A 1,153,433-nucleotide genomic window follows, 5' to 3' on the forward strand; every position below is an offset into this window, starting at 1 on the left:
TAATTCAGTCCTTATTAACGACTGATGCAGTGGTGATGCAAAATGCCAAATCACTGTTTATTTTTGCAACGGCTTCATATCCATTGCAGAAAACAAAATCAGGAACTATATCTTATTTTTTAAATTTATTTCTGCTCTATTTTTCTTTTGTGATATGATACTGCACATTTCCATCAGGAATCTTTACAGTTCCTCATTGAAAAAGAACATTCCATCCAATATATTGTAGGTTAGACCTGTCAAAAAGAAAGAGCAAGAGGCCAGCTAGCTGGCTGTCTGGTTGGCTATTTTAGGCAGAGTCTCTTGGGGATGTAGTACCTGTATGAGGCTAACACAGGCCAGGTGTTTAGCTTTGCAGTTTGCTAAAATCCATTCTATCTATTCACCCTAAGTGTGATCAAACTCTGGGGAAATTATCTGGGCTAAAAACGACTCACAAGAGATGGATATGCAAACCAAAGTATCAATTTATTTGCACAGGTTGACATATTTGCACAGGTTGACAGTATCATTGATCAGGATAATGCATTAAGGAAACAGACATGAAAAGGTTACTCGTGAGCTCATTCTTAGAATAACAGAAGTTGAGAACTTTAAAAAATATTTAATTGGACTTAAGCTATCTGTTAAAATATTTTAAGCAGCTTTATTAAGACATAATTAATGGGGTGCCTGAGTGGCTCAGTCTGTTAAGTATACCTGACTGTTGATTTCAGATCAGGTCATGATTTTGTAGCCACGAGATTGAGCCTCAGCACGAAGCCTGCTTAATATTCTCTTTCTCCCTCTGCCCCTCTCCTCTGCTCTCTCTCCAATTCTCAAAAAAAAAAAAAAAAAGATAAAATTCACATAGCATACAATTCACTATTTTAAATTGTACAATGTTTTTAGTATATTCACAGTGTCATGCAGCCATCACCCCTATCTAATCTTAGAACATTTTCATCATCCCAAAAAGAAACCCCATACCCATTAGCAGTCACTCCACATTCTCTCCTTTTCCCTGCTTTACAGCCCTAATTAGGCAATCACTAATCTACTTTCCATTTCTATAGATTTTTGTATTCTGGACATTTTCTATCAATGGGATCCTACAAAATGTGATCTTTTGTGACTTCTTTCACTTTACATGTTTTCAGAGTTTTTCCGTGCTGTATCATGTATCAATACTTTTTTATTTCCAAATAAAATTCTATTTTATGGCTGTTTGTACTACAGTTGATGGATATTTGGGTTTTTCTACTTTTTAGCTGCTATGAATAATGCTGTTATGAACATTTGTGTACATATTCTTTTGTGGGCATATGTTTTCATTTCTCTTGGGATATACTTAAGGTACAATTGCTGGGTCATGTGGTAACTCCATGTTTAACCTTTTGGGGACCTACCAAACTGTTTCCCAAAGGAGCTGTACCATATCTAATTCCCTTTTGCAGTTATGAGTATTCCAATTTCTCCACATCTTTGCCAGCATTTATTTTCTGTTGCATGATAGTAGACATTCTAATGGGTATGAGGTAGTATCTCATTGTGGTTTTGATTTGCATTCTCCTTCTGACTAATGATATTGAACATTTTTTCATGTGCTTATTGACCATTTGTATATCTTCTTGGGAGAAATGTCTATTCAGATCCTTTGTTTTTTAACTAGAACATATATAATTTTTTATTGACAAGTAATATTACACTGTACAATATGCCATATTTTATGTATCCATTCATCAGTTGATGAGCATTGTTAAATAACTTTTTGTGTTTTGTGTTTTTATGGAGGATGTTGGTGATCTCAGCAGATGGAGAAGGCTGGGAATTTGGACTAGGGAAACTACCTTGGTTTATGGGCCTGACTCAGAAAAAAAGTAATAGTGTCTGAAAGAATGGGCAAATTTTATTACATAGAGCTCACATCTTTAAAGTGGAGGGAAGGTAGAACAGACTTAGAAGTGAATGAGGCAAGGCAGTCTCTAGATGGTGGTTCTATTTGAATTTTTTTTTATTTGAGAGAGAAAGAGAGAGATAGAATGCATGAGTGGGGGAGAGTGGTAGAGAGAGAGAGAGAGAGAGAGAGAGAGAAAATCTTAATCAGGCTCCATGCTCAGTGCGAGTCCATTGCATGACTGTGGGATCATGACCTGGGCCAAAATCAAAGTCAGATGCTCAACTGACTGAGGATGGTGGTTATATTTAAAACTACATGCTAGTTGCATTCTCTTTCCAGGAGATCTATCTAATTTAGAGCTGGACTCCACCCAATTACCAGAAAAAATTGCACCTAAGTACCATCATCCCACTGTCATTGGATAAAAAGGGCTGGCAAGAGCTAAGAAGGGTCAGTGTCTCAAACAAGCATGCTGGAGTGCCAGCAAATGCAGCTTTACTAAAAAACCAGGCAGAAGTAGGACCATATGAATGAAGAGAACATGATAGAGAACAGAGAGGAAGGTTGATCATCATTGCAGATATGATGCTCATGGTCCACCTTAGTCATTCCATGTCAAATGTGGAAATTCAGTGAGATTATTTCCACATGTCACCAGCTACAGGATGTGAGTCTATTGCCTGTCTTGGTCAGAGCTGGCTTCAGGACTAGAGAGCTGGAGGGTATGTAGTGAAAAGCCTGAGTTCTGGTAGCAACATGGAGCAAGAAAAGGCAAAGACTTCAAACCTCTCCAGTCAAAATATATATTCGACACTAGCTTATCTGTCTATCAATAATCTTTTTTTTTTTCATTAGAAGAAAGTACTAACTCCTCCTTTGGTTCCCTTCTTCCAGCATTAGAACAGATTTCTGAGCCTTTGGTCTAATACCAAATGAAATGGTTAATTGATGTTTAGGCATCATTGTGTTTAGCGGTCATATGAAAAAAAGTACCTTCAAACACCAGAATCATCCCCGGTGATAATGACCCTGTTATGAGAGCTGCCATGAGGGAACAGCTCCCAGGTCAAATGCAAAATGGTGAAATGTCATGCCAAATGCATACTATATGCATTGTTATTTCTGTATTTCTCTCACTACCTCTCCCCAATACTATGTATTTATGTTGATGTAAATTAAATGTACATATGAACTGTTGGCACTCTACTGCTTTCATTTCATTAGTTATATTCGAATTCCTTTTCCTGATGTTACACCCTAGATAAGTTAAGAGAACCAACTCTGGAGACCCATTGCTAGTTTGGTCAATGAAATTTTTAATAGAGACTTAGGATAGACCATAATCTCATTGGCAAATATTTTTTCAATACTTAGCCAATATTGTTTTTTGTATCTACCATGTGCTAGGAACTGTGCCAGGTGCCAAGAAAAAATTCCTGTTCAGAAAGAAATTACAGTCTAAGAGTGGTAAGTGGAGAGGCACACAAGTAAATAGGCAATGAAATATCAAGTGATGAACAGGAAGGTGTTTTATGAACACAAAGTAGAAGTACTTAACTCAATCCTGGGGACTCAAATAACCTTTCCAGGAGAAGTGGCTTTACCGGAGACATGAAAATTAAGTAAGTATTAGCCAAATGAAGGAGGTGGATATGGGGCAGTAAATCATGCCAGAGGGAACAACTTGTAAGAAAGCACTCCCTACATTTAAGGGACTATATCAAGCAGTCAGTGGAATGTATCAAGCAGTCAATCAAATTCTCTTTCCTGGGAAGTTTGAATGCAATTTGTGCAGAGGAAAAAAAAGGGTTCAGATAATAGTTGTGTAGGCAGAGAAGCAGAAAAGAAGCATTTAGAAAGTTCTTCAGAGTCTTCAGAAGGAGAAGCAACAGCGGATGGCTGCTTCTAAAGGGACAATGTGACCAAGTCACCAGAGAGCTTCACACTGGACCAGAAGCATCACTGTTGATCACAGGGTCTGCTGCTGTATCCTGAGCAATATATACCGTTTTCCATGCAGCTATTACAAGAGCCTATAAGAACTCTTCAGTTGTGGGAGGCAATCCCAACTTGAAAATAATTCACCAATGTAAAATTCAGTGGTGGAGCTTGAATTCAAGCATGGCTGAATGTAATGGTTTAAATTATATCACCAGAAAAAGAACTCCTCACTTTCTCTCCATCTCCCAGCTCTGCTTTCCTTTCCTTTCCTTTGTCTTCATGTCTCCCTCATACAAACTGTCCACAAATGGCCTCCATTAACAGTTCCAGTTTTACATTATACCTAGTCAAGAGACCCATCTTTCCCAAGAGTTCTAGTAATAGTTTGGGTCTTGTACCCACCCATGAACCAATTACTGTGACCAGGAACAGGTGGTTCTCCTACTGCTCTAAGTAAGACATACTATTTACCCCTTGGTCAGGGTCAGCCCCACCTAGTCACATGGACTGAGTTATGTAGCTCTTCAATGGAAAATTGAGATGTAGTCATTAGCAAGGGGTGAATGGAAGTCAAGAAGACGGAAACAGCAGGTGTCTTGCATAGATGGTTCCCTGCATCCTTATTTCCTGGTCCACTTTAAACAAGTTTTCAGTAGCTGAGGTGAACTGAGCATGATTTTTGTTCCTTATAGCCCAAAAGCACCTAGCAAAAATAACCACTGGAACACAGTCCTGTATGAAATAGACTTTCACATGTATGACATGCAGGTTTTAAATAGAAGGTGGCTATCTGCAAGTGTACATGGCTAAAATGGCCAGATGAAGAACCAAATCCTTCCATATTGCATATCCATGACAACAGTGTAGACACAAACCCAGTTTTCAGAGCCTGAAGCCATTTAGGACTCTTCCTTCGTCTTAAAGTTAGCTAGAAATCTTTTGTGATGAAATGATTGCTCCATCTTCTCTCACTTTAATTAGAGTAGTTGATTTTCAAAATGCCTAGCACAACAGCTGGAGCAGAGTCAGTTCTTTAAAAAACTGTTGGCCTTAAATTCCACAAATGTTAACAATCAACAGGTGGTGTGCTACGTTTGATAATAAAAAATGGTATAATACAAAGACTTGGTTCTCATGAAACTCTGAGTGTATTCAGGAGAAAAAACATGAATTGTAGTACAGTGTTTTATTAACTACAACAAGGATGGATACTTCATACAGATGTATCGCAGAGGAGGAAGTAATTAAATAGAAGAAGGGGTGGTTTTGGCAAGTGTTCCTGAAGGAAGCGAAAGCTAACTCAAATTTTGATAGGTGAATAGGAATTTGATAAGCGGCTATGAGGAAAGGGCACTTCCAGGGGAGGGTGGGTGGAGGGCACAATCAAAGCAAAGTCATGGTGTCGCAGAACAATCTACTAGTGATACAAAACTATTACAGAAATAGAAAATGTGAGTTTAGGGAGCAGCAAGAGATGATGTCAGTAGGACAAGCAGTGATCCGAGTGTCTCTTATGCAATCAATTGAACAAGCCTAGCTTAAGAATATTCCACATAGAGATAATCTAAACATTTGGCAATAGGACATTGATTAAATATACAGTGGAATACTAAGTAGGCAAAAGATGATGCTGCAGAAGGCTACTTAGCATCAGAAGAGGGGGAACGGGAAGTTGGGTAGGGAGGGATGGAAGGAGGAGAGGGGGGAGGGAGGGAGGAAAATAAGCAGGAACCTAACTTATACGGCTTGCTATGGTTTTCCAGAAATCCAGATGCAGGCAGGGAACCTCCAAACAGACCTGAATGTGAGTCACAGTCACTTTCAGTGTCGGTGAAAGATATTGCTAAGGGATGACCCTAGGGCCGGCCTTCCTTCTCCCTTACTAACAGAACCTCAATTTTGATTGGGGCACCAGGATGTCTAGCCTAGAAAAATCAAGGCAGGTCCATTCCTCCTTGCTAGGGGCTCACTTTCAGAGTCTTCCTGGGTGATTTGGTGACTAAATTCTGGCCAACTATTTGGGACTAGGAGAGTGGGTTCTGGAAAATGTTTTTCTTCCATGAAAAAAAATGGAGGTTCCCTTTTCCACAGGAATTCTTTTCTTCCTGTTGTAGAAGAGGAAAAAAAATCTTTTCCTTCTATCCTCCTAACTTCTCCAGCTGAAGCCCTATAGACAGACAAAGACAAATTAAGACAGGAAAAAGAAACCGAATTTATTTACCTGTGCATTGTGCATAGATCCAGTAGAAACTCAGTGATGTATGACTCAAATGGGTGGGTTTATCTTAATAAAGAGCAATCATTTTGTAGAGAAATGACCAGACAAAGGAAAAGGGGGTATAGGCTTTTAGGGGCAGCAAACTGTGGCAAGGTAAATGTATGAGGGGAACCTAATGAAAGCCAAGGGTTATTTTAGTAAGATTGGTTCGCAGACCCATCTTGGGGCTGGCTCTCCATCTTTCTCATGGCCACAAGACTTCCCAGGAAAGGGGCTTAGAGCAGCCCTCATTTCTCAGAAGTTTTCTTTTAGTCAGATAAGGAAAGCTCCAAGAAGGCTTTCTTATGCATCTGTTGACTCCTATTTGCCTCCAGCTCAAAACAATCCTTAATGACAAAATGGCATATTTTGCAGTGGCATATTCAGATCCCCTACATTGTTTTGAATGTGGTTTGTAATGATAGAATTTTTTTTTTTAGTTTAGTTATTTTTAGAGAGAGAGTACATGCATGCGCACGAGCAGGGGAGGGGCAGAGGGAGAGGAAGACAGAGGATCCCAAGCAGGTTCCACACTGTCAGCACAGAGCCTGATGTGGGTCTCAGTCTGACAAACCTGTGAGATCATGACCTGAGCCAAGATGAAGAGTCGGATGCTTAAGAGACTGAGCCACCCTGGTGCCCTGTAATAAAATAATTTTTGTAGTGATGGCAGCCTTCTTGTAACCATGCAGTGGTAAGTCTATTTAGAACCCAGTACTGGGCAGAATGCAGGGATATAAAAGAAATAAGGGTGCCTGGGTGGCTCAGTCGGTTAAGTGTCTGATTTCAGCTCAGGTCATGATCTCATGGTTCATGGGTTTGAGCCCCACATTGGTCTCTTTGCTGACAGCTCAGAGCCTGGAGCCTACTTCATATTCTGTGTCTCCCTCTCTCTCTTTCCCTCCCCCACACGTGCTCTGTCTCTCTATCAAAAATAAACATTAAAAAAAGATTTTCTAATAAATAAATAAAAGAAATAGAAGTTATAGTCCCTGAGACCAAAAGCCTATAATCCAGAGTGTCAAGACATGTGCACATGAATTAACAGAACACTTACAAAACAACTTACAGTATTAGTCAGTGCTAACTAACATGGAATTGACGGCAGCCCTCCAGAATTCACTGTTGGTAACTCTGTCCTGCCAATGTTTCTTGCCAATCCAGCTAGATGGATGAAGCTTTTAGGAAAGATGTGACATTTAGAGAGGATTCTACTCTCAAATTCTTATCTTTTTAAAATACATTGCTGCCCCTGTTTAAACATGACTAACAGCTTTCACTCAGAAAGGGAATAGTCGGGGCGCCTGGGTGGCGCAGTCGGTTAAGCGTCCGACTTCAGCCAGGTCACGATCTCGCGGTCCGTGAGTTCGAGCCCCGCGTCAGGCTCTGGGCTGATGGCTTGGAGCCTGGAGCCTGTTTCCGATTCTGTGTCTCCCTCTCTCTCTGCCCCTACCCCGTTCATGCTCTGTCTCTCTCTGTCCCAAAAATAAATAAACGTTGAAAAAAAAATTTAAAAAAAAAAAAAAAAAAAAAAAAAAAAAAAAAAAAGAAAGGGAATAGTCTATCAAAAAAAAAGCATCGGGCCAGACATTGGGCTTCAGTCTTGGTAAAGGCACTTTTAGCTGTTGGACATCATGAAGGTCACTTAAACATCTGGGATTTTCGTTCCTGATTTCTAAATTGGAGATAATGATCCATCCAACAATATTTCCTGAGCACTTAATAAGTGTTGGACACTATTTTAGGCGATAAGGATATAGCAGTGAACTAGAGATGAAGTCCCTGCCCTCATAAACAGTAGTTATCAATAAACAAATATATACTCTATCAAGATGCAGTAGTGGGCCCAATGGAAAAACATAGAGCAGGGGTAAGGAAGATAAAAGAATGGCAGCATGTAAGTGGGAAGGGGAGCTGCAATTTTACATAGAATGGTCAAGAACACCACTTTGATAAGAGACTTGCATTTCCTTCCTTGTGTGTTGCATGCGCATGCACAGGCCTGCTTTTCTGGGGGCTTATGGGAGGAAGTCAAGTGACTGAAAATATGTAAAAAGTGCTTGGTAAATTATTCTATGTGAACATAAGGTGTTATTATCAGTGTTATTATTGCAGGGGAAGTCTAAACTCCTTAGTTTGACATTTAAGATCCTAAGCAACACAACCTTTCCAACCCACCTTTCCAGTTTTGTATCTACTCTCCAGTATAAGCATAACTTCCAGATTTATCTAATTCACTTGGCAATTAATCATATACCACCTCATGTTGCTTCTCCTATTATTTCTTCTGTTTAAATCCTTTATTATTTCACTTTTCAGAAATTCTGTGTCCCAATAAAATGATAAACTTCTCTATATCAGAGTTTTTCTATAAACGTCTTGAGCATAAAAGGTGTTCAATAATTTCTATTGATTTTGTTTGACATACTGGTTAATGTTTCTCATCACTTCAAAAACCATCACTTGGTTTGGAATTGAAGTTACACTCGATTTTGTCTGAGTTTTGAATTGCATTATTTATCCTAGAAGCAGATATTTGAGAAGCAGAATTTTGAAAAATTCTGCATTGTTAAAGAGGGTCTTTAACAGTGGTTAGGACTTCCCCTAAGTATTACCTCAGTGTCATTCAGACCAATAAGGTATGGTAGAAACTGTTAAGTACCAATCAAGGTTTCAGTAGGCATAATAATAATAATCCTCCAAAAATATCTACATCCTAATCTCTGGGACCTATGAATATGTTACCTTACATGACAAAAGGCCCTTCATGGATGTGATTAAGTTAAGGATCTTGAAATGGAGAGATTCTTCTGGATTATCTAGGTGTACCCAAGGTAATCACAATGGCTACAAGCCAGGGAATATAGGCTGTCTCCAGAAGCTGGGACCAATAAGGAAGGAAAAAATTATCCCCTCAGAGACTCCAGAAGGAATGCATAGCCCTGCTGGTCCTTTGATTTTAGCCCTGTAAGACCTATCTTCAGACTTTCAATTTCCAGAACTGTAAGCTAATACATTTGTGTTATATCAAGCTACTGAATTTGTGGTAATTTGTTACAGCATCAGTAGGAACTACCCACGTGGTATAGTAAAAACAACCTTGAATTAGAGATCTGTCACAGTCTAGCCACTACTGCCTGCATATTAATTGTTAACCTCAGGAAACTCAGTCCACCTCAGTTTTCTTTCCTGTAACATGAAATTATTCTTGCCTTACAGTGTTGTTATAAAGACAGATAAAATTATTTAGGTGCACGCTTTGTAAAGTGTTTTGTGTTACATACGTCAGGTGTAAAACTTTAAGCCTTTCTTAATGAGGGTGAGAACTGGAATGAAGATATCTGTCCTTGGTGCATCAACGCCTTCAATATTATACCATAGCCACCCCTGTTGTTTTAGAAGGGAACAGCCACCCAGCACATTGTCACAACCATCTCTCCACAACCAAATTGAACATGATGAACTGATTACAGTATTCTCTGACCAGGAGCCAAGATACAACCATAGAGTCCTTCTTAACCCACCTTCAGAGAGTTGCTATGGGGCGCCTGGGTGGCTCAGTCAGTTAGGCATCTGACTTCAGCTCAGGTCATGATTTCACGGTCCTTGGGTTCGAGCCCCGCGTCGGGCTCTGTGCTGACAGCTCAGAGCCTGGTGCCTGTTTCGGATTCTGTGTCTCCCTCTCTCTCTGCCCCTCCCCTGCTTGTGCTCTGTCGTGCTCTGTCTCAAAAATAAAAAAAAATTTAAAAAAAGTTGTTATCAACCAACTAGAGCTAGGGTGAAATAATTTAATTCAAATCCCTGGTCTAGTAGGTTAGAAAGTTTGGTTCCTTGGCCAACAGTATGGACATCACTGTGAGCTTCTTAGCAATGCCCACATAAGACCTACATAATCAGAATCTTCATTACAACAAGATCCTTGGGTGAGTCCTGTGTACTAGTTCAGAGGACATATTTTGGAGTGGGTTGAATCCCGGTTGTGCAGGTTACTAAGGTGTGGCCTCAACCAAAGTGTCTAAATCACGGAAGCCTGTTTTCTTGCCTATACAGTGGAGAACAATACCCACCCCCCTGAGTTGCTGTGGAAATCAGAGAAGGCACATATAAGGCCTTTTACATAGTGCCTGCCAACAATATTCAGTTAATAACAGTTATTTTCCTTGTATCATTTGCAGCATCTCTAGCTGTTAACCATACTACACATCCATATAGTACTACTGGAGCCCCTTGGCAGGGACGATTTTCAAAGCCATCCACGCCCATCAGTGGGGGTGGGGGAGAGGGAAGAAGGACAAGAAAACCGTCCGCAATGCCATCTCCAAATACGCAGGATACTGTCCGTTTTGCAACACATGTGAAACGTCGGGGAGTTCCTTGTTCTCAGATTTTCGCTGCACGTGGCTTTATTAGAAACCGTCTGCTAGAGTCTAGACACATACATGGAGTCTGATGACCTGTGGGAAGGAGCAAGGGCCAGAATTCCTGCCCAGTCGCTCTGGGCCCTAGTCCTCTACCTTAGTCTCCTTAACTTTCCACCTGCCGCTGGTCACCTTGCAGCAGAACGCTGACCCTCCAGCCCCTGCCCCGCTACCCACCCCCCACCCCCCTGCCGCGCGGCAAGTAGCCGCTGCAAACCCTTCCCGGGGGACCTGGAAGGCTGGGCTGGGGTGCGGCGGGGGCGGAGCTCGGCGCCCTGCTGCCGCCGCCACCGCCGCCGCTGCCTGCGAAGCTGCAGCCCCTTCCCCGGATGCTCCGGCCCGGCGGCGCTGCCCTCCGTGGACAGGTGGGCGCATCCCGGGCCTGACGGAGGAGCAGTCGGGCACGTGAACTCCCACCTCCAATTTGGCTCCGTGCCGGGCGACGGCGGCTGCAGCCCCGCGGTGGGGGCGGCCCCCGCGGTCTCCGCCCGGCTCCTGCGCGCCGCCTCTGCTCTTTGCATAGTAATTTCAGTTCCTGCGAGCACCCAGCTAGCTCCCGGAACGGGGCGAAAAAGGACCGCCGCTCCGGAGCCCGCCGGAGCTATCCGTGTGGCGCCGAGAGCCGCCGCTTGGGATATGCGACGGGAAACCCCCGCCACAGCGCAGGCAGCGGCCCCGCGGCGCCGGGGAGAGCCCAGCGAGAGCAGGTAGGCGACCGGCGGCCGCGGGAGGAGACGCCCCCCTGCGCCACCTCTGCCCGGCGTCCAGCCCGGGAGACCGGAGCTTTGTGGTGTGCTCGGTACCGCCGGGGGTATGGATTCGGTCCCACATTTTGCCCGCTGATCGTTTGCCTGTTGCTCTTGTCCCCATCCCGTCCTGCGCTCCAGGAGGGGCCGTCTTTCTCGCAGGTGATGAATTTCTCTGCAAGGTCATTGCTCCCTTAGGCTCTGGCTTTGAAGGTAAATGGGAGACGAAGCCTGCTGTTCTTGTTCTTGGGCTGGGAGGCGTGGGGATTATAATCCATCAGGTCTGCACACTGTGAATATCCAAATAGGGGTGTGTGTGTGTGTGGTGTGTGTGTGTGTGTGTGTGTGTGTGTGTTTGGCAATACTATACTTGTAATTTTCTCATTTTCCCATGTCTATTTTCTTTAGAGTCAAAACACTGTGGTTTTCATATATTTCATATGTGTGTGTATATACATGTATGTGTGCGTTTACCCACATACACACTTGCATATATAGTTTATCTTGAGAGAGGTGGAGAGAGGAGGGGAGGCAGAGGCTGATAAAGGGAAATCATTGTAGAGACCTGTTCAGTATGTAGAGGTGAACTTTGGAACCACATTAAGTCAGGGTAGAGACTAGAGGGTATCAAGGTTCTGCAGAGATGGATCTTAGGAAAAAATCTGAAGAACACTGCCAGCCGATATACACACAACAGATTTTCACGCTATCCAGGCAGATCTAAAAGATAGATGCAAAATTTCAGACACAACAGTGGACTATAAAAGAGGAGGTGCAGGGGAAGAGGGGTTCTTGGACACTGGGAAGTGAATTTTGGGTGGTGGGAAGGCAGCAGACAGCCGTCGGGTTTGAAGGGCCTCCTGGAGAAGCAGTGGGAGAAATCTCTGCTTGGAGTGTAGGCAGTTCAAGGTTAAGATGATGTGAATGTCCAGAAAGCAGCAGAGGCGGTGGGGAAAAGGCAAGGGTTGGAGGAGGGGAGAAAGCAGCTCAGAGTCACCGAGAAGCAAGCACCTTTTATTAAGGGGATCTTCCTGTTAAAGCAAACCTGGATATGCTCCATCGCAATATTTTTCACAACACATTTGTGAAAGAACCATCAGTCCGTGTCTTCATTTTATTTTTGCGGGGAATCTGGGTCATGATGGGACTGAAAGAAACTGAAGTGTTTACAACCCCAGCAAGATTTGGGGAGAGAGTTGATTAAGGCTTAGTCTCATGAAATATTTACACATCTCTTGCGTGGGCTTTTGTTTGCTCTTGTTGGTGCTGCTGCATATTTTACTTCGATAATGCTTTGAGTGTACTTCTCTTGAATGTGCTTATTTTCCAGTTATAAACTATTCTTTCTTTTCCATTGTGTTCACCATTGGCCTGCCCTGAGCCTGGGAATAAAGACACATGAGTCACAGCATAAAGAAGAAAATCTGGTCTGTTGCTATCTGCGAATGACAGGAGTTTGTATTAGAGAATGTTCTTTAAATAGAATCACCAAGAGCACTTTTTAAGTTTTTATGTGTTGGGGGAGGGGAGGAAATGGGTTGTTGATTCACAAACAGGAAAAAAGAGTAGTAATCGCCATTGCAAGTCTAGATGTTATATCACTGGGATTTATTTTGGAAACAGAGCAGAGGAACTCACGCTGAGCCACGTACAGTGTGTTGTGGTGTGGTGAGGCTTCACCTAATCATTAACTAGACTTTTATGAAAATGATGAGGGGAAAAAAAAAAAAAAGCATGGCTTTATATGGGAAGTGGAGGCCTGAAACATGACCTGAATCGGATCAGTCTCAACTGGAGGTCGGGGTGAGGTCCAACAAGCCATTTTGAAATTTGGGTATTTTTTAATTGCCTCAATACACTTGCCTTAATTATTTGTCCCTGCAACATTTTCTTGACTGTGCCTCAAATATACTTATGAGATATAGGTCTCCTTCACTGTATGAATTCCCAGTCAAAAAACCTACAACTTATGGGGAAGCATTAAAATGTCCGTCATGGAATCCAAAATCATAAAAGATTGGGAGTCAGGACACACAGTTCCAGCCCCAGCTCACGCATGAGTTCTTTCAGTGCTAGCAATTTCTGCCCTCTGTGCACTCATTCATTGATTCATTCATGCAATCAACCTTGTTTATCTAGAACTCACCATGGTCCTCGTCTGTGGAATAGAAGACTGAGCGAGACACAGCCTCTGCTGGCAGAACTGGGCAGGGAGTGAGTACCACCTGGTTCAGTGCTCTGACAGGGCCTGTAGACCATGCTGCAGAAGTCAGGTCGTGGAGGTAGAGAGGACGAGGACTGTGTGCAGAGACCTGAAGAACAAGAGGAACTAGTTTGGTAAAGAGGAGAGAGAGGAGCAGTCCTGGTACAGGGGCCAAAACGTGGCTCAGGAATAACAGGTAGCTCTGGGTGGGTGAAAAACTGAGAGAAGATGGAGACGGAAAGATATGTGTGAAAGGAAGCAGACCCACCCTCACACTGAAGTCCGGCAGGGCCACTAACTCATCTGGTCATGACTGTAAACTGTTTGACCTGGGTAAGTTAGGTACATGCATATCCAGGGAGGCTCTATGTTGTTCACATCACCCAATGTTATACCCTTCAAATATCTAGAAACACTATTCACTAATTTTTTTTAACGTTTATTTATTATTGAGAGACAGAGCGTGAGCGGGGGAGGAGCAGAGAGAAAGAGGGGGACATAGAATCTGAAGCAGGTTCCAGGACCAAGGTGTCAGCACAGAGCCCGACGCAGGGCTCGAACTCACAAACCACGAGATCATGACCTGAGCTGAAGTGAGACGCTTAACCGACTGAGCCACCCAGGTGCCCCCCTATTCGCTAATTTGTAATAACCTGATTAAAAAGGAGATGTACCCTTGAAAAAATCATAATCCTCTATGTCTCAATTTCTTCATCCATGAAATGTCTGCCCCCTACTTTGCCTATTGTGAGAATAAAAGGGAATGAGAGAACGGAGATTGGAGTTTTATAGGAGGCAGGGGATCTTATTTTTATGACAACAGTGCTCAGGGCAAAAAGATGGAAAGTACTGTATATGCCAGGGATTAATTGTCCCCAATGACCCAAAAGGCAAAAGTATGATGGTTTGAAAAAGTGGATGAAAAAAAAAAAAAAAGTAACTCAGAAACATGTACTAAAGAGAGCCAAAAGGTCTCACACAATTCTTAAATTATGTCTTAAGTGAGGGAAATGTATATAGCAACCCCATGGCAATCAATAAGTGCCCTTCTAGAACTGGTCACAACCCATTGTGAAGTCAGTTTACTGGGTCTGATGGCATTTTTATTTTCAAAAAATGAAGTAGAGTAAAACAGAATAGAAGGGTAAGTAAGTATAGTTCATGGAACTTTTTGATTAAATATATGTTTATATGTATATATACACATCCGACTATGATGTAGATTGTATATCTATTATGCATCATGTTCCAAAAAGTCCAAAAGCCAGTGCTTTAAGTGACACAAAGAAGAGATGCTTCCCGTTTGTCAGACCCCAAGAGTCAACAGGAAATCTGATACACAAGCATTTACACAATATTCTGAAAGGCAGAACTGCCTTGAGAAAGGCAAGACATTATGACTTACCATTAATTCATGACACTAAAGTCAGATGAGAAGGAGGTCCTTGGGGACTGCATTAATCTAGAAAGGCTTCAAGGAGAAGGTGGAATGTGAGCTAGTTTATGAAAGATGAATGGATCTGGGTGGGCAGTGTGGAAGGAGTGGTGATATAGAAGGAAGAAGTAAAGAATGAGGCAGGGTAGTGTGAGCTTTATTTAAGAAACATTTAGAAAAGAAAATGAGTATCGAGGTGGGGGGAGAGAATCACCGCAGGATTTCTGTTTAGACTAAAATATTAGCCAAGAGTTGTTATTTTGTATATAAGATTTCTTTTCCTAATACTACTCCATTAAGAAAATCTAGTCATGGGGCGCCTGGGTGGCGCAGTCGGTTAAGCGTCCGACTTCAGCCAGGTCACGATCTCGCGGTCTGGGAGTTCGAGCCCCGCGTCAGGCTCTGGGCTGATGGCTCAGAGCCTGGAGCCTGTTTCCGATTCTGTGTCTCCCTCTCTCTCTGCCCCTCCCCCGTTCATGCTCTCTCTCTGTCCCAAAAATAAATAAACGTTGAAAAAAAATTAAAAAAAAAAAAAGAAAGAAAATCTAGTCAGCATGGCCATAACATCATAAATCTGTCATTTCCTCCCTTTAAAAAACTCTCATTTGCAATAATTCACTGGCTAGGCCTTGTTTCAGTTGAATTCAATGAACTATTGAAATTACGCGATATACCACATTGTAGCATGAGCATTTCGTTTCCCAGAACACAAGTACCATCATTGGCACAGAGGGGCAAGGGTGATCAAGTGACTATCACAAATCCAGCAAACCTTTCTATTCTCTCCTACAAGTCTCCTTTCCTGTGTGCCTCGTAGGTAAAAACCCCCGTGTTAGAAACCAACAGCTTCTTGAAGATGAATCAGACCACTTGGTACTCATAACCCCAAAAGAAAGGGCAGAACCTGCCAGATTTTATTTTTTCAGTTGCTCTATGACTTGTCCGGCATTTTAGTAAAATGTTTGAGTATGTTTGCATGCATTTTGAGAAATTAACATCAGTGTGTTTTGCTGCAACCCGAGCTATTAGGAGATAAAATCAGAGGAGAATGTCTTCACTTGTGTTTTTTAAAATGTTTGGTGGGCTTCTTTCAGCTCTTGCTACCTTTCCTATGGAATAGAACAACATTATGATATTAATACCCTTTTGAAAACAGGTATACCTTCAACCAGAAGAACAGTGCCAGTTAAAACAGAGACTCGGGTACCCAAATTAGTTGATTTGGAGTTCAGTCAAATATGGAGATTCACTTTTCTATAAAGATGTCCTGGACTCCTTTTTCATCTTCCTTCATCAGAATCTTTAGATTAGTGATAAGCTAGCTTAGTTGCATAAGAGTCAAGTCCGGAATAACAAAAACACTTAGAGGCTGCATTTGAATTGAAAAGACTTTATTGAATTTCATGGGGGAAAATGTATATGAGCTTACAATTTAGATTACTTACTGTCTTGAATGCCAGTGAGAAAAATTTTCACAGCTTTTTATTTGGGCTTATTGGAGTTGCCAGCACAATAACAGCTTTCTGATTTTTCATGTCTATAATTAGATCGTCGGCTTTATTTTAAAGCTGTCAGCATAATTGGGGGCCTGAATTATTATTACCAGGTAATAATAACGGACCCTTAGCTGGAAGGCTAAATGCTGTGACCTATTGAATCTGAATCCGAATCTAAATGTAGGGCTTGGAAATCTATATTTTTTGATGGTCCTAAAATGATTCCAATAGCCAGACTTGAACACCACTGTTCAGTCTTGCCTTTACTTACAGGGGAGAAAAAAAGATAACAGGTGAGCCCCAGATGAGTGAATAATGTGTCCTCATGATTGTTAGAGCTGGGGCTAAAACCTAGACCTCTTCTTTCTAATTCTCTACTGATTCTCTGCTGAGGGGGGAAGGAATGGGGTCTGAAGAGAGGATATGAATGGCTCCAGAGTGGTGGGGGTAAGGGAATCTAATTATTCCTGCAGCCCTTCCTCCAAAATTGAGAGTCAATGCTGTGAGCCTTTCTAAGTGACAACGCAGTGATCTCTCTCCCAGAGGTCTGATGTGGCAGAAAAATTGTGGGCATCAGCTGTGCAATCTGAGGCAGGGAGCCTTCTTGGACTTACTTACACACCAGATTCCACTTAAACATGTTAATTCTTGGGTCTTAAACCCGGTGGATACCCAAGCCAACCCTACTGCTTTAGTCAGTAGTCACAGCTTGTGACACTTGCAGAACCAAGCAAACCTTGAAAATACTCAAGGCTAGAGAGTAACAGTTCACAGTCACAGGCACCTCCAGGGACCTCAGCACTCTTGCTAATTCAGTAACAGACAGCTGGACAGAGAGCTCCAGTGCTCCTTAAAAGACCACATTTCCATCTACTAATTTTCTAGAGAAAAGGAGTTGCAGAGGATCCTTTTTTAAGCCTGAATTGCAAATGGTCCAGCAAAGTGGAAGATCTAGTTCAGGGGGAGTAATCAAGATGTTTTATGGGGATAGACTCTTGATTGTTTTTTCAGCATATTGATTTCTAAATAGTCTAAAATTAAAACAATCATATTGTGTCTATGGGAGACTCTTCTCTTTCTTTATAATGTACAACTTTGGGTAAATTAAATGCTTGAGGGAGCTAAACATTTGTGTTCACTATATTTTCTGAGTAATCAGAGCATCTTTTTTTGTTTCAATTCTTGTTGACAATTTTTTTTCTAAAATGTTATAGTCTGTGCCTTATAGTCTGCCTTAATGAGTACACTATAGCAGATATCATCGGGATTCAGAATTTTGCATCAGCTCCAGATTTTTATTCCAAATTATGTCTGTGTAGGACAGGGCTGCTGAATATAATATAGACATTTTTAATCATCTTTCTTCTTTTTTAGTCTGATATGAATTTGCTTTCTCCCGATACACTTCTCAAAAATTGTTGTTCAAGGGGCACCTGGGTGGCTCAGTCAATTAAGCGTCCAACTTCGGCTCAGGTCATGATCTCACAGTTCATGAGTTCAAGCCCCACAATCAGGTTCTCTGCTGTCAGCACAGAACCTGCTTCAGATCCTCTGTTCCCCTCTCTCTCTGCCCCTACCCCGCTCTCTCTCTCAAAAATAAACATTAATTTTTTTTAATTGTTCAAAATGCAAGATATAATTGATTCATCATGGAGTCCACTTTGTTGGACTTTGGTCATTGCCTTTGCCATTACATCATTTTGGAATGCTCAATCCTTCATCCTAAATTAGCTTCTCAATCCCCTCAAAACATGGTTTAGAGATCAATTATTTCAGTAAACCCTCCGTGATTCTTATGCCCTGTCTCTAACTACTTTCTTATACAGAGCATGAATTTTTAATTTACACTTGGTAATATTTTTTTTCTAAGCACGGCTTTCTTTGAATACTATAAATTATTTCTCCTTGAAAAATGCAGGTAAAAATGAAGCAACTAGAATTTTAATGCTAATGAGGATTTTAATCAGTGCGAAGGTTAATAAATGGATATGCATTTTCCCTTGCATCCTTGAATGAGTAGAAATTGCTTCTGACAAATGAGTGTGGAGGTTTGGTCTTGTTTTCATGTTGAACATGTTCCGAAAGCAGTCACCGAACAGAAATCTGTCAATGTCAGGGTTAGGGGCTGAGCTCTCATTAAGTGAAAATGCCTATGCAATCTCCTTTCACATGGGGATGATTTTGTGTCTACACGTATAGATACTCAGAGCAGAAGAATCCTTTGCTGTGAGCATCTGAGAGACCCGATACATTTCACTTAATGTGGCCAGACCTCAGGTTTGAAGATGTATATACCAGGTCAGAAATTAAAAACTGGCACAGTTTGTGGGCCCAGCAGGAAGATCATGTTTTATTTGACTTGCAGGTATTTATTTTTCATTAAGGCAATATTTAAAACTTAAGAGATATATTATAAAAAATGAGACACTGATACATACTCTCTGGGTAGAAGCTAAGTAACAGTATGTGCTACATCTTTATTTCATTATAGTCTCCACTACTCCCTACTGTCTCTCTGACACTGAGGCTTCATAGAAGCCACTTGTGCTCAACAACTTCAGTTAATAGGGATTGAGTTTGTGATGTTTTCTAAATATCCCTGGGCCCTCCAGTGCTGTGACTGTACTCATGAAACTGATGTGACTCTACAAAGTAGAGAGATCATTGTGGTCAATGTCATTGACTCCCGTAAACTATCACGAGAGTCTAAAAAGTTTCCATCATCAAAACATGCAGATGCTGCAAAAGGTTAATGAATACAAACTGGGTTGATGTGGTCTGTTAGTAAGAGAAGAGTGAATTTTTCAGTTTGCTTATTTTTTACCGTACCACTTTTGGCAGCAAGCAAAAAAAATCAACCGTCCGTAGAACAGTTCATTTCTTCTTTAACCAATAACTACAATTTTACATCAGATTGCTTTATGTGTGTTTAAATACACCATATCTTTATGTTACATACGACTCTTTAGCTATATGCCAAACTTGCCTAGCCTCCTGAACACCCAAAGCATATCTCAGTCTTTCAGGTAATGGTGAGGTCTATTTCATAGGCTTGGCAATTGAGAACCAACTGTCAGAAGTAGTATCAACTCTTATCCCAGTTTGTGTCTGTGTCTGTACAGCTGAGAAATGTGCATCTAACAATGGCAGGTGGCTGTGCTTTTAACTCATCCCTGAGATCACTACATAGTGTGACCACTGGATTGTTTGGAACTCGTCTGTTACTAGGGCTGACAATAAGCTGACTGTGTCACAGTTGATCATTCACATTAGAAGTAAAGACATATGCCCTTCTGAGACAATAGGATGAAAACCTCAGGCAGATCTCAAAAATAGAGAAAGCTCTTAATTAATAGCTCTCTGAAATCACTTTCTTTCTCAACTACCGCTGCCACTTTCCTTCCTCGTGCACACTTTGCTGCGTACCACCCCCACACTGTGCCTCCCACCTCGCTTCTAAAAACATCCTCACATCAAATTATTAATCCCAAAGTGTCGGTGCTTCACCATCTTCACTCTAAGAAGACGGGGCTGAGAATAGTATCAGTGGAAGCCAACAGAGGACACGGGGCTACATTGACTCTGTGCTTTCTTTGGACAGAGCGCATTTCCATGTAGAATGATGTCCGCATCTTCATAACACCTAAAATGTATTGATAACTTGTAAGAGACCATAGGTGTTAAAATTCTTTAGGGGTCAGGGGCGCCTGGGTGGCGCAGTCGGTTAAGCGTCCGACTTCAGCCAGGTCACGATCTTGCGGTCCGTGAGTTCAAGCCCCGCGTCAGGCTCTGGGCTGATGGCTCGGAGCCTGGAGCCTGTTTCCTATTCTGTGTCTCCCTCTCTCTCTGCCCCTCCCCCGTTCATGCTCTGTCTCTCTCTGTCCCAAAAATAAATAAAAATGTTGAAAAAAATTAAAAAAAAAATTAAAAAAAATAAAATTCTTTAGGGGTCAAGGTAATTTTTTTCTTAGTGATTTGAAATAACATAAACTTAGTTACACTAAAACTTTCATGCTCTTATGAAGAACTGTTCTATTTCCCTGGCGGTTATTTGGATGTCTAAAATTGTAATGATGAGTTTTTAAAGATCATCCCTCACTACTTTTGAGTAGTGAGTCTAACTCTCAGAGAGGGATGATAAAAGTTAATAATGTGAGCTTGATGGATTGGGGATATGTCAGCTACTTCTGCTTTGCAAATGAAATAAAAGCATTCCTCAAACTGGAAATAGGATTTTATTTAGGAGATGAAGTATAGAATGTGAAAGGGGACCGGCTGAAGCTCTGATTTGAGGAAGATAGATGCTTGGATCATTTAATAAATTTGTATCTAGTACTTGATATATATGTTAGGCCCTTTGCTATGTGCTAGGGATTCAAAAATGAATAAAACATAATCTGAACTCTCAAATAATTCCCAGACTCCTGGCCTACATAAACATATTAATAAATATGCTCAGCAGCATTAGAGTGGGTTCTTTTCCTGGTGAGGTTCCTTGGGAATTCCCCTACAGCCTAACAACCAGGCTTCTTTCTCTGTCCCAAACAGACCTCTCTCTTCCTTCCTCTAGGCCCTAGCAATTCACTTAATTTCCGTTCCCCTTCAGAGCTTCGCCACCTGCTCACCACACCTGGGTTCCTTTCTTCCAGCCAGGCCAGCTTGAAAACTGGAGGAAGCCTTTCCCACACTACACTTCCTTAATGTCGTCAAAAATGAAATGGTAGACATATGTATTTTCAACTTCATCTTGTTAAAAACAACGAAGAAACAGAGGGGAGCAAATGTGACCAAGATAGGGAAGGTGTAAGATTAAGAAATCTTCCAGGTTTCTGTGGGCAGGTAGTTTATATACTGTAGGAAATTTCCTCCCCATGAAAATACCAGAACCTCAATGTAACTTCATCGCCCCTCATTTTTTTCTATTCAAGAAAACATCTACAAATGCAAGTGAGATAAATGAGAGTAACAGTATTATAAAAATTACTTTATCATTGAGATCAACATAACTGACATTACAGAAAACTGCTCTAAATTAGTCTTTTAATAAATCATTTGCTGTCATTGGTACTTTACCATTGCTTATAAATGGTTTGTAATATGCTAGTGTATTTTAAGACAAGTGAAAGGCCGCCATTTGGGATTATTAGACTCGCAAGGATCACCTTCTCCCTTGGAAGATGATCTTGAATCAGAGCATTATTGGGTAATATACCCATTTCGGAGTACTGAAAACACTTGGGGTTTTCATAGTTGTTGGGTTAAATATCCCCTGCCTTCATGCTATCCTTTTTTCCTAACATGGTGCTTATCACTCTTCCCTGGCCTTCCTCTTCAGGGTTAAGACCCTAGAGTTTAAGTGGTAAATCACATCTCTGGATTGCCTGGTGAGTGATTCCATTTTTGTGTATTCACTCCTGCTGAGAAGAGAACTTTCTTGCTTTGCTGCCCAGAAGGTAGCAGCACAGGGGAAATAAGAGAAGAGGCAGTACCTAGATTTCAGAACTAAGGATGGTAAGTGAAAAAGAATGAAAAACCAACCAAACACGTGGGGAAGAGGAATTTAGTTGAGGTAAATGAGGATCAAGAGCCTAAGGGAACCACTCAGGGCACTTTTGCTATCTTGGTTCTAGGGCATAAGAGAACCCTAGTACATTTCTCTTCATCCATTTGCTTTCCACTGTAAGGAAATGGGTGATGAGTAGACTACAAATCTGTCCAGTTAATGAGCTCAGATTCTTTCAAAACTTCATTCTTTAGCCTTTTCTGCTAGTGACATCCTGCTAAACCCATTTCTCATTTAAACAAATCTATGAGATTTGTACTTTTACTTCCCCCATTTTAGAGATGAGGAAACAGATTAAAAACTTGCCAAAGGTCCCTCAGATAGTATCTGACTCAACTGTGTGTAGATTCAGAGTTGTCTAACTTCAAAGGTCACAAGCTTCACTTCACTACTATACCACACTGTAATGTATTAACATTATTATTATTACCACTGGGTCAAAAGCAGAGGAATAGGTTGGATTTTATAGCCTGATTTCTCCTATCTCAAATTTCATTTTGTGTTGCTGAAAAACCAAACTGAAAGCTTATAAATCAGAGATAAGACTTTTTTTTTTAAGCAAACAGAGTGAGTTCAAGGACAAACAAACATTTTAGGTTAAAACTTTATAAATCATTGTATAGGCGGTTAAATTGAAAAATAAAAATGTTTATCAAAATATCCAGGTGACACATATGTTCAGCAAACAACATTTCTTTGTTTCTCAAGAGAAAAACTAAATACCGATCAGATAGTCACGTGCATACACATGTGCGCACACACACACATAGAAGGAGAAAAACAAAGCATGTGTCTGTGTTTAGCCCTACCTGTGGACTTTGGACTTAGACACTATTTATAGAACTAGTGTTTCCGTGATTGATGTTTTAATCATAGATACTCATTTACTTATGAAAGTTGAGCAATTCCTCATTTTAGCTGGCAGCTAAGTGTTCTAGTTCAAATTAAAGGCTGAAAAAAAAAAGACAGTCTATGTACAGAAGGCTCATTTGAGACAAGCTCCTTCTTAAAACCATATTCCTAATAAATTAATGATAGTTGACAGGTAGATGAATATATATTATCTCTATCCATTTTAAAGACGAAAATCTAATTGTTTTTAAAGCCATGACTTCTGCCTTAATTTATTTTTTGTTCCTTAATAAGCAATTGATTTTTTTCTAGTTAAAAAAAAATAGGCAGAAGTCACCTGCAGGCATTGATCTTATTACTGGACTCTTGTCATCAATCTGGAATGTGTTTACCACAAACAACACTTCATGTTGTTTCAGAATCCAAATGCTTTGTTCCAGGGGATGGCATGGCAAAGTGCACTAGTTTTCAAAATGCAGAAGATTTTGATCAGTGACCTGTAAGATGATCTTAGATAGTATACAGGTTTGCTTTTTATTTTAATAGTTACGAATTTGTTTTATTTCAGAAATGTATTGGGGCGCCTGGGTGGCTCAGTCAGTTAAGCGTCTGACTTTGGCTCAGGTCATGATCTTGCGGCTTGTGGGTTTGAGCCCCGCATCGGGCTCTGTGCTGACAGCATGGAGCCTAGAGCCTGCTTCAGATTCTGTGTTTCCCTCTCTCTCTCTACCCCTCCTCATTCACAGTCTGTCTCTCTCTCTCTCAAAAATAAATAGACATTAAAAAAAATTGAAATATACTAAGAATAAATTTAAAGTATATTTTAAAAATATAGCCTATAATGTATTTAACATATGGTATATTTTTAAATTTATTTTAAAATAAATTTATATTTAATATTTTTTAAATATACCATATACTAAATACACCATATGCTGCTATATGTAAAATACATTACTAGCACATCAAAACTGTTACTTTGCAGAGAGAGCATTTCTTAAGACTAGGTTAATATTTTCAGCTAGTGCACCAATTAAAGTCAATTGAATAAAAAGCATTAAGTAAAAAATAGTTTAGATAAGAAGCACCATAAGGCAAAAATCATGAAAGTGACACACACATCACAATCTGTGAAAATGGTACTTGAAGTCATGTCATTGCCCAAGGGACCTCAGTTTCTTTTTAGAAATGAACAGTTTGGTCCAGAAATTCCTAAGAACAATTCTAGTTTTAATGTCCAGGTTTTTAAAACGGTCTTTCATTTTTTTCTTCTCTCTTGGGCCTCTTGTTTTTTTTTTCTGGATTTGGGGTCTCTTCAGCCTTTTCTGGAACTTGGAGATGCCCTTCTTATCTCCCCCCTCTCCATTGCCACCAGTAATTTATGCATTCAGTTGTTCACACATGTATTCATGGAACAAACATACTGTGGAGAATTTCCATAGTAGGTTTTGTTGTAGACACGCAAGAAAGCTACAGGTCTGTACTCTCTGACTTCTGTGTAAATGAGTCTACATGTCTGTGGTTCCCATTAAAATGAAAGTCATTGAAAGCCCTGGACTTCTGCCATATTTTTTTCTTTGTATTTCCTAAATGATTAAGAGATCTTCGTTAGAAAGTCCCTTCATTGATAAAACACATTGTCAAGGCTCATATTACAAATTTAAAACATGTGTTCTCCAAATCCTAAATAGGATTATACATGAGAGTGGACAAAAGGGGTTTGTACATTTCATAGTTAGAAAGGTCCAATTCTTGGGCTATTTTGAATACAAAGGGAAAAATTAGTATGGTCATAATTTTTTTTAAAGTTTATTTTTGAGAAAGAGAGAGACAGAGAGACAGAGAGAGTGTGAACAGGGGAGAGGCAGAGATAGAGGGAGACACAGAATCCGATGCAGGCTACAGGCTCTGAGCTATCAGCCCAGAGACCAACACAGGGCTTGAACTCCCAAACCGTGAGATCATGACCTGAGCTGATCATGACACTTAACTAACTAAGCCACCCAGGAGCCCCAGTACTGATTTTTGAGTACAGGCTAATGCATCTTTGGTCAGTTAGAAATTTTTACAAATTTGAGTGAAATGCAAAATTTTAGCACTTATCAGTTTTTTTTTTAAATCAGTTACTTCAAGAGAGGAGTTGAGTTTCAGCGGCATTTATTGTTTTTCTATATAGTTTACCCCCTGGCAAGTGGTTAAGGTATAACTATTATTATGCCTACTTTTCTCTGGAATTTGTCCTTGAGAAACATTGTGAAAATGTTGTAAAGCACCTGGATGTGGTGAGTATAAATTGTCACCACTATCTATGTAATGTCAATAGAGCTGTTTTATGCTTGCCAACAATTCATAAGATTTTTCTATACTGATGAAAAGGATATAGCTGTGGTTTCCTGCTGGAGTTTCTATATAATAATGAGACAAGCATCAGAGGATGCAGTTGGTTGTGGTCGCTTGCTCACACTGCTGTTCTTTTCTTTTTTGTAAAAAAACAGGAAGCTGAAATTTGCTCTTTACGTAGTTCAGCCAGTGTTTAATAAGGTCTTATCTATGTGCTAATATGTAAGGATGTAAAGATGAAAAGAGGCTTCTCCACCTTTAAAGACCACAAAATCTTACTATTAAGAAATATTAAAGAGTTTGAAACACTTGGAACAGTATTTATCTTCTCTCAATACACATACAATGTGATAAAAATGGATTACTTGAAATCGTTTCCAGATTTGTAGTTTATGTTTTACTGTGAGTAGATCCAACTTTCCAAGTGTCACATTAAAACGTATTTTGAAGAAACAACTAGTTGGCTCAGGTGGGGTTTTTTTTGTTGTTGGTGGTGGTGTTGTTTTGAGAGACCATGCATGAGAACCGGGAGGAGGGGCGGAAGGGGAAAGAGAGAGAGAGAGAGAGAGAGAGAGAGAGAGAGGAGAGAGAGTCTTAAACAGGCTCCACGCTCAGTGCAGAGCCAACGTGGGGCTCCCATCCCACGAACCTGGGATCATGATCTGAGCTGAAATCAAGAGTCATACCCTCAACCAACTAAACCACCCAGGCGCCCCATCATAATTTTTTTTAATGTTTATTTATTTTTGAGACAATGCGAGAGACAGAGTGCAACCAGTGGAGGGGCAGACAGAGGGAGACACAGAATCTGAAGCAGGCTCCAGGCTCTGAGCTGTCAGCCCAGAGCCCGACGCGGGGCTCAAACTCACGAACCGTGAGATCATGAGATCATGACCCAAGCCAAAGTCAGATGCTTAACCGCTTAACTGACTGAACCACTCAGGTGCCTCTATCATAATTTTTTTTTTTAAGTCAGGCACAAAAAGACCATTTGTAACCAAGTGCATATTCTGAATAGAAACAATTTATGGAAGCGATATCAGTTAGGAAAGCAGTAACGGTACGGTGGATGTAGAATAATGGATTTATCATAAGTGTTAGGCCTTACATAATCATGGGAGCTTATAAAAAGGTCTATGGGAAGCAGTTGTTCTGCATCTGATATTGGGCCTGCGGTGATCGTAGGCTAACAGAGCCAGCAGTGGGAAAGAAAAGCTGGATGTGAAGTGGAGCAGGGACAATCTGGAACCCGCAAGACAAACTGGAACACAGAAAGACAAAACAATCCCCGCTGGACTCCTGTCTCCTCCAACCACAGCCACCTGGGAGAACCGTGAAAGGGGCTCACCCTTCTCACTGCAGAGCTGTTGACAGACCTTGGGCAGAGGCTGAGAGAGAGGGTCTGGTGGGAGGTGCGGACCTGCGGCCTGGCTGCTGCCTGAGGTCACTGAGGTGAGCCAGGAGGTCAGCGCCCAGCCGCTCAGCCGCTGTTGCACCACAGGGCTCTTCCAAGCCGAATAATGCTAATGCCCCACTTCTGCCACCAAATATCACAGAGGTTTCCCTTGTAGCCAACTATACTGAAGGAGTATTTAGCGAAGGGAATCCCGGGAATGGATTTCCATCTGAGCTAAGCTTCGTACAAAACCACCCCGGAAACTAGCCAATAGAAAGAGAAATGTCTAAGGTTAGAAAGCCCCTTGTTTTTGAGTTCTGCAAGAATGCTTTCCATTAAAGGGCTCAGAGTCCAGTCTACGCATAGATTATACTTAAGACATTTTCTTCTATAGACTTATACAAATTTTCTTCTCTATGTACAACTGTAAGTTGTTGGTTTACTTCCATTCAAAAACTAAAGTTGCAGAAAGAGTGATATATAAAAACAGGTTCCAAGATTCATGTCGTTTACGCCTCTGAGTTCATCTCTTCAAAATATAAATCATCTTGCATTATAAAAGTTAATGAGATTAACTCTGCTCGTGGCTGGATGATGCAAGGTGAACATCTTTCTGCCACAATAGATTCCACACTCCATGTTTAGATTTCTGTAGGTGCTACGGAAAGTTAATATGATACAAAGTTACAGAACAACAGAAGCTGGTTAGAAAGAAGCTGCTTTCCCAATGTTTTGTATTTATTTTGTTTTGAGACTCTTGCACGCAAGGATGTATGCACTGGTGCCATATGAAGTGGTGAGCTTTCTAATGGTGCAACTATTCAACCAGATGTTAAAGTCAGGATTCTGGCAATGACTGGGAGGTTGGCCCGTGGCACTTCAAAGACACATTCACTTTTGAAATTGAGTCTTTATCAGTGACTCTCAACCTCTTTTTTTTTGCCCCAACTCACTTCATAAATGATTACAGTTTCCCCCTGTAATTCCAATTTTTCCTCTCACCTAAAAAGCACACTGAAGTGCAAGTAAGTGACAAAAACAAAAACCCATTTTTAAAAAAATGGGCAGAGGGTCTGAAAAGACATTTTTCCAAAGAAGAGATACAGATGACGGACAGGTGCTAGTCATGACTAATCATTAGGGAAATACAAACCACAATGAGATGACCTCACACCTGTTAGAATGGCTATTATCAAAAAAGACAAGCAATAACAAACATTGGTAAGGATGCAGAGAAAAGGAAACCCTTGTGCAGCATTGGTGAGAATGTAAACTGGTGCAGTCCCTGTGGAAAACACTATGGAGCTTCCTCAAAACTTTAAATTAAAAATAGAAGTACCATATGACCCAGCAATTCCACTTCTGAGTATTTATCTGAAGGAAATGAAAACACTTGAAAAGATATTTGCACTGCCATGGTCACTACAGCGTTATTCGCAATAGTCAAGGTAAGAAACTTAAGTGTCATTAATGGATGAATGGATAAAGCAAATGTGATTACACACACACACACACACACACACACACACAAACTTGTAGTTATGAAATAAATTGGCTCCAGGGGTATAATGTACAGCATGGTGACTATAGTGAATAACACTGTGTTGAATATTTGAAAGTTGGTGAGAGAGTAAGTATCTTAAAAGTTCTCATCACAAGAAAGAAATTGTAACAGTATGGCGATGGACGTTAACTAGACACTGTTGTGATCATTTTCACATTATATACAAAATATTGAATCATTTATGTTGTACATCTGAAATGATTATAATGATATATGTCAATTATAGCTCATTTTTTTTAAAAAAATGCAAGTAAGTGATATAATTTGTAAAATAAATAGGTCATAATCTCTTACTAAAGTACTAGTAAGAAAAATCTCGTTTTTCATGTTGGCACAAGAAATCTGTTACTCAAATATTTCACCATCCTAACCATATTTTCTAATTTGCCCTTTGATAAACTGAAATCCATAATTTAGACAAATATCCTCCAAAACAAATGAAAGTTTTGGGGGATATACAATATCTGTGAGAAGGGAGGAAAGTGCACAATTTTATTAAAATTCCTATGGCATAAAACAATTGATAAAATTGGGCAAACGATATTATGTTTTGGATATATTAGTTGTGTCATTATGTGTTGATCAAATCTGATCATATAGGAGCATTTATTTAAGTAGCATGTGTTATTTCCTGTTGTTGCAAATCCCCACACTTGGGGTGGGTTGGCAGCACATCATATATACGAAAATGGCTAAGTCTTGTTCCTTACCCACAAAGGAATCCTTAATCTAGTGGGAGGGATAATACAAAGATCCAAGTGAAGGGGGAGGAGGACATATTGAGTGTTGCCTTAGTGTGGAAGTGGAAATATTATGGTTCTAAAAGATGAAATCTTAAAATCCTATCTCACGCTATATAGATCTAGAAGGGCAAAGAAAAAAAAAGAAAAAAACAAGTCTTGAGAAAACCAAGCGTTGGTAAGGATGTGAAGCAACTAGACCTCTGACTCATTCTGTGGAAAGCATTTTGGCAGTTTCTTATAAAACTGAACATTCACTTACCATGTGACCCGGCAATTTCACTCCCATTTACCTAAGCGATACGAAAACCTATGGTAACCCAAGAACGTATTTTGTAGTGGCTTTATTCACAATCGCCAAAACCAGAACATAACCGAAATGTCCCTCAGGGAGTGAATAAATAAACAGTGGCACACTTTTGCAATGGAATACCACTCTTCCATAAAAAGGAACAAACTATTAATAACACACAACAACACAGATGAATTGCAAGTATGTGACGCTAATTAAAGAAACCAGACCGAAACAACTATGTACTTTTATATTTATAGGACATCCTGGAAAAGGCAAAACTACAGGAGTGGAGAACAGATGAGTGGTTAAGAGCGGAGGAGGGTTTGACTACAAAAGAATAGTCAAGGGGTATGTCTCTAGGGGGATGATGAGACTGTTCTATATCTTGATTGTGGCGGCGGTCATACAACCATGCATTTGTAAAATTCCTAGAACTGTACCCCAGAAGAGTAAATATAACTGTACATGATTATTTTTAATTTTCATGAAACAAATTCAGCCTAGAATCATGGTCCAGAGTTTAGCAGCCTTCTGGTTCTGGAGTCGGAAAAACAGACCATATGGGGAAGATGCTAATCCTATTTCCTGCTTATTGACACAGAAAAATGTGCAGACTGAACAGATCTGCGCTCTGATGACCAGAAATCTTGAGTTAGTTTTGGTCTCAAAACTCTCTTTAAATGGATAAAGGCAAGTATCATGGGGCCCTGGATATCAGCTGACAGTTCTGTTGACCAAAATAATGTTATGTTAACCATCTGGTGGGGGTGTGTGAGAGGAGTGTGAGCTTACTGTCCTCTCCTGACTGTGTGTGAATGGAGTGTGCTGCTCTCCCTGCCCAATCTCGTAGTCACAGACTCTGAGAGACATTGTTTATTCCAATATCATTTATTGAGGTCTTCTATGTGGAGCTCTGTACTATGTGCTATGAGGGCTAAATATTGAGCTACTTAGAGTCTCCATCAAAAAGAAAGCTTACAACCTAGGGTGAGAGATAAGACTCCATAACTGTAATTCAATCAGATTATGATAAATCCTGCAATAGGTTTTCTCCCTGTGCTATGGCTGTTGGGAAGAGAAGTCATCACTTTCTGCCACGGGTATCAGGAAAGACATTTTGCAAAGAGTGTGGCATCTGTCCCGAAATTTAAGAACTCAGTAGATCCTAATGTCCCTGAGAAATGGATCCTTTCTATCTTATTCACTAGCTTCCTCCCTTGTCTAGCACAGACCGTGATACACTGTTGTTGATACATCAATGTTTTGGAATTAATGAATGAAAGAAAGAAAAGACAGCATTTTCAAAGGCAGGGAGCCCATTCCAAGAGGCCATAGCCTGAGCAGAGGAATGCAGGCAAATGCTTCAAGCATGTTTGAGACACTGAGAGTAGTTCCATTTGGCTGGAGAATAGAGGGGGTTGTGGGAAGCAGTATTCCAAAATTGTGTGGAAATCAAACCGGAGGATGTCTACGGTGCCAGGTTAAGTAATGAGAACATTTTTCAGTAGAGGAAGGCACTGAAGGAGCATGAGGTGATCAGATCTGTGTTTTAAAATGAGGTCATTTGTCAGTGATTATGAGGCAGTGACTATTAGTGCTTATATAAGCTGTGTTGGAACCAAGTAGAGAGACCATGCCTGAGGCACCTGGACCAGCTCAAGCAGGGCCTGGAGACACAGTTGTTGCAATATTCCCCCCTTGGAAAAAACAGGAGTCAGAAACCCTGGGATCAAATCCTAACTCCGCTTCGAAACTGTGGGACAAATCACATAAGTCTCTGTGTATTTTTAAAAGCTGTAAAAGGTGAGAGGTATGTTATTTGAGTCCCAGTTATTGGAAGGAAAGTTGCAAATATTTCTAGCCAGAGATGTGACAAGAATTGGGACTGCATAAACATAGGGGGTGAGGGAGTCGGAGCTGTCCAAATGACTCCAGGATTTTAAGCCAGACCTGACCCGGAGAACACTGGTGCCATTAAAAGAAATAGAGATGTCGGAAGGAGAAGTTCATTTTGACACAATGATGTTGAATCCCGAGTTGGGCATTGTTTGGGATACCGGCCATGACATGCACATCAGATATCTGGCCTGCAGGTATGAAAGTGGAGGAGGATGGGAACATGGGGAGAGGCTGATGCCAGGACTTACAGCTACTAGATCAGCACCATTAGATATCCCAAGTGTGAAAGAGATTTCCAAGGACAGGAAAGAAGAGGACAGAGGAGGAAAATTCCTGATAAACTCAGATTTAGGGGTCAGAAAAGGAATAAGTTTGATCAAAGACTACAAAAACACTGTCCAAAAGTAGAAAGGAAAGTCTCAGAGTGTCAGGCAGAGGGGATCAGTGGTGAAAACAAAGCTGGAGTTCAAAGGGGATGAGGAATAAAATTGAGTTTCCTCATTTTAAAATTGAGAAAATGATACCTTCCTTGCTGGTGTGTTGTGGAGAGTAAATAAGAGATAATACTTAATCTAATGTCTTAGGCTTAAAAATTGGAGCTATTATTAGCATTGTTATTGGAAATTAATTCTCATTTTCAATATCTTCTAGAATTTTTTTAAAATGTAACCCAAACCTTGTGGGTTTTGTATGTGTGTGATGCTGCCTTTCTAAAAGATAAATCATAGGCTCAATTTGCTGCATAATAATATCTCCTGACCTTTAAAGGGTAAAACGTAGCTCCATCCCAGTTTTAGAAGAGCTCCACACTGTTCTGACAAGAGCACATTGTTTTTCAGTAACTCTCATTAGGGAGCCCTGCATGGAAACACAAAATTCTCCTCTCCAGGCCAATGTTGAATAATACCAGGTTACACAGAGTAAGAAGAACTTGCTCATCTGCTTCCTTCTGCCCTAATGTGGAATATATCATTTTTATGAAATTAATGCTAACTTTCAGTCTTAAGGGTGGCACTGAAAACTTAATTGACCCAGAAAATCATTAAGGAAGGGGAGAAAGAGCACTGCTCTGATATACACACTTTTACATCATCTTAGGAATAAGTAGTGCCCAAGACAACATTATACAATTATCAAACGTATTTGTATTGTGATTATTTTTTAATTTTTTATCTAAGAGACTGAGAATTTATGCTTTGATTCACATAAGAACCAGTTTGCCTTTTTTTTTAAGTTTATTTATTTATTTTGGCAGAGACAGAGAGAGCAGCAGGGAGGGACAGAGAGACAGGGAGAGAGAGAACCCCAGGCAGGCTCTGCACTGTCAGCGCAGAGCCCAGTCAGTGCAGGGCTTGAACTCAGGAATTTTGAGATCATGACCTGAGCTAAAACCAAGAGTCGGATGCTTAACTGACTGAGCCACCCAGATGCCCCAGAACCAGTTGGTTTTTTAAAGGGGAGGGGGGGAAACACCTCCCTTCCAGGATCATACCTTGTGTCTCACCTCAAATCAGCCACCTTGAAAATGTCTTCAGTTGGGACGCCTGGGTGGCTCAGTCTGTTAAGCGGCCGACTTCGGCCCAGGTGGTGATCTCACGGTCCGTGAGTTCCAGCCCCGCGTCGGGCTCTGTGCTGACAGCTCAGAGCCTGGAGCCTGTTTCAGATTCTGTGTCTCCCTCTCTCTGACCCTTCCCCATTCATGCTCTGTCTCTCTCTGTCTCAAAAATAAATAAACGTTAAAAAAAATTTAAAAAAAAAAAAAAAGAAAGAAAATGTATTCAGTTAAGGACACACAGTGAAAAAGCAGAAAAGGCTCCGGGACCACCGCAGTTACTCTGGGGAAACCCATCCAAGGCACGGAGAAGGGTTCTGTGACCATTAAAGACCCGTGTGGCTCTGAAATTCGATGGCCCTTTATTCTGCATGCTCAAATCATTAATCAAAAGTGTGGGATCTCCCAAGGAAATTGATAAAACTGTTCTCTTGTCATCAATTGATATATTTACTGGCCCAACACTGAAACCAGAGCAAACTTTCTTCCATGTTTGCAGTAATTACCAAAATTATCATGAAATATGCCTACCACATCTTTCTTACCTTCAGGCTTCATTATGATTTTCCTACAATTCAAAAACAGTTCAAAACACAAACATTTCTTTTTTCTCTTTCATTTCACATTTTAGCTGATGGAATCATTCATTTTTCACTCATTTCAAGGCATAGAACTTGGAAATAATTTCTGAAATAAAATTCAATTTCTTAACCTGGCATTGAAGTCTATTCGTAATAGGCTTGGGCCTAGAGCCATATCTCCCAGCAAGTATCTCAATCCGAACCCCATCTACACCCCTTCCCAGCTCTCCTCCTTCATACATTCTTAAGCTCCAGGTACAATGGACCATCATGGACAATAGTAAGTCTATGAGTTGCTGTCTGTGAATCTTTGCCTGGGCTCTCCTCCTCTGCCCCAAACGCTCAGCTTTTAAAACCCAACTCAAATTTTACTCCAAACTGGGAAACAGTACGTGGTCCAATTTGATCAGTTTGGATGTAGTAACCACAGTAGCCTAACTTCTAATGATATAATAAACTCCAAATGTCCATGGCTTAAGGAAATAAAGTGTATGTGTATAGTTTTAAAAAAATCTTTACCACCTCCAAAAATTATTTTACGTTCACCCTAGTGGTAATTGCACGTTTGCTCTCCTGCATTCCCACAGCACTTTTCCTCTACATGATTCGTACAAGTTGTTTTTAGGGGTATATCTTCTCTAAAATGTTCAATTTTGAAACACATAGCCAGCTTTTATAAATTTTTACATATCTTTGCATAGCCCCACAAAGCTTAGCGCAATGTCCAATACATGGCAATCCTCAGTACATGTTTACTGAATTCAGTTCAGTTTTCCATTGAATTCAGTATTGAATTCTTTAAGAATTTGAGGCTGGAGTAGTAGATTTTAGAAATAATTTGCTTTGGGACCCCTGGGTGGCTCAGTCAGGTGAGCGTCCAGCCCTTGATTTCGGCTCAGGTTATGATCTCACAATTCTGTGGGTTTGAGCATGGTATCAGACTCTATGATGATAGCACAGAGTCTGCTTGGGACTCTCTCTCCCTCCTCTCTCTCTCTCTGTCTCTCTCTCTGTCTCTCTGTCTCTCTCCCTTCCCCTTCCCCACTCACTTGCATGTGCAGTCTCTCTCTCAAAATAAACTTTAAAAAAATAATTTGCTTTGTAAGTATTCGTGTGCTACTGTCTTCCAAATCCTTGTAGAGTTAAAAATTGTTTAAGTGTCTTTATTGTATTTAAGGTATTTATGTTATGTCATATCATGAGAGAAAGCACATAGTTTTCCCGTGAGTGCTTAGTGACTTTTCTTCTTTGAGATTTTTGTTTTCTAATCATCCTGAAAGTCAAGAAGCTTCTAGAAGTAATGACAAAAAAAAAAATACATGAAAAATAAGAAATTAATGTATAAGAAGCGATGTACATAGAGGGTGGAGATAAATTGAAATTGGAATCACATTTTTTTTTAATTTTTTTTTTCAACGTTTATTTATTTTTGAGACAGAGAGAGACAGAGCATGAACGGGGGAGGGCCAGAGAGAGGGAGACACAGAATCGGAAACAGGCTCCAGGCTCTGAGCTATCAGCCCAGAGCCTGACGCGGGGCTCGAACTCACAGACCGCGAGATCGTGACCTGGCTGAAGTCGGATGCTTAACCGACTGCGCCACCCAGGCGCCCCTGGAATCACATTTTTTTAAAGTTATTTATTTTGGGCGCCTGGGTAGCTCATTGGTTAAGCGTCCAACTGCGGCTCAGGTTGTGATCTCACAGTTCATGAGTTCGAGCTCAGAGCCTGAAGCCTGCTTCGGATTCTGTCTCCCTCTCTCTTTGCCCCTCCCCCACTTACGCTCTGTCTCTGTCTCTCAAAAACAAATAAATGTTAAAAAAACATTTTAAAGTTATTTATTTTGTGGGAGAAAAAGCACCACTGGGGGAGGGGCAGAGAGAGAGGGAGAAAGAGAATCCCAAGCAGGCTCTGCATTGTCAGCACATAGCCTGACACAGGGCTCAATGCCACAAACCGTGAGATCATGACCTAAGGCAAAAGCAAAAGTTGGATGCTAACCCAATGGAGCCAGCCAGGCACTCCTGAATTGGAGTCACATTTTAAAAATACAAAGATGAAAGATGAGAAAACTATAACATTTTTAAAGTAAGCTTCTGAATATGAATGTGGATTCTCACATGAAAACAAGGCATATCCGATGTGATTAAAACAGAATATAATAAAGCAACACTGAAAGGTAAATTTGGCTGAAAGGGAAATATCACAGCTGTTCTGAAGCAGGCCCCAGACAGAGGATAAGAAATAAAAAAGTTGAGTACAAGATTTGGGGTATTATTATTAGTATTCAGTGGTTATACTGAGCATCACCCACCTGACATTATCATCTGTACAACTTTAACAATATCAGCAAAAACCATACTTTTGTTGAGGCAAGTTGGCTTCTGAAGTGAACACTTTTATATTTTGCAAATTAGTGCTTCACCTAACTTCTACTTCCTCCTAAAACATTCAGAGAATATGACAACTTCTCAAGCATTGTGTTCCCTTAAATTTTTATGTCTATGTGCATAAGGAAAACATTCCTTCTATCTAAGAAGAAATAAGTGTAGTCGAGCAACCTCTAGAAAAAGGGAAATGTCTAAAAGTTAAGGGGAAAATTATGGTCTGAAAAAGAAAAAGGGAGAGAGGGAGAATATGAGCAACTGATGAAGTCAAGCAGAAAATGATGAATTTAACTGAAAAACTAGTGTATTACTTCTTTTTCCATTGGATATAAATTAAGCGGTTGGGACAGCAGAGTTACGGATTTAGGTAAAGAGTGGACATTCTAACAAGCTTCTTGTCCATAATGGTCTCCACCCAAACACCCAGTCCTCTGTTGTTCTTCTTGGATACACTGATTTCCTTCACCTGTCTCTTCCCCATCAGCATCAATTGTGGTTTGCATACAGGTGAATCTTGAGTAGCTTGTTTTAGGAATGTCTATAGAGAAAGGAGATAGTTATATTTAAGAAAGATAGAAAGAAGTGAATTGTATGACAGAGTAGAGAATTGAGATTTTCACAATGCAGCCCGAGGTTTCCAACACATTTTTTCTTTCAGAATTAAAATTTTAAGTTATGGACCTTTGATTATTCCATAGCTATGACGTGGATGGGATGAGAAGAAGGGTATAGCAGGGGCAGGAGACTTGCAAGGTGGAGCTGGTGGTAAGTTTGTATTAGTAAGAAAAGCCAAGTTTTCTACTACCACTATCACCAATGCTACCGCTGCCTGCTAGCCAACACTGGGTGCCAAGCTTTCTTCTGAGTGCCTACAGCAACCCTATGAAGTAGATGCTGTTTTCATCTCTGTGTTGCAAGTGTTACATGCGGTAGGCACTGAGGAGTTAAGTAATTTCCCCAAGGCCACGCAGCTGGTAAGTGGCAAGCCAGGTGTGAATCCAAACCATCTGATCCTAGAAGCACACTTTAACCACCTGTCAATATATAGCCTGTCACACAGAGAAATGTTTCCAGAAGGTAAGGGACATAGGAATTCTGCACTGCTGATCATTCTCTGATGTATTGTTTTCAGTCTCCTGCCTCTGTTTGTGCTGTTTCCCTTGCCTTGGGTGGCCTCCTTTCCTCCACCCTTTCCTTCTGATGTATTACTCCACATCCTTCAGATCTCAGCTCAGGGGTCATTTTGCTCAGCACAGCTTTCCAGAACTCCCTTCAAGGTGGTCTGGGTCCCTTCCCTCACTGACTTATGTTGGGTACTGTGTAAATACCTCTATTGTTACACTGATCACAACATCCTGTTACCTTCCTGCCTCATCTAGAAGCCTTGGATATTCCCTCTGTCTCATCCTTTACATTCAGTCAATCACAGTGCACAGGTGATTTGATCTCTTCAATATTTCTAGATTCATCCCTTCCTGTCTATTCCTATGATCACTGCCCTGGTTCTCACAGTACCTCCTGCAGTAGCCTTCCCATAGGTCCTTCTTTCTCAGGCTTCCACACACCTGCCCCATCAAGCCCTCAGTGACTGCCCATGACCTGGGGAAAAGACATACTCGGCCCGGCACAGCCTCACTCAGTTGCTGCCCTTAGCCCCATCGCTTGACAGATGGCTGCTTTATGCTGTCAGCCTTGCATCTGGAGCTTTAGCGGTGCTCACTTATTGTTCCAACCCCACCCCACCCTCAACCACTCCTCCCAACAGGCTGTCTCTTGCTTCTGCACAGCTGCTCACACGTTGTTGTTCATGTGCACCTGAAATGCTCTGTCCTTCTCACTGGCAAACTCCTGCTGGATTTTCAAGGCCGCTTTGCTGTCGCTTACACTCAGAGGCCTTGGGTGGCTCCTCTGTCAGATGCACTAACACTGAGCTTTCATGACACCTGTACCTCCCTCTTTCAAGAGGCTCACTAACTTGTTTCCAATCAGTCCTTTAGGTTTCTGCCTCCCTGACTGGATAAGAACTTCCTGGGGCGGAGGGGCGGCGCACCTGGTTGACTCAGTCGGTTAAGCGTCCAACTCTTGCTTTGGGCTCAGGTCATGATCTCCTGGTGTGTGAGTTTGAGCCCAGCATGAGGCTCTGTGCTGCCAATATAGAGCCTGCTTGGGATTCTCTCTCTCTCTCTCTCTCTCTCTCTCTCTCTCTCTCTCTCTCTCTCTCTCTCTCTCTCTCTCTCTCTCTCTCTCTCTCTCTGTTTCTCTCTCAAAATTAAACCTAAAAAAAGAACTTCCTGAAGGGGAAGACTGGTATATTGACCATTATAGCCTCAGTGCCTGGAACATACCAACTACCCAATGTTTAATGAGTGAATTAAGGAGTTAGTTATATAGATAATATTATCTCCACGTTTGGGGCCTGACGCCTTACTATTTCTCCTCCCTCCTCACTCTTCATTAAACTCGGAGCTGTTCCCAAAGCCCATCTTGTGTGTCCCATGATCTGTGTGATTATTTACCTTGTTTCTGATGAATTTTCCTTCTCAGCACTGCAGCAGATCACAGCTTCCCCAGGAAGCCTTCCCTGACTACACAAGATGGAATGAGTCAGCCTCCTCTTACGTTACTGTTGAAATTTCTGGCACTGAAATTGCCTTTGTCTTCAGCAGACGCCAGCCTCTGAAGGCAGGGATTGAGTCTTGCTCATCTTTGTGGCTCTCTTGTACCTACCACAGGCCCAGCACCTGTCTGTGTTAAATAATTTGACATAGCCACAAAGTGTAACATGTTTGTTTCATGGTGCTTCAGGTCTTTTGCTTAGCTGCATAACAGTTGAGTGAATAAGAAAAATAATTGTAAAGGCCCTGTTTTAATCTCATCACATAGCCTTCAATAAGGCAAGATCTTCTGCAGTCAAAATGCTAAAGCCCTTGGCAACTTTTGTTAATTTTAATAACAGGTGGTCTTCTGAGGCCTGAGTGGATGTGGCTACTATTGTTACCACTTTTAGAAACAATGGCCTGTGTTACCATCTGAGGGGAATATAATTGTATGTATGGCAAACAATTAATGAATTCTTAAAAGGAAACAAGTTCATTTTTTTATAGCTTAATTAGGCAGATTTCCACATGTTGGTGAGATCTTTAACATAAACACTGAGACTGTTTTATAATTCCCATAATAATGAAGAGGGTACAGCCCACTAAGCCACTTCAGGCCATGAAGAGGTTATTTTTAGTGAATAAAGTGCCAACACTTCTGACAAGTGAGTTTCAGGCTAACATCCTACACACTTTGGATTGATCCTTCCCTAATGAGCTCCTACAAACCTGAGGAAGTTTACCCAATAAAGAATGAACGCCACGGGAGCAAGTGAGAGATCACAGCTGCCCAATGGTCAGGCATAATGTAAACTTCCCTGACTTCCATTTATTTTATTGTTTGTGAAGGATATTTCTATTACTTCGATACTCATATGATACATTTTTCATTATGAGCTGGTAGTCAGAACTTCTAGTAAAAAAATGCAAAGCAAACAATTCATAATTTGGAACAGCGTGCACACAATTCTCATCAGCACTAGTGAATAAAATTAACCTCAGTAATCCAAACAACTCTTCTTTTATTTTAAAGTTATTTCATTGTCAGCGCATCGCACATTGTTGGCCTAATGTGAGATCTTATTTTTCCCATTTACTTATCTCCTCTCTACCTGATGGTTTGTGATATTCCATTTGAAAGAAATAAAATCACATGTCTTTTGAGGCATGCTAACAGTCACTGAATGTTAACTGCACATGCAGGATCCTGACACTGTCAGGTAGGCACCCTCTCAACAGTCTTAGAGCTTATCACCCGACAAAGAAAACACAAAGAACAGAAACCTACTGATGACAGCATAGCACTGCATTTTAATAAGAGGTACATACAGATACAATGGGAAAACAGAAGAAGGGCATCCAAGGCTGGCGGGTGGGGAAGCACCAGGAAGGCTTGCCAGAGAGATGCTAAGCTGAATTCACGTTAGCAAGGGAAAAGAGTAGGAAGGGTATATTAGTTTCCGAGAGCCACCATTATAAAATACCATAAACTGTGTGGCTCACAAAACAGGAAGTCTGAAACCAACATGTCAGCAGGGTTGGTTTTTTCCAGTGGCTCTGGGGAAGAAACTTCACATCCTTCTCCTTGTTTCTGATGGTTTTCAGCAATCCTCAGTATTCCTTGTTTTTAGATGTGCCACTCTAATCTCTGCTTGTGTCTTCACAGGACCTTCTCCCCTGTGTGTGTATGTCTATGTCCAAATTTCCTTCTTATGACACCAGTATATTGGACTTAGGGCCCACCCTAACCCAGTATGACCTCACTTTCACATGATTATATCTACAATGACCCTATTTATAGGTTAGGTCACATTCCCAGGTTCCAGGTGGACCTAAATTTTAGGAGACAGTATGCACCCCAGTATAGAGGGCATTCAAGAAACACAAAGCACTATGGATGAAGGTGAAGAGACTTGACATGTTTGGGTAACCACAGATCCTTCTTAATGGCTGGATTGAAACACTCTGGGGATCCTACCAAGCTATGTGTCTGAAGAGGTAACAGGAGTCTCATCACAAGGAACCTGTGTGCTAAGCTCAGGAATTTGAATTTTCTCATGAAGCGTGTGGCTGTCATTGAAGGATTTTAATTCTGGAAGCTACATGATCATATTTGCATTTTAGAAAAATCTCTGTGGCAGCAGTGTGGAAAACTGAAGAAGGTACAGATTGGAAGCAGAGAGATTATATAGGAAGTCCTTGAAATAATTCTGGCAAGAAATGGTAAGTGCCTACATTATACCAGCGGTAGGGAAACTAGAGAAGAGGTGGTAGACAGAGAAGATATTAAAAAAGAATTGTCTACAAGACAAATCTCACTGGTTAGTGAGATGTGAGAAAGGAGAAGAGAGAAGCAAGAGTGGTTTTGAAGTATCTGGCTCAAGTGAGAAACGGAGGTAACACTGGCTGAGATAATGAAGAGGGAGGAATGTGTTTAGAGGTAAGAGTGGATGAGTTTTGGTCCATATCCAATTAGAGGCATCAGTAACACTTCTAAGAGGAGAGCTGCTCTTTTGGAGACTGGTACAGTTCTGGCTGGGGATGCATTTGAGATTGATGAATATATAAGTAATTGGTTCCCCAGGTTGAATGTATAAAGTGAGAAGAGCAGAACTTCTAGAAATGCCAACATTTTGAAAGGAACTGAGGAAAAAAGAGCCAAAGAGTGGTATTAAGAAGGACTTCTGTAGAGAAAAGAGGAAAACCAAGTGAGCATATCACAGATAAGAGAGCTTCTAGAAGGACAGAGTGCTCAGAATGCAAAATGCTGCATGCAGAGAAGTCAAGATAAGAAGGGAGGGCGGTTATTTGTTTTGGCAAAATCCAGTCATTGGTGACTTTAGCAAGGGCAGTGTTAGTAGAATGCAGGAATGACAGAGGAAAGTAGATGATAGTAGATTGGGGAGTAACTGTGCAGAAAGGGAGATTTAGGGACTGTAGACTGTCTTTTTAAGAAGTTAGACTATGAGGGAAGCACAGCTGTGTAAGAATTAGATAGGAATCAATAGCTATATGGGGTCAGGGAAGAGTGTTTCAACGATGATAGATATTTGAGCATGCTGTGATCCAACTCAAGTGGGAAAACATGGACTCTACAGAGAGGGCTTGGAGTGGAGTTAGTAGCAGGAAAGGGGTACAGATATCTCTTCCAACTAAAGTTGTCTACTGAGTGCATGTTCTTAAAGCAGTTGAGAGATCTCTCACACAAATGTCACTGTGAACATTTTGTTAATATGAATAAAAATATTTCCTTCATGCTCCATATAGTGGGCATTGTTTTGCTGCCCACTCTTTCCAAATTCCCTTCCTTTTATAACAACACTTCCATTTCCTCTTAGGGAATTGATTTTTTCCCTTTGCATGCAGCCTTAGAATTTCAGTTAAGGTGCCCTGCCCTCTCCTATGTAAGGACTAATTGGGCCTGTCTCCCAGGACTTTGAATCTGGAGCCTTTAAGTGAGACAGGTGTTTGAGGGGTGATTAGAATTCATTTATCCCTGATTAGGGATACCCTGGTTTCTAACCTCTTCTGAACCTGCCTTTGTAGCCTTCCCTTTCATTTTATGACTTCCCCATAATCTTAGATATGCTGTAGTGTCTAAGACTCTGGAGCCACAGAGCTTGGATTCAAATCCAGGTTTGGCAACATCCTAACTGTGTGATCTGGGACAACTTACTTAATATCTCTGTGCCTCAGTTTCTACGTCTGTAAAGTGCCTACATATAGGGTTTCCCAGGAATTAATTAGCCCAATGCTTAGAACAGTGCCTAATCAGAGTAAATGCTATAGGTGTTTGTTATTATTACTCCAACAAAGTCCTCTTCTCTATAAATTATCCTAGATCATTTGTTGCTATGTGCCACCCAGGAATCCTAATGGGTACCTCCTTTATCCCAAATGAGTACCATTTTATTATACCGAACTTGAAAATGTAGATATGATGAATCATTTCATAGGGATTGGCCATTTACAATAATTTGAAGAGAGAAGGAGAATTTGAATATATTATAGTTGTGGCAAATGGACGAAAGTTCTCATTTAAGAATTAAATAAGGAACATTAACAAGAGACATTAAAGGCATATTTGTACAGAATTTTGGAGAACTAAAATATGGGAGAGTTTTTAAAAATTATTTTGAAACGTGATTGTTCTGCAATGGCTCCTGGTAGAAATGAGGTGGCTATAATGGTTCCTGTCTTTCTAAGTTCTTAATACAGTGGAAAGTGCAATAACCTAGGAATCAGGTTTAGAGGCTCATGTCACTTATGTCATCTAGAAGTTAATTTTTTTCATGGAGGCTCAATTTTCTCACTCTGAAATTACTCACTGCTACCTGACACTGAATTACATAGCAATATTGCAGCAACAGGTAACTGATAAGGTGGGCTATAAAGCTGTAGGATTAGGTATGATCACCCAGGGGGGAAGGGGGTACTGAAAAAGGCAGGGGAATAAATCTGCTCAACTCTGGCATTCTGAGCTGAGGACAAAAAGCTACCCAAGATGGGCAAGGCAGAAAGACAGAAGAAAACAAATAGATTGTGGGTCATGGAAGCCAAGAAAGGCATGTATTTCAAAAAGGAAACCAGGCATGTGTTGAATATGGCTAAGAAGTCAACTAAGATAAAAGCAGAAAGAAAGTCTTTTGGATTCATCCACATCAAGGTTACCAATGATTGCAGCATGACACTGGGTGGAATCTAGTGATGAAGGCTGGGCCTTATGAGTCAAATAATGGGCATCAGGTGACAAGATAATATATCCTAGGGCCTCAGACACCCAAGGGCAGATGATGGAAGAAGATATTTGGAATGACTCAGATGTCCATGTCAGGTGGCCCCAGAGTCGGTGGACAGGACAGACATGACAATCTCCTTCTTGCAGACAAGTAATCTGAAGGTCAGTATTGTTGACTAACTCTACAAGGTTTCATGATAAAGGGAGCAAAGCTAAGCTGTAGATCTGATGAGAGGAGTAAGAATGGGCAGGCAGCCATATGGAGTGACATCTGGCTCAGCACAAGCAAAGCACAGTGGTTCTGAAGCAAGAAAGAGTCCAGTACCAATTCCTCCAGGGGCCCCTGAGGCCCCAATACTCCCATTAAATTTAATGGCTCTAGGAGAAATATTCTTTGTTTGAGCTGAGGGTCCATCCCAAGATGTGTGAGAAACTCATGTATTAGAATGAATTGTTGAACAGAAAAAAAAGACATTAAAAATTGTTATAATGGAAAATTTTTATATTTAGGTCCATCTAAACAAACTTATTGGACACATAGCCTTATGAGCTGTCATTTCATAAACATATTCTCCCTGCCATGGGAATATTAATTATGAGTTCCATTTAGAGCTTCAGGAGCCCATCTTCTGGATTTTCAGTAGGCAGAGCGCTGCCCAGCCAACATGCCCAATTTACAAATGAGGGTAGGAGAAATGACACTTCTCCCTTTGAACTCCCATCATGGGAATAATAGAGAAGAAGCTGGGAACACTGCACAATGTCAATATGCCTGACAATAATAATCTGTAACTTTTTCCTCATTTCTTTACACTTTGCAGTGCACTCACATTATCTTTTAATGCATTTCTATTTCTTTGCTTTTATTTTTAAAGGCTTTGGGGTGGGTGAAGGGAGGATATACTACATGTATAGCAGATTAGTGTGATTTCTGTAAAGGAACATAAGACAGATGTCTAGCCTTTTTTTTTTTTTTAATTTAAATCCAAGTTAGTTAACATATAGTGTAGTAACGGTTTCAGGAATAGAATTTAGTGATTCATCACTACATATCACACCCAGTGCTCATCCCAGCAAGTGCCCTCCTTAATGCCCAGCACCCCACCCACCTCCCCTCCAGGAACCCTCAGTTTGTTCTTTGTATTTCAGAGTCTCTTATGGTTTGCCTCCCTCTTTGTTTTTATCTTATTTTTCCTTCCCTTCCCCTATGTTCATATGTTGTGTTTCTTAAATTCCACATATGAATAAAGCCCTATAATATTTGTCTTTCTCTGACTGACATCTCGCTTAGCATAATACACTCTAATTCCATTCATGTTGTTGAAAATGGCAAGATTTCATTCTTTTTGGTTTTCAAGTAATATTCTATTGTGTGTGTGTATATATATATATATATATATATATATATATATATATATCTTCTTTATCCATTCATCAGTCTATGGACATTTGGGTTCTTTCTATAATTTGGCTATAGATGTCTATCTTTTTAAAAGAAATTAACTGCCATTTACATTAGCACCCCAAATAAGTGAAATAACTTAGTGAAATACTTAAGTGAAATCTAACAAAATATGTAGAATATCTATATGTAGAAAACTAAAAAATTGATGAGCAAAATCCAAAAACTGAATAAAAGGAGAGATAGTCCGTATTCATGGATAGGAAGACTTAACATCGTCAAGATGTCAGTTCTCAATCTGATCTATAGATACAATGTAATCCCAATCAAAATCTCAGCAAGTTATTGTGTGGATATTGACAAACTGATTCTAAAGTTTATATGGAGAGGTAAAAGACCTAGAATAACCAACACAGTATTGAGGGAGAACAAATTTGGAGGACTAACTCTACCCAAATTTAAGACTTACTACAGTAATCAAGATAGTCTGATATTGGTGACTGAATAGACAGATCAATGAAAAATTGTTATGTTGTCAGAGTCTAGAAATAGGCCCACATAATTATAGTCAGCTGATCTTTGACAAAAGAACAAAGGAAATACAGTAGAGCAAAGATAATCTTTTCAACAAATGATGCTGGAACAGCTGGACATCCATGTGCAAAGGAAGGAGAAGGAGAAAAGAAAATAAATTATACACAGACCTTTCACCCTTTACAAAAATTAACTTAAAATAGGGCATAGACCTAAATGTTAAATGCAAAGCTACAAAATTCCTAGAAGAAAACCTAGGCGACGTTGGGTATAACAATGACATTTTAGATACAACACCAAAGGCATCATCTATGAAAAAATTGATAAGCTGAACCTCATTAAAATTAAAAACTTCTGCTATTCAAAACACAATGTCAAAGGAACTAGAAGACAAGCTACAGACTGGCAAAATATATTTAGAAAGATGCATTTGATAAAATACTGTTGTTCAAAATATACAAAGAATTCTTAAAGACTCAACAATAAGAAAACAAACAACCAGATTAAAAAAAAAAAAAATTGGCCAAATAGCTGAACAGACACTTCACCAAAGATATACAGAGAGCAAAAAAGCTATGAGAAGATGCCCCCCATTGTATGTCATCAGGAAAATGCAAATTAAAACAAAAATGAGATACCACCGTATACTAATTAGAATGGCTAAAATCCAAAACAATGACAACACTATATGCTGACAAGGATATGGAGCAGTGAGACCTTATTCATTGTTGGTAACGCAAAATGGTACAGCCACTTTGAAAGACAATTTGGCATATTTTTACCATACAATCTAGCAGTTGCACTGCTTGGTATTTCCCCAAAGGAGTTGGAAATTTGTATCCACACGAAAACCTGCACATGGATGTTTATAGAAATTTTATTCATGATTACCAAAACTTGGAAGAAACCAAAACACTTTTCAACAGGTAGATGGATAAATAAACCCTGGTATATCTAGACAATAGAGTGTTATTCAGTGCTAAGAAGAAATGAAATCACATGAAAGTCAGATGAATTTTAAATGCATACTACTAAGTGAAAGAAGCCAATTTGAAGAGGACACCTACTGTGTGATTTTGACCATCTGACATTTTGGGAAAAACAAAATAATGGAAAAAGTAAAAAGATCAGTTGTTTTCTAGGAGTTGGTGGGGCAGAGGAGAGGTAAAGAGGGAGATGAAGAGATGGAGCACAGATCTTTAGGGCAGTGAAAATACCCTGTATTTTGATATTTGTATTATGATACCATAATGATGGATATATGTCTTTATACATTTGTCCAAACCCATAGAATGTACAACACCAAGAATGAACCCTTATGTAAACTATTGTCATTGAGTAATTTCGATGCATCAATTTAGGTTCATCAGCTGTAACAAATGTACCACTCTGGTGGGTAATATTAATAGTTGGGGAGGCTGTGGGGCACCTGGGTGGCTCAGTCAGGCATCCAACTTCAGCTCAGGTCATGATCTCCCTGTCTGTGAGTTCAGGCCCCACGTCAGGCTCTGTGCTAACAAATCAGAGCCTGGAGCCTGCTTGAGATTCTGTGTTTCCCTCTCTCTCTGCCCTTTCCCTGCTCACGCTCTGTCTCTCTCTGTCTTTGAAAAACAAATAAGCCTTAAAAAAATTTTTTTTAAATAGTAGGGGAGGCTGTGCATGTGTGGGGCAGGGGTATATGGGAAATCTCCGAACCTTCCCCTCATTTTGCTGAGGGTTGAATTAGTCATATTTCTCAACTAAGTTTATGAGTACTGCTCTATAAAGGACCCTATATGTTTAGTTAATTAAATAATAATTAATTTCTCCTTATCCGTCTACTCACTTCTATCCCTCTTCTGATGGGCCACCGTGGCTAGTGCAATACTAATTAATGAAGGGGATCTATAATTAAGAAAGATTGCATTAAAATATGAATTAGAATACAAATAGCAAAAGCTACAATAATAGAAATAAAATAAATACTCCAAAGGGTTCTAAAGATCAGCATATAGACAATTCATAGAATAAATAAGAGTAAAGGTTGTATAAAATACAATTATACATGATCATACCTGGCGCATAGTAGGTGACCAGTAAATATTTGTGAAACAATGGTTGGTGTTTTCAAAATTCATTGACAGTATCAAAAAATATCCTCTATTATTTTCTATGTGGCCAAGGGAAAAGATAGTTTTAAGCGTCAAAACAGGGCACACTATATCCTGTTCTACTAATTTAAGCAAGAATTTCCTGGAATCAATTCTGTTGAGGCAGGTATGGCTGCCAGAACTTTCCCTTGAAATTGTCTGCCTGGCCTAGGTTAACTGTAGACATTATTCATTATAGAACTGAGAGCTCTACATAAAACTGGCCCACTGTTAAGATCAGTTAGGCAGATCGGGGTTTTGTTTTTCTTTCTTCTTTATGAAATGTATCGGCAAATATTAACCAGTCTGATTAGGATCCCATATTGCATTAGAGTGACGATGTTACAGTTCGTCATTACTGGTGACGTGGACAAGGAGGCAAACAAAGGTCTATTTCATCAAGGAAGGAATAAATAACAACCAAGGAAGGGTTTGCACATGTTTTCTGCAGCTCTTTGCAGAGCTGGTAGGAAATGAGTGGAGAGGAAGGAGGGCTACATTTTGCTCCTCCTCCAAAAGTGGAGGCAATTATTATCATGTTAGCTGGGGCAGAAAACTGCCAGAACAAATCTGTTCCAACTGTCACGGAATCTGTTCTGAAGAAGGAAGAAGAAAGTTGTCCCTTAGTCTCTTATCTCTCTTTTGCTTCCTTTTTTCTACTGATTCCAAGATACTCAAATACAACCAAAGGTCAAAGAATGTGCTAATTCCATCTAGCATTAAGTGGCTGCTGGCTGTAAGCAGGATGTTATTATTTTATTATTGATTATACTACTTTAATAGTACAACATAGACATCACTGGTAAAAATTTTAAATTAGATATCCAGCTTCTGTTCTAATTTCAAATCAGAGAGCCAACCCTGTCTTGTATTCAAGCTCTCTTCTTAGACAAAGGCACTGTTTCACTCTTAGATGAGTTGCCCCTATAGCCCCAAGTATGAGTGCTCACCACACAGTGCACATGCATGTACGCGCACCCATGCACACACAAACACACATACGCACAGTTTGCCTGGTCTCTTACTGAAATGTGGCAGTCACCAGGACATGGTGCTTGCCAGAGAGCTACAGCTCCTATAGCCACATCTATAACTCCCATGCTGTCCATAACCTTCTGGAGATTTAAAGCTCAATGTGTAGTGATTGTTGGATTAATGTTAAAATTGAGATTATCCATTAACTTGAATTTAAGACTCGGGAACAAATTTACTAAATTTGTAGATGAAATAAACTGAGTAAAATTGCCATGTAATGGATTTACCAAATCTTTTTTAAATTGAGAAAAATAAATGACCTACCAAAAAGATGTGATTCCCTCCCTCTTTCTTGTTTTCAGCATTTCTAAAGCTCTACATGTTAGATTCTGTGCTAGGTACCAGAGGCCCAAGTTAACCACCTGGTTATCTTTTCTATGGATCTCTGAGTTAATCTCCCTGTTTTTCAGTCTGTTCCTCACTATGGGTACCAATTTGGTAGGTTTTAGTTAGCATTTTTAAATGTAATGGAATTGAACAGAAAATATCAAAAGATAAGTATTGTTTTTAGTAACATTTTATTTTAGTAGACTAAACAGTTGGATATGAATGGGTTGTGATATGAATGGATATGTCCTGAGTTGTGATGTAATTTTTTATACACCGGAATGTGTCCGAAAAGCTTGAAATCCACTGGTATAGCTGATATATTTACAGGAAAAAAAAAAGTGATACACTAAATATTCCATTGAAGCAAAATTCCCACTAACCACACTTATTTTTTTTTAATTTTTTTTTTTAACGTTTATTTATTTTTGAGACAGAGAGAGACAGAGCATGAACGGGGGAGGGTCAGAGAGAGAGAGGGAGACACAGAATCTGAAACAGGCTCCGGGCTCTGAGCTGTCAGCCCAGAGCCCGACGCGGGGCTCGAACTCATGGACCACGAGATCATGACCTGAGCCGGAGTCGGACGCTCAACCGACTGAGCCACCCAGGCGCCCCTAACCACACTTATTTTAAAATAATTACAAACATACCATCAGAAAAGTACCAAACAAAATCAGAGAAAATGGAAGTTTGAGTTGAATACCCCAAAAATAATTGCGAATGTGAAAAGAGAATTTCATTCTTATAAATCTTAAAATAGTAAGTGCTGTCATTACCATGACCACCCTAACAGCTCATATCATGAACACCATATACATAAGATGTCTGTGGTATGGTACAGTATGACCCATCTCAGTACCCAACACCAGCAATTTCCATTTTGTGACTTTACTGCCTTCTCTTCTCCACCCACTTCCTGCAAACTTCCATTAAAAACAACTTTTGCAGCCTTCCCACCAACATTCAGGCCCAGGCTCCAGGTCGTTTTTTTCTCCATCATCCTCCCTAACCAGTCACAGTCCCACTCCCTTACCCTTTTTTATGGTGAATAAATTGACCACCTCCCTTTCTTCACTTTTTTAATACTCTTTAATGTCACTGTCTGTTCTGTTTTGGTAATTTTAAAATGATAATCAGTCAACAAATCTTGCTAAATACTTTTCCCCAAGTGAGAAATAAAGATACTCAAGATGACTAAGAGAATGAATAAATGCTCAAGATTCACATGCTATTGATTAAATTTATCTGACAATTCTAAAATAATATTTCAAGCAAAAGGGACCTTTATTCCTTTAGTGCCTCAAATATTTGTTTAAAGTTTACTGCAGTGGAGCCTACTGCTACCGAAACAATATTCCTTTCTTTCCAGAAGTATTTTTGAGCACCAATTATGCTTCAAACCACATAGCAAGAGACTGGATTCTTTTGTAGAGCCTAATAATTGCCATGAGAATAACATGGGAATCTCTGTTGCACAATCTATAGTTTTTTCCAATATATGAGTAGGCTTGAAGAGATGTATTTTGCTCTGTATAGGAGAATATATCTCTCAATAATGGGTATCTTAACCTTAATCCAACCAAAATGTCATTCAGGCATAATCACTTCTTGTATCCTGCCTGCTCTAGTTAACAATTTCTGTAATAAATTTCACAGTTGAGGGATTAAGCCTTAGAAATGATTCATTATAAAAAGAGTGAATACAAACTACAGTGGCATTTTGGAGAAGGGAGGAGAAGATCCGGCAAATGAGGTTGTATTGGGGTGGGGTTGACATTTGAACACAGACATAGTTCCAGAAAGGTGCCCTGAAAAAGTTTAGTGGCCTACAGTATTGAGGGGATTTGCTCTTTAAAAACTGTTTCACACATTCAGCATGCTAGCCTGATGAAAAAATTTATTACCACTCTGTTGAATTGTTAACCAAATTTGTAGAGGAAATCCAGCAGGACCGTTGCACCAGGGAGCATGAAAGCAGGAACCACCCACAGTGGTCATTTTGAAAAACATAATTTGTGCCAGAGTACTTTAAGCAGTATTTCATACTGTTTGAAAAATCAGAAGTTTTTCCCTCAAGGAACCAACGACTAACTTAGAAATGTTTAGAGATCCCCCTGGGTGGAAAAAAATCTTGCCATCCCACCTGTCTTGAATCTTGATAGCCATGTGTAACAAGTATACCTCAAAATCGTACGTGCTGCTCTTCCTTCTCCTTCCAACTGATATTGTTAAATGTTGCTTCATAATCATTCAAGAGCTTTTATAAAATTTCACTTCTTTAAAATTTTCATAGCCAGTTTCTCAAGAGAGGTATAAATATTCAACAAGAGGTTCTCTGGGAGAAAAACATCCATATTCGCAGAGTTTGCCTATTTCTGTGGTGTAAATATTCCCACCACCATGGCCAATTTCAGGCTACCTACATGATGTTCCTGATCACAGAGTAGGGAAGAGATGAACACAACCAGCCATGTGAGCCAGCTCCCGCACACTCTGGCTGTAAGCCTACAATTTCCATCGTTCACTACTCATACACCTTAGTAATGGTTCCAGAATTTTTATATAAAAGAGAGTTGCAGGACCAACGTAATTAGAAATGGAGGCTGGATATTAAGTGCACTATTTTTATTGGATTATATGTTTATTGGGAGTGAGTTGGACACAGAGAGAGAGAGATGGCAGTGGCAGGAGTAGCTACAGCTCCTCATGCATGCCATTGCCCCACCCTCAGCACAGACACCCACTAGGAATCTAGTCCAGCTTTGTTTCCCATTCTTGTTCTTGAGTCATCTTGACAGCCTCCCCCCAAAAATCACTCTGATTTGAAATCTTGGAATCGTCCTTGATTTTTTTCCCCCAGCCTTGCTCCCTACGTTGGAGCACATTAGACGCTCCAGGACCACCTCAGCCATAGTTTTCATGTCCCTTTTTTCTTTATATTCTTTCTACTGGCAACATAGATGGATTCCTCCTTACCTGCTATGTAGCAGTAGCCTCATAACTGATCTACCTACCTGTGGATTCTTCCCTGCTAGTCAGTACAGATTAAAACCTGCTTCCTTTATAAACTTCCTAATTGTTTCACTGTCTTGTTGGAAATCAGGTAGTAGCTTCCTACTGCCTACCAGAAAGCCCAAATTTGTTAACACCATTAAGACTTTCCTTTCTCAGCCAGTCTACCATCTCAGCTTTTGGTTCCCAGTAGCCACTTTTATGTAACTACATACCAGAATCAGTTGTTTTACAAGTAGCATCCAAACTGATAAAGTCAAGCACATCCAGGTGTGTACTAGCTGATAAACATTTTCAGTGATACCCCTGCTTATGAGTACACTATGTGTAAACTTCCAGGACAACCCACCCTTCCCTGAGTGAATAGTATATTCTCCCTATATCTTCACCTTTCTCTTTGTGAGTTTCTCTGAATTCCTTCCCCCTGTACAGCTGAAATATTCCCAGTCATTCAAGGTCAAAGCTTGTAGCATTTATAGGCATTAAAAAAGCAGAAAGAAAAGATAATACTTCTTAAAGCCAGAAGTAGAAAAGAAATGACTGTGGCATTTAAATGGCTTAAACCAGATGCCAGAGACTGACTGGGGCCCAGATAGAAAAGAATGTCAAGGACCAATGAGAAGCAATGATAAGCAACTCCCAGAAAAGGCATGTTAATGCTCTTGAATCAGAGCCATCATGTGCTTCTAGGTCAGGGTGATTGTTGACCTTCTAAAGCTGGTTAAGTACTCTAAAGCAGCACCATATAGGACTACCTCAGCTGGGCGAGCTTAACCCCAGATTTCTTCCCACATACCTGGTGGAGTCTAATCATGTACTTGGGACTCACTGTGCAGAGCTGATTTAGGCAAAGAACTGGTGTAATATCTGAAAACTGAGACAGAGCATTGAGATAAAACAAAATCTAGAAGTGCAGCTTCATAGAGAAACACCCTTCCCACTTTCTGCACTATAAATATGCTTAGCATGGGGATGCAGAGATTTAACATGAATTATAAAATGGGAAACCTTGGAGCTGTGGGGTTCAATTTGGTAGGAATCTTGTTTACCCATTCTTAATCTTCCTCACATTTTTTTTGCTACATTTTACATTGTTAAAATAAGCCTACATTTACAAGGTTTTAAAAATAAAAAAGAATAGGAGGGCACCTTTTGGGAAGAACACTGGGTGTTGTATGGAAACCAACTTGACAATAAACTTCATATATTGAAAAAAAACTAAAAACCACTCAAAAGAGAACTTTAAAAAATAATAAAAATAAAAAAATAAAAAAGAATAAAGAATAAAAATTTTAAAATCACCCATAATCCCACCATATATCGACCCTGTATATTTTAGTACATTTCCTTCTAATATTTTTTCTACATATATATTTCCTACATACTCTATGTTATATGTATATTTCTTGCAGCCTATAACATCATAATTTGTTGAATCAATTGATAAAAAGTTAGAGAAAACAAGGAATTATAAAATGATACATATATTCTTAAGATTTTTCTTCCAACTGAAAACATTAGAATTTGCATCGTTCACTAGCCTTGTGATACAGGGCAGATATTTTCTTTGAGAATGGAACCCCTGGTTGAAGTTTTGCATCCTCTTTCTTACATAAATTCATCACGGACCCTCAATATTTTCCTACTTCACTTTTGTTACACTGAAGCAAAGCATCCCTAATTAAGAATAAGAATGTTAAGTGTTTATAATTATTTTCCTCTTTGACAGCTGTCTCACACACTTCTCATTCAATAACTACATTTTTTTAGGGACCCACCTTCGTCAGGGTTTATCAAAGCATTCAACTTAGTTTCAAAGAAACAAAAACACGTTTGCATTCAAGTTTCATCTTTTTTTATGTAATATAGTTAAATTATGCAGTGACAAGAACAAAGACAACTGGCGTGAACAAGTTCAGAAGGAGCCACTGACTCTTGGTTTTCATACTGCGTGAGTAACAGGAGCAAACCAGGCAGGCTTACCAGCTGCCAAGGTTCCATGAGTCATGGGTTCCATCAGTAAATCTTACACTGGGAGTGGAAAGCTCATCAGCTAGGTGGAGGTTATGTAGAGAGCGTACAACCCTATGATGAAACCCACTGGTCATAAACCCTTACCAGTTATTTTGTTTGCTTTCTTAGGCTCAGTTCCCAGAAGTAGAATTATTGGTTCAAAAGGTATAGATATTTGTAGTTTTCTTCATCAATTTGTGCACCTATAACATGACCGAGAATGCCATTCTCACCCCACCCTTGCAAATGTTGACCATTATTTTTAATCTCTGCCACAGAAATAAGCAAATATGGTGTTTTATTAATTTATCTGAAGATGGTTTTATATAATATGGTGGTTCTCAACTCTGTGGACTTGTCAGCTTCACCTAGGAAACTTCTGAAAACTTTTCATATCTTATAATTTTAGCTGCAAAGTATATAAAATGGTTACAATATAAGTAATGAAAAGCAGCGTATCAATTTATGTTCATGCTTTACAATTTATTATAAAGTATTGGCAAATAAATCATATTAGGCTTATACCAACTAAAAAAAGGTGGGAGGGGGAAGAAGAGGAGAGAAAAAGGGAAAGAAGGAAGGAAGGAAGGTTGGTTCAATGAAAGTATAGTAAATAAACATCAGCTGAAATGTTATTGGAAATCAAACAACATTTTAATGTTTAGACTCGTACCAAATCATAGTAATCTGGGATTTTAGTGTATGTTCCTAGCCACTATTACCTTGATGAATTCATCACAAAGTTTTAAAATGTTTTAAATGTTCCAAAAAAGATAGTAAGAGCAGAGAGAAGAATTTCCTAGGTTGGAAAGACATATCTGAAACAATTTTGTTTAATGCTTGGTATTTTTCTATAAATTTATTTATATATTACAAGTTCTCCTAAGTATTTTAAGCAAAAAGAGACATTGCAATCAGTTATTTACAAGCTGCCAGATAAGATGAACCCCTTCTAGGGATGGAATTAGAAGTTGCCCATCTCCATACATAGCAGATGTCTTTGGAGGAATAGAATCTGTTGTCTAAATTAGCCAATAGGAAAAAAGAACAAAAGACATATACGTGTGTGTGTGTGTGTGTGTGTGTGTGTGTGTGTCCCTTTCTGTTAGGACCACATCTTAAATGAAAATTGAGGCATGTATGGAATATTTATGGTGGAAATATAACTCAGTATCTTTAAAATATACTCCTCCCCAAAACATCCAGAATATATGGTTACCTTGGCTATATATGTATGTCCTCAAGGAAAAATCGATCTTCAAATGCAGTAAAAACTAAATGAAAATCATAGAAACTATGGCGTATGATGAAAGTAGGCTAAAATGCAAAAGGCAACATTCATTCATTCAACACATGTTTGCTGTGAGCTTTTTATAGGCCATTCGTTTCACTAGGCACTTGGGGTATATAAATGAGTAAAAGTAGATAAAAGCTGCCCTCTTAGAGTCTGCATTCCAGCAGGGGAAGATAATCAATATCTAATACTCATAATAAGTGGGTAAATGTTGCAGTATTTTAATCACTAAAAGGTGATCACCTTTTAATCACTAAAAGGTGATTAGTGCTATGGAAAAACAAGTAAGCATAATAGAACATTTGAAGTGACAGACAGTAGAAGTCAGAAGACTTGCAATTTAACAGTAGCCTCGTCTAGAGGGACCTCACTCCTGCACAAAGACCTCAAGAAGCCCTGTGTGATCACCTTACTTCTCTAACCTCCCCTCCTACTCAGCTCCAGCTGTGAAGCTGAACTCTTCACTCTTCCCCACAAGCTCCTGCCTTTGCCCGGGCTGTGCCCTCTGCCTGGAGAATCAAGAATGAGGCAAAATGTTCCAAGCGCCCTGAGGTCGGTAAAACAAAAAACAAGCTGGGGCAGGATATGAGAGACTGCACAGTGGCTTTTGGTTAATGTTATCAGGGACGGTCTTAGGGAGGAATTACCTTTCAAAAATGCTTTTCAGATGTACTCACTAGCTGTCTTTTATCTGCATACATAATGAGTTCATCTGTACCTCCCATTCTCGTGCTCTGAGAGGCAGTAGAATTTGGGAATCAGACTCACTTGGTTTTGAATTCTAGCTCTTCCACTTATTGAACGTGAACCTTGGGCATCCTGCATTTTTCTGAGTGTCAGTTTTCTCATCTGTAAAAATGAAGATAAACCTTCTTTGAGGCTTGTAAGAAAAGTGACATACAGGTGTAGCAAATGATAATGAAGACAGGACACCAGTCTTGACAGGGAAACGAATGAGATAATAAAGCACATTTTTTAAACTGTGCTAAGGAGAGTGTATCTTATTTTACAGGTAATGGAGAACCATTAAATTGTTTGGCACAGAGAAGTGTCATACCTATATGTTTGTTTTAGGAAGATAACATTAGCGGCAAGTGGAGGGTAAGTTTTTGGAATCGATGAATCAAGAACAGGTACGGTAGTGTGATAATGCACTGCTGTGAAATACGATTAATTCAGGAAAGCCTGAAGAGGCGGCTTTGATAATCGGCAATTAAAATATGTATTCTAAATTTTATATCTTTACATTTAGCTAATTCTCATCATATAGACAAAATTAATTAATTAATCATTTTCATCGATGTTTGACCCAGTTTCATAGATTTGGCTTTGGCCATCCTTGGATTTATTGTTGGAGGGATGTATATAATATGAGGACCAGCTGGTAGAGCTACCAGGAATAGGAAAGGGGAGGGGGGAAGAAATCAGCTGATAAACAGGAGTCAGAGAGTCTGGGAAAAGAAACTTAAGTAAACTTTTTTTTCAGTGGCCCAACAGACATCACTTTAGAAAGCATTTTTCAGCTGCTGACTTTGAAAAATGATTACATTGCCTAGCTTGGAGCTTGTAGATAACCAACATGGATAAGGAAATTATGGTTTCCTTTATCTAATTTCATGGCCAGGCTAACCTCTTGCTTAGCAAAGAGCAGATGGAAAGAGTGTAGAAGGATAAATCAGCATAAATCCATCATCACTGATAGAAAAGCTTCAGCACATGTGAGTGTTCAGTTTTGCCTAGTTGAGGGGCACCAGCTTTTAATTTCTTGATTACTTGTGAATAGTTAATACATTTACAGAGTTTAAAATTCAAAAAGTACAAAAAGGCTATAGAGTGAAAAGTCTTCCATCCATCCAATCCCCCAAACACCCAGTTCCCCTCCTCTGATAGTAATTTCTTATTTATTGTTGCAGAGATAGTGTTTGTATATACAAGCAAAAGCCTTTTCCCCTCTTAATACAAATGCATGTTAAACATACTGCTTTGCATCTTAAGACTTTATAAATTATTGCTGACTTTTTGTTGTTTAATTGTTGTTTTACTTAATATATTTTGGAGATTGTTTCATATCAATACATAAAGATTTTCTCCTTATTAAATATGGGTGCTTAGTACACCATTGTATGAAAGTACCATAAGTTTTATAACTGACCCTCTCCCTTCTAGTGGACGTTTAGATTGTTTCTAATCTTTTATTTCATGCTGTGAATAACCTTGCACATATATCAATGAGTACATTTATTTATTTTACTCATAAGGTTAGTGCCTAACATGGAATTGCTGAGTCAAGGTGTATGTGACCTTATATTTTTGACAAGTATTGGCAAAGTGTTCTCTATAGACGTTGTACCAATTTGCATTTTCACAGGCAGAATATGAAGAGCACTATCTCTAACAGGAGAACAGAAAACTATATCATTAATTCCTACCTAGCTGGAGTAAGTCCAAAGTCTCTTCCATCAATTCACAGGTATTCATTCTAAAGATGTTCCCTACTATCAAAGGTGAATATGCTCATCTCCTAGATCAGTGGTTCTCACCTGGCAACAGTTTGCCTCCCAGGAGCCATTGGCAATGTCTGGAGACATGTTTGTCACAAATGGAGGGTGATGATGTTGCTGACATCTTGTCGGTAGAGGCCAGAGATGCTGTGAAATATCTTACAGTGCACAAGACAGTCCACCCCCCTTTCCCTCCCCCACAAAGTTACCTGGTCTAAAAAAGTCAGTGGTGCCAAGGTAAGAAACTCTGATCTACTTCTTGTCGATCACATTAAATACGTCTTATAAACCTTAGGATTCTTCACTCTCTCTAACCTAAGGTCTATGCCAAATAAAATGATGTGCTTCCATCATGCATTTGTTTTTTATTTTTGGTTTCTGTTACATCTATTGTATTGAAATTAATGATTTTCAGGAACCTTAAGCTCCTCAAAACCATGACTATATCTTATTTATATTTGTATCCTGAATATCTGTCACAAAGAAGGCACTCAGCTTATTAAATGAGTGAATGAATTTAACAGTACTTCCTAATTATCTCAGTCTGACTTAAGAGATTATTATCTTTTCAATCAAAGACCATTCTTTTTTACTCTTACTTGCTTCACCTTTCTCTTAATTTCTAAATGTCCATTTTTTTTCTTTAGACTTAACAGGCAGTATTTTCTAGCCTACAAAAAAAAAAAAAAAACTACCAGGAAATGTCAATTGAATAAAAAATATTGGCCTTTCCCCTGATTTGAAGCACTGTATGGTTTATTACCACAGCATTAGTCACTTAATTATATAGTATCTTGCTCATTTTTAACTTCTGACTGAATTGTCCTTATCTCCTCAAATGTATTAAAATCTCCTTAGGCCAAAATTAAAATTTTAAGTACCTCATGATACCTGAAACAGTGTTTTACAGACTGTAAAGCAGGAGAGTGACCCATTGTTTATTTCTTTTTTGTTTTTTATGTGGTTTTTTTTGTTTGTTTTTTGTTTTTTGTTTTTGAGAAAGTGTGTGCCTGCGCCTGCGCTTACCAGCAGGGGGCGGGGCAGAGAGAGAGGGAAACCCAGAATCCCAAGCAGGCTCCAGGCTCTGAGCTGTCTGCACAGAGGCCCATGCAGGGCTGAACCTAGGAAGCTAGAGATCGTGACCTGAGCAGATGTCCCGGGGTCGTTTAAGCGACTGAGCCACCCAGGCGCCCCCAAAGAATGTGTATGATTCCTTCAGCAGAAAGGCAGCACTGTGCACAAGGTCCAGATGCCAGGCCCTGAGGAATCTATCTACTTCCTAATTTGCCTTCTCCGGGGTTTCCCTGCTCTCTAGGAGCAGAACAGCCCCAACTGACCGGCTCCACGTACGGCTTTTTTCCTGTTTCCTTCACCACAGGTACTGCCACCAGGCACGTTCCCATCGTTCAAAATGATTAAAGAAGCAAGTGTGCAAGGAGAGGTTCCTGGCCCGTGTCTGACGTGAGCTAAAAGCAGAAATCACTAAAAGCTTTCCGCCTGCAGCTGGGCAGCCAGGGTCTCCGTTTAGGCCCCCACTCGCCTTTGCCGGAGGGAAAGCAGGTGGATCGGAGGCCTGGTTTTAATGAGCTCGACTTGGCGTGTGAGGGGAAGTGCGGCAGCCAGGGGAAAAGGCGGCCGGCTATCAGCAAGGTCAGGGAGGAACCGAGCAAGGACAAGAATACTTGTTTGTAAGGCTGAGTGGCGCTAAATATATCCTGAGAAAATTGGGATGCGGGCAGCTTAGATCATATCTCACCCAGGATTTTAAAATGCAAATGCAGAGCTCTTATTTTATTGCTAATAGGGTGTTGTTTAACCATTAGTTAGCCCAGAGATCCTGTTGCATTCTCTTTGCAATTAAAATACGCTCGCAATTGAAATCCTTCAGAGCCGAGTTGCGAAAGAAGAGGAAAACATTCAGATCAGAATATCCATCAGGCAAACAGAGTAAATGAGAAGAGCCAGCTTGATTAGACAAGGGAGGAAGTAACAAAACAATTATTTTATTCATGTTTCCCCAGAAGAGTTCAAATTAAAAAAAAAAAAACTTATTTTAAGCATTTTTAAATAGAAACGTTGATATTTAGCTATGAGTTATCTCCACAGGTAGGAAAATGGTGCTTTTGAGGGGTTAATTTTTCAAGGTCATTAAAACCTGAGTCTTGATTTTGCTGAGAAAGAACCCAAAAAGTTCATGTGTCACCCATGACCTAAAAAGAATAGACCTCATTTTTGTGCTAATTTTTGAATGAGCTAAAAGTTTCCTCTTCAAATAATAGTCTTTAGATGGGTTGGGGAGAATATAAAAAGTAAACATTTCTGCTGGACCACTTAAGACAGAGTCATTTTGGAATATATCGCATAATGCATGCCTCCTCGGGTAAATGATGCCAAAATAATTTTTTTTAATAATAATAATTCATGATTATCTGTTATCTTCCCAAAACTATGCTAAGTATTTAGCTTATTTCCTTTAAATGCTATAACAACAATGTGAGGCAGGTAAATTTAATTTTGTGGCGATGTTGCAGGGGTTGGCTTGTTTGTTGTTTTTATCTCAATACCCGGATTCGTTGTCTAGCACTTCAAAGAACAAAGACGTGGACACAAAATAAAATGAGCAGCAGACAAAAGTTTATCAGAGTAGAAGATCAAAATGTAAGAAGTAAGAATAGTATGAAAGCTCTCTTTATAGAGAGGGGACATTAGAAAGTGAATGCCCACAATAGGCAAAGGACTTTGTTCTGTAAAATTCTGATCACCCCCCACCTTCCTTTCCCCCTTGCTCCTTCTCAGGTCCTACCCTTATTGGCTGGATCACTCTGGGAGCTGGGTTGTCCGTTCCTCATTGGCTGGATGCCATTGTATGAGGGGTGGTCTATGGCCATACTGAAGTTGTTTTTATGGTCTACTAATTTTTAGTTAGGTCTTTTGTCAAATTACTGAGGGGAACCTGAAGGGGAGTAGGTGGTGTCTGCTATGGTCTTAAGAAGAACCTTACTCCAAGGGGATTTGCTGTGGTCAGAAGCTCCCGGCTTTGTTCCCAAATACCTGTTTTGCCCCACCCCGGGACCTCAGGTCTTAACCTTTCCCTCTTTGCCTACTGAATCCTATCTTTTCCTATCATAAAATTTTTTTCTTAGATAAAAAGATACTAATGGATGGTCTGGGAATGGTTTCCAGGCAGGAACCCCCTAAAGTTATCTGCAAACACATGTGTGTGCAAGTTTGTGGTTCTAGAGAGAAGGTCCCTAGTTTTCATCAGCTTCCCAGAAAAGTCTGTGGCCCTTAAAATGTCCAAATTAGATTAATCATTATGAAGAACAGGAATTTTTGTGTAGTCTAGTTTACCTCTGTTCATCCGAATCAGTGAGAGGGGTTTAAGGCTATGTGGTTTTTTTTTTTGTTGTTTTTTTGTGGGTTTTTTTTGAGTTTTCCATTGTTTCCTATATTGTCTGATGAGGCTTCCTGCGCAGGTCATTGAGCTTGCCTCCATGAAAAGTGCCCTATTTCTCCCCTGTGTAAAACTGGTTAACAACATGGACTCTGTACTCAGAGGGTCTGGATTTAAATTGGGTCTTTAACCTTGATTGCTTGTGTGGTCTTGCCGCAGCTTCCAGATCTGCAAAGTGGAACTCATAGTAGGTTCATCCTTATGGAGTTATTCTGAGGATTAACTAAGTTCACCTGCAGAACTGTGTCTGGAATACAGAAAGTAAAAACGTAAGCACTCGCTGAGCCGTGTGATTCTATCTGTGGTGAATTTAGAAGCCGCCTGTTCACATTTTGTGTTTGACAAAAGATGGGGATCTGCTTGGGGTTTCATGCTTCTTAAAACCCTTTTTTACTTCTTAAGAGATTTTTACCTGGCCCTACTTACAGTGGAAATCAATGAGATAATAAACCATGCATTTGTTTTTCTAGAATAGCATGGAACAAATGACTTGAATGGGGAGAAGGATGCGGCTTGTTTCTCCTGTGCCTTTATTAAAGTAACCATTAGGGTTAAAAGTCTACCGGGCACTGTCAGTGGCACTGAGCAAAACAGCCTTTTTGTCTCTTCAGCCATTCTGATTTGCTTTAGATGCAGTTCGAAGGGAAGAACCAATTTTTCAGCGAGTATCTTTGAAGTGCATTTGAGGCAGCTGTTACTGCGAAGGTATGAATTTTTAAAGAAAGAACGAACTGCTTTTCCTAGCTTGTGGGTGTTTCTTGGGATTGAATCACCTCTCCTTAAAACTGTGCACTGGCACAATCTGCTGGGCTCAGAATGCAAATATCTGGGCAAAGTTTCTCGATTAAAGGGAGCAAAAAAAAATCAGGTTGAATAGGATGCCAGATGACATTTTTTTTCTTTATCCTTTTCTTAAGGATTAATAGTCTCTTACCTCTTGCCTCACTGTTCTTCAAGGGTCTTTGCATCATCCATCTGAAAGCTAAAAACTGCTGTCAGATATCTGCAGACAGAGGTATCACTGAGGTCCCTGTAACACTTACCTAGAATGTCACTAAAAGAGATGCGATGACATCCTGAAGTCCTTGTTCTAGCAATGCGGCAGTTCTGAAGTAGGCAAAGGTAATTGCTGTGCACAAGATTATCGCCATGACCTGCAATGTACTAGCATCCTGCCGGTCCAGGACTGCCAAGCCTCTCTCTGTTCTTTCTGTCTAATGCTCTTCCCACCAGAGCAGCTCTGGAGCAAATCACAAAGGGCTGAGGTTCCCTGCTGCTTGTCTTATTAAGCGTGGGTGTCTGTTATGAAAATAGGCAGCGTGGCATAGTAGTGGAACCCACTATTTTCAGGATGAATGGTGGCAGTGTCAGCCTTCGGCAAGGCAGGCTTTTCATAAAGTGACCAGTTATGAATGTCATGGTAGTCTGTGTTAATGCCATGCAGGCTGCCCTTGGGTTGCAGATCACTTGCAAAAAGAAGTCTCTCTCTCTCTCCTCTAGATAGATAGATAGATAGATAGATAGATAGATAGATAGATAGATTTCTCTTGCTTTGCATTTTCTTTCCAGAGTTACAGATAATAAGGAAGCTCACAGAAAGAGCCCAGGCATTTGCACCCATAAAAATTCAGTTCAATAGGAATTATAGGTATTCAGCTGTGAGTAGGTTACTTAACCTCTGGACCTCAGTTTCCTTCCCTGTAAAAGGTGGATAATATTTACCTTGCAGGCTTGCTGCATTGCTGCAATAAGGCCTTAAATCCTTGCTCATGATTTTAAGGGGAGAAGGACCAAAGACACCTGCTACTAAGAATCTAGTTCCTATCAAACTAAAAGACAAAATCAGAGATACCATTTGCTCCTGTGCAATTTATGGCCAATTCAGAAAGAATTCATATTGCTGCAGAGAGTATTATAAGAAAATCCATATTCACCAGTACATATGACAAAGACTCTCTCTTTGACCAACCTTAGTCAGGCTCCTCTGATCCCTCTTATTGACTAGGCCTCGGTCTTGGGCTTCCATGCCTGTTCTTGTAGAGTCCAGTTTTAGCAAGAATCCTGCTAAGGCAGTTTAGAGAGAATCCTCCCACCCTTAATATCTGATATCCTCAATAACAGATTAAATTTCCCACTCTCCCACCATCCCCTAGTTGATGTCTGATCACTTGGCCTGCATTCATCAAGAGTCCCTGTACCTTTGATTTCTCCTCTTAGTAATGTTTTATCCACTGACGCCCCCCCCTTAACTGCTCTTTAGTTAAAAATCCCCACTTATTACTGCAATTGTATTTGGAGTTGAACTTGATCGTTCTCTCTTTATGCAGTAGTCTTGACACATATCCCAATAGTCCTAAGTAAAGTCTTCCTTACCATTTTCACAAGTGTCAGAATAGTTTTTTTTCTTTAACACAGATCAAAGCCTAATATCAAGGTTTTCAAAAGAAGCTAGTACTCATAAGATGTTTAATATATGCCAACATGTTGTTTGTTCTAAATGTTAAATCTACTCTTCACAACATCCCACTGAGGCAGTACCATGATTATTATCCTCAATTTATAGATGAAATGGGTTCCTTGAGCGGTTAAGTTAACTTGCCCAAGCACACAGAGTTAGAGTTAGCTAGTGGAACTGATACTATAATCTAGGAATTCTGGCCCAGGGTCCATGTTCTTAAAGACAATGCTGAACTGCTCTCAGAGGACTAAAAATTAGGTTGGGAAGTCTACTCTGTCAGTATTCTTAGACCAAAGTTCTCAAATTTGACTGCCCACACAAGCCCAGGTAAGTAATAACAAACCAGGAAAGCAAGGTCATGGGGAATGGGCCATGTGGAAAGTCCATGCTCAACAAGGTAGCCAGCCCTCATCATCACTACCTGGTGGTTGCTGCCTAGAAATGCATACCTTCTGAGTTTTTAAAAATTAACAAAAAGAGGGAAATCTGGCTTTTTATGAAAGATCTCTTCAATTCATAAAACAAAAAAGAAAGGAAAAGGAAGGGGGAAGGAGGAAAGAGAGGAGGGGGAAGAAAGGGAGAGAAGAGAAGGGGAAACCATGCAGTTCTCTCTCTCTCTCTCACACACACGCACACACATATGCATGCACACGCACACACACACACACACACACACACACACACACCTTCAGGGATTCATTCAGTCTGTGGACTACCTGTTAGCAATTTGATTTGTAGAGGTTATTAAATCTTATCATAATGGACTCAGCTTGATTTTAAAGACATACACTCCCCACTCTCAACCACCAAGTAATTACACTTTTAAAATACCCTATCTGTCTAACCTATTGGAGACTATAGATTTCTGCTTCTAGTTGGAGAGGGGAGGGGAAAATATTCCTGGACACATGGAGATGCTGTAACAATTACTTTAGCAGATATGATTGAGAAAAGTCTTGATTTCCTATCTATCCATGAATCAAGAGTTTCAGATCACAAGTATGAGCCAAGAATCTGTTTTTTCTTGATTCTTTTTTTTTAAAGTGTATTTATTTTGAGAGAGAGGGGAAAAAAACACAAATAAGAGGGAGAGAGAATCCCAAGCAGACTCCACACTGTCAGCACAGAGTCCTACTCGGGGCTCAGTCTGAGGAACCTGGAGACCATGACCTAAGGCAAAATCAAGAATCGGGCTCAACCTGCTGAGCCTCCCAGGGGCCCCTTTCTTCTTGATTCTTGAATTGATGGATTTTGCCTCTATTAACAAAGTAAACAAAAGGAAACACCTTTTAAAGTTAAACTAGTATAATCAACTAGGTATCTGTGGAAAATGGAAGTAAACACAGCGAATTCTGAGAGCTTTATGAAATGTCTTTTTCTAAGTCTTTCAGCTTCAGTTGCTGAACTTTGAGCTGCTTGTATTTCACAGTCCTCTTTGCAAACAAGGTTTCTTGGCTCCAGCTATATAACACAGGAGATGTTCTATACTCCTGGCTTTATGAAACCTTCCCGCTTTTGTAGCAGGTGTCCAATGTACTTGTTTTTAATTGCCTAACACTGAATTACAGATAAAGTTTCATAAATAAGATACAACCTTTTTTTTTTTTACTTTTAAAAATAGCACTCTTTTAAATTGTGTGTTTTGATTAATATTCCATGTCATGGGTTAACATCTCCTATTATTTTGAAGTTTGGCAAGGCTTTAATAATAGCCATTTGGGAGGGAAGTTGGGATCAATTAACACCTTTTTATGCACAAGACTTTGCACTGTCTCCTGTGGAGTGAACAGAAAAGAATCAATAAGCTTGTCCCCTTCCCTCCTGGAACTTGAAGTACTTTTGGAGAAATAAGACATTTACACGAGTAACAAAGGTACAAAAACAGCACATGCGAAGGACCCAGATGACCACAGCTGTACGATTTTTAAAAGAGAGAAAGACTTTATGACTTGAAAGCTTTAGAGGCCTTCAGAAAGGAAATGAGATTTAAGTGGAGCCTTGAAGAATGGGTAGGCTTTTTGAGGATGAGGAGGGCAGAGAGTGGGAGGAAAGGCATAATAAAGGCAGATGAGAAAGGGGCAGAGGGGAAGACAGGCTTGGTGCCCAGTAAGTGACTGCGACAGAAAACTCCAATAAGGAAGAAATGGAATATACACCTGGACAAAGGGTTTTAGCAGAAAACAGTCAAGACCAAGGATGGGAAGGGGCGCCTGGGTGGCTCAGTCTGTTGAACATCCATCTCTTGATTTCGGCTCAGGTCATGATCCTAGGGGTCATGGGGTAGAGCCCTGTGTCGGACTCCACACTGAGCATGGAGCCTGCTTAAGATTCTCTTGCTCTCCCTTTGCCCCTCCCTCCCATGCTTGCTCACTCTCTCTCTCTCTCTCTCAAAGATATAAGTAGGGGCGCCTGGGTGGCGCAGTCGGTTAAGCGTCCGACTTCAGCCAGGTCATGATCTCGTGGTCCGTGAGTTCGAGCCCCGCATCAGGCTCTGGGCTGATGGCTCGGAGCCTGGAGCCTATTTCCGATTCTGTGTCTCCCTCTCTCTCTGCCCCTCCCCCGTTCATGCTCTGTCTCTCTCTGTCCCAAAATAAATTTTAAAAAAACGTTGAAAAAATATATATATAAGTAAATAAAATTCAGATTTAAAAAATTAAGTTTTTTCCCACCGTTCAGTACCTCCATCTCTCTTTTACTGTCTTCTACTCCTCACATTCCCTCCATTTAAGACCTAATATGTCTCAGTCTAAATATTTTTAGAATTTATATAATCATAGACAAACATGTCTGTACACATACACAGTCTGTTTTAGGTCATTGTGTGTTTAGGTCACTGTGTATTTTAGGTCACTGTTTCACAAAAAGGAAAATGTATATATTCTTTTCTCTACCTTGCTTTTCTCACTCAGCCGTACCTTGGAGAAATCCCTCCCAAGTGAAAAGTTACAGCCCAATTAACTGTTTGTTTTGATGGTTGCATTATGCTCTACAGTAGAGATATGTCTTGATCTATTCTACTACTCTCCCTTTTCATGGAAATCAGTTTGCATCCAGTTTTTCTGCCCCTACAAATAGTACTTGTATCCCTATCTATATATGCTGGTATTTTACATCTGTTGATAGAGTTAGGATCACAGAGTCGAGGACATGTGTATTTTTAGCTTTAAAAACTAAACTGCTTCCCTAAGAAAGCTGTAACAATACACAATATGCACCTACAATTAATAAAAATACTTCCTTTCGCTAGGTCTCCCCAGGCCATAATGTTACAGCTCTTTTTAAAAAAAGTTTTTGCAGGTAGAAGTATTGTAAACTAAAATCTCCTTGTTACTTTATTTGCATTTTCTTTGACTACAGATGAATTTGATCATTTTTCCAAAAGCTTGTTGACGGTCATGTTTCCTATGTTGCAGGCTGCATTTTCATGTTCTGCGTCCATTTTTCCAAAGACCTATTTTCTGTCCCTGAAAATTTTTAAGAGCTTCTGCTATATGATAGATATTTTTGCCTGTCCTCTAGGATTTTAAACATTTGTGTTTCAAATCTGTTGTATTTGTTTATGGTATCTTTTGCCATACGAAACTTTTGGGTTTTATTCAATCCCTTATGTTTTTCTTAGTTTGTGTGTTTTCTCCCTTGCCAAGAGAAGCCTACCCTCTCTGCCCCTAGATTATATTTATGGTTCCTAGATTTTCTTACACGATTTTATTTATTTAATTACTTATTTTACATTTTAACCTTTAATCTATCTAAATCCATCTAGGATTTATTTTTGGAGTTGGTATAAGATAAAGATCTAGCTTTATTTTCTTCCAGATGCATAAACAGTTTGCCAGCTCCTTATATTAAATAATCCATCATTTTGCCACTAAATTGAAATGCCTCTCTTGTCATATATTAAATCTTCATTTATATGTGGATCTATTTCTAGATATTCTATTTCACGTATCTGTTTAGGCCTATTTCAATACTTACTGATTTGATTACAGTAGCTTTATAGGATTTTCAGATATCTGGTAAATCAGACTACACAAATGACTTTTGGGTAGTTATCAAATGCTTAGGTAAATACATTAAAAACCTATTTGCAGACAGAAATGGGATGCAAGCAGAAACTAATGTACCAAATAATACTTGTATAATTAAAATATTTTTTTCAAAGTCTTTCTTCCCAAGATCTATGTTTTATAGCAACGAATACACAAGGAAAAGGTTTAGTGTGCTTATAAGATCTTGTACAAATTAGTTTGCTGTATTTTCAACCCCTAAATGCTGTACCGGGTTAATCATACTATTTCCTTGATTCACAGATTGATCCTTCAGAGGAATCGTCCCTGACTCCGTCCCTACACTGAGCTAAAACTGCTTCCCAGGTGGAACACTGTTCCGGGGAGAGCTCTGAGGATTTCCTGAAGAAGAATTCCATGGGGACTGTACCTGACCCTTTGAGATCAGCTAAAACTTCCTTGATCACAGCTTCTGGAAAAGAAGAGGATCTAGGAGAAGTGCAGCCTGCCTCCCCTCGGTCTCCACCAGCCGTCTTGTGTGAGAACACCAATGGCCTTTCCAGCACTCCTGCAGAGCCAGACCTCAGCCCCAGTGCAGCTGCTGAGGTCCTGATGCAGGCCTTTGAGCATGAGACCACCCAGCCAGACATGTCTTCTCCTGGTGTCTTCAATGAGGTGGAAAAAGTGTCTCCTCCATGCAGTTCTGACAATACCCAGCTGCCAGGAAGCAGTGAGCCCACAGCACCAGCCCCATGTTCTGCAGCAGGAAAGGATCTCATAGATGAAGCATTTACAATGCCAGCCAACCAACACACCCACCAGGCGACCTCAAGTGACCAGCTCAATGCCAGCCCCTTATCAGGACCTGAAGATACTCTGCTGAAAACACAGAGAACCTCGGATGGGGAGATTCTTGAAAAACCTGAAAAGTCACATTGCCCTGTGGGAAGCACCCAGAGCAACAGCAAAGACCAAGTGCCCTGTGATTTTTCTTCTCAGAAAACAATCCAGGGAATGCTGCAGACTGCAAATACAGCAGCCAAGGTGTTCAGTCACCCCTCGTCTCCTGTAGGCCAACCCAAAGGGGCAAGGCCAGGAGCCATATGCGACTCCCAGACAAGGTCCTCTGACTCTCCCGCAAAAGAAGGATGTTCAGGGAACAAACAGCCTTCAGCCACCACCTCAGACAGCCAGTCCGTGACTACTGTGACACCTCAACCACCCCACCTCACTAGCAAAGTCTCCACACGTCCTCCAGATCAGGTGTCAAGGTTCAAAGAAGCAAGTACAATGACCAACGAAGCTGCAAGTGAGGTCACGGAAGCTCCCGACAGGGCTCGGCAAGATGCTGGGGTGCAGGCAGTGGCAAGTGTGGAGAGCAGATCGGTCTCCACCAGCCCCAGCATCCTCGCTGCATTCTTAAAGGAAACCCCAATTCCTGAGCGTTTGGAACAAGAGCAGCTGCGTGTCATTTGCAATGGCAGCGGCAGTGGGAGCCACACGCTGGAGCTATCTGACAACATCCACTCCCCCCAAGGGTCAGGTCCGTGCCCCAGCATCATGCCAGAAGTGCACATCCAGGCAGCTGCCGCTGTTTCCACAGCTCTCCAAGGGGAATGCAAATTGGTGAGCTTACCGAGTGAGGTCCTTAAGATCTCATCCATCACCGTGGCATCCGGTAATACTCAGGATCTGTGTAAGGAAGATACAGGGTCTGCGGGAATGACCCCAGCAAGGGAAGAGCCCACCTCTAAACAGCTTTCAGGTGTGAATTCCAGGTCCCTGAAAGCCAGCCCCACTGACCAGATTTCTTTCAGCGCGGGAAGTCAAACCGAAACAAATCATGAATTGAGGAAAGTTGAAACCAAGCCATCTGAGTTTGCAGTGAAAACCACAGATGGTCACGAAACAAACCCAGACTGCCAACTCTCTGACTCTTGTAGTCCTGCCAACAAAGCCGACCAGCTCGGGAGCCTGGATCCCACTGACAAAGGAGATGCAAGAGAGAAGCAGCCGGCATCTCCTCAGATAGTAAAACAAGAATGTAGAGGCACCGATATCCTTGATGCCAGGTCCAGGGCAGAGGCCAAAACCCTGCTGCTCAATCCTAAATCTCAAGAAAGTGGAGGCACTGGGTCAGCTGCTAGTCCTACGCCCTCCCCAGTGAGGAAGAACCAGGAGGGTACCCTGGAGGAAAATAGACAGACCAAGACAGCCACCAGCCTGAGTCTCCCATCCGATTCCATGGGTGACTCCAGTCCAGGTTCTGGCAAGAGGACCCCTTCTCGCCTGGTCAAAGCCAGCCCACGGCGGGCCAGCCGAGTCAGCGAGTTCCTCAAGGAGCAAAAGTTAAATGTGACCGCGGCTGCCGCCCAGGTGGGACTCACCCCAGGAGAGAAGAAAAAGCAGCTGGGCGCCGACTCCAAACTGCAGTTGAAACAGTCCAAGCGTGTCAGGGACGTCGTGTGGGATGAGCAGGGCATGACCTGGGAAGTGTATGGTGCCTCCCTGGACCCAGAGTCCCTGGGTATCGCAATCCAGAACCATCTACAAAGACAAATCAGGGAACATGAGAAATTAATCAAAGCTCAAAACAGCCAGACCCGGAGATCCATTTCCTCAGATACTTCTTCAAATAAAAAGCTCAAAGGAAGGCAGCACAGTGTTTTACAGTCCATGCTGCAGAACTTTCGACGCCCCAACTGCTGTGTTCGTCCTGCCCCTTCTTCTGTGCTAGACTGAAAGAGAATGTGTATGGGAACCCTTGTGTATATTTATGGTATTCCTAAGTGTCTCTATTTGTCAAAGCTTACTTAGTTTTGGTTTTTGGTTTTTGGTTTTTGGTTTTTTTTGGAGAGACCAGGAAGACAAGCAAGAATTAACTATTGGAAGTTGCTATTAAGAATTTTTGGGTCCTTTGATTGGGGCTCCATAAATAAAAATATCATTTCAATTTGAAAGAACAAAAGAAAAGAAGAAAGCTCCACTGAAGGTTAATGACCCTAATTAAGAGGAAATAACATTCACTGGATTTTTTAATATGATGTTACTTATAGAACTAGCACTATCATTAAATACGTGTCACTTTGTATTACTGCCTCAACATATCACACTGTGGTGTTTCCACTAAAATCCCTGCTTAATATTAAAACTAGCAAAAATACTGTTATACTTTCTAGTCATATTGCAATAAGAATGCTATTACCACACAGAATTTAAGTAGACGATAAGAACTATAATGTAAAACTGTGAAATAAATTCGACTTGCTCTTCAGCCAGATGATATTAAGGAAAAGCATTTAAATGCATACAATACCAAATGAATTAATATTTGTCAACATCTGCAGATAACTGTTTTGGTAAACCTTGTTATATCGTCAATAAATGTAAGAAAGTTATGTTAGGAAAATTAGCTGAGCTTTTGAATATGAATACTGCCCACATAAAACTTGAATTTATATCTACAGATTTTCCTGCACTGAAGGCAAGGGGCATCTCTGATTCTGACGAGATGAAATTCCTATTTCTTTAGAGGAAGTACATGCAACTGAATTCTTGGAAAGAGTCATCAAGTTATTAAGTATACTAAAGTTTATGTAGTACAGGTGTTCTCCAAAAACATTCTGCTGAGTGTGTTAAGGTTTGAAACCTTAACACCTGAAAGGTGTTGAAACCTTTTCTGTGTCAAAAAAAGGAAGTAACAAAAGCAATGGGTCTAATTTCAACTCCTATAAACAGGATGCAGTTTGTGTTTTCCTTTTGACTTGCTTGTGCAGTAGCTTCTAATAGAAAATGTAGTGAACACCAAATAGAACACAAACTTCCTCATGTTTTTGTAGGTAGACTAATATCATCTAGTTGCTTAAATTTCTCATCTGTAGTAAAAAGGTAGCCTCTGTCAACTTACTGATTTTAACAGAAATACCATTGTGTCTCATTCTTCAAACCCAGTAAAAAAAAAAAAAAAAAAAAAAAAAAAAAAGAGGCCCTTACTAAAACCTGGTTTGAGCTTCCAGTGGGCTATAGATTTTGAAACCATAGGCACCTGTTTGAGCTCGGTGCTCACCTGCCTCCAGAAGAGGAGGTTTTCATTTGTACCCATGAGTGTCTTGCAGGGCACTGGGCTGGGATGACCAGTAGTGGCTTGAGAGTTGGAGGGGTGTGGAAAAGGGAGATGAGGCAGGGCCCTGGAAAAGTTTCCCCTCCTAGATTCATGTAGAGAGATTGCTCGTCTCCACCTTGCATTTAGAAAGTCAGATTGTTAAACGTGGAAGGGGTGCTCCCTGGTTGCCTTCTCTGAGCTCATTCCTCTCGATGAGCCAGAAAAGAGCCTCTATCCATGTATTCTCTCTCTCTGATGATGCATAAATGGTGTTTGTGCAGCAAACTCAAAACCTCTGTTTTGGCTTCTATTTTTGTTAATTCTCTTTTGCAGATTCTGAGCATATAGGGAAAAATCTTTTGTGCCTGAGCTTTAACACCACATGCTAAACGGAGCACAACCCAAATTAGTAAATAGCCCCTGGTTTCTTTGAAAGCAATAGGACTGTAGATGACAACTGCATAAATGGACTGCAGCCCCAGTACTCTTAGAGCCTAAGAATGGTAAAATCACAGTGGTTACATTTGGAGCCACCCTTTGAATTTTTTAATTAGGCACATTTTCCCATTTCTTACCAACTGGCCCCTATTAAGAATACTACCTACAGTAGAAATTGCCATCAGATTATCAATCAAATTACTGTTAAGGATCAGAGATGTAGTCTAAAACTCTCTCTTTGGCCTCGAATACCCGTTTGTAGCAGTGTTCGTGTGGCTTCTGTTGGAGATGATTTTGCCAGGGTGTCGTGTCCCTCCTACCCCTTCCTCACTGCCTGTCTCCCTCACACGTTGGCATACGTGCTGTGTACACACAGAGAACACCCTGTGTACACAGCAGCAGCTGTCAGCAGCGCCCGCTCCAGATGGGTGGGCCCCAGGTAATCCTCTGCTGTGTAGGGGCCAGAACAGGCTGTTCCTGCATTAAAATAGGGGGAAAGGAAGAATTTCGCATCTGGTAGTAATATTTATTCTTATGAGGTTAGAGTAACCACGTGAATTAGAAATACTGAAATTAGAAATGTATAATTATACATTTATAAATTATAAATGTAAGCTTATAAATTGTAAATAGCTCAAGTTAAAAATGAGGCAGAGGCCTAAGAGAGTTGTAGACCTTTGTCGCACATTAAATTAAAAGAAAATCACATTAAGTTACTTAAAACTAAATGTAGCATCGCGGTGTGCCTCTCATAGTAAAACTTAAGATCTGAGTTAGTAACTTTGGTTTTCTTTGGTACTGGAACTAGCCTTTCCTTCTTAATCTTTATTTTTTTTTTTTTACTTTTCACTTTACTTCTGCCACACTCTAGAGCTTGTCACAAAATAGTATAAAACTTTTCTCATTTAGTTGTGTATTGAATCTTAAAGAAGGAACAGCTTTTCAAAACAGTAATGAAAAGACCACCGAGTGGGTAAATAATGAACCCTCCTGAAGACAAGCCATGCTTTTGCTTTATGACACTCCAAGTACTCACACCATAAAACCTTAACCTGAAAATTTTCCCTCACTTCGATCTGTGACACAACATTGACATGCAGCACATCATTCGTGACTCCTTAGGTTGATTCAACAAAATGCAAGTGGGAAACAGCTTTCATAGCAGATTCTTTGAATTTGTTGGGCCATTTCATAGCCTGGCTGCATGACAAAGCAGGTTGAAAATTGTTTTGGGCCTTAATTTCTTTTAGATGTTCTGTTCCTTTTAAATGTTCTTTAATCAGGGGCGCCTGGGTGGCTCAGTCAGTTAAGCGTCCGACTTCGGCTCAGGTCATGATCTCGAGGTCCGTGAGTTCAAGCCCCGCGTCGGGCTCTGTGCTGACAGCTCAGAGCCGGGAGCCTGTTTCAGATTCTGTGTCTCCCTCTCTCTGACCCTCCCCCGTTCATGCTCTGTCTCTCTCTGTCTCAAAAATAAATAAAACGTTAAAAAGAAAATTTAAAAAAAATGTTTTTTAATCATTGAGATATATGGAGGGAATATAAAATATTTCTTAAGCAAGTAGTATAAGAGAGATGAATTAGAACACAGTGTCTGGAAGATAATGAAATATTTACAATGTTAAGAGGCTTTATGGCTTACCCAGCGAATACTAGAATTTTTAATTTAAATGTCGATTTTTCTATTTTAATGACCACAAGAAAAGTGGTACCGCTTGAGCTGTCATATGTTTATCTTTAGTGCTTTTCTAATTATGTCCTTCTGGATTACTGGCTTTGGTGCCACAGACCAACTGCTCTATGTTCATGTTTTGGACCAATGGCATAAGTTGAACATTTTGTTAGGTCGGAGAATCCTTTTTGTTTGCGTCCAAAATGAAATATTTATAAAATATATTAGTGTGTTTTCCTACCTTGACAAGTTCAGCTATGTCGGTATAATTTGATTTTTGATGACTTCTTAATCTTCAGAATTGTCTGATAATTGGTAATTTGGATACCAGTATTCTTCACGTTATAGCTTACATCTCAAAATTTAAACAAACTGTAGTGAATATGCATGTGTAACATATACCCTAGAGGCTGAATTTGGGGACCAAATCTCTAATAGGAGCTTGTCATTTTCAAGTAGAAAACAGAAGAAGGAAATGACTTTTGGTTGGATCCTGAGAGTACTGAGGTTTTATCGTTCCTAGCTTATTCTAATGTTATTTCTCTCATTTCTAGGAGTTCCCATCATTCTGAGAATACCTGTATATACCACATGAAGAATATAATATCCTGTGACTTTACACTTTGTTTACAGAGGATATATATGAGTATGCTGTTAATGTAAATTGTTTGGCCTTTGCTGTATCCACTGTTACTGTTTTGCTGCCAAAATGTGAGAAATTATCTTCTATTCCTCCTACATATTGTGCAAGTGTTAAAAAACTGGTCCATTTCTAGTACCAGATAATTCACCACATCTCTTGTCTACTTTTTAAGAATCAGTATAAAGAAAAACAATACATTAGGATAAGGTTTGCATATATGTATATGTGTTTTTACTGACACTTGGGCACTTGTAGCCTTGTGTGGGCCTCTTCCTGTCTGATTTACTAATCGGCTACGATGCTGCCATGGAGATGATACTGTTTACTCTCTCCTGCTTTGTCCTAAACGGTATTTGAGAAATGAAGCCTGTGAATTTCCCTTTGTGATGATAATACAGTGAACTCAGCAGTATCTTGGATAATTGAGCTGACCATCTTGTCCCCACCCCTGTTTTGTCTACACAGTGAATCAGAAGTCTTGTCCAGGTCTGCTTCAGTGTTTGCTATTTTATATTGATATTCGAGCATTTTGTTTTCTGTGAGCAACGTTCTTTGATGCTGTGTGTGGCCCTTTTGGTTGAATCTCTCCAAATGTGGGTCAGCTGCTGCCACCTGGCAGATAACAGGTGATACGCTAAATCTCCTGTCCATTCTTGTAACTATAGCCTTCTTAATGGAATTCTGCAACTGGATGAGTAATTATAAATGTCATCTTTGCAGACACACAGGCTTAAGGATGTCTACAAAATTTTAGACATTTTTGCAAAGGGGGAAAAAATAGTCTTGTAAATACTGAAACATTTCCATGAAATTTATCCTGCTCTTGGGAAAAAAAATTCTCCTTGGCTGCAGAAATAAGATAAACTTTATTTGCGATGACCAAGGACATAAATGAAGATGGATTGAGGTGGAAAAATTCTGTCTCACAAGTAATCAGTGACATCTGCCAGAGGTCATTACAGCTACTCTTAACTGTGAACACTCACCAGCTAAACTACTCACTTGCCACAACCAAATAACCTCTCAAAGTAAATCCGATACATCTGTATATATGTGTAGATAGAAACAACAAAAAAATCCTGAAAAATTACTGTTGACTATTAGTTAAGTCAAGGTGAAGATAATTATAAAGAACATTTAAATAACCATGGGCCTTGGTGAAATGACTATGGAGGCCAGAATGGTGCAACAAGATGTTATTCACAAGTTTGTTATTTTTTTAAGACCCAGAAATCTCAGATACTCATCATGAGAATAAAGACTGTTGAAAATGAAATTAAAGCCAAGCAATAATGTGCCAAAAAGAGGCAGTTATACCAGCAAGCGCATCTATACGAGCACACCATTATGTAATATGGTTTGCTCCGTGAAGACTGACTATAACCCACAGGATAAAACAAGCAAAGGCATAATTTCTGCTTTCTTGCTAGAAAAACGTGTTAGGAGCTCTATAAAGAGATACAGCGCCGGTGGACATTAGTAGAGATAAGGTAACATCTCTGTCTTAATGCTAGCCAAGACGAAAAAGGAGTCAAAAAGTCTTGCTAGCTTAAAATTCAAGATAGATCCAACCAGAAACTTTGTTGAAACAGAGGGGTTAAATATATAGTAATTACTCTTCCTGGACACTTGCACGTAGCCAAGCAATTCAGTTAATTCTGCCTAGAGGATTACCAGCCTTAGCTATGAAAAAAATGTGTTCCCAAATGTAAAATAACTAAAACATGAGTACTCATATCAAAAAGGGCCTCAAATAATGCCTTACAGAAAATGATATTCCAGATGGGCGTTTCTAAATACTAGCCCTTTTTTCAGTTCAAGCTCAAAATCAATTGGCTGCAAAAAAATAAGTCACTATTTTACATTTCATAAAATGATACAAATCATCAACCAGCATGGTGAGAATTATGATGAGAAATAACCTAGTGATTTACATGTGTTAAGGAGAAATAAGTGGGAGAGAAATGCTAACTTCTTTCTTGATCTCTTATGATGCGGGGATGTCATCCACTGATTTGCAGGGTGAAAATTATGGCTTGCTTTTTAACATTACTACTAGCATTACTCTTTGTTACTTTAAAAAATTAGATTGCCTGTTTTTTAGCAAAACTTCTAAGTGGATAAATGATTTTTCTGTTTTATATCATTGCTTTAATATCACGTGAAGACTGTACAAAGCAAACTGTGTTGAATGGGTAGAAGGAGCTTACTCACGTTTATCAAGATCTCTTAATGATTTTAGCTGAGATTCCGTAACGCTTCTTTTAGGCCACATCTTTGAGTAAATTATTTTTCATAATGTTTTCCATCACATCTTAAACTGATGTTGGTAAATCAGAAGAGTGCAGTATTACAGTCATGCTCCTCAATCCCTAGAGGAGAGGAGAGACTAATTTTTATTTTAAGGACATCTGGACATAGCTTTCCTGAGGCTGAGAAAGGTCAACAGGGCCTGACCTGAAAACTCAAGAAAGAAATATACTAATCATTCCTAAATTCCTCAATGTATTTATCTCTGCTGTACTAACATGTGAACAATATGTTGTGCATAATACTGTAGCCGGTTGTGGTATGTCAATACATTTTGTAAGTGTGTATAGTCTGTGAGTGGTTGGTTTTCTCTTTCTATGTGTAGGAAAAAAAAAACCATGCCGTGTCCCATTTCAAAACCAAGTTCTGTCATCGGGTAGGCACATGTATGAAAATGAATAAAGCCAACAGAAGTGTACATGTGTATTCAGTAACAGAATTTGTCCTTTCATTTCTGAAGGTCAGAAAGGGCTGGTGTGTGTGTGTGTGTGTGTGTGTGTGTGTTTTATCATTTCTGAGAGTAGGTAACATAATTATCACAAAGGCTGAATACATTGGCAATACACTGGCATGTTACTAAATCTGCCAGGTTAATTAACCATGCCATTAGTCACAGGTAAGGTCAGTTCTTTGACCACCGGCATGATTTACATTCCTCACACATCCTCTCCGTGGTAAGTGTGTGACTAGGATGTACATGCTATGGGTGTGATTGTGTACATACCTTGTATGAATTAACCTAAATCCTCAAAGAGTTGTACGAAAGCAGGAAAACGAAACAGTTGTTCAAAAGCCTCAAAAGGGCTAATCAATGAGTATTTTCATTTTCTACACATAAAAATGTATACATGGCATAACTGTAAATAGCTTACCCACATATATATACACACATAAATGCATTTCATTCATACTGTTAATATTTAAATAAATCAAATTAAAACAATTGAAAACTGCATCTTACCATGACTGTTCTGTTTTCTATACATTAACAATGGATCAAATGCTCCCCGTTAAATGGTGTTATACTCCCAGGTAGCAGATTTGGTGCTTAGGAAAGCCCTGCCTCACTATGAAAATCTAGTTATTGTCATAGACTGGTACCTGAGCACCTTCAAAGGTTTAATGCTGTTCTTTAAGCACCTAATTTTACATCTGGAAATGACAAACACTGGGGAAAATCAATTATGTTTTGTAGGCTCCATTTGTACATTTATTCGTGTGTTTATTTGCACAGGCTGATAAAAGCCCTACTTTTTTTTAGAGATCTATCCATAGGTTTCAAAACAGTATATGATCCCTTGAAGAGGAAAATGTACGCATTCTTTTGAGATAAGCAAAATGATGTTTAGCAAACCAAAGAGAAGTCAAAGAGTAAAAGTTTTTTTTTTTTTAAATTACAGATGATGTTGGCAGGATAATAGAATATGAGCATTTGGGAGTTCCGTCAAGTGGACTCAAGTAAATTCCTATTACTGATAACAGGTAATACTGTGTGGACTAGATAACAAGATGAGAGACATTAGCCAGCAAATGTCAACACCGGACAACACTTGTCAACTTATCACAATTCTAATCAGTGAACTGATGTTTGAGTTTCTCTCATTTTTCCTAAAAGGAAATACTCTATTAGAGATCAAAAAGTCTGATCTGGTTCCTGAAATCTAATGTAATTTGACCCTGATTCCTTGACACTAAAAATTATGTTGCCTGGGTATTAGGTTGAAGATATAAATGGACATATAAGAGTTTCCATTAATAGAGAATTCCATGTGGCAAAGTGCAAATATAACCATTTCTCAGTAGAAAGTTAATAATATTTAATATGTATTTATGTTTTGGAGAATTAATGTGCCATCTTTGTATCTTAGATAAAAATAAAAGGCTAACCAATCATAAGAACACTGTAACTATAGCTGGCTGTATTTTTAAACTACTAAAACCATACTTGTTTATAAGAGCAGAATATGTGAAATCTTGATGTTTGTCAATATTTACTGTTGCTTAAAAGATAAATTCATGTAATTATTTTGGACGATGTATATTAATTTAAATGCCACCCAGAAAAATTATAGCTGTCAATGTGAAAATCATTTGTGTGTGTTAATACTCAGCTGAGAAAGACCAAAAGTGTAGTGTAATGTTAAATCTCTGAAAAAAACAGTAGTACTCAAAGTGAAATTCCATTTATGAATGTATCAATATTAGAATCTAAATTTATATCTTTTCATGATGTCTATATATGAAAGTCATAAAATTGTTTATTCAAGAAAGTCCCCATCCTCCAGAAATTGACCTACCAATAAAATTTTATTTCCTAGAAAAAAAAGATGGAATATTAGGATTTAAATAAGGATAGATCAAGATTTTGGAATTATATACACTTCTCTCATTTTGAATTTGACTTTTGAATGAAGGAAGGAAGGAAATTCGACGGATGACTTTGTTTTACCCTCAAAAAATTTTAAGTATGATTTTTTGCATTTCATTTTCCATAATAAACATAATAGAGATTCAAATTTGCTTTGTTCTTTTCGTTGTTGTTGTTGCTTTTGCACTGCTGTCAAAAGTGTTATTTTAGCCCTAGACGTTTAGAATCAATTGATTTTCAACGTGACACACTTCTGCTAGAAATCTACAGTGGAGCTGAAAGTATTTACAATGAAAGGGTTTTTTTTTCCTTTGATTAAAATAGAATTCCCATAGAATCAACAACACCTGCAGATGAGAAGCAGTGATTTTTTTTTCCTGCTCTTGATGATATAGCATGTGTGTGTGTGTGTGTGTGTGTGTGCGCGTGTGTGTGCATACTTTTGCTCTTGGCTTGGTGAAAGTGATAAGAGCTTGACATTCATGGAAATACAGGAGGGCATGGAGGTACAGGGTGCATCAGCTCTTGTGGTGGCATAGAGCACCTGTATTCAAGCTTATATTATGTCACATCTAGGCTTAGCAGCCTCCTGCCCAGGGCCATCCAGGTGTATGCTGTGTAGTTTCAGCCTCTCTGCCTACTCCTGGGTAAATAAGTTGGGATCCTGCGGTCTAAGTTCCTAGAAGAAGATGGAAAGTCCAGCCATGTCCTCCAATCTAGCTTAATCATTATAAAACTAACACTATCATTGGATTTCTTTGTGCCTCCTTGAATCTGTCTTCATCAAGAAACTGTAGAGTGGGAGAGGTGTAAGATTTATGAACCCCAACTCTCAAAAATAAATCAGTAAAATTTCTATATACTTTAAACAGTGATTCTTTCAAAACTTCCAACTACTCTAGGGTGCCTGGGTGGCTCAGTTGGTTAAGCATCCGACTCTTGATTTCGGCTCGGGTGTGAACTCAACAGTTCATGAGTTCAAGCCCCATACCATGCTCTACCCTGACACTGCAGAACCTGCTTGGGACTCTCTCTCTCTCTCTCTCTCTGCCCCTCCCCTGCTCTCTCTCTCTCTCTCTCTCTCTCTCAAAAAATAAATAAACTAAAAATTTTTTAAATAAAAAAACCTTCCAACTACTGTGTATATAAGTACACACTATTTTGGCCTAAAATAAAGCTGCCATTAAAAGTTAAACTTCATGTGTTTCCAAAGATATAAATACTATTTGTGGAAAGTTAGATCACACAAAGGTCCTCAGGTGGCTGAGATAGTTTGTCTTATGCCTGTAGCTGTTTCTGTTCCACTAACCAGACGCTTGTCTCCTTAGATGACATTTCCAGCCACTGTTCTCACCCATCCACATCTGTAATGCTGAGCAGTAAACACAAGAGCAACCTTCATAGCTTAATCTGGCTTCACTGGACTGATTGTGGACTCAAAATATTTCTTGTTTCCTGTGAAGTCTTTCTTTGTAAACCACATAGGATCACGTTCAGTCTACCACCCGTACTTAATGAACTCATGAATACCAACATTGTTTAATTTTCCTCAACACCACCCTAGACTATCAGTCAGCTAATTTACAGAGTTCTAAACTCTTTAGACCCTTAGAACTATGTTAATGTTCTGCAGCCGGTTTTTCTAAATATAGCATGGAGGACTAAGATAGTTGAAATTCAAATTGTCAGGATAGAAGCTGAAAGTGCTTGAAAGATTTCTGGTGGGAGTACTGGCATCTCAAGGATGATTATTTCTCTACATCTTTTTTTTTTTTAATTCCCACTTGACACCTCTTAATCAAACAGCATAAGAACCTTGGCCTGCCATTAAAAAAAAAACAAAAAAAACTAAGCAGGGGCGCCTGGGTGGATCTGTCGGTTGAGCTTCTGACTTCAGTTCAGGTCATGATCTCACAGTCTGTGAGTTCAAGCCCACGTTGGGCTCTGTGCTGACAGCTCAGAGCCTGGAGCCTGCTTCAGATTTTGTGTCTCCCTCTCTCTCTGACCCTCCCCAGTTCACACTCTGTCTCTCTCTGTCTCAAAAATAAATATGCATTAAAAAAATTTTTTTAATAAAATTAAAAAAAAACTAAGCAGAATGTCATTGTCAAAGATACTACAGGTGTTTGGAAGCAAGGTAAGATTTCTTAAAGGCCTGGAAAGTATTTTCCTGTTACCTATGTTCTTTTTGCCCAAAGTCAATATAAAGGATAGCCAAACATTCCGCTGGGCACTTGCACGTATGTCTTCACTCTTGGGAGGTTTTGCATATAAATGCACACTGTTTTCAGTCAATTTTTTTCAATGGTGGATACTTGAGACATATAAATTGGATGTTCAAAGGGATATAGTAGTAAATACCCAGTCTTAGAACCAAGGAAAACTGGGTTCAAATTTCAGCTTTAAAGCCAAATTCCTTGTCCAAGTCATCTAGTCTTTTTGAGACTCAGCACATTCATCTGTGAGTTGAGGATAACAGTACATACTTTACAAAATTGTGTGAATCAAATAACATAGGCAAAACAAAATGTCATTTATCTCCCCTACTCCTTTGAGATTTGCTTTCTTCTTTGCTTGAACTTTATCACTCAATTACAAAAAGGCTGGCATTTTGCCATTTTCTTCTACTTAGCAAACTTTATATGTATGTGTGTGTGTGTGTATATATATATATATATATATTTCCCTACATCTTTTATGTGTATATATATGTATTTATGTATATATAGATGTATTTATGTGTGTGTGTATATATATATGTGTGTGTGTATATATATATATATGTGTGTATATATATATACACACAAAGCCAGATAAATAGTGGGGAGCCTGGGTGGCTCTGTCAGTTGAGTATCCAGCTCTTGATTTCAGCTCAGGTCATGATTTCACAATTCGTGGGTTCAAGCCCTGTGTAGGGCTCTGTACTGACAGCCTGGAGTCTGCTTGAGATTCTTTCTCTCTTTCTCTCTCTCTCTGCCCCTCACCTCCCCAAATTAATAAACATTTTTTAAAACTATATAAGTACTAAAAATAATTTTAAATATTACTATGAAATACCTATGTGACTTTAAACGTATTTCCCTTTTTGTTTAAAGTATGAGGATAATACGTTCAAACAGAGTTGCCAGACCTTTAAGAATTAGGAAAATATTTTTGATTCAGTTTAACTTTGTCATATCAAATATGACTTTTATTTTTTTAATTTTTTTAATGTTTGTTTATTTCTGAGACAGAGAGAGACAGAGCATGAGTGGGGAGGGGCAGAGAGAGAGGGGGACACAGAATACGAAGCAGACTCCAGGCTCCAAGCTGTCAGTGGGGCTCGAACTCACAGACCGCGAGATCATGTGCTGAGCTGAAGTCGGGTGCTCAACTGACTGAGCCACCCAGGCGCCCCAAATATGATTTTTAAAATATAAAGTTAAATGCTAATAAAAATATTACTAATTCAAAAAATGAGGAAAAAGGAAAACGATCGGTAACTTTACACTAAAATTTAAAACTTAAGTAACTAAGATTTAAAAAGAAGTCATGTGGGGCACCTGGGTGGCTCAGTTGGTTGAGCGTCTGACTTTGGCTTAAGTCATGATCTCATTGGCTGTGGGTTTGAGCTCTGCATCAGGCTCTAGGCTGACAATTCATACCCTGGAGCTGCTTCAGATTCTGTGACTCTCTCTCTCTCTCTCTCTCTCTCTCTCTGCCCCTCCCCTGCTTGTGCTCTGTGTCTCTCTCTTAAAAATAAATATTAAATTTTTTTTAATAAAAAAAAGAAGTCATGTAACTGACAAAATATTAGAATTTGGAAAAATCGGAAGAACATCTACAAATCAGTTACAAAGGATGAACAATACAACAGAGAAATTTGTCAAACTCTATCAGCAAGCATCATAAATGTATAAAATTATGCTCAACTTCACTAATCTCTTTCCACCACAGCTGAATGCTGTTGGAGGAAACCTTCCAAATTCACAGGGACTGAATTAGGAGCTTTATGCCCAAGAGCTGAAGGACAATACTAAGAGATCTGTAAGTTGGAGATCCCCGGTGATGTGTGTAAGGGAGGGAGGAAGGGAGAGAGTGTACACTTGAACACCTGCACACAAACCTGTGAGCAGCACCCGTGCACATTTAAAGGAGGAGGGGAGACTGGAGGGGGAAGGTTCTGTAAAGAATCTAAAGAGGACCACCTGGGTGGATCAGTGGGTTAAGCAACCAACTCCTGGTTTTAGTTCAGGTCATGATCTCACGGCTCCTGAGTTCAAGCCCAGCCCCTCATTGGGCTCAGCTCTGACAGCACAGAGCCTGCTTGGGATTCTCTCCTCTCTCTCTCTCTCTCTCTCTCTCTCTCTCTCTCTCTCTTTCTCTCTCTCTGTCTCTCTCTCTCTCTCTCTCAAAAATAAATAAGTAAACTTTAAAAGAAAAGAATCTACAGAAAGCCAATGAGAGCAGTTTAGACATAAACACCTGCCCAGAGCACCAGGGCATGCAACACTTAGAAGATTATAACCTTTCCAGATGTCCTGTTTCCCTCTCTCTCCCTGGCCTTCAACCAGACTATTTGGCAGAATTAGAATCCCAAAGGGGTAGAGGGGCACCTGAGTGTCTCAGTTGGTTAAGTGCCTGACCCTTGATTTCAGCTCAGGTGGTGATCTTGCGGTTCATGGGTTTGAGCCCCACCCACACTGGGCTCCATGCTGACAGTGCAGAGCCTGCTTGTGATTCTCTCTCTCTCACTCCCTCCCTCCCTCTCTGCCCTGCCCCCACTCATGCTCTCTGTCTGTCAAAATAAATAAATAAACTTGGGGGGGAAAAAAGGAATCTCTAAGGGGTGGAAAGAAACAAGAATCCAAATCACAACCCCCTTCTTCATGTGAGTCTGTGGAGCTGATAAGACAGAACTTTCAATTATAAACAAAATAAGGATTATTGCATGAGACTGGACATTTTAAATCACAATTGGGATTGCATCTACAATTTTGAGTGGCATGTTTCTGCTGAATCGAGGGGGTGTCCCCCAGACTGAAATAAACGATGTCATTGATGATGACCTTGCCACCTGACATGAAGATTCATGTGAATAGAAAATACTGGAAATTCATGTGACTGAGCCATGCTACCTGTTTGGTCCCTGAATGCATCCGCATTTGCAGCTCTTGCTAGTCTATAGACCCCAGATTACCATACATTTTAGACCTTGCAGAGGTTGTGGGAGGAGAGTCCCAGGTGACTCCACTTTGGTTTATTCAGGCCCACTGTGGTAGACAATATTCGAGGATGGTCCTCAAGATTCTCTGCCTCTGATGTACACACACCTTCCTCCAGTCATTCAATCAATCACTGCCGTGAAGTGATTTTGTAAATGTAATTCAGGTCCCAAATCAGGTGACCTTAAAATAGAGAGATTGGGGCACCTGGGTGGCTCAGTCTGCTAAGGGTCAGACTCTTTCGGCTCAGGTCATGATCTCACTGTTTGTGAGTTCGAGCCACTGACAGCACAGAGCAGAGCCTGCTTGGGATTCTCTCACTCCCTCTCTCTCTGCCCCTTCCCTTCTCACTCGTGCACCCTCTCTCTCCCTCAAAATGAATGAATAAACTTAAAAAATAATTATCTGCATGTACCAGACCAAATCCCGTGAGCCCATTAAAAGGAGAGTTTTCTCCAGCTGGTCCCAGAAGTCAGAGAGATACACTCCAGCAGGCCTGTAAGAAAACAATCTATGTTGTCAACTGCAAATGGAGAAGGCACGTGGCAAGGAGGTGTGGACACTCTCTAGGAGCTGAGAGAAGTCTCCAGCTGACAGCCTGAAGAGAAACAGCAGCTTGGCTCTACAAACACAAGGAAATAAATGCTGCCAACTACCAGTGTGCTCGGATAGAGGAGCCCCAAACTCAGGTGAGAACCATAGCCCTTAACCAACACCTTGATTTCTGTCAGGCAAGACCCAACGCCTGGATTTTGGAGAATCCAGAAATGCTGCACCCATAATTCTGACCACAGAAATTGTGAGATAGCAAATATGTACTGCTTAAATTTGCTGAGTTTCTGGTCATTAGTTACACAGCAAAAGAAAACTAATACAGCACTGAGTTGGGGGTTTGAAATTGCCAAAGATCAACTTTTCAGTCAGGAACTTATTTCTGTGCTCCCGCTCCCCAAACCAGGACCCGAAACTTTTCATCCTGAAGAATCACTTTTCCTGAAACATGAGATGGCAGTTTTAATGGGTAAGTACTTAAGTCGCTTTAATATTGAAGCAAATATCAAATATAAATGTATAGAGAGGTGCTGGAATCTTCCATGTGCTCTTGTCTATCCACCCTGTACCGTTGCATATCTTGCTCTGTGCTCTTGCAGGCTGACTTGTACAGACAGGTCCCACAGGCCCCCTGGCCATGCTGCTACCCTCTGCTTTCAGCCCTAGCAGAGGGCTGGAGATGGGTGGCAGAGAGGGGGAAGGGTAAGACATTTATTTCCCAGATACCCCCCTTAGGGTGCTTTGTGTCGTCTGTGTCATGTTCAACAAAGCCAGAGCCCCTACCAGGCAGACGTTTCCATTCGGCTGGGTTCTGGTTGCTCCTCCTTTCCTGGACTCCTCAGGCCTAGGAGTGATATGCTTGACCCCAACCTGTCACTAGATCCCGTGGTACTGCACTCCTAATTTGTGGTCACCCTATCTGCACCTTTATACACAATCTCTTTATAAAATTCTTCTCAATTACCCAGGTTGAAAGTGCCAGCTGTTTCCTACCAAAATCCAATTGAAAGAAAAATCAAAAGACACATTCACCATTTTTAAATGATAAAACACGAGATTTCAGATAAATTTCTCTCTTTTGGCTGGCTTCTTCTAGCTATGCCCCTTTGGCTGCCAGTATTATTAGTTTATTGTTCTCACCTACCGTTAGGGACAGTGCTCTATAATTTGAAAAACATTTCCTGGAGTAAATAATGTAGATGATATGCATATAAGATTTTCTTTACTACATGATACAGGTGTCATCTTCGGTAAAGGAGAAGGCTTCTCGTATGAAATAGGCACTAGGTTGTTATGTCTCCAGGCATAAGCTCTTATCTCAAGGCTCTTAGGATAAACATTTAGTGAAATTATATACCTCAGTCTCCCCATTCATAAAATGGGATCAGTAAAATTATATGCCCCTTGTTCACAATCAAACTTATATATAAATGATTATACCTTAGTATTCGAGACTGTTACTATTAACAATAATAGCTAAGGTATATTGAATGTTTACTATATACCAGTCATTATTCTAAGTTTCTTACATACATTATCTATTGCTGTTTACAATAACCCTATGATGTAAGCATTATTGTTATTAACCTTCCCATTTTACAAATGAAAGTTGAAACGCAGAAGGCTAATTACATATAGCTTGTTGAGGTGGCACCATGGCCAGAGCCCACTCAAGCCTGTCATCGTCTACTTACCTAACTAGTTCACTCCGGCTGCTTTACTGCACATGAAATGCTAATGACAGGATGTCAGATACTGCTTCAATAAAACATAATGGTTTTCTCATTATGACCCGACTCATTCTTCCATTAGCCCTTACTAAGTATTATTAACTCCAGCTACTAGAGTATTTTTTGCTACATCACAAATAAAGTAACAAATCTTCCCAAATCGAGGGTGGAGTAAAAAAAAAAAAAAAAAGGAAACAATTACTTCTAGAAGAAAATGAAGTTTTCTCAAATAGATTTCCTCTAAATAGTATGTATGATGGGAGGAAGGAAGAAAAAAACAAGTTATGCTATCAAAATATCCATTTTCTATGCAAATCTCATGTTCATGATAACTACAATTAGTTGTATGCCAAGGATGCAAAAAAATAAGACTACTTATGGAAACTATAAAATTACTTGCCCTTTTCAGGGGAAAAGAAAAAAAAAAGATCTTGATGTATTAAGACATTGTTTTATGTGTCACCTGAAATACTGTTGCACAAATTGAGTAAAAGCTATTTCTTGTTTGGAGGGAGTTTGTTTGTTTGTTTTGCTGGCCAATATTGTTTATTCTGCAAAATGCTTGGCAATGCTTCATCCTTCTCCAGTATTTTATTAATAATATACTTATTAACTTAATTTATTGTTTGTTATAAAGATACTACCTTGCAAATTAGCCATTACATCTGTCAATATCTGTAACCAGTTATTAAACCACTTCACAGAGGAAAAATATGAGATTCATATGGAGGAAATGTTTACACATAAACAGAATTATATGTCATAGGCAATGAATATTGCTTGCTTTGTTTTGAGCCTGTGATTTGCTTGAAATTGATATTCTCAAGTTCAAAACTTCTGTACTCCTATCTGGAAGTGAGAATTACCACTTTATTACAGAGTCCTATGTTTCCTTATTGATCTTTGCTCTAGTTTTTCTATTCATTATTGAAAGTGGCATATTGAAGTTTCTAAATATTATTATGGAACTGTCTATCAATTGTATAATTTTTCTTCATATATTTTGGACTGCTTTACTACACACATATAAATTTACAATTGTGGGGTGCCTGGGTGGCTCAGTTGGTTAAGCGTTCACCTTCAGCTCAGGTAGTGATCTCACAGTTCGTGGGTTCAAGTCCCACATTGGGCTCTGTGCTGACAGCTCAGAGCCTGGAGCCTGCTTCAGATTCTGTGTCTCCTTCTCTGCCCCCCGTCCCCTCCCCCCACTTGTGCTCTGCCTCACTCTCTCTTTATCTCTCAAAAATAAATGTTTTTAAAAATTTTTTAATTAAAATTTACAATTGCTATATCTTTGTGAGTTTTTTTTTTAAATATTTTTTATTTATTTTTGAGAGAGAGACTGACAGAGTGAGAGCAGGGGAAGGGCAGAGAGAGGGAGACACAGAATGTGAAGCAGGTTCCAGGCTCTGAGCTGTCGGCACAGAGCCCAATGCGGGGCTCAAACTCACAAAGATCACGACCTGAGCTGAAGTTAGGCACTCAACCAAATGAGCCACCCAGGCACCCCAAATTGCTGTATCTTCTTGATGAATTTTCCAGTTTCTCAGAATACAATGTCCTTTTTTATCACTTTATTTTCTTTTTGATGTATAGTTGACACACAACGACACACAATTTGTTTCAGGTGTACAACATAGTGAATGTTATGCTATGCTCACAAGTGTAGCTACCATCTCCTCATAACACTATTACAATACCATTGACTATATCCCCTATGCTGTACCTTTTATCCCATAACTTATATATTCCATAACTGGAACCCTGTACCCCCCACTACTCTTTACCCATTTTGCCCATCCCCCACCCTCTGGCCTCTGACAAATACCAGTTTGTTCTTTTTGTTTATGAGTCTGTTTCTACTTTGTTTGTTTTGTTTTTTTAGATTCCACATATAAGTGAAATCATACAGCATTTGCCTCCGTCTGACTTATTTCACTTAGCATAATACCCTGTAGGCTCAGTCACGTTGTCACAAGTGACAAGATTTCACTCTTTTTTATGGCTGGGTTATAGTCTATTCTATATGTACACCACATCTTCTTTATCCTTTTATCTCATTGGACCCTTAGTTGGCTTCCATATGTTGGCTACTGTAAATAATGCTGCAATGAATGTAACAGTGCAAATATCTCTTTGAACTAATGTTTTCATTTTCTTCAGATAAATACCCAGAAGTGGAATTGCTAGATCATGTGGTATTTCTATTTTTAATTTGAGGGGGAACCTCCATCGTGGTTGCACCAATTTACATTTCCACCAACAGTGTACAATGTTTCTTAACATTCTAGCAAACACCTGTAATTTTTTGTCTTTTGGGTAAAAGTCAATCTGATCAATGTGGGGTGACATCTCATTGTGGCTTTGATTTGTATTTTCAAGATGATTAGTGAAGTTTAGCACCTTTTCATATACCTGTTGGCCATCTGTATGTGTCTTTTGGGAAAATGTCTATTCAAGCCTTTTTTTATTATTTTGTTTTTTTATTGTTTTTTTTTAAATTTTTATAGGGTTGTTTGGATTTTTATATTAATTTGCATGAGTTCTTTATATATTTTGGATATTAACCCCTTACTGGACATATGATTTACAAATATATTCTCCCATTCAATAGATTGCCTTTTAATTTTGTCAATGGTTTCTATCACAAGGCAAAAGCTTTTCACTTTTAAACCCCATTCAATTCCATTTGTTTATCTTTGTTTTTGCTGCCCTTGCCTGAGGAGATTGATCCAGAAAAATATTGCTAAAGCTATATTGTCAGAGTTTACTGCCTATTTTCCCAGAAGTTTTATGGTTTCATGTCTTACATTCAAGTCCTTAACCATTTTGTTTATTTTTGTGTATGGTGTAAGTGTCCAGTTTTATTCTTCTGCATGTGGCATCCAGTTTTCCCATTACAATTTGTTGAAGGGACTGTCTTCTCCCGTCTGTATATTGTTGCCTCCTTTGTCATAGATTAATTGACCATTATATGCATGGGTTTATTTCTAGGCTCTCTATTCTATTCCACATCCAAGTGTCTGCTTTGCTACCAGTACCATACTAGTTTGATTACTATAGCTTTGTAGTATAATTTGAAATCAAGGAACATGATACCTCTAGCTTTGTTTTTTTCTCAAGATTGCTTTGGCTATTCAGGGTCTTTTGTGGTCCCATAGAAATTTTAGGATTCTTTTCTCTAGAGTTGGTATTATGATGGGATTTCATTGAACCTGTAGGTTGCTTTGGGTAGTATGGACATGTTAACAATATTAATTCTTCCAATCTATGAGCATGATATATCTTTCCACTTATTTGTGTCATTTCAGTTTCTTTCACCAATAACATAGTTTTCAGAGTACAAGTCTTTTACCTCCTTAGTTAAATTTTTTCCTAGGTATTTTATGCTTTTTGATGCAGTTGTAAATGGGATTTTTTTCTTGATTTCTCTTAATGCTCCTTATTAGCGTATAGAAATGCAACAGATTTCTGTTTGTTAATTTTGTATCCTGTAACTTTACTGAATTCATTTATTAGTTTTAACACTTTTCTGGTGGAGTCATTAGGGTTTTCTGTATATAGTATCATGTTTTTGCAAATAGTAACAGTTTTACTTCTTTCTTTTCAATTTGGATGCACTTTATTTTTCTTGCCTAATTTCTGTGGCCAGGACTTCCAATACTATGTTGCATGAAAGTGGCAAGAGTGGGATCCATGTCTTTATCCTTTGGTTAATGTGATGTACCACACTGATTGATTTGCAGGTGTTGAACTGTACCTGCATCCCTGGAATAAATCCTATTTGGTCATGGTGAATGATCCTTTTAATTTGTTTTTCAATAGAATTTGATAATGTTTTATTGAGAATTTCTGCATGTATGTTCATTAGGGATTTTGGCCTATAATTTTCTTTTTTGGTGGTACCTTCATCTGGTTTTGGTATCAAGGTAGTGCTGGTGTCCTAAAATGACCTTGGAAGCATTCCTTTCTCATCATTTTTTTTTGGGGGGGGGGGAATAATTTGAGAAGGATATGCACTAACTCTTTTTTTCTTTAATTTTTTTTCAACGTTTTTTATTTATTTTTGGGACAGAGAGAGACAGAGCATGAATGGGGGAGGGGCAGAGAGAGAGGGAGACACAGAATCGGAAACAGGCTCCAGGCTCTGAGCCATCAGCCCAGAGCCTGATGCGGGGCTCGAACTCATGGACTGCGAGATCGTGACCTGGCTGAAGTCGGACGCTTAACCGACTGTGCCACCCAGGCGCCCCTGATATGCACTAACTCTTAATGTTTGATATAATTCAACTGTGAAACTGTCTGCTCTTAGACTTTTTTGGGGATGAGTTTTTAAATTACTGATTTAATTTCACTACTTATAATCAATATTCATATCTTCTACTTCTTCATGATTCAGTCTTAGAAGATTATATATTCCTAGCAATTTTTCCATTTCTCCTAGGTTTTCTGATTTGTTGACATACAATTGTTTGTAGTAGACTCTTATCATCCTTTGTATTTTTGTGATGTCAGTTATAACTTCTCTTTCATTCTAATCTTATTTCTTTGGGCCCTCTATTTTCTTGATGTGTCTAGCTGAAGGTTTACCAATTTCTTATCTAATTCATCAATTATCTTTTCAAGGAACTAGCTTTTAATTCAGTAATCTTTTGTTTTGAGGGTTATTTGTTTTTGTTTTTGTTTTTTGTTTTTAGGGTTTTTTTTAGTTCTTATTTCATTTAGTCTCTATATCATTTCATTTTGACCCTGATCTTTATTATTTCCTTCCTTCTACTAACTTTGGGCTTTGTGCTTCTTCTTCTAGTTCCTTTAGGTGTAAAGTTGGATTATTTTTTTTAGATTTTTGTTATTTTTGAGGTAGGTCTGTATCACTATCAACTTCCTTCTTAGAGCTGCTTTTCTTGTATCCCAAAGATTTTGAAAAGCTGTGTTTTTGTTTTTGTCTCATGGTATTTTTTTTATTTCCTCTTTGATTTCTTTGACTTTTGAACTATTGGTTGTTTAGTGGCATGTTGTTTAGTCTCCACATTTGTGAGGGGTTTTTTTCCAGTTTTCTTTTGGTAATTGATTTCTGGTTTCATATCATTATGGTCAGAAAAGATGCCTTATATAATCTCCATCTTCTTAAATTTATTGGTACTTGTTTTGCGGCCTAACGTGTGATCTGTCCTGGAGAATGTTTTATGTGCATTTGAAAAGAATTTGTATTCTGCAGTTTTGGATAGCATGTCCTGTATGTATATCTTAAGTTCATCTGGTCTAATATGTCATTTAAGGCCAATATTTTCTTGTTGATTATCTGTCTGGATGACCAATCCATTGATATAAGTAGGGTTGTAAAGTCCCCTACTATTATTGTGTTACTGTCAATTTCTCATTTTATATCTGTTAACTTTTTAGTATATATTTAGGTGTTTTCATGTTGGGTGCATAAATATTTATAAATGTTAGAGCTTTTTATTGTATTGACTCCTTTATAAATATGTAATGCCCATTCTCTTTTGTTACAGACTCTGTTCTAAAGTCTGTTTTGTCAGATAAGAATATTGCTATTCCAGCTTTCTTTTCATTTCCATTTTCGTGGAATGTCTTTTCCCATCCCTTCACTTTCAGTCTGTGTGTGTTTAGATCTGAAGTGAGTCTCTTGGTCTTGTTTTGTGGTGTGCTTGAGTTGTTGCTTTTTGTTTTTGTTTTTGTTTTTTCCATTTAGTCATCCTATGTCTTTTGATTGGAGCATTTAGTTCATTTACACTTAAAGTAGTTATTTATAGGTCATTTAGTTCATTTACACTTAAAGTAGGTATTTATAGGTATGTATTTATTGCCATTTTGTTCATTGTTTCTGGTTGCTTTTATAGTTCTTCTCTGTTCATTTCTTCTCTGTCACTTCCCTTGTGGTTTGATGATTGTCTTTAATGTTATGTTTGGATTTCTTTTTCTTTATTTTATGTGTGTCTGTTGTAGGTCTGGGGCTGTGGCTATCATGAGGTTCATATATGTATCCATATATATTGAAATTAAACATATATAATATATAATAATGTATAATAAAGTAAAATAATATATAACAATATAATATGTAATAAGGTATTATATATTATAATAATATATGTAGTATTATATTTTAAATATGATAATAATATATGTAGCACTATATAAATATATTTAATATATAAATATATAATATATTTAATATATTTACTTATATATGATATAAATACATATAAAATATTTAATATATATAAATAAATAATATATGTAACACTATATTTATAGTTACTTAAGGTCAAATGAATTCCAAAAGCAGTACCTTTTTACTCCCTCACCAATGTTTTATGTTATGGACATCATATTTTACATCTTTTTTACTTTGTGTATCCCTTAAGTACTTATGTTAATTATAGCTGATTTTATTATTGTTTGACTTTTAACCTACATACTAGCTTCTTAAGTGGCCGACCCATTGCCTTTACTATGTATTTGCCTTTACCAGTGAGATTTTTTTCTTCCATATATTTTCTTATTTCTAGTTAAGGCCTTTTCTTTTTCTGCCTAAAGAAGTCCCTTTAATATTTCCTATAGAGCTGATTTAGTGGTGATAAACTCCTTTAGCTTTTGCTTGTCTGGGAAATCCTTTATCTCCCCAATTCTGAATAATTTTGTTGGGTACAGTATTCTTTGTTGTAAGTTTCTCCCTTTCATTACTTTAAATATATCATGTCCCTCTCTTCTGGCCTGCAAAGTTTCTGTTGAAAAAAATAGCTGATAGTTTTATAGAGTTTCCCTTATATATGATTATTTATTTTTCCCTTGCTGCCTTTAAGATTCTCTCTTTCACTTTGTTATTTTAATTGTGGCATGTCTCCATGTAGATCTCTTTAGATTCATCTTGTTTGGGACTCTCAGTACTTCCTGGACCTGGATGTCTGTTTCCTTCTCCAACTTAGGGAAGTTTTCTGCCTATTACTTGTTCAAATAAGTTTTTTTCTTCTTTCTCTCTCTAGTCTCTTTTGGGGACCTCTAAATGAGAATTTTCGTGCACTTAATGTTGTTCTATTATTAATTAATTTCTCTTTACTTCACTTTATTAATTAATTTTCTCATTGCTGTTCTAATTGGGTGATTTTTACTGTTCTGTCTCCAGATCATGGATTTATTCTTTTATTCCTCTAATGTGCTGTTGATTCCCTCTAGTGTATTTTTCTTTTCATTTATTGTATTCTGCAGCTCTGAGTGGTTCTTTTTAATATTTTATATCCCTTTGTTGAAGTTCTCACTATATTCCTCCCCTATTCTCCCAAGTTCAGTGAGCATCCTTATGACTATTACTCTGATAAGTAAATCACTTATCTCCATTTCATTATGGTGTTTTTTCTGGGATTTTATCTTATTCTTTCACATGGCACATATTCTTTGTCTCCTCATTGTGTTGACTTCCTGTGTTTGTTTCCATGAATTAGGCAGAACAGCTACTTCTCCCAGTCTTGAAGGAGCAGCCTTGTGTAACCTGCATGTGTCTGGCAGCTTTGGCAAGCCAACTGGAGCTGGAATGGGCACAGGTCAGGGGGCCCCCAGGTATGCTGTACTGGGGCTGCCCTGGCAAAGTGGCTGGAGTCAAAGAAGATGTGGTCTGGAGGGGTTCTAGAACCTATCACCACTGCCTTAGTAAGACAACAGGGTCCAGAGCAGGTGTGGACTGGAAGTGTCCCAAGGCAACTCCAGGGGTGACCTGGCAAGAGGACTGGAGCTGAAGGGGGCTTGGGCAGGGTAGACCAGGACATGTGTGCTATCATGGTGGAGGGAGAATATAAAAATGATACTGAACAAAACCCAGAGAGAATTCCAACAGTTCTCCATCCATTTGGCAGACACTGTAGGGTTAATAAATGGATTTCCTTCACTTATAATCTAGTTGCCCTTTAGGCTGCTGTGTTTTCAGTGTTCCTTAGGGAAAACAAGTATGTGTGTAGACCCCCAGTGATATTCCTCCCTACCACAGGTCATAGCATTAGGGTTGGGGTTCCAGTCATTACTCCATTTCTCCTCCTTTCTATGTGGGCCCTCTGTTGTTTGTTGTGCAGAAGTTGTTGAATCAGCCTTCAGTTCTTTTTTTAGGAAAATTGCTCTATATGCAGGTGTAGATTCAGTGTCTGTGGGAGGAGATGAGTTCCGTCTTTCTATACCACCATATTGGACCCACCTTCCTAAAAGTTATTTGTAGAAATGAGATTGTTTTCTACCCTCAAAAGTATTTTAATAAATAATTATTACATTTTTTGAACTTTCTAAATGTAACTATGAAATACATGAGTAAGCCTTGAGCATGTTTTAAGATAATTAATAAAATTATTGGAAGGTATACATTTTTAATTATAGCTTCCTTTATGAAAGAACCAAAGCTTGGTATAACATTTTTCCCCCTTAAGGTGAAATGCTCATGTAAAGACACTAATCCTCATACTAATGGCCAAATGTATGGACTGAGATATTTAAAGTAATTATGAATTTACACATTATATAATCATTTAATTTCAATAAGGTTTTAGATTTATCTTCCAAGGAGTTACATTGTAATAAAACAGGAACTGTCAACATGTTTGTGGATAAATAAGGAAAGGAAGCTACCGACAATGTATTAATACTTCCTCTCTGAGAAAAATAATAGAAATACTGAAGAAATAAGCACAGACACAGATGACCTGGCAGATAAATTCTCAATTTTGTACAAGTAGAAACAGTGTATATCTATTTCTGAGAACTTTACAGGACATACCAACTCTGCCTGTAATTGGGAGAAGTTTTCTACACTAGGTTAAATCTCAACCAGAATCTTAATCCAAGAACCCAAAATAGATTTAAACATAATGACACCTAAAGAACCATGCTTTCATTTGGTAGACCTAAATTAAGCATCTGCACCAAGCACATATGTGACATGTAGGTGTTAGAAACATGAATGATCCATAGACCTTACCTTTCAGAGGTTCCCAGATATGTAAACCATAAAACACAGCAGTATCAAAACACACACACACACACACACACACACACACAAGCAATTATCAGTTACTATAGGAGCTCAGAAGATGAACTGCTGACCCTTGCTTATAGAGTTCAGTCAAGAAGATAAAAAATGGGATTAGGAAAACACAGTGTATAGAATGTGAGAGTGTATATTTGCACTACTGTGTACTTAGAGTATCTTGTTTTAACATGTCACAAATTATTTGTCACTAGATATACAATATCACCATATTAGTAAATTTTAATGTACATTAATTGGTGAGCCATAATAGTTTCAAGCGATAGTACCACAAAAAATCATTGTGTGAACGCTGAGAAGAAAAATAGTATAATATATATACTGTGTAAAATATGTGGGGCCTATTGTTTTCTTTCACTCTTACCTATTATGTTTGTAATCACTGGAACATAAGCATAACAAAGAATGCCAGATGTCAGTGCAGGATTACAAAACTACAAAATTACCAGTGTTCAGTGTTATTAATACAAAAACAATGAATCACATGATGTTCTTGAGCAGAGAAGCCATGTGGGTCAGCACAAAATTAGTGTGAAACAGAAATGTTTACTTCTCATTGTGCTCAGCTTTAGGGTTCTCTAGTATAATATACGCCAAGGTGCTCAGTATTCCCCCTAGGAGTTACAATATATTGTGGACCTCCTCAGTATACCTCCTATCCACATATAGCCATCAGGAATTTGGTACGTGACGACTTAAGGCATAAGCAATTTAATGACTGTACTCATGTAATAAAAGACACCAGTGCATGTTAGCAGCCTGTTCAGATGACAGGACTCCTCATTTTCTGTGTCTTGCCTGTCAATAACCCTCAAAATGAATTTCCAAGAAGCAACAGGAATAAATAAAAAAGTATGCCGTTAATCAAAACCTCTCTAGCATGTCCTTTCAAATTCTTAGGAGACATCACAGTTGTTTTCTGACCTTGAACTAAATGGTCAATGGTTGGGCAATTCTCTCTCATGAAGCTTATCTCCTGTGTATCAAATGTTTTAGTCCCTGAGAAAGATAAGGTTATTGTGGCCTGGGTTTTTTTTCTCAGTCTCTACTTCCACTCTTGGGACATTGGAAAGTCTTCTAAGTGAAAACTCTCTCAGTTTAACTTAAAAGGGAGAAGCAAACCTCCTCCTTTCACTATTTGACTAACCTGTAGATTTCAGAGAGTTTTTGCCCTCATAATATGAATAGGATTAATATCAAATTTCTTTGAGCCCATATGATACCTACAGTATAAATTGGTACCTCAAAGTGTTGGAATTTTTAGCTATCAATACCACTCCTTTCTCAACCACCTATACCTGAGCATACAACTCCTATATTCCTCCAGGAGAGAGAGAGAAAGAAACTGCATCCTTTTTATAACTTAGCATTAGAAATCGCATAGCATCCCTTCTGAGATATTCCATTAGTCAAGGTAATCATAGCCCTGCCTGGATTCAAGGGGAGGGAGCATAAACCCCATTGAGATGAGTGTTAATCACCTTGTAAGAAAAGCCTCAGATTGAATATAATCTGTAATCTGCCACACACTACCTCCAAGGTAAGGAGACCCAGTCCCTAGAAGTATAATTGCCTTTCTCCCCTACTCAAGGGTAGGAAATTTAATCATATTCATCCTCTTACAAGAATGAACAAAATGTTTCCTCTAAAAAAAAAAATAGAAACTGTATATTTATATCCAGCTGGAGGTATATGAACTTGTTTCTGACAAATAAATCCATCAATGGGAATCTTTAAACCAAAGTTAATGTTAGGAATTGCCAGAGTTAGGACATAGATTGTGGACTCAAATTTCTAATTGGGTTATTGTGGTTTTATGATTTATAATAAGGAATATATACAGTTGAGCCTTAAACAACATGGGTTTGAACTGCTTGGATCCACTTATACATGGATTTTTTTTTCAATAAATACAGTACTGTAAATGTATTTTCTTTTATGAATTTTAATAGCATTTTCTTTTCTCCAGCCTACTTTATTGAATACAGTATATGTATTCATATACTGTAAGAATACAGTATATGATACATATAACATGCAAAATATATGTCAGTTGACTGTTTATATTATCAGTAAACCTAGCCAATAGTAGGTCATTGGTAGTTAATTTTCTGGGGAGTCAAAAGTTGTATGCAGATTTTTAACTGTGCAGGGGATGGACACCCCTAACCCCCAGTGTTATACAAGGGTCAACTGTATTTTTCCCTCATCCTATTTCTGACACAGAGCTCCTAAAACCCTCAAATATTTCCTAAGTGATGAGAGCTGTAGGGTGTCTTTTATTATGTTAATGAGGACTTCTGGACTCAACAATTTAGGGTAGGGACTGGTTACCAGGGGAACCAATTAGGGGGTTGAAATTTTCAGACCAACTCCCTGACCACTCAAGAAGGAAGGGGGTCTGGAATTTGGATCAATCAATGGCCAATGATTTAATCAATCATCCCTAAGTAATGAAGCCTTCATAAAAACCCAAAAGGACCCTTCAGAGAGCTTTCTGGTTGGTGAACACATGAAGTTCTAAGGAGAGATGTACACTTGGAAAAGGAATGAAATCTCTCCACCCTTTCCCCTTTCTTTTCCCCATATATCTCTAGCATTTGGTTGTTCCTGAATTATATCTTTTTATAATAAACTGACATCGTAAGTAAAATGTTTCTGTGAGCCTCTCTACTAAATTAATCAAACCCAAGGAGAGGGTATTTGGAACCTCTGATGTACAGTCACTTGGTCAGAAGCACAGGTGGCAACCTGGACTTGCAATTGGTGCCTGAAAGGTGGGGGAGCAGTCTTGTAGGGCTGAGCCCCTAAACCTGTGGGATCTGATGCTATCTGCAGGTGGATAGTGTCAGAATTGTGTTGAGTTACAGAACACCCAGCTGGAATCCCTGTTGCTTGGTGGTTTGGAGAACACACATTGTAACTGGATGTAGAACCCTTGAGATATATTACAACTTGGAACCAAAGAGTTATTCTACTCTGTTGCAAAATCAGTAACTAGTAACTTTATATACATCATGTAAGTATGGCAAGAATAAGATGCAATAGTTAAGACTTGATGATAAACTGATTGGCAGTTTATTGGGAGATGAGTCTCTTGAATTAATTTCCCTTTAGAGTCAGAAAAAGGAGATTGAATAATTTGGCTAAAATACACACTGAATCCTAAATTCAAATTTAAAAAAAAAGGAAGTAATTGGAACATTTTATGCTTCATAATGACCTAAAACCCAGTTAGTGCTAAGAATAGTGTAACATTTCATTTTCTTATGTTTAAATACAAAGTTAATTAACAAAGTTGTAGAGTGTAGACTTAAATAAATTATTGTAGGGAAGGAAACATAATATTCCCTCTATGTTTCTGAATTCTTAGCTGAGACTCCTTTAGGAGTCTTTAGCAGTAGATCTAGTCTACTTTAGCAGTAGATCAACAAGAAAAAAAACAGAAAGTTATTAACACATCTACCTCATGTGTACATGAGAGAAACCCAGGAAAAAATGAGTAACTCTCTGAAGTGACCTAAAATTCAGGCTTATATCATCTTAATAAGAAAAGAAAAAGGGAGAAGTAGACTTTTTAGGGGAGAGTATATAAATAACTTACAGGAAATATGAATGATCCCTTAGAAGAATAGATGGGAGATCTGATAGTTTGTGAGAAAGTTGGTTTGGGAATGGTATGGACTTCTAGCCTTGTCTCCTGTGATGAGACTCCTGGGGAGGTGATGTATGATAATTGAGTTCCTTTTAGAGGATCTGTCTTCAGGCAAATAAGGGGAGTGCAGAGACTGCCTTTCCCTGCATTTGTTATTTTTCAAGTGTCTACAGCTCAAAATAACCAATATACTAAAAGTGGCATGTTTTGAAATAGCATTTTCTGCTACCCTTCATTATCAAGAATAATAAGCAAAATAGTTATTTAAATAAATGCCTTCTGGGTGTTTTTGTAAATAGATAGGTCCCCCACCCCCACCCCATACATTTCTTAAATCTGTTAAATACCTTAAAATTTCCACCTTCAAACATCTCTGTATTTTTCTCCATTGCAAGAAACTTTTAGTTAAGCAATCATACCTTTGGTCAGGCCTTTGTCTAAAACATACTGTATTCTGAATGGATATATTCCCAATAGAGAGCTGATCAAACTCGAAGCAGACAAGCAAAAATAAAATCTATATGGATTGACTCTCAGTTCTATGGCCTGCACAAGACAGTGTAGCTACATTTCCACCCAGGTCCTCTCTGGAATTTGAGACCTCAATAAAAATCTTTTTCCTTCTCTGTAGACAAGGGAAGCTATCCTCCATCATGAGCTAGGACTCCAGAGTTCGCTCAGAGTTGGCAGTAAAAGCCAAGGAATGAAACCAGGAACTGCCTGAGAAAAACCAAGCTGTGACTGCCCTCTGCTGGAATGGCCTGGATGACCAGCCTCTGAGACTGGTAGACCCAGATGCCAGTTCCCCTCCACTCTCCCTCAACCAACTGAACCTGTAAATATTCTCTCTAGCCTAGTTACTATAGGTTCTACTCTCTCTGCTCCAACATCGTGCCGGTTCTTTGTTCTCCCAAGATCTGTACTTGGCTTCTTAAGTAAGTAAATCTTGGATTTTTGCTTTACCCAATTACTAATCTTGGTGACATTCTGCCATAAGCCGACACATCTCTCCCTCCCCTAGATCCATCCACAGCAACAAAATACTCATTTGAGATGAGTGAAATGGGCTACCTGCATATCTGACTGTTGTACAATTCACTAATTGCTCTATACATTTGCTGAGTTACTTACTTGAAACATGGCTATGGGTTATGGGTATTAAAATATTAGAAGAGGGGGTACCTGGGTGGCTCAGTCAGTTGAGTGTTGGACTCTTGGTTTTGGCTCAGGTCATGGTCTCACAATTTATGAGATAGAGGCCTAAGTCAGGATGTGCTGACAGTGCAGAGCTTGCTTGGAATTCCTCTCTCTCCCTGTCTCTCTCTCTCTCTCTCTCTCTCTCTCTCTCTCTCTCTCTCTCATTGCCCCTCCCTCATGTATGCTCTCTTTTTTTCCCAAAATAAATAAACTTCTAAAAAAAGGATTAGAAAAAACAAAGTGCAAGACTAAAAAAAAAAACAAAAAAAACACTAACTTAGAAAAAGAAACCTTAGTTCTAATATCAGCTTTATCACTTCCTCATTTATCCATCTGAATAGAAAGAGATGACCTATATCACCATTCCCAATTTAAAGTCCTTAGACCCCTAGAGATTCTAGAATGTGATTAAAAGATCTATGAAATACAGGGGCCTATGCCTGAATGACAATGTATATGCTAACTAATACATTATAATTCTAAAGACTTTAATTATAATTATATAATTTTTAGTAAAAAATATATAATTAAAATAATTTTGTCCTAGATTAATACATTTGGTTATTTTTGTTTTAATTTGTGAATTATTATTTAAATGACTCAAAAATCTTGGAACTTCATCTCCCTGGGGACTTAAATGATTTTACATTATCATTTAAGCCAAAAATTATCTGATTCATCACCCTCATCTGTATAGCTATCAGCTACCTCCTTAACCATCTCTCCCATAGTTACTTCTGAGAATACCTGGGGAGTTACCCAAATGCCCACAAGCGAGTGAGATTCTTGTCTTCCTGTCAACTGTATGGTGTCTGTGGTCTGCAAATCCATCTGTAATTGCAAAAACCACCACCCTGGTTGCAGACACCTTCTAGGGATGCCTGCCAAGCCCATGAGGTTATCTCCTTGACATTCCAGTGCTACAGATCCTTTAATTGCTGACAAGCTCATATGCCCTGTAGATTTTACTGTACCTAGGCTAAGCCAGATTCAGTACAAAAGGAGGAAGAATGGCTTCTCTGAATAAATCTCAGGTGGAGCCATGGACCTAGAGAAGAGTCCACATGCTTTCCATAGTCTCTGAGTAGTCTCTGAGTCCTCACCCCACCCCTTCTTCATTCTCTGGAGAGGAGAAAGGGGAAAAAAATCCTTCTTCTCTCTAAACTCTGTTCACCCACACAAATTAGTTAATTCACTAGCACATCAGATCTCTTGGTGAACAGATTTACTCAGTGGAGTCTGGGGGGGGGGGGGGGGGAGGGGGCGGAAAGTAATAAAAGATAATCTTGGTAAGGTGATAAAATTTGATATTTCTGAGCTAGATAATGCATAAGCCCCCTTCCAGGACCTTCTTGATGGTACAGTCCTTCTGATCAACTTGTCCTCACCAGGAAGTGGGAGTTTTCCTGATCTGGCTTTCCTGAAATACTTCTTCCCTATCACCATTCCTACCACCACCACCTCCCACCATCTAATAGTTGTTCTCAATTCTTCCCTCTCTTGTCCTAACAAGCATTACATATCTTATCTATGAAGTACAGTCTTTCTTGTCTACACTGTATTTATTTTTCCTACTCTCCAATGTCACCAAAGAACAATTTGAGGGCTTGATATTGTTGATAAGCTTCTTTAATATTATAAAATGATACTATCCACAAATCTACTGATGCTTATACTAGGTGAGAAATATCTTTTTATGTCATACAGTGATACCCTCTTATTTTGTGTCATGCTATGATAAACACATTCCTATCCCCATTTAGAGGATAAAGAAAATAGAGTTATTTGTTCATGGCCAATAAAATGGCAGTGCAAGAATTCAAAACCAAATTCAACTTCAAACCTATACTCTGAAATCTGTCAGAAAAAAAGCTAAGAACAAAGAAGGAAACAAAAAGAGACCTCAGCAATGAAAATATTTCACATAATCCATGCACTAAAGCTCCTTAACTCATCTTCAAAGGAATCCCCCAGGCTCTTAATCAGAGCCTAAATATTGAATCTAAATCTAGATTATCTGTTTTTTAAATCTGTTAGATAAGAAACAGCATGTTGAAAGCAGTGAGAGAAATGAAAGATGCAATGATCAGATTCCGAGAAAAAAAAAGAGACAAGAAAACTAGAAAAAATTAGTCTCACAAGCTCAAAGCTCAAAAGTTCCCAGGAGGATAGGACAATTTAGAAGCAACTGGCTCTACATTCTAATAATAATTAGAATTAGTGCAATAGTTGATGTTCATAAATTCTGGGGCATCTTTTTGTCACTCTTATACCTCACTTATAATAACTCAGTTAAATCTTCTAGAAACAAGAATCAGCTGCTGCATGTTCTCATTCATACTATTTTTTCACTTAAGAATAATTTTCTGTGTTAACTATTCTAGTACCACTGTTGGGAAAACAATTGGTTTTACCCAACATGAAAATCGAATTATGAGAATATTCAAGTTTCTATTCATGAAGACTATACACAATATAAATCCATTTTTTAAGACTTAAGAAGAAGCCAAACAATGTTTTGTTTAGGATTACCTAATAAAACAATTTTTTAAGTGCAATGCATTATGAAAACAATTTTTTAGATGCAAAGGAATAATGGCCCTAAAATTTGAAATAGGGCTTTCCTCCAGAAGGAGGCAGGAAGGTGGAATAAGCAAATAACCCAACTGTAAAATAGAAAAAGGGTTTGAATAGACACAGAACCAAAGAAGCTATACTTGATAAGCCAATAGGAACATGAGAAGATGCTCAACATGATTACTCATTAGGGAAGTGAATATCAAAACTATAATGAGATACCATTTCTCACCCAATAGGATGAGTATACAAAAAACCCAAACAGGGGCGCCTGGGTGGCTCAGCTGGTTGAACGTCTGACTTCAGCTCAGGTCATGATCTCACAGTCCATGAGTTTGAGCCCCACGTCGGGCTCTGTGCTGACAGCTCAGAGCCTGGAGCCTGCTTTGGATTCTGTGTCACCCTCTCTCTGCTCCTCCCCTGCTCATGCTCTGTCTCTCTCTGTCTCAAAAATAAATAAAAACATTAAAAAATTAAAAACAAAACCCCAAACAACAAGAAGTGTTGCCAGAGATGTACAGAAACTAAAATCCTCACACATTGCTACTAAGAATGTAAAACGAGGTAGCCACTTTGGAAAACAGCTTGATAGGTTCCTCAAAAAGTTAGACTTGCCATTTAACTAACCTAGCAAATCCACTCTTAGATGCCTACCCAAAAGAAATAAAAGCATGTCCACACAAAAAAAACGTGTACATAAATATTCATAACAGCATGATGTACAATAGAGAAAAAGTGGAAAGAGCTCAGATATCCATCAAGTTGGTGAATAGATAAACAAAATCCTGTAAATCATAGAATGGAAAACTATTCAGAAATAAAAAGAAACAAAGTTTTGATGTGTGCTACAACAGGCATGAAACTCAAAAAACACTCAGCAATAGAAGCCAGACACACAAGAATATCAATATGTATGATTATATATATATATATATATATATATATATATATATATAAAATGTCCTAGAAAGGCAAATATATAGAGAAAGTAAACTGGTAGTTTGCTAAGGGCTGAAGGTGGCAAAATGGAGTCACTAAATGAGCACAGAGTGTTTTTTTAGAGTGATGGAAATGTTCCAAATTTAGGTTCTGGAATATGATTGTATAATACCATAAACATATTAATATTCATTGGATTATGTACTTAAAAAGGGTGAATTCTATGATATGTAAATTATATCTCAATAAAACTCTTTTTGAAAGCATAACAGATTTCAACTCTTTCCTCTTTAACATTCTAATGGACTACCCACATTATTCCGTCTTCATGAAATTTTTAATTGAAGCAATACATGACTATGCTGTTCATGTCCTTGTAGTTTGCATAACTGACAGGTGGAAAAGAGAGGCTTAATTACCCACAAATTACTCTCATTATCATGCCTTCCAATTTAAACAACCATAGTGTGGTTATGAGTAATGTCACTAAAAATGTCCCAGTTTGCAATTTCACCAAGAACGGAAAGTAGGGATGTCTGGTGACCTTGAATCATTATCCATGATAACGTGGACACATCTAGCTTACAGCCCTGCCTCTGTATTGGATCATGTCAGGTATATCACACATTTTAAAGTCAAAGAAGGGAAGTTGACAGTACCCTTTTATTTAAAAAATAAAATTTTCTTGATTCATTATATAAATCAATGATCCATCTACAGGGCAAGATGGAAAAATAGGTAAACATGGCTGAAATACATCAAATCCATTAAGAAAAAAGGAAGTCAGCGTGGAGACATATTTGCTATTTCTCTGAGAAAGTACTCTTTTGGTTCTTCACCTAGAACTTGGCAAAGTTAAAAGGTCCTATCATGCATATATTCCCAGAAACTTAGGTGACTGTTTCTGTCATAGTTGTTTTCAATGGAAACATACTCCTTAAATTTATGTCCAGGATATTACTGTTCTATGGAGCTTCTAGTTGTTGTTTTTTTAATATGCTTGTTTTTGAAAGCCTTTTAGAAGACCTACGATGGACTTAATAGCTTTGTTTATCCTTTTTTGTAGAGTAGGTTCTTTCTACTCTGCAAAATGAAAAAGTTATTTGGGGAAACACAGCATAGACTGGCATATTTTTCTCAGATCTGTGGTATGTTGTGATGAAGCCAGAACTGTCAGACCGAGACAGAAAAGCCATTGAGAGTGCATTAGCACTGAAATGTGCACAGCCTAATTTTCTATTACTGGTGATGCAAAAGGAAAATACAACAGAGCAGCAAGGGAATAACACAAATTATTTTCCTCTTTATTTATCACTTTAGGTTCAGCCAGGCAGAGCTGATGGACAGGAAGAAAAACAGCAATGGGAAATTCTCCACTTCCTAGTATAGTCATTTAGATTTAATAAATGTTACTGATCATCTTAGAGGAAGTACCCTTAGTTTTCATTATTCCTGGGACTTCTCTTTTCCTGGAATATTTTCCTCTTCCATCTTCTCCGGATACAATTCTATTCCTTGGAGCCTGGAACAGAAAGAGGACATTAGTGGGAAAAATCTGAATAAAGTATGTAGTTTAGTAATTAGTATTGTATCAGTATTAACTGTGGGGAATAAGCTTAGGAATTCCCTGAGCTTACACCCATGGGTTAACAAGGCATAAAGAATTAGAAAGCCACAGGATGAACACACACAAGTTTGGGTAAACAAGATTAGGTAAACAGCAAAGACCCCCTGTATAGGACAAATGTACAGGAATAGAAAAGCTTCAGGATAAAAACATCAAAATGAGGTAAACAAGATTAGATATTCAGGGCAGAAACACCCCCCAACTTAGTACAATAGCAGAAAGTTGCTTTCACAAGAAGGAAGGACAAAAACAGGAAAACAGGACTTCAGACAGCAGCAGGGCAAAGTTGCCCAGAGTGGAGCTAATTAGCAAAAGAAAGGTGCCTTGTTGACCCTGAGGAAGCATGCTCTGTCTTTCTTGTCCCCAGGGCCAGTTTAGGTAAACAGATGTGGAGCCTCATGCCTGTTGTAAACAACCTTCCTTCCAGTCAGGATTTTGTTTTGTATTAACCCAAACCCCTAACACAGCATATCTTCAACACTCCTTTTCCCCACACCCATGAGTTAATGTTCATGGTTTCATTGTCTCTTTGTGCATGCCCATCACGTTTGTAAGACTTCTGATCTTAATAAAAACAGAACAGGGACACTTATTTGTGGCTCTTGTCTCTTCCTGGACATTAGCCTCTCTCCCATTTTAATCCTATGTCCCGCTCTCTTGCTGGACAAGAGAGAACTCCAGACCCAGAGTCTACGACAATTAACTTACTGGTTTTGATCATTGTTTCAAGGATTTGTAAGATGTTAACATGGCAGAAAATTGAGTAAATTGTACCGGGGAACTTTCTGTACTATCTTTGTAACTCTTCTGTAAATTCAAATATATTTCATAATAAAACCACAAAAGAAAAAAAAAACTTGAGTACAGTTACTAAACAACAACAAAATTCTACTCCTCATGTAGAAGGTGAAGCAGATATCTTCCCCCTGGTGTCTACTTTTATCCCCTCCTTGGCTCCCAACACCTGACCCACAGTGAGAGGTAAAACTTGACACTATATATTCTTGTAGCCTTTGCTTCCTTAAAGCACATATCACTTTCTAATTTTTATGACTGATGTACATTTTAATATACCCTATTAGGAAGGCAGAATGGGTTAGAACACAATAATAACAAAAATAGAAATTTAGTTCTACCAAACTTGGGCAAATGACTTAATCTCCCTGAGCCTTAGTTTCTTCATCTAAAAGAGTGAAAACAATTAGTTAACCATAGATTAGATGCCATATATGAATAAAGATCTTTGGACAAAACCTATCACATAGTAGATGCTCAAAATAGCTATATATGCTATTGTTCCCATTACCATTATTACTAGGCTAAGTTTCTTGGTATCAGGGACTTTCTTGTTCAAGTTCACAGAAACTTGAAATGCAGATGCTCAGATATGGGTTAGTGAATTGTAATGGCCTCAGAATGTGTTTTTTTCAGATTGATATATTTGTCATTCTGGTTTTAATTAATTTTATTTTCTAAATTGTTATTGTCTTCTTTACATTGTTTTCAATTCTCAAAAGTACACGTTTATGATCTATTATATCTAGCCAACTCACTGAAGTTTCTCATCAAACTACAGTAAGTAGGAGAAAAGGGATTTTTTTCTTACAAAGTTTTTGAGTAAACCTTAAACGTTTCCCTTTTCTATTTCTGTCTTTGAAGAAACTTTACCTCACTGCCACCTAACTAGCTTGTGTATTCTTGGGCTTGTCAGTGACCTCTTTGAAGGGACCCAAAATCTGCTGTGTTTGCATTGGTTTCTGAATACTTTCATTCCAAATTACAAAGCAAATTTTATGAACTCTAACCCTAGTCATGCCTATGTGCTTTGAGATTTAACAAAAAAAACAAAAAAAAAATGGAGAGTACTGGAATAAAATAGGATGAGATTTTCCCTTTAATGTGAATATTATTCTGAAAATGTTTGTTAACATTAGTTGCTTTCTCATTCATTCGTTCATAAAGAGTGATTGATTGTTTAGTACCTACCAGCCATTAAGCTAAATACTGAAAATATAAATCTGAAAAAAAAAATACAGTCCCTACCCTAAAGGAGCTCATATTCTTTAGGGAGACAAACTTGTAAACAGCTCATTATAATGCATTGTGAAATGTGCAATAATAGAGATGTTACAGAACATTATGAGATCGTAAAAGAGCATTTCAATCTGGGGAAAACAGAAGCATCCTGACTCTAAAGCATTTTTCTCAGCCTTAGCTGCCACAGAAATTACCTGGGGAACTTTTAAAAATATACATTCCTCGGAGCCATCACATAAATTCTATTGTAATTGGTCTGGGGTATTGCCTAGGCATTAGGACTTTTTCAGGTGCTACTGTTCTAAAGAATAAGGAGAAATTAACCAGGATGAAAACAAAGATGGTGGAGAAAGCCATGGAGACAAGGTATGTTGAGCAGAGAACAGCACAAGCAAAGGCACTGAGGCAAGAAAGAGTTTGGTATGTGATGTGTAAGTAAGATACATGTTGCTGTTTTGTGAGAGGGCAGTGTCGAAAGAATGATTTTAGTGTTCTGAGTGCAGTGGTGGGAAATGAAGCAAGAGGGGAGAGTAAGGAGGCCATGCTGCTATCAGGATAACAGATTTTTTTTTTTAATTTTTTTTTCAACATTTATTTATTTTTTGGGACAGAGAGAGACAGAGCATGAACGGGGGAGGGGCAGAGAGAGAGGGAGACACAGAATCGGAAACAGGCTCCAGGCCCTGAGCCATCAGCCCAGAGCCTGACGCGGGGCTCGAACTCACGGACCGCGAGACCGTGACCTGGCTGAAGTCGGACGCTTAACCGACTGTGCCACCCAGGCGCCCCCAGGATAACAGATTTGACAAAGAAATGACACGGTCAGATTTACATCATGGATAGCTTTCTCTGCTAGCTGAGTAGAGGGAGTGTTTGAAGTAGACAATAGTAGTGGCAGGGAGATAAATCAGATCTAAATGAGACATGATTAAGACCACAACCTTGAAACATTAGGAAGAGATTCCTAAAAACTTAAGAAAGTTATATTAGCCATTCTCAGATACTGTTTGGATGTCACAAGAGTGGTAGAAGGAGAAATCTGGTGAACAGGTGGATGGAGATTAATATCTACTGAGACAGAGAAGATAGTAATGGCAGTAGGTTTAGGAGGAGATGTGATATGCTCACTTTGGAACACAATGTGTTTGAGATGCCTGTGGTGTGTTCAGGTGGAGATATTATACTAGGCCACCTGGTCAAAGTTTAAGGATGAATGAGAATATTGACTTGGACACATTCAAGACTGCTTTTGCTTTGGCTTGCTCTTAAAGGAGCCAATAAGCAATGCAAAAGTAAAGATTGAAATGGCTGATACAATTCCTCAATGTCTCCTTTTTAACTCAAGGAGATGCAATGTAAATGCAGTGTCTTAGTCTATATGGACACTTTGTGCATAAGAACAGAAGAATTCTAGATCTCTGGGCTTACTGACGTTTTTACTCCCAGCCATGTCAGCACCCCATAACTCAAGGTAACATTTGAAGCTATAATTCTGCTATTCCACAAATTATATTGCACAGGCCTAATTAGGTTCTGAGCCTTGAAATTCTTGCTCTGTTAGCACTGATGAAAATGCCTTATCTCCCCAAGTCTATTTGGTCACATGTAACACTTAGGTTCTTTTTGTTGTATCTCAATAGCCAACAATAGTTGGAGGTAGGTGGATAAAGGCTAAGTTTCCCCACTACTTCAACACAGGTTTATAAAGAAAACAAGTCTCAGACCAAATTCTGATGTAAACATAGACGTTAATCTTAGTCTCTCAATTCTCATAATGTCTCTAAAACTTAGTGGGCTGAAAAACGATTTTACTATTAATCTCTCACTGTTCTGAGGTATGAATGATCTCAATTGGGTGTTTTTTTCTTCCAGTCTCTCAGGAGTCATGTCTTCTGGGTTTCTGGAGACAGATAGATTGAACATCCAAGATGGCTCTTCACAGGGCTGGTTTTAATGCTGGCTTTGGGTGGGAGCTCAGCCAGGACCAGAACATCTGTGCATATCCTCTTTATGTGGTGTGGGCTTCCCACACCATGGAGTCTAAAAGAAGAGCAACTAAGGGCTGTACTCATAACTGACAGTCATTTCTGCCATAGTCTGCCACCAGTGCTGCCACTGGGCCTATCCATATTGAAGGGGGTGAAGAAACAAACTCCTATAACCAGATGGGAGAGTGACAAGGTCACAGTAGAGGTCATTTAGTCTTCCATGAAAAACACAATCTACCACTAAGGAGCAAACCAGCACAGCACAGTCATTCAACCTGTTCTTTAAGAAAATGAAGTGTCAGCTCTGTCTTTTTTGTTGCTCCAAAAATACTTTTCATAAATAGCTTCACCTGAGGCAAGAGAAGTACCATCCCAGAGATAGGTTTTGGCTAATTATTAATTTTTTTAATATGTGGTGTCAAAGAATCTGGACTACCTGAGACACTTTAGAGATTAAACTTAGAACACCATCCCAAAGTTTACAGTTTATAGGGCTCATTAAACTCATATGCTCTGTTTATGAAAGTCTGATGATCTCTAAAATATTCGGTGTGTTTAGGCTTTCAGAGTATCTATGACATAGCATTTTAAAGTAATATGCAAATATCATCATAAGGCACTAGGAATGTGCCACATATAGGTTTGGATATTTTAATTTAAAAGACATTAGATATAAATTTTTAAACCATCTTTTACCTATTTCAAAAAATATATATGAGGATGGATGAAATCACCCAGGAAGAGTGAGTACAATGAGAAAAGCCGTGATTCTTGGCCAATTCCTGGGACTCACCACCGTGTTAGGGTCCCCAGAGGAAGACAAGCTGGCAAAGTGGTCAAAGAAAGATTATGGGTATAATCAGAAACAGTACAGGCAATTTCCAGAAAAAGTGCTAATCCACAATTTGCATTGCAGTGAAGTAGTATAATCAAATCGGGATTAAAATATTTTCACTGGCATTGGAAACTGGAAGTCACAAGTGACCTTAGCAACTGCACCATCAGTGAATTGTGGTCAGAAGACACCTGGTATTAAGGAGTGAATGCAAATGCAAGGAAGTGAAGACTGACTCTTTGAGGATGTTTTGATATGAGAAGTGGACAATGCTCAAAAGGGACATGCAGCTGAAGGGCAATTTTTAGATAGGCTGAGATTTAGGCGTGTTTCTAGGTTGAACAAAGAAGACTCATTCCTGATCAAGCTTTTCTGAGAGAGAAAAAGAAATAAGGTAAAAGTCAGGGTTAATAAATTACCTAAACCCTGAAGAAAGGAAAGCAGGATGGACATAGATGCAATTAAGAGTGGCAAAACAAACAACTAAGTTATAAATTTGTGCCTTGTTCTTACTAGATTTTTCTTCTTTCCAAAGAGGTGGCCTCATTTTTATATTTTTTTTCCTTTTTAAATATAATATATTCTGTTCCTGAAATAAAAGAATCATAATGGAATACAAATATATAGCCTCAAAATGAATTTGCAACAAAAAGTAGAGAACAATGTATTTTTCTAATACTTATAAGTAAAACTTTTACAATAATTTGAAAAATAATTCATACAAATGAATGGCATGAATTAGAGTATGGGCTAAATTGTGATAATAAAGAAGCCCTAATGTGAAGCAGCTCAAACCAGACAGCATGTTAATTCTCTCTGTTTTTTTTTTTAAGATAAAACTAACCTATAACATTACAGTAGTTTCAGATACACAACAAAATGATTCAATATTTGTATTTCTACTTGTTAAGTGATCACCACAATAAGTCTGGTTTATATCCATCACCACACAGAGTTACAAATTTTTTCTTGTGAAGGAACTTTTAAGATCTACTCTTGTAGCAACTTTCAAATACAGTCAACAGTATTATTAACTACACCATGTTGTATGTTACATCCCCGTGATTTTATAACTAAAAATTTGTACCTTTTGATTCTCTTGGCCATTCTGCCTCACGCTACTCCTGTCTCCAGCAACACCAGTCTGTTCTATCTATGAGTTCTATGTATGTATGTATGTATGTATGGGACTGGGTGGCAGTTTGATTCCACATACAAGTGAGAACATACGGCATTTTTTTTTCTCTGATTTATTTCACTTAACATAATGCCCTCAAGGTCTATCCATATTGTGCAAATAGAAAGATTCTTTCTTTTTTATGGCTTTATATTATATATATGTAGCACTTTCTCTTTACCCATTTATTCACCAGTGGATATTTTGGTTGCTTCTATATCTGGGCTACTGTCAATAATGTGTCAGTGAACATAGGAGTTCCTGTATCTTTTTGAAGTGGTGATTTTTTTTTCTTCAAATAAATATCCAGAAGTGGAATTGCTGATCATATGGTGGCTCTATTTTTAATTTTTTGTGGAACTCTATATTGTTTTCAATAGTGGCTTCACCAATTAACACTTCCCCAATGGTGCACAATGGTTCCCTATGCAACATCCCTGTCAAGACCTACTATTTCTTATAACAATAGCCATTCTAACAGGTGTGGAGTTATGTCATTGTGGTTTTGATTTACATTGTTCTGATGATTAGTATCATTGAGCACATTTTCATGTGCCTATTAGCCATCTGTATATCTTCTTTGGAAAAATGTTTATTCCTATACTCTGCCCATTTGTTACTTGGATTATTTGATTCCTTTGCTATTGAATTGTATGAGTTTTGGGGTTTTTTTTTGTTTTTTGTTTTTTGTTTTGAGAGAGAGAGAGAGAGAGTGCACAAGAGGGGAGAGGGACAAAGGAAAGAGGGAAAGAGAGAAATAATCTTAAGCAGGTTCCATAGTCAATGTGAAGCCCGATGCAGGGCTCAACCCCATGACCCTGGCATCATCATGATCTGAGCCAAAGTCAGGAGTTGTATGCTCCATTGAGAGCTACCCAGGTGCCCCCAGTTGTATGAATTCTTTACATATTTTGCATATTAACCCCTTCTCAGATATATGATTTACAAATATTTTCTTTCATTCAGTAGGTTGCCTTTTTTTTTTTCAATTTCTATATTTATTGCTTGAGCTGACAATTGAATTCTAAGCAAGGCAGGAGGGAAAAAACTCAAATGCCAAGTCATTCTTTTTTATTATTTTTAAATTCCAGTATATTTAATATACAGTATTATCTTAGTTTCATGTGTATAATATTGCAATGCAACAATTCTTTACATTACTCAGTGCTCATCAAAATTAGTGTACTTTTAATTCCCTTCACCTATTTCACCCATCCTCTACCCACCTCCTCTAGTAACAATCAGACATTTGGACAGCTTCTATGTTACGGGTATTATAAATAATTCTATAAAAAAACAGGAGTACCTGTATCTTTTTTGAATTAGCTAGTGGTTTTGTTTTCTTCAGATACATACCCAGAAGTGGAACTGATGGATCATATTGTTTTATTTTCAAATTTTTTAGGGACTTTCATACTATTTTCCAAAGTGGCTGTACCAGTATGCATTCATATCAACAGTACACAATCTCCACATCCTCGCCAATACCTGTTGTTTCTTGTGTTGTTGATATTAGCCATTCTGACAGGTGTGAGGTGATATCTCATTGTGGCTTTGATTTGAATTTCCCTGATGATGAGTGTTATTGAACATCTTTTCATGTGTTTGTTGACCATTTGGATGTCTTCTTTGGAGAAATGTCTATTCATGTCTTCTGCCCATTTTTTAATTGGATTATTTGTTTTTTGTGTATTCAGTTGTATAAGTTCTTTATATATTTTGGATACTAATCCTTTATCATATATGTCATTTATAAATATCTTCTCCCACTCAGTAGGTTGTCTATTAGAATAATTTGTTGTTTCCTTTGCTGTACAGAAGCTTTATGTTTTGATGTAGTCCCAATAGTTTATTTTTGCTTTTGTTTACCTTGCCTTGAGAGACATATCTAGAAAAATGTTGCTATGACCAATATCAGAAAAATTATTGCCTGTGCTCTCTTTTAGGATTTTATGGTTTCAGTTCTCACATTTAGGTCTTTAATCCATTTGAGTGTATTTTTGTGTATGGTGTAAGAAAGTGATTGGGGCGCCTGGGTGGCTCAGTCGGTTAAGCATCCGACTTCAGCTCAGGTCATGATCTCATGGTGCGTGAGTTCGAGCCCCGCGTCGGGCTCTGTGCTGACAGCTCAGAGCCTGGAGCCCGTTTCAGATTCCGTGTCTCCCTCTTTCTCTGCCCCTCCCCCGTTCATGCTCTGTCTCTCTCTGTCTCAAAAATAAACATTAAAAAAAAAAAAAAAAGAAAGTGATTCAGTTTCACTATTTTGTATGTTGCTGTCCAGTTTTCCCAACACCAGGGAAACAGGCTCCATTTGTTTGTTGAAGAGATTGTCTTTTTCCCTTTGCATGTTCTTTCCTCTTTGTCATGAATTAATTGATCATATAAATGTGGGTTTATTTCTGGGCTCTCTATTCTGTTGATCTAAGTGTCTTTTTTGTGCCAGTACCATACTGTTTTGATTACTACAGCTTTATAGCATATCTTGAAATCTGAAATTATGATACCTCCAGTTTTGTTCTTTTTCAAGATTGCTTTGGCTATTCAGGGTTTTTTATGGTTACATACAAATTTTAGTACTATTTGTTCTAGTTCTGTAAAAAAATGCTGTTGGTATTTCTATTTCATTGTTGCAGTTATGTTTGGGTTATCTGTCCATTGATTTAAGTGGGTATCAAAGTCCCCTAATATTATTGTATTATTATTATTTCCTTTATGTGTGTTAAATAGCTGCTTTTTGTGTTTGGGTACATAAATATTTATAATTGTTATATCTTATTTCTGGATTGTTCCCTCTGGTTATGTAGTGTTCTTGTCTCTTGTCTCTTTGTTTTAATGTCCACTTTGTCAGATGTAAGTATTGCTACTTCAGCTTTCTTTTCACTTCCATTTGCATGATAAATACTTTTTTTTTATTTTCTTTTTTATTTTTTAAAATTTACATCCAAATTAATTAGCATATAGTGAAACAATGATTTTAGGAGTAGATTCATTAATGCCCCTTACCCATTTAGCCCATCCCCCCCTCCCACAACCCCTACAGTAACCCTCAGTTTGTTCTCCATATTTAGGAGTCTCCTCTGTTTTGTCCTCCTCCCTGTTTTTATATTATTTTTGTTTCCCTTCCCTTATGTTCATCTGTTTTGTCCCTTAAAGTCCTCATATGAGTGAAGTCATATGATTTTTGTCTTTCTCTCACTGACTAATTTCACTTAGCATAATACCCTCTAGTTCCATCCACGTAGTTGCAAATGGCAGGATTTCATTCTTTTTGATTGCTGAGTAATACTCCATTGTGTATTGTGTGTATATATATATATATATATGTATATACACACACCACATCTTTATCCATTCATCCATCGATGGACATTTGGGCTCTTGCCATACTTTGGCTATTGTTGATAGTGCTGCTATAAACCTGGGGATGCATGTGTCCCTTCGAAACAGCATACCTGTATCCTGTGGATAAATTTCTAGTAGTGCAATTGCTGGGTCGTAGGGTAGTTCTATTTTTAGCTTTTTGAGGAACCTCCATACTGTTTTCCAGAGTGGCTGCACCAGCTTGCATTGCCACCAACAACACAAAAGAGATCCTCTTTCTCCACTTCCTTGCCAACATCTGTTGTTGCCTGGGTTATTAATGTTAGCCATTCTGACAGGTATAAAGTTGTATCTCATTGTGGTTTTGATTTGTATTTCCCTGATGATGAGTGATGTTGAGCATTTTTTCATGTGTCGGTTGGCCATCTGGATGTCTTCCTTGGAGAAGTGTCTATTCATGTCTTTTCCCCATTTCTTCACTGGATTCTTTGTTTTTTGGGTGTTGAGTTTGATAAGTTCTTTATTGATTTTGGATACTAACCCTTTATCTGATATGTCATTTGCAAATATCTTCTCCCATTCTGTCGGTTGCCTTTTAGTTTTGCTGATTGTTCCTTTGCTGTGCAGAAGCTTTTTATTTTGATAAGTTCCCAGTAGTTCATTTTTGGTTTTCTTTCCCTCACCTCTGGAGACTGTTGAGTATGAAGTTGCTGCAAGCAAGATCAAAGAGGTTTTTGCCTGCTTTTTCCTCGAGGATTTTAATGGTTTCCTGTCTTACATTTAGGTCTTTTATCCATTTTGAGTTTATTTTTGTGTGTGGTGTAAGAAAGTCGTCCAGGTTCATTCTTCTGCATGTTGCTGTCCAGTTTTCCCAGCACCACTTGCTGAAGAGACTGTCTTTATGTCATTGGATATTCTTTCCTGCTTTGTCAAGACTAGTTGGCCATACGTTTGTGGGTTCATTTGTGGGCTCTCTATTCTGTTCCATGGATCTGAGTGTCTGTTCTTGTGCCAGTACCATACTGTCTTGATGATTACAGCTTTATAGTATAGCTTGAAGTCTGGGATTGTGATGCCTCCTGCTTCGGTTTTCTTTTTCAAGATTGCTTTGGCTATTCGGGGTCATTTCTGATTCCATACAAATTTTAGGATTATTTGTTCTAGCTCCGTGAAGAATGCTGGTGTTACTTTGATAGGGATTGCACTGAGTATGTAGATTGCTTTGGGTAGTATCGACATTTTAACAATATTTGTTCTTCCTATCCAGGAGCATGGAATCTTTTTCCATTTCTTTGTGTCTTCTTCAATTTCTTTCATAAGCTTTCTATAGTTTTCAGTGTATAGATTTTTCACCTCTTTGGTTAGATTTATTCCTAGGTATTTTATGGTTTTTGGTGCAACTGTAAATGGGATCGATTCCTTGATTTCTCTTTCTGTCGCTTCATTGTTGGTATATAAGAATGCAACCGATTTCTGTGCATTGATTTTATATCCTGCAACTTTGCTGAATTCATGGATCAGTTCTAGCAGTTTTTTGATGGAATCTTTTTGGTTTTCCATATAGAGTATCATGTCATCTGCGAAGAGTAAAAGTTTGACCTATTCCTGGACAATTTGGATGCCTTTTATTTCTTTGTGTTGTCTGATTGCAGAGGCTAAGACTTCCAATACTATGTTGAATAACAGTGGTGAGAGTGGACATCCCTGTCTTGTTCCTGACCTTAGGGGGAAAGCTCTCAGTTGTTCCCCATTGAGGATGATATTAGCGTCGGGTAGTTCATATATGGCTTTTATGATCTCGAGTTATGCTCCTTCTATCCCTACTTTCTTGAGGTTTTTATCAAGAAACGTTGCTGTATTTTGTCAAATGCTTTCTCTGCATGTATTGAGAGGATCATATGGTTCTTATCCTTTCTTTTAATGATGTGATGAATCACGTTAAATGTTTTGCAGATATTGAACCAGCCCTGCATCCCAGGTATAAATCCCACTTGGTCGTGGTGAATAAATTTTTTAACGTATTGTTAGATCCAGTTGGCTAATATCTTGTTGAAGATTTTTGCATCCATGTTCATCAGGGAAATTGGTCTATAGTTCTCCTTTTTAGTGGGGTCTCTGTCTGGTTTTGGAATCAAGGTAATTTTGGCTTCATAGAAAAAATTTGGAAGTTTTCCTTCCATTTCTATTTTTTTGGAACAGTTTCAAGAGAATAGGTGTTAACTCTTCCTTAAATGTTTGGTAGAATTCTCCTGGAAAGCCATCTGACCCTGGACTCTTGTTTTTTGGCAGATTTTTGATTACTAATTCTATTTCCTTACTGGTTATGGGTCTGTTCAAATTTTCTAAACTTCCTGTTTTGGTTTTGGTAGTGTATATGTTTCTAGAAATTTGTCCATTTCTTCCAGATTGCCCATTTTATTGCATATAATTGCTCATAATATTCTCTTATTATTGTTTTTATTTCTGTTGTGTTGGTTGTGATCTCTCCTCTTTTATTCTTGATTTTATTTATTTGTGTCCCTTCCTTTTTCTTCTTGATCAAACTGGCTAGTGGTTTATTGATTTTGTTCATTCTTTCAAAGAATCAGCTTCTGGTTTCATTGATCTGTTCTAGTGTTTTTTGTTTTGGTTTTTGGTTTTTGGGGTTTTTTTTGTTTTGTTTTGTTTTGGTTTCGATAGCGTTAATTTCTGCTCTAATCTTTATTATTTCTGTCTTCTGCTGGTTTTGGGTTTTATTTGCTGTTCTTTTTCCAGCTCCTTATGGTGTAAGGTTAGGTCGTGTATCTAAGATCTTTTTTCCTTCTTTAGGAAGGTCTGGATTGCTATATACTTTCCTCTTATGACCGCCTTTGCTGCGTCCCAGAGGTTTTGGGTTGTGGTCCTATCATCTTGATTGACTTCCATATACTTTTTGATTTCCTCTTTAACTACTTGGTTAGCCCATTAATTCCTTAGTAGGATGTTATTGAGTCCCCAAGTATTTGTTACATTTCCAAATTTTTTCTTGTGGTTGATGTAGAGTTTCATAGTGTTTTGGTCTCAAAATATGCACGGTATGATCTCGATCTTTTTGTACTTACCTAGGGCTGATTTGTGTCCCAGTATATGGTCTATTCTGGAGAACATTCCATGTGCACTGGAGAAGAATGTATATTCTGCTTTAGGATGAGATGTTCTGAATGTATCTGCTAAGTCCATCTGGTCCAATGTGTCATTCAAAGCCATTGTTTCCTTGTTGATTTTTTGATTAGATGGTCTGTCTGTTGTTGTGAGTGGGGTGTTGAGGTCTCCTACTATTAAGGTATTACTATCGATGAGTTTCTTTATGTTTGTAATTAATTGATTTATATCTTTGGGTGCTCCACATTTGGCACATAAATGTTTACAATTGTTAGGTCTTCTTGGTCCATAGACCCCTTGATTATGATATAATGTCTTTCTGCATCCCTTGATACAGTCTTTATTTTACAGTCTAGATTGTCTGATATAAGTATGGATACTCTGGCTTTCTTTTGTTGACTATTAGCATGATAGATGGTTCTCCATCCCCTTACTTTCAATCTGAAGGTGTCTTTAGGTCTAAAGTGGGTCTCTTGTAAGCAGTATATAGATGGACTTGTTATTTTATCCATTCTGTTACCCTATGTCTTTTGATTGGAGCATTGAGTCCATTGACGTTTAGAGTGAGTACTGAAAGATATGGATTTTTGCCATTATGATGCTTGTATAGTTGGAGTTTCTGGTGATGTTCTCTGGTCCTTTCTAATCTTTTGTTGCTTTTGGTATATATATACATATATAATCATTTCTGCCCTCAGAAAGTTTCCCTTAATATTTCTTTCAGGACTGGTGTAGTGGTCACAAACTCCTTTAATTTTTGTTTCTCTGGGAAACTTTTTATCTCTCCTTCTATTTTCAATGACAGCCTTGCTGGATAAAGAATTCTTGGTTGCATATTTTTCTGATTCAGCACACTGAATATATCCTGCCACTCCCTTCTCGCCTGCCAAGTATCTGTGGATAGGTCTGCTGCAAACCTGATCTGTCTTCCCTTGTAAGTTAGGGACTTTTTTTCCCTTGCTACTTTCATGATTCTCTCCTTGCCTGATTATTTTGTGAATTTGACTATGATATACCTTGTTGATGGTAGGTTTTTGTTGAATCTAATGGGGGTCCTCTGTGCTTCCTGGATTTTGATGTCTGTGTCTTTCCCCAGGTTAGGAAAATTTTCTGCTATGATTTGCTCACATAACCCTTCTACCTGTTTTTCTCTCTCTTCCTCTTCTGGGACCCCTATGATTCTGATGTTGTTCCTTTTTAATGAGTCACTGATTTCTCTAATTCTTAAATCATGCTCTTTTGCCTTAATCTCTCTCTTTTTTTCTGCTTTGTTATTCTCTATAAGTTTGTCCTCTATATCGCTGATTCTCTGTTCTGCCTCGTCCATCCTTGCTGCCGCTGCATCCATCCGTGATTGCAGCTCAGTTATAGCATTTTTAATTTCATTCTGGTTATTTTTTACTTCTTTTATTTCTGCAGAAAGGGATTCTAATCTGTTTTCGACTCCAGCTAGTATTCTTATTATCGTGATTCTAAATTCTAGTTCAGACATCTTGCTTGTATCTGTGCTGGTTAAGTCTCTGGCTGACGTTTCTTCGTGCTCTTCCTTTTGGGGTGAATTCCTTTGTTTTGTCATTTTGAAGGGAGAAAAGGAATTAATGAGGTAGAAAAATTGAAATTAAAAAAAAATTGAAATTAAGAAACATATTAAAATTAAAAATTAAACACACACACACACACACACATAAAAAATCAAATAGAGGATGCAAGATCCTAGGTGTGTTTTGGTCTGGGTGTTGAAAGTGGTTTGACAGATTAGAGAAAAAAAAGGCGGGGGGAGAGAAAAAAAAGGAAATCATTTGAAAATTTGAAAAAATGAATACACTGAAGTAGACTAAAATAAGATGATGGGGGTAAAATAGAATTTGAAAAAATATACATAAAAGTAAAGAATATAGTAGAAAAAATTAAAGAAAAATATTTTAATAGAAATTAAAAATAAATGAATTTTTTCATTTTCTGTATTTAAGAATAAAGGGAAAAAACTAAAAAGAGAAAAAAGAAAAAAGAAAAGAAAAAAAGAAAAAAATCGTTTGAAAATTTGAAAAAGTGAATACACTGTAGTAGACTAAAATAAAATGATGGAAGTAGAATACAATTTGAAAACAATTACATAACAGCAAAAAATATAGTAATAAAAATTAAATAAAAATATTTTCAATAGAAATTGAAAGTAGAAATGACATTTTTCTCTTTCTGCATTCAAGAAAAAGAAAAGAAACGAAAAAGAGGAAAAAAGAAAAATAAAGGAAAAGAAATTGTTTGAAAATTTGAAAAGGTGAGTACACTGAAGTAGACTAAAATAAAATGATGGAAGTAAAGTAGAATTTGAAAAAATTTACAGAAAAGTAAAAAATATAGTAATAAAAATTAAAGAAAGGTATTTTTAATAAAAATTAAAAATAAAAATGAGTTATCTTTCTGTATTCAAGAAAAAGAAAAGAATTGTAAAAGAGAAAAAGGAAAAAGAAAAAAAATTGAACAGATGAACCTACCAACAGATTGAAGTAGGACTGAAATTGCTTCGTTTTCCCCTAGAAGTCAGTCTATGTAGCTCTCTATAGTCCATAAACCAAGCCAGCAGTGAGACTTGTGTTCCTGAAGAGCAATGTTGGCCCAGTTGGGGCCAGTATAACAGCTCCGATCTCCACTAGATGGCGCTGCTAGCCTACTGGGGTGGATTGTTGCAGGGTTTATAGGTGCATATGCGCATGCATGGAAGCGGTGAAAATGGCACCAACCAGCCACCCAGTCTGTTCTTCCGGATCAGCAATCATGCACCTGTTCTCCGTCTTCAGCTCTCATCCACTCCCGGTTCTTCGCTCTCCGTGACCAGGCCCCAGGCAGTATCTCTCTCCCAAGTTTTGTCTCAGATGCGGCTGTTTTCCCTATCCCCTTACTTCCAAAGGACAGTGGCTTTGACTCCATCCACCCCTCTGTGGGAGGGTCTCACTGAGCAATGGCCGAATGAGCAATGGCCAAATATCAGCTGTATCCAGGTACTCCCACTGGACCCTGTTGTTGCCGGTATGCCGAGACTGCAGCCAGGTGCCAGCCTGTCCCAAAAAAGTTCGTGAGACAGTGTAGCAGCAGTGTCTGGGGGATTATGGAAAATCACAACACACATCTGGCACCAGGCTTCACCCTTAACGACCTTGCCCCAGCACCAGAGAATGTGGCTGCCTTCTGGGGTCTACTGGGACCAGGTGGCTTCAACAATCTCTACCAAATGTCCTTCCAGCAGTGGAACCACTTTTCCCCTTGTGGCCTGAGAACCTCCCAGACCCCACTCTGTTCCTGGGGATTCGCCCTTCCCACCAGAGCACCACCAGGTATTGAGCTGTGGAGTTGCAGCCTTTGCACTCCCCTTGTTTACAGTCTTAATGGAATTTAAACCCTCTCCTTGCTCCTTTCTCCCCTTTTAGTTTAGTCCCTGCAGCTGTTTCCAATTTTCCACTTTCTCTCCAGCTGCTTTTGGGGAGGGGTGATTTCCCCGTATCCTCCCCACCTCCCCAGTCTGTCCTCTCTCCTCCCTGAAAAGCGGTTCCCTACCTTTCGTGGCTTCTTGCTCCCCAAGTTCAGCTCTCTGTGCCGCATACCTGTTGAATTCTGTGGTTCAGATTGTGCAGATTATTGTGTTAATCCTCCAATCAGTTTTCTAGGTGTGTAGGATGGTTTAGTGTTGGTCTGGCTGTATTTCATGGACGTGAGACACACACAAAAAGCTTCCATGCTGTTCCGCCATCTTGGCTCCTCCTCTGATAAATGCTTTTCTAATCCCTTCACTCTCAATCTGCATGTGTCTTTAGGTCTGATATGGTGTCTTGGAGGCAACATATAGATGAGTCTTGCTTTTTTATCCATTCTGTCACCCTAGGTCTTCTAATTGAGGCATTTAGTCCACTACATTCAAAGTAATTATTGATAGGTATTATACTTATTGGTTTGATTTGTGGTTATTACCATTCAGTTTATATATAACATTTTATGTATACATCAGTCTATATTAAGTTGATGGTCACTTAAGTTTGAACCCATTCTTTACTTTTCTCTCCTCCATGTTTTAGATATATGATGTCATACTTTACATCCTTTTGTTTTGTGATCCCTTGACTGATTTTTTTAAAGTTTATTTATTTGAGGGAGAGAAAGAGAAAGAATAAGTGGGGCAGGGACAGAGAAGGAGGGAGAGAGAATCTCAAGCAGGCTCCACGCTGTCACACAGAGCCCAACATGGGGCTTGATCCCAAAACCATGAGATCATGATCTGTGCTGAAATCAAGAGTTGGACGCTTAACTGACCGAGCCACCCAGGCACCCCTCCTTGACTGAGTTTTATAGATATACTTAGTTTTGCTGCTTTTGTGCTTCCTACTTTCCTTACTCTCACTTATGGTCTTTCTTTTCCACTCATAGTCCCCTTTAACATTTCCTGTAGGACTGGTTTAGTGGTGATGAATTTTTTTAATCTGTGTTTCTCTAAGAAACTGTATCTCTCCTTATACTCTGAATAATAACCTTGCTGGATAGAATAGTCTTGGTTGCAATTTTTTTTTTCTTTCAGCATGCTTCCTATGTCATGCCATTCCTTTCTGGCCTGCAAAGTCTGCTGAAAAATCAGTTGATAGCCAGATAGGGTTTTCCTTGTATGTGACTGTTTTCTTTCTCTTTCTGCTTTTAAAATTCTCTCTTTATGATTACTTTTTGCCATTTTAATTATTATGTGTCTTGGTGTGGACCTCTTTGGGTTGATTCTGTTGGGGACACTGTTCTTCCTGGATCTGGATTTCTATTTCCTTCCCCAGGTTCAAGAAGTTTTCAGCTATTATTTTTTCAAATAAACTTTCTGTTCCATTTTTTGTCTCTTCTCCTTCTGGGGTCTCTATAATGTGAATGTTATTATACTTGATGGTGTCGCTGAGTTCCCAAAGTCTATTTTTATTTTGTATTGGTTTTTCCTCTCTCTCTTTTCAACTTGATTACTTTTCATTATTCTATCTTCCAGATGACTGATTCATTCTTCTGCTTCCTCTAGTGTACTATTTTTTCAACCTAATGTATTTTTAATTTCATTTATTGTGTCCATGTCTGATTACTTCTTTTTTATGTTTTGTATCTCTTTATTGAGGGTCTCACTGATGTCCTCCACTCTTTTCTCAATTCCAATGAATATCTTTATAACCATTACTTTCAATTTTCTATTAGGCATATTTCTTATCTCTATTTTGTTTAGCTCTCTTGCTATGATTTTTGTCATGTCCTTTCATTCAAGACATATTCCTATGTCTCCTCATTTTAACTCTCTGTGTCTGTTTCTATGTGTTAGGAAAGTCAGCTACACCTCCTGCTCTTAAAAGTTGTGGCCTTATGAAGAAGAGTTCCTGTAGTGTCCTACAGTGCAATGTCCCCTTTGATTACAGCCTGGTGCTTTAATGGTGTCTCCTATGTGTGTTGCATACACCCTACTGTTGTGGCTAGGCTGCTTTCTCCTTCGGTCACCTGCAAAGTCTTTCTTTGCTTTATGTGGGCAAGATTTAGTCCCCGTGTTATTAGTGGGCCAGTCAGCGGCCATCTTGGGCTTGAGATGAGTCAAACTAAACATTTGTCAGAGGTGTAGAAGCATGGAACTCCAGGGCACTCTCCCTATGTTGTCCCCTGAGAGACTTTCATTGGTGGGTGGGGACTGCAGTCAGACCAGATTCTTCCCTCAGCCTATTGCTGAGACTTCATTCAGACTGAGGTGTATGATATCTTCCCTCTCTCCAGGGAAGGAGTTACTTTAGAGTCCTCCTGGCCTGTTAGGGTTGCTTGCACACTCCTAGGCTTTTGGCAGCTCTTTGGATGGGGTCTGGTTGAGGGCATATTGGAATTGGAAGAAGCAAGTCTACAGGAGAACACAGGGCTAGGAATGTGGTGTTAGCAAGGTGTGCATAGGGGTGTTAGCAAGGTGTGGGGATGGGGCCTGCAGTGCCACAGTGAGAGGGGAACTGCAGTTATGTGGGAAAACTTCTCCCCAGGCCACCGGGTTGGAGGGGGCAGATCTGTAGAAGCATGTGGGAGTGGGACAGGCTGTGAGCAAGCTAGGTGGACAGTGTTGGTGCTGTGCTAAGATTGTTCCCACAGGTGTCCTTGTATCTAGGCTGGTGGTCAGGGAGAGAAACAGTGCCTGCCAGCTCTTTTATTCTTAGGGAATTCTCCCAAAGATTCCTGCCCATCCAGCACATGCTCTGATATTAGTAAATAAATCCCCTTCCTCATATACCCCAGGTATTTTTCAAACTGCTGCTTTTATGCTGTATCTCTGCACAGCTGCCTGTTTTGCTATCTCTTTAAACCTAGGGACTCAGTTTCCTCTCACCCTCTGTATATCCCAAAGTCAAGCCCATTAATTTTTAAAGCTTCAGATGTTAAGCCCTGATGATTGTAAGAACTCATGAAATTCATCTCCTCTGGCTTTCAAAGACAAATGTTATAAGAATTTGTCTTCCCAGTGCTGGTCCACCTGCCTGGGGTGCCTGGGGTGAATGCCTATTTCTCTTTTCTCTCCATGCCTACAGCATCCCTCCCTCCTTCAGACAGTCTCAAGGGTGTGTTTACCTCCTGAGCATGTCTCTGTCCTTTCAAACTTCCTTGGTGTGGGCTCTTCTCTATATTTAGCTGTGGAGAATCTATGCTGCCAATCAATCTTTGGGCACTTTTCTGGGTTATTTACACTAATGTCTGTTATTTAATTGTATTCATGGGACAAGGTGAGCTTAGGATCCTGCTGCTCTGCCATATTCCCTGGATGTCCATTACCTTTCCTTTTTGTTGATGGTTCTTTTTGCTGTGCAGAGGATTTTTGTTTAATGTAGTCCCACTTGTTTACTGTTACTTCTGTTGCCTTTCTTTCAGAGTCAAGTTCAAAATGTCATCATCAATACCAATATCAAGGAGATTACCACCTATGTTTTCTTCTAGAAGTTTTATGGCTTTAGGCCTTACATTTCAGTGTTTAGTCTATTTTGAGTTTATTTCTGTGTATGGTGTGATAAAGTAGTCCAGTTTCATTCTTTTGCATGTGGCTGTCCAGTTTTTCCCACCACCATATTAAGCAGACTCTTTTCCCCAGTGTATATTCTTGTCTCTTTTATCATATGTCAATTGACCATATAAATGTGAATTTATTTCTGTGTTCTCTATTCTGTTCTATTTATCTATGTGTCTGTCTTTGTGCCAATACCATGCTGTTTTGATTACTAGAGCTTTGTAATATAGTTTGAAATTAAGGAGCATGATAGCGATGCTTTGTCCTTTCTCAAGGTAGCTTTCGCTGTCTGGAATATTTTGTGGTTCCATAGAAATTTTAGGGCTCTTTGCTCTTGTTCTGTGAAAAATACCACTGGTATTTTGGTAGGAGTTGCATTGAGTCCATAGGTTGCTTTGAGCAGTATGGACATTTTCACAATGTTAATTATGCCAGTCCATGAGTATGGCACACCTTTTCCTTTATTTGTGTCATCTCAGTTCTTTTCATCAGTGTCATAGTTTTCAGGGTATAGGTGTTTCACCTTCCTTGATTTAAGTTATCCCTTGGTATTTTATTATTTTTGATGCAGTCCTAAATGGGATTGTTTTCTTATTTTTTCTTTCTGATAGTTCATTATTAGTGTATAAAAACACAACAGATTTTTGTATATTGATTTTGTATCCTGCATACTTACTGAATTAATTTATTCTAACACTTTTTTGGTGGAGTTGTTAGGATTTTCTATATGTAATATCATGTCATCTGCAAATAATGAAAGTTTTATTTCTTCCTTTATGATTTAGATACCTTTTATTTCTTTTTTTCCCTAGTTGTTCAGGCTAAGACTTCCAATACTTTGTTAAACAAAAGTGGCAAGAGTAGACATCCTTGTTTTGTTCTTGATATTAAAGAAAACGCTTTCAGCTCTTCATCATTGAGTATACAGTTAGCTGTGGGTCATATATAATCTTTATTATGTTGAGGTACATTCCCCTCTATACCTGTTTTGTTGAGAATTTTTATCACAAGTGTTTGTTGAATTTTGTCAAGTGCTTCTTCTGCATCTATTGAGATGATCATGTGATTTTTGTTCTTCATTTTGTTAATGTGGTGTATTACAGAGTTTAATTTGTAATGTTGAACAATTCTTGCATCCCTGGAATAAATCCCACTTGATTATTGTGTATGGTCCTTTTAATCCATTGTTGAATTAGCTTTGCTAAAATTGTGGAGGATCTTACATGTATGTTCATCAGGGATATTGGCCTATAATATTTTTTTCTTGTAGTGTCCATGTCTGATTTTCATATCAGGATAAAATGCTGGCTTCATAAAATAAATTTGGAAGTGTTCTTCATTCTTCTATTTTTTGGAAAAGTTTGAGAAAGATTAGTATTATTTTTTCTTTAAATGTGTGATAACATTCACCAGTGAAGGCATCTGGTCCTAAACTTTTGTTTGTTAAGAGGTGTTTGATTACTGATTGAATCTTCTCACCAGTAATTAATCTGTTCACATTTTCTCTTTCTTCATCGTTCAGTCTAGGCAGAATGTATGTTTCTAAAAATTTATCCATTTCTTCTAGGTTGTCAAGCACAAATTTCTTGAAGACAGAATGCCCCCCAGGTTTTTGTGTTTGAAAACTGAAAGACATTGAAGTGATTATGCTAGATCATCCTATTGGGGAACGGAGTGAGAGCTGAGTAACTTTAAGAAGAGATACTGAAGTAGTCAGAGAATCAAAGACATAGAATTTTCTTCAATTAAAAATGAATGAATGTCTTGATATGTTTTGAGAGACACTGTGACAAGGGTCCCTAGTCTCTGAAAACATCTCAGGGGACGGCCAAAACTCAGAGGGAAATTAGATATGTTCATATACAAATGCTGGACACTAGGCACAGAAATGCCTCACCTCTGAGAGAACAAGTGGAAAATAGGCACTCATTCTTTAGGTGGGCCCACAGGTTTGGACTCTGAAATATCACCATGATTCCCATAAGAGATGGGGCCCAGAGGCCTTTTCCCTGTGTACCAGACCCCACACAAGCCCCAAGGATCCTTGTAGACTTCAGGATAAGCTGGAAATTGAATGTCTCACAACCTGCTAAGTGGGGACTCAAAGGCAGGCTTAATTTGTAATTTAGCTTAGAAAAACAAAGGGGAAAAATTTGGGGGGGAAATCATCCCTTCTATCTCATGTCTCTCTTGAGTACTATCCAAAATTTTATAGTTAAAGGAAGTTAAAGGGAGATCTGTCTAGAGATTTATTTCATTTAAAGAAATAAGGTTTCTGCTATTTGACATAAGGACTGAGTAGAGGGTATATGGAAACTGGTGAATTTGGGAAAGGTTTTTGAAGTGACCAAGTAGAGTTGGATCCAGGACTTCTAGGAGATGCTAAAGGCCTAGTTGAGAATGGAAATTATGACTCTTTGGTGGTATTACTCAGACAAATGGTGTGTTGTCCAGCAGTGCCTAGCCATTCTGCTATAAGAGGAAAAAATGGATTGCTGAATTTCTCCCAAGTTGAGGTTTTGCTGAGAAGGCACAGCAGAAGAGTACACAAAGCAAATAAAGGTGTAGAAAAGAGCATGTTTCTAATGATCAGCTGTAAGTTGCAAACTGGCTTGGGAATGAAAATGGCTAAGAGGGGCTCATAGCCTGGTGGGGATAAAAGCAGAAATTAAAAGCCTGGACTTTTTTTGATGTTTTTTGTTTGTTTTGTTTTGTTTAAGTGGAAGAGCAGTGTTTCAGTCACTGTTATCACAGTCCAGTGTGATAGAAACAACAGTCCTTTAAGAGCTTCTTCGAAAAGTGACTTAGGGGCTGGAAATGCTTCTATCTTGTATCTTTGCCATCCTGTGGATCTTTATATCCAACCAACAGAAGAAAAGAGAGAGAGTGTGTGTGCAGAACCCACCCGACCTTTAACTGTCTCAGATGGAGGTGGCATATTATGTCCATTCATATTTCCGTTGACAAGGACTCAATTTCAACCTAAATACAAGGGAAAGGTAACTTTGTCCCAAGAAAGAGAAAATTGTGTTACAAACATATATTAACTCAGCCACAGCAGTGAGAGTGAGGACATAAAGATTTCTAAAATGAAGCAAGTCCACACAGTAAAAAAGTACCCCAGAATGTTTTGAAGCTATTAAAAGAATAATGTTTGAAGAACTAAGGGCTAAATGGTTGGATAGATAGTTGTAAGAGATGCTATAGTGTGCCACCTAGATTCCCCTAGCTGCTGATAGATAGCTCTCAGCTGTAGACTGTCTTTGGAATTTCCTTGGCTGGAGAGAGTCAGCCTCCCAAGGCTGTGCTGCCCTCTTGGGGAATCTCACATCTGGTGACAGTTAACAGTTAAATAGAAGCCTGGCTCCCTGCCTCAAGTTAGGACGACCCTAAAAGCCACTCTAGTATCAGAGTTGCCTGTGGGGTTGAAAAGGTCTTCATCTAGACTGCATCAGAACCAAGCTTCTTCCCCTGCCCAGTGGTGACACCAACAGCAATCCCCATAAACCTCTCTGCTAATCTGCATCTCCGAATCTGCTTCCTGGGAAACCTAGGTTGTAACAGAAGTCAGTCCTGCCTATAAAGTTTGCAAGGCCCAGGACAAAATGAAACTTGTTCAAAACTTAAGAGCTTTCGTCAGGCTCTGGGCTGATGGCTCAGAGCCTGGAGCCTCTTTCCGATTCTGTGTCTCCCTCTCTCTCTGCCCCTCCCCCGTTCATGCTCTGTCTCTCTGTCCCAAAAATAAATAAACGTTGAAAAAAAAAATTAAAAAAAAAAAAAAAACTTAAGAGCTTTAAGGTAGCAGTAGCAGATCATTTAACCAAGTGTTGGGCTCTTCTAAGTGTGGAGCTCTATGTAACAACACAGGCTGAACATCCATGAAGCTGGTCGTACAATGGTCTAAATACTGTTTGAGTATTAGGGATCCCAAGGTCCCTAGGTAGGTCCCAAGACGTTGAATAAATAAGAGGAAGAGGTAAGGAGGTCAGATCATTGACAGAAAGAGGACTATGAAGGCTTTTTAGATGTCTAAGCTTCACAAATATAGAATTGCCAAAGACTGGAAGCAGTGGACAGCCAGAAGAGTGTCAGCCCTACTCATGACCCTTTGGAACATGAGATCTGGAAAAACAAATTGTTGCATAGAAAGCAGTTTCCTCCGTCAAGAATCAAATTCTAGTTAAGGCAATGAATAGTTGAGTGAGTTAGGTGCCTTTTTAAAAAAATGTATAGACCTTACCTCGGAAGATAACTGGCTAAAACATGGTTAATTTTGTTCAACCACATGGTGTCTGTTTTCTACAGATTCCTCTGTAATAATTGCAATGTACCTCCTCAACCCCGCAACAAAGCTTTGACACTTGGGACTGAGATTCTCTCCTCTGATAGCCCTTGGCCCATTCATCTTATAAACTACTCTTGTACTAAAGACCCATTAATTTTTCTTAATAAAAAAAAGGGGGTTTCATCTTAATTACAGGATTATATTTAAGATGGTAAATTTCTAATTGTAGGAGAGATTTTGGAGATAAGTGTTTTATTTTCTCTTGAGGATATGCTTGCTCCAGTCTCATCTGCTGCTTAGTTTTTTAGTAAATGTACAATATATTGAAATTGCAGTTTCCAAGGAATACTAATTATGGAAACAGTCTGTATAATACTAGAGTGTTGCTTCTCTGTATGTCTTTCATTTCAATTACAAAATTGGTAGCCCCTTTAATACCTTTTCTTGGCCCAGACCCCCAGAACCTTTGTGAGAGAGATTAGGTAAGCAGCAAGCATGATTTTCCCTCCTTTTGAAAATCAGAAAGGTGACCAACAGCTAAATAATTGTCCAAGAACAATAATGACAGAAACTGTGGCAGTGCTCAGAATCTCAGATTTATAATTCTCTTAGCTAACATTTGCAGTGTCTGCCTGGTAAATTTTTCCATTTTCTGCCACCAGAGGAGACAGGAAACAATTGACCTTACTTCTTCCAAAAGAAAAGATCTACTTGTTAATATGCTACCTAAAATGCATGCAAGTTTTTTTAAGAACTGACATCATCAGTGAGATTAATGCACAGCAGTATATGAATCCCTATTAACTGCACTCTTGCTAAACCTGGAGTTAGTTGCTATTTACTTTGGGACAGACTGACACTATGTACCCCTCATAGCATGCACTCAGGATGCAATAACAATTAGATAATATTTCTGCAAAAAGCATTGCAATTGACTGAATGTGACCCCTAGAATTCATATGTTGAAATCCTAAACACAATGTGATGATCCTTGGAGGTAGGGCCTTTGGGACATGAGTAGGTCATGAGGACAGAGCCCTGATAAATGAGATTAGGCCCCTTCTAAAAGAGGCCCCAGAGAGCTACTTTGTTCCTTCTGCCATGTGAGGACACAATGAGAGGACAGCTCTATATGAACCAGGAAGCAGGTCCTCACTAGATTTGAATCTGCCAGCACCTTAATCTTGGACTTAGAGCCTCCAGATCTATGAGAAACTAGAAGAAAAATTTTGCCGTTCATAAGCTACCCAGTCTATGGCACTTTTGTTATAGTAGCCTGAACAGACTAAGACATTGACCAACCTGAATATAACAATAAAGAAGCATTCAGACAAATCCTAATAGAGAGACATCATACAAAGCAACTCACCTGGACTTTCAAAAATGTCAGTGTCATGAAAGAGATAAAAAAGGGGTGGGAGACTGCTTTAGATGAAAGGAGACTGGAGAGGCATGACAAGTATAAGCAATCCATAATCCTTGATTACATCTTCAGTTAAGAGAGATACTGATAAAGGGCGTGACTGGGATGGGGGTGCCTGGGTGGCTCAGTCAGTTAAACACCCAGCTCTTGACTTTGTCTCTGGTCATGATCTCACGGTTCATGGGTTTGAGCCCGACATTGAGCTCTGCATTGATGGTGTAGTGCCTGCTTGGGATTCCCTCTCTCTCTCCCTCCCTCTCTCTCCCCCTCCCATGCTGGCTCTCTCTCTCTCTCTCTCTCTCTCAAAATAAATAAATAAAAAAAAAAAGAACATAGTTGGTACAACTAGTGAAGTTTGAATATGGGCCATATGTTACATAACAGCATCATATTAATGATAAATTATCTGAGTGTGGGTTTGAATAAGGATTATATAGAATTTCCTTCTTCTTACAAGATATGGACCAAAGTGTTTAAGGGTAAAGTATCATGATGTCTGCAACAAAGTCAAGTGGTATGGTAAAATTGTTTGTTTGTTTGTTTGTATTTATTTACAACACACACATAGAAAGAGAAAGAAAAAAGGCAAATTTGTCATACTTCTAACACAGGCAAATCCAGCTGAAGGGTATGAGTGCTCACTGTACTGTTCTTGAAACTTTTAAGTTTGAAGTTTAAAATACATGCTTGAAAAAGTGCTAATTTGATAGATCAACATGATGCTGTTGAAATTTGTATTTTGATTACTAGTGAGGATGACTATTTTTTGATATTTTTCTTGGCAATTGGTATTTATTCCTCAAGCATCTTTCCATGTCAAGACCTTAATTAATTCATTTAAAAAATATTTGTTGGGAACCTACCACAAGCCAAGAGCTGTTCTAAGCACTGGGGTCACACTGTGGTGAAAAAAAAAACCAAAAAACAGTGATCCTGTTCTTAGAGAGCTTGCATTCTAGTAGAGGCAGGCAGCACGTAAATTAAAATAATAATATTAATTTGATTTTCAACAGGTATGTGTTCAGTGCCTATCTGTGCCGGGCACTGGGGATATAGTGGTTAATAAAAGAGTATTCCTCCCTTGTTGGGTCTCACATTCTATTAGGAGAAACATAATAGATATTTTAAAAGTCCAATCCCAGTTCTGGGTACATATCTAAAAGAATTCAAAGCCAGATCCTAAAGAGATATTTACACATTCATGTACATTGGGGCATTATTCACATCAGCCAAGAAGTGGAAATAATCCAAATGCCAATTGACAGATGAATGAATAAAACATATGTGTGTGTGTGTGTGTGTGTGTGTGTGTACATAGAACAGGAGATTATGTAGCCTTAAAAAAAAAAAGAAGGAAGTCCTATCACATGTAACAATACACATGCACCTCAAAGATACTATGCCAAGCATAATAATCCAATAACAAAGGACAATGCTGTATAATTTCATTCATACAAAGTATCTAAAGTAGTCAAAATCATAAAAAAAAAAAAAAAGGCAAGTAGAAATGTGGTTGCCAAGGGCTGGGGGGGGGAGGGGAAGTTAATATTTAATGAGGATATTTTTACTTTTGCAAGATGAAAGAGTTCTAAAGAAACTTTCTGTTTATCTGTGTCTGTCGTACAACAATGTGAATATATTTAGCACTACTGAACTGTATGCTTGAAAATGGTTAAGATGGTAAAAATAAAATACAAACATAAGAATATCAGATGGGAATAAGTGTTACAGAGGAAAATAAAACAAGTAGAGAGAGCTAGGAAGCACCCACTGGCACGGTGGATGGAAGTAAGGGCTCCAGAGGATAGGGTGCTGAGGGAAGGATTTGCTAGATTTCAGGTGGTCAGGGAAGCCTCACCAATAAAGTGACTTTTGAGTGACATTGAATCCGCATGGAGAATGACAGAAGAGTGTTCTAAATAGAGGGAACAGCAAATACAAGGCCCTGAGGTATATAGGGCATGTCTGGTATATTCTAGAAAGATCAAGGAAGTCAGCATGGCTGGAACAAAGTGAGTGCCAGGGCAAGGGATCAGTGATGAGGTAGAAAAGGCTTAGGGGGAGAGAAGGGCACAGATGAGGTAAAACCTGGAAGCCATTGTTAAAAATGCATTGTTAATGCATTGGCTTTATCTAAGTGACATGGAAAAAACCATGAGCAAGGTAGAAACAGGCAGAACAGTCTGAAGGTTATTGAGATAATCCAGGAAAGAAATAGTGGTAGGGATAGTTGAGAAAGGGTTGGATTTAGGATATATTTTAAAAGAAGGACCACAGAATATCCTGACAGACTAGATGGGAAGGGACAAAGAAAGAGTCAAGAGTGATGCTGAGTTGGATGGAGTGGCCTTTACCAGTATGGGGGAGGGGGAACCAAATTTCATGTTTGAACATGTCAGTGTTGAGATGACTCTTAGGCATCCATGAGTAGGTGCTGGGGAGGCAGCTGGATATGTAAGTCATGGCTTCACTGTGTGGAGGATACTATTATCTTCCCACACACAGTCAGTCCTTTCTGGTCTCAGGTGACCTATACTGCACTCAGTATCAAACTTCGGTGTGATTTGCTTAGATCTGTCCTTAAAACTTCACTACATCTCAAATCTTGTCACCTCACTTGAAAAGTAAAAGCCCACCCATATAAATATAACTTAAATCCCAACTCTTAGTCCACAACTATAATCCAAGATTAAATACTGGTAAAATCTAAGAAGTCAGATCAGTGAGAATGTATTTGGCTGAGCTACCAGGGCTACAAGGACTGGCTCAGACCCTTGCATGTTGCAGGAAATCATTTGCACAGAACACATCAAAGGAAACTGGAAGTTTATACTAATATCAAACGTTGACGTGTGTACAGCAGAATTCAAAAATCAAGTTTCCTCCAAAATAGTTCAGATTGGCTCCTTTGTCCAGTCCTCTTCCAGAGGTAGTCTCTAGAAACCGAACGAAGAAGGAGAGGTCACAAGTGAAAGATTGAATCCCCTCTAGTGCCAGAAAATTTAGCCAAAAGAAATGCAACAGCTTTGTACAGGTTCTCTTTTCTTATAAATAAAATTTCCCGTGTATTCTAAAGAATGTATACTAACATTTACGTGCATCAGGTTATACTCTTGGTTGTTTTTGCTGCTTACTTCTATATAAATAGAAAATATATATTTGAAAAAAAAAGTCTAGTTTCATCTCCAGCTTTTATATCACTTCTTCATAAAGCATGTCCAATTCCCACATTCTCTCTCCTCTAGAGAGACCATGCCAAGAGGAAAACAGATCGAGTCATTTCAAAATCCTTTATTTCAATGTCTAGCTAATAGTAAAATAATCCCAAGTTAGCTGATAGCTGTCCTGACACATTTGTTGTTTTGGTTTTTTGTGTTTTTTTTTTAAGTTTATTTATTTATTTTGAAAGAGACAGGGAGCAAGAACAAGCAAGGGAGGGGCAGAGAGAGTGAGAGAATCCCAGGCAGGCTCTGCACTGTCAGCACAGAGCCAGACATGGGGCTCCATCTCACAGATCATGACCTGTGCCAAAATCCAGATCAGATGCTTAACTGACTGAACCACCCAGCCTCCCCATGTTATGGCACATTTGAAGAGCTTCCTTCAATGATATAAATGAGACATTTAAGAAACTATATCTTACTGTAAGAAATTGATTGGGTAAGTCAAAATAGGCTAATTTCTGCGACAGCCCCCAGTATCTCAGCAGCTTAACACAATAAAGATGCACTTCCTCATACACACCCAGTACCAGTGCAGGTGTCCCCAGGTATCTTGCTTTCCTGGGTGGCTCTACTCCAAGAGGTGACTGAACAATCCAGATTTATTTCATGTGTTTGTTCCACCGTCTCACAGTCCTTAATTTTCAGAGATACGGACAGGGAGAAATAGGGTAGAAGATGGGCAGGTCTAGTAGGTCTGCACCTACTTTGTTTTAACCAGAACTCAGACACGTGCCCACAAGTAATTAGCAAGAAGGGAGTAAATATAGTCTCCTATGTACACAAAAGGAAAAGAAAATGATTTGGTGAAAAAATAGTGTTCACTATGCAATAAACTCCTATGAGGTCTTTAATATATTTTCATTTAACATCTCACTTAAGCCCAAAGCAGATACTTGATAAGTCTGCCCTTTTTCTTCAGAATCATGAAGACATGCAAGCCACCATAAAATGCCTAACTTTCTCTTTTGAATTTCACAGAAAACAAGAAAACATTTTGTCTCCTACTGGGAACTTCCTTCCATTTGTAGCGCCTTCAACTTTAGCCTTAGAACCCAGCTCATTACAAAATGCCTGGAACCCAAAATACTAGTGCCTTAAAGGAATTCCAGTGAGAGCATTTTGTGAGAGTATATCCTGCCCGAGATCTAGAATATCAGGTTTCTCACATGACCTGATACAAGGCCAAAAGAAACAAGTGGTTAACACAGAGCCAGATGGAGACCCATGGGCACTGTGGGAACCCCTTCAGATCAATTTATTTTTCAAATCCATTTACACTGAAATGTTTCACAACCCCCAAATTTTAGAGAATAACATAATGAACTCCTGTGTATCCTAATATTGCCAGCTTTAACTTTGGTCATATAATGAATACAAAACAACATCTCTGTGGTTTTAGTTAACATTTATTTAATGACCAGTGAAGTTGAGCATCTTTTCATGTGTTTACTTGCTGTTTGGGTTCCCTGTGCTTGGATCTAACAATTCAATATCCTTTCTCCATACTTCGATCAGGCCTACATATTTTTTTATATTCATTGATCGTCATACTGAAGTGACGCTAAAAGCTTCATGGAGAGCAGGTGGCCTTTCTCTTATTATCTCTAACAATTTCATTCTGGCCCCAAACTAATACCTCAGTCAGCAGAATAAAATCCTGCATCCAACCAGGGCCACCCTTCGGAAAGACAGCCTGGCAATTCCAAGTGTGCATTTCTACCGGAGAATGCAGCATCAACATATTTTTTCCAACTGCATACAGAACCCTCCCTAGGAAGAATTCTGATGATATCATTTTCTCCATTTCATTATATTTTCCAGGAAATTGTAATGCACCAGTAGTATTTCGGTATTTATTATAAGCTGGCCGGCCTTATAATAAATTAGTCAAAACTAATCCCAGCTTGGGTTACTGTAATCCAAGTTTGTGTCAGGAAGCACAAAAAATAGTGCAAGAAACCAGACAATATGTGGACAAAGAAGTGGTGCCACAGGCTGCCAGTTACTGTTGTGCTGCCTGGTAAGTTTGTTTAAAAGGGGGCTACTGTTGGGGCACCTGGGTGGCTCAGTCAGTTGAGCGTCACTCTTGGTTTCAGCTCAGGTCATGATCTCCCTGTTTGCGGGTTCAAGCCCCACAGGGGGCTCCGTGCTGACAGCACAGATTGGGATTCTCTCTCTCTCTCTCTCTCTCTCTGTCCCTCCCCTGCTTGCTCTCTCTGTCTCTCTGTCTCAAAATAAGTAAATAAACTTTAAAAGTAAAAAAAATAAAAGGGGACTACTGTTTGCGAAAGTGTTAGTAAAACCTAAATAAAAGGATACCTTTCTCCAACGTGCTTTAAGAAAATATGCATAAACACTTACATTTTATTCTAAGCAAACATGCATCGACAACTTATATTTTATTAACACTATCAGAAGCCCCGGAAACCCAGATTTCTGCACCTAAAAATGCAGAAAAGGTAGGTAGCGCAGAATGCTTAATAAAGTAGTTGCCTTGTCAAAGCCTCCTTTTATTCTTTTTTCATATGCACAGACACCCATTTTATATTTGCTTTTCAACATGAGTAGATAATACTGTAACATATTTGCCTTCAGGCCAACTAACCTGCCTAATGAGACAGACGTCTACTTGGCAGATCATTGAAGGTCACACCAGCTTAGCCATATTGCAAGAATCCTGTTTTTACAAGGACAAGCTTCACTCTTGACAGGAAAAGATTTAAGAAGATGCATAGCAGGGTCAGAAGAAAAACTTTTTTTCTACAGATACCACTCCAATTTAGTTCCTTAAGTCAGTACAACAAAACACACCCTCTTACCCCAACCCAGTTACCTTCAATGGTGTCTTTGGAAAGAGCGGAGGAACAGGGAGGAAGTCAGTGCTCTCATTGCTCATTTGTGTGCAGCACTGTTTCTTGATAAGGAGAGATGAGAAAGCAGTTTCTCTTAGAGGAGGTTTAAGATCAAAAAGCTCTACTTAGATGTGAAGGATATCAAGGTGTAGAAGAGAGGAGAAGTTTTCCTCAATGCTTTTAGGGTCTCCGGCTGGATCTGAAAATTAAACTGTCAAGGACAGATTACCAGGACAAAAGCATACACACTTATTTAATATAAGTTTCGCATGATGCAGGAGGCTTCATGAGGAAATGAAGACACAAAGAAACAGACCTGTTTATGTTAGGTTTGATGAAATAGGAAGAATATGATAGGTTAAGGAGTATGAGCTAAGAGTAGTAAGTGGGGGAAACTTAGCAGTGCCTGTTCATTCAGATTCTTCTTGGCATCACTTCATCTTCAGAGGTGAAAAGCTCCTTTCCTCTGGGTATAGGGAGGGCACTTCTCACATGAGGGTTTTATGATCTGATTCAGGTCAGAGTGACCTTCCTGTTTCTGTCATTTTCTCAGATTCCTTCAGCTTAAAATGTTTCATATTCCAAGGTGCCATATTTTGAGGTAGTTAGTGTGTCCCAAGCTCCGTCAGATGAAACCATATAATTTGAACTAACATGCAAGCCACCAAGCTGCTGATACACCTCTGAGACTTCTCAAGATCTTCCTAAGATTGGGTTTCTTTCTTCAAAGTACTATGTCCGCAGCATCATCCTCTGTCCACTGAGCAATGACTATTTGGACTCAATCAGGTGGAGCCTTGGAAATTCTGACCTAGGGCCGCAGTCATCCTGGGCTTGTGAGGAGTCTATCATAATGGTGTAATTGTCCCCTGCTTGCCCATGACATTCGGTGCTTGACCAACTCAGACTTGTCAACAACGATCAACCAAAAGTGAACTTTCATTGGAAGAAAAAAGTCGAATTTGATTGAAATCAGAATAGAGACAAGCTGCTTATTTATGGTGGACTTGGAAATGCTAATCAATAAAATTATTTAAAAAAAAAAACCCACAAACCTATATAAGCAGCAAAGCAACATTATTGCAGGTAATATAGTTATTACCTGAAAACACAAGAAACACAAGAAAAGCTACTGAAAGATTATTGGGAATAAAAAAAGAGGGTTCAGTAACACAGATAAAATATAAATATACAAAAAATAAAAATCTTGACTTTGGACAAACAACGATGAATTAGAAAATGCAAAGAAACTATTCACAACAACTACACAAGATAAAATCTATGAATAAATTGAGTGAGAAGTTGTAACACATGACTTAAAACTATCAAAAGAGTTTAGTGGATGGAGGCACCCACAAAACTGAATAATTGGAAAATTTCAGTTTCACCAAGTTAATTTACAAAATGGATACAATCTCTATAAAAATTCCAGCAGAATTTTGGGAGTTGGAAGAGATTATTAATAAAGCTATTCTTGAATTCCCTTGAAATAATAAACTTGCAGAAAAGGCAGCTATTTCTGAAAAAGGATAATAAAGTCAGGACTTTTCATACTGGATATTACAGTGTATAAAAATAAAATATAAAATAGCACAGTATTGGTACAGGTTTAGTTGGAGAGACAGTATTAAAACTGACCCAATTATATATGAAGATTAAATCTACAATACGAGTTATAGCTTAAATCAGTGTTAAAAGATTTATTAACAATACTTATTTTTGGATAACTGCATAGCCATTTGGGGGAAAAAAAGCAGTTGGAGTTTTGCTTTTTATCAGAATGAATTCCAGAGAGATTAGAGAATTAAAGTAGAAAGCAAGAAAGAAGTGTACAAAAGCAAAAAGCAAATAATAGTTTTTAAATCCTAAGAATAATTAAAATGCTTTCTAAATGTGTAAAAAGGCTGATGTTGACTTAAAAAAAATTTAAATTGCAGAGTATTTTTAAAACTCTCAAAACACACTTTCATAAAAGATAAAGAACAATCTGTAGTAAATGTTTGCAACAAGTATTTGGCAAAAGTTTAACATAGCAAGAATTTCACATATATCTGGGGATATGAGGATGTGAGAACAATAAACAAAGGACACAAACAAGCAACTCAGGGAAGTGAAATACGAGTCACAAACAGATGTATAGCACAGTGATTGTGCGCAGAGCTCTGAAGACATACTGTCCCAAAGTGCTTTGCCAATGTTTCACCATGTGACCTTGGGCAAGTTACTTGCCTCTTTGTGCCTCCACTTTCTCACATCTTTGTTCAGGTCAGATTTGCCCATGCTGGACTTTCTTAAATTAAGGTTCAGTTCTACAGAAGAAATAAAAGATTTTTGGTTAACATAATGCTTTTCAAACGTTCATTTCAGAGCATTTACTAACTTTGAAATACTTGACACAATCACATTTCTTACTTTAATCAGGTCCAATAGAGATGAAAGTGTTCAAAGGTAATCATTTGAGCAGTAATGGAAATAGAGTTCTTAAATTTCTTTTTGAGAATTTTGACGTGTGAACTGTTGGTGATTCTATGTTAGTAGTGCCAGAGCCATTTGATTTCACTTCTGCGTTTCTCTGTTCCTTGGGTACCTGTCAGAGTGTCATTCCCTGGTTGAGGGTGAGGGATGAATGCTAACAATACACTCCTCAGGAAGGAAGTAGCTTGTCAGAAGCCAATGAGAAGATCTTCAAGTTAAGCGAGCTTTCCTGCTGCTGACTCAGACTTGGAGTTGGTAAGAACCCTTGGGGATTTATTCCATTCTCCCCAGATAATAGCGTCTGTTCCAGCATGGGCTTCAAAGTTCAAGAATATGGCCAGGAAGACCAGAAAAGATCTCTTCATTACCTTCCCTGCAACCTTCAGAAGAACTCTGACTCATTAACATCAGCACATGAATTGGACTCTTAGCTGACAGTGGAGTGAGTGATAACTTCAGATATTTGACAATTCCCATTCCATACCTTCATGTACATAAAATACCCTATTTAAACTCAACATGATACTTTTTGCATTTGTGCTATTCTATGACCCGGATGTTATGTCCATTCCACAATATGTTGAAGCACGTGAACTGCTCTGATATTGGTGGCTAATGCTGCACAGAAAATTTTCGAGCTTTCCAAACAGCTAATACTTAGAAAGATTAAAGTAATAAAAATGTTTTTCCACACAAATTAAAGATGCCATAATAGTAGATGTCATTGATTAAGTGCTTTACCATTTGCCAGGCACTGTGTTGAATGTTCTATATACATGAGCCTGGTATTTAAAGAAAAGTTATATGTCTATAGTCTTCATATCAAATTACATGCCAAACCCAATCCTGCCAAACTGATTAGGAAATTCAATTTCAGTCATTAGTGAGGTACACTTCTTCTTCCCTGTGTGTGTGTGTGGGGGGGGGGTCACCCAACAATGAGTACAATTTATGTGACTTCCAGAAAATGGGGAACAGCTTCTCTGTTCTTTGGCCCATTTTTATTGCTGCTATTATAAACTCTAATAAAATTGCTCAAACCCTTTGGTCTTTTGTAAACAGGCAGCCCTCACATGTCTGTGCCAAGCCTGCTTGTGGGGACAGTTCACAGCCAGGAGTCTGAGTGTATGGGTCCAGCCTATGAGGAGGAGTGCCCTGGAAGGGCCTACCAAGTTCATGCCGCCTCCCGCCACAGCCACCACCGTGGACCTGGGCTCAGTTTCTGCTCCTCTTGGGTCCCAAAGATCTAGAGGCCCTTCCCACCATGGGGAAAAAAATCTCTCTCCTTGCTACTTCTGCTTTCCCTTCCTAATGTATTTCCCGCAATGAGTTCAAGTTTACACACATAAAAAAGGCCAACAAAGTTTTCCTCAAATCTGTTAGGTTCCCTGCCTGGGCCTAAAAATAAACTGCTAAAGACAGATTAACCAGAGAAAAGCATATGCATACACTAAGTTTTACCTGACAGGGAACCTTGTGAGGAAGTGACATCCCAAAGAAACAGACCTGATTGTTTTATGCTAGGTTTGAGGAAGAGTGCATGGTTCTGAAGAAATATAAGAGACAAAGTGTAGTAACTGGGGAGAAACTTAGCAAGTCCTGTTTGTTCAGATTTTTCATGGCATCCCTTTGTCCTTGGAGACAAGGATCTCCTTCTTTCTGGGAATAGGGAGGGTACTTCCCACAAGAGGGTTTTATGACCTGTTTAAGGGGGACAGGGTCAAGAGAGAACAGAATGACCTTCTACCATTATTCCCAACTCCTTCAGCCTAAAATATTCAGTATGCAAAGGTGCCATATTTGGGGGCAGCATGTCCTGAGCCCCATCACCATAAAAAGAAATTGTCTTCATACCTATCCCACCCTCTCCACAGAAATAGAGGAATTTGATTGAAGCCACCTAGGAGAGGAAGAAGGATGGAGGGGGGAGGAGGAAGAAGGGAAGTAAATAAAACTGTAACAGTCCCATTCTTGCTGATTTCTATACAATAAGGAAAATGAAATAGAAAATTAGTGTCACATATATTATCTCGTTTAAATCTCATAATAACCCTGTGAGGTGGTACAATTTTTATTTTCACTTTACAAATGAGCAAACTGAGGTTTAAACAATTTAAGTATCCTGCTCAAGGACAGATAGCTAGTAAATGATGAACCCTAAATTAAAACAGATCCACTTGATTCTAGACCCCATATTATTAACTACCACAAATACAGCCTCTTTAACAGATATATTATATAATTCTTGGAATAAAACTTTGCTCCAAAAAACATGCTTGGCTCATAAAAGATGCTCAAAAAACACCAATTCGGTAATAAGTAAACAATGCCTTCTTAACACAATTTTATTTTTCCTAAAATGTCCTCAAAGATTCCCAAAAAGAGTGTACCCAAAAAATATTTTGTCAGAGAACAACCTGACAATATAAAGTTTATATAACACAACATTTCATGGAATTTGAGCACCTTTGCAATCATCAACCAAGTGTGAAAAGATTGTCTGTAAATTCATTTTAGCTGCTAAGAGGAGTACAAACAGGAATCATTTTCCAAAGGTCACTGCAAAGACCGGTCAGAATGGAAACAGAACTGAGTGCAAAGCTATATTTACCTGCACACTATACAATAAAGTGAGGATTTTGTTTATTCACAGAGAGAAAAAAAGACATGAAGTGACTCCCTGCTAGTGGTAGCTCTTTTTTTATTCCCCTTTTTGATTATTAAGGACTCATCTCTTGACAAGACTAAAACAAAACTTGATAATTTTATATATTAAAAAAAGGTAAAGGGGCCTCTGGCTGGGTCAATCAGTAGAGCATGCAACTCTTGGTCTTCGGGTTGTGAGTTCGAACCACACGTTAGAGGTAGAGTTTACATTAAAAAAATAAGTAATTTCCTTTTTAAAGTTAGAGACTAAAAAGAAAAGCAGACATTTGCTCTTTTAGTTTTCTGTTCATTTGTACTCTCTTGGGAGAAGGCCTGTAAATTATACAAGTTAATGCTGTTCATTAACTTTTCATAAATTGGGTTCCAGTCTGGGTGGGAAAATCCTTCTTCCTTGGCTCCGTGGAGACCTCTAGAGTTCCAGGTAGCACTGACAGCATTCTCCATTTCAGTGCCTGCATCTGATTGGTCAGCAAAGACTGAAATTGTTAATGTAGATAATTTGCAAGGCATTTCCTACAAAGTTCTCAAAAAGATTATCTGTACATATTCCAAGATTTGCTGTGTCAAACACATCAAATGTGTCAAACACATCCAGAAGATCAAATTGGTTCCTGCTGGTACCATGCAGCACTTATACCAAAGTGCCTGGAAACTTCTGTAGCACCTTTTTTATTTTAAACTTGCTTTCAGCATTCTCACAGATGGAGACCAAGTACAAAATGTTAGTCAGCGTTTACTAGCTTTCAAGACTTCTCATGGGCCGTCTAAATTTATGCTAAGAAAGGAATTAGTAATAATCTACTCTTTGAGAAAGGATTTTTGGAGTTTTGTGCTGTTGCTGTTTGTTGTGTTGAAAACCTAGATTAGGAGAATTCACGCTAAATCTTTTCTTTTTTTATTCTGCCTTACTTTTTCTTTTATCCACTTGTTATCTTCTAACGTACTGTGTAATTTAGTTCTTTATTATACTTACTGAATATTGTCTCCCCCTGCTAGAATGCAAGCTGCAATAGGGCAGTGATTTTTTTTCTTTCACCAATGCATCACTGGAGTCTGGGACTCTGCTTGCGGATTATAGGTGGTCAATAAAGAGTCATTGAATGATTGGATAGGTGAATGCTTTGTGATTTGAATTAGATGATATATATAATGTATGTATGATACATTAACTGCCCAACATGTATCATAAGCCTTATATGATTCCATATCATAAAACCAGCTTATAGCCTGTTGAGATCATCTCTGAAATTAGAAGACTGGGGAAAACAGTATCAGAAGTATAAAAATTAAATGTATATATTTGAAGAGAAAGTCCCCATTGTTCACATATTAAGTGGAATCTTAATATCGAATTTAAGTAACAGCAAATTTGACTTAGGTAACTAAATTAATTTTAATGTGAATAAAACTAGGCATCCATTGCTTTTGATAGTAAAAATCATCCTATGAAATAATTAATCAGTTGGTACTTTTTTTTTTTTTTTTTAATTTTTTTTCAACGTTTATTTATTTTTGGGACAGAGAGAGACAGAGCATGAACAGGGGAGGCGCAAAGAGAGAGGGAGACACAGAATCGGAAACAGGCTCCAGGCTCTGAGCCATCAGCCCAGAGCCTGACGTGGGGCTCGAACTCATGGACCGCGAGATCGTGACCTGGCTGAAGTCGGACGCTTCACCGACTGCGCCACCCAGGCGCCCCAATCAGTTGGTACTTTAAAGAAGATTTTAAGTTGTTCATTAAAATATTGTATTGAGAGGCCTGGTTGGCTCGGTCAGTTGAGTGTCCGACCTCAGCTCAGGTCATGATCTCATAGTTCGTGAGCTTGAGCTCCCCATCAGGCTCCACACTGACAGCTCAGAGCCTAGGGCCTGCTTCCAGTTCTGTGCCTCTCTCTCTCTCTCTCTCTCTGTCTCTGCCCCTCTCTTGCTTGTGCTCTGTCTCTGTCTCTTTCTCTCTCAAAAATAAATAAATAAATAAATAAATAAAATCTTGTACCTTGGAGTTTCTCTTTTAACGACATTTTTGGATTATCAAATTTTAGAGTTACTACTTAGCCTGAGATGTTTGTAACTTGACCAAATTTCTCGGAAGTCATACGTCTAAATCATATATCACATATTACTCTTTAAAGATACTACCAACCTGAATAGGTTTAATCAGCTTTGAATTAAGATTCCATATATAAGGTAGTAGATTGGTTTTGTGCAGTTTTTGTTTTGTTGTTCCTTTTGGTCATTTTTGTTATCTATCTATCATCTATCTATCTACCTGTTTATCTTATCATTTTGATCCCTTTAGTCCTTTTCTTCCACAGACACCTACCCCCCCATCCCACCTCTGTGACCATCAGTCTCTTCCCTGTATCTATGAGCTGGCTTTATGGTTTGAGTTGGTTTTTTGTTTTTGTTTTCATTTTAATTTCACACTATAAGAGAGATCACATGGTGTTTGTCCTACTCTGTCTTGTTTTTTTTTCACTTATCAACCAGCTCTTGAAGTTCTATCCATGTTGTCATAAATGGCAAGATTTCCTTCTTTTTGAAGACTGAACTTGGTTCATTATCCATTCATGTACCAACAAACACTAGGTTGTTTCCCCATCTTGGCTATTGTAAATCATGCTGCAGTGAAGTGGAGGCAGCGTGCAGATATCTTTTTGAGTTAGTGTTTTCATTTTCTTTGTATAAATACCCAGAAGCAGAATTGCTAAATCGTATGGTAGTTCCATTTTTTTTTTTTTTTTGAGGGACCTCCACATTTTCCTTAGTTCCCTTTTCTCCACATCCTTGCTATTTCTGGTCTTTTTTGATTGTTTTGATTTTTTTCCCCTTTTGTAAGGAAAATTATTTTTAAAATAACTCTTGGTAGAAGAAGTAGTATGACCAAATAGAGTCATTTTGGGAATTGTCAACTTTAATGTGCTGAAGAATCCATGACGGAGATTATTTCAAACGCAGCTTCCCAGGCACCATTCCCATGTCATAGTCCTGGGTCTAGAGCTTTTTCTTGTCTAGCAAGAAAGTGGGACACAGGATTAAAATGCAAGAGATGGCTAATGTCCGGTAGGAGACAAGAGCCCCGATTAAGGGTCCTTGCTCCATATTTATTAGGATCAGAAGGCTTACAAACATGGTGATAGATGTGCACAAAGAGACCATAAAGCTGTGAATATTAACTCATGGGCATGAGGGAAAGGGGGTTTTGAAGATATATGGTGTTAGGGGTTTGGCGTCAATATAAAACAAAATCCTGGCACAGGGCAGATGGTTGTTAACAGCAGACATCAGGTGCCAAGTCTGTTTATTTTAGGTAGCCTAGGGGATAGGACAGATAAAGCATGCTACCTCAGGGTCAACAAGGCACCTTTCTTTTGATAATTAGCTCCACTCTGGGCAACTTCACCCTGCAGAGGCCTATAGCCCTATTTACCTGTTTACCTAATTTGGTCCTTCCTTCCTGTGAAAGCAGCTTTCTACTATAGTACTAAATTGGGGGTGGGGGGGGGTGGCGTATCCATCCTGAATACCTAATCTTATTTACCTCATATACCCTTGTATTGGGACCTTTACCCCACCCTCTCTATACTGGGACTTTGGCCCGTCCTCTCTATATCTATTTAGTTAATCTTGTTTACCCAAATTTGGGTGTGAGCATCCTATGGCTTTGTAATTCTTTATGCCTTGTTAACCCATCAGTGCAGGCTCAGAGAATTCCTAAGCTTATTCCCCACACTCCCAGAGAATCTTATTCAGTGAGCCTCTGAAATCTAAATTTATAACAAGCCTTCCAGATGATTCAGAGAACATATTGAGAAATACTGGTTTAGCGAAAAACACGAATCTGAGACCAAATATAAATTTACATCAGTTTTGTCTAGTTTAGATTAAGTGAATTATAATTTTTTAGGTGATAAACCCCAAATTCTCAGTATGTATGTATGTATGTATGTATGTATATACATATGTATATGTATGTGTATATATATATAAAATGTTGATTGGCACATTTCATTTGTTTAGTGGTTACCTAATTATGTTTATATCATGATCTAGTGGAAATGGTATGGGGATCGGGCAGTGCTTGGTTCAAACCTCAGTTTTCTTGCTTAATTAAGTAATTTTGGGAAAATTATTTAATCTCTCTGAGCCTTACTATTTCTGTTTTATATGAATAATAGTGCCTAAATCCTTGCTGAAGATTAAAGGATTTAGCAGATGTAAAGTAATTAATTCAATATGTAATGCAGTAAAATCCTGAAAAATACTCAATTGGGCTATGAGAATTGTATTTTTTTGAAGTATTCTGTTGAATACTCCTACTTTGGCTTAATAAGCACTTTTTGTTTTCATTTATAACAACTATTTTGGGGTTTTTTTTCAGCCTCATGGAGGTATAACTGAGTAAAATTATAAGATATTTAAAGTGCACATTGTGGTAATTTGATATGCATACATATTGTGAAAGGATCCCCTCCAGCTAGTTAATTAGCACATCCATCACCTCACATATTTATCTCTTTTTTTGCAGGGCAGAAAGGGTGAAAACATTTAAGTTCTACTTTCTTAGCAAATTTCAATTATATAATACAGTGTCATCAACTGTAGTCATCATGTATTACATGAGCTCCTCAGACCTTATTCATCTTAGAGCTGAAAGTTGGTACCCTTTTACAAACCTGTTCCTATTTCCTTCCTGTTACTTCATGATCCAGCAGTCTCACTTCCTGGTATACATTCAGAGGAAATGCTAACTGGGTATTGACGAGATACCTGCACCTCCATGTTCATTGCAGAATTATCCACAATAGCCAAGATATGATAACAACCTAAGTGTCATCAATGGATAACAAAGTGCACACACACGCAGAAACACACACACACACACACAGAATGCAATATTATTCCACAACAAAAAGGAAGAAAATTCTACCATTTGTGATTTGTGACACAGGTGGACCTTGAGGGCATTCTGCTAAGTAAAATAGGGCAGACAAACAAAGACAACACTGTGTGGTACCAGTTACATGTGAAATCTTTAAAGAAAAAAATCAGGGGTGCCTGGGTGGCTCAGTCAGTTAAGCGTCCAACTTCAGCTCAGGTCATGATCTCACAGTTGGTCAGTTCGAGCCCCACATTGGACTCTGTGCTGACAGCTCAGAGCCTGGAGCCTGCTTCAGATTCTCTGTCTCCCTCTCTCTCTTCCCCTCCCCTGCTCATGCTCTCTCTCTCCTTCAAAAGAAATAAACATTAAAATAAATAAATAAATAAATAAATAAATAAATAAAATCAAACTCATGGAAACAAACTATTTTGTACTTTATGTGTTTCAGTTGGGGAACTGGTTTGTTATATGACTATGCCAGTCATCCACCTATTTGTTCTCAGATAAATTACCTTCTCCCCTGGCTCTGCTTCATATCGCAGAGAACTAATCCCTACAAACTGTTTCCCAGATTCCCATGCCAACTGGCTTCTGGGTATTTTCAGACTCTGAGAGGCACAGAGAGAGGATTAAAAGGTGACAGGAGGAGAAAAGGGAGGTTGCCATGCCAGTAAGATCTCTGGGTCCCAGTTGCTGAGGCTGCTGCCCTGGGCTCTGGTAAAATTTTAAAAAATAATAATAATAAAAATAAATAAATAAATATCTTTTCCCAGTGTCTTCCAGTCCTCCTACATTTGTAATTCTCAAGGTTATCTCACCTTCCCCCATGAGCTCTTTCCATTTTAATGGAATATAGTGTTTTTAGGAGGCCAATGCCTTATCCATTAGGCAACTGGGGCGGAATATAGTGTTTTTAATACAAATAGTTTTGGTTTTGAGATTCAGAAGTACTTTTGATTTTTTTATTTTTTTTTAATTTTTTTTTTAATTTTTTTTTTTTTCAACGTTTATTTATTTTTGGGACAGAGAGAGACAGAGCATGAATGGGGGAGGGGCAGAGAGAGAGGGAGACACAGAATCGGAAACAGGCTCCAGGCTCTGAGCCATCAGCCCAGAGCCCGACGCGGGGCTCGAACTCATGGACCGCGAGATCGTGACCTGGCTGAAGTCAGACGCTTAACCGACTGCGCCATCCAGGCGCCCCCAGAAGTACTTTTTAAAAATTATATAATATTTTTAATAATAACTAAGTTTTAACCTTCTAATATCCTTTCCTGTGAAGGGGCTTTCAAACCCAAATTACTCTCTTAAGGCAGAGACAGTCCATATAAAGTGGGAATTTAGGAAATATTAATTTCTTCCCTTTCTCCAAAAGAAAAGAACAGTGGCATAAAATTATATCACCTCCTAAAATCAAACTTTATTTTTCCATCACATGATATGCTGTATTTTTTGTTTTAATGTAGAGATGGGAAACTAAAGATTTTTCTAACTTTGTATTGTATAATGTTTTATGAATATGTGGGGTGTAAAGAAGACATGAAATTGAGTAGATACCATCATAATGTTAACTTAGTTAGATGATGTGGATTTTTCCAAATTTCACTATCTGTGCAAACTTATAAAAATTTTAAAGTCATTTGCTGACTGCTGGACTTAGCATATGAACTGTGTTTTGAACCACGGCCAAGGCTGCTATCTTCTGGGGCACTTTACATTGTGGTGTCCAACCATTCACAGTTTCAACCTCACAGTAGCCCAGCTTAACTGAAATTGCTACTATATAAGTTGGAGGGTAGAACATTTTGAAAAGTAACCCAACACATTCAGGAAGTACTGAATTTCCCTTGGAATTCTCTTGCAAAAAGCAATATACATTCCATACCAAGATTTCTGATAAATTTTCCATAATTTTTAACTAATAATAATAATAAAAATATCAAAGTTGATGGCCACTTAAGTTTGAACACATTCTTCGCTCCTCTTCCCACCATGTTTTAGGTATACGGTGTCATACTTTATATCCTTTATTTCATGAGTCCATTCACTGATTTATGTATTTATTACATGTACATAAATATACATACGTATATGCACACACATACAATACATACGTATACATACATACATATACTTAATTTTACTACTTTTGTGCTTCCTACCTTTGTTTCTACTACTTATGGTCTCTCCTTTCCACTCAGAGTCCCCTTTAACATTTCTTGTAGGGCTGGTTTACTGGTGATAAATGCCTTAAATCTGTGTTTGTCTGGGAAACTCTTTATCTCTCCTTCTGTTCTGAATGATAGACTTGCTAGGTAGAGTATTCTTGGTTACAGATTTTTTTTTTCTCAACATTTTGACTATAGCATGCCACTTCCTTCTGGCCTGCAATATTTCTGCTGATAAATCAGCTGATAGCCATACGGAGTTTTCCTTGTATGTAACTGTTTTTTTTTTTCTCTTGCTACTTTTAAAATTCTCACTTTATGACTAATTTTTGCCATTTTAATTACTGTGTGTCTTGGTGCGGACCTCCTTGGGTTGATTCTGCTGGAGGCACTCTGCTTCCAGGATCTGGATTCTGTTTCTTTACCCAGATTTGGGAAGTTTTCAGCTATTGTTTCTTCAAATAAACTTTCTGTCCCATTTTCTCTCTCTTCTTCTGGAATCTGTATAATGTGAATGTTAACTCGTTTTGATGGTGTCGCTGAGTTCCCAAAGTCTATTTTCATTTTGTATTTTTTTTCTCTCACCTGTTCAGCATGATTGTTTTCCATTACTCTGTCCTCGAGGTGGCCAATTTGTTTTTCTGCTTCTGCTAGTCTACTATTTATTCCATCCAGTGTATTTTTTAAATGTTTTATTTATTTTAGGGGCGCCTGGGTGGCTCAGTCGGTTAAGCGTCCGACTTCGGCTCAGGTCATGATCTCGCGGTTCGTGGGTTCGAGCCCTGCGTCGGGCTCTGTGCTGACAGCTCAGAGCCTGGAGCCTGCTTCAGATTCTGTGTCTCCCTCTCTCTCTGCCCCTCCCCTGTTCATGCTCTGTCTCTGTCTCAAAAATAAATAAACATTAAAAAATATATATTTAAAAAAAATAGAAAATGTTTTATTTATTTTGAGAGAGACAGAGACAGAGAGAGAGAGTGCAGGGGAGGTGCAGAGAAAGAGGGAAAGAGAGAATCTCAAGTAGGCTACCCCCTGTCAGCTCAGAGCCCAACACAGGGCTTGATCTCATGAACTGTGAGATCATGACCTGAGCTGAAATCAAGAGTCAGATGCTTAACTGATTGAGCCACCCAGGCTCCCCCATATAGTATTTTTTAATTTCATTATTGAGTTCTTCTCTGATTCATCCTTTTTTATGTTTTCTATATCTTTGTTGAGAATCTCACTGATGTCCTCCACTCTTTTCTCAAGTCCAGTGAGTATCTTTATGACCATTACTTTAAATTCTCTATCAGCCATATTACTTATCTCCATTTTGTTTAGGTCTCTTGTGATTTTTGTCCTTTTCTTTAATTTAGGACATATTCATCTGTCTCCTCACTTTATCCAACTCTCTGTATCTGTTTCTATGTCTCAGGAAAGGCAGGTATGTCTTCTGCTCTTGAAAGTAGTGGCCTTATGAAGAAGAGCTCCTGTAGTGCCCTGTGGTGAATTGTTCCCTGTTCACCAGACCCTGGCACTTCAGCGGTGTCTCTGATGTGTGTTGTTTGCACCCTCCTGTTGTGGCTGAGCCACTGTTGCCTTTAGTTCAGTAATCTGCAATGGCTCTCTTTGCCTTATGTGGGCCTTCTAAGGGCTCTCTTTGCCCATACAAGGCTGAGCCACTGTTGGCTTTAGTTCACTAATCTGCAATGGCTCTCTTGGCCTTATGTGGGCTCTCTTTGCCTCTTATGTGGGCAGGGTTTGGTCCCCTGTGTTGTTTGTGGGCCAGTCTGGGGCCATCTTGGACTTGAGTTGAGTCAGACCAGGCATTTGCCAGAGAGGCAGTAGCACTGAACTGCTGGTAGTAGCTTTCCCTGTTTTGTACCCTGAACTTTCACTGGTGGGTGGAGCCTGCAGTCAGACCAGCTGTCTGAGCCCAGCCCACTGCTGGGGCTGCGGTCTAACTGGTATGTGGTTATCTTTCCCTCTCCTTGGAGTAGGTGTCACTTTGGAGTGGTGCTGGCTCCTATGGGGGCTACTTGCACACTGCCAGGCTTCTGGTACTTCTTTGATGGGCTCCATCAAAGAGTATATTGAAGAGGGTGAATCTGCAGAAGCATGTGGGAGCAGACCTGCAGTGTTAGCAAGGTTCATGCTGGTCCATGTCTCTTTCCAACCACATGCTATGAAACTAGAAATCAGCCATTAAAAATCTGGAAAGAGCACAAACACATGAAGGTTAAATAACATGCTCCTAAACAATGAATGGGTCAACCAAGAAATCAAACAGGAAACTTAAAAAATACATAGAGACAAATGAAAATTAAAACACAATGGTCTAAGCTCTTTGGAACGCAGCAAAACTGTTCTTTCTCCTTAATGATTTTCCAAGTGAGTCTGGGAACTCATCGGCTGCCTCCTGGTGGGCAGAAGCTCCTTCTCTTGTTATCATTTGTAAGCCAAACTTCTTTCTAAAACTATCAAACCATCTTTGCTGGCATTAAATTCTCCAGCTTTAGATCCTTCACCTTCCTTTTGTTTTACATTGTCATATAATGATTTTGCTTTTTCTTGAATCATATTTGAGTCTGTAAGTATGCCTTTCTTATGTACCCACACTAGGCTGAAGTTTTGGTGGAAGGAGACTCCACCAAAATGATGTTCACTGTGGATCTAGTTTTCTTGGCCAGCAGAAGCTGGTATTCAAGTGACTCTGCTGGGTAACATAATTTTTTTTTTTTTTCCTTTCAGAGAAAGACAGACAGAGCATGAGCAGGGGAGGGACAGTTAGAGGGGGAGATACCGAATCTGAAGCAGGCTCTGGGCTCTGAGCTGTTAGCACAGAGATCGATGTAGGGCTCGAATTCGAAATCATGAACCCTGAGATCATGACCTGAGCTGAAGTCGGACGCTTAACCAGCAACTCTATACAAGTCACCCAGGCACACCATTGAGTAATATAAACTGAAACTTCAATCCCCTCTTCATTTATCAATTTGATACATAGACTTATACAAGTGTCTCCTAGAGAAAAAAACTTTAACTCTAACCTCCCAAACAGTTCAAGCACCTAAACAATATGTTTAGAACAACAGTGAGACACCACTATATACCTATGAGAGTGTTGACAATCCAAAACTCTGGCAGCACCAAATGCTGGTAAAGATGGGGAGCAACAAGAATTCTCCTCCATTGCTAGTAGAAATGCAAAATGGGACAGACACTTTGGAAGACATTTTGGCATATTCTTACAAAACTAAGCATTCTCTTACCACATGATCCAGCAATCACTCTTATTGTTATTTACTCAAATGAGTTGAAAACGTTTAACTCTAAAAAGCTTGCATTTGGATGTCTTTAGCAGCTTTATTCATATTTGCCACAAATTGGAAGCAACCAAGATGTCCTTTGGTAGGTGAATGGATAAATAAACTACTGTATATTCATACAATGGAATATTTTTCAGGGCTAAAGAGAAATGAAAACCCATGAAAATAAATGGAAGAAACGTAAATGCATCTTAGTAAGTGAAAAAAAGTCAATCTGAAAAGACTGCATACTGTGTGACAATAGTTGTATGGCATCCTGAAGAGGCAAAACTATGGAGACAGGAAAAGGATCAATGGTTGCCAGGGAGTAGGGTGGGGGTAGGATAGATAGGTGGAGCACAGAGGATTTTTAGGGCAGTGAACCTGCATGATACTGTATGCTACTATAGTGGTGGGTACATATGAAAACCCACAGAATGTACAACACCAAGAGTTAACCCTGATATAAACTTTGGACTTTGGGTGATAGTGATGTGTCAGTATAGATTGATCAATTGTAACAAATGTACCACTCTGATGGGGGATGTTAATAATTGAGGAGGCTATGCACGTGTGGGAATAGGGAGTATAATGGGAATGCCCTGTACTTTCTACTCAATTTTGCTATCAACCTAAAACTGCTCTAAAAAATAAAGTCTACTGGGGCGCCTGGGTGGCGCAGTCGGTTAAGCGTCCGACTTCAGCCAGGTCACGATCTCGCGGTCCGTGAGTTCGAGCCCCGCGTCAGGTTCTGGGCTGATGGCTTGGAGCCTGGAGCCTGTTTCCGATTCTGTGTCTCCCTCTCTCTCTGCCCCTCCCCCGTTCATGCTCTATCTCTCTCTGTCCCAAAAATAAATAAACGTTGAAAAAAAAATTAAAAATAAAAAATAAAGTCTACTGAAAAAAAATACGTAAATATTTGATTACCAGCGAGGTCAAATCAAAGGGAAGGAAAGATTTGAAGCTCTTCCTTTGTTTTTGAAATAGAAACATTTAGACCGAATTTACATTGCACAGGAAGAGAAGGAAATAGTAACATTCATTAAAAACCTACTTATATAGTAACACTTTGTACTACTTTTGCAGCTTTTCTAGAAGTATAAATTATTTCAAAATAAAAAGTTTAAAAAATCTATCTATCTTAGGAAATATACTCAATGGTATTACAATAACATTGTATGATGACAGATGGTAGCCACACTTGTAATGAGCATAGCATAGTATATAGACTTCTCAAATCACTGTGCTCTACACTTGGCAGTAATGTAACATTGTGTGTAAACTATACTTCAATTGAAAAAAATATATGCTAGGCAATGTGTGTGCCAAATGGTATAAATATTATTTCCATTTCACAAAAACAGAAATGCAGGCCCGAGATGGTTAAGTAACATGTCTGAGGTCTGCTAGAAAATGGCTTGGCCAGAATTCCAGGTATTTTGTCAGCTGCCAAAGCTCCTATTCTTTCCCCTAGGCCACAGTGTCCTCAGAGCAGCATTATAGACACAGCACTGGTGCAAGAGCCTAGGAAAGCAACACTGGGATTTCTATTTTCATGTTTACCTTTTTCATTCAGATAGCTAATCAATAGAAATGAAAAGGTTCTTGACGTATTCCTAGAATTTTATCCTCCATTGAGCAGATATCATTCGAATATGGCCAATGCACCTTGAATCCCAGAAAGTACAATATCATGGACCAAAAAAAAAAAATTGAGATATTCTCTAAAGATAAAACATATTTATGTTTGTTGCCAAAAACATTGAATCTGGGGCGCCTGAGCAGCTCAGTCGGTTGAACCACTGACTCTTGATTTCGGCCCAGGTCATGATCTCAAGGTCATGAAGCCCCACATTGAGCTCTGCACTGATAGTGTGGAGCCTGCTTGGGATTCTCTCTCTCTCGGCCCCTCCCCCACTAATGCTCATTCTCTCTGTGTCTCTCTCCCTCTCTCCCTCCCTCCCTCTCAAAATAAATGGATAAACTTTAAAAAATTGAATCCAAAGATTTATATGTGAAAAATAGAAAATTAATATGAAAATCTCCCACTTACTTTATCTGTAAAGCAAAAGCAGATACTTTCACTTTTGACACTTTCTATCTACTTATGCCAAATTAGGTTATACATTAATTACAGCCTTTTCATTAAAATGCACTCAGTTTGAAGAGTTTCTTTCCTGGCAACCATTAACTATGAATTCTCATCCTTTAGTATCTCAAATGGTACTTGTGACTTATTCCAGTAATGTTTTCTTTTATTACATTTAATGTATTCTCTAGATCTACAAAACTTTAATTTACCCATTAATTATTCAAATCCTATTGACTGAGCATTTACTGAGTACCAAGCACAAGGCTTTTCATATTTCTGAAAATAACCATCAAGCTACTTCCTGTATATGGTAGTTTGCATGATGTCAAGACCCTCTTAAGTTTTAGATGGTTTATAATAAAGTGGATACAAGATACAGCAAAAGAGACTTTTCCAAGACTTGTGAATGTTAAAAGGATTGGCAGTGAGTGTTTCAATAAATTTTTATTTCAGTAGCAACTTCATAATGAAAAGTCATTTGTCTTTGAAGATACATGGTTATTGGGGCGCCTGGGTGGCGCAGTCGGTTAAGCGTCCGACTTCAGCCAGGTCACGATCTCGTGGTCCCTGAGTTCGAGTCCCGCGTCAGGCTCTGGGCTGATGGCTCAGAGCCTGGAGCCTGTTTCCGATTCTGTGTCTCCCTCTCTCTCTGCCCCTCCCCCGTTCATGCTCTGTCTCTCTCTGTCCCAAAAATAAAATAAACGTTGAAAAAAAAAATTAAAAAAAAAAAAAAGATACATGGTTACTTGGGGAACACTGCAGTGATTGGAGAGAACATGCATTCTTGTGTGGAGGAAGATCTCTGGGGAGATTCTGGAGCCTGTTTCAACATTTGGAATAAAAGCCAACATTGGATAAAGTGCTCACATAGTGTGGGTGTTCAATAAGTCAGAGTCAAAATCTTACAGATGAAAGGGACCTTTGAGATCAAAGTAACTGATGATGATTGACATTATTCCCTTCTGAAAACACATGGAGAGCATACATTAGCAAAGAGAATTTTCATACATTTATTACCATCAGAGGAAAATGTGCCTTCTGGGGCACAAAGCAGGAGTTTTTAGGAAACTTCTATAATTTGCGAAATAATGCCTCATCATTTCACTATCCATTAACTGGAAACTATTTTGCACAAGCCTGACATCACCTTCTACAACTTTAGATAAGTGCATTCAGTAAGTTTATCACAAAAGACTTTTGACTTTTTAATCCATATTATGAATCTCCATCTCCTGAAATCACAGCTGTTGAAATTATTTCACTAATCAGTGATACTTGAATTTAATGTTCTTCCCCAAAAGCCTTACCGTATACCAGATACAGCTGACCTACTGTTCTATCTCAACCATAAAACAGGATCAGATAATGAGGTTTAGAGCTCTGCTGGCTTGTGTGAGTCATGTGTGTTTTCAGGTAAATGGAAAATCAAGAGCATCTCCAAAGAGACGTGAGAGGGAAAAGACAGTTTCATTTGAAAAAAGCCCTGACCCGAAGACTGTATGTGAAATGACACAAAATTTATTCGGTTTATTTTATTTATTATTTTAGTAACACAAAGGCAGCTAATTTCATCTCATAGTTTCTACTGTCATGCTGGAAAAATGCATACTTAGGAGACAAAATTTGCCAGCCAGGGGTTAGAGCCAGTTACCTCGGACTCAATTAGAGGAAGAACTTTCTACAGATACACCTTGTTCCCACCTATAATCCTGATGGTATTCAATTGCCCTCTAAAAGACAATACTTATTTGAAAGGTTTTAAGCAGGAGGTGGCCAAAGTGAATACAAGTAATTACACTTTAAGCTGCTAATTAAAAAAAAAAAAAAAAAATGTTTGCTTAAATATGGTCTGGGCATCAGCCTTTAATTAAAAGGTGATCTAAGTATTTTAATTAATAGCGTCTCCCCTGAGCTAGACACTGTTCTAAGAGTTTTCATACTGATTCATTTACACCTCACAACAACCCAACTTGGTAAATACTATCACGATCCCTAATGTACAAATGAGGAAATGGAGAATTTAAGTAATCTGCCCAAGCCCACATGGCTAAGAAATGACAGAGGAGAATTCAAACCTAAGAAATCCGGCTCCAGAGCCCAGAGCCCATGTACTTACCGGTTATATTATGCTGATTCTATCATACACTTTGCATATTATAGATGCACCATACAGTTTATAATACATCACTTGTCGTGTGCTCACTGGGTGGCAGGTGCTGTGCTGAGCTCTTTATGTGACTTATGTCATTTTATTTCTAACAAACCTATAAGTACTACATTTAACTGAGGAGGAAACAGGTCCAGAGAGGCACAGTCCTATGTTCATTGTCACATTGCCAGTAAGACCCATCCCAGGTCTGGCCCTGCCCAAAGGCCACAGTGTAACAGCTTCACTAAAGAGTTTTGCAACTCATTGTTAAGAAAGGGGTCAGTGAACCCCATAGTGAAATATGAAGGGACAGGGGAAAAAATGCCCAGACTACAGGCTGATTGTGTTTCTTAGGACATTCTTTCTATAAATCTTGATAGTGAAGTTAATTCCAAAGCAGGAAGGACCTTGATGCAACTTAAGTCCCAGCCCTCTCCTTTTATTGATGAGGATATGAGGCCCAGAGTAGCTCCAGAACTCTCTCAAAGTCATGGAAATACAAAGTCAGAACCATCCAAGCTCAAGCTTTGTTCCAAAATCCCAGGGCACTTTTTCGGCATGGTGCATCTCAATTCATACAGCAATTTGTATTTTAAGTGGATACAATTGTATCTATTTCTAAGATACTTTTGTTATCTGTGTGGAACTCAGTCTCCCTCCTTTGCTGAATGATCTATTTTGGCTGTATTATGGTAGCTTAAAGGTCACTTTATTCATGCTTGCTGAAACATTTTCAATGACTGGATAAAAATACTTATGTTTACACTGTTTCCTGCTTTTTAATGTCTCATCCTGGATTTAAAAAAAAAAAATGCATTTGCAGTCCTATTCATCTCTCAAGATATTGTTTTATTGAAGGAAAAAAAGATATGCGCCTTAGACAAAGCCTATAAATCCTCTAAGCTTTTAGTTGTGATTTTTAATTCAACAAAAGGAAGAAAAGAGATTTAACTTAAAACAATCACCCTTTTCTTCCGCTCATTGTGTGACCCAAGGTCACTTCTATGCCAGTTCTCTGCATACCTCTCAACTCCAACTCCTCCCTTTAGCCTTTGTGATTCTGAGGTTGTTGCTTCCCTGTTCCCAATCATTTCTGGGCCAACTGCCATGTTCTTCTGTACCTTGACCCAGTGTTCTTGTCTGGGTGGAGAGACTGGATGCGGGAAGCAGCCTGTTCCTTTGCTGGGCCTGGAGATTTCTCTAATCCTTGTCAGTAAACAAAGATGTGAAACAACAATGGCAGATACGTGGCGGCTGTGACAAGGAGAGACTGATTTCTCCCAGGGCAACTGCCTGATTGATCACTTACCTGATTTTCTTTCTTAAGATTTAAGAATATAGACTGGTGCTCCTTTCGTGGCATTTTGGTTTATTATAACTGGAACAATGGAGCTTATAGCTTGGGAGAATCATCGTTTGAACTTAGGTGGCATTTCACCATTTGAATCCCCAGAGTTTAGACTGACAGAGAGACAAATTATTTATGGTTCAGGGTCTAGATGGAAGGAGAGAGGTTGGGAGAAAGGGTGAGTGGATAACCAGGAAGAATTTCTTAGGCAAGGGACTCAGTTATTAAGGCCTCCAGAAGTTTTGTGGGTAGACAGTGAGAGATGGAAAAGAAAGTAAAGGAGTGGTTGATCAAGGAGGTGGGGTAGAGACAGAAGACATCTTGTGTCTACTTGAGGCTGATGAGGATCCTATATGCTTCTGTGTCTGGGTTGAACCTGGGATGTTTGCTGGTCCCCTTAGTCTCTCATCACGGGGCTCGTCTCCATGAGTCTCCAGCCTCTGAGAGCACCAGGGTGGGAGGGGATCTGGAGGGCATGAGAGGTTCTGTTCCCTTTGGTATTTTATAAATGAACTTGGATTTAGATGACTCTCTGTCTTCAGTATGTGTCTGACTGCCTTAAGTGGGATGGGTGGGGCCATCAATCAGATGGCATTTGTCAGAGGCACAAATTATCAGCACAGTGCCTCACAAGTGGGGCCTCGTGTTCCCTCCACAAAGGTGTCCCCGTTTAGGAAATGTGAACTGAAGTAACCTTGCAAGATAAAGTTCTCACATCTAATAGATATTTGATCCTTTTGTTTTCTTTTTATAACTTCAGGGATTTTTTTTTCCTCCTTCTTCACATGTTCTTGCCTATTACTAAGGAATCGAGACTTTTGAAATGTCACTGTCAGCATTTTCAGGCTATGATTTTCCTGTCTGATTAACAAAGGCCTCTTGTGCTTTCTCTGTTTTCAGAAAGGTGAGTGCACTTGATTTATTCTTGATGCTCACATGTAGCTTCCAACCTCAACCTCCCACTGCTGACTTTCTGAACTTGACCTTGGGATGGTCTGGAAATTTAATTTGTCTATTTAGATAAGCGAGGGATAAGTGCCTTTTTGTTGTGTCAGTCCTATCAAGAGAAATCATATGCAAGCTGGATCATTTCTCCTGCACCTCTCATTTTTATTTTACAAGTACCTCTCCTTCACCTTTCAGACTTGGCACATAGTATTCACCAACCGGTCTTCTTGTTCTAGTACGGACCTGAAAAACTGGCAAAGAAAAGCCAACAGCTGGAAATTTTGACTAAAACTAATGTCTGGAATACTTCAGAATAGTAACATCTTGCTTCCTTAAGTACTTACCATGCCAAAGTCAATGAGATGACAATTTTACACATATCATCTCATTTCATCCTCACGACACCGTGAGGTGGGCAGCCCATTTTCTAGATGAAAACCTAAGGCTCACAAACTGATGATCGCTCACAAGGGTCACGTAGATAATATGCGGGCAAATAAGATTCAAATATCAAACTTTGATTCCAGTGCTTTTCACTGCAGAACACAGAGTCTGCCCTAAGCCAAATGTAGTCCTTCCCTCCACAGCAATGCCCTCTTTCAAAGGAGAGAAATTAAAATATGAGTTGGTGAAATTTCACAATTTGCTGAATAAGATGATCAAATTAAAGAACTACATAAGATACATACTCATTCTCTTCTTGGTATTACATAGATATCCCAGAGTGGCTTTAGTGCCATGGGCACTAAAGGCGTTTCTGTTGAGTTAAATACTTACTCTTTCTAGACTTTCAGACGTAGCTAATAGCAAATTTGCTATAGAGATTGCAGAAGCTGAAGGAAAGTTACTTGCTCCATTTAGGCACTCTGTTTTCTTCGCCAAGTCTCTTGGCTTCTTTCTTTTTATTTTTATTTATTTTTTTTTTCAACATTTATTTATTTTTGGGACAGAGAGAGACAGAGCATGAACGGGGGAGGGGCAGAGAGAGAGGGAGACACAGAATCGGAAACAGGCTCCAGGCTCTGAGCCATCAGCCCAGAGCCCGACGCGGGGCTCGAACTCACAGACCGCGAGATCGTGACCTGGCTGAAGTCGGACGCTTAACCGACTGCGCCACCCAGGCGCCCCTTGGCTTCTTTCTTTTTAATTATTATTTATTTTATTATTATTTTTTTATATTCAAGTTAGTTAACATAAGTGTAGTCTTGGCTTCCGGAGTAGAACCCAGTGATTCATCGCTTACATATAACACCCAGTGCTCATCCCAACAAGTACCCTCCTTAATGCCCATCATCCATTTAGCCCATCCCTCCAACCACACCCCCCCCACACACACAACCAATCTCACAACCCTCAGTTTGTTCTTTAGAATATCTGGGTTGGTGTGTCTGCCGAGGGAGAGTGTGCCATTGCCAGAAGAGAAAGGACAAGTAGGATTCACCAGCTCCTACCATGGACTGGGCCCTAAGGGTTATATGCTGTTGACTGAATACGTAAGTAAGTCAATAGGGTGTTTAACATGATTTATATGTTATATAATCACATAACATGATTTTAAGTTAGTATTTTCTCAAGATTTTCAGAAGGCAAGACTGATACCAGGCAACACTTTGTATATTTTTATTTATTTGGCATAAGGAGGCCATACTCAATTAATTTTTCAGAACTGCATTACCTTGCTTTCAAATGTAATGCTTTGCTATTAAAGCTCTAGAGACCCTTGTTGAAGCTTTAATTAAACAGTTTGCTTAAAACAGGAGCAGAATACTTGATGCTGGGCACCGAATGTTACAAAGTGAATACATAATCAAATATGTTGTTAGAAACCAGGCTGTTTGGGGAATGGGGGGGGGGGGGGGGCGCTGTCGACATTTATAAACCACTTGTTGATAAAAAGAAACACTGCTTTATATGACAACATTGAAATATGTGCAATAGAGGTTTCCACTGTTGCTATCTATTTCCTGTAAATGAAGGCCTCTGCTCATTCATGTTGTGCTTGATAGTTGTGAAAAAAAAATCACTCCCATCCAAACCTCAAGCACTCAGGGACAAAATAATTGTCAGTTTCAAGAACGAAAGAGCAGTTCGAAACCATCTGTTTGAGAGTGGACTTGTTATGCCAGAGTTCTTACTGGACAAATTTCTAGATGAGACAAAGGCCCCACAAGGAGATAGAAACTCTGTATTTGTCATTCCAAAATGTGTTATTAGGCTTCTGAAGGTAACAAAAACTGATTTTGTGCTCCATTTCTTGTTATATATGTTCTGTTATAAAAAGGAAGCAATTTTGCTGTTTCTAGGGTTATTTCTTTTGAATTCCTTTCAGCTGAATTGTACCTGTATTTAATAGTAAATGTGGCAAGAAAAAAAACTCAGGTCTTAAGACTTGAGGACAGAATTCTAACCCTAATTTCCTGTGAAATGCCAAAGTCAGATAGAACTGTGACTCTCAGATGTCATGTGCATGACCGTAATATACAGTCCCTCGGCAGCTTCTAGCTTCTTTCTCTATTAACATGAGTGAGCCACTATGAATTCAGTTCAATTTTTTAAGCCTATATATTTTTAAATCAGAGGTTCTGTCTGATAAACTCAGGAAATGAGCCTGAGAAGTAGAGTTGATAAACAGTGATATTTTCCACGGGCATTTCTATTGTTCTCTTGGAATTTGCTCACTGGATGTCTACACTACAAGTCCCGTCCCATTTAATTCTACAGATTCTAGGAGATTCATGTAGATTACATCTTGCAGTAAAATTAATTTAGAAAACAAGAAAACCTTGGATTAGCACTTGGATTATATACATATATATTGTTTAAATTATAAATAATAAAAAGTGAAAAATCTTCCTCTCTTCCTTGTCCCCAGGCACCCAATTAACCACCTGTACAAATAATTTCTTGTTTATGCTTTCAGAACTTCTTTATTCGTAAACAAGAAAATACAAACATATATTCATATGTCTATCTTTTTATACAAAAGGAAACATTGGGGCACCTGGGTAGCCCAGTCGGTTAAGTGTCTCACTTCAGCTTAGGTCATGATCTTCTGGTCCATGAGTTCGAGCTCTGCATCAGGCTCTATGCTGCAGCTTGGAGTCTGGAGCCCACTTTGGATTCTGTGTCTCCCTCTCTCACTGCCCCTCCCCACTCATGCTCTGTCTTTGTCTCTCAAAAGTGAATAATGTTGAAAAATTACAAAAAAAAAAAAAAAAAAGACAACATACAATACACGGTGCTCTAACCCTATCTTAGAAAGACCTTGTCCTTTCAACATTCAAGAGGCTGGGGCATTCATTTTTGAAGCTTCATAACATTGTATTATATGAGTTACCATAATTTATTTAACCAGTGTTTTAGTGATGGACATTTAAGTTATTCCCAATCTTTTTCTTTTACAAAATTCTGCAATGAATAATCTTGTACTTCTTTTTTAATGTGTGCAAATATATGTGAAATTTATAGTGCTACATATAGAATCCATGGGTCAAAGGATTACATTTCCAGTTTAGATACAATCTCCAAGTTGCCCTCCATCAACGCACACACTGTGTTATGGAACTTTCAGATATGTAACAATATAGTAAATGGGAAATGGTGTTCATTCTGGTTAATTTGCATTTCTCTATTATGAATGAACAAAGCTGAGCATATTTTCATGTGCTTAAAAGCTGCTTACATTTATTTTTCTGTAAACACTATCTTGAAATCTTTTGTCCATTTTTTTACTGGATTGTTTTTGTCTTATCTATTTATATGAGTTCTGTATATATTAAGGAAATTAATACTCTGTAATATGAATTACAAATGTTTTTCTTTCTTTTATTCCAACATTTAGCTTTTGTTTCTGCCAATGTTGTTTTGCCATACATATTTATTTTTATGCAGTTAATTTTCTGAATCTTTTATTTTATGGGTCTAAATTATGAATCATAGTTAGAAAGACCCTCCCTCCTCCAAGGCAACAAAATAACTTTTCCATGATCAGGCATATTTAGTTATAGGTTTTTAGTGAAATTACATACCAGATGGCATAAAAGACCCATTTAGAAGTATAACAATATGAATTAGACTTTGCACAATAAAAACATTAGTGTAATATATAGTATATGCTATGTGAAGTACTATCTGCAATTTTCTTTGTTTTCAAAATTCAGTTTTATTCATAATTGAGTGCTGTGTGAGTGATAAGGCATATATAAACACAAAAGAGAAAAAGAAAATCTTACACATAATTATATTCAGTAGAGATTTGGCAGTTTAATAATTTATTGAATAACAATGATGTCCCCAAGATAAATGTCCTAAAGTTCAATTATCAAACTTCATAACAGAATTCAAAAGAGAAAAAAATAATGAAATTATTGGCCTATTATCCTTTTTTCAGATGGATTGGAATTTACTAGCTTCTTTTAACGTTTAGTTTCCAGTCATTATCCATTTTCACAGATTATTATTTCTTAAAGTTTTGTTTCCTTTGGCATGAGCTAGAAATATTCAAGACAATAGGATGCATACTTCTCTAGCAGCTACTTACTGGAGTCAGAACTTGCTAATGTTGGTTTTCTTTGGCAATCTTACATTCTCTGAAAAAAGATCACCTGGTTTAAAAAGGTCAGATGTAAACTTAATATTAAAAAAAAAAAATTTTTTTTAAGGGGGTGGGGGACGCCTAGGTGGCTCAGTCAGTTTAGCCTCCGACTTCAGCTCAGGTTCATGAGTTCGAGCCCTATGTGGGGCTATGGGCTGACAGCTCAGAGCCTGGAGCCTGCTTCAGATTCTGGGTCTCCCTCTCTCTCTGTCCCTCCCCACCACACACACTCTGTGTTTTCTCTCTCTCTCTCTCAAAATAAATAAACTTAATAATAATTTTATTTAAATAAAAGCATTAGATGTAAATTTCTTGATGTTTGATTCCTAGATGATGATTCCTTGATGTTAATGCTCATGAACCATTGAGATCTTCACAGGCCAGACTATCTTGGTCTTTCACTCCCAGGGACTCTGAATCAGTCCGTGATTTCATTCCTAGTGGTCAGTACACATGCCATGCGGGATAATGTGAATATCACTTCTGCTCACAGGGGAAAGAAAGTACTTTAATAACCATGGGTCTAGATGTGGCCTTTGGCTTTACAGGACCAAAAAATTCAAATTTGAGAACTGATAGTAGATTGATTCTATGCTATATACACTTGCTGAGTACTTATTGTTAATCTAGAAATCTGAAGCATTGATATTTACTACAAGAGTTAGTCTTGTAAAGGAGCCCAAGGCATATGTCCACTGGTCAAGAATACTGCCTCTTGAATAGCACTGGTAAACTACTAGCATATTTTTAAGCTGTAACTCATTTCTTCCTGAACATGAACAAAATGTTAACACAATTCTGTGGATGCTTGGTTATAAATTGCTCTATTAGGTTTGAGGTTTGGTTTGTCCCTTTTTATAATGTTCGTTTTATATATATAGGTCTGTGTCCTGGTGCAGTCTTAAGGTTTCCTTAAACAGGACTATTTATCTCCAAATGTTTCAATAATGTAGAGATCATCTCTTAGGATAGGGCCTCTCTATGCATAGCTAAACAAAAAAAATTAATTTTTAAAAACCAATTTCAATCTTAATTTTGAGCCCCACAAAAATCACTTTTGGTAGCCCCACAGAGAATATATAAAGACTTGTTCTCAAATCTGTTTTATCAGTATAAATTTTTTGTATCATAACGCAATCTATAATAATCATGTAATTATAAATCTTTTAATATAGTATAGGAGCTCAATTGGTTAAGCTACCAACTCTCGATCTCAGCTCAGGTCTTGATCTCAGGGTCATGAGTTCAAGCAAGCTCTGCACTGGACTCCATGGTGGGCATGGAGATAAATAAATAGATAGATAAATAGATAAATGTCTTAATCATTCCAGAACTTTACTCATTATAATACATCCTTAGCAATAGATATTAGTAAGTTAAATTAAATGCATTTTAAATTTGTGATTAATGTAGTGTGAATTAGGGGCACCAGGTGGCTCAGCTGGTTAAGCTCCAACTTCAGCTCAGGTCATGATCTCACTGCTCTTGAGTTTGAGCACACCCTTCCCACCCCTCCACCCAATCAGGCTCTGTGCTGACAGCTCAGAGCCTGGAGCCTGCTTCAGGTTCTCTCTCTCTGTCCCTCCCCCTTCACATTCTGTCTCTCTCTGTTTCTCTCTCTCTCTCTCTCTCTCTCTCTCTCAAAAATAAATATATATATAAAAAATTAGTGTGAATTAATGTTGTTATTGGGTTATTGGAACCAGTGGAGAGATAGATACAGGAATCATGCAGATAGAGGTGAATAATCTGCTTTGATGTGCAACTTAAATGGATTGAGTAATACTCTCTGCCTGGATCTACCCTTGTCTAGATCTCAGTAAAGATCCCCTAAGGAAAAAGTTTCAGCATCCTGAAGAGACTTTTAGTAGATTATTGCCCCCTCAAAGTCTAAGATATAGAGGAAGAAGGGGACAGGTGTTTTTCTGTAATGTTATTGATCATAAATATGTGCAATTAACACATGAGTAACTTTACAGGTCACAATTCACCATTATATACATTAGCCCATTGCCTTCTCAAAACAGTCTCCCTTTGAGGTAATTTTTTTCATCCCCGGTTGAAACAATGTAGAAACAAAATCACTGGGCCAAAGTCATATTACAGAGTACACAGTGATGTTAAAGAACGTCAAACACAAATCTTCAGGTTCCAAACTCGGTAGCCTTTTCAAGGTCATTTTACAAATTCATTTTCTAATAATTAGTTGACCTTCCTACGTGGAGGCTGGGAGAGTGTCAAAATAAAAATACAAAAGAAAATATGGTTTACAATATTATCTTAAAACCCAGAAATTCAATTAATCAATTCATAAATAATGTCTTTCATTAGACTAAGATGAGATTTTAAAATTTTTGGCTGTATCAACCAAACTTACTACTCTTTTTCCTTAGCTTTCTTTCTCACAAGGAACCAGAAAAGTTAACTAGAATAAAGGTCAGTAGCTATTTAAAGAAAAATAGGGAAGAACCTCTAACCTGAAATGAATTAAGTACATACTTTACTTATTTATTAGAACATAAGAAGTGCCTAGTGGAATTGGATCATCAGTATTCCATCTGGCCTTTAATTTTGCCTGTAACAGTAGTTCCAAAAGATATTTATGATAAACTACAGTGCCTCTGTTTTATGAAACTCTCCTCAGAGACTGGAGGTTTTACAACCTATTAAAACTCTTATCATCGAGTCTGTATAAATCTTTCCAAAAATCTTTTTTATAATACATCTTATTTCTACTATTTATAAGATTTGGTGGTAATAAGTTTTATCATATATATATATATATATATATATCATACATATATATAATATATATATAATTTATTTTATCTGTATTTAAGCTATCTTCTTCACCATTAAGGAACTCCAAATTTCTACATTCTAGAATTTTTCAAAAAAGTAAAGATTTTCCACTATCTCCTTTTTCATGGTTTCATATGTGTGATCATATTTTCCTTTGCCTTTGTCTTTCTTACTGAAACATCCTGGTCTTTTAAGGAGCCAAAATATTAATTTGGACCATGAAGTGGGCACCAGCAGCAACCGTCCCTGAATGTAAAATTTAGTAGGATATAGTCCTGGTTCTTCAAAAACTAATAGCTATTATTTTAACTTTTTATTTGAGCTTCTTTCCCTGGATACATTTTATAAGTATTGACTTTGGTGTGGTGATTTGCTACCTACTTCTACATCTTCCATTCTTTTATATTTCACTGTTTATAACTTTTAATATCATTTGAAATTTGGCATTTTTCCTTTATTCTCTCTTCCAAAGTATTTGTTTAAATATTAAATAAAAAGGACATAATCAAGAAAGTGAAAAGATAATCCAAAGAATGGGAGAAAATATTTCTAAAACATATGTCAAATAAGGTACTTGAATCTGGAATACATAAAGAACACTTACAACTCAATATTGAAAAGACAAATAATCAAATCAGAAAATGGGCTAAGAAAAAAAAAAAAAAAAGGAGTAGACATCTCCAGAGAAGATATAAAATGGCCAATGAGCACATCAAAAGAGGATTAACAGCATTAGCCTTTGGGGAAATGCAAATCAAAACCGCAATGAGATACCATTTCCCATTCACTAAGGTGGCTAAAATAAAGATAAACAATAGTGAGTCTTGGTAAGGATAAAAAGAAATTGGAAGTCACACTTGGTGAGATTATAAAATGGCACAGCCATTTTGGAAGAGTTTAACAGTGTTAAACATAGGATTACTGTATGACCCAGCAGTTCTACTGTTAGGTATATATGCAAGATAATTTAAATGTACGTCCATACAAAATACAAAATCTGTACACAATTATTCAGAGTAGCATTTTTTAATGATATCCAGAAAATAAAAGCTACCCAAATGTCCATCAAGAGATGAATGGATAAATACAATGGAATATCATTCAACCATAAAAAAACAATGTAGTTAAATAAATAAATAAATAAATAAATAAAACAACTTGTAGAGAGAGAAAGAAAGAAAGAAAGAAAGAAAGAAAGAAAGAAAGACACTGATCCACAATATGAGTGGACCTTGAAAACATTATGCTAAGTGAACATTATGCCAGTTTGAAACCACATAATGTATTATTTCACTATAGGCAAATCCATAGAGACAGAGAATAGTTAGTGGTTTCCAGGGGCTAGCAGGGTAAAGGAAAGAGTGATTGCTAAATAGTGTGCAGTTTTGGGGGTGATAATGTAAATGTTCTAAAATTAAGTAGTGGTGATGGTTGCACAAATCTATGAATATACTAAAAAACACTGAGTGGTGCATTTTTAAAGAGTTATTTTAAGGTATGTGAACAATATCTTAATAAAATTTTTATAATTATATATTAAATAAATTACATATTAATTAAATATATATACTGTATATACATATGACACACACACACACACACACACACACACACCACACACACACACACAAGCTATTCTCGGTACCAGTTTCTGAAATACTGTTAATGGTTCTCCGTGTGTTTCCTATTGTCAATCCAATAATGTATCTGATAAAAAAAAGTTTCCTAAGCTAACACTAATTTGGAATTTTCCATGAGGCATAGTTTCCCCTAAGTTTAGCATCAACAACAAGAACATCATGTTACAGGAATATCTGAAGCTAAACATGAGGCACATACCTGCCTGTAAAAGTTTGCACTCTGGTCCAAAGCTAATGAAACTCTTTCTGACTCAAATTCCCTAGATTTCTTACCTCTAGTTAAAAACTTGGCTTAGATAAATTTAGTAGCAATGATAATAGTAAAATAAAATAGGGGGAAAAAGTGAATTAAATGTAAAGGGAAAAAGCCAAAGCAAGTGGCAAATACAGGTGTTGAGTTCACAATTCAAGAGTAGAAAGGGACCTACGTTGCTTTTAGGGTTGTGTCTGGTCTCTTTTTCGCTACAAGAGAAAATTAGTCACAGAGAATGTAAAGTTCTTCCCAAGTTCCACAGTTAATTAGTAACAAAGGGATTTAGAACCCAAGTTTTCTGATTCCTAGTCCAATACTTTTTCTGTTCCATCTTCATTTTGGATCTTCTGCTTTTTCATATAACATGAGGATAAAAATCATTTCCCATGGCCTTCCTAAAAGAATCAAATGAAATAACATGTGAAAGCGGATAACACAATGGCTGGCACATTATTAGAGCTCTATAAATGTCTGTCAAATGAGTAAGTAAATTAATCAATGTTTGGATTTTCTTTCCTGTCCCTTAGGTGTCAACTCTAACTTCCTCCTTCCCCAGTTTCAAACAAAGAAGAAACAAGAAAATGTATTTATAGGTGGGAAGAAAAGCCAGGTACTATATATTCTTCTTTTCCAACATATTAAATGATTTATTTAAAGTCTCTTAGTTGTCAAGTGGTTAAGGAAGATTTTACCTGATTTCATTATCACTAGATTTCCCCTTCATTAAACTACCCTGCCTTTTAAGATTTTAGCATATGGGAAGTATAAATTGTGCCACTTTTTAGTCAAAGACTGGATTTATTGCAAATCAAATATTTTAGAGCTGCAATAATTCGTATTGTAAATCTGAGCTGGTAAGAAGCCAGTAGAATCTGGGATCAACCTTGGATACCCATTTCTTTGTGGAAGACATAGCTGGAAAAGCGTTGACGCTGAGACTTTGCTTCTCCAATACTTAAGCAAATGTAGTTGTGCTTTATCCACACTTTGTTTTTCCAAACTATCTGGATTTCTCCCATTTTAAAACCAAAAAGTTTATCTGACTGATGTGACCACTCAATGCCACCCAAAGAAGAGAGGCTTTGGGAGTTACCTGAACCTGGGTCTGAAATCTGACCCCCATCTCTTGTCCAATGTGCAACATCAGTAAGCTATCTAAACTGTTAAGGGATATTAACACCAACCTCACACAGTCATTGCAAGGATGAAGTGACATACTATATATAAATAATCTAGTAGAGTGCTGGGGCATTCTAGGCAGACTTCAGTTATTAATTTCCTTTCTTACCTCTCAAGTATGAGATGAATATAGCATTTTACCCATTTATATTTGTTTGTCTCTCTCTCTCAGTGTTCTTAAGCCTTCCTTTACATGTGAGCATCCAGTATTTCATCTTACTGAGAACCCCCACCCTTCAAGGGTAGGAACCATTACTCTCCCATTGAGTCACAAGGTCTCGGAAGATGAGGGCTGTGTCAAAGACAGGGTGGTACTTGTAGCACTATCAGATGATAAATATCTGAATGTTTCAATCTTATCCCTTGCAAAACTCTTTTTTGGGAGTAGTTGCTGTGAATGGTATATTAAAAAGGATTTTGAAGTCATTGGAAGGAACCCGATGGTCCAGTGTTGCCGTGAGCATGAAGGGTTAAGGCAAAGGTGGCACTCTTGGCACAAATGGGCCGTCCTTGTTATGAACCTGTGAGGGAAGAGAATTATGCTAAATTAATCTTTGAAGCCCTGACCCTGCACCAGTAGCTAATATCATTCTGCATAGGTATTAGGTCATCATTCTGCATAGGTATTAGGTCTTCATTCTGTGTTTCGTGAGTGGATGAATGAATAATGTACAAAGGAAATAATCTGTGCCTGAAAATGATGAATCAACAAGAAAAAAATACTGTACGAAAGTGAAATATAGACTTTTTAAACTATGATCTGTTAAGTGGATCAGCAAAATTCAAGGCAGTAGAGAGGAGGGACTACCTATGAAGTTTTCTTTAAAGTGTGCCAGAAACATGGGGCACCTGGGTGACTCAGTTGGTTAAGCATCTGACTTTGACTCAGGTCATGATCTCGTGGTTTGTGAGTTCAAGCCCGTGTTGGGCTCTGTGCTGACAGCTCAGAGCCTGGAGCCTGCTTCAGTTTCTGTGTCTCCGTCTCTCTCTGCCCCTTTCCCACTCAGCCTGTGTGTGTGTGTGTCTCTCTCTCTCAAAAATAAATATTTAAAAAAAAATTTTTATGGGCGCCTGGGTGGCGCAGTTGATTAAACATCCGACTTCGGCTCAGGTCATGATCTCCGGTCTGTGAGTTCAAGCCCCGTGTCAGCCTCTATGCTGACAGCTCAGAGCCTGGAGCCTGCTTCAGATTCTGTGTCTCCCTCTATCTCTGCCCCTCTCTCACTCACACACTCTGTCTTTCTCTCTCAAAAATAAATAAACATTAGAAAAAATATATATTTTTAAAATTTTTTTAAATGTGCCAGAAACATGTAGGGCTATAGGAAAATGGTGGTGTAGGAAGATCCTAGGCTCACCTCCTCCCACAGGTACAACCAGATAACACCCACATCAGTGTAAATAAACCAGAAAATGACCCAAAGACAGGCCGAACAGACTCTCCACAGCTAAATGCAGAGAAGAGGCCACTTTGAAGAGGGTAGGAAGGGCAGAGACATAGTCAAGCCAAACTGCCCCAAGAGACTGTCTGTGGGACACCATGAATGCAGAGAGGGGACAGGAGCAAACCCCACACCAGGCACCCAAGGCATGGGCGGCCCACACTAGGAAGACAGATCCACATAACATTCAGCTTTGAAACATTCAGCCTAACTTTGGAGTTCTTACAATCAATTGGGCTTAACACCTAAAACTCTAAAATGTGCCGGATAAGGTACCCCACCCCTCCTAGTAACACAGAAGCCCAGGGTTAAATGATACATTGTTTAATAATGTCCTTTATATGCAGCATTGCATCCATGATGCACATCAGGTTTACTTGTTGTGTTCAAGTTGAAGTAGTTAACTCTGGGCACACTTTCCTTGCTAACAATCCTTCCAGGATACCTCCAACTACATACCCTGAGTCATATGATACTACTTTAGAGATGGGATAATGTATGAGGATATAATAGGGTCACTGGAAATTAAAACAACTCTCCAGACATGATCTACTAATGAACTATTCAAAACAATCAATTAAGGAGAAGATATGAGTATTTGTTATGAAAACGACTCTAGACATAAATAGGAAGAAAGGAAAGGGAGTGGGAGGGGGGAAGGATAGTAGAAATGATTCTCTTTCCCTTGGATAGAAATTTGGTATTTCACAAAATGGACTTTTCTAAATATTTGGTAAGTTGAGGGTATGCCTAAGTGTAAAGGATCTTTTTTATGTTGTCTCAGTGGGTGGATTATATGACTAGATAAGAATTCACTTAGAAAATCCTTACATGAGGCTACTTCCTTCCTTTTACTTTGCTATAGTCACGACAATGGTGTGCTATTTAAATGTGTGAGGACTGGGGTGTCTGGGTGGCTCAGCCAGTTGAGCCTCCGACTTCAGCTCAGGTCATGATCTCACAGTTTGTGGGTTCTGGCCTGCATGGGGCTCTATGCTGACAGCTCAGAGCCTGCAGCCTGCTTCGAATTCTGTGTCTCCCTCTCTCTCTCTGCCCTTCCCCTGCTCATACTCTGCCTCTCTCTGTCTCTCAAAAATAAATAAATGTTAAAAAAAAAATTAAAAATAAATAAATAAATAAATAAATAAATAAATAAATAAATGTGTGAGGACTTAATTTTCTGATATGCTTGTCTCTGGCATAAGTTTGGAAATTGAGCTTCTATATGCATGTTGAACTTCTGCTTATACAAAAGTGCCATCTGTAGGTTGATAATAAATTGCATGAATAGGTGTGATTCTTGACTCTTTCAGGGCTACCCAGTTAAGGATTCTGTGGTCCAAGTAATGACAATAAGAAAAGCTTGGTCATGAGCATCCTTATATAGGATCATGGGCAGTTAGCAGCAAAGAGGGACTGGCACCCACGTATCCTAATATTTACCAAACTAGACTCAAACCCACTTAGTTCTGAGTGATTTGTTACATAGCAATAGATGACTGTATGAATAGATTAAACATAATGTAAGTATACTGATATCTTTTCAAATGCTGACTTTGACATGACTATTTTCATACTCCTTTTCCTCTTACCGGAATCTATGTCAGTATTGTGTATTGTGAACAGCAGAGGGAATTTATAACAACAGAGAAATGTTGCAGCATTTATACATGATGCTAATGTGTAGCACACCAAATTCTTGGTAGGCAGGCAACTTGTGTTTTGGACATATAGCAGCTTTATTGTTTATAGTCACAAGTCGCTAGGGAAGAAATTTCTTTGATCTATAATGAAGTTCAGTTTGTCCACACGTTCCTTATTTCACTCGAATGGGCATGAGGAGGGGATGTGGGAAATGAGAACATCAACACTTAGCCAAATAAAAGCAATGTAATCACCTCTTGGCTACCTCCTAGTTCTTGAGAATGCAGTCTGTCCATTCAAGCTCCAAACATCATTTCTGGACAGCAGCCCCTCTACATGTCCTCCCCTCCCTCATTTTTCCCAGAATGGCGTCTAGATCCAGAAAGATGTTTACATGATGACTTCAAATGGTGGTAGGGCACACATCTGATCTGCGCATTGGCCTCTCATCTTTATTAACTTTCTTTGGGCTGCACTTGTCTGACCTCATCTTGGGATGCTGTCTGCACTGCATTAGCTACTGAGGCATCTGAGGTTGGTGTGACCCAAGGAAACCATTCTCTTATAAGTCAGTTCATGGTCTTCTCACTTTCCACACTGTGCCCAGTTTGCTCTTCCTTTTGACTCAGGCTGGTGATCCACTGAAACCCTGCCATACTGTCAGGTGACCCTGCAGTCTTACAACAGCATCCCTTCTCTCCCTAAAAATAGGGACCTTCTGGACAATTATTAGTTGTCATTATTTTCCCTCTTTGTTGTCTTTCCATTCTGTAAGTAGTGGCTCTCAATTCTCAGACCTTCCTCACACATCTCACTGAGTATGAAAATTATCTTGCTTCTCTTCTACGTGCTCTGGGGCTGAAGGGCCCTTGGGGAGGTGGAGGCTAATTTGCTCAGTGAGTCGTCTCTTCTCCAGCCAGCCTGACAGAGTGCTAAAGAATTTTCAATACCTTCTTGCTTATGTGAAGACAGCAGCAGCTGCTCTGGCCAGGAGGAGTCCTAGTCATATTCCAGATGTTTCCCTTAGCAAATTAAGTATTGGAAACCTAATCATCATCAAGTTTATCTTCCACCTTATAGGTAGAATTAATAACATGAGCAATTTGCAGATTCATCCTCTATGTATTCAATATGGAGCAATGCTAGATAAATGCTTTTAAATACCATTTTATTCATGCCTATAAGTGTACATAGAATTTTGCTTTGTTATATTAAACATGCCTATCCATATTTTCAACAAATAGAATGCCATATGTGGCAGTGTATCATGTACCGGACCACACAGAATTTATCATCAAGTCTGGTGGTGCTGACTTGATTGTCTTTCTACCCAAAACCAGCTTCAGGGTTGGGGGCCTATGGGGTCCTGAAAAGCTTTTGCAATTTTGTCTGTGAGAATGGTGGAAGAAAAACTTGAGAACATGTTTTAAAGTCCTGTGCAGATCTCCATAGCAAAGCTTTCTAACTGAGCTGGGGCCCCAGAGACCCCCCCTGCTTCAAGATGTATCTCTCACGAGTAAACCCTCAGAGTCAGGAAAAGCTTCCCTGAGAAAAAAACAACAGGTTCTGACGACCAGCCCTGGGCTCACCCTGTACATCATTTTTGCCTCCCTCTTTCTCTTCCTGCCTTCATTTGCCACGCTCATTTCTTCCTAGCAGTATAAAGTAGCCATTTAGAGCACAGCTTCTAGAGAGGTCTTTGATTCAGATTCTACCTCTGCCACTTATTAGAATGTGAGTGGGGGAGGGGCAGAGAGACAGGGAGACTCAGATCAGAGGCAGACTCCAAGGCTCTGAGCTGTCAGCACAGAGCCCCACTCAGGGCTCAAACCCACGAACCGCGAGATCATGACTTGAGCCGAAGTCCTACATTTAATCAACTGAGCCACCCAGGCGCCCCTCAAAAGCTATTTTTAAAAAATGTATTACATTCTAATTATCTTAGAGCTGCCACTTAACACTCGGATATGGCCAAGAATGAGGCAAGTTGATTTGGGAAAAATAAGCTATGATGTGCTGCCACCTTGTGTACTATGCCTGTAAGCACCATTAGTTTCCATCAGCTTCTCTAGAATACTAATTAGAAAAAAGTACTGCAATGAAGGGAGACATTTTGTCCTTGCAAAATGTAGGTTTCTTAATGCTTTTTGTGTCCATGAGATTCTGGAAAACTATGGACATATTTTAATATAATATTTTAAAGTGAAAGTAAAGTGAAAGAAATGGTAAGTTACAGCTAGAAATTAGTGGAAAATGGTTAAATTTTTTCATCTCTTGGGGCGCCTGGGTGGCGCAGTCGGTTAAGCGTCCGACTTCAGCCAGGTCACAATCTCACGGTCCGTGAGTTCGAGCCCCGCGTCAGGCTCTGGGCTGATGGCTCAGAGCCTGGAGCCTGTTTCCGATTCTGTGTCTCCCTCTCTCTCTGCCCCTCCCCCGTTCATGCTCTGTCTCTCTCTGTCCCAAAAAATAAAATAAACGTTGAAAAAAAATTTTTTTTTAATTTTTTCATCTCTAAGTTCATGGACCACCTGATTCTAGCCATGGGCTCTTTGGGATCCAGAGACTCAAAACTGATCACTCCTGACCCCTAATGTAGTTTATATTTGAGCACTAAACAAAGAAGTAGTACACATCAAAATTTTCAAAAATAAATCTTCACTAAGACCCTACAGATCCATGGACATGTTCTTTGAATAAGGTATTTTTGAAGAACAAAACACTAATTTTAGCAACACAACATTACTTTTCTACACTATGTTGTAATGAACATTTACATGATAAAAGATATTGCTAATATTTTTATAATCATAAATGTCCAAGTCTAAGCCTGCAAAATACACGTATAGTTTTATTTATTTATCTGGATTCTAGTCTAAGTTTTTGTCCTTTTTTAAAATGTTTATTAATTTATTTTTGAGAGAGAGAGAGAGATGGAAAGCAAGTGGGGGAAGGACAGAGAGGGAGACAGAGAATTCCAAGCAGGATGCAGGGCTTGAAACCACAAACCATGAGATCATGACCTGAGTTGAAATCAATAATCGGGCGCTTAACAGACTGAACCATCCAGGTGCCCCTAAGATTTGTCTTTGATTAACTCAGTTACCCAGTACATTTCTCTCTTTCACTTTCCTCACTTTCTCCTCCTACTTTCCTTCCTTCTTTCTTCCCACCTGCCATTCCCCTTCTCTCTCTCCCAACCCCCTTCCCCTCTCTCTCCTTCATTTTATTCTCTCCTCAACATACATTTAATAAGACTTGAAAATGTGCTCACAACTGAGCTAAGCAGTGTGGGCAGTGATCTCAGGGACCTCACAGTCAATCGTAATTAAGCACGGCCCACAGGCAGATTTACCACACACAACTAAAGAAGCTTCAGTTTCTGTATACTTCACTTTCGTGATTCTAAAAAGGCTTGGCAATGGTTTCACACGTTTATATGATTCTGCAGAGTTTGCAAAATAAGAAATTTAAATCACAACCATTTCAGACCACTGTCTCTTTCAATTCCTACTTCCTATCATGTATTGCTTTTAGGGTATCTAGGCGTTTCCAAATCCTGCTAAGCAGAAAACGAGTAGAGGATATGTGTAGTTTGGGTTTAGTGAGATATATTTATGTGGTTCTTACTCATTTTCACTCATAGAGGAGTTTCTCAGCCTCATGGTTACACAGCCAAAAAACTTAAGAATTTTATCTAATCATTTTTACCTCCCTAGTTAATTTTTGCACACTTCTGAAAAAAATCTACATTTGATTCTTGGGTTGAACTCCCAGGAAGGTAGTAACCAAGTGTATGTGGCTGTGAAAGTTGACATTACATAGGCATATCTTCACCAAGATAAAATTCTCTAAGAAGTCATACTTGTTTGGTTTTGCCCACTTGGCTAAAACTCTAAAGCGGAATAGCCAGAATCCACTCCATTTGAGTATCTCTCTACATAAATACCTAAAGCAATCATTGTTTGTTTTAACACATGGTTCTAGAAAGCTAAAAAAGGGGCGCCTGGGTGGCGCAGTCGGTTAAGCATCCGACTTCAGCCAGGTCACGATCTCGCGGTCCGTGAGTTCGAGCCCCGCGTCGGGCTCTGTGCTGACAGCTCAGAGCCTGGAGCCTGTTTCCAATTCTGTGTCTCCCTCTCTCTCTGCCCCTCCCCCGTTCATGCTCTGTCTCTCTCTGTCCCAAAAATAAATAAATGTTGAAAAAAAAAATTTTTTTTTTTAAATAAAAAAAAAGAAAGCTAAAAAAAAAAAAAAAAGATCATTGGGTATGACAGAACCTGTATTCTCCAATGAAGCTGTGGTAGCTTTGCAATGTGGTGGCGTGGCCAGGCTGAACTACATTTCCCAGAACTCTCCTGGTATGTTTCTGGTTGGGATGAGACTCAAGAGAGACTCTGTGAGATTTGGAGGTGAAAGTGAAGTGGCAGTCATTTTTGTAGCTCACATACGTTCTCATTTATCCTCACCCCACTGGTGTGAAGCAGCGGCCAGGCCTGCAAACCCTCCTCTCCACCCTCCTTCAGCTCCTCCAGTTCCTGACCCTGGTGTGTATTTAGCCACATGACAAAGGGTCCCAACTTCTGTAGGAGATCCATACCCTCAAGGTCACAGAACTGACAGAGGTTTGACTCTCCTTGTGGGATCCAGCTCATGCTTCCGGGTCTAGCTTGTTTGGGGGCTCCCCTGCTTACCATCCATCTTCTCTCCCCAACTGCCTGCCCTGTGGACTTTAAATTCCAGCATCTGGGGGGCGCCTGGGTGACTCAGTACCTTGAGTGTCCGACTTCAGCTCAGGTCATGATCTCACAGTTTGTGGGTTTGAGCCCCACATCAGGCTCTGTGCTGACAGCTCAGAGCCTGGAGCCTGCTTCATATTCTGTGTCTCCCTCTTGCTCTCTGGCCCCATCCCTGCTCAGGCTCTGTCTCTGTCTCAAAAATAAATAAACATTAAAAAAAAAATTAAATTCCAGCATCAGATGCCAAGACATCTTTAGAGAGGCTATTTTACCAGTTCCCAGAATTGCATAGAATCAAATTCCAGTAACAAATATCTGATGGTTACAGATGTATCCTAATGGTGCCCTGATTGACCCCTGACTTATATGAAGACTTATACAGATTTATTAATATACTGCAATGTCTCTATAATTAACTTCCTATCTTTTTCACTTAAGGAAGTCATGATTGTGCTTACAGCATAGTTACAGGCTAGTCTCCGCTCTGATCCTATCTGGACCGCTCAACCCCACTCCAGGATTCCCCATGTGCTCTATTGCTCCTCTCCTACCATGTCCACACCAGAATGTCTTCAGAGACAGTAATCTTCAGTGTTCTCAACCTAGGCCTTCCATTCTTTTATTGTCCTAGTCCAGTTTTCTCTTAGGCATTAATTACCAGTTTTCTCCAGCTGTGGTGTTGGGAGGCATTTAAAAACCCAAAAGAGGGGCGCCTGAGTGGCTCAGTCAGTTAAGTGCCTGACTTTGGCTCACAGTTCATGAGTTCGAGCCCCGTGTCAGCTCTGTGCTGACAGCTCGGAGCCTGGAGCCTGCTTCAGATTCTGTGTCTCCTCTCTCTCTCTCTGCCTACTTCCTCTCTCTCTCCCTCTCTCCCTCTCTCTCCAAAATAAATAAACATTAAAAAATATTTGAAAAAAATTAAAACCCAAAAGAGTCACCCTGAGGGTGGAGCCACCCACTCTGCAGCCCTTCGTGACATTCTTGTGTTACGTGTTACACCATTAATCATGGCCTGGTGGCAGAAGCAAGGGAATGCTTGGGCTCTTCACTATTTAATCCCTTCCTACCTATCATCCTGTTGGTTATAGCAGCTCTTGTTTTTAGTCCTGCATTTCCAAAAAGTATACACAGTAGGCCAAGTTACAGACATAAAATACAGTATATGCCTTTAGAATAGTATGCAGTGGACAGATATTCCCAAGGGAATGCTACAGAACGTTGATGAGGTATACTGCCTCAGAGTTAGGGCCATGCCCAAAATTACTTATACAGGCAACAAGAAAGAGTGAGCTTTTTATTTCATATTCCTATTGTATGTCCTTACCAAACAGTTTCGTTAATGTAATAATTCAACTATCACTTCCTGTTTAAGGTCCTCCTCAATTCCTCTAGACAGGGCTAATGTCTTCTTTGTTTAGCACCTAATATCATTATGGCAAAACCTACATTTTCAAAGTTTCTAGAGATTGGATGTTCGTCCAGCCATCCACAGACTATAATCATCTCAAGGTCAGAAATAATACTTTATTCAGCTTTGCCTGAATACTACCTCACATATTGATGAGTTTTATTCAACTTTTGTTGAATAAATTTTTAACTTATTTTTATCTTTTCTAAATGTGCCATGCTTAGGAGAAATAAGTCTCTATTACTTTTGTGTGTTACCGACTATCTGGATCAATATTGCGAATCTATCTGACCCTCAATATGTTCACTACAATTTCTGACTCTGAATCAGTGCTGTCCAGTAGAACTTTCTGCAGTTGTGGCTATTATGAACTTGAAATGTGGTCAGCATAGTTCTGGATGTTTGCCAATATGCAGACACTTCCACAGAGTTAATCTATATTATGACTTTGGGTCTTTTAAAAATGTCATGGATAAAGCTCTATCAGCTTCTTCCCTCTGAAAGGCATCTTTCTGAACCTGAACTGACTCTAGAAATAGAGGAAAAATAATTTCACCAAGAATAGATATTGATAAGATAATCTTCCCCCCCCAAAAAATGGCCTTGGAGTTCAGTAGTATCATTGATTCTTGGCTGTTACTAATAACCTTTAAAATGTTTCCCATTCCCTTACTGTATGGTCTGTTCCATTTTTAAGGTATCTTAAGAAATTCATGGGGCACCTGGGTGGTTCTGTCAGTTAAGCATCCAACTTTGGCTCTGGTCACGATTTCGTGGTTCATGAGTTGGAGCCCTTGTTGGACTCTGGTGCTACCAGCTCAGAGCCTGGATCCTGCTTCAGATTCTGTATCTCCCTCTCTCTGCCTCTCCCCTGCACATGCTCTGTCTCTCTGTCTCTCTGTCTCTCTCTCTCTCTCTCTGTCTCTCTCTCAAAAATAAATAAACATTAAAAAAAATAAACAAAAAGAAATTCCTTAAAGGATTAATAAAGTGAGATAAAATATAAGCTTACCTGCATCATAAGCTCATAGGAGTTCTGTCAGGAAAGTTTATGACTACAAATGGGGAGACATTTTAAGAGTATAACGTGCATTTACTATAAAGTGACCATACTATTGTTAGATAAATAATCTTTGTTTTAATCTTTTCTTTAAAAATATATTTTTTCTGAGATTACAGAACCATTCTGTTAAAATAACTATGCATGATTTACTAAACACATTTATATTAAACTGTCTATTAAACACAAATAATTGGGTTTTGAAGTCAATGCCAGCTTTTGGGGGGGGGGAGGTTTACTAGGGAAAGGTATTTTTATTTTTGCTCTTTCCCTCAAAAAGAGACAACAGAAAAAAACAAATCCATAGAAACTATTAATTCACTCAGAATGCTTGATGTCTTTTAAGAGTTTAATACATAAAAAACAAAAACAAAACCACTTAATTGTAGAAAGAAGGTTTCAGCTGGTAAAGCTTACAAGAACGGGACTGTGAAATTGATGGTGTAACTAAGGCTTTATTATATGTAAATTACATACTTATATTTATCAAGGAATTCAGAGGACAAATGGCAAATGTAAGTTTTTAAGAGTTTAAATTTAGAGAAACTAATTTAAACCAAGGACCTCAAACAAATTACCAACTAGCCTCACAAAGACTAAATTATAAAATTCACACTTAACAAAACATTTCATCTATTACTTAATCTTAAACTTTTTAGAATAAAAAGAGATGCATTTTTCAAAAGCATCAAGCAATACTACAAATATGAAAACAAATGAAGATTCAAGGGAACTATAGGATAAAAAATGTAGAAAATGAAATGTGTTCTTTACTCATGATTTGTGTTCCTACACTACATTTGTGAGAAGCCACTTAATGTATCTCTTTATACAGACCTAGGTTTCAAGCTTAGGTTCATCACTTATTAGTATTCTTGGCTAGATTCTGTGCTTCAATTTCTTCATCAGTAAAATGTGAATAATCATCATCATAGAATTTGCATATGGAAAGCATTTAGAACATTAAATAATATCAGCCTCAATAAAGGCAAGATTGGCTAATATGAGAGCTTTTTCTGAAATGCCTAATATTCAGGTCTCTCCTCTCAGCTTCTTTCTTAAAATGCAAATCTTGAGACATGTGATGTTCAATATCTTTTATTATCTTTCAAGTATAAGCCCTAGCAAGATAAATCAGGGCAGTTGCAAGTCTGCAGAAAGGGCAAGGGTTAAGAAATTATAAATATGAGTCAAATTGAAACTCTACTCATTGCCATAGAAGTGTCTAAAAACATATACAAAAATAATTACGAAAGTAAATTTAACAGCAATAGCAAAAGTAAGCTTATATTAGTGAAACACAGCAGCAGTTACTAATATTAGTACATTACAACTTGAAGTTGCTAGTGAGATTCTCATTAGGAGGGTTGTTTTTTTAATCAGGAATAACAGGAAGAGGAAAAGAGGGGATCTGTATTCTACTCCAGAATTCTAGTAGAAGATGAATCACAGGAGGGAGAATCAGTAGTGACAGCTGGAAAAAAGAAAAGTAAGCAGACCAAATCTCTGGGGCCTGCAGGAAGAAAGGATTATACTGAAAGCTGACCCCAGATGAAGAGAATGACCCAAGTGCTTAACCAGCAGGAGGGCCCATATGTCACCTAACAGAAGGGAGATGGGAAATACGCCCAGTCAGGGATTCTATCAACCCTGTGATTAGATAATGAATGGAAATGCCCATTGGAGTTACAGCTAAGTCTAAATCTTGGCCACGGTTTGCTAGCAATGCAACATTAAGCAAGTTGTTTAAACTCTCTGAACTTCATTTTCATTACTGTAAAATGAAGATATTAATGGTAGTTTCATGTTGTTTTGTTGCATTAAAAAAGGCAACATCTGTAAAGTGATTAGCATGATTTCTTGCAGAAAGTAAATTTGATATTACTTGAAGTGAATACTATTTGAAGATGAAGAGAGATCTCTAAGTAACTGTAGATAAGTAAGTATTAATGAAACTATTAACTATAGGGAGAATCTTTAAACTATTAACTGACTGATAGCTCTAGACAAAGTCATTTATTAAAGATGTTATGCCTTTTCTCTTTTTTAAATCTTGGCAATTTACCCTAGATTCTTTTTTGTTTTGGTTTGTTGATTTTTCTCATTACCTCCTCACTCTGTACCTCCAAAGTCAGCTATGGTGGGATATGAGGACATACAAAAAATGCCCATGTGCTTCCAAACCTCAGGAACAGTTTCGACTTGGTGCCTCATTTAGAAATATCTCTTCTCCCTCACCCACCCTAAGGAAGGCTTTTGCCTTTAGAAAACAATATAGAGTCCACAAGCACTGGCTGTAAGACATTATGCCTATAACAAGGACAGGTCAACCATGGACAACCACATTCTATATAACCATTAGTAGCAAGTTTTTTTATAGCTTCAAGATAAGTGATAAATAAGCATTGTCCCCACTAAACAGTTATCTCTTTAGTAGCCCACTATGCTTGAAGCCACGAAGAGAATACAGAAAGTTCCAGGAAATCTGACCTTTTAAATGTGATCTAAATTATGTTTAAATCCTCAGTGATATGATGCAGAAAAGAAAGCTAGAAGTCGAAATTACTTAACTTCCCTTGACCTCAGTTTCTTCTTCTGAGAAATAAATTAGTTGAACTACCCGATCTGTTAATTTCTTGCTAATTCAACCACTGTGTGGGTCTACAACTGTGGTGGGCACTTAAAAAGCTAAGGAAAACTTAATTTACAGGTTCATTTGTCTCTCAGAATATAAAAACAGGTAATTTTTTTATAGCAATGTGAGTTTAAAAAAAAAAACATCGGGGCACCTGGGTGGCTCAGTCGGTTAAGCGGTCGACTTCGCTCAGGTCATGATCTCACGGTCCGTGAGTTCGAGCCCTGCGTCGGGCTCTGTGCTGACAGCTCAGAGCCTGGAGCCTGTTTCGGATTCTGTGTCTCCCTCTCTCTCTGACCTTCCCCGTTCATGCTCTGTCTCTCTCTGTCTCAAAAATAAATAAACATTTAAAAAAAATTTTTTTAAAAAATCAACAAATTTAGTCCTTGAAAAGTTTATTAATAAGAAGATACAAAATGCCCAAGCACCTTGTGGCATTGCTTGTGACTCATCACTGAATGTTTTATTTTTAAATAATTTACTTTCACCAAGACGACTAGACAGGAATTTTTGGTCAAATGAATTATGTTCTGTAGACTAATACAGTGAATTAATGAAAGGAATGAAATGAATGTTTTTCATTCACTGATCAAAAATAATTTTATTAATTCATTTACATCTAGAAATTAGGTATTCATTTCTTCAAATCCAGAGTGTATGATCCTCAAGAAAAAAAAAAGGTGGGGGACAATGATTAATTGTAGCCACCTCAGTTTTTCATTAGATGTGTAGATAAATCTCTGTCACTTGTATTCAGTTCCTTGGGCTGCTATAACAAAGAACCAAAAGCTGGGTGGCTTAAAACAACAGGTGATTGTCTTACAGTTCTGGAGGCTACAAGTCCAAAATCAAGCTAACCTAGGGCCATGTTCTCTAATGGCTTCAGAAGAGAAACCTTCCTTGCCACTTCCTAGCTTCTAGTCTTTGCCAACAATCCTTGGCATTCCTTGGCTTCTAGATGCATGATTCCAGTCACACAGCCATCTTCACACTTCTTCCTTCTATGTCTGTGTCCAAATTTCCCCTTATTATAAGGACATCACTCATACTGGGGTAGGGGCCTCCATAATGACCTCATCTTAACCCGGTTAAATCTCCAAAGACCCTATTTCCAAATAAGATAATGTTCTGACGTACTGGGGTTAGAACTTCAATGGATCTTTTTAGGGGGACAGAATTTAACCAATAACATATGTCTCCCCTTGCAAAAAAAAAAATCAGTGAGTACACAAGATACAGAGTTTTTTCACTTGTATGAAAAAGATACAGCTTACTGGAACCATCAGGAAATTTAGAGATATTGATTAAGATTCATTTTTGCCTAGCTGGCAGAGTCAGTATCTTGGGAAATAAAATATTGTAGAAATAAATATTCATGTTCATAATGGCTCAGAGTTTTTTTTTTCAACCTCACTAGTTTCCAGATGCTGTTCTAAATGTTTGACCTGTATTAATACATTTAATACCTTCAATAACCCTTCAAGATAAGAATTATTATTATTCCGGGGTACCTGAATGGCTCAGTCGGTTAAGCATCCAACTTCGGCTCAGGTCATGATCTTGCAGTTAGTGAGTTTGAGCCCCGTGCCAGCTCTGTGCTGACGGCTCAGAGCCTGGAGTCTGCTTTGGATTCTGTGTCTTCCTCTCTGTCTGCCCCTCCCCCACTCATTCTCTGTCTCTCTCTGTCTCTCAAAAATAAATAAACACATTAAAAATTTTTCTAAAAAAAAAGAGATATTATTATTCCCATGTCATAGTTGGGGAATCTGGGACACAAAGAGATGAAGTCACTTGATCAAAGCCTCACAACCAGTATTAAGTGGCAAAACTGGTATTTGAAGCCAAGGAGTCTGAGTCTCACAGCTATGCTCCTATTCATTATGAATAGTCCCCGCGTTTACACTTCAGTGATGGAGCAAGACACATCGCTATGAAATCACTTACGAGCAAATAGTCTTTGTGAAGATCAGAGATCAATTGTTAGATAGAAAAAAATGAAGGACTCTACAAGTTATTTTGTAAAAGTCTGGATTGTTACATTTGGTAATAGATTTTATTCCTTATGGGTCTTTAAGCAAATTTTATCAAGAAAGTAAGTCTGACAAGCTTTTTTTTTTTAATATCAAAGACATTAAAAGACCATTATGTTTTGAAAAAACGCTAATTAGAAATAAGGATGTTAAGCACCTGAGAAGCAAAGCAATAAGCTATTGGCATATTAATTTAAGGTTACCTTATATTTAATTGCCATAGAATCTTTGCTTAACTATAAATATAAACTATACTTTTTGATTAGAAAAACTCAACATGCATTTCCTAAAAATGTTAAATAATTTTTTTTTTTCTTTAGTGGATTTGTATTATCCTAGAGAATATAATTCATTTGGCCAAAAATTTCTGTCTAGTCCTTCTGGTGAAAGTAAATTATTTAAAAATATATACTTTTGACATATAGATACAATAAAACATAAGCATTAATATTTATTGATTTAAATATTCCTTTTAAATGGTCCTGATAAATGAATGCATCATTATAACCTTAATGCTTTAAAAATATCATCAAATCTTAAAATTGCAGTCACAACTCTGTTGAGCTTTTAGCTTGTATAGAATTTCTGATTGGGCCTTTATTTTTGAGAGAGAGAGAGAGAGAGAGAGAGAGAGAAAGAGAAAGAGAGCATGTGCATGAGCAGGGAAAGGGCAAAAGGAGAGGGAGAGAGAATCTTAAGCTCAGCATGGAGCCCAGTGTGGGGCTCAATCCCATGACCCTGGGATCATGACCCAACCCAAAATCAAGAGTCTAACACTGAACTGACTGAGCCACACAGGCACCTCTGATTGGGCCATTATTTTTAAATGAAACAAAAATATGTTGAGACATAAAAAGCCTTAGCATTGATAATGTTGGAGTCAACCTTAAGCCAATATGCTTACAGGTCATATCCATCACTTGAAGTTGAGAGTCCCAAATGCACTGAATTGCATGTATTCTCCTTGTAATCACCAGTTTATGCCTGGTTTCTTGATTCTGTTTTGTAAGGTACATTGCCGAACTGCTGTGTCTTAATTTAAGATCCTCCTAGATTAAATTTAATTGTACTAATCTTTAACTTCATTGCTTATTTTATGGTAAATAGGATATTGCTTTTCATTGTAATGCTATTATTTTTTTTCAGAAATGTTTTATAAGCAATTATAATTCATGTCCAAAAAGTAATGTTCCTAAATGGAAGGCAGTGAAATTTTGCATGCACTGGTAATGTTATAGGCAAAGACAGAAATCTTTCAGTGACCATTGTTTTTGAAGGAACTAAAATATTACTGGAAGATATTATTTTTAGGAACTGGAACTTGTCAAAGTCACCAAACTGTTCATAACATTTTTCTAACAGAATGCACATAATAAGAAATATTTTTAGAGAAGCCATATTTTAAGCCCACAAGTGATTTCCAAATCCAATTTTAAAGGAAATACTTACTACTGTACTTTGCAGATTTCTTTCAATAAGCTCCACCAATTGTTACATTGGCAACTTTTTAAAACATGTCTACATGTCAAGAAAGTATTATAAATTTTTTTAATGTTTATTTTATTTTTGAGAGAGAGGGACAGAGCATGTGTGGGGGAGGGGCAGAGAGAGAGGGAGAGACAGAATCGAAAGCAGGCTCCAGGCTCTGAGATGTCAACACAGAGCCTGATGCAGAGCTCGAACCCATGAACCGTGTGAGATCATGACCCGAGCTGAAGTATGTCACTTAACCAACTGAGCCACCAGGCGCCCCTGTCAAGAAAGTATTATAAAAAGAAACTGATCATTATAACTTTACTGCATACCTAGTTAAGGCAGTTAGTGATCTCCTGAGTAAAAGAGCTTCATTACTTGATCCCAAATAAATGCCATTTTCTTTTATTTCAGGAAAAAACTTTGTTTTATTAACATTAAAGGCATTAGGTAATCACATTAAAGGCTTATTATGAAAGTCTTTGTGTAGATATATATTTTCAATAAATGATGCCCTTGTTCATAAAACAATTTTATTCAACTATAAATATAAAAAGGTCAGCTTATAAAATATGTTCATTAGATGTAATAGCTGGTCCAGATATCATTTGAGGTTTGGGGTCTGTCATTTTTCTATGGATGATAGCAGATGTAGTCTGAAAATACGAACTAAAATAAATCGTAAAAGTAATGCTGTATCATAAGGGAGGGAGGCTATTTTTTTTTAAGTTACAAAATTGATTACAGACGATATTGTCATCATTGGCAGACGTAACATTTTCAGATAAGCAGTTTTAGAATAGATTGCCAGTGTGCAGAAAGGTTTTCATTAGCACGAGTAAATTAGCACAGATTTACTTTAAAGTTAAAATAAAACTTTTACAGTTGCATTATAAAGTTGAAATAAAACTGGACACTTTTTGAAAGATAATTCTAATAACTACTTCTCCAAGTTTCAGTGTAGAAAACAGTAATATTAGATCAGCCTGATTCTTGAATCCAGATATGTTTTGAAACAAACTCTTACCTAGATGTCCAGAAAACTTAGAGTTCACGGTTATCATAATCAATCACCTTTTTATGGTGAGTGAGTGGCAAGTACAAAATATTTTTCTCTCCAGTTCCTCTCCTTGTTACTTCTAAAATTTTGTTTATTCTAAGAGCTAGGAACTGACTTTTAGAGGCAATACAGAGATTTTTTAAGTGTTGGCCCTTGTGATCATGTTCCCTTAAGTGTCTGAATTAAATAAACAGAGACTCCCTCCCCACCTCCCCACCCCCCTCCTCCCACCACCACCACTCAGGATACCATGGTAAAAAAATAAATAAATAAATAAAATCACAGAATCTTGGCCTGCCACCGTAGGAACTGAAGGAGTTACTCAACTCCCTTAAGCCTTAGTTTACTAATCAGTAAAATTAGGGTAATAACAGTATCTATTTTACTGAATTGCTGTGAAGATTAACTGAAGTAAAGAAACTGAATTAATCAAAGCGCAAAGTGCTTACACAATACATTATCTCATTTTAAATGTGTTTTTATTTCAAATTATATGAATAAAAGTGAAAAGTACAATTCATTAGTAGATATGCAGTGGAAAGCCAAACCAACCCTCGCTCAAAGCCTTTGCACAATTTTAATTTGATTCCAAGTGTGCTGAAGTGGGGTCCGCAGCCCGGGACGAACAAAGAGTAAGAGTGCAAAGAGCAGGGGTGCTTGGGTGGCTCAGTCGGTTGAGTGTCCGACTTCGGCCCAGGTCATGACCTCGCGGTTCGTGAGTTCGAGCCGCGCATCAGGCTCCGGGCTGACGGCTCGGAGCCTGGAGCCCGCTTCGGATTCTGTGTCTCCCTCTGTCTGCCCCTCTGCTGCTTGCACTCTGTCTCTCCCATTGTCTCAAAAATAAATAAACCTTAAGGAGAAAAAAAAAAAAGTGCAAAGAGCAAAGTAGGAAGAGAGTGTTTCTGGTTCAGGTGCTGTCAGCTTAGCCATTGTCCGGCCTTAGTCAGTACCTACCAACTCCTCCTCCCTCTGTCACGACTTCCTAACCTTGCCTACGTGTTCAGCTTAGATTCCTTTATACCAAACTCTCTACCGAGGGATTTCAGAAACTACCAGAGCTACACGTAGCATCTTGTACACATTTTATTTATGCGAAGACTTAGAAGTAAAAACAAAACAAAGCAAAAAATAATTGCTTTTTATTATTTTTATATCTGTATATTATATATTTCCACAAAAATTATGTATTTTATATTTATATACATTTATATTTTATATTTCTGTAATTTTCATAATAGCATAGGACTAAATAACAAACTCCACTTGTGGTGTCAGCAGAGGAGGTCATGTTCAGAGGAGAGCATTAGGTGGGCAATGGGAGTCGTCCTCCCGCGCCAAAGGTCCCATGTGCCTCTCACAGAGTATCTCACCAAGCTGACTGGAACTCTAATGTTTAAAGATAATTTTCTTTCCATATTACATGGGTTCAAGGTAAATTTTGTCCAAATGCAATTTTCGTCATATGGGCTGGTGTTAGAATCTGACATCCGCTTCAGGTTTAAAAACAGTAATTGACCACATGTGTTTGTCTTCTTTCCCAATCCTCCAAATCTTTCTGAAATGATATGAAAGGGATTTTTAAAAGTATTAACTCACAAGGACAAAAGGATTGTAGGGGGATGTTAGAAGGTGGGGAAGGGATCCCCAAAACTGAGAAGGCACTTTGAGACTGAAAAACAGAGCCGGCTGCTCCATACAGTTTACACAGAGTTTTACTCAGGGTAACCTAATGATGGGGGATCAGATGGGCTACACCCCAGCTGCGCAGTTATTCTCCACAAAGCCTGGATGTTAATCTACAGATTTTATAGAATGAGGGGACCTGCAGAGCTCACTGTAGTCAGATCAAAGTGTTCACACACACCTAATTGACATCTAACATTTAGATCTCGTGGCACCACCTGTGTGTTAAGAAGGGGAGAGACTGTGTTATCCTTAAATTTACAGAAGGCCAAAGTCAAGCCTCCCCCATCCCAGCCTTGGTGGGTATGTTAACCTCCAAGGGGCCTAGAACACGTAGCCCCAGGGCGTCAGTGAGTTGATGAAGGTAAACAAAGCCCTAGAAAGAGGGCTAAAGATGGTCAGTATTGTGGGCTGTCCTACAAGGAGAACCACAGGAAACATATTTCAACAAATTCTCAGAAGACAGAAAGTAGATGGAGGAGTGGTAGCAAATTTACCAGAGTGACAACCTCCAGAGGTGACAACCTGGAAACTGCAGACAGGTCACCCCACATGGGAGGTGAGGGCATCTGCCTTGTGCAAGCAGAGGCACCAACAAATTCAGGATCTTGTGAGGCCAGGGTCTAAAAATGGAGGACTTGCTGGAACATTCCATACAAAATACCTGCATGGCCAGGGCCCCTCTCTTATCCCTGGTTGGTCCCACAACGTCCTATCCCTTCCTCTCCCCTCAAGCATTTATTCTCTGGAAAGGATGAATAGAGAGGCTCCAGACTTAAAGACACCATGGAGAGCAGGAGTGAGATGAGGACCTTCAAGTAGGGACATACAAGGGGAGTGTACATGCTGGACTATGGGAGCCTCAGTATCCTTGAGGTTTTTAAAATTTGTTCCTATGTTTTGTGATAATAAAAATTAACATATGAAAAGAATGTGATCTCAGTGTGAGGTGCAAAATGACTACATAGTGTAGTACTCAGATAAAAAATTATATTAAATCATCCTTGCTAATGATAAGAGCTACCCTTTATTGGGGCTCCTGGGTGGCTCAGTCAGTTAAACATCCAACTCTTGCTTCCAGCTCAGGTCACGATCTCATGGTTCATGGGTTCGAACCCCACATTGGGCTCTGTGCTGAAGGTGCCCAGCCTGGTTGGGATTCTCTCTCCCTCTCTCTCTCTCTCTCTGTCCCTTCCTGCTCATTCTCTATCCCTCTCTCTCAAAATACATAAGTAAACATTAAAAAAAAAGAGCTATCCTTTAACAAAGATTACACTGGGCTAGCACTTTACATATATTTTTGTATTTAATTCTTCTAAGTATGCATTGTAATTCCTATTTCTGTAGATAAGAAAACTAGAAAACTAATGTAACTTGCCAAATGTGATACAGTTAGTCAGTGAAGGAGACAGGTTTCAAGAAGATTGATTCCAATGCAGAATGTTCTTATACTAGACTTTGCCCCTTTCCTGATTGTGATTGTGACAGCCTGTTGTAGCAATTGGGATTTTTGACGTGTTTAATACCAAAATGCTGATTTTTCTCCCCTAAATCTGTGAACAGTTAGCCTCACATTATCACTGTACACAAATTATGTCTTAAAAATCTTGCAAAAATTTGCAATCCCTCCAGGACTAGCATCTGGCCTTTTAACTGCAGTCCAGTTAGACTCTATTAAAGAAACCACAACTCACAAAAGGAAGAGGTAAAAGGAAACAGACAGGAAATGGCTTTTAGGGTGGGCTTCTGTGTTGACAGGAATTGGACTCAGCTACTTTGAGCTGCAGAGTGGGAGCATAATATTTCAGCTTCAACACAAAATATAACACCCAGAGGATCATGGAATGAGATGAGATTGAGTTGAAGCAGGTCATGAACAGCCTTGAATATTGGTTTTCAATCTTTTAACTGTGGAGGGATTCTTGAAATAATTGTCAAGTCTCAGGGTACTCCTATATAAATATTCTTATATCTACAAGTCATAGGACATTAATGTGCTTGGTAAATTATAAATATAATAATCCAACAACAACAATTGTCAATGGTTGTGGATAACTTATTATTAGTCTAATCTTTTTGTGATTCTTTCTCCCCACAAAAGATAACAACTCTAACATACGCTGGCAAAGAAAATTTAGGTTTCCTTTTCATTTTTATTTCCTACTTGATTTTTTAACCAGATCCAGGATGTTAGCCCTAGTCCTAAAACAGGATTACATATGGAAAGATTTTACTAGGGATTACATACGCAAAGATAGGATTACATATGCAAAGACAGGATTACATATGCAAAGATTCTACTAGGGAAGCACCTTTGAGAGAAAGAGACAGGGAAGACTGGTAAACCATCAGACAGCCAAGCACGAATGACCTGTGTGAAGGAGAGAGAGAAGGACGGTTGGGTGACAGTGTCCTAGATTGCCATGAAGCCCCAGGAAGGGTCAGCCAGGGTGTCATGGAGTCTCTGAGCCCAACTCAGCCATCAGAAGAGACTAAGGACATCCAGGAATGGGTCTGCCTCAGTGTTCCTGCCACACTCAGTCCCCAGCTGAGAGCAGTTCACGGGAGTTGTGGCCTCAGCACCAGCACAGGGATGGAGTTCAGTGCCCAGCACCGTTGGTCAGTCACATCCCCTGTAGCTAGGGGTCTGCAAGGCATATTCTTGTGGTTGCCACACCTAAGAAGGCCAAAATGTGTATCATAAACTTCTACTCTACAAGTGGCTAACAAGGTAAGCTGTGATATTTTCCCTATTGAAAACTAAAATGATTTTTTACCCAAATTTTCTTGAAAAAAGAAATTAGACTTACTTGTCTTGAAATTAATGTCTTGCTTTCCTCTTCATAAATATCAAAACAACCTAAGGCAAGCTAACAAATTTCCGTTAAATAGTGGCTGAAGCCAAAAAAGAAAAAAAATAATTTACTTTTTCTGAAAATAGTCTTGGCTGATTTAATTTAAATAAGTTTCAAATTGATTTAATTAAAAGTTACAACATAAAAAATTATTGATATTGCAGTTAGTGCAGCTACTAAACCATAAGCCATTAGAATATGAATAAAAATAGATCTTAAGATGTAGTTTTATACAAAGCTTTGAAAAAATCATTTTCTTCCTGAGTAACATGATTAGGCTCAAGTATAGGCCTAGCAGTTGTGAAATTATTATAGGTTAGCTTTTTAAAATCTCTTTTATATCCCTACTCATGCATAAAAACTGTTATTTTTGAAACTAGAAATAAAGAACAAAATAACATAAAACTTGTGCTTGTTTTGCTATTCCACAATTATCCACTTCTAGATCAAACTTGGGATAAGCATGCAAGAACTTCATTTTCAATGAAAATGAGATGATTTTCATTCCTGCTCATGATTCTTAAGCAAGTCACAGCTTGCTCACATATGTAATGAGTAGAAGAAAGTGTCAGTGAAATGTTTGCTGCTTTCCTATGATTAGCAAGGTACTCTTCTTTCACAGAAATCACAACTTGTCCAGAGACAGATCAGTAAACCTCCTCTTGACTGCATGATCAGACTCCAGCGGTCAGTCTTGGCTCTTCTGCTTCAGGCTGAGCAGAAGATTCAGAGAAAGGGTCTCTCGACCTTGTATTGAAAGCAAGAGGCAATACTCTTCCATTTTATGTGGTGGTTTCTTCCAGGTGGTTTTCAATAAGCTTAACTCGTGCTACCTTCCTCACTCCCAAGCAGGGAAATACCAAGATTTCTGACTGCAATATAATTTCTCCTAAAGGGCCAGATTATTATAAATTGAAGACTCTTGTAACTTGAAGTCAAACTACTTTCTCTAGGGTCTTGTGAATACTCGGTAAACTGGTTCATGTGATGAAAAATAAGCCTTAGTAGCTAGTAGTTGCAGCCTTCCTCTTCAAAACACTCAACAGAATGTGGCCTATACTACTTTCTTGCAAATCCTCCTGTTATTCACCTTCTAGCCTAAAACATACTATTGCAACTCTGTCTGCTAAGCCAAGCCACAAGATTTCTACGTGTAACAGAAGATTTACATGATCCTTATCCAAATGACAACACAATTTTAAACATTCTAAAATGAACTGGTCTTTATTTAATAAAGTTAACAATTTTGTAGTGCCATTCAGAGCTTTTTTCATTTCATCTATATGAATTTTTGACATTAGTACCTCTTCTGAATAAAGCACTATGTTGTAATAGCTTTAGATCAAAGAAGCTGAACAAACTCGAGCACAAGAAACATGAAGAAGATTATATCAAAGCACATTACAATCAAACTTCTCCAAACCAGTGAGAAACAGATCCTAGCAACGGGAGAAAAAGCCTCATTACATACAAAAGAACAAAGGAAAGGATGACATCAGATTTCTCATCAGAAACAATGCAAGTGAGAAGAGTAGAGCAAAATCTTTAAAGTAGTGAAAGGAAAAACTGTCAACCCAGAACACTATAGCTCCCAAAGTATCTTTCAAAAATGAAGACAAAACACTTTTCAGACATGTAAAAGCCAACCAATTTCATCAGCAGCAAGCCCACATTACAAGAAATGGTACCGGAAATTTTCAGTCAGAAGGAAAATGATGCTAGGTGGGAATATGATCTACAGAAAGAAGTAAGAGTATTAGAAATGGTAACTCGATGGTTATCATAAACATATATAATTTTTTCTTTTTATTTAAGTTTCTTAGTATTAATATCTGTAATTAAACAAAACTAATGACAGTGTAGCCTGTGGTTTATAACATATGAGAAAGTAAAATGTATTATAAAAATACCTGCAAAAGTAAGGAGGGGAAAAATGGAAGTAAACTATTGAAATATTATCCTGTATATGAAGTGGTATGATAATTTGAAGATAGACTATAATAAATTAAAGTATATATATACTATACACCCTAAAGTGACAACTAAACTAAAAAGCAAGGAGTTATAGCTAATAAGCAAACAATGAGATAAAATAGAATCAGAACATATCTAACTAATCAAAACAAGTTAGGAAAAGCAAAAAGGTAAGCAAAACACAGTAGACAAGTAGTAAACAAATAGTACAATCATATATTCAAATCCAACTATATTGGAAAATTATATGCATACTCCAATTAAAAGAGATGGTAAGATTGGATTAAAAATAAGATCCAATTATAGGCTGTATATAAGAAGCCCACTTCAGGTATAAAGACAAAAACAAGTTAAAAGTATGGAAAAAATATACTATGCTAACACTAATGACAAGGATGTTGGTATGGCTATATTAATAACAAAGAAAACAAACTTAACAAGTAAACTATTACCAGGGATAAAATAAGGTGTTTTCCTATGGATAATGGGACCAATTCATCAAAATAAGATAACAATGCTAAACATTTATGTACCTAGTACAGAATTTCAATACACATGAGGCAAAAATGGGTAGAAGTGAAAAAATAAATTGACAAATCCAGAAGTATTGTTGCAGATTTCAATATGTCTATCTCAATTTTTGATAGAATAAGTGGACAGAAAATGAGTAAAGATACAGAAAATGCAAATAATACTTTAAACAACTTAACTGACATTTATAAAACATTCCACCCAACAGCAGAATATACATTATTTTCAGGTACACACAGAATATTTGCCAAGATAGACCATATTCTGGGCCAGAAAACAATTTTCAATAAGGTTAAGATGATTTGATTCATACAAAGTAAGTTCTTTGAAAAAAATAGAATCAGATTAGAAATCAGAAGGATCTCTGCAAAATTCCCAAATATTTGAAAACTAGAACACTTCTAAATAACTCATAAAGCAAAGAAAAACAAGTCAAAATGAAATAAGAAAGTATTTTAAATGGAATGAAAATTGAAAACATACCAAAATTTCTGGGATGCCACTAAAGCAGTGGCTAGGGGGAAATTTACAGCCTATATTAGAAAAAAAAGTTCCCAAATCAGTAACCTCAGCCTCCACATTAAGGAAATGGAAAATAAGAGCAAATTAAGCCCCAAGTAAGCAGGAGAAAAAAATAATAAAATGGAAATCAATGAAGTAGAAAATAGAAAAAAATCAATAAAACTAAAAGCCAGTTCTTTGAGATCAATAAAATTGACAAACCTCTAGCCAGACTAATAAGGACAAAAAAGAAAGAAAGCACAAATTATCAATATTAGAAATGGAAGGGTTACATCTTTAGAGATTTTACAGATATTAAAAGGGAAAGAAGAGATATTATTAACTTTATGCCAATAAATTCAACAAATAGATAAAATTTCTTGCAGGACACAAATTGCCAAAGCTCACTCAAAAAGAAATAGATAAGGCAAATAGTCATATATCTATTTTAAAATTAAATTTCCACAAAGAAAACTCCAGCCCAAAATGGTTTCACCAGTGAATTCTACCAAATGTTTAAGGAAGAAATAACACCAAGTCTACAGAAAATTGAAAAATAGGGACAATTTCCCAATTCATTCTATGAGATCAGCATTAAAGACATTTAAAACAAGAGAAAAATACAGACTAACATCCCTCTTTGACATAGATGCAAAAATTCCAAACAAAATGTTAGCAAATCAAACACAACTATATATAAAAAAGGGTAATATTTCATGACCAAATGGGATTTATCTCAGGAATGCAATGTTGTTTTAATATTTGCAATCCTTCAATATAAAGCACCATATAAACAGACTAGAAAAGAAAAACTATACAATAATCTCAACAGACTCAGTAAAACCATTTGACAAAACCTAACATTCATTCCTGATTTAAAAAAAAAAAAAAAAAACTAGAAAAGAAGGGAAATTTCTCAGCCTGATAAAGGGCATAGGTATAAAACCCTACATCTGGGGCACCTGGGTGGCTCAGTCAGTTAAATGTCCAACTTAGGCTCAGGTCTTGATCTCATAGTTTGTGGGTTTGAGCCTTGTGTGGGGCTCTGCTGACAGCTCAAAGCCCTGAGCCTACTTCAGATTCTCTTTCTCTCTCTGCCCCTCCCCTGCTCTCTCTCTCTCTCTCTCTCTCCCTCTCTCAAAAATAAATAAACATTGAAAAAAATTAAAACTTTACAGCTAATACTTTAATGGTAACAGACAGAATTCTTTCCATCTAAACTCACAGATAATAAGACAAGAATGTTTGCTCTTACCCTTTCTATTCAACAGTGTACTGGAGGTTTTAGCCAGTATGATCAGTTAAGGGAAAGAAATAAGTGGCATCCAGATTAGAAGCAAAGAAGTAAAACTGTCTTTATTCACAAATGACATGATTGTCTATGTGGGAAATCCAATGGAACTTACAATAAGCTACTAGCACTAATACAGGAGTTTAGCAAGGTTGTAGGATACAGATCAATATACAAAAGTCAATTGTATTTTCCATATACTAGTAATGAACAATTGGAAATTGAAATTAAAGATCAATACTATTTACAATAGCATAAAAATATGAAAAACTTAAGGATAAATCTAGTATAAGATGTGAAAGACCTAGACCTGAAAAAGAACAAAATATTGCAGACTGAAATTAAAGAGGACCTAAATTAGTGGAGACATATACCATGATCAAGGGCGAGAGGACTCAATATTGTTAAGATGTTAATCCTCCCCAAGCTGGTCTATAGATTTAATGCAATCAGAATCAAAATCTCAGAAGCATCCCCCTTTTTTTGAAGTTGGCAAACTGATTCTAAAATTCATATGAAAGTACGAAGGACCTAAAATAGCCAAATCAAACTTTGAAAAATAAGAACGAATTTGGAGAAATAACACCACCTGATTTCAAGATTTACTACAAAACTATAGTGTTGGTGTCAAGATAGACAAATAGATCGATGGAACAGAAAAAATAATTAATCTCCAAAATCTGCACACTTCTCCAATTGAATGGTGGGATCTATATCCAGTTCCCCTAAATCTGGGTGAGCATATGACTGCTTCAACCTATAGAATGAAGAGGAATAACACTGTGTGACTTCTATAGGTTGGTCAGAAAAGATCAAGAAGCATCTACCTTGTTCTCTTGGGCTGCTTGCTCTGGGATTGACAGGAGTTTGACTACCTGGGACTGCTATATTCTAAAGGCCACATGTAGGCGATACAGTTTATTATCCATCCAAGCAGGCAGTCAATAGCCAGCATCAACTGCCAGCCGGGTGAGTGAGCTATCTTCGACTCCAGCTCTGATGAGTCTGTCAGCCTCGGCTGACATCTGACTGCAAATACATGAGACACCCCATCTGAGAACTGCCCAGCTGAACCTCTTGAATTCTTGACCCACCAAAGGATCAAGCAAAATGAAATAATTATGTTAGGCCACAAAACTTTAGGGTAACTTATTATGAAGCACAGGAACAGAAACAGGGAGATTTCAGTGAAATAGCCATATGCCCATCAATTACCCTCTACATCCTAGGGATAAATCTATCCACTTAGACAATGCTTCCTCACAGCTTTTCAGGGTTTCACTGTTAAAATATAAATAGCTATCCAAAATAATAAAACAATAGAATGAGAAAAACCAGAAAAGAGGATCTCCAAAAATCAAGCAATGTACAAGAATAAAAGGAAACCTAATTTATTTTTAAAAAAATCATAGTTTCAGAGAAATGAAAAAGTAATCTGCACGTTGGAAAAAAGTAAGAACAGGATTCTATAAAAATGTAACAGGATGTTATAAAAATTATCATAAATTTAGTGGCTTAAAACAACACAAAATGTATTTTCTTATAGCTATTGTAGAGAAGTCTGAGATCAATTAGAATGGGTGAAAGTCAAGGTCAGCAGGGCTAGTTTCTTCTGGAGGCTGTGCAAGGAGAATCCATTTCCTTGTCTTTGTCACCTTCCAGAGGCCACCTGCATTATTTGGCTTGCAGGGCTAAAGTCTAAGACAGCTCACTCACTTGGCTGGCAGAGGATGTTGCCTGTTTGCTAGGTGTTCAGATGGACTGTTAACTGGACTTCCTTGCATCACTCCAACCTCCTGCTTCTATCATTATACTTCCTACTATTGATTCCAATCCTCCTGCCTCTTTCTTATAAGGACCCTTGGGATCACATCAGTCCTACCCAGATAACCCAGGACAATTTTCCCATCTCAAGAGGGCTTAACTTCATCACATCAGCAAAATCCCTTTTACCAAGTAAGGTAACATATTCCCAGGTTCTGGAGATCAGGATGTGGATATCTTTGGATGTGGAGACAATATTGGAATCCACACAAACTATTGAAAATAATTGTTGAATTTGGGGATAGAGGCTCAGGGGTAGGAAAGGGAGGGGATTACTGTTATAAATCTTACAGTACTCTGATTTTAAACTATGCCTATGTTTTACTTTGCATAAATATGTTAATTCATTTAATCAGCATGAATTATAATTTAATTTAAAACCATTAATGTATTTAATTAACATGTAATGTATCTAATGTAACATTAGATGTATATATACCAAAATGCTAACTATAATTTTCTTTGACTGTGATATATATTTTTCTTAATTTTTACCTTCATTACTATTATCCATAATTCATAATAAACACACAATCATTTTATAATGGAAAAAATTAACTATCATCAAAATATAGAATTTTTAACTTTTCAGGGCACCTGGATGGCTCCTTCAGTTAAGTGTCCAACTTCAACTCAGGTCATGACCTTACAGTTTGTGGGTTCGAGCTCCATGTCAGGCTCTGTGCTGACAGCTCAGAGCCTGGACCCTGCTTCAGATTCAGTGTCTCCCTCTCTCTCTGCCCCTCCCCCACTCGTGCTCTGTCTCTCTGAAAAATGCATAAACATTAAAAAAACTGTTTTAAAGAATTTTTAACTTTTCAAAATGAATTCTGTTCACAACATGAATGGCCATGTGTTCATATCTTCTGTATAAAAAGTACTTTAAAAGCTAAGGTAGCTTCATACCACTAGAATAGTAACCCTACTATTCTACTAGAATATATTACTAGAATATATTTTTATGTTTCCCAAGAAAATATTTTAAAAATATCATTTAGCCTTTCCAGCCAAGGATATGACTGATATTATCACTTGTTAGCAATAACTATTGATATAAGACATAAGCAATTATTTAGAAATTGGAGTTTTAAAGATTTGTAAAGAAGAAACATTTTATTTCAAATAAAAAGTAATTTATTTTCCTACAAATTAAACAAAACAAACAGAAAAATCCTCCCACATGTCTTTTTATCTCCTACGATAAGGGTATATTTAAACAATTACATGGATAAAAAAGGCTCTTGGAAGGTAAAGAAGTGATTTTACTTATTTTAGCTCATGTGTCACAAAAACTCACTTTGTTGTTGTTGTTGTTGTTGTTGTTGTTGTGTTCCCATCAGGAGCTCAGAGATTTAGGGAGTTTTTGTTTTTAGAAATCTATTTTGGATCTGGAGTTTGCCAATGCTATCCAGTAATGGCTTTTATGTATTTTATCCCAGGTCTCAAAATGAAGCTACACAGCTTAGAGCAGATCCATGAATCAGTCAGAATGGACTGAATGCCCACGTGCAGAACACAATTAAATAGCACCTCTCCTGACTCAAAATGGCTAAAATATTTTCACAAGGAAGGTGGTCTCCGCTACTCTCAGTGGCACGCATCAACTTCATTTTCACACAGGGGCTTGCGTGATATTGACAACAAACTGCTTTCCTTAGGAGGAAAAATGTTATGTGAGAAACTTTCCATCCTTGGGTTTTAGCAAAGCAAAGGCAGAATATATTGGATTGGATTTCTTTGTCAATCCTTTAACATCAATATTTAATAATTTAATATTTGATAAACTGTCTCTTTAAGGGAGATCATTAGCTCTGTTGGTCAGATAGGCCTTTTCTTATTATGTGTATTATTTGATATTTATTTCTGAGAAGGAGAACTATGATGATATTATTCATAAGTGAATTTTTATGTACTCTCATTTTTTTAGATGCAGCTTTCTAGAGTGGACTAGGAATAAATTGAATAGGAATAAAATAGGAATAAAATAGGAATAAATAGGAATAAATTGAAATATACAGATATATTAAATTAGAAAATAATAATTTCACATTAAAATTGAATTCAAGTTTGTTCAATTTTTTTTACTCCAATTAAAACTAAATATTTTTGTTAAAGACTTATTAGAATATTTTTAGGACAATATTTGTGCAAGGTTGTGGCTTCAAATAGATTATCACGTCACTTGGAGAGGATATTGCTGAAAAGTTATTGTTAAAAAAGCAAAGTAACCATCTTTAGACTTTTAACTCAACAAGTAGTGATGAAAGGGACTTTTTCCATTATGTTTATAAGTGAGGAAACTGAAATCCAGAGCGATTCCAGGACTCCCTCAAGGTCAGAGAGCTAGTTGGGGAGTCAAGCAGGTCCACAGCACAGGTCTCCCATGTTCCAGGCCAGTTGTTTGTCTTACAGCATTCTTTGTGATCATCAGTGCAGGAAGACCAGGTGCCATTGGCATTTTGAGCATCTCGATTTTTCATTTTGCAGGACTCTCCCCCTCTTTACAAGACATTTAGCATTCCTATTCCAAGCCCATTAAATGCTGGTAGCACCTGCACATTCCTTCCCGCCCCCCCCCCCACAGATTTATTGAGAGATGACAAATAATATTATGTAAGTATAAGGTATCCGCACATTCTTGAATGCCTTTTAGAAGCACAGTACTTCCCTGGTTAAGAAATACCACATATTTCACAAATGATGAAGAACAAGTGTCCCAGATGCCTCATTACAGTTTTTCTGCATTCATTCCTGAATTCCTTAAGTATGCTGTGGCTTTTCTTTGACACTAAGTGGAAAAGCTTCCTTTTGGTCTTTATATTCCCATTGCCAATATATGTTCAGAAATGCAAAATTGGGACGCCCGGGTGTCTCAGTCGGTTAAGCAACCAACTCTTGATTTCAACTCAGGTCATGATCTCACAATCATGATCTCAGGGTCATGAGATTGGGCCCCGTATTGGACTCCATGCTGGGTGTGGAGCCTGCTTAAGATTCTCTCTCTTCTTCTCTCTCTGCCCCTCCCCCCTCTTTCTCTTGAAAGAAAGAAAGAAAGAAAGAAAGAAAGAAAGAAAGAAAGAAATGAAAAATGAACACCACCGAGAAGCTATAACTAGAAATGGGACCTTTTTCCCCCTTTATTTTCATGATACTTGTGAATTTTTATACCCATTGCGGACTTGTTGTGCAACACATATAACTATGACACTATAAAACACGTATTAAAGACAAGTACTTGTGATAGTCATCTTCAATGGAAGAGTTAGAAAGTTCATGTGTATGCAAGATATCCAATCTAATCCTTCAAGTTTTAATAGTCTTCAGTGAATAAGCCAAGTCGAATAATAAAATACTCCTTTATAGTTATATAAGGGAATTATAAAATCATAATTCCAGTTTGACTATCCAACATGTGTGAAATTACTCTGTGTGTGTTTGTGTGGTGTGTGTGCACATGCGGTGTGTGTGTTTAGTGTGTATTTAACCAAACACATACCCTTTACTATGTTCCAAGCATGCTAAGCACTTTACATATTTTAATCCATGTAATCCTCATACCCATCCTCTGAGGTAGGTCCTGTTATTATCTTCATCTTATAGATGAGGAAAGAGAAACAGAGAGAAAAAATCACACAGTTAAGATAAGGCAGAGCAAGAATTCCAACCCAGGCAGTCAGAATCCAGTCAGCCCACCTCACAGTTCCACCTCTCTACAGCATAAGGATTACACGGGGACAGAACATTGTGAAAATTAATTTTAGGATTCTGGCTAAGTGGGAGAAAACTCAAAGTGGCCACTTGCCAATCAGATATTGTTTTGCTACATCTGAAGCAACAAGCCTTCTAGACATCTTTTTGTAGGAATTTCATTAAAATCTGGTTCTCCCAGGCCCTGGTTTTGTGATCTCAAATATCCCAGGATGGGGAAATAGATTAACCAAAAGAACTATATATTTGCCTTCTCATTTGTATTAATATAGGATGGTTTCACATATGTTAATTTTTATTTTAATGGTTAAGCTTGAATAATAAATAATAGAAGGGATAGAATTCTTTTGCTTTAAATTACAAACTTGTTCCACATTTTAGGAAAACCCTGTTTAGATGCTGCATATCCTCTTTCTATCAACTAACAGTTTGAGCAATTTCCACTAGGGGTAAAGGACGGTGATGGGGAAAACCTTGAACACAATTCTAGTTCCAGAGAAACTTTTCTTTCAGAAAAGTTCTTCCTCCTGGAACACAGAGTATTATCCTTGCCACACCAGAAATAATTATAATTTTATATTGATTTACATATATATGTTCCACTCTATAATTTATCAAAACAATATTGTATTGCAAGTATATGATTGGGTTTCCATTTTGGGTGATATAATAAAGCATTAATCTTATATTTCCAACTCCTAAAACAGTGCCTGAGATATAGAAGATACTCAATAATTGTTAAATAAATACGTAACAAGAGAGTGGCAAAGGGAAGGGAGAAATTGGCCATAGTGTCTTGATCAAAATCCACAAATAAGTAAAATCTGCTTGTATACTTTAATTCCAGTTTTATTTGGACACCACCCCTCTCTCACTCTCAGAAATGCTGCTTAGAAGGGACAATTCCCTGCTCTAACCCTAACAGCTTTGGGCCCTGATTCAGTTAAGCCAGGCAGTCAGACCCATCCCACTGTCTATAGCTCCAGCCTAATGGCATACATTAGTTATCAGAGCCACGAAGGAATGAGGAGACATTTGCTGGAGGTGGATTTGATGGTATGAGTAGAAAATGGGGCTTAGAGCTCAACAATACCCTTATGTGATGGGAGGAGCCAGCCTGGCTGACACCAGAGATGGATCCTAAAAACATAGCTAGGTCCTCAATCAAGCCACACCTAACGCCAGGTTTCCCTCTGAACTGTGGAGTCCAGTGCTCAATGAACTTTGACATTCCTCCTTTAAACCAGTATAGGTTGGATTATAACATTTGCATTATAATGAGTCATAATGAATACAACATCCCAATGTCAGGTTACTTTTCAAATAGAAGCATCATGTGGAGAAAATGTAATGGTCATTCTAAAGTACTTTGTAAAATAAGATGAGAGAACAATGACTAGAATTGAGAAATGTTTCTAATTATATAATTATGCTATTATTTTGTATTTGAAATAAAATATGCTTTGACTTGCCATTTTGAAAAGAACTAAAATGGACATACTGTTCTATTTGTCTGAAAATCATATTGTGCTTTTTTAATATTACCTGACTTTTAACTTCATTCAAAGGAGTTGGATAGATGTTTAATCCTTAGTACTACAAAATCAAGAAGATGAATTACATTTCTGTAGATCTATGAAATCCAATAGTGGGTGGGCTTCATGCCCTTCCCCTTGCCCTAGGCCTGGTTCTCTGAGAGGATTTAACCATGTTTATAAAAAAAGGGAAATTCAAGCTGACAACTGAATGTCCTACTTTACACTTTTTGTTTTTAAGAAGCAGTGATGTTTCAAGGTTTGCAGAATGGAGTTTGTAGGTTTTGGTTAGGTTCAAATCCAGTTCTTCTGGTTGAAAATGAAATTAGAGAGGATTAGGTTAGCATTAAGTTTTTAATTGTAATTAATGACTGACAGTCAAAAAGTTAAATCTTAATATAATGTTCATTTTCAAGCTGATCAACCTAGAATGTGCTTCACATGGCCCCCATTTCTCTCCCACCTTCGTATTTTTCTCCATTGCCACAAAGTCCAGCAGAGGAACCAGGGGATCCCTCGATGTAGTTATATGGGTTTTCCCCTCCCTCTTTTCCCCTTTTACTTTGCCTTTTCTTCTTATTCCTAATCTTCTTTCCCCCTCTCCCTCATCTTCCCACCCTCCCTTTTTATGCCATCTCCCATTTTCCTTTAGTTAAAGAGAAGAAAGTAGGATTGTTATATGGAAGTAGGATTGTTATCCACTGAAGGAGGAAGGGATTCCCTGTCTTTCCTCATCACCATCAGTTTTGTCACCACTGAAAGGTACTAGAAATAGTCTGTGCTTACCTTTCTTATTTTTTCATCACTTATTAACTTCTATTTAATATTGTAAAATTGTAAAATATCACACACATACAGGAAAAGCACAAAAAATATAAGTATAGTTTATTTACTGTTATTAACGCTTCAACTGACTATTAACTTCATTCTGCTCCCATCCCTCAAATCACTGTGCTCTGACAGAGGTCACAGTGACCCATTTGTAATTACTATATTCATAACTATATTTTATTGTCGAACTTCTATTTACTTTTCAAATCTTCTTGATCTTTTTTTTTTAAGTCTCCTATTCCTTGCTCATATTTTGATGTCTCTGTATACAAACTAAACTGCTATGTTTGCATTCTATACCTAATAATTCCAATAGGTAGAGTCTAAGTGGAGTCTGGTACTGTTCTCAGTTGTTGCTGCTGGCTCTTACCAGGGTACCTTGAGATCTCTTGTTCTCTGTGAGCTGTTGATCTTTGGAACTTTATCCATGGAAGTTTTTTTCTGAGGCCTGCACTGAAGTTGTATTCTTTCAGAGAGGATTTGTGTTATTCCTACCAAGGTCCTACAAGCTTAGCCACCTTAAATTAAACCCTCAGTTTGATGGTCTGGGGACCCCACAGATAGAGTAAATTCATATTGCAAACCTATGAAGTCAAGCTTGTGTTTATAAATTTCCTGGGGTGCCTGGGTGGCTCAGTCGGTTAAGCGTCTGACTTCAGCTCAGGTCATGATCTCGCGGTCTGTGAGTTTGAGCCCCACTCTGGGCTGACGGCTCAGAGCCTGGAGCCTGCTTCAGATTCTGTGTCTCCCTCTCTCTCTGCCCCGCCCCCGTTCATACTCTGTCTCTCTCTGTCTCAAAAATAAATAAACATTAAAAAATATAATAATAAATAAATTATCAAGAAAAATGTTTCTATTCCTCCCACTCACAGCCAAGGTCTGGACAATAAAGTTTTCTTACTGCCCCTCCTGTAAGGTTATTTCCAATTCCCTTTCACTGAAGATGTAGTCTTTTGTGGTCCAAAACATATGGGAGATTTTCTCCTTTCTGACTTTCATTAAACAATTGTTTACTGTAATCATTTGAAGAAATTATGTTCTCCCACTCTTTTGTGTTTTTTAAATGTTTATTTATTTATTTCTGACAGAGAGTGAGAGAGCATGAGAAGGAGAGGGGCAGAGAGAGAGGGAGACAGAGAATCCCAAGCAGGCTCTGCATTGTGAGCACAGAGCCCATATGGGGCTCAAACTCATGAACCATGAGATCATGACCTAAGCCAAAACCAAGAATCAGATGCTTAACTGACTGAGCCACATAGATGCCCCCATTTCCCCCCCACTCTTTTATTATAAAATCCTTGAGAACAGAATTTTTATCTTAACTATGTATATAGTGCTCAATATAATACTGATTCATTCTGTCAACTAATATTTATTGACATTTGTACCAGAACTATTCAGGGACTGGACTGTCCTGGATTGCCCAGGCATTTAATGTCCCTGCTCTCCTGAAGCTTAAATTTATGAAAGTACATTGTAGGTGTTTAAAAAGGTATTAGTGAAATAGATGAATGATCTAGTGCTAAGTAGCAAGAGGAAAGAAGACAATTGTCACCCACAAAAGAGAGTAAGATTATATTTATAGAAATAGCAAAAAGGACCAAAAGAGTTAAAATTAGCTGCTTAAGGGGGGCATTTTAGAACCAAATCTAGGTTCAGAGTATCAGATGGAGCCCAAGATGAGAATAAATTGGCTTAACTGGGGTAGAGAAGTCTAGAAATAGGAAGTTAAACAATCCTCCACCAAGACTTGCAGTGTTCTGGAATATCTTGCTTTTTATGACAGCTTTGTGTGCATATGTCATTTAAGAACATTGGCAGATAAGATGATGACAGTGACTCTGAGGAGCACATTCTCCTTCTCCAACTTCTCCCTCAAAGGATAGGGACCTGCTCATCTCTTTCTGCACCTCAATCTCCCTCTTTATTCTTTCTCCTTCAAACATTTACACTTTTGTTCCTCCACTTATGTGTGTCTTCCCATTCTCCACTTTTTCCTCTAGGTTAACTTGGAATTGATGGTGGTAGTTGTTCTAATGACATGACTCTTGATGGGCCATTAGATAGCTTCAGGATAGAAGCTGGTTGCTTTGATTAGAAGCTTGAAAGCTTTGGCCCCACCCCAACCTCTGGAGAGGCGAGAGGGCTGGAAATTGAATGAATCATCAATGGCCAATGAGTTAGTCAATCATACTTACATGCTTAAACCTTCATAAAAAATTTTAAAGAAGAGAAATTAGAAAGCTCCCAAAAATGTGTATCTATGTGCTAGGAGGTTGGCACACCAAACTCCACAGGGAAAGAGGCCCCTGTGGATCTCACCTTATGTATCCTTACATCTGGGAGTTTGTCACATCCTTTATAATAAACTATAATTGTAATGGTGTGGGTGTGAAAAACCCCAGCTTTGTAACCATCAGACAGAAGTGTGGGTAAACTTAGTGGGGACCTGGTACCAGCAACTAGCATCTAAAGTGAGGACAGTCTTGTGGAATGGAGCCCTTAAACTTGTAGAATCTAACTCTGGGTAGTTAGTGTCAGAATTACAAAACAGCCATTTGGTGTCGGGGGGGGGGGGGGTGGTGGGAACCTTCAGCCAGCTACCAAACTTTACACTGTTACTTCTAATTACACCTTTAATAAACATGTTGAAATCATATCAGTTTGTCACTACAATATGACTTGCATCGTTCATATTCATTCCCCCTATCCCACCACAACACAACTAATTTCTTCAAGAGCAAGCTTGTGCTTTACTTGTGATGAGAAGCCTTCCCTGATCCTCATCAAAATTTATTTCTCTCTCTCTCTCTCTCATACTTTTATAATGTATTTCTAATCGTAGCACTTTCACAATCTCCTTTATGTTAGGGTAGGCAAGGAATGCACAAAGAAAAACAACAAAAATTATGATATAGGGACATCCTACAAAATATCTGATCAGTACTCCTCGAAACTGTCAAGGTCATCAAAAACATGTAAATTCTAAGTAACTGTTACAGCCCAGATGAGTCTAAGGAGATATGAAAACTAAATGTAATGTGTCTTCCTGAATAGGATCCTGGAACAGAAAAAGGATGTTGAGCTAAAACTAAGGAAATGTTGGGGTGTCTGGCTGGCTCAGTCAGTAGAGCATGTGTCTCTTGATCTCAGGTTTATGAGTTCAAGCTCACATTGGGTATAGAGCTTACTTTAAAAAAACAAAAAAACAAACAAACAAAAAACTAAGGAAACTTAAATAAATGTATTTAAGAAACTATATGTATGTTATATGGATAGAACATATAAACAAGAAAACATGCTATTCTTGAACAATCTAGAAACTTCTTACCAAGTTTAATTCACATACGAATCATTAAAATATGTCATTAGAATGGATCAAATAATGTATCATTATTTGGCCATAAAACCACTACTTAGCTACACTTTTTTAGTTCTACAATTTATCTTATATATTTAAATAAAATAAAGCTACACATCTTTTAAAAACATTCTGTAATTAAAAGGAATACCCTACCTTTTCTCCCAAATTAGAAGTGTGTGTGTAAAACAGAAGTGTGTGTGAGCAATTGATGGTATTATGAAATAGGACTTCTGAAGCTGGATTATCTTAATATCTAACTTTTGCATATTCATATATAGTACATATAGTATATAGTATATATATAATTATTTTATAAATATAAATCTAAATGAAAAATTTTTATGTACACCATTATTCTATTTTAAAAAGGAAGGCAAGATTAACACACACAAAAAAAGTTTTTATCATATTTCATTAAATCTAAACAATATTAGGTATCATTTAAAAACACAAAAATGCTGTCAACTATAATTATAAAATGCTATTGATTGTAAGAATTACCCCAACTTCATAAACAGTAAAATGTGTATCTTAGGATCAATGAAAATACAGTCTTTTTTTCTCATGGTAGAAATGAATTTATTATATATGTGCCCATTTAGCTGACATGAGCCTAATCTATAGTACTGAATATTTGTACAGTGAAGGATAAAACCCTGCATTCTCTATTAGTTTTTACAGAAAAGTAATTAGGTATTTTATGTGCTATAAGTGAAATATTTTATTAATACACAGAGGAGACATAAGCTCTAGTTTGTGTCTGCATTCTCTAGTTTTTACAGAAAAGTAATTAAGTATTTTATGTGCTATCAGTGAAATATCTTATTATTAATACACAGGGGAGACACAAACTCCCTAAATGTTAAAGTCAATCAGTAAATGGCCCCAAAAGCTGATTAACAGAAAATGGAAATGCTATCTCTTATTGTCCCAAAATTACAATTATTTTAAAAATACGACTATACTTTGTGAGACAGCTTTGTGTTGTGATTATTCTGAAAGAGCTTAAAGTATATTAGTTTGTATTAGATCACACAGATTATTAAAGTTCCTATTGAATTGAACTTTGAAGCTGATTTTTTAAAACCAAAAAGGGAATTAAACAAAATATCTATGCTCTCTATCATCTCAAATTAACACACTAAGTTTACAGGCATAACCTCAGACATTTCTCATTAAGAAAAAGGTATCTTTGGGGCTCCTGGGTGGCGCAGTCGGTTAAGCATCCGACTTCAGCCATGTCACGATCTCGCGGTCCGTGAGTTCGAGCCCCGCGTCAGGCTCTGGGCTGATGGCTCAGAGCCTGGAGCCTGTTTCCGATTCTGTGTCTCCCTCTCTCTGCCCCCTCCCCCGTTCATGCTCTGTCTCTCTCTGTCCCAAAAATAAATAAACGTTGAAAAAAATTTTTTTTTAAAAAAAGAAAAAGGTATCTTTAAAACTTTATGACAAGAAAAAGTTGCTTCAGTAAATGAGAAAAACTATTTGCCTTAAGTTTACTTTGTCTTTTTTTAGGCTCAAAGGTAGTTGTGTTTTCTTTGTAAATAAACTCCAGAAGATCAACATATTCTGAAATGGAGCAAAGAATTAGATATCATTTTTAATTAGAAGAAATTAGATGTGATTTGGTTAAGATTCCCCATGAGAACAAAAGCACTTTGATAGAGGTTACCTCATAGGTTAATGAGACTACTTTACGGTCAGTTTTTCTCTATTAAAAAAAAAGTTAAGAGTTCCAAAATCTCACGGATTTTCTTTGATATCTGCACAGTAACTCTACTATATCCCTCAGTGATTTAATTAGTTATTACTGATAATAGCTGATAATCTCATTATAGGGTCACTATGAAAATAAAAATCCCCATGAAATTTTTATTCTGGTCTATGTTCAAAATTGTAGGGATATTCATAAATCACATGTAAAGCTCCATAAAGGAACTACACTAAGTATGTTCATATTTATCTTTAGGTTGGCTACAAATGTAAATGACAGTTATTTCTTACATACTTTATTATGCATTTATAATACTTCTTGTTTCTGGCTTTCCAAATTATACTAAACAAGTACATTCTTGACATGAGTGTGAGAGGTAGGTAGGCTTGGGGCTTGGGGTCATGTGAACAAGAAGAAAGAGAAGCTGCAAACAGCAATGGGCTCCAGCACCCCCCAAGTGATTTCCATCCATCCAAGTGATGTTGTCCACCCTGGTGACATGTAGAGATATGGCTAGACCCACCCTCCAGCCCCAGGCCTGATCTTTTGATCAGAAGGGGATTGAAAAGGGGCCCTCATGACGATTGCACCTGTCAGTTGCATGGAGGTTCATTCAAGGATTTTCTGAGCCTGATGGATTTACAATGATACTCAACCACCTGGGGAATAATACTGGTGGAAGCTTTCTCTGGAATTATACACAGCCAGCACATTTCTGGGTGCTAACTGTGGTTTTAAAAAAGGCTTTGGCTGGTGCCTCATGGATTCCTGTAGCATGGATGCCCAAGAGGGAACCAAGGACCACAGCTTCCCTCATGGGCTGAGATCTCTGGCCCTGTCTCAGACAGGAATGTTTGGTTGGGTCTCTGCCAGCTCCCTTTGGGGGCTCCCTCTGAAACAGGTGTATTATTACACTTCACAGGATTTGTGTTGAGGATCACAAAGCATATGTTGATTTGTGGAACACTCAGCATTGTGCCTGGCACATAGCAGACATTCAGCACGTGACCTGGGAGAACTCTTTGTCCTCCAGGAGAGACAGAATTTCAATAAGAGACTTCCTGCCTGTGTCAAGAAGGCAGGTGCAGTGCTGGGATCCAGGATGAAGTGTGAAAGAGGTTACAATCCAGCTCTTGGAGGCTTGTTGTCTAGACAGAGCCTATATCCTTGGCTACTAGGCCACATTGTCTGGAGTTGAGAGAAGCAACTTCTACTTCCTTCTTGGTCACTGTGTGACTTTGGGCGGATCAACTCCTTTCTCTGGGTCATCGGTAGGGAAATCATCTGATTTCTCACCACTTGAGATTAAAAGGAGCACTGCAACACTTACTCTGAGAGAACTAGTATAAAACAGGATGGTGCAGGGCAAACCGGGCCCAGTGACCCCTGGACTCGTCATTTTGAGGGAGACAGTGCTATTGGTGCTGTTACTAGTAATGCTAGTGCTGCTTTGTGACTGGGTCCAAATCTACCCTTGCTTCCCCACTGAATCTGCACAGGCAGTTTGCATTTCTGCTTTTAGCATACAAGCTTATCATCTCACGAGTATGCCTTCAGCTGCTTGGAAGAACACATTTCTCTTTGAGCCCTGTTATCTGAGACTGCAGCTAGAGCAAGCCCCACCTGTGTTTTTTGGTTTTTGCTAATGGGCCCCCGTGGTGATTGACAGCACACTCTGTGGTCCCCGGAGCCTGGCGACTCTGCAATGCCCTCTGACTCATGCAGACACCTCAGCCAGCATTCCCAGTGGTGAGGCAGTGCCTTAGACCTCAACAGGGGTGCCCAGGCCCCCTTTAAGTCTGCAGGGTCACTGTGAGAGAACAGCTGTGACTCATTCCCTGGGCCGAGCCTGGAAACCAGGTGTTTGTGCAACCTTGGAGTGTACCTGTATAACCCACCAACCTTTTATGTATGAAGAAACAGGTTTAGAGAGGTCCAGAAAGCTGCCAAGGTTATCTAAGGAGAAAGTAGAGAAGCTGGTGTTTGCATTCCAGTCTGCTCACCTTTAGCAACCCTGTTTGGCCAGTGTTTCTCAGTGTGCCAATGAGGTATGCAAGATGATTTTAGGTTACAGATGGTCAAATTATTTAAAAAAAAAAATTGTTTTGTATTTAAACTAGAAAAAGACCACAATTGGCACACAAGACCTGTGATTTTACAGGTATCATTGCTTAGGATGTAGATAAAGTATATATTTAAATCAGGAAAGGTCAACTTTGCAAAAATGTCCAGGTAATAAGTAGACATAGCCTTCCTGAAGAGTTCCAAACTAGGAGTACAGGTTCTAAATTTGATTTAGGTGGCTTTTAGTCATATCACTGGAGGGTTAGTGTCTCTGAGCCTGTGACTTAAGTAGCTGTGTCCTGCTTCAAGTCAGCTGTGCCATTTAGTCCACTGTGATCCTCCCTAAATCCAGAAAATTCATGATGAAGTGACTGTACAGCTCAGCCAGAAGCTAGAGTGAAAACAAAATGAATACCAGAAGAAGACTGCCATTATAATCCTATAATTCTGCTTAAATTGACTGTGGCTATTGATCTGGGCCCTACCAATTCTTCTATATTGATTGAGCACTCAAAGTTTTCCAATCAACCTCTGTATTATTCTCTGAGATTGAATTATGAAATAATAAATATCCCAACTATACTTTTTATTTTTAAAAAGTATACTCTTGGGGGGCCTGGGTGGCTCAGTCGGTTAAGCGTCTGACTTCAGCTCAGGTCATGATCTCGCAGTTCATGAGTTCAAGCCCCGCGGCGGACTTTGTGCTGACAGCTCAGAGCCTGGAGCTGCTTTGGATTCTGTCTCTCTCTCTCTCTCTCTCTCTCTCTCTCTGCGCTTCCCTGTTCATGCTCTGCCTCTCTCTCAAAAATAAATAAGAAAACATTAAAAAAATTTTAAATAAATAAATAAATAGTACACTCTTAATTGCCAAACACTTTCCATTTGGTGTGAATTTTGTTAGTCTTTCAAATCCTTTAAAAAAAATATGTACTTGTGTAAATGGTGACCAAGTTAGAATTTGTGACTATTTTCTTTAAAGTCCACAAAGTCAGAGGTGCCTGGGTGGCTCAGTCGGTTGAGTGGCTGACTCTTGATTTTGAATCAAGTCATGATCACACAGTTGGGGAGTTCGAGTCCCGCACTGGGCTCTGTGCTGGCAGTGCAGAGCCTGCTTGGGACTCTCTCTCTCCCCTCTCTCTCTGCCCCAACCCTGCTCACGTGCTCTCTGTCTCAAAATAAATAAATAAACTTAAAATTTTTTAAACAAATAAAGTGCACGAAGTCAAACGAGAGCACATTAGTTCTGTGCTTCTCAAACTAGAAAATATAATTACCATATAACTTGGAAAAGGGAAAAGATTTTTGTATTACAATTAAATATGGAATTAGAATTCACAGTTTATATTAGCATCTATGATAAAACACAGGATTAAACAAACCATTTCAATATCATAATTGAAAGGAGTTTGAAGAGTTGTTAGCAAAAGACTGTGAAAAATGCAAAGCAACATTCAAACATGTCTTTACCATTATCAGGTTTGAATCTCTTAGTCTCCAAGAAGCCAAATAGCCTCAGGACTTATTCCATGTACAGTCTTCATTTCCTCAGGCCCATCCAGTAATTAAAACTATGTAAACTGAGGAAGGTTTTTTAATAGGTGAATTCTCCCAAAGAAAGTGGATTCTTAGTGGTTTTCTGAAATAGGCTTTCCTGAACCAAAACCTCAGCTCAAAAGGCAGAGCCCTGCACTCTAATGATAGCCTCATGAAGAATTGTCAGGGTCTCTAAAATCTCAAATCAATCACAACAAAGCTCCCTATATATGGCTGGGCTTAACTGCTATATCCAGAGTTTTTTGTCATGTTTCTTTTGCTCTGAATTTTCTACTGATTCTGTTACTGTAATTTAATAAAATATTTCAAATGTCCTGCTTATTATCTTATCTACTTTTAAGGTATTTTATTATTTCAGTAAATTATGCCAATACTAGTAATATAGATTCTCTTCTATGAATAATGGTAACATCTATTTATTTTATTAGCAGGCCAGGGAGCAAAGAAATTACAATTCCATTCCCATTTATTTTATAATTCAATCTAAGATGTCTTAAATGTGCCCACAGACCTCACTGTGCCTAGCAATAGATGGTCAGGAAATGATTTCTAAATTGGATTAACCTTTCAGTTTTCACTGAAATAAATTATTATTCTATTTCAACTGAAGCTAGTTACTTGTCTTTTATCTCACTTCCCTTTAAAGGGTTTTCCTAACACAGCAACCTCACAGTTGAGTCATACACCGGGTCTGTTCAGCATAACTTTTGAAACTCAGTTTCAGGAACTCAGTAACAGTAGCTAACATTCAAAGAGGACTTAAGCTGAGTCAGGTCCTCTTCTAAGCCCATAATACTTAAAATCCATACATTAAATCCTATACTGCTCACAAAAACTCTCTAAGGCAGGTATTACTCCTAATTTACATATGGGTTAAATAACTTGCCCATGGTCACACAGCAGCCCATACTCTTCTATAATAATCTTTCTCATGTTCTACTTAATGTTAGTCCACTGTTCATGTGGTGGATGGTTCCACAAATTTTATGCATGCTTATGTTCTCAATTATCCTCAGAAAAAAATATGCTATAAGTAAACAACATAATTTGTAAGCTTTAAAGTGTTATATAAATATCAAACAGCTTATTAAAAACAAGAACTATTGATATATCTATTCTAATGAAGAATTGAAATGAAAGACAACAAAGTATAACTCTTACCTCTTCTGATTACGACGGTTTGGGAACTGAAAACTATTTTTTCTGAAATGGGGATGGCATTCTTTTTACAACTCTGAAGGAACTCTCCCTGCTGTCAGTTGGAATAAAAGTGAAGCGCAAGCCCTCTCCCTGGAGACATTTTATATTTCTTCTTCCTTCATTATACTCAGAGATGGCCAATCTGAATTGCTGACTATCCAAATACTGTTGATATAGAATCCCATATTTCAGGTTTGAGACTATTTTCCTTCAGTGCTCTCGTTGCACAGACAAATTTTTGCTAAGTTCTAAAAATTTCACCAGGTGGAAACATCATGGAAATGGAAACTTACCCCCAACATATTTCATTTGGAAACAAGTTCAGAGCAAGTCATAAAAATTTAATTTAAGTAAGATTTATTGATTGCCTATAGTGTGCACGGTCCTCTATTAGACACATTGAAATTCAGGCACAAAACAGACACAAGATATCTGGCCTCAGGTACCTTATGATCTAACTAGTATAATACAGATTAGAAAGAGTAAACAAACAAGTTACATGGATGGCAATGGTCACGTACTAGAATCAACATTAAAGAGCAGTAATTTAAGTAATCCAAAATGGCATCTAATCCTAAAATCATTTATAAAATGTATTTAGCTTTAAAATCCACAGCACTTCAAAGAAGATAATGAAGTTCCACTGCAGATAAAGTCACAAAGATACAAATACACTTAAGAGTATTATTAATGACTTTTGTTATTTTGGATCTTCTGTTTTCTTCTTATTATTGTTCGAAGCCTCCGTAATACCAGTTTATCAGATAGAAGCATGTCCTCTTGTTGTTCTAGATAATCCAGTAAATTTTCAGTCCATTCAAGTGCAGCTTTATGGCTAATATGCTTCTCTGGATTCAGTTCTGCTTTTCTAGTCTTATTGGAATGTTTTTGTTCAGCAGGCTTGGCCTGGTCCTCAGCACTTTCACTGTCTGTTAGCACCTGACAGCTTGAGTCATTGCTCCGAGAGTCAAACCACTGATCAATATTCTCAATGTCAACGTGTTCACAGTCTTCTGTATTCTGTAAAACTGTTGCTAAGTTAGCTGCTAAAATGGCTCCTTCATCAATGTTCATGCCTGAATTCTCTTCATTGCTAGGGAACAGTTTTTTCCATGCTTTGGTTATGGTACTAGATTTTACCATGTTCCAAGCTCTTGATACTTCATAAATTGCATCCAACACTGTCAAATTTTTCCAAAACATTTTTGGGTCAATTCCTTCACCCATGTATTTCTGAAGAAGTCCCGCTCGGTAGTATCTTTTTACTGTGGCTAGAACCCCCTGACTCATAGGTTGAATTAGACTTGTGACATTTGGTGGCAAATATTTCACAATTATTCTGCCATCATCTGAACTCAATAATTCTTCATTTGGATGTGCTGGGGGAAAATCCAAAAGAAGCACTGCTTTTTCTAGAAGCCCCTGGGATTTCAAATGCTTCTGTACCTGTGGCACAAAGTACTTTTCAAACCACTGTCTGAAAACAGAATGTTCTATCCATGCACTTTTTTGACTGAAGTAAGTGACAGGAAGGTTTGAAAGGTCAGCTCCTTTGAACGCACGGGGTTTTTTTGCTTTTCCCACAACACAAAGATTAAGTTTGTGTAAACCAGTGGCATTTGCACAACACATAATAATGATTCTCTCTCTGCTTGACCTATAACCAGAAGTAGTTTGTTCAGTTTCAAGAGCTAATGTCCTTGACGGTAGACATTTCCAGAACAATCCAGTTTGATCAGCACCATAAATTTGCTCCGGTTGTAGATTCTCTCTCTCGACAAATTCCTGAAAGTTACCACAAAATTCACTGGCAGCAGTTTCATCTCCTTTTAATTTTGTTCCTTTACCAGCAGCCTTTGGAATACCATGGCGCTGCTTAAATCGAGTTAGCCAGCCAGATGATGCATTAAAATCACCTTCCATTCCCAGAGCATCAAAAAAGAATTTGGCTTGTTTTGCACAAATTGTTCCGGACACTGGAATCCCATCTGTTTTCTGTTGGTTAAACCACTCTATCATAACCCTATCAAGTTCCTCGTATGTCGATGACTTCATTGATTTACGTTTGGACACCCCACTTGTAGGATCTGAACTGTTTGCATAGTTTATTATCCTTTCTTTGTTCTTTTTAATATCACGAACCGTGGATTCACCAATTCCATACACTACAGAAAGCTTTTTGAAAGATATGCCTTCCTCAAGTTTCTTAATAATGTCGAGCTTGTCCTTAATTGTCAACACCACACGCTTACGTTTCCCCAACATTTTAAATGTCCAATATTTTAAGCAATTACTAGAACAAGATATTTAACAACTTAGATTTGAATACAATGAGACTAGAAAATGGGGTTTTAAGATCCCTTCCCTTCTCTGCAGGACCTAGATGGATGGTATGCTGGCCAATTTCCAGGCCAGGCCTATGTGACTCTCTTCACTTTGTTGTTTAAAGCCTACAAAGTTCTTTCAACAAGGACTAGTTTTAACTAAACCTATCTTCTTTCTTCCTCCTTACTTAGTTTAAGGTCTTTTCATGAACTGCAATCTCAAAGGAGACTGCAACCAATCTGTACCAGTAAGGTCTCTAAAACAGTCCTATTGTGTATTTAATTCTTCTTTCATTACAGGTAGAGACTCTTTGCTAAAGGAACTAAGACTCAGGTGGGAGTACTTTGAGAAATGTGCCAGGGATAAATAGTTTAAGAGAGGACTTGTAGACATGACATATGGGAAAATATAATGGAAAAACTCATCCGCTGATGCTGTCTTTGTCAGGCAATGTACTGTATGGAATACAGCCTCTTCTAGGCAAGGACTGCTAGAGATTAATTATTCAAGTGAGTGGTTATGGAAATCATAGGCAGGCGAGATAAGGCAAGCTGGACAGAAGTGAGCAGTGCAAATAAGGTGAAAATGGACAGGCAGAAAACTTTGTACTTTAACATGACACAAACTTGTACCTAATGTATTTGGCAACTGGAAAGGCAAAAGGCGGACAAGAGGTGGTGTCACATGATTAAAGCAAGCATCAAAAACTTCATTGGTAGAAATCAGAACTCATGGTAGAAGGTATGGAGTGGAAGGCTCAGTGAAGATGTTAAAATAATCCTGGTGAAAGATGATCCTCGATGGGCCAACAGAAGTAGTTCCTGTGGGGAGCTGTATAAGCACTCGGTGCCTCCGAAACCTAAAGGAAAATACCAAAAACATTTTTTTTTTCAATATCAGGGTCTGTGGCATTACTCGTATCTATCCTGCAACTATATTGAGAAAATTAACGCCTCCTATCAGTGTGATGGCAAAATCCGACAAATAATGCTTTTAGGCATTATCTGGAGTGACAGCGGGACCTGAATTGCCTACCTCCTGAAATTAAGAGGTCAGAGACAAGCCGCGTTAGCGAGGGCCTCTCCCCGCAGGGCGAGCTCCGGAGCGCGGGACGTCTTTGCTCACGCGGAGGGAGCCCGGATTCCTCCGTGGACGCCGGCGACCAGGGTGTCACCGCCGCAGCGAGCGAGCGCTTGGCCCAGGGGACGACAGTCAGCGGGCCGGGGGCATCGCTCTCCGCCAGCCCGCGCGGGGGCCAGACCGCCCTGAAAGCAAATGGAGTCTCTAGAGGGAGGCTGACACTGGTGGCGCGGCGGCAGCGGCAAGCGGCGAGCGTCGCCGCCGGAGCCGGAAGGCGGGGGATTAGGGTGCACGCGCGCGCCCCCGCAAGAACGCTGTGTCGGCAAGGGGGTGGGGCCTGCGCGGGCGAGTGCGCGCGGCCCGGGGGCGGGGTCTTTGGCGAGAGGGCGGGGGCGGGGCCGGCCGCTGCAGCTTCTTTAGGCGCGGCGTGGGTTTGGCTAAAGCCCTGCCTGCTCTAGCCTGCAGACTATTTAGTCGGCCAGCAGGGGGCGGTCCAAGTCCACCCTGTCTTGGCCCTTCTTTCAGTGGCTCTCCTCTGGGGGCGAGGCTTCCTCCTCTCTCAGGTGGAATAAAAATCGCACCCTCTGAGGGCTCTGGAGAAAGCTACTCATCCTCAGGTGCCACGAGCGGCTTGTGAATGGGGCTGGGCGAGCGCACGTGGAGCGTGTTTACAAATAGCGGCCGCTGCACCCGTGCGTTCCAGCGCCCGTCACCTGGGACTGGAGGAGTCGGAGCGAGGATCATGAGCAAAGGTAGAAGCGAGCAGACGCGGTTGCTGGCCGAGGGCAGGAAGGCTAGCTCCCTTTGGGGACCGGGTTCAGGAGAGGAGCTGGGCTTACATTCTGCATAATCTACCTGAGCAAGCCCGGGGTTCCTGAGGTGCAGCAGGGGTTGGTCAAACTGGGTATCGAGTATTCCCTCCCTGGTTGCGATGCTCCAGGGTTGAAGTCACAGTCACCATAGAAGCGGACCCTGTGCAAGACGGACTGCACCTGGGAGACGCGTGAGCCTGTGGGAGACTCCCTCGTGAGTTTCCTGCCGCCCCTTTTCTCCTTCTGCTTCTCGGTAGTAATGAGGAAATTTGCAGTTTGACAAATAGTCCCTTGGTTTATTTTAAGTGGAGGTAGCATTAGTTTCTATTTTGGAATTCTAAATGGACCGAATGCCAGCACTTGTGTACTAATAACCTCTGCGTTGAACCATGCCAACTCCCCCTTCCCGAACTCCGTTCCTTATGGCGGGCGGGGTGGGGGGGGGGGGTTGCTCAGAGCCTTCCCAGGGGAAGGGAGTGGCTGCACCTCCATCCTGCAGCACCTGTTTACCAAGGAAACGCGTTTAGCCTTCTCTCTCTCTCTCTGTCTCTCTCTCTCTCTCTCTCTCTCTCTCTCTGTGCGTGTATAATACTTTGAAAAATGGAAAAGGCTAAAGTTTCTCCAATACCCTAACATAAATGTCTATTCGTTTTCGTTAACATAAAGTAGCATGGTAATTCGTCATTTATTTGTAAAGGCCATATTGTTGCTAAAACGTTTCATAAGGGAACTGACCTGAGCATTCATACTGCAGCAAAGAGATGATTGTAAGGCTTCTAACTATCTGACTCCCGCGCCCAAACTGCTCAATTGCCTACCTGAAAATCGCAGCTTTCCTCTACCTGGCATGGTGGAAAATCTGTGATCTCCTAGTTATGCTGTGAAGTAGTTTTAGACAAATACCTGCTTCCCCCTCCTCCCCCCACCCTTCCTCCCAACTATCAACCAAGCAGTTTCTGCAAGTTTGGTTGACTATTTGAGGTAAAGTACAACTTCATGCAAGTTTTAGATCACTTTTAAAATTTTGCCCCCCCCCCCCCCATAGTTGTAAGAAGCGTGAAAACAGTTGTATCTGATATGGTATCCATTCCTTAAGGAAAAAGAGCCGATATGTACCGACTACCAACCATTGGTGGTGGCATGTAACCAGATGTTAGCCCCCTGGCCTTCTCCCTCACCCGCCAGCCTACTGGGGTCACTGGGTCCTATTATATATTTAAATAAAGTGACCCCTGACTCTTCTCTCCCTTGCCCGATATCTCTGAGGTTTAATTTCTTTCCAGATACCCCTTGGATCATTTCTCCGTTTCTGCTGATTCTCCAGCTTGATCATGTCTTGTCTCTTAGAACTGTTCCCTTTTCATCACCTTGTGTGAGTTTAAATCTGGAACACAGCCCATATGCCTTGGTTGCCTCAAAACACCACCTCCCACAAGGCACTTGTATTTAGTAGACTTATTAATAAGACTTGACTTTACCCAAGACAGCTGTGTCTTTACACAAGCTAGTTTTCTATAACAGACTTTTTCCTTTTTGTTGAGGGGAGGGGTTACTAGTTGTGGAAGATTTGTATTCAAGTACAAGAGTGGGGGGGGAGACCTTAAAATAGAGCGTGTGTCCTCCTGGTTTTATTAGGAGCCAGGCTGACCACAGGCATTTCTTACTGTCCATTCTTTGGGTCACCACCTCATTCCGTCTTGACATGCCATCCTCTCCTCTCCCCAACATTCTTCTGTCTCAGCATCCCCCCAACCTTCCCTCTGAGCTGTTTGTGATATCTTAGATTCTTTTTCCTTTATGACACAGGGAAGTTTTCTATTCTGTGTCTTTTTTCTACCTGTCCCTTACCATTCACTGTGGTTTATTCTCTAATTAGAAGACAGTTCACTCCTGAGGGAATGCTGCTACCAGGATTTCTTTCCTTCTGTATGTGGTATCCCTTAATCCTTGTATTATGAGGTCAACGGTACCTCTATTTTTTGTACAGTGAATCAAAAGCCAAAAGGTGTGTGAATCTATTAAACATAGGTGGCAGAATAAAGAGTTGAGCCAGAACTATTTGGTTTTAAAGGCAATGTGCTCTGCCCACCATCACAAAGTGGCATTCTGGTTGTGAGGGTACCTTAAGTCTGGAGCAGTGTTCATCAGACATGGCATTTGGCTCGTTGGAATGTGGGTTTGCTGAAGGCTACTCCAAATCACCTGAAATGGCTTATGTTTCTCATCATTCAAAGTTCTAAATTCCCTTTTCTACTAAGATAATCTCAGTGCAAATACAATTTGCAGCCTCATTTTCCGTAGTATGTTTCATGCATGATAGTTTTGTAATAGAATAGTACATCTCTAGATAAATTCTTGTAAAGCAACTGCTTTCTTGCTTTCTTGCTTTTTTGATTTCATTTACTTTATCACTGATCCTCATTTACTTGGAAATTTTTGGTTAAGTTACCCAAATTAGCTACTCCAGTAAGCTTAAGATGAAGACCTGATACTATTATTCCATTGGTATTAAACTGATTTAATATCAAATAGTATTTCTTAATGATTGAAAAATATTGCCAATTGATTTGCAGCAAATGGTTTCACAAAGAACATTTGTCACCTACTTTGAATGACGTAAAATATGGAGGGGATTTTTGTAGCTAAAATATATATTTTGGAGTGTATTAGGGAAACAAGATATAAAACAGTTGTTATCTTCAAAATGAAAACCTATTCTTTGAAGTCTCTTTTAGCTGTAAAGTTATTTCACCTTGTATTTTAGACAAAAGCCCAAATCATTCAGTTTTAGTGTTAAAAAATCCCTTTTATATAGTTAAAGGTAGAAATGCTTTTCCACTTGAAAATTTCTGGACACAAATGACAGAACAGATTACTCTTTGGAAAATCCCTTATCTTTTTTAAGAAGGTTTTTAACCTGATATTGAAAGGTAGTGATTTTTTTCATATTCTTGAGTCTTCTATAGATGCCCAGTAGGAGGGTTTTAAACTTAATTTTCTTTTTTGTGTTTCCTTGTTGGCTGGCAGTAGGTTTTCAATTGACTGGAAGCATAGGCAAAGCTAAGACAATGAGTTCCTAGGAAGATAAAAAAGATTTGATAGGGTTGAAAAAATGAAAATTACTGGTGGAAATGTTTAAGGAAAAATTAGACTTGCTTCCTAAAAAAAAAAAAATGTGGATATAAATTGAAGAAACCAGTGAATTGCTAATTGGTGGCCACAGTATGGGTTGGAAACTTGAGTAAAATCTAGACCCACTTTACCTTTCCAAATTGTTCTCTAAAGGAGTCCTCAGTTTCCCTTAGATTGATGAAATCCACCTTCCTGGAAGCCACTGTGCACCAGACCACCCATGCTCCCTGTGCCCAACACATGCAGCTTCATGCTTTAAGGCTCTGCTTGCTGCTGTTTTAGCCTAAACAAGTCCAATCCTTCCTCTGTTAATCTGTACATTATTCTGTTCTAGTTTGTCCAAAAACTGCTTCTCCCAAGGTTGCTCCTCAGACTTGATGGGTCAGAATCACCTGGGGTCCAAACTGTAGCTTCTGGGGCTCACTCCAGGGATGAAACCCAGGAACCTTTCATTTTTGGCAAGCACCCCAAGAAATTATAATATGGTAAAGTTTGAAAACCTTACATAATGACCACCATTTTTTTTTTAATTTTTTTTTTTTAACATTTATTTATTTTTGAGACAGAGAGAGACAGAGCATGAACAGGGGAGGGGCAGAGAGAGAGGGAGACACAGAATCGGAAGCAGGCTCCAGGCTCTGAGCCGTCAGCCCAGTGCCTGATGCGGGGCTCGAACTCACGGACCGCGAGATCGTGACCTGGCTGAAGTCGGACGCTTAACCGACTGAGCCACCCAGGCACCCCACTGACCACCATTTTGAATATGAAGTTCTTTGCTCATATTCTTTTGGAAGGGAGTTTTTCTTCTTCCCCCTCCCCCTCTCTTCTTAAATTATAAGCCATCTTTGAAGGAAAATATGAAATACAGAAAAGCAAAACGGAAAATAAACTAGCATTCAGACACAATAACACTAAACATTTTAGGGTGTATCCATTGTCTTTTATCAATGTAATTTTCTCCTATATAGTATAGTTTATATCACATTTTTAAATGAGAACATAAAGTCCTAATAAACATAAAACTTTATATACATACTCTTAATAGCATATTATATTTTATGATACTGCTTCTTATCAGCCAAATATTACTAGGAACACAACCTGTTGCCAAAATTGGGCTTACTGCTGCAGTAAGGGAGCCATACCTTGAAAAACCATGGAATATCTCAAAAAGAGGGAGTCAGGTGAGCTTGGCACAAGGACTTGGGTAAGGTGATTTTAGGGAGGTTTAAAGAAAGTGAAGAGTCTATTCTGGATTAAGTGCTGCCAGAAAGCAGGAGCAATTGACTATTGGGTCTTTTAATTTTTATCCAGGAAGCTACAGGGACAGGCTAGAGTTTCACTGGAGAGGCAGTGGTAGTCAGTCCTGCAAGCCAGGAGAGGGGGATATTTGATCATTTTTGTGGTTACCCAGCTTTCCACCCCCCCCCCCCCCGCCCCAACACTCACTTATTACATTTCCATTTAAGCAGCATTATGCAATGTTCTTGTTTTTGTCTTATTTTACTACAATCATGGAGAGTCCTCCTCTAATGTCTGTGAAGTTATTTAGACTCCTTGGGGTAACACCATGCCTACCTTCTTCAAAGCTTTCAACACATCCTTAAAGGATCCAGGATCCAAAAAAGCTTAAATGATAATCATTGATAGATAAGCTCATTCAGCCTTGAAACTATCCCTAATTTAGCTGTGTAGATAATATCATAATGCAATTCTACCTTAGTGAGACTCTCTTATGTTTGAGGAAGATTGTTATTAATACTTGGCTTCATTGCTTCTAGATTAAAAAGTTCCCATGATAGTGCTTCTCAAGTAGCTTTGATCAATTTTAGAAGTTTTCATCACCCAGAAAGAAATCCCATACTGTTAGCAGTCACTTTCCATCCCCCCCAACCCTCTCCTGTTCCCCAGCTCCTGGCAAGCACTTATCTCTATGGATCTGCAGATTCTAGACATTCCATATAAATGGAATCATGCAATATGTGTACTTTGTGACTGGCTTCTTTCACTGAACATAAAGTTTGCAAGGTTCATCATGTTAGATAGCATGCATTAGTACATCACATTCTTTTATTGCTGAATACTGTTCTGTAATATGGATGTACCACATTTATTCATCAGTTGATGGACATTCAAGTTTCCATTGTTAGGCTCTTATGAATGTTGGTATGAACATCTATGCACAAGTTTTTGTACATACAGACATTTGAACATATGGTTTCATTTCTCTCAGGTACATAACTGAGATTCGGATTACTGGGTCATACGGTAGGTCTGTGTTTAAACTTTTGAGGGGCTATTTTTTTTTAAAAAATTTTTAGTGTTTATTGAGGGAGAGAGAGGGAGAGAGAGAGAATAAGAATGAGAATGAGCAGGGGGCGCCTGGGTGGCGCAGTCGGTTAAGCATCCGACTTCAGCCAGGTCACGATCTCGCGGTCCATGAGTTCGAGCCCTGCTTCGGGCTCTGGGCTGATGGCTCAGAGCCTGGAGCCTGTTTCCGATTCTGTGTCTCCCTCTCTCTGCCCCTCCCCCATTCATGCTCTGTCTCTCTCTGCCCCAAAAATAAATAAACGTTGAAAAAAAAAAAAAAAGAATGAGAATGAGCAGGAGAGGGGCAGAGAGAGAAGGAGACACAGAATCAGAAACAGGGCTCCAAGCTGTCAGCACAGAGCCTGATGTGGGGCTCAAACCCAGGAACTGCGAGATCATGACCTGAGCCAGTCAGATGCTTAACTGACTGAGCCACCCAGGTGCTCCTTGAGGAGCTATTTCTAAAGCAGGTTACTTTTTTACAGTGTATAAGGACTCCTAGTCCTTTTGTCTTAGTCCATTTGTACTGCTACAACAAAACACCACAGACTGGGTAGCTTATAAACAACAGGAATTTATTTCTCACATTTTTTAAGGCTGGAAAGTAAAAGATCAAGGTGCCAACAGATTGAGTGTGATGGCTGGTTAGGATTCACTTCCTGGTTCATAGCTGGTACCTTCTTGCTGTGTCTCCACATAGTGGAAAGAGAAGGAATCTCTGTGTTTCCTTTGTAAGAACACTAATTCCCTAAATGAGGGTTCCATCCTCATGACCTAAGCACCACCCCCTAATGCCATCACATTGGGCATTAAGATTTCAACATGTGAATTATGGAGGGACATAAACATTCAGGCTGTAGCATGCTCCAATTTCTCCACATCCTCAGCAACACTTGTTCTTATCTTTTTTCTCCTTATCCTAGTGTGTGTGAAATCGTATTGCATTGTGGTTTGGGTTTGCATTTCCCTGATGGCTATCTCCAGCATCACTTTGTGCTTATTTATCACTTATGTATCTTTTTGGGGGAAAATGGCGATTCAGATCCTTAGCCCAGTTTTTAACTGGGTTATAACAAAGTTACAGTGTTAAGTGATCCAATTTACTCTTCCTCCACTGGCTTTCTTAGAGGAGAGACGTAAGAAATAACCTCCTGAGGAATATCTCCGTTCTTAGGCCCACTGATGTTGAAAGTACTGCTTGTGATACACTGTCCCTTTCTTCACTTAAGGATTCCCGTGAAAAATTTGGGCTATCTTTAATGTCAGGAGAAAAGGTAACTTCCAGATGAAATTTGTCTTTCTTTTATCTGACACAAGAACTAGATAGGTTCATTTTAGCACTGACTTGCAACAAATCTCTGAGTTTAAGTTTGTGCTTCATTGCCATAGCTAATTCATGTTGAATTCCCATACTTGTCTTTTCCTTATCCGTTGATTGTGTTTTTAAAATTTTAATGTTTTAATGCAATTCTGTTTTTATGTTACAGTAACCTCAACTATTATTCTGGAAATTTACTAAACAATAAATTTAGACCAGACAGACAGTACATCTTAGTGATAAACTTTATGGGTTCTGGAAACAGCCTCTGTTTGGTACTTCTCCCACCTACCAGCCATGGAATCTCTGACTGGTTCTATAAAATCTTTCACATTTGGACAACTGGAATAAAAATCATACTGTTTTAGTTTTGTTATAAGGATGAACTAAAATTGTATATATAAATTGCTGTGCAGAGTACCCAACACTCTGCACTGAGCCCTAAGTAAATACTAGCTATGATGTTATTTCCTGCATCTTTTGACTAGAAGGAAATACCCACATTCTCTTAACCTAAGAAAGGAGGCTTTGAAAGGAGCTCTAGGTAGCTAAAAGACAACTATAGTGGGAAAGGCCAGTTTAATTCATACACATATAATGATATTGTAGAATTTTTGTGAAGGTGGATTATATGTCTATGGAAATTCAAAAAACTACCTCAGGATTATCTATTGAAAATTCTCATTTCATTAATCCAAAACAGATGCACATTTTCTTTCTTTGCTTGAATCCTAAATCATAGCATATTACGTATATTGTGGTGTGGGCAGATTTTTAGCCTGATTTTAGGCATCCGAAGGGAATGGTAAAGATACAAAATGTGGGTAAGGTGCAACTGATAGTCTTAAAATAGTCATCCATTTAGAAAATGTTTGAGATATACGCTATTATCTTCTTCTTATATAGTTTAAAAACTACAGAAATTGGAGAAAGGGGTCTAACCCTGCCCTTATTAGTTTAGTGTATCTGTCAACCTAAACCCTGACATGGCCAACTTCAAAAGGTAGTGGTAGGTGATAGTTATCTTCTTGGTGTTTCATATTTCCCCCTCTTTTATTATATATATGTGTATGTATATAATATGATTGTGTGTATATATATATACACATATATGTATATACGTATATACCTATAAATAAACCTATATACCCACACCCACCAACACCCACATATGTATTTTTTCCCAACTTATTTCTCTCTACATTTAAGCTTGTGTTCAAAAATTTCTGTTTTTCCCTTTCCCTTATCTTCTACATCGTGTTCTTTTCCTACGGGGTTGTAATAGTTAAACTCGCTAACAATTTGAAAAGTCCCTATCAATGTACTGAAATTGATGTACAATTACATGATTGCTTGTTGAGGAGAAACTTCTAGGACTATTAAATCCATATTTTGAAGCTGACTGGAATTTTAAAATTTCTCAATTCAATTTTTTTTCCAGTACTGTTGAAAAGAAACAGACTATTTAACAATGATATCTGTTACTACAATACAGTAGTTAACTTTGTGCTGACCTTCTTTGTTCCTCAGTTGTTGGTCTTTTTTTTTTTTTTTTTAAATCAATAGGTGGTTTTAGTTTATCATTGTTACAGTCATAGAGACTTTCAAGAGAAAGTTTTTAGATGAGTTTTTTTTATTATGTTTTTAGTATGGATAACACAGTTTTACATTACTTTCAGATGCACAGCATAGTGATTCAGCATCTCTATATGTATACTATGCTCACTACAAGTGTAGCTACCATCTGTCACCAAACGACAGTATTATAATAACATTGATTATATTCCCTATGCTGTGCCTTTTATACCCATGACTTAATCATTCCATAACTGGAAGCCTGTATCTTCCTCTCCCCTTCATCCACTTTGCCCATTCCTCCACCCCCAGTCCATCTGGCATTCATCAGTTTTCTGTAATTATAGGTCTGATTCTGCTTTTTGTTAGTTTATTAATTTGATTCATTTTTTAGATTCCACACATGAGTTAAATCCTAGGGCATTTGTCTTTTTCAGTCTGACGTATTTGTTGTCATAAGTGGCAAGATTTCATCCATTTTATGGCTGCATAATATTCCTGTGTGTATGTGTGTATCGTCTATGTTTTTCAGGGATACTGGCCTGTAGTTCTCTTTTTCTGTGGTTTCTTTGACTGGTTTTGGTATCAGGGTATTGCTAACCTTGTGCAATGTATATAGAAGCTTTCCTTTCTCTTCTATTTTTTCATTATACTCCCTAGCTCCATCCATATTGTTGCAAATGGAAAGATTTCATTCTTTTTTATGGTTGTATATCGTATGTGTGTATATATATATTATATATATGGCTGTATATTTGTGTATGTGTATACACACACACACCACATTTTCTTTATCCATTCATCTATCAGTGGACACTTGGGATGCTTCTGTGGTTGGGCTGTTGTAAAAACTGCTGCAATAAACCTAGGAGTCCATATATGCCTTCAAATTACTGTTTTTCTATTCTTTGGGTAAATACCCAGTAGTGTGATTACTGGATTGTAGGGTAGTACTATTTTTAATTTTTTGAGGAACTGCAATACTGTCTTCCACAGTGGCTGCACCAGTTTGCATTCCCACCAACAGTACAAGAGGGTTCCTTTTTTCTACATCCACGCCAACACTTTTTGCTTCTTGAGTTTTTTATTTTAGCCATTCTGACAGGTGTGAGGTGGTATCTCACTGTGGTTTTGATTGGCATTTCCCTGATGATGTGTGATGTCGAGCATCTCTTCATGTGTCTGTTAGCTATCTGTGTGTGTTGTCTTTGGAGAAATGACTGTTCATGTTTTCTGCCCATTTTTCCATTGGATCATTTGGTTTTTAGTGTGTTAAGCTGTATAAGTTACTCATATATTTTGGATATTAACCCTTTATCAGATGTGTCATTTGCAAATATCTTCCCCCATTCAGTAGGTTGTCTGTTAGAATTGTTGGTGGTTTCCTTTGCTGTGCAGACACTTTCTATTTTGATGTAGTCCCAATAGTTTTTTTTACTTTTGTTTCCCTTGCCCCAGGAGACATATCTAGAAAAATGTTGCTAATGGCCAGTGTCAGAGAAATTACTGCTTGTAATCTCTTCTAGGATTTTTGTGGTTTCAGATGTCACATTTAGGTCCCTAATTCATTCTGAATTTTTGTGTATAGTGTAAGAAAGTGGTCCATTTCATTTGCATTTAGCTGTCCAGTTTTCCCAACACCATTTGTTGACGAGATTGTCTTTTCGCCATTGTGTAATCTTGCCTCCTTTGTAGAAGATTAACTGACCATGAAACTGTGGGTTTATTTCTGGGCTTTCTATTCTGTTCCATTGATTTATGTGTTTGTTATTGTGCCAGTACCATACTGTATTGATTACTACAGCTTTGTAATATAACTGGATGTCTGGAATTGTGATACACAAAAACCCAAAACCTGGAGGTATCTGTTGTTTTGCAGGGTTTTTTTTTTTGTTTTGTTTAGGGTTGTTTTGTTTTGTTTTTTGAGATTGCTTTGACTATTTGAGGTCTTTTGTGATTTCATACAAATTTTAGGATTGTTCTAGGTATGTGGAAAAAATACTGTTGGTATTTTGATAGGCATTACATTGAATTTGTAGACTACTTTGAATAGTATAGACATTTTAACAATATTTATTTTTCCAACCCATGAGCATGGAACTCCTTTCCATTTCTGTTCATCATCCCAAATTTCTTTCATCAATGTTTTATAGTTTTCAGAGTGAGGTTTTTCACCTCTTTGGTTAAGTTTATTCCTATTTTATTTTTTTGTGCAATTGTAAATGGAATTATTTTCTTAATTTCACTTAATGTTGCTTCATTATTAGTGTATGGGAATACAACAGGTTTCTGTACATTGATTTTTGTATCCCGCAACTTTTCTGAATTCATTTATCAGTTCTAGTTTCCTGGTGGAATTGTTAGGGTTTTATATATATACATATATATATATGTATATATATGCATATATATACATATATATATATGTATATATATACCTTCATATGTATGTATATATATACATATATATATATATAGTATCATGTCATCTGCAAAAAGTTCTTTTTGTTGTCTGATTGCTGTGGCTAGGGCTTCCAGTACTATATTGGATAAAAGTGGTGACAGTGGACATCCTTGTCTTGTTCCTGACTTTAGGAGACAAGCTCTCAGTTTTTCCCCATTGAGTATGGTGTTAGCTGTGGGTTTTCGTATAAGGCCTTTATTATGTTGAGGTATGTTCCCTGGAAACCTAATTCGTTGAGGGTTTTTATCATAAGTGGATGCTGTACCTGGTCAGATGCTTTTTCTGCATCTATGGAAATGATCGTATGGTTTTCATCCTTTCTCTTATGGATGTGATGTATCACATTGATTTGTGAATGTTGAGTCACCCTTGCATCTCAGCAACAAATCCCACTTGATTGTGGTGAATGATTTTTTTTTTTAATGTATTGTTGGATTTGGTTTGCTAATATTTTGTGGAGGATTTTTGCATTTGTGTTCATCAGAGTTTGGCCTGTAGTTCTCTTTTTTTGTGGTGTCTTTATTTGGTTTTGGTATCAGGGTAAGGCTGGTCATAGAATGAATTTGGAAGGTTTTTTTTCCTCTTCCATTGTTTGGAATAGTGTGAGAAGAATAGGTATTAACTCTTTAAATGTTCAGTAGAATTTGTCTGTGAAGCTGTGTGGTCCTGGACTTTTGTTTGTTGGGAGTTTTTGTAGTTACTGACTCAATTTCTTCACTAGTATCAGTCTGTTCAAATTTGTATTTCTTCCTTCTTCAGTTTTGGTAAGTTGTATGTTTTAGGAATTTATCCATTTTTTCTAGGTTGTCTAATTTGTTTATAATTTTTCATAATCTCTAACAATCACTTATATTTCTGTGGTATTAGTTTTTTCTCCTCTTCCATTTGATGACTTTGTGTGCATGTGCGCTCCTGCACATGCGCTCTCTCTCTAATTAATTAATGAATTAAAGATAGGTCTGGCTAGAGTTTTATCAGTTTTGTTGATCTTTTCAAAGAACCAGATCCTGGTTTCATTGGTCTTCTCTATAGGGATTTTTAAGTTTCTAAATCATTTACTTCTACTCTAATCTTTGTTATTTCCTTTCCTTTGCTGTTTTGGGGTTTTGTTGTTCTTTTTCTAGCTCCTTTGTGTGCAAGGTTAGGTTGTTTGAGGTTTTTCTTTCTTCTTGGGGTAGGCCTGTATTGCTATAAACTTCCCTCTTTGAACAACTTTTGTTGCAACCCAAAACATTTGGATGGTTGTGTTTTCATTTTCATGTAAGTGTTTATTTTTTCTTTGATTTCTTGGTTGACCATTCATGTCAACCATGTTTATTTAGCATGTTATTTAACCTCTCTGTATTTGTGTTCTTCCCAGATTTTTCCTTGTGGTTGATTTCTAGTTTTATAGTGTTGTGGTCAGAAAAGATGCATGATATGACTTTGATCTTTTTAAATTTGTTGAGACTTGTTTTGGGCCTACTGTGTGATCTGTTCTGGAGAATGTTCCATGTGCACCTAAAAAGAATGTGTATTCTGCTGTTTTAGGATGGAATGTCCTAAATATATCTGTTAAACCCATCTGGTCTGGGGTGTCATTCAAAACCACTGTTTCCTTATTGATTTTCTGTTTTGATGATCTGTACATTGTAAATGAGGTGTTAAAGTCCCCTACTATAATTGTGTTACTATTGAATGGTTCCTTTAGGTTTTTTTTTTTTTTTTCAACGTTTATTTATTTTTGGGACAGAGAGAGACAGAGCATGAACGGGGGAGGGGCAGAGAGACAGGGAGACACAGAATCGGAAACAGGCTCCAGGCTCTGAGCCATCAGCCCAGAGCCTGATGCGGGGCTCAAACTCACGGACCGCGAGATCGTGACCTGGCTGAAGTCGGACGCTTAACCGACTGTGCCACCCAGGCGCCCCTACTTTAGGTTTTTATTAACCACTTTACATATTTGGGTGTATAAATATTTACAATCGTTATACCTTATTGTTGGGTTGTCCCCATTATGGTTATATAGTGTCTTTGTCCCTCATGCCAATCTTTGTTTTAAAGCCTATTTTGTCTGATCTAAGTATTGCTACTCTGGCTTTCCTTTACCTCATTGTGCTTAATAAATGTTTCTTTTATCCCCTCACTTTCAGTCTGCAGGGGTCTTTAGGTCTGAAATGAGTTTCTTGTAGGCGGCATAAAGCTAGGTCTTGTTTTGTTTTTGTTTGTTTGTTTTTAATCCATTTCATCATCCTATGTCTTTGAGTGGAGCATTTAGTCTGCTTACATTCAAGGTAATTATTGACAGAGATGTATTTGTTGCCATTTTGTTACTTATTTTGTGTTTTTTGTTTGTTTTTTTTTTTTTTTTTTAGTTTGTCCCTGCCCTTCTCTTGCTCTCTTTCCTAGTTTATTGTCTTTCTTTAGTGATATACTGGATTCCTTTCTCTTTGTTCTTTGCCTATCTATTACTGGCTTTTGACTTGTTGTTACCATTAAGTTTGTATATAATATCTTCTACATATAGCAGCTTATATCAACTTAAATTTGAACCCCTTTTCTCCTTTCCACCCTACATTTTATGTACATGGTGTCATATTTTACATCTTTTAATTTTGTGAGTCTTCTGACTGATTTTTACAGATATTCGTATTTTTACTATAAGTCTTTGTGTTTCCTACTTTTCATACATATGGTCTTTCCCTTCCATTAAGAATCCCCTTTAACATTTCTTGGAGGGCTGGTTTAGTGGTCATGAACTCCTTTTGTTTTTGTTTGTCTGAGAAACTCTCTCCTTCTATTCCTAATATTGGCATTGCTGGATAGAATATTCTTGGCTGCAGATTTTTCCCTTTCAACACTTTGAATATATCATGCCTCTCCCTTGTGGCTTGCAAATTTTTTGATAAATCAGCTGATTTCTTGATAAATCAGCTGATAGCCTTATGGGGTTTTCGAAGTATCTAACTGCCTTCTTTTCTCTTGCTGCTTTAAAAATTCTGTCTTTATCACTACTTTTTACCATTTTAATTGTATGTGCCTTGGTGTGGACGTCCTAGGGTTGATTTTGTTGGGGACTCTTGGTGCCTCCTGGATCTGGGTACCTGTTTCCTTCCCCAGATTAGGAAAGTTTTCAGCTATTATTTCTTCAAATAAATTTTTTGTTCCCTTCTCTCTCTTCTTCTTCTGGAATCCTGTAATGCGAATGTTTTTACACTTAATGGAGTCACTGAGTTCCCTAAATCTATTCTTATTTTGCATAATGATTTTTCTCTCACCTGCTCAACTTGATTACTTTTCATTACTCTGTCCTCTAGGTCACTCACTGATTCATTTTTCTGCTTCCACTAGCCCACTATTTATTCCGTTTTGTATATTTTTTATTTCATTTATTGTGTTTTTCACCTCTGATTGATTCTTTTTTATCTCTTTGTTAGAGGTATTACTGACATCCTCCACTCTTTTCTCAAGTACCGTGAGTGTCTTTAGGATCATTACTTTAAATCCTCTGACTGGCATATTACTTACCCACATTTCACTTAGGTCTCTTGCTGTGATTTTGTCCTGTCCTTTCATTTGGAATGTATTCTTTGTCTCCTCATTTTGTCTAAATCTCTGTTTCCCTGTGTTAGGGAAGTCAGCTCTGCTTCCTGCTCCTGAAAGCAGTGGCTGTATGAAGAAAAGTTCCTGTAGTGCCCTGTGGTACAGTGTTGCCTCTTCCCCAGAATCTGGTGTCTCAGGGGGTCTCTCCTATGTGTGTTACATGTGCCCTGCTGTTGTGTCCTGGCTGCCTTTGCCTTCAATCCAGTCATCTGCAGAGTCTGTCTTTGTCTGTTGCAGCAGTGTTTGTTCCCCAGCGTGGGTGAGCAGCTTTAACAACGTGCGTGCCAGTCTGCTTGTGAATTGACACATACCACCGACCAGGGCTGTGTGGTGGGGGCAGGTGCGATTTTAACAAGGTGTGCCTCAGGCTTGTGCGTGACCGATGCTGCTGCCACCCCACTATCCCCAATCAGACCAAAGCCTCCAAAAGCATGCTCATCAGGAGATGTGGTATTGGCAGAGGCTTGTACTAGTCTTCTGGATGAGGAGACCCACAGCAATGGGACTGAAGCACGTGTGACTGGAAATGGCTGATCTGCTGAAGAACGTGGGGGTGGACTTGATGTAAACAAGTTAGGTGGTGAATGTCAGCATTCTGGTTCCTGCAGCTGGCTCTGTGCTTATTCTAAGAGACGATGGGTGGGTAGGGGGTAGGGAATTGGTACCTGCCAGCCTCTTTGTTCTTGGAGGAGTCTTCCTAGGATCTCTGCCCTTTTGGGACATGCTCTGAGACGAGTAAATAGCTCTTTCTCCCATATGCTCCAGGTGTTTTTCTGCTGTAACTCCAAAGGGCTTTTTTGTGGTGCAGTCTCTTTAAGGGCAGGGACTAGGCTTCCTATTGCTCTCTGGGCCTTTCCAGGACCAAGTTGCTGATTTTTAAAATTCCAGGATTTAAGTCCTTCTTGCTGTAAGAACTCTTGAAATTCAGTCTTTCTCGCTTTCAAAGCCAAATGCCATGGGGATTCATCTTACCTGTGCAGGCTTCCAGGTATGATAGCCTGTTTTGTGCCCTGGTCCATTTTGCTTCCCCAGTGTCTCCACCCTTCCAGCCCTCTTTGATGTGCCCTCTTCTCCACCTTTTGCTGTGGATTTTGTTCTGTCAGTCCTCAGGTCAGTTTCTGGGTTATTTATACTGATGGAAGTGTTATCTAGTTGTATCTGTGGGATCAGGTGAGCTTGGCATCCTCTTACTCTGCCATCTTCCCAGCCTCCCTAGTGTGAGGCTCTTTGATATAAATGATTAGGAAATTGATTTGTCTCAGGTTGTGGTAGTTAAGTCCTTGACCACTAAGAGCTTGGCTATAGTTCTAATGAAGAGAAACAAACATTGTTATATATAAAATAGATATTTAGTATCAATATGTGTCTGTACAAAATAAACTGTTACAGCTGTAGCCATGTGAGATGTTGTTATTAAACAGTTAACTGACACATGAATGTACAAGAATCCTATAGCAGCACCCCTCCATCTTTCCTAAAGTCCATGGCAGCCTAGCACATTATAACTCATATGTGAATTTTAAAGCTTCCAGGAGTGTAAGTTCTATCCATTAAAAGTAATCCACTGGCGGGGCGCCTGGGTGGCGCAGTCGGTTAAGCGTCCGACTTCAGCCAGGTCACGATCTCGCGGTCCGTGAGTTCGAGCCCCGCGTCGGGCTCTGGGCTGATGGCTCAGAGCCTGGAGCCTGTTTCCGATTCTGTGTCTCCCTCTCTCTCTGCCCCTCTCCCGTTCATGCTCTGTCTCTCTCTGTCCCAAAAATAAATAAACGTTGAAATAAAAGTAATCCACTGGAGAGGAACATAGTCTGCAATAGTGCATGGCACATGGTATTATCTTACTAAATATTTGATTGTTAAGGGAATAAATAAGCAAAGTATTAAATTTATATTCTCTGTGTATACATCTTACCAGCTGTGTGATTGGGCAAGTAGTTTGATTTATGAATTTCAAGTAGGTTTTTTTTGTTGCAAAATGGGAATTTTGCCATTTATATCCTAGCTTGTTTTCATGTTGATTGAATGAGATAATATAGGTAAATGTGCTTATAATTAATATTTTAAAAAAACTCTCAAGGTACCTCTTGTTCTAGTATTTTTCTCAGTTGAAATATTGGTTTACTGTTTATATCTTGTAATTGACAGTGATATTCATAACATGAGTACCCTTAGCCTAGTCACAATTAGAAACCAGGTGCATTCCAAATGGGGATTTAACCTATCTTAATTTAATGCATTTGTGAAAACCTAGGTCTCAGCATAGGTTTGGCTGCTCAACCTCCCTTGAGCTGCGGTCTCATTTGACAAACATGAATAATATGTATGCTGTGGAATTGTAATAAGTAAATGAGAACACAAGTGAAAGCCTTGGATGATAAACAATTGTTACTGACTTGTCCCTATACCCCCTCACAAAGTGAAACATCTTGTAATTCTAGTTCTGGGAATTGTTATTCAGTTAATAGGAATATTTTCTTATTTTTCATACATATATACATAATTATATATATATATTATATATAGCAAAGTATTTTTTTACTTGCTGGATTTTTAAAAACTATATATGCTGTATTATTTATTACAGTCTTGCAATAGGTGAGGGACTATGCCAGCCACAAGTCATATACAATCCATATATACAAGTGGATTTTTATTTAAAAAAATCAAAAGTAATTGCCTCAAGAATTTCAACTTAACCTTTATTTAGAGATGAGATTTGAAAAAAACTTAAAGGAATCTTCCTGGCAAAAAGATGTTGCAAATGAAGAACTCAAATATTAAGGACTATGAACATATCTTTCCATGAGCACTGTATTCCTACATAGTCCTTCTGTCTTACAGATTTTATATTCTTAATATAATTGTAGGTTAAAATTTTATATTCAGATTTCTTACAGAAATACAAATCTTTAGATCATTATTTTTTCTTCCAGTTTTATTAAGGTAAAATAGACATATAATATTATAATTTTAGGTATACACATTTGATTCTATATATATGTATAATTTTGATAAATGATCACTATAGTAAGTTTAATTAGCATCCATCACCTCACATCACTTTACATACAAATTTTTCTTATTTGTGATGAGAACTTTTAAGATCGCCGCAGATTACAAATATACAGTGAATATATAAATATTTATACATATATACAAATATACATAGTTAATAGTGACTATTAACTGTAATCACTGGGCTGAACATTACATTCACTGGACTAATTGATCCTATAACTGGAAGTTTGTACCTTTTGACTACCTTCACCTGTTTTTCCACACTATATTTTCTCTCTCTCTCTCTCTCTCTCTCTCTCTTTTCTTTTAGAACTCTGGACTTTTTTCTCCAAAATTCCTTACAAATCATGTCTATGCTCACACATTTCAATTCTTTTTCTGATGACATCCCTGTTTCTTGTCCTGAATTTTTAAATTTTTAATATTTATTTTCAAGAGAGACAGAATGTGAGTGGGGAGGGGCAGAGAGAGAGGGAGACACAATCTGAAGCAGGCTCCAGGCTGCCAGTATGCTGTTCGAGCCTGTTCGGCAGTATGCTGTTCGAGCCTGTTCGGCAGTTCGAGCCTGATGTGGGGCTCGAACCCACGAACTATGAAATCATGACCTGAGCCTAAGTTGGACACTTAACTGACTGAGCCACCCAGGCACCCCTTGTCCTGACTTTTAAATGAGTCCCAACGCGTTGCCAGGAACAACCAAAGATTTATCACCACACATTTAATGCAGTAACTATATGAATATTTGTTGTGAGGCCTGAAAGGAAATGTTATGTTACTCTGTCCTCAAAGGATTTCAATCTAGAAAATAAATTTGCAAACAATAACAATGCTGTGTGTAAATATTTTACAAGTGTTTAAAGCAGGCATATGTGTGCACACAGAGGAGCAGTGTTAGGAATGCTAGAGACCTTGGTGCTAGGCATTGAAGTATGTGTATGAGTTCCCTAAATAAGAAAAGGGAGACGCATGTCTGGCAAATACAAGATCATAAAGATTCTGAAGTCAGACAATGTACCACTTAAGTAGTTTAAAGAACAACAGGGACACCTGGGTGGCCCCAGTCGGTTAAGCCGCCGACTTCGGCTCAGATCATGATTTCACGGTCTGTGAGTTCGAGCCCTGCGTCGAGCTCTGTGCTGACAGCTCAGAGCCTGGAACCTGTTTCAGATTCTGTGTCTCCCTCTCTCTGACCCTCCCCCGTTCATGCTCTGTCTCTCTCTGTCTCAAAAATAAATAAACATTTAAAAAAAAAAAAAAGAACAACAATGTATTTGTTTCCTATTAGTACTCTGATAAATTACCAGAAACTTAGTGACTTGCAACAGCACAACTTTATGATCTTACTGTTCTAGATATCAGAAATCTGAAATCAGTTTTACTGGCTAAAATCAAGCTTCTTCTTGGTACCCTCAATGAGTTCTTGCATTTTCCAGCTTCTGGAGGCCATCTTCATTCCTTGGCTTGTGACCTTCCTACATCTTCAAGCCAGCAGCTTGGGATCTCTTTGACTACAATTGGTGCTTCTATCATGACCACTCCTCCTCCTTATAAGGACCCATATGATTAGATTGAGCCCTGATAATCCAAGATAACCTTCCCAAGATCTGTAACATAAATACATCTGAAAATCTCATTTGCCATTCAAGGAGACATATTCACAAGTCCTAGGAGCTAGGATGTGGACATCTTTGGGGGACCATTATTCAGCCTACTACCAGCAAGAAAGCTAAAATTTAAGATACATAATGGGGGTGAGGCTAGTATGAAATTAGATTTTGAAAAACTTTGAAATCTATGCTAAGGAGTTTGGAACTTAATCTGTAGGCCAGCAGTTTTTATTCCTTAAAAAAGTTAAAAGTATGACGATAGATGCTTGATTCATGTGCATACACTCAAAATTCAAATATAATTACTTGCATGATCACAGATCCCTTGAAGCCAATATATGAAGCCTTTAGGCCTGAAGAGGAAGAAAATAAGCAGGAAAGTAACATAATCAAATCTGTTTCAGAAGGGTAGCTAGTGGTGTTCTTGCACCAAAGGAATGCTGATGAGGCACACATTTAACAATTTTTTAATTTTAAAGAATAGCTGCAATATCGGAGAGAAAATTGAGTTGAAAATTTTTCAGAGGTAGAATAAATAGGCTATGATGATTAAAGAAGCCAGGGGAGACTGAAGCAGGCTTTGAGATGTTTATGAAAAGGCTCCTAATGTATACTTCCTACTGAAATTTCCTCCCACTGTGTGACTGATTTCTGGAATCTGCCTGAAATCAAATGCAACTTTCTATTCAAACATGTTCTGTTCCCCAACTAATTAATTCCTTCTATTAGTAGGGTAGCCATATAATACATAGTCTAAACTGAGACAGTGATTTATTTATAACTATTTTTAAAGATATTCAAATAAATCTTACTTACAAAACTTATTTACAAAACCTGAAATTTAGATTTCTGTAAAACTTCCTTATAGGCTGTGGTGGCTCTAGAATATCCCTTGGTGGGATATTTTGACCTGGTCAACATATGCCTTCTCAGGTCCTGATGTCATAAACTGTCCCACAGGACCTTGCACCGGCATTAGAGGTAGAGGAATGAAGCCTGGTTGCCAAGGTGAAAATGTATGTGGAGGGCAGTGAAAAGATCTTTCCAATGAAGACAGACTTTTTAGTGAAGGACCATATCCAAATGCCATTTGCTGTGAGCTCTAGTTGGAAAAGTCCCTAGTGATATCATAGACTTTGATTTGTATTCTAGTGGGATTGCCCTCTTTGTAAAGTTAGAGATCAATTCATCTAGGTCTGAATATTTAGATTTTTCTTCTGTTCTTTTTCTTTAAAATGTGTTTCACCCTCAAGTACAGAATTGGACCCATTTAGCTTTTCATCTGTTGCCTCCCTTCTTGCCATTCTTGATAACTCCTTACAAAGGCCATTATCTCTTAAGGATGATTCTAGGTCCTCCAACTTTCTCTTAAGATAGTTAAACTTTAAGAATTTTATGTTTCAAATTGTTGGTAAGTTGTACACTTAGGCTTTTCTCCTTTCTGTATAGAGTTGATATTAAGTGAAAACTTCACCCTGAGATGAGAGAACAAATCCAAGGATCATTGACCATGCCATCACCCCCCAAGGAAATCAGAAGTGAAGAGGACTGGAATTCATGTTTTCAGCTCCCATAATCTTGTGTAGCTTTTTTTTAGGAGATGCTGAAGCCAAATGATGAGGCTGCCTAAAGTCCCTTCAGGACACCAAAGTCCATCAGAATCACAGCAAATCACACAAGACACCCACAGCTTCTGCTGGGAATCAAACCTGCTTCCACATATTTGCCACTTACAATATTCCTCATTCCTTTTAGTAGATCCAGTTTTTCCATCTGGTATCACTTCCCTTCACCCAAAGAACTCCTTTTAGCATTTCTTATAGTGTGAACCCACTAACGTCAAATTCACTCAGCTTTCCTCTCTCTGAAAATGTTTTTATTTCACCTTCATCTTATGAAGAACATTTTCTCTGGATATGTAATTTTAATTTTGTAAGAGTTTCTTTGACTCACCCCACCCCCTCAAAACCCTATGTACATATCAGTCCATTATTTTCTGGTCTCCATTATTTCTTCTGAGAACTAAGTTGTAACTCCTATTGTTCCATTAAAGGTAAGTATCTTTCAGGGTGCCTGGGTAGCTCAGTTAAGTGTCTGACTTTTGATTTCGGCTCAGGTCATGATCTCACAGTTCATGGGTTCAAGCTCCACATTGGGCTCTATGCTGACAGTGTAGAGCCTGCTTGGGATTCTCTCTCTTTCCTTCTCTCTGTCTCTCCCTTGCTTGCTTGCTCTCTCTCTCGCTCTCTCTCTCTTTCTCTATATGTGTGTGTCTCTCTGTCTCTCAAAATAAATAAACTTTAAAAAAGTAAGCATCTTTTTCTGGTTTACTTTAAAGGCTTTTTTGGTCTTTAACTCTCATTGTTAGCACTGTTAAAAATATGAGTGGTTTTCTTTATCCTTCTAGAGGTCTGTAGAGCTAAGGGTTAATGTTTGTTATCAATTTTGAAATTTTTCAGCTTTTATTTTCAAAAATGTTTTTCTAGTCCAATCTTTCATTTCCTCCTAGGATTCTAATTAGACTATATGATATTATCCTCCATATTAGTGGCATTCTTTTTTTCTTTTCCTTTCCTTTCTTTTCTTTTCCTTTCTTTTCCTCTTTCTTCCTTTCTTTCTTTCTTTAAGATTCCACATATAAAGATGGAAGTCTTGAACTCTCCCTTCTTAGGATCCTGGTAGAGCGAGTCCTGATACTCTGGCAGCACCCTTCGCTGTCACCTCCCTCAGCCTCACCTTTCCAGAACACTTTTAAGAGTGAAAAGCGATGCTATTAATAACTGCATTGAATCAACAAGCATAAATTGGAACTTTGCCAGGCAGACTGGAGTTTAAGATACACTACTTGGCACAATTTCATTGTCCTGGCAAACAAATCTTAGAGTGTTCCTTCATGCTGTTCTTGACTACGTGACACCTCTTTTGCCTCGTATATAAAGTCAGTTATCAGTCTTACAAGTTCTGTCTACAAAGTTTGTGATTTATCTTTCAGTATCTAAATTCAAGAAATTATCCTCTCAACTGGGCAATTGTTAACAGGGTCCATTTATTTATAAAAAGTTTCCTTTTTATTTTAGCACATTTTAGTCAGACCTCGGATTAATCTGGCAGCACTTTTGTCAAGCTATTTATTTAAGAACATACAGTAATTAGTTCATGGCTGAGGTCCTGCCTAGATTTCTTATTCTTTTATTTAAAGTCCCTTACTTTTCATGCTAATGTCTGTCTCTTTGCCCATCACAAAGACCCACATAAGAATGCCTTCTCCCTCTCCTGCCTTCATAATCAGTGACTCCTGTAGAAGTCCACTCAACACCTGCCTTCTTGCGGCTCTAGCTCCAGTGACCTTCATCCATCATGGGTTGTTGTTGGTTTTTTTTTTTGTTTTGTTTTGTTTTGTTTTTTGCTTTCTTCAAATTCTTTTCTTTTTAACATTTATTTTTGTGAAAGAGAGCAAGTGCGCAAGCATGGAGGAGGGGCAGAGAAAGAGAATCCCAAGCAAGCTCTGCAGGGCTCTGTCCCAGGAACCGTGAGATCATGACCTGAGCTAAAATCAAGAGCTGGATGCTTAACTGACTGAGTGACCCAGGCGCCCCCTGGCTTCAAATTCTTAAGTCCTAAGGGCACACATTTCAAATTTGATTATACAATTTAGTGTATTGTATTTGTTAATTGAAGGGTTAAGACTCAAGTGCCTTCAGGGTCTGTGAAGTAATCATAAACTGTGAAGCAGGCAGAGTAAGGAACAATGGGTATTAAAGTGTTTGTGTTGATTGCTAGTAATTCCCACCTAGGTATGTGGCCTTTCAAATCACTATGCTGGTGAGACAGAATGGCCAAACGGAATACCTTCTCAAGATTTGCAAATAGTGTCCTCAAAAAAATTCTTACGTATACTTCATAGTTCAAGTACTATACCATTATTCATACCTCCTCTTAGCCATAATTCCTCGAATACTAATAGGTACACATTGTCTATTATATAAGTGCTTATGAAATATAGAAGTTAAATTATGGTTTTAGCAAACTTAGTGGGAAAATAAACTGTTTTCAAAAGAAAATGCAGCTCTTGTCTAGTTTTCCCGGACTGAGGAATGGAACCTCTCGTTCCCATCGTAGTCTTGTCCACTTCTTACAGGACTGGGTCCTGATTCTCTCCTTCTGTGGACGCTGGCAAAGTGGATCTGTTTTGGCTTCCAGGGAAGGGATAGGGAATAGTATCCAGTCTAGCCTTAGTCAAGTGACATGCCAAGCGTTAAGTGGGGCCATAAACAGAACTGGAAAAAAGGGACATTAGGCAAGCAAGTGAGGAAATAATAGAAATGCAGGTCAAACAATAAGGCTTAAATAATGACCCACAGAATTGGGATGTCTAAACTAAGGATGTGTCAAAGAATGACAAGATCAACACTATGTACCTGACAAAAAGACAAAGCTGAACTTACTGACTGTCACAGTGGGGGAAAACTCTGATGGTCAGGCATGGTCTTTCTGAGCAGAGCAGACTGATGATAATTATACAGGTGGGTTTGCAGGAGTGTGGCATCATTGGAAGGAGAGTGGTTACTCAAATGAGACAGTTATTGATTGGTTGACACTCAAAGACATACTTATTAGACTGAGCCCCTTCTTAATTGGGCTGTTACTGATAGGTTGGCTTGCAAAATTACTTGGTTTACTGAGGGAAGGTGCTGATCAATTGAACAGGTTTAAAATTAGTTATATTGGCTATTTGTTTCCATGACTACAGAACATTCGATCTTTTCCTAGGAGTATTGTAATTTTTTTTTTCCTCAAATGGGATGAGAATGCACCTAGACTTCAGAACAGAAATATGATCAGATTATGAACTGGACCTCTTTCTGGAAAATCCTTCAGAAAATAATTAGAAGAAGGTAAGAATAGTCCCAAGGCCAGGTAATGGAGCAGTGGTAACAAATAGACTAATAAACCCAAGAAAGACCTACTTCCCATGATTTTCCAAGGAGCCAAGGCCCATAGAAGAGTCTTTCTTTGGATATATAAGGATTTTCATGCCCAGTAATGTTACTGAATAGCCAACCAGCAAGGGTCAGCAAACTTTTTCTGTAAAGGGTCAGATGGTAAATGTTTTAGGCCTTGTGGGCCATAGGTTCAGTCTCTGTTGCAGATGCTAACCTTGGCCACTGTAGTACCAAAGCAGCCAGGCATGTTATATAAACAGATGGGTGCAACCAGAGTTGATCTAGAGTAGCTAGAAGGGGCCTGTGGTGGCCAGATGTGGCTCACAGACTGTAGTTTGCTGACTGCTGACCTAGAGCAAATAATCTTTCAGGTGCACATGCTGCTAGAGATTCAAAACCCCAAATATCTGAACCTCTCTGGTCAAGAGATAGTATATAAACAATAAATAGTTGCTGACTGACTACTGATACCCTGTCTGATTGGATGCCATTGATTCTGGTCCAGGCTAGTGTACTCCTGGAGTAGTAGCTGGGATAGAGGTAGAGCTGGAGTATAGGCAGACTGAGTTTGGGAGGAAAAGCCTCTAATGTCCCATTTCCAATGGGCATCAGGTGATTGATGCTGTCAGTGCCGCCACCACCACACCCCATGATACTCGCCGGTCTCTGCTACGTGGCCAGCAGTACTGTAACTGCTGACCACTGCTGTTCTGACAACTGTTATTGCTACTCCAGCTGAAGAGATTTTGCCTTTTGAAAACTGGTAGCTCTGCCAGTTAACATCAGAGAGATCGACTTTGAAGGATTTTTAGCTTCTTTGGTGGCTAGAGGACAACTTGGCCTTTTTAGATCCCTTCATCAAACTTCCCCAGGTTACAGGGTCATTTGAATGAAGCATCCTAGGGATCTGACCATCCTTTATGAAGTCAGCTTGACTCCTTCCTCCAGGGAGCCCACAGATCTTGAAAATAGGGATCCTTTTCTGACCTGGTATTTCAGCATTTCTGGGAGTAGTCATGGAATTAGCCTACCAGAGTGAACTATTCTGAAAAATACTTGTTACAATTTCTTTATTCTTTCTGGGAAAAAAAAAAGTGATAGCTCATATTTTATATAAACAACTCTCTTGGCTGGGGCTTGTATATCTTAAGATTCTTTATAAATCAATACTTAGGAATATATATGTTAGTCAGCTCAGAGAACTTTCTGGAATTAGACTCTACTATCACGTGCATCTCTTTAGGGGTGAGGAAAATTATTTTGGACTCCAATTTTAGATCTATTCCATGGAAAGACATTGTTTGATGTGAAGAATGTTTTTAGTTCTGTTTGTTAAATGGCCTATTCAGGGTATCTTTTTGCCGTGAAATGTAGTCATTACCAAAAATAAGGATAAGTTTAGCACAGTACTAATTTCACTTTATAATAGTGTACAAGTACTTGTGAAAATAAGGACTAGATTTTTGTCATCCTTATATAGTATTATATATATGTATTAGGAACAATAATGCAAGGTATAATATTTTGATGTTCTAACTTGTTCTCACATTACTTAATGTTTTTGAAATCCATCATGAAAAATTGGGAAGGAGCAATAAAGTTTTGAAAAAATAATTAAGGCTATCTTTATCAGCTATTTAAGTCAATTATAAAGATACAGTTATTCAAATATGGATATGGAATAAAACTAGGTAAACTATGGAAGAAAGAAAAACCTAGATAGAATATATTAGTCTGAAAAAGACCCTGGTTGTGTATGTGTACGTATATGAATTTAATATATAGTAAGGATAGTATCATACATGGGAAATGAAAAACTTGCTCAAAAAATGGGAGTCATCCGGTTAGTATATTAGGTTAAAGACAAACTTGTTTTACACACAGGACTTTCAAATATAGTAACATATTTGAGAGTTCGATTTCTTTCTCCAATGGGAGTCTAATTGATACAGGCATGTTAATGCAGCCATACTCCACAAGGTCATTCAGAGGTCTAGGTTCCTTCCATCTGCTCAGTCTTTCATCCCCTGGGACTCTTTCTCCTGTATGATCCAAGTGAGGTGTATTCACATTCCAACATGTGATGAAGAGGAAGGATCCTATGAATCATGCGACACAGAAGTTGTACATACCCAATCGATTCACACTCTGTTAATGAGTCATGGCCCTATCTACTGGTATGAAAGGTTGGGAAATGTAATCTGTAGATGAACAACTATGGGCTCAGCCCCAACTAAGAGGGAAAAGAAGCTCTAATAGTATCAGAAAGAGAGATTGCATCCTGGAAAGAATTAACCATGTGGGCCACAGTAGTTAAATGAAAAATAAAAAATCAAATCAATTTAGATCCTCATTTTTTGCTATATTTCAAAAAATATTCCACATAGATAAATAATCCAACCATATGATAAGCATCCAAAATTGCTTTTTTATTACTATTTGCCAGGTAATATACTAAGAGCTTTTTATAGATTATATATCATTTAATCCTTAAAATGAGCTTATAAAAGAGACTTGTTAAGTAACGATTTGATAAATGGACAATGCCACACATGGGTTAGAAAATACAAATGACTAATGAGGAATTTTCTTATCTTTAATGATAAATCTGAATTTTAAGTGAGAAGTCCTTTTCGTTTATTAAGTTATGAAATATTTTACAAAATATTCAAACTTGGGTAGCGTGAATTGAGGATTATAAACTGCCAGAGTCAATGTGTGTCAACAACCTTAGCACATGTTAATATTCAACGTGATCCAACAATTTCACTTTCTGGAGTCTTGACTAGAAAATAATCAGAATGAGGATAAAGCATTACTTAGAGTCACATACACACATAAAATCAGTAACCATGTAAATGCCTAAAAATAGGAGAATGACTAAAAAAACCGTTATATATACAGAACATAATATTGTATGTGATTAAAATTGTTTATAGTGTTAACAGTATGGGAGCATGTCAGTGATATAATGGTAAGTGAAAAAAATTAGGATGGAAAACTCACAAATTAGATTTAAATTATGTTTTTCAAAAACAAAAAATAGAATCAAAATATGTTAAATGTTTTTGGGTGTCCTTTGTTATTTTTTCACTACCTCATCTCTGCTTCTTTGTTACTGCCTCTGTGCTGACTAATTAAAAAGCCTTATTGATTTTCATTCCTCTCTCCTCCCATTAAATGATCCATAAGAGAAGGTATCATGTCTTTCTGATCATTGTATATTGTTGCATAGTGCCTCAACCAGTATAGGTGATAAAAATTGACCTAATCTTTAGGCTTTTATTTTTCACCAAAGACTGGCAGTACTTGTATCCTCAGAAAAAGAAGACAAAATTTTAATGTATTGGAAAAAGTCTGTTTTATAATAATTTTCTTTAATAGTCTAGTTTTCTACTGGGTAAATGGAAAGCAGAAGTGATAAAATCTACATTAGGTGGAAGCAGAAAAAAGTTTTATTTTTCAGTGGAGGGGTTTATGTCCATTTGCCCACTCCCATTCCATTGTTTGGCCTTGGGATTGTGTCAGTGCACCTTGTGGAAGTGTCTTTGCAATGTTCTAAATGCATGCATTGAAATAAAATGGACTTTGTCATGTCCTCTGGCTTTGCTGTGGGCACTGTTGATTGGCTGGAAATATACATTTGAAGGGGAAGTACCGAAATGGGAACTGATTTCCGCTTTCCCTGGTCTTCCCACCCTGTGCCTTTAAGATACAATTTTATTATGTTTTGTTGTTGAGGGCAATTTAAGTCTTCTAAAATTGGGTAAAGTGAAACTTCTCACGCAGTATTAGTCAGCATTCTCTTAAATGTGCCACTAAAAAGGATTTGACCAAAAAGTGGTAATAAAAAAATAGGACAGTGTCCTTCTGGCTTATGTGAAATGGATATTTTAGCTATCAGTTCAAATATTTGGAAATTGTAAAGTCTGTCACATTTTCTAATGACACAGCATGTGAAGTAGGACATTGTTGAAAGGTCAACCAGAGGCTGATTTTCCACACTATAAATCACATATGTTGAATTGTGGAAGTCTAGAAACCTGTTGTTTTACGTTGATCACCAGTGTCTGTGAATAAGGTAATTCAAAAGTAATGAGAAGTGGTAAGAGTTGCATAAAATAAAGTATTTTCACTTAAAACAATTCTGATAGACTAAAGGTGGAGGGAAGAATGTTTTGATAGACTTTAACTAGTTTCTAAGGGGCAGTGGGAGTGAAAAGTGTCTCAGAAAAGTGAGGCATGTGCCTGCAGATTGAAACCTGAGTGTGAATATGTGAATTTTTCTTAGGAGTAGCAACTAGGAATCAGGTTTGCATATTCGCTGTTTTGCACTTAGTCCTCCTATTAATGAATACCACCAGGTGATGGGTGTTTTCTGACCGGAGAAAGCCTGTGTGTGGCATCTGGCAAGTCAGGTTTAAGAAAAAGATGTCAGCAGCTTAAGGCCCCTGTCACATGACCTCCTCTACTTGCCAATACTAGACGCTCTGGATCAGATTTCAACTCCAGGCAGTCCTGCCAGCCATGTGGGTTCAGCCGAGTGAGAAGCAAAACCACGCTTCCGAAAATGTTAGGAGCTGCTCTTCGCTCCCTCTGAGGCCTCTGGATTAGGAACTGTGTTTCAAATGAAATCATATCTACTGAATGGAATTCTCGTATTTTGCTGTCATTTTGATGTTTTCATCTGGTCTTCATCACTTCTACCAGGCACTTCCTGCGAGAATGGGGGCAGGCGCTCTCGCTATCTGTGTGAGTACAGGCCGCCCCCGTCTTCTGTGGACACGGCGGGGCTGAGGAGAGGCCTGTGCTCTCCTGGTTTCGCTGCGATGTTTGTGCGATTTTGTTTTTCCTTTCTAGGAGGTGGGGGAAGGTTTGTTACTTAAATGCCTATCTATTCAAATGGACGTTAAACAGTGTTTGGGGCAGCATTCAGCATTTTTGTCTGTTTGCCTTTCCAAAAAAGATGAAGGAAGAAGTGTGCTGGAGTTTATGCGGTTAGAACAACTTGATTTAAAGTAAAGCATTCTCGAGCATTTCAGACTTCCTTATTATAGATGAGTTAAATATGAATGCTTAATTGTAGTTACCGGAAAAGTCTAGTGGCTAGACTGAGAACGAATGAAAATAACCACGAATTTGTTCCTTCTGGGTATGTGTATGACCTTTTTCTATTCACATTTTTGTTTTCTTTTAGTAATGCTAGAATTTCTGTTGAAGCATGGTTGCTGAAAGTGACAGAGAAAGAGCTTGTTTGATAAATGTTAGCGAAACCTTAATGGACTGTAGAAATTTCTGGTTACAATACAGTAGCATCAATAAATACCACTGATGTAAAATCCATGAGAAAATGCATGTATTTCTAGGGCTGAATTAATAAACTTCAAAAGCAGTTCTGTTGATGCTACTTTTGCAATAACCACGTATTGTCAATTATACAATTTACAGAATGCTGTGATTTAAGTTTTAATTTCAATATATAGAAAATGCATATATATCAAGCATACTTGTATTTATAAACTGGTATTGTCTTCCAAGGGGGCATTTTGTTTGTCCCTAGAAGAGCTAAATGAGAAATACATATTATTCTTTATTATCAACTTTATCTGCTGACTTCTGTATCATCACAGGTCACATCTTTTTTCTTTTTTTTTTTTTTCAAGTTTCAGAAACAGCTGCGATTTGTGGTAGGTTGTGATGGCATCCTAAAACATCTAGAGATATCTGGGCAATTTTTTACACATATGCCCCAAATGGTCACCACATGGTAAATCAGCCCCATAGATTGAACTTTCATAGCAAAACTCCCTCATTTTTGTGCTTGGAACTTTTTGGTATCCTGTGTGCCTGTCTGTCTCTTTTCTTCTTAGCCCTGAGCCTTGTAGCATCCAGGTATCCATGTGATTATCTTTTTATCATTCCCAAGAGTTTTCTTCAAAATCTGATTTTTTTTTTCTATTGTAAAATACTGACCTTCTATTTCACTTCATCTTTCCAAGTTTGGAAAACAAATACTTTAGGACAGGAAATGTGTAGAGTATGAAGCAGCAGATCAACCTATTTGGCCTGAGACAGTCATCTCTGATTAGACCCTTACTTCTTGCTTGTGGCCTGCATGCATTGATCTCTACTTGATTGAAATGCACACTGACCCATGTATGAAACTGAATATTTTTCCTTAGTTTAATCCAAAGTGTATGCAAAATTTCATGTAAAGTTGACATGAAAATCATACTATATAAGAGATTATTCACTCTAGTAGAGGAGTGATTCTCAGTCATTCCTATTCTTTAACTTCAGGTTAGCCTTTTTTCTTTTTTTTTTTTTTTCTATCCCAGTTCTACTTATAGGAAATGCTTATGTTTTTAGGATTTTTAAATTTTTTTTTTTCAACGTTTTATTTATTTTGGGGACAGAGAGAGACAGAGCATGAACGGGGGAGGGGCAGAGAGAGAGGGAGACACAGAATCGGAAACAGGCTCCAGGCTCTGAGCCATCAGCCCAGAGCCCGACGCGGGGCTCGAACTCACGGGCCGCGAGATCGTGACCTGGCTGAAGTCGGACGCTTAACCGACTGCGCCACCCAGGCGCCCCAGGATTTTTAGCATAGTATTTCTGGAAAAACATAGCTGAAGGAGAAAAAAATATTTTTTTTTTCATGTTTGTGGCAGAAAGGTGAGAGCTATGTAAATGTAAGCATAGGGGCTGGCATACTTGTTTTTAGTTTGGGACCTCTTTACCTAGACATATCTTATATGTAGCAATGGCTCAGATATCCTGATACTGAAGATAGTTGTTTAGACAGAATAATAGAATACTAGATATTTGTAGTGTGTGTGTGTGCATACGTACGCATGTTGAAGTGGAACACTCCATTCATTGGAGTTCAAAGAGCCTCCATTTCTATGTCCATTGACCAACCACCTTTCTCTTCCTCATTCTTTTCATCTCTTCCCATATTACTAGCACTGTTAGTAAAGCCAAAGTGGGCTCAAAATTTCACTTACTACTCATATTTACAAAGAAGTTGCAGCTTCTTCACTATAACATCTGTTTTTCCTCAATAAACTACACCCAGGTGGAATGGGAACCATACCTGCCAGTTAATATTGCCTTAGTCTCTTCTAGCTTTAAATGTCACTTTGAGAGGACTCCAGCTCTCTCAGGTGAAATCTTGAGTCTTTCAGACCTCTTGTACCTCCTTCTGTTCTGTCCAAGGTGGCATCTGGGTATTTAGAGGAAGGTGGGCTTGCAAGTAGGAGTTGCCATATCCCAATGGCTGAAGAAAGAGGGGCCCAGAAAACATGCGTGTCGATTTTTATATTGTGGATGTTCTGGTCTCTGGTGTGTTTAGCAAACCTTCGGTGAATTTGTAGGTAAGTTCTGTTGGTATTATCCAGGCCTTGCAGTCCACTCCTCCTGAGTTAACTCCAACTTTTGTTGGTGCTGGGAACAATTCTAAGGATGTCCTGGGCCTTGTAGCCTTTGTCCCTAATTTGACCCCTCCACTCCTGTAGCCTCATCACTGTGTATCCTCAGCTACCTTTTTGTCTATCCCATAGTGCAAGCAGGAGCTGTGGTCCTAGTACAGAAAGGTTCACAAACCATATTATGATATTCTAGTCACAGATTTATTGAACAGCTTAAAACACAGCACAAAGCAAGGAGGGAAAGATCTGCTAGGCTTACCTACATAGAAAGGGTTTCAGTGGGATGAAAGGCCCACATTCTGAGTCCTGTGTTACATGATATTTGTCTGTTCTGTTTCTCGTCTTCTCTACCACATCAACCTTTCCTGGTCACAGTGGGTTTTTTGAGGACCAGTGTTGAGTGTGTGCAGGGGGCTCAGCAGATGGAACATGACTGAGCCAACACAGCTTGCTCTATCATTAGAGACAAGTGTGCCTAGGTATAGTTCTAACTTGCTAAAATAGACTCCTGAACGGCTATGGATTTTTATCTGCATATCTCAGGCAGATAACACATGGGGCCAGCAAGGGTATAATCAATGGGTGCCTCATTTAAGAGATGAATATTTGATGTCTCATAACTGTTGGGTGCTTAACTTGTTTCTTCTATCTCTACTTAATTATCTATGTCAACTGTGTCCACCACACTATCTCCTTACATATTGTTGAAACTTAGTTGTACTTCTCCTCATTGTTTTTCCCTTCTCTATTTGGCTGAACTGAATTGTCTTAAGTAATACAACAAACAAATATTTTGCAAATTCAAGTTTCAAAACTCATCGTGGTTATTTATCTTTGTTTCTAGTTTGATGTTTGGCACCAAATTCATCCCAAACAGACTACATTTACATTTCTTAAATGCCATGATGGATTTCTTCATTTTTTTCCCATCTTCTGTGTTTTCTGTCTTTGTTTTGTTTTGTTTGTTTGGAGTTTAGAATGTAGGCTCATTTTGGAAACTGGCAAATCTTGGTTATGTTATTTACTTTACTCTGACCTTAGACATTATTAAACAGTATGCTTTCTTGATAATTTAAAGAACATTTGACCATCTGTTCAGCTTCTTGACATTATATATTTGTCTCACTAGCAGACAGTAAAGTTTGGACACAGGTGTCCTTTCTTATTTGTATCTCTTATCTATTGTTCAGGGCTAGGCAGTAGTAGTTGTTCAATAAATATTAGCACAGAAACAGTAGGTGAAACTATAAAACCTAATGCCTGACTTCAGTGTATTTTATGTTTAAATGGGTCTTTTGAAGACCCTCATAAAGCTAAAGGCATGCCTGCAAAAGCATTCAATCTTTGATGGTACTTTTTGTGAAAATGGCACAATTTGCCATTTATGAGAATGAGCAGTATAATTGTAAATATTTTGTACTTTAAAAAATCATTTGAGTCTCCAGCTGAATAACACATGAATTCTCTTACTATAAAACTGCATCAAGTCAATGCAAGTAATTCTGCACATCCATTCCATCTCAGATGATATATGGGCTGGTCAGGGCATAGCTTTCCCTCAGGTAGGCATGTAATCTGCTTTAATCAGGGTAATTAATACCAAGGGTCCCAACAGGAAATCCCTGGAATCTCAGTAGTTTGGGGAAACAGATAAATTTGTGGATTACTCACAGTCTGATGCAGGTTGAATCTCTCCTCCATCTGGTGACTCTAGTGTCCAGACTGCCTCCATTCTGTGAGATATTTGCTGTTTCAGCATTTGACTGTGTATCCCTTAGTTTATATCAGGGATAAAAGGAAATAGAGAAGGTACACATGTTTTTATCTGCCTCATTCTGGAAGTGATTCATTTCTCTTAAAGTTCATTTCTTTGAACTAGTCGTATGTTCCCATGTGATGCAAAGGTGGTTTGGAAATGTAGAGAAGTACCTCATGGAATATTTATAAACACTATTTCTGGCGCATAACCTAAAATGCTCAAATCAAAGAGAAAGATGTATGCTCCATAATTGGGATAGAGCAGTTCTGTCTCTAATTCTCCTACTGAATGTAAACAAGGAATTACACACCCCAGGTGCTGCTGACAGATATCTAATCTATGGATCAAGAAGGGAAGACAGCCTAAGGATATCTTAATACATCAGCAAATGGCAGAACAGTGGTGACATTCATGAGCCACTGAATCTACCAGCTTAGAATCTTTCCTTCCCCTGAACTCCTTTGTATTAGTATAATGGGATAATAAATGGCCTTATTATTTTAGCCAGTTTGAACTAGAATTTCAATTACATGCAGCCAAAACATCTTAATTGATAAACTTCATCATGCAGTGGCTTGCTTTGCGATGGTTTTGGGAAGCTTGTCATGAACTGGAATGAGGCAGGATTTGAGGCAGGACACATGGGTTTGAATCTTGGCTCAACCACTTATTGGCTATTGGCTGTGTGACCCTGGGCAATAAACTTAACCTCTCTCTTTCCGCACCTATCAAGTAGGGATAACAACAGCCTAAACAGGATTGTTGTGAGAATCAAATAAAACAGTAATGTAAAAATACATTGACAACTTCATAAAAAAAATTAATTTTGTTATGTGGCAGTCTACTTTATGTCTTTTTTTAAAGGTGATTTCCTTAATACTGTCCTTACAGATGGATTATACTTCTGAAGGGACTGTTGATATTATTGGATTTGGACCAAATTTTAAACAGGATTAAGCCTTTAATCTTTTGTTTTTCCACAATAAACTGATGAGGTATTAGAGGAAGACAAGATTAGTAACAGGCAAACAAAAGCGTGTAAATTTTCCTATGGAAATCTGAATTGTATTGCAAGAAGAATTTTCATCTCTGCCATACAGAATTCAAAAATCAAACAAAAATATGGTCAAAATTAGTGTCTAGAATCTGAGTATGGGTAAAGTCCCTAGTATCTAGGTTACTAATTTCAGAGTCAGCTTCATTTGAAGCACAGTTAGTCGTGTATATTGGTTTAATGTCTCTGTGCAGAAGATTGTAAATAAGCATTAGTGACTGGTGAAAAGTGCAAACGAGCATGAAGAAGCATATAAAGTGGAAGAATGGGGTAACTGGGTAAAGAAGACTAGGCTAAGGTAATAAATTAGATTAATCCAATCTAAATCTTAAAGTGATTTACGCAACTGAAATTCCAAAGATAAAGAAGCTTGTGTCTAGTAGTTTCTGAAATAGAAACTGTAAGAAACCTTACTTGAGCTATTATCTGTAATTGTGGATTTCCAATGGTTTATAAAGAGGTAGCAAATCATAGCATAATTAAGTTTATATAAGTTATATAACTAAATATAAGTTTTGTAACTAGCAGGCAGATTCGAGATTTTTTTAAAATTTGTCATTCTGAACTTGGTTTATGGGAAAAGATGCTGCAACAACTTCGAATTATTACAGCTACTTCTTTAAGATTGTTAAATTTGGAGCGTCTACCACATCAGATATTAACAGAAATTAAAACATTTGAAATTATAATGGCTAGCCAGTTGAATAAAAATAATTGCTGGATTTCTTCTTTACTCTTTAAACTAGAGATGGATCAAGGATATAAATACCAAAGTAAAACCATAAAACAATAATTTTGGATCAAGGAGTGTCTTTCTAAAGAAGAACCAAGCTAGAAACCCTAAAGACAAATACTGGTGAATTTTTCTGACAAATAACTAAAATGTCTGCACAATCCCAAATAACATTTAAAAATGCCAAAACTAGGACAGATACTTATAATACACAGGCTAAAAAAAATTTACTTTTTTTAATGTAAAAAAAGTTCCTACAAGTCAGTAAGAAAAAGAAAACTGGCCTTTAAAAAATGGACCAAAGTTGGGGCGCCTGGGTGGCTCAGTTGAGCATCCAACTTCGGCTCAGGTCATATAATCTCTTGAGTTCAAGCCCTGCATCCGGCTCACTGCCTCACTGTGTCAGCGTGCTGTGTTAGCACAGGGTCTGCTTCAGAGCCTCTATCCCTGTCTCTCTTTGCCCCTCCCCCACTCACATGCTCTTTCTCAAAAATAAACATTAAAAAAAATAAAAATTAAAAATAGACCAAAGCTTATGAATGGTACGTTCACAAGTACCAGCAGCATTACATGCTCTTGATCAAGATGTAGACCAGTGGAGCATCTTTGCAGGACACTGTGGCAGTATGTGTCAAAATGTATAATTTGTATACCTATGGATCTAGCAATCTCACTTCTAGGAATTTATCCTACAGATAACTTGCACAATTATGTAAAAATGTTGGCAAGAATGTTCATTGCTGAAATACTTGTAATAGTAAGAACTGTAAATAACCTAAACATTATAGTAAATAAGATGGGTTAAATCAAGTATAGTATCTCTAGATAATATAATATTAAACAGCTGTATGTGCCAATATGGAAAGACCTCCAAATTGATCAAGTAACAAAAACTAGGTGCATAAATACACAATAGTATACAGTTATATTTTCTTTTTTAAAAATAATAGGCATATCCTTAATTAGGCATAGAAAACTTTTGCAAGGAAACATAGTAACTGGGATAGGGAGACTTTTTAGTTTAAACTCTCATGTTTGAGTTTTGATTGAGTGCATATATTTAAATTATTATGAATGAAGACTACTCAGGGCACCTGATGGCTCAGTCAGTTAAGCGTCCCAACTTCAGCTCAGGTTGTGCTCTCATGGTCAGTGGGGTTCGAGCCCTGCATCAGGCTCTGTGCTGACAGCTCAGAGCCTGGAGCCTGCTTTGGGTTCTCGTTCTCTCTCTCTGCCACTCCCCTGCCCGTGCTCTGTGTCTGTCTGTCTCTCTGAAAAATAAATAAACATTAAAAAAATAATAATAAAGAATAAAGACTACTCAAAAAATGGAATGGTAGCTGTCTAGACTAAATAATGATTAGTTTATAATCATGAAGGCACTGAATATTTGAATGTCTATAGTTTTTTTACAGATACATTTTGAAATATATAAATTACTTGAAAATGTCTAATATATAGAAGGATATAGACTTTCCCTGCACATCATAGGGCAAACTAGAGCTGGGTAGAATGTAATGAAACAGTTTGACCAAGTAGAAGGAAGTGTCTAAAGATTGCAGTATCTAAAAATTGAGCTGGTTGTCTCATGAGGTGGTCAGTGCCCCATCACAGGTAAGAAAGAAGAGGATGAGCAGTCATGGGTTGACTTGTCATAGGAAAGTCATGGAATTAGAGTTATAGGTGAGGTATCCTTGCAATGTTCTAGGATTCTCTGAATCAGTGTGTACTTCCCAGAATTGGTAGCTCTCAGACAGTTGGTAAGACTTTTGGAAATTTAGCACACATAGGTCTTTTAACCCTTATCCTTCTTTCACTTAAGGCTTCCTCTATGTGGAGGACTGGATGATTGTCCAAAGCTGAAGGCAGAATTCTATGATCTTGATAATAAAGCTAGGTCCCAGATTTTAACTGGTAAATGAAGTCTTAATAAGCTGTTAAGTGTGTGTGTGTGTGTGTGTATAAATGAAACAGAGGATATTATTACAAGACTGCTAAATTTTTACTATGAAAAAAGATATAAATTGAAATTCTACAATAGAACTCAGTTGAATGGCTCATTCTAGAAAAAATGTAGAATAGCAGTGGAAAAGCTAAAGAAAAACAGTTCAAGGAGAATTTTGAAGTAAAATTGTCTTATCAATGATAGTAATTTACTTTTGGTCTTAATTTCAAGAGATTCCTTTAATATTTAAGAAACTAGTTTTAGTTAAAATGTAAATAAATGATCTTATACACAAATCTTTATTTGTGTGCTTTACACTGTAAATAATTCAGGTAGACCTGCAAGTACTAATATGCAGCATTGGTTTTAAGCCCATTTGGATTTTCTGAAGCTATATGTTTTGGTCTTAATTTTTACAAAAATGAAATGTTTTTAACACTGTAGTTCTTATCATATTACTTCTTTAACTTTAGTTGAGTCTTTGTAACTTCTTAAAAAGCATCCTTCTGTTTCTGGCTTTACATTTCACTAAACTTGTTGAGAAACAATGGCAGGAATAGCCTTTGCAAGAGCATTTTTCAAATTCGACTCACAGCAATCTCCTGCAAGACCCTTCTCTTCTGTTTAAATCCTCCTTGGCTATGCTAAGACTGACAACAATGATGAACAAAAGGTTTAACATTAGTGACGTTAAGAACTGTCCCCTCTTTCTCCAAATAACCAAGGAATTCTTTTCTATTTTTAATATATTTATTTTTTTAAGTAAGCTCCACGCATGCAGGGCTTGAACTCACCACCCTGTGATCAAGAGTTGCATGCTTCACAGACTGAGCCAGACAAGTGTCCCCAGATAACCAAGGGATTCTAAGCACCACAATGATTCTGTGCTTTCAGATTTTTTTTGTATATTGGTATAGAGGCAGTAATTACTTAAAAGTGACCCGTTGCAGAATTTACCTATTTTGTCTAGAATTACTGAAGAGCGATAATGTGTGCTATTAAAATGAAGAATGTCGAGGAGTGTGGCCCTCTTCTCTCTCCGCAATGGCGTGTGCTCATCCATTGATATCCGTGTACTCCAAAAAGGGGGAGTCATCTGGCAAAAATGTTACTCTGCCTGCTGTATTCAAGGCTCCCATTCAGCCAGATATCGTGAACTTTGTTCACACCAGCTTGTGCAAAAACAACAGCCATATGCTGTCAGTGAATTAGCAGGTCATCAAACCAGTGCTGAGTCTTGGGGTACTGGCAGAGCCATGGCTCGAATTCCTAGAGTTCGAGGTGGTGAGACTCACCATTATGGCCAGGGTGCTTTTGGAAATATGTGTCAAGGGGGCCGCATGTTCGCACCAACCAAAACCTGGAGCCATTGGCACCGCAGAGTGAACACAACACAGAAGCAATATGCCATCTGCTCTGCCCTGGCTGCCTCAGCCTTACCAGCACTGGTCATGTCTAAAGGTCATCGTATTGAGAAGGTTCCAGAACTTCCTTTGGTGGTTGAAGATAAAGTTGAAGGCTACAAGAAGACCACGGAGCCATTTTGCTTCTTAAGAAACTTAAAGCCTGGAATGATATCAAAAAGGTCTATGCCTCTCAGCGAATGAAAGCTGGCAAGGGCAAAATGAGAAACTGTTGTTGTATCCAGCGTAGGGGACCCTGCATCATCTATAATGAGGACAATGGTATCATCAAGGCTTTCAGAAACATCCCCAGAATTACTTTGCTTAATGTAAGCAAACTGAACATTTGAAACTTACTCCTGGGGGGCATGTGGGATGTTTCTGCATCTGGACTGAAAGTTCTTTCCGCAAGTTGGATGGTTTCTATGGCACATGGCATAAGGCTGCCTTCCTCAAGAGTAACTACAACCTTCCCATGCATAAGATGCTTAATACAGACCTTAGCAGAATCTTGAAGAGCCCTGAGATCCAGAGAACCCTCTGAGCACCACGCAAGAAGATGCATCGCAGAGTCTTCAAGAAGAATCCACTGAAAAACCTGAGAATCGTGTTGAAGGTGAACCCATATGCAAAGACCATGCACTGGAACACCATTCTTCACCAGGCCAAGAATTACAAACTCCAGATGGATAAGGCCGCAGCAGCCTTAGAAGCCAAATCTGAGGAGAAGGGTGTTCCAAGCAAAATTTGTATGGAACCACAAAAGACCCCGAATAGCCAAAGTAATATTGAAGAAGACCAAAGCAGGAGGCATCACAATCCCAGACTTTAGCCTCTACTACAAAGCTGTAATCATCAAGACAGCATGGTATTGGCACAAAAGCAGACACATAGACCAATGAAATAGAATAGAGACTCCAGATTGGACCCACAAAATTATGGCCAACTAATCTTTGACAAAGCAGGAAAGAATATCCAATGGAAAAAAGACTGTCTCTGTAACAAATGGTGCAGGGAGAATTGGACAGCAACATACAGAAGAATGAAACTAGACCACTTTCTTACGCCATTCACAAAAATAAACTCAAAATGGATGAAGGACCTGAATGTGAGACAGGAAACCATAAAAACCCTAGAGGAGAAATCAGGAAAAAAACCTCTCTGACCTTAGCCGCAGCAATTTTTTACTTGACACATCTCTAAAGGCAAGGGAATTAAAAGCAAAAATGAACTATTGGGACCTCATGAAGATAAAAAGCTTCTGCACTGCAAAGGAAACAACCAACAAAACTAAAAGGCAACCAATGGAATGGGAAAAGATATTCGCAAATGGCATATTGGACACACAAAGGGCTAGTATCCAAAATCTATAAAGAGCTCACAAACTCCACACCTGAAAAACAAATAATCCAGTGAAGAAATGGGCAGAAGACATGAATAGACACTTCTCTAAAGAAGACATCCAGATGGCCAACATGCACATGAAAAGATGCTCAAGGTCACTCTTCATCAGGGAAATACAAATCAAAACCACACTGAGCTATCACCTCATGCCAGTCAGAGTGGCTGAAATGAACAAATAAGGAGACTATAGATACTGGCGAGGATGTGGAGAAATGGGAACACTCTTGCACTGTTGGTGGGGATGCAAACTGGTGCAACCGCTCTGGAAAGCAGTGTGGAGGTTCCTCAAAAAATTAAAAATAGATCTACCCTATGACCCAGCAATAGCACTGTTAGGAATTTATCCAAGGGATACAGGAGTGCTGATGCATAGGGACACTTGAACCCCAATGTTTATAGCAGCACTTTCAACAATAGCCAAATTATGGAAAGAGCCTAAATGTCCATCAACTGACAAATGGATAAAGAAATTTATCCTACTTGGCAATGAGAAAGAATGAAATATGGCCTTTTGTAGCAACGTGGATAGAACTGGAGAGTGTTATGCTAAGTGAAATAAGTCATACAGAGAAAGACAGATACCATATGTTTTCACTCTTATGTGGATCCTGAGAAACTTTACAGAAGACCATGGGGGAGGGTAAGGGGGGAAAAAAAGGGAAGGAGGCAAATCATAAGAGACCTTAAAAACTGAGAATAAACTGAGGGTTGATGGGGGGTGGGAGGGAGGGGAAAGTGGGTGATGGGCATTGAAGAGGGCACTTGTTGGGATGAGCACTGGGTGTTGTATGGAAACCAATTTGGCAATAAATTTCATATTAAAAAAATAAACTTTTACAAATAAATAAAAATAAAATTATTAAAAAAATAAAATGAAGAATGTGGAAAAGCATTTTGACGTCAGTATATCCTTTCTACTGATACACAGACTTATTTTGGCAAAAAGTTATTAAGCACTTTCTTTTCTATGTTTTTAACAGCATTTTTGAAGTGTGATTTACATACCTTAAAGTATACTTATTGAAAATATACAGGGATGCCTGGATGGCTCAGTTGGTTAAGCATCTGACTTCGGCTCAGGTCATGATCTTGCAGTTTGAGTTCAAGCCCTGCGTCAGGCTCTGGGCTGGCAGCTGGGAATCTGGAGCCTGCTTCTGATTCTGTGTCTCCCTATCTCTCTGCTCCTCACCTTTTCACGCTCTGTCTCTCTCTCAAAAATAAACATTAAAAAAATTTTTTAATAAAAAAAGACAATATACAATATAATAATTTTCAGCAAATTTACCAATTGTGTGAGTAGCACCACAACCTAGTTCTGAAACATTCTGTCACCTCAGTAAGATCCCTTGTGCCCATTTACAATTAGTTCCATTCCCACAATTTGTCCTCCCTTCCTCTGCCCCTCTGCCCCCACCCAAACCTCAGACAACTACTAATTTACTATTTTCTGAATGTTAACTAAATATTTCTGTACATTTACCTTTACTGGACATTTCATATCAATGGAATCATACAATATATGTTCTGTGACTGGCTTATTTCACTTAACATAATATTCTTTTTTTTCTAATGTTATTTTTGAGAGAGCGCAAGCTGGGGAGTGATAGAGGGGGGCAGAGGATCTGAAGCAGGCTCTGTACTGACAGCAGCGAGCCCAGTGCAGGACTGGAATTCATGAACCACAAGATCATGACCTGAGCCAAAGTTGGACACTCAACTGACTGAGCCACCCAGACACTCCACTTAGCATAATATTCTTGAGGCTCATCCATATTGTAGCATGCATCAGTATTTTATTCCTTTTTAAGTGCCAAATAATACTCTATTGCATATCACATTTTGTTCACTTATTCATTGGTTCATAGACATTTGGGTTATTTCCAACTATTATGAATAATGCTGCTATGAACATTTGTACACAAGTCTTTGTGTGACAATGTATTTTATTTCTCTCAGATAGGGACCTAGGAGTGGAATTGCTGGATCATATTCTAAATTTATGTTTAATGTTTTAAGAAATTGCCAAAATTTTTCCAAAATGATTGCACCATTTTACATTCTCATTGTCTATATGAGAATCCTAGTTTCTCCACATCCTTGCCAGCATATGGTATTGTTATGTTTTTATTTTCCTAGTCATTCTAGTGAATTTGTGATGCTGTTTCTTAATGACTAATAATGCTAGACATTTTTCATATACATATTACCCATTTGTATGTCTTCTTTGGTTAAGTATCCATGTGTTTTGCCCATTCTTTATTGGGTTGTTCTTCTTGAGTTGTAAGAGTTCTTTTTATATATTATCAGTACAAGTCCTTTATCAGATATATTACTGGGAGTGAAGGGTTTTGTCCTGTCCTTCAGATCAATTCAGCCAACACCAAAGCTGATGGTTTCATTACTGTTGTGGCAACCCCACCAGAGGGGTAGGAGGAGTAGGGTGTAGACCCAGGCAAGAGTGCCACAAACTCCCATTATTCTTTACTAAATTTCATCAGTTTTTCACAAATAAGTGTCTCTCAATTTGTTTGTTTGCCTTTGGTCAGTTTCTAGATCCCTAAAATGACTGTTCTGGCAATTTTGTTTACCTTCGTATTGTTTTGTTTGGGGGATTATTTGCAGATCCCTGTGTTTTATCACTGGAAGTCAGCAGTGGGTCTTGACTTCATTTTATATAGAGAATTTAACTTTTTATGATAACCTTCATTTTTCCTGGTATACCAGTGATACATGTCTAGTGTATAAAATTTAGGAAATAGAAGTAAGTAAAAAAATAATAAGATTCTGTAACAGAAATAAACACGTACTATGTGTGCTTATGTCCTATAGGTTCATTTTTCTATGAACCTATAGTTATAAAAACAGATTAGACTTGACATTAGTTTCAGAGAATTCTTTTTTCTCCCAAGTAACAATATACTATGAATATCTAGAGGTCCCATTTGTCTAAGATAGGAGTCTTGCTCACTGTTACTTGCCACTCCCCTGTGTTTGGAGACCAGGCTAGAGGGAGGACAGGCTGGAAGGAGGTCCCAGTTTTTCTTCAACATTGCCAAATTGCCCTCCAGATATTTTAACCAGTTTATTATCCACTGCTTCTTACCAATATTTTCTCTTTTCAAAGAAATTTGCATTAGTAGAATGGATGACAAATAGCATTACATTGTTTTTGCCTATCTTTGATTGTTAGGATCTTCACCACCGCCTGAGAAAATCTGTTCTGTCTTTAGAAGGGACTATCATTTCTTCTTTTTGTCTTAAAACCTGTCTCCAGATAATTGGTTTAAGTTATCACTTTCTAGTTTTGTCCTCTGAACTACATGGAAGCTCTTTTAAAATCTAGAAATGTTTTGACCTCAAATTTTCCCGTTTGAGGGTAATTATACCAGGTTCTTCATTCCTTCCTCATATAACATGGTTATATTTTTTTAATTATTAATTTTTAAATTTAAAATTTTTTTCTTTTTAAAAATGTATTTGCTTGTCACTTCATCAAAGTCTTCCCAGCCCTTTATTAATTGGTTAAAATTTGTCCTTGGATAGTTTTCTCAAGTAAGGTTCAAGTGTATAATATTTTCTTAGCCTTTGTATATTCAAACTATAGCTTTTGTAGTTGAAGGACAGCTGGTTATTAAATTTGGCGCATGTGGTCTTTCCTTAAATATTTTTTAGGTCTTATTCCACTGTCTTCTGATGTTAAATACGGCAGTCTTTTAGTTTGAGGCTACTCTTATTTTCTTTCCTTATTATGACATTTTTACTTGGCTGCCCAAAGGACTCTTTAGTGTAGTAATTTCCCTAGAATACATCTTCATGTGGACTGTTCTGGGTCTAAGGTGTGCCTTTTCAATTTGTGGATTCAAGGCTTCAATTGAAACAAAGTTTTTATCAATTACTACTTTTTTAATGTTTATTTAATTTTGAGAGAGAAAGAGCACTAGCAGGCAAGGGGCAGAGAGAGAGACAGAGAGGGAGGGAGACAGAATCCGAAGCAGGCTCTGCCCTATGTGGGGCTTAAACTCCTGAACTGTGAGAGCATGACCTGCACCAAAGTTGGGCACTTAACCAATTGAGCCACCCGGCACCCCTCCAAATTATTTCTTTAAATATTCTCCATTATTTGGTTTTCTTCTTTGAAGACTCTAATAACACATATATTGGAACTCATTAAACTGATTTTCTGTAGCTATCTTTTAAATCCTTGTCATTCATTTCTTAATGTTTCATTATATCTACTTTTCTCATTTATGTCCTCTATATCCCTTACTGGGCCATTAATGGTTTCTGTTCCCCTTTGTTGTGCTCTTTATAATTTAGTCTTCATTTCTGAAATATTTTTTCTTCCCTTTATGATTCTGCCAGTTTCCATATCACATTTCTCCTTGGACTGATTATCTCTTCCCTACATTTTTGCATTTCTGCTTTCTATCTTTTCATTATTGTAATAAATTCATTAACTTTTATTTTAATTGTGGTAAAATGTCCATAACATAAAATTTACCATTTTAACCATTTTTTGATGTCAATTCAGTGGCAGTAGCACATTCATAATGTTGTGTAACAATCCTTAACTCTCCTTAACAACATATCCACTTTCAGAACTTTGCATAATCTCCAACATAAACTTGTTACCCATTAAATAATCGCCCGTTCCCTCCCCCCTCAGCCCCTGGTAACCATTGTTCTACTTCCTATTTCTGTGAATCTGCCTATTCTAGGTATCTCATAAGTAAAAACATACTTTTTGTCCTTTTGTGTCTGTTTTATTTAACTTTGATAATGTCTTCAGACTTCATCAGTGTTATAGCATGTGTCAGAATTTCATTCCTTTATAAAGCTGAGTAATATTCCATTGTGTGTATACATCCCACATTTTGTTTATTCATCTGTTGATGGACATTTGTATTATTTTTACTTTTTGGCTATTATGAGTAATGCTGCTGTGAACATAGGGGTACATGTATCTGAGTTGTTGCCTTTAGGGAATAGTCCCAGAAGTGAAATTGCTGAACCACATGGAAGTTTTATATTTAACTTTTTTGAGGAACCCACTGTTTTTCATAGTCCTATACAATTTTTACATTGCCACCAGTGATGAAAAAAGGTTCCAATTTTTCTACATCCTAGTCAGCACTTGTTCTGAGTTTTTTTGGGTTTTTTTGTTTTGTTTTGTTTTGTTTGATTTTTATTTAAGAGCGAGATCCGACAATCCTAGGATCATAACCTGAGCCTAAATCAAGAATACGACACTCAACCGATTGAGCCACTCAGGCGCCCCTTGGGGTTTTTTTGTTTTTGTTTTTGTTTTTTGTTTTTTAATAATAGCCATGTTAATGGATGTGAAGCAATGTCTCACTGTGGGTTTGTTTTATTTTTGTTAAATTGCTGAATGATCCTGATATATTTTTTGAAGGATGTTTTTATTTTTTTTTTAACATTGCATCTTTTTTTTAGTTTTTATTTAAATTCCAGTTAACATACGGTGTAATATTAGTTTCAGGTGTACAATATAGTAATTCATCACTTCCATATACTACTTGGTACTCCTCACAAGTGCACTCCTTAATCCCCATCACCTAGTTAACACCCCTCCACACCTCCCCTCTGGTAACCATCAGTTTGTTCTCTATAGTTAAGAGTCTGTTTCTTGGTTTTTCTCCCTCTCTTTTTTTCCCTTTGCTCATTTATTTTGTTTCTTAAATTTGACATACAAGTGTAATCATATGGTATTTGTCTTTCTGACTTATTGACTTAGCATTATACTCTCTAGCTCTATCCACGTTGTTGAAAATGGCAAGATTTCATTTTTTGATCACTGAGCAATATTCCATTGTTTATACATACCACATCGTTATCCATTAATCTGTAGATGGACATTGGGCTCTTTCCATACTTTGGCTGTTGCCAAGAGTGCTGCTATAAACACAGAGGTGCATGTGCCCCTTTAAATCAGCATTTCTGCATCCTTTAGATAAATACCTAGTGGTGCAATTGCTGGGACATAGGGTAGATCTATTTTTTAATTTTTTGAGGAACCTCCATACTGATCTCCAGAGTGGCTGCACCAGATTGCATTCCCACCAGCAGAACATAAGGGTTGCCCTTTCTCCACATCCTTGCCAACATCTTTGTCTCCTGAGTTGTTAATTTTACTGTTTACATTCTGAATAGTCTGAGGTGTTACATCATTGTGGTTTTGATATGTATTTCCCTGATAATGAGTGATGTTGAGCATCTTTTCATGTGTTTATTAGCCATCTGAATGTCTTCTTTGGAAAAGTGTTCATGTCTTTTCCCATTTCTTCACTGGATTATGTATTTTTTGGGTGTTGAGTTTGATAAGTTCTTTGTAGATTTTGGATGCTAACCCTTTATCCAATATGTTATTTGCAAATATCTTCTCCCCGTCAGTTGCCTTTTACTTTTGCTCATTGTTTCCTTCACTTTGCAGAAGGTTTTTATCTTGATGAGGTCCCATGTCAGGTAATAAGTTGCTACAGCCAAGGTCAAAGTGGTTGTTGCCTGTTTTCTCCTCTAGGATTTTGATGGTTTCCTGTCTTACATTTAGGTCTTTCATCCATTTTGACTTTATTTTTGTGTGTGGTGTAAGAAAGTGGGCCAGGTTCGTTCTTCTGCATGTTGTTTTCCAGTTCTCTCAGCACCATTTGCTGAGAAGACTTTTTCCATTGGCTATTCTCTCCTGCTTTGTCGAAGATTAGTTGGCCATACATTTGTGGTTCCATATCTGGTTCCTCTATTCTGTTCCAATGATCTACATGTCTGTTTCTGTGCCAGTACCATATTGTCTTGATAATTACAGCTTTGTACTATAGCTTGACGTCCAGAATTGTGATGCCTCCAGCTTTGGTTTTCTTTTTCAACATTCCTTTGGCTATTCAGGGTCTTTTCTGGTTCCATACAACTTTTGGAATTATTTGTTCTGGCTCTGTGAAGAATGCTGGTGTTACTTGGAGGGATTGTATTGAATCTGTAGAGTGATTTGGGTTAATACCAACATTTTAACAATACTTGTTCTTCCAATCCATGAGCAAGGAATGTTTTTCCATTTCTTTGTGTCTTCTTCAATTTCTTTTCTAAACTCTCTATGACTTATTCCTAGGTATTTAGGGTTTTTGGTGCAATTGTAAATGGGATTGATTACTTGATTTCTCTTTCTGTTGCTTCATTATTGTATAGAAATGCCACAGATTTCTATAAGTTGATTTTGTATCCTGCAACTTTGCTGAATTCATGTATCAGTTCTAGCTGGTGAGTTTTCCACATGAAGTATCATGTTGTCTGTGAAGAATGAAAGTTTGACTTCTTCCTTGTTGATGCCTTTTATTTCTTCTTGTTTGATTGCTGAGGTTAAGGCTTCCAATACTATGTTGAACAGTGGTGAGAGTGGACATCCCTGTCGTGTTCCTGACTTTTGGGGGAAGTGCTCAGTTTTTCCCCATTGAGGATAATATCAGCTGTGGGTCTTTGATATATGGCCTTTATGATATTGAGGTTTGTCCCTTCTATCCCTACTTTCTTAAGGGTTTTTTATCAAGACAAGATGTTGTATTTTGTCAAATGCTTTTTCTGCACTTATTGAGAGGATCATGTTTTTATTTTTTCTTTTAATAATGTGATGTATCACATTGATTTATGCATATTGAACCAGCCCTGCAGCCCAGGGATAAATCCCATTTGATCGTGATGAATAATTCTTTTAATGTATGTTGGATTCGATTTGCTAATATCTTACTGAGAATTTTTTTATCCATGTTCATCAGGGAAACTGATCTGTAATTCTCCTTTTTAGTGGGGTTTTGGTTTTGGAATCAAGGTAATGCTGGCCTCATAGAATGAGTTTGGAAGTTTTCCTTCCATTTCAAAAGAACAGCTTCAAAAGAATAGGTATTAATTCTTTAAATGTTTGGTACAATTCCCCTGGGAAGCCTTCCAGCCCTGGACTCTTGTTTGTTGGGAGCAGAAGCTTTTTATTTTGATGAAGTCCTAATAGTTTATTTTTGCTTTTGTTTCCCTCGTCTCAGTAGTCCTATTTGAAAGAAGTTGCTATGGCCAGAGGTTACTGCTTGTGATCAGTGTAGTTTTGATTGACATTTCCCTAATTATATTGAATATCTTTTCATGTGCTTATTGACCGTCTGTATATTGTCTTTAAGAAATATCTATTCAGCTTTTTTCCCAATTTATGAAATGGATTGTTTGGTTTTTTGACTGCTGAGTGCTAGAAATAATGCACATAGTCTGGATATTAATTCCTTATCACATACAAGATTTGCAAGTATTTCTTCCTATTCTGTGGGTTGTCTTTTTAAGTTGTTAATTTTGATAAAATCAAATTTATATGTTATTATTGCTTGTCTTTTAGTGTCATTTCCTTATTCTATTTTGTTCTGTTTGTTAGGTTACAATTTCCATCTGCTTCTTGGCAAGGTTTTTCTGATGAGTTATTTTAGGAAAGTCATGCTTTTTTATACTTTTTTTCAAGTACTGTCTCTGTATAGTTGCTGGTAATGTTCCTTTTTTCTTACTCATATTTCAATGAGATGGATTTTTGTGATATCAGTAGCAAGAGGCCCCTGTGGGGTGTAGTGATCAGGGGCTAAGGCAGCTTTTCAAGTTGCACAGCCCTGGGACTCTTTCTATTGCTACCAAAAGGACTGTTTTCTTAAACATGGCTTCTGTTTGCCCATCTCTCCTTTGCCTCTCATAAGCCAACCTGCATTAGGAGGGCTCTGCTGTCTTTTCTTCATAAACTTGCTCTCCAAGGGAATGCATTCACTATAGTGTATTTTTCTGTACTTCTTGATATCTCCCCCTTTAATGTCCTTGTAGCTACCGTAGTACTTTCTGCACCTTCTTTCCTCTTTCTTTAAGCAATTGAGCTTCATTCATCTCCCTCTTAAAGTGTACTATATGTTTAAAACAAAAACTGTAAGAGATTTTAAAGACCTTTCACTGCTGCATCCCCACTGGACCTCTCCAGGCTCCTCACAGTACTGGTGTGATGTCTGCAGTAAACTTCCTGCCCCACCTTCCCCTTCAGCAGCACTTGCATACAAATTGAAGTTTACAGGTTTTCTGTCTTCTGTTACTTTTCTTCATCCTTTTCTTAGTCTGTGTGGTTTCAGAAGTGATAAAACTTACAAGATTTTTATTGGGTTTTTTTAAATCCTTTTTTGAACATTTCGGTAATGTAATATAGTATAATATAATCCTTAGATAATATAAGGACTTATCTTTTTAATCTTTTTTGCCTAAGTTGTAGGCTTTAGTTGAACTTATTTGTGAGACACAAGATGATACAAGATACTTTTAAGTATGTTTATTTTCATAATCAGTTAAAAAAAACTTTTCTGGATTAAGCCTTACCTTTCTATAAATGTTAAATATTTTTGAGTCTTAATTTCTCCCATGAGAGACCCCTTTGACATGAAGATTTTCTTTTTTAAGTGAGGTATAGTTGATATAGGACACTTTAGTTTCAGGTATACAATGGAATGATTCAATATTTGCGTAACTTTCCAGGTGACTGCTACACTAAGTCTAGTTTGCATCTGCCATCATACATAGTTATAAAATTTTTCTTTTGTGGTGAGAACTTCTAAGATAAACTCTCTTAGCAACTTTCAAATGTGCAGTACAGCATTATTAATTGCAGCCACCGTGCTGTACTTCACATCCCCATGACTTAATTATTTTTATAGCTGGATTTGTACCGTTTGATCTCCCTTCACATCTAGCAACCGCCAATCTGTTCTCTGTATTTATGAGCTCATGAGTTGTTGGTTTAGGTTCCATATAAAAGTGAGATCATGCGGTATTTGTCTTTCTCTGTCTGGCTTATTTTATTTACTGTAATGTCCTCAAGGTCCATAAGTATTGTCAAAGATGGAAAGATCTCGTTCATCCCTAAGGCTAAATAATATTCCATGTGTGTGTGTACCACCTTTTTTATCCGTTCATTCTTTGATGGACACTTAGATTGTTTCCATGACTTGGCTATTGCAAATAATGCTTCAATGAACATGGAGGTGCACATATCTTATTGAATTAGTGTTTTTGTCTTCTTCAGATAAATACCCAGAAGTAGAATTGCAGGTTCACATGGTAGTTCTTTTTTAAATTTTTTGAGGAACTTCTATACTGTTTTCCATAGTGGCTGCACCTATTTAAATTCCTACTAGGAGCAAACAAGGGTTACTTCTTCACCACACTTTTGCTAGCACTTGTTATCTCATTTTATAGCCATTCTAACATATCTCTTAAAATAGCCATTCTAACAGATGTGATGTGATATCTCAATGTGGTTTTGATTTGTATTTCTCTGATTAGTGAGGTTGAGCATCTTTTCATGTACCTGTTGGCCATCCATTTGTCATCTTTGGAAAAATGTCGATTCAGATCTTCTGCCCATTTTTTAATCAGATTTTTTGTTTTGCTCTTCAGTTGTGTAAATTCTTTATACATATTAACCTATTTTCAGATATGATTTGCAAATATTTTCTCTCATTAGGTTGTCTTTTTATTTTGTTAATGGTTTTCTTTGCTGTGTAGAAACTTTTTAATTTGATGTAGTCCCACTTATTTTTGCTTTTCAAATCCAAAGAAATTAAAGCTAAGAGTGATTTCAAGGAACTTACTGCCTGTGTTTTCTTCTAGGAGTTTTATGGTTTCAGGTGTTATGTTCAAGTCTTTGCTCCATTTTGAGTTAATTTTTGTGTATTATATAAAATAGTAGTATAGTTTTATTCTTTTGCATGTGGCTGTCCAGTTTTTCCAATATCACTTATTGAAGAGACTGTCCTTTTTCCATTGTACATTTTTGACTCCTTTGTTGTAAATTAATTCACCAAATATGTGTGGATTTATTTCTGGAGTCTGTATTCTGTTAGATCTATATGTTTTTACTGCCCATACCACATTATTTTGATTACTATAACTTTAGAATGCAGTTTGAAATTAAGAAGTGTGCTGCTCCCAGTTCTGTTCTTCCTCAAGATTGCTTTGGCTATTTGGGTCTTCTGTGGTTGCATACAAATTTTAGAATTATTCTTTTTCTGTGGAAAATGCTATTGGAATTTTGATAGAGATTGTGTTGAATCTGTAGATTGCTTTAGGTAGTATGGACATTTTAACAATATTCTTCCGATCCATAAGCATGGATTATCTTTCTATTCATTTGTGCTATCTTTATGCTTTCTAAAAATAGAATGTTTCATGTACTTTGTTGGAATCATTATCCATGGATTCTAGCTTAAGAATCCTTGTTTAGATCTACAGAGAATGTAGATACTGCTAGATGCTACAACATGTTGTGTAATAAGATACCCAAAAGTGCTTTGACTTTTAAAATTAATGACCTAGATTTGGAAAAATTGATTTACAGAATGTTGCTTATTTCCTTGACTTAACAATACATTGAATAAATGTTGAAATTCTTATAGCATTATTTGAGATGGGATTCCCCCCTCCCCGTATCATGAAAATAAATAAATAAATTCATAGATAGGTATTCTGAGTGGACTCCATAATGTCATCAGAATGCAAGTCTCTCTTTTTTTCTATTTTACCATCCTTAGAGTTTAGCTTCTAGTTTCTGGGTGGCTACATAGTCACAAGATGGATACCAGGCACTATATCTGTCATCTAAGCAGAGAACAAGGGATATGGGGATCAGCATGAGCTGTCCTTCCTTTTAAGGAGTTTTTTCTGGTGGTCCTAACAACTTCCATTTATATCTCATTGGTTAAACTTACATATATGACTATCCATATCTATAAGAATAATGCTGCAAGGTGGTATATTTTAACTGGGTGCGTTGTTCCCCACCCTATCAAACAAAATTAGAGTTCTATGAATGGGGAAAAGGAGAAAAATTACCTATTAGTAAGCAACTACAAACTCTGCCGTAATGTCTTCTCAAAGAATTGGTTACCCAAAGAAATTTTTTTTTAATGTTTTTATTTATTTTTGAGACAGAGACAGAGCACGAGCCAGGGGAGGGGCAGAGAGAGAGGGAGACATAGAATCTGAAGTAGGCTCCAGGCTCTGAGTTGTCAGCACAGAGCCCGATGCGGGGCTCGAACTCACAGAGTATGAGATCATGACCTGAACTAAAGTTAGACACTTAACCAACTGAGCCACCCAGGCGCCCCTACCCAAAGAAATTCTTAACATTTTTCATCATTGACTCTTTTCTGGTTGTGTGATAGGTACTTTAACATTTGTTACCTTATTAAACTCTCCTAACACTTTAGGAGGTGTTACTGCATTTAATAGATGAGGACCCAATCTTGGTTTAGGTGGAAAAATTTTAAAACATGAAGACCCAGTCTTGGTGTAGATGAAAAATTTTATATAGTCAATAGGCTGAATGTGATGATTTGGCTGCAGTACTGTCCTCCCAGTGACCCCTAAGTTGACTCTGCTGTTATGGCTGGACAGAGACCATGGGTCATCCTTCTTATTGTTGCCTTTGCCCGTCTCCAAAGCTGCACATTTGACCAGAGGCTGGCATTCCTGTTGAGAAACATAAGTCAGTGGCAAAACAAGTTTTCAAACCTAGGTACCCTAATTTCAGATGGAGTGGTTTCTCAATGATCCAACCCTATCCAAATTTATATGTTTGTCTATGTCTCTATATAAGTATAATTTCACAATGTTGTTAATTTTTTAATTGGAATTTGAAGAGATATGTTCCTTTCTCTCCTAATTGTGCTGTCAAAATGGTGTTTCTCCTTGTTAGTAGGCAGTCTCTTTGAGATGTCCCTATTTTCCCCACTTTTTATTTTAAAAAAAGTATTCATAAAAGTTGAAAGGATAGTAAATGAACATTTCATATATTGTATACTTAAATTGAAAAATTAACATTCTACTCTATTTATACCCATTCTATGTCTTTGTGTGTATATACATAGCATATATACATATATACATAGATACACATGTATGCATGCACTTCGTATTCAATTTTAAAGTATTTGAAGACCTGATACTATACCCCAACTTCAGCATGCACCTCATAAGAATAAGGAACACACTACAGGTGAAATAAATTAGATCTTACACAATGTTATGCTACTTAAAAACACTTCTAAAAATTCCATCTAGTATACAACACATGGTTAGATTTCCCCAATTGTCTCAAAGAAATGAGGGTTTTGTTTGTTTTTTTTTTAAACCAAGAACCAATTAAGATTCATATATTACATTTGAAGTTTGTGTATTTTAGTTCCTTTTAACTCTAGAATCTGTCTTTCCCCCATGGCATTGATATTTTGAAGAGTCCAGTTGTCTGTTAGAATGTTCCTCATTCTGGATTTGTGTGCATTGTTTTCTCATGGTCTCTTTCACTTATTCTTTTGGCTCTTGTATTTCCTGTAAACTGTAAGTTAGATTTAGAAGCTAGATTTTCATCAGTTTAAACATTTGTGGCAAGATTACTTTATAAATGATATATTCTGCATTGCATTGCATTAAATCAAGAGCATGTAATGTCATGTCTTAGGATAAATGATGATAAATTTGATTTTTTGAGTTAAGGTGAATATACTCAGGTATCAAGTGTAAGGGACTTTTTTTCTCTAGCAAATACTATGTCCTCTTTGATGCTGTGAAGATCCTGTTATCCAACAGCTTTTCACTTGACATTTTAGTGTCCATTGATAATCCTCAATAGGGTCATTTGTTAAATGAGTTAGGGAAGTTGGTGATTTTATGATTCTGTTACTGTTACTCTTCCTACATTTGGATGCAGCATTTTCTGCATGGAGCACCTATACTTAAAAAACAAACAAACAAACAAACAAAAAAAACCCTCTTTCCTCCTAAATCTCATTTTTTATTTCCACAGTATATTAGCACTTATAGTTGTTAGTCCTGGGGTTCCACCTGTTTCAGATTTGGCCCATAGAAGCCTGTTTAATCTAGCCCACAGGTCTTTTTGATACACCCCATTCATCCTTGACCATTTTTTGCTTTCTGGAACAAGAGATTTCAGGTTTATCTTGTGCTTTCCTTGCACTCCTTTTATTTGGTGGTGGAGTGGCTTTCTACTGCCCACATACATGGTTAGATTTATTAGTCCTAGCCCCAGAGAGTTTTAAGCCCACAGTTCTGAATTTAACCAGCGATGTAATCTGACTGTTCTTCAAAGTACCTTAAAATCCTGGTACTTAAGTTCTTGGAGGATTGCCTTAAAGAATTACAAGCCATTTACTTCAGTAGTCTCAATTTGATTTTTATATTAAGCTCTGCCAACAAAGAGCTTCATGTAGTGTTGTCCCTTTGGGTCTCATATAGCACCACTGATGTTAAAGGTTCTGGAAATAAACTACCGTGTCATAGTTAAGAGCTCAAACGCTAGAGCCAGAGGACCTGGGGGTTACATTCTCTAACACTTACTAGTTCTGTAAACTTAGACAAGTTCCTTTTTCTTTGTGCCTTAATTGACTTGTCCCAATGGGGATAGTAAACATGCTTACTGATACAGTCAAGATTTAGAGATGTTAATTTTAAAGTACGACAGAGCTGCCATAAAATCAGCACCCAATAAATGTTAGCTATTATAAAACTCAAGGCTTCTGAAACTCAGTGCATTTATGGGATTGATGAAAGTACTCTTTTTTCAGGCCTAATAGAAATATTGATGTTGTTTTTGAGTATCTCTGACTTTATTTTAGAATGACCAAGAAACTTGTAAATAATCCTATGTTCCTATTTCACAGGAAGAAGAATTTTCTCATTTCTAACAAGGGCAGTGGACTGTCCAGCATGTGCTTTTTGTTCTCCTACTTCCTGTGTGGAGGCAGAATTAAGCATCTGTCCTCAGGACTCGGATTGCCTTAGCGTGACTCTTGGCTACACCACTTCCTTGATGTGACCTAGAGCGCACTACTTAGATCTTCTGTGACTCTGAAATGGGGAACACAGAAGGCTCTTCTTTTCTGGTGTTTCTTTACTAGGGTTTAATGAATGAAGCTCTCTGAAGTATCTGAAGCCATAACTGATACAGTCCAAAAACTCACTCCATATAAATTAGCCATCATTCTCCTTCTGATTTTCTCTTTTCTAAAATCCTGGTTTTCTATATGCTCCAATTATTCTTTTTTTTTTCCAAAATACTTTTATCAGTTGGAGGGGTGTGTGTGTGTGTGGGTGTGTGGGTGTGTGCGCGCGCGCGTGCGCACACATGCACATGCGTGAACAGAAATGGATTCTGGCTACCTTAAGCACAAAGAAACTTTACTAGAAAGTCACCATACAGAGGGAACAGCTGAAGCACCAGTGTCAGAGCAGTTCAACGACCACAGCAGCTCCAACAATGCAGGTGGCAAGAGTTAATCTCATGGTTAATTAACATCTTGTGAGAGCACTGCAGCTGGAACCAATTAGCTCCAGCCTTTTTCTGTGCTTGTGACAGTCCACTCAGGCCTCAGTGTCCTGCAAGAGAAAAAGGTCTAATTGACCTGGTAGGGAGCCTGAGTCCAGTTCTTGCTAAAGAACAGGGTAAGGTGTTCCTCTTCGGTGGCAGTCCCTACAGAGTTACTCATAAGGCTGTAGTCATTCCTCAAAAGACAGGATATGTTACTACAAAAAAAGGGGGAAGTGGAGACTAGGTGACCCCAAACTAACAAATATTGCTATAGTCACAGCATGTTCATTTTGTTGGCTATCTAAATTACCTTCTAGTAAAAAGAAAAAAAGGTGGGGGGAATAAAAACTAGATCACCAACTCTTAATTATAAAAAATGCATATTGGTATAAAATTGAAGAGAAATGGGCTCTAGTTTCAGCCCTTCTCCATGGAGTGCACCACGGGTTTTTGGGTTCTGGTTTCTTTATTCCTAAGGTGATGGTATATGTACTAAATGACCCGTAAGGAGTATTCCAGCAGTAAAATCTCTAAGTTCCCTGTCTTTTTAAATGTAGGAATGTATTTACTTTTACATATGTACATAAACACACCCCATGCAGTCCGGTTTCCAGACTCAAGTGATGAATAGGAATATACACAAACCAAAGTTTGAACAGTTAAGTTTGACTCAATTAGTAATTACAGTTTTTAGCTTGTATTAAATCAAGAAAGATGTGCATTTCAAAAGCTGAAATTCCATAGATATTGACATTTATGAAGAGATAATGATATATTATTGTCTAAGAGTAAAAAATAATTTCAGTTTAAATAGAATTAATCATAAATGACTTTATTTCTACAGTTATTTTATTTTTCCATGACTAAGGGACTACTGAATATTTCTTACTTACCAGAAGGGATAATTATATTTGTTATAAGCTGTTGTATATTTTTTAACACTTTAGGTATAAACTACTGAAGTAGTATAGTAGTTTCAGCCTAAACTATTTATTGCTTCCTACTAGCTGTTTTCTTCACCAACTAGGCTAGATGAGCAAGACTTTATAGTATGTATTTTTGATCGCTGAGGAATTGATTCTGATGACTTAGGAAATGCAGCTGCTTTGTTTCATTGTGGGCTTTTTTAAAAACTATTTTTTAAACGTTAACCTGAATTATATTATCAAATAAAAACAAGAATCAGAGGTTCCTTCATTATGATTACATATAACTTTCTATGTGGTATGGCTCTATATTGAGTTAACAGGTAGCTTCGTTTGTAGTCACTTCACAGTCTGTGAGGTCAGTTGCCTGTCTCTTACTTGAAAACTCTCTCATCTATAATGCCAAGATTGCTTATCTACACTGTCTATTAACAGAAAACCCAACATACAGTCTGTAGTTCCAAGTAAAGGACAGAATGAAGAGCAGGGGTTGTTAACAGAAAGAGCACTAATCCAAGGTGTTAAACATAGACAGGATTTCTAAGGAAGTCTTGACTGTCTAATAAAAACTTAAGGAATTCTTATACATAAATAACTTAAAATAATTTTGTATATATACAAAATTATTTTAAGTTTATTTATCTTGAGGGTGTGTGTGAGCTGGGGAGGAGTGGAGGGAAAGGGAGAGAGAGAATCCCAAGCAGGCTCCATGCTGTCAGTGCAGAGCCCAACATGAGGCTCGAACTCATGAACCGTGACATCATGACCTGAGCTGAAATCAAGAGTTGGATGCTTAATCGACTGAGCCACCCAGGTGCCTCTATACAAAATTATTTTATCTTTATCATTCAAAAGTCATTCTTACATATTTTAGGAGATGAGAAATATAGACAGAATGATTAGATCATCAGACTACCAACCAAACATGAGCCGACCATGATGCCTTCTTAAACAGCAAACTTTAGACACACATTGAGTATGGAAATAATCGAGTGTATCTCCATTTTTTAAAAAAAGAAATCAGAATAATGTCCTGGAAGAAGGATGATGATGATGATGGTGGTTTGATGATTTATAATAATCCCTAGTTAATGAGTGTTCCACATACTCTTCTCATTCCTTTATGTATATGAATTCATTTAAGTGTCCTATATTCCTATGAGATAGGAACTTAGTGTCACCATTTCATAGATCAGGAGATAGGCACACATAAGTTGAGTGGCTTGTCTAAGGTTCACAGCTAATTAGAGCAGAATGGGACTTGAAATAAGAAGCCTGGTTCACAGTTCATGCTTTAAAACACTAAGCTATGTTATGCTAAGTGAAATAAGTCATACAGAGAAAGACAGATAACATATGTTTTCACTCTTAGGTGGATCCTGAGAAACTTAACAGAAGACCATGGGGGAGGGGAAGGAAAAAAAAAAAAAGGGAGAGAGCCAAACCATAAGAGACTCTTAGAAAACTGAGACTAAACTGAGGGTTGATTGGGGGGGGGGGGGGGAGAGGGGAAAGTGGGTGATGGGCATTGAAGAGGGCACCTGTTGGGGTGAGCACTGGGTGTTGTTGGAAACCAATTTGAAAATAAATTTCATATTAAAAAAATAAAACACTAAGCTGTATTGTCTCTGTAAGAAGACAAAACAAAAGTAAGATAAAATGTGTATGATTTAACCTTATATTGTCAGCTATTTTTAATGCTACATATTGAGAGTATTTTCAAAGTTTTCATTAAATACTAGTTACTTTTTTGGCTTCTTGCTCACCAGCTATACCTGGATGACTGAAATTTCTCCTATGTTCAGTTGAAGGAGATTGATAGGTTTTTAAACCCACACACAAAAAAATGACTAGCTGTTACAAATTTGGCTTAATTAATAAATTCATAATTTATTTGGTAACAGATTATAATAATTGCTCATACTACTACTCTATAGTAGCTAGCTATCTGTATTAATAGATACTAAGTCTCTATTGTAACTTTACATTTGCAGAATTTTCACTAGAAAAAATCTGGCTTTCAAATATGAACGTTTATAGCAGCACTGTCAGCAATAGCCAAATTACAGAAAGATCCCAGATATCCATCGACTGACGAATGGATACAAAAGATGTGGTATAAATATACAGTGGAATACTACTTGGCAATCGAATAGAATGAAATCTTGCCATTTGCAACAATGTGGATGGAACTGGAGTGTGTTATGCTAAGCGAAATAAGTCAGAGAAAGACAAACATCCTATGATTTCATTCATATATAGAATTTAAGAAATAGACGAACATAGGGGAAGGGAAGGAAAAATAGGATGAAAACAGAGAGAGAGGCAATCCATAAGAGACTTTTTAATAATTTTTTTAATGTTTGTTTTTGAGTGAGAGAATCCAAAGCAGGCTACAGGCTCTGAGCTGTCAGCACAGACCTGATGTGGTTCTTGAACTCACGAACCCAAGATCATGACCTGAGCCAAAGTCAGACACTTAACCAACGGAGCCACCCAGCTGCCCCCATAAGAGACTCCTAAATACAGAGAACAAACTGAGGATTGCTGAAGGAGTGTTGGGTGGGGGATGGCCTACGTGGGGGATGGACATTAAGGAGGGCACTTGTTGGTATGGGCACTGGGTTCTCCTGAAACCAATACTACCCTGTAAAATAACTAACTTGGATTTAAATAAATACTTTTTTTAAAAAGATGCATATATCTCTGTGGAAGTTGGTTTGATTCTGTAGGTTATAGATTCAAACTGAGGATACAGGGACCCTACTCAAAATCAAGATTGTAGAATTAACTTTGTGTCATTATTTGGGTCATACAGTATATAGGATTTATCATAGTATGTTACTGTAATTACATACGAACTACACCAGGACATTAATATAAATCTACTGTAAGGAGAGGAACATGGTCTTAGAGGAGGATGACACTCTCTTACCACCTCTGTGACTTGTGCCAGATTACTTAACTCTGATCTTTGTTTCCTCAATTCTAAACTGGAGGTAAGGTTTCTTCTTTGAGATACTAATGAGCCTGCACTTAGAATATTTACACTTTGGTTGGTTGCCACATTCATTCTCAAAGAGTGAAAGTTTCCCCCAATCTGAAAATGGTTTGCATTTTTCCAGATTTTCAGTGTTTAGACACATAGATACTTAACATTTATATAGTACATATGCTTTAAAAAGAAAATCCCTCGGTTATAAAAGGCAAGTTTTAATATGGTTTAATATAACATTCCCTTGTAGTACAAATTTCTATTAAAAGGAAGAAACAAATTTATATGGATTTTCCATTGTGGTGATAACTTGAATTAAACATAAGCTGCATTTTTTTTCTTATATATAGTCTTGTTGAAAATGTTTGTGACTCCCTGAAATGTTGCTGTTTCATAGATAGAATATTTTGAACTTCAATGAGAATTGGACTGATTTTATGTGTCAAAAAATACTGATTAGATATATTCACAGAATAATTAAATCAGAGGAATGTTCACTCTACCTAAACGTTTTTTTCCTAAGGCTCCAAATTAAAGTTACCTTAAAATGGCATCTAGATACGTTTTAATCTTTAGAAATCTTATTCTGGGATCTGCATGGAGTTTTGGTAATCTCATAAATGTTTTATTTTCCTGTTGGCCAGGTACTTCTGAGTCCCACCCCTTGGTTACTGTAATAATCTGTCTTAGATACTGCAGTGTATTGCTCCCTACCTTAGCTACAGTTAAGTTGTGGCTTTAGAGTTCTCGTTATTTTTCATTCCTTTTAACCTTTCTATCAGTATGTGCCATTCATAACAGAGCAACATGTGAGAGATGTTAGTAGTTCTGATTGGAGTCGAAGTAACAATAAGGAAAGACCCCTGCTATAGGTCTCCAGACACTTGTTTCAATTCAGGTGTTTCCCCTGTCACCATGCAACCTCCTGTGGTAAATATGACTGACTGCTCTTTTTTCTTACGGTCTTTTAAGCAAAGTAAAGCAGCAGTTCGGCTGAAAGAAGACATGAAAAAGATAGTGGCGGTGCCACTAAATGAGCAGAGAAGTTCCACGTATAAAAAGCTATTTGGAGTCAGTCTCCAAGACCTTCAGCAGCAGGGACTCACTGAGAACGGCATTCCAGCAATAGTGGGGAATATAGTGGAGTATTTGACGAAACATGGTAAGTTATGTTTTAATTCTGGTGTTTTTACAGTTCTCGCATACAAGAAGAATGTTTTTGTGTGAACTACTTCACAGTGTATTAGAATAGTCCCTAAAACACCTTAATTAGGATACAAATTATGTAATACGTCTTTTCCCTTAAAAAAGGACATTAAGAGCATTATTACTGCTTAATATAATTTTGGAAGTACTATTCAGTTTACCATGGACCAATTTAATCGTTGAGATTTCTAGTTTGGAATGATCCCAGTTTTGAGGTCTAAAATACACTGTTCTAATATTACTAGTGACTTCTCTTGATTTCATTAAATTCCAACTGATACTAATTTTTAGTGTAATAACACTTTTGGAGTATCTTTTTCAGCTGAGGCCAATCATGAGCTTACTGGATGCTTTGATTGCTTTCATAGCTCAGTAGGGATAGTTTAAAAAGGTATGATATATAGCCTATTATGGGGGGTCATTTACTTTTGAAGTGATATAATTAAGCATGTAAAACAATTGGAGAATACCATAGTTCATTGAATGATAAAAAGATAAATCTGTTATTGAGAGCTATCTTACGGCTTTTTAAAAAATGATCTTATTTAAACGATGTAAAAACCAGCATAAGTAGAAATTCTTTCATATCCTCGATATTCATGCTTTTCAAATGAGGGTGCAGTATTATGGGAACACCCCAAACTGCATAATAAATATCAATAAGCTTTAGAAGTTTTGAGAAGGACGTATTCTGAGGGAAAAGCTTGGAATTTTCATTATTGTCTATACTGAAGCAACATTTCTACATGAAAGACTCACTGCAGAGTAGAGCTGAAACTTAGTTGGAATTTTTAAAGTTAAAACTTGAGACTTCAGAGGTATTCTGTACTTTGTGCAGTTTGCTTCCTTATCTTCTGATGATTATGAGTCCATCCCCCAGCCCCCACCTGCCGCTAAGATCCTTCACTGGGAATACGTGAGAAGCACAGTGTATCTGTTCCTCTGTAGGAACGTGAATCAACTTGTGACAGGAATGGTATGGCACGTAGTTCAGACCTCAGAAGCTCAGGTGTTTGTGTTAACTGAAAAACAGCTATTTGCCCAGGTTACTAGTTATGTAGATACCAAAATGATATTTTGTTCTGAAGACTGAAGAGCCAGGCTTGCATGTTTACTTCATAGGAGCTATCTCTGTATTTTTAGAGGATGATAAGCTACAGACAGGTAGGATTCTTAGAGAACAGCTCTGGGTTTATAACAATACTTTAAATAGGTTAAACAAAAAAGGTGCCATAGACATCATGGCATGACGATGGGACCTCAGCCTGAGGATCTTGAAGACAGGTTATATTAATTTAGGATTTTGAAGGACTCAAACACTCAGTATTGATTAAAACTGTGTCCTACTGATTTAGATACAAAGGATCTCTAGGTAATTAATTTAATCTCTTAAATAAGGTTGAGTATTATTCATTTGGATACCAAAGTGTGACTACTTAAAATATTTTGGTTTTAGCATAGTCAGTGTTCTGATCTTTCATCCAACAATGACTAATAACCTCTTGGGATTACTCTTATGTAATAATCACTTTTGTTTTTAAGTTTTAAAAAAATATTGAATAGTTAATATACTTATGTAGTACAAAATACAGGAGGACATAGAATTTATTTATTTTTTTTTCAGTTGGTTGAGTGTCTGACTCTTTTTTTTTTTTAATATATGAAATTTATTGTCAAATTGGTTTCCATACAACACCCAGTGCTCATCCCAAAAGGTGCCCTCCTCAATACCCATCACCCACCCTCTCCTCCCTCCCACCCCCCATCAACCCTCAGTTTGTTCTCAGTTTTTAACAGTCTCTTATGCTTTGGCTCTCTCCCACTCTAACCTCTTTTTTTTTTTCTTTTTCCCCCTCCCCCATGGGTTCCTCTTAAGTTTCTCAGGATCCACATAAGAGTGAAACCATATGGTATCTGTCTTTCTCTGTATGGCTTATTTCACTTAGCATCACACTCTCCAGTTCCATCCACGTTGCTACAAAAGGCCATATTTCATTTTTTCTCATTGCCACGTAGTATTCCATTGTGTATATAAACCACAATTTCTTTATCCATTCATCAGTTGATGGACATTTAGGCTCTTTCCATAATTTGGCTATTGTTGAGAGTGCTGCTATGAACATTGGGGTACAAGTGGCCCTATGCATCAGTACTCCTGTATCCCTTGGATAAATTCCTAGCAGTGCTATTGCTGGGTCATAGGGTAGGTCTATTTTTAATTTTCTGAGGAACCTCCACACTGCTTTCCAGAGCAGCTGCACCAATTTGCATTCCCACCAACAGTGCAAGAGGGTTCCCATTTCTCCACATCCTCTCCAGCATCTATAGTCTCCTGATTTGTTCATTTTGGCCACTCTGACTGGCGTGAGGTGATACCTGAGTGTGGTTTTGATTTGTATTTCCCTGATAAGGAGCGACGCTGAACATCTTTTCATGTGCCTGTTGGCCATCCGGATGTCTTCTTTAGAGAAGTGTCTATTCATGTTTTCTGCCCATTTCTTCACTGGGTTATTTGTTTTTTGGGTGTGGAGTTTGGTGAGCTCTTTATAGATTTTTGGATACTAGCCCTTTGTCCGATATGTCATTTGCGAATATCTTTTCCCATTCCGTTGGTTGCCTTTTAGTTTTGTTGGTTGTTTCCTTTGCTGTGCAGAAGCTTTTTATCTTCATAAGGTCCCAGTAATTCACTTTTGCTTTTAATTCCCTTGCCTTTGGGGATGTAGGAGGACATACAATTTAAAATCTCTCCCTCCAAAACCTGTCCCCTGATCATTCATTATCAGTATTACTTCCCAGTAATAGTATTGCTTCAGTAGTGTCTGATATATTCCTATGAAGATATTTTATGAATATATAATCATATATGCATATCTTCTTTTTTCCCTTTGAACATAAATATAGCATATCATCCATACTGTTATGAATCTTTATAGAAAGTCATTTAGCAGTATATTGTGGAGATCTTTCCATATCACATAAAGAGCTTTATTCATGTAATTATTTTTTCCCCTTGTACAATGTTTGACTATATGTATGTATTTCTTTAAGCAGTCACATGGTGATGAATATCGAATTTTACCCAGTCTTTTGCTATCTATAAACAATGATTCAGTGACTAAACTTTAACATGTGTCATTTCAAGCACTATGAGTGTATCTGTAGACTCCTGGGTCAGAGGATATGTGCATTTATAATCAACTCTAAGAGTTGAACGAGTTAAATTCACAGCATCACTGTATGAAATTTTGACAAAATATGAATTAGATATTCTATTTCATCTTACCCATAGTTCTACCTTAACAGGGTGTATTCAGGTAATGCAAACTAAATATTTTAATGGGCTAAATCATTCATTCTTAATTAGGAATGTAAAATAGAAAATCTATTCTTAACTAGAAATGGAAAATAGAATTTCTAGTGGAATATTTTCAGAATATCCATTCCTTGATGATAGTTTAGATCCATGGAATCTGAATCTTGGCTTGGCAAGCTAAGGTAGGTAGGGCACCTACCCTATATTTTGAAAGGCCACATAGTTAATTACTGTGTAGACAACTAAAAGGTCCTTATTGTGTCTGAAACTATCATGTTAATAAACCAAAACCCTTGTATAAGTTTGAAGGGTAGTATAAAGTTTGTGAGCAAGATACTTCAATTAGTTTCATTAATTTTTTTTTACATCAATAGATATTTATTGTGTATTACTGTGTATTACACAATATAATAGGCACTCCGTCAGGAATGATTGGTTGTATCATTTAAGCCTAGGTAGATACTGGGGTCATACTTTGATGTTTAATATAAATGGAGACCTTTAATAACTTCAGGGAAAACTCTTTGTTATAAAAGAATTTTAAGGGGGCGCCTGGGTGGCGCAGTCGGTTAAGCGTCCGACTTCAGCCAGGTCACGATCTCGCGGTCCGTGAGTTCGAGCCCCGCGTCAGGCTCTGGGCTGATGGCTCAGAGCCTGGAGCCTGTTTCCGATTCTGTGTCTCCCTGTCTCTCTGCCCCTCCCCCGTTCATGCTCTGTCTCTCTCTGTCCCAAAAATAAATAAAAACTTTAATAAAAAAAAAAAAAAAGAATTTTAAGACAAAAAGGGTTTGTTAAGGTTTATAGGAAGGCTTTTAAAAAGACTCTGAACTTTTTTTCTTTACATATTTTGCCTTTAAAAAAATTTTTTTTCCATTGGAAGGAAAATATTACAAGTTATAAGGCATATCATTTTCACACTATTTTAAAATAACTAATCTTGTTGACAATGTTACTGGTGTCCTTTAGCATGAAGATACTGTGGAATGTACCATTTAAATAGTGTAGGACTCTCCGTCTACCACCAGGTGGCAGAATATGCTCATGTACTGTCCTAGTACTTTCTGGGCCAAAGTGTTCCAGTTTAAAAAAAAAAAAAAAAAATTGTTTATTTTATTTTTGAGAGAGCACGAGTGGGGGAGGGGCATAGAGAGAGGGTGACACAGGATCCAAAGCAGGTTCCAGGCTCTGAGCTGTGAGCACAGAGCTCGACGCGGGGTTCAAACTCACAAACCATGAGAACATGACCTGAACCAAAGTTGATGCTTAACCAAATGAACCACCCAGACGCCCCCCCCCTTTTTTTTTTATTTTTTTTATGTTTATTTTGCAAAGCATGCCAGTTAAGCAAATTCTGACTTATGGCACACTTAGTTTCTAACGACGTATGCATACTATTTTGAAATAAATACCTCAGTTGTATGGAAAAGTGACAATCAATGATGTAGATACATTTTAGTTTATATAATTCTTTCATTTTTAAACCAATAATTAAGTTATTGCTTCATGATGTTTATCCCATAACTCCTGAAATCAAATATAAAGGAATCCCAGAAATAGAGGAGAGTAACTCCACAAAGCCTTCTAACATCTCCTTCCTCTAAACATTTCTTTTAAAATCATTATTTCCTAAGAATTTAGAGTAGGAAAATTGAGAGATTGCATAATCTGATAAGCCTCATGGGTACTGGATATATTATAAATCCATAAGGGGCTTTTTAAGAAACTGTATGGATTTTTTCCCCAGAGTATAATGGAGCCTTGTCCAAGGGTAAATTGTCCCTAGTTGATAATCACTGGGTATAAGAATTGTTTGGGTGAGAGATGTTTTTGAGGGGAGAGGGTCATACAAACAAATGAAATAGGGTCAGAAAAAAATAACTGAGAAGCATTAAGTGATTTCCATTTATACCTTATCTCTCCACCAGGAAAGGCCAGTGGGATCAGGGACCTTGAAAACCAAAGCTAGTTCTTGGAGCTGGGTAGTTATTTTCGAATAACTGGAAATATTTATTTGAGGGAAGGGTCAAAAAGCCTTGTTGGAAAAGAAAACCTTAAGGTCAAAGCTAGAAAAACACTGTGAAATCAGGTCCAAGAGGCATTTGCTGGCCAAGAAAAAGCTGCAGAGCTGGGTAGATACAGGACTGGGATGCAAAACTCTAAATTTTCATGATTTGGGCCTTGGGATGGGATTCTCTTTTGGGGGTGCTATCTGCTTGATGGCAGTACACAATTGTGAAGTTATAGATAAAGCTGGTAGAATGGAAGAAATAAACCTTGAAAGCTTTAAAAATGAGTTAAACGGGAAGTCTCTCAATAACTGATATTCTTCAATATTCAAGAGAATGTCATATCATAATAGTTAACTGTTGCTGTGTAACAGATTACCCCAAAGCACAGTAGCTTTAAAACAGCAGTATTTATTATCTCAGTTTCCGTGGGTCAGGAATCTGGGCACGGTTTAGTTGTGCTTTCTGTCTTAGGGTCTCTTATAAAGCTGCAGTCATAATAGTACTTGACTAGGAGAGGGTTCACTTCCAAGTTCACTCACGTGGTTGTTAGCAGGATTCAGTTCCTTGTGGACTGTTGACCTGAGGGTCTCAGTTACTCACTGGCTGCTGTCCAGAAACCACCCTCAGTTCCTTGCCACATGGACCTCTTCATAAAATAGCTAACAAAATAAAAAGCAGCTGATTCATCAGAGTGAGCAAGCCAGCAAAGCCAGAGAGTGAGAGGCGTAAGATGAACATCAGTCTTTTATAACCTAATTTCAAACACAAGATTAGAACCTTAACATAATTTTGTTTGTTATATTCTGTTAGAAGCAAGTCATTAGATTCAGATCACAGGCGAGGGGAAGGGATTACACATGGGTGTGGAAACCAGGAGATGGGCATCACTAGGGTGATTTGAGAAGCTGCCTACCACACATGCTGGCTGGTATTTCCTCTCATTACATGGTGCCCTGGTCATATTGGTTGTTAAAATACTTCAAATATCCTCTCTGGTTTCCCAAACTTTTGTCAAAATTGGAGCTAAAATTCATGTCAACTTTTGATATCCAAATTATAAACACACACACACACACACGTGTATAAATATGTGCATATATGTATATGCACATATAGGTATAAATATACATACATATACATTATGCAGATATCTTGGGGCTCCTGGGTGGCTCAGCCAGTTAAGCCTCCCACTGTGGCTCAGGTCATGATCTCATGGTTCGTGAGTTTGAGACCCACGTCAGGCTCTGTGCTGACTGCTCAGAGCCTGGAGCCTGCTTCAGATTCTGTGTCTCCCCTTCTCCCTGCCCTTCCCCTGCTTGTACTTCGTCTCCTTCTGTATCTTAAAAATAAATAAACATTGAAAAAAATTGATAAAAAAATAATAAAATAAATGCAAACATCTTACCAGCCTATGAACTCTGTAAGGATAATGGTAGTGTTTGAATTTATTTTTTCAAAGATTTTTTTTTAAGTTTCTTAACACAATGCTAAGTACTCATTAAATATTTTTTAAGTTGACGGGTTCATAAAATTTTTTATCAAATTACAAATTAAAATGAAATTAGCTTTCTTCTTTTTCTTTAGAAAGAATAATACAACTAGCATGTAAGAGAAAGAAGCAAAAGCTGATATAAACAAACAGCTCACATCTGAATAATTCTAATGGGCTTCAGTGCCCTAAGTCACTGCTAAATTTCACCGTTAGACTCTCAAAAGAAGAGTGGTGCAGTTGAGTCCTTGGGTTGCTCTTTACTAGAAATATTGTTTCTTATACCTTCAGCATGCCTCCACAGGCTGGCTTACTTTCTTACATGGTGTTCTGTCTCCTTAAACCCCAGTACACTGAGCTGGAAATCATTACCTTTCCCCTGAACCTGGTACTGTCTCTCACCCCCACTTCACCTTATCCTTCACAGTGCTTTTTCCTGGATTCCTGGTTTGTAAACCTTAAAATTACCTTTCAACTCTTCCTTATTTCCTTTTTGTACTAAGTTACCAAATCATCCTTTTTCTCTACTTTTCACTTCCTTCCCACCAGAATCTGTCTTACTGCCTTAGAGTAAAATGTGGTTCCCTAAGGCAAGCTTTCTGCCCTCTCCATTCTCTACTTAGCTAGCAAGATCCTCCTTACCCCTTGATTTTATCATGTTCCCCCTACTCCTTAATGCTCTCATGATAAAGTCTTCGCTTGTTTTTCAAGTAGGCTCTATGCCCATTGTGGGGCTCAGTCTCATGACCCTGAGGTCAAGGGTCACATGCACTACCAGCTGAGCTAGCCAAGAGCCCCATGTCTTCACTCTTGAACTTGATATTTGTGGCTCTATCCCATTTCTTCCATTTTATTACCCTATTACTCTTTGACAAAAACTCTCCACATTTTCATCTGTTTGTCTTCCTTTATGCTGTCCTGTCTCTGCAATTCATATATTCATTCTTTTTCAGGGATGAATCACAGTTTTCTGTGTCCTGCTCTTTAACCCTTTGAGGGCCCTTTTTAGGAAAAAGAATACAAAGTTAAGAATACACAATTAGGGACAGAACATTGGAAAGAGCCTAAATAAATGAGGGGCCCTGAAGCTTAAACTGCATTAACTTCACAGTTCATCAGCCCCAGTCTTCCTGATGCTTTCGCCAAAGATGGTGCACAGCAGCCAAAGGCTCTTTTATGGAGGCTTCTCTGCTGCTCCAGCTGACAATAAGATCCCCCATCAATTGGGGGACGGCAAGGATCTTGTCTTATACTACTTTATAGTCTCATAGAGTGTTATCCTCTGAATTTAGTGATTACAAAGGAAATATTTCTTATTTATTACAAAGGTAATCACATACAGTTAAGTTTCTCACATACGTGTTAGTTGTTTTTTGTTGTTGTTGTTGTTGTTGTTTTTTCCACATAGTTGTTTTCAAAATGCTAAGGTGCTGTTGGAGCCCAGGGTCAGTTTCTGTTATGTACTACAGAAGGTTATAAATGCAGTTTCTTTGTAGAAGAGCATTTGTTCTAGGTTTCTATGTGTCCTAACCTTATTTTTAGAGGTCAGCTTTTATCACAATCCTATATGATCTTTTTAGTTGATACATAGTAGATTTGACAGTTTATTATTCTAGCAAAGCATCTTTGTAAAATATTAACATCTCCCAGTAGGTGATAATTATTTGGAAAATCCTGCACTGAAATTTTTTTCTGTTGTTGTTATGGTTCTTTAGAGTTTTAGTGTCTGTTTGCGAGAGACCTCTATTTCTTTTCTTGCATGTCTGCTCACCTGCCCCAGGACTCACCCAGGAAGGCCTTTTTAGGGTGAATGGCAACGTAAAGGTGGTGGAACAGCTCCGATGGAAGTTTGAGAGCGGAGTGCCGGTGGAGCTCGGAAAAGACGGGGACGTCTGCTCAGCAGCCAGTCTGTTAAAGCTCTTCCTGAGGGAGCTGCCAGAGCGCGTGATCACCTCGGCCCTACAGCCTCGATTCATTCAACTCTTCCAGGGTTAGTGCACTTAAATACGTCCAGCACTTCAGGCGGCTTTATGTTTCGGTTAAAACTAAGCCTTTAAATATTAAACACCTAAATTTCAAATATTAAGAGAAACTTTTAAATATTAGTGGTTTCTCCACAACATCCATTTTTCTATTTTACTCTAGGCCCTCATTTTCTACCCTAAAATAATACTAAACGGATTATGAAATGCCACCATTAAGTGTACTAATACTGAAAAACTGTAATGTTTGTGGGCCAGAGAAATTCTTTTCTGGCAAGTAGCTATCATAGAAGAAGTAGAAATAAGGCATTAAATTCTGTAGGAGATATTAATTAAGTTGTATTTGGTTAGTGACCTTTGAGACTGGAGGGTCAACAGTGAGCTGTGTTTCTCACCTAAGCAAGATTGAGTCCTAAAACAATTGTGTTCCTTTTACACAGCTGGAGGAAAATTGATTTTTGATTGCATGATGAAGTGATCTTAAGTGAAGAAACTTCATTTTTTTTTTGTTTTGGTATTTTTATTTATTTTTTTAATTTACATCCAAGTTGGTTAGCATATAGCACAACAATGATTTCAGGAGTAGATTCCTTAATGCCCCTTACCCATTTAGCCATCCCCCCTCCCTCAACCCCTCCAGTAACCCTCTGTTCTCTATATTTAAGTCTTTTATGTTTTGTCTCCCTCCCTGTTCTTATATTATTTTTGCTTCCCTTCCCCTATGTTCATCTGTTTTGTATCTTAAAGTCCTCATATGAGTGAAGTCAAGGTAGTAACTATAGGCATAATCATTATTTAGTTCTCCTTCCTAAATATAGTAAGAACAATGATTTAGTCTTGAAAAGCCATTTTATTCTTATTTTTGCCAAGTTAGAGTGAAAAAGAGAAAATATATTTGTAAGAGTGTTAATTGCCAGATTAAAAAGGATGTTACTTAAAGCCACATTCCTCTAAAGTAGCAGAGTAATTATTCTCATGTAGTATATGTACTAAAGAATGGGTATGCTAGAAGGCCATGTTGTACGTTGTATTCTATTTGAAAAATCATGATTATATATGAAAGTACAAAATACAGAACCATTTGTTCTGGTTATTTCAGTATTTTAAGCTTTCTATATCAGTAAGTGCAAGTGCCATATTGGAGGCTTGTTCATTAGAAACTGAACTTTCTGAGGCACCGGGTGGCTCAATCGGTTAAGCTTCCTACTTCGGCTTAGGTTGTGATCTCACAGTTCGTGAGTTCGAGCCCCTCATCAGGCTCTGTGCTGGCAGCTCAGAGCCTGGAGCTTGCTTCAGATTCTGTCTCCCTCTCTCTCTCTCTGCCCTTCCCCAGCTTGCACTCTGTCTTTCTCTCTAAAAACAAACATTAAAAAAAAAAAAAAAACAACTTTTTCATGTTTACATGTGTGAGGATTTCAAGGGGGTAAACATTACTCCCTAAATGATTCTGGTAAGGAACATATTATCCTTGTCATGGAGATATTAAATTTCTGAAAATCATTTAAATATAATTAAATGATTAAATATAAATGATATAAATATATAATATAATATAATATAATATAAATGATAAATATAAAAATAAATGATTAAATAATTAAATAAATTTATGAAAATCATTTAAAAATAATTGCTACAAAAGCTAGTTGAAGATTTAAATATGTGCTTTATACAAAATAATTAAGAATCAAATATATAGTATTAAGAATCTTTATTAGTATTATTTCTTAATATTAGATACTAATATTAATACTTGTGAATACTTGTGAATTTTAAAAGGTTTTATCACGTTTCTTAGAACAGCTTACATTTGATTAGGAGAATGCACTGTTTTATTTTTATTAATTACATTGTAGTGATATTTTGTAATAATTTTGGTCTTTGTACAATATGTTTTCATTCATGACCTCTTTCCCTGATGGCCAAAAAGTAAATTCTGTCATTTTAAACGTAAGACTGGCTATATACTCAAGCAGTTGTGTGATTATGCACAAATAACAAATTCTAAATGGGGCAGAGACCCTAACATTTGCCTTAGTGGTGGTAGTCTCTCATTTCCTGAAAACCTCTGGGGCTACATCTGATAGGTTCAATAAAGGAAGTATTAATGAAGGTACCTACTAGTGATAAGCTGCTAAGTGAGGGGAGGAAATAAAGTATGCTTTAGGTATCAGACAGTATAGCCTCTTGAAAATAAATTTTTCTTTCCTAATTCAGGTGGTGGAAAAAGAAAGAAAAGCAGTGGTGCTTCTGTTGGTTTCTGCTGTATACGGTATTCTTAGAGAAGAGGGTACACGTGACAACAGGTCGCTCGAAAGCTGGAAGAGGCAAGGCTCTTCACAGACTCAGTAAAGGCAGAAGTTACACTTGGCCAGTTATAGTCTCCTCTCCCCTTTTTCACTAGACATTATTTTGATAAAACTTCGTTAGTAAAAACTACCTTGCTTTTATATTTCAGTCCTCATGACAACAGATTAAGCAGCTTTTAGATTCTGTCACAACCCTCTGCCAGATTTCTTTTCTAAAAAGTGTTAAGGGCCTTTGAGTTCTATCCTGTGTAAAGAGCAAGCTATTTGATCATTGAATATACTTAGTTTTCCAGATCAAGATCCTCTCTTTCATGCTTTACAGAATTCTGGAGCCTCAACTAGGTATTTTTTCAAGACATTGAAGCTAAACCAACAGTTGCATTGAGGATAGTCTGAATGCTGCATGGAAGCATCCCTGCTGCTCTAGGTCATCTTTTGATCATGTAAACCAACAATGACCTCTGGGTGGAAGGACACCATTGAGATTCTTTCACTAATAACAGATTTTCAACTTTAGACTTGACTGAGGTCTGAAGTTCTGAGATTCTATTTTAGGTTAGCATACCAAGATTTCTGCATACCAGATGTTTATCAAAAACTTCCAACTAAAGTTGATGTCTGCCAGAACCTTTTGCTTGAGTCAAAGCCCTGGTTTAGACAATTCACACTGAAGAGAGGCCATAAAGGACTTGAGTGATCATCCTTTCTTGTTGCCATGTTAAACTTCCCTCCCACTGCGACTACTCACTTTTCTTGATTGAGGTTTTAGCTTAATTGCCTCAGCTTGGCAATATTCCATTTTTTTTTCTTATCCTTATCTTGGTGGGCCAGTAACATGTCTAGTTTTTATTTTAACAATTGCACATATGTTTTGGGAATAGATGTGGATTGCAAGCAATAAAAAGGTTTTAGGATACCATTCATTTCATTTAGGATTAACTAGAAACCCCTTTATCTGAAAGTTCCCTGTTAGAAATCTTCTGTAATATAAATACAAGTATCTCTATCTCACAACAAATTTTTTTTTCTTACTTGGTGAGTTGGAATTGGACCAGTCCATCAATATTTATTTAGTACCTTCTACTTGGATACAGAATGATACCAAGAAATAAAAGATTAAACATCCTGACTTCAAGGAGTGTGTGATTGGAGGAGGTAGAATGTGTGTGGTATACATTCTACAGTTCTTCAAATGAGTATTAAGAATATCCTGTCAGTGGTAACAAGAAGAGAGGGGAAATCAGTCTGGATTATGGTGGTCAGAGAACACTTTGTGGAAAAAGTAAACTGGGGTGCATAAGATGACTTTGGATGGAGAGGAAAATCATCCAGGCGAGGAAAAGGGCACGAACACAAAAACATTGTCCGTGGAAAAGAGAGATGTCTGGCAGAGCTGTCAGTAGGTAGCTACAGGAGATTGGCACATGATATTGCCTAAAAAGTAGAAGGAGACTAGATGGTAGAGCGTATCGAGTGTTAGGTTAAGGAATTAATATTAACCTACAAACAGTAAATTTTTGAAGAAAGAAGTCATAGGATGGAAGCAGTATTTTAAGTGATGCTATGTAAGATGGATGGATGGGAAGAGGCTGCGTGCAGGGAGAATATCTAGAAGACTGGCAGAAATGGAGGTCTCCATGCTAAGGACATGTGTCTGACAAATAATTGGCAGTGGAATTTTTTTTAATTGAGGTAAATACATGTAATATAAAATTGACTATTTAACCACTTTTACCTGCACACCTCTGTGGCATTAAGTGCATTCCTATCCATCTCCAGAACTTTCTCAGCATCTCAACAGAAACTGGTAATGGAATTTTAAAGAAAACATAAACAGAAGAGGGTGGCCAATAGTTAGATAATGAGATTAAGAAAGGGGTCAAAGATAACCAGAAGGTTTTGAGTTTATGTGACTTGAAGAACGGGAGGGGTAGTGTGGTGGCTGGATCCTGATGCCCATACCTCTGAGGAGGGCCACAGGGCCAGAAGGCCAGTTTGTCACACTGTTGTGAATAGAAACTAATAAACCAGGAAGAAAGTTTTAAGACTAGGTTGAAATAGCACCAGGGAGAGCTCCCTGCTAACTCAGTGCTTTGAGGAGACCCAAGGCAGCTGTTTTTTGTTTTGTTTTGTTTTTGTCTTCAGTAATTCAGTCTTTTCTGTCTGTACCGAGGGTGGGTCCTTTACTTATTAAAATGCTTCCGCTTGTCAGACCTGATCTTTTGTCCCGAAAGGAAGCATAGACATGAACTTTCTAGGAACATTTTGTGGCTGACTAATGCTCCTTCCCTATCTCCAGGTAGGATCTGGGACTTATGCCAAAGGCTCAAATGCTATTAGCTTGGTAGGTTCTGGTGATCTCTTTATTAATCGTCTATCTCAGATCCAGCTGTTGCTATTGAAGAAGGAAGAGAGATCCTGGTGTGGCATCTTGACAATTGGCCCATTAATAACAGATAATGAAAGTCACAAGGGGAAGGTACTTATTGGGCCATGAAGAGGAGCTTATTTTAAATAGATGAATAAAATGAATGTCAGTGCTTAGGAGAAAGGGATGAAGGCTAAAGATGTGAATTTTATAGTCCTCTATGTTGACTCATCCAGACAAAAGAAATTTATTTTATCACCACAGTTCTGGAGGCTGGAAGTCCGAGATCAAAGTGCCTACAGGGGTGGTGTCTGATAAGACCTCCCTCCTTGGCTTGCAGATGATACCTTCTCACTGTGTCCTTATATGGCCTTTTCTCTGTGTGTGAGCTCTCCTGGTGTCTTTTCCCTTTCTTACAGGGACACCAGCACGTTGGATTATGATCCTGCCTTTGTGGCCTCATCTGACCTTAATTACCTTAAGGCCCTATCTCCAAATACAGTCAGTTTGGGGGTTAAAGCTTCAACCTGTGTGTTTTGTATGGACAAAGTTTAGTCCATAACACTTTTTAAAAATGTATGGCAATTGATAGGTATATGAGTAAAAAGTAGCAAAATCCTGTAGTGGATGCTAATTAGGTGAGACATTACTACAGAATGGATGTTTTTGTTCTAGAAGTTTTAAAGGACTAGCATACCTAGAAGTAACAAATGAATTTAAAATAAATGATCTGCCATGGGAAAACTTTTTATGGGGGTATTTTTCCTTTATATAGATAATTTCTTGTGTGTTTTCTGTCCCTGTTTTAATATTCTTTTTAAGAATTTATGTCTTTTAGTGGTAATAACAGATGCTGAGTACCTACTCACTATTCAGTTTAATAGCTGCAGATGTTTTATTTATATAGTATCTTTTGATTCCAGCACCAGCTCTAATAAGGTATAGGCAGGATAATCTTCATTTTGAAGAAAGAAATTCGAGCACATGGCTTAGAGCAGAAGATCTGGATCCTTTCTGACTAGTTTCAAATCTCCATTTGCCTTTTGTTAGCTGCATGAATATGATCAAATGAACCTTGTGCCTTAGTGATTAGCTATCTATTGCTATATAACAATTGTTCTAAAACTTAGTGGTTTAAAACTACAGTAAACACTTATTTTCCTTCACTGTTTCTGTGGGTTGGGAGTTTAGGTGTGATTTAGCTGGACAGTGCTGGTTCAGAGTCTGCCAGGAAGTTGTGGTCCAGAACCGTCAAGGGCTGCAGTTATCGGAAAGCTTAACTGGGGCTGGAAGATGTGCTTCCAAGGTGATTCACTTACGTGGCTGGCAGTTTAGTGCTGGTTCTTGGTGAGAGGCCACAGCTCCGTTTTCTGTCAATCTCTCCCGTTGGCTGCTGGCTGGCTTCCCCTGGTATGACCAACTCGAAAGAGATGAAAGCCATCCTTTCAGTGACTGAGCCTCAGAAGACAAGCATCACCATTCGTACCATGTTCTATTCATGAAGATCAAGTCATGAATTTGGCCTGTATTCAAGGGGAGGAGGATTTGGTGCCCTCTTTTAAAGGGGAAAGTGTCAGGCTTTGTGGACATTTTAAAACCACCACTCCTAGTTTCCCTAGCCTTTCCTTAACCTTTAAAGTAGTATTTACTTCCTGAGCTTATTGGGGAAACTGAGATTATCCATGCAAAATTGAGAACAAAAATAAATATTTAATAAATGTTAAGCCACTTAATAAATGGTAAGCTGTGGCAGTCCGTAAGAATTACCTGGGAAGCTTTGAAAATTCCCAGAGATCAAGTCCTGTCATATGCCAATTAAATCATCCTCTATAGAGAATGGGATGTAGGAATCCACATTTTCATAGTAGTCTTCCTTCCCCCATGATTATGTCCCAGTTCATCCTCAGCCTGTGCCTCTGCCCTTTGTTTTCTTGATTATAAGAAGGCAAGCCATTTAGTGCAGTTCCCCCTACTTCTTTACTTTCAAGCTTAACCCTGGTCTCTTTACCTTTTCTGTATCCTACCTTTTCCATCTCTTAAAAAAAAAAAAATCACAAAAGTGTTATAGAAGAATAAGTACACCTCCTGCCTAATAATTAGGAAAGAGTAGGAAAGAGTAACAAAAGGCCACAGTTTGGAGTTCAAATAAGGATTTCAAAATTCTTACCCAAATTAATTGAAACTACTTGTATTTTTGATTATTGGTTGAGTTGGCAAATCACACAAGATGGACTTGGGAATGTTTTTGTATTGACTGCCAGTTAATTTTTATTTTTTTGTTATATGATTTTAATGGAAATTGAAGCTTGCAAATAAACATTGCCTGTTATGTATATGAAATTGGCAATTAAAAAATTCCTTCTAGGACTGCCTAGGTGGCTCAGTTGGTTAAGTATCTGACTTCTGATGTCAGCTCAGGTCATGATCTCACAGTTCATTGAGTTCAAGCCCCACTTCAGGCTCTGCACTCACAGTGCAGATCTTGCTTAGGATTCTCTCTCCCTCTCTCTCTCTCTGCTCCCTCCCCTTCTCATGATCTCTCTCTCTCTCTCTCTCACTCACGCACTCACTCAAAAATAAAAATTTCTTCTCAATTTTTGAGGTGAAGGCATTAGCTTTACTATTGCTCCCATAAAAAATTAGGGTACTGTCCTGCCAGCAATGAGCTTCCAGTTTTGTTTGGGAATAGAAGAAGTAATAGTGAGCCAGGATACACGGAATAGAAGTAGGGTTGAGAAGGGAAGGGATCCCTTCTAAAACAGATGATCAGAGGAAGGTAGTACTTCACTTGGGCTTTGGATGACTGGTAGAATTCCCATAGGTAGTGTGTAATCTAGGAAGAGAGGATTACATGAACAGAGGTGTTTGGAAAACAGGCACATGATTCCAACAGTAAGCGTAGTGAATGTGTTGGGTGGGATGTAAATCTAGTTGGATTTGGTAATCTTTCAATAAAATTAATCAAATACTGAAATGCCAATTCCTAAGTAACTTTATTACTTTCATTAAAATACATCTTCATTCTCTTGGACATATTTTTCCATTATTAAAAGAAATTGTTTTATGTAATAGATGCATATAGTTCTTTAACAAAAATGAAATTCAGAGACTAGTAAGGAAAACCAGCCAACCCCTACACACCCTTTGGAAGTCCTCAATTCTTTCCTAGAGGAAATCAGATTTCATTTATTTAGCTGTTCCTTGGTATTTGCTTCCATTTGATAATATTCTTACGATGTTATATCTTAATTTCTTGCAGACATTATCTCATCACTTCTGCGTATGAAATATGTAGAATTAGCTGTTACATTGTCTCTTCCAAAGAGCAATTTCTCCCAGTAGTGTTGTATCACAAGTTTAGTTGATGTCCTAATTAATATTTGACTTGTTATGACTACATAAGGGTATGTGTGTGTGTATGTGTGAGATGTTATGTGTCTTACATTTTCACTCACATAATTTTCTATAAACCTATCTGCAGATTTTTTTCAAACTGCAAAAATTTTCCAATAAATCCACTAACCTTTCAAAGCTTTTCAAATAATTTATCAATTCTTTATTTCTGGGGAGATTCCTCTTTGGCCCCTTTTCTTCTGTTCCCATCTAATTTGGTTGCAGGGCTGATTCTGAGAATCTCTTACCTGTCTTCCTTCTTGGACCTGCTATTTCCCGGAGTCTTTTTTTCAGTGTATTGTTCTTGGCACTCTAAGTCCACCCTATGTGGAAAATACCCTCTTTGGGTCTTTGAAATTATCCTATGTTATCTTTCTTTTTCTTTTTTTGAGGCAAAATTAGTAGATAACATTATATTAGCTTTTCCCCAAGTCCCTCCCCTCTGAAAACCACCAGTCTGTTCTCTGTATCTATGAGTTTGGTTCGTCTTATTTTTTATATTCCACATATAAGTGATATCATATATATTTGTCTTTGTGTTACATATTTCACTTAGCATAATACCTTCGAGGTACATCCACATTGTTGTAGATCACAAGATTTCCTTTTTTTCATGGATGAGTAGTATTCCTTTGTATAGTGTCTGTGTGTGTGTGTGTGTGTGTGTGTGTCTTTATCCATGCATCTGTTAACCTTTAGATTGTTTCCATGCTTTTCAACCATTATTTCTTCAAATAATTTTTTCTGCCCCCTTTCTTTTTCTTCTCCTTCTGGGTCCTCTATAAGGGAGATGTTATTCTCCTTATGTACTGTAGGACCCTTAAGCTATCTTCCTTTTTTTTTTTTTTTTTTTTTTTTTAATTCTTTTTCCTTTTTGCTGCTCTGTTTGGGTGATTTTTGGTGCCTTGTCATCTAGGTCAGTGATCCACTCTTGTATTTAGTCTAATCTGCTTTTGAACAGTTCTAGTGTATTCTTCAGCTCAGCTGTCATATTCTGCTCTGTGACTTCAGTTTGGTATTTTGCTATGTTTTCTGTCTTTGTTGAAGTTCTGTGTTCTTCCATGCTTCAAGTTTTATAAGTATCATTATGACTATTGCTCTGATTTATCAAGTAGTTTTTTTTTTTTTATCTCCATTTCATTGAGGTCTTTTTCTGAGGGTTTGCCTTGTTCTTTTAGAACATATTCCTCTGCTTCCTCATTTTGTTTGACTTTTCTTTGTTAATTTCTACATATTAGGCAAAATAGCTACCTCTCCTAGTCTTGAAGGACTGGCCATGTGTGGAAGTTGGCCCAGAGGGCCCAGATGTGTGATTCCCCCCTGGCTTCTAGAGCCAGGTGCTCAAGGGGCATCCCATGTGTGGGCTGCATGCACCTGCAGCTGTGGCACAAGGGGCAGGGAATTCACCTACTTGGCCTGATGGTTCTGTGGCAGCAGTATACCTACCAGTGCTAGTAGGTTAGAGAGTACCAACATAGCACCAACCACCACTTGTACTACCAAGGTAGAATAACACAAAAATTGCACCTGCCAATGGCTCCATCCCCAGAGAGTCTCAATAGGTTCCTGTCTCTCCAGCAGAGGCTTTAAGACTAGCAAGTGGATCTTCTTCACATAAGGTCTAGGTACTATTCATACTACTTGTGCACTGGATTTTGGGGCAAATGGATCTGCATACATACCCTTTGAGAGTGGGTTCTCCATTCTCTACAGCTCTATGGTTCTTCTGGATGTAAGCCCTCTTGGTTTTCAAGGCCAGATGCTTTGGCAGCCTATCTCTCCATTGTAGGTCCCGAGGGTTGGGGTGCCTGATTGGGACACAAATTCCTTGCTTCTCAGGAAAAAGTCACATATTTTTGAAATCCCTCTGTATTGTGGGTTCCTGTACCTGAAGTGGGTTTTTCTGTGGGGGGGGAGGGGGTGGGGGAAGAATGTCTCTGTCTCTCCTACCCATCTCAGTGTGCTTCTTTCATACTTGTGCAGTTGCTGTTACACTGTTTCTCAGGTCTTTTTCAGAGGAAATTGTTCCATATGTAGCTTTAGATTGGTTGTGTCTGTGGGAGGAGATAGTTTCAGGATCTTTTTATATCACCGTCTTGAATGCTTATTGTCTTATCACTGTCTTTTAATTCTATTTCCTATGCAATTTTCTCAACTTTATTTTCCAAGCTTGTTTTTTTAAATTTTAGTTTTTATATTGTTAATATCCAAAATATTAGTGCTATTTCTTTTTCAAAGCACTCTATTCTTTTTATAGAATCCTATTCTTAATCTTATCTTTCTGAGGATACCAGCAAGTTTGTTGTTGTTGTTGTTGTTTATAGTTTTCTTTTCCTTATATTTGTGTTGTGGGATTTCTTGCATTTCTTCATGTAAACATGGGTGATCTTGGATGATAGGATTTAAGAGAAACATTCGTATATGGGGACAGTGGGCTTGTCTACGGATATACTTTGCTTTAGGAGGATTAGATAGTGGGTATAGATGGAGGGAAATGTAGCCTATTTGATTTGGGGACCCACAAATGTCTATACGTGGACATAGTTTTCTCTTCATCCATCTTGTTCCTCAAGAGCATGGAAGTAGGAAGTGTGCTAATGTGCCCATTCTTTCTAAGCAGGGTCTTTTCACTGGTCCTCAGATTTTCAATTATGCTCCTTGCTCTAGCCCTTCACTATCTCCAGAGTGTAAGAATCCATTGACATTATGCATGGACTAAGCCTCAGCCCTCCTGCCTAACCGCATGCTTTCCTGGATGTACAGGGTGGTGGAGGCTCCTGTGAGCCTCGACAGGCCTTAGAACAGACTGGGGTTTTCAGTCCCTTGCATTCACTTCCAAATGTCTTTGAAATCTCATCTCCCTCTCTCTCCTCTGCTGTTCTTTTTTTGCCCTTTTTTTGTGCGTATACTTTTTAAACATCTTTTGCTGTCATTTTAGTGGGTTCTTGGGAAGCAGATTTAATTAGATAAATACAAGTGATCAATCCTTTTCTTAAAATGGACATTCTCCCTTTCCTTTTTCTCCCCCTGTACTTGATTTTAAATGGAACAGAATTTTATAGTAGCAGCTGTGCAAACAATATGTGCAAGTTACAAGCCTGTGAATTTTAGTTTATGAGAATTTGATAATTTAGTCAGCAACTGTTTTTTAAAGAAAAGCACCCTAATAACAGGACCATTTCAATCAGTACAATGCCTAATTGTAAAGAAACCTAATTTAATAAGCTGAGTTGTGCCTAAGATTGAGTTATGTTTTTCTTCATTACGTGAGGAATTCACCAGGGTGAGTTTGAGTTAAGCCTGTCTTTTATACATACTATGTATCATAATGCCATTTTTATTGTTGGAGGTTAGCTGAGTGGTTTTGCCTTGCAAATTTTTTTAAGTTTATTTTGAGGGAGACTGTGCAAGTGGGAGAGGAGCAGAGAGAAAGGGGGGACAGAGGATCCAAAGCAGGCTATGTGCTGACAGCAGAGAGCCTGATGGCAGAGCTCAAGTTCATGAACCGTGAGATCGTGACCTGAACTGAAGTCAGATGCTTAACATATGGAGCCACTCAGGTGCCCTGCCTTGAAAATATTACAGTACCATGCAAATGTTGGTTAGTTACAATTCTACTTATTAAGTAATCTCTTCTTGGATAGTATGAGTTCCATAGCAAGCATATGACATATTTCCTTCCCTGGGTTTAATTCCTTCTTACTGAGAAGTTCCTCTTCTTTTGAAATTATTCAACCTTCAAATTTGTTTCTATGAAAAACAGAATCATTATACTAAAACTCCATTTTTAAGCCCTTTCCATTTTCATTATGTGCTTTTTAGGTTTCCTAGAAGCAATGCCAAATATATAAACTATTCCGTGTTTGTGGGCAGACCTAAACCCAAAGAGTTAAAGGTTGCCACTTGCATATTTGCCCAAGGAACCAGTCAATCAGGTTTCTGCAAGACCTCCACTGGAATAAATTGGAGGTTTCCAAACCTGACTACACATTTTGATGATATTCCAGTTGGTTCTACTTCCCTCCTAGATCCTTGTGACAGGAAAACCTTATTTGTGTTTATAACCCCCCATGATGTCTAAGACTGTAGATCTTGACAACTAGATGATATTTTGTTTGCTAAGTATGCATACAAATCTTTATTTTCCTTTTTGACTGTACCAGATAACATTAAGTAGTGAGTGGGATTATGCAAACTTGGATAGAGAGCCCATGGCTCAACAGTTAATCTGCATTAGAACAACTGGTCTTGAATGTGTGTGTGCGTGTGTATATGTATACTCACATGTATGTAACTTTGTAAAGATCTTTACTATTGTCAGCTGTTCTTTTTATCTTGACGGCTTATATTTCTTAATTCTTTCATTGTCATTTTAGTAAGGTATTAGGAAAAAAGTAGATAAGCTTATCTTTAAAAGGTCTCCACTGACTTATACTTGATTTTATTTAGTTTTTTTTTTTTTTAATGTTTATTTTTGGGAGAGAGAGAGGAGCAGAGTGTGAGCAGGGGAGGAGCAGAGAGAGACAGAGACTCAAAATCTCAAGCAGGCTCCAGGCTCTGAGCTGTCAGCACAGAGCCCGATGAGGGGCTCCAACTCACCAACTGGGAGATCATGACCTGAGCCGAAGTCAGACACTTCACTGACTGAGCCACCCAGGAGACCTTTTTTATATTTTTTTAAATGTTTGTTTATTTTTGAGAAAGAGAGAGACACAGAACATGAGAGGAGAGGGGCAATGAGAGGGGGAGACACAGAATCTGAAGCAGGCTCCAGGCTCTGAGCTCTCAGCACAGAGCCTAACACGGGGCTCAAACTCATGAACTGTGAGATCATGACCTGAGCCAAAGTTGGACACTTAACTGAATGAGTCACCCAGGAGCCCCATCTTATACTTGATTTTAAAGCCAACATAGTTTCCTTAGAACAAATTTATTGAGATGCAATTTACACACCATAAAATTGCCCCTGTTAAAGTATACAGTGAATACATAGAACAAACTGAGGGTTGATGGGCAGTGGTTGGGGAGGGGCAGGGAAAATGGGTGATGGGCATTGAGGAGGGCACTTGTTGGGATGAGCACTGTGTGTTGTATATAAGTAATGAATTATGCAAATCTACTCCTGAAGCCAAGGCTACACTGCATACACTGTATGTTAGCTAACTTGACAATAAATTATAATAAATAATAAATAAATGAAGTATACAGTGGCTTTTAGTATATTCAGAATACAACAATCACTACTATCTAGTTTTGAAACATTTTTATCACTCCAAAAAAAAAAAAAAAAGAAAGAAAGAAACTCTAAACCCATTAGTGGGCACTCTCCTCCCTTCCTCTCCACCTCTCCCACTTCTCTCAGCCCTAGGCATGTGCTAATCTTTCTAGCTACATAAATTTGCCTAGATTTATGGGCATTTCATGTAAATGGAGTCAGTATGTGGTCTTCTGTGACAGGTTTTTTTCACTTAGTGTATATTTCAGGTTTCATCCATGTTGGAACATCAGTACTTTATTCCTTTTTATGGCTGGTTAGTATTCTGTTGTATGAATATATCACATTTATCCATTGATGGATATTTGGGTTATTTACACCTTTTGGCTGAATAATACTGTTATGAACATTTATGTACAAGTTTTTGTAGGGACATGTGTTTTCATTTCTCTTGGTATCTACCAAGGAGTGAAAGTTCTGGGTCACAGGGTGACATTGTTTAACATTTTAAGGAATGGTTTTCCAAAATACTTGTACTATTTTACATTCTCATCATCAATAAATGAAGGTTTGATTTTTCATCATCTTTGCCAACACCTATTATTATCTGTTTTTAATTTTAGTTATCCTTGTAGTCGAGGCAGTAGAAATGTAATCGCAGATGAATTATAAACTTGAAGAGGACAAACAGAGAGAAGACCGGTTGCTTAAGGGCCAACAAGATAATGTCTGTTGGAGATTTTTAGAATGAATTGTGAGTTGATGAAATCTCCAGTAAATTCTGCATTTTTCACTAATGTTTTTATGTGAAGAGCATCTTATTTGAGCTGGAAGAGAAAAAGAACAGCCAGTAAATTAATATATATATAAATGTATATTATATACATTATGTGATATATATAATATATATATTATTTGTATTAGGAAATCAACTCATGTAAAAAATGTAATGAAGTTAAAAGAATATCAATTTGAAGGGATGACAAATGATTGGCCTGCTAGTCGCCTCTAGCTCAGCCCTAACTCTGTCAAGCTGTATTTTGAATACCAGTATTTTGCTAAACCTGTGGAAATTATCAACCTTTACACTGATTCCATAAATAATTTGAGGACTTAAGGGAGAAGGAAGCAACATCCAAAATAGACTTAAAAACTGGGTTTGTTGGTGTACCTCCTATGACACCAAATAAGTCCAGTTACAGCTGAGCATTGGATCACTAGGGTTTTAGAGGGTGGGAACTGGTGGTAAAATGATTTCCACTGAAATTACACACTTACTGTACTTTGCCTCTTTAATATAGAACTAGATTTATGGAAAGAGCCAAGCTTTGTTAGCTGGGATATTGCCAGTATTGTTAAAAATTCACATATTATATTGTAGGAGGCTCCCTTTCCTAAGTGCTGTGATTGCTTTTTTTACTCTCCTGTGTACTGACATTCCCACATAAACAGGTTCTTTAGCTGTTAAATGCTTGTGTCTAACATCTAGCCTAGATGTGAACTCGCAGTTTTGACTTTAGATGGACTGTTTCGTGTGTTTCTTATCTTTGTATCTATGTCAGCTTGTCCCCATTAACAAGCACTCAGCACTCAGTAAGTGCCCACGGAATAGACTTGCTGATATACTATTTAGGCATCATTAGGAATATTTTGTCATGGGAATGAAAAATAAAGTATCATCAAATTCTTTTTTTTATCCTACAGGCCTTTGCCTTTCCATGCAGGTTCATTCTGGGAGCCAGGAGTATCAGTGTAGATATTGGCTAATTTGTAGTAAACACACCTGTGAGTCTTGTAGAATCTAATCAGAATAAGATTTGTAGTTTCATTAATATCTAAGAATAGACTGCACTTGATTAAATTTTCTTAGTCACTTTATCATCACACCCTTTGAGAAATTTGTGTGAGGCCTTGAGAACTTTGTCATTGGCAAGGATTCTAAGAGAGCTGTAAAAATAGAACCTTTACTTTTACATAGATATCTACCAATTCCGTAACCAGAAAATATAATTATGTTGTTTAGATAAGCTTCTCATAACACTAAAGAAGTGATTTCATTCCTGGGGTATGAAATGCAAGGGTAAAACCCAGTGTATTCCAGTGTAGCTGGCGTTTTATGATTCTTTTTCCTATTGTTTACAAATGCATATTTAGAAAGAAATATAACTTATGTTTTGTTCTCACGTATTCTACAAAGAATTTTGTGCCTAGAAATTCGTGTAGGCTTTTATTAAAATGCTCCTCCCATACACCTCAGGATCTAAGAAGCTATAATGTATCATAAATGAATTAAGACTACCCCCCCCCCCCAATACTCAGCAATTTTGCTTGTTCATTTGCTGATTCAGGAAACTTTTGTTAAACATTTACATGTATGAGACAGTGTGGTAGTTGCTCTGTAACAATGATAACAACTATATCTAAGTTTGTTAGTGCATACTGATCAGATCATATGCTCTGAGGTCCTACTGCCATACCTGATTTATAGCTTGGCTACTTGGTACTGTGTGAACATGGACAAGTTAATCTCTGTTTCAGTCTCGTTCTAACTGGAGATATACTAGGCTCCTATTCCTGCTGTGACAGATTTCTGCAAATTGAGTGGCTTAAAACCACACAAATTACCTCACTGTTGTGTGGGTAAGAAGTCTGTGGGCCCAGCTGGTGTCTCTGCTCCAGGTTCACAAGGCCAAACCCAGATGTCAATCAGCCCCGGTTCTTATCTGAAGGTTCCAGGGGAGAAGCTGCTTCCAGGCTCATTTGGAACCTTGGCACTTTTCCATTTCATGCAGTCGTAAGGCCAAGATCCCTGTTTTCTTGCTGGTTTCTTCTTGGCTTCCACATGCTCAGGCTTGTGACCTTTCCTCATCTTCAAAATCAGCAACAGCTTATTATTGTTCTAACAGATTAGCAAGTTTTCATGAATCCTTTGTGAGGCTTAATGAGGAAATAAAAAGCTACTTCGATAAATCTGGCGCCATGAGGCTAAATATTTTGGTTCTTTTAATGGCTGACCTTCTCGTGGCTCTGAGATATATCGTGGTAGAGATTAGCAGTTTGCTCTTTTTATTGTTGTTGTTGTTTTTTCTCCTTGAGCCTAAGGCTGTAAGTAGAGTATAACTTCATGGTCATTGAAAAGTCAAAGCACGTGACAAACACCAGGATGAATGTCCAGATTAGAGTTAAGTGCCATCCCGTGGTATAGGTTCAGCATTACTGATTATGATCATAATCTTTTTTTAATGAGAACAAATACTGGCCATGTGGTTCAATGTTTGCTACTTAATCTGGAACAAAAGTTTTTATGGTACAGTCTTTAAGTGCTGAGTAGTTTCCTCCGTATACTATATATACTGTGCTCATTGTGCAGTTGTTTTTTAGCTTGAGAAATGATTCAAATTTAGCCAACAGCAAATGCAAACTTTCAGGAAAACTTGTATAACTGGAAGTGACTCTTTAATACAGAAAGTTCTTGTCCTATGAAAAGATTAATATCAAGGAAAATGATGACTATTTCAATTATTAACCACTATTCCATCTGCAAAGTTTTCTTAAACCTTTTGCCTCGTGAATTATAACATACTCTAATTCTTATTCCAGTTTAATTCTAGAGATAACTACAAGTTTAAACAGTTAAAATATTTCAGTACAACTGCAGAGGTGCATTTCACTTCTTCTTGTGTGGAATTTCATTGCTGAGTGTCCTTACCCTTTGACCATCAAATGACACTTTTGTTATCATTTGGATCCTCTGTGATCCCCTTCCTACTCAACACTTCAATCCAGCTGGTTGTATAAATGGACTAAATTATTCCACATTTCTTCAAAATTTGGAATATATATGTCTTTTTATTTCTATACCAGTTTGTCTTACTCTCTATGTATCTTAAAAGCATCATTCTATTTAAACTATTTCTTTATCACTTTTTATATGCAAGGCATTGAGGGAATTTAAAAGATGTTTACACCTCAGCCTCCAACTCTGAATGAGCTTACATCTGCTGGTTTGCGAATTTTTTACATTAACCGACAATAAACATCAAATACTTTCTCAATGAGGCCTTGCTGACAAAGCATGTATATAATTGTAATTACCACCATCACCCCGGGGCCAGGACTCTGAATTCCCTCTATCCCTATTACTGTAGTTCCTGTTCAGTGTCACACCTACTAGAACATAAGTTCCCTGAGGGCAGAGGTTTCTGCTGTGTTTGCTGATGTATCCTAAACGCTTAGAATTGTGCCAGACACAGAATAGCCATCCAGTAAATATTTGTTGAATGATTGAATGTGTATTCCATTCATGTATTTTTCACATAGAAAACAAAGAACTTGCATATATAAAACAGACAAGATACAAACTATATCCAGAATTGGCCATGTCTTGCCATCCCACTGCTATCAACCTGCTCCAGGCCAACCAGCCTCTCTCAGGGACTGTGGAGTCTCCCAGCTCAGCTGCCCGCTTTCCATTGCCTCTACTGACCCCCACCCCCCACAGTCCAGACTCAGCACAGCAACCAGGGTGGTCCTCTTAAATGCAGCCTCCTCACAGCTCAAAACTCTCACTCAGGGTTGCGGGGGAGCATGGTTTATAATAAGACTGTAATGATCCTCCCTGGCTCTTTCTCCCTCCCCCCCCAGCCCCCACCGCACTGTCTCCTGATTTCATTTCCTGCCACCCTCCCAAACTTGGCCTTTGCCGTTGCCATTACTACTGTTTAACATACAATTCTCTGTTTCCTTCAGCTCTCTGCTCAGTCACCATATCAGAGTGGCCTTCCCTGATCATGCGGAATGAAATAACATTCCCTCCCTGTGTCACTCCACTTTATTCTCCCTTATTCTGCTTTATATTTCTTCAGAGCACTGATGTTACCACTCACATATATACAGTTAGACTGTCTGTCTCTCCCATTAGAATATAACTTTCATAAAAGCATGAAGTTTGTTTTCTGTACTGTATGCCTAGCATTAGAGAATGCCAGATGCACAAAGCATGTGCTAAGTATCACAAATAATATATGAATAAATGTGCATGAAAATGCAAACATTGCTCACTTTTTTTTATGAGACCTTGAGGAAGTCATTGTAATTACCAATATTAATGCAAGAGTATGAATGACAAGGCAATGTTTATTATATTTACGTATCAGCACATCAAAGAATAATGCAAGCAATAGTAATTACTATGAACTTTTTCTCTCAGGCATCAAAAGGCACATTTGCACCAATACTGCCAACTGCCCAGTGATGCTATGCTGGGCATACTTCTACAAGGCTCCCCTAAAGGTGTTGAACAATTATTCTCACGTATAAGAAATCTTGTCTGTAAGATTACTTCAGGCTGGCTATAGCAGTGATACTTACCACGTTTCTAGAAACAGTGCTAATTACAGAGTCCTAGTATGTTAGCACGTGCTTAGTAGGAAAAGAGGTGACAAATGTTACGCTAATAAATTAAGATCTTTACGGCAGTGTCAGTATGTCTGAACAGAGGAAGTAAATTATGAGTATTCAGGGTTCAAATTCAGTGTGTTGCCATTCAAGCCTGTGAAGGAGAGGACACTCACATACTCGCCCAGTGAGTGAATCACTGAGTCATAGGAAGCAAATGCTTTGGGGTAGGAAACACGTACAAGATACTTTCTCCTCAACTGCTTTTTCTCTTTCAGAACAGATTTAGTGATTCTTCCATTCATGCCATAAAGGAATTAGGTTGTGTGTGTTTGTCTCCCTTCCCGTTACTTGTCAGCTTTACGTCTGGGAAAATTATCTATTGTATTTCAAAACTTGGAAGTAAATGATGGAAGTGCTCCTTCTCTTTGAAAGATGTTATTGTCATAAACTCATAACTGTTTTCAATATTTGTTTTATTTAATCTGGTGTCTTCACACATCATCTAACTTAGGATCTGAAGTTTCATCTCAGAGCCAGAAGGCTAATGGCCCATTATCAAGGCTGTTAGAATGTTGTTGCTTGTCTTCCTAAATACTGGAATTAAACCACAATTTTAGGCAGACAGTACACACCCATGCAAACATCCAGATTCACTCTGGATTAGTCACTGTAAGAAAATAAAAAGGGCAAAATCGAATTCATTTTCTTGTAGTTCATATTTATTTTTATAACACAAAGGGCTGAGAAATGTGTAGTTTTCAATTAGTTTTTAATCACTCCAAACTTAATTATTTCCATTTCTTACCTAGTCAAGATCATAATACAGTGGAAAACAATGCCATCATAAGCAACATACCACATGGTTTTATGGATTATCAAAGTATTTAAATATGATTTCTTTCTTTTTTTAAAGTAAATAAAATTTTCTAATATCAAGAAAACTATTTATACATTGTATACATTATTGGATCACATCATTTGTGGTCAGTGAGAAATCATTATTCCAGTCATAAAGGGAATGTTCTCCAAAGCGATTTTAACAAAGATTGAAGTCTGTACATTTTTGGCATTGCTATTTTTTGGCAGCATCCCGTATTCTAACATTCATAAAGGTGAAATGGGCTCATTATATTAAAAGACATGTCATTAAAACCTCAGTTCTCATAAAACCAAATTAGTGACGGTGAAGTAAAAGAAGTTGCTCTGTTTAACAAGTAATTACATAGCACTTACTGTGTGTCAGCCTCTCTGTTTTAAGTACTTTGCAACTGTTAACTAGAATTTAAATAAAAACTTGAAAAATATTAAGTACTTTCCAACTTTAAACTCATCCAGTCCTCATCACAACCCAATGAGGTAGTTAATATTCCCATTTATAAATGAGTTTAGTATATTTATAAATAAGTCTAGTATCGAGTCTAAGTTCACACAGGTAGCAAGTGCCAGAAGGAGGATTCTAATCCAGGAAGTGACTCCTGACCTTCCTAATTCTAGCACTGCAGCCACTCAGCAGCACTTTCTGTGACTTTCTGCGTGTTCTCTAGGTTTTCACTCCTTCAGTGGCATCATGTTATGCATGCATTTTGTAACACTGACTAATCCTCTTCCACTGCAACACATTTGCCTCACTTTGCTGTTTCTTAACACTTGACTGGCTAAAAGTAGCTGACCTATCTAGGTTAAGGAATCCAGTGTATGTTAGTTATAACTGGATTAAGTTTTCATTGTCTTAGGCATGTGCCTAAAAGGATGGATTATGATTATTCCCCTAAAGTATTTGCTATAAAAGATTTATATTTGCCTCTGAAAGAAAATAGTATACAAAGTTTTTTAAGATAACTTTTCTGTACTTAATATTGACAAATTACATAAATCTTTGAGAATTGAGGGAAACTTTTCATATATGTGTCTGAATTTTGGCTCACTGTAAGATATTTTTGGCTTTATATAGGTTAGTAGGCTTTGTATAAAAAGCACCTATCAAATTCTAAACTCTGTGACATGGGAGAGAGAAAAAGCTATGTAGAAATTGATAGTTTCCTTCAGTTTTCTCTGGGGCGCCTGATGGCCCAGTCAGTTGAGCTTCTGTCTCTTGATTTTGGCTCAGGTCATAAATTCCAGGATCGTGGGATAGAGCCCTGTGTCAGGTTCCATGCTGAGTATGGAGCCTGTTTGAGATTCTCTCTCTCCCTCTTCCTCTGCCCCTTCGCCATGCTTGCTTTCTCACTCTCTCAAAAATTAATTAAATACGTATGTACATACATACATACATACATACAGTACATGCCTAAATAGGATTATAGATCATTAAAAAAAAAATAGCTTCCTTCAGTTTTCTCTATCTAGATTCCTGATCACTAGTTTATTTTTGTTCATGGTGACCTAGAAATGTCCCCTGTATTAAATCTTATTCAACCAAGAGATTCTTGTTTTTAACAAACTTGAAGACCTTAATCAAATGGATAAAAAGTCAGTCTTAACTTTGGGTAAGGAACACACAGAAGTGAAATATGAACCCATTTAATGCACTAAGTAAAGCTCATGATTTTCAGAGTGTCTTGAATAAGTTAGTAAATCTTTAACATCAAGGAAAGTTAAATACTCAACAATCAAAGAAAAAGCAAAACTGCCCCCCCCCCACCTTTTGATGGCCTTAATATTTAAGTCTTCAGGAATTTTTTCCTGAATAAAATGTTAGACTTTATTATGCCTCTGTGCTTTTGTTGTTGTTACTATGAAATATGCCTGAGAGCATTTTTTTTTTATTCTTTTTCTTTCCAGATGACAGAAATGATGCTCAGGACAGTAGCTTAAGAGCATTAATAAAAGAGCTGCCAGACGTCCACTACTGCCTCCTCAAGTACCTATGCCAGTTCTTGACAGAAGTGGCTAAGCACCATGTGCAGAATCGCATGAATGTTCACAATCTCGCCACTGTATTTGGGCCAAATTGCTTTCAGTAAGTTAATGGAGCTTTGCTGTTAATATTATCACATACTGCTTTTTCCCTTTGTTACTGCCTGAAATTATTTGGGATGTAGAGTCATATTTCAGACTGAAAAGTCAACCAGTTTATGTTGGGGAAGTTCTATCTTGCTAGTGGGCATTTTAGCCTTGTTTTTCATCCCAACTTTGAAGAAGGCAAATATGCCTTTCATGAAACCATAACTTGTAATATTTCAAACAACTGCCTTTAAAATTCTGGAAATACATTTTACTTTTGCTAAAAAAGGGCATTTAAAAATTCTAATCTGAAACATTGATTAGCAGAAAGGGAAGGAGTATAATATAGTGCATAATTTTTTAATGTGGTAGTTAAAATCATTGCTAATAAATGAAAAAATTCAAGCTCAATATGTCAGTGACAGAAAAATGTAACCTCAACTACATTTGTTTTCTAAGAATAAACTAGACTAGAAATAAAGTAGTCTCCTTGGTGGCTGCTATAGCACTGGCCATAAAAATTTTTGTAAAACTTCATGTTTTCTTTTCCCTGTTATTCCTTAAAGGTATTTCATTGTTGATGTGTAAAATATGATGTTGCAATCCAGGGACTTTGCTTTTAACTCTCTTATTAATTAATCTATTAATCCCCACTGATATCAAACACATTTCTTCTAGTAATAAGAACAAAGAACGCTCCCGCTTTTAAAGCCGTCAGAAATTCTCAGCAATTTTTTTAATAGTGTATTTGTTTATATACTCAGCTAAGCTCATTCAGCAGCCCAGAACTAGGAATAGTACAATCCTCAGAATGACTGTCCAAATATAAACTCTGGCTTAGATCATAGTGACTCCAGGGTTCCGGGACATTCACAGCCTACTCTGGTGAGATGTTCTACCTTAATAACTATCCCCATTGTAACCTTAGAGATTTAAGTTTTAAATAATAGCATTTCATAGGATATGTTAGGGTTTTATGAATAAATATCTCACACATAGCCTCTACTAATTTCTTACTCAAGAGCTTTGTATTAGGCTGTATTTATTTTTACTCCTATCTTCAAAATAAACCTTTGTTTAGTGACCTACATGTAAGAAATAGAGATAACTAGAAAAGTGTTCAATAATTTTGAAACCCTAAATTCTAGAAGAGGTGAAAATGATTTTGTAAGTAGAGTGATCATTTTATAACTCACAGATCCATACCTCATTGCTGACTTACTGGATTGGGCTTGATCTGGAATTTCTGGTAACTTGCTTCAGTTAGTCAATCAAAAATATCAAGTAATGAGTTTTTATAGGCTCTACTGATTAGTATAGCTTTTATCCTTTTTGATGGTAAAATACACTAACAAAATTTACCATTTTACTATTTTTAAGTGTATAGTTCAACAGCATTAAGTATACGTACTTTGTTGTGATCTACTTGGCATGTGTGTCTAAACTTACAGTTCTGGAAGTCACTACTAGGTCCTTTTCACACTGAAATAGAGTATAATTCTTACAACAGATAACTGTTTATTGAACTTCTTACCAAGTACTGTACTGTCTCCTATATCTGATTGATTCTAAAGAGGCAGAAGTGGCTTATGTTGTCTTTGAAGTTCCTCTGTCTAAGGAAAAGTAGACATTTCAACTTTTGACCACACTTAGTCCATTCATGTTACAAAGATGATCAGTGGAATGCTGAGATTCAAGGATAATTCTTACCAAGACCCACTAAAAGACAAAGGAAATGCTTTTCTTAATACCTAAGGTGAATACCTTGTCTAGTCGATAGATGAGGAAGATTTTTTTTTTTTAATTTTTTTTTTTCAACGTTTATTTATTTTTGGGACAGAGAGAGACAGAGCATGAACGGGGGAGGGGCAGAGAGAGAGGGAGACACAGAATCGGAAACAGGCTCCAGGCTCCGAGCCATCAGCCCAGAGCCCGACGCGGGGCTCAAACTCACGGACGGTGAGATCATGACCTGGCTGAAGTCGGACACCCAACCGACTGCGCCACACAGGTGCCCCGGAAGATTTTTTTTTTAATAAAGAAACATCTTCATGAAATAATGTTAACTGTTGAAAGAACATAAAATTTTAGATATAAAAAGATAACTGGCTATGAAATATATAATTATAAAATGGAAGAAAATGCACTAACAGCAGATGAATGTTTGGTGCTCTGTATTCTGGATGACTCTTAAATTATAGGTTTTCAATATGTAATCCTAGTTACAGGTTTATTAAATTTAGATGATCATGTAATATTATCATTATAAATACTCAAACAACATAGAAAGTATATAGGATACAAATAAAGTCTCTATCATAAGTCTCTACCATTAGTACCTCCCATGCCAACCTCTCCTTCCTAGAGATAAAAATCCATAGCCAGTAGGTATATATCCTTCCATCCTTATGTCTGAACACAGCCATAAAACTTTAATTTTTAAATATAGGTCTTATAATGATACATATATTATGAAGCTTGATTGCTCTTACTAGTATCACTGGAACTTTTTTACTAGTATCACTGGAACTTTTTTACTAGTATCACTGGAACTTTTAATATCACTCTACTTACATACGTTATTCTTTAACTATTGAATACTAGGAATTTCCCCTAGCCTGATTAATTTTCCCTCTACTGATAAGCACTTAAACGTCAATTCTTTTACATGAAAATAGTGTTGCAGTGAATATATTAAGTGTTTTAATTCCTTATGTACATCTGCAACTATTTCTATAGAAAAGGTAACCTAGAAGTGGAACTGCTTGGCTGAGTATACACATTTTAAAGTTAATGTGTGGTGCCCTTAATGAAGCTGTAACAATTTATGATTCTACCATTGGTGTTTAAGAATACTTGTTTCCCTGTAACCTTGCTATGCTGACCGTTAACACATAATTCAGTACTTGTTGATCTAATGGGAAAAAAGAATATCCTAATTATTTGTGAAGTTGAGTATATTTTAGATTTAGGTGGTAGGTGGCATTAGTATTTGTGTTTCACTGTAGTTTGTGTCTGTCTTGTGCTTTTAATTTTTTTAGTTGTGGCTCTTGTTGCTTTGTAGGAGTCCCTTAGGTTTTCTAAAAACTAATCCTTGTTTAGAAAAAAAAATTACAAAAATTCTTTTTGATTGTTTGCCTTTTAGCTTTATGGCAATTTATATATTAAATTAAAAAAATTTTTAATTAACTTTTCAACTCTTCCTCTTTTTGTTGACATTTATATCTTGCTTAATAAATCTGAATACTGTTTCTTGCTTAATATTACATTAATAACAAAGGTATTACATTACATATTTTTCTTTTGTTATATTTATAGCTTTTTTATGATTACCTTTTCACTTTTATCTAGAATTTCTTTTTTATATGGCATGTATCATGTATAGATCCAGTGTGATTTTTCTTCAAATAGATAGTTGTTGCCAAATTATACACTGAGTAGCATATCTCTTTCCTAATTTACAGTGCCAACTCTATCACATATTAACTTCCCACATGAGTGGGAATACATGAGTACTGTATACATGTTTGTTTCTCATTTTTGTATGGCTCCTTCTTGTCCTCTATTTTTCTATTATATTTGCTCTTTCAGAGGAATTTTGGAATCTCCCTGGTAAGTGGTATCTCATTGTTTAGATTTGCATTTCCCTGATGTTGAATATCTTTTAATGTGCTTATTCGCTATTTTTATTTATTTGGAGGAATGTCTGTTCAGATGTTCTACACATATTTTAATCAGATTGTCTTTATTATTAAGAGTCTTACATGTATTAAGAGTCTTATATGTATTTTGGATATAAACCCCTTAGTAAATACAGGATATGCAAATATTTTCTCTCCTTCTGTGAGTTACTTTTCATTTCCTTTTAAAAAATTTTTAATTCCAGTATAGTTAACATACAGTGTTATATTAGTTTCAAGTGTACAATATAGTGACTCAGTAATTCTGTATGTTACTCAGTGCTCATCAAGAAAAGTGTATTTTTAATCCTCCTCACTTATTTCACCCATTCCCCCACCTACTTCCCCGCTGGTAACCATTTGTCCTCTACAATTAAGAGTCTGTTTGTTTGTCTGTCTTTTTTTCCTTTGTTCTTTTACTTTCTCAAATTCCACATATGAGTGAAATAATATGTTATTTGTATATATATGTATGTGTATTTTTATGGCTGAATAATATTCTGTCATTCATCTATCAGTGGACGCAGGCTTCTTCCTTATTTTGGCTATTGTAAATAATGCTGCAATAAACGTAGGGGTGCATATATCCCTTTGAATTAGTATTTCATATTATTCAGGTAAATACCCAGTAGTGCAATTACTGGATCATAGGGTAGTTCTATTTTTAATTTTTTGAGGAACTTCCATACCGTACCAGTTTGCATTCCCACCAACGGTGCACAAGTGTTCCTTTTTCTTCACGTCCTCAGGAAAAACCTGAGGTTTTTCCCTGATGATGAGTGATGTTGAACATCATGTCTTCTTTGGAGAAATGTCTGTTCATGTCTTCTCCCCATTTTTTAATTGGGTTATTTGGTTTTGGGGTGTTGAGTTGTTTGTATCAGTTCTCTCTATATTTTACATACTAACCCTTTATCAGATATGTCATTTGTAAACATCTCCTATGCTGTAGGTTTCCTTTTAGTTTCATTCGTTGTCTTCTTTGCTATGCAGAAGATTTTTATTTTGATGTAGTCCCAATGGTTTATTTTTGCTTTTGTTTCCCTTGCTTCAGGAGACCTATCTAGAAAGATGTTCCGAGGATCAATGTCAGAGAAATTGTTGCCTGTGCTTTTTTCTAGAATTTTTGTTTTCAGGTCTCGTGTTTTGGTTCTTAATGCATTTTAAGTTTATTTGTGTATATCTTTAAGAAAGTGGTCTAGTTTCATTCCTTTTCATGTAGCTGTCCAGTTTTCCTAACACCATTTGTTGAAGAAACTGTCTTCTTGCCGTTGGATATTCTTTACAGCTTTGTTGAAGATTAATTGACCATATAAATGTGGGTTTACTTCTGGGCTTTCTATTTTGGTTCCACTGATCTGTGTATCTATTTTTGTGCCAGTATCATACTGTTTTGATTACTACAGCTTCGTGGTATAACTCAAACTCTCGAATTGTGACTTTGTTATTCTTTTTCAAGATTTCTTTGGCTATCTGGTGTCTTTTGTGGTTCCATACAAATTTTAGGATTGTTGGTTTTACTTCTGTGAAAAATGCTGTTGGTATTTCAATTGGGATTGCATTGAATCTGTTGATTGCTTTGGGTAGTATCAACAGTTAACAATATTTGTTCTTCCAATCCATGAGCATGGAATGTCTTTCCATTTGTGTCATCTTCACTTTCTTTTCATCAGTGTTTTACAGTTTTCAGAGCATACAGTTTTACAGGTCTTTCACTTCATTAAGTTTATTCCTAGATATTTTATTATTTTTGGTTCAATTATAAATAGGATTTTTTTCTCAGTTTCTCTTTCTGCTATTTCATTATTAGTGTATAGAAATGGAACATATTTTTGTACATTGATTCTTGTATCCTATGACCTTACTGAATTCATTTATCAGTTCTAGCAGTTTTTTGGCAGAGTCTTTAGAGTTTCCTCTATATAGTGTCATGTCATCTGCAAATAGTGAAAGTTTAACTTCTTGCTTACCAACTTGGATGCCTTTTATTTCTTTTTCTTGTTTGATTGTTCTGTCTGGGAATTCCAGTATTTGAATACAAATGATGAGAGTGGACATCCTTGTCTTATTCCTGACCTTAGGAGAAAGGCTCTCAGTTTTTCCCCATTGACTATGTTGTTAGCTGTGGGTTTTTCATATACAACCTTTATTATGTGGAGGTATGTTCCCTCCAAACATACTTTGTTGAGGTTTTTTTCCTGAGTGGTTGTTGTACTTTATCCAGTGCTTTTTCTGTATCTATTGAAATGATCCTATGGTTTTTATCCTTTCTCTTATTGCTGTGATGTGTCTCATTGGTTGATTTGTAAATACTGAACCACCTTTGCATCCTGGAAATAAATCCCACTTGATCATGGTGAATGATTTTTTTTCAATGTATTGTTTGATTTGGTTTGCTAAAGTGTGGAGGATTTTTGCATCTATATTCATGAGAGATACTGGCCTCTAGTTTTCTTTTCTTTTCTTTTCTTTTTTTTTTTTTTTTGCAGTGTCTTTATTTGGTTTTGACACCAGTCTAATGCTGGCCTCATAGAATGAATTTGGATGTTTTCCTTCCTCTTCCATTCCTCGGAATAGTTTGGGAAAAATAAGTATTAACTCTTTTTTAAATATTTGGTAGAATTTGCCTGTGAAGCCATGTGGTCCTGGACTTTTACTTGTTGGGAGTTTTTTGATTACTGATTCAATTTCATTGCCAGTAATCCATTTATTCACATTTTCTATGTTTCCTGATTCAGTTTTGGGAGGTTATTCTAGGAATTTATCCATTTCTTCTAGTTGTCCAATTTGTTGGCATATAATTCTTCATAGTATTCTCTTAAAATCCTTTGCAATTCTGTGGTATCTGTTGTTTCTACTCTTTCATTTGTGATTTTATTTTTTTGAGTCCTTTTTTTTTTTTTTGTCTTTTGATGAGTCTGGCTAACGGTTTATCAATTTTGTTTTTTTCAAAGAATCAGCTCCTGTTTCATTGATCCCTTCTATTGTTTTTTGTTTGTTTTTTTCAATGTTTATTTGTTTTCAGAGAGAGAGAGGAGACAGAGCATGAGTGGGGGAGGGACAGAAGGAGAGGGGAGACAGATTCTGAAGCAGGCTCCAGGGTCTGAGCTGTTAGCACAGAGCCTGACACAGGGCTCAAACTCATGGACCGCTAGATCATGACCAGAGCTAAAATTGGACATTGAACCAACTGGAGCCACCCAAACGCCCCTAGTTGGTTGGTCTTTAGTTTCTATTTCATGTATTTCTGCTATAATCTTTATTATTCCCTTCCCTCTCCTGATTTGGGGTTTTGTTTATTGTTTTTATTCTGGCTTCTTTAGGTGTAAGGTTAGGTTGTTTGAGATTTTTCTTGCTTCCGGAAGTAGACCTGTACTGCTATAAACTTCCTTCTTAGAACAACTGTTGCTATATCCCAGCAATTTTGGACTGTTTTCATTTTCATTTATCTCCATATGTTTTTTATTTCTTTTTTGATTTCTTGGTTTCATTGCTTAATAGTGTGTTATACCTCCATGTACTGGTGATCTTTCCAGATTTTTTCTTGTGGTGGTTTCTAATTTCATAGCATTGTGGTCAGAAAAGATTCATAGTATGTCTTCGATCTTTTTCAATTTGTTCAGACTTGTTTTGTGGCCTAATATGTGATCTATTCTGGAGAATGTTCCATCTGCACTTGAAAAGACTGTGTATTCTGGTGTTTTAGAAGGGATTTTTTTTTTTTTTTTTTTTAAGGAGGGAATGTTTTGAATATATGTTACATTCATCTGGTCCAGTGTGTCATTCAAAGCCAGTGCTTCCTGTTGATTTTCTATTTGGACATTCTGTCCATTGACATTAGTGGGGTGTTAAAGTCCCCTGTTCTTATTGTATCACTATCAATTAATCCCTTTATGTTTGTTATTAAGTGCTTTATATGTTATTAAGTGCTCCCATGTTTAGTGCATAAATATTTGCAGTAGTTATGTCTTCTACTTGGATTGTTCCCTTTATGGTTATAAAGTGTTCTTCCTCATTTCTTGTTACAGTCCTTGTTTTAAAGTCCATTTTGTCTGATGTAAGTATTGCTACTCTGGCTTTATTTTGACATCCTTTGGCATGATATATGTTTCTCCATCCCCTTACTTTCAATGTGAATTTTTTTTTTTTAGTTCTGAAATTAGTTCCTTGTAGGCATGTAGCATGTATACATGTCTTTTTTTTTTTTTTTTTTATTCATTTCATCACCCTATGTCTTTTGATTGGAGCGTTTAGTCCATTTACATTCAGGGGCGCCTGGGTGGCGCAGTCGGTTAAGCATCCGACTTCAGCCAGGTCACGATCTCGCGTTCCGGGAGTTCGAGCCCCGCGTCAGGCTCTGGGCTGATGGCTCAGAGCCTGGAGCCAGTTTCCGATTCTGTGTCTCCCTCTCTCTCTGCCCCTCCCCCATTCATGCTCTGTCTCTCTCTGTCCCAAAAACAAATAAACGTTGAAAAAAAAAATTTTTTTTACATTCAAAGTAATTACTGGTAGTATGTATTTATTGACATTTTGTTAGGTGTTTTATGGTTGATTGTGTGGTTTTTCTCTGTTCCTGTCTTTGCTCTCTTGACTCAAGATTATTTACCTTTTAATGATATACTTTGATTCCTTTCTCTTTATTCCTTGCCTGTCCATTACTGGTTTTTGATTAGCAGTTACCATTGGTTTGTCTATAACATCTTCTGCATATGGCAGAAGTTGATGGTCATTTAAGTTTGAACCTGTTCTTTGCTCCTGTCCCCCTCCCACCATGTTTTAGATATACAGTGCTACATTACCTCCTTTTATTTTGTGAGTCCCTTGACTTATTTTTATATATATAATTATTTTTACTGCTTTTGTGCTTTGTACTTTTTTTTTTTTTTTTACTGTTACTTATGTTCTTTCTTATCCACCCAAAGCCTCCCCTTTAACGTTTCTTATAGGGCTGGTTTAGTGGTGATGAATGTCTTAAAGTTATGTCTGAGAAACTCTTTGTCTTTCCTTTTATTCTGAATGATAACCTTGCTGGATAGAGTATTTTTTCCTGCAGGTTTTTTCCTTTCAGCACTTTGAATATATCATGCCATCCCTTCTGACCTGCAAAATTTCTGTTCAGAAGTCAACTGATAGCCTTATGGAGTTTCCCTGGTATGTAGCTGCTTTTTCTCTTGCCACTTTTAAAATTCTCTCTTTATCATTACTTTTTTCCATTTTTATTACTATGTTTTTTGGTATGGACCTCCTTGGGTTGTTTTTGTTGAGGGATGTCTGTGCCTCCTAGATCTGGATGTGTTTCCTTCCTCAGATTCAAGAAGTTTTTAACTATTATTTCTTCAAATAAATTTTTTGCCTCATGTTCTTTCTCTTCTTCTTCTGGAACCCCTGTAATGCAAATGTTATTACACTTTATGATCCTTAGTTCCTAAGTCTATTCTCATTTTAAATAATTTTTTTTCCTCTCACCTGTGCAGCTTACTTACTTTCCATTCCTCTGTCCTCCAGGTCATTGATACATTCTTCCGCTTCCTCTAACCTACTATTTATTCTATCTGGTATATTTTTCATTTCAGTTATTGTGTTCTTCATCTCTGATCGACTCTTTTTTATCTCTTTGTTAAGGGTCTCACTGATGTCCTCCAGTCTTTTCTCAAGTCCAGTGAGTATCTTTATGAGCATTACTTTGAATTCTCTATCAGGCATGTTACTCCATTTTATATCCAATTTGTTTGGCTGTCTTGCTGTGATTTTGTCCTGTTCTTTCATTTGGAACATATTTCTCTGTCTCCTCATTTTGTCTCACTCTCTGGGTCTGTTTCTGTTAGGAAAGTCAGCTACATCTCCTGATCTTGAAAGTAGTAGACTTAAGAAGATGAGGTCCTGTAGTACCCTGCAGTACAGTATCCCCCCCATTCATCAGAATCTGGCACTTGAGGGCAGTCCCCTGTGTGTGTTGATTGTGCCCTGCTGTTGTGGCTCAGCTCCTTTTTCTGTCAGTCCAGTCACCTGCAGTGGCTCTCTTTGCCTGTTGTGGGCAGTGTTTGGTTCCTGTGTTATTGGTGGGCCAGTCTATGGCCGCAATGGGCTTGAGTTGAATCAGACCAGTCATTTGTCAGAGATGCAGTAACACCAAACTGGAGGGCACTTTCCCTGTGTTTTCCCCTGGGAAGCATTCATTGGTGGGCAGGGCTGCAGTCAGACCAGATGTCTGCCTTCAGCCCATTGCCGGGGCAGTAGTCACTTGGTGTGGTGCTGACCCCTGTCAGGGCTGCTTGCACACTGCCTGGCTTGTGGCACCACTTTGGATGCACCCAGGCCAAAAGCATATTGGAGGGGGCAGATCCACAACTTAAGTGGGGGCAAGTCTCGCAGTGTTAGCAAATTTTGCAGCTGGTCCTCTTCAAGAGGAGACCTGCAACTGCTGAAACCAAGGCCAGCCAGGTTAGCCCAGGCAGATCAACAGAGTAAGGGTGGTGGGAGGCGGCATGGTGTTAGCAAGGTTTGTACTGGTGTTCTGGAGGAGGGACCTGTTGTGCAAGGACTGAGAGAAGCCTGGCTGGAGGGGGCAGGAGGTATGGTGTTAGCAAGACAAGTAGCTAGTATAGGCATCATGCTGATTTCTGCAGGTGGCTGTGTGTTTGTGCTGGGGATAGGGGAGGGAAATGGCACCTACTAACTCCTTTGTTCCAGGAGTCTCCCAATGAGACTGTCTCTTCAGGACTTGCTCTGTAAACAACTCTCCTTCCCATATGCCCCAGGCGGTTTTCAAACTACTGCTTCTATGCTGTGTCTCTGCAGGGTATTTTTTGTGCTATCTCCTCAAGTTTTCTCTTGCCTTCCTGGCCTTCCCAGAGTGGAGCCTGATGATTTTTAAAATTCCAGGTTTTAAGTCCCACTGGCTGTAAGAATTCATGACATTTAGCCCCATGTGTGCTCCCTGATGTGAGGATCTGTTTCTCTCCCCTCTTCATGTTTGTGGTGTCCCTCCCTCCAATGCACAGTCCCATAAGTCCATTTAGATGTGGACCCTGTCTCTGCCTTTCCTACCCTCTTTAATATGGCCTCTTCTCTACATTTAGTTGTGGAGTTTGTTCTGCCAGTCTTCAGGTCATTTTCTAGGTTATTTACACTGATGTGAGTGTTACCTAGTTGTGACTGTGGTATGAGATGAGGTGATGGTCCTCCTTCTCCGTCATCCTCCCAGCAGTCCCTCCCATTTCATTTTCCTGATTGTGTGCTTTCAAGCACAGTTTTTAAAATGTTGATTAAGTTTAGTATACCAATTTTTTTCTTTTGTTGCTTATGCTTTTGTTTGCATCTAAGAAGGTTTTGCCTAACTTACGAAGATATTTTCTCAAGAGATTCATAGTTTTAACTCTTATATTAAGAAGTTCATTTTAAGTTTATGTTTGTGCCATGTAAAGAAGGAGTCCGGTTTCATTCCTTTCATGTGGATGTGCAGTTATCCTGGTACCAGTTGTTGGAAAGACTGTTTTTCCCCTTTGAATTACCTTGGCACTCTTGTTGAAAATTAATTGACCATAATTGCTAGAGTTTATTTCTAGACTCAGTTGTATTCCATCGATCCCTATACATCTATCCTTAGGCCAGTACTACTTGATTCCTGGTCTTGATTACTTGATTACTGTAGCTTTTTAGTAAGTTTTAAAATTGGGAAATGTCAATCTTCCAGCTGTGTTGTTCTCTTCAAGGTTGTCTTAGCTATTCTTGGTCCCTTGCTTTTCCATATGAGTATGGGGTCATCTCATAAATTTCTGCAAAAAAGCCAGGGGGTATTTTGATAAGAATTTTTTTGAATCTGTGGATCAAATTAGGGAGTACTGCCATCTTAACAATATTAAATTCTCCAATCCATGAATATGGGATATCTTTCCATTTACTTGTGTTGTCTTTATTTCAACAATGTCTTATCATTTTCAGAGTACAAATTTTACACTTCCTTTGTTGAATCTTAATAAGTATTTTTTAAGTTATTCTAAATATAATTAATATTATTTTTAGTTTGTTCATTGGTAGTGCTAACATAGCTTTAATTTGCATTTATTTTATTATGAATGAAGTTAGACATCTTTATGGGATATCTGTTTAAGGGTTGTTTGCCTTTCTCATGATGTGTTTGTGCCTATCTTTTGCCCATTTTCCTATTAGGTCTTCAGGGGGTTTTTTTGCTTGTTTGTTTAATACTTATTTATTTTTAGACTTTGTTTCCTCTAATAAACACATTTAAAACTAATGCTCCCTCAGTATCATTTTGGAACATTACATTGAATATTACTGTATCACTTTTTGTTATGAGTTGAATTGTCCAAGATACAAACCCTGAGACAGAGGATTCAAATAGTAGTTGTATAGGGTAATGCTCTTTGGAGCTGCACCTGTAAACCATAGACAGATGTAGGATTAGGCAGAAGAAGTTGAATATTTCATGCAGTTATAACAAAGTCCTCCAGCAGTCTCAAATGTACTTAGGAGCTTGGATGGCCTTTCAGAGATCTCTCAAATTGAGTCAAGGGCACTGGTACATTTAACCTTTTCCATCAGTCACTGGAGATGAGATGTGCCTAGGGAGGTGGTATAATCTTGGGAGAGGGCTCAGCTATGAACCATAAGTAGACATTACTCTCAGCAGCTAGGGTAATGAATGAAACATGAAGAAGGAATCTGAATATCACTCCACAGAATCCACTATATATTTATAATGTTATAATAATTTTTCATAGTATACTATGGCACAGCATATTTTTCTATGAAAAATTTATCAAACATTGGACTGTAAACTTTGTATGTTATATATGACTTTTCTAAGGAAATTTCTAATATCCTATTTTCTAGAACTAGTAAAAATCCTCCAAAGAATATTATTCTTAGAGATTAGCAGGAATTGCTTTCCCTAAGTTTTGATAGTTATTAAAATGGATACTAGATTTTCCATGGTTTGGATAGTATGACCTAATAAAAGAAAGTTATTCTAGTCTTCTGGCATTTGGTAGGTTCGATATTCTGCATTATTTATTTTTCTGTTACATTTTCTGTACAATGGGACTTACAGGATTTATTTTGAGACTTAAGACCATAAGAGGAAATCTTTGTACGTGGTACACAATTAGTAGAGTAGTGTTGGAAAACATGTGCATTTAACTGAACACATTTAAAATTACTTTAAGGGAAAGATCAGGTTTTATAGATTCTGTACATCATACTAGTTAGTGACTGGGCTCCTTAGAAACAAGAGATCAGAGACATGACTTTTTTCTTACCTCAGCTATCTTAGTTTTCACTTTATTTTTACATTTGGTACAAGCTTCTTAGAATATTGAGATACTTTTTAATATTCAAAGAAAATTTTTCTTGTCCAATAAAACTTGTAAATATACAGACCAATTTCTTCAACTTTTGTGTTCATATCAGACACAAATCTTCTGATGTGCTCAGACTGCCTTGGCATTACCCACCTCCCAGACCAGTCTGCCACCAGTGTTTCATTTTTCACCTGCCTTGGGAATGCTGGATCCTTCTCCTTGGCCACAGTCGTATGGCTGGGTCAACCAGCTTCCCCCACCGCTCTTGGACCCTGAATTCCTGATGGGCTGCCAGAGGGGCTGGATAAGGCAACATGAAAGTCTAGAACAGTTAAATCCTTCTGAGTGAACCTTGGCAATGGAAAATAGAAGTCAGGAGGGAACTAGGTAGATCCCCTTTTTCTTCCTCCCATGGAATACTTTATCCCAGGCTTCTTCTTGCAGCCAATCTGTTTGAATTCCAGACTGCCAAACAAAGCATCTGCCAAGCCAACTGATGTGTGGTTTGGGATTTCTTTGTGAAATAGCTATTTACACTTGACTTTGTTGCACTACTTACCTTCTTTCCTTACCCTACTTACCTTCTTTCCTTACCCATGCTGCCCTGTACCCCATCCAAAAATAATGCACCAGCATCCTCATCCTTGGCTTAGTCTCAGTTTTTTTGAGAATCTGCTCTAAGGCACTGTGTACCTACAGAGAGCAGACTGTTCCAATACAGAAGGAAAGCTGGTTTTCTCAAGATAGGATGAGAGATGTTGTACTTTAAGTATATTAAAGGATAATGTTAGCCATGCAGGATCTTTTCACATGCCGACTTTGGAAACTAAATTCCTCATAAACACCTACTCCACTGTAAATGTTCTACTTCCCCAATATTATTATATGACTCCTTGGAATTTAAAGTTTCCTTTGACCAAAAAAAGTGTTCAAAGCTGAGAATAATGTTGGAAAAAACTAAATATTTGTGTTTACTGTTATTTCAACAATTTAAAAATGTATTTGTTAAAAAACATTAACAAGACACCAAATTGCCTTAATGACCTTTAGCTGAGATTTATTTTTGTTACTATTCTTTTTTTTTTTTTAATTTTTTTTTCAACGTTTTTATTTATTTTTGGGACAGAGAGAGACAGAGCATGAACGGGGGAGGGGCAGAGAGAGAGGGAGACACAGAATTGGAAACAGTCTCCAGGCTCTGAGCCATCAGCCCAGAGCCCGACGCGGGGCTCGAACTCGCCGACCGCGAGATCGTGACCTGGATGAAGTCGGACGCTTAACCAACTGCGCCACCCAGGCGCCCCCATATTTTTGTTACTATTCTTGATCCTTTGCATTAAATCTACTGTGCACACTTAGTTTCAATCATTTAATAACGTCAATTACATCAAAATTTAATCTCTAGTAAGTAAATAAGCTAACACCTACTGATAATTCAGCCATTTTGATCAAATTCTGCTTCATTTTCTTTGCTTTCTATGTCTTTTGTCTATAGATCTGTAAATTAATCCTACCCCTTGAAATAAGTGTATCAATATAATCAGTAAGGCACTCGGTAATATTATAGCTATTTCTTTTTCTTTTTTTAAGTTTATTCATTTTGAGAGAGAAAGACAGTGTGAGTGGGGGAGGGGCAGTGAGAGAGAGGGAGAATGAGAATCCCAAGCAGGCTCCATGCTGCCAGTGCAGAGCCCAACATTGGGCTTGGACTCACGAAACCATGAGATCATGACCATAACTGAAACCAAGAGTCCGATACTTAACTGAGCCATCCAGGTGCTCCCATTCTAGCTATTTCTGATGTTTAAAGAGATGGGCGACTGGGTGGCTCAGTCAGTCGAGCATCAGACTCTTGATTTTGGCTCAGGTCATGATCTCACAGTTCATGGGTTGGAGCCCCTCATCCGGCTTTGCTGTGACAGTATGGAGCCTGCTTGGGATTCTCTCTCTTGCTCTCTCTCTGCCCCTCCTTTGCTCCCTTACTCTGTCTCTCTCAAAAATAAAACATAAAAAGAGAAAGGAATTTTAGATTTTGAATAAACCCTTTCATGTGTGCACTAATCCAAGATAGTACATTTTTGCTTAGTGGCAGTATAAAAACCATTTTAAAGTTGTTTGGGGCTCCTTCAAATCTTGCAGAAAAAAGACACAATAAGTTAATGGTACCAAATCACTAACTTGTAACTCGTGGTTCATGATATTTATGTTTGTGTGTGTGTAATAAAGTATTTGAGCAACATCAGTAAATATTAGATGAGATCAGCTAAATTTGTAGACAAACAGGATGTGTAACCAGATAAGCCTACAATGTTGCCATCATGTTATCTGCTAATAGCTAGTAAGCAGCTTTGTTTGGTTTTCAACCCAAATGTTACTTTTGGAAAATTGGAAATTTGGATTGAAAAATGTAGATAGTTGAGATTTTAAAAAATTAAACCCAAGCCCTGGTCTCACATTGTCCTATATTTATAACCTCTGGTCTCACATTGTCCTATATTTATAACCTCATTAGTATAAATACATAAAATGCACATTGCTCATTTAATTTTTAGCACAATTATACTTATTACTGTTATCCTTCATAAACATGTTTTTGGCATATTAAGGAGTGGGTGATTGGAAAGTTCCTCCCGTCTCTGCTGAAACCTATACCTGTGCTTTGCGGCAGTTACCTCATTGCCTATAATTCTGTCTTATCCCACTGTCCCTTGTAAGGGTGATAATTGACTTTGCAGTTGCCTTTTTTTCCAAAATGGGTATAAGTTTATTTCTTTGTTACAAAAGTAACATATGTTCATTAAAAAAAATTTTTTTTAACCAAGAAAGCCCAGGTGTAAATATGTAAGTATGAAAATTAAAATCCTCCACAATTCGACTACCTGGACCCAGTCACTGTTCACACTTAGGTTTCTGTGCTTTCATATTCATTGCATGCTTACATATGCATTTATATTTACGTCTGATTAAAGGTGGGGGTGATAAAGTAATACTGATTTATAACCTTTATTTTAAAACTTCATGCCCTCTAATCATGGCATTTTTCCGTACTTAAAATTTTACATCATCATTAATAATGACAGCATTGCGTTCTCATCCTTTGATCAATATCCTTTATTTAAGCTGTCCCTATAAAGGGCATTTCACTTTTTTTTTCTCAGCAATAATAGGTGGTATTTATTGAGTGCTTACTAACCTCCTGGCAATGTTCTAGGTGCTTTTCATTTATTTGCATACTTATTCTCAGAGCCTTATGAGGCAGGTACTATTCTTATCTTTCCTTTTCACATGAAGAAGCTGAAATTGTAATTTGCTCAAGGTCACATGGCTAAGAAGTGTGCCGTCAGGGTTTTAAATCCAGACAGCCTGGCTCCTGAGCTCCAAGCCCTAATCACTGCTCTGTAAGTGTTTCCCCTATAAACAGCATTGCGGTGACTACTCTTGAACATACATCTTTTCACACTTCATTAATTATTTTCTTTGGATGTACTTTTGAAAGTAGACTTGCCTAGTCAAAGAATATTCATATTATCAAATTTTTTCTTCATTGAAAGGTTGTGCCAGTTCACGCTGTGAGCAGCAGTCTGTGGCTGTGGCTCCTTTCCCACACTGTCTCCAACACTGGTGTTATCATTTCTTAACACGTTTGCCAGTATAATAAATGAACGTTATTTCTTATACAAGTTTTGATTTTTGTATTTTGATTATTGTGAGGTGTAATGTATTTGTGAGCCTATTTTCCCAGTTTTACTTTTGTCAATTGCCTTTATGCTCTTTGTCAGTTCTTTTTACGCTGTTTTTGTTGTTGATTTGAGGGAGTTCCTTTTGATTATCACTATTAATCTATTGTTTTACATAGAAAATATTTCTCATAGCTTGTAATTCACATAATTGTAATTCCTATTACATGAATTCTTATAATTCACATTGTGTGAATTCCTATAATTCATGTTAGAACCTCATAATTCTTTTGCCACAGAGAAGTTTAGAGATATTTCAATTTGTGTTGTTTTGGTTTGATGTGACCCTTAAAAGGCCTTCAACCTCAAGGTTATGAGAATATTTACTAATACCCTCTCAATGTTTTTGAGGTTTTAAATTTTAATATTTAAACCTCGAATATATGTGGACATTGTTTTACAACAGATACGGTAAGGGAATCTAAAAGTCATTTAATATTCTCTTACATTTTTTCTTAGGATATATGCCATTTTTTAATATTTAGGTACTGAATTCTACTGAAATTTATTTTTGAGTAAGGTATGATTTAAGGATCTAGTTTTTCACTGAATAGTTAGCCTGTTAACCAAACAATATCTAGAGAATAATTCATACTTTGCCAAGTAATTCAAATGTCATTTTTATCATTATATCAAGTTCTTAAATGTATTTTGGTTTTCTCTGGGTTATGTTTTGCTGCCCTGATCAGTCTGCTTCTCTGGTGCTAGTATCATATACTATATTTTAATGACATGTGTGGTATTCCACTTAATTCTTCTTTTTCAGGATTGTCCTGGATAATTATGTGCATATTCCCTAAAGAACTTCAGCACATTTTTCTAGATTTAAAAATTCCCAGTGAGCTTTTAGATTTTACTAGGTATAGTTGAATATATTTAATGTTGAGTCATTCATTTAATAAAAGGATGTATCCCCTCATGTGGTCCAGTTTCTACTTATGTATTTTTTGTTTTATAACAAATATTTATTGTTTTATAAAACTGTAGAAGCTTGAAAAAAATATGTGCAGTTATAAGGAATACGGTGAAAAATCATCCACTAATCACAGTACTTAAATGTAATAACTTTAAATTTTTTATCTATTTTCTTCCAGCTTTCTTCCCATGTATATATACTTTATCTTTAAAAGGATTTTTTAAATGTTTTATTTATTTTTGAGAGAGAGAGAGAGAACACACAAGCAGGAGAGGGGCAGAGAGAGAGAGGGAGACACAGAATCCAAAGCAGGCTCCAGGCTTTGAGCTGTGAGCACAGAGCCCAGCGTAGGGCTCGAACTCACGGACCACGAGATCATGACCTGAGCTGAAGTTAGACACTTAACTGACTGAGCCACCTAGGTGCCCCAAGTTTATGTGATTTTTTAATTACTCATAGCTAGGACTTTTTATATAGAAGACGACAGACTTACATTTATTAAATTCTGTGTGTAGAAAAAATATATCCTTCAGTCATCCATTTCTCATGGTGAATCCAAAAGCGTAGTTGGTAGTCTCATGTTTTTATGGTTAAAGAACTGAATTGTATGAAATACCAGTTTTTAGGATTATTGAGCTAACATGAAACTGGGTATTGATTTTGATCCATTACAAATGAAACCTGGAAGTAAGCAATAGAATACTCAATTGCTTTTTAAGGACAGTAAAAAACAGACTGGGCAGAAAGATTTCTACATAATCATTGTTCTTTGGATTTGTCATCAGATGGATAGAAGTATTGACCATATAAAACTGCTATTTTTCTACTTCAAAATGACCAAATACAGAAACTCATATAATTCAGTCTAATAGTAAGCTCAAGTCTATTACTAAACTATTACTATCAGCTAAGAACATGAATTTGAATCATAAGAAATTGAATATGCATACTGAAAACAATACTACAAATTTTCCATCAGATGGCCATTTTTTTCAGAAATCATGATGTTTTATAACTTTATATAAGCCATACATACTGTTCCTCCTGATATTATGTGTGAAGAGTAAACTTTATTATTTTAATGATAATGATACTTCAAACCTTGGTTTTCTCAAACAAAAATAATCAAACGATGCTTCTTGATCTTGGTCTCACTTAAGAGATGACAGTAGGTCTGTAAGTGGTTGTCCAGCATACTGATTGCTTGTTTGTTATATATGAAACAAGCAACCAATAATATTAAAAATTATGCAGTGTAATTTGTATGTTTTCTTATATGAAATAAGTTCTTATATTACAAGGAGCACTGATGTTTTTTCCTAGTAATCTTAGATTAGTGCATTATAGATTAGTGCTGATACGAGAAAATATGAAATAGATGGTTTGCCAGTCTTTTACAACACCACTGTGATGCAATGTTTTTAAAATGTGTGAACTCTTCTCTGGAATATACCTCTCTAGAGAAATAACCAGGCTTAGTGGTTGAACATTGCTGATTTGGTCCAGAGTCAAAGATTTCTTATCCTTTTTAAAAATAATCTCTGGAGCTCTTCAATGTCTGTGGGAATGCAGTGATTAAGCAATAACATCTGTCTGGCAGTTAATGATCATCTGGAGAACTATATGGCCCTGCGTAAATTCAAGGTCCTTTAAGTCAGTTGGTTATTTATTAAAGAGAAATGTCCAGCCTGAAGACATCAACACTACTCTGCTAAATACTACTTTAAAAAATAAAATTGCATGTTTCTTTTCAAACAGACTTTCAAAGGACTTCTACATTCATGATCTTGTTTATTTCTTATATCAATCTTAAGAGAGCAAGCCAGATGATTTCATTTTATAAAGGCTGACGTGGGACTCCATGGGATGGCTGGTACGTGGGTGGGTATCAATGATTGGCCACAAGTTATATCACTAGTAAGCAGGAAGACTAAGAATAGGATGCCTTCTGACTCCTGATCTGCTATGTTTTCTACTAGATCACATATTTTCTCAAGATAATACTATAGATGCTGCTTATTGCACCATACTTTGTCTCATTAGTCATGGGTTATTTGTGAGATTAATAACGTTTATTGTAGCACTTGACTTGATATGGCCCATGTATGTATAGTCAGTTAAAAACAAGCTTGAAAAAGTGAAAGAATTTAAAATAAATTCTCTTTTCTTTGGGAGAAAAAAGCAAATGCAGGTTCTGATCATTCTGCTTTTCTCATTTTATTTATTTTTTTTAAGTTTATTTATTTATTTTGAGAGAGTGAGTGTAATCAGGGGAGAAGCAGAGAGTAAGGAGACAGAGAATCCCAAGCACTCTCTGTGCTGTCAGTGCAGAGCGCAACATGGGGCTCCATCTCACAAACTGAGATCATTATTACCTGAGCCAAAATCAGGAGTTGGATATTTGACCAATGGACAAATTGACCCAGGACCCCAGATTTTCTCATTTTAAATGTCTCTAAAAGAAAAAGTGAACACAAAATCATTTTAATAATGGAGTGTGGTTGCTGTCTGTAAGCCTTCAAAATTAAAACTAGTGCCATATGTCTGGTTAAAGAGTAATCTTGAAAATAGCAGTGACCTTTTAAACTCCTTGAATCATCATCCAGTGATGGCAAGTGGCAAATTTAGGCATACACACAAAAATATGTAAATACATAAAAATATAAGTGTGTGTGTGTATATATATATATATATGTGTGTGTGTACATACACATATATATAGGGGGGGAGAGGGAGAGAAAGGGAGGGGGAGGGAGGGAGGAGGAAGGAGAGGAAGAGACATTCTTCTTAGCTGTTGACAAAATCCAGTGGCAAATTCATATTCTCTACATTGTATTTGGGAGTGTATATGCACACTTATATCATAGTCTCCAGAAATTATTACCTAATACCTCACATCTGCCTGTTACATATATATACAGTTGTCTTTTATTTTCTCCTATGAGGTTTACTATAGAGCCTCAGTCTTGGAGGAACAGATTCTACTCCCTTCTATGTTATTAACTAGCTTTATGACTTTAAGCAAGTCAATTTTTCTAGCTCTCTGTTTGCTACCAGATACGTGACTTTCTTTTTCAGCAGTAAGATTTTGTTACGTGATTTTAGTTGTCTATAATTGTTATTTACTAATTTGCCAAATATTTTTTAAGGCATATACTATGTGTCAGAAGGCAGTGTATCAAATGTTGGCCGAACATCATGGTTCATGCCCTCAGGGACCTCATACGATATGGGGGGAAAGAGGAGATTCCTTAAATAATTACTGAATTACAGTTGCGATCTGTGTTGCAATGGAAAGATGGAGATTCTGATCATGTGAATACATGAGTGTGTATGCCAGAGAAGTGGCTTGTGCTTCATTCAAGCTTGGCTGACTTAGATGTCTCCTTTTTAATGCACTTGACAACCCCGGCCAGATCTCTTCAACCTCCTCTTAGGCTGGTTTTGGTAACTTCTGGTTTTCCTTTTTACTTTCACCCACTTTAGTCCCAATCCATGCTGTTACTAGAAAAATCAGATCATATTCTTCTCTTGTTTCCAAGACCTCCATTCAAGGGTATTTCTTTTCTCTACTGTGGCATTCAAAGCCTTTAATGATTTGGTTCATAATTTCTTATGTAGCCTCACCTCGTCTCTATTACTTCCCAAGAGTTCTCCATCAGGGATTTGGAGATAAGCAACTGTGATTATGTTAGAGGAGAATCTGGAGTCTGAGCTAGAGTTTGGAAGCCATTCTAATTTATTTCTTGAAAATAAAATGGACAAACCCTCCAAGAACAGGGACATCCTGGAGAATGTGCATAGTTAGGGGATTGGAAAAGACAGTTGGAGAGATCATAGGAATGATCTCTAGTGTAGCAGCACCAAAGCCAAAGAAAATAGAATTTCAAAGAAAGGGTGAACTATACAGAGAGAGATATCAAGGAGAAATAGAACTGAGGAACATATCCTGGATTTGTAGATGTAGAGGTCATTCAAACTAATAATTGCAGACACATAATGACACTTTATACGGCTTCCAAAAGAACAATCTTCTGAAGAACACTTACTGAGAAAATATTATAAGAAGCATAATGTTACATGGGGAAAAAAATGGACTCTTCCTCTGGAATCAGAATAGAAGCCTGTTTCTGGAATTAGTACTCTTTTAAGATATATTAATATAAATTGTGGCTGACTTGATTTTTAAACTTAAAGTTCTCAACTTTTTACCATTTCAGTCTTTGTTAAATATGTCATGCTGCCTCTAACTTTTCCATGAGAGAGCAAAAGGGGGAAATATGAAGGTAGGTTTGTTTTCTGGTCTAGATTACTAAAGCAGAATGTGAATGAATGATGACCTAATTTTTCATGGATTCTATGGAACCTGATTGAATAACATGTTACCTATGTGTATACATAGTTGATTGGAATATTTTTGTGTTAGATTGGGCTCAGGTAGAAGGTTAAATCACTTTGGATTTTAAAGATTTAACTGTTAGCAGTTAGAAATAACAGAGACCCCAGTCATGATTAAAGATTAATAGAATATTTAAAGACAAACTGGTCACATGGTATCTTGTTCTCCTTAATGTTACTAATAAGCAAAGTTTATTTCTCCTAGTGAGCCTAGAGAATTACTTTGTTGGATTGTGGAAACAATTTTGTGATGAATGAAGATGTAATAAAACTTACAGTTCAGGTTTTATATAATTTTATAAAGCAAGACAATATGGCCAGACTGTGTTGGTTTAAACTTTGCTCCATTGCTTTCTTTTTTTATTTTTTTATTTTTTTTTAATGTTTATTTATTTTTGAGACAGAGACAGAACATGAACAGGGGAGGGTCAGAGAGAGAGGGAGACACAGAATCTGAAACAGGCTCCAGGCTCTGAGCTGTCAGCACAGAGCCCGATGCAGGGCTCGAACTCATGGACCGTGAGATCATGACCTGAGCTGAAGTCAAACGCTTACCAACTGAGCCACCCAGGTGCCCCATGCTCCACTGCTTTCTAAGAATGCGACTTGGGGCAAGTTATTTAAACTTTTCGTTTCTTTATCTATAAAATAGGGGTAAAAATACTAGCTACCTTACATAGTGGTTGTTGACAAATTTGAACATAGCTGTGTGTAAGTGTATATATGACTATATTTACATACCATATATGAAACTTGGAATACTTCCTGGAACCTACTAATATTATTATTGTCCAATGTTTTTCTTAGAAAGCAAATTCTCTTTAGTTTGTAAATCTACCCATCATGGGGCCTCAGATCAGTGATAGTATTACAACGGCAAATTTGTCTTTAAAATAGGTTTTCCTAGTTTTTTAGAAGAGAGAGAAGCCCAGGGACGTATATAAATTTAGGCACTATTGTTTCCTAAATGTAATTACAATATTTGTTTCTAATATAAAGTGTAATTTCTATGAGCATGGATTAATCTTTCTCGTGGAAATGCTTTTAAACATGTATGGGAAATATTCCTTCCATTTATTTCAGCGTATTGCCTTTCTAGACGTCTTGTGTTTCCATCTTGTCTTCCATCAAGACTCTCTCAAGTCTTGAATTCTTGCTTTTGGCAGCTCCACACCACATCATATCAAACATGTTCAAATGCACCCACGACCCATATTAATCATAATGTACTTTTAAATTGATTTCTATTGAGCTGTTACTAAAAACCTAATACAGTATTTTAAATATTTAAGTATTTAACAATTTTAATTTTGTAGTGTTTGGGGATTTTTTTGGTTTCTTGTTTGACCTTTTGTTATATTTTGGAATCCTGGGATCTCAAACATTTTCATTGTCTCATAAAAACTCTTAAGCCCTGGGCTCTCTAGCTAATGGATGAAATGGTTCTGTTCCAAATATAATTATCTTAAAGAAACCAAGGTGACTCAGAGAAATAGTTTATCTTCAGGTGTGCCCTGGATTCACCCCTTCCTTATTCTGTGTGCTCAATCAGGTACACATCCTAGTTCTCTCTACGTAGAAACAGGTTTGCCTTATTGAAAGAAAAGTGCTTGCCTTACTGGAGAGTTCATGCTTACCCTGAGAAATGGCAAAGTTGGATTAAGTTAGATCAGTGCGCTAAAAGTCTAGGATATATGAAGCCTGGCATACAACTTTCAGCTTGGGTTTTGTTTACCTATACCATACTGGATGAAGAGAAAATGGGGCAGTCTGGGAATTTAAAGACTGGCATATTTTAAGCTTAATTAACGTTAAAGTAGAGCAACATGGGGTTACTAGTTTTACAACTTAGCTTTTCTTTTTTGAAAATGACTTCAAAGATGAGCAAAATACTAGTCAATCTCTTAGCCATTCTCCTTGTTAGTCAGTTATGCTATCAGTTCCACTCTTTCAAAAACATAAACTTGTATATAAACTAAAAGATCGTGCTGGAAAACTGGCATTTTTATTCATGGAGAAAAAATGAAATGGGATACCTAACTAGCATCATGTCCAAAGGTGGACTCTGGGTAGATTAAAGGTCTAACTGCAAAAGGAAAAATTATACAATGAATAGAAATAAAGGAGAATATGGTTGTGATAGGGGAGAGGAAAAGCTCTTAAATAAAATCCCAAAGCACAAAACATATGGAGAAAACAAAAAAAGATGAATTTTATTATATCAGAATTAAAGATTTTTGTTAGTGAAAGACGACAAATGACAGGCTCAGAGAAGATATTTGCAATGTTTAAAACTACCAAAGAATTTCTACTGAGAATATACAAAAAAAAAAAAAAAAAAACCTTCTCAATTGTACAGAAAACAAAAGATAATGGATAGATAGCTTATAGAAGAGTAGTAAGTATATGAAGAGATGTTAAAATTCGTAAGTAACCAGAGGATTTTTTTTAAAAGCCGTCATTTCTCATCCTTAGGACTAAGAAAATTAGAAAAAAAGTATAATGCCGAGCATTGGTAGTGATGTAGGAATATTAAAAACAAAACAGAGCAGGGGCGCCTGGGTGGCGCAGTCGGTTAAGCGTCTGACTTCGGCCAGATCACGATCTCGCAGTCTGAGAGTTCGAGCCCCGCGTCAGGCTCTGGGCTGATGGCTCGGAGCCTGGAGCCTGTTTCCGATTCTGTGTCTCCCTCTCTCTCTGCCCCTCCCCCGTTCATGCTCTGTCTCTCTCTGTCGCAAAAATAAATAAACGTTGAAAAAAAAAAACAACAGAGCATAAACCTACACATAAAATGGGCTGGCTGGATGGATGGATAGATAGATATACATGGGCTTTTAGTTTCTTAACGTTCTTTTTCTTAATTAAGCATATATGGCTTCAGTCATCAAAAGTTGATTAAAAATATACTATCAAAGGCCCCTCAAAGTTGGAAGCAATGGAGTAAGTTTAACAAATGAAGATGGCTATTAGGAGCATTGTATTCAAGTACTTGCATTATTGCTGCATGGCTAATTATTTTAGGGAATTCACTATATCTCTTCAACTCTCCTCAGATACAAAAGGGGAGGTTGGAATATATTATTTCAAAAGCTGTCTTACAGCTCTAAAATTCTAGTAATTATAGCAAACTTTTTTTTTAAGTTTGTGTTGGGGGGGCGGGGTGGTCTGGTGCTTTACTTTGTTAATCCTCATTCAGTCAGCAAGTATTTGAGGGCCTGCTCTGTGACAAGCACTGTTTTATGACCGAGGATGGGATGATACAATAGCACAGGCTTCGGTGACCACTTTTCATTAGGAAGTCAGAGATGGCCTTTCTGTAGAGGTGACATTTATGTTTAGATATGAAGCATAAGAAGTCAGCCAAGCAAGGAACAGGAGTATGAGAATTTCAGGTTAGAAAATACTTGAGAATATAGTCTCTGGTGCCACGCTGACTGGATTCACTTCCAACCTCTGCCTTTTACTAACTATATACTCTAGGGGTAGTTTCCTTAATCTTTCTGAGACTCCTTTTCCTCCATAAAGGGACATATGATTAGCATTTATGTTAAAGATAAGGTAAGTGGGTTAAGACATGTACAGTGCTTATATATAGTAAGCACTCAGTGAATGTTACCTTTTGTTATTTTTTCCCCCCAGGTAGAGGAAACACTTAGCACAAAGGCTGAAAGATGAGGCTAAGCTTGAGGCTTAGATAAGCCTCAGGCCTTATCTGAGGCTAAGATAAGACCTAGGCTCTGTTTCTGGAACATAGTAGGAATTGACAATGTAAAAGAAGGCCGGGGTAGATGTGTACAGCTTCCTCAGCTAGAGTGAAGAGCTTAGACTTAGCTCTCCGTAGAGGGAGAAGCAGTTGGAAGGTTTTAAGCAGGGGAGTGACATTGCCTGACTCACCTTTTTTAAAGATCACAATTGGCTGCAGTGGGAGATGTGTAGAGGGCAGCGGACTGGCTTTTGGGATGGTCCTGGTGAAGGGGGATGACACAGTGTGGCTGAATGTGATGAGGTGGAGGTGGAATCCTGAGCAGATTTGGAAGGGTTTTAAGCTCTTGAAATTATGTGGAAGAGGCACCTGAGGGAGAGTGAAATGAGATAGAGAAGAAGATCCAGGCCCCAAATCTCTATCCAGATTGGCCTGTCTCTCTTGTTCCACTGTGTGCTTGGTGGTCATTTTTACTTGTCCCCTTTACCTTCCCTCACAACTTCTGATAAACTTTCCTACTTCTTCTCTTCTGTTCAGGCAGAATTGGCATCCTCCTCTCTCTCACTGATCCTCCTGATAAACATCAGTGCCTGGTTCTGCCTACTATTTCCTTATAATGTCTTTCAGATCCTGAATCTTAAGTTTTTCCTACTATCACCCTATTCTATATTCTCATCCTCTTCTCTGAATTATTACAGTAATTTACCAATTGAAGTCTCTGCCTTAAGAATCTCCCTCTGGCGGTGGGGGGTGGGGGGGAGGGGGGGCAGTTCTCCTGGGTGGCTCAGTCATTTAAGCATCCAACTCATGATTTTGTCTCAGGTCAGGATCTCATGGTTTGTGTGATTAAGCCCATGGGTCCAGGCTCTGCGCTGACATTGTAGAGCCTGGTTGGGATTCATTCATTCATTCATTCATTCTCTCTCTCAAAAAAGAAAAAAAAAACCTCTCTCTTTGGTTCAAATTAATATGTGAAATAGTACTTTGCATTTGTGTAGCATATTCTGATTTTAAAAGTGCTTTCATATCTGCTATTTAATTTGATTCTCATTAAAACACACACACACACACACACACACACACAACTCTCTTGAAAAGGAAACCGGCAGTAAAGGACTATGGCATGCCCAGCTCCTATAATCATTGATTGAGCATGGGTCTGGCCCAGGACCTTTGATTTCATATCCTTCCATTGTAATGCAACCATTTCTATCTTTTCCAACACCAATATTAATCCACCTAAAATGCAGTCTTTGCCCTGTCACTTCTCTACCTAAAGCCTGGTATTACTTAGGAAAAACATTCAACTCTGGCAGGTGAGGCTCTCCCCAGACAGGCTTGGCTTCCACCCAACTCTTTGTCCCTCTGCTCCTACCTTGAATCCTTGGCTCAATGTCCCATTACGTTCCTACTTATGCATTCTTCATAACTTTCTTCCAATCCGATGCCTTTATTTTTCCACTCCTAACTTGTTCCAGAACCTTCCTATGAGTCTACCCACTAGGCAGATTGTTTCCCAGCATTCTCCAGGTGGTCTCTCCCAGCCCCTCCCACCCATGAGCTTTCTATCCTGTTCGCGACTACAATCTAGGGCCTGGAATTAAGGCCTGGGTAGACTCCCATCTTTGCCACTTAAAAACTGTGCCATCTGTATAAGTCATTTAAATTTTCTGATCTATAATTTCCTGTATTTAACATAGAAATTATGAAAATTACTAGAGACTGGTCTTAAGGATAAAATCTAATGAGCTAATGTAGAAATGATGTATGTTTAAGTATTATTTCTGTCATTGTTAATTTCGACATTAAGTTTTATGACCTCCTTGGAACATCTTTTATACTGATGACATTATTATTTAATTTTCTCACAAATATTTTATAACCCTTAGTTAAAATGTATGTTCCTTTGATGGAAGAGACTGCTTGTACTTTGTGATGTGACCCAGAAGTCTCTAACAGTGTTACAGGGATTGCTCTTGGTTAAATAAGTAATAGTTTGAGAATACAGAGGGAAAATACATGCCGCTTGATTCTTTGGGGGAAAAAAAAAGGCAATTATTTAGGTCTTCCATCCCGGATTTAAATACTTATTAGGCTGGATAAGGTGAGAAGGGCAGGAATATGAAGTAAGAAATGGGGGAGGGGACAGTGAAGAGAGAGAAAGGGGGTGACAGGGTAAAACCCTCCAAAACACTTTTGAAAATTAAGTTAGCAATTCCCTTGCCATTAAGAAAGAACAGTGTAGAGGCTCCTGTGTGACTAAGTTGGTTAAGCGTCCAACTTTGGCACAGGTCATGATCTCACAGTTTGGGGTTTTGATCCCCGTACCAGGCTCTGTGCTGACAGCTCAGAGCCTGGAGCCTGCTTCAGATTCTGTGTCTCCCTCGCTTTCTCTCTGCCCCTCCCCTGCTCATACTCTGTCTCTCTTTTCTCAAAAAAAAAAAGAAAAATAAATAAACGTTAAAAACTTTTTTTAAAAATACATAAAAAAAGAACAGTGTATATCTGCTCATGCATGTGAGGCAGAAAAAAGATTGAGATCAACTGCCAAGTGTTATAAACTCTAAACAGAAAGTTTAATTGTGGACTCAGTATTGTATCCCTACTTCATCAAAGCTTGATTCTAGGTCTAGGCCAACAGAAAATTAGAAGGCTTTTAAAAAAAAGCAATTCACCTTGCCACCGATCCTCATATTATTATACTTGCTATGTTGGGAAACTATGATTGTCTGGCCCACACCCCCCTTAATTGTTCAGAACATAAGTGCAAAGTTGACACTTTAGAAAGGTGTGTTCTATATGTGCATTATATCAGAAATAATGTAAATAGTTCTTATTACCTGTCTGTCTTGGCTATTGGACCCAGACAGCCTCCCACCTTGAGTCAACAAACCTTTAGTCAGTGAGCATTGACATTATGGTAGGTCCTTTGTGGAAAGGAGAAAACAGGAAAAGTAAGTAGCAGTGGAAAGTAATTGGAGAGGAAAGTAATTGGAGAGGAAAGACACTCAAGCCACTGTGGCTTCTGTCACTCAGCTAGTCCCCTCCATGTGGCAGCACTAGGCACTGTTGAGGGACATAATAGCCAGAAAAACAACATACATAAAACTCCTGCTAAGAGCTGGGTATTAACTGAGTTACAGTCTCCAAAAGAACTTCCTTTGCCTTCTTCTCCCATTACCCACCCCTGCCGACAGTGGGAGCCTCTGTTGATCAAAGTTTGGGTTTTTCCCCCTAAAATTGTGATGGTACAATGCTTGTCCCACTGACTTCCTTACCACCATTCTTTGTTATGTTGTAAGTTGGATGGAAATGTCTCTCATTACTGTGTCTAATGCTCTAGAAAAAAGGATGTAACCCTCAAGAATCTAATGTTTATTTTAGAAAAAGCAATTACCTAAATTAACCTGTACTATATTAATAATCTATGTAATTAGAATTTAATAGGTAAGAATCCAGTTTGGAAACCACATTAGTGATCAAAAGGCACACAAAAGGTCTTCAAAATGTTGCTCAAAAATTAAAAGTAGAGGGGCACCTGGTTGGCTCAGTTGGTTAAGCATCTCACTTCGGCTCAGGATGATCTCACAGTTCATGGGTTCGAGCCTCATGTCAGGCTCTGTGCTGACAGCCTGGAGCCTGCTTCAGATTCTGTGTCTCCCTCTGTCTCTCTGCCCCTTCCCTGCTCCAGCTCTAAGTCTCTCTCTCTCTCTCAAAAATAAGCAAATGTTAAAAATAATAATAATAAAAGTAGAACTAATACATGATCCAGCAATCCCAGTTCTGGATATTGATCCAAAAGAATTGAAAGCCAGAGTCTCAAAAAGATATTTCCACACTCATTTTCATAACATTATCCTCAATAGGCAAGAGGTAGCAACAATCCATGTGTCCATCTATGGATGAATGGATAAACCAAATGTAGTATACACATACGAGAGAATGTTATTCAGCCTTAAAAAAGAAAGAAATTCATGGGCGCCTGGGTGGCTCAGTTGGTTAAGCATCCTACTCTTGATTTCGGCTCAGATCATGATCTCATGGTTCCTGAGATCAAGCCCCATGTCTCTCTCTCCCTGCCCCTCCCCCACTTGGGAGCCCGTCCTTTCTCTCTCAATTAAAAAAAAAAAACTTTATAAACAAAATAGGGAATCCTGTCACAAGATACAGTATGAATGAACCTGGAGGACATTATGCTAAGTGAAATAAGCTAGTCACAAAAAGATAAATACTTTATGATTCTATTTAAATGATGTATCTATTCAAATGTATAGAAACTAAAAGTAAGGTGGTGATTGGGTATTGGGTAGTGAGGAAAAAGGAGATCTCTTTAATGGCTAAAGAATTCAAGTTTTTACGATGAAAACGTTCTGGAGAGCTGCTTCACAACAATGTGAATATACCTCACGCCACTGAAGAATGCATGGTGTTTGCGCTCCTGTATACTACTGAACGTAAGATAGTTTTGCCTGTGTTCAGCTTCCTTTTCGGTGTTTTAGGTAGCTACAAAATTTGAACATTTTTCCTTCCTTTATAATGTTCTGAAAGATTACAATTTATGTTGTGCCTCAATATCTCACCTTTATATTGTAGAAGGGATATTTTGTTTGAAAGAGAAATTTACTGTATATTTTTGATAGAGGAACATTCTTAGGTTAGAAGCTCTCTAAGCACAAGGAGCAAACTAAGTCTCCTTTGGATCACCTTGTAATTCATGAATAATCCATAGATGTCCATGTTTTTTATGTTTCTCCCTGTGTGGAAGGCGCTGTTTCTTCCACTAAAGGTGAGGGTACTCATCACACACAAGAAGAGACATGTCAGAACTGCTCAAATTGTAGCATTTATTATGTATGGCTAAGTCTAAAGTATGCTTAGTATTGCCAGTTCAATTTTATTCATTTTATTCAATTTTAAAAGAAGATTAAAGATGTAAAGTATGATTATGTGACTGTTTTCCCATTATGTCAGAAGAGGCAGTAAGAAAACATATACCAACAAGCAAATACATCTTTGTGGATGTTCCATTAAATATTTCGTTGAAAGAACAGAATGTGAGTTTCCTGATTGACCATGCCTTCTAGTTGGTGCTCTCTATAAAAGACATAACAGAGCAAATGTAGTTGAATTAACTATGTTACCCAGTCTTTAAGTCTTCTATCAAATACTACCCCCTGGAAACCTTCCCTAATAATAATACTTTTAATACCTAAACAGACAACCCCCCGCCCCCAAAAAATACACAATTAACTCTTGTGACCTATCTTATGCTAGTTTGTACCTTTGTTATGGAAATAGTCTATTATGATATTTTTATAATTTTCTTCCCCACCACTATGGAAACTTCTTTTTTTTTTTTAACATTTATTTTTGAGAGAGCAAGAGCAGGAGAGGGGTGGAGAGAGAGAGAAAGAACAGAGCCCGACGCGGGGCTCAAACCCACAAACTGTGAGATCATGACCTGAGCCCAAGTCAGACAGTTAACTGACTGAGCCACCCAGGTGCCCCTATAGAAGCTTCTTTACAGCAGGGGCTATCCTTTAAAGAAGCTTGGCGTTGTCTGAAATACTTCCCACCAGCAAAGCAAGCACTAAGTGTTTAGTAAATATTGGTTGGATCAAAATGAGTCCAGTGTTTACATATTCATTAAATTAACCGTTATGGTTGTTCTCAGGCATATGAATGGTATGCAAATCCACCTTATCACTGTACTCTGTTGCCTAACCTAGGTAGGCAGATTGCAGTTCCTTTAATTTCTTGTTGACTGTTCAGGAAGCTTTTGTTTGTATTGAATAGAAGTCAAGCGCATTGAGTTTTTTGGCACATGGGAAGTTGTTTACCGCTTCTCTTTTTCATTCGTGCTATTGTTTAATGAGACCTGCCTGAGGAGTGTACCATACACCACAGTTTACACGAAGTATTCATTTATTCATGGGCTCACCCATCAGATGACTCATTTATTGCTGGTGCCTTTTAAAGAAATGTGGATGGGAATGCAAGCTGGTGCAGCCACTCTGGAAAACAGTATGGAGGTTCCTCACAAAACTAAAAATAAAACTACCCTACGACCCAGCAATTGCACTACTAAGTATTTATCCAAGGGATACAGGTGTGCTGTTTCGAAGGGACACATGCATCTCAATGTTTATAGCAGCACTATCAACAATAGCCAAAGTATGGAAAGATCCCGAATGTCCATCGATGGATGGATGAAGAAAACGTGTGTGTGTGTGTGTGTGTGTGTGTGTGTGTGTGTGTGTATACATATACATATAGATGTATGTATGTATATATATGTAAAATGGAGTATTGGCAATCAAAAAGAATGAAATCTTGCCATTTGCAACTACGTGGATGGAATTGGAGGGTATTATGCTAAGTGAAATTAGAGAAAGACAAAAATCATATGATTTCACTCATGAGGACTTTAAGAGACAAAACAGATGAACATAAGGGAAGGGAAACAAAAATAATATAAAAACAGGGAGGGGAACAAAACAGAAGAGACTCATAAATATGGAGAACAAACTGAGGCTTATGGGAGGGGTCGTGGGAGGGGGGTTGGGCTAAATGGGTAAGGGGTATTAAGGAATCTACCCTGAAATCGTTGCACTACATGCTAACTAATTTGGATGTAAATTTAAAAAAATAAAAAATAAAACAAGTTAAAAAAATGTAGATATGTGCAAGTTTGAAATACCCTAATGTCAGTCTAATAGGTTTCAAATAATACAAGTATTCTACCATATTATTTACAAGTTTTAGCACCAACTAGCAGACTGCCTGATCACTCAAACATATAAACAAGGAACTATGAATCGTAATTAAAAAAAAAAAAAACTTTTGAAAGGAGACTCTGATCTTATTATTCTAGAGGAATTTGCAACCATTATACAGAGGTACTCACCCATCAGCAATGCTTATTCAGTAGAGACCTGTTTGGTTGTCGTGGTTGTTGTTTTTTTAAGGTTAAACCTATGCAACAAAATTAGGGCATAAAATTAATTTTTAGTACTATCAGGGAACTGATTTTAATTTAGTTGATCTAAGAGTATAGTCACATACAGGAATGCCACTTACTACTCACAGTTTGAAGAGGCTTTCTTTTGCATGTTTTTATTGACTTTTTCATCAAAACTATGTAAAATATAGTTTGATGTTTAATATTGCCTTTTTACTAATAGTTTTGCTAGAGGTCGCACTGAGGTGAAATTATCTCATTCTTACTAAAAAGGTTTCAAATGAAATTGTTAAGAGTATTAGTAATTTCTCTCTGGGTGGCCAACCTTTTGCTGTAGAACAAGGGAGCATCTTATTAAAAGTAGGTGGGGGCGCCTGGGTGGCGCAGTCGGTTAAGCGTCCGACTTCAGCCAGGTCACGATCTCGCGGTCCGTGAGTTCGAGCCCCGCGTCAGGCTCTGGGCTGATGGCTCAGAGCCTGGAGCCTGTTTCCGATTCTGTGTCTCCCTCTCTCTCTGCCCCTCCCCCATTCATGCTCTGTCTCTCTCTGTCCCAAAAATAAATAAACGTTGAAAAAAAAAAAATTAAAAAAAAAAAAAAAAAGTAGGTGTTTGGTCTGGGTGAGGTAATGATACTGTTACCAGATTGTTTTGCTTCACAGAAGCACATACTCTCATTACTTTAATTTTTTTAAGTAACATTGTTAGTTTCATTAAGATGGCACTGCTTCTTGTAAGGAATTAAAATCATACCAAAAAATCATACCAGAGGAATTAAAATCATACCAAAAAAACCAAAATTACCCACTGGCCCATTGCTATTCACGGTTTTCTGAAGATTCTTTTAGAAATATCTATACAGAAATTTAAATGCATTTTACAGAAAAGAAATCATACTTGCTGTTGTTACTGATGAAGTTTTGGGGTGACGGTGGGGGTTCTGGAGCCAATGACCAGGAAGGAATTTTTTTGAAGATGTCTTTGGTGCAAAAAGGTGATTGTATTAGAGCACGGAGACAGGACACAGGGCAGGAAGAGCTGCATAGGGTCATGACAGGTAACTTATTATATACCCTCAGGTTGGGAGGGGGTCAGGGATAGAGTAAGTCTCTAAGGAATTTTGGAAGCAAGGTTTCCAGGACTTTGAGGGGCTAGCTGTTGCTGGGGAAACACCATTTATTACCGCTTAATGAAACCTCAGTCATGAGACCCTTCGGATGTGGGGGGGAGGGGGGAGCAGAGATTGCCAACATATAACTTGGGGCACTTGAGATAAAGGAAGTAGACTTACAGTATTCTCGAGGTTGGGATAATGTTAAGCTAAGAGAATTCTTAGCTCTCTTTTACTCCTAGCAAAGTGTCATTGAGGCAGCTGGGCTTCTAGAGGGAGGTCACTTTGCTGATTTCAAGGACCTGTCAGTGGGCTATAGGCAGTAAGGAAACTTATTTTTTTTTCTCAATATATGAAGTTTATTGTCAAATTGGTTTGCATACAACACCCAGTGCTCATCCCAAGGAAACTTACTTTTTAATTTGCCTTAGTTTCCCACATCGCCATGGCAAGCGCTTAAACTCCTTTCCCTTGTTCTTGGGTAGCTGGGAGTGTCCAAGGAATATCACACACAGTCCATGTGGGGTGTGGGTGCTGTTAGCCTGTATTTTGTCCTCAGTTTCCCCCATGCTCCTTCATCAGTTACTATGCCATGAATATCTGTATCAGCAAACATTAATCTATATACACTGTTGTAATAATTTTAGCATTCCTTTGTTTTATAATTAGTACCTTCTTGATGAAGACTTAGCCTGTTTTCAATATTAGAATATTATCTACTCACATTTCAGTGGCCAGAAAGGTTGATGGTTACTCTGAATGAATGATGATGCACATCCCATAAACATTTCACTGACTTCTAGTTATATCATGAAATTAAAATCTACGCAGTTTACTAGATGACTGCCTCATGATTGAGAGGGCGCGCCCACACACACAAATGGCAGCAACTCCTCGGCGATACACCAAGTACCCCTTTCCCTGCTCCTACCACCCTGGAGCCTCCCTGCCACAATCCACTTGGAACTCTTCTTCCCAGTGTTGTTCCCACCTCCTTTCTCTCTCCTCTGGAAAAGTATGCAAGTGCTTCATCCTTGCTCTTATCCTTTCATTGTCACAGGCAGTGGATTAGTTTGTTCTCTTGTAGAAAATCCTTTGTCATACAAATGCTTGTTCAGAACCTTCCTTCATCTCGTCCATTCTTTCTTCTCTTCTGACTCTTACCCTGTTACCTCCTTTACCTGCCTGTTTTACTTTCTCTCTCCTCCTTTTCCCCTCTCTTTCCCTAACCTGTTCTTTTCTCCCTTCACTTCCCAAGGCTTGATAAAACATCCATGTATAAGAGAAGATTCCGTAAATTCTGAACTGGAATTGCGCAGCATGAAGATAAAAAGCTGTGCTTAGAACCCTTCAAATGGAATGAATCTAAAATGTTTCCATTGAATGAGTCTTCAAGTCCCCTGACTTGAGATATATGCAATATTTGATATATTCTGTATTTATTCCCGCATTCCTGTCTGCCTCCTCCCCACACCACTAAGGCAAGTTCTACAAAGGCAGGAATATGTTCCGATGTATCCCTGTTCTTGGCAAATGTAGGTGGTATTTGTTAAGTGAATAAGTGAATTGTAGGTAAAACAAACTTTGCTTTCTTTTATTTTTCAAATGGATATTTTATTTTAAAGCTTTCATTGCACCTGTAGTTTCTGGGTTTTTTGTTTAGTTTTTTTTTTTTTTTTCATTTCAATGTAAGGTATTTCAAATTTTTATGGATTTTATTGGCTGCTCTAGGCTAACTTGGAATTAAATCACCATTTGATTATTGTGTTTACAGAGAGTATATTCTGAAGCTGATTTAACATGAACTTTGAAATACAAGCTGCAAGAGGAAGGCCTTCTTAAAGTGTTGAGGATTAGTGCAGCTGGATGTTTGTGCTTCTTAAGAAGGCAGTTTGTTGATGTCCATAAGGCATAATTTTGTTAGTTTCCTCATGAATTTTTATCTCACTGGCAATTCAGTTTTGTTACAGTTTGCACAAAACTTCTTTACAAATGTAAATCATTGCATAAGTATTCAACAATGATCCCGTTAATTTTTTCAAGAAGTGGTTTTGCAAAAGGCAATGCCTACAGTGACAAAGAAATGCTACATTTGGGTTGTAATTTAAACAGGGTATTGGGAAAGTCACTTGGGGGGGGGGGCGGAAATGCAGAAAGTAAACTGACAGTATTAGAGCGAAGTCTGGTGAGGCAACTGATCAAAAGATGTGATAATATATCAAGATGAGGATCCTACTATGTTAAAAAATTAATGTTCTAATTATCATGATAAAGAAGTTATTGTTAAAAAGGTGTTTTTTTAATGAAAAGCGTATTGGGGATACCTCTATACATTTCTTCCTACCTGCTGTCTCCATTCTTTTCCATCCCTGAGAGTGTCCAAGTACTCATCTTAATATTTAAACTGAGGGTTGTTTGTTTTAAAGTTCATTCATTTTATTTTGAGAGAGACAGAGAGTGCAAGTGGGAGGGAGAGAGAGAGTCCCAAGCAGGCTCCATACTGTCAGCGCAGAGCCCAATGTGGGTCTCAGTCCCATGAACCATGAGAACATGATCTGAGCCAAAATCAGAAAAGGGACACAACCAACTGAGCCATCCAGGCACCCCTAAACTGAGGTTTTGATGATTTCGGGAAAAAATGGTTTTTTACTCTTTCATGTATTTTTTCTTTCTTTAATGCAGATGATATTGAGGGAGTAGAACCCAAGAGATTGTTCCTGATTATTTGGGCAGGCTGGTTTTTTTATCCCTGTTTTTCTTTCTATTGCTTTATAGTTGAACTCATAATTTTTTTCTTATATCTTCAGTTATACTTCCACTCAGAATTAGGATATCAATGATTTGTTTTAAGTTTATTTATTTGGGGGATGGGGGGAGGGGTGCAGAGAGAATCTCAAGCAGGCCCTGCACTGCCAGGGCAGAGCCTGATATGGGGCTCCAACCCACGACCTGCAAGACCATAACCAAAGCCAAAATCAAGAGTCAGATGCCCAACTGAGCCACCCAGGTGCCCCAGAATTAACATAACAATTATTGGCTTGCCTGGGTGGCTCAGTGGGTTAAGGGGCTGACTTTGGCTTAGGATGATTTCATGGTTTGTGCTTTCAAGACCCACGTCAGGCTTTGTGCTGACACTTCAGAGCCTGGAGCTGCTTCAGATTCTGTGTCTCCCTCTCTCTCTGCCACTCTCCTGCTCACGCACATGCTCTCTCACTCTCTTGCTCTCTCTCACTCTTTCTCGCTCTCTCTTGCTGTCTCTCTCTGTCAAAAATAAACATTAAAAAAAATTTTAAAGGGTAACAATTCTTAAACTGCCTTTCTCAGAAATAAGCCTCAGGATGTTAAAATTGTGCTGTTTATTTTTAAAAGAAGGAAAAGAAAGCAAACACGAATGAGGCAGAAAGACAAAAACTGACAGTTTATTTTCCTAAAGGATTCCCTATAGCATTGTCGTTTATGTCTTGCAGAGAGATGGGAGATTGCTCTTGACTTAGTACAGGTGTTTCCATACATGTGAATTGCCAACCACTTTAGATTTGAGATGGCTGCCCCTAGAACTCTGGAGGATGAGAGTTGCTTTTAAGACCCTAGACTCCTTTCTTTCTGAGTATCCAGTTTATTTTGAGAAGACATTTTCAGAACTGTCTCAGTGTCTTCTTGCTGTCAGCCAGGAGCACACAGTAATGCAGTGCTGAAGCAAGAGGGTGCTTGGGCTATGTGGCCCTGGATTTGGTTTTCAACCTGCCTAGAGAAGAGACTGCAGTGGGGACAGAATTAACCCCCCAAAATGGCTGCATCCTAATCCCTGAATCCTGGGAATATATTCCTTTCTATGGTGGAAAAGACTTTGCAGGCATGACTAAGAGAAAGATTTTGAGATGAGACTATCCAGGTAGACCCAGTGTCATCACAGGGGCCCTCAGGGTGGCAGGAGGGTCAGAGAGGGAGACGTGATGATGGGAGGAGAGGTGAAGAATTGTTCTACCCCAGGAAGGAATGCAACGCTGCTCACACCTTGATTTTAGCCAAGCAAGACCTGTTTTGGACTTTTAGCCTCCAAAACTATGAGATAATAAATCTGTATTGCTTTAAATCACTAATTTTGGTAATTTGTTATACAACAATAGGAAAGTAACATAGTGACCGTGGGTATTTTCCTTAAACTCCAGGCCTGTGTTTCTCTATGTTTTTTTTCTTTGTAACAGCTTTAGTGGGGTATATTTTTACATGTCATAAAATTCTCCCACTTCAAGTATACAATTTAGTGACTTTTTAGTAAATTTGCTGAATGATGTAACCACTACCCAATCAGTTTGGGTACATTTTTACTCCTCCAATGAGACCCTTCAAGCCCACTTTACCGTTGACTCATTCTCCAGGCAGCCTCTAATCTATCTACTGTCTGTTTCTCTAAATTTTCCTTTTCTTGGCATTTCATGCAAATGGAATCACACAGTATGTGGTCCCTCGTGTTTGTTTTTTTCACTTTGGGTAATGTTGCTTCATCTCTAACAGTGGTAATAGCAGCATCTTCCTAGGATTGTTGCGAGGGTTAAATAAGATCATGAACTCAAAATGTTTAGCATGCTGATCAATACACAGTAAGTCCTCAAAGCAAATTCCTCTCCTACTTCTTCCACATATCATGCTCTTTGTTACACTTTTCAGGTTCCTGAATAAACTCACAAAAAAAAATTTTTTTTTTCAACGTTTATTTATTTTTGGGACAGAGGCAGAGCATGAATGGGGGAGGGGCAGAGAGAGAGGGAGACACAGAATCGGAAACAGGCTCCAGGCTCTGAGCCATCAGCCCAGAGCCCGACGCGGGGCTCGAACTCACGGACCGCGAGATCGTGACCTGGCTGAAGTCGGGCGCTTAACCGACTGCACCACCCAGGCGCCCCACAAAAAATATTTTTTAACACCATATAATATGCTCCTCTCGCTCTCCTAGTTTCATTTATGTTGTGAGGAATATAAATCTTCGAATTTATATGTTAAACTGATTTTTTGGAGTGTGACATAAGAACCTAAATACCATGCTTTTTTTTTGAGAGAGTATGCTCTATATTCTAGATGACCTACAATGTGAATTTTTAAAAATTTCTTCAGTATAGTTGACACACAATATTACATAAGTTTCAGGTGTACAACATAGTAATTCAACAGGTTTATAGGTTATGCTACCATCTGGCACCGTACAATGCTATTACTAATATCATTGACTGTATTCCCCACACTGAAACTTTTATTCCCATAACTTATTTATTCTGTAACTGGAACCCTGTATCCCCCACTTCCCTTCACCCATTTTGCCCATACCCCGTATTTCCTCTTGCAACCATTAGTTCTCTGTGTTTATGTGTCTGATTCTGGTTTTTGTTTGTTTATTCATTTGTTTTGTTTTTTAGACTGCACATATGAGTGGGACCATAGGTATTTGTCTTTCTCAGTCTGGTTTATTTCACTTAGCATAATACCCTCTAGGACCATCCATGTTGTCACATATGGCAAGATCTCATTCTTTTGTGTCTGCATAATATTTCATTTATATATATGTATATATGTGTGTATATATACATACACATGCACACACCACATTTTCTTTATCCATTCATCTGTTGATGGACACTTAGTTTGTTTCCATATCTTGGCTATTGTAAATAATGCGGTAAACAAAGAGGTGCATGTATCTTTACACATTAGTGTTGTTGTTTTCTTTGGGTAAATACACAGTAGTGGGATTACTGGATCATATGGTATTTCTATTTTTAATTTTTTAAGGAACCTCCGTACTGTTCCACAGTGGCTGCACCAGTTCGCATTCCCACCAAAAGTGCACAAGGATTCCTTTTTCTCCGCATCCTTGCCAACACCTGTTGTTTCTTGTGTTGTTTATTTCAGCCATTCTCGCCAGTGTGAGGTCATATCTCATTGCAGTTTTGATTTGCATATCCTTGATGAGAAATAATGACAAGCATATTTCATGTGTCTGTTGGCTATCTGTGTGTCGTCTTTGGAAAAATGGCTCTTCAAGTCTGCCGTCCATTTTAATCGGATTATTTGTTGCTTTGGCGTAATACAAATTCTTCATATATTTTGGATGTCAGCCCCTCAACAGATACATCATTTGCAAATGTCTTCTCCTATTCAATAGGTTGCCTTTCTGTTTTGTTGGTGGTTTCCTTTGCTGTGCAAATACTTTTTATTTTGATGTTGTCCCAATAGTTTAGTTTTTGCTTTTGTTTCTTTGCCTCAGGAGACATATCTAGAAAAATGTTGCTGTGGCCATTGTCAGAGAAATTACTACTTGTGTTCCCTTCTGCGATTTTTATGGTTTCAAGTCTCACATTTAGGTCTTTAATCCATTTTGAGCTTGTTTTTGTGTGTGGTGGTAGAAAGTAGTTCAGTTTCATTCTTGGGCATATTGCTGTCCAGTTTTCTCAACACCATTTGTTGAAGAGACCATCTTTGCCCCTATTATATATTCTTGCTTCCTTTGTCATAGATTAATTGACCATATAAACATGAGTTTCTTTCTGGGCTCCCTCGTCTGTTCCATTTATCTTTGTGTCTGTTTTTGTGTTACTATTTTGATTACGACTGCTTTATAGTATATCTTGAAATCTGGGATTGTGATACATCCAGTTTTGTTCTTTCTCAGGATTGCTTTGGCTATTTCAGGTCTTTTGTGGTTTACTGTTTATTGTAATTCTGTGAAAAAATGTTGTTGCTATTTTGATAGGGAATGCATTGAATCTGTAGATTGCTTTGGGTAGTAATGGACATTTTAACAATGCTAATTCTTCCAATTCGTGAGCGTAGAATATCTTTCCATTTGCTAGTATCACCTCTGATTTATTTCATCAGTTTTTACAGTTGTCAGAGTTACAATGTAAATTTTTCAGGCACAATTGTTTATCACTTGGGGATTGCCTGTTTTCAGATAGATTATATTAATGTTCTGAATTTACTTTAAGATTAAGAAAGGTCTTTTATCTGGGGCTCTGCTGCAGCTGAAACTAAAAGGAAAGATAAAACTAAGTAGCATCCAATCTTAAAATCTTTGTGAAAGTTACAAATTTATGAGTGGTGTTAAAGAAGCACAAGTGGTAAAGTTAACTTGTACTGATTTGACCTGACAGAGTGATATTTCACTGGGATTATAATCAAGAAATTAAGGGCTAGGAAAGAGAAAATGGTGTTGGTAGGAATAACAAGTAATAATTACTTTTCTTGGAGTTATTGTAACATTTTGAACAGCCTTATATTTTGTATCACTGTCCTCTTTTGTATAGTTGTTTAAGCCTGTTAACATTTGTCTTCTTTCTGACCACTCCCCCTGATGCCACTTATAAACTTCTTTTGGGAAAGAAGGTGGATTTATCCATGTAGAAGTGTCAGTGTTTGCCTAGCCTCTGGTACTTTGATTAATTGGTGGATGGATGGATGGTTGGATTTATGGATAGATAGCTGACAGTTTAGTGCTTATAAAAGTATTCTAACTCTTCTTGGATAGTAGGATTCTCCTGTGTGTACCTGGGCTGCCCTAAAGAAACAGATAAAAGGAATAAGTTCACGGTCATGAATCCATTTTCATTTTTTCTGATAAAATTATTATTTAATACTGATAAAGTATTTACTTTTTTGGAAAGTTGACAAAAATGTCCTTAGACTAAAGAAACAGAAATTAGATCATACTCTATAAGGTATTATGTGTTGTCCAAATTGTCTTATTTTGGATTTTCTCAAGACCCACTTTGTCTTCACTTTTGGCAGACCAACTAAATTCAGGAAGTCTAACATTTTCATTTATTTTTCTGGAGTAAACAGAAAGTGTTTGTTATTTCCAAATATTTTGGCTCACTTCTGTTGGGTAAAGGCTGACTTTAGAATTTTTTCACTGTTCTTATTCCATACTTTCTTGGCCTACTATTTAAACATTTTGTTCCTATTTAACACTTCCATATAAAAAGAGACAATGCACATTAGCCATGGCGGAAGCAACAAAACATCAATTGATTGGATGGATGAATGGATAAGCAAAATGTGGTAGATACATACAGGGGGGAATATTATTCAGCCTTAAAGAGGAAGGAAGGCCTGTCATTTGCATCAACATGGATGGACCTGGAGGACATTATCCTAAGTGGGAAAGTCCACAATAAGACAAATGCTATATGATGATACTTCTATGAAGTATCGAAAGTAGTCAAATTCATAGAAACCACAGAATGTTGGTTTCCAGGACCTCAGGGAGCAGGAAAAGGGAGGTTGTAATTTAAAGGCTATTGAGTTTCAGTTTTGCAAGATGAAAACTTTTGGCGATCTCTTTCACAATGTGAATGTACTTAACACTACTGAACTATACACTTAAAAATGGTTACGATGGTAAATTTTATGTTACATGTTTTTGTTTTTTTATTTTTAACCACAGTTTAAAAAAGAAGAGAAGACAAGGAGCTGAAATTTGAGTTAGTCAAGTTTGTTACTTGTAGAAACCTTTCTGTAGTGTTTGCTGAGCTAAGGTTTAGAATAAAGCACATGTATCTGTAAAGAGTACAGGGGACAAAACAAGAGTTATATGGTATTTTTTTTTTTTTTACATTTTCACCATGTTTTAACTACGATTCATGAGACTCTTGACAGTTTTTTTTTTTTTTCTGAAATTTATTGACAAATTGGTTTCCATACAACACCCAGTGCTCATCCCAAAAGGTGCCCTCCTCAATACCCATCACCCACCCTCTCCTCCCTCCCACCCCCCATCAACCCTCAGTTTGTTCTCAGTTTTTAACAGTCTCTTATGCTTTGGCTCTCTCCCATTCTAACCTCTTTTTTTTTTTTTTTCCTTCCCCTCCCCCATGGGTTCCTGTGAAGTTTCTCAGGATCCACATAAGAGTGAGACCATATGGTATCTGTCTTTCTCTGTATGGCTTATTTCACTTAGCATCACACTCTCCAGTTCCATCCACGTTGCTACAAAAGGCCATATTTCATTTTTTCTCATTGCCACGTAATATTCCATTGTGTATATAAACCACAATTTCTTTATCCATTCATCAGTTGATGGACATTTAGGCTCTTTCCATAATTTGGCTATTGTTGAGAGTGCTGCTATGAACATTGGGGTACAAGTGGCCCTATGCATCAGTGCTCCTGTATCCCTTGGATAAATTCCTAGCAGTGCTATTGCTGGGTCATAGGGTAGGTCTATTTTTAATTTTCTGAGGAACCTCCACACTGCTTTCCAGAGCGGCTGCACCAATTTGCATTCCCACCAACAGTGCAAGAGGGTTCCCGTTTCTCCACATCCTCTCCAGCATCTATAGTCTCCTGATTTGTTCATTTTGGCCACTCTGACTGGCGTGAGGTGATACCTGAGTGTGGTTTTGATTTGTATTTCCCTGATAAGGAGCGACGCTGAACATCTTTTCATGTGCCTGTTGGCCATCCGGATGTCTTCTTGAGAGAAGTGTCTATTCATGTTTTCTGCCCATTTCTTCACTGGGTTATTTGTTTTTTGGGTGTGGAGTTTGGTGAGCTCTTTATAGATTTTGGATACTAGCCCTTTGTCCGATATGTCATTTGCGAATATCTTTTCCCATTCCGTTGGTTGCCTTTTAGTTTTGTTGGTTGTTTCCTTTGCTGTGCAGAAGCTTTTTATCTTCATAAGGTCCCAGTAATTCACTTTTGCTTTTAATTCCCTTGCCTTTGGGGATGTGTCGAGTAAGAGATTGCTACGGCTGAGGTCAGAGAGGTCTTTTCCTGCTTTCTCCTCTAAGGTTTTGATGGTTTCCTGTCTCACATTTAGGTCCTTTATCCATTTTGAGTTTATTTTTCTGAATGGTGTGAGAAAGTGGTCTAGTTTCAACCTTCTGCATGTTGCTGTCCAGTTCTCCCAGCACCATTTGTTAAAGAGGCTGTCTTTTTTCCATTGGATGTTCTTTCCTGCTTTGTCAAAGATGAGTTGGCCATACGTTTGTGGGTCTAGTTCTGGGGTTTCTATTCTATTCCATTGGTCTATGTGTCTGTTTTGGTGCCAATACCATGCTGTCTTGATGATGACAGCTTTGTAGTAGAGGCTAAAGTCTGGGATTGTGATGCCTCCTGCTTTGGTCTTCTTCTTCAAAATTCCTTTGGCTATTCGGGGCCTTTTGTGGTTCCATATGAATTTTAGGATTGCTTGTTCTAGTTTCGAGAAGAATGCTGGTGCAATTTTGATTGGGATTGCATTGAATGTGTAGATAGCTTTGGGTAGTATTGACATTTTGACAATATTTATTTTTCCAATCCATGAGCAGGGAATGTCTTTCCATTTCTTTAAATCTTCTTCAATTTCCTTCAGAAGCTTTCTATAGTTTTCAGCATACAGATCCTTTACATCTTTGGTTAGATTTATTCCTAGGTATTTTATGCTTCTTGGTGCAATTGTGAATGGGATCAGTTTCTTTATTTGTCTTTCTGTTGCTTCATTGTTAGTGTATAAGAATGCAACTGATTTCTGTACATTGATTTTGTATCCTGCAACTTTGCTGAATTCCTGTATCAGTTCTAGCAGACTTTTGGTGGAGTCTATCGGATTTTCCATGTATAATATCATGTCATCTGCAAAAAGCGAAAGCTTGACTTCATCTTTGCCAATTTTGATGCCTTTGATTTCCTTTTGTTGTCTGATTGCTGATGCTAGAACTTCCAGCACTATGTTAAACAGCAGCGGTGAGAGTGGGCATCCTTGTCGTGTTCCTGATCTCAGGGAAAAAGCTCTCAGTTTTTCCCCGTTGAGGATGATGTTAGCTGTGGGCTTTTCATAAATGGCTTTTATGATCTTTAAGTATGTTCCTTCTATCCCGACTTTCTCAAGGGTTTTTATTAAGAAAGGGTGCTGGATTTTGTCGAAGGCCTTTTCTGCATCGATTGACAGGATCATATGGTTCTTCTCTCTTTTTTTGTTAATGTGATGTATCACGTTGATTGATTTGCGAATGTTGAACCAGCCCTGCATCCCAGGAATGAATCCCACTTGATCATGGTGAATAATTCTTTTTATATGCCGTTGAATTCGATTTGCTAGTATCTTATTGAGAATTTTTGCATCCATATTCATCAGGGATATTGGCCTGTAGTTCTCTTTTTTTACTGGGTCTCTGTCTGGTTTAGGAATCAAAGTAATACTGGCTTCATAGAATGAGTCTGGAAGTTTTCCTTCCCTTTCTATTTCTTGGAATAGCTTGAGAAGGATAGGTATTATCTCTGCTTTAAACGTCTGGTAGAACTCCCCTGGGAAGCCATCTGGTCCTGGACTCTTATTTGTTGGGAGATTTTTGATAACCGATTCAATTTCTTCGCTGGTTATGGGTCTGTTCAAGCTTTCTATTTCCTCCTGATTGAGTTTTGGAAGCGTGTGGGTGTTCAGGAATTCGTCCATTTCTTCCAGGTTGTCCAATTTGTTGGCATATAAGTTTTCATAGTATTCCCTGATAATTGTTTGTATCTCTGAGGGATTGGTTGTAATCATTCCATTTTCATTCATGATTTTATCTATTTGGGTCATCTCCCTTTTCTTTTTGAGAAGCCTGGCTAGAGGTTTGTCAATTTTGTTTATTTTTTCAAAAAACCAACTCTTGGTTTCGTTGATCTGCTCTACAGTTTTTTTAGTTTCTATATTGTTTATTTCTGCTCTGATCTTTATTATTTCTCTTCTTCTGCTGGGCTTAGGCTGCCTTTGCTGTTCTGCTTCTAGTTCCTTTAGGTGTGCTGTTAGATTTTGTATTTGGGATTTTTCTTGTTTCTTGAGATAGGCCTGGATTGCAATGTATTTTCCTCTCAGGACTGCCTTTGCTGCGTCCCAAAGCGTTTGGATTGTTGTATTTTCATTTTCGTTTGTTTCCATATATTTTTTAATTTCTTCTCTAATTGCCTGGTTGACCCACTCATTCGTTAGTAGGGTGTTCTTTAACCTCCATGCTTTTGGAGGTTTTCCAGACTTTTTCCTGTGGTTGATTTCAAGCTTCATGGCATTGTGGTCTGAAAGTAAGCATGGTATAATTTCAATTCTTGTAAACTTATGAAGGGCTGTTTTGTGACCCAGTATATGATCTATCTTGGAGAATGTTCCATGTGCACTCGAGAAGAAAGTATATTCTGTTGCTTTGGGATGCAGAGTTCTAAATATATCTGTCAAGTCCATCTCATCCAATGTCTCCTTCAGGGCCCTTGTTTCTTTATTGACCGTGTGTCTAGATGATCTATCCATTTCTGTAAGTGGGGTGTTAAAGTCCCCTGCAATTACCACATTCTTATCAATAAGGTTGCTTATGTTTATGAGTAATTGTTTTATATATTTGGGGGCTCCGGTATTTGGCGCATAGACATTTATAATTGTTAGCTCTTCCTGATGGATAGACCCTGTAACTATTATATAATGTCCTTCTTCATCTCTTGTTACAGCCTTTAATTTAAAGTCTAGTTTGTCTGATATAAGTATGGCTACTCCAGCTTTCTTTTGGCTTCCAGTCGCATGATAAATAGTTCTCCATCCCCTCACTCTCAATCTAAAGGTGTCCTCAGGTCTAAAATGAGTCTCTTGTAGACAGCAAATAGATGGGTCTTGTTTTTTTATCCATTCTGATACCCTATGTCTTTTGGTTGGCGCATTTAATCCATTTACATTCAGTGTTATTATAGAAAGATACGGGTTTAGAGTCATTGTGATGTCTGTATGTTTTATGCTTATAGTGATGTCTCTGGGACTTTGTCTCACAGGGTCCCCCTTAGGATCTCTTGTAGGGCTGGTTTAGTGGTGACAAATTCCTTCAGTTTTTGTTTGTTTGGGAAGACCTTTATCTCTCCTTCTATTCTAAATGACAGACTTGCTGGATAAAGGATTCTTGGCTGCATATTTTTTCTGTCTAGCACCCTGAAAATCTCTTGCCAATTCTTTCTGGCCTGCCAAGTTTCAAAAGAGAGATCAGTCACGAGTCTTATAGGTCTCCCTTTATATGTGAGGGCACGTTTACCCCTTGCTGCTTTCAGAATTTTCTCTTTATCCTTGTATTTTGCCAGTTTCACTATGATATGTCGTGCAGAAGATCGATTCAAGTTACGTCTGAAGGGAGTTCTCTGTGCCTCTTGGATTTCAATGCCTTTTTCCTTCCCCAGTTCAGGGAAGTTCTCAGCTATGATTTCTTCAAGTACCCCTTCAGCACCTTTCCCTCTCTCTTCCTCCTCTGGGATACCAATTATGCGTATATTATTTCTTTTTAGTGTATCACTTAATTCTCTAATTTTCCCCTCATACTCCTGGATTTTTTTATCTCTCTTTTTCTCAGCTTCCTCTTTTTCCATAACTTTATCTTCTAGTTCACCTATTCTCTCCTCTGCCTCTTCAAGCCGAGCTGTGGTGGTTTCCATTTTGTTATGCATTTCGTTTAAAGCGTTTTTCAGCTCCTCGTGACTGTTCCTTAGTCCCTTGATCTCTGTAGCAAGAGATTCTCTGCTGTCCTGTATACTGTTTTCAAGCCCAGCGATTAATTTTATGACTATTATTCTAAATTCACTTTCTGTTATATTATTTAAATCCTTTTTGATCAGCTCATTAGCTGTTGTTATTTCCTGGAGATTCTTCTGAGGGGAGTTCTTCCGCTTGGTCATTTTGGATAGTCCCTGGCGTGGTGAGGACCTGCAGGGCACTTCCCCTGTGCTGTGGTGTATACCTGGAGTTGGTGGGCGGGGCCGCAGTCAGACCTGATGTCTGCCCCCAGCCCACCGCTGGGGCCACAGTCAGACTGGTGTGTGCCTTCTCTTCCCCTCTCCTAGGGGCGGGATTCACTGTGGGGTGGTGTGGCTCGTCTGGGCTACTTGCACCCTGCCAGGCTTGTGATGCTGGGGATCTGGCGTATTAGCTGGGGTGGGTAGGCAAGGTGCTCGGGGGCAGGAGGGGCAGGCTTAGATCGCTTCTCCTTAGGTGATCCACTTCAGGAGGGGCCCTGTGGCAGCGGGAGGGAGTCAGATCCGCTGCCGGAGGTTTGGCTCCGCAGAAGCGCAGAGTTGGGTGTTCGCGCGGAGCGAGCAAGTTCCCTGGCAGGAACCGGTTCCCTTTGGGATTTTGGCTGGGGGATGGGCGGGGGAAATGGCGCTGGCGAGCGCCTTTGTTCCCCACCAAACTGAGCTCTGTTGTCAGGGGGCTCAGCAGCTCTCCCTCCCTTTGTCCTCCAGCCTTCCCGCTTTCCGAGCAGAGCTGTTAATTTCTGACCTCCCAGACGCTAAGTCGCGCTTGCTGTCGGAACACAGTCCGCCCGGCCCCTCCGCTTTTGCAAGCCCGACTCGGGGGCTCTGCTTGGCCGGCGAGCCGCCCCTCCGCCCCGGCTCCCTCCCGCCAGTCCGTGGAGCGCGCACCGCCTCGCCGCCCTTCCTACCCTCTTCCGTGGGCCTCTCGTCTGCGTTTGGCTCCGGCGACTCTGTTCTGCTAATCCTCTGGCGGTTTTCTGGGTTATTTAGGCAGGTGTAGATGGAATCCAAGTGATCAGCAGGACGTGCGGTGAGCCCAGCGTCCTCCTAAGCCGCCATCTTGCCGCAACCCCGAAATCTGCCTTTTTATAGCTCGATGCTATTAATCCGATCTCCTTGAGGTGCTACAGCACATCTCCTCCAAATACTAGGATCTTCAAATATTTGAGAAAGGTTTCCCTGAATTTTATCTTATCAAGACTACATATCCTCCAGTTCTTTTCATTATTTCTTCTAAAACACAGTTTGTATCTCTTTCTCCCTCTTGACAGTTTATAACTAGACTGCTGTCAGATACCATGAAGCTAGGTATCAAAACATTTCTTTCTATGTATTATAATTTTGAGACTCTGAACTTTTGTTGTTGTTTTACTGTTTTGATAACTGCTGTTATCCATCTCAACTGAGACCTGAAAATGTATTGATACTGTAACAATAAATGATCCAAGTTTTCTTTTATCTTCAGGAATTACAAGATGCACTCTGGGTGAAGACCGTATGTTTTTGGTATTTTGTCAAAAGTCTTGCCCAATGTTTTTTTGTCTCATTTGGAAACATTCCAGTTGTTTCTTCTCAAAGGTTATTTAGATCCAAGATGGGTGGTTTTGCCTTTAACTTGCTAATTTGGGGACTATTTCTTCCCATTGGAGATGTAATGTGTTGTATATATTATTTATTCTGATATAAACAAGAACATTCAGTATATTCTTTACACTATATTTTATATTGTACAGTTCAAGCATATGGTCCACTTATGTGCAAAGAGAAAATTAACATTTTTTGGCGACATGAAGAATTTATTTTTTCCCAGCTTCGCTGAGATATAATTAGCATGTAACATTGTAAATTTAAGATGTACAGTGTGTTGATTTGATGTACTTATATATTACAAAGAGGTTACCACCATAACATTAGCTAATACCTCTATCACATCACATAATTACCATTTCTTTTTTGTGTTTAAGATCTACTCTCTTAGCAACTTTCAAATATATAATGTAGTGTTTTTATCAGTAATCATCATGCTATTCATCATATACCTAGACCTTATTCATCTTATGCCTGAAAGTGGCAAGTAACTTTTTAGATAAATTGAAAAGAAACTAGAAAGATAAGTTCTAAGATTATGCTTTTTGTTTTTTAGTTTTTTGTAAGTTATGTTGGAGATTTAAATGAGTTAGACTCCCTGCCCTTAAGATAACTCACAGTGTAATGGAGAGAAATACCTTCACAGCAAATTATGACACAAAACAGAGTCTAATAAATGCTATACTAGAAGATGAAACGGATTCTGTCAGAATAAGGAAGCAGCAGATAATTCTAGTGGAGTGGGGGACATAACTTAGTTGAACCTTGGAAGATAAATAGACTTAACTAAATGAAAAAGAGGAAGGACTTTACAGGAAAAAAAAATATCATGAGTAGAAGCTGTAAGATTGAAAATGTATTGTTATATCATCAGATGAGAAACCCAGGAGAAAATGATAAAAATAATGCTGGAAGTTACTTGAGGCATTCAGACTGCTAACAGTCTAATCTTAATCACTTTTGTGGGCCATAAGATTCATAAGCAAGACCAGGACTAAAATTGATATTTTCTGTTATCAATGACTTTGAAATTGTTCATATAGATATGGCCCTGAAATTCATTCTTTAAATGGAAAGTGAGATTTTTTCACCTCATGCTTTGAAATGAGAGGTTGTCCTAAAGTTGAGTTTCTGCAAACTTAATGGAGGAGATCCAAGATGTCACTCGGAACTAAATGTCGATGTTGAAAATGAGCTGCCCAGGTGGCAAGAGTGATATCCAGCAGAAGCACCACAGCAGCACAGCCACCTGGCCCTTAGCCCATCGCTCTTCCGGGTCCGCAGCAGAGCAACCAGTGAAGGGCTCATACCTCTGTACATGAACCCCATTTCCCTCTATGTGTCATTTCTTGTCATGTTGTAACTTTTCTGTCTGATTCAGGTTATCTGAAACTCCACAGATATCCTGACTGTTTGTGGATCTTACAATTTAACAAGATCATAATTGAGTTATTAACCCATCGTAGTTAATCTGCCTTAACATCAGCCACATGCTTGCATAAAAGTAGGAGTAATGGAAAATTTGAGGCAAATTTTAAATTGGGGCACTCATCTTCACCAGCATCTGATACGCCCTTTCTGATTGTGATCCTTTCAGATAAACAGTTATGTACCTTTGAGACGCTGACACTGTTACTCTTTTAATTCTGGTAGTGGTTCAGAAAAACCCCTTTCACCCCCCTTTACCTTTATCTCAGTAGTCTCCTTGCTTCTATACTGTTGATAGCTTTTCTATAAGACACTTAAAGAGATGCTTAGTTATAGTATATAACATGGCAAATCTTTTGAGAACTACTGAAAATGACAGTAACAATACCCCAGTCTTCATTGCTTAAGTATATCGACTTCTAATTTTTCTTATTGTAGGTTTAATATCAATATCCTTAAGAATAATAATCAGTTATTATTTTTGCATGAAACCTTGTATCTATATATCTAAGAGATTGAAACATACCTAGTTATCCAGTATAAAGTTCTCAAAAATTACTTATCCAGCCAAATGATTGGTAACTTGATGTCAGACATCTGGATATTTGAAAATACCTTGAATAATTCATGTGAGATTTTCCATTGTATCCAAAATACTGATTTTTATAAAAACATGGTTGGCTAATTGTTGATTTAATAGTCTAGAACTTTCATTTAGGAAATTTTATGTTCTATTAGTGCTTTTGAGTAGATATGACTAACTCAGTGACTGTATTATAAGTGGCACTCAATCTGCAATGAGAAGGGAAAGAAATGGGAGCTGACACACGTAATATAAATTGAATACCTGGAAGCACCAACATCAATAGTTCTTAAGAAGGAAACATTGCCAAGGGCGGGGCCAGGTACAAAAACAATTCTGGAAATTTTTGTTTCCACTGCTTCACCTCAGTTCCAAGAAACATTAGGAGCTTTATTATGGAATGTTATCTTTAAAAAACATCTTCCAGCTTTTCATTTCTATTAAGTTTACATTCTTATCATATGTATAAGTCAATTGCAATTGATTATAGATAAGACGGTATGTATTGAGAAACTTTCACACCTTTTAAAATCGTTAATAAATTTGGCCTCCAGTGATTGCTTTCAAAAATATTTTTTTTTCTTTTTCCAAGAACCACATTAGGGGGAATGTCCCAGCATGTCAGCATTTTTGAACTGTAAAATAATACGTTAAGGACATAATGTTTGTGTAGAATGTGTATAGACAAGATTGGGCAATGTGATCTAGACATAATGCAATTAGGTATGTTCAGGCTTGGGTGAGCAGTCATATTCTAAGGATGTTGATGAATCAAAATGATGACAACCCAAAGAGAGGTTACAAATAAAGCATCTTGGGGGACCTGGGTGGGTCAGTCAGTTCAGCATCCAACTTCAGCTCAGGTTGTGATCTCATGGTTTGTGGGTTCGAGTCCTGCATTGGGCTCAGAGCCTGGATCCTGCTTCAGATTCTGTGTCTCCCCCTCTCCCTGCCCCTCCCCTGCTCACATTCTCTCTGTCTCTCTCTTTCAAAATAATAAACATTAAAATAAAAGGCATCTGTAAAAAAAAAAATGAAGCATCTCATGACTCTTTACCTACTTAAGACTTTTATTGACTCAGATTAAGACAGAAGACTTTATGCATACAAAATTAGTCAACAAAAAAAAGCTGAGAAAAATAACTCATGTTGAACAGCAAGGTTAGAAAAAAATGTATTGAAGAAGACCACACAAGTGTTAGTTTTTATTGTATCATAAGTGGAAAAAATAGATGGAGAATTAGCAGATATTTACAGTGAATAAATGTTTAGTCTTGAACTTTGATTCTCAAGAGGTATTGGGACTAGAAAGACCTATTTTAATACCAATTCCTATGAAAAAGATGAGAAATTTAGCCAATGGCAAGTTCAGTGTAAGCCAACAGTGTTACTGTGAAAGGTAGAAATTATTCTTCATAATAGAAAACATTGGTATGATTATTTATGGTTTGCAAGGTACTTTTTAAAATTTTTTTTAATGTTTATTTATTTTTGACAGAGAGAGAAAGAAAGAGCATGAGTGGGGGAGGGGCAGAGAGAGAGGGAGACACAGAATCTGAAGCAGTCTCCAGGCTCCGAGCTGTCAGCACAGAGCCGGATGTGGGGCTTGAACTCACAGACTATGAGATCATGACCTGAGCCAAAGTCGGACTCTCAACCGACTGAGCCACACAGGTGCCCCTGCAAGGTACTTTTTTTAAATGTTGGATTTCTTGAGGCACAATTATTACAGAATGCATCCGTTTGAGGGTAGTGTTAATGGGTTTTGACAAAATTCATCATCATTACCACCACAGTTAAGATACAGACTATTTCCATCATTCCAAAAGTTACTCACATCCCTTTTAGTCAACCCGTACCTTCACCCCAATCCTTGGTAACCACTGACTATTTTAAGATCCCATAACTTTGCAAAGTATTTTTCACATAACTTTAAAAAATTTAATTCTCATGAGATCCCTACAACATTAATATTACCAACATGTCTATTTTATAAAGCCAGAAACAAGGGCTCGTTTATATAAGTGGTAGAACCAGTTACTGAAACTTTTTTTCTTTTCTTTTTTTTTTTTTTTATGTTTACTTATTTTGAGAAGGAGTGAGAAAGCATGAGCAGAGGAGGGACAGAGAGAGAGAAACAGAATCCCAAGCAGGCTCTTATCCTTCCCTATCCTTCCTTCCTTATCCTATCTTATCCTATCCTATCCTATCCTTTCTTATCCTTTTGCTAATAGCACAGAACCCATCACAGGGCTTGATCCAATGAACTGTGAGATCATGACCTGAGCTGAAATTAAGTGTAGGACACTTAACTGACTGAGCCACCCAGGCACCCCTTATTTTCTAGCTAGAACCCTTATTTTCTAGCTCAGGATCCTAAATGCTTTCCTTGACCCTTCCATCTTGCTCTTTTCTCCAAGAGCTCCACTCTCCTCTGCACTGTTCATTCAACTCCAAAGTAAATCCTATATTCAAAGCCAGTATTAATTGTCACAGTAACTTCCTGGACGAGAGATTAGAGGAGGGTTTCTCCATCTTTTTTTTATTATTATTATCATTCCCCTAAGGAGGCTTTTTAGACTTTTTCATGCCCCCATCCCCTAATTAAATTTTAATATCATGAATATGCTTTCTATCTCTGTGTGTACTTTATATATCAAAAACAGTAAGTTTTTTTCACCTACCCTAAAAACGATTTTGTCCCCACTGGGGGCAGTACACTCCCATTGCTTAGACTGAGCAGTAGTCTTCAAACACTGTCCCACCTGGTGTGCATAACACAGAAGTCTGGAGTATGAGACACACATTCACAACGCTGAAAATTTTATAGTAAATACCACAGCAGACTTTTAGCATGATGTTCATGAAAGTGTCTTCAGAACATGTAGGTAAGTAAAATAAGCTGTTTAGGGTAAACTTCAAATTTATTTAACAGGAGAAGTTAAAATATGGCTTATTTTTAAATGTTTGTTTATTTCAAGGGGGTAGGGGTGGGAGAGAGATTCTCAAGCAGGTTCCACACTGTCAGCACAGAGCCCAATATGGGACTTAATCTCATGAACTGTGAGATCATGACCTTAGCCGAAATCAAGAGGCAGATGTTTAACTGAGCCCCACAGGTGCCCCAAAATATGGCTTTTTAAATAATTCTTTTAGAGTTTGCTTTTAATCTAGATCTAGACTTCATATGAAGTGATCAAGGTAATTCTATTGAAGAATAAAACATTAATCTTATTTTTGCTAAATGCTGTGATGCATGTAATGCATATAGCTTTAACATGTTGTTAATGTGAATCTGATTATTGCAAATCTGTCCTGCCTCATCACTTTATCTGCCTTTCATCAAGCAGTCATAACTGAGGAGTCATAATAACCAGATGTCAGTGTTCTCAGTTGTCTTATGTGCAACGTAGAGAGAAATGCAATTCCTTTTTTGTTTTAATGTTTTTGTGGTAAAATACATGTAACATAAAACTTAACCATCATAACCATTTTTAAGTGAACATTTCAGTGATTTTAAACACATTAACACTATTGGACATCCATCACCAACATCCATCCTCAAAACTTGATCTTGTAAAACTGAAACTATACTCATTAAATAGTAACTCCTCACTCCTGACCCTAGCCCCTGCCAACCACCATTATACTTTTTTTCCACCATTATACTTTTTATCTTTGTGATTTTGACTATTCTAAGTAACTAAAGTAAGTGGAATCATACAGTATTTGTCTTTTTTGGCTGTTTTATTTTATATAAAATAATGCTGTCAATGTTTATTCGTGTTGTAGCATACTGCAGATTTTTTTTCCATTTTTAAGCCTGAATAATTTTCTATTGTATGTAAAATACAATACATTTTGCTTATCTTTTTATTCACTGGTAGATACTTGGGTTCCTTCCACCTTTGAGCTGTTGTGAATAATGCTATTATGAACATGAGTGTGCAAATATCTCTTCCAGACCTTGCTTTCAGATATTTTGGGAATATGTCCTGAAGTGGAATTTGTGGATAATATGGTAGTTTTATTTTTAATTTCTTAAGGAACTGCCATACTTTTTCCCATAGTGGCTACACCATTTTATATTCCCACCAGCAGTACCCAAAGGTTCCAATGTATTTACATTTTCACCAACACTTGTTGTTTTCTGGGTTTTTTTATAGCAGCCATCTTAATGGGTATGAGGTGATATTGTAATTTTTATTTGCATTTCTCTGATGATTAGTGATGTTGAGCATCTTTTCATGTGCTTATTGGCTATTCATGAATCTTTAGAGAAATTACTGTTCAAATCTTCTGCCAGTTTTTAAATCAGATTTTTGTCATTGTTGACATTTAGGTGTTCTTTCTATATTCTAAATATTAGTTCCTCATCAAATATGTGATTTATAGATATTTTCTCCCATTGTGTGGGTTACCTTTTTACTCTGTAGATAGTCTCTTTTGATGCACAAAATTTTTAAATTTTTGTGATCTACTTTGCTTATTTTGTTGTTGTTGCCTGAGCATTAGGTGTCATATCCAAGAAATCATTGCCAAATTTAATGTCATGAAGCTTTTTTTTATGTGTTTTTGTTTTATTGTTTTAGATTCTTGGTCCATTTTGAATTAATTTTTGTATATAGTGCTAGGTTTTGGGCCAACTTCATTCTTTTGGACATAAATATCCAGTTTTTGCAGTGCCATTTATTGAAAGATAGTCCACTTTGAATTCAGTGGTGTTAGCACCCTTGTCAAACTCATTTGACCATATAAGCAAAGGTTCATTTCTAGGGTCTCTATTCCATTAGTCTATATGTCTACCTTTATGCCAGTACCTCTCTGTTTTGATTATCATAGCTTTGTAGTAAATTTTGAAATCAATAAATGTGAGTCTTCTGCTTTTGTTCTTCTTTATTGCATTTGTTTTGGCTATTAGGATCATTTGAGATCCCATATGAGTTTTAAGATGGGCTTTTCTATTTCTAAAAAAATACTGTTGGAATTTTGAAAGGGATTGAGTAGAATCTGTAGGTTGCTTTAGGTAATATTCACATTTAAGTGATATTAAGTCTTCCAATTCATGAACATGAGAAATATTTATATATATTTATTATTTCTTTCACCAGCATTTTATAGTTTTCATTGTATAAGCATTTCACCTCCATTGTCAAATATAGTCCTAAGTATCTTATTCCTTTTAATGATACTGCAAATGGAATAGTTTTGTTAATTCCTTTTCAGATTGTTCATTGTTTATTTATAGAAATGCAATTGATTTTTGTCTGCTGACTTTGTATTCTGCTACCTTGCTTAATTTGTTTTTTAGTTCTAACAGATTTTTGTGCCATCTTTAGAGATCTTAAGATCATATTATCAGGAAGCAGAGATGATTTTACTTCTTCCTTTCCTTTTTCTTTTTTTTTACATTTTTTAAATGTTTATTTATTTTTGAGAGAGACAGAATGTGAGCAGGGGAGGGACAGAGAGAGATGAAGACACAAAATCTGAATCAGGCTCCAGGCTCTGAGCTGTCAGCACAAAGCCCGATGTGGAGCTCGAACTCATGAACCATGAGGTCATGACCTAAGTCGAAGTCAGACGCTTAACTGACTGAGCCACCTAGGAGCCCCTACTTCTTCCTTTCCAAGCTGGATGCCTTTAATTTCTTCTTGCCCAATTGCTCTGGCTAGAATGTAGAGTACTATGTTTGAAAAAGTGGTGAAAGCAGGTGTCCCTGCCTTGTTCCTGCTTTTAAAGGAAAAGCTTTCATTTTTTCACCATTGAATGTGAGGTTTGCTGTTAGGGTTTTTCATATGTGGTTTTTGTTGTGTTGAAATAGATTTCCATATTTCCTAGTTTGTTGAGTATTTATTTTTGATGATGATGATGATGAAAGGGTGTTGAATTTTGTCAAATGCTTTTTCTGCATCAATCAAGATGACCATGTCGGGTTTTTTCCTTCTTTCTGTTGATGTGGCATATTATATTGATGGATTTTTGTATGTTGAACCATCCTTGCATTCCATGAATAAATACTCTGTGGTCATGCTATATAGCCCTTTGAATATGCTTCCAAATTATGTATGATGATATCTTGTTGAGAATTTTTGCATCAGTGTTCATAAGGAGTTTTGGTCTGTAGTTTTCTTGTAGTGTCTCTGTCTTGCTTTGACATAAGGTAGTGCTGGTCTCACAGAATGAGATAAGAAATGTTTTCTCCTCCTCAATTTTTTGGAAATGTTTGAGAAAAATTGGTATTAGTTTAAATGTTTGGTAGAATTCACCAATGAAGCTATCGGGTCTAAGGCATTTCTTGTTGGGAAATTTTTGATTACTGATTCAATCTTCTTATTAGCCATAGGTCTATTCAGATTTTCTATATCTTCATGATTGTTGGTAGGTTTTGTGTTTCTAGGAATTTGTGTTTCATTTGGGTTATCAAGTTCATTGGTGTACAAATATCATAGTATAATCTTATAATTCTTTTTATTTCTATAGAATCCATAGTAATGTCCCCACTTTCATTTCAGATTTTAACAATTTGAACCCCCTCCTCTTTTTTAAAAAATTCATCTAGTTAAAGGTTTGCCTATTTTGTTCATATTTTCAAAGACCCAACTTTTGGTTTCATTGATTCTTCTCTATTTCTCTATTTCATTTATCTCTAATGTAATCTATAATTTTTCAATTTCTGCTAGCTTTGTATTTATTTATTTTTATTTTCCTAGTTCTTTAAGCTGTAAAGTTAGGTTTTTATTTGGTGCATCCCATAAGTTTTGGTTTGTTGTGTTTTCATTTCCATTCATCTCTAAATATTTTTAATTTTCCTTGAAATTTATTTTTTGTTCCATCAATTGCTTAAACATGTGTTAATTCCACAATTTTGATGATTTTCCAATTTTCTTTATGTTACTAATTTCTAACTTTACCTCATTGTAGTCCAAGAGGTTACTTTGTAAAATGATTATCTTTTTAAATGTATTGAGATTTATTTCTACCCTACGATGGTGGCGTAGAAGGACGCCAGGCTCACCGCATGTCCTACTGATCACTTGGATTCCACCTACACCTGCCTAAATAACCCAGAAAACCCCCAGAAGACTAGCAGAATGGAGTCTCCGGAGCCAAGCGCAGATGAGAGGCCCACGGAAGAGGATAGGAAGGGCGGAGAGGCGGTGCGCGCTCCACCGACTGGCAGGAGGGAGCCGGGGCAGACGGGCAACCCGCCGGCCAAGCAGAGTCCCCGAGTCTGGCTTGCAAAAGTGGAGGGGCCGGATGGAGTGTGTTCCCACAGCAAGCGGGACTTGACATCTGGAAGGTAATAAGCTAACAGCTCTGCTCAGAGAATGGGAGGGCTGGAGGACAACAGGAGGGAGAGTTGTTGAGCCCCGGACGACAGAGCTCAGCTTGGCGGGTAACAAAAGCGCTCGCCAGCGCCATCGCCCTCGCCCATCCCCCAGCCAAATCCCAAAGGGAACCAGTTCCTGCCAGGGAACTTGCTTGCACCTCGCAAACACCCAGCACTGTGCTTCTGCGGATCCATCCCTCTGGCGGGTCTGACTCCTTCCTGGTGCCGCAGGGCCCCTTCCGAAGCAGATCTCCCAAGGAAAAGCGAGCTGAGCCTGCCCCTCCCGCCCCTGTGCACCTTGCCTATCCACCCGAGGTAATACGCCAGATCCCCAGCACCACAAGCCTGGCAGTGTGCAAGTAGCCCAGACGGGCCATGCCACCCCACCCCACAGTGAATCCCGCCCCTAGGAGAGGGGAAGAGAAGGCACACACCAGTCTGACTGCGGCCCCGCCCACCAACGCAAGTTATTCAAGACAGCACAGGGGAAGTGCCCGCAGTCCCGCACCACTCCAGGGACTATCCAAAATGACCAAGCGGAAGAATTGCCCTCAGAAAAACGTCCAGGAAATAACAACAGCTAATGAACTGATCAAAAATGATTTAAACAATATAACAGAAAGTGAATTTAGAATAATAGTCTTAAAATTAATCGCTGGGCTTGAAAACAGTATAAAGGACAGCAGAGAGTCTATTGCTACAGAGATCAAGGGACTAAGGGACAACCAGGAGGAGCTAAAAAATGCTATCGAGTTGCAAAATAAAAAGGAGACAACTACAGCTTGGACTGAAGAGGCAGAGGAGAGAATAGGTGAACTAGAAGATAAAATTATGGAAAAAGAAGAAGCTGAGAAAAAGATAAATCCAGGAGTATGAGGGGAAAATTAGAGAACTAAGTGATGCACTAAAGAGAAATAATCTACGCATAATTGGTATTCCATAGGAGGAAGAGAGAGGGAAAGGTGCTGAAGGGGTACTTGAAGAAATCATAGCTGAGAACTTCCCTGAACTGGGGAAGGAAAAAGGCATTGAAATCCAAGAGGCACGGAGAACTCCCTTCAGACGTAACTTGAATCGATCTTCTGCATGACATATCATAGTGAAACTGGCAAAATACAAGGATAAAGAGAAAATTCTGAAAGCAGCTAGAGATAAACATGCTCTAACATATAAAGGAAGACCTATAAGACTCGTGACCGATCTCTCTACTGAAACTTGGCAGGCCAGAAAGGAATGGCAGGAGATCTTCAATGTGATGAACAGAAAAAATATGCAGCTGAGAATCCTTTATCCAGCAAGTCTGTCATTTAGAATAGAAGGAGAGATAAAGGTCTTCCCAAACAAACAAAAACTGAAGGAATTTGTCACCACTAAACCAGCCCTACAAGAGATCCTAAGGGGGATCCTGTGAGACAAAGTACCAGAGACATCGCTACAAGCATGAAACCTACGGACATCACAATGACTCAAAACCCATATCTTTCTATAAAAACAATGTAAATGTACTAAATGTGCCAACCAAAATACATAGGGTATCAGAATGGATTAAAAAAAACAAGACCCATCTATTTGCTGTCTACAAGAGACTCATTTTAGACCTGAGGATACCTTCAGATTGAGAGTGAGGGGATGGAGAACTATTTATCATGCCACTGGAAGTCAAAAGAAAGCTGGAGTAGACATACTTATATCAAACAAACTAGACTTTAAATTAAAGGCTATAACAAGAGATGAAGAAGGGCATTATATAATAATCGCAGGGTCTATCCATCAGGAAGAGCTAACAATTATAAATGTCTATGCGCCAAATACAGGAGCCCCCAAATATATAAAACAATTACTCACAAACATAAGGAACCTTATGGATAAGAATGTGGATAAGTAATTGCAGGGGACTTTAAGACTCCACTTACAGAAACGGATAGATCATCTAGACACACGGTCAATAAAGAAACAAGGGCCCTGAATGATAAATTGGATCAGATAGACTTGACAGATATACTTAGAACTCTGCATCCCAAAGCAATGGAGTATACTTTCTTCTCGAGTGCACATGGAACATTCTCCAAGATAGATCACATACTGGGTCACAAAACAGCCCTTCATAAGTATACAAGAATTGAAATCATACCATGCATACTTTCAGACCACAATGCTATGAAGCTTGAAATCAACCACAGGAAAGAGTCTGGAAAACCTCCAAAAGCATGGAGGTTAAAGAACACCCTACTAAACAATGAATGGGTCAACCAGGCAATTAGAGAAGAAATTAAAAAATATATGAAAACATATGAAAATGAAAATACAACAATCCAAACGCTTTGGGATGCAGCGAAGGCAGTCCTGAGAGGAAAATACATTGCAATCCAGGCCTATCTCAAGAAACAAGAAAAATCCCAAATACAAAATCTAACAGCACACCTAAAGGAAATAGAAGCAGAACAGCAAAGACACCCCAAACCCAGCAGAAGAAGAGAAATAATAAATATCAGAGAAGAAATAAACAGTATAGAATCTAAAAAAACTGTAGAGCAGATCAACAAAACCAAGAGTTGGTTTTTTGAAAAAATAAACAATATTGACAAACCTCTAGCCAGGCTTCTCAAAAAGAAAAGGGAGATGACCCAAATAGATAAAATCATGAATGAAAATGGAATTAATACCACCAATCCCTCAGAAATACAAGCAATTATCAGGGAATACTATGAAAAATTATATGCCAACAAACTGGACAACCTGGAAGAAATGGACAAATTCCTAAACACCCACACGCTTCCAAACTCAATCAGGAGGAAATAGAAAGCTTGAACAGACCCATAACCAGCGAAGAAATTGAATCGGTCATCAAAAATCTCCCAACAAATAAGAGTCCAGGACCAGATGGCTTCCCAGGGGAGTTCTACCAGACGTTTAAAGCAGAGATAATACCTATCCTTCTCAAGCTATTCCAAAAAGTAGAAAGGGAAGGAAAACTTCCAGACTCATTCCATGAAGCCAGTATTACTTTGATTCCTAAACCAGACAGAGACCCAGTAAAAAAAAGAGAACTACAGGCCAATATCCCTGATGAATATGGATGCAAAAATTCTCAATAAGATACTAGCAAATTGAATTCAACAGCATATAAAAAGAATTATTCACCATGATCAAGTGGGATTCATCCCTGGGATGCAGGGCTGGTTCAACATTCGCAAATCAATCAACATGATACATCACATTAATAAAAGAAAAGTACCATATGATCCTGTCAATTGATGCGGAAAAGGCCTTTGACAAAATTCAGCAACGTTTCTTAATAAAAACCCTCGAGAAAGTCGGGATAGAAGGAACATACTTAAAGATCATAGAAGCCATTTATGAAAAGCCCACAGCTAACATCATCCTCAATGGGGAAAAACTGAGAGCTTTTTCCCTGAGATCAGGAAACACGACAGGGATGTCCACTCTCACCGCTCTTGTTTAACATAGTGTTGGAAATTCTAGCATCAGCAATCAGACAACAAAAGGAAATCAAAGGCATCCAAATTGGCAAAGATGAAGTTAAGCTTTCACTTTTTGCAGATGACATGATATTATACATGGAAAACCCGACAGACTCCACCAAAAGTCTGCTAGAACTGATACAGGAATTCAGCAAAGTTGCAGGATACAAAATCAATGTACAGAAATCAGTTGCATTCTTATACACTAATAATGAAGCAACAGAAAGACAAATAAAGAAACTGATCCCATTCATAATTGCACCAAGAAGCATAAAACACCTAGGCATAAATCTCACCAAAGATGTAAAAGATCTGTATGCTGAAAACTATAGAAAGCTTATGAAGGAAATTGAAGAAGATTTAAAGAAATGGAAAAACATTCCATGCTCATGGATTGGAAGAATAAATATTGTCAAAATGTCAATACTACCCAAAGCTATCTACACATTCAATGCAATCCCAATCAAAATTGCACCAGCATTCTTCTCGAAACTAGAACAAGCAATCCTAAAATTTATATGGAACCACAAAAGGCCCCGAATAGCCAAAGTAATTTTGAAGAAGAAGACCAAAGCAGGAGGCATCACAATCCCAGACTTTAGCCTCTACTACAAAGCTGTCATCATCAAGACAGCATGGTATTGGCACAAAAACAGACACATAGACGAATGGAATAGAATAGAAACCCCAGAACGAGACCCACAAAAGTATGGCCAACTCATCTTTGACAAAGCAGGAAAGAATATCCAATGGAAAAAAGACAGTATCTTTAACAAATGGTGCTGGGAGAACTGGACAGCAACATGCAGAAGATTGAAACTAGACCACTTTCTCACACCATTCACAAAAATAAACTCAAAATGGATAAAGGACCTGAATGTGAGACAGGAAACCATCAAAACCCTAGAGGAGAAAGCAGGAAAAGACCTCTCTGACCTCAGCCATAGCCATTTCTTACGTGACACATCCCCAAAGGCAAGGGAATTAAAAGCAAAAATGAACTACTGGGACCTTATGAAGATAAAAAGCTTCTGCACAGCAAAGGAAACAACCAACAAAACTAAAAGGCAACCAACGGAATGGGAAAAGATATTTGCAAATGACATATCAGAAAGGGCTAGTATCCAAAATCTATAAAGAGCTCACCAAACTCCACACCTGAAAAACAAATAACCCAGTGAAGAAATGGGCAGAAAACATGAATAGACACTTCTCTAAATAAGACATCCAGATGGTCAACAGGCACATGAAAAGATGCTCAATGTCGCTCCTCATCAGGGAAATACAAATCAAAACCACACTCAGATATCACCTCACGCCAGTCAGAGTGGCTGAAATGAACAAATCAGGAGACTATAGATGCTGGAGAGGATGTGGAGAAACGGGAACCCTCTTGCACTGTTAGTGGGAATGCAAATTGGTGCAGCCACTCTGGAAAACAGTGTGGAGGTTCCTCAAAAAATTAAAAATAGATCTACCCTATGACCCAGCAATAGCACTGCTAGGAATTTACCCAAGGGATACAGGAGTACTGATGCATAGGGGCATTTGTATACCAATGTTTATAGTAGCACTCTCAATAATAGCCAAATTATGGAAAGAGCCTAAATGTCCATCAACTGATGAATGGATAAAGAAATTGTGGTTTATATACACAATGGAGTACTACGTGGCAATGAGAAAGAATGAAATATGGCCCTTTGTAGCAACATGGATCGAAGTGGAGAGTGTGATGCTAAGTGAAATAACCCATACAGAGAAAGACAGATACCATATGGTTTCACTCTTATGTGGATCCTGAGAAACTTCACAGGAACCCATGGGGGAGGGGAAGGAAAAAAAAAAGGAGGTTAGAGTGGAAGAGAGCCAAAGCATAAGAGACTCTTAAAAAGTGAGAACAGAGGGTTGATGGGGGGTGGGAGGGCGGGGAGGGTGGGTAATGGGTATTGAGGAGGGCACCTTTTGGGATGAGCACTGGGTGTTGAATGGAAACCATTTAGACAATAAACTTCATATATTGAAAAAATAAATAAAAATAAAAAATGGAAAAAAATAAATGTATTGAGATTTAATTTATGGCCTAATATATGGTATATCCAGGAAAATGTCCTATATACACTTGCAAAAAGTGATTATTCTGGTTGTTGTCAGGTAAAATATTCTGTATACATCTGCTAGATGTAGCTGGTTTGTTTTTTAAGTCCTCTGTTTCTTATCTTCTGTCTCTTCTACCCATTGTTGTGACTGGGGTATTGAACTAGTGAACTATTGTAGAACTGTGTATTTCTCCCTTATATTCCGTTAATTTTTTTTCATATATTTTGATGGTCTGTGATTGCTGGATCGTGGATACTTCTATTTTTCACTTTACATGGAACCTCTGTACTGTTTTCCAGAGTGACTATACCAGTTTGCATTCCCACTAACAGTGCAAGAGGGTTCCTTTTTCTCCACATCCTTACCAACACTTGTTGTTTCTTGTGTTTTTGATTTTAGCCATTTTCACAGGTGTGAAGTGATATCTCACTGTAGTTCTGATTTGCATTTCCTTGATGAAAAGGGATGATTAGCATCTTTCCATGTGTCTTTGGCCATCTGTATGTCTTTTTTGGAGAAATATGTGTTCATGTCGTCTGCCCATTTTTTAACTGGATATTTGGTTTTGGGGTGTTGAGTTATATAAGTTCTTTAAATATTTTGGATACTAATTGCTTACCAAATGATATGTCATTTGCAAGTATTTTATCCCATTCCATAGGTTGCCTTTTAGTTTTCTTAGTTATTTCCTTTGCTGTGCAAAAGCTTTTAATTTGATGAGTCCCAATAGTTTATTTTTGCTTTTGTTTCCCTTGTCTTGGGAGACCTATCTAGAAAAAAATTCCTCTAGCCAGTGTCAGAGAAATAACCCTGTGCTCTCTTCTAGGATTTTTATGGTTTCGGGTCTCACATTTAGGTCTTCAATCCACTTTGAGGATTTTTTGGTGCATGATTTAAGAAAGTGGTCCAGTTTCATTTCTTGTGCATGTTCTTATCCAGTTCTCCCAACACCATTTGTTGAAGAGTCCATCTTTTTCCCATTGGATATTCTTTATTGCTTTGTTGAAGATTAACCATTTAGTCATGGGTTCATTTCTGGGTTTTCTGTTCTGGTCCATTGATCTATGTGTGTATTTTTTGTGCTAGTACCATACTATTTTGATTACTGTAGCTTTGTAATAGAACTTGCAATGTACCTTGAAATCTGGAATTGTGATGCCTCCAGCTTTGCTTTTCTTTTTCAAGATTGCTTTGGCTATTTGGGGTCTTTTGTGGTTCCATACAAATTTTTGGATCCTTTGTTGTAGTTCTGTGAAAAATGCTATTGATATTTTGATAAAGATTGTATTAAAAAAGTAGATTGCTTTGGGTATTATAGGCATTTTAACAATATTTGTTCTTCCAATCCATGAGCATGGAACATCTTTCCATTTCTTGGTGTCATCTTCAATTTCTTTCATTAGTGTTTTATCAGTTTCTGGAGTACAGTTCTTTCACCTTTCTGGTTAGGTTTATTCCTAGGTATCTTATTATTTTGGGTGCAATTGTAATTGGGATTGTTTTCCTAATTTCTCTTTCTGCTGCTTCATTACAGGTGGTGTATAGAAATGGGGCAGATTTCTGTGCATTGATATTGTATCCTGAGAATGTACAGTTTGTGTTTCAGTTCTAGCAGTTTTTCAGCTGGAGTCTTTCAGGTTTTCTCTATATAGTATCATGTCATCTCCAAATAGTGAAAGTTTTACTTCTTTTTTACCAGTTTGGATGCCTTTTATTTCTTTTTGTTGTCTGACTGCTGTGACTAGGACTTCTAGTATTATGTAAAATAAAAGTAGTGAAATTGGACATCCTGATCTTGTTCCTGACCTTAGGGGAAAGGCTCTCACTTTTTCCACATTGAAGATGATATTTGCTCTGGGTTTTTCAGAAGTCAGTCTGTCTATCTGTCTCTCTCTCTCTCTCTCTCTCTCTCAACCTAAGACCCTGAAATCAAGAGTCATACTCTCTACTGACTGAGCCAGGCTGATACCCCACTCAGAAGTGTCATGGGTTTTTCATATATGGCCTTTATCATTTTGAGGTATGTTCCCTCTAAATCTACTTTGTTGGGTTTTTTTTTTTAATCATGAATGAATACTGTACTTTGTCAAGTGCTTTTACGTTGCATCTACTGAAATGATCATATGGTTCTTATCCTCTTATTGATGTGATGTATCACATTGATAGATTTGAGAATATTGAATAACCCTTGCAACCCAGAAATAATCCTACTATATTGTGGTGAATGATTTTTTTTAATTGTTGTTGGGTTCTTTTTGCTAGTATTTTGTTGAGAATTTTTGCTTTTATGTTCATGAGGGATATTGGCCTGTACTCTTTTTGTGTGTGTGTGGTATATTCGTCTGGCCTGAGTATCAGGGTTATACTGGCCTCATAGAATGAATTTGGAAGTTTACCTTCCTTTTCTATTCTTTGTAATAGTTTAAGAAGAATAGGTATTAACTCTACAAATATTTGGTAGATTTTGCCTGTAAGGCCATCTGGTCCTGGACTTTTGTTTGTTGGGAGTTTTTTGATTACTGATTTAATTTCTTTTCTGGTAATAATAGGTCTGTTCAAATTTTCTTTTCTTCTTCATTTTTGGGAGATTATATGTTTCTAGGAATTTACCCATTTCTTTTAGGTTGTCCGATTTGTTGACATATAGGTTTTCATAATATTCTCTTATAATCCTTTGCCTTTCTGGAGTGTTGGTTGTTTAGCCTCTCTCATTTGTGCTTTTATTTATTTGGGTCCTTTCTCTTTTGTTCTTGATAAGTCTGGCTAGAGGTTTATCAATTTTAATGGTTTTTTTTTTCAAAGAACCAACTCCTGGTTTTATTGATCTATTCTTTTTTTAGTTTCTATATCACTTATTTCTCCTGTAATCTTTATTATTTTTTTCCTTATGCTGGTTTTAGGTTTTGTTTGTTCTTTTTCTAGCATGTATGGGTATGTTAGGCTGTTTGAGATTTTTTTTGCTTGTTGAAGTAGGCCTGTATTTCTATAAACTTCCCTCTTAGAACCACTTTTGCTGTATCCCAAAGCTTTTGAACAATTGTGTTTTTATTTTCATTTGTTTTTATGTAGTTTAATTTTTTTTTTCTTTTACTTTCTGTTTGACTCAATGGTAGTTCTAATATCAGGATCTAATCTAATGCTGGGAATCTCTTGACTAGGTTTCAAGTCCTGGAAATATTTCTCCATGGTTTTCAACCTCACCCTATTGTTTTTTAGTTTTGTTTTGGTTTTGGTTTTGGTTCTGCTCTCTGAATCATCCATCATTTTTAATGAAAAGCAGCACATGTTTACAGTTTACAAAATATAAATTATAAGAGTTTTATGGTTTCAAGTCTTACATTCAGATCTTTAATCCATTTTAAGTTGATGTGCATGGTATGAAGTAGTGGTCAAGTTTCATTGTTTTGCATATGGCTGTTCAGTTTTCTCAATATCATTTATTAAAGGAAAATATCCTTTCCCCATTTATATTCTTGGCTCCTTTATCATAGATTAATTGACCATAAAAGTGTGGGTTTGTTTCTGGACTCTCAACACACAGAGAAGGCCATGTGAAGATGAAACAGAGAGAATTTTAAGATGCTGACCTTGATTGAAGATTGAAATCACAGGCAAGGAATGCTACCAGCTAGTGTGTCACTGCTGGTAGTTTACTTTCTGCCCAATGATACTGATTGCAGTCTGCTGGCCTCCAGAACTATGAAAGAATAAATTCTGTCATTTTAAGCAACATTGTATGATAATTTGTAACATAAGCCACTGAAAACTAATATAAATGGGTATTGATGTCTCAGTGTTGCTTTTTAAATGCATTTCACTGGTTATTAAATGAGATTAAGTATCTTTGCATAAGATTATTGATGTCCGGTTGTTTTTTTCTATGAGTTTTTCAACTCCTGTCATTTGTCTTTTCTTTTTTTCAGTTTACTTTCTTATCGATTCTGACTACTAACCCTGTCATTTGTCCCTGTTACTAAAGAGATATTCATAATCTGTACCTTGTCTTGCTACCTTATTCTGTCTTCTGCATTCAGAAGATCTTTTTTACATTTTTTTAATTATGGAAATTTTTAAACATACCCAAAAGAAGAGGGAATAGTATGTAGTATAACACATTTTCCATATACCCATCACTCAGCTTCAATAGTATCAGTATTTTTTCCAGAAGTATTCATATTTTTATGTACTTTTGTGCATTATCTAAGCAACCTTTTTGTGTTGCTATTATTTCTGCAGCAATTTCTGTCATGATAAAATTTTTTTTTCTGATAATATTTCTTTATCATTTTATAAATTATATACTTATACAAATATTATATCATTATATACAAGTGTTATATAAATGTTATATGTGAAATTATATATTTGTTATATATAAATTTTACCTTATGTGTAGCAATTTCTAATATATACAAAGTATTATGGCACCTATGTTAACCTGTACCTTCTTCCTAAACAACATGTACTTTTCTTATTCAGCCAGCACAAGCTACTGATGCAGATCTTGGGAATTTGCCAGTTGTCCCATCAACATCATACATGTCACCATAGAGCTTGTTGAAAATCCCATGTGTCCTTCTAAGAAGGCTGATCAATCATACAGGAGATTTTAAAATATATGCCTGAGTCAACTATACTGGCATTTTTGTTTTTACAAAGTAAGTCCTCTCATTTTTTCTCCTTATTTCTAGTGTGCCACCTGGGCTTGAAGGCATGAAAGAACAAGACATCTGCAACAAGATAATGGCTAAATTACTGGAAAATTATGATACCTTGTTTGAAGTAGAGTATACAGGAAATGATAACCAGAGATGTGAAAACATGGCTAGGATTATCATAGTAAAAGTAAGTAACTTTGGTATATAATCTTCAGTATTGTTTATATTTTGAATGGAAGACATTTTATTTTTTTATTTTTATTTTTTTTTTAATTTTTTTTTTCAACGTTTATTTATTTTTGGGACAGAGAGAGACAGAGCATGAACGGGGGAGGGGCTGAGAGAGAGGGAGACACAGAATCGGAAACAGGCTCCAGGCTCTGAGCCATCAGCCCAGAGCCTGATGCAGGGCTCGAACTCATGGACCGTGAGATCGTGACCTGGCTGAAGTCGGACGCTTAACCGACTGCGCCACCCAGGCACCCCTGGAAGACATTTTATATAGATCATTCTTTGTCATAAAAATGTCATGGGTGTAACTTAGATTATTATTCCTGTGTTTATTGAATTTTGTTTATGAAATATAATCTCTGTGTCAAGTATTTAACTGATCTATATTCTTCTAAGATTGGAGAATAATTGTGAATTCATGTTTCCCTGCCGCTGTAAAATCATCTCAAAATCACTTATGTAGGCCCAGTGCTTTAGTTGATTTTTATGGAAGCCTGGTGTTACAGCAGAGATATGTGCTTATAGCTGTGTTAGGAGTGCTAGCTTACTGAGTAGATGGCAAATTCCTGAAGATAATGTTACTGTCTTTTTATTTCCCTTGTGTCTGGCACACTTTCAAGTTCACCTTCAGATTTTAAGTCCCACATATGTATCCCCTGGCAACTATCATCAGTAAAGGAAAGTATTTTTATAAGCTGTAAAGGAATCCTTAACAATACTATCTCCATCTTTTTATACATTGGCCGATAATTTATAACCTATCCTTTACACATTAGGGAAATGTAAGTAGGTCTCTAAAGAAAGTCCGACAATAAACCAAGCCAAATCCTCCAGGGGAGGGATCATATTTCTTTCTCACTTATATTGAGGCAAATCATGATGGAATGGATATGGGAGGTTCCCTTAGGAGATTTCCTGAGACTTATCACCTTTACAGACTGCATTATACTTGTTGATTTACATGGCAATGACTGATAAAACCCAAGACACTTGTTTTGGTCATTGAAGAGGTATTTTCATCCCTTCTTCCAGTTGAGAACATGACTTTGAAGAAGAAATAAAAGGTAATGAGTATCAAGTAGCACTCTACCAAAAAAGCAAAAGAAAACCAAAAACTAGGTTTTCTTATCCAGACTCCTTGTAAGGACTATAGTACATCTGAGAGGAATGCCTCTATCTGGAATCTTGCCAAACTGATAAAGAGAACTTTAAACTTTGAAAGAAGGGAAGAATAATACATAGATAAAATGATGAGATACAATAATAATGTAAGTTGGAGGCAACACAGTAGCTGAGAAAATATGCCCGTGATTCACCAGAGAAAATACGGAAAGAAGATACACTGTCTTGCTACCAAAAAATTAAAATAAATTCTCTTTTAGATAGAAAAAAAAATACATCCTGAATTTCTTCCTCTGTTTCCTAGAGTACTTTGCAAAGGTCTCTTTTTAAAGTATTAAAAAGTGATTGACTTTGCTACAGCTGTATCTCTGATTAACACTTTTTAGCACTTGTACTTTTTAACTAGAGCTTGTAAGATAATCAGATAAGCCTAAAATATAATAGAAAAATATGATCTCCTAGGCAAGACAAACTTGCTGATATATATATATATATATATATATATATATATATATATATATATTCATTCACTGGAATATGCCAAGAAGAGGTTATATGCTGTGTAAGTAAAACAACACCTGTTTAAATATATAGAAGGAGTCCCTGCCTAGAACTCATTGAGCTACTAGATTTAAGTCTAGTGGAGAACTTAGTATGAGAGTACAAGATAACAAGACACACAAACTGGTAGTACTGTGGGAGTCAAATACAGGTATCTTAGGTAGATAAAGAATATGACTGCTACTCCCCTAATGCAAGTTTCAGATCTGGCCTACAGGCAGATAAAGATCATGTTTGAAAACTGCATTTCTATACCATGGAAGCATCATTCTGCTAAAGCAAAATAGTTGGTGCATTCTTTACTGATCTTGCTGATAGTCTCATCTCAGATGGTAGCTTATGCTACAAGGGAATATGATGTTCTGAATCTAGTTACAACCAGTAAGGACGAAATGTAAGTTGCAGAAATTATTTTAATGGAATATGCCAGTGCCATTTTAGGGTCCATAAAAATAAAGAACATGCTAGCTATAATCAGTTATCTAAACTTCGACATTGTTTAGAAAGCAGTTTTTTTTTTAATTCGTAAAATCAGGAACATATTAGATACAAACCAAAAGAATACTGGATTAGAAAGGAAATGGGAGGCTGACGATGAAATCATTAACGTACTAAACAATTGGAAAACTGGAAGGTAACTAAAAGAAACAAGTTCTTATTCTGGTCATTCTCATGAGCTCAGCTTTTAGAAGGATAGGTAGAAGAAGAGACCAGCACAAAAGAAGTAATAAGTATGCATGAATGACAGACACATAAAGTGAGCTGAGAATAAGCTTAGGCTCACGGAAACTACTAAGGTATAGAAATAGGCTTTTAAGGGGAAGAAGTACTAAATGTATCCACCGACATACCTCTGTGTACCCCATTGTGGGGAACAGAGTCATAAAAGATTGAATGAAGTTCACAATATCCTTGTGGCTTTAGGGAGATTTGGGGCCAAGACAAATGTAAGTTTGGTTGCAATGGGACCAGGATGAAGGACTTTGAATTTGGACTGGTGTTAACTTAGGGCAGGTCTCTACATTTGTTTGCGTTATTTTCAGTATTTTAATCATTGACTTAAATGAGTACATACTTAGCACATTTGCAAGTAAAATAAAGATGGAAAAATAGTTCAGATATTGGATGGCTGGGTATGTAGACTAACAGAATGATGTGTGAGTGCATGTGTGTGCGTGCATGTGTGTACATGTGTGTGCGTGTGTGTGTATGTGTGTGTGTGTGTAGTACCATTTCCCTCTTCTTTCTTGCTTCAATCAAATGAGCATTTTATTTGGGCCTGCAGCAATGTGCTGAGGTCACATGGGCCTCTCCCACAGTTCCAAGGGATCCGTGAATGAGTCACAACGGTTTTTACTACCATCCTCTTTAGCTTTAAGATTTAAGTTAGTTATGACTTAAAGGAAGATTGAGACAGTTCTGGCCAGGGAGATGTAAGGCAAAGTGTGTTGGAGGCAGAAGACCTCTTGGAAAGATTGTCATCCTTGATTAAAAAGAATGATTGAAGGAGCACCTGGATAGCTCAGTTGGGTAAGGGTCCGACTTTAGGTCAGGGTTGACTTCAGCTCAGGTCATGATCTCCTGGTTCATGAGTAGAGCCCCTCATCAGGCTCTATGCTGACAGTGTGAAAGCCTGCTTGATATTCTCTCTCTTCCCCTCTCTCTCTGCTTCTTCCTCATTGTACTTTCTCTCTCTCAAAAATAAATAAACTAAAGAAAAAAGAATGGAGAGACCAGAGCTGTGGTTTTCCTCTGGGTATAGTAGCCCTGGTGGTTGTGATTGGCTAGGAAAATGCCCAAGGGTACTCTCCAGGGGTGATGAAAATTTTCTGTATCTCATTAGGGATGTGCGTTATATGGGTGTAAGCATTTGTCAAAACTCATTCAACTGTACACTTAAGGTTTATCCATTTTAATTAATGTAAATTATTTTTTTAATTTTTAATTACAAAGAACAGAAGGTAGCAGAGCAGGCCTTTGAGTAAGATGCCCATCTCTTTCATCCTGCTTTCAGATGTTATCATCTGAAGGTATGATGCTTGGAGCTGTTGCCATCATCTTTGCCCTTGATGAATGTATCACTGGCCCACTGAAGTGAGCAGCCCAAGGAGGAAAGAGGCTAGATTCCTCATCCTTGCTGATGTGCTGAACCAGCCCCAAACATGCCTACCTCTGGACTTTGAGTTACATGAGGGAAATAAAGGTCCTTAAAATATAAACTACTTTTAGCAGAGCATTCTGTTTCTTGCACCAAAAGCATCATACCTGATACGATCGCTATAATTGGAAAGTGCTGTACTTAGGTTTGTAAAATGATTTGTACAAATATAGCCCAGAGGAGACCAAAATTAATAATCATTAAATTTGAAAATCATCCACAGATGTTAATTTTTCAGCACAGTACAAAATATCCGTGTGATGTAATTGTTCCAAAATACCAAAGATTCATTCACTGAATGGACCAATAGTATGCAGAACAAAGAATGTAGGTCTCACTGCTCTTGGTGTAGGTCTGGCAGTATCTGCAGTATTCTATCTGATTCTGAGTACTACATTCTGACCCTCCTGACAATCACCACTGTGACTCATTTACACTCATTAAGTACATATTCTCCTGAATAACTGTCTTTTACTCTAGGCACCATACTGCTGATGACCTTGAAACCATCACTCAAGCCTGTTCTGTCAGAACAGCAGTAAAGCTGTATTTCCCACTATCTAGAAAATGCCATGCTGGTGCCTCACACCCAAAACTTTGTGTTCTATCCCCTCCAACCCTAGTTTCCCAGCCTGCCAGACTAGAATCCTTACTTTATCCTTAACTCCTCTAGTCTTTACCAGTCCCGTAGGGACTCAGATACTATCTTCTGTCTCTTGGAATGGGTGTCTCTTGTCTACCCATTACAATTGCTTTAGATAGGACCTTATCACAGGTACCCAGTTTCAAACTGTTATCCTGCTTCCAGGCTCACTCCCCTCCCATCTCCTTCCTACCAGTGATAGAGTTGTGTGGCTAAAAATCAAGCCTGATCAGGGGCACGTGGGTGGCTCCACTGATTGAGCTTCCGACTCTTGATTTCAGCTCCCATTGTGATCCCAGGGTTGTGCGGTTAGGCTCTGCACTGAGCATGGAGCCTACTTACGATTCTCTTTCTCTCTTTCTCTGCCCCCTCCCCTGCTCATGTGCTCTCTCCCTAAAATAAAAAATTAAAATTTATAAAATCCTGATCATAATATATTCCTGCCTTAAGTAAATAAACCTTTTGCTGTCATTGATCTGTCTCCCACTCTTTTGCTCACAATATGCCATTAAGATGCCTTTACTTGGAAGTTCAAGCTGTCACACTGTCCCCAAATCAAATTTTCTCTTTTAAATATTTGAGTGAATATTAAATGGTTCTTGTCTGCTTCTTCTTTCCCTGACCTTTCTTCAGTCTCCTTTGAGGACTCTTCATTCTCAGTCAGAATTAAACATTATTATTTCCTAAGGTCATCCTTCGGTCTTTAATGCACAGCTGTGCTTGGCAAACCATACATAAATATCTAACTGCCTAGTGGTCACTAGGGCCTAGTGGTCACTTGCATGTCCCGTGGATTGTCTGATCATCTTTTCTTGTCCTTGAAGATCTAATGCTCCACTTGTCTTAATGAATGGTTTCGTCCACCCACACAACTGCTCCAGGTTGATGTCCAGCAATCACTAAAACCTGTTAATTCTTCAGTATCTCCCTGCTCACTACTACTTCCTCATAGCCTCTCATCCAGGCAAGGGTATTCTACACTTGGCTCATTATCACAATCACCTGGCTACCCAAACCTAGAGTCAGAAACTCATACTGGGGCCTCAAAACCTGCATTCTAAAAGGCTTCGTTGGCAATTTTAATAATCAGCCAGATTTGCAGTCTGAGTGATCCTTGGGAGACTTACAACAGTCTTCTTGTTTTCCCTGAGTCTAGTCTGTCCTGTGACCCCATCGTCCCTCTTCTGCCTGAGCTACTTTTTTATCATGCAAATACAAACATGGTCAATCCCGTATCAGAATTCTTCAGTGGGTTTTCTTTACCCATCCCTATAGTATAAAATCTAAGTCTTAGCAAAACAAACAGGAATTTTCATGATTTGAGCCCACCCTGCTTATTCACACTTCCTTCCCACCACTCCTTCCCATACATTTGATATACTAAGAAGTCTTTGATGTGATTGTAGAAACAATGTCATTTCAGGTCTCATGTTTTCAAGCTATTGAGCTTAATGCCTGGCATTGAAAATTCCTTGAATTCAGTAGATTGACTCTATTCATTTTACTGAAAATAATGTCTCTGGTCACAATTCGTACATAATATGAAAGTAATATTAAGTTATTTTCAAAATAATTGAATAAAATTGAAAACATGATAGTTCACTGAGTACTTCATGACTGTCATATCTTGAGAAAAGGTACTCTAGATACTTTTAAAAGTTTTTAACAGTTCTGGAAAGAGCACTCTGATATTAGAATAAGAGGGTGTGTATTTATAACCTGGCTACTCAGCAATATGACTGGGTAATTTATAGTGTCTCTGCCATCTTAAATGGCAAAAAAAAAATCTATAGATTCTATTGTGAGATTCAAACCATTAATGCTTAGGAAAGTATTTTCAAAACCAGTTAAATAGGATAGAAATGCAAAGTATTAAGTTGAAGGGGAGGGGTCAAGTGATACTATAGTTTAAAGAGTGTAATTGCTGAAGACCTTGGCTTACTTTGAAATGATCCAGTCAAGGATACTTCAATAGATAGATTTATCAATAAGTTTAGGGCACAGAGTTAAAACTCCAGTCTAGAATAAGACAGAATGGATTAGAATTTCCAGTTTGTGTGGCTTTGGGCAAATTATTCAGTCTTTCCTTCAACCTTAGTTTCCTCATCTATAAAATAGGACAACAGTCACTAATTTTGACTGGTTTTTCTTAGGATTAAATGAAATAAAAATAGCACGTTTTTAATAACTTTTAGCTTGAAAATAAATTGTTAGGTTTACATCACCTTTATATTTCCTTACTCCTCTTTACCCTAAAGAGAATCAAGCTTGATAATGGAAGGAAAACAGAGTCAAAGCAAAAAAAATAAAGTTGACAATCAGATGTGTTACTCATGGCAAAAGAATTACTGCCTCTAGACATTTCTTGCTATTCACTATTTTAGTTTTTTTTGTTTAATTATGGTAATATTAAGTATCCTCTTGTATCTGGAAAAGCAAGAATTGAATATGATTGTCCCTTCAATGGACAGAAAAGTGATTTTGGTATTTAATATGTGTAGTCAGGCATGTTTTTTGAAAATGAATTTTTTTAATGTTTATTTTTGAGAGAGAGAGAATCCCAAGCAGGCTCTGCACCATCAGCATAGAACCCAGTGTGGGGCTTGCATTCATAAACCGTGAGATCAAGACTTGGGCCAAAACCCAGAGTCAGATGCTCCACTGTCTGAGCCACCCAGGTGCCCTGAAAATGAATTATTTTTTAAAAGTAGTAGTTTATGGAAGAGTAGAGTTTTGAAGTGGCTCTGTGAAAAATGGGATTTCCATTAGTTGCTGGGAAGAGGACATGAACAGGGAAGCAAGCAGAGAATCTTCCAGGCAGAAGGATATGCTTTAAGTCATGTATTCTTTGTGTAATGGTGAGCAGACGTTTCTGGCCAGGCCATAGGAAGTAGCACAAGAGCTACATAGTCGAGTGAACTAGTATGCAGTTTAACTGTGGAGTTAACACTCACAGGAATGGGAGAATAATGAGAGGTTTTAAGAACAAGATGGACTTATTTTAAGTTGCACTTTAGATTTTTCCTTTATCTCTTTGGTGCAAGCAGGAAGTTAGTGTCATTCTTCAGCGCAGCCTGTTTGTAAGAAGCTCTCAGGGGAGTAGCTTAATATCTATTTCTACTCAACTGACTATGGTCAGTGCCACAAAATTGATCATGGCTTGTACAACACATCCATCAACCACACTTGTAGACAAGCTTCTCCAGAGCCAAGGCAAAATGAGGAAAAAAGTTTATCTATAGGACAGTTCTTCAACTTCTCTCTCTCTCTCTCTCTCTCTCTCTCATTCTGGGAGTGAACTAAGGTCCCTATAAGGTTTTTCCAGATTCTGCAATGGTATGGGCATGTCCAATCTAGCTACTTCAATCAAAGGAATTTTGGATAGACCTCTTAGGACTGTGACATTTGGAGAAAACTGTTGTCTGTTGGAGGTCCCAGAATATACATGTTGGCTCTTGGCATTTTCATCCACATTTTGCTGAATTTGGCAAGTCATGTTCACAGTTGGTTCTTTATAGTTATGGCCATTTCTTTCTTTACTTAAGGTGCAGCTTTCTTTTCTCTTTTTCACGTTTTTGGTTTTGGTAGGTTTCAAGGAAGGAGCATAATAGAAATGCCTTTATTTTGCCAAACTGGAAGATCAAATCTGCATTTCTAAATAACTAGGTTAGGAGAAACTTATCTCTCAAGTAGACCTCTAACAGCTGTAGTTTAATATCTTTAGCTTCAGAGTAATTCTGTAGTCTGTCTTCATAGGAGGATCTAAATCCAAGACTTAAGAGTTTTTCCCTCATATTCAAGACTTATCTTAATCACCCACATATTTACATACACAAAATTTGGTGGCTTAAATATGGTTTAGGTAATGCACCATGTAATCTAAGCTGAATTTATTAAATCTAAATAATTACTGAGTGCCTGCTATGTGAAAAGCATTATTCTAGGCAATAGTAAGCAATAGACAAGTCTCTGCCTTTATGAAGCTCATGTTCTAATGAAAATACAATAAATAAGGAAATAAATAAGAAATTAGTATGTCAGATGGTGATAGATTCTGTGGAACAAAAGCAAGGAGAGGGAGAACTAATATTGGTAAAGTAGAGGAATGGCATTTGCTCATTTAAATAGGGTGGTCAAAATGCTTCATTGACATTGGGACATTTGAACAGAAACTTTCAGGAAGGAGCAAGCCATGAAGACACTTGAGAGAACAGTTTTCCATACAGGAAGAAGAGGAGTACAGAGCCTTGAGATGGGAGTATACCTATTTTGTCTGTTAAAGCAGAATTGAGAAGGCTAGTATGGTTGAATGACACTGAGCTAGGGAGAAAGTTAGAGAAATGAGGTCAAAGAGGCATCAGGAGACCAGATCATGGATGCTCTTAAAGGTCATGGTAAGGACTTTGACTTTTATCATGACAGTATTTTATTAGACAGTGGTGAACAAAAGAGTGCCCTGACATGACTTATATATTAAAAGGATTACTGGAACTACTAGGCAGAGAACAGACTATTGAAAGGAATAAACAGAAGAAGAGAGACCCATTGGGAGTTTATCACAATAGCCTGATTAAGAAATGCTGGTGGCTTGGGCCAGGGTAATGATAGTGAAAGTGGTGAGAAGGGCTGACAGGTGAGTTAGGATATGAAAGGACAACACAACAGGAGGTACTTGAGACCTTAGTTAGGCCAGAGAATATTTGAGATGGGAGCAAGCAGGCTAGAAGAGTGGTAAGCTGTGAACAGAGAATAGATGTTTATATCAGTAATTTTAGAGGTGGAACAGTCTGGAGTGGCGACGAGATTTAGGTTGTATTCATGAGAATGAGTGACTGAAGTGGAGAAGAGAAAGTCATTGGAAAGGAGATGGTTAAAGATGATGAATAAACACACTGATAGTTTGTTCTTATTGGCCCTGAATTTACCCAAGAGGATGGCAGATACTGATGTAGTTGGGAAGGAGGCGAGCCTGGTCTGCCTAGTATATACATATTATTTGCATGCTTTGTGAATAAATTATATTTGTATGTGTTTAGTAGGGCTAATGGGCCTCATATATAATACACAAAATAATGTGATTAATATGTTGTTAAATATCCATCTAGAGGTTCTGGATGAGTATCACTGTATTCCACATAAACATCTTCTGAGACTGTCTTTATTAGGCAGTGTCACTATTGCTCATTATACCTTGGGGAATTTCTTTTGAAATTGACTTCAGAACATATGTCATTCATGCGTTGTATTGGGCATTGTCATCATTGGACTGGGAAATCTTTGTACTTTAATGCTTCATTTGATAACGGGAAATAATCAGTAGTCCTTTTGAACCACAGCAGGTCACTAAGTTGGGGAGTTATGATTAAATATTAATTTTTGTGTTTAAAATTGAAATCTGGCTATCAAATAATTATGCTGATTTTCCTGTGTGACTCATAAGCAAACTCTCAAAACAGCTAAAAACATGTTTTTAAGCAAAAGAAAAATATTAGAATAACCTTTCATAGTGATTAGTTTGAGGGAAGTACTCACTTATCAATAATGTGGTATGATAAGTTTGATTACAAAGTTCAGTCTTGTTCCTGTAAAGTAAAAGTCACATAAATTGATAGATTACATAAACTTCTGAAATTATTTCCCACGTCTTTTTCATGCTCAAAAAATTGCATGTGTCTTTATTTTTCATTTAGGGCTACAGTTTAAGCAAATTAACTTCAAATGTTCACTTCTTTTCTTAGTAAATGCCTACCTACTCTGTGCAAAACTCTCTAGACTAGGTGTTAGCCTCCTCAGAAAATAAGCAAGACCTGCCCCTGTCCCTAAAGGAACTTCTAGTCTATAACAAACTCATAGAATCAGTGCAGGAACAGAGGGACAAAAGGGAGATATTTATGTCAGATATTATACAAAATTTTCTATACATATTATCTCATGTAGTTCTCACGGTAGCCCCATGAAGTAAATGAACTTAATTCTGCTTTGAATGTGAGGAAGTCTAAAGAGCAGATGATTCAGGATCAAGAGTACTAAATGACAGAGTTGAGTTTTAAACTCAAAGTACTCATTACAGGCCAAATATGGAAATAACCAAAATCTTAGTTTAAGTTGGAATATCAATGCCATGAATATTTACACATTTATTCATTCAGTATGTGTTGTAGTAATTTGGTGTCAGGAAAGATTTCTGTTCTGATTCTAGTCCTTTATGCATTCACTACTCCTAACCTCTTCTATAACCCCTCAAGAATACTCCAAACTGGGAAGGAGTGGAGTCATAATAGGAAATAAAAAATGTTTTGGTGTTTATGCTGTCTAATGCTTTGTAATTTGGCTGTTACCTTTATGTGTGGGTGAACTTACATAGTGAAAGTGACTAGTACTCAGCAAAATGTTATCATTTTGAGCACCTAGGAACTCAGAGGTAGCAATAAGTTAAAGTTTATTTGCTGGTTTATTCAGATAAGACCTTTCTTTGGACAGTGAGCTGTACCTTTTATATTGGTTCTGAATTTGAAGGCTAAAAAATATAGTAAATGATGTTTAAGAAACAAAGATAAAATTGCATAATAGAATGTTGTTTGCATGACTCAAATTGTCACTTTCCAGTAGCTGCAACTGATTAGATTATCAATGAATGTAAAGCATTAAGTAATAAAAGTAGTATTAAAAGTTATTAAGTAATAAAAGTAGAATTACAAGTTACTGTTTAGTTTGGGGTAGTTCTGCGACTCTTTTAGATCATAGTCATGTGTTTATAATTCATATTGCTGTTAATTTCTTTTCCCCAGACATTTTGTAGAGTGTTCACATATATACACTAGAAAGTTATATCTGCTCAGGAATCATTGGAATAGATGAGATATATCTGCCAGGTGTTAAATTCCTTCTTTCCTATTATGAAAAATATTTAACAGAAGACAGACTAAAGTGCTTTGCTTATGAAAACATTGTGCCCTAGAACCTTTAAATGACTTACGGTGAGATGACAATATTTTGGATCTGACATCTCAGAAGTTGCCTATTTTAAATCATTATATTGTGTGTATTTGGCAAGTAGAGACCCTCAGTAAATGGAAATTCACTTGCATATTTGCAGATTTTCAAAAGATTACTTGAATTTGCTTTAGTGCTAAATTTCTGTTCTTTTCTTCAGTTGAAGATAGAAATTATATTTCTGTGACTCACAAGTGCCTAGAAAGGAATATACCTCCAGGAGCAGCCCTTAACTAATGATTGAGGAACAGGAGGTTTATATTCCCAGCTCCTTTTACTCCTTGGTTGGAATCATTCTGTTGTGTGTGTCTTAAAGTGTTTCCCAGAGCTTTCCGAGTTGGAGTCTCAGAACTACTGCAGAAGCTCTACTAGCTTGGTAATGACACCTTTATTAGCTCTTTTCTTCCATCTGTTGTCACCCATTTCCTTGCTGAACCACTCAAATGAACTACTTGCCCTCAATCCTTGTTGTAGTGCCTACTCTCAATTGGGTAGGTGGGAGTCCAACCTAAGACGTCTCAAATTCTACTCATTCAATGAAGCCCTCTCTCATCTCCAGGTGCAGTTAATCTCCATCTCCTCTATTGTCTAAGGGCACTTTCTTTCTCCTTCTTTTAGGACAAGTCTTGCATTTTGCATTGGGTGAGTTGCTTTCCTCCTCTTGTATTGCATTATATGTTTTTCAAGGGTTAGAACAAGATCTCCTATTTACTTATCCTTCATTTTTTTCTCTAAAAATTGTAGAGTAACTCATACATTCTTGTGTCTCCCAAAGCACTTACTCTAGTTTCTTATATTTACTCAAAAACATCTATTGAATTGCACCATGTACACCTAAATAAAAGCTAACTCAAATTTATACTAGGAAAGTCATGCAACTATTCTTTGAATTAGTACTGGTTCACATTTCTAGAGTACACAATAACAGTTTGCTTAACAGAACTCTATCCAACTGATTGGTCAGTTTAATCAATTCTCTGCATTTGCTTTTAAAGCCTACTGACTGCTGTCCATGGCAACGCTGAAGGCTGGTGGCTAATAAGCTATTCTCTCATATACTTGTTCACTACTGGTTTTACTTTATGCTAATCAAAAGTTTTGTCTTTTCCCAAAACTATTCATGCCAGTTTATTGTTTATGGTACCTGTATAATTTAATTAAACAAATGGAATGTTAATGCCATTATAACTATTTGTAGGAAAATGGTTTCAGAGTAATTAATACAAGCTTCTGTAAGAGATTCTGAAATCTTAGTGGATTAATACAATTCAAGGTTATTTCTCAGTCACTTCATAGTTCAGTGAGTTGAGCAGCCCTCCTCCATTTTTTCTAAACCCTCCTCCAAAATTGCTTCAGCAGGAAAAGAAGAGGTTTAGAATATGGGATAGGTTTCTGACTACACCTGGAAGTGGTTTAAAACACTTCTTAAATTCGATTGAGCAGATTCAGTCATATTGCTCCCAACCTGTAAGAGAGACTAGAAATGTAGTCTTCCTGGTGCCTAAGGAGAGGACACAGAGGAAATGAGGAGATGGTATGGTGTACACAAAGAATTATTTCTGTTAGAAAAGGAAAGTTGAATACATTGGAAAGACTTGATAAAGATTAAGAGATTTACATTTTTACTTTGTATAGGTGATACATGATGATTGTGGTTTATACAAGGAAAAAGGTATGGAATTCCAAGCTCTTGGACTATTCCCAAAAATATGCCCACATCAAAAGACTGGAAAATAAATGAACATTTCAGTGTTTTAAAGTAAAAAAAAGTATTATTTATATGTATCATTTTTAAAAATTTAATTTTTCTTTTTTTTTTTTTTTTTGAGAGAAAGTGGACATACATCCAGATGGTGGGGAGGGGCAGAGAAAGAAAGAGAAGCAGGCCTGACATGGGGCTTGATCCCATGACCCTGGGATCATGACCTGGCTGAAATCAAGAGTCAGATGCTCATGGGATGCCTGGGTGGCTCAGTAGGTTGAGTGGCCGACTTGGGCTCAGGTCATGATCTCACGGTTCATGGGTTTGGGCCCCACATCGGGCTCTGTGCTGACAGCTCAGAGCCTGGAGCCTGCTTCGGATTCTGTGTCTCCCTCTCTCTCTGCCCCTTTCCTGCTCCCATGCTCTCTTTCTCTCAAAAATAAATAAACATTTAAAAAAAGAAGATGCTCAGCCAACTGAGCTACCCAGGGGTCTCTATGTATCATTTTTAAATCGTCCTGTTGTAATTTACTTTCAGGATTACCTAACTTTCAACATTTCCTTATCCAATCAATAGGAAGGATTCTTCCAGAATTCTTTTATACAGTTAATAGCAGGCCTTTGGAGACAGACTGCTTAGTTTCAAATTCCAGCTCTGCCACTTATTAGGTGTGTGACTATGGACAAGCTACTTTTACATTCAATATGTCAATTTCTATATTATAAGGAATTTAGATAGGGGCACTGAGGTGGATCAGTTGGTTAGGCATCTGACTCGATTTTGGCCCAGGTCATGATCTCAAGGTTTGTGAGATCAAGCCCCACATCAGACTCTGTGCTGACAGCACGGATTCTGCTTGGGATTCTCTCTCTGCTCCTCCCCAACTCATGCATGTGCTCTTTCTCTCTGTAAAAATAAGTATATATTTTTTAATTTAGATAGCAAAAGTATTTATCTCATAGGGTTATGAGAGGTTATTGTGAAGATAAAATAAATAAATATATAATAACTTAGAAAAATGCCATGCCTATAGTAAGTACTATGTAAGTGATAACCAGTATTCTATTTTGATTATCATCATCATTATTGCAAGATTTTATTACACATTTTTCTACTGAGTGATGACACTATAAGTGACACCGTAGTAAATACTTGCATAACTTAAAGTGCTTTGGTTGAAAACAATAAAAAAGGAAATGTGGCTAAAATAAGACTAAAAAACAAAGGAAAAGTAAAGTACTTCTTTGGAAGTACGTGGGGTATTTCACAGAACAGAAAGCAAAGCTGATCACATAAGCAAGAAGGCAGTATAGGAGGCCCAGCCCTGGTTCACCCACAAAAACAATGACCTGACAACCACTAATGGATGAAAGTAGCTCTGGGAAAGCTTCAGAGTACAATGAAGAAGACCTAGCAACTAAATGGAACTCAAAAACCAAGAATGGCCACATAGATAAGTGTAGACAAAAGCATTTTACCTGCATCAGATTATTCTACAGGCCAAAGCACATTTTTTACCAACAAGGATCCTCTTGGCTTTGATTTCCCTCTGTGGATGTAAAAAAGAACAAAAGGACCCCAGCAGCTCTCACTGTCACTATGAACAACCACAGTCTTGAGGACCCCTATAGTCTCTGCTGTTGCTTACAACAGCTGAGTGCAGACACCAACATATGATAATAAATAACATGGAAAATCAAGGAAACATGACAGCAGCAAAGGAACACAGAAAATTCCCAGGAGCTGACCCCCAACGAAATGGAGATCTGTGAAATGCCTGACAATTCAAAATAATTGTTTTAAAGAAGCTCAGCAAACTACAAGAGAATGCAGATAAATAACTCAGTGAAATCGAGAAAACAATACATGAACAAATTAAGTTCAACAAAGAGAAATCATAAAAATTACCACTCAAATTCTGGAGCAAAAGAATACAATGAGTGAAATGAAAAAAATGCAGTAGGGAGCTTCAGCAGCAGACTCAGTCCAGCAGAAGAAAGAATCAGCACACTCAAATATAGGTCATCTGAAATTAGCCAGTCACAAGATTAAGAAGAATGAAAAAGAATGAAGAGAGCCTACAGGATTTATGAGACATTAAGTAAATCAATATGCGTATTACAGAAGTCCCAGAGAAGAGTGAAAAAAAAAGGGGGTAGAAAGCCTATTTTTTAAAAAAAGGCTGGAAAGTTTCTAAATTTGAGGAGAGAAATGGGCATTCAGATTTATGAAGTTCAAAGGACTTCAAATGGGATCAACCCAAAGAAACCTATACTGAGACACATTGTAATCAAACTGTCAAAAATAAAGGACAAAAAATTTGAAAGTAGAGAAAAACGACTCATCACATATAGCCCTCCACCCCCATATAAGGTTACTAGTGGATTTCTCAGAATAAACCTTACAGGCAAGGAAAGGGTAGACTGACATATTCAAAGCACTAAAAGAAAAAAAAACAAAAACAAAAAAATACTATAGCTGGAAAAATTATCCCTTAAGAATAAATAACAAACCAAAGGAACAAAACAAAAACTGAGCCAGATAAACAAAAACTGAGGAAGTTTGTCACCACCAGACCTACATTGAAAGAAATGCTAAAAAGAGATCTTCAAACTGAAATAAAAGTATGGTGTACAACAGGCAGAAGCATAAATCTCACTGTAAAAGTAAAAATATGAAACATTTTTTAATGTTTATTTTTGAGAGAGAGGAAGGAGAGAGAGCACGAGCAGGGAAGGGGGAGAGAGAGAGACAGAGACAGAGAGAAACAGAAGCTGAAGCAGGCTCCAGGCTCCCAGCTGTCAGCACAGAGCCCGACACGGGGCTCGAACTCACAAACCGTAAGATCATGACTTGAGCTGAAGTCGATGTTTAACTGACTGAGCCACCCAGGTGCCCCTAAAAGTAAAAATATAGACAAATGCAGAATAATGTTACATTATAATTGTGATGTGTAAATTACTTTTAATCCTGAAAGTTAAAAAATAAAAATTTATTAATGGACACACAATTTAAAAAGAAGCAAATTCTGACCACAAGAATGCGAAGTATGTCAGGATGGTAAAAGTGTGGAATTATGTGACTAAAGTTAAATGGTTATCAATATAAAATAGATTATTATAGCTGCAAAAATATTTTAGGCAACCTCAAGATAACCACAATGAAAAAATGTAACCCTATAATAGTTACACAGAAGATGAGAAAAGAACCAAAGCAAACCACTTCAAAAAAATTAAATAACAAATGAGAGTGGAAAAACAGAACAAAACAAATGCAAAACAAAACAATGAGCAAAATCACAATAAGTCCTCACCTATCAGTAATTACTTTAAATATGAATGGGTTAAACTCTCCAGAAGGAATAGCATGGCTGAATGGATTTTTAAAAACCAACATCCATTTATCAGTCAATAAAGAAGATGTGGTGTATATATATGCAATGGAATATTATTCAGCCATAAAAAAGAATGAAATCTTGTCATTTGCAATGACATGGATGGAACTAGAGTGTATTATGCTAGGTGAAATAAGTCAGTAAACGACAAATACCATACAATTTCACTCCTGTGGAATTTATGCAACAAAACATGAACATAGTGGGGGGAAAAGGAGAGGCAAATCATAAACAGACTCTTAATTATAGAGAACAAACAGGGTTGCTGAAGGGGAGGTGGGTGAGGGGATGGGTTAAATGGATGATGGGTATTAAGGAGGGCACTTGTGATGAGCACTGGATATTGTATGTAAGTGATGAATCACTAAATTCTATACCTGAAACTAATATTACACTATATGTTAACTAACTGGAATTCAAATAAAAACTTGAAAAAAAATAAACCAATATCCAGCAGTATGCTCTCCATAAGAGTCTCACTTTATTTTTTTTTAAGTTTGTTTATTTTTAGAGAGCGAGCATGCATGTGAACGAGTGAAGGAGGGGGAGAGAAAGGAGAAAGAGAATCCCAAGCAGGCTCTGCACTGTCAGCACAGAGCCCGATGCTGGGATTGAACTCATGAACGGTGAGAGATCATGACCTGAGCTGAAGTCAGGAGTCAGATGCTCAACCAACTGAGCCACTCAGGTGCCCCAAGTCTCACTTTAGATTTAAGGGCACACAGAGGTTGAAAATGTAAGACTGGAAAAAAAGTATTACCTGAAAATGGTATCCAAAAGAAACCAGGTGGCTATACTTATATCAGGAAAAAAATAAACTTTAAGTCAAAAAATCTCTATGGCAAAGAAGGTCATATCATAATGATAAAATGGTCAGTTTGGTGGGAAGATTTAACAATTACAAATATAAGTGTACCCAACATTTGAGGACCTAAATACATCAAGCAAATACTTACAGATCTGGAGAGAAATTGACAGCAATACAATAGTACTGGGAAGACTTCAACCCCACGTTCAATAACAGAATACTAGACAAGAATTAATGAACAGTTGACTTGAAGAACGCTATAGACCAAATAGACCTTACAGACATGTTCAGGAGTTTCTACCCATCAACAGAAGAATATACATTCTCAAGTGCACACAGAACATTCTCCTGGTTAGATCACATCTTAGATGACAATACAAAAGTTAACAAATTTAAGAAGATTGAAATCATCCTGGGTATCTTTTTCAACTTCAGTTGAATGAAATTAGAAATCAATAACAGTAGGAAAATGGGAGTATTCACAAATAGTTGAAAACAAAACAGTACACTATTAAACAACACTGGGTCACAAAGGATATCGGAAGGGAATTTAAAAAGCATCTTAAGACAAAACAAAAACACAACACACCAAAACTTATATGATGCTACAAAAAGGAAGGAGGAACATTTAAGATGCTAGGAGGGAAGTTTATTGTGATAAATGCTGACATAAAAAACAAATTTCTCGAACATCCTAACTTTATAACTCAAGGAACTGGGAAAAGAACACACTAAACCCAAAATTAGCAGAAGAAAAGAAATAATAAAGATTAGAGCAGAAATAACAGAAAATGATAGAAAAATCAATAAAACTAAGTTTTGTCGGGCACCTGGGTGGCTCAGTCGGTTAAGCGTCCAACTTCGGCTCAGGTCATGATCTTGCAGTCGTGGGTTCAATCCCCACATCAGGCTCTGTGCTGACAGCTCAGAGCCTGGAGCCTGCTTCGGATTTGTGTCTCCCTTTCTCTCTCTGCCCCTCCCCAACACGTGCTGTATCTCTGTCTCTCAAAAATAAATGAATGTTAAAATACTTTTTTTAAAAAAACTGAGTTTTGTGTGAAGAGATTTAAAAAATTAATAAGCCCTTAACTAGACTTACTAAGAAAGAAGAAAGAAGACTCAAAATTAGAAGGAAAGAGGAGACATTACAATAGCTACCTCAAAAATGAAAAGGATCCTAAGGGACTACTATGACCAACTATATGCGAACAAATTGGATACCCTAGAAGAAATGAATAAATTCCTAGGAACATGCAGCCTATCAAAACTGAATTAAGAAATAGAAAACCTGAGCAAACAAAAATGGAGATTGGATCAGTAATCAAATAACTTCCAACAACAACGAAAACCTCAATACCAGATTTCTTTCAAGAATTAATACTAATCTGCCTTCTTTTTTTAAAAATACACAACTTTTATTGCATCTTTAAAACATCACAAATAAGTCAGAGGTATCATCTGACATCTTGCTGTTTCTATAGCTGGACAGCTTAGATCTGGTCAGCTTGCTGAACTGTTCCTTTTTCAGAAACAGATCCCATCCAAAATTTTTATGATATCCTTGTTTTTAGCTGTTGTGGCTTACTGAAAAAATTTGATACAAGTTCAGTGTTGTTTCCTTTAGGAATTAACTCATCATTCTGGGCTTCAGATACTAAACAAGCCTTGGCAGTCCTCACCCAAACCCTGTGAATGTATTTTTTGACCATAAAACTTTGGAATTCAGCAAGAGAACCATTGTCCTGAATAATGACATTGATGGGAAAGTGAGCATACACAGACCTCATATTAGAATTGAAGTCCAGTGTACCACCCTGATCATGTTATGTACATTGCTACAGGTAGTACAAATAGTGGCTAGTTCCTTTCTATTTTCCCACCATTTGTCAAACTGGAACCCCTTCTTTTTCTTTTCAAAAAGACTGAGTCCTACACTGATGTGGTTGAAGTCCACCTGCATGGTTCCTCTGGGGATCTTCACAAAAACAATGCTTCAGGTAACACTTCAGAGTGATGTCAGCATTTTCTGAAATGTTGGTAGTTTGATTGCTGAGAATAGTCTTCATTGTCAAAGTAGATGCAGAAAAAAACAAAACAAAAAACTAATCCTTCTTAAACTCTTCAATAAGCAGAAGAGGGTATGCTTTCAAACTCATGTGATGAGGCCAGCATTACCCTGCGACTACACCAGACAACATCACTGCAAGAAAAGAAAACTACAGCTCAGTATCAATGAGGAACATAGTTGCAAAAGTCCTCAGCAGAATACTAGCAAACCAAATTCAACAGCACATCAAAGGATCATTCAACATGAACAAGTGAGATTTATTCCTGGAATACGAGAATATTTCAATGTAAACAAATCAATGCGATATATCACATTAACAAAATTAAAGAAAAAATGTGATTAAACACTTAAAAAACTTAAAACAGAAACAAACACTTAAAACACTCATAATGAAATCCCTTTTAAAAATAGGTATAGAGGAAACTTATTTCAACATAATGAAGGCCATATCTGACAAACCCATAGGTAGTGTCATAATGGGGAAATACTTAAAGATTTCCCTCCAAAATCAGGTGCAAGAATGGACATTCTTCCCACTTCAATTCAACATAGTACCAGAAGTCCTAGCCAGAACAATTAAACCAGATAGATAGATAGATAGATAGATAGATAAATTGAATCAAATCTGAAAAGAAGTGAAATGGTCTCTTTGCATATGGCATGGTCTTACATATAGAAAGCCCGAAAAACCATGCCCCTCAAAACCTGTTAGAACTAATAAATGAATTCAGGAAAGTTGCAAGGAACAAAATCAACATAAAAAAGTCATGTTTCTGTACACAAACAACAAGGTATCTGAAAAGGAAATCAGGAAAACATCCCATTCACGTTAGCAACAAAAACAATAAAATACTGAGGAATAAATTTAACCAAAGGGGTGAAAGACTCATACACTAAGAATTGTGAAACAATGATGAAGTAAATTAAAGTCAACATAAATAGGGGCGCCTGGGTGGCTCTGTCAGTTAAGCATCCGACTTCGGCTCAGGTCACGATCTCGCAGTTCACGAGTTCAAACCCCGCATCAGGCCCTGTGCGGACAGCTCAGAGCCTGGAACCTGCTTCGGATTCTGTGTCTCCCTCTCTCTCTCTGCCCCTCCCCTGCTCACGCTCTGTCTCTGTCTCTGTCTCTCTCTCTCAAAAATAAATAAATAAACATAAAAAAATTTCTTTTAAATAAAGACAACATAAATGCAAACACATTCCACGTTCATGGATTAGAAAAATTAATATTGTTAAAATGTCTGTACTGCCCAAAGTGATCCACAGATTCATTACAGTCCCTGTCAAAATTCTAATGATATTTATAGAAATAGAAGGAAAAAAAATAGTCCTAAATTTTATACAGAACCATGAAAATCCCCAAACGACCAAAGCAATCTTGAATGAGAAGAGCAAAGCTAGTAACATCACACTATAGTAATCAAATGTATGATACTGACATAAGAGTAAACATATAGACCATGGAACAAAATCCAGAGTCTAAATAGAAATCCATACCTCTACAGTCAACTGATCTCCAACGGTACCAAGAACACCTGATGGAAAAAGGATAATCTTCTCAATAAATGATGCTAGGAAAACTGGATATCTACATGCCTAAGAATGAAATTGGACCTTTATCTTACATCATACATAAAAAAAATAACTCAAAATGGATTAAGGGCTTAAACATAAGACCTGAAACTATAAAACTTGTTGAAGAAGACATAAGGGAAAATCTTCTTGACATTGGACTTGGCAATGATTTTTTTTTTAATCTGACACCAAAAGCACAGATAACAAAAGCAAAAATGAGTGAGACTACATCAAACTAAAACACAAACTTTAGTATTCTGCACAACAAAGGTAACCATCAACAAAATGAACAGGCAGCCTACAAAGTGGGAGAGAATATTTGCAAACCATATACTCAATAAGAGGTTAATACAAAAAAACTCATGTAACTCAATAGCAAAAAAAAAAAAAAAGGCGAAGGACCCAAATAGACATTTTTCCAAAGAAAACCTACAAATAGCTAATAGATACATGAAAAGCTGCTCAACATCAGTAATCATCAAGGAAATGCAAAACCACGGCAAGATATTATTTCACATCTGTTAGAATGGCTATTATCAAAAAGATAAGATAAAAAGTATAGGTGAGAATGTGAAAAAAAAAAAGGGAACCCTTGTACTACCTTGATGGAAATGTAAATTCGTTTAGCCATTTTGGAAAACAATGTGCAGGTTCTTCAAAAAATAAAAATAGAACTACCATATGAACCAGCAATCCCACTTCTGGGTACATATCCAGGGAAATGAAATTAGTGTCTCAAAGGGATACCTGCACTCCAATGTTCATTGTAGTGTTATTTACAATAGCCAAGGTGTGGAAATAATTTAAAAGTCCATTGATAGATGAATGGATAAATAAAATATGTTGCATGTATCTACAATGGAATATTCTTCAGTCATTAAAAAAGAACGAAATCCTCACATTTGTGGTAACATGGATGAACCCAGAGCACATTATGCTACATGAAATAAGCTAGTCATAAAAAGGTAGATACTGTATGACCTCATATATATGTGGAAATCTTAAAAAGTTGAACTCCTGGAAGCTGAGAGTAGATTGGTGGTTGACAGGGGCTGGTACAGAGGCTGAAGCATAAGAATGCCGCAGCCATGCTTTAAAAAAAATGGTGGAAAGGCATTCCAGAAATAGAAAACATAAAGGGTGAATACTTGAAGGTAGGAAGGGATCTGGAGTATATGAAGAAGAGAAGAGAAGGCCAATGTGGATGAAGCATAGTCAGGGAGAGGGCAGATGATAGGAGATGAGGTTAGAGAAATAGGGAAAAGTTGGATCATGCAGGCCTGTGTAGGTTATGGCAAGGAAAGTCCAGGAATAATGATGAGACCTTGACAGAGGAGTGACATCATCCCATTTACATATACAAACCTTGTAGAAGGCAGGATGACTGAAGTAATTTAGGTGAACAATGATGGTTATGACTTGGGGGTAGCTGTGTACATAGAAGGGAACGAATCCCAGTTTATTTTGGAGGTAGCACTGACTGCACTTGATGGTGAGTTTGATGTGGGAGATATAGGAAAGGGAAGAAATAAAGTAGATTAAGACATTAGTTTGAGCAAGTGGGTGCCATCTGTTAATCTGGGGAAGACTCAAGGACTGACAGATGCTTTTTTGCTGATAAAGTATACACTCAGGTTTGGATGTACTAAGTTTAGAAGCTTATTAGCAGCCATGTAGAGTTGCCAAGGGAGCAGTTAATTAAAAGTAATGTTAACTTAGGAGAAACATCAAAGACAAATGGAATTTGGGAGTCCTTAGTGTATTGGTTGATTTAAAAGCCATGAAAGGGGCGCCTGCGTGACTCAGTTGGTTAAGTGTCCGACTTCGACTCAGGTCATGATCTCATGGCTGGTGGGTTCCGGCCTGCATTGAGCTCTGTGCTGACAGCTTGGAGCCTGAAGCCTGGTTAAGATTCTGTGTCTTGGTCTTTCTCTGCCCCTCCCTGACTCACGCTCCCTCTCTCTCCCCCCCTCCCTCCCTCTCTCTCTCCCTCTCAAAAATAAACATTAAAAAATAATAAAAGCCATAAAAGTGGTTGAGATCATTGTATCATTTAGGAAAGGAAGATTTTTTTAATCAACTCTTGAGTCACCCCAACTTCATTCACTTATTCAACACGCATTTTTTTTAAGTAGGTTTCATGCCCCGCAGGGAGTCCAGTGTGAGGCTTGAACTCGTGACCCTGAGATCAAGACCTGAACTGAGATTGAGATTTGAACACTGAGCCACCCAGGTGCCCCATATCCAACATGTATTTGTTGAGTTCCTACTATTCTAGGCACTTTTCTATGGCATTGTAATTACAGTAGTGAGTAAAGGAAACCAATTATTTGCTTCCATAGGACTTCTACACAGTTAATGATCCAGAAAATAAAGCAATAAGCAATAAATATGTAACTTAATTGTTTAGAGGAGAAGCAGCAGCAAAGGAAGGAGACTATGTGGAGTTGGTCAGTGGGAGGAATTTATTCTTTTTCCTACTGGTGATGTCCTGGCAGCTAATGGAGAAGAGTAGTTCAAGAATAAGGAGTTTCCTGAATCAGATGTTGCTAAAAACCCCAGTAAGATGGAGACTAAGCTGTGACTATTTCACCCCTTGTGATGACAAAAAACAACAAAACAGTTTTGGGGGCTTTGAAAATGAAGAAGTAGAGATAGGAATGAAGACCCGCTGTTTCAAAGGAGTTTGCTATAAAAGAAAGCCAAAAAATGGACCATAACAGTGGGAGAAATGAGATTAAGGAAGTGTTTTAAAACCAAAAAGATAAAATTCCAGAACATGCTTGTGATTAATGGGAATGACCTAGTACAGGGAATGAGGGGATAATTGATGGAGTGAAATCCTTGAGAAAATAAGAGGAGACAAGACCCCAGGGTGGGTGGAGGGAATCGCTGATAGGATCAACATCTTATCTTTCATTGTAACTGGAGGGAAGACAGAAAGGATGGAATGTTTGCAGACAGGTTTGTAAATTTGATGGTGGGGCAGCAAGTAGCATCTGCCCCAATGCTTCTGTTTTTCCAATGAGCCATGAAGCAAGAATGAAATGAAAGGAGTTTGAGAAAAGAGAAGATATGCAATGTCATGTTGCAGGATAGGAAATCAAGTTGCTAAAGAATTATAGCAGAATTGCTGTGCATTAGAGATCACTCAACATTTATGGCAATAAAATTAACATGAAAGCATCAACCAATTCTATACTTTTTCCCCAACCACTTTCAGTTGCTCAATTTCCAGCATAGAGAAGGCATAGAGCTGGATTCATCCAAGGTTGTGCTTTTTCCAGATGAATGCAGCGATTGAAAACAGGATGGAGAAAACTAAGTGTATTAGCAAAGGAATGAAGAGTCCTGAAATGTAAGCTGATGGAGGGAATTGAAAACAGGAAGAATGCCCAGGGGATTGTGAAAGGTTAGAAAAGGGGTATTACTCATTCATCTGGTTTACCCATTCACTTCAACAATTGAGCTTCTATTCTGGGCCCTGTGGATCTATTCACTAGCAAGACTAATTAGCCCTTTCACAGAATAGGGTGAGATGGACAAAGAATTAGAACTTGTATTTTTTTTTTTATTTTCTTAGTTGACACACAACATTACATTAGTTTCAGGTGTACGGCATAGAGATTCAACAAGTTTATGCACTATGCTATGCTTACTACAAGTTTAACTACCATGTGTCCCGATACAACACTAGGACAGTATCATTGACTATATTCCTTATGCTGAGCCTTTTATTCCCAAGATTTACTCTTTCCATAACTGGAAGCCTGTAGCTGCCATGCCTCTTCCCCTATTTTGCCCAACCACATACCCCCTCTCCTCTGGCAACCACCAGTTTTAAAGTATTAAATTCAGATTTTGCTAATGGCTATGAAGAGAGTAGAGAGGGGCCGCCTAGGTGGCTCAGTCAGTTCAATGTCCAGCTCTTGATTTCAGCTCAGATCCTGATCTTGGAGTCGTGAGATGGGGCGTTCTTTCTCCCTCTGCCCCTCCCTTGTTCACAATTTTGCGTTCTCTCTCTTAAAAATTAATGAATCAATAAAGTAGATGAAAGAGAGGGGGGAGAGAGGGAGCATTAAGTGGGAGGGGAGAGCAGTGTCAATTTAGATAAGGTGTTCCAGCAAGGGAATCCTCTCTACTGAAATTGAACAAAGATCTGAATGAAATGAGGAAACAAACCTGTGAATTACTGTGTGAGTAGTGTGCTAGGCTGAGGGAACAGTGAGTGCTTTTTCTGTTTTTTTTTAATGTCCAATAGTAAGGCCAACAAAACTGTGATGAAGTATTTTTCCATCCCTATTATATTTTTAAATGGTGTTTTCAGGATACCAAAGTGACACAGCTGGTTTAAGCAGTTGGTTATTGCACAAATGTCATTAGAGTGAGCAATCAGTTAAGTCTCATTTCAGCAGATGAAATGTTTAAATATAAATATACCCTGTAATCATGTCTAATTTGTTTATCATTACCTTCTCCTTCTCTGGTGACTAGCATTAGAATGCCACACATGATATGGTTCAGTTAAAATTTTTAGAGTGAATTTTTATGCCCACATATACTTTAATACTTAAAAACACAAATCATTCCCCCTTCAAACCTTTTCAAGAAGTTCTAAGGGAGGAGTTCAAACAAACCCAAGGTCTCTTCCCTACGCCCTAGGTGTGTGGGGACTTGCTTTAAATGACTTTTCAAAAAATTTAGGTATTACTCACATGCTGTAAGACTGACCCATTTAAAATATACAATTTGTTACATTAACAACTCAGGTAACAACAGATGTTGGCGAGGATGCAGAGAAAGAGGATCTCTTTGGCACTGCCGGTGGGAATGCAAACTGGTGCAGCCACTCTGGAAAACAGTGTGGAGGTTCCTCAAAAAATTAAAAATAGAACTACCCTACCACCAAGCAATCGCACTACTAGGTGTTTATCCAAGGGATACAGGTGTGCTGTTTCGAAGGGACACATGCACCCCAATGTTTATAGCAGCACTGTTGACAATAACCCAAGTATGGAAAGAGCCCAAATGTCCATCGATGGATGAATGGATAAAGAAGATGTGGTATATATATACAATGGAGTATTTCTTGGCCATCAAAAAGAATGAAATCTTGCCATTTGCAACTACATGGATGGAAGTAGAGGGTATTATGCTAAGCGAAATTAGTCAGAGAAAGACAAATATCATAAGACTTTAAGATACAAAACATGAACATAGGGGAAGGGAAGCAAAAATAATAACAGGGAGGGGAGCAAAACATAAGAGACTCTTAAATATGGAGAACAAACAGAGGGTTGCTGGAGGGCTTGTGGGAGGGGGGAGATGGGCTAAATGGGTAAGGGGCATTAAGGAATCTACTCCTGAAATCATTGTTGCACTATATGCTAACTAACTTGGATGTAAATTAAAATATACAATTCATTGGTTTTTAGGATGTTCACAGTGTTGGGCAACCATTACCTAATTCTAGAACATTTTTTTAATATTTATTTATTTTTGAGAGACAGCATGAGCAGGGGAGGGGCAGGGAGAGAGAGGGAGACACAGAATCCAAAGCAGGCTCCAGGCTCCAAGCTGTCAGCACAGAGCCCAACGTGGGGCTCGAACTCATGAACCGTGAGATCATGACCTGAGCCGAAGTTGGACACTCAACTGACTGAGCCACTCAGGCACCCCTAGAACATTTTTAACACCCTAAAAAGAAACTCATATAGACTGGTCCCATTAGGAATCACTTCCCTCCTTCTAGCCCCCAGCAACCATAATCTACACTCTGTCACTATTTGCCTATTCCAGATGTTTAAAATATATGTAATCACACAATATGTGTCCTTTTATGCTTGGCTTCTTAGCATGATGTTTTCAAGGTTAATCTGTGTTTAGCCAGTATCCATACTTCAGTCCTCTTTATAGCTGAATGATATTCCATTGTGTGGATATACCATATTTTCTTTATCCATTTATCATGTGATTTGGGTTGTTTCCACTTTTTGGTTTTTATAAATAATTCTGGCTATGAGTGTTGGTCTACAAGTTTTTGTGTGGACATTTGTTTTTAATTCTCTTAGGTATATGCCTGCCAGTGTAAATGGCTTTTTTAAAGGAATAACTGTAAAAAAGTTTTATCTTAAAAATATTTCTCGGGGCGCCTGGGTGGCGCAGTCGGTTAAGTGTCCGACTTCAGCCAGGTCACGATCTCGCGGTCCGTGAGTTTGAGCCCCGCGTCGGGCTCTGGGCGGATGGCTCAGAGCCTGGAGCCTGTTTCCGATTCTGTGTCTCCCTCTCTCTCTGCCCCTCCCCTGTTCATGCTCTGTCTCTCTCTGTCCCAAAAATAAATAAACGTTGAAAAAAAAATTAAAAAAAAAAAAATATTTCTCACTTCACTCCATAATATATGTCTTAAAAGAATACACAGGAAAAACAAACAAAAAAAGAATACATGGAGTTCTTTCCAGTTACTTATTTAAGCTACTAGTGGAATTCATTAATTTTTCTCCAGAAATCCAACATTAGCCCTGCGGGAGGTGTTCCCTCTGTGGCTCTGCAGCCCCCTGGCTCACTGCCCCTACATGGCGGGGAGGGGGGACCAGCGCTTCAGCAGCAATCTCATGGGACATTGGGAATGCAACTCCAGACAGGTGGTGGGTTACCTTTTTGTCAATAAATATTGCTTCTTCTTGAAAGAATCATAGAATCTTGATAAACTAGAAAAGTTTCTCAGAATTCACCTAATCCAATTGTTTTATAAATCTTCGAACCAAGGGATGTCCAAAAGGTTAAAATGCTTGCCTGAGTTCCTATAGCCAGTTGGTTAGGAAACCAGGATGAGAAGCCAGATCTCTTGACTGCCAGTTCAGTTCTCTGACTACTAAATTTTACTTTGTCTCTGTTGTTTGAATTTAAAGTCCTAAAACAAAAAAAATAAACATAATTCATTAAGCGGCATTTTTAGGTAAAAGTTTGCAGAAAATATTTTCAGAGTTTATAGGGAAAAGCTGACCATCAGCCTTGTACTCATTAATTCACAGGGACAGGGTGGGGGAGATAAGAGGAATAAAGAAACACTATCACTTTTAGCCTGTGCATAAGGAAGAAAGAATTGTAGGCGTTTGTAAACATTCAGACAGTCATAAACAAAGGTCAGCTATTCCTATTAGCTTCCCTTAAGAGTCAGCCTTTTTTTCTTGCATGACATTCTAGCATTTATATACAAGTAGTTTTAAAAGGGGTATAAAGATTAAGCATAATTATATTATCCAAGTGGAGTCAAATTACGCAATAGACTATGCAGTTAATCACTTGGATCTCCTAAATGTCATGCTGGATATAGTCTATCCCTCTCACAGTGAGTCAGAAGTGGGAATGGGTTCATTCACTATTTCCAGTAAGCAGCTTACTGCCAGCAGGTGTTGTGACTTGTGGGAAAGGGTAGGACTAGAATGCGTGCTTGTTTGGAGAGTTCAGAAACGTATCCTTGGGCCCTTCCATCGGGCTGTACGTGAGGCCACAGGCAGCTGAGAGTGTTGGCAGGACCACAGCTACCCCCAGCTTAGAGGAGGCTCTTGATCTCCTCTGAGTCTGGTAATATTGCTCCCTAGCACAAAGCTGGAACAGGTGCCACATACAACTCTGGTCCAGGCATGGGTCTCAGCTCTGCCACTCTCTGTGTGATCTTGGGCACATCACCTCAGATGTCCTCAAATCCCCCATCTGTAAAATAAGATGAGCAGGCAGAATAGCTAATTTTTAAAAACTCTTTGGCTTTACAATGTTATGGTTGTACAACCTAGTGGTTTCAGATGTCAAGTATATTGGATATTGGAGGTAATAAAGAGTTCATAAAGTTATAGAGCCATCTTTGAGAGTCATGTGACATTGGGCAAGTACTTCTGTAAGATTTTACGTTACCCTTAAAGGGGGAGTAATGATAATAGTACATAATCCTAATAGGGCTACTGGGGGCAAAAATGGCATTAATGCAAAGACATTAGCACAGTGCCTTCCAAATCCTAAGATTCAATAAGTATTCATTAGTAGTAAGTAGTAGTAGTATTTTCATTAGAGACATTTTATCTTAATGTACTGTTCCCTTTAGAAATGAATAAAATTCCAGCAAATTTTAGTAGTATTATAAAGTATGTAGACTAAAACATTGTTTAAAAGGCTATAATTAACTGATCCTTAAGTAAACTGGAGAGAAGAACCTATAATTTAAATAATGGAGTGGTGGATGGTGAGCATGATGAGGGAAGGAATGGGATACAGAGGTTGATGTTATAGTGCAAGTGAAAGAAATTGAACTTATTTTCTTCTTAGTTTTATTGTTGTCTATGACCTAATATATTTTTTCTACCTTAATTTGGAAATGAAATCATTTATGAAAAATGCATCCAAATTAGTGGCTACTGAGAAGTGAGGCTCTTTTTTATTAATGAGATTATTACTGTTGTTATTTGTCGCATAGAAATAAATAGTAAATCCAATTCTATGTGAGCTGCCTCCTTGTAATTTCTGCTAGTTTTGCAAGTACTATTTTGGTGTGAACCGAGGACTTAGAAGCTTAGTAATTTTGGAAACAAATACTCAGATATTTTTCCTCAGGATGTTGGTGTGAAACTATCCCTGTTCAATAGTGGTTTGCTAAACTAATTGAAGGAATTCATTTAAGATTCTTATTTACAGAATAAGAACGCATTTGTAAAATGTTGTAGGGAAAGTTGGCAACCCTAAGTTTGGTGGTTGATATCTTGGAGAATTAACCCCCTGTTTCTCCAAAGAAGAGAGGAGCTGACTGTGGATGTGTAAATTACATGATAGCATAGATGAGACTTTTTTAATGGTCATCTCTGAATATGTGTTCTGTGTGTCCCATACCTACTCCATCACCATCTTATCTTACTTGCTTCACTGTTGTAGATGAACAATAAGAAAGGAAATGTTTTGGTTCCTCAAGACAGTCTCTGTGGCTTCTGCTATAAGCAGCTCAAGCCAAAAATGCCTTGTCTCCCATCAAAATTTCTTTTTACAACCTTGTAATTTCCAGTTAGGGTAATGTTCTTTGGTTCCTAATACTTCTTTTATACTTTTTTATAGGAGGCCAGTTGTAAGAACCCCTTACCCATCCTTCTGACAAAAGACTTAGACATGCAAAAACCATCTCTAAAAACCAGGGTAAGTTATGTCTGCTCCTTTGGGCTACCGTGTGAAACATTTAGCAGGGTTATTCATGTCATCATGATTCCATGCTCTGTGTCTTGCATTTCCTTCAGCCTTTTTCTTTATTTGTATTTTTGGTCCTGGTTGCGTAAAAAGCACTTTTCATTTAGTGCTTTAATCCAAGGTGATATTCATCCCCCAATTTTTAAGATACTCCTGTCATTTAAGAGTGATATATTTTAGTACATGGTTTTACTTATATTAAATCAGGATTGTTTTAAGCCTAAATCATAGGAAATAGTCAAATGTAGTAATCTTTCCTTGGTTGTTTGAGGGGTAAAGTGAAATGTTTAGCTGTAATTTCTCTTTTTTTTAAATGGAAGTCACTTTATTGACTTTTCATAATTATAAAAACAACACACGATCAATTAAGTAAATTTTAACCAGGAAGAAGTAAGAACTGTCACACCTATGACAGAATAGTCTAATGTGTAAAATTTTGTTTTCCTTATTGTGAGAAAAGTCCAGAATTCACATGTTTTGCCAGTGAAAAGAAAAACCCCTTTAACCCAAAATATGTCATGGAAAGTTATTTGATTATTTGTCCAACCAGAAAAGTGATTGCATTAATTTTAGAGTATCTTTCCTAATCTTTAATCTTTTAAGTAGAACTTCTCCTATTAGGTGTATGGAATATTCATAACTGGCCACCAGAAGATTTATAGAGCTACTATTTTTCCTAGTTCTGAGAAAAAAAAAATGTTCACCAAACTTTGAGTTCACTGTAAGCAAAATTTAAAAGAATTCTTATCTCTGATTTTTAACTGCAAGTTACCGTAAAAATAATGGTGGCTTTATTTTTAAAGGCAAATTAAGTATTGAGTCATTGCTTAGTGTCTTAATTACAGTAAGTCTGTGGTTTATTTTTAGAATAAATAAAAACACCTTTTTTTAAAATAAAACCTATTCCACCTTGATTTTTTTCTGGAAAATTATCGAAACTATCCAGCATGCTTTCCTTTTCAGCTACCAACTATTTTTGGGTTTTTTTTTTTTTCACTGAAATATCTGTGTCTACAAACTTATGTATAATTAATTCCAATGTATCAGAAATTTTATTTATTGTGAATTAATAAAAATTCAGTGTAAAAAATAAACTCATAAACAAATGCCTTGAAAAAATGCATGATTTGAGGAAAATCATTAGGTACCATTTGCTTATTAACTCCTATATTGGTATAACTACCTTTATGTGAAAAGACCCTAAATGAATCACCTCATCGCCTTTAAAAATAAAGCCACCATTATTTTTACGGTAACTTGCAGCTAAAAATCAGAGATAAGAATTCTTTTAAATTTTGCTTAAAGATCATCTCAAAACTTGTCATAAAAGTTGAAGGGATTGTATCATTCTTATGAAAGTAATCCTATTTGGAATGTTTCAGCTGTATACAAAATCAGTAATTAATGGGCATTTATTATCTCCTACCAGTCATGCTGTACAGTTCATGAATAAACTAATTCAATAGAGAAATTACTTCATTAGTTAAGCCTTGGTTTTTAACTTAAGCTTCTCTGTGGCCTTTCATGACCAAGTTTACGTTTACATGAGCAAACTAAGCTCTGCTTAGTTTATGGGTGATTAAAATCCTTGTAATTTCAAATCCCAGAAATGAGGCAGAGCATGTGAGCTATAAGAGATTACAAGGAACTAACTCTTTCACCAGGATTTTATCTTAAGATCTTTTTTCCTCCGGTTGATATTTGAAAGCTAAAGCTGAGAACACCTTCAAAATATGGTTGGTGTGTCCTTTCTAGAGTGACATAGTGAGCTAAGAGAATGATGTGTATCCTTGGTATTAATGTTACTCCATTTGGCCTCCATAGCTGTATTTCTCAGATATCTCCAGTTACAGCTGTATTTGCCTTGGACAGCTAAGTATTTCTGCTCCCTATATGGCTAGAGATATAACATGGTAATCCAGAAATGGCATATGTCCATCGACTCTGGAGATGTCTCTCTAGTCTAAGCCATCTGTCCCCATCTGTGTTCCCTCTGACAGTTGCTGTCTCTGTTCCTAGGCAATAGGAAGGATTATATTTCTCTTCCTTAGGTAGGAAGGCCACTTCTTGATTTGAGTCCAAGCTGAAAAAAAAGTATCTCCATTACACAGTGCCATGACACTTCCTGAATGAGCAACAATCACCAGCCCTGGTAACTCAAGGACATATTCACATAACCATTTCATGCCCAATACTGTGTAGAGTACATATGTAAACAAATAATCAGAATAGATGGTAAAGAAGAGAATATCAAATAGATCTATAAAGAGGTATTGAACATAGAGACAACTCCTTGTCACCTAATAGGATTAGAGAAGATGGTCTTTTTCTACCAAACACAGGTACTCGGTCTCTAAATAAGCCTCACACTTATATTCATTGGCCACAGTATAAACCCTGAATAGCATCCAGTGAATTGAGTGTAGAAAATTATTTTTCTTCTTCTTTCCTTTGGGTTATGCTCTGGACTTCCCACTATCATTGCTGTGTTCTTGGCTTCAGCAAAAAATTCAAGGTCATCAGGTCATGGTATAAGAATGAATACCAGATCCACTCACTGCTAGGATAAAGGTATAAAATAAAAGATAATGTATTTCCTTCCTTTTATCACCAGATAAAACTGTGCTGATGAAATTTAAATTATAAGCACATAATAGTTTTAGTTAGTTATTGGATTCTCTTAATGCTTTTATAGAGGTTTCCTTTAGTATACAAAGTCATATTAACTATAAAATGTGTAATAAAGATAATGCAGTTATCAAATACACTGCTTCTATTTTTGTAATAGAAGCAACTGTTAAATTATTTTTCTTTCAAATGTTAATGGTTTCAAGGACCATGAATTATTTATGAAGGAGATTTTCTTCAATGATGACAATAGTTGTCACAACCCTGTTTTCTTAAATGTTTTTTAAAAATTCCTATGCCTATTAGTAAACTAGAAATTTTAAAAATGGAGGGTTTTGATAAATTTAGTGGCAGTATAATTTAGTTTTCAGTTAGCAAATTAATAGAGTAATTTAATAAGCATTAAATTTTACCAAGCTTCTAGAGTATCTTAGAAATATTAATGGACATGCATACATTTTATATTGCTTTAATTAATGTGTACATTCTAATTAGCATTCTACTTTTTCCAGTTGACATTATTTATACTATGCATTTCCATGTTTAAGGCTAGTTTGCATGCTGCTGCTTTTAATGAAAGTAGTGGTGGTGGTGGTGGTAATTAGAGCTAACGTTGATCAAGTGCCAGATACTATATTAACTACTTAATACAGTTCTTTTTTTTTTCTGTTCAGTATGCTCTATCAGTACTCACTTTGGGTAAGAATATATGACAGTTTATTTAGGTATCATTCTGGGTTTTTTCCAATATTTAGGTTATCTCCAATATTTAGATTATTTCCACTATTTTGCTATTAAAACGTTTTTGAGTAAATTATTTTCACAACATCTTTTGTGCACATGTGGGAAGTAGAGTCATAAGTATGTACATCTATAATTTGTCCCAAATTTACAAATATTTTCTTAAGATGTTGTACCAATTTATATCCTCAACAGCTGCAGATGATTGTTTCCATTTTTTACATCCTCACCAGTGCTTGGTAATATCAGAGTTGTTGTTTCCCCAGTCTAATGAGTGTGAGATGCGTCTTGCTATTGCCTTAATTAGGATTTTTCTAATTTCTAGTTGTTGCAGAGACATTTATTATTCACTGAATACCCATGCGTTGCCCCGATGTTTCCCAGCCCGGTTGCAGTTAGCTGGGGCCAGCCAGCTGCTTCTGGCCAGTAGGCTGTGAGCAGAAGTGACAAGTGTGGCTTTAAGGGCAGAGAATTGAAAAATTGTGCATGACTCTCTAGCCCTTTCTTACAGTGTAGCAACTAGACAGTGGAGCATGGGTCCCTTAGTGGCTTTTTTTGGAGCAGAGGCCCCCTGTGAAACCACACTGGATTTGTGTCATTACTGAGAAGTAAACCTGTTTTGTTAAGCCACTGAGACTTCTGGGTTAATTTGTACCTTCACTATAATGTAGTCTATCCTGATTAATTTATATGGGCAGCTTTTCATGTGCTTATTAAGCTTGGACATATCTCTGATAATTAATCTGAGTACTACTTTTTCCTGTCATTGCCAATTTTATTATTGGGTTGCTTGCTTTATTTTTTTCTTAATGCTTATTTATTTTTGAGAGAGAGAAAAACAGAGTGTGAGCGGGAGAGGTGCAGAGAGAGGGGGGAGACACAGAATCTGAAGCAGACTCCAGGCTCTGAGCTGTCAGCACAGAGCACCACGCAGGGCTCAAACCTACAAACCGTGAGATCATTACCTGAGTGAAAGTCAGATACTTAACCAACTGAGCCACCCAGGTGCCCCTGCTTTTTTCTTAATAATCTCTATGAATTTGTTAGTTCAGTTATATATCTCAAATACTTTTTCCCAATTTTTTAGTTTTCTTTTTATATTGAATGTAGTGCCTTTTAATGTATAAGAGCTTTTTATTTTAATGTAGTCAAATTTATTAGTTTTTAGTTTTTGTGTTCTTTATATCTTGTTTGAGAAATCCTCACATACCTTGAGGTCATTAAGAAAACCAACTTTATAGTTTTCAAAAAATTTTAAATTTTGCTTTGCATATATGTTAGTCTTAATCCATCTGAAGTTGAATTCTTTGTAAGCATAAAGTAGGAATCTAATTTTATATATAAAAATCAATCAATGTAGCATGTCTGTTCAATAGTTCATCTTTTCCCCACTGTTTGAAATGTCCTTTCTATTATATGTCACATGTTTTGTATGTTTTGGGCTTTGTTATTGGTCGCTTTATCTATTTGTTTATCTCATGTTATTATTGCAATGTCCTAATTAGTGATATCTGGTAAAACCGGTTTCTTCAGTTTTTCTTCCCTTCTTGAAAATTATTTTGGCCATTCTTGGTCCATTGCTTTTGCAATTGAATATTGTCAAATTTCATGAGAAACTTTAGTTAGAATTTAAACTGAATTGATAGATTCATTTCATGAAAATTGGTATTCCATTCATGACCATCATAGAACTCTCTATTTGCTCATGACCTCTTTAATGTCTTTTGATTTAAGAAATATAATTTTCTTCTTAACTGTCCTAGGTAGCCCACATTTTGTAGATACTATAAATGAAATATTCATGATGCATGATGTCTTCCAACTTTGTTGCTGATAATTAGTGTTAAAACTAATTTTTATTGTTGACTTTTATATCTAGAGGCCTTGCCAAATTCTCCTTAGTTCTAATATTTTGTTGATCACTTCTGTTTGATTTCCTTTGTAGACAGTCATATCATCTGAAAATGATGAGTTCTGTTGACTTTTTTTCATGCCCTTCATCATTTAATCTTTTTTTTTTTTAATTTTTTTTCAACGTTTTTTATTTATTTTTGGGACAGAGAGAGACAGAGCATGAATGGGGGAGGGGCAGAGAGAGAGGGAGACACAGAATCGGAAACAGGCTCCAGGCTCCGAGCCATCAGCCCGGAGCCTGACGCGGGGCTCAAACTCACGGACGGCGAGATCGTGACCTGGCTGAAGTCGGACGCTTAACCGACTGCGCCACCCAGGCGCCCCTAATCTTTTTTTTTATATACTGTAAAGGCTAAATAGAAATGGGGATAGCGTACCTTTTTGAGTTCCTTCCTGATTTTATGGACAGTTTCTACATTTGACTTTTTGGTATCATCACGGCATATTTCGTTTTCTTACTTTTTTTTTTTTTTTTGTAATTTTTTCACAATGCCAGACACATAGCTTTCCTTCAGTAAAAACTTCAAAATGAACTCATTATTTCATTGCTTTTGTTCCATATGATAGTAGTTAGTGTTAGTATGTTTCCATATATGTTTTTCTTCACACATACACTTATTAGGTTTACAATATTTGCTGTAGGCATAACCTTACAAATAGGTATACCTATTTGCTGTAGGTATAACACTATAACCTTAAGGAGGTTCCCTTGTATTTATGATTTGTTTCGAATATTTATCTTGTGTGAAAGTTAAATTTTAGCAAATGTTTCCTTTTGTGTCTGTGAAGATAATTACATGGTTTTTATCACTTACTCTTTTCTTGTGGGAAGTTATACTGATAATTTATCTAAGCTTAAACTAATGCATCACTGGAGCATAGTAGTTCTGAAGCTGATCTTGATACATATTTTTAAATACCTTGCAAGTTTTGAATAGCTGATACTTTGTTTAGTATTTTTGCATCTATGTTTATAAATGTTTTACATGAGGTGCCTGGGTGGTTCAGTCAGTTAAGCATCCGACTTCGGCTCAGGTCATGATCTCATGGTTTATGAGTTCAAGCCCTGGGTCAGGCTCTGTGCTGACAGCTGAGAGCCTGGAGCCTGCTTTGGATTCTGTGTCTCCCTCTCTCTCTGCCCCTTGCCCTGCTTGTGCTCTCTCTTTCTCTCAAGAATAAATAAACACTAAAAAAAAAATTAAATGTTTCACTTTACCTGCTTTTGGTGTAAAAGTTATACTGTCCTAACAAAATGAGATAAGGAGAGTCTTTTCTAATCTCCGAGATAGTTTAAGATCACGATGATCAAATTCCTTCAATCTTGTACATATAAAACTGTCTGGGCCCGGTGAGGTTTATTTATTGGTTTATTTGTTTTTTATTTTGTTTGTTTTTAAAATTTGTTTTGGTGAGTTGATTTTTAACTACTGATTCTATATCTTTAATGCTTATAGTCCTATTCATGTTTTCTCTTTTCTTATTTTTTATGCTTATTTTTGAGAGAAAGAGAGCATGCGCATGCTAGTGGGGGAGGGGCAGAGAGAGAGGGAGACAGAGGATGCAAAGCCAGCTCTACACTTACAGCAGAGAGCCCCATATGTGGCTCCAACTCACTAGCCCTGAGACCATGACCTGAACTAAAATTGGGCGATTAACCAACTGAGCCAGGTGCCCCTCTATCTTTTCTGAATTAGTTTTGATGTTACATTTTCTAGAATATAAACTATTTTAACTAAATTTATCAGCATCAAATATTTCAGTGTTTCCTCTTCTTTTTAAATCTTTATTAAATCTTTAAACTTTTTTTTCATTTCTAATATTATCTTTTGGGAACTTTTTTCTTGTTTGCTTTTGATTAGGCTTGCCAGAGACTTTATTAGTCTTTGCAAAGAACCAGATTTTAGTTTTGTTGATTCTCTGTTGTATCTTCATTTTCCATTTCATTGATCTCATTATTCCTCCCTTTCTTCTTTGTATCTATTATTTGTATGGTAGATTTTGTATTATTTGTATGGAGCTTCTCCCCCAATAGGCATGTATTATAAATATGCTTTCTGTATGGTTTGATACTGAAGCTTGATGATCAATTCTTTTGAGTGTATTTGCTCTGTTTACTAAAAGCTTTTTTTGATGTCTTGAGTGTCCATTATTATATTAGAGAACTCTTTCTGGGATCATGTCATTTCATTCCTTCCTTATTTTTTGTGTGTTTTGTTTTGGTTTGATTTTTGGTAATATTTTCCCAATGTCAGACACATAGTGATCCATTGATAAATACTTGAGAATGAACAAATGAATTAATCAATTTTTTTATCTTATTCTGTATGAAAGCAGTGAGTGTGTGTGTGTGTGTGGTTATGGGAAATTTGCTTTTGTGAGAATTTAGTCAAATTTAGTACATTTTTCATTTGGAAGGGGTTCAATAACCGTTAAACACATAATTATATCTGGAATTTAAGACTTTTGGCTTTTAACTGTATTTTTTCCTGATTTATCTCTCTTGAACTTTTCTTAAAATAATTTTCCATCTGCTTTTTCTGCCCCCATATGTTTTTATATATGACTATATGTTTATTTTACTAGATAGAAAATGCTTTATATCTTGCCATCTCCTCTATGGGTGCTGGATGATAACATTTTCTGTTTCTTTTTTGCCTCTTTCATTATCTTAGGAAATCAATTTGCAAAGCTATCTCTTCAGTGCTTAGTAGCATGAGATCTTTATTTATTTATTTATTTATTTTTAATTTTTTTTTTTTTTTGTAATCTCTACACCCAACATGGGGCTACAGCTCAAAACCGGGTGATCAAGAGTTGTATGCTCTACCAACTGAGCCAGCCAGGCGACCCAGTAGCATAAGATTTTTATAAATCATTTTGTTAATTTATCATTAGAGTTATATCTATGATTAAATCTGTTATTTATTATAAGTATATTATTTATTTGGTTTCCTAAGTCACCACTGAACCATTTGAAGAATTCTTGGAATCTCTTTAGAATTAATGACCGGTAGATTCAATTATTTGGATAGTATTTTCTTGTGTTTTATACACAAATTTCTTGTGTTTTATAATATACACAAACTATCAAGTAAAAATATAATGCAGGGTTGAGTATTTACCTTAAATAAAAATTCAAATTTTGATGTATCTGGATGTACCTACCTTATCTCTCAATCTAGTAATTTGGCTCACTTAACCCCTGTCTTTCTTTCCAGTTGCTGTAAGCAATTGTAACCATAGGCCAAGGAATAGAAGAACCTTATGAGAGTTTCTCTAGACTAGGCACTCTCATGGAATCCAGTACATAGCCAGTCTGGTCTCATAGTCCTGAGTACCCAGTTTGCTAAGACTGGGTTTCCACACCTGATCCCTGACCTTCCCAAGCCTGAAACAACTCCTCTTACAAATCTGCCCTGCTTTGATAAACACCTTGAAGTGTTGGATATTTCATCAATATATCCTATGCCAGGTGTTAGGGATGTAAATTTGAAAAGCCATTGTCTTCTTCCTCAAGGAACTAGGTTGGAGACCAGACATGCACACAAAACATTACATGTGCTAGACTGATTTTTGGATCTCAGGTCAACCTTTGGATTCACCATCCTATTTTGCAAACTATCAAATCTTAGCCTGGTTTCTTTGATTTTTCACTAATCCTAAAGATCTCACTGGCCTTTTTGTTCCCATTTTCCCTTGTTTGCCCTGTTCTACAAATATGACCAAAGTCTAATCAAAGTTATTAATGCTAACTGCTATAACAAAAATCCCTATAATACAATTGTATTTGTTTTAAAAAGTTTATTTCCCACTCTAGTCATTTTCTGATGGAAGGAGGGAGAGATTCATAAGCAGTGAGCCTCAAAGCAGTGATTCAGATCACAGGCTGCTTCCATCCTTCAACTATGTCATCTAAAACGTGTTTGCTTCTAATATCAGCACTGAACAAAGGAGTACGTGCAAAGTTCACAGGCACTTAACTGCCTCAGCACAGAAACAACACCTGTCCCTTCTACTCACATTTCAGAACTCAGTAACATCCATGGGAATCTGGGAAATGTAATTTTCTGGTGTGCCTAGGAAAAGGAAGGTGAAGTAGGAGTTGGGGAAAACTTGTTGCCCCAGCCTACCCTTCTGTTTGCCAAATATATTTTTCCATTTCTCTTACTGTGCAGAAAATCCTTCTGCGACACTCAATCCTTCTGCGACAATGAAAATCCAAAAAACCAACCAGTCATTACAATCAGCTCGAGCTCCAGAATTTCTTGGTGATGTGTTAGTACTCTGTCGGGGCTTGACATGCTTCCTCTTGATTGGAGAATCTATGCAGTAATAAGACAGGGTGTCCCTCCCTGCACACACACACACACACACACACCCATATACAAATGGGACTAAACAATCCCATTCACACGCGAATGCACACACAGGTGCACAGGAAGAAGTGGAGGTGATTTGATTAGGCCTAGATTCTGTTTTCTGCAAGGATTCCATTGTCTGTTTTCTCTCTGGCTGCTGCCTTTACCTTTTAGAATCCCCTCTTGGTCATTACTGCTCTTATAGTGAGTGTGTCTTTATTAAACTACAGCTTGATGCCTGTTGGAAGAAGTTTGGTGACTCAGGGATTGTTTTAACTCTTGAACAGCAGTGGTGGCAGTGGTGATGGTTTCTCGGTTTGTTAGATGTGGTTTGAAGGGATCGACAGTAAATTCCCTCAAAAATGTGACAGTGTAAGTGATTCTAATTTACTTGCTTTCAGGCAGTTCTGTGAGCCAGTTATTATACCCAAAGTAGGTCGTCCTTTCCTCTGCCTTCTAGATCTCAGGAGAATTCCCCACTGGAAGAAATTAACCAGAACCCTCCTGACAAGGGATTCTGAGAATATGCCCCTGCAATACAGAGCTATCTTATAAAATCCTATGAAATTATGTTTTAAATAAGTAAAATAGACCATATGTGCTATGAAATTGATTAGAGCTGACTTTGTGGAAGAAAGAGAACTTAAATTTTTAAAAAGAAGAATTGGAAAACTGGACAAAGGAAGGATTTCAGTTGCAGTGGCATAAACAAAGACTCGAAGGAGAAAATGAGCATTGTATGTTCTGTACGATTTATAGGCCAAACTAGCATGGACAGAAGGTTTATAAAGGGAAGCAATAAAAGATACATTCTGAAAGATGGGTTGTAGCCAAACCATAGAGATGTTTGATGATTAAATCTTACATAACAGTTGCCATGCTATTTGATAAAATTTATTAAATGAAATAAACAGCAAATAACAGAAAACAAACTTAGAGAATAAAAGAAAATCTGTTTTTCTGCAAGAGAGATAAGGTTTTGAAACAACAACAAAAACACGTATAGGAACAAAGAGATAGTTACTATCTTACTAGGTTGATGAAGGCACATTAATTTGATTATTAGCTATGATGGGTGGTGTTCATAACAATCACTGTTCTATAGGCTTATGATCTGGACAAAACAAGACCTGCGGTATGTTTACTATTGCTCTTACTTGAAAAAACCTTAAAGCACAAATTAAAGTAGTAGATCCATTTCCATAGATTGTTCATTCATTCAACAAATATTTACTGAGGTTCCTTATACAGGTAAAGAACCACTTCTCAGATTACCGAGTAATTTGTATGAGTGTGTATGTAGTGAAGAAAATGGAAATATGTTCTTTTAGTTTTTTGCTACATCAGATACAAGAAGAGGGTGACTTTAATGAAAAGATTTCCGGCTTTATAGTCTTACAGAAGCAACTCTGTCATTTAATAGTAGTGTATCCTGAGGTACATTGTAGGATACTTTATGATCTCAGTACTCTAATTTATAAGAATAGTAACATCTAATGATGACACTGAGTACTTACTCTATTCTAGACACTGTGGAAATACTTCTAATATTACTTCATTAAATCATCACAGTACTGTAGGATAGAAATGACCTTTATCCATCCATGTAGCCTTGGTTATACTTCAGTAATAAGCGATCCCAGTATCTTAGTGACCTAAAACATTTATTTCCTGCTTATGCTGCCTGCCCAATTTAGATTGACAAGGGGGCTCTGCTTCAGCTGGCCACCGAGAGACGTGTACCGACAGAGCAGCCCATCTCAAATGTGGCCAGTTACTGTGCTAGAGGAAAAAGAAAGAGTCCTGTAGAATCTTGCGTTGACAATCAAAAGCTCTGGCCCAGAAGTAATTCTGTCACTTTTATTCATAACTCATTGCTCAGAACTAATCACATTACCCAACCCAGTCACAGTGGGGACAGGAAATACAACCCTAGCATGTGTCTGGAGGGAACTTTACTAATACTGGGTAAATAGCAGTAAGTCTACTGCATTTCCCTTCCTCCTAACTTTTTTTTAAATTTTATTTAATTATTTTGAGAGAGAAAGAGAGAGAGCACGAGCAGGGGAGGAGCAGAGAGAGAGGGAGTGAGAGAATCCCAAGCGGGCTCCACATTGTCAGTGCAGAGCCCATCACAGGGCTTGATCTCACAAACCATGAGATTATCACCTGAACAGAAATCAAGAGTCAGACATTTAACTGACTGTGCCATCCAGGTGCCCCTTCCTTCCTTCTTTATAGATGAGAAGATACAGGCTTATAGAGGCTAGTTAACTTTCCCTAGATAGATAAGTGCCAGGGTGATATTTGCTTCTGAAGCTCATATTCTTTACCCTTTTATTGCCTCCTGTTGTTTAGTTCTATATGCTACATTATGTTATACTACCTCCTTTGCAGAGTAGTTGTGAGAATTAATGATAATGTATGTTAGTAAGTGATATATATAGCCTGGGTCATGGAGTAAGCATGTAGGGCTTAGTGAAAGTTTTCTTTTCTTATTTTACTTTTAACTGATAACTCAGAGTCTTTCTTAAATGCAAAATCTTTGAATTAGTTTTAAAGTGACTGTATTTTTCTCCAGCTGTTATTCCATTACCAACATTAGACATGTTTTGTATGTAAAGGAATCCAATTGCAAACAACTTACTCTCATCAGCCATCCTGAAAATCATGTGTAAACTAAGCATTTGAAATACAGGCTGATAAGGCTAGCCTACCAAACTTTCAATGTTATAAGCTAAATAGGCTTTAGTAGAGTATTCTAGGAATCTAATGCCTTACCTACAATGTGGATATTGCTATGGAAAATTACATGTAAGTTTCATATCGTCAGGCCTGGATAGTCAGACTTTTTACTCGTTGTGGTGACATTTATTCATTGCCCCATGCTGTTGCTATCACATGCAGCTGTAAAATCTGCTTGTTTGTTAGGGACTCTTGTACCTCCACTTTATAGGCATAAATATCTCTATATATGTTACAGATGATTCTTAAAGCACTCTCTTCCTACATGTATGTGATATATTTGAGAAAGATATTTTCCCTTAATTTATTGGTGTAAGCATTTTCTATATTAGCAAGGGCTCATAGTAACAGTGATGACCATTGTCGTATTTTGTATTTCAGATGTTTTCAGTGTTATAATATATTCAGTACTGTAACTGTTTGGTTAAATATTTTTAGGCATGAGCTTTATTTCTTAGTTAGAATTTCATCCACAAGATAGATTGCTAAAAGTGGATTCACTAGTTCAAAGGTATAAATATTTTATGGCCCTTGAAATCTATTGCTAAGTTAAATTTTTACTAAAGAGTTATAAAAAATGTACACAGCCACTGGAAAATATGAGAGTGTCTATTGCACATATCCTTACCACCATTAGGTGTTATCTTTGTCTATGAGCAAGTACAGAAAAATAAGAGCCAGTTCTAAATTGCGTGTTATTTATTTCTAATGGAATTCTATATTACTTACATTTTCTCCTTTATAAATTATCTTTCAATTTAATGTACTTTTCCATATGGCTCCCAATTGCAACCTTAGTGTTTTTCATAAGTAGCTGTGTGAATTAATTCAATGTTAAAAATATTGGCAGTGAAGGTTTGTGAGTAAACAAGTGACATGACTAAAGCGTTACGGTATATTAAGATTCAATCTGCCTATGATCTATTGAATAGATTTTATTTATTTAATTTTTTTAATGTTTGTTTATTTTTGAGAGAGAGAAAGAGACAGAATGTGAGCAGGGGAGGGGCAGAGAGAGAGGGAGACACAGAATCTGAAGCAGGCTCCAGGCTCTGAGCTGTCAGCACAGAGCCCGACGCAGGGCTTGAACTCACGGACCGTGAGATCATGACCTGAGAAGTCTGACGCTTAACCGACTGAGCCACCAGGCACCCTTCCATTGAATAGATTTTAGAGCAGAATAACCAATGAGAAAAATTCTGTATCAGATTATTTTTTATTGTGATGTTGGTCTGTCATTGGGCAAAGGTATTTTTTTATTCCCCGTTTCAATCATACTACTGATACTGTATGATACTGAATGATACTGTACTTTTCAAACTGTTTACTCCTTAAGTTTATTTGGTTGTTTTTTCATTTTAAGTCTTTATTTTTTTGTGTATTTTTAAAGATATTTTTAAGTTCCAATTAGTTAACATACAATGTTATATTAGTTTCAAGTATGCAATATAGTGATTCAGCACTTCCATACAGCACCCAGTGCTCATCACAAGTGCACTCCTTAATCCCCATCACCTAGTTCCCCCATCCTGCCACCCATCTCCCCTCTGGTAACCATCAGTTCTCTATAGTTAACAATTTGTTTCTTGATTTGCCTCTCTCTCTTTTTTCCCTTTGCTCATTTGTTTTGTTTCTTAATTTACACATATGAGTAAAATCATATGGTATTTGTCTTTGTCAGAGTAACTTATTTCACTAAGCATTATACTCTAGTTCCATCCATGTTGTTCCAAATGGCAAGATTTCCTTCTTTTTATGGCTGAATAATAATATTTCCTTCTTTTATGGGAAATATTATGTATATATATATATACATACATACATACATACATACATACATACATACCACCTCTTCTTTATCCGTGCATCAACTGATGGACACTTGTGCTGCTTCCATACCGTGGCTATTGTAAATAGTGCTGCTATAAATATTGGGGTTCATGTATCCCTTTTAACTAGTGTTCTTGTATCTTTTGGGTAAATACCCAGTAGGGCGATTGCTGGATAGTAAGCTAGTTCTATCTTTAATTTTTTGAGGAGACTCCATACTGTTTTCCAGAGTGGCTGCACCAGTTTGCATTCCCACCAACAGGGCACAAGGGTTCTTTTTTCTCTGCATGCTTGCCAACACCTGTTGTTTCTTGTGTTGTTGATTTTAACCATTGTCACAGGTTTGAGGTGATATCTCACTGTGGTTTTGATTTGCATTTTCCTGATGGTAAGTGATGATAAACGTCTTTTCATGTGTCTGTTGGTCATCTGTATGTCTTCGTGTATGTATATATATATGTATATATATACATACACACACACACACACACACACACATATATAACTTATTGTCAAACTGGCTTCCATACAACACTCATTGCTCATCCCAACAAGTGCCCTCCTCAATGCCCATCACCACTTTCCCCTCTCCCCCACCCCCCCCATCAACTGTCAGTTTGTTGTTGTCTGTATTTAAGTGTCTCTTATGGTTTGCCTCCCTCCCTCTCTGTTTGTAACTTTTTTCCCACTTCCCTTCCCCCATGGTCTTCTGTTAAGTTTCTCAAGATCCACATATGAGTGAAAACATGATATCTGTCTTTCTCTGACTGACTTATTTCACTTAGCATAATACCTTCCTGTTCCACCCACGTTGCTGCAAATGGCAGGATTTCATTCTTTCTCATTGCCAAGTAGTATTTCATTGTATATATAAACCACATGTTCTTTATCCATTCATCAGCTGATGTCTTCTTTGCAAAATATCTGTTCTTGTCTCCTCATTTTTTAATTTGTTTTTTGGGTATTGAGTTGTATAAGTTCTTTATATATTTTGGATACTAACCCTTTGTTGGATATGCAAATACCTTCTCCCATTCCATAGGTTGCCTTTTAGTTTTATTTTCTTTTGTTGATTGTTTCCTTCACTGTGCAGAAAAAGCTTTTTATTTTGATGAGTCCCAACAGTTTATTTTTGCTTTTGTTTCCCATGCCTCAGGAGATATATCTAGTAAGAAGTTGCGATGGCCAATGTCAAAGAGGTTATTGCCTGTTTTCTAGAATTTTTATGGTTTCAGGTCTCATATTTAAGTCTTTAGTCCATTTTTAGTTTCTTTTTGTGATTGATGTAAGAAAGTGGTCCAGTTTCATTCTCTTGCATGTTGCTGTCCAGTTTTCCCAACATCATTTATTGAAGAGACTGTCTTTTTCCCATGACACATTACTGCCTCTTTTGTAAAAGATTACTTGGCCATGTAATTGTGGGATTATTTCTGAATTTTCTATTCTGTTCCATTCATCTATGTGTCTATTTTTTGTGCCAGTACCATACTGTTTTGATTACTACAGCTTTGTAATACAACTGGAAGTCCAGAATTCTGATGCCTCCAGGTCTGCTTTTCGTTTTCAAGATTCCTTTGGCTATCCAATTTACCCCTTAAGTTTACATTTTAATTACTGCTTATTTTCACAGCAGAAATGTTAAGTGTCTTTGAGGAAGAAGAAAGCACAGAGAAATAATTTGTGTTAGATCATAAGCATCAGGATAGAAACATAAATTTAGATTACTAAAGTTTCGGTTTAGAGTTAATCTTGGATTTTGAAAAAATTGGCATAATTGGAGAGAATAAATACTTAAATTATACATATTATTACAATTGGTTCTTTTCTGTCTTGGCCCATAGTGATTTTGCTTACATATTCTAAATTTTGTCTATCTTTTGATGTTAGTCCTTTTGGTCATTTCATGCTGGGTTGTGTCTGTTTTGATTATTTCTTCTCTTTGTCTTACCAGCCTGTGTTATTTTAGCTCGCATTATTAATTTATGTTTTCAAAATATTTAATTGTCTGTCTTACATCAGGCACTGAACTAGAAGCTGAGCATCTAGATATTGAACTTGATCCAAAAAGTTTTCAACCTAGTGAGGAACATAGACTAATACTCAAATATTTGGTTGCAACTTGTGTAAATTGCTAGGAAGGAAAACAGTGCCCTGACAGCATATACCAAGGGCACCTGATTTAAGCTGATGCATCAGGGAACACCTCTTAAGGAAAGTTAGATTTCTTTTGAGACCAAAGACGAGTGAGAGCAGGTGTGGGGGAAGAGAATTTAAAACTTTGTAACAGTGTGAGAAGGTCCTGGGTTAGATGAAGGGAACCTAGCCACTGGCAGGAGGCTGAAGCCCTGTGAGAGATGCAGAGCGTATTTCCACATAATGCTAAAGAAAGACCTTATAGGCTAATAAGACATTGGAAATCTCACCAAAATGAAATGGTAAACCATTGATAAACTTGAAATAAGGAAAACTATGACCAAATTTATGGTTATAAAATAAAAATCTGGGGGTGCCTGGGTGGCTCAGTCGGTTAAGCATATGACTTTGGCTCAGGTCATCATCTCAGGGTTTGTGAGTTCAAGCCCTGCATTGGGCTCTGTGCTGACAGCTCGGAGCCTGGAGCCTACTTCAGCTTCTGTGTCTCCCCCTCTCTCTGCCCCTCTCCAGGTCACTCTCTTTCTCTCTCAAAAATAAATAAACGCTAAAAATTTTTAAAAAAGAAAGAAAGAAAATACAATTCTGGTTCCTATGTGGTGAATACAGTCGGGAGAGAGCAAAAGTAGAAATGGGAAAACCAGTTAGAACAACTGCAGTTGTCCAAGCAATAACTTATGGAAGCCTGGAGTGGGTAGAGATGAAGAGAAGTAGACTTATTGAGATCTTTATTAATGACAGAATTAGAATTTGATGATACATTTTGTGTGAGAGATGAAGGGGAAGGAAAGTGTCGAAGATGACTCTCATGTTCCTGGCCTGGGGAATGAGCTGGTTGGAGACCATGTACCTAATCATTTGAGCCCTGGCCCTACTGTGTGCTCCCTAAGCTCTTCGCTTTAGTTTCACTGTCTTCCAAATGGAGATGTCAATTCAAGATCATGGTTGGAAATAGGTTTGGGGTTTAGAAGAGAAGACTGGATAAAGATACAAATTTAAAAATCATTAGCATATAGGTCACTTTGGCACATAAATGAGGAGACATAATCTTCTCTGTATTGTAATGTGCAAACTAAGAAGAAGGCAGATGACTATTACTTCACCTATGTTGAAGTCGTGGAGAAATTACATTTGTACTGAGTAGCCAAGATAGAACTTAAGGGTTCTAAGAAAGTGTGTTGCAAAGAGAGAAGAGTGTACAAAGGCATGGAGGTATAAGACAGAATGTGCATTTTTATAGACTTGAAAAATCTTGGTCTTACTGTGTATAGTGTGTCTCAGGAAGCAGCAGGAAATGAACCTGCAGAAATAGTCTGGTGTAATTATGCAGTGCTGTAGAGTTTGGATTGTAGAAAGTCATGGAACAGTTTTAATCAGGGAATAAGCTCAGATCACTCCTGTCAACAGACATAGTGGATTAAAAAGTAGGAAGCTGTAGTCCAAATGAGACTTAAGAAGTGCCTAAACTAAAGGGATAAGAAGGGAAAGATGGTAAATAGATAAAAACCTCAGAGGAATGACTTCCAGATCAGAGTGGGTAGGTGTTTCTTACCCTCATCAAGGCAAGCCCTAAAGGAAGAAAAGCTTATTTGAGGGCTAGGAAAAGAATGAGTTTAACTTGGGATATTTAGAGAAAAAGCAGGGAACTTCTCTCATAAAGTGCTAAGACTAACATGAAAATATTTTGATTAAACATTCATTATAGACTTTGACAGGGCAGATACAAGCATAGTATCATGTTTGTTGATTAGACCTTAGCAAAAATTAAGGCCACCTGTAAATCATTCTTTTTTCAAGATTTAAAAATGGAGATAAGTTTGGTGTTGGTATTTTAACATCCTTGGCAAAGTAGATCTTATATTTTTGGAAACTTTAGAAGTAGTTTTTGGTAAAATAAAATGTAATTATATTCCTTGAAGTTCCAAAAAGTAGTTACAGTTTTCAAGAAAATTTCTGTTATATGTTGCCCTTTGAGCTATTCAGTTTCTTTTCAGTGAACTGTTGTGGTTTGTTTTTCTCCTACATACCCATTGTATTGAACACAGAATAGTAGATGGCCTATTTTGTTTTTAACATATTGCTATATCTGCTTTATCTTTCCTTTTTGAAAATAATTTTCAGACATGTTTTCAGCATATATCTTATAAAATCAAGGACATTATCTCAATCCTATTATTACACTGAAGGAATTTAACGTTGACACAATAAACAAAAGTAATTTTTAATGTTTACTCTAATGTCTTCATGTGTCCCCAGAATATCTTTAAAGTCCAGTATCAGATCAAGGATCTAACACTGAGTTTTATTGCCCTGCAGCCTTTTTTTTTTAAGTTTATTTATTTATTTTGAGAGAGAAAATGAGTGGGATAGGGGCAGAGAGAGAGGGAGAGAGAATCCCAAGCAGGCTCTGCACTGACACACCAAGAGCCTGATGTGGGGCTAGAACCCCCAAACCAGGACACCATTACCTGAGTCAAAATCAAGAGTCAGTTGCCCAACTGACTGAGCCACCCAAGGGCCCCTGCCTTGTAGCTTTAATCTAGAACATTCTGCCTTTTTTCTTCTTTGATGATATTGACTTTTTTTTTAGACACATGGACAAGTATCATGGAACAGAACAGAGATGGGCAAACTAGAGCCCGTTGGTCAAGACCTACCATTTTTTTTTTTTTTTTTTTTGTAGATAAAGTTGTATTGGAACATAGCCATACCCGTTCACACCACAACACAAAGTTGAACAGTTGCAACAGAGACCTTCTAGCTTACGAAGCCTAAAATGTTTACTTTCTGGGCCTGTACAGAAACAATTTGCCAACTCCTGTTGTGAAATGTGCCACAGTCTAGATTTATCTGTTACTTCATTAGTAGATTGAGGTTAATCTTTTTGTTTTGTGTTTCTAATTGCATTACATTAGTAAGTATATAGTGTCTACATACTTCTTTATTTGATGATGTCAAGTTTGATCACCTGGTTGAGGTAGTGTCTGCCAGATCTCTCTTGTAAAATGACTTTTCTCCATGTGTAATTGATAAGTAATCTTTGACACCAACTGAATAGTCTGTTGCCCAGCATTCACACAACAATGTCATAAACATATATTGAGGACCTTTGCTTAAATAATTTATTTTGCCGGGGGTGCAAATTTTCTAATTCTAGTATTTCTTCTATATTTATTAATAGGCATTTTTCTGTAAAGAAGAGCACCCCCCCCATCTTATCCCTTTTGTCTTTTTACTATTATCATGGACTCATGGATTCTTTTATAATTCAATGAATTGTAAGCCTTTTGTTTATTGTTTGTATAAAATGTGCCACATTAGCCAGTGGGAGACTTTTCAAACTGGCTTCTATGTACTTTTAATAGTACTTTTCCTGTCATGGACCTGGAATTAGCCATTTCTCCAAGGAGTCTTGGTTCCTTAAGCAGTTTTTAGAAAACTACATTTGATGTATTAGAAAGATTTCAATATGAATGAAACTGCATTGATTTCTTATATATTTCTCCCAATATTTTATTATGAAATTTTTAAGATAGAAAGTAGAATTTTACAATGAACACACATATAATAATTCACATAGATGGTGTGATTAACATTTTACTCTGTGTACTTTATTACATGTGGATCTATCCATTCTTTATCCATCTCTCAACACATCTTATATTTTATGTATTTCGTTTTAAGTTACACATATCCATACACTTTGCCTCTAAATACTTAAGCATGAAGTTCATTAGAGTTCAGTATTTGTTTACTTTTTGATGTAAAATTTCATATAGTGAAATATACAATCTTAAATATGTCATTTGACAAATATTACAAATTTATACACCTGTATTAATTTAGATAATTAAATATCCAAACAATTATGAAGATGTAGAACATTGACAACACCTCAGAAAGTTCCTGGTGCCCCTCCTCAGTTGATCCTTGTCTCTGTTACCTAGAAGGAACAACTGTTTGGATTTTTTTTGCTTTAATTATGTTTTTCTATTCCAGGACTTCCATCTTTTTAATTTTAGCCATTCCAGAGAAGGTATAGTGGTAGCTAACTTGGTTTTAATGTGTATTTCCCTGATGACTAATGATTTGGGGTACTTTGTCATGTGCTTATTGGCCACTCACATATGTTTCTTTTTGAAGGTCTATTCAAACCATTTGCCTGATGTGAGTTGTAGGAGTGCTTTATATACTAGATACCAATCACTTGTCAGATAAATGTTGCGTGTGAATTTTTCTACCCTGGAACTTTAACAATTCATGTTCTTAATGGCATCTTCTTATAATCAAAAGATTTTAAGGGGAAGATTTTATTTTAATTTTTTAAATTTAGATTCAAATTAGTTAACATATGGTATAATATTGGTTTTAGGAGTAGAATTTAGTGATTCTTCACTTACATACAACACCCAGCGCTCATCCCAACAAGTGCTGTCCTTAATGCCCATCACCCATTTAGCCCATCCCCCCACCCATCTCCCCTCCAGCAACCTTCAGTTTGTTCTCTGTATTTAAGAGTCTCTTATGGTTTACCTCCCTCTGTGTACCTTATTTAATTTTTCCTTCCCTTCCCCTACATTCATCTGTCTTGTTTGCTAAATTCTACATATGAGGGAAATCATGATATTTGTCTTTCTCTGACTCACTTATTTTGCTTAGCATAAATATACTCCAGTTCCATCCACATTGTTGCAGATGGCAAGATTTCATTCTTTTTGATCACGGAAAAATATTCCATTGTGTATATATACCACATTCACCAGTTGATGGACTTCTGAGCTCTTTCCATAATTTGGCTATTGTTGATAGAGCTTCTATAAACATTGAGGTGCATCTGCCCGTTCGAATCAGCATTTTTGTATCCTTTGAATAAATACCTAGTAGTGCAATTACCAGGTCTTAGAGTAGTTCTATTTTTAATTTCTTGAGGAACCTCCATACTGTTTTCCAGAGTGGCTGCACCAGTTTGCATTCCTACCAACAGTGCAAATGTGTTCCTTTTTCTCTGCATCTGCGCTAACATCTGTTGTTTCCTGAGTTGTTAATTTTAGCCATTCTGACAGGTGTGTGGTGGTATCTCATCATGCTTTTGATTTGTATTTCCCTGATGATGAGTGATGTTGAGCACCTCTACATGTGTGTGTTAGCCATCTGGATGTCTTCTTTGGAAAAGTGTCTGTTAGCTATCTGCATGTCTTCTTTGGAAAAGTGTCTGTTCATGTCTCTGCCCATTTCTTCACCGGATTATTTGGTTTTGGGGTGTTGAGTTTGATAAGTTCTTTATAGATTTTGAATACTAACCCTTTATCCAATATGTCATTTGCAAATATCTTCTCCCATTCCATTGGTTGCCTTTTAGTTGTTGATTGTTTCCTTTGCTGTGCAGTAGCATTTTATCTTGATGAAGTCTCAAAAGTTCATTTTTACTTTTGTTTCCCTTTCCTCCAGAGACATGTCTAGTAAGAAGTTGCTGCAGCCAAGGTCAGAGAGGTTGCTGCCTATATTCTCCTCTAGGATTTTAATTTTGATTGTCTAATTTATTGATTATTTTCTTTTATGGTTATTACTTTCTTAGTCCTAAGAAATCTTTGCCTATTTTCAATTCACAAAGATATTCTCCTGTTTTCTTCTAGAAGCTTTGTTCCTTTTATGATAGGTTTACTTAGCTCCTCTTTTTGTAGTTTCTTAAGGTAGAACACAAGGACGTAATTTTTTTCTTCTTGTATACTTCCTTAGCTGGATCACAAAAATTTTAGCATATTTTCATTACTATTCTGTTTTGAATGACATATGGATTATTTGGAAGTGTGATGTTTAATTTTCAAATATGTGGACATTTCCTATATATCTCATTGTTATTAATTTTTAATTCCATTGTGATCAGAGAACATACTCTTTATGGTTTAATCTTTTTACTGATACTTATTTTTATGACTTGACATTAGATCCATCTTGGTGAATATTACATGCAGACTTGAAAAAAGTATGTATCTTACAATTTTTTTATTATAATGTTCTACAAATATCTGTGAAGTCAAGGTGGCTGGTTATGTTTTAAAGGTCATTTTGGCAATTGTGTATATCTTTGGAGATATTTTTCGTCTTGTTTTTATGACATGCTTAGTGGGTATTAAAATCTCTGCCTAGGGGCACCTGAGTGGGTCAGTCAGTTAAGCATCCACTCTTGATTTTGGCTCAGGTCATCATTTCACACTCATGAGATGGAGCCTGCATTGGGCTCCACACTGGGCATAGATCCTGCTTAAGATTCTCTCTCTCTCCTTTTCCCTCTGTCCCTCCCCAGCTGGCACGTGGTCTCTCTCAAAAAGTAAAAAAATCTCTGACCAAAAACATGAATGAATGAATGAATGAATGAATGGGTGAAATCTCTGACTAGAGAATTATCTATTTCTTCTGTTAATTCTGTCAATTTTTTGCTTTCATTATTCTGAAATTCTGTTTTAAGGCATATACATGTATGCAATTGTTATATGTTCCTGATGAATTAGCTTTTTATCATAAATATATTTTACCTTTATCTCTGGTAATTCTCTTTGTCTTCAAGTCTACCTCATCTTTTATTAATAAAACAATTCTTTCTCATGCTTACTTTTAAATGATACATCTTTTTCTATCATGTATTTTCAAACTCTTTGTCTTTATATTTCAAGAGCATATCTTATAGACAATATATAAGTATTTTTTATCCATTCTGACTGAGCTCTGCCATTTATTTATTTATTTATTTATTTATTTATTTATTTATTTATTTTTAAAATTTTTTTTAATCTTATTTTGAGAGAGAGAGAGAGAGAGAGACAGACAGACAGACAGACAGACAGTGTGAGTAGGGTAGGGGCAGAGAGTGAGACACAGAATCTGAAGCAGGCTCCAGGCTCCGAGCTGTCAGCACAGAGCCCGACGCGGGGCTTGAACCCATGAACTGTGAGATCATGACCTGAGCCAAAGTTGGACACTCAGCTGACTGAGCCACCCAGGCGCCCGAGCTCTGCCTTTTAGTAGTGCAGTTATTAATATGGTTAGGTAAAGGTCTATCATTTTACTTTCTGTAGGTTCATTCTGTTTTTATTTCACTGCTTCTTTTATGTCATCTTTGGGGTTACTTCACCTTTTTAAAAAATTCCATTTTAGTTTATCTATTGACTTTTTAGCTATGGGTCTTTATGTTGTTATTTTAAAGACTGCTCTAGGGATTACAATATACATCCTTAACATTTCACCATCTATTCAGAATTAATGTTGTACTACTTCACATAAAATGTAAGAACCTTGTAATCATAGATTATCTCCTTTCACTTCTTAATGCTATAATTGGCATATGTATGATATCTTTATAACTCCACAGCACAATGTTATAATTCTTGCTTTAAAGAGTTATATGTACTTCAAATAAGTTAAAAGAAACACAGTCTTTCCTATTTACACATACATAGGTAGATGTCATTTTTGGCACTTTTCATTCCAGAAATCATCCGTTTCTGTTACCTTTTCTGTTCAACAGAATCTCTTTTAGCATTTTTTATAGTATATATCTTCTGATGATGAAGTCTTAGAGGTGTGTGTGTTTGTGTTTGTGTGGTTTTGTTGTAATTGTTTTGAGGAATAATTCACACATTAGTTTCACGTGTACTATGAAATCTTAGTTTTATTTATCTACATATGACTTTGAGTCTTGAAGGATATTTTGACCAGTAAAGAGTTCTATATTTATGATTACTTTTTTTTTTCTTTTGCCTTTAAACTCATTGTCTTCTGGTCTCTTTTGTTTCATTTTTCTGAAGGTAAGTTCTGAATCATTGTATTAGTGTTCCCATATATGTAATATTTATTTGTCTCCAGTGTCTTTCAGTATTGCACCTGTATCATTGGTTTTCAGCAGTTTGTCTATAATATGTTTAAATTGGTTTTCTTTTATCCTGTTTGAGGCTTACTGTGGGGGGGGGGTAACTATAAATTTATGTTTTAAAAAAATTTTTTTTCAACGTTTATTTATTTTTGGGACAGAGAGAGAGCATGAACGGGGGAGGGGCAGAGAGAGAGGGAGACACAGAATCGGAAGCAGGCTCCAGGCTCTGAGCCATCAGCCCAGAGCCTGACGCGGGGCTCGAACTCACGGACCGCAAGATCATGACCTGGCTGAAGTCGGACGCTTAACCGACTGTGCCACCCAGGCGCCCCTAAATTTATGTTTTTATAACTATAAATTATGTTTATGTATTTTAACTAAAATACATTTTCAACAAATTTAGAAAAGTTTTAAACTATTATTTCTCTTAAAGTATTATTTTCTGCCTCAGCCTATCTTGTCTTTTTAGGGGTTCCAAGTAGCTGTATGTTAGACCTTTTAATATTATCACACAGGGGCTATTAAATCTTTATTATTTTTCTGTTCTTCTTGTGGGATAATAACTAATGTTTTGTCTTAAACATTAATGACTCTTCTGTCACCTCAAATCTGTTGTTAGCCCATGTTGTGAATTTTTCTCTCAAATATTGTGGGGTTTTGTATAGAAATTCATTTTATTTCATTTTATTTTATTTTATTTTATTTTATTTTATTTTATTTTATTTTATTTTATTTTATTTTATTTTATTTTATTTTATTTTATAGATTCTGTTTTCCTGCTGATATTTCCTACTTGAGCATATTTATTACCATATTTTCCTTTAAGTTCTTGAGTACAGTAATAATAACTGCTGAAAAATCCTTGTCCACAAAATCCTACATCTGGATCTCAGATCAGACTTTCTCAGTTACCTTTCATTCTTATATGAGGTACATTTTCCTATTTCTTCATATGTCTACAAATTATTATTACATTCTGGATACCATGAATACTATCTTATAGAGCTTCTTGATTTTGTTATATTGGTTGGACAGAAAATCTAAGCTCTATCTCCCTGTGGAAAACAACAGATCAAAATCTATCTTTATTTCTTTGTTCCTTAGCTCTGCTGCTTATAGTCTGACCTGTGTACACGTAGCTTCGAGAACAGCCAAGGGTGGGCAAAATTTATACACACAGTGTAAGGCTTTCCTTATCTGGCTGTTTCCTTTCCAGGATTTTCTCCCTCACTCTGAAGTTGCTTTGCTCACCTCAAACTCAGTCCTCTACTTTATGGCAAATAAGACAGGAGTTTTCTGTTTTAGCCATACCATATGGTGCTATCTGTAGCCAACCCTAAAGCTAAAATTTGTGATGAACAATAAATTCACCCAGTAACTCACCCTTTCCTAATGACAGTTCCCTTCCAATTTGTATCATTTATGTAAAAAATTGAGTCAAATAATTTAAAATAATTTAATATAAAATTTTATGCACAAAGTTGTGATGATTGAACACTCACACAAATAGACACAAAAGAAGCTGAAAGAAATGAATGATGTAGAACACAGGTCAGCAAATTATGGCCCACAGACCAAATCCACTCACCACCTGTTTTGTAAATAAAGTTCTGTTAAAAAAAATAATAATGATAAAGCTTTGTTGGAACACAGTCATGTGCATTTCTTTACAGAATGTCTATGATTGCTTTCACACTGTAATGGCAGAGTTGAGTGTTTGCAACAAAGCCCATATATTTCATAGAGTCAAAAATACTTACTGTATGGCCTTTGCAAAAACAGTTTTCCAACTCCTAATGTAAAATCACAATTGTGATAGGTCAGTGTAAACACCTGAATTATTGTCGTTACTGATCACTTTCATCAATTGCTATTACCATTACCAGATACTAAAGCTCAGAATTTATGTGTTTGATTTGTTGTTGTGGTTGTTGTTATTCTGTTTGGCCTATTTTACAACTATATTGTCATTTTAAAACATGTAATTATTAGAGGCACCTGAATAGCTCAATCAGTTAAGTGTCAGACTCTGGATTTCAGCTCAGATTATGATCTCCCAGTTTGTGAGTTCCAGACCTGCATGGGACTCGGCTCTGACAGTGCAAACCACCTTGGGATTCTCTCTCTACCCTTGTCCCACTCATTCTCTTTCTCTCTCTCTCTCAAAATAAATAAATAAACTAAAAAAAAAAAAAACTTACGTAATGATTATAAGGCACATATTATTCATTAGCTATAGGCAGGTGAATTTATCATTTTACTTGAAAATTACATTCCCCTTTGTTTAACACTTTTCTTTTCTTCAAATTATGCCTACTAGAATAGCACTCCTCTTACAGTTCCTATAATTAAGAAATCATACTGCTTTCTCAGCTTTACCTTTTCATCTGATGAGTCGGTTTTCAAGTGAATAATTTCTCTGACCTCTACTTAGATGCAGGCTAACGCAAAAATAATAATAGACAATGTGGATAGGGAAAGTAAACTTATCCCATAATCATTATTTTAGAGAGAGACAGACAGCAAGTATGACAGTGCAGAGCCTGATGTGGGGCTCAACCTCTAAGGAATTGTGAGATTGTGACTTGAGCCAAAACCAAGAGTCAGATGCTTAACCAACGGAGCCACCCAGGCACCCCTAATTTCCCATCTTAATTTAACTGACTAAGCCACCAAGGTGCCCCAAAGATTTACCATAATTTTGATCAGTGTTTCTTCTGCTTTTACTTTGTTTCTGACTTATATTTGCTAAAGTCGGAGTGAGCATCCAATTTAAAAGTTTTATTTCTTTTATGTTTATTTGCAAGAGAGAGAGACACACACAGAGACAGAGAGCACAAGCAGGAGAGGGGCAGAAGAAGAAGGAGACAGAGGATCCAAAGTAGGGGTTTGAACCCACTTCCGTGAGATCATGACCTGAGCCAAAGTCGGACACTTAACCTACTCAGCCACCCAGGCACGCCTAAAAAGTTTTAATATGAAGCAGAAAAGAAGTTCAAGTGTAGATTTTCAGATCAATTGAAAAAGATGAAAAGAAATTAGGGCCTTGATAGATAGAAACCTTTGTCAGAAGCTCACAGTATTTCTAGGGATTTTAATATGTGAGCCAATAATTTCCCTATGTTGCTTAAATAAATTAGAATGGTTTTGTTTGCTGTATTTGAATCCAAAGGTATTCTTACATATTCCATATGAACTCTATTTTTAATCTGAAAATATGTCTGATTTAAACATAAACCAAATTAACTCTGAAATCATCAGGTGGCACTTTGTTGCTGAAAGCTACAGGTTATCAATTTAAGGTCATTCATTAATCAGTGTTTGGCAGAACTGGTATTGATTGACAAGAGAGCACCTTTGTCTCAACATTCCCAGGAGAATTCCAGAGCTTCACCTTCCTGATGACATTACCATAGCTAGGAGATAGGAGTGCTAATTGGCTTGGTCTAGATCACATGATTCACTCTTAGAGCCATGAGAGAGGTCACTTTGTTAGGACATTGGGAATAAATTGGAATACCAGTGGAAATTGGGGACGTTGCCATAGGAGAAGAAGGGATATGAGCTCTGAGAAGGCAACCAATAATTTTCCATTCAACATGCTTTATTTCGTGAATATCAAAGTTAAAAGATGGAAAAAGTATGAATATTATCTGGAGTATTATATTTTATCAATAAAGGTTAGTGCTTGTGGGAGTTTCAGTCAAAAAATATATCAGTATCACCCTAGTTTTCCCTTCCTTCCACACCATGGCCAAAATAACTATTATAAAATGCCTTTTTCCCCACTGAATAATGAGTAAAGATCAAACCCATTAGCACAGTATACATGCCTTCAGCAGTTTTACCACAGCCCCACCCTTCAGCCTCAACTCATGCCATCTCTTCTCTTCCTCTCCATGCTCAGTCATTTCAGTCTTCTTATATATATTTTCTCCTGTTCTCATTTCCTGAAAGGCCTTCCTTCCTCGCCCACTTCAGGCAGAATTAATTGTGTACCTTGTTCTCCAATAACATTGCATACATTATGCATTCCTTAACACCTATGATTTTTTCTAACACTTATCGTGCATATATGTATATATTCATGCAGTTATGTGAGTAATATTTGTCTTCTCTGCTAGACTACAAGCTCCAGAGTACAGAATTTGGGTCTGATTTATGCTCTCTTGTATCCTTAATGCCCCCACTGGTGACAAGTACTCAACAAATATCTGTTGCTATTGAAGGTTTTTGAAAATATAAGAGGTAGGGAGACATGATAGTTAAGATTGCTGGCTGTTATGTCAGATTGCCATGAATTCAAGTCTCAGATTCATCACTTACTACCTGAGTGACCTTACACAAGTTTTTAAAATTCTCTGTATCTCTGCTCTCTCATCTATCAAATGGAAATAATAGTACTTGTTTTGTAGGGGGGTTTTTAAATAAATTTTTTAATGTTTATTTATGTTTGAGAGAGTGCAAGTGTGTGAAGGACAGAGAGAGAGGGAGACAGAGAATCTGAACAGGCTCCAGGCTCTGAGCTGTAAACACAGAGCTTGATGCAGGACTCAAACTCACAAGCCGTGAGTGAGATCATGACCTGAGCTGTAATTGGATGCTTAACCAACTGAGCCATCCAGGGGCCCCTGTACGGTTGTTTTTAATTGGAAATCAGAAAATATATATACAGTGCTAAAATATTATCCCTACCTTTTGGTAAACACCCAACAGTTAGCTATTATTTTAATTGTGCTTATTGCTGGAGGTTAGAGTCTATGTATCTGTCTCCTTGCTAGACCATCCACTTCTTTAAGACTACAGCCAACATCGCTAATGATGCCAGGGCCTGGCCCGAGGCCCAGCATGTCATAATTGTTCAATAAATGCTTATTGAATTCCATTGTTGTCAAATTTGAGGAATGCTATTTAAAATTAAACCATTTGGTAATAGTGACATGTCTTCCCAAGTTCTGATGTTTTTTATTTTTATAATTATTTACATTATAATTTATTTTATAATTGTTAAAATTAATAGATCTCAATTCTATCATTTATTTCATGCTTACTCTATTCCAGGTGCTAATGGAACATGAATTATCTCATTTAATTTCCATAACATCATAAGAGGTGTAGGTTTTTAATTACATAGATGAGCCTCAGAGAACTTAAAGGATTTGCACCAAATTATGTAGCTGGTAACAGGGAAAAATAGAATTCAAAGCCAGTCTTTCCCCTGTAAACGAATATGTGGTAAAACAAAGTACAGTAAAACCTTGGTTTGCAAGCATAATTTGTTCCAGAAATGTGCTTGTAATCCAAAGCAGCTTGTATATCAAAGCAAACTTCATACGTATTTCTCCATAAGAAATAATGGAAACTCAGATGATTTGTTCCACAACCCAAAGATACTCATATAAGAATGATTATAATACTGTGATATAATACAAAATAATAAAGAAAATACAAAATATGAAGAAAAATAAATTAACCTGAACTTACCTTTGAAAACTTTTGTGGCTGGTGTGAGAGAGTAAAGAGAGAGGAGGGTTATTGGGTAGGACAACTTTCACTATCACTAACGGAATCACTGCTATCTATTGGCTCAATGGAATCTTTTTCTTTTCATGCAGCTTTAACAAGGAACCTACCCAATTACACTTGCTTTTGCCTCCTTTTGAAGATTTTGTGGAAATGTGACATTGCATTGCCGTTAAACAGATTCATTGCTCGCACTGCTATGGCCTTATTTGGGTGGTGCTTTTCTACAAAATTGTCCACTGTTTCCCACATTTTACACATCTCCCTAATCTCATTTGAAGTGAGAGATTCCTCCATCTTCTTTTCCTCCTCCTCTGCAGACAAGATGCAGACGTAGACTTCTTATTAAATTTTGCAATTTTAGCCACTCACATACCTCATTCGTACTACTCAATGATTTCCTTCTTAACTTCCACAGTAATCATCTCCTTCTTACCACTTTCCTTTTCAACCTTTTTCTGCATGGGGGCCAGTATATACACTCTCATGGATGTCAGCTACAGTACAATATTAATAAACTCTTGTCATATACTGTATTTAATGTAACTGGCAATAAGGCAGCAGAAGAAAGGGTCTATGTCTGTAGGCAGCCTGACCTAGAATGAAGCAAAGCATTCCTGAGCTTACTCTTGTATGGAAAAGCAAAGAACTGTCCATAGGTGCTTTGAAGTGACAAAAAATACACTAGCGCCAGTTGTGGGCAACTTCCAACGTTCTGAAAAATCACTGATTTCTGCCAAACACCGTAGCCTGAGACCAACCATCCCAGCATGGGAGATGATCACCCACAGTCCTGCAGTGAGAGAGAGAAGAACCATTGGCTCAGTTGTGATCATATGACATTCGGTATCACATAATACTCCTATTGCAAGACATCGCTCATTTATCAAGTTAAAATTTATTAGAAGTGTTTACTCATCTTGCAGAACACTTGCAGAACAAGTTACAGTCCAAGGTTTTATTGTATTCACTTACAATAATAGAAAAGTTTTTTAACCTGTTGAGGATATGCATTTTAGTAAACCCAAATAGTTAGTTATGAGTCATAGCTTTGTCACATTGAGCAGTGCTCTAACAAAGGACACTTCCTGCAAAATGAAAGAGACCTCATTGACTCCAGGGCAAATAGTTTCCAAATGGCTTAGTGGATGAGGCTTCATTAGTTTCAGAGTTTGGCAAAGAGTGCAAAACATTCCATCAGCTTTCCTTGTTTATAGTAAGGACAACATTTTAAAAAAAGGATTATAAATAGCATTTTTTTATCCCTTTAAATCGTTTTTTGGCAGTCATGCGCACAACACAGAATGATAAATACATGCAAATGCAAATGTACTGTTCTGCTTACCATAACAGCACCTTCAGAAAGACTTTTTTTTTTTTTAATTTTTATTTATTTATTTTGAGAGAGAGAGAGAGAGAGAATGCACTCACAAGCACTGGAGGGTCAAAGAGAAAGGTGGGGAGAGAATCCCAAGTAGCACAGAGCCCAACTCAGGGCTCTATCTCACAAACCGTGAGATCATGACCTAAGCCAATATCAAGAGTCAGATGTTTAACCAACCAAGCCACTCAGGCACCCCTAGAAAGAGCTTTAAATGCAGTATTCCTTCACTGGTGTTGATGTGTGAGTTGATTTTACCCCTTATAGAAAATGTTTCTTCACTTATGGATTTATCACAGCTATGAACCAGATATCACTAGATAATAATGGTAGTTACTATTCACAATCATAGGAGAAAGAAAGATTTCTAGTTTTCCAAAGGAAGCAACCCAACTCTTGTGGAATAGTATGAGGAGTCCTTAGAGCATAGAATTCTGCACATACTTATCTTTCCCAGGGGGGGTTAACTTTTATTTTTTGGAGAAACATAGACTTCATCCCCTCTCCCATATTTATGCTTAGAAGAAGATAGTATTTTCAAGAACCCATGAATGACATTACTTTTTTTTAACTTGTTTTATTTTTTATTTTTTTTTTAATTTACATCCAAATTAGTTAGCATATAGTGCAATAATGATTTCAGGAGTAGATTCCGTAGCGCCCCTAACCCTATTAGGGTTCCTCCCACAACCCCTCCAGTAACCCTCAGTTTGTTCTCCGTATTTATGAGTCTCTTCTGTTTTGTCCCCCTCCCTGCTTCTATATTATTTTTGCTTCCCTTCCCTTATGTTAATCTGTTTTGTCTCTTAAAGTCCTCATATGAGTGAAGTCATACGATTTTTGTCTTTCTCTGACTAATTTCACTTAGCATAATACCCTCCAGTTCCATCCACGTAGTTGCAAATGGCAAGATTTCATGAATGACATTATTATAAAAGATGCTTTGATGAACTTTGATGAGTCCTCAGTAAACAGAGTGTAATTACTTTTTGAAAATACTATTTTGTTCCATTTAAATGTAAAGAACTTGCATAGAAAACCTGATTACAGTTTTGTAATATATAATTTATAAGTAAATCTGTCTGAGGTATCAGCTATATGTTTGGGGTGAAGGGGAGAAGAAAAACCAATGAAGTAATTTATAAATTTGTTTTCATAAGGAAAATATATTGAACATCCACTAATCAGCTCTTATATGTCAAAGACTTAAGCAGGGGAAACAACAATGAGAAAGACATAAACTTGGGGATCACTCAATCTAATGAGGCCAATAGCATGTAAACAAGCAATTACAACACAAGAATAAAGAGATCTACTATCTTAAAACCTCAGCCTTCTCCCAAACCAACACTCTGCTTACTCCTTATCTACCCTACCTGCTGAACAGAGCTGGAGAAGCTAGAATATCAAGCTAACATCTTACTCTATATATATATATATATATATATATATATACACACACACACACACAAAAATACAAATATATATACAAATTATATAAATACAAATAATACATATATAATTTATGAACTATATATATACTTATAAGTATATTATATATATATATATATATTCTGAAATCACTGTCTCAAAAAGATATCTGCACCTAGTACAGATAATCAGTGAAATGATTACCATAAGTTTAGTTAATATCCATCATTATACAAAGTTACTAATTTTTTAAAATTTCTTATAAGAATTCTTAAGATCTGCTATCTTAGCAATTTTTTAATGTATACCAATGTTGTTGACTATAGTCACCATGCTGTACATTACATCCCCAGGACTTATTTATCATATACCGGGAAGTTTGTGTCTTTTGATCACCTTTATCCATTTTGCCCACCCCCCAACCCACCATCTCTGGCAACTACCAATCTAGCCTTTGTATCCGTGACTTTATTTATTTATTTATTTTAGATTCTGCATTTTAGTGAGATGGTATAGTACTTCGTCTGACTTATTTCACTTAGCATAATGCCCTAAACGTCCATCTGCTTTGGTTCAAATGGAAGGATTTCCCTTTTCTTATGGCTGAGTAATATTCCATTATGTATGTATACTACGTTACCCATTTATCTTTTGGTGGACACTTAGGTTCCATGTCTTGACTGATGTAAATAATACTGAAGTAAGTATGGGGGTACTGATATCTTTTCAGGTTAGTGATTTTGTTTCCTTCATATAAATACCCAGAAATGGAATTTCTGGGTTACATGGTAGTTTTGTTTTTAAGTTTTGAAGGAACCTCTACTATTTTTCATACTTCCTTTGCCAATTTAAATAGCCACCAATAGTGCACAAGTGTCCCCTTCTCTCCACATACTCATCAATCCATATTATTTCTTGTGTTTTTATGTTAGCCATTCTGATAGATGTAAAGCAATATCTCATTGTGGTTTTAATTGGCATTTCCATGATGTTTAGAGTTGCTGAGCATGTTTTCATGTACCTCCTGGCCACCTATGTCTTTGGGAAAATGTCTATATGGATTCTTTGCCCATTTTATAATAAAATATTTTTTTGCTGTTGAATTTTTTATATATTTTGCATATTAACCCCTTAACAGATACATGATTTGCAAATATTTCCTCCCATTTAGCATATTGCTCTTTGTTTTGTTCTTTTTATTTGCTGTGTAGGAGCTTCTCAATTTGAAATAGTCCTACTTGTTCATTTTTGGTTTTGCTGCCTTTGCTGTTGGTATCAAATCCAGTAAATCATTGTCAAGACTGATATCAAGGAGCTTACCACCATTGTTTTTTTTCTAGGAGTTCAATGGCTTTAGGTATTACATTTAAGTCTTTAATCTGTCTTAAGTTCATTTTGGGGTATAGTATAATAGTTTAGTTTTGTTCTTTTGCATGTAGCTGTCCAGTTTTCCCAACACCATTTACTGAGATTGCCCTTTCCCTGTTGTATATTTTTGGCTCCTCTGTCGTAAATTAGTTGGCTGTATATGTGTGTGTTTATTTCTGGGCTCTCTATTCTGCCCCATCCATCTCTGTGTCTATTTTTATACCATTATCATACTGTTTTGTTTACTATAGCTTTGTAATATAGTTTGAGATTAGGAAATGTGATGCCTCCAGATTTTTTCTTTCTCCAGATTGCTTTGGTTATTTTGGGGATTTTATACTTCGATACATATTTTAGGATTATTTGTTCTATTTCTGTGAAAAATGCCATTGAAATTTTGACAAGGATTGTACAGAATCTGTAGATTGCTTTGGGGGGTAGCATGGACATATTAACAGTGTTGATTCTTCCAATCCATGAGGATGGAATATCTTTCCATTTATTCGTGTCATCTTCGATTTCTTTCATCAGTGTCTTACAGTGTTCAGTGTACAAATCTTTCAACTGCTTAGTTAAGTTTATTCTAGCTATTTAAATCTTTTTGATGCAACTGTTAAGAGGATTAGTTTCTCTTTCTGGTGGTTCATTATTAGTATATAGAAATGCAACTGATTTTTGTATATTGATTTTATATTCTACAACTTAACTGAGTTTATTAATTATAACACTTTTTTGGTCTAGTCTTAGAGCTCTCTGTATACAAGATTATGTCCTCTGCAAAGAGACAGTTTTACTACTTCTTGTCTGATTTGGATGCTTTTTATTTCTTTTTCTTGCTTAATTGCTCTAGATAGGACTTCCAGCACTATGCTGAGTAAAAGTGGCAAGAGTGGGCATCCTTGTTTTGTTACTGTTCTTAAAGGAAAAGCTTTTAGCTTTTCATGTTGACTATGATGTTAAGTTGTGGGCCTGTCATATATAGCTTTTATTATGTTCAGGTATGTTCTCTCAATACCCATTTTTTTAGAGTTTTTGTCATGAATCTATGTTGTATTTCCTCAAATGCTTTTTTTCTTCACCTATTGAGATGATCATATGATTTTTATCTTTCATTTTGTTAATATGATGTATCACATTGATTTGCTGATGTTGGACCATTAAGCATACCTGGCATAAATCCCAGTTAATCATGGTGTGTGATCTTTTTAATTAGTATTGAATTCAGGCTGCTAATATTTTGTTAAGAATTTTTTGCATCTGGAATATTGTCTTAGAATTTTCTTGTAGTATCTTGTTTTGATATCAGGACTTTTTGGACTTGTAAAATGAGTTTGGAAGTGTTCCCTAGTCATCTTTTTATGGGGGAGGATTGGTATTAATTACTCTTTAAACATTGGTAGAATTTCCCTGTGAGGCTGTCTGCTCCTAGACTTTTGTTTATTGGAGGATTTTGATTACTGAGTTAATCATTACTCCTTATTAGTAATTGGTATGTTCAGATTTTCTATTTCTTTTTTTTTTCATGTTTAATTTTGAGACAGAGACAGACAGAACACAAGTAAGAGAGGGGCTGAGAGAGAGAGAGAGAGGGAGACACAGAATCTGAAGCAGACTCCAAGCTCTGAGCTGTCAGCACAGAGCCTGATGTGGGGCTCGAACTCACAAGCCGTGAGTGAGATCATGACCTGAGCTAAAGTTGGACACTCAACTGGCACCCCCAGATTTTCTATTTCTTCATGATTCAGTTTTAGTGGATTGAATATTTTTAGGTTGTCTAATTTGTTTGGCAGGTAATTATTCTTTGTAGTCTCTTACAATCCTTTGTATTTCAGTTGTCTCCTTTCATTTCTAATTTTGTTTGAGTCCTCTTTTTTTCTTTGAGTCTAGCTAAGAGCTGTCTATTTTGTTTATCTTTTCAAAATGCTAGCTCTTAGTTTCAATGATCTTTTCTATTACCTTTTTAGTCTCTGTTTCATTTATTTCTTCCCTGATCTTTGTCATTTTCTTCCTTCTACTACAGGTTTGAGGTCTCACTTGAAGTATATGACTACCAACCTCAACTCAGCCCTCATGTTGCTTGCCTGCCATTCTCCCCTATCCTTCCACTCTTCCTCTCTTTCAAACTGCTTTATACTTATTCCTTGGTCTTCATATTCCAGCTTTTGCCTCTTCGCCCTTCTGTCTCAGATGATGACCTTACTTTCTATTTCCCTGAGAACATGAAGAGAGAATATTCACCTGTTCCCACCCTCACATGCACCCTGTACCTGCCCCCCACGCCATGTTCTCTCCTTTCTTCTAGACACAGGAGGTGTGCTGCACTTGCTGTGGCCAACATCAGCCCCTCCACTGTGAACCTAGTCCCATACTGCACACACCCCAGCACTCTGCTCCCTGAATCCTCTCCCCCCGCCCCTCCTATCCCCTGTAGGTCATCAGGTTTTTGTCTACTGAATCATTCCCATTAGCATAGAAATATGCTATAGTGTTTCCTGCCTTATTAAAAAAAAATGAAACAACAAAACAAAAAACCTCTCCCTTGACTTCACAGCCCCTTTTAGCAATCACTCATTTCCTTACAACAAAACTCCTCAAAAGAACCATATAAGCTTGCTGTTTTCACTTCCTCTTCTGCATTCTCCCTGGACCCACTCTAATCAATCCCACTACGTGAGTGAAGCAGCTCTTGTCAAGTGACGACACACTGCCAGATTCAGGGGTCAATTCTCAGTTTTCATCCTCTTCACCCTGTCAGCAGCATTTGACACACTTGATCACACCATCTTTCTTTTTTAAATAACAGTGTTACTGAGATATAATTTATGTACATAAAATTCACTTTTAAAATTAGAATTCAGTGATTTTTTAGTATATTTACAAAATTGTGCAACTGTCTACACTGTTTAATTCCAGAACACCTTCATCCAAAGCAAACCCCATACCCATATGCGGTCACTTCCCATTGCTCAGTCCCTGGAAGTCACTGAGCCGCTCTCAGTCTCTGTAGATCTGTGTGTTCTAAACATTTCATATAAATGGAAAAATACACTATGTGTCTTTTTATGTTTTCCTTCTTTCACTTAGCGTAATATTTTTGAGATTCATCTATGTTATAGTATGCATCAGTACTCCATTCCTTTTTATGGTTGAATAGTATTTCATTGTACAGATAGACACATTTTGCTTACCCAGACATCAGTAGATGGACATATGAGTTGTTTCCACTTTTTGGCTATAACAGTTAATGCTGCTATAAACATTCATGTACAAGTCTTTATGTAGATACATGTTTTGGAATTGCTTTATAACATGGTAACTGTATTTATTCCTTCCCTGTTGAATCCCTTTACCCTTGCCTTTCAGGATATTCTCTTATTAGTTTTCCTTCTACCTCACTGTTCACTCCTCAGTCTCTCTGGGTCTTCTTTCTCCAACCTTGGCATGCTCTGGATATCAGTTCTTGGTCTGATCTCTTCCCTTCTCTATTTAGATTCACTCCCTAGACAATCATTTCTAATTACTTAGTTTTTAAATATCATCCATATATATAGATGGCTCCTAAACTTGTATTTTCAGTCCAAGTTTCTCAATTCCAACTACTATATCCAGTTGTCTCCAACTCTCTGTTAGGTGCATGCATGTCCAAAGTTATTAAAGTTTTTAGCACATCCAAGGCTATAAACTCCTGATTTACCCACCAAAATCTATACTCCCTGCTATCTTTCCTAACTCCCTGATGGCAGTTTCATCATCCTTGACTCTTGCCTGCCTCACATCCAGTGTTTCAGCAAATCCTGTTGATTCCACATTCAGGTTATATCCAGAATCTAATGATGCCTTCTAACCAGCTCCTGGATTCAAGCCATAAGCATCTCGGCTACTTCCTAGTTGGTATCCTTGTATTACTCTGCCCCTTCTACAAGTCTCTTCTCAATGCAATAGTAATGACCCTGTTAAAATGAAAGTCAGACACGTTACTTTTCTGTTCAACATCTTCCAAAAAGTTTCTGTTTGCACAAGGTAAAAACCAAAGTCTTTAAAATACCTATGGGTGTACATGATCTGGGCCCTCTGCTACATCACTGGCCTCATCTCTTGCCACTCTTCTGATTCATTCAGCTCTAGCCACAGTGACCTCCTTACTGTCCCTCAGACTCGGGAATCATGCTTCCTTCTCAGGACCTTTGCCCTGCTCTTTTCTCTATCTGGAGTGTTCCTCCCCAAACATCCCTTTCAGACATGTCTGTCTGTCTTTCTTTCTTTCTTTCTTTCTTTCTTTCTTTCTTTCTTTCTTTCTTTCTTTCTTCCTTCCTTCCTTCCTTCCTTCCTTCCTTCCTTCCTTCCTTCCTTCTTTCCTTTCCTTTCCTTTCCTTTCCTTTCCTTTCCTTTCCTTTCCTTTCCTTTCCTTTCCTTTCCTTTCCTTTCCTTTCTTTTTAGGTCTGTGTTCAAGACTGCCAGTGGCCTCCCCAAAACCTATTCTCCCTCCCTCCCTCCCTTGGCTTTATACACTGAATTACATCTATAAGACTACTTTCTCTAACTTCCCAGGCAGCTGTGTGTCACCATGTGACTAAATTTTGGCCCAATAAAAGTAAGCAGTTACATTTCCCTTTAAGGTGAGCCATGCCCTTCCTTAGCCCTCCCTCCATCCCACCAGGGTTGTATCACAAACCCATGAGGTTTTTTACCCTCATAGAATTTATATCTGGGTAGGAGGAAAAGACAAATAAATAAGCAAAAGTAAATATACAGTGTGTCAGATGGTATTATGTGCAGTGGAGATAGATAAAGCAAGGCCAAGGAAGTGGGGAGTAGTGCATAAGGGAGAATTCTGCTATTTATTAAATTGTGTCAAAGAAGGTGTTACTGATAAAGTAGTATTTGACCAAAATCTCGTATCAGTTTGGATTAGGTTCGCTTGCATATAAACAAACCCCGAACAACATTGACTTAAACAAGATAGAAGTGCGTTTTTCTCAAATAAACAAAACCTGTGTGTCAGGCTGGCACCAATAATGAGACTGTACCAGGTAGCTTACAACCTCACACAATGGCAGCATGCTCCTGGCCCAAGGTGTTGCCATCTGGGCCACAGAAGGTATGTTGCCTCCTTACCTGATTACCACTAATCAGCTAGTTTGCCCCGAATTTTACACTTTATCACTTTATTTCTCACTGTCACTTTGGTCAGGAGAAAGGGCTTTTAATAGCCAGTTTTCCTTCATCTATACAACCTTGGGCAGCTCATTTCAGTTCTCTGGACCCCTGGACTTCATTTTTTTTTTAATGTTTATCTATTTTTGAGAGAGAGTGAATGAGCAGGGGAGGGGCAGAGAGAGAGGGAGAGAGAGAGAATCCCAAGCAAGCCCTGTGCTTTCAGCACAGAGCCCAATAAGGGGCTGAAACTCACAAACTGTGAGATCATGATCTGAGTCAGACACTTAACCAACTGAGACACCCAGGCACCCCTAGACTTTATTTTTGAAATAAAGGAGTTGGAGTAGACCTCTCTTCAATTCAAAACCTGAGTGGTTCTAAAATCAACATCTGATTTGTTAATTTTCCACCTAATTTTTCTGGTATAAATGTGGAACTTATATGACCAGCTATAATCAAACAATTCAGTTATATAATGTTTATTTTATTTTATTTTATTTTTTTACCTCAACACTTATTTTCAAAACCTCAAAGAGAAATTATTTGCTTCTTGGCAAATTTTAAAACTTTGAATCAGCAGCAGCACATATTATTCTAAGGTGTTTGTTTCTAATTCACCTGCCCAGGATCTGTCTCAGAGATATTCCTTCAGACTGAGAAATGGGGTGGTAGGATAAATTAAGGCAGGTGTACTTTTTAAATCTCCAAAGGATATTGTGATGTGCCCCACTGGGTCAGAACCACTTTTTCACAGCATTCCTTCCAGTGTTGGTAGCATCCTTTTGGAATAAGCTTCCAGAGAACATCCTATTTTAAGACTCCTTCACCCTGTATAATCCTGTCCTCTACATTGGCAAGAACTTGAGGTCAAAAGAGTGTATTTGGGATGAGATGATAAACATTCTCGTTGATTGATCATTGATTTTGATAATTAGAAATAAGTGATCAAAAATTTTAAAGCAAATTTTTATTTTACTAATAGAAGGAAAATTTTTGAAAGTCTTCTATGTAAATTCCTAAACTGCTCACTTTACAATTACTTTCTGCGTGAATTTTTTCCCTGGTAAAAGACCTGAAGTCAGGGACATGAATGAATAACTTTGTAAAATAGCAGTTGGAACTGTGTTGATGTGAATAAGCCTCAGCTTACTGCCATGTACAGATTGATCTGTGAGCAGATTCTAAAAGGTGAGACTTCCTTGAGCCTATGTCCCAGGTCAGACGGCTCTACTGTGGGATCGCTTATGCTGAGTAAATGTAGCTTCCTGCCCCTTCTTCCCATTTCTGTACCATAGCCATTTTAAAAATTAACTTGTAAGATTTGAAACAATATAAATGAAATTTCTAAAATAAGAGCAATGCTTACACAGGAGAATGAATTTACTTTATCGTATCAACGGATAATCTGTTAACATTTCAGTGTTTCTGAGAGGAAGGTAGATGATGTTTAGTTTGGTCATTCATTTGTTCTTTTATTACACAAACATATAGTGGTTGCCTACTATTTGCCAGGTGCTGTTCTAGGAGCCAAGTCTACAGCAGTTAGCAAAACAAACAAAAATCTCTGCTGTGAGGCACCTACCTTTGCAGAGGGGAAAGGAGATGAAAAGAGAACAGTTAAGTGCTGAGGGTTCCTTACTTGATTGGTACACACTCTGAACCTGTAATTGATCTATCTGATCTCTTTCAAGATAAACTATTTTTTTAATTGTGAAATTTTTGTCTTTGTACACAATTTTTCTAACAAAGTTAAAGTGATTTTATTCTAAAGCACAGACTAAAACTTAGATCAAGATGAGATTTTAATTAGTTATAACTTTAACACTGACCCACTTTTACAAAAAAAGGGAGGGAGGGAGGGAGGGAGGAAGGAAGGAAGGAAGGAAGGAAGGAAAAGTATGTACAAGAAACTCCCCAAAATTCCCTAAAGCATGTTAATAGCTTTCTCAGAAAAAAGCCTGGGCCATCAATTAGCACTGTCGCTGGCACATAATAGATTGATCAGATTATCAGAAGAACTGCAGCTGTTTAGTAAAAAAAAAAAAACAGGGGCGCCTGGGTGGCGCAGTCGGTTAAGCGTCCGACTTCAGCCAGGTCACGATCTTGCGGTCCGTGAGTTCAAGCCCCGCGTCAGGCTCTGGGCTGATGGCGCAGAGCCTGGAGCCTGTTTCCGAATCTGTGTCTCCCTCTCTCTCTGCCCCTCGCCCGTTCATGCTCTGTATCTCTCTGTCCCAAAAATGAATAAACGTAAAAAAAAAAATTTTTTTTTTAAAACAAAAAACAAAAAAAACACCTCACTTTTGAAAAGCAAACTTAGATATTTTTAATTAAAAACAAAGGCGTTTTTCAGATTTAGAGGACTTTTTTTAACCTTTTTTACCCTAGAAATGTCTTTTTTAAAAAATCGGAGTTTAACATCTCTTTTCTAGTGCTCCGTTATTTCACCATTTCTTCTTATGAAGATTATGACTTGAATGAGCATGAAGTTTGGCAAGAGGCTATGCCCTCTTCCATACAAATGATAAGCGGAGGGAAAAAACGGTCAAGGAGATGAGACAGACTAATAGTCTTTATTTAGAACGTCTAAATGTTAAAAATTAACTTTTCAGACTCCTTCTGACACAACTTCCTTCATTATTTGAGCCTTGATTGTGATTTTCTGCCCTATTCTAAACAGAGCTCAAAGTATCTGAGGATGAAAAGAATAGACTTAACAGTTTTTCTAATTTCAAAATGCAAGCCCAGCAACTGACCAGGACTTAGGGTGACTCCTAAGACCAAAATATTATTTTTTTATGCTTGAACTTCAAAAAACTTAAAACTACTTTGATAGCATTCTAAATTGTTGTTATAAATTGTCCTGCACTTGAGGAGGGGAGCTGAGATGGCGGCATAGTAGGAGGACCGTAGGCTCATCTTGTCTCTCAAACACAGCTAGATAACTATCAAATCATTCTGAAGACCCATAAATTTTCCTGCACTTGATTCATATGCACATTACTTTGCTGGGAAGAAACCCATAAGAAGCAATGAACTCACTCCACCTACACAAAGAAAAGGGAGATTTGGATTTTAGAGACTGGTCCCTGTCTAGTCAACTGAGCCTTTCCTCCTGACTCACCTGCCATCCCTTTGTTTCAGTCCTGTAGGACACACAACTCTTACCCTGCAGTTGCCTGGGGGACGGAGGGCCTGTACTTATGACTTACAATTGTGGCCTCACAGTGATAGGTTCATATGGATAAATATTAAATTGAGGCACATGATTTTTTAATGTTGTTAGTCACATCAATGTATAAAGGTAAATCAGAGCCTAGTTTCACAGATGTTTTTCTGGTTCTGGATTTCCTGTTCGATTTTTAAAGATGAGACCATGTTAAAATATTGGCAGTGTTGACTGTGACAAAATTTGTTTTTTGGCCTTTGAAATTTATTTGTGTATGTTTTAAGTATGGTGATGATCTGAGTTTTATTGGAGGTATATACCTATATGCATTTTTATTTGCTCAATGGGCTCACACTGTATTATATATCATAACACAATTTCACAGTCTCATTAAAAACTTTAGAGATATTTTAATGGCTGAGATATCCTTCAAAATATAGATGTGCTATAATTGCCTATGATAGTAATTTGACTTTGTAAAATGCTTACATTTTTGGCCCATTATAAATAAAAAAATATGAATACATTTTCTGTATAGTTTTGTCCTCATAACTGACTTTTTCTCCTAAGATTATACTGCTAGAACAGTTCAGTAGATGCCAGAGAGATAAATTTAAAGAGAGTTTTAACTACTAATGCCAAAAAAAGGGAAGAAAATGGTTTGCGTTATGGACTGTAACGTGACTTTCATCCAAAAGTGTCTTTTCTTCTTGCAATTCTAATGTTTAACATGTAACCAGATATAGAAAGTAATGGTAAGCACGAGTACTGAGGCCTGATTCCCTGGGTTGTAACTGTAGTTCTGCCACTTACTCAATAGAACAAGTAATTCAAACTCTTAATGCCTCAGTTTCCTCATTTGTGAGGTGGTAATAATAGTCCCTGCCTCTTTGGGTTGTCATGACATTTAAATAGATTAATTGATATAAATCTCATGGAACCATGCCTAACACAGAGTAACACTACATCTTTACAACTAATAGCAGCAACATTCAGGAGAATATTTCCTAATTTTACTTTATCAAAGGTTATTCTTTTGTTTCTAGCCCCATGGCATCTCAAAATCTAAAGCAGCTTGAATTACTTGTGTTAGACTCTTCCATGCCTGCAAATACATGCATGGAATGTGCTCTTTTTACAGTCTCTGGAATTGTTAGTATTTCGGTTATAGACATCAATCACACAAGTGCCTAGATCCTTATCTCAAACAGTCAATGGCAGAATTCTTCTGAGCAAAGTGTTTTTCATAAATGGTTTGGGGGCTTTTATAGTTTTCACCTTCAAGTACAGTATCATGAAGCAATCACTAAAAAAAAACGAAGCCAAGTCTGCTGTGACTTAATGGATATCTCCAGTGGAAAGGAAAAGCTTTGTCACCTCAGTATTCCAGATGGTTGGCAGTTTTCCAACTGCAGCCACATATTATGAGGGAAACTGCAGGTGGATCTCTCAAAGCATATGAACTCCATTTATCATAGTCAGGCTTTTAGCCCTATTTGGAGTCCCTGCCCCACAGAGCTTGACTGAACCTCACAGAATCAATATCACCCATGACTAGACAAGGCAGGCCTAGATGACCTAGCTGGCCCATTTTTGCTAAACCTATAGCTGACCTGGGCCCATTACATCTTGGCAATGGCAAAAAAAGGGAGGGTGGAGCCAGAAGAAAAGGATAGAAAAAGAGGAGCTGGGTCAATACAGGGTTCTTCTTACCATATCCCTGAATCAGAGTTTCTCAGCTTTAGCCCTACTGACATTTTGGATCAGATAACTCTTTTTTGTGACACGCTGTCCTGTGCATTGTAAGATGCTTCATCACATTCCTGGTCTTTACCCACTAGACTCTGGTAGCACACCCACTCACCGCCATCATGACAACCAGTAATGTCTCCGGACAAAACTGGCTGCTGGAGAGAACAAGTGCTTTAAGGCTACACTGTAATAAGATGTCTCCTTGTATCCTTTGCCTTGGATAACTGGGGTCTTCCTCCTCCTCCGAGAGTTCTATGATGAAAGGAGCCCTGAATACCACCTTAAAGTGTAAATGTTACACAATCTGAGGTGGACACTCAGAGCATAAAAATAAAACTATCTCTTCTACCTACCTTATAAGGCCAAGGCTCAAATCACGTGCTTCTAAAAAGCTCAATTCCAGCTAAGGCAAAGACTCTTTCCTTTTCTCAAAGTTAATACATTTGTACTAAAATTAATGACAAAGGTAGAGCAGCCGATTTTAAATTTTTGTCTATTTTTCCTACAGTAATCATATCTGTAATGAAATGTGTAGTCTTGAAGGTACATCTTCATGATGGTATCATTTATCTCCTTTAAAAACATGCATTCCTTTTAAAATGTGTGTGTGTATATATTTATATTTATATAGTGTATATATATATTTATATAGTTTATATGTATATATAGTGTATATTTAGTGTATATATAGTGTATATATAGTGTATATATATTTATATAGTGTATATATATAGTGTGTGTATATATGTGTGTGTGTGTATATATATATGTGTGTGTGTGTATATATATATATATATGTATATATATATATATATATATATATATACACTCTATAGTTCTAATGGTCTCAGAGTTACTGAGCTACCTTTTTCTAACAATTTTGTTTTCTCATAGGCTTCATGTGGTGTTTTCATGTCCTTGTGCATAAGCTCAGCTCTTTGGACTACTTTAGTATATATTAATAAATTTATATTTTAAAGTTCATGGCTAATGACAATCCTGTTGTATTTTAAAAAAATTTTTTAATGTTTATTTTTGAGAGAGAGAGAGACACACACACACACACACACACACACACACACACACCCGAGCATGAGTGGGGAAGGGCAGAGACCGAGGGAGACACAGAATCCAAAGCAGGCTCCGGGCTCTGACCTGTCAGCACAGAGCCCGAGGTGGAGCTCCAACTCATGAGCCATGAGATCATGACCTGAGCCGAAGTCAGATGCTTAATGGACTGAGCTACCCAGGCGCCCCTCTATTTTATTTTTATAGAGATTAAATCATCACAGAATAATACTTTGAAAAATGTACCTGATATAGTTTATGGTATCTGAGTCTTAAGTGATCTGTGTTATGTAGTCTATTTTAATGTAAACTGACCAAGTGGAATCAGCTACATGTTACCTTTCTACCTTAGAATATTTCTCCTTTACATAAACTATTGAATCAACTTTAGAACCCCCAAATTATCACTGAACTTAAAATGCTATGTCCTTATTTTAACACCATAAAATGTTGCCAAACAACTGTTCTTATATTTGTTTTAATATTGAGAGAATTAAGTCTGGGTATGAGATTTTTTAGCTAACTAGTTTGAAATCTTACTGCTTTTTCAGTGTATTTATTTTTCCTGTCTACTCATATGAAAAATAGCTACATGCAAAAGAGCCCCTTTTATGAAATATATAATAGCATATATTTGTACTTTTAATATGTTCTCTTGCTGTTCACCTAAATATTTCTTTCATAAGTAATCTTGGCAAATATCCCAGTGAACTATAGTTTATAATTTTAAAAAATTCACTTTCCCTTGATTTTCATGAACTTTTGTGAACACTCTACAGAGAAATGTAATGGAACAATTCATTGGTAATTGTCAGATTTGGGCAAGTTTTACTTAACAATATTAATAAGTTGTTAATATTAAATTAATTTAAATTAATATTAAAATTAATATTTTGAGTATTTACTTTGCTCTGTGGTAAATGTAACTAGTTGCTAAATTATTTTCATGTGTTATTTTTGTAATTCTCATAGAGGTATGAATTTATTAAATATTGATGTTTATAACTGTCCCCATATTACTTTTTTTAATTGCCTGTTACCCTAGTTTCTTGGTCAGTCAGTGTCTTTGGAATATCTTACAGTTGAAAAGTGTGTTGTTGGAGCACCCGGGTGGCTCACTGGGTTAAACATCTCACTCTTGGTTTTGGCTCAAGTCATGATCTCATGGTTCATGGGTTTGAGCCTCATGTTGGGCTCTGTTCTGATACTGCAACGCCTGCTTGGGATTCTGTCTCTCTTCCTCTCTCTCTGCCCCTCCCCTGCTCATGCACTCTCTCGAAATAAATAAACTTAAAAAAGAAAGAAAGAAAAGAAAAAATATCTTCTAAAAAAAAGTGTGTTGTCTGACAATAAGTATTAATGGGTTCAAAACTTAACTAGACTCAATGGCTAAAATGTTAAAAATAACATAAATAAGAGGAGGAAAAGGACATGGTAGAGGAGGAGAAAGGGGAAGAGAATGAGACTATAATCTCTGTGTCCAGACATCTGGCTGAGGCCATATAACTTAGAAATATAAAACAACTATCAGACGACATGAGATCAAGCATGGATTTTGTGGCAGTGTATTACAGGAATTCAAAGTTGGGAAAGGTCATTAAGACCTGAGCTTACTTAGAGACGCTCTGTGGGAAGTGGATTCTTAAATTTTTTTTTTAATCTTTCTACTTATTTTTGAGAGAGAGACAGAGTTTGAGTAGGGGAGGAGCAGAGAGAGAGGGAGACCCAGAATCCAAAGCAGGTTCCAGTCTCTGAGATGTCAGCACTGAGCCCGACGCAGGGCCCGAACCTATGAACCGTGAGATCATGACCTGAGCCAAAGTCAGACGCTCAACCCACCGAGCCACCCAGGCGCCCCGGGAAGTGGATTCTTCTCTCAGCCCCAAAGGAAGTTAAGATTTGGTTTGGTCTTAGACAATTGGTGAGTGGCCAGTGATGAATAGATGACATTCCAGTTGAAGGACAAGTATTAGAAAAGTCCAGGAGATGAGAAAGAGCTTCCGGTGTAACAAATACAATTGACCTGAGGGTGTGAATTTTTCCTGAAACTCTCACATGATTTTTACACAATTTCAGGAGAAGGATATCAATTGTATTCACATTGTTTCTGATGCAATATAAAAGCATGAGGGTGTTTCTGGGGCTGGAGGGAGCACATAACCTTAGCTAGGAGAAGTCAGTACACCAGGGTTTACTTGGCATTTGTGTTGCCCATGCTTCTAGAGACAGAAGAGAACTAAAAAGGTGCATTTTTCCTAGCTATTTCTTTAGTTAAAAGTGTATTAGACCATATTTTGCCCTATAAAAGAAGATGACAACAGAAACTATTACGAACTGGTGCAGATTTTACTTGCTGGTAGTAAATATTTCTGGACACCTTTCTGGTATTGTCATCCTTCATTTCAGTGGTTCTCAGCCCTTTTTTTTCCCCTGTCTTTTTCTATTTCTTCTTTCCTTCACTCCAGGTTGCCACTCTGATATACTCTCATAATCTCTCATTATACAGCATAATTATTCTAATGGTGGGGGCTAGGGGAGGGAGGGAGGGGGTAAGCCTGGGGAAGATTTGTATCAGAATCCAGGAGAGGGATGTGGGCTGTATATGGTTTGAAAGTTCCCCTTGGAAGTGTTGATATCTCCCCTTCCCTGTGCCCTTTGCTTTTTAGCAATTTATTTTTAATATTTTAAGTTCTATACCTAGGTTGGTATTTTTCTGGAATGTCATTAATACATTAGGTTACTAATAAATTAGAACAAATTATCTTTGATAACTTAATCTGAAAGATTTTTTTAAATCTGCCCTCCTCCCCAAATTGTATTTTCTAGATCCCAAAATCCAGGAGTGAGGGATCTATTCAGTCACACAGAGTACCACAACCAGAGCTGTCAGATGGTGTTCCTCAGGTCAGCCTGCGGCTAAGTCGTAGAAAACCCTACTGGAATGATGTGAATTCAGCAGAAGATGCTAGTGGTGCAAAGTTGGTATCCAGGTTGGCATGTTTCTTTTGTTTACATGTTACATCGTGTATTGTCTGCTCCCATGTATAGCCTGGCATACTTAGGAATGTTTGCATGTTACTACCACCGGGGTCAACAGGATGCAGATCAGTAAAACTATTTAAAATTCATTCTAAGTTTTGGGAATTTTTTTGAGTAATAGTTCTTACCACAGAAGTGTTCCTGATTTGTTATATGTACTTTTTTGTTTATGTTTTAAAACAAAGTATCTAGTCAACTGGACTGTGCTAGGCTCAGAGTTGTAAGTGGGAAGAGTTACTTCTTGGTTCCCTTTTCATAATATGGTCAGTGGCCAGTATTATTTGCAGTCAAAATGGACATCAGAGTTGTTACTGGAACCAGCTGTCACTAACACATTTGAATGTATCATTTTAACTATTTATTATGTTGCACATTATACCGGAAAGCAAACCTCTTTGTTATACTTGAAGAAGACCTGTAGGGTTGTTTTGGTTTTTTTTTAATAGATAAAATGGAGTCTGAATCTTATTAACTCCTAGCATTTGGAAGTTTTTCCCTTTAAGAATTTTCAGTCTTTTGTTATAACTTAAAGCCCATTTATTAAAAAAATCCATTATAAGAAAGCTCTAGAGAATTGAAAGATATTTAAGACATTAAATAGATAAATAATATAGCTCAGGAGCTTACCACTTTGGATTGCCTTATGAAAGAAGGAATTCCTATAAAAGATGAAGAGAATTTAAATAGGAAGAAAAAGAAGGCCTAGTCAGGAAGTATAATAGAGGTATTTGGGAAATAGCAAACAGGTATCATGTGAGGAATTGGTTGGAGATAAGGCTGGGAAAATGGAGGGCGCCCAGGTCACTGAGGACCTTGAATGCCAACTAGAAATATTTTTGCGTTTAGTCTTTCCTTCACTGAACAAATGATCAGCACTTAATCTCTGGTTCCAGGAACTGCTTTAGGATCAGGGATGCAGCATTGAACAAGGCCAACCAGGCCCCTGTGTTTATGGAACTTACATTTTAGTGAAGGGAGTAATAGGAAAACACTTAGAAAAAGTGGGCGGGGGGCAGTGGGGAGCCTGTGAAGATCATTTCAGCTCTAATAAGTGGGGATATTAAGAAACTAAATCGGGTTAATGTCCCAGACTCACGCAAAGACAATTTTAGTTTGGGCAGGGAAAGCCTAAGCTGAGATGCAAAGGGGGAAGAGAGTGTTGGTGAAGGTCAAAGAAAGTGCATTTCTATGCAAAAGAACTGAGCTAGGGAAGTGGGCTTCATCCTGTAGGTAATAGGAAGCCAGTAAAAGTTTCACCTGGGTAGGACTAGGTGATAGGAACCATGGAAAATTGTATATTAGAAAAAGTAATCTTTCATCAGCCTGCAGGATCAGTGAGACAAGGGAGGGCTGGAGGTAGTTATAGTATTGATTCATTCAACTGTCATTAATCTTTATGGAGATCTAGTTATGTGGCATTTACTTGCTGGTGCTGGCAATTCAGAGAATTAAGAGACCTAAGTCTTACACTTGGGGACACAGAGGAAAAGTAAATAAAACTTGAATTGTGATCATTAAACACACATATACTAGGTGCCCATCATCTACCAAGCACTGTGAAATGGTCTGGTGATAAAGTCATAAGTAAGATTCAGGTGCTCTTAAAAAGCTTCCAATACAATACCCAGGGTGCTGTGTGAGGCCAGAGGAGGGGAACAGACCACGTCTGGAGAGGAGGATCAGAGAAGGTTTCAGAAAGAGGACGACTTTAGAAATAGGACTAGTAGGATAAATAGAAGTTTGGGGGACAGGTAAATCGAGACAAGGTGATCCTGGAAGAAAACAACATGTGCCAGGACATGTGGGGTGGTGAGGACAGCTCAGAGAACAGCAAGTGTTGCAGTGGATTCAGGACCCTGGGGTTTAGAATGTAGATGAGGCTAGAGGTGGGCTAAGAGGCTGAATAGATCAGATCATGAAAAACTGTTCCCCATATTAAAGGCTTTGGATTTTCTCTTGACCATGACAGAATGTGATCGCAGGAATATAAGGTGGCGGGCAATCCAAGCAGACTTGTATTTTATAAAGGCTCCTGTGACATCTGTGCGGAAGGAGAGGTTATGGGTGCGTGGGATCAGTGAGAAGGCCACATGGTGGACCCAGCGCCACCTGTGAGCCTTGGCAAAGGGGCAGATTAGTCTGCACTTTGACAGAGGGCACGAGTGGACTCGGTCCAGAAAGGGTTGGGCTTGTTTTGTTTGTTTTACTCCATCTGGGGTGTTATAATATTTTAACAACTGAAAGGCCGGTTTGCGTGCATGGACAGAAAGACGCTGATGTTCCTAGCCTGGAGGTAATACAACAAGGCATCTAGAGGGAATTCCGAAATGAGGGAGCAACATCTTGAGAAGCACAGGCTATGCACCTGCTGGATAGCTGTGCTGCTGGGGCCGGGTTTGTGCAATGTGCAGTCTTCACCACTGAACGGCAAGGGTGTCATCAGTGGAGGAACTGGCCTTGGGCAGTGAGGAAAGCTCCAAAAATAATAAAGGCCAAAGATAGAAATACTGGACCTTTTTAAAGTTTTCTTCTCTAGTTTAAATATCCAAGTCAAGTGGCTGGGTGACAAGAGCTAGTGTAGATGTTATCTTCTGAAATTACTTGGTAGAGAGTTATGCCAGGAATGCCTTAATGAAATAATGAAAAGAAAAATTTTAATATTTGTTCTTTATATCTTTTTTTTAATTCATCCAGGCAGAAAATGAAAGGGAAGAAGTTTCATAGGGCACCTGGGTGGCTCAGTCAGTTGAGCATCTGACTCTTGATTTTAACTTGGGTCAAGATCTCATGGTCGGTGAGATTGAGCCCCACATGAGGCTCCATGACCAGCATGTAGCCTGCTTAGGACTCTCTCTCTCCCTCACTCTCTCCTCCCCCGTTTGTGCTCTCTCCTGAGCATGCTCGCTCGCTCTCTCGCTCTCTCAAAAATAAATACTTAAAAAAAAAAAAAAGAGAAACCATGCTACTCATCATCATGCAGTATTAACTCATCCAAGTTCTCGTCTCTGTCCATAATCTGTAATGTCCATTCAGAGATTTTACTATTTACTCTTTATATACCTCTTCATAGATGGTGAGACAAATTGTCAAAAGACAAATGAAGATAATTAAAATAAATTTAACTAAAAATAAACTTTAAATCCTTCATATATCTTTGAAGTAAGAGAACGGATATTATGGCAATTTTCATTTCAAAAATGCACTGATGAAGCTGTTTCTATTTATTGTCCAGAACAAGTTATTAGTTCATAATTTTTTAAAAATTTTTAGTGTTTATTTTTGATATAGCACGAATGGGGGAGGGACAGAGAGAGAAGGAGACTCAGAATCCCAAGCAGGCTACAGACTCTGAGCTTTCAGCATAGAGCCCAATGCAGGGCTTGAACCAATGAGCCACGAGGTTATGACCTGAGCCAAAGTAGGATGCTTTACCAACTGAGCCACCCAGGCACTCTAGTTCATAAATTTTTAAATAAATTCAAAGTGGTATATGCGATATACACGCAACTTTTTCTAAATCTTTAAGGAAGATTTTCCTTAACAGTTGATTAGTTGTGCCAGTCTTTTTTTTTTTTAATTTTTTTTAAGTTTATTTTATTTTTGAGACAGAGACAGAGCATGAACGGGGGAGGGGTAGAGAGAGAGAGGGAGACACAGAATTGGAAGCAGGCTCCAGGCTCTGAGCCATCAGCCCAGAGCCCGACGCAGGGCTCGAACTCATGGACCATGAGATCGTGACCTGAGCTGAAGTTGGACGCTTAACCGACTGAGCCACCCAGGTGCCCCAGTTGTGCCAGTCTTAAAACAGAAAGGTTGGCAATAGTGTATTAAATACATTGTTGTGTGCCTATTACCTAATACAAGATTTACTTTGGTTTACCAACTTTTTTTCTAGGAATTGTCAGGCAGCCTTTAGCTGGGTTTTTCCTAGTATTGATTTTTTTATTCTGTAGTTGCTCTTTGGGGAAAAAAAATTAGCAGAATTTATTCTTGTTTGGTCTATGACCTGGTGAGTTTGGTTTACTTTACAAAAAAAAAATCGTTCTGTCTGCACTTTAAAAATCAGTGCACCACTTTTATACCTCATGGTTTGGTTTACAGCAGAATTACCATATTAGTTAATAACAAAGATAAAACCAAGAAAGAACCTTTTGGTACTGAGATTTCCAGAATGGTGAAGTGTCCTATGATTTTTAAACAACAGGTTAAAGGCTAATTTCTAGGGCTTTTGAGAAGCAATTTTTGGCTAACAGTGTGTTTTGATACCTTTGAATGTTTAGAGTTGAGGCCTTGTTCAGTATTTTTCCCCAGGTTGTCTCACTTGGTCTTTTTCTTCTTCATTTCAGTTCTTCTAGGGAGTCTCATTTCTTCTTAAGATGTAATAGAAGTATAAATTGTTACCAGCATGTATTCACTATTTTCTAGTCTTCAGATAGTGGCAGCAAAAATAAAGAGAGCTACGCACTTAAAGTGTGATGTTTTGAGAGTTCAAAAAGGAGGGTATATCACTTACTGCTTACAGGCTGATTTCTATCTTGGAGCATAATTTATTTAGATGAATGACATTTTTTTCCATATTTCTATAATTTTCAAAAATTGGCATTGAGGCTATGGTCATATAAACAATCATTTTTCTTCATAGAATCTGTCCCAATTAGAGTGATTCAATGAAAAAAGCTTAAGGATAAGTATCTCTTGATTTTGTTAGAGCTCAGTAGAATTATCTATTTTATACTGAATTCCAAGCCAAAGACAGAAGTACTTATTGACATGTTCACTTAATTCAGTGAAAGCATTAGCTAATCCATGTATGTCATCTAAAACTCACAGCAGCAGTTTCAAAAATACTATTAAAAATTCTTTTTTGTAGTTGAGATGTGTGCATTACTGAAACTCACAATAGACTGAAAAGCATAATTTCTAATCTGACCTGCCTACTTCAAAGGAGTCAGTGCCTGCCCTTCTCCACACTGTAAGCACAGTGTACAAATTTGGAGGATCAGAGGCACTCACAGAAAACAGGAGGTTATTGGACAGGTGCATCCTTTTAAGCAAGGCTGGAACATTCCAGTTCCTTTCGCTACACATGATACTCTTATTCCTTTCAAAGATACTGAGGACGAAAATAACACACACACACACACACACACACACACACACACACCTACCTGTAGGCATTAACTAATATATTAAGAAACCAGCCATTTAAAATTTTTCCTAGAAGGGAAAGTTACACATCCATCCTCAAAAGGAAAAAGGGTAAGTTCTATTACATGTAAAGTTGGAGATGTTAAAATGATTAAAATCTTTAGGGATAGCTGTCTTACTATCTGTTTCAATGTGTGAGATAGGTTAAGTGATCATTTCATGTTTCTAGCACTATATTACCTTCAGAATGTTCTTAAATTTTAGAATTTAAATAAAACGGATTAATATTTTAGTTTTTTAGATTTTTAATAGTATTTATTGCAAGGTTTTATTTGAAAGGTAATATATTTCTTTAAATGTGTCATTTTCTTAAAGGCCAAAGGAAAATCTCTAGTTTTGTTCTATAAAATCCGTGAAGACTCAAGAAACCATGTATGGTATGTTGCCATTTATATGAAATGTCCAGAAAAGGCATGTTTAAAGAAATAGCCAGTTGAGTTGTGATTCTCTGGGGCTGGGGGTGGAGGACCAGGGAGGCACAGAGATTAATGTAAATACCCTGAGGGATTTTATTTGGGGGGAATGAAAATGTTCTGAAACTGATTTATGGCAATAGCTAGACCACTTGGTAAAGTTACTAAAAATCACTGAACTGTGTAGACTTGAAAAGGTAGATTTTAGGATATATAAAATATACCTCAATAACATTGTTTAAAAAAAAATACAAGTACCAAAACAAATGAACAAACAATTGCTGGAGTAGTAAGAAATGGATGTACTCTAACAAGAAAGCCACTTGATTGCAAACTGCTAAAATGCAACTACTGTTATAAGTAAATGCTGTCTGCAGAGAAGGTTATGTTTGTTACATTTTAAGAGAATTTGTTCCTTCATACTTTTCATCGAACAGTACGGTGGCAGGAATAAAGGTCAGGCCCTCTTGGAAGCTGATTTAGGGAGAAGAGGGAAGGAAAGCTCTTTGGACAGAATCTGGAAGGATTCTAGGTAATGGTGTGCAGTGCTGTAATCAGAAGTTATCGAAATGATCAGTATTTCAGGGAGACATAGAAAAAAAGCTCCAACATCCTGGGATTTTCACTAAAAAAATGTCAGGGGTCCATTGTCATAAGCAGAAAAGTTACCCAGTGTGGTTCTGTGTGAACAGAAGTTGTGGTCTCCTGTCCCAGTGAGGGTCCTATAGATACATAGACAGTGAAAGTTTTGTACCTGGCTCTTGCATAAAGCGATAAAGAAATGAAGAGTGATTTAAATGCTTTCCTTTTCTGCAATCAGAATAAATAGTTACCATTTGCCAGTTATTTACCTAAAATAATATGATGAAGAATATACAACTAAAGAAAGTATCTTTGTTGCAGAGTTGTTTTTAACTTGATAGGTAAATAAGGTAAACTACAATAAGTCAACGTGTATTCAAGACAAATCTTTTCTTGAGAGAGTGTTTCTGTCAAAGAGAGTTGTTTTATTCTAAAAGTGCTTTCCTGTCCATTGATTCCATTTTTCAATATTTTTGATGAGTTATATGGGGAATAGATGATTCTTAGAAAAATTTAAAACATCACTGATAACACTGAAGTTCCCAATGAATCATTGGGTCTATAATTCTTTTTTTTTTTATTTATTTATTTTAGTAAAGAGAGAGAGAGAGAATGATAGAGAGCAGGGGAAGAGGGGCAGAGGGAGAGCGAGAGAGAATCTTAAGCAGACTCCACATTCAGCACAGAGCCTGATGCCGGGCTCAATCCCACAACCCTGGGATCATGACCTGAGCTGATACCAAGAGTCAGACATTCAACCAACTGAGCCACCCAGACGCCCCCTTGCTCCATAATTCTAACTCCTTCCCCTCTCCTCCTGCTATGGTAGGTTGGTTGTATATTCTCCTAGACTTATTTCAATGTATTTATACAGAATGTATTTTTAAATACTTTGTACTTTTTAAAAACCAATCTTCATCATACTCAATGTATTGTAGTTCTTCACATATTCTTGAAAATTCCCCATTTCCTGTGTTGCTTCCACCTGTGATGTTCCTTCCCTTCCATTCCCACCTCCAAATTCAGTGACCTTCATGTCTCCTTCCATGGCTACCTGTTCCATCTCTGTCTCCTGTCCCCTCCACAGTGAATCTAGTCATAGCATGATAGTTTTCAAATCAAGTATCTTGGACCTGAACTCAGTTCTAGCATTCTAGTGCCTGTCAGCTATCTCCACCTCAGCCTTTACCATAAACTCACCCTACCAAAGACAACTTGTCTTCCCCTCTTTGCCTCTCCACTTTGTCATGGGTTTCATTCTCTCAAGCACTAGACTCAAAACCTTTTCTATGATCAGTCACCAAACCTTGTCAGTATTTTGTTTTCAGTCTTTCCAACATCCCTTTCTCCATTTTCCCCCCTTGAGCTCAATTCTGAGTTAGGCCTCCATCACCTTGTGGTTAGATAATTACTGCATTTTCTGCATTCCCCTCTCCTGCTGGATTCATTTTCTTTACACAAGCTGGCCCTATGCCTCTTTCTTCAACTTCTAACTCTATACAATGACTTCTACACCTCTGTCTCCCATTGAGAATTCTCTACTGAGCCATATCCCCACATCACTCTAACACACTGGTCAACCTAGTCCCTCATATATGTCAAACTCTTTCTTGCCCCCTCCCCATCATCTACCCATAGCCAGCCAATTCCCAAATACTCTTTGACAATCTCACTGTCTTTATTTTGCTTCATTAATGCCACACTCCTTACCAACTCTGCAGACCCAGAAACTTTTAAACAGATGATACTCCTGCTCAGAACTATTTGGTAGCTCATAGGTACACAGCCTATAAGAGACTCCTTGCTCCATCCTCTACTTGTCTTTCCAGTTTCTTCTCCCTCAGCTCTGTGCTTGTCTTCTTCTCATACCTAGAGCCACCACATAACCCATACTTTCCAGGACTACCTTGGTTTTAGATACTGGCATATATTGCGGCTTTGGTTTCCAGATGACCACAATAAGGCAGATATCTCAAAGTGAGTTGAATGATTTTTTTAGTTTCCCGGTGCATATAAAATTTTATATTTATACTATACTATAATCTATTAAGTATATAATAGCATTATGTCTGAAACAACAATATATATGCCTTAATTTAAAAATGCTTTATTGCTGGGGCACCTGGGTGACTCAGCTGGTTGGGTGGCCAACTTCGGCTCAGGTCATGATCTCACAGCTCATGGGTTTGTGCCCCACATGGGGCTCTGTGCTGAGAGCTCAGAGCCTGGAGCCTGCTTCAGATTCTGTGTCTCCCTGTCTCTCTACCCTTCCCCTGCTTGTACCTGTCTCTCTCTGTCTCTCAAAAATCAATAAACATTAAAAAAAATTTTTTAATGCTTTATTGCTAAAAAAAAATGCTAACCATTATCTGAGCTTTCAGTGAGTCATAATCACTGATCACAGATCACCATAACAAATATAATAATAATGAAAAGTTTGAAATATTGTGAGAATTGCAAAAATGTGACATGAAGAAATGAAGTGAGCATAATGCTGTTGGAAAAATGGCACCAGTAGACTTGCTCGATGCAGGGTTGCCACACACTTTCAATTTATAAAAAATGCAATATCTGAAAAGTGCAGTAAAGCAAAGCTGAATAAAACGGGGTATGCCTGTGTTCTCTTTAAGATTAGGCCATGTGTCATATTTTGTCTTTATATTTACTTTAAAAATTATAGAGCAAAGTAACAGAATAGGAGGTCCTCCTCTCATTTCCCCCCACAGCAACACTAAATTAGTGGCTGTCCATGGACAAAAGTGTCTTTGTGGGAGCTTCAGGATCCAGGTAAAAGGTTGCAAAACCCAAGACTGAGGAGGACCATTTTGAAAAGGCATTCCTGCACCCAGGTGACAGACTCACAAACTATAGTTAGATAATAATAACTACAGACCCAGAAAAGAGCCCAGGCTATCTGTGAACTCAGCTGCAGCCCCATTTGGTCTTGGTGCTGTTGATAGCACCATCCTCCAGGGGACAAGGAGGAGCCACACCACCCATGCCTTGAGTAATAGGTCCACTGGCCTCAGTTCCAGCTGTAGACCATGAAGCAGCCTGTGACCTAGCTCTGGCCCCTCTCAGCCTTAGTCCAGAAATAATCCTTCCGACCCAGAGACCCAGTGAGAGAGACATCTATCCATGTCCCCAGACACAGACCCGCCAACCTCTGTCTGCCTGAGTATCCTAAAGTGGTCGTTGTGCTGGCTCCAGCCCATCTCACCCACGGTCTAGGAGTAGTCCTGCCCACCAGAGACATGATGGGAGACCCCTCCCAGCCACCAGATGCAGGCCTCTTGAACGTGGTCTGACTGTGTATCCTGAAGTGGCCCTGTGACCTAGCTCCAACCCCATTGGTCATGGTCCATGGGAAGTCCTACCCACCTAGGAACCTGTTAAGAGGCACACTCATCCATACCCCTGGAGCAGGACTACAGACTTCAGTCCCAGCTGTGGACCTTGAAGCAATGACTCAGCTCCAGCCTCTACAGCCTCAGACCAGTTTGGCCACCCAAGGAACTCCCAGGTTGCTGGTAACCCTCCCAGGAACCTTGCAGAAGCCACCCTCATCTGCGTACCTGGTAACAAGCCTACTGTTTGCAGAACCAAAAGCTGACCCTTGTCTCAGTGCCAGCTCTATTGCCCAAGGTCCTGGAGGCAGTCCCATCACCCCAGGGATCAGGTCTTCCAGCTGCAACCTCACTGCAGAACCAGCAGCAGCCACATGACCTGAAATCCCAGCTGAAATCCCAGAGGCAGTTCCATCAGCCCAGGGACCAACAGAAGGTTTTTGTGTGCCCAAACCAATCTGTAAAGACCAGAAGAGATGCTTGTTCCTTCAGATGCAAGATACCAACACAGGTCTGCACAGATCATAAAGAATTAAGCAATCATGACAGCACAAAAGGAAATTAATAAAGCTCCAGCAACCAAACCCAAATAGAGATCTACAAATTGCCAAAAAAATTTCAAAATAATTATCCATAAAAAGCTCAATGAGGGCCACCTGGGTGGCTCAGTTGGTTGGGCGTCCATCCTCGACTCAAGTCATGATCTCATGGTCCCTGAGTTCCAGCCCCACGTCGGGCTCTGTGCTGACAGCTCAGAGCCTGGATCCTGCTTCAGTTTCTGTGCCTCCCTCTCTCTCTGCCCCTCCTCCACTCACACTCTGTCTCTCTCTCTCTCAAAAATGAATAAATGTTAAAAAAAAAAGTTTTTTAATTCAGTGAGATGCAAGATAACACAGACAACTAAATGAAATAAAAAAATACTTGAAAAAAATTTAAAAATGTAACAAATGAAAACCATAAAAAAGAACCAAACAGAAATCCTTAAGTGTAAGGATATAATGACAGAAGTGAAAATTCAGTAGAGAATTTCATCAGCAGACTTTAGCATGAAGAATCAGAAAATAAAGACAGGTCATTTAGAATATATAGAGAAACAAAAATTAAAAAGAAAAAAGTGATAAAAGTATATGGAATCTACATGACACCATCAAGTGAATGAATATATTTCAACTTGGGAGTCCCAGAAGGAGAGGAGAGAAAGAAAGGGGAAGAAAGTTTATTCAAAGAAATAATGGCTGAGGAGTGCCTGGGTGGTTTAGTTGGTTGAGCATCTGACTCTTGATATCAGCTCAGGTCATGATCAAATATATTTTCAAGAAATAATGGCTGAACATTACCTGAATCCTAGAAGGGATGTGGACATCCATATGCATGAAGCTCAAAGGACCCCAATCAAGATTACTCTGAGATAGATTACACAAATCATCAAACATTAAAGACAGGGAAAATATATATATAGCGCGTGTATCCTTTGAATCAGTATTTTTGTATCCTTTGGGTAAATACTTAGTAGTGCAATTGCTGGGTCAGAGGGCAGTTCTATTTTTAACTTTTTTTTTCTTAAGTTTATTTATTTATTTTGAGAAAGAGCATGCCTACAAGCAGGGGAGGGGCAGAGAGAGAGAAGTCTATTGACAGAATTCCTTTTTTAATATTCAAAATGTCATATTTAAAAAATATTTTTAAACATTTAGTGTTTTTTAAACTATTTTTCAAAGATTTTTTTTAAATGTTTATTTATTTTTGAGAGAGAGAGAGAGAGAGACAGAGTACGAGTGGGGGAGGGATAGAGAGAGGGGGAGACACAGAATCCAAAGCAGGCTCCAGGCTCTGAGCTGTCAGCACAGAGCCTGACATGGGGCTTGAACTGACGAACTGCAAGATCATGACCTGAGCCAAAGTCGGACACTTAACTGAGCCACCCAGGCACCCCAAAGATTTTATTTTTAAGGAATCTCCACACCCAACATGGGGCCCAAACTCACTACCCTAAGATCAAGAGTTGCGCGCTCAACCGAGTTAGCCAGGCATCCTGGAATATTTGGTGGTTTGGGCGTAGCCTACTCCTCAGGTTATGAATGTGGGTATTGGAAACACTGAAGACAAATGAGCATCATATATCCAAAGATTATCTGTATTCTACATACCTAAATATCTGGTCATTTTTTCTCTGTAATTCTTCAAGAGAAAGTAATGAAGTAGTAGTATATTAACAGGCACAATATCAAACCTAACTCTTATTTTATTATGTTGGCAAGGTATACCTAAAATGAATGTATTGTCCCACAGAGAACTACTTTGTTGTGTTGTTTTTTTTTAAATAATGTCAGAATGTTGGGCCTGAAATCTTATCTATGTTGTTCTCAAAGAATGTCTGCTATTACCCATATAATTGTAAACCAAACTTAATTTATTGGACATTTTGGTAAATTAAGTCCCTCTAGGATTTGCATTATTCAGGCAATACCAATGAAACAGAGATTAGAAAAGACATATCCATTTGTTCATTTTATCAACAAGTCTTTTGAGCACTATATATGCAATTTTCTGTTCTTGGTGATAGGGACACTGCAGTAAACAAAGCAAAGTTCTATCCTAATGAACAATACCTGTGGTAATTAAATGTTGACAAATGTTAAATGTACAGGGCTTGCTAAGGTTTTTCTATATGATATGGAGGCATAATAGATTTATAAAGAGGATCATAGAATTTAATTTTTGGTTACTTGACTAAAGCTAACATGATAATAAAGTTTAAAAACAAACTAAGAGAAAATCCTAAGCATCTATATGGAATCAAATCTATATGTAGCTCATGGTATACCTTCTGTTTTTGTCTCACTGCAACCAACTCACTAGAATCCTAGCAAAAAATTTAGGGGAAAATTAAACAGTAGTATTTAACATGCTTATTTGTAATATTCAATAGAGGCCCATTAAGGATCTGTTTTTCTTATCTTTTTCACCATTAATATCATCATTTTGGATCATTACTATTTTCATTGCCATTATCATCATCATATTCAACAGTATTCTTATTGTTTTCATTAAATGTTTATTGAGTGCTTACTGTGTTGTTAAGGTATTAGGTGTTATATGTGCAGTAGGGAAAGTCCCACTTCAAATTCACTTCAATTATATAAATAGCTTTATAATTCATCCTGCAGATCAAAGCAGTTTGGGTATATTTTATTTTCCTTATTGCTATCATGCCTTGCATCAAATCTGTTAGCTAAAGCTAAAGCTCAAGTGCCCATCGTCTCTTACCTGAACTAAAATACCTACCCACTTGACTTCTCTGCTTCCACTCTTGCTCCCTACACATGATTCTCCATACAGAAGCCAAATGCTTTTCTTAAAGTGTTAATCAGTTGAGGTGATCCTCTTCTCTGGACTCACCAAAGTCATCTTTATCGTATTGTACTAGTTTTCTGTTGGTGCTACAACAAATTACCACAAATTTAGCACCTTGAAATAGCACACATTTATTGTTAAGTTTTAAAATTTCATATCTGAAATGGGTTTCACTGTGGTAAAATCAAGGTGTCAGCAGAACTGTACTCCCCATGGAGGCTCTAGGGGAGAATTTGTTTCTTTGACTTTTGCAGCTTTTAAAGTCTGTTCATATATCTTGGCTAGTGGCCTCCTTCCATCTCCAAAACCGGCAATGGCCAGTGAATTACATTATATTGGGCCCGCTGAGAAAATCCAAGATAATACTATTTTAAAGGCATCTGATTAGCAAACTTAATCCCACTTAAAATATTAATTCCCCCATACCATGTAACACAAAATATTTACAGGTTCTGGCGATTAGGATGTGGACAGCTTTGGGGATCATTCTGCCTACCACACATTTTTATTATAATTTTATATAATTTACACTTGGCAATATTTTCACTTTCATTTCCTACCATTCTGTGTCTCTCTAAATGCATCTAAGCCATGATGAACCCTTTGTTGTCTCTTTAAAACATGGATTTCATTCAGATGGCAGGGCCATTATGCCATCTTTTCCTTCCTTCTTCAACAGGAAGAAGATACACATTTAAAATTCACCTTTGCATCATTTTAGCTACTCAAATGTCCTGTTTTCAAAAAACCCTTCACTACACAACCTATTGATTATAATATATTCATTATCATTTCCTTTCCCTGCCTTCTTCAAAAAAGAAAAAAAATATGTGTGTTTTATTATTGTCTGAGTCCCTCATGAAAAGTTAGGCATTATTATGGCAGAGATGTAATATGTTTTGATTCATTCAGTGTATCTAACATCTGAAAAAGTGACTGTTAAGAGAACAAGAACTTGAATATTTGCTATATAAGTGGATGACTGTACAAATGCATGCTTTTCATGGTTAGATCTATGGTAGGTGTTCTACATTTGAGATCTCATATAATCCTCACAACTTTCAAATGAAGTTATCACATATTTTTATAGTCAAGATAATCCTGGTTCATGGAAATTACTTTATTTGAGACCACAATAGCAAAACTGGAATACGTATTCATACACATTGGACTCTGCATTCCATATTGTTCCACAGAAAAGTCTATCTATTTCACTATATGTTTTACAGAGGTGAAATGCTGGTCCATGCCTTCAGCATGATTATGATCTTATTGGAGATGTTAAATATTTAATTGAAAGAACAGACATCAAGGTATAACAAATTAGAATGTGCAAGAAAAATTAGAGTATTTAGTACCTAGTATGTTTCCATTAAAATTTATTGAATACTTGTTGGAAAAAATTAGTTATTTAAAAATCCAAAGAAGTTAAAAAGGCACCAAAAGTTGGAGTCTTCTGCAATATCTTCAGAAAGGAAGTGGATTTTAATAGCACAAGAATGAAAAGTTCATAAATTTTACCCCACCACTGTCATATTAGGGTTCTCTGATGATCTAACTGGCAGGTCAATTAGCCTATGTCAAGTATCCTGAGATAGAACAGAAAATTTGGTTATTACACATTTAGAATATTTTATAGTATAGTGGTTCTCCATGCTGATTGCACATTATAATCACCTGGAAAGCTTTACAAATACTTCCCCAAATGTAAGTCCTCCAAAAATAGAGATTTTAATTGACACCAAAATCTTTAAAAGTTCTTCAAGTGGTTCTAATGTTTAGTAAAGGTTGAGGGTTGAGAACAACTGCCATAGTATATGTGTAGGTGAGAATACTTAATGAATGTTAGCGTCTGCATCCAGGCAAAGAAGTGCTTAGACTTAACAAATTCATGGTTGTTTTAAACTGCTTTGTTGAAGAAAGAATATTTAATAAGTTGCACTTATTAAGTAAGTACAATAATGTTTTTAGAAAACATTGAACTTCCTTCAATCTAATTTCTGGATGTAATAAACATAAATAATTTATTTCTTTAAATACATAATAATTGAGTCACGAAAAACTATATATATTTTTTTTTCTATATAGTCACGAAAAACTATATATATATTTTTTTTTCTATATAGTCACGAAAAACTATATATATATATGTATATATACATATGTATATATACATACACATATACATATGTATATATGTATATATACATATATATATATATATTCTCATTACTAGAGAATATAAATTAATGGGTTTATGTTATTCACAAACAGGCTCTGGGCTGTTAGTGCATGAGATCATGACCAGAGCCAAAACCAAGTGTCAGATGCTTAACTGACTGAGGCACCCAGGCACCCCTTTATTTTTAACTTTTTGAAGAACCTCCAAACTATTTTCCAGAATGGGTGCACCAGTTTGCATTCCCACCAACAGTGTTAAGAGGGCTTCCCTTTCTCTCCATCCTCACTAACACCTGTTGTTTCCTGTGTTGTTAATTTTAGCCAATTTGACTGGTGTGAGGTGACATCCTCACAGTAGTTTTGATTCGTATTTCTCTGATAATGAGTGATGTTGAGCATCTTTTCATGTCTGTGTTGGCCATCTGTATGTCTTCTTTGGAAAGATGTCTACTTATGTCTTCTGCCCATTTTTTAACTGGATTTTTTTGGGTGTTGGGTTGTGTAAGTTCTTTATATATTTTGGATACTAACCCTTTATTAAACCCACTTTGTCACTTGTTATTGATATTTTATCTCTATGAAGCTTTGACTCTTGCCATTGTGTATAAATTCAGTTACACAAAACATCCTTTGCCTCAGCCTTCTTTCACTTAGAATATGTTATGAATGTTCATCCGTATGGTAATGTGTCAGTATTTCATGCCTTTCTGAGGATGAATAATATTCTGTTGTAGGTAGACACCACATTTTGTTTATTCATCAGTTGATGGGCATTTATTTGGGTTGCTTGAACTTTGGGACTATTATGAATAATGCTGGTATGAACATTTCTGTACAAGTCTTTCTGTAAAAACATGTTTTCAGTTCTCGTGTATATGCCTGGGGTGGAGTTGCTAGTTCATACAATAATCTGTGTTTAACTTTTTCAAGAAGCCATAAAGTATTTCTCAAAGTTTGTGTTCCTACTGGCAAAGTATATTTCCAGTTTCTCCACATCTTTGTCAACACTTGTTAGTGTCTATTTTATTACAACCATACTGCTGAGTGTAGAATGGTGTCTCTTTGTGGGTTTGGTTTGCATTTCTCTAAAGACTAATGATGAGCATCTTTTCATGTGTTTATTAGCCATTTGTATATCTCTTTTGGAGAAATGGCAATTCCAATACTTTGCCCATTTTTAAAATTGGGCTTTTTACTGAGTTGGAAGAGTTAGTTATATATTCTGGATAGTATCCCTTATCAAATATGTGATTTTCAAATATTTTCTCATATTCTAACAATTGCCTTTTTACTTTTTTGATAATGTCCTCTGAAGCACCAAAGGTTTTAATTTTGATCAAGGTCAGTTAATCTCTTTTTTTCTCTAGTTATTTATGATTTTGATGTCCTATCTAAGAAACCATTGCTTAATCCAAAGTCACGAAGATTTAGGTCTATGATTTCTTCTAAGAGTTTTATACTTTTGCTCTTACAATTAGGTATATAGTACATATGAGTTAATTTTTATACGTGGTGTGAGGTACAGGTCCAGAATCATTCTTTTGCATGTGGATGTCCAGTTGTCCCAACACCATTTGCTAAAAGGACTATTTTTTCCCCACTGTTGTGTCTTTTTGGTCCCCTTATCAAAAATCTGAACCTGATTTTAGAAAACCAAAACTGGGTGGCTCAGTCGGTTAAGCCTCTGATTTCAGCTTAGGTCATGATCTCGCGGTCTGTGGGTTCGAGCCCCACGTTGGGCTCTGTCCTGACAGCTGGGAGCCTGGAGCCTGCTTCAGAATCTGTGTATCGCTGTCTCTCTGCCCCTCCCCAGCTCGCTCTCTCTCCCTCTCTCTTTCTCTCTCTCTCTCAGAAATAAAAAATTAGATCATTTAAAATGCAGTACGGTTGTTGGCATTTTAAGGTACCATGACTGATTTTTTTTTTAATGTGACCTATTCTTGGTAACACAGTTGCCACTTCCTCTTATTTTGTTTTTAAATACATTTTCACGTATTTATTTATTGGTTGCTTCAAAGCAAAGCACAATGCTTTGTGTTGAAGTAAATAAATATTGCCAGCCAGAGTATTGACATTGAGAGACTTTGTGCCTGTGGTTCAGTATTTCAAGTCTCAGAAGGATGAGGTTTATTTTATGTTGTATGGATACAGAATTAGACCGTCGGTTACCATATCACGCTGAGCAACTTTGACATTTCTCTAAGGAAGCTCTGCTGAAACCTACTTCTCCTGTGCCAGGAAATATCATTTAACAGGGTGAAAGTTCACTGGGACAATTTAAGGCAGCAGATCTCAGGTGTGGTAGCAGCTGTTGTGTAGGACATGACATACTTTATAAGAACAGAAACACTATTATCTGGACTCCCAAGGGACATTTAGAGAAAGTCATGCCCACGGAGTCCCATTCCAGGAAAATGTACTCGAGCACTTATTTATTGGCAGTGATCACTAACTGAGATTCCATCTGGCAAAAATGTGGATTTTTCTGTGTCCCAGAAAGTTGGGGAACAATTATGTAAGTTGTCTCAAAGAGTTTATTTTTAGCCAGTTTTTATGGAGAAATTTCAGTCCCTCAGTCATTATAAATTTACTTTTTTTAAGAAAAAATAGGGGTTCCTGGGTGGCTCAGTCAATTAAGCATCTGACTCTTGATTTTGACTTAGGTCATGATCTCATGGTTTGTGAGTTCCAGCCCCACCTTGGGCTGTACGTTGACAGTGTGGAGCATGCTTGGGATTCTCCCCCCTCTCTCCTCTCCTCCCCTCCCCTCCCCTCCCCTCTCTTCTCCTGTCCTCTCCTCTCCTCTCTCTCCATGATAATAAACTTTAAAAAAATTAGAGAAAGCTTTTGTATGAATTTCTACAGAACTGTGTATTCATGTACCATGAAATATAATCACTTGTCTTTCAATTTGAAATCATTGGCCTTTCTGGTGAATGTTCTATATCTTATTTTCTATATTAGGATTGTTAGAATTAGTGAAATCAGAGCCATCAGGCAGGCAAGGAAGGGCAGCTGAGTAATGCATCTCCAGGTGTTGAGGCCTGGGAACCCTGCCTCATTGTTAAAGCAGCGTGCTCCTTGTCATTCCACCTCTGTAGGATGTTAGAACCTGAGTAAATGAACCCTCTGAGCCATCTGAGAGTCTGGCAAGGCTGGTTAGATATATTTTAATGAAGTAAGCCAGTACACAGTTTTAAAAGCATGATCCACCATTAGAATTAAACCAATTAGATAATTTCTGTCCCTGTGGGATTTTTTTTTTCAGCAATCTTTTACTATAGACAAGTCTAATAACTGAGAAAACAATTACGTTGATTTTCTTATTTTTTTTTATTTTGGCCTTAAGTAATGGAATCAGGTTTATTTCTGTTGTTACCAAAGGAAATAGTTTACCTAACTAGAAATTCCCTGTTCCACTTAGCTTGAGCCTGTTCTAAGTGTCACTGTTTTGATTTCTAAAATAAATCCTTTATAAGGTTTTAATAATTATCCTTAAATACTGTAAGATGGGTTTTTCTAACATAAAAACAAGTGACAGCCCACCTCCCATTTCCATTACCATTACCATTAACTTCTTAATAAAAGGAATATAGTTAAGAATGCCACTTAAAGCATAATTTTTCCATCTTTTTTCTATCTTCCTCTTTCTCTCAACAGCCCACCCCAACCACTTCCTTCCCCCATTGCAACTACAACTGGCTGCTGCTGCTGCTGCTGCTGCTGCTGCTGCTGCTACTGCTACTACACACACACACACACACACACACACACACACACACACACACACAAAATGTTGACTCACGATAGCAGAAGAGGTTTGTTCTGGTCCAGTGTATGTCTTTGGTTCAGACAAGCATTATAAGATATTATAATATAAGCATACACACTCATCTAAGTGTAAACCTCAGACCAAAAGAAAAGAAAGGATTCTTTATTTCCTGTTGCTCATTGATAATATATATCAATGGGTAATTATAATACTTTATAATCTTTAAGAGTTATTATATAGTGGAAATGCTATGGCATTCAGATGCTGGCTTCATGTCAGCCACTTACTAGCTGAGTGTTCAAGTTAATTAACTTCTTCAGATCCACATCTATTAAAATGAGCACAGCATAGATTCTTAAGAAATGCTAATTGCCTTACATATACTACCTCTCCAGTTCCTACCCACCACCCCCTTTTTTTTTTTTGACATTTGTTGTAGATGATGATGATGATGTTTTCTGATGAGCCCTGGAATTCACTGGTATTATTTTTTATTTATTTTTTTAGAGAGAGCACGAGAGGAGGTGGGGAGAGAGAGAATGAGAATTATCTTAAGCAGGCCCATGCTCAGTACAGAGCCCGATTCGGCTCGATCCCACAATCCTGGATCATGACCTGAGCCAAAATAAGAGTTGGACACTTAGCTGACTGAGCCACCCAGGCGCCTGAGGAATTCACTGGTATTCTAACACAGATTGCCAAAGAGCAAGTTTAATCAGGATCCTGTGCAGCAATACCAGAATATCTAAATGATACATACTGTGAAAATATTGGTTTCATGACTATGAAAAACTCCTATCAGATTTAGTCATTACCATTTATGAGGACTGTGTGACTGTCTTGTGAAAGGTGTTGCTCCTTAGTCCATTTTACAAAGATTGATAAAAATATGAGGAAGAAACCTTGTTTAAGAAGCACCTTGTTACCAAACTTGTAAGAAAGAAATTACTTTAATATGTCATTTTGTCTTAGGAAATAAATCAGTCTGATTTTAAAACAATATATGAAAACAAACTAATGTGGCCAAGAAATGTTCTTAGTTCTTTGTTTCAAATTGATGTTGAAACTGAAGCAAATGAAGCCACATCATTTTTGGAGCAATTGTTGCTCTTGATAGCACAAGGGCAAACACACATAGAACCAAGCTCTTGGAATCTGCTGAAGAAATTATGTAAGAAAATTAGAAGTCCGCAAGCCAGCTGAATTGTAGAAAAAGAAATAGACAATCCAGGAGAAACTGGATAATGTAAAATGCTTAAAAGCTTTCAGAAGTTTGATGGGGCACCTGGGTGGCTCAGTTGGTTAAGCGTCCAACTTCAGCTCAAGTCATGATCTCACAGTTCATGAGTTCGAGCCCCATGTAGGGCTCTGTGCTGACAGCTCAGAGCCTGGAGCCTGCTTCGGATTCTGTGTCTCCCTCTCTGTCTGCCCCCTGACCTGCTTACACTCTGTCTCTGGCTCTCAAAAAGTGAATAAACGTTAAAAAATTTAAAGAAAAAGCTTTCAGAAGTCTGGGATAGAATCCTACTTTTTACATCGCAGTGATTGCACAGCAATGCATAAACTCTGATTTCTTTTGTCAGTTACTGGTTATCATTCTTTATTTGAATCTACATGAGGTGTCTACTTTAAGTGTTAGCCTACAATGGGAAATGTTAAAAAGTGGATGGAAATATTGCTCAACAAATTAAAATCCAATTAAAGTAGCTATGCTTCAGTTTCTGGAAGAGTGTTAGGTTTATCAGTTAATTCATTCAGCACTTATTAAGTGTCTATTCTGTGTAGTGGCTATAGCAGAAATGGAGTCCTTATCCTGCAGATCTTGTATTCCAGTAGGGAAATAATATATAGGTTCAAATAATAATAAAACTGGGGCAGGGTGGGGGGTATAAATAATATTAGAGATGCATAGGGCTGTACAAATTGAAAAAGGAAAATAAGTTTATTTTAACTGGCCAAAGCCTGATGTATGCATGGAATTTTTCCAGAAGAAAATGGAATGGGAAAATATTCCAGACAGGGAACAGCATGAACACATGTTTGGGGTAGAAGAGTGTAGAGCAGATTAAAAAATAGTGTCCAGGTTTGTCTGGAGTGATTTCTTTAAGAAGTATAAGCAGATGAACTGGAGGGGTAGATTGAGGTTAATTGGTGGAGAGTCTTAGTCATTATGTTAAAGAATTGGGGTTCATCAAAAAGATGGTTTGGAGCTAATGAAGGTTTCTAGCAGAAGAGTGAGTGAGCAGATTACAATCACAGTAGGAAACTCCCTGACAGCGAAATGTATGCATTGGAGATCTTGGAGATCAGGTGAATGGAGGCAGAAGGATCATTCTCATACTGCAAATGACCAAGGTCAGCTAATTAAAGAGACAGGACAGTCAACAGCTTGAAGGAGAGGCGAGGGAGGAGGAATAAAGATGACTCACTTTTTGAATCTGATTCATAAAGAGAATAACAACATCATTAACAAGAGGGGCCAGGAGGAGGAGAAATTTGGGGATAAGATAATATGAGGCCTTGGAAGTGTTGATTAGGATAATAGTACTAATAATGATTTAGCACTTAGTGATTTGCCAGGCACTATTCTTCATGTTTTACGTATGTGATCTCATTTATTCTTCAGAGCAACTTCAGAGCTTTTTATATAGCCTGCCCAAGTTTACACTGCTCATCTGTTGTAGAGTCTGGATCCAATCCCCAGGAGCATATTTCCAGAGCACAGCTTATTAAGCCCTAATAAAATGTCTGTACTGAATGGTGCTGGGCTAGAAAGCAAGGTGTGGAGGGGATAAGAGAGAAGGAAGGACAAATGAAATAAAAGGAGAATGGAGTAATCAAGGACATATGGGGAATCCCCAGGAAAGATTACAGGGAACCAGAAACTTTCAGAAAACCAAAAGTGGATGTTTCTGGAAAGTTAAGAGTAGAGATTTAATAGTCCAAAGAGCATTGGTGGCCTTAAAGCAGTTTCAGAAAAGTGGTGAAGTCCCACGTCCGTTGGCATGGGGTAGGGGAGTCAGTAACTTATGCAGAAGTGGGAACAGCAGAGGTAGGCTTTGGGGAAGTCTGTCAGTGGGAGGAGGGGAAAATAGCACTGAAGCACCAGCAGGCAAGGCAGATGAGGAAAACATTTTAAGGCTAGGGGATACTTACTCAGGTTCCTATTGGAAGGGGGACAGATTTAAGATCTAGGAGAGATCAGGTTTCTTCCAGAGAAAGGAGGAAATGAAGAGATCCAAAAGGTAGATAAGAAATTGGAGTCCTGTGAATGAGACCTTTTCTGCTAGACTAGGAAGAAGTCAAAGATTGTGTGTGTGTTCGTGTGTGTGTTGTGTGTGTTGTGTATATATGGACAGCGGGGGTGCACTTAAACCCATAAGGGTAACAGGGAAGAACAAAGGTAATGACTCGCATTTGATGATCTTGGCTTCCTCAATAAATTTAGGAGGCGAAGCAGTTACTGACTGAGAGAGGTTCAGATTTGTGGCAGTGAAGATTTGTAGCAGTTTCTATGGGGATGCAGTGAAAAATCATTTAAAGATAAGCAAAAAGGTTGCCACACAGTATCGAGGTTCATGCTGAGGTTAAATAGCATGAATTTTTAGTGTCACTAGTTGCCAGGGTTATGTGACTTTCTTTTGCAATGTTTTAGCGGTCTGGCAGTAGAAAACCCAGCTGGCAGGATTTAGAGAGGGTGAAGAAGCGGAGGATGCTAGTGAGCCCATTTTAGAAATAACTAAATGCTGAGGAGAGCCAGGAATGTGCCTTTTTTTTAAAGCTGCATGCCAGTTGGTTTGGGTGCAGGTTACACTCTACAGACAGAACAGTTGTTGCTGAAGAGAAGGCTAAGGAAGAGAGGGAGGAGTGGGGGAGGCAGAAGCGTGGGGAGTAAGTGATGAACAGTAGGGCTAAGTGTGGAGCAGATGCAGTCAGGATATCAGTGTTTGGGGAGTTAGAACTGGCAGAGTCCAGGGAATGAGACTCCTGCTGCCCGACCTGAGGAACTGATACAAGGATATTAGGAATAGAAATAGCAAAGGTATTTAAGTGATCAAGGACTTTGGCAGTGGGTGTGGTAGAGAGAAAGAGCTGCAGTCCAGGTATAAATTCATCAATGATCATCAAGTAATGCCCAGAAAATAGACTGAGAGCCCAAAAGAGGAGGAATTGTTATAAATAATAGAAACTTGAAAAGGCATGTAATTGTGGAGTTCTCATGATCGGTAATTTTTAAAAATAACCACTGATGTCTCACTAGTAATATGGCATGTTAGAGGAATACTGATATGAAGACTTAATTTATAAGGAAACATAGGTGGAATCATAGGTTAAAATATGAATGCCCCTGTTCTTCTTTTTTTTTTAATATGAAATTTGTTGGGGCGCCTGGGTGGCGCAGTCGGTTAAGCGTCCGACTTCAGCCAGGTCACGATCTCGCGGTCCGTGAGTTCGAGCCCCGCGTCAGGCTCTGGGCTGATGGCTCAGAGCCTGGAGCCTGTTTCCGATTCTGTGTCTCCCTCTCTCTCTGCCCCTCCCCCGTTCATGCTCTGTCTCTCTCTGTCCCAAAAATAAATAAACGTTGAAAAAAAAATTTTTTAAACAAATAAATAAATAAATAAATATGAAATTTATTTTCAAATTGGTTTCCATACAACACCCAGTGCTCATCCCAACAGCTGCCCTCCTCAATGCCCAATGCCCCTGTTCTTCAATGTTTTATCTCTAGTATATATTAAATACAAATTGTAGTTTGAGTTACAGCTTATGTTTATGATGCTAGGTCCTTTATTATCGAACTCCTTTTAGCCATATAGTATTGATGTGTTCATAAAATTGAGAAAAGACAAAATATTACTTCATTTGAACTTCAACTACAGTTGGCCCTTGAACAATATAAGTTAGGGACGCCAATCCCTGTGCAGTCAAAACACCATGCGCAACTTTTGACTCCACAAAAACTTAACTACTAATGACCTACTGTTGACTGGAAGCCTTATCAATGATGTAAACAGTCGACTCACATATATTTTGTATATTATGTATATTACACACTGTATCCTCACAATCAGGTGAGCTAGAGAAAAGAAAATGTTATTAAAATTAGTAGGAAGAGAAAATACATTTACAGCACCCTACTATATTTAACCCTGCACAGTTCAAACCTGTGTTGTTCAAGGGTCCACTGTGTTTCTAAACCTATCTGTATCTTACAAAATATTTTAAAACTCCTATAGTATAGAGTAACCACTATGACATAGCAGAATTCCAGAGCAGACCTAAGAAGCTCTGAGTCCAGTTTCTGTTCTGCTACTGACTTCCTATGTAAATCTGAACAAATTACTTAATTTTCTAGTACCTGGTTTACTCAACAATCAAATAGATATTACGGTATGTAATAGTGATTTTCTAACTCACGCGGTTTATTGAAGTGTTAAGATGTAAAGGCATTTTGAAAAATAAACTTAAGCAAAAATACAGAACTAAGTTGTTATTATAGAATCAAATTAGAATTTCCAAATCTGATATTAAAAAAGAATATACTGACAATTGCAATTAAAGTAAATTCTGGACTTAAGTCAACTTTCACTGTTTTAAAGGCTGATTTTAGTCATTGATATTTTACCTTAATATCTGAACACAAGTTTCAGGATGACTAATCCATTTTCATAAATATGATAGAGGATTAATCAGACAATGAAATGCTTTTATTAGCGGGTATAGTAAAGGAAAGGACACATAATAAGACTTTGTGTTCTAAGTTCAGAATTATGAGTGGTCTGTGAAAAAAAAATAGGAAAAACTACAGAGGAGGAAGATACCTATTTGGACCTTTAAGACCCCACTGTTTCTCAACACCATGGACTCTGTCCCTCTGCCCTTTCTTCTTCTAAAAGCGATGCCCTGAGCTTTCTTATAACTCCTTGGAAGCTCTCGTGATATGAAAGAAATCTTTAAAAAAAAACTTTTTAATGTTTATTTGAGAGAAAGAGAGCAGGGGAGGGGCAGAGAGAGAGGGAGACACAGAATCCGAAACAGGCTCCAGGCTCCAAACCATCATCACAGAGCCCAACGTGGGGCTCGAACCCACAAAACTCTGAGATCATGACCTGAGCTGAAGTCGGATGCTTAACTGACTGAGCCACCCAGGCCCCCTGAAAGAAATCTTTTAAAAATGTACTTCTCTTGTTCCTGCAGTGTATGAAATCTATGGATTAATAATTACGTTCCCAGAACAACACTTTAGTATTCCATACTGAAGCAGAAATTGCAAGGGAAGACTGGATAATTAACAGGCAGCAGACCTTATGGAAAATTGATTTGGTGTTAGTTGTAAAAAAAAAAATAAATAGCTAGATAGATAAAGATATCTCTAGATAAATACATAAATAAGCAACCAGTCAAAACATACTGTTGATGTTCTTAGAGGAAAATGATTATACAAATAAACACATTCAATTTTATACAGATAAAATGAAGAGATAATAAGTTGAAATAACTTCTGTGGGAGTAGACCCTTTGATCCCCTGAGAAGTTGAACAGTCTTAGGACATGTATTCTCCCCAGAAGTGTGAGCTACGTGCCTTGGGTGATGTCACCAGTGACTGGTAACCACCGCAGTGTAAACAAACAGCAGGAAATAAATGTGGGTAGGGCAAGGGTCTAGAAGCATGCCTTCCTCCTAGAAGAATCATGCCTTCCAATGCCAGTGATTTGTTTGGATTTTTTTTTTTTTTAAGGAAGAGACAGGATGGAGCTTAGCTCTTGCCTTCTGTCACAGAAACCTTTAGTTTCATAGGGCAGTGTCTTCCCTTGACAAATGGATTTCCTCCTTGGCAGTCTCCGTAACATTGAAGTAAGGGGGACTCTTTGCTCTTGCTGTAGTTATTGGTTGCTCTCCCCAGACTGACAAGCTCCTCTGTGGATTTGCTAAGAGGAAAGTTTCGAGTTACCAGAATTAGGCAAGCCCACTGAGAAGCAGGAGGAGGGAGGAGCAGCAGGAGCAAAAGAAGCAGCGCCTTTAAGCACTACAACAGCTGCTCCTCTGATTGGCTGGATGGTTCAGCTGCGTCCCTGGAACAAAAGGTCAAAGTGGACTGCAGTGTAAATGTAGAGAGGCGGCCGATAAAATAGCATTGCTTGAAGAAGTTTGGAGGCTGGGAGCAGCAGCACACTGGCTAACTGCAGAGCAAGTCGCTTCTCCAGCTGTGAGGTGCAGCCTCACCCCCAAGCCCAGCTTAGCCACTGTGAGAAGACGTTTCCTGTATAGGCGGACCCAATTGGCGTGGAAGAGACAGTTGTGAGGGTCCCTGGCAAATTTATATACAAGAATGGCCTGTGAAATCATGCCTCTCCAAAGGTAGTGTTCTTTCCTGTTTGTTTTGTTTTATTCTCTTCTGTATTTTCTGAGTGGTACGAAACCATGTAACTTTGCCAATACTTGGCATCTTTTAGTCGTGTGCTGCAAACGTGTGGAGCCTGTCGTACATGATGTCCTTCCCTGAGACCAGAAGAATTTGAATATTATACTGCTGCTTTTACTGACATTTATGCCCAATTTCTTATCTTTCTCACTTGATTGTTGTGTCCAATTATTTCCTTCCTTGAAAGAGAATAAATGTAAGAAAATATCTTTGACATCTGAAGGAAAACAGAAACTAAAGAATGTATTGAACAGGTTTATAATACAACTGAGTCAGCTTCTTAGCAATGTTGGGAAGCTGTGGCAAGCTCTCAGCTCATTTTAAAGGATGGTGATACACTAAAGACCTTTTAAAAATGCATGTTAGGATCTCTCCTGGAGTCCAGATCTAAGCAAGGGTTTTCTGTCAATAAGTACATTGTAATACATGGACATAAATGTTAAGGAAGAATTTCCCCATAAATAATTCTAGATAGATTTATTTATGTATATATAACACCTTTCTAAGAACTGCTATGTAAGAATGACTGAGCACACAGCTCTATTTTGTTCGTTAATGATTGTAGTATGGATTGCAGAGGGTGGGGTGGAGGAATTACACCAAAGCAAAGAAAGGTGAATTTAAACAAAGAGGCTTGTTAAAAAGAACACTGCTGGTGAATGAATAAGTGAATAATGTATTCTAGAATGTTAAAACTGGAAGTCACGTCTGTGATGACTGGAATTCAGTCCTTCAGTTTCACAGTAGGAAAACTGAGGCACAGAGGAAGTCTCAAAGTTGCCCAAGGTCACGTTTTATGATTTTTAAATTTACTTTTTCCAACCATATGATTATATTTCAACTTTACATGCATTATCATGATTCCATGTAAATGCTTCCTTTAAGAAAATTCTAAAGGGTTTTATTAGTGAAAATGATCTCAAATATCAAATAGTAAATAGTTTATAAGACTGAAAATATCTGGGAAAAAGTGAATTTCAATTTTAAAAACCATGCCACCAATATTTTACTGAATGTCCATGTTTTAACAATGAAAATGAGGTTTACAAAAATGCGGTGTTTATTTTCAGGGTGTTCCCTGCAGATGTACACTGTGACATAGACCAGTGTGGTTGTTTTTCTTTCACTGTAATGACGAGCACACTGAAATGGGAACTTGATGGGGGTGTCCCAAGAATTCTTCTTCTAAAAATTAATAACCCAAGGGAGCAGAAAGTGGTTTATGGATAAGTCTGAAATTTTTCTATATTGACCCAGTGGAAAGGGCCACATGCTTAAAGCTTGCAACAGACTAAATCTAATGTACACTTTTTGGAGTCTTGATTTGCTTCCCAACTTCAAAGTTGGGGACTTGTTTTTCTTATAATGACATCAATCTTAAAGGTCTTAAGCAGTCATATTCTAGATAAGAATTTTGGCTATTACTGAACTCTGTAATAAGCTGCTTGATGATATAATAACTGTTAAGAAAATATTGCTGAGGGAGTTAATGAAAGCTAAAATAGAATTAGCATGATTTCCTCCAGAATTATTTTGCATTATTACTCCATATTAGTAAGCCTATGTAAGAGGAATAATTTGAATTTGCATTCAGGAATGCTGATTGGTGTATTCATTGCTCCCTGGCTCTGAGAATTTAATTTGATTGATTACCCTGCAGTCTTCACTCCCAGCCTATGCCTGCCTTTGATTATAAACCTCCTGAAGGCAAGGAGCAGGTTTGTGTAGTTCTCTTCATTAAGGATCTCATGTGAATTTAAGCATGTATTCAGAAAACTTTCCTGTTCCTATGCATAATTGCTTCTTCCAAATCCAGTTCAGTACCTTAGGCTAAGGATTCCTGTGAGCCTCTGATTGACTGTTGCCAACCGACCCCACTGTTAACGCTGCCTGAAGCAGGAAGGTTGCAGAGCCTTGTGGTATGCGTGCTGACTGATGGCATGAATGCTTTGCTCAGTTCTGTTTAAGAGCAGTAAGGGGCTAGAACTGAATTAAAAGTAGATGAGTAAAAGAATAGCTTGAGATACCAGTTAAAAAAATTTGTGCTTTCTATTTGTATTGAGCAGAGTGGCCAATGATTCTCATACTGCAGATGCATGAGAATTACGTGAGGAACTAAGTTTTTAAAACAGCTTATTCCTGCTGCCCTCTTTCCCTAGAGTTACTGAATCTGAATCTGGGTGTGACAGGGAAAGTAAATACATTTTGGCAAGCTTCCTGAAAGCAAATCTGACACAAATGGTCCAAACACTAAGAGAAACACACATCTAAACTCTAGTTAATGATTATAGCTTGTGTAAAGCCATTGACAGCAGGTATATATATATACACACACACACACACACACACATATATATATGTGTATATATGAATCTAACACTTTACTACTCAACGTCTCCAAATAACATCTTTAATATCATGACCTTACGTGAAGTATTTTTTTTTCATAATCGATGCTTTCAGTTACTAGGTGTTAGTGTTATCTGTTAAAGCATACTTACAATGTTGTTGAATATATTAAACACTTGGTACTACCAGCGATACTAAAGTAATCAAGACACAAGCTCTGCTTCAAAGAGGCCACATGCTAGTGAGGATGCAGTCACAGTACCAGACAATTACAATACATGTGATGAGTTCAGTAATAGTGTGATTAGCATAATAATAGAGATGTGCCTACATGGATAACATTACTTTGTTTTATTTAACCTCATATAAGCATATGATCTTATTAGAGGGTGTGTTTTTACCCTAATGTCTCCTTAGCTTACAATTTCCATGAGTGACTTTTTAGCCTTTCTTAGCATGTTGTGAAAGTATGTAGAAGATAAATTTGTTACTGCTAATCTGTAACTGAGATGAGAATAACAGGTGAGGTTGAAAGCTAAGAATGAAATAAATACTTTGGTTCCCTTTAATATATTTTGCTATCTGTTTATTAATGTAATTTATAGACCTTCAAAGATGGAGTTGACTGTTTAGAAGAACTCATGACCTTTAGAAAAAAACTGCAGAGGTTAAATGTTTAAAATATGACCCTCTATAAAGTGAAGGACTCAGTTCTTACAATTCACTTCAAATGGCTCAAAGATGGGATCTTACTACGTATCTATTGAGTCGTTAAGACTGTCTGCATTATTTTTGAAGATACTAAAATATCTATATGTACTTCTTATACTGAATGATAAAACTCAGTACACTCTATAGCACTGTATAGATATTCTTGCCATTTGACAAAGTTCCCCAAAAGAAGTAAAATCATATCCGAGGTAAGATGGGAAACCATATTAAGTTAAGAAATGAAATAAGTTTTCTTGAGGTGCCTCACTGGCTCAGTTGGTACAGCATATGATTCTTGATCTTGAGCCTTGCATAGAATTTTGTTTTCTCAGGTGACTAAATTTACCTTCTGTCACTAATGAGATAGTATGTTTTATCAGATTCCAGGCTTTACTTATACCTCAGGCTCTTTGTATGATTTATATCCTATTGGACTTTTTTCCTTACATATTGTGGATCTTTAGGTAGGATCTCTACTTTATGTATAGAAAGATTTTGACAGGCTAAGAAACAAATCTTAACCCTGAGTCTTATGTCTATGAAAAAACTCTCAACTTTCACAACAGTATTTTGATTTGCTTGATTAACTTTCCAATAACCACTAAGTCAGTTTATATCCTCAAAGAATGATGATGGGAGATGAAGTCAGGAACTGATGATTAATCTAAACTAATGTACCTGCTTTCATGTGTTAGCATCCTCTTGTTTCCCTGGTTTATTTACCAAAGTGGGAAACTGAGATTAAGAAAGTTTACATGATTCTCTTGTTCATTACTCCGTCTCTCAGATTATGGTATTCAGTGTCTGTTACTGATTACTTATTTTATGATGGTGAAATACCTTGCAATTCCAAATTGCAATGGCCTTTTTAAGAATTTGCATGGCCCCAGGTTTCATTAACAGGTTAGTAGTGGCCCAGCATGGGAAAATTTCACTGAAACTTCTTATCAGCAGAATTCATCTGGTCTGACCAAGCATTGGTAGTTAGAATAACCTTTTGCAAACAAGAAAACATGGGTAATATGGGGATGATGCAGGAGTTAACCAGAAAACACACCAGCTAATGGTAGTCCTGCTTGTGCATCTTGTGTGTAATGTTAGAGAGCCCTCTACTGCTTGTGGTGGTGACACCACCAGTTACCTTATCTGTAAGCCAATATTCTTTCTAGCTTGTTGATACTTGGATAGCACTCCGTGCTTGTCCCCTAATCCCCCCATAGACACAGTCTAAGAGGGAGTTAAAAGATGCCTCACTTCAAACCCAAGTTAACCCTTATGGGTTTGTGTATCTAAACTTAGATTTCATCACTGATCTAGTCTATACTTGGTAGTAACAAGAAGTCACTGAGAATAATTAAGACCTCTGTGAGTCCTCTCATTGGATGGTTACAGTGTCTCTGAGTCTAAATATTTGCTAATTAATCCAAATTAAGAGGATATTATGAACTAAGATGGGGATGTTTTAAAATTTTACAGAGATCACCCTGTCTAAACCATGGAAGAATTAGAGGTGTTGAGTAGTCAGTGCAAAGCAGTGGGGAAAGCAGCAGAAAGGTAGTAAACTTGCTATCAAATAAACATGTGCAGAGACTGACAGCTAGCTAGCCATGTGAATTTGATCAGGTCATCTTCCTCATCTATAAAATGGGATGATAATGATTCATATACTTACATATGGGGGCAATTTTAGAGTTAAAGAATATGATAGTTCTTCCTAAATGACAAAACTACTCAGACATGAAGAGTAGTAGTATATTGCTTTTCTCTTGGGTTTTTTTTTTTATTCTTCAGTACCTTTCAATTTTTTGAATGCAAGACTTCTTAACACAGGTAAGGTGAGGCTCTAGCACTGCATTCCATTTCATTGGATGAATATTGGAAAGTGGCTTAAAGAATGGTTTGCAGGAAGTGTCATTACAAATACTCTGGAATCAAATCTCTTGAAACTCTCAAAACATTCTGCCCTGTTTTTTCCTATGACCCTTATATATTTATGTGATGATCAGAATGAATTGCCAAGAAATAGTTTGTACTGTATAAAACCTCTTAAAAGGACTATTTATTCTTTAAGAAGAACTGGAAATAACTTTTTTTAAAAAGCTTTATTGAGATATAATTCACATAACCATGTAATTCACCTATATAAAGTATATAATTCAATGATTTTTTAGTACATTCACAAGATTGTACAACCTTCACTACAAGCAATTTTAGAATATCTTCATCACCCAAAAGAAACCCTGTACATTTCAGCTGTCAATCCCCATTGTGAGCTAAATGTGTTCCCCCAAAATTCACATGTTGAAGCTTTAATCCCCAGTGTGATGATATTTGGAGATGGGACCCTTTGAGAGGTAATGATGTTTGAATGAGGCCATGGAGGTGGTGCTCCCATGATAGGATTGGTGTCCTTATAAGGAGATAAGGGGTCTAGAGTGCTCACTCTTCCCCAACCCCCACCCCCACCATCGGTGGATATAGTAAGAAGGTGGTAGCCGGCAAGCCAGGGAGAGCTCTCACCACAACCTGATCTTGCTAGCATCCTGATCTTAGACTTCCAATCACTGGAACTGTGAGAAGTAAATGTTTCTACTGTTTAAGCCATCCAATCTATGGTATCTCGTTAGAACAGCCCAAACTGACTAAAACAACCCTCAATATCCCTATAATCCCCCATCCCAACTCTAGGCAACCACTAATCTACTTTCTGTCTCTAAACATTTGCCTCTTCTGGACACTACATTATAACACTTGGGCAGGTTGTCACAGAGCCACATGTGGAAACTAATTTAAATTCTCGCATAAGAATGGCATGTTAATGGGAAATAGTGGGGAGATGAATGGTAAAAAAAAAAAAAAAACCACACACACACACACACACACACACACACAAAGTATTAGGAAGCCCAGCAAGTTGACTTTCAAAATTAAGATACCTAGGTAAAGAAATAAAAATACTGGGCAGTGGGGGAGAGGAGAGACACACGATACATTTGATAAAACCTTTAAGGTTGTGGTCAGGAAATCATGTATCTTCTCATCAACTGTAAGAATAAAAATCAATAAAAGCAAAGAACTGAACTGCTTTACTCAGATTATATTGAAGGGAATAAAAACAGCCAGAAAAAGTTAAGGGCTTAGAAAGAGCTTAGTATGATACATGAGTATTTTGCTGTCAGCAAAATGATCATGGAAAGAACTATAACTTCACTGTCTAGATTAAAATAGCCCCTGAAATCAAGATTAGGAACTAACAGCCAGCCAGAGTGGACCATTGATACACCGTGTAGTATTTTTATAAATGACTCCTTCACTTTCAGTTCCTTGACTTAGCAAAAACTCCAACGCCTGCCTGTCCCGGGTGCCCCTGCCTAGATGCACCTGCCGCGTCTGGAGAGCTGTACTTGCTCCATGCTGCCTCCTTCCTTTGCACACTCTCTTCCCTTGTGGAAGAATTCTCCTGTTTCTGACCTTTCTCCTAATAATGCCTACATGACCCTAATCTAACAGACTGCATAGTGCTTGAGCGTAAGGTCTGGTGCCCTGGCTTCCACAGACGTGGACTCTAATCTCAGCCCTGCCTGGCTCTGTGGCCTCCAGCTGGTGAATTACCCTCTTGAAGACTTGTTTTTCTGATCTGAAAAAAATCCAGTTAGTGATACCTCTCTCCAAGTGTGTCTTTGAGGATCAAATGAGAAAATGGATGTGAAGCTCTTAGCCCAAAGCCTTGACTTATTGAGGTAAAGCCCTCAATACATGGTAGCCATGTATCCTTTCTTCCTAATCATTATCAACTGTCAGGTTTCTGTTTCTCCCTGGTCTATAAATTCTGTGAGGATTTGGACCATATCCTATTAGCCTGTGTATCTGCAGCATCTATCATAGGCTCTGAGGCATAATAGCCACTCAGAACATGCTGAACGAGCTCTTGCATGTAGTGATGGAAGATCACAAAGCTGAAGGGAAGGTAGACTTCAAGCCTTCATACATTAGCCAGTTCCTCATCATCCTAAAAACCAATGTAAGAATCATGATAGAGTAGGAACAAGTCAGTGACTTCGTTTACTGTGTAAAACCCTCCTCTGGCAGAGGAAGGAAGATGACAGGATAATTTGCATTGCTTTCTGCATATTTTTGTCTCCCTCAAGAAACCCACATTCCGACTCAACAGTTTGGGAAGTTAAGATCTTTTAAATAAAAACTATATCAACAAACCATCAATGTTATAATGGTAATTATTTTTAAAAGTTAGTAAAAATTATTTGCTATTTCCTTCCTCTGTTCTGCAGGTATCCTCATATTCTTTTACTTTGTTGAACTAAAGATCAGAAAATATTTTAACTTACTTATTAACATTCTAAAAGTATTTTCTCATCAACTCATATCAACTCCCCCATAAAGTTACTGTTTTAGCATTCTCAATAATTGCCTCCCCAAGGCAATCCATGATAAACCTCACTTTTCTGAACAAAGCTCTCAGAGACAAGTGAAAGCTTCCAACTGCCTCGAAAATAGTTTGGTGACTAAACCAAAAAAATTTTTAAGCCCCAAACAACCTTTGGGTCTGCAGTGAAGTGAAATAATTTTCTTTTCCTGCTCTCAAGCCAGAACAAACAGATACAGTGTGTGGCAAGGCCGTATTACCTTGCCTGAACATATCCTTTTCTGGGCTCACTGAACACCACAGAAAGTACGGCATTTACATTGCTGGCATAGTGGCAGAACTCCCACCTCATGGTGCAGTGGAAGGAAAGAAAATAATCTCATGTGTCTCGGGATGGGAGAGAAAGCCTGTGGCATAGTTGTGATTTCATTAAGTTTTGAATAGAAGAGAACAAGAGCACTTAAGATAATCTACATGCTCATGTCTGAAAATGCTTCTAGACAGCCCAATTCATTTTACAAATAATAAATGAATTATTACTATTTAAACAGTGTATGTTTTCAAAATATTACATCAAACTGGTAGCGTTAGCGCTCAGCAAAGTCTTGGTGATGCTGATTTTACTCAGCCATTTACTGAGCACTGGAGTGTTCTAGGTACCTTGCTAGATGCTGGTAGTGGTACAGAGATAAAGACAAATCCAGGAGGTGAGGCAAGCATCTGAACTCATGAATTCTGGTGTTGTGTTGCTCGTTTATAGCTATGAACAGTGTATCAGAGCCTGCAGAAAGAGGCGGCTCCCTCTCCAGGGTGCTGGAGATGACTTTCCAGATTAGATGACACTTGAGCTGAAAGACGAAATATTTACCCAGGCTGAGAGAGGTGGAAGAAACATTTAAGGCAGAGGGAACAGCACGTACAAACAGGAGGAGTTACAAAAGTGTAGTGACTGGTCTACAGTGGTATGTTGGACGGACCTAGATTGGGAGGGACCTTCAGTGCCAGGTTTAGACATTTGGATTTTACTTCAAGGCAATGGGGAAGTGGGAAAGGCTTTTAAATTAGGAGGATGAACCTGCTGGAATATGAAGGATAAACTGGTGTGAATGGCAGGGAAACTGTACTGACCCTGGGAAAGACGAAGGCAGTGGTAATGGAAAGATCAAGTTCAAGACACTTGTCTTTTTTTCTTTAGGTAGAATCAGCACAATTTGAGGATTGACCAGTTGTGAGTTTGAGGGATAAACTTCTTTAAGGAGAGCAGTTGGCTTGTTAACATGACTTCAGTATTATAAAAGGAATTCCTTTCTGTGACTTCAAAACATTTCTCTGGGCAAAATCCCCTATGAAGTGCAGGGTGAGCATCTTGGCATGTCGGTCAGTCAGCAGGTAGTTATCTTCACTTCTGACATTCTGACTGTCAGAAGGGACACGATAGAAGTAGAGAAAGGAACCCTCCCTCTCCCTAATGAGAAGCTCTTCCCCGATGTGTGCACACCCTCACTCCCCTCAAATCTCTGAATTATATTCATTAGAAAGGCATCCAGAGATAGAAGTAGTTGGGGATATGGAACTGAAAAAAAAATGACATGTTCCTTAGTTCCCTCCAAGTATGTTTTTTGAATCTAAAAGAATGTGGGTTGATAAAGAATGCCATCGTCATGAAATCAGGAGGAATCCAAAGAGATCACGTGTCCCTGAGTCTCACTCTTGACACCATCCTGTGGTTCAACAAGGAAAAGAATATTTAAAAGAGACTTGGAGGGGCGCCTGGGTGGCTCAGTCGGTTAAGCGGCCGACTTCGGCTCAGGTCATGATCTCACGGTCCGTGAGTTCAAGCCCTGCGTCGGGCTCTGTGCTGACAGCTCAGAGCCTGGAGCCTGCTTCAGATTCTGTGTCTCCCTCTCTCTGACCCTCCCCCGTTCGTGCTCTGTCTCTGTCTCAAAAAATAAATAAACATTAAAAAAAAAAAAGAAAGAAAAAAAAAGAAAAGAGACTTGGAAGTACCCAAGGCTTTCTAGAACTATGTTGTCATGCCCACTGCTGGGTTTATCTGGGACCACTTCCTCTCTGTGCCTCTCTGCCATCTAGACTGGACAAAATCTGTACTTCTTTGGCCCAGTGCTGGTTGTGGCAATGGAGCAGAGAAAGAACGAGTGTTTTCTTTCTCTCCTGTGGGAACATAGATCTTAATTCAACAACATTCATTATCATTGTATATATCAAGCAAGGGAGAAGTGTAATTATTAGAACACTATTTGTCAACTGTGAGTCATGACTTATTGGTGGTCATAAAATGAATTTAGCAGGTTGTGACTAGTATTTTATATAATTTTACATAAGTAAAATGTAACACAATGGAAATATCAAAAGTAAGGAAATTTCATAAAATGTGTGTCCATTTTGTGTGTGTGTATAGTGACGTAAAATGTGTTTCTAACTGGATCATAACCAGAGGTTTCTTTTAAATATTGTCTCTGGACTACTTATTGAAGATAGTTCATTTGAATGAGAGGTTAGTACAGGCCTGGAAATCAAATCCCCATTTCAGTGTTGGAAATAAATTCTAGTCTGAGCGTGTCTACAAAGGAATTTTGAGACACAAACTTTTTGTAAGATGAAGACACTTTGGTTAAGCAGGTTCTCACTTCTGAATTTAGGGAAAAAACATTTAGTAGATTTATTAGTTTCCTAGGGCTTCTATAGCAAAGTACCACTAACAGGGAGGCTTGAAATGAGAGAAATTTATTGCCTCACTGTTCAGGAGGCCAGAAGTTCCAATTCAATGTTGGCAAAGCCATGCGCTCACTGAAGGATCTGGAGACAGATCTGTTCCAGCCCTGTCTCCTGGCTTCTAGGAGTTCCTTGGCTTAATGGCAGATACAGTTTCATCTTCATACGGCATTCTCCCGGTACATGTCTGTCTTTGTGTCCAAATTTCCCCTTTGTACCAGAACTCCAGTTATACTGAATTAGGTCCCCCTCAAATGATTTCTTTTTCTCTTGTCTTTTTTGAGAGAGAGAGAGCATAAGCAGAGGAGGGGCAGAGAGAAAGGGGGACAGAGGATCCCAAGTGGGCCCTGCACTGACAGCAGCAAGCCCCATGCAGGGCTCAAACTCACAAACTGAAATCGTGACCTGAGCCCAACTTGGACGCTCAACCAACTGAGTCACTCAGGTGCCCTAGAGATTTCATTTTAACTCCATCACCTCTGTAAAGACTCTGTTTCCAAATAAGGTCACATGTTGAGGTACTGGGGTTAGTGCTTCCACATATCTTTCTGAAGGGACACAATTCAACCCCTAACCAGTATATTTCAAATTTCCACTAGGCGATTGAGAAAAAACTTCTAAATTTTTGGGTGTCTTTTTTTTTTGTCTGTTTATTTTGCTTCCAAAATAATACCTCTTTGTGTTGGCCAGAAATTCCTGTTGTCCTATGAATATTAACAGCTTCAGCTCTTTGCATTTACCCTTTGGTCAGGAAAATCAATTTGCTCTTGAACTTCAAAAATTTGTTTTTAATTCTACTGGCCACGTGTTGTGTTCTTAATCACAAAATGCAAATAATAAAACTAACCAAAACTGTTTGGGTTTATAATACTTACAAAACTTACAAAGAAGTATATACGTACATCTACAAAAATATCCCCCCAAAATTACAGCTGCAAACACTTAGCTACGAACCAATCTGAAAACATCTACATTTGTTTCCCAAAAAGAACAGAGAGATTGTTGTGGCTTTTTTTCCATATTCCTGAATGAGGCCAAACCAAAAATCTGAGGACAACACCAGCTGTTACATCACTCTCCACTTGGAGTAGTACATGGTTAATGCCTGGCACTGGGGACAAATTGAAAATGCTCAAGTGTGACGCTTTAGGTTTTGCAGAGGAAGGAAGGAAAAAAAATCTGCTAACTTCACTCACCTCATCATTCTCTAAGAAAATTCGTCTAAGAAAACTTAGCACATTCTGCTGCAACATGAGGGAAAAACCTGAATTCCAGAAAAAATGTTTACTTAATATTTTTAATTGTATCTTTTATTACTCCCTCACTTGGTCTCTCCCTTTTGCTCTGTTTTGTTGTTTTTGTTTTGTTTTGTTGCTTTGTCATTTGTTTTGTTGTTTGATGGTTTTGTTGTTTGATGGTTTTCCTAGATTCTTCAATGAATGGAACTTAATCCTTAGCATTTACCTGTTTTTCATACTCCTCAGTACTCAAGGAACACTTGCAAACTATTTCTTTTAGATCAAATCACTCGAAAATTTAAAGTGTGTAGCTAAATATGCAGATGATGTTCATTTTTTTGGTAGCCAGCCAACCAGTTAGACAGTTGGACTAGTTGGAGCATTTATTGAGATAACTCAAAAGGTAATTGATTGGAACAGTGGTTTGATCCAGCAGAGGAAGTTCCATTTTGAATACCACACTCGGGATTCTCCCAATAGCATTGTTTTTTTTCTCAGACACAGAAAATGCCATACATTTTGTGATATCTGTTAGCTTTCCATGTAATTAAATTGATAGGCATTGTATTCATTGGCCTCACATTAGAAATTAGCACAGCTCGTGAAGAAACTGTAAGTCTAGCTCTCATTCATTTATGTGCATTTACTAGTGTTGAGCCATATAAGTAAGTTCGATTAGGACCCACTAAAAACATAATATCTGTTATTGCCCTTCACAGTTGTAGCTTCCTCGATTTGGACTGTTACTTGGGTCTGTTTAATCAGTGTTCTTCCCAGAGACAGTTGTTTTGAGAGAATAGATCACCATGTGTCTGAGGACATCAGGCACCTGATTGCCTGGCATACATGAGGTGGCTGCCCAAATCTCTCAATGTATGTTTGAATTTTAAAGAGAAAACAAAGGGAAACTAATTGGCTGCTTAAACTTGGCCATTATTCAGGGTTAGCAAACAGGAAATAATTAAAACCTGGAGTTTATGTTAGTAACCAAGGAGGAAACTAAATGAATTCCAATTTGTTAGAATTTGTCATTGGTTTACTTTTATGGCACACACTCCCTTTTTCATTTGCGGTACTTGTTCTTATTTTTAAAAAATTAAAAATGAGTCAGAAATAATTCTCAATTTAAAATTTAGGCCAAGGGTCGCCTGGATGGCCCAGTCGGTTAAAGTGTCCGACTTTGGCTCAGGTCATGATCTCACAGTTTGTGAGTTTGAGCCCCACGTTGGGATCTGTGCTGACAGCTCAGAGCCTGGGGCCTGCTTCAGATTCTGCATCTCCCTCTCTGTCTGCCCTAGTCCCCACCCCACCCCCGCCCCGCCTCAAAAATAAAACATTAAAACAATAAAATAAAATTTAGGCCAAAAACTATGACTCGTTTAATACCATCAGACATGCCTAAGATTGACATAAATCCAGAAACAGGCATAAATAACCTCTATAAGTAGACATTTGGGGACTGTAACAATAACAAAATAGCCATTTTGTACCAATGTAGAAATGGTGATTTTTTTTCAAATGTCTTATGTTCTGATATGTAAATTGTATGGAAAAGTTTGTTTTCTCAGTTATGTTTGGAAGAATTCTCCTTAGCCATTTTTGCTTAAAATTGCCTTTAAACCAGTGCATTAAATTGATTTTTAGAATTAATTGACTTAATTTGAAATCAGTGCTTCAGTTGTTTTAGAATCTATACCTTTGTCAAGATTACATTACTAAACCCAAGGAAAAGGTACTTTTATGAAAAGGAAAAGAGAAATATGCTAATTATCAAAATTGATTTATTTTCATTTTCGTTTTGAATTATATTGTTGTCCTTGAGTACTGTATGTGGATTTCTGCCCTGTTGACCACTGCTGACTGAAGAAATCTAATACTAAGCCTGTTTTATTTTATTTAAATTTCAGTAGTTTTACATTTTCTTTTTTGGAACGTGTAAAATTAGTTAAACTTTAGGGACATATCCAAATTAAGAGTTTCTCATTTTGTCTTTCATGGACAACTTTACTTTGTTTTGTAGGCTGTAGGCTGATGCAGCCTGACAAATATTTGCTTATGATTAAAAACTTGTGTTTCTATCAGGAGATATTCTTATACTGCCAGAGTACACTTCAATAATATAATCACTTTATACATGCTATCAGTCGTCATGCATTGTGGACCGACTAAGTCTGGTGTAGAGTCACTAGAATCTTTATGATGAGATATAAAGTCCACAAGATCTTGCTGAGGACTGCTGGAATGCAGACTGGCTGTCACATCAATTTTCTTCACCTATTCATCCCACCATATTCTGATAGGTTAAAACTGAAGGGAAGATGGTAAACAACGAAAATGGACTAACATGTAATATAGTAATTTACACATCACTAGCTGTGTGACCCGCATATGTTATGTTGCCCACTCTGAGCCCACTTTCTTCAGGTTGAGAGGCAAGTGCCAGGGAGGGTTTGGAGGAGGATTTACATGAGATAATTAATGTTAGAGCACCTGGTGGCACCTGGTTAATGAATAAATATGTCAGAAAAAAATGTGAAGGCAGAAAGGATTGATTTTGATTGCCTCCGCTACGAAGAAATTTAGCACACACACAAAATAAACATTAGCCAAAACATGTAAACAGCTATGTTTAGAACTCTGCACCATCTAAATCATCTAAATTCTAAGGAAACCAACCATATTGCTAATTAAATCTTCACTAACGTACCCTTGTTAATTTTCATTCAATTTTGTTACATGTTAGAGTTCAGGATCTGTTCTGGGCAAAAAAATACTTAGTACGGTGCCCATTTTATAACACATGGAGGCAATTTTCCTATAATAACAAAACCGTTACGGATTTTTAGTTGCAGCCTTTTTGCATAGTGTTGCTCATAATTAGTACTTTTTGATCATGAATCCTTGATTTGGGAACAACCCAATTCCAGCATTTTTTGTAATTTGTTAAGTGCTTTCAAGGAATATTTTGAAGCTAATATGTAAGCTCCTTGTATCAGTTTGGCTTAAAGTAGTCCCCTCTTGTAATAGCACAGCTCCAGGTGGCTTCTTTCCCAAGACACCTGGACATTTCCCACATGTTACCTCTAACTCTTCAGCTGCACAGCCTGACTCTACAAGCTTTGCCCTCAATCCACCCACATTAGAGTCCATAATAAAGCTGATCCATCACTTACCCTTCACTTAGAAAGAATTGGCACAAGTGATCACAAACATTAAAATCTTTGGCAACATAAACATTAGAACAGCTAAGCTGTAATGAAATTGGAAACCAAAATCATGAAAGAATGAGAAATAGTATGTCTTAGTTTGTGTGCTTTCAACTAAAATGTTAAGACCTTTGGAGGACAGCTGTGTTTGTGTGTATGTGTGTTACAGTATAACTTTGTCATAAGATTTTGCCAATATATTACCGACTGAAGCAAACTTTTTTCATCAATGTTGCTTAAGAAAATAAAAAATAAGCTGAGAGGGAAAGCTGAGATTACCTAGTTGCTTCCCCTAAGGTGGTGTGCACCCCATGTGGTATACAAGATTAGCCATAGGAGTACAGGAGAAAATTTTAGAGCTTCTTTTTAATTTTAACAGTTTCTATTTCTACTTTTATCTGTTTAATTCATGCACATAATTAATAGAGGTAGATACTTAGTCATATATTGAGGGGAGTGGCTGCTCAAAAGCAGATTTCATGAATGCATAATCAAAAAGGTTCAAAGATCACTCCAGCAGACACTAAGGGAGAGAGACTGACTCATTCTTTGCCTTGAAGTCATTTATCAGAAGAAAAACACATATTAAAGGGAAAACTATTGTATATATTTTACATTTTTTTTTCAACGTTTTATTTATTTTTGGGACAGAGAGAGACAGAGCATGAACGGGGGAGGGGCAGAGAGAGAGGGAGACACAGAATCGGAAACAGGCTCCAGGCTCTGAGCCATCAGCCCAGAGCCTGACGCGGGGCTCGAACTCACGGACCGCCAGATCATGACCTGGCTGAAGTCGGATGCTTAACCGACTGCGCCACCCAGGCGCCCCTATATTTTACATTTTTAAAAATACCTTTGCATTAAGTTTTATATTGCTTCTATGTTGTTTGAATAATGTCAACTATTTCTATAATTTCATCTATGTCCTTACGTGTTATCCATACTCATTAATACTTAAAGTAACTGCCAAAAACAAAGTTCAAGAGTGTTGTTTACTGATGTGCCTCTCATTGCTAGGGCATCATTCCTGAAGTGGCTCACATTTAACAGGGATATTTTGTTGGCTGCTTCTTACTTTCATCATTGTGGTAATGAGCTATAATTAACTTTATTGAGGTAATTGAGTATGTATGCAATCATTTTAAGAGTTTATGTATAATATATAGAACTTGGATTGGGCTTGTAGAAATAAGGTAGTAAAAAGCTTCCTCTTGAAAGTGTGATGTGAATTACTTTTGCCTTAGGCTAATCTTGAAAGAAACCTCTCTTGATGGTCTCCCATGAAGAAGTAATTGACCTTGGCTAGGTCCAAGGTAGAGTATGTTTCATTAACCTTGTTCCTTTGTGAGATTAGCTCTAATGTGTCAAAATAAAATTTCTGACAGGCAGAACAGAATTTTAGTAAAATTGACATGTTAAAATATTAACAGAAATTAATTCAGAATTTATTTTCCTTTTAGTTCGCAGGAGGATGAAAGACCTATGTCACCTTTCTATTTGAGGTATTTATTTTATTTTTGTTGTTCTGTTACAGGGAATGGAGGAGGGGTGAGGTTCCTTTGAGTTTATTTGCCCATTTTAATGCTTTTCAATAGAATGTTCTACACTATGGCCAAACTAAGCTTATTAGAACTCTTCATCATATTGTTCATGCTGTGTTTTTCTTCTCTTTGGTTTAAGAAATCTTAAATTAACAGAGCTGAAAAGATTAAGATATTTTGTTTTAAATCCAGAAATGCCAAGGTAGCCATTTTAATTTCAGAAACCTCCTGATGATTAGGCCGTTACCTGTGTCTTAAAAATTTCTATTCTATACATATATGCAGATGGGGGAGGGGTGTGAGCACAAGGCTCATTGGCTGAAAAAATCTTCGGCTATGTTAAGTGTGAAAGTAAGTATTCAGTGAGTTGATGGAATTTAGGGCTATTTGCTAAAGCTTATAGAGGCAGAATAACAGCTATTACAACAGGTAAATTTACAGAATTCAAAGTAGATGTTAACTCTTTCCTCAATTGTGAAATCTACTTTTTTAAAAGAAATGTCAGGATGTGTGATAAAGAGTTTGTTTATTTTTTAATCTGATTTGTTGTAATAGCCCCAGAGTTAGATTTAGACTTTAATTCAACCAACAATAGTTCAGAAATGTGTCATAGGACTTCAGTCTTAGCCAAGTGATTGCTTTTCAGTACTGTTTTGTCCTTCAGCAACTTGAAGCATATTGCATAATCACTTTGTGGCAAAAGAGAGAACATTTGAGGTTTTAGTTTGAGACAACATGGTGGTCCATTTGATTCACTCTGGTTTCCTGCCAATCAAATCAGCATATTCTACTTCATAGGCTACCTCAACTATACAATTACCTTAAACACATGAGGAAGTTGTTGCCCAGTATGTGGTGACTCTGGTATTCATTATGTAAATACACACAGTAATATCAAACAAATGATTATCATATATTAATGGAAATTAAATTTTACACAATACAAAAGACTACAGCACTAGATCATGCCAACTAATGAGAACTGTTCTCGGAATGTCTTATTTTTATTCCTCTGGGCAACATCAATCTATGTTTTACATAGTATTGAATTTTATTTTTTTTTTAACCATTTTAAAAAGCAGATGGAAATTATGTCTTAAGTCCTTAAAGAGACATAATTGTGTCTTCTAGCGTGATAATTTTTAAAAATTATTTAGACTATTTAGTCTTGAAAAAGAAATTCTATACTTGCAAAATGAAAGTAAAAGAATGTAAAGAAAATGTATTTACCACAACTCTTGGTTGAGGCTATTTGACCTTTCAATGTTAAATGTCATAAAAACTAAAATATTATAGAAGTAGGGAAAAATAATGAATGTGCATGCTAGCCCACATTACAGGAGAGCTAAAGTTGCAGAAGAAGGAAGTTACGAGCAGACGCTCTTTTGAAAATTTAACGAAGTAGAGCTGTATCACAAATGAAATAATAATTATTATTTGGCCTGAAATTACAATCTCAAATGTAGTTTATTTTTCTGAATAACATTATATGATAGTCTTAGAAATTATTTAAGAAGTAGGTTCATACAAGTTAATTTAACTTTTTTTATTATCTACTTGACATGAAGTAGGGAGAATCTATTAGTAACACATGAACCTGTTTAGAGGGAGTTTTTTTGGTTTTGTTTTAAAGTTATTTGCATGGCTGGTTTGAGATTAACTTTTCTTGGGTTACTCTAGCATACAGAATTCAAGTGGAAGACAGAAAACATGATTGTTAACTATGATTACAGCTCTTCCAGATTTTTGAACTAGAAACATAACATGTCCACTGCTAATTTAATTTATAAATTAGTGCACTTTTTTGACACTACCTTTGGTAAGAACAAATGAATGCTTAAATGTTTTAAATATATTAAAACTTCTGTAGCTTCTTTGTCTCCCTTTCCCTCCTACTTTATTAAGATTTCATTCCTACAGTGCTCAGAAAGGGGAGTTAACTGTAAGACTTACGAATTTCATAATGATTTGTCACCATGATGAAAAACTAAATTGGCTCTTTAAAATCCCAAAATTATATTTACTGTGTCTTTGAAAAGTAAAAAGTGACTGGTAGTTGCAAAATGATATCTTCCCTGACTAGGAATGTTGAATATTGTGTGCTGTATATTATATTTTGACATTGTTAACTGGTTGTTGTTGTTGTTGTTGTTTTTGAGGGGGGGTCGAGACAGAGAGGAAAGGTCCAAACAAGAGATGAGCACATCAGCTGAGATGGGCACTCAGCAGAAGTAAATCCAGCCACAGGCAGCCAGCCAGAGGGACAGGAATGAAATAGCGGGTCAGTGGCAGGAGATTCAGTTGGTGGTTTATTCTGTAAGGTCCAGCATGAGGTAGAATGGCAAAACTCAGTGGCTGTAAGTCTGGGAGTGGGCAGTTTTTAGGAAGACTGGATCAAAACAGAAGATAAAGGCAATGCAGGGCTCCAGTTTCAGAGGAAGGAAAATAGATGATCCATAAAGAAATTCAGGTGCAGGAGATCAGACAAACATCCAGCTATTGGAGTGGAGACCCGGTACGTTATGTATAATGCAGACAGAATCTGTATCTGAGGCAGAGGATAGATAGAGCTCAAGAGCATGCAGAGGACATGCAGTCCACTCATGGAGGTTCTAGGACCTTTCTGTGGCTGGAGGAAGAAGGAAGGTGGGATGCAGGAACTGGGAACCGGAGAGGCCATTTCAGTCATGACCTTGCTCCATTTTTCATCTTGTAGAATTTCAGTTTCTGTGATTACAGTTCTCTATTGTAAACACTCATGGCTGAACCATATGTTAGTCTACCATACATTTCCTTTATCCTCAGTTTTTTTCTCTTGTAAGCTAGGACTGTTATAAATAGACATGCACTCATATAATCTCATTCTAGATTAAATATCTTCTCAGATAAGAACTTTGTCTTCTGAAATTTCAGCACTTCTTCAGCACCTAGCCTAACCCACCAGAACCATTCGTCCTATTTTACTTTATTTAATTTAATCTAATTTATTTATTTATTTATTTATTTATTTATTTATTTATTTATATTTTATTTTTATTTATTATTATTTTTTTTTTTTTTGCAAAGGAAAGAAAGAGTGGCTACAAATCTGACTTGCTGCCATTTCATGGGCAGGATTACTGCAGATACAGTAGCTCAAACAGTAGGTGCCATTGTTCCCCAGATGCTCATTAGAGATTACGCACCCTGTTGAAGTGATTAAGGAAATGAAAGGCAAGAATGGGTTATGCCAAACCCTTAGCAAGATTGCTACAAAATAAACAAGAACCTGCAGACTTCAGGTGAAGAACATTCTTGGCAAGGATGTTTATACCCTGGCCTCTCATAGTCTCGGCTAGACTCCCAGAAAGGTGCCCCTACCTCGATTGCTCAGATTAGCAACTTGCCGTAGGTGTTGTGTGCCACATCCAGCCTGTTATTGTCTGAATTCTTTTCCCTGTCATCCAGTCAGATCTGGCTAGAATCTGTTGCTAGTTCTAGTTTTATTTGTCTGGGTCTTCAGTATCCGCAAACTCAGATTTTGATTTCTGTGTTTATTTTCACTGGGATTAAGGCTTTTCATCTCTACTCTCCATTCCTCCTCATCTCTATCCACTCCCACCTCACCTATACTATCTTCACATTCCTTATGGCCAGGTTCAGATCTTGTCCTGATCCCATCCCATCCTATCCCATCCCATCCGACTTCTACTCTTGAATTCCTTCTTTACAAATTCCTGGATTTTATATATATAGTTTGTATATGTAGATGATACATACAGCCAGTATACAAAGCCCATCTCTGCCCGTACTTTATCAAAATCCTAAATGTGCTTCAGGAGCTACATACCTGTAACCAGTCTTTCACTGGTCACCTGACCTCTGAATGGTGGCTCCTTGCTCACCTAACATCTGCCTCTTAGCAACTGCACTAATCTTCCTCTGCTTCTTCTTTCTCATTTTGTGCTCCATTGAAACTCTGAAATTGACAGTCTTTATCAATCTCAGCCCAAGTTTTAATACTCAAGGTGCAAATTGAAGTTAAATTCCTATTTTAGCAGGTTTGGAATTGCTTAGGGTCAATTTCAGTATTCACATGTTTTTTAATTTTCCTGAATTAGGAACATCAAATAGATTTATTTCTAAGTTACCTATTTGGAATACAGACTTATTCTTGAGTATTTTAGTATTTTCATTCCTTGAAACTAGGGATCATTAATTTATGAAAATCTTTTAACTGTAGAGTTTACATTGAAGAAATATTTAGCTTTGGGTAAATTCAGATTAAAACATAACCCGACAGGGGCGCCTGGGTGGTACAGTCAGTTGAGTGTCCAACTCTTGATCTCGGCTGAGGTCATGATCTCACAGTTTGCAGATTTGAGCCCTGTGTCAGGCTCTGTACTGATGGTGCGGATTCTGTCTTTCCTCTCTGCCCCTACCCCGCTTGTGCACGTGCTCTCTCTCTTTCTCTCTTTCTCAAAAAATAAATAAATTTTAAAAATTAAAACAAAACAAAACAAACCAAAAACATTACCTGACATTAGATGGGATCTGAAAACTGTATCATGCCACTCCTGTCCTGCTATGTAGAAAAGTTTTTAGATAGCTCTTTGTGGATTACCTTTCAAACAACTTGTGCTGGAATTGTAGATTTATGACTTTTTGGTCATACTTTATTACATTTTAATAGTTTATTTTTCTTCTCAAGCATATTGTATGTTTTCTAAATTACATTTTGAGGGAAAAATTCTCATTTTTAGATGGGATAGTTTAAAGAAGTAGATGTATCAGTCATTCTATTTGTTGTTGACTACCACGTACAGCAAACAAGCAGGCTGTTTATTTGATTAGCTACTTGATTTTTCCCAGATAATAAGGTCAACTAGACATTTGGGTATCTTTGAACACAAATAAGTATATATTAAAAATATTTGTTTCCATTGTCCTTTTTAACTCGGTGTTTCTAAACTGAGGAAGCATATTGTCTCTGCCTGTACAGTTCTTTTGCGGGGGGGGAGGGTAAATATAAATAACATTAACTGTATCATTTTCCATTTTAATTTTTTAATTGTGGCAAAATACACATAGCATAGAATTTGACATCTTAACCATTTCTAAGTGCATTTCCACTAATAGTGCACAAGTCCCATTTCTCCATGTTTTTCTTAACACTTATTATTTTCTGGTTTTTGACAATACCGTCATTATGATACAAAGTATGTAGAGCTCTTTAAAGATGCTGGCATCTCACTAGCCAAGATTCTGAGCTTTGAGTGGTGGTGGGTATCCATATTTTCAATGTGTCATGGGATAGTCTTTTCAGTAATTAGTGCTGAGAAAACTGGATATCCACATGCAAAAGCATGGAGTTGGCCGCTCACCTAATATCTCATATACAAGAATTAACTCAAAATGGATCAAAAGTCTAAATGTAAGAGCTAAATCTGTAAGTACTCTCAGAAGAAAACATCAGGCAAAAGCTACCCAGTCCTGAATTTGGAAGTGATTCCTTAGATATGACACCAAAAGCACAGGAAAGAAATGAAAGGGTAGACAATTTGGACTTCATGAAAGTTTTTAAATCTTGTGCATCAAACAACAACAACAAAGACACTCCCAACAGAAATTAAAAGGAGAATGGGGGAAATATTTGCAAATCATTTATCTCATAAGGGATTAATATCCAGAATATATGGAGAATTCCAAAAAGTCAACAACAACAAAATGATTTTTAAAATGAGCGAAGAACTTGAATAGAAATTTCTCCAAAGAGGTTATACAAATAACAAATAAGCACACAAAGATTGCTGAACATCACTAACCATCAGGGAAATGCAAATCAAAACTCATTAATATCACCTCAGACCTATTAGGATGACTGCTATGAAGAAAAGAAAATAACAAGTGTGGTCAAAGATGAAGAGAAATTGAAAGCAGGTCACAGGGTCCCAAAGAAATATTTGTACACCCATGTTCATGGCAACATTATTTGTAATAGCCAAAAAGGCAGTAGCAATCCAAGTGTCCCTCAGTGGATAAATGGATAAACAAAACTCAGTGTATACACATGGTGGAGTCTTATTCAGCCTTTAAAAAAAGAAGGAACTTCTGATACATGCATAACACAGATGAACCTTGAGGACATTTTTGCTAAGTGAAATAAGTTAGTCACAAAAAGGCATCTGTATGATTCCACTTACATGAAGTACCTAATGTAATCAGATTCATAGAGACACAAAGAATGGTGGTTGCCAGGGGCTGGGAGGATGGGGAGAATCAGGAGTTACTGTTTAATAGGTACAGAGCTTCAGTTTTACAAGATAAAAAGTTTCTGGAGATGAGTGGAATGAATTCACAACAGTGTGAATATACTCAGTGCCACTGAATTGTACACTAAGAAATGGTTAAGATAATAAATTTTATGTGTGTTTTACTACAACAAAAAATTTGAGGGAAAAATGTGTCGCATAAGAGATATACCCCTACCTGGAAAACACTAAACCAGACCACTAGTATAATTATTTTATACTGAAGAATGATTACAAACTTAACTAATGTGTATCATATACTTCTTTAGGTATTCAATATTGAGTTCTTGGTTTCTGAGCTAGTCATATTTTTTACTTAGTATGAGACTAGTATAGATTCTGGGTTTAATTCTATCAGTGTTAATTAAAATATTAAGCTTCTTATTTAGGCTATACTGATAAATTATATGAATTTTTATATTTTGTATTCTTACATCTTTCATCAGCATGAGAAGGCAAAGGAAAAGTTTACTCACAGGAAATGACATCTTTAGAGCCATTCTGTCTAGACCTCTTCCTGCTCTATTCTTCAGTCTTTCTGCCTTCCTTAGACTTCTGTTTATAAGAACTTCAGATTTAGGGGCACCTGGTTGGCTCAGTCGCTTGAGCGTCCACCTCTTGATTTCAGCTCATGATCTCACGGTTTGTGAGTTTGAGCCCTGCATTGGGCTCTGCGCTGACAGTGCAGAGCCTGCTTGGGATTCTCTCTCTCCCTCTCTCTCTGCTCCTCCCTCTGTCTCTTAAAATAAATTTAATTTTTTTTTTAAAAAAAAGAACTTCAGGGGCACCTGGGAGGCTCAGTCAGTTGGGCATCCAACTTCGGCTCAAGTCATGATCTTGCAGTCTGTGAGTTCGAGCCCCACGTTGGGCTCTGTGCTGACAGCTCAGGGCCTCTGGGTGGTTCAGTTGGTTAAGCGTCAGACTTCTGTTCAGATCATGATCTCAGTTCTTGGGTTTGAGCCCCGTGTTGGGCTCTGTGCTGACAGCTCAGAGCCTGGAGCCTGCTTCAGATTCTCTCTGCCTCTCCCCCACTCATGCTCTGTCTCTCTCTCTCCCTGTCTCAAAAATAAACAAACGTTAAAAATAAATAAATTTTAAAAAGAACTTCAGATTTGAATTTAATTTAAACTTTTAATTTAAACAAATAGAAAATTAGCTCTACCTAATATAAGTACTTCCAGATTCCCATTTAAATTGTAATGATGATATTAAAGACAAAAACTAGAGATCGCTTTATAACAATGATAAAGAAAACCATATATCAAAGATCACATCAGTGGGATGGACTGAGAAACTTATTATTACTTTACAGACTTCATGCTCCACTATCTAAACAATACAAATGGTCACAAAGAGAGAAGGAAGGGAAAAAAAAAATTAGTTGACTTCCTTCCTTTGTCTACTACTGACCAGAAAAACAAGTGACATTCCCCCTACTGAACAGAAAGTTATTCTCTGAACAATTCAGAGCTGAGTTGCATATTCTTTTTCACTTCTCTGCCCCCATTAGTTTTTTTATGTCAGTATCTCTTCAAAGATAGAATGTCTAGTATACAAAAAATGGAAAGGAGAGGGGGTCCTCCTGAGATACTCAGTCACTTAAAGCATTTGAGAAGAGGATAAAGGCAGGAAGATTATTAGACATAATGCCTGCTTTGAAGAGTACAGTGCACAAAGTACAAATTTATTCTTGATTCTCCAGCTTAGAAAATTGGACCAAATAGCAAGTGTACCTGTCTAAGCATTATAGATTATTCTAGTGCATACTCATATGGTGGCTCTTCAAATCTAAATTCATGAGCTGGCATCTACCCACAGCCAAGGGACAATGAAATAAAGAATGATCTACCACCCAAGTTGTTGGTAATAGCTGTGCCTGGATTGATTGATTCTCCTTCAGAACCACAAAACATGAAGAACTATTTGGGGCCTATAAAGAAAAATTACAAACTAAGAGAAAGGATGACTTGCTCTGAGGACTCCATGTAAAAACAGATTGCAGAGAATTGCTTTTTATATGATTCAGAGGAAAACTTGAAAGTAATATTACTAATCTTCTCAAAAATATGCTCAAGGACATGACCAACCCTCTGTGAAACGTAAGTAGGAATCTGTAAGGGGAAAATTGGCAATTCTAAGGCTAGGGACACAGAAGAATAACTGAAATGAGGAGAAGGGAGCCTAGAAATGTATTAGCAGAGATTTCAAAAACTACGTGGGAAACAATAGAGAGCAGAAATTATTAAAAATAAGTCAAGCACAAGGGTGCCTCAGTGGCTCAGCAGTTGAATGTCTGATGCTTGATTTCGGCTCAGGTCATGATCCCAGAGTCGTGGGAATGAGCCCTGTGTCAGGTTCTGAGCAGAGCATGAAACCTATGTAAGATTCTCTCTCTTTGCCCCTCTCCCTGGCTCACATTCTCTCTCTCTCTAAACTAAAAAAAAAATTAATTAATTAAAAAATAAAACATAAAAAATAAATCAAGTATGTGATGGGAAAGAAACTTGAAAAGCTCTTCCAAAATGGAAAGGAAAAAGATAAGAAAAACTGGGAGAAATAATGCTAGATATGAAGGTTAGAGATTGGAAAGCCAACCTAAAAATTATGATTCTAAGAAAACAAACATACTAATAGAAATAAAAGTAGAAATCAAAGGTTATGCCCATCTAATTGAGAGGTGAATTAAAAAGTAGTAGAAACTTGATAACTATCATTGATGGAGGGGCAAAGAAAGTAATAACATTCTGAATTTCTTGTCTTTCATAGAAGGTAGTAGAGTTTCCTTTTTTTCTTTTCTTTTTTTTTTTAATTGAAGTGGTACTCAGAATTTTGAGTTTTGTTTGGGGGAGGTGTTTTAGTTTTAATAATCAGAGATAAATAATAATTAGGGATGTATGGGTATGAGAAAAACCACTATTGGAAATCTCTATAAGATTTCTATAATCCAAATACCCTCAGAAGATAAGAGCAAAGACAGAAATCAAAGGAAAAGGAAGTTCCCAAATTAGAAAACATAAAGTAAAAACACAAAACTAGAATAAATACATCAACTATAACAACAAATGTAAATGATAAAATTCTTTGATAAAAGCTAAAATTGTAGGGGTGCCTGGATGGCTCAGTTGGTTAGGCATCTGACTCTTGATCAGCTCAGGTCTTCATCTCTGGGTCATGAGTTCAAGCCCCACACCAGGCTTCATGCTGGGCATGAAGGCTACTTAAAAACAAACAAGCAAACAAAATGACTAAGCACATAAAGGTTATATATTAGCATGTGTAAAATAGCACAGCAATAAATGAAAGAAATTTAAACTCAAGTTAACAAGGATAAACAGGCAAATAAATTTGAAGTATAGAACTTATACATAAAATTGTATGTCTATAACAAACTTTATCAAGTACATAGCACACAGTATAGCATAGTATCTGATATAATTAGTGAGATTTAAAATAAATGAGCATTGCAGAGGTGCCTGGGTGCTCAGTCTGTTGGGCATCGACTGTTGATTTTAGTGCAGGTCATGATCTCATGGTCATGGGATTGAGCCCCACATCGGGCTAAGGATGGAGCCTCCTTGGTATTCTCTCCCTCCCTCTCTGTCCCTCCCCTATTCGTGCTCTCTCTCTGTCCCTCCCTCAATCATGCTCTCTCTCTTTCTCTCAAAATAAATAAATAAACTTAAAAAATAAAATAAAATGAGCATTACATACTAAACTTTGCACCATACAAGTAGGGCTCAAACATTCCTGCTACTTTCTAAAGAATTATTCAGCTGTATCTGAAAGTTCTCAAAGAGTGGAAATCTCAAAGAGTCATGTTTTCTAACCACAGTGTAATTAATACCAAAAAATTCCCAATCAACTAATGAAAACTCTCCTAAAGGGAGGAAAAAAATTCAAAGACAAAATAAAAACTAGTGTAGACTATTGAAAAGAAAAAGGAGGAAAGTATGTATGAAAACTTGTGAGTTCTAAGCTCTTTTAGAAAAAAAAAATTTTATGTTTATTTTTGAGAGAGAGAGCACAAGCAGGAGAGGGCAGAGAGAGAGGGAGACTGAATCCGAAGCAGGCTCCAGACTCTGAGCTGTCAGCACAGAGCCTGATGTGGGGACCCACGAACTGCAGGATCATGACCTAAGCCAAAATCTGACACTTAACTGACTGAGCCACCCAGAAACCCCTCTAAGCTCTTTTTTTAAAAGGTGACTTCATCTTCTTAAGATTAAAAATAAATGAGCCACACAATCGGAATAAGAAACCATATAAAGGAAGAAAAGAAACCTCTTAGAAGTTTGAAAGGTTTCCGGGGCGCCTGGGTGGCGTAGTCGGTTGAGCGTCCGACTTCAGCCAGGTCACGATCTCGCGGTCCGTGAGTTCGAGCCCCACGTCAGGCTCTGGGCTGATGGCTCGGAGCCTGGAGCCTGTTTCCGATTCTGTGTCTCCCTCTCTCTGTGCCCCTACCCCGTTCATGCTCTGTCTCTCTCTGTCCCAAAAATAAATAAAAACGTTAAAAAAAAAATTAAAAGGTTTTAATAATAATAATAAAAGAAATGGAGAAAAGAGCAGAACTGATGTTTGAATCTAGGAACTGGTTCTTTAGGAATAAAAATGAAAATTTTAAAAGAGAGAAACCTCTCTGGGGCACATGGGTGGCTCAGTTGGTTAAGTGCAACTTCAGCTCAGGTCATGATCTCACAGCTTGTGAGTTCAAGCCCTGCGTGGGGCTCTGTGTTGACAGGTCAGAGCTTGGAGCCTGCTTCGGATTCTGTGTCTCCCTCTCTCTCTGCCCCTCCCCACTCGCTCACGCGTGCACGCGCTCTCTCTCTGTCTCTCTCTCTCTCTCTTAAAAATAAATAAACGTTAAAAAATATTAAAAATAGAGAAAAGCCTCTAATAATCTTGAGAAAAAATGGAACAATCTGATAATCCAAATTGAAATTTGCAGTCAAGGTATGTAGTAGTTTTTAAAAGATCAGAGACTACTTGCAATTTCATACTAATAAACCTGAAAATATAGAAATAAAAAATAAATTTTGAGAAGAAGGGTGCCTTTTTAGGTTAAATGTCTAACTCTTGATTTCAGCTCAGGTCATGATCTCAAGGTTGTGAGCCCAAGTCAGGGCTCTGCACTGAGGGTGGAGCCTGCTTAAGATTCTCTCTCCCTCTCCCTCTCCCATGCTCTCTCATTCATGTGTGTTCTCTTGCTCTCGCTCTCTCTCTCTCTCTCTCTCTCAAAAAAAAAAAAAATTGAAGAAAATTCCACTTGGATCCAAAAATCAAGTAATCTGTTCTAAGAAAATAACTAGATGTATAGCCAAAGATGTATATGAATAGCATTATTTGAGAATAAGGATTATGTCTGTATTAAGGACACACTCTGAAGCCAGATTAAATGAAAGAGAATCATAGCTGTGTAAACTTATCTGTAAAGGAGTATACATAGTGAACTATCCATTTCATTCATAATTTTGCTTTATAAAGGCCCTGGTCAAAAAACTAAAACTGAATTTCTTTTTATGCAAAAGCGTGCTAAATATGTAAAACTAAAAACTCCAATAATTAGGGCATGAACAGAAAAGTGAGTATTTCAGTATTTTGATGGACTCTCTTTAATTTGTTAGAAATTGCTTAATAGATTATGAAAATATAGGAATGAAGAATAATTTTTTTTCTTCAAATCGATCCTAATATTTAAGGGACTAGGAAGTGTAATGTTTGATAAAGTATGAGGATAAATATTTTCCTCCTACTGACTCATATCCATGTAGTATGTTTTCAATTTATGTTCTAGTATTATATGCATAGTATATGATTTAAAACCAAAAAGGTGAGGCCTTTTAAATCCGAACTATCTGTAACACCACCACAAAAGAGTGACACAATGTTTGTCAAAGTTTGAGCACCTATAAATGCTCCATTAATTTCTACATATCATAATAATAGCTAAAGTTTAAAGTGAATAAACACTGAAGATCAAGTGTATTTGTTTTATTGTATGACACTGTCCACTGAAGACAATGGTTAAAGCTTTAATTAGAAATCTGTTCTGCAATTGCAAGAAATAACATTAGATTCATCTTATAATGTTGACGCTGCATATCAACTGTTTTAGTATTTTAAAATAATACTAAAAATAGTGTATTCTCTTAAATAGACAAATTAGGAGCTTGATGCTATTTTGATTAGTTACATGATCTTCATGCTTAGGCTGAATTAAATATCACTTAGTTGTCTTTTATATCCTTATTCATTAGGGGCACCTGGGTGGCTCAGTCGGTTAAGCGTACAACTTCAGCTCAGGTCATGATCTCACAGCTCGTGAGTTTCAACTCCACATCGGCTCTGTGCTGACAGCTCAGAGCCTGGAGCCTGCTTCAGATTTATATACCACAGAAAAGAAAACACACTGAAGTAAGAGAACATACAGAAAAAGAGAACACATGCTTTTTCAAGATGTCGGATTTTAGTAGAATTGAAACTTCATTCTTTTTATATGTAGATTTCTTTATTTCAGACCAAGAGCTCTAATTAGAAAATCACTTGTCAACAGGCATTCTGTGCATCTTATCACATGCAAATTTATAGACTAATATTGTTGAGCATATTCAGCTTCCAGAAATGTAGTTTGAGTTTTGTTAATAGAGATACGGGCTAAATATATTTAAGTATGTCATAGAATATATTGCAGGGGCACCTGGGTGTCTCAGTTAGTTAAACATCTGACTTTGGCTCAGGTCATGATCTCACAGTTTGTGGGTTCGAGCCCCGCATCAGGCTCTGTGCTGACAGCTCAGAGCCTGGAGCCTGCTTCAGATTCTGTGTCTCCCTCTCTCTCTGTCCCTCTTCCTCTCGCTCACTCATTCTCTCTCAAAAATAAATAAACATTAAACAAAATTTTAGAATATATTGCAGAGTAGGCTTAGAATCTATTTTAAATAACTATACCAATAGTGAATGCAGTTGCACTGTCGCTTACAGCAGGCTTGGGTAATGAAATTGTCCATAGTGCTGGAATCTGCATATAAGCTTATTTCTTTCAGGTTTTTTTTTTAAATGTTTGTTTATTTTGAGAGAGAAAGCATGCCCATACATGGTGGGGAGGGGCAGAGAGAGAATCCCAAGCAGGCTCTGTCTGTGGCTGTCAACGCAGAGCCCATAGGGGGACTCCATCTCACCAATGTGAGATCATGACCTGAGCCAAAATCAAGAGTCACATGCTTAACTGCCTGAACCACCCAGGCGCCCCTCTTTCAGTTATGAATACTTGCTTTATCAACATTATGATATGATCTCTTCCATATTCAAGTGTTTATATAGCATGGTAAGAAATTTTGTTAGCAAAGGGCTCTGAAAGAATTCATTATTCTTAGCTTTCTGCAGAGGATAAAAAACAAGCTACGTATGGCTTGAAGGAAATCTTTCACTTTAGCTTATTTGCTTATTGTTCTCTTATCAGTGTCTTAGAATTACCTTCATGAGTCAATTATAGCTATGGAAATATAACCCCTATTTCTGTCATTAAATATTCTTAGAAATCTTGTTAGTGGTGAATTATCCCACAGGAACTATAGAGGTGTTTGGATACCTGACCAAAGCCATATTGGTATTTAATAAACCATAACTATGACTGAAACTATCATAAAACATTATGCAGTTATAACCTTTTGTAATGATTTAAACTTTAGGGAAGTAAACTTTTAGAGCTAAAAGAAAACCACAGAGATCAGTAGCCAAGCTTTTCATTTTCTGTAGGAAGAAACCAATCCAAACAGCCAGGCTAACTGACAATGTATGATTTCAGCTTATTAACTGCAGAGCTGAGACCAGAACTTCCCTTTTTTGATTTCCAGTGGAAAATATTCTCTTCTCAGAATACTTGCTTTACACAAATTCTGTTTTAAAAACATGAAAACATGAGCATGCTAAGTATACCAAAACTTCCAAAGGAATGTTGAAGAAACTAAATTATCATAAATTTGACCTATGATCAATATATAAGCAAAATTGAATATGATTTAATTACTTGTTTTTGTTATTGATTTATTCATTTATTTTGCATTCTGAAAATGGCTCTTTAAGACTGATTTATGTTGGGGTGCCTGGGTGGCCTCAGTCAGTTGAACATCTGACTCTTTATTTCAGCTGAAGTCATGATCTCATAGTTCGTAGGTTTGAGCCCCACATTGGGCTCTCTGCTGACAGCATGGAGCCTGCTTGGGATTCTGTGTGTGTCTCTCTCTGCCCTTCCCCGACTTGTGCACGCACTCTCTCTCAAAAATCAGTAAATAAACATTAAAAAGAAAGAAAAGATTGATTTGGGGGCACCTGACTAGCTCGTTCGGTCAAGCGGCCGACTTTGATCGTTTGGTCAAGCGATCTCGTGGCTCATGAGTTTGAGCCCTGCATCAGGCTCTGTGTTAACAGCTCAGAGCCTGGAGCCTGCTTCAGATTCTGTGTCCCCCTCTCTCTCTCTCTCTCTCTGCCCTTCCCCACTGGCACTCTGTCTCTGTCTCACAAAAATAAATAAACATTGGAAAATAAATAAATAAATTTTACAAGATTGATTTAGATGGCTTAGGTTATAAGCTATGAGGGAAATTTTGACATGTTGCCTTTTATTCACTTATGCTAGCCTAAGTTTTCCAACTCATACCCTCATTACTTAGATTAGAAAGTTTAAAAATAGCTATTGTGATATCCAAGTAATTGAAGTCTTGAAGAATTTTAGTTGCAGGGAATTACAGCTTTGCTAATCAGTGTCTTACACAAATCAGCAGCCTCAAAATCACTGTAAAATTTGTTAGAAAGGCAGTCCCCTTCCTGAGACCTAGACTATTGAACGAGAGTCTGTTTGTAAACAAGCTCCTAGGTGATTCAGCTATGCCTTAATGTTTGAGAAGCACTTCCTCAGTTAGTAATCTCAAAACCTGGTTCTACTTGATGTCATTTTCTTGTCTCTTTCTTCCTCACCTTTCTTTTTGTCTCCTGGCCCCCCAGGCCCCCAAAAGGAACATAAAAATATCAGCATGTGCTTTAATAAGCAAAAAGAAGTTCAGGTTTAAAGTATGTAGAAGAGAAGAAAGGATGTACATCTCCTCATTCTGAGATGGCCTGGAGGACTAATTGGCTGATTATACTTACATGTCTTTGGAATATTTTTAGCATCTGGCAGATCCACATTTTCTCCCTCTTCTGTATTCTCCTGGAGTCATCATTCACATTGGTCCATGTTCCCAAAACTAAGCTTGTGCAACTGCATTGAGAAGTGAAATGCAGGAGTTAATTATACAGTGTTGACTTTACAGAGGGTGAGCCACAAAGCATCAAAAGCAGGAACTGCCTGTTCCAGTTAAGGACAGAGAACAGCAAAGGATATATTATTGGTTATGTAACCTGGGAACCACTGTGAATAACAGGCATTGTGAAGCAGATAAAAAATGGTTGTGATTAAAAGCAAAGTAAAATACCTAAGTCCAAGCCTCCATCTACAAAGATGATTCTAGTGAGTTTTTCTTCTAGTTAGTGATGGATTGAATGTCTGGTGTGGTGATTAAAAGCTTAGACTCTGAGCTAAAACTTTCTTGGTTCAAATTCCAGCTCATCTACTTCTTGGCTCTGTCACTGTGGGCAAGTTTCTTAACCTCTAACCTCTTCATCTGAAAATTGAGAAAACAATAGTACCTACCTCAGGGGGCTATCGTAAACAGCAAACGAGAAAATCTATGTACAAAATACTTAGCACAGTGTCTGAAACATACTAAGTACTCAGTAAGTGTTAGAGTGTATTTATTTGTTCATTTGTTCATTTATTGCGATTTTTCACATCAGTTTCCCTTGTGAACAGTAGCATTATTTTTTGGGTCTCTTCCGGGATTTGACCGTGGTTTGTGGCTGTGAAAATAGCTATGGCTTTTTTAAAGGAAATTCTCTGGGCTAAAGAGTGAGTGTTGATCACCTCTGGGATAATAAGTGCTAAGCTCTGTCTGATGATAGTGGTAATGGTAGGGAGCATAATAGCAGTAAAGGAGAAGTGTCATACCGTCCCTTGAGGCACTTAGATTCAGAATGGAAAGAGATGAGATACACATGTACATAGAAGAAAAACCCAACAGATGGTTTAAAAAATCAATTTTGTATGTTGAAAATTGTGTAGCACAAATGAGGATGTTTGGGGTGCTTGAAAGGCTGCCATCAGTATTGGTCATTAAGGACTGTCATTTTCTTCAGGTGTCTTCTACAAAGAATGAGGAAAAAAGGGCACTGTTTTATCTGTTATGTAAAACTGTAGTTTGACAAGCATGAAGGATTTTCTTTTAAGCAGACTTTTGAATCTTGATTTAGAAGCTGACTAAGCACTGAAAGGCTGACTGTGAGAAAGTCTTGGTATTGATGCTGCTAAAGTATTTGCTAACTTCAACCCTCACTGTGGTTATATGAACACAGGGTGCAAGCAAGAAGGGAGAAGTTCCAGAGTGTGCTGATCAGGTAGTGTTCTATAATCTCACTGTTCCACTTCACGTTTGACTACTTTGTAATGCTTTTGAAGGAATTCAGGCTTTGGAGAAAATGGGGAGGTAGAAGGAGTTTATAAATGCTCAATAAAAGGGCTGTAAATTAGGTGTTGAGATGAAACATTGTAGACCTTGAAGGATTCTCCATCTTGAGGAACTTCAGAAGAAAAGATGACTTAGAAATAGTCCTGTAGAAACCAGTGTTGCTTCCTTCTTCTCTGTCCCCTGTGGTTCCTGCTGCTGTCTGCATGTTCAGAGCAGCTTTAGAAAGCTGCTTCTGTATGCACGTCTGGAGGAGGTGGACAAGGAGGGACCAGATTTGGGCTGGGGAGCGCCAGGAATGGGTAGAGTTGGTAGCAGGAAGGCAGTCAGCAACATTGTATTAACATTTTGGGAAAATGAAAAGACCCTGAACTAGAACCGTGGTGGTAGGGTTAGAGGGTAGAGATGGTTTGTAAAGGTCACTTTAGAACTCTATGTCATAGACATCTTTAAAATGGAGGGGCAGAGGGAAGCACCTTTCAGGAGTAAACACCCAGGGCCATCCTCTAATTCTAGGAATAAGTGAAAATCAGCATCTGTCAGTGGATGGTTAAACATTGTACAGAGAACAGTCAGAGTCTGGCTGATGCTTTCAGCCTGGAATCCCCTTCAGACATTGGGTTCACAGTCTCTGTGCTCTAATCTGACTTTATTTCTTTGTGCTTCTTTTCCACAGCACGCACGTATCCCAAGTCAGCAATGTTTCAACAACTGGAGAGTAAGTTTTTTGGATTGGAGTTTTTCCCCTCCTTTCCCATTTATCAAACAGAAAAAAAAAGCTACTCTAATGGTGTATAGTGTTGGGAAATTAATACAGTAAGCAACCAATGATTATTTTTAAAACCCGAGAAGAGGACTAAATAAGAAGTGTTCCTGTTTGAGCTTCTGTGTGGGTGTGTGACTAGAGACGACTCAACCGTTTGAACATGCAAGATGTTTGCTTCAGTCAAAATAATGTCATAGTCTATTAATATTTGCAAAATGTGTGTTGGGGGAGGTATCTTGCAGTGAAGGATGTCATTAAAGGCTAAAGTAGTAACAGTATCTTTCCTTCTTCCCTCATAATGTTTTTTTTTTTTAATTTTTTTTTCAACGTTTATTTATTTTGGGGATAGAGAGAGACAGAGCATGAACGGGGGAGGGGCAGAGAGAGAAGGAAACACAGAATCGGAAACAGGCTCCAGGCTCTGAGCCATCAGCCCAGAGCCCGACGCGGGGGTCGAACTCACAGACCGCGAGATCGTGACCTGGCTGAAGTCGGACGCTTAACCGACTGCGCCACCCAGGCGCCCCATTCCCTCATAATGTTTAATCAGCCAGCATTTATTGAGTACCTGCACTATGCCAAGCAGAGTGTTAAGTGTGTAATGTCAGATAAGCTTTGGGCTCTGCCTTCAGGGACTTTACAGCCCAATAGGCACACAGAATCAAAAGCAAATTAATGATGGCAACAAATCCTTTCTCTTCAGGGCAGCAATAGTGTTCTATTGATTATGTCCATCGTCTGCCTTTTTTTCCCTCAGGCCACCAGTTGCACATGGTCTAAAATCTAAACTCCAGTTACCTGCCCTTGCCTACCTCTCTGACTAGATTGCTCATTATGCTTCAACCTCGTGGCCTTCTCTTTCTGGAATAGGCCAAGCGTATATTTGCCACAGAGCGCTTGTACTGGCTGTTTTTCAGCCTGGCCATTAATTTTCCTATAATCCACTTTTTTGTTCCAATGTCCTCTCGTCCGAGAAGACATCCCTGACTATCCACAGTTACTCTCCAATCCTGGACTCCATTTTGGAGGGAATTTATCATCATCTGAAATTTCACGATTTGTTTATTACCCACCTTGCCTCATAGCAGCAACGTAAGCTCCATAAACACAGGGGTCTTGTCTGTCATATTCATGGCTGTATCCCTAACATACAGAAAAGTGCCTGATGTATATTAGGCACTGAATAAATATTTGTAAATAGTTTCTTGCTCAAAGACTTCCCATCACACCTTCCTTCCTTTCTTCCGCCCTTGCTGAGACATAAATGGGCCTTTTTAGAGCATCTTCCATCAATAGGGATCAGGCAGAAAAGGAGGGAAGATGTGATAAGGAGGTAGAGAGAATTTAAAAAAGCACTAGTTAGTATGAATTTGGATCCAACAGGATAAATTGGGTTTTTTTTTTTCTTCTTTGTTAGGTAAAGAAGCAGTGAGAGGGCAGGACTGACCTCTCTTAGCTTTGTGAATTTTAAAGAGATTCCGGAATTATACCAAGACTGATGTGTTCTTGCTTATGTGTTTCCTGACAACCTTTACTTCTTTTTTATCTTACATAGTTTGGAAAAGGTGTGGGATGGGTTTGTATGTACATATTAATTCACTGACATCCCTGTGTGCCACTGTTAGGTAATCTTGAATCATTGGGATATGGAGTTCTAAATATAAAAGTTCTAATGCCCAAGTTAGACTATACTTGTTCAATGTCTACAAATAGTTTTAATGAAATTACTATGCATCTGGTAGAAAACTACATTTGGAAAATCTCAAGTTCTTAAATTTCTTAAAACCCATTTTATTTAAGCAAATGTTTTTCTTAATCTGAACATTTTAAAACTATGTACATGGTTCTTTTAAATTTTCTAATAGCTTTATTGAGACACAAAAAACTATACATACTTAACGTGTACCATTTGATGAGTTTGGATGTGATTCTTTTTTCAAGTGCAGAAAAATGTGGTTTGAGGAGAATATGTTGAGAATTTTCCATGCCAGCTATTTCGAATTAAATAGTGTGGTGATAAAAGAAGGTTGGACACATTGAAAGATTATACAGCTTTAGAAAGGATACCTTATCTATCCCATCATGCACTCTTTTTAGCCCCTGTACTGAAGTATTTCTTCATTTTGGACGAAGGAAATCTATCCTACCATCTTCAGTAATGAGTATTGGGATGTTTGCATGAATGCAGCTTCAACTGTATACATCACAATTTAATTTAATGGAGGTTCAGAAAGATTTTGCTATTCTAAGTAGACATCTGGAGGAACTCACCCTTATAAGAATAGGTCTATTCTTATTCTATGAGGAAAAAAAAATATTTCCTCATTCTGCCTTATATAAATGACCCTTATTTCCTGATGGCCTCTGATAACTGTTGCTAGACTTGCTGTGAGCATTTCAGTAATGCTGGACCTACAGAGATGAGAAACACGGTTATCAAATTGGTAGGATTTGTTAGGTTGGGATTTATCTTTAACACACGATACAGATATTTTGAGATGTCTCATATGCTATCTCTGTTCATGAAACTATAGTAGATCTACCATTGGAAATACAGATTTTCCAAAATTAGAGATACAAACTTTTAAAGACAATCATTGATAAATTTGATTACCTGAGTGACTCTGTATTCTTTTTTTATTAGACTCTTAGAAAGAACCATCCGGTCAGCAGTAGAGCAGCATCTTTTTGATGTTAATGGCCCTGGAGGCCAAAGTTCAGAGGACTCAGAGTCTGGAACATCATCAGCGTCTTCTTCCACATCTGCCAGACAGCGCCGCCGCCAGTCCAAAGAGCAGGATGAAGTTCGACGCAGCAGAGATGTGTGAGTTGGCATTGATGCCTCTTATTTGGATTTTCTCTTCTCCTTTTAAAAATATACACCTGAATTAGTCACTGCATTATAGCCATTCCCATTTCAGTATTCAGGTTAAAATTTTAAAAGTTTCATTTTGACTATTCTTTTTTTTAAGTTTGTTATTTTTTGTTTTTGAGGAAGAGAGAGTGCAAGCAGGGGAGGGGCAGAGAGAGAGAATCTCAAGCAGATTCTGCACTTGTCAGCACAGGGCCCGGTGTGGGGCTTGAACTCACGAAACTGTGAGATCATGACCTGAGCCAAAATCAAGAGTCAAATGCTTAACTGACTGAGCCACCCAAGCGCCCTTGACTATTCTAACTAAGGTAACTTTTGGAAATTCGTAGGCAGCTAAATGAATATTTCAGCTTTTTCTAGATGTTTTATGTTGTCTAGATGTATATTGTAGGAAACCACCTCTGATTTAGTACATTTCATGGCTTCCTCATGAATATCTTATTGAGAGGGATGCTGAACCACTGGAGGAGAAAATGGCCCTATGCCTGTCCAGAGGTGGTTTTTCTCCTATTAGACAACATTCATTTGGCTGTTAGAACAGCTTATGAAATCAACAGATTTCCCTGCTATATTGGCCTGATGAAATATTAGAATATCACTGTAATATTCTGACAGTTGGTTACATTTTAGGGTAAGGAATGTTGAGCCTAAGTCTAATCAGAAAAGGAAATGTTTGTGTTCTTTATTATTATAGTGACTGATTTTAAGCTTTCCCACAGCATGAATTTCAAGAATTTGAGATTTTCAAGGATTTGAGAAAATACAAATAAATAATTATCATCCATATTTTTGAATAATCATTATTTAAATTGTCACGGAAAATAAAGTTATATTCATGTATTTTTCCCAAAAGTTTTATTTTTATCTACCCTAGCATTTAGTCTCTAAAAAGTTATTGTTTTGAATTCCTTATTAAATGTCGAAGACTAAATCAGACCCTAGTCCTCCTCATTCTTTTTTACCTGGATTCATAATCTACATCAAAATCTAAGGGAAAAAAGAGATTTCTTTTTGATTAAAGAAAGACACAAAAGACAAGTAGTGTAAATAAATACCATGCCACATATTGTCAAGATGTTTAAGAGCTATACTAACAAATGTAATTTTAGAAATAAAACAGTATCAGTGGTATAACCTACTGACTTTTTAAGTGATATAGGCAGCACTTTAAAAAAAATTGTCTTAGGGTGCCTGGGTGGCTCAGTCGGTTAAGTGTCCGACTTCAGCTTAGGTCATAATCTCACAGTCCATGAGTTCGGGCTCTGCGTGGTGCTCTGTGCTGACTGACAGCTCAGAGCCTGGAACCTGCCTCAGATTCTGTGTCTCCCTCTCTCTCTGACCCTCCTCTGTTCATGCTCTGTCTCTCTCCGTCTCAAAGATAGATAAAAACATTAAAAAAAATTTTTTTTTTTTAATTGTCTTGGAGCTGCTGGGTTGGAGAGGGTGCTGTGTAATACTACCTTTAGAGAATAGAAAAATTGTAATACGGGAGGTATTTATGTTTAAAATTAGCTATTGACTAAGCTTTATAGAAAATGTTTAGGAGTATAATTAGTTTGTGTACTGCCTAAATTATGTTACACAGCAAGTACAAATTATTTAATACTGTTCATATCCTCTGCCTCCTTTTTTGCCAAACAGTATGTAGCAACACATTGCATTTTAAAAATAGTCTTAGTGTGTCACGACATCGTGCTTTCCACCCTCTTTGTTTGGACAGGTGGACAGCAAGCTGAGGTTGGATGGAAGTGGTAGTAAGCACAAGAGAGAGAACAGAGACAGACAGTGCAAGTGTTGATGGTGGGTGCACGGCAGCAGGCAGGGGACAGCACAGTGGGGTAAGGTCACAGTGAACGGGGATAGACAGAAAAATATGAAACACAGAGTAAGTAACCTTTCCTGCAGAGTTTAGTTTCCCAGAGTTGGGAATGTTTCTAATATAAGTTATCTCAATCATATTTTACTATCAATATCAGGAGAACAAATGAGATGGAGAATGGTAGAAGCTGACTAATCTAACAATCCACAAAACTCCAGCCTTCCCCTTAAAGTTTCTTCTCTGGTAATTTCCTTCACTGCTCATGCTGCTTTCTCATTGTGGTCAGATTAAGTTGTGCACTGAGTGAGTGAATCTCGGGCTGCAAACTGTGTGTGGCCAAGGTAACTTACAGTCTTGCATTACTCTTTCTCCTTGGTGTGTGGTCTGGGCATGCAGAAGTCCCCTTCCTGTGTTCCCTGTTGGCCTCGCCCTCCTAGTCATATGGCCTCCTCCTCACCTGACATGCTGGGTAATTAGCGTGTCTTGATAGTCCTTCCTCTTCAACCTCCACGCCACACTGCACTGCCTCTCTGAGCTCACCAGGTCTGTGGAGGAGTGAGGCCCTTATCTCTCAGGGCCCCAGACCTACTACTTTTGTCCCCATGAAAGTCCTCTCCAGTATGTCCCCAGGAGATACAGTGACATATCACTGATTGTGCAAAGGTTGAGAATCGTTATCATAGCCTATAGTAAGTATGTTTTTCTCAGTATATACTTATGCATAATTGATTCATTTATCAAAGATTTTCATCAGGCTTTGTTTAAAAAATAAAATTAAGCTAGACTTTAATATATTCTATTCAAAACTAATAACTCTATGGAATGGCTAAAAAGAGTTTTTAAAGAGGTGCCTGGGTGGCTGAGTCGGTTAAACGTCTGACTCTTGGCTTTGGCTCAGATCATGATCTCATGGTTGTGAGATCGAGCCCCGCATTAGGCTCTGTGCTGAACATGGAGCCGGCTTGAGATTCTTTCTCTCCTTCTCCTTCAGCCCCTCTCCCCCTCAAAAAAAAAAAAAGAAAAAAAAAGAGTTCTTAAATATACAGACTCATTATATTTTTGTCTATTGTTTGGCCTCCTAACAACTTAGAGCTGCAACCAATTAAAAAAATATATCCTTAAAGCCAGTGATGACCATATTTCAGGATGAGATTAAAGAGCCAATAAAGTCTATACTAAAGTCATCGTGACATTGTTTAAACAAATACAGAAGATAGACTGTAAATATTTCATTTTAATGCTAATTATTTATTGTTTAAATTTAAAAGGAAACGTCAGGTTTATGTTATTATTTCTACCATAAAAATACCAAGGTTTAAGGAATATGTTCATTATGTGAAAGGTTTCAGTTTAATTCATTTATTAAAAAGCTTGGCATCTGCCAGGTGCATGGAAATGTTGACTCTTGGTGAGGGGTATATGGAAGTTCGTTGTGAGTCTCTCTTCTTTTCTATGTGTGTGAAAATTTTATAATAAATACTTTCTAAAAGGCAAAGCGTAATTTAAGTTAAAGTGGTTTCAACTGTCCAATACACAATAAATTGGAAATGTATATACAGATTTCTTTGTTACAAATATTATATTAAATTCCTAGTTCAAAGTAAAAGAAAAAATTATGCTGTACTATTAGAGGAACGATAAATAGTTAGGTATTACTAGAACATTAAGTGTGCATGTAGGGGTGAGGGAGAAACTGTAGATGAAGTGAGAAGCCGCAGAGATTGGAGTTCAGGTCAAATCTCAGTGATGTCCAGTATGATTGAAAGCTGTCCGAATGTTGCAGTCAGGAATTGTATTCCAGTGCTCTCACAGTCACATTTGTACTGTGGCTGAAAGGTGTTGACTCAGAGACTTTTTTTTTTTTTTTTTGAAGAGAACAGGATTTCCACATGAACACACTGAACAGATTTTCATATATTTATTTTGACAGGACTTATTCCAGTCATTTATTCACTATTCAAAAAGATTATAAAATAAACTTTGTGTTTTAATTTCTAAAACTAGTTTTTAGCTTTTGTATTAGCCTGCTGGGGCTACCTTCACAAAGTGCTACCTGGGGGACTTAAACAATAGGGATTTATTTCCTCACCGTTCTGGAGGCTGGAAGTCCAAGATCAAGGTGCAGATGGGGTTGGTTTCTGATGAGAGACTTCTCTCTTCGATTTGCAGACAGTGCCTTCTCTGTGTCCTCCCATGGCCTTTCTTCTGTGTGCATGCTTTCCTGGTGTCTCCTCCTTTTCTTATAATAACACCAGTTCTAATGGAGTAGAGCCCCACCCTTATAGCCTCAGTGAGCCTTAATTACCTCTGTAAAGTCCCTGTCTCCAAAACAGTCACGTTGTCGGTTAGGGCTTCAACATAGGAATTTGGGGGTAAACAATTCTGTCCTAAGAGGTTTCAAACATAAACCCCCACCCCCACTAAAAAAATAATACTAGGATGTATACCCCAGGAGTTAGACGAAATCAGAAGAGCGATTAGACAGATTTTATATAGTAAAACAACTATTTTTGAAGTTGATACCAAACTCATCCAACTATCCATAAAAGGCACCTCTCTCAGCGCATGACGGGGGAAGATTTAAGAGTGTTTGCATGAGTATATGTGCCAGCATGTTAGCCCCTATCAGCTTTCTCATGCCTTCTGTTATTTTATGTTTAGGATATTTCTAATAACTGTTGCATCAATCTTTTATATACTTTTACTAAGTCTATATGTTTTTACATTAAAAGTTGTATAAAATAAGACTAAATTAAATGTGGAGTGCTAAAAATCACCAAAGATAGTCTAAGATAGTATAATATTTAATTCATAATTTTGCCTCCATGATAAGTTCTTCTAAAACAGGATATGAATTTAGATTGCAGAATAAATATTTAACATTATCTTTCTTTTGGGATGTGGTTGAACTGATGGTAAAATGTAGTCATCAATTTTGCTCTTTAGAGCTCATGTATTTCCATGAGTAGTAGGGAGTTACCTTAATTTAGTCATACAGTAAGGGAGAGATCTCATTCATTTGTACTTTGGCAAGCCATGACGCTATACTGATGGCTTAATTTGTTCCATGATGTAGTAAAAGACAAATAATTTGCTAAGTAATTTAATTTTGTGAAAACTCCTTGAGGGAATGTTTAAGATACTCATTGTTTCAGTAATATTAAGTGAATTAAATTCTATAGTTACGGCATTCATATCTACTTCTAAAACTAAGTCATGAAGCTAAAACTAAGTCATGAAACTTTGTACTGATAAGTAATAAATCCATATTTAACTTAAGATGTTTTGTATTCTGGGGGCGTCTGGGTGGCTCAGTCACTTGAGCCTCTGACTTCAGGTCGTGATCTCACAGCTCGTGAGTTCGAGCCCCGCGTCAGACTCTAAGCTGAGCCTATTTCAGATTCTGAGTCTCCCTCTCTCTCTGCCCCTCTCTCGGCTCACACTCTGTCTCTCTCAAAAATAAATAAACATAAAAATTTTTTTTAATATTGTGTATTCTGTAGTTTTTATAAACTTATACTATTTCTACCAAGACTATCAAATGCAGTTGGATTCTGTTACTCATGCTTTTCTACTATGCTGAAATGTCTTCATCATTTGGAAAAATCAGCATGTCCCATTCTAGAGAAAAAGACAACATATTTCCTTTTCAGATTTTTCTTCACACATTGGATTATAAAATGTGTATGTGGGAGGGGGGTATAATTTATTAATAATGGGAAGATTTTTTGTAAGCTTGCACTGTTCTCTCTGTTTGAATACAAATTACTTTTGGTAGAAATACAAAAGTTGTTCATTGGTAGAAACACAGTCCCTGCCAATTTGCCTCTAGGAATAATTTCTCTTTTAATGTGATTTATTTGGCACCAGTTGGTCTCAGGAGTAGCACTGTGCTCAGATTTTGATCAAAGAGGCAAAATGGAATTTCTGGGCACCCTCCTGATTTCCCATGTGATGCAGTGACAGTGTCATTAAAATGTCCCTTTTACCTTTTAAAATAAAATCAAGGTTTTTTGTTTTTTTTTTAATTTCAAGGGGACTTATCGACAAAGAAAATATTCCTTCTGGGTTCAGCAGCCTCGAAGATTGTATTTTGAGTGCTCAGGAAGTGGAAAAGTTGTATGAAAATACTTCTGGTTGTGTTGGAGAAAGGGGCAAACCTAAACGTCAGAAATCCAGTTCCAAACTCTCTGAACTCAATGAAAATCAAGATGGTCTTGTGGTAAGTGAAAATTCTGTAGAATTTTTACTTGTAGCCAGTTAGGAAATACCACATCTCTTTTCTTTGCTATGTAAAATAATAATAATAATAATAATAATTCCAATCATGAGCTTATAGGACTATAGGATATGAGTTGTGAAGACCTTAGAGCTACTAAATATGCACACTTATATTTCTTTTTAATATTAAAATCAAAGCCGAGAAAAATTATATTCTACCAAAAGAAACAAAGACAGAACACTTATTATTTATTTAAATTGGCCTGATTTGTATCTCATTCTTTGGAGCATTTTTAAATTTTATTTTTGAAATATTGCCAATAAAGCCTTTTTATTCCCCCCATTCTGTTTGTTCTTGAATATATGACTATTTAAAAAAATTAATAAACTTAAAGCCAAGTGAAAGAAAACTACATAGAGAAAGAGGGTCAACTATCTTTGTGTACAAAAATCTCTGTGTTCAGAAATTTAGTTTAAACCTATACTCTAGAAACTATTTTCTTCCAAATTAACCAGAAACAAAAACAAAAAAAAAAAACCAAAATATCAGCCTCTTACACAGTTACCTCAGAATTGAACCCTGGATTATTGATTTGATATATGTTATTACAAGTTATTGTATACTATTAGTATACATCATCCTTTTCTGTATATGCTTCAGTTTCTCTGAAAAGTGAGAACCACAGTGTGTCTTCTTAGTCCATCTAGTTTTTAAAAATTTAACAACAACAATAAAAACTGAAGATAAAATTTATAATATAACATGAGCTGGAGTCCCCATAATAAATTAGGTAATGTCCGCTTTTACCATGCAATGTGTAAATACTCTGATCTATTTTATCTCTGACCAGCTTTTAGCTCCATGCTGGGTTTTTCATACATTTACTAATATGGGCCACCTCTTTTCCATTGTCAATTTATGCATGTGCTCAGAGAAGATTCCCAATTTTGCCCTAAATAAAATATACATAAAGGCAAATTCAGGGAAACAAGTTAATTTCTTTTTTCCCCTCCAAATGTCTTGATGCTCTGTTTCTAGAAGTAATAGTGACCAGCTAGAAGGCACAGAAGCAATCACCCACCTCAGGTCCATTTCTGATACACTCCAAATAATGAATGTAAGCTTTGGAACCATTATACATATTAAATGTTTTTAGCATTAGCTTAATTCTTGCGTAGGGGAAAAGTAAATTTTTAAGTAAAATAAATGGTGCTAATTTCATTAGCTCTTTATTTGGCCCACAATTTGCTTATCTGCCAAAGAGATTACAATGACTAAAAGTCCAACACTTCATTGGAAAGAATGTACTCTATTTCAGTCCCTTTTTACGTGAACTGAAGCCATGAATATTTCTTTTCCACAAGGAATAATGTCTTAAATTAGCATGGTGGTGATAGCTAATAAAAATGCAAAAGTACATTTATTCCTTAGAATCTGTGTTTGATTGATATAATAACTATAGACATATTCTTTGCTTAAAAACATTTGAATGGGAGAGCCTAATGCCATCTTGGTCTTTTTAGGTGAAAGGGTTTGCCCCCATGTTAGTTGCCAGTTTCCTCATTCCAGGATTGTGAATGTCATGTATTAACATAAGTGAGCCAAGTGGACCATGTCTTTTTGCAGTGAATAATTGAAAACCCTGCCAACACAACTTCCACGTAGAAAGTAAAGGTGCTGTGTAAGAGCTTTTCTAACTGTCATATGCCATGAATTTTTAAATCTGATCTTCACAGGTAACCACAAAGCAAATAGCCAGGGAACATAGCAAGTCTTTAGTCTCCATCCTAAAAGTTAAGTTGTGCATCTTAACTTGTCACTTACTTTTAACCTTCTAGGTTTACTTTTCCCAAATCTCCCCCAAAACCTTTTCCTGCTCCATTTCACATGCTTTACACCCTGAGTAAACATTTATTTCTAAACTGGGTGGGAGAGGGGAGAAATGCATACATAATTATATGCCTTTATGTGCCAGGAAATATTTCAGATCCTGGGGATACAGCAGTGAGAAAAACAGGCAAAAGTTACTGTCCTCATGGAGTTTACATTCTAGTAGGGGGAACAGACAATGATCAAGATAAGTAAGTAAAACACAAAATACGTCAGATAGTGATAACTACTAGGAAGAAACATAGAGCTGGAAATGGTGACAGGAATTGTGAGGGAGCAAGAGATGCAATTTTAAATGGAGTGATCTGAGAAGATCTCCCAAGAATTTGACATTTGAGTGTAAAGACTTCGAGAAAGTGAGGAAGCAAGCCATACTATCCTAGTAGGTGCAAAGGCCCTGAGACAATCATTTATCTGGAATGTTCAAAAAAACAAAAAGGTACTGTTGTGATTGGAGGAGAGTGAGCAAAGTTAAAGAGGTAATGGGAGAAAGTAGGCAGATGAAGTAGGGCCTCATGGATCATTGTGAGAACTCTGCCTTTAATATGGATGAGATGAGAATCCATTTGAGGGTTCTAAGTAGACTAGTGATCTGACTTACTGAAATTTGAATCAACTGCTATGTTGAGAATAGACAGTAAGCAGGCAATGGCAGAAAGAAGAACCCCAGTTAAAAGGCTATTGCAATAATCTGGAGTTAAGATGATGATGGTTTGAACAAGGTGATATCAGAGTCAGCATGTATTTCCTTGCAGATTGTATGATGCACTACTCTAGAGGCACTGTTCCCATAGACTAAAATGTGAACAGTTCCTCCTAGAGTGGTGCATTGCAGTCATAGTGATGTGGTGGATGGATTCTGGGTGTATTTTGAAAGACCAAGGGAGTGAGTGTGGACAGAAAAGTCACCTCAGGGGCTGTGAGCCATGAGACACACCAACCTTTAGAGGATGGAGAGATGAGAAGGTACCAGGAGAGGAGACTTAAGAGACTAGCAAAGTAGAAGACAGACAAGGTGAATTTGATGCCTTCGAAGCCAGGTGAACCCAGTATCTCAAAGGAGAAGGTCAGACGGTGGGTCAAGTAGAAGACTGCACGTTTGACCACTGGGGTTAGCAAGGTGGAGATCACTGAATAAGAGCGGTTTTGTTGAAGAGATAGGAGCAAAAGCCATTTTCCAGAGTAAATGAGAGGAGAGGACCTGAACACAGCGAGTGATAATTTCACACTGATCACACCAGCCCACAACACAACCAAGGAGAATATGCTGTAGACCAAAAAAAAGCATCTTGCACATCTGGAACCTCTGAGGTGGGAACTGGCTGGGCACTTTGCCTTTGCCCTGTCACCTCTTGAGACAGTCATGACCAGCAGGAACCAAGAGGCTACAGAGAATTCAGAGCTTAAAAATTAGTGGTAGTGAGTGACATTAGAGTGTTCTGCCTTATCTCTAATTATTGCCACGGTCCCAAGCTTTTCCTCCTCCTTTAAACTCCTAGCGCATGCCTGTGCCCTTCAGTCATTCTCAGAGCAAAACCTTGTCTCCTCATTTACTTGGAAGAACTAGGACACCCAGCTTGTGTTTTAGCAGCTTCCCTCCTGCTTCAAAACATCTCTAAGAACTCCACTCATTTTATTTTCTCACCTGCTCAAATGATAACATGGCTTTTCTAATTTCTGAGGTTACCTTCTAACTCAAGAAGTGTCCGTGTAAATTCTGTTTTCTACCTCCATCTCCCCACCCCACCCCCATGTACATGTACAAACATACACATACACTCACACGGTTTTCATGGCTTCCTGTCCACTGGCTCATTTCTGTTGGCCTAGAAAAAGCATCCACCTCTAAAAGCTTCCTCTTCTGGGTGCAATTTAACAGCTTGAATCAAAAGCCCATAACTCAGTCATGCATTTTATCCAGTAATCATACTTCTGCCACTCAGTTCTACTTAAATATGGAAAAGACCGTGAGTATTAATTTGCTCACTGCAAGGCTTTCTATAATCATGGAAAATTAGAAGCAATCTAAATGCTTAAAAGTACGAGATCAGATTAGTAATGTGGATGTCAGTTCAGTAAAATTATTATTTGGAAGACCATGTAATAAAATAAAAAACATTGACAAGTTATATTTTAAGTGCTTTGTATATATTATCAATTCTAGTACTCCCAATTATCCATAAGGCAGATTTATTAGTAGTAGTATTCTCATTCTAAACATGAGGGAAATGAGGCAGAAGAGATTAAATAACATCTCCAAGGTCACATACAAGTGGTGGCACTGAGAGTCTACTATATCCTTCAATATTAAAAGTGGGTTATGAAGTGTGCATTTATATATGTATATATGTCTCTGTACATTTTTATATATGTATGTCTATAAATGTATGTATCGTATATGTGTACATATTTGTATGTGTGTATATGTATGTATCTCATGTGTGTGTGTACAAATGTATATAAAAATGTTCATTCCCAGGAAAAAAGACTGAAAGGAAGTAAGCCTAAAGTGATTGATAATATCATGGTGGTGGTAGCAGTATTAGAAGTAGCTGTCACTCAAGGGGCGCGTGGGTGGCTCAGTCAGTTAAGAGTCCAACTCTTGATCTCAGCTCTGGTCTTGGTCTCACAGTCATGAGTTCGAGCTCCTGTTGGACCTCACACTGGGCGTGAAGCCTCCTCAGGAAAAAAAAAAAAGAGCGGCTGTTAAGTGCATGCTCTGTTTTTCATATGTTCCCCATATGAGTATACTAATTCTATAAAATATAGAGTAAGCATCACATTTATTGTACAAAAACTGAAAACATAGTCTAGCAGCTCTCTTATTTATAAACGATATCTGTTTAATGCCTTGTGCACCCTCTGAAATCACAGGCAGGGTTCAAGGAAAGAGCATAGCTCTTGTAGTCAGACCTCAGTTTTCAGTTTCAACTTTATCACTTAATATCTATGGCGAGTGGGCATGTTATTTAGCCTCAGTTACTTTATCCGTAAAGTGGGACTGTTAATGCCTCACTGTGGTTTTTTTGTGAGATTTAAATGCAACTAAATGTGCTAAAGAATAGAGAAAACCGAACACTGTTCACACGTAAGTTCCTTTCTGCTCCCTAGATTCTAATGACCAGTCTCTTTTCCTTCACTTGCTATCCAACATTTTGAACAGTCTGCACTTCCTTGTTCTGAATCTTGCTTCTCACACTTGCTTGTTCAATCCCAGTAACCCAGAATCTACGCCCACTTCTCTGGGAAACCTGCTTTCTCCCTGTCGCTGTCTGGACATGGAATTGGAACTGCTCTTCTAAGACCCCTGTGCTCTGACATTCTCTTGGTCCTTGACTCCTCAAGCCCTTGTGGGCTTGATACTTCTTCCCTTTTTCTCAGAACCCTCTCCCTCTTCGCCTTGGTGACACTGACCTCTCCTGTGTCCTGTGATCACGATGACTTTCTTCTGCATCATCTCTTTCACTGGCTCAGCCTCCATAAAGCATAGGTGAATGTAGATGCTCCCAAGTTTTGTCTCATTTCTCTTTTCCATCTTTGCTTGAGAGCTTTGCCACTCACATGGTGTCAGATGTCACCTCTCTACCAATGACTGCCAAGTCAACATTTGATTGAAGCTCTCTGCAGTCCACCTTAGAAAGTGAGCATGTTAAAACCGAATTCATTGTCTTTTCCTCCTGGATCTCTTTTTCACCAGGCTACCCATCTGATTTCATCAGTCAACATCTTCTTGGTCCTTTTGTTTGCCCCCAGCCCCTCTTCCAGCTTTTCAGTCAGTTGTCAAATTTAGTGGACTCTACTTTAAAAATGGTATGAAGGACCCCCTTGTCCCTTTGTATTGCCATTACATCACTGAGGCCCTTGTTATAATTGCCCTGGAATATCAAAACAGTCACCTGACATGTCTGCATACCGCCACCCTCTCCTGTCCCCAGGCTGTCTTACCTGCCCCTGCAAAACAGTCATCTACCTACTGCAGCAATTTTCAACCCTTGTTTTCCGTGCACTAATTCCTGTCACAAACTACATGACAGTGATTCTCTGGGTAGTGTCAATGTAATGTAAAAGAGCCCCACATTGTGAACCACTGATTTAAAGTTATTCATTCCTTCAACTATACAACAACTAACTGTATGACAAGCACTCTTTGAGGAGCTAAAGACACAGAAGCTGTCAAAACAGATACACTCACAGCCATCCCGAAGTTTACATTCTTATAGGATCAAATAAGAAACAAGAAAATATATAGTCAGATGGCAGTACATGCTGTGGAAAAAAATGCAGTGGGCAGAGACGACAGGAAGTGGTGTGGGGTGAAGGACTGATATACAGAAGATACCCCGGTCAGGCTCACTAAGAAGATTTGTGCAGGGACCTGAAAGAGGTGAGAGAGTGAGCCATCAGGTGAGGAGAGGGGAGAGGGGGCAGCAGGCTTCGCCTATTTGAGGATAAGCAAGAGGTTGCTGTGGTTGGAACAGGGTTGAGGAAGGAGCATTATAAGCAATGAGGTCAGAGATGTAGCAAGGGTACTGATCACTTAAGCCTTTATAGCTGTTTTTAGGTCTTTGGGATTTATCTGGAGTGAGATGAGGAGCCACTAGAAGATTAAAAAGAAGAAAATAATTTTCTGATATACCTTTTGAAAGAATCGCTCTAGCAACTGTGTTAAGAATAGCGCAGAGGTGGTAAGGGATGAACAAACACTAAAGCAAAATAATTGACGTAATCTAAGCAAGAAGTGATAACAATTTAGGCCAGGATGATAGCCATTAAGTGGCAGGAAGAGGTCAGACTATGGATGTATTTTGAGGGAATAAAGAGGATTTTCTAATAGATTGGATGTGGATGTGAAGAAAGAGGTGGGTGCGGGATGACTCCAAGACCTTTAGAGTAACTGGAAAGATGGAGAATAATATTGGAGGGGCAAATTCAGAGGGAAAGACCAAAAGTTGCATTCAGATATGTTGAGCTTGAGATGCTCATTAGTAAAGAAGTCAAGTAAGCAGGTGTGTGAATCTGGAGCTCAGCGGAGAGATGAAGTTTGGAAGTCTTTGGAAGATAAGTTTGGAAATCTTTGGCACCAGTTGGCATTTAAAGCCTTGGGATGGTCTGTGCTGGCACGTAGGGAACAAGCAAAAAGAAGGGCTCCAATGACTGCACTCTGGGACATACCAACATTTGTAGGCAGGTGAGAAGGTATAGGCAAAAAAGATTAGGAAGGAGCAACTAGCAATCTTCAGTACAAACACGGGGCAAGAGCCTTACTGGATTTTAGTCAGCAACAAATCAGAGGAGAGAAATTGGAATAGTGCAATACCCACATCTGCCTTTATGGTAGATTTAGGTGGGAGGAAAGAAGAAACCATCCAGTTGGTCGGTTTCAAGAAAGAATCAGAGGAAATGAATTGGGTACTGCAAGTGTCGAAAGTCTTTGAACACGTGTGGCTCTCTAGGAGCGAGGAAAAATGAAGCGGCAGAATCAGAGACAATGCAAGATCAAGAGAGAGTATTTAAAAGACAGTGATATCGCAGAGTATTTGTGTAAGATAAGTCAATAGAGAAGGGAATTGATGTGCAAGAGAAGGGGATCCATTGCAGAATCAGTGTTCTTGAGTAATTGATAGAGGGTGGAACCTAGTGGGTGGGTGGAGGAGTTTGATTGTAACTTACTTTGACCTAAAGACTGTTTCATCAGACACTTGAATGGTTTGCCCCACTACCTCCTTTACATTACGCTAAAGGTCTGCCCCTATGTCCTAGCCACAAGCTACCTTTCACCTAAGAAACATAAATACCCTTCTGACTTTTCAATCTCACCATGTTTATACACATCTAGTATTTCTTTCCTGTACATACTATTGAATAAGGAAAGAATATGCTAGCCACTTTGAATTTTGATTTGCCATTATTATCATTCAGAAAGAACCTATCTAGAAATGAAAAATATTAAGAGTGTAACAAACCACAGTTGGAGCAAGAACTTAATACAGAAGTCGTGATGGCAAGGACCAGTGTCTGTCTGGTTCCCCATTTACCATTGCACCCCAATGCATAGCAGAGTTCAGCACTTACCAAAATCATGTGTTGAAAAAAACGAGTGCATGAATGGGTGCCATATTTTTAAGGGTAACTTGTGTCACAAAAGGCCCAAAATTCAAGGTCTTGAACACAGTAAATGTTCTTTCTCCCATAACCACCTAAAACAGGAGTTGAGAGCCAGGGGGAGAAGTGGAGGACTTGGTCCATACAGTTTTTCGAGACCCAGGCCAACTGTCTCCCTCTTCTTCAAGTAGCTTCCAGCACACTACAGTGGTTTTCATCTCCATTCCAACTCACAGAAGGACATCATGAGCATCGAGGAATGTACCTGCCGGGGTAGTTTATCAGCCAGGCCTGGAAGCCACACACGTTGCCTCACACAGCCTATAGCAGAGGAGTTAATCACATGGCCATATCTCATTGCAAGAGAGGCCAGGAAATGTTACTGGGCCTGGAGCTACTTATTTCTGTGGAAGGAAAGTAGAGTGGATTTGGGTGGATAGCTAGCAACCTCTTCTATCGGCATTCTCGTACCCTACCAGTAGTTATTTTTAAATATGGATTAAGTTATACGGTTTTCTGCAGGAAAACATAAAATGTACAAAAAGAAATTCAAATCCACATTAATCCTTCGTTAATAAGAATATATCAAATATTCTCCTTCTCTGAGAGCTCAAGGTTAGAATAATGAACCTGTTTTGACTAGCAGTGTTCTCTGCAGCCTTCAGACTGAGCTGTTTGTATATTGAGAGAAGGCATTTTTTTTCAGTGTCTTCTATAAAGGCTTTGTCAGCATTTTACAGTTCTAGAAGACAAATTTGTCTTTGCTCCAAGTGTTTTCAAGTGCTTCAGTGGTCAAACAGGTTTTGAGTCTGGCTTTTAATGCCAAAACAGAGAGGGGGGCCAAGGGGAAGAATTGAAAATAAATTCCACAGTCTCAGGCTAATTTTTTCATGGCTTTTGCTCTTTTTAGATTTCAGGATATTTTTATAATTAAGGAAGGTGGTTCTTAAAATTCACTTCCTTCTGACACATAAAAACTGTCCAAATAAATTATATCATAGCAGATATGTGTGTTTTGAAAGTCACTGGTAAGCCTTAAATGAAGCAGAACTTTATGGATTGTAGACTAAGCTTTATCTGTTTTTTTTAATACAGTTCAAGAAGCAGTTTCATTAATTTATACTTAAAGTCATAATCTGTTCTTTGCTATTTCTTAAAATGACCTATTTAAAAGAGCCTAAGTTTAGAAGACCAGTTAAAATAAAAATGAATGCAATAAAACATTTTTAAAGAGTTTTATTACTTTAACATTTAATAAATGAAAACATTAATGAACCACTCTTTTACCACACCTAGAGAAGTGTTTGGGACATAAAACAGTTCAAAATCTTCAGAAGGCATTGAGTCAGTATTTTTTCATAAGACAAGTACTATTAACAACTGCAGAACATTCGAAAGTCCAGTAGCATACTTCTCATACAATGGAAGTCTTCTAATTCACCTGTTATTTTAACCTACACATTCTGTTTCCTCTTTTCTCATCTCACTGAAGTGGAGGAATTGCTGATCTATTTATCTTTCCTTCCTAAACCTTAGGCAAAAAATGGAAGTTAGAATTTATAACATGTTTTGTGCCCATGGAAATAGGTACTTTTGTTACTGTATTCAGAGATCTTTACTACTGTTGTTTCATTCTGAAAAAAATTGAGGTAGATTGCCAGTTGTAACACATTCTTCACATGTTCCTGTTCCCAAAAGGTATAGGGGCAACCCAACTGCCTTGGCAGAGGAACACTGGGTGCTCACTTGCTGCTTTAAGCGAAAGCAGCTCATGAATATTCAACAGTCTCAAACGTGTAGACAACATGAAAGTTGGAATTGTCATAAAGTCTTAGGAATATAGAACAGTTTTGAAAGTCACCCTTTGTCTATTACATCTATAAAAACTCAAATCCTTGGGGAGTTCTCAAACATAGGGATCAAACATGTTTTAAAAGTGGGGTCAGGGAGGGAGTTGAAGTTATTGCTTACTTATTTTAACCCTGGAGAACAGCTAGACTTTCTCACATTTTACAGCCGTTTTTTGCAAAGCTTTCCATTATTAACATAGCTATCTTTTTTCTATAATTCTCAAAATCTATAATCAATTATATCTTGGTTCTTTCTATTTAGAAAAAAATTCTTATAGCATCTTACTGAAGTATCTTTAAATTCATATAATATTATAGCTTATTTCCTGTTCTCTTTCTGAATATTTCTTAGCCTTAATGTGAAGATTTTTATTTATTCAGAAATAGTCATTCGCATATAATTAAATGTATTTCATTGACACAGTTCTAAAATTATCTGAGGGTAGAAGGTTGTACTTTCCCTAGGAATTCATGTTCCATAACTTTAGGAAAACCTAATACTGTTGCCCAAGATCTTACACTAAAGATTTTGATAATCTATTAAAGATTACCAATGAGAACAAACAAAGATTGTCTGTCATAGATATATCTCTTGTTTTTCAGGAAGATCACATTTGGGTAATAAGAGCAATTATGCTTTGCTTCAAGGAGATCCATTTTAGAGAGGCCTCTTCTAAATATATAATTGAATTTTGTCATAATTTTCATTTGTCAGATCGATTCTCAAATCAACTGTGTAAATTATCTAAGTGTCTAAATTGATGTTTAGTAATGGAAGACACAAACACTCCAGTTCCTGGGGACATTTCCTTAACTGGAGAAATAATAGTAAAATATTTTAGGGGAGGTGGATCTCACAGTTTCAGAAATAATAATCATGGCATCAACAATAGCTAATATCCTTTAAATGTACCTGGTATTATTCTAGTGCTTATACATGTGTTATCTCCTTTAATCTTCATGACCACCTATATTAAGTCTTGCGATCTCCATTTTTCAGAAGAGGAAATTGAAGGTCATTTAGGATCATAACAGTTGGTAAATGATAGAGCTAGGATTCAAACCCAAACATTCTGACTCCAGAGTCACCATTCTATTATGTTATACTTACTGTTTCTCCCTTTGTTTCTACTGTTTGATGGAGCCCAGGGTTTTAAACTTTACGAATTCCAGGTAAGTGGGTCAAACCAAGGTAAATGGAAAATAATTCATTCATCTACCGAGCCAAAGATTAGTTTTCTACTCCAATTATGTGTTTATTTTGTGAAGATTTTTATATATGTCAATTTCATCAGATTATTGTGAACCTTAGTCAGATTTACTTTGTGAAGGGTTTTTCATGATGGAAGGCTATAAATATGTAGATGAACACATGTTGCTTCAATATTATTATTCTAATGATACACAATAGGTGGGTTGTGCTTAATGTCTTTTTAATGCAGATACGAATCTTTGAGTTCAGTGAAATTCAGGTTCAGATCTCCAAGGCAGCTATTTTTTTTTTTTTTCAGTTTAGTGAATGTAAATGTGTTCTCATTTGCTTATTTGTAATCTTCCCTTCATGGGGATGGCTTACTTATTAGGTGCTCAGTTGCCTGAATTGTATTTAGAAAGCTTTGGCCACATTCATAGAGGCAGTCAAAAAACCTTACAGATATGCCTCCCGACAAGTATTAAAGCCCTCTTGGCCAGCCTGAAATACATGCTATTCAAAGTAAATTTCCTGTTTATATTTTTCCCATCTTAGCTGATATAAAGATTAATATTAAATATCACAGAAACAAAGGTTCTTTACGCCATTTCTTTTTATGGATAGTTTACAGTTTAGCTATGTGTTTTCCCACTTTATATTTGCAGTTTATACTGAAAATATGTTAAATGAACAATGAATGTTACCTTGGTTTCTGATTAGATTCAGGGTCAGATTCCCCAGTTCTAGTTCTTTTTCTCTTTCTTTTTTCTTAAGTTTATTTATTTATTTTGAAAGAAAAAGCACAAGTAGGGAAGGGGCAGAGAGAGGGAGAGAAAGAGAGAGAGAATCCCAAGCAGGCTCCACACTATAAGTGCAGAGCCCAATGCAAGGCTTGAACTCACAAGCCATGTGATGATGACCTGAGCCAAAGTTGGACACTCAACTGACTGAGCCACCTAGGCGCCCCTCCTTAGTTCTAATTCAAATGCCGCCACCCTGATATTCTGACAACCTGGGTTTTGCTATGGTTAGCTCTAAGATATGGATGATACCTAACAAGGACATTATAGGATATAGTGATCATTTCTATGATGGTATCAGATACCTTCATTAAGGGGATGATAAAACTCAACATCCAATTTTATGCAACTGGCATATACTAAACTGTCATAATTTTACTGGTTTTAACAAAGATAGAAATAGGACTTGAATTAGCTTATATCTGCATATTATCTGATTTTACTATTTTAAATAAAGGAGGATCTTCTGTTGCATGTTTCTTACCATTCTTACTGGGTAACCAATAATTTGTTTTGTTACAGAATATGGAAAGCCTCAACTCCACACCATCTCATGAGAGGGCTGGACCTGATGATGTTGAACTGATGTCCGATGAAAGGTAATTTTAGCATTTTCTCCTCAAATTGCTTACAAGAGCATGAATAGCTTTTTTTTTTTTTTTTCACTTAATGCAATGTGTTTTATAAGAACTAAAAAGAATAGAATTAAAAGACTATGTTCACCAACAGTATTTTGTAGCATGGAAAATGCTTGGAATAGAAAATCTGCCATGGTGCTCTTAAAGACCACTGTATGCATTGTTGTTTCTAGTTTTATTTTATTTTGATTTTTTTGTTTTATTTTGTTTTCGAATTTTATCAGAATCTAATTTAGAGCCATTCAGCTTCCTTTTAAAATGAATGAAGTCATAAATTTCAATGGATGAAAAGCATTGTTCTAAAACAGATTGACCTTTTATGATATTTTGTTGTTGCTGTTACTTGTAGCAAAGAAAATGAAAAAGACGGCAGACATACCCAGCATTTTGAGGTGAGTAGCTAAGAAAATTGTGACTGTAATGGGGCTGTTCATACATTCCTGAGAGCACATGGGAAGCATTATTAGACTGTCAGTAAGGGATAATGAGATTAAGGGACAGGACTGTGATTGGTTTTCAAAAGGTAAATACTGAGACATAAAGATTCCATGAGAAATCATAAGAACTCTTTGCTTTTTAAATTCTTTTTTTTAATATGAAATTTATTGTCAAATTGGTTTCCATAGCTTTTTAAAATCTTTTATTTTGCTTGCAGAGAGAAACTTCAATAGCATGGAGATTTCTCTTTAGATTTTCTGTAAAATAAAACAAAAAGCCAAAGCTACTGCTTTGATTTTTTTTTTATGTTTTATGCATTTTTTAAGTGATTGAAATAAATAGGCAGTGAGTTTAGTGGATCTATCACAGAGACTTATCTCATTAATTTTCAAATTAAGATAAACTCAGTGTGAGTTACTAAACCCAATTTGTTTTCTGAGTTTTGTCTCATTTTAAGTAAGCCATGGAGAAAAAGTATCTAACTCCCTTATGTTGTTTATATCTTAAAGTTTTGGTGATTTCCTATATTCCTTGTTCTCCAAGGGCATCGCCATGCTGGCCAAAATGATTTCCCTTTTCCCAACCCTGGCTTCCATTCAGTGTGCTTAACCCCATTTTTTCATTCATGTATGTGTACATAATCTACTTCCAAATGCTTTCAACTCTACTTTCAATGTTTTTATCAATTTTTCTCTTTGGCCAGATTTAAAGCATTTTTCAACCTGTTCTTGAGTTCTGAATCTTGAAATACTAATTATACATAGAACTCTTCCTCTAACCCAGTGATTCCCAATCTTTATTGGACATTTTCTAATTCACTGATGGATTTACTCAGGAGCATGTATTGAGTCCTGCTGTGGACACATACTGTGTTAGAAGCTGCGATTCAGTAACGGCTCCAGTCCCTACCCTCCATGGAGTTTTACAATCCAGGAGACTGAGAATCTAAAAGCTGTAGACTTCTTCTTAGAAAAATGCACACTTTGTATACAATTGGCATAAAAGAGCTGGGAATTAATTGCCAACTCCCCCCCCCCCCCCCCGTTCCCTGCCAATGCTGTGGACTCATCATATTCCCTATGTTCAGTTCTTGTCATGTATACTTCATCGACCTAGCCAGCTAATGGAAGGGGAATGCTTCCTCTTTCCGACTTCCAGCTGCTGGGCCACTTCTTTCATCTCTTATTTCCAACCCATTTAAGCTTCCTTCCTTGGGACCCAGGCAACGAGCTGACATCTTTTTCCTTGACACCAGGTACCTTTGTCAGAGCACAGTTTCCCCGTGATCGCGTCGTTTCCTTTTTCGTCTCGTTTCACCCTCTCTCTGTTCTTTTCCTCTGCTCACAGCAAGCACCTAGTCATCATGCCATTGAACGTTACTTTAAAGAAAATTGCTTCGCCAGCCTCCTAGAGAGGTCTCCTCCGCTTCCTCCCTTTTCAGCCTATTATCCTCTATAAGATAAAAGGATATAGAGCAGCCTTTGTGGATGGACTTCATAACATTAACTCGTAAATTCCAGATGGCACCGAAACTCAACCCATGCTGAACTCAGTTTGCCTTGGTATTTTGTGGGCAGCTCCTATGGCAGTGGATGAATCATGGGGAAAAAATCTCAAGTCCTTCTTCCATGTGCCAGGTCCTATTCTTACATGGGTCCGCCATGTGCAGTTACCAGTCAGCACCCGGCCCCCGGTTGGCTCTCCTGAAGCACTCACTATTAATAATCATTGCCACCATAATAAGTTCAGCTAGGAGATAAAATTAGGCAGTGAGTTAAAATCTAGCTCGGCAATCCATGTCACCTTTCTTTCACAACTGCCCCACAGGAGAAAAACAAGCCACCACTCCATAAGATTCGGATGATGTTTCTCCTCATGAAGGCATGGGTTTCTTTCACTGAAGGAAATGTATATTTAATTGTTAGTGATGGACTGTGAAAAAGATCCATTTTCCATTTTTAAAGCTCTATCCCTTGTTTGCCATGTATGGTGATTGTTTACCATTCAACATGTGCAGCACTTTCTAGAACTTATTTTACAACCTAAATAGTTAATCTGGTCTTCTAGTAATACCACAATAATTCCTAAATCGCAGAGATGAAAAATAAGTCTAGGCTTTGGTTACCCCTCCTAGAATTCTGTGTAATCGGTATTCTATTTCACACCTCCTACAGCATCAGATTGAGAGGCCAACACTTACATGCCCGCCATGGATGGATGTGATGTTGTTTCCAGCTACATTTTTCATGAAGACAATTTGTCTTCCTTAATACCGTCCTTTAAATTTTTCTTTACATATTCTTGAGATCCATGTGAGGTTAAGACAACAAATGACAGCTGTTGGGAAAGGTGGTCTTTCCTTCTTGTTTTGAGTCACGTTTCCATGAGAATGAGGAACACTGGTGATGCTTACAGGGACAGGTAGGCAGAGAGAAGCTGGTTTTAGAATCTGCTGCTCAGACACAAATGCAGGCGCAACTGTGACTTTATTTTTGAAGTAATCATTTTGCAGCCCTTAAATGTGTTTTTGTTTGAATGCATGTGTTGACAACTGAACATCGGTTTATCACTTTGTGGCACATCTTTTTAATTTTTTGAATCAACTCATCTTATCCAAAAAGAGAATCTGCTTGAGATCTCCAATGGTCAATGAAAAAAAATTTAGAGTCCCTTCAAAATGCCAAAAATTAAAGTATGATTTCTTTGGGTAGGTTTTCAAGAGGCTGGCATTTTAATAAAATATCCGGGGGACACCTGGGTGGCTCAGTCTGTTAAACATCTGACTTCCGCTCAGGTCATGATCTCACGGTTCATGAGTTTGAGCCCCACTTGGGGCTCTGTGCTGACAGCTCAGAGCCTGGAGCCTGCTTCTGATTCTGTGTCTCCCTCTCTCTCTGCCCCTCCCCCACTCATGCTTTCTCTCTAAAAAATAAATAAACATTTAAAAAATTTAAAAAATAAATAAAATAAAATACCCCGTTTGGGCTTTTTGAAATGAGGTAATGTAAGGAAGAGCCTAGCACACTGTTCCCTGTACAGATGGAATCCAGAATCTTTGTTCTTTTGTTTCTTTTTAAATTCAGTGAACAACTGGAAGCATCCAGAAGAAAGGTCGTCCTTAAAACCAGCAATTTCTAGATTCTAAAAGGTATCACTGAAAATACAGATTTTCGAAGTTCTTACAATGGAGTTTCAACCTTATGCTTCAGTGATTCCTTCTGATAAGTTCTTTCCTTTTGGGGAGATATTTCATGCCTCTGTATAAAATCCAGAACATGAAACCTATAACTTTATACTTAATACTTTATCAAGAAAACAATACCTGTAAGAATTATTGAGTGCATGGGGCGCCTGGGTGACTCAGTCGGTTAAGTGTCCGACTTTGGCTCAGGTCATGATCTCGCAGTTTGTGAGTTCGAGCCCTGCGTCAGCCTCTGTGCTGACAGCTCAGAGCCTGGAGCCTTTTCGGATTCTGTGTCTCCCTCTCTCTCTGCCCCTCCCCAACTTGTGCTCTGTCTCTGTCTCTCAAAAATGAATAAATGGGGGCGCCTGGGTGGCGCAGTCGGTTAAGCGTCCGATTTCAGCCAGGTCATGATCTCGCGGTCCGTGAGTTCGAGCCCCGCTTCGGGCTCTGGGCTGATGGCTCAGAGCCTGGAGCCTGTTTCCGATTCTGTGTCTCCCTCTCTCTCTGCCCCTCCCCCGTTCATGCTCTGTGTCTCTCTGTCCCAAAAATAAATAAACGTTGAAAAAAAAAATGAATAAATGTAAAAAAAAAAAAGAATTATTGAGTGCATGGAAGGGTATTACCTTATCTGGGAGAGGTCCTTTTATGTCAGAAGTATAAGGTTAATGAAGTGTTAAATTCTTTCAAGATATTTTTACATTCTTTATGCTTTCTAAGCCTACTGCTTAGAAGAGCTTAGAAGCATACCTTTGATAACAAATAAGACATTCATAGTAAACAAAAGTCCATTTCCCTTTTTTATCCTGCTTGAAAAAAGAAAGAGAGGAGTAAGAGAGAAGACAAGGCTTTCCAATCAAGACTGAAAATTAATATTAATTATCAAACATCTTAAGTCTAGTCTTTGATTTGCCCTGAGCAGGATTGAGATAAATTCTGAAATATCCCTGTCAACAAGGATTTATGAAATGAATCACCATGTTATTTCAACTTCGGTGTATTGTATGGAAGCCTTAGGATTTTGTTATTATTGGTTTTAATGTTAGAACAAGAATAATTTAAAGGCTCTATTTATTTAGATTCACTTCCCATTTTACCCAGTCTCTAACAGCTACTGAAACTTTGAAATTCCCATGAACTTTGGAAATTTGTTATGTCCACTTTCTTTTATTGTCAGGCCAAACAGTAAATGTTTATGGTTCCATGTGGTTCTTCTGTTAACACTGTGTGGTTCCTTCCTGTGCAAACTGCATTACACAGTACACTCTCTGATATCATCGCTCCTAGCTCTGGTAAGCCATTAGGCTACTTATTTATATCCTGTGCAGGGAGGGAGAAGGGATGGAACAAAAATTCAACTATTTGAAGTCAGGGAAGGAGCAAGATCAGTGAAGTCTGAGAATTGAAAAAGCCAGGCCCAGTTTGATAGGGCAAGTCTTGACAAAGATGAGGTGAATAGTAGTTAATGGTTCCTTGACCTGAACATGGAATGTCACCTGAGGTCCCAGGCAAGGTGAGCTCTCTTGAGTATGTGCTCCCTGGAATCCTGTTTTTTTTTTCTTTTATAACATATGTGACACTGGTATTTACATGTTCAGTGTCTTTGTTCCACACTAAATTCCATATGTTGTTAATTCCTGTAATCCCAGTGCCTAGGACATAGTATGTGTTCAATAAACACTTGCCAGATGAATGAATGTGAAAGGGAAGTAATGAATAATTGGAAATAGCATTTTTTTACAGTAACTATGGGCCAGCCATTTGTGTATATGTGTTTCACTTAATCTTCATGCCAACTTTATGAAGTTTTGCACTTGCATTATAGAAAAAAAGCTTTAAAAAAGAAGAAGAAGCTAAAGCACAAAGAGGTTTTCATTGAAGGTCTTGCTGCTAGTTGGCCAGGATTGAAACTCAGCTCTCCAACTCTTCAACCCATCCCCTGTCTGCCACACCACTCTGTTGTTTAGTGGGTTTCTGTAGGGCACAACATTTTTGACAAGGGTTTGGTGTGTGACCCCACGGCATAAGGATCTCTGAGTTGAAAGTTGTGAAAAAGCAGTAGTCCCCCATTATCTGCGGTTTCATTTCCCGTGATCTCAGTTACCCACAGTCAACCCTGGTCCAGAAGCAGATGATTGTCTTTCTGACATGTCACCTGAAGGTCAATAGTAGCCCAACACTGTGTCACAATGTCCACACGATTCACCTCGCTTCACCTCGCATAGACCTTTGTCATCTCACAGCATCACAAGAAGTGTAAGTATCTCACAGTAAGATATTCTGAGAAAGAGATCACATTCACATCACTTGTATTACATTATGCAGTGCAGTGGTTCTATGTTGTTAGTAGTTATTGTTCATCTCTTACTGTGCCTAATTTATCAGTTAGACTTTATCATAGGTATGTATGTATAGGAAAAAGCATAGTGCATGTAGGGTTCAGTACTGTCCTTGGTTTCAGGCATCCACTGGGCGTCTTGGAATGTACCCCCTCAGAATAAGGGGGGACTATTGTAAATTACTTACTCTCTGATTCAACTGAAGATATAAGACATGTAAACAACAAAAGTTGAAACCAGAAATATTTTGGTATTTGAGAATGTCCTTGACATTTTGACATTAATGATCTAGTAGAAGAAGCAGACAAGCAAGTAGACAAGTGTAATTCCATATGATGAGCAACAGGAGAGTGTGTGGAATGATCTGGAGAGGTGCATCACCCAAACCAGGCTAACTAACATTTGAAGCAAGAGTTGTTTTATGCCGGCGTATTGCTGCCGAGCCTGAACAGCTTCAGCGTGGGTGGCCCCTGAGCAACATGCCTAGATCCCACGTGTACATAAATCCCTGGGTCCACACCAGCAGCCCACTCTGCACCCCCAGGCAAGGCAGCCATGTCAGGTTCTGGTGAGACCAGTGAGGCCAGAAATTGAGAGCAGAGGGCAAATGAAAGAGCAGCCTCAGGGACCGATCACAGCACAGCGGGACAGAGCCGAGCGGGTGGGTGTGCTGATGAGGGCTGTGCTGAGTGTGCCCATGTTATGCAAGCTATTGCGGTTTATGTAAGAGAGACCCCGCCACTACTGTGTAAAAAATCAGCCAGAAAGTCCAGAAGCTAATGTAAGTTAATATAGGTCTATAGTGTGAGTGATACCCCATTGTATGTGGCACAATCTAAACACCCTTATATGGTGACTTCAGATACAGTGATCTTTTTGCTATTCCTTAAACATAGCGACCATACCTCAGGGCCTTTGCACTTGCTTTTCTTCTTCCTGAGATGTTCTTCCAGTAGATGACTCACTCCTGCATTTCCTTCATATCTCTGCTCATATGTCCCTTCATAGGAAGGGTCTTTCCTGACCACTCATTATAAAATTGCAGACTGTGGCCCTGATCTCCATCATCCCTCTTACTCTGCTTTATTTTTGTCCATAGTCCATATCACTGCCTGACATGTTTTTCTTTGTTTACTGTCACTTCCTGTAAGATTCATTAAGGACAGACTTGATTTTGTCCCCTGAAGTATCTCCAGTGTCTAGAAAATGGCCTAGCATGTAGTAAGTACTAAAAATTTGTTAAATAAATGAGTAAATTTTATCTTTGCATCTCTAGCACACAATGTAATAACCCTATTTAAGTAGATAGCATGTGATGTTATTACTGAATAAACAAAAAAGTTTTGACCTGATTCTCTTTGTTAGAATAATAGAAACTTAGGGGGTATCTATTCCAGCCTCCCACCCATGTCAGTAATCTCTCTGTCTCCCACATACCTGACTCTCAAACTTCATTGCAATACTGTGAAGAGCAGCTCACTAATTCACAAGGTGGCCCATTGTTGTATGGCACCCAAATCAACTGTGCTCAGAACTCCCCTGAGCATTCTTGAGCCTGTCCCACAAAGTGCCAGCTCCCTCAGTGTTGGGAGCATGCATGTCTCACACACCCAGCACAGTGGGTGCCCCATACCATGCTGTTGAAAGAATGAATAAATCTGTACATTTTGGAGGGGGGAGAAAAAACTTTAATATTCTCATTTTAACTTTCTTTGAAATGGATGCTAATTCAGATGTAGAAAAAATTTTGTAATCTCAATTTCCTTTGAAATGGGTGCTAATACAGAGGTAGCAGTCATAAAAAGTACACATTGCAGTGAACTCCCATGGTGCCTGTCTTCGTGCTTGCTCCTCCTCAACCCTTCTCACCCACACTGCCCCAAAACACCAAAATTGCTAGTGCTGACTTGTGTCTGGAACCCAAAAGGCTCTTTTCTTTGTTCATAATGCATGTAAAACTCCACCCCTTGAGATAGCACGGTTCACCTCGAATTGCCATGGAACATGCCTCATCTCCAACCCCTCTCTCTAGCATTTTGAGACACGGCAGTGTTTTCCTCATCTGCATATGGGGCCTGGTAATGAAAAAAGAGTGATGGCCTCCCTGTGTGGGTTTCTTATGCTCCAGGCACTGTGTTAGTGTCCTTTCATACCTTCTCCCAGATCTTCAGAGGAACCTTGCAAGATTGATGTTGTGAATGAAGCAGTTCAGCCAGAGCACCAAGCTAGTAAATGTCGGCCACACGGCAAGCCCAGGTCTGCCTGTAAAGCAAACTCCACATCCATTCCACAAGTGCACAGTGTCAGGGGCTGATACATGCTCTTCCAGAAGAATATGTCATGCTTACAATATGGAATCATATTTCTTATATTCGTTTTTATGTCTCTAAGTGTAACCAGTGTTAAAAATATTGAGAAAAATGTGTATTTGCTGTATGCAGATTCTAACACACACGCACAAGTGGTTGGTGGCTGACCCTGTAACTTAAAAAACTGAGTGCCAGATTTGGTCATTCAGCCCTGGTCCACTTAGGACTCAGCTGTAGGAACAAGTAATTTTTATAGCATAAGTGCATAATCTGTTTTCCCCATTAGACAAGCAGCATTTTGAGGTATCTTAAAGCCCCAGATTTACTTGGCATTTTCATCTGTCTTTAGGAGCTCATCATGAACTGATTGATGATCTTTCATTTTATTCCAAATGTGAAGAAAATAGCAGCCCCTTGTGCATCATTTCATGGAAATATAATAGTAAAAGCCCCCATCTATTCCCCTGGTGATATCAAAGTGGGTTGAATAGCTATTAAAAGTAGCTGGAAGTCTTAATAGTGCTTATTTTAAGCAGGAGAACATTTCTCATGCATTAAAGGAATCATTTATGATTTCCAGATGTTTAGGTTTTTTTCCTTTAATATATTTGCTAAAATAAATTTCCAGTTATTCTACAAAGAAAATCTCTTGTACAGATCTGTGCTACTTGAGAAGGGTATTTGTGAGTAAACACTTGGGTTTATAATCTTAGGAGAGAAGGGAAAGGGACAATGGTTGGGCTTACAAGATGCCAAAAAAAAAAAAAATAGCAAGATAAAAAAATTAATTTCAGGGCAAATTTTGTCAACATAAAATCACTTAGCTAAAACAGCCGCCTCTGGGAGAGGGTTTTCCCATCCCCCACCCAGGTAGCCGAGCAGGGTGTAGGTGCCCCCAGTGAGCAAAACCAAGTGGAGCTCAGTATTCAGTACTCAGACTAGAAGAATAGTAGGAAAACAAGTGACAGTTTGATATTTGTTAAGATATAAATTATGCATTGCTGACTTGCCAGTTCTTGGCTTTTTACTTTAAAAAAAAAAAAAAGTGCTCCCTGTGTCATTTTGGCTCATTTCCAGAGTCCGTATTCCTTACTGCTAGCCCAGATGAGCCGCCAAACCCCTGTGCTGTTTGAATTTGCGCAACAATGCTTTAATACCCAGAGCTCCTCCATAAATAGTCTGTCCTCCCCACACTCGGGGAGAAAACAACCACAGGAAATCTGGGAATGTGCAGCTAGCCCTGCTTAATTGATCTAAGCCTGCAGGGCCAGCAGGAGGGCATTCGTGCACACAGCCTCTGCTCCTGGCCTTGCCGGACTGTTTACCTACGGGGCAAAGAAGTCTGCAGGAGACACCATGTTGCTTCTACAGCCTTAGCAACGGCGGTAGCAGGATTTTTGTTGTTGTTTACCGTCTGCAGGGCTATACTCCTTTAAGGAAACACAAACTCCTTTTCCCTCATTCCTGGCCGCAATCAGTAACCATCAAGACTGTCAGCTGCCTGCAGTTATCAGGAGGGGCAGCAGCTCTTGGAAATCCTCTTGCCTTCCTCAGCGGAAAAGTTAAAGGAGCATAGATGGACAGTGGCTTCTTGCATGCAGGTGGCCAGCCTGTATCCAGGGGGCATCAAGCTATGATTTTGATTTCTGTGCTGGGTACACCCACAGCCTCAGCTTGGGAGGTTTCATCCAGAAGGAGTGGAACTGCTGCAGACATTTTTGGGTTTTGGTGAGCAGTAAGATATTTGGGGACATTGTGCTGTTATTGCAGAACCCCACAATGAAGATTCAGGAGCACTCCGGCATAACTGACACCAAACTGCAGAGGACCCAAGATGCCGGTGAGCAGCAGGAGAGCTTTGTCTCCGAAGTGCCTGAGCTGGACCTGACTGCATTGTGTGACGAGAAGAGCTGGGAAGGTAGGGTCAGCCGCTATTTGGATGCTTTAATATTGGCAGAGCATATATAAAGTCGCATAAACGAGAGGCATATAACCACATGGACGTATGAAAGCGATGGGTGTAGGAGTAACTGTGTTTCTAAATGACTGAGAATCCTTTCCCTGGCATAGAATGTGTCACGTTAAATGTTGCCAGGAGTAATTGCAATCTAAGAAAGAAAATGTGCTTGCCCTCTATCAGAGCAGCACCTTGCAGCCTTTTTTATTTCTTAACTCACCAGGAGTGCTGATGCATGTGTTTTCCCTCTAGTAGTACCGAGCAGAGGACTAACGGATGGGTACACGTTTAGGACTTCATCTGGGCACCCCGCTTCTCTTCCCGCTGCTCCACACCCACCATCTACCTCCTTCATTAAATCTCCTTCCCGTTTTTTCAAGAAAGATGCTTTGGCTTGCCTTGCTTCTATGATTGATTTTATGGATAGAATTTTTTTTTAAGCCAGGTTAGCCAGCCTAAGGGGTTTGCTCATCAAAGAGAACAATGAATAAAAAGTGCTTGTGCTTGGAAGCCTGTAATACAGTGTGTTAGATTGGTTTTTCTCGAGATTTTTGGCAAAACATTAGAAATTTACTTGTGAGGAAGGAGAGAGTATCCTCATCTTGTCCAAATTGTATTTCAGGAAGGCTCTGGCTGCTCTTCTTTCATTATCCATGTGTCTGCATCCAAACGTGTATCAGCGTGTATCCAAAATGCATGCCCAGCCGCCTCTGTGTAGTGTGTGTGTTTGGAGGCTACAAAGAGGGAGAAATTGTGTGCTTGGTTTCAGAACAGCAGCACAACTCAACACAGCGTCACAGAGAATTAGAGCTATAGGAAATCAGTCCTTTTCCAAAGCACCTGGATTTCCTTGTCTTCTCCCCTACCCGTTTTTAAACCAAAAAGTACTCATTTGTAAATGAGCATAGATGAAGGACCAAAAGATGATGTAAACAGACCACAAGGTGAAAAATAACAATTCCATTATGCTCCTTGCATCCACGGCTTGGTGAAGCAAAAACAAACTGTTTTTGTTCTAGTCCTCTCTCTTTGCAATCTAAGAAACGTGTTCTAGCCCCTTTTACCATGTAATTAGGCAGTGGGTCTGGGATTTTCAACGATCTTCCCAGCTCACGATACAGTCATTAGACAAAATTGCAGGGTGTTTTGTTTTGTTTTTAGTTTAAGTGATATATTCCTGGATAGTATTTTATTGTTCTTCTTTTGTTTTCGGTACTTTGGAAGAATGAGGTGTGTTTTAAATTCATACATTAAAAACAACCCCTCCCGAGGGTGGGTGATGGGTATTGAGGAGGGCACCTTTTGGGATGAGCACTGGGTGTTGTATGGAAACCAATTTGACAATAAATTTCATTTATTGAAATAAATAAACAAACAAACAAATAAATAAAAACAACCCCTCCCCTTCAAAAAAAGTCCCACAGTAGCCACTACCCAAATAAAAGAAAAAAGCAGTAGCCAAAACAAATGTTGTATTTGGGTTTCAATAATAAGGTCTCTTCACATCAGAAACAAAACTTTAGACAAAAAAAAAAACCCTAGGATTTCGGGACAGAATTCAAATTAGCCACATGATCTTGGTGTATTCAGTAAAGGGACAGGTAGAGTCTTCCTCCTCCTGAAATGGACTCGGTTTGATTATTCTTATCTTGGTCAATCATAAATTTGCGATCGATCTCTTCCAGCATATTTTAAGAAATGAGTATGAAAATCCTCTCCAGTATGGTTGAAAGCTAACTTACAGTTTCTTTAAAACTGTTTTATTATTTAATGTCAAGAATTCTCTTCTAGATAAAAGAATCAACATTTTATGTTGTGTTGGGAAACGAGATAGAATTTTTAAAAGCTTATTGGGAAAAAATACAATTGGCTTGGAAATACTACTTGTATTACCCATGTAATTAATGAAGGGACTTGTTTTAACTTTTTTTGCCAGTTACTGTGTTAGTGGCTGAACTTGCATATCTTGAAAATGTACATGGATTCATTTCAAGGCCATTTTCATCATTTGATTACTGTTTTCAGTGGCCGTTTTTTATTGTATATTTATTTTAAATTTCCAAATTACATTATAATAGTATAGTCAAAATAAAGGAATTGTTGTATATATACACATACACACACGCATATATACATGCTATATATATATACACATATATTTTATATATGTAGATATATATATAGATATATAGATATATATCTATATATATATGGCTTCAGTAAGAAACGAACAAAATGGTAGCTTTGCAGTATGGAGTCCACTTTGCACTAATTTAAACTGTGAATGTGAAACCAATGCAATAAAATGTATAAATGGAAGTCATTGTTACCAAAACCCTCTGAGCCAGCATCCAATTGTAAGTCTCCAAGTCACTACACAGTGTAGCCTCCTGTTTTGGGTTGGCTTGTCAGTTCTCTGTTCTCACACCTTAGTTCATACCCTCTCACTCATATGCAATCGCAGAACACCAGGTTAGGCGGTGCTCACAGAGCAGCCTGCCAGTACTAGCCCCAGAAGCATATGCTGCCATATGGCAAAGCTGTTCTCTGGCTTCGGGGGCATATTCTATCAGGGAAACAAAAAAGGAAATGAAACTAATACAGATTCCACAGGCTAGGATCAGAGTCTAATCATGCTTGTTGGCAGATAAGTAATACGTGCTTTTTCTTTTCTTTTTTTTTCTCTGTATGTAGCTATGTATCAGGGCACATTTTTTATCTATCCACATGGCATTATTTTTTTTCTACTTTGCCAAATTAATTGAATATACAAATCAAACATACTATTATTTGTTACTTAAAGTCCTTGAGGGGTGCGTGGGGTGGCTCAGTCGGTTGAGCATCCAGCTCGATCTCAGCTAAGGTCTTGATCTCAGGGTTGTAAGTTCAAGCCCCGCATTGGGTGTCACGCTGGGCATGAAGCCTACTTTAAAAAAAAAGTGGGGGGGGGGGGAAGCCCTTCAGAGGCAGTCATTAGACACCTCTAATTGCTTAATTAGAATGTTCCTAATCAGCCAATTCATGTTGATTTGGAGGGTACCGTTTGTGGAGGATGAGGTTTAAACCATCAGCAATTCTACTAACTTTGTCATAGTGAGATTAAGTTTAAAAGAACATTTTTAAAGGGTATAAAATACTTCATATTTCCTATTTATCACTACGTATCAAAAATAACTTTGGAAAAGAAATGCTTTAAAAGAATGATAAAGAATCAAGGGATCTTAAAGATCTTTTGACTGAAACCTCCCATTATACAGATAAGAAAACTGAGGCCAAAAGAAGCAAAATGATGATTCGAGATAACAAATCTCCTGACTTCCTCTCTGAGGCCTCTTTCTCAGCAATTCCAGTTATGTATCCTGGCAGGCAGTAGGCCATAATGACTAAGAGCCAGGCACACCGTGGGTTCAATCATGGCTCTAATACTTTTGCCACTTTGTGGACATGTTAGTAAATGTGTTAACAGTTTCAGCCTCAACTTCCCCATTTTTAGATAGGTGTAACAGCAGATGATAATGAGTAACAGAGTACTATTCATTTAGTAAGTTTGTTGCAAGGATTAAAGTATCTAATAGATGCAAAGTGCTTGGCATAGTATAGGAACTTAACAGGCACTATGTGAGTGTTAGTTGGTATTATTACAATCTTCTGTAAATGTTTCCAAGTATGGTTTCAAGAAAAACCAGCCTGAGTTTGGCTTCTTTGAAACCAGAGCCCAGTTCTGTCTGATGATAGTGCGTGACTCTGAACACAGAAAAGAAGTACATAGTTACTGGATCCTCCACTGATTACCAAGGACAAATACCAAACCAATCTGTGTGTGTGTGTGTGTGTGTGTGTGTGTGTGTGTGTGTGAATAAAACAGACAGACAGACAGACTCTGGATTAGGGAAATGTTACATTGAAAAGGCCTCAGCTAGGTCGTTAACAGGGACTCCAATGCCCTGTCAGATGTGGAAAGAATAGAAGACAGGTAGCAAAGTGAATTAGTACCTGATTAACAACAGTACTTAAATGTGCAGATACATGGATCAAAGTTGGCACAAATGGGGGTATTCTTATTAGGAAAGTCCTCAGCTCTAGTCTGCTCCATATATTTTATTAATGACTTAAATAGAACAAGTGGGGGTCTACTTACTAAATTTGCAAATAGAGACAAAGCAGATATATGAAAATTAAGGATGGAATTTGAATTGACAAAGCTGACTACTAAGGCTCCTTGTAACCCAGATTATTTGAAGGATTTGTTAGGACTACCATTGTTGTCAAGTTAAGTTTTGTAACACGAAGGAAACCGTTATAATAGGATTTCCCCAGTAAATACCCTCTACATCTTCCTGTGTCTGGGATGTACACAGACCTCCTGACACCACTCAGGAGCCACCCTGAAAGGCGGGCGGTAGGACATCGTGCCAGGAAGCGATGACTCAAAATAGCATAGAGTTGGAAATGAGATATGGAAAACATCAGCTCCCTTAATTCTGGCAGATTTATGAAATAAATCATCTTAGCAGCCACTTGTCTTTTGTAGAGCAAATGGATCCAGCTGGCTAAGCAGAGTGTAGCTATATCCCAGTGACCACATTCATATTACTCAGAACTATGTTTCTTCTTCCCGCAGTGAATTTCCTTTATTTCTGTGTGTACTGTAGTGTCTGAACTGGGACTCCCCTAGGACCTTTTGTTTTTTAAGGTAGCTTTTATCTCTGTTACTTCTGACTTGCTGTATGTCAGCCGTCCTGATGGATTAATTTTTCATAGAGAGACATGCCATATTTATGGTCAGAGTTCTTTGTGACAAGACACATGGCTAAAATCACTGTACCTAAGGAATTCTGGTCTAGATATAAAGCTGCATTTGTTTTATGTGGTGCTTTAAGATGAAAATCTAATTTGAAGCATCAAATCTTTTCTGTTTTCCCTTTGGATAATTTTCTTGCGATATCTTCATCCATTTCATTGCTCTTGAATTACTGCTGAAAACATAAGCTTTTTCCCAAACTAGGAATGGGGTATGGCAATGAATATATGCTCAAAACAGTCTCTAGGCGGACAAATCACTATCTGAACATACTGTCATTTACTACACTGTTCTTATTCAGTTCTTCTTTGTCCAGGTAAGTGTCAATTATCAAAACATGAGTAGGCCTTGTATTTTTAGATCATTTCAAACTAAAACAGAGGAATAGTTGGTTTTATTGATTGAGTTATATTGAACTATATGTTCTAAATTATAAGACCATATAGAATAAAAGGAAAGAATGAGATCTTGCCATTTGCAACAACCTGGATGGACCTAAGAGGGTATAAGGCTAAGTGAAATAAGTCAGAGACAGACAAAGATCATATGATTTCACTCATGCAGAATTTAAAAAACAAATGAACAAAGAAAAAAAGAGGCAAACAAAAAACAGATTCTGACAGACAAACCGATCATTGCCAGAGGGGAGGTGAGTGGAGGGAATAGGTGAAATAGATAAAGGAGATGAAGAGTACACTCATCTTGATGAGCACTGAGTAATGTATGGAATTGTTGAATGTTATACACCTGAAACTAAGATAACACTGTATGTTAATTATACTTCAATTTAAAAAGTACATGAATAAATCCATGGAAACCAAAAGAGAGAGAAAGAGGAGAAACACAAGCATTTCATTTCATTTTGCCCGAGTGAGAAACTTCACTTTTGTCCTACATGCATACTAATGATGCAGCGTAACCTTTTATTTTTAAGGTTGAAATTCATAATGGTTTTATATTTCTCGCTTTTTAGTGAATGCATTTATGCTAACTCTATCCTTTAAGAGAAAATGTCACCCATAAGCTAGAATTGCTTCCACTTTGTATTTCATATATACCACTGGTGATGTTAGGAAAAGGACACATTGGGACATCTTGTCAGTGAAGTGAGTGGTCAAGAATGGAGCTGTGTTAAGAAAAAGGAAATCTGATGAATGGCCCCATGTTACCCACAAAGGATAACATAACTCCATTCCACGATTAGTATTTTATAGTTAATTCAGGATCACGATATATTATTTTACTGGAGACATGTTTGGATAATGGTCACAGACACACACTCTTGTTTCAGACACAGTTTAAAACTGAAAGATTAGTTCTATTTCTTTTCTTTTTTTTTTAATGTTTGTTTATTTTTGGGAGGCAGAATGCAAGCGGGGGAGGAGCAGAGAGAGAAGGAGACACAGAATCCGAAGCAGGCTCCAGACTCCCAGCTGCCGGCACAGAGTCTGACACAGGGCTTGAACTCACAAGCTGTGAGATCATGACCTGAGCCGAAGTCGGGCACTTAACTGACTGAGCCACCCAGGTGCCCCAGTTGTTCTATTTCTAAAGAGACATTCTGCTAGGTTCAGACAAACTCAAGGACTTCAGGATCTGAGGTGACACCTTTTCAAATTGCGATGAGTCGAAATGTCAAACTGGCCAATGTCAACTGGCATGTGGCCCATATGCCAATATCAATATCAGACTTTGCTTTGCCGATGCCCTCTGTCCCCTGCATGCCACCTTGGCCTCCCCGCCCCCCCCCCCCCCGGCTTGTTTTGCTCCTTTGCCACTCTGGGGTGAAGTTATAGCCTGCTGTACCACTGTGTAAGCCATCTTAACCCTTTCCCTGCCTGCCTACACTGATACTACTCCTTAAAGAAAATTGCTGCTGTCTTCTGAAATATCATGAAAAGATACAGTTTAGCCAGCTTAATACTTCCATTTTCTGCAGCTTACTCCATTTTTCTTATTCCTCTAGGGGTTACTTTCCACTGACTCTCTCCTTCCCTCACCCCTCCATCCATTTTCTGTTCTTTTCTGCCAGCAGTTTGGAGCTGCTTGTATCTGAGCCCTGACACCTAGGAGGAGCCTGCTGCAAGATTGAGTGCATATGAGGGGAACTCCTGGTCCCCCCCAGCTTTAGTCAAGTACATCTACCCACGTGTTCCCTGCCACTTTGGGAGATGAGTGGACAAAAATCTGTCTTTAACATTGCTTTCCTTTTTAAAAATAATTTGTATTACCACCTGAGTTCCCAGATAACTTCATTCTCTTTAAATGTTGAGACCCTAGGGATGTCATTCTACCTGAGGTTAATTTTTTTTAAGTGATGTGCTTACCTCTTCTACTGTGGGGTCTTCAAAAACGTCTCAGTCATCCTTGTTATTGGAGCATCTGGCACATACTAAACTGAAGCACTTTCCTTCAAGTCAGGAGATCTAGTGTTAGTCCTAACTCTTGTCATTGATTAGGTATTTGCTCTTAAATTCATTGGGTTTCACTTTCCTTATATGTTCTCTGTTGGACTGAATCCATGGTTCTCAAATCTGAATGCATGTAGCGATCTCTTGGGCAGCTTTTAAAGTGTGTGAGTGTGTGTGTGTGTGTGTGTGTGTGTGTGTGTGTGTGTGTGTGTGTTGGGATAGGGGGGAGGTGTGGAGGGGCAGGTAGTATATCTGGACCCTCTCCTGAACATTCTGTTGAGTTGAGTGGTTGACAACCTGTGTGTTAGAAGTTTCACGTATCTCCCTTTGTGATGCTAACATGCAGCCGGGGCTGAGAAATCGCTAAATTAGATGATGTATGAAGTTTCAACCAGCTCTAACGTTCTATGATTATAATATAATGCTTTTAAATAAAATACTGAGTAGGTACTTGTTTAAGATAATTTTGTAGATTTTATAAACACTTTGATAGATGGAGGAACAAATGTTACATGATTCAAGCTCTAGGAATCCCAAACTTTCAGAGCATGGCCAAATTCTAGCCTTGTATAAATCACAGTAATCCATAAGTATACTTAAGGCATAACTTTTTTTTTTAATGCAGGGAGTACTACAAATGAAATACCCTACATCGTCTGAGATCTATCTTTAAAATCTGGTAGGACTTTTTTAATGAAAAAAGGAATATATTGAGGTGGGTCTTGAGGGAAAGAGAAATATCATTCCCTCCAAAAATGACAAATCAGGAGGTTGTGTTGAATATGCTTTTCTCCTTAAAGACTAAAATAATTTGTACAGATTTATCCTTTGCAAGCCATTCTTCTTTGTGTTTTTGACTAATCTGTGTAAGCATCTTACTTTAACTGTAGTCTTGAGCAGCTTCTGAAGTTTCAAGAGCAAAACATGCATCTTAAATGTGCTAATCCCAGCGCTAAGCAGAAGCACATGAACAGCTTACTGAAAGACCCAAATGGAAGTCCAGACTCCTAGGTAAATGGGCTCTCACAAGATGAATTTGACTCTTTGGTCATTTCACTGATGGATACATATCCATGACGCCAAATATCTCTCTTGCTGACGCACTTGCTTTTCTTCTCCACTATGCCCTCATGTGAAAACGTTCTCATCCCCTTCTCTTTTGAATGCAAGTGAGGACAGAGCTAGAAGGTAGATGAAGGCTGTCAGATCTATCGACGATTTCTGTTGGGGTGTAGCACCCTTCATCTGCACCTGAAATCTGAAGTGAGAGGTTGTTCAGTGCCTCCCAAATCCAGTGCATCCTAAACCATTCAGAAAACTTAGGGAACAATTATGCTTTCTTTCTTCTTTCTTTCTTTCTTTCTTTCTTTCTTTCTTCCTTTCTTTCTTTTTTAAATTTAAATCCAAGTTAGTTAACATATAGGGTAGTCTTGGTTTCAGGAGTAGAATTTAGTGATTGGTCAGTTACATACACCACCCAGTGCTCATCCCAATAAGTGCCCTCCTTAATGCCCATCACCCACTTAGCCCATCCCCCCACCCAACACTCTGGAAACAATTTGCTTTTATGAGTGGTTTTGACTTCTTACCCTCTGTATTTTCCAGAGCCAGTCCCTACCTTCTCATGGCAGCAGGAGAACGTGGACTCCGACGAAGCGCACCTCTCCCCACAGGCTGGGCGCCTGATTCGTCAGCTCCTGGATGAGGACAGTGACCCCATGCTCTCTCCTCGGTTCTACGCTTATGGGCAGAGTCGGCAATACCTGGATGACACAGAAGTGCCTCCTTCTCCCCAAATTCCCATTCTTTCATGAGGTATGTTTGTGTTGCTGGTAAGCAGTTGCATCATCGACCATAACATTAGAAAGAATAGGAATGGTGTTGATGGCTAGTAATTTTTTAAGTTACATTGTAAGTCTTTGGAAGAACCTATGGGGAATACTCCATCCCAGTATGCAGGCTCCATTGTAATTTTTCAATTGGCCCAACTATATCACCACATACTGAATTTCCATTAGCACATACTTTCCAAAGTTCATCTAAAATGTAACTTTGGGGTCTGCAGCACATAGTTTAGTACTACCTTTGCCAATCGTAAATGTGAGCAATAGAAAGACCTATTTAATAAATGGGACATCTAGAGCCCAGGGTCACAAAGTGAATTGGTAGTCAACTTTTTCTTATTCAAGAGGATGGAGACCTTTGGGACCCTCTCCCTCCATGCTGCATCCCCTTCCCCAAGCCCCACCTGTCAGGCAGTGAGTGCCCCACGCTGTGCCCCTCACAGGCGACGGAGCTCCTCTCTCGGGTCCTACGATGATGAGCAGGAGGACCTGACACCTGCCCAGCTCACGCGACGGATTCAGAGCCTTAAAAAGAAGATCCGAAAGTTTGAAGATAGATTTGAAGAAGAGAGGAAGTACAGAGTAAGTGCCTCCTCACAGGGTTCTCCCTGTCCCTGACATGCTGACATGCCAGCCTGTCAGCAGCTCAGAGAAGCGATGAAAGATTAAGGGAGATTTCTATGGACCTTAAGACAAAAAGGCAGTAAAAACTGGATGGGAAACCCTGATAAGTCCCAAACATCATGTATCAGCATTTTCCTTGTATAGGGTATTCTTACAAATAATTGAACGTTGTAGTTGACATCTTATACATTTATCCATGAAAAGGAATGGGAAAAATCATTAAATGACGTCTTCTCGTTGGCTAAAACTTCATTCAAGATTATCTTCTAAAATTTCATTAGCATTGACCTCATTCTACTCTCAGATCTATCTTAGCATTGCCCCCAAGTGCAGCAAAAAGACATTTGCATGGTGATTGCAGTTCTGTTTTCTGTTTTCTGTTAGCCTGATGGCCTGAGCCCTACACCTCATAAAAACGGGCCATGGACCTCATAGAAATTCACCATTTTGCCTCTGAGGAATTCTTTGAAAGCATCAAAAATAACCAGATGTAAAGAAAGACAGTGGAATCACACCTGTGACGTTTGCTGTGATTGTTCATGTTTAATTTCTTTTTCCAGTGGGATTCAACTTTCCCTTCCTCTTTAAAACAAACTCACCATCAAACTTTTCTTCTTTTTCCTGCCCCAGTTTGAAAACACTTTTGTTAAATTTTCCCTTTCTCAGCCTTCCCACAGTGACAAAGCAGCCAATCCAGAGGTTCTAAAATGGACAAATGACCTTGCCAAATTCCGGAAACAACTTAAAGGTAGGTAAAGTTCTAGACCCATGGCATGGCTTCTGTAAGACATGCCACCTGCAGAATTCATGATCTCACCACAACCTGACCACGAGCTGAAATATTTCAGAAGAGACCAGTTCCTTAACACTGCTTCCCAGTGCATGTGGTGTTCAGGGGACACCTTGCCCATGTCTGTCCATGGTCTCTATCACAGGTCAACTCAGATCAGCTAAGATGCAAATTCTGAAACATTTCTCCAATTCCCTAAATCACAAATTTAAGGATGATGGTTTCAAGTCAACACTTACTAAAGTACCAAGGTTTTATTTGCTGTGGTGTTAGGAGAAGACCTATAAACACAGATGTCTATGAAAAGAATTTGGTCCTTGTCCCTCAAAAAGCATGCTGTCTTTTAGGAGACAGTCATAAACAACCAAATAGAATAGAAAGGGAAAGTAATTCCAAATGAGGGATGTAAGTTATTGAGAAAAAGTTGGCCAGCAGTTGAGTGCTGAATCAGTAGGTACCTATAAACAGTAAGGGAGAAAGTATAGGAAACGTCTGTCACATTCTGAGAACAGCAAACCTGTTGGTGTGGACAAAGCATGGATGTTACATAGCTAAAGCTTTCCCAGGAATTTGGAAAACATTCCAGATAATCCAAGAAAACATGAGCATTTTTTCAGGCTTTTACATAATAACCCAAGGATTTTAACTACTGTTATATAATTAGATACTTTCTTTCAAAAAGATGGGGCTAAACAGTTATTAACACCACAGAAAAGCAATCTGGGTTCAGCAGACATCAATTCTCATGTATCACCACCCCCAAATCTTCTCAACTAGAGTCAAAACTAAAGATATCTGAAGAGGACCTAACCCCCAGGATGCGGCAGCGAAGTAACACGCTCCCCAAGAGTTTTGGTTCCCAGCTTGAGAAAGAAGAGGAGAAGAAGCAAGAGCTCATGGATAAAGTAATAAAGCCCAGCGTTGAAGCCACACTGGAATCCATCCAGAGGAAGCTCCAGGAGAAGCGGACAGAAACCAGCCGTCCTGAGGACATTAAGGTGTGGCGATTTGGTGAAGGCCCCAGCTAACTGCTAGTCCTAAACCATTCCAGTCAACATGGTAGAAACATAGGGCCTGACACATGGGTCCCAATGGGAAGAGACATGTGGTGACACCTTTGCAGACCTCCCATACCCTCATCTTCCACACTCTTAGATGCCTAGGGAGGCTACTGAAACAGCTTCCGAGTGTTTTCACTGTAGGTACTTTGGTTTATGACTACAAATTGGAAGCAGAAAACTCTATTGTACAGATCACAGAAGGACCTCATTCAGGCTAACAGACGGTTTGATGAGTCTGAAGTAGAAGGATTATAGACAGAGCTTTGGGATTTTGTAATTTGTGACTGTAGTCACTGCTTGGGCCATTGAGCTGACCCCCATGTGCCTCGCTGCCTTGCTTACCTCAGTATTCAGCATGCCTTTGCTGCCACATGGGAGATGCAAGTAGTTGATGATGCCTCGGCTATGCTATCCATATTTCCAGTAAAAGAGTCAGGAAGAGCTCATTCCTAAGTGAGCTTTGAATAGAGCTCAAGGAGCTATTGTATGAGGATTCTCTTAAACGTTACTTGAGAAAATTTGTTTAAATAAAGAAGTTGGGATGTTCGTAAATGTTTCCCCCTCTTTCATTTCTCTATCCTTGTGTTTATTCAGGATATGACCAAAGACCAGATTGCTAATGAGAAGGTAGCTCTGCAGAAAGCTCTGCTATATTATGAAAGCATCCATGGACGGCCGGTATGTGAATGTACTGAATTTTCTGATGGGGGGGTGAACTCTTTGGCCTTAGAAATGAATCTTCTGTGTACAGTATTGTACACTTGAGTTTTCCTGATGTTTATCAGATTATTACATATTTTCACCAGAACTAAGCTTTCCAAAGACTAAATTGATAAGAGCCTTCCACTCTCAAGCAGTTGTGGAGTTTGAGCTCCAAAGACAAATTAGTTTGCAGCTAACATTTAGTCACTTGTGTTTGGCTTCAGGGGGACAGTGATAGAGGGGTGTAGATTATAGATTATAGCACAAAGCCCTAGAAATTTCCCTGGCCTCAGATCTGCCCCTACAAGTCATGACGGGCTCTAGGCATTCTTATCCATAAAATGAAGGTGTTAAACTAATATGATCTACCCTAGAATTCAATCTCTCTTCAGTGTAGTTGCAACCAGTGTTTATCTGTAGAGAAATTCCAGCCATCGTCCTGAACCAAAAGTGTGAGGAGTCCAAAATATGGCTTTGCCTTTTCACAGCAACAGGAAGCATTTGAAGAGATTTGTTATTCAGCAAGCATGTTTATTGCATGTTTGTTGTGAGTCCTGGGAGGGACTGTGGCCCAATAGGCTTCTGCTTTATTCCTTAAGGAGCTTGTAATCAGATATCCTTGTCAGTTACTCCTAGTGACCTTCTGTTAGGAGTGTTGCCAAGAACCCAACAAAACACGTTCTTAAGAGCAGGTGTTAAAGAAGCATGAAGTTTATATTCCCAGAGGATTTTTATATAGCCACAATGCATAGATCTCTTCTGTAGCCACAGCCCTGGCTATATAACAGAGATGGTATTTTCATGTAAAATACACTCTTTTGAATAAAGACTTGTTTCCAGACTGGAATTGCACTAGACTCTAAGATCTGTAAGGACAGGAATTCTGGGTTTTGTTCACCGAGCGGTGCACCTGGTCCTCAGCATCTAGCACAGAGACCTGATACATACCGTGTGCCCAATGAACTGTCTATAGATTGTATCCTCCATGGTATTTTGGTTCTGGATTTATCAGGTTTAAATTTAAAAAAAAAAAAAAAAAAGCTGGAGCTTTTGCTGATTGATTTTGCTGGCCTGTCCCAACAGTGGAAAAATACTGGTGCTCTGGGATAATGGTTCTGTTTCAAGTCAAGTTTTGTTTTGGATTTTTTAAAGGCATTGAACCAAATAGTAAATGCACTGGAACTCAGATATATTGTGAAACTTTGTCCTTTTCTCCTGGAGGACTCAGCACTTGTAGAAGTGAAACTGAAATCCTTCTAGAAGAGAGAGACCCCTTCTCCACGGTCGGCTCAGAGGCTTTTAAGTACAGCTCTCCTCATGGCCGACAGGTGGGCAGGACTCGCGTGCTTTCCTTCTCCAGCGTTCCTTCTCTGCTCGTGGTGTATATTTACATACGACATTGGTAGACTCCTTTAAAGACTTTCTTGCCTGAGGCCTGAGATCTCTCAGCTGCTTTCTCCTCCTAATCTTTACTGCCACTTCAGGTGCTTGTGTGCCACATGTTTGTTGCTCAGAGTTGGGCACAGATCCTCGCATTCTGCCTGGCCTGAGGCCATGTACAGGGACTGGGATGGGAAGACCTAGATTCAGAACCCAGCCCTACTGAGACCAGCTCTGTTGGCTTTGAGCTACTGTGGTAACCTCAGAGATGTCTGTTCTAGGTTGTCATGGAGACTGGCTGACAGACACACACGCACACATTTACCTGTGGGCTGTCTGGCCTGAGTAGTGGGACACAGTGGCTTGGTAGCAGATTTGGGGGGTGCCCAATCAATGATGTTTTCACTTTTGCTACAAGTATATGTTCTGCTGTCTACGGCCTACTTCTTATTAAATGATGGAACCAGGAGAAAGAACACAAATTTTTTTTAGCACTCTTATCATTAGGAATGTGAAATCTTAGATCTTGGCCCTGCTTTGTTATTCCCTTTTCTTTCATGGTTTTTTTAGATGTTGGAAAAACACCCTTTTGGGTACAGATTTTAGCATCTCATAGGGCAGGAAACAAGTGCTCTAGAACATTGAGTGGCATTAGTTGCTGGTTCACAGACTGTCTGCCTCCCTCTGGAACATGATGCTCCAGCCTCCTCACAAAAAGCAGAGTTCATTTGATATCTGGCCAGTGTGAATATCAAAGAGTGAACTTTTCATTCTTAGATCTGTGATGTTACTGTGGACCCTGAACTGTAAATACCATTTGGGCAAACTCTTCTTAGAAGAAAAATACATGTATTTCCAGAGCTAAACTTTCATTCCAAATCCTAGCTGTTGTTGGTTTTTTTTGTTTTATTTTGTTTTTCGTTTGTTTGTTGTTGTGGGTTTGTGGTTTTTTTGCTTTTTGGGGTTTTTTTTCTGTTTTTTAGAAAAGCAGGTGCTCAAAGCTCATGGGTTTTTGCTGAGTCTACAAATTCTGATTTGAAAGGACAACAAATATCAAAATCACAGACCAAAACAGTTGTCTGCTGCTTTGTAGATTTTTTTAAACAAGGCTGTTTGCTTTAACGGCGCACTCTACAGATTGACATGTGTATGAAAAACAAAAACACACTCATTTACATAAATCTCTATTAATTATTAGGAAAGCATATCCTTTTTAACATTTAAGGACCAGTCTCATCAAAGTCCATGTCACAGGAAGTACAACACATAACTATACATCACTGTATTACCTTTGCCAACCATACCTTTATGGTAATGTAGAGAGGAAGGAAGGAGTTGCTTGCTCAGAACTTCTAGTTTCTTCTTGATGCTGTTCCTCATCAGTAGATTTTAATGTTGTACTTTAATACCTTGGTAACTAACATGGCCGTAAACACACTATGTTCAAATTTAAATGCAAACTCTGAAGCTTTATGTAAATACTTCCCTCTGGTTATCTGGTTATCTGCTGTTCAGGACTATCTTCTCTTTGCACAGTCTACCATTTTTTTATCAATTAGTTTAACTTTATATATATATTAACATATATATATATATATGCATATATATATATATATGTGTGTGTGTGTGTGTGTGTGTATAATTTATTGTCAAATTGGTTTCCATACAACACCCAGTGCTCATCCCAACAGGTGCCCTCCTCAATGCCCATCACCCACCCTCCCCTCTCCCCCACCCCCCATCAACCCTCAGTTTGTTCTCAGTATTTAAGAGTCTCTTATGGTTTGCTTCCTTCCCTCTCTATAACTTTCCCCCCTTCCCCTCCCCTCTGGTATTCTGTTAAGTTTCTCAGGATCCATATATGAGTGAAAATATACAGTATGTCTTTCTCTGCCTGACTTATTTCACTTAGCATAATACTCTCCAGTTCCATCCATGTTGCTACAAATGGCCAGATTTCATTCTTTCTCATTGCCAAATAATATTCCATTGTATATATAAACCACATCTTCTTTATCCATTTGTCACTTTATGGACATTTAGGCTCTTTCCATAATTTGTCTATTGTTGAAAGTGCCACTATAAACATTGGGGTACAAGTGCCCCTATTATGCATCAGCACTCCTGTATCCGTTGGGTAAATTCCTATTGCTGGGTCATAGGGTAGATCTGTTTTTAATTTTTTGAGGAACCTGCAAACTGTTTTCCAGAGCGCCTGCACCAGTTTGCATCCCCACCAACCGTGCAAGAGGGTTCCCGTTTCTCCACATCCTCTTTAGCATTTATAGTCTCCTTATTTGTTCATTTTAGCCACTCTGACTGGCATGAGGTGGTATCTCAGTGTGGTTTTGATTTGTATTTCCCTGATGAGGAGTGATGGTGAGCATCTTTTCATGTGCCTGTTGGCCATCTGGATGTCTTCTTTAGAGAAGTGTCTATTCATGTCCTCTGCCCGTTTCTTCACTGGATTATTTGTTTTTTGGGTGTGGAGTTTGGTCAGTTCTTTATAAATTTTGGATACTAGCCCTTTATCAGATATGTCATTTGCAAATATCTTTTCCCATTCCGTTGGTTGCCTTTTAGTTTTGTTGATTGTTTCCTTTGCAGTGCAGAAGGTTTTTATCTTCATGAGGTCCCAATAGTTCACTTTTGCTTTTAATTCCCTTGCCTTTGGGGATGTGTCAAGTAAGAAATTGCTGCAGCTGAGATCAGAGAGGTTTTTTCCTGCTTTCTGCTCTAGGGTTTTGATGGTTTCCTGTCTCACATCCAGGTCCTTCATCCATTTTGCGTTTATTTTTGTGAATGGTGTAAGAAAGTGGTCTAGTTTCATTCTTCTGCATGTTGCTGTCCAGTTCTCCCAGCACCATTTGTTAAAGAGACTGTCTTTTTTCCATTGGATTCTTTCCTGCTTTGTCAAAGATTAGTTGGCCATACTTTTGTGGGTCCAGTTCTGGAGTCTCTATTCTATTCCATTGGTCTATGTGTCTGTTTTTGTGCCAATACCATGCTGTCTTGATGATTACAGCTTTGTAGTAGAGGCTAAAGTCTGGGATTGTGATACCTTCTGCTTTGTTTTTTTTTTTTCCTTCATTATTACTTTGGCTATTCGGGGTCTTTTGTGGTTCCATACAAATTTCAGGATTGCTTGTTCTAGCTTCGAGATGAATGCTGGTGCAATTTTGATTGGGATTGCATTGATTGTGTAGATTGCTTTGGGTAGTATTGACATTTTAACAATATTTATAATTCCAATCCATGAGCACGGAGTGTTTTTCCATTTCTTTGTATCTTCTTCAATTTCCTTCATAAGCTTTCTATAATTTTCAGCATACAGATCTTTCACATCTTTGGTTAGGTTTATTCCTAGGTATTTTATGCTTCTTGGTGCAATTGTGAATGGGATCAGTTTCTTTATTTGTCTTTCTGTTGCTTCATTATAGGTTTATAAAAATACAACTGATTTCTGTACATTAATTTTGTACCCTGTAACTTTGCTGAATTCATGTATCAGTTCTAGACTTTTGGTGGAGTCTGTTGGATTTTCCATGTATAGAATCATGTCATCTGCAAAAAGTGAAAGCTTGACATCATCTTTGCCAATTTGGATGCCTTTGATTTCCTTTTGTTGTCTGATTGCTGATGCCAGAACTTCCAACACTATGTTAAACAACAGCGGTGAGAATGGACATCCCTGTCATGTTCCTGATCTCAGGGAGGAAGCTCTAAGTTTTTCCCCATTGAGGAGGATATTAGCTGTGGGCTTTTCATAAATGGCTTCTATGATGTTTAAGTATGTTCCTTCTATCCCGACACTCTCGAGGGTCTTTATTAAGAAAGGGTGCTGTATTTTGTCAAATGCTTTTTCTGCTTCTATTGATAGGATCATATGGTTTCCATCCTTTCTTTTATTAATGTGATATGTCACATTGATTTGTGAGTACTGAGCCAGTCCTACAGCCCAGGAATGAATCCCACTTGATCATGGTGAATAATACTTTTTATATGCTGTTGAATTCGATTTGCTATTATCTTGTTGAGAATTTTTGCATCCATGTTCATCAGGGATATTGGCCTGTAATTCTCCTTTTTTGTGGGGTCTCTGTCTGGTTTGTGAATCAAGGTAATGCTGGCTTCATAGAATGAGTCTGGAAGTTTTCCTTCCATTTCTGTTTTTTGGAACAGCTTGAGAAGGATAGGTATTAACTCTGCTTTAAATGTCTGGTAGAATTCCCCTGGGAAGCCATCTGGCCCAGGACTCTTATTTGTTGGGAGATTTTTGATAACTGGTTCGATTTCTTCAGTGGTTATGGGTCTGTTCAAATTTACTTCTTCCCGTTTGGGTTTTGGTAGTGTGTGGGTGCTTCGGAATTTGTCCATTTCTTCCAGGTTGTCCAGTTTGTTGGCATATAATTTTTCATAGTATTCCCTGATAATTGCTTGTATTTCTGAGGGATTGGTGGTGATAATTCCATTTTCATTCATGATTTTATCTATTTGGGTCATCTCCCTTTTCTTTTTGAGAGGCATGGCTAGAGGTTTATCAATTTTGTTTATTTTTTCAAAAAAAAACCTCTTGATTTCATTGATCTGCTCTACTGTTTTTTTTAGATTCTATATTGTTTATTTCTGCTCTGACCTTTATTATTTTTCTTCTGCTCCTGGGTTTAGGCTGCCTTTGCTGTTCTGCTTCTATTTCCTTTAGGTGTGCTGTCAGATTTTGTAGTTGGGATTTTTCTTATTTCTTGAGATAGGCCTGGATTGCAGTGTATTTTCCTTTCAGGACTGCCTTCGCTGCATCCCAAAGCATTTGGATGGTTGTGTTTTCATTTTCATTTGTTTCCATATGATTTTTAATTTCTTCTCTAATGCCTGGTTGACCCATTCATTCTTTGGTAGGGTGTTCTTTAACCTCCATGCTTTTGGAGGTTTTCCAGACTTTTTCCTGTGGTTGATTTCAAGCTTCATAGCATTGTGATGTGAAAGCATGCATGGTATGATCTCAGTTCTTTTATACTTATGAAGGGCTGTTTTGTGACCCAGTATGTGATCTATCTTGGAGAATGTTCCACGTGCACTGGAGAAGAAAGTATATTCCATTGCTTTGGGATGCAGAGTTCTAAATATGTCTGTCAAGTCCATCTGATCCAATATATCATTCAGGCCCTGTTTATTTATTCTCTGTCTAGATGATCTATCAATTGTTGTCAGTGGAGTATCAAAGTCCCCTGCAGTTACCACATTCTTACCAATAAGGTTGCTTATGTTTGTGATTAATTGTTTTACATATTTGGGGGGTTCTGAATTCAGTGCATAGACATTTAAAATTGTTAGCTCTTCCTGATGGATAGATCCTGTAATTATTATATAATGGTCTTCTTCATCTCTTGTTACAGCCCTTAAAGTCTAGTTTGTCTGATATAAGTATGGCTACCCCAGCTTTCTTTTGACTTCCAGTAGCATGATAGATAGTTCTCCATCCCCTCACTTTCAATCTGAAGGTGTCCTCAGGTCTAAAATGAGTCTCTTGTAGACAGCAATAGATGGGTCTTGTTTCTTTATCCATTCTGAAACTGTGTCTTTTGGTTGGAGCATTTAGTCCTTTTACAATCAGTGTTATTAGTGAAAGATATGGGTTTAGAGTCATTGTGATATCTGTAGATTTCATGCTTGTAGGGATGTCTCTGGTAATTTGTGGTCCTTGCAACACTTCACTCACAGAGTCCCCCTTAGGATCTCTTGTAGGGCTGGTTTAGTGGTGATGAATTACTTCAGTTTTTGTTTGTTTGGGAAAACCTTTATCTCTCCTTCTATTCTGAATGACAGACTTGCTGGGTAAAGGATTCTCAGCTGCATATTTTTCCTGTTCATCACATTGAAGATTTTCTGCCATTCCTTTTTGGCCTGCCAAGTTTTAGTAGATAGGTCTGCTAATACCCTTATGTGTCTATCTTTGTATGGTAAGGCCCGTTTATCCCTAACTGCTTTCAGAATTCTCTCTTTATCCTTGTATTTTGCCAGTTTCACTATGATATGTTGTGTAGAAGATCGACTCAAGTTACATCTGAAGGGAGTTCTCTGTGCCTCTTAGATTTTAATGCCTGTTTCCTTCCTCAGATCAGGGAAGTTCTCAGCTATGATTTGTTCAAGTACACCTTCAGCCCCTTTATCTCTCTCTTCTTCTTCTTCTGGAACTCCTTTGATACAGATATTGTTCCATTTGATTGCATCACGTAGTTCTCTAATTCTCCCCTCCTGCTCCTGGATTTATTTGTCTCTCTTTTTCTCAGCTTCCTCCTTTTCCATAATTTTATCTTCTAATTCACCTATTCTCCCCTCTGTCTCCTCAATCTGGAGGCTATGGCCGCCTCCATTTTATTTTGCACCTCATTTATAGCATTTTTAGCTCCTCATGAATATATTTTAGTCCCTTGATCTCTGTAGCAATAGATTCTCTGCTGTCCTCTATACTTTTTTCAAGCCTAGCAATTAATTTTATGACTATTATTCTAAATTCTTGTTCTGTTATATTGCTTAAATAGTTTTTGATCAGTTCGTTAGCTGTCTCTACTTCCTAGAATTTCTTTTGGGGAGAGTTCTTCTGTTTCATCATTTTGGCTAGTTTTCTGCCCCTTATGCATTTTAAAAGCTTGTTGTGTGCTCTGTACCTGTGAGCACTGCTATATTAAAGGAGGGTCATATACTGTCCAGGGCCTGGCCCTTCAGGAGGTGTTTTTTCAGAGATTGTTACTTGCTCTCTGTTGTTGTGACTTCGGTTATTTTATTACCCTACTCGTAGTGCTAGTTTGGACCCTCCATCAGGTGTGCTTTGATTTGTTCCTTGGAGTAGCCCATCAATCCACTTGATCTGCACGTAAATCCTGATCTGGATCTTGCCGAAGTTGGCCGTTGCCATCAGTTCATCGCACAGTCCACCATTTTTACCTGATAATAAAGAGGAAACAGTTGCCATTTTCTGAGTTGATGGGCCAATATGCAATAGTTCTAAGAATCCATCTCATTTGTCTTCTCCTGCCAGTAGTTTTATGACTCAGAGGTATCCCTCTACACACAAACTCAAATCACTTGTTTTACTAAGAAGATTTTTAGGTGGCACAGTGCTTCTGTGCTACTGTTGATAGCTAGAGGTCTTGTGAACTCAATACAGGAAGAGCTCTGAGCTTGGAAGGCAGAATTCTTTATATTCAGAAGACAACTTGGTCAAGCCCTATTAGAGGAAAATGCTTCACTGTGACATTTTTAGTATGTCTTAACCATGTTAAGTTTCTACTTTACTTCACATCTTGCTCATATGTGAATGGAAACAAAACTGGGCTGGGAGTCAGTAAACCTGAGTTCCTGACCCAGATCTGCTGCCTTGGGCAAGTCATTACCCTCTCAGTGCTTAGTTTCATCATATGAAAAAACAAGGCTCGTCTAGCTCTAACATGCCATGGTTCTAGTTCTATCTTTATCTTCAAATTAAAAGCATCAATCATTTTCTCTTTGACCTTTGTTGTGTTGTGCAGGTAACAAACCCCAAATGGGTATTTCTATAGGGAAGTTTTATCTGAGGCTAAGACAAAAACCATCACAAAAGATAAAGGCAGGCAAATGCAGTTGTCTCATCAGGTCTTTGTAATTTCTGTCCAAGACTTTCCTCTACTTAAATGTGGATTAATTATTGTCTGGTGTTCCCATGGTACCTGGAAATATTATCTGACACTTTACAGAGCAACCAAATAAAGTGTTAAGGGACCAGTAAATGAAGATTTCTTTTAATCAAAAACAAAGACAGAATGGGAGGAACTGCCTTCCCCCATTAGATGTTTGTATCTAGGTTTTTACATTGTCCTGATTTGTGTGCAAAATACATCTCTGTAGTAACCCTTTTCCCACACACTGGAAAGCAATTCACAGCTACCACCTAAATGAAAATCTAATAAAGGTTTGAGGCAAGAGGAGTGAAAGTGTTATAGAAAATATCATGTATTACATGCTTAGCCTAAAGTTATCTTCAAGCAACTGTACATCATAAAGATTTTCTAATCTGAATTCTACAGTTTACCAATCAGGAAACCGAGGCTCAGAGAACTTTATTGGCTCATTTAAAGGCCAGAACCAAGAACTGGGTCAATAACAGAATCTCCAAGCAGCCCATGATTCAAGAATAAGAGACACTGACTTCCAAACAGTTTTCCCATGGCCCATTTAATATCAGCTGACCCTTTTTTAGCAGTTCAGCCAAGGCCCTGCTTTGTTTATGTAACTGTTGGTTAGATTTTGGCTCATCTAACAAATCCACTACTGATAATTGCATGTGACATGGCTTTATGGTGAGTGAAAATTGTATTAACTTAGGAGTATCACCAAGCCTTTGTCTTCAGAGATATTTCATGAAAATAATTCTGGTGTAAACCAAGTAGTATCAGTTCTTTCCATCCATCAGACTTAAAGATATTTAATATTTTAAATTTGCCATAGCTGACTGGTTTTACCAGATAAGTCTCCTTCTAAAATCCAGACCGTCCTCTACAATCCAAAGATGTTTATGCCAAGCAACAAGTAAAATAGGATGCAAGTCCACAATTGGGAAATGCTAGCTCCTTATGATTATTTTTGTTTTGTCTTTTGGTCACTAAACTATTGTTTATCTTGCACAGTATTTCTCCACATGTTATGTGGTGACAATTAGGATGTGCCTTAACCTCATCTGCAACACATTTAATGGATACATCTTGTATTTAAAAAGTTATTCCATGTGTTCCAGTCCTAAATTTTGTCATTCTACACGTGAGATTGTACAAGTCATTCCATTTCTACTCCTCAGACTTATCTGTGGCTGTTGTTCAACTCTTGCTGAAGTATGACATAAATACAGAAAGGAATGGAAATTATAAATACATATTTTGATGCAGTTTCACAAAGTAAACAAGTCCAGGTAACCAGCATCAAGAAACAAATGTTGCTGATCCTCTGAAAACCCTGCTCCCAGCCCCTTCCAGTCCTTACCATGACCTCCACTGCATGAAGGAAAACCATCATCTTGACTTCTAACTCTGTAGATTCTACTTGCTTATTTTTGAACTTACAGAAGTAGAATGTTACAGTATGTATTCTTTAGTGTCTGGCTTATTTTACTTGGGTTTATTTTTGTGAGACCAATGCACAATGCTACCTGTAGCTGTGGCTCATTCATCCTCATTCTGTATAGTATTCAGTTTGGGGAACATACCTTATCCATCCCATTGTTAGCCATATGGATGGTTTCCAGGTGCTGCTGTGAACATAATTCTTATGGCTTTTGGTGAGCTTAAGGCCACGGTTGTTTGGTATATACTTAAGAGTGGAACTGAGGAGGGGTGCCTGGGTGGCTCATTCAGTTGAGCGTCCATCTTCGGCTCAGGTGATGATCTCGCGGTTCATGGGTTCGGGCCCCGCGTCGGGCTCTGTGCTGACAGCTCAGAGCCCGGAGCCTGCTTCAGGTTCTGTGTCTGCTTCAGATTCTGTGTCTCCCTCTCTCTGCCCCTCCCATGCTCATGGTCTCTCTCTGTCTCAAAAATAAATAAACATTAAAAAAAAAAAAGAGTGGAACTGAGGAGTCCTATGTCCAGCCTTAGTAGACACTGCCACATAGTTGTCCAGAGTGTTCCACTCTTCACAGCAGTGAAGGAGAGTTCAGTTCTTCAGCATTCTTGCTGATGCTTGGCACTGTCTGTCCTTTCATGTTAGCCGTTGTGGTACATGCGTCCAGTAATAACATCCATAGTTTGATCCTTAGACTTTCTTGTGTAAAATGATGTCTGTATTCCCTTTCTTTTTTGACAGTCATCTGTGAAATAAAAATTTTAAAACTCCTTTTGATATGGTAACAAGAAATAGGAAAATTCCATTTGACTCTTAACATTGTGACATTAGGAAGAAATAGAAAAGATTATTTAGTGCTCTGAATAGAAAATAAGTTCACAAGATGTTTTTGCATAATGGCAGGATCCTATCCTGACACATGAAGTTTGTCCAAAGTCTACTTATTGTTGACCACTTTGAGAAAGGCAAAAATAAAAGGTTACAAAGGAGTGACCCATTCATGCATAATCCACAGTTGTCTTCAAAGCTGGAGGCCCAAAAGGCCCATTAGAGAAATGGTCACAGCTAATGCTATTTGCCCTTCCTTACTGCTGTAACTCATTCCTTATGTGTGCACCGAAATAAAGCACAGAAGACAAATAGCAAACTCAAAACAAAGATAGTTAATCCCTTTGGCCATTTCAGTAAACAAGTGAACTGCATACATACCTATACATTTTGCATACATATTTATGTTTTAAATGTTCACTCATTTTGCAGATATTCATGTAATATTTCCGTTATGTCAGGCACTGACATAGTTTCCAGGGATACAAAACACAAACACCTGCTCTCAAGGGCCTTACAGTCTTAAAAAGGAGACAGATGTGCCAACACATAGTTACTATAGGGTATAAAATGTGTCATCCACAGATCTGCTCTAACAAAATACCATAGACGAGTGCCTTATAAACAACAAAAGTTTATTTCTCACAGTTGTAGAGGCTGGGAAGTCCAAGATCAAGGCACTGTTAGATTCAGTGTCTGGTGAGGGCTCTTTCCTGGTTTCACCAACAGCCATTCTCTTACTGTCCTCACTTAGAAGACGGGGCAAGGGAGCTCTCTTTTTTAAGGGCACTAATCCCATTCATGAGGGTTCCACCCTTACCTAATCACCTCCAAATGTCCCAACTGCTTAATGCCATTACATGGGGGATTATGTTTCAGTAAAGGAGGTTGGCAGAGACATGCACATTCAGTCTTTAGCACAGCATGTGTGAAGTTACAAAGTATACACAGGGTGCAGTAGGTGACACACAGGTGAGTGAGCAAGTGTCCCAGAATGGGGGATGTTGGAAGATGCTGCACGGGGGAGGTGGCTCTTGATCTGGAAACTGCCAAACCAAGAAGCAGGGAGGCAGCCTTTGCAGGGCATACAGGACCAGGCGGAGAGGTAGGAGACAGCCTAGTTTATCTCTGAAGCTTGAGGTGTGACAGGAGAGGAGAAGCAGCAAATGATGAAAGGCTTCTAGGGGCGCCTGGCTGGCGCAGTCGGTTAAGCATCCAACTTCAGCCAGGTCACGATCTCGCGGTCCGGGAGTTCGAGCCCCACGTCAGGCTCTGGGCTGATGGCTCAGAGCCTGGAGCCTGTTTCCGATTCTGTGTCTCCCTCTCTCTCTGCCCCTCCCCCGTTCATGCTCTGTCTCTCTCTGTCCCAAAAATAAATAAACGTTGAAAAAAAATTAAAAAAAAAAAAAGAAAGAAAGGCTTCTAGTACCAAACCCCAGGGAGTTGGGTGTCATCCGCACCCCCCCCCCCGCCACTGCCTGAAGGGGCTGTTCTTTAAACATTTGTGAGCACCCTGCCAGATTTTAGGGCTATGGGGAGGAGTCAGTCCATGCAGTCTTGCAGCAGATGTTCCTTGAATACCTACTGTTCGCCAGAACCTTGTCCTTAAGAACAACTTCATGGGGAGAGAAACATGTAAAAACAAAAAAAATGGATTACAGAGTCGCACCGTAAGTATTATAGAAATACATGCTTTCTTCTTCCCTGAACCCGAATCACCTGGGAATTCTGGTCATAGCTTTGATTGAGGAAAAGCAATGCTGCTGATTTCCAAAGGTCTGCAACTAAAGTCAATATTTTAAACATTCACTGGCTGAAAAATATTATCAGTTTAAGTACATTTTGCAAGAATGGCGAGAGCGGAGTTGAATCATCTGTATTTCCCCCAGGCCCTGAGCTTGAGCTGCTGACAGCCTGACCACCAGAGGCAGGCTTCTCAGCTGTGTCGCTCTTGCTTTCAGGTAACCAAGAACGAACGTCAGGTCATGAAGCCGCTGTATGACAGATACCGGCTGGTCAAACAGATCCTGTCCAGAGCCAACACCATACCCATCATTGTGAGTACGGCGCCTTTCTGTGGTTGATTGCCTGCTGGAATGGGCCCTGGCTCTATTAAGAGAGCCCTAACCTGCCTTCTTATTAAAGAGTAGTCTTTCATAGTTAAAACCTGTCATTAATATTTATGGTTCATAAGCTTGAGGAGTGAAGGATTTATCAGAGACTACCGAGGCTACATTTGCCAAAAATGACCAAATGTGAAGCTGATAGAGTTTTGTTTTCTTTTGGGCAGCATGCTTTGACGTATACATCGATCTGACTCATGCTGGGTGGACCGCCTACCCCTTTCCTCAGAGACAGAGTGCCAGCAGGACAGGCCTGTGGTTTCGCTAGTCCCAAGGGCCCACTGTTAATAATCATCTCTCTCCCTCCAAGCGAGGGATAGCCCCCTTGGGAATCCTATCCAGGGAGAAATCCTCTAAGGAACTCAAGAGAGCCTCCTTTTTTTGGAGGCTGCAGACAAGCGTGAGGTAGAAGAAAAGGGAAGGAGACCACCATCCTCTGACTTACGCATAACGGCTTTTGGCCAAAGAAGGGACGGGAAACTTGCTGTCAGCTCTGGAAAGGCCTGTCAGGTGCTGGCCAGCTAGCCCTCCTCCCATATTCCAGTCTTGGCTTTTCCACCCAGCTTATGCGTGAGTGTTAATGCCCTGTCCTTCTCTTGGGGTATCACTTGCCTCTGTCCCAGTGCTCTCCTCTCCAGGAATATTAGGGGCTTCCCCTGATGGCTTTTAAACGTTTCAATCAGACATGGCCTTGCTTTTATGTTGTTATTAAAATGCATGCTTACATTAGCTGCCTCTCTTCCATTCCTGCTTTAAACCTCTTTGTTTAGGAGTGCCTGGGTGGCTCAGTCTGTTCAGCATCTCACTCTTGATTTCATCTCGGGTCATGATCCCAGAGTTGTGGGATTGAGCCCCACATTGGACTCCACCCTGAGTATGAAGCCTGCTTGGGATTCTCTCTCTGTGTCTCTCTCTCTCTCTCCCTCTCTCTCTCCCTCTCTCTCTCCCTCTCTCTCTCCGTCTCTCTCTCCCTCTCTCTCCCTCCCCCTCTCCCCCCCCCCACTCATGCAGCCCCTCTCTCTCTCTAAAATAATTTTTTTACAAAAGTAAATCTCCTTGTTTTTTTCTTTCTTTTTTTTAAATATTTTATTTTTAAGTAATCTCTGCACCCAACATAGAACTCGAACTCACAACCCTGAGATCAAGAGCCGCACACTCTGCCGACTGAGCCAGGCACCTTCCCTGTTTATTTCTTTTTAAAAATTTTTCTTAATGTTCATTATTTTTGAGAGAGAACCCATGAGTGGAGAAGGGGCAGAGAGGGAGGAGACACAGAATCTGAAGCAGTCTGAAGGAGGCTCCAGGCTCTGAGCTGTCAGCACAGAACCCGACATGGGGCTTGAACTCGTGAACCTCAAGATGACCTGAGCCAAAGTCAGACGCTTAACCAACTGAGCTGCCCAGGCACCCCCTACTGACTCAGCCACCCAGGCGCCCACCCTCCTTGTTTATTTCTAAGCCTGAGATATGATCTTTGTATTTCTTCTGACAGTGTACTTGTTCATAGGAATGAGGTTCCAGAGACTTTAGGCAGGTACATTAGAAGAAAGCTACTTTTCTAGGAATTTTTTGTGGAATAAATTAGTAAACTAACCAGTGAAAGGATTAAGTCTAAGGAGTTCTTTCATTCTCCAGTTAGGAGCCCTTAGTGCCCCTAAGTAAGTGTCCCTAAATAAGGTGAGTGTACAACAGGGAAGTCACACAACCTTTGAATCACCTGAGGGGCCTATGTTGTTCTACTTGAAGCTTGTAACAGTTCTAGGGTTCCTGTACCTATTGCGATCAGGCAGCAGAGAGAGTGAGGAGCACACATTCCTCCTCAGGTTTGTTCTGCGTTCAGTTCACATACTCACATGCTATTCTTGCTCTAACGTGGCCTCCTTGGTTTGGGTTGTGGGCTCTGGAGTGAAGCACCAACTTGGACGAGAACTTTGGTTGTTTCTGGTTTTCCTGGGAATTTTTGGTGGGGAGGGTTTAGAGTATATAATTCGAAGGCAGTAATAAACCCTAGTGATTCAGAGGAAACAGAGGCCTGGCGGGAAAGGGAGAGGGGTTCGCAGTGTAACCAACTGTCACTGCCTGTCGCAGGGATCCCCCTCCAGCAAGCGGAGAAGCCCTTTGCTGCAGCCAATTATTGAGGGCGAAACTGCTTCCTTCTTCAAGGAGATAAAGGTGAGGACCTCCCGCTGCTCACCTCGTGCTGAATCTGCATCGCTTTCCTGGCCTCCCTTCCTCTTGTGGATGCAATGAGGTCATGCTTGGGCCCTCGGTGGTGGCTTCCTTTAGTGTGCCCTCAAAATCAGTAGTGCCCAGAACCGCCTGTGATCTCTTACTGATACTGTGGTCGAGCTGATTTCCTTTATTGCATCTCATTCCCCTGCTTGTTTTGGTGTCTTATTTGTTGTTTGTTTTGTTTTTATTTTGCTTTTCGGGGATTTGGGGGGGGGGGCGGGCTCACAATATTTTTTAGTTTTGTTTTTCCTCTCTTTGGAATGGATTTTCTGTATTCCAGAATCCTTTTTAATTAACTCATTGGGTAACTTCCACAGAAATCTTATTTACTGAGTTACTAGAAAACCCAAAATCAACTGGGGCAATACATATAGCATGCAACAAAATCTATCGTTTTATAGACCGATATCTTCCTTGTCTTTGACAGCTTGCTGGCACACTTTCACCCACCCTTCCTTCTTTTTTACTTTCCCCAAACACATTTAGTCCTCGGGGCTGATTGTAAAATCTGCTCTTGATCTGGGAATATAGTACGATTGCCAGCAGTCACTGGAGTATATGCTCTGTTTTCTGCCCCCATAGTAATTATGGAGTTTATGCAGGTAATCCTTGTCTTCAGCGGCCGCTTTTGCTGGAGAGGGAGTACACTCTGTGCTCGCGGGTCTGTACATCTCTGTAGGGACCCAACTGGCCTGGACCAGGATCAGCCTCTTTCCTGGTTTTGTTTCCAGATAACTGGAACGAACTGAACTGCCTTCTACAGGGCTCTAGAGATGAAAAGTCAGATTCAGTTTTGTTTTTGTTTTTGTTTTTTTAAACCTGTGATTGTATTTTAGCAATTGTTTAAGATGGAAAGGAATGTCAAACCCAAAGCAGAAGTGAGTTTCAGGAGTTTCACTTGTCATATTTCTGTGAAAGTTCCAGGCCTGAGGTGGTCATTTATTTACTGTAGTCAGGAAAGGTTATTACAGAATATGAGGGCCTCGTTCCCATGAGGGACACCAGTTGAGAACTGCTCCATTGTCTTACCTGGTCCTCATCATTATGACAGAAGGAAGGTACCAGAAGTCACACCATCTTCTCTCTTATTTATTCTATTCCTTTTCTTACTTCTTGGGGGCCTTAATTAAATACTTCATGGACCTAATTTGAAGGTATTAGGCAATGATTGTGCTCACTATTCATATTATTTTAAATAGACCTTGTTTTATGAAAATGCTCTAAACATAAAATTTAGGCAAATATGCTATATTATATTTTAAACATTGGAGCTATTTTCTTACAATAAGATTTGATGTTGATGAAAGAAGACAAATTTTGTCTGGTAATTTCACACAAGAATGAAATCACCATCACTGAATAAATTTGGGCAGTTGTGTGTATGAAAATTAGAAATTCTCTTGGAAGCACACCACAGAACTGTTACTAGATAAAAATGTGTTCTTTAATACATCAAAAATATGACAGTTAATAATTGCCTCACTCAACAAATGGAAGATATATCAATGATGACGGTCTCCCAAATCTTCTTGTTTGGCTTAGTTTATCTTTTTCACAAGTATAATTTGGCCATGGCTCTTCTCCTGGCCCATGTGGTGGTCAGAATTTCAGATAATTTTGCAGTGCTTACATTGCTTTTGTAAATAGTGTTGTCTTTCAGTTCATTTTGTTCCAACTGGCCCAAATTATTAGCATGTGTTTGGATTGTACTAATTCTTGACAATTCTGATATAATTTAGAATTTGATATGGGTGCAGATCAGAAGATTGTATCGACGTGGTTTCCTTAAAAACCACCCCTGGTTTTAAATGGTAGGAAACCAGCTGTGTATGACAAAGAGCCAGCTCAAGTTCTGGAGCCCAACATCTTCTAGCCCAAAAATCCTAGAGATAGTCTAGTCAGTTCTCCTTCCCAACATAAGAATTTCATTTAAAAGTTATCTGACAGACTAGAGACACTATCTCTAAGAAGTGATTCCATCCTGAATCTTGAAAAGTTTACAACCATGGAGAAGTAAGGTCACTCATTCCATGGGCTAAGCTCCAATATTAGCTAAAAAGTGATTTTATAGTGTTAGTTTTATAATTATCATTATTGAAATACTAAAAAATAATAATTATGTAATGTGAAATTTCAGAATATAATAACTTTGATAGCTATAAAAATGACTTAAAATTATAATATTCTTGGTTATTATTAATGTATGACTTTCTACTTAATAGGCTTAGTGTTGCCTTCTGGAACAATATGGAACGAGCATAACTGCTTCTTCTTTGAGAGCCCTTCATGCTTTACTGTCACCTCCCCTGTCTGCTCTCACCCACAGCCTATGGAAGTTTTTTCTCCAAGTTCTTCTTCCTGTTCCTCATGTGATATGGGTCACCTCCCAGCCACCCACCGGTTCTGCTGTATACACACATACCAGTTTACCTAGAGCCCTCGGACTCACTGATACCCAGAACTGAACATTATTTTAGATATGATTTAGCCAGCAAGACAGTGGAGCAAGGACTGATCCTGATCTTTATCTGGACGGCCAGGGCCGTTCGTCCTACAATTCTATGCCTACATGACCATCAATGTATTGTGAATTCGCTGTACTCTTTCTGGGGCACGTGCATTCAGCTTCCACACTGCAGACTTTTGGGGCCAGATAACTTGTTGTCGTTGGGGGCTGGCCTCCATCCACCAGATGCCAGTCGTGCACTACTTCCACCCCCTTCCCAAAATGTCTCCAGACTTTGCCAAAGGTCCACTAGGGTCAAAGTGACCCCCAGTTGAGAACCACTGCCCACAGCCCTATCTCACTGCTGATTTATGCAGTCCCCAGCTTGCTTTTCCTTGGATTGCTTGTCATTTACGTGTCCATCTTTTATTTTCTAACCTAAATTGTACCACCTTGAATTTTTTCAATTAGTTACTTATCACACTTCTATATACCAGCCTTGTGAAACTGATTAAATCTAGACATTTTATTCCAACATATCAGATATCCCTCCCTACTTTGTATTCTCTATGCATTCTGTGAATATGCCTTTTGCATCTTTATCCAAGTGATTGATAAATACTGAGTAAGGCTGGGTCCGGCAAAGGACCTGTTATAGACTTCCCTCCAGATTCATGCCACCCTGCATCATCACCCTGCATCAATTTTCATAATCAGCTCTCCTTTCGTAGATCAGCTCACCTCATTAATTATTGAAATCCAAATATTATGCCAGTCCTGTCAATAAAGGAAAAATGGTTTTCCTAAAGGGGTCACTGTTGATCATGGATTCTTTTTCAGTCGTTCAGATGTTATCTAGTATTGATAACTTCTAGAATCTACCCAATGTGCACAAGGACCCTATGGTCTTATAATTTGAAGATCTAGGTTTATCATTTCTTTCCCCCCCCCCCCCTATGATTTTCACAGCTTTACTGAGAATAGATCTTTTCAGCTTCCTCTTTAAATGCTTTGAGTTCCCACTGTGTGCAAGACACGTTCTCACCTTTTTAAGTTCTCTTAGGGCCTTGGGATGTAATTGATTAGGCCAAAACACCTGACTTTTATTTCTTACCTTCCTTGGGCTACAAGGCTATACTCTCCTCCAGTAATTTGTATTTTTCTTTTAAAACTGAATTACTAGACTGTTTGACAGACATTAATTAAGCACCTATGATATGCAGGCATTGGCTAGGCTCTAGGAACAGCAGTGAACAGACAGGCTCAAATCCTCGCCTCAGTGGAGTTTTCTGTCCAGTAGTTCCACCTGGTCCTTCCTCATCCAGGAGAGCAGGGGATGGGGGCAGGAGGTTGATCTGCACTGCCTCTGTGCCCCATGTAGCTTGTGAGGTCCATACGTTATCTCCATTAATTCTAAAAACTACATAGGTGAGAATTGTTAACTTCCTTTCACAAAAAAAGAGAAACTTTAAAATTATTAGTTTTAAAGTCACTTTGACACTATAAATTTAAAATCTTCTTTAATAATTTCAATTTTTAAAAATTAATAATGAGGCATTTACTTCTAAGCAATCTCTAAGCAAAGAGATTGAAGATTTGACGTCACAGCAGAAGGGAATCTGAGAGAGCTACCTAGTTTTGACCAGTTTTATCTTCGTGCCTTCAGAGCAGTACTTTCATCATAGTTGTGCAATAGTCCTTTTTTTGTTTTTGTGTTTCCTGTTTATTTGTTTATTCACATTATTTCTCCTCAGAGGCAGTATTAGAAACATACCAAACTTTATGGTAAGGAAATCCACCCCTGGCAGTTTGCATACTTTGACCACCAATGGTAACTACTCCCACCTCCTGCGATTAATTTGCTGGATTGCACTGAAGTCACCTGGTTCAACTCGAACCGCCGATGTTGTACTTGCTGTTGTTCACGTATCTGTGCTCTTAACCACTTTTTAAATTTTTCAGATCTTAGGATATCCTCTTCTGGTCTGACTGTACATTTTGGCAGTAAATTACTTCTTTTAAAATCTTTCACTTAGACTGATATCATTTCATCCTTAGATTTACATAGCCTTAAATTGGCACTAAGAAGCTGTGATTTGACTTCATTGTTTTTCTAATTGCATTGCCAAGACAGACAGAGAATATCATGCTTTTCTGAGAATCTTGGATGCTAAAAAATACAGCCGCGTCCCTTGGAAGCTCCTTGAAAAAAATACTTGAGTTTATGACCCCAATGATGAGAACATAAATGGTTTGATCTTTTCAAAACTTTCTTAAAATTGTGTGCATCAAGCAACCACAAAATATGTTTTAATCTCAACTCTTAGAAAGGCTGTATTGTTTAATTTCTCAAGATGTTCATAGCTTAATAAAAAACACATTTTCTGAGGTCCACAACTAAAGGAATCCTTAATGCACTGACTGCTGGTGGTGGATTTTGTTATGTGTTATCACAGAGCTGGGGATTTTTAGATTTTTTTAACTGCAGTTGATTTACGGTATAAATTACAATGGTGGTTCCTTCATATCCTCAGTCTTGACAAGTGTTAATTGTGCCGTACACTAGTTTTTATAGTTTTATAGTTTTTCCCCCTACTGAGTGGCCGTGTTTAGTGTTTGTGTTATTTATTGTGTTCATATAGATGCTCAGTTATATATTTTATATATTGATAATGTGCATATGTGTTGCTAAATGTAGATACAGAAGAAACTATATGCTGTCTGGATAATTAAATGGTCGTTACACGATACTTACAATGAAAGAGTGCCAGGAAAAGTAACCAGATTTTTATTGGGGTTGTTTTACATCTCCAGGAAGAAGATGAGGGCTCAGAAGATGACAGCAACACAAAGCCAGACTTCACAGTCACTCTGAAAACCGATTTCAGTGCACGTTGCTTCCTGGACCAATTTGAAGATGATGCTGATGGGTTTATTTCCCCAATGGATGATAAAATACCATCAAAATGCAGCCAAGACACCGGGCTTTCAAACCTCCATGCTGCTTCAATGTATGTATGTCATTTTGATGGTGGTGTTGAAATGTGTTGATGAGAATACCATTTTTAAATATTTTAGCCTTTGTATTTAAATAAGTTGTCCTGGGGTACATCTGTGTAAATAGAATGGTGAGTTGTTTTCTTTTACTTCCAGCTCAGCATTTGTATTATTCTCCATTGCACGTTATTTGAGACAGCATGCAAGATCTTACTTCAACAATCGGGGCTCTAGAATGGCACTCTGTGGTTCTGTGTTTTTCAACTCATCATTTAACATGTACCAAGCACAGATCTTTCTTTCAAAACAAAATGTGATAAAGTGCCATGGGCACTAAGACTTCATAAGTAGCGGGAGCTTTGCGGGAGTCTGGGGAGCTCTATCTGGTTCAGGGGATAGGAAACCGCCATTTCTGCTGACCCTCAGCTCCCTTAACAGATTTTGCATTTCCATGCTTCCCCCCACTTCTCCACAACCCCTGTCAAATTGCACATTCATTATATCTATAACAATTCCAATTTAACCCAATTTTCTTGAAATTTTTCTGTCTCTCTCAGACCGGAACTCTTAGAACATCTTCAGGAAATGAGAGAACAAAAGAAAAGGATTCGAAAGAAACTTCGTGATTTTGAAGACAATTTTTTCAGACAAAATGGAAGGTAGTGCATGCTTCCTTTCCCCTCACTTCTCCCCCTCCACACACACATCCCTCTTTTGCTCCTGTCAGATTTATGCAGTGCTCCAAAGGTGGGAAGCCCTCTGCCTCTTCTCTGTAACCTAGTCCCTTGGTTTGCGCCCAGGACCCCTGGCAGTTTACGGTGAGATGGTGAGGTTTGTATGATCCTTCAGCAAGAAATGCTCCTTGAATAGTATCCAAGACTGATGTAAATTCAGCTAACATCTATAAAACCTGTCACATCAAATTCTAATCTAAAAAGAGCAGCTTGAAGCTAAGTTTCCAGTTGACAGCACTGGTTTTTGGTTTGGGTTTGGTTTTGTCTTCATAAACTAGAAGGAGAAATAAGGAAAGGGCAATTCTAAACCTTGGTGTTTTTAGGCTTATTTTAAAAGCAAAGGTGATTGTTGTCAGGTTTGAATGAAAAATAGACAAGAAGCTGTAAGTCCCTGAGACTGACAGTATGCCTTTCTCTGGTGAGTTTCAAGACATGTTATAATCAGCCTTGTAGAGCATTGTGCTAAGGAATAGCATCCCCTGTTTGCTAGTGACCACAGACAGCTCTTACTCAGGTCACAGCCTGAGACTGGGAAGGACAGGGAATGGATTTATTTGCCTCTCTTACATGGAAGTTCAGTTTTAACATTTTAAAATGATTTTATTTTAATCCAAAGTATTTAAGCAATATAAATATAGTTTCCCTTTAAAAGATCCCCTTTCATCCTTCTCAAAAGTGTTTGGAAATAAAAGCACTGTAAACATCAATTTTGGCATTTAAAATGTATTCCAGGTCATTTCAGTTTATCATATAAATTTTGTATTTTTAGCGTCCCTGATTTGGATCTATGAATTTTTATACATAAATACTTGTTTTTCTTTCTCCATGCATTGTATGATATTTAGAAAACATAGACAAGCAGACAAAAGAAATAATATGCAAAATAATAACTGATGATAAACCAGAATTAATGTTTTTTCCATTCTTCTTTCTGAACATATTTTTGGTTTGTCTGTTTATCTTTTTTCCATGTAATTATAGTCACTTTATGCAGATATCCTGTTGAGGAGCTATATAAAATTATGTAAACTTCACAGGTTTTAAGCAAGTATAGTTAATGGGAATTTATAATAATCATACAAGTTTTTATGTATGTATGTATGTAATTTCTACACCCAGTGTTGGGCTCAAACTCATGACCCTGAGACTGAGACCCCCCATGCTCTTCCAACTGAGCCAGCCAGGTGCATTATCATACAGGTTTAAAACTCTGACTTCAGATATCATTAAATCTGGTCCCATTATTTCATATCTGAGGACAGTGAAGCCCCTCAAAGAGCAGGGCGAAGTCAACTCTTAGATGGCTATTCCTTTCATTGCCTTCTGAGAAGCCATCTAGAGCCCTTTTCTTGAACATGGCAGGGCATGAATCAATGAACTTTCAGTTCATTGAGCAAAATTATATAAGCCCCATGCTATCTTTCTTATATTTTTTTTTAATTTTTTTTTTTTGAGACAGTGCAAGAGGGAGGCGGGGAGCAGAGAGAGAGGGAAAAAGAGAATCTTAAGCAGGCTCCGCACAGAGCCTTATGTGGTGCTCAAACTCACAAACCTTGAGATCATGACCTGAGCCGAAACCAAGAATCAGTCGCTCAACCGACTGAGCCACCCAGGCGTCCCTGTTTTTCTCTTTAAGAAGAAAAGGAAGCCTGGTATTTGAATGTTTGACATGTGCATTTCAAAGTGAAATTAGAAGCAGCTGGGCTGTATTGCTCAGTGGTTGAGAATGTAGATGGCAGCACTATTTCATCAAGCTCTGGTGAGGGTTATATTAGATCATGGACACAGGGTACTTAGCACAGTTCCTGGCCTACAATAAGCTCTCAGTTAGTACTTACACATATAAAAGGTATGCATATAAGATTCCTAGTAAACTGTAAAGCTTTATTAGTATTATGTGATCCAATTGCTGAATTCCAAGACTAATTTTATAATCAGGATATTAACTCTGTGTTTTTAAACCTGTAAATTATGGGTATCCCAGTTGGTAATTAGAAACTTAATAGTTCGTTAGATGAAATCTATAAAAGTGAAAAGACATTTAAGTATAAATAAAGGATTTCAGTCTACAGAGACTCTTAATGCAAATTCATACACCAACATCAGAGAGAAAACATTTCTCGGTTTTTAGTCCTTCATATCATTCTGCAAGATGCCAGATTAACTACAAAAACTCAGTTGCACGGTGCCTTCTGGGGGAAGCTGTCTTTCGCTGATTGTCTAAGCCCAGCATCAGTCTTGATACCAAGTGACACTTGGGAACACCGATTCTACAGGTTGATAACTGCAGAGTTTCTACATGATGATAATTCACCTGATAAGCAATATCATCTAAACGATCCTCAGCCCCCTTTCCTTTTGTTTCCGTTAGAAGTGTCCAGAAGGAAGACCGCACTCCTATGGCTGAAGAATACAATGAATATAAGCACATAAAGGCAAAATTAAGGCTCTTGGAGGTGCTCATCAGCAAGAGAGACACTGATTCCAAGTCCATGTAAGGGGCACAGCCCCAGCCGGCACTAAGGGGGCTGAAGGTGCAGGCTGGACTTGCTACCCGCCTCCCCTGGTAAATAACATCTCTGCAAAACCCGGAAGGCAGCGTGGGAGCTGGACCTCAGAGCACACAGCCCTACTGCCTCCGGGCCTTTGGGATCAGCTCCAGCTTCCATCGCCTGCCTTAGAAGCTGTCTGCATGGGAGAGGGTAACTTGCTCCGACTTAAGACTTTTGCAAGGAACAGTCAAGATCCCACGGGTGCACGTGGATACTGCAGGGGAAGGTTTACTAACGTTGGCCGTGCTGAATCACTACGTTGAGACACGCTCATCTACAGAGAATATACACTATTCTTCCCTGGATAACTGAGAAACAGGAGACCATTCTCTGTCTAACTGTGATGAAAACAAGCTCAGGACTTCCCTCTAGAGAACGAACTCGCTGTGCAGGTCCATGTTCTCTTTCCCAGGAAAGTGGGAACACGTGCTGGAGCCCTGCTTGCTGCCTCGGCCATTCTCGTGACCTTTCCACAGAGCTGCACCTTTCCCCACCCGTGTGGATCATGTCCCCTTCAGTTCTCAGGAAGACGGAAGCCGTACCTGCCCAAAATGGCAGTGCAGTCATCTATTTGATGATGTGTTTCTTCAAGACTCCCTCAGCTGGCGAAGCATTTTGTTTCCTGACTAGGACTGGATCATCTGCAGAGGATGAAGGGAATGTGGCTATATTAATGTTGATTTTTAATTCAGGCAACAGGGTGAAGAGCCTGGAAAATTCTTTCCTGAACATGGATTGCACTTATCAGTCTCAGATTTTAACACCAAACACTGAGCAAGGCCAGCATGCTATGACATCCTGTTTGGGGCTTGGTTTCCTTTGACTCTTACCAAACATAAAAGATCTTGCTTACTTCTTAGCTTAAGTGTTGAGGATCATGAGAGAAAGAAAGAGCGAGCCTGTGTTCTAAACCTTCTGAGTACTTACCAGAGTTTAATTTTTTTTTTTTAAGTAAACCTGCACTAAAATCCCCTGAGGGGTAAATGTAGCCCTCAGAACTCAGCCGAAGGCAGAATCTAAATCACACTATTTTCAAGATCATGTACGTATAAAGAGGAAAATAAGGGTGTGTGGTCACTTATGATTATAATTTTTTTCAAAGACTGTGTCACAAAGCTGTCTATATTAGACATTTGGGGAAGACCAGGGAATTTAAAGCACCAAACCATTCATCTCTCGCTGTGCTGATGTCACCTTGTGATTTGTTGTTCCTTTTTAACCTTCTGCATCTGCACTGAGGAAAGTGAATTCTGTTTCTGCCTGTCCATCTGAGGCCCACCTTTGTGCTTTGTGAGGTTGAGGTCAAGTGTCTGCACACCAGCCACTGGTTGCCAAGAGAAGGCACTTCAGCAGGCTCTGCCTTTTAAAGATCAAGTCGCAGGATGAACAGGAGAGCAAGGCTGCCCTCCTCTGTTTTGAGAGTTGCTTTCTTAAAGGGTACCATTTTGTTTTGTTGATAATAAGAAGAAAATAAAGAGAAGGCTAAACTCTATACAGACCGGTTGTCAGTTTCGAAACGGGCTCTTGAGAAACTGGTCAGATTGGATTTATAGCAGTGTTTTCCATTGCTGAGGTGAGGTAGAAGGTGTCAGTTGAAAATCGTTTTAAGTCGGGAGTGGGGAAAAAGAATATCTTTAAGTTTGCTCGTAACAATAATCATATAGAGAAGCATGAGCTGTGTTTGGAAGTGCCCTGTTTTAATCCACACATTTAAAGACGGTACATATTCCTACAAATTTAAATGTACATGAATATATAGTTTGGTATTCTTTGCTCTACTGTTTACATTACAGATCACTATAATTTCAAGGAGTTATATTATAAATAAAATTAAGCACTTTAGGATGTTTTCTATTTTTGAAATCTGAACATGAATCATTCACATGACCAAAAATCGTATTTTTTAAGGAAATACATGTCTAGTGTGTCCTTTTTAAGTAATTATTCTCTTAAATAAGCTATAATATAAATCAAATCATTACCAGTTAACCTTTAAAGCACATCTGTTGAAGAGTATTGTTTTGAAAATACTAATATGCTACACACAGAATTTTAAAAGAAAAATGCTATATAAATGAGAAGCTACTAAATGTTTGAAATCTGTTGTTTCTGCCAAAGGTAAATTAAGTAAAAGACTTATCCAGGACTCCCCATTCAAATTTGTATGATGAATAAAAGAAAACACCAAGTAACAGTCAAATAAATTGTGCATGGAATGTTGTGTTTTCCTTCGTAATTTCTCATCTGTATACTTCCTAGAATGGCGCCCACATTAAAGGCGGAAAAGCCCTGTTTACACAAGACCCTATTTGAAGACCTGGCGGTGGGTTTTGGCTCTGCCAGAAAGGCTGAGGCAAATTTGTTTCCACAGCAACCATTTCTGCAGCCCAGGGTCTCATGGCCCTAGAGGCAGTGTCTTAATTGGCTTCACACAGAATACTCTGGACTGGGTTTTTTTCCTGTGCTCTCTTGGGAATGTGTGTGTGTTTATTAGCACATGCCAACAAAACAAATGTCGAGGGTTATTTAATAGCAATGATAAGTAAAGGTAAAGCGTGAATAAACTTGACGGTATGATTGTAAGAATGAGAAATAGCAGAGGCTTGTAATTTTCACACACGCATTTGCTTCTTATCGTGTTCAGTCTGGAGTAAACATTGAAATAGATGTTTATATTCAGTACTGTATCATGACTGCGTTTCATCTCTGCATCATTTAGTTCAAATCTCACTTTGCAGACATGTTTGTGCAGGGTTTAGGATCAGGGCCTGCTGAGTTTTTCAGACAGCATGTTTGTCTTAAACTGGTAGAAGAAAGCTCACACAATCTCAGTGATCTCCCAATTCAGGGGAAATTTCCATCGAAGACCAAACCAAATTTCAAGCTGGGGAACTAATTTTTTTGAATTGCTAGCTATAAGAACGCATTGAGAGCTAAAAATTAGATTTCTTCCCTTTCGTTGACAGTTTGAAATCTAAAGGTTATTATTTATTGCCTAGGCAGGACTCAGCCACATCTCTGTTTGTGACATTGGTGTCATTTTTGCGTTGTCTCATTCTGATGCAATTCTTGCGTGGTGGCTGAAGAGGCTCTTGCAGGGTGTGCCTGCTCCCAGGTGTAGCATTTCTGGACAAATGCCGCAGGGCTGTGCTTGAAGCATAAATGTTGCACTGAGATGTCCTGAGGCCAGCAGTCTTGGAGCCCCTGGGGGCTGAGCATTTGTTAATGTGGTTGAGCTTAGAATTCCTAATACGCCGAATATTTAGGTTTATACAAGGGGCAGTCGTGGTGCCAATTAGGTTGGTTCTTTCTGGAACTTCTTAGTTCCCAGCAGACAGAATTGGGCCCAGTATCCAGAAATGATCAGATTTACAAGGTAAATCAAATTTCAGTTGGTTGATGAACTTTTTAAGAGATTCTTAATCTGATAATGAAGATACCGCTTTTCTTAACAGTAACACCTTACTACTTTTGATGGTATATTTGTATTTGAGTACCATAAACTGTTAACCGCTTTATGAAAAGTTGGTTGTAGTCTAAATTCTGTTTTGATTTCAAGAAGAATCTTCCTGACACACTGCTTCCTGGATTTTTTTTTCCCCACCCCTAGGTGGAGAGAGGTGGTTTCTGCCTCATGATCAACATCTCCTTGATGTTCTTTTCAGTATCCACTTGGTTACGTCGACAGGGGGAGACAAAACTGTACTCAGATGTGAAGCAGTGTTTCTTCTGAAGCACATTGTGTGTGGCAGAACTCAGTGTGCTTTGTTTTCTTTTATTCCCTTCTTTTATGTTTTCTCCACTTGACCCTCAAAATGTACTCGAGAGTACATTTTGATGTAAGACTAGCTAAACATATTTTCGAGTGTTCATTCAAATTGTGCACACTCACACCTTGCATGGTGGCCAACCTGGCACGCTCCAAACAAGAATGATCTATATGTCGGGCACTGCACTGGGGCACTGGCCATTTTGCAGAATCCAGAGTGTGCCCCTGTGGGTGCCTGCCTTCTTCTACCATGATCCTTCATAATAGATGTACATAGGCTGGGGTCAATTACCGATGTACACAAAAATGTTTGTGAAATTAAATCTGTACACCTACAAGTTCATGTGGCTGGGAAGCTGCAGTTATGTCTCTAGAGACTCTCATTTTGCCTGGAACCCAGCCTGTTGTGGTCATGCTCGCGTCTTGAGAAATGGGTTTGGCAGGTCTCTTTCTCAGTCTGAAAGCACCTATACATACGGTCATGCAAATCTCCAAGAGTAGATGCAATTTTAGTTACTAATATGGGCCCAGAACAATGTTTACACGACATATAAGCAGGAAGTATTTGAAATTACAGTTGTCCTTTTTTAAAATGTAAACTGAATGAAAAACGTTATGTACATTTTTGTACATGACTGTATTTTGTGTAAACTTAAATAAAATATTTTTAACTGTGAATGTTCTGAGATTTTTGACAAAATCAGGAGTGTATGACAGCTGCCTGTGTGGTCTGACCTTAAGGTAAGGAATCACTTCTGTTCCCTGAACTCCCCAGAAGCTTCGTGAGGATTAAGCTTTTGTTATTCTGTTTCCAGGGAGGTCACTGGAACGTGAAGCAAACTCATTACAAATTAGGCATGCCCGTGGTTCTAGGTAAAAAAAAATGGGCTTTTGCTCTGTGCTCTATTCATGGAAGGGCCTGAAGGGGCAGAAGTGAAGGCATTAAGCTAAAAAAACGTGTTTAATTAAGTATCTTTGCAAAGTCAATGAGGCCATTATAGTAAATTCGTTAGCTACTTATTATTCTGACGCTAATAAGGCCAGCAGAATACTGTGACTCGGAGGAAAAGGTGCATTTCAGTTTGAAGTGAGCATCTTGCCCCGTGCATCAGCTGCCACAAACCAGGCACTGCCTCAGGAGCACCTTGAACAGCCTCCAGAGTTGGGGGGCACAGCTAAGAACACACCCCTGTGATGGTTAGGCACGCGGGTATTCTTTAAACCACATGTGTTACATGGGCTCTACATGCCAAAAGTGAACATTAAAAATATAAAGCCTGGGGCGCCTGGGTGGTGGCTCAGTCAGTTAAGCGTCTGACTTCAGCTCAGGTCACGATCTCACAGTTCGTGGGTTCAAGCCCTGCGTTGGGCTCTGTGCTTGACAGCTCAGCGCCTGGAGCCTGCTTCAGATTCCGTGTCTCCCTCTTTCTGCCCCTCCCCCACTCACACTCTGTCAAAAATAAATATTGAATATATATATATATATATATGTATGTATGTGTGTATCACACGCACACACATATGTATAGCCTGAAATTTAAAGGAAAAAAAAAAAAAGGCTTTGAGTACTGCCCAGGATTCCAACAGATATGTCTTCTGACCAAGAAAGACACAGAACCTCTAAAGATGGTGCGATTTAATGCCATTTTGCCAAAACTCCGGCTTACCCTGAGTAATTTAACTTTTGAAACGCTGGGTCCAAAGTAACAACATCTAGAAGGAACTGGCACGCAGCATTTCGTGATGCCTCCATTTTCTTAAATCATATTTTCGCGTTGCCCCTGTGAGGGACCAGGACGCGATGCTGGCCTCAAGTACATCAGGCTCTGCAGCTGGCTGGCAGAGCGAGGTGGTTCTTGGAAGCCCTCCCCCTCCCATCCCCAGAGCAGATGTGTCCTGCCCTGTACGTTTGCAATGTTGGTACCGCCTGAATGGTAATTTCAGAAGGGGACCTACGCACAGTGGGGAGAGGCGGTCCCTTTCGGTTCTAGAGTTCTTACCTCTTCTAGAAATAGATTCTGAATCTTGTAAACCAAAACATATTCTAGTTATCCCTAAACTGGGTCAGCTTATCGAGGCAACACATACACACGCAGGAGAACTTCACATTCAGTAAAAGGCAAAAGGCAAAATTCCCAAATGTATGTTCAGAATCCTGGCTGGCAGGCAGACAAATGAGGTTTGGCAGGAACTGGGGTTGTTGACAGCTTGGTTCTCACTTGTCCCCTCCGTCAACAAGGCTTCTACCACAGGGTGGCTCCGTGTTGTGCAGCATCTGCTCAGGAACTGTGGCCCAGTGCAAAACGCAAGGAAGGATGGAGTCTCTCAGACCCCTTGGACCTCCATGTCTCCCTTGTGCCCGTGTATGTATAAAGCGTAGGTGATTGTGAATTCTGAAACCCATCACCTTAGAGTGATGCTGGAATTTTTCTTTAATTTCTCAAAAGCAATTCAAAGATGCTCTGAAATCCTTGTCATGCTTCTGTGGGGTAGCTTTGAGTACTCTCAGTAAGATATTTTGAGACATTGTGATTTTTCTGTCATTGTTACTTTTAAAGAAATTAAAATTACTAGACAAGATTCAGTAGAGGGGAGGGAAGGGAGAGAAAGTGTGAAGGATATACTTACTGCTCTCTGGCAGCAGAGAGCAGTGCCTCTCAAACTTGAACGTGCATGTGAGTTTCTAGGGGTCTTGTGGTACAGTAGCCCCCGGGCGGGTGGGAAGGTGCACTGACATCCTGCATTTCCAGCAGGCTTCCAGATGCTGCCATGCTGCTGGTCCAGAGATCCCACTGTAAGTAGAGGGTGTGGACTGCATCCTGGGCATTTGTGGAAATGAGCAGCTCCAACAACCTAAAGTTAACAGAGACCAGCACAAGTGACAAGACGAGCAGAGACCAAAGACTGCTTGATGCTTAAGGCCCAGTCTGCACACTGACAGCCTAGCTTTACGATCTGAGTACATTGCCCACTCTCCGTGTCTCTGTGTTTTTATCTGAAAAATGGGAAAAACCATAGTAGTTAATGGGGTCATTATGGGAATTTACGTGGATGAACATAAAGTAAGCACAACAATAAATCTTCACTAAAAAATGGTGGTGGGTTATTATTATTATCAGCATTGAGACAAAGATTCTTTCTTTGCTGAATTCCAACAAGATGTTGAGATTTGTATGATTTGTATTTCCCACACATCACTCTCCTCACCTTCTGATTCCTTGTTTGTAGTAAGTCATAAACAGAATGTACCTCCAGCACTTTAAACACAAATTCATGGGGCACCTGGGTGGCTCAGTCGCTTGAGTGTCCAAGTTCGACTCAGGTCATGATCTCGCAGTCTGTGAGTTCAAGCCCTGTGTTGGGCTCTGTGCTGATGGTTCAGAGCCTGGAGCCTGCTTTGGATTCTGTGTCTCTCCCTCTCTCTGTTCCTCCCCACTGGCTTGCTCGCTCGCTCTCTCTCTCAAAAATAAAGGTTAAAAAATTTTTTTTAATTAAAAAAAATACAAATTCATGCTAACAGGGTAAGCAAGATTTTAGGGGAACACTGACCCATTCTCTTGAGGAAAATAAAATTGTGACTTGATATTTTCAAGAAAGTTGCATCAAAACCTCTGTGTGGCTTTCTCAGAAAGATCTATGCTTGTTAAACTCCTTCCCTCACAGAGCAGGGCAAACTCCTCTGATTCTGCTCCCCAGAACACGTTGGGAGGTCCAATCCCGCTCACACACATAAAAGGAATTTACTGTGTGAGACGGCAGTTGAGACCAATGTGGGAATGCCTGAGCTCTGTGAAGGAACAGAATAACCTTTGAACTGATTCTAGGTCACTTAGTGTCCTGAAATTTCTGTCTCAGGGTGTATTTTTAAACAACTAAAACCGAAGCATACCCCAGGGAGGAGAGCTGCTTGGATTGTGGCATGCTATTTTTTTTTTAATTTGCAAGAGAGAGTGGGGGAGGGGCAGGGAGAGAGAAAGAGAATCCTAAGCAGGCTCTGTGTTGTCAGCACAGAGCCCGATGTGGGGCTTGATCTCAGAAACTATGAGATCATGACCTCAGCCAAAATCAAGAGTCAGAAGCTCAACCTACTGAGCCACCCAGGCACCCCGGATTATGGCACGCTCTTAACCAGTGTAGTAAATGTTACCAAACCCGGGGTCCCCCCCACTCCCTCACCAGCCCCAGAGGAACAAACTGAAGGTGCCACTGCTCAGTAGCATAACAGGCTTTGGGTACAAATGATTTTAGTGTCTCATTGAATAAAGCCCTGCCCCACGTTACCTCAGAAATGTAGAAACTCCAAACAGTCTGCCAGTGATGTGAACTTGAGAGTCCTTTAGCCTGCTACACAAACGTGAGCTCCTGAAAATGCCCAGGCATGAAGGACCAGGAAACCCATTTTTAACAAGAAGCCTTTGGAAGCAACAGGTTGGTCCTGCTAGGACCATGAGCCAGTACCTAGCTGGCACTTCCTTTTCACCTTCACTTTCAATAGCTCTAGCCTCTTATGATACCATGGGGAATGGGGTTATTTCCAAATCTGCTCTTGGGCTTCCTTCTCTCCTAATCCTAAAGAAAAGGTGACCATGGAAGACTAATCTAGTTTAAGGTTTGCCTTCACCTGAGGATGTGTGTGTGTGTGTGTGTGTGTGTGTGTGTGTGTGTGAATTCTTATTTAAATTTCTCAGTTCAACACCAATGGGAGCTGAATCAGTAATTACCAGAGAGTGTGTATCCAACTCCCCTGGGATTAGGCCCAGGAAAATCCGCTTTTAAAAGATCTGAAGACCATGTGATTATGCACCCTGCCAAGCATCCAGTCACTCTTGGAAGAAAGGGGGAAAAAGAGCTCACATCTGAACTAATTTTCTCCATGCTACACATAACTCAGGAGCACATAATCCATTACTTTTGGAAGGACACAAAGCACCCAAGCTTGGATTAGCTAATCAGTGGGAAGGGCTGTTATTACTACAGATCCAAAGAGTCTGCCCACAACTGAGTAGACACCTCTGCCAGCACCTGTTCTGTTGCATGTCCTGGTTTCCAGAAGCCTGAACCCGAGCTGCCCTACCTGCATTTGAGCCAGTCTGGGTTAGCACCCCAAAGCAGAAAGTCAAGGAGACCAACATTTTCCACACTCTCCACAGGGCTCTGCTCTATGAAGTTAACTAATCCTTCACCAAAAGGGTTTGAAAGGCATGGTGGTAGCTTCTATGTCACTTCCAACTGGAAAACTCCCTTGATATGCACAAGAGAATTTATTTTCACCTTTCCTAAAACACGGAACGTATTCTCTTCCTCTTCTGCCTTACTACAAGCTGCTCCTCTACTCTTTGAGATCCTGATCCCCATTTTACGGCTGTAGGCAGAGCCCACAATGGCTCCTAGCAATGCTCCACAAAGGAATCTCTTAAAAATGGACAGTCACAAACCAGAAGATTCCTAACTCAAGCAACGTTACGTACTAACAAAGCTAAGGTTATCAAAGGCAACGTGGCCATCATGTTCTTCGATATTTTAGAGACTTAACAACTGGGTTAAAATCTGCTTGGTTCCATTTTTAGGAAGCAAACAAAACTGGAGACAGGCAACACTTACATTTCTTTTTAAGAAGAAATGATAAAATTACTTTTTCTCCTATGCTTGACCCTAACATAAGATATTCTGTTCATTTAGTTTCACCTCAAATCTCTTTTGGTATTCTGTTGTATGCCCTCTCTTCATTCCACCTTTATTTCTATCATCTGGTTAATTACGATTTGACTTATATTTTATTTACTTATATTCAGTTTTATTGAGATATGATTGAACATATAACACTTTACAAGTTTGGGTATACAACAGGTTGATTTGATATATATTGTAAAATACCACCAAAGCATTAACTAATGACTCCATCATGTTACATAATTACTTCTTTTGCATAGTTTGAACATTTAAGATCTACTCTCTCAGCAACTTTTCGGTATACAATACAGTATTTTTTTTAAATTTTTTTTTCAACGTTTATTTATTTTTGGGACAGAGAGAGACAGAGCATGAATGGGGGAGGGGCAGAAAGAGAGGGAGACACAGAATCGGAAACAGGCTCCAGGCTCTGAGCCATCAGCCCAGAGCCTGACGCGGGGCTCGAACTCATGGACCGCGAGATCGTGACCTGGCTGAAGTCGGACACTTAACCGACTGCGCCACCCAGGCGCCCCTACAATACAGTATTATTAACTAAAATTACCATGCTGTTCATTTGATCCCCAGAATCTATTCATCTTGTAACTGGAAGTTTGTACCGTTTGACCAACATCTCCCCATTTCCTCCCCCACAGTCCATGGTAACCACCATTCTACTCTCTGTTTCTATGAGTTTGGCTTTTTAGATTAAACATATAACTGATACCATATAGCATTTGTCTTCATCTGACTTATTTCACTTAGCATAATGCTATCAAGGTCCTTGCATGTTGTTGAAATAGCAGGATTTCCTTCTTTTTCATAGCTGAATAATCCATTGTATATATGTATATACACATCTTTATCCGCTGACAGACGCGTTGTTTCCATATGTTGGCTATTATGAATAATGCTGGAATGAACATGGGAGTGCAGATATCTCTTCAAGATCCTGTTTTAATTTCCTTTGGATATATACTCTGAAATGGGATTGCCTCTGCCCATTTTTTAATCAGATTGTTTGGTATTTTTGTTATTAAGTTGTACGATTTCCTTTCTTTGGATATTAACCCCTTTACAGACATATGATTTGCAAATATTTTCTCCCATTCTGTAAGTTGCCTTTTTATTTTGTTGATGGTTTCCTTTGCTGTTCAGAAGCTTTTTAGTTTGATGTAACCACATGTACGAATTTCTGTTTTTGCTGCTAGATTTTTGATGTTATATCCAAAAAATAATTGCCAATGTCAAGGAACTTCTTTCCTATTTTTTTTCTAGAGGTCTTACAGTTTCAAGTCTTATGTTTAAGTGTTTAAGTCATATAGAGTTAAATTTGTATGAGTAGTGTGAGATAGGGGTCCAATTTCATTTTTCTGCATGTGGTTATCCAGTTTTCCCAACAACGTTTATTAAAGACACTAGAGTATTCTTGGCTCATTGTAAAATAGTAGCAGACTGTATATGCAAAGGTTTTCTTCTGGTCTCTTGACTAGGTTCCATTGGTCTATGTGTCTGTCTTTTATGCCAGTACCATACTATGTTAATTACTGTAGCTTTTTAGTATAGTTTAAAACAGGAAGTGTGATGAATCCCAATTTACTCTTCTTTATCAAGATTGCTTTGGCTATTTTGGGTCTTTTGTGGTTCAGTACAAACTTCAGGATTTTTTTTTTCTATTTCTGGGAAAAATGCCATTGGAAATTTGAAAGGGATTGCATTGAATCTATAGATGGCTTTGGGTAGAATGGACATTTTAACAGTATTAACTCCTGATCCATTAACATGGAATATCTTTCCATTTCTTTAGGTTTCCTTCAATTATTTTATCACAGTTTCAGTTTTCTTTTACCTCCTTGTTTAAATGTATTCCTAAATACTGTTTTTGATGTCATTATGAATAAGATTGTTTTACGTCTTTTTCAGGTATTTCATTGTTAGTGTATAGAAGCAACTGATTTATGTTTGTCGATTTTACATCCTATAACTTATTAATGCTAACTTTTTGTTGATGGGATCGTCAGAATTTTCTACATGTAAGATCATATCATTTGCAAGCAAAGACAATCTTACTTCCTTTCGATTTAGATGCCTTTTATTCCTTTTTCCTGCCTGATTGCTCTGGCCATTGCTATATTGATTGAGTAGGATAGGTGAGAATGAACATGCTTGACCTGTTCCTGATCTCAGAAGAAAAGCTTTCAATCTCTAAACCTTTCAACATTGAGTATAATGTTAACTGTAGGCTTATCATATATGGCTTTTATTATGTTGGGGTATGTTCCTTCTATTCCCAATTTGTTGACAGCTCTTATGAATTATGTTGTATTTTGTCACATCCTTTTTCTGTATCTGTTGAGATGATATTATTTTTATCTTTCATTCTGTTTAATGTATCACATTTATTGGTGTGCATACATTGAACCATTCTTGCATTCCAGGTATACATCCTGCTTGATCATGGTGTACAATGATTTCAATGTGCTATTAAATTCGGTTTGCTAATATTTTCTTGAGAACTTTTGCCATAGATATTGGTCTGTAGTTTACTTTCCTTGTAGTGTCCTTATGCTTTGGGCATAGGGCAATGCTGGCCTCAAAAATGAGGTTGGTAGTGTTCCCACCTCTTCCATTTTTTGGAAGAATTTGAGAAGTATTCACATTAATTTTTCTTTAAATGTTTGGTAGAATTCACCAGTGAAACCATCTGGGCTTTTTTTATTGGGAAGTTTTTGATTACTGAGTCAATCTCCTTCCTTGTTTTTGGTCTGGTTTGTTTTTAAGTTTATTTATTTATTTTGAGAGAGAAACAGCACAAGTGGGGGGAGGGGCAGAGAGAGGAAGAGAGAATCCCAAGCAGGCACTGCATTGTTAATGCAGAGCCCTATGCGGGGCTTGAACTCACGAAACCATGAGATCATGACCTGAGCCAAAACCAAGAGTGGGACGCTTAACAGATTGAGCCACTCAGGCACCCCAGTTATTGGTCTGTTTTGAAATAGACGTAAGTTGTATGTTTCTAAGAATTTATCAGTTTCTCCTAGGTTGTCTAATTTGTTGATGTATAATTGTTCATAAAAGTCTCTTATGATCCTTTATATTTCTGTAGTAGGAGTTGTAATATCTCCTCTGTCATTTACATAGTTATTTGAGTCCTCTCTCTTTTCTCTTAGTCTAGCTAGAAATTTGTTAGTTTTATCTTTCAAATAAAGATTGAAAGATCTTTATTTGATCTTTCCAGCTCTTAACTTCACTGATCTTTTCTATAGTTTTCCTGGTCTCTATTGCATTTATTTCTGCTCTGATTTTTGTTATTTCCTTCCTTCTGCTAACCTTGGGCTTAGTTTGTTCTTTTTCTAGTCTCTTAAGGTATAAAGTTAGATTGTTTGAGATTCTTCCTTTTTCTCAATGTAGACATTTATTTCTATAAACTTAAAACTACTTTTGCTGCATTCCACAGGTTTTGGTTTGTTGTTCCCATTGTTTGATTCAAGATGTTTTTATTTCCTTTTTTTTTTAAGTTTATTTCTTTATTTTGAGAGAGAGTGAGCATGAGTGGGGAAGTAACAGATAGACAGAGAATCCCAAGAAGACTACATGGTGTCAGTGTGGAGCCCAACTCAGGGATCAGTCTCACAAACCATGAGATCATGACCTGAGCCAAAATCAAGATTTGGTCACTTAACCAACTGAGCCATCCAGGAGCCCCTATTTCCTTTTTGATTTCTTCTTTAACCTATTCCTTGTCCAGCATTATGTATAATTTCCATACATCTTTTGATTTTCCAGCTTCTGCCTATTGCTGATTTCTTTTTTCAAAGCATTGTGGTTGGAAGATACTTGGTTTGATTTCTCTCTTTTTAAATATTTTAAGACATCCTTTGTGATCTATCATCATATGATCTATCTTGGAGACTATTCCACATGCACTTGAGAAGAATGTGTATTCTGTTGTTGGATGGAATGTTCTGTATATATTGGCCCATTTGGTCTAACGTATACTAAAGTCCAATTTTCCTTGTTGATTTTCTGTCTGGATGATCTATCCGTGTTAAACGTGGGATATTGGGGTGCCTGGATGGCTCAGTCAGTTGGGCGTCCGACTTCAGCTCAGGTCATGATCTCACAGCTTGTGAGTTCAAGCCCTGCATCGGGCTCTGTGCTGACAGCTCAGAGCCTGGAGCCTGCTTAGGATTCTGTATGTCCCTCTCCTGTGTCCCTCCCTTGCTTGCACTCTGTCTCTGTCTCTGTCTCTCTCTCTCTCTCTCAAAAATAAATAAAGATTAAAAGTAAATTAATTAATTATTTTTAAAAAGTGGGTTATTGAAGTCCCCTACCATTATTATACTGTTGTCTATTTCTCCTTTCATATCTGTTAGTATCTTCTTAATGTAATTAGGCACTCCAATGTTAGGTGCATATATAACTATGATTGTTAGATTTTTCTTTTTGGTGAATTGACCTCATCAGTATATAATGACTTTATTTAATTCTTGTTAACATTTTTGGCTTAAAACCTATTTTGCAGAAGTATAGCTACTCCTGCTCTTTCAGTTTTCACTTATGTTAATATCTTTTTCCATCCCTTCACTTTGAGTCTGTGTGTGTCCTTAAAGCTGAAATGCGTCTCTTGTAAGCAACATATAGTTAGTTGGGTCTTGTTCTTGTTTGTATACTTGCTTGCTTGTTTTTTCATCCACCTAACTACTGTATATCTTTTGAGAATTCAGTACATTTACATTTAGAGTAATTATTGATAGGTAAGAACTTACTAATGCCATCTTACTATTTTCTGGCTGTTTTGAAGTTCTTTCTTTCTTCTCTCTTCCTACCTTGCTTTGTAAATCGATGATTTTTTTCAACATAGTGTGCTTTGATTTCCTTTATCTTTTGTGAATCTACTGTAGGTTTTTACTCTACTGTTACTGTGAGAAATTTTCAAATTTATGTTAGAATAAATTCTTAGAAATTATCTGGTCCAATCTCTTCATTTTGTGGATGAAGATCCCAAGCACCAGACATTTAAAATAATTTGGCTATTTCCATTCAAAATTAAATGAGACAGGGGATGCCTAGGTGGCTCAGTTAAGCATCTGACACGTGATTTCAAGTCAGCTCATGATCGCACAGTTTGTGAGATCAAGCCCTGCATCTGGCTCTGCGCTAACAGTACAGAACCTGCTTTGGATTCTCTCTCTCTCACCCTCTCTGCCCCTCCCCCTGCTCACAGACTGTCTCTCTCAAAACAAATAAACATTAAAAAAAATTAAATGAGGCATTTTTTTTGTCCCTCAAACTTAATAGCAAACTTATGCATGTTATTAGATATTTACTAAATAGAACTTATTATTGGAAAGCTACTGTTCCTTACCACCTTTAAAACATTTTTATTTTATTTATTTTAATATATTTTCAAGTTAGCTAACATACAGTGTATATAGTGTGCTCTTGGTTTCAGGGGTAGCCACCTTTTTTTTTTTTCTTTTTATTTATTTTAAGAGAGAGAGTGTGAGCAGCAGAGTGGCAGAGAGAGAGGGAGAGAGACAGAATCCCAAACAGATCATGACCTTAGCCCAAATCAAGAGTTGGATACTTAACTGACTGAGCCATACATGTGCCTCACATATTTATTATTATTATTATTATTATTATTATTATTATTAAAGTTTGTTTATTTGTTTATTTTGAGAGAGAGAGAACACAAGCGGGGGGGGGGTGCAGAGAGAGAGGGGGAGAGAGGATCCCAAGCAGGCTCTGTGCTGCCAACAGAGAGCTCCATGTGGGGCTCAAACCCACAAACTATGAGATTATGACCTGAGCTGAAATCAAGAGGTGGACACTTAACCGACTGAGCCATCCAGGTGCCCCTCCCTGCCACCTTTAAACCATCTATTAAGTCTGGTAAAACAATACATTGTAATTGTTTTAAAAAATTTATTGAAAGGGGTGCCTGGGTGGCCAATCTATAGGTCTTCTTGGGGAAAATGTCTACTCTGTTCAGGCCCTCTGCCCATTTTTCAATTGGATCAATTTCATTTTTGGTGTTGAGTTATATAAGCTCTTTATATATTTTGGATATTAACTCCTTATCAGATTATCATTTGCAAATATCTTCTCCCATTCAGTAAGTTGCCCTTTGTTTCTTCATGGTTCCTTCATTGTGTAATAGCTTTTTTAGTTTGGTATAGTCCTGATAGTTTATTTTTGCTTCTCTCTCCCTTGCCTGGGGGACATTCTAGAAAAATGTTGCTAAGGCTGACGTCCAACAGATTACTGCCTGTGTATTCTTTTAGGAGTTTTCTGATTTTGTGTCTCATGTTTAGGTCTTCAATCTATTTTATTTTTGTATAGGGTGTAGGTGGTCCAGTTTCATTCTTTTGCATGGAACTGTCCAATTTTCCCAACACCATTTATTAAAGAGACAGTTTCCCCCCCCCCCCCCATTGTATAGTCTTGCTTCCTTTGTTGTAGATTGTCCATATAAGCATTGGTTGTTTTTGTTTGTTTATTTTTGAGACACAGAAAGAAAGAGAGAGAGAATCCCAAAGGATTCTCTTTGGGATGGCTGTGTGTTGTCAGTCCAGAGCCAGACGTGGGGCTCAAACTCAAACTAACATCATGACCTGAGCTGAAATCAAGAGTCAGACGCTTAACCAACTGAGCCACCTAGGTGCCCCTGTTTTATTTTTTTAATGTCACAACCAACTTGAAAATAGCCCAGTGAATGCTAAATCAGGAAAACAGCAACTTAAAAATGGTAGGAGAGCTTTGGTATTTTACTTGCCCTGCTCAGGGATGGTCCTAAAGATGACAGCCTAGATTTCTAGTGTAGGACCATGATCTGTGGCTTCAGAGGGAACAGAGCTGATCTTGTTCTCAAAAAATTGTGTTTAATTTTTGAGTATAGTTGACACACACTGTTAGTTTCAGGTTTATAACATTGATTTAATTTCTCTATACATTATGTTATATAAGCATGGGCTTATTTCTGGGCTCTTTATTCTCTTCTATTGATTAATGTGTCTATTTTTGTGATAGTGCCGTACTGTTTTGATTATAATAGCTTTTTAATGTATCTTTAAGTCTAGGATTGTTATACCTTCAGCCTCATTCTTTCTCAAGATTGCTTTGGCTGTTTAGGGTCTTTTGTCGTTTCATATCAATTTGATCTAACAATTAATTTGTTCAATTAATTTGTTAATATTTTGATAGGGATTGCATAGAATCTGTAGATTGCTTTGGGGTAATACAGACATTTTAACAATTATTCCAATCTATGAGCACGGTATATATTTCCATTTGTTTTGTCATCTTCAATTTCAATGTTTTATAGTTTTCATCTCCTCAGTTAAATTTATTCCTAGGTATTTTATTCTTTTTGGTACAATTGTGAATGGGATTGTTTTCTTAATTTCTCCTTCTGATACTTGGTCACTAAGTATATAGAAACAGCAACATATTTCTGTATATTAATTTGGTATCATACAAGTTTACTGATTCATTTATTCTAATAGTTTTTTGTCAGAGTATTTAGGGTTTTCTATAGTTAGTATCATGTCATCTGCATATACTGATAGTTTTACATCTTCCTTACCAATTTGGATGCTGTTTATTTCTTCTTCTTGTCTAGTTGCTATGGCTAGGACTTCCAGTACTATGTTGAATAAATGTGGTGAGAGTGGACATCCTTCTCTTGTTCCTGGTCTTAGAGGAAAAGCTTCCAGTTTTTCACCATTGAGTATGATGTTAACTGTGGATTTGTCATATATGGCTTTATTATAATGAGGTATGTTCCCTGAAACACACTTTGTAGAGTTTTTACCATAAACGAATATTGAATTTTGTCAAATACTTTTTCTGTATCTGTTGAGATATAATTTTTATTATCCTTCATCTGTTAATGTATCATGTTGATTGATTTGCAGATATCTAACCATCCTTGTATCCTTGGATTAAATCCCATTTGTTTGTGATAATTGATCCACTGATTTATTTAAACATATCCTTCCCACGCCCCCCCCCCCAATTTTTTTGTGAGAGAGCACACACATGAGCGTGACAGGGGCAGAGAGAGAGGGAGAGAGGGAATCTCAAGATGCAGGTTAGAATTCACAAACTGCAAGATCATGACATGCGCCAAAGTCTGACGCTTAACTGACTAAGCCACCCAGGTCTCCTGGTGAATGATCCTTTTATGTATTATTGAATGTTGTTTGCTAAAATTTTGATTTTTGCATCTATGTGCATCAAGTAGTTTTTTGGTTTGCTTTATAGTGTCTTTAGTTTTGGTATCAGGGTAATGCTGAACTCTTAGAATGAGTTTTGAAGCTTTCTTTCCTCTTCTGGTTTTTGGAATAGTTTGAGAAGAACAGTTGTTAGCTCTTCTCTAAATGTTTGCTAGAATTCACCTATGAAGCCATCTGGTCCTGGACTTTCTGTTGTTTTTTGATTACTGATTCAATTTCATTACTAGTTGATCCATTCAGATTTTCTATTTTTTTCTGATTCAGTTTTGCAAGATTGTATCTTTCTATGAATTCATTCATTTCTTCTTAGTTGTCTACTACTTTTTCATAGTAGTCTCTTATAATCCTTTGTTTTTCTGTGGTGTCAGTTGTAATTTCTCTTTCATTTCTGATTTTATTCAAGTCCTATTTTTCTTGATGAGTCTGGCTAACAGTTTATCAGTTTTGTCTTTCCAAAGAACTAGCTCTTGGTTTTGCTGATCTTTTATATATATGTATATATATAAATGAAATAGAGGCGAAAAATAGAGGCCAAATATATAAATGAAATAGAGGCTACACACACACACACACACACACACACACACACACACACTTCTGCTTTGATCTTTATTATTTCCTTCTTCCTAATATCTTTGTGCTTTGTTATTTTTCTAGTTTTTTTTGAGTGTAAGGCTGGATTGGTTGAGCTTTTCCTTGTTTTTTGAGGTTTAAGATAGACCTGTATCATTATAAACTTCCCTCTTAGAACTGCTTTCACCATGTCCCAAAGTATTTGGACTGTTGTGTTTTCATTTGTTTCCATGTGCTTTTTTAAAAATTTCCTCTTTGATTTCTCTGTTGACCCTTTGGTTGTTTAGTAGCATATTGTTTCGCTTCCATGTGTTTGTGGTTTTTTCTAGTTTTTTTTTTTCTTGTAACTGATTTCTAGTTTTATGCTGTTGTGATCAGAAAAGATGTTTAATAGGATTTCAGTATTATTACATTTATTGAGTTTTTTTTGTAGCCTAACGTGATTTATCTTGGAGAATGTTTCATGTGCACTTGAAAGGAATGTGCATTCTGCTGCTTTGGGGTGGAATGTTTGATATTTATCTGTTAAGTCCATCTAGTCTAATGGGTCATTCAAAGCCACTTTATTGATTTTCTGTCTGGATGATCTAGCTATTGTAAATCAGGTGTTAAAGTCCCCTAATATCATTGTATTACTGTCAATTTTCCCTTTATGTCTATTAATATTTGCCTTATGTATTTAGGGGCTCCAGTGTTGGGTGCATAATCATAACTAGTATATACTCTCTTGTTGGATTGATCCCTTTATGTAATATCCTCCTTTTTCTCTTGTTAATCTTTGTTTTAAAGTCTATCTTGTCTCAGGGGCGCCTGGGTGGCTCAGTTGGTTAAGCGTCCAACTTCAGGTCAGGTCATGATCTCACGGTCCATGAGTTCAAGCCCTGCATTGGGCTCTGTGCTGACAGCTCAGAGCCTGGAGCCTGTTTTAGATTCCGTGTCTCCTTCTCTCTTTGACCCTCCCCCATTCATGCTCTGTCTCTCTCTGTCTCAAAAATAAATAAACGTTAAAAAAATTTTTTTATAAAAAAAATTAAAAAATAAAAAAAATAAAGACTATCTTGTCTGTTATAAATATTGCTTATCCCAGCTTTTCTTCACTTCCATTTGCATGGAGTATCTTTTTCCATCCCTTTACTTTTAGTCTGTGTCATTAAGTCTGAAGCAAGTCTTTTGTAGGTGTGTAAGCAGAATATAGGTGGGTCTTTTTTGTTTTGTTTTTTTAATCCACTCAGTTACCTTATGTTTTTTTTATTGGAACATTTAGCCCATTTAATTATTGATAAGTATGTACTTATTGCCAATTTGTTAATTGTTTTCTCATTATTTTTGTAGTTGTTCTATGTTCCCTCCTTCTTCTCTTGCTCTCTTCCCTTGTGATTGATGGCTTTCTTTAGTATTACACTTGGATTCTTTTCTCATTACTTTTTTGTGTATCTATCAGAGTTTGTTGGTTTGTGGTTATCATAATGTTCATATACAGTAAAACCTTGGTTTGTGAGCATAATTCGTTCCAGAAACATGCTTATAATCCAAAGCACTTGTATATCAAAGTGAATTTCCCCATAAGAAATGGCAACTCAGATGATTCCTTCCATAACCCAAAAATATTCATATAAAAATGATTACAATACTGTAATATAAAATAAGGAAGAAATTAAAAAATATAAAGAAAAATAAGTTAACCTGCACTTACTTTTGAAAACCTTGATGGCTGGTATGAGGGAGGCAAGAGAGGGGAGGGTTATTATTGCAGGATGACTTTAGCTAACACTAATGGAATCTTCTTCTGCATGGGGGCCATTGTATATGCTCACACGGATGTTGACAGCAGTAAAGTATTAATAAACTCTTGTCATATACTGTATTTAATGTAACTGGTAATAAGGCAGCTGAGGAAAGGGTCTGTATCTAAGGGCAGGCTGCCCTACAATGAAGCAAAGCATTCCTTGTATGGAAAAGCAAAAAACTGTCCATACGTGCTTTGAAGTGACAAAAAATACACTAGTTCCAGTTGTGGGCACCTTCCAAAGTTCTGAAAAATCACAGATTTCTGCCAAACACTGCGGCCTGAGACCAAGCATCCAAGCATGGGAGACAATTACCCACAATCCCACAGCAAGAGAGAGAGAGAACCACTGGCTCGGTTGTGATCATGTGACACTCAGTGTCACGTACTACTACTGCAAGACATCGTTCGTTTTTCAAGTTAAAATTTATTACAAATGTTTGCTCGTCTTGCAGAACACTCACAGAAGTTACAACCCAAGGTTTTTCTATCTATATTGGGCACTTAAGCAAATTCTCACAAGAACTAGATTTGTACTTTCTACCTCCACATTTTATGTATGTCATATTTTATATCCTTTGTTTTGTGAATCTCTTAACTAATTTCTCAGGTATCATGGATTTTACTATTTTTGTTTTTTAACCTTCACACTAGTTTTATAAGTGCTGTATGTTTGCTTTTACTCATACATTGTTTTCTTTTGTTTTGTTTTTCCCTTCACAGTTTTCTTCTAATTATGGCCTTTCCTTTTCTGCTTAAAGAATCCCTTGGGGGCGCCTGGGTGGCTCAGTCGTTAAGCATCTGACTTCTGCTCAGGTTATGATCTCATGACCAAGTCCCATGTCTGGTGAGCTCAAACCCCACATCAGGTGAGCATGAGCCCCACTTCAGGTGAGCTCAAGCCCTTCTTCGGGTAACACACAAGCCCCGGGTGAGCTCCACTTCTCTGTCACTTGTGGGATTCTCTCTGCTCCTCGCTCACTTGCACTTCTATCTCAATAAATAAATACATTAAATTAAAAAAAATCTTGGGGCGCCTAGGTGGCGCAGTCGGTTAAGCGTCCGACTTCAGCCAGGTCACGATCTCGCGGTCCGTGAGTTCAAGCCCCGCGTCAGGCTCTGAGCTGATGGCTCGGAGCCTGGAGCCTGTTTCCGATTCTGTGTCTCCCTCTCTGCCCCTCCCCCGTTCATGCTCTCTCTCCCAAAAATAAATAAAAAGTTGGAAAAAAAAATTAAAAAAAAAATCTTTTGAACATTTCTAGTAAGACTGGTTAGTGGTAATGAACTCCTCTATCTTATGTATGTGTGGGAAACTTGTGATTATGAATGATCACCTTGTCAGGTGGAGTATTCTTGGTTGTAGGTTTTTTCCTTTCAGCACTTTGAATAGATCATACCACTCTCTTGTTTGCAGTTTCTGCTGAAAATCAGCTGATAGCCTTATGGAGTTTCCTTTGTATGTAATTAGTTGTTTCTCTCTTGCTGCTTTTAAGATTTTGTCTTTATCTTTAATCTTTGACATTTTAATTATTATATGTCGTGGTGTGGATCTCCTTGGGTTCATTTTGTTTGGGGTTCTCTGTGTTTCCTGGACCTACATATCTATTTCCTTCCCAAGATTAGAGAAGTTTTCAGCTATTATTTAAGTTTTCTCCTTTTTCTCTCTCTTCTCCTGGGACTTTCTAGAATATGCATGTTACTATACTTCACACTCTGATAGAGATCCCTTAACCTAGCCTCATTTCCTTTTCTGTTTTCTTTTTGATGTTCAGCTTGCATGCTTTCCATTACCCTTTCAGATTGCTGATCCATTCTTTGTGTCCTCTAATCTACTGTTGATTCCCTCCGGAGTATTTTTCACACAATTATTCTTCAACTGTGATTGGTTCTCTTGTATAATTTTCATCTCTTTGTTGAAGGTCTCACAATTCACATACACTTTTCTGAAGTCCGATAAGCATCTTTATGACCATTAGTTTGAACACCATATCAAGTTACTTATCTCTATTTTATTTAGTTCTTTTTCTGAAGGTTTGTCTTGTTCTTTCATTTAGAGCATATCCCTCTGTTTCCTCATTTTGTTTGACTTTCTGTGTTTCTATGAATCAGGCAGAACAGCAACTTCTCTAAGACCTGAAGGAATGGCTTTGTGTATGGTCATCCCATGTAGATTACACATGCCTTTTGACTTTGGTTAGCCAGCTAGAGCGGTAGCAGGTGCAGACTAGAGTCCCTGGGCCACTCAGCACTGGGGCAGTCCTGAAGGGATGGCGAGAACTGGAGTGGGCACAGGTTGAGGGGTCCCAGGGTACTCCGCACAGGGTGTGCCCAAAGCCAAAGTGGGTAAAGCTTGTGCAAAGGGTCAAGGGTATTCCATACTGGGAGTACCTAGGTGTGGTAAGTGGAGCTGAGGTGTGCCATGCTGGGAGGTCTTGGGGTACTCTTTCCCCAGGGTTCTGGCAAGACAACTTGAGCCAAAATAGGTGAAGGCCTGGGGTATTCTGGGATACTTTGCACCTTGGTAAGACTGCTATAGTTCTATGGTGGGTGTTGTCCAGGGGTGTCCCAGTATATGCCATACTGGGGCCACCTTGTGCAGTCTCCTTTAGGGGATGGCCTGGCCCTACTTCTATGTGCACTATCAAGGTGGAGGGAGAATGTAAACAATGGTACTCACCTGCCTCTTAGACTCCAAAGAGTATTCTGCAGCTCCCCCACTGTTTGGTAGAGCTCTAAGGCTCATTTGTTCATATTGTAGTTGCTCATTAAACTGTGGTGTTTTTTCCCGATGCACCAGGGTAGCCAGGGCTGGTGTGGTCTGGGGCTCAGGACTTGCTGAGGGCAGTGGGGTGGTTAGGGCATCCAGATACTGCTCTTTCCTGTGCTGGTGGAGGAGAGGCCATAAACAGTGGCACTTGCCAGCTTCTCTAACATCCCATGGTTTGGTGGAGGGTTAGTTCCTTTATATTCTAATTGCCCATTTAAGCCACAGCTTTTTTCTGTGCCCCAGGACAGACAAATCTACTCAGTCCCTAGTACTGTCTTTCCTGCTGCAATTCACAGCATTGGGAGTAGGGTTCTTGTTATCTCTATAGATAGGTATAGGCTTGGTGTGTCCATACAGGCAGTGAGTTCAGGGTCTTCCAGAGCTGCCATCTTGGACTATCCCTCCATGCATTTTTTTTTTTAATATGGTTTCCATACAACACCCAGTGCTCATCCCAACAGGTGACCTCCTCAGTGCCCATCACCCAACCCCCTCCCTGCCACCCCCCATCAACCCTCAGTTCTCAGTTTCTAAGAGTCCCTTATGGTTTGGCTCCTGCCCTGTTTTTTTTTTTTTCCCCCCTTCCCCTCCCCCATGGTCTTAAGACACATACCATATGTTTTCACTCTTATGTGGATCCTGAGAAACTTAACAGAAGTCCATGCACTCTTCTACTTCTGCTGCCACTCTGCTTTCAGAGTGGCAGGGACTGACTCCTCCTCCACATGCACCCTCCCCATCCACAGTTTTCTTCTTAAAACCAGGCTCAAGTCCTATCACTGCCTCCTACCCCACCCCAAAGTTCTGAACATTTTGACAAATCCTGCTTGGCTACCAACTCAAGTTCCAATGTTTAGCCTGGTTCCTCAGCACGAAAGCTACTTTCTTTCTCCTCAGTCTTATTTACCATTATTCTATTTCCTCTGATGCTCTCTTCAAATTGTTCCTGGCCCTTCCCTAAATATGCTCCCATGTTCAAGCCTTTGCTAAGGCCTTCTCCTCCATGCAAAATGCCTTTTCACTCATCACAACCTTCAGAAATCCCATCCATTCATAAGGCTACTTGCTTCCCCGATCCTGGGTACTGCCCCTGCTTTCTTTCCCATTCCCCTAGTGCTTGCTTTTACTTTCTTATGACTGGAACCAAATTCAACCTTGTATTATTTGAGTAGATAATTCTTCTATTGAAAGCAAGCTACTCGTTCTGCAAATACAATAAGAAGTAGTTTTAAGTTAAAACACCAAATTTATTGCATAATATTGAACTATATGCACACACATAGAAAATAAACATTTCATATAACTGTATATCTTTTTTATTCTTGTATTATAAAGACTGAAAAAACTACCAATTTAGCCATTGAAATAACTTTTAAAACCAAAAAAAAAAAAAAAAAAAGCAAAATCTACATCCTTCATTGAGATTTGATGCTGTATCACGGTTCATAAATACTTCATTTTATATAAATAAGTCTTTCCTCTAGTGACTAGGAATTTAAAATTAGGCTGACATGGATTCTTTGATCATGTAGAATTTTCTTATCCCATGATGAAGAAGATTGAGCATGTCATTATTTTTGATACATATATTTGCTTTAAACACAATCCCCCCTGAAATCCCACTGTAAACAAACATTTCAAATGCAATAAACAAAAGATCCGTAATATAGAATGTCCTTAAGTGTTAGCAATTAGGGAAAAGGAAAAAAAAATAGAAATTTTGCAATTTAAATAGAAATTAAAAAATAGACTGCATGCATCCACTAGAAGGAGAGGAAGGGAGCATTAAGTCAGATAACAACAATGGGATGAAGTAAGAGCAAAAGGGAAGGAGAGGAAGAAAAGAGAACGTGGTAGAAGGTATAAATTGATAAGGAAAGAGGACAAGAAATTTATTATTTCTACTTTCCTTGGAGAAGCAACTTGCTCCAGAAGCGAGATAACTGAAGGGGTGGGGGGGGTGGTCTATCACCTCACCTTATTGTCGAAGGTACTTGGCTGAACAACAAAACAAAATTTGGCTCAGCGGCAACGCTAAGCTGCTCTACACATCTTTAAGTAGGTCCAGGCAGAGCCAGGGGGAGATTGCTAGTCCCTCAATAACTTCTTGTAAAGCAAGATGTGTTCATAAAGGCTCCCACAAATTCTCAAGAGTTCAGCCAAAGTAATGGACCCAGATCCAGCTTCCTGGAATTGGGAATTTCTGAAGTAGTCCTTTCCCCTTTAGTCCTTACAGTAGGGCTGCAACAAGCCAGAAGCATTTCCAAGTCTGCAGAGAAAGGAGACGTTCCGCACGTGCAGGTGAGAAAGGACACATTAGTCAAAATCATTCTTGCAGAGGAATGAGAAGAGAGGACAGGAAGCACTGTGAGGAAATATCAGGGCTGAGAGAGACATCTGGGAAGTAAGAGTTTAAAATTCCACTGCCATTGTATCCAGCAGAGTGCAACATACTCACAAGTGCAAGGAACACTACTAGGTAATTTGGTTTAAAGACAAAAATGCCTCCCATATTAAGAGCCAATTTTTCACCCCATCCCTAACCCCTGATTTTTCAAAAGGGTTGCTTACTGCTCACAAGCCCAGAAACACATCTACTGGGTTCAGAATTCAAAAGTCCCAACTCACTTATACAATAAAAAAATAGAACTCCCTCCCCATGGTTTTCTGTATGGGCCTCAATGTGGACACCGAGGAAGGGAGGGAAATCTGGGGCAAGCTGGGGAGCCTCAAGCCAAACTGAACCCCTCATAGTTGTCAAGGGCCTGGGTCAGCCGTGCACTCAGGATCTCTTTGCTGCTGTATTTGGGGAGATCAAGAAGATTGTAACAAGTGTGGGCCACGGGCAAGTACTCCTCCCCGCTGGCTGTGGACTGGATGACGATCTGCAGGCTTGCCATGCCATAGATGGGGATCCGATCACTGCCCGTCAGGAACACTGAGGAGAAAGGGAACCGGCATTACCAGCTGCGCAACGAGGAGCTGCTCTCCGCAGAAAGGAGAGGAAGGTGTGACACCCTGTGGATCGCCTGAGAAGTACACTTTCATGTGCCAATATGGATGGCATTCATATTGATACATGCTTGTTCTTATAAAGCAAAAGAGACTGCCTTTTAAATCCTGTTTTTTGGTTGTATATGGATAAAAATTCTGTTTCTCACTGGCTAATTTCAGACCCTGATTATATACTGATACAAATAATCCATCCAATTGAAAGATGCTCAAAAATGCCCTCAAATAAAAGATGGCCTCAATCAAATGTATGTCCTCATAAATGTTATGAGCCTTCACAGAATCCAAGAGGAAAGGAATTGCTGATAGAGGAAAAGAAGAGCTTACCTTAGGGGAAACCAGGAAGAAGACTATAACCTATGTGACCTCAAGGTCTCCTCTTACCAAGTGTCTAGTGCATATAACCCTCCTTAGCTAATGAATATCCATTTGGGATCTGTTTGCTCCTTTCCCTATTTTTTTAAAACAGAAGAGCTGACACTGATATTCTGTTAGACATCTCACTCTTGGAACACTGTGACTTGGCAAAAACAAAACAAAACAAACAAACAAAAAAACAATGCAGCTGTCTTTCTCTGTTTTCTGGCACTACATAATCTCAGAGTTAATTGCTGGAAATTACTAGAAACAAATCACTGGTTAAGGAGCGCTTTCAACTAACCTATTACCTGAGGCTATGATATGTAAACATTCTTGCCAAAATCTGTAGTTACTAAAAATTTCCACAAGTCTAATGATCTCGGAAGAGAAAAATGTCTTTTAAGGAAATCTCCATGACCACAAGCAGGTTCCTCTTGGTTGTTATAGCACTATGAGCTCCCTTGATACACTTTAACCTATTTGACTTATATGCCACTGATTCCCAAGAGCCAATGTAACTAGGCAGAGGGGAAGCAGGGCTTTTTTTAAGCATTCTTGTGTGAGCCCAACTTCCTCCATCCTTACTCCATGGAAGCACAAGAATGTGGAGGTAAATCCTGCATTAATATTAATATATGCTCATTCTTATAAAGCAAAAGGGACTACCTTTCAACTCCTATTGTTTTGTTTTATATGGATAAAAATTTTATACTATTCACTGGCTAATTTCTGGTCCAATTATATACAGTCACAAAGATTTCAACTATTTTTAAAAGGCTGGGGGCGCCTGGGTGGCGCAGTCGGTAAGCGTCCGACTTCAGCCAGGTCACGATCTCGCGGTCCGTGAGTTCGAGCCCCGCGTCGGGCTCTGGGCTGATGGCTCAGAGCCTGGAGCCTGTTTCTGATACTGTGTCTCCCTCTCTCTCTGCCCCTCCCCCGTTCATGCTCTGTCTCTCTCTGTCTCAAAAATAAATAAACGTTGAAAAAAAGAAAAAAAAAAAAATTTTTAAAGGCTGAATTTGGGGACACCCGGGTGGCTCATTCGGTTAAGGATCCGACTCTTGATTTCAGCTCAGGTTATGATCCCAGGGTCGTGGGATCAAGCCTGCGTTGGCTCTGCACTGAGAGTGGAGCTTGCCTGAGATTCTCCTCCCCCCGCACCGCCCCTCTGCCCCACTCATTCTCCTTCTCTCTCAAATAATATAAAATAGAATAGAATGGCTGAATTTGTTCACCTAAACTCAGCTTCATTCTCCTTTCCAGATATTACCCTTCTTAAATGCCACCCAGCCAGTGATCAAGGACCATATATTATAGGCTTCCATGTACGTGTAATGTCCAAAACAGGCACACCCACAGAGCCAGAAAGTAGACTGGTGGCAGAGGGGAGGAGGTGCTGTGAGAGGTTGGGAAGAAATGCGGATTGATTAAAGAGTTCGAGGTTTCTTAAGATGATGAACGTGTTCTAAAAATTATTGATAGTTTCAAAACTCTGTGAATATACTAAAAACCACTGAATTATACACTTTAATTGGGTGAGTTGTATGCTTTGTGAATTATATATCTCAATAAAACTATTAAAAACCATATCTCCCCAGTTATATCTGCAGCGGGCACTGTAAAATCTTCAAAAGTCTAGAGAGATAAGGGAAGTTAACCAGATTCCATCAAAATAATATTTAAAGGTATCACATATGAAATAACTAATATTTTTAGAGCAATGGAAAAATCAATGAAATGTTTTTCTTCCTTGATTCAACACATCCTGTTAGGCAACAAATACTGAGTAACAAGCTGTGTTTGCCTGAGATACCATTAAGACAAGAAGTGTCGATTATTTCCCTTATTTACTCTTCTCCATTTAAAAGAGTTGACCTTAACCTATGGAGTACATCATCCTACACCATATGCAACACTGAAGTGTGGACAAACACCATATTAACATTACTGATACTTACAGAGAAACTTCTTCTTCTTTTCCAATGGAAATTCATGAAATGTTTCCCAAAATAGTTTCACAGTGGGATGTGTGGCTGAGTAATCACCCTTGTAGATGGCAGTCTGCCCAAAAAAGACAAAAAGAAAAAAAAATCTATCTTAAAGGAGAGGACATACATGTGTAGAGGACATACATTTGTGTACCATTTGCAGTTGAGACTAAGAAAGAACCCCTGAGACACAGGAAGCCTCTGATTCCTATTCAACCACAGAACACTTGGAAGACCATGGTCTGGGCACAGCTACCCAAGCCACTGCTGCTTCCTTGGAGGTAAAGACAGTGCCGTTTGTGCTCACCTCTTCTAGTTCTTCCCAGTTGTAGTTGCTGTTTCCCACCATCATAGCCCTTAGTTCTGAAGGCTGGAAGAGCTCGAGCACCTTGCCACCACACACTTTTAGGAAGCCACTGGAGAAGGCTGTGTACCATTCGTGAACTGAGATTTGGAAGACATAATTCACATAAGCATCCACGAATTCCTGCCTGCCAGAAGACCAAAGAAATAGAACACATTTAGCCCAAAGTCTTACAGAGTTTATCAAGTTCACCTTCTAACACAGAGGTTGAGAGAGATTAAAAGTGGAATTTCATCAAATTCTCGCACCATGAGGCATCCGTAGGTTACTGCCCAGCCCTAGGATTCCATGAGAGTTTCAGGTGATCGGGGAGCAGGGAAGCCAGGTAGGAAGGGGAGGAGACAAGGCAGGTAGAGCTGTACCACTGACTTTATTTTACCTGAGGAGCTCCAGATTTCATCTTGCTTATTAGGGTCCTACTTAAAATTTAGTTTGAAAAAAGTAAAGACTCTCTGCTTAAAAAAAAAGTCTAAGATAATGACTCTAGGCTTCTTCCTTTCTCTTCAGAAACGAGTAAAGTTAAACCATCTGATATTTGCATCCTCACCTATTCTAAAAGCTAATTTCTGGAAAGCACTGTCTTATACAATGGGTTTCATCTGACTAATAATCAGTCAAATGCAAATTAAGACACTAACTTCCTGCAAGTCTGGTTCACAGCAAGTTGGCTTCCTGGGCTGCAATTGTAGATAAGGGGTTGGTTTTCTAGGCAGGTTTCTGCAGGTTGCAGGTCAGAGTTCTATTTTCATATATGGTCTGGCCATCATCTGTGTGCATTCAGTGTCTCACTAGTGGGAATGTAAACTGTGAATTGAGACATACACATCTAGGAGAAAAACTTACCAATATCTAGAGAAGTTGAAAACGTAAATACCTTTTGACTGAGCTAACCCTACTACCAGGTGGGTGGCCGAGAGAGACTCTCATGTGAGTGCACAAGTACACAGATGTTCACTGCACCATCTTCTTATAATACACAGAATTGTAAGACACAAAACTAAATATCCACTAACATGAGAATGGACAAAAAAAGATGGTATGGTCATATGACAGAAACCATTTAAGCACAGCACTCTAATGGAATTAACTATACCCGTATTTATCAAAATGAACGGAATCTCAAGAACAATGTTTAAGTGAAACCCAAGTTTTTTAATGTTAAGTACAATATGATAGCATATACTAAGTTGTTTTTTAACGTTTACAACAATACTATCTATAAGAGTCAGAGGCTCTGCCACTTACAGCCTGTGACCCATGGGTAAGTTATTTAATCTCTTTGTGCCTCAATCCCTTCATCTGTAAAATGGGAAAAGTAAGAGTATAAACTCATGGGACTGTTATAAAAATTAAATGAGTTAATCCATGAAGAGTTCTTAGAACCAAGGCTGTTTATAAATAGTAGCAATTACTACTGCTGGTGGGAATACAAACTGGTACAGCCACTCTGGAAAACAGTATGGAGGTTCCTCAAAAAATTAAAAATAGACCTAGCAACTGCACTACTAGGTATTTATTCAAGAGATACAGGTGTGCTGTTTCAAAGGGGCACATGCACACCAATGTTTACAGCAGCGCTGTCAACAACAGCCAAAGTATGGAAAGAGACCCAATGTCCATCAACAGATGAGTGGATAAGGAAGATATGGTGACTTTGGCAAGATGGGCTCACCGCGTGTCCTGCTGATCACTTAGATTCCACCTACACCTGCCTAAAAACCCAGAAAAACAACAGAGGATTAGCAGAATGGAGTCGCCAGAGCCAAGCGCAGACGAGAGGCCCACGGAAGAGGGTAGGAAGGGCGGCGAGGCGGTGCGCGCTCCACGGACTGGTGGGAGGGAGCCGGGGCGGAGGGGCGGCTCGCCGGCCAGGCAGAGCCCCCGAGTCTGGCTGGCAAAAGCGGAGGGACCGGGCGGACTGTGTTCCGACAGCAAGCGCGACTTAGCGTCTGGGAGGACATAAGTTAGCAGCTCTGCTCAGAAAGCGGGAAGGCTGGAGGACAAAGGGAGGGAGAGCTGCTGAGCCCCCGGACGACAGAGCTCAATTTGACGGTGAACAAAGGCGCTCGCCAGCGCCATCTCCCCCGCCCATCCCCCAGCCAAAATCCCAAAGGGAACCAGTTCCTGCCAGGGAACTTGCTCGCCGCGCAAACACCCAACTCTGTGCTTCTGCGGAGCCAAACTTCCGGCAGCAGATCTGACTCCCTCCCAGTGCCACAGGGCTCCTCCTGAAGTGGATCACCTAAGGAGAAGCGAGCTAAGCCTGCCCCTCCTGCCCCCGTGCACCTTGCCTACCCACCCCAGCTAATACGCCAGATCCCCAGCATCACAAGCCTGGCAGGGTGCAAGTAGCCCAGACGAGCCACACCACCCCACAGTGAATCCCGCCCCTAGGAGAGGGGAAGAGAAGGCACACACCAGTCTGACTGTGGCCCCAGCGGTGGGTTGGGGGCAGACATCAGGTCTCACTGCGGCCCCGCCCACCAACTCCAGTTATACACCACAGCACAGGGGAAGTGCCCTGCAGGTCCTCACCACGCCAGGGACTATCCAAAATGACCAAGCGGAAGAACTGCCCTCAGAAGAATCTCCAGGAAATAACAACAGCTAATGAGCTGATCAAAAAGGATTTAAATAATATAACAGAAAGTGAATTTAGAATAATAGTCATAAAATTAATCGCTGGGCTTGAAAACAGTATACAGGACAGCAGAGAATCTCTTGCTACAGAGATCAAGGGCCTAAGGAACAGTCACGAGGAGCTGAAAAACGCTTTAAATGAAATGCAAAACAAAATGGAAATGACGACAGCTCGGATTGAAGAGGCAGAGGAGAGATTAGGTGAACTAGAAGATAAAGTTATGGAAAAAGAGGAAGCTGAGAAAAAGAGAGATAAAAAAATCCAGGAGTATGAGGGGAAAATTAGAGAACTAAGTGATACACTAAAAAGAAATAATATACGCATAATTGGTATCCCAGAGGAGGAAGAGAGAGGGAAAGGTGCTGAAGGGGTACTTAAAGGAATAATAGCTGAGAACTTCCCTGAACTGGGGAAGGAAAAAGGCATTGAAATCCAAGAGGCACAGAGAACTCCCTTCAGACGTAACTTGAATCGATCTTCTGCACGACATATCATAGTGAAACTGGCAAAACACAAGGATAAAGAGAAAATTCTGAAGGCAGCAAGGGGTAAACATGCCCTCACATACAAAGGGAGACCTATAAGACTCGTGACTGATCTCTCTTTTGAAACTTGGCAGGCCAGAAAGAATTGGCACGAGATTTTCAGGGTGCTAGACAGAAAAAATATGCAGCCGAGAATCCTTTATCCAGCAAGTCTGTCATTTAGAATAGAAGGAGAGATAAAGGTCTTCCCAAACAAACAAAAACTGAAGGAATTTGTCACCACTAAACCAGCCCTACAAGAGATCCTAAGGGGGACCCTGTGAGACAAAGTCCCAGAGGCATCACTACAAGCATAAAACATACAGACATCACAATGACTCTAAACCCGTAATTTCTATAATAACACTGAATGTAAATGGATTAAATGCACCAACCAAAAGACATAGGGTATCAGAATGGATAAAAAAAACAAGACCCATCTATTTGCTGTCTACAAGAGACTCATTTTAGACCTGAGGACACCTTTAGATTGAGAGTGAGGGGATGGAGAACTATTTATCATGCGACTGGAAGCCAAAAGAAAGCTGGAGTAGCCATACTTATATCAGACAAACTAGACTTTAAATTAAAGGCTGTAACAAGAGATGAAGAAGGACATTATATAATAGTTACAGGGTCTATCCATCAGGAAGAGCTAACAATTATAAATGTCTATGCGCCAAATACCGGAGCCCCCAAATATATAAAACAATTACTCATAAACATAAGCAACCTTATTGATAAGAATGTGGTAATTGCAGGGGACTTTAACACCCCACTTACAGAAATGGATAGATCATCTAGACACACGGTCAATAAAGAAACAAGGGCCCTGAAGGAGACATTGGATGAGATGGACTTGACAGATATATTTAGAACTCTGCATCCCAAAGCAACAGAATATACTTTCTTCTCGAGTGCACATGGAACATTCTCCAAGATAGATCATGTACTGGGTCACAAAACAGCCCTTCATAAGTACACAAGAATTGAAATTATACCATGCATACTTTCAGACCACAATGCTATGAAGCTTGAAATCAACCACAGAAAAAAGTCTGGAAAACCTCCAAAAGCATGCAGGTTAAAGAACACCCTACTAACGAATGAGTAGGTCAACCAGGCAATGAGAGAAGAAATTAAAAAATATATGGAAACAAATGAAAATGAAAATACAACAATCCAAACGCTTTGGGATGCAGCGAAGGCAGTCCTGAGAGGAAAATACATTGCAATCCAGGCCTATCTCAAGAAACAAGAAAAATCCCAAATACAAAATCTAACAGCACACCTAAAGGAACTAGAAGCAGAACAGCAAAGGCAGCCTAAACCCAGCAGAAGAAGAGAAATAATAAAGATCAGAGCAGAAATAAACAATATAGAATCTAAAAAAACTGTAGAGCAGATCAACGAAACCAAGAGTTGGTTTTTTGAAAAAATAAACAAAATTGACAAACCTCTAGCCAGGCTTCTCAAAAAGAAAAGGGAGATGACCCAAATAGATACAATCATGAATGAAAACGGAATTATTACAACCAATCCCTCAGAGATACAAACAATTATCAGGGAATACTATGAAAACTTATATGCCAACAAATTGGACAACCTGGAAGAAATGGACAAATTCCTGAACACCCACACACTTCCAAAACTCAATCAGGAGGAAATAGAAAGCTTGAACAGACCCATAACCAGCAGAGAAATTGAATCGGTTATCAAAAATCTCCCAACAAATAAGAGTCCAGGACCAGATGGCTTCCCAGGGGAGTTCTACCAGACGTTTAAAGCAGAGATAATACCTATCCTTCTCAAGCTATTCCAAGAAATAGAAAGGGAAGGAAAACTTCCAGACTCATTCTATGAAGCCAGTATTACTTTGATTCCTAAACCAGACAGAGACCCAGTAAAAAAAGAGAACTACAGGCCAATATCCCTGATGAATATGGATGCAAAAATTCTCAATAAGATACTAGCAAATCGAATTCAACGGCATATAAAAAGAATTATTCACCATGATCAAGTGGGATTCATTCCTGGGATGCAGGGCTGGTTCAACATTCGCAAATCAATCAACGTGATACATCACATTAACAAAAAAAGAGAGAAGAACCATATGATCCTGTCAATCGATGCAGAAAAGGCCTTCGACAAAATCCAGCACCCTTTCTTAATAAAAACCCTTGAGAAAGTCGGGATAGAAGGAACATACTTAAAGATCATAAAAGCCATTTATGAAAAGCCCACAGCTAACATCATCCTCAACGGGGAAAAACTGAGAGCTTTTTCCCTGAGATCAGGAACACGACAGGGATGCCCACTCTCACCGCTGTTGTTTAACATAGTGCTGGAAGTTATAGCATCAGCAATCAGACAACAAAAGGAAACCAAAGGCATCAAAATTGGCAAAGATGAAGTCAAGCTTTCGCTTTTTGCAGATGACATGATATTATACATGGAAAATCCGATAGACTCCACCAAAAGTCTGCTAGAACTGATACAGGAATTCAGCAAAGTTGCAGGATACAAAATCAATGTACAGAAATCAGTTGCATTCACCAACAATGAAGCAACAGAAAGACAAATAAAGAAACTGATCCCATTCACAATTGCACCAAGAAGCATAAAATACCTAGGAATAAATCTAACCAAAGATGTAAAGGATCTGTATGCTGAAAACTATAGAAAGCTTCTGAAGGAAATTGAAGAAGATTTAAAGAAATGGAAAGACATTCCCTGCTCATGGATTGGAAAAATAAATATTGTCAAAATGTCAATACTACCCAAAGCTATCTACACATTCAATGCAATCCCAATCAAAATTGCACCAGCATTCTTCTCGAAACTAGAACAAGCAATCCTAAAATTCATATGGAACCACAAAAGGCCCCGAATAGCCAAAGGAATTTTGAAGAAGAAGACCAAAGCAGGAGGCATCACAATCCCAGACTTTAGCCTCTACTACAAAGCTGTCATCATCAAGACAGCATGGTATTGGCACCAAAACAGACACAGAGACCAATGGAATAGAATAGAAACCCCAGAACTAGACCCACAAACGTAAGGCCAACTCATCTTTGACAAAGCAGGAAAGAACATCCAATGGAAAAAAGACAGTCTCTTTAACAAATGGTGCTGGGAGAACTGGACAGCAACATGCAGAAGGTTGAAACTAGACCACTTTCTCACACCATCCACAAAAATAAACTCAAAATGGATAAAGGACCTGAATGTGAGACAGGAAACCATCAAAACCTTAGAGGAGAAAGCAGGAAAAGACCTCTCTGACCTCAGCCGTAGCAATCTCTTACTCGACACATCCCCAAAGGCAAGGGAATTAAAAGCAAAAGTGAATTACTGGGACCTTATGAAAATAAAAAGCTTCTGCACAGCAAAGGAAACAACCAACAAAACTAAAAGGCAACCAACGGAATGGGAAAAGATATTCGCAAATGACATATCGGACAAAGGGCTAGTATCCAAAATCTATAAAGAGCTCACCAAACTCCACACCCGAAAAACAAATAACCCAGTGAAGAAATGGGCAGAAAACATGAATAGACACTTCTCTAAAGAAGACATCCGGATGGCCAACAGGCACATGAAAAGATGTTCAGCGTCGCTCCTTATCAGGGAAATACAAATCAAAACCACACTCAGGTATCACCTCATGCCAGTCAGAGTGGCCAAAATGAACAAATCAGGAGACTATAGATGCTGGAGAGGATGTGGAGAAACGGGAACCCTCTTGCACTGTTGGTGGGAATGCAAATTGGTGCAGCCGCTCTGGAAAGCAGTGTGCAGGTTCCTCAAAAAATTAAAAATAGACCTACCCTATGACCCAGCAATAGCACTGCTAGGAATTTATCCAAGGGATACAGGAGTACTGATGCATAGGGCCACTTGTACCCCAATGTTCATAGCAGCACTCTCAACAATAGCCAAATTATGGAAAGAGCCTAAATGTCCATCAACTGATGAATGGATAAAGAAATTGTGGTTTATATACACAATGGAATACTACGTGGCAATGAGAAAAAATGAAATATGGCCTTTTGTAGCAACGTGGATGGAACTGGAGAGTGTGATGATAAGTGAAATAAGCCATACAGAGAAAGACAGATACCATATAGTTTCACTCTTATGTGGATCCTGAGAAACTCAACAGAAACCCATGGAGGAGGGGAAGGAAAAAAAAAAAAAAAAGAGGTTAGAGTGGGAGAGAGCCAAAGCATAAGAGACTGTTAAAAACTGAGAACTGAGGGTTGATGGGGGGTGGGAGGGAGGGGAGGGTGGGTGATGGGTATTGAGGAGGGCACCTTTTGGGATGAGCACTGGGTGTTGTATGGAAACCAATTTGACAATAAATTTCATAAAAAAAAAAAAAAGAAGATATGGTATGTATACACACACACACACACACACACACACAATGGAGTATTGCTCGGCAATCAAAAAGAATGAAATCTCGCCATTCGCAACTACGTGGATGGAAGTGGAAGGTATTATGCTAAGCAAAATTAGAGAAAGACAAATATCATATGACTTCATTCATATGAGGATTTTAAGACACAGAATAGATGAACATAGGGGAAGGGAAGCAAAAATAATATAAAAACAGGAAGAGGGCAAAACATAAAAGGCTCTTATATATGGAGAACAAACAGAGGGTTCCTGGAGGGCTTGTGGGAGGGGGGATGGGCTAAATGGGTAAGGGGCATTAAGGAATCTACTCCTGAAATCACTGTTGCCATATACGCTAACCTGGGTGTAAATTAAGCAATAAATAAATAAATAAATAAATCCTCAATTTACTAAAGAAAAAATAAATATTAGCAATTATTATATGGCTTATGGTATAAAATCCTGTTTATGAGTATGAAATTATAAATGTGGTATATATAAGAAATGTGGTATGATTTTTTAAAAAATAAAACCATTAGGGGTGCCTGGGTGGCTCAGTCAGTTAAGCATCCAACTTTGGCTCATGTCATGATCTCACGGTTTGTGGATTTGAGCCCTGTGTTGGGCTCTGTGCTAACAGCTCAGAATCTGGAGCCTGCTTCAGATTCCATCTCCCTGCCCCTTCCCTGCTCGCTGTCTCTCTCAAATATAAAAAATAAAACATCAAAAAATTTTAAGAAAAAATAAAACCATTAATGGAAAAAGATTTTGGTCTTAATATACCCATATATAAAAACATGAAAGAAAATGTATCAAATTCCTAAGTGTTTTGTCTGTATAAGAAAAGAAGGTGTGGAAGAGAGGAAAGGGATCATGAAGATGTACGGGAGTCTCACTGGCATCAGTCATTGTTTTATTACAAAATCTGAAGCACATACTCTGTTTACTCTGGTTCGTGGACACAAAGATGTTCATCATCTTAGTCTTTGTACTTTTCTATATTTTAACTTTTTTCTAAAAATTAAAAAAAATCTGACCTTATAAAGACAGATACTTTCTACTTCTCCTTCACTGTGGGATACCACTTCATAACACTACACTGAAACATCCTGCATTTCCTCCAAGCAAACACGTCTTACACAATCACCATCTACACCCATAACTAACCAACAGACAGTATAATACAGTGGATAAGTGAGGCAGACGGGGATTCAAATACATGCTCTGCCGTGTATATGCTAACTACTAAGCTTCTCTTTTCTCATCTTTAAAATGGGTTAAATGTTCAGTTTTTAAAATAAAAGTCATTAAACTAGAAAGATTATTGTACATCTTAACCACAGATGCTAAAAGTTTCTCACAGGCATCCAATGCACAACTTACCTAAAACCCATTAGATAAAACTAAAGAGGATTTTCCTGGTACAACTGCCTATGAGAAGCACCATCAACAGGATTTTTTCTTATAGACTATCACGGTTAATCTTAGGTGTCAACTTGACTCGGCTATGGTACCCAGTTGTTTAGTTAAACATCAGTCAAGATGGTGCTGTGAAGGTATTTTTTAGATAGGAACAACATCAGAGACTTTGAGTAAAGCAGATCAGTCTCCATAAAGTGGGAAGCCCTCATCCAGTCAGCTGAAGGCCTTAAAAGACTTCAGTCTTCCACACCCTCCAAAGAAGAAGGAATCTGGCTTCCAGACGGCCTTCTGACTCAAGACTGCAGCATCCACTCCCGTCAGAATGGTCAGCCTGCCAGCCTGCCCTGCAGATTTCCAACTTGCCAGCCTCATAATTGTGTGACAGATTCCTGAGGATCAGTATCTCTTTTTGTCTTTCTTTCTATATATATGCATCTATACACATCCATATATGTTCCCTTTGAGCTGGGGTATCAGTTTTTTTCCTGCCTACAAACTCTAACAGAAGCATCAGCCCTTCCTAGATTTCAAGTCTGCCGGCCTTTGGACTAGAACTACAACCATTGGCTCTCCTGGATCTGCAGCTTGCTGACTGCAGATCCTGGGCCTGGTCTGCCTGCATTTATGTACACGTGCACACACACACACACACACACACACACACACACACAAACACACACACACTCCCTACTGGTTGTTTCTCTGGAGAAACCTAACAGATCATGTAAATATCATCTAAATTAGATAGGGGTGAGAGTTAGTTTGATTAATCCTGAAGTAAAATTCTTCCACAGCTGTGAACCCACATTGTATCTGTACGTATATATCTCCTATTGGTCCTGTTTCTCTGGAGAAGAAGAGAAGCCTAATACAAATCTTGGTACCAGGAAGTGGGGTATTACAATAGCAAATATCTAAAAATGTAGAATGACTGTGGAATTGGATAACGGGTAAAGGCTGTCAGAGTTTTGAGGCACTTGACAGAAAATGCCTAGATGCCTGGAAGAGACAGTTAACAGAAATATAAACAGCAAAGGAGATTCTGGTGAGGGCACAGAAAGACAAGAGGAGAGCTGTAGAGAAAGCTTTTGTTGTCAGAAAATAAATACACATCATAAACAATGTGGCTAGAAAAAAGAATGTTGAAATGCCTCTGGAGAAGTTTACAAGGAAATGTGCTGCTTATTGGAAATTGGAGGAAAGGTGATCTTGTTATCAAGTGGCAAAGAACTGGGCCAAATTGTGTTCTAGTGTTTTGCATCCCTGTGAATTGTCTGGGAAGCCAACAAAGTTACTAAAAATAAAAACTTTTAAGAGCAGAAACACTGCCAGTTTGCACCAAAGAGACAGGGATGGACAAAATGAAGGAAGACTGTTGGACTTCTGGAATTCTACTGGTATGAAATGAACGTACCCAACTGAGGCACTCTGCAAACAGGCATTACCTTTTAAGAAAAGGGAAGAATGCCCCCAAAGGCAAATCAGAGTCCAGTAAGACTACTACTGCCATCATGGGCTTATTAGGTCAAGGAACCAGAGCCAGTAACTTCTTGGCCACGGAAGGTAGGGCCACCACCCCTGTGAGCCAGAGGATACAGCATAGTCCCAAAGAAGATTATTCTCCAAGCCCCAAAATCTAGTGAAATTTTCCCTGCTAGGTTTAGGACTTGCTTGGGACCTATGACCTCTTTCCTCCTGATCTCTCCCTTTTATAATGGGACTGTCCATCCCATGCCTGTGCCCACCATCGTACTGAAGCAGATAACTTGAATCTGGCTTCACAGCTGTGAATTTCACAGCTGTGGAAGGATTTTACCTCAGGATTTAGACAATATTTACCTGATATATGAGTCAGGGTTCTCCAGAGAGAAACAGAACCAGTAGGTATGTGTGTGTACATGTACACAAATGGAGGCAGATAAGCCCCAGGCTCTGCAGTCAGCAAGCTGCAGATCCAGGAGAGCCAATTGTGTTCTAGTCCAAAGACAGGGAGGCTTGAGAACCAGGAGGGGTTTATGCTTCTGTTAGAGTCTGTAGGGAGGAAAAACTGATGTCCCAGTTCAAAGGCAGAATCAGGCAGGAAGAGTACCTGTTACTCAGCCTTTTTGTTCTATTCAGGCCTTCAACTGATGAGACCCTCACACATCAGGGACTGCAATCTGCTTTACTCAGTTTTCTGTTCAAATGTTAACCTCATCCACAAACACCCTTACATATATCCAGAGTAATACCTCATGAAATATCTGGGTACACCATGACCCAGTCAATTTGATACTTAAAATTAACCATCACAGATGAGACTTTGGACTTAAGAGTTGATGCTGGAATTGTGTTAAGATTTGGGGGGATGTTGGAATGGGGTAAATGTATTTTATAGGTGAGAAGGACAAGACTTTCAGAGGGCCAGAGGGTGGAGTGTTATGAGCTGGATTTTCTCCCCCTAAAATTCATATATTGAAGTTCTAACCCCAGTACCTCAGTAGATGACCTTATTTAGATATATAATCTTTACAGAGGTAATCAAGTTCAAAATAAGGGCATTAGGGTGAGCCCTACTCCACCATGACTGGTGTCCTTATAAAAAGGGGAAATTTGGACACAGAAATATTCAGAGGGAAGACAATGGGAAGAGACAGAAGGAGAAGCCAGCCATCTGCAGCCAAAACGAGAAGCTTCAGAAGAAGCCAACCCTGTCAATACCTTGTTCTTGAACTCCTAGCTTCCAGAACTGAGATAATAAATTGTTGTTTAAGCCAGTCTTTGGTACTTTGTTATAGCAGCCCTAGCGAACTCATATACTCTAATCTCTGTATGTCAATTAGTATTGCTCTCAAAACATTCTTTTAATAATGATCACTAACAGTTACAGAGTGTTTACTAGGTACTGATCACTGCAATAAATTCTTTTTTTTTTTTTAATTTTTTTTTTCAACATTTATTTTTGGGACAGAGAGAGACAGAGCATGAACAGGGGAGGGGCAGAGAGAGAGGGAGACACAGAATGGGAAACAGGCTCCAGGCTCTTAGCCATCAGCCCAGAGCCCGACGCGGGGCTCGAACTCACAGATCGTGAGATCGTGACCTGGCTGAAGTCGGACGCTTAACCGACTGCGCCACCCAGGTGCCCCTGCAATAAATTCTTAGATACACACTATCTCAGTGTGTATCTCTTTGAGTGGATTTAATGGTAGAATAATGTCCCAATAAAAAAATATGCAAAAATAAATTTTAAAAAAGTTTCTTGAGGCCTCAGAGATAAATTTCGAATTATTTTCCAGTTTCAAAAATTTTCAGGTAAATTGTCATTATTCCAATATCAGAACTGAATCCAAGACGAACAGTTGGTACATGGGCAGGGGCAGAAACTGAAGCCACATGTCTGAATACAGACCTGTTCTCCCAACCACCTCATCTAAGTGTCCTCCCTTTCCCCTGCCTTGATTCTTTTCATTTCCAATGTGACAGCTACATGAGAAATTACAATATGCTGAGATAAAGTTTTCACAACATGATAGCTCATCTACGTTACTCACAATTCTGTGTTACTGCAGCCTCAATTATACACTAGAGTCCATAAAGCCCACAAAATGAGACAACTCTTAACGAGGTGACATTTTAAAATACATAAATTTAAAGAATAAGTACTATATCCATTGCCAATGGTTTGTATAAGTCTGGATTCAAATGGTAGTAAGGTTCTTTAAAAAAGTTTGTTAGGTTGATTCTGAGATTTATATAGAAAGGTAAAGAAACTAGGAGAGCCAAATCAACTGTGAAAAAGAACAAAGTTAGAGAATTCAACATTACCTAATTTCTTGACTTATTATAAAGTTAGTTATCAAGGGTATTGTTGGCAAAAAGATAGACACATAAATAAATCAATGCAACAGAAAGTCCAGAAATACCCACACAAATATGGTCAACTAATTCTCAACAAATTTGCAAAAGCAATTTAGCAGACAGTGTTTTCAATAAATGGTTCTGGATCAACATGATATCCACATGCAAAAGGTATATATCCATATACCTCACACTTCTATAAAAGCTCAATCAGTAAGGATGACAGTCTAAATGTGAAAGTTATAAAACTTCTGGAAAAAAACATAGGAACAAATCTTTGTGGACTTAGATTTGGCAAAGATATTTTAGCCATGACACCAAAAGCCCAATCCATAAAAGACAAAAAAAATTATCAAAATTTTAAATTTCTATTTTTTGAAAAAAATTAAAAGGCTAAGCCATGGACTAGAAAAAATATTTACAAAACACATATTTCACAAAGGATTTGTAACTAAAATATATAAAACCATTAAAAAATAAGAAAACAAAAAACTCAACTTAGAAAATGGGCAAAAGATATAAACTGGTATTTCATCAAAGAAGACATATGAATGACACATAAGTATATTGGAAGATACTCAACATCATTAATCGTTTAGGATACTATACACAGCTATTAGATTAAGGGGGAAAAACCCGACAACCAAATCCGTTGGAATAACTATAGCTCATACGTTACCGTATGTGTGAAAACAAAATGGTATAGTCACTTTGGAACACTGTGGAACTTTCTCAAAAAGCTAAATATACGTTTAAAATATGACCAAGCAATTCTACTTGTAGCTATGTATCCAAGAGAAGTAAAAACTTATGTTCACTGCAACATTATTTATAATCACAAAACATTGGAAACAGCCCAAATGGGAATATTACTCAGTAATAAAAAGGGAAAAAAAAATGACTAGTGTACACAACATCACAGATGAATCTCAAATGCATTATGGTGAGTGAAAAAGGCCAGACTCAAAAGTCCACACACATATGATTCCATTTATAGGACATTCTGGGGAAAAAAACAATTTTAGAGATGGATCAGTGGTCAGCAGGGCTGACAAGGGAAGGACTATGAAGGAGTTTTTTGGGATGATGTTATTGTTCTACATCTCAGTGTAGTGTTTACATGACTGTATCTGCCAAAGCAACGGACAAATTTTATTACACATAAATTAATAATTACATTGTATTTTTATTATATGTAAAACATAATAAATTATATCTCAACAAAAGACCTTTTTGAAAAAAGTAGCCTAGATTAACACTAAAGTTTAAGATTTTTTAAGAAGGCAAAATAAAATTCCTGTAAGATGAGCACATCCTGTTTGTCTCAACCAACTCAAGGAAGTCAAATGGATTTTATTAAAATTCTGGCTTTTTATAAAAAGTCTGTCACAACTTCTACACTACAGTCAGAGGCCTGGTTTCTGCCTCTGATTCTGTCAATCAAGTAATACATACAGTAACAGAATATTTCACTTTATTTTTCTGCTTCCAAGTTCCTTACCTTTAAAATGAGAGAAAGCATTCCTAACCTCAAGGTAAATGCAACCATTAAGAGATGATAAATGGAATATATGTGTAGGATTGCTGACAATACTGACTCCATCTTTGGTCCTCCACCTTGTTCACGTTTGCTCAGTGACTACTCTTTGGGAATACGTGTTCCGGGCCCTTGGAGATTAACACACATACCTTAAAATTATGGGGGAGGCTTGTTTTGGCCTCCCATGAATCTGATAGAGATAACATGGTCTTTCCCCTTCCTGATATACAGATGGTTCCACAAGTTATAGGTTAGCTGTCAGGTGCACGCAAGCCATTTATATAGGTATATGGGAACCCTTTGCTCTCACTATAATGCCCATCTACCTGTCTCCTCGCCCTATAAAATCAGGGGACTAACATCTGGATTTTGCAGAGAATAACTCTGCAGCTCGCCCACCACCGGATCCCTCATCAGTAAGTTACCCTGAATAAAACTCTGTGTAAACTGCATGGAGTGGCCTCCTTCGTTTTCTGGTGTCTGAGTGCCTTCTCAATTTATTATCTCTCTTCCACTGATAACGTGATACGTGGAATACGTATAGTGTCAGCCAACTAAATATAGATGTATTATCACATTTAAACTCAGCTAAGCTGAAATTTCAGCCTTAACAATAAGACCTGTCACACAAATGGCAACAAAAAAGAAGAAAGTAAATTATCTGAAGCACAAATAAGAAAGTAAAATACACAATAAGAATCACAAATACATTTAAAAAACTAGGATGTTTGCTAATGGGAATATACTGGGCTTTTTGTAAAAGGTTCTTTTCTTTGGGGAAGGGCACAAAAATATCTGTTTTTTTTTTTAATGTTTGTTTTTATTTTGGGGAGAGTAGGAGCAGGGGAGGGGCGGAGAGAGGGGCAGACAGAGGATCCAAAGTGGGCTCTGCGCTGACAGCAGAGAGCCTGATGTGGGACTCGAACCCACAAACCATGAGATCATGACCTGAGCCAAAGTCGGAGGCTTAACTGAACCACCCAGGTACCCCCAAAAATGTCCTTTTCTAAAAAGGAATATTATTGCAGGTTATCTCTGCATATTAACGAATGTAATTAACTTGTAAACAAAACACTCCAATACATCAAGTGCTTGCTACATGTCAACACTAAGGGCTTTACATATTATTATCTAATTTAATATTCATAAAAACCACAAGATAGCACCAACTGTACTTTAGGAAGTAATTTTCTAACATTCATAGGCTTGATGGAAGAGCTTCAGCAAGTTCCAGTACACTGAAAGAGAAGCATTTAAACCAATAATGCTGAATTTGAAACTATTCCTAAGAAATACCAAGAAGGATCATTTGTCTTCTTCCATACCTAAAATATGTGTCCTCATCCTTATTCAAGAAGCTATCACTTTGGTCTATCTAATAAGCAAGGAAAGGAAGTAAAATAAAATGACTACTCTCACCTTGCTCTTAAAGAAGGAGAGTTCCCTTTTTAAGACCTTTTAAAAATGCTCTCAGATACAAATCCCCAGCAAGACCACAAAGCAGATACTCAACTATGGAGTGCCTTGGGGACAATGTCTGTGTGTACACATGTGTGTCTGTGTGTCCCCCATAAACCACAGTACTTAATACATGCATTCACATGGATAAGATGCTGCCCTTACCCTGGGCCTAAGGCTTCTAACACCTTCTAAGGCCTTGCTTTTCTTTGGTCCTTCAGCTTTATTCCTGCCCACGGGCCAAAGATTTCTGAGGGAACTTCTAGAACACATTCCAGAATACCAACGGTCCTGATATTCCCTATCCAAATGGCTCCAAAACGGTTTCCAAGATCCAGCTAGCCGAGAGAAGACTTTACCACCAATACATAGGCCGCTAACTGAGGAATGATCAAGAAGGGCTGTTAAGTGGGCAGATGGACATGCAAACTGCCCTCTCCACACACATGCACCCAGGACCCCAGAGGGGTACAGTTAGTTCTACAGTGCCTTCGCTTTCTGTACAGGACTTCATAGGAATCTGAGAGGTGATCGAAGCTGACTCCACAAGAGTAAGCCAGAGACACCCAACCAACGCCAGTTGTGGGGTCGTGCAGACAAAGGCCAAGACCGATACACTGACAGTTGTATACAAGGACCTGAGTGGGATAGAGCAGCAAACTGAGAAAGACTGAAGCCATTGAAGCAATTCCTGAAAGGGGGCCTTGGGTACTGCTGTCATTCCCAGCCCAGCTCAACAGGGGGGAAGGTATGTGGGCAGACTGGGGGCAGGGTATCCAAGAAACGGGTTCTGACGTCAGCTGCAGTGCCAAGGAGATGGCAGGGTAGCAACAGGGGGAAGCTGGCGCAGTATGGGGGCAAGACCATCAGCTGATTGTAGAGAGCCAGTCAAGGGCTGGCGATAAAAGGGCGGGGCCGCGGCCGACGTCACTGCCGCGGCCGACGTCACTGCCACTTGCCGCATCCTCAAGATCTCTCTGGTGCAGCTTGGGTACAGGTCTCTGCGGGAGCCACCCTAGACCTCTGCAGCTTCTCCTGTTAACATGGCCGACTCGGAAAACCAGGGACCTGCGGAGGCAAGCCAGGCGGCGGCGGCAGCGGCGGCGGCGGCGGCAGCGGCAGCGGCAGCGGAGGCGGCCGCAGCGGAGGAGGTAATGGCGGAAGGCGGTGCGCAGGGGGGAGACTCTGACAGCGCAGCTGGCGACTCCGACAGCGCGGCTGGTCAGACGGCCGAGGAGCCCCAGACCCCAGCAGAGAATGCACCAAAGCCGAAAAATGACTTTATCGAGAGCCTGCCTAATTCGGTGAAATGCCGAGTCCTGGCCCTTAAAAAGCTGCAGAAACGATGCGATAAGATAGAAGCCAAATTTGATAAGGAATTTCAGGCTCTGGAAAAAAAGTATAACGACATCTATAAGCCCCTACTTGCCAAGATCCAAGAGCTCACTGGTGAGATGGAGGGATGTGCATGGACCTTAGAAGGGGAGGAGGAGGACGACGACGAGGAAGAGTACGAGGATGAGGAGGAGGGGGAAGAGGAGGAGGAGGAGGAGGAGGAAGCTGCGGCAGAGGCTGCTGCGGAGGCGGCCGCTGCCAAAGATGAGGGTCCCCATTCTGCGGTGTCTGATGACGCCAAGAAATAAGCAGGGGCAGAGATTCTGAAGAGAATGACGCCGAAAACAAATACCCTATTTCTTTTCTTTTTTTTTTTTTGAATATTGGTGGACTTAAAAATAAGGCTCAGGTTTGGGACCAAAATACAACGAATCAATACTGACATTCCTAATATTAAATTGAAGCAATCAGATCCTGGCCAGCCCGTTTCAAATTTGATTTTCATTTTGAAACAATAAATATATCAAAAGGTGTTGAGGAAAACGAGTTAAATTTAAAATGAGTTTTTCATGATCTCTTCTGTGAGGACTGCAACTGAGGCTTAGTAAGGGTGTCAAGTAGATGTGAAGTAAAGAATGTCACTTTGAAACCTATTCATCCCACAGCCATCACACTACACACGGAACACCCAGGCCAAGACTGAACATGTTCTCAATGTTTAATTCTTCAGTTTCTTTAGTCTGGACATTTTCCAGTGCAGGAAAAGCAGAACCCAAGACTCTCATCTTAAGACTTTGCTTTTGTAACCCAGACATCAGCTTTACACTTGAGAGAAGAGTGACGAATGGAGGAAGCCTGTGATGGAGATCATGACAGGACTGCTTAATGAGGCCTGGAAAACTGCCACTTCAAATTCTAAAGAATGTTCTGAATATTTGAATTTAGAGAAGCAACATGGTTCTGAGAAGGAGGGTGTATAACCTGTATAATATTGTCAACATATGTGTTTGTTATTTACAGTCTCATGTTTATGTGTTTTCTTGGTAGTGTCTATTTACAAAGGTGTAAAAAAAACAAACCCAAAATGTTTAAGTATTAAATCCTTTTACCTAGCATTCTAGAAATATTAATTTACTTGAAAAGATGTAGAATGTAGCCAATTCTGTAAAGCATGTGTATTCAGTGTTATGTAGTTTGATCCTTGTGAAGTCTTTTGTCACGTAGCTTTTAGAATGTAGCTGTGAAAATTACCAGAACTCTTCAACGAAGCTAATGTTTGGAAAAAATATATACTTGAAGAACCAATCCAAGTGTGTGTCCCCACCCCCAGCTCAGAAGTAGAAGGGTTTAAGTTTGCTTGTATTAGCTGTGCCTTCATTATTTTGCTATGTAAATGTGACATATTAAATAAAAAATGGTGCATATTCAAATTTTACTGCTTGAGGATAGACTGACATACAGTTAAGGATTTTTAGGAAGGACACATTTAATGTAAAGACTTTTAGCTTCTTTGTGGGTTTTGAATTTTGTGTGACTCCGTGATCTACGAAGAAACAAGCATAAAGTTGTTTACCACTGTAGTGTTAATAAAACTATTTTCAAAAAACAAAAGGACTCAGAATACTCTGCCTGGAATTAAATCCCAGCTCTGCCTCTTGTAAGCAATGAACCTCAGGCAATTCAGTTGGTCTGTGTTCAGTTTCTCCTTCTATAAAAGGGGATAATAACAGTCCCTTCCTCACAATTATGAAAAGTCAGTTAATACACAAAGTGTAAGCTAGTATCTGACACATACTCAGTGCTTCAAGAAATTCAGCTATTATTATTATTTTATTATTTTTTTATTATTACATGAAAGATAAAGACACTGATTGGAAATTCAATCCTCCTTCCCTCCCCAGGTACAAAAGGGGAGAAAATAGACAATATTATATTCTTAAGTTTATGATTCTTCATCAGAGAAGAATGTGGCTTTTAATTCAGAAACTGGAAATTCAATAAACTGTCTCGTTTTGGTTTCCTCAGTGTAAAATCAGGTTTTGAATTCCTCCCAGAAGAGATAAGACTTTTAATGTGATATTATAAATATACAAAAAGGCCTACTTCAACTTTACATTTGGGCATTCTGAATGAAGAAAAAATAGTTTAAAATTAAAGACCCCCCCCCCCACCACACACACACCCAAAATAAAAAACTGAAATGCATTTTCTTCCATTTCTTTTAAGGGTTAAAATTATGCAGAAGCGAAATGAGACTGCTTTACCTTAAGGACTGGAAGGCAGCTCTGACCTGTTGCTAATGGCAATAGTAGAGTTAAATGAACCTTAATGTAATATTAATCATCCTTAGGGCCAGGCCAACCAAAAGAGAAAATCAAAATAACATATTTACATAAGAAGTCAAAGATTATCTTAATAGAAGCAAAAAAAAAAAAAAAAAAAACTAATAAAACTCAGTATTTATTTCTTATCTCTAGAAATAAGAGACTTGTTTAATATTTTTCTAGGTCCATCTAGTAAAAAGAAAAAATGAATGAAACAAATAAGGAGTGTAATTATTGGGGAAAAATTTTTTTGCATTCATGTAATTATACACAGAAGACCCAAGAGAATCAGCTGAAAATTATTAATACTGAATATGTTTGAGGAATTGACGAGCTGCCGGATAAATATACAAAAGCCATTAACTATCTGTAGGTACTAATAATGATCAGTATAAATGAAAAGACACTTTCAGAATAGAAAGAAGAAATCAAAATATTTATAAAAACCTCTAACAAAAAATACGTATAGCCTATGTGAAAAGGAAAAACAAAGAAAGAAACGTTAAGGTCTTTGGATGGTAAGATTGAATATCACAAAAGTGACAATTATGCCCAAATTAACTTTTAATTTATCACAATCAAATCAAAACCCAAACTGAATCTGGACCTTCATATAATTAACCTAATGTTCACCTGTATGAATAGCTAAGGAAACCACCAATATGGAAACAATTCAAGCTTTCACCTTAGAGTACAGGTCCCCCCCCAAATTTTTTTTAAGTGAAGAAAATACATTATGTATTTATCAACTACTGGGCAGGGAAAGGCTGAGATTAGTAATATAAGACCAAAAGAAGTAACAGACATGACAACACACAAACTAATAAATTATAAAAATTTAAACACAAGCACTCCACATTTCCAAAAGCAAACAGGAGTCCAATTTACAAAAAATAGTCTTAATGTAATATAGAGTTCCTACAAATCATACGAAAATCATTTAGTCCCAATACAGAAATACATACAGGACATCAGCAGACTACTTTAAAAAGAGGAAATACTGCAACCCTGCCTGGGGCAGAAAGACATATCCCAAGAGGGCAGCACTAGGTTGACCAGGGCTCCAGCGAGGTCTGGAATACACGCATTCCCAGCCGAGTGCTCTGGCCAGCAGTCTTTCTTCCACTTATGGTAAGACTTTAGCTGTAGGGTTTTCTAGCTACTAGTCACACCACTGTTGGCCACTTTCCCAGGATACAGGGATGTTTACGATGCCTTTCACCAATGTCAGTCAATTTCCACCGTTTCCCAACTGAGTTGATCTTTACCCTCTGTTTCCTGCACTGCTCATTTGATAGTTTCTCCGACAGCCATAAAACTTGCATGTTTACGTCTAGCAGGATACCCTGCCTTTAAGATGGGTCAAACATTATCACTCAGAAACCATTTTTAATCCATTACGTGCCCAAATTTGTCACTAAAGCACAAAATAACTGGCAGAAAGAAAAGCAACATGCATTACACATTCAATTCAGTCTCTCAGAGTATTACGCAGAAAAGTGTCGCATCCTAAGCATGACACAGCAGTTCTCCCTGCCAGAGAGTTAACACTCAAGGCAGACACAGAGACACATTTGCACGTGCACACATGTACACAAACATTTTTTATTGAGGAGAAAGTCACATAACATAAAATTAACCATTTAAATGAACAATTCAGTGGCATTTAGTACATTCACAATATTGTCCACTTCTATCTAATTCACAGTAAAATGCATCAAAGCTGTGCAGAGTATGTAAAGTAGACTATGTGTGGAAGAAATGCAAAATTTTACAAATGCAAGATAATTTATTACTTTTTTTTAGGAGAATACTTAGTGCTTATAAGGATTAGGTAAAATGAGTACTCTCATACACTGATGATAACGTGTAAGTTGTATATAATTCATTAGCAAAATCAATTTAGCAAAAACATTTATCAACTGATTCAAAATGATATACACTAATTCAATTTTATCCTTGGGATATTATCCATTAAAAAAGCAATTTTAAAGGCAAACAAAGAAAGCTTTGTACACAAAAGATGCTTGAAAAGTCTTATTAAAAATGAAGGAGGAAGGAAAGAAATAAAAAAGAACATAGAAGCCAAATACCCCAAAGTGAGAGAACAGAACACACACATTCACAAGGCAGACTGTGTAGTCATTATTAAAGGTATCCATGAGGGCTTTGTAATGATATGCTAAATATAAGCATCGTCTCAAGCTAAGTTTAAAAATTCAGACATATAATTTTACACATATATAGTACATTTTCACCTAAGCCAACTTTGTTTTTTTTTTAAACTGCATAGTGTTCCTGAAAGGAAAACAGCAAACTCTTCTAAGTCATTTTTCATACTGGGTTAGGGAGGGGGTGGTGGATGGAAACTCAAGTTCTGGTCTTGGCATCTATGGGGCAATGTGCTGACATTTATGGAGCACAGGCTCTCACTCAAAATGGCTGGCTTTGAATCCTGCCTCTGGCCCTGAATCCTAGATTTCTAGCTGTGTAACCTTGAACAGTTACTTATGCCTCTCTGTGGCTCAGTTTCTGCATCTGTAAAGTGGAGAGGATTACATCTGAAGTTCTTAGTATAGTGCTGGACAAATATTAAGTACTCAAGAAATGTTACTGGCGTTTTAACCATCTGCTATTCCTGTAACAGCCCAATGCAAATACAAGGTAGATCTTAAAGATTACACCTCTTAGAGACCATCTGAAGAGATCAACTCAAGTCTTTGAGCAGTCCTAACTTCAGTAGATGTTAAGGACCTGGAAGTGTTTGTCATGTATGAGTTTTATTCTCAGGTTCTTTCTATGGAATCAGGATGCTCTTTGGAGCACCTACTTTAAGCCTGGCATGCCTCACTGTGTGATCTTTTTACTACGCTCCCCATCCCTTTTTTGATATGACAGAAATGGGGGAAGACGTCAACTGCATTTAATTTGACTACATTAAATTGAAGTCAATTTGGGGGAATCTAGAATGATACATACATTTTTCATTAATGGTAATAACACCATGTTACACAGTATGAGAAATACTTAACCATGAGTGGTCATTATCCAGATGTGATTACCAGCTGTGGCAAGATTTGGCTAGGGTGTAGCCACCAGCAATCACCCACGGATATTCTTTTACTTGGATGCTTGTAACTCATTTGCCTGTCTGAAGCTCTTATCCAAGGACAGAATGCAATTTTAAGACCAAATGGAATACAATAAATTATGGATTAAGAATTGGTACCTTTCTGGCATTTTCTTCCAGGGCAGCGGTGACAGCAAATAACTAACTGGTAAGTCAATAAAAATAACTTCAATGTGAGCAGTATCTGTGTACTCAACTGCCCAAGTTAAAATCCAGAAGGTATTATTCTTATATAGTTCTTTTATCTACTTTTCTTAGACCCATCTAATAAATAACCAAAAGGACCCCAATCCTCTCTGATGAGATTATGACATATAATAGACAAAAGGAAAAAACAGCTGCAATGATTAATCTTGCACAGTTGTAGGCAACATTTCTTACAAGGATCTCAAAATGTTTTACTGATATGATTTCTACTTTTGCAGCATAAAATAAAAAGAATAGAAATTCACTCGTGTCTCTCTAGTTGTCCCTAACCATGACAGTGATACTAAGTAATGTGGCAGTAATCACACTAAGTTCTCAGAAGCTTCTCTAATAGGTAACTGTGTGACAGAAACAAGGTCTGCCTCCCGACACAACTACAAAGCCATGTACAATAACGCCTAAAACAGCATGGATGAGTTCGCTATGTACTCAATGAGTGCTAGTGACCCAGAAAAGCCAAAACCTAAACTTCACCAAAGACAGAAGCTGTTCCACACTTTAAAGTCAAACACAGTATACTGGCAGTCAAAGCAGGGATCCGCCACACTCTGCCCGGCAATATTTAAAACCATAGCAGTCTGCATTGTACAAAGACTTGAACACTTCTGAAGCTACTTTTTAGAATGTCATGGTAATAGAATAATGGAGTTTCACAATACAAGTGAAAGAATGATGTGGGTTTCCTTCTTTTTACTCTCTTAAATTTATGTATTATCATTCCTTTAAGGAAACTGTGTGCCATCAGAACATCCTTATTGAAAAATGTGTTGTAGGAGCATCCCTGAAGTCAATTAGAGTCAAACAAGTGCAAAGGAGGAGGACAGGAACCCACATGCCTTGTAAAGAAAAGCACGTTCTTCCACACTGACTCAGCACCACTCTTGGGCTTAAGCATTGTCCGTGAGTGTGTATGTGTCAGCAACAGATATAAACAGTGGAGAAAGAAAAGAAGAAGAAAAAAGAAAGTGTCCCAGGAACCTATTTCTATCATGCAACTCCTTTGCTCACAAACCAACAGTGGTGTCTTACTACCTGCTGAATGAAGTCCACACCTAATTTCCAAAGACTTCTACAAACTAACCCCCAAGGCTAAGCTAGTGTGAGTCCTCCAAATGAAGTCCCCCAGCAATGCCCCCCACGCTCCACTCAGTCACTGTTCTCTCCCTGAAATAACAACAAAGATTTAGCCACCACTTTACAGAGCACCTTTCACTTTTTACTGTGGTCTCTGCCTCTATCTGTTATTCAATCTTAGTAGGCTTCCTAACCTAGCTCTATGCTGTATCTGTCCTCCCGGGTGCACAGGTACGTCTGTCCCAAGTTGATTTCTCTGAACTCCTTTAGATTCAACCACCCAAATGAGTCTTTTTATTTCGCTTCCAAAATACGGTTGCATGTGAGAACAGCTTACACCCTAAACAAACTGTGTTATATTTCAGTATTCCTGCGTAGCTTGTCTCTGAACTATTCAATCCAATTGTTGATTCAAAGAAATGTCTATTGAATAAGGACAAATAGTGGGTGACAGAGAGAGAAGCAGAGACACGAAGAGAGAAAAACTCACCCAGAAAGAGAGAGGGGAAAAAAAGCAGAGACAAAAAGTACTTTAAGAGAAATGCTTTTATAAAGATATGAAAGAGCTGTAAGTCCCAACTGCGTCGACTGCAGACTACATCACAAATCGCCTATGCCTGCACTAGACCACTGCCCAACCCAGTATATCAAACAGAGAGCTTTATGATGACTCATCATAACATAAAGACATTCTGAATGTTCCCCTCCTTGGGCCTCCTGCCTAGCCCATTGTTAGCTTCTAAAAAATGATGCACACATTATCTTGTCTGAAACCTGATACAAAAGCTCAGACATCCTTTGAAAAACTAAAGGCAGATACCTACATACATAGGTTATAAAACAATCATCAAAACTAAAAGAGAAATCTCCTGGGCCAAAAACTCCCCTCTATGATCTGCCATAAATTTCCTAATTCTAAAAATATTATCAGATTATATGGAATATATAAGCTGTTGTGGTTTTTTTTTTAAGTTTATTTTTTTATTTTTAAGAGACAGAGAGTGTGAGTGCACATAAGCCGGGGACAGGCAGAGAGGGAGACAGAATTCCAAGCAGGCTCTGCACTGACAGCACAGAGACTGATGCAGGGCTTGAACTCAAGAACTGAGATCATGACCTGAGTTGAAATCAAGAGTCAAGACGCTTAACCAACTAAGCCACCCAACTGCCCCTATAAGCCTGTTTATATATTTTTTAAAAAGTGGATCATAAGCTGTTAACAAAATACCAATGTTATGCAGATAACAAAAGGACAGTACTTTTAGCTCTAAGAGATTCTTACTGAGTTTTGGTTGAAACCCCTACCTGACATAAGAGTAGCCTCTATAATAGGTTCCTGGAGTCAAGGTAATTTCATCATCTGAAGCCACTTTTGTTGGGCACTTACTTTCCCCAAAGGTGAGGCTTCCTAGTCTGGAAGGCTAACATGACAGAGAAGGTTACTGAATGTTACATGAGACCACACGATCTTCTAGCTGTCTTTAAAAATGTGAAAGGATGCAAGAAGAGGTCTGGTTTTTTAGATCTACAATAGTTATCTCCTGAATCTTGGTCTCGTGCTTCCTCTAATATTAAAAATTAATTACAATCTGCAAATTCTTGCTCTGTTACCCTTGCTTCCTCTGCAGAAGGGATTAAGGATTAACTTCAATCTTGGTCTTAAAAGTGCAGAGAAATAAAGTAGCAACATCTACAATAGTCCGAGGTCAGGACTAACCTGTTTTCCTTGCGCACAGTCACTTTGTCTCCCCCAGGTATCAGCTTCTTCTGTTCAATCACTCCATAGCTTTCTCGACAAATCTATATTTAAGGAGGGAAAAAAAGAGATGTGTCAATTGTGTTCACCACTTATCTTGCTAGAATCCAAATGACTGCGAGAAGCTTTAGGAACAAATGTAGCTTAATCACTACTTATAATACAGAAAATTCTTGGGAAAAGAGAAAGAACCTGATTCAGAAAACATTGGCACCTTAAAAGATATCCTGTGTTTTAAGACATGCAGTGGCCAATAAATGCAATCAAAGAGAAAATGATATCAATTCTAGAAATCTATGTATCAAGAGTAAAGAGGATTAATGTTTCAGTAACTTTACACAGATGAATCATTCACTCATGTATTAAACATATTTACTCAGCTCCTTTAACACTCAAGACACTATAACTAAAATAAAATTTGTTCAGAGGAGACCCTGAATTTATTCTTTGATTTGGAGAAAAACTAAATGTTAATTATGACTTGTGAGCACAATGAAAGAGAATGCCACAATCAGAAGTAAACTATGGAAATCCTTACCGTGAAATTGAGGCAGAAAGTCTCCTCAATATCTTCCCCAGGGTAATCTAAAAGTTCTTGAAGACTCCTAATCATAGAATAATGGAGAAATGAAAAGAGGCAAGTTAGATACTGCAACAGGGTTTCTACCTCAGTCATATATCCAGATTGTTTGCAAGGAAAAACTAAAAGAAGATTCTAGGACAAACATCAATCCAGACTGACAGAAAATTGTGTTACTTATACCTGAAAAAAAAAATATGACAGTAGACCTGTAAGACATTAATTGTTCTCTTTTCCCACTGACAAGTCTTACTGGATTTGTGAAGAAACGATGATGGATTTAGATCTGACATACCTGTGTTCATTTAACCCTGGTATTGCTTGGAAGTCCATATGAGAACATGGTACTGCAGTGGCCCTACAGAATGTCTTCATCCACATGTATTAGAATAACCTTCCATCATAAAAAAGCCACAAAGTCACCTCATCTACGTAGGAATCGTAATGGCTTACTTGTTAATGCAAGGGGCTCTGTATGGTAAAGACACTCTAGTGTCTGTCATACTAAAGAACACAAACATGTACCCTGAAAACAAGAATATGTTTATGCCAGTAACGTTCACATCCCAGCTTTCAAGAGAATACATCCTTGTAACCAGACCTCATTCACACTTTCTTCTTTAGTGAGCTCCAAGTCTGACAATTCCATCAAGAGTGGCCCAGGAAGAAAATTCCTAATGTGGAGTTTAAATCCACTCCCAGTTAACCACCCAAAATCATTACTTGAAATCTATCCTTAGCCAGGCTGGCAAAGTATATAGCACATACTTCAACTACTCTCTAGCCTTTTCCTTCAGTTACCCCCTGCCAGGGTCTCCTCTACTATTTTTTTCAAACTCCTTCTAAAGTTTTCTCTTCCTCTCTGTGCATCCATCTCTCCTATCCTTTATGGTTTCTCAGTGGTATGTCCAACCCAGGTGGTGTGGCATTCTCATTTCCAGAGGGTACCTTAGAAATCACACTTCCTCTGTCTCCATCTTAAAATCAGTACTCTTTTCTAGAAAAGGGGATGTTCCTTCCTATTGAAGCCAAGAGGATTATACTGTTTACAAAAATCCAAAGAAACAAGTTTTTTAAAATATATGTGATCTTATGCTAACTAAAATCAAGGCAGAAACACTCAGAAGAAAAGGGGTTTTAAAAGCCAGAAAGAGAACAACAAAAAAATACGGTTCCAAAGGGTGCCTGAGTGGCTCAGATGGTTAAGAGTCCGGCTTTGGCTCAGGTCATGATCTCGCAATCTATGAGTTCAAGCCCTGCATCGGGCTCTATGCTGACAGCTCAGAGCCTGGAGCCTGCTTTGGATTCTGTGTCTCCCTCTCTCTCTGCTTCTGCCCCATTCATGCTCTGTCTCTGTCTCTGTCTCTGTCTCTCTCAAAAATAAACATTAAAATGGGTATGTATATATATGGCATATATATACATATATATGGCTCCACTACTCTGGAAAACAGTCTGGCAGTTCCTCAAAAGACTGAACACAGAGCTTCTATATGGCCCCAGTAATTCGACTCCTAGGTATACACCCAAGCGGAATGAAAACTTACATCCACACAAAAACTTATATAAGAATGTCCACAGTAGCATCATCCATGATAACCAAAAAGTGGAAACAACACAAATTTCCATCAACTATTAACTAATGAACGGATAAACAAAATGTGATATATATCCATGCAATGGAATATTATTTGCCAATAAAAGGCAATGAAGTACAGGCACATGTTATAACATGGATCAACCTTGAAAACATGCTGGGTTTGGAAGAAGCCAGACACAAAGGACCATAGATTACATGATTCCATTTATATGAAATATTCAGAACAGGCAAGTCTACACAGACAGAAAGTTAGGTTAGTTCTTGTCTAGGGCTTGGGGATGAGAAGACGGGATGACAACTAAGGAGCACCAAGTTTCTCTTTCAGGTGATGAAAATATTCTACAATTGCAGTGATAGCTATACAATCTGAATATACTACAAGTCACTGAATTTATACTTTAAATAAGTATGATGGTATTTGAATTATATCTCAATTAAAAAACTTTTTTAATGCTCCCTTTTCAATACTTTCTCCCTCTGTGTTTCTGGACCATGACGAGTCTCTAAGTCTTTATTTTTTGTTCAGGATAAGGAAGGTTGGGATTATTTGGTACCCCTGGGCAACTATGACCTCCATTTTCCTTTTCTCCCCTCTGCCCTTGGGGTGCCACCAGCAATGCTTCAAGCAAGGAGTGGTGCATCTGCATCTTAAGAGTCTAGCCCTATGTCTTGATGAGCTCAAGCTTGTCCGTGAGGTATTTTCAACCTTTAATCCTTGTGCCACAGGTGGCCAGAGCAATTCCCCACACCAATCTGCCTATCTTTTAGTTCTGTACCTTCCTTCAGTGGGTGACAGCTCCTTTAGATCTTCCAAGCCAGGCTTTACATTCAGTAACTTCTTGTAGAGAGCCAATGGGAAGTGGAGATCAACCACTGTGGAGTTGTAGATAGCTAGTCCACAGGTTATGCCGATCAAGTGAAACCAGTTGTGCTCTACAAAACACTTTTCAATATGCATACAAATGTGTTAAAAAGAAAGGCAGTGCTTGCAGCCCTCCAAACACTCTGCCATTTACCTCAGAATACTTTCGGTATAAAAGAATAAAGACCCCATTAATATTTAGTTACCTTCTGAAGCAGAGAAACACCCTGACAAAAGTTCAATTACCCCACCAAAAAAATTCAATGCAAACAACGTTAAGCATTTACAGCTCCATCTAGAGACAGAGACCATAGCATATAATCTTCTGAAGCAATGCTATCCGATAGGACTTCATGCAATGATGGAAACATTCTATTCCGTGCTATACAATACTGTAGCCACCAGCTACACCCACTGAACACTTGAAATGTGGCCAGCACAACTTTGAAAATAAATCTTAAATATTATTTAATTTTTTTTTAATGTTTGTTTATTTTTGAGAGAGAGACAGAGCACAAGCAGGGGAGGGGCAGAGAGAGGGGGAGACACAGAATCCGAAGTAGGCTCCAGGCTCTGGGCTGTCAGCACAGAGCCCGACCGACACAGGGCTCGAATTCATAGACTGTTGAGATCATGACCTAAGCCGAAGTTGGATGCTTAACCAACTGAGCCACCCAGGCTCTCCATTACATATTATTTAATTTTAATAAAATATGATTTAAATTTAAGTGGCCACGTGTGGGTAATAGTTACCTTTTTAGAACAGTGCAGATCTAGGGAGAAAACTCCAACAGGAAAAAGAACTAGGGATGCCTGGGTGGCTCAGTCAGTTAGCATCCAACTCTTGGTTTTGACTCAGGTCATGAACTCACAGTTTGTGGGTTCGAGTTCCGCATCAGGCTCTACACTGACAGCACAGAACCTAGTTGGGATTCTCTCTCTGCCCCTCCCCCACTTGTTCTCTCTGTCTCTCTCAAAATAAAAAAAAGAAAAAAAGAAAAGAAAACAAGAACTAAATTATAGTCTGGTTAAAAACGGATGCCATTGAAAGTTTAGCTCTTCTACTGAATTTCCAAAAATACAGTGTGTGCATGTATCTGTAGAAGTACTCACACACACACATACCACTGTTATTATTAAGCTAAGACATATTTGACTACCACTTTCCACATGTCATAAAACCCATTTCTTTATCACACTGTGTTCTTTTTACCCTTCAAAGAGTAACAAAACCTGGGATCTTAACTACTAGAAAGGGAAATGGGGCTGATGAGTGACAAAACATGAGATCTTGGCAACAAGTGAAATATGAAGACTAGATACGCTATTGGATTGTTTAAATTATCTTTGTTATGCTCCCCTTGGCAAAGTCAGAAGTCAGGAGATCAGTCTGACCACAAAAAGAAAAGTTTAATTCAATCCATCTGTTTAACTGCAATATCACTAACTTACAGTATCTGAAAACCACAAGAGATTTGAATCCTGATAGTAGGTAAACATTCCGTAGATAGGATTCAAAAGTTCTTTTAACAGTAAAAGAAAGAACTCCTTTGTGACACCGCCAGCATCCACTGCTTCTTCGCCATCAAAGATTACCTTAAAATAATGAAAGCAGAATTAATACTTCAGGGAACTCTTTGATGTTTTATCTTTTTTTTTAAAAGCAAACTCCTTCCAAAGTCAGGACAAAGGAAGGGATATATAACAGACAAGACATTGACACAATGAACACTGCAAGGTGTATCTACTTATTAGTAACAAGGCACTTAAACACAAAATTTTTCCTAGGTACTCCAAGGGATACAAAGGAAGTCAGAAGTTTACCATATGTCCATGGAAAGTTTACCATCTATTTGGGGCAGTGAGGCAAATATAAAATAATCAATTGAGAACACATTTTATTTTCAAAGAGTCAAATATACTGAGAGGTAAATGTTCTGGCACATAGAGAAAAGCAATGATTAATTTGGATAAAGGAACAGTTTCTGGAAAAAATCTTTCTCAGTGGGGCTCCTGCAGTAACTGATGCTTATGGAAGTGAGGAGGGCATTCTAAGGAAGCACAGACCTGGGTTCTGTGAGAGGCTATAAACAGATCTACATGGGGCATCCTGGACCCACAATGACCATCACAGTAACAACTGCAGCAAACCAACAAATGAGATTCATTGAGAGTCTGTTACATGCCAGCACTTAAACTCTATTAACCTAATCCTCAGAACAGTCTGATGCATAGCCATTACTATTATCATCTCCATTGTACAGGCAAGGGCTCAGAAACAGAGCTAAAAATAGCATTTGAGAAAGTGTACCCTTGTAGGTGAGTTCAAGGTTGCCAAGAGCAGGACAAAAGAAAAGGTAGAGACAGATACTAGGACCCCGATTCTATGGATGCCAGCAGAAGATTTAACTCAGACATGCTACAAAGCAACAAGTGTCTCATCTGAATTACTAATTGAAAACAGGGGCAAAGGGACAACCCCCCCCCCACCCCGCCTTTGCAATATCAAAAATCTAACCCATAAGTTCCAGGAAGAATTCCCAGGCAGACTGATGTTACTCATGGTATGTTCTGAAAGGGTGACAATAGCATGAAGACCATCAGTCTCTTGCCTACTGCCTTTTGGAAATTGGAAATTGGAAATAGGAATGGCAATGGAGATCTGGAAATCATCTGAAGGGAAAGATAAATGATTTAAAACAACTTCAAATAATTCATTAAATACTAATCAAACACCTACTATGTAACCAAGAATTGTGTTAAGCCCTGGGAATATAATAAGTGGTAACAAACATGCATAGTCCATGAGGAAAAAAAAAAACAGTAATTCAGTAACTTCAGGGTACTAAGAGCGCTCATGATAGGTCAACAGCTTCCCAGACAATTTCACTCCTTTTTATTCTACCTTTTTCCTTCTTTCTCTCCAATCTTTGACAACCAAAGCTAGATGCTGACTTGACAGTTTTACCTAGTTGAAGCTTTAGTTTTGCTAGTTTGCTTGTTTCTGGTAGAGTTGCAGCAGGGTCACTGAAGAGAACGGACAAAGAAAGCCCTATAATCCCTCAAGTAATCCTCTGGCATCCTTATCTGATGTTATGTTGAGATATTCTGTTTGATTTGACAAAAGGAGGTGATTAAATGATTGCAAAATGAATGAAAGACCTTAAGAATGGCTGTACTCCGTAATTTTAATGATAAGACCTCTGGTGTTTCATCACCCCTGTTTAAAGAAAACCTTGGAAGTCATTTAGAAGAATAGAATGAAGGGCTCACTTTGAGAGGCTTTTTCAAATCAATGTCGGAATGAATGCTCAGCTCTCTTAGGGCATCTCCAACAAGATTGTTCCTGCGAACGTGAAGGACCAGGAAGGGGCTTCTGGCCAGCAGAGGCTCCAAGGTGAGAAGCATGAAGACATTCTGCAGGTTGGCTCCGTTGACTGCCACCTGGAACATCACATCGAAGAACACAATTACTCAGTGTCCTTGTAAGTGCAGACCGCAGCCGGCTGTGCCTTTGGACCTGGGGTGGTGGGGAGCAGGTTGACTGCATCTCCGTTTTGTTATTTCTGATTTTCCAAGTTGCTCATGTTTACGAAACACACAAATCTTTCTAATCTGAACCAAAAGAAATTAAATGAAACAGCTGAAGCATATGACCCATAACCAGTTCCATGAAAATGACTGAGACCAGCTAATTAAGACTGAAATAATCATCAGAGTACAAGAAACATGATGGAGAGTTGGTAAAAACCATGACTCTCAAAATAGCAGGAAAAGAAACCTAAGAACCACTTGTTAAATGGTTTTTATTCTTTGAAACTATCCACTTTCTCTGGAAAACCTTTACATTGACAATAACATGGATAAGTCACTGTGAAAACAGATACTTATATACAGATACACACAGAAAGCAAGAGAAAGACAGATGGAGAGAAAGAGAGGGATGAACGGAGTAATAGATCTACCAACAGTAGGAAGGTAGATCTGAATTGCTAATTCACAAAATGTCTTTGTAGACTTCTCAAAATCAATTCTATTTTATAATAAAAATGTGTATTTAAAATAAATTAAATCTCTGTAACTTAAGTTTTTATTCAATAAAGAATTACCAAGCTCCATTTAATTATCACTCTGTCTCTACCAAGGGCAGCAAACGACGGCCTGCAGACCGAATCCAGCTTGCTGCCTGTTTTTGTACAGCTCTTGAAATAACAATTTTTTTCATTTTTATTTTTTATTTATTTATTTATTTATTTATTTCACGTTTATTTATTTTTGGGACAGAGAGAGACAGAGCATGAACGGGGGAGGGGCAGAGAGAGAGGGAGACACAGAATCGGAAACAGGATCCAGGCTCTGAGCCATCAGCCCAGAGCCCGACGCGGGGCTCGAACTCCCGGACTGCGAGATCGTGACCTGGCTGAAGTCGGACGCTTAACCGACTGCGCCACCCAGGCGCCCCTTTTTCATTTTTAAATGACTGGAAAAAAATGGAAAAAAAAAGAATATTTCACATGTGAAAATTATATAAAATTCAAATTTCAGTATACAGAACATTTTATAGGCATAATGTCATGCTCATTCATTTACTTACTGTCCATCACACTTTCTGTGCTACCACACAGATAGTTGAATAGTTGAGACAGACTGTATGGCCCACAAAGACTAAAATATTTCCTATGTGGCCCTTTATGAGAAGGCTTGTCAACCCCTGATCCAGGTAAACATGCATTCATGTATATGTGTTACATCCAACATAAAATTGCTGAAAAAATTTAAATAGTTCTAAAAAGTTATAATTGCCCCTCATCTAAATACACTCTCTCCTGTTAAGTTAAAGTTACAATTGAATGCTTGGGATAAACAAAACACAGTAAGAAGAGGAAATAATTTTTTAAATATGATACCTGCATCTGTAGTTCAGCATCAGTCTGTAACATTTTGGTCTTGGCTTGGGCATCAAAGATGAAAGGGTAGGAACAAAGTGTTACAGTATCCTAGAATAAAACATATTATTGGCAATATTACAGTGCTCCACAGAGAACAGTGCTGGATAAATATATAAGTAAATGAAAAAGGATCATTTACCTGTATTATAGATGGTCTAGCCTTCTGTATAAAGAAAAATAAAAAGTCTGTTACTTAGATTGCAAAACCTGAATTTTCTACTCCCTGCAAGTGTAAAATACAAACAACAAATCATATAACCTATCTATTTGGCCATGGAGAGAGCTAACACCATTTGAATGGCTGACTCGATTTTTGATAGAACATACCACATGTTTTGATGGGTATAAACTGAGAAAAAAAATATAAAAACAATTATAAAAAATTTTAAAGACCTTTAAAGACCATTCACTGACTCCACAATTCACAGCATTAAAAGAATTCTCTTATAAGAAATCAAATTCTAAAACAGGAGCTTTACAACCTTGATTTCAGAGATTAATTTTGTTGGGTAAAGTGGATGTTGCAGATTGCATTTTGTCAGCATGTTACATCTCCTTCTTACATACACACACACATACAGAGTTGCTTCTCTTAGAAGAAAACAAATATTTAGAAAGCTGTCCCTAACACAACATGTGAGTTAGTGCTTGTTCTACAGAAGATATTTCATCAATATGTGAATAAATCTAAATAAAATTTTGAGCAAGGGAATAATAATAAATTTTTTTAAACCACAAATGAAGCCTATCTACAAGGTCTGTCACCATTTCATTTACCAAGGGAAAAAAAAGGAAATCTTTTTCCTGAAGGTTGTCAGGTTATATAACAAACATTATTTACTGATTTAATAGAAACAAAAACATCAACAATATATATCCTGTTGATCTGTAGCAGTATTTCTAGAACAGAAAACTGCAGTCTTATTCTCAGAGATCTGAGAGTGCTCCATTAATTTTTAAAAATTCTGTGGGTTCTTTAAAATGATATCCTTAAACAAAATTAATGAAGATGCATTCTCAACAACTTCCTTATAGTAATTTTCATTTATTTTAAAGATCGCACTGGTATCATATACTTAATTGTCCAAGGGGAATGAAAAAGAAGAAAAGCAGTCTTCCTTTGTAAGTGATGCATTTGTGTCCAGGAAAAGGCGAGAACAGTCCTGGCCCGCTGCATGAAGGAAGGTTTAATAGCAGCTGAAAAGAGAATAGAGCTGAGTCATCTCAGGGCTGACAGGCCTGGGAACTCAAGCACCCAGGCCTGACAGTATGCAGTTCCTCTCCACAATGCAACTGGGGTTTGGTTTCAGTAAGACGTTTTTGCTGTTCCATTTAATCATGAGGCTCATCTGCATTTTGATTTTACAGGTTTTTATTTAATTTGTAAGATATGGTTTGGTTCTATACCTGTTTAAAGGCTATTGAATAAGAAGTATATAACTAGCTCCTTTTGTGTTTGTTCATATTTCAATGAAATAATTTAACAGCAATTTTAATTAAAATCCATCCTGTTAATTCTTTAGAACTAGGTTCCTTTAGGGATCTTGGAACATTTCCCTAGACTGAGAAACCCGAACTGGAGAGATGATTCCAGTCCAGTGAGACAAGGTATGGAATCACACATATATAATCCAGGCTAATTTCATTCTCATCCCTACATATCTAATTACTTTGTATTTAGGAACTGAAATCACTAAAATTTTAAAAAGCCCATATACCATCAAACAGCACTCCACAAAATGATCTTCTAGTCTAGGTACCTGAAAAAAGTATGAGCAGCCTAAGGAAGCAGGTTTATTTTACAACTGGTGGCAATATTCAGAATTTTCTAATCTTCCTCTCAGAAGAGATTATTTAAGCATTATTTGCTTATTCTCAAGGATAAGAAAGATCTTTAACATGTGTTGGCCTATAAAAGCAAGATAAAGTTTTGAACACTTCAACTGTAAAAAGGACTGGGAGAGAAGTGACCACAGTGACTATAAAAACAGTTGCTGGCATTATGGCATCCTAGCTGTAAATACTTCAATACTGGTGTTTCTGTTAGGACAGCATAGTTATTTCAGACATCAATCAGGAGCTCTGTCTGCAGGTCCTGGCTCCACACCTCTGACTACCCTGCTGCCCCTCCCTGCAAGCCCTCCCAGGCACCTCTAGATCCACCTCTGCAGGCCTGGTCCCTCCCATCACCCTTTGCCTGACCCCTTCACCCCTGGAAGAGCCCAGTTTGGGAAGTAGGCCCATGTCTCTTCTGCAGAAGGAGAGCAGTTATAATGAGAGCAAGATCACCATCCTCTCAGGTAGGTGGGCTGGCTGGAAAGAAACCCAGAACTGCCTCAGTTAGGAACCAGAGCCAAGGCCAGAGTTAACGGTCCATAAGACCCTCCTCCTTCCAGGGGAGGACCACAGTGCCAGGTCTAAAGAAGGCAAAGGAAGAAAGGGTATTTGGTCAAAAGAAAGAGCCGACCCGTATGAAGGTCTACTTATACATCCTTGAAATCTGCTGAGAGTAGATCTTAAACATTCTCACCACACACACACACACACACACACACACACACACACAAAAGCAAACAAAATGAGTTAGGTATGTGATCGATACGTTAAGTAACTTGATCTTGGCAATCATTTCATAATGCATATCAAAAATAATCACATTGTATACTTTAAAAACATATAATTTTATTTGTCAAGTATTCATCAATAAAGGTGAGGGAAAATCCACTTATTATTCATTACCATCAATTAAAAGTAACTTAAGGGGCACCTGGGTGGCTCAGTCAGTTGAGCATCTGACTTTGGTTCAGGTCATGATCTTATGGTTCATGAGTTCGAGCCCCACATGGGCTCACTGCTGTCAGTGTGGAGCCCACTTCAGATCCTCTGTCTCCCCTTCTCTCTCTCTGCCCCTGCCCCACTCGTGCTCGCTCTCTCTCTCAAAAATAAATAAAATATTTTAAAAATAATAAGGGGCACCTGGATGGCGCAGTCAGTTGGGTGACCGACTTTGGCTCAGGTCATGATCTCACAGCTCATGAGTTTGAACCCCGTGTTGGACTCTGTGCTGATGCCTGAGCCTGGAGCCTGCCTTGGATTCTATGTCTCCCTTTCACTGTCCCTCCCCTGCTCACACATTATCTGTCTGTCTCTCTCTCTCTCTCAAAAATAAATAAACATTAAAAAGTAATAATAATAATAAAACACGGGTGCCTGGTTGGCTCAGTCTATTAAGCATCCGACTTCAGGTCATGATCTCACAGTCCAGGTTCAAGCCCCACACTGGGCTCTTTGCTGACAGAGCCTGGAGCCTGCTTCAGATTCTGTGTCTCCCTCTCTCTGCCTCTCCCCCGGTCACAGTCTCTCGCTCTCTCTCTCAAAAATAAACATTAAAAAAATTTTAATGAAAGTAATTTAAAAAGTATATAAATTTATGTATGAAACAGGGGTGCCTGGCTAGTTCAGTCCGTAGAGCATGTGACTCTTGATCCCAGGATCATGAGTTTAAGCCCCATGTTGGGCATGGAACCTACTTAATTAAAAAAAAAAAAATTAATAAAATAAAATAAATTTACGTACAAAATAGCTTTAGCATTCTAGATTAAAACGCAAGACAGCAAGAAATTTAAACTTCAATTTCTAATAATACTATACCTTATACAATAAAAGAAAATTCCACAGAAGTCACAAAAGGCCACACTATAATTTGACCTACTAATTTTCTATCTTTCTGTAATAACTACCTGCAATACTAAAGAAGAGATGAGCATCTGGTATTCAAGACCTATATGTGCTTATCATATGTTAAGAGAAAAAACGTAAAAAAGCTGTAGGGGCGTCTGGGTGGCTCAGTTGGTTAAGCATCCAACTCTGGATCTCAGCTCAGGTCATGATCTCATGGTTTATGAGACTGACCCCACATCGGACTCTGCACTGACAGCAGGGGCCTGCTTGGGATTCTGTCTCTCCCTCTTTCTACCCCTCCCCCACTTGTTCTCTCTCTCTCTCTCTCACTCAAAATAAATAAATAAACTTTAAAAAAGTTGTAGGGGCGCCTGGGTGGCTCAGTTGGTTAAGCGTCCGACTTCAGCTCAGGTCATATCACAGTTCATGAGTTTAGGCCCTGCATTGGGCTCTGTGCTGACAGCACAAAGCCTGGAGCCTGCTCCGGATTCTGTGTGTGTGTCTCTCTCTCTCTGCCCCTCCCCTGCTCACATGCTCTCTCTTTCTCAAAGATAAATAAACATTAAAAAAAAAATTAAAACAAAAAAAAATTTGTAAAAGTTGCCCACTTAAGTACCTCCATTCACAGACTTCAATCATGATAATCCAGATTTCTAACACCAGCAACTTCTTTTTCAGCGTCAAAAAGAATTAGGGTTCATTAGAAGTATTTTATTCAGCATCCAGTCACAGAAAGGGCAGATTCAAAGTCAGAAGAATTGGCTTTTATGAAACTAACTAAATTGGTGGGAAAATTGTTGAACTTCTGTGGGCCTCCATTTCCTCACCTACAAACAAAACAGCCTAAATAATTCATAAAGCTTATTTCAGCTCTTAACATTTTATTTTGCCACGACTAGCTACTTGCAAGTTGATAAAACAGAAAAGCTTCTTTTTACAATTTCTAAATTAGCATGTGAAAGCAAGAGTTCATTGCTAGCCTGCACGTTATATTTCCCATGTAAACCCATTTAGAAGATTCTAACCCATTTTTATTGAAAAGTATTTTGTTTTTTCAAGGTCAAGGTTATAATAAAAGCTTATTAAAAACACATTACTGTGTCTAGCACTGATCATCTATTATTTGACAAAGCAAATAATCTTTCTTAAATAAACCTTATACTCCTTGTTATTAGAAACCACTACTGCACTACTGACCTCCAAAAACTCTACAGGGAAAATACTGCCTCAATGTAGTGATGTATCTGTTAAACTGGCCAGGATTCACACCAAATGTATCTGCTACACATGACTTCACTAAATATGGTGGCCAAATTATCATTCTGTTTTCTGACCTAACTCAAATGTATACATACTCCACAGATGGGAGGTCCTAAAAAGCCTTGCATAGGTCCCAAGACAGTCTGCAATCAAACTGAGCAGCTCTTGCAGAGCCATGGTGACAGGCAGGAATCTTCAGTCCCTTGGATGGCTCATCTAACATATGCTGAGAGCTAGGTCGGGGATATGTGACATCTTCACACCCATAATCCCAAATCAGAGCTGGCCTACCGGGTTCAGGCACTGACATAAGACAACTAAAGTAAGCTAGCTACTGGAAGAGCAAATGATCCTTTCCTCAATGTCAAAATCCAGTGACAGTGTGGACTGTGGCACATATAAGCCTCATCTAAAGAGCTACTATTGAACTCTAGCCAACTGGTACCATCTGGGAGGACAGGTCATGTTGCCAGATCTTCTAAGTTCCAAGAAAAACTAGAAATTCATTTTACGTATCTTGACTTTTTTATGGTAAGAGACACGTAACATAAAGTTTGCCATCTTTATCACTTTTCAGTGTACAACTCAGTAGTGTTAACTATATTCACATTATTATGCAGATCTCCAGAACTTTTTCATCTTGCAAAACTGAAGCTCTCTACCTATTAAACAACTCTCCATTTTCCTTCCCCCAGGTCCCAGTAACCACCAGGCTACTTTCTGCTTCTACAACTGTGACTACTTTAGATACCTTGATTTTTAAAATGTTGGCAACTAATTAAAGTTTGTACCATTCTGGCTGATCACCCATTTATGATTCCTTATTGGCCATTTATGATGTCTCAAACACTTCAAAAGTTTCAAGAATGCAAAGCCAGCCAAAACACTGTGACATTAACACCAAAGTCAAGGACAAATTGTACAGCTCAGATTGGGCTTTTCTTGTCCTTATTTGTACTCTGAGAAAAGACTAAAGCTTTAAGAATATGCTTTAGATGAATTCTTACCATGCCTGCTTGATGCAAGAACCACATGAGGTAGTCTTCCTGAATGTCCACAAGATTGGAAATCTCAGGAATGTAAAATGTATCATATTCAACATGCTTCACTTTAAGATTTACCTGATGAAGAACCAAATGAGGACAATTAAAACCCAAACAACTGGAAAATGGCTTTCCACAGACTACCTCAGTAGGACATTTGACCCTACCATCTATTCACCCCTCTCCCCACTGGCTCCTCTCTATACTCACCTTATACAACTTCTCCAAGAGCTTGAGAGCTGCTGTAATATAATTGTTAAACAGTACGGGAATTAAGAATGTCTTTCTTCCTCTCAGTAGGTACACGACTGCACCTTTATAGAGGTTTACCAGCTTCATGAAATATTTTGGGCATACCTGAGACCACCAGTTATCTTTAGAAAGAAAGAAAAGACATGTTTCAGCACGTATTTTTGATCAACTATTTATGTCTTCTGCCTACTAGCTAAAAACTGCTCCGGCTAAAAAATAAACATTAGTCTAAAATACAGTTTCCCAAAACTGACTTTAAAAAGAATCCATTAGGGGCGCCTGGGTGGCATAGTCGGTTAAGCGCCGACTTCAGCCAGGTCACGATCTCGCGGTCCGTGAGTTCGAGCCCCGCGTCAGGCTCTGGGCTGATGGCTCAGAGCCTGGAGCCTGTTTCTGATTCTGTGTCTCCCTCTCTCTCTGCCCCTCCCCCGTTCATGCTCTGTCTCTCTCTGTCCCCAAAATAAATAAACGTTGAAAAAAAAAATTAAAAAAAAAAAAAAGAATCCATTAAAGCATTTCTGGAGAGCACAAGAACCCCCTGGAGCTTTTTTTGTAAAGCTTGATCTGATTTTTTTTCTCAAAGACTCATTCAGAAGGCCAAGCTAAACATTCAGTTCCAAAGATCCATGTGGACAAGATGTTAAGACACATGTTGCAGGTAGGAGCATTCAGATATCATCATCTTTGCTGCCCTCAACTCTGCCTCCACCTACATCCTGTACCAGGGATGCATAGGACGACACACCCCAGAAGCAGCAGCAGTATGGAAGCCATGCCTTCCCATCAAGAGGCTTCATTAGTTGTAAAACTACTGTTTCTGTTTCTCCCCAAACTGTGCTTTCTCATAACCAGACAAGAAGGCTAGACCATTGGTTTCTACATTGTCAGAAATAAATTCAGCCATACTGAAATACTTAAAGGATGAGATGACATGATGTCTATGATTTTTAAAAAATATTTCAGCAAAAGTAAAAAGGTGGTGGTAAGGGGAACATAGAAAACAAAAAGGGCCAAATATTGATAATTGTGAATTTGTGTGAATAGGTACCTACAGAGTTTTCCACACTCTGAGATATTCTTTTAAATTTAAATTTCTTTCATTAGAAGTTAAAAACAAGTGTAAAACTAAACAACTCTGATCTCTTTGTACTGTCCTACCTGAAAAAATAAAAATTAAAATTAAAAGAAACCCTAAATGTCAGGTAAAATTCCTTCAGAGACTGCCATCTCTCTACTTCATAGCCTATTAGAACACCTGAAAAGATAGGCCACGAAGGGCTTTGATCTTAAAAAAACAAAACTAAGGACTAACATATTACTAGCGCTTCCATTATTCTTTGTTTTTATATCTTCTGCAAAGGTAGAAGCAGTATGGAAAAGCCAGTATTCCATCCTCAGGAACACAGGTCTCTTTACTTATGGGGAGACACACTCAAGTAACATCCTAGTCCATTTGGAACACAGAAGTTACTGAGTTGCAATGAACACCTAAAAAATTTACCAGGAAAAAAAAAAAGGGAAAAACCCAGGTGACAGACTTTCTGCACTTGATTAATAAAAACATCTCAGGCGCTACTTCCATGAGACACTCTCCAATTCACTGAGGAACGGAAGGTTCTTATCTCAGCAAAGTGTCCGTAGCCTGCAAAAATCAGTGTGGACTCAACTGTCCTAAAAAAGAAAAACAGAACAAACATTTGGTAAGTCTCCACTAGGTCATTTTCTTCCTCTCCTCTTTTGGAGACCTGTGCATCACACCAAACTATTCATTTCACTCCCACCCCCTAAATTAGGTATAGGAGAAAGAGCAACAGATAGACACTAATTCTTGAGGCACTATTAACTACTAGCAAATGTAGGAAGTGAAAAAATAGTTTAAAGTTAATCTAACTTTGTGAATATTTAAAAATCAAGACGAGTCTGGCATGAATCATTTCAAATAACCTAAATGATGGTTTGATTTGCTCATACTGCAAATATGGCCAGTTAGAAGACAACAGCAAAGAAAGAAAGGTTTGAATGTTAAGGATATTAAATGGCAACAAATAGATTCTCAGATCTCAGTCCACTGAGAGCCAGTGGTCACACCAATGAAATAAAAAATACAAAACCACTGGTATTGATTTTAGCAAATTCACCTAATACTTTGCTGGGGTTTGTATCCAACCGCAGAATGGCCATTGCCAGGGGAATAGTCAATGTTATGTAATACTTGGAATCCTGGAGCAGGGGGAACTCAGGTAGTATTAAATAGATTCTCATGGCTTCAACATCTGGTGGTGAACTTGACAACTGAGGAATCAGGCAACTTTCAAAGCTGTTTAAGATCTGTATGAGAGAAAAGAATACTGAGAAATTCAAACATTGCTGAGATCTAGTTACCTGATTTCTAAATTCATAAGCTTTTCGATAGACTCTCAACTCCCACTCAGTCGGTATGCACAGAGAATCAACCATGAGCCAGGCACTAGTGGTGCTTAGGAGATACACCAATGGAATGAAAAGTCAAACATCTCCACCTGTGCAGACTTCTCTGGAAGGGCATTTCCTTCAAAAGATTTAAGCTAAAAAGAAAGCTCAAGGTAGGTCAAATTCCCGAAGTGAATATTGTAGAATTAAGATTTATACAAGCTTTATGCCTTCTTATCTTACACTCTTTTGTTTCTCCTTAAAGTTGAATTACTGCAATACAAAAATGCATTTTTAAGAATATACTCTGAGGGCGCCTGGGTGGCTCAGTTGGTTAAGCATCCAACTTTGGCTCAGGTCATGATCTCACAGTTCGTGGGTTCAAGTCCCTTGTCAGGCTCTGTGCTGACAGCTCAGAGCCTGGAGCCTGTTAGGATTCTATGTCTCCCTCTCTCTCTGCCCCACCCCGGCTCATTCATGTACACACTCTCTCTCTCTCTCTCAAAAATAAATAAACATTAAAAAAAATAAAAAAGAAGAATATACTCTGCAGGAGTGCCTGGGTGGCTCAAGTTGGTTGAGTGTCAGACTTTCGCTCAGGTTATGATCTTGTGGTTCATGAGTTTGAGCCCCATGATGGGCTCAATGCTGTCAGCCTATCAGCACAGAGCCCACTTCAGATCCTCTGTCCCCCTTTCTCTGCCCCTCCCCTATTTGTGCTCTCTCAAAAATAAACAAACATTTAAAAAAATTAAAAAAAGAATACATTCTGCAAATGTATAGAACTTACCTGCTCTAGAATCATGGAGTGCTGGGAGCTCATTAACTTCTCAAATAACACCCTCGTTGAGTTCAGGTCAATCCCAGGGATTTTGGGACTTGTTTTAAAATGTTCATCAATTCTAAACAAAAATTTCAAATGTGTGTTAATAAAAGAAAAACAAAGCAAACACTCTGTTGGGAATTAGAAGTAGGGAGACAAAATAGCCTATCCATACCGATCAGATTTAAATTTGACCCAGCAGACAAGCTGTGTAAAAATATTACACTTTAAGGAAGCCCAACAGAATCAAGCTCTGGATGGAACCCCTTTTCCAAGATGATCTTAAAGTTTTCAAGTGTTTTTTTCCTTCAATTCAAAGTACAAGCAAGTCATCATTTCGACTTGAGATTATCTTGAAACTTATAAGTAGAGTGTTATTTCCATGATTTACTCTTGTGTGTTTACCTTTCTCTGTAATTATGGTACACTGAACTAGATGTAGAGATGCTGTGCCTAGGTGCAAAAACATCCCCTGTGCAAACTGGCCCAATCATCAACAAATGGCAGGTAGAACAAAACTCCTTGTTTAAAACTTTTCTCAATAAAGTGTTGTTAAAAAAATCAAATCCACAACAAATACAAAGTTAACGTCTTACACAAGGGATACAATTACGTACACCTAAGGACTAATTTCACTGATACTGTTTTTAACTTCCTAGCAACTAATCATTTTTCCTAACTTTATATAAAGTCATAGCCTTTTTGAGACTTAGAATGTCTCTTTTAAATTCCCACTCTTGAATATACCAAATCTATTAATTACAAAATAACTTTCTAGGGGCGCCTGGGTGGCGCAGTCGGTTAAGAGTCCGACTTCAGCCAGGTCACGATCTTGCGGTCCGTGAGTTCGAGCCCCGCGTCAGGCTCTGGGCTGATGGCTCGGAGCCTGGAGCCTGTTTCCAATTCTGTGTCTCCCTCTCTCTCTGCCCCTCCCCCGTTCATGCTCTGTCTCTCTCTGTCCCAAAAATAAAATAAAAACGTTGAAAAAAAAAACTTCAAAATAACTTTCTATTTGCAAAATAGACTTCTGTTGATGGGTAATGGACACATCTAATAGTTTTAACACTATCTGACAGCAATGCTGTAACTTATAAAAACAGAGAGTTTCTAACATTAAAAAAACAACAACATATGCATTGAAACCTAAATGGTCAAATCAAGAGATGCTTGGGCTTTGTTTGTTGGGTCCTTTGTTGTTATTGCTCTAAAAATAGATCTACCCCAAACACAGAAATTAATTCTGGTGTCCTATATGTAACCTTCTATATGCTTAGAGGTACTTTCTGTCACGCTATTAAGAAAAAATAAAACATTTTATCTAAATGTATTTATTCTTTGCAAAAGTGGTCTTTTACTTCTATCGGTTTCCTGTGAGGCATTGTTCATAAGCTATATAAGCAGAAATCCTGAAATAGTACAGTTGTCAGTTAAAAAAATAAAGGCCTTATCCACCTCTCTAGGGAATTCATGATCCTAAGGATGAATAACCTAACAAGTCTGGCGAAGAGCCATTCCCAACCTTCATAAAAGCTGTCCTTCTAGAACAAGGTTTCTCAGCCTTGGTGCTATTGACTTTTGGGATCAAATAATTCTTTGTTGGGTGGACAGGATTGTGAGGTGCTTAGCAGCATCCTTGGTCTTGGCCCATTAGATGCCAGTAGTATACCCTCCCCCATTGTAACAACCAAAAAATGTCACCGGACATTGCCAAATGTCCTCTTAGAAGATAAATCAGCCTGGTGGAAAACCACTTCTAAAAAACCAACATCAGCACAATCCTGAAGACTTTTCCCTAAAGGAAAAAGCTAAATATTAAAGCTGAAATAAACTGGATGAGCTCATTCCAGCTGCCCTAATGATACAAACAAATGACTTGGCAATCTCTAGCTGTAACAGAAGAAAAGTTTCTGAGATGACCTCTTGCAACCCAGTTAGGGACATCATTTTTTGGTGGGGGAGGGAGTGGGATTCACATACAGAACTGAATTCTAAGTTCTTCTTGGGATTTCATTTGCCTGGTCACTGACAAAAAGCATTGAGAGATGGTCGAGAATTGGGGTCCCCAAAGATCAAAACCCGTGACAAAACCCTTCTGCTGCATGAGGTTCTTCAGGGGGATACCTGCAGAAGGGATAAGGCCAAGCAAAGAAACACTATTTTACTACCTGGAAATTCAGTCCGAATAATCTCCTGGTGAACAGGGCTAGCCCTAAGTCCAAGGAACTCCTGAAGCTTCCTTGGAACACCCCCTGAGCTCACTGGTTTTGAGAAAAGAAAAATCTATGGGGAAAGCAAACCGATGAAACCCAGGAGATTAAATAATTAAGAATTTAAGAACAAATACAGTGCACATGTGGGGATACCATTTTAGAAAAACCTGAGAAATCTTACTATTGATTACACCAACTCTTTCTGAGATAGTCTCTATGCTAATCTGCTGCTTTGCCAACCAGGCATGAATCAGCATTGCCCTTCCTGACACGCTCTCATTCATCATTATTAGGCATTCCAAGTTTTGCACAAATCATCATCAGTGAATTAAGGCCAACCACCATCAAAGAGAACAGAAGTCTTTCACTGCCTTTGCTGAGTAAGTATTTGCATCACATGTGGGTATTTTTTTAAGATTCTAAATCACTTACTTTTTTTCAAGAAAACTTCCATTCCAACAGGCTGCAGAAGATAATATCTGAACAACACCACTGCTCAGAAAGAAAAAGGTAGGCAAGCCTTTAATAATTACAAATAAATGGTTACTCAAGCCTCAATAATAGATTAGTCATCTATTCCAGGGTTTCATTAATAGCAGCTCTTTCTTACCCAGATGAAGCCTTGGAAAACGTACATTTGCTGTAGAGAAACATTGTGTCACATCTCAAAATAGACAAGTACTTAAGTTTTCCATAAGTCATGTTAAAATCAAAAGTACCAAAGCTACTGAAAGAACAATTCTTGTACCTGATAATCTCGAACAACCTTCTGCCATCAACTAAGATACTCCCCAGCTCATCTCCCAACACAAACAAAATATAATCAAAAAAGAGATGTTGAGCTGTTATCTCCCAAACACAGAAATTGTCTTTGCAAATTAATAAGTAAACAACCACTGCCTTCTATTTTGTTTCTTATCTGAGAAAGAAACTGAAAATAAGTGAAGTGAATGTTTATTCCTATTACCTAGATAACAGGGGCTCTGGGAAAATAGCTAGTGTCTGAAGACCCAGAATGAAACTGCGTGTGAAGAGTCTTGGACCCTCTCATCTAGTATACAGAAAAGGGAAGGAATACAACAAATACATGGTTAAGGAGGGGGTTGCAATAACTTCTGGGTCAAGAATGGTCTTTAGAGATAACTTCTTCCATCCCCTCATTTTATAAACGAGAGAACTGGGAACTAGTAAACTGTCAAGGTCCCAGGAAAGTGGAATCCATCCTGCCCCTCTCATGATGAGTCTAGTCCCCTTCCCTCACCCCCACATCCTTCTAGCCTGAATTCCTCATCAGACCCACCTAAGGTTAGAGAAATTCTGAGGCCCGCCATGAGCTGCTCAAGGGCATTCTCAATGATCCTGGTGCACCCCAAAGTTTAGGGCCCTGGTCATTTGCCCTAGTATACTCTATGTCATAAAGAAGATAAACACATTTCAGTGTACAATGTACACAGAACATGATTCATTCATTCCCAAATATTAGATGGCAGAAAAATGAAAATACTAAGGAAAGTCAATGAAAATGTATAAAAATGGGCACAAAAAAATTTCCCCTTTAAAATAAACTGGATAAAAGGCATCAATCCTTTTCACTTTATTTTCTCAATTTGGCATTATATTACCATCTCGACTAATCATTCTGAATGTGAAAATGCTAGAAATTATTCAGGTTAGGTAAGCTAACATTTGTCTTACTTTTGGGATGCTTTGGGATCCACATATGAAGAAACTCTTGATGTTAAAACATAAAACTGAGCTTTTTTAACATAAAGGCCAACCCATGCCTTCATCAGTCAGGATTTTTAAGATCTGAATAAGGTAAGGTTAAGGGACACACTCTGAGAGAATGGGGGCAAAAATTATTATGTTATCTGGGGCTAAGGACACCATATCCTCAAGAAATACGTGCCAGAAAAACAAAAACAATAAAAAGATTCCCTAAAATGTAAAACTCCATTCATAACCTCAATACGGAAGTAGGGGAAATTACTGAGCTAAAAGATTCCAACGTACTCTGGAAAAATGAAAATGAAAACAAGCAGCCACATACTTGATTGTATTTGCATTGTTGTGTTCTGAGAGTTTTTGTCTCCAAACTGCTATGGTTTCATCATTTATTAGACTGGTGTAATGTGCTTGGTTCATCGTCCTAAAGTCAACAGCAGGGGAAGAATTCTGGAGGATTAAATATAACAGTAAAAAAAGAGAAATTATGTAGGTTGGATCTTTTCTCTTTCTCCTCATATATTCTCAATCTTGTGTTCACAGGAGCTGGGGTGTGCTGCCCACACCCCCCTCTACAGTCCCTGAGCTGCTGAGAGCATAAGCTCCCAACAGCTCCCAGCTGGGCTACACTCCGAGAACTGCCCTTGGCCACTGCTTCATCCCTCTAACGTCCAGGGGCAGGTAGAGGTGTAGTATAAAGGCTTAGCCTCCTTGCCTCCACTCAGGACTGGCTGAAGAGCCATCCTGACTTCAGAGCTCCCGAGGAGACTGGCTTAGGCCTCTGTTACACAGATCCGCAGTCTCTCCCTGCAGGCCCAGGGCTGCCTCCTTCATCCCTAAATAGATGCCTTCCTACCACACTCCCCTGAAAGACTGTTTCAACATAAATCTCAGTCTCACAGCCTGTTTCCCAGAGAAACAAACCCAATATGGCTTTTCCACACTTCATTCCCCTCTGCTTTGAATCACTGTTAACATCAAGGCTTTTAAGGTATTGATCATTTGCCATAACTAGTCACACAACTCCAACAAAATGTATTATTAAAAAGTTAAGTTATAATCTATATTGCAAATAATCTATGAAAACGTACTGACTCTTAATTTCTTGTTCCAGGTATATAGTTATACATTTGTAAGGAAGGTGCCAAAAAGGACATGTCAATAATGGCCTTGACAATTCCAAATGCTACAAGCATTATACATCCTTTCTTCAGTGAGATTTTAAAAAATATAAGCACTTTTGTTTTCTATAATTTATCTTATTCAACTGATATTACCCAAAACCTATTCTTGATCTAGAACTAAGAAAAAGTTGAAAGTGCTTTATACCCTCCATAACTGTCACTAGAAAAGAGGGAAAAGGTTATATTAAACCATTCATCCATCAATTCATAACATGATTATTTTTTCCTCCTTTGTACCTACACATGAAAATACAACTTCCAAAGTAAATTTTCTTTGTTACTTCCCCCATAGTTGTAAGATATTATATAATAAGGGGAAAGGAGAAAGGCATATAACAAATCACACGTTTGACAATGTTTTTGATCATCTGGGTCTTGATAATTATTTTATTAAAATGGCCACAGACATCTAAGAGAGAACAAATTCATCTTGAACGACACAGAGAAAAATCATAAGACACACATGCAAGACTGCCTCTTCACCCTAGTCTTAAAACCACGGGTGTTATCTAAATTTTAATTACTTTCCTCATTTACAGTGGTAGCTGAACAAAGACTCTAACATATACTTACAATAAAACATTTCACGTGGAACTACTTTCTCATTCTTCATCGCATGTCCAATAAACTACAGATGTCCTGAATGAAGTATAATCTCAAAATCACTTGAAGACTCAAGAAAAGGATATGAATTTTCTGTGCCTTCTAATTATACGTAGGCAGAAAAGAAAAAACAAACTGACCTAGGATCAACTTTTCTCAACTTTGGATCATGAGAGCTTTCAAAATCTTGATGGCCAAGTCACACTCTAGACCAATTAAATCAGAATCTCTAGAGGCATCAGTGTTTTTTAAAAGGCCCCTAGCTGATATCAATGGGCAACCAAGGTTGAGAATAACTGTTGGGAAAGAGAGAATTATGTTACCTACAGGTGCACATGCACCCTAACATCCCAACATTCCTTATTCAATCCTATCCAGTGAACAACAAGAAAGGAAAAAAAAGGGGCTATGGTTTGCATTCACCAAATTTCCAAGACGTGGAATCAAAGGTAGTAAAACAGTATCTATACCCAACTCCTCCCCTTCCTTCTTCTACCTCAGACCTAGCATTCACTGAATAAGCTGTGTTTATAGAAATGGAGGCCGTCACTACACAGATGCTTTTCTCTTAGGTCTTTTAAGTGATTCTTCAAGTGTGATGGTAACAGGGTAAACACATGATTTTATCAGTCTCTGTATCTAAACAAACATCTATGCTCAAGTAGAAGTGCACAGGCTTCAGTTTTAAAGAGAAAGAGCAACACCTTTCTAAATAATAGTCTATTTTTAGTTTCTTCTTTGTTATCTTACATTTTTAATGCATACCCCTCTTACCAGTGGTTTAACCTTTAATCTGCCCTATTTCTTTAACCTTACATTATTTTAGATTCTTTTCATCAATGTTTTGTTTTCCAGTCCCAAAAGTGTTAAGTACAATAAATTTTAAATCCAACTACTTAGATCAGGTACTGTATTTATAAAAGTAGTAAAACTAAGTTTTTATGTTAACTTTCACAGGAAAATTAAAGTTGGGCAATTTTATTCAAGTCAATTCCTAGGGAAATGAATACTTCAAACTCTAATACTTATGGACAAAAAATTATTATCCTGCAGAGATTTAGTGCTTTTCATATTTCACTTTACTCGCATTTTGAAGAAACAAAAAAGCATCTCAGTTTTCCAAGATTTCTCTGTGAAGCACTGAAGCCAGGCCTAAAATAGGTCTAACACAGCAGTTCCAAATCACCCCAGATGGTAGCACTAAACAGAACCTTCTCCAGGCTCCTGACCTGCAAAATATCTAATTGTCCACTTCCACTGTCCAACCTGAAGCCACAGACTCCAGCACAACCTCTTCTACCACATCATAGAATTATACTGACTAGAAGGCAAGAATATTGTGTATTTAAAGATGGCAAAGTATCAGTCGAATGGGGAGAATTCCAGGAGAATTTCCAGAATTTCCAGGACTCATAGGGCCCTTGTCTCCACAGCTCCTCTTTTCCTCCCAACCAATTCTGATTCCTCTGTCATCATGAGTAACCCTTTCCTGCTCTTCCATGAGAGGATAAGAATCAATGCACGATACATGGTTGGTCCTCTGTACATGCTTCCCGAATAAAAGCGGGTGGGCGAGGAAGAAGAGAGGAGAGAAAGCACAAAAATAAGGAAGGGAGTGCAGGGCAGAAAACAAATCTGTGCCCCTGGTTTCAGAATGACTTCCCTTGTCCAAGAAGAACGGAATCAATTAAAAGCTCTGTCATAGATACTGGACCACTTTCTCTTCTCCCTTCAACCCTGAAAAGATACTGGAATGTCATTCTTCCTGACTTACCCACTACAGTGACATTGGAGACAATCTGAAATTTTAGTGTGGTACTGTGAGCAAATGATAAATGATAAAGGATATCTGAATACTGTATCATCTCTTTTATATTTTGCATATACTCAATCACATCAAACACACCCACTAAATTTTCAAATACCTAGCATTTGTTGCTACTTAACAGGGAAGAAATGGAAAGTCAAATAATAACAAAGTTATTACAAACTCTCTGGGCCTCCTTAAATATCTTTTGGACTACAGACATAAACAAATAATTTTAAATTATAAACCAGAATCCTATGATTAAAATACCAGGAAAGTTATTGGTACTTCACAGAAGCAAAATAGAGAGAATGTCTTCAAGTTCTAGTTGGCTTACCTTAAGATAAAATTGTTAGAAACAAAGAGTAACATTGCTCTCATGTAATTGTTTATAACAATAAATATTGGTTCACCATTATTCCATCCCCAAAGAAGAGTGAAAAGAAATTTTACCTCATATTTGGAGCAAAGTACGAAAGTTTGGTCTCCTCCAGAGAAGATCTGCTTAACAATATGATATTTAAAGCGATCTGTCAAAAAAAATTTTCAACAGCACATTTTTCAGTAATTAAGCTTTTTCCATGATCCCCTTTTCTAATATTCCAAAATACGCTTCAGACTAGTTTCCTATCCATTTTATTTATATCAGAGAAGAAACCTTCTCGCCTGGCTCTCTGCCCAAAACTGTTTCTACTTCGATTAAAAATAAATGTATAAAATGGTATCCCCCACTCCAACCCTACCTCCACCCCCTCCCTAACTGCCAGCTAATCCTGACCTCGTTTCTATTTTTCATTCTCATCTTTCATGCCACTGACCTGAAATTTTAAATAGTCACTACTATCAACGGTAACATGCCTAAGAAATAATCCAACATCAGAGTGTGGTGGTCTCTAGCCCCTTCAGGATGAAGCTTGTCATGTAAGGACCTCCATTTCCTACTCCCTGCTTTATCTTCCATCACACCATATCCACGGTGACTTTCCAATACCACCACATTGCTCTCACTGCTAACAGACCACACTATTCCCTACCTCCACATCTTTTCCTTCCACCACCACCCCCCGTGCACACTGTACTCTCCATGATGGTGCCTCCTAGGGCGAAGTTGCAACGGTGCTCCTGGAATTGTGCGATTCCGTGGTACTCACCACTGCCCACTCCCTCACAGTCCTCTACCTGGCTAACTCCAAATCATCCTTTAAGACACAGCTCAAACTTCCTCTAACCGGAATACTCCTTGATGCCTTCCTCTGTGCTCCCACATTACCATGAAGGTTCCTAAAACCACAGCATTTACATAATGAATTGAAATTTACCTACTTAACGTTATAAAATCATCCTGGCAAACATCCAAACACAAATTTATGATCACATAAATTAGGTCGTAATGAAACTTTAAGAATTTGTGGTTCCAAATTAATTGATACAACACTTGAGTTTTTAAAATTGGTATATTTCTTAAACACATGCATTCCTAGCATGACTACAATGCCTTGGGGTAAAAGAAATTCTCAAATGACAGAGAAGAGGACAACTAGCCATTCCTTCACTGTGGGGAACATCATCAAAACCAAATTTTGTTTATTTTATATTGTAAGTTCCACTACATTTTTAGATGCTCATATATTCATTCCATACATCTTGACTGACTGAGAAGTCTGTGCCAGGCCTTGTACTATATGTCAAATTTACAAAAAGGAAAAGACTCAGTCCTTGCACTGAAGTTATAAACCAGCAGAAAACTTATGGTTATTATTGTTTAAAAAGAAAATCCTAATCAGGGCACTTGGATGGCTCCACCGGTTAAGCGTCCAACTCTTAATTTCAGCCCAGGTCATGATCTCACAGTTTTTAAGACTGAGCTCCTCATTGGGCTCTGTGCTGACAGCATGGAGCCTACTTCTGATCCTCTCTCTCTCCCTCTCTCTCTCCCCTTTCACTGCTTGCTCTCTCTCAAAATAAATAAAAATAAACATTTTTTAAAAATCCTAATCAAGCCATAAGTCACTTTATAGTCTTCAAAATCAAAGTTATTATTAAATCACACTTCTTTTTAATGGCTCTCCAGCTCCATGTCAGCCCCTGGATTTATTTATTTCAAGCCACTCATATAGAGTGACTGCCTTATTTGGATTTCCAATGAAATGGATGTTATGTTATTTAACTTATTTTTTTAAGGGAAGAAAAAAAATGGCATAAAAAGAAATCATGTCATGTTATGACCAGAGTAGCAAAAGTAAAGGTAACACAGCACAAGCATAAAGAGCACAGGCTTTAGAATGAGGCAGACCTGGGTTTAATTCCTGTCCCCAGAATCTATGTAATCTTGGGCAAGTTACTTAACCTCCTTAAGACTCAATTTCCTCATCTCCAACATAGGAATCATAACCACCAATTCTTAAGGTTGTTTTTGGTGCTTAGCTTAAGTAATGGAGCTTGGTTAAGCATTCAATAAGCATTAACTTTCATTATCAGTAATGATAATAAATAAAATTTATACACCACCACCAAGGTCTTTAGGGCCAAAGTAACATTTTTTGCTTGATCTCAATCGAGATCTCTAGGATCTTAATTATAAGGCCTCATGCATAGTAACTACTCAAGTATTTGTTGATCAATGTTAAAAGAATATATCTCATATTTATTTCCTCCAAAAGACTTCAAGGTAAAAAACAGATATGTGTTCTATAAAAATTTTTTATCACTTAAAATACCATTAAATTCCAATGAAAATCACTCTTACCAGCTCTGGCTGAAAGCTGGCCACTATGGGCAGCCCAGTAACCTTTCACAGGGGATGGGCACTTAACGTTACAAGTGTGTCCTGTTCCCAATTGACCTCTTGCTCCACAACCGAATGCATAGATGAGTCCAGAAGAAGGCACGAAGGCTAGAGTGTGTTGTCTGGGGAAAAATAATTTAAAATAACTTACCAGCATAGTTTCTACTAATAGGGATAAACACTCAGACTCTTTTAACCACCATATATGAGCACAGCAATACCTAGGGATGCCCCTAAGAAATCCTACCCCACATTTACATGTGACTGTTTGCAAGCAAGCAGCAGCTGGCTCTCCATAATGCTGCCCTTCTCTGAGACTCTAGGCAACAAGAAGGATGGGCAAGACTTAGAAAAGGCTGCACGGCCTGCTGTATTTGGCCTGTGGGATGACAGAGAAGAAGCAGGGTGGACCAGGCAAAATTTCCAAGAAGTTCTTTGAGGCTTTCTCACTTTCCTTTCTTCATGTCTTCCCCCCTATCCTACCAGTCTTTATCCCAGAAGAAACCTAATGTCCCCAACTTGATCCACTCATCTCAAACCCATCCTTGTCACACACAGCTCAGATTAGACTCTCTCCAAACTTTCCCCATAGGTGTGTATGCAGTTAAGATCTCTTAAGATACTGATCCATATGCTTGGTCACGACAAAGACAAAATTCATTTCTGGGTCTTAATAGACACTAGGAAGCTCTGAGGAGCACTCACCGGCCACAAGCAATCTGCGTTACTTCACTGCCCATCAGCTCCAGAACTCTTCTTGGATTAACCTCATCGTTCATGGAATCATGTCCAAGTTGCCCACAGGAACCAGCACCAAAGGTAAACACACCTCCACTCTAACAAGGGACAAATACCACATGACCACACTGTATCTCTGAGTTTGAGTACACTCCTCTAAAAATCTCTGTATGCAAAATTCTTATCACAGCAGTCTGTACAAGAACACTACACTCACATGATCCTTCATCCAAATCACATCTTTAGTATGTTCATTAAATAAAAAATAATAATAATAAAGGAAATTAAAACTATATCTTTATGGAACAAAGACAGCACTGCTCAAGGGAATAGGCGCCATCTTTAAATTTCGAAAGTTGTTTAAAAGTATAATGATGTGTTCGGAAGCAAACAAAATAAGGAGAAACAGAGGTAGATGACATGGCATGATTTTGCACAATCATTCGTACATAATAAATTAAATGCTCCACAAACTCCTTGGTGAGTGAGCTACTTTATTCCCTGCTGTACTTGAATAAATGCTAACACATTTTACTAAAGTGAATCTATAACAGTATTTGTTCAATGTAAAAATACATTTTCATTCTCTCTAGATATAACTGTTTTAGAAGAAATAAGTTGATAATTTTAAAACATTAAGTACATTGCTCTTTATTTTTCACATATTTAATTGTTTTACAGGAACAAAAAATGTTGCTATATATTTTAAGATTATATTGAACTATTTTTAAACACCATCACTATGCTAAAAAATGCTATCAAAAATAATCAAGTAATAATAATCATCTGTGTCATATCTAGCACCAAAGAAAGCATCACAGAACAAACCAGAACACTCTGAGTCCCTTACTTTTGTGAGGACTGCTGTGTGTTCTTCTCCACAACTAATATAGACAACTTTTTGGGTTCGTAAGAGTTTCACATGGCAAGGAGACTCTCGATCTAAAATAAGAGAAAAATCAGAATGTCACTACCATTTTGTCTTTGAGATGAAATATCAAACACAGCTATCTTGACATGAATTTTGGGTCCCCCTGGATTCCTGACTCACATATTCTCCTTTCTGCCTACACGTCCACTAGAATGTCTAGCAGATACCATGTTTTTTTAGGGTTATTTATTTTTGAGGGGATAAGGGGCAGAGAGAAAGAGGGAGAGAGAGAGAATCTCAAGCAGGCTCTGCACTACCAGCATGAAGCCCGCGATGTGAGGCTTGATCTCAAGAACCATGAGATCATGACCTGAGCCGAAATCAAGAGTCTAACACTTGACTGAGTCACCCAGACATCTCATTTTTAATACATCTAAAACCTAACTCATGGTTTCCCCACACTTTCCAACTCTGCCCACTCTCACCGCATGCACCACACACACACACACACACACACATGCACATGCGCGCACGCACACACAGTTTTCCTCATTCCATAAATGGTACCTTTATCTTTCTAGTTCTCTTTTTATTTCAAACCACACACCCAACAATGTGCAAAACCAACTGGCTCCGCCTTCAAAGTATATTAAAATCCAACTTTATTCCCACTGTCTCCAAACTGGTCTTCTAGCCTCCCCTGGACCCGTGATAGCCAAAGTGAAATTAGATCACTCTTCTCAAAACCTCCAGTGTCTTCCCCTTTCACTGAGGGAAGCCAAAATCTTTCCTTTGCCTTATAGGGCCCTGCGTCACTGGGCCTATACTGCGTCTCTGATCTCCAGCTCTGCTACTCTTCTCCCCTCTCATTTCACTCGAGCACACCATCTATCTTCCCACATCACAGCCTCTATACACCCTGTTCCCTTTGACTGCAGGGCTCTGTCTGCTCAAATATCTTATCAAGCAGACCCTCCCAGGAAGCCTTATGTAAAACAGGTTAACTCTTCTCTCAAACCCTCTGACATACTATATATTTACTGGTCTGTTGTTTACTTCTGCCCACTAGCATGCAATCTCCACTAAGCCAAAGGTATTATCTTTCTTGTTCACTGTTGCACCCTTAGTACCCAACATGGGTCCAGCACATAGCAGACTCTCAAGAAGCATGTGTTAAACAAATAAGCTGGGCTTGGAAAAAAAAAAAAAAAAAGAGAGATACATATAAAGAGTTTGCTTACCTTCTTCATCACTGAGCCCTAGCTGCCCTGCATTATTCATCCCCCAGCCAAAAACTGCTCCTGAGAGAGACAGGGCAAAGCTATGAGCTCCTCCTGCAGCCACCTGAGCCAGGGGGATGCCCTCCAGGGACCTCACCCTCTGTGGGCTAGCCTGGGAGGGGAACTCCTTCCCCAGGCCCAGCTGCCCATGGCTATTCTTTCCCCAGGTGAAGAACTGACCATCTGAAATAAAAACAGGATAACTAGTATTATGAGAAATGATACAAGTTCCATTCACAAAAATAACCTCATTAGAACAACATAGTTGCCCAGCAGAGTCATTTGTTAGTTGCTCCCCTTCAATGCACCAAACTCTCCTGAGAGCAAGGGACAGACACTTCATACTATTAAGACTGCCAAAACCAAAACTCCCACTTGTCATGACAACAGAGAGATAAACTGAGTCTTACTGCCCTTTGAAAGCTATGAACATTTACGCAAAGAAAAAATTAAATGTTTACGTCAATTCAGTTTTGAATAGGCCAGTTATCAGGCTTAGATCCACTAAACAAGCTAACTAGTTCTATCTACACCAAGATCATGAAACCCAGGGCTCATAAGGTCCAGCTTCTACCTGGACTATCTCACAGAGGATCAAGCACATGTTGGTACCAACTTCCCCTCAAATTTATTCTAACATGGAATGCATTATTATTTGCTGGCTTAGGTTTCTCTAACACCTTCTTTTTCACTTATTTAGAAGCTTGATAGTAGAATGTAGCTTGACTGTAGCTACAAAAAAACAATCTTCTGTATGTTCAAGAGCACTGAGGTTGGGTCCTTCCTCCTACTCATCCTCCCCTGAGAGCACTGATGACCACCTTCTTCATTGTCCACACTCTGAGAAAAGCTGCACAAAGGCTGTCTGAGAAATGCCACTGTCCAACAGCACTGCACAGACCCTAACCAGTTAGTTAAAGGTGTCCGGTAAGATAACATCACCTATATATGCAAATAGAAATGTTTCCCAAATTAACATAATGTTAGCATAATATTTCAATGTTACATTACCAGCTGCAAGAGCCAAGCAATGCCAGTTGCCACAGGAAACTTGTAATATCGTCTGCTGGTTCAGTTTTTGTATTAACCTGAAACAGAAAAGGTTTTCCTCTTAAGAGGCATGCACAATGATCAGGAATATTCCCAACAGTTGTAATCAATAACATCTTTCCTAGAAGACTTTTAAAAATCAAATACATGATCTTACATGATATAATTCTACTAGTTCTTTCACCAACCTCCTAGGTTAGGAGTTACTGTTAGGCAGCTACTGTTAAAAAACAAAACGAAACAAAATAAAAAACATGTCTGCACTTAACCTGACTACCATAACTCTGTTAATTCCCACTTTCTCATCTCCAATTGAGGGGCAAATGGAGTAAGTTATGGAACAGAGATGCCCAGGAATATGGCTGGTGTCTAAATGGTTTTCAAAATGAGGGCAATGCCATGATCCAGCAATCCCACTTCTGGGTACATACCTAGAAGAATTGAAAGCAGGGTCCCAAAGAGATACTTGTAGACCCATGTTCAGAACAGCATTATTCACAATGGCCAAAAGGTAGAAGCAACTCAAGTGTCCATCAATAGATGAGTGGAAAAACAAAATGTCATATATTCATACAATGGGATATTAATGAGCCTTCGAAAAAATGGAAACTCTGACATATGCTGCAGTATGGGTGAAACTAGAAGACATTATGCTAAGTGAAATTATCCAATAACAAAAGGCAAATAACTTATGAATACACTTATGAGAGATATCAAGAGTACTCAAATTCATACAAATCAAGTCTGATGATGAGAAACAGGGAGTTGCTGTTTAATGGGTAGAGTTCAATTTTTGCAAGATAGGTTTTTACAATTTATGGAGACTGTTCATATAACTATGTAAGTATACTTAACATTACTTACTGCACTACACACTTAAAAATGGTTAAGATGGAAAATTTTATGTTTGGTGTATTTTACAATTTTTGTTTACCACGATTTTTAAAAAATAAGGGCAAAACCCAAATTCCCTAGGATGATAAAGAGGAAAATCATATGAATACATTTCAAATCTTGCTCCTCTGCTTGCTCATGTGAAAGACAGGGACAAGAACAGTACTTATTTTACAGGTTGTGGTAAAAAAATAAATGAAAAAACTCCATGCAACGTGCCTGGTGCTGCCCCACAGAATTGGGCACCTGGGAATATCTCCTGTTCCCTATTGTAACAGCTTGCAAGTTGCCATGTTCCTCTGCATTAAGTCTATGCCAATGGAACAAAAGAGTCAGATGGACATGCCCTCGGGAGAGGGGTGTCTTAGAATATAGATGCCCAGTGGGGAGGAAATTATTTAGAGTGGCAAGGATATATTGCTTTTGTTAATGTTTTATTTTCTCACATACAAAAAGTTTATATAACAGAGTTCACACATGCATTTAGCACCAAATAGAACCCAACTATTTTTTATTGAGATAATTGTAGATTCACATACAGTTATAGGAAATAATATAGAAATATTACACTACGTGTTAACTACCTAGAATTTAAATAAAAAGTTGACAAATAAAAATAATAAGTAAATTAAAAAAAATAGTACAGAGAGATCACATGTATACTCTGTCCAGTTTCCACTAGTGGTGACATTTTGTGAATCCACAGTATAAAAATCATAACCAGGATACTAATATTAATAAAATCTACAAATATTACTCCTATTTCCCTAGCTTTATTTATACTCAATTCTGTGTATTAATTTTATTACCTGTATAGGTTCATGTATCCACCACCACAATCAAGATACTGAATGGTTCAAACATCATGAGGATTCTTCATGTTATACTTTTATAACCACTGCTCCCCTCCCCTATCCTAGCCCTTGACAACCACTAATCTATCTTCCATTTCCAAAATTCTTTCATTTCAAGAATGTTATATAAATAAAAGCATTCAGTAGGTAAACTTTTGGGATTGGCTCTTTTTCCCTCTCAGAATAATTCCCTGGACATTCATCCAAGTTGTTACATGTATCAATAGCATGTAGAACCCCACTACTTTTTAAAACTGGAAAATGTATTACTACCTAAGGGACCAATGTTTCAGAAATTTTATGCAGTAAGAGTCCTTTTTTCCTTGGCCAGTTTCCACTCAAATTCCCTATGATTCTCCCTTCATGGGTCAACCATTATTCTTATCACAACCTTCATAATCACATAGAAAGGAAGCAGATCAAAAGGACAAAGATAAACAACAGAGAAATTATAGCCTTGAGGTGGAGAGGAGGGATATATAAAGAATGCAAGCACATAGTATGTTTTACCTACGCATCTCATTCTATCCTCCCAGTAACTTCTTAAAGGCACACAATACATAATACCACTTTTAAGTTAAGAAATCGAGGTTTAGATAAATTAAACAGTTTGTTCAAGGTCACCCACTTAATAAATAATAAAACCTGTATTAGGATAGAATCTGAAGCTGTTTGAGTTCAAAGCTATGTTACTTTCCACAATGCTAGGATATGAAATAACAAATTTATTTCAACTAAGTTAAAATATAAAATTATATACAAAACAAGGCCTCAGAAGTCATCCATAATTTAGATATGACTAACAAAAATTAAATCGTTCCTATAACACAAGTTACTTCACTTTTAGAAATGAAATGCCACTAAAAACCTTTGAGTCTTTGGTAATCAACAAGTGAAATATTTTTGTCATTTATGTTATAAATCTTTTCCCTAATTATCACACAGTCTCATTAAAATATATATAGCACCCTTTTTTTATTGCCACTCTCTCCCCCCAAATTAAACTAATTTTTGGAAAAAATAAATCCAAGATATTAGCTGTTCTAAATCAGGAAGGGAATCAAATCACTCTTCATGTTCCTCTTTTCCTTAAAACAGCTTTTGATTAAAGAGACATAAATCGAAGAAGGGCAAAAAGGAAGAGGAAGAAGAGTATTTGGTTCTCTAAAGGGGACAATAACTGGGCAGGGAAGGAGAGGTTGTTTATTAAACAGATTTGCAATAAGCAGCACATGTGCTGGGCACCCTTAACAACAGTGATGCTAAAATGAATAATCTAGGTCTCATGCCATCAAGAGCTCCCAGCTTTGTACAACAGATAGTCACTAAAAAAAACAGTTACAGAGAATATGACAAGTACTCTTGTAGGGGGATGCTATATATATTTGTAATATAAAAAAAAAAAACAGGAAGTAAATGAAGGAAATAAACTGGTGGCCTCTTTAATCATCAAGAACTCTTGAAAAACTGAGACTCTACCCCTAAGAAGTTCACCTGGAAGTAATTTCATTATTTTGAATATTTACTTAGTGGTGAAGCATCTGATGGATACTTAATTAAACCATCTAAGATTCAGAATTTAAGTAAATATCTGAGACTCAAAATGAATGATTAATATTTTTGTGTTAAAAAAAAACTTCTGTATGCTATTTTAGCTGCTCATAATGCTCATAATGGCTTATTTTTAGAGTAGTGGGTCAACCTTTTGATTGTAGTTTAAAGTCCTTAACTGAGTAATTGATTTAGGCTTACAATTTTAAATTAAAGGTTACTAAGTCCAGCAAGTGAAAAGATGATTTATTCAAACATTTATTGAGTTTCAAATACTATGCTAGCAACTACGTTACTAGAATAAATAAAGTACAATTCTTGAACAACTCACATTTTTTTAACTGGAGATAGACATTTCTATAAATAATTACAATTTTTGTGATACATGCTATAAAGTATAAGGCACAGCAGTGGCACCAAAAAAGAATAGCAATTAAATAAAGTAGAATCAAAAACAAAGAGTCTAACAAAGCAACAGCAAGAAACAGAATTTATAAAACTGATATCTGACAAGTCAGATTCCTGTCCATGACATTCTTACCTGGGCACTGCCACCGAATCCTCAGTAGTCATGAGTCCCAGTTGACCATCACTCCCTGCACCCCACGAAAACAGCTGGCCCCGGTCACTGAGGGCCAGACTGTGGGACTCACCACATGCCACATGGACAATGTGCTGATCTGCCAAAGCTCCAATTTGCTCTGAAAGAGACCAAACCAAGGAGGAAAATGTATAGCCTAGAAATCACACAGAATTTTCTTCAGAATTTCTTCAGAATGATCCTCCTAGGCAGTTTTGTTTTCAGAAAGAACTACTAAATTGATATATTTATCGAGATTATAAATTTTATATGTTTCTAAAGAAATCAATTTAGATCCCAGCTACACTGGGTAGCACGTATGCATGCATCAGCAACACATATCCCAGATGTCTTCTCTTGTGCCTGGTGCTTCCCTCCAGCGAGAAGTCCGAAGGTTTACTATTTGCAGAGAGTGAACAAGAGAGGCCCAAATGTGAGTGGGAATGAGACAGATGACTAAAAGCAGTGGCAATGAGTGAAATTCTGCCTGGGAACAATAAGAACCTCCCTCCCAGAGCCCTCCCTCCCTAACAGAGGAAGCACCTTTCTCCCCACAGTTCAGGGACAGTCTCATACATACGTAGGTAATAAAAAAGAGGATTTCCCTGAGAAAACAGGCCCAAAAGAGAAGATCCACAGACACTGACATCTGTGGGTCCCCAGTGAAATGTCCAGCTTCCTGCTAGTTAACAAGCCTTGCCCACAGCTCCACTCGCATTTTAGTACCTTACTTTTAAATATAAAAGGCTGGCCCAGGATTATCACATGTGAGGAAAATGCTAACATGAAAGAAAAGAGCAAAACAAACAGAAGAAAATGAACTGTGAAGATAAAGACCAAGCTGGGAGCAGAAAAAAATTTATGTTGTCAGAGAAATAAAAGAAGATAAGGACCACTGAAACATCTGAGAAACAAAATCATCTTAGAAAATGAAAATACAGCAGCAAAAATTTAAAGAAAAAAGCCGTTGGGGTACCTGGCTGGTTCATTTGGGGTTGTGGGCTCAAGCCTCACATTGGGTGTAGAGATCACTTAAAAATAAAATCTTTTTTTTTAATATGAAATTTACTGTCAAATTGGTTTCCATATAACACCCAGTGCTCATCCCAACAGATGCCCTCCTCAATGCCCATCACCCACCCTCCCCTCCCCTCAAACTCCATCAACCCTCAGTTTATTCTCAGTTTTTAAGAGTCTCTTGTGGTTTGGCTCTCTCCCTAACTTTTTTTTTTCTTCCCCGTCCCCCATGGTCTTCTGTTAAGTTTCTCAGGATCCACATAAGAGTGAAAACATATGGTATCTGTCTTTCTCTCTATGACTTATTTCACTTAGCATAACACTCTCCAGTTCCATCCACGTTGCTACAAATGGCCAGATTTCATTCTTTCTCATTGCCAAGTAGTATTCCATTGTGTATATAAACCACAATTTCTTTATCCATTCATCAGTTGATGGACATTTAGGCTGTTTCCATAATTTGGGCTATTGTTGAGAGTGCTGCTATAAACATTGGGGTACAAGTGCCCCTATGCATCAGTACTCCTGTATCCCTTGGATAAATTCCTAGCAGTGCTATTGCTGGGTCATAGGGTAGGTCTATTTTTAATTTTCTGAGGAACCTCCACACTGCTTTCCAGAGCGGCTGCACCAGTTTGCATTCCCACCAACAGTGCAAGAGGGTTCCCGTTTCTCCACATCCTTGCCAGCATCTATGGTCTCCTGATTTGTTCATTTTAGCCACTCTAACTGGTGTGAGGTGGTATTTCAGTGTGGTTTTGATTTGTATTTCCCTGATGAGGAGCGACGTTGAACATCTTTTCATGTGCGTGTTGGCCATCCGGATGTCTTCTTTAGAGAAGTGTCTATTCATGTTTTCTGCCCATTTCTTCACTGGGTTATTTGTTTTTCGGGTGTGGAGTTTGGTGAGCTCTTTCTAGATTTTGGATACTAGCCCTTTGTCGGATATGTCATTTGCAAATATCTTTTCCCATTCCGTTGGTTGCCTTTTAGTTTTGTTGATTGTTTCCTTTGCAGTGCAGAAGCTTTTTATCTTCATGAGGTCCCAGTAGTTCATTTTTGCTTTTAATTCCCTTGCCTTTGGAGATGTGTCAAGTAAGAAATTGCTGTGGCTGAGGTCAGAGAGGTTTTTTCCTGCTTTCTCCTCTAGGGTTTTGATAGTTTCCTGTCTCACATTCAGGTCCTTCATCCATTTTGAGTTTATTTTTGTGAATGGTGTGAGAAAGTGGTCTAGTTTCATTCTTCTGCATGTTGCTGTCCAGTTCTCCCAGCACCATTTGTTAAAGAGACTGTCTTTTTTCCATTGGATATTCTTTCCTGCTTTGTCAAAGATTAGTTGGCCATACTTCTGTGGGTCCAATTCTGGAGTCTCTACTCTATTCCAATGGTCTCTGTGTCTGTTTTTGTGCCAATACGATGCTGTCTTGATGATTACAGCTTTGAAACCTACAGACATCACAATGACTCTAAACCCATATCTTTCAATAATAACACTGAATGTAAATGGACTAAATGCTCCAACCAAAAGACACAGGGTATCAGAATGGATAAAAAAAAAAAAAAACAAGACCCATCTATTTGCTGTCTACAAGAGACTCACTTTAGACCTGAGGACACCTTCATATTGAAAGTGAAGGGATGGAGAACTATCTATCATGCTACTGGAAATCAAAATAAAGCTGGAGTAGCCATACTTAGACAAACTAGACTTTAAAGGCTGTAACAAGAGATAAAGAAGGGCATTATATAATAATTGCAGGGTTTATCCATCAGGAAATGTCTATGTACCGAATATGGGAGCCCCCAAATATACAAAACAATTACTCACAAACATAAGCAACCTTATGGATAAGAATGTGGTAATTGCAGGGGACTTTAACACTCCACTTACAGAAATGGATAGATCATCTAGTCACACGGTCAATAAAGAAACAAGGGCCCTGAATGATACATTGGATCAGATGGACTTAACAGATATATTTAGAACTCTGCATCCCAAAGCAATGGAGTATACTTTCTTCTCGAGTGCACATGGAACGTTCTCCAAGATAGATCACATGCTGGGTCACAAAACAGCCCTTCATAAGTACACAAAAATTGAGATCATACCATGCACACTTATAGACACACAATGCTATGAAACTTGAAATCAACCACAGGAAAAAGTCTGGAAAACCTCCAAAAGCATGGAGGTTAAAGAATACCCTACCAAAGAATGAATGGGTCAACCAGGCAATTAGAGAAGAAATTAAAAAATATATGGAAACAAACGAAAATGAAAATACAACAATCCAAACCCTTTGGGATGCAGCAAAGGCAGTCCTGAGAGGAAAATACATTGCAATCCAGGCCTATCTCAAGAAACAAGAAAAATCCCAAATACAAAATTTAACAGCACACCTAAAGGAAATAGAAGCAGAACAGCAAAGACACCCCAAACCCAGCAGAAGAAGAGAAATAATAAAGATCAGGGCAGAAATAAACAATACAGAATCTAAAAAAAACAGTAGAGCAGGTCAATGAAACCAAGAGTTGTTTTTTTGAAAAAATAAACAAAATTGATAAACCTCTAGCCAGGCTTTTCAAAAAGAAAAGAGAGATGACCCGAATAGATAAAATCATGAATGAAAATGGAATTATCACCACCAATCCCTCAGAAATACAAGCAATTATCAGGGAATACTATGAAAAATTATATGCCAACAAACTGGACAACCTGGAAGAAATGGACAAATTCCTAAACACCCACACACTTCTAAAACTCAAATGGGAAGAAATAGAAAACTTGAACAGATCCATAACCAGTGAAGAAACTGAATCAGTTATCAAAAATCTCCCAACAAATAAGAGTCCAGAACCAGATGGCTTCCCTGGGGAATTCTACCAGACATTTAAAGCAGAGATAATACCTATCCTTCTCAAGCTGTTCCAAAAAATAGAAAAGGGAAGGAAAACTTCCAGACTCATTCTATGAAGCCAGGATTACTTTGATTCCCAAACCAGACAGAGACCCAGCAAAAAAAGAGAACTACAGGCCAATATCCCTGATGAATATGGATGCAAAAATTCTCAACAAGAGACTAGCAAAATCGAATTCAACAGCATATAAAAAGAATTATTCACCACGATCAAGTGGGATTCATTCCTGGGCTGCAGGGCGGGTTCAACATTCACAAATCAATGTGATACATCACATCAATAAAAGAAAAGAACCATATGATCCTGTCAGTCAATGCAGAAAAGCATTTGACAAAATTCAGCATTCTTTCTTAAAAATAAAATCTTAAGAGGGGCGCCTGGGTGACTCAGTTGGTTGAGTGTCTCTGACTCTTGATTTTGGTTCAGGTTATGATCCCAGGGTCATGGGACCGAGCCCTACCATCAGTGTGGAGCCTGCCTGAGATTCTCTTTCTCTTTCTGCCCCTCTCCCCAACTTGTGTTCTGTCTCTCTCTAAAAAAATAAACATAAATTAAAATAAAGTAAAATCTTAAGAAAAAGCCTTCAAAAGCAGGATGGCAAACTGAAATTGAAGAAATTTTCTACAAAACAGAACAAAAAGGCAAAGAGCAAAACAGAGGGAGGAAAAAATAAATGAGGGGATTATTCCAAGAGGTCCAATAACAGAAAAATAAGAACTCCAAAAAGAGTATGAGAAAAACACAAGGTAAAATATTTCAAAGAAGAAACACAAGAAAAGTTCTCATAACTGAAGGACTTAAGTTTCATATTGAACGGACCTATGAAGGACTCAGAATAATGACTGATGATAGACCTACTTCAGAGCATTTCATCTTGAAATTTGAGAACACCAAAACAGACTCTAAAGTTTCTAGAGAAGAAAACAGTTTAAATACAATAGAACAAGGATCAGAACAGCATCAGACTTCTCAGAAGCAATACTGAAAACTAGAAGACAATGGAGCAATGCCTTCACAATTCTGAAGGAAAAGGACTTCCAACTGAGAATTCTGTATCTAACCAACCATGAATCAAATGTGAGGAGAGGGGGGAAAAAGAATAATTTTCAGGCATGTAAGGCTCTCAAAATATTTTATGTCAGATGCTGCCTTTCTCAGAAAGTTACCATAAGATCATGCCTCCAAAACAAAGGAAAATACAGGACCCAGGAAACAAAAATCTTACACAAGAAGAGGTGAAAAACATTTCCAAAACACTCTGTAGCAGGCCTATGAAGCAAAGTTGAAGGAATGCCTCTAAGGTGAAAAATGAAATACAATCTGATGAATTTTATATTGTTATGGTTTTACAGTTATTTCAGAGAATAAAGAGGTTACTATGCAAAAGAAAAAAAAATAAAAAGAAATCATTAACTTCATGAAACACCATAAAACGTTTTATAGGAAATAAAAGTAATCATGTTATACACAACCACAATAACCAAATACATGTAATTTACATAATTAAAAATCTCGTGTCAATTGATTTAAAAACTCAACTATTTGGGAAAGGGTAAGTGTCTAGGGGTGAGGAAGAGAAGAGAGTGGGTGGAGAATATAAAAGAATGCTAATCTTCCCCAGTGTCTCTACAGTATGTAGAGAAAAAATAGCATTATAAGCATGTTATTTAGAAATATAAAGGTAAATATTAAAAGAAAGAGCTAAATAAAAGAGTTGACAGGAATGGTCTCTGCTGGTGAAGACAGGGGAGGCAGGGAGCTGCTATTTGAGCTAAACATAGCTTGTGTAAATATTTTACTTGAAAACAAAAGCTTTTTAAAAAAAATAAGAAACTAAAAATATGCTCACGTCAAAGAAATCTGAAAGATACTTTAACTCCTGTAGTTCCCATTGCCCAACTTCTTTAACTTCGACTCACCATTAGAACCTATGTTCCAACTCAGCCTTGCCTCACACACTAGGAACAGTCCTGTCTCTATTTCAGAACAAGGTAAGAAACTCCTAATCAAAGTACCTCAGGTGATTCAGACTCTACTCGTCTGACCAAATATCCACCTTGCACCACAGTTCCAGGAGCTGGGCAGTTTTTATGTTCTCCTGGGCCTGGGTACCTGGCCTGACACATCAGCCATGACTGAGGCCTGAGGCCCTAATACCTGACTTCCTACGCCAACCATTAGCTTTTCTTGTCTGGATATTAGCATTAGCCTTTAGTATTAGTATTAGCCATTAGCATTAGTAATAAGTTTCTCCACTGTCTGACAGGATACTCTCTACCTGATCTGCCACCTATTTTCTTGCCTCAAAATCTGTCAATAACATCCCTCTTGATCTTATTTACCACAGCTGAACAGCCTCGAAAGGGCATGTCTAGATTCCAAGTACCATTTACTCCCAATCTGGTCAAGTCCAAGACAAACCAATTCCTGTACCATCACATATTAGCCATCAAAACAGACATCAAACCACCATTGCCACAACAATAAAACCTGCAGCCCCAAAGGCAATGTCTGGTAATGCAAAAATCTATGAAGAATCAAACCACCGACTGTACCACATCCAACTTATTTTAGTTCTTCTGACCAGAAAACCAAGCTCATCTGATTCAGACTGTAGATCTGTTAGAGTGAAATTATAATCCCTCTTCTAGAATCCACTCCTTAGGTCGGGCCAATGTGGGAATGAATGCTTCATTCACACCTCTCCCTGAACACTCCCTTGCCCCAGTTGAGAACAGTCAGGCTGCAGTGCGCATTTTCACATGCAATCTCTCTGGTTCATTCTGTCAAGACTATATGCTATATTTTGCAGATCATGACAGAACCTCAACCCACGCATTAAAATAATTAAACATACTGAGAAATATTTGGCATTTTTTGATGATAAAAGTATATTTTCTCTCTGATCCTCTTATAGCAACCCTTTAAAGTCTTTAACAGTCTTTAGCAATGTTCTCAACACTGAATGAGCCAAAGGAATAGGGCAGAACAGTGACAAATGTGGAATACGCTTAGAGCAAGTCAGCAGTTCAACTGGACTTATAACATCAGGATTATTTCTGCCTGGTTTTTGAGCCTATCACAATTTTTAATCTATTCTCAAGCTAATAGTGAATTGGGCATTAAACCATCAAAAGGTGGTAATAGAGAAGGATGGTATGAGCCTGGAGGGTACATGGATGATGTCAATATTTACTTAATCCTGCAGCAACCCTGTGAAGCAGGGTTATAATAAGCCTCAGCTCAGAAAACATGTAACGTGGCCAAGAGCCACAATTAATGAATGGAGGTGCTAGAACTGGATCCCATGTCCTTCTGGCTTCAGAGCGATTATACCCACTAGGCTGTATTATATTCTTTCATGGAAAAGGACTAGAAAGATTTTAAGTCGGTAAAAGTAACAATAAAGTGATTAGTCTAGGTATGGATAACAAAAAAATGACTCTTTTTCTTCATGTCTGTTCAGATGAGAAATATATTTAATAGTCTGCAGTTGGATGGAAAGTATACAGAATATACAAAATAGTAATCAACATTTGGTACTAAATTTTTAACTAATAAAACTATAATAAATTAAATGTCAGCAGTTGGTATGATAAAAAGTATTAAACTCTCATTACTTAAATGTATCCTTTCTGAGTTTCTCCCAATTATCTATTCGAAGATTGTACTTTTCTTTAATAGTAGAAAAGACAAGGCCATCCTGTGAGAAATCCTATGCTCTGCACTGCCATCCTATGGATTCTAAATCCTTATATTCACGCAACCCGGATTCCTGCTTCCCACTGAACACACCCTAGTGCACGCCCCATCTCCTGCTGCTACACTCTTGCTCTCCCCTGGCAGTGTTCCCTCAGTACTCTCAACCCAGTCTGAGGGGTGCAGCTGACTTGAACTAAAGATCTGCGATGATGGAAATAAGAGTATCTCAACAAACCACTCAAAACAGAAAATAGTCCAAATTCTCCTGCAGATCCCAAAAAGAGAATTTCCTAGTGCCTGATTCTCCTCCTAGGGTCCCCTGTCTTCCCACAACACAACTAGGCGCTCTCTCTCTCTCTCTCGCTCTCTCTCTCGCTCTCTCTCCAGTATTTGCTTCTGTATCTGTCTTGTCCTAAGCCATATTCCAACGACTTTCTTAATTATTCATCTAAACATTTGGCGGGAGGTGGTCTGGGCTATGCTTAGACTCAACTCTATAACACAACAATAACAGAAAAGAGTTATTTCCACAAGAGAAATTCTATCTTGTTCTTGAGCCAAGGCATTCAAACCAGCTTCAGCTTTCCAAAAACAATTTTTTTATTTACTGTGCAGTAAGACTGGCCTTTTATTATGTACAAGTCTATGAATTTAAGCACATGTCACAATCAAGATATGGAACATCACTCCAAAAAAGTCCTTTGTGCTGTCTCTTAGTCACACACTCTCCTAATCCCTAACTCCTGACAACCACTGATCCCTTTTCTAACATTATAGTTTTATATTTTTCTATAGCATCACATAAATGGAATTCTATAGTATCTAACCTTTCAAGTCTGGATTCTCTCACTCTATACAATGACTGAGAGACTCATCCAGGTTGTTGCATGTATCCCACAGTGACCAGTACTCCACTGATTATGGATGTACCACAAACCACTGTTCCTAGTTTGCAGCAATTATAGAGTTGCAATAAGCATTTGTGTACAGGTAACTATGTAAGAATAAATTTTCATTTTCTGAAGTAAATGCCCAGAAGTAAATACTTAAACTTCCTAGATTATTATTTTTGAAGTCAATTCCTTTTTCTTTTGTTTTGTTTTTTGTTGTTTTTGGGTTTTTTGTTTTTTGGGTTTTTTTTGATAGAGAGAGAGAGAGTGCACGCAAGTGAGCAACAGGCAGAGAAAGAGAAGTAGGGCTCACTCGAAGCAGGTCACGAGATCACCCAATGTGGGACTCAAACTCATGAACTGTTAGATCATGACCTGAGCCTAAATCAGATGCTTAACTGACCGAGTCACCCAAGTGTCCCTGAAGTCAATTTCTTATACACAGCATGTGGTAGGGTTATTTTTAAAAATCTAATATAAGATCTGTATTTTGATTGTTTTTAGACTATTTATATTTAATAAAATTAGTGATATGTTTGGATTTTTAACCTACCTTTTTGTTATTTGTTTTCAGTGTGTTCCCTCTGTTTTTCATGGCTCTTTTTCCTCATTCCTACCTTCTTCTGCATTATTTACGTATTTTCTAGTATTCCCTCTTGATTCATTGTGCTTTGTACTATATCTCTTTGTATAGTTACCTAAGTGATTGCTCTAGGGATTACAATATAATTATTTTTTTCAGTGTCTACTTAGAATCAATACCATTTCAAGTAGAATTTAGAAATTTTATCATTATATGGGTCCCTTTATCCCCCTCCCCCTGAAGCTACAGTAGTCTTAAATATTACATCTGTACACTTTGAAAACTCTACCACAATGTTAGAATTTTTGCTGTAAATCAAATATATTTTAAAGAACTCAAGAAGAGAATAGTCTATAATATTTACCCATACACCTACTATTTCTGTTGCTCTTTCTTCTTCCTGATATCCAGTATTCCTTCTGTTATCATTTCCTTTCTGTCCAAATAACGTTCTTTAGCAATTGTCTAGGACAGGTCTGCTGGCTATGGGTTTTCTGACTTTTCCTTTATCTGAAAATGCCTTTGTTTCACATTCATTTGTAAAGGGTATTTTTCTGCTGGACAGAGAATTCTGGATAGACTTCTATTCTTGCAGCACTTTAAAAATGCTGTGCCGCTTATGGCCTCCATAGCTTCTGGGGTGAAATTCACTATGATTTGATTCAATCTTGTCCTACAGGTAATATGTGTTTTTCCTCTGGTTGCTTTCAAGTGTTTTTTCAGAAGTTTGATTATGATCTTGGTGTGGATTTCTTTCAGTTTATCTTACTTGGGTTTACTGCACTTCTTGAATCTGTTTATATCTATTGCCAAATTTAGAAGTTTATCAGCCATTATCCTTTTCAGTAGTACCACATTCTTTCTCCTCTCCTGACAAGACTCCCATGACATGAATATTAGACCTTCTGTCCTTGTCCCACAGGTCACCAAAATCCTGTTTCATTTTTACCTTCACTCTGTTCTATCTCTGTTATTCAGATTGGGGAATTTCTATTGGCCTATCTTCAACTTCACTGATTCTTTCCTCTGTCCTCTCCATTCTGCTACTGAGGCCATCCAATGAGTTTTCCATTTTGGCTACCTTATTGGTTCCTCTTTATATAATCTATTTCTTTGCAGAGAATTTCATTTTCCCATTTATTTCACTAGAGTTTGAGCCTGACTATTGGAATATTTGTGTGACAGTTGCTTTAAAATCTTTGTCAGATAATCCCAATACCTATGTTATTCTAGTTTTGCCATCAACTGATTGTCCCTTACCATACTAGTTGAGATTTTCCTGGGTTTACATATGCTGAGTAATTCTGAATTGTACCATAAGCATTTTGAGTATTTTAAGACTCTGTGACTTATTTAAATCTTCTGGAGAATGCTGACAATTGTGTTTTAGTTTTCAAAGCTTCTGCACTGCCATTCAGATTTGTGCCCTGCACATAGCACATGGTGGCCAGCCTGGAACATGGGTGGTGATGTATGTGTTAGTTCAGTTCTCAGAGTCGTTTATATGTGAAGTAGGATAAGATCCACATATACACAGCTCAGGGGTGAGCCCAGGAGTTTAGATGACTATATCTAGCTGCTTTCTCAAGCTCCTTCTTCTCTTAAATCTCCCCAATACTTTCAGGTTTCTTGGAGCTCCTTTGTAACTCTCCAGTCAATATACTGTACTTCCACAGCTGTATGTGCCTCTGGGACCAAATGGCAGGAAGACCAGAGGGCGAAAGTGGTGAACTCAATGGTAGTTCAGTGGTACCTTGAATTCTGGTCTTTCCCAATCCACCTGCCATCATTTGCTTTCCAGCACCCAAAAAGAGCTACTTCATGCATTCTGTCCAGGTTTATAGTCACATTCAGTAAGAGAGAGAGAAAAGAATGTGCTTGCCCCATCGTACCTGAAACTGGAAACCCAGAGCCAGAATCTTAAAATAACATTTTTCTTCCCCGACATGTATGGATTTTTTTTTTTTTTTAAATCAGACGAAGTCCACAAACTATCTTTGTTCAACCTGGCTAAATTAAAAGAAAAGGCAAAGACACAGCTCTCCCACAAATGCTCCAACTAAAGTCATATTAACCTTCCTATATGGTGTAGAGCTGGATTCCTGGAGACATGCAGCATCTCTGAGCAGCTGATACTTCATTTAAATTATCCAGGAATATCAAATGTTTACTTGCTTAATCCTATGTATGCCAATCCTATGACCAAGTTTAAGCAATCATTGAACCAAATAGTTTCAACTAAAGAATGAGAGAAAAAGACCAATTATGACAGACTTCAGAGTAGTATTTCTCAGTTCAGAGACAGGTGACTTTATCTTAGGCCTTAAAGTTTATATACAAATGTCCCCACCCCCCCCCCCAAAAAAAACCAAAAAAACCTAAAAAACACTATGAAGAATGTTTCTGATAATATTTTCTTCTTAGAGCCATAAATTTCAAGTTACCATATATGCTTTCAGATGCAATAAACCAGACACACTAAGGCAGGTAGGACATATGGAGGCCTGTCACAGGCAATGGAAGGGGAGAGGACTGTGTTTTTGAGTCACTAGCACTGCAGTAGTCAGAATAAGATCAGCTGCAGTGACTCAGTTATTTTTCAGGAACACAGAATTGCTAATCATGGCATAATTTGATGCCATGTTTTAATAGACAAGCATGGTTCTGGTCCAAGATGAAAAGGTAGGAAGACCCTGAACTCACTTCCTCCATGGAACATATTAAATCTACACCTATTTATACAGTAATTCCTCCTGAAGAACTGAGGGCTGACTAAACAGCTTTAGCATATCAAAAAACCACACAGAGAATGGCAAGAAAGACAGGAGACACAGTAACTAACCAAACCCCCACCCCAACACTGTGAACTGCAGTGGAGAGGGACAGTACTGAGGGACCGTGAGCAGATATGTCTGCCATGGGGCACAGGAAAAAAAGCCTCAGTTTAAAAGAGAAACCTGATACATAAAAGTACATAAGAAATACAGCTCTAAAACTTTATCAACTAGCAGGGAAGTTGCTGGAACTCTTTTCAGGTCGAAGGGGCTAGTGACATGGTTAGCATTCCTCCTGCACTTTGACAGTGCAAATGAGAGCAGGGTCTCATGGCCATAGCCACAAGATGCCATAGCTGGCCTGCCACCTCAGTGAGCACAGGATCCGTAGCCCACAACATTCCTGGGTGCCCTGAGGCCCAGAAAAAAAAGCCATGGTTAAAAAGAGCAAAAAGAATATATAAGAAGTAGGCCTAAAACCCTGCCAAACAGCAGAGGAGCTGCTGAAACCCTCTCCAGGTCTGAGGTCCTAAAGAGCATCATGGTTTATGTTCCCCTTCCACCTTGAAAGCATGGATTACACCAAGGTCCAGGTACCCTAAGCAGCCTACTGCTTCAGCGAGCCCCAGACCCCTAACCCACACGAGACCCAGCCCTCCCACTAAGGAGAAACCCAGCACACACATACCACGACATCCCTGGTCAGTGCTCATTACAGCCATTACAACAAGGTGACACAAGTACACAGCACCCTAGAACACTCCAGGCCTGTATGACTTCGACTTCAGATAGCCTGGCTAAGGCTCCCCTCCGATGCAGAGTGCTCTGACAACCTGGCTCACACTGACTTCAGCTCTGGCAGCACATCCCCCTGATAGAGCACCCCAGAACCCCAGTCCATGCCTGCCTCAGTTCCAGCTGCCCCACTAGGGCACCCCCTAAATGGAATGCCCCACGAACCCAGAGCCAGTACCCCACCTCATCTCCAGCCAAACCACAGGATGTCCCCTGTGCAGAGTGCCCTGGGACATCCTGGCCCACATCAACCTTGGCTGATCAACCAGTCATCATACCAGAGCACCCCCTATGCTGAATACCCCATGACCACCCCCATAGCTTACACCCACCTCAGCTTTAGCAGGCCTGCCAGAGCAATCTCTACACAGGAAACCACCCCCAGAACAACACCAAACCACACCCAATTCAGCTCTTACCATCCCACCAGGGCAGCCACAGTACCGAGTGCCCTGAGACCGCAAGCCCATGGCCACAATTCCAGCTAGGCAGGCAAAGCCACTAGGCACACACAGTCTACACAGGGATGATCACGCACAAAGCCATGCTTCAAGTTCAGGAGAAGTAGCTGTTCTGCCTAACCCATTGACACAAACACAGAAAGTCAAGCAAAATGAGAAGACAGAGGAATATGATCCAAATGAAAGAACAAAACAAAACCTCAGAAAAAGAACAAAATCGTTTAAGGTCATAAAAATGCTTACTGCACTGGAGCAGAGTGGATAAACTCACTGAGAACTTCAACAAAGAGATACAAAAATATAAAAAAGAACAATCAGAGCTGAAGAATACAATAACTAAATGAAAAATACACTAAGGGGAATCCACAGCAGATTAGCAGATGCAGAAGAATGGAGCAGCAACCTAGAAGAAGAGTAGTACAAAGCACCCAAGCTCAACAGCAAAAGGAAAAACAGAATTTTTTAAAAATGGGGATGGTGGGGGTGCCTGGCTGGCTCAGTCAGTATAGCATGCAATTCTTGAGTGCAGGGTTGTGAGTTTGAGTCCTATGTTGGGTACAGAATTTACTTAAAAAAAAAAAGTGGACACTTAATGCAGTTGATGTTCTAATAAACTATTCATTGTAACAACTCCTCTGATTCTATCTAGGTAAAAAAAAAAAAAAAAAACGAACACCACTAACACATCTGAGTTTAGGCTCTCTATATTCATATGCAATAAAACTGTTACTTAAAAATAAATAAATAAATGAGGATACATTAAAGCATATCTTGGACAACACCAAGGGAACAAAACTTCACATTATAGGGGTCCCAGGAGGAGACAAGATAGAGAATGGGGCAGAAAGCTTATTTGAAGAAACAACAACTGAAAACTTTCCTAACCTCGGAAACAGATATCAGGCTTAGGAAGCACAGAAAGTTCAAAAAATTAATCCATGACACATAATAATTAAAATGCCAAGGGTTAGGGGCGCCTGGGTGGCTCAGTCAGTTAAGCGTCTGACTTCGGCTCAGGTCACGATCTCGTGGTCCATGAGTGCGAGCCCCGCATCAGGCTCTGTGCTGACAGCTCAGAGCCTGGAGCCTGTTTCAGATTCTGTGTCTCCCTCTCTCTGACCCTCCCCCGTTCATGCTCTGTCTCTCTCTGTCTCAAAAATAAATAAACGTTAAAAAAAAAATTTTTTTTTAAATGTCAAGGGTTAAAGATAAAGAGAAAAATTTAGAAGCCGCAAAAGAGAACCACTAAGTCATATACAAACTTATATATATATATAGAAACCCCAAAAAGCTATCAGCTGATTTTTCAGCAGAAACCCTCCAGGCCAGAAGGGAGTGGCATGATATATTCAAAGAAGAAAATCTACCAGCAAGAATACTCTATCTGGCAAGGTTATCATTCAGAATTGAAGGAGAGATAAAGAGTTTCCCAGACAAAAGTCAAAGGAATTAATCACCACTAAACATTTACAAGAAATGTTAAAGAACTTCTTTACATGAAAAATAAAAGATCATAATTAGAAATGAGAAAAGTATGAATAAAAGACGTAAAATATGACAACATATACATAAAAGATAGAGGGAGAGGGGAGCAAAAAAGTAGTTATTTTAGAATGTGTTTGAACTTAAGTGACCATCAATTTAACATAGACTGATATATACTCAGAATGTTATATATAAAACACATGGTAACCGCAAGCCCCAAACCTATAATATGTGCACAAAAAATAAAGAGAAAGACAAGTGCAACACTACACAAAGTCATCAATCATGTGAAAAGAGCAAGAGAAGGAACAAAGAACTACAAAAACAATCAGAAAACAATTACCTATCAAAAATTACTTTAAATATAAATGGTCTAAATGCTCCAATCAAAAGACATGACATTAAAAGGAACAATTCATCAAGAAGACCTAATAATCTTTTATCACAGCAGGGATGCCAGGATGGCTCAGTCGGCCAAGTGTCCAACTCTTGGTTTTGGCTCACTGTTCATGAGTTTGAGTCCCATGTGAGGCTCTGTACTGATAGTATGGAGACTACCTGAGATATTCTCTCTCTCTCTCTCTCTCTCTCTCTCTCTCTCTCCCCCTCCCTTGCTCTCTCTCAAAATATGTAAATTTTTAAAAATATTAATTTTATCACAGCAGGCAAAACATTTCTTACTGAGATCCATCTACTTTATCTTTAGATTGCAGTCCTCTGTCCATTTTCTCTTAAAAACATATGTGTGTGAAAAAACTCCAATCAAACAGAGATAGAATGTATTGATGGGCAAGACCCAACTACATACTGCCTTCAAAATACCCACTTCAAATATAAAGACAAAGAAAAATGAAAAGTAAAAGATATATCCTGTTAACACTAATCAAAAGAAAGGTGAAGTTGCCATATTCATATCAGGCAAAGTAGACTTCAAAGCAGTGAATATTATCAGGGATAAAGAATGACATTTCATGACATTAAAAGAAACACTTCATCAAGAAGATCTAATAATCTTAAATAATTTAAATAAACCTTAGTCTTAAATGTGTGCATACCTAGAGGTTCAAAATACACATAGCAAAACTTAAAGAGCCAAAAGAAGAAATAAACAAATCAACGATAGTCAATGATTTAAACACTATACTCTCACTAATGGATAGAACAAGCAGACACAAAATCAGTAAGCATATAGTATACTGAACAACATCATCAACTTCACCTAACTGATATTTATAAAACACTAGCTACCCATCAAGAGCAAAATACACATTCTTTCCAATTGCACACAGAGCATTCACCAAAATAGACTGTATTCTGGGCTATTATACAAATCTAAGTAATTTTAAGAGGCCTGAAATCATACAAAATATGTACTGTGACCATAGAGTATTAAACTAGAAATCATTAAATGAAAAATATCAGTAAAATCCCTATGTATTTGGATATTAAACTACACACCTCTAAACAATCCATAGGTCAAAGCAGAAATCATAAGGGAAATCATTACAAAGTACTTGGAACTAAATAAGAACATGTCTATTGAGAATTTGTGGAATACTGCTAAATAAAGTGAAGCTTAAAAGGAAACTTTTTAGCATGAAATGCTTACTAGAAAAGAAGAAAAGTGGCAAGTCAGTGATTTAAATTTCCACATTAAGAAAATGGAAAAGAATAGTAAATTAAGCACAAAGTAAGTAAATAAAAGAAAGGAAATGGTAATAGCACAAACCAATAAAATAGAAAAGAAGAAGGAGGAGGAGGAGGTGGTGGAGAAGAAACAGCAGCAGGAGCAAGAACAGCAGCACCAGCAGAAGAAAAATCACTGAAACCAAAAACTTTTTCTTTAAAAATATTAATAAAATTAATTAACCTCTACCCAGTCTAATCAGGAAACAAAGAGAGAAGACACAAATTATCTCCATCAAAAAAAAAAAAAAAAAAAAAACAACAGAGCGTACAGACATGAAAAGGATAACAAGGGGACATTATGAAAAATTTTATGCACCAAAACATGACCACTTAAGTGAAGTGGACAAACTCCTTCAAAGACAACCAATGAAAACTCACGTCAGACAAAATAGATAATCTGACTATTCTCATATCTTTAAAAAAAATGAAATTGTAACTAAAAATGTCCTCCAAAGAAATCTCTAGGCTCAAATGGCTTCACTGGAGATTCTACCAACCATTTAAGGAAGAAATAATAACCTATAATGAGTCTATATATAATATAGACAAACTCTTCCAAAAAACAGAAGGGGGTACACCTCCCAACTCACGGTATAAGTCTGGCATTCCCCATAGAACAAAACCAAAGACACTGAAAGAAAAGAAAATCAATAATCCTCATGAACGCAGATGCACAAACCTTACCAAATTTTTAGAAATCAAAAGAAGCAATATGTAAAAATCACCAAGTGAGATTTATCCCAAGAATGCAAGTTCAACTTAATAAACAAGTACAATTCATGAAATTCACCACTCAATATACTAAAAATGAATATACATACAATCACTTCAGTAGACTGAGAATAGCACTTAACAAAATTCAATACTCATAGCTTAAAAAAATTAATAAGTATCAAGCATCTTCCACAAGTTGATAAAAGGAATCCAAGAAAAACCCACTGTTAACATCACATTTAATAGTGAAAAATGAATGCTTTCCCTCTAAGATCATGAACAAGGCAAGGATATCTACTTTTATCATTTCTATTCATCATTGTTCTATAGTTCATTCAGTGAAATAAAGAAAGAAGATGAAATAAAAGGCACAGGAAAGAACAAATAAATGTTCTGACATTGTAGACAACATTATCATTTATGCAGAAATTTGTAAGAAGTCCACAAAAATGCTACTAGAACTATTAAGAGACTTTAGCAAGGTGATTCAAGATCAACATACAAAAAATTAACTGTATTTCTATATACTACTAAAGAAATTAAGTATTAAATTCTTTTAAAATACCAAGTGTAATAACAGCAAATATATGAAGTATTCAGAAACAGGAAGAGCTGGGTGGCTTAGTCAGCTGAGTGTCCGACTTTGGCTCAGGTCGGTCATGATCTCATGTAAAATACTTAAAACACAAAAAACATGAATCCTAAAACTAAAAACTAATAATTGAATTTCATCAAAATAAAAACTTTGCTCTTCAAAAGACACTGTTAAAAACATGAAAAGGAAAACCAGAGATTGGAATATTTGCGAAATATTTGATAAAAGTCTTGTATACTGAATATATAAAGTAACTATTAAATGTTAGGAATGAGATAAGCAATGGAACACCTAGCTGGCTCAGTCAATAGAGCATGTAACTCTTGATCTCAGGGTTCTGAGTTTGAGCCCCACACTAGGTATAGAGATTACTTAAAAATAAAATCTTAAAAAAAGAAAAAGAATAAGACAGCATTTTGATTTTTTTTAATGGACAAAATATTTGAACATAACTTTGCCAAAAATAAGATATATGAATGGCTAAAAATAAGCACATGAAAAGCTGCTCAACATCATTAGTCATTAGTGAAATGTATATTAAAAACCACAATGAGATTCTACTGCACACCAATTTGAATGGTACAATTAAAAAGATGGACAATACCAAGTGATAGGATAGGGAACAACTAGAACTTGTATGAACTGCTGGTGGAATTTTAAACTGGTACTGTCACCATGGAAATCTAGCAGTTTCTTATAAAGCTACCATATGAACCAGTTCCTAGGAATTTACCCAAGAAAAATTAATATTTCACTATTGACTAATGATGTTGAGCAGCTTTTCATGTGCTTATTTTTAGCCATTCATATACCTTATTTGTGGCAAAGTTAGGTTCAAATATTTTATCCATCAAAAAAATCAAAAATGCTGTTTTATTCTTTTAATTTAATAGATGAATCTCAAAAGCATTATTCTAGGGGCACCTGAGTGGCTCAGTTGGTTAAGCAGCTGACTCTTGATATCAGCTCAGGTCATGATCTTGCAGTTCATGAGTTCAAGCCCCGTGTCCGGCTCTACACTGACAGTGCAGAGCCTACTTGGGATTCTCTCTCTCTCCCTCTCTCTCTGCCTCTCCCCGGCTCATGCTTTCTCTCTCTCAAAATACACAAACTTTAAAAAAGGAAACAAAAAATAAAATACCACCCCCAAAATGAAAACCTAACTTAAAAAAAAAAAACCTTTAAAAAAAAGCATTATTCTAAACAGCCAGACACAAAAGATTATACATTTATATATTAGAAAAGTCAAAACTATTATAACAAAAAGCAGATGTAGGGAAAAAACAGTTGATGGGGGAGATGGAACTGACTACAATGAGGCACAAGAGAGGTCTGGGGTGAAAGAAATGTTCTCTGTCACAACTGTGATGGCTACCTGATTCTCTAGGACTGTTAAAACTCATTAAATTGTACACTTAGAATTGGTGAATCCCAGGAGTGCTTGGTTGGCTCAGTTGGTTAAGCATTTGACTCTTGATTTTGGCCCAAGTCATGATCTCAAAGTTCGTGAGATCAAGCCCTGTGTCAGGCTCTGCACTGACAACTGAGGAGGCAAACAAGACCTATGTACTGATGCTAAGCACACCGTAATGAAAGGGGTATGAATAGGTTGCTAAAGGCAGCCCATGTGACAGGCTTCTAATCCAGCCTGTGCATAGGAGAGAATTAGGAAAGGCTTCTTGGAAGAGGAAACATCCAAGATGTGACCTAAGTGAAGCTGGTTATTCATTCATCCACCCATCTATCCATTCATCCATCAATCATGACCCCAAATCCGTAACAGGAGATAGACCTAAAGATTCTTTTATAGTGAGGTAAATCCAATGACAAAATTGCATACAGCATATTATGAGGACAGAGGATGAGTAATCAAATTTGCCTGAGAGAGCCAAGAGACACCTTCCTAGGAGTCAATACGCAGAAGGGAGTCTTTTTAATTTTTTTAATGTTAGTTTATTTTTGAGAGAGAGAGACAGAGCACGAGTAAGGGGGGCAGAGAGAGAGGGAGACAGAACCCAAAGCAGGTTCCAGGCTCCAAGCCAATGCAGGGATCAAACTCCCAAACCATGAGATCACGACCTAAGCCGAAGTTGGTGACTCAACCAATTGAGCCACGCAGGCACCCGGGAGTCTTTTTCTAAACATGAACACCTGGGTCCATCCTAAACACTGGAATTACAAATTTAGCTTCAAAGACCACACATGTTTTTGGGTGTTCTTTTTAGTTGTCCAAGTGCTTCTAATGTTAAGAAATATTACATTGAAAAGCTTCATGACATTGGATTTGACATTTGATTTCTTGGATATGACACCAAAGGCACAGGCAAAAAAAGAAGAAAAAAAAAGACAAACTGGAGTTCATGAGAATTTTTAAGAATTATGCATCAAAAGGCACTTTGAAAAAGAGTTAATAGGCAACTCACAGAATGGGAGAAAATATTTGCAACCTGCATTATCTTATAAGAGAATAATATCCAGAATATATAGAAAACTCCTAAAACTCAATAACAAAAAAATAAACAACCCAATTCAAAAAGGGGAAAGGACTTGAACATACATTTCTCCAAAGATTTTTAAATGGCCCATGAGCATATAAAAAGATTCTCAACATCACTAATCATTAGAGAAATGCAAATCAAAATTACAATGAAATGCCACCTCACACTATCAGAAAAAGAGGCTACTAGCAGAAAAACAGAAAAAAACAAGTGTCGGTGAGGATGGGGAGAAACTGGAATCCTGTGCACTACTGATGAGAATGTAAAATGGTATGGCCCCTGTGGAAAACAGTATGATGGTTTCTTAAAAAATTAAAAATTATCAAATGATACAGCAATTTCACTCCTGGGGAAAGCAGGGTCTTGATAAGATATCTGTACACCCACATTCTTAGAAGTATAATTCACAATAGCTAAAACATGAAAGCAACCTAAATGTCTACTGACAGATGAATAGATAACAAAATGCAGTATATCATAGTACAGAATATTATTCAGCTTTAAAAAGGCATTTCTGACACATGCTACAACATGGATAAAACCTGAGGTCATTATGCTAAATGAAATAAGACAATCAGAAAAAGACAAACACTGTATGATTCCACTCATATGAAGTAGTTTACAGTAGTCAAAATCATAAAGACAGCAGAATGGTCACCTAAAGGAGCAGGGAAATGGGGCATTATTGTTTTAGTTTTACAAGATGAGAAAAGTTTCAGAGACAGATGATGGTAATGGTAGCACAACAGTATAAATGTACTTAATACCACTGAAATGTACACTTAAAAATGGTTAGGATGCTGAATTTTATGTTACATGCACTTTGCTACACAAAACACTGCATTGATTCTGAACCTGCTATACTCATGGAGCACCCACTGTATCAATAATACTACAATTTCTAGCATTATTCACTGCTTCCTATGTACTAGGAACTGTTTTAAGTGCTTTATCCTTTTTCTTTCATTTAATCTTCACAATAACGCTATAAGGTAGGCACTCTTATGGACAGATATGATTTTTAAAAATCTCTCAGATCCTCATACTCTGCTAGCAAAAATGGAAAATGGTACAACCACTTTGGAAAATAGTTGGCAGTTCCTTAAAACGTTAAACCTGGTTACCTATGACCCAACAATTCCACTCCTACATATACATACCTAAGAGAAATGAAAACACATACGCACACAAAAACTTGTACACAAATGTCCACAGCAGCATTATTCATAATATCCTAAAAGTGGGAAACCAAATGTCCATCAAGTGATGCAAGTGTAAACAAAATGTGGTATATCCATACAATGGAATATTATCTGGCAACAAAAAGGAGTAAAGTACTGATATATGCTGTAAATCTTAAAAACATTATGCTAAATTAAAATCAGCCAGTCAGAGAAGACCACATATTGTATTTCACTTACATAAAATGTTCAGAATAGAAAAATCTATGAAGACAGAAAGTAGATTAGCAGTTGCCTAAGGCCAGTGGTTGGGGAATGGGGAAACAAGTGAATAACTGCTAATGGTATAGTCTTTTGGGGGGCAATGAAAATGTTCTAAAATTGATAGTGGTGATAACTGCACAACTCTGAATATACTAAAAACCACTGAACTGTACACCTCAAGTGGGTAATTGTATGGTATGTGAATTATATCCCAAAAAAGCTATCATTAAAAACAAAGATGTCTCAGGGTGCCTGGGTGGCTCAGTCAGTTAAGCATCCAACTTCAGCTCAGGTCATGATCTCAGGTTTGTGGGTTCAAGCCCTGCATCGGGCTCTGTGCTGACAGCTCAGAGACTGGAGCCTGCTTCAGATTTTGTGTCTCCCTCTCTCTCGTGCACCCTCTGCCACTCTCTCAAAAATAAACATTAAAAAAAAAATGATATCTCAGAGTGGAAGACGAGTACAATCCTGAGTCAGCAGCACTCTGTCCTAGCAATCCAAGTACAATTATCTACCACAGAGTGCAAGCAGGGAAGGAGCAGAGAAAGAGAGAGAGAGACACAGAGTTCAAAGCTGACTCCAGGCTCCAAGCTGTCAGCACAGAGCCCGAAGCGGGGCTAGAACTCATGAAACATGAAATCATGACCTGAGCTGAAGTCGGATGCTCAACCGACTGAGCCACCCAGGCACCCCTGGAATACTTATAGTTTTAAGATACAAAAAACTCAATACATATTTGGGTAAGGGAACTAAGACATTGTAGGATGTCAATACTCAATATATTTGAGTCCCCAGCACCAACAATGTACAGGTGACCCTTGAATACACAGGTTTGAACTGCATGGGTCCACTTATACATGGATTTATATATATATATGGATATATATATATATATGGATATCCATTTATATATATATTTATATATATATAAATATATATATATACATATATACACACACACATATATACACACACACATATATACACATACACAGTATGGTACTGTAAATGTATTTTCTCTCTCAACATTTTCTTTTTATTTTTAATTTTTTTAATGTTCATTTTTGAGAGAGACAGAGTGCAAGCAGGGGAGGGGCAGAGAGAGGGAGACACAGAATCCAAAGCAGACTCCAGGCTCTGAGCTGTCCGCACAGAGCCCAACACAGGGCTTGAACACACAAACCCTGAGATCATGACCTGAGCTGAAGTCGGCTGCTTAACTGAGCCACCTAGGCACCCCTCTCTCATCATTTTCTTTTCTCTAGATTATTCTAAGAACACAGTATATAATATATATAACATACAAAACATGTGTTAATTGACTATTTATATTATCAGCAAGGCTTCCAGTCAACAGTAGGCTATTAGTATCTAAGTTTTGGGGAAGGCAGAAATTATACATGGATTTTTGACAGCATAGGGGTTAGCACCCCTAACCACTGTGTTGTTCAAGAGTCAACTATATTTCCAACTGATTTCATAAAAACGTCCTCAAAAGCAAATCAGGCCACTCTGCTGTAGGAGTGCAAGCAGTACTTCTAGGGATGACCTTTCTTTCTTGGAGCTTCATACCTACAAACATGCAGATCATTACAGGCCAACAAGCAAATGTCTGACAGCTAATGTTCAGTAAGCCTGTCTAGAAATAAATTCCACATAACAGTCACATGACAGAAAAATCAACATTTATTTATTTTTGGGACAGAGAGAGACAGAGCATGAACGGGGGAGGGGCAGAGAGAGAGGGAGACACAGAATCGGAAACAGGATCCAGGCTCCGAGCCATCAGCCCAGAGCCTGACGCGGGGCTCGAACTCACGGACCGCGAGATCGTGACCTGGCTGAAGTCGGACGCTTAACCGACTGCGCCACCCAGGCACCCCATGACGGAAAAATCAAAGGGACATAATTTTTTCAATAAAGTTTGGGCTTGACTTTTTTTTTTCACAGAGCTGCAATTAACTTTTTTTTTAATTAAGGTAAAATTGACATACATTATATTAAGTATAACATAAGAATTCGATATTTATATATACTGCAAAATGATCACCACAATAAGTCTAGTTAACATCCATCACCACACCTAACTACAAAATTTCTTCTTGTAATCAGAGCTTTTAAGATTTACTCTCCTAGCAATTTTCAAATATACAATCCAGTACTGTTCATGACAGTCCCCACATCCTTAGGACTTACTTATTTTATAAGTGGAAGTTTACACCTTTCGACCACCTTCTTCCATTTCACCCACCCTTCCCCACCCCACCCCCTGTCTCTGGCAACCACCAATCTGTTCTCTGTACTTATAAGCTTGAGTTTCCTTTCTTTTTTTTTTTTTTTTTTTGGCTCCACATATATGTAAAACAATTTGGCACTTGCCTTTCTCTGACTTATTTGGCTTGATTTTATTTCTACAAAAAGGGATTCTATAGTCCTTAATTAGTAACTCTGTTTCTTTCATGATATAATCATTCATTTATTCAAGAAATAATTACTGGGGCACCTGGGTGGCTCAGTTGGTTAAGCGTCCAACTCTTGGTTTAGGCTCAGGTCATGATCTCTCAGTTCTGTGAGTTCAAGCCCTGCATCAGGCTCCACGCTAATGCTGTGGAGCCTGCTTGGGATTCTCTCTCTCTCCCTTTCTCTCCGCCTCTCTCTCTCAAAATACAAAATAAATAAAAAATGATAATAATAATTACTGAAGGTATGCCAGATACTATTCTAGGTGTTGGAGATACAAAACAGTCCTGATCCTCATGGAGCTGAAACAAATATGAGAAAGACAAAGACAAGACAAAGAGAGAATGCAGTATATGAGACAGGCCTAAACTATGAAGAAAAACAAAGTGGGGAAGGAAAATAGCAGGGTTGGGGGCGGGGCGGGAGGCGGGGGGGGGGGGGGTTGGAATTCACAGGGTAGTAAAGTTAAAAGGGTGGGTTCCAGGATGGCTTCAAGGTTTGTGACCTGACGGCTGGTACTGCCATTTACAAAATAAGAGAAAAAGGGGTGGAGAACAGGTTTAAAAGAAATATCAGGTTTGGCTTGGTATATGTTAAACTTAAGATGCCAATTACACATCCAAGTAGAGATTTTAAATGGATACCAAGCCTGGGATTCGGTTAAGTTAAGGCTGGAAATAATTTGTGAGTCAACAGCATAAAAGATGGTACTTAAAGCTTTATCTTCTGACTGTCCGTTATATTTATTCAACCTCTTCCCTAGAGGATGAGCAAGCTGTTTCCATTACTTTGCCACTGAAAACGCTGCTGCAGTAAGCATCCTTAGAAATATTTCCTTCTGCTATATATTAACATTTTTATTTGTGTAAGGAAGCTTAAAAATAGAACCGCTTATTCAAAAGGTATAACCATTTTAAATTTTACTAAATACAGCCAGGTGATTTACAGAAAGGATTGTAGCTGCTCATACTTCCTCAATCAGCGCATGACTGCCCATTTTTCAGTACCAGTGAGCAGCGAATATTATTACTCTCTGAAATTTTTTGCCAATCAAACAGACGAAAAAAATGGTATCTCATTTTAATTTTCATTTCCTTTCACATATTGGCTATTTGTAAGTACTCTTCTGTAAAATGTCCATTTCATTACAGGGTTGCTTATCTTTTTCTAATCAACTTGAAGATGCCCTGGTATATTTGAGATATGAAGCCTTTATCTGGTAATTCATGGCACTATTTCTCCCAACCTAGACTCATCTTTAGGTTTTGTTCAAGAATGCCTTGTATCACAGAAAAAATTTAATTTAATGCAAACCTGCCAATCATTATCCTTTATGGCTCCTGGACGGCCTGTATCAAGCTTCTAAACACATTCCCCTAATTTTTTTCCTATTGTTTTTGCAGTTTTACTTTTCACATTTATGTCCTTCATACATCTGGAAGTTACTTTTTAATATGGAGTGAGCTATGGGGTCTAGGTCTATTTGCAGGTAAACAGCCAACTCTAACAATTCCATTTATCAAGTGAACCATCCTTTCCCACTGAAATGCCTTGGTAGCATATGCCTGACTCACCTGGGCAGCCATGCAATCCTCACCAGAAATAAATTCTGTATTAAAGCATAAAGAAAGTCAAAGTGCCCTAGTCCTTAATATAAATATACAAATTAAACAAACAGTGATGTACAAAATTCAGAGTCAAGAATGCAGTAAAGGAAGAGGAACAAAAGAAGTGAAAAAAGACCAATGGCGGCTTCTTGATTTGCAGCTCTGGCCTGATCATGATGACACTCAGTCCAAGCAAGGGACAGAGAGGAGGCACCCACGGTGGAACAGAAAAGAATTCATTTAAGTCTTTGGCTCCCTCCAGCCCTTCCTGTCACAGAGCTTTCCCTGGTTGGTTTCATCCACATGCACTAAAGCCTGAAGCTCCCCCGCTGGACACTAGAGGGTCAGTCCTCAGGTCTCGAGACAGCTGTGTGTGGCTGGAACACTGCCAGAGTTAATGGTTCATTAAAACTGTGGACAAACTTGAAAACAGTGTTTTTCTGACCCAAATATCTAAATCAAGGCAGTTAAATGGTAATTCATACAGTGATTTAATAAAGGGATGGGCAGGGGCGCCTGGGTGGCTCAGTCAGTTAAGCGTCCGACTTCAGCTCAGGTCATGATCTCATGGCTTGTGAGTTCGAGCCCCACATTGGGCTCTGTGCTGACAGCTCAGAGCCTGAAGCCTCTTCAGATTCTGTGTCTTTCTCTCTCTCGCTGCCCCTCCCCCACTCACACTCTGTCTCTATCTCTCAAAAATAAATAAACATTAAAAAAATTTAAAAAAACTAAAGGGATGGGCAGTGAGGAGATGGAATAAGAGTTTGATTTTTTTCTTGAGCTCATAAAATGATAAGAGAAAGAAATTCTATGGGTCCAATGGCCTTGCCCAATCCTGGGTGAAGTGTACTGGAACCCTCCCTTCATTCAACCTATGTCTGTTGGTGTGTGTGTGTGTGTGTGTGTGTGTGTGTGTGTGTTTGAGTGAGAGACACAGAGACAGACAGAAAAACAGGGGCAGGGGAAGAGAGACCTATCCCTTCACTGATCTCTGGGACTTGGCTCACCCCTTCCTAGTCACACTGGGTCAGTCTAGAAATATAAAAAGTCGCTATTTAGAAAACCTAAAGATGAGTCATCCTCCCTATAAGACTAGCCAAGGAAGCTTTATATTAAAGCTAGAATATTAAAGAAGAAAGGAGACAGGCATCTAGTCAATCTGAATTATACCCAGTGACCAACAGGAGAGCATGAAATCGCCAGAATGCCTATATACTGTTTACCACTAACATCTCCACAGTGCAAATACTAAACACATTCACCAAAGCTTTTGTGCTTCAGAAACTACCCTCAGTGAAGAATGAAAAACAGTAAGATGGGTAAAGCATAGGGTAATACTCATAAAAACATCACAGAAAAACTTCCAATTTCTCATTCATGACTAGCTGGTTTGGGGTATCTCTATCATGTGCTAGTTCACAGTAAATAAAAACACTCCATAATTACCTCTGCCTTCTTTCCTCCATATGAAGAAAAAAAGAACACTTAACTTGTGCCTCCTGGTGAGCTCAGCATGACTGCTATCTCCACTTTTCCTGTCTTTCCTTTCTCTTCTCCTGGTTGCCAGTATTCTTACTTCTAGTTGGGCTTGGAGAAGACCCAGGATGGCCCACCAGTGGCCTTCACCTCCTTAAAGGAAACCAGGCAACTTGCACCTAAAGGCATAATGGGCCCCCACTCTCCACCTCCCCGCCCCATTCCTGCGCCCCACAGACTCTGAGTACATGCAGAATGTAGAACCTGCTGTCTCACTCAGCACAATCTATTTAACCATGATCAGCACTATTCATACAGCACTAGGCCAATTCCAAACCAATAAATGATCCTTTTCACTTGATAAAGTACACCGACCACAAATCTATGCAAAGTGGGAAACAGGTTCTTTAAATTTTTAAGGACTCTCTGCAAGCTCTCATTAATATTACTTTGAAAAGAGGTGGGGGGGGGGGGGAGGGCAAAGAGCTCTAAATTGGTGTAGCCAGTATGGAAAATGGTATGGAGGCATTTCAAAAAATTAAAAACAGCAATTTCATACAATCTAGTAATTTCACTACTGGGTAGTGAAAGAAAACAAAAACACTAATTACAAAAGATATGCACCCCTATGTCTACTGCAGCATTATTTACAATAGCCACGATATGGAAGCAACCTAAGTGTCCATCGATAGATGAATGGATAAAGAAGATGTGGTATATGGGGCACCTGGGTGGCTCAGTCAGTTGAGCATCCGACTTTGGCTCAGGTCATGATCTCGCAGTTTGTGGGTTGGAGTCCTACATCGGGCTCTGTCCTGACAGCTCAGAGCCTGGGGTCTGCTTTGGATTCTGTGTCTCCCTCTCGCTCTCTGCCCCTCCCCCGCTCATCTCTCTCTCTCTCTCTCTCTCTCTCTCTCTCAAAAATATATATTAAAATATTGTTTAAAAGAAAATTGGTATATGCATACAGTGAAATATGATTCAGCCATAAGAAAAGAATAAGATCCTGTCATTTGTGATAACATGGATGGATTTAGAGCATACTATACTAAGTGAAATAAGTCAGAGAAAGACAAATACCATATATTTCACTTATATGTAGAATCAGAAACACAAATGAATAAACAAGTAAAAAAGCAGAAACTGACCCATGAATACAGGTGGTTGCCAGAGAGAAAGGGGTTGGGGGGATGGGCAGAATGGGTGAAGGGGAGTAGGAGCTACAGGTTTCCAGTTTCAGAATGTATAAGTCATGGGGATGAAAAGCACAGCACAGGAAATATAGTCAATGTTATTGTAGTTGCATTAAGGAAAAAAAGAAAAGATACAGACTTATAACTCTCCTCCTAGCAGTATGAACAACTCCCCAAATAGCTGACAGGCTGAGATGCTATTGTGACTAGACCTCATGGAAAGTTCTCTCAAATTTTAATGAGGTAAATCATATTCCTTTGGAAGTATGAGCCCACTGCAAATGTTTTCATTTCAATACCTGATAGAGTATCAAAGGATAAAAATATCACAAGAAAGAAAATTAAACTTTCAACATAATAGGCTAATTTTGGCATCCAAAAAAACAGCATAGTGGCAAAGCAAACCTTGCTGGTAAAGCACCTAGGAATAAATGCAGACTCTAAATCAGACCCAAGAAATCTTACAACCATATCAGTGAGCTAGAGAACTGGCAAGAAGCATAAATCTCCACATCACTACAAAATTCCACTCCCATCCATCCACCACTGCCTTATACATAAACTCACCCACATGGGTGGCTCAATCGGTTGAGTGTCCAACTTCAGCTCAGGTCATGACCTCATGGTTCACAAGTTCAAGCCCTACATCAGGCTCACTGCTGTCAGCGCAGAGCCGGCTCTGGATCCTCTGTACCCCTCTCTCTGCCCTGCCCCGCTTGTGCTCTCTCTCTCAAAAATAAACATTAAAAATAATTGTTTTAAAGCCTCCCATTACTGGAAGGTATTTGTATCAATTGTATTAACAAATGGATATTCTTACTCACCTAGAAATTTACTTACTGCCAGGAAAAGGTACGGTGGTAAGGGCTGGAAGACACTGGAAACGGTGTATTTTAGTGTCTGCCTCATTTCATGACTTTATATTAGTTTGACAGTTAAATGCAGGAGGACTGCTAATAAATGAACACCTGATTCATGGCCCAGGTGATACTATTTGCTAAAGGCAATGCTCTCAAGACATTCAAGATTTTTGCAGTCTGATTAAAAATGGGTAAAAGTGATAAAGTTTACTGAGCTGAAGTTGCCAAGTCTACTAAAGCTCCCTTTAGAGAAGTTCTGCTGTGTGATACTAAACCCAATGTTTGTTCTGTGAAGCCTCATAAATGGAATAGTTATCACTCAAGTCACTCTTTTATCCTCCATCCTTAAAATTCTGTGATTTTCTTTAAAGACCACCGTGATCTTTGTTGACCTAACCCCAGAAATCTCCCAGAACCCATACAGTACATGGCAAAGCAACAAAACAGTAAAGCCTAAGAGACATTTTATTCACCATATTTCCTACACTATGTGCCTACTACACTGTGCTTAGCAATGAAATACAAAGATGAATAAGATACTAATTCCTGGGGCGCCTGGGTGGCTCAGTTGGTTAAGCATCCAACTTCGGCTCAGGTCATGATCTCATGGTTTGTGAATTCAAGCTCTGCATCAGGCTCTCTGCTGTCAGTGAAGAACACACTTTAGATCCTCTGCCCCTTCTCTCTCTGCCCCTCCCGAGCTCGTGCTTGCTCTCTCTCTCTCTCTCTCAAAAATAAACAAACATGAAAAAATACATTTTAAAAAAAATACACAATTCCATATCATATACCATAAACATCATAAAGTCATTGCCTCATAAGGGCAGCCATCAGTTGTTATAAAAGCTGATGTTAACGTATTGCTATTGATTCCATAAAGGGAACTATAGATTATAATATGGAACAAAAATAAAACTCCATGACTCCACTTTAAGGTGTCAAAGATCCCACCAGTATGCACACAATATGAAACCAACCTCGCGGAAGACACTGTGTGTTGCTCACCTATCAGCCATCACCCACTTCTTCCTTGCACCAGAACTCTTAGGGCTGCTGGGCCCCTCCCCAGTCCTAGGAGATGACCCTTGACTGTGCCAGACAGATATTTCCTACTTCACTTACTCAGGCACACCAGTGACTGGTCTACGGTAACCCAGGCCTGGCCAGTGAGGCAAAAGAGGATATACGAGGGGGCTCCTAGGCAAGGTTTTCCCCATTTTAAAAAATGACACACAAGAAAACTCCCCTTCCTGTCTGCCTTTGAATACAGCTGTGTGAGAATGTGATGCCTGGAACTGTGGCGGTTACCTTGTGACTAGGAAGGGACACGCCCAGGGAAGAAAGACAACAAAATGATGAAGGCAGAACAGAAAGATGGGAAGCACCTACGTCCTTGATAATGTCGTTATGCCACTGATTTAACCAATCCTAGACCTCTATAAAGAGATACGCAGTTTTACTCACTGTTCCTGCCGTATTTTAGTATTCTGTTACTTACAGTTGAGAGCATCCTAATATAGGCCCATTTAGGAGGGGGAAAACGAAAGCAGGGATTAGACAGGTTCAGACTCCAAAGTGATTTCTTCTTAGGTGATTGCAGAATGCAGAAAGGAAAACCACTTAACCTTCCTTCAGGTCATTTAGATCCCTGCCCAAAGATGCACGCCCATCAAAGCTAAAAGGAAAACTAAAGTAATCACACACAGAATTCAGCTGGGCTCAGCATAAATTGATAGTACTCTATTTTCTGAACCTGTGGCAAGATCAAATCACCCCACTAACTGTCGCCAAACCACTTCAAGTCCTCCAGAAGCATCACAAAGAAGCCTTTGGTGTACTATAATGTCCACAGATGCTTATTTTGCTTCACTTCTCTTTGCAATTTTGGACTAGAATGCTGGAGGCAATGTTAACCATGGCATAAAGATTACATATATACATGAATGTCCATATGTGGATAACCCATTTTTACAGAGTGCCCAATATATGCAAAATGTTTTTCTTGGGACCAATAAGGTGAAAGACCCCAAAAAATTAAACATCAAGAAACAGACCATCTTTTAGAACTCACATAACATGTGAAGTCTCTCTTAATGACCCAAGCTTATATCATCTCCCTCCCCTGTATGCAAAGACCATTCATCAGATCCTATAGTGTTAAGGGAACCTATAAAAATGATCAAAAAAAAAATATATATATATATAATATATAATGAATTTATTATATATATAATATATACATATATAATGAATTTATTAATTTAATATGCTGGAATAGTAGGATCAAAAAAAATGTAATGGAAGATGTTAACACATACTACTACAATACTACTGTTACTACTGGTAGCACTAACTGAGTGCTTACTTTGGGCCAGACATTATTCCAAAAACCCAAGATACAACTTATTGTATCCTCACAAAAATCCTAATTTGTAGATATTATTATCCATGTTTCACAACTAACAAAACTGAGACACAGAGAGGTTAAGCAACCTTCCCAAAATCACACAATCAGTGAGTGGCAGAGCCAGGATAACAATACAGGAAGTCTAGCTCCTGAATCCATGCTCTTATTCACTATGCTGCCTCCATAATTAGCTAACACTCCAAATGAAAATCACTCAGAATAACAATTTCAACTGTTATGAGTCATTTAATAATTATAATAGAAATTACAATACATGTCTTAAAATGAGTCAAAACCTGATTCAAAGTCTGCAAGGATATGAGACAGTCTATCTGTTGGAGAGTTACCGAAGATTTCAACATTACATGCTATGAAAGTGCATTTACTCAGATTCTGGTAGCTCCTGAAGAACTGTAAAATACCAGCTGAAGAGACATATACCATCCAGACTGATAAATTTCTTAAAAACATTTTATCATTCCTAGATCTATGAAGATTGCAGATCACCAAGGTATACAAGAGATGATCAAAACTGCCAAATGACAAAATTGTTACTGCAACACAAAAATTCAGAACTAAAGGGTGGACTTAACCCACTGAAAACATGGGAAATCCCTGGAGAATGACACCATTACCAAAGCTGCCCCTTCTCTGAAATGCTAGCTTTCACTTCTCCCACAAGCTCACAATCCTAAGATAAACATGAACTTGATATGTGTGTGGTTGTAAAAGATGCCATTTGTTAGAAATCTGAATTTAGTACTGTCGGTAACCTGACTTAGACCTAACTCTTCACTACAACTCTTATTTTGACACATTTAGAACCCTGATCACTTGCTCAGCACATGGTGAGCTGTATTATGTAATCCTTACAGAAACACATCTTACATTCCCTCCTAGCCTATAAACTCCCAAAGGATAGGATTTGCACTAAATGCATCGTGTTCCAACAATAACTACAACAAATGAGGAACCTAGTAGTCCAGTCACTCTGTAAATATCTGCTCAATCAGTGACTGAATAAGAAATAAATAATTTGAGGAAATAAAGGAACAAAGAACAAGAGGCAAATTGCAAGGCAATATATATCTGCCTGAGATATGAATGATCATGTGTCTTTTCCCCCAGATTACCTGGCACCCAGAAGAGTATAAAAGAACAAGCTGACAGTCATCTGGTGATTTTAAAGATGAAAAGGGAATTATTTCTCCATATCTTTAATCAAAACACCTTGACAATATCTGGTTATTCAACCAGTAAATTAAAGAATACAAGTTTCTCAGTGACCAAGTTTACATCCTTTTTATTTCTTTTGTAAGGAATGAGTGGAAATTAAATGTTAACAAGAAAAACAGTTCTGAGAATAAAATTCTGTTGTGCCTTTCCAATCAGCCTGAGGTTAAAAAGATGTCCATCGACAAAATTCTAGGATTACTAAAACCAAACTGTCAGCACACAAGCAAAACTGAAACTCAACTCCCTTTCCTGTTCTCTTTTATATATACCTGGAATGATAATACTGACCTACTTTACAGAACTGTCATGAGAATTAGTCAGCTTAAAAATGTCAAGCACATAGAAAGCGATTATAGTATCTATAGTTAACCACTCCTACAATTAACAAATGAAGGGAGTCTCTTGTATCACGATGCAAACCACTGCGCTAATTACTTAAAAGTAACACTGCAAATTTTTACAAGTCACAAATAACACCTCACATTAAAGAATATGCTTATAAATAAGTACATATTTTCTAAAACTTTCAAGTATCTTTAAAGAAAGTAGTCTGAGTACAGACAGGAAAAAGTAATTTTTGATTAACCATAACAGGAAATAAAATTATTAAATAATATTGGCTCCTGAACTCCAAACCTCTTGAACTAGAAAGCTGTCCACTCAGCTAAAAAGAAGTCATCACATTCCATAGGGTTTGATTACTACCTTTGTCATCACCATCATCAGAAAGGGCTGTGCAGCCTCCTGGACCACCTGCCACTCCTAATGAGGAAAGGATGGGGCTCCAAACAGTCCAATGTTGAGATCGGAACATTTCCTATGGCACTTTCTGCCTTTTATATCAGAGTATGCCCACAGAAATATGCACTTCAATAATAGGAAGTCATTATAAGATGTCTTCAATATCCTTTCAGCTCAGCTAGTTTGCTTTTTGGCAAAAGCTGATTAACATGACAGAGTTACTGTGTCCTTCAGATGCCCTCGAGCAACTTGATAAGCTCGCTGAAAGTGTTACTTCTACCAGGGTTAGCAGCAACCACAGCTCTGGGAATTGCTGCTTTTGAAATATTCTGCTTTATAAACCTCATTTATCAAACAGCGGGAGAGCTGTTACATATGGTGATGGGCGTTATGGAAATGCTTAGGTTGAATACAAAGTGTGAATGTGAATCGGATTAAATTACCTGCAAGAAAGGGAGAAACTAAGTGAGGAGGAAGGAAAAGGAACCAATCATAGATATGAATCAAACAGGGTTGCACAAAAATATTGAGTCTGCTTACAAATGGTTATCCTTGAGGTTTGCTATGAAAAGGTTTCCTGAGATGTCAATGCAGAATTTTAAAATTTTAACATAGTCAAGTTAGATTAAATAATTGTACCTATCACAGTTCTTGCCTACTCAAATAGGAAGAAAGGTTAGAAGAGGTTTCTATAAATTCAGACATCCCTAATAACACAAGGATTAGCTTGGGCTAAAATCCCAATAGGAAAATTCAGAGTATACATGGGGAAAGGAGACTTGTGGATTACCTGAAGAATACAGTGCTGACAATGTGGCTGGGTAGAAATAAGAGAAGCACAGTAAACTAAGGTAAAATTCTTGAATTTTTTTTTTCTATGGGCAACCAGTTTCTATTTTAGTTTAATAAAATATTTCAAGATGTGCTTAATGTTCAGGTACAGCTTAGTAGCTTTACTTACAAAAAACCATTAATTAAAAGAAACATAATTTAGGAGGAAAAACTCATGTTTTGCTTCCTCTTTAAAAAAAAAATTAAAAAGGAGGGGAGGCACAAAAATCTTCCTATAATGTAGCTCTGTAACTCTAGGTTTCAGGAAATTATGAGATGAATTCATGGGCAAAAAAATGAGGAAATCAGTTAGTAATAACCCTACGATGCCCTTGTCACTGAAACTATCCCTGATTTGGGGGGAGAGGTAAGATTTACATCATCATGTAATAGGGAGAATGAAGGACAGAAAAGTCATATGGAAGAGGAATATGCAAAACAGTTACAATCCAACACTTAAAAAAAAATTTTTTTTAATGTTTACTTTTGAGAGAGAGAGAGAGAGCAAGCAGGGGAGGGGCAGAGAGAGAGGGAGACAGGGATCTGAAGCAGGCTCCAGGCTCCACACTGTCAGCATAGAGTCCAATGAGGGGCTCGAACCCACAAACCATGAGATCATGATCTGAGCCAACTGAGCCACCCAGGTGCTCCAATCCAACACTTAAGAAAAAAAAATCTGGACACTGAGTTTAGATGAAGCTTTGATACTGTGCCCACAAAAAATGCTTCTGGGAATCATAGGGCTCTTTGCCTTTGGCCAACACACAAATGAATGAGTCAGTGACATACCTAAGCTAGAACCCCAAGCTGCCCAACACACTGGGAAAATATGAGGCCTTTAATAACAAGGAGTTTCAGTATTTGATGAATCCTTGAACCGCCCTCTCCCCATCACACACAAACACACACAAAGTTGGTCACATAAGGGCAGAACTAAGAAGAAATGAGAGTACAAGAAAAGCACAGCAGCATTAGGAACCGCAAAAGCAATAGGAAACTATTAGATGTTCTCAAGGAGAAAAAAAACTCTTTAAAATCATTGTGTGTGTGCTTTATACCATTGCTATATCACAGGTACAGGAGTCCTCCATAAAAATAAATGTGTGTACTTTTTAACCATGCCAGTTAGACAACATGTATAAATTGATCAATTGGCAGGACAGACTCAAGGAAACATGTTCTAACAGAAGAGTTTCATCACAGTGTATCCCCTACCCCATCTTCTTCCATCTTTCCTTCCCCTTGCTCTTTTTAGCCTTTCACACCCTTGGTCTGGGCAATGATACCGATTTAAAATCACAAACCCACCCACTGCCCCCAGAAGCATCCTGAGGAAGTGGTCTGCTATCAAATTCCCTTCCCAAACACCACAGGGGTTATTTGGGGATAACATTCCTGCAGGCCAGGGCCAGCACAGGCGCCCTGAAACAGGGTCTGTCTGTCACTAACTACCCCTACCCGCCCCATGCCTAGCAGCTCTCCAGGTCACAGTTCTCAATAAACACACAGAGAAAACAAGCTCATTCTCTTTTTCCCACTCATTAAAAATAAACCCAAATGGTCCCCAATTTAGAACCCACCTACCAAAGAAAAAAGTTAAAGAGAGGGAGGTGCCCACCCACATTATCTTTCCATTCAAAGAGGCACTATTCCACAGCTGCTATGGAGTTTATAATTAACAGACAAGCTTAGCCAACAACAGAAATTTCTGGAATCTATTGTAATTTACACTACAGCCTTGCTTATTACAAATTTAGATTACAAGCATGGGCTGGGTTCTGTGAAGGAATCCAAAAGCCTTCTTGAGGCACCTCTGGCTCAAGTCTCTTTCAATCACTCAGCCTTGCCTACAGGGAACAGTTGCAGACCGAGGCGTTGGCCTGACTGGGTATGCAGGCAGAAGCTGTGACTGCTCCTGTTCACTCACTCGCAGAGCCCACAAACCTCCCACCACTAACTCTGTAGAGCTGTGTCAGAAGGCTCCACTGGAACAATGCCACATTGCACTCAGATGTTCACCATGGTGCCTCCCACAGGTCTTTGCTATCCTTGTACTGTAAGCTCTTTGTTTCCTTTCTCAGGTGTGACCCCTGGTTGAATCCTTTCACCTCAGGTTCTAAGACAAAGGTGTCCAAGGAGGCTGCCACAGAAGGCAGAGTCACAGAGCAGACAGACAGGAGGGCCTGGGCAGGGCAGATTCACAGGTCATAGGTAGCTTTGCAGAGTCGTCTTTACAATTCGAATCTACTGCATCAAGAGCTACACTAGGACAGGAAGTCCCCTTTCATAGGAAAGGGAATTGAGGCTCAGACATACAATCAGAGATGGGTAACACCTGCACTAGGTTTGTCTGACTTCAAGGTTCACCCTGTGTTCTCTCTGCAGTACTGGAAAGATCTCCTCCTCATCTTCCTTCAAAGACTGGCCAGGGTGAGTACAAATCCTTTAAGTACTATTGGTATGAAGTAGGTCTTACATGTCTCTAAGTCCTGGTTGAGTGTACACATTCCCATGGGAAAGACCAAGCTGTTGGACTGTGACTTGCCATTAATCCCTCTCTAGGCATTAACTGTTAGATACTGGCTCTCATTGGGGGCAACGGAGCAAGAGTACGGGTTTTATGTAAGACTCAAGTGAGTTTTAACAGGAGAAAGGGAAAGACCTTGGTTTTTAATCTTTTCCAAAAAAAAAAAATTTTTTTTTAGAAATCAAAAACCTTCCTACATATTATACTTTCATATTAATTGGTAAAACACATAATGGATAGGATTTACTAACTCAATTATGAATTGGTAGCACCATTACTAAAATTTTATTTTAATGAATAGAATCTACTTACATTTGAAAACCTGTAGCATCAGGTGCATTGCACATGTAAATACACATGGCCCATGCTGAAACTCTTTCTGTGAAATCCCAAGAGTCCAGGGCCCTCATGTTAGAAAACCCCTGACTAAAACATTAGGATTTGCTCCAGGGAGCAGGCCTGGTGGGACATCTGAGGGAGGGCTCCAATGAAGGAACCTGGAGCAAAGAACAGGGAAGGAGCCCACATATCATACTTCACATACTTCGTAATTTTACTTCCTTAAGACCAGCCTGATAGCCCTTTATCCAATGATCAACATTATTAATTTATAAATTAATACTGACATTCGGACAGGTGAACTACGGAACACAGCCACTTGCTATTGGAGACAATAAATATGAGAAAGAAGGGAGACAGTGTGTCACAGAAAAAATTTAGCTCATCCTAATGCCAAACTGACCTTCCTAGATGAACACGAACACCTTCCTAGATAAAATCATCTAGAAAATCAGCAAGGCTCTTCTTTAATGAAACTTCGGTAGGTAGCCTCACTTGATTTGGATTGAATAAAAAAAGATAGTAACAAACAAAATGGCATATGCCCATGTTAGTGTAAAAACACACAACATGGTCACAATTGAAGACCCTATCTTACCATTTCTCACCACAAGGAGACTCATTTAAACATCATCACTTCTACTCCAAAATCCAACATTGAGAAGGTACCTCATAGATTCACACTACATGTATACTGAAGGTCAACCTTACACAAAAAAGGTAGGAAGAAAAGTAATTCAAACCAACGGACTTTAAATATGCACAGCACCTTTTACCCTCTATCACCAGTCTTGCCATACTATTGAACATTCCCTGAACAGTGGACTGCACCTTGATACCCATGCTTTTTAAAAAAATAAATAAAAATGACTGGGTACACTCGGGTGTGTGCAATAAGCTTAATGTTCCTGCCACATTAATACACACACACTTGAAGTCTTACTCATGCTTCCTCCTTGACCCCCAAAGGCAGAAGGAATGAATCCCACTCCCCAATTCCCTCCAGCATACTCTTTGACTTACTTCAGACATCCTTCCACAGAGGATCCCTAGAGCCACATCATCACTACCTCCCACTTATCTACCTACTCACAACTAGCACAGCACTTAGCCCAAAATGCTAAACAAAAGCATGTGGCCAAAATAAACAATGAACATGCAATTAGGAAAAAAAAAATTAGGCGAAAATATTTCTGATATTGAGTGTATGAGGATTACAAATCCACAAAACGATCAAAATGTCTTAGCATTCAATCACTGGGGAAAATCTATTTCTTTAACTCTAAATTAGTCAACCTCTCTCCCCCAGTCAGTGATATTACATATGTCATCTAATAAGAGGAAAAAGGAAAAGTCTGGCTTTTTGTTCAAAGACTTGAATTAAACACAAAAGTTCCAAACAGTAGACCCCTGCACCCAGTCAGAGCCTCTTGAAAGATAAACACTAAAAAATCTTCCACCAGCTCTCCCCCTTTCCTCAGCCTTTCCTCACCAATCATCAAGGCAGACTAGGTGTACTCACCGGGCTGATTTCCTTCCCTCTCGTGGCCCAGCTGCCCCTTGGTGTTCAAACCACACGTGTAAACTTCCCCATCCTCCAGCAAGAACACGGAGTGGTTTCCTCCACAGGCCACTTCCTTGACGCTTCTATCTGATATGAATCCACACACCTGTGGCTCAGCCACAATCCCTTGCAGGTTGGTGCTGATCCCAGGTTGGCCCAGAGACCAATATCCCCAACATAACATTGTTCTTATCCTTCAGGGAGTCATGTAGCCGAGAAAAGAGTTCTGTAAAACAAGGTTAAAAAAAAAAAAAAGTCAGAGAAAATCACTTTTATTTATTTATTAAAGCTTATTTATTTTGGGAGACAGAGTGTGTGTACATATGCATGCACGTGCAGTGGAGGGGTGGGGAGAATCCCAAGCAGGCTCCGCAATGTCAGTGCAGAGCCCAAGGAAGGGCTTGACCCCAAGAACTGAGAGATCATGACCTGACCTTAAATCAAGAGTTGGACACTTAAACAACTAAGCCACTAGGAACCCCAAGGAAATCACTTTGAAGTAGTAAATAGAATCAATGAAAAAAAATAAATAAATAACACTCCCCTGGAGGATGTACTCTGTCTCATTCAAAATAAATAAATAAACTCTAATAAATAAAAATAAACTGGGGCACCTACGTGCCTTAGTCGGTTAAGCGTCCGACTTTGGTTCAGGTCATGATCTCACAGTTCATGGGTTGGAGCCCCATGTTGGGCTCTGTGCTGACAGCTCAGAGCCTGGAGCCTGCTTCAGATTCTGTGTCTCCCTTTCTCTCTCTCTCTGCCCCTCCATATCTCTCTCTCTCTCTCAAAAATAAACAGACATTAAAAAAATTAAATAAATACTAACACTCCTCTTAATATTCTTCAGATACCTTGCATGTCAAAATGATAACATAATATCACTGAAAATGTTCATAGTAATGATGCTATTTTTGTGTTTTATTAAGAGTTCAAAAAAATATTTCTAAACAAATTTTGTATTAATGAATAGTGAACACTGACACAATGTGATTTTTAGATCACTGATGAGGAACTCCGAGTACAGGAGAGGAGACTGGCTAAAACAATTTTGCAAACCATTATGGCAATAAGTATTTGGAAGTTACCCTCACAACTTCATCGTGTCCTTTCTCCTTGCACCTTTTGAATTTTCTTATTTCATTTTTTTTTAAGTTTATTTATTTTGAGAGAAAGAAAGAGAAAGACAGAGAGACACAGAGACAGAGAATATTCCAAGCAGGCTCCACACTGTCAGAGCAGAGCCTGATGCAGGGCTTGAACTCATGAACCACGAGATCATGACCTGAGCCGAAACCAAGAGCCTGGCAATTAACCAAATGAGCCACCAAAGTGCCCCTGCCTATTTCATTAAAAAAATTTTTGAACTAATTAACCCCTTTAGGTAGTCTATTGTTAGCTTGGATAGTAATAATTCACCACTTGAAACAAAAATGAAAAATGGGGGGGAAAAGGTTATCTTCTCTGCCATTTCTTCTTACACATCCTTCTGGCTCAGAGTCAAGCTTCACTTTCTACCTGAAAGCCTCTGGGGACCCTTCCAGCCACAGTTAGCCTGCATCCCTCTGACACATCTACTATACTGCCTTGGAGACTTTCTCAGTATCTTATAACTTAACTCCTCAGCCAGAATTTAACTGCCTTAAACAAAGACCACACAGTATAGCATATCTCTTTGAGTTGGCAGCTTCTCAATCAACTTTTGGCTGATTACTGCTGACTCCAGCCCAAAGTTTCACTACCTTTTAGAAATTTATGTTTCCCTTTCATACAAACAAAAACAAAATCTCATCCCTCTCTCCCAGTTCACACTCACCAGGATGGCTATAATCAAAAAGGGCAGTTAATAACAAATGTTGGTGAGGATGTATAGAAACTGGAGACCTCTACATTGCTGGTGGGAATGTAAAATGGTGCAGATACTTTGGAAAACATTCTGGTACTTCATCAAAAGACTGAACATATAGCTATCATATGATCTGGCAATTTCACTCCTAGGTATCCAAGAGAATTGCAAATATGCATCCACACAAAAATTTGTATGTGAATATTCATAGCAGCATTATTCATAATACCAAAAAGAAGAAATAAACCCAAACACCCATCAGTTGATGAATGGATAAATAAAATGTGGTATTTCCATACAATAGAATATTTTTTGACTACCTATGGTAATGTTACCTGACTTACTCTTTAAATTCTTAAGGCTTTCAGGAAAAGTACAGAAAACCGAAAATAAAATGTAAGACTGAAATTGCTTTCTTAACCAAATAGTTCTGTTTCTTCCCAAGATTCTTACTCCTTGTCTAGACTCTAGAACTAAAAGGATATTAAGCTTAAATGTTATTCTTTGAGTTAATTACATAGGAGGAGAGAGAAAATGCAAACTGGGGCAGGGGAGTAAGATATACATTTTAAAAGACCAGCAAGAGCACATAATCTTTTCATAATTTAATATTCCCAACTAACTTCTTCATTTTGAATGTTTCATGAATTTGTCCTTTCCCGCCACCTACCAATGATTACAGAAGCAGCATGCAACCGTCACTGTGCCAATAAGCATTTTATATTATTATCTCATTTCATCTTCACAACAACCTTGTGCCATAAGTACTATTTTTAGCTTCATTTTCTGATAAAGCAAGCTTCAGAGAGATTGAGAAGCACGCCCAAGGTCACACAGCTACAAGAAGTAGGAACCAGGCTATGAATCTAGGCCTGATGCCAGTGTCCACAGTCTCATCTACTAGGCTACAACTGCCACCCAAGCTGATTTATAGGTCACTTACAGGAGCAAGAACACAAAAATTACTTGCAGAATGACTAACGGTAGTCAGTATACAATACAGGATGCCCAGTAAAGTTGAAAATAAAACTGCCCTCTGAGCGTGAAACTAGTCAGAATTAAGAGATAATGGCTGAGATTAGGCAGCTGTAGCATTAAGCCATCCCGTTAACCAGCCAAGTACAAACAGTGTGTCTAAAAATATGACATCAAGAAGCTATGATTGTATGTCTGCAAAAAGATCCATAAACAACGCTCACAGCAGCTTTATTCATACTAAACAAAAATGGCAACAACCCACATGTCCATCAACAGGAGGATGGATAAACAGATTGCAGTATATTCATAAAAGAAACACTACTCGTCAGTAAAACAGGGGGAGGGGGCATAGCTAAAATGTACTTCAAGTAAAAGAAAGCTGCAACTCAAGAGTGGCACCAACTGCTTTTTTACCCATGTCCCGAAGCCCCTCTTTATCTAGTAACAAACTCTCCCCTCTCTGGCACAAGGGTAAGCATGACCCTGGCCAAGGCATTCAAAGAATACCCGCTCCCCAACCCCCCCTCCACCCCTGCCACAAGCCATACACATGAGCCACACCAAGCCAGTCAGAGAATCCCACCCCTAAGCCACAGGACATGACCCACAGCAAACCAATCAGAGAACACCTCCTAAGCCATTGTGATTGGCTCAGGGATAGGTTCACACTCCCAGGGGGGCCAGAGTCCTTCCCCAGTAAGCTCACCAGAGCTCTGAAGGAAGGCTGCCTTTTGCCTCTGAAGGATAACTGAGGCTGCTGGAAGCTATGTGCCCTGCCACATGAGGACACCTATAAGCCATTATGACTCAGGGTGCCTGGGTGGCTCAGTTGGTTAAGCATCCAACTCTTGGTTTCAGCTCAGGTCATGATCTCATGGCTACGTGGAATAGAGCCCCTTATCGGACTCTGTGCTGCCAACACACAGAGCCTGCCTCTCTCCATCTCTCTCTGCCCTTCCCCTGTTTGCTCTCTCTCTCAAAGTAAACAAACTTTAAAAAATTAAAATACATAAAGATAATTTTTTAAAAATCAAAATAGAGTTAAAAAAAAAAAAGACATTATGATTCTACCAGCTATAAAGTTTCAAAGACAAAGGACAGAAAGGGTCCTAGTAACGGTACTTAGCCCTGGATCCCCTCTTGCCTGGTGCCAGCACTACTACCTTCACTCTCCCTTTAAAATTTTTTTTTTCAACGTTTATTTATTTTTGGGACAGAGAGAGACAGAGCATGAACGGGGGAGGGGCAGAGAGAGAGGGAGACACAGAATCGGAAACAGGCTCCAGGCTCTGAGCCATCAGCCCAGAGCCTGACGCGGGGCTCGAACTCCCGGACCGCGAGATCGTGACCTGGCTGAAGTCGGACGCTTAACCGACTGCGCCACCCAGGCGCCCCTACCTTCACTCTCCCTAACGATAGCTGTACTTCATTGTTTGTGAACTCCATACTTGTGAATTTACTCACTAAAATTTATTTGTAACCCAAAAGCAATATTTGGGTCATTTCTCAGTCATTCCCAGACATATGCAAAGAGAGGAAAAATTTGAGTCACCCCTATATGCACTTTCCCAGCCAAAGTCAAATAAAATGATGTTCTCATTCTGTAAAAAAGTGGTCTTTCTGCAGTCTACATGTTTCTATATTTAAAAAAAATTTTTAAGTGTTTATTTATTTTTGAAAGAGAGAGGGAGAGCATGAGTGGGGGAGGGGCAGAGAGAGAGGGAGACAGAATCTGAAGCAGGCTCCAGGCTCTGAGCTGTCAGCACAGAGCCTGAGGTGGGGCTTGAACTCATGAACCACGAGATCATGACCTGAGCCGAAGTCAGACGCCTAACTGACTAACAGGTGCCACCCAGGTGCCCCCAGGTTTCTACATTTTTGTTGGTGATTTTGCTATGCCCCTGGGCCTGGTGCTAAAGTGCTATCTCTAGTGTTCCTAAGTACAACAAAGCTGTGCTGTGTCTCACAGAGAAAATACATGTGTTGGACAAGCTTCAGTCACACGAGTTATAGTGCTACTGGCTGTGAGTTCAATGTTAATGAATCAATAATAGGATATATCTAAAAAAGGGAAGAAGAAATTCACTGATCTATACATGCAGCAACTCTGGAAAGTGCTAAAGTAACATCTGTACGGCATAAAGAAGCTACAGAAAAGATGTTCAAAACAGCTGAATCTGTGGATTCAGAGATGATTACAGTGTGTGGTGGACAGCACTGCTACAAAGCTGATAACCAAAGAAATATACTGTCACTTACTGAGGGTCAGAAAAATGTTAAAAATCCTCTTGACTAGTGTTAGAGCATAAAGAAATACTGCATACAATTAATCATCTGTAAGAAATGTATATTAAACTAGGTGTCTAAACAGAAATATACATAAACACACACACAAAAAGATTATACACTGATTGGTTGACCAGAGACTCTAAGCAAGAACCTAACTAACCCTGTATTTCTATAGAGGCAGTAGCTCAGTATTCACTAACAGCATTTGCAGCAACTTCATAGAACTACCGTGAATAATGAAAATCAACACTATCTAGACTGGAGTCTCCCTTTTTTATTTGTTTAATATTGTTGATATGGATTTCTATCATTTGATATTAAAAAAACCTCCTGACTGATCATATTAATAATTACATTATTAAGAATAACAGCAGATAAAACTTAATTTGAGCTTACTCTATGTCCGGCACTTTTTCTATGTGCTTCACAGATATTAACTCATTTAAACCTCTGTAAGGTGGGTGCTATTATCATGTCTAATTTCCAGATGAAAAAAAGTGGAACCAAAACAAAAAAAAAGAGGGAAGCATAAGGGAAAAGAAAAAGACAGTGAGACAGAGTGAAGTGACTTGACTAAATCACACAACTAAGGGGGCACCTGGGTGGCGCAGTCGGTTAAGCGTCCGACTTCAGCCAGGTCACGATCTCGCGGTCCGGGAGTTCGAGCCCCGCGTCAGGCTCTGGGCTGATGGCTCAGAGCCTGGAGCCTGTTTCCGATTCTGTGTCTCCCTCTCTCTCTGCCCCTCCCCCGTTCATGCTCTGTCTCTCTCTGTCCCAAAAATAAAAAAAAAAAACATTGAAAAAAAAAATTAAAAAAAATAAATAAATAAATCACACAACTAGGTAACTGGAGAATTAGGGTTTCAGCCCAGAGTCTGCCATATAATAAGGAACCTAGAAAACAGACAGCCATAGGGTCAGAACTTCCCAATGTCTCCAGCACTGTCCAGAGAGAAAGGGTACCACTACCAATCAACCTATTTGAAATGCTAAGTAATCACTGCTGAATAGTGGAGGTAGGTAGATCAGACTCTGTTACATTAGTCATTAAATTCACTCAGCCACTTGCCTTGCTTAGATTCCATGATTAACAAGCAACCTTAAATAACTTGGTTTCCAAGGCAGCTTCTACTATGGGTACAGAACACTGTGACAGGCTGACCCAAAAGTCCCAGCCTTCTTGGAATTTCTACTTCTCATTATTAATTTGGCATCCTGAGTATATCAGCTTCTTATAAGTCTGTTTAGCATGAGTCAGTCCTTAAGAGTCAGCTGAACTCCAGGTGCTTTGGCCAACTACAAGCCTGAATAAGCAGCCGAATGTATGGCCTCATCCTGATTTAACTACCATTTATTTCAAAAGAGACAAATACAACTATTGCTCAAAAAAGCTTCAAAAATCCTTCCCACCTGAGCTATAGTAATGGAATCTTCAAGTAACCAAATAAAAACTACTTACTAAGAGAAGTAATGAAATAGCAACCACAAATAAAATGTATTCCCATGAATGGATTAACAACCCTAATTAGAAATGTGATCTAGGTCATCATGGTGTTCTGCCAAAACTATACAGCAGGAGGCCCTAAAATCATCTAGCTTGCAGGAGAGGAGTTCAATGCAGTGAAGAGAAGCAGCTATTAATACAGCTTTCACTTAAAAGTACATCCTAGAAGAACCCCCAAATCTAGTAGCAACTAGAAGACAGTCTCTCCTTTGCTGTCCTGTCTGCTGCTCCCTTGTGGTATATTCGATAAACCTCTATCTCCTTTAAAAAAAAAAAAAAAAATGGGACACTTTGCAGGCTCAGTCACTTAAGCATCTAACTCTTGATTTTGGCTCAGGTCATGATCTCATGGTTTGTAAGACTGAGTCCCTGTCAGCATGAAGCCTGCTTGTGATTCTCTCTCTCCTCTTTCTCTGCCCCTCTCCCACTCCATTTATTTATTTTGAGAAAAAGAGAGCAGCAGGCACAGAAAGAGAGAGAGAATCTCAGGCAGGCTCCACGCAGGGCTCAATCTCACAAACTGTGAGATCATGATCTGAGCTGAAATCAAGAGTTGGATAGTTGGCCTGGCCAACTGAGTCACCCAGGTGCCCCTAAATAAACAAAATCTGGTAGCAACTGGCATCCATGAATTTAAGGTTTATGTTCAGCCATGTTCATCAATGGCATTCTGCTCTCCCAGGTCCTTCTACCCATTTTTCCTCACTCACTGTCTCTCCCTTGCTCCTAGAGGAGTAGAATCTTTTCCTTCCTTACAGAACACAAAATTATGAAAGATGCTGCAGAAGAACACAGGACTGCACTCTAGTTCAGAACCTAACACCAGCCACTTCAGTCCCAGCCCCTCCTTTTCCTGCCTTATTTTCCCATCACAAAGCAAAAGAAGAAAGACGTTCTGTTCCTTCAATGGCACACCTGGTACTTTTCCCAGCCCTTCTCCTCATCTATTTTTGGTAAAAGATTCAGGATAATCTCATCAGGGTTTATTTAAGGGTCGAAAGGACTAAAGTTCAAGCCTGAATTAACCACATGCTAGCTCTGAAACGTTGGGGAAGATATTTAGCCACTGTTTCCTGTCTCTAAAATGGGGAAAAGAACGAGTGCTTAGCATGATGCCCCTATAAAGTACTAAGTGACCAATAAATGTCAACTGCTGTATCACTGCTACTCCCTAGTCCTAGTGCTCTTCCCGAGACCACAGCCAACAAGACAATTCCCAAAAGAGGCTGGGGGAATGACTCCTTTCTTCCTCCCTGCGGTTAGCATGAGCTATGTTCCTCCAAATCTGTGCTATAGCAAAGCACCACTACCGCCATCTGTCATAACTTCCATGAAGGGGATTCGAGGTTGCTAGGAGAAAGTTTTTTAAATTCTGCGTAGGGCAGGAGAGTATATAAAGCTCTTTTTATCAGTCCTAGCAAGTTGAGTGCTAAAAGATAAGCTACAATTCCTAAACTTTGTCTTATTAATCAGACTATGCCCACAGCAGCCTAACGACTGATTCTTATTCCTTGTCTGAAAGTCACTGAAACCTAAATAACACTCGGCAGGACTTGTAATCTCATTTATAAGATGGATAAGCTGCCTTTGAAATAAGCTTAGAAGCCATTTCCTAAATGGTGTACAGGGAGAAAGGGAGTCTTTTTCAATAGCGGGAAAAGGCAATGCCCAAGGCTTCAGTGCTCTACAGGCCCTCCCCAAATCCAAGCTTTAAAAAAATTTGGAGCCAAAATTCAAATGCCAGTAACAAAGAAAATTCACTCTGGTGAATGTCAAAAATATTACTACCAGACAGAAATGGCACAGAAAGCAAAAAGAAGTTTTCAATAATGTGAATCCACTCCTTGCTGTTTTCTCTCTCTCCTTCACTTCAGCTGAGCTTTGGTTCTCTCTTTTAGCCAACACAGGAAACATTTCTACTCCTCCCTGATGAGCCTATTATAGGTGGTGCCTTCTTCATTACTTGGTGGTGGGGTTTCATGAAACCAGAACAATGATCTCTCCACTGTGTGTTTAAGCTGTGGGCTGCCTTCAAAAGACATTTGACCAGCCTGGCAAGAACTGAAAAGTGTGAGTGTCAAGTCAAAAATATGGAGCAACCAGGACTCTTACAGCTGGTGGGAGTGTAAATTGGCATAACCACTTCGGAAAACAAGTTGGCATTATCTAGTGAAGGTGAAGATGTGAATAGCCCACAGCACAGCAATTTTGCTCCTATGCCTATGACCAACGCTGTCCAACTTACCGAGCATCTACGGTGCTCCTGCACGATGCTGAGAACTGGAGACACAAAGATGGAGTGAAACCCGAAAACTGAACTTTATGCAATGATGGAAATGTTACATACCTACACTGTCCAATATGGTAGCCACTAGCCACACATGGCTATTGGAACACTTGAAATATGGCTAATGAACTGAGGAACTGAAATTTGAGGCATATTTAATTTTAATGTAAGTCATATATGGCTTGTGGCTATCTTATTGTACAATGAAGTGAGAACCCCATGAACATGTGCCTCAAGATACAATGCACAAGGATGTTCATTTCAGCATTGTTTGAAATAGATAAAACAAAGACAACTCAAATTTCCATCAACAAAAAAAATGGATAAACTGTGGCACAGCAGTGAAAAATAAATGCATCTCACAAACCCCACTGAAGCTAAATCTTGAAAACAATGTTGGGGGGGCGGGGGGAAACGTTACAGAAGAATTTAGAGTATGATGAATTTTTACAAAATCCAAACACAAGTACAACAAGTACTAGGAGATAAACATATTAGTGGTGGCAAGGCTATGTAGAAAAGCAAAAAAAAAAAAAAAAAAAACCAGGATAAATACAAAAAATAAGGTAATGAATGATTATGAGGACAGGAGAGTTGGAGGGTACAATCTGTAAAGAGCACAGTGGGAGCTTCAATAACATGGCTGATGTTCTGCTTCTAAACTTTTATTGTTGTTTCTTAGCATATATATTACATATATGGTTTTATGCTTACCATTGTTTCACAATAAAGAAAATGAAAAGTACTATCAAGGTAGGGCTGCTGATTCTTGCGTGGTGTCCACCAATTCTCCACCCATGCAGACTGGGAGCTTCTCTGTGGAGGGGACAGGTTTCACTCCATCTCTGTGTCTCCAGTAATTAGCATAGCACAGGAGAACCATAGATGCTTGGTAAGCACCTAGTGAACTGAATCCAGACCTGGGAAAACTAGAACCCTCACGACTTAAGTTTGTTCACAGTTTTGTTTTCCAGGTAATGTTAGATAAGCATTCCCTATCAAGTAACAAAAAATAATACTGTATTTCCTCCATTCTAACATGCACTCTCCTCTCAGCACATTTGAGCAGATATAGAAAGTAGAATGCTTTCTACAACTGAAGCTGTCATTAAATGGGGGTGTTTTTCAATATCACCAGCATGCTACAATTCAGGAATGTAATTCTGAGCTTCTTTTGTTCATTTCCCTACTGTTAGAGAAGTGTCCGGCTTACAGTAGTGGCTCAATAAATATTTGCTAAATAAAGAAAAATAGTTACTATTACTGTAAGCCTACTATATGTCTGAGTCTGGCTAAAAACTTTACAGAGATTATTTAATTTTCCCTTTACAATAACTTTGAGGCTTAGCAAGATTAAGTTACTTGCCGAAGAACATGTAAGTAAGTAGGTAAAATGGAAACTTAGTAAGTGGCAAAGTCTGGATTAAAATCTCATCTAGACTCCAAACTCCATGCTCTTAAACATAATGCGATAGTATCTCTCAGACAAAATGAAGCCAAGTTCCACCCCTTCACCAATTTTTAAACTAAACAGTTAAAGAAAACTCCCCACAATTAGTGATTTTACGTTAGCTGAATCGCTGGTGATATTTACAGGCAAATAGAACCTATGTTAGCCAGAGACAGGGGAGAGGCAAGTGAAACAATCCCAAGAGACAGTCAGACTTTACCCCCGTATCCATCTTGACTTACAATAAAATTAATCCAGTTACTGGTTCACACACAGAAACACATGCCTCTGACACCAGCAAGTACTATTTCTAAATGCAGTAAATATCTAAAGGGACCAGAATTATATCATCAAAGCGATCATCCTATTAAAGCGACCATAAAGTCCATTTGATCCAACCTCCAGGCAAGAGACTTACATTCCTAACCTCATTTTAATGGCAGCTGAGGCCTTCTGAGGCCAAGTAACTTTGGTCCTCTGAGAAGTAAATGGTTGAAGCAGAGACCAGAAACTAGGTCTCCTACTTCCTGGGCTCACCTTGTTCTGTTCACCTCATCACAGCAGAACAAAGTCATTAAGGATCTGTTAAGGTCCCTTTCTACGCAGCTATACTAACCTGAGTCCTTTACATAGTTTATCTTGTTTAATCCCCTTGTCAACTCTGTGAGTCAGATATTATCTCCATGTATAAGTTGAGGTAACTGGGTTCAGAGAAATTAAGTAACTCACCACAGGTCACACCCTTAGCATTTGGACTAGAAGCCAGATGGTTTTACCTCACCTTGCAGACCTGCAAGTTAAAGAAATCATAATTAACATTGACACAGTGCTTTCGTGTTACTGAAAAGAAAATGAGAAGTAAGTTTTGAAAATAAGAATATATTATGCAAGCTTGAATATTCCCCAAACACTGTACCTCAAGACAGGAGTCTGGTTAAAGACCAATACGATAACCTCTAAGCAACTACAAAGATGTCATCTCTAAACGTGAACTTGAGACCTAGCACCTTAAAAAATTACTGGCATTGTAGTAGATATAAAGGAAAAAAATTATTTTTAAATCTCCCATTTGGGTTAAAAAGAGAAATTATTTGAAAAATAATTCAATTTCATCCATTTTCCTCCATTTTTCCCATGTACCACACACATTATAGCTTATTTTGCCACAACTGTTTTGAAGACTTTCTCTTTCATTCTTCTCATCACCACATCCTCTTTCATGCAAAACAAGATGAGACTATCTGAGAGCCACTTTAAGTCTCTCAAAAGAAAAAGTCCTCCAAAAATTTTAATATATTATCATCAGAACTTTATTTCAATCTTCTTGTGTAGAAAATCCCATTCATTGGAGAATATTACTTTTATTTCTGAAACTGCAGCAAAACTATCTTGTACCTCCAGTAGGAGTGCAACTCTCATGTTCTAAAAAACGTTTAATTATTATGCAAATCTTAAATTTACATTCGTTACTCAGAATGAAAGGCTATAACCAACGACTCCACCACACCATTTGGAACATTTTAGAATTTGTTTTTCTTTTCAAAAATAAAAACCCAACTACTTACAGAACAAGTAAAACTGTATGCTAATCAACTGTTTTCTTTTTTACATGCCAAAGGAGTTTTGCCAAAGAGGCCTGAAACCTTCCTCCCTGAATCCTGCCTACTTTCTCCAGAAGGTTCCTAGCCTCGGTGTGGTCAGACGATAATGTGTAATTCATCTATTTTGCTTTAAAAGGTGCTTAAATATATATTACTCCCCTTTTCTGATTTACAATGACATTTCCTCTTCCCAAGGTAAAATAAGGTACAAAAGGAGAGGGCTTCACAGTAATCTTCCTACTAAAACAAGACATGTTTCTCTAGAGGCACTGCATTTAAAAAGGCTGCCAATCCTCATTTTATTTCACTTTTCTTTCCCCTCAGTCTGGAGTTAAAAATCAGCCCTCTTGATGTTATCAAATCATCAAATGAAAGGTTCTAGAAATAGCTTCCTATTTGTGGAAGGAGCGAGAAGACATACAAAAATGGAAGAGAGCTCTCGAATCGTCTTTCCTAAAACATTCCGTGTGTAACGAACGCAAGCAAAATCCTGAAAGGCTTGCTTAGCTGTGAATTCAAGGTACTTCCGAATGGGGCTGGTTTAAAAGCTAAAGTATAACGTAACCAGAAAACAGCCAGAATCAGTGGCAGACCAAAAGCCAAGTTCAAATACACATTGCCCGGGGCCCGCGGTGCATACCCAGAATCACTGCACAGTTGCTTTAGGTGCTGCTCTACCGCGCTCCCTGGCTCATCTGTTTCAGGTTACACAGGCTCTTCTCTGTCAGTTGCCCCAGTTTGCCCACTCCACACATTTACAAATGACTCAAAGTGCCCCCTGCTACCGAAAGTCCCAGCTCCTGACACCCCCGCGTCCGTCCACGCACTTACGTGTCCGCACACATACACACACACGCACACACACGTGTTCACACACACCCTCGCCCCGGCTCCGCCCCTCAGGCTGACTCGGGCCAGGAGGGCCGGGCACGGCCTCCGCGAGGTGGGTGGTGCCGGGCGCCGCGGCCCCACCCGCGCTGTCAGCTTGGAAGCTGAGCCCCGCGTCCTCGGTGCAAAGTCCTCCCGGCCGCCGGGGTTCCCCAAAACGCGGAGGCCTAGCCGGCTCCCATTACGCGGGGAAGCGTCCGCGTTCCTCACCGCGAGGAGTCACCGGAGCCCCCGAATTCAAATAGGGGCAGGCGAGGAGGAAGGGGAGGATCCTCTTTTGGACTTTCTGCGTCGCAATTCCTCCAGGTCTGCAGACAGCCGAGTCGAGGTGGGGGGCGCTCCCATTTTTAAAGCGGTTTCCGGCCTTTCCGGGCGCGGGGGCTCTCTTGGTCAGAGGGCAAGCCCCGAGAACGCCAGGGAGGCGCGCACCATGCCGAGGGACGCCTAGCGCGCCTAGCCCGGCGCAACCCAGCCGCCCGCGTCCCTGAGTCCCGCAGGCGCTGCAGGCGCCGCGCCCCGACCTCCCCGAGCACCGGCCCCAGGTCGTCGCGGGGAGCGCCCTGCAGCTGCAGCCGCAGCCGCAGCCGCCCCTACCGGAGCCGCGGGCTGACAGCCGTGCCCGGCGGAACGCGGCGGTCGCGCGGCTGCAGCTCCGCGGTGCCCTCTTCCCTGGAACCCCGACCTCCAACCCGCGCACCTTGGCGGCCGCCGAACCACCGCTCGGGATTCCGACTGTGACAGCCTAGTCTCTCCGGCCCGGCTCGGGGTTTCTCGGTTTTCGGCGTCACAATAATAAGGAAGTTTCCCCGCAAGCCTGCGGGCGGCGGAATGCGCTGGGCGAATGACTTCCCACCCGGCCAATGGGCGCCCTTCTGGGGCGGGCTGGCACCAATGGCGGCCGCGGCGGAGGCGGGGCGGCGAGGTCCGCGGGCTGGAGGCGGGGAGAGGCCCAGGCCGGGAGGGAGGCGGGGGCAGCCTGAGGTGACAGGACCCGCGGGCCCCGCGTGTGTCGGCCAGAATCCGGCTGCAAGACACCAAGCATTCGCTCTGGAATAGGATTGCTTTTCACAGGCAGGGAAGCGAGCTGGACTGTTTACGGGTCGGTTTTTTAGGTTTGGGGCTCTGGCTCTTAATATTTATGCAGAGGTGACCAAAAGCCTTGAGCATGGGGCTCAAGATAAATCTAGAGGGTGACAACTGAGGGTGAATTATTAAGCGTTTTATTCCCAGTGGAGGAGTCTTCAGCTTCACACCCCTTCGGAAGACTGGAGGAAGCGCGTTGCCGAAACGCCGGGCTGCGTGGTGGGAGAAGCGGGAAGGAAGTCGGTGCGGAGGCCCGCTCTGCCTCGGCCCTCCTGGAGAGTTGCGGGGGGGAGGGGGGTGCGAAGAGGAGAGCGGTGCTGCAGAAGCCAGGAAGGCTTGGGGTTGGAGGGTGGTGGCTGGGGGGGAGCCTGAAAAGAAGTCGCAGAGCAGATGTTAAATCTTACCATCTGAAAGACACCATGTGGCTTAAAACCCAGTAATGGATAAAGAAGTTTGTCCTCCCTACCTTCCCTGGCACTGAATCTCCCAGCTTTCTTCTCTTCCCCAAGGTCACGGGGCTTTCAGAGTAGTCCTGGTCCTTGTCCTTTTGAAGAAAACATTCTCACAGATGACTTCATGTATCTGTTGTCCCCCACTTACCCCTTAAATTTGAAGCACAGAAGCAGAACACTAGGAGAGTACCACTCTAATCCAACAGAATGATTTTCCTAGCGGATGAATTTCTGTAACCTGTCATTTGAACTTGAAAGGTCCTTTGAGGCCAGATTCTTCCTAAGGACGTTCAAATCAGGTCAAGTCTGCCGTTACCTGTTCTGGGAATCTAATAGATTGACCAAGCCAGAAAAACAAAAAGTTTTGAGGAGTGGTGTATCCTGGGGATGGGTCGTTGTTGGCAGGCGTATGAACTCTCAGTGAAATAAAGGAAGTTGTCAAATGCTCCTGAGACAAGAAAGATAAAGCAAAATCTCAAGTTATCAGGGAGCTAAGGTCATCTAAGAAAATAGTTCCAGCATTTGAAGTTTGAATCACACTGGACATCTTTAGATACACGGGGACAAAATTAACAGGATTCCCTTATATCCCAGAGGTGTGGCAGTTTCATAGAAGTCTAGGTGTCTCACAAAGACATAATCCTAATTTAGTGATGGTATCACAAAAAGAAGCTAGGGGAATAGCCAGAGAAGAGTCATGGGAGAAAGGGGGATACCCCATGGTTAAGAAGGAGAGAGTGAGATTCTATAATCATGTACCAAATATGAGGTTTATAATCAATCAGCATTTAGGTCAATATATTTGCCCTATGACTCATGTTTATCACATGAAATTTCATCTTGAGAAAAAAGTTGGCTATCAAAACCTCAAGCCTGGAGGTGGAATATGAATGATGTCTAAATTACAAACCGAGGCACTATAAGCTTCCTTACCAAATAAACATCCAGAACCCTATGAACTTACTTATACATAGAAGAATCAATGAAGATACTTAGAGTACTTTTTTTTTATTTTTTTATGTTTTATTTTAAATTTGAGAAAGAAGGAGAGACAGAGAGTGAGCAGGGGAAGGGCAGAGAGACAGAGAATCTGAAGCAGGCTTCAGGTTCTGAGCTGTCCGCACAGAGCCCGAAGTGGGGCTCAAATTCACAAGCACTAAGATCATTGCCTGAGCCGGAGTCAGATGCTTAACCGACTGAGCCATCCATTTTCATTTTATTTTCTTAATTGAACCAATGTAAAATGGCAATTTCCTCAACAAGCATGTCCTACTCCATTTACCAAAATGGCTTTAAATGGCCCCAGCACCAACAATAGTCATAATAGGAAATATTTTAACTAGTTTGAGAGGCCATAATTTACCTTTTCTTTGCATTTATATAGCTCCATCTTCCATTTCTTTCTGGCTTCCCATGTGTTCCCTAACAAATATACTGTATATTGTGCTTCTGCTGCAATACCAGTCCCTGTGGATATGTTGGTGAGCAAAATGGCACAGTCCCTGTTGCCTTCAAAAGGGAGGCAAACATTATCCAAATAAACATACCAAGGAGAACATACATGCTAACCATGAAAAATCTTATGAAAGAAAAGCATTCATGTTAAAAATAAAAGATTTAACCTAAAAAAGATCTGTAGGGGCGTGTGGGTGGCTCAGCTGGTTAAACGTCTTGACCCGATTTTGGCTCAGGTCATGATCACACCATGAGTTCCAGTTCCGAAGTTCCGCATCAGGCTCTACACTGACAGTTTTGAGTCTGGGATTCTCTCTCCCTTCTCTCTCTGCCCCCTCCCTGGCTCACTTGCGCTCTCTCTCTCTGTCTCTCTCTCTCTCTGTCAAATAAACTTAAAAAAAAAATTATCTGTCTCCCTGTCGCCCCCTCTCTCCAGCTCATGCTCTCTCTGTCTTTAAAAAAAACAAAACAAAAAAAAACTGTAAACAAAATTGATCTCCAGTTAATGCTATGCACACTCAAGTATTTAGGAGGAAGTATACTGACATCTGCAACTTATTTTGAAATGTACATTTTAAAAGATGGATTGAAGGATGGATAGAGGGATGGATAGCCGTATATACATGTGATAAATCCAGTATACCAAGATGTTAATTGTAGATGCTACATGGTAGGTAGATAGTGTTCATTGTACATTACTTCCAACTTCTCTGTATGTTTAAAAAGTTTACATTGAAAAATTTTGGAAAACAAAAAATAAATAATAAAAGGTGTGATAAGTTCTCACTGTAGCCTTTGACAGGCAGAAGGGATCATGTGGTCTAGCTCTAGCGCCGGGCAGGTGAGGAATTCCCAGTGACCAGAGGATGATACCCAGCGCTGCTGGGCTTCTGCCTGAACATATGCTGATTTGCCCCATTCTTTACAGCTCACTTCTTGAAGTGCATATGCCTATTTCAAATTGCAAGAAATCTTTAGTACAGTAGGAATACTGTGTAATAATGATTGTTTTCTATATTTAACCTACTTGTCCTGCAGACAAACATCACTTGGTGAATTTAAAGAGAGACAAACTTCTGGTATCTCAGATCAAATGTGTGGGAAAAAAGCATGTTGGCCACAACATTCTGACTTGAGGTATACTTTTGAAAATTAAGTGTCTTCACCTCTGGGAAAGGAAAGGATTATTTGACAGGTAATGTGTGCACACCCTATGAAGCTACACAATGACAAAGATGCTTCTTTGCCCCCCGACCCCCCAAAATACTCATTTTGTCAATCTAGTCAATACTCAAAGGAAAAATTGGTTGTAAACATGTTTTACATATGTTCACTGTTTTTTGTTCTTTTATACAGTTTACTCAAGAAGCCTATGTATGCCCAGGCTGAATTGTCTAAGCTTTTGAAAAGTGTCCTATAACATACAGCCTTAATTTATTAATGTGAAAAATAACTTGGAAGGAAAATATCATGGTAAATCAATATAGCCATCAATCAAATAATTATGAAATATTTACTCAGTGTCTTCTATATGTATTGCTGGACAAGAAGCATTATTCCTGACTACAAAGAGCTCACAGCGACTATGACTATCCCCCCGTGTTTCTTGAAACTATTCATAAATTAATTTTGCATTTTTAAAAATCAAGCCATTTGGGGGCACCTGGGTGGCTCAGTCAGTTAAGCATCCGACTTTGGCTCCAGTAATGATCTCACAGTTCGTGAGTTTGAGCCCCAACTTGGGCTCTGTGCTGACAGCCCAGAGCCTGGAGCCTGCTTCAGATTCTGTGTCTCCGTCTCTCTCTGCCCCGCCCCTGCTCGCACTCTGTCTCTTTCTCTCTCAAAAAGAAATAAGCATAAAATATAAAAAAAAATAAAAATCAGGCCGTTTGGATAAAGCACAACCATCTTACCTTAAACTTAAGAAACTCAGTAGTATCATATAGGTTAATATTAATTAATGTTAAAAAGATGGGATGGTTGAGCATTTCCTAAGAAAGCCTTTAGGGTGAACTTTGGTTTGTTCCTGAAGATGCAATAAAGTCTTTAGGAAGTAACATCTTTCATGAAGATTTCTCTTTTCAAAAGGTCCCAAAATTTGTACCCTTGGAAGTAGCATCCAGTCTACCACTATGACTACACTGACTAAACAAGTCCTTGGAGCAATACGGCAAATGTCGGTTCCTGTGTGACTGCATAGTGTATAAATGTTTTAACTGCGAAAAATGAGGTAACTGTTTTACCTTTCTAGATGCAAAAAACAAATTCTCTAGAAGTTTACTTGTGTCAAATCAAAATAAAATAATTTCATCAAAATGAAAAACCCTTTTTCTTTGAAGTTAAAAATTAAATCTGGGTCAAATTAAATTTAAGGAGTTTTATTATATCCTAGAAAAACTAAAGTGATCCTATGGAATTTCAAAGGCGCATATATATAACAATGTTATGCAGCTTTATAACTTGACCATAAATTCTGGAAACAAAGTGAATATGCATAATAAATGATTTCTTGCTTTACCATGACAATACGTGACATGTATGATGACAGAGACATTGCCTGATATGTTTTAAATGTATTTTCTCTTGTAGCAATACATAGTTCTTGTTGCAATTTTTCTCCATCCTAGCAGAAGCATCTTCAATGTGTTATCTTGGTTGACTTCTCTCATTTTTACTAAATAAACCTACACCTTTAGCATACTCCAGAAGAAACAAGGAATCAGAGGGGTTCTATCTGTAAAGTTGATATATAACATAATATACCTTAATATAAATCTGTAAAAAAACAAAATAGTATTGTTTGTATTTCTAAACTTTATGGCTACCCTTTATATAAAGGGAAACTGATAACTGGTATTTAACTTTCCATTGGTCTTCAGTATTTTGTTTTCATCCTACATGTAGGTAAAAGTAAAAGCCCAGTAAAATCAGCCATTATATTTACTTTTAAATGGTTGACCAACAAGTTGTTCTTACCTTATAGATACTTAAGACACCATAGTAGCTTATAGATATTACAGCTAATTCTGTTTCCCTCTTTCCATTGGCTTTCGAAAGCCTGGAACAAAATGTATGTCCCATCTGTAGAGAATCCTACTGTGTGCATTTTGAGAAGTAACCTCATTTCAAGGTTCATTTTAACTTTCCTCTGTCATTTTCCTCGTGTACTCATTTATTTTCCCACCTACTTAAAGAAAATAACAAACTTGTTTTTCTCTTCATAAATGTAATAGATATTCACTATGTAAGATGTATAAAATACGTATAAGAAAAAAGAAGAAAATAAAAAACGATCAGTCCAGTGCTCGCTTGGGCAGCACAGATACTAAAATTGGAACGATACAGATAAGATTAGCATGGCCCCTGCGCAAGTATGACACACAGATTCATGAAGCTTCCATATTTTAAAAAATAAGAAGGAAAGATCAGTCCATTCACCACCATTTTTAGTTCTTACTATTTTGTTTACCCTTTTCTTTTGCATATATATGCATTTCTAAAAGTGGATCATTTTATACATAATATTTTACACTGCTTTATGAACTGAACAATATATTTAACATCTTCAATAAAATTAAATACTATTCTATAACATCATTTTATTCATGTAAATTATATTTATCTACAAAATGAATATACTTTAACCAATTTCTCGTTTTGTGTTTATTTTCCATTCTTTGCCATTATAAACAATAGTGTAACATAGTTACACACAGTGAATATAACTAAATATTTGCCCTCACCCTTGATTCTTTCCTTAAGATAAATTCCTAAGAGAATAATTGCCAGGTGCCTGGGTGGCTCAGTCAATTAAACAACCAACTTTAGCTCAGGTCATGATCTCATGGTTCATGAGTTTGAGCCCCACATCGGGTTCTGTGCTGACAGCTAGGAGCCTGCAGCCTGCTTTGGATTCTCTCTCTCTCTCTCTCTCTCTCTCTCTCTCTCTCTCTCTCTCTGCCCATCTTGCCCTCTGTCTCTCCCTATCTCTCAAAAATAAATAAACATTTAAAAACATTAAATAAGTTAAAAAAAAAGAATAATTGCTAGGTCAGGCAGAATGCAAACTCAAAAGGCTTTATATTATATTGCCAATACTCCCTGACAAAAGATGGTACCAGCTAAACATACACACAATATCTAAGTAGCCTTTGTCCAACCCCCTTACCAATAATGGGGTTGCTTTGGTTTGGTTTTCATTTTATCTTTTTTACTGTATTAATTTTATAAGTCATCTTACGTCTCAACTAGAATATGTGGGGTATAAACAATTAAAAATAAAATTTTTAAAAATTCTAGTAAAGTAAAAAGCCAAGTGGCACACATCTGAGAATTAGCTTAGGTAAGATGTTTCTAAATATTCATATCAAAAAATAACTAAATGCATAAAAATGTATGATTAGGGTTGTTGGTCCTTTGCTGAAATTGTTTGATATCATGTGACTCCCCAATTTTCCCACATACCTGCCAAAAATAAAAGGTTCCAGGAAGGAAGTCCTTTACAAACTCAAACTCTTATTAATCATATTTTTTTTGTTGTTAATCATATTCTTATTCACACACACGCACATACCAATAACAATCGGTTGATGGTTCACCAAGTTCCAGAGCAAAATGAAAAGAAGATAAAGTGTCAGAATTTATGTTGTCCATCAATAGAATGGTAGCCAGAGAAGGTATTTTATTGCCCATTTCTCAAAAAGAAAATGTAGTGTCATGACTTGTAATATCCATTGTGGTTCAATCACCTTTGCCATCAATCACCTTATTATGTATAGCAGTGTGTCCCAGGCTTTATAGAAGAAAACGACCTTACTGACCAACTATTAGAGAGGCACGTACTTTGAGTTCTTCTGTAGCCTTTAGAAGTGGATTAGTACTATTCTATCCAAGTTCTTGCCTGGTTCTCTTTTTGACTAACTAGATAAAATTTCAAGGTGGATGTACAGCTACCAGCCTAGAACCAGTTAAAACAACCTACCCAGCCTTTACCCTGGGCCTTGTTAGCGTTATGTTCTGATGAATTGTACTGATGTTTCTGAGGGTAAATGGCTTGGATAGCATAGTGAATTACATAATTTCCTCCAAAATCCATGTCTACCTGGAAATTCAGAATGTGAATTACTTGGAATAGGGTTTTTACAGATGTAATTACTTTCATTAAAATGAGGTCATAGGTCATAACATGAGGATTAGGAGGGCCCTAAATCCAATAACTGATGTCCTTATTAGAAGGCCATGTGAACACACAGAGACATAGGGGAAACTGCTATGAGAAAATAGGCATTGGAGTGACATGTCTCTACCAACCAAGGAATTCCAAGTAACCAGCAGAAGCGAGGAGAGAAGCAAAGAGAGTAGATTCTCCCTCAGAGAAGAAGAAACCAAACTGCTAACACCTTGATTTGGGACTTCAGTCTCCAGAACTGTGAGATAATACATTTCTGTTATTTTAAGCCACCAGTTTGTGGTACAGAGGTAAGTACACTGCTACAAAAAGCATCCAAAATAGGCTTTTAATGCAGTCTAGCTGTGGCATCTGTGACTAGGTTGATTGCCAGGACTGACTGACTGATCTGGCATCTGAGCCTACAGTTCCCTTTCTCTGAGAGCTCCGTGTGTGTTCTTCCCAAAGTGTCAACTCAGTCAAAAAGAATGGCATTTCCAAATTGACATAGTCTATTCTTAGTCAAGATATATGGGGAGTATATTCCCTGGGCTACATCTTTCCAACAAGCATTGATATCCCTTTGTAAACAAATGTAGGCAAGCCAAATCTGTTTTACAAAGTGCCTCTCGCCACCTGATATTTTGTTATAGTATCTGTAAAACCATAATTCCATATTAGTTTCACTTGGAAAGCATGTAAATTATATAAGATGGCACTTATACAAAACTTGACCTTGAAATTCTAGTCATTTCAAAGACAAATCATTATATTTTCCTTGATCTTACAGCACAGCAAGTACCCTTTATGAATTACTATAACAGTAGAAGCAGGAAAATATTTAAATTTATTTTATTTATCCCACAAAGTAAGACTTTGAATGTTAAAGTGAAATTTCATGTCTATGTAGATGACCCAAGAAAATCAATCATACCCATAGGAAACTCCATCAAGTACAAACTTAGTCCATTCCTTTATAGTATTTTAAAAGGAAATCTTGACATTAATCATTTTTATTTTTTAAAAAGTCAACATTACATGTAAAACAAAATGGAAACTGTTAGTTTTGGTCCCTACAGAAGTGGAAAACCAGTTACCTAAATAAATTGTTTAGGGAAGAGATTCTGACTCTAGGTCAGCCTCTAAAGCATTCAGTGGGCTTCGTTATGCTGAATCTAAGCTATATTGAGAAGGACCTCTTAGCCTACGGGACTGACATCAAATTTCATCACAGAAACATTTTACTTCAGAGATCAACTAAGCAACTCAATGATTTATATCACTGAAAAACAAATAGTTGCGTTGATTAAGCTTTCTAATGGGGTGCCTGGCTGGCTCAGTTGGTGGAGCATGTGACTCTCGGTCTCTGGGTTGTGAGTTCAACTTCCATGGTGGGTGTAGGGATTACTTAAAAATAAAATCTTAAAAAAAAAAAGAAGAAGCTCCCTAAGATTTCTATGCCTCATCTATTCTTTGAAGAGATTGCCAATGATAATGATTTATTAAGTTATTTTAATATTCACTTTGTGGAGACAGTAGATTTGTAATATTTAGAAAAGTCCTTTGAGAAATATAGATGAAATATTCAGTAAAACACCAAAACAGAATTTTTTAAAGAATACATTGTCAGCAAATAAAATAACTCAACAGAACAAACTCTTCAGCCTCTTTGCAAACTGGATCTAGAAACACAAAAGCCCTGAAATGGGTCTAGTACAGGAAAAGAGGAGCAGGAATTAGCAGTACCAAGCTACAGCAAAAGAATGACTGTGGAGTTTCTGTGTGTTGCCCTTTCTCTTCCCCTTCGCCTTTGCCCTTCCTCCTCCATCTTCTGCTACCCCACGCCATTAGCACACGATTCTTTTTTTTTTTTTTAATTTTTTTTTCAACGTTTATTTATTTTTGGGACAGAGAGAGACAGAGCATGAACGGGGGAGGGGCAGAGAGAGAGAGGGAGACACAGAATCGGAAACAGGCTCCAGGCTCCGAGCCATCAGCCCAGAGCCCGACGCGGGGCTCGAACTCCCGGACCGCGAGATCGTGACCTGAGCTGTAGTCGGACGCCCAACCGACTGCGCCACCCAGGCGCCCCAGCACACGATTCTTACCTTTCGTTTTGATTTTCTATCCTTTCAAGAATCTGAAATGGTGCATATATACTCACATAATTATGAAGACCATTCCAAGAGTATTTATTGACCCTATGGAGCTTTTACTTCTCTTCCTGTTTATTGTGAACCTTTGCCTTAATCTGCTTACCAAATCTAAGAATCAAATAAGCTCATTTGTCCTAAAATGCAGTAAGGCTTAATATTTAACTATTCTCTCTAGAAGGGAATTTTAAATGAGATGACTTCATCTCTAACTGATATAACTGATCTAAATGATATAAACCTCATTGTGCAATGAGGGAGCTGCATTTTGCTTCCTAAACACACCTTCATGAAATCCCCAAATCAAAGCCTCATATAAGATAAAGTTGATTTGGGATGCCTTCCCTAGAACCCAAGCAAAATATATAAAATTGAACTCCTCTTTCCCCCAGAAACTAATTCCCCTTCCATTGCCTTCATAATCTAGATTCAGAATCTTAGAATTACTTTGATCCTTAATTTTTCTCCCTTCACTTGGTCAATCATCAAATACTATCATTTTCCACCATACAATGGCTTTCCTCTATTCATCTTTTCCTCTATGTATTAATTTCCTATTGTTGCTCTAACAAATTAACATAAACTTGATGGCTTAAAACAAAACAAAACAAAATCTATTCTTTTATGCTTTTGGAGGCCAGAAGTCCTAAGTGAGTCTTATGGAGATAAAAATCAAGGTGTTGTCAAGGCTGATTACATCTGGAAGCTCCAGAGGAAAATGTGTTCCTTACCTCTTCCAGCTTCTAGAAGCTGCCCACATTCCTTAGTTCATGGTGGCATCACTCCAATCTCTACTTCCAAACTAGCATCACCTTCTCCTAACTTTGACCCTCCTGCCTCCTTCTTATAAAATCCTTGTGATTATAGTAGGCACACCTGGATAATCCAGGATAATCTCTCCATCTCAATCAAGACCCTTAATCACATCTGCAAAGTCCCTCTGACAATGTAAGAGAACATATTCACAGGTTACAGAGATTAGGATGCAGACATCTTTGGGGACTATTATTCAGCCTACCACACTCTATATCACTCTTCCTCAACCCCAGTTTTGGCCCCTATCTGTAATGATGGATTACTCCAACATTTCCCTAACTGGCTTTTTTGACCTCAGCCTCTCTCCCAATTCCTTTGCCATTCTAGATATATCTTTTGTTCCAATGCAAAAAAAAAAAAAAAAAATTAACCAACATATATATGTAGCACCCCTGTAAATATGCATTTGATTGAAGATAATGTAATAAAATATACTCTTAGAAACAAATGTATAATTGGAGTTGAAAATGGAAAGATGTAACTAACATGATCTTTGATCAGAAATATCTGAACCTTAGTCTATGTTAACAACCTCTTCCCTTAAAGGTCTACAAGGGAAATATATACACAGAGGAAGAAGCAAATGAAAATAAACATTTTGGGGGCACCTTGGTGGCTCAGTCAGTTGAGCATCTGACTCTTGGTTTTGGCTCAGGTCACGATCTCACGGTTTAGGTTCGAAACCCATGTGTAGCTCTGCGCTAACAGCATGGAGTCTGCTTGGGATCCTCTATCTCTCCCTCTCTCTGTCCCTCTCTACCTCTCTCTCTCTCTCTCTCTCTCTCTCTCTCAAAAATAAATAAACATTAAAAAAAATAAACACTTTGCTAAAAAAAAAAGCAACAAACAAACACACTTGTTACTGGATAAGGCTTTAATACCAGACTTCAATGCAGAACTTTAGAGAATAGTCTAAAACTTGGTGAACAAGTGTCTTTGCCTAAGCTCATTAGCTTGGCAAAATAGTGACCTGTTTTCTCCATTTCTGCCCTACCACTCAAATCCAAATCTTAGATCCTCCTGTTCTAATGCCCACTACAATATTATATGTGCCTCTACCAGAAGACTCTACTCTGAGAAAGCATGACCCAATTCATGTCCTTTAACGTTACCAATCCATAACAAACTCTTCTCCTTGGAGGAAACAAGAAATTGCCATGGCCAACAACTTGAGGGAAAAAAGATAAATTCCTCCTTTACACCATACACAAAACAAATTCCAGAGAAGTTTAAGAAGTAACAACAGAAGTTTCAGAAAAAATAAATAAATAAGTGATTACTTACAAAATTTTGTGGAGGAGAAGGACTCTAGGCATGGTACCATAAAACAAAATGGAAAAGATTAATGGGCTTTATTACTTGAAACTTAAAGCAGAAAATTAAACCTGATTCCTCAAAAAATTAAAAATAGAACTACCCTACGACCCAGAAATTGTACTACTAGGCATTTATCCACGGGATACAGGTGTGCTGTTTTGAAGGGACACATGCACCCGCATGTTTATAGCAGCACTATCAACAATAGCCAAAGTATGGAAAGAGCCCAAATGTCCATCAATGGATGAATGGATAAAGAAGATGTGGTATACACACACACACACACACACACACACACACACACACACACACACACACAAAATGGAGTATTACTCGGCAATCAAAAAGAATGAAATCTGGCCATTTGCAACTACGTGGACGGAACTAGAGAGTATTATGCTAAGCAAAATTAGTCAGTCAGAGAAAGACAAATATCATATGACTTCACTCATATGAGGACTTTAAGATACAAAACAGATGAACATAAGGGAAGGGAAGCAAAAATAATAAAAAACAGGGAGGGGGACAAAAACATAAGAGACTCTTAAATATGGAGAAATGGAGAACAAACAGAGGGTTACTGGAGAGGTCATGGGAGAGGAGATGGGCTAAATGGGTAAGGGGCATTAAGGAATCTACTCCTGAAATCATTGTTGCACTATGTGCTAACTAACTTGGATGTAAATTTAAAAAATAAATAAGGTGACAGTAAAAAAATAAAAAAAGAAAAAGAAAAATTAAACCTGAAAAAAAGTTAAAAGGCAGCATCTTACTGGGAAAGTATCTATACCATATATGACAAAGGCTTTTACAAATAAATTTTAAAAAATACTCTAAAAAACAGCAGAAGTCTTGAGGTAAAACACACACACACACACACACACACACACACACACACACACACATTGATGGAGAGACCTATCCAGCATTTTCAGGGAATCCTTCCCTGAAGAGGAAACATTTAAGCTTAATTCTTAAGGATGTGAGGAGTTGTCAGGCAGGGAAAGAGCATCCCCAGCAGAGGGAACAGCATGTGTCAAAGTTCTGAGGCTGAGAAGAGCTTGTCATCGTCAAGGCACTGAAAGGATTGCCAGCTTGCCAGTGTGGCAGGAGCAGAGTGGGCAGAGCGGAGAGTGGGCAGGAGAGAAGCTTAGAGAAAAAAGTCAGGGACATACCATGCAGAGTATTACAGGGGTTCTAATTCTATTGTAAGTGCAATGAAAATCCACTGGGGGGTTTTAAGCAGATCACTGGTTCCTGGATAGATGGTAAGGGATAGAGAGGGAGCAATAGCAGTGCTAGAAAGACCAGTTAGGAAGTTATCGAGGCTATTACAGTAATCCAGGCTATAAACGGTAGTGGCTTCAGTTCAGAGAATGGCAGTAGAGATGAAGAGACATAGATGTCGCCAAATCTATTTTGGAGGAAGCAAAGAAGGGAGGGAGAGTGGGCAGTTGAGAGAGGGAAAACCAAAGGAAAGTCCTAGATTTCTGGCTGGGACAGTTGGTTAGATGGCAATGCCCTTTTACTAAGGTGAAGCAGATTGAAAGAGTATAGGTTTTAGAATGTAAATCAGGAGTATAAGATCCTTGAGGGAGTGTCTGTATTTAAACGTTACTTACCAGTATATACACAGTACATAGCACTCTGGCTGACACAATGAATACTAACGGAATTGGGTTTGATGACAATTCTGTGACATCCTGACAATTCATCATTTATACAAGGGGATTCAGTAAATGTAAATGAAATATTAAATGGATTTGGGATATACACAGCTAAAAGATTCACGTTTCAAATGTATGCATAAAGTGACAGTGACAAGTTAATGGCTTCTACATAAATGAGCCTTATGTAAAGCAAGGGAATTTTTTTTATAGAGTAACTGATATAAAGAATGTCTGATGCTGTAAATTGGTATTTCGGGAAGGAGAAAGAAAAAGTCATAAGAACTTCAATGTAGAGGCGGGCTCTTTATTATTCTCTGAAGTTCTTAAATTCTATTGTTTTAGAGAATGGACTCTTAAAGTCACGGGAGCCTAGCACTCCTGGCTTTTAGTAGACGTGGGGAGCAAACAAGGGAGCAAGTGACATCACCTTTGTGTCAGCTGTTGATGCTTGTCAGATTAGACAGGCTAAAGAGGAGCCCTCAGATGACATTGAGACCAAATAAGTATTCAGCTTTTAAACTCTGAGGGCAACATTGTGTTTAGCATAATCACATTGGCATGCTATTTGCATGTCCCAACTCTACTAGAATACAGATTATTCATTGTGTTTTCACACAATGAATAATTTCCTCTTCAGGAAATCCTGCACAAAAGGATCTTCACTGGTGTTCTGCCAAAAGGTATCTAGACTTCAATACTTTTCAACAGGTAATTGGCATCTAGTGTCCTTACTATTCCAATAAAGACTTTTCAAAAATTGGCACCAGCTATCATTGAAAATCAAATTTGATCAGAGAGACTTCAAACTGAGTTAAATTTATCCAGACCTGACATTTTATATCTTGTCTGAGATCTGAAACAAAAATTAAAAAAAAAAAATCTCTAGGGATAGCCAAGCAAAACATTTTAAAAAATATTCTCAAAGCATTAAAAATAATTATTAATTCCATATGATCCAGCAATTCCACTTCTGGGCACAAAAGACCCAAAATAATACGCCCTTTGAAACGAAGGTCTCAAAAAGATTCTTATACACCATGTTCATGGCAGCTCTATTTATAATGGCCAAAAGGTAGAAGTAACCCAAGTGTCCATCAATGGATGAATGGATAAACAGAATGTGATACATACGTACAATGGAATATGATTCAGCCTTTAAAATGAAGGAAATTCTGGAGCACCTGGGTGGCTCAGTCGGTTAAGTATCTGACTTTGGCTTGGGTCATGATCCAAGGTTTGTGAGTTCAAGCCCCGTGTCAGGGTCTTTGCTGATGGTGCAGAGCCTGCTTGGGATTCTCTCTCTCTCGCCCTCTCTCTGCCCCTTCTACGCTCTCTCTCTCAAAATAAATAAATAAACTTTTTAAAAAATGAAGGAAATTCTGACACATGCTATAACATGGATGAACTTTGAACACATGCTAAGTAAAATAAGACAGTCACAGAAAAGACAAATATTACATGATTCCATTACATAAGGTACCTATAGTGATCAAATTCATGGAGACAGAAAGTGGAATGGTCATTGCCAGAGGGAAATGGGGAGTTAGTATTTAATGGAAATAGAAGTTCAATTTGGGAAGATGAAAAGTTCTAAAGATGAGTAGTGGTGATGGTTGCACAACAATGTGAATATATTTACTGCTACTGAACTGTACATTTTAAAATGGTCAAGGTGGTAAATTTTATATATATCTTATCACAATTAAATATAATAATTAATTAACTTTAAGTAGTAAGTGGTCTGTCATATGAGCAATTTTATATAATCTGACAGGATAAGATGATTAAGAGTAGGATCCTACAGAGATGCCTGGATAAGCATCCGACTTCAGCTCAGATCATGATCTCACAGTTCGTGAGTTCAAGCCCGGCATCAGGCTCTGTGCTGACAGGCTGGAGCCTGGAGCCTGCTTCAGATTCTGTGTCTCCCTCTCTCTCTGACCCTGTCCTGCTCATGCTTTCTCATTCTCAATAAGAAAACAAACACTAAAAAAAAATGTAAAAGAGTGGGATCCTAGGGGTACCTGCCTAGGTGGCTCAGTTGGTTAAGCATCCGACTTCAGCTCAGGTCATTACCTTGTCACAGTTCCTGAGTTGGAGCCCACATCGGATTCTCTCTCTCTCCCTCTCTCTCTCTCTGTCCCTCCCCTACTTGCACTGTCTCTCTCTATATATAAACAAACAAACAAACAAAAAACTTTAAAAAAAGAGAGAGTGGGACCCTAGTCACAACACTATCTTCCAAATGTCTGGCATTGTTGGTTTTAGTGAGTAGTAGGATCACTTCGAGACAACAGTGTGATGAGCATGGTAACTTAGAAGCAAATGCAGTTTTTTATGTGCCCTATAATGACAGTTATCTAGAATGAGAAAAAGTTAGTCTACCTTTCTTCTCTTCTAACTAGTCCATATGGAGTACTGTTCAGAGACAGGGATCTCCCTGCAGAGCAATGTAGGAGAAACTGAAATGGGTTCAGAGAGGTGTAATCAGAAGAAAAAAGTAATCTGAAAAACAGTTTATGAAAAACAGCTAAAGAATGTCACACTAGCTGTAATGAAATGGAATAACGTGTTTCTTTATGGCTAGGAAGAATAGCATTAAGACCAAATTTTGGAAGCTACACAGTAAGACAGGTAGGTTTGGAGTCAATAGAAGGAAGAACTGTCTGACAGTTTCCATAGCACTTTATCAGTACTCCTCTGGTAGAACTTTCCACTTTCTATCTTTAATTGAAGTTACTTCCAGAAATTACCTCAAAATCCACATAGTACCTGCTGGTGCACCTATCAGGCCCTGAAATACTTGTTGAATGATTAAAGGGTGTGACAATGATTAAGCAAATGACTCTCAGAATAGCCAAAGATGGAAACTGAGCTGCCCTGGGAGGGAAGGGATTCAAACACAGGCTAGCTAACTTCTTGGCAGAGATGTTACAGAATATATCCGAGTTTCATTTACTTCGTTGGATTAGATGACTTTTAAAAAGTCTTTCGAACCCTGAAGATCCATGGTTTCATGATCTGGGTTTAAGTCCTGGCTTTGCCGCTTAGCCAAGGTAAAATCACTTAGCTACTTTGCTCAAATGGCACTATATCATACACCTTGCTTGTGACATAAATTCTGTAGACGATCAAAATAATATTTTAAAACAAACACCAGAAACAAAACAAGAAAACTAACCGTGTCACTACCTTGACTGGCAAGAAGTCATGCACGAACTTTAAGAGAAAGCCTGGGGGAAGGTGGATGGAAGTCTGGGCTCTGAGGGACCAGGACCAGAGGAACTGGCTGTATTATAGGGCTTGTCCCTGAGGGTAAGGCAGTATTAACCCCAAACACTGTGTCCCATGAGGTATAATAATTTCAGGCTTGATGAAGGTCAGAGTTCTACCTATGATAAGTCAATTCCACAAGGGAAGCAATGCCTTAAGAGTACATTCTCATATATTGCCAGGGAGTATGAGGAATAGAAAACAAGCCCTGCGGTGGTGTTTCTAGATTGATCAAGGTCTCAGACAAGTGGATGGGATCCAGGTTATTCGAAACACTTAAGGAGAAGCAGCAGCAGAATCTATGTCTGTGGCCAACGCGAATAAGCAGAGTAAATCTGTGGCTCAACCTAGATACAACTGACCTTTGAACAATGAGGTTAGGGGCGCCGATCCCCCACACAGCCAAAAATCCACATAAAACTTTTGAGTCCCCCAAAACTTAAATACTAATAGTTTACTATTGACCAGAAGACCTACCGATAACATAAACATAGATTAAGGGAGGGTGGGGAGGGTGGGTGATGGGTATTGAGGAAGGCACCTTTTGGGATGAGTACTAGGTGTTGCATGGAAACCAATTTGACAATAAATTTCATATTTAAAAAAAAAGAAAAGAAAAATGCAATGAAAGAAAAAAACATAGATTAAGACACATTATATATGTTTTCTATATATATTATATACTATATTCTTACAATAATGTAAGCCATAGAAAAATAAAAATGTTACTAAGAAAATCATAAGGAGGAAAAAATATATTTACAGTACCGTACTGTATTTATCCAAAAAAATCCATGTGTAAGTGGATGAGTGTAGTTCTCACCCATGTTATTCAAGGGCCAACTGCATTTCAAATTCTAGCCTTAAAGCATTAAGATGAGTGCCAGGCCCCAGCTATTGGGTCTGGTGCTGCAACTGTACTCTGTCATGATCAAAATAGACTCTTTAAGCTCACCAAACTCCACACCCGAGAAACAAATAACCCAGTGAAGAAATGGGCAGAAAGCATGAATAGACACTTCTCTAAAGAAGACATCCAGATGGCCAACAGGCACATGAAAAGATGCTCAATGTCGCTCCTCATCAGGGAAATACAAATCAAAACCACACTCAGATATCACCTCACGCCAGTCAGAGTGGCCAAAATGAACAAATCAGGAGACTATAGTTTCTGGAGAGGATGCAGAGAAACGGGAACCCTCTTGCACTGTTGGTGGGAATGCAAACTGGTGCAGCCGCTCTGAAAAACAGTGTGGAGGTTCCCCAGAAAATTAAAAATAGACCTACCCTATGACCCAGCAATAGCACTGCTAGGAATTTACCCAGGGATACAGGAGTATTGATGCATAGGGGCACTTGTACCCCAATGTTTATAGCAGCGCTCTCAACAATAGCCAAATTATAGAAAGAGCATAAATGTCCATCAACTGATGAATGGATAAAGAAATTGTGGTTTATATACACAATGGAGTACTACGTGGCAATGAGAAAGAATGAAATATGGCCCTTTGTAGCAATGGGGATGGAACTGGAGAGTGTGATGCTAAGTGAAATAAGCCATACAGAGAAAGACAGATACCATGTTTTCACTCTTAGGTGGATCCTGAGAAACTTAACAGAAACCCATGGGGGAGGGGAAGGAAAAAAAAAAAGAGGTTAGAGTGGGAGAGAGCCAAAGCATAAGAGACTGTTAAAAACTGAGAACAAACTGAGGGTTGATGGGGGGTGGGAGGGAGGGGAGGGTGGATGATGGTTAGTGAGGAGGGCACCTTTTGGGATGAGCACTGGGTGTTGTATGGAAACCAATATGACAATAAATTTCATATATTGAAAAAAAATAGAGCTATCTACACTAAAACAAAAACAAAAAAACAAAAACAAAATAGACTCTTTACCTGCCTGGAGGTTACACCTGCAGGAAGAAACCATCATGGCATACAGATAAATCAGGGGGAGAGACAGGACTAAAATGGAAAAGTGCCCTGCAATTTACAAAAGAATATATATATATATATATATATATATATATATATATATACACACACACACACATACATATATATACACGTGTATATATATACACGTGTATATATATATACATATATGTATATATATATACACATGTTTACAGCTTAGTGATTAGATAATGGACTCTGGAGTCCAGTTGTGGGGGATTGGATCAGATTTGATTCAATTCAACTTAAAAGTGGACCCCTGCCTTACCTTTCTGTGTCTCCATTTCTTCAATAGTAAAATGGAGGCGATAATAGTACCTACCTCATAGGGTGTCCCAGGATAAATGAGATAATGATAATGTGATGAAACACTTAGAGTAGTATCTGGCATACAATGATCTCTCGATAAATATTAGTAATTATAGGTTTTGTCTGGACCTCAGTAACCCATTTTGACCCATATACCTAGGACATTTTTTTCTGCCCAACAATCTCTTCTTCAATTAATCATGTCTTTGATTGTCTTCTTCTAAAGGTTCTCAACCAAGAGTGATTTTGCCTTAAGGGACAGTTAGCATTGTCTGGAGATATTGTTGGTTGTCATAACTTGGGGGAAGGAGTCCTACTCACACCTAATAAAGCCAGCAGTCAGAAGAGCATTTGACTCTTGACCTCAGGGTCATGAGTTTGAGCTCCATATTGGGTGTAGAGATTACTCAAATAAATAAATTTTTTTAAAAAAGTAGAAGCTAGAGATCTCAGAAATCCAGAGATGTTGCTGACCTTACACATGCCAGCACCCCACACCAAAGAATTATCTTGCCCCAAATACCAACAGTGCCGAGGCTGAGAAATCCTGAGCTAGACTCATTTCTGGTAACCAGCAGGATTTCATGTACTGCAACTCTAAAGGAATAAGATGGTATATCCTCTTTCTCTCACTTTCCAGAGCCCTAAATACTTTGAAAAGTTGGAAGGTACATAAAGATGCAACCCTCAGTGGGCACTGTCACAAGGACTCTTCTTATCTTTGTCCTTTCAGTGTTCTGGAGTTTGGGGTGTGGTGGGATTTATACATCCCACAATGCCACTTCAGTTCCTTCCTAGATCCTGCTTTCAGGAAGTTGCAATTCTCAGGTGAATATTGATTGATTCAGGGAGTAGAGGTAGGTGGAGATAGGGAAACCTGTAATCTGGCTGCCTTAGAAGGTAGTGCCTGCATATTTGAAGCATGGTAGGAAGAGAAGATGAGGGAGGGGTCTTTATATCTGCTTTCAATTAAGAAGGATTATTCTGGTTCTGACAGCATGATGCACATGGTCTGTCAACTATTTTCGTTTTTCAATTTCGTTGTGTTGCTTCAAGGATGGTGGAAATTCTTTTTAGATCCTGGCAATAGACTCTGAAGTCCTACCATTTTTGGAAGGGGAGTTTGAAGTTTTCATCTTTTGTGGAACATCACAGGTTTTTTTACTGACAGCTAAGAAAGGCCGTAACAGCTGCAAGTCAGATAGCCTTTAAAATCATTACTTTCTCTATTCCTGCTGATTTGTTTTGGAAAGGGAAGATTACAGCCCAGGGAATCACCTTTAGGACTATCAGTGAATCTGTCATGAGGACTTACCTTTTCCCAGATTCTCAGGGTTGTTAGAATCAGATTTCAAATCAATGCAAAGATGTGGGGGTGAAAGGAAGACCTGAGCTCTTTGGGTCACTATCCTATCATCCTATCCCAGAATTTCAGAAGCCAGAATTCCTTGGTTTATGAGTCCCTAAGTGATACTGCCTGGTGGCAGTAAGACCAAATCGTTATATTGTACAAATTTCTAATTTCAGGTTTAAACTATCCAACTAAAAATTGCATCTAATCAAGAAATCAAGCTTTGTAAGAACTAGAAGTGGCTGGATTATAAACCTAATGAGCTTTCTGCTCCATGTGCACATAAAGAATGTTTTTAATGACTGATGAGTAAGCTACATTTTTATTTTTTTCTAAAATGGCCATGGATTTTCTTTTTCTAGTGAACACTGATCTTGAATACACACAAATGCTAAAACCCAGCTGCTTCTTTTTGTGAGCAAAAGCAGTCTTAATTAGTTTTTATAACATATACATATCTTTCATTCTAGTAAAGTGCAATACTCAACAAATAATGTTTTGATTAAAATCTAGTGAATGCTTTTCCTGTTCTTTTCCTCCTTATACAGTCTTTCCCCATACTTTTTGCATCTGATATCCAAAAGAAAGTATTGCCAGAATATAATTTTTCCGATAACAGAATCAAATTACCAACGTTATTTTGAATATAGATTTTACGATTAAAATTGCCCCATTTTGGGGCACCTGGGTGGCGCAGTCGGTTAAGCGTCCGACTTCAGCCAGGTCACGATCTCGCGGTCCGTGAGTTCGAGCCCCGCGTCGGGCTCTGGGCTGATGGCTCGGAGCCTGGAGCCTGTTTCCGATTCTGTGTCTCCCTCTCTCTCTGCCCCTCCCCCGTTCATGCTCTGTCTCTCTCTGTCCCAAAAATAAATAAACGTTGAAAAAAAAAAAGTTTTAAAAAAAAATAAAATTGCCCCATTTATGTAACTTTATAGGCTTTGTGAAGGAAAAAAAACTGTACTTGTATCAATTTTACATGTTAATAAATAAATTTTTAGGGGCACATGGCTGGCTCAATCAGTAGAGTATGTGGCCCTTGATTTTGAGGGTGTGAGTTCTAGCCCCACACTGCGTTTAAGTAATCACTTAAAATAAAATCTTTAAAAAAATGTTATTTTAGTTAGATGGTGGCATAAGGCCACATAGACTTCATTTACTGCCATCAACTGAACAAGGGACATCACCCTCAATTCCTGAGTGCTTATTCCATAGTAAGGTATAATTAATATTATCAGGAAAAATAAATCAATATTGTCAAAATTGGTTATTTTGGAGGATTTCTTTTTTGGTACTGTACTATATTACCTAAATTGAGTGGGTCTAATTGAAAATTTACACCACTCTGCCCACATTTGAAAGCCAGTTGTGTTAGTTTGCTGGGGCTGCCATAACAGAGGACCACAGACTGGGTGGCTTGAACAATAGAGCTTTATTGTCTCACAATTCTGGAAGTTAGGAGTCTGAGATCAAGGTATCAGCAGGATTTGGTTTCTTCTGAGATCTCTTTCCTTATCCTGTAGATGACCATCTTCTCCCTGTCTTCACATGGTCCTTCCCTCTGAATGTGTCTCTGTCCTAATTCCTCTTCTTACAAAAACACTATTAATATTGGACTAGGGTCCACTCAGCCTCATTTTAACTAATGGCTTCTATAAAGATCCTATCTCCCAATATAGTCACCTTCTGAGGTACTAGGGATTAGGACCTCAACATATGAATTTTGGAGGGACACAGTTGAACCCATAATACTGTCAAAAATCCAGAAATAAAAAATTAAAACCACCAGATCAATAAATAGTATTTTGTAAGAGCTTATTGGGCATATAAGAACCATTCTAGAATTGGGAGCTTTCAAATTTGAAACTAATAGGAAGTTCAGGTTGCAGGAATGTTACAGGATGGCTTATGAAGTGAAAATAAGGAAGTTGTTTGACCTTTATAATGACTGGCTATTACAATGGGGGTTTCCACATGGCAGGGGATTGATTAAAAGTGATTACCTTACAGCATTTTTAGGAAGATGACAAGTTTCTTTTATGATGTCAGAGGCATTTGCAAGAAATTACCTAAGTTAGCTATTACTTGTGTTCATGAAATACGTTAAATACTGTTTTGCTTACATAGCTTAAGTGGTTTGTCACCCAGAGAATTTTCACGTCCAGCCTCCATTTTGTGTTTAATTTTAACCAATTCACCGATTTCCCATATTTTTCTTTTGGTTTACATGGAATAAAGTAGTCCAAGATAACTAGTCCTATACAGAAAATTTACATCTAAATTATATTCAAACTGGAGTCAGATTACAACACAGACATAGGCTGTTTTTGAAGATGCCTAAATGCTTAATTGTTAAGGATGGCAGATTTGGGGACCAACAAATGTCACAAGCCTGAGGATATCAATGGTCTATCAGGAATATTGGGGTCTTTACATGTGTAAGGCTTTGATTAGATATACCTGAGACTTTCTACCTGAAACTGCCAGTTTGCACATCACTTTAGAAAGGTGTGGTGCAGAGATGAGAACGTTAAACAAAATAAATAAAATAGGGAGAAAGCAGACAGTATACTGAACATAGACAAGTTCCCACCCACTCAGAATTAAATTATGGGACAGCATGATAACCAATAGACAAACCAAAGAAAAACTTAAGTACAGGGCTTCCCACAGACGCACGCGCAGTTCTACCTGAGTAGGAACTGTCCAATTCCCAAACACGAGCAACTGTGATGCTGGGGAATGCCGCCAGGTCTATACACTTCAAGATCCTTCTTCTGGCCAAACACAAAGGGCTGGGAGAACAGATGTGTACAGTCTGGAGAGGAAAGGATCAAGATTAAGGGCACACACATAATGACTTGTATGGGCATATAGATATATGACTGCATCCAGTGGGGGCAAATTAATAATAAGTTCAAACAGTATATTTAAGGAGAAAAGTTAAAGGATAGAAGTTTCATATAGACATGGTGACAAGTGGCCAAATTCTAGGATGAAAATTAAATAAATATGTCATGTATCAACTATTCAGGTTTGCATTATGTGCCAGGCACTAATGCCACAAATTACCAATCACCAATTCAGACCCAGTTGGAAAATAAAGGTAAAATACTGAGTTCAATTCTGATCTTGATAGTCTCAGTGCTATCAGATAGAATCCCTCAATGAAAACTTTGAAAGTAATGAATGATCAGCGTATCATAGTCAAAAATCATGGGCACTGGATACTTACAGACCAGAGTTCAAATCCCAGCTCTGCAACTAAGGCAACTGTGCCAACATTTGCTTACTGGCTAGGTGGGAATTATAGTATCTACCCTACATGTATGCTGAGGATGAAACGAGCTACTGACTTTTAAAGGGTCAAACATAGTCTAACATAAAGGGCCTATCAAAGGGGGCCTGAATTATTAGTTCCCTTTCCTCTCTGTTCTTCCCCTGCCATTGACTATCTTAATGAGACATTTGATTTGAACTGATCATGAAATAATGAATTTACTTAAAGGAAAAAATTTCCTGATGGTGTATATTTTCAATTATTAAAACAGGTAAATCAAGCACTTTGGGGCTTAAAGAATTTCTAGGTTTCAGGGCACCTGGGTGGCTTAGTCAGTTGGGTGTCTGACTTTGGCTCAGGTCATGATCTCATGGCCGTGGGTTCAGGCCCCACATTGGGCTCTGTGCTGACAGCTTGGAACCTGGAGCCTGCTTCAGATTCTGCATATTCCTCTCTCTACCCTTCCCCTGCTCATGCTCTGTCTCTCTCTCCTTCAAAAATAAATAAACATTTTTTAAACATTTTTTAAAAAGAGAAAAAAGAATTTCTAGTTTTCTTCAGAGGAGAGATGAGTCTTTCCAAGGCAGTGATATATATGGGAGAATGGAGTGAAGATTCACAGGAAGGAATGAGAGGGGAATAGAAAAGAGGAATCTTGGAATGCCTGAGTGGCTCAGTTGGTGGAGTGTCCGACTCTTGCTTTTGGCTCGGATCATGACCCCAGGGTATGCCAAGCGTGGAACCTGCTTGGGATTCTCTCTCTCTCGCTCTCTCTCCCTCTCTCTCTCTCTGCCCCACTCCCCAGCTCATATGTGCTCTCTCTCTCTAAAGAAGAAAGAAAAAGAAAAGAGGAATCTTGTGGCTGAGACTTTCAATTTCAAAAAGTGTAATTCATGTTCAGAACCTGGCCTCTCACGATCCACTGTGTAATTTATAGGTAGTAAAGCAGAGTGGAAAGAGAATAGACTAGGGAAGCAGACAGGCAGGATTTGGCATCTGGCCATGTGTGACCTTGGGCATATTATTTAACTAACTTCTTTGGAGCTCATTTTTCCCATTTATAAGTTGGAGATAATAGTACTGGCTGGCAAGGTTGTTATGAGAATTATATGAGATAAAACATAGACATCGTTTATCATGCTCAAGAAATAAATAAAAGCTTCAATAAAATGTGAACTGAGGGACCTTGAACCACTCACTGTCACTGAGAAATTTCACTGAGATGATGGAGGGAGAAAGCTGTAAAAAAATGAAAGGAGTAGATGATGGCTCACAATTAAATTCATTGAAAAGAAAATATTCGGTATCTACCTATCTCTGTTCGTGGCTATTAGCCACACTGTGATTGAATAAGTAAGATAAATATAACATGGAATAACTTGCTATATTCTTTGCAAGAATCATCAATAACATGCTGTCTCCAACTTCCAGGTCTTTGTGTGCATACTGCAGGTTTTGCTTGTTAACCTCTCTCCTCCTCCTCTCAATGCTTGACTCCTTTTCATTAGTGTTGACATAACTGACATTTCATCATGGAAACTTTCCTTGTCTTATCCCAGAATAATTTAAGGGTCCTGTTATGTGCCCCTTGCACTCTTAACTTCCCCATTTGTAACTTTCCACATTTTACTGAAATAAAATGTTCATTCTCTGAGGGACTATAAATGCTTGAGAGAACCATGTTGGTGTCTGTCTTGCTCAGTGTTGTATTCAAATACCTGAATACATCTAAAATATATATATATATTTTAACAGTGGCATACATAAACATAAATTCTTGAGTGGAAGTCATCATATTTTTGTCATTATACTTAGCATTTTCTATTTAATATTATATCATAAAATATCAGTTATAGTTTATTTCTTCATATTTTAAAGTAGCACAATATAACATTTGCAGGGTGCTATAGCAGGTTCTGTGCACTGGGTTGGAACTTTGAACCCACTGATGCATAAGGTTCATTTCAAAGTTCCTGGATTCTAGGATTCTTTGATTTTAAGGTGATAAGAATCAGCCTTCCAATACTTAAATCACTCCAAGATAGTAAATTAGGAGCACGGAAGCCATATTATTTGAGAATACTATGAGAACATTATGATAGAGTTCCACGAAGGTAAAATGGCATTGGTAGAAGTAGAAAAGACAGACGTTTGTTCCTTCCAGCAGCGATAACTGGCTGGTGCTGAACCATCAGTACTCCTTTTTATAATTTTCCTCGTCCCTTCCCATGCTCTACATTTCAAGACAGCTGGTTAGTGTAAGCCCTCTGTAACCATGAGAAAAGCGAAACCAGTTGGACTCCAGGGAGCATAACTTTCTACCTTACACTTGAAACTGCATAGTCTACCAATAAACTCACTCAACAAACCACATGACATGATGCCACAGTATTGTAGCATGGTTCTGAAATGTACCCTTAAACATTAATTACACTCCTTAAATGTCATGTTCTTATTATTAAACAGAAATTTGGTACTAAAAAAATCCAGGAATATGTTGGTATGCTGAAAGAATAACTGAAGTTTTCCAAACCATATCACTTACAATATAGGAGTGGACACTGGGGATCATATTTTCAGAAAGGTATGCTTCATTCATTCTATAAACCTGAATGTTTAGAATGTATTTTTAGGGGCACCTGGGTGGTTCAGTCAGTTAAGCGTCTGACTTCGGCTCAAGTCATGATCTCATGGTTCACGAGTTCAAGCCCCGCATTGGGCTCTGTACTGACAGCTCAGAGTCTGGAGCCTGCTTTGGATTCTGTGTCTCCCTCTCTCTCTGCTGCACCCTGACTCATGCTCTGTCTCTCAAAAATAAATAAACATTAAAATGTATTTTAAGATATATGCTGAAGTCCTAATCCCCCTCCCAGTACCTGTGAATTTGACCTTATTCAGAAATAGGGTCCTTGTAGATGATCAAGTTAAGTTGAAATCATTAGGGGTGTAATCCAATATGACTGTGTACTTAACAATTAGAGAAAAATTGGACACAGAGATATGTACAAAGATAATATGATATGAAGACTCAGGGAAATGCCATCCATGAGCCAAGGAATGTTGGTGAAGGCAACAACATGTTCTCCTTCATACCCCTCAGAAGGAACAAAGCCTGCGTCCTTGATCTTAGACTTCCAGCCCCCAGAACTGTGAGACATACATTTCTGTCGTTTAAGTCACCCAGGATATAGTTAGTACCTTATGACAGCAGCACTAGGAAATTAAAACAAGCACTCTAGTAAAAAAAAAAAAAAAAAAAAAAAAAAAAAAAAAAAACATTTATTTTTACGATATTCCTGAGTCAGGTATACTATGTCTATTACTTTATAAGTATTTTATAGAACCATGAAGCAAACCATAAATTGCTTGTAGATCCAATGTCCAAAATATAGGTGTTATATTAATGAATAAAAAACTAACTAGAAACAAAATAAAAATACTGGGGCACCTGGATGGCTCTGTCAGTTGAGTGTCTGACTCTTGATTTCAGCTCATGTCCTGATCTCATGGTCATGGGATCCAGCCCTGAGTGAGGCCCCATGTTGAGCATGGAGCCTGCTTGGGATTCTCTCTCTCCCTCTGTCCCTCTCCCCGCACCATGTCAAAATAAATAAATAAACATTAAAATATATATATACATATACGTATATATGTACATATATATTATATATATATGAATATATATACTAGCCCATTATATTTTAATAAGATGAAAACACTTACTTTGAAATACTGCCATGGATCTGCTGAACAAGAATCTCTTTTTGTTGTTTTTACTTGAGAGAGAGAGAAAGCAGGGAAGGGGGAGGGAGAGAATCTTAAGCAGGCTCCATGCCCAGTGCAGAGCCAGACATGCATGGAGCCTGACATGGAGCCTGACCTTGGAGCCCCACATGGGTCTTTATCTCAGGACTGTGGGAACATGACAATGAGATCACAACCTGATCTTAAATCAAAAGCATCATCTTCTAATAGAGACTGGCAACTCCTAGCAAAGAAAACTTCCTGTTTAAATTTGGTGGGAAATTACATGATCATTATTGAGAAATAATAAAAATGGGGTGCCTGGGTGACTCAGTCAGTTAAGTGTCTGAACTTTTCAGCTCAGGTCATGATCTTGCAGTTCCTGGGTTAGAGTCCCATGTTGGGCTCTGTACTGACAGCTCAGAGCCTGGAGCCTGCTTCAGATTATGTGTCTCCCTCTCTCTCTCTGCCCCTCCTTTGCTCATGCTCTGTCTTTCTCTCTCTCAAAAATAAATAAACATTTAAAAATTTTAAAAAATATTGGTGATATTATTAAGTAGAAACACCACAGATCAGAAATTAAAGCACAATAATCCTCACTGACTTACTATTACTCTGGCAGAGGGACTGAAGGGCAGTAACTTGAGGTCATTCTTTTGCTAATGTCAGTTAATATTTGTGTACTTGAACTCAAATAGTAGAATAGCAAGCATGCTTATTTGATTTGTGGTTAAACACTAAGTTGAAAAGAATTACTAATGTTTTGAGTAAAGAAATTCAAAGTGACTTTGATAAATAGATGGTCAGAAGAAGTTTAATAGAAATAATTTCAAGACTGTACACCTAAGGGAAACAAACAAAAAAACTGTTGCAATATAGTGTGCTAGCTAAAATATAGCCAGTATTCAAATATGTCTCTTGGAATGAATATGAATATGACACTTCTGTTTTGAGCCTGTTTAACTGAAAGCCTAGACCTATCAGGAGTTCTTACACAAACAAAAAGAGTTTCTTTTTTTAATTAATTAATTTTTTGAGAGAGAGAGAGAGAGGAGAAGCACGGGAGGAGCAGAGAGAAGGGGACAGAGGATCTGAAGCTGGCTCCGTGCTGACAGCAGAGAGCCCCATTGGGGCTTGAACTCATGAATTGCGAGATCATGACCTGAGCCACAGTGAGATGCTCAACCAACTGAGCCACCCAGGTGCCCCCCACAGGAAGTACTTTAAAGTAATTACCGTTGGAAACAAAGAAGTAAATAAAATTCTAGTTCAGTATATCTAGTTGTATCAAATATGCCCTTCATTTGCCTGTTCAACAAATGCCTACTGATTAGCAATTGGACAAATGAACAGGACAAAATCCCTGTCAGTAAAGAGTTGTACAGGAGAAAGACTAGAAAGGGAACCATCACAATATAGTAGGTGCAGAGACAAGAGCACTAGTAGAGCTAGCTAAGCACGCAAAGGAATGGAGGCAGGACAGGCACTTTCAGAGTGCAGCATGGGGCTGCACAGAGTATGAGTCATGGTGGATGACAAGACTAGAAAGGGTGACAGGATTTCTCCCCTGAAAGCCTTTAGATGTTTTGCTAAAGAGTTGGACTTTATTCTTTTTTTGTCAACTTTATTGAGATATAAGTGACATATAGCACTGTGTAACCTTAAGGTGTACAAGGTATTGATTTGATACGTTTATATATTACAAAATGGCTACCACCATAGCATTTGCGAATACCTCCATCCTGGCACATAATTACCACTTCTTTTTTGTGGTGAGGACATTTAAGATTTAGTGTCTTAACAACTTTCAATTATATAATACAGTATTATTATTTGTAATCACAATGCTGTACATTAGATCCTCAGAACTTGTTCATCATCCAACTGTAAGTTTGTACTCTTTGACCAACCTCTCCCCATCCTCCACTCTCAGCCCTGGTAACCACCATTCTACTCTCTGTTTCTATGAGTTTGGCTTTTTAATTTATTTTTTTAATTTATTTATTTTGAAAGAGAGAAAGCACAGAGGGAAGAGGCAGAAAGAGAAAGAGAGAGAGAGAATCCCAAGCAGGTTCTGTGCTGACAGGGTGGAGCCTGATGCAGGGCTTGATCTCATGAACTGTGAGATCATGACCTGACTCAGATGCTTAAGCAACTAAGCCACCCAGACACTCCAAGTTTGGCTTTTTTAGACTTCATTCTTAATATAATGATGAGGCACATATGATTTTAAGTCATTCAGTGAAATGATCAAGTCTACATATTTTTAAAATACATTAAGTAGTGACAATATGAAGAGTGAATCATCACCGCAAAGAACTAAAAACAATGGTGACAGAGGTTGTTTTAGGATTTCAACTGAGCAATAAGAACTTAAGACAATGGCAGTAGAGATTGAGAAGAGAGGATTTACATGAAAGATATTGAGGAGGAAGTTTTGACTGCACATATGACCACTTAATGAGTCCATGCTATGAGCCAGGCACTATGCCAACACTAAGTAAATAAAAATAAAATAAATAGCTCTTGTCTTTAAGTAACTCCTTGTCCAGTGACAGATGCAAACAGTTTAACCAATTACAGGTCAATATAGAAAGTGTTATGATACAGTTATGAGTGCTCTGGTTGGCCGATTAATTCAGACTGGGGGAAGAAAGTGAAAGAAGCAAAAGAGTAAAGAGGGGAGGGGAAATAAATGAACCTGAAAAGATACATACAGGGAAAGGAGTGATGTAAGTTCATTTTGCAAAACTGCAAATAGCTTGCTCTGCGTGAACATAAGGTGCATGAGAAAATATGGGGAGAAATAAGGCAAGAGAAACCAAAATAAGAATAAGAAGGGCTTGTGCCATACAGAGGACTATGAAATTCATTCTGAAGACTGCAAGGCACCATTGAAGAAATTTAGGCAGGGATTCAACATGACCTAATTGGTATTTTACAAAGATAGCTGTGGGAGCAGAATGAAGGATGGCTTATGGAAGGATGAGCAAGCAAGATCAGTAATGAGGTTGGAACTGAGTGCAAGTGAGGGTCTAAATCAAGGCCAGGATAAAGAAGTAGAAGTTATAAGATTTGTGATTGATCTGAGGGGGAGGTTTTCAAAAAGGAAGTAGTTGAAGAACGCCCGTTTTACAGCTCTTACCATAGTGGTTATTTTCACATAACAGGCACTCATAAATGTTGATAGCATGTAACCAAACTGCTTATTTCTTTTGAAAGTATTTATCTCAACCAACTAATTCTTGTAAAACAAGAGTATTTGCAGTTAATGCTGCAAAATAATGTGGTTTAGAACTATTAGGGTTTACTACCATTTTATTCATGTTTTAATCCCTTATTGCAAATGTTCGCACAAAAACTTTTGGATAGCTAAGTTCAAAATTATTGCTTTTCACAATGACACTTGTGGTTTAGCAATTCTAGTGCACCTCCTATGTAGCACAACTACTGCTACTCAGATTGCTTTGTTTTTCACTAAACAATGTTGGAGAATGGCAAGGTGTTTCTTAAGGCTAGAAAAATATTATGGATCATGCCAAGGAGTTGTGTGGAAAACCAGCGTCAACAAAGGAAGAATAACCATGACTCTTTTCCATTCTTTTACAGCTTCCAATATCATCAATTTCAAAGCTCCTAACACCTATGGGAGTCTGACTCTGAATTCTTGTTTTTGTTTTTTGTTTTTTGTTTTTTTAAGTAGGCTCCACACCCAGTGTGGAGCCCCAACACAGGGCTTGAATTCACGACCCTGAGATCAAGATCAAGACGTGAAAATCAAGAGCCAGATACTTAACTGACTCAACCACCCAGGAGCCCCTCCAAACTCTTGTTATGATGCATCTCCCCAAATTTAATCTGATTATAAATATAAACTGGAAGCTTCTATTCATATTCACTACATCTGTCAGGCTACTCTATTCTCTCACCTAGATAAGCTTACCAAACTAAGACACTTCTGACCAGACCTTAACAAGCCACTAATTTCCTGTAGAGTAATATTTCCTATACTTTTTTCTTTTTCTCATCATATCAATTGTAACTAAGGAATATAATATTCCTCTTAAATCTCTGATAATGATAGAATTTATCTGCATTCTTATGTAACCAACCACAATCACACCAGAACTGAATTTTTAAATTTATTTCAGGTTATATGAAAAATTCTTTGTGTTCACTTTAAATGCTTTGTTAGAATACGGCAATATCATTCTCAATAAATATCACCTTTCAAGAGCATTTTATATCAAACTCTATATAGTTAGCATATAAAACCATAACACCATAATCCCATGAATGTAACCAAATCCCCACTTGTGACATACCCAATAGCCACTTGAAAACAAATTTCCTCCATCTTAAAAAATCATGTGTTGCAACATGTCTCAAACTGCCTCATAATAACTTGTATACGTGTGGTTAATTTTACATGTGAACTTGAGTGAGCTAATGGATGCCCAGATGGCTGGTAAACATTATTTCTGGTGTGCCTATAAGGATGTTTTTGAAAAACATTTGTATTTGAATTAGTAGACTGAGTAAAGAAAATCCCTGTCACCAACATGGGTAAAAATCATCCCGTTCCCTTTGGGGATCTGAATAGAACACAAAGGCAGAGGAAGGGAGAATCTGTTCTCTTTGCTTGAACTAGTCCATCAACATTCCTGCTTCTCAGACTTTTGACTTGGACTGAATTATACCACCAGCTTTCCTGTTCTCCAGTTTGCATTGGTAGATTATGGGACTTCTTGTCTCCATATTTGCATGAATCAATTCATACACTAAATCTCTTACATATCTATATTTCTATCTTACTGGTTCTGTTTCTCTGGAGAACACTCATTAATGTAATATGCAATAAAAATATGAATGGTAAGAGTTACTTTGAAGAAAGAAATTTTAGGACTCAAACCTGCAGGAGAATGCAAAACTTCCACGTTCTCATACTCCACTACAATTCAACGAAGTCAATTAATTAAACTGCTGAATCCACACTCTAAAAATGTTGATTTATACCATATTATTTCTGTACTAAAGTTCACCTGTGTGACCATTGTTTCATTTACTTCAATTCTAGGTCCTATGTTTGGCTTTCCATGAACATTAGCTGGAGGAAGCTTGGAAATTAACACCCTGGCCAAAATCACCATCTCAAAGCAGTACATTTTAGTAAATTTGCTATAATCAACAAGGCATGATTACTAGGCCAATAAATGGAATGTAAGCCCCATACCTCAATCGCCGTTCTGATACTGCCCATGGAGCTAGGCCTTCTCTTTTTCCCAACTAAATGCCAAGGTATCTCATTAACTTCTCATACACTCCTCTAACATGTCAAAAATTGCCCCAGTCTCAATTACATACACTTTCCACCATTAGCTCTTCCTATCTTTAATTAGTAAAGTCCTTTAACTTTACTTGGAAGCTGAGCAGAATTAGTAAATTCAGCTGGGAAAAACTACAGCCTACACCTCAATTGTTCACAAAGACTAAATAGCAGTCATTATTGCTTAAAGCCCAACTGTAATTAATATCAATCATTTTATTTACCTCATCTTCACAATTACTTTATTCTTCATCTAAAACCATGTGCCAGCTGCCAAGACATAGCTTCTTGCCATTTATATCATCTATAATTCATATTGCCACCCATACCATTTTAAATCCTTAAGGGATGTTTGCCATTAACAAGGTTTCTTCCCAAATGCCCTATCCTTGAAGAATTTATCAAGCACAATATTGTCATTTTAACAATTTCATCATTACCACATTATCAAATATTTCTCTTAAATAGGAATTAGTCAATACTAATTGCATTTCTAACAACTAACAGCAACATTAGGCAACATAAGTTGCTTAAGGGCAAGGACCCTAAGGTTCATCTATTTTCTTTCTTCATTATTTTCATGCATTTTTACTATCCCCAAAATAATTTCCATTCTCTTCCCATGTCTTTCTCATTAGAGTTCAGGTCACTTGAGAAAAAAAATTATTATAATGAGTTTATCTTGTTTTTAGTTATTTCATTTGTTTTCTAGCAACAAGGACTCTTTCAAGTTAGCTCATGTGGAGGGATAAAAAGACTAAGATCTCATGGAAGCCCAAGAATTGGGGCTGGAGAAGACTGGTTTCGAATTCAAGCACATTCTAGATACCTGAGATGTAAGAGTTCAAGAACTTTTCCTGTACTATTCTGTTGTGTTACTTAATTCTAGCCTGTGTATCTACTTCTTTCTATCCTGCTTTAATAACTATTTCTGCTTATTTATAATTTGTACTTTTTTGTAATTTTAGCTATACATGATCCATTATGGCCTCCCAAGCCGATTCTGTTCTCATATAAGTTTTCAGCTAGAACTTGCACCAATAACTGACAAATTCTTTCCTTTTTTCCTTATGTCCAATCATGAGAAAGAGTATTCACTTAGTGAAAGTAATGTTTTTTAATCTGGCGTCTGAGGGTGAAGATTACTGTCTCACCTAAGGATTGGTTATTCTTAGGTTAGATGGTTATTCCAGTCCAACAAAAGGGGTTGGAAGGTGGGGAAAGAAGGAAAATAGCACAATATCAAATATGGCTTCTGAGACGGTAGGGTCCAATGGGGGATCACTTTCCTTGGTGGAGGTTATAGATAGGGCAAGAACAAAGATGAAGATGCCCAATAGTTACATAGCAGAAAATAAGAAGTAATCTTATTCTTTGCTTAATATTTCTCTTAATTTTACGAAATTGTGCTCTACTATTACATTTAGGTAATGAAACTATGTAAGAGAAGAATGTAACAATTATAAATTCTTTAAAAGATTGTTTACAGCACCTACAAAAAACCATAGCTAACAATACCTAATGGTGAAAATTTTAACTTTTCCTTCTAAGATCAGGAAAAAGACAATGATGTCTGTTCCTGCCACTTCGATTCAACCTTGTGTTAGAGGTTCTGGAAAGGGCAATTAGGCAATAAAATAAAGTTAAAGGCATCCAGATTCGAAATGAAGAAGTAAAACTATCTCTATTTATAGACGTTATAAGCTTGTATATAGAAAATCCTAAGGAATCTAGTAAAAAACAAACTACCAAAATAATAAACAAGTTCTGTAAGGTTTCAGGACACAGAGTCATATAAAAATAAGTTACATTTCTATATAGTAGCTTTTACAGTTCTATAACAAACTGAAAATTAAGGAAATGATTTCATTTGTAATGGCATCAAAAGGACTAAAATACTCGGGAATAAATTTAATAGAAAGTGTAAAACTAATACTCTGAGAATCACAAATCATTTAAAAATTTTAAAAAGACCTAAATAGATGGAATGACATCCCATGTTCATGGATTAGAAGACTTATGTTATAAAGATAGCAATATTCCTTAGCAAAAATCCAACTGGCTTCTTTGCAGAAATTGACAAGCTGATCCTAAAACTCACATGGAATTTCAAGGAACCCAGAGTAGCCAAAATAATGTCTCAGATATGAAGAACATAGTTGGAGGACTCACACTTCCCAATTTTAAAACTTACTACAAAGCTACAGTAATCAAGATGGTGTGGTACTGGCATATGTATATACATATCAATCAGTAGAATAGAACTAAGAATCCAGAAATAAACCCTCACAATTACAGTCAGTTGATTTTCAACAAAGGTCTCCAGATAATTCAATAGGGGTAAGGAATAGTCTTTTCAACAAATGGTGCTGGGAAAACTGTATATTCACTTCCAAAAGAATAAAAGTGGACTCCTACCTCACACCATGTAAAAAATGTAACAAAATTTGGGGCACCTGGGTGGCTCAGTTGGTTGAGTGTGGGACTTCAGCTCAGGTCATGATCTCACAGTTTGTGGGTTCGAGTCCCGTGTCTGGCTCTGTGCTGACAGCTCACAGCCTGGAGCCTGCTTCAGATTCTGTGTCTCCCTCTCTCTCTGCCCCTCTCCCAACCCATGCTCTGTCTCCCTGTCTCTCTATCAAAAATAAATAAACATTAAAAAGAAAATTTTTAAAAATTAACAAAATTGTCCTAAGATCTAAATATAAGAGCTAATACTATGAAAGCCATAGAAGAAAACACAGGTGTAAATCTCTGTGAGTTTGGATTAGGCAATTTTCCTTAAAGAAAAATAGAAAAGCATACGCAAACAAAGAAAAAAAGAGAAAAACTTGTGCTTCAAAGGACACCACCAAAAACTGAAAAGACAACGTAAAGATTGAGCAAAAATATTTGCAAATCACGTATCCCTCATGGGACTTGTATCCAGATTATATATAGAATTCTTACACTCAATAATAAAAAGACAAAGAACACAATTGAAAAATGTTGGAAGGATCTGAACAGACATTTCTCCAAAGAAGATAGACAAATGCCAATAAACATATGAAAAAAAGACACTCAACATCATTACCTATTAGAGAAGTGCAAATGAAAACCACATGGAAATACCACACCCATTAAAATGACAATAATCTGAAAGACATACAATAACAAGGCCTAGCAAGGATGTGGAAAATTGAAACTCTTAAACATTGCTAGTAGGAATGTAAAATGGGGGGATGCCTGGCTGGCTCAGTCAGTAGAGCATGTGACTCTTGATCTCAGGGTTGTGAGTTCAAGCCTCACGCTGAGTACAGAGATTACATAAATATTTTTAAAAATCTTGGGATGCCTGGGTGGCTCAGTCGGTTAAGTGTGTGACTTTGGCTCAAGTCATGATCTTGCAGTTTGTGGGTTTGAGCCCCACATTGGGCTCTTTGCTGTTAGCTCAGAGTCTGCTTGGAATTCTCTGTCTCCCTCTCTCTCTGCTCCTCCCCACCCTTCTCTCTCTAACATAAATAATGTTAAAAAAAAATTTTGTAACATTTAAAAAAGGCATATAAAAAGGTACAGCTGTTTTGAAACAATCTGAAAATTTCTCTAAAAATTAAACATAGTTATCATATGACCTACCAATTCTACTCCTAGGTACATATCCAAGCAAAATAAGAACATATGTACAGACATACAAAGATTTTAACACAAATGTTCGTAAGAGCATTATTCATAGCCAAAACTTGGAAACAACCCAAATGTCTATCAACTGATGAATGGATAAATAAATATGGTGTATTCATACAACTGAATGCTATTTGGCAGTAAAAAGGAATGAAGTATTGATACATGTTACAACATGGATGGAGTTGGGGGCGCCTGGGTGGCTCAGTCAGTTAAACGTCCGACTTCGGCTCAGGTCATGATCTCACGGTCCCTGAGTTCAAGCCCCACGTCGGGCTCTGTCCTGATAGCTCAGAGCCTGGAGGCTTCTTCAGATTCTGTGTCTCCCTCTCTCTGCCCCTCCCGTGCTCATGCTCTGTCTCTCTCTGTCTCAAAAATAAATAAACATTAAAAAAAAATTAAAAAAAACATGGATGAAGTTTGATAACATGCTAAATTGACAAAACCAGTCACAAAACTATCTATTTTATGATTCCATTTACAGGAAATATCCAGAATAGGCAAATCTGTAGAGACAGAAAGTACATTAGTGGTTGCCTAGGGCCAGTGGTGGGATGGGATTGGGGAAATGGAGAGTAACTGCTAAGAAGTTTCTTCGTGGAATGATGAATATGTTCTAAAATTGATCTTGGTGATGGTTGTGCAACTCTGTGAATTTATCTCAATAAAGCTGTTACTGAAAGTTACAAGCATACATTCCTTTGATATTCATTCACACAACACAGTAACTAGATACTTGTTGTACTTTTTAACCAAAATATTATAAAGCAATTCTTATACCACTATTCTAACAAAGAATACAAAATTAGAACTGGAATTTCACTAGAACAGCAAGTTCTTTCTGGTTAATAAAACCAACCAGTTTAATAAAGATGTCATCGATTTCATTATTAAACATAAATATCATCTGGAATATATTTTATATTATTTGCATTATATTACATCATATTATATGTCAAGTTTGGAATAAGAAAAAACAAAATAGTAAATAACCTATTGAAACATGGTTTCTTCAATGTTTATCATGGAATTCCAATTCTAGACACAGGAAAAGTTTGAAAAAAATAGCCCTAGCATAGGAATTATATTACATATTATGGAAGAACATGACCCAGTATTGAAGAATTACTGGAAATCTACTATTTCAACAATAGCAAGGTCCAAAAACTATTTCTGAAACTCTGTGACAAAGTCTATGTAAGTGACATCAAATGCATCTGGGATTAACAATGTCTAGGGCATTTCCATATTTGTAACACACAAAAGCCAACAACAATTATCTGGATAATCAAGTCGTGTGATTGTTCAAAAGCAGGTTCTATGATGCATAGGAGGACTAGAAAAGTCTATAAAAGAATTCTTATTACAGACTGACAGTGACATAAATATTACCAAATTTGGTAGTCACAAATACTTCCAGTTCTCTTTCTTCCTGAAATTTAGATAGTACTTCTCCACCCCACTGAAGTTAGACATGGCCTTGTGACTTTTTTTGACCAATACTATTTGAGTATGTGGAATATGTGCACTTTCTTCAGTTCCTTTCTTTGTCTCAAAGTAACCAGCCACATCTTAGCTGGTGAAAACAAAGAGCAAGGACAACAAGGAGTAGAGACCCAGACCAATCTATGACCGATATAGATTAGGTTTATCTATACAAAGTTGCAGTATCCCTAGTTTAAAAATGATTAAATACTGCTACTCTCATGTGATTTAACCTAATAGCATGAACACAAAATAAACTCATTATTTCAAGCCACTGATATTTGATTTGTTTTCATTGTACTATAATTTAGCATACCCTACCTGATTATTTCCCAAAGGGCAAGGAAGTCCTTTCTAAAATATGTGATCATTATTCACACTTATATCACCATTAAGGAGAAATTAGATATGGAACGTACTTGAATTATTACATCTTTACATGAGGGGAACTGTACATTGGGCTTTAGTTTAGACTTTTTCCTGAAAAAGTTATTTTTAATTCAGACTATAAAAGCTCTTTATAGTCAAGTTACCTTCAAGTATATAAAAAGAGAAAATAGATATTTTCCTTGGAGCCATCATTACTTTAAAAATGAATGTTTCTCATGCATAATTCCCTCGTAGATGAGAATTCTACAAATGGCTTCCTTTTAAAAATTAAACATATTTAAATATGTATTATAGTCTATTAAGGGATTTTAAGATGTTTGATAACCTTCTTTTAAATCCTGTAGAGCTTAAGTTTTTGTGCCAAGCCAGTGGAACTGTAAGTGCAGTGTTATGGGCTGAATTGTGTTCCTCCGAATTAATATGTTGAGATCCTAGCCCCTAGTACCTCAGAATGTGACTATATATTTGGACTATATATGGGACCTTTAAAGAGGTAATTAAAGTAAAGAGAGATCATATGGGTGGGCCCTAATCCAATGTGACTGATGTTATTATAAGAAGCAGAGATTAGGACAGTAGATAGATACACACACAGGAAAGACCATGTGAAGACACTGGAGGAAGATAGCCATCAAACAACATTGTCAAAAACTCACAAGAGACAAAGGCCATCGTATAATAATAAATAGATCAATTCATCAAGAGGATGTACCTAGGGGCATCCGGGTGGCTCAGTTGGTTAAGCGGCCTACTTCAGCTCAGGTCATGATCTCATGGTTCATGGGTTCAAGCCTCGCATCAGGTTCTGGGCTGACAACTCAGAGCCTGGACCCTGCTTCGGATTCTGTATCTCCCTCCCTCCCTTTGCCCCTTCTCTGCTTGTTCTCTCTCTCTCTCTTTCTCTCTCTCTCTCTCTCAAAAATAAATAAATAAACATTTTTTTTAAAAGAAGGATGCACCTAACATTGGAGCACCAATATATATATAAAGCAAAGTTTAATGGAACTGAAGGGAGAAATAGACAGCAATACAATAATAGTAGAGGACTACAATATCCCACTTTCATCAGAGGATAGATCATCAAAGCAGAATATTAATAAGGAAACAGCAAACTATTTTTTGAATTTAAACTTAATTTAAATTTTAGTTAACATACCATGCAATGTTGGTTTCAGGAGAATTCTGTGATTCATCACTTACATACCACATCCAGTGCTCATCAAAACAAGTGCCCTCCTTAGTACCCATTACACATCTAGCTCATCTAGCCCATCTACCACCCACTTCCCTCCCTCAACCCATAGTTTGTTCTCCATCATTAAGACTCTCTTGTGGTTTGTTTTTCTCTCTTCTCTCTCCCACCCTCCCCATATGTTCATCTGTTTTGTTTCTTAAATTCCACATATGAGTGAAATCATATGGTATTTGTCTTTCTCTGATTGACTTATTTCATTTAGCATAATACATCCTAGCTCCATCCACGTCATTGCAAATGGCAAGATAGGAAATAGCAATCTTTTTAAAAAAAATTTTTAATGTGTATTCATTTTTGAGAGAGAGACAGAGAGAGAGAGAGAGCAAGCAGGGGAGGGATAGAGAGAGAGGGAGACACAGAGTCTGAAGCAGGTTCCAGGCTCTGAGCTGTCAGCACAGAGCCTGATATGGGACTTGAACTCACAAACTGTGAGACATGACCTGAGCTGAAGTCAGACACTTAACCAACTGAGCTACCCAGGCGCCCCAGAAAACAGCAATCTTGATCAACACTATAGACCCAATGGACCTAACAGACATACGCAGAACATTCCATCCATCCACAGCAGAATGCACATTCTTTTCAAACACACATATATCATCCTCCAAAATAGATAAAATGTTAGGGTATAATACTAGTCTTAACAAATTCAAAAGATACCATTTCAGGTATCTTTTCTGACCACAAAGAAGTCAATAACAGAAGGAAATTAGAAATTCATAAACAAATAGAAATTAAACAACACAGTCCTGAATAACCAAATGGGTCAAAGAAGAAATCAAAAGGGTAATCAAAAGTATCTTGAAACAAACAAAAACAAGCACAAAACATACCAAAACTTATAGTATGCAGCAAAAGCAGGTCTAAAGGGGAAGTTTATAGTGATAAATGCCTACATTAAAAAAAAAGAAAAATCTTGGGGTACCTGGGTGGCTCAGTCAGTTAAGCGTCTGACTTTGGCTCAGGTCATGATCTCATGGTCTGTTTGAACCCCACGTTGGGCTCTGTACTGTCAGTGTGGAGCCCGCTTCAAATCCTCTCTCCATCTCTCTGCCCATCCCCCCACTAATGCATGTGCTCTCCCTCTTAAAAATGAATGAACATTAAAAAAAAAAAAAAGAAAAATCTCAAACAACCTAATTTACACCTCAAGGAACTAGGAAAAAAACAAAACAACAACTAAGCCAGAAGTTGGCAGAAGGAATAGTAAAGATCAAAGAAATAATGAAATAGAGACAATACAAAAGATCAATGAAACTAGGAATTGGTTTTTTGAAAAGATTAAAAAAATGGACAAATCTTTAGTTAGATTAACTAATAAAAAAAGAGAGAAGACTAATATAAATAAAATTGTAAGTGAAGGAAGAGCCATTACAACTGATACCACAGAAATACAAAAGATCCTAAGAGACTATTATGAACAATTATATGCCAACAAATTAGATAACTACAAGAAAAAGGTAAATTCTTAGAAACACAAACTACCTGCCACAAAAACAGACACTCAGATCAATGGAACAGAATAGAGAACCCAGAAATGGACCCACAAATGTATGGCCAACTAATCTTTGACAAAGCAGGAAAGAATATCCAATGGAATAAAGACAGTCTCTTCAGCAAGTGGTGCTGGGAAAACTGGACAGAGACAGGCAGAAAAATGAACCTGGACCACTTTCTTACACCACACACAAAAAAACTCAAAATGGATAAAAGACCTAAATGTAAGACAGGAAGCCGTCAAAATCCTAGAGCAGAAAGCAGGCAAAAACCTCTTTGACCTCAGTCAGCACAACTTCTTACTCAACATGTCTCTGGAAGCAAGGGAACTTGCAAAAATGAACTATTGAGACTTAATCAAAATAGAAAGCTTCTGCACAGTGAAGGAAAGAATCAGCAAAACTAAAAGGCAACCAATGGAATGGGAGAAGATATTTGCAAATGACATATCAGATAAAGGATTAGTATCCAAAATCTATAAAGAACTTATCAAACTCAACACCCAAAAACCAAATAATCCAGTGTAGAAATGGGCAAAAGACATGAATAGACACTTCTCCAAAGAAGACATCCAGATGGCCAACTGACACATGAAAAACTGCTCACCATCACTCATCATCAGGGAAATACAAATTAAAACCACAATGAGATACGACCTCACACCAGTAAGAATGGCTAAAATTAACAACTCGGGCAACAACAGATATTGGCAAGGATGTGGAGAAAGAGGATCTCTTTTGCACTGCTGGTGGGAATGCAAACTGGTGCAGCCACTCTGGAAAACAGTATGGAGGTTCCTCAAAAAATTAAAAACAGAACTACCCTAGGACCCAGCAATTGCATTGCTAGGTATTTATCCCTCTTTCGAAGGGGCACATGCACCCCAGTGTTTATGGAAGCACTACTGACAATAGCCAAGTTTGGAAAGAGCCCAAATGTTCATGAATGGATGAATTGATAGCGAAGATGTGGCATATCTATATACCATGGAGTATTACTCGACAATCGAAAAGAATGAAATCTTGCCGGGTTATGCCTGGGTGGCTCAGTTGGTTGAGCATCCGACTCTTGATTTCGGCTCAGGTCATAATCTCACAGTTTGTGTGTTTGAGCCCTGCATTAGGCTCTGTGCTGACAGTGGGGGGCCTGCCTGGGATTCTCTGTCTCCCTTTCTCTCTGCCCCTCCCCAACTTGTGCTCTCTCTCTCTCTCAAAATAAACAAACAAACAGACAGACATTAAAAGAAAAAAGAATGAAATCTTTCCATTTGCAACTACATGGATGGAACTAGAGGGTATTATGCTAAGCGAAATTAGTCAGAGGAAGAAAATATCATATGACTTCACTAATATGAGGAATTTAAGGTATAAAACAGATGAACATAAGGGAAGGGAAGCAAAAATAATATAAAAACAGGAAGGAGGGCAAAACATAAGAGACTCTTAAATGTAGAGAACAAACAGAGGGTTGCTGGAGGGGTTGTGGGAGGAGGGATAAAGCTAAATGGGTAAGAGACATTCAGGAAGACACTTGTTGGGATGAATACTGGGTGTTATACGTAGGGGATGAATCACTGGAATCTACTCCTGAAATCATTGTTGCACTGTATGCTAACTAACTTGGATGTAAATTAAAAAATAAATTAGTTAATTAATTAAAAAGTAAAAAAAGAAGGAAACACAAACTACCAACATTGAATCATAAAGCAAATTTTTAAAAATATTATTTATTGTCAAGTTGGCTAACATACAGTGTATACAGTGTGCTCTTGGTTTTGGGGGTAGATTCCCGTGATCATAAAAGATATTTTTACAAAGATGAATAGACCAGGGGCACTGGGTGGCTACGTTTGTTGAGCATCTGACTCTTGATTTGGGTTCGGGTCATGATCTCACAATTTGTGGGTTCAAGTCCCACATCGGGCTTTGCACTGACAGTGCAGAACCTGCTTGGGATTCTCTCTCTCCCTCTCTCTCTCTGCCCCTCCCCAGTTCTCTCTCTTTCTCAAAATAAATAGATAAACTTAAAAAAATATGGACAGACTAATAATGAATAAGGAGATTTTATCAGTAGTCAAATCCTACCCCACCCCCCAAAATAAAAAGTCTACAACCTAATGGCTTCACTGGTGAATTCCATAAGTATTTAGAGAAATTTAATGTCAATAATTTTCAAAAAATTGAAGAGGAGAGAACACTTCAAAATTCATGTAATAAGGCCAGCATTACCTTGAGATCAAAGCCAGACAAAGACACTACAAAAAAGAAACTTACAGGCCCATATCCTTGATGAATACAGATGCAAAAATCTTCAACAAAATACTACCAAATTGAACTCAAGACCACATTAAAAGGATCATACACTATGATCAAGTGGAATTTATCCCTTGGATACAAGGATGATTCAACATATCCAAATCAATACATATGAGACATGATATTAACAGAATGAAGGATAAATGATCATTTCAATAGATGAAGAAAAAGCATTTGACAAAGTACAACATCCAATCATGATAAAAAACCCTAAACAAAGTAGGTTTATAGGGAACATACCTCAACATAATAAAGGCCATATATGAAAAACTCACAGCTAACATCATACTCAATGGTGAAAAGCTTTCAGCTTTTCCTGTAAGATGAGAAACAAGACAAGGATGTCCACTCTCACCACTTCTATTCAACATGGTACTGGAAGTTAGGCAAGAAAAAGAAATGAAAGGCAACCAAACCTGAAGGAAAGAAGTGAAATGATCTCTGTTTGTCAATGACATGATCTTATATACAGAAAACCCTAAAGATGCCACCAAAAACTATTAGCACTAACAAGCACTAACAAACAAATAAATAAATTTAGCAAAGTTGCAGGATACAAAATCAATACATAAGAATCAGTTGCATTTCTATGCACTGACAACAAACTATCCAAGAAAGAAATTAAGAAAACAATCCCATTTACAATAGCATCCAAAAAATTTTAATATTTGGGAATAAATTTAGCCAAAAAGATGAAAGATCAGTACACTGAAAATTATGAAACACTGGTGAAAGAAAGAAAAGAATACAGAAATAAATGGAAAGACATCCCATGTTCACAGATTAGAATAATTAATATTGTTAAAATGTCCATACTGTCCAAAGATATCTAAAGATTCAGTGCAATTCCTATCACAGAGCATTTTTCATATAAAAAAAATCCTAAAATTCATATGGAACAAAAGACCTCAAATAGCCTAAGCAATCTTGAGCAACAAGAACAAACCTGAAGGTATCACATCCTGATTTCAAACTATATCACAAAGCTATAGTAATCAATTAAGTATGGTACCAGCATAAAAATAAAAATATAGACCAAAGGAACAGGATAGAGAGCCTGGAATAAATCCACACATTTGTGGTCAATTGATCTGCCATAAAGATCTCAAGAAAACTCAGTGGGGATAGGTAGTCTCTTCAACAAACAATGCTAGGAAAACTGGTTATCCACATGCAGAAGAATGAAATTGGACCCTACATCACAACATATACAAAATTGACTCAAAATGGATTAAAGACTTAAATGTTTACCTGAAACTGTAAAACTACTAGAAGAAAACAGGAAAAATATTTCTTGACATTAGTCTGCACAATGATTTTTTGGATATGACCCCAAAGGCATTGGCAGCAAAAACACAAATACACAAAGAGATGGGTGTCTGGGTGGCTCATTCAGTTAAGCGTCCAGCTTTTGATTTTGGCTCAGGTCATGATCTCACACTTCATGAGACTGAACCCTGCATCAGGCTCTGCACTGACAGCATGGAGCCTGTTTGGGATTCTCTCTCTCTTCCTCTGCCCCTCTCCTACACTCTCTCTCTCTTTCAAAATAAATAAATAAATAACTTTTTTTAAAAGGCTAAAAAAATTTTTTTTAATGTAAGGCATTGCATCAAACTAAAAAGTTTCTGCACAGGAAAGAAAACAATCAACAAGTGAAAAAACAACCTACAGAATGAGAAAAAAATACTTGCAAACTATACATGTGATAAGTGGTTAATATCCAAAATATGAAAGGAACTCAAACAATTCAAAAGCAAGAAAACAAATAACCCAATATTAAAATGGGCAAAGGACTTGAATAGATACTACTCAAAAGAACACATACAAATGGCCAATAGGTATATGCAAAAATGCTCAACATCACTAATTATCAGGGAAATGCAAATCAAAACCAAGAGATATCACCTCACATATGTTAGAATGGCTATCATGGCTAAAAGACAACAAACACTGGCGAAGATACACAAAAAAAGGGAGTGCCTGGGTGGCTCAGTTGGTTAAGTGTCTGACTCTTGATTTCAGCTCAGGCCCTGGTCTCAGGGTTGTAGGATCGAGCCCCATGTGGGGCTCTGCTCTGGGTGTAGAGCATACTTGAGATTCTCTCTTTCCCTCTACCACCTGTGCTCAACATCCCCCCAAAAAGGGAACCCTTGTATACCTTTGGTGGGAATGTAAATTGGTACAACCATTTTGGAAAACAGTATGGAGGGTCCTTGAAAAATTAAAACTAGAACTACCATATGATCCAGCAATCCCTCCTCTGGGTATGTATCCAAAGGAAATGAAATCAGTATCTCAAAGAGATACCAGGACTCCCATGTTCATTGAAAGCATTATTCATAATAAGCAAGATATGGCATCAACCTAAGTGTCCATCAACAGGTGAATGGATAAAGAGAATGTGAAATAGGAGTGCCTGAGTGGCTCAGTGGGTTAAGCATCCAATTTTGGCTCAGGTCATGATCTCGCAGTTCCTGGGTTCAAGCCTGTGCTGACAGCTCAGAGCCTGGAGCCTGCTTCGGATTCTGTGTCTCCTCTTTCTGTCCCTCCACAGCTCATGCTCTGTCTCATTCTCTCTCTCAAAAAAAATAAACATTTAAAAAATTTTAAAAAGAGAATGAAATATATATGTAATGAAATATTATATCATATATAATATATTATATATATTATATAATATATAATTACATTCTATTAATATTATATACATAAAATATATTATGTATTATTATATAATTCCTTGATGTGTAAGTATATTATTATAAACATTATTATAAATAATATATATTTTATATATGTATAATGAAATGCTATTTGGCCTTTAAAAATAAGGAAATCATGTCATTTGTGACATGAATGAACCTAGAGGATATTATGCTAAGAGAAATAAGCCCAACACAGAAAAACAAATACTGCAAGATCTCACCCATATGTAAAATCTAAAAATGCCTAACTCATAGAAACAGTCAAGTGATGGTTGCCAGGGCTGGGGGGTGGGGGAAATGGAGAGATGGTGGTTAAAGGGTATAAAGTTTCAGTTATGCAAGATGAATAAGTTTTGTAGATATAATATATAGCTCGGTGATTATAGTTATTAATACTGTATTGTATACTTAAAATTTTCTAACAGAGTAGCTCTTAAATGTTCTCACTGTAAACACACACAAAAAATGGTAACTATGTGAGGTAGTGAACACTTTAATTAGCTTGATAGTGGTAATTATTTCACAGTATATATGTATATCAAAACATCACATTTTATATATATATATGCAATTTTTATTTGTAAAAATTATGCCTCAATAAAGAAAAAAAAATAACAATTAAGGATTAAAAAGAAATCCACGATTCCTTTACAGTGACATAGATGCATTTGAAAGAATAGTCTGAAGCATCCTATTCATTGTACTAGATTTATAACTCCAGAAAATAAGTAAACATGCATCAAAACACCTGTATAATTTCAGCATAGTTCTCTCTTTAAGAATATGTGGGCGAACAAGGAAACTGGAACTCAGGATTCATCAACACCAACAGAAGTCTGTTCTTTTGATTGTAAAGTATGACTAATAACATAGGACATTATCTTCCTGTCAGAGGGTTTTTGAAGAGCCAAATGCATAGACATAGAAATAGGGAGTTCTCCTGCTATTCAAGTGTCATCTCCCTGAGGAGTTGCTGAGTGCAAAACTTCCATTTACTTAAGGTTTTAATATTCAGCTCTATGGGAATACAGAGACACATCTTGTTTTTGTAAATAATTTTGAGGCTAAACTCCTCAAAATGTCAGAAAATTGCCATTTCATTATTTTTTTATATTTATTTTGAGGGACAGGGAGGGGCAGAGCAAGCGAGAGAGAGAGAGAGAGAGAGAGAGAGAGAGAGAGAGAGAGAATCTCAAGCAGGCTCCACACTGAGCCTGCAGGGGCTTGACACAGGGCTCAATCTCACAACTGTGAGATCAGGACCTGAGCTGAAATCTAGAGTCAGCTGCTTAACCAACTGAGCCACCCAGGCACCCCAGAAAATTGCCATTTTAAACAGTCTTCTAATTTTTATATGCAATTTCTAGAAAAATCAAATAACAGAGCTAAACAATTTGCCACAGAACTACACAATTTCCCATTAGATCACTTAAGAAACTTGCTCTCTTGTTTTTGCCTTACATATAAACTCATCTCTATATGATACTTATGTAACCCCCATGATTTTTAATTACACAGAGAAAAATAGTAATTTATAGCAGAGACAGCTTGCAGGCACCACTTTAGTAAAATGTGTAGAATGAGCATCACAAGTGATGCTTCTTAGTATGAAGAACTGAAAAGGACATAATATCACTCTTTGGTATTCCTGGCAAAAATGTATAACCTGAATCTAATCATGAGGAAATATCACACAATTCAAGTCAAGGAATGGGCTTGCTGAGAAGTAACTGGCCTGTATGCTTCAATATGTCAAGATCATGGAAGACAAAAAAACAAAAACTATCTCATACTAAAAGAGACAAATAAGATATGGGAAACAAATATAATGGTTGATGGTGGATTGGATCCTGGACCAGAAATGTTTTTTTTCTTTTGCTATAAAAAGTACATTAATGGGACAACTGGTAAAGTTTTAATCTGTAGATTTTATAATAACATTGTATAAATATTAATTTCCTGATTTAGATCATTGTATCATGGTAATGTAAGAAAATGTTTTCTGTTAAGTTTTGGAGTGGTTAAACCTCATTTCTGCAAGTTACTCTCAAATAGCTTTCTAAAAACTAGCTATAGAGTTGTTAACTTCGGGAATCTCAATGAGAGTATATAAGAATTATTTGTTTTACTTTTGTAACTTTTATGTACATTAAAAAAATTTTTTTTAATGTTTATTTATTTTTGAGAGGGAGAGACAGAGTGTGAGCAGGGGAGGGGCAGAGAGAGGAGACACAGAATCCAAAGCAGGCTCCAGGCTCTGAGCTGTCAGCACAGAACCTGACATGGGGCTCAAACTCATGAACCGTGAGATCACGACCTAAGCCAAAGTCAGATGCTTAAACAACTGAGCTACCCAGGTGCCCCACTTTTATGCAAATTTTAAAAATACATAAACTCAAACCAAAAAATAATTTAGAAGACGGATCTAATACAATACTCCTTCTAGTACCTCTGCCCTAACTTATGTTGCTCAAAATTATAGCCAGTCTGGAAAAATAGTTTTATGTGTTTAAAATTTCTCTACATTGAAAAAGAAATTTGTTGTGCTATTCTTTTCACTGGTAGCCATGTTCCTGGCATGTTTTATAATTGCATAATAATTTTTTTCTGCTGACAAGAGGAACAATGAAACATCTGGTACTGACATACTACATTCATTTTATAGGCATTTTTAAAAACCTACTATGGGCCAGTCATTGTGCTAGATGCAGATATAAAGAAATAAAGCATACATGGTATGTGACCCAAAGAATCTTACATATAAATGAATAATGGCGATGAAGCAGTACAGGCATTATGTGTGTCTGTGTGTAGTGTATCATTGTACATGATGGATGGGTTGGCTAATACCTAGGGTACAGGGAAAAGGAAGAAATTAGAAAAATCTTCATAAAAGAGGCAGTGTTAAAACTGGGTCTTAGGGGCGCCTGGGTGGCGCAGTCGGTTAAGCGTCCGACTTCAGCCAGGTCACGATCTCACGGTCCATGAGTTCGAGCCCCGCGTCAGGCTCTGGGCTGATGATGGCCCAGAGCCTGGAGCCTGCTTCCGATTCTGTGTCTCCCTCTCTCTCTGCCCCTCCCCCGTTCATGCTCTGTCTCTCTCTGTCCCAAAAATAAATAAACGTTGAAAAAAAAAAAAATTAAAAAAAAAAAACAAAACAAAACAAAAAAAAAACTGGGTCTTAAAGACCAGTAAGTGCTTTAGGTGGACAAAAGGAGAAAAAGATATTCAGGGCAGGTGTAATGGCATGAGCAAAGGACATGGAGCTATAGAACAGCCTAGGCTATTAGTGGAACAGAAAATGATTCAGAATGGCTGAATCCAAGATGGGAAGTGGCCACAGTGAGAAAAGCTGCTAGAGAGGCAGAGGTTAGTTTTTTGAGGGACTCATAAGCCACTGTGCTAAGAACCTTCGCACAATCCCATGGAAATAGGTTGGGAGTTCTTGGCCATTTGTCTACACTTGTGAATATCTAACTTGTTAAACTATCACATACAAAGCAAGGTACATTGAAGTAGGTCACTCCATTCCCATAAGAAGGTTGTGTTCATTATAACAAGGGAATGAAACAGAGACTGGAATGTTCTGCCATTTTTGTGTCTTACATTATGCCATGAGAAATATTTGCATTCTTTCTACCTTGTAATATCACTGTATGAGATTGGAGGAGACTTGACATTCAATGTGCCAAATGAGAACATTCAAATTGTAATTGAATGTTATCACTGTCAACTATCTTGCAGTCACTCCAGGAAGAGAAACAGTGGCTCAATTAGGACCACAATGCGTTATCTTGGGTGCACCTCTTTTTTGTGTGCCTCTCATAGATAAGGGTTACATGGGGTCAAAAATCTCTGCTCACATCTTTGAAAGTGTTCAGCAACAAAGGAGAGAAACACTGCAAACAGAAGGTGAAAGAATGTGTGGAGGAAATAGATATTGGTTACTTAAGATTATCTTGAGTAAAAGTAAAAGATCTTTGATGAAAAGATACTTTGGATTTATATGTGTCTCAGGATTCTGATCTTTTATTTATTCTGGTATAATAAACATATAAAGAGAATGAAAGACAAGTTGCAGACTAGGAAAAATATTTCAAAAGACATACCTGACAAAGGACAAATGTTCAAAGAACTCCTAAAGTTCAATGGTAAGAAAATGAACAATCCAATTTATTCTTTAAGTAGGCTCCACACTGGGCCCAATGCGGAGCTTGAACTCACAACCCTGAGATCAAGTCCTGAGCTGAGATCAAGAGTCCGCATTAACTGAATATGAATGAATAATCCAATTTTAAAAATGTACAAAAGATCTGAATAGACACCTCACTAAAGATAATATACAGGTAGAAAATAAACATAGGAAAAGATGTTCAACTCCATACATCCCCAGAGACTTGCAAGTTAAAATAAGGAGACAGCCACTGCATACCTACTAGAATGGTGAAAATCCAAAAGGCAGACAATACCAAATGCTGGCAACGATGCAGAACAACAGAAACTCTTAGGCATTGCTGTTGGAAATGCAAAATGGTACAGTCACTTTGGAAGACAGTTTGGCAGTTTCTTACAAAACTAAATACACTCTTACCATATGATCTGAAATCACAGTCCTTGGTGTTTACCCAAATGCGTTAAAAATGTATGTCCACATAAAAACTTGCATATGAATGTTTATAGTAGCTTTTCCCATAGTTGCCAAAATTGAGAAGCAACCAAGATGTCATTAAATTGGTAAATGGATTAATAAATGATGGTATATCCAGAAAACAAAATATTATTCAATAGTTAAAAGAAATTAGCTATCAAATCATGAAAAGACACAGAGAAACCTTAAATGTATATTGCTAAGTTAAAGAAGCCAATCTGAAAAGCCTACCTACTGTATGATTCCAACTATATAACATTCAGGAAAAGGCAAAACTATAGCAGTAAAAATTTCTGTGGTTTCCAGGGGTTAGGGGAGAAGAAGGGATGAGCAAGTAAAGCACAGGGGATTTTTAGGGCAGTGAAATTATTCTGTATGATACTATAATGGTGGATACATGTCATTACACATTTGTCCCATCCCATGGAACACCAACCAGATGGTAGGTTGTGGGACTTCTCAGCCTCCATAACCATATGAGCTGATTCCTCACAATAAATACATCTATTACCCTTGTAATCACAGAAAGAAAAATACAAGCAGGAATAAATACTAGTTCAACTACTGGATGATGCCATCTAGTGGAAAATGGATTTTAACTTTCCCTGGATCAGACTCCCAAATTTCAATGCCCCTCAAATTTGGTATTTATGGGAATTTATTTAAATATATATTCTAGACTCTAATCTGCCCGAAGATTATTAACTCACTTAATATATATGATAGCCAAAGAGCTGTGTGTCAGTATTATCCATATTGGAAAAGATAAAAATTCTATGTCAGTTAAAATTAAGGTGCCCAGTGATACATTGTGCTTTCCCTTTTTCACCAGATTTTCACCAACTTCACCACAACAAGTCATTTTGCAGCTGCTGGCATTTTTAAATGTACAGTGTGCACCAGCCCCTGTGCTAACTGCTTCACTTGTATTATTTTATTTAATCCTCCCAACAACTCTAGTAAGGTGGGTACTATTATTATACTACCTTAGAGATGAGAAGATTAGGGCAAAGAGTGTAAGTAACCTCTCCAAAATCACACAGCTCTACACTAGCTGAACCCAGGACTCATCACAAAATTACACATGTGCACAGTGCTCTGTGATGGGAAAGATGATAGTCATGCCAACAGTAAAAAAGGACTAATGACTTTACAATTCTATATTGTCATCTACATTGAGCTTAGTATATATACTTCATGCAGAAATGAGTTATACTCCTTAATTACTAAGGGCTATTTAAGGACATTGTATAAATTAATATTTACATGGTTTGGACTAATACATTACACACTCAGATGTTCCTAAATATTGATCGTTGATTTTTGGTGTTACAAATTTGAAGTAAATGAAAGTAAACTGACCTGCTTTGAACCTTCTGTGTGGAGGCAAACTGAAACTAATTTATTTATAACTGGTTAGAAAACCCAGGTGATAGCAATCAGTCAGCCAGTCAGGCCAAACTGAGGGTAATGAAACTGGTCTCAAATAAAGTTGCCTGCCTCTGCCCCACAAGGGCTAAGACCCCAGGGCTGCCCAGCCTGCTTGGGTCCACTCAGTGCTGGCAGAAGTCAAGGCTTGCTTCCTCGCAGCTTGATGAAATATAGTTAAAATATATCTTTCTTATACTCCACTCCTTCTGTAGGGCCCAGAGTATCAACTAACTACAACTGAAATATTAATTCCTGCTACTGCCTTAGTAGGAAATACTGTGAAAGCAAACATAGGAACTTTACAATGGTCCCTCTTGAGGCTACCTCCCTGAAAACTGCTTGATGCTGAAGTCTTCTGAGCATTAGCGAACAAACACCATCAAATAATGTAGTGGATTTTTAAAAATAGAGTAAATAAACAGTATAAAAATTTCTCAATTCATTTTCACACTGCTGAGTGGAAGGGAAATTTGCAAATATAATCTTGTATTTGTATCGGTGTACACCCCTCCCTCTCCTACCTCCCAAGACCTCAAAGTGTAAAATGATAAAATCCAATGATACAAAAAAGGTTCAAGTCAATATGCAGCAAAACAAAAGGAAAAATTTTTTGACTAACAAAAGAATCTTCTAGCATACAGAACTGGAAAGAACAGAGGAAATAAATTTAACAGATAACATTAATTAAGCATTAAGTTATCTCACTTTTCTAAATGTTCTTTGCATGCATTCTCCCATTTTAGTCCCCAGGAGGAGATTTCATGAGGTAGGTGCCATTATCTTAAGATAAAGAAACTGAGTAGTTAAGTCATTTGCTGGAGTCACACAGCTAGTAAACTATGGACCAGAAACCAAGCTCCCAGGGCCCAGAGCCCAAATCTACTACACTGTAAAAAGATCAAACCTGTTATCACTTTCTTAGGGCAAACTTGGGGTTGAAAAATCCATTGAATGGATCTCCCATTCAACCAACGGACATCCGCCTGATGACACTGTTTAGACTCCTTGCTGACTCCAAGCTCATTTATAGAAGTTAACTGGTTGTGCCTTATTATGCAGTTGAACAGTGAGTCCCACAGGGTAAGAATCTTGGATTAAGAGGCCTATGGGATTCTTTTCGTGTTCTAAACTTTTAATTTAATAAGACAAGAAAAAATAAAAGACAAACAAGGTCACACGGGCTATGGTAAAGATTTACATAAAACAAACCAATGCTTTAACATACCCAATATGACTGTGTTTGAAACCTCCTTTTGGAGATTACCACGTAAGGCCAAATTTAACACTGTGTGACTTCTGAGGTCAGGCCACTGGCTGCCTGGAACCCCTTGTTTGAAAACTCAACTCACCCAATTTAAGCATTGGGTTTGTTTGTAATTTGTAAATGCGGTGGAACAGTCACTAGAGCCCTCCGGCTACCAGCTGCCGGCCGTGCTCAGAACTACCGAACGGTGCGGCGGAAAAAGCGGTCGGATCGGGAGCGACCTCGGAACCAAAGCGCTGGCTCCTTTCGGCCCCGGGACTGCATTTCTACAGCACCAGGGGCGGAGTCTGGCAGGTGAGGGGCTCGCCGCGGAGATCGCTGACGCGGCCCGGGCTGCGGTGTGGTCGCTGGTTGCCAGACCATGCTGAGCGGAGCGCGCGCCTGGCTCCTCGCCTTATCGCTGCGGGGTACATGCACGCTGCCGTCCGCGGTCGCCCGTAGGTGCCTTCACGCGTCGGGGTCGTGGCGGTCCGCAGACAAGAGCGAGAAGACGGGGAACGCGCCCCGCGTCTTCGACCCGGCCCTGCTCGAGTTCCTGGTGTGCCCACTCTCCAAGAAGCCGCTCAGGTGAGATTCGGTGGCTGCGAGTTTCCTTTCGCGCCCTCCGGTGGCGGGGACCGGGTGGGATGGCCGTGCGGCCGTTCACAGCCACTGGGGCGCCCTTCAGGTCAGTCCGAGTATTTCCTGCTGCCATTTTCTGGATCCCGGCCGGCTCAGCTATCGCGCACCTCCCACCGAGGCGGGAAGGGCGGGGGGAGGCCGGAGGGGAGTCGAGTCCTAGGCCGCCCAAATCAAACCGCAGATCCACAGTGATGGATCGCAGCGTTTACTGGTTTCGCAATCGAATCGCCAGGGCACCTTTTTTTAAATGCAGATTCCCGGGCACCACCCCTGGCCTACCCAGCTGGGCGGTCTGGGGGCTGGACCAGCAAGGTGTTTTCTTAAAAGGACCCTAACGGATTCTAATGTATCGCCAGGTTTTTGAGCTGTTGGGAGTCATGACCGGTCCAAGGCATTCAGATTTTTAAAACAAGATGATGAAAAATACTGTAGTAGCCTCCAGATTCTTGTGAAAATGTTCAGCTGATGCGTGACGATTGTAAACGTTTAAGCTGTGTATGCTGCCTCTTTGGGTCTTAGTTCTGGACAAGCTGGGTTTTGGAAAGGCTTTAACCTTTAAGGAAAACAGCTCTACAGTTCCAGGCTACTAAAACTGAACATTGACAACACTAGTATTGCAAACTGAATATACTAAACACCAAGATGTTATCAGTGGTTATCTTTGGGTGGTAGATTGCTAGCCATTTTTTAAATTTTCATTCTTCTTGCATTTTTATTTCTAGATTTTTTTCCATAATGAATGTACTCATTCATTTTCTTATACCTTGAAATAACCATTCGAACTACCTTTTCGTTGTGTAACTAGCACACTGCAGACCCATTGCTTTCCAGACTTTCCTCTTTCTGTGCTTTCATGTTCCTCAAACTTTTATTTTGTATATCTTGATTTTTCAGTGGTTTCCTTCTAATGGATCAGTAGGGTTGCTCTGTTAAGCATGCATGCATTCTAAAACGGGGAAATTGAATTTTTCTGTAGTGACTGTTTAATAGTAAATTAACTGGGATGGTTTTGGGGTTGGCCAGAGTAAGGAAGGAATGTTTGGATGAAAAGGGGAGATCTTTTTGACTGGATTTAAAGAATGCATATTCAGGTATAGCTTGAGAATAAAGTGAAAAATAAAATATGAGAAAAACTGACTAAAATGAAAATAGAGGTTCATTTTCTAAGAGAAATGTTCCAATTGGCTAATACTGCTTTTAGAATTAAAAGCAGTTTAATTCTGATTTTTTTTTTGGAATTAAATCTGTCAAGAATTGAATAAATGGTGTTTGTTGAAAAGCAAGCTCTTCCAAGCATTTTATTTTCCACAATTCATTCTGTTTTCCTTTTGCCCCCCTCAGATTTGAAGCATCGACAAATGAATTGATCAATGAAGAATTGGGAATAGCCTATCCAATTATTGATGGGATTCCTAATATGATACCACAGGCAGCTAGGATGACACATCAAAATAAGAAGCAAGAAGAAATGGAGCAGCACTAGATGATAATTAAAAACAACACACACAACTAAATTTTCTTAATACCACTTACCTTCTAAAAAGTCAGACTGGCAGGTAATAAGTGGGGGAGAATAATGTTTCTGTCTCTTCCTACGTTGACTGTCCTTATTCCACTGGTCTCTTTAGCAGGACTGTTCTACTCAGCCTCTGTGGAAGAAAACTTCCCACAGGACTGCACTAGCACAGCAAGCCTGTGCTTTTACAGTCTGCTCCTGCCCATTACCATACCAGTTTATGTGTTCTTCCACCTTTGGACTTGGATGGGTATTAAACTCTTCAGGCATAATTAATACAACCAGAGCTAAGATAGTAGATATATTAATGATAGGTCTTGAGTGTGTATTTCTAAAACTTAACTACATGGAAATACTGGAAACCCACTTAATTTGCAGGAAAGGTGCTTTGCCTTGCTTCTCTCGGGTTTAGGACTATGGGAGGCTTAAGCTGCAGAAGTTCCTTTTATTGTACTTTTGTTCTACCCTTGTTTTTTTGAAAAGTTTTATTTATAACTATTGTATCAGAAGAAACATTTCAACAGTTTCTTGTTGGAAATTAACAATCCCAACCATCACCTGATGACTTTGTTTCTTACCCCATTCATCTAAAAGTTAATTAAAATTTTATATGTCTATTTTAGATTTAAAGTATTTGGTAGAGTCACGTGTTAAAGATGACTGAAATAATTCCAAAGCAGCTATGCTGAAGTTGTTGTAGAGAAACACATTTGAGCTCATATGACAGAAAACTACAATAAAATGGAAATTTCATGTACTTGCAAACATTCTGAGTTTGTAAAGTTACCTTTGTTTCTTTGGCATCAAATGCTTACATTAGGAATAATAAAATAAGATACACTTTTCCATTTAAAAAAGTGCAGTTTTTTGTTTGATCATAAGAGTGTGGTTCTAAGAGAGGAAAAATATAAAAATATTCTAAACTTTAAAATATAGTCAGTGTTTAGATAGGCACTTAATACCCCACATAGAATACTATTCCAGGAAAATATAGATCTTTGGAGATAGAGGTAGGGGTGGAAGACTTAGAAATAGATTTTGTGTCCTGTTGGGCTGAGGGCTATGTTTTGAACCACTTTCAGTTTATTTTCCTGCCTTAGGAGATCAGTTTAGCACTGCATTAGTTCAGTGTATTCTGTAGTACAAATCATGTTTTTAAAATCACCTATGGTACTCAACAACAAAAGAGCAGGACCTGCATAGACATTTTTCCAAAGAAGACTTACAGGTGGACAACAGACACACGAAAAAATGCTCAACATCACTAATAGTCGAAGAAATGAAAATTCAAACCACAACGGGATACCACCTGACAGCTGTCAGAATGGCTAAAATAAAAATAGAAGAAATAAGTGTTGGCAAAGATGTGTAGAAAAAGGAACACTTGTGCACTGTTGGTGGGAGTATAGATTGGTGCAGTCACTATGAAAAACAGTATAGAGGTTCCTCAAAAAGTTGTATGGTCCAGTAATTCCAGTACTGGGTATTTACCCAAAGAAAAACACTTATTTGAAAGAATATATGCACCCCAATTTATTGCAGCATTATTTACAATACCGAGATCTGGAAGCAGTGTAAGTTCAATGGATGAGATGTGGCATACATATGGGGCCAGAGGGAAGAGAGGCTTAGAAGACAAGTTGACCAAAGTAAAGCAATTTTGGTTTTAGGCTGACCCTTAACCTAGAAGCAGGACATAAAAAGTCACAAGATCCAACTGGAAGACCACAAAACACCACTCCTGATGGTAATCAAAGCTACAAAGATGGTCTTCCTTAAAATTGCTTCCTTGTGGGTTATCCTACAACTCTTAAGACAATGGAAAAATGAACTGCTCAATGTGAATAAGAAACCCAGTTAAAGAGTAATCCCTTCCCTATAAATGGTTAGTTAATGAAACAAAAACTTCTAAAACCCTTAGAGGCAAAAGGGGATCCTATTCCGGGAGGAGACTGCTACTTTGTCTATGAATAGTGGCTCCTTTCTTATATACTTAATCTTTGTCCCCTTGTCTAAATGGCTTGCTCTTGAAATCTTTCTCACACAAAGCCAAGAACCCTCTTAGTGAGGGGCCTGAGGTCCTCTTTCTTGGGTCCTCAGCCTGACTGGCATCACAAATACAATGGAATATTATTCATGTAAAATAGAATGAGTTCTTGCCAGTTGTAACAGCATAGGTGGACCTTGAGGGTATTCTGCTAAGTGAAATAAGTCAAAGGCAAATACCATATGATGTCATTTACATGTGGAATCCAAAAATCAAAAAGCAGAAATAGACATACAGAGAACAAACTGATGGTTGCCAAAGGGGAGTGGTGGGGGGAATGGGCAAAATAGATGGAGAGTGGGAGGTATAGGCCTCCCATGTATGGAATAGGTCATGAGAATAAAAGGTATAGCATAGGGAATATAGTCAACAATGGTATTGTAATAGTATAGCGACTGATGGTAGCTATATTTGTTGCGACCTTAGCATAATGTAGAGAGCTGTCCAGTCACTAAGTATTCACCTGAAACCAATGTAACATTGTGTGCCAACAATACTTAAAAAATTAAAATTAGGGGCGCCTGGGTGGCTCAGTCGGTTAAGCGTCCGGCTTCAGCTCGGGTCGTGACGGTTTGTGGGTTCGAGCCCCGCATCGGGCTCTGTGCTGACAGCTCGGAGCCTGGAGCCTGCTTCGGATTCTGTGTCTCCCTCTCTCTCTGCCCCTCCCCTGCTCATGCTCTGTCTCTCTGTCTCTCATAAATATTAAAAAAAAATTTTTTTTAAATCTTTAAAAAAAATTAAATCACCATACAGCAATATACAAATAACCTGGAAGATTATAGAAGTTCCAGTTATTTCTGATCAAGAGTTCTTGTTCCTTTTAATTAGCCCTAAATCTCACTGTTGTCAATGTAAATGGAACAATTTTACTGATAAAGCAAGCACTATACTCTGAAAAGTCAACTTCAGCTTTTGCAAGTTAAGCATTTTATAATTTTTGAGGACACTGATAAGCATACCCTGGGGGAGTTCAGTATTAACTCCATTCTTTCGCTAATAGAATTTCTTTGGCAACCACTTGTATAGTACAAACTATACACTAGGTACAGCTCTAAGTATATATAATCTTTTATAATCTAGGAGGTAAGGTGAGTAATACTGGCACCATTCTACAGATGTGGAAACTGAAGCAGAGAAATTGACGTGATTTGCCCAAGGTAACAGCAATAACTGAACCAAAGTTGAACCCTCTGCCACTGTGGCTTCAGTCTGCCTTTTTTTCTTTCCCTCCCTCCCTCCCTCCCTTCTTCTGTCTTCTTAATCACACTACACAGTATCTATTTTAAAATAAAACAAAATCCTTTCTATTTGTAAGAAAAATACAATTAGGAATCAAAATGCTTGGATTCAAATTCTTACTCAAGCCTTTGCCTTTCTTGTTTCCTAAAGCACCATATATTTTATCTCTATTTTAGCACTTGAACTTGTAATTGCCTGTTTTGTGTCTCCTGTCTAGACAGTAACTGTTCAACATTTTTAATTTAATGCTTAGCACAGAATATGCATGCACTTCCTGAAAGACTGAAAACATGGTTCTGACAAGCTGTATAATTTTAGGCAAGTTACTTGTCTCTGAACTTCATCTGTAGGGCTAGAAATCCTTCCCCTGCTTTCATAAAATTTGCTAGGAACAAACCAAACTTTACACATGAAAGCCCTTTGTGAAACAACCCTAACTGGTGAACAACACAACCAGGCAAAGTCTCTGGAAATTGTCCCAAGGGCATTCAGCCTAATGAGGAAACATACAAGAAAATCTCATTAACTGCTGCCAGCACATTGAAGTTTGTGGCATTTGAACCACCACCCACATCTTCCTCCTCTCAGCTCAGAGTGATGGCCACTCCAGGAGGGCTCCACCAAGATAGGAACCTCTCTTCCCCCCAAAACTCCTGGTTGAGTGTTAAGGCATCTTCCCAGGAGGTGCAGGCCATCAGCTGAGTAAAGGTAATTATGTAACTATAAAAGACAGTGTAATGCAGATTTCCTCTTTCTGCTTAACTGATTTGCAGAGCAATTATAGAAAACAATATGTATAAATTGTATAAATTGTATTTTGGGGTCTGTCATATTTGCTATTAGCACAAAGGAAGTAGCTGGGAACAAAGCTGAACTGGAGTACAGAAATGACACCAGATGGTAACTTGAATTCACAGGAACTAATGAAAAGAACCAGAGAAAATAAAAAAGGTTAATATACTTAATTCTACAAATATATCCTTGTTCTTTCTTCTCTGTTCCTTTTAAGAGGCATTAAATTATGTAAAGTAATAATTATAACCAAGTATTGTTGTTTGTAACATGCAGACCTACTATGCATGACAATAGTCCAAAAAGGGAGAAAAAAGGAAGAGCTACCTACCTGTAATGTTTTTGTATTTCACTAGCACTCTTACCAACAGATCTGCATACATGTCAATTACACCTCAATAAAAAAAAAAACCATAGGAAACAAAAACAAAAACATCTGCTGCAGATTTTAAGTATTTCTCAGGCCCTCAAACACTGCAGGTGAGAATATAAAATGATGCAGCTTCTCTGGAAAACAGTTGACAGTCCCTCAGAAAATTAAACACAGTTACCACACAACCCAGCAGTTCCACTCCTAGGTGTCTGTCTACTCAAAGGAAAGGAAAACATGGCCACACAAACTTTAGCACAAATGTTCACAGCATCATTCATAATAGCCAAAAAGTGGAAAACAACACAAAGGTCCATCGATTGATGAATGGATAAATAAAATACGGTACAATCAAGTATTCATTTGGCAATAAATAGGAATGAAGTACAAATACATGCTACATGCAACATGAACTGTGAAAACATGCTAAGTGAAAGAAGCCAGTTATTAATAAACCATATACTGTTTGATTTCATTTATATGAAATGTCCATAATAGACAAATCTATAGAAACAGAAAGTAGGGGGTGCCTGAGCAGCTCAGTTGGTTAAGCGTCTGACTTCGGCTCAGGTCATGATCTCACGGTTCATGAGTTCGAGCCCCGCGTCAGGCTCTGTGCTGACAGCTCAGAGCCTGGAGCCTGCTTCGGATTCTGTGTCTCCCTCTCTCTCTCTGCTCCTCTTCCACTCATGCTCTGTCTCTCTCTCTCTGTCTCTCAAAAACAAACTTAAAAAAAATAAAAAAAATAAAAAAAGAAACAAAGTAGATTAGTGGTTGCATATGGCTGGGGACATTGTGAAGTTATGGCTCTTGGGTATGGAGTTTCTCTTTGGGAAGATGAAAATTCTCCAAAGTTGATTGTGGCAATGGTTGGACAATTCCATGAATATACTAAATCCATTCAGTTGTACACACAGCTGAACTAAATGCTATGTTCATTAAATATCAATAAAGCTTTACCAAATTAAAAAAAAAAAAAGTAATATGTATATGTCCAGCATAAGGCTAGCAGTTCCAAGTCACTTGCTGGAGGTGAAATGCTGGTAGAGGCATGGCCAAAAGTGGAAGGTAGGTCTGAAGCCTTCTAAATTTTGTCCACGGTGTTGTGCTACTTCTAGTGACCCTCTCAGATACCCTTCCTTAGGCAATCTCCAACACTTTTTAGTGTTCCTCTCTAGCAAATCATCCTGGCTTCCTATCTGTTATGGCGACTCTTGTTCACTAGCTTCCCATAACATAGCTCATGCCATGTGGTGTTGACCCCACCACCTCCAACTCTTAAGACCACTACAAGAAATACTCTTATTCTTTCACCAAGTGGGACTCTTCCTCACTCCTCAGTAATTCGTTGACTTCACAATGACAGGGGATCTCACCTCCTTGGAGCCCCTTAACAAGATTATCTTTCTTGGTGTCATCTGCATCACTGGCAAGGACCATCTTTACCCATCTTGTGAATAAGATCCTTCCCATCAGCTTCCTAAGTGTGAGTTTTCCACTCTGAGAGAACAAAAAGATTTGCCATGACCTACTCTGCCTCTTCATTTTCTTCCAATCCTGCACAATGAAGCCTCCCTGAACTTGACTCCAGATCTGTAAGATGAAAAAGAGATCTACTTCCAGACTTGGTGGTTGTTTTAAGGGAGGTAGAAAATATGAAATTACCTAGCACACTCAAACACTGTGGCAAGATTCTCACTACTGTGTGTAGCTGTGGGGAGACAAGCCTGTCTCCTTTTGCCAGTTTCCCCCCTTAGTAAAATGCTCCATTTGCAGGCAATTGCGATCTGCATATGCCACTAGATGGCATTTTCAGCTAACTCATATGGGGGACCAATGGCAACTAAGCACTGGGAAGGAACCAGAATGAGTATTGCACCTAGAAAGAGGATTGCACTTGTGAAATGCTGAGCTAGGAAGCCATATTCTACATTTATTAGCGTGGCATCTACTAGGTAGCCATAATAAAGTAAGTGAATCCTGAGAAACAAGTGGGAAGAACCCAGAGTTGGAGGAGAGGAGGTGAGGAAGAGTGGGGGATGGGGGTGGGATGAGAAGTTTCCAGGCAGAAGAAAATGCTTGAATAAAAACAGGAGAGACTGGCCTTCTCAGCAAACTGAAGTTACAAATAACTGGAATGAAGTATACTATGTATGCAGGGCGATGATAGGAGCCAAGGCCAATGGTGGGAGCCAAGGCTGGGGTGGGAGCCAGGCAGGTCAGGAAGGACTTGGGAGCTATATAGTAACAAAGTTAATGAAATTTGACTTTACTGTCAGATTTTCAAATCATTTTGATTTGTACAGTTCTATCACACTCTGGCTCTTCTTCCCAGAAAAAGAAAGAAAGCACAATTACAGGGAGTTGGAAGGTTATGGGCCTGTCAGCGCCAAGTGCTCATATTTGCACTAATACGGTAGCCACCAATCCCATGTAGATACCCATCACTTGAAATTAATTTTAATTAAATAGCCATGTATTGGACAGCACAGCTCAAGTGTTCTTCCCACCACTGCCAATTAAAGTTTTCTCTCTTCAAAATTCTTTGAAGACTAAACTTTATGGCATACATTTACCTTATTAAATAGCACAGATTGGGGGTGTGGTTTCCCAGCCTCACAGAAAGTTCTTTGGGGCACTGTTGATCTAGACACAAGAACTAAAATTGTCAAGACCTGACTGGTTACTGAATGTGTGTTGTGAAGAGGAAGGAGGAGGACTGAAGGCTTCTGCCGGGCAATACTGGAGGTACCACTCTAAGCTGCGCAACACAGGAAAAATGATCATTTTCTTCTTAAACATGAAGTTAAGGAGCCAAGGGACATGCAGGGAGACACAGACAGAAAAATGGCTGTAGTGCTGGAATCCACCAGTTCCTGTAGGTCAGAGAGAGATGTGGGCACCATCAACACACAAGACGTAACCAAAGCTGTGGAGTGTATGGGAGTGTGTGCAGTGACGACATGGGCTTGCACGAGCACTGGAGGTCAGGGGAGTGTAATAAATGCATGTAGAAGGAATGAAAAGCAGCCAAGAAAAAGAAAGTCACAGTCTAGCAGTTCATGACAGTTTTGAGGAGAAAGTAGTCAATGGTTTCAAATGCAATATAGAAGATTTAGGACAGAAATGGGCAATTTTGTTGACATTTTCAACAAGAAAGTCATTTGTATCTTTTATTAGAACAGTGGGAGTAGGAGAAGCACCACTTCAGCCAAGACGGGAGAGAAAAACAAAATTCTGTCTTCTTTAATGCACTGTGTTTTAGGGTCACCTTGTTGCAACAGCCTCACCTATATCATTATTAATATGTCTCACATGCAGAACCATAATTCTAAAAGAGCGGCTAAACACAATGAATACTCAACAGGGCTTTTACGTTAATTTGAGTTCTTAATTTTATTTTTGAAAATATTTCCCTGAAGGGGTAAACAAGGTGAGGTAGGATCAGCCAAATCCTCTGCTGTTGTTGATAGCAACTTGAAGCGCTTCTTCTACTCTTTCCATCGTAGAGTATTTAGGAAGGTAGAGGACACTAATACATGTCTGTGCTCTTATGGGATCTTTTTCATTCACATTTTCAGGACAGCAAAATGTTATTTTCATGTTCTTTAAACCTTTTACTTGAATTCTGTCAGTTCCTGTAAGAAACACTAGAAAAAGAATAATATTGAGTGATCTGCTTTCCAGAGACCAAGGTTTATGGGGAGAAAAAATATATGTATTTATTGAAAAACATTTACTAAGGGCCCATGTGCAGAGTTCTGCATCAGCAACTGATACACTGTCCCTGCCTTCAAGCAGCTCAATAGTCTGGCTGGAAATATAATATTCTTATGCAGAAAAAGACAAATAGCAAAAGAAAACTAAAAGGGTGGAAGACAGCCAAACAAGGTGCCATGGAATAAAATGTTTCCTGAGGGAAACTGCTGTGTGTGGTTCAAGCAGGGACAGACTATCAGGCTGGGATGACTGGGGAGACTTCAGAGAGCTCGGAATTGAGATGGACCTTTAAGGAGGGGAAGGCTTATAGCAGCAACCAGGAGGTGGGTGAAGGTTCAAGGCAGGGCAAGGAGCTTCAGAGAAAACCTGGAGGAGGGAGAGTACAAAGGGAGCTTAAGAATGTAGAGACCATGGAACTGTTTGGCTGGAACAAAAACTTCTTGTAAGAGGTAAGATTGGAAAGTTAGGCTGGGTTTCTGGAGAAGTCTGAGTGCCTTCCAACATACATGTTATCTACAAAAATAAGAACAAAAAGATAAATGTTTCTCAAAAACAAGTATGGAAATTTTGTAAGAAAATTAGAGGGAAAAAGTCATTAAGCAAAGTTGTAGAAAAACAACCGAATAAGCATGAAACTGAGATCAAAATGTGGAAGGTGAGGTAAAAAGGCTTGGAGACAATGACATCGTAAAACTTGGTTAATCCCACAAAGCCTGAATAACTGAGTCACAAGTACAGAAAGCAGAAGAAATATCTAACTTGGATGGAGAACTGAAGAAACATTTGAAAGCAATAGGCAGGGTTGAAATCACAGGGAAAAAGTCCCATATTAACATTTATTTTTCTGATGTCAGGACAGCCTGGCCTAGAGAACATCCAACTGGACTAGGAATGGCTCTTATACTAAGATTTGTTGCAAATGGTGCCTATGACAAACAAGGTTTGCTTAGCCCAAAGAAAAGACATAAGATATAGATCTACTCCTGATGTAATACCTACCGAGGAATTTTTTCTTTTCCTCCAAAGTCAATTTGTGTAAAGCCTTCCAAAACATCACTATGGTAGGATGTGAATTGTCGTATCCTTCTTCATATTGTGCATTCTAGAGAAAAAAAAAGTGCAAAAAAAGAGTACTCAGGAAATAGGAAAAAGAAATTTAAATTCAAACTTCTAGGCCTTTATGATCTACCTTCTCAAATGTTTCCCAGTCATAATCTGTATTCCCAACTATCACATCCTTCAGTTCTTCCGGATGGAAAAATTCAATGATATCCTTCTCACACACTTTGTAAAATCCTCTTTGGAATTCTTCATAAACTGTCTTCACAGAGATGTTGAAGATGTAATTGACACACTTGGAAACATAGTCTCTCCTTTAATAAAACAAAAAAATGATTTCAGCTTACAGCAATACCCTGAACAAAAGTGGTAGGGGGCGGGGAAAGTGGGAAGAAACCCTAACAATACAGTGCTTACCATGTACATACAGCTATTTTTCATATATTATCTAATTTAATCTTCAAACACTCTCAGGGCAGATTGTTAGGACATTTTAGTAAAAATACTGACACACTGAAGGTACATATTTGCTCAAGGTCACACAGTTCAGAGAAATGACACAGATTAGAACAGAAAAAGTATGGAAGAATAACACCCAACTGCTAATGCTTTAGGGGAATGGGCTTAGAAGATGGGGGAAATTTCCTATTTTATTTTATGGTCTTCTGTGCTGTCTGAATTTATGCTAGTGAGTAACTACTATTAGTATTTGTGGTTAAATACAAATAAAGAGGAGGATTTCTGCTTCTAGCTTCAATGGGGTAGCTTATAGCAAATTACTCCCAGTGAGAAGAACTAGAAAAATCCAGATAATACACAAAAACACATCTAGCTCCAGGCTTCCAAATGTGAGTCAAGACTCAAGAGGCCTCTTCATGAAGACAGAAGGGAAGCCCTCTGAAGTGAGTCCCACATTTTTCCCTTTTGGCCATTTGCTAACACAGGCAAAGGGATCAGGCAAAAAGTAGTTAAGAGGCAGAGAACTTTCTTATGTCTATCAATAATACCACGGATAAATTGAGAGTACTCATAAAATATATTATAGAACTGGAAATCTTCTATTTCTTGATCTGTATACTTACGTACTTTTCTGTATGTTCTACTTTAATACAAAGTTCTCTTTTAAAGATAAAGATTAAAAGATTAAAGAAAACTAGGGGTGCCTGGGTGGCTCAGTTGGATAAGCATCCGACTTTGGCTCCCATCATGATTACATAGTTCGTGGGTTTGAGTCCCACGTCAGGCTCTGTGCTGACAGCTCAGAGCCTGGATCCTGCTTCCGATTCTGTGTATCCCTTTCTCTCTCTCTCTGCCCCTCTCCCACTTGTACTCTGTAAAAAAAAAGATTAAAGAAAACTAGTTGGCTTACACCATAATGCTCACTTGGCGGTATCCCTCTGCCTCTCTGACCAACTATCAACGGAACATTCTATAATCCCAAACTGTGGCTTTAAAATAGCATCCTATAAGGTGTTGAAAACTCAAGATACCACCCTAATATCTAATAATATCAACAGATACTAAGTACTGCTCCAGACCAGGCACCACTGTAGACCACTCTAGGTACCAGATATACAAGGATGAACATGACTAGTGCCTACCTTCATGGAGCTCATGGTAGTGGGGGAAATACAGATAGTAAACAAATAAACCCAAAAGGTAGGTAATAGTGATATGAAAAGAAAAAGTAGAGACAAAAGATAAGGGAAGGCCTCTCTGAGAAAGCCATTTCATTCCTTACCAGAATATAAACTCCAGGAGACACACACATACACACAACACACACCAACTCTCTGCCTTATTAAAAAATGATAAATTTGGAATGGAAAATTATATAAACAAAACAAGTATTTCACTTCTCTGTACCTACTTGTTAGTCTGGTCAACAATTATGCATCTTCCATTAGGAATTAAGTCTACATCATTTTTGTCCCAGTGCACCTGTAATCACAAATAAACTCAGATATCTCCAAAATAATCCTAAACAATCTATTATCAATAAAAATACTTTGAAACATACCTCTTTTCCTTAATATCTTGTAAAACTATATATTTTAGTCATAAAAACTAGCAAGGTATGAACACATGAAAAATTATCTTTATCATGAAGAATGAAAAACAAATTTTTATAGAATCATCTATTTTAGCTTATCATACTGAAAAAAACTGGCAAATTGCCGTATCTCAGTAATCATTTTATGTAGTAGAGATCTACGTGGTAGATTTGCAAACATGGCCACAAATTCTTCCCAGCCTGGTACTCAAGCCTCTTTGCAGTGTGACTTTGCAATACTCCCTGCCCACCTCGATCAAGAGAAGTTTTTATCTTCAGCTCTTGAAGCTGGGTGTGGCCATGTGAGGTACTCTGGCCAATGGGATCTGACAGAAGTAAAAGCTTAAAAAGAAGCTTGTATGTTGAGGCTTGCACCTCTTTGTAATCCTGAGACAATTCTGTAAGGATACCTCAACCAGCCTACTGGGGAATAAGAAACCCCTAGAACAGAAAAGCTGTTCCAGCCCATACCCCACAAACCAGCCAACAACTAGGTATTCAAGCCAAGGCCAGTGTGAACCATCCAGCTCAGCAGTCAATTCACTCCAGAAATTCAATGAATTGTTTGTTTTAAGCCACTAAATTTAGCTGTTGTTTGTTACATAGTAAAATCTAACTGATATGCCCAGGTCATAAAAAATGAGGGAAAAAAACCCTTCTGCACTAATTCAGAAGTCTGTTATTTTGTTAAAGAGTGACATGCCTAGATAAATATGTAAAAGGGTAATCAGATTAAATGAAGCCAATTCTTACAGTTTACTCACATTAAAATATATATAAAATACTTCTCCAAAGTCATCACCTTCATCATCCAGAAGTGTTTGCAAACTCCTAAAGAACAAATAATTTTGTTATTTAAAAGTCAATAATCAATCACTAGATAGATCATCTAAAATAAATGTCAAGTGCATGACTATTCGGAAGGTGGGAGGTCAGGGAGTTAGTTAATTAACACTGCCCATTTCTCTGTGTACTGATAGCCAGACACCAACTACAAGTGTGAAGTTTATGAGTATTTGCAATTCTGTAAGTTCTCTTCCTTCCATCCTTACTTCCTTTACCCAGTGATTGTAGGTTTCTATTTAGAGGATTGATAATGTATTTTTTTAAGAGAAAGTCTATTTTTATTTTTTTTTAACGTTTATTTATTTTTGAGAGAGAGAGAGCATGCACATGTGAGCAGGGAAGGGGCAGAGAAAGAGGGAGACAGAAAATCTCAAGCAGGCTCCGCCACCATCAGCACAGAGCCCAATGTGGGGATCGGATCCACCATGAGATCATGACTTCAGCTGAAATCAAGAGCCAGACGCCCAAACTACTGAGCCACCCAGGTGCCCCAGAACTGATCATGTATGTAACTGATACCCAAACTCATTCAAATCAGTGTTATCTTTACTTAAAATTTGAACTTCACTTACAGAATAAATACCCTCTTTCTAAATATCAGGGATCACTTAGGGAATCTGAGGTATTGAGAAGGTCACAGAATGTTCTCTGCATCTACTGTCCCAATATCATCAAGCTTAAGACAGACATGAATTTGATCACCTTAACTGTTTAAAGGCATCTGTGCGAATATAGGTTATATTAGGATGGATAGCAGCCAGTCTTTTTGTGTCTCCATCCTCTCTTGTCCTATGGTACCTCACACATATTTTTAAAGTTGTATATCTCATCATATTTGCTCATTCACTCATTTATTCATTCAACTAACATTTACTAAGCACCCAATGTAGCAGGCATAAGGGATGTAAAGTTCAGACATTACTGTCAATGAACCCTGAGACTAGCAGTAGTAGGTAAGATATGCTGATGAAAGCCTCCTCTACAGTACACTGTTTATGAATACCAAGGAAGCTGCCTCCAAAAATAAAACTAAAATAGTGCTAATATCTTATACCTACTTATATGGGATACCTCCCCTATCCCATTTTTCTACCACCCCCAAACTGGGTTACAAATACCAGTTTGCAGGGTGCCGTTTCCCCTTTTGTTAAGGGATCTCATGAAGAACAGATAAATTCTTTCATCTTATTGAAGTTACACCTATTAATCTTTCCTTTAATGTTAGTACTTTTTATTTTTATGTCTTAATTAAAACTGCAATGGTGAGAAAGAGATCTGTCCATATTTTCAACATGTTTGCATTTAATATTTAAGTCCTTCATCTACACGAAGTTGATTTTTGTACATGGCATAAGGTTACCAGCTCTCATTTTTTCCCATATGCTTGAACTGACGATACTCCTGTTCCCATTAATCTGGTATGCTACCTCTAACAAGTTCCATAGGTGCATGGGTCAGTTTCTGACCTGCACTCCTACTGTGCTGTCCTAATACAGCTTTCTAAAAATCCTTAATATCTGGTAGGCCAAGTTCCCTATCCCTATTCACCTTTTTCTGCTAGCGGTTCTTGGCCTTCTGCTCATCCATATACATGTTATAATCAGTTTGTGAAATTTCATGGAAAGCCTGCTGAGATTAAAACTGGAGTTTCACTGAATACCAAGATCAGTGGCTTTCCATGTGTGACCCAGACCAGAAACTTCTGGAAATCTCTAAGGACTTCACAAGTGACCTATGAGGTCAAAACTATTTTCATAATCATACCAAAATATTACTCACTTTTTTCACATTCTGTCTTAAGTATAGAAGGCAGTTTTCCAGAGGCTATATTATGTGATAGCTAATAGAATGAATGTTTATGTATCTTCTATTTAAAACATTTATCACCTTTAATTTCTAATACTGTAAATACTGACAAATACAAACAACATAAGGATAAGCTCTTTGGGGTCTTCAATACTTTTTAAGTCTTTAGACCTAAAAGTGTGAAAAAACATGCATACCGATATAATGATCTTTACATGTACTAATGTTGATGTGTTTTAAGTTTATTAAGTCTTCTTAGGCATTAGTATTTTTACATCATTTTCATTGTTCTAGGAAAAAATAATACATTTATTTCCTCCTCTCCAAATCTTGTACTTTTGATACTTTTTCCTTATCAATAGTATAATTAGTATAGTGATTAACAGTTGGATGACGGGAGCACTTGAGTGGCTCAATTGGTTAAGTGTCCTACTCTTCGTTTTGGCTCAGGTCATGATCTCACAGTTCATGAGTTTGAGCCCTGCATCGGGCTCTGCTCTGATGGCATGGAGCCTGCTTGGGATTCTTCTCTCCCTCTCTCTGTGCCCCTCCCTGGCTTGTGACCATGTGCTCTCTCTCTCAAAAATAAATAACAAATATTAAAAAAAAAATTTTTTTTAAAGTTGGATGCTGGAGATAGACTATGTTCAATTTCATGGTTTTGTCACTATGGAGTCTGGGACAAGTTACCTAACCTGTCTGTTTCAGTTTCCTCATCTGTGAAATGGGGATACTAACAATGATAGGACCATACTACTATTCTCATTCTTTTGAAAATCTACATAGGATTCCATTGCATAAATAAGTCAAAAATACAGAATTCCTTTACTGAAAAACATTCAGGTATTCCACGCATTATGGACTATGTAATACAATACACATTTGTATGGAAAAATCCTTGCATGGTTGTATTATTTCTGAAAGTAAAATGCCTAGAAGTACAACTGCTAAGTCAAAGAGGCAAACACATTTTTGATTCAGATTAAGTACTACCATACTGTTCTCTGAAAAGGAACCACCAATTTACATGTCCGCTATTAATACCTGAAATTAGAACAAACCTTTTCCCAAATCCTCACAAACACTATACAGCATCAGTATCTCAATCTGTCAGTCTAAAGCACAAATCAGCCTCTGATTTCAATCTGTATTCTAGGATGACTGGGGAGATTAAGCCATTCTAAATTTTTTTTGTGTGGGTTGTCTTCTTGTATACTTTGCCAATTTTTCTTATGGATGTATAGGAACACTTTATACAGCAGGGCTATTACCCCTTTCTCTTACCAGTGTTTTTTTGTGAGGTGGTAGCTTGGCTTTTTAACTTAGAAATAAATTTTCACTTTAAAGGTGATGATATGAAATGAGATTTAAAATAAACATCACTTGCAGATTTCGCACCATGGTATAACTTATGCTCTGTCCATGACTGTTTCTACACAAGTAAAGTGCAAAGATTAATGCAAGCACTGAGGAGAGGAGGAAAATCAACTTGTCTTCATTTTAGAAAGTTCAATTATTATCCAACAATTCTTTCCAAAATTAAAATTGATTTAAAGTATCTACAATGGGGGTGCCTGGGTGGCTCAGCTAGTGGAATGTCCTGGGACTGAGCCCACACTGGGCTCTGTGCAGTGTGGAGCCTGCTTGGGGTTCTCTCTCCCTCTCTTTCTCTCTGCCCCTTGCCTGCTCTTGCTCTCTCTGTCTCAAAAAAAAAAAGTACCTACAATGTTGAACATGAAAATACTATTAGGGTATGTGTGTTTAAATATTTACAGGAACACCTTGGAGATACTGTAGTTTGGTTCAAGACCACCATAATAAAGCAGTTATCCCAACAGAGTAAGTCAAAAGGATTATTTGTTTTCTCAGTGCATATAAAAGTTATGTTTGCACATATACTGTGTTCTATTAAGTATTCAATAGCATTATATCTAAAAAAACAATGTGCATACCTTAATTTAAAAATACTTTATTGATAAAAGTATAACTATCCTCTGAGTTCTCATCAAGTTTTAGTTACTGATCACACATCACCATAACAAATATAATGGAAAATTTTGAAATACTACGAACATTACCAAAATGTGACACAGAGACACAAAGTCAGCAAATGCTGTTGGAAAAATGCCTTGACATGGGTTGCCACAAACCTTCAATTTGTAAAAAAATGCTACTAACTGTGAAGCACAACAAAATAGTAAAAGGTATGCCTATATATGAAAATATATTATATGGAGTTCTAGAAAAAGAACTATGTTTACTTACTTTCCCAAAACAGGGCTAAGTTCTTTTAAGTCTTCCAGTGATGGCGCCTGGTTCAACAGTTTCTTAAACAGGGCCAGTGGAAAAGGGATGTTGGCAACATTGAAATTGAACAGAGAAAGTCCACACAGAACCCCAAAGAAGAAATATCTCTTCTTCTCAAATTTAGGCTGCAAAGAGAAAAAAACAAAAAACAAAAAACCTAATGTGTTATAATTTTTACAAGTAAAACAAAATTTTTATATTAGGTACACCTTTTCACCCTTTCACAAAATCAAATCACAAATTAAAATAAAAAAACTTGTCGTAAGAATATTTAGAGTTTATGTATAGTCATTAAGTCAATTTCAATCTCTGCCACAGGAACAGAAATAGAATTATACAAACTGAAGTTTTCTCAATTTCTTTTCACAGCCATTGCCTTCAAATTCATTGGGAAAAATAGATCTGAACAAAAAAAAAAAAAAGAATGCCTGAGAAAAGAAGGGTTCTTTTTTATCTATACATTCTATAAATGGTTAATAACAAATACTGCTTAAATTTTCCTATGTAGTCAGAAATAGGAACCCAGCGAAAAAGAGACTCTATTTTAAAGAAAATCATCACCTTATTAAAATTGAAGATTATCTCCATAATTCTATGTACCAGTAATTCCTCTCCTAAAATGAAACAGTCTAGACAACCTAATTTTCAATGGTATGTGACATGCATTTGCTTTCATGATAACCATAAGCAAAGAGAAGACTTACCCTGACAGGAAACCACATGTAGGAAGCCTCCTCAGGATATGTGAACATCCCATATTCTGGACGGGTCATCTCCTCAAACAGACAGTGGAAAAATTCTACCTTGACTCCTCCAGAGTCAAGCCCAATTTCTCCACTAAATGAAACCTGAGGAAACAGAACAAGTAACACATCACTTCCAGGGCTCTATATTGCTATGTATTAAAGCTCATTTAATAACAGTTACAGTAAGGGGTGTCCGACTGTTCAGCTGGAAGAGATTGTGACTCTTGATCTTGGGGTCCTGAGTTTAAGCCTCTTATCGGGTACAGGGACTACTTGATAAAACTTAAAAAAAAAAAAGCTACAGTGAACATGATCTGTAGACCCAAGTATTTGGTGAACAACATGGTATTACCATATTTAATCTTCCCATTAATTCTATGAGGTGATAAAGCTTCAAGAATTTATTTATTTATTTTTCCTCTTGGTACTTTTTTTTTTCAATATATGAAATTTATTGTCAAATTGGTTTCCATACAACACCCAGTGCTCATCCCAAAAGGTGCCCTCCTCAGTACCCATCACCCACCCTCCCCTCCCTCCCACCCCCCATCAACCCTCAGTTTGTTCTCAGTTTTTAACAGTCTCTTATGCTTTGGCTCTCTCCCACTCTAACCTCTTTTTTTTTTTTTCCTTCCCCTCCCCTATGGGTTTCTGTTAAGTTTCTCAGGATCCACATAAGAGTGAAACCATATGGTATCTGCCTTTCTCTGTATGGCTTATTTCACTTAGCATCACACTCTCCAGTTCCATCCACGTTGCTACAAAGGGCCATATTTCGTTCTTTCTCATTGCCACGTAGTACTCCATTGTGTATATAAACCACAATTTCTTTATCCATTCATCAGTTGATGGACATTTAGGCTCTTTCCATAATTTGGCTATTGTTGAGAGTTAAAGCTTCAAGAATTTAATAACTTCCCCAACGTGACACACGGCTAAGAGTTGCAGCCTCCATTTAATCCTGGGTCTGTCAAGTCTCAGAGCCAGCCTTCTTTAGCTACTAATCTCACCTCAATGGGCATCATTATTATATAATAAAGTATCTCGAGCATAATGAAAAAAACAAAGAAATAAAAAAATTTTCAAAAAACTGAAAAACCAGAGCACACATAAGATATTTATTGGCTTGGTTGTTTCCTCCCTGAGAAGGCACCTGTTGACACCAATTCCTCCCTAGGATGATTCTGTCATAACCCTCCTTTACTTCTCCGATTACTCGCTCATTCCTGCCTTTCCTTCTTGGAATCCCTCACTTTGGTGTACAAATGTGGTAAGGTCTCCCTTATTCTTAAAAGAAGAAGAAAAATCTCAACATTCCTTGTCTTCAATATAGACAATCCTGGCTTCTACGGTTGCTAAATTCTGGAGAATTGTGTACACCAGCTTCCAAACCTATTTCTCTGCTTAAATGCTCTCTCCAAGAGAACCTGGAACCTGTGAACCCCCAATTCCAGGGACTTGTTCTCATGTCTCCTCTCCTTGATTTTATGAACTCATTTTACCCTACTGATCACCTCTTCTTTCTTCATACCCTCTCCTCCCTTGCTTTCTCTTAAAAAGCATTAATTGGGTTTTTACTTCTCTCTTCTTTTTCCTGCTGCTTTAACACCAGAAATGCCTGTGGTTCTGTGCTATTTCTGTTCTTTTTGCTCTTTCCCTGGATGTTTGATTTCTCTTTAAAACTTCACATATCACTTACAGGCATTTAACCTTCAAATCCACTCTCATCCTATCTTCTCTCCTGACTGACACACACTCCTATCTGAAGGCCTGCTTAACATTTCTGTCAGGATATTCCACTGGCACTTCACCCACAGCTTTTACTGGTTTGTTTGGATGAATGTCTCTTCCATTTTCTAGAGATCCAAGTTTTAAAACCTCAGTGAGTTATTTAAAATCTGTGTAATGCCAGGTATCAAATCCTCTGCTCCCTCCTGTGGACAAGCTCCTTAATGTCACAAAGCCTCTGTTTTCTCCTTAAGATTCTCGGAAAGATTAAATAGGATAACATACAAAATGCCTCACACAGTCTGGAAAGTGGTCGCTGCTGATCAAATGTTACCTAAGTTTTTTAAATGTATGAAATATGGGGCGCCTGGGTGGCTCAGTCGGTTTAGCGTCTGACTTCAGCTCACGTCATGATCTCACGGTCTGTGGGTTCAAGCCCCGTGTTGGGCTCTGTGCTGACAGCTTGGAGCCTAGAGCCTGCTTCAGATTCTGTGTCTCCCTCTCTCTCTGCCCCTCCCCTGCTCATGCTCTGTCTCTCTGTCTCAAAAATAAATAAAAATATTTAAAAAACAAATAAATAAAATGGATGAAATATAAAAGTGGAACTTAAATAATTCTGTGGACTGGCTGGCTGGCACAGGTAAAATTCGCATAATGAGTCTTAGATTTTTTTTAACGATCTATGTGGAGAATATGTGGAAGCAGTTCCTCTCAGGCGAGGCGGGGGGGTTGGGGGGGTGGGGTGGGAAGTGCAGTGACAGGGGGAGCGTGGGGCTGCCTTGTGACCTGGCTGCATTCCCCCTTTTCCTCACAGCTGCCCAAAGATAACAAGAAGAAAGATGCTGGAAAGCCAGCCAAAAAAAGACAAAGACCCAGTGAACAAATATGGGGCAAGGCCAAAAAGAAGAAGTGGCCCAAAGGCAAAGTTCAGGACAAGCTCAATAACCTGGTCTTGTCTGACAAAGCAAGTTCCCAACTATAAAGCTTCTAACTCCAGCTGTCGTCTCTGAGAGACTGAAGATTCAAGGACCCCTGGTCAGGAAAGCCCTTTAGGAGCTCCTTTGTAAAGGAGTTTATTCAATAAAAATAAAAATAAAGTAATTTCTTCTCTGGAAGAACCACGGTTACATCTTTTTAGATCTTCCTTCTCTCTGCAGCAAAAATATTGAGAATTATACTTTACCATTAACTCCCTCCTCAGATCTTCATTCTCAAACTGATTTAGGTGACTCAAAACATCCTCAATCAAGTGATTCCTTCTGACTGTCAGATTGAATGTAGGCAACAAAGATAATTCGGACCTTCCGTGTTCCACAACTCCGGCCAGCCGCATACAAGCTCTAAATTTTTTCTCCTAGGAAAACCAATGTTTCACTTCATTTCACCATTTGCTCTAAGTAGAAATTTACAAACGGGAATAAACTGGTTCAATTTATCATGAGTGCACATCACAAACATTTATGAAAAGAGCTTTGTTTACATATGCCACTGGAGAGAAGCTATACATTCAGTATTCACACTCAGTAAGCAGAAGAAACACCAAAGGAATGAAAAGCTTTGTGGAGCCAACCAGGGTCAGCAGGGAAGTGACCAACTGTGGGCTCTATTGGTCCACTTTATCCTGCAAACACAATTATTAATACTTCAGGTTACCAAAGCTAATTACCATGATTAGGCTAAGAGAAGAATTAGCAGATACTAAAGCAGTACGCTGAACAGAACATTCTCACTTGGAAAAGAATCTCAGTAGCTTAGAAAGAAAGCAGGTGGGGCACCAGGGTGTCTCAGTCGATTGAGCGCCCAACTAATGTCGGCTCAGGTCATGATCCCAGGGTTGTGGGATCGAGCCCCGTGTCAGGCTATGTGCTCAGCATGGAGGCTGTTCAGGGTTCTCTCGCTCTCCCTCTGTCCCTCTCCCATGCTTGTGCGCTCTCTAAAATAAGATTTAAAAAAAAAAATAGAAAAAGAAAGCAAGCAAGCATGCTGCAGGAAAAGTTCAGGTATGAGAGACCTCTCTGAAGTCATCCTAATCTCAGAGGAAAACCCAACAAGAGATTTTAAAGATGATCTAAGAAGTTATATAGGAGACAGCAAGAGAGACAAGACACACACACACACACACACACACACACACACACACACACAAAGACTATCTGACCAAATGGCAATTTGAGATCATTAAAGTCTAAGGCTCTTGACGAAACAACAAATATCAGTTCCATAAAATTATTACTGGAGGCCTGTTTAAAATTAGGAGAGGGGCACCCTAGGTGGCTCAGTTGGTGAGCTCAACTCTTGATTTTGGCTCAGGTCAAACCTGATCCCAGGGTCATGGGATGGAGCCCCACACTGGTGCTGAGCATGGAGTCTGCTTAATATTCGCTCTCTTTCTCTCTCTCCCTCTGTCCCTCTCCCTTGTTCACACTCTCACTCTTTCTTAAAAAAATAAAAATAGGGGCGCCTGGGTGGCGCAGTTGGTTAAGCGTCCAACTTCAGCCAGGTCACAATCTCGCGGTCCGTGAGTTCGAGCCCCGCATCAGGCTCTGGGCTGATGGCTCAGAGCCTGGAGCCTGTTTCCGATTCTGTGTCTCCCTCTCTCTCTGCCCCTCCCCCGTTCATGCTCTGTCTCTCTCTGTCCCCAAAAAATAAATAAACGTTGAAAAAAAATACTTTAAAAAAAATAAATAAATAAAAATTAGGAGAGAACAGCTACAAGAGTTGAAAAAATGAAAAAAAAGTTGTATCTTTTTCCTTTCATTTTCCTGTTAAATAGTTCATTAATGGTCATACTCATAAATCAGTTTCCTATTTTGTTTTATAATGGTTAACTTCATTATTAGAAGTATCTACTTTTATGACACACATTTAAATATTACTCATATATATACATACATGGATGCATATATAAAAGTGATAAGAACTAAGGCTCTTGGGCACTTAAACTTCCCAAAGCGTTTTCTTTTTTTAAATATTTTTAATATTTAAAAATTTTTATTTTAATATTTATTTTGAGACAGAGTGCGCACACAAGTGGGGGAGTGATAGAGAGAGAGGGTGAGAGAGGATCCCAAGCAGACTCCATGCTATCAGCACAGAACACAATGAGGGGTTCCTTCTCACAAACCGTGAGATCATGACCTGAGCTAATATCAAGAGTCAGATACTTAACCGACTGAACCACCCAGGCTCCTCTCCCTAGGCATTTTCAACTGTCCAGTTTTAAATTCAAAACCACTTTTCCAGATATGCTGACAAACAGAACCAACTCACCTGATGATAGTTCATTGAAAAGGGGATATTTTTACAAACCTTTATCATGGTATCATCAGAGTATCATCCATTTATGTGTGTCTGCATTTCAAGAATCCTGTCACCTGTATTCCCACTGCTATGTTTTTATTATTATTATTATTATTATTACTATTACTATTATTAGACTGGGCCTCCTTAAATACTGGTGCTAATCCCAATCAAACCCAAGTCTGCTATGCCTCTCTAAGTCCCATTCAGAAGACCTGTAGAGAGGCTCCAACCTCAAGTAAAAGCCCTACAAGTTAGATCAGCTGCCCATCCACTACCCTTCACTACTGAGGCCTTAATGTGCCTCAAGGCCAAGCCAATCCAAATGATGACCGTCTTTCTTGCCATCTTTATTAGTCTAAGCTCCATGAATGTTACAACCATTGGTCTTACCAGTGGGTAGCTCCCTTATCAACCCCTAAAATACTGTATACTTATGAAGGCATTTATCATTTAATTTAATAAAGACAAAAACAAAGACATACATACCTGTATTTTTAAAAGTGAATCTGCATATAGTAGTTTGATTTTCGACAAAATATTAAAGATAAACGGAAAATGACTGAATATGACAGGATACGGAGTGTCTACTGAAGTGTCCTAAAAATAGAAATGACGAGAATTCTGACAACTCAAGGACAGAGAAATCTTATACCTTAGCTCACATCCTTAAACCCCTGGTAGTTTGTGGTCTCAGTTCTTACAGCCAAAGCAATCCAAATTGCTGGTCAGCAGTACTTAAATATAAAAATTCTATGAAAATGTTTTGTATATATCAATGAAAGGTATATAAACCTAGTATTATCAGCACTCATTTAATTTAGCAATTAATTATAAACTCCAGATGTTTTCCCAAAGAATATGTTCTGCTACAATCTGCACTTCTGAAATGCAAATTAGTTCAGATGCATTTAGTAAACAGGGGAATGATATAATGTGGATAGCTGAGGAGCTCATATAGGATTTCTGCCAGTCTGTGCTAGCAGCACAATTACAGCCTTCAGACAGAAGGAGAAAACCTCAGGTCAGCTGTTGAACTGGCAGCAACAGCTCATTAGCTTTATTTTAAGAAAATAAAAAAGGAGTATTTCTACCTGGAGCAACCGACAAGGCTGCAGTCCTGTCCTGCTGGCTCCTGATGAGGCATGCTGCCCTGTACCTACAGGCAGAGCCCCACTCGCATCTATGTGAGCTCCACATCACCAGTCCCCTACTTAGGAGTGTGGATAGAATCCCACCCTTTTGTCTTGTGCAATTCATACTCTTCTGGCACTCTCCACAAGCTGCCTGCCTGTGGCTGCGCCACATGATTTAAGGTAGCAACCACTTTTCCATTAAGGTTCTATAAAACTGCATTGGTTTTGAGGGGTCTGTCTTGCTTTTCCTAGAAGTCCCGTTATTCCTACTGAGCAATTCTGCAGAATACAAGGATATTTGGAAACTCATACACAATGTTATAGCACAAATACCTATATTAACTCAATGATGGTCAACTTTCCTCCTTTAAACATGCCATACTTGTGGCACCTGGCTGGCTCAGTCAGGGGAGCCTGTGACTCGATCTGAGGGTTGTGAATTCGAGTCCCACACTAGGTATAGATCACTTTTAAAAAAAATAAATCTTTAAAAAAATAAAAATAAAAGCAAAAAAGAAACATGCCATACTTACCAAGTTGTTCACTCTCCAAGAAGACCTTCTATATGCATCCCCATAAAAATCAAGCCATTGTGTAAGTTCGTTTATTTTGAAAATATTTTCGGGCAGTTGACATTTAGCCTGGTTTACCTTAAATAAAATACGGCCCGTGAGAAAGTTTTATAAATGAAGATAATTTTGCTTTAGGGCTATTAATTAGATTAGCAGAATAAATAAATTACATAGTCTTTCAATGAGCAGAATAAAGTTCTATCCAATTCCTCCACTGACAAAGCCCCACATTTTCAGGAACATGAAGAATACCTGTAATAGCAGAAATTGATGATATGATAACTCCTACTTACTTTTAATTCATAGAAATGTTGTAAAGAATTTTAGGTCCAAAGAAAAATACACTGCAGTATGAATCCAAAGTAGTCTTGAGGCCCAATTTTAGGCCATATTCTTCACAGCTTAACAGCATACCATTTATAGATGTTCCCCTCTGGCAAGGCATATGTGGAACATTCCCCTCCTGAACACATAGGGGAATTTTGCAGCCTTCCATCCCTTAAGATGACCAGAGTTATTTATTTTGACATGTACATGGGAACCCGGAATAGTGCTTACCATCAGTCAGTGAAGTCACTCATAATGACACTAGATGCTTTCGACATGAGTGACCATCATGTCGAGTGACCTGGTTGGACACAGTCCTAAATGACTAATTCTCAACAGGTGTTCTAAAAGCCCCTCTTAGCTGTGTAAGCTAAGACCATTCACCTGGAATATTCTTACTGATCCTGGCCCAGACCCCAAATGATCCAAGCCTCCCAGTACCAATACCAAAAGCATTGTGAAGCTGTTTCAACCGTGAATACGGTCCTTTGGATCCTGCTGATCTCAGCCTTCCACAGTCAACAGCCTTAACATCCCCAATTATGGAAAAAGTGACTGCTTTATCCTTGTGGTTTCTTGCAGTCTCCCTTTTGAGGTTGGGGGGGGGAGGTAGGTAGTGACAATCTGATGTCACTGTCAGAGTCAAAAGGATAAAGCAAGATCCCTTGACAATTTCTTTTGGTGTTCAGTATTTCTCAGCATTTTTTTTTTAATTTTTCAATGTTTACTTTTGAAAAAGAGAGAGACAGAGTGTGAGCAGGGAAGGGGCAGAGAGAGACAGAGATACAGAATCCGAAGCAGGCTCCAGACTGAGCTGTCAGTACAGAGCCTGATGCAGGGCTCAAACCCACAAGCTGTGAGATCATGACCTGAGCTGAAGTTGGACACTTAATCAACTGAGCCACCCACATGCCCCAGGATTCTCTTTTTTAAGTGAAAAAAGCTCATTAGAATACATTTTCCCTGAGCTCTTCAGTAAATTTCTCAAGTTTGCAAAACCCAAATTATTTTCTTTTACTAATCTTTCTCTTTTGTATAAAACTTCTAAAGATAGTCAAGGATGGGCACTGCTTTTTAGCAGTGTGGCAGAATTCTTTTTGTTTAGCAGTATGACAGATTAGCTACCTTGATTCACTGAAAACAACCAGAAATACAGGAGAAAGTGTGAACACATATTTTTAATTCAACACTAATACTGTAAGTAAATATGAAATAATCACATCAAAAACAAAGTGAAGGTGGCATTTGCCTTGAAAACATTTGCCAGAACTGGTGACCTGAACTTCGGTTTGCAATGGCTGGGGCTTTGGAGAGAGGAGACAAAACCCAGACTGTTCAAATTATAGAGCCAATAATAGAACACCACCTCATAAATCTGGGATCCAAAAGGGCTGAACCATCACAGTGAGGGTAAACTAGAAATGAACAGGCTCTTTCCTCCATTCCTACATCAACCCACCCCCACACCTTGACTCAAGCCCATGAAGGGAACTGCAGCTAGTTAAAACGGTGCCAAGCTGTGGAAAAAATATCACCTACAGTATTTGCACTCACAGAAGGACTTTCCTGAAAATTCGCACACTGCATTCACACCATACCTAGAGATCTAAAGAGCTTCAAATCAAGAATTTAATTTAAAGTAGTACCAAACTGCCAAGTGGCTAAGTTGTTTTTAAGTTACTTGAGCAACTCTTTTCACTTCTTTGGGCCCAACTGTATTGATTTATTGAACGGGGATTGGATTAAACCAGGCATCACATATGTAATGCCTACAGGATCTTGATGGCGTCTTAACAAATGAGGCCTGCTGAGTGTAAGACAGTAAGGTATAGAGGAAACTACCAAATTGCAGAATTCATGTCTCACCTGAAAAAAACAATAACAGTATCAGACCCCTTTTCCTAAATGCTTTAGTTTTCCAAGAGAAACCGAAAGTTTAAATTTAAAAGTTTAAATTTCGGTTTCCAAGAGAAACCAAAAGTTTAAATTTAAGTGGTGAAACTAAATGCATTAAAAAAACATGCCAAGGGGTGCCTGGCTGGCACAGTCAGTGGAGTGTGCGACTCTTGATCTTGAGGTTGTGGGTTCAAGCCCTGCACTGGGTATAGAGATTACTTAAAAAAAAAAACAAAAGAAAAGAAAAAAAAGAAAGAAAGTAGTACCAAACCAAAGTGGTGTCTCCTGGCAGAAGCGAATTCTCCCTGGAGAAACAGCCCTCAAAGAATTCCAAAAGATAATGTTCCAAGGAACATGAACATGAACACACACACACACACACACACACACACACACACGCGCGCGCGCGCACACACAGAGTCATAAAACACACAATAACGAAGGTGCTGTAAGGAAGATTCAACAGAAGCAAGAGAGGACAAAGCTGGCCTGTAAAGACTTCACATACCAAAGGTATAACTTCTAGAGATTTAATTAAGGAAAAATGGAAGCCTGAAGATAAAGGCAAGATGAAGATACCATAAATAATGACCAAGAATAAAAAGTTTCAAAAAAACAATTCTGCAAGTGAAAAACTTCTGCAAGTGAAAAACACTAATTACTTGAAATAAAAACTCAAAGGGCAGTTTTATTAGCAGGCAAAATTACTGAAAAGAGAATTCATGGAAAGATATGGCTGAAGAAATCATCCAGAATGGGATGCAATCAGAGACAGAAAATAGGACAGAAAGGTTAAGAGACATGGAAGACAGAGTGAGATGGTCTAACATATAAACTGGAATTTCAGTAGGAAGGGAGGAAGTCAACATTTGTTTGGATTTAAAATGGTAACAATTTAAGAACATCCTTGATAGGTTATTTTCAAAAACCCTAAACATTCTATTTAATAGTGATATTCAAATTTTTCCTTTAAAATCACAAACAAGGGGCACCTGGCTGGCTCAGTCAGTGGAGCATGTGACTCTTGATCTTGGGGTTCAAGCCTCATGCTGGATACAGAGATAACTTAAAATACTTAGGGGCACCCAGATGGCTCAGTCATTAAGCGTCCAACTTTGGCTCAGGTCATGATCTCACAGTTCGTGGTTTTGAGCCCCACATTGGGCTCTCTGCTGTCAGTACAGAGCCTGTTTTGGATGCTCTGTCCCCTTTTCTTTCTGCTCCTCCTCCCCCATTCATGTGGTCTCTCTCTCTCTCTCCAAAATAAATAAACATATACAAAAAAATTGTTTTAGGGGCGCCTGGGTGGCGCAGTCGGTGAAGCGTCCGACTTCAGCCAGGTCACGATCTCGCGGTCCGTGAGCTCGAGCCCCGCATCGGGCTCTGGGCTGATGGCTCAGAGCCTGGAGCCTGTTTCCGATTCTGTGTCTCCCTCTCTCTCTGCCCCTCCCCCGTTCATGCTCTGTCTCTCTCTGTCCCAAAAATAAATAAAAACGTTGAAAAAAAAAATTTTAAAAAAAAATTGTTTTAATAAAATACCTAAAAATAAATAAAATCACAAACAAGATAAGGAACCTATTATGACCAACACTTCTATTCAACAGGGACTGTACCAAGGTACACAAAGGCTTAGCCAATGCAACATGGCAAAGGAAAGAAATAAAATGTATGTGAATTAGAAAGAAAAAAAAGTATTTTTCTCAAATACATGATTGCATGCACAGGAAATACAAGAGAACCTACAGGTAAATTACTAGATAAGAATGTGAAAATTTATCAAACTTGCTGGCTATATAAAAATATTCAAAAACTAATGCATCCCTACAAACCAACAGATAATATAATTTTTAAAAGATACCATCTATAAAATCTAAAAAAGCTAAATATAGTGAAACAGATTTAGCTAAACATATCCCAGACTTTCATAGTAAAATAACACAATTTTTTTAAAGACTTTAAAGACTATCTAATAAGTGGAAGAAACAGACACCATGAAAATTCATAATACTAAAGAGATCAATTCTCCCCAAAGTGAAATATAGATTCAATGCAACTCCAATCAAATTCCCAGTAAGAGTTCTGTTTGTTTGTTTGCATTGCTTATCAGCAGGGAAAGGACAGGATTTCAGTAAGGGATGCTTGGTAATTATTTTCATATGGAAAATAATAAAATATAAGTTTAACATAAATTTCCAATTGGATCAAACACCAAATTCTGAAAGGTAAAGCCAAAATCAATACTCCCTTTAGACCTGGATATGAGTGGCTTTCTGCTCTGGATCCATGACTTATAGGTCCTTGCCCTGGCCTTCCTCCAGCCAAGCCCTTTCTCAAAAAAGTAAAACTAAGATAAGAAGTCTGCAGAGCAAGGGGCCCTGACTACATGCACAGACCTCTTCCCCTGCATGGTTTCTCGAGAGTAGACTGTATTACAGGTGAGCACAGTCCTAGGTTCTGGTGCTCCAAAGGTGGCTAAGGTGCAGCTGTCATGGAGGCAGGGACGGAATGCAGACATATGGGTTGTGGACATATGGCCACACGTGGGTACATGATACCTCTAGTGTGGGACAAAACCAAGGGAGGAAAAGAAGAGGACATATGGAGGCATCTGCCTTGAACCTCCACCTTTCAGTGAAAAACTCCATAAGGAGTCCAAGATTTCTAAATTTAAATCCTCCCCAGTCATTAGGAAGGTTTATTTATCAAGGTGGGTGGGTAGAGAATATTTTATTTCAGAGTATATTTATTCCAGTTTTTTGGCCAGGTTTCTAACCTTTTAAATATTAGACATAGTTATATGGGACTCTGTTTAACCTCTCCCTTGGGCTCCAACTGTCACTTCTGTTACAAGACTATCTAGAGCAGCTTTCAGGCCAAAATCTTATTGGAACACAGCCTCACCCACTCTTTTTAAATTTTTTTAAATAATTTTTTTGACGTTTATTTATTTTTGAGAGAGAGAAAGAGACAAAGAGTAAGCAGGGGAGAGGCAGAGAGAGACAGAGACACAGAATTCGAAGCAGGCTCAAGACTCTGAGCTGTCAGCAAAGAGCCTGACACGGGGCTCAACTCACAAACTGAGATCACGAACTGATCCGAAGTTGGATGCTCAAACTACTGAGCCACCCAGAGGTCACCCACGCATTCATTTTTGTACTGCCTATGGCTGCTTTCATGATGTTACCACAGAGTGTAATAGTTGTAGCTATATGCCTACAAAGATATGCCTAACAAAGTCTAAAATACTTACTACTGTCTGGTCCTTTCCACAAAGACCTTCTGATTTATGGTAATAATTTAAAAACTTGGAAGAAAAAAAAAGCTTAGAATAAGACACAAAGAGTAAAAACTATAAAAGACTAGATTATCAAATTTATCTGTATTAAAATTAAGAACATGGTTGGGGTGTCTGGGTGGCTCAGTTGGTTAAGTGTCTGACTCTTGATTTCGGCTCAGGTCATGATCTCACTTTTCATGAGTGAGCCCCACATTGGGCTGTGCTGACAGTGCGTAGCCTGCTTGGGACTCTCTCCCTCTCTTTCTCCCCACTGCCCCTCCACATGCACATGCTCTCTCTCTCAAAATAAACAAACATTTAAAAAAAGATTAAGAATGGGGGTTGATAAAAAAAAGAAAACACCACAAAGTGAAAAGCCAAGCTACAAACTGGGATATGACATTTGCAACACATACAATTGACAAAGGACTGATTTACAACATAAAAAGAACCCCTATAAGCAATTTAAAAAAAGTCAAATACATTTAAGCTGAATGAAAGTCACACAGACCTTTGACACAAGAAACAAATATTGCAATTATAAACATGACAACATGCTCTAATGCATTAGAACCAGGAAAATAGAGTTAAAATCATAATTTGATATCATTTAATACTGAAAATATTTTCTAAATTTTAAAACCAGACTTGGAGCAACAGGTACTCTCATCGTGACTTGGAAAGGATTTAAATTAGTCCAACCATTTTGGAAGACAGTTTGTCACTATCAATAAAGAACACATACATATCCTACAACCTATCAATGCCAAAACTAGGTATGGAGTGTACAAACCAAACTTTGACCCATGAATGCCAAGGTATGTGTATGAAAATATATACAGCAGCATCTTTTCTCATAGAAGAAGCACCCCTCCCCCCAAAACTGTGACCATTACATATCTCCCTTAATTCTGGAATGGATAATTATGCTAAGATTCGCGCTATGGACCACAATGTAGGAGTGAAAATGAAATGCATCCATAAATACTAATTGGGATAAATGTACAAAGCAAAATGTTATGTAGTAAGTGTACATTTCACTCAGATACATTTCAAAAATAGCAAAATTAAACAACATAGTCTCTCAAGACATATACGGTACTAAAACCATAAAGGGAATGATTAACCCAAAATCCAGGATTTTGGAGGTACAAATCTCCAGGTGTGGAGGTGTAAGATACACAGACATCTCTAAAGTACTGAAAATGTTTTCTTTTTTAACATGGGCAGCAGTTACACTAACATCTGTTTTATTACTTCAAATTGCACATAGGTAAGTGTATACACTCCTGTATATGCAGGACTTAACTCACAGAAAACAAAATTTTAAACAGTAATATAAATGCCATGTTTCAGGAGTCTGCTTAAGATTCAGGCCAGCTGAAACCAACGGAATTTTTACTGCAAAATAAAAATCTGTCAATGTCTAAGAGAATCCTTACCCTGTACAGCTTTCTCAGCATTTCTAGGAGAGCCTTAACGTGACAGTTGTCCTCAGAGCTTTCAGTCCAGTAATGCAGTTGAGCAGTGATGGCTCCTTTAAACATCTGGACCAGCCTGCTGAAAGCAGGTTCCTGCAGAGATGCCCAGTACTCCTCTGAGGGACACAAAGGTAAGTACTTTTTAGCATGTAATTTCTCATGGATTCTTACAGGTAAAAAAGTGGTCAATAGTTTCCCAAACTGATGGAACACTATTGTATGTATCAGTTACAAAAACTCATTTGTAGTACTTTTCAGTAACTACAAGTGCAATGAAATTTTAAGAATTTAACAACCTAGAAAAAACAATCCCTCGAATGTAACAAAACCATGATCTAATTAATTCCTGGGGAAAAAACCCAACAAGATTAGTCATTTTTTTTTTTTTGCCCAGATATAATAGCATGCTGTCTTAAAACCAGATTTAAGAATTATTCACAATTACACAACTCTTTTCTTACATCCAGTATGAGTTTTTACATCTTTTTTTTTTAATGTTTATTTTTGAGAGAGATCACACATGGAGGAGGGGCAGAGACAGAGGGAGACAGATAATCCAAAGCAGGCTCTATGCCGCTAGTGCAAAGCCCAATGCGAGGCTCGATTCCCCAACCATGACATTGTGCCCCGTGTCAGGGCATGCTTGGGATTCTCTCTCTCCCTCTCTCTCTCTGCCCCTCCCCACTTGCTCTCTGTCTCAAAAATATTTTTAAAAAATTAAAAAAAAAAAAAAAAACAACCAAAAAAACATCTCTAGGAGTGCCCGGCTGGCTCAATTGGTAGAGTATGTGACTCAATCACAGGGGCAGGAGTTCAAGCCTGTTGTTGGCCCAAGAAGCTTATGTTAAGGAAACACACACATACCTCTCAGCATTGTAAAAAAAATCCAAGAAACTTAAAACTAGCTTGTTATCACTACTTACCTATGTTTAATAAAACATAAGAATGGACTTCCTTGGGCTGAATGCACTGTTTCAAAAACCTCATTAAATCTAACCAAGACCCTAGATCTAACAGCCAGTGTACTGGAGATACAGAAAAAGGTAGAAATAATCAGACAAATCTAGATGTGGGGTGTTCAATAGGACAAGTGACTTAAGACTCAAAACAAAGGCTGTAAAATGCTTTTGGGACAGGTGCAGAAATTTGAATATGACCTAGATATTAAGGAATTATGGCTAATTTTATTAGATGTGATAATGATGGGGTAAGGCAGGATCTCATGTTCTCAGGAGATGCATGCTGAAATATTATAGGTAAAATGTCATGATGTCTCCAACTTACTTTCAAGTACCTCAGCAAAAATAAAATGTACTCTTCACATAAAGAGAGAAACATACATGGCAATAAATTAACTGTCGTTGACTCCGAAATAGAGAATATATGAGTATTCACTGCACTATTCTTTCAACTTGTATGTATGAAATTTTTCATAATGAAAAGTTGGGGACAAAGGACCTCATGCCCAAACCACACATGTACCATTACCAAAACTCTTAAAAGGTACAAAACAATCTATTTTGAATGACTATAATAATTACTACAGCATCTTTACAATATGCTAACAGTATGAACTAAAAACCATGAACATATTTACAAGTATCTAAGCTTGGCTATAACTTTAGCAGGCATGTGTTTCCATGGAAAGGATGGTGAAAGTATTTTCAAACGTGAAATTTTCAGTCTTACCCAGAACCCCTAAAGACTGGTTACTCATGGCACAAACAGCCTCTGCAAACGGAACCACCAGGCTCTCCCAGTTGTTATAATCATGCATCATGGGACATTCAGGAAGAAGGAAGAAAATTTCTAAAGCTTCTTGGTGTGGAGAATGAAACGGAAGATTTTTGAGCAGATTATCCTTGAGACATGTAGTTATCTGCGGTCAAAAAGGATTAGGAAAAAGACACTCAAAACATAGCAGGATGCAACTTGTAATAAAAGAAAATCTAGAACCTGGAGTTTCATTCCAACTAGAGTGATCATTCAGTCCTAAAATCCACATTTACATCCCATCTCACCTAGCCTCCCAGACACCCAAGGTAGGTGATGAGCATTATCCCCACTCTATTGCTATGAAACATGAAGGAGGTCAAGAAGAAATCACGTGTGTAAGAATTACACTAGATCAACAAGGAATACTAGATAAACAAGGAATTCAAAACAGGAAGCCCTCCCAATAGTAAATACTACATTCTGCCCCCTCATTTTTTTTAAGAAAAAGAATGTTTAAGAACACCAAAGAAAAACAAAAATAGAAACCCTAAACAAAAAGCAATAATACAAACAACAAAAACCAACATGGTTTCCAACTATCTTCTCATATGACTACCTGTCTCATCACGAACTCCCTCCACTACAAACTCTAGTTTCCAGCTCTTCTGACATCCTTACCACTTCCCCAATTCAGAACACAAGTGTTCAGCAAAAATTCAAATGCAATTCTGAATGTTTATGTGATGTGTATCAGATAAAAGAAATAATTTGTTTCAAAACCCACTCAAAAGCTATGCTAGTATTTATGGAGTACTTATTTGTCAGATGTTATGCTGAGTGACTTACATATGTTAATTACGTCACTTAATCCTTATTTTTTTCTAGAACATACATGATATTATTGACCCTATTTTACAGGCAAGAAATCTGTTATTTGCTCAAGGTCACAGAGCTAAGTGGGAATCTCTTCTGGATCTTTCTGACTCCAAAGCCCAAACTCTTAATCATTCAATTATGATATTAGCTAAATGGTATCTCTAAATGTATAAATTCTTATAATTATCTATTTTTATATCAAAACACTATGCCAGGGGTGCCTGGGTGGCTCATCAGTTGAGCATCCACCCTCGGCTCAGATCAGGATCTCATCATGGTTTGTGAGTTCGAGCCCTGCTTCGGGCTCTTTGCTGACCACAGTGTTCAGAGCCTGGAGCCTGCTTCAGATTCTGTGTTTCCCTCTCTCTGCCCCACCCTGCTCATGCTCTGTCTCTCTCTCTCTCAAAAATAAACATTACCAAAAAACCCCAAAAAACAAAAAACAAAGCAAACAAAAAACTCATTAAGCCAGACTCCTACTACATGGTTCAGTACTTAGAGGGCACATACCTATTTTATAAACAATCTTGGTAACACACACCCCTCTTACCTCTTTGCTCATCATCTGTCATATCCTCAAGCCTCACAACCTTCTCCCAACCCTACAGAACTACTGTGATATTCTTGGGTCAGTTGTATTGTTTCACACACTGGGCCTCAGGGTACACTTCCCTGACTGCCAGGAATGCTATTCCTGAGGTAGGCACCTGGTAAATTTGTACTTACTCTGGGGACCTTGTTTGAGAAGTCTAAGTAGAGGTGAACATCCATGGCCCTAGTGATGACTGAATTAATTCATCTAAAAATATTTATTATACATCTACTAGGTTCTAAGTGAGACATCAGGGAAGACAGTGGAGTGGAAAACACACCCAGCCTTCCCACTAACATCTGCATGTTCGTGTCGTGGGTCCCACTAACCATTTTAAAGACAGGCAGTATGGATCTTTCATTTTCATCAGAAGTCCTCACCACAGTGCCCTACACATAGCAACTATTCAAGTATTTCCTGAATTAATAAATGAATTGCAAAAATCTGTGTATCTATGTCACAGAAATCTCAAAATAGAAAGAAACATTATAGGTCTTATGATCCAACTATCTGGTCTGAAATAATGGAACACTGCTCTATGATTATGTTGACAGCATATCATACAATATTGTTCTGGCACAATCAAAGGTATAATTAGCTTTAGTGAGGAACTGGCCCAAACTCATCTCTCCACAGATGCAGAAATGGTGCTCTTTCCACTAAATGCTGCAGAGTCCTGATAAAGGTGCATAAATAGGGATCCACTTTCCTCAGACCCCCAATAGGGCTGTGGTTCTGCCAAAGTTAACACAATTAAACTTTCATCTTCCCTTGAGAGAAAGAAGCGTGTGTAAAGAGACCCTGAGGCTCAGATACAGAATGCTGGTTATGGCAGAGTAAGAGAGCATGCAAGGCAGCAGAGAGGAAGGAAGGAGAGATGTCAGGGAGACTGAAAGGGAAAAAGAATCAAAGGTACAAAAACAGAGGCCAAGAGCAAATAAGAGGGAGAGGGAGAGGGGAAGACAGGGAGGGGGAAAGGAAGAGAGAGAGAAATAGAAGGGAATGGGAGAGAGGGAAAAAGAAAGAGGAGAGGAGAGATAGGGAAGACAGGAAGGAAGAAAGGGAGAGGAGGAAAGAGAGGAGGAGCAGGGGGATGGAAGGGGGAAGACAGAGGGGCCTAGGGAGAGAGAAGTGAAAGAGAGGGCGAGAGAAGGAACCAGAGTGAGACCCAAAAAGAAACAGACTGAGCGAACATAGACAGTACTACCCCTAGATCAACCAGTATAAGGGAACAGAGAAATAAATTAATAAAGGCTGCTTAAGAAAAGCTAAATTAATAAAGGAAACATGTTTGGAGCATCTGCAAGTGGAAAACCTAAAGACTTAATACTGAAACAAGAAGCGACAATCCCTAAAAGGGTAATAACATTCTAGAACCTATAGAAAAACACAGAGAAAAAGAATCCAGGCAGTCCCTGGTAAGGGGGATATTCACACCAAAAACAAGTGTTCTCATTTCTATACTTACGTTTAAGACCATTGCAAAGAACATGCTGTTTGTATGGTAGTGTACCAATCTCAACACATCCTTTAATCATCTTCCTCACAGCCAGGAGGTGACAAAACTCCCTCTAGAGAGGATGTGCATCTGTCCATACGTGTGTGTGTGTGTGTGTGTGTGTGTGTGTGTGTGTATACAGATGAACCATTCAGACTATTTGTAATCTGTGTGACTATGATAGCGAACATTGTGCCCCCAGGGGGCCAACTCCTGAATACCATGTGAGTTTCATCTCATCTTACTATGCTATAGGCTCTCAGAGAATCTCAAAACAAGGTATTTTTTTTCTGAAATTTTGAGTTCTTATAAAAAATGATTTAGTGTAGTTTCTTTTCCTAAATAACAATCTAAGGAATACTACCGTGTTAGCAATCCAGTCCTTCTGAGTTAACTCCTTAAAAGCATTTCTTGCTTTATTTAAGTCCAAGTGAACAGGCATCGTTTCTGCAGCTCTTCTGTAGAAGGAAAAATCAATGGATAAGTAAGTGAAGCAGCACTCTTCAAAATAAAATATTTTATCAGGTTATTAATTCAGATGAAAAGTTTCTTCTGAACCTTTTTTCATTTCAATAAAATTAGTATTTCCCTCAGCTTTACAATAAATGTAATTTGGCTAAATACAAATACAATTGAAAATGCAGTTGACAACTTATGATTATTTCTAAAACGCCAAAAAATATCAAGACCGAATTAACTATATATATATGTATGTATACTATCCAAGTTTAACTCAGATATTGTCTTACCTTAAATATTTACTTAAAAAATAGTTAAAGGTTTTTCCCATTTCTCAAAAAAATGACCATTTATCCCAGTTACATGAACTGAAAGTTGGGTTTAAAAAAATTTCCTTCAGAGCAGTAAATTCTTAATGTTGCAACAGAAAATTACTAATGAAATGTTTAAGTATCTTAACTTGTGAATTACATTTATTAACTAAATATGCTCAGTGTCTTGGACATAGACACATTCTTTATAAAATAATACATGTATTTGCTGTCTGAAAATCAATAACATTTTTCAGATAAATATTATATAAATATTTAGGGAAAGATGTGCGAAGTCATTCTTTCATAATATTCAAAAATTCAAAGAAAACTTACGATCTTGCAGTAAGGTAATGGCTAAATAAATTAAGGTTATGTCCTTCCCATGGAATACCATCACAATCATGTTTAAGAAAAATATTGAATAACATGAACTTATTAATAGACTGAAAATGGACAAATATATTAAATATAAAGTAATATACTGTCCTAGACTCTAAGTCTGAAGTTCTTTCTTGGCCACCAAGACAGCGGGATGCAGGATTAAAGCAAGAGATGACTAATGTCTGGGAAAAGACAAGAGCCCCAAATAAGGGTCCTTGGCCTGTATTTATTAAGATCAGAAGGCTTACAAATGTGATGGACATGCACAAAGAGACAATGAATCTGTGAACATTAACTCACGGGCATGAGGCAAAGGGAGTTTTGAAGATATATGGTGTTTGGGGTTTGGGTCAATATAAAACAAAATCCTGGCGCCAGGCAGATGAGCAGATGTTAACGGCAGACAGAAGGCGCAATGTCTGTTTATCTTAGCTAGCCTAGGGGATAAGACAAATAGGGCAAATAACCTCAGGGTTAACAAGGCACCCTTTTTTTTTTTTTTTTTGCGCTAATCAGCTCCACTCTGGGCAGCGTCACCCACAGTGCAGTGGTCTATAGCCCTATTTACCTGTTTACTTAACTTGGTCCTTTCCTCCTATGAAAGCAGCTTTCTGCTATAGTACTAAATTGGGGGGGCACTGTTGCCCTGAATGCCTAATTTTGCTTACCTCATATACATTTGTATTGGGGGCCTTTGCACCCCTCTCTATTCTGGGTGCCTTTGCACCCCCTTCTCTATCCTGGGGTTCTCACCCCCTGCTCTATCCTGGGGTTCTAATCTTGTTTACCCAAACTCAGGTGTGAGCATCCTATGGCTTTGTACTTCTTTATGCCTTGTTAACCCACTGGTGTAAGCCCAGGGGATTCCTAAGCTTATTACCCACAATATACAGGAGCACCTAGGTGGCTCAGTTGGTTAAGTGTCTGACTCTTGGTCTCGGCTTAGGTCATGATCCCACAATTTGAGTTCGAGCCCCACATCAGGCTATGTGTTGACAGCACAGAGCCTGTTTGAGATTCTGTCTCCCTGGCTCTCTGCCCCTCCCTTGCTTGCGATTTCTCTCAACAACAAAAAAAGTAATATATAAACAACATAATCACATTTTTAGTAAAAGAATAAATTTGCACAGAAAAAAGATATATAAACAAATGCTGTTCCTTTTAAGTGGATTATGGGTGATTTTCATTTTTTCTTTTTTTAAAAAGATTTTATTTTTAAATAATCTCTACACCAAACTTGAGGCTTGAAGTCACAACCTGAGATCAAAAGTCACATGCTCTATTGACTGAATCAGCCAGGCACCCCAATTTTCATTTGTTTCAGTCACAGGTCTTTATTTTTGACATTTTCTACAGTGTTCATATATATGCTTTTGTTAAAAAAAGTAATTTTTAGGGGTGTCCAGGTGGCTAAATCAGTTAAACGTCCAACTCTTCATCTCAGCTCAGGTCTTGATCTCAGGGTTGTGAGTTCAGTGCACTGGGCTCCGTGCTGGGCATGAAGCCTACTTTAAAAAAAAAAGTAATTTTTAAAAAGAGATAAAAACACCAAACTAATTATTTTACCCTCAAGCCATTTTCTTTATAATCTTTCATTTTTTTTTATTGAAACAAAACCGACATATAACATATTAGTTCCAGGTGCATACAACATAACACATCGATCTATGTATATATTGTGAAATAATTACCACGTTGAGTCTAGTTAACATCCAACAGCACTTATAGTTAAGATTTTTTTTTCTTATAAGAACTTTTAAGATCTACTCTCTCAGCAACTTTCAAGTATACAATATGGTATTAACTACAGTCATGATGCTGGACACACTATTTTTAACAGAATCTTAAACATATATATATACATATATTACCTTTCCCTTGAAAAACTTCCAGTCAGACAAGCAGGAGAAGAAAATATCTCTCTGATTTCCCTGTATTAGAAATAAGATGGTGGTTAAAACAAATTATAGTGTATGCCTCCTTAAGCATGAGATATGATAAATAAAACATCTCATAACAGTCCTTGAAACTTCTCTGTCTTGGATTTGTTTGCGTATGCTTTGCCTTGGGCATCTACAAGTCTCTTCCATTCTTCCAATCTTAAAATTTCAGTGGCAAAGATGAGTAATAAAAAGATAACGTACTCACTGAAGCCGTAGGGAAAGATGAAATGGATTGACCTAGGGTGTTTCCTTGAATAAATAAAATATTCCCATCCCACTCAGCTTTCCAAGCCCTATTTATTTTTGTTCCACTTAAGTAGAAGAAAAAATTACCAGATATTAAATGGAAGGATGGGGGTGGGGGGAAACACCCAAGTTGCATCTTGGAAGCAACAGCACAAGTTTTTTGTTTTGTAATTATTGAAGTATAGTTGACATATAATGTATCAGTTTCAGGTGTATAACACAGTGACTTGGCAATTCCATACATTGCTCGGTGCTTACCACAGTAAGCGGAGTCACCAGCAGCGTTCTTGGTCATCCATGACCATTATGATGAAACTATTTCATACAACTACTTTTCAGAATTAGGAAACCATTACCTAAACGTAAAAATATCTCTAAAAGGAAAGGTTTATAAAAATAAGTATAATCTTTACAGATGGAAGGAGCTGCACTGTTTTGATCAAGACTGCCCACACTGTTCAGCTGTGAAAAGAAGTCCACCAACAAGTGGTTCTAAAGTCAAACAGGGTTGAGAAATTATATAGACAAACTGTATTTCCTGCTCAGAAGAGTCACAATATATGCAAACATATCAAAGGTACAAAGACTTGCAATAAAGAAAGCTGCCCCCATGGAGCTTACAGGTTAGTTGTGATGTCCAATTTTAAGTGTCAACCTGGCTAGGCCACGGAACCCAAATATCTGGTCAAACACCAATCTAGATGTTGCTGTGAAGGTATTTTTTACATTTAAAAAAAATGTTTATTTTTTATTTTTGAGAGAGATAGAGCATGAGCAGGGGAGGGGCAGGGAGAGAGAGGGAGACACAGAATCTGCAACAGGCTCCAGGCTCTGAGCTGCCAGCACAGAGCCCAACACAGGGCTCGAACTCGTGAACAGAGAGATCATGACCTACGCTGAAATCAGACTCTTAACCAACTGAGCCACCCAGGCACCCTGCGAAGGTATTTTTGAGAGGAGATTAACATTTAAATCAATAGACTTTGAGTAAAGCAGATCAGCCTCCATACTGAGGGTGTGCCTCACCCATTCATTGAAGGCCTTAAGAGAAAAAGGTTCCCAGACATAGAGAATTCTGCTTCCAGAATGCCTTAGGACTCAAGCTGCAATATTAACCCTTCTCTGGGTCTCCAGCCTGCTGGCCTGCATTATTATTTTGCACTTTCAGTTCCTACAATCACATAAGCCAACTCCTTAAAAATAAGTCTCTGTCTCATGGGGTGTCTCGGTGACTCAGTTAAGCATCTGACTGTTGATTTCGGCTCAGGTCATGGTATCATAGGTTCATGGGATTGAGCCCCGTGAGCTCTGCAGAGTCTGCTTGGGATTCTCTCTCTCTGCCCCTCCACTACTCACACACTTTCTCTCTCTCAAAATAAATAAAAGAAACATTTAAAAAATAAGTAAGTCTGTCTCTACACACACACACACACACACACACACACACACACACACACACCCTATGTATCGGTCCTGTTTCTCTGAAGACCATAAAACCTCACATCTCTGTATTGTTTAGAACCAGTCAGGGGGAAACATGACTTTAGAGAACTAAATGAGCAGAAAGACACATGATATGTACTTTTTTGTATTCTGCCACTGTTTAGTCCCCACATCAGCAATCCATCTCTTTACAGTTCCTTCGTTCAATGTAGGAATTTTCCTCCTCAGATTAACATAGGAATTCTGTAAACAAACAAGAAAAACACAGCAATTTAGACACAACAGAAACAGGTATCCACCTTTTAGGCACATTCTAAGGATACAGGGTAATACTGATTTTTAAATATGGATTAACATAGCTCCAGGAAATCATAAAGTGAGATTCTAACCAAGACGTAACATCATTTGGCTGGTTGCCAACATCTTGTCCAAGGGGCTTAACTCTGAAGTAAACTTCTGAGTGCTCCAACACGTAGCACTTTGTAAGGTATAACTGGATTAAAATGAGCATCACACAGCCTCAAGGGGAGGCTGAAAGGACTGTGTGTAGAAAGGAGGAACTCGGATTGCCTCAGCAACATAGGGTGGGGAGGTTATGAGCTCACTATTCACAGGCCTATGAACCTCTGGTCTTTTTCAGTACTGGCTGGGAATATCATTTTAGAATGTCAACCTGTCGCACTCCATCTCACTCTCCCTCTCTCTCTCTCAAAATAAACATAGCCATGATTAAAAAAAGGGGGGGGGCACCTGGGTGGCTCAGTCGGTTGAGCGTCCGACTTCAACTCAGGTCATGATCTCACACTCATGGGTTCGAGCCCCACATGGGGCTCTGTGTGGACAGCTCAGAGCCTGGAGCCTTGCTTCGGATTCTGTGTCTCCCTCTCTCTCTGTCCCTCCCACCACCACCCCCTCAAAATAAATAAACATAATAATAAAAAAAATTTCAGAATGTCAACCTGTTAGCTTGCTAGGATACTGACCAAATGCCATTGGCAGGGCAAAGGAAAGATCTAAGGAAATCTGATTTGACATTTACCAGAGACAAATCTGCTGATTTCTGGGAGTCAATACTTATGTAGTTTAGACAGTAAAGGATCAATAATGTTTATTTTCCAAAAGTCAGACTAGGAACTAGATGATTTTGGAATTCACCACACTTGGTAAAACCCTTTGTTTTGCTTTAAAAACCAAGTTATAGAACATCTAGAGATCCACTTTTACCTTTTTTCCCATCCAGAGCAAAATGCTTTGATTCCCTCCAGCAATCATTATTAACTCCTTTTCTGAGGCACGGCTTTCTAAAAGGGAGACACAGAAAGTAAGTACAGGAAGTAAGAGTGCAGAAAGTCATTGGCACAAACATGCACACTCTATTTAAATCATTTCAGATTCTTCTTAAACTTAGTTCTTTTATCTTTTTGATTTTTTTTTAACGTTTTTATTTATTTTTGAGACAGAGAGAGACAGAGCATGAATGGGGGAGGGGCAGAGAGAGAAGGAGACACAGAATCGGAAGCAGGCTCCAGGCTCTGAGCCATCAGCCCAGAGCCTGATGCGGGGCTCGAACTCACGGACTGTGAGATCGTGACCTGAGCCGAAGTCGGATGCTTAACCGACTGAGCCACCCAGGCGCCCCTCTTTTATCTTTTTGATAGACAAAGACTCAACACATTTCCCATCCATGAAGCAGTAATATACATTTTCTTCAGAGTAAAGTCTAGCTGGCAAACAAAGGTGACCTGCAAGGTTGACAGGTGACCATCAGCTTTGACATCCATATTTAATGAAAATGCTTAGGTATAAAATACAGTCAAACCACTATTTGGTTAACTGAGCTCTCCAAACCACTATTTGGTTAATTTAGCTCTCATTACTAAAAACCATATTCTACAACTCCAGATATAACCAAGAACCATTAAAGAATGTAAATAAGTACTTCAAAAGTCTAAATGGTTGTAAAAATCAAATACATGAACTGCTTAAGGAAATAACCCTACTGTTCATTTTCCCAAAGAACTTATGAGAATACTGGTACTTTAGGTCACCACTAAGGTTTCAGAAGCAAATAAGCATTCTTGAGGCACTTCTATGGTAGAAGGTTTCAGAGCTCTGTGGCTTAAGCCACCATTCAAATCTGGCCAAACCACTGACAGGCCTTGAGAACTGGCTAACCCTTTGCCCTCCAAGTCTCTGTACCTCCAGTAAAATGAGACTGAGAGCACAAATCTCCCAGAACTGTTGGATGGGTGACATAACACAAGTAAGGGGTAAGCAGTCAGAGTGCCTGGCATAAATCAGCTGCTCATCATTCTCAGGGCTTGACGGGAATGAGAGTCAGTGTTACCAGGTAAGAAAACCAATCACTGTGAAATTAATAGGTCTGCTGCAAATGAGAATCGGAGGCCGCAGAGATCTCTGAATCCATATAACCTATTTCATGTTCTATCATTTTACATTCACATTAATCTTAATCTGAAGGGATAAGACTTAATCTGAAGACTAATAGTTATTTTGACTTAATTATACTGAATATTTTAACCTGTTTACAAGTAAAAACATGAAACCAATGTTTAGAGAAGCTCCCTTCATAGCTATACATTTCTTTCCTTGCTACATTACATACTTAGAAAAAAATCAATTTCTCGACAAAGGTATTTATAAAGTGTCAAATTCTGTGCTCCTAACAAAATTTACCAAATGTGAGTTCTTCATTTGATGGCAATTTCATGGGAAGTGGTATCAGCTGATTATGTGTTCCACCGTTTCCCAGTTGTCCTTCTTTTCCAGAACCAAAAGAAAAGACCTTCCCCAAATCAGAAACATAGGCAAGTGTGTGCTGCCTATTAAATAAAAAATACATATGGTCAATTATCAGTCACCTACAATGAAGAGATTACACAGCAACACAGTAAACTGCTGAAATTAGGCTACCCAGTGAGTGAAACTAGTTAATCAACTCTCATCAGATGAAATTAGCCATCTGGAAACTAAGATAGCATCGATGTGTGGCTAAAATGATTTTGGAATCCCGAACGATTCCAAGGCCATGATTGCTGTGCTTTGGCAAATGATGTTCCCTTTGTCAGGAACAAGAAGCACCCCTTGCTTTCTACTCCTTTTTCATGCCTTGGCTTCAGAGAAGCCATCTCTTGACTCCCTCCTCTCCCCATCCTAGAAGATGGAATTAGGTGATCCTTTCTGAGCTCCCTATTTCCCAAAGATCTTTACCACAATGATACTAATCTGCTCCATGGTCCTTTCCACTCTAGAATGTGTAAGTAAAGAATTTGGCCTTTGTCCTCAGTTCCTGGGAGGAAATCTCTAAGCCACAAGAATTTCCCAGGTAATAGAAGTATCTTTGTTATTCATGGCAGGATCCTGAAATCACACCTAAGAGTTTACCCAGCAGGTGGCTCTTAGAGGACCCCTCTGACTGCATGGAAGCCTAACCTGCTTGGAAGGAGAGGCTGGAAGTTGAGTTCAACCCTGTAAGTAATGATTCAATCAACCATGACTAAGCAATGAAACCCCAATAACAACTCTGGACTTGGGTGAACTTCCCTGGTCAGCAAAACTCTACACCTTGTCATGTATCGGGCTGGGAGGAGGTAATATCATTCCGTCTATGGCTCCAAGGGAAGTGGACAGAGGAAGCTCGTTTGAACTCCCCCTAGACTCTGTCCTATACATCACTTCCTTTGGTTCTAATTTGTATCTGCTTCTTATAATAAATATAAATGAGTTTAACAACATTCAGTTCTGAGAGTGTTTCCAGTGAATTCTGTGTTAGTAGAACTGCTCTGGTTTTTATTAAGGTATCTCTAACGTGACAACTCCTCTTGAAACACATGCTACTTAAATGTGTGTTATGAAAAATCCAGAGTGGTGATAATGTTCCCTTGGTTAACGCAGACAGATTGAATGCAGAGAATCATATCATCCCAATAATCTGGTCTACTTTAATATCCATTTATGTAATTTTACTCCAGGATCATAAAAGAATTAGGTATATAGATTGAAAATACATACACCAGTTTTTTACAGAAAAGGTTTTGGTAAATAAACAAATGAACCCAACATTCAGATAGAACCTGAATTGCTTATGTTTAATGAGAAAAAATTGCCCCAAAGAAGAGTAAGTGCATCTGGATGAAAATATTTAACTTTACCACAATCCCAAATCAAGAAATAATTAAGTAAACAAAAGAGCCTGAGCAAGTTTTTCTACTTTTGTTCAAAAAGAAAAAAAAAAAGCTGTGAAAAATCAAACTTGTTAGAATATTCTACTCAAACCAACTGACTCTGTCCTATCCTCAATGACCACTCTCAAAGAATTATAGTAACTCAGGATATTGTTGGTCCCCGAAGAGTTAAAAGAACAATGAACAATCCTTTGTGATTCACATTTATTTTTCCCCTAAATAAAATGATTTTTTTTTTTTTAGGTGAAAGTACATTTGAACAGTTACAATGATATTGCACTAAAGGGGCAACAAAAAGTGAATACATGTTCTCATTAAAAAAAAAAATTGGGGCACCTATGTGGCTCAGTCCGTTATGCATCCAACTCTTGATTTTGGCTAAGGTCATGATCTCATGGTTCGTGGGTTCGAGCCCCAAGTCAGACTCTGCGCTGGCGGCATGGAACCTGCTTGGGATTCTCTCTCTCTCTGCCCCTCTGCTGTATGCAGTCTCTCTCAAAATAAATAAATAATCTTACAAAAATCAATGAAAATAAATACACATACTAAAATAAAGATTATTTTTATCTAATAATGTAAATTAAGCATCTTTACCCATTTGAAAATGTTTTTTTAATTTTTTATTTTAACATTTATTCATTTTTAAGAGACGGAGAGAGAAACAAGTTGGGGAGGGCAGAGAGGGAGGGAGACACAGAATCTGAAGCAGCCTCTAGGCTCTGAGCTGTCAGCACAGAGCCTGACACGGGGCTTGGACCCACGAACCATGAGATCATGATCTGAGCTGAAGTCAGATACTTAACCGACTGAGCCACCCAGGTGCCCCTGAAAATGTTTAATACTTTTATTTCAATCAAAAAAACTGATGGAAATTTTATCAAACTACCTACCTAAATTTATCATATTGATTTTATCAAATTTCGCAGACATTTTACAACTTACCTTCCACATGCTAACTGGGTTACTCTATTCCCAGCAAGCTCAGTCACCAAACGGGGTCTTAACTCATTTTGTGTTGAATTATGACCAAGTTGCCCATGTTTTCCAGCACCAAAAGTAAATACCAGCCCATCCTAAGGAAAGGAAACTTCTTATCAGATTCTAGAGAAATACAACACAGAAGTAATATTCACAGATGCTTTTGCATCCGTGAATAATTCATAGAAGGACTGTTAAAGCAAAGCTCCCAAATTATCAGGAGGACAATCCTGTATGTGGAAAGTGACCCCTCTTCCCAGGGAAACACTAAGTACCCCCACCTAGGTGTTCTAGTGCTTCCCCCACTGCAAGGCTCTTCCGTGGAAGAAATAAGGATACACACACCTTTGTGAGCAGGGCAGTGTGAGAGCCACCACAAGCAAGAAATTCAACTTTCTGATTGTCCAGTGCTTCAATAAGGGAAGGAAAATCTTTACCTATGCAGGGAAAAGAACAGTTGAAGTGATCAAAAGAAAATGCTGACTTGGACACTGGAGTTCCATTTTGCTAGTAATACCTGGACTATCTCTCAGCTGGCAGTAACAATTCCCAGCACCTTCTAAGAAGAAAGGCCTCTATGTTGGTATATTATTTAGGCCTAAAAATGGGGGTGAGGCAGTGATCAAAGGGCCACACATGGGAGAACTCACCTGTGAAAGTGTCAAGCCACTTCCCAGAGCCCACTCTTCTCCTTTGAACCTAACTTGATTAACTTTAATTGTAGCATACCTGGGATTTCCAATTCAAATCTAAAAGTACCCTTTCAATGAACATAAAGGTTCTTTCTTCCTTTTAAATTCTCTACTAGTGTCCTTGCCTCACGCCACCTCTTCTTTCTTTCACGATTTCCTTATCATGGCACTTTGAGATTGAGTAAAAACAGTTTAACTGCTCTTTATCCCTTTCCATCCTTTGAATAGTTTTCTAACATTGACTTATGGTTTCTCCTGAGTAATTAACATTGGACCATGTTGGGGAAAGATGCAGTGTGTGGTCAGTAACCCAGGGGATATGATGTGTATTACCAAGGCTAGTAACACAGCAGTTTGACACACCTGAAAACCCCAACAAGAGTATTTTGGATCATCAGTTTGACATCTGCTTTGTGGAAGTAGTTCAAGGATGAGAATTATGTTTTTTCCGTATCTGTGTATACAGATATAATACCTTACGGAATAAGATTAGAATATGTGAGTTTAGGTAAATCTTTAGTATCCTTTTGTCCTAACATGGATATAATTATATTAACAGACATTTAGGTGCATAGGCACATCAGAGGTCATTTCACCCAAATGCGTCACTTTACAGAGAAAGAAAATAACACCTACAAAAAAGTTAAGGGACTTAGCAAGGTCCTGCTATTCATTAACTGCAAAGTGAGAAGTAGAGCCTGGATATTCTGAACACAGTCCAATGCTCTTTCCCTCAGCCCACACAACGCTGACACATGCCTCAACTGCAGCAACAACTTCCACACTATGCATATCTCTTAGACTGACTCTGCCCTGAAGCCAAACCTAACTGGGAAGAACAGCACCAATGAAAGTGAAGATCTGAACCATTTTTGACAGGGAGGACTGTGTTAACTTCATCTCTTACTTAACAAATATATTTACTGATAATATGAATTTGAAAATGTTCCAATACCGTCAGTGTGGCCCAGGCCTAGTTGTCCAAAATCATTTCTTCCCCAGGAGTAGATGTTTCCAGACATGGATAAGGCCATGCTGTGGGCTTTTCCCGCAGAAATCTGAACCAAGGGAATTCCCGACAGGTTCTCCACAATCTGTGGTATGGCGATTGAGGCAAACTGACTTCCAATTCCAAGTTGGCCATGTAAGTTCTGTCCCCACGCAAAAAGCTCACCACCTTGACATAAACAAAATGTTGCCTTATTAAGTTTAAAGTAAAGGAGACGTTAACTAAGGGTATTATATATGTTATCCATACTACTAGTCTCTTACATTCAACTTCCTAGATCCCACATGTCTGAGACAGAAAAACTACAAGAATCTTCTCTTTAGCAGTAACAGTTCTACTTCCTTACCTCCCACGTCAAAGGGTAGTGGTTATGTCCTTGTTTCACCAAACCTCATCTTCCTAGATTGTGATTTACCAATAATAAACTCTGAACACACCCTTTGCCTGACATCACTAGACTGTGGGCTTCTTCGATGGTTGTGCCCCTGCCCCCAAATTTCACATGTTGAAATCCTAACAACTCTCAATGTGATGGTATTGGGAGGTGGACCTTTGTGAGGTGGTTAAGATTAGGTGAGATCATGAGGATGGAGCCTTCAAGAGTGGGATTAATGCCCTGTTAGAAGAGAGATTCCAGGGGCGAATAGCTGGCTCAGTCAGTGGAGCATACAACCCTTGATCTTCAGGGTTGTGAATTTGAGTCCCACACTGGGTATAGCAATTACTTGAAAATAAAATCTTTAAAAAAAGAGAGAGAGGAATTCCAGAGACTTCTCTTGCCCCTCAACAGACACTGAATCTGCTGGCACCTTAAATTGGACTTCCAGGCTCCAGGCTGGGGGAAGTAAATTTCTTCATTTAAGCCAGCCAATTTTTGGTATTTTTGTTATAGCAGCCCAAATGGACAGAGACAGGTAGAATGAAGACACCTGAATATATTACAATCAAATTCAAGAAATACTTATTTTCAAAAACTCATAATATAGGCACATGAAAACCAGAAACATTCTACATCTGGGAAAATAAAACCTAAAATTAATGTTTTCTCTCTGGCCCACCCACTCTGTTCATGTGCCTGAAAATCCTAAATAATTTACACATCTGAAATTACAGCACAGTATCTTGAAAGAGTCTGCTTCTTCTTCCATTAACTGAATATCCAGAGCACATTTTTCAAGAAATGTTCTTAGATGTTATCTAATGGAGTTGACAACATCAGAGTCTGAAAAAAACATATCAAAAAATTAATGCTACCTGAGCATTAATTAATTAATGCTTACTGAGCTAAGATACTGTACAGATAGACTCTGGTGGGAGACAGAGCTTCTCCTTCAAATGTAACCATCAAAGGGGCTCCTGGGTGGCTTAGGCAGTTAAGCATTCAACTTCAGCTCAGGCCATGATCTCGAGGTCGGTGAGTTCGAGTTCGAGCTCTGCTCGGGTTCTGTGCTGACAGCTCAGAGCCTGGAACCTGCTTCAGATTCTGTGTCTCCCTGTCTCTCTCTCTGCCCCTCCCCTGCTCTGTTTCTCGAAAGCAAATAAACGTTAAATAATTTTTTTTTAATGTAACTATCATCTGCCTATCAGTCACCAGAAATATAATGATGACTTGATCAGTTCCCTTTCTTGCTTCTCCAACTTTCAGTCTTCCTAGATTATGATTAACCAGTAATAAGCCCTGAAAATCGCTTTTGCCCCGTATCAATAGACTCTGGGGTTCCTGAAGACACAGTGTTGGCTGTTTCATCTTTTTTAACTTGAACACAGTAGATATTCAAAATGAAATACGTGTTCTTGAATGGATGAAGTCAAACAACCAGGCCAATTTTTTCCAATGCACAGTTCATATTCTCAAACTTCAATACAGGTCAAATTCTGGATTTACTTCCCTTGAATTCAGGTTTCCCATCAGTTTATTTACTCTGTCCTATATATTAAAAATCCAGGGCGCCTGGGTGGCTCAGTCAGTTAAGCATCTGACTCTTGATTTTGGCTTAAATCATCATCTCACTCAGTTTGTAGGATTGAACCTTGCATCCAGCTCTGCGCTGACAGCATGGAGCCTACTTGGGATTCCCCCCCCCCCCATAATTCTTTCTCTCTCAAAGTAAATAAACATTTTATAAATTATTTAAAGTTGGGGCGCCTGGGTGGCTCAGTCGGTTAAACGTCCAACTTCGGCTCAGGTCATGATCTCACGGTTTGTGAGTTCAAGCCCCGCATCGGGCTCTGTGCTGACAGCTCAGAGCCTGGAACCCGCTTCAGATTCTGTGTCTCCCTCTCTCTCCCCTGCTCACGCTCTGTCTCTCTGTCTCCCAATAATAAATAAACATTAAAAAATTTTTAAAAAATTATTTAAGGGGTGCCTGGGTGGCTCAGTAGGTTAAGCGTCTGACTTTGGCTCAGGTCATGATCTCCAGGTTCACGAGTTAGGCCCTGCGTCAGGCTCTGTGCTGACAGCTCAGAGTCTGGCAGCCTGCTTTGGATTCTCCCTCCCTCTCTCCCCCTTACTCCTTGTGCTCGCTCTCTCTCTCCAAAGCAAATAAAAAATATTTTAAAAATTATTAAATTTTTTTTCCTTGGCCCTGAATTCCCATCTATTACCTTCCTGTCATAATTATTCCTCCATGGTCAAGTTTCTTTAGGAAATAATCTATATTCATTGCTTCCATTTCCCACTATTATTGCCTTCCATTCCTTATTTCTGATAAGAAACAAAAAATAATAAGGGCTGGGGAGAATCCCTGAATTCAAATGGTAATGTGAAAACACATCAGAGGTTTTCAAACTGGCCACAAGAGCAGATCCAAGGGATTCTAAGCTCCTGCCACAGGAGCTAAAAGAGCACTAGAAGGAGGGAAGAACGTTCTTGAAAACGGTGGCCCATGCCTGGTCCTGAGTCCATGATGATTTTGATTATTCAGAATATTTTCACTGTTTCATACTTAAAAAATAAAAACACAAAATTGTTGGAAAAATCTCTAGGGTCAAGATGGAGCCATTCCTGCCCAAGGTGCCATGTCAGCAAACCGAACTTATATGTTCCTTTAGATGCTCTCCTTGACCAGAACCGCCACATATCCAGTCAGCCAATCCCCAAATACCAAACCAGCTCTGGGCTATATGCTTATTTCCTTGTTCCCTGATCTTTCTAAGGAGGGTTAAATATGCAACCTTCCCCAACCAATCATGCCATATTTCTACACAAGCAGTAGTGTACTGCTTCTAACACTCTATAAAACTCACTCTTGCACAAAATCCCTCCAAAACAGTGCTCCACTGCTTGTGATGCACTATACTCCCAATCCATCGATCGCTTGTCCTTGAACAAAGGGTATCAAATTCTTTACTAAACTGTTTTTGTTTTGTCATTTGACAGAATAAAATGTAGGAATAATAATTATGGAAACCTGAAGATTTTATATGTCCAAAAATTCTCTTATTTTGTATTTCCTTTAAGAACAAGTGCCTTGGGGAATGTGGCTAGCTCAGTCAGTAGAGCATGTGACTCTTTATGGACTCTATCACAGGGTTGTGAGTTCAAGCCCCAAGTTGGGCCTGAAGTTTACTTAAAAAAAAAAAAAAAAAAAGAGTAAGTGCCCTGAATTATATCAAATTCAAAACCATATTTCTGTCTGTTGCAAGGTGACGCATACACATTCTACTAGTTCTACATATATATGCATTTATTTCCTCTAAAAACCAATATTCTAGAAAAGTACCTTTTGAGAGTGCAAGAGAATGATAATCCCCACATGTGATCTGAATTATACTTTTTTCTTGTAAAATGCATTGAAACCTGATGAAAGAAAATATATTTTGTGTCAATCACTGTAATAAAAGTCACAATATCAATGTTAAAATTACTAATTGTATTTAATTGGGATGAAAGTCAAGGAAATATTTAAATTTACTGCTTCACATTCAGTACATCAAAAATTATAAAAAATACTATATGTTTTAAGTGGTGGTTTAAAAAGTAAAATAACATGAATTGTATTATTACATTCAAATGATTTTAAGCCTCTTTTGCAAACAGTTAATTGTATGATACAGGAATAATACAAGATAAAAATAAGTTCTAATTCACACAATCTACTAGGAAAAACTCTCACAAATCATTCCTTGATAATGCCATTTTTCTCCTAGGTTGAAAACTTTTATTTCTGGTAATCTAATTTATAGGATTATTATGAGGGTTAAATAATCTAATGAATGTGAAAGTCCAATTTGGGGCGAGGCAGACTAACAATCATGTCTTTCAAATGCCAAAGCAAGACATTTTGCCTATGGGACACAACCTGGTATAGTAATTTACTGATGGAATTCACTGGTCATTTCAGAATTGCTTACTAAGAGCCACTATGAAAAGCAGGGGACAAGGTTCATATAAAGTAACATTTTCCTACAAAAATTATGATTGCCTTTTAATAAAAGAAAAATATTCTTAATATTTCTTAATAAAAGAAAAAAGTTCCCTACCTTGCATGTTCTATGCTATAGTTGTACTCAAATGGTTTTCCATCTGAGGATAGAATCAGCATGTGCTCTGCTCCTTGGTCCACGGAATGTATCTTCATTTTTTTTCCTAACTTAATGCACTCTGCAGAGCAAATGCAACCAGGAACTATCATCAGTCTGGTTATTAACTATTATTACTGATTTCATTATAACACACTTAAAACACCTGGAAAAACATTTCAACTGGACAACCTTAGACTTAACATGAACTTCTCTTTAAAGAAAAATTCAAGAAAGAAAAGCAGACAAATTAGCAAAGACTACTGTTTTGATGATGGATTTTTTCAATTTGGGAAAGCACGGATTCATACTTTGTTTTAAATTGAATATAGACTTAATATAACCAATTAAATATTTGCTTTTAGATTCCTGTTTAATAAATTGAGACAGAAAAATTAAATTTAAAGTGACAGAAATGAAAAAGTCTATAAGAAAATATAACAGTATCTGGAAGACATAACTGTTTAGGAGAAAATACATGGTGTATTTTGAGATATACTCTTTCCAAACACAAAGAAATAACAATAATAAAACCCTCCTAACTGCTCAATATAAAAGCCAAGTTCTTGGGGTATTATTTTTAAGGAAGGATACTGTTAAAAGAATTTTTATTGGCATTATTGAATATTTAACTCTTTCTAAAAGTTAAGAGATTTAAAATTATCCACAGTTACCATTTACTCTTATTTCATTTGTTTACAAAAATTAGATGTGGGAACTTGTTTTACTTTTCGGTTCTAATCAAATAGAATTTACTCATGTAAGAATCTCAACGCACAAACCACTTCATATTACAAATGATATGAGCAGCAAAACAGTTTGGTAATAAAGAAGAAATGGTTAAACAGACTAACGTTTTTTAGAGATCAGCACTTCAAATCAGTTGAAAAAAAGGTTACTCAAAAAAGGTACTGGGACATCAGACTAGCTATTTGGAGAAACAAATAAATCTAGATTCCCCTACTACCTGAAATCAAAATAATTTTCAAGTGCATCAAAAATTTTAACTTTAAAAATAAAAGCTTAAAATTCCTATAAGGATGAGTACATTAAGAAAAAACAAAAACAAAAAAACTTGAGACTGTGGATAGCGTTGTAACACAAAATCCATAACCCTTCTTAAAAGAAGACTGTAGAAGGAGACCGTAAAACAACACCAACAAAAGTTGGGAAAAACATCGCAACGTATAAAACGAACAAAGGGCTATTCTTAATATTCAAATAACTCTTTCAAATAAATAAGAAAAAAATTAAGAACTCAAATTTTTAAAAGCTAGTCAAAGGTATGAAAAGGCAATTCAAAAAGAATGCAAATGGCCAATAGAAAAAAAAGATGTTTGACTTCACTCAAGGTAAAAGCAAAACGACTGGTAAAATACCATTTTCTTCACTATTCAGATGGGCAAAAGTTTCTATGTGGCCATTTGCTTTCCTCCACCTAAAAAATCTAAACCACAGTTCCTGACACCTAATCTATAGAGATTACCACCTCGGATAAATGCAACTGAAAGCACTCTTTAAATTGCTTGCATATATAAGATATTATCGTTGGGAACAAGAGAACTGTATTCTCTAAAGGCACACAAAATCAGAGCTAGTGCGCTCTAAAAAAGAAGTGACAACCAAACTGAACAGAAACCAGTGCTAAAAGCGGACTAGCTAAGAAGATGCTGCCGGCAAGCGCGCTCGGTCCGCGCGGCCAACGTGTGGAGGGCGCGACCCAGTTCTCGATACCCTCCTCCCCCGCCCCCCGCCCTCCCGCAAACTCAGCGCCAACTAGGGACGTGGAGAAGGGAGAGCACAGGGAATCGAACGCACCAAACGCAAAAGCCACCGGGCCCGGCGCATTTCTGCGGCCACCGCGGACCGCTGCGGCGTAGAGGTTTCTAAACTCTCCTTCCCGTTTAGAGGACGGCACACCTACAATCGGGGCGCTCCGGAGAGAAGCGTCCGTGCCGCCCCCGCCCCGCAGGCGCTACACCGGGGTCCCCCGGCCGCCCACCCTCACACCCCCAGCCAGAGGTAGGACGGCCGAGCGGGCATTTCCCGCCCCACTCACTCGGCTTCCTGGTGCCGTCGCTCCCCGCCGGCAGCTGGTGGACCTCGACGCCGGCCCCGCCGCGCTCCAACACCACCAGGCGCCCGCGCGTACAGCACATCTGGCGCGTCGCCTCGGTCCTCTGGTGCAGCGCCCCGCGGAGGCCGGCGGCGCTGGGGAAGAGCCAGAGCTGCGTGCCCTGCGGTTCCGCGGAGCGCCCGGGCGCTGTGGCTCGAAGCGCCGGGGCCGGCCCGGGAGCCGAGCGCGCGCCGCCCCGCGCCCCCCTTCGTGGCCTCCGCTCCATCGCCCCTTTCCCGGGCTCCACAGCCGCGCCTCGGCTCTCCAGACCTCGTTGGAAATGGAGCTCCCAAGAAATCGGTTCCCTGCGTCGCGGTGCGCAGCCACAGCTAGCGGACCTCGCCGCGGCGTCGAGGAACTGTACCCTCCTCTGCTCCGCCCCAGCTCAGATGCCGGACTAGCCACGTGCTGTTTGGGGGGCGGAGCCGGCAGTTCAGTAGGAAACGAAACCGACGCTCTTGTAAGGGGGCGGAAGAGAATTGGAAAAGGAAAGGGAAACTCGAAAGCGTCAGAAATGGGTTGGAAGGCAGCCACAGTAAACAGGGCGCTGGCAGGTCACGAGATGGGTGGGCAAGGCTGAGGAGGTGTCCCCGGGCGAGCTTTGGCCACCTGAACTCCTGTACTAAGTGGCTTTGGAAGAAACACTGCAGTTCCACTAGGAGGAGCACTGAACACGGGCAGACTTGCATAATTTCCAGAAACTATGGTAAGGAAAGTCAGCTTGTTAAGCATTCTGTCTCAGGCTCCGCCACACGATCGCGATGAAACTGAAAGAACTGCGCGGTCACTCCCTCCGCCCACGTCGCGGTGCCTGGCAACCAGTGATGTGCTTTCTGTCAGTACGGTTTGCCTTTTCGAGAATTCCTTACGAATGGAGTCAAACTATTGTGCAGTCTTTGTGTCTGCCTTTTTCTCCACTTAGCATAAATAATGCTTTTGAGATTAATCCTGTTGTGTTTCATCAGTAGTTGGTCAGTCAGTAGTGATCGTTGGATGGTATTCCGATATATGGGTATACAACAATTAGTTGTCCATTAGCCGATTAACAGGCACTTCAGTTCTTTTCCAGTTTGGGGCTACAATGAATAGAGGTACTATGACAATGAGCAAGTCTTTGAGTGGATAAATGTTTTCTTGTGAGTAAATACCTAAAAATGGAATTGCCATGTCGTATGATAAATACATGACTGTGGCGAAAGACACTCCGAAACCTTTCCAAAGTGCTTACCGTTTTGCATATCCTCCAGCAATTTATGGGAGTGCCGGTCCCTCTATACATATCCTTGACGACTTTTGGTATTGTCAGTCTTTTAAACTATAGCCGTATTGTCAGTCTTTTAAACTATAGCCGTTGCAGTCTATAGGTGTATCTTTACTATGGTCTTAATTAACATTTCCCTAATGCTTAATGATGTTGAAGCATCTTTTCATATGCTTATTAGTGCTAATTTCTGTCTCTTTGGTGAAGTATCTCTTCACATCTTTTGCTGTTTATTAATTTGAATGGTCATTATCTCAAAGTTCTTTATATATATTGCAGTACTTTATGTTATATATCAAGTCCTTTATTAGATTTGCTTTGAAATGTTTTCTACCAGTCTGTGGCTTGCCTTTTAATTTTATTTAGTGTCTTTTGAAGAGCAAAAAATTTTAATTTCAATGCAATTTACCCATTTTTTTTCTTTTACATAGTTAATGCCTTTTGGGGGAGGGTCTTAGAAAAACTGCTTAACCCAAAATTTCGAAGATTTTTTTTACATGTTATCTTCTAGAAATTTTGTAGTTTTAGGTCTTTGTTACATTTCAAATGAAGTATTCTTTATGGTGCGAGGTAAGGATAGAGGTTAATTTCTGTCTTTACATATTTCCAGTTGTTCTAGCTAGCCTTTGCCGGTTGAATTGCCTTAGTGTCTTTGGCAAACCTCTGTTGGCCTTGTGTAATTGGATTTATTTCTGGACTTTTTACTGTGTTCCCTTGATCTATATATCTGTTTTTACTCTGAGACCACACTGCTTTGATTACTGTAGATTATAGTTAAGTTTCAAAATCAATTCATTGAAATGCTCCAGCATTGGCCTTTCTTCGGTGTTCTTTTGGCTATATTTTATTTTTGTTTGTTTTGGCTATTTTAGGTCTTCCACATTTCCATATGTATTTCCATATATATTTATCATTATCTACAAAACAAACTGCAGGGATTTTGAAATTGCACTAAATTAAATCAGTTTGGGAAGAATTGACATAATTGATATCTCTCCCCAATAATTTAAAGCTTCTTTAATGTCTTTAAGCAATATTGTCTAGTTTTCACTGTATGGTTGAACATATATTGTTATATTTATCCTTAAATATTTTTTATTTTTTGATGATATTGCAAATGATACTTTTTAAAATTTAATTTATGGTTGTTGTGAGTATATATAAGTAGTTAATTTTTATATTTGACCTGGAATCCTGAGACTTTCCTATATTTACTTAATACTATTGGTGAGTGGTTTGTTTTTTTAGATCCCTTAGGATCTTCTGCAGATGATCATGTAGTCTATAAATAAGATAGTTTTATTCCTTCCTTTCAGATCATTATGCCTTTTTTTTCACTTTGCCCTCTTGTATAGACTAGTGCCTCTAGTACAATGTTGAATAGAAGTGATGAGAGGCATCCTTGCCTTGTTACTAGTTTTATTTTTATTTTTTATTTTTAAAGTTTATTTATTTTGAGTGTGTGCACATGCTCACACAAGTGAGGGGAGGGCAGAGAGACAGGGAAAGGAAGAGAATCCCAAGCAGGCTTTGCACTGTCAGCGCAGAGCCCAACTTGGGGCTTGATCTCACAAACCTTGAGATTGTGACCTGAGCTGAGATGAAGAGTCTGAGTCTGACGCTTAAGCGATTAAGCCGCTTAAGCGATTGAGCCAGCCTGTCACTAGTTTTAGAAGGAAAGCATTTAGTCTTTTACCATTAAGTGTAAGTTTAGCTCTTTGTAGGTTCTATCAGATTGAGGAAGTTCCCTTCTGGTCCTAGTTTGCTAAAAATGTCATGTGTGAGTGGCTATTGCATTTGGTCAGTTTTTTTTTTCTGTGTCTATTGAGGTAATTACATGATTTTTTTGGTCTTACTGTGAAATGTAATAGATTTTTAGGTGCATTTCTGGACTAAACCCCACTTGATTACAGATATTATCCTTCTTATATTTTGTTGGATATGTCTGATATCCAGAATCCTGGAAAAATTTTTTTGTATCTCTGTTCATGAGAAATACTTGCAGGGTTTTTTTTTTCCCCCTATAATGTCTTTGTCTGGTTTTGATATTAGGGTAATGCTGATATTGTACTCAATTGGAAAGTGTTCCCTCTTCCTCTGTTTTCTTCTTCCTTTTTCTTTCTTTCTTTTTTTCTTTCTTTCTTTATTCCTTCTTTTTTTTTTTTTTAATTTATTTTGAGAGAGAACTTATGAATGCGAGGGAGGGTCAGAGAGAGGGAGACAGAGAGGATCCCAAGCAGGCTCTGCAATGTCAGCTACAAGCCTGATGTGGGGCTGGAACTCCCAAACTATGAGATCATGGCCTGAGCCGAAATCAAGAGTTGGATGCTTAGCTGACTGAGCCAACCAGGTGCCCCCCCCCCTTTTTTATTAAGATTTTATTTTTAAGTAATCTCTGCACCCAATATAGGGCTCTAACTCACAACCCCAAGATCAAGAGTTGGATTCTCTTCCCACTGAGCCAGCAAGGCAGGGCACCCCTCTTCCTCTGTTTTCTGAACGAATATGTAAAGAATTGCAATGCTCTCTTCCATAAATGTTTAGTATAGTTCATCTGTTTGCATTAGAAGATTTACGTTGGAACTGAATGGCCTGAAAAATACAACTGAACAGTCGAGTGCCTAGGGTTCCCTGAGATTTAGAGGTTACCTTTTCCCTTAAAATTCAACTAGAATACATCTGAGCCTTCATTCCATTTATTATATAAACCAGACATATCCAAAAGAAATCTGAGAATTGACTGGGGCTTATGTTCCTACAGACCATCTCACATTCTAGTATCCTTAGTGAATTCTCTCTGTTCTATCTTCAGGTGATTCTGCTCTCTTTCCACATCAGCACCCCAATTTTGACTTCACCCCATGGTCTTTCCTTTTCCAAAGTGCCACTGATACAAGGCTTCTCTGTATGGTTGCCATACAACAGGAACTTATAGAACAGTGTACAGTTTATAACTTAATACAAGACAGAACTGTTCTAAAAAAATCCATTGGCCATTTATAGCCATACTTAACTTCTTTAATTCATTCTATAGCCATATTGCTAAGACATATTTCATGTCTTCATTTTCTCCAACTACCATCGGATGGGAGCTCCTGGTTGGGCTCAGTGTTTAACCAAAATAATGATATATGCATTTAGACTGACTCTTGGAACAGGAACAGGATAAGTATTCAATGAATTAATGAATCCTTTAACATAGAGATTTTTCAATAAAATTACTCAGCAGCTGGCTAAATTCAAGACATTTTAGAATATAAAATATATATTTACATGCCTCAAAAACCTGTTGAATTACTTTATTTTTTCAAATCAGCATAATATCTTTAATATTTGCAGACAGTGTTTATTAGGTGAACAACATTTTATTTTATTGTTTTTTTCCAAAGTTTATTTATTTAATTAGAGAAAGAGAGAGAGAAGCAGAGAGACAAGGAGAGGGAGAATCCCAAGCAGGCTCTGCACTGTCAGCGCAAAGCAGGACATGGGGCTTGAACTCACAAGCAATGAGATCATGACCTGAGCTGAAATCAAGAGTTGAACTCTTAACCAACTGAGCCACCCAGGCGCCCCTAGATGAGCAACATTTTTAAAAATATCTATTGGCTTTTAATATTCAGTTTATTTTTGGGGCGCCTGGGTGGCTCAGTCGGTTGAGCGTCCAACTTCGGCTCAGGTCATGATCTCGCGGTCTGTGAGTTCGAGCCCCGCGTCGGGGTCTGTGCTGACAGCTCAGAGCCTGGAGCCTGTTTCCGATTCTGTGTCTCCCTCTCTCTCTGACCCTCCCCCGTTCATGCTCTGTCTCTCTCTGTCTCAAAAATAAATAAAAACGTTAAAAAATAATTTAAAAAAATATTCAGTTTATTTTTACATGAAAATTATTGTTCAGGAATAATTCAGTAAAAAGCAAACATTCAAATAACAAATTTAGGGATCAAGAAATGTTAATTTATTAAAAAATTATTCTTAAAAAATTATTCTTGATTCATCATATTATTGTTTACCCCAACATTTGTCAACTAATTCTAAAATCTATTCAACCCTTTGTGTCACTTAGACCTAAGGAAGAACAAACGAGTTGAAGATGAGAGGGCCTGAAAATACAAGGCATCACCAAAACTATCAGGAGTCAGTCTGTGATTTGGAGGGAGGCAAATCCTTTGTTGCTGTTGATGGCTACTTGAAGGGCTTCCTCCACTCTTTCCATCGTAGAATATTTAGGGAGGTCCAGAATATTATGACATGTCAATGCTCTTGGGTTATCTCTTTCACTGAAAGTTTTGGGACAGCGAAAGAGGATTCCCATTTCCTGTTTGCCTCTTGCATGCAGCCTGTCATTTCCTTTAAGAAAAACTAGAAAGGAATAAACTTTGGTTAAGATGTGTTGTTTTTTGTTTTGTTTTGTATCCAAGTTAGTTAGCATATAGTGCCATAATGATTTCAGGAGTAGAATCCAGTGATTCATCCCCTACATATAACACCCAGTGCTCATCCCAACAAGTAACTTCCTTAATGCCCCTCATCCATTTGGCCCGTCCTCCCACCCACAACCCCTCCAGCAACCCTCAGTTTGTTCTCTATATTTCAGTGTCTCTTATGTTTTGTCCCCCTCCCTGGTTTTACATTATTTTTGCTTCCCTTCCCTTGTGTTCATGTTTTGTATCTTAAATTCCACAAATGATTGAAGTCATATGATATTTGTCTTCCTCTGATGGACTAATTTCATTTAGCATAATACACTGTAGTTCCATTCACATTGTTGCAAATGGCAAGATTTCATTCTTTTTGATTGCTGAGTAATACTCCAGTGTGTGTGTATGTGTGTGTGTGTGTGTGTGTGTGTGTGTACACACACACAACATCTTTATCCATTCATTTGTCGATGGACATCTGGGCTTTTACCATACTTTGGCTATTATCAATAGCACTGCTATAAACATTGGGGTGCATGTGCCATTTCAAAATAGCACACCTGTATCCTTTGGATAAATACCTAGCAATGCAGTTGCTGGGTCCTAGGGTAGTTCTGTTTTTCATTTTTTGAGGAACCTCTGTACTCTTTTCCGGAGTGGCTGCACCAGTTTGCATTCCCACCAACAGTGCAAAAGTGATCCTCTTTCTCCGTATCCTTGCCACCATCTGTTGTTGCCTGCGTTGTTAATATTAGCCATTCTTACAGGTGTGAGATGGTATCTAATTGTGGTTTTGATTTGTATTTCCCTGATGATGAGTGATGTTGAGCATTTTTTCATGCTTCTGTTAGCCATCTGGATGTCTTCTTTGGAAAAGTGTTTATTCACATCTTTTGCCCATTTCTTCACTGGATTATTTGTTGTTGTTTTTTTAAATTTTTTTTTAACGTTTTAATTTTATTTTTGAGACAGAGACAGAGCATGAATAGGGGAGGGGCAGAGAGAGAGGGAGACACAGAATCGGAAGCAGGCTCCAGGCTCTGGGCCATCAGCCCAGAGCCCGACGCGGGGCTTGAACTCACGGACCATGAGATCGTGACCTGAGCCGAAGTCGGACGCTCAACCCACTGAGCCACCCAGGCGCCCCCTGGATTATTTGTTTTATGGGTGTTGAGTTTGATAAGTTCTTTACAGATTTTGGATACTAAGCCTTTACTTGATATGTCATTTGCAAATATCTTCTCCCATTCCATCAGTTGCCTTTTAGTTTTGCTGATTGTTTCCTTTGCTGTGCAGAAGCTTTTTATTTTGATGAGGTCCCAACAGTTCATTTTTGCTTTTGTTTCCCTTGCCTCTAGAGATGTGTTGAGTAAGAAGTTGCTGCGGCTGAGGTCAAAGAGGTTTTTGCCTACTTTCTCCTCTAGGATTTTGATGGCCTCCCATCTTACGTTTAGGTCTTTCATCCATTTTGAGTTTATTTTTGTGGATGGCATAAGAAAGTGGTCCAGGTTCTGGGACGCCTGGTTAAGTGTCCGACTTCGGCTCAAGTCATGGTCTCGCAGTTTGTGAGTTCGAGCCCCACTTCAGGCTCTGTGCTAAGAGCTCAGAGTGTGAAGCCTGCTTCAGATTCTGTGTCTGTTCCTCTCTCTGCCCCTCCCATGCTCATGCTCTGTCTGTCTGTGTCTCTCAATATAAACATTAAAAAAAAGTGGTCCAGGTTCATTTTTCTGTATGTTGTCCAGTTTTCCAAACACCATTTGCTGAAAAGACTGTCTTCTTTCCATTGAATATTCTGTTCTGCTTTGTCAAAGATTACTTGGCCATATGTTTGTGGGTCCATTTCTGGCTTCTCCTGTTCCATTGATCTGAGTGTCTGTTTTTTGTGCCAGTTCCATACTGTCTTGATGATTACAGCTTTGTAATACATCTTGAAGTCTGGAATTGTGATGCCTCCAGCTCTGGTTTTCTTTTCAGGATTGCTTTGGCTATTGGGGTCTTTTCTGGTTCCATACAAATTTTAGGCTTTTTTTTCTGGCTTTGTAAAGAATGCTGGTGTTATTTTGATAGAAATTGCAATGAATATGTAGATTGCTTTGGGTAATATCGACATTTTAACATTATTTGTTCTTCCTATCCATGAGCATGGAATATTTTTCCATTTTTGTCTGTGCGTGTCTTCTTCAATTTCTTTCATGAGCTTTCTATAGTTTTCAGTGTATAGATTTTTCACCTCTTTGGTTACCTTTAGTCCTAGGTATTTTATGGGTTTTGGTGCAGTTAAGATGTTTCACAGAAAGAACAAAACATAAAATAAAAAGGAAGAAATCAATCATTTCTTTCAGTAAACAATACTGAGTACCCTTGTGCAGCAAGAACTACATAGGGCCATGTGGAGCATAGAAAAATCATGACTTTTGGTCTTTGTCCTCAGTGAGTTCATGGTCTAGTTGGGGAAAATCACATAAAAAGAAAGAGAATAGCAAGATACAGGGAAGTGTAATTTAGCTCAACTAGGACATTTGAGATGAAGAGTCTAATGAAGGCCCTGAGACTGAGGGAGGCACCAGGCTGGGGTAGCAGGGAGACTTCAGTCAGGGGTCACATCTGGCTAGTTAGTTCTCAAGGAAAGATGTTACATAAACTTTCAAGGCAGAGGGGAAAGCCCAAGAAAAAGTCAAAGGTGGGAAGATGTTAGTGAACTCACTGAATGCACAGACAGTGGAACCAGTGGGCAGAAGCAGAAGTTTACCATTAAAAGAGAAAATCAGACAGGTAGTTTGGGCCTGTGAATAAGTAGTTTGTGGAGAAGTTGGAATTGTCCTCCAGTGGCCTCAGTAGCAACAAAAATAGCAAGAAGAAGTACATCTCAGGAATAACTGAACAAAGGGATGGGGAGGTGAGAGAATAAGTCATTAAGTCTGTGCTAGGGAAACCTTAGGGTTCCCACCAAGAGACGTTCTTACACCACAAGGCCACAGAGCTTAGTGGTTCAGAGCCTTGGCTTTGGACCAACCTGTTGGGTTCTCACACTCACCAACTGTCTGAATATAGGTCAGCTACTAAATGCATCAAGCCTCTTTTTCCTCAGTTTTGAAATGTGGAAAAATAAGTACCTACCTCAAAACATTGCTATTAGGATAAAGGGAAGTAACAGATACGAAGTGGTCAGTACAATGCCTGGGATAGAATAAGCACACAATAAATGCTGTTAGTATTATCATCAGCGGTCATTGCTACTGGTATTATTTCTAAAATGGTATTAGAGGAATATACATTGTCCTAATTCCATAGGCCTTAGATAAATAAAGATTGGAATGTGAGATTAAAGGTTTGATTAGGAACCAACTAGTGATATCTGTATTATTATTATTATTATTTTTTAATGGGAAACTAGGCTTACATAAGTAAAAACATTGGTTTAGGAAGCCTGGCTTTGCCATTAACATGTGTGACCCACACTATGCATAATGACTTCATGGCAAATAAAGTATTTATCTTTTAAAAAGATATTTAAGTATAAATCCACCTATTAGTAATACTTACAGAGGAATTTTCTCTTTTCCTCCAAAGTTAATTTGTGGAAAGCTTTCCAAAACATCAGTATAGTAGGGTGTGATTTGTGGTATCCTTGACCATATTGTGAATTCTTGAGAAAAAAGAGGGAGAAAAATGGTTTTTAGAAGGAATATACACAACTTGTTTGGAAGAACTGGGGGCACTTTTTGTTATCACCAACCTTTTCAAATTGTTTCCAGTCATAATCAGTATTTCCAACCACTGCTGTCATTAGTTCTTCGGGCTGGAAAATTTTAAGCATCTCCTTGTCACAGACTTTATAAAATCCTCTCTGAAATTCCTCATAAACTGCCTTTACAGAGGTGTTGAAAATGTAATCAACACATACGGAAACATATTCTTTCCTTGAGGGAAGCAGAAAAGAAAAAGCTGATAACATACTTTACCATTGACTAAATATTCTCTACTTTGCCCTTTTTACCATTTCTACTGAGAAAGAAAAAATAAATTGTTTCTGCATAGCATACAACCCTGTAGACAGAGAGAAGTAAAAACATCTGGTCAGCTGGAGGAAGGAACCTCAGAGAATGTAGCAAAAGGACTAAGACTTTGTTTTGCTTTCATTTTCTTCCAAGATCCTTTAAAAACTCTAATCTGAATATGTAATTCTCTGGGATGCCTGGGTGGCTCTGGGATGCCTGGTATTCTCAGGGACACCTGAGACTTCAGCTCAGGTCATCCATTGGTTCCAGCCTAGCATTGGGCTCTGTGCTGACAGCTCAGAGCCTGGAGCTTGCTTCGGATTCTGTGTCACCCTCTCTCTGCCCCTCCCCTGCTCATGCTCTGTCTCTCTCTCTCTCTCTCTCTCTCTCTCTCTCTCTGTCTGTCTCTCTCAAAAAATAAAAACATTAAAAAAAATGAATATGTAATTCTCCTGCTTAAAATCTTTCAAAAGCTTTCTTTCCATTGCCCTTAGGGCAAATTCCAAACTTCCCTGATCTCACTCTTGGCTGACACCGCTGGCCTCTTCCCATTTGCATTAGAAGCTTTGGCCAAACTGACCTTCAGTTCTGTGGTCTCCCTGTCTCTCTTGTAGTTAGGCCACAGCATGCAGTGCTCCCTCTTTACATGCTAACTTCTCCATGTAACTTCTCCATCCATCAGAGTTACATATAAACATGACTTTCTCAGGGTTGGTCCTCTGTTCCCTTCTCCCTCCTCTGTCACAACACGTTACTGTGTGTAAATTATTTCTGGGAAGTCTGGCTTTCTCACAACATGATGAATTTCCTGATGGCAGGGTTGCTACTTGGAGGTATTTCCACCAGATATCCACCGGAAACATGATAGTCTCCCACCCTTTGAGCAGTGTTGTGAACTGTCCTAAGTGGACTGTCCTGTCTAAACCAATCCCCATCTGCTCTCCCCTGAAAACAGTGCTGGTAAGTGGTTAACAACCAGCTCCCTAAAGAGAAGAAAATGAAAGGGAAACCTCATTTGCAGCATTTGCCAGTTCTGGTGTAATATTCCCACCATGGCTGATTTCATGCTACTGATATTTTAATAATAAACTCTAAACATTTTTTTTTCAACGTTTATTTATTTTTGGGACAGAGAGAGACAGAGCATGAACGGGGGAGGGGCAGAGAGAGAGGGAGACACAGAATCGGAAACAGGCTCCAGGCTCTGTGCCATCAGCCCAGAGCCGGACGCGGGGCTCGAACTCACGGACCGCGAGATCGTGACCTGGCTGAAGTCGGACGCTTAACCGACTGCGCCACCCAGGCGCCCCTCTCAACATTTTTGAAAATTGAACGGTCCGCTCTCACAAGCAGATGCCAGCTGGCTCCAGCATAAAACTACTGTAAATCTCTTAACTAACTTTCATCACAGTGCTCATCCTTATCTGACATTATATTACATAATAATTTATTTGTATATTGTCTCTGTCCCACTGAAACTTAAGTTCCAGGTTTTGTCTTTTTCACGGCTGTATCTCTGGTACCTAGAATAGAATCTGGTACAGAGTAAGGACTCAAAAATAATTGTTAAGTTGATAACTAGTGAAAGGGCTGCAAAGGAAATATTTAATCCTGACTCCTTTTCCCCCTTCTCTTACCCTGTAACTTTTTTTTTTTTTTTTAAGTAGACTTCACACCCAGCAGAGTCCACCAATTTTTCTCAGAGATGAGGAGGTAAAATGATCATCTGAAAAGCTAAAATACATTTATACATTATAGTGAGGAGTGCCTGGGTGGCTCGGTTGGGCGTCTGACTTCGACACCAGTCATAATCTCATGGCCTGTGAGTTCAGCCCCATGTCAGGCTCTGTGCTGACAGCTCAGGGCCTGGAGCCTGCTTTGGATTCTGCATCTCCCTTTTTCTGCACTCCCTCCAGCCCCCCCTCAAAAATAAATATATTTTTTTTATTAAAAAAATTTTTTTTAATGTTTATTTATTTATTTTATTTTGAGACAGAGAGAGACAGAGCATGAACGGGGGAGGGTCAGAGAGAGAGGGAGACACAGAATCCGAAACAGGCTCCAGGCTCTGAGCTGTTGGCACAGAGCCCGATGTGGAGCTCGAACTCAGACTGCGAGATCACAACCTGAGCCAGAATCAGAAGCTCAACCGACTGAGCCACCCAGGCGCCCCTCAAAAATAAATATTTAAAAAAATTTTAAATTGGCCCACCTGGGTGGTTCACTCAGTTAAGCGTCCGACTCCAGCTCAGGTCATGATCTTGCGGTCTGTGAGTTCAGGCCCTATGTCATCAGGCTCTGTGCTGACACCTCAGAGCCTGGAACCTGCTTCCAATTCTCTGTTTCCCTTTCTCTCTGCCCCTCCCCACTCACGCTCTGTCTCTTTCCCTCTCTCAAAAATAAATAATAATTTTTTTTTATTTTTTAAATTATAGTGATACAAACATTTTATATGTATTCTGTGTCTCAAAACTTACTTGTTGGTTTGGTCCACAGGTACAGAGATCCCATTTGGAATTAAATCGACATCATTTTTGTCCCAGTGTATCTGTAAGCAAAATGTACTCAGGTACCAAACATGAAAAAAGTCTGAATAATCAACTGCAGGGGCCATGGGCAAGTTGCCCATGATGGGCCACATTGGCATGAAGGTTATTTCTGAGTTAAAAGCAATAAAAAACCTACAGAAGCACACACACACAGACACAAAACCAAAAATTTAAAACCCCCCAGCAGACTCAGGAAAACCTCTTTACCTCCCCCTCAACTGTCTAAAAATAATTTAGATAGAGGACCTGCACCCTTTTCCTTAGGTCAGAATGGCATATATACCTCATTTTACCTGCCTTTGGAATTTCCATGTTTGTATGGCTTCCCTGTATGTACAAGATTAAATTTGATATTCTCCTGTTAATCTGTCTCATGTCAATTTGATTCTTAGTCCAAGTAGAAGGACTTCTAAAGGCAGAATAAATTCTTTCTCCCAAATACAACCACAATACCATTATACCAGTACATTCTTCCCTATAAAATGTTAAATAACTGGGAGCTAAATAATTATTTGTGTAGTAGCCTTTTAAATACATATAAAAATTTAAAAAACCTACCCTAGTATATGTTGTATACTGTCTTAAGCATTTAATTATTTACATTGTTCTCATCGATTGCATAATTGCTGTATTTTCACTTATTTGAGAGGATATAAACCTAAGGTATCAAAGGAGGAACAGGTGGGAGGAAAGTCTTACAGTACAGAAGTAAAATACCCTTCTGCCCAGAGGGGCAGGGCAGAAAATAAAAACAAAAACAAAGGATTCTCCTATTTAAGGTAATATAGTAAAAATTCTTCTAAAAAACAGATTCAAGCTAAACTATAATCTGGTTTGCATTGGTACTCACAGAAAAATATATGTAAAGCTCTTCTCCAATGTCATCAGCTTCATTATTTAGAATTTCTTGCAAATTCCTAATGAAAATTTTCATTTAAAAAGTTATTTTTAATTTTATTTTGTTTTTAAAGTTACATTTACTAATCTTATAAAATTTCAAAAGTAATGTTTAATGGAAAAAATCTTTGACAATATAGAAGTGTATAAAATGCCAGGTAAATGCCCTCTCTTTATCTTCCCACTTCCTCTTCCTAGATTTAACCTCTTTTTACAGTTTGATTGGTTGGGTCACTGCTAACACATAGACACTGCTGTGTCTTGATGGAAATTATAGAAAGGAGCCCCTTCCTGTAGACCAGTGTTTCTCAATCTGGGGTGATTTTGGACATAGAGGACATTTGGCAAAATCTGGAAACCTCTTTGGCTGTTACAGTTAGCAAACGGGTTGCCACTGGCACCTAATGGGTAGCAACCCTATAAGCTGTTAAACATCTTTAATGTTCAGATCAGCCTCCACAATAAAGATTTATCTAGCCCAAAATGTCAGTGTTACCAAGGCTGAGAAACTCTGTTCTGGATGGCCAGGGCAGTGTAAATCTGGGCAGTTTCTTTTTCCACTAATAGTACATGAGAAGAGAATCCTTTTCCCCAATCTGTTGCCAACTCAATATTTTATGAAAACCTTTTTAACATTTGTCAATCTGGAAGCAGAAAAAGGATCTCATTTTCATTTATAGTTCTTCAATTACTAATAAGGTTGAACATATTTTCATTTTTTATTAGCCATATATACACACACACACACACACACACACACATACACATGCATACACACACACATACATACACTCATCCATACATATTTATGTATGATGACACACATATACACATATATATTTATATATCAGTGATACTACTCCTTTGTCATATATGTTGCCAGTATTTTCCTTACAAGATTTAGTTTGCCTTTTAACTTAGAACAAGTATTTTTCAATTCTCAAAAAATAAAGTTGATGACACACTGATTTATTTAAATAAATATGACTATGATTTATTAAAATACATATAGCATGCATTATTCTTATTAAGAATATTGTGTTCTGTTTCCATCTAGATAAATTCAAGAGACTAGGCCAGAGCTCTAGATTGATAATTAGAAGAACATTTGGCTTTTCTTTATTTTTGAACATGTACTTTATTATAAGTCATGCTCAAATTCAAATTCATCAAAAGAGCATACATTTATTGCAATTAAAGACCTTTTCTCTGTGTGTATGTGTGTGATTAGCATCATTTATTCCTGAACAACTGAGACTTACTAATTACAGTCCTGGAAAAACATTTACTTACTTTCCGAGAAGAGGACTGAGTTCTTTTAAATCTTGCAATGATGCCTTTTGGTCTAGAAGTTTCTTAAAGAGAGCCAGTGGGAAAGGAAGGTTGGCAACATTTAAATTGTACAGGGAGAGTCCACACAGCATCCCAAAGAGAAAATATCTCTTCTTCTCAAATTTAGGCTGGAAAAGGAAAAGAAAAAAAAGCAACCATAATATATTAGAAGTAATCAATAATCCAAAAGGATAATTAGATGAGTAAAAAATGGTTTCAGTTCCCTTTTCTAAAAGTCCCAAATTAGAAACAAAATGGGCTTCAGGAAAATAAAGTTTGAAGTTTTACACAGGCTTTAATACAATTTAAATTTCTTCCATAAGTTAACATACAAATTGATAGTTCAGGTAAATAAACGAATTCACTTACTGTTACTGAAAGCATATGGGGGTATAAAAAAAATTTGCTCAGATAGCCTTATAAACCAAGGTTTTCATTATTTACTTTCATAGTCTTTGCCTTCAAATTCATGTAGAAAAACAACTCTGCAGAAGGAAGAGCACACTTTCTCTGCACTTTCATTGTGCATTAGGCATGTCATATAAGCGTGTCCCCTTGGACGATACTGCCCTCAGCCTAGGCGTGCTGACAAGGACAAGCATATGGGTCAGGGAAGGTGACTGATTCTGTCGACCGTGAAGGTGGGTGGAAAGAAGAGTCCTGATGAAACTGGATTCACTCTTCTCTCCACACTTGGTAATCGGAGATGAGGGAAAACACTGGCCACATCTTGGTAGGCCATCACTACCATACAGCCGAGAGACCACTAGCCTGAACACTCTAAATACATTTGTAACATTTAGCCTCACAATTACTGTAAGTAAATAGGGCACGTAGATTGAGGCTATGAGGTAAGTGGCTCAAAGCCATTCACCTGCTAACATCAAGGCTGGCACTGGAATAGAAATCTTAGAATTTATATAAAATTCTAAGAATTCAAACTACTCCACAGTGACGGAAATCAGATGAGTAGTTGGGGTTGCATGGGCATGCAGCAGGAGAGTGGGGAGAACCAAGTGGGGGAAGAATGGCATTAGAAAGGCATTAGAAAGAATGGCATAAGAAATTTTGGGGGATGATGAATATGTTCATTGTTTTGACTGTGGTAATAGTTTCATGGTATATGCATACATATATCAAAACTTATCAAATCAGATACCGGATGTATCATAGTCCATTGAATCTCAACTATACTTCATAAAAGCTGTTTAAAAATTTAACGTGCATAGAATCACCTGGGGATCTTATAAAATACATGCTCTGATCTGGGGTGGGGCCTGAAGTTCTAATAGCTCCAAGAGATGCTAGAGCTGCTGCTCTGGATCATGAGTAGCAAGGCTGTTTATATGATCTAATTTTACATTATCATGTATGGTTTCATGTTGCGGTATATGGTATACTTTTTCTGTTCCGTAAAACTGTAAGAAAATAAATAAGAGACTCACGCTGACAGGAAACCACATGTAGGAACCCTCTTCGGGATATATGAACATTCCATATTCTGTCTTGGTCATCTCTTCAAATATGCAGTGGAAGAACTCAGATTTTACCCCTTCTCCCACAGAACAAATTTCTTTAATAAATTCAATCTGAGGAAAGAGAACACACTCCTGGGCTCAGTTTTAAAATACAATGCCTTGATCTTTCTGGAAAAGTTTCAAACCTCCTGCAGCCATCAGAATTCCTAGAAACCCACACCCCTTCGATCCCACACCTCACTCAATTTCCTGCTGAGCAAGCGGATGCCGCAAACCTATTTATTGTCAGATTATTGTATGTGTGTGAATCCTTTACACTGTCATATGAACTAAGTAAAGGAGGATTCTAGCCAGACTTAGTATTCACCAATTATGTTGACCAGATTCTTGAACAAGATTTTGATATGCTTCAGGTCCCTGGAACACTAAATTCTCTGATTCTTCTCCCTTAATGTCTACCTTCATCTCATCATTCAGACTTTATAGCTCTGGCTCTAGTCAACAGCTATTTGGTTTCTCCTGCCTCTCCCCTCATTAGAAACTCTGATAAATTGGGGCGCCTGAATGGATCAGTCCATTAAGCGTCTGACTCTTGATCTCAGCTCAGGTCATGATCTCACATTTGTGAGATCAAGCCCCATGCTGGGCTCAGCACTGACAGCATAGAACCTGCTTAGGATTCTCTCTCTCCCTCTTTCTCTGCTCCTCCATTTCTCTCTCTCTCTCTCTCTCTCTCTCTCTCTCTCTCTCTCTCTCTCAAAATAAATAAATAAACTTAAAAGAAAAGAAAACAAAACAAAAACTTCTGATAAATTGCCCTCCCAGTCCTTCTGGGTTTAGCAGCTTTGAAAGAACCATCAGACCTAACTGTCCATAGCCCTCCTGTAGGAAGTCACTATGAACTGTCCTTTTTTCTTTTTCTTTCTTTTTTTTTCCTCCAGTTCTATTATTTATTTTAATTTTATTTTTAAGTAATCTGTACACCCAACGTGGAACTCAAACTTACAACCCTGAGATCAAGAGTCACATGCTCTACCAACTAAGCCAGCCACGCACCCCTTATTTATTTTTTAAGATGTTTTCTCTCTTTTTAAGTTTATTTATTTATTTTGAGAGAGAGCAAGTGGAGGAGGAGCAGAAAGAGAGAAAGGAGGAGAGAGAAAATCCCAAGCAGGCCTCTCACTGTCAGTGCAGAGCCTGATGTGGGGCTCAAACGCACACACCACTAGATCATGACCTGAGCCGAAATCAAGAGTCAGACGTTTAACCAACTGAGCCACTCAAGCGCCCCTATTTTTTAAGATATTTTCAAGTTAAACACTTTGACACTGAACACGTATGGCAGCTTAACCTACCCAAGTATGAGATTTAAGAAGCCAAAACTGTTCTAGCTTTATTAAAAGAAAAGTTGTGCTGCAGAAATTGTCCTTTTCTAAAGTCGGGGCTCTGTGGCTAAGTACTATCCCAGTTTTCCTCCTACCTACCTTTCTAACTACTTTTCCACTTCTTCCCTGGCTAATTTCTTTTTATCGTTATAATATAAGCTTCACTAAGCATTCACTTTCTCCTTCCTTCGCCCGGAAGATCTTATCTCTGCCACTTCGATGAACCAACTCCTTGGCCACAGACCATCATCTCATCTCCAACGGCTCACGTTGTGTTCCATCTGGATATCCCAATAATAAATTAAGCTTACTTCCAATTTGCTAATTTCTACTCGCTGAACACTGGCAAGTCTGCCTTCACTGTGGTCAGGACCCACTCACAAGTGGCCTCAACAACCTTGCCTTGTTAGGAGTCTGTATTTTGATTGGCTCTGTCTTGAAGCTCAGCTTCCTACCTCTTTGTCATCTCCTGTGGGCAGAATAATTTTCTATTGATTTCCTCATAATCAAAATTTAAAAGAAAGTAGATACAGAGGGAGATACACAACTAGAAAGTCTGGCCTATAAAATAGCTTCTTTGTTTTCCATTTAGTCCCACGGTGGAAAATATCCCTCTCCTGTCTGAGTGCTACCCTCCAGGTTCTGGCTTCCCCTCTGAGAGCCTAAGTTATCCTCTCATACCAGGAAAATCTACTCCCTTCTGTACAGAGTCCAACTTTCATTTAAAAAGTTACTCATTCTATGTCCTCAACAGGGCAAATGATCTGAGCTCCAACACAGTAAAAACCCTACAGGTACCCAAAAGGATGAAGTGAAAGATGATTAGAATTAGAACCAATACAGTAGAAACTCTGTGACTAAAACCAGAGCCGGGGGCACCTGGGTGGCCCACTCAGTTAAGCCTCCAACTCTTGATTTCAGCTCAAGTCGTGATCTCACGGTTTATGAGTTTGAGCCCCGTGTCAGGTTCAAACTGTCAGTGCAGTCTGCTTGGGATTCTCTTTCTCTCCCTCTCTCTGTGTCTCTGTCTCTGTCTCTCTGTCTCTGTCTCTGTCTCTCTCTCTCTCTCTCTCTCAAAATAAATAAATAAACCTTGAGGCACCTGGGTGGCTCAGTTGGTTAAGCTTCCGACTTCAGCTCAGGTCATGATCTCTCGGTCTGTGAGTTCGAGCCCCACGTCGGGCTCTGTGCTGACAGCTCAGAGTGTGGAGCTGCTTCAGATCCTATGTCTCCCTCTCTCTCTGCCCCTTCCCTGCTCATGCTCTGTCTCTTCGCCTTTCAAAATTGAATAAATATTTTAAAAAAATTTTTTAAATAAATAAACCTTAAAAATAAAATAAAACTAGAGCCAAAAAGTAGGAAAAGTATCTATTCTACCAGCTGCTTGTCAATGGCATTAATAGCCCAAATTCTGTACCCCTCCTCGATCCATATCTGTTGCATGTAACTCTGCAGTTTCTCCCATTAAAGAAGCTGAGTATATTTCATCGCCCTTGACTTGGGTTCAGCCATGTAACTTGCTTTGACTAAAGCAAGTTTAGTTGTGTTATTAGGCTTGCTAACTTGTACCTCTGGCACTGAAGTGAGAAGAATATTATTCTTGTTGGTCCCAGGAAGATGAAAAGCACAGGAAGCAGATCCAAACTGTCCCAGCCAAGCTTAATCTAGCCTAGATCATCCAATATCTAGCCAACTCCCAAATATGTAAACAAGTGCAGACAAAAATCAATAAAGCCACCCAAATGAATTCGATCTAAATCAGCAGATCCTTAGTTGAATTTCAGATCTCTATAATAAGTTATTGTTATTTTAAGTAATTAAGCTTTGGGATGGTTCACTATGCAGCCATTTTGTAGTCATAGGTAATGAATAGTTAACACCTAATCCCAATATTCAATTAAACATCCCATAGCTTTTCTCTAAAGGGTAAGCAATTTTTTTTCTAATTTTTAATTAAGGGATCTCTGTGCCTGGTGTGGTGCTCAGTCTTACAACTCCAAGATGAAGAGTTTCATGCTGTACGGACTGAGCCAGCCAGGCACCCCGGATTGTGGAAAACCATACAGCTGATAACCATAGTTGCAAAGGCAGGCTCCTCCTTTACTACATTATATAAATGTTCCCCTTTCACATTAATAAAAATGTCCAATGAGACTTTTACTGTACCACTAATAATTTACAGAGGTCAGTGTCTTCAACTTGGCTTAACTGAAGCAGAGCATCTTCAGCTAGATGACTTCGTCTGACTCTAAGTGTAAATGTAGGGTGTCCATCCTTTTCTGGCAGATTCACTTGCCCCCAATCCAGGTATTCTTTCTGTTTTAAGCCCTAAAAAAATAAATATTTTAGGAATCTCATAGGAACACTAGGAAGTGTTTAATATTTCAAATAAACATAGTCTGCATAGCATATACTTATGCCTACTACTGCTGTATATACTCATACTATAATTATTTAAGAAAAAAGGGCATCATAATCTACACTACATTGTGAAAAACAAAGAGATCACAGAATCTGTGAAACCATGGCATCTCGGAATTATATACAAGGAATTAGTCACCATGGAGGTACAGCTAAATAATTACAAGCTATCTCATTTGTAGTAAACATGATCCTTTTTTAAAAATCATTTTTAAACAGTTTTTTTTTAATTTTTTTTTTTCAACGTTTATTTTATTTTTGGGACAGAGAGAGACAGAGCATGAACGGGGGAGGGGCAGAGAGAGAGGGAGACACAGAATCAGAAACAGGCTCCAGGCTCTGAGCCATCAGCCCAGAGCCTGACGCGGGGCTCGAACTCACGGACCGCGAGATCGTGACCTGGCTGAAGTCGGACGCTTAACCGACTGCGCCACCCAGGCGCCCCTTTAAACAGTTTTTTAATGTTTATTTTTGAGAGAGAGAGAGAGAGAGAGAGAGAGAGAGAATGCAAGTGGGGGAGGGGCAGAGAGAGGGAGACACAGAATCTGAAGCAGGCTCCAGGCTCCAACCTGTCAACACAGAGCCCGATGTGGGGCTTGAACCCACAAACTGTGAGATCATGATCTGAGCCACCCAGGCACCCCTGGCAACATTTAATAATTAAAGAAAAAGGATTAAGCATCATTCCACTTTCCTGTGTGAATGTAGCCAAGTGGCCCTGGTTGATGAGGAAAAGTTCTTTACAGAATTTAGTCAGTAACTTTGGAAGTAATGATAAGATTAGAAATAATGCCATTGTGCAAACTTCAACCAAAACAATGGATAGAATTATTAAATAAAATGTTGACGCAGGGGCGGGGGCACCTGGGTGGCTCAGTCAGTTAAATGTCCAACTCTTGATTTTGGCTCGGGTCATGATCTCTGGGTCATGGATCAAGCCCCATGTCAGGCTCCACATTGAGTATCAGGCTGCTTAAGATATTCTCTCTCTCTCTCTCTTTCTCTCTCTCTCTCTCTCTCTCTCTCTCTCTCTCTTCCCCTCTGCCTCTCTCACCTGCTTTTGTGCTCTCTCTCTCTCTCTCTCAAAAATAAATAAATAAATAAATAAATAAATAAGATAAATAAATAAATAAATAAATAAAGCAATTAATGGGAAGCATTAAAATGGAAGAATCATGTGGTCACCACCTGAACCCACTGAAGAATCTCAGCATGAATAAGAGTGAAACAACCAGAAAGGATGCACTGAAGTATGGAGAGGTGAAAGAAAATTGGGCCTGGGATTTGCTTTAAAATACTTCAGCTAAAATAGTAACAACTAAAAAACAACAAGTCAGAAATGGGGAAGTGCAGCAAAATGTTAATGACTTCTGAAATTTTGTGATAGGGCTCACTACACCATTATCTCTATTTTGTATATGTTAGTAATTTTACATAATAAAAAAAAGTAGAGCATACATACCATTATTTTTAAATAGGACTCAGCTTGTAATAATTTAATTTTGGATGGCAAATTAAAAATAAATGGAAAATCACTGAAAATAATGGGACTGAGGTTTTCCGCAGGTATCTAAAAAATAGAAAGAGGTAATAGTTTTAACAATTAAAAGGGGGGAAAACTTTTTCCCTTTACCTCATCACTGTAAATTGTTTTGCTCTATACTTTTTGGAATCTGTTTTTAAGAATTCAAATTATCTAGAAAAAATTTCTAAGAAAATGTATTTCTAAAAAAATGATCATCTAATTTAGCAATTTAGCATTGCAGTGAAGAAATTTTCAAATCTTGATTTATCAAAGAGATACCTACATAGCTATTAATATGTCCTCCTATAAAAGAATGAAAATTTTCAGAAGGAAAAATATTACTCTTACTAGGTTGTTATCCCTAAGGAACAGTCTTTTTCTGTCTTCATGAAAGTTCAGCAAATAGAAGAGTTCGTTTATGTTGAAAGTATCTTCTGGTAGTCGACACCTAGCTTTATTTACCTTAAAGAAAACATGACTTGTTAGTTTTATTTTCTATCAATAAGTGATTTTATATATATATTACATATATATTATATATGTATACAATATATATTATATATGTTATATAATATATATAAATATAATATGGCTATTATATGATTAAAGCTCTATAAACCCAATGCATTTGTCAATGATGAAACAGAGTTCTATAAAACTTCCATTTTTTGATATATAATTTACCTAATTTTCATAAATACTGTAAAAGATAGCAGATGTTGGCAGTGGAGGTTAGTAAAACAATTCTTAGGGTACAGGTTTACTAGAAACAATTTCTAGATCTTGAGAATAAATCACCATAAAGGGGTGCCTGGGTGGCTCAGTTGGTTGACCATCCAACTTTGGCTCAGGCCATGATCTCACAGTTCATGAGTTTGAGCCTCATATTGGGCTCTCTGCTGTCAGCCCAGGGCCCACTTCATAACCTCTGTCTCCCTTTCTCTCTGCCCCTTACCCACTCGTTCTCTCTCTCTCTCAAAAATAAATAAACATTTAGAGGTGCTTGGGTGGCTCAGTTGGCTAAGCGTCCAACTTCGGCTCAGGTCATTATCTCGCGGTCCATGAGTGCGAGCCCCGCATCAGGCTCTGTGCTGACAGCTCAGAGCCTGGAGCCTGTTTCAGATTCTGTGTCTCCCTCTCTCTGACCCTCCCCCATTTATGCTCTGTCTCTCTCTGTCTCAAAAATAAATAAACGTTAAAAAAATTTTTGTTTAAATAAAAAAATAATAATAAATAAACATTTAAAAAAGGCACCATAAAAAATCCAAGGAACTTTTGATAAATTCAGCCCTTTCTCCATTGATTAATATTAATTTTTCACATACTACTTGTCAGGTGTGAGACAAAACATAGCTAAAAAGTGTCCTTGCTGACACATAGCTTAAGTCTAGTACAGTAGTCAGCAAACTCTTTCTTAAATCCAAACAGTAAATATTTGAACTTGGGACCATACAATATCTGGTGCTAGTCAACTCTTCCATTTTGTAGCACAAAACACCCTTAGACAATATGAAAACAAGTGTGGGTATGTTCCAATAAAACTTTATTTACAAAAATATGAAGCTACCCATGGGTTTGATTACCAACCCGTAGTCTAGTAGATAAAAACAAGTAGTCAGGCATGGAGGATACAATTTCTGATTGGAGAAGGACTTAAGGGGTTTAAGAAGGCTTTCCAAAGGAAGCAATTCTGGAAAATCAATGCTCTAAATAAGCCTCTATCATATCAAATTAATCCAAAAGATAGAAGACAGGAAATAAAGAATCTAAGAATATAAATTAAGGAAGTAAATAACACGTACAGGGGAGAGGATCAACAAGTAAAAAGATTGGTTCTTTAAAAAACTTTCTGGTAAGACTTTGTAAAAGGAAAAAAAACACACAACCATTATCAAGAATGAAAAATGGGATAAGCCTACAGATTTTGATGTGTACTTTTTCTTAATGAAAGAAGTACATTGCAAAATATCTTCAGTCTCATAAAGTTTCTTCCTTATCAAAATTCCCAATTATATTGCAACTACGTGGATGGAACTGGAGCGTATTATGCTAAGTGAAATTAGTCAGAGAAAGACAAAAATCATAGGACTTCACTCATATGAAGACTTTAAGAGACAAAACAGATGAACATAAGGGAAGGGAAACAAAAATAATATAAAAACAGGGAGGGGGACAAAACAGAAGAGACTCATAAATATGGAGAACAAACTGAGGGTTACTGGAGGGGTTGTGGGAGGGGGATAGGCTAAATAGGTAATGGGTATTAAGGAATCTACCCTGAAATCATTGTTTCACTATATGCTAACTAATTTGGATGTAAATTTTTAAAAATTAAAAATAAAATTAAAAAAAATTCCCAATTATTTTCTGCCAAACATTTTCCTTATATGCATTACTTTAAAAATATATGTATGGGTCACCTGGGTGGTTCAGTTGGTTAAGCGTCCAACTTCAGCTCTGGTCATGATCTCATGGTTTGTGGGCTCAAGCCCCACATTGGGCTTTGTGCTGACAGTGCTTAGAATTCTCTGTCTCTCTCTCTCTCTGCCCCTCCCCAACTCATGCTCACGTTCTCTTTCTCAAAAACATATAAACATTAAAAAAATTTTTTAATAAAAATAAATTTAAAAAAATAAAATGTAAATGAAAAAATACCTGACTCCTCATGATTCTTATTTGTCTTCTTAAGACTCCAATTAGCAATTCACCATAGCATCAAAAACAATGAAATTGCTTATGAATAAATTTAATCAAGGAGGTGAAAGACCTGTACACCAAAAACTGTAAGACTTTGATGAAAGAAATTGAAGAAAACACAAATAAATGGAAATATAGCCTTTCTTTATGGATTAGAAGAATTAATATCAGGGCACCTGGGTGACTCAGTCAATTAAGTGTCCAACGCTTGGGTTTCAGCTCACGTCACCATCTCACAGTTTCATGAGTTCAAGCCCCATATTGGGCTCCTCACTGGCAGTATGGAAGCTGCTTGGGATTGTCTGTCTCCCTCTCTCCCTGCCTCTCTCCAACTTGTGCCCTCTCTGTCTCTCTCAAAATAAATAAATTTAAAATAAAGAAGAATTAATATTGTTAAAATGTCTATAGAACCTAAAGTTATCTATAGATAAGATGTAATCCCTCTCCAAATTCCAAAGGCATTTTTCACAGAGTTAAGAAAAACAGTCTTAAAATTTATATGAAACCACAAAAGATTGAATAGTCAAAGCAGTCCTGAGAAAGAAGAACAAAACTGGAGGCCTCACAACTCCAGATTTACAACTATACTATAAAGCTATAGTAATGGTACTGGCATAAAAATAGACTCATAAACCAATGGAAAAGAATCAAGAGACCAGAAATAAAACCTCACAAAAATGGTCAACTAACATTTGACAAAGGAGCCAAGAAAACTCAATGGGGAAAGGATAGTCTTTTCAATAAATATTGGGGCAACTGGATGACCATATTCAGAAGAATGAAATTGGACCCCTATCGTATACCAGTCAGAAAAATTTACTTGAAATGGATTAAAGACTTAAACATAAGACCATAAAACTCCTAGAATAAAACCTAAGGGGAAAGCTCCTGGACATTGGTCTTGGCAATGATTTTTTTGGATATGACAACAAAAGCACAAGCAACAAAACCAAAAATAAGTAAGTGGGACTACCAAAAACTAAACTACAAAGTTTCTACACAGCAAAAGAAACAACAATAAAATAAAAAGGCAACCTATGAAATGGGAGAAAATACTTGCAAATTGTATATTTCATAAGAAATTAATGTCTAAAATATATACAGAACACATGCCACTGATCAAACAAAACAATCTAATTTTAAAAATGGGCAGAGGAACTGAATAGATGTTTTTCCAAAGAAGACATACAGATGGCCAACGGGTACATGAAAAGATGGTCAACATCCATAATCATCAGGGAAATGCAGCTCAAAGCTACACAGTGAAATATCACCTCATACTTGTTAGAATGGCTGTCATCAAAAAAACAAAAGATAAGTGTTGGCATGGATACAGAGAAAAGGGAACCTTTGTACACTGCAGGTGGGAATGTTAATTGGTGCAGCCACCACGGGAAACAGTATGGAGGTTCCTCAAAAAATTAAAAACAGAACTACCATATGATCTAGCAATCCCACTTCTTGCTATATTAAAAAATATATTCATCTGAATAAATATATTCACTTCAAAGGAAATTAAATCACTATCTCAAAGAGATGTCAGCATCCCCCTGTTTAATGCAGCATTATTTACAAAAGCCAAGACAAGAAAACAACTTAAGCATCCTGGATGGATGAATAGATAAAGAAGATGTATATAAACACTGGAATATAATTCAGCCATGAGAGAGAAGGAGATCCTGCCATTTGCGACAGCAGGGATGGGCCTTATCCTAAGTCAAATAATTCAGAGAAAGAAAAATATGTATGATACCACTTATCTAAAGTGATATCTAAAGCTGAACTCAGAAACAGAAAGTAGAATGGTGGTTGTCAGGGAGTGGGGGAAATGGGAAGATATTGGTCAAAGGGTTCAAACTTCCAGTTGTAAAATGAATAAGTATAGATGTATCAAAGCAATATACTGCACACTTTGAACTCACACAATGTTATATGTCAATTATGTCTCAATAAAGCTAGGTAAAAAAAAGAAATATACTACGTTAGAAATACCAGTGCATTAGTACTTCTGAAATGAACTAATTTTTGTACCTAATGTTTTCTCCTGTTGATATTGATATTTTATGGTGAAATTGGTTTTGATTGCCATTTAACAATTTATATTTATAAAATCATCTTACTTTAGCCAATTATTTTTTATTTTTTTTTAATATATGAAATTTATTGTCAAATTGGTTTCCATACAACACCCAGTGCTCATCCCAAAAGGTGCCCTCCTCAATACCCATCACCCACCCTCTCCTCCCTCCCACCCCCCATCAACCCTCAGTTTGTTCTCAGTTTTTAACAGTCTCTTATGCTTTGGCTCTCTCCCACTCTAACCTCTTTTTTTTTTTTTTCCTTCCCCTCCCCCATGGGTTCCTGTTAAGTTTCTCAGGATCCACATAAGAGTGAAACCATATGGTATCTGTCTTTCTCTGTATGGCTTATTTCACTTAGCATCACACTCTCCAGTTCCATCCACGTTGCTACAAAAGGCCATATTTCATTCTTTCTCATTGCCACGTAGTATTCCATTGTGTATATAAACCACAATTTCTTTATCCATTCATCAGTTGATGGACATTTAGGCTCTTTCCATAATTTGGCTATTGTTGAGAGTGCTGCTATAAACATTGGGGTACAAGTGCCCCTATGCATCAGTACTCCTGTATCCCTTGGATAAATTCCTAGCAGTGCTATTGCTGGGTCAGAGGGTAGGTCTATTTTTAATTTTCTGAGGAACCTCCACACTGCTTTCCAGAGTGGCTGCACCAATTTGCATTCCCACCAACAGTGCAAGAGGGTTCCCGTTTCTCCACATCCTCTCCAGCATCTATAGTCTCCTGATTTGTTCATTTTGGCCACTCTGACTGGCGTGAGGTGATATGTGAGTGTGGTTTTGATTTGTATTTCCCTGATAAGGAGCGACGCTGAACATCTTTTCATGTGCCTGTTGGCCATCTGGATGTCTTCTTTAGAGAAGTGTCTATTCATGTTTTCTGCCCATTTCTTCACTGGGTTATTTGCTTTTCGGGTGTGGAGTTTGGTGAGCTCTTTATAGATTTTGGATACTAGCCCTTTGTCCGATATGTCATTTGCAAATATCTTTTCCCATTCAGTTGGTTGCCTTTTAGTTTTGTTGGTTGTTTCCTTTGCTGTGCAGAAGCTTTTTATCTTCATAAGGTCCCAGTAATTCACTTTTGCTTTTAATTCCCTTGCCTTTGGGGATGTGTCGAGTAAGAGATTGCTACGGCTGAGGTCAGAGAGGTCTTTTCCTGCTTTCTCCTCTAAGGTTTTGATGGTTTCCTGTCTCACATTCAGGTCCTTTATCCATTTTGAGTTTATTTTTGTGAATGGTGTGAGAAAGTGGTCTAGTTTCAACCTTCTGCATGTTGCTGTCTAGTTCTCCCAGCACCATTTGTTAAAGAGACTGTCTTTTTTCCATTGGATGTTCTTTCCTGCTTTGTCAAAGATGAGTTGGCCATACGTTTGTGGGTCTAGTTCTGGGGTTTCTATTCTATTCCATTGGTCTATGTGTCTGTTTTTGTGCCATAGCCAATTATTTTTAATTGAACAATACTAATTTAATTCTGCTCTTTTACTTAAAATGCTCTGGCTCCTCCCTATCCCCCAACAATCATTAGGTTTATTAGTAGGCTAATTTTAAATTACTTCTGGATTATGTTGTGTACTGTACTGAAAATAATCATCATTCTCATTTTTGAGTATTTGTGCATATGATATATGTGATATATATTATGTATGACCTGTATATAAAATATGTAACATATATGTAATATATATGACTAGAGTCTAGCCATTAGCGAAACAAGCAAAATTCTGAATTACTAAGAACTGAATAAAATATTTTGTTTTAGAAATAAAATAAGACTCCAATTGGCCGAGACCTAAAAGATTTTAATTGAGTAAAATCATATATATATATATATATATATATATATATATACACGTATATATATTCAGATGAACCCTTACCTTATGCACTTCTTTCACCATTCCTAGAAGAGCTTTAAGATTGCAGTGATTCTCATTGGTTTCAATTTTAGGCCAGGAACACAGCTGAGAGACGATGGCAGTTTTGAGCATCTGGACCAGTGTATTGAGAGAAGATTCTTGCAAAGATCCCCAGCACTTCTCTGGGGGGTATAAAATCAGCCATGATAAATATGCACCCTCCAAAAAAATCCTCAGTTTCTTCCAGGTTCTTTAATGTATGAAATAGATAACAGTTTCCATTTCTGATGGCAAAACCCATAAAATATCTTGTCTCAGGGTACCATCCTGGACATTTATTACTTACAGATGTGAAAAAAATGTTTTTCCCTCATCAAATATCATTGGAATTGAAAGTTCAAATGTAGGATTCTGAAGAAATTTGTTGATAGCTCATATTAATACTTGACTACGTGATTGATTTCATGATTTTCAAACAAAATTCCATAGAGTATCTATAAAATCTGAAAACTTATATAATAATACACACACATGCACACATATAATGTCATCAAGGACATTTTTGATTTGAGGAAAATAAAATATCTTTTCAGACTTTATGAACACCTGGTATATATGGATATATTTTTTAAATTAACTCAATAACAATATTTTAATATTACTTTGTTCCAACCTAGATATTCGTATCTTTAAAACATAATTCTCAGAAAACAAACCTATCAAATATTAAAATAGCTAATTTAATTAAAATAATATGACCCAGATGTATGAAATGCAGACTTACATAGTAGAGATTCCATAAATGGACACAAATACACAGGACACTTGAGTATATGATAAATGTGGCATTACATATTAGTGGGAATGAAACAGATCATTCAGTGAATGTATGGGAACAACTGAAAACTCTTCCAGAAAAAGATAAAGCTTAATCAAGATAAACTCTGAATGGATCGAAGAGTCAAACATAAAAATGAACCAATAAAAATTCTAATAGAAGTGGGGCACCTGGCTGACTCAGTAGAGTATGTGACTCTTGAACTCAGGGTCATGAGTTCAAGCCCCACACTGGGCATGAAGCCTACTTTAAAAAAAAAAATTCTAGTAGGAGTATGGGAAATTTTTTTTTAAATTTCAGAGGGAGTAGGCTTTTTGAAATATGATCCAAACTCAGGAACCATATAAGAAAATGTTTACATAGTAGGCTTCATTAAAATGTTTTCAAATAATTATGCAAGTGAAAATTCCACAAAATAAAAAAAATTAATAACCCAGAGAAAAAAGACTTGTAATTCATATTATTGATAAAGAATTAGTTGCCATAATCATTTAAAAGCTTCTAAATAGGGGCGCCTCGTTGGCCTAATCAGTTAAGCTTGATTCCAGCTCAGGTCATGATGTCACGGTTGTGGGATCAAGCTCCATGCCATGCTCCATGCTGACAGCACAGAGCCTGCTAAACTTTAAAAAATAAAATAAAATAGGGGTGCCTGGCTGGCTCAGTCAGTTGAACATCTGACTTCGGCCAAGGTCGTGATCTCACAGTTAGTGGATTAAAGTCCCACATTGGACTCGCTGCTGTCAGCACAGAGCCCGCTTCAGATACTCTGTCCCTCTCTCTCTCTCTGTCCCTCCCCTGCTCACAACTCTCTTTCTCTCTCTCAAAAATAAACATTAAAAAAATAAAGTAAAAACTAAAATAAAAACTAAATAAAAAAGAAAAACACTAACAACAACACATGGGAAAATGGGTTAAGAGAGAAGAACTGACAGTTTCCAGACTATAATATACAAATGGAACTGAGATATAGGAAAACCAGCACAATCTCATTCATAATGAGAAAACTAAAATTCAAATTAAGAGACTTTTCTTCAGAATGGCAAATATCAAAGTCTAATAATACTGTAGAAAAATGTGTGGGCTGATGCTCTCATATTTGTTGATGAAATGTAAACTGGTATATCCTCTGTCAGGGTTGCCATGTTGCACTGACCTGCAGTTTATTTAGATTACAATGTGGACGGCGGCCACTTAAAGTTCTGTGGAGGATCTCTCAAAAATTTAAAAAAAAAAAAAAGTTAACGTTTGTGTTTTTTTGAGAGACATAGCATGAGCAGGGGAAGGGCAGAGAGAGAGTGAGACATAGAATCCAAAGTGGGCTCCAGACTCTGAGCTGTCAGCACAGAGCCCAACATGGGGCTCAAACTCGCGAACCATGAGATCATGACCTGAGCCAAAGTCAGACACTTAACTGACTGAGCCATCCAGCTGCCCCCAAATTTCTCAAGTTTTAAAACATAAACAAAAAGTTTTCAAGTATAGATTTATTTTGACTGGATCCTCTATGGTTATTAAACTCTGAAGTCAAAGCCATGTCCAAGTCTAAGAGTTACACATGCTTTGTATAAGAGTAATGATTATAATAATGTTAAGTTAATCTTTTCAAACATTCACATACCACATACCCAAACATTTGTGTATTTTTAAATCTTCTATCCAAAATTTGCTCCATCTTTTACTTCAGTGATTGTTGAGAGTACAGATAAAATGAAAAATTAATCAAACTTACTCAGGACTCGTAAAGATCGGTCACTCATTTTACAAACAGCTTCTGCATATGGAACCACCAGACTCCTCCAGTTCTTAGAATCATGCATCACGGGACATTCTGGGAGCAGAAGGAAAACTGATAATGCTTCTTGGTGTGGAGAATGACATGGAAGAGCTCTGAGCAGATTATCCCTAAAACCTGTAGTTATCTGTGGTTGAAAGGATCAGGGAAAGGGCCCAGAATATATTAGATACAGATTATAGTGAAAAACAAGCTATGGGGCTAGGGGTTTCATTCCACTATTTTCCAATGGTGTAATCATTTAGTTTTCCTCAGACCTTCTGTTCAAACTCCATAACTCCTTGCATACCAAATGCCTCTAATGTATTATGTGAGAGCCATCCTCCCTATTTTATACTGGGATGCATGAAAGAAATAAAGTGAAGTCACATGTGCATGTATATGCTGTGTGAATCATGGACTCAATTAGAGACTGACACATCAAAGATGCATACCCAAATCTATGACTTAAAATCCAACATGGCAGAGATAATGGCATACGTTCACCTCACCAATACTGTTTCATTTTCCTTATAGGCTCCCAGGAAGATGGCATTTCCCAGCCACCCCTGCAGTTATATGGGGCCATATGATTGAGTTCTGGCTAATGAGATATGAATGAAATGTGTATATGAAATATGTATATCACTTCTAGGCATGACCCCTGCAACCTCTCATGTAACCTTCTATACTCGCTTTCCTTATCTGCCAACTGAATACAAAAGATCTACTGGAGGATTTCATGGCTCCAGTGCCTAGAACTCCAGAAAAAAGGAACCCAAATCACTCCTTAGTGAAACTATGCAGAGGTGGGAAAGGTAGCAGAATATACCACTCAAAGATATGCCACTCTGGGGGCACCTGGGTGGCTCAGTCAGTTAAGTGTCCGACTCCTGATCTAGGCTTAGGTCATGATTTCATGGTTCATGGGATCAAGCCCCATGTCAGTCTCTGTGCTGATGGTGCGGAGCCTGCTTGGGGTTCTCTCTCTCTCTCTCTCTCTCTCTCTTTCTCTCTCTGCCCATCCTTCACTTGTGCTCTCTCTCTCAAAATTAATAAACTTAAAAAAAAATATGCCACTCTGGCATGAGGATTATTTTGAGCTGAAGGCAGGTGAGAAAAAGCAGGCACAGGACAAGCTCTCTGGCTTCCCTCTATCTACTTGAAAACAATATAAATTCCATCTGTAAAGGTGTCCTCCTGTCTCTAACTTCTGTACCAGGAGAAGGGCAAGAACCTTATCAGCAGAGATGAACAGGCATTGAGAAAGAGTCCACACAGAGGGACAAAACATAAGAGACTCTTAAATACAGGGAACAAATGGAGGGTTGCTAGAGGGGTTTTGGGTGGGGAATGGGCTAAATGGGCAAGGGGCAGTAAGGAGGACACTTGTGGGGATGAGCACTGGGTGTTATATACAGGGGATGAATTACTAAATTCTACTCCTGAAATCATTATTGCACTATATGCTAACTTGGATGTAAATTTTTAAAAATAAAAGAGAAAAAGAGTCTACACAAACAAACCTTATGATCTAGACCTTATCTAACATGAGCTTCCCCAGATATTTGCCTTCCTGCATTTTGGTGCCCTTAGAAGCTCAAACTCCTTTTCCTTTATGTTGTCTCTTTACAAAATTATTGTTCTTTTGCTAAGATGCTATATAACCAAGTTCTAACCACGCTTTAGTTACTCATCACTGAGTCTATATGCAGCATGCACACACATATTAATAAACTTCTGTTTATTTCTTTCCCATTAATCTTTTTTCAGTCTAATTTGCAGGGTCCCAGCCAATGAAACTAAGATGGGTGGAGGGGAAACATTTCTTCTTCCTCCTCTGCATGTGTTTCCTGTCTTCAACCCTCATTGGACAACGATGTAAAAAGAAGTCTTCATTGTGTTAAGCCACTGAGATTTGGAAGTTGTTTGTTACAACAGCTAGCATCATTTATTCTATTTAATAGATCTTAGATGCTTTTAACAACAGTGTCTATCTCCACATGTCAGAAGGATTAAGATATTTGCAACAATAAAAGTACTACATATTATTACATTAATGTTCTTACAATTTATTTTTTTCAAATGTCCAGAAGAACATGATTTATATGGAATGCTAGTAGGCATATATAGGAAAATAATGTCACACAAAGTCAAATTACTTTGAGAAAAATAGGGCTAAAACAGCTAGATTTCTTTTGGTGTATGACATCATAGAATCTTTGATTTACTGATGTACATTATAACTTCATAATAGTATGCAGTGTATCCAAAGTTGTTTCACTTAGAACCTGTTTTCAGCGAGCATTCTGTGAAACTAATGTTCCTTGGAACTCACACTGGGAATAGCACCCCAAGTTATCTCCCATATAACCTAAATAAATTTATTTTTTAAATACATTCTAGGGGCACCTGGGTGGCTCAGTTGGTTAGGTGTCTGACGTTGGCTCAGGTCATGATCTCACGGCTCGTGAGTTCGAACCCCACAATGGACCCTGTGCTGACAGCTCAGAGCCTGGAGCCTGCTTCAGATTCTGTCTCCCTCTCTCTCTGTTCCTCCCCTGCTTGTGTTCTGTTTTGTCTCTCTCTCAAAAATAAATAAACATTTAAAAAATAATAAAATATATTTGATAGCATCTATTCTTCTTCATCTTGACAATGAAAGTATCTACTATATATTAAAGAACACTCTACTTTCCCTTCCAAATGTGGGGACCCAAAATGGTATATATACAAGATGACTTGAAACCAAAGGCATGTGGATACAGCTGATGTAGAAGGAAGACTTCAGATCTTCCCTTATCTGACTAAAGTCAGGGCCTTCCAAGAAACTTGGAGGGCGGGTTTCACTGCCAGGTAAAGACCAGCCACTTGCACTTGGATGAGAAATCACACAAACATTATCACAAGCTGTCATATCTTCCATTTGTCCCTCTTAAAGCCCATTTGTCTCCCTGAAAAGTCCAGTTTTCTCAAAGAAACCTCTTCTCCCCCAATCCCTTTTCCCTATTCCCTATTAATTGGTATATAAGCCCTCATCCCTAGCTGTTCAGGGAGCCTCTTCATCTAAATGCTCCCCGCAAACACGGGGAATATTTACTCAGTCTATTAATCCTGTTTGTTACTCAGTCTATTACTCTTTTTTTGTTTGTTTTAATTTTTAATGTTTATCTTTAAGAGAGAGACAGGCCACAAGTGGGGGAGGGGCAGAGAGAGAGGGAGACACAGAATCTGAAGCAGGCTCCAGGCTCTGAGCTGTCAGCACAGAGGCCGACGTGGGGCCCAAACCCACAAGCCGTTGAGATCATGACTTGAGCTGAAGTCGGACGTTCAACCTACTGAGCCACCCAGGCACCCCATCAGTCTATTACTCTTGTTACTCAGTTATGAACTCACGTGAACCTGAGTTTGTAGAGGGAAAAATTTCCAACACAACCCAGAATCATAAAATATCTAACTAGAATAGAGCTTAAAAAGGAACTCCATAAATAAGGAACCCCTCAAAAAGGTAAAGAAAATGTAACCCAAATAGGATAAGGGATGAATTGGTAGCAGATTCATCTTAACTGGATTTGACATTCATCTCAAAAGAAAGAACAGGATTTCTATTCTCCTAGTCCAGGTAAAAATTATCTTACTTCCCAAACTAGTGCTATATTCATATGTCTGCTAATGGTTATTTACCTCTCAAGCATTAGTTTTTCATGTTGAAAACAAAAGTACTGTATTTACAGGACATTTAAACATTCAATAAGAAAGTAAATGCCAGCTTGGAATATAGTGTCTGGAATATAGTAACCTTATTGTGAACACTAGCCGTCTCCCTTATCACAGAGTCTCTCTGACTCAGCTCCCAACAAAATTCAACTGCATTCATATTGGTTCCTATAAAGAAATTCTATTGCTCTATTTCTCAAGTAAATATTGGCTATTACCATGGAAGAAATCCATTCTGTTTTTGTCAACTTCTCGAAGGTATCTCTTGCCATTTGTAAGTCCACATCAATGGAAATCGTTTCTACAGATTGTCTTTGGATACAAGAAATGTAAACAAAACAAAACACATAAACAGAAAAGAATATTTCTAAACTTCATACATATTTATTGCTTTATTTTATTAAATAGCATATATAAACATTTTTCTTACAATTTGCCTCCTTTCAAAATTATCAATTTTTTTGGCACACAAAAATAATTATAAAATTTATATTCTCCTAAAAGAGAGTAGGTTACTATTATTGCTAGAGTAGCTACAAGTTTGGGTTGCAATAATGGCAAAATTTCATAGGCTACATCTGAGAACCGAAAACGTTTACCCCCACACTCAGCCTGTACACTAAAATCTGAAACTACCCCCGCCCCCAACACACACAACACACCTTACCATCATCTACATTTACATTACTTTAGGATTCCACTGTTTCATTAGCATGACTTCACTATTTCAAAAGACACTAGCCCAGGCAAATGGCTTGATTGTTCATTATAGGAACTTCCTGAAAAGACCCATTAACTCTTCAGTGGAAAGCATTAACAGATAGTTTATGCTCTAAGATTGTCTGAATCTCTTGCCAAAAGTTGTTGCCTTGCTGTTTCCACCCACCCAGGATCACTGTATCTTCTCCCAATCCTAATCAAGCCCCCAGCTTTCCCCTCCCATGTCGAAAGACCTGGCCTAAACCAAACTGCCAATTCTTGATAAATTCCAACCTAGCCTTCCCTCTCAGAAACACTATCAAATCTTTGTTTAGGTGTGGTGTTTTCCTGGGTTCTGTTGGTGATATTTGAAGAGACTTGAATTCTGTCAAATGATTTTTTGTAATGTTCTATCAAGAAATACTTTATGCTTGCTGAATAACTGGTCAAGAGCAATGCCAGGGCTAAAATATTTATGCAAATATTCAAACAAAGTATTTTAAATCTCCCCTTAAAATATTTTGTCCTTTTCAGTCTTTGGCATCTTAAGACCAAACCTCGAGGCTCATCATTCCTGGGAGGATACTTTTCCACTTTAGAAAGATAATATTCTAAGTGTAGAAAATATTCTATATGCAGTAAGGATTAGCCTGAGGCTAGAGCAGGGGAGAAAGAGAAAACACTGTTTGGCAGAATCCCTGTCCTCACTTCTTGCCCGGAAGGATGGCAAGAAGAACGCAAATGGGAGAGGGAGAAGGCAGAGGGAAGCAGTGTCTGATTTCTCTTCTTCCACCTTTGACTGGGATATGTGGGGATGAACAGATATGCTTTTTTTGGACTCTAGAAAGATACTGTGTTGCAGCTGCAAGTGGGAAGCCATGGCATTCAGTTTCCCTGGGTTTCTCTGGTTCTCACAAGAAGTTGTTGGACTCAACAGTTCCTCCTGTCCCCTTGAGGAGTGACTGAGAGTGCAGCTGGATTAAGAATCAGTGGGACAGGAATGAAATCTTGCCATGTGCAAGTGTGTATAGAGCTAGAGTATGTTATGCTAAGTGAAATAAGAGGTCAGAGAAAAACAAATATATGATTTCACTCATACTTGGAATTTAAAAAATAAAACAGATGAACATATGGGAAGGAAAAAAAAAGAGAGACGGAAACAAACCATAAGACACTCTTCACGTTAGAGAACAAACTTAGGGTTGATGGAGGGAGGTGGGTGGGGATTGGGCTAAACAGGTGATGGGTATTAAGGAGGGCATTTATTATGAACACTGGGTGTTATACGCAAGTGATGAGTCACTAAAACAAAACAAAACAAAACAAAACAAAAAATGAACCAATGGGACAACCAGGGGTTGCACAGAGGCAAGGAATACATGCAACATGAGTTAAATGAGTGCCACCTACTGGCCAGGTGGGGATACAAGATGTGTAGAACTTTTCAGAATCAGTCAGGCAACTTGGGGCCTACTCATCAGGGAGAGATGAGACCTGACCTAGTGGGGGAGGTTTGGACTGAGTTATATCCACTACGTACACACCAGTAGGGCACTGGCCTCCAGAGAAGGCAGAGGGCAGCCTAAGAGCCTTCATGCTCTTATCCTCCTTCTCTCTTAAACAATGTTAAATTAATTAAACAAGGAGGCCATTACACTGGGGGTAGCTCTATCACCATGATGGCCTACATATGCAAACCAAAATCTAAGCTTGTAAATACTTCAGTTATAAAATCGAAACCAAAGTACACCTAGTCACAAACAGCCAACTACATTTTAAGCTATAGCCAATCAGGGGACCTGAGTGGCTCAGTTGGTTAAGCAACCAGCTCTTAATTTTGGCTCAGGTCATGATCTCATGGTTTGTGATTTCAAGCTCCCCATCAGGCTCTGCATTCCTGGCACGGAGCCTACTTGGGATTCTCAGTCTCCCTGTCTCTCTGCCTCTCCTGCACATTCTCTCTCTCTTTCTCAAAAATTAATACATAAAACTTAAAAAAAATGTTTTAAGCTATAGCCAATCAATTAATTTCCTTTCTTTGCTTCTGCATCTTCTCTACGTAAGTCTTTCCACTAGCTCCTGTTGATGGAGTGCTCTAATCACTTCCAATTTGGTGCTTCCCAGTTTGAATCAGTATTTGCTTAAATAAACTCTTAAAAATTTTAATATGCCTCAGTTCATCTCTTAACAGTTCCCAGGCACAGTGTTGGAAAGCATAAAGCGAAGGGAAGAAATATAAGACCAAATATAGAGCATTTCACAAAGGAACTGTTTATACTATTGGATCAGACCAAGTGTCAAACCAAATAGAGAAATTAGATTTTCCTCTGTAGTAGTGAATCTAGTTAAAGATAAATAGAATCTATTTTCCCTACTGATGCCACCACAAAAAGAACTGCCAAGTGCTGCCTTGGCCTCTAAGTACTGAAGCAATGTTAGAATGATCACTCACAGATACAAAGATCTTGAAAAAAAAGCACATCATTCCTTCCAATCAGGTAACAGAGGAGGGCAGGGCAGAGGAAGTGAACAATGTGAATTAGGAATCACAACTTATAGTGGTCTTGCAGAAAATTACCTTACAAAATGGAAGAATTTTATACCAGCCTATGGTGTTTTCTATGTTGGACTTTTTGTTCAAAGATAACATAATTTACAAATTAAAATGACTGACTTGAAACATTTCATGCTAAAGATTCCCCAGTGTTTCAAATGAAGGTAAATCTCATGTAAAAATTACCTTTTCTTTAAAAAACTTGCAGTCAGACAAGCAGGAGATGAAAATATCATCCTAACTTCGCTGTAAAAGTCATAACACAAGTGTTAAGTCATAGCGTATTATAAAGCAGGCCTCCTTTTATCTTATGCCCAATTATTTAACCGAAGACATGGAATCATTATTAATAAAAACAACTCCTCGGGGTGCCTGGGTGGCTCAGTCGGTTAAGTGTCTGAGTTTGGCTCAGGTTATGATCTCTCAGTTCGAGAGTTCGAGTGCTATGTCAGGCTCTGTGCTTACAGCTCAGAGCCCAGAGCCTGTTTCAGATTCTTTGTCTCTCTCTCTCTCTCTCTCTCTCTCACAGCTCAGAGCCCAGAGCCTGTTTTGGATTCTTTGTCTCTCCCTCTCTTTCTCTCTTTCTCTCTCTCTCTCTGCCCCTCCCCTGCTTCTGCTCTCTCTCTCAAAAATAAATACATTTTTTAAAATAAATAAATAAATAAATAAATAAATATAAAGACAACTGCTCCCTTACAAGTCTTCCAAATTCTGGATATAATTTGTGCTGATAAATCTCACCAAAACCCTTCATAGTTGATTCTACCAAGTCACATATATTTAAATAAAATCCTCCCTTCTGAAAACAGAAATTTATGGAGTCCCAGAGTATAAACTATGAAGAGATAAAAAAGAGTCCATTTTAGTGAAGGCTTTGCGAGACACAAAGTGTTTTTGATTCATCCTGCATCCCTCACCTATCAAGGTGCCTGAGAAACCATATGTCCTCAAGATAGTTCTGTTAAATAAATGATGAATGAATCAATGACTTCTTCAAACTATGAGGTGGTGGAAGAGAATCATGGTTAAAATGCAAATGCCTTCACAGCAAAGCCAAACCCTCTCTGTCTTATAGTTAGCATAAAATGACCATCGCTTCAAAACCAATTACAAGTGACTTATAATTTGTCAAACAGAGCTACCTTGTAGCCATTTCATGTTCACTGCTTCCTCTTGTCACTGCCATCCATTTCTCTGTCAGGGACTGGTTAATTTGGCTTATTTCTGGCAGGATTTTCCTGGAAACATTTGTGGAACTAGTATCCTTCAAGGAAGAAAGAAAAATGATTAGGAAAACACAGAGCATGTGCACATGCTGAGTAATACATACCATAGTAAAGCCTGTGACACAGGTGGTAGGGAGGCCCGCCCTCTCAGACAGTGGGGTGTGGTGACAGGAGTTAGGTCATCAGACTGGCCTGGTTGTTCCGGTGCCTAGCCGTGGCCACTTTGCTTGGCCTGAGCCTTAGTTTTGTAATTTAAAAATGGGATAACACAAAATAATTGAAAACAGGGACTCAACCAGGTACTTGTACACCAATGTTCACTGCAGCAATATTCACAATAACCAAAAAGATAGAAACAACCAGTGTCCATCAATAGCATCAACAGATGAACGTCGTGTATTCATGCGGGAGAATATTCAGCCATAAAAAGGAAGGAGATTCTGACACATGATGAAACATGGACAAACTTTGAAAATATTATACTAAGTGAAATAAGCCAGATACAAAAGGACAAATATTGTATGATTCCACTTATAGGAAATCGGCAACTTCGTAGAAAGTAGATTAGAGATTACCCAGGGCTGAGGGGGTCACAGAACAGAGACTTATTATTGTTTAATGGTTACAGAGTTTCTGTTTGGGGTGATAAAAAAAGTTTTGGAGATCATAGTAGTGATGTTTGTACAATATTGTGAATGCAATTAATATCACTGAATTGTATACTTAAAAATCATTAAAATAGAAAAGTATATATATATATATATATATTACCACAATAAAATGGATGAGATAATATCATCTCTCTCTCTCTCTCTTTGCTCTTGTTAAGATTAAATATTAGGTATACAAAACCTGTGGATTATAATGGTATTCAATAAATACTAGTTTCTTTCTCCCCTTCAGTCAACCATAAATTTTTACATTTATATCAGTGGTTTTGAAACTTTAGCATGCAATAGAATTACCTGGTGATCTTGCTAAAGCATAGATTGTGGAGCCCATCCCCACAGTTTCTGACTCAGGAGTGGAACTCAAGAATTTGTATCTAGCAAACTCCCAGGTGCTGCTGCTGCTCGTGGTGGTATAGGGACCACACTTTGAGAACTATGGTTCAGTTCAATACCTGAAACCAAATGGCTCAGCCAGAGCCGTCAGAAATTACTTGTCTGGAAAGAAAAATCTGTCTTTTTAATGTAGTCTTCCAAAGACATTAGTGCTCTGCTCCATGTTATACCTCTGCCTCCACTGAACTTGTAATGAGTCAGGAAATTAATTAACTAATTAATTAATTATTTTTTAGGTAAGCTCTATGCCCAACATGGGGCTTGATCTCAAGACCCCAAGAGTCACATGCTCTACTGACTGAGCCAATCAGGGACCCCATGAGTCAGGAAACTCTTCATTTTTGTTTAATGGTTAAATAAAGACCTCTTGAACAAGATGTATAACAATGACTTTTTTTTTTTAATTTTTTTTTCAACATTTATTTATTTTTGGGACAGAGAGAGACAGAGCATGAATGGGGGAGGGGCAGAGAGAGAGGGAGACACAGAATCGGAAACAGGCTCCAGGCTCTGAGCCATCAGCCCAGAGCCTGACGCGGGGCTCGAACTCACGGACCGCGAGATCGTGACCTGGCTGAAGTCGGACGCTTAACCGACTGCGCCACCCAGGCGCCCCAACAATGACTTCTAAAGTTCCCTTCAGCCTCCTGATCTGAGTCCTAGGTGTCTCCTCTAGTTCAATCATGAGAAAGCTTTTTTTCTGCCCACATCACTGGCAACTTTTGACACTTACACATACTCTCTTTCAGAATCCCAGCTCCTCTGAAGTGCATGACATCTTCTACTGTAATCATCTCCCAGTGTCCTTGTCACTCCCTTTCAACACTGAGAACAATAGTACCTTGCTGTCTCCCTCGGCACTGAGGTGCCTGTTGTTGTTCTTTGCAACTGAAGAACTAATAAACATGATTTATTTCCCACCTGGATGTCTCCATTTTTTCTTTTTTCATATTAGAGAGAGAGAGAGAGAGAGAGAGAGAGAGAGACTCCCAAGCAGGCTCCATGCTCAGTGAGAAGCCTAACACAGGGCTCCATCCCACAATCCTGGGATCACAACCTGAGCTGAAATCAAGAGTTGGACGCTCAACTGACTGAGCCACCCAGGCACCTCTATCTCCCAATTCTTGATCTCATCTCCAAACTTTCCTCTGCTCAACTTCAACCACCCATACCCTGGATTAGGGTTTCATATGGATGCTTTTGACATTTTTGGTCAGATAATTCTTTGTTGTGAAGGTCTTGTGCATTGAAGGATGTTTAGCAGCAGCCCTGGCCTCTACCCACAAGGTGCTGGTGGCAGCCACCCCAGCATCCTTTCTACAAACTAAAATGTCTCCAAACATTGCCAGATGTTTCCAGGGGCAAAATCATTCCTAGTTGAAAACCAGTGCCCTAGGTACAGGTGATACCCTATGCTTTGTAATCATCAATAATTGTTTCGCCTTCTAAAATTTCTATTAGAAACATTCTCTTCTGGTTACCATGCACCATTTTTCTGGTTCTCTTACTTTAGAGTGAAACTCTCAATCCAACATTCTTTGATGCTGGAATGAGTTAAGACATTGGGGACCGCTGGAACAGAATACATGTATTTTGTATGCAAGAGGACATAAATTTTTTTGGGGGGGGAGGACTGAATGTTATGGACTGAATGTGTTCCCCCCAAATTCATATGTTGAAATTTTAACCCTCGGTGTGACAGCATTAACAGGTGGAGGCTTGGGGCACCTGGGTGGCTCAGTCAAGCATCTGACTCTTGATTTCAGCTCAGGTCATTATCTCACAGTTCGTGGGAGTAAGCCACACGTTGGGCTCTGTGCTGATAGTGCAGAGCCTGCTCAGGATCCTCTCTCTCTGGCTCTCTCTACCCCTCCCTTGCTCCCTCTCTCTCTCTCTCTCTCTCTCAAAAAAAAAAAAAAAAAGAGGTGGGGCCTTTGGGAGGTGCATGGGTCATGAGGATGGAGCTCTCATGAATGGGACTAGAGCCCTTATAAGAGACTCCAGAGAGCTCTCTTGCCCCTTCTGCTATGTGAGGACACAGCAAGAAGATAGCCTTCCACAAACAAGGAAGCAGGTCCTCACCAGACACCAAGTATGCTAGCCCCTTGATCCTGGACTTCCCAGACTCCAGAACTATGAGAAGTAAGTTTCTGCTGTTCATAAGGCACCTCGTCTATGGTGTTTTGTTAGCAGACAGAGCAGACTTACTTCCACTTGCTTTAGAGTGGAACCCACTCGAACATTCTTTGAGGCCATTAGGATCTTCAATCCACTGACCCTATTGTTTGGTCATTATTCATCCTCCGCCTCATCCTTACCCAGCTTAGAGCCCATGGTCAGCACTATAATAAGTCCCTTGCAAATACTTCCTACTCTGTCACTTTCCTATTGTATTTACCTAGTAAAACTCCATCTGTGGTTAAAATCAAGTCTGGATTACTCCAAAATTGAATCCAAACAAAACCGAATCCAATCCATTCACTGGAGAAAATTGCACAACCGTGCTGACTGATTTCGCTTGAAGTCTACTACCACAAATGTCAAATGGGCACCCAACACTGTTTAGTAATTTCCCACAACATTTGCTTTCTCACTCTCTGAGACAACTACTGCACACTTTCCTTTCATTCCCAAACCTCTAACACTCCTCTTCTCTTCCACTCACTCCCAGATGAGGACCATGCCTTGTGTGTCACTGAGGAAATTAAAGCCATCAGGCACCTTTCCATCATCACCTCTCCTCCCCACCCCCCCCACCTCCACTGTTCCTTATTAGAATAAAATAAATATTTCTGTTCACACCCCTACATTCTATGTGGACAGAATCCCACCTCTTCTCTCCTACTGAGGGACATTGCTTCTGCAATTATCCATTCTTTCTCATGCACCATCATTTTATCCATTTGAATGGGATCATTCTCCAAAATAATCTCTGTGCTCATCTTACTTGACCTCTCAGCAGTATGTGACAGGATTAGCCACTTCTTCTTTCTGGAAATACCTTCTTCTCTTGCCTTGATGACACATCCTCTCCTGGTTTTCCCCCATCTCAGAAACTGGCCCTTTTCACTTTGTCTTCTGGCACCTCCTCATTGTCAGACCTCTAAATGGAGAATTCCCTCACGGCTGGATTCTGTCCCCTTTCTCTTCTCATTTTTACTCTCTTAATAGGTAACCTTTCCTCCAGGCCTCAGCTTCAAGTACTGTCTATACTTGGACAACTACCATGTCTATATTCCAGTGCTGACATGCTCCCTGAGCTCCAGATTTGGACATCCAACTAAGGCTCCAGATCTCATCTTCAAGGACATTTCACACTGACCACATCTCACCTACCTGCCTCCATCCCATATAACTCTTCACCCTTTCCTATGTGCTCTGCCCTTCTGGCCCTCTCTCTGTCCTCACATGCTAAACAAATACTTGCCACAGGGTCTCTCTATGTGTGGTTCCCACTGGCTGGAACACTCTTTCTTTGGATCTAAGCATGGCTAAGGTATCCAATTAATGTCCCAGCCACTGAGAGGTCTTCCCTAACTGATATTTCTTTCTTTTTTTTTTAAAGTTTATTTATTTTTGAGACAGAGAGAGACAGAATGAACGGGGGAGGGTCAGAGAAAGAGGGAGACACAGAATCTGAAACAGGCTCCAGGCTCTGAGCAGTCAGCACAGAGCCCGACGCGGGGCTCGAACTCACAGACCGTGAGATCGTGACCTGAGCCGAAGTCGGACGCTTAACCGACTGAGCCACCCAGGGCCCCCCTAACTGACATTTCTAAAGAAGCCCACTTCGGGGCGCCTGGGTGGCGCAGTGGGTTAAGCGTCCGACTTCAGCCAGGTCACGATCTCGCGGTCCGTGAGTTCGAGCCCCGCGTCAGGTTCTGGGCTGATGGCTCAGAGCCTGGAGCCTGTTTCCGATTCTGTGTCTCCCTCTCTCTGCCCCTCCCCCGTTCATGCTCTGTCTCTCTCTGTCCCAAAAATAAATAAATGTTGAAAAAAAAATTAAAAAAATTAAAAAAAAAGAAGCCCACTTCATCAGTCTCCCATGACCTGCTTTGTTTGCTTCAGAGCACTTTATGACTCTCTAACACAATGTTACTTATTTTGTATTTACATATTTATTGTCTGCCCTTCCCTGTAGAATCCAAATGCTATGAATGAGAGCGACCTTGCCTGTATTATTCACTTTTATCCCAAGCACCAAAACCAGAACCTGAGACACAGCAGGCAGCTGCTGGTTGGCTGAATGGCTGTAACAGAACAGACAAGTACAACCCAACCAACCCAGCAGCACAGAAACCTTTGCCTCTGACCGTTTTCTGTCCCCGAGAATATAGTAAGAATCTGTATGGATGTCATGGTTAAAACATTCCTGATAATTAAAAAAAAAAAAAAGTACAAATTAGGAAAATAACTACATACAGCATACCTTAAAGATACTGAGGGTTCAGTTCAAGACTACCACAATAAAGCGAATATTGCAATGAAGTGAGTCAAATGAATTTTTTGGCTTCCCAGTGCATATAAAAATTATGTTTACACAATACTGTAGTCTATGAAGTGTGAAAAAGCATCATGTCTAAAAAAAATAATGTATATATCTTTTTTTTTTTTTAAGTTTATTTTGAGAGAGAGATTGCAAGCAGGGGAGGGACAGAGAGAGAGGGAGAAAGAGAAAATCCCAAGCAGGCTCTGCTTGTCAGTGCGAAGCCCAGTGCAGGGCTCGATCCCATGAACTGTGAGATCATGACCTGAGCCCAAACCAAGAGTTGGACACTTAACAGATTGAGCCACCCCAGGCACCCCAGCAATGTATATATCTTAAGTTAAAAATTACTTCATTGCTAAGAACTGCTAGTCATCATTTGAGCTCTCAGTGAGTCATAATATTTCTTCTGATGAAGGTTGTAATCTTGCCTTGATGTTGGTGGTCAGGGTTGGGGATAGCTGTGGCAATTTCCTCAAATAAGACAACACTGAAGTTTGCCATATCAACGGGTGCTTCCTTTTACGATTTCTCTGTACCACGTGATGCTGTTTGGCAGCATTTTACAGAGCTTCTTTCAAAATTGAAGTCAATCCTCTCAAACCTTGCTGCTGCTTTATCAACTCAGTTTATGTAAAAATCTAGATCCTTTGTCATCATTTCAACAATCTTCACAGCATCTTCACCAGGAGTAGATGCCATCTCAAGAAACAATTTTCTTTACTCATCCATAAAAAGCAACTTCTCATCGATTCATAGTTTTATCATGAGATTGTAGCAATTCATTCACATCTTCAGGCTCCACTTCTGATTCTAGTTCTCCTGCTGTTTCCACACTGCAGTTACTTCCTCTACTGAAGTCTTGAACCCCTCAAAGTCCTCCATGAGGGCTGGAACCAGTTTCTTCCAAACTCCTTTTAATGTTGACATCTTAAATTCTTCCCATGAATCATGAATGTTCTTAATGGAATCTAGGACGGTGAATCTTTTCCAGAAGGTTTTCAATTGACTTCGCCCAGATCCATTAGAGGAATTACTATCAATGACAGCTGTAGCCTTTTTTTTTTTCTTTAAGAGAGAGGGCGCAAGTGAGCAAGGGCCAGAGAGGGAGAGAGAGAAGCAGGGCTCACCCAAAGCAGGGCTCAGGCTCACCCGATGCAGGGCTCGAGCTCACAAACTGTGAGATCATGATCTGAGCTGAAGTCAGATGCTTAACTGACTGAGCCACCCAGGCACCATCAGCTGTAGCCTTATGAAGTGTATTTCTTAAATAATATGACTTGAAAGTCAAAATGACTCCTCGATTCATGGACTACAGAATGGATGTTATGTTAACAGGGATTAAAACAATATCATTCTGGTTGTACATCTCCATCAGAACTCCTGGATGACCAGGTGTACTGTCTATGAGCAATAATATTTTGAAAGAAAACTTTTATTTTTTTGGCACATCTCAGCAATGGCCTTAAAATATTCTATAAACCATGTTATAAAGAGGTGCTGTCACCTAGGCTTTGTTGTTCCATTCATAGAGAACAAGCAGATTAGATAAAGCACAATTCTTAAGGGCCCTAGGATTTTCAGGATGGTAAATGAACACTGGCTTCTACTTAAAGTCAGCAGCTGCATTAGCCCCTAACAAGATAGTCAGGCTATCCTTTGAAGCTTTGAAGGTAGGCAGTGACTTCTCTCTAGCTATGAAAGTCCTACATGGCATCTTCTTCCAATGGAAAGCTGTTTCATCTGCATTGAAAACCTGTTGGTTAGTGTAGCCACCTTCATTAATCATCTTAACTAGATCTTCTGGGTAACTTGCTGCAGCACTTGCTGCTTCACCTTGCACTCTGATGTTATGGAGATGGCTTCTTTACTTGAACCTCACAAACCAAACTCTGCTAGTTTCAAACTTCCGTACTGCAGCTTCCTCACCTCTCTCAGCCTTCATAAAATTGAGGAGAGTTAGGGCCTTGCCTTGGATCAGGCTTTGGTATTAAGGGAATGTTTGATCTTCTATCCAGACCACTAAAACTTTCTCCATATTAGAAGTAAGGCTGTTTCACTTTCTTATCATTTGTGTGTTCACTGATGTAGCACTTTTTATTTCCTTCAAGAACTTTTCCTTTGCATTCACAGCTTAGCTAGGTTTGATGTGGTTTTCAGCCTGTCTCAGCTTTCGATGGTCTTCCTCACTAAGTTTATAATTTCTGGCTTCTTATTTATTTAAAATGACATGTGACTCTTCCTTTCACCAGAACATTTAGAAGCTATTGTAGGGTTATTAACTGGCCAAATTTCAATATTGTTTTGTCTCAGAGAATAAACAGGAAGGCCCAAGGAGAGGGAGAGAGACGGGAACAGCCAGTTGGTGAAACAGCCAGAACACACACCTTTCAGTTTGCCACCCTAGAGGGGCATGGTTCATGGCGTCCCCAAACAATGTTAACAGTAACATCAAAAATCACTGATCACAGATCACCATAACATACATAGTAATAATGGAAAAGTTTGAAATATTGTAAGAATTACCAAAATGTGACAGAGACAAGAAGCGAGCAAATGCTGTTGGAAAAATGGTGCCCATAAACTTCTTCAATATAGCATTGCCACAAACCTTCAGTTTGTAAAAAAATGCACTAAAGCAAAGTGCCAATATAATGAGGTACATCTGTATACTTCCACCTCCATACAAACATTTCACCCGGAAATATGATAAAATCCTCTCTGTCACCAACTGGGAGGGTACTATGGTATGGTGGGTAATGGTTTCAGCTTTGGAGCTGGATTGCCTGGATTCAGCTCTGCCACTTAGCAGTGCAACTTTGGGTGAGTCCACTTCTCTGAGACTCAGTTCTTTCCTATATAAAATGGGGGAAATAATACCAATTGGAGTTGACATGAGGATTAAATGTGTTGATTGACTTGGAGTATTTTGATTGGTCCTTCATGCATGAGGGCTACAATTAACACTAATCAATTAATATTAATCACTGCTCTTAATATTATCATTAATATTACTTAATAATAAACGGTGTAAAAACAATGAATTTAGGTTTGGGGGTCTCATCTCTCAGGAAGCCAAATGAGGAAGTGAAAATTACAGATTTAAAAAAAAATTTTTTTTAACATTTATTTATTTTTGAGACAGAGAGAGGCAGAGCATGAACGGAGGAGGGTCAGAGAGAGAGGGAGACACAGAATCCGAAGCAGGCTCCAGGCTCTGAGCCGTCAGCACGGAGCCCGATGCGGGGCTTGAACTCATGGACTGTGAGATCATGACCTGAGCCAAAGTCGGACGCTTAACCGACTGAGCCACCCAGACACCCCTACAGATTTTTTAAGAAGCATTCTAACAGAGGATCTTATTATTTTAGTAAAAAATTTGAATATACACAAATGATACAATGTTTCAAATACTGGTCTGAAATCTAGAGGAAAACAATGATTTTTAAAAGAAACAGAAAGTGTAATAGATACCTTGTAAGTTGTCACAAAATTGGCATGTGTTCCAGCAAAAATGTGCTTGACTTGAACATCCACAAGTCCTAAAAGAAAGTCATAAATCCATGTTTATTGTTTTTAGAAGTAAAAAATAAATCTTTTGTTATAAACCTAAAACTACTTTGAAAAAATAGCCTTAAAAAAAAAACCTGATATATTACCAAGCTAAATTTACTTATTTATTGGCAATTAGTATTCTTCTAAATGAATTTGAACAAGCACCATAAACGATTTATTTTGATCAGCCTACATGTTGCATACACACTTAGCTTAAAATTTAATTTTTCATGCACTTACTTAATGAAACCAAGGTGATGTGCTTTAGATGTACTTTTTTTAAGATTTTATTTTTTAAAGTAATCTCTACACCAAAGGTGGGGCCTGAACTCACAACACCGAGATCAAGAGTCACATGCTCCTCTGAGCCAACCCAGCGCCCCTAGAAGAGGTTTGATTAAATATATAAAAGTATATCTTTCTGATAATTCATCAATTTGGGATCTTTTTTGTATTACCTTAATCTTCAGAAAAAAATTACTAAATACTCCAGGAATCATTACATAAGAAAAACTGCATATTGTCTTAATTAAAAGTAACAGTACTAAAAGAACCAGAGGTCTATGTACTCCTGTGAAAGGAAGATAAATAATATTTCTCCTCCAGTGGCATCAATTAAAACAAAATCATGACTTAGTGGAACCACTTTTACTCTCAGCAGAAATCAGGCAGGTAACGTCAGTGTTCTCTGTCAGAGGCTCCGGATGATTTGAGCAGCTTTTGCAACTTGGTCCGCGACCAAAAGATACCACCTGGCCTGTGGTGTAGACATACGCAAGGGTATGGTAACTGCAAGAGAGAGAATATAATGAAGACCAAGGTACTCACTTTTTGAGAAAGATGATGTCTTCTAACACAAAATAACAGGTTTATCTACTAAGTACTCAGATCCCTTATTATAATGTCAGGGTGAGAGGGTACCAAATGATGTGGTTAAACAAATGGTAGGTGAATATTAACTTTTTTTTTTTTTGCATAGTAACGCATTTATTTTTTTTAATATATGAAATTTATTGTCAAATTGGTTTCCATACAACACCCAGTGCTCATCCCAAAAGATGCCCTCTTCAATGCCCATCACCTCCCCTCCCCTCCCTCCCACCCCCCATCAACCTTCAGTTTGTTCTCAGTTTTTAAGAGTTTCTTATGCTTTGGCTGTCTCCCACTCTAACCTCTTTTTTCTTTTTTTCCTTCCCCTCCCCCATGGTTTCTGTTAAGTTTTTCAGCATCCACATAAGAGTGAAAACGTATGGTGTCTGTCCTTCTCTGTATGGCTTATTTCACTTAACATCACACTCTCCAGTTCCATCCACGTTGCTACAAAGGGCCATATTTCATTCTTTCTCATTGCCACTCAGTACTCCATTGTGTATATAAACCACAATTTCTTTATGCATTCATCAGTTGATGGACATTTAGGCTTTTTCCACAATTTGGCTATCGTTGAGAGTGCTGCTATAAATATTGGGGTACAATGCCCCTATGCATCAATACTCCTGTATCCCTTGGGTAAATTCCTAGCAATGCTACTGCTGGTTCATAGGGTAGGTATATTTTGAACTTTTTGAGGAACCTCCCCACACTGTTTTCCAGAGTGGCTGCACCAGTTTGCATTCCCACCAACAGTGCAAGAGGGTTCCTGTTTCTCCACATCCTCGCCAGCATCTATAGTCTCCTGATTTGTTCATTTTGGCCACTCTGACTGGCGTGAGGTGATATGTGAGTGTGGTTTTGATTTGTATTTCCCTGATGAGGAGCGACATTGAGCATCTTTTCATGTGCCTGTTGACCATCTGGATGTCTTCTTTAGAGAAGTGTCTATTCATGTTTTCTGCCCATTTCTTCACTGGGTTATTTGTTTTTTGGGTGTGGAGTTTGGTGAGCTTTTTATAAATTTTGGACACTAGCCCTTTGCGATATGTCATTTGCAAATATCTTTTCCCATTCAGTTGGTTGCCTTTTAGTTTTGTTGATTGTTTCCTTTGCTGTGCAGAAGCTTTTTATCTTCATGAGGTCCCAATAGTTCATTTGCTTTTAATTCCCTTGCCTTTGGAGATGTGTCAAGTAAGAAATTGCTGCGGCTGAGGTCAGAGAGGTCTTTTCCTGCTTTCTCCTCTAGTGTTTTGATGGTTTCCTGTCTCACATTCAGGTCCTTTATCCATTTTGAGTTTATTTTTGTGAATGGTGTAAGAAAGTGTTCTAGTTTCATTATTCTGCATGCTGCTGTCCAGTTCTCCCAGCACCATTTGTTAAAGAGACTGTCTTTTTTCCATTGGATATTCTTTCCTGCTTTGTCAAAGATTATTTAGGCATACATTTGTGGGTCTAGTTCTGGGGTTTCTATTGTATTCCATTGGTCTATGTGTCTGTTTTTGTGTCAATACCATGCTGTCTTGATGATGACAGCTTTGTAGTAGAGCTAAAGTACAGCTAAAGTCTGGGATTGTGATGCCTCCTGCTTTGGTCCTTTTCAAAATTCCTTTGGTTATTCGGGGCCTTTTGTGGTTCCATATGAATTTTAGGATTGCTTGTTCTAGCTTTGAGAAGAATGCTGGTGCAATTTTGATTGGGATTGCATTGAATGTGTAGATAGCTTTGGGTAGTATTGACATTTTGACAATATTTATTCTTCCAATCCATGAGCATGGAATGTTTTTTCATTTCCTTATATCTTCTTCAATTTCCTTCATAAGATTTCTATAGTTTTCAGCATACAGATCTTGTACATCTTTGGTTAGATTTATTCCTAGGTATTTTATGCTTCTTGGTGCAATTGTGAATGGGATCAGTTTCTTTATTTGTCTTTCTGTTGCTTCATTATTAGTGTATAAGAATGCAACTGATTTCTGTACATTGATTTTGTATCCTGCAACTTTGCTGAATTCATGTATCAGTTCTAGCAGACTTTTGGTGGAGTCTATCGGATTTTCCATGTATAATATCATGTCATCTGCAAAAAGTGAAAGCTTGACTTCATCTTTGCCAATTTTGAGGCCTTTCATTTCCTTTTGTTGTATGATTGCTGATGCTAGAACTTCCAACACTATGTTAAACAACAGCAGTGAGAGTGGGCATCCCTGTCGTGTTCCTGATCTCAGGGAAAAAGTTCTCAGTTCTTCCTCATTGAGGATGATGTTAGCTGTGGGCTTTTCATAAATGGCTTTTATGATCTTTAAGTATGTTCCTTCTATCCTGACTTTCTCGAGGGTTTTTATTAAGAAAGGGTGCTGGATTTTGTCAAAGGCCTTTTCTGCATCGATTGACAGGATCATATGGTTCTTATCTTTTCTTTTATTAATGTGATGTATCATGTTGATTGATTTGCAGATGTTGAACCAGCCCTGCAGCCCAGGAATGAATCCCACTTGAACATGGGAATAATTTTTTTTATAAGCTGTTGAATTCGATTTGCTAGTATCTTACTGAGAATTTTTGCATCCATATTCATCAGGGATATTGGCCTGTAGTTCTCTTTTTTTACTGGGTCTCTGTCTGGTTTAGGAATCAAAGTAATACTGGCTTCATAGAATGAGTCTGGAAGTTTTCCTTCCCTTTCTATTTTTTGGAATAGCTTGAGAAGGATAGGTATTATCTCTGCTTTAAACGTCTGGTAGAATTCGCCAGGGAAGCCATCTGGTCCTGGACTCTTATTTGTTGGGAGATTTTTGATAACTGATTCAATTTCTTTGCTGGTTATGGGTCTGTTCAAGCTTTCTATTTCCTCCTGTTTGAGTTTTGGAAGTGTGGGTGTTTAGGAATTTGTCCATTTCTTCCGGGTTGTCCAATTTGTTGGCATATAATTTTTCATAGTATTCCCTGATAATTGCTTGTATTTCTGAGGGATTGGTTGTAATTCCATTTTCATTCATGATTTTATCTATTTGGGCCATGTCCCTTTTCTTTTTGAGAAGCCTGGCTAGAGGTTTATCAATTTTGTTTATTTTTTCAAAAAACCAACTCTTGGTTTCATTGATCTGCTCTATAGTTTTTTTAGATTCTATATTGTTTATTTCTGCTCTGATCTTTATTATTTCCCTTCTTCTGCTGGGTTTGGGGGTGTCTTTGCTGCTCTGCTTCTATTTCCTTTAGGTGTGCTGTTAGATTTTGTATTTGGGATTTTTCTTGTTTCTTGAGATAGACCTGGACTGCAAGGTATTTTCCTCTCAGGACTGCCTTCGTTGCATCCCAAAGCATTTGGATTGTTGTATTTTCATTTTCGTTTGTTTCCATATATTTTTTAATTTCTTCTCTAATTGCCTGGTTGACCCATTCATTCTTTAGTCGGGTGTTCTTTAACCTCCATGCTTTTGGAGGTTTTCCAGACTTTTTCCTGTGGTTGATTTCAAGCTTCATAGCATTGTGGTCCGAAAGTATGCATGGTATGATCTCAATTCTTGTATACTTATGAAGGGCTGTTTTGTGACCCACTATGTGATCTATCTTGGAGAATGTTCCATGTGCACTCGAGAAGAAAGTATATTCTGTTGCTTTGGGATGCAGAGTTCTAAATATATCTGTCAAGTCCATCTGATCCAATGTATCATTCAGGGCCTTTGTTTCTTTATTGACCATGTGTCTAGATGATTTATCCATTGTTGTAAGTGGGGTATTAAAGTCCCCTGCAGTTACCACATTCTTGTCAATAAGGTTGCTTATGTTTGTAATTGTTTTATATATTTGGGGGCTCCCGTATTTGATGCACAGACATTTATAATTGTTAGTTCTTCTTGATGGATAGACCCTGCAATTATTATATAATGCCCTTCTTTATCTCTTGTTACAGCCTTTAATTTAAAGTCTAGTGTGTCTGATATAAGTATGGCTACTCCAGCTTTCTTTTGACTTCGAATAGCATGATAAATAGTTCTCCATCCCCTCACTTTCAATCTGAAGGTGTCCTCAGGTCTAAAATGAGTCTCTTGTAGACAGCAAATAGATGGGTCTTGTTTTTTTTATCCATTCTGATACCCTATGTCTTTTGGTTGGTGCATTTAGTCCATTTACCTTGAGTGTTATTATAGAAAGATATGGGTTTGAGTCATTGTGATGTCTGTAGGTTTCATGCTTGTAGCGATGTCTCTGGTACTTTGTCTCACAGGATCCCCCTTAGGATCTCTTGTAGTGCTGATTTAGTGGTGACGAATTCCTTCAGTTTTTGTTTGTTTGGGAAGACATTTATCTCTCCTTCTATTCTAAATGACAGATTTGCTGGGTAGAGGATTCTCGGCTGCATATTTTTTCTGTTCATCACATTGAAGATTTCCTGCCATTCCTTTCTGGCCTGCCAAGTTTCAGTAGAGAGATCCATCACTAGTCTTATCAATCTCCCTTTATATGTTAGAGCACATTTAAACCTAGCTGTTTTCAGAATTTTCTTTTTATCCGTATTTTGCCAGTTTCACTATGATATGCCATGCAGAAGATCAATTCAAGTTACGTCTGAAGGGAGTTCTCTGTGCCTCTTGGATTTCAATGCCTTTTTCCTTCCCCAGATCCGGGACTTCTCAGCTATTATTTCTTCAAGTACACCTTCAGCACCTTTCCCTCTCTCTTCCTCCTCTGGAATACCAATTATGCATAGATTATTTCTCTTTAGTGCATCACTTAGTTCTCTAATTTTCCCGTCATACTCCTGGATTTTTTTTATCTCTCTTCTTCTCAGCTTCCTCTTCTTCCATAATTTTATCTTCTAGTTCACCTATTCTCTCATCTGCCTCTTCAATCCGAGCTGTGGTCATCTCCATTTTATTTTGCAGCTCATTAATAGCATTTTTTAGCTCCTCCTGGCTGTTCCTTAGTCCCTTGATCTCTGTAGCAATAGATTCTCTGCTGTCCTTTATACTGTTTTCAAGCCCAACGATTAATTTTATGACTATTATTCTAAATTCACTTACTGTTATATTGTTTAAATCATTTTTGATCAGTTTGTTAGCTGTCATTATTTCCTGGACGTTTTTTTGAGGGGAATTCTTCCGTTTCATCATCTTGGATAGTACCTAGAGTGGTGGGAACTGCAGGGCACTTCCCCTGTGCTGTCTGGAATAACTTGCTTTGGTGGGCGCGGCCGCAGTCCACCCTGATGTCTGCCCCCAGCCCACCGCTGGGACCACAGACTGGTGTGTACCTTCTCTTCCCCTCTCCTAGGGGCAGGATTCACTGTGGGGTGGCACGGCCCGTCTGGGCTACTTGCACACTGCCAGGCCTGTGGTGCTGGGGATCTGGCATATTAGCTGGGGTGGATCGGCAAGGTGCACAGGGGCGGGAGGGGCAGGCTCAGCTCTCTTTTCCTTCGGAAATCCGCTTCGGGAGGGGCCCTGTGGCACCCGGAGGGAGTCAGACCCGCCTCCGGAGGGATGGGTCCGATGGATCCGCAGAAGCACAGCATTGGGTGTTTGCGTGGTGCAAGCAAGTTCCCTGACAGGAACTGGTTCCCTTTGTGGTTTCGGCTGGGGGATGGGCAACGGAGATGGCGCTGGCGAGCACCTTTTTTCCCTGCCAAGCTGCGCTCTGTTGTCCGGGGCTCAACAACTCTCCTTCCCCTTGTCCTCCAGCCCTCCCGCTCACCGAGAAGATCTGTTAACTTATAACCCTCCAGATGTTAAGTCCCGCTTGCTGTCAGAACACACTCCGGCAAGCCCCTCTGCTTTTGCCAGCCAGACCCGGGGCCTCTGCCTGGCAGGCGGGCTGCGCCTCCACCCCAGCTCCCTCCCGCCTGTCTGGGTTGTGTGCACGACCTCTCTGCCCTTCCTACCCTCTTCCATAGGCCCCTTGTCTACGCTTGGCTCCGGAGAATCCATTCTGCTAGTCTTCTGGCGATTTTCTGGGTTATTTAGGCAGGTGTGGGTGGAATCTGATCAGCAGGACGTGGTGAGCCCAGCGTCCTCCTACACTGCCATCTTCCCAGAAGCCCTCCCCGAATATTAACTTTTTAGTAACCTTAAAGATAGAATATTATTGATAAGTCTTTACTATGGTTTCTATCATTTGTGTTTTTTTTTAAATTTTTATTATTTTTTAAGGTTTATTTTTGAGAGAGAGAGAGCCTTGTTGGTGCATGCACACCAGCAGGGGAGGGACAGAGAGAGAGAGGACAGAGAATCTGAAGCAGGCACCTTGCTGACAGCTGAGAGTTCAAGAGCCTGATGCAGGGCTGGAACTCACAAACTGTGAGATCTTGACCTGAGCCACCCAGATGCCCCTATCATTTGTTTTATTATTTTTTTAAATGTTTATTTACTTTTAAGAGAGAGAGAAAGATAGAGTGTGAGTTGAGGAGGGGGAGATGGAGAGGGAGACACAGAATCCAAAGCAGGCTCCAGGCCCTGAGCTGTCAAGCACAGAGCTTGATGTGGGGGTTGAACACATGGACCGAGAGATCATGACCTGAGCCAGTCAGATGCTTAACTGAGCCACCCAGGTTCTCCTTCATTTGTGTTTTAAATGTAAGCTTTTTAGGGCTCCTGGGTGGCTCAGTCGATTGAGCCTCCGACTTCAGCTCAGGCCATGAGCTGGTCTGTGAGTGCAAGCCCCGCGTCGGGCTCTGTGCTGACAGATCAGAGCCTGGAGCCTGCTTCGGATTCTGTGTCTCCCTCTCTCTCTCTGCCCCCCCCCCCCCCCCGTTCATGCTCTGTCTCTCTGTCTCAAAAATAAATTAAAACGTTAAAAAAAATTTTTTTTAATAAATGTAAGCTTTGTTATTTATAAATTGGGTAGATAATATTCAGTGTCCTCATAATTAGGTTATGCAAAACTCTGAATGCATATGTAAATATGTATTATCTTCTATTTGTGTGAGAATACTTTAATTTTGCTTTATCAACTCAAGTAGGCAAGTACCACTGTTTTTATTTTAAACCCTCTTGCCAACCTTCAGCACCTAATAAGGTGGTCTATACACAGTAGACTTCCAATAAATTCTTATTAAATAAATGAAATGTCTGGAATAAAGAAGAAAAAAAAATAGAAAACTTAAACTATATTTAAAAGAAGTAAATTTTCAGAAAGGAAAATGATCTAGAAAAATAGTAGTTACATATTTTGTGTTTTAAGTTTTGAAACATTGCTGAGGAGTCATTTCTAAATCATATAATATAACACATTCTACTCACACTAAAAACAAACAAACAAAAAACTAGCCTATTACCTTCCGCAGTCTATCTGTGAAACTAGGCCTTCAATTCCTTCCATGAGTTGTGGACCTGTCTTCTCAGCAGTGGAGCTGTGTCCCAGCTGTCCACAGCTATTGTCTCCAAATGTGAACACTTTCCCATTCTGTTTAAAAAAGAAGGAATAGAAGGAATCAAACTAATTTCATATTTAAAAAAGTAACTAGAAACTTAAAGATAAGTATCATCAGAATTATATGAGAGTACTATATGAAGGGTCTTATATTTATTATTTCTAAGAGTGTATGTAAGTTAACTCATTAAACATGAAAAACCATTGGCTTTCATTGTAGAATCAATGGATGGCTCAAGAATAACACATTTAAATAGAGGGTTGCTTTATTTATTTGAACATTTCTCTGAAAATAATCTTTTCTCAAAAGATGATTTTTTTAAAGTGTATTTATTTTTTTTAGTAATCTCTACACCCAACCTTGGGGTCAAACTCACAACCCCACTATTAAGAGACTGAGCCAGCCAGGGGCCCCTCAAAAAATGATTTTTTTAAAAAGTTTTGTTTATTTTGAGAAAGAGAGAGAGAGAAAATGAGTGTGAGTCGGGGACAGGCAGAGAGACAGATGGGGAGAGAGAGAATCCCAAGCAGGCTCCGTGCTATCAGCGTGGAGCCTGACACAGGGCTCTATCCCACAAACTAAGAGATGGGGACCTGAGCTGAAACCAAGAGTCTGGAGGCTCAACCAACTGAGCCACACAAGTGCAACCAAAGATGACTCTTGATTAAAACAACTCTAGCTTTCTCCTGTCCACTAAGAATAATATAATCCAAACACGCTTTTAAACAAATAATACCGGGGCACCTGGGTGGCTCAGTTGGTTAAGCGTCTGACTTCGGCTCAGGTCGTGATCCCATGGTTTGTGAGTTAGAGCCCCACATCGGGCTCTCTGCTGTCAGCACAGAGCCTGCTTCAGATCCTCTGTCCCCGTCTCTCTCTGCTCCTCCCTCGCTCACGCTCTCCCTCTCTTCTCAAAAATAAACATTAAAAAAGTTAAAACAGGGAGCCTGGGTGGCTCAGTTGGTTGAGCGTCTGACTTTGGCTCAGGTCATGATCTCGCGGTCTGTGGGTTCGAGCCCTGCGTCGGGCTCTGTGTTGACAGCTCAGAGCCTGGAGCCTGTTTCAGATTCTGTGTCTCCCTCTTTCTCTGACCCTCCCCTGTTCATGCTCTCTCTCTCTCTCTCTCTGTCTCAAAGATAAATAAATGTTACAAAAATTTTTTTTTAAGTTAAAACAAGTAATACAAATTATTTTAGGTATTTAGTTTTTAAATAATCATTTCAACCACACAAATAGTTTTCAAGTCTATTCCTTATGGCTATGGAGAGAATCCACCCCCTTGGAATATACTATTTGGCCAGTATAACAAGAGGAAGCAAACATTTACAAAGCAGGCTCATAATTTTGCCAAGCAAGAAATGGAACAAAGTAGGTTCTAGTCTATAATTTGGGTTATTGAAATCTGTAAAAATTACTTCATCTCTTCTATAATAATTTTCACCTGTAGAACTACATTATGAATGAATCATTGCTAAAAGGATTCTCTCCTATATTAATCTAACTCAGCGGGTATCTAAAAATATTTCCTAAAGCTGAAGTTATCTTTTGTTAGAGGATCTTGAAACTTTCATGGTTTATATTTGGCTAATTTCTCCTTTTTAGATATTTGTACATTGAACATTTAACAACAGCCAATACCTATACCATTGAACATTTCTCATTTGCGAAAAATAGCAAAACATTTTAGATTACCTGGGTAAGCACTGCAGTGTGCTCATGACCACAGCTGATATAAACCACACCGAGAGTTTTCAGCGCACTAACTGAACGAGGCTTGTAGCTTTGCACTGTTGAAAGAAAGTACAATGTCTAGAGTATAAGAACCAACCTCAGAATCCATGGGTTTTTACATCTTTTAATATTTTTATCATCATGTAATTAGTTAACATAATTTTTAAAATGAACACTCAGAAGTATTATAAAATAGAGGGAAAGCCCTGCTTTGGAAAAGAATGAAAGGCAGTCCTTTAGCATTTATTTCTGGAAACTTTGGTCTTCTATAACACCTAACACTATTCTCCTACAAAGCTAAGTTTTAAGACCTTTATTCCCAGTAATATTGCCATTATGTTATATTCATTTCTGTCACATGGTAGGTGTTCTGCAAATATGCAATAATAATTGAGAAAATAAGACTTATTTCATGTTGGCAGAGTTAAATGAGATGAGATGTAAGTACTGGTACTTAACAGGCACCAAATATGTTAGCTGAATGTAAAGAACTGAACAGAGGAGGAACAGGGTTCATGGGGAAGACTTCATAGTGAGTTTAAGGGTTGCCAGGAACTGTTTTTTTCTCCAGCTAGCATCTTCTAATCCAGTGGTTCTCAAACTTGACTGCACATTGGAATAACCTGTGGAATCTTTAACAATGACCGATGCCTGGTTTCCATCCCCAGACATTCTGATTTACTTGGTATAGGGTCTAACTTGGGCACTGCAACTGTTTGGAGGGGGTGGGCACTGGGATTTTTCAATGCTCTTGCAGTAGAAAAAATAAGGGACTTCGGAAGATATCCGTGTCCTTTCCCCAGAGGCTGTGAATATGTTAGGTTACACTGCAAAGAGGAGTTAAGGAAGCAGATGGAATTAAAGTTGCTAAACTGTTGACCTTAAAATAGGGAGGTTAGCCTGGATTATCTGTGTGGGCCCAATGTACTTACAAATTCCTCCTTTGACTGAGGAAGAGGGAGGTAGAAGAGTCACTGTCAGAGTGACTTGAGGAAGACTTAACCAGCCATTGCTGGCTTTGAAGAAGGGGGCTATGAGTCAAGGAATGTAAATGGACTCTAGAGGGGGAAAAAAGCAATAAAATAATGCAAGGTCCATCCCCACCCCACACCTGGTTGCCCCAAAGCTGCTGACACTTTTTCTTAGCCCACTGAGACCTGCATAAGACTTCTGACTACCAGAACTATAAGATAAGAAATCTATGTTGTTTCAAGCCACAAGTTTCTGGATATATATTACAGTGGCAATCAAAAATTAAGATGGCACCCCAGGTGATTCTAATTTATTCCAGAGCCTGGGAATCACTGCTCTAATCATTGAGAGTACCCTTTGCAGAGCTGGTCTTCCAACTGGAAAGAAAGAATGATTTACTGCAAGGACAAGATTATTTTGTTACCTGGGACATTACTCCCGAAGAAGGCCAGCTGCCCTGCATTGTTGCTTCCCCAGCCAAATGAAGTCCCAGAGAGAGACAGGGCAAAGCTGTGGGCCCCGCCTGCAGCCACCTGAGCCAGGGGGATGCCATCCAGGGACCTCACCCTCTGTGGGCTGGCTTGGGAGGGGAGCTCCTTCCCCAGGCCCAGCTGCCCATGGCTGTTACTTCCCCATGAAAACACTTGGCCATCTACAAAAATAAAGAAGAGAAATTCAAAATTGTAAAAATATTGGAATATCAAATTCGAGTAGAAACTACCACCCTAATTCTAAAGATCTTTAATACTTAAAATAGGGACAAAAGAGGTTAGAGTATTCTGACTAAAGGCAAGGAGGATGGTCAAGAACACCTTCAAAAGTCCCTTCCAACAACATGCACTCCTCTTCCCCCTCCCAGTCAAGGGCAACTGTGTTCTTTCAGCTGCTCAGACTAGAAATCTTGAGAATCATGCTCATCTCCTTTCTTTCTTTTATACCCTTCTACCTAGCAAATCCTAAAGTCTCTATCTTTAAAATGTATTTGGAATCTGAGCACTTCTCACCTCCCCACTGTTACCACCTTAGCCACCAAGCCACCATCACTTTTCTCCTGGAAGATTACAACAGCACCTCACTGGGCTCCCAGAGTCCATGTTTGTCTGTTCTCCAAAGGGTAGCCAGAGTGGTCTTTTAAAAAAATAAGTCAGACTGAACCCTTTAGGGATTTTCTGTCTCACTCAATAAAAGGCCAATTCTTACCACAGCTCACAAGAGTCAGGTCACCAGGATTCCCCATGACACATCTCAGACTTCATCTCCCCCTTGCTCATAACTTTCCAGAGCCCCTGCTGTTCCCTGTTGAGTATGCCACAACCTCATGGCCTTTACATCTGGATCATTCCTTTGGATCATGGCCTTAGCATCTTGTCTCCCTCCTCCCCTTCTTTTGGTGTCTGCTCACCTTGTAAGAAATAGCTTCCGTGACATCCTTTATAAAAGAGAAAGACCCCTTTCCTCCACTTGAGTACTTGCTCCCATTCCCTTACCTGGCCTCATTTTTTTCCCCCACACCCTTATCTCTGTTATATGACATAATTATTTGTCTATGTGTTTAAGGCTCACTTCCCCTACATACCCCCATAATATAAACTCCATGAAAGCACAGTCTTAGTTCACTGCTATATCCTCTTTGCTGGAAACATTATAGGCACTTAACAAATATTTGTGGAATGACTGGATGGGAGAAAACAACCAACAACATTTTATGTTGAATTTGACCAGAGGTGGATAATTTACATGAGGTCAAAAGTCAAGATCTTCTTCTTTTTTTTTTTTAAAAAAAATTTTTTTTTAACGTTTATTTATTTTTGAGACAGAGAGAGACAGAGCATGAATGGGGGAGGGTCAGAGAGAGGGAGAAACAGAATCTGAAACAGGCTCCAAGCTCTGAGCTGTCAGCACAGAGCCTGACGCGGGGCTCGAACTCACGGACCGCGAGATCATTGCCTGGGCCGAAGTCGGCCGCTTAACCGACTGAGCCACCCAGGCGCCCCAAAAGTCAAGATCTTCTAATGTTTAATTGTCTACCCAGGAAACTGCCAACGTGTCTCAGATGTTTATGTTATTACATATAATTTTTTCTTTTTTAAACTCTTCTAAAGCTAGTTCTACCACTGAAAAGTATTTCTGAGGGCACAATGCAGAATGTCAAACCCACATTAAGGTCTATGAGAACTCACAGTTCACCATAGCAAATGTACTGGGTACCCGGGCTTCAAACAACCTTCACAATCCAGACCAATGTAAAGACAAATCAATACCCTGAGGAAGTAATTCAAACTATTTCAATAATTAAGAAGAAGAAAAGTATGGAAGGAAAAGAGACTAATATTTATTGTACCCCTACTATCTGCTTTGGACTGTGCAGGATATATTGTATGTCTTGTTTCACTGAATCTTCTAAACAGCCTGTAAGGTAGACATCAGTACTCCTACAGATGAGAAAATCGAGAGTCAAGTTAAATAACTTGCCCTAGATCAAATAGCTGGAAATGGCAGGAAGGAATTATACAATAGCCACAGGATTATAGTACGGTGTCATGGCCTGTGTGGTCCAGTGGTTAAGCACTTAGGATTGGGATGTAAACAAGTATTGGTTCAAATCTCACTATCTGTTAGTGTGTGACCTTAGGCAAATTGCTGAAAGTCTGAGTCCAAATTTCTTCATTTCTAAAATGAGAATACAAATAATGCCCAGGTTCAGTGTTTGTTAAGTGATTGAATGAGATTATACATGTAAAGCATTTCACAAAATAGTTGGTGCGACAGAAGGCAACCAGGAAATAAACGTTGGCTGTTCATAGCCCTTGTGGCACAGCTGCAATTATGCATATCACCTGAGGGACATACAAATGTTAAATGTCTCTTGAAGGCAATCAGAATATGCCACCCCAAAATATGTCATTTTGGCATAAGGGTTATCTTGAGCTGAAGGCAATTGAGAATCTATGCAGGAAAAGTTCTCTGCCCCTCCTCTTATCCACCCAAAAGCAATGTATATATTTCCCTTTGTGAAGGTGTCCTTTCCTGCACCAGGGATGGGGCAGTGACTCATCACCAGAGATGGAAAGTCTGCATCAACATGAGTCTTCACAAATAACCCTTAATAAAATAACTCTTATCTTCCATTATTTCCACATATTTCCAAGTCACTTCCCTACAATTGATCATCCTGCAAAGCCCAAATCTTTCCTTTGTTAAAATGGTATATAAGTCCCCAAGTCTAATGACTTCTTGAGTTTCACTTCTTTTTTGTGAACTTCCATGCACGAAAATATTAATAAAACTCGTGCCTTTTGTCTTGTTAATCTGTCTTTTGTCACATAAATTTGCAGGCTACCAGGTGCTAAACTTAAGAGGATGGAAGAAAAGTTTTTCCTCTGCAACACTCTCCATTGAAAAATTTTGAATGATGATGGACAAAGGATGGGGGATGTTAGTAGAAAAAATATAGTCATGATTTTGATACCTTGACTTTTCTTTCTTTTCTTTTTAGGTAGGTAAAATCCAGCACAGAGCCCAACATGGGGCTTGAACTCACAACCCTGAGATCAAGACCTGTGCTGAGGTCAAGAGTCAGATGCTTAACTGACTGAGCCACCCAGCCACCACATTGACATTTTGACTTTTCTTTCTTTGATCTAAGTCAAAAAAACCAATAGGCCTTAGTGTATTTGAGTCTGCCGGTGTATACAGCCATTCAGCACAAAGGGCAAAGTTCTGGAAATAAAACCACTACTAAATTCTGAGAGAGTCAGATCAGGTCATGAGAACAGAGATGACCCTTTATAGCATCGATATGAATGAGTCACTACTTAGAGTATAATAAGAACAAAGACAATTGAAAAAATAATTTAGAACAATAGAACTTATGAAATCTAAAAAGTTAAAAACTTCTAAATGCATTAAAATTAGTCCCACTGCATTAAAAATCAACAGATATCATTCATATTAAAGACAAATTACTTTGTAATGATACTTAGAAGATCCAAAAAGCCATTTTTACCTTCTGATAATGCCAGAGAGTGGTAGTTTCCACAGGAAACTTGTATAATTTTTATACCAGTCAGAGTTTTTATCTTCCTGTAGTAAAAATGATACAAAAATCTATTAATCCTTCTTTAGAGTGGCTCACCAAGTGAACTACAGATATGTAAAATGATCCCAGGTAATACATTTGGTTTAGGGAAATAGCTTTCTTTTCTTTTTTTATGAGTTGGGCTACTTTAATGTTTTTTACAATAGAATAGTTCTCTTGATGACTGCAGATATATAAGGCTATTTGGTAATAATCAGAAACACCACAGTAATGGTGGTTTTCCTGATGGGTGTATAATCTTTAGAAATTATAAAGAATTACTTGCTTAAAACTGCTGTCAAGCCAACATTCAACATTCATGCGTTCATCGTTTTCAGGATTGTTGGCAACCTGGGCATATTTTCCCTAGAAATAATTTATTTTCTTATATTTCTGTAGTACCTTTAAGCCAAAGCCCTCTAAGTGTTTTTAACATGACATCAACAAGCATAAAGGTACAGAGCAGAATCTAAACAGTTATAATACACAAGTGATTTTTATTGGACTTTTAATGCAGTATATAATGTACTAACTTTTATTCTATATTTATTGCCTTAAAAGAAAAATAAATTTCTTCATGCACATATGACACAGGGCTTTAAAATTTATAGAACACTATAATTTACATGACCTGATTTAAGCCCTATTTGATAAATAAATCACTAGGTTGAATCCTATTACATTGCCATTTTTGTGGATCAAAAAGGTAACTACCAGCAATTTCATATGGTTGCATCTAGTAGCGGTCAGAGTTCTAGTTTGGTCTAGGGAATCATGTTATAGGTATCATGTTATAGAACTAGACTCAAACCTTCGTCTTTTCATTCAAAGTTCAATGCTTGTTCTCCAAAGCCACAGCACTCATACAATTCAAAACCAGAAGAGGTAACAAAAAGTAACCTCCTGGTATTAAAAATCATGCTTTTTAAAATTCTTACACATGTAACTCATGAATGTACAATTCAGACTGCTTGTCATATCATTTGTCCTAGGAAGCTGTTAATGAGGATATGATTCCTCCCCCTCATCCCATCATCTTACTACTTTTCCATAAGTAAAAGTTTCCTCTTCTGGTTTGGATCCAGTGATAGGGGGCATGAAAATTAACTGACAACTGACAATAACTGAAAGGAGAAAAGACAAAATTTATTTATATGTACAGATGGGAGCTGCCAGTAATGGAAAATTTGTGGAATCACTATATATATATATATATATATATATATATATATATATATATCAGTATAGCAAAAGGGAGGTTTTCAGGGCTTCAGTAGGAGAGTATGGAAGGTTTCATAGGGTTTTTTTGTGTTTTTTGGGCAGTCTGTCTTCACAGCATCTGAATTCATAAGAAACTCCCTCCAAGCTGTGAATGGCAGCTGTTTTTTTCAAGGAGTCTTTGCTTTAGTCAGAAGGGAATTTCCAATAAGATTTCTTTCTGCATCTTCTGTTCAATGTTTTTACTTTAAAGTAATCTTTATATTTTATTTTTATTTATAGGTTATGTTTATTTTATATTTATTTATTTACCAAGTGGGTCCCCTTGGTTATTTCCAATATATGAGATTAAGATCAAGGAATCACATGTTCTCATTTTACCCTGACCTTCTTCATAGGACTCTAATTAAATAATAATTGGGGTTAGGAGTTTTTTCTCTCACTACACTATAATCTTTGAGGTTAGGGAGTTTGTCATAGTATCTTTGTACCCTGACATCTTGCATGGTGCCTAGCACATGAAACTCAAAAATACTGAATGAATGAATGAATGAATGAATGGAAATACTTACTGAGGTATAAGATTTATTTCCTTAAATTCTCCAATTCCCAGCTGCCCTTCAGAACCAGCTCCCCATGCGAAGACCCTTCCTTTGTAACAGACAGCAAGGGAGTGTTCCTTTCCACAGCTCACCAGTTCAACACGTAGAGTTTCCAATGCCTGAATTGGTTCTTCAGGAACAAAAACAAAATAAAACTTCTCAGAAAGATCACTCAGATTTCTCATCTTTTCCAATGGACTTTTAAATCATGCTTTGACATCCACACTAAAGTTTGAAGGAAAAAAGCTCAATGTGTATTATGCTGTCTGTATGGGAATATGGTTACTATTTAAAAGGATGAGCTTCAGGGGCACCCCGGTGACTCAAGTCAGTTGACTTTTGATTTTGGCTCAGATCATGATCCCAGGGTCATGAGATTGAGCCCCATGTCAGGCTTTGCGCTGAGCATGGAGCCTGCTTGGGATTCTTTCTCCCTCTGACCCCTCCTCTCGCTTCCAACATAGAATAGCATAGCATAGACTAGAATAGGATGAGCTTCATGGAGAAAGGGAACTTGTAGGAACTACGATGCTTGACTTAACATTTCTCTATAAGGATGGTAGCAAAACAAAAGGAGACAGGGAAGATGGGATTGCCTCCACTCTCCTCTACTGACTTTCCCAGCCCTGAACGGTGAGAATAGTGAATTCCTTGCTCAGGAGGAAATGGGCAGGGAGCCTGCCTCATGAATGTAAGAGGCAGAAGCCAGATCCTCTCACAAAGAATGCAGTAGGAGCACCTGGCTGGCTCAGTCTGTAGAGCTTGTGACTCTTGATCTCAGGGTTGTAGGTTGGAGCCCCACATTGGGTGCAGAGATTACTTTAAAAAATAAAATCTTTTAAAAAAAGTAGTAATATGCCTCTCATGAGCCAAAAATGCCCACAAATGAAAACCTAATCATTTGTAGTGTGATCCCTACCAGACAATCTAAGCTTTTTCCAAAGTGTTTGTTTCTGAATTATTAGAGGTTTTGAGTTTTGAAGGGGAAAAGAGACAGGGAGAGAGAGAGAGAATCCCAAGAAGGCTCCATGATGCCAGCACAGAGTCCTGATTTGGGGCTTGATCTTACGAACTGTGAGATCATGACGTGAGTCGAAATCAAGAGTTGGATACTTAACTAACTGAGCCACCCAGGAGCCTTTAGTTTTCTTTTTTTAAACCTGTGTGATCTTATCCTTTTCAATTATTTAGTTTCAAACCATGGGGCAATAAAAAAAATGTCCCAAAGATTCATACACTCATGAAGGCTGAAACTGGTACCACATTCCTAGACAACAATTTGGCATCAAGTATTATGTTGCCCTTCATTTCCACCTAAAAGGGATTAGGATATGCCATCCCAAAATATTCCACTTGAGCAATTTTTGGAGTTGAAGGCAACTGAAAATCAAGAGAAGCAGGAAGAGTTCTCTGCCCTCCCCTCATCCACCTAAAAGCAGAGCATAAAATTTCCTTGTAAAGATGTACCCCCTCTTCCATACTAGGAAGAGAAGAGTAACTCTGATCATTAGAGTTGGCACTAAGATGAGTCTGTATAGACAGCTCTTACCAAAATAACCCTTTTCTTTCATTAATCTCTCTCATACATTTCCTAGTCACTTCCCCACAACTGATCATCCTTCAAAGTCCAAAACCCCTTTTCTTTGCTAAAATGGCATATAAGTCCCTGAATCTAATCACTTCTTGAGTTTCCCTGCTTTTCTGTGAACTCCTGTGCACATAAAATATTAATAAAATTGTATGCTTTTTCTCATGTTAATCTGTCTTTATCAGCTTAGTTTGTAGGCCTTCAGAACAAGAACTAATAGGGTAGAGGAGAAGTTTTTCCTCCCAGACACAACACTTGGGATTATTCTAGGTAAGTAATCAGAAATATGGTCAAATAATGGCAATCATAGTATTATTTATAAAAACCCCTAATGAGAAAAAAAAAACCCAAAAACCTAATTTCTAACAAAGAAAAATAATTAAATTGCACTGTTAAAGCCTACAATGTTATGCAATAATTTAAAATGTATTTTCCAGGGGCGCCTGGGTGGCGCAGTCGGTTAGGCGTCCGACTTTAGCCAGGTCACGATCTCGCGGTCTGTGAGTTGGAGCCCGCGTCGGGCTCTGCGCTGATGGCTCAGAGCCTGGAGCCTGTTTCCGATTCTGTGTCTCCCTCTCTCTCTGCCCCTTCCCTGTTCATGCTCTGTCTCTCTGTGTCCCAAAAATAAATAAACGTTGAAAAAAAAATAAAAATAAAATGTATTTTCCAAAAGTACACAATAAGGGGGACCTGGGTGGCTCAGTTGAGCCACCAACTCTGGATTTCAGCTCAGCCCATGATCTCAGGGTTGGTGAGATGGAGCCCCGCATGGGGCTCTGTGCTGATGACTCTGCTTGGGATTCTCTCTCCGCTCTCTCTCTCTCTCTCTTCCCCTCCCCCACTCGAGCTCGCTCTCTCTCTCAAAATAAACATTAAAAAAAATCATAATAAAAGGGCAATGTTCATGATATGTTTCATAAGAGCGCAATTTACAGAGTTGCATAATACTGTGTATGCAAAACTATATAATGACATGCTTTTATAAAATTAAATGTATGATAGAAAAAAGTGAAAAAAGAAATGCATCAAAATATTAGTAGTTGTCTTTGGGTATAGGAATTATAGGCAATTTCTTTTCCTGTGTTATAATAATCAGTAATGGTAAAAATGCTATTATGTATTTTATTTAAAAAAAAAAAAAAAAAGACGCCGTGGGGTATTTCTGAGAGTTAGAGGTGTCCCGCCTATAAACCAGTTTGGAAAGTCGTTCTGATCGGCCCAGATAGATTCGCTCAGGCAAGAACTAGTATGGAAAGGCTTAGTGGGAAGTACCACGTCTCTTTTTAAAGGAACGCGGTCCCGTTAGTTTCGCTGTCAGTTTCGCTTTGAAGATGAACTGGAAACCGAGAACAACAGCGCATCTGGAAAACGAAACTGACGAAGTTGCGCGCGAAGGCGTGGAGCAACGTTTCCCCGCCCTTGGAGGCCCAGGGGACCCGGGACTCCCAGCAGCATCCCCTGCCTGGCCCCGCGCCCCGCACCTTTGCCCCGGGCACTTACTTGGCTGCTCCTCGCGCTGCAAGCCTCTCCGCCCCAGCTGGCCCCGGCTGTTGTCCCCGCACGAGTGCACAGCGCCGTCGCTCAGCAGCAGCAGCGAGTGGCGCTCCCCGCTGGCGGCCTGCCGAAGCTCGGGACCGCCCCGGGCCGCAGGCCTCCGGCGCAGAGGTCCTTTGGAGCTGGCGCCCCAGCACAGGTACATCCCGCTCCCGCGCCCGGCCTCCAGTGGCTGTGCGTTAAGCCTGGACCGGCTCGCCAAGGTTAGTGACAGGCTGTGTGCTGATTTGCCGGAAACCTGGAGGCTAGGAGGAACAGCCCGAGTCTGATAACATCAGGGAGTCCGACTCCCCACCCCGCAGCAGCACCGCCCTGGCACCCTTAGTCATCGAGCACCCTGGCCAATGGCTTTTGTGGATCAAACGTGACCCTCGAGTGCTGAGGAGCAGAGAGGGACTCCAGAGGAAGAGCTTCCGGATTTACTTACATACTAGCTAAGTCATTTATGAGCTGTGTGATTTTGGGCAAGTTGCCTAAGGAATCCGTGCCTCAGCTACCACGTCAATGAGAATGTGGACAGTAATACAACAAATCTAATGTTAGGGTAATTTAACAGATAATACATAATGTTAGAATAATGCCTAGGATGCTTAATAAAAGCATCCGAAGCATTTTCTAAGCTGTTTTTGTCACTGGCAATGCAAAATCCTCATGGTACTAACATTCTCCTGTTTATAAACAGGTAAATAGTATAATGTCAAGTGACAACATGAAGAAATATAACAGTAAAGTAATAGTGGGGTCAGAAGGAAGTTGTATTTTTTAAATACTTATTTCTTTATTAAGGTCTATTTATTTTGAAAGAGAGAGACTGCATGAGTGGGGGAGGGGCGGGAGGGTAGAGAGAATCCCAAGCAGGTTCCCACTGCCAGTATGGAGCCCGACTAGGGATTCTGAGGGCCTGAAGTGACAACCATGAGATCATGACCTGAGCCGAAATCAAGAGTCAGAAGCTTAACCAGCTGAGCCACCCAGGCGTCCCGGGAACTTGTATTTTTTGATAAGATTTCAGAGAACACTTCTCTGATGAAGTGACATTTGAGCAGGGAGCTTAGGGGACATGGGACATGAGGGAATGAATCATGTTCATATCTAATGGCAGAGGGTGAAGGAGAGCAGTTGGAAGGTTTTTTGTTTTTTGTTTTTTGTTTTTTAAGAAAAGCAGTTGTGGGGCGCCTGGGTGGCGCAGTCGGTTAAGCGTCCGACTTCAGCCAGGTCACGATCTCGCGGTCCGGGAGTTCGAGCCCCGCGTCGGGCTCTGGGCTGATGGCTCAGAGCCTGGAGCCTGTTTCCGATTCTGTGTCTCCCTCTCTCTGCCCCTCCCCCGTTCATGCTCTGTCTCTCTCTGTCCCAAAAATAAATAAATAAATGTTGAAAAAAAAATTTAAAAAAAAAAAAAAGAAAAGAAAAGCAGTTGTTAGTATTTAATGAACCTCTCTCCATGTGACTTCAGGCTACCAGGACACAGGCTCCCCCCACGCCTTTAATCTTCTCCTCAGCTCTTCTACTGAAGAATTTGGCCTTCACGATGACAGGCTGTTTAGGGAGCTTTCCCTTTCCCAATACTTTGTAGTAGCCCGATCACACCACATCAATGATAGGAGCAGCTCCAGTCTTGTTTTTGGCAGCATTTACCCGTGTCTGCTCACTGACCAAGGTCCATAGTTTATCAAGGTTAACAGTTGGGTAGAAGCTCTGGTTCCTTTTTAAGTGGTAATGCCTCATACCAACTTTTCCAAAGTAACCTGGATGATATTTGTCAAAGCTGATCCTGTGATGCATGCCACCAGCATTATCCCGGCCTCCTGGGTGCTTCCAGTGCTTGCCGTTGAGGCCGTGGCCATGGCTCACGTGGCCCCCAAATTTCCGGGTCTTTCTCAGTCTGGATGGCATGTCAGCAGCCTGGAAGAAAGAGCACAGTTGGAAGGTCTTGAAGAGAGAAGTGACATGATCTGACTTTAGTTTTAAAAGATTCCTTCTGACTGCCATGTAGAATATAATAGAACAAAAATGGAAGCAGAAAAGCCAGTTAGGAGAGGCTGCTGTAGGATGCCAGGTTGGAAGGATGCCCTTGGGACTAAGGCAGTACCCTAGAAGGAAGGAGAGAAGAAATGAACACATTCAAGATGTTTTGAAAGAGTCCACAGATTTGCTGATGGGTTGGAAGAAGGAGGAGAGAAAAAAAGAAAGGGATGAGGATTATTCCAAGGTTGGCCTGAACAGCTGGGTGAATGGTGGTTCCCTTTCTTGGCATGGGGAAGCCTGAGTGAGGCTTCACTTTGGGGCTGGTGGGTCAGGAGTCCAGTCTGGTATTAACTGTGGGATGCTTGTTATATAAGGAGGCAATAGGATTAACTGTTTTGGAGTTGTGCAGAGAAGTCAGGGTGGAGTCATAAAATTGAGAGTCTCAGTGTAGAAAGGATACTTAAAGCCAGATGGGGGATTGAGATCACTCAGTGGGGGGTGAATGTGGCTAGCCTATAACAGAGGACGGATCCTAGAAGGAAGACCAGGAAGGGTGGTATGTACCAAGCAGGTGATGAACAAGGGAATGATCATCTTTGACAATTGCTTGTTGAGCAAGATATGGATTGAGTATTGATCTTTAGGTTTGGCAAAATAGAGGTCGTTGGTGACTATGACAATGTTAGCCATCATTGGCATTACTGTTTTATTTTTATTTTTACTTTTTTAAGTTTATGTATTTATTTTGACAGAGAGAAGGAGTGCATACATACATGTACAAGCGGGGGGGGGGGGGCGGTGGTGGCAGTGGAGGAGTTAGAGAGTGAGGGAGAGAGAATCCCAGGCAGGCTCCAAGCTGTCAGTGAGGAACCTGACTTGGGACTTGAATGCATGAACCGTGAGATTATCACCTGAGCTAAAGTTATTGAGCCACCCAGGCACCTACCCTGTGTGTATTTCTTAAAAAAACAATCAACCAGAGAGCTAACATGTAAATGTATTGTGTCCCCATCACCTAGCACAGTGTCTGCCACATAAAAAGAACTCAATAAAAGTTAGTGAGATAAGTAAATACAATGCAACTTAAAGCGATCATACTTCTATTGCTTGAGAAAGAGATAACTAGATAACTCTCAATTCATCTGTGCTCATGCACTTGAAAATGGCAGCTCCATTTATTGAATGTTTACCATGTGTTGTTGGCTATTTTATTTGTTTATTTATTTTTAAAGTTAATTTATTTATTTTGAGAGATAGCGTGAGCAGGGGAAGGGCACAGAGAAAGGAAGAGAGAATCCCAAGCAGGCTGACACTGTCAGCGCAGAGCCCGACACAGGGCACAAATTCACCAATGGTGAGATCATGTCCTGAGCCCAAATCAAGAGTCAGATGCTTAACTGACTGAGCCACTCAGGCACTCTATGTGTTGGCTATTTTATGTAAAATACCTACTTTAGTTCTTTCATCAGTTTTTCTCAGTTAAGATTCTTTTGGTTGCAAGTGACAGAAAATAATGACCTAAGCTCATTGAAGCAAAAGGGAAATTTACTGTAGATTGCATTATGCTTATTCAAAAATATTTGATTTGCCTCTCTGCCCTATAGCATCAAGCTTGAGCATGTGAATGTGTTCTGGCCAATGACGTGCAAGCATGGAGTGTCTTCTGGGCAGATGGTTTAAGGGCCAACAATTATTTACCTACTCTCTTTTCCCTCTATTACAACTGTTGATTTTCCAGATTGAGATTAGCTTCATCATCCTGGGTCCCAGATTAGAAACAATAACCTAGCAGAGTTACAGGTAATCTTTGTAGCATAAGTGAGAAATCAGTGTTCATTGTTGTAAGTCCCTGAATTTTTGGAAGGTACTTGTTATTGCACAGATTGCCTAACTTAGAGTTTTCTGACATTCACATACTAAAAAGTCCAATCAGCATGGCTGATTTCAGGAAAGACTGTCAACAAGGACTTAATGTCAGGGAAACTGGCTGGCATGTGACTTTTGATCTCGGGGTTGTGAGTTTGAGCCCCACATTGGGTGTAAGATTACTTAAAAATAAGATCCTAGGGGCGCCTGGGTGGCACAGTCGGTAAAGCGTCCGACTTCAGCCAGGTCATGATCTCGCGGTCCGTGAGTTCGAGCCCCGCGTCGGGCTCTGGCCTGATGGCTCAGAGCCTGGAGCCTGTTTCCGATTCTGTGTCTCCCTCTCTCTCTGCCCCTCCCCCGTTCATGCTCTGTCTCTCTCTGTCCCCAAAAAAATAAATAAACGTTGAAAAAAAAATTAAAAAAAAAAAAAAGATCCTAAAAAGAAAACAAGTGCTTAATGTCCTAATGATTCCATTTCTCTGTACCTCTTCACCCTATCTCCTGCTATGAGGACTTCATCTTCCAGCTCCTTTGAGATAGCAAGAGAGTTTTGACAACTCTAACCCTTATTTATTTATTTATTTATTTTTAACTATACACCACATTTATTTTTCCAAAGAACTTCCAAACTCCTCCTTGCTACAAAATAACAAACAAAAACATTAATAATATAGAGGTAGGAGTAATTTTTGAGGTTAAATGGTCATCTTAGTAGGCATCAAACCCTAGCTGAATTGCCTTGTGTGTAATAAAAGATATTCTTATGCCCTGAAATAGATCATGAGATACTTGGGTGACAAACAACCCTTTAATTTCAATGACACCTAGAGCCTCCCAGGATCTACTCTCCGTTCTCTGCCTTATTTCCATGTTTCGGTTTTGTACTGAAAAGCAGCCACTTCTACATCCTTGATCAGACACTAACAGCAGACCAGACATGGTAACTATAGTTCTCTCCCTCATGACAACTCTAATCTTTATATCCAACTCTCTGCTTCACAGCCTTGGAGAATGTGGTGTTTAGGTGTGATGCTCTCACGTGTCTCCCCCTGAGCCAATCAAGGCCGCCAGGAGATCGAGTCAGTCACTTGGCAGATTTGTTGGCTACATGGGGGTGGAACCTCACCCAAGCAGTTGGTCTGAGAATGAGGAGTAGGCAGATTCCAAAATGAAAGCTGGGCATGTTGCTGGCAGAACTGGAGAAGGGACGCTAAGGAGATAAGCAACAAGTATTTTCTGTATCGTGTATCAATCATGTAAAATAGATATTATTATTCTCATTTGTGGGTAAGGAATCAGGCTCAATTCCTTTGCATGTGAGTGACAGGATATTAACATTGGTCAATTTGGCTAGAAAGCCTATTTAATTTCCACTATAACACACTCTTCAAGGTCTCTGATCTCTCCTCTTGTGCCCCCCTCAGGTTGATGGCACATCCTCACAACCATTCCACCTAGACAACTCCCGATTCATCTCATATTCCCTCCCCACTGCAAAATCCTTCCTGAACTAATTAGTTGCTGAACGATGGATGTGGGCTCAGATCAGCAACATTTCATTTTCTACCCATTTTCTACCTCCACCACTCCTACCCTTCCTCAGCTCTTTTGCAATGATCTCTCACATGTCTGTATCTCTAATATCTGGCATCTCTAATTGATCTTATATATTCTCCTAAGAGTTATATGCAGAAAACACAGGTCTGATCATATTACTTAGCTTTTTAAATAGGCCTATTGCTACAGAAAAATAAATACAAAATCCTTTGTGTATAATTTACGGCCCTGTGTAATCTGCTTGTGACTGACCTTTCCAGCTGCATCTCACCAACAGGCATCACACCCTCATATACCCACCCATACACAGGGACTATTTTCACAATGAACAGCCTGCCTTTTCCAATTGCCTACTTGCTTTTTTCCAATTCTATGCCTTTGTTCATAATGTATCTTCTGTCTAGAATTTCCTTTTCCCCCCTTATGGGGAAAATTTTTGAAAATATGTGCATCTGATAGGCCTTTTCTATGAAGTCTTTCTTGGACTCCATAATATCAGTTACTCCTCTTTCTAGGCTCTTACAACAAATGATGCCCTTAGTATACACACACCCCAACTTGAAACTAATTTCACTCCATATGGTTATATTATTCCGTCTTTGCCCAACCAACTCTGTGAAACACCTTAACATCTTTGTAGCCTCACCAAAGCCTAGCAAAGTGTCTGTTATACAATATATGTGAAATATAGTGCCTGGCACTTAAAGGGCACTCAGTGACTATCAGCTGAATTAATTAAGTAAAATCCGTGGTTCATAGATTTCATCTTTACTGAGTACACAAAACATAATAATTATCGCTCACATTAGTATTTACATTTTGCAAAATCCTTCCAGCTGTTTTGCCTCATGTGTCCTCAGAAGCACAGAGTGGGTAGGCATGGGAAAGAACACTGTTCCTATTTCACAGATGAAGAATTTAGGCTCAGAGATGTGAAAGTGATTTGTTTCAAATTACAGATAAGTGAGTGGAATAGCCCAAGATTTTTCTTTCCACCATATCATTGTGTCTAATGAGCTTCCCTTTCTGAGAGAACACCCAGGTGAAAAAAAACAGAAAAACAATATAAATTGACTGTCATCATATGTTTAAAATCAATCTTTGAAGGTAATTTGTACCTAATCTTTCCTACCAATAACCTATTTTTCTTTTTTCGTAACAGCGATTTCTGGAAGACAGGAGAATTGAGAGAAGCAAAAGAAAATAGTATTCCCTAACTACCTACCACATGCCAGTTTCCCTCACAGTAGATTTACCCATGTAAGTTTTGCAACCGCCCCATAAGGTCCATATATGTCCTTGCATACAGATAAGAATAACCCAAGCCTCAGGAAATTTTAGCGATTTGCCCAAGAGAAATAGTAAGAAAAATGGGAGACCCCAGATTCAAATCATACTTCCTTTCTCTACTGCCTTTCTACCAAACAGCACTTACTCAAAGTGAGGTGAGAAGGATGTTACAAAGAGAATGAGAGAGAGTATGAACCTTCAAAAGGTCCTTACAAGCAAACGGGACTGAGGAAAGACAATAAACCAGTCAGGAGGGGTGAAAACAGCCCTGACGTCAATCCCTGAGGATCAGAAAGAAGGACACCTGAGAAGGGTCACTGCAATTCCATTGCTTTCCTGTGCCATCCTCTTCCTAGGCTCACTGCTGCTTTAACCTTGATGCTTCTGAGTTCAGTGTCCATCCTCTGTGCTGCTTAGCTAGGACAGCCCTTAGACTGGACAGATGGAAAATCTAACACATTCCATACATTAGCTCAGTTTGTGATTACACTCCAGCTGTCACCCCAGTTACTGACAGGTAGCTCCCTGGCAGATGTCAAGTGGTTCTTCACAAATGGACAAGACAATTAGGACAGCTGGTACAAGTCAGTGGGAGAAAAAACTGACCTATCTATCAGAATGGCTCACATGAACAAGACAAGAAATAACAGGTGTTGGTGAAGAGGTGGAGAAAGGGAAACCCTCTTACACTCTTGGTGGGCATGCAAACTCGTGCAGCCACCGTGCACAACACTATGGAGTCTCCTCAAAAAGTTAAAAATAGAACTACCTTATAATCCAGCAATTTCCCTGCTAGGTATTTCCCCAAAGAATACAAAAATACTAATTCAAAGGGACACATGCACCCCTATGTTCACAGCATTATCTACAGTAGCCAAAGTATGGCAACAACCCAAGTGTCAATTGCCTGATGAAATGAATAAGGAAGATGTGTATATATATGCAAGGGAATATTTCTCAGCCATAAAAAAGAATGAAATCTTGCCATTTGCAATGACATGGATGGAGCTAGAGAGTATTACGCTAAGTGAAATAAGAGAAAGACAAATACCATATGATTTCACTTATGTATGGAATTTAAGAAACAAAATAAAGGGAAAATGAGAGAGAAAGAGAGAGGCAAACCAAGAAATAGGCTCTTGACAACAAATTGATGGTTACCAAAGGGGAGGAGGGCATGAGGAATGGGTGAAATAGGTGATGAGGGTTAAAGATGTCCACTTGTGATGAGCACTGGGTGTTGTATAGAATTGTTGAATCATTATATTATACACGTGAAAATAGTATTACACTATATGTTAACTAACTGGAATTTAAATAAAAACTAAAAAAAAAAAAACCCAAAATAAAAGAACCGACCTCCACAAACCCTGATGTTTCAACCTTACACAGTTTTTTTTTAAGTTTATTTATTTATTTTGAGAGAGAGAGCTTGTGCAAGAGTGGAGAGGGGCAAAGAGAGAGAATTCCAAGCAGGCTCTGTACTGCCAGCATGGAGCCTGATGCAGGGCTTGAACTCACGAACTGAACCATGAGATCATTACCTGGGCTGAAGTCAAGAGTCAGAGGCTTAACTGACTGAGCCACCCAGGCAACCCTGCCTGCTTATAGATAAGAAATGGTAGTTTTGACTTCTAACTCTAGGTGGCAGTATTAGTCAACTTGATCTCTATTTTTTTCTTAAAAAAATTTTTTTTAACACTTATTCATTTTTGAAAGAGAGAGCGTGAATGGGAGAGGGGCAGAGAGAGAGGGAGACACAGAATCTGAAGCAGGCTCCAGTCTCCAAGCTGTCAGCACAGAGCCCAACGCAGGGCTCAAACTCATAGACTGTTGAGATCATGACCTGAGCTGAAGTTGGCCACTTAACCCTCTGAGCCACCCAGGCGCCCCTCTTTATTTTTTCTTTAATGGTAGCAACCATTTTTCATGGCTGGCTGACTTATGGTTGACATCTCTTCTCTATAGGTAGTCTTACAATTATTCACAAGGATTTTAATGATTTTCTTTCCCATGCTCATTGGAAGATATTAGTATTTAAATTACTTAGAAAAGAAACAAAATGCTGTACTCACATGTTATATTATTATTGTAATTGTCATGACACATTGCATTGTAATGTTAACAATCTCAGAGCACCAGAACATAGTCCTGAACTGGGAAGAAAGAGGAAAAGTGCCTCTGAATCCTAGAAATGGTTACCACTCAAGCCAGGGGCTTCAAAACATGTTAGCCAATAATAAATTGAGGGCTGCCTGAAATTTGTATATGAAACACTGTTTCACTTAATTTGTTAACCTGTGTGAACTAGTGCAGCTTTACCTGTAAATTAGGATTACTTTCATCTGAATATAAAAAAGCTGTCAAATAATAATAGTTTAAATACAGAGTAATGGTTTAAATACAAGTTTATTTCTCTCACACATAAAAAGCGCTGAGGTAAGGGGTGCTTGGGTGGCTCAATCAGTTGAGCGACTGACTCTTGATTTTGGCTCAGGTCATGATCCCAGTGTTGTGGGATCAAGCCCTGCCTTGGGCTCCCCACTGGGCATGGAGCCTGCTTGGGATTAGCTCTCTCTTCCTCTGGCTCTCCTCCCCACCCCATAGGTATGCAGTCAGGAGCTCATCTGACAGCTCCATTATTTTCCAGAAACTCACGCACCTTCTATCTGCTTCATTAGAGAACCTAATTTACACTTCACGTTCCAAGATGACCGCCAGGGTTCTAGCTGTCACAGCTGTATTCTAAGCAGCTTAAAAGGAGGAATGAGGTTGCTTCCCCAAATCCCATACCACATTTCTGCATGCATCTGATTTACCAAAACTTCACCTGGCTGTAGTAGTAGCATGAGATGCTGTAAAATGTAATTTTTAGCTGAGCGCCTTACAACCCCAAAGGGGTTGTTACCTTCCTGTCACCAAGGAAGGAGACAATATTAGGTAGCAACATGTCTTCTCCATAACCTCCAACATACCGGAACACACTTGTTTGCTCATTACCTGTGGCTGCTTTTCTGCTCCAATGGCAGAGTGTCACAGCAACTATATTGCCTGAAAAGCCTAAAATATTTCCTATCTGGCCTTTACAGAAGCTGTTTACAGATGCTTGGTTTAGACCGACACTGGAGAAACAGGGAGAAGAGACAGCATAGGAGCAGGGACTAGGGTGAGGTGAGTGAGGCACACACCTTGGACACAATATTTAAGAGAAAGAATGCCAAAAAGTCTAAGTAATCAAATAACATTTAATGCAGTATTTCTAAAAATCAACACTAATGCCAAAAAGCCATGATGAACAAAATATCAAAATTTAAAAGAAGCAAGGATCAATACCAGTGTTTTACTGTGCCATTTCAGAGACTGAAACATAAGGAAAATCAGTAACTATGGAGATTTTTGGCGCTGCCTTTAACTTTTGCATGGAAGGCAAGTGCCTCACTCACTGCCCCCTGGTGGTGGCCCCGGTGTTAACAGAGGTAATCTGGAGGCAGTGAGGATGAATGATGAGGGACAAAACAAGGTGGCAGAAGATATGGAGACTTAGGAGTGGATTTCAGATCTTAGATCTGAGGTCTCCATTTTTACGGGGAAATTTTCACTCATTTCACCCAAAGTAAAAGCCAAAGAGCATGTCGGCTGTGCAATCCAGCCACAAGTCCCTCAGCTCTACAACCCCATTCCTAAGTACTCTCCTCCTGGTTTCCTTCCCATTAACCAGCTGGATTCCTTACAGTCCCTTCGCAAAGCCAGGAATGCTTCACCTCAGAACACTTGCTCTCTCGGTTTCTCCTCCCTGGAGTCCTCATCCCCAACATGCACAGGGCTCATGTCTCACCTCCCAGAGGCCTCTCCTGACCACGATTTTTAAGATTAGACATAGTTCTCCATCTCACTCCCTCCCTGTTTTATTTTTTCTATTGTATCTATCAACCTCTAAATAGTCTAGAATGTACTGATTTACTGAGTTTATGGTTTGTCTTTTCTTGCCCAATTGCATGTTCTGTGAAGGCAGGATTTCTATCTGCTTTGCCACCATGGAATGCCCAGCATCCTCATCTTTAGTTTTCATCTAGAGAACCAGCCCCCCATCAATACTTGAGGACTAACAGCAGATCCAATAGAATGCATGGTGGCAAAGGGAAAAGGAGGAATTATTCTCTTTTAAGGTCTTGGGCATTAGTTCTAACAGTGAACAAATACGCTTCCTACTTCAGCAAAAATGACAGTCTGAAGTGTGAAAATTCTCACATTGCCCCCTGTGACCTGTTGACTGGTCTTCCTATATGCTCATTTTTCCTGCCTCTTGGAATTCCTAACTCCCTGTAAAATCCTAAGTTAATTGCTTCCCTTTTCAAGGGCAGCTTTAATCACAACAGCCAATTCTAGGAACACTTCTACAGAAAAGGGAAATCAGTTATTTCTCTGTGTTTATCTATAAAGATAGGGTAGGGTTTTTTGTTGTTGTTGTTTTTTGGTTTTTGGTTTTTTTTTTTTGTTTGTTTTCTTTTGGCACCTTCCTTGACTCCATTATCACACACACTTTTCAGTTTAGGGCTGAGGTGATCTATCCGTAATCTGTTACCCTCTTGCTGTTTCTGCCAAGAATTAGTCATAAGTCATTTGGCTTCCTCACTTATACTTTTCAATTGCTGCTTCTCACAGTGAGTCCCTGCTTATTTTAGCAGGTGTATCAAGTAGCAGCTGGTTGCCTGGCCATGCCTAGACAGCTAAAAGGCACTGTGGGTAGGACAGTCATGAAGAGGGAAGGAATAAGCTGAACTTGACAGTTAAAGAAACAGAGGTCGTATATCCTAACTGCAACCTGTCCAAAGAATGTATCTTCCCATCACCCCAGATATTATACCTATGCTGGTAATTACTGAAATCTGAATATCAAAATAGTTTTTATACAGAGGGAATAATCACTATATGTACAATTCAAATACGGCTTTAAATCCTCCCCCAAATTCCTTAGTGATTGATTTTTCCGTCTCATACCATAAAATAAATGTATTTTAAAATAATTACCCTGTCCACCTAATAACAATAAGAGAAGTATATCAATTGCTTAGGTCAGGGGTCAGTAAGCTTTTGTATACCGAAGGGCCAGATATAGAGCCAGATAACATAAATATTTTGGGCTTTGCAGTCCATATATTCTTTTTTTGAATTTTTATGTATTTATTTTGAGAGAGAGCATGCACGCAAAGCAAGAACAGAGAGAGATGGAGGGAGAGCATCTCAAGCAGGCTTTGCACTGATAGTGCAGAGCCTGACGCAGGGCTCAGTCCCACAAACCATGAGATTACTACCTGAGTCGAGATCAAGAGTTGGATGCTTAACCATGCAGTCCATATGTTCTTGTCACGATTATTCAACTCTGACATGGTATCATGAAAGTATCACAAGCAATGTATAAATAAATGAGTATGACTGAGGTCCAGTAAAACCTTGTTTATACATTTAAACTGGAATTTCAGATAATTTTTGTGTGTCACAAAATATTATTCTTTATTTTTTTCAGCTATTAAAAATATATATAATCCATTCTGAGTTCACAGGCCATGCAAAAATGGAGGGGAAGGGGCAGACCAGATTTGACTCATGGGTCATAGTTTGTTTGCCAGTCCCTGGCCTAGGTTTAGCAGTCACACAAATAACCTCAGGGAATCTATTCCATAGAAGTAAGGGCATATTTGTAAGTAAGGATATTCATATATGGATGTTTTTTAAAAACTTTCTTGGATTGGCAGGAGAAAGAAAGAAAACTAAATGAAATTTCCTTTAATAGGAGAGTGATTGAATAAACTGTAGCATAGCCAATGGAATATTAGGGAGTCATCACAAAGAGTGAGTTAGATCTATACTAGTAGTCTTGGAGGAATTTTCATGATTTATTTATTTATATGTATTTTGAACGACAGAGAGAGAGAGAGAGAGAGAGAGAGAGAGAGCATGAGCTGGGGAGGGGCAGAGAGAGAGGGAGAGAGAGAATCCCAAGCAGGTTCCACGCAGTCAGCACAGAGCCTGATGAGGGGCTCAGACTCAGGAACCATGAGATCATGGCCTGAACCAAAATCAAGAGTCAGACAATTAACTGACTAAGCTACCCAGGCACCCCTCATGATTTACTTTTAAGCTAAGAGAGCACATTGGAAATAAGTGATTTCTCTTTTCCTTCTTTTAGTATAATAATCTCATTTTCAAAAAATAAATAATGAACATCCCATCTATTTCTATGAATAGGATTTGTGAGAGTGCAGGAGTGCCTGGGCAGCACAGTTGGTTAAGTGTCTGACTCTTGAACTTGGATCAGGTCATGATCTCACAGTTTGTGAGTTTGATCCCTACAAAGGATTGGGGGGGTGGTGTGTGTGCCTGGGTGGCTCAGTCAGTTAAGTGTCCGACTTAGGCTCAGGTCATGATCTTCAGGGTTCATGGGTTTGAGCCCCATGGCAGGCTCTGTGCTGACAGTTCAGAGCCTGGAGCCTGCTTGGGATTTTGTGTCTCCCTCTCTGTTTCTCCCCCACTGGTGTTTTTTTCTCTCTCTCTCACAAATAAATAAAAGTTTTAAAAAAATTAAAAAAAAGGATTTGTGGGAGTAGGAGTTAGGGAGTAAAGAAAAGAGGGAAAGACATAAGATCCCACTTATGTAAAATTATACATGGTGCACATAAAAAAGATACAAAATTGTGATCAGCAAAATGTTAATGGTGGTTATTACAGGATGGTAGAATTTCAGATGGTGTTTACTTTTCCCTTATGATTTCATGTGTTCTTTGATTGTTTATAATAAGGATAAATTACTTATGTATTCTAGAGGAAAGATAATGCTATTTTTACTTCAAAGAAGATTTAACTATAATGTTTATCAAACTGCCATCTCTTTTTTTTTTAGTTTATTTTTTTTTAAGTAATCTCTATACCCAACATGGTGCTCAAATTTACAATCCTGAGATCAAGAGTCATGCTCTACTGACTGAGCCAGTCAGATGTTACCAAACTGCCATTTCTAAATATTATTAAAAGGTTGGAAACTAACAAAAAATCCAATAGTAGGGACGACACTGCTAAGTCTTTTGGTACAACTTATACAACAGAATTGGCCTTTAAAAAGATGTTGTCAGTGGTAGAGATTGCTGGCTTTACAAGCGGATAGATCTGGGTGTAAATCCAGACTCACAAATACCAGTTAAGCATCTTAAGGAAGTCTTTTCAGACCCTGGTGAAATTTCCTCATCTGTAAAATTGGAATAGTAATGTAATTTTGTTATTTTAGCAATTAACATATAGTACAGACTCATTTTTAAAAAATTTTTTTAGTACAGGCTCTTTAAATGTCATCTAGTGAGTGTAGTAGTTATTTTGGGGGGGGGTTATGTGGAATTTAAAAATTGCATGCAATGAATATGTCTTAAAATTTTTAACATTTATTTATTTTTTTGAGAGACAGAGAGAGACAGAGCGTGGGGTGGGCGTGGGGGTGGTGCAGAGAGAGAAGGAGACACAAAATCCGAAGCAGGCTCCAGGCTCCCAGCTGTCAACACAGAGCCCCATGCAGGGCTTGAACCCACAAGTTGCGAGATCATAACCTGAGCTGAGGTTGGACACTTAACCAACTGAGGCACCTAGGCACTCCAAATGGGTTTTTTTTTTTCATAAAAGAGAAAAGGACTACTTTTGATTACAATGACAGAGTTTACTTCAGAATGAAATGGTTTCTAAAAATCAGTCAGTTTGGAATTGAAGGCAAGGTACCTGTTATAGTACAATGTAGGTTGGGCTTGGGAGAGAAAGGCTTGCTGGGTATAAGAGTGACAGGTAACAATTACAGTAAGAGTAACAAGTGAAACTCGCCTGCCTGTGTGGAGCATCATAGAAAGAAATATTGAACAGGCCTGACTATGAAAGGAGAGAAGACAGAAGAGATGCCAGGCTGCATGGTCATCAGAGAAAAATAAGTCCATTCTCCATTAAGGTGAAGGCAAGACACCCTGTAACTTGGTTGACAAATAGTTACAATGGATAAATGGATGGTTTTCAGGGTCGTGCATTTAGGATCAGGTTGTCTGGACCACAAAGAATGAACTAAGAAGGAAATCTTTCACTCTGTATTTGAAGAGAACCCTGAATTATGGAGAAATTGTATGGGAAAATATTCATAACCCAATTAAAGGGTATATGAAGGTGTAACTGCTGTAATCCATTTAGTCACTCAATAAATATTTATTGAGCACCTACATTGTGTGAGCACTCATGATACACCAATCACAGATCAAGATGTGCTTTGTTTTGAATCTGGGTAACTTTGCTGTCTGATCCCAAGATGAATGATGTCCATGTTCACAACATGTTTGGAGGTTTATGAGGACAATGGGACAATGTGAGTAGTCTTTGTAGCTTACCCAACTGGATGAGGAACTAATGAGTTAGGATTACTAGCTGTGCCTAAGGCAGTGTGGTTCAACACATAAAGGGCTGTGGCATCAGACTACCAGGATTCAAATTCTGGTTCCACTGGCCCTATAATACTGGGTAAATTTCTTCATCTGTCTGAACCTCCATGTTCTCAACTGTAAAGTGAAGATAATAATAGCATTTACCTGAGAGGATTTTTTTTCCCCTCTAATTAAGAATTAGTGAAATAAAATATATGGGTGACCCTTGAACAATGCAGGGGTTAGGGGCACTTGAAAGAAGACTTCAGCTGCTCCATTTGTTTTTTGTTTTGTTTTGTTTTGTTTTTTGTTTTTGTTTTGTTTTGTTTTTTTATATGAAATTTATTGACAAATTGGTTTCCATACAACACCCAGTGCTCATCCCAAAAGGTGCCCTCCTCAATACCCATCACCCACCCTCTCCTCCCCAGCTGCTCCATTTGAACTCAGACTTGCTAGTTGGGTTCTTCTTTCCAGCTTGTCTCTTGGCCCAGGCTGAAGACCCTGAGGGCAAAGCATCCCCTGATGAGAACCAAAATAACTCCCTCGAGCAATAAAAATTGCCCTGAGCCAGCAAGCCCTCACCTGTGATTGACTCCAAGACGATGATTGATTTGGCCTTCACTGCCCACCTGCACAAACCCATCCACCTTTGCCCCACATTTTCCTTATATAAACCTGGAAGTATTTTCGGCACTTTGGAGACAGTCTTTGAGATGCTGGTCTGCTGTCTTCCCGGTGTTGGCCTCACTGAAGTAAATTCCTTTCTTGTTTCACCACCCAGTTCTCTCTGCCTTTGGATTTTGTCCGCAGTGAGTGGCTGAACCTGGTCTGTTTGGGCCCCCCACAGCCAGGTGCGCTTGCACGCCTGCGCATAAACCATACACTGATGCCCATCATAGTTGGAGATCCACGTAAAACTTTTGACTCTCCTAAAACTTAACTCCTAATAGCCAACGGTTGACTGGAAGCCTTACCAATGACGTAGTTGATTAACACATATTTGTATGTTACATGTATTATATATTGTAGTCTTAAAATAGCATAAGCGTAGAGAAAAGAAAATATTAAGAAAATCATAAGGAAGATGCATTTACAGTACTGTACTGTATTCATATATATATATAAACAACATATAAGTGGACCTGCACAGTTCAAACCTGTGATGTTCAAGGGTCAACTGTATAGGGAATGCCTGGTGTGATGCCTGCAATAGCAAACAACAGCACCCAGTAGATGTGAGCTATTATTATTATTTCATCCTTGTGTAGCACTAGAAAGAAGCAAGTTAACATACACCAAACCAGAACCGGGCCTGAGAAGAAGAAAATCAAAGATGCCAGGAAACAATTTGTCTGACACATCCTGGTTAAGAGTGAACTTTAATAGCTAAACTCTCCTGTGAAAATTCTTTAAGGGGGTGTTACTGTTTTGTACTTTTAGGCTTGGCCTCATCAAGAGGCGTGGTTTTGGAACCATATGTCTAGTAGAGAGTAGTCCTCTTAGGGATGACCTATGACATAGAGAAAGGGATAACTGTCATTGTCCTGGAGAAACTTAATAGGGAGTCCATGGTCAAGTAGAGCTTCCCTGAGAAACATCCATTCTAACTCATTGACACAAGTGCTGTTGTCTATTCGAGGGGAAAGGAAGCTGCAGACCATGTTAAACCCCGTGGCCTTTGAGCTCTTGTCAGTGTACAATGAAATTCATTTTCATTCATTCAACTTATGTTTATCGAATGCCTATCCAGTGTCAGGTAAGATGCTAGAGGCCTGGGGATACAGCATTAAGAGGGAAAAACCGATCCTACCTGCCCCACCCTGCCTTCATGGACTTCAGGAGAGAGAGAGGGGGAGAAGGAGGCATTAGTCATATGATCACTGAAATAAATGTAAAAATATAGTAAGTGCTACTAAGGAAAGGTATATGTTGCTGTGATACCATGTAATAGAAAGACTTATCAGGTTAATGAGATCATAAAGCTTCCTAGAAGAAATGATGCCAGGTGACAATAGGAAAGATCAGTGCTCCAAACAGTGAACACATTGTGCAAAGGTACTGTGGTAGAAGGAAGTATGACACCTTTGAGGAAAAACCATGGGTGAGATGGAAGAAGCTAAGACATGCTATTCAGAACTAACATTTGTTGAGTTATTAAGTTCTAAGCACTTTACACTGATTCTCACAACAATCCTAGGAGGTAGATACTATCTTTATTCTTGTTTTGTACAGATGAAGAAACTGGAACACAGAGAAATTAAGTAATTATTATTCAAGGTTATTCAGTTAGTAAATGGTAGAGTGGAAATAAGATTGGTTTGGAGAAGTAGGACAGGACCAAAACATGCAGAAATTCATAAGCCATGTTAAAATTGTTGATTTTTATACTAAAGGAAAAAGGAATTCACTGAAGTGTTATTGAAGAAGGAAAGCATTGTGTGTGTGTGTGTGTGTGTGTGTGTGTTAACATATTTGCATTTCAAAACAGTCATTTGAGGTGTAGCATGAGAACTAGTTGAAAGGACTGGAAGAGTAGATAGACAAACCAGTTAGGAGGTGACCGCTGTTCTCTGGACAAGAGCAAGAGGTGATGGCCCCAGGACTGGGGAGTTGGCCCCGGAGAAGGACAGAGTGGATGTGTTTGAGGTGTATTTTGGAGAAAAAGTGGATGAGGAGTTAGGAGGGGACGTGTCCAGGGTGAACCCGTAGGTATCGGGCTGGTGTAACTGAATGGAGGATGGTGTCGTTTTAAGATGCAGAGAGCACAGGAGGGGGAGCAAACCTGGGCATAGGAAAGAAGGTCACAAATTCCAGGTATTTTGAGATACTCCACTTGGCAAAGTCAAGAAGATAGTTGTATGTGTGGGTCTGGAGCTCAGATAGCTCTGTGCTAGAGACTGAATTAGGGACTCATCTGTGATAGTGGTAACTGCAGACACAGAATGGATGAGACCAGTAAGGGACTGAAGAATGAGAAGAGAGAGACGATTGCTCAATATGTGGTGAGGAAGCCCAAGCTTTCTTGGCCTTGGTGCAGCCCTTCATGTCTTTTTTTTTTTTTTTTTAACTTCCTGATCCACACCCTCTCCTCTGTAAAAGCAAAATAAGTCCAACTGAAAGTCAGAAGAAGAAGCTTATCAAGAAAGTGATATAATGGCTTGAGTTAACCCTTGAGCCACCTTCGCTTATTTCCATTTATTAAGTTTGAAACATTCCTTCTACAAGGAAATAATTAACCTAACAATTCTGCCTTAATCCCTTCAGGACCTCCTTAATATTCAAAAAGCATTTTCTCTATGAAAAGTCAGACTAAACATGCCAGACAGTAACTTGCCAAATAATGCTCCCAAAGGCTTGGAAGAATTATTTCAGTTTCTACATGAGTGTGTCTTATAGATACGGAATAACGTGAGCACTCTGAGAGGTCGACTCTTTATTTTAAAAAAGTTTTTTAATTCCCAGAGCTCTTATTTCATCCATAGACTGCTAGGTATTGAGCATCCACCAAAGGAAAATACATATCTAGCTCTTATACTGTTTATTCATGCTATTGTTATTTTTTAATAGAGAATTTTTTAAAAAGGTTTTATTTTTAAATAATCTCTACACCCAACATGGGTCTTGAACTCACAACCCCGAGATCAAGAGTTACGCACTCTACCAACTGAGCCAGCCAGGCACCCCCATCCTATTATTAAAATAGCTCTGGCACAGGGCTGCCTGGGTGGTTCAGTTGGTTACTTGAGGACTTCAGCTCAGGTCATGACCTCATGGTTCGTGGCTTTGAGCCCTGTGTCAGGGTCTGTGCTGACAGCTCAGAGTCTGGAGCCTGCTTCAGATTCTGTGTCTCCCTCTCTCTGCCCCTCCCTGGCTCACGCTCTGTCTCTCTCTGAAAAATACATGAACATTAAAAAAAATTTTTTTTAATTGCTCTGGCACAGATATATCTAACATGAGAGTTTTCATGAGATAAAAATCTGAACCTTAAAAGAAAACAGTACATAACTCCTTCAGTTCATAAGCCATTGAAGATGGACTTTATCACTGAAGTTCAATAATGAAGTTTCTTTCTCATTCTGATGGGGATCGTGAAGTATCTGAGCAACGCAGTGTTGAATACTAGAGGCAAGCAGGGTGAGCCGTGCCAGTATTTTCTGAACCATTTAACTATCAAAATCAAGAAAGCAAGTAGTTACAACTCCAGTTTTGTGACTGTTTGGGTTGCATTTGTTGAATGTATACAGAGTGAGTCAGACATCCAGCAGGAAACAGATAGCTCACTGACATTAAAATAGGCCAAGTAGGTTGATCAAATGGACCATTTTCAAAAGTGTGGGAAGAAGTGTAGAGGAAAGCAACCAGGACAGGGTAGGTTCCTGGGGCAATGATCCCTAGGCCCAAAGGGACACAGGGAAGTATTGGTCACAAAACCCAGAAAGAGTAATTCAAAAAAGTTTTGTGGAGAGGGTCACTTTGAGAGGAACTGTGATCTTCCAAGGGAAAGGTGCAACCAACTTTAAGTGACCCTGCAGGGAGGCAAACAAGGGAGTAAATATTCTCCCTTACCTCTCCTTCCTCCTTGTTGGGGCCCCTCACCTAAGCACTGACTAGTCCATTCAGGTGGGCAGGCAGCAGAGTGGAGAGGGTGGGGAGGATCTGATGGGAGAAACAGAAGAGAGTGAGCACAAACAGGAAGAGTGGCAAATGAATTCAAATCAGTAGATAGAAGGTTCTAGAGTGGGGGTAGGGTGATGGCAATGGTTTCATATAAGGACGCTGGAGAGGCTGGCTCAAAAAGTTATACATAATGGGGTGCCTGGCTGGCTCAATCTGTAGAACATGTGACTCTTGATCTCCGGGTCTTGAGTTTGTTGAGGTAGTACGGGCGGGCTGAGGATGAAGTGCAAGCTAGCGCATGCACGCACGCATGCGCACATATGCGCAAACGCACACACACACACACACACACACACACACACACACCAGGTAGAATGTGTGTGATATTCCTCAGGCACTCCTGGATGCCCGAAGACGAAGGAAAGGAAAGAAAACAAATGGTTAACTGATACAAATCACAGTCATACAGGACATGGGTCTCCATCAGTTTACAAATACCTTCGTAAATTACAAGAAAAAGGCAATCCTATCAATAGCCTAATCTCCAGAAACCTGTAGATTCAGTTTCCTGGAGCCCCAACATCACCCCTCCATAGTGATATGGGTAACAAAGGCAAGAGGGAAATGGCAGGTAAAATGAAATTTCCTTATAACCTGCAGCCCAACTGACAAATACTTGAGTCAAATACACAGTATAACATTTCTTTAGGAATGCTTTATGGTCATAATGTTAATTAATCCCTTACTAGAGCGAAAACAACCTTAGCTTGACAATAGCAAGGCCTCAGGTATTTTAGGAGTCCTCTTTAGCATATCAAAGTCCCTCTGGAGGCCTCCGTTTTGCCTTGACTTCCCCCAACTCCACAGTACATAACCAGTCACTCCTCACAACCCCAGTGCTGCTCTTTCTGCCCATGGGTCCTGTCCCCATGCTTTAATAAAATCACGGTTTTGCACAAAAGGCGTCTTCAAGAATTCTTTGTTGTTTATCAGCTCCAGACCCCCACCATTACCCCAAAACCTCGTCAAGTTCAAACCCCACTTTGGTTGTGGAGCCTACTTAAAAAAAAAAGTTACACATTACTTTTATGACCCTATATGAAATATGGCAATAGCAATTCTAAAACCAGTGGAAGTGATCATACTAAAGTTGAATTACTATCTTATAGAACTTTTTTGGAAATTAGGCAGAACTGAGTTACTTCCAAGGTTCCTTTCAGACTTGTGTACTATAAGCCTACATTTTTGAATAATAGAAAGTCAAGTAAAGTTAATGTCTTGGCACAGATACTAATAGAAAGACATGTGTTTTCTTTCTTTTTAGTAGAATGGATAATTGAAAAGCCATTAGGAAACTGAAAAACCTGTATACACAAAAATATTTATCACAGCAAAGAGCAAATGCTGGAACAAACTTTATTCCTAACAGCTAGGGGAATGGTTAAGAAAATTATAGTATGTTCAATGCAATATTATGTGGAAGCAAATAATTACAAAGAATTATGAAGCACCATGGAAAATGCATATGACATGATGTCAGGTTAAAAGAAAGTGGGATTTGAAATTTTATATACATTTCAGTCATAATGTTTTGAAAATATGTGAAAAAAGACTTGAATCTATTAAAAAACGAAATTCCACTGAGTAAATTTGTAGATCTACCAGGTTTATTAAATAATTCATGAGTTGGGCAGCATTCCATCGGGCAAGTAGAGGGGAGCTCTGCTGAGCTAAACAAAAGAAATGTTTTTAAAGGCAGAGAGAGGGCACACACACACACACACACACAGAAAGGAATTTATTAGCAAGTAACGCACTGTTTAGGCAAGGTTGCCCTCTAAGGGGAGGATAAAGGGTATATCAGCACATGTCTTAGTATTGACCAGGAAATTCTATGCTGACTGGTTAATAAAGGTTACATTCCTAGGGGGTTGAGACTGCAGTTAGGTTAGGTATTAAATCCTGGTTCACTGACTCGGGACTTTAACCTAAGTGATGCCATTTTGGGCCTCCAGTTGTCTTTTTAACAAATGAAATGATCAGAAATCAAAGTAGTTTCATTAAGGTAGTAAAACAATGGATGGTTATTTTCTTCTTTTAATTTTTCAAGTTTTTAGTAATGTATGATACATTCATTTATATATTTTAACGTGTTAAATAACAAAAAAATCAACCTAGTAAGTTATAAAGATCTAATGGACTTTATTAGTAGATTCATGAATCAGGTAGCATCCCATCTACCAAGTAGAAGGGAGCTATAAAGGGCTACAGAAAAAAATCCATTGTTTTAGGCAAGGTCGCCCTCCTAAGGGGAAGGGAGTGGGGTTTGTCAGTAAATGTCCTAGCGCTGACCAGGAAATTCCCATGTTGACTGGCCGAAGGTTACATTTCTAGGGGGTTGAAACTGTAGTTAGGTTAGGTATTAAGTTTTGGTTTACTGACTTGGGACCTTAACCTAAGTCATGCCACTGAGGACTATGGTTTTCTTTTTAACACATGTCAAATAGTTAAATATATTTCATTTATTTGAATTATAATTTATATATATCATTTTAAAATGCAATAAAAGTTATACTTTTTGGAGAGCTGAAACTTTTTTATATCTTCATCTGGATGGAGGTTACCTGAGTGTATATTTAATAAAAAAATCATTGAATTGCATATTTATGATTAATGTAATATATGCTCACTTATATGTGTATATATACATATATACATATGTAAGTGTGTATATACATATACACACAAACATTATACCTCAGTAAAAGAATTTTTAAAATTGTAAATCACAACACATTATCTAAAGTACACTGGAGAAATGAAGTTGAATGTAATTCTGTATTTACCTCTTATATTTTATCAACACAATACAGCATGATATTCCTGATTTTTAATCCTAAAGACAGAGGTTTTATAGCATTCATATTTATCAAGTCCTCTTTTTTAAAAAAAAAAAGTTTATTTATTTATTTTGAGAGACAGAGAGAGAGAGAGAGAGAGAGAGAGAAAACCTGTGGGGGAGGGGCAGAGAGAGAGGGAGAGAGAATCCCAAGTAGGCTCCGTGTTGTCAGCATGAAGCCCAGTGCAAGACTCGATCCCAGGAACTGTGATATCATGACCTGAGCCAAAATCAAGAGTTGGACATTTAACCAACTAAGCCATCCAGGCGCCTCAGAACATGAGAGTTTTTGAAACATAATCCTGAGATTCAGATGGATTAGCTATTCTGAGCTTCTTTAAAATGCTAGGTCTCAAGAATGTCACTGTGGTTAATAAAAGTTGTCTTTTCATTTAAAGTTCCAGAAGGCTTTTGGTGTTCATTTTAAATTTTGTATTCATTACTAGAGAGTGTATATCTGATGTCTCAGTTTATGGGTAGCAATCTTTTCCAAAGGCCACTTACCTGGAGATATTTCCAGGTGAATAGGTATGTCTCAAATCAAACAAAATGTAAATTTCAGGAATTGTTTTTGAGTACAGCATAACTTCTTTTCTTTTATTTTTTTGAAAGATTTTTAAATGATTTTTAAGAAATCTCTACACCCAACATGGGGCTCAAACTCACAATCCAGAGATCAAGAGTCTCATGTTCCACTGAAGCCAGAACAAGCCAGATGCTCCTAGCATAACTTATTTTCTATGATCTGGAATAGAGCCCATTTGGAGATGCAATGTGTCTGCATAAAATGAGAAGTAATATATCTTTTCCACTGTACCTTTGGCCTGGTTTCCAGTGTAGGTATAAGACTTTTTTTATCATGAGCTTATAAAGCAAATCATTTACTTTCCCATACTTCTCATTCTTCATGATTATCATACAAATGTTTGAAAATATTAATTAATGTGGGGAACCTGGGTGGCTCAGTTGGTTAAGCGTCCAACTTTGGCTCAGGTCATGATCTTGTGGACTGTGAGTTCAAGACCTGCGTAGGACTCTCTGCTGTCCTACGCAGAGCCCGCTTCAGATTCTTTGTCTCCCTCTCCCTTTGCCCCTCCCCCTCCGACCCCAAGCATGTACTCTCTCTCTCAAAAATAAATAAACATTAAAAAAAAGAAAATATTAATTAATAATATTATTTGAAGACTCTAAATAGGTCAAGGCTGATTTTTTCCTCTGATTTTTTCCCCCAGCTTTATTGAGATATTATTGACATATAACCTATGTAAGTTTAAGGTGTACAATATGATGCTTTAAGATATATATATAGGGGCGCCTGGGTGGCGCAGTCGGTTAAGCGTCTGACTTCAGCCAGGTCACGATCTCGCGGTCCGGGAGTTCGAGCCCCGCGTCAGGCTCTGGGCTGATGGCTCAGAGCCTGGAGCCTGTTTCCGATTCTGTGTCTCCCTCTCTCTCTGCCCCTCCCCCATTCATGCTCTGTCTCTCTCTGTCCCAAAAATAAATAAACGTTGAAAAAAAAAATTAAAAAAAAAAAAGATATATATATATATATATATATTGCAAAATAAGGTCAGATAATACTTCCACACCTTCACATAATTACCTTTTGTATGGTGTGTGGTCCCTGATTTCTTTTTAAACCAAAGGCATTATTTAACATGTATGGAACTGTATGATTATATAATTTTAAATATCTTTTCAACACATGAATAGTTAAAATATAATTGGGTATCTATAATTTTAATTAAAGTCATATATTTTCTGAGAATTAGCAATGAAAAAATTCAATTGACCTATTCCCTAATGGACAGTCTGTCATTTGACATTTGAGAACAGAGTGGTTTTACCCAAAAAGAGAACTTTCGTCTTCAGGAGAAAGAAGTTCCTCTCACTGTCCTGCTACCTCCTAAAGTCATGCGCCTCAAACTTCAGCATTCACAGTTAGTACCTGGGGTTGCTTGTGAAGGGTAACAATATGCCACCCCAAAATATGTCTGTAGGAATTTGGGACAGGTCACCACAAATTATGCCACTTTGGCATGTTGATTCTTTTGGGCTGTAAGCACTTGCAAACAGCAAATGCAGGGAGATGTATGGAAAGACTTTTTCCCCACTCCCCTTATCTGCCTAAAGACAGCACCTCCATAAGGGGTTCAGTTGTTATAAATCTCCTTCCTGGAAGTTTCATCACCCAGGGAGGATTGACTCTGCTCACAGGAGAGGATAGATTAAATTTGATAGCACACCCAGACATACTTGGTCATAAAGTATCCTACTTTCCATCTTCTAAACGCCCACTCATCTTTGCTAAAAATAATTTGCTCTCTCCTCTAAGGTCTGCATCTCCCTCTCCCTTTCCCTATAAAAATGGTATGTAAGTCTAAATTCTAAAGCTACCTCTGTGAGTTATTCCTTTTTCCCTGGAATCTCCCAAGGGTATATGTGAAATATGCATGTTAGCAACCTCCTGTTTGGTCTTCTCTTGTCAATCCATCCTTTGTTACAGTGATCTCAGCTAAGAACTCAGAAGGGCAGGGGGAAATTCATTTTCCTCCCCTATACTTGTTATAATGCAGATTCCTGGGCCTAACCCCCAAAGAATCTCATTTAGTAAGTCTGGGTGGAACCTAGGAATATGCATTTTTGAAACATCCTGAGAGATCCTGATGCTAGTGGTCTTTACCCTTTTCCAAGCCTTTGGTTCTTACAGGAGAGCTTGCATCCTTAATTAATCAGTCACCACCTAGGATGATAAGCAAACATTACCCAAAGACACACACAAACATGCACACATACTTGAGCAAAGTTTACACTGATAAAGTCCTAAGATTGGGGTTGACTAGAATGCAGGACATATGTAGGATAATCCAATGCTCTGAGCCCATTTCTAACCAAATGCAAAGCCATGCATTTGGGCTACAAAAACGCTTTGCCCATCAGTGTAGCACTGGAACAGAAGGAAGATACAATTCTTCATCCGCAAATGTTTCATTATACAAGAAGCAAAGGTTTAGTGAAATTATATATACATTAAAAAAGAGTCTTAAAAGATTCCAAGATTCTTAGAGTTCATTTATTTTTTAAGTGTTTATTTATTTTGGGGAGGGAGTGCATGTATTGTGGAGGGACAGAGAGAGAGGGGGACAGAGAATCCCAAGCGACCTCTGTGCTGACAGCAGCCAGCCAGATGTGGGGCTCTAACTCACAAATCGTGAGATCATGACCTGAGCTGAATTCAGACGCTCAACTGAGTGAGCCATGCTGGTGCCCCTAATATTCTTAGAATTCTTAAAAAAGATTCTAAAACGTAATGTTCTCTGGGTGGCAGAAGACCTTTGTAAAGGCAGGTATTTGAATTCCTGACACCCCCCCCCCCCCACTGTCTACTGTTCTATAGATTCTCCACCAAATGATATTTAGGCTCTACAGGATTACCCTCAGGAATGGGGAGCTCAAGGAAGTCCTGAGGCCCTGATCGTTAGAATTCTTTACTGTAGAAGAACTTCATTCAGAATTTATTGGCCTGATTATTGCCCTGGTTCCCACCCACTTCAAATATTTGAAGACAGTTTTGTTTTCTACTCCAAATCTTCCTTTCCCGAGATAACTTCCAGGCCTCTTCAATTGTTCTTTATTTTCCATATTTTCAACCCTTCACACCTGGTGGCCAGCTTTTGAATAATTGATCAATGTCCTTCTCTGCATGCGTCATAGAATGGAAGATAAGGCAAAAAGATCGATAAGCAGAAGCCTTAAATGTAGTTACTGATTTGCTGCAGCTTTCTTAGTGAAAGTATGGGGAAAGGAATAAGTTTCCCCTGATTTGTGTAATTGTCATCATTCATTATTCATCCATTCATTCAATACTTGTATGTCAAGTACCTACTCTGTGCAAAAGCACTGGGCTGGGTGTTGGAGATTACAAAAAAAAAAAAAAAAAAAAAAAGACAAGAGGAACTCCACTTGGGAAAGCAGGTAAGAAACAATTACAACAGAAAAAAGGGGGCTGGAATAAGGGTAAGCATAGAAACTAAAAGAGATCTTCTTAACCTAGAATATACGGAAGTGTGGGAGTCAGGGAAATTTTCCGGGAAAGATGACATCTAGAATATCCCCCATCTAACTTGATAGAGCACTCATTTCATGCTCAGAACTATATAAAGGCTGCTCTGATGGGATTTAAATCACACCAATGCAAAAGGTAAATAAATAAATCACACCCATGCAAATGAAATACAGAAGTCTGACAGGCCTGAGCCATGTTGTGAAATTATATTTATTATATTTAGCATTGTCAGAGTGTTAGGGAGAGCCCAAGACTCAAAGTTGTTCACTCACGATGTCAAGTGGTGGAGGGCAATATAAAAGCTATGTGTCAGGACTCCTGCTGTAAGCAAGAGAAAGCCAATTCAATTTAGTTTAAATTAGAAAGAGGATTAATTGACCCAGTACCTGGAAGTTCAAGTTGTAAACTTCAGGCAAGGCTTGATCAAGGCACTCAAATGATGTCCTCAGCATACTGTCTTTCTCATCAATCTTTAGGTCCCATTTTCTTTTCTTTTTATCTTTTTAAAAGTGTTTTTATTTTGGGAGAGAGAGAGAGAGTGAGCATGAGTGGTGGAGGGGCAAAGAGAGAGGAGAGAGAGAATCCCAAGCAGGCTCCATGCTGTCAGCAAGGGAGCCCCATGCAGAGCTCAATCTCACTAATTGTGAGATCATGACCTGAGTCAAAATCAAGAGAGGCTTAACCGAATGAGCCACCCAGGCATCCCTGGCTCTATTTTCTTCTTTGGTGGCTTCATTCTCAGGCAGTCTCTGTGTTGACTTCAAGCTATATGATTACAGTTTAACACTCCCAGAAGAAAGAGTTTATTATAGTGCTAGGATTGACTCCCTGTCTCGGCTTCAGTTGTATGCACACCTCTAAGCAAATTATTGTGGCCAGGAGAATTCCTTATACTTTGAAGGGTGGCCTGGATAACATTCCCACTTCTGGAACTGGGGATTAGATTGAACTCTATCTAAACTACATAATGTAATGCTTGGAGGGAAGTAGTTTCTTCAGGGAAGCAAAGAAAAGGATTAAGATGCTTTTTAGCTGAAGTAGGACTAGACACTGGCCATACAAAAGCAAAGACTCAAAAAACCAGTTGTCCAAATCCATGGAGATTAAGAGAAAACACATTCACATTTCTGGTATACAGTCACTTGAGCTGTTCAATTCAAGGTTTACTGAGTATTGAGCACTAGGTGCTAAAAAAGATGCTAATAAAATAAGCCAGATATAGTCTTTACCCTTTAAGAGAAATTGCCTAGAACTTAGCTTTCAAGCTTTAGTATGCATAAGATCCCCGGGGGAACTTGTTTAAAATGCAGATTATGGGCCCTCTTCCAGACTTACTAAATGAATTTTTGGTACTGGGGTCTGAGAATCACTATTGTTTTAAAGCAGGTGCTTTCTAATACAGGTGTTCCCTGTATTACGTTCTGCATAGTACTGATTCAGCTGCAGGAAAGGTATGAAGAAGGCTGGATTTGTCTTTTCCTATCACATCTCACACATCAGGAGGAAATTTATTTTCTCCTCTAAAGTTTCACTTTTCCTTCTCTCCAAGTTTCCTGCCTTCCAACTACCCCTATATACACACCGCTAGGCTCTCAGTGCCCACAAGTATACTCTGATTTCCTTTGACACCATAACTTGAATGTGTTCTGCATTGTTCCCTATGTGGCCAAACCAGTCTTCGAGCATCTCCTTTACATACCTACCCAAGCTTGTTCGCTTATATCAGCTTACCCGACAACCCACCAAAGAAACTGACCTGATAAATTAATGTGAAGATGATATACACTTTTTTAAAAAGATTTTTTTTTTCTTTAAGTAATCTCTATATCCAGTGGGGGGCTGGAACTCACAACCCTGAGATCAAGAGTCACACGCTCCACTGATTGAGCCAACCAGGCGCCCCAGAGGATTTGCACTTTTAATAAAGATATATGGAGGTATCTGTGGTCCAGAGTGGTAATCAAATCCCTGTTGCTGTAATTTCCATGCGAAGGTTGGTGGGGTAGGAGATATTTTGAGAATGGAGTCATGTCTGACATCATCTCTCAAATTATGCCATGAAGATTTCCACTCATGCATGACATTTGGTACAGCTCAAATACTTCTGCCTGAAGAAGGCAGGATAACTAAGTAAAATAACATCCACCAAGAATCTCAAAACCCCAATGATTATAGCTTCATTTTGCTAAGATGATCTCAAATGTGTCAGTATGTGCTATCTCTAACCCCTTTTTCTCTTCCCATAAGCTTTCTTGGAGAGCAATGAAACAATGGGATTAAAAAGATGAAGTAATTAAATGCAGTGAGGTATCCTGAATTGGTTCCTGGAATAGAAAAAGGATATTAATGGAAAAACTAATAAAATCCAAATGGAGTCTGTAGTTAATAGTGTTGTTCCAGTGTTAATTTCTTAGCTTTGGCAAATGTACCATGGTTATAAAAGATACTAACATTAGGGAAAACTGGGTGAAGTGTATATAGGAATCATCTGTACTATCTTTGTATCTTTCTGTAGATCTAAAATTATCCCATAATAAAACATTTATTTTTTCAGAAAGGTGAAGAAAGAAGAGAATCTAAGCCATAATTAGCCTCTATTCAAAGAATGACTATAATCCAACAATATCCTTGGTATAAAATCTTCCTCCAACTCATTCACAGCAAGGTGAACTGACATTCCAGTGTTTTAGCAACATTTCATCATACATAATTATTTAAAACATAGCACAAAAAAGTAATCTGAAAAAAGCTAGAAAAGAAATCAATAACAACACTTTAGAGAAAATATATTTTTATTAACTTAGATTACAGATATGAGGGGAAAAATTAACCCCAAGAATTACTTTTGTAAAAGCTTGAGTATTTAATCAAAACTTCATTTGAGGTACCTCCTCAGGAAATAGGTCTGGGAAAAGGCAGGGTGACTTATGTTTTTGACTTTATATACTTTTGTATCGCATGACTTCCTAAAAAGTAATGAGAATGTATTACCTTTACAATTTTTAAAGCATATCTATTTTTTATTTAATTTTTAAAAGTTTATTTATTTATTTTTAGAGAGAGAAAGAGAGCATGGGCGTGGGAAGGGAAAAGAGAGAGGGAGAGAGAGAGTATCCCAGGCAGGCTGTCAGTGCAGAGCCCTGGGTTTGAACCCATGAACCATGAGATCATGACCTGGGCCAAAACCAAGAGTTGGACAGTTAACTGACTGAGCCATCCAGGTACCCGTATATATATATTTTAAAATAATTTATTTATTTATTTATTTATTTATTTATTTATGTTTATTTATTTTGAGAAAGAGAGAGCACATGCATGTGCGGGAGCAGGGGAGGGGTAAAGAGATAAAGGGGAGAAAGAGAATCCCAAGCAGACTCCACACTATCAGCACAGAGCCCAATGCAGGTGCTCGAAACCCACATACCATGAAATCATGACCTGAACTGAAACCAAGAGTCAAACACCCAAATGAGTGAGCCACCTAGGCCCCCCAAGATTTTACTTTTAAGTGATCTCTACACCCAACATGGGGCTTGAACCTACCATCCTGACATCAAGAGTCACATGTTCCCCTGACTGAGCTAGCCAGGTGCTCCGACAGATACATATTTTTTAAGTAGCAATTTATATACTATGAGGAAGAAATGGCTATGTTTGAAGTGGAACACCAGAAACACTGAAATTATAAAATAAAAGAAATACAGTAATCAAAAAGAAAGAAAAAGAAGGAAGTAATATGGAAGAGAATATGCACAAATGTTCATAAAGCTATATATGACGGTATGATACATTTTTAACTTCTGTATTCTATATTCTCTTTAGTAAACATGCAACTTTTCTTTATTGGGAACATTAAAAATAAAAAAATACAACCTTTACCTACATGTATTTATCAAATTTTTTGTACAAATATTATGACATCTGTCCCTATGTGGGTCTTCAAACTTGAGGAAATTGCAAATTTCAGAACATGTATTATAAACTATCTTTGGAAAAAATCCTATATTAAAAATAATAGACTGTTAGAACTTGGCCACTGACTCACTGGTTTAGTTTGCTTTTCAAAGTTATTTAGAAAAAATATCTAGCTGTGTACAAAGGCTGCCTTCCAAAATACTAGAGGTAATGGCCAGGGAGATGGTATTTAAAAACTCCTGTTAAGTGTTTGCAAACAAATACTTAATAAGTATTTTCAAAAGAAAAAATTCAAACCTCTGGCTTCTCTCCCTGTGGTTTCTTTTCTCATCTCTACTTGAATATCTCTGAGACACCACAAAAATAAACAAACCCGAAATCAAATCCAACATCTTAATGCCTTCAAGTTCCTAGACTTCTCCTCCTATCCACTTTCTCCAGAATTGAAAGCAGGGTTTGATTCTCTTCAGAAAAAAAAAAAACGTCAAATCTGGAGATTTCACTTAGCCTAGGAGGGTGCTTAGGCCAAGGTGAGTAGGGGGGTCACATTCTCAAAGCTAAGTGGAATATAAACAGCCAGGCAGGAGAAGGAAGAAGTTCTCAAGAAAAGCAGTGTGACAGCAATAGCCCTTAGAGCAGAGAGATTAGCAGCCAGAGTGAGTGTAAACTCTAGGAAGAGAGAAAGATATTTAAAGGGGATTTGTGGGGCGCCTGGGTGGTGCAGTCGGTTAAGCGTCTGACTTCAGCCAGGTCATGATCTCGCGGTCCGTGAGTTCGAGCCCCGCGTCGGGCTCTGGGCTGATGGCCCAGAGCCTGGAGCCTGTTTCCGATTCTGTGTCTCCCTCTCTCTCTGCCCCTCCCCCATTCATGCTCTGTCTCTCTCTGTCCCAAAAATAAATAAACGTTGAAAAAAAAATTAAAAAAAATAAAATAAAGGGGATTTGTAAGAAAGTTTGCCCTGGTAATGGGCTGTATCCCCTAACCCCACCTCCAGTACAGCACTCCACCCCTATTCCCGAAGGCTCTAAAAATGCAGTATTAACACAGATTGCCTGGGTGTGAAACATGACTCCACTTACTGGCTGTATACCATTTGGCAACTCTCTATTCACTGAGTTCTTCATCTGTAAAATGGCATATGGTCACACCTACTTTATGGGGGTTGTGTGAAGAAATTGAATTAATTCTGAATTAATACTGTTCCATAACTGAAATAATGTTTAGATGGCTGCAATAGCTACCAATTTGTTCTAACTTTCCTTGGGATCTTCTAGCATTAATCTTGTTCAAAATGGTGCCAAAGAATCTCTACAATACAGATCTGTATGCATTAATCCCCAGTTTAAACCCCTTTGAGTATCGTCAATAATCACTCTTTGTTTCCAACTCAATTTCTTTTTTTTTTTTGAGGTTCTAATATTTTGTTCAAGTTTCACTTTCAGTTATGTTAATTATAGCATTTTAAAGGAGGATCTTATTCTATCCAAAATGGAAGACTCTAAAATCACCGGTTAAACTGCTAAAAAATAAACCGAGTGGCAAGAATATAACAGAAGTCCAATTTAGATTCTGAATGATGTCACCATGTGATTACAGTCACAGAGACTCTTCTCTGCTTGCAGCTAGAACTCTTAGAAGCTGTTTCATCTGGTGCAAGGGCAAAAAAAACACAACATGAAAGGAGATAAAGTCCTGAATTACTGGCTTCATCCACCTCTATCTCAAAATGGCATTCGCGTGCACACACACACACACACACACACACTCACAAAACAAAAAACTCAGCTACCATGCATTGCAGACTATTTTTGGTGTAAAAGAGGTGATGGACTGGGGTGGAAAGAGGTCACGAAAATCTGTCTAAAAAAGTCTCTTTCAGATGAGTTTGTACACACCATCAAACAACAATCCTCTCCTTCATGGGGTAGGAAACTAAGGTTCACTTCTCAGGAAGTCACAATTTCATTCATTTACTTAATGACAGTTTGTAATTATCAACTTCCACTAGCAGCTGTTTCTAGAAAAAAAAAAAAACCCTGACATTTCTAGAGGCCACCAAGTTCCCCCCAAGTCCACAGCTGAAAGGATCTCGTTTGGAGTTGGGTTTCTTCTGTACCTCTGAAAGAGTAACACCTTAAAGTGGAATCATTAGGTTCAACATGATGTTTAGCATTGTTGCATTCCAGACAAACATTAAAAGGTACACTAAATTCTGAGGGTAGCTATGCTGTTAAATAGTCTAAAATGAAATGATTGTATAGCCTTTGATTATGCTTGCCTTCCAGTCATAGACCAAGCTTGTGGCCACCAGCAGTGACATTCTTGCCATCCAGCAGAGCTGACAGCATCACTCTGACACAGTCAGTCTGACAGCTAGCTTTACGGTCTGAATGTGTTCTAACCCTGTCAGGCTGGAGCTGTTCACTGTGGTGGAGAAATAGGCGTCAGGGTCCATCTGATACTTGGCTGCTATTGCGAAGTCAGTGTTACTAGTTCCTGCTGTCCAGGCCAGATTAACATTGGTCTCCAATTTCTTGTTCACCTTCTGATAAAAGGAACCACTAGCCTCCATCCTGTCATTTACATTAGTGTAAAGCTGCAATTCATCAGTCTTGTAGCCAACCAGAGAGTTGCTCTGGGTCCCTCCAGACTTTGTGGTCTCAGAATTCATCTGGGAGCCAGCGAGCCAGTCGTTTTGATGTGGCACCTGAGCGACCTGGCCTGAAGGCCCCGCCATGTGGAAATCCCCATCCAGGTTGATGCCTCCTGCTTACGCCCTGTCTTGATTTGATTTGATTTGATTTGATTTGATTTTTTAATATTTTTTTAATATGTGAAATTTATTGTCAAATTGGTTTCCATACAACACCCATCCAGTGCTCATCCCAAAAGGTGCCCTCCTCAATACCCATCACCCACCCTCCCCTCCCTCCCACCCCCCATCAACCCTCAGTTTGTTCTCAGTTTTTAACAGTCTCTTATGCTTTGGCTCTCTCCCACTCTAACCTCCTTTTTTTTTTTTCCTTCCCCTCCCCCATGGGTTTCTGTTAAGTTTCTCAGGATCCACATAAGAGTGAAACCATATGGTATCTGTCTTTCTCTGTATGGCCTATTTCACTTAGCATCACACTCTCCAGTTCCATCCACGTTGCTACAAAAGGCCATATTTCATTTTTTCTCATTGCCACGTAGTATTCCATTGTGTATATAAACCACAATTTCTTTATCCATTCATCAGTTGATGGACATTTAGGCTCTTTCCATAATTTGGCTATTGTTGAGAGTGCTGCTATAAACATTGGGGTACAAGTGCCCCTATGCATCAGTACTCCTGTATCCCTTGGATAAATTCCTAGCAGTGCTATTGCTGGGTCATAGGGTAGGTCTATTTTTAATTTTCTGAGGAACCTCCACACTGCTTTCCAGAGCGGCTGCACCAATTTGCATTCCCACCAACAGTGCAAGAGGGTTCCCGTTTCTCCACATCCTCTCCAGCATCTATAGTCTCCTGATTTGTTCATTTTGGCCACTCTGACTGGCGTGAGGTGATATGTGAGTGTGGTTTTGATTTGTATTTCCCTGATAAGGAGCGACGTTGAACATCTTTTCATGTGCCTGTTGGCCATCTGGATGTCTTCTTTAGAGAAGTGTCTATTCATGTTTTCTGCCCATTTCTTCACTGGGTTATTTGCTTTTCGGGTGTGGAGTTTGGTGAGCTCTTTATAGATTTTGGATACTAGCCCTTTGTCCGATATGTCATTTGCGAATATGTTTTCCCATTCCGTTGGTTGCCTTTTAGTTTTGTTGGTTGTTTCCTTTGCTGTGCAGAAGCTTTTTATCTTCATAAGGTCCCAGTAATTCACTTTTGCTTTTAATTCCCTTGCCTTTGGGGATGTGTCACGTAAGAAATGGCTACGGCTGAGGTCACAGAGGTCTTTTCCTGCTTTCTCCTCTAAGGTTTTGATGGTTTCCTGTCTCACATTCAGGTCCTTTATCCATTTTGAATTTATTTTTGTGAATGGTGTGAGAAAGTGGTCTAGTTTCAACCTTCTGCATGTTGCTGTCCAGTTCTCCCAGGACCATTTGTTAAAGAGACTGTCTTTTTTCCATTGGATATTCTTTCCTGCTTTGTCAAAGATGAGTTGGCCATACGTTTGTGGGTCTAGTTCTGGGGTTTCTATTCTATTCCATTGGTCTATGTGTCTGGTTTTGTGCCAATACCATGCTGTCTTGATGATGACAGCTTTGTAGTAGAGGCTAAAGTCTGGGATTGTGATGCCTCCTGCTTTGGTCTTCTTCTTCAAAATTCCTTTGGCTATTCGGGGCCTTTTGTGGTTCCATATGAATTTTAGGATTGCTTGTTCTAGTTTCGAGAAGAATGCTGGTGCAATTTTGATTGGGATTGCATTGAATGTGTAGATAGCTTTGGGTAGTATTGACATTTTGACAATATTTATTCTTCCAATCCATGAGCAGAGAATGTCTTTCCATTTCTTTAAATCTTCTTCAATTACCTTCATAAGTTTTCTATAGTTTTCAGCATACAGATCTTTTACATCTTTGGTTAGATTTATTCCTAGGTATTTTATGCTTCTTGGTGCAATTGTGAATGGGATCAGTTTCTTTATTTGTCTTTCTGTTGCTTCATTGTTAGTGTATAAGAATGCAACTGATTTCTGTACATTGATTTTGTATCCTGCAACTTTGCTGAATTCATGTATCAGTTCTAGCAGACTTTTGGTGGAGTCTATCGGATTTTCCATGTATAATATCATGTCATCTGCAAAAAGTGAAAGCTTGACTTCATCTTTGCCAATTTTGAGGCCTTTGATTTCCTTTTGTTGTATGATTGCTGATGCTAGAACTTCCAGCACTATGTTAAACAGCAGCGGTGAGAGTGGGCATCCCTGTCGTGTTCCTGATCTCAGGGAAAAAGCTCTCAGTTTTTCCCCGTTGAGGATGATGTTAGCTGTGGGCTTTTCATAAATGGCTTTTATGATCTTTAAGTATGTTCCTTCTATCCCGACTTTCTCAAGGGTTTTTATTAAGAAAGGGTGCTGGATTTTGTCAAAGGCCTTTTCTGCATCGATTGACAGGATCATATGGTTCTTCTCTTTTTTTTTGTTAATGTGATGTATCACGTTGATTGATTTGCGAATGTTGAACCAGCCCTCCATCCCAGGAATGAATCCCACTTGATCATGGTGAATAATTCTTTTTATATGCCGTTGAATTCGATTTGCTAGTATCTTACTGAGAATTTTTGCATCCATAGTCATCAGGGATATTGGCCTGTAGTTCTCTTTTTTTACTGGGTCTCTGTCTGGTTTAGGTATCAAAGTAATACTGGCTTCATAGAATGAGTCTGGAAGTTTTCCTTCCCCTTCTATTTCTTGGAATAGCTTGAGAAGGATAGGTATTATCTCTGCTTTAAACGTCTGGTAGAACTCCCCTGGGAAGCCATCTGGTCATGGACTCTTATTTGTTGGGAGATTTTTGATAACAGATTCAATTTCTCCGCTGGTTATGGGTCTGTTCAAGCTTTCTATTTCCTCCTGATTGAGTTTTGGAAGAGTGTGGGTGTTTAGGAATTTGTCCATTTCTTCCAGGTTGTCCAATTTGTTGGCATATAATTTTTCATAGTATTCCCTGATAATTGTTTGCATCTCTGAGGGATTTGTTGTAATAATTCCATTTTCATTCATGATTTTATCTATTTGGGTCATCTCCCTTTTCTTTTTGAGAAGCCTGGCTAGAGGTTTGTCAATTTTGTTTATTTTTTCAAAAAACCAACTCTTGGTTTCGTTGATCTGCTCTACAGTTTTTTTAGATTCTATATTGTTTATTTCTGCTCTGATCTTTATTATTTCTCTTCTTCTGCTGGGTTTAGGCTGCCTTTGCTGTTCTGCTTCTAGTTCCTTTAGGTGTGCTGTTAGATTTTGTATTTGGGATTTTTCTTGTTTCTTGAGATAGGCCTGGATTGCAACGTATTTTCCTCTCAGGACTGCCTTTGCTGCGTCCCAAAGCGTTTGGATTGTTGTATTTTCATTTTTGTTTGTTTCCATATATTTTTTAATTTTTTCTCTAATTGCCTGGTTGACCCATTCATTCGTTAGTAGGGTATTCTTGAACCTCCATGCTTTTGGAGGTTTTCCAGACTTTTTCCTGTGGTTGATTTCAAGCTTCATAGCATTGTGGTCTGAAAGTATGCATGGTATAATTTCAATTCTTGTAAACTTATGAAGGGCTGTTTTGTGACCCAGTATATGATCTATCTTGGAGAATGTTCCATGTGCACTCGAGAAGAAAGTATATTCTGTTGCCTTGGGATGCAGAGTTCTAAATATATCTGTCAAGTCCATCTGATCCAATGTCTCATTCAGGGCCCTTGTTTCTTTATTGACCATGTGTCTAGATGATCTATCCATTTCTGTAAGTGGGGTGTTAAAGTCCCCTGCAATTACCACATTCTTATCAATAAGGTTGCTTATGTTTATGAGTAATTGTTTTATATATTTGGGGGCTCTGGTATTCGGCGCATAGACATTTGTAATTGTTAGCTCTTCCTGATGGATAGACCCTGTAATTATATATAATGCCCTTCTTCATCTCTTGTTACAGCCTTTAATTTAAAGTCTAGTTTGTCTGATATAAGTATGGCTAATCCAGCTTTCTTTTGGCTTCCAGTAGCATGATAAATAGTTCTCCATCCCCTCACTCTCAATCTAAAGGTGTCCTCAGGTCTAAAATGAGTCTCTTGTAGACAGCAAATAGATGGGTCTTGTTTTTTTTATCCATTCTGATACCCTATGTCTTTTGGTTGGCCCATTTAATCCATTTACATCAGTGTTATTATAGAAAGATACGGGTTTAGAATCATTGTGATGTCTGTATGTTTTATGCTTGTAGTGATGTCTCTGGTACTTTGTCTCACAGGGTCCCCCTTAGGATCTCTTGTAGAGCTGGTTTAGTGGTGACAAATTCCTTCAGTTTTTGTTTGTTTGGGAAGACCTTTATCTCTCCTTCTATTCTAAATGACAGACTTGCTGGATAAAGGATTCTCAGCTGCATATTTTTTCTGTTTAGCACACTGAAGATCTCGTGCCAATTGTTTCTGGCCTGCCAAGTTTCAAAAGAGAGATCAGTCACGAGTCTTATAGGTCTCCCTTTATATGTGAGGGCACGTTTATCCTTTGCTGCTTTCAGAATTTTCTCTTTATCCTTGTATTTTGCCAGTTTCACTATGATATGTCGTGCAGAAGATCGATTCAAGTTACGTCTGAAGGGAGTTCTCTGTGCCTCTTGGATTTCAATGCCTTTTTCCTTCCCCAGTTCAGGGAAGTTCTCAGCTATAATTTCTTCAAGTACCCCTTCAGCACATTTCCCTCTCTCTTCCTCCTCTGGGATACCAATTATGCATATATTATTTCTTTTTAGTGTATCACTTAGTTCTCTAATTTTCCCCTCATACTCCTGGATTTTTTTATCTTTCTCTCAGCTTCCTTTTTTTTTTTTTCTTCTTTTCTCAACGTTTATTTATTTTTGGGACAGAGAGAGACAGAGCATGAACGGGGGAGGGGCAGAGAGAGAGGGAAACACAGAATCGGAAACAGGCTCCAGGCTCTGAGCCATCAGCCCAGAGCCTGACGCGGGGCTCGAACTCCCGGACCGCGAGATCGTGACCTGGCTGCAGTCGGACGCTTAACCGACTGCGCCACCCAGGCGCCCCTCAGCTTCCTTTTTTTCCATAACTTTATCTTCTAGTTCACCTATTCTCTCCTCTGCCTCTTCAATCCGAGCTGTCGTCATTTCCATTTTGTTTTGCATTTCATTTAAAGCGTTTTTCAGCTCCTCGTGACTGTTCCTTAGTCCCTTGATCTCTGTAGCAAGAGATTCTCTGCTGTCCTCTATACTGTTTTCAAGCCCAGCGATTAATTTTATGACTATTACTCTAAATTCACTTTCTGTTATATTATTTAAATCCTTTTTGATCAGTTCATTAGCTGTTGTTATTTCCTGGAGATTCTTCTGAGGGCAATTCTTCCGCTTGGTCATTTTGGATAGTCCCTGGAGTGGTGAGGACCTGCAGGGCACTTCCCCTGTGCTGTGGTGTATAACTGGAGTTGGTGGGCGGGGCCGCAGTCAGACCTGATGTCTGCCCCCAGCCCACCGCTGGGGCCACAGTCAGACTGGTGTGTGCCTTCTCTTCCCCTCTCCTAGGGGCGGGATTCACTGTGGGGTGTCGTGGCCCGTCTGGGCGCCTTGCACACTGCCAGGCTTGTGATGCTAGGGATCTGGCGTATTAGCTGGGGTGGGTAGGCAAGGTGCACGGGGGCAGGAGGGGCAGGCTTAGCTCGCTTCTCCTTAGGTGATCCACTTCAGGAGGGGCCCTGTGGCAGCGGGAGGGAGTCAGATCCGCTGCCGGAGGTTTGGCTCCGCAGAAGCACAGAGTTGGGTGTTTGCGCGGAGCGAGCAAGTTCCCTGGCAGGAACTGGTTCCCTTTGGGATTTTGGCTGGGGGATGGGTGGCGGAGATGGCGCTGGCGAGCGCCTTTGTTCCCCACCAAACTGAGCTCTGTTGTCTGGGGGCTCAGCGGCTCTCCCTCCCTTTGTCCTCCAGCCTTCCCGCTTTCCGAGCAGAGCTGTTAACTTATTACCTCCCAGACGCTAAGTCGCGCTTGCTGTCGGAACACAGTCCGTCCGGCCCCTCCGCTTTTGCCAGCCAGACTCGGGGGCTCTGCCTGGCCAGCAAGCCGCCCCTCCGCCCCGGCTCCCTCCCGCCAGTCCGTGGAGCGCGCACCGCCTCGCCGCCCTTCCTACCCTCTTCCGTGGGCCTCTTGTCTGCGCTTGGCTCCGGCGACTCCGTTCTGCTAATCCTCTGGCGGTTTTCTGGGTTATTTAGGTAGGTGTAGGTAGAATCATTGAAACGAGGATTATTTTCAGTTCCCCATATAGGGCGATCTGGAGAGGAGAGCTTGATCCAGCGAGACCAGATAGAATGTTCTAACAAAACCAGGGAACATAGAGCAACCAGAAGGCTTCAGGTTGACTGGAAATGTCCACCAGGCACATGGGCAGATGGGTATCTGTTTTGAATTTATTCCTGACTCCCCTCCAGAGTAATTAACAGGCGTTATCTACCCAAGGAATGGAACAAATAGGAAGTTCAGGTTCTAAGGAGCTGCCTTGTTTGTGCCAGTGGCCCCATGCTAGCTCTTTATTAATTGCACCACCTGGGATGCTGATAGCGAACTGAGCTTTGGAACATTTCAGGCCTGGCATGGAATGCAGTTTTTACACAAGTGTCTTGTGGTTCAGAAATCCGATTTCACAGCTTATCTTCCATTAGATGAAAGTGTTTACGGTGTGTCTGGAGCTGGAGTAAGTTCCTGCGGGTGCCCAAGAGCAGGGGCCTCCTCTCTCCTCTCATTAATTTGCTGATGCCTAACTGCACTGACGCAGTGGTGAGATACCGGGGAGAGAGCCATGTCTTGATTTTAGCATCCTCCTCCCACCTTCCCACCCTGTGCTTGGTGAGAGGATGAATCAAAGGTCAGCTTCAGTACACATGCAAGCTGGTCTTCCACAAATATTTACATGTCTAGAGTGTTGTCTGTGTTGTATTTCTCCAAAGACGTCAGACCGTGCTTGATGCATCTATACTGGGTTTCTAGGCTGATGCTGACTTTAGTGGTTGGTCTCAGTTTTGGCTGAACCTAAGCTTGTACATTGCAGTCCATTTTCAGATTTTGTTTTCAAATCAGATTTTATTAAGCCAAATTCCTAGCCCTTGGTGAAGACGCAGATTTGCCAAAATGAGCACACGTGGGAGGCACAGCCATCTCTGGCTCAGGGTCAGTGGCGTCAGACTGGGTGGTGGCTGTCTCTGGGACTGCAGTGCCAACCCTAACTTGACTTCTGATCCTTAAGTCTTGCTCCTCACCCACCTGCACCATCATCACCCACACACCTGGCCCTGGCATGACTCCAGGCTTCTCCTTGTGTTCTTTCCTTTCTCTGGATTGATCTCCCTATTAGCCTTTAATGAGTTGCTATTTAGCCTTTAAGACACTAATAAACATTTCTCTCCTCTGTAAAGTCTTTCTCAACAACCCCAGACAAAAGTTAGTCACTCCTGCTTCTTTGTTTATGTTTCACTTGGTACATAGCCCTGCCTTTGTACCTAACAGGTTGTGCTGGAATTATGTGTTTATGGGCCTTTCCCTCTCAGGAAACTGTGATTGACTCCATGACAAGGACTTCCTAATTCCTTGTTTGCTGGAAACCATGGCCACATTGCTAAATCATCAAAGATGCTTAATAACAGGGTGAAGAGTGGATGAATTAATAAATAAATGAATTAGTATAACCCCTCAGGTGACATCTGCATTAGTAAAGACAATAAAAGGGTGGCAAGTAGGATACAAGCTCAACCACTGTAGCCATGTGACTTTGGGCAAATTTCTTACTTTCTGTGCCTTGGTTTCCTCATCTATAAAATGGTGATGACAATACCTTTCTAGTTGTGTGAATTAAACAATAAATTTAAAGTTCTTAGAAGAATGCCTAGCATATAATAATCATTTTATGTGTATTAGTTATTGTCATATTATTCATGGAGAATCACTGTAAACTCCGTGAGAAGTAGGGATTATGGTTTGACTTACCATTTAATTCCTAACTGCCACAATGCTTCATATAGAATAAGCACTCAATAAAGATTTCTTGAATAAATATCAAAATAATAAAGAAGAGAATCAGGCTCACAGAGCCTGCTTCAGATTCTCTGTCTCCCTCTCTCTGCCCCTTCCACCCTCACAAAAATAAATAAACATTTAAAATATAATGATAAGGGCCACCTGGGTGGCTCAGTCGCTTGAGCACCCAACTCCTGGTTCTGGCTCAGGGCATGATCTCACAGTGTCTTAAACACTGGGCTCCAGGCTCTGTACTGACAGTCCAGAGCCTGCTTGGGATTCTCTGTCTCTTTCTCTCTCTGCCTCTCTCCCACTGTCACTATCTCTGTCTCTCTCAGAATAAATTAATAAACTTAAAAAAATGATGATAAAAAAGAGAACAAAAGAGAAGAGAGTTAAAAAAAAAAACCCACAAAAGGTAAATACGGGTGCATTTGGCACAAAGTACAAAGATATTGCTAAGTCACCTCAGGTCCTCACTACTGGGCTGCATGACAAAGTGCACCTGGAGTTTCTGAATCTTTCATTTCACCCTCATAAGAACTTTGACTTTGCCCACCTCAGTTACAGTGTTCTCTCTAAAGACAGTGAGGGGGGGAAAGGGATGTCATATAAAAGGAGTGATTTAATAATACACTGAGAGCCAGGAAAGCCTGTTTTTTCTTTTGTAGCCAATGGATTCATTACCTGCTGCTGAAACCACCTTTTTTGGTCCTCTGCTTGATCTGTAAAAATAAAACCTTAAATACTTGCATGCTTACTTGCAACCAGACTAGATGATGGTGGCTTCAATAATTGTTTGCCATTTGCTTTGCAAAGACACAGTCAAAATGAAACTTGTAAGGGGGATGTCTTAGTTCAGGCTGCTATAACAAATTACCATAGACTGGGTGATGTATCAACAATAGAGATACATTTCTCACAGTTTTGGAGGCTGGAAATATGAGATCAGGGTGCCAGCAGGTTTGGGCTCTGGTGAAGGTCCTCTTCCAGGCTGCAGATTCCTGACTTTTTGTATCCTTACATGGTAGAAGAAGAGAGCCAGCTCTTCTGGCCTCTTCTTATGTGGGCATTAATCTTATCATGAAGGTTCCACCCTCATGACTTAATTACCTCCCAAAGGCCCCAACTCCAGATACCATCACATTATGATTAGAGTTTCAGCATATGAATTAGAGGAGTGGAGACACAAACATTATTTTTTTAATTAATTAATTATTTATTTTTGAGAGAGAGAGAGAGAGAGAGAGAGAGAGAGAGAGAGAATAAGCAGGGGAGAGGAGCAGAGAGAGAGAGAGAGAATCCCAAGCAGCTCCACCCTCAGCGCAGAGCTTGAGGCAGGGCTTAATCCCACGACCTTGGGATCATGACCTGAGGTGGAAACCAAGAGTTGGATACTCAACTGAGCCACCCAGGTGCCCTGGAGTCACAAACATTCAGAAAGTGATCTGTTTCTTTATGTAGGGGAGGCAAAATTTTATGTCTTCCCATCTTAGGTTTTTAGCTGGGCTTTTGACAAAAAAACAAATTAATGAGAGAAAAGCAAACAATTTAATGTGTGCAGTGCACATCACACAGGAGAAACTTGAAGAGTAACTCAAAGTAGTGGCTTAGAACTCTTGCTTGTGTAGTATCTTCGATAAAGAACAGTAAATTTATAGAGAAACGACAGGACAAAGGAAAGTCATTCCAGGCTTCCAAGGTGGCAAACTGAGGGAAGGTAAATATGTGGGAGGAAGCTAATGGAGTAAGGTTTGTTTGCAGATTTCTTTTTTATTGCTCTTGAGCTGATACATCTGTTTGCAGAAAAAGGAGAATTTCCTACAGGAGAATTTCCTATAGGCAGAAAGAGGGCAAGTAGAGAGAAGAGTTTGCTGCTTCTTCATTGCCTTAAGCTTGAAACAATTTTTATGTCAAAGAGGAATATTTAAAGGTGACATATTCTAGTCTCCTCCATTTGTTATCCAAAAAAGCCTAAGGAAAGAAAAAATTGAATAGGAAGCATTATGACATGGTAGCCCACTAGTTTGAACTCCAAACGAGAAGGAAAAGAGCAAAGAGAGAAGCTATGTAACTGCATTATAAACTCCATGAAAAGATTATTGAAGTATAATTTTTCAAAAAGTTAAAAAAAATGGTTGTCATACAAATATATAATGAACACATACCAAAGATTTTGTTCAACTAAGTAATTAGTAGGGACCCAGAAAATTGGTAACGTTGGCTCCAATTTAATAAAGAAATGTTAGAGTAAAATTGCTAGGTTAGATACAAAACTGGTTAATGTTCTTCAAGGCAATTAATTGTAACCTTTGTGTTTGTCTTTTATACTGGACAGAAATTATTTGCATCTTTGGGGGGGGGGGGGAACATGTAACTTCACTAAGACCGGGACCTTTAATCGGAACAGTGATTTGAACAAAGTATATTCCCCCTAGAATATTAAATCATCCTTGGGTGATCCTGATAAACAATGCCCTCCCATGACATTAAAAGGAACTGCCACCCTTGTTTTTGCTTTATTTACAAGTTTTAAAGAATTTTTTTTTTAAGTAGGCTTCATGCCCAACATGGGGCCTGAACTTATAACCCTGAGATTGAGAATTGCATGCTTTACTGACTGAGTCAGCCAGGCGCCAGAAGAATGTTTCTTAACAGGAAGGATTTCACTTTATTTTCTTCACTGCTGCATTACTACTGGCACCTAGAACAGTACTTGCAACTAGTAGGCTCTTAAGGAATAGTTACTGAATGAATGAATGGTTATGTTTTAAGAAAGATTTTGTTAATTGGTTGTTAACTGGAATGCATTTCTCTTCAAAGTGATGTTAGAAATTATGGTAGGTAGTTCTTTGGTCAGACATATCTTTCCAACCTGCAGTGTAACCAAGAAAGCCTGGCAAACAAGGGCAGGAATGTTTTTTATGAGAAATGCATCCATCTATTTAAAATACAGAACCAGGGCCACATCTTCTCTCCATCTCCACACTTATATCCCTTTGATTCCATTTACTGGTCCCCACCTCAGGACTTGTTCTCTCTCAAGGTCTCTATTGCTGGGCAGTGGTATCAGGAATTCCCAGCAGCAGTACTGGGTGCTTTGAGTACAGCCTGGAGCAGGCTGTAGTTAAAGAAAAGAAGAAGCAGGGACTTGATGGTCTTAGGTTGGAGATGAGGTGCTCTGGGCTCTGAAACTCTGGTGGTATAACCCCCAGGATTGCTCTCAGTCTGAGGTTTTACCACTTTACTTTTCTTCTATAAATTCCAAAATGGACTTGCCTACTTTTCTTTTATTACCACTATCTTGTGTTCTGACTAGAGTCTCTCTCCTCTATAAGCCACTGGAGGACAGAATGAAGTCTTACAGCTTTGCCTGTCCCTGACACATACAGGACACATACAGTCCTATGGAAGACTTTTAAAAAGGCGCATGTGCAGATTGAGTGTAACCATTCTGTGGATTTGCTGCAGTGACTGGAGTAGCCAGATATTTTCTACCCAGGATATCTCATCTGAAGGACATCCTATTGATTTGCATTAAGTTCACCTGCCTATAACAAAAAACCTGAAATGATAGTGGCTTATTCAGGAGAGAAGTTCATTTCTCTTGTGCATCAAAGAAGTCTGGAGGTAGGCAGTGCTTGTGTTGAGGCTCCACAGTCATCAGAGAGCCAGGCCCTTTCTATTTTTTCTGCCCCACCATCCCAGCACATGAATACCAACCTTAAAATCACCTAGGTGTCCAAGTCGTAGAGAATACCCAATCACAGATTTTCCTGGGCTTACCCAAAGCGTGGAAGGTAGTAAGTAAACAGCAGTAGGGCTAGGGGCATCCTACTCTAGATAGGAATCTTACCTTCCTTTTTCTTTAAACCCTCTGAGACTGACTATTGAAGACCAATCTGAGCCACCAGGCAAGCGAAAGGTCAAGTGAATATTGGATGTGAGCTGGAGAAGCAAGGAGGAAGAAAGGAAGCAAAATTCTAAGAAGCAGCAGAAATAACCCCAAACATCAGAGACACTGTTTTTGGAGGCTATCTGGGTGTAAGAACTGTACATAAATTTGCCATTTGCCTCTTTAGTACTGTATCAGTCAGAATCTCAACAGAAAACTAGGTTTCACTCAAGTTAGATCATCTGAGGAAAGAATTTTTTTTTTTTTTGCAAGTGAACTGTCCACAAAGTTGTAGGGTGTAGCATAACCACAAGACAATGACTTAACCTGGGGTCAGTAGCAGCAGGGCAGTTAACACCCCTAGGCCTGAAGGGATGAGAGGAGGGAGTGATTATTGAAAGGAATGCAAAGGCCGCCAAATGAACTCTCACATTTGGGCAAGAGACAGAGTCTGAGGAAAGGAACAAAGATAGTTAATGTTCCTGTTCTCTTCCTTCCTATGAAGCCAGAGGACCACAACCTTTGGTGTGGTTCATACAAGTGAGCCTCCTGGGACAGGGAATGGTGAAGAGTAGATTTGGAGGGACAAACAGAAGATATAAAAGCAAGAATATTGAAATTAAACTGCAAATAAAGGAGTAGAATAAAATCCCTTTCAGTGGCCCCCTTTTTTGTTGTTGTTGTTGGCTCCACTCTGGGAGTGGACCCCAATGCAGGGCTTGAACTCATGACCCTGAGAGCAAGACCTGAGCTGAGATCAAGAGCTGGATGTTTTACCAACTGAGCCATTGGCACCAAGTCACCCCCATTGGCACTCTTTTTACATTCATTCTGTCATTATCTGTGGTAGCCAGCCTCCAAAGTAGCCTCCAGTAGTTCTTGCTATTGATAGCTCTTGATATTCCAGCTGCAGAAATGATGGAGGGTGACTTCTAAAGCTGGTTCACATCGAGGCTCCTGCCTTCTGCCTTGGATTACTTATTCTGGAGGATACTAGCTCTCAGGTCATGAGGATTCTTACACAGTACATGTGTTGTGGAGCTGAAGCTTACCAGCCACTTACCACTTACCAGCCATGAGACACAACCACTTACCAGCCATGAGACACAAGCTTCTCAGAAGAGGACCTCTTGCCCCAGTCAAGCCATCATATGATGGCAACTCTGGCCGATATCTTGACTGCAACCTCATGAGAGACCCCAAACAGAACTGCCCAGCAAAGCTGCTCCCAAATTCCTGACTCTCAGAATTATGTGCACCAATAAATGTTTACTGTTCTTCACAACAGAGTTTTGGAGTAATTTTCTGTGTAGCAATAGATAACTAATTGTGATTGTTAATTTAGATGTCAATTTGATTGGGCCATGGGATACTCAGATAGCTGGTGAAACATTACTTCTGGGTGTTTGTGTGAGAGTGTTTCTTGAAGAGATTAGCTTTTGAATTGGTGACTCTTGCCAGTGTGGGTGGGTATCATCCAATCTGTTGAGGCCTGAATAGAACCAAAAGGCCGAAGAAGGCTTTGCTACTTGAACTGAGACAACAATCCTCTCCTACCCTCAGCACTCCTGGTTCTCAGGCTCTCAGACCTGGGCTGGAATCTACACCATTGTGTCTTGCAGCTCTCAGGCCTTCGAACTATATCCCTGGCTTTCCAAAATGTCTAGCTTGAAGAAGGCAGATTTGTGGGACTTCTCAGACTCCAATTACATGAACCAATGCCTCATAATAAATCTCTTTATACATATATAAAGGGTTTCTTGAGAGAACTCTGACCAAGACAGTAATATATCGGCACAGTTAACCCTCACTAACTTCTATGCATTATTCATTATATCTTCATTGAAATCTTACAGATAAAAGCTATTTATGTTCTGTCCCCAAATCACTAGGACATGTGCCATTATTGCAAGCTTTCCTAAAGCATATATGTACATTATACATTATCTAAAAATCTGAATATTTTCCTGACCCATTAAAGGCCTACATGAGCAATGGCTTTGGGAGCTATTTGCAACCAATTCACTAAGAGCTTCAACTGTGCATCATAAAGAGAAGATTCAGGACTGAGCAGTCACAGTACACATGAAGACCACTGAGTATACTCACACAGCAAAACTGAGCCAATTTTTTGTACTTACGTCCATAATTTTGTTGTATGAAATTGTTTGTTTATGGTTTTCACTCTGAACGCTATCTTTCTTTAGCAACCACTTGAGTTTTAGCTTATTAGACAGTTAAGCTCAATGTCATTTGCTAGATATCATTTACCAGAAAGTGATTGGGTGAAATGCATTTCTTCTCCTGAGCTAGAGTTACTAGTTTGCTCACCTTTCAGGATACTGTCAAAGTAGTTCTTGGCTCAGATTAAAAAAAAAAAAAAAAAAAAGTTAAATACCCAGACTGAGGTTTCCATTAGAAAGTTATATTGAATATTTTTGAAGCTACATCCTTTTCCCACTAGTTTTTATCATTTCCTTAGCATAAATTTTCTCAAAAATAAATGCTATGTTAAGATTTAACCACACCAGGGGTGTCTGGGTGGTTCAGTCGGTTAAGGGTCCGATTTCAGCTCAGGTCATGATCCTGTGGTTTGTGAGTCCAAGCCCTGCATCAGGCTCTGTTCTGTCAGCACAGATCCCCTGTTCCCCTCTCAATCAGATAAACATTTTTTTAAAAAATCTTAAAAAAAGATTTAAGCACACCTTTTTTCTTTTTTCTAAACTTTTTCCTTTTGGAAAAGTTTTTTAAAACATAGAAGGAAAGAGAATAGTAAAATGAATTTCAATGTACCCATCATCCAGCCTGAACTGTTTTCAGACATTTCTTCTTTTTTTTTAAGTAATCTCTACACCCCACATGGGGCTCAAACTTACCACCCTGAGATCCAGAGTCCTATGCTCCACAAACTGGGCCAGCCAAGCACCCCTCTCACAACACTTCTGACACCAAATGAGTGCCCTACAATTTAACTCAATTTTGACACTAACCACTTGGAGTTAGCACAGACCTCACAGTCTCACAAGGCTGCCCCATCCCCTAATGAGACTATTTTGAGGTAATCCAAGTAATCAGAAAATTTCATTCATAATATTTTGATATTTATCTCTAAAAGATAAGGACCGCTTAATGTAACAATATTATTATCACAGATTTTAAAAATTCAAAATAATCAAAAAGACTTGTTCATTTTGACTGTTGCAACATATTGCTAAATTGCTCTCCTACAAGGGTGTAATAATTAACCCTCCCACCCCCAGTTTACAGTCCTCATATTATCAATCTTTTTCATCTTCACCAATTTGTGTCTCTTGTGTCTTGTTCTAATTCCCATTTCTTTGATTATTAATGAGGTTGAGCAATTCTCATTTCATACTGGCCATTTATGTTTCATCTTCTATAATTTGCCTCTTCATTCCTCTGTTGATTTTTCTATGCATCAGTCTTATTTTCATGTTGATGGGTAAGTTAAAATAGCAAGAGTTTTAACAAATATTGCATCATCTGTTTGGTATACAATGGGAAAAAACTGAAAATGAACTTTATTTTCAAACAGTTGTTTAAAGTATTCATGGAAAATCCATAACATGGTACTCCATGCAGCTATGAAAAAGTATATACTTATTACTACCCAAAGAAATCTACAGATTCAGTGCAAACCTTATCAAAATACCAACATTATTTTTTACAAAACTAGAACAAAGAATACTAAAATATGCATGGAACCACAAAAGATCCAGAATGGCCAACACAATCTTGAGAAAGAAAAACAAAGCTGGAGGTATCATAATTCTAGATTGCAACATATACTACAAAGTATATACTACAAAATAAAATACAAAGTAGTAATCAAAGCAGTATCAAAGCAAATTAAACACATAGATCAATGGAACAGAATAAAGAGCCCAGATATAAACCCATGCTTATGTGTCAATTAATCTATGGAAAAGGAGGCAAGAATATAGAATGGGGGAGAAGATAGTCATTTCAATAAATGGTGCTGGGAAAACTGAATAGCTACATGCAGAAGAATTAAACTGGACTATTTTCTAACACCATACACAAAAATAAACTCAAAGTGGATTAAATCCTGAATGTGAGACCTGAAACCATAAAAATCCTAGAAGAGAACACAGGCAGTAATTTCTTTGACATCAGTTATAACATTTTTCTAGATGTCTCGTAAGTAAGTCAAGGGAAACAAAAGCAAAAATAAACTATTGGGATTACATCAAAATAAAAAACTTTTGCACAGCGAAGGAAACTCTCAAAAAGCAAAAAGACAACCCACTAAATGGGAGAAGATATTTGTAAATGATATATCTGATAAGGAGTTATACCCCAAATATATAAAAACTGCAGCAACGTGGATGGAACTAGAAGATATTATGCTAAGTGAAATAAGTCAGTCAGAGAAAAACAGATATCATATGTTTTCACTTATGTGGATCTTGAGAAATTTAACAGAAGACCAGGGGAAGGGAAGGGGGAAAAATAGTTACAAACAAAGAAAGAGGGAGGCAAACCATAAGAGACTCTGAAATACAGAGAACAAACTGGGTGGGGGATGGGTAGAAGACAAAATGGGTGATAGGCATTGAGGAGGGCACTTATTGGGATGAGTACTGGGTGCTGTATAAGCGATGAACCATGGGAATCTACCCCAAAAACCAATAGCACACTTTACACACTGTATGTTAGCCAATTTCACAATAAATTATATATATATATATATATATATATATATATATATAGTTACACAACTCAACACCAAAAAACCCAAACCAGTTAAAAATGAACAGAGGACTTGAATAGAAATTTTTGTAAATGATCCAGTAATTCTACAATTCTACTACTGGGCATGTACCCAAAGAAAACAAATAGATATATGCACCCCCATGTTTATTGCAGAACTATTTACAATAGCCAAGATATGGAAACAACCAAAGTATCCATCAATAGACAAATGTATAAGGAAGATAATGGTGTGTGTGTGTGTGTGTGTGTGTGTATGATATATATATATATATATACACACACATACATATATATAATGGAATGTGACATAGCTATAAAAAAGAATGAGATTGTGTCATTTGAGACAACATGGATGAACCTAGAGGGTATTATACTATGTGAAATAAGTCAGAAAAGAAAAATACCATATGACTTCACTTGTGTGGAATTTTAAAAAAACAAATGAATAAACAAAAACAGAAAGCAGAACCAGACCTATAAATACAGAGAAGAAGCTTATGGTTGCCAGAGGGGTGGGGGTGGGGAGATGGGCAGAATGGGTGAAGGGCAGTTGGAGGTACAGGCCTCCATTTATGGAATGAGTAAGTCATGGTAATCAAAGGCACAGCATAAGGAATATAGTCAATGATGTTGTAATAGTGCTGTGAGCATAGCATAATGTATAAACTTGAAAAGTCACTCTGTTGTATGCCTGAAATGAATGTAACATTGTGTGTCAAATATACTAAAAAAAAGAAGTATGTATTTGTACAGAGCCTGATGCGGGGCTCAAACTCACAAGCCGTGAGATCATGACCTGAGCTGAAGTCGGACACTTAACTGAGTGAACCACCCAGGTGCCCCACAAACATGCCACTTTAATGAGAGATGTTGGTAGTGGGGAAGACTCGTTCACGTGTGAGGTGTGAGGTGGCCATGATATACGCTAGAACTCTTTGTATATTACATGCAATTTTGTTGTGAACCTAAAAGTACTCTCAAAAGTAATGTCTATTTTTTTTAAATTTTTTAAAAATTTTTTATTTATTTTTGAGATAGAGAAAGAGCATGAATGGGGGAGTGTCAGAGAGAGGGAGACACAGAATCTGAAACAGGCTCCAGGCTCTGAGCTGTCAGCACAGAGCCCAACGTGGGGCTCGAACTCACGGACTGTGAGATCATGACCTGAGCCAAAGTTGGATGCTTAACCGACTGAGCCACCCAGGCGCCCCTAATGACTATTTTTTAAAGGATATACTGACATGGGTAGCTATTGTTTATTAATTTAAAATTATTTATTACGGGCACCTGGCTGGCACAATCAGAAGAGCATGCAACTCTCGATGGCGTCATGAGTTCAAGCCCCATGTTGTGTGTGCAGAGTACTAAAAAAGAATCAATAAAATAAAATGGATTTTTTAAATTATTTATTAAATGTTCATATTAAGATAATTTCTCTCATTGAGTGTACTATTTAAATACGAAAACAATATGTTGGTAATACAATCTAACGTACAATCCTAGAGTCAATAACAATGATTATATTGTGAAACTCTTTAACATGTATTTCAGAGGCACCTGGGTCACTCAGTGGATTAAGGATCTGACTTTGGCTCAGGTCATGATTTTACCTTTTTTGAGCCCCACATCAGGCTGTCCCTTGCAGAGTCTGCTTGGGATTCTGTCTTTCCCTCTCTCTGCCCCTTCTCCACTTGCTCTCTCTTTCTCTCTCTCAAAATCAATAAATAAACTTTAAAAAAATGTATTTTAATTCTTAAAAAACATTTTATTTATTTGAGAGAAAAAGAGAGAGAGAGAGAGTGCATGCGCATGAGTGGGGAAGGAGCAGAGAGAGGGAGAGACAGAATCTGAAGCAGGCCCCAGGCTCCAAGCTGTCAGCACAGAGCCCTATGACATGGGGCTCGAACTCACAAATTGTGGGATCATGACCTGAGCTGAAGTCAGACGCTAAACCGACTGAGCCACCCAGGCGCCCCGAAAAAAAAACATGTATTTTATTCATCATATTGTTGAATCAACTTTTATTTGTTTATTTTTAAAAAAATCTTTTTTTAATGTTTATTTATTTTTGAGAGAGAGAGACAGCATGAACAGGGAAGGGGCAGAGAAAGAGGGCGACACAGAATCCGAATCAGGCTCCAGGCTCTGAGCTGTCAGCACAGAGCCCAATGCGGGGCTCAAAATCACAGACTGCGAGGTCATGACCCCAGCCCAAGTCAGATGCTCCACCGACTGAGCCACCCAGGCGCCCCTAACTTTCATTTTTTTTAAAAGATAGATTATTTTTGGAGCAGATTTCTGTGTACCACAAAATTGAGTATGAAGTAGAGATTTCCTGCCCCCACACATGCCTGACACCTATTATTTATCTATATTGACATTGAAAGCTATGCATAATATATTTTGGGTAAAAAGAAAATTAACAGAAGAATATACATAATAACTAGGATATGGTTTGAGCTGTAACTTGGATGTTTGTAGTTGCATAGAAAATACTTAGAAATTGCTGACTTGTTTTATTATTTCCCTAATTCATGTGGGAAAACAGCTCTGAGAAGTTAAATGACTTAGTCAAGAACAATCGGCTATAAACGATGAATATCCAGGAGATGAAACCAAATTTGTCTGGCATGAAACCTGGCTTAGTCCACTTTAACATTAGGCAGACAAGGTCTGTGAGGGCATACTAGGAGCCACTGGCAGAAAGATGCAAAAACTGGTGGTGTGGGGTGAGCAAGGGGTACGTTCGTTTTAAGGAAACTGAGCTATGGTACATTGCTGCACTTGGTGGAATCGATGGTTCAACCTCAGTTCAGAGCAAAACCAAACATTTTCAATTTCAGAGAACCAAAGTATGAATCCTGTCTTGGAGAAATCTCCCCTGACTACTGATCCTTAAAATAGTAAAGGAACTAGATCATCTCAGGATGTGGCCATAATGTTGCAACCTCTGTTATCCTATGGAAAGAGTTGTTTGGGCCTATGTAGCTTTAGGTCATCTGATAAAATCTCCTATACAAGGCAGGAATCTCTCCTACAGTCTTACTCTGGATATTTTTAAATCATTTCTAGCTCAATAAATTGTGACCTTTTAGAACTTCTAGGAGGAAGAGACTGCAGGCACAGAACTAATTGCTACTTTTATTTGAGTGGGCTTTTTAAATGTACTATTGCAAAATATATTGTTTTCTGTGTGCACTTTTTTGTTTATTTATTTATTTTGAGAGAGAGAGAGCACGCAAGTGTGGGAGTGTGGGAGGGCAGAGAGAGAGGGTGCAAGGCAGTGGGGAGAGGGAGAGAGAGAGAGATGGAGGGATAGAGAGAATCCCATGTAGGCTCTGCCCTGTCAGCACAGAGGCACAATCTCACCAACTGTGAGATCATGACCTGAGTCGAAATCAAGAGTCAGTCACTTAACTGACTGAGCCACCCAGGTGCCCCGTGTGCAAATTTTTTAATTTATGGAAACAGTATCACATCATATATCTCCTTCTGGTGTTTATATTTTTCCACTCAGCTCTGTGTATTTAAGAATTGTCAAGGAAGCTGTGCCTACATCTAACCTGATGCTACTCACAGAGGCTTTAGACTCCAGTGTGTGGATCACATTTTACCTGTCTACTCTCATAGGGATGAGCACCTGTGAGATGCACCTAAGATGTAGACTTAATTCCCTTCCATCTTTGGCTATGATAGAGGAAACAGCGTTGTCCATGATCCCATACAGACCCATGTGAAAATTTCTTTGGGATATTTACTAGGAGCAGAATTGCTATGTCACAGAATACATTTTCATTATACTAAATTATGCCAGATCACTCCCCAGAATGGCTGCACCAGGTAGATGCCCACCAACAGTGGAGAACAGTATGTTCCCTTTCCCCCACCTCTCCAACCCTTGGCAAGATCCAAATTTCTGATTTTTTGTGAGTCTGAGAGGTGTAAACTGATACCTCTGTGAATGTTTTAGCTTGCATCTCTCTGATTACTACTGATTCATGTTTATATAACTGACTAGCCCAGAGTGAAATTGATATGCTGAGAAGGGTCAGGTTGACCTTGTTTCAGGTTCCTCTTGCACACCTTGTTCTGTTCCCTGGGTTAGGCCAATATCTTTTTTGTTTGTTTATTTGCTGAGAGAGAGAGAGAGAGAGAGAGAGAGAGAGAGAGAGTGCAAGCAGGGGAAAGCAAAAGGAGAGAGAGAGAGAGAGAAATCCCATGCAGGCTCTGTGCTGTCAGCGCAGAGCCTGACTTGGATCTCGATCCCATGACCCTGGGATTGTAACCTAAGCTGAAATCAAGAGTCAACCAACTGATCTCAACCAACTGAGCCACCCAGGCACCCCGAATATAATTTTTTAAGCAGCTTCATGGAAATATAATTTACATACCATATAATTCACCCATATAAAGTCCACAATTCAATGGTTTTTAGCATATTCACATGGTTGTACAACCATCACCACAATCAATTGTAGAACATTTTTATCACCTCAGAAAGAAACACTGCACCCACTTGCATTTATTCTCCTTTACCCCCCAAATTCCCCCACAGCCCTAGGAAACCATAAATCTACCTTCTGTCTGTGAAGATTTGCCTATTCTGGATATTTTATATAAAAAGAATCACACAATATGTGGTCTTTTGAGACTGGATTCTTTACTAAGAATTGTTTTTGAGGTTCATCCATGTAGTAGCCCTTCAGTACTTCATTCCTTTTTTTTTTTTTTTTTCTGAATAATACTTCATTGTATGGCTGTACCACACTTTCTTTACCTATTCACCAGTTGACGGATTTGGGGTTGTTCCCACTTTTTGACTGTTATAAAGAATGCTACTATGTACATTCATGTACATGCTTTTGTATGGATCTATTTTAATTTCCCTTGGGTATATATCTAAGAACTGCTAAGGAGGGTAACTCTATGTTTAATATTTTGAGCAACTGTCAAACTGTTTTCCACAGTGGCTGCACAATTTTATATTCTTGCCAGCAATGTACTAAGTTTCCAATTTCTCCACATTCTTGTCTACACTTGTTATTGTCCATTTTGTTTGTTATAGTCATCCTCATGGGTGTGAAGTGGTATCTTATGGTGGTTTTGATTTAAGTTTTCCTCATGACTAATGCTGTTGGGCATCTTTTCATGATAGATTTTCATGGGTGGTTTGTATATTTTCTTTGGGGGAATGTCTATAATGTTTATAATTTTCATAACAAGAATTATTTAAAAATTAGTAATAATTAGTAAATAATAGTAATTTTAGTAATAAAATAATTGAATTACAAGAATTCTTTATATACATTGACTACAAGTCTCTTACGAGATATGTGATTTAAGATATTTTGGGGGGCTAATTTCCTATTAGCTTAGTCTCAATGTTACAAATGTAATGGCTGCTATCACTAGTCACACATTTCTGAGGTAATCTGTGAGTCTTTTCTCACAACACTCTGACGCCAAATGTGTAAGGGTTTTTCCCCCATACCAACTAATTCTCCAACTCTCTGGACACCAAGTAGGTGTCCTACCAGTCAGTTCAATTCTGACACAAGCCACCCAGAGTTAGCACAGACCCCACAGGTTAAGGACTCAGTCCAACAAGTCTGCCCCTACTTTAGCTTGTCACCTGTACTTCTGACTAATCAGCTATAGATGGGAGGTCCCAGTGACCCATTCTTCAAGCTCAGTTAATTTGCTAGGGCAGCTCACAGAACTCAGAGAAACATTTTACTTACTAGATCACTGGTTTATTATAATAGGATATAACTCAGGAACAGCCAGATGGAAGAGAGATCCACCGGGCAAAGTATGAAGAAAGAGCATAGGGCTTCCAATCCCTAATGGAGTATATCACTCTTCTTGAATCTCCATGTGTTCAAAACCTGGAAACTCTCCAAACTCCAACATTTTGGGTTTTTATGGAGTCTTCATTATCTAGGCATGATTGATTAGATAATTGGCTATTGGTGATTACCTCAATCCCCAGCCTCTCTCCCCCTCTTGGAGGTTGGGAGTTTCATTGAAAGTTCCAATCCTCAAATCAAGTCTTGGCCTGACGCTATCTATCTAGGGGCCCACCAAGAGTCATTTCACTAGACAAAGGAAGTGACTCTTACCACTCAGGAAGCTCCAAGGGATTTAGGAACTCTGTGTCAGGAGCTGGGGGCAAAGACCAAATATATAATTCTTATTGTATCCGACACAGATTGGATGGAAGAGGGGTGGAAGGAAGAAAACAGATTCCAGGTTGATTATCAATTCAGTTTACTTCCCACACCTGTAACTACTATCTCTGTGCAAGCTATTCTAAGTGTATAGAGAAACTTTAAGCAGCTAGAGTCACAACATAAATGAAAGGAATGGAGACTGCCAAAATTGTGAAATACTAGAAGCAGAAACTATTCATTTCAGTGTCTTCAGGCTCCACTGTAGCAAGTGTCCGGCACAGGAGTTGCTCCACAAACATTTGCTCAATATAACTGAACTGAGGTAAGTTCATATCTAAAAGATACGGCAGAAGATAGAAAGTGACACAAAAGTCCAGACGTCTCCTGCTACAGCTGTCAGCATTAGTCCTTCAGTTTCTACTGGGGCAGAAGATGGAACAAGTGAAGATAAATGTGAAGGAAATGAAGGGAGTTGAGAAAAAAGGCTTTAAGAAAAGATCAAGGAGACTAGTGGTAAGATAAAGAAACCCTGGAGGGGAAAGCCTGTGGTTACCTCTCTAGGAATTTGGAATTTTTAAAAGCATTCCCTAAGAGCTAATCAGGTTGAGCTCTTTCTGCACCAACACTTAAAAGGCTTCAGTAGATCTGAGATTTTTACATCAGCTCCACTGTTCTGTGCCACACGATGTGTGAAGTAGAGTCAAGAGAGTCAAGAATAGTGAACACCGAGGGGTGTAACAGGCCAGAAGAGCTGCTGAGGAAAGCAACAGAAACCATGTCGCAAAGTGAGAACCAAAGTATTTAGGTAATTTTCACTTCTATTTTCTTTTCTGCTTCCAGAGAGGTGGACCCACATTTTCTTTTTTTAAAGAAATTTTTTATGTCTTACTTTATTTTTAAGAGGTGGGGGAGGGGCAGAGACAGAGGGAGACAGAATCTGAAGCAGGCTCCAGGCTCTGAGCTGTCAGCCCAGAGCCCCATGCAGGGCTCTAACTCACGAACACTGAGATCATGACCTGAGTCGAAGTTGGAGGCTTAATCGACTGAGCCACCCAGGCTCCCTTGGACCCACATTTTCTATTCCTAGCTTCCTTTCTGGTTTTTGTTTTGTTTTGTTTTTTGTTTTTATGCTTTCTATGATAGGTATGAGCTTTCCAATGGTGGAATTCTATGTTTGCAGTCCCCCAACATGCAGTGTTCTGAATAGATGGATGACTTGTATTTTCCAGGGAAGCCTGGTCCTCTAAATTTTGTGTCACAGATTCAGATGTCAAAAAAAAAAAAAAATTATCTTAGGGAAAGAGACTCAAAGATGTGCAGTAGCTACCATACAATATAGCCTGGCACTTTTACTTGTAGGTGTATATTCAAAATAATGAAAACACGAATCCACATAAAAACTTGCACACGAACGTTCGTAGCAGCATTCTTTATAATAGCCCCAAAGTGGAAACAACCTAAATGTCCATCAACTGATGAAAGGATAAACAAAATCTTGCATCTACTATCTTAAAAAAATTGAAAATGCAGACATATGAACTCTACAAAACATATGAAAGTGATCCGTTATCTGCAAGATATACCAAAAACCTGTTTTCTGGCAGCAGAGTAGTCTCTGATTAATGTACTTCTTTACCTGATGGCAGACTTCCAAGAGGCAGGACATACAAGCTGCCAGTCTTCTAAAGGCCTGGAAATTGAGACTGTTGCTTCCCTGTATTTTATTGGTCAAAGCAGTCATAGGCCAGCCCAGATTCAAGGGTCAAGAAATAGGCTCTGCCCTTGGTAGTGCAATAGCATGTGAGGCCGGGAAGAGAATTGGAGATAAGCTATCATAAAGATAGAATTGGTTGGGAACTAGGAAACAGATGTAAAATGTCAGAAGCCACCAACAACTAAAGAGCAACTTACATTTAATAGTTTAAAGTTAACCTACAGTTAAATTCAGGTAATATACACTACAGTCATGCACATACTTATGTGATGCAGAGTGTACTTCTGTCTCTTGACTTTGGGCTTAGGCATATCTATTATTTATCTATTGTTGCATACCAAAGGCCTCATCTCATTTAATCACTAACTACATTTGAAAGAGCTGCTTACATCTCCCTTCTTGAAATTTTCTTTATTGCCTTTCTCTTGCTTTCTATTGGTTTCCCTCAGACTTCATTGCTACTCCTTTTTAAAAATTTTTTTTAAGTTTATTTATTGTTTATTTTATTTTATTTTATTTTTTGAGAGAGAGAGAGCACACATGTGCAAGTGGGAGAGGGGCAGAAAGAGAAAGAAAGAGAGAGAGAGAGAATCTCAAGCAGGCTCTGTACTGCCAGCGCAGAGCCCAACGTGGGTCTTGGGCTCCCAAACTGTGAGATCATGACCTCAGAAAAGATCAAGAGACCGACTCTTAACTGACTGAGCCACCCAGGTGCCCCTCATTGCTATTCATTCTTAGTCTCCTTGCTCAATCATCTTTCTTTTTCCAACTTCTACATTCTGCAAAATCGCATGCTTTGGCCTCCAGCCTCCTCTCTTCTCCATCTTTACTTACTCCTTAGGTGATCTCATCCTGACGGCTTTCAGTTCCATGCACAGACCGATGACTCCAAAATTTGTGTCTCTCAACTCGACAGCTCCCTAGAACAACAGGTAATACATTTAAGTGCCTAAGCAAAATCTTCATTGTATGCTTACTGGGTGTCAGAAATTTAACATCCCCAAGGTGAAACTCTTGATTCTTCTTCAGCTCCACCTCAAGAATTTTCTACCTAGTTTCTTTGTTGCTACTCCTGGTGCCCCTTCAGTTTATTCTCTGCACAGCAACATGAGTATCCCTTTCAATCACAAACACATTCCTGACACTCCTCTGCTCTCTCTCCTTGGGTCTTCTCATTTATGAGAATAACATCCTAATTTCTTATCTTGGTGTATAATGCCTTACAGATTCCAGCCTTTCTCCAGCCTCATTCCTGCTTAATTTCATTCATTAACTATGCGCCTGTCATGTTGGCTTCCCTGTCACTCTGCTGCAAGGTCTTTGTTCTTGTCCATTCCTCTACCTGGAATACTTTTTCTTCAAATACATGCAGGGTCTGTTCCCTCCCTTCTATTGTGGTTTCTGCTCCCAAGTACTTCTGGCTCTAAGAGGGTTTTCCCTGGCTTTCGCACCTGAAATAGCACATTTTCCCTGCTCTATCTCATTATTCATTGTTATTTTTTCTACAGACCATTCATTGTTACAGAAAGCAAAGAATATATTACTTTTCTCTTCTGTTCCTTTTTCTAGAGTGTATGTTCCATGAGGACAGAAATTTTGTCTGTTTCATTCACTGCTGTATCTTCAGCTCTCCGAAGTTTCTGGTATGTAGGGGGATGTACTACATAAGTATTATTTGAGTGAGTGAACAGCCACTTATTGAACAAATAAGGAGAGAGAGTTTTAAAGGAGAAGAGGAGGAAGAACAGAGACATTCTGTGAGCAGGGGACAATGCCAGAGACAAGCAAGCCCAGAATAAGATAAGGTGTTTTAGGCAATGGCAGGGAATAATACAAATTCCTGACATTTACTAGGTTATCTAAAGCCAAGAATGGGGATGCCTGGGTGGCTCAGTCGGTTAAGCGTCCAAATTTGGCTCAGGTTATGATCTATGGTTTATGAGTTTGAGCCCCGTGTCAGGCTCTGTTTTGACAGCTCAGAGCCTGGAGCCTGGTTCAGATTCTGTCTCCCTCTCTCTCTGCCCCTCTTGCTCATGCTCTGTCTCTCTCTCTCACTCCAAAATAAATAAGCATTAAAAAAAATTTTAAGTCAAGAATGACTCTAGAGACTTTGCACATGTTAGTTTATTTAATTCCCCCAGAAAGAATGATTTGAGAAATACTACCATCTCCATTTACACATGAGGAAAGTAAGCATAGGAAGGTTAAGAAACTAGCCTAAAGTCACAGTTCATAAATGGTAGAACCAGAATTCAAACAGGCTGGGTATCTCCAGAGTCTTACTCTCCACCACTATATTACACAGCCTCTCAGAAGAGGCAAGTATGAGGTCACCGAATTTACATTTCGCTTCCTTCACAAAATTGCCCAGAGTTAATCCTACGTATAGTCTTGGTGTCTTTCCTACAGGTATTGCAGAAGAAATATATCTAATTTTGCAAAACTCTTCTGCCGATTGGCATGTCCTTGCTAGAATCTCTGACTTTGTTGCCTGTTCATAGGAGTTGTGATTGCATATGATATGAAGAGATTCAATTAGTACTTGACAGGGATGCTGGAAATTTGGCCTATAATTACTTCCAGTTGTAGTTATAGTAGCTCTGTGAGTTTGAGAATACTCCTATCACCTCTCAGAGTTTGCATTTAATTCTCTGAAAAATGAAGGGGAGAGGACGAGGAGGAAATAAATTCAATGATACCTCTCAGCTCTAAAATCCTGATCACATTGACTTCCAGTCAGGCAAAAAGATTTCTGGGCCTTTTCCCTCCAACTGAGGTGGCTCAGTTGGTTAAGCATTCAGGTCTTGATCTCTCTCTCTCTCTCTCTCTCTCTCTCTCTCTCTCTCTTTTAAGTTTATTTATTTATTTGGAGATGAGAGAGAGAGAAAGAGAGACAAAGAGAGAAAACAAGCAGGGGAGGGGCAGAGAGACAGGTAGAGAACCCCAAGACACGTCTCCCATACAGGGCTTGATCCCATGAACCATAAGATCATGACCTGAGCTGAAATCAAGAGTCAGATGCTTAACTAACTGAGCCACCCAGGTGCCCCTAAGTCTTGATCTCTTGAGCCCCACGATGGGCTCCATGCTGGGCATGAAGCCTACTTTATAAGGTTTTTTTAATGTTTAAGTTTAATGTTTATTTATTTTTGAGTTAAGAGAGACAGAGAGACAGAGAGAGACAGAGACAGAGCATGAGCGGGGGAGGGGCAAAGAGAGAGGGAGACACAAAATCTGAAGCAGGCTCCGGGCTCCAAGCTGTCAGCACAGAGCCAGATGCAGGGCTTGAACTCAGAAACCATGAGATCATGACTTGAGCCAAAGTCAGACACTTTATGCTTGCTTTACCGACTGAGCCACCCAGGCTCCCAAGGAAGCCTACTTTAAAAAAACAAACAAACAAATAAAAAAACACAAAGGCGAAAGGTCCTCGGTTGGCAACACCACTCTATGATGATCCTTATCTACAGTAAACCTGCAGGTTGCTCTGCCTTCTCATGGGCCCTGTTAGGAAATCAACCTCCTTTTGGAATAGAACTTTCTACATCAGTTGCTTAAAAGCAGATGGAAAGTAAATTTACCTAATTCCAGGGAAGCAAGCCAACACTGCAAAATGGATGATTTCTGTTTTCTGTTTTCCTTCCCAGTCAAAGCCCGTGCCAGCTGGCTAGTCTTAGGTAAATTCCGCCCTCAGATTCAATTTATATTCTGCTTTAACTGCTCATTTTCTCCCACTTCAGTCCCTCAAAGTGATGTGTTCTCCCCTTGTGCTTTCTCTAAACACATAAGGCCCCCAGTGGATGATACTATATAATCTGTACCTGGTGAAACAGAAAATGCTTTTATTCCCTTTTCTTTCCATTTACTTTAGCTGTAATCTATGTTCTTTCCTAGTGCATGAAGTAGTCAGAAATTTATGTTCATAGGTACAGTGTATTTCACTTGTGGAGCATGTCAAAACAGAAAACTAATTTGTGTTGAGTAATCTGCAAAGCCAATTTTTGATAAAACAATTTAAAGATTTCAAAACAGAGATGAGTAGGAACATATTTAACATATTGATGAACTATAAACAGACAGTGTGGGAAGGTGATATGATTTGAAGACTGAGGGTTCAAATCCCAGCTATTCCACTCGATATTGTGTGACCTAGGGCAAGCCACTTGCCTCTCAGTGCCTCAAATTTTACTTATCTGTAAAGTAGGGACAATATTACTTACATCAAAGGGCTCTTGTGTGGACATACCTAAATGTCCTGGAAAAAGTTGACATCTAACAGATAGATGTTAATGGTAGAGAAACAAAGATGTCTATGGGGACAGTGGGAAGAACAGATAAGGCATCAATGAGTTCAGCTTTCACTTTCTTTTCCTTGACAGGAAAATCCCACAGTAGTTAAGAACAAGCTGTTCTGGTGCCTGGGTGGCTCAGTGGGTTAAGTGTCTGACTTTTGTTCAGGTCATGAACTCACATTTCGTGGGTTCGAGCCCCACACTGGCTCTATGCTGATCACTCAGAGCCTGGAGCCTGCTTTGGATTCTGTGTCTCCCTCTCTTTCTGTCCCTCCCCTGCTCGCACTCTGTTTCTTTCTCTCTCAAAAATAAAGATTAAAAAAAAACAAAAACAAAAAAATGAACACACTTTGGAACTATGTTGCCAGGATTCAAGTTCCAGCACTGTCACTTATAAGCTATATGATCTCAGGCAAGTTATTTAATCTCTCTGTGCCTCATCTGTGAAATGGGGATGATAATAGTAACCCTACCTCATAGGGTTGTTAAGATTAAGAGAGTTAATACATGTAAAGTATTTAAAACAGTGCCTGGACAGAATAAACATTTATACGTATTAGTGTGATGGTTAATTTTAAGTCAGTTTGACTTGGCCAGGGTACCCAGATATTTGACCAAACATCTGTCTAGATGTCTCTGTGGAGGTACTTATAGATGGGATTAACATTTAATTGGTAGACTGAGTAAAGCAGATTCTTCTCCATAAGGTGGGTGGGCCTCATCCAATCAGTTAAAGGTCTTAAGAAAAAAAGACTGACATCACCTAAGGAAGCAGGAATTCTGCCTCCAGACTGCCCTGGGACTTGTGCTACAAGATTATTTCTTCCCTGGGTCTCTGCACGCTGCTGCAGGACCTCTGTACTTGCCTTTTCTTCTGCCTTGAATACTTTTCCTTCAAATATATCCATGGTCTGCTCCCTCCTTTCACATTTGGACTTGCCAGCCCTCATATGGTGAGCCAGTTTCTTAAATCTCACTCTCTCTCTCGCTCTTGCTCTCGCTCTCGCTTGCTCCCTCCCCACACACACCACATACACACACATACATAGCACACACATGCACCTTATTGGTTCTGTTTCTTTGGAGAGCCCTAATACAGTTAGCAATTATTATTTTTGTTTGTAGCAGGAAGTGATACTCTATACTGGTCCTTCAATAAGAGCACAGCAATCAATAATCAAATGGCAAATCTTCACTTTAATCCTCCCAGTTCTGAAGATTTAAGAAAAGTAGGAGGAGAAAAGGTTTGGCCTTTAAATAAAAAAGGCAAGGAAGCAAGGAGGCAAGATTGTTCATGGCAGGTTTAGAAAATGATGTGTTTGGGTGGACTAAGTGTCCACTTAGGGAATTAGTGGGTCATAAGTTTGAGGAAGGAAAGCCTGAATACCAGCCTTAGAAGCTCAGGATTTTTTCCCCCTACTGGCAATGGGGAGCTACTGAAGCTTTGTGAAAATGGCAATTAGATTAAAAATACATATCAATGGTGTAGGATTAGTTAGGAGGAGGGAGCAATCAGGGAAAGAGAGAACAGGTAGAAAATATTATGTAACCTTGCATTATGCAGTTATCTACAGTTTATCACCAAAGAGCATTAAGCATCTGTTTCCTTACTGTTTTCATTGAGTCACATTTTCAGTCATATGGTAGTCCCTCATGTGAGCAGGCTGATGTCCCTCTCTTGATCCCCTTCCTTTTATTCCTGTGCTGTAACTCTGCTCTCTTCCCAGGTCCCATCTGCCTGACTGTTCCCTAGTCTATGCAAAGGTAGGGATAGGGAACCCCATTTTTGTTTTTCTTTGTGACCTGGGGAGAGCTTTCCTGGTTTCAACCTGGGAGCTGGAGTGTCAATTCCTATTTTCTTTATATTAAAGCATATTCAAGAAAACAAATGTCTTTTGCTTTCTTTCTATAGCATAACCATTATATGCTCTTAGTTTATTTGAGTTTTAAAAACTTCTTCTGGAGGGTCTTTGTATATAAAATCTAGATCACCCAAAGCCAAAGTAACTTTTTAAGTGGTAAATGCTAACCCTGGTTTTAAAGTCTATATTTAACACTGCCAGAGAAAGAAACACAGTTGGGTACTTTCCCAGGGTATGCTAATGAGCTGAAAAAAGAATACTTTCCTTTCTGCTATTGGTAGAGAAACTGACCAATAGAAGAGCAGGTCAGCACTACACCCACTCTAGCAAGTAAGGAGGTGTGTTTGTTCATGCCAATAACTCATGCTTTTGGTTGCCTGACAACCAGTGACAAGTGTGCCTTTCATCATCTCTTACAATGTTACCTTGAGATTCTGAACTTTAATCTAAATGAGACTCAGAAAGGAGGAATGAGCTTAGAAAATTAGATACCATTTCTATAGGTTATAGGCATACACACTTCTGATTACAGCTTTTGAAGACAATGGCAGTTTTTCTTAATACTGCGTGCATTTTTCTGTTTATCCACTTGTATAAAGCTGGTTATTTGCACATTCAGTCCATGCCACTGACAAGAAATGTATTGAATATTCTTTATGAAGATTACAAGGGGATTTTTGGCCTGTTTCAGACATATCTGAATGACAGTACATTAGCAGATGTTACTTACCAGTAAACACTGAGTTTTAGATTCTTGAAGTTATAATTTTCACTGTGTTATTCTGTACCATTTCCCACAGCTAGAAGGGTGTCATATTACTTTGTTTATATGTTGCTTAATAGGTGGACCAAGTGTTTTCATTGTTATTATTATTATTATTAATATTTAGCCTAGCTGTTTATAGACTCCTCCAATGCACTGTAAAATCTTCAGAGTAATAACAGTGTTTATTTTTATGGGACACTTACATTCTCTACCTAATTTAATTCTTGCAGCAATTATGTAAGTTGGCCAGGAAAGGTTATATTTAGTGCTATTTTATATCTGATTAAACAGAGGCACAGTGAAGTTAGCTACTTATCTGAGGCCACACACTAGTCAAAAGCAATGTTGGAGTCCAGGCTCCAGACCTAAGCAAGGTACATTTTCTTTGATTCCAAAACACCTCTCAGGAGTCAGAAATTTGTTTTTTCTTTCTTATTATTTCTAGGTAGACTTGTATAACATTCAGCAACTGAATAATTCCTAACTTAAAAGAGAGACAAAGACAGAAAGGAGAATGTGAGCCACAAGAGTCCTAGGATAATATTTAGAAAACGACATACTTTCTAATTGTAGCATTCATTATACGTAGGTGCATGTGTACTGTCTACTCTCCTTCCTCCCAATTTTCGTAAGAGGAGCGATCATGTTCACATTGTTCAGTCCTTGGTATAAACCTAATGTACATAGTACTTGATGTACAGCAGGAATTTCACAAATAGTTATTGAAAAGCTTAACACTAAAAATTGCCCAAGAAAAACAGAACCAAATGATTTTAAATCAGAGCTGCTATCTGTATCAGTTGGGATAGGCTGATACGTTCAATTAGCTCCAGATGCAGTAACAATAATATCAGTGGCTTAAAATGATGAAGGTTTGTTTCACGCTCATGCTCTTTGGCCATCATGGAGCAGAATTATGCTCTTCATAGTCACTCAGGGATCCAGCTTGAAGGAGCAGACATGATCTAGAACAGTGTTGGTGGCAAAGACAGACAGAAGTGGCCCTGGAGGGTCTTGCAGAAGAATATCAAATGTTCCAACTAAGAAACACCATCACCTCCACTTAAATATTCATTGACCTGGACTAGTCACAGGTACCCCAGCTTCCCATAGCATCACCTACTTAGGGGCCAGAAGCTGCCTAGGTGGTGGAGAGCAGGAAATACTTGGCAAATGGTGCTAACAACTACCAGATTTCATTTCCTTGATTCTGAGCTTTTGTGATTGAAATAATAAAGTACAATTTTGTTTATAAGCTTTCCTACATTTATAAAATATACTTTTCCTCATAACAGCCCTTTATAAGAAAGATGCATAGTGAAATTAAATACTTAAATAAGGTCAATAGAAAAGTCAGAGGTGGAAATAGAAAAATAATTCAAATCTCTATACCACTGGTACTATTTTTAATTTTAATTTTATTTTAAAAATTTTAAATGTTTATTTATTTTTGAGAGAGAGAGAAAGAGTGTGAGCAGGGAAGGGGCAGAGAGGGAGGGAGACCCAGAATCCAAAGCAGGCTCCAGGCTCTGAGCTGTTACCACAGAGCCGGACGTGGGGCTCAAACTCACGAAACACAAGATCATGACCTGAGCCAAAGTTGGACGCTTAACTGACTGAGTCACCCAGGCACCCCTCGATACAACTGGTACTAGATGAAGCTTACTTATTCCATATCTGTAGAGATAAATTACACATGGGGAAAAAAAAGCAACAGTTATATTTTATTCCAAAATAAAATCATTGCTGCAAGTTTTAATTGGGTCCAAAGACAAAACTTAAAAATTCTTTATGTCAGTGTTTTGGATATCATTCTGGTGATACAGAGAAGGGACATCTGGGCTAGCAATTCTGGATTGAACAGGCTGCACTGTGGAAAAATACATCCCAGTACTCCTGGCCCCTTTTAGGCATGAGGCCAAAAGTAGCATACAGATACTTACCTGAAAAATTGCTGATTCTGAAGTAGGAGAAGAATAGTGTTTTCCCTTTACTGTCCTAGGTTCTCTGGCTGGGGACCTAAAAATTAAACTGGCAAAAGATAAATTACAAGGAAAAAAAAGTTGTTTTGTTTTGTTTTTCTGATTGAGGTGGTTTTAATTCCTTAGCAACTCTAGCAAATCAAAACTTAAGTCTGTACTGCCTGAAGGTTAAGAAATAAAAACCTAAGGACAACCAATCACAAACAGCAAATTAAACTCCCCCAAGTAAAGTAGTTGCTTAAGCTAGAGCCAAATAATTTTCTTGCTTTGCTTTCCTCTCTTATCTATGAAATCTTGTCTCTAGCTCCTATTGTTGGAGCACTCCTAACCACTTCTTGTCCAGAGCTCCACAATTCCAATTGATTTGCTCAAATAAACTCTAAAAATGCTTAATATGTATCAGTTTACCTTTTAACAGTTCCATGTTGGTGGTTCATTAGCCCAAATCTCAAAAGGCTTACTCAAGACTCATCCGTCCTCACTTGATATTTTATAAGCCCCCTTGCCACCCATTTACCCAAAGCCTCATGACCCATCTTGGGTCTAATTTCCTGATAGTTGCTACTATCAACCAGTTCACTTCTTTGAAATATAAAGTGAAATACAAAGGAACTCAACTTGATTCTTTTGGACATTATGAAATGATCCCTCATGCCGAGTACATGTACATTTGTACTACATTTAGCTATGCTTCGGAGATTCAAACAGCAGAAGTTTATAATTCAAAGGAACTACTGGCTTTATTTGTTATCAATTGTGGTAAGATATGGAATGGTATGGTTTTCAAATGTAATTCCAAGGACTGCAATAACATCAAACATATGCATATTCTTCAGGGCAGCCTAACTGATCTTGTTTATCACATGACTGTGGATTATAGAGTATTACAGTAAAAAGGATATAGCAAAGTCATGATGTTCTCAAATGCTGGGCATGCAGTCTGCAAGAGCTTAAAAAGAAGGTCAAAAAGCCAAGCAAATTCAAAACGTGTTAGACTTCCAAACTTAAAATTTCCCAAGTTGACAGTTCTTGTTGTTGCCCAAAATGTTCACATTTGTGAGTGTGAAGTCTTTCATTATCTGGTCCAAATGTTTGAGATATTGCAATACATGATACTACATTTATTGCTGAACAGTCAAAAATAACTTCATTGTATTTAAACCTCGGCCACCCCTGGGGCACCTGGGTGGCTCAGTCAGTTTAGCGGTGGACTTCGGCTCAGGTCATGATCTCACCGTTCTTGAGTTTGAGCCTTGCATTGGCTCACTGTTTTCAGCGCAGAGCCCGCTTTGGATCCTCTGTCCCCCTCTCTCTGCCCCTCCCCTTCCTGCCTCTCGCGCATCCACGCACACACTCTCTCTCTCTCTCTCAAAAATAAACATTAAAAAAAATTAAACCTCAGCTACCAAAATGCTCCATCGTCATAAAAGGCCATCATCAAAAGACATGCACTAGAATGTACATAGTAGTGCTATCTGTAATAGCTCCAAACTGGAAACTACCCTAACATCTGTCAAAAGAATGAATTCATCAATTGTGGTATATTCACAGAATGGCATAAAATGAATAATCTACAACTATATGCAATAATATGGAAGAATCTCATAAAGTTTAATAAAGAAGCCAAACACAAGAGAATGCAAACTTTATGATTTTATATGTCAAGCACAAAGACAGGCAAAACTAAGTCTATGTTGTTGGCAGGATAGACAATGACTGGAAGGCAGTATGATAGGGTCCCTGCATGTTAATACTGTTCTCTTCTTTTATCTTTGTTGGATAGCATACCAAGTTGTGTTCAGATTGTGAAAATTCATAGAATTGTATACACAGCTTGGAGTGTGTGTACTTTCTGTTAAAAAGTTAACAAAAGAAAGAAAATTCCAGGAAGCCCATGAAAAGTGAATTTCGGCCCAACATAATAATCCTCAATGTCATTACTAGAATTTGTGGGCCACCAGTGAATCACTCTGTAAACAGAGTATTCAATGAACTGGATTCAGAACAATTGCCCAGGAGCAGGATACCTGATATGTCAAAACAAGCTAATAGTTTACCTTTGAATTCTCCGATCTCTCTGCTTTTCTCTACCTTCAGTGATATCACCATAGTGTAAGCCAGATGAATCTCATCTGAGACGGTCTCCTAAACAGTTTCCCCAATAGCCTATTCTGCTTGTTCTCTACATATTAAGGAAAGTGATGTAAAGTCTAAACTAGATCCTTTTACTTCCTGCTTAAAAGGCCTCAATAGAATCCCAGTAAATTGAAAATGTAATGACAACTCTAAGGTGCATGGTCTGGCCTGTGGCTATATCACCCAACTCATGTCATGCTGCTCTCCCCCTCCCTCTTCCTAGAGCCACACTGGCCTTCTTTCTGTTCTTCCAAAACCTCAAAATGTAGGACCTCACATCTTTGTGCTGCTCTCTTCTCTGCCCAGAACAATCATCACTTTTCAGATTCCTTGGTTGATTGATTTCCTTCTCACCCTTCAAGTCTCTGTTTAGATGGCTTCTTATAAAGTTCTCCTATAACAACCCTATCTAATATCAACCTCGTATTTATTCTCTATACCCACAGTTTGTCTATTTCCGTCCTTGACGTGATTATTGTTTTATTTGCTTGTTTACCTGTTGTTGTTGTTGTTGTTTTTCCTTTTCCTCATTAGACTGTAAATTCTGTGAAGGCAGAAATCACGTCTATTTGTGTCAGGATTGTAGCGCCAATGCCTAGCACAGTGCTTGGCAAACAAAAGGTCCTCCATAAACATGGAAATACTTGTCAAATGAATGAATCGACATTCCCAAGGGATCACAAGACGCCTGTTCAGTCATGAAGAACATTGCTCTGTGAGTTTTCCAAAGAATAGCAGTATAACCAGATGCCTTTCAAGCCTCCTTGCCCAGAAAAACTGTTGGCATTCGTTCTCGGTTTCCAGTTGTCACAACTACCGCTGCCTTGCCACAAGAGACACGCACCCCTCCTCGACCAGCTGACGGACTTACCCCATCTCCGGATCCCACCCAACGCCCAGGCGCCCCCTCATTGGCCCGAGTGTCAAGGCCTTCGGGAGGGCGGGATGTCATTGCGAGCCCTACTGGCCCAAGTCGACGTCGCTCAACCGAGCGCTGCTAAAAGTCAGCCAAACCAAATTGTAGTTGCGGAGAGGCTCGTTCCCATTGGAATCTATGATTGGTTGAAATCAAGGGCCGTGGCCGGCGAACCGCCTCTCCGAACGCGGATTGGCCAGAGCTTGCCGTCAGTCACGAGAACAGACTTCCCCCTCTCCATCTGGCTCCCTGCAGGAGAAAAATTCTCGAGATTTTCCAGCAGGAGGGCCAGTGGCTGTTCTAGCTGCTTGCTCCAGAAATCGGAAACATCGGGGAAGGCAATCTTATTTTCCTACCGGGAAAGCCCCTTCCCCGCCCTCCGTTAACTAATTAGAAAATTTCCAGGGACATTGCCATCGCGAGGTAAGAGCCTAGAGAGTGCACTTCATTTATTTCTAACAGTTTATGATATTATTTATGGGCAGGGTCACATCCCACCGCTCCCGGTCCGTGGAATGGAGACTAAACGAAGGGTTCGTCAGGGAGGGGAGGGGAAATGTAGATTTAAATCCCCCAGTCTGACAAGCAGTGTCTGGGTTCTCTGTGCACCACGTTCTTCCCTTTGGAGGTCATGAGTAGCATGTCCCGGCTGGGCCCACTCGGGCTTCACGGCGGGCAGCAGGCGTTTTCTGCTGAGAAACCCGCGCTCGGCCTTGAACTTGACTGCAAGCTGCAGGCGCCACCCAAGCGAGTGGAGTGGGACAAGGTTGGGAGGAAGGAGAGACCATGGACTGGATGGTGGAAAGGGCGGAGGCTGCGCGTTCGCGTTTCCCTGTAGCTAAGCTCCCAGTCACCCTGCTCGAACCCCGGATTCTAGGATGCTGCAGGGGTCAGCCCCGCATCGTCGCTGCACATGCTGCCGGGGTGAGGGTGACGTGGAGACATCCAGGATCTGTGCAGGACGAGGGTGATAGGGAGGCGGAGACCGGGCGGCGGAAGGTGCTGGGGTGAGCGCAACCATCTGCAAAGCTGCGCGGGCGGGAGGGTGTGCTTCCTGAGGTGTATCACACTGGCTACCCGCGAGCCCAGGATTCTGAACTGTCCAAGGGTGAGCGTTTCAGGAGACCAGAATAGAGCAGGTTGTAGACAACTGGTTGCTGTCGATCTGAGGATGTGGGTTTTGCTTTGCCAGGAGAGGCCTTGTGGCTGGTGGTGTCTTTTTTAGCAGCCGCTTTATTGTAGATTAGAGATTTCATAGGAGGCGACAAAGACCAGACTCCGGTGAAAATAGACGGGGAATTTGGAGTCTCTAAAGCTCCACCGGCTTTTCTGAGCTTCAGACTGAAAATGAGCAGCAAGGCCTCTTCAGCCCTTTGCACCCATCCTCCTCCAGTGCGGAGGAGGAATGAGATTGTCGTCGGTTTCAGAAGGAGTGACTAAAGTGACAAATTATAATGACCTTGAAAAAAGAGTAGTGGTGTCGTGGTATTAGAGGAGAAGAACAGATACACCACTGGGTAATAAAACAGTTATAATTTTTGAGTAGTGAGTACTAATTTTTTTTCTTGCAACCTTAGTCACTTTCTATTGACGATCAACACAGGCACCTCCCTTGACTGGAATCTTAAAGAAGAGGAAAGACGAGAGGAGAGGTGCTGTTGATGTAGTATAGAATATAAAGGAAAATTCTTAAATGAAGTGTAAAGGTACAGGTTTGGAATGTGGTCTGTGAGTTGTATCCACATTAACTAAGATGTTTTAAAAGATATATGGAATTAGAACATTGAATACTTTTCACTACTCCCACGTTCTTTCCTCTATTCACACATCCAAACATGTTCACATCAAACCTAAGGGGAATCCTTTGGGGTTTTTTGTTGTTGTTGTTTCCCTCATGTAGACTATTACAGTTTCTTTTCCTTTCCCCTACAGAGTACTGATAAAGAAGGTATTGGAGTCCACATTTCCTGAAATACTTTCTGGAAGTTTCCATACCATTTGAATGTATTGGGTGGCAGTGGTTGTCTTTAAAAAAGTAGACAAAAGAAATATTGGCTTTGAGAATGCTAAAATTACCTTGTGTTTCATTTGTGGAAGTTACTGATGTAAAGATACCTGAATGCTGCTTTATAATGGACAAATATGAATACTTTCTAAAATATTTTTGCTGGAGGGATAGATCTAAACACCTTTCTGTAAACTGAACCTTAGAAGACCTGAATAATTTTGGCATGTGCTTAAAGCTACAACCATAAATTGCCCTTTTGACCTGCTTTCAGCAGTCAACAGTTTAAACCGTTTAAACTGTTTAAATTCCCAAATGCACCCTCCTGCCAGAGATAGTGAATGTCTCTCTTTTTCCAAAAATAAATTTGGACAGCTCTGAGGTGTTTAAACCATTGAGGGATAATAAAATGGGAGTGAGATGAAAATGTACAATTGGCATAGCAATTTTATAGCTGTATATGTGGCTTTTCTTCACCACCTTTTATCTTTAAATCAAGTATGTACTTCAAAAGTTTACTACAAACCAAATGCATTTTTTTTTTCCTTCCTGATGCATTTCACCTGAGATTTCCTACTTTCAGGGTGTGGGTTTTCAGCAGTGTGCTCATGCAGAATCTCTGTCTACTCCCGTGGTCTCACAGCGAATTTCCAACTTAAACCTCTTTGCTGAGAATCCCTCCTGCTAGTGAGAATTGTTAAACCAAGTGCCAACATTTTTCACTGGGCAAAGAGTTCTATGTCAGGACTTAAAAAAAATTTTTTTTAAATGTTTATTCAATGAGAGAGACAGAGTGTGAGCAAGGGAGGGGCAGTGAGAGAAGAAGACATAGAATCTGAAGCAGGCTCCAGGCTCTGAGCTGTCAGTACAGAGCCCAACGTGGGGTTCAAACCCATGAACTGGGAGATCATGACCTGAGCCAAAGTCGGATGCTTAACTGATTGAGCCACCCAGTTGCCCCCATATGTCAGGACTTTAAAGTATCAGATTAAGCCATTAAAGCATTAAAGAGGAAGATGGAGAAGTCTCGGTCACAAAAGTCATTGTGAAAATGATGAAAACAGAAAACTTTTTGGCATTTCTTTATTGACAATATGTAGACTATATTGGGTTTCTGTGTGTGTGCATACTCACACTCTTAAAAAAATTATGTGATTAAAGTAAATCTGTGGGTCATGCATTTTTGTTTTGATTGGGAAATAAAAAGGAATTATGGCAAAGTTTGGTCTAGAGGGAAGATTATCCATTTTCTTTTTTCTTTTGGTATATGACTATCAATATAGTTTAGGTTGCTGTTATGTATAACCTGTTCTGTCACTAGAATTCCAGCCAAGTTCTTTATTTTCTTGCTTACCATAGTTTTTACATTTTATTTTGGCTAGTAGAATATGATGTGTGGGTAATGTGTTCTTGTGCTCTTTAACTTTTGCTCTGACATTTTTGTCTTTAGATGGCTTTCAAGCAGAATTACTTCTGCCCTTTGACTCTTTTGGATGACTTTTACTTTCAAAGCTTGAATATGAATGTTAAAATGGTTTATAAAAATATAAGCTAGTCCTGACTTCTGACTGAGAGATTGACATAAAGGATTCCTGAAAAACTTTTTTAGTTTGCAGAATGATAAATGCATGCGAATTTATAATTGCTGAGCTGACAAATAATAAAAATATCTCTTAGGTGTTTGTCAGTTCTCCATTCTTTTTGTTATGAAGAACACTGATGCCTTTTTTTTTTCAGATTTTGGGGTTTTTTTTTTTTCACATCATAAATTATACTCTTTTGTCTGCTAGTCAAGGTGTAGTCATTTCCATGGGCATCTGGGGAACTGGGGGCAGCTAATGGCTGATTACTTTTTGAATTTCTGGAGGAAACTTTTCCTGATGTGCTGGTTTAATTCAAAGTCATTATTTAGCTTGGGAATACAGGTCTTCTTTGAATTGTTTCCCAAGGAATATAGAGATTAAATGATTTAGTTCTATTGCATTGGAAATATGCAATGTCACCTGCTTGCATAAGTGGTGCTGACCTAGTTTTGTAAACCAGCTATATATCTGGTTCACATGTCATCGCTGCTAATAGTATTCCTTATAAAATAAATGATTTCTTATGACTATTCTGCTTACTTTCTGAGATGATTGTGCAAAGAATAAATGAGGAAGGAGGCCAGGTTGATGATTGATTTCAGTCCATGCAGGCTTAAAGAAACTGCCCAACTTGCATTTTACTTCACTCTTAAGTGTTTCTAGTTGATATTTGTTTCCTGCTAAAATGCAGCTCTGTTTTATTTTTTGAGTTTTGGAGGAGAGAGAGAGAGGAAAGACAAGAGCAACCTAGAAAAGCTGTAAAAAAATTTATTCAGTATTTGTTTCTAAATCTAGAACTCTTGTTTAAAGTAGGTGAACAACTACAAAATAGCCCAAGGCCGAATATGGCACGCATGATTTCAGATTGAAGCCAAAAGAATACTACTTTGCTTATACAAAAATAGACTCCTTATATTGTGCACCTGGAACTAATATAATGTTGTGTTGTCAGTTATACCTCAGTTTGAAAGAAAAAAGAATAGTACTTCACTAATTTCTGGTGCACTCTTCAAATGTGAATGGTTTCTAATACATTTTTATTAAAATTTTTATTTTAAAAGTTTATTTTTTAAAAGTTTTATTTTTTTCTATATGGTATAAAGCTGCTCTGTGACTTATCTCTATCAGTAATCAGTACTTAGTTCTCTAGAGTAGATTGTAATACAGCCTGAAATTTCTTCACAAGTCATTATCTTTATAAACACTTCTTTTTGGTAATATAATGTGTTGTTTCTCTTTGATACTTAGTAACCAGAGATACTATGTCTATTCCACCCCTAATATTGTCATAAAAAAGTGAGTTTTGGTCTTTTGTACTAAAAGATATTAACTAAAAGGCCAAGAAGGAATGGTCTCCTAAGTCTTTCATGATACATTAATTCTTTGGGAGGCCATCTTTATTCTAAATTCTGTGGAGGCAGGGCTCATATATTGTTCACTGGGCCCTAGATATCAAGGGCGCTCTTTGGAAACTCATCCTTTCCTTCTACTGTTTTATTTAATGAAAGGAGTAATGGCTGTTCTGATACAGAGCTAGACTGATTTCCAAAAATGTATTTGAAAATGATTGTTTGAAATCTCTAATGCATTTACTTATGGGTTCACTCAAATTGGGCTTTGTGAGTGTGTTTTTGTTTGTGCTTTTGCTGAGATACAGTTTTTCAAGTTCACTTTTTATTGTGAAATAATTCAAACATACAACTGAGAATAATATAATACCTGTATACCCTGCACCAGCATTATAAAATCTTTTCAAGTTGGTTTCTAATACGTAAAGGAACAGAACAAAGTACTGTGGAGTTGAATTCTTACTTAGGACCTTATTTGTATGGAAAACTGCCAGAAACACTGCCCTTTCTTCAGGAGTGTAGGAATTCCCCCTGACAACACCCAGGGGAGGCCTTTGGATTCAACTTTGGGACAGAGTCCAGAAATGGGGTGCAGAGTAATCGTTTCAAAGACACATAGTCTAGTGTCAGGTGCTGTCTCCTGCTGCAGCAGTCAGCAGGCGGTACTTGGAAGGGCTGGGCTGCTGGGCTTGTAGAGAGGAAACCTGCAGCTGTAGTGTAAATGAATAAATCAGTTGCTTTTAAGTCACAAACGTGGTTCCCTTCAGTCCCAGCGATCACACACATCAGAAATGACTTATGCTGGAGCCTCTGGGAGTGTTTGCATGAACCATTCTACATTAACCATAGTAATAAAGTATGTGAAATTTAGTAAGCTGACAAATCTTCAAAGAAAATGGAATTTAGATCCTAAATTGTGTCTTTGCTAAAACTTGGGCATTCTGAGTACAGAGCTGTCATAACTATTCTATTAACCAGTTACTTTTCTTATTTCTTTCCCCCTTAAGAGACTTTGTTGTTGTTAACATTTGCCCCTACCTTTTCTTCAGAGCAATGGAATTAATGAAGGAAGACTATTCACTCACACCCGTGTTCTATATTGTTGCTACTCAAAGTATGGGCCTGCTGGGTCAGCAGCTTACTGTCTTGAAATGCAGAATCTCAGGCTCCGCCCTGGACAGACTAAATCAGAATCTGCATTTTATTTACTTTTTTTTAAGTGTATATATTTGTGTGCAGCTGTGCACAAGTGGGGGAGGGGCAGAGAGAGAGAGGGAGAAAGAGAGAATCCCGAGCAGGCTCCATGCGGTCAGTACAGAGCCCTATGTGGGGCTCAAACACCCAAAAAGGTGAGATCACTGCCGGAGCCAAAGTCAAGAGTCAGACTGGTAACTGACTGAGCCACCCAGGCACCTCCAGAACCTGCATTTGAACAAGTTCCCCAGGTGACTGTAGGTTAAAGTTTGAGAAACACGTTCTATATGATATATATACATTGGCACATTTTAATAGAATTTAAACACTGTGAAAGGGGTAGGCAAATCAGTTCGTTTTCCATCTGCTATTCTTAGGAGCAGGCTGTTAGGTGCCATATTCTTTATGGCCTTACATGTTGGTAATATCCAATGATATATCAGTTATATATGAAGTTACTGATGGAGTCTCTGTCTCTCTATTGCATCTCTCTCTCTCTCTGTGTGTGTCCTCAGTCGCATCATTTTTCTTGAAGACATTCCATTATTGTTCTACCGACCTTTCCCTCATTCCCGAGTCCTCTGGAGTTGAGTTATGTCAACAGCTGCCTTAATTACTTTGGTCAGAAGTGGCGGGAACCACGTGAGGAGGAGAGTGCTGCTGAGCTCCCGCCTTCTGCAGGACGACCGGCGGGTGACGCCCACGTGCCACAGCTCCACTTCAGAGCCTAGGTGTTCGCGGTTTGACCCAGATGGCAGTGGGCGTCCAGCCACCTGGGACAATTTTGGGATCTGGGATAACCGCATTGATGAGCCGATTCTGCTGCCGCCCAGCATTAAGTATGGCAAGCCGATTCCCAAAATCAGCTTGGAAAATGTAGGCTGCGCCTCGCATATTGGCAGGCGGAAAGAGAACGAAGACCGGTTTGACAGCGCTCAGCTGACCGATGAGGTCCTGTACTTTGCCGTGTATGATGGACACGGAGGACCTGCCGCCGCTGATTTCTGTCACACCCACATGGAGAAATGCATCATGTACGTACAATGACTCAATTCTTCACTTTGCAGTTTGCTTTGTACTTCATGTTTAAACTTTAAGCTTTTGGCTGAAACATTCACTATTAACCTAGTTATTTGAGTGGTTCCATTGTGTTGCTTTAAGAACAAACAGTAGCTTAAGCATGCCACTTATTACTGATGGTTGATGGCTATTACCATTTCGGCAGTGTATGTTTCTTTTTTTAAAGTTTATTTATTTTTGAGAGAGAGAGAGGCCCGAAGAGAGGGGGACAGGGGATCGGAGGCAGCCTCCACACTGACAGCAGAGAGCCCAATGGGGGGCTTGAACTCATGGACCGTGAGATCATGACGTGAGCTGAAGTCGGATGCTTAACTGACTGAGCCCCCCAGGTGCCCCTAGGCAATGTATGTTTTAACAACTCCTCTGGTGAGGCCATTGACCAGAATCAACAGCCCTTGATTTGTGATCATTTCAAGTGAGTTAGCATAAAGTACATGATCTCATGTGCCATGAGAAGCACTTAACTCCTACCAGTGCATGGCATATAGTACTTCAATAAATGGTAATTATTCTTGCAAATGGTATGAATAGCTTTGAATATTTGTTAAGAATAGCTTTAAATGATTGGCATTAGTATGAGGAAAATGCATTTAACGAGGCTGTTTTGGAGGTCTTTAAATAGTTTATTTATTGCAGTTATTATTAATGTATTTTAGGGGATCACACTACTGCTTGAATTAAAAGGGGGAGAACATGTGACTATTTCTTGTCTTCCTGTGTTTAGTTATTCATGCTGCTCATCAGTTGATTTATTCATATGTTGAACTCCGTGGCTTAATTTAATATGAAAGAACTCTTGACCTCTCAGGGTTGTGGATAGAGAGGATTAGATTAATCTTTTAAGGATTAAGACTTGGACTTACATTTTACCGTTCTTAAAGGCTTATGTCTGTGCTTAGTTATTTCCTAATTTGATTTGTTAATCTGTGGATTTTAAGAGTCCATCTGAAAGGTGAACCATGAAGGTCCCTTATATGGAATAATAGCTAGTCAGCTAGCTAGAGGAAGAAGAGAAACCTATTAAAAAATGATTCTTTGGGACTCTTTTTTTCTCCCCACCAAGGGATTTGCTTCCTAAGGAGAAGAACTTGGAAACTGTATTGACCTTGGCTTTTCTAGAAATAGATAAAGCCTTTGCAAGGCATGCCCACCTGTCTGCTGATGGTAAGTAAAACAATCACATTCTGTAGGGGCCTGGGGAATGTCTAGTACAGAGGAAACAACTTAAACCCTTTAGGGGTGGGAATTTTAATGTAAATTTATTTGTAAGGATGCTTATGTTGAAAGTGATTTTATATAAGGGATAAATTTAAATGCTGTTTGGAATCCAAGGTAATGTTAGCACCTCACTTTTAAATGAAGTATATTGGAGACATTTTCAAAAATTGAAGCTCTAAAATGGTTCTGATATTGAATTTAAATTTTAAAAAGATTTAAGATTTTTAAACTTTGTTCTTTTAATGGATAAAAGGTCCATACTATGAGAGGGTTTACTGTTTTTGTTTTTTTAGATGAATCTGATGAGCAAGTACTGAAATACACTATTGGGTAGTCTTGTTTAGCCAGGTAGAAGATAAGAAAAAATTACTAAGTGGTCCTAAATAAGAAAAGACAATGGCTAATATGCACTACTTTCTTTAATTAGAAGAAAGATCTGTGTTCTCCCACTTTTTAATTTTAATGCTTATTCATTTTTTGAGAGAGAGAGAGAAACAGAACATGAGCAGGGAGGGGCAGAGAGAGAGGAGACACAGAATCTGAAGCAGGCTTCAGGTTCTGAGCTGACAGCACAAAGCTGGACACAGGGCTCGAACTCACGAACTGCAATACTATGACCTGAGCCAAAGTCAGATGCTTAGCTAACTGAGCCACCCAGGTGCCCCTCTCCCATTTCTGAAAAAGCCTGCTCTTGCAGCTTTGTGGTAAATAGTGATATTTTTGTTTTTATCTGTTAAACACAAGGGCATGTCAGCTCAATTTAAAAGTTTGTGTGCTATCCTTAAATTTGGAAAGTAAAATGTTTCTGATTTTGACTAAATTTATCAAAAGCATTCAGAAAAATGTAGCTAGTGTTTTCTAGTTAGCTGGCCCTAAAATCTTTTGCTCATAAAGATAATCTTGAAAACTTCTGCAGTGATCATGTAAATGTACACATACAGACCTCATAACTGATTTGAAAGCGAATCATGCAATATTAATCAGTGTTTGGTTCATCTTTTTATTTAAAGGAAGTCAAAGCATCATAGAAATAACATTTCACAATTTTCAGTGAGAGAGCATAGGGATGGAAATTCTCCTCAAATTGCAGATAAGGCCAGTTGCAGAGTGAGGGCTGGGATTTTCCTGGCACCCACAGTGGCCTCTCTCATGGGCATGTTTATTGATAAAACGTACAGAAGATGACTAGGATGGCTCTATTTGCCATCTTACGAGATTTTTCCTGCCCTTTTTTGAGAACCTTACCATCATCGTACTTCTTGGAAAAGCATTAGATTCCACTCTCTTTGTTCAGGGATTTATTTTCTCATTGGTAGATTGACTTGGACCATTTTCTCTTCTTCATGCCTTTGGACTTTTTCCCTTCCAGCTGGCTCCTTACTTTTGAAAAGAGAGGTTGAGAGAAGGTACATTTTAGGTAGAAGATTTAGCTCTTGTCCCTGATGGATAACAACATGTAAGAGAACATTAAAACAGTTATAGTTTTATCTTTATAACTCTGAATATTGGTGTGCCTTTGTTTCATCCATTACCAGGTTGGCTGTATCTCACATCACAATGTTTGCTGGCTGTAGTGCAAGTGGGTATCCTGGCTGTTCTGTAAACAGGTAGCCTGCTGGGCAAGGTTTTCAGAGGCAGACAAGTTTATCCTGGGAATGTGGCCCACAGTCAAAACATTAACCCTTTATGGGTGCAGTCAGCCCTTCTATGAAGGATCTAATTGACAAAGATGCTTAAAACTGATAGATTCGGTGCAAAAGATGAGAGGAGCCCTCTCATTTATTAAATAATAAATATAATTAAAGAGCATTTTGAACTTAGGGAAAGAATTTGTTTAACTTGCCTACCTTAAAAGAAACTTTCTAAAGGTGCCTTACTCATAAACAGTTGTGCAAAGAAATTAATCATAAAAATATAATTAATTTTGAATAAGAAATTTAAACTGTATTTATTTAACTGAGTTCATCCATCCTATGCTTTGAGTTAATTATCTCAGACCTTTCATAAGATATTTTAAAATTTACTTTTGTTTAATGGCCATTTATTTGTTTGCAAGTATAATGGGGCACAACAGAATGATACCTAGTGTGCTGCTAAAAGAAAGGGGTCTACTGTGACATTGTTGTTCTTAAATCTCATTTTATATGTATTCCTATAGATCACTTGGTGTGTGTGTGTGTGTGTGTGTGTTTAAATAAGTATTTTGAAAACAACTTTGAGATTTATTCGTAGTAAGTTGCCAAGGCTTTCAACCTTGCTAAAAATTGCCTTTTGATATTTGGGGCCCGTTTTATCAAATATGTTAAAACCACTGAAAGACAGAACGCTGTAAGTTGTTTAACTTTTCCATTTGTGTATTAAAAGAACATACCTCGTTTCAGATTTCAAAGTTATTCTTTAAAACACTTTAGTTTTGGTTTTTAGTAAGAACTGAAGCGGTACCAGTATTATAAGAGTGGATAATATTCCTTTTAGCAAAGTTATATTAGGACCCAGGGCTAGTTAAATAAAATGGTGAAGTAAGTGCAGTTTGCCCCCTCCAGTTGCTTTTACCTTTTCTATCAGCATCAGTCCCATTTCCTGTCCTTGAACCCTTCCAGTGAGCAGCTTAAAGGTAGGGACCATGGCTTACTCATTTTGAATCTCCAGTGCTCAACAAACACCCTGTACAGAATCTGGAAGGCACTCAGTGATTATTTGGACTGAACTGATCTTCATGCCTGCTCTTTCTCACCAAAGTTATGTTTTAAAGTATTTTTTAATGTTTATTCTTTTTTTTTTTTTTTTTTTTTTTGACAAGGACAGAGTGTGAGGGGAAGGGACAGAGAGAGAGGGAGATACAGAATCACAAGCAGGCTCTAGTCTCTGACCTGTCAGCACGGAGCCCAATGCAGGTCTTGAAGTCACCAACCATGAGATCGTGACCTGAGCCCAAGTCAGATGCTTAAGCAACTGAGCCATTCAGGCACCCCACTCACCAAAGTTATTATAATTTATTCTTTGATTATCCTGGAGCCGATTTAACCAAATTATTAATATAACATATATGTTTTAATGAATTATCACTCCTGGGTGGATTTGAATTTTAAGTAAGGGGAGCCTGAAAAGAGGTTAAAACCTAGGAATGAATCACTAATGGTGGAATTTGGGGGTATAAATGGGAGAAGTACCCCTAAATTGTACTATATTAGCGTTCTGGAGGGTAAGTAAAAGAAATAAAGTGAACGTAAAACATTTTCCTCTTTTCAAGACTTTGGTCCAAAGCTGTCACATCTGCATAAAGTGCTTCCAATTATCCCATTAGCATTTAAAATAGTTACTATTTCGGGGCGCCCGGGTGGCTCAGTCAGTTGGGCGGCTGACTACGGCTCAGGTCATGATCCCTCAGTCTGCGAGTTCGAGCCCCCCATCGGGCTCTGTGCTGACAGCTCAGAACCTGGAGCCTGCTTCTGATTCTGTGTCTCCCTCTCTCTCTGCCCCTTCCCTGCTTGGTCTCTGTCTCTATCTCAAAAATAATAAACATTAAAAAAATTAAAAAAAAAATAGTTACTATTTCAGTTTAAAGTGGGGTGGTTTGAGGAGAATAAAATCAGAGTGCCACCTATGAAGAAACTGCAAGAATCTTGACCTTACAAATTTGCTGGCTCTTTTTATTGATCTGTTGTTGACACATTTTGAAATCACCCTTATTTATGAAGCTAATTTCATCATCGTCTTTAAATGTTTTGTAATTCATGCCAGTTATATATATTACTACAATTAATGAAACCAGGCAGTAAATTCAAATGATATCCCATTACTCTACTGTTTATGAACAAACTATCACTTAAAACAAATGGGATGGTAGAAAACTAAGATTATATATTGTATGTCCTATAAACTCTTCCAAGGGTTTCTAGATTGCATAAGGTTTGAAAGCCGCAAAGCTCCCCAAGAGACAAATGAATCAGAAAGAGAAGTCTTGCTCTGATTTCAGAGTGTGAGATGTTGGTGATAGCATCATGAGTTCCACTGGAAACTTCCGTGCTCTTCACATTATCTGATCTCTACAAAATAACCAGTGTTAGAAAGGCGGTTTTTTGACTACCCTTCTCACACTGAGGGCAGCCAAAAGGAAAAACAATAGGGACAATGTGGAAGAGATACTTACTGTGCTGTTACTGCTTCAGCTCATTACTTTGATTTTGGTGTTCGTGAGTCATACATGTCCAGAACACCCATGTTTAATAAATATTGAAAGTGTATTGGTTTATACAGATAATTGTTTACACAATAAACAGTAATTGCCAGGGGGGTTATACTTTGAAAAGTACAGCTTTTACTCTTATGTTGCCATTCAAAATCTTGATCATTTTTCTTTTGATATGTTGACCTGCAACACCGGGGAAAAGAGAGAGCTGCAGAAATACCCATTTTATGAATTACATGAACTTATAAACATGCATTAGCACTCAAGAGCCTCACTAACCTATATTCAAACAATGAATTTTAATTAATCATTCTATTCCAAAACAATGCATCAAGCCTCATTAACAAATATGGTACTTCTTGTATCTTGGTATAGGAGGTGCTTTGATTCCTTCCTGATACAAATTTAAATCCCAGTTAATTTGGTGGTATACTGTAGTTCACATCCTCTCTAAATTGTCAGAATCAAATTATTCACTGCTATTCCCATGAATTTTCCTGTTAGTTATTGGGACCGTTCTGATATTAGCACAAAACAAATTGACAGGTTTTTTTGTTTTTTTTTTTTTTTTTTCTTTCAACTCAGTAAAGGTACTGATTTATTTTTCAGGACTGTTGAAGTGTGTGTGTGTGTGTGTGTGTGTGCGTGCGTGTGTGTGTGTGTGTGTGTGTGTGAGAGAGAGAGAGAGAGAGAGAGAGAGAGAATGAGTATATAGATGTGTGACTGTGTTATACAACATATGTGTTTTGCATACATGTGTTTGTATATAGTTTTTCCTGCCTTGGGAAGCTGTAAAACTGAGAACTTTTACTCTGATGAAAAAATAGACTCAACTACAAAATACCATCAATTTAGGCAAACTGAGTCTTGGAATCGCTGATTTGGCATCTCCTGGAATATTATATAATTTGCTAGTGAAATTTCTACCAAAATAAAAACCCTTGCCCTTATTTTGCAGCTCTTTCTCTGTCCTCCCCTGTGTTGCAGGTTTGTAATGTTTGAGCACAATTCCTGGGTGAATTTCCTATTTGCCTCTGTGCGTGTTATTTGTGGCAGAGAACTGTGCCCGGTCAGCAGCTCTAGACCTGGAGCCCGTGGACACTATATGCTGGGCTTCAGTGGAAAGAGAGATCTGCTTAATTTTGTCCCAGGTGAAGGAGTCCAGCGGTTCCTAGCCTGGACTACTGGAAGGTTCCCACATCCTCTCTGTCCCATTAGTTGAGATGACTTGCAGTAGGAAATGTCCAGTGAGTGTTAAGACCTTATTGACAGATGTCTTAGTTTCATAGTTCTGTTGTTAGGGCAAAAGTGAGACTTTTTACTTCCATGTTAAATGTTAAATTAAATAAATACTTATTTAATATTTACTTCTTAGATGCTTAGCAAGCCAGAATCAACAGTCAGTTTTGAAAACTTTCCCATAAATCTGGGATTTTGGAACTGTAAAGATGGGATGGTAAAAACTCAAGCTCTTTTATTTGTGTGTGTGTGTGAGAGAGAGAGAGAGAGAGAGCAGTGGAGGGACGGAAAGAGAGGGGGACAGAGGATCTGAAGGTGGCTCCGTGCGGACAGTAGGGCTCGAACTCACGAGTTGTGAGATCGTGACCTGAGCATGCTCAATCAACTGAGCCACCCAGGTGCCCTTAAAATCAAGCTCTTTTAAATTCCTAAGGGGCAGAGCCATGAATTACAATAGAATCCTAAACAGCTAAACTTGGAAGTTTTTATTTATGAAATTTTAACTCTTTTGATGTAACTAATTAAAAACCACTTTTTAAAACAGCTGCTGCTGACCATTTAGACAAAGGAGAGGAATACTAAGTTCCCTGGACAGGTAGCATCTAAGTAAATGCCTGTGTTCTCTTCCTGGCTCTTCCCATCATTGGAAAAAAATCACAGTAGTGAAACTGTGAAGATTGCATCACATAATGTTTTGGGAAACTCAGAAGTTAACTTTTATAATGTAAACATCACTGATACTTATGCTAAGACATTTACGTTATACAGTGACAAATATGTAATATGTTTTAGCATTGCAGAGATATTACCTTGCACAACAGTTCCAAAATCAAAAGATAAATGGGAAGATAGTGCAACTATAAATGCTATTTCTCGAGAAAGTAGATTGAGCATGGATATAAAAGATTAAGTAGGGTTTATTAATGTTTTTTCCATTTTACTTCTCTGATTAAAGCAGGCATTTTAATGTACCAATTGGAATAAATATATATGTATATAAGTATATATATCCTTCCAAAATGCATTACTGATGAAATTTTTTAAATTGTCTTTTTGAAAAAAAAAATTGGTAAGATTGAGCCTTATACAGTCAAATCAGTAGCACTTCATTTTTCCTAAACCTACTTTTGTAGAAGACATCTTTGGATGATCACCTGAGTATTTTATGTAGATGCTTTAAAGAATTAACCATGTTATTGAAGATAATACCTGCTTTAAATAAGTTGTCTTTTTCAGTTTCTTCCAGTATGCTTTACTTTTTAGCCCTTAATTTCACTTTTCCCTTATTCTCACTTTTGGCAAGGCTCAATGCACCTTCAAAATTTGTAACAAATGATAAAGAAAGTAGGGCAGACACTGTTCGAATAAATCAAAGAAAGATGCAAAAATGCAGTTTGGACTGGATGAAGGAAACAATGACGACCTCAGGCCAAGTAACATTTAATTTTGATTTTGGTCAGGGAAAATTAAATGTGAACTCCAAGGAAGCATATGGGAAGCTAGAATGAACTTCATTCTCCGCCCTCCCATACTTTCCTAATATAATGATGGCTGTAACTTTGTTTCATGTGTGTGAAGGACAAAGATAAGTAGAAAAGAATGTGAACCTTTAACTGTTTTAGGATTTTTTGGTGAACATTTATAATATTAGAACCATTGTAAAAGGAAAGAATATAAAATACAGCACTTTAAGAGCAGATGGTATGCCCTTGGCATTCTTGCTTAGCTTATTAACCGGTAATACTTTCACGGGATAGGAGTAAGAAATGGAAGAGAAAATCTTCTGAGTGCATAGATTATAGAAAAGTCAGCTTGCCTGAATGGGCTCATACCTAAAAGTAATCCTGCTGTATTAACCAGTTTCATTAAAATACTTTTAATCCTGACAGCTGACGTAGACACAGGCTGTCATAATTATTATATGTTCAAGTCAGTTTTACTTTATATAGAGGCCATTTAGAGACAGTGATGCACTTTTTACCAAATTAGGTTAGCAACTTTTTCTGTTTGCATGGAGCCTTGTTACTGAATTAAATACTTCTTTCTCTGCATGCTCTTACTTACATAGTTCATTTGCATTTTATTTGCATACCTCTAGTTAAGTTAGAATGATACATTTCAGTGTTAGTTTAACATGCCTGTGTTTTATTTTGTAATAAAAATTCCATATCCAATCATTTGACTGTCACTGACTTACCCTCTTTTTAATACTGTTTGCAGCAACCCTTCTGACTTCTGGGACTACTGCAACGGTAGCCCTGTTGAGAGACGGTATTGAGCTGGTTGTAGCCAGTGTTGGGGACAGCAGGGCTATTTTGTGTAGAAAAGGAAAATCCATGAAGCTGACCATTGACCATACTCCAGAAAGAAAAGATGAAAAAGAAAGGTACCATCTCCACTGATCATTCTGTGAAGATCATGTTTATATAGCTCAAGATAGAAATGTAACCTCGAGTTTTAAACTGATTTCATCTTAAGTTTAACCATGCCTTTGTTCCTGGGGTATCATGTCATAGCCTTTTTTTTTCTTGGACCAGGATCAAGAAATGTGGTGGCTTTGTGGCTTGGAATAGTTTGGGACAGCCTCATGTGAATGGCAGACTTGCAATGACAAGGAGTCTTGGAGATTTGGATCTTAAAACCAGCGGTGTGATAGCAGAACCAGAAACAAAGAGGGTCAAGGTAACGAAGAACCTGCAAACATTTGCTACGTATGCAAAGAATGGATGCAGGATTGTTTCCAGCTACAAGCTTTCTTAGAAGGAAAGAAAGCCATAGTCATGTGGCTGTTAATTGCAGCCACATGACTTGTTTTTTTTTTTTTTTTTTTAACTTATTCATTTATTTTGAGAGAGAGAGAGAGAGAGAGCAAGTGTGCGGGGAGGAGGGGCAGAGAGAGAGGGAGAGAGAGAATCCCAAGCAGGCTCAGTGCTGTCAGCTCAGAACCCCAGCTAGGGCTCCATCTCACAAACCATGAGATCATGACCTGAGCTGAAATCAAGAGTCAGACACTTAATCAACTGAGCCACCAGGTGCCCCCTGACCAACATGACTTTTGTTTTGTTTTATTTTAATTTATTTTATTTATTTATTTTTAATTGTTTTAATGTTTGTTTATTTATTTGTTTATTTATTTTATTTTTAACATTTATTTATTTTTGAGACAGAGAGAGAGCATGAACAGGGGTCAGAGAAAGAGGGAGACACAGAATCTGAAACAGGCTCCAGGCTCTGAGCTGTCAGCATAGAGCCCGACGCGGGGCTCGAACTCACGGACCGTGAGATCATGACCTGAACTGAAGTCGGACGCTTAACTGACTGAGCCACCCAGGCGCCCCAATGTTTATTTATTTTTGAGAGAGAGAGAGAGAGAGAGACAGAGCATGAGCAGGGGAGGGGCAGAGAGACAGAGACACAGAATCTGAAGCAGGATTGTCATGCTGTCAGCACAGAACCCAATGTGGGCCCGATCTCACGAACCGCCAGATCATGACCTGAGCCGAAGTCGGAGGCTTAACCAACTGAGCCACCAGGCACCCCCCCTCCCCCAACATGGCTTTTGAAAGGAGGAGTTTATGGAAGGATAGATGAACTTTTCAAATAAAATAAGATACTGGCCTACTGTACGATGAAGTGAGGTTTGGTTTTGCTTCACTCTGCACTGGAATTCACCTGGTAGAATGGCTCTACTGCCCTTCCTCCCCTACACGTGATCATCCAGTCACCACCACTTGGAATGTGACCCTCACTTCCCTTTTCCACCAAACGAAATAATCGCCCCACCTCTGTTTCTCTGACATCTTTTGTATGCTACTAATCAGTGCCTCCATTACACTACACTTCCCCTAACACACACCCAGTTGTGAGCTGACACTTCCCTCTCTGCATGTGCTAGTACCTAGCACAGTATAGTGTAGGCTCCCAATAATGGCAGCGAATGATTGTTAATTGAATGATTCCTTGTCTTCTAGTTAGTTCACTTGTATTCATTTTGTCAAACAGATACTTACATAGGGTTTACTCTGTGCCAGGCTCTGTTCAGGATAGCTACCCCACCCCATTTTACAGAGAAAACAACTCTAGAGCATGGGTGAAATTACCTGTGTTTGCCCGGCCAAAAAGTAGAGGCAGATTTCAAATCCAGGGAGCCTGGCTCCAGAGACAGTGCTCCCAACCATTACAATGTGCTGTCTCTCATCGTTTGGCTATCTAGCTTCTTCCTTTGTGGTGATACTAAGTAAACGTTAGGTTTGTCCCTGGTGGTTGATGCTAAATGTTGCTAATTTTGTCCAAATTATAGGCCTTCCATTTTCACTGTGAAGCTTTTTAAAAAAAATGTTTATTTTTTGGACAGAGAAAGAGCGCGTGAGCAAGGGAGGGACAGAGAGAGAGGGAGACAGAGAGTCCCAAGCAGACTCTGCGCTGTTGGCGCAGAGCGCGATGCGGGGCTTGAACGGCCCCCCAGGCGTGAGATCATGACCTGCACCCAAACCAAGAGTCAGATGCTTAACCAGCTGAGCCATCCAGGCGCCCCTTCGCCTGGATGTGAAGCTTTTAAACACAGATGACCACTCAGCAAACAAAAAAAAATTTTGTGGATTTTGAAGGTTATTCAAAGACTGAGTCTATGCATTTGGTTCTGATTGCAGCTCCATCACGCTGATGACAGCTTCCTGGTCCTCACTACAGATGGAATTAACTTCATGGTGAACAGTCAAGAGATTTGTGACTTTGTCAATCAGTGCCATGATCCCAATGAAGCAGCCCATGCAGTGATTGAACAGGTGACACAGCAAAGCTTCTGCTAGAAAGTCCCAATTGTGGGTGGTGGGGGAGAGGAGGAGAGAACAACCCAGATGCAGGTCTTGGTGCAGCCTGGAGGGGCTGCCACAGGCTTGAGATTTCTTTGAAATTTCGTGTTTTAGCCTGAGTATTACAATGAATGTTACACTTGACTCCATAATATTTCCAATTTAAATTTTTTTTTTACAATTCTCCCAAATAGTTAAGTAAAACTAGTATGCCAAGGAATGTGCTATGTTTATTTTTTGGATTTGTACACATCTGGAAAAGATAGTAATAGCAGCAGTAAATTATAATCATAGTTAATAGTAATATCAGTATGTGTCAGACACTCTTCTGTTCATACATATTTAACTCATGCAATCTTCACAGTAACCTTCTGAGGCTAGAGCTAGTATTATCCCTTATCACAGATGAGGAAAACTGAGGCACAGAAGCTGAGAAGTTAAGTAACTTATTCAAGATCACAAAACCATCAAGTTGTGGAACTGGGCTTCAAACCCAGCCAGTTAAGCTTCTGAATTCAACCACTGGACCAAACTAAACTGTTCCAAATAAATATCCAGTATAAGAACACTATAGCATAGGCAACTTCTGGTTTTTAAAAATGGGTGTGTGAAAAAAAAAAAACAAACAAATTTAAAAAGGTATATGGATAGGTTATGTGTTAGTGTGTCAGAGCTAAAACTGGGAATATCCAGTAATACCCAATGAAGAAAATGCAAAATTTCCATGTGCTGTTTAATATTCTGTTTGGTTCAATAACTCTTTTAAGTTATAGCCATTGCTTAATCATTAGAGATATGCTTTAATTTAACAGCTATTTTTTACATTTCCCAATTCTTACATTTGCAACCAGTAAGGCATATTTAGCCCAAGCTTTTATGTGCTAATATTTGTAATTAAGACATGAAACCTTACTTAAAAATACCTTACTTTTATTTGCATGAAAATAGACAGGTGAGCATGAATTATTCTCTTGGTTACTATGTGTGTTCATGAGATTAAAGAAATGGGCCCAATTCCATGGATGATCACTTCTCTCCTAATTTCACCTACCTGTTTTGAGATACATGTGTTCTCATTCACATAGGTAGTGATATTTTAATGACTCCGTGGTATTCCACTATATTTGTGTGCCATAATTCATTTACTAGTTCCCCTAATCAGCAAATTTAGTTTATGTTCACTTTTCCATCTTATGGCGGGGGTGGGGAGCACCGTATAAACCTTATTGTATCTCTGTGCATATCTGCTTCCTTCATGTATTATTTTCTCAGGTGAAGTTCTTAAAATTGCTAGGCAAAAAGAATACAATGTATTCTAAAGCTTTTTTTTTTAAGTTTATTTATTTATTTTGAGAGGGAGAGGGGCAGAGAAAGATGGAGACGGGGAGAGAAAGAACCCCAAGCAGACTCCACAGCAGTGCAGAGCCTGACTTGGGGCTCAAACCCACAAACCGTGAGATCATGACCTGAGTCGAAATCAGGAATCGAATGCTTAACCGACCGAGCCTACCCCGGCGCTCCATCTAGAACTTTTACTAAGTTTGCCAAATTGCCCTCCAGAAATGATATTCCAATTTATACTTTTCTCTAGCATGTTTATAAAGTTTGTTTCTCCAAATTCTTGTCATAGTTTTTTGCCAATTTGATAGGTAAAAAAAAATAAAATTTTAATGTTTTTGGTTTGCATCTTTTTTCTTTGTTAGTGAAACTAACCATTTGCACAGGTTTGTTAGCCATTGTATTTCTTGTCTGTGGATAGCTGTTTTCCATTCTTTTATAGACATGTTTGTCTTTGTTATAGTTATTCTAAAAACCTCCTATATGTTAAGTATATATATTTTTGTCTTTCAATTTGTTTGTAAAACTTTTTTATATTTTGATGCTTTTTATATCAGATATTTTTAATCAACCCTTTCCTTCACAGTTTTGGCCTCAGGCTGTGAATTCTTTTAAAATACATTTGCTGTTGAATATAATCCCAAGCACTTCTTACAATGCTGACTATGTCATTTCCTATTTGAATTAGTCCCTAAAATTGATTTATAATTCTCCTACTGTAGGAAAATTTAGTTTATGCCACTTTTCCATTTTGTAGGGAGCATAATAAACTTTATTGTCATTATATCTTATACACATCCATTTCCTTAGGGTATTAATTTTTAGGCTAAACTCCTAGAAGCAGAATTGCCAGGTAAAAGCTAACACTGAATTCTTACCTTGTGTTAGTCTTTGTGCTAAATGTTTTATATTTTTCTTCAAGAGCTGTATATCTTGTACCTTAGTCCTTTTGGTATTTCTGTTGCTAAAATTGCTACACTGGGATATAGTTAATATGGTTGTTTGGGGGGCGGGAATCATCTGTTATTCTATGTGCAATCTAATAAACTGTGTGGACCTTGATACATGTTGAATGAATCATAAACCATTGTGAAGTATCTGGGTTAGTAACCGCATTTTTAAAAAATTTAACAGAGAGAGAGAAACAGCAGGGGAGGGGTAGAGAGATCCGAAGCAGGCTTTGAGCATGGAGCCTGATGCAGGGCTTGAACTCACGAACTGTGAGAGCATGACCTGAGCCAAAGTCAGATGAGTAACCAACTGAGCCACCAGCCGCCCCAGTAACTGTATTTTGAATGAGTTTATAGCCTTCTAGAGGAACAATTATTTCTCTTTGTACGGACTCTGATTTCCTGTGTTTTTCTCTTCCTTCCTGCCAAACCTTGCAGGCAATACAGTTTGGTACTGAAGATAACAGTACTGCAGTAGTAGTGCCTTTTGGTGCCTGGGGGAAATACAAGAGCTCTAAAATCAACTTCTCATTCAGCAGAAGCTTTGCCTCCAGTGGACGATGGGCGTGACTGCTTGCTGGGACTTTGAATTTCTGTGAAACAGTTTTTCACTGAGTATGTCAAGAAACTTACTAGATCAAACAAGTCAGCTGTGCCTGGATGCCTCTGTGACTCACTAGATCAGTACACAAGTCAGTGTAAACTAAGTAACCATTTACATAGTAGTTTTTCATTAATAACTTATATTTATGTTCAACTGTATGTACTCAGTATAAATATATGTGTAATTCAACTGTGGTGAATCTTTAAGTTGAGTGAGCAAATGAAAAGTGGTTCTGACGCACTTGCTGAATGTTAAATTTCTAATTTTTAAAACTCTTAGGCAGCTACGAGTTTCGTCTGATCATTTCTGTTCTTTCTTCATTTGAACAGATTCTTGCCTTCAAGTTCTTCAAAACTAGTAGATATTTTGACGGCTCTGCAATGTGTTAGCTGCAAGTGTTTATTTTCAATAGTTCTACCAAGGAGTAAGTGTGAAAACAGAGTTCTGTGTGACTATATTTTGTATTCTGGACCACTTACTGGTAAATTTCACAATGCAAAAGACATTAATTCAGATAATATGGCGCTGCTAAATTGTATGCATATTTACAACAGTGCAGTTATGAATGTCAGCTGTGTCACTTGGTCTTCCCCCTTCCCCCCCAACCCCCTTCATTGCCTCTTTTTCTGTAGCTAAGAATGTTATATAGATACATAGACTACTTCTTTATATCAGAAGAGTATGCACAGGCCAAATCTTTTGGTCAAAGCCATACAAACTTAAATACTGATGGGATCCAGTATTTTGTATGAAGTTTCCATTTGTTATCTTTAACTCTGTTTTTTGTGTTTTATATGTAGTATGTTTATATCACCTTTTGTATAGAATAAGCAAGTTGGATAATTTGTCAGTAAAAATAATACCACATTGTCTGATAATATGAGAGAGAGAGCGTGAGGTTTATGTCTCCTTTTTGCTTCTTTCTAAGATTCAAAGCAAAGAATAAATCTAAAACATTAAAGCATTCTATATTTCAGCTTGCTACTGTAATTTAGGAATGTAAAACTCTATATCTGCATGTAAGTTTGCTGTTAAAATGTGAATCTCTACATGCGTGTTTGAAATTATATCTGCAGTTTATTTTGCAGACAATGTAAGTTTGTTATATGTGTGGAGGTATGTACATATGTAAATTTTGGAGTAATAGAGAATTAAAGGGAACAATCCTGCATAGCTCCTTCACCAGTGAGATTTAAATTATTAATATGTTTATCGCAAGGGCTCTTGACAGACGGAGGACAGCTTTATAGCGGAGAACAAATGGTTATTGGCAGGTGAAGAAATAGATTGAAAATGGCAGAGATATTTTATGGCAGGTAAATTATGCAGAAAACACAGAAGCAGACTAGCATCTTGAAGCTACATTGCTCTAGGTAATGTGCAAATAAAATAATAGGATGTAAGAAAAATGCTGAGTGTTAAGAATGGCGTGGAGTTTTGTTGTAGAAACCAACAACAAAAAAAGAAACCAAGAAGGTCAAGTTGATATAGTCTATTCCTTCCACTTTGGGTTTTCATGGTTGAGTTTTTTTTCTGTCTTTATGTTTTATTTAAAGGTTTGTTAGAAGGAAGAGGGCCCAATATAAATATTCACATCTTCTCACCTTTTTGGGAATGGAAGAAAATAAATCTTGAGTTTTCCTGCATATATTAATCAGGAATTTTCTTTTGATAAAAAAGGTGACAAAGAAATATTTGAATTTTTTTTTTTTTATTTTCAAGGAAGCTTAGTGAAAAGTAAAGAACATTACAGGAAAGAAAACAGTCTTCTGTTCATTGTCTGGGAAGTGAGGAACCAAAAGTAGGCTAAGAAAGCTGGAAAACTTTCTTGTTCTTGCTGAGTTAGGTCCCGGCACCTAAATGTAGAAGTGTCATTTAGGAGTATGGAGAACTTAGGAAGTAACAAGCAGACGAAAACTCTAAAGCACAAAATGACATTCTGAAAATGTAGGTTTCATTTCTGATTTGAATTCTTCACATTACTATTCCTCTCTTTTACTTTAAAAACTGAGAGTGGGAGTGATGTCGTCAAGCTCAGAAGTCACTGATTCATCGAGGTGGATTGCCAGGTTTACAAAGACAAATTTGTAGGGCTGTGTCGGCCTTGGTCTGGGGTGGGCTTTGCTCTGCTTTACCCAAAAAGCAGAAATCAGTCAACTTTTCTTAAGCATAAAAACATATTGGTGTTTGTTTTTCAAGCCACAATGTTAAAGTATCATTTGTAGATTATTATAATCCACAAAAGATAATAAGCTTACATGTTTTCAGCTTCTAGGCCTATTACAAGGAATTATGCAAACAGTAGTGAAAAAAAAGAACTGTTCTAAATTTAGTCTTTTAGTTATAACTGTGAATTTGCTATGTGGTTATTAACATGTGGGTGTAGGTATAATGCAGATTATATTAATGTAATTAAATTTAAATCCATTGTAATTTATGTTTGCCTTTCATTTATGTGTAGTACATAAATCATCTTTATAAAACGTGTTGCCAAACTATTTGCCAACATTTATTTGGCAAAATATGCTTAAAATCATTGTGATTTTTCACAAGTATAAGTTCTTAAGTACCTTGTATATTCACAAGTAAATGCAGTCCTGCTCTCTATCAACTGTTCATTTGTTGTAGATTTTTGTGTTTCTGAAGTGCTTCAAAGTCTTATGAATTTTTTTCTGAAAAAATTAGTTTTGAAGGGATCAGTTTAGAATCTCTATACTCTACGATGTGAACTTTTCTCAAGTTCCAAAATAAAAAAAAAAAAATTACTTGCATTGAAGAATTATTAGCACATAATCTAAATAGAAATTATGTTTTCAAAGTGGAATTTGATTCTTTTTTGTCTAAGAATCCTGGCAGAGAATGATTAGGCCTATGTGAACTCCTCAATATCAGAAAGGACATTTAGTTTCCTTTCTAAGAAAGGACAAGGATTTATTTCATGGTAATATGATAGTAAGAAAATGAGCCAAGGCAGGGTGAGGGGAAGGAATGGTTAAAGTTTAGCATCAAACAGTTAAATACAAACATGGGTTTGAATTTAGCATTTCAGTTGTTCACATACCCTTGTCTGTAGAAAGCGACATAAAATTTTGGTTGGATTACATTTTATTGTATTCATGAGATTCACTTATCTGGATGACCTCAGCAGAAATAAAATGTCATGTCTTTAGAAGCCAAATGTGATGACCTGCCTGTTGCTTTTGGCATGCGGAATGAGACTGACTGACTCTGGCAGCTCCCACTGGTTGTTAGATGGTTGAAATGGTCCAGTGATGGTCAACTGAGTGTTCCGGGCTGTGAAACCATGGAATTCTACCATGGTTCTACCACTGGATGCCAGTACAAAATTTAGCAGTTTAATGTGTTCTGAATTAATTTAATTTCTGCTGAAGTGCTCTTGTGTACATTGTTTTATAATTTAACCAAAGTGCTGCTTGGGTGTACTTTGTGCTTTTCCCAGTGAGTTGATATGATTGCTGCTTTGACCATTCTTTTAAATGTATGTATTAGAGTAATTGTGAGCAGACTTAAATCATATATCTCAGTGTTCAAAACACCATTTTAATAAAGTATATCCATTAAGCCCTTTTTAAAATCCAAGTGTGTTTATTTGGAATCCAGACGTTCCAACATTTATTATGTGCTCCTGTGACACTGATATACAAGAGTCAATGAATGGTTGGAAATTTAGTAGACAAAATGAGGATGTTTGCAAAATTAACTTGAAGAATCTTTGAAAAAAGTGTATATATACATTTATCTGTTCAAATCTTTTTTATTTGATCTGAAACAAAATATGGCTTTTTTAGTTCCTTCCAAAATATTTGTTGGTACATCAGAGGAAAATGGTCATGATCATTTTTTAATATTTTGCATGTGGTATATTTCACTGTAGCATTTCTTTGTATTAAAAAAATAGAAATAGGTGTTTGGCAGTGATACTGCAGACCTCAGCATTATGCATTTAACATAAGCAACTTTCTTTTTTCTTTTTTTAATGTTTATTTATTTTAAGAGAGAGAGGAAGGGAGGTACAGAAAGAGAGGGGGACAGAGGATCTGAAGCGGGCTCTGTGCTGACAGCAGAGATCCTGATGTGGGGCTCAAACTCAGGAACTGTGAGATCATGACCTGAGCAGAAGTCAGACACTTACCCAACTGAGCCACCCAGGCACTCCGACATAAGCAATTTTCCATACCCTGTTGTTGACTGAATAGTTGCACTCCATAGGCACAAGAATTTCTTCTAGGTGGTATTCCCTGAAAGTAACTTGGGAAACTCCATGGCATTAGAGATCTATTTGTCCTGTTTTGTTCAAACTCCATACCTAGCGCTCTTTATAGGTCTTGCAATGAGGAGAAAATGTTTGTTGAATCACTGATCATTAATGTTTGTTGAATAAGTTAATGTAGTGCACTGGATTATACTTCCATTAATTTTATGTTAGTGGGGAAATAGTCATTAGATATGTTAAATATTAAGCGAAACATAGTATTTAAAAATTTTTTTTAAATATTTATTTATTTTTGAAGGAGAGAGAGACAGAGTGTGGGGGTGGGGGACAGAGAGAGAGGGAGAATCCAAAGCAGGGTCCAGGCTCTGAGCTGTCAGCACAGAGCCCAACACAGGGCTTGAACCCACAAACCGCGACATCATGACCTGAGCCGAAGTCAGACGCTCAGCCAACTGAGCCACCCAGGCGCCCCACAAAACATAGTATTTAATGATGAAGGAATGATATTTCACCTCTTTTGGTGTGTCCTTAGGCGATAGTCAGTTATGCATTTGTATATATATGGTTCAGAGGCTTGTTCCGAACAAAAACCTAAAAGAGCAGTGCTGCATGAACGACTCTAACCTTGCTTTTTTTTTTTTTTTTTGGAGACTGAGAGGGGAAATGAATATTAAGGGTCTCTTTCGAATATATTATGTCACTTATTCTCCACAACAATCACACAGGGAAGCCTTTCTAATTATCCTTTTTATAGATGAGGAAATGGAGCATTTGAGTAGCTAATAATGGCAAGATCTAATTCAGACCTCTTTGACTTCAAAATCTGTGTTACTTCTTTTCTACCCTAAACAAACCCAAAAACAAAACCAATTCACTACTACCAAACATCCATTTTTGCAGAAGGCTCTCTGGTGGACATGAAAAAGAATTACAAGAAATGATCCAGAAATTCTAACTTAGTGGATGGATGAATACATTAGAGTTAGTAACTGAGCATACACCACAAAGATAAATTAGGGTAGAGAACTAAATTATGTCTAAGCCAAGTAAGTATAACTGGGGAGTAACTGTGAGTGAATGAACAGAATTTCTGCTTTAATCAGTACAGGATTTAGATGACTACTTATGGATATCTAATAAGTCAGTTGACCAATGACAAGCATTTACTGAGAACCTACTTCATATATCTGTATGACAGCAGGGTGGGCCTACCAGGGCTTGGGGAAGGTAGCTGCTTGCTTATCTCCCTAGAAGAACTTTGTCAGAAGGCAGAGAAGTGAGAGAAGCGAGTTATACCAGAAAGCTAGTGTTCACCTGGACAGGTAAAGCAAAGATGTTTGGAGCCAAAAGAGATCTAACCAATGAAGTCGTTAAGCCTTTGGTCACATGTCAAGGGTAGGTTCTTTCAAGGACCAGGAGACCTATGTCATGTCTTAAGAAGGCAAGTGGACAAAGGCAGAACCAGTTATATATTTTGTACAAAATGAAAATGCTAGGCCCTTATTCAAAATGTATTAAGAATTTCAAAGACAACAACACAGAACACTAACCCGAGTGTGGAGCCCTTCTAAGGTTGTGCACCATGAAGCTGGCCCTGACCTGAGTGAAAATACTCTAAGAGCAACATTTGCAAGTTAATGCAGAGCACAGAAAAGAAAGGAGCACATCAGCAAAGCAAGAAGAGTACCCTACAACACAAAAATGTATACCAGTTAGGACAGCACAACGTCTTGATAGAAAACTTTTCATAATGAGAGCCAAAAGGGCTAACTTTCAGTAAAGGTGCCCAGGAGTTGTCCAAGACACCTTTACTTACATTGTCTTATTTATTCCTTTCTAAAATACTGAAAGGTGAGACTAAGCTATGCTACAGATTGGGTTCCCTAGGAAGCAGGCTCTGAGACAGAGTTCATATTCGGAGTTTATTAGGGAGTGCTCTTGGCAACAACACATGTACCAGGGATGGGAAAGAGGCAGGGGAGAAGTTGGGCTGTGATGGGGAGACCCTTGGCCCTCCACAGGGAGCTCTGAAATTGGGATGTCCCTTTAGTGTTGCTTTGTTTTGTTTGATTTTGGCTTAACTAATGAGGCCTTTATTATTTCACAAACCAAAGCAAGGTGAGGTAGGTGACAGGTTGGTGACATCATGAGCATCATTGGAGAACAACAATGTCTATGAAAGTGACTCTCTTCTGCAAGTGGCCAGCAGAACTGAGATAAGGTCCTTTAGGACACAACTGGGTTAGGCATGTGCCCTCATTAGAGAGAAAGGTACAGGTCCCCATAAAGCCTCAGGCTGCTCATTACATTCTCTAGAGAGAGCACAGATGTCTACTTCCCTAAATAGGTTGAGGGTGACCACCAAGATGTGGCAGGTAGAGCTGAGATGACTTGTGTCACAGAAACTGGCAGTGACAATTTTGGCAAGGGCCCCAGGCAAGTTAGGAAGTACAATACAACTGCTGGAAGCTTCCCACATATCTAGAACTTATAGGGAGATCTCCCCACTGTGTATATTCAGATGTATGAGTTTCAACTTCAGGAACATGTCTCCCTCATAAATGTTCTCCTTCAGTGTCATTATATTGAACAAGGAGATAGCATGTTCCCATGTTTCCTGTATGTCTATGGCTTTGCTTCATGTGAACTTTCCTGTGCCCAGCGAGGTGAGACCTTCAGCTGAAGGCTTTCTCAAATTCACTGCACTCATAAAGCCTATCTGCTTTGTGAACTTTCTAGTGCTGGATCAGAGCAGACCATTGGCTGAAGACTTTCCTGTATTTGCCATGCACATGAGGCCTTTCTGTGTGGTGGTGAACTTTCTGGTGCCGAATGATGTTAGACCTTCAGCTGAAAGCTTCCTCCATTTGTTGCACTTGCGAGGCCTTTCTCTGATGGGAATTTTTTGGTGCTTAGCAAATCTGGCACTAAAGGATTTCCCACATTCCCTACACTCATGATGCCTCCCTGCCATGTGAAGTCTTTTGTGTTGAATGAAGTCACCATTACCGGTACAGAGTTTCCCATATACTCTGCACTCATTAGGCCGTGCTCCAGTGTGAACTCTTTTGTACAATAAGGCTAGAGCTTTGGCCAAAGAGTTTTTCATATTTGCTGCACTTACAAGGCTTTGCTTCAGTGTGAATTCTCTGGTGTTAAAGGAAAAAGAAGATGTGGGTGAAGAATTTTCCATACTGGTTGCATTTATAAGGCTTTTTTCTCTGGTGTGGGTTTCTGAAGCTTAAAGAGGTTCAATCTTCCAGGGAAGGCTTTCCCACATTCATTGCACTCCTAAAACCTTTGAAACCACTAAAAAAATGTAAAAACGGATGGAAATTAAGATGCACACGCTAATGCTTTACTAAGACCTGACTTTGAACACTCTTTTCCCCCTATTCCTCATTCTTGGAGCCCCCCTCTCCCCTCCACTTTGTTTTTCTGTAGATTCCTTTGTTCCAAGAACTTTGTATGAATGTTGACATCTCGCTGACCTTAATGTATACTTAGTGATGAGACTTAGACGGTCCGTGGCAGCGCTAGTCATGAGACCACCTTGAAGACGTAGGGCTGGCAGCTGGGAACAGATTACTATCGAAACCGCCCAGATCCCATATTTTCCTCTAAAACCACTCAGCCTTTTACCCCGACGGGTCTGCAGCTTTGAAGGCATTAGTCTGCTGCAGCCTCCTTTGCCTGCCAAGGAAACAGAAACTATTGTTCCTTTGTACCCCAAACGCTGTCTTCGTGTTCTATTTTGGCTCCGGGGCACAGAGGTCGTTTTTCCACGGCAGTTTCTGCAGCGCGGAAGATGCGCGCCCTCTGGCGCCTGGCTCTGAGGGGCTGCTGAGGTGGAGCCGCCGCGAGGATTGGCGGTATCTCCCACCCCGCCGGGCGCCGGGCCGCGCAGGCCGAGCAGGCCGCGGGGAGCCGCACCCGACGGCAGCCAGGGCGGCGGGCTGCGCGCTGAGCCGGCTCCCTGCGCTCCCCGCGCTCCCAGGGCGGGGGCACTGCGCCCCGCGGCCGCTCCCCGGCCCTGCGGCGCCCGAGCCTCATTTCCTTAATTCCCTTGGCATTTGCCGGACAGACAGTGGCTTTTCGACTCCTCTTTTCTCTTTTATTTCCTTTCCTAGTTCTTTCCTTCCTCTCTTTCTTTCCCGGGAGGCGGCTGGGACGAAACCTCCGCCTCAGACCTCTAACTGAAGTGGAGAGAACCGCCTCCGCATCCGCTCCAAAGCCCCGCTTTGGGCACCAGGCCTCTACAGCCCAGCACGGAGCGGTCAGCAGATGCGGGCTGTTCGGAAAGAGGACACGACTGTCAGCTGTCGGCGGGGAGGCTGTCCTCTGCCTAGGGGGCTACTCGGAGAGGATGGCAGATGAGAGCTGTGGTCTGGCAGGGCGCCCAGCGGCTGGAGGAATAGGTTCTTCAGTCCTGAAGGTAGGTTCTGGAAGCATAAGGCAGCATCCACTAAGTGTCAGCAACACTAAGATAAGGCTGAAAAGATAGAGGGATTTGCCCAGGGTCCCACGGGGGTTTCTGACCAGCTCAAACCCTCATTCCCAGGAACTGTGCCCGATTCATAATTTGTTAAAATGTATGGCCTGGGTGGCTATGTTTGCGCCAATGGACACTAGTTGCAGTTTGGACAACATTCCGAATAGAGTCAATCCTTAGCTAGTCAACAACCAATCAGATTCTGTCTTTAAAATCTGTATTAAGGGATGGGCGGGCTCTCTGTATAAGGGGAGGAGCTAGGATCAAGCTGAGCAGGCTGTTTTTTTTAGATGTGAGTATGCAGAGAGAAGATACTTCCCCAAAGGTGCACAGGAAAGTGGAGGGAGGAGCTGCCTCCATCCCCACAGAGCTTCCATTCCAAACCCATGGCTAATCTGAGAGAATTGCTATACAGACCAAAACTCCTGCATGACAAAATACAAAAAGTAACTACTTGAGGGTGCTGGCTGGGGATTCAAATCCAACACTATTTCATCCCAGCGTCCATTATTTTGCACTGCAGAAATAATCAGCATGTATATATTAGTAATTAGATGGGGAAAAAAAATTCATAGGGAACCTGAGAATGCCACAGCTGTTTACTGGAAGCCAGGAAGAATAGAATAATGGGAAAATGTGTCAGGGCAAGAAAGAGAGGACATAGTAAAAGCACACCAGACCAAGACAAAAGTTAACCAAACTCCTATGCTACATGCCTGACTGCATTTGAGGCTCCTACTTCCCCATTTCTCATTTACTGCATTCTACTGTCTCCACCACACCAATGAAACATTCATTTCAAAGGTCCACAATGACCTCCTTGGATAAATACACCGATTCCTTGTAACTTTTTTTTTTTTTAAGTTTACTTATTTTGAGAGGGAGCGTGCAAGTGGGGAGGAGCAGAGAGAGAGGGGGAGAGAGCGAGAATCCCAAGCAGGCTCTGCACTGTCAGCATGGAGCCCAATGTGGGCCTTGAACTCAACAACCACAAGATTATGACCTGTGCTGAGCTGAAACCAAGTCAGATGCTTAACCGACTAAGCCACCCAGGCGCCCCCTTGTTTTTATTTTATTTGACCTCTCTTCAGCATTCAGTGTTCCTGGCTACTCCCCTGGCATTCAGTCTCCTCTCTTAGCTTTCTTATTGCCTCTTTTGTGGTTTTCCTGCAAAATGTCCTGCAGGACAAGTCTCCCCTCCTGGATAAATTAAAACTCTTCAGCATTGCATGAAAGACCCTTTCTTTGTGGTCTGTTCTCTGCTACTGCTCCGGTGTAATTTCTTCCACTTTCAATCTCCTTCCTATGTTAAGCTTTATGCAAGTGTAGGTCTATTTTTCTCTCTCTCTGTAACACATCCCCCTACTTCTTTCACAGGCAAAGTTCAAAATTCAGACATCATTTCCTCTAGGATGTTTGTTCTGGGACTCCTCCCGTGTGAGTTAAGTTCCCCTTCTATTTATTCCCATGACATCCAATACTTAACTTCTATCCTAACACTTACTACCCAATATTATAATACTGTGTTTCCTTCCCTTTCTTCACCTTTAGTTTGTGGATTCCTCAAGGGCAAGGACTTGGTCTTCCTATATAGCCCTAACGGTTATCGCTGAGTGGAACATAATAGGCCTTCAAAGAAGTTTGGAATGCATGAATGACATAATTCAAATAGGGGAGAGTTATTATCTCCTTCCTGAGCCTTATTTTAAAACTTGAGAGTACCTTCCCCTTCCCAAAAGATGAATGATGGAAAGAAGCAGGATCACTGTATTACTAAGAGGAGTGAAGTCCTCAATTTCTTCAGTTACAACCCAATTGGATAGGTGGGCTGAGCACCATTGTTTTAAGATCCTGTTCAGTCGGTGTTGGCAAGTTATGCTGGCATAGCTGAGAAAGCATGACTATAGTGCTTAAAGTGAGAAACAATTATGATGTAAGAAGATCCCAATCTAAGAGTCTTCTTAGGTGCTGTGAAGAACATCTTTCCACTGTGATGTTTCTCTGATGCTAAACCTGCTTTTAGAGATCAGATAAATGTGAGACACATTTCTAATGCCAAAGCTTAAAGCCCAACTCATGAGGGAATTCCTGCCCCAAAGTTCTTATTTAGAAACTGAGAGAAAATAAGAATCTGTTTTCTTATAAAGTTTATTTTAATGTTTATTTATTTATTTTGAGAGAGAGAGAGGGAGAACATGAGCAAGGGGGCGAGGGAGCAGAGAGAGAAGGAGAGAGGGAATCCCAAGCTGGCTCCATGCTATCAGCACACAGCCAGACATGGGGCTCAATCCCACAAACTGTGAGACCATGACCTGAGCCAAAATCAAGAGTCAGATGCTCAACTGACTGAGCCACCCAGGTGCGCCAAGAATCCATTTTTGTTTTGTTTTGTTTTTTTGTTTTTTAATCTAACCCTCTTGTTTTCAAGATTACACAGTTTGTTAGATGCCAAACCAGGAACTGGCTTCCAGGCCGTACCCCAGAGGTTGCTGTGTAGTTCTTTGGGGACAGGGGACAGGTAATTTTACTCAGGCATAGACAGACACACAGTGGGTACTCAATCTGTTGAATGAAGGAGGGAATGAATGAATGTGCTCTATCATAGTGGTGTAGATGTAAGGGAAGGGCACTGTCATTTCTCCAAAGATGGGAAAATTTAGAATTTTAGGGGGACACAAATATTTATTTCAAAAGTAAACTTTATCAAAACAAAGGACGAAAAATGTTTTGGATGTCAAAAAGGTCTATGTTAAGTTGCTGAATAATTTGTCACTGATTTCAAAGGATGATGGAGGGGCGCCTAGGTGGCTCAGTCGGTTGGGTGTCCGACTTCTGCCCAGGTCATGATCTCGCAGTCTGTGAGTTCAAGCCCCGCATCAGGCTCTGTGCTGACAGCTCGGAGCCTGGAGCCTGCTTCAGGTTCTGTGTCTCCCTCTCTCTCTGCCCCTCCCCTGCTCATGCTCTGTCTCTCTCTCTCTCTGTCAAAAATAAGGAAACATTAAAAAAAATTGAAAAAAAAAAGGATGATGGAAAATCATCGTCTGAAATGTTGACATGTCTGCATAAGAAGCATAGGGGCAAAATGCTTGAGTGTGAAGTCCCAGTTGCCTGAATCCTGCCCTCTTCACCTACATAACTGAGCAGGTTATTTAACCCATGCTATGAATCAGTTTCCTCATTTGCAAAATGGGGCTAATAACAGCACATCGGGTTGTCATGAAACAGTGAAATACACACAACCTACACAGTCATATGCCCATTTTCTGCCACTAGTTCCCGTCTCTCTAGGTGTTAGTTTTGCTTTTGGTAAATGTTTTCTTTCTATGGTTTTTCCCCCTTTCCCTTGTGTGCCTTTCTTTTCCTTTCACTAACCTTCTACTTTTTCTCTCTTCATTTATTTCTCTCTCTGCCTGACTGAATTTCTTCTTCATACTCTTTTTTACAAAAAAAAATTTATTTATTTTAAGAGAGAGAGAGAGGGAGTGCAGAGGAGGGGCAGAGAGAAGCAGAGAGAGAATCCTAAGTAGTCTCTGTACTCTCAGCGTGAGGGCCACGAACCGCGAGATCATGATGTGAGCCAAAATCAAGAGTTGGACACTCAACCAACTGAGCCACCCAAGGGCCCCTATCCTATTCTAATACCTCTTCCTCACTTAAAAAATGACTGATGGCTATGAACTTTAGTATATCTACAGAACAAGAAACTTAATAATAACTGTTAAAACCCCGTTTTCTTTTTTCCAAACGAATTTTTGATATCTGCCATGATCATGCATCTTTTTTTTTTTTAACATTTTAAAGTCAGTGAATACATTTACGTTATTTTAGTTCTGTTTTTCTTCATCTCACATAACTTTATGTGGAAGGGGATCAGGATATGCCACTTTGACATAAGGATTATTTTGAGTTGAAGAAAACTGAAAATCAACAGATGTAGAAAGAAGCCTTCTTGGTGCCTCCTGTATCGCATTAAAAGCAGAAACTTCTTAGAAATGAGGCTGTCATAAATCCCTCTCCAGGATGGGTCTACTCCTAGAAGAGAGACCAAGAGTAATCCTGCCATAAATCAAATCCTTCATGGCCATGAAGAAGATGGAAATGACCACTCACACATTCGTAGACAAATATTATCACAAACTTTTTAATCTCCAGTTTGTTCTTCTAAAAACCCATTTGTCTTTCCTAAAGAAACTTATTTTTTCTTCCCAAAGAGGTCTTTTTTCCACTCTCCTCATTCCCCTACCTAGTTCAATAGAAAAATTTCTAACTTTAACCATTTAGCTTCTAGTTACTTCCACATGAATAACCTTTTTTCTCCTGTTAATCTGTCATTTGTCAGTATAGTTTGCAGGTCCCCAGGAACTATAGCTTAGAGGGAAGCAAAAGGTTTTCTTCCCCAGACAGTTCATATGCCATGCGTTAATGTAGACCATCTACTTGTTAACTTTTGTTGATTGTGAAATCATATACTATAGTTTATGCTGCGTTCCCCTCTTGTGGGGCACATTGTTTCTAATTTTTGCTGTTTCAAACTCTCCTTCCCTTATGCCACTTTCCGTTGCCTTCTCTGCCACAGCAGATCTATACAAATGCACAAATGCATGATTATATGAAATATATATGAAATGTACTATATTTCGTGTCTAGACCTTCAGCCTTGCGAAGAAAAGGAAGAACCAGGCAGTGTTGCCATCTAGAGAGTCTCTCTTCTCTAGGGAACTGATCTAGACACCAATCATAAACTTTATTGTACCTCGAATTCTCAGATTCTGAATGTTTATTAACAGCACAAATGTACCAGGCAATAAAGAGAGGTGGGGTCAGTCTGCCAAATAAAAATACTTCCTTTGATGTGAGCTTTCCTTTCTTAGAGCTTCTTGTGTCACCAGTTCAGTACATAACAAGTATGAAGAGTTAACAAGGACAATTTGTCATAGTTACTAATTTTCTAGTGTGCTGTTTGGCTTTTAAAATTTGGAAGCAGCCACCGAGGCAGATCTGGCATTTTGAGATTCTGCTACAAGTGTAATTTTATTTTTTCGAATGTTTATATATTTATTTTTGAGAGAGAGAGAGAGAGAGAGAGAGAGAGAGCGAGCGCTTGGACAAGTAGAGGAGGGACAGAGAGAGAGGGACACACAGAATCCGAAGCAGGCTCCAGGCTCCGAGCGGTCAGCACAGAACCCGATGCGGGACTTGAACTCACCAACCTCAAGATCATGACCTGAGCTGTAGTTGGACACTTAACCGACTGAGCCACCCAGGTGCCCCAAGTATGATTTTATTTTAAGTGATGTTTATAGGCTCAGTTTATATTGTCATTTGTTTTATAATGCTGATTATAAAGCCTTAGTTAAATAATTACTGTGTGAATAGAACCATGCTGTTAGACTACAAAAGCCCCAAATGAGGTCCTTAACTCTCAGAAGCTTATAATTGACAAAATGAGAAACCAAAGCTGTAAGTTCTGAGGAACTTGTAAATAATCATTTTGAGCCTTGATAATAAAGATATGGAACATAGAATTTTTGACTCTTAATAAACAGTTGCTAAGTCTTGGTTTACTTGTAAGCCTTAAAGGAAATTTGGAGCAACTGTTCCATACCCTGGAACATAGGAATAGATTATCACAAATTTCTCTGGATTCATTCTACAGAATTCTGAAGACTCCATTACAAACCAGTAGCTAGAAAACAAAAAGTTTGGGATACTAGAAAAAGGCCCTTTCGTAATTTCCAATGGCTAAGCTAAGAAGTGGTCTCTGTTACTGCCTCTCAGACCCCTGAGAAATGGTTAAAGACAAGAAAAAATAGGACTGGCAAAATATTTATCTGGGACCGCCTTCCTTACTTCCGTCCCTTGGTAACTTGGAGTGGATTCCTCTCCACCACCATGCTACTGATTCTGATAAGAATCACCTGTGTATGTAAAAGACTTCTGTTCTTTGAAGCAGGGATGGTGCTGGCTGCTTTCAACCTTTCCCTCTTTCCAGTTCTAAGGACTTCGGTCAACCTGCTTAAACAAGATTGGGGATTAAATTGCACCTACATTCTTATACACTTTTTGAAAGAAATGAAGAATTAATAAACATGATTTTTGCCACAACTTGTCACCTTTGGCACAGTGTTGCCCTTATAAGAAATACTTACCCTCTGTCTCCGTAAAGAAATAGCTGGTGATTTCACAGAGGTTCTAGGAATGGTCAGTTTACTCCTAGTTGACTGCAAAATAATACACATAGTTAGATAGTGTGGTAAGTCAATGGAAGGACTTCCATTCAGTAAGTTTCTGTCTCCTGTGTTCTATCTTATTTAGCTTGGAGCCAGCGATTTTCAAATCTTGTTCCACAGAACCCAGGAGGGCCTCAGGCATTTTATTCTAAGTTTTTAGAAGTTGGTTTTTTTGTTTGAGATTGGTGTTTATCTTTGATTCTTAAGCATATACAAATAATACATGAATATATTCTTGTGAAAATTTGTGACTTTATCAAGTACACTTTTTCCAGCCTCTGTCCAGTGGTATACTTGACACAATTCTGGGGACTAAGGATTTTTTTTATGAACAAAGCAAATAAAAATCCATGCCCTCATAGAGCTTGCATGCTAGTGGAAGGAGAAAAGCAAACATAATTAATAGGGAAATTACATGTTAAAAGGTGGTAAGTGCTATCATCAAAAATAAGATGAGGCAGATCAAGAATGTTAGTAGGGGCGCCTGAGTGGCTCAGTCAGTTAAGCTTCTGACTGACTCTTGATTTCGGCTCAGGTCATGATCTCACGGTTCATAAAATTGAGCCCTATATCAGGCTCCTTGCTGACAGTGTGGAACCTTCTTGAGATTCTCTCTCTCTTTCAAAATAAATTAAAGAAAAAAAAAAGGAATTGCAATTTTAAGTTAGGAGGTCAGGGCAGGCCTAATTGAGAAGTTACCATTTGAAGAAAAACTTGAAGGGAATGAAGGAATGAGCCATATATATAAATAGGGGAAGAGCATCCTGGGCAAAGGGAACAGGTAATGCAAAGACTCTGAGATGGGTCAGTGTATGTGTATTTGAGGTGCAGCAAGGAGATAGGTCTGGCTATATTACAGCTAGCAAAGGGAAAATGAGATCAGAAAAGTAGGGGTGGGAGATACAGATTGTAAAGGTCTTTGGCTTTTACTCTAAGAGAAATAGGAAAGTATGAATACACATTAAACAACAGAGATGTATGTTGTCAACAAAGCATCCCCACCTCCTAATCCCATACTGCCCAGAGATTGCTGCCATTTTGGGTCATGATTCTCTAGAAGTTGTTTTTTTGTTTTTTTTTTTTTTGTTTTTGTTTTTGTTTTTTTAATAAAAAAACCCACATAAGCGTGCCTGGGTGGCTCAGTCAGTTAAACGCCAGACTTCGGCTCAGGTCTCACGGTTTGTGGGTTGGAACTCCACCTCAGGCTCTGTGCAACAAGCTCAGAGCCTGGAGTCTACTTCGGATTCTGTGTCTCCCTCTCTCTCTCTGCCCCTCCCTTGCTCGCACTCTGTCTCTCTCTCTCAAAAATAAACATTAAAAAAAAACCCATATAAGTTTTTTTATATGGGTACCTGTAAAAACATGTAATTTTGTTTTGTGAGGATGTGCATGTGTTTTAACATTTTGTATGTCCTGTGTTAATTAGCAATTTGCTTTTTACAATTAATTTATTTTGGAGGTCTTTCTTTGTCAAGACAATACATATATTTCTGCCTCATTCTTTTAAACTGTTGAATACTCCATTGTATGCCTGCGCTACATTTTATTTAACCATATCCTTTCTGGTAAACAACTTGATGCTAATTTCTTTCCTTCTTTCCTCCCTCCCTTCCTCTTTTGACCTCTCTCTTCCTTGCTACCTTCCTTCCTTTTCTTTTTCTCCTTTCCTTATTGAATTACTATTGTCTTCATAGTATATTTAATAACATAAAATTACATTACATGAAACATGGGAGAAAACTAAAATGAAAATTTGTGTTCCCTTTTGTCAAAAAAGCAATATGAATTTCCTAAATTGGGATCACTTAGATCTGCCTCAGTGGAAAAGAAGCTTCAGTGACTTCTTAAGCAAGGATTTATCTAACGTTTATTGCTCTGTAATAAGGGGAAATCATGAGAGCTTGAGTCCAGTTACTCTGAGCCTTGCTAAGAGTTCACTGGGTCACCTTAGCCAAGTTGACCAGAGGTCTGTATCAGTGGGAAGTGAGGACCCAGGGTCCACAGTCTATGCTGGGTTGTCTCTTCTCCCCCTCGATACCACCTGAACCAATATGGAATTCAGCCAGCTTGGCTGTTATAGGTCATGTGTGTTAGTCTTTTCTACACAAACTTGATGTCAGCTCCTGGAGTACAGGGACCATGTCTTACATTCCATTTTTTTTCCCCAACAGTGCCTAGCTGATTCTTAGAATCATCATTACTTATTTTTAATATGTATTTAAATTATCCTTAAAATTGTATTTGCAAAGTTAGCTCTATTTGGTTTAGAATAAACCTTGCAATAAAATTTCAGCCATGTCTATGGATTTATCAGCATTTCTTTTAAACGTACCATTGATGAGGAAGTTCGTAATTTTGCACTACTTTTTACCTTTAGGCCTTGCCCATATACAATCACATTACTAGTATAATGCACACATGCTTTGCTTAATTATATTCCAGACAAGATACCTCTGCTTTGCCATGCTTACAGCACAGCAAAATGGTCAACTGTGCAAATGTCCTATTATTTCACTTGACATCATCATGTTTTCAGAATACAAAATGCCTATCTAATATGGTCTTACCTTCCTATTCTATTTCTGGCTTAGAAAAGGAGAACATTAGCAGGCTAGCGTGTTCTAAATATAGCCTCTGTCTCCTCTTCGGATCTCTGGTGGGTCTTTGCCCTGAAACCTAACACTGTCTTTGCTTTGTTTTCTTTCACTTCCTTTCAGATCTGTTGTCTTCCTGCTTGTACTTTTTTGCCAGAAGGCAGGGCCTATGAGAGGAGACCCCCCGATTTCGTCAGAGCTGGCAAAAGACAGGAAGTTTACACAGAGCAAAACTATTTGGTAGGATTGGTTTTGACCCTTCCTCAAGTTGTTGCTTGTGTCAGAGATACTGTTGTCAGGATTCTGTCGTGCAAAGAGAAAGATAAAAATATCTTTCTGACTCGTGCATTTTCTCCCTTTCCCATCCTCTTGCCAGGAACGCTGGAAATGGATCCCAGGCTGATTGGAGGCATTAGGTCGTCAGTTTGAATCCCAGTGGTCGAGAAAGAAATGTGGGTAATAACTAGCTGATGGTGGAGAAGAAAGGAACTCAAGGAGGTATGAGAACCATTCATTTTACCCTGGACATTTCCTCAAGGCTAGTTTTTCTGGAAAGCCTCCGTCTTCCTGGTTGTTGCAGGACCTGGCTGAGGAGCTGTTCCATTTCCTCTCTGATTCTTTCTCTTGCCTCCTGAGGACTGGCAAAGGGAAGGTCCTGGAACTTTAAAGAGCTGCAGTGTCTACGGGAGAACCTGTAAGGAGAGAAGTCTTCTCAGTATCACCACTTCCTCTCTACCAAGGCTCGGGCTGCTTTCCTTCGAGCATCACACATCAAAAGTGAAGTGAGTCATCTGTTTTTAATTTTTCAAGTGTTCAAACTAAGTAGAGAATCTTGGTTCTGTTTTGGTATGGGCTTTAACAAATGCATCACATAAACCAGTACTTCTCATACTTTAACGTGAATATGAGTCACCTGGACATTTAGTTAAAAAGCAGAGTTCTGTGGGTCTGGTTTGGGCCTGAGACCCTGCATTTCTGCAGGCTTGCAGGCAACCTCAGATCTGCTGGTTCATGGACCATGCCTTGAGTAACAAGGCCTTAAATCCTCTAGGCTTTTTGCTTTTCGGGGGAAAAGGATTGGGGGATGCTGGTGGAATGAAGGGACTTAACCCAGTACATGATTCATGTAGAGCACCTGAAAAGAAAATCAGTCACCTTCCCTGCCCTGGTTGTACCTGCTTTAGCAGACTATCTCTAGAATTTGGGGTTTCTGTTAAACAGGTTCTAGATGTGGGAAGCTAAGTCACCCCAAGTGAGAGAGAATGTTGGGCTGCTCCTTACACTGCATGGGTCGCATTCAGCAGAGCCAGAAATCTTTAAGTGTTATAATTTTGGGGATTAAGTGTCCATGTCATGCCTCAACCAGTATAGCTACTGGTCACTTTGAACATTTCAGCTTCAATTAAAAATTATGCATGCTTGAAAAATAACTGGTATCCCTACCACCTACCATTTCGAGGTGAAGATTGTAAGATACAGGAATCTATTACATGGCTTAAAGTCAGTTCGAGTAAGGAATATAATTAATAGGTTTTGTTTTCTTATGAGAGGCCTTTAAACTCTCCCAGTAGTAGCTCCATCTTAAGTGATTCACATTTATCTGAAAGTCACTTTTCATCCAAGAGACAATCCAAAAGGAAAAAAATGAATAGATTGGAAGTGTACCTATTCTGTCCCTAGTTGAAGGGAGAAAATAGCAATGGGAGAAAAGAAGGGGGAAAGAAAAGAGAGTGGTGGCCTGGGATATCCTAGCTTTACAAAATGAATAAAAGAAACCCACCCTAGATATCAAATTCTTACCCACACATGCATGAGAGTCCTTCCAGAATGGTAGCTTGTGTCTTCCTCAGCCAGAGAAATGTGCTAGAAACAGAATAAGTAAATATAAATTTTGTTGTTTTGATGAATGAACATGCTGAAACTATTTGTCATTAAGTTGAGGATTATGCAATGGAATCAAAGTTCAGAGGAATAGACAGGCCTGGTGAAGCCCAGGATGAACCCATTAAACCATCCAGAAAGGGGAGAATTGCTTCTGTTTGAAATAAACTTCAAATAACATTTCTTTCTATTATGGAGTATAACCAGAGGTGATATTTAAAATTTTAACAACCTGAGAGGCACAAACATTGACCAATCAGAACAGAAGCTACTGTAAACAGCCCATATAATAGCAAATGCTAGGCCGTAAGAATGCACAGGACTGAATATTGGCCTAAGCTATTACAGGTTTTAATGAAATATTTATGGGAGGAGAAATTATAAAGCTACCGATGAGTTCAGAGATATATAATGGTATTCCTACCACCATCTGCCGATGCTCTGGCCCCATTTTCTCAGTGAGGACACTTCCCTCTTTTCCTGTCTTGTCAAGGCCAGAGCAACCCCTCATTCCAGCTGTGTATCTCCTACAACCTACACTAAAGAGAATTCTCTTAAGTCACTGCAAGACTCAAACTCCTATCCACTTCCTGAGTAGCAGGGAAGATGCATCTATTCTATTGTAACGAGTTGCAGCAGAAAATGAACCATGTTATCCTTCCATACAAAGCATTGTCACATACATTATCTCACTTGATTTTCACAAACATCATGGGGTATAGGTCAAGGGGATTACTATTTTACCCTGTCAGTTAAGAAATTGAGGCTCTGGTTAAGCAATTGCAAAAAGACACACAGCAGGTTAGTAGGTGTGTGGATTTGACCTGGGCCTGATTGCTTGACGTTCAGGTTTATCATGTACTTTTATTCATCCTTTCAAGCATCCTCTCAGGACCTTTGACAACCTATATTGTTCTGTAGTAGGATCGTTTTTTTATGACACAGTTTGAAAGCTTTGTAAATTTAAAAGAATTCGATTTCTACTTCTTTTGTCAAAATTATTCTCAGTTTGTCTTAAGCTTTACCTCCATTAAGGCCTTTACTGCACAGGAATAAATGTTTTAGAGCAGTGAATCTCAAACTTTGTCATGCTTAAAAATCACCTGGGGAGCCTGCTAAAACTCAGATTCCTGGGCCCTACCTCCAGAGACTCTGACTCAGTGGGTCGGGGGTCAGGCCTGAGAATTTGCACTTCTAATAAGCTTCCAGATGAACCTAATGCTGCTAGCCAGAGACCATGCTTTTAGACTATGGGCACAGCTTCAGTATTTTTTTTATTTTATTTTATTTTATTTTATTTTATTTTATTTTATTTTATTTTATTTTATCTTTTAATTTTTTTTAAGATTCTGTTTTTAAGTAATCTCTACACCCATCATGGGGCTCAAACTCACAACGCCAAGATCAAGAGTTACATGCTCTACTGACTGAACCAGCCAGGCACCCCTTCAGTAGGTATTTTAATATATATTTTTTAATGTTTATTTATTTTTGAAGGAGAGAGAGACAGAGAGTGAGCGGGGGAGGAGCAGAGAGAGAGGGAGACACAGAGTCCAAGGCAGGCTCCAGGCTCTGAGCTGTCAGCACAGAGCCTGATGCGGGACTTGAGCCCACAAACCATGAGATCATGACCTGAGCCGAAGTCGGATGTTCAAAAGACTGAGCCACCCAGGTGCCGCAGTCAGTATTTTAAAATAACATCTTCATGGTTTAGTGAGGGAGCTTAATGTGCTTAATAGCACAGATTATAGAGCCAGAATTCCTGAGTCTGAATATTGATGCCCTCACTTATACAAGCTGTGTAATTCTGGGGAAGTTAACCCTTCTGTGCCTCAGTTTCCTAATCTGTAAAATGGAGACAATGACACTACTACCTTAGAAGAGAGTTGTGAGGATTAAATGGCTTAGCAGTGCTAGGCTCTCTCTATACAAATTTGCTCTTTTATTACTAAGTCTTGCTCAATTCATAATTATACTTTACTATGGAAACACGAGCAACAAGAATTCACACACATATCAGATGTTCTTTGATGTAGATGTTACCCATGACTTAATCATGACCCAAACGTGCTCTTGTGTTATTTGTGTGAGTCGATGTCCCAGGCTGTCAGTTAGCACTTCCCACCAAGGGGAGAGAGAGCAGATGATGCTGAGAAGTTGGGAAGAGCTTGGTCATTCAGGGCCTTTTGTGTCATCCTCAGGATTTGGACTTAACTCTAATAGTGATGAAAGCCATCAATACAGTTTGAAGGTGGGGAGTACAATCATAATTACATTTTAGGAGTTTAATGCTGCAGTTTGGAGGGTAGTTTGGAAGATGGTGAGGCTACAGGCAGAGGCTGTTTGAATGGACTGTTTGTGATCATCCTGGAGAGAATTAATAAAGGCTTGAACCAAAGCAGTAGGGTAAACTCAGAGCAGCTCCCATGGTTCAGGTGATGGAATGGAGCATATGTCATGAATCAGAAAGGAAATTTGATCTGTACTAAAACTCCTTAGCTTACACCTCTTCCCTATATTGAAACTCCTTGAGGTTGAGGACTGAGCCTAACTCCTATGTAGTCCCAGCCTCTGGCTCCCAGTAGGCCCCTGATAGATGTTTGGTGAGTGAATGGGTGAGGGAGAACAATCAAATCCTCTTGTGGTTTATAGGTTTCTGTGATCTGGCTCTTACTTATCTCTCCAATCTCACCTTTCTCCTCTCTCACCTTTATTCTGGTCACACTTGCCTTCCTTTGGACTTTTGAAAATGGCCCAACTGTGGCCTCCAGCCCAGAGTGTCAAACTGCTGCCTTTGGGGCAAATCTGTCCTGCCACCTGTTACTATAGATAAAATTTTATTGGAACACACTTGCGACCATTTGAGTGTGTCTTGTTTATGGCTACTTTAGTGTTATAATAGCAGGGTAGAGTAATTATGACAGAGACCACATGGCCTGTGAAACCCCAGACATTTGCTATCTGGCCCTTTACAGAAAAAGTTTGCTGATCCCTACTCTAGTTCTTTGAAATTGCTGTGACCTCTGATTTAAAACTCTAACCTCGACAAAACGACATTAATCAAAAAACTGTGGTACTGACATAAAGAAGAACATACAGACCAATGAAATAGAGTGGAGAGCCCCCCAGATAAGCTCTAATGTGTGTGCTCAAACGATTTCTGACAAGGGTGTCAAGACCGTTCAATGTGGAAAAGACAGTCTTTTGGAAAAAATGGTGCTAAGAAAATTGGACATCCACGTGCAAAAGGACTGTCAGACCCTTATCTTGCACCATAGACAAAAATTAAGTCAAAATGAACCACATGCCTAGACATGAAAGTGAAGAGTACAAAACTCTTAGATGAAAACATAGGAGAAAAGCTTCATGATGCTGGATTTGGCAGCGATTGCTTGGAAATGATACCAAAGCACGGGCAACAAAAGAAAAACTAGATAAATTGGACTTCTTCAAAATTAAAAACTTCTGTGTATCAAAGGACATTACTAAAGTAAAAAGACAACCCACATAATGGCAGAAAATATTTGCAAATCATCTAATAAGGAGTTAATATGTAGAATATATAAAGAATTCCTACAACTTAACAACAAAAGTCAAACGACCCAATTAAAAAAGGGCGAAGGACTTGAACAGACATTTCTCCAAAGATGATATACAAATGGCCAATAAGCACATGAAAAGATGCTTAGCATTACTAATCACTAAGGAAATATAAATCAAAACCACAGTGAGATACCACTTCATACTCAATAGATAGCCATAGTAATAATAATATAATAAAAGGCACAAAACAAGAGCTGGTATGGATCTGAAGAAACTGCAACCTTTGTGCTTTGCTGGAAGGAACGTAAAACAGTGTTAGCTGCTATGGAAAACAGTTTAGCAGTTCCTCAAAAAATTAAACATGCAATTACCGTATGATCACTTCTGGGTATACACTAAAAGAATTAAAAGCAGGCACTCAAATAGACATTTTATACTTCTATTCATAGCAACATTATTCACAAAAGCACAAAGATGAACACCAGAAGAATACCACAAATGTGGTATAAATTTACAATGGAATAGTCATCTTAAAAGTTCTGACCCATGGATGAAACTTGGTGATATTATGCTAAGTGAAATATGCTGGTCATCAAAGGACAAACACTGTGTGATTATACTTATATGAGGTACCTAATAGGAGTTGAATTCATAGAAACAGAAAAGAGAATAGTGGTTGCCATTGGGGCCACTGGGGAGTGAGGAGTTATTGATTAGCGTGTGCAGAGTTTCAGTTTGGGGAAATGAGAGAAGTTCTGGAGATGGGTGGTGGTAATGGATGCACAACAATGTTAATGTACTTAATGTCACAAAACTCTACTCCTAAAAAATGGTAAATTTGGGGGCACCTGGGTGGCTCAGTCAGTTAAGCGTCCGACTTCAGCTCAGGTCATGATCTCACAGTTTGTGAGTTCAAGCCCCACATCGGGCTCCTCATGGAGAGTGTGGAGCCTACTTGGGATTCTCTCCCTTTCCCTGTCTCTCTGCCCCTCCCCTACTTGTGCTCTCTGTAAAAATAAAATAAACTTTAAAAATGGTAAATTTTATGTTGTAGATATTTTACCACAGTGCATGGTTGGTTCTTATTCTTCAGTTTTCAGCTTAAAAAGTGGTATTTCTTCAAGGAGGACTCCCATTACTCTTTGTAACTTCCTTGTATCACATATCACTCTCTGAAGTGACTATATATATATTTGATTATCTGTCTTCATGGAATGTAAGCTTCCTGAGGATAGGGTCTTTGTCTAAATCAAAGCTATATCCTAACACTTAGTTCTTGGCACATCATAGATGCCCAGTAAATATTTGTGGAATAAACTACAGTATACTCTTGAACAACATGAGTTTGAACTGTGGGAGTCTACTTATACATGGATTTTTTAGATAAATATATTGGAAAATTTTTGGAGATTTGTAACAATTCGAAAAAAACTCATAGATGAACTGCATTGCCTATATATATCAAAAAATAAAGAAGTTAGATATGTCATGAAAGCATAAAATATATGTAGATACTATTTTGTCACTACCATAAAATATACACAAATGTATTATAAAAGGTTAAAATTTATCAAAACTGATGCACACAAATGCAGACCATACATGGTGCCGTTTACGGTCAAAAGAAATGTAACCAAATGCGAAGATGCAGGATTAAATCATAACTACGTAAAATTAACTGTAGCACATACTATACTATGCAAGAATTTTGTATCCATCTCTCCTAGCTGTGATGGTGAGCTTAAGTGTTGCCAGTATCCACTTCAAATGCTGTTGGTGATGATGGTCTTCATATGACTGGGTTTTCTCTCCAGTATATTGTGAATCACAGTAAAATGTTTTCTCTCGAGGTTCTTGCATGTTTTTCACCATGCTTAGTGCCACACTATAAACCTTGAATAGTGCCATGGGACCCATGCAAAGTACCACTAGTGATGCTCAAAGTGCTTCTAAGAAGCAGAGGAAAGTCATGACATGACAAGAAAAAGTTGAGCTGCTTGATATGTACTACATGTAGATTGAGGTCTGCAGTGTGGTTGCCTGCATTTCAAGATAAATGAATCCAGTGTAAGGAACATAGTAAAAAAAAAAAAAAAAAAGGAAATTCATGAAGCTGTCACTGGAGCTACACCAACGGGGGTGAAAACTTTGTACTTGTTGCAAAATACCTTTTTATCTCCTATTGAAATGCAGCTCTTATTTGGGTACAGGATTAGTATAAGAAAGGCATACCTATAGACTCAAATATGATTTGAGAAAAAGTGAGGTCATTATATGAAAACTTGAAGCAAAAGGAAGAAGAAAGATCTAAAGCTGGAGGATTTAATGCCAGCAAAGGATGATTTGATCATTTGAACAAGAAGTTTGGCTTGAAAAATGTCAAGAAAACAGGAGAAGCACCAACCAAGAGGCAGCCAGATGCATTCTCAGACACAGTTTAAAAAATCACTGAGGGGGTGCCTGGGTGGCTCAGTTGGCTGAGCATCCAACCCTTGGTTTCAGCTCAGGTTGTGGTCTCACGGTTTGTGAGTTCAAGCCCCATGCTGGGCTCTGCACTGGCAGTGTGGAGCCTGCTTAGGATTCTCTCTCTGTCTTCTACCCCTCCCCTACTCACTCTGTCTCTGTCTCTCTCAAATAAATAAAATAAAACTTAAAAAAAAAAAGTCATTGAGGAGAAAGGACATCTGCCTTAACAGGTTTTTAATGCAGACCAAAGTGCCCTATTCTGAAAAAAGTGTCACAAAGGACATTTATTAGTAAGGAAGAGAAGCAAGCACCAGGATTTGAGACAGGAAGGGATAGGCTAATTCTATTTTGTGCAAATGCAGTCGGGTTTATGATCAGAACTGCCTTATCTATAAAGCTGATAATCCCCAAGCCTTGAAGGGGAAAGATAAACACCAGCTGCTACTGTTTTGGTTGTACTACAAGAAAGCCTGGACAAGGATTGGTTCCTTTTTTTGGATTGGTTCCATCAATATTTTGTTCTTAAAGTCCGGAAGTACCTTGCCAGTAAGGGACTGCCTTTTAACATTCTTTTGATTTTGTGCAATGCCCTGTCTACTCAGAACCCCATGAGATGTTGAAGCGGTCTACTTGCCCTCAAACACAATGGCTCTAATTCAACCTCTAGATCATGGAGTCATAAGGATCATTAAAGTTCATTACACACAGTACTTTAGGGAAAGGATTGTCAATACTGTGGAATAGAACTACAATAGAGAGAATATCATGAAAGTCTAGAAGGATTACATCATTGGAAATGCCATTGTTGTTACAGAAAAAGCCACGAAAGCCATCAAACCCCAAACAATAAATTCCTGCTACAGAAACTGCCCAGATGCTGTGCCTGACTTCACAGAGTTTACAACAGAGCCAAGGAAATCATGAGAGAGATTGTAGATATGGCAAAAAAGGTGGAGGGTGGTTGTGGTGAAGGGTCTCAAGATCTGGATCTTGGGAAATTTAAGAGCTAACAGACATCACACCAGAGGAATTAACAGAAGATGACTCAATGGACATGAGTGCTTCCAAACCAGTGCCAGATGACGAGGAGGAAGATGTAAAAAAAGCAGTGCCAGAAAACAAGCTGGCATTAAACAATCGGGCAGAAAGTTCTGACTATTCAAGACTGCTTTGGAGTTCTTTTACAGCATGGAACCTCTGTGATATGGGCACTGAAACTAAAACAAATGGTGGAAGAGGACTGGTGGTATATAGAAACATTTTTAGAGAAAGGAAGAAGCATGAAAGTCGGACAGAAATTACATGTGTTTCCATAAAGTTGCATCTAGTGTGCCTGCCTCTCCTGCCTTCCCTTCCACCTCCCCCATCTGTGTCTCCCCTGACACAACAAGACCAACCGACCTCTCTTTCCTCCTCTTCAGCCTACTCAACGTGAAGATAAGGAAGACCTCTGTGATGATCCACATCCACTTAATGAATAGAAATAATCATCATGATGTACAGTTACTAAATATCTGTTGTGTATGTCTGTGCGTGTCTTTGTGTGAAAATCTAGTAACTGTATAACAAGAGCTGTATTGAGACATTTCGTGTCGTTATCATCATTGCCTGAGCGTTCATCGTTCATCATGTAGAACATTGTGTGCAAGAATTGTATGGAAGTGGTTAGCCTATCCTTACACAGGCATAACATGAGTGATATTTAACATAAAATTAATATTGTGCTGGCTTTCTTACTGTTTTACAACTTTGCCTTCAGCAAATTACATTACTGTACTGGATGCTTCTCTGTCTCTGTCTGTGTCTCTCAGTCAGAATAAGTATATATCAGCCTATCATTACAAGTAAGTGTTTTTTTAAAAAAATGTAACACTGTTTTCAATACTGTATTATGGGGGGGACACCTGCTCAGTAGGTGGAGCATGTGATTCTTGATCTTGGGGTCATGAGTTCAAGCCCCACATTGGGCCTAGAGCTTACTTTTTAAAAAGGGGACAAAAAAAATAAAAAATAAAAAAGGGGACAATACTGTATTATGAATATGACTATAATGCTATATGCCATAAAAATTTTATAGTGATTGATTCATTAGTATATTAGCTAGGCTATCACGAAGCAATCATATTGGTTACACTAGGCTACCACAGAGCAATCATACTGCTGCTTCTTCATTATCAATGCATGATTATATAGATAAATAAAAATAATTTCTTTTTCACATTATCTTTTCATTTTTGTTAATTTTTGAAATGTTCATTTATTTTTGAGAGAGAGAGAAAGACAGAGCACAGATGGGGGAGGGACAGAGAGAGAGGGAGACACAGAATCCGAAGCAGGCTCCAGGCTCTGAGCTGTCAGCACAGAGCCTGACATGGGGCTCAAACTCACAAATGGTGAGATCAAGACCTGAGTTCAAGTCAGACACTCAATGGACTGAGCCACCCAGGCGCCCCATCTTTGCATTTTTAAAGTCTAGTTTTAGTGATATATATATAACATCTGTAGTGTTTTGTATCATATAAGATAATATTGAGGTACAGCCACTCTGGAAAACAGTATGGGGGTTCCTCAAAAAGTTAAAAATAGAGCTACCCTGTGACCCACCAGTTGCACTCTAGATATTTACCCAAAGGATACAAAAATACTGATTCAAAGGGATACATGTACCCTGATGTTTATAGCAGCATTATCAACAATAGCCAAATTATGGAAAGAACTCAGATGGCCATCAACGGATGAATGGATAAAGAAGATGTGGTATATAAATGCAGTGGAATATTACTCAGCCATAAAAAACAATTAAATCTTGCCATTTGCCATGATGTGGATGGAGCTAGAAAGAATAATGCCAAGTCAGAGAAAGACAAATACCACATGATTTCACTCATGTGTGAAATTTAAGAAACAAAGAAATGAGCAATGGAAACAGACAGAGAGACAAACCAGGAAACAGACTGTTAACTATAGAAAACAAAATGATCACTCCAGAGGGAGGGTGTGTGTGTGTGCGTGTGTGTGTGTGTGTGTGTGTGTGTGTGTGTGAAATAGGTGATGGGGATTAAGGAGTGCACTTGTGATGAGCACTGGGTGCTGTTGGGAAGTTTGAGTCACTGTATTGTACAACTTAAATTAATATTACACTGTATGTTAACTAACTGGAATTTAAATAAGAACTTAAGAGGCACCTGGGTGGCTCAGTTAGTTAAGGGTCCAACTCTTGATTTTGGCTCTGGTCATGATCTCATGGTTCGTGTGATCGAGCTCCATGTCAGCCTCTGTGCTGGGTGTGGAGCCCGCTTGGAATTCTCTTTCTCCTTCTGCCTTTCCCCCTGCCTCAGTAAATAAATGAATAAATAAAAACTTTTAAGAAAAGGCAATATTGATGTAGACACTGAGAGATTTTTCATCTTATAAACAATGTAAACTTAGAGTATCAATAAATACAGTACAGTACTATAAATGTATTCTCTCTTCCTTATGATTTTAATAGCATTTTCTCTAGCTCACTTTGTTGTATATAATGTATGAAATATGTGTTAATCAAATGTTTATGTTATCAGTAAGGCTTCTGGTAAACAGCAGGCTATTAGTAGTTAAGTTTTTGGGGAGTCAAAAGTGGTATTTTCATCTGCAGTGGTGGTGGGTACCCCCAACCGTCAAGATGTTCAGGGATCCATTATAATAAAAACAGCTTAATGAGAAAAAGAGAAAGGGCTCCACCTGGAGGTCGTATTAGTAAGTGGATTCTGTGGGAGTTTTAAAAGTACAATATTCAGGGGCGCCTGGGTGGCTCAGTCGGTTAAGCAACCGACTTCAGCTCAGGTCACGATCTTGCGGTCTGTGAGTTCGAGCCCCGCGTCTGGCTCTGGGCTGATGGCTCAGAGCCTGGAGCCTGCTTCTGATTCTGTGTCTCCCTCTCTCTCTGCCCCTCCCCTGTTCATGCTCTGTCTCCCTCTGTCTCAAAAATAAATAAACGTTAAAAAAAAATTAAAAAAAAATAAAAGTACAATATTCAAAAATCAAAGCCAAACTGAAAATCTAACTTCAGTAGTATTAGTTGTGATGGTGGCATGAAAGGGCCTGAGAAAGAAATGAATCAAACGTATTTCTGTAAAGTATTTCCGTATGAAGTCCCTTTTTTCCATATTAACTCCCTTCTCAGTCTCCCAATTCCTAGACCTTCAGCAATTCCTCTCCTTCTTCTGCATGTATCCTCTATTCATTTACTTCCTGTCTATGGCTGCTTTCATGCTACAGTGCCAAAATGGAGTGGTTGCTATAGCAACTGCATGGCCCACAATCCTCAAGTGTTTACTCTCTGGCCTTTTACAGAAAAAGCTTGCCAACTAATCCCTAATGTAGAGAAAGATAATAGACTGGATATATTTATTTACTATTCCCCAAGAACTTTCATGATATTCATTCAAATCAATTTATAAATATTTTTTGAGTGCCTACTATGTTTCAGGCACTGTCCTAGGCACCAAGGGTAGAAGAGCGAATGAAATAGAGAGCCCTGCTCTTGTAAAGTTCACCTTCTACTGGGAGAAGACAGATAATAATAAACAATAATGAAATCAATAATATAGTATGTTAGAAGGTGAGAAGGGCTAGAGAGAAAAGCATTGTAAGGGAAGGGGTAATCAGGAAGACAGAGGGAGATTTTGCAATTTTAAATAGAGTGGAGGTGGGATGCCTGGGTGGCTCAGTCAGTTAAGCATCTGACTCTTGATATTGGCTCAGGTCATGATCTCTCAGTTTGTGGGATCAAGCCCTGCCTCAGGCTACGTGCTGGCAGCACAGAGCCTGCTTGGGATTCTTGCTCTCCCTCTCACTCTGCCCCTCCCCTTCTCATGCCCTCTCTCTCTCTCAAAATAAATAAACAAAACATAAAAATAAAAAATAGAGTGGAGGAAAGAATTTAGGTAGAGGAAATGGAGGCAGGAGAATGTCTAGCATGGTAGAGAAACACCTTAGGAAGTCAGTGTGGATAGAAGAACCATTCTTTTCCATGGTCCCCACACCTATGCACTCTGGCTCTGTGCAATATTGGCTGCTGGTTTATAGCATGCATCCTGTGCTGTAGGACAATATCCTAGCATTACATTGGGTACCAGCTGGCCCTACAATTGAAACTTCAACAGGCCAGATCACTGTTCTATCAAGCTTCTGCAAGATGGAGGACTTTGAAAGCATGACCCTATCTCTAAACCTGTTTTTTCATAACCTATGACCATAGTCAGAAACAGTTATATGGGATACCATAGCAATGGATTAGACATCCTGTAACTTCATGATACTAGGGTTGGCAGAAGCTCTGTAGGCAGGGAAAGTAAATTTTTACCCAGAATATGAAGCTATCCCTGAGAACATAAATAATGGTTCCTTTTATGATGAAGAGAGTTCATCATAATCAACTGCTACTAGGTAGTCACCTGCCACCCTGGACATTGGTACTGTATCAGTACCTTAGTATTGGCTTCTGCTGTTGACAGATTGGGCACTCAGCAGTAGTTAAAGGCAAAATGGTCTTGGGGAGCTAAAAACCATGTTGTTATCTCACACTTCCTTCCATGCTGCTATGGCCACTTTGTGTGTGGATGTGTTAAGCAAGCATTGGGATGCCTGGAGAAAGAGGCTTCCTTACATTCGCAAAATAGATCCTCTTGATTATCTGATTTTTGATAGCCTTTGCAATCATGGATACCCTCTGTTGGATATATACTTGACACTTAAATATTCTCACATTCCAAGAGGCCCATATGAAGTCCATCTTGTCATCTAGCTCCTAGCTGTCTGTCCAATCCAACAGCCACTGCCCATAAATAATTATAGGTCTTGGTACCTCAGGCCATAAAACAATCAACCAGATATACTCCTCAAAGTTCTGTCTGCTTGGAGGATTTCTCTCCATCATGGTTTTCTGTGGTCATGCCTAAATGGGTCATAGTACAGTGAACATTCACTTTTTGTCAGTGCAGTATCAGGTAAAGATCCATCTGAAGACTAGGCCCATGCTTCATTCCCTTCTGTGAAATGCTCACTGGGAAGTCCCCAAGACGACTCCCACATAGGTTGAGGAAAAGGCAAGAAAGTGGTAGAAAAATATATCTTAGTAGTTGTAGCCAAGTGGTTATGCACATTCCTTGTGCTCCTGGACCTGCTAGGACCTGGTCTCCTATATACTACTTCCATATGACAGTGAAAAAGTTGCTGTGCACATCCAGCTTTGTGGCTCATCATGGGAAGTTCAGTGTATGCAGCCATGTGGTAGTGTGTGGTAATGTGTTCAGTCTCAAAAACTTGGGCCAGTAGCAAACCAGGAGCACCTTTTCAAGGGGAGAATATTTGTCATCAGAGGAGGTGTGGTCTTACTAAACACCTAGAGGTCTGTGCTGTGACAATCCCACTGGAGCCTGCCTCAAACCATATATACAATCTTTCTCTACAACAATATACTTCTACTACCATTTGGTCTACCAAATTGTTGTCACTCCATGTCCTAGGGCTCAAGTAGCAAGACAGCTTCTTTTGAAACTTCAAGAAGTTTCTTATACCTGACTCCACTCAAAAATGGTAGCTTTACAAATTGTCAAATGAAATGGTTCGGAGCAACATGCTACATGTGACATGTGTTGCTTCCAAATTTGAAAGAAGCGAGTATTGTGGGTTTTTGTTTTGTTTCTTTTTAAAAAAATTTTTTTTTCAACGTTTATTTATTTTTGGGATAGAGAGAGACAGAGCATGAACGGGGGAGGGGCAGAGAGAGGGAGACACAGAATCGGAAACAGGCTCCAGGCTCTGAGCCATCAGCCCAGAACCTGACGCGGGGCTCGAACTCCCGGACCGCGAGATCGGACCGCGAGATCGGACTGCGAGATCGTGACCTGGCTGAAGTCGGACGCTTAACCAACTGCGCCACCCAGGCGCCCCGTTTTGTTTCTACTTCATGGTGTGAAGTGCAAGGTACAGCAGCTCACGTCTCATTTTATAGAGGGCTATCCTAACGTTCCCCAAATGATGGAGCCTCTACAAATATCACTGGTGTAGTAGATGTATTAAATTTTAGGGAATTTAACTCCCATCCTTTGACATACATGTAAATAAGGTATTTTTGATATTTGTTTCTTCCTGTTGGCCAGATCCAATTGGCATAATGACATTAATATACAGAATTGGCCTGATGTCCTCTGGGATATCAAGACAATCAAGGTTCCTCTCAACTAAATTATGATGGTGGGAGAGAGGCTATAGCCCTGGGAAATGAACATAAATGTATACTGTTTTTCCTGATATGGAAATAAATGCAAATTATTTTTAATTTTCCTTATTGATTAGAAAGGAAAATAAAACATTTGATAAGTCAAGAGTTGTATACCAGGTACCAGGTGCTGTGTTGATTGTCTTCACTAGAGAAAAAACATCTTGAGTGGCTGCTGAAATTGGGATTACTACCTCATTAAGACCACAATCATCTAATGTCATTCAGTATGATCCATCTGACTTTTGTACCAGCTAAACAGGTGAGTTACCTAGCAAGGGTGGAGGAATCACCACCCCAGTATCAGAAATTTTTGTTGTTGGTATTAATCCCTGCAATTCTCTCAGGATGTGGTGTTACTTTTAGGTCCATGTCTTGGTACAGAGGAGGCAGGAGTGGGAGGGCAGCCCCAGGGGATTCTTTGATGCTTCCTGCCATAATTGTTGTCACTCCATGTGGGGTCCAAGTTTAGACTAACTTAGGCCAAGATACCATCTATCTGCTCATCTCCATAAGTTGCTACTCTGAATTTTTGAACCTCGTGGCACACTGTGTCCCTGGGAGTCAATGTCATTTAGGAAGCAATATCTAATAATTCCCAGAATCATTGGGTATTTCCTTTCCTCTAGTGTATAGTCACCCAGCAAAAATCTCTGGGGCAATACTCTTTAAGGCTTCTTCCTGGACCAGCGACCATTAGCACCACTTAGAAACTCATTAAAAATGAAAATTCAGAGGCACTGCACCAGCCCCAGTAAGTCAGAATCCCTGGGAATGGGCCTTTAAGAATCAGTGTTGTAATGAGTTCCCAGCACATTTAAAGAGGCAGTGTCTTAGATCAGTAGTTCTCTACAAAATGATTTTACCCCTCAGGTAGGGTTGACAAATAACATATAGGGATCCCGATTAAATTTGAATTTCAGATAAAGAACAAGTATTTTTTTTTTTTAGTATAGATATCTCCATGCAATAGTTTGAATCTGAAATTCAAATTTAATCTGTGTTTTTATTTGCTAAATCTGGTAACCCTACTCTCCAGAGGATATTTGGTAATGTTTTGGCAAACATTTTGGTTGTCACAACTGGGGAAGAGGGTAGGTACGTGTGCTACCGGCATCTTGTGGGTAGAGACTAGATATGCTACCAAACATCCTATAATGTACAAGATAACCCCCTACAACAAAGAAATACCCAGGCCAAACTGTCAGTAGTACAGAGGCTGAGAAATGCTAGCTTGGCAGAAGATTTGTGGCATACACCTATGGCTGTGTTGCAGGATCTTTTCTCAGAAGTATACAGATTTTCCCCTTCATCGAAGCTCTTAGTCTCCAAAATGACTTAGGTCCGGATATTGGGCACAAGGCATACTTTGGCAACTTGGGTTAGGTTTCACCTAACAGACTTAGGTCTTTTTTTCCACATATGTATGTCAAGCAGCATCTTAGCATGCTGTCAGTTTATGAACTTTTGGGACTCCAAAATCAGTTAGCCATTGGCTCAAAGCACAGAAGGTCAAAACACTGATTTTTTAAACTTATTTTTTTACTAAATTTTTTTTTTCTTTAATTTGAGAGAGAATTTTTTAATTTGTGTGAGTCAGGGAGGGGCAGAGAGAGACAGAGATAGAGAATCACAAGCAGGCTCCACGCTGAGCCTGGAGCCCAACTTGGGGCTCGATTCTACAACCTTGGGATCATGACCTGAGCCAAAATCAAGAGTCAGACACTCAGCTGTCTGAGCCACCCAGGCACCCCAAAACACTTATTATATGCCTCATCTGTGGCTTGTTGAAGTCATTGCCCCATATTGTTTCTAACAGTCCAGCACTCTGCCAGGCCTTTACCACACCGAATCCCTCAATCCCTATTGATATAAGGGTACATTTGCACTGCAGCCTCATCTGCCCATATCTCTGAACTGCAGAGCTCTGCAGGGATGCTGGTGCTTGCCTCACTAATGCATTTCCTAATGTCTTGGTGTCTTTTAGACCTTCCCAGAGGGGTGTAGTCAGGGGGTGTTTGAGGAGGTTGCATATAATGGATCATTCTTATTTTCCCTTTACTTGGCATTCCTTTGCCAAGAGTATGCTAGAGAATATCTGGCATTTCAACCTCATTAACTCTGTGTTATTGTTGAATCCAGGCTTTCATTAGCCGACAGCTTCAAACAGGTAGCACTATCCCCAGTATTCCAGTCAAAATGTTATATTCCTAACCCTGGAGGAGTGCACTTACATCAATGATCTTGGCTTAACTGAATATATTTTATCCCCATTGGCTTAACACTTTTAGAATCTATATGCTCAGCTGCTCCCCAGACTTCTGCTGATAACATGTTGGCAAAATCATGTAACTCTGTTAGGGAATAGGCTGCCCCTGCCTAGGCCAGGCTCCCACTGCTCTCTTGGAGGTATCGTTCCAATTTCTTTTGCTGCATGACCAAACTCTCTAAAACCTAGAGGCCTAAACAGAAAGTTGTTGTTATGTCTCATGGTTCTGATTAAATGGATGTGAGAGAGAATGGGAGAGGGATTGATTGGAGAAGGGAATATAGAGAATTCTTTTGAAGAGTTTTGTTGTAAAAGAGAGCAGAGCAATATAGCAGTGGTCATAAGATGTGAGATGAAGAAATATGTTGTTGAAGATGAAAGAAAAAACCAGCATGGTTGTATGCTGCTGGGAATGATCCAGTAGTAAGAGATAGATATAGTAGTAAGAGATAGATACATCAGTATAGTATATAGATATAGATAGTATATATACCTATTGGCTATATCCATACCAATATAGGTATGCGATGATGTGTAAGAGAAAGGAGATGGGATTTACTGACAAGTGGAGACATTGTCTCAGGCCTTAGACAGGAACATGGACATTCATCTAGGCCAGAGTGATAAGAGGGAAGGCAGAGTATGCTGGTCAATAGGCAGATATGGTAGAATCTAGAAGTCTCTTTTGCTTGCTTCAGTTTTTTCAGTGAAGTAGGAAATAAGGTTATCAGCTGAGCTACCTGGATAGCTCAGTTGGTTAGGCATCCAGCTCTTGGTTTTGGCTTAGATCATGGTCTCACAGTTCATGAGTTCAAGCCCCACATTGGGCACCACGCTGCCAGTGCAGAGCCTGCTTGGGATTCTCTCTCTCTCCCTCCTCTTCTACCCCTCCCCAACTCACACATGTGTGCACACTCTCTCTCAAAATAAATAAAGAAACTTAAAAAAATTAAAAAAAAAATTAGATGAATTGTTATTCTTATGTGTTTTTCTCCCCGCACATTCGGCGGCAAGGATATAGGCGAAGAGTGGGAGAGATCTGGATTTAAGGAGAGTTTGTGGTTTGGCCACACAAATGGCAATGCAAAAGAAGAACAAGGGAGTTTGAGGGTGTTTGCTAGGGTATTATTATAATGAATGATCATGGAATTTCATCTGGTATGGAGACTAAAGTGAACAGTGAGGGATGAGGCACAGTGAAGTATTAGCAAAATTAATGGATTGTACATTTTGTGGTGGTCAAAGGTTTGTTGGAGTGGGGTTACTAGGAGTTAGGTGGAAGTATGGGATGTGGCTGTCAGAGAGCAAGACAGATAAGATGGCACCGGTAATGACAGTGTCTATGGTGTGACTGGGAGTGTCTGACTGAAGCAAGGTGGAGAGCAAGGACGTTGGAGGAGAGGTTAAGGTAGTCAGAGGTCAGCGTGGTGGGAAAATTACCTATGTGTGTATTGAATTTACCATGAAGCAAGACAGACGTAGCATTAGAGACAGTGGGCATGTACCAGGGACTAAAGTTACTGATAAATGGGGCAGGCGAGTCCTGGAGTCTAAAGATAGCAGCAACTGTGAGAGGCAGTCAGTGATAAAGTCTGATGACATGAAATTCGAAGCTGAGGTCTTTGTGTGGAAATTAGTAGTAGATGATCTACTTTGGGATGTTCACATTTTGTGGTGGTTTGTGGTGTGAACACGCGATATCAGAATGTGAAATTCCCCAATGTAACCTCAAGGAAAAGGTTTCCGTAAAGCCTTTTCATGCTTTAAACACAAGAGGGCGCCAGAGTCTAGCAAGGGTAGGATTATTTTTGCCTTTCCTCCTGCCAAAGCCAGGACAACAGTTACTTTTGAGAGTGAAAGCGGACACAATTAATAATTACTTGGGGCACTACATGCAAACTGGGACTTTCCTATGCAAACTGGCACATATACTCACACTCTGCTCTGCACTATATAAGCATGGCCAGTTTAATTATGAGCTAGTCTACACTAAGAGCTCTAATTCCAAAAATTGCTGTAAATATTTTTGACACACAGATTAGAAAGACAAAAATTACCAGACCTACTTTTATCTTGAAGAGGAGATCAAGAAAGACTTTCTCCTCCACCCCACCTCCCTAGTGATGTTTATTGCCTCTCCCACTTTTCCCCTCAGGGCATCTGAGTTTGACTTTAAAGTAAGCCAATTGCTGTAGTCCCCCAAAGAATCTCAGCCATTCGAAAGTAATCCAAAGTGTTCTTTAAATTCCTGTAGTGCTTGGGGTTCCTGGGTGGCTCCTTTGGTTAAGCATCTGACTTTGGCTCAGGTCATGATCTCACGGTTTGTGGGCTTGTGAGCTTGAGTCCCGCATCGGGCTCTGTGCTCACTGCTCACTGCTTGGAGCCTGCTTCAGATTCTGTATCTCCCTCTCTCTCTGCCCCTCCCCTGCTCATGCTCTGTCTCTCTCTCTCAAAAATAAATAAACATTAAAAATTTTAAAAAACTAAAAAAAAATTCCTATAGTTCTTTTCTATATATCCCTTATCTTCTATATTACGTAGTTTTGAAAAGAAAACCACAGGCCCAAAATGGAGTCACTTACGTTAAGAGCCCAGGTCAGTAAACCAAGACTTAATACCCAACCTAACTGTAGTTTCAGCTCCACCAGGAATATGATCTTTAAGCAGTCAACATATATTTTCCTGGTCGGTCCTAGGAAATTTACTCATAGATCCCTCTGTTCTCTTTTGGAGGAACAGTGCTTCTTTACTAATAATTTTCCCTTTCCTGCTCCTTTTCTTAAAAACCTTTCCTTTTCTGCAGCTCAGTGGGACTGCCCTCTCTGGGTGGGATGCTGCCTAGTTCATGAATCCATTAATAAAACCAATTAGAGTCTTTAAGACGTACTTGGTTGAATATTTGTTCTTTAGCAGCAGTAATTATTTCTGTACTTGTTTATTTCTTCTTTTAAACATGATTTATAGGCTGAAAACATTAAGAAATTGATGCTAAAAATGGTTCTTCTTAAGCGCTCTGTTTATCACATTCTCTCATTTCTTAATAAGCCAAACTGTTCTTTATTCTTAGTTCAAAAAAAAATTAACTCTTGCGTATGTTTTTCTATCTATTATCTATCTATATCTATATCTATATCTATCTATCTATCTATCTATCTATCTATCTATCTATCTATCATCTCTAGCTGTCAGTAATGCAGTATTAACATTATGGAACTTATTTCTACCATTCTTTTTGTTTTGGAGATGCATCCTTCATCATCACTTAATGGGGCTTAATGTAAGCAGTAGTGATGTGGGAAACAAAGGCAGAAGGAAATGGCAGATAACGTTAAATTTCCTTAAACCCTGTAGCCCATTGACAAATAGTTGAGACAGGTGGAGTATAACATTTCCCCAGGAACTCCTTACTGTCTTAATGCTTTGTTAGAGGGAAAAACAACCTTAGCTTGACAATATTGGAAGCATCATGGAGATAGGGGCATAAATGAGTGATATTCAAATAATCACCATTCATGTGTCCTTATTTGTACCCTAACACTGGTACTTCTTGGTGAAATTTCAAGTTATGCCAATAGCCAAGAGTACACAGTCCAAGCAACATAGCTGATAAGCTTGGCTTGTCAGAATGCTGAAGCAGTTCCTGAAGAGATAGTACATGGGTATATGGGCCACAGAAAGAATGAGGACTAGGACAAAGATTGTAAGAATCAGTCATACCAGACTAATTATACTTCTTTCCAGTATAGTGGTTTTGCCTTGTTAAATTAAAGGAGTTTAATCTGGACTATAGTTTCCATAGAACATCAAAGACACAACCCAGAAAACAGTGAATGATGTTGGAAATAAAATACAAAGTTATGGGGGCATTTTATTCTTAAAATAGTTAAAATTTATATAAAATTACTGAAAAACAAAGTTGTAGTTAATCATCAGATACAATCATTCATTAGGGTTTCTTCTCTAGAGGGTACCTTCGGAAAGGCTTGACTCTGAGAACTGCTAGTAAAAAATAGATGCATTTTCATTTCATGTTGGCAAATGCTTTGGAAAATTGCACCTGTATTTTGACCAAGCCATGCGCACACTTAATAAGCTTAAATGAATATGACTCATTTACAAAATGATGACAGTTGGCATTCCTCTATAGCTTCAGGCATGACATACTACATTATTTCTGTTTCCCACCTCTACTCTTTCCTGACCAACACAGATATTTTTTTTTCTTTTCATTCATTCCAATTAAGAGTGTATTTAAGGTTTCTTCTCTATGTAGCCCACACGTATTCACCATTTAGTACTGAAATTTTTTTATGGATGTTAAGGAAACCAGGCTGTATAAGGCAAAGCCAGTTATTTTCTTAGGAATCAGTTTGGGGTCCCTTTTAGTACACTAAAGAGGGGGGAAATATTGATCAAGTCTACCTTGTCTTACCCCTATACATTGTTTCTCCTGGGACACCTGGAAGTATTTGTTTAAATCTAGATTTCTCTGTCTGTTTTTTATTATTTATTTATTTATTTATTTATTTATTTATTTATTTATATTTTGAGAGAGAGAGAGAACACACAAGAGGGGGAGGGGCAGAGAGAAGGAGAGAGAGAATCCCACGCAGGCTCCACACCATCAGTGCAGAGTTCTATGTCGGGCTCAAACTCATGAATTGTGAGATCATGACCTGAGATGAGATCAAGAGTCAGATGGTTAACTGACTGCATCACCCAGGCACCCATCTCTCTCTCTCTCCCTCTTTTAAAGCAGGCTGTACAACCAATGTGGAGCTCAAACTCACAACCCCAAGATCAAGAATTGCATACTCTACCAACTGAGCCAGACAGGTGCCCTGTTTAAATCTAGATTCTGACTTATTATCTACTGAATATGAATCATGTTTGGGGACGTGTGTGTTTCTTAAGAGTCTTAATTTTTTTAAAAGCACCTACAAGTGATTCTGATGTAGCCTAAGCTCAACTGTTATGGTTTTATAATTAGTTGTATCAGTTTAAGTTTAGTTAGTGTGTCAGCAGTTATATTTAAGAATCTGCCAAATGAGGGGCACCTGGGTGGCCCAGTTGATTAAGTGGCCAATTCTTGATTTCCACTCAGGTCATGATCTCATGGTTTGTGGGTTCAAGCCCTACATCAGGCTCCATGCTGGCAGTGCAGAACTTGCTTGGGATTCTCTCTCCCTCCTTCTCTCTCTTTGCCCCACCCCTGCTCACTTTCTCTGTCTCTCAAAATAAATAAACTTAAAAAAAGGGGGGGGGGTGCCTGGGTAGCTCAGTAGGTTAACTTCGGCTCAGGTCATGATCTCGCGGTCCATGAGTTCGAGCCCCGCATCAGGCTCTGTGCTGACAGCTCAGAGCCTGGAGCCTGTTTCAGATTCTGTGTCTCCCTCTCTCTGACCCTCCCCCATTCATGCTCTGTCTCTCTCTGTCTCAAAAATAAATAAACGTTAAAAAAAATAAAAAAAAAAAGAATATTGTAATAAAAACATCTCCTAAAAGGGGCAAAGAGCACATTCTAGGAGAATTTGACCCAACAACTTTTTTCTTCCAAGCAGGCTGTGTTAACTGCTAGGATCATATCAGTTTTAACTTATAATTTTTTTTGTTTCAACTTATAAAATATTGCCGCTTGCTAATGAAATTATAAGCTTGAAGGAATAGCAAAGTGAATAAATAATGAATACATTGTTAATTAAAATGTCTACATATTAACTATAATCAGTCACTAAATATAGATTATCTAGTTATTAGACATAAATCAATTAATTTTTTAAGTATGCCCAAGATAGCAATTTTAATTTTAGAATATTTGATATTGAGAATTCTTCTTGATAACAAGTAGATAGCAAGACTACATATTGAAACCACCCAAAACAATAAAACTGTCTTCCCTTTAGGAAAAACAAGGACCTAGTCAACAATTTGAAAAGACTATATCTGAAAGAAATTGACTCAGTAATTAATAACCTTCCATAACACAGAGTACATGGCCCAGATGGGTTTACTGGGGAATTTCACCAAACATTTAAGGGAAGATTATACCAATGATTTACAATACCTGGTAGATAGAAGCCAAAGGAATACTTCCTAATTCAGTCTATAAGATCAGCATTATCCTAATGCCAAACCCAGACAAAGATATTGCAAGAAAAGAAAACCATAGATTGATATCTCTCATGATATAAATGTAAAAACTATCAACAAAATAATAGTAAGTTGAATCCAACAATGTGTAGAAAGAAATTACATCACTTGGGATTATACACCAAAAATTATACCCAGCTGGGATTTATCCCAGATATGCTAAGGCTAGTTTAACATTTGGAATAAATTAATGTCACCCATCACATCACAGGGCTAAAGAAGAAAAATCACATGATCATATCAATAGAGGCACAAAAAACATTTGACAAAATCCAACACTCATTCATGATCACAAACTCTCAGTATAGGAATAGAAGAGAATTTCCTTGAAGAAGACACAAAGAAATGGAAAAAGATTCCATGCTCCTGGATAGGAAGAACAAATATTGTTAAAATGTCAATACTACCCAAAGCAATCTACATATTCAATGTGATCCTTATCAAAGTAACACCAGCATTCTTCACAGAGCTAGAACAAATAATCCTAAAATTTGTATGGAACCAGAAAAGACCCTGAATAGCCAAAGCGATCTTGAAAAAGAAAACCAAAGCAGAAGGCATCACAATCCCAGACTTCAAGCTATACTACAAAGCTGTAATCATCAAGACAGTATGGTACTGGCACAAGAACAGACACTCAGATCAATGGAATAGAATAGAGAACCCAGAAATGCACCCACAAATGTATGGGCAACTAATCTTTGACAAAGCAGGAAAAAATATCCAATGGGATAAAGACAGTCTCTTCAGCAAGTGGTGCTGGGAAAACTGGATGGCGACATGCAGAAGAATGAATCTGGACCACTTTGGGTTACACCATACACAAAAATAAACTCAAAATGGATGAAAGACCTCAATGTAAGACAGGAAGCCATCAAAATCCTTGAGGAGAAAGCAGGCAAAAACCTCTTTGATCTTGCCCGCAGCAATTTCTTACTCAACATGTCTCTGGAGGCAACGGAAACAAAAGCAAAAATGAACTACTGGGACCTCATCAAAATAAAAAGCTTCTGCACAACGAAGGAAACAATCAGCAAAACTAAAAGGCAACCGACAGAATGGGAGAAGATATTTGAAAATGACATATCAGATAAAGGGTTAGTATCCAAAATCTACAAAGAACATATCAAACTCAACACCCAAAAAACAAATAATCTAGTGAAGAGATGGGCAAAAGACATGAATAGACATTTCTCCAAAGAAGACATCCAGATGGCCAACCAACACATGAAAAAATGCTCAACATCACTCATCGCCAGGGAAATACAAATCAAAACCACAATGAGAGACCACCTTACACCTGTCACAATGGCTAACATTAACAACTCAGGCAACAACAGATGTTGGCGAGGATGTGGAGAAAGAGGATCTCTTTTGCATTGTTGGTGGGAATGCAAGCTGGTGCAGCCACTCTGGAAAACAGTATGGAGGTTTCTCAAAAAACTAAAAATAGAACTACCCTAGACCCAGCAATTGCACTACTAGGCATTTATCCACGGGATACAGGTGTGCTGTTTTGAAGGGACACATGCACCCCCATGTTTATAGCAGTGCTATCAACAATAGCCAAAGTATGGAAAGAGCCCAAATGTCCATCGATGGACGAATGGATAAAGAAGATGTGGTATATATATACAATGGAGTATTACTCGGCAATCAAAAAGAATGAAATCTTGCCATTAGCAACTATGTGGATGGAACTGGAGGGTATTATGCTAAGTGAAATTAGTCAGAGAAAAACAAAAATCATATGACTTCACTCATATGAGGACTTTAAGAGACAAAACAGATGAACATAAGGGAAGGGAAACAAAAATAATATAAAAACAGGGAGGGGGACAAAACAAAAGAGACTCATAAATATGGAGAACAAACTGAGGGTTGCTGGAGGGGTTGTAGGAGGGGGGAGGGGCTAAATGGGTAAGGGGCATTAAGGAATCTACTGAAATCATTGCTTCACTATATACTAACTAATTTGGATGTAAATCTTAAAAAATAAAAAATAAAGTTAAAAATAAATAAAGAAGAAGAGAATTTCCTCAGCTTAATAAAGAACATCTACAAAAGCCTACAGCAAACTTCATACTTAATCATGAGAAACTAGAATAAGATCCCAGTAGGATCAGGAACTAGTCAAGGATGTCCCTTCTCACCACTCCTTTACAACATCATACTGGAAGTTCTAATGATTCAGTAAGACAAGAAAAAGAATAAAAGTTATGCCAATTGGGAAGGAAGAAATAAAACTGTCTTTGTTTGCATGTGATATGATTGTCTACGCAAAACATCCAAAGAATCAACAACAAAAACTCATAGGGCTAATAAGTGATATAGCAAAGTTGCAGGATACAAGGTTAGTCTACAAAAATCAACCACTTTCCTACTTAGCAGCAACAGCCAAGTGGAATTTGAAATTAAAAACAAAATGCAATTTACATTAGCAACCTCAAAATGAAGTCCTTAGGTATAAATCTAACAAAATATAAACAAAATCTGCATGAGGAAAACTATAGAAGTCTGATGAATGAAATCTAAGAATAACTAAATAAATGGAGAAATATTCCACGTTTATGGATGGAAAGACCCAATATTATCAAGATGTCAGTTCTTCCCAACTTGAGCTATAGATTCAATACAGTTGCAATCAAAATCCAAGCAAGTTATTTTATGGTTATCAACAAACTGATTCTCAAGTTTGTATAGAGACAAAAGACCCAGAATAGCTGACATAGCATTGAAGAAAAAGAACAAGTAAGAGAATTGATACTCCTGATTTCAAGATTTACTATGAAGCTACAGTAATCAGGACAGTGTGGTATTATTAGTGAATGAATAGACAAATAGATCATGGAACAGAATAGAGGGCCCAGAAAGAGAACCAAATAAATATAGTCAATTGATCTTTGACAAAAGAACAAAGGCAATACAATGGAACAAAGATAGTAAACAGTGTGGTGCTGGAACCAATGGACCTTCACACACATACAAAAATAATAATCTAGATAAAGTCTGTACACCGTACACAAAAATTAACAAAGTGGATCATAGATCTAAATGAAAAACAAAAAATTCCTAGAAGATAACAGAAGAAAAGGTAGGTGACCTTGGATATAGCAATAACCTTTTAGATATAACACCAAAGGCATGACTCATGAGAAAAATCATTGATAAGATGGGATTCATAAAAATTAAAAATGTCTGTCCTGCACAAGACAATATCAAATGGATGAGAAGACAGACCACAGACTGGGAGAAAATATTTGCAGACTCTGTCTTTTCCTTATGATCTACCTACGTGTATATCCATGCTATGTTGCTATGATTAATCTTAGCTGTGAGTAGAAATATATACTGAGTTCTGTAAATCCTTCCATGAATACAGAATCCTTCCATGAATCTCTGAATATAGGGGACCCCCCCCCCCCAAAACACTAAGCAAAGGGTATATTTTTCTTCCAAGTGCAGTTTTAAATGTTTGGAAGTATTTTAAATAACTAAGTTTATAAATTAGATCAAATATTGAAAGATCTCTTAGAAGTGGATAATAAAATGTGCTACATTTAGAAATAGAAAAATAGTATTTGTAACCTGAATTTAAGGGCTTGAGGAAAACTAGAGTCTGAAATTTGTAACTTTAATTGTCAAATACTAATTTCTAAAACCCAGGTGAACCTGAATACGCTTTACAGCTCACAAAGATGTCCCTCAGCAGGATTCAAAAAACCTTCAAATTTAATATATCTCATCAGCCTGGAGCAGATTGCTTGCCCTCCTAGTCTCAATGGCAGAAAGGCATCTGTTCAAACAGTCCATAGCTCCATATCATTAAGATTTCAGTTAAAAAGAAGGAGCCTAGGATCCAGCCCTATGTATACCATTTGATAGGATACTGTATCACATCATCTTGCAGAATCTGCTTCTGATGGTGATATTGAAATGTGATTTCTAGGGACGCCTGGGTGGCTCAGTCTGTTAAGCGTCTCATTCTTGATTTCAGCTCAGGTGATGATCTCATGGTTCCTGAAATTGAGCCCCGAGTTGGTCTTCACACTGATAATGTGGAACCTGCTTGGGTTTTTCCCTCTCCCTCTCTCTCTGCCCCTCCCCCCCTCAAAATAAATAAATGAACTTCAAAATAAAATAAATTAAAATAAAATGTGATCTATAAAAGCATCAAGTAGGTAGGGCGTCAAGTTGAATTCATGTAACAGCTGGTAACTCTATGGTGTTAAAGACCCAGGAAAAGCTAATAAAGACTAGTCCTTTAATATTCTTTAATACCCTTGACATATTTCTCCATTGGATGATGAAGAGTGTGGCAGGGGTCTCTAGTAGAACAGTCATGCCTGAAACCTACTTGTTATGCATTAAAAAAACAACACTATAGGGGCAACAGGGTGGCTCAGTCAATTAACCGGCTGATTCCAGCTCAGGTCATGGTCTTATGGTTCCTGGGTTTGAGCCCAGGCTCTATGTCTATGCTGACAGCTCAGAGCCTGGTGCTTCAGATTCTGTGTGTCCCTTTCTCTCTCCTCTCTCTCTCTGCCCCTCTCCGACTTGTGTGCTTGTGCTGTCTCTCTCTCTCTCTCTCAAAGATAAATAAATAAACATAAAAAAACAACACTACAGTATAAGGAGAAAATAGAGATTTCCCCCCTATACCTAGCATAGTACCTGGCATTTAGTAAACCTATTATATATTTGTTGAATGAATGGAGGTGAATGGGGAAAGGGTTAACATTAGGCAGGGATAGATAAGGCTTCAGCTGCAAGTGGAAAGCTAAAGCAGGAGTGGGGCTTGGGGAAAAGCAGAAGGATAAACGCATTCCAGACCTGCCTGGGCAAGGTGCCTTGAGTGGAGTCTCACAAACTTTCTTATAAATTCCCAGTAAAAAGTCAGAGACAACAATCCTCAGCAGCAACCCAGTTGGGACCCCTCTCACTCTTGAGAGCTGTATACTTTCCCTCAACAAACTCTATCACTTTGCTCACTCTCTATTTGAGAGATTCAGTCTTTGACTCCACAAGACAAAGACCAGCATCTCTCCCACCCTCCTGTAACAGAGGAACTATTGATTTACTTAGGGCATTAAGATGTAAACATCTCAAAGTTAAATGATAATATGAGGCAGTGGTTCTGGAGACATAAGAAGCAGTAAGTGATAAATTGCCAAGTGAATGGAAGTGAGAAAAGTGTTAAGAACTCAAAGTAGGGGGAGACCACTGTAGGCTATACTGGTCAAATAAAGCTTCATGGAGAAGGTTAGTCTTAGAAAGCTTGGCTTTAAAAATATTTAGAATTTGAAGATGGGTGGGGAAAGGCATGAGAAGCAAGAGTATGAGCCAAGGAAGGGAAGTCAGAAAATAAGATGCATGAGTTTGAGATCATGTTGACCCTCTAGCATGGCCACCTCACCCTCTTAAAAAAGAAGAGCAGGGAGAAGCCTCCTAACACCAGGTTGTGGTGGTCCTGCTTCTCAGGCTCAGGAGTTTGGACTTGATTCTTTTATTTTAAAAAATGTCTTTAAAATTTTTTTTCTTTTAAGTTTATTTATTTATTTTGAGAGAGAGAGAGAGCAAGGGAGGGTCAGAGGCAGAATCCCAAGCAGGCTCCATGCTGCCAGCACAGAGCCCAATGTGGGGCTCAAACTCATGAACTACAAGATCATGACCAGAGCCGAAATCATGAGTTGGATGCCTAATCGACTGAGCCACCCAAGGCGCCCCTGGACTTGATTCTTTTAGTAAGGAAAAGAATGAATGGTTTTTCAACAGGCAGTGTTCTAAAGAAAGACTTCGGTGATTCTAGAATAAAGATTATACTGGGGACAAGGGCTAGTCGGATGGTTTAGGTTGGATTGGAGGAGTAAGTGTTGTTGGCAGAAAATAGTTAGAAAACAGATACAACATAAGAAAGGGCTAAGCCACAAGATCAGAGGTTATGGAAAGAGATTCCTTAGACATTGTAAAGGAAGAAGTCATGGGATGGTGACTACATAAGGAGGGCTAAGAGTGTCTTTATGAAAGTAAGAGAGGAGGGTCAATTTTCAGAATGAAGTATACATCTATAGGTTGTTTATATTTTTAGTTTTGTTTTGTTGTAATTTTTTTTTTTTTACACCAACTGAGCTGGAATCAGTGTCTACATCAGAAGGTAGTGTGGACAAAAGTGTACTTTTTCAAAAACAGAAAAGAATATTTGCAACTCACAATGTTTTTGGAACACGTTATTCCTGGGGGTTTAACTCTTATGTATTTTAAGATTAGAATCTTGGCTTTTCCAAATAAACCTCGTGAGAGTTAAGCAACCCATACCTAGAGGGATGAGTGTGCTGATGAACAGGAATGTTGCAGTCGGCTGGGGGCTTTGGAAGACGTTTCAACCATTTTGTAGAGAAGAGCTCAAGACATAAACAGATTGTCCTTCAGGACAGAGGACAGGTTGTCAAATACTCTGCCAGTGCAAGTGAAGGGAAACACAATTATAGGAATTTTTTGCATGTTTTTTAATGTGTCACTGCTGGTAAATATGCTTCAGGAAAGGATGAACAGCTCCTGGCCAAGGAGGAAGCTGCTTTAAAGAAAGCAAAGCCAAAACAAAGAATTGGCAGTACTCTTAAGAGGCTGGGTAGCTTTGTTCAGGCCAGCCTGGGCTTCCTGTTTTGTGGGCTTCTCAAACATTTTTTGATTTTAACTGGCAAATATTGTAGGAGCTTAGGGCCTGGATTTCAAGTCAATTTCCATGCAGAATCCACTCCTCTGATTCTGAAATCAAGTACTCCTGTTAGCATCCTAATCCTCACAGCCAATGCCTCTAAAACAATGCAATGAATCCCTCTGATGGAGTGAGCAATGAATCCCCTTTTACAAAAAGCAACCGAAGCCCTTTGTTCCTTCAAAGCACTGTCAACTACCCCCTTTATCTGTAGGCAACAGAACACATAAAATAAAATGATGCTTTCTTGCTTAGCCAAGCGAGGCCAAATGATGCAAAACCCAAAATATACTGAATATGTACAAAACTTTTACAAACACCTGGACCCATGTGGCAACTGTGGGTGAGCAAATTTATGCCCAGGCTGTTGACTGTTGAACATCTGTAGCAAAATCATTCTCTGTGTCCAAATGCTACGCTAACCAAATAAAGTCAATTTTACATACCTGTTATTCTTGCAGCAGGGGACTGCTTTGCTTAAATTCTTTTCTAGGTGGGGGATGTGGGGTTTTTTAGAAGAAACAAAATTCGGGGCGCCTGGGTGGCGCAGTCGGTTAAGCGTCCGACTTCAGCCAGGTCACGATCTCGCGCTCCGTGAGTTCGAGCCCCGCGTCAGGCTCTGGTCTGATGGCTCAGAGCCTGAAGCCTGTTTCCAATTCTGTGTCTCCCTCTCTCTCTGCCCCTCCCCCGTTCATGCTCTGTCTCTCTCTGTCCCAAAAATAAAATAAACGTTGAAAAAAAAAAATTAAAAAAAAGAAGAAACAAAATTCTTTCTTACTTGAAGAAGAAGAAAACTAGAGAAATAGAGAAGAGGAACGAGAAGATTTGCAAAGTGATTAAAAGGAAATCATTGTATTTAGAGGGTTTGGAACCAAACCTCTTCAGGTTTGGAACTAAAACCTTTGGTCCAGCGCTATTTTAAGACTTTCTTGTGTGAAAATAGAGAATAAGTATCTCAGGGTCATCTGTAGACATGATCCTTGTGCCGATGATATCAAATTTTATTTTGATACCATCAATAACATTTAGTTACTCTTCTTTCTCAAATTTAAAGAAAACCTCGTTTCTTAGGTGTAGCTCTCGAGTTATTTTGGAGCTCCAGTTTTGAAATGCTCTAATGAAACCACTCTGAAGCAACAGTCCTACAGTTTGTTAACTACAGCTTTCTTTGGAAACCAGCCATGGTTATCACTTAGCTATAGCCTTGGATCATTGACTCTGGTTGCTAGAATGCAGTTGTTAACTTCACAAAACCTACAAGAACAGGAGAATGCTCCCTTTCTCTAGTCTTACCCTTAGTTCTTTTTCTTTCTTTCTTTCTTTCTTTCTTTCTTTCTTTCTTTCTTTCTTTCTTTCTTAATTTTTTTTGTTGCTTATTTATTTATTTTGAGAGAGAGAGATAAAAAGAGAGAGAGCACAAACAGGAGAGAGAGGGAACTGGAGAGAGAATACCAAGCAGGCTCCAAGCTGTCAGCGAGGAGCCCAATGCAGGGCTCATTGCAGGGCTTGAACTCACAAACTGTGAGATCATGACCTGAGCTGAAACCAAGAATCGGTAGCTTAACCAACTGAGTCACCCAGGTGCCCCGCCCCTCAGTTCTTTCACATCTTCATCTTCTAGTCAGTTCCATCCCTCCTTCTGTTCTCACCTCTCTAGTTCTTGAATAACCTGCTATACAATCTCTTAAATCAAATTTTCATTGGTTATGAATGGAATCTCACTGTATTGGTACTTGGCTGAACACCAGTTTCATGAAAGTGACATTTAAGTGGAAACTACCCTCTGAGGGTTAAGGAATTTGGGTGGTAGTGTAAGAGAAAAGGGAAAACAAGGAGAGTTTTATTCCAGGAGATTCCAAAGTGCAGACAGGTTGAGAACCAGTTCTTCTCAATCCTTAATGTGCATATAAATCACCTAAGGATCTTGATAAAAATGCATATTCTAACCCTGTAGATCTAGGGTGGAGCACAAAACTCTGCAGTTCTAACCAGCTTTCCAGGTGATATTCCTGCCACTTCTCTCTGGTCCCTGAGTAGCAAGGGAGAGGTCATAGGGTCTAGATCAAACTTGGGTCCCTATCACAATCACCTGGGGAATTTGGTAAAACTACAAAGGCCTAGGCCTCTTCCTGCTTCAAAGAAGCTGGGACTCTGTGATTCTTGTTAGCTTCCAGGTGATTCTGATGCAGGTCAAGATATAAGAACCCCTGGTCTATTGTGGATTCTGAGCTGTCTGACTGCCCTGCCTGTTGTAACTTTCTTGTGGCCTCTCTTGTTTCCTTTTTTGTACCTTCTGAAATTCTAGAAAAAAATACCAGAAGAAACTAAAAAATCAGAATAATGGATTTTAATGCAGTCTAACATTGGGTATACAAAATGCATTACTCAATTTCAAAAAGAAAGAATGGGTCATGTGGCAGATATGTCCTGCCAAACATCCAAGTGTGTTTGACATCTTATTTGCAAAAATCTCATTTTGCCTCATGTTATGCAGTAATCTTTATCTCCCTCAATTTTCAGTCTTATATCTCCTCAACCTGAAGCTTATAGTTATATATGGTATTTCTCCATATTTTAAGGATGACTTTACTTAAAACTATAATAATATCACCAAATAGCCTTGTTTAATTAAGTATATCAAAAGAGATTATCTGGTCTATAGATCATATTTTGTCATTATATGCTATTTTCTTTTTTTAAATGTTTATTTATTTATTTATTTATTTTGAGAGAGAGATACAGAGAGTGAGTGGGGGAAGGGCAGAGGGCGAGGGAGACAGAGAATCCCAAGCAGGCCTCCATGCTGTCAGCACAGAGCCTGATGCAGGGCTCAAACTCACAAGTCATGATATCATGACCTGAGCCAAAACCAAGTGTCTGACGCTTAACCAACTGAGCCACCCAGGTGCTCCTGTATGCTATTTTCAGTCATATATTAGGGCCCATACTTGTCTTATATTGAGAAAATCTAAACATTTCCCCCCTCAGCAGACAGATACATCTCCTGGCATGATAGACTTTATAAAATATTGTGTTGATATTTTGTTCTTTTAATATTAATAATAGCTAACATCTATTGTATACTTACTAACTGCCACACACTTGGTGGTTTAACTCATTGTTTCCTCCCAGCAACTTAGGAGATAAATGTCCTTTTTTTTTGACAGATAAGGAAAGCAAGAATTTGGCCAAGGTCGCAAACCATGATGAGCAAGACGGGTAGCTAAAGCCTGGCAGTCTTGCTGCATGATTTCTGTGTCATACTCGTTTTAGTGTTATTGTTTACCTCTATATGTCTCTTCATTAAATGCTTGTATGTCTTCCTTTCCCTTTGAATAGGCTCTATTTCTTTGGAGCAGTTTTAGATTCACAGCAAAATGGGACGGAGAATGCAGAGAGTTTCCACATAACCTCTGCCCCCACACATGCACAGCCTCCCACACTACCAATATACCGATTAAGAGTGGTACATTTCTGGGGCTCCTGGGTGGCTCAGTCAGTTAAGCATCTGACTTCAGCTCTGGTCATGATTTCGCAGTTCTTGAGTTTGAGCCCCACATCAGGCTCTGTGCTGACAGCTCAGAGCCTGGAGCCTGCTTCAGATTCTGTGTCTCCCTCTCTCTCTCCCTCTGCCCCTCCCCTGCTCACACTCTGTTCTGTCTGTCTCTCTCAAAAATAAATAAACATTAAAAAAAAAAAGAGTGGTACATTTCTTACAAGTGATGAACATACCTTGGCACAGCATTATCACTTATCACCCAAAGTCCTCAGTTTTATATTAGGGTTCACTCCCACTGTTGAAAGTTCTATGGATTTTGACAAGTAAACAGTGATGTCTATCTACTATTATAGTATCATACAGAATAGTTTCCTTGCCCTAAAAATCCTCTGTAACTTAACTGTTTATCCTTCATTCTCTCCTACCTCCTACCTTTCCAACCACTGATCTTTTAACTGTCTGCACAGTTTTGCCTTTTGCTGAATGTCATATATTTGGAATCAGATTGGCTTCTTTTAATAGGCATTTAAGTTTCCTCCATGTCTTTTCATGGCTTGGTAGCTTTCTTTCTTTCTTTCTTTCTTTCTTTCTTTCTTTTTCTCTCTTTCTTTTAAGTGTATTTACTTTTGAGAGAGAGAGAGAGAGAGAGAGAGAGAGAGAGAATTAATGAGTGGGGGAGGGGCAAAGAGAGGGAGAGAGAGAGAGAGAGAATCCTAAGCAGGCTTTGCACTGTCAGCGTGGAGCCTGATATGGGGCTTGAACCCACAGTGAGATCATGACCTGAGCCCGAACCAAGAGTCGAATGCTTAACCAACAGAGCTACCCAGTCACCCTTATAGCTCATTTCTTTTTAGTGCCAAATAATATGCCATTATCTGAATGTACCACAGTTTATTTATCTATTAACCTACTGAGGGACATTTTGGGGGATGCTTCTAAGTTTAGGCATTATGAATAGAGCTGCTATAAATATCCGTGTTCAGATTTTTTGAGGACCTAAGTTTTCAACTCATTTAAGTAAATGAACACGATTACTGGATCCTGTAGCAAGAGGATGTTTACTTTTCTTTAAAAAAAATTTTTTTAAACGTTTGTTCATTTTTGAGAGACAGAGACAGAGCATGAGTGGGGGAAAGGCAGAGAGAGAGGGAGACACAGAATCCAAAGCAGGCTCCAGGCTCCCAGCTGTCAGCACAGAACCCAACACAGAGCCCAACATGGGGCTTGCACTCACAAACCGTGAGATTATGACCTGAGCCAAAATTGGATGCTTAACCAACTGAGCCACCCAGGCACCCTGAGGATGTTTAGTTTTGTGGGAAACCACCAAACTGTCTTCCAAAGTGGCTATGTGTATTTGCATTCTCACCAGAGACAATTTGGTGTCATCTGTATTTTAAATTTTGGCCTTTCTAACAGGTGTGTGGTGGTAGCTTATTATTGTTTTCATTTGCAATTCCATAATGACATATGACGTGGAGCATCTTTTCATAGGCTTATTTGCTATCTGTATATCTTTTGTTAGATGTTAGATCTGTGGCCCATTTTCTAATTAGGTTATTTTCTTATTGTTGAGTTTTAAGAGTTTTTTGTATATTCTGATGCTTTTTCAGATCTTTTGCAAATATTTCCTCCCAGTCTGTGGCCTGTCTTCTCATTCCCTTCACAGTATCTTTTGCAGAATAGACGTTTTTTAATGTTTAATAGAGTCCAACTTATCAGTGATTTCTTTCATGGGTCATGTTTTTGGTGTTATGTCTAGAAAGTTATCACCATACTGATGGTCACCTACATTTTCTCCTATGTTACCTTCCAAGAGTTTTTTAGTTTTGCCCTTTCTGTTTAGGTCTGTTATCCATTTTGAGTTGATTTTTGTGAACAGTGTAGGTCTGTGTCTAGATTCATTTTTTTGCATGTTGATGTCCATTTGTTCTTGCACCATTTGTTGAAGACTAGTTTTGCTCCATTGTACTGCTGCTGCTCTTTTGTCAAAGATAAGTTGACTGTATGGGTCTCTTTCTGGGCTCTCTGTTCTGTTCCATGAACAATTTATTTGACTATTTTTTTCTCTACTACCAGTGTCCTGATTACTATAGACTTGTAGTAAGTTTTGTTTTGTTTTGTTTTTGGATCATATGTATATTACGTGATCCAAATGTGTATAATTCTTTTTATACATTGTTAGATTCAGTTAATATTTTGTTGAAGACGTTTGCCTCTATATTCATGAGACATATTGGTCTTTTTTCTTGTTTTGTATTTTCTTGTAATGTTTTATTTTCTTTTCCTGTAATATCTTTGTCTGGTTTTGGTGTTAGGGTAATGTTGGCCTCATAGACTGAGTTTGGAAGGACAGTTGACCCTTGAACAATGTGCAGGCTATGGGCACCAACTCACTGCACAGTTGAAAATCTACGTATAACTTTTGACTCCTTAAAAAACTTAATTACTGGGGGCGCCTGGGTGGCTCAGTCGGTTAAGCGTCCGACTTTGGCTCAGGTCATGATCTCACAGTTTGTGGGTTCAAGCCCCACATCGGGCTCTGTGCTGACAGCTCAGAGCCTGGAGCCTGCTTCAGATTCTGTGTCTCCCTGTCTCTCTGCCCTTCTCCCGCTCATAATCTGTCTCTCAAAAATAAATAAACATTAAAAAAAATTTTTTTAAATAAAAAATAAATTAAAAAAACTTACTTTTAAGGCTGTTTATAGCCTACTGTTGACTAGAAGCCTTACTGATAACATTATATATTGTATTCTTACAATAAAGTAAGCTAGAGAAGAAAATATTAAGAAAATCATAAAGAAAAGAAAAGACACTTATAATACTGTATTTATTGAAATAAAATCCATGTACAAGTGGACCCCTGCAGTTCAAACCCATGTTTGAAGGTCAAGGGTCAGTTCTATTCTCTTGGCTTCTATCTTCTGAAAGAGATTGTAGGGAATGGGTATATTTTCTCCTTAAATGTTTTGTGCAATTACCCAATGAACCCACCTGGGCCTGGGGCTTTCTGCTTTTGAAAATTATTAGTTATTGATTCAGTGTCTCTAAAGATATAGGCCTGTTGAGATTGTCTATTTCTTCTTGGGTAAGTTTTGGTAGACTGTGTCTTTTATGGAATTTGTCCATTTCATTTAGATTATCAAATTGTGGGCAGAGAGTTGTTTAGAGTATCTTTTATTATTTACATAATATCCATGGGTTCTGTAGTAATGTTCACACTTTCCTTTCTGATGTTAATGCTTTGTGTCATTTCTGTTTATTTTTATTTCTTAGTTATCTTATCTAAAGGATTAGAAACCCTTTTGTTCTTTTAAAAGAACCAGCTTTTTTGTCCTTCATTAATTTTCTGTCAATTTCCTATTTTCAATTTCATTATTTCTGCTCTAATTGTATTATTTTTCTTTTTTGCTTACTTTGTATTTAATTTTCTCTTCTTTTTCTAATTTCTTAAGGTTGAAACAGATGACTGAATTTATATCTTTTTTCCTTTTTAATATATGCATTTAATGCTGTAAATTTTCATCTAAGCACTTTTTGCTTCATTCCATAAGTTTTGATAAGTTGTATTTTCATTTTCATTTAGCTCAAAATGTTTTTAAATTTCTCTTGAGATTTCTTCTTTGACCCACATGTAATTTAAAAGTGTTATTTAGTCTTCAAATATTTTGGGATTTTCTAGTTGTCTTTCTTTATTAATTTCTAGTTCAAATCCATTATGATCTGAGATCATACATTGTATGATTTGTTTTTGTGGAAAAAAAACTATTAAAAATTTTTTTTAATGTTTATTTATTTTTGAGAGAGAGACAGAGACAGAGTGTGAGCAAAGGAGGAGCAGAGAGAGAGGGAGACACAGAATCTGAAGCAGGCTCTAGACTCTAAGCTGTCAGCACAGAGCCCAAATGGGGCTTGAACTCAAGGACTGCGAGATCATGACCTGAGCTGAAGTTGGCCGCTTAACCAACTGAGCCACCTAGACACCACAAAAAATACCATTTTTTTAATGTTTGTTTATTTATGTATTTTGAGAGAAAGAGAGAGAGCATGAGCAGGGGAGGGGCAAAGAGAGAGGGAGAGAGGGAATCCCAAGCAGACTCCATGCTCAGTGTAGAGCCCAACATAGGGATTGATCTCAACCATGAGATCATGACCTGCGACAGAATCAAGAGTCGGATGCTCAACTGACTGAGCCACCCAGGTGCCCCTTTTCTTGAAAAATTTTAATGATGTGATTTGTGACCCAGAATGTGGTCTATCTTGGTGGTTGTTCCCTATGAGCTTAAGAAGAATGTGTAATCTGCTGTTGTTGGAAGAAGTAGTTTGTAGATGTCAATTATACCCAGTTGATTGATGGTGCTGTTAACTACATTCTTACCTATTTTCTACCTTGTGGATATGTGCATTTCTGACAAAAGGGTATTACAGTCTCTAAGTATAATTCTGGATTCATCAATGTCTCCTTGCAGTTCTATCAGTTTTTCTTCATGTATTTTGGTGCTCTGTTGTTAGGTGTGTACACATTAAAGATTGTTATGTCTTCTTGGAGAATTGACCCCTTTATCATTATCTAATGTCCCTCTTTATCCTTGATAATTTTTCCTGCTTTGAAATCTGCTCTGTCTGAAATCAATATAAGTAATCTGACTTTCTTTTGATTAGTGTTAGCATGGTATATCTTTATTTATCCATTTATTTTTCATCTCTATGTGTCTTTATATTTCAAGTGGGGATTTTTCTTTTAGACAACATGTAGTTGGGGCTTGTTTTTTTTTTTTTTTAACCACTTTGACTGTTTCTATCTTTTAATTTTTGTATTTGGACCATTGATATCTTAAAATGATTATTGCTGTATTTGGATTAGTATGTATCTTATTTGTTATTGTTTTCTTTTTATTGCCCTGTTCTTTGTTCCCATTTTTGTCTTTCACTTTTTTTCCCTGCCATTTATGGCATTTATGGCTTTAATTGAACATTTTATATAATTATATTTCCTCTCCTTTGTTAGTATATAAATTATATCTTTTTAAACAACTTTTTTTAGTGGTCACCTTCAAATTTGTGATCTATATCAATTTCCTTCTCTCTAAAGAAATTCTTCTTTTTTTAAGTAGGCTTCATGCCCAGCTTGGAGCCCAATGCAGGGCTTGAACTCACAACCCCAAGATCAAATCTGAGCTGAAATGGAGAGTCAGGTGCTTAACCGACTGAGCCACCCAGGTGCCGCTCTAAAGGACTTCTTTTAACTTTTTTTTTTTGCAAGACAGGTAAACTAGAAACAAATTCCCTCAATGTTTGTTTGAGAAATTGTTTCTTCTTCACTTTTAGAGGATGATTTTACAGGGTACAGCGTTCTAGGTTACTGTTTTGTGTTTTTTCTTTTTCAGTACCTCACATATTTCACCCTACCTCCTTCTTGTTTGCATGGTTTCAGAGAAGTTGTACACAATTTTTATCTTTGCTTCTCTGTAGAAAAGATGCTTTTTCCTTCTGGCTTCTTACAAGATTCTTTCTTTGCCTTTTATTTTGTGCAGCTTGAATATGATATGCTTAGGCATATTTTATTTGGTATTTATCCTGCCTGGTGTTCTCTTCATTTCTTGTGGCTTTGTGGTGTTATAAGCTGAATGTTAGTGTTTCCCCTAGAACTCATATGTTGAAATCTTAAGCCAATGTGATTACATTAAGAGGTGGGGTTTTGGGGAGGTAATTAGGTCATGGGAGTAGAGCCCTTATGAATGAGGATTAGTGCTTTTATAAAAAGGGACATGAGAGATTGCTCTTACTCTCCGCCATATGAGGATACAGTAAGAAGACAGCCATTTACACACTGGGATGCTGGCTCTCACCAGAACCAAATCTGCCAGCACCTTAATCTTATATTTCTCTGCCTCCAGAACTTTGAGAGAGAAATTTTTGCTGTTTAAGTCACCCAGTCTATAGCAATTTGTTGTAGCAGACAGCTAAGACATATGGTTTGCTGTCTGACCTTAATTTGGGGGAAATTCTCAGTCATTATTGCTTCAAGTATTGCTTTTGTGTCATTGTCTCTTCCTTTTCCTTTTGGTATTCCCATTATGTGTATGCTATGCTTTTTATAGTTACACCGCAGTTTTTGGATATTCTGTTCCTTTTTTTCTCTTTCTTCTCTTTGCTTTCAGTTTCTGTTGCCATATCCTCAAGTTCAAGAGATTCTTTCCTCAGTTGTGGTCAGTCTACCAATAAGCCCAGTAATGGCATTCTTCATTTCTGTTACAGTGTTTTTATTCCCTAACATTTTTTTTTAAATTTCTAGAATATTCATCTCTGTTTACATTACCTACTTGTTTTTTCAGCTTTACTTTTTTCATTAGAACACTTATCATATTGATCATAGTTGTCTTAAATTCATGATCTGATAATTCCAACCTCCCTAACATATCTAAGACTGGTTCTGATTCTTGCTCTGTCTCTTCAAACGGTGTTTTTTGCTTTTTTGTGTGCCTTTTAATTTTTTGTTGAAAGCCAGACATTATATACTGGGTAAAAGGAATGCTGGTAAACAGCATTGTTGGTAAGGTGTGGGACGAGGGGTAGCATCCTGTAGTCCTACGATTGTCTTTTAGTGAGCCTGTGCTCTTAGTTTGAACTTCACAAGTGCTTCTCAGTCCCTACCACCCAGCCTTAGAGAAGACAAGATGGCTAGAGGGGGCTGGAGTTGGTTATTTATCTCTTCCTAGGTAATTTTAAACTTTGATAAAACCCTAATAGGTGGTTAGGGTCTGATAAAATAGTATCTCTTGAAGACAGGCTTTGTTAAGAACAGAATGCTCTGGTTTGCTTCAAAATTGTTCCTCTTCCTACGGGAAGCTGAGGGGGATTTTTCTCTGATCTTTACTGTGAGCACCTGGTAGAACTTCAGGAGCTAAAACCCACAAAAATGAGGTGATCCTCTTGGAGTTTTTAGCTCATAGACCTGTCCACCAGCAATTTATCAATTACAATTCAGGTTTTCTTACCTTGGCACTGGTTTCCCAGAGTTTTTGTTTGTGAGTTTTTGTCCTATTAAGTTGTGATTGTCTATTCACCTGTCTGTCTCCCATTTTAGGGGAAGCAGTTTGCTCCGTGTCCTCACTTCTCTGACAGAGCTAAGAAAAGCTATTGATTTTTCAGTTTGTTCAGCTTTTTATTTGGTGTTAAAGGAGTGTGGTGACTTCCAAGGTCCTTATGTGCCTGACTGGCCATTGGAAGTCTGCTTGAATGGTTTTAACTACCAAATTCTGTCCTCAACAGCCATGTTTGTTTCTATGTGTGAATTAGTTCTCAAATGATCAATTGCTGCTCAAGTGCTTATGGCTTACTGACATAACATCAACCTAGTTAAGAGGCTGGGCCTCACCTACTTGGGTCTAGAAACTGGATCTTCTCAATGTGCTTGTGCTGATGGGCTCAAGTTGCTGATTCATAATAAGTTCACAAGAAATTGAGGTATGAATTAGAATGACAATTGATTTTATTATGGACATTCTTCTGTATGATTTAGAAACTCAAATCTCCAAGTGGGCCCTTCTAGATATCAGAGTAGAGAAAATGGGGCACATTTAAGAGCTTTGTCATCCAAGTAATGGAAAATTTTGGTGAGCTGTCTCTACCCATAATAAAGAAAAACCTCTCTAGGGACTGGAAATTTCACACTGTTCTGATCCAATGTTATTATTAGTCTAATAATTGTGATTACTACTAATAAAGACACCATTTATGGGATGATTCTTCTGTGTCAGGAACTATGCTAAACACTTAATCCTCAGAGATAAAGATGATTATACTTTGGTAGATTAGGAAGGTCATGTGATTTAATCAAGATCACCCACCCAGTTAGTAAAACCCTGAAGCAGGATTCAAAAGCAGAGCTCTCTGAGCCCAGCATATATTATACGGACTCTCAACAATTCTTGGACTGTTTTTTAGTTTCTATAAAGAAGAAACTCTTTGTGTTAAACACATTCTTTATTCTGGTAAGTTATTGTAAATAAAGTTATATATAATTCAGTTTTAGCTTTGGCCAGTTAACAAAGATGGTTGTGAAAAGTTTTCTATGAAATTTTATAAACTAGAATATATTACGTATATAAAAGAAGTGTAGAGAATATTGTAATAAATGCTTATGCACCACCATGAGGATTCTTATATGTTAGCATCATTCTCTTCTTTACAAAGAGATTCTTTTAAAATAAAAATCGATCAGGTCACTTTTCTTTTTGAAACCCTCTGATGCGTTTCCACATCTAAATACAACCTCAAAGTACCAATAAGCCACTAAGCCCTACACAATCTTTTACCATTTTCCCTCTCATTATTGACACTCTAACCTTGCTATGCCTTGAAGATGCCAAGCATTTCCTGTCTCAGAACTTTTGTGCAGACCTCCCCCTCTATCTGCAACACTCTGATATCAGTATACTCATAGGATTAAGTTTAACTGAAAGATAGTGGTATAAACAATATAGACACTTATTTATCTCTCATGTTGAAGACATCTTGAGGTAGGCATTCCAGAAATAGTATAATGTTCATGGTTTCAGGGGCACCTGGGTGGCTCAGTTGGTTAAGGATCTGACTTGAGCTCAGGTCATGGTCTCCCAGTTCGTGAGTTTGAACCCTGTGTTGGGCTCTCTACTGTCAGCTCAGAGCCTGCTTTGGATCCTCTGTCTCCCTCTCTGCCTCTCCCCTGCTCACATTCTCTCTCTCAAAAACAAACATTAAAAAAAAAAAAAAAGCTTAAAAAAAAAGTCCATGGTTTCAAAGAACCCACATTTTTTCTTTGTCATATATGGGTTCTACTCTCAAAGTCATTTCACAGTCCAAGCTAGCCACAGGGATTCCACTCATCATGTTTGAATTCTAACTAAAAGGAAAGAGGAAAACAATAAGAATACTCTAGGTTACTATGAAATGTTGGATCAAGGAGGAAATGGAATACCTCATTTTTTTTAAATGTTCTTTTGAAGTTAAACCTTTGTTGTCTAAGTATGATCCTATCTACCTTCATGGCAGCCTCAGAGGACAATAATAAGGTGTCCTTTCAAACTGAACTTGTTTCTATTCACCCTTCTAGTAAAAATGTAGTTGAGCTTGATCTTTCTGTACCACCTATGGCCCAGGAGAATTCAGATTTCTTTTATTTTACAATAGAAACCTTTTTAAAAATTAAAAATAAATGCTATAAAAAAATTTTTTTTACAATCACCTGTATTAACAGGTCAAAACTAAAACTAAATCATTTATAACTAGTTTTATAATAACCTATCAGAATAAAGAATGTATTTAACACAAATGGGGTGATAAAACAGTCCAAGAATTGTTGAGAGTCCATATAGTACTTGTAAAATAAACTCGAGTATATAAAAATATATTTATTGTTATTTATATGTTAAAATTTATAGAATTTACTTATTATGGAGTCAGTGAAAACAGTATTTTTGATGAACACAAGGCTGTTGTAAAGAGAGTTTATTATAGTTGCAGGAAGCCTCTGAAATAAACTTATTTTTGATTTTGTTTTGGTTGTACATTATTGAGAAAAATCTGATTTACAGACTAGTAGTTGGACATGGTTTCAGGTTTTTGTATTGCGTTCATCATCTTAATAATTTTATGATTTTCTTTGATTAAACAGAGATGACAAGAGAAGACTTATTCTGAAATACATATAAACATACATAAATTAGCTTGTATGCTTCCAATATGTTAAACTTACCAAGGTTTAGTATGTGAAAGATAGTATGTGAAAGGGCACTATATGTTTTTGTATAATTTCTTAAAATGTTTAAAAAATTTTTTTAATGTTTATTTATTTTTGAGAGAGGAAGAGAGATAAAGCACGAGTAGGAAGGGGCAGAGAGAGAGAGACACAAAATCTGAAGCAGGCTCCAGGCTCTGAGCTGACAGCACAGAGCCTGATGTGGGGCTCAAACCCATGAACCATAAGATCATGACCTGAGCCGAAGTCAGACAGTTAACCGACTGAGCCACCCAGGTGCCCCTTAAAATGTTTTAAATAAATAAGGAAATACTTCTCTATATATTTATATACCACATGTTGAACTGGAATGTTCCTATGGTATCAGAGGATAATTCTTCTGATGTCCAATGTTTTTAGTTTAATGATATCTTATGGATTGGCAAGTTGCAGGTGACATTCTCCATGGCCTTTGACACCCACCAGAAGGGAGATTTACAATCCCAACAAAATTGAGGATGTACTTGCCAGTTATGATACTTTTTTTTTAAAGTTTATTTATTTTTGAGAGAGAGTACAAGTCAGAGAAGAGCAGAGAGAGAGAGAGAGAGAGAGAGACAGAGAATCCCAAGCTGGCTCCACATGATCAGCAAAGAGCCCAATGTGGGGCTTGATCCCACTAACCATGAGATCATGACTTGAGCCAAAGTCACAGGCACAACTGACTGAGCCACCCAGGCACCCCACCAGTTATGATGCTTAAACTTCTGTTAGTGGGTTCACACACAGAATTCCATATGTAGTCAAAGAATAATTGCTGTCTTTCACAAACTCTAGTAGTGTTTGTTTCTGAGAGAACACTTGTTGCTCCTGTAAAACTGCTACAGAAGTCAGCTTATTTGTCTCTTGGTAAAAGAGGCAACACCGCCTAGTACTTTTTGGCAGATTGACTCCATGGGATTTAAAATTCCCTTTTCCTGGGTGTTAAAGTGACAATGCTCTTTCAAAAAAAAATTCAGGTGACACTTATCTGGTAGGCTGACTAAGCAAGTAGGAAACAGGCCCTAGGGAAGAGAAACAGACCTCATTCATAAAGTGTTTAGTGGCCATGGGCAGTGGGTTATATGACCTGTACCATGGCCTACTAGTATGGTAGGTTGGAGAAGTCATATAAAGGTCAAAAGCCCAGTGAGACTACAGAGGCTTCTTCCTTGACTAGCAAATGAGGGAGCCCTGCCAGTTGTCCGGGAGAGCCAGCAGTGGAGATCACGAAGTTCTCTGTGGCTGGCCCCATGTTGCAAGACCGTATTGCTGATATGGGGGCCAAGAGGAAAGGCCCCCTTGCAGTGCAGTGTGGATTGATGTTCACCTAATGCGTTCAGTACCACCTCCCTACCCATACTTTTATCCTTTCAGGAACAAACAGGCCTGGATTCTAAATGTGCCCCTGCTTGGTTGCTGGTGTGGCCACAAGCTCTACTCAGGTTGCACCCCAACCATCGCCCCCCACCCCTGCCTATCTCCCACAGTGGGCCTCAGGGCAGGGGGCTGGCCTGGGCTTGGGAGCCTGAGGCTGCATGTTCAGACCCTGTCAGACCTCAGAGACTGGCAGGCTGGTGCACTCTGGCACAGCCCTGATGAGGCCAAACAGCCCTGGGGCCAATCCCTAATATCAGCTTTGCTGAGTGGGCCACAGGGCAGATCCTCCCTCCCCAGGTCTACAGGCCCCTTGAACACCATCAGGCTTCATCCCCTGCCCCACCTCCCTCTGGCCTTCTCACTAAGCACCGTTTTCCACACAGCCATTCAGACAGAGGAAGACCCAGAAACTTCAGAGCCACATGAGCCACTGCCATTGCCGTACCTGCAAGCACTGGGACTCACCAAGAGGTTGGTGTAATGCCGGTGGCATGCATCACCACCAGATCGACTGAAGCAGCTACCACCCAGGTTACTTTGGGAAAGTTGATATGAGGCATCACCACTTAAAGAGGAAGCAGAGCTTCTGCCTAACTGTCAACCTTGATAAATGGTGGACATTGTTTAGTGAGCAGACACATGTAAATGCTGCCAAAAACAAGACTGGAGCTGCTGCCATCATCGAGGTGATGCAATCAGGCTATTCTGGGGACAGGAAAGCTCCCAAAACAGGCTGTCATCATGAAGGCCAAATTCTTCAGCAGAAGAGCTGAGGAGAAGACTAAGGGTATGTGGAGGGGAAAGTATGTGGAGGGAGGTTCTTAATGCTAACAAAATGCTTAAAAACAAAAAGAAAGAAAGAAAAGAAAAAAGAATGAACAGGCCTAGGGCAGGAGTCCAGCCCCCCTTCTCTAGCTGGAACTGAAGGATTTATGCACTGATCAAAGTGTGTTGGGAACTTGATGACAGTGGGGCACAGGTTGCCATGGTTCTTAGAGTCCCCCATTGGCACAGTCAAAATCTACTTTGGATGTGGAAACAAATCTCAAATTAGACTATGGACTGACGCAGGTTTATGGCTGGGCTCTTTTGAACCAATATACAGAAGATGTAACTGAGAATGCCAAATGCATTATAGGAAGTATATTTAAAAAACAAAAAAACAAAAAAACAAAAACCAAAAAACTTCCTTGGGGTGCCTGGATGGCTCTGTTGGTTAAGTGTCCAACTCTTGATATCTGCTCAGGTCGTGATCTCATGGATCACGCTTGTGAGATGGAGCCCCGTGTCGGGCTCTGCACTGATAACTCAGAGCCTGCTTGGGATTCTCTGTCTCTCTCTGTGTCTCTCTCTCTCTGCCCCTCCCCTGCTCTCTCTCTCTCAAAATAAGTAAATAAACTTAAAAAAAAATTCCTGAAGCTGATTTGCAGTCATTCGCCTTTTCCACCCCAAGCCCCAGAAAACTGCTAACTTACTTTCTGACTCTACAGCTTTGCCCTCTCTAGGCATTTTGCTAAATGGAATCCTGTACTCTTTTTACCCTGGCTTCTTTCACTTATCATGTTTTTGAGGTTCATCCATCTTGTAGCATGAATCATTCATTTTTATTCCTGAATAGGGTTCTATTGTATGGATACAACAAATTTTGTTCATCTTCTAGCAAGTTGATAGACATTCAGGTTGTTTCCAGTTTTGGGCTATTATGAATAATGCTACTGTAAACATTTGTTTACAGGCTTTTGTGTGAATATGTGTTATTATTTCTTTCACATAGATTCCTAGGAGTGAATTTGCTGAGTTATATGGTAAATTTATGTTTCACTTTTTAAGAAACTGCCAAATGGGGGAGCCTGGGTGGCTCAGTCAGTTAAGCGTCTGATTGCAGCTCAGGTCATGATCTCGTGGTTCATGAATTCAAGCCCCACATCGGGCTCTGGGCTGACAGCTCAGACCCTGGAGCCTGATTTGGATTCTGTGTCTCCCTCTCTCTCTGCCCCTCCCCCATCACATTCTGTGTCTATCTCTGAAAAATAAATACACATTTAAAAATTAAAAGAAAAAAAAAAGAAACTGCCAAATTATTTTCCAAAGTAATTGTACCATTTTACATTCCTACCAGCAATGTATGAGAATTCCAGTTTTTCCACATTTTCTTGCTAACATTTGTTATTGTCTGTCTTTGGTTATAGCCATTTTAGGGTAGGAAGTGGTATCTCACTGTGACTTTAATTTGTATTTTCATAATGACTAATGATGTTGAGCATATTTTCATGTGCTTATTGACCATTCATATATCTTTGCTGAAATTTCTACTTAAATCTTTTGCCTATTTTTAAAACTAGGTTAATTTTTTGATATTGAGTTGTGTTATAAATTCTGGATACAAGTTGTTCTATAGTACACGTGTTTTAAAAAAAGACCTGCAGTATTTACATTTAAAAAAATGTTTATTTATTTATTTTGGGAGAGAGAGCAGGGAAGGGGCAAAGAGAGAGAGGGACAGAGAGAATCCCAAGTAGGCTGCATGCTGTTAGCACAGAGCCCAACAGTGGGCTGGATCTCACAAATGGTGAGTTCATGACCTGAGCCAAAAACAATGGTCAGACACTTAGGTTCCCCATTTACATTTTTAGTTTCACTACAGAATGGAATGAAAATGTATGCATGTTATGTATTTATTTATGTGGGAAGAAAAAATCCATGCTATGGATACAAGTTATCAGAAATATGATTTGCAAATATTTTCTCTAAATGGCTAAAATATTTTAAAAACAACATTTACATAAATGGTTTGTGGAGTTCCTGAAGCCTCTCTGTGGTATCCTAGGATTGTCAGACCACAATTTGAAACCCACTGCTAGTGAGCATTTCAGTGGCATTTTAAACTCAGCAAGCTGAATAACTCATCTCCGGCAGAATCACTGACTGGTGGAGTTGAAAGGAATCTTACAATTAACCGAATGCCCTTCTAACTTTGTAAATAAACTCAATAGCTTAATTGCAATGCCTGTATGCAAGGTTTTATGGAACACTGGAGGCGGAGCTTAAATTGAAGATAAACAAAAACATCAAGAGTCATTGAGTTTAGCTAAGGCAGGAGTACAAAGAGAGAGAGTCAGTATTTCCTGTTAAGATTGGGGTTTTATTTGCTGGCTCATGATAAAGAAATTTAGACATTAAAGAGAAGTGAGGAAGAACTCTGTAGGAACCAGGCTTTAATAATAGAAGTCCACCTCATTGGCTGTTGTTTAAATAATAACAACAATAAAAAAACTCATGCTGTTAAGGAAATTGTATTGTGTTCAGTATAGAAGGGCCAACTTTGCACATTTACCTGAGCCACCCCATGCCTCCTTTGCACATGATTTGTATACATTTCTTTTTGTACACTCCTTTAAACTTACCTCTTTTGTTCATTTAACAATGAATTTGTTGAGTATCTCCTATAAATCTAGAAACTGGCCTTAAAATGTAGTTCACACTCTTTTAAGGCAAATATTTAACTAAGCAGTTATAAAGTCATGGACTAAGTACTAAAACAAGTTTTATAGGTATATTTATAAGTATAAAACAAACAAACCTTTAGCTAGATTGACCAAGGAAAAAGAGAGAAGACTCAAATTATTAACGTCAGTTGGGACATTGCTACTGATTTTATAGAAATAAAACATATTATAAAAGAAAACGATGAACAATTGTCCAACAACAAATCAGATAACTTAGATAAGAGGGACAAATTCCCAGAAACATATAATCAGCCAAACCAACTCATGAGGAAATAGAAGAGCTGAGGGGCTCCTGGCTGGCTTAGTTGGTGGAGTGTGTGACTCTTGATCTCTGGCTTGTGACTTCATGCTTCATGTTGGGTGTAGAGACTACTTAAAATCTTAAAAAAAAAAAAAAAAAGAAAAGTTGAATAGATCTACAACCAGCAAGGAGATGGAATTGGTAGTAAAAACCTCCCAACAAAGAAAAACAATGGACCAATTAGCTTACAGATAGATTCTACCAAATCTTTTCAGAACTAACACAAATCCTTTTCAAACTCTTCTAAAAAATTGAAGAGAAGGGAACACTTCCTAAGTCACTCTGTGGAGTCAGGATTCCCTGGTACCAAAGCCACACACAGACACAATAGAAAGAAAGAACTATAGACTATTATCCTTTGTGAATATAGACACAAAAATTCTTAACTTAATAATATCACATCAAATTCAAAACTTATTAAAAGGATTATAAACCATGACCAGGTGGGATTTAACCATGGAATGTGAAGATGGTTCAACACATGAAAAACAATCAATGTACTATACCACATTATTAGAACAAACAAACAAAGAACTGTGTGATCATCTCATATAGCAAACATATTTGCAGAAAAGATATTTCACAAAATTAACATGCTTTTATGATAAAAAAAAAATCACTCAATAAACTGGGAATAGAAGGAAACTTCCTCAACATGATAGAGGCCATATATGAAAAATTCATAGCTAACATCATAGTCAGTGGTGAAAGACTGAAGACTTTTCCCCTAAAATCAGGAACAAGACAAAGATGCCTACTTTTCCCACATCTATTCAACATTTTAGCCAGAGCAATTAGGCAAGAAAAAGAAAAGCATCCCAATTGGAAAGGAAGTAAAATCATCTCTGTTCACAGATGGTATATGATCTTATACGTAGGAAACCCAAAAGATTCCACACACACAAAAAATTGTTAGAGCTGATAGGCAAGTTCAGCAAAGTTGCAGGCTACAAAATCAACATGCAGAAATCACTTGCTTTCCTGTACTGCGGCAATAAGCAATCTGAAAAGAAAATTAAGAAAACAATTTCATTTACAATAGTATAAGAACAATAAAATACTTAGGAATAAAATTAACTAAGAAGGTGAAAGACTTCTACACTGATAACTGCAAAAGATTGCTGAAAGAAATTGAAGAAAACATAAACAAATGGAAAGATATCCTGTGCCCATGGATTGGAATATTTAATATTGTTAAGATGACAGTGCTACCTAAAATTATTTATAGATTGAGTGTAATCATTATCAAAATCCCAATGGCATTTTTTTCAGAAGTAGAAAAAACCCATCCTGAAATGCATCTGAATCTTAAGGGACCCTGGATAGCCAAAGTAATCTTGAAAATGAAGAGCAAGTTTAGAAGTCTCACACTTTGTGATTCCAAAACACACTACAAAGCTCCTATAATCATGAGTGTTAAGGACAGACATATAGACCAATGGAATAGAATAAAGAGTCCCAAAATAAACCCATGCATATATGGTCAACTGATTTTCAACAGGGGTACAAAGACAATTTAATAGGAAAAGGATAATCTTTTCAAGAAATGGTGTTGGGAAAATTGCATATCTACATGCAAAAGAATGAAGTTGGATCTTTTCCTTATACCATAAACAGAAAACACTCAAAATGGATCAAAGACCTAATGTTGAGAGCTAAAAGTGTAAAACCTTAGAAGAAAACAGGTGAAAATCATTATGACATTGGATTTGGCAATGATTTCTTGGATGTGACACTGTTGCTTATTTTACAGGATGTTTTCCATCCTTGGCTTATGATCATTGTGTGACAATGGCAACTCTCAGATATCATGACCACAAAAAGACTACTGGACATTTCCAAACATACTCTGTGTGTTCGGGGTTGGGGGGCACATTATGAAAATATTTATGAAATACGTATGAAAATACTTATGAATAAAATTATTTGCTATCTGAAATTTGTTTCAAAATAATTTGTGGGAAAGGGGGAGAAAAGGAGAATATGAATGAAATGAAGATTGGCCACTAGTTGCCGATATCTACATTGAGGCTCAGCATATCTCTTTCTAACTTGTGAAATGTTGTAATTTTCCATTTTCCATGAAAAAATGAAAAAGATGATGGAGATATTTGAGGACTTGTATTTTCAGCACTACTTCAGCATTTGAGACCCTGAAACTACCCAGCTACATAATATCTAAAAATATTTGATTAAAGATTAAAACCCACTTTTAAATGATTAGGTGAGTTCACTAAAATCAGTAATGGAACAAAGGCCAAGCAAGTAAGCTAACTCATTGGGTATCTGAGATCTACAGTGGTTGTTTTGATCTGAGCTGCATCGCACAGAAAGGATGGGGTCAAAGCCTTGAGTTCACATAAAATGGAAATGTAACACCTAGACGCAGGAGAGGTATACCCTCAGATAGGGCAAACTAGAAAGGAAACCCACTCTGCCAACCACAAGACAACATTGCTATCTTGGCATACACTATGAATGGATATTTTATTTTATTTTATTAAAAAAATTTTTTTTTTCAACGTTTTATTTATTTTTGAGACAGAGAGAGACAGAGCATGAACGGGGGAGGGGCAGAGAGAGAGGGAGACACAGAATCGGAAACAGGCCCCAGGCTCTGAGCCATCAGCCCAGAGCCTGACGCGGGGCTCGAACTCACGGACTGCGAGATCGTGACCTGGCTGAAGTCCGACGCTTAACCGACTGCGCCACCCAGGCGCCCCTGAATGGATATTTTAAAAAGAAGGAAAAAAAAAACCCCTCCCCTGAGAATTTGTAGCCACTGGCCCAATCTTATGTAGTTTGGGACCTGAATGTACATTCTTTGCATGATCCAAAAACACAAGCCTATAATTCAAAGGCTATGAGGATGGGTAAAATCCCCAGGTGTCTGAGAGAAGGAAATTCAGACTTTTCCAGGGCTCAAAGAATTCTTTCATATAGGTTGCCCAAAAACTTAAAAAATTACAAAACAAACATCAAGCAAGCCATGGAGAATAGAACCAGAACCATAAAGACTTAAGATATTATAATTATCAGAATTGAAATGAAAAATAATTCTCTTTGAAGTATTTTAAAATGTAAAAAAAAAAAAAGATACTGAAAACATGACCAAGAATAGGAGACTATGAAATAATTAGGCCAGTTTGAAGAACAACATACTACTTTTAGAAATGAAAAGTGTCCCTAATCATTGAAATTAAGAATTTGGATGGAAGATAAATACAACTGTATAGAGAATTAGACATCTGGAAGACATATCTGAAGAAATTATGCAAGATCCAACACAGAGAGATAAAGATGTGGAAAATATGTAAGGGCTAAGAGACATGTAAGAAGGCCCATAAGAGTGTACTAGGAATGGAGCAGCCCATAGGCTACATCCCTAGCCAGAGCTTAGTAGTGCCTTTTTTTCAGGATTAACATGATTTAATTCATTATCAGTCTTTTTTTTTTTTTCAATGTTTATTTATTTTTGGGACAGAGAGAGACAGAGCATGAACGGGGGAGGGGCAGAGAGGGAGGGAGACACAGAATCGGAAACAGGCTCCAGGCTCTGAGCCATCAGCCCAGAGCCCGACGCGGGGCTCGAACTCCCGGACCGCGAGATCGTGACCTGGCTGAAGTCGGACGCTTAACCGACTGCGCCACCCAGGCGCCCCTAATTCATTATCAGTCTTATACACTGCTGAGGGTGGGAAGGCCAGGATGGTGGCTTGGGTCGCTCACACTTTCATTGTGGAGGAATCTAATTTGGGAAGTCTTGTTACTGAGCAGGGAGCCGTGGAGGTGCCCGAGTTTATCCAGCAGTGTTGAAGACCTTCCCAAAGGCAGCTGGTGAGACCAGGCACTTCATAGCTAAAGGTCCACCCCAGTGGCTCTCAGTGCCCACTGCCCTCTTTACAGAGAGGGGGCACATAGACCTCTAGAGGCACTAGGGATGCAAGATGGCAGCTTGGGGAGGTTCCCCTGCAAATGTGCTGTGTCTCTGCCTCAATATCCCCATCCACACAATACAGCCACACATCCCTAGGCAGAGTTGAACAGCATTGTTTCTCACCACCTCTACCCTTTTATAAGTGGGCAGCAGCATCCCTGCCTGAGGCTTCAAAAAGTGAGCCTGACTCCAGTCCCCTGCTTTGTGTGGTTTGAGTTCCTTTTATTTAGCCAAACTCCTTACCACCATCACCTGCTTCCAGCCCCAAGTCCCTCAACCTGCAGATTTTAGTAAAATTCTTATCATTTGGGGTTTCTTTCATGGAGTTTCCTATCTTGGATTCACCACTGCCTAGACTTTCCTATTTTTCTTCTTTTACTTTGGTATGTGTGGAGGAGGGGGATTTTGAAGGGTGAGCAAATTCATTCTGCCTTCTTTCTCCAAAAAAAAATTTTTTTTTTTTCTGAACAGTTTTTACAGGAAATAGTGGTGTTGTTTCTTACATCAGCACTAAGGTAAAGAGACATAATGCGAACATAAATTGTCTTCTAGCTGTATCACCTTGGGCAAATTCCTTACTCTCACTATGCTTCAGTTTTATCATCTACAAGATAGAGATATTAATAGAATCCACCTAAGGTCATTGTTGTAAAGATTGACAAAGTTTTTTAAAAACCTCACAAAACTTAAAGGCACTTAGAATACTGCCTGGCAAGTAGCAAGTTCTCAATAAGTATTAATCAGTAAGTTATTATTGGCATTGAGTAAACATCGAGGTTACCTTATGTTTTCCAAATGCACATTGTTTTATTTTTATTTTTTATTAAAAAATTTTTAATGTTGACTTAGTTTTGAGAGAGAGAGACAGAGAGAGACAGAGAGGGAGTGGGGGAGGGGCAGAGAGAGAGTGAGACACAGAATCCAAAGCAGGCTCCAAGCTCTGAGCTGTCAGCATAGAGCCCGACATGGGGCTTGAACCCATGAACTGTGAGATCATAACTTGAGCCAAAGTCAGACATTTAACCAACTGAGCCACCCAGGCATCCCCACATTATTTTATTTTATCTTTATTCAACCCTGTAGCATGGATATTATCACCTCTAATTTGTGGAAAGAAATTGAGGCACCCAAGTATCAAATAGCAAAAACTCTAAAGAGGAGATAAAACATGGGTACATCTAGATTGACTTATGTCTTTGTCACACATAGAATATTGAATGTATGTTTCTTGGGTCTAATATCGGTTCTGGGTGAAGTTATAAGTGTTTGGCTTTATTGACATCATCCATTATAATATTAAACATGACAGTCAGATGTGAAAAAACTCTAACACATTGTATAATGAACCATGTGTCATTTAATGCCCATTAGACTTTAACTTCATTCATTCCCAAGAATGAACTCTTATCTCTGCAGACAATGAAGTGTTTATAGTAGTCAGTAATGTATCATATGAAAGAGATCAGTCATTGATGAAACCCTCTTCCATTTTAACAACATGGCAAAGTCAGGTAAGGGTGGATAAGCCCCTGAATTGCATAAGATAAACCCACTTTTGTTATTCAATCAATCAAGTTTTATCAATTATCTGTTGTGTTCAAGGCCAGAGAGAGGCAATATTTAGAACACACACTGAGGACAGATACATTACTTTCTCATCATTTCCATTAACAACACCATGAGGTTTTCAGCTTCTCAGGTGTGAGATCTTGATGTCAGTTCCAGCTCTTTTGTCTTTTACCTTCAATGTTCCACCAGTTACCAGGTGCTATAAACTCCTCCTTTGCAATGTTTCTTTCACGCCCCTTTCCTCAAAAATTTTTCCACCATTGCTCTAGTTCAGTCTTTTTTTTTTTTTCATTTTCAGACTGATCTCTGCCTTCTCACACCCCATCATCCATTCTGTATGTGAACAGATTAATCTTTTGAAAACACTACTTTGACAATGTCATCCATCTACACTAAAATTTCATTAGTTTCTCACCCTCAAGATAAGTTTAAACTCCTTAGTTTGGCTCTCAAGGCTTCCACAATTTGGTTCCAGAAGATTCTGTCACATTTCTGTTAGTATGTTACCAAGAATACAGCCTTTGAGATGCTTCTTGGGGGATAGGTTCCATGAATAAATGCTGTTCAGTAATGATGAAGCCTACTTAATTCACTTGTTTTAACCTGGCATTTCCCCATCCTTCTTTTCCTCATAACACATATCCATAAAGTCTTTTGTTTAAACTTTTTCTTATTTAAAAATAAATACCCAACATGAGGCTTGAACTTATAACCCCGAGATCAAGAATCACACGTTCCTTGGGGCACCTGGGTGGCTCAGTCGATTGAGTGTCTGACTTTGGCTTAGGTCATGATCTCATGTTTCATGAGTTCTAGCCCCCCATCAGGCTCTGTGCTGACAACTTGGAGCCTGGAGCCTGCTTCGGATTTTGTGTCTCCCACTCTCTCTGCCCCTCCCTGCTCACACTCTCTCTCTCTCAAAAATAAATAAACCTCTCTCTCTCAAAAATAAATAAATAAAATAAATAAATATATGTATATATATGTATATATATGTGTGTGTGTACATATGTATATGTATTTATAGATATAGATATAGATATAGATATAGATATATAGATATATATATAGATATAATCACATGATCCTCTGACTGAGCCAGCCAGGCACCCCCTGTTTAAGTAAACTTCTTAATTGACGTATAACATAGATCCAGAATAAGTACAGACCATCTAAGTAAACAGCTTAATGTATAGTTATAAAGTGAACACACTTGTATATCTGCCACCCAGATCAAACACACACACATATATATGTATATGCATTTGTTCATTATCAACACTGCCAAGTCTCCATGCTCCACCCTAGTCATTGTCCCTTCCAAAGGTAACTACTGTTTTGACTTTTATCATTATGCATGAGTTTTATGTGGTTTTTGTTTGTTTCTATGGAGATATAATGGACATATAACAAACATATATTTGATCGGGGTTGCAGAAACACAGGTGTTTTCACTTTGTAAATATACATAAAGCTGTTTACTGAGATTTTCTGTACTTATTTTGGATGTATGTTATATTTCAGTTAAAAAGATTACTTAAAAGACTTTATGGATATGTGGAATTTAGTTTGTTGAACTCTCAACTTTTAACATTTTAGCCTATTTTGCAGGACAAATGTTATTATTCCACTTTCTGACTCTGGAGGTCAATTATCAGTACCTAATCATATTTTTTTTCCTTGCTGTGCTCATTTTTTAGGGCTTGGCTACCTCTGTGAACTTTATAACCAAATGAATTATTTCTTTTCTTTCTTTCTTTTTTTTTTTTAAAGTTCATTTATTTTGAGAGAGAGGGAGAGAAAGAGAAAGCGTGTGAGAGAGACTGCGGTGGGGGGGGGGGGGGAAGAATGAGGGAGGGGCAGAGAGAGAGAGGGAAAGAGAGAATCCCAAGCAGGCTCCATGCTGTCAGCATAGAGCCTGAAGTGGGGCTTGAAACCACTAACCATGAGATCATGACCTGAGCCAAAAGCAAGAGTTGGTGGCTTAACCGACTGAGCCACCTAGGCGCCCCCAAATGAATTATTTCTTACTGGGTCTCTAGTCTGCTGTATGAAACAAATTACATGAACCAAGGTAGTATGGCTCCACATCTGGGCTCTTAACACCCCCTGGCCCCCACCGCTACTCACACATAGACACACAGACACACACAAACACACACACTGTCTTTTTCTGTATTAATGCCACCTTCTGTCTTCTCTATGATTTTAAGACTTTGACCACTGGTTTTTGGCATTTCCCTTCTCTCCAAGATGGTCACTACCTTGGCAAAGTCTGTTTATTTAGATGATCAACCCACCACCCTGGCTTTTGTGCTCTTTGATCTCAACTTCCCCAAGGGTAGGCACAATTTTAAAGATCCTCTTTTCCCCAAACCCCAAGATTCCAGTTCATTCACTGGTTATTTACCCAGATGTGAATCTAGGTACGGCTCTGAGGAATTTTGCAGTTTTTTATTTATTTATTTATTTATTTATTTAGAATTTTGCAGTTATAATTACAGTCCCAAATCAGTTAACCGTTAAATGGTGAGATTATCAAGATGGGCCTGATTTCATTACACCAGCCCTTTAAAAGGCAGAAGGGGAAGTCTGAGAGATTCAGTGTTTGAGAAGGACCTGCTTTGAAGATGCAGGGAATCACATAAGGAGGAATGTGGGCAGCCTGGAGGCACTGGTTGACAGTCAGCAAGGAAACAGGGACTTTAGTCCTGCAAAGAATTGGGTTCTGCCAACAACGTGAACTTAGAAGCAGGTTATTCAGATAAGAGCCTTCCTTCAGGTAAGAGCCCAGCTGGCTGACACTTTGATTTGTCCCCATGATATACAGAGCAGAGCCGAGCCTAGCTGCCCTAGATTCCTGACCTCCAGAACTATAATAAATGAGTGTTGTTTTAAGATGTTAAACTGATAGAAAACCTCCCTTCCACCTCCATAATCCTATTGTCATGTCCAAACCATGCAACCTTGTCAAAACCTGGAATTCTAGTCTTAAATGCCAATTTCCTGTGCAGTGATCTCATCCTCCTGTTTCCACTCCTTAGCCTCCAAGTGATGCCTCCATGGGTTCCCTTTCTACCTGTCTTTTCCTGGCTTCCTCTTTCTTTCTTTCTTTCTTTCTTTCTTTCTTTCTTTCAATTTTTTTAAATTTATTTTTGAGAGAGAGAGAGAGAGAGAGAGAGAGAGAGAGAAAGACAAACAGAGTGCCAGCAGAGAGAGACGGAGACACAGAATTCGAAGCAGGCTCCAGGCTTTGAGCTGTCAGCACAGAGCTTGACACAGGGCTCAGACTCACAGACTGCAAGTTCGTGGCCTGAGCCAAATTCGGGCGCTTAACCTACTGAGCCATCCAGACATCCCCCTGGTTTCACTTTCTTCTGATGAATCACGTCACCCACTCAACTCCTTGCTCCATTTTCTATTGCTTTATCCACCTAGCAAAACCACATTCTAGGATTTATTCAACCTTCTAACTTCTCTATCTTTATTAGTGGGAATTCATAAGCGAGAATTCTTTGTGAATGGGAAAACCATGCCCACTTGTGGCTTTGATGCTGCTATATTTGTATAATCCACTCTTAGGGGTCCTTAGTGTTGCTGTGCAGTCTCTCTCTAGGTCCCTTATTACTACTGGGAGGACAAATGTTCCCTCTACCAATTTAGTTCCATTGGGGTGGGGAAGGAGCTGAAAGTTAACCGACAACAGATTAAAGGAGAAAAGATGGGGTTTATGGGGTTTATATACCAACTTAATAGGGCACATGGTGGGGGGGAGGCAGGAGAAAGGGCTTCCATGGGAGAACAAAGGACTTTTAGGAAAGACAAATGGGTTTTTAGGGAAACAAATGAAAGTATGACCATTTGTGATAATGTTTGTTCATGCAATTTCTTATCCATGTGGGAGTGCTTGGTCCTTTTCCTGGCAGTGAAGTTCCCTTGAGAGGAGCTTTATGGCTGTTTTACTTTCTGAAGATTTTGTCTTTGGTCAGATAAGGGAAGCTGCGAGAAGGCTTCTTTCAGCATCCACTGACTGCATCTCAAATATCTTCAGTTTAAAATCATCTTTAGACCAACTCCATGGGGCTGGGTGGGTCCCTACATTAGTATCCAATTTGTTTCCTTAGGCCCTTGTGGTAGGCAGAATAGTGGCCTCCCAAAGATGTAATGTCCTAATACCCAGAATGTGGGTGTGTTAGGTTACCTGCCAAAGGAGAATTAGGGTTGCCTATGAAACTAAGGTTGATAATCAGATGACTTTAAAATAGAAAGATTATCATGGCTTAATCCCATGTGTCTAATGCAATCACAAGGGTCCTTCAAAGTGGAATTGGGAGGCAGAAGATAAGAGAGAAAGAGATATGATAACAGAAGCAGGGGCAGAGTGATGCTCTGTTGTTGGCTTGGAAGCTACAGGAATGGGACCATAGGCAAAGAATGCAGGTGGCCTTTGGAAGCTGGAAAAGTTCCAGAAAGGAGTGCAGACCTGCTGACATCTTTGATTTTAGCCCAGTCAGGCCCATTTGGACTTCTGACCTATGGAAATGTAGGATAATAAATTTTTGTTGTCTGAAGCCATTAAGTCTGTGGTATTTTGTTATGGCAGCCATAGGAAACAAATATAGCTCTATTCCAGGGTTTATCATTTTCTCAAATCCCTGGTCTCCTCACACTGTACCTTCAGCAGATCCTCCCGCTTAGGAGAGAAAGTACATTTCTTTCCATTTTCTTTCTTTTCCCTAATGAAAATATTTATCTGCATGAATCTGCATGACTCATCCTGACTCCCTTTCCTTCCACCACAATTAAAAAAAAAAGTTTCCTTTTCTTTTTTTAATGTATTTTTATTTTTATTTATTTTTATTTTTTAATGAAATTTATTGTCAAATTGGTTTCCATACAACACCCAGTGCTCATCCCAAAAGGTGCCCTTCTCAATACCCATCACCCACCCTCCCCTCCCTCCCACCCCCCATCAACCCTCACTTTGTTCTCAGTTTTTAAGAGTCTCTTATGCTTTGGCTCTCTCCCACTTTAACCTCTTTTTTCCTTTTCTTTTGTAATGTGAATTCCTCTAGATTTCATTTCCATTCCCTTCTTAAGGGACCTGATTATACCAGTTAACCATCTTTTCTTCTTTATGACTTGTCATCTTGGCATGCACACACATTCCAGCCTGTCCAATCAAATAAGAAATATTCTTTGAACCCAAGATGGCCTTAAGGGATACTCCTTTCTCTCACCTTCTTGTTATAGTGAAAACTTTGGGAGGAGTTATCTGTACTCTGTTCCCATTCCTTCACTTACTCATGGGTGTTGAAGTCATTACAGACTGACCTTCCTGTCACGGACTTCACGGGGGAGCATGGTGTACATAGCTGCTTGCACTGTTTTTTATTTGCTTTATCTTGGAAGTAGTGAAAATAAATATACCTTGGACACATTACAGATGTTATATACATAACCCAAATGCCCCACGTCCATAAAATAAGTCCTGTATGAAACCTGGACTCGATAGGGGAAAATTGACTCTGAGAAGCTCACTCCTTCGAGTGAGCATTAAGGAATATACTGAGCCCTCACTAGCTCCTTGCACTTGGTGGCCAGGCTGGCAATTAGACTGAGAGCTCAGGACAGCTGGGAAAGGCGAAGAAGGCATTAAAAATCCTGTGAGAAGGATGAGCAGAGCTTCTCATAGTAGACGTCTATATGGGAGCTTTGATAGTAGGGTGACTGATTCATGGAATTACAGGCCCAGAAAGTTTGATCCTTTAATGAGAATACTGTTGTTGATTTTGCTTTGGTTTGCCATTCTGTATAATAAGCCATACCCTTAATCAACATTAAACAAATTTATATCCTTTGCCTGTGTCTGTTGCTGACATTCCATTAAGCACTGATACCCTTGTGAAAACCATACAGGCAAGTCCCTCACTGGTGTGATTATTGAAAAGGAGTATTACCACCTGCCCACCACAAAAAAAGAAAAACTTCCAGTTATTTTTGGAGTTTTCAAAAAGCAAGGGTCACTCAGGAGTGGGTCAGTCTGTTAAGCATCTGACTTTGGCTCAGGTCATGATCTCGTGGTTCGTGAGTTTGAACCCCACATCAGGCTCCGTGCTGACAGCTCAGAGCCTGGAGCCTGCTTCAGCTTCTACATCTCCCTCTCTGCCTCTCCCTCGCTGACACTGTCTCTGTCTCTCTCTCAAAAAATAAATGTTAAAAAAAAAAAAAGTGAGGCTCAAGTGATTTCATGAATGAGTTTGTTTGCTCCCTTCACCTGAGGTCACCTTCCTTATCTATCTGTTCGTGTCCATGCATACTGCCTACAAAAACATAAGGTGACACCCCACCCCTGCCAGTGCCCACTTAGATCTTCAATGTGTGTTTAATGGGTGTGGACTCCAGATGGCCCCAAAGCTTTCAATTAGGATTGTAAAGAAATCTTAATTTTGATAATTCTGTGGTTTGATTATAAGGCTCATAAAATATGACAAACAGTGACTTCAACTAGCTTGGAGAGAGTTCAGGAGATCAATGTTCATCAGAGATCCAGTGTCCTTCTGTTTACTTGCTCTGCAGCCTAAGAAATCAATAGAGAGAAATGGGCAAAGGTCTTACATAGAATATTCATGAATAAACCACAAACGATCATTAAACATTAAAAAAATTTACTCTCACTAAGTCAAAGAAATGTACATTAAAACACTGACATTTGTCATGTATCAAATTTTAAAAGATTAAAATTATTATTCCATCCAGTATTTGTGAGAGCTTAGAGGAACAAACAACCTTTTAAATTTTGGGAGACTGTGAATTTGGCACAAATAATTTTGTGGGAAATCTGGCTATATACATTAGAAAAATTTTTTTGCATTAAAAATTTTAAAACAAGCAATACCTTTTGCCTGAGCAAGGCACCTTCTGGAATTTATCTGGATGTGTGCGATGAAATAGCTACAAGAATGTTTTGTGACTAATAGGAAGATTAGTTAATTATGGTATATAACAAACAAATGAATACCATGCAGCTATTAATTATAAAGTTGTAGAAAGATATTGAATGACAGGGAACTATGTTTTCAGTTTACAATGTAACAGGTTACAAAATAATAATAGTTACCATCTATTGAGTGCTAACCAGTGATAATAATTCTGTTCAGGGCTTTACACACATTATCTCATTTACTCTTTCTAAATACCCTAAGAGATTGTTTCCACTGATTACCAATAACCACCCGAAGATCAAGTAATTAGTACAAGCAGAAATCTCCAGGGTTTGGGTGAACCAGGATACAGATGCAGGCTATCTGACTTCTGGGATGATGACTTTCATCTCTGTACCTATTATATGTAAGCTCATTTTGTTTTTTAAGAAAATGTGTATGCATAGAAAAAAAGACTAAAAGCAGATGGTATGGGCTTGCTGGGTTAAAGTAATTTTTTTTTTTTTATGTTTCTTTTTGAGAGAGTGAGTGTGCCAGTGGAGAGGCAGAGAGAGGGGGACAGAAGATCTGAAGTGGGCTCTGTGCTGAGCCACCCAGGCGCCCCTCCAAGTCATTTTTTTTCATCTTGTTTGATATTACAACAAGAGAGAAAAATAAGTTTAGTTATATGGTAAAAAGAAAAAGTGCCAGAATGAGAATGCATTCAGTGGGAATTCCAATATCAGGCTCTCTAAATACTGGGCAGTTACTCTTCTCTGGTAATATAAAAAAGGAAGGTTACAAGGTGGAGGGCAGAGAGTAGCAGTCTTAGAAGCTGTGAGTTCCCCATTTACTCTAACTTTTGACCCTGTTCAAACTGGTCTCCTTTCCACCAGGTGACTCACCTGTAAATGAGGAAGGTCATCTTTAGGTTCCTCCCTCCCTATATTTTGTAACCTAAACTACCCAAACAGCAAAACAGAAGACAGGGCATTTGAAAATGATTAGTGCAGGGGCACCTGGGTGGTTCAGTTGGTTAAGGCAATGACTCTTGGTTTTATGCTCAGGTCATGATCAGGATTCATGGGTTTGAGCTGGATTGTTGAGCCGGGTTTGAGCCCCACGTTGGGCTGTCTGCTCTCAGCACAGAGACCGCTTCAGATCCACTGTTTCCCTCTCTTTCTACCCCTCCCCTGCTTGTGCTTGCATACACATGTGCATGTTTTCTCTCAAAAATAAATATTTAAAAAAATGACTAGCCCAAAAATAAAATGCTAACTTATAAGCTAAAATGACTCATTTCTTAACAATGCAATACATTTATTAAATGTTGGCTTTAGTCTGAATTTATCAAATTGATGGCAAGGATCAGCTTTAGAGAAATCAGCAAATTGCTATGCTTCTCTCCCTCCACAATTTCCACCTAGAAAAGGAAGAGGCACAAATCACTTCTGGAGAATAGTATAGAAAAGGTAAGCTTCCTGCTCTTACTTCCTTCTGAGTGCAAAAGAGACAGCCCTTAAAGCTTGGTTTTTAGGTGGATCTTTAGAGTGTATTAGAGTGAGATTAGGAATTAATGTAACGTTAACTAGCACATACACTGACATATCAATACGAAAAAATCAAACTATTCTAAAAATTAGACTAAAAACAGGCAGAAAGTTTTAATTCTTTTAGTGTTTGTTTTTTTTTAGCTCTATTTTGGGTGAGGTTATGACTCTAAGTATTGTCATTGTCTTTATACATACGTTTTAGTGACTAAAACACTGACATTTCATTGATTTATTTTACTTTTAAACAAAATTATTTTTCCCAATATAAAGGTTGCATATCTGCATGAAACAAATATAGAAAATTACACTAAAATAGAAGGAAAAAAAGAACAGTAATGTCATAACCCAGAAAAATAACACTTTCTTGTATTGCTAGCTATTTTCTAGGTATAAGTTTTTGGTTTGTTTTCATTTTACGTAATTGCAGAATGCTATATTCAACTTATTCTTTTTTTATGTGCTTTTTAAATCAGATTCATGTGTATTTTTTCGATTTTTATAATTCCCCTCTTGGAATTGCCTTCAGAGTTTGCTGGAAACTTTTAAAATCTTTACTGATACCAGTAAAGCTTTATTCTTCAGAGGGCGTTTTTAAATTTTGCAGTTATCAAGAGCGAGCTTTGAAAAATTTTACTCAGCCTTGGCTTAAAGTGACAAATATATTTGTATATGGGTCTTTAAGCATCTTTAAACGGTCTCAAAATTAATCCAAAAAAACAGTTTCACCCAAATGTTTGAGCACATCATGGATATATACTTTAAAATCCTTTAAAAGTATACAGTATGGTATTTTTAATATTCTAAAAAATTATGTATAATCAATTCCTCCCTCCCTCTCTTTCTCTCTCTCTTTCCTTCTGAAAGAAAGAGAGCAAGCTGGGGAGGAGAAGCGGGAGAGGGAGAGAGAATCTTAAACAGCTCCACCCACAGAGCCGCACCACTGAGAGATCATGACCTGAACTGATATTAAGAGTACTGGCTCCAACACTGTGTTAAACAACAGCAGTGAGAGTGGACATCCCTGTCGTGTTCCTGATCTCAGGCGGAAAGCTCTCAGTTTTTCCCCACTGAGGAGGATATTAGCTGTGGGCTTTTCATAAATGGCTTTTATGATATTTAAGTATGTTCCTTCTATCCCGACTTTCTCGAGGGTTTTTATTAAGAAAGGATGCTGAATTTTGTCAAATGCTTTTTCTGCATCGATTGCCAGGATCATATGGTTCTTATCTTTTCTTTTATTAATGTGATGTATCACATTGATTGATTTGCGAATATTGAACCAGCCCTGCAGCCCAGGAATGAATCCCACTTGATCATGGTGAATAATTCTTTTTATGTGCTGTTGAATTTGATTTGCTAGTATCTTGTTGAGAATTTTTGCATCCATATTCATCAGGGATATTGGCCTGTAGTTCTCTTTTTGCTGGGTCTCTCTCTGGTTTGGGAATCAAAGTAATACTGGCTTCATAGAATGAGTCTGGAAGTTTTCTTTCCCTTTCTATTTTTTGGAACAGCTTGAGAATAGGTATTATCTCTGCTTTAAATGTCTGGTAGAATTCCCCAGGGAAGCCATCCTGGACTCATTTGTTGGGAGATTTTTGATAATTAATTCAATTTCTTCACTGGTTATGGGTCTGTTCAAATTTTCTATTTCTTCCTGTTTGAGTTTTGGAAGTGTGTGGGTGCTTAGGAATTCGTCCATTTCTTCCAGGTTGTCCAGAGCCTAAATGTCCATCAATTAATTGATGAATGGATAAAGAAGTTGTGGTTTATATATACAATGGACTACTACTTGGCAATGAGAAAGAATGAAATCTGGCCATTTGTAGTAACGTGGATGGAACTGGAGAGTGTTATGCTAACTGAAATAAGTCCTACAGAGAAAGACAGATACCATGTTTTCACTCCTATATGGATCCTGAGAAACTTAACAGAAGACCATGGGGGGGGGGGGGGAAGGGAGGGAGGCAAACCATAAGAGACTCTTAAAAACTGAGAATAAACAGGGTTGATGGAGGATGGGAGGGAGGGCAAAGTGGGTGATGGGCATTGAGGAGGACACCTGTTGGGATGAGCACTAGGTGTTGTATGGAAAACAATCTAACAATAAATTTCATATTTAAAAAAAAAAAAAAAGAAGAGTCCTGGCTCAACTGGCTGAGCCACCCAGGCGCCCCAAATCGATTTCTTATATAGGCTTCCTGGCTAAAACTTGTCTTTTTAAAAATAGAATCCACACCCAACACAGGGCCTGAACTCACAACCTTAAGATCAAGGGTTGCACACTCCACCAACAGAGCCAGCCAGGTGCCCCCTAGCTAAAGATTTCTAGCAACGGGTGAAGAATTAGCAGTAATTCCCAGTGTTGCTTTCAATAACGATTTTTGTTTGTAAATACAAACCAGAAAACAGATGAAAGTACTAATTTCCAAGGGTAGATGCAGTAGGCAAATTTTGGGATAATCTTATACACTCATGAAGCCTGATAACCAAACTCTTTCTCGAATATGCACACTTTCCGGCTTTTCCACACGAACACTGCTGCAGAGAAGTATTTATTACAGGAGTGTGAAGAATACAATTGAACTGTTCATAGTAATATTTTTATTCAAAAATCTGCTCCTCTCCCCCTTAGATTCAGTTCCTGAACTTACTGTCCTGGGGCGCAGGCACCTAATTTCTCATAAACTCTTTCAATAGCGACCTACTTGCTCTCTGGGTGAGCAACGGGTGTGAGAGAAAAAAACCACTGTGTTAGCGTCCCCTGGTGCTTAGGGGCGCGGGACAGACAGTGACCCAATCCAGAGAAGGTATTGATCAGCTTGGGTAGCGTCCTGTGATCACCAGGGCTAACTGCCACTGTCCCTTTGGTACAAGCCCTGGGGAGTTTTGGGTTCAACTCTGCTCTCTCCAGGAGTGTCATCTCCGTGACCCGGCCCCGCGGGAGGGTGGCGGTCCGATCCAATGTCCAGCTCAGAGCACACGGAACCCGTTCGCGCCCTCCGCTCGGGCGCCAGGCGGTTAGGACAGCCAGGCAGGCGGCGCCTCTCCTGCTGTCCGCCTGCGGGCACCTACCCCGAGGGAGCCACCGCCCAGCGCTCTCCCCGCCTGCAGTCCGAAGGTAGAGAGGTGGGGCCCGCGTGCGCGCTGTGCTCGCCTCTTCGCAATCCTTACCCCCCGCCCGACCCCGGCCACCCCGACCCGCTGCCAGCCGCCCCTGACCTGCACCGTGCCCCGGAGCGGGCGCCTCTCCAGGCCAGCAGCGGCGCATGTGAGTGCGCGGCCCACCGCCAGCGCGCCGACACCATCGGTGGGCTGCCTGCGGCCCGAGAGCGCGGGAAGTAGTCCCGCGGGGAGGGGGACGGGGACGGGGACGGGGACGGGGACGGGGAGGGGGAGGGGGAGGGGGAGAGGGAGGGGGAGGGGTTCTGCCGCGCGCTCCAGCTGAGTCCTGAGTCCTCCGTCGTTACACAACGAGTTGAGAGCCCGCAGGAGGGTAGTGGGAGTCCTGGACCATCCCGCAGAGTTTCGGAGTCACAGGAAGGAAGCAACCTGGAAAGGAGCCGGGGAGATTTTGGAAAAGCTCTTCAGGATTTAGAAAGCGCAGGACAGATGCTTGATGCCATTGTTAGGAGCTGCTTCCCTAGGGTGTGCTGGAAGGTCTGGCTCACTCAGCTCGGCGTTTATATAAATGACTGTTAGTGCTCCTCCTCTGAGCACACGGACCCTGAGATCGAAGCCCTCGGTTCAGCTGAACCACTATTAACCCGAGTGAGTAAATGGCGAAAGCTACTGGGGATGTTGTGTGGCTTGAGTGGTCCGTGGGTATTGCATGTATATTTGGTTGAAAATAGAAAACTGTTCAGTTGAGATGACTAGGTTTGAGTTAGTCCCTCCCACTTTCGTTTGAAAAACGAGTGTGAAATACCAATTGAGAATTCACATCGGTTTTTCAGAAATCCATGTCTTGGTGCAAACGGATTTTGTGTCTGGTGGTGTGTGTTAAGAGCCGGTGGGTGAAACTCTTGTCTTTCTCCAAATGTACGAAACAAGAGTTGGTATAAGATGGATAAAAACTTATTGAACATGGAAGTTAATACAAGGTGGGAGAGAAATTTGTTGCTATTAGTATTTTTAAAGGGATTAACCAATATATTTTATGTATTTTTCTTATCTTCAGGGCATAAATTTTTGTCCCTAACTTTAACTTTGGATGGCTGGCTTGTTAAAGAGCTATTGAGTTCCCTTTTGTAATTTTCTTTCTGTGGATAGTTGATTTTTAATGATTGACTTCAAAAAATTAACCAGCTTAGGGGCGCCTGGGTGGCGCAGTCGGTTAAGCGTCCGACTTCAGCCAGGTCATGATCTCGAGGTCCGGGAGTTCGAGCCCCGCGTCAGGCTCTGGGCTGATGGCTCAGAGCCTGGAGCCTGTTTCCGATTCTGTGTCTCCCTCTCTCTCTGCCCCTCCCCCGTTCATTCTCTGTCTCTCTCTGTCCCAAAAATAAATAAACGTTGAAAAAAAATTAAAAAAAAATTAACCAGCTTATTACAATACTTATTAGAAATAGTACTGAAGGGGGCGCCTGGGTGGCGCAGTCGGTTGGGCGTCCGACTTCAGCCAGGTCACGATCTCGCGGTCTGTGAGTTTGAGCCCCGCGTCGGGCTCTGGGCTGATGGCTCAGAGCCTGGAGCCTGTTTCTGATTCTGTGTCTCCCTCTCTCTCTGCCCCTCCCCGTTCATGCTCTGTCTCTCTCTGTCCCAAAAATAAATAAACGTTGAAAAAAAAAATTAAAAAAAAAAAAAAGAAATAGTACTGAAGAAGTTAGAACAATACAGAAAAATTCAAGACCAAAATGTAAATATAGCAGTTAAAAACAAGAACTGTAATGTTGCCTAGTTTTATTTTCTTGCCTAATAGTAAAAATACAAAAGCTCATTCCACTTTTAGAAAAAAATAGATTTATAGTAACAAATATGTATTGGTTATCTTTGTTCCAAACCCTGAGTATTCAGCAAGATTAGGAAACACATTCTTTTGTATTAAGATGCCATTAAAATACACCTAGAACCAAAATTTGTCTCTGCATTTATTTTTATTAAGCTTCCATGAAGCACTTGAGGTGAGCATAAGTATTACAAGTGGAAAATAAAATGCAATCAAGAGTAAAGGGAAGCAGGTTAAAATGGACTTGGACAGATGCTATGCAAATTAAAATTGCCTCCTGGGAGCCACAATAAAAAGGGATGAATAGTCACACAATTCAATGAGGATAAAGGCGGAAACCTACCAGCTCCTTAGAAAAGCTTTTCTTGGCATTTATTTCTGAGGGAAATGTCTTGTGTTACAGAAGGTGCAGAGGGGATTGAAGAACAGCAGTGGGAGAGCATCCGTGTGCCCATCCTAGTAGTCCATGCAGTAGTACATTTCCTAGCTGTAGTTGCAATTTTCCTTGCCCTAAGTGTTGTGAGAAGCCCTTGTTGGATGCTGAGACCTTATGGTCATACATGCTGCTGTTTGATGGTTTGGGGTTTATTCAGGGATGAGTCTAGACTTTTTAGAGGGATAGATGGACCTAATGTTCTTCAAGTACCCTGTATTTCTATGTCAGGAGTTTTTGATAGAAGTTTGGCAGCAGATACAGGTTATATCAAGAGAGAAGGCTTATTCTGTGTTGCTTACTGGTGTTCTAGGATAGGGTTGCGATTTTTTAGTGAACATTTAAAAAACCGAATGGCTGTCATCTCTATAGGATATAGGATCTGTAGGTCTGCCTACAGAAAGCTAAAGTTTATCCTTTAAAATATCCATTCTCGGGGCGCCTGGGTGGCTCAGTTGGTTAAGCGTCCGACTTTGGCTCAGGTCATGATCTTGTGGTCCGTGAGTTCGAGCCCCGCGTCGGGCTCTGTGCTGACTGCTTAGAGCCTGGAGCCTGTTTCCGATTCTGTGTCTCCCTCTCTCTCTGACCCTCCCCCGTTCATGCTCTGTCTCAAAAATAAATAAACATTAAAAAAAAACAAACCACAAAAAATATCCATTCTCCGTTCACTCTAGGTTGTGAACCAGTAATGATAAATTGTCTTGGTGGTTTGAGCCTCATTTCCCAACCCCCCCCCCCCAACACAGCTTTATGAGAAATAATTCACATATCCTACACAGTTCACCTATTTAAAGTGCACAGTGTGTGGAATCATTTTCATCATCCCCTCCCCTAGAAAACCATTAGCAGTTACTCCCCCTTCTCATGATACCCCCCAGCGTAGTTTTGTTTTTTTTTTTGAAGCAAGATATTCTGTTTCACTGAGTGACTGTTACAAAGTGGCTATCTATTTTTTGAGCCACACAGTTAGCTTATTTATAGAGATAAATAAAATACCCATTCAGAGAATCATAACATTGAAAGTTAGTAGCACACTGGTTGTTGAAACCCAAGGTGAGTGGATGTGAGTAAAGCAAACGTACTGATTTCAATGAAGAAGTTTTGATTTTGACAGAAGGGTACAGTCAAATCTTGGCAGTATCTGACACCCCATTGAACAAAGTTTCTTACACTTTTGCTGATCACTAGCCCAATCTCTTTGGGTTTGCAACCAGAAAAAAATTTTACACTTTAGACAAGAGCTGGCTGGAAATCAGTACTTAGGGCCAGGTAGCATTAGGTAACTCTCTGTCATTTCTCTGGTATTAAGTTCTTAGAGTTATCTGGAAAGGCAAAACCGGAAGCCTCTAGAAAGTAATAAGCCTATGATCTCCCTCTGGGGCCATTTGAGTGGAGTGTCTTACAAGGTAAGAAGAAAAACTCTCTGACAGGTACCCAAAGTTTGGATACTTTCACACAGGAGGTCCTGCCCTATCTGCTTCCTGACCTGCACAGCCCAACTCTGGCTCCACACTGACTGTATCCTAGGACAGGGGAGAGAAGGGATAGAAAAGTTGGAGGGACAAAAGAATACTTAGAAAGGGAGAAGAAAATACTTCATTTTCCTCCTTTTATTCAACCATCCTGTATTAGTTTGGAATGCCTTAAGACAAGGTCATTAGGTCTTCTGGATAAAAGGAAGTGGCCATTAATGGGTGGTTGAGTGCTTTCTCTGTGCAGGTGTTTTTATATTCATTCTCATTTGATGCTCAGACTAAACCTTCCAGGGAGTATTTCAATCCCATATTTATAGAGGAGGAAGCTGAGAGTTCACTGGGTTACTCATAGTGGGGACAAAAAGACCATATTGAACTTTATTAAAATTAAAAAATTAATTAAAAAATTAAAAATTAAAAAATTTTTTTAAGTTTATTTATTTTGAGAGAGAGAGGGAGAAAGAGAGAATCCCAAGCTGGCTCTGCACTGTCAGCACAGAGCCTGACACGGGGCTCAAACTCACAGCTGTGATATCATGACCTGAGCCATAACCAAGAGCCAAACCAAGTTAAGTTTGACACTTAACCTACTGAGCCACGTAGTCACCCCAGCATAGCTTCTTCTGTAAAATGGGAATAACTGCCCAATTTGTGAGGGTCAAATGATCCTTATAAAGCTTACTATTATTTGGAAACTGTTAAACACTGTCTATATCTGTCTCTCTTTCTATATAAACAATATCTTCAAGATAGAATTTCAGTATGCAATCAATGTAAACTTACTGAGATATTTTACATTCTTTTTGTCATATTAAATCTTTGAAATCTGGTGGGTATCCTACATGTACAGCACATCTCAATTCTGACTATGCACATTTCAAGTATTTAGTAGCCACATGTGGCTAGTGGCTGCCATATTGGGTAGCACAAGTCTGCAGCATTAATTAATACATTGGTAGAAGCTGGTTTGGGTGATGCCTTTTCTATTCTGAAAATAATGCTTTTAGTAACTAATAACTTGTTCCTAATACCTACCTGTTACTAATAAAAACAGAAGGAATAAAACTGCAGGAAATGCAAGAATCCAGGAAATAATACTTGTCATTATGTTAGTGCATACGTACTCTGTGCAAGGAAGTCTAGAGACTGGAGTCTTGGTTCTGCAAACCTACCACCTGACTTTGATTTATAACCTTTCTGATCCCTTTATCCTGTTCCATCATATGGGGATACTGTATGTCTTCCCAGTGTACCTCATAATAGTTACCTCAAATAAAACGTGTACTTCAGAAATCATAAAGCAGTAGGCTAATTATAGTTAAAAATCTAATGATATCAATTCACTCATACCTAAATCTAATAGTACTATTGATATCATGCCAAATCACTCACCACTTCCATATCAAATCTAAGTTAGGAGTAGAATCCATTTGACACACGCAGCATTGATTTATGCGGATATTACCAGCAACCTAGGGCCAGTTGACCCACTCCAGTTGCTACAGTATAGATCTGGTCTTGCTACTTAGCTGTTCCCTGGAGCTACGGACCACTCATTGTGTTCTGACCTCAGATGTAGATACATATCTCTCCACCCCACCCCACCCCCAGGGAGATATATTCCATCTTACCTGGTAGAATGCTACCCTATCCCAGAGGCAAATTGAAGTGGTTCGAATTTTTCCACAAAAGGCAAATTGCTGTGCTTCTCTCCCTCCACAATTTCCACCTAAATAAGGAAGAGGCACAAATCACTTCTGGAGAATAGTTTAGAAAAGGTAAGTTTCCTGCTCTTACTTCCCTTCTCAGTGCTATAGAGATAGCCCTTAAAGCTTGGTTTTTAGGTGGATCTCATTACTCTCATATCATGAATTTCAGCTAATCATAATTATGACAGGGTAACAAGAAAAAGATGTTATTGATGTGTTATCCTTTATAAAACAATGCTTTTGAGAATGCATTGAAAAGCTGTGATTGGGTTTGCATAGCTCTTGATGAGGTTTTCAAGAACAAAGATGGCATTTTAAGCCTGACATCATGCTTCCATTATAAACATTGAAAAAATTGGGGGTTATTTCGTTATTGATTTTAATTTGTTGTTTTGAAATAATTTTTAGGCTTACTGAAAAGTTGCAAAAAAATATGGCACAGAGAGTTTCTGTAACATCTAGTATAACTATAGTAAAATTGTCAAAACTGATAGATTAACATTGGGACAATACTGTAATACTATTAACAAAACTATAGACTTACTTGGATTTCACTGGCTTTTCATTATCCTTTTTCCATTCAGGATCCAGTTCCAGGAACTTGTGAAGAGTACTGGTCAGATATTTTATAGAATGCTCCTCAGTTAGTACCTGATGTTTTCTCATGATTAGATTGAGGTTATACATTTTGGGGAAAAAAATACCAGAAGGAATCTCAGTACATTTTGTCAGAGGTACATGACATCTTACGTTTGCTGACGTAAACCTTGGTTAAGGTGCTGTTCGCCAGGTCCCCAGTGGAAAGTTATTTTTCTCTTTGTAATTATTAGGTATCTTGGGAGAGAAACCTGGACTATGCGAATACCCGGTTTCTCCTTAGACTTAAATTTGGACTATGCAAATATCTTCTTTCTCTTTAAACTTTGTTCACTAATTTTAACATCCATTGGTGGAACTTGATGTACATTGTACTATGTTGTTCTAATAGTGATTTAAAATTTTTTCTCCTTCTAAGTTTACTAATTCTTCTTACCCATTTAGTTACTCAACTATTTGTATCAGTAAAAATTCATGGCTATTTGTTATTTTATGGGTTATAATTCAATATTGTCATTATTTAATTTGCTGCTCAACCTGTTCCAGCCTTGGCCACTAGAACTTTCTTTCAGGTTGGCCTATGTGCCCTTTTGACATACTACCATTCCCCCTGCCTCCTTGCCCCAAGTTTAAAGCTTTATCCTTACTTTTTTTTTTTTTTTTAATGCTTATTTGTTTTTGAGAGAGAGAGAGAGAGGAAGAGAAGGGAAGAGAAGGGGCAGAGAGAGAGGGAGACAGAAGATCTGAAGTGGGCTCCAAACTGACAGCAGAGAGCCCAGTGTGGGGCTCGAACTCACAAACCGCAAGATCATGCCCTGAACTGAAGTCAGACACTTAACTGACTGAGTCACCCAGGCACCCCTATCCTTACTTTCTGATACTACAGAATGCTGCAGGCTCAATATTTTCCATGTCTCAACCCTGGAATCAACCATTTCTCCAAGACATGGGTTCCTTTTTTGGAGAATGTTATTAGAAACCACCATCTGGGCACTAGCTATGTTATTGGGGTCACTCTGGGCTTTTTAAGTTTAATAGATTTGTGACCTAGAAGTGCATGTTTACAAAAAGAATAATGCCTTCAATTTCAAACATTATAGAAGACCTCACTGTAGTTGCCAGTTTGGGTTTAGTCTCATGGGAAATACATACAATTTTAGGGTTCAGAGTTTTTTTAAAAGTTCCCAGTTTTTCTCAAATGATGACCTGTAAGTGCTTAGGAAGCAAACACAGTGAACACGTGAACTTTTATTTATTAGGCTCTGGTAAGAAAGCAGGATTTTTTTTTGTTTGTTTTGTTTGTTTTGTTTTTTTAGCTCTGTAGCTTAAAGATATGCATAGGTCATATCTTTGTGATGTGCAAATGTCTTTAAAGAAATTATGAAGAGAGTAGAGGGTTAACTTTCAGTGGGATCAGAGGGAGTCCTAGGGGTGTTGTCCTGTGATAAGTAGAAGCAGTGCGCCAGAAAGATAGGAGATGGATAAAAGATGAGAAAGATAGGTGGATGTGAAGACAGTGCCAGTGTTGAGAGCATGCAGGACTAAGATAGTAGGAAGGACAAGATCATTAGGGGAGAGAAGGTCAAGGGGCTAAAAATTCAGTGTAGCTGCCAAGATCCTAAACTTTACAATAGTGTATGACAGGGTCAATGCATAAATGCCTCTTGGAAAACAGTTTATATTTGGATGCTCAGTCAAATGTGGGTCTGTAGCGTTTTGTTAAAAAATAAAAGAATAATACATTATTGCATGATGAAGACCCCAAGACACTGGGGGTGGGGGGTTGTCATCCACAAGTCTTATTTATGGTTCTCAGGGTTTTTTTTAAAGATTTTATTTTTGAATAATCTCTATACCCAATGTGGGGCTCAAACCCATAACTCCGAGATCCAGAGTCACATGCTGTACCAGCTGACCCAGCCAGGTGCTCCTGGCTCTGTTTTTAACCAAAGGTAGCTATCTCTCTCTCAGATATCTCACAGACATCTAAAACTTAACTGCATTGGAACAGAGTCTTTGAGGTTTTTTAAAATTTAAAAAAAATTTTTTAATGTTTATTTATTTTTGAGAGAGAGAGACAGAGTGTGAGTGGCGGAGGGGCAGAGAGAGAGGGAGACACAGAATCTGAAGCAGGCTCCAGGCTGTGAGCGGCCAGCACGGAGCCTGATGTGGGGCTCAAACCCACAAACCACGAGATCATGACCTGAGCCCAAGTTGGACACTTAACTGGCTGAGCGACCCAGGCGCCCCGAGTCTTTGAGTTTTTGATGTCCCCTCTGTCATTACCCAGCTCATCTCCTTGTCCAAGTATGTTTTACCTAGTTTCTGCACTAGCCACCTAATGGCTCTTGCTGCTGCATTTGCCACACAGTGCTGCCAGAGTGGTCATTTAAAAACATAGTTAGATCTGTAGTCCTGCTTCTAAGGCCTCAGTGGGGTCTAATTGGTTGTACAGACCTTCCATGATGGGGTCTCTTCCTCTCTGGCTGATCTTGTCCTTCATGCCATGTTTCCCAGATCACTCTGCTGTGATGCTGTGGGGGCCTAGAGTGCCAGACTGGGATTGTTTCCTTGTCCTGAAGACTTCAGCGATCTGATTCTAACTCTCTGTTACTGAGTAGCCTTTGGACCTGAATATAGTGTCAACATTGGATGGTTCAAAGTGGATGTGTCAAATCAGATAACATTAAAATCCATTGATTGATACTTTCGAAATGCAAGGGATAATTTATGGAAGTTAAAATTCAGATTTTAAGTTCCCTTTCTAACAGTGCTCAATACTCTGCTAGCTTCTGCTTTCTGTCCATTCATAAGTTTTGTAATGATCACCTGATAGTGACTTGAGACTCCTAACTCCTTGTCAGGATTTAATCTCTTAGCATTATAGTAAATGTTTGCAGGAGGTATGTGCTTAGATAGCATGTCCTTATGCCTATGAAGCAGAGTTGAAAACTCTCCATTTACTAGTATTATCCCTAGGAAAAAAATGTAAGAGGACAGCACTGAATTCTTGACCTGAGGCTACTCTGGCTTCTCCCAGCATGAGCAATAGTTACGACTGTGGACAGGTGTCTGGCTGAGAACTTTAGAATTAACTTGTGTGCTTTTCTTATCTATGTGCAGTTTCCATTGTGTTATGCATTCCGCTTATAGTAGACTATCAGATTATGAGTGTAGTGAAGAGTAAAATAGAGAAGAATGGTATTTTAAATGCAGGTTATCATTCTTATAATAGATATGCCAGCATCCATGGCAGGAGACTGTTTAAACTTTTTAAAAAAGTAAAAATGTGGCTTCACTAGTTGGAAAACTGTAAGAAGAGAGTAAAGATGACATAGGTAAACCGCCAGAAAAGGGACAGCTGAAAAGTGGAAAAGAATCTCATTAAAGCCCCTCAGTCATATGTGAAAGAGCTTTTCCACCTGGCTAAGGGACATAATCAAGCCAGATAACAGAGTAGGCTGGGTTCAGGTGAATTTTTAAGCCATTTGGATACTTCTTTTATATTTTATTATATTGTTATACCCATTATCAACAGTGTATTTATAATTCAATTCATATTTTGTGTATCTGGTTGTAAATTTTATATCATCTAATTTCACACTTAATATAAATCCATTTGATTTGAATCTGGTGATGTGTGTGTATGTGCTGTGTGCACACTTTAGTTCTATGGGCCTTGGGAAACTGACTTTACAAATATCATATATAGATATAAATGTGTAAGGCTTATTTTTTTGCACAGTAATATATACATGCCTCTTGTTTATTAAATCACTGGCTTCAATGTTACATTAAGGTATTTGCAGACGAATTTCAGAACAGAATTAAAATATTGTTAAAATTGCAGCTTAATAAATGTTTTTGCAGTGGGTCTAGGACACAGAAAGGGATAAGAACCCAATTAGGACCAGCAGATGCTCTGGAAGAAAGGAAGCAGCAGCAAGTTGGGAAGACGATTTTTGTGATAAGGAAATCTAGAGGTGATTTAGGTTGTTTTTTATATATAAAAGAAGATAAGGCTAATTCACTGGTAGCAACACATATGCTCAGAAAGCTTCTGAACATAGGGAAATATTAATGCTGGCATTAGAACTGGCATATTTTGGCTTCTGAAGACATGGGGAGATAGCTTAAGAAGTTTATAAAGTCAAGATGTAAAGTTTATAGATTACTTGTACCTTATACCTTTGCTTTCACTGCTTTAAGAGAATAGGATTTTGGCTAATTATTACCATTCATTGTGTTCATAGATTAAAACTAAGCTATTTACCTTTAATTTCCTGAGTGTCAGTCTTTAGGTGTTTTCCTACTTTACCAGTTACCAAAATTGAATGGAGTGTTATAAATGTGATGACAGTAGAGCAGATTCTGGGTGCAGAAACAATTACTCAGCTATTCCTTTGTTTTTTAGCTGCTTTACTATGATATGCCCAGGTTGGTTTTCTTTTATTTATCCTGCTTTGATGTTCCTCGAGCTTCTTCAGTTTGTGGCTTGAGAACCTCATCAGTTTTAGAAAATACATGGTTAGTATTTCTTAAAATGTTGATTCTACTACAGTTTTTCCACTTTGAGGTCTCTAGTTACATGTATGCCAGACCTTTTTCATCATATCCCATATATTTCTTAGACTCTTTTATGTAGGTTTCATCTTTTTCAGTCTGGAGGACCCCCCCCCACACACACACACACCATATTGATAATTTTCATCCATGTTTCAAACTAGATGTTTGCTGCATATGAGTCTACCAATTCCACTAATTCTCTTTTCTGTGTCTAAACTGTTATTAAGCTCATCTATTGATTTTTTTGTTTTTCGATATAGATTCTGGTTCTTTGGTGATAATATCTTTTTATTCATTTTCTTAAACATATTACTCAGTTATTTTAATGTCACCGTCTGATGATTCTAGTCTGCATTACCTGTGGGTCTATTTCTATTTTCTTGTTGTTAGAACATTAGGTTCTGTTTACTGGCATGTCTGGTAATTTTTTATTGAAAATTTGGATGATGATGTCTTTCAGAGCAGATTTAACTTTCTCCTTGCAGACAAATCAAGTATGAATGGATCAGGAGAAGTTGGTCTATTTCTGGGTTGCCTGTATTCCTGCGGCATAGCCTTCCTGGGACCTGAAACGCTTGGGGATTCCAGCTGATAACTTGCAACTCCAAAGTTTACCTTCTTAGCCCTGGGAGCTATTAACACAAAATGAACAAACCTTTTTAAAAATTTCAGAGAGTCTTCATTTGGCTTTGGAATCAGGGTAATGCTGGCCTCATAGAATGAGTTTGGAAGTTTTCCTCCATTTATATTTTTTGGACTAGTTTGAGAAGAATAGGTATTGATTCTTTTTTAAATGCTTGGTAGAATTCCTCTGTGAAGTCATCTGACCCTGGACTTTTGTTTGTTAGAAGATTTTTGATTACTGATACAATTTCTTTGCTGGTTATTGGTCTGTTCAAATATTTCTATTTCTTCCTGTTTCAGTTTTGGTAGTTTATATGTTTCTGGGAATTTACCCATTTCTTCCAGATTGCCCAATTTGTTGGCATATAATTTTCATAATATTTTCTTATAATTGTTTGTATTTCTCTGGTATTGGTTGTGATTTCTCTCTCATTCATGATTTTATTTATTTGGGTCCTTTCTCTTCTTTTTGATATGTGTTTATCAATTTTATTAATTTTTTCAAAGAATCAGCTCCTGGTTTCATTGAACTGTTCTGTTTTTTGTTTGTTTTTGGTTTCTAAATATCACTTATGCTCTAATCTTTATTTTTTCCCTTATTCTGCTGGTTTTGGGCTTCATTTGTTGTTCTTTTCTAGCTTTAGATGTAAGGTCAGGTTGTTTGAGATTTTTCTTACTTTGTGAGGTAGGCTTGTATTGCTATGTACTTCCCTCTAATGACCTCCTTTGCTGCATTCCAAAAGTTTTGGACCATTGTGTTTTCATTTTCATTTGTTTCCATGCATTTTTAAAAAATTTCTTCTTTAATTTCCTGGCTAACCCATTCATTATTTAGTAGGATGTTGTTAACCTGTATGTGTTTGTGGTCTTTCCAAAATTTTTCACGTGGTTGACTTCAAGTTTCATGGCGTTATGGTTAGAAAATATCTATGGTATGATCTCAATCTTTTTGTTGAGGCCTGATTTGGAAGTTAATATATGATCTATTCTGGAGAATGTCCCATGTGCTTTTGAAAAGAATGTGTATTCTGCTGCTTTAGGAGGGAATGTTCTAAATGCATCTGTTAAGTCCATCTGGTCTGGTGTGTCATTCAAAGCCATTGTTTCCTTGTTGATTTTCTGCTTAGATGATCCATTGCTGTAAGTCGGGTGTGAAAGTCCCCTACTATTATTGTATTATAATCAGTGAATTCCTTTATGTTTGTTATTAATTGTTTTATATATTTGGGTTCTTTCAAGATGGGGGCATAAATAATTTATCATTGTTAGATCTTCTTGGATTGTCCCCTTTATAATGATATAATGCCCTTTTTCATCTCTTGTGACAGTCTTTAGTTTAAAATCTAATTTGTCCACTAAAAGAGAGAACTACAGGCCAATATCCCTGATTAACATGGATGCAAAAATTCTCAACAAAATACTAGCAAATTGAATCTGACAGTACATTAAAAGAATCATTCACCACAATCAAGTGGGATTTATTCCTGGGTTGCAAAGTGGTTCAATTTTTGCAAATAAATCAACTGGATATACCACATTAATAAAAGAAAGGATAAGAACCATATGATCCTCTCAAGTGATGCAGAAAAGGCATCTGATACAGTACAGCATCCATTCTTGATAAAAACCCTCAGCAAAGTAGGGATAGAGGGAACATACCTCAACATCATAAAGGCCATATACAAAAAACCCACAGCTAATATCATACTCAATGGAAAAATACTGAGAGCTTTTCCTCTAAGGTCAGGAACAAGACAGGGATGTCCACTCTCACCACTGTTACTTAGTCCTGGAAGTCCCAGTCTCATCGATCAGGCAACAAAAAGATATAACAGGCATCCAGATTGATAAGGAAGAAGTACACCTGTCACTATTTGCAGATGGCATGACACTATATAGAAAATCCAAAGGATTCTGATAAAAATTTGCCAGAACTGATACACAAATTCAATAAAGTCACAGGATGCAAAATCAACATACAGAAATGGAATGGAAGCAGGCAGCAGAAACCTGATGGGTTTTTCTGCTTTATAGTTAACATGTCTCTGGTGATCCTTTTGAGTGGCCCATAGAGCAAAGGCACTAATATTGTCTATATATATATATGGCAATTTCTCTAAAGTTTATCATAAGTTGTTCAGCTTCAGTTTGCAGGACTTCAGGAAGAAGAGCAGTTTTAGTTCTTAATGATTTTAAGATAAAAGAATGGGAGAAGATAGGAAACCTTAGTTTGGAGAGATAGCTCCAAATAGACAGATAGTCAAAGAAACCAGAATTCAGGATCCAGCCCAGTTTTATAGGCAAACAGCAAACCCTCAAAGATAATTAATCAGAACTAGAATCTAACATCTATAAAGGTGTGTTTTTGAAATATAACCTTTTTCTCTAAAGTCACCTTTATTCCTGTCAGAAATAGCCCAATAAAGACTAATTTGTTTGTAAAGTAACTCCAGTTTTAACAAACTTGGCCTAATTATTTACCTAAGTATTTACATAGGTATTTATAGCAGGAATAGTAATTGAATATATAGATTCTTTTAAACCTGTTTTGTTGGAACTTTTGTAATGAATTTCAGTTTGAACCTTTAACATTTTTTAAGGCCAAGAGTGAAACCAAATACTTGCCATAAGATTCTACTATAATACCTATAGATTTGGGTGAATTCCTGTCTTCTTGAGGTCCCCCACATTTCCTGAGGTTCGTGCTTCTGTCAGGAAGTGATATTCTTTACTCGCCTGGTAAAGCTGCTGGGAACTCTGTAAGCACGGTATCAGGCCAACACCTCCTAGGGGCTTTATCGGCTCCATAAAGTCAATTTCAGTTCCTTAAAGCTGTCTGGTCATATCTGAGTCTACACATGTGTCTCTCAAATACGACATTCCAGTCAGAGCCTTGGTAATATAACCAGTGTTTCCAATGGTGTCCTGTAACAAGGAGAACAGATTCTTATTGTACTTTTGCAAATAATTATAATTGCCATGAAAGCAAGAATAATTATTGAGAGTTTCTAAATTCTGGAGGGTTCAGGTAGGGAGAAAAGATAAATGTTTTTATGTGTTCACAAAGGAATATTTTATCATATTTTTGTAAATCATAGATATTTTAAGAGAAGAAGTTTCCTTAAATCTGGAAGAGCAGAGAACCAGCAGTTTTAAACTAGAGTTGTAAAAACTATAATCATTTTTTCTTAATTCACTTAGTCCCATGTTATTAATTTCTGTTTTGTTTGAGTGCAGTTTTTTTGGTTAGTCCTGGAAATTCTTAGTTTAGTTTTGTGATCTTAAGGGTATCAGAAAACTATATTTGTCAAAAGTCCTTTTCGTGAATCTCCTTGAAGATGAAACAAATTTTGTAAGAGCATCAGACAATAACTATAAATGACAAAAGACTCAAAGATGGAGACAGTTAAAGATCTGATGAAAGTTCATTATAATACAGTTGACAAGGAAATCCAGTTATTTCTGTGACACATAACAGTTTAATGTTTCAATAATTGGAATTTGAAGTGATGACATTATACCAGGACATATTAAAACTTTAGGAATTTTCTATAATTTCTGGAACAGTTATATAGCATTTACCCACATAATACAATCTAAGAAGGTTTATCATTATTTGTTTGACAGTGCTTCCCATGTAACTTAACATCCAAATAAACAAGGCTAAAGTTTTTGTGAAAACCTTTATTTAGAATTTAAAGTTTTGGGAAGTTTGTTAAAAATATCAAAAAGTTTGAAAGCACATGCCTAAATAGGATTACAGATCATTACAAAACTTAAGTTTTAAGTTTTAACCAAAATGGCACTAAGAGATTCTATAGAAGGTTATATAATTCTTAGCAAAACTCAGCTCCTTTAATATTGACAAGTTTTAGTTTTCTTAGGTAATTAGAGACCTGATAAAAACAAATATAGAAGCCCTTGTTTTTATAAGCAGACAAAGAAAAAAAATGTTGTAATTTCTTATCAAGAGCAGATCAATAATCTAAGTAAGTCTTATCTTTTTAACAGAGAGAAAACCCAAATTTTAATTTTATACTGGTGTAATTTTTTTCATTTTAGGTTTTTATTTCAATTTCAGTTAGCTAAGCATCTAGTATTATATTAGTTTCAAGTATACAGTGTAGTGATTCAACAATTCCATACATCACCCACTGCTCATCACAAGTGCCCATCACCTATTTAATCCGTCCTCCCTAGCCTTCTCTCCTCTGGTCAATATCAGTTTGTTCTCTCTAGTGAAGAGTCTGTTTCTTGATTTGTCTCTCTCTTTTTCCCCGTTGCTCATTTCTTTGGTTTCTTAAATTCCACATATGAGTGAAAACCTATGGTATTTGTCTTTTTCGGACTTATTTTTGCTTAGCATGAAACTCTCTAGTTTCATCCATGTCATTGCAAATGGTAAGATTTCATTCTTTTTATGGCTGAATAATATTCCAGTGTACGTGTGTGTGTGTATGTGTGTGTGTGTGTGTGTGTGTGTGTGTGTGTGTATATAACATCTTTATCCATTCACCAATTAATGGATACTTGTAAATAGCATTGTTTTTTAAATTTCTCTTTCTGTTGCTTAATTATTGGTGTATAGAAATGCAACAGATTTCTGCACATTGGTTTTGTGTCCTGTGATTTTACTGAATTCATGTACTACTTCTAGCAGTTTTTTGGTAGAGTCTTTTGTTTTTCTATATACAGCATCATGTCATCTGACAATAGTAAAAGTTTAACTTCTTCCTTACAGATTTGGATGCCTTTTATTTCTTTTTGTTCTCTGCTGTTGTGGCAAGGATTTCCAGCACTATGTTGAAAAAAAGTGGTGAGAGTTGGACATCCTTGTCTTGTTATTGATCATAGGGGAAAAGGTCTCAGTTTTTCTCCATTGAGTATATTAGCTGTGGGTGTTTTGTATATTGCCTTTACGATGTTGAGGTATGTTCCCACTATCCCTATACTTTGTTGGGAGTTTTTCTCATGAATGGCTGTTGTACTTTGCCAAATGCTTTTTCTGTGCCTATTAAAATGATTATATGGTTCTTATCTTTTCTTTTATTGATGTGATGTATCATGTTGATTGATCTGCAAATAGTGAACCACCAGGAATAAATCCCACTTGATCGTGGGAATGATTTTTTTAATGTATTGTTGAATTTGGTTTGATAGTATTTTGTTGAATATTTTTGCATCTATGTTCATCAGGGAAATTGTCCTGTGGTTCTCTTCTTTGTGTGGTGCCTTTGTCTGGTTTTGGTTTCAGGGTCATGCTGGCCTCATAGAATGAATTTGGAAGTTTTCTTTCCTTTTCTATTTTTTGGAATAGTTTGAGAAGAATAGGTATTAACTCTTCTTTGAATGTTTGGTAGTATTTGCCTGTGAAGCCTGATCTGGGACTTTTGTTTGTTGGGAGATTTTTGATTACTGATGCAGTTTCTTTGCTGGTTATCAGGTCTGTTCAAATTTTCTATTTCTTCCTGTTCCATTTTGGTAGTTTATGCATTTCTAGGAATTTATCCTTTTTTTCTAGGTAGTCCAATTTGTTGGCATACAATTTTTCATAATGTTCTCTTATAATTGTATTTATGTGGTGTTGGTTGTTATTTCTCCTCTCTCATTTGTGATTTTATTTATTTGAGTCCTTTCTCTTTTTTGTTGATAAGTGTGGCTAGAGGTTTACCAATTTTATTTTTTTTTAAAGAATCAGCTCATTCTATTGTTTTTTTAGTTTCTATATCATTTCTGTCTGCTCTAATCTTTATTATGTTCTTCCTTCTGCTGCTTTTAGGTTTTGTTTGTTGTTCATTTTCTATACAAGTTTACTTTTAAACTTGTTTATTCTGATCATAGTCATTCCTGACCATGCATCAAATTCTTTTCCCCTTCACAGACCTTCTACAACTTTCCTTTTCTTTTAGACTTTGTCGTAAGCTTTCCCTCTGTAAAACAATCAGTCTTATTTTAGGACAAAATTATTTTTTTCTCTCAACAAAAATGTATTCTCATTCCTTATATCTTTCTTGCACATCTTCTACTTTCCTACATACAGAGTTGCTTTCTTTGTCATTTCCAGCAGTCTCCATTACATTTAGCAGAATTTTCACTCTTAGAAACCTTAGTCTTCAGTGAAAACTAAGTAGTTAGGATTTTGAACTGTTACACTAGAATTCTTTACATTGGCAAATTTATGAACACATTTCATAGTTTTTGGAAATGTGTTTTTTTCATAGTATAATTTTCAATAAAGGATAAAATCATTTAGCAGCAGACCTAAGTATTTTTAGTTTCTCGGTAATAATACAAAAGCAGAAAAGCCTTGTTTAGTAATAAATGTTTCTGGATTTTATCTTATTTGGAAAATTAGATACCCAATGAATTCAACCCAATTTTTCATTTAGCCTAGCAAAAGTTTTAACTTACCAGAGATTTTGAAAGCTATAAACCTTTTTATATATTTAACCTATTTGCTTTTAACAATTACCCATGAGAACTTCATGAGACAGACAAAATCCAATAGCATTTTAAGTTATTTTTGCTGACAAATTGCAACAGATAGAACACGAACTGAATAAATTCAGGTAGAATAAAAGCTGATTATTACATTTTATATTGATAACTGCAAAAACGTGTCTATTTTAATTAAAGCAGCCACCTTGAGTTAGCTTTAATACCGAATATGTTGCACCTGTGTTCACTTAAAAGTCAATCAGTTTGTTCCTGTTCCCCACTGTCAGTTTTACCTGGGGCTCCTGTGGGGAAGTCTCAAGTGAGTGGTTTAAGTCCAAGGGAGCCCTCGGGCCTCTTCATGCTGATCTGGGAGCTGCTCCAGTTTGGACCTTCATAAGGAGGGGGCCCAAGAGCTTGCGGTGCTTTGTGCTCCTCGATAGTGACGGTAGGATGAGCAGGAGTGGATAGCGCACGAGGCCGTGGTATAGGAGCCGCCTATGTGAGAGACCCGGATGGTGGTACAGTAACAGGACGGGGCGGAGGCGGCAGGAGTGCTGCTGGCAAGGTCAGACGCATAGCCAAAGTTTGGACTAACGTTACTGTATCTCCGTCTCCTGTGTTTTCCTCCTGCAAAACCGGCTTTTTTTCTCTGGTTGCTTTTCAGGCCACTGGAGGAGTAGGCAGTGGGTTGGTTGGGCATTGGTCCTGGTGTTTGTGTTCAAGAGGTGTTTTTAGGATTTGCGGTGTCTGCCTGTCTTGCTCCCTTTTTCTTCATTTTTTTGACTATTGAGAAGTGGGTCAGGTGTCTTAAGTCTTTGTCTATCCTTATTTCTTTGGCCCGTCACTTGGGTTCCTTGCTGTGAGGCATCTTTATTATGGAATAATGTAAAAGACAGAGGGTAGGGAATTTTATTCCAGATCATGTGAACTTGAAAAACATTTGAGTTATTTTTATCTTTCTGAGTTTTAGAATGCCCAGTTTCTAGAGCTCTTGCTTTTAAACTAATTAAATAGAACTCCTTTACAGATTAATTTTAGCAATACCAACTGGAGGTAGAGAAAATACCTCATCTGTAACGCGTATAGACATTTACACAAACAAGGTGCACACATAATTAGCCTCTGTTTCAGTAATATTTGTGGAGAGGACATCTAAGACCCAACTTCCAAATATCCTCCTTTTATTAAAACAAATCTGATTGCAAGACAGCAGGATAATTTCTGGATCCATTAACTAGTTATTTTCCATTTCCAGTAAGAAATGGTTTTGGTTTTGTCCAAACCAAAATGGTTTTGGTTTTGTCCAAAGATATGAAAAGCTACAGCAACGAATAAACCGAATGAAGCCCAGAGTACCTTTGTGAGCGTTGGGTCCTCCCCCAAAGCCAGGGGTTCACTGATTACACCAGATGGCTTCTTAGTTTCTAGCTGCTTAGTCTTATAGCTGGCTTTCTCTGATAGTGTACACAAGAAAACTAATCCAGACATGTCAAAGAACCCCATTTGGGATTTGAGACTCAGGCTATCCTTAAATTTCCCCATTAGTAAGCACTTGCATGTGTAGGCTCCACATGTATTGTACGTACAGCCTGCCAGAGTTTCCTGTGGGTGGTTGTTGGTTTTCCAGCAGTGTTAGGCTTTTGAAGCATGGTTCCCCATTCGTTTTAGTTTCAGTTTTATTTGTAGAATAAGGCTTGACTAAGATCTAAGGATATCAAGTGTGGTGGGTTGAGAGGGTGCTGCTTGTGAGAGTTACTTCCAAGGACTGTGATACACCTTCTGATGTCTCTGGATTTCTCTCAGTGAGGTAAAAACCATCGAAGGGGCTGGGAGCACTGGATGATCTGTCTTTATGTCTGTGTCCCTGGACCATCCAATCATTAATTACCTTATTAGATGGAACATTCCTATGGGACCCCTGCAGGTCTTGAGGAATATCCTCTGACACTTCCGTTACAGGCTTTCAGTCATCTGAAAGGATCATTTGGCCAGAAGTAGCAAATGTCCCTTGCTGCTTAGAGCTGAGTGATTCAGTCTCTCATATTTCTAACCAGAAAATTTACTCAAGCCTTACACTGAAGGTATAGCAATTAGTATAATGCCAAATTAAAACATCCAGCCCATCAATTCCAACCCCTTTAGGTTATTCCCACCTAGAGATCATTCCTGTAACTCTCAACAGCTTGAATAAAAGTCAGGACCATCAACTCAAATTGAGGAGGTGCAGATATCAGGAGAACTCACCCGATATATCTATGAGGTGCTGGGGGTTCACAGGGGTACCTGTGCTGGTACCCAGCGCCTGAGTTGCTTGGAGGTCTTGCGAGAGTTTCTCTAATATCCTGTCCTTCTATGCCAAGTAACATTGATGCAAAATGAACAAATCTTTTTAAAATTTTTAAAGAGAAAAGGAAAGACGAGCCCAAGTTAGCACAATAGCCCAGGATACATAATCTTGACAAAGAAGAGAGTGCTTTGGGGAAGGAACATTTGGTGCAGTGTTATACATGTTTTTTTACATGAAGAGTTACACATCATGATGATGAAGGACATTCCAGAAAGTTACAGACTTTGTTTTATGTTTTCAGCATGTGCAAGGCTGTATGATTTTAATCTTATGGGAACCAAGAGGTTTCTTTTGTTTTTCCTATCTATATGTTTGATGTTCCTTTTTGGTTGTTTTTTCAATGAAGCAGGCATGCAATGTGTGCTCCAGGCAGAGATAGAGCCTATACTTTGAGGTTTTGCCAAGTCATTTTGACCTTGGTGGGAAATGTAAAGTATAGCTTCCCCTGAGAGCCCAGGAGCAGGGTCCACAAATGTTAAAAGTTAAAAATTTTCTTTATCATTGGCTGCTTAAATATTTGCTCAGATTTTTAGCCTCTAGCAGTTTCTTTCTGCCTGTTTTTTTGTTGTTTTTTTTTTTTTTCTGAAATTTTCCCATGTGTCTGCAATTTGCCTTGAGAGGAAAGGGCACAGAATGCTGGGTTTGCCTTTGCATTCTCTCCTTTCCAGGATTTTGCTTCTGCAAGTCCTGGCTGCTTTGGTTACTCTCATCACACAGAGCTCTTCAAATAGTTGCATGTTACATTTTATCTACTTTTACAATGTTCTCTTTGGAGGATGCTTGGTTTGGAACAGCTGCTCCATCATAGCCAGAGAGAAAGTTCTTCATGGATAACTTTCATTTTTATTTTTTTTTAATTTAATTAATTAAATTTATTTTTCTTTTAGAGAGAGAGTGTGCGTGAGCAGGGGAGAGGGGCAGGTGGGGTGGGGAGAGAGAGAGAGATTGAGAATCCTAAGCAGGCTCTATGCTCAGCATGGAGCCTGATGTGGGGCTCTGTCCCACAACCCTGGAATCATAACCTGACCCGAAATCAAGAGTCAGATGCTCAAGAGACTGAGCCCCCCGGGTGCCCTGATAACTTTGATTTTTAAAAATTAAAACTGGGATGTCAACTATACTGTAACAAAACAAATAAAACAGAACACTAAGTTGATGGTCATTTGACATTTCAAACTTAGTTCACAAGCTGTTAAGTTCATCTTAACTCTTAGTCTAAATCTTTTAATTTTTTTTTTTAACGTTTATTTATTTTTGAGACAGAGAGAGACAGAGCATGAACAGGGGAGGGGCAGAGAGAGAGGGAGACACAGAATCTGAAGCAGGCTCCAGGTTCTGAGCTGTCAGTACAGGAGCCCAATGTGAGGCTCAGACCCACAAACCACGAGATCAAGACCTGGGCCAAAGTTGGGTGCTTAGCCAACTGAGCCACATAGGTGCCCCTAAACTCCATTTATAAACTTAATACTCTGTTTTTGTTCTAAATTCTATACCTGCTTCATTATTGGTTTGATTTTATTAATAGTTTTTCTACTTAATTCTAAAACTTCCTAGAATTTAAATATGTTCACCCATCATGGAAATGATTATGTCATCTCAAACAGTTTTGGAGCTTCTCTTCTTGGCTGATTGAGGGAGCATAACAGTCAGGGATATAGAGTCTGGAGCAATAAATTCAGAGAAATTTCTCTTGTCCCTGACTGCCTGGATTAACTCCCTTTTTATAATAATAACTATGTCAAGAACCCCAAAAATGAAACAACAAAAACAGGTGATGGTAATCATGTGGTCTGCCCCTAATCTTGAGATGTATCGTAATATGATTTTCAAACCAGGCAAGTCTAACTCCCACTTATCTTTTTCCTGTTTTATGACTTTTGATTAATTTTCATTGTCTGTATTGACTTATTAGGTGTTTAATTAACAACTAATTGAAATTTATGCATTTGGAGTTGTGTCTGCCCCCCTAATATAGGTCCCATGGTTGTTCTTATCACAATATAGCCTGTTCATTGGAAATGGAACTATTTATTGCATTGTAGTTTAAAATCGACTTGTTTTTAAAACATGTTTAATAGTGTATTTTATTGAACCCACTGTACCTAAAATATTTTTACTTAAGCATGTAAAAAAAGGACTAATTGGGTATTTTACATTCTTTTAAAAAATTTAGATCTCTATTTTTAATTTTTCTGAATAGAGATAAAATTGACAAATACCATTACATTAGTTTCAGGTGTACAATATAATGATTTAATATTTATTTATATTGTGAAATGATCACTGTAAGTCTAGTTAACATCTATCACAAAGTCACAATTTTTTTTCTTGTGATGAGAACTTTCAAGATCTGCCATGTTAACAACTTTCAAACATACAGTGCAGTGTTATCATCTGTAGACACCATGCTGTATATTACATTTCCAGGATTTATTTATTTTGTAATTGGAAATGTGTACCAAAATGACTTGTTTTAAGTGTACTATTAACTGGTATTTACAATCTGATTTGTCTGGACTGTCAACTTATTGTTGCTTTTCCCTCTACAGAAAGGCAGAAACTCTCCAGATGTCTTCCGGTAATGACGAAGTTTTTATCCCAATGTCACGAAGAAACACCAATGACCTCCCCTGGACAACCTCCAATGACCCGAAGACATTTACCGAAGTAGCTGTGTTAAGTTTTCATAACATCAACTATCGAGTAAAAGTGACGAGTGGCTTTCTTCTTGGTCGAAAAACAGTTGAGAAAGAAATATTAACAAATATCAAGTATGTTCATGAACTTGTATTAAAACAGCTTTATTGACCTACAGTGAGCTTGACAGGTTTTGCTTATTGCAAATAAAGGAATTACGTTTGTGTACAACTCTATACAGACATACAGACACGTGCTTTTATTTCTTGTGGCTGAACTTGGAGTGAAGTGGTTGGATCACATATTGGGTGTGTGGTTAACTTTAAAGGAACTGCCAAATTGGGAAAGTGGTTGCTCTATGTGCATCAACTTTTGTTTGAGAAACTGAACAATTAATGTGTCGTTTAATTATTTCTGGGTACACCCTGTGGTTTACTGAATGGGAATGGCTGTATAATTTACTGGTTCCTGGTTGTGGGGATATAATTATCATCTCTGAACTTTAGTTTTCTCATCTGTGGAACAGAGAGAAGACCTGCTATTGTACCTTATGAGCCAGACACTTTTCGGTACTTACGTCCTTTATGTCCTAGATGCAAGAGCCAGGTAGTAGAAATGACAGTATATTGTAAAAGTACTTTGGTTTTCAAATACACTTGTTTTAAATGAGTGTTCCATTTATACAGTAATTTGTACCATTTACTTAATGCTTCTCCCCATTACACAGGCAGACAGAGTCTATTTAAATATAAGACAACTATGGCTTAGCTTAAGTGATGCAGTGGAATTCCAAAGTGATTAGAGAAATTAGGAACCAAATCAATACATTTAACTGTATTTTAGAATTCAAATCAGTACAAAACTATGGTTTTCATTCTCTTCATCCAGGGCGAATGCATCATGTTGTGGTGGAGTGGGCGGTAGAGTGGGGAGAGAAAAATGAGCATTTATGTAGAATCTAGTTGGCCCCAGATATCTCTACTCTTTCACAAATGATAGCCATCAGGGTTTTAATGTTTTTCTGATGTCTGCGGAAGTGAGCTTGATTTTTCCTGTCTGTGGAGGAGGGAGTGAGTCTAGGTATGCTCAGACAGCATAGTCTGTTTGTTTGTTTAATAGGGGCAATAACTACTCCTAGACAAAGAAAGTAACTTTCTCGGGCTCTTTTATCTGTGGGCAGGGAGACTCTGGGGATCTGAAATCGACTGGGTTACCAGGAGGCCAGGTGCTTTGTAGGATTAGATAAAACTTTGTCCATGGAGTAATACCTACTGTCAAGCTTACTTCCTTGTTGCTTTTGTGTGTTAGTTGAGAAACCCTGAGTAGGAAAATAGGAGAAGAATGGTAGATGCAAAGTTTCCTTTCTAAAAAGCTGATAATTTTTTTGTGGAACATCATAATCAAAAAAATGTTGGTCATGTGGTGCCTGGATGGCTCAGTCAGTTGAGTGTCTAACTCTTGATTTCAGCTCAGCCCGTGATCTCACTGTTTGTGGGTTTGAGCCACATGACCGGCTCTGCACTGACAATGTGGAGCCTCCTTGGGATTCTCTCTCTCGCTGTCTCTGTCCCTCCCTCACTTGTGCTCTCTCTCTCTCTCAAAAATAAATAAATAAACTTAAAAGAATTAATACTCAAAAAAGAAAATGTTGGTCACTTCAGATTTTGTGCTAAGTGGAAGGTAACAAAGGACCTGAATATGTGCAAGTTGAATAGATTTAAAATGCGTGCTGTGCAAGCATATATTTATCTTGCTTATGTTTTAAAACTACTAGATTTAGTAACTTGGTACTGTAAAAGTGTCATCTGTTCAAGGCTTCATAAAGTTTTATGGTTCACTGGTATGCATTTCAGCAATGGATGAGTTCATCTTTGCGTGCAGAACTAGGTTCATAAAAACTCAGTCAAATTTTGTAATTCTTTATAATTTTATAGTTAAAAGGACAGGTGGGATTGGTTTCCTTGTTTACTCACATGTCTGGTTTAGGGATCACTGAGAAAGGTCATCCCTGTTTTTGCTTCGGTGATTCTTATGTTTCCCCTATCTGTTGATTTCAACTAAGTAGAGTTTCTGGGATGGGGAAAGATTGCTTCCATAAACCTAATTTTTGATTTGTGTTTGATAGCACTGCCAGCATTCACAGTAGTAACTGTATTTCAAGAAATCTGATGAGAATCTTGAGTTTTGTTTTTCCTTTGGACATTTTGTAATCTCATTTGTAGATCTAAGTAACTAGAACCTGATTTCCTCTGTCGGGGGAAGAAGACAAAACAAAATCTGACTATTAGCATTCAAAAAGGTAAGATTTGGGGCGCCTGGGTGGCGCAGTCGGTTAAGCGTCCGACTTCAGCCAGGTCACGATCTCTCCGTCCGGGAGTTCGAGCCCCGCGTCGGGTTCTGGGCTGATGGCTCAGAGCCTGGAGCCTGTTTCCGATTCTGTGTCTCCCTCTCTCTCTGCCCCTCCCCCGTTCATGCTCTGTCTCTCTCTGTCCCAAAAATAAAAAATAAAAAACGTTGAAAAAAAAATTAAAAAAAAAAAAAAAGTAAGATTTTACTTCCTCATGAAAAACCTTTTTGTTACACTTAGTTTGTCCCCATACCCAGTATTTGGGCTTTCCTTCACGAAGGTTGAAGATCTATGGAAAAAATGGTCCATACCAGTAGATGTGTGGATATTTTTTAATCTCCAGGGAAATTTGTTATACTGTTTCAGGATTTTTTTAATTTATAATTTATTTTGACATAATTTTTAAAAGTTTTGAGGTTTATTTTTCAGAGACAGAGAGAGACAGAGCTTGAGTGGGGGAGAGGCGGAGAGAGAGGGAAACAGAATCCAAAGCAGGTTGCAGGCTCTGAGCTGTCAACAAAGAGCCCGATGTGGGGCTTGAACTCATGAACTGTGAGATCATGACCTGAGCCAAAGTCAGATGCTTAACTGACTGAGCCACTCAGGTGACCCTATTTTGACATAATTTTAAGCTTAAACCTGCACTTTTTACTCAGATGCCCCACCTGTCAACATTTCACTGCATTTGCTCGTTACTTTTACTCTTTATATACCCATTATCATTAGCATTTTTCTAAAAGCAAGCTGTCCATATGGTGTTTTATTATCCTTAACTCCTTTGGTGTATGTTTTCCAGAAATAAGGATCCTCTTTTATATAGCGACTCAGTCATTGTTTTGGAGCAGCCCAGGGGAAGTGCAGCCTCATAGTGAATGCAGTGGTGGGTGCTAAGGGACTGTCAGTCAACCACGCCCTTAACATACTTAACTAACCACCACATCATGTCTCTTTTGTCTCATCCAACCTGGTATTTTTCTGTCTCACCCTTGAACCTTGATTACTTGGTCATGTTGGTGTCTACCAGCCTTTTCCACCATAATGTTACCATTTCTACTTTGTAATTGATAAATACTATGAGGGGAGATACTCTGACATTATTCCAAAACTGTAGTCCTCATTAATCTTCAGCCCACCAGCTTTAGCCCCCATTGATTCCTCCTTCCCAAGTCAGCAGTAACAATCACTATGATAGTTATCAAAAGGTGATTTTTCTGTTTTCATCCAACTCTTCAGTATGGATTAGATTGTAGTCTACTAAAAGAAAAAAAAAAGCTCTATTCTTCCTTTCTTCATTCATTTCTTTATATCAGTATAGACTCATGGATTTCATATTCAATACCATTCAATAGTATTGCATTATTATCATTATTCTTCTTGATAATCTTACTGTTCCTGATTGGGTCAGTGGGAGACCTTTGCTTTTTTTACCTTGTTCTTTTGATATATTTTCTCATTTGAGTATTTTCTTGGCACAGCAAGAAGTTTCAGACTCCCTGAATACTTACCCTGCTTCAGACCTGGAACTAGGTGTTGTTCCTTTTCATGGAGGATGGTATTTATAAACCAAGATCTGGGTGTTTGGAATGTTCATTGCCATTGGGATGTCATAGCTTCTAGGCCTTCTCAGTGGGTAGACCTAGGGAATATATATATATATATATATATATATATATATATACACACACACACACACACACACACACACACACACACATGCTTATACATGTACCTAAAGCTTTCTATATCTATTTGTGTATATAGATTAAAACTCATGACTTCTCAGTAATACCTTCAATTCTAATCTTATACCTAGGGTTCTTTCTACATTTCTATTTTTATAAAATATCTCAAAAAGTAAAAAACCTGGTTCTCATTATCCTTAATATACTTACTGATTTGCTTACTTTTCTTATTCCTTAATATAAGTAATTACCCTGCCCTCTAGCTGTCACCTCTGTTCCTTCCATCTCCCTTCACAGCCTGTGTTCTGTTACAGCTGTCAAGAAGTTTTTCCTACTTCTTGACATTTTTTTAAAGTTTGTTTTTATTTTTGCAAGAGAAAAAAGAGAAAGAGCACATGTGTGGGGGCAGGGGAGGGGCAAAGAGAGTGAAAGAGACAATCCCAAACTGACAATGCAGAGTGCACATGGGGCTCAGTCTCACGAACTGTGAGATCATGACCTGAGCTGAAATCAAAAGTCAGACGCTTAACCAACTGAGCTTCCCAGGTGTCTTTTGACATTTGTTTTTATTGAAAACTTTTTTTTTTTTAGCTTTCCTGTAAGTAACTGTCATTTATAAAAATGTAGAGACTCATTTATTCAATAAATTTTAAGTGTCTATGAGGTGCTTGACATTGTATAAGATGTTAGTGACACAGTTATGTCCTCTGTTCCAGAAACCTTCTAGTCTAATGGTGGATTCATACAAGTAGAGGACTTTACTGTTTAGAGGGACAGATAGGGGGATTAGAAGATACCATGGAAGTCCCTAATCCTAAACTGGAGGCCCGGGGGAATGAGAGAGAGAGTGAAGAGTGTGTGTGTAGAACAAGGTAGGGAGGGAAGGTAGCTCCAAGCAGTGGGAATGGCATGGACCTCTTCATAAAATGAAACCAGAGGATTAACCATTATGCACTAAAATGTGATAGATGTGACATGAATCCTTTAGCTAGGTTTCATCTGATGTATTCAGTGATCTGCCCATTGTACCACTGTGCTGCATGCTATGGTGGGGTGGGGGGTGACACAAGATTGCACCATCTTGTTGACAAAGTTTTACAATACAGTGAGGGAGATTTTCCTGCATGTACATGCTGTAAAGCAGTAAATAAGGGTGGGAAATGAGTTTGGAGGGATGATAGTAGAGTGGAGGGCAGGGTGGGGAAACAAGGGGATTGTAGACCATAAACCAGAACAAGCGTCAACAGACTTTCTATAAAGGGCCTTATAGTAAATATTTTCATCTTTATGGGCCATACATCTGTGTTGCAACTGGTCAATTCTGTCATTGTAGTGTGAAAGCAGCCATGGACGTAAATGAATGAGTGTGGCTCTGTTTCAATGATACTTTGTTTATGAAAACAGAAAACAGGTGACCAGCTCTTTTGCTGGCCCTTGGACTGTAAACTCCAGGAGGCCTAGGACTTTGTTTTATTCTCTGTCCCATGTCCTAGAAGAGTGTCTTGTACATACGTAGTAGTCACTGGATAATTGTGTTGAATGAATGGAGGGAGAATTAGCCACTGCTCCCAACTGGAACTCTTTCTTGCATTTGTGGTTGTATGTTATTGTTGTTTTCTGTAATGCTAGGGTTTAGTGCCAAAGTAAGCCCAGCTTGGGGACCTATAAAATTGTCCTAGAGCATTCACATTCAATTTTGGGCTAATCATTTAGGATTAGTTGGTCTTTACTTGAGTAAATGTTTTAAAAACCTGGAGATTTTTTCTGATAATGAAGTCTTAGTGAATGACAAGCTTATTTCTGGTCATTTTAGAAACAGTTACTAGGTAGCTATTAATAAAGAAGATGAATCAAGAGCTCCAGATAAATGCATCTTGAAAGTTCACTCAGCCAGTATGTCTTTTTACTTTCGGGGATGGGGGGAGGAGAAGAGGTCATTGAAAGAATAAGAGATTTTTCTGTTCTACAGCTTGTTCCTAGTTTACCAAACTCATTGTGTTTGTGCAGTGTTTCTGTGTGAGGCACCACAGTTGAGTAACAGAGTGAAAGCTACATTTCACCCTAGCATCCACCAGCCATTTTACAGTTGTGACAACTTAAGTTGTCCCCTACAGAAAGTGGCATCTATCACTTCTACACTGAGAATTTCCCAGTCCAATTACCTGAAACTTTATAAGGAAGAAAATGATACATATTGAGAATATATATTTTACTATTTCTAATTTAGTAAAAAATTTGTGAGGGTTAAGAACGGGTGATGTGTTTTTTGTTTGTTTTACCTGTGAGGTGTTTTATTCTAGCCATTGACTTTCTACTTCAGATATATTGTTTTTTAGTCTGAGTAGACTTAAGCAGTGAGAACACTCTTACTGGGGATTCTAGAAGTCCATTGACTCGTTAATTGTGTAGAACTTGACTGAGTAGCAAATGAGGTGACTTGAAGATAATTAATGTCACTGAACATTAGTTAAGACTGAAGCTCTTTACACTGTGTTTGGGGGGATAAATGTTAACAGAGATGTTTCACTAGACTCTGCTACTTTGAGGAAACTTGAACTCCCTTGTGTCCTTTTTCAAAAAATATAAATGATTTAGAGAAGAAGTGAAAGGAATTTAGAGGGACCCAAGCCATTTTTCTTAGATGTCTTGAGTATTGATTAACATCGTTTGTATGTGGGACTTATGTTAATTGACAGTTCAGTGTCTTTTTCTTTTAAGAGTTGGTTTGTGCTTGTTTTTTGTTAATCACTTTCATTGAGTGTATTAAATGCAGACCCTAAATTAATAGAACCAGTTTTGAAACAAGCCATTAAATTGGTATGTCTCTGTGTTTACAGTGGCATCATGAGACCTGGCCTCAATGCCATTCTGGGACCCACAGGTGGAGGCAAATCTTCGTGAGTATAATAATATAAGTCAGGTTTTTCTTTGCAGCTTAAATGTGCTTTTCAAGATTATTTTTACGTGAGCATGTATTTGTTGAGCATTTGCAGCCTACCTAGTCTGGTTCTAGGCTCTGTGGGTAACATGCAATAGTGCTAGCTTGTGGTTGTCTCAAGGACCGGGAAATCTTATTTGGTCAGCTTACTAACAGGAAGGACATGATAACAGGACATGATTGGCGTACAGCTATTGGCTATGATTTGAGCTATGGGGAGAGAAAGGAGGGAGAAAATAGAAAGTGGGGAGATGGAGCCAAAGGCATAAGTTAAGGCCTGTGTCTTAGACAAAGGAGCACATTGCTTGCCTTGAGACGCCCCAAGGTCACAGCCTGGAAGGTTCTTTCGGAAGTCTGTGCTGGATCAGCCAACAGTGCCTCGGTTTCGTGTCTTTGGGCTTTATTGTAGCATATACTAAAAAAGGGAAGGTAAGAATTTAAAAATATACATAATTTTAGGTAATCTATAGAATTTCTTGATCAGTTAATTTTCTAACTTGAGCAGAATTTGGATTCAGTGGAGCTGAGAGATACAGCCTGAATTGGAGAAAAACCACAACGTATATGTCCTCTCATAGGTTGTTAGATGTCTTAGCTGCAAGGAAAGATCCACATGGATTATCTGGGGATGTTCTGATAAATGGAGCACCTCGACCTGCCAATTTCAAATGTAATTCAGGTTATGTGGTACAAGTAAGTATTTATGCATTTCTTTTTTTAGCTTGCTTCTATTTCTATGTGGGCAAGCACCTTGGCTGATAGTTCAGTGTACTTCCAACTGACTATATGACATACTCATAGAACCAGTTTTCTTTCCACCAGCTTTTCATAATCCCCCGTAAGATTCAGAGTAGTGTGAAATGAAAAGGCAGGGAGAATCTGGAATATAACCATGGTAAGGGCAATGGTATCCATTCTAGTTATCATTTCCATAAGACATTACTGAATTCCCTTTTGGCCCTACCTTTACCCCTGTCCTTCTTCGAGCTTAGAAAGATCTTCTGGTAAATCCTGTATAAAGCAGTCTGATATATCTGCTGGTAATAATCATAATGACCTGTGTCTCTTTGGGTGTACTGATACAGAATGAAAATTATGTCATCAGGCTTTTTCAGCTGTCTGTATGTGAAGTTGTTGTCATTTGTATGATTGCAAATACATCATTAGCTAGGACTTTAAATTGAGTGTGTTATTCTTGTGGATTATATTACATGTACTTAAGGGTGATGGTATTAGAAAAGACCTAATATGTGTTATTCAAATGCCATTTTGCTTTAAGGATGATGTCGTGATGGGCACTCTGACAGTGAGAGAAAATTTACAGTTCTCAGCAGCTCTACGGCTTCCAACAACTATGACGACTAATGAAAAAAATATGCGGATTAACAGGGTCATTCAGGAGTTAGGTCTGGATAAAGTGGCGGATTCCAAGGTAATGTGGAAAAAACAGACAGGATCGTAGCTGGCAAATAAGATCTTACCTGTGTAGATAGTGTAACTCTTATTCAGAAGTTTTCTATAATATGTGTGGTCAAAAGTGACTGCTTTGTGTAAAGATGAGAAAAACATAATATGGAGATGGAAATTAGCCAGAAAAAAACTAAAAGTGTTTGAACCCTGCAAATGAAGTGTGGCAGTGTGCTCTAGTATATAGAAGTGTCTTTGCAAAGAGCACGAGGCCCTTTCCATGTGATGATAGCTCTTGACGCTTTCCCACACCGTTTGTCATGGGTCATCCACTGTCTTTACACTAACTTTCCTTCTTCCTGTTTTCTTTCCCCTTTTAGCTCTTCTTCCTCTTCCTCCAGGAGACTTTGTTCCATTGCTTTTGAGGTATATTTCTGGAATTCTTAAATGGCAAAAATCCAAGGGTTCTGGCTCTACGTTTCACTTTGCTATAATTTGGCTTTCATTAAAAAAAATTTTTTTAACGTTTTTATTTATTTTTGAGACAGAGAGAGACAGAGCATGAATGGGGAGGGGCAGAGAGAGAGGGAGACACAGAATCGGAAGCAGGCTCCAGGCTCTGGGCCATCAGCCCAGAGCCCGACGTGGGGTTCGAACTCACGGGCCATGAGATCGTGACCTGAGCTGAAGTTGGACGCTTAACCGACTGAGCCACCCAGGCGCCCCATATAATTTGGCTTTCAAAATTATATTTAGTGAAAGTAGAATTTTCTTCCTGTTTTTTAAGCTTATTTATTTTGAGAGAGAGCGTGTGCACGGGAGGGGCAGAGAGAGAGGGAGAAAGAGAATCCCAAGCAGGCTCCACACTGTCAGTGCAAGGAGCCCAATGTGAGGCTCAAACTCATGAACCCGTGAGATCATGACCTGAGCTGAAATCAAGAGCCACATGCTTAACTAATTGAGCCATCCAGGCACCCCTAACTTAGGGTTTATTTCTAGTTTGTGTAGCATCCCAGTCGTTTTTCTATAGCCTTTCTTTTGGTACTTTTGTCTCTTATTCCCCTCTCCTCTTCATATCTTCCTTTCTTCTGCCAATATTTACTTACATATTGTCTGTTATGTGCTGGGTTCTTAGGTTTTAGAGATAACAGTTTGGGGCCAGACAGACAAAAATAACTCCTTTTGTGGTTGTGCAGAGTCAGGAGGAAGAAATGAAATGAATGAGAGAACTTTACAGTTGATGACTAGAGATGAAAGATTTGCTGGGAAGACATTTGAAGCTTTGGGTGAAGATGAGCTTTTTAGATTGTGGTGGCTGTAGTTTAGCATTCTTTATTATTTTAAAGATTTTATTTTTAAGTAATCTCTACACCCAATTTTGGGCTCGAACTTACAACCCTGGGATCAAGAATTGTACCCTCTAGGGGCGCCTGGGTGGCGCAGTCGGTTAAGCGTCCGACTTCAGCCAGGTCACGATCTCGCGGTCCGTGAGTTCAAGCCCCGCGTCAGGCTCTGGGCTGATGGCTCAGAGTCTGGAGCCTGTTTCCGATTCTGTGTCTCCCTCTCTCTCTGCCCCTCACCCGTTCATGCTCTGTCTCTCTCTGTCCCAAAAAATAAATAAATGTTGAAAAAAAAAATTAAAAAAAAAAAAAAAAAAGAATTGTACCCTCTACTAACTGAGCCTGTGGTGGCAATAGTTTAATCCCCCTGTGAAATCTATCCTCGACTTAGAGATAATGAAGAAAGGGGGCATTCTGCTGGCTGCTGCTTCATGTGATACTGACATTTAAAAAAAAAGGTTAAGTGTATTTTGCTATATTTTGCTTGGAAGCAGCACTCCAGGATGCCACCATTTACTACTTTTGTTTTATGAGTTTATGGGTTTGGGTTTCCTTTGCTTTGGCTCTGTTTTTCATTTTGTCTTTTTAGTAAGGTGCTTTCCAATCTTTATTTTTAGGTAAAACTTCTTTACAAATAGACAGCCATTGCCCTAACTTATTTGCATAGAATTCCTGGGAAATGAGCTGAAGGTAGTTGTTCACTTCTTAGAATTTATCTATCTAATTGATTGAAAATACTTTCAACATTTTTTTTACTTTTTATGAAATTTTAAACATAGAATAGTCTGATTACTATCCTAATTGTATGATTATGGTATAATTAATATAATGGTATGATACTAATAACATTCACCTAGATCTCCCAGTTGTTGACATCTTATCCCATATGTGCTTCAGCTTTTTTTCTGAAGTATTTTTTGAAGTATTTTAGAGAAAGTTATAAATATCATATTTCACTCCTGAAAACTGATTATGCATCTTAAAAAAAAGACATTTGCCTACATTACCACAATACCATTATTGACTAACAAAATTAACAGTGTCTTAATATCAGTTACGTTAAGCCCCTATTCATTCACATTTTCCCAATTGTCTCCAAAATGTCTGTTATGGCTCAATTGTTACAAGATCCAGCCAAGGGCATCAGTAGCACTTGATTATCTCTTTGAAGACTCTTAATGTAGGAATTGCTTCCTACCTCCCCCCAAACTTTCTTGTCCCCTCGATCCCCACTACATACAATGACATCGACTAGTTGAAAAGACTGAGCCAAAAGAAAAGACTACAGTTGCCCTGTAGAATGTTCTGTCTTCTGGATTTGTCTGAAAGAACGAGTGAGGAATTCTGCAGTGAGTTGGGATATATGCAGGGTCAATTTGGGAAGCCTTATGGTGATTTAAGAGGTGCTAATGTGGTATAATAGAAAGTGAACTTTCTGTTTCCCAAACCACACTGAGGACTTTTGGAGGGGTGAGGAGGGAGAGTGTAAGAAGATTAATAAATTATAGATGCTTTCCCCTTCTTCTCTCCTACCTTTATCTCCCTTTTGGTTTGTGATTTCAGTATGCCAGGGCCAAATCTTTTACTATTCTAATTTGACTTGGTAAGGAATATATAGTACTGTTAAGCATGGCTTTCACAGCAGTCTTAGCCACTTAGCTGATTTGAGCTTCAGTTTACTCATTTTATTAAAGAGAAACCTACCTCTTTTCCCATATTTTTATTTACTTGCTATTTTGAATAAGCAAGGGATGAGATATTGCCTCTTACAGGGTCGGCTCATTGTAGGACCTCCACAAACAATAGTGGCTGTGGTTGTAATTGTTAATAATGATATTTGTGTTTTAGGTTGGAACTCAGTTTATCCGTGGTGTGTCTGGAGGAGAAAGAAAAAGGACTAGTATAGGAATGGAGCTTATTACTGATCCAGCCATCCTGTTCCTAGATGAGCCCACAACTGGCTTAGACTCAAGCACAGCAAATGCTGTCCTTTTGCTCCTGAAGAGGTAAATGCTATAGGAACATTATTCTCTCATCCATGCTGAGAGAATATCTGATCACCTGCTGTATATCAGGTGTTCTTCTTGGTGTAGGGAATTCAGCAGTGAGGGCAATTTCTTCTGTCTTTGTTCAAGGGAAACAGTTGATCGACAAATAGAAGCGTTTCAAGAAAAATGAAGCACGGTAAGAGCATAGCAAAAGATGGCTGTAGTGGGGGTGGGGGTGCTATATTAAACAGCAGGATGGTCAGAGAAGACCTCAATGATGTGATATGTGAGCTGCGAGCAAGTAAGCAGGACCTGGATGTCTGGGAGAAGAGAGTCCTCCTTGGAGGGAAGAGCCAGTGGGTCCTGAGGCAGAGTGTGCCTGATGTGTTTAGAATATCAAGAAGGCCAGAGGGACTGGATGCTGGTGAACTAGGTAGAATGGGGACTGCTTATCGATTAGTTTGCTAGGGCTGCCATAACGTGGTATCAATGGACCGGGTGACTTAAACAACAGAAGTTTAGTTTTTCATATTCTTGGGAATCTAAAAGCCCAAGATAAGAGGGTCAGTAGAGTTGTTTTTTCTGAGGCCTTTCTCCCTGGCTTGGCTTGTCTGTAGTTATCTTCAATCTGCGTCCTCACTTAGATTAAGGCCCACATATGACCTTGTTTAACCATAAGTCCCTCTGTAAAGATGCTGTCTGCAAATACAGGTATATTCTGAGGTCATAGGGGTTAGAACTTCAACATGAATTTTGGGTGGGGGACATAATTCAGTCCATAACAGAATAGGACATGAGATGGAATTGAGTGGGTGGCAGATTACAAAGGCTTTGTAGGCCACTGTAAGAACTGGCTTTTATTGTCTCTAGGTTACATGGGAAACTTTTAGAGAGTTCTAGATCAGAAGAGTGGCAGCTGTGTAGAGAAAAGACTGTAGTGCAAGGTGAGTATAAGGAAAGCAGTCAGGAGGCTGTATTAGCTCAGTGGAGATAGGATGCTGGTTTTGACTAGGATGGTAGTGGTGAGTTGGTGAGAAGTCATGGATTCTGGATCAATTTTAAAGATAGAACCAACAGAATTAGTTCATGAATTGGACATGGGAAGTGATTATTGAAAGAATGAGTTTCTAAAATTTGGGACCTGAAAAATGGAAGAATGGAGAAAAGAATTGCATTTATATTTATTCCACCAGTGGGAAGAATATGTTTGTAGGAGAAATTTCAAAAGTAAGTTTTGGACATTTAAAAAAATTAAAAATAAATTTTAACCTAACAGAAAAGTTACGAGAGTAGTACAAAGAAATCTCATGTCCTCTTACCTAGATTCCCCAACTGTTACCATTTATGTGCATTGCTCTCCCTCCGTCCCTCCACCCCACATAGTCTTTTTCTGACATCATGTACCATCACCCCTAGATACTCTGGAGTATATCTCTAAGAAACAAGGACACTCCTCCTACAATTCCATCTTACACACCTCCCAGCCAAGGAGTCCACATTGCTGCCAGCACCACCATCCAACCCATGGACTCCAGCTGGACTTCACCAGTTGTCCCAAAAGTGTCTCTTTCTCCTTTCTGGCTTAGAATTTTCTCCAGGAATGATTTTTAAAATATTTTCTAATTCTGAACAGTTCTTTAGTCTTTTCTGGCTCTCATGTCCTTATCTGTCTTCAAGAGTACATTTCGTAGAGTGGCCCTCAACCTGGATGCATCCAGTGTTTCTCTATGACTAGACTCAGGCCATGAATTCTTGGTAGGGATACCACAGAAATGATGTTGTATTCTTGTGCAAAAATCAGGGGCTGTGTGATTTATTTTATTTTATTTTATTTTATTATTTATTTTATTGTATATTTATTGTCAAATTGGTTTCTGTACAATACCCAGTGCTCATCCCAACAAGTGCTCTCCTTAGTGCCCATCACCCATTTTCCCCTCTCCCCCACCCCCCATCAACCCTCAGTTTGTTCTCAGTATCCAAGAGTCTCTTATGATTTGCCTCCCTTCCTCTCTATAGCTTTTTCTCCCCCTTCCACTCCCCCATGGTCTTCTGTTAAGTTTCTCAAGATCTACATATGGGTGAAAATATAAGGTATCTGTCTTTCTCTGACTCATTTCACTTAGCATAATACCCTCCAGGTCTATCCACGTTGCTGCAAATGGCCAGATTTCATTCCTTCTCATTGCTAAGTAGTATTCCATTGTATCTATAAACCACATCTTCCTTATCCATTCATCAGTTGTTGGACATTTAGGCTCTTTCCATAATTTGGCTATTGTTGAAAGCACTGCTATAAACATTGTGGTACATGTGCCCCTATACGTTAGCACTCCTGTATCCCTTGGGTAAATTCCTAGTAGTGCTATTCCTAGGTCATAGGGTAGTTCTATTTTTAATTTTTTTGAGGAACCTCCACACTGTTTTCCAGAGTGGATGCATCAGTTTGCATTCCCACCAACAGGGCAAAAGGGTTCCCATTTCTCCACATCCTCACCAGCATCTGTAGTCTCCTGATTTGTTCATTTTAGCCACTCTGACCAGTGTGGGGTGGTATCTCAGTGTGGTTTTGATTTGTATTTCCCTAACGAGGAGAGGGGCTGCATGGTTTTGACTTTTCCATGGGTGATGTTCACGACCATCAGCTGGTCATGTTGGTGTCTGCTGGGTGTACCTGCTGTGAAGTAATTATTTTTCCCTTTGTAATTGATTAATATTTTGTCAGGGGAGATAACTGGTTATTATGTCCATATCCTGTTTCTCATCAAATCTCTACCCACCAGTTTTAGCATGTACTCACAACTTCTGCCTCGATCAATTATTGGTGTGATGGTTGCCAAGTGATTTTCTATTTACATCATTCTTTCTACATATATTAGTTGGCATTCTACTACCAAGAACTTTTCCTCCTTCTCTATTCATTTTACTCATATTATTTTAGTCAATAGATTATAGTCTGCTATTACTTATTTTCTATGATTAAATTAGCCCTGATTTGGCCATTGGAAGCCCCTTCAATCTGGCTTTGTGTCCTTTTGACATGCTTTCTAATCATTCTTCAAGCATTTCTCTACTTCCTGGTCAACAAGATGATCCAGGCTCATCTTGTCCTTTTCCTGTGTCAGATGTTTCTCTAAGGAGCCCCGGTACCTTCTGGTGTAGTCAGAATTTAGAAACCAAGATCTGCTTACTTAGTGTAGTGTGCTTGCTGCTACTACACTGGAAGTTTCATTGCTTCCAGACCCACTTAGCAGACATACCTAGGAAATATTTGTGTACATGTGCGTTATGTATGTGTATATATATAACACAGAAATATATTTTTATATTGTTTTTATCAAAGATTTTATTTTTAAGTAATCTCTACACTCATCATGGCACTCAAACTCATAACCCTGAGATCCAGAGTTATATGCTCCACTGACTGAGCCAGCCAGACACCTATTTCTATTTGGAAAATATATGGAATATTAATTACATATGTGTATACATATATATTTTTTGAATAGAATGATAGATACAAACATACATCTGTAACTATTGCTCTGTTAGTATGTGTGTATTAAAAAACTCAAGAATGTGTAAAATTTCCAATCTAGTCTAACATGAGTCCTCTTTTTAGTCTTTTCCCTTTTCATGTTTGTTTTTTAAAATGTTTATTTATTTTGAGATAGAAAGCAAGAGTGAGCACATGAGTGGGGAAGGGGCAGAGAGAGCAGGAGAGAGAGAATCCCAAGCAGGCTTCGTGCTGTCAGAGCAGAACCTGGTGTAGCACTTGAACTCACGAAATGTGAGATCATGACTGAGCTGAGATCAAGAGTCAGACACTTAACTGACTGAACCACCCAGGTACCCCACCCTTTCCATGTTTGTAAATGATTTTTTAGACAGACAAAGTCTTAGCTGTCATTATCTCAATATATTTACTTACTTGGTCAGCCAAGTAACTTAACTGTTAAATATTACTAATCTCTTAGTCACTCTGGCCATTTCCTCTGCCCACTATCTCTGGGACTGCTCCCTAACCCCCACTTTTTTAAAAGCTACCAAACACATCACCTTTAATGACATCCCCTCCTTGTCATTACCTTGCTACCTCTGATGTACATGCCCTCATAAGCAAGTCTCTATGCTAGAATAAGAAGCAATAGGAAGATTTTAGATATCTTAAGTTTGAGATGTCAGTTGCACATATAAGTGAAGATGCCAACTAATGGGTCTGGGGTTCGGGTTCAGTTAGAGAATGCATGATATTTTTGTCATCTGTAAGTATGTTAACAGCATTTATTAGAGAATGGTGAATTGATGTGGCATACTTGACTGTGTTATGTTTTATCATGTTTTGTTCTAGTTAGCACACAAGCATCGTTCCCCCTGTTGGAGGGCTCTAACCTGGTCCTTTTCACACTCCACTGTGCACACTAATCACTAGGGTTGTGTTAAAATCAGATTCTGTTTCTACAGCATGGAGTCCAAGAGTCTACATGTCTAATAGGAGATACTGATATTGATGTCATTGGGCCTCAGACCACAAGGCTTTCACACCAATCCACTTTCCTGCTTCCAGTGCTTCACCAGCCCTTTCTTACCGTCTGACTAAAGCTGCAGCTTCTGAGTGAAGGGATTCATCATGGGCTTATTTTTTGATGCAGTCTCTCTTACTAACTTTTTCCCCTCCCCCAGTCCCAACTCCTGCACATACCTCTGGGCTCTGCAATGGCATTGAACTACTTGTAGTTTCCTTAGTAGACCTTGTTATTGCATACTTTTTTTGTCATGTTCCTTCCACCTGACTACACTTTCTCTTCTTGGCTTACTCCGGTTGGCCCCTTTGATACACTACTTCAGACTGGGTTATAGTCTTCTATTTTGCTTATAAGAAACCCTCAGCTTCTTTTATTCCACACTGTATTGAAATGATTGATCTATTGGCCCGTTCCTATTTGGGGCGGAAGGAACTTATAGACACTGCTAGCATATAGTAAGTAGGTACTTAGAAAATGCCTAAATTGACATGATACCTCTCATAAAATATTTCCAATAATAACAGATTTTTAACAGTGATTTGGCCTTTGTTTTTTTTTTTTTTTTTTCTACCCGTAAGTAGTAACTCCTGTGTAAAGGTAGTTTAACAATGTTTTGGCCATGGAATTAGATCAATTCCCAACCCCACCCCTTAAGTAACTGTGACACTTAGGGCCAGTTGCTCAGCTCTCTTAAGTCTTATCTGTAAATAAAGGTAATGGTAATATTGGTACTGCCTTGTAACAATATTGTGAAAATTTAGATAAGGCTATCTATAAAGTATGTAGTAGCAAAGACATAGTAAGTACTCAGTAATGTTAATTGTATCATTAAGGGAAAAGAATGAAAACCAATTCCTAAAGAGCCAAGAGATTTAAATGATCAGTGAGAATGGGGCATGCAATCATTGTTTTAATATTTAGTCTATAATATGTTTTCAAACTTGAGTGTACTTACAGGACTACCTGGGTGCTTGTTAGATGTATGGATTCACTAGGCCCAATAGGTCTGAGAATGTTCAGGGATCTGCATTTTTAAATGGTTCTTTATTTTTGAGAGAGAGAGAAAGAGAGAGTGTGCATGCACTAGTTGGGGAGGGGCAGAAAGAGGGGGACAGAGGATCTCAAGCGGGCTCTGTCCTAACAGCAGAGAGCTTAATGCGGGGCATGAACTCATGAGCCATGAGATCATGACCTGAGCTGAAGTAGGTCGCTTAACTGACTGAGCCTCCCAGGTGACCCTGGAGATTTGCATTTTTAATTACTCTTCTGGTTGATGTAGACTGCCCATGGAACACACTTTAGAAACCCTAGTGCTTCATAGAAGCACCGAATTGAGGTCTCCTAACTATCAGATAGATAATATGAAATGAGAAGTTAGTAAGAGAAAATCAAGTCGAACTAAGAATAGATAACCTAGAGGCAGGAATAAAGTTGCCACGATGTTCACATTTCACATGTTTAATGACTCAGACATTTAATGACTTTTATTTTTTTCACTTTTAATTTAGGATGTCTGAACAGGGACGAACAATCATTTTCTCCATTCATCAGCCTCGTTACTCTATCTTCAAGTTGTTTGATAGCCTCACCTTGTTGGCCTCAGGAAGACTAATGTTCCATGGGCCTGCCCAGGAGGCCTTGGGTTACTTTACATTAATGGGTATGCTTGACTTTTTCATGTAGTAAGATCCTTTATTAAGAGAATCCTAAAGAGAGTAAAAGGGGTCTATAGGAATGCTGTTGATTTTTGAGTAGACATACCATGGCTTCCCCCATTCCAACACAACTTTGGTAGTTTGGTGCTAGAATTTTTCTTCACTTTGCAGCACTAGCCTGTTCTTTGGGTCTTTTTCCTGACCTGGTTGAGTATGCCTGCATGTGTGTGCAGGAGTATTTCTACTGGGCCTTACCTGATCTGCTTCCCACTTCAGTTCAGGATATATGTTGGCTTCATAGCCAGTTATGTCTGTTGAACATTTTGGGAAAGGCCTAATAGTATCCTCCAGTTATCTTCTTGACTGTATTATGGATCAGGCTTTATCACTGTATTCCCTCGTAGAAGATGTTAGTCTCCTTTGGTGGAGGTTCATAAGATGCTACTTAAAATTTTCTAGTAACGTTAGATTGCAGATTTAGGCCTTGAGGGGGTGTGAGTGACTTGCCAGTTAATAGAATGACTAGTTGTCTTTGAGGGACCGACATTTCTGACAGTTTTGGACTGCTTGGTTCTATTTAGAATGGAAGTATGTAATTTTTTTTTTTTTAATTTTTTTTTCAACGTTTATTTATTTTTGGGACAGAGAGAGACAGAGCATGAACGGGGGAGGGGCAGAGAGAGAGGGAGACACAGAATCGGAAACAGGCTCCAGGCTCTGAGCCATCAGCCCAGAGCCCGACGCGGGGCTCGAACCCACGGACCGCGAGATCGTGACCTGGCTGAAGTCGGACGCTCAACCGACTGCGCCACCCAGGCGCCCCTGTAATTTTTTTTTAATACTCACATTGTCTGCTTTATTTTATTAAAAATTTTTAAATGTTTATTTTTTAGAGAGAGAGTGCACGTATGAGCCGGGGAGGGGCAGAGAGAGAGGGAGACAGAGAATCTGAAGCAGGCTCCATGCTATCTGCACAAAGCCTGACATGTGACTCGAACTCACAAACCGTGAGATTAGGACCTGAGCCAAAGTCGTACGCTCAACCAACCGAGCCACCCAGGCGCCGCTGCTTCATTTTAGAGATATTTGGATACGATTATAGATGATGCTCCATGACTCCAAATATAGTTTTAAATATTCACTAGCCAGTTTTAAAAATTTCCATTTAATGTCCATCATTTAAAGTTAATAAGCACACACAGGTCTAAGGAGTTTAGGGGAGATGAACCTAGAGTCAAACTGGAGGCCAAGTTGAGTCCAGAGGATTGTGCCACAGAAGCTGAGATAAGCATTCAGCTGTGTTGTGCCAGTCACATTCTCTTGGGAGTGCTGCTCTGGTGATTTGTTCTCCCTATTGGAATTATGACAGCACAATGAATGCATATTTGGCCATCCCCAGGTGAACTTGGAGAGCAGAACACACCCCTGGCCTCTCCCAAGGACAGTCCTGCTGTGCTGTAGCACTCTTTGCTTGTGGCCTTGCTTTGAAGAGCATTAGTTCCAGCTACAGCATTTTTTTTTAACTTATTTTTATTTGCACCTATATTTCTATTTTTGAAGAAGTTCTGATAAGCCTCAGAGCATACTGAGGATAGCTGTTTCAGGTCTCATGAACTAAGATGGGTAAGGACCTAGTATGAACTTTCTGAGAGTCCTAGGTTGGTTTTAAGTGTGTATTTTTCTGGGAGACAGAGCATTGCTGAAATGTTGTGTGATTGAATGTATAAAAAGAAAAGGTAAATTAGTGAAGGGAGAAGAGAAAAAAAAAAGTGAGGGAGAAGTTGTCAGATTCTCTCCCTCTCCCTCACCTCTCTCACCCTGTAAGTGAGTTTCTGTTTTCCAAGACCATCAAGTTTGCGTACCTGAGTTGCCTTCTTTTGTAGGTTACCAGTGTGAGCCCTATAATAACCCTGCAGACTTCTTCCTGGATGTCATTAATGGAGACTCCTCTGCTGTGGTATTAAACAGACAGGACCAGGCGGGTGAAGGTATGAAAATCTGTTGAGAGTCACAGGTTATTGCTTCACTGCATTAGCTGAAGTTTAGCAATGTGGCAACTCATTAAATCATGGCTTTGTGAATTTATATTAATACTGTCCTCTGATAACCGTTGTCTTAGTCCACTTGGGCTACCGTGACAAAAATACCATAGACAGGTGGCTTAAACAGTAAACATTTATTTTTCACAGTTCTGGAGTGGGAAGTCCAAGATGAAGGTATCTGCAGATTCATTGTCTGTTGAGGACCCGCTTCCTGGTTCAGAGATGGGTCACCATCTTCTCATTGCCTCCTCACATGGTGGAAGTAGGGAGGGAGCTCTCTGAGGCCTCTTTTACAAGTTTACCAATCCCATTAATGAGGACAACACCCTCATGACTTAATTAACCCCTCAGAGGTCCCGCCTTCAAATATCATCACATTGGGGATTGAGTTTTAGCATATGAATCTTGAGGGATCACAAACATTCACTCTATGGCACTGGTCAACACAGATTTTGTTTTCCTTGACTGTTGAGAATATTTTTGATTTAATTTATAAATAAGCATTTATATGATAGTATCAGTTCTAAGGGGAATTTTTATTTAAAAAATGCCCATGGATTTTATAGTGTTTTGAAATAAGAAACTTGGCAATTTATGTATTTGCATATAGAAGAAAACAAAGGCAAAATTTTTCTATTAGGAATTATAACTTGCTACGATAAGATGTCTATTTTAAAAGAATTAGGGTTCAAATATTATAGTTAGGAAAAGGTCAGTAGGTTTGCTGTATTCATAAGTTTATGGGAGTAGTCACTCAATTAACTGTATTTTTCTTTTTTTTTAATTTTTTTTTGAATGTTTATTTTTGAGAGAGAGAGAGAGAGAGACAGAGCATGAGCGGGGGAGGGACAGAGAGAAAGGGAGACACAGAATCCGAAGCAGGCTTCGGGCTCCGAGCTGTCAGCACAGAGCCCGATGCCTGATGTGGGGCTCTAACTCATGAGCCATGAGATCATGACCTGAGCCGAAGTCAGACGCTCAACCGACTGAGCCACCCAGGCACCCCAATTAACTGTATTTTTCTAATGTTGTAGAGCAATGACAGATCTAATAATTTTTTATACTCAAGCATTAGAATTAAGGTATTAGGGAAGAATCTAAGAAAAGGATTGCCGAAAAATGGGCTAAATCAGTTGTTACTCTATTAATAAAGTTTCCCTTCTTCATCTACTTTTATTCCAAAGCCAAGGAGACTGAAGAACCTTCCAAGAGAGATATTCCACTCATTGAAAAAATAGCTGAGTTTTATGCCAACTCTGCCTTCTCCAGAAAAACAAAAGATGAATTAAATCAACTCTCAGAGGGTCAGAAAAAGAAGAGCTCAGCCTTTCGGGAGATCACCTATGCCACCTCCTTCTGTCATCAACTCAGATGGATTTCCAAGCGTTCATTCAAAAACTTACTGGGTAACCCTCAGGCCTCTATAGCTCAGGTAACCTGACAGATTCTTCTGATTATGCTCAGACATATCATGTGGGAATATTAGGTTGTAATATAATCTATTTTAGGATTATGCTTATCTTCTACTCAACATTCTATTTATTTATCCCCACTCCATTTAGGATATAGAAACAGCCAACAGAACAAGTAAAACACAATGAAATTTTTACTTAAGGAAAATATTTTCTTTTTTTATGGGTTTTTTTTTTTTTTTACTACCTAACTCAGAATTTTTGTTGATTTAGACAAGCTGTAATGGATAATCTTTGTAGAAATTTGTTTTCTTCAAAATTGTGAAGTAAAGGAGATGTTTAGCCACATCTATAGTTTTCTGATAGCTGCATGCATTCATTTCCTGATCCACTCAACAAAAGTTCTTACTGATCACATATGGCATTTTGGGAGCTTATATACAGCAGTGAACAAAATGGGCAAAAATAAAACCTCTGTTCTCATGGAGCCTATTTTCCAATGAGGAAAACAGATGACAAATTCATACAGAAATTAACTATATAGCAAGTCAGGTGGTAAAAGGGTCTGTGGAGAACTTTTAAGCAGAAAAGCAGAGAAAGGAAGAGAAAAAGGTAGAAGGAACAGGGAGGGGGAAAGAGGGAGAGAGTGGAAAGGAGTTGATTGCATTTGAAATCGGTTGGCCGGGGAAGCCTGGATCTGGAAGTCACTGAATGCCTTAGAAAGTCATGGGGGCCAGCTGCTTTCTGAGGGAAGAGCCTGTGTACAAATGTTCCCTATAATTGACCTTCATTTTGGGATTTGAATCTTAGGAGAGCACTAAGATACCTACAACAGTTTGTAGTTACCACAGTGTAGTAAGCAGACTTTAATTCTGTTAAACAAGGGTATTCACTGTCAGATTGACTTTCTTTTAATAATAATGAAGTCCTGTTCTTTTTCTATTTTGGCTGGCTCTGTTCAGAGTTGTTGATTATTACTCTTTTATTTTTCTGTAATTCTCAGGTGCTCTGTCATATAAAACTCTAGTATTCCCAGTTTATTGGACCATTCTTTTCAAGGAAGTCAGTTTAGCTAGTTATTTTTTGGGGCTTATTGATTTTACTGTCAATCGTTGAATTTCTGTCAAGTACTAAAAGATGATGTGCTGTTGGCACGAATAAGATATTACTGACTTCTTACCACGTGCACCATATTTTTCATACTTCAGTACAATTGCTTTGTAAGTATTAATACCAAGAATCTGTATCCCTCTTTGAGATACCCTGCCAGTTGCTCCAAACATTTTTACTACTTGTTATTTGACATTTCTGTCAGAATATGCACACTTCTGTGTACTAGCAATCAAGGTTAAATTTTTATTCTTTTATAGTATATTTGATGTCTTTTGAGTACAAGTCTGGTAAACAAAGTCAACCTGGTTACCCATTGTTCTAACATCACTATTGGAATGTGATGGAGTTGGTTCTTTAGTGTGATTTATAGATTTTTTTTTTAATTGGAAAATAACTTAAATTTCTCTTGCCTCTGAAAGTGATTTACAAGTGTCTTGTCCAAGTCACAATATGGTAGTCTGAGAAGAATATGATTAGAATGTGGAGGTATTTTTTTTTTATTTTTTTAAAAGTTTTTATTTAAATTCCAATCAGTTAACATTTAGTGTAATATTAGTTTCATGTGTACAATTTAGTGATTCAACACTTCCATACAGCACCTGGTGCTCATCACCACAACTGCACTCCTTAATCCCCCTCACCTATTTAACCCAACCCCTCGCCCTCCACCTCTGCCCTGGTAACCATCAGTTTGTTCTCTATAGTTAAAAGTCTGTTTCTTGACTTTCCTCTCTCTCTCTTTTTTTTTCTCCTTTTCTTGTTTGTTTTGTTTCTTAAGTTCCACATATAAGTGAAATCATATGTCTTTCTCTCCCTCACTTATTTTGCATAGCACAATACTCTAGCTCCATCCACGTTATTGCAAATGGAAAGATTTCATTCTTTTTTTTGGCTGAGTAATATCCAATTACGTGTATATATACCACATCTTCTTTATCCCTTCATCAGTCAGTGGACATTTGGGAATCTTTCCATAATTTAGCTATGGTAGGCAATGCTGCTGTAAACATAGGGGTGCATGTGTCCCTTTGAATTCGTGTTTTTGTATTCTTTGGGTGAATACCTGGTCTGCAATTGCTGGATCATAGGGTAGTTCTATTTTTAACTTTTTGAGGAATCTCCATACTGTTTTGCAGTGTGGCTGCACCAGTTTGTATTCCCATCAAAAGTGTAAGAGGGTTCCCTTTTCTAAAATGTGGAACTATTTCTAATACACCATGACTCTGCATCTTTTGTTGCTAGGCTTACTTCAGATGTAGACCCAGGCCTAGTGTCTCCAGGTTGCATATTCAGCCTACTTGCTTCCTCAATGAACTCAGTTCCACTAAAGGAGTCCCAACAGTGTTCAGAGTAGTGGCAGTCTCCTAGAACAAAGATAGAACATTGCATCTCTCTGAGTATCTGCTGTTCAGATTTGTAGATACTGGAATATTTGCTTAGAACAGGAGCAGGCAAACCTTTTTTGTAAGGGGCTAGGTAGTAAATACTTTGGGCTTTGCGGGCCATGTGGTCTTTGTCTCTAGCCTTTCCCATTTTAGCTTGAAAGGAGCCATAGATAATATATAAACAAATGAGCACAGTTGTGTTCCAATAAAACTTTATTGATGGATACTGAAACTTGAATTTCATTTAAATTTCATGTGGCAAGAAATACTCTTCTCTCACTTTTCTTTTCTACCAACCATTAAAAAAGTGGTAAAAACTGTTCTTAGCTAGAGGGCTGAACAGAAATAGGTGACAGGCCATGTTTGACCTGTAGACCCTAGCTTGCTGACCTTCGGTTTAGTGGTTTCACCCTCATGTATGTTGTTTACTTTTTAAAGTATTTGAACATGAAGCTGTTAAACTGTTTTATGGCTTCCCACTGATAAATCCTGTATCAGTTGTATTACAGCCATACCTAGATTTCAACTAGTCACTTCCATGATTCAGACTTTGCTTCTAATAATGCCCTTTAACCAAAGGTTGTATTTGAATGATCTGGGAGTGAATGGATCATCTGTATAGAAGGATTTAATGTTCATTTAATGTGCCATGGGTTTTTCTGATCAAATCAATTTGGAAAACACTATCGTATCTCTTAAAGATTCATTTTTTCTACTGGCACATTTTACATTTGACTAGGGATGTTTTTTGAGTAATGGCCATAATTATCCCTCAGAACTCACCTTGAGATATATTGCTAAACACAGCTGAATAAGACAGAATAACATATTTAGGGAATTTCTTTCTTTTTTTTTTTCCTTCTGTTCAGAACAGAGCCCAGGTGCACAAGACTTACAGTATCTCCTCTTTGTGTGCTCTGTTGAGCAATGCTTAGTTTGCCTATTTTTTTTCTCTTTTCTGTAATCCAAGAAAGAATAACGTGGATTCACCTTGTAAAAAGCATGACAAAATTATGAGATTGATCATAGCGAACATCCTTTGGTAATATTGACTATCGAACCTTTAGCCAACATCCTAATGGTAATATTGACAGTATCTTTTATATGCAAAAGAAACAAGCATGTAGAGTGTCCAGATTAAAAAGTCCAGACATTCTTAAAGCTATACTGGGTGAACATAGAGACTTGTATATATACACATGCACACATGGTAATGGAGCCATCATCATTTATTTTGGAAGCTTATCTGTTGGCATGAAGTACAGCATATTCTGAGGGTAATGAAAATATACCAGGGTAATAGATTTTTTTCTCCAAATTTCTGACTGTCTTATTAGCAAGGGAATTTTAAAGACATCTCAGATCATACTTTTTCCAGACTGTGGTTTTCACAAACTAGCCTCCACAGATCATGATCCTGTTTACCCATTTGGTTTGCTTCATGCCAAAATATGCTTTAAAAAATTCCTTCAAGTCTTGATACCATTGTACTGTAGTAGTACTGAGATTTTTTATTTTATTTTTTAACTTTGAAGGTTCCAAGATACATGGTGGGATATTTTGTTTTCTTCAGATTACCATTTCTTACATTTTTTAAATTTAATACAACATAAAAGTACAATACGTAGAACTTTCCTAAATAAATTGTGTCATAGTATAACCCTTAATCCTTTGCTTATAGAAGTGTCCTTAAGAGATGTTTTGTCAATCTTAAAAACAAAAGTGATATTTATCCAGTCTACTTGAGTCCTCAAACAGACCGAGTAAGTGAAGGTAGGTAAGAGTGGCAAAAAACTGGCAGCTTAGTTCTACTCGTTTGGCTGCAGGCCCTTGGGCTGAGGTTGCTGGAGAAGCAGTGACAAGAGAATGGGTAGTGAAAGTACTTGGGTACCCTCAGAGAGAGCTGGTTGAATGCTTTGGTGGCCGTGACAGTGCACTTTTCCAGTGCAGGCATAGACTGTCCCCTGGGTCAGATAGGCAGGCCCCAGCTTAACGCTGCTTCCTTATCACATGAAATAACATTGTTAGAATTGTTTTATATGTGCTTGAAACATTTTATTTATTTATTTATTTATTTTTTTTAATTTTTTTTTTCAACGTTTATTTATTTTTGGGACAGAGAGAGACAGAGCATGAACGGGGGAGGGGCAGAGAGAGAGGGAGACACAGAATCGGAAACAGGCTCCAGGCTCCGAGCCATCAGCCCAGAGCCTGACGCGGGGCTCGAACTCACGGACCGCGAGATCGTGACCTGGCTGAAGTCGGACGCTTAACCGACTGCGCCACCCAGGTGCCCCACATTTTATTTATTTTTAATGTTAAAAGTAAAAATATCCTGGGGTGCCTGCGTGGCTGTCGGTTAAGTGTTCAACTCTTGATTTTGGCTCGGGTCCTTGATCTCACGGTTGTGAGACTGAGCCCCGTGTCGGGCTCTGTGCTGAGTGTGGAATCTGCTTGAGATTCTGTCTCTCTCTCTGTCTCTCTTTCTCTCTCTCTCCCTCTGCCCCTCTACCCTGCTCTCTCTCTCTCTCTCTCTCTCTCTCTCTCTCTGTCTCTCTTTCTCTCTCTCTCCCTCTGCCCCTCTACCCTGCTCTCTCTCTCTCTCTCTCTCTCTGTCTCTCTTTCTCTCTCTCTCCCTCTGCCCCTCTACCCTGCTCTCTCTCTCTCTCTCTCTCTCTGTTTCTCTTTCTCTCTCTCTCCCTCTGCCCCTCTACCCTGCTCTCTCTCTCTCTCTCTCTCTCACACACACACACACACACATATTCTCTCTCAAAATAAATAAACATATTTTTTTAAAAGTCATTTTAAAAAAAGAGTAAAGATATCCTGTTTTTACTTGAGCCTCTTCAAATATAAAACTGCATGTTCACTAGCACAAAGGTTGAAAGTTCAGGTCAGAACTCTTGAGCCACTTGGACTTTATTTTATTTCTCAAATGACTTAGCCATGCACTTGCATTGCTTCCCTACTCTATATGGCCTTCCCAGGCCTGGTAGTTTGAACTAGACCTTGAACAGGCCTGGTGAATCAGTGGGGGGATCCTTAGAGTTCTAGGAGTTTACTGTGTTCTACTGTCAGCCTCCCCAACACACAGATAAATTATTTTTTAATTTAGAAAGCGGTCTAATAACATACACTGTTCCATATTCTCCCAAGGGCTTTGGCTGAACGATTTGAAGTATCTATCTCAATGGAGAAATTTGGTTATGTAGCCATATAATAATCATAAATGGCGTGTTGTTTTTGCCTTTAATTAAGACTTTTCTTTTTCTTCTTTTTGAAAAGATAATTGTAACAATCATCCTGGGATTGGTTATAGGTGCCATTTTCTATGATTTAAAAAATGATTCTACAGGAATCCAGAATAGGTAAGTAAATTTGGATCTTGATTTTGAGAAAGTGTTGTTACTTCTTTCAAGCTTATGAAAATCCATTAAGAATTTAAATTTGAGGGGTGCCTGGGTGGCTCAGTCGGTTAAACGTCTGATTCTTGATTTCGGCAGGTCATGATCTCACAGTTCATGAGATTGAGCCCCATATTGGGCTCTCAGTGTGGACAGTGCAGGCCTGCTTGGGATTCTCTCTTTCCATGGCTCTCTGCCCCTCCCTGTTTGTGCTCGCTTGTGGGTACACACACACACTCTCTCTCAAAATAAATAAAATTTAAAAAAAAAAAAAGAATTTAAATTTGAGACAAGGTAAACTGAAGAGTAGGGTAAGTCAGTGAATTGAAAGCTGGAGGGATATATGTATGTGTGTGTGTGTGTGTGTGTGTGCATGCATATGTATACATATAGTGGTAATTATATATATATATATGTGTATGTGTGCATATGAATACATATATAGTGGTAATTTACATAGTACATAAAATTTACCTTCTTAAACAGTTTTAAGTATACAGTTCAGTGGCATTAATTATTTTCCATTATTGCATATTTCCATTATTCCATATAATCCACATTTATACTTTCTGTCTCCCAATTTGATTACTCTAGGTACTGATATAAGTGGAATCCTACAGTATTTGTCCTTTGGTAACTCACTTATTTCCTTTACATAGTATCTTCAAGGTTCATCCATGTTGTGGCACATGTCAGAATTTCTTTCCTTTTAAAGACTGAGTAATATTCCAGTGTGTGGATATATCATATTTTGTTTATGCATTTATCTGTCTTGGACACTTGGATTATTTCTACCTTTTGGCTGTTGTGAATTTTGGGGAGGAAGAATACTCTGCTCTTCAGAGTTCCTCTAGTAGGACTAAGAATCACGTTGACATAAGACAGATTAACAGGAGAAAATCAAATTCAGTAGCATGTGAACAGGGAATCCACACAGACATGAAATTCCAAAAACAGGCAACATGATGCCTTTGTGAGCTAAGGAGAGGGGTGGGTAAGGTCTGAGGATACACTGGGAGAAAGATCTTAGGAAGTTGAGAGATGATATTTGGAAAACTAAAGTTGCCTCTTATGCAAATAAGTTTCTTAGGTAAAGACAATCTTTCTTAGTAACTTGCTTCCTGGTATAGGCTCTCCTTTCCAATGTAAATTTAGGCAGTTGAGGGAGCAGTAAAAAGCTTTTCCAGAATCTGCAGGTAATTGATTGCTTTTAGCTCAAAATAGTCTTCATGTCAAAGTAACCCAAGTTGGAGTGACCCGCCCTTTGCCCCTCATTGAGTAATGCTGCTGTGAGTGAGGATTTACAAGTAAATATCTGTTTAAGTCTCTGCTTTAAATTCTTTTGGGTTTATACTCAGAAGTAGAATTACTGGATCGTTTGGTAATTCTATCAAGTATCCTGTCTTCCACAGCAGCTGTATTATTTTGCATTCCTACCAGCAGTGCCCAAGGGTTTCAATTCCTCTGCAACCTCACCAAACTTGTTATTTTCTGTTTTTTTCTTTTTCTTTTTTATAATAATAATAACCATCCTGATTGGTGTCGAGTGATATCTCATGCGGTTTTGATTAGCGTTCTCCTAATGATTAGTGATGTTAAGCATTTTTAATATGCTTATTGCCATGTGTATCTTCTTTGGAGAAATGGCTATTCAAATCCTTTGCCCATTTTTTTATTTGGATTCTTTTTATTGTTGAATTGTAAGTGTTCTTTTTATATTTTGGATATTAACCCCTTATCGTGTATAAATTTGCAAATATTTTCTGGTATTCTGTGGGTTGTCTTCACTATTGAGTGTGTCCTTTGATGCACGTGAGTTTTAAATTTTGATGTAGTCCAGTTTGTCTGGGTTTTTTTTTTGTCTTTTTTTAAATTTTTATTTATTTATTTTGAGAGGGGGGAGAGATGTGTATGTGTGCAAGCGGGGGAGGGGCAGAGAGACTGGGAGAGAGAATCTCAAGCAGCCTCTGCACTGTCAGTGCAGAGCTCAATGCACGGCTCTATCTCATGACCCTGAGATCCTGACCTGAGCTGAAGTCAGGAGTCTGACACTCAACTGACTGAGCCACCCAGACACCCCATCTGTTTTTTTCTTTTGTTGCTTGTGAGTAATTTTTTTCTCTATTTTTTTGATTTGTTTGCCATGAGGAGGTGGATGAGACTTAGGTTTTTCTGTTATATGGTTAGCACTTATATTAGTCTACCTTAGCGAGTTTTAGTCATTATGTGCCCTTAAAAATAGTTTTTCATAATGAGACTTTGTAATGAGGTCTAGCATGCTCCAAATGTAGATGCTCAGTGATGTCCAGGACTGTAGAGTTCTCTTTATACTTCATGTGTAAAACTGTTCTGTGCCAGGCATTGTGCTCTACACTTTATTTTTTTATTTTTTATTTTTTTCAACGTTTATTTATTTTTGGGACAGAGAGAGACAGAGCATGAACGGGGGAGGGGCAGAGAGAGAGGGAGACACAGAATTGGAAACAGGCTCCAGGCTCCGAGCCATCAGCCCAGAGCCTGCCGCGGGGCTTGAACTCACGGACTGCGAGATCGTGACCTGGCTGAAGACGGACGCTTAACCGACTGCGCCACCCAGGCGCGCCATGCTCTACGCTTTAAATCACAGACTCTGGTTACCCTTCTGCCCAGAGGGATGGGTGATATTATCCCCATTTTACCATAAGGATATGAAGAAGGTGCAGTAGCTTAAGTTGAATCTGTTTTGATGTCTGGAGAAAGCTGATTGTTTATGAAAGAAAGAATAAGCATAAAAGTCAATTCTTCACTCAAGTAAAATAAATGATCTCCAAAATAAATGGAATTAAGTAGTGTTACTCTACGTTGAGATTATTATGGCAGCTCATTTACAGACTTATGTCATTGTTTTTCTCTTTACCTCTTCCCTGCAGACAGTGTTCTCTCACTTCCAAGCTTGCTAGTAATTGATGAGTTGTACCTTTTGTAAATGCCATATTTTTACCAAGCACAGAGTATAGGTCACAAGATCTATAGAGCCTGTGGACCTTTTGTGTTGTGCAGTTGGAAGCTTTTGGAATAAATATTGGAAAACCTGTCCTTAACTGGCATTTTAAAGGGAAACTGGAAATCTAACCATTAAAATTCTTGATAGAAGAATCCAGAGAAATAAAGAAGAGCTTTAGCAGTTTCTTCAAATTTATTCTGGAGAAATAGGGCATTGGGTTTATTTTAATTTGTGTGGTATTTTAAAAATATTTTATTTATTTTTGATAAAGACAGAGTATGAGTAGGGGAGGGGAAAAGAGAGAAGGAGGCACAGAATCCAAAGCAGGCTCCAGACTCTGAACTGTCAAGCCTGACATGGGGCTTGAACTCGTGAACCACAAGATCACAATCTGAGCTGAAGTCAGATGCTCAACTGACTGAGCCACCCAGGCGCCCCTTAATTTGTGTTTTTTGACTTAAACTTGCTGCCACTTTTTCATCATTTGAAATTGTTCAAGAGGCTGGGGGTTTGGTTCTCTTCTTTGGGAATGAATTATCCCAGAGAGGCTCTCTCTGCTCTTTCTCTAACCTGTGTAACTGACAAGCTGGGTTTTATTAGTATATAGAGTTTAAGCTTTTTTTTTTTTTTTAATGTTTATTTATTTTGTGAGAGATAGAGCACATAAACGGGGGAGGGGCAGAGAGAGAGAATCCCAAGCAGGCTCTGCACTGCCAGCACTCTGTACAGCCCGATGCAGGGCTCGAACCCATGAACCATGAGATCATGACCTGAACTGAAGGTAAGAGCCAGATGCTTAACTTAGTGAGCCACCTAGGCTCCCTGAGTATGAGCTTCTTTGACCTAATAGTTACCTTACAGGGTTGTGGTGATAGCTAAACAAATTAATGCATATTAAGAAAAAAGATAGTTTTAAAAATATTTGGATAATAAGAAGATATTACAGACATGGATTACCCGCTTGAAAAGTATTAGAATACCTTAAATTCTTTAGTAATAAAAGCTGTATTTACTGTTAAATAAATCATCTTATGATTTAGAAGTAATGTCACTATCTATTAGTTCAGAATCCTGATGAACAAACAGTATGATTAGATATAAGATCTGACAAATTGAGCTGAATTGTTGCATGTCCCATGTTTCTGAAATTAGCTTTTATTCTGATAGTAGGCTTATTTGTGTGGAGAAGGTTGCATAGCGGCCTTTGTACTAGGTCTGGCTATTTCCTATTTATTAATTATAGGTTAAATATTTACTTTTAAAACAGTCTGTTTTCTGTCTTCTGTTTTATTTATTTTTGGCATTGAAAACAATTACTGAGTATCTGGACTTTTTTCTTTCTTTCTTTCTTTCTTTCTTTCTTTCTTTCTTTCTTTCTTCTTTTTTTGAGAGCCTGTACACTTGAGTTTCTATTTGTTCTCTCTTATTTTTGCATCATTTAAATGATGGGTCACTTCAGCTCTTTCAGTTTCAGCTCACATCCTCATGTCAATTAAATGGTTTGGTTATGAAGGGCAGCCCAACACTGTCTGAGGGATGTTAGCATGCTTTTGTAAGATGCGTATGTCTATCCAAGTGTCTTTCCTTTTTGAGCCTTCGTTATTTTACTGAGAAACAAGCATTAGTCGTCTTCCTTTTCTTACAGATGCAAAAATAAGTTTTTCCTTTATAAGCATCATTTTGTTTTCTGAGCACGTTTGAAGCCATTTTGGTGATGGCCTACCAAGGATAATATCAAGGCTGTACTGACGATTGTGTGGTGGAGGTCTATAATAAGGTGTCAACTGAGGTTTTCCTCCCCTGTCATTTTGCCTCTTCATATCCTAGTTTCTTCTTTACTTTAAAAATGTGGCTAATGGAGGCTTTTTTTTTTAAGCTCTACAGACTTTATTTGGTTCACTATTTCTTTGTTCATACATTAGGAATGATACCTGTTGTTTTTGTTAGGTAAAATTCAAAATAATATTTTTATGACCTGTGTATTCATCAGCACAGGCTGCCATCAGAAAGAACCATAGTCTGGTGGCTTCAACAACAGTTTAAACAACAACTTCTTACAGTTGAGGAGATCAGGGTGCTTCCGTTGTCAGGTTCTGATGAGAGCTCTCTTCCTGGCTAACAGATGGCCACCTTTTTGCTGTGTCCTCACATGGCAGAGAGAGAGAGCACACTCTGGTGTCTCTCCCTTTCTTTTAAGGACACTAATCCTGTCATGGGGACTCTACCCTCATGGTCTCATTTAAATCTCATTACCTCCCAAAGACAGAATTGTCTCTAAATATCATCTCATTGAAGGTTTAGCCTTCAACATAGGAATTTGGGGAGGACACAATTCAATCCATAGCAATCCAGGACTGTGACTTCCAAACTGTGCTCTGTGGAGTCCCAGGGGTACCACTGTGTGTACAGAGAGATGGTAGGGAGAGAGCTGATGGAGCTCATAGTTCCCTCTGTTTAAACCAGAACAGTGTTCTATTTGATGTTATAAGGTATCATTTGAGGAGAGAGTTTCATGGGTAGACAATTGATCTAAGAATGTTTAATCGACTGCAGTGCTTTTTTTTTTCCTTTCTCTCATTGCAGATCAGGGGTGCTCTTCTTCCTCACGACCAACCAGTGTTTCAGCAGTATCTCAGCTGTGGAGCTTTTTGTGGTTGAGAAGAAGCTCTTTATGTGAGTAGGTCTCTGTTCCAGGAAGGGGGCTGTCTGGTATCAGGGGGTGTTGGTCAAACTGGTCATATCCTGTATTGGGCTGCAGGGTGGTTCCTAGGGATTGCCAATGTTGAGAAAAAGCATCCAGAGACTGAAAAGGCAGTCATGAACCTGTGGGACCTGATACCAAGGGAAAAAGGAGTTCAAGATTAGGGCAGAGCCAGCAAATCCAAATGCTGCAGATAAAGCCAGCAATCAAGGGGCTGAAAGGGAGCTTTTGTTTTTAGCAAATGATAAGTCTTAATGGCCTTTCACAAGAAAAGTTAGAGGGGCTTGGTAGAGAGAAAGTAGTGGATTGAGCCAGTAAATATAAGGTAAGGAGGTAAAGTTGACAAAGAATGTGAACCCAGCTTAGCCCTCAATGGGAGGGGGACTAGAAGAAGGCAAAGGGCAGCCTTAAAAGAAGGTATGGGCTGTTTTGTTTCTTGTGTTTTTTAAAGTTGGAAGAAATTTGCCCATATCTACATGCTGAGGAAAGGAATCCTTCCAGAGGGAAAGAATAAAGATGTTGGTGGAGGAGTTTAGAATTATAGGAGGAAGATGTCAGGAAGAGGAAGGGATCTAGAAGTAGAAAGGAAAGAAAACAGGATTTCATAGCTGACAGGGATGTATGGTTGGAGGATATGATCATTGAAGGAAGAAGTGCCATTTACTTTTTTATCATGAGGTTGGAAGAAGTGATCCAAGACTGCATTAGGAAGTTCAGAGGATAGCAGTGTCACCTTCTTCATAATCAAAAGTGGGGAGAAAGTAAAGCTGATACCACAGCTGAGCTCCAGTGCTGGGAGAGAGGGAAGAGACAGATCTGCTCACTGGGAGCAGGTGCTCAGGGAGCAGAATGGGCGGCACTCGGAGGGAGTTCTATAATGAGAAGAAGGGTGTTGCACAGACCCGCATGGAGGTGACATCCCAGGAGAGGCCCCCACCTAAGATGGTGCCTGATGCTGACAAGGATGGAGGCTGGGTGTTCACCTCCAGGATGTGAGAAGCTGTAGTTGTTAGACCCCTGGTGGCAGCAGAAGTCTGTATAGTGAGCAATCTAATCTGTTCTCTGCCTTCCTAAACTAATGTAGGATGAGTTTTTCTTTTTCAGACATGAATATATCAGTGGATACTACAGAGTGTCATCTTATTTCTTTGGAAAACTGATATCTGATTTACTACCCATGAGGTTATTACCAAGTATTATATTTACTTGTATAATATACTTCTTGTTAGGTAAGCAACATGACAAAAGGTATGTGTGTCTTTAGTCTTGGATATGAGGGTAGGCCAATTTGTTTATACCAGCATGTTTTTGGTTCTCAAACTCTAAACCACGCCAGTGAGATAAGGAGACATCTATCCATTGTGCACACTCTCAATAACTTCTCTGAGGACATATTTTCAAGACTTGTCCCAAACTAACTTTTAAAACTTTTTCGGGGCGCCTGGGTGGCGCAGTCGGTTAAGCGTCCGACTTCAGCCAGGTCACGATCTCGCGGTCCGTGAGTTCGAGCCCCGCGTCAGGCTCTGGGCTGATGGCTCAGAGCCTGGATCCTGTTTCCGATTCTGTGTCTCCCTCTATCTCTGCCCCTCTCCCGTTCATGCTCTGTCTCTCTCTGTCCCAAAAATAAATAAAGGTTGAAAAAAATTAAAAAAAAAAAAAACTTTTTATAAAACTGTATTTTACTGTGAGACGCTATGTATCATTTACAAACATGGAAAGAAGTCACAAGATTGTTTGACACTATGCTGGAGGAGCTGGAATATTTAATACCATTTATATTTTTGTGTGTATGCATGTGTTTGTGTGTGAAGATAGTGAAAGATGTGACTTTTGGGGCTTCTTAGTTTAATACAAATACTTGTTTGATAGGTGTGGTTATTAGATTCATTTGTGCATTGTGTTTAGGCTTTACCCCAGGCTCACTGCATCAGAATTTCCATGTATTTTACTGATACACATAAACACATACACATCAGAAATATATATTTTAATTAAAAAATATATATATATAACTAAAGCACTAAGAAGATTCACTGATTGAATTAAACTTCCATTTTACAAATAAGAGGTGTGTCAAGTATTTAGGCATAGAACCTAGATCCTCAGGCTCCTTCCAAAATCTTCAGATTATATGACCCATAATATTAGTCCATTATGATTTGTAAAGTAGTCTTATGAAATTTATTTAGCCCCACCCTCAATCCCAGAGTTATATGGTGATTTGTCTTGGGAGACTTGGCTTTTAGAGACACTACCCCAGATAGTGAAACCACTGGAAGGTCACATAATCTTCATCTTCCCAGTTTCTTCACACAACGCAGTTATAGCCAGTAGTCATGTGGTGATGTCTGGGTAGAACGAATGTGCTCTTGACAAGTTTCCTTCTTAGAAGAAATGGCTGTAGAATTGTGACCACTTGTGTTGCCTACAGCTGTCCATCTCAGGCACTCAGAAATTGTTAATAATTACATATAAAGGAGCATCGATGTTACATAGAAATATACTTATACAGTAAGTATAAAAAGAAAGTGTATGATAACTTTATACAGTAGGATGGGGTGGTCGGATAGAGGATGAATTTTCTTCATTCTGATATTTGTTTCTCAAAATATTATAGTGCCATTTGCACAGAGCAATCTCAAATACACTGTTATCTAGGTGGTTGGATTCACCCCCCTCTTTTCTTCCCAACCAAGGATTGAAACCAGTTGTGGAGGCTTTCTTCATCATGATGTTTACCCTTATGATGGTGGCTTATTCAGCCAGTTCTATGGCACTGGCCATAGCAGCAGGCCAGAGTGTGGTATCCATAGCAACACTTCTCATGACCATCTCCTTTGTGTTTATGATGGTGAGTAGAAACTGTGCTTCGCTAAGAATAAATTATTTCCCCTTATTCTTTCCTGAAAATTTACCTGTTACCTGAAACCAGCTTGGAGGATTCTGTAAATTAGATTCTCTGCTTTAAGGAGGCCATGTATTGAAGGATAGCTTATATTAGAGAATGTACAGCTTTTTCTTGACATTCCCTGGCCTTTTTGGCTACTGTTCTAATATTATTGCTATAAATTTAGTTAGCATTTTGTTGCAGATGAGTTTTTAAAGGATTCTTCTTGGTGACGTATAGTGAAACCTTGATAAACTGGAACTTCAAAAACCAAACTAGACTTTAAATGAAAGAATAAGATGCAGAAGGGCACTATATCATAATAAAGGGGACAATCCAACAAGAAGATCTAACAATTGTAGATATTTATGCCCCTAACATGAAAGTACCCAAAAATATATAACTATTAATGAGACATAAAGGAACCCATTGATAATAATACAATAATAGTAGGGGACTTTAACACCTCACTTACAGCAATGGACAGATCATCCAAGCAGAAAATCAACAAGGAAGCAATGGCTTTGAATGACACACTGGACCAGATAGACTTAACAGATATATTCAGAACATTCCATCTTAGAGCAGCAGAATGCACTTTCTTTTCAAGTGCCCATGGGCCATTCTCCAGAATAGATCACAAATGGGTCAACAAATAAAAAAGATTGAGATCATACCATGGATATTTTCATATCACAACCCTATGAAACTTGAAAGTCAGCTACAAGAAAAAATTTGGAAAGAGCACAAAAACATGGAAGTTAAATAACATGCTACTAAACAATGAATGGGTCAACCAATAAACCAAAGAACAAGTTAAAAAAAATACATGGAAACAAATGAAAATGAAAACACAATGGTCCAAAACCTTTGGGATGAAGCAAAAGTAATTCTAAGAGGAAAGTATATTACCTCAAGAAGCAAGAAAAATCTCAAATAAACTACCTAAGTTTATACTAAAGGAGCTAGAAGAACAACAAATGAAGCCTAAAGCCAGCAGAAGGAGAGAAATAATAAAGATTAGAGCAGAAATAAATGATACAGAAGCTAAAAAGAAGAAAGAAAGAAAGAAAGAAAGAAAGAAAGAATCATACAGCAGATAAATGAAACCAGGGGCTGAATCTTTCAAAGAATAAAATTGATAAACATCTAGCCAGACTTATCAAAAAGAAAAGAGAAAGGGCCCAAATAAATAAAATTAAAAAAGAGTGGAGAGGTCACAACCAACAGCACAGAAATAACAATTATAAGAGAACATTATGAAAAACTATATACTTACAAATTGGACAACCTGGAAGAAATGGATAAATTTCTAGAAACATATACACTACCAAAACTTAAAAAGGAAGAAATAGAAGACTTGAACAGATCAATAACCAGCAAAGAAATTAAATCAGTTATAAAAAGTCTAACAAACAAAAGTCCAGGGCCAGATAGTTTCCTAGGAGAAATCTACCAAACACTTAAAGAAGAGTTAATATCTATTCTTATTAAACTATTCTAAAAAATAGAAAAGGAAAGAAAACTTCTAAGAGTCTCATTCCAAGAGACTGGCATTACCCTGATTCCAAAACCAGACAAAGACTCCACTAAAAAAGACAACTATAGGCCAATATCCCTGATGAACATGGATGCAAAAATTCTCAATAAAATACTAGCAAACTGAATCCAACAGTGCATTAAAAGAATCATTCACCACAAATCAAGTGGGATTTATTCCTAGGTTGCAAGGGTGGTTCAGTATTTGCAAATCAATCAACATGATGCACCACATTAATAAAAGAATGGATAAGAACCATATCCTTTCAATTGATGCAGAAAAAGCATTTGACAAAGTATTACATCCATTCATGATAAAAATTCTCAACAAAGTAGGGTTGGAGAGAATATACCTCAACATAATAAAGGCCACATAAACCCCACATCCTCAATGGGGGAAACAGAGGTTTTCCTCTAAGGTCAGAAATTAGACAGGGATGTCCACTCTCACCACTTTTTTTTCAACATAGTACTGGAAGTCCCAGCCACAGCAATCAGACAACAAAAAGAAATAAAAGTCATCCAAATTGATAAGGAAGAAGTAAAAGTGTCACTATTTGCAGATGACATGATACTCTATATAGGAAGTTTGAAAGACTCCAAAAAATTTTACTAGAACTGATACATGAATTCAGTAAAGTCACAGGATACAAAATCATCATACAGAAATCTGTTGCATTTCTATACACCAATAATGAAGCAGCAGAAAGAGAAATCAAGCAACCAATCCCATTTAAAATTGCACCAAAAAACCATGAGATATGTAGGAATAAACTTAACCAAAAAGGTAAAAACATCTGTACTCTGAAAACTATAGAACGCTGATGAAAGAAATTGAAGAGGACACAAAGAAATGGAAAAACATCCCATGCTCATCAATTTGAAGAACACATATTGTTAAACTGTCTATACTACCCAAAGCAATCTACACATTTAATGCAATCCCCATCAAAATGCCACCAACATTTTTCACAGAACTAAAACTAACAATCTTAAAATTTGTGTGGGACCACAAAAGACCCCGAATAGCCAAAGCAATCTTGAAAAAGCAAAGCAAAGCTGGAGGCATCACAATTCTGGACTTCAAGTTATAATACAAAACGGTAGTGATCAAGACAGCATAGTACTGGCACAAAAACAGACACAAAGGTCAATGGAACAGAATAGAAAATCCAGAAATGAACCCACAAGTATATGGCCAATTAATCTTTGGCAAAGCAGGAAAGAATATCCAATGGAAAAAAGACCGTCTCTTCAACAAATGGTGCTGGGAAAACTGGACAGCTGCATGCAAAAGAATGAAACTGGACCATTTTTGTACACCATACACAAAAACAAATTCAAAATGAATTTTCCTTTTCATCTTGTGAAGAATGTCTAAATGGCTTTCAGAATGGCTAAAATTAACAATGAAAGAAACAACAGTTATTGGTAGGGATGTGGAGAAAGGGGACCCCTCTTAGATTGTTGGTGGGAATGCAAACTGGTGCAGCCACTTGGAAAACAGTATGGAGGTTCTCAGAAAGTTAAGAATAGAACTACTCTATGATCCAATAATTGTACTCCTAGGTATTTACCCAAAGGATATAAAAATACAGATTTGAAGGGATACATGCACCTCTGTGTTTATAGCCACATTATCAACAATAGCCAAATTATGGAAAGATCCCAAATGTCTATCAACTGATGAATGGATAAAGAGGAGGTGGTATATATACACAATGAAATATTACTCAGTCATAAAAAAGAATAAAATCTTGCCATTTTTAATGACATGGATGGAGCTAGAGAGCGTTAAGTGAAAGAAGTTAGAGAAAGACAAATTCCATATGATTTCACTTATATGTGGAATTTAAGAAACAGAATGAACAAGGAAAGGGAAATGAAAGAGAGAGAGGCAATCTGAGAAACAGACTCTTAACCATAGAAAATGTGATGGTTACCAGAGGGGAGGTGGGTGGGCAGATGGGTTAAATAGGTGATGGCAATTACGGAGTGTACTTGTGATGAGGACCAGGTATATGCAAGTGTTGCATCACTAAATTGCATACCTGAAAATAATATTACAGTGTATGTTAGTTAATTAGTTAGAATTTAAATATAAACTTTAAAAAAACAGAAAAATTTTGATTTTAAGATTCCCTATATAAACAGCAGTCAATTGCCCAACTTCTATGCTAGTGTTAGAGAACTGCTGACTGGTTTAAGCAATAACTTAATGGTTTGGATGTATCTACTCCTTTCCAAGGGAATAGCTAAGTTCCATGAGAAACAAAATGGTCTGCAGTGTGGGTAGTCTGTCTTGGGTCCCTCCTGTATTTTGAAAAGGAGTGTCTAAAAATACTGAAACATTCCAGAGCCCACACAGTACTGTGTCTCTGCCTTTCTGGGTTCCTGACATTCCCTTATATGAATATATTTCTACTTACCTTTTTTTTTTTAAGTAGTTACTGAATCCTAATCTTACATGTCCCTTAATTTTACATGCACATAGATGAATCAATACATGAATCAACTAGTTACCACATTGCCCCCTACGACATGAAGTAAACAGGAATGCTTAGTCTATTAATATACATGTTCTTTCTGCTAGAATAGGAATAGATGTCTTTAAAAGGAAAATAATCAGCACAAACTTTGGCAAACTTTGTGAGTTTGAAATCTAAACATTATTGAGAAATTGATAAACCTTGCATGTATTTTCTATATTATCCAATAAATAACATGTCATCAATATATAAAAATGTCTTGTGTTTTATATTAGATGCTTCGTCTCATTATTTAAATGTTTGTATATAGAACTTTTAAAACCAGTCATAAAACCATGTTACTTAGAGACGTAGTGTGTGGTATATTAAGCACCTGGTTAGGTGGAGTTCAAAAATATGTAGTCCCTCAGTGACATCAGGTTAATGTCTATCCCAGCATTCCTAGGGCCAGTTAGAAATTTTATATGAACCTCTTCTCATGTAGCCATCTGTTGCTGGAGTAATCCTTCCTGGGATCTTCATTGTCATACTGTTTTATGGTAGCTTTAAATTTTTTTTTTTAATGTTTGTTTATTTTTGAGAGAGAGAGAGACAGAGCAGGGGTGGGGCAGAGAGGGAGGGAGACACAGAATCTAGAGCAGGCTGTCAGCATAGAGCCCAATGCAGGGCTTGAACTCATGAACCATGAGATCATGAGCTGAGCTGAAATTGGATGCTTAACTGAGCCACCCCGTCACCTGGTTTTTGGTAGCTTTAAATGAAGGTTTTCACCATATTTTATGCCTCACTTCACCACATTGTGCTATATACCAGTTCCAGGCTGTAGGTTAAGTATGCATCCTGACCCCCAAACTATTTCTATAGTCATGCAGAGATAGAATGCAAACGTTTTTAAATAACAAATCATACTGTGTTTTGGAAATAGAGGAATGAGATGTTCAGGATATGATCTGGTGTATGTATTGGTGGGAACATATAGTGTCTGTATCGTGAGAACAGTCAGTACTTCTTGACCTTTCATTGTGTGCAGTTACAGAAAGTAGAAGCCTTGAAATTTAAGGGTCTTCCAATTAAATGGCACATATATTATATATTGTCATTCCCTGAGAACCATAAACAGCCTCAGTGATAGAGAGGCATACTCATGCAAAGAGGAATGGAAGGAATGTCCAGAGTTGGTCTTAAAAGAAATGTTTATAAAGGTTGTAGGGGACTTAAAGGAGGTATTCTCTGTAATTCTTCATGAAATCCCCTCACCAGGTCTGATTCTTGGTACTTTCTTTTTGTAGATATTTTCAGGGCTGTTGGTAAATCTCACAACCATCCAGCCTTGGCTATCATGGCTTCAGTACTTCAGCATTCCTCGATATGGCTTTGCGGTGAGTTTTCCTCATCTGTCTCTGTGATCCTAGCACAGGATTAATTCTAAGATTAGGATTCCCAAGCTAGGGACAACCAGAATAAAGCCTAACAACCTTGTCTCCCGCTGTGAACTGTGAAGGTCTCCAGGGGTTTCTTTTTTAGGAGCAATGAAGGAGAGTTTTCTATTAAGCCTTAGATCACCTTGATAATCACCTGAGGTTTCCCCAGTTACCCAGTTGTCTGAAGGAGGTGAAGGGTGGGGAGATAACTCCTCATGAGGGAGAAAGATTGACTAATTGATATAAAGAAATATAGTTATGTTTCAGTTCACTATGAAAATAGAGGATGGGGGGGCCTAGAATACGTATTTTATATTGAATTCAGAAAAAAAGCAAAACAAAACAAAAAACCCAAAAACAAAGAGCATATAATACAGCCACTATCTTGGTTTTAGAAAGCTAATCAACTCCAAAGAAAACTGTCTTAATATAGTATAATTGGGTTTGTAACTCCCAAGAATTAGCACTGGTTTTGATGAAAATAAACAAGAATAATACAAAAGATTCTCACCATAAATGAACGATAGTCACTGAGTACTGCTCTATGATTTTGAGTACACTGTGGGATTATAAAATTGGGGAGAGAAGAAGGAAGGAGCCAGAGGTCTCCCGTCTTTGCCAACTACTTTACTTCCCTTTGTTTTGGAAGCTAAAATCTCAACCTTAGACTACTCAGTTGCCAAGGAAAAGAATTTTAGTTGCTCTGGTGTGGCAGAGACTGTGAACGTGAAGCTTGGTTTGTTTGTAGAAATAGCAATAAAGATTAAACTAGGAGGACATGATAATTCTTTGAAGTTTTTTGAAATTTAAAACTGTTTACCTTGCCCCATCCCCCTTGTGTTATAGGCTTTGCAGCATAATGAATTTTTGGGACAAAACTTCTGCCCAGGACTCAACATAACAACAAATAATACCTGTAGTTATGCGACGTAAGTTCATATTCAGTGTCGAAGTGGATTTGTTTACTATTGTGGTGTATGTAGAAAGCCCACTGGGCCGCTTGGCTGGTGTAAGTCCTTTCACTGACTTCTCTGGGTTGTACACCAGTGCCCATCTCCTTGGCATTTGCTTCAGTGAAAATTGTACTTCAGATGGAGAAATGTTTCTGATACGTTCATTGGGGGCCTTTAAAAAAGATTCATTGGCTGTTTTGATTGTGAGTTTTAGTTTTGACTTTCTGAACACTTGAGTTTGAAATGAGCTGCTTTGATATTTTACCAAAGCCTTGGAATATTGGAATTGTATGGAGTGTGTGAAGTGTACGGATCCATAAACTTATGGCTTCCTGTAAGCTCAACCCAAGGCCAGGAGCAAGAGCTAAGAGGGCAGCAGAGGGGAGGATCATTGTCCTGCCGTGCTGTTGGCACTTGCCTCTTCCTCCTGCATTTACTAGGAAACATTATGAAATCGAGGTCTACATGAATATCTTTTTTTCTTTTAAACTGACCCAGAACATCCTTTTTGAGGGATGTATCCTCCAAAGGAGGAAACACCTTTCAGTAAGCTGAGAAAGAAGTCCCATTGTTTTGCATAATGTCAAACAGAAATGCAGATTTTGATAAAATCAGAGGATGTTGTTTTAAAAATTGAATAACCCTTTTCTTGTCGATGATTGTTGTTAATGGTTTGATTTTGCTACATCGATCAATGAAAGAAAAGAGAATGCTGGTATCCAGAATCTCATGAACTATTCTCAAGTAGAATAGAAATAATTCTTAGTAATAGGGCAAATTGTTATTTTGAAGTATTTCTGAAAAACCTGTATGAGGAGAAGTTTTCTGCCCACTCTCTTTTGTCTGGGTATAACATTTTTGGAGGAGCTGCACATACATGGCGTACCAGGTAGTCAGTATGGCTGCACCAGGTAGTTTTAGGACCAGGCGCTTTTCTAAACTGTGGCAGGGCCGCTCCATCCTGCTCTAGCTCAGCCCCCACCGAGGCTTACACCTGCTTAGGTGGGCCTGCTGGTGATGTCCTGCTGCTGAGTATCTGCAGTGCTCATTCCAGCCCTGCTGCGAGAGCAGCGGGGGCAGGAAGCCCTCGCTCACCTCTTTTCCTAGCTTTAGAATTCTTAGCGTGTGTTTCTTTGTACATCTGGCTGGTGGGTAGTGAGCTCTGGAAAGAGCTTTGATCAACTTGGTAGGGGCCTTAGATGTCATCTGTTAAAACTGAGGTTTTCCCTGTCAGGAGTGAGAGCAGCATCAGAGATCTGAAAACATGAATTTGCAGAGATTAGCGACTGGGTTCAAAGTGTGAATCGGTGGACTTGGCCAAGTTCCTTAAACCTTAGTCTCTTCATCTTTTTAAATGGGTATAATATTTATTTCACTGGGTTGTTTCAGGGATTAACTAAACTGTTACATATGGACTGCTTAGCATAGTATCCAGCAGAATTGTAAGCCCTCATTGTTACCCATTATATATAAAGGCATAGTTCTTTAAGACTTGGAACCTATGGGAACTGTGAATACATTGAGAGTAAAACTTGACAGATAACTAAGGATAAAGTTATATTCTTTTTCTGTTGAATTTCAGATGTACTGGCGAAGAATTTTTGGTAAACCAGGGCATCGATATCTCCCCTTGGGGCCTGTGGAAGAATCACGTAGCCTTGGCATGCATGATTGTTATCTTCCTTATAATTGCCTACCTAAAATTGTTATTTCTTAAAAAATTTTCTTAAATTCTTCTTGAATTTACATGATTTATGTGCACATTAAATAGGGAGTGTCTTGATTTATTTTAAGCATTCAATGAAGTGTTTTTGTCGTCTCTTCATTTGGCATCATACTGTTCAGCAAGAATTATTTTTCCAGAAACCGCAGCGAACTGATTTATACATGAAAGAACTCAAGTCATAAACTAGTGATATTATGGACTGTGTATTAGTTCATCTGGTCATACAGTAACCATGGGGAAGACATCTAGTTTATCAACCTAAAACAGAACTGAATACTGGGAACTTGTGAGAAGTTATTAATATTTCTGGTATTAGTTTCCTCATCTTTAAAATGAATAGAGGGTTCATTGCTCTCCAGCTCCAGTATTAGATGAATCTGTGATTTGCCATTATTTAATAAATCATAATAACAAATGTACAGATGCAGTGGTGGAAGTACGAAATCTAATCTATGTTGGAAAAACCCAGTGTTATTTACAGGGCAAAAAAAAAACCTACTGTGATAGAAAAAGCTTTGATGAGCCTTTTAAGATTATTAGAATGTACTGAAATTTCTCTAGTGGAATCAGAGCCCCTCAGGGGTCTCTGCTGGCCTTTGTAGGTGTGGCGGACTGGGAGTTGTGACCCTTGCTGGGGCAGTTCAGTGGCCTGTGATCAGGGCAAGGATCAGAGCCTCCTGGGGCACTTTGCTCAAATACAGATGGCCAGGCCCTGTGAGCCCCGCTGCATCAGCATCTCCAGGGTTACTCCAGAAAGCCCCGCCTATGCCAGGACCTGGTCATTTCCAAGATCCTCTCTGCCTCTGAAAACTTAGTTATGATACACTACCTGTCAAACTGCCCCGTATAGACTTTTTCATTGCTACATATACATCTCTTATTCATGGATCTTCTCTTTGTTCTAACCCTTATCAGTAATAGGGAACTATTTCTTAACTTCTTTTTTTTATACATAATTTTTTTTAATGTTTATTTATTTTTGAGACAGAGAGAGCACGGGAGCAGGAGAGGGGCAGAGAGAGAGGGAGACACAGAATCTGAAGCAGGCTTCAGGCTCTGAGCTGTCAACACAGAGTACAACATGGGGCTCAAACTCATGAGCTGTGAGATCATGACTTGAGCTGAAGTCGGACGCTTAACCTAGTGAGCCACCCAGGCGCCCCTTAACTTCTTTTTTATTGAAGGGTCATGTGGGGAAAAGTATAGTCCAGTGAAGTATCAAAAAAGGAACATGCCGGTGGAACTACCAATCTAGGCAAAGAAACAGGATGTTAGCAGCACATGGATGCCCCCCGCGTGCCCCCTCCCGATCACTACTTCCTTCTCTCTGTGCTATTTCTGAAATGATGCTTGTATACTCCTCTTTGTTGCTGTTCTCATGTTTTGTGTTCCTGTGTTCATAGGTCCAGCCTTACTTAAGTCCTTTCTTCCCCCTTTTAATGAAGTATTAATTTTGGAATAATTTTAGATTTAACAGAAGAGTTGCAAAGATAGTATGGAAAAATTCCCAGATACACTTTACCCAACTTTCCTTACTAACATTTTATATATCATGGTACATGTCAGAAGAAGTTAACATTGGTACATTATTATTACTTAAACTACACACTTTATTCAGATTACACTAACATGCTTAGTCATTCCAGGATCCACTTCAGGGGATCGGATTGCAATGAATCCTCCTTTTTATGAAAGTAAACATTTTTCAGAATTGAGGTTGAGGATCACCAGTGTGGACCCTTTGCAACTGGTCATCTTGGAGTATCACTTAGTGTCATTGGGTGCCCTGCCATATTGTCACAATATCAGTCCAGGGAGGGACATAACATTATATATATATATATATATATATATATATATATATATATATATTTCATGACATTGTATTTTTCAGAAACTTTTTTTAATGATGTTTCATTAATGCACTGTCTTGTAACATGTTGTCACACACTCTTTTTACCCTATTATGTGACCATTAGGGTTAATCAGTTTTTCCTGTTCTTGGTGTATAACTCTGGCTTCCTCATAGTTCTCTGTATACACTCTTCTCCCATCATACAGAGAGTAATATCTGTGCTTCACACACAAAATACACTTAACAGAAGAAACAAAACAGTCCAATATATTAACACTCACTTTTAAAATAAGAAAGAGGGGGGCGCCTGGGTGGCTCAGTCGGTTAAGCGTCCGACTTCGGCTCAGGTCATGATCTCACAGTCCGTGAGTTCGAGCCCCGCGTCGGGCCCTGTGCTGACAGCTCAGAGCCTGGAGCCTGTTTCAGATTCTGTGTCTCTCTCTCTCTGACCCTCCCCCGTTCATGCTCTGTCTCTCTGTGTCTCAAAAATAAACGTTAAAAAAAATTTTTTAAATAAGAAAGAGGGTCATGGTTCAGTGACATCAGCTCAGGTCATGATCTCGTGGTTATTGAGTTCGAGCCCCACATCCAGCTTGCTGCTGTCAGCCTGTCAGAGCAGAGCCCACATTGGATCTTCTGTCCCCCTCTGTCTACCCCTCCCCCACTGGTACTCTGTCAAAAATAAACATTTAAAAAATGAAATAAAAAAGAATTTAAATGTATCCTCTTATACCTATCATCCTTTTATAGTGCAATTTCCTTATATCCTTTTTATATAATTCTGTTTTTAATTATGGTAAACCTATAACATAAAATTTGCCATATTAACGGTTTTTAAATTAAGGACCATTTTTAAAAGTAACGTAAAAGCGTATATCCTATAAAGTATAAAAGAACATACTAATTTATAGAAATTTAGAAATCAGACTATGTCTATATCGCTTTGAATTTTGTTTTTATTTTCTTGGATGTCAGAAGAACTAATCTGTAATGGGAGAAGATATATTAATTTGGTTTAAAATAAAAGAAACCTGGGGCACCTGGGTAGCTCCGTTGATGGGGCATCTGACTTTGTCTCAGGTCATGATCTCGTGGTTCTTGGGTTCAAGCCCAAAGTTGGGCTCTGTGCTGACAGCTTGGAGCCTGGAGCCTGCTTCAGATTCTGTGTCTCTTCTCTCTCTTCCCCTCCCCTGCTCACAGTCTGTCTCTCTCTGTCTCTCAAAAAATAAAATGTTAAAATTTTTAAAAAGAAAGGAAAAGAAATCTCAGGAATAAATGAAAAGTGTTAGCTACTGTTTATACCTTTCCATTGCTGTCATGGGGCTTTTACAAAAGAGTGCAGGAAGACTCATTGTGGAAGGCTCCGTGGTGTGTTAGGTGAGGCAGCAAGAACAGAAAGGAAAATGGGTGGCTTGAAGAGAGTTGTTGAAGGGGCAGTGGACATACTCCTCTGTTTCTTCGTCTTGGAAGCCATTCTTCATGGTCTTTAGATTTGAATTATATTAACCTCAATACCTCAATGTTTACATATATTTGAAAAGCAGCATTACTCGTATTTATATGAAATCTTTAGGCCTCCCCAGTGCCTGCTCAGTGTGCCCCAGATCAGACTAGCAGAGCTGGGACAGATGCCATTCTTGGGTCCAAAAGCTTGGGCTCTCGCCAATGCTGATGTCCTGATGGCCACTCCTGATGCCTCAGCTGTTAAAATGTTGATGAACCAGATTTCTAAGAAATTTGCTGGTAATTTTACTAAGATACTTTTCAAGATATTCTATTGATACCCTGTTTCTGTATTAAAGAACAAATATGTTGCCTCCTAATAATTTACTCTTCCATAAGAGATTTGGCTACCAGTTGAGATGAGGGAGGCCTCACTGGGTTTGTGGGAGAGTCTGTTTTGCATGTTTAGGAATTGGGACTTTATTTTTTTCAGTGTATGCAAGGGGCATTATGCTCTGAGGAATTAATTCACATGAGCCATCCTCAGAAGGGGATTGGTAAACCAGAGCACCAGTTTACTAATTTAAACAGTAAAATGTTACACAGCCATTTACCTGTGACATTCTTCTCTCAGGTGTGAAACTGAAATCAGAGGATTCTTTGGGCTTAGGATTTAAGGCTAATTTAGACAATGTCCACTACATCCATAGGAATTTGTGTGTCAAGCAAACCTGAATCGTTGCAAGAGCTCATTCTCACCAAGTCCATGCAGGAGGTAATCCGTAACTGCCTCACCATCCGAGGTTTGTGCTTATTCTCAGTGGAATAAAGATCCCAAAGAAAACCTGGAACCCCACCAAACATAGCTACTGTCTTGCTGTACCTGCTGGCCTTCTGTCTCTTGTTATATGGTTGACTCACATGTTGCAGCCTACTTTCTGTCCCCATTGAACAATATGACTATAAGATACCTCTATTCTAAATTGGAGTAACTCTGTGACTGTGAGATTCCACATTTCTTTGTGGTTACCCAGGGTTTCCCAAACTTGCCTGGTAAGAATCAATGGTCATCCAGATGCTTATGGAAGGAAGGAAAGAAAGAAAAAGGTATTTTTTCCCCATCTGTTGAGAAATCTCTGAGGAGTGAGCATAGGAATTCCAGGTGATTCTTTGGGATTATACTGATTTAGGATTGTAATAACCAGTTAAGGTCATTTAACCCTACATTCATTATAATTTGATCTTGATCTAATCGGTGTGGCAATTGCCTTTAAAGGCATATATTTTGTATCCACCTAAATACTGGACTCACATCTAGAACTAAATGAGCTCATTAACATCACCTGATCTTCAAACTTTTTTTAAGCTGAGGAATCATTCTTGCACCTGGTAAATCCCCCAAGAACAGCACCTATGGGACTCTCATAAGTGACAGCTGGTGATGATTTGGCCGCCTCTCTACAGTTACTCATGTGTCACCCAGGTTTGTGACCTTGATGGACTTATTTAGCTTAATGTGTATCTTTCTCTTTTTATTTTTTTTAATGTTTTCATTTTTGAGAGACAGAGTGTGAGCAGGAGAGGGACAGACACACACACACACACACACACACACAGAATCTGAAGCAGGCTGTAGCCTCTGGGCTCTGAGCTGTCAGCATGGAGCCTGACGTGGAGCCTGAACCCACAAACTGTGAGATCATGACCTGAGCTGAAGTCGGTGCTAAACCGACTGAGCCACCCAGGTGCCCCAGTCTGTATCTTTCCTATCCATACAATAGGGATTCTAATAGTTTCTATCTCTCTAGAGGTTATGAAGATCAAATAAGGTAATGCATGTAAAGTGCCTGGAAGTACTTGGCTCATAGGATGTCCTCAATACATTTTCGCTATTACTGCTACATCCCATAGGACATCACACTGGTTATTAGCGTCATGCTAGTGCCAGTTCACGGATGACACCCTGTGCAGGGACAAGAGCACCATTCTCCAGGACATGTTCTATGCACTAAACCAGGAGTTGGCAAACTATGGCCTGCAGGCCAAATCCCGCCCGCTGCCTGTTTTTGTAAATAAAACTTCATTGAAACACAGTCACGCTCATTCGTATTAGTATTGTCCATGGCTGCTTTTGCACTATGATGGCACAGGAGTTATGACAGAGACTATTGTGGCCCATAATGCCTAAAGTATTTACTATCTGGCTCTTTATGGAAAGTTTGCCGGTCCCTGTATTAGACCAAGAGTTCCTGTTCCCAGCATTTATAGTATAGTCACACTATACAGGTCTACATAGTAGTGATATTGGCCTCTCTCAGTATCATTTCCTTCAGCCCATTTGCAGGATTTGTGCTTCCCTGTCTGCAGCTGGAGGCTCTGCTCTTTTGGAGCTCCTAAATCCTCATGAAGCGAGCACACTTTTACCTGGGAATATAGTGAGGGTTCCACTGAACCTCAAACTGTCTGCCACTTAGACCCTTTGAGATTTGCACACTGGTGATCAGTAGGCAAAGAAAGCAGGTATCACATTAGTCAACTCCGTTAGGAGAAGCTAGACTTTACTGCTGTATAATGGGGCAGAGAATTCACAGAGGTAACCTGATATGCTAAACAGGCAATCACAGCCTGGTAAAGGACAAGGACTTTGAGCCCTCAGCAATGAGGGTGTGGATCACTGCACCAAACAAGCAATGCTGTAGAGCTGAAGTATTGGCCAAGAATGAGGAACTCTAGGAAGGGTGGTAGAGGAGATAAGGAGTAACTATGGCCTTGTGAGCAGCAGCAGCAATGGGGACGAGTCAGTTCCACTAACCCTCCTGTAGTATGTTTTCTAGAGATCATAGCTGGGCTCCCTCAAAAAGTCCAGAGTGGACTTTATGTGGACACAAGTGGATCTGAGTGGTGCAAGGGGTGGATGAAGGAGATGTTTTTGGTGCTCTGTGGCATACCTCCTTGGCACCTCTGACTTCAGCTGCAGCTGTAGTGGATAGCTCAAGTGAGCTCAGATCACGTCGATAGCATCCCACCTCAAACCTGCACCACAAATCTCTTCACTTTCCTGCTGTGAGGCCTCCAAAGCTGAAAGAAACTCTTCAGCCCCAGTGCAAGTGTAGCCTGAAAGTGTGGGGGGTTCACCCCTCCACCAGTAGGGATCAGGACAAAGCCCCAGCCCAGCGTTCTTCAGACGGGGAATTATGAGAGGCATTCTGTAGGGTTCCCAGAGGCGGAACTGAGCTTCTGTTGCCTACAGAGGCAACCTCATTAACACACCAGTACACTTGTATCTCCTCCTTTCCTGGCTCACTCTGTTTCCTGCTCCTGTTTCCTAGTATCACCTCCCAAATAAACTACGTGGACTCAAGTCCTTGTCTTGACTTTTATTTTAGGACACTAAAACACATTCCCATTAATACCAGAAACAAAACAAGCATGTGTAGTCTTACTGCTATTCTCCAACATAATACTGTCCTTACAAATGAGCTAGCCTTACCCCCGAAAACCCAAAGAATCAATACAGAATCTATTAGAACTAGTGAAGGAGTTCAACACATGTGCTACATGTAAGATTAATTTATACAACATTAGTAATTTCCCTTTATATCAGCAGTAACCAACTAGAAAATATAATAGAAGATTCTGTTCACAGTACCAATAAAACCATATTATAAATACATAGGATCATTAAGAAATTTTAAGAAACACTTAAAGGACATTAAAGAAGTTCTGAATAAGTGAAGAATTGTTTCTGATAGTGTTAAGATGTCAGTTGTCCCCAAACTAAACAATAAATTCAATGCAATTCGAATTAAATCCCAGTGGGAACTTTTTCTCTGTCCGCCCTCTAATAGGAGCCCACCAAACTTGTTCGAACACTTGCATGGAAAAATAAAGTTTCACAAAAGTAGCTCAGTCAATTTCATAATAAAAAAAAGACCTTACCAACAAAAAATTGTTGTGCAAGAATATCCATAGATCAGTTTGCAAAAGGCTAAAGAGTTTATACATGACCCTGAAATGACATCATGAGCCAGTAAGGTAAAGTGACTTATTTAATAAAAAACTGGCTCATTATTTGGAGAAAAATACCTGTGGGCCTTATACAAATTTACTCTTGGGATGTATTAAATGTGAAAGATAAAACTAAGTTTAATAAATAAAAGTTTTTGATCTTACAAAGGTCTCTTTAAAACCCCAAACACAATAAAGCAAAAAAAAAATTGATTTTACTATATAAAAATTAAGGAAATATTGACAAAGTTGTCAGTTGAGAGACATTAACAAGCAAATATTAACAAGAGTCCAATACTGATAAGGTATTAATATTTAAACCACGCAAGGAACTTCTGCAAATCAACAAAAAAAGACCATGACCCAGTAGAAAAATAAGCAATGAACAAAAACATACTTGTTTCCCATCAGATCAAAGTGTAAGAGTTTCAAGGTTTGAATTGGCAGCTTAGCAAAAGGGAAATCCAAATGTTGAACATTTATATGAGGGGATGTTCAACTTTAGGAATTAGGAATCAGAGAAATGCAAAATAAAATGAGACCTCACTTTAAAACCATGCCATTGGGGCGCCTGGGTGGCGCAGTCGGTTAAGCGTCCGACTTCAGCCAGGTCACGATCTTGCGGTCCGTGAGTTCGAGCCCCGCGTCGGGCTCTGGGCTGATGGCTCAGAGCCTGGAGCCTGCTTCCGATTCTGTGTCTCCCTCTCTCTCTGCCCCTCCCCCGTTCATGCTCTGTCTCTCTCTGTCCCAAAAATAAATAAACGTTGAAAAAAAAAAAAAAGTTAAAAAAAAAAAAAAAAACCATGCCATTAACAAAAAGCAGGAAGCTGGATGGGACCGGTGCTGGTGAGGGGATGTATAAAACTGGGAATCTCATGCATGTAGTGGAATCATGGACGGATGCAGTCATTCCAGAGGGCAACCTGAGAGTTCCGAATAAAATTAAATATTTATAGGCCTGGCACTCAGCAGTCTGACTCCTGTTATATACCCATGGGGGAACTCATGAAAAGTCAGCGAGGGAATTAACATTGACGTTCAAAGATTTTGAAATAACAGAAATATTAAAACCAACTATTCACTATAGAAATGCATAAGTAAAATGTGGTTGCACATTAGGGAATACTATATGGTCATCAGAATAACTTAATGAAGGTACATACTGCTGAAGAAGTAATGTGTCAATCATATTTTTTGGACATAAAAGAGAAGATGCCTGTTTCAAAGTCTAAACCTTTAGTAATTGGTCTCATGATACAAGGCAAATTACCCAGCTGCTTCTACTTAGGAAACAGACAACTATTACATCTGTAATATACCAAGTCTTTATTAAGAAGTAAAGTGCTCAATATTACACATTAATGAAATTCTCAATTGTCGAGAGACTTGCATATGTAACATCTTCTTAAAATCACAGATATAGAGGGGAAGATGATAGGAAGGGAAAAGGAGGGAATTCTCCATGACTAAAGAGAAAAAAAGTATGTAACTTATGGGTAAAAAGAAAGAATTTTGTAAAATCGTACAGGTGAAATGAGAAACAAGATGATAATAAGTACATAAAAAGATTTTCTAGTGACCATAATTAATATATGGCACGTGGTCAATACACATGGATACCACATAATGGCTGCACTTCAAATTGAAGTTTGTTTACATGTAACAACATGGTACACACACATAAATACGTACACTCAATATCCCTGGAATGCAAACTTCAGTACCTAGTAATAAAGAACTTCATGTAGCATATTCAAAAGAAAGTAAAGATGGAAATAAAGCATGAGAAATAACTATTAAAGAAACCCAATGTGTATCACTTCTATAGAAGCCAGCTTAGGCAGGTTTGTTTGCTCAGGTTTTCACTGAAGATTTGACTGACATATTCTATCAATCACGTAAACGACTTAAAGCCAGGCATTCAAACACAGGCCTCCCTTCTGTTGTTCTCCAAGTCAGAGTTAATTCACCAGCAACGCATTCTCTCTTGCTTGTCCCATTAGCTCTCTCAAAAGGCCACCTCATTCAACACTTTTGAAAAATAAGATTTTTTAAATTTTTTATTGAGAAATAATCTCTTCTCTATAAATTTGGTGGGACCCTCTCCTAATGAAAACACAAACAAACCAACCAAAAACTGCTGCAAGCTCAATCTGTGGCTGATACGTTCTGATCATGAATGAATTTTCAATACCAGAAATTCCTTCTCATTAAAATTGAGCTCCATTTAGATTATACATTCAAGTTTTGAACTGCTGAATCAGACTATTTGAGTTCCATATTCTTAAAACAGCATAAAACTCAAAGTTCAGTTTTATAATGTTTGCATATGAATTTCAAAACTCCTGTAAATTTTTGTTTCAAACGAACATATCTGCTGAGTTAAAACCCTCAGTACATAATGAAAACATTTAGGAAGTCGGCTTTCCCAGATCAGTTACAACGTTCATTTCAGTTCCAAGTAAGTTGAACCATGCAGGAAGAGAATATATGGACGAATCTTTATACTAAACTAATTATAAGAAAAAGTCAAACTGA

At 38.5% G+C, this 1,153,433-nt stretch overlaps 11 protein-coding genes, 1 non-coding gene and 2 pseudogenes across 21 annotated transcripts; 8 read left to right on the forward strand and 6 right to left on the reverse strand.

Annotated features, from left to right (window-relative positions):
• The first annotated feature begins 11,085 nt into the window (after positions 1–11,085).
• On the forward strand, positions 11,086–71,069 carry GPRIN3 (GPRIN family member 3). Its single transcript, XM_043572191.1, has 2 exons — positions 11,086–11,202; positions 67,352–71,069. Exon 2 carries the CDS (start codon positions 67,466–67,468, stop codon positions 69,788–69,790), a length of 2,325 nt encoding a protein of 774 aa, XP_043428126.1. The 5' UTR covers positions 11,086–11,202; positions 67,352–67,465; the 3' UTR covers positions 69,791–71,069.
• Positions 71,070–213,332: 142,263 nt separating this feature from the next.
• On the reverse strand, positions 213,333–216,681 carry TIGD2 (tigger transposable element derived 2). Its single transcript, XM_043572192.1, has 2 exons — positions 216,353–216,681; positions 213,333–216,176 (listed from the first exon to the last, which is right to left on the reverse strand). Exon 2 carries the CDS (start codon positions 215,255–215,257, stop codon positions 213,680–213,682), a length of 1,578 nt encoding a protein of 525 aa, XP_043428127.1. The 5' UTR covers positions 215,258–216,176; positions 216,353–216,681; the 3' UTR covers positions 213,333–213,679.
• Positions 216,682–245,664: 28,983 nt separating this feature from the next.
• On the forward strand, positions 245,665–587,639 carry FAM13A (family with sequence similarity 13 member A). The gene is given in 25 exon segments (XM_043572193.1): positions 245,665–245,907; positions 277,168–277,357; positions 285,993–286,202; positions 307,661–307,838; positions 376,356–376,509; positions 406,678–406,755; positions 454,710–454,873; positions 497,285–497,326; positions 514,885–514,926; positions 517,619–517,798; positions 523,701–523,887; positions 536,244–536,320; positions 536,709–536,751; positions 546,397–546,544; positions 555,401–555,583; positions 555,586–555,610; positions 556,083–556,221; positions 556,930–557,011; positions 557,831–558,051; positions 558,709–558,792; positions 572,070–572,165; positions 574,320–574,403; positions 579,724–579,920; positions 580,464–580,565; positions 583,012–587,639. Coding segments are annotated over 25 exon segments (3,138 nt in total). The 5' UTR covers positions 245,665–245,802; the 3' UTR covers positions 583,139–587,639.
• On the forward strand, positions 255,059–260,092 carry LOC122467395 (annotated as a pseudogene).
• A 19,587-nt stretch (positions 587,640–607,226) lies between the features above and the next one.
• On the reverse strand, positions 607,227–725,497 carry HERC3 (HECT and RLD domain containing E3 ubiquitin protein ligase 3). 3 transcript variants are annotated; one of them, XM_043572194.1, is made up of 26 exons: positions 725,316–725,497; positions 722,859–722,919; positions 711,734–712,001; positions 672,929–673,088; positions 669,050–669,126; positions 668,000–668,221; positions 666,738–666,829; positions 665,855–665,985; positions 665,111–665,271; positions 662,818–662,894; positions 659,096–659,220; positions 657,478–657,537; positions 654,803–654,914; positions 653,742–653,931; positions 651,562–651,725; positions 651,316–651,429; positions 645,507–645,530; positions 645,326–645,415; positions 643,692–643,862; positions 641,871–642,014; positions 640,333–640,499; positions 637,915–637,981; positions 637,338–637,420; positions 611,668–611,851; positions 611,331–611,433; positions 607,227–608,938 (listed from the first exon to the last, which is right to left on the reverse strand). In XM_043572194.1, exons 3-26 carry the CDS (start codon positions 711,957–711,959, stop codon positions 608,730–608,732), a joined length of 3,153 nt encoding a protein of 1,050 aa, XP_043428129.1. In that variant the 5' UTR covers positions 711,960–712,001; positions 722,859–722,919; positions 725,316–725,497; the 3' UTR covers positions 607,227–608,729. The 3 variants fall into 3 exon arrangements, with proteins under 3 accessions (XP_043428129.1, XP_043428131.1, XP_043428130.1); XM_043572196.1 differs by having other exon boundaries at positions 722,911–722,919; positions 725,316–725,437; XM_043572195.1 differs by lacking the exon at positions 725,316–725,497 and adding an exon at positions 724,371–724,475.
• Positions 628,468–630,496, forward strand: NAP1L5 (nucleosome assembly protein 1 like 5). Its single transcript, XM_043572197.1, has one exon. It carries the CDS (start codon positions 628,594–628,596, stop codon positions 629,191–629,193), a length of 600 nt encoding a protein of 199 aa, XP_043428132.1. The 5' UTR covers positions 628,468–628,593; the 3' UTR covers positions 629,194–630,496.
• Positions 725,498–730,909: 5,412 nt separating the features above from the next.
• On the forward strand, positions 730,910–731,016 carry LOC122479198. Its single transcript, XR_006296265.1, has one exon. It is a non-coding gene; the product is annotated as a U6 spliceosomal RNA (small nuclear RNA).
• A 47,875-nt stretch (positions 731,017–778,891) lies between these two features.
• PYURF (PIGY upstream open reading frame) lies at positions 778,892–781,521 on the forward strand. The gene is made up of 2 exons (XM_043572198.1): positions 778,892–779,186; positions 780,582–781,521. The coding sequence occupies exons 1-2, from the start codon at positions 778,981–778,983 to the stop codon at positions 780,721–780,723; spliced, it is 348 nt and encodes a 115-aa protein (XP_043428133.1). The 5' UTR covers positions 778,892–778,980; the 3' UTR covers positions 780,724–781,521.
• Positions 781,522–788,581: 7,060 nt separating this feature from the next.
• Positions 788,582–836,905, reverse strand: HERC5 (HECT and RLD domain containing E3 ubiquitin protein ligase 5). 2 transcript variants are annotated; one of them, XM_043572199.1, is made up of 23 exons: positions 834,391–836,905; positions 832,293–832,413; positions 831,533–831,609; positions 827,757–827,978; positions 826,455–826,546; positions 826,074–826,204; positions 823,624–823,769; positions 822,151–822,227; positions 821,066–821,169; positions 819,166–819,225; positions 816,505–816,598; positions 813,148–813,337; positions 811,420–811,574; positions 804,439–804,555; positions 803,259–803,369; positions 800,653–800,823; positions 797,700–797,843; positions 796,954–797,120; positions 792,801–792,867; positions 791,854–791,924; positions 790,114–790,297; positions 789,924–790,026; positions 788,582–788,854 (listed from the first exon to the last, which is right to left on the reverse strand). In XM_043572199.1, exons 1-23 carry the CDS (start codon positions 834,671–834,673, stop codon positions 788,649–788,651), a joined length of 3,093 nt encoding a protein of 1,030 aa, XP_043428134.1. In that variant the 5' UTR covers positions 834,674–836,905; the 3' UTR covers positions 788,582–788,648. The 2 variants fall into 2 exon arrangements, with proteins under 2 accessions (XP_043428134.1, XP_043428135.1); XM_043572200.1 differs by lacking the exon at positions 834,391–836,905 and adding an exon at positions 833,186–833,306.
• Positions 836,906–839,634: 2,729 nt separating this feature from the next.
• HERC6 (HECT and RLD domain containing E3 ubiquitin protein ligase family member 6) lies at positions 839,635–902,800 on the reverse strand. Of its 3 annotated transcripts, none has more exons than XM_043572202.1 (23): positions 902,201–902,776; positions 899,083–899,242; positions 897,221–897,297; positions 893,639–893,866; positions 892,204–892,298; positions 890,416–890,543; positions 882,925–883,061; positions 882,192–882,259; positions 873,084–873,205; positions 872,128–872,187; positions 868,907–869,000; positions 864,930–865,119; positions 862,381–862,541; positions 856,054–856,167; positions 855,643–855,750; positions 853,926–854,087; positions 850,342–850,485; positions 848,858–849,024; positions 847,518–847,584; positions 846,596–846,666; positions 843,857–844,040; positions 843,664–843,766; positions 839,635–840,061 (listed from the first exon to the last, which is right to left on the reverse strand). In XM_043572202.1, the coding sequence occupies exons 1-23, from the start codon at positions 902,397–902,399 to the stop codon at positions 839,838–839,840; spliced, it is 3,063 nt and encodes a 1,020-aa protein (XP_043428137.1). In that variant the 5' UTR covers positions 902,400–902,776; the 3' UTR covers positions 839,635–839,837. The 3 variants fall into 3 exon arrangements, with proteins under 3 accessions (XP_043428137.1, XP_043428136.1, XP_043428138.1); XM_043572201.1 differs by having other exon boundaries at positions 882,919–883,061; XM_043572203.1 differs by lacking the exons at positions 839,635–840,061; positions 843,664–843,766; positions 847,518–847,584 and having other exon boundaries at positions 843,930–844,040; positions 882,919–883,061; positions 902,201–902,800.
• An 863-nt stretch (positions 902,801–903,663) lies between these two features.
• LOC122478668 lies at positions 903,664–904,175 on the reverse strand (annotated as a pseudogene).
• A 30,042-nt stretch (positions 904,176–934,217) lies between these two features.
• LOC122468172 (voltage-dependent anion-selective channel protein 1-like) lies at positions 934,218–935,631 on the reverse strand. Its single transcript, XM_043554609.1, has one exon. The coding sequence runs from the start codon at positions 935,605–935,607 to the stop codon at positions 935,218–935,220; it is 390 nt and encodes a 129-aa protein (XP_043410544.1). The 5' UTR covers positions 935,608–935,631; the 3' UTR covers positions 934,218–935,217.
• Positions 935,632–972,282: 36,651 nt separating this feature from the next.
• On the forward strand, positions 972,283–997,215 carry PPM1K (protein phosphatase, Mg2+/Mn2+ dependent 1K). Its single transcript, XM_043572204.1, has 7 exons — positions 972,283–972,483; positions 978,707–979,225; positions 980,335–980,435; positions 988,138–988,303; positions 988,455–988,599; positions 990,567–990,701; positions 993,455–997,215. The coding sequence occupies exons 2-7, from the start codon at positions 978,786–978,788 to the stop codon at positions 993,584–993,586; spliced, it is 1,119 nt and encodes a 372-aa protein (XP_043428139.1). The 5' UTR covers positions 972,283–972,483; positions 978,707–978,785; the 3' UTR covers positions 993,587–997,215.
• A 14,189-nt stretch (positions 997,216–1,011,404) lies between these two features.
• Positions 1,011,405–1,143,664, forward strand: ABCG2 (ATP binding cassette subfamily G member 2 (Junior blood group)). 5 transcript variants are annotated; one of them, XR_006296147.1, is made up of 16 exons: positions 1,011,405–1,011,952; positions 1,099,564–1,099,785; positions 1,106,518–1,106,577; positions 1,107,197–1,107,311; positions 1,107,898–1,108,050; positions 1,111,214–1,111,371; positions 1,117,388–1,117,539; positions 1,119,418–1,119,522; positions 1,120,761–1,121,008; positions 1,126,772–1,126,854; positions 1,132,457–1,132,546; positions 1,133,679–1,133,756; positions 1,135,271–1,135,425; positions 1,140,779–1,140,868; positions 1,141,757–1,141,839; positions 1,143,446–1,143,650. XR_006296147.1 is itself a non-coding variant. In XM_043572205.1 (16 exons), the coding sequence occupies exons 2-16, from the start codon at positions 1,099,583–1,099,585 to the stop codon at positions 1,143,591–1,143,593; spliced, it is 1,968 nt and encodes a 655-aa protein (XP_043428140.1). In that variant the 5' UTR covers positions 1,011,406–1,011,952; positions 1,099,564–1,099,582; the 3' UTR covers positions 1,143,594–1,143,664. The 5 variants fall into 5 exon arrangements, 4 of the variants coding, with proteins under 4 accessions (XP_043428140.1, XP_043428144.1, XP_043428141.1 ...); XM_043572205.1 differs by having other exon boundaries at positions 1,011,406–1,011,952; positions 1,133,679–1,133,803; positions 1,143,446–1,143,664; XM_043572209.1 differs by lacking the exon at positions 1,011,405–1,011,952 and adding an exon at positions 1,077,081–1,077,204 and having other exon boundaries at positions 1,133,679–1,133,803; positions 1,143,446–1,143,664.
• The last annotated feature ends 9,769 nt before the right edge of the window (positions 1,143,665–1,153,433 follow it).

This window comes from Prionailurus bengalensis, chromosome B1 (assembly GCF_016509475.1).
Source record: "Prionailurus bengalensis isolate Pbe53 chromosome B1, Fcat_Pben_1.1_paternal_pri, whole genome shotgun sequence".
NCBI classification, from domain to species: domain Eukaryota; kingdom Metazoa; phylum Chordata; class Mammalia; order Carnivora; family Felidae; genus Prionailurus; species Prionailurus bengalensis.

Excerpts from the sequence above, each read along its gene's own strand:
- GPRIN3 (XM_043572191.1), top strand. The coding sequence starts at position 67,466 with ATGGGGACTGTACCTGACCCTTTGAGATCAGCTAAAACTTCCTTGATC.
- TIGD2 (XM_043572192.1), bottom strand. The coding sequence starts at position 215,257 with ATGTTGGGGAAACGTAAGCGTGTGGTGTTGACAATTAAGGACAAGCTC.
- NAP1L5 (XM_043572197.1), top strand. The coding sequence starts at position 628,594 with ATGGCCGACTCGGAAAACCAGGGACCTGCGGAGGCAAGCCAGGCGGCG.
- HERC3 (XM_043572194.1), bottom strand. The coding sequence starts at position 711,959 with ATGTTATGTTGGGGATATTGGTCTCTGGGCCAACCTGGGATCAGCACC. Across the intron at positions 654,915-657,477 it reads GGAAGTTTTCTTGAAAAAAA|AATTGATGAACATTTTAAAA; the intron begins GTAAGTGATTTA and ends ATTTTTGTTTAG. Across the intron at positions 611,434-611,667 it reads ACTGGGAAGAACTAGAAGAG|ACTGCCATCTACAAGGGTGA; the intron begins GTGAGCACAAAC and ends TTTTTTGGGCAG.
- PYURF (XM_043572198.1), top strand. The coding sequence starts at position 778,981 with ATGCTGAGCGGAGCGCGCGCCTGGCTCCTCGCCTTATCGCTGCGGGGT. Across the intron at positions 779,187-780,581 it reads CTCTCCAAGAAGCCGCTCAG|ATTTGAAGCATCGACAAATG; the intron begins GTGAGATTCGGT and ends TGCCCCCCTCAG.
- HERC5 (XM_043572199.1), bottom strand. The coding sequence starts at position 834,673 with ATGGAGCGGAGGCCACGAAGGGGGGCGCGGGGCGGCGCGCGCTCGGCT. Across the intron at positions 822,228-823,623 it reads AAATGAAGAACTCACATTTG|AAAGCCGTGCCTCAGAAAAG; the intron begins GTAAATTTTGTT and ends TCTCCCTTTTAG. Across the intron at positions 819,226-821,065 it reads CAGTGGCAGAATACAAAAAA|GGAAATCAGAGAGATATTTT; the intron begins GTACATATCATG and ends TTTCTAATACAG.
- HERC6 (XM_043572201.1), bottom strand. The coding sequence starts at position 902,399 with ATGTACCTGTGCTGGGGCGCCAGCTCCAAAGGACCTCTGCGCCGGAGG. Across the intron at positions 862,542-864,929 it reads CCGATCTTTACGAGTCCTGA|AGAAGTGCTGGGGATCTTTG; the intron begins GTAAGTTTGATT and ends TATACCCCCCAG. Across the intron at positions 846,667-847,517 it reads AGCTTTACATATATTTTTCT|ATACACTGGGACAAAAATGA; the intron begins GTGAGTACCAAT and ends TTTTGCTTACAG.
- LOC122468172 (XM_043554609.1), bottom strand. The coding sequence starts at position 935,607 with ATGGCGGGGCCTTCAGGCCAGGTCGCTCAGGTGCCACATCAAAACGAC.
- PPM1K (XM_043572204.1), top strand. The coding sequence starts at position 978,786 with ATGTCAACAGCTGCCTTAATTACTTTGGTCAGAAGTGGCGGGAACCAC. Across the intron at positions 980,436-988,137 it reads TGCCCACCTGTCTGCTGATG|CAACCCTTCTGACTTCTGGG; the intron begins GTAAGTAAAACA and ends TACTGTTTGCAG. Across the intron at positions 988,304-988,454 it reads AGAAAAGATGAAAAAGAAAG|GATCAAGAAATGTGGTGGCT; the intron begins GTACCATCTCCA and ends TTCTTGGACCAG.
- ABCG2 (XM_043572205.1), top strand. The coding sequence starts at position 1,099,583 with ATGTCTTCCGGTAATGACGAAGTTTTTATCCCAATGTCACGAAGAAAC. Across the intron at positions 1,111,372-1,117,387 it reads GTCCTTTTGCTCCTGAAGAG|GATGTCTGAACAGGGACGAA; the intron begins GTAAATGCTATA and ends CTTTTAATTTAG. Across the intron at positions 1,119,523-1,120,760 it reads ACAGGACCAGGCGGGTGAAG|CCAAGGAGACTGAAGAACCT; the intron begins GTATGAAAATCT and ends TTTATTCCAAAG.